The following is an 879,620-nucleotide window of genomic DNA, read 5'->3' as shown; positions in this document are numbered from 1 at the left end:
ATATTCAAGCTTCCAGGGGGGCTACTAAAGGAACACTTTGATGATCAGAAGGTGTAGACATTGACATCACAGAAATCCCCATCCAGGACCATACAATGACTACTTAGGTCCCCATTACTACTGATTTGGCTTAAAACTTTGGGCCAGATTTACTGAAAACAACTTGCTGCGCTGCGTCAAATGGAGAGGGCCGGAATGCGCCGTGGAGAGGGCCGGAATGCGCCGTGGAGAGGGCCGGAATGCGCCGTGGAGAGGGCCGCAATGCGCCGTGGATAGGGCCGGAATGCGCTGTGGAGAGGGACGGAATGCGCCGTGGAGAGGGACGGAATGCGCCGTGGAGAGGGACGGAATGCGCCGTGGAGAGGGACGAATGCGCCGTGGAGAGGGCCGGAATGCGCTGTGGAGAGGGCCGGAATGCGCCGTGGAGAGGGCCGGAATGCGCCGTGGAGAGGGCCGCAATGCGCCATGGATAGGGCCGGAATGCGCTGTGGAGAGGGACGGAATGCGCCATGGAGAGGGCCGGAATGCGCCATGGATAGGGCCTGAATGCTCCGTGGAGAGGGACGGAATGTGCCGTGGAGAGGGCCGGAATGCGCCATGGAGAGGGCTGGAATGCGCCGTGGAGAGTGCCGGAATGCGCCATGGAGAGGGCCGGAATGCGCCATGGAGAGGGCCGGAATGCGCTGTGGAGAGGGACGGAATGCGCCATGGAGAGGGCCGGAATGCGCTGTGGAGAGGGACGGAATGCGCCATGGAGAGGGCCGGAATGCGCCATGGATAGGGCTGGAATGCTCCGTGGAGAGGGACGGAATGTGCCGTGGAGAGGGCCGGAATGCGCCATGGAGAGGGCCGGAATGCGCCGTGGAGAGTGCCGGAATGCGCCATGGAGAGGGCCGGAATGCGCCATGGAAAGGGCCGGAATGCGCCGTGGAGAGGGACGGAATGCGCCTTGGAGAGGGACGGAATGCGCCGTGGAGAGGGCCGGAATGTGCCGCGGACAGGGCCGGAATATGCCGCGGACAGGGCCGGAATGTGCCGTAGCTACTAAGATACAGCACATTCCTGCTCTCCCTCAGTGCTGAAACACAATGTGCTGCCTAGCTCCAACGCAGGCACCCTTGTGCCATGGGGCACCTTCCTGCACAAAAACAATCCTTAGAGGCTTGAAAACAACGAGGAGAAATAAAGACATTCTCCTCGTTGCTCCTCTATTGGGAAAGGGGACACTTTTTATGCATTACCAGGTTTGCTATTCTTAGTAAATCTGGAAATGCGGCAAAAAAATGGGTAGACGTGTGAGAACACCCACTCTCCACTCAGCGGCGGCTACCATAAACAAAGGGTGGTGGAGCAGGTTGGGGCTCGCGGCAGGCATCACGCACGGGAGGAGTAACGTGCAAAGGGTATACAATATAAAAAAATATATAAAACTGATAGAGCGCGCAGTTCACCCGTGTCACCGAGGTTACCAATTTCTTACACGCACTGGGCCCTGGCGTGCATTCACTTTCTACAATGATTTACGTGAACCGGGTGAAATCCTACACGCTCCTATGAGCAATTAAGGTTTGGGTTTATCTCTGCTTACCATGTACCCGACTTACCACAGGCGCAAACTTATGACAGATCTGGAGCTATCAGGGAAAATAGTAGACAGGAACCTAGAAAAATGTTCTCTATAAATCAGTACATACTTATCCACAATTTCTGTAAAATGACCACAGACACCTGATGATGTTAAAAGTTTTATGTAGAAGTTCAAAGAAAATATTCCAAGGCAATAAGTGATATGCAGAGTAATACGTCAAACATTAGGATTATAACCATTAGGTAGCTATGAATTAAAGTAAGGACCATTCGAGTATATGGGAAGACTAAAGGTAGGAATTTAGAACAGAACTAGTCACTGCAATTTTATACTAGGACATAGGATATGGATGGGACCTAAAACATGTACTTATCCTAAGTGTTCTAGACTATTCTTGCTAAGTTCACTGCAATCAAACTAAAGGAAAGGGAAAAATTGGAACATACTAGTAAATTTGACAGTTCAGCAAGTTCTAAAGGAAGGGAGAGATGTGGAACAATCTAATAAGTAAAACACATATAACTTGGCACTTCAGAAACAAATATCAAAGTCGAGAATATTCCCTTAAGAAAAAGCAAAGATATGAGACAAAGTGAGAGAAGACTATGAGCAAAACGCAAACCCACAATTTATAATTACCTAAAATAGGAGGGAGAACTAACCCTGGCCACGGGTCAGTTTGGAAAAGACGGGGATGAGGACCCTCAAAGGTTTGGAATCCCAGAATGCGAGCAGGTACAGCTCAAGGACAGTTCAGGACAGGATACCCCTCAGGTTTGGGTCAAAGGACTGGGCCTCCCAGGGTACGACCAACACCTACAGCTTCGGACAGCAACGCCTGCGTTACCCCTCTCCTGCAAGTAATCCGCCAGCAACCCCGATTGGGTTTTCGAATTTCCCAGCAAAGTGCTTCGCCAGCACTTAGGATTATTTCCACCCCTTAGGAGTTTGTGGAAAGTATGGACAGAGTGCTCCGCAGCACTTTCAGATTGAGCACCTATAGAGTTCGTAGGGTCAGTGACAGGTCTGCTACTCGGACAAGTCGGACGATTTTCCTAAGCTAAACTAGGGTAGTTATACTGTTTTGGGGTCCCTCAGACCACACACTAATGTTGCAAGTGACAGTTTCCCACATTCTGATTGGTCAGGAGAGGTGGTGCGGTCATTACCACCTCCTAGAATTCGACTTTCCCATCCTAAATATTAAAATTTTCCTACCCGCCCCTTGGGTTCACGTTCCCATGCATAGGCATATAGCAGTACAGTAAAAGTTCACGATAGGTAGCAACAGAGTTGCATCGTCCAAGGTAAGATTTTGTCTTCCCAGAGAAGTTCTCAGGCGCATTGTGCTTCAGGAGCCAGCTGGCTTGTTTCAGCTTCTGCGCAGTAGAGTTTTTCCCTGGTCACATGATGGTGCCCAGCAGAGCCTCAAGTATGGCTCCGCTCCCGATTTTCCCAGCCCCAGAGACGCGGTACATGAAAAGTAAGCGAGAACAAATTAAAATCACATATAAAATGATCACACTGTATACCATGATGAAATTCTAAACATCCCTTATTTTATAATAACTATAGCATTACTGTTTAGTGCGAAAAGACAGATAGGCTGAAGCAGCTGTAGCAAGCACAGAGCGTGGTGAAAGTCAAGCGGCCATGTTTGCAACAGTGCGCATGTGCAATAAACTCCCTCCAGAATGCGAGTGCGTCACATCACATGGGTATGACCGACGCATGCGCAGACTGAATTCTAGCGAAGCAGCCATTTTTTTCTAGTGCAAGCTTTGTTAGTATGAAAAGACATATAAGCAAGCATCCTGGGGACACCCGCGTGTTTGGGGAAAATGCAAAATAAATGACGAACAACTGGGTTAATATGATTATACATTTGACGAGGTTCTTGAATGTGAGCAAGGCGCTTTACGTGCGAATCCTTGCTCCATCAATCCCCTCTTTGATGATATTTACTATCATCACCACATAAAGGAAACAGATGCCAACCTTTTCATTCATTCATCCACATCACTCATTTGGATTTCAACAAACTTATTGTTGAGTTTTCTTTCAGCTTCTCTATGAGAGTGGTGATTTTTCACCTTTTTGTAGACTTCATTCCTTAATTCTTCTAATTCTAGTTCATCAATATTTCTCTTCACCCCCCTCTTATTTACTCTATATTTCTTTTTGCATTTCTGGTATTTGCAGCAGATGAAAATGATCAACACAACTACGCCTATTACAATTATTGGCATCAGTATTTTCCACAAAATATTTCTACCTAGGTTAGTAAACCAACTACCTATAGAGGAGAGACCTCCAGTCAGTCTTGTCCAGGCACTGTCAACCTCCAATGGTTTGAGTTCTTTTTCCAAATTAGTTATGTTCTTCACATATTGTTTTAATTCGATACTTTTATCAGGAATGTAAGTGCAACAATGTTGCGCCTTCAGCATTCTACAGACTCCGCCCTCTTTTGCTAATAGGGTGTCAAGAGCAAGGCGGTTTTGCAAAACCATTGATCTGATCGCAACCATTTCAGTATTGACCATCAGGAATCCAGCAGCAGTGTCCGTTGATAGCCGGTCCACTACTGTAGACAATTTGCAGATTCTATGAGTGTTCAGAACTACCCCCATTCCAGGTATCAGTGCACTAAAAATATCACCTATAATTTCTCCTACACTCTCACGTTTACTACGCACTAAGCCATTAGTTTCTTCATCGCTTCCAGCTGCATTATTCACATGGTATATTTTCGGGAAAACAATGCCAAAGTAGCAGCTTCCATACCAGTGATCCGGCAGTTTGAAATAAGCCTTGTTCCCACATATATAATATATTCCGGGAAACACAGGTTCTGACCCATTTTTGAAACCCCAACCTCCAATTACCTTGTAATTATGTTCACACTCGCTGGAACCGATGAATACATTGTTATAGTACTCTGTCTTTTCCCTATGGATACAAAGTTTCCCCTTTCGTTCAAAATCCAACAACAAGGCAGGATTAGCTTCGCCCTGCGAGGTGTTATCCATGTGCTCAGCCCACCTAGGGACTCTATCCTTTTCGTCATTTGCCTTCTTCTGAAACTTTTCTCTCCTTCTGTCTGCCATCTTTATGAACATTTTTTCCTGCTCTTGCAGAGAACAGGTCAGATTAGCTTGTCTTGCTTCGTCTAAATCTATGTTGCCTATAGTCAGAAAATATTCTCCCATATAACGGGTCACGTCACTTTTAATATGTACAAGGTTCAGGTGTCCTCTAATGGGAAGTTCAGAAAATACCACGTCAGCATTTGAATAATAGTACTGCAAAGTGCTCCTATAAAACAAGCTAGCTAATATACTACAGGAAATTCCATAGGTCAAAGGTAGGTGGTGATATGTCACGCCTTCAGCCACTGAGGTTGGTAGCTTCATGCAGACATAACAGTCTTCTATTTCCATAGCTTCTACGTAATGCACTAACAAGTTAGCAAAAACATTTAAATGTGTCCTGTTTCTCATTTTGTGAAAGTGTAGTCCATCCTCATCTGATGCTTCTAAATTAGGTCGTGTGTGTGTCAGTCTTACTTGTTTGTCGCGTCTTTCTAGGCTTCGTGGTGTTTCTGCAGTCTGTACAGCCCCTACGTCTACTGCTTCTGGTTCAGTAAGGGACAAGTTAGGATTTTTACTTATCATAAAAGGTAGAAAAACTGTTAGTCCTATCCACATTACTATTAGCATTGCTATACTACACAAGCATATTTTACAACAGGTTTTAAGACACCCACATCTGGATCTTCCAGAGACATTCGGATCAGACATTTTTAGCTTACAGGTGGCTTTTGCTACCCCTCTTCGTTTCTTTGTACCAGAGGCTCACTTCGAGGTTCTCTCAAGGAGGGTCTTCGTCAGAACTCCGATCCGCGATGGACTCTTCGTCACTGTTGCCACTGTGGTGTGGCTCGTCAATTTCCTCCAACACAAAGTAAGTCCACTCAGGGCTCCGATACAGTCGGTTCTGTTTCTTTATTCTGTCGCTCTTTCTTAGCGATTTGCCTTGGGCTGCCTTTCTTTCACTTTCAGCCCTTTTTCGGTCTTTCAGTTTTTCTTCGACTGTTTTTAGTCTGAGCCTCAGTCTCTTGACGTATCGGGGTGCACTTCTGCCTCCGTGCCTCCCAGTTGTTGAGGAAACTTGGCCTTCTTCGTGCACTCTCTTTACTTTTTGTTGTGGCACTCCTGTTTCCCTACCTGTCTGACTAGTTCCAGGTCTTTCATCTATTTCTTCTGCCTGGTCCCTAATCTCCCTGCTCAGATTCAAATCGTACTTGCTTTTTATTTTTTGTTACTTTTATTTCGGTTGTCTGAGCACATTGATCTATTTCTATCTGTTCCTGTTCATGCTCTTCGATCTCTTCGTTTTCTTCTGCATGAACTTCAGCTCTAATTACTATCTGTCCCTCTCCAGACTCCGGAGTTTCAGGAGGAGTCTCGATGTCTTGATCTGACCCTACTTGGCCTACTTCCTGATCAGGTGTGATGTGGTTTTCGTTGACCTGACCTTCTTCCTCTATTTCTAGCTCACCTGGACTATCCCACTCACTGTCTAAGTAGGAATATTTCCTGGTTCGTATTGGATCATGAACCTGGTCGTCGGCGGGGAACCATTCAACGTCTCGACTTGTGCTCGGCAGTTCGATGTCAGCTAGCTCCGGACTTTCTTCCTCGGAAGCCTCTTCAGCTGCGCTGCCTTCAGCTCCAGTCGCGTTTTCTCCAGTTACCCGCTTCGTGTGGCTGGCGTGGATCCACTTCGGTACACCAGCACACTTTACAGCAGTTGTAGTGACGAGGATCACTTGTCGTGGCTTTCCCCACCTTGGTTTCAGGCAACTGCTCCGGGTGTGTTTCTTTAACGCCACCCAATCTCCTGGTTGCAGTTTATGTGCTGGAGTCTTTGGCCACTCGTCGGCTGTCTCTCCAATCTGCTGAGAGAGAGAACGCACTTGGTCACCCAGCTGCTTGCAGTATTCTAATACCACATCATCAGAAATGCTTAGCAGTTTGTGTCCGGGTACCCATGCCTGCCGCATCACTCTCCCCATTAACACTTCATGGGGGCTCAGGCCAGTTTTTCGATTCGGGATACTTCTCAAACTCATCAGCACAAGGGGTAAAGCCTCTATCCAGTTCATCTTTGTGGAATCACACATTTTGGCCAATCTGGATTTCAGGGTGCCATTTATTTGCTCCACTACCCCAGAAGCCTCTGGATGGTAGGCACAATGCAGTCTTTGCTTCATTTTGAATGCTTTACAGAGTTAGGACATCGTTGGCAAAATGCCCACCTTGGTCTGTTTCGATTGTCTCGGGAATTCCGTACCTGGGTATCAACTCCCTGAGCAATAATTTGGCAGTAGTTAGGGCATCATTTTTCTTTGCGGGATAGGCCTCCACCCACCGGGAGAATAGGCAAACTATGACCAGGATGTATCTATACCCTTTGCACCTAGGCATTGTTACAAAGTCTGCCTGCATTCTGACAAAGGGACCTACTGCCTTTCCAATGGTACTCTGTTCTACTACAGTCCTCTTTCCTGCATTAAATTGCTGACACACTAGGCACCTCTGGCAAAGCCTCTCCGCCTGGTTCCTGAATTTTGAGTTACAGAACACCTTGTCAAACACCCGACACATTGCGTCCCTTCCCATATGTGTAGGTTCATGTATCATTCTGATCATGGGGTCTATCAAGCTATCCGGCAGTACAGGCACCCCAGTCGAGTTTACCACCACACCATCATCTCTCAACTTGCATCCATCTGCGGCCCACCTGCCTTTTTCTTGCCTGTCTGTTGCCTGTTGCAAATCCTTTAATTCTTCCCACGTTGACACATTCTCAAACAACATAAGTTGGCAGCTGGTTCCACCCCACAACGCAATTTGGAGGGACATTTGGTATCGGGCGCAAAACTGGGCAATTTGGTCAGCGTACCTATTACCGGCGGTCACATCATCGTTTCCAGATTTGTGAGCCGCGCACTTGACCACAGCCAATTCTTTGGGCAATTGGATAGCTTCCAGTAAGTTATGCACCACCTTTCCATTTCTGATAGGGGTGCCTGAGGAAGTCATGAATTCTCTTTGCAACCACAATTGGCCGAAGTCATGAACAACCCCGTAACAGTACTGGCTGTCGGTGTAAACAGTTATTCTTTTGTTCTTACCCCTCTTACATGCTCTAGTTAACGCGATGAGCTCTGCCACTTGTGCAGATTTCACCTCGCTTAAGTAAGATGCCTCTATGGTTTCCGTCAATGTGACCACAGCATAGGCAGCACACAAACCCCCACTCTCATGTCTCAAACATGAGCCGTCCACAAACATTGTCTTATCCCCATCAAGTAATGCTATTTCACGGATGTCCGGACGGGGCTTAGTACTGAACTCAGTCAAATCAATGCAATTATGTTCCCCTTCCTCTTCCGGTTCTACATCCAGAGGAACAGGTAACAGTGTCGCAGGGTTTAGGACATTGCACCGGGAAATGGTCACATTTTCAGCACCAATCAAGATTCTCTCATACTTAGTCAGCCGACTAGGTGTGAGGTACTGAGTCTTAGTTCTAGTCAGTAGGATTACAACAGAATGAGGAACATATACAGTGACGTGATGTCCCATGACAATGTTCTCACTCTGTTCCAGACTGACGCAGGTAGCAGCCACTGCTTTCAGGCATCCAGGCAATCCAGCAGCCACCGGATCTAGGGTGGCCGAAAAATAGGCCACCGGACGTCTAACTAATCCGTGCTCCTGGGTCAGGACTGAAAGAGCACAATTCTCTCTTGTGTCACAGAATAGCTCAAAAGACTTAGAGTAATCAGGCATACCCAATGCAGGAGCGGTACACAGGCAGTTTCTCAATGTTACCCAAGCGTTCATGCTTTCACTGTCCCAACTGACGGGGTCTTCTACTCCTTTCTTGGTCATTTTTATCAGGGGTCTTGCTAGCGCTGCAAATCCTACAATCCACTGTCTGCAGTAACCCACAACTCCTAGGAACATTCTCACCTCTTTCTGAGTTCTGGGCAGTTCCATTGCTTTAATTATTTTGATTCTCTCTGTAGTAACTTTCCTGATTCCTTTTTCTATCTGGTGCCCCAGATACTTCACTGAGTTCTTACAAAATTGCAACTTGTCAGGCGACACTTTATGTCCTCCTTTTCCTAGGTGATTTAGCAAGGCAATTGTGTCGGTGACACAGTCAGTCTGGGTTTTAGATGCCACCAACAGGTCATCTATGTACTGCACCAAAACAGACTCTCTTGGCAACACTAGGGTTTCAAGGCACTTTTTTAGTATCTGGTTGAAAATCGATGGACTTTCGGTGTACCCCTGGGGGACACGATTCCAGACATAGATATGGCTGTCGAATTCAAAACTAAAAAGGAACTTGCTTTCTGGATGCAGTGGGATGGAAAAGAATGCATGGCACAGATCGATGACAGTGAACCACTCTGCATTCCATGGAATCTGATATAGAATCACTGCAGGGTTGGGCACAACCGGACAGCAAGGCACAACAATTTGGTTTACCTTGCGCAAATCTTGCACCACCCGGTACTTTCCACTAGGCTTTTTGATCCCAATGATAGGTGAATTACAGGGACTGCTCATCACTTCCTCTATTATTTCTGCTTCGAGCAGTCTGGTAATCTCAGTCGCGACTCCTGCTTTCACTTCTGCACTCATTTTGTACTGTCTCGTTTTGGGGTATACAGCATTCGTTTTTATTGTTATTTTAACTGGGTCCACATTTGCCATTAAGCCTACATCCTTTCCTGTAAAATCCCACACTTCTGGTACTACTCTTAACTGGAGCTCTTCAGGTAAATCCTCAACTGTTAAAGGTTTGATATCAGCATCTTGTCTGACCAACATCAGTTTGTACAGGCCATCTTCATCGGGGGTCTGAATTTCGACGCCTTTTGGTGTGCAATAGATGGTACAATGCATCTTGCACAACAAATCACGTCCTAGCAGGTTCACAGGACTAGAATCACAGACCACAAATCTGTGCATTTCCTTGAAATTTCCTATAGAAATTTCCATTGGTTCAGTTACTGGGGTACTTATTATTTGATTGGAGACACCCACTACTTGGATCGCTTCTCCCGAGAGGGGTAGGTTAGGAACATCCACTGTTCTCACAGTAGATCTGGTAGCACCAGTGTCCAACAGAAAGGTGACGTCTTTTCCTTCAACCTTTCCTTCAATGTATGGTCCAGTCTGGTCTACCGGTAAGGAGGCGCCAAGCACGCACTCCTCGTCCTCCCCTCTCAGGCCCCGTCAATCTTGATCTTCACAGAGGAAGGTATCATTTAACAAATACTGTGGAATGACTGCATTTCTTTCATTCTCGATTTCCCATACTTCCGCCCTCTCATTCTGCTGACCCTGATTCTTAAAGTTTTGTCTAGGAGCGCGAGGTACTGGAGGTAATTTTACCTGTTGCTGGTTCTTCCTTGTCCCCTCTTTCTGCACCTGTGGATTCAAACCATTTACAGGGGCATTACCGGCCTGCAGGTGTGGACACTCGTCTCTCCAATGCCCTATCTGGCCGCACCCATGGCACGGAAACTTCTTCATGGCCTCTTCCCGACTCATTTTAGCTCGGGGCTTTCCTCCTCCCCCAGCAGTGGCATTCTGTGTATTCTTATTAGAATTCAAGTTACTTAACTGCTTTTCTTGTTGTTCAGCCAATTTCACCTGTGCCCACATTACCTTCTCCTTGAGAGCTTTCCTTTTGTTTTCGATTTCATCTTCGCAGTATTTAGCGTATTTCAGGACATCATCTATTGGTTTTCCCTGCCAACTGATTTTATTGTCTCTAATCCATTGGGATATTTCAGGCCTTAATCCTAGCACAAATCTGTAACTGAAATGGGTCATGTCTTTCATGTCCACATTATCGATACCGCTGTACGTTTTAAACACTTGCAGTAACCTTTCATAATAGGAATGAACAGTTTCATCACGTTCTTGGGTGGTTCTATCTATTCGGGTCCAATCCGTCTCCTTTGCTGGCACCTTTTTCTTAAGGTACTGTATGACTTGCTCATACTTCCTCATTACTTCAGGTGCAGGAGCTCCTGTTTTCTCATCTCTGGGAAATTCTTCACTGGGCCAATCAATTTCAATTTTACAGTCGGTCCACAAATCTACAGGGACCACAATGTCGAAAAACCCATCCAGGTCTTTCAGAAGACATTTCTGAACTTTTATGAAGCGTTCTACCTGCCTGTACCAATCAACAGGCTTCTCCCGTAATTTCGGGAAATCATTTGTAAATGACACAATATCCTGTCGGGACATGGACATATTTTCCTCCCGGGACCTCTCTCATGGGACACAATTTTTCTGCGGGAGTTACTTCTTTCAGCATATATTCTGATGCTTGTGATTTCGCTCTACTGTCTTCCTTTTTCTTTGCCCACCGGGTTCTCCATTTTCCCACATCCCCCCATTTCTGCAAAAGCTTTAATAATTCTTTTATCTGGATCTGTTTTCCCATCACATTCAAGCTTTCTAAGTCTTTGTCTGAAAAATCTACTCTGTAGGGTTTCTGAAGAATTTTGGGGCGACTGACATCTATTCCCATTTCTGTGGCAGTGTCCATTAACCTTTCGTGGAGCAATCTAGCGTTTCGGGTAAGATTTTTACTGATGAACAGCAACTCTTCTTCACTGAAGGAGCTCAGGCGTTCCACTCCCACATTTCCAGCCATCATCTCTTCTATTTCTATTCTCAATTTATATATTTCTAACGCTTTGGGTTGGGGAGTGGTCTCTTTCTCCAGCTCTTTGGTCCACCTGTCTAATTCTTCTGGGGATACTACTGTGGCACTCCTAACCCCAGATGCACCTTCAATCAACACCTCTTTTGGCCTACTCTGACTTCTTGCCCCCGACATGCTAGTCCTAGGTTCCCTAATGGGCAAATCCATCAGAACCACTGATTCACATTCACTCTCTTGATCGTCATCTATGAATACTTCCTTTCTCGAGGGTGGGATGCTAGGAGTAGGTATTATTGGGGAGATAACAGGAGGACGAGGACTAGCCAGGTTATCTCTATACAGAGGAATAGCTGGACCAATAGTTACTGGAATAGTCAGGGAATCAGGATGGGGATGTATCTGGGCAATGGTTCGAACTAAATCCTCTCGCTGTCTAGCCAGGGCTTCTTTCTCCTTGTCTCGTAAAGCCTTTTCTGCAGAATTGTCATGCAATACCTGAGGTATCAAGGGAGGATAAATACTTGGAGCAGTCGGAGTGACCAATCGGGGTGGTCCTTCTCCGAACGGCTGATAATTTGGGACCGTAGATTTAGGTCTGCAAAACCCATCCCCGTCACTGACTTTACTGTCTGTACCCGTTCCATCTGTATCACTATCCCTCCGACATCTGGGATATTTCGAAAATGGGTTTGGAGAATGCACAGGTTCTGACTCTGCAACATAGGGAGGTGGATTTTTCATCAACAGATCTTCTAGGTGCTCATCCTCTGAGTCCCCCACGGGCATTAAATGATGGGTCTTTTCTTTACATTTTCCTTTCCTCTCTTCTAATACCCCCATCATAGGAAACAATCCTTCTGTCATCATGTTTTGTCTCCACTGTTTCATTTTCTGCTCTTTGGTTTGTGCTTGAACCCTCGGATACCATTTACTTATTCCCTTATCCATCCGGGGTCTATCTCTTTCTAGAGCCTCAATCTCCCATTCTTCCAGGGCTTCGTACTGGGTCAATCTAGGTCTGGGGTGTAATTCATTCATGCGGGTCCTCAAGTTAAACAGGATCCGACCATTAAATGTACCTTCAACAGGGAATGCCAGAACTCCGTCATCTGCAGTATACTTTGCCCAATTTTCCAACCATACACAGGTATGATACCCTTTGTCAAACATCATGAAGGAGGCAGGGGTATTTGGCGGGGGAATGAGCACACCTTCCCTCGTTCGAATGGGCTTGTCGGTTTTGAAAAAATTCTTTATTTTGTCAGTAAATGACAGTTTCCTTTTTATTCCATACATCATGTGCAGTCTACCTCGCAATATCTGATCCTTATGAAATCCTAGGTACTTTGGATTTGGTATAAAATCTGGATACCACATACAACTTTCTAGACTCGCTTCTAACTCGGCCTGATTAATTTTGTTTACCTTTGTGCTTCCAATGCTAGCGCGACTTTTATTTCGCAATACCCAATCAAGTCAGAGAATACAAAAATCCTTAACCAATGGGTGCGCGGCCTTTTCGCAAGACAGAGTCTCACGCTTCAGCACTCACCCCTCCTTCACAAATTCAGCTTCACTACACACCCGCTGTTTTGACCAATACCAGCGCGGCACGGAGTGACATCAGGGCAGTCTTCCGACCGACTCCTTCCTTCACAAGGTAACGGAAACTTTTTACTCTCCCTAAAGTGCGAATGCAAATTTTAGTCAACAACACGCAACGTTTGCCACTATGTCTGAGTGTTCTAAAGAGATAAAAGAACTTTCTCTTACTACAAGTAAACCACTTCTGTCTACTTTTCATTCAGTCTGGATAGACTTCTTTGCCTAACCTCACACACGAGTAATATAGAACCCGTTATTCTTCCGACTCATCCACTTTTGTCAGGGATATGTACTGAGCCGGGATTTCACCAGCGAACTATTTTACTTACCAGTCAAGCCTCGGAGACCATACTACTCCTTCCGTATGCGACCCTTACTAGGTGATATCGCAATGAAAGTTTTATAAAGGACTCGTAGCTATCATTTACTTCAGATGCAAACAAAGGTCCTAATTAGTGCTTCCAGTTATTCTTAACCCTGCACTAATGACTCAAACCAGTGACTTCAACAGCTAACCGGATTCTGCTCACCGTTAGCTAAATACTTCCCCGGGGATTCGGACTACACTGAACACTTACAAACAGTTCTGGGTTAACACGACATGTAACATTTATAGCAGCAATGCAAAAATCATGTACATTTATATATAAATCCTTAAAACATTTCAAAATCTTTAAATCAATGTAATAATAAAATTCAGCAGCATAGAAATTTCAGCAGCACATTTTAATTTCACGGTTTATTTATCAATTTCCCTGTCTACCTAATCTAACTAGTCCAAACCATCCTCTGGTTACCAGAAAATTACTGATAGAGCGCGCAGTTCACCCGTGTCACCGAGGTTACCAATTTCTTACACGCACTGGGCCCTGGCGTGCATTCACTTTCTACAATGATTTACGTGAACCGGGTGAAATCCTACACGCTCCTATGAGCAATTAAGGTTTGGGTTTATCTCTGCTTACCATGTACCCGACTTACCACAGGCGCAAACTTATGACAGATCTGGAGCTATCAGGGAAAATAGTAGACAGGAACCTAGAAAAATGTTCTCTATAAATCAGTACATACTTATCCACAATTTCTGTAAAATGACCACAGACACCTGATGATGTTAAAAGTTTTATGTAGAAGTTCAAAGAAAATATTCCAAGGCAATAAGTGATATGCAGAGTAATACGTCAAACATTAGGATTATAACCATTAGGTAGCTATGAATTAAAGTAAGGACCATTCGAGTATATGGGAAGACTAAAGGTAGGAATTTAGAACAGAACTAGTCACTGCAATTTTATACTAGGACATAGGATATGGATGGGACCTAAAACATGTACTTATCCTACGTGTTCTAGACTATTCTTGCTAAGTTCACTGCAATCAAACTAAAGGAAAGGGAAAAATTGGAACATACTAGTAAATTTGAAAGTTCTAAAGGAAGGGAGAGATGTGGAACAATCTAATAAGTAAAACACATATAACTTGGCACTTCAGAAACAAATATCAAAGTCGAGAATATTCCCTTAAGAAAAAGCAAAGATATGAGACAAAGTGAGAGAAGACTATGAGCAAAACGCAAACCCACAATTTATAATTACCTAAAATAGGAGGGAGAACTAACCCTGGCCACGGGTCAGTTTGGAAAAGACGGGGATGAGGACCCTCAAAGGTTTGGAATCCCAGAATGCGAGCAGGTACAGCTCAAGGACAGTTCAGGACAGGATACCCCTCAGGTTTGGGTCAAAGGACTGGGCCTCCCAGGGTACGACCAACACCTACAGCTTCGGACAGCAACGCCTGCGTTACCCCTCTCCTGCAAGTAATCCGCCAGCAACCCCGATTGGGTTTTCGAATTTCCCAGCAAAGTGCTTCGCCAGCACTTAGGATTATTTCCACCCCTTAGGAGTTTGTGGAAAGTATGGACAGAGTGCTCCGCAGCACTTTCAGATTGAGCACCTATAGAGTTCGTAGGGTCAGTGACAGGTCTGCTACTCGGACAAGTCAGACGATTTTCCTAAGCTAAACTAGGGTATTTATACTGTTTTGGGGTCCCTCAGACCACCCACTAATGTTGCAAGTGACAGTTTCCCACATTCTGATTGGTCAGGAGAGGTGGTGCGGTCATTACCACCTCCTAGAATTCGACTTTCCCATCCTAAATATTAAAATTTTCCTACCCGCCCCTTGGGTTCACGTTCCCATGCATAGGCATATAGCAGTACAGTAAAAGTTCACGATAGGTAGCAACAGAGTTGCATCGTCCAAGGTAAGATTTTGTCTTCCCAGAGAAGTTCTCAGGCGCATTGTGCTTCAGGAGCCAGCTGGCTTGTTTCAGCTTCTGCGCAGTAGAGTTTTTCCCTGGTCACATGATGGTGCCCAGCAGAGCCTCAAGTATGGCTCCGCTCCCGATTTTCCCAGCCCCAGAGACGCGGTACATGAAAAGTAAGCGAGAACAAATTAAAATCACATATAAAATGATCACACTGTATACCATGATGAAATTCTAAACATCCCTTATTTTATAATAACTATAGCATTACTGTTTAGTGCGAAAAGACAGATAGGCTGAAGCAGCTGTAGCAAGCACAGAGCGTGGTGAAAGTCAAGCGGCCACGTTTGCAACAGTGCGCATGTGCAATAAACTCCCTCCAGAATGCGAGTGCGTCACATCACATGGGTATGACCGACGCATGCGCAGACTGAATTCTAGCGAAGCAGCCATTTTTTTCTAGTGCAAGCTTTGTTAGTATGAAAAGACATATAAGCAAGCATCCTGGGGACACCCGCGTGTTTGGGGAAAATGCAAAATAAATGACGAACAACTGGGTTAATATGATTATACATTTGACGAGGTTCTTGAATGTGAGCAAGGCGCTTCACGTGCGAATCCTTGCTCCATCAAAACTACCCTTTGCCACCACGCCCGACTGCCTCCAGCATCGCGTTGGCTGCCTCTCCTCTTCCTGGGTCTCAGCAGCCCCTGAGATCCAGACTCCCATCCAATCCCCGTGATGCAGAGCAGCACCCGGATTGGTCTGAGCAGGCAGGGAGAATGCCCTCCTCAGTCCAGGGAGTCTGTGGGGTTTCTCCAGCCCGGCTGCCCAATGCAGCTAAGCTGGAGAAAACCTAAGTGTGCATGTGTGTTTTGATCGGCCTCAGACTTTGGCCAGCACACATATGCACACTTAGGCAGTGGAGTGCACATAGCACTCATCCTCCCCCTCCCATGCCTAAGCCCTGCACCTCCCAACACAGCTGGCAGAGTCGTCAAATGTAAAATCAAATGACGCAAGAGCATCGTTTTCTTTTACATTTGCAGGCTCTGAGCCAGGTCGTGGGGCGACGCTCTTCCGCCATTATGGAGGAGCCGCCCCTGTCTCCACTCATCTATGCCTTCCCGATGCAGAGTAATGCAAAGCAGCGACCTGAACTGCCTTGTGCTAATCTGGACTTACCAAGCCATGCAGGGCCATGCAAAGAGGCTCAGCTTGGCATGCTAAATCTGATTTAAGGATTGTGTTGCCAGTGCGTCACCATGCGTAACCCAAGTGCAAGGCCTCCCTTTTGTAAATATGGCCCTCTGTTTCACTTCAGTAATTGAAGGAATGCAGGAAGATCGCATCCTGGTAATACCCCCTACCTCGAATATATTGCACCAGAATTTCCAGTTGGGAGTGGGATGAAAAATGGGACATTTCCATGGAAATGTTGTGCAGTATTAACAATTGCCATGGTAATTCCCCAGTTCTCAGTGGACCCTTAGCAGCAAATTCAGAATCCTGTGTTACTGCCATGTCCCAAAATGACTACTGGTGCTTTTGGGAGGGGAAGACAGGTGGAGTAGGCCAGATATTCCTACCTTTTGACAGAGCACTAAATGACTGAGCAGAGAGGAAACTGCCACAACACTCACCTGTCATCCCTTCTGGACTGTAGCCCTTTCTTTGAGAACCCGGATCTCACCCAAAACTCCTTCCCTGGTCCCATTCCTCATCCAATGGGATGTTAATCTCTCCCCGGAAGTTTACTGAGAGCATTCTCCCTCCATACCACTTCTATCAGGCCATCAGTCATTTCTCAGCTCTATCAATCAGTACATTTGTAAAGCGCTTCTTGTCACCCTTGAGGGTATCCAGGAGCTACTTCATGATACCATGCTTGAGCTCATCCACCCATCTGCCACAACATATAATTCCACGTGTTAATGACCACCTCCCTGTGGCCCATCCTGATGCACATGACCACTGATGTTCCCCCAGCACCTACTACCCACTTCAGACGGAAGCGTTGAATCTATTCCCACATTCTGTGACGGACACACAGGGATCCTGATCATTAACTATACCTTCATGGGTAAGTTAAAAGGCACCCGCAGTCAGTTTTACACCTCCACTATCACAATACAGTTAACTCTGCAATCCCCTTGATTTTCACTTCTATTCTGTCCAACATGACACTGAAACACACCAACCCCAGGGCAAACACTTATTACATCCCTAATCTCTTCTCTCTCACAATTGAAACATATTTCTGCCTCACTTCCTCCAACTTCTCCCACAAAAATGTCCATAAACAGTTAAATCCCAAGGGCAGCAGTTGTGCTCCATTCTGTAACCACATCCTTAGCACCATCTCATCCTCTCACCCAGCCTCTAGCTCTTTCCTCAAAACTCAGATATATCCTGCTTAACCTCATTTTTAAACCATTCTCTCCATCCTGCTACTTCCTCACAGGGCTTTAAATCCACTGTGTTTTACTGTTGGTGTAAAAAAGCATCCGCTGACCCCGTCACCCCATCAAGGTATCGCTCCGCCTCCCAGACTTGTTCTCCAGGACACTTGACAGGCTTGTCTTTAATTGTCTCACTCTTTGGATCTCAAAATTGGAACCTTCTGAATCCTCTCCTATCCATTCTGAGCAAATCCCTCTACGCAGTCTGTTCCACTCCTGTCTCTTCGCATCAGAATCACCTATTGATTTTCCTTCTAATCCCTCCTTGACCCAACACTCAGTACCCTCAGAGACAATGGATCCCCTCTTGACTGGTTCTCATCCTATCTTTCTCGGTCAATCTTCTTCTGTCCCGTCCCCCCTTGCTACCCCTACATACCACTGTACCATAGGTATTACTCAAGCCTCTGTCCTGGCCATCTACTCTTCTCTTTATACACTCCCTCTGTTTGTGATATCATTTCCCCTTCCAGCTTTCCTTGCTACCTACATCTTGAAGACACTCAGACCTTCTATTTCCATCTTGCCCTTCCCACCTAATATCTTGTGTCTTGGGCTGTTTAATAGCCATCTAGCATGAGATGGTGGTACAGTCACAGACAATCTATTTCCCAGTATGACAGCCAGTGTTGACCAGATCCGTCTGCCATAAACCCCAGCATGTCTTTACTACAGCATATGGCGAGAGTACTGTATGTAAGACATGGAACCTACAACCCCTGTATAAAAGTCTGTCTCTACTTTCCTTATTAGAGGAGACTTGTTACATCTCTAGTAATGTGCAACTGTAATAACTTATTATAATTGAGTTGTGATGCCATAAAACCTGCTGCCAGAGCCAGCAGCCACGGTGAAAGGCAGATCACAGCACATAATTACAGCTGCAGTTTAAACAATGAAAATGAAAACTGGTGATCAGTCAATAGAGATATTCATGGCAACATGTTTATTTTTTCCATGCTATAGGCCATTACCGAATGATAGAATCTTATTGCATGTTTTTCTACACATTCTCACCTACAGCATTTTTAAATCTGAGTTACATTAATTGGATTCTAATATATTTTTTGCAACAAATTAATAGCTGGTTTTTGGTGTGTTTACATATGCACTACAGATTCTAATTTTATTCTTCACGTCCTATCTATTGCATATGAAAGAGAAATACACACCAAGGATTTAAGTGGGCTGCAGAAAGGGTGATGGTCTGCCCTTGTATTATAAGGTATAAAGTACCCACTGCCACTCACTAAAACAATACTGCAGGTCATTTCAGATTTATCAAGGGACTTGGTCTTCGGTCTCTTTCCTCTATAAGGTCACAGGATTCCTCAGCGACTTGCAATATCCTTATGACATACAGCACAGGGTACTTTACCAAGCACAACCACGGCTGTAAGGTTTCAATTACTGAATACTTGATGAACAACATAAGCTACATTCCTTCAGTATACCGGCCCCAATATTCTCTCTTCCTTTTGCTAGTGCCACCGCCTAAAGCCGTTTCACCCTCCAGAGACACTCTCCTCCCACAGAGTACAGACACTAAGGACCCAATTCACAGAAGTAACTCAAGACAAAATCCTAATCTTACTACTTTTGGTATTCACAGAAGACATTTAGTAGTAGTAAAGGTAGGATTTTGTCTTAAGTTTGTCTTAAGTCTGTCTTAAGTTTTTCGTAGACAAACTTAAGACAGACTTAAGACAGACTTAAAACAGACTTAAGGCAGGCTTAAGACAGACTTAAGACAAACTTAAGACAAACTTAAGACAAAATCCTAACTTTACTACTACTAAATAGCTTCTGTGAATTGCAAAGATAGTAAGTTTAGGATTTTGTCTCAAGTTCGTTCTGTGAATCGGGCCCTATGAAGACAGACTGCTCATGAACCACCTAGTCATACACAAGTGTCTAACTCTATCTGGAGTGGGCTGCAGGGCCTTACTCAAATCTATCGCCTTTGCAGGTTTGAAAGGCAGTCGAAGTGCGACCATGGTATGAGCTGATCTGCAAGCTTGGTCCTCCTGACCTCAAAGGCAGTCTGAAGATGGTGGCCATGAGCTGTCTCCTGCATGATTGCTCCCATCATCTCTCACCCCTGTAATCCACTGGGTCTATACTATCACCACCTGGCCCCACAGCCTCTCACCTCCATACTGGCCCCACTTGATTGGACAAGATTAGATGTTGCTGCATGCCACCGCTATAGTAGTTAAATGTATAAAAAACGAGGCCTTACTCCCCAAAGTCAATCAATCAGCATTTGTAGAGTGCGGCACTGTCACCGCTGGGGGTATCTAGGCACTGCACTGGGTGTGAGGCCTCAGTCGTGCGGCTATCCCGCGGGCTTGTGTCTATGCCCATGTGCAAACACTGTATTCCAGAGAGTCATGTTTGTCTTCTGTACCTCCCACTGCTTGTAACATCTGTAGCCCCTAGCAACCAATGTGACCAGTAGCTTCACCATTCTGGCAAAGATTAAGAGCTCAGGGGTACAATCTGAAGGATGTAGGGGCATTGCAATGGGACACAGCTATCAGTGGTGCAGCCAGAGCAGTGGCAGTGTGTCCCTGGGGGGGGGGGGGGGGGGGGGGGGGAGTGCTCACCCCCACACACTACCCTGCAAAGCACCAGGTTACCTAACAGGCCAACTGCACACATTGCTCTTTGCTCCAGGCCTGGAGATACTACTAAACACTTCTACCACCAATGACCTTCTGCTACACTGTTTGGAAGGGTAACTTGAACTTAGCACGATGCAAGGGAGAATGGAGAAATACACGTAAAACCAATGAAAGGAAGGAGAGAGTCCGGTAGTTACAAAAAAAGAAAAGAGGGTTTAGAGATACAAGTGAGAATGGAAACATTCAGGGGAAAGCTAGAGAGGGGGAGAAACTGACAAGTAATTGGGGTGATAACGACGAAAAAGGAAAGAAAAGAGGAGAGAGACGTGTCAGAGCAGAAAGACAGAGAAGAGAATTGTAAGGGGGTAAGAGTATAGGGATACAGAAGAGGGGTAGGAGGTGAAGGGTAGAAAGTAGTGTGATACACAGGTTGAGAGAGGAGGAGAAAGATATAATCAAGAAAGGAGTCGAGTAGTGTTTGAGAGCCTGGGTGTACAGGTTAGAGTGGCAGAGAGTGAAAGGTGTGAAGCAGTTCATACCTATGGATAGTGGGATACAAGCATGAGCAAAAAGCGTAAAGCAGCTACGCTACAGACAGATGGATACCGAAAAGAAGGAGAGAGTGGGGTTGAGGGAAAAGGGGCAGGTAGGGCGATGCAGATGAATATCAGGATGCAGGAGAGAATGGGAGAAAGTAGAAACATGAAGAGAGGGAAGGGAAGTAAAAGGGCACTAGAGATGTGCATTAGAAAAGAGAGAAAGATGAAGGGCTAGATGGAGTGCAGAATGGAAACCAGTAGAGAATGGAGGTATGGGAAAGTGGATAGATACAGGCGGCAACGAGGGCGAGGGAAAGGCGGATAGAAGCGAGAAGCAGGGGCAACGAGAGGAGGGTAGGGTGGAGATATGAAAGGAAGGATGCGGAAATACTGGCGGTAAAGGGAAGAGTTGGGGACACTGGATATACGGGGCACCCATGGGGTCAAGAGAGGTGCAGGAGAAGGGGAAGGAGACAGTGGAGAATTAAACAATTAACGGCGAATAAAAGAGGGATTGAAAGTTGAGAGCTAGAAGGGGGTGGGCGAGATTGACAGGTGGAAATTAGTGTGATGTGTAGGACAAAATAGGAGGGGCAGGAGATATTCAGGATCTGGTGCAGGGGCATGGGCGAGTGAAGAGTTTGGGACAGGAGCATAGGACAGAGCTATCATCAGTACATCAGGTGCAGTGGCACCGGTGACCAGGGCCGTGCAGGGCCCACCGCAGCTCAGTGTCCATTGGGATGAGGGTCCGTTTTCTAAGGTCCCCTGGGAGCCCCTGGCAGCCTTGCTAGGTCACTGGTCTGAAGTGACGGGGCAGGAAGGCTTTGTGATTAAATCTGCACATTAGAAGCCCTTTGATCCCAGGTTTGCACAAGCAGAGCCGCACTGAGTGATGTAATGTAAGGTGGATTTGTAGAGCGCTGCCTGTCACCCTTGAGGTGATTGTGCATCAGGCTGGAGAAAGTGAATGTCATTGCTAAAAGAATAAACAAAAAGCAGCTGCAGGGGGTCTATAGGGTCAGAAACAAAGGGTATAGATGGCGGAATGGGCAATATCTTCGCCCGGGAGAAATGTAGTTTACACTGCATAATCTTGCCTACTTTCCGGCATTTTGTATTACGGTTGTTGCAGTAAATGACTGAGATTATGCCTTTATGCCAAGTCGGGTAGCTAAGAGGCATACGGGTAAACACATTCTGCTGAAGGGCTATGGGAACAATTTAAATGTTTGTTGTTTGAGTCCTGTGTGAATTTGCTCTATTTGTTTGATCCAAAATGGACGTGAAGACACATTTTGGGGATTATTTACAAGCCTCCTGCGCCACTTTTGAGTCATTTTTAACATGGGAAAAGTGACGTACGGGTGGCGCAAGGGCCTTGGAAATAAACCCCATTAAGTTTAAAAAAAATAGCGTACAATGCTGAACTGTCACTTTGCATACGTTTTTTGGGCATTGCGCATACGTTCTGCAGAGGACATCAATTTCGCCTATGCCCTGGGGTTGCAAGGCTGCTGAGTGCCTTTTTCAGGCGGCACTGTGTATGTTCAAAATGTATTTACCCAGAGAATCACATCTGTCAAACTACAGTTTATTCTTTATGCAAACCGTGTTGACATGTGTCTGGCTGTAAAGGTGGCCATTTTGAAACCTGAAATGTAATTGGAGGATGTATTGTATTGGTTGCGGTACCATCCTCGTTTGGATTGTTGTGGTCTCCTCGGCGGTCTGGATGCCCTCGGATCCTGAGCTAAAAAACCACGGTTAGAGGTCGAGGCTTGTTGGTCGTACCGATGATAGTTGGTGTCAAAGGACTTCTCACTACCTGATTCTGAACCTGTGTCAAAAAAAGTGGTTCTTTTGGGTGGTTGTTGATTGGCCCCTTGAGTAGTGCAGAAGTCTTTTCTTAAATAGGGATACGTTCGTTCTTTATTGCATCGCCTAATATCGTTTTGTAATTTTTCTGGTTTTTTGTGTGAATTAAATTCCTCAAATTCTTTAACTGTTTGCTTCACTTTGTCTAACAGTGTTTTTTTAGCTCAGGATCCGAGGGCATCCAGACCGCCGAGGAGACCACAACAATCCAAACGAGGATGGTACCGCAAGCAATACACCCCTGGGTTCCGACAGACACGGAATCAAAATTACGAGTGGTAGATGTGGATCAAACTATACCAATTTTCAATCTGTCCACTCACATTCTTTCTGAGCAAGAGATATCTGTCATGTCTCATGGTTTAAGTTTTGTCCCAGCTTATGAAAATGATCTCTTCAAAACCAAATTGGAACTTTATCGGTTCTTTCGAACAATCCGTCTCAAACGTTTTTTTGCCTCAAACGCGTGTGATCCTAAGAATGGCACAACAGGGCTAAGGAATCCTTCCACCTTTTACCCTACAAATGCCATGGTAAGAAAAGAAGTTTTAACCTTTGAGAATGCGGCACTGATCAAAATTGAAAATCTTTTTAAAAAATCACTAAAATACAAATCAAATCTCTCAAAGCCTCAACAAAACCTCCAAAATTTACCAAATGCTTTGTTAAAACCAGCAGATAAAGGGGGTGGAATAGTACTTTGGGAGAGATCCAAATATGAAGAGGAAATGTCTAAACAAATGACAGTTCCCACTCATTATAAGAAATTGTCAGGTAATCCCTCTGCACGCCTAATAAGAGAAATTGAAACACTGAGTAAACAAGGCCTGGAAGGAGGTTGGCTTAATGAAAAAGAAGCCTAATTTTTGGTAAACAAAACTGCCACCATCCCGGTAATATACCAACTACCCAAGGTACATAAGGACCCAATTAATCCACCGGGTTGCACGATTGTTTCTGGATGTAACTCAATTTTGAAGCCCCTTGCGCAATGCGCAGACTTTTTCATCAGACCTTTTGCAGTTGAAAATCTGAGGTACATAAGAGATACTATGTCAGTCATCAATGCTGTTGAGAATCTGGCCTTTGACCCTATTAGTGATATTTTGGTTTCTATGGACATAGAAAGCCTTTACACTAACATTCCACAATCTGAAGTGTTAAATATTCTCAACAATCTATTAGATTCAAGACCACGACCTCATTCAGTGCCCACCTCATTCATATTGGAATGCATAAGAATATCCCTCTGTGAAAAAAAAATTATATTCCAAAACACTTATTTCCAACAATTAAAGGGGGTAGCAATGAGTGCAATTTACGCACCGGATATTGCTAATATTTATGTTTCCTCCTTTGAAAACGAACACATCTGGCATGTATCGAATTCAATTGCTAAACACATACACAAATGGATTTGTTACATTGACGATGTTTTTATGATTTGGCACGGTACAACAGAAGAACGTAACATCTTCCATCATTGGCTCAATGCCAGAAACACCAATTTGAAATTTACTCTAGAACAAAGTTCTCAAGAAATGCCCTTTCTAGATATAACAATTAAAATTGATGGGAACAACTATCTTTATACCACCCTTTTCACTAAAAATATCTCCAGAAATACACTTTTAAGTTACAAAAGTCACCATCCCCAAGCCTTGAAAGATGGCCTTCCGTTTGGTCAATTTCTTCGCTCACGCAGGAATTGTACTTTCAAAGATGATTATTTCTGCGAGGCAAACAAACTCAAGTCTAAATTACAATCACGTGGTTACCCATCACGACTACTCCGTAAGTCAATGAAAAGGGCATGGTACTACAACCGTGAAGTCCTATTGACTACAAAAGAAAGTCAAAACAAGACCAATATAGTGTGTGTGTCTACCTTTGGCACACACTCAAATGCTATAAAGAAAATAGTATCAAAAAACTGGAACCTACTCAACTCTATTCCAGAATTCACACATAAATCAATGTTTGCCTTTAAAAAGGGTACAAACATCCAGGACAAACTCATCCATGCCTATGAAGATCCATCTGTCAAAAATACAGTTGATAATATGATACAAATAGTACCTATTGTAGGTCACTATAAATGCAATGGTTGTACAGCTTGCTCAACAACCATGGCAGTGAAGACCTGTGAGATTAATGGTATAAAATGTATGGCTAAAACTTTTTCAAATTGCAACACCACGAATGTTATTTATTGCATCCAGTGCCCCTGCCGATTACATTATATTGGCAAAACCATTCAACCAGTCAAAAAGCGGATTTTACAACACCAGTCCCGCATCGGCTGTAAAAAAGAAAACGCACCCTTGGTAGAACACTATCCACGCCTGGGCCACAAAGAAACAGAAATGACTTGGTGGGTCCTGGAAGTCATCAAGCCTAACAAAAGACAAAACAACATGAACAAAATCCTCTCTTTCAGGGAGGGCAAACTAATCTGCTTAACAGATACAGTCAACCAGGGCTTAAATTCATCTACTGAATGGCATGCATTAGCATGCCTAACATGACATCTGTACCATTAGATTTAAATGATGACTGCTTACTGTATGTTAATATAGCATTATGATGGTGACTAGACAATATGATACAATATCCGGATTTCAATATACTGATATTATTTGTATAAATCAATTGTTTAAAGTTCTTCACTGTTTTGAATTATTGAATCACAGATATCTATTCGAAGATAGTTGTGTGCTTAATCATGAAATGTATTCGATTTGTCTAAACAATCAATGTTCTTGTACCTAAATTGTGTATAAACTGCTGTGATTAGATTATTTGCTATATATATATGCCAATGTTTACATTCTGATTTTGGTAGATCACAACATGGCAGTACAACTTTTAATACCACTTGTTAATATTCTATCAAATTTTGAAAAAACTGTTTAGCACAGGATGTGAGTATCTTATGCGTCTTTAACTGTAATTTTTGCTCACTTGTAAGTCACTGAAAGTTGATGACACTTACAGTTAAACCCCAAGATAGTTTCTATGAATATTCACCAATTATGTCGTTTTCCTTAGCTTTGAAAATAGATGGAGATGTTTGCAAAATTACGCTTGGCAGCTACTAATTTCTACCATTAAGAGTACTTATTTTTCTAGATGCCAATACAATGTTAGAGCTAGACCTGACAAACGTTACTATGTTATTCTTTCAAGATGGCGCTCGCTACTTTCAATTAGCCCCCCCCCTTTGGATCTCCAAACAAAAGAACTCATTTTTGTAAATGGATGGAGATTTCCGCAAAAGTCTTACTTGGTAGCCACTAATTTCTACCAATAGGAGGATTTATTAGTTCAGATGCCAATACCACGTTATAGCTAGATCTGACAAACGTTACAATGTTACTCTTTCAAGATGGCGCTCAATACTTTTAATTAGTCCCCTTTCGATCTCCAAACAAATTAACTTAAACGCGCTCGAACACGCAGTTGGACTTTTCCTCCACTCTGCGTGTGTTTGTTTCGCGGTACGACTAAGGCATCATACCAGGCAACTGCCATGCATCGACCCTAGCGCCCTTTATTTATTTAATTTGTTCCACACTAAATTCTTTAAGCAACTTTGTCATGACTCCCCCCCCTCTTTCAGATCGATACAAGACAATCATCTCATTTACTGTGATTGCTGTGCATCGCATTACCCCAAGGTAATTGAATTGCTCTTGACCTTACTAGCTTTACGGAACGCCTGAAAGCAATAGATATGGCTATTTCCAGATTATGATACTCTCTTTCATAATCTTTTAGATTATATGATTGAAAGTCTACCAGTGTCGAGCATCTTGCTTACCCTGGCGATTCGAGGCACTGTGGATGTTTACATCACACGAGAATTCGGATTCATATGAGGTAACCAGCCACAATAGTTTACCTCAGTGGGCTGTATTTTTTAACTCATGCTTTCAAAATATCTGATACGCTATACATATGCAATTACAGATTCATTGACGATGCCTGTCCTTATTTTTCAAGTTCCTCATTTTCGTGACAGAGGACGGTCAGAAAGGTACGATAAGGAAATTATATCCCCTTTTATCGAATTATGACCTATCGAACACCGTTTGTTAATCCAGGCTCTATTTCAATTCTTCCATTTAGCATCTTGTGCTTGAATTTAACTTCTTTGTACCAGTAATCCTTCTGCCATTCCGGGGGCCAACATATTAAGGTACTTATATATGAAAGTGTTTGACCTTTTTAATGGACCCTCTATTCCTACTTTGAGCAAATCTTTTTTATGACAACAACGAAAAGGAATAAAATGTATATAGCGACTATAAACTGTCCACTTCACATGCCGGATGTATTCCTCATAGGACCCTTAGCTTAATACACTATGAGACTTTTAGGTTCTAATCTTATAGCACATATCCATCTGTGGTGCCATATAAATTTGAAAATGCATCAGATAACTGTTACGGGCGCGGGATGAATAGGCAACACGTTAATTTTAGTCTTCTTGGGTTTTATTTTTATATACAAAGAGTCCGAGCTCTTCTTCCTGGTGGATACAGTTCCTCTCGGTGATCGACTTCTCGCAGCCTTTCTGATACCGGATTCTGCGGATTCCGTTCTACGACCTCTGTCGGGTTTCCGTCTGGGTATTGGCTCTTCGGGTTCCGTCTTGCCGCTAGATGTAAACAGAGGGAGACAACAGGGTATCAGTTGTTTGTTCGCGTTGTCTAGCGCGTTAAGGGAAAGGGAGTGGGGATCAAACAACCTGTGACACACATATATAACTAAATGCCGAAGTGAGGGTTCAGTGCTCAGGGTGGGGAAAGAATACCAGGGATAGTGGATACCCCGGGTTACTCGGTAAATGCTCCTTTACGGTTGACCCAGCCCTTGAGCTTGTCCTGTACCTGTGTGAGCCATACACCTCCCGCGGGTATACGGCTGGGCGGCTCGTGGTGTCGGTGGCCTCCTGGCTTCTCCTTCGTCACGTCCCTTTCTCCGGCTGACGACGTTTTCTCCTCGCACTCCGCCAAACTCTTCTCTACTTCTCTTCCTCCTTCCTCTCCGCTCCGCTCTCCCGCTCGCTCCCTCCAGGTGAATAAACACACCTCTGATTCGTCGTTCCTGGTATAAGACGTCTCTGCGTCTTGTGGTGACTCCTCCCAGTCGTAGTTCCAGTCTGAATTAAAGGGCCATTGTCCTGATTGTATTTCCAACTCCGTGTCGATGTTCTGTGGAGAGTACAATGAATGAGAGGTAGTAGTCGACATCTGGTTACGTGAATCTTGTCTACCTCCCTGTAATTGTGAAGGCCCCACGTTGTTACAATAACATTAATGTGTTTCTTAGTTCAATAATTCTATGTATTGTTTAGTTTAATGTCTTGTATGTTGTGTTAATTCTAGGTGTATAATGTTCAATGAAATTATAAGATTCGATCTAATTGTAATTGTAAATATTTCTGTTTCATTTTACAATAGGGCCTTACAAATATTAATTCATCAGTCCTGAAGATGGTCTCAAAGAAACATTCATAGGAGACCGAAACGTCGACCCTCACCCTTATCCTATGAGAATTAATAATATTTACATATTGGATAGGTGTGCTCAGGTTCTACAGAGGAGTAAACTGAGATTCTATTGTTCTTCCTGTATTCCTGTTTATATATTTGTATTTTAAATCCCTTGTGACTTATTTTTTGATAAAACTCAATATTTTGCATATACACCTTCTTGTTATTGTTTTTCTTGTTTAATGTTTTATGTTTAATGTATTTATGTGTGAACAGTCATTTATGAATTGAATACATATGATTGACTGAACTAAACTCCACTAGGACCATTAAATTGTCCTTCTTAGAAATATTCTTGAAAAACATTGAAATACTTTTGGATCAAACTCCCTTGGAGGCACTCCTTACCCATTTCATATTTTTACCCAAGCCCCCAAGGGTATACTGGGTTGCTCACTGTGTGTACGTTGTACAAATTAAGCACTGCCCTCTGCCCCCCACCACTTGATTGTAAAGTCTGACTCCTCCTTGACTGGCTGTTACTCTAGCTGGCGCATCTTGGGTCAAGACCCCACGGGGAAGATGTGCATTTTGGGTACCACATTTTTCAACCCACTGCTTTTCCTCTGCACCCTGAGACATCTGCGCTCCCTGGAGATAAGACTGCCACCAGGCAGTCATGGATCTCTAAAGGGGGAGGTGGTTTAGGCTGGAAAAATGGGTGCAGACTGCAGAGGTGGGGCTTCTGATGACCTACAAGGCAACGCACCAATCCATAAACTGGGCATATGTTTACAAAACTCAACAAGCGTTGACCAAGATTGTTGCTTACGCCGCTCTCTTATTGTCCTATTGTTCTATACTGGTTTTAATTTTTGACCCACATGAATCTCTGCATGTAGTTCAATTGTACTTATTCACATGTCCTGTAAAGCGCTCTGATACCTTCGGGACTAGCCAGCGCTATATAAAACTCAATAATAAATACATGAAACAACAAGATTTACAGCTCATTAGTACCATAGTACCAATAAATGAAAGTGTGACACTCATAGCCAAACTTGGAGGTGAGTAATTGAGCCACTGGGCTTTTCTCCATGTCTTGCTTTTCTCTTGTTGAAACAATGATGCAATTTTGCCTTTAATACCCTATTTTACATATACCTCTGGACTGGTCAGCTTTGAGATAAGACATTCCTGATATTTCGGCTAACTTTGGGCTCAGTTTACTGACATTCTTCTGTGAGGGGCTGAGGGTTTTCTCAGGTAAGGAAGGAAGTCAGGGTAATTACCAGAGAGATAAGCAGATGGCTGACTGCTGCAATGCTCCTGCCAAGTTCAATATTTGTGTTTTAACTGTATTAATAGACAGGTTTCTGGCACCTGTCAGCCTATTCATAAACCCAGGAGGTGGAGCAGACATAATTGTGAAACATTAACTTTGCAGGCTTGCATGCAATGTACAACTTCCTCCATCCTGGAGAGAATGTACCGCCTCTAGGTAGAAGCTTTGCCGTTGATGGAGCACACAACTGGTTGGTGCTGCTATGAGCCTCTTCCGGTGGTCCCTTTTTATTTCTGACGTGGCCGATAACTGCTGTTGCATCATCTGCAGGAACGCCCTGGATCTGTTGACTTTCATCTCGAGATTTCAGCAGCTGGGTGAAAGTCTGTGGCAAAACGAAGAATTGACGTAGAAATTGGATCCGGATTTACTGATTACCTCAAGGTTTCGCAATTTTCCAGGTGATTATTATTAATAACAATAATAATAATAATAATCATGCGATTTATAAAGCGCATGGCTACTCCTTGCGAAGTGTGCAAGCGCTAGGGTGCTGACACAGTATAAGAGCGATTCTTAGGTTCAACCCAGTATTTCCCATTTCTCAGGATTCACTATAATCATAGTTAATTCTGCACCCGCAGAAGTAACACCACCTCCAGTGTTGCTGACTCTAGGGCTACAGAAGAAACACCGAAATATCTGGGACACTTTTAAGGGGGAAACGTCCATTACAACGCAGTCATTACAACGACCTACCTTTACAACGCGACTATTACAATGCAACTGCCTTTACATCACATGCCATTACATTGCATGTCATTACAACGCATTTCACTACAACGCATGCCATTACAACGCATGCTATTACAACGCATGCCATTACAACCCATCATAAGGTAAGTAATGGAGTGTTTTTTAATGTTAGGGTGGGTATGGGTATTGGGGTAGATGGGAATAGTAATTTTTACCCCTACATTATCTAACACTTTCCCTACTGTTGCACTCACTGGAGTCGGAATAGTAATGTTTAGCCCTACACTATCCAACACTTAATACATTTTATCCTTACACTATCCAACAATTACCCTACTGTTGCACTCACTGGAGTGGGAATAGTAATTTGTACCCCTACGCTATCCAATGCTTACCCTACTGTTGCCCTAAAAGTATTATGCGTTGTAATGGTATGCATTATAATGGAATGCGTCGTAATGGTAGTTTTAAAAAATGCATTGTAATGGCATGCGTTGTAAAATCCTGCAATGTAATGGTAGTTGCAACGTAAAGACTACGTTGTAAAAGCATGTGTTGTAATTGCATGCGTTGTAACATCATAAATTTCCTTCAAAGATGCACCACACGTCTTAAACAGGGACTTGCATGTGCATCAAGATGAGCGACAGAACGTTTCTATTATTGTTGTGAAAGTCTTTCCAGAGGTCCACGATGCAGCCATAAGTTGTCCCATTACTCTGCCCTGGATACTTACTCCAAGTGATAAGAACCAGGAAGGAAAGCACCCCTTGGAAGGGGTTTGTGGCAGGCTTGCAGTACAGGGTGGAGATGACAGAAGCTTTGTAGCCTCCTATAAGGGGCACATATGGATTGTGCTCCAAGAATGACTATTCAGGGCCTCTAGCGTAATTAAGTACAAATAACTTATTAACCAGAGATGGTGCAATAATGCCACATTTGAAATATTTACAGGCTTGTTATACTTTGGGGAGGACACCACAATACATGATCAATCCACTTTTGTTAGGGATGAAATATGTATCCACTTTTCTTGCTGTTTGGACCTAACTCTTGCCCCCAAATGCAACGGGGGATCGTTATCAGAAGGCCAATGTTTTAGGAGTCACAATCAATTCAGAGACATCTCTCCCGACACACAATAATGCACATGTTTTCTGGTACTGAGATCACTCAGAAAAAGCTTACCCTTCACACCAGCGAACAAACATATCACAGCAATATCTGCCTTGATTTTATCACTATTGGACAATGTTCAATGGCTTTCAAGGTTATCTCCTCACCAAACTTGAGGTCTTTCAAAACCAAACCATCCGCGTGGTTCGTAAACTCTGCAAATTTGATCACTCCCTACATTGGCTCCTGAATGAACAACCAATATAGTTTAAGACTTTCTGTTCCACCAACAGGATCCTTCAAAGCATGAAAAGTCTGAAATCAAACCGCTCTTTAACCCCCATACACCATCTTGCTCCCGTCACTCTTCCTATCTCATGTTAGTCTTTGTTCCACCAGTAAAGAAGACATGATTTGGTATCTGCTCTTTTTGTTAATTGGGTTCCAATTTTTGGGACTCAATCCCGTTAAATATCAGGTCGTTAAAAACCACCCAGCCTTTAGACGCGCTTTGAAAATGATCTAGTGTCTGAACATCCAAGACCTTGAATCCGCTCTCCCTTTTTTAGTCTCCTAGTACCAGGAAACCTTTGGGTGTCAGTTGTACTTCTCTAAATAAACAATAAAACAAAATCCCAGTCTATAGTCCCTCCTTGAGTCCTCTAAAGCACATTCTCTTATGATTATTCTTCATACAGTTTCCATTGGGTCTTCAATGTTCTAATAACATAACATTTTGTCCCATTGTAAGATTTTCCTAAAACAGAAGCAGCAGGTCAATAGCCCTTTCTTATTCACTTATAAAAGCTGACCTAATATGGACCATAAAAGACTGGTTTGTTGTCCAAACTAGACAACAGTGCAGTATTTTTGGTGGGATATTGAGGCCATAGGATGCCTTGGATAATGAAGAGACTGATAGTGGTATTTTGTTTGGAAAATAAAGGTGTTTGACAAAAGAAAGCAGCATCATCAGACCGGTCCTAGGTCTACTGGTATGCCCTGAGAGGATGTAGATCTTAGTGGCCAGAATGTGTCTGAATCAGTGGTAGTGCAGTGTGTAAAAAAACAAGGACCCCCTGGGTAGTGATAGCTAAAGACTCCTAGGGCAGGGTAAACAAGGTATGTTTACAAAACTTCCTAGGCAATCAGAGTGGCAGACTACAGATGATTGGACCAAGTAAGACCAGGAGTAGGCAAACAATCAAAGGAAAACATTAATAAAAATTAATCATGATTTTAATTAACATATTAAAAATCATATAAAGAACAGAATGTTCAAGTTATATGACAAACAATTACATAAAATGACACAATATACACTCTTATAGATAAAAAGACACCAACATAAATCTAACAGTGTCTACAATAAAAAATGCTGAAAATTACTCGATGCGCGTTTCGGCGAAAACGCCTTCTTCAGGAGCCGCAAGTTACAATTAGACAAAAAGCAATCGAAGGATGTTGTCTTCAAATGGATGACACAGTAACAGTATACCTGTGTAGTTAGGAAATGATTCCTGTGCTTGAGGTAGCATAAAAAAGGAGGGGCGTATAGACGAATAGTAATCCTTTACTATATCAGCAGGGTATCTTATAAAATGGTTTCAGGTCCCGACATTCAATCATATGGACTTGAAGATAAAATGATGGTCAGCGATGTTTATGGATGCAAACACAGTCGATAATTCTGAACTGACCGATAGATATCTGTAATGACTGCTGGATAGATTCCACGTGAATGCCCCGAGGTTGCGATGGTTTCTGCGGCGGTATCGGGATGTGGCGTGCCGTCGATCGAGTGAGAAATTTCTCACTCGATCGACGGCACGCCACATCCCGATACCGCCGCAGAAACCATCGCAACCTCGGGGCATTCTCCTTATCAGTCGTTCCTTCGTGTCCTTGGCACAACCTTACCCATACTAATTATCAGCTGGTTCACCTAGAATCTATCCAGCAGTCATTACAGATATCTATCGCTGACCATCATTTTATCTTCATGTCCATATGATTGAATGTCGGGACCTGAAACCATTTTATAAGATACCCTGCTGATATAGTAAAGGATTACTATTCGTCTATACGCCCTTCCTTTTTTATGCTACCTCAAGCACAGGAATCATTTCCTAACTACACAGGTATACTGTTACTGTGTCATCCATTTGAAGACAACATCCTTCGATTGCTTTTTGTCTAATTGTAACTTGCGGCTCCTGAAGTGTCAGAAGGCTCCAATCTTCGCAGAGGCAGTGATGCTGTACCCGATCACCCTTCCACCAGTGGCTCCGCCACATGGGCGAACGCACTAGTGACAGGGAAAGGGGAAGTGGACAGAGAAGAGACACCTTGAGAGCTTCTGGCACCTTCACCGATTGGGTAGATCACTCTTGACCTGGACTTCGGTTACTGTAGATGCCTAATGCACAGAACAAGGGGGGAAGGAATAAACAACAACTTCCACCTACCAAAATTCTCACTCTATGTAAATATTGAATCTTATCCTACCAGTTGTTCCCAAAGGTATTGCTACTCTTCATTAAGATGTGTAGGTACATTCAGGGAGCTTCATGCCTGCAGGACAAAGACTAACATTACTGGATGATCCTTACTGAAAATCTACGACCCAGGAACTAATACTCTCTCACTCCTTCTTTACCTGTAAGCTCTCTGTATTCGCCCCAACTGGGGTTCTGTTTATATCTGTTAATGTCTTGCAGTGAACATGCGGCTCCAAGGATTCCAATGCAGAATGAAACGAAGCGCGCAAAAAGGAACAAGGGAGGCAAAGGGGGGAAGGAAAGAACAGGTTTAACGCAAGAAGGGAATAGCTGTTCAACACATAGTTCGCCGACAATGGGGGAAGAAAGGGGAAGCAGTCGCTGGCTTACTGTTCCTCTCGCTGGCTCCGCAAGAGGTCAATGGAGTCTGTTGAACCTTCCGTGAAGGAAACCCCTGCCGAGCTTCAGCAGGGTGAACTGGATCCCACAACGATGACGGAAGGAGAAGAACGAAGTCTCAGTCACTGCAGCAGACGGAAGAACGTTACTTCACGAACTTCCAGGAATCCACTCAAAAGTAACATTTGGCATATGTTACTCTCTCTAGGCAAGTTACTAGGTTAGCGGACTCGAGAATATAACTAAACTACTCTATGAACTCCTGTCACGAATACTTGACACGGAGTGTCTGACTCTAGCTGTTTCCTCAGGAACCCGAACAGTTGAAGTGCGCAGTTTGAACGCTGCGCGAGGCGCACATCAACTAGCCCTCACGTACTAAACTCTGAATGGCTTCAGTGGCTATCGTGGCGGCCATCTTAGGAAGGAACTAAACCCACTATGACCTGAACCTATTTACATGATAACGAAAGGAATCTATTTGGAAATACACGGGTACCAAATATTTACCCGACAAGGCTTTACAATTGTCTTTCCACCATTCCCCACTTTTGGAACATAGGTAGATGCAATTTGTAAATTCCTGACATGAAGAAGGCGTTTTCGCCGAAACGCGCGTCGAGTAATTTTCAGCATTTTTTATTGTAGACACTGTTAGATTTATGTTGGTGTCTTTTTATCTATAAGAGTGTATATTGTGTCATTTTATGTAATTGTTTGTCATATAACTTGAACATTCTGTTCTTTATATGATTTTTAATATGTTAATTAAAATCATGATTAATTTTTATTAATGTTTTCCTTTGATTGTTTGCCTACTCCTGGTCTTACTTGGTCCAATCATCTGTAGTCTGCCACTCTGATTGCCTAGGAAGTTTTGTACACATACCTTCAGTGGTAGTGTAACCATATAAAACCTGTCTTGAAAGAGCTCCACTGGTTTCATTAAATGCAAGAATAAAGTAAAAAATGTATTGGATGTGTCACCGAAAAAGTGGGACAAGCTACACAAAGATATTCACCTCTCGTCTGTCTCATCCCTGGGGAGAGAGATACACTATCAGATAAGGTATCGTTGGCACTACACGCCCCATAGACTGCACCAGTGGCCTTGGTGCTGGAGTGGATATGGTGGAGTAGGCAATGCTCTACACATTTGATGGGGATGCCCAGTAATCAAGCCATTCTGGCAAAAGGTGTCCAGGTTGCTCCAGGAGGTTCTTCCATTCCCAGGTTCAGCGACACCTGAGTGGCTACTCCTGGGCCTTAAACCCCATAACCTACAGCGGATGCCCAGAAATTAATGGCATATGTAGTATCAGTGCCTTGGTGTGGCACGGCTCACCATAGCCCATAATTGGTAGAAACCAGATTGACCGTCATGGATGCAGTGGGACCAGAGATTGTGGAACATCCTTGCCTTGGAATGCTTGACCTGCAATATCCAGGCGTTTCACCTGGCCTTCGAAAGCAAGTGGCAGCCCCTGGTGCAATCCCTTAGTGGAGGGTTCTCTAGCTCTAGCCCATGCTGGATGGCCCTGGACCACTTATATTGATATACCCATAGTGGGCTTTGCAGGGCAGCCGACCTAGAGAGGTGTGCCCCACAGAGTGTTTGGCATTTGGGACAGCCCAGGCTGTCTTTGGCCTTGTTTTGGGTTTGTTGGATTGGGCTGGCTGGAGGTTATTTAGCCAGCCATTTTACTTGCACCAGACACAATTTTGGGCAGAGTGACACTGTAGCCAGTGCGCAGTAGTGGAGACATTTTTAGATAGTTAGTAACGACACTAGGTTATTTGTAAAATGATGGCTGACGCGAGGGTGTAGGAAGCCATGCACATGCTTGCTGAGGCAGAATGCATGGCCTTAGTAATACAGATGCACGTGTGGCAGTGCTTACAGCGAGACATGCAGCTGAGGGATGGGAGGCCACAGTGCTCCAACAAGCCGCAAATGAAGGTGAGCAGTCAGCGCTGTTCGCAAGGGAGCATAGTGGCCCCAGGTGCTGCGCATGGCACGCGCCGTGCATAGAGCACCACGCATAAGCCAGAGCTGGAATTTGTAGTTTCCAGCGGGCAGCACCAATGAGCAGATGGAGGCGGTGGCAATGGAGCCACCCTCCTCCCTTGAACATGAGAAGCAGGAGGGATCGCTGGGTGAGTGCGGAGCAGACAAGAAAGTGGCTCAAAGCAATGTGGTGGCCAGAGTCAGATAAGACTTTGCAGGAATGCAGGCCATTGAGCACCCGGTCCAAGGCTACAGCTTTAGACATGGGAGGGTTTTGGGGGGGCAGAGGTAGTTGGGGGGTTTCCACATAAGGATGTAGCCAGATTTAGGAGGCTTTCAGAAATTGAATTGGGTGGGGAAAGGCAACTTTTATTGGGGGAAGTCAGGGGCATGGCGGCAGACGTAGGGTTGCAGGAGGTGTAGGGTGAGAGTGGTGAGGAGAAAGCTGGAGCCATGGGTAGGTCAACAGATCATGGGCCATCTGGGTTATTGGCTGCAGGGAGTGGGTAGATGGGGCCCCATGGGAGATGCAAGCAAGCTGGTTAGAGGAGGGAGGGTGGTGGCATCGGGGGAAACCGAGCACAGCCGGGACGGAGGGGGAGGTTGGGGAGCGGTGCAGAGCAGGGTCAAAGAAAGTGGCCATTGGTTTGGTGGCGGCCATTCTGGAATGGAGTGGGGAGGAGGGAAGCCCGGAGGTAGAGGAAAATCCGTGGTAGGTTAGAGAAGCAAAAATCTGGGGGATGTAGGAAATGGCCTGTGATGGAAGGTCTGGGCACCGATCAACTTGTACTCCGGGGGGGGGGGGGGGGCGAGAGGTAGTAGCGCCAAGTGCTCAGGGGAGTAGAGGGCATTGGCTCTGGGTCCTAGGTCAGGGCAAGGAAGAGGCAGGTTGAGATATTAACCCCGGCCCCCCAGTCCTACCCTTTGCTTTGTAGGCTCATTGCGGCAGTGGGAGTGCAGACTCAGGAGAGCTTTATGCAGCTCAGTGGCACTGAGAGGAAGAGATGCCAGGGCCTAGTGTGGCCAGCCAGATGCTGTCGCAGGACAGTGATGACACTGCTATTATAAGGTTTAGGGTGGCCTCGTCAGTGCAGCAACCCAGTGAGGGCAGCCATACGGGCCCAGAATGGGCTGTGGAATGGCTAGGAGGGCATATTATGGCCACCACGGCTTCCCACAGTGGCGAAAAAGCTTATTGCACTTTGGGAAAAAGGGGACCCCTATATACTAATAGTAATACACTTGCTATACATAGGGAAACTAATCAATTTGGGAACGGTCTATAGTCAAGTAAAGGTACAGAAACTATGAAACACTGTGTGAAACAACCAACATTAAGTGTTATGGTAGTAGCATCCAATAGTAAGTAAACTCACCATCCAAAAGAGCAATTGAAATAAATTATTTACTTTATTTCTTCAAAAATTGGTATAGGTATTTTATCTTTTTATGACAATTTTGTTATTTATGTATATATGTTTTTTCATTTTATATATTCATTTATCATATGACTGGTTTACAGTTCATAGACATATAAATTTAAAAACATTTACAAACAGACATTAGGCATAAGACAAGACAGATGATGTAGGCAATACGGCAAGGTAGTTCACAACGCGCGTTTCGGCCAGTTAGCCTTCCTCAGGTGGCCGTGTATTGCACTAAAATGTAAAAACAATGCGGGTGAGAGTTAAACAATTATGGACACTGGACACACACAATAAATTTGATTATATACAATAAATCAACACAAACAACAATTTGCGTGCAATATATAAAAAAACAGTTATAAACAGTCAACAGATATAATACATTTAGTAATATATAATAAACACATACAAGACAGTTTGTTATGTACAGCATAATAAGACACTTCATCCAATTTCATAATGATGAGTATTTCTGGAAATTCAGCAACCGTTGTTACTATACAATGTATCTAATAATGTAACCATATACTAAAGTAGGTCTATTTCACATGTTATGCATTTTACAATTTAATGGGCATGCAGGTAAAGGAATTACATGCGACATACCTAGATTTTCTATGCGGTTATGCTTTGTCCTTTTTCATGAGTTTATGGACTTTGCATTTTAATATGCACATCCCGGTGGGTCTTAGGCCTAAGTACCCCCTCACACATATATATAACATATAACAATAGTAGAGACTAGACAGTAGGTAGTTATGTCAATAAGTAATTTTCACTCACATTTTAACAGAGTTGGGTCTATCGTGATGAGATAGCACATTGCATTAAAAACAGAGATCTGTAGAGATGTTGAAGCTGCTCCACAGGGAGCTGCGGGTGAAGAAGGGTTCCAAAAAAGAGTAATATGAGCTGTCCAAGTGGCCGGAGGTGCCTGTAACCATAGAAAAGTGGACAGCAGCATTCTTAATTTTTGTGATCATCCATTGTTAAAAATATACAGAATGGTGTGTCTCTATATTTAGATGGATGTGATAAGGAGTGCTCAGATCACGTATGGGTCCAGTCATGGGCTCAATATGATGAGGAGTTTCATGCGTGTTTATCGTGGGACTCGGAGGCCAAGTGGGGGGAGATTGACAATGATCTGTGGCACCAGACAATGGTCTTGGAAAAATTTGGTTAAACTATCTTTACTAAAAGTTGCCAACCTCTGGTATCTCGGCTCTTTCAGAAGTGCTCCACCTGAGCAGGGGCAAAGCTAAAACGGGGTGCGCTTGAGACATGCTGGGACTTCAACAAGGGTGTTTGTACCAGAGAGTACTGTACAGTCTGGCATGAATGCTCCAAGTGTGGAGGAAGACATACACTGGTGCAGTGCTATGGAGCAGGAGGTGGTGGTCAGGGGCAACAGACAGGGCAGTGAAATAAATACCAAGGGCACGCCAGCGGGTAATCAGGCAACTGGGAACCAAGAGGGACATGGGGCACAGGTGAACATGGACAAAGGCTCATACTCTAATTAAGGTGGACCGCTTGGACTACTGGTTGGCCCTCCATCACAAACGAGAAGATGCATGTCATGGCTGGTAGGGGGCTCAGTCAATGATTACATAGCGGAAGAGGTGGCGTCAGTATCATACTCCTCCATGGATGTGGCTGTGGCAGTAATGGAACGTGTCAGTCCTGGGGCCATGATGGCTAAATGTGACATGTAGTCGGCTTTACGGCTTTGCCAGTACACTTACACTTGCTAGGGATAAAGTTTGAAGGGTCTAGGTATTTAGACAAGGCACTTCCCGTGGCGTGCTCCATCACATGTGCGCTTTGTGAGCAAATCAGTACTTTCTTGCAGTGGGTGTTCACGTGGCAGACAGGGTGCACCTCTGTGACACACTACCTGGATGATTTCTTTTTTTGTGGGTAAAACCAGCCCTGTGTACTGTCAACAACCGTTGGTAAGTTTTAAAGAGCTCATGGGTGACATAAGGTTTCCTTTAGCATCTGGAAATGCGGTGGGGCCCAGCACAGTGCTTTCGTTCCTGGGCAATGAGCTAGATTTGGTAGCCATGAGGGGCTTTTCCCAGTGGAAAAGAAAGTTGATATGCAGCTGCTGTTAGACGCTATGCTATAAAAGCAAAAGTTGACTGTCAAGGAGATCCAAGTTCGGCTCGGCCATCTAAACTTCACATAAAGAGTAGTGAGGACTGGAAGGACATTTTGCAGGCGTCTAGGCTTATGGCTAGCAGGGCTGTCACTGCCACATCACATTGACGGCAGGTGCGAAATCGGACCCAGGCATGTGGCACCGGTTTTTGGAGGAATTCAATGGCATCTGATGGTAACACCACAGGATTGGTATTGGGATGTACAGATATACCTTGATACAGCAGGTGGGCTAGGTTTCAGTTTGTACTGGCGGGGCAGGTGGTGTGCGGAGAAATGGATATGGGAATTGAATCAGGGAGGCAGGAGCATAGCTATTCTGGAGGTTTTTCCCCTGGTAGTGGCGGTGGCCATCGGGGGTTGGAAACTGGCTGACAATATGACGGTGGTTCATGTGGTCAATAGACAGTCTGCGCGGGAGGAATAGGTGCGCAAATTGTTGAGACTTTTTGTCATGGGTTGCATGAGACAGGATGTCTTTTTCCGGGCCAGACATATATCTGGGAGGGACAATAACATTGTGGATGCTCTGTCTCGTTGTGCACCTGTTTTCAATAAAGCAGCATTTTACATACAGTAAAACAGCAAGTATGTGGTCTGTGCTGCTTACCTTTATGCCAATGAGTTCACTAGAGTGCAGCAGTGTAATTACTGGACTTAGCAGGCATGATGTCTCTGGACCAAACTCAGGATTCTACGAGCACACACGTGTGGCGGACATACCGGGTACACTTACTCCTCAGCAGTTGGAGAGAGCATAGTTGGGGGGAGGAGGGAATGGGGCGGGACTGTATGAACTTATGTGTAGGGGGATGAGGAAATGGTTTTTCTTGGAGGGGAGCAGACTGCCCTACCCCACCAGGATTTTCTGGCAGGTGGTAGCGTCTGAGGGCAAAGGATGGAGTGATTGGCCGGTGGACACGTGGGCCGGGTATTTCCGCCATCTTGTGACATTACATTACATGTTGCCCTGGGTGTTTAAAATATGTAATACTTTCTGTACGTTTCTTTAGGAAACCACGCCTGCTGTCTGCTTTAGTTCCTCTTTACAACTGTTCTGTTTGTATTGGATTGTGTACTTTTGAAAAATGTAATAAAAACCAATAAAATGTTGAAAACAATCAAAAAATGTTTTGCACCATCCATAAGGTTTACTGGAACAGAGGCCTAGAACATGAGTGGCTGTTCAGCACATGCCCAGCAGAAACCTGCGATTATAAGTCATAAACTTTACCTCACAATGAGAAAACCATGGTGCAGATTTCAGAAGTCCAGGGAGAGAGACTAATAACCCCTTGCATGCTGATGATGGCCCCCATCCGTCATGCACTACGGCGCTCGTGTGCTGATGACGGCTGGGGGCCGTCATAAATCCGCCCACTCACGATTTTGCCGCACAGGCGCGGAATCGCAGCAGCATGCAAGGGGTTAAATCAAATGAACCCACAAATTATGGCAAAACTAAATTACAAAGTTTTCAGAAATGGCTTGTGAGCCTTCAACTAAACCTCAGATCTCTGGGCTGGGGGCCAGTGATTGAAGAATATCAGACCATGACCTTATCTTCAATGATTGAGTCTAACAAGTCCTATACCTCACCCAGCACTCTGAAATAAGTGCTGGGTGAGGTACAGGGTTTGAGAGATGTAGAGCTTACAAATTGTACATTATTAAATATAATTGTGTCTTAGAAAGAGTGAGAGAGCATAGTAGATAGGTGACCTCAAAGGGCCAAGGTAATCCTTATAGAGAGCTGACAAAAGGCAACCCCTGTCACGCCTGGGTTTCTGCTGTCTGTTTTACTGGCAAACACAGCACAGTCCTCTCTTTAATTTCAATAAGAAAATCAGCTGTTGGTCCTTTGTTGCTGTGATGCCCTGGGCACCTTTTGGTAATTCATAAAACAGCCAATGTGGTGCCACTCCTTGCAGATCAATCATATGGATGTAATAAAAGGTGCACACACTTCATGCAGGGTGAAGCACATTGGAGAAGCACCACCTTTTATGGGGGGAACACCTAATCATGTCACCCTAATAAGATGAAAAATGAGTAAGCTGTGAAGGCAGATGGATGCACTGCTGGCAAGAACTGGCCTTTAAATTTCATATAAGGAATAGTGAAAGAAAGCAGAACACACTTCAACCTCCTGTGATGTTGTGTACAGATGTTATCTTTGTTCACCCTGAAGCACTGTTTCCAGGTTTTGCATCACCACTGTCATTGGCTAAAACAAAAATAAAGAAGGTTCAGTGAGCACCAATTGTGGAGGGGTGAGTGTGAGTTCGATGAAGGTTTATTGGGGTTTCCCCTAATACCAAGACTCTTATAAAGTTTGTACAAAAGCCTGGAAAAGAAAGTGTTTTCAGAACTTGAGAAAAACCAGGAAAGCATTGTCAACATGTCACAGAACAGGAGACCACTCCACACTGTATTCCAGACAGGGCTTAATTTGTAAAAACATAAGTGCCAGGGCCATCGTCAGGAGGCCACTCCTCTCTCACCGCCCATTGCCCATGCCAGTACAGCCAACTAAGTGCTGGTGCTAAGCACCGGAAACCACCACCTCAAATTAAGCACTGATTTCAGATCCGTTATCTCCTGGGGATCCACGAGATTTATAAGTTAGATTGCACTGAACTAGATTCAGAAAGATGTGCATACTTAAGCACGCTGTCTGTTCCCTCTCAGCTGGGATAGTCATTCTAGGTGATCATATAGGGGATGTGAGAGAGTGTAGGGATCATTGTATTGAGTTCAGAGATACAGAGGCCGCTGCATGAAAAACAAAGATGAGATGCAGAGCCGAACAGAGTCAGTGTGGACCATTGTTCATAGATATGCCAGGATGTAGTCCCTACAATATGCACCACCCAAATCAAACACAGAGGAGCTCTGTCTGTCCAGGAATCCAGCTGCCAGCCCATTGGGAACCCTTTGAGAAAGTCATCAGCATGCCTGTGTGACAAGGCCTGCTTTGTTCTCCACAGTGAAGGGCAACGAGGCACCCATTAAAGAGAAATGGAGCACTGCAGCGACTCAGGGTTTTCATTCATCTTCTGACTGATTGCGTTCATGGGCCACCTGGACCATACAAAGAAGTAGGGCTGAAAGTACTTTAACGCACACTTCTCAATTGCATGCCACATCTGCTCTCTGAGTAACACTCTGAGGTTGAATGCCCCCTTCCCTTGTCAGAGAGTTCTACCAAAGTCCCTGGTGAAAGCCTTAGTCTGTACAATGGAGGACTGACTATGGTCAGAGACTTGATTGCATAACACAATGCCTGCATCAGAACATCAAAGGCTTTGTATACAGCAGTCACGGTAATGGTCTTGTGCTGCTTTCCTTAGGCCATGGTAGCTAGGGCCACATTTGTTCCATCAATGGATCTGAAGTTCCTGTAGTACCCGATGAGACCTAAAAAAGCACTAGCCTAGGAGCAGGATGCAGGGATATCCCAGCATAGCCCTTACTTTGACATGGAGAGGTTTGACCTTATCACCCCCTACCTAGTGCCCAAGGAACAAAACAAAAGGTTGAGGTGGTGTGGCTCACTGTTTAGAGACGGCAGACCCGGAAGCAGAGGACAGCCCGGGACCAGGGTTCAATTCCTGACGCGGCAGGGTCGTGGACCAGGGTCAGCGGACTCAATAATTCTCGCCTTGGGGCCTACTCTAACCAGGGATCATACTTGGCAACTCTGGGCATTAGCTTGCCTCATCTCCACAATGGCCCCCCACATACGCCGGGGATGCCTGGTTTCACCATTGAGATACCCAGTAGGGTCCATCTCACAGGGAAAGCCAGGACGGGTTCCCCAGCGGTCTACAGTGCAGAGATACCCCATGTGGGGTGATTCATGCGCTTAACAAGACATCATTACATTACATTACATAAATCTTGCCATTAGTTGCGATGATGGTCAGATTGGCCTTCTGGAAGAATGGTAATACCCTTTGGAGGAATCCACCCATCACTGAGGATGCTGCCTTACCTAGGTACGTAGAAGAGAATTCCATCAGGCCCTCTAGTACCAGGGTCAAATGCCTTGGAGAGCGGTAGTGGCATTCTTTAAACTTGTGCCTTGAAGCTGTAGTAGGCTTTGGGGCAAGAATGGTATATTTTCTTTTGCAGCTCCAGTGGTCAAAGTAATGCTCAAGCTTGCAATAATCTAATCATGAGACAGATGTTCCAGTAGGAGCGAAGTACTCTCACCTAAGCCCTCAACAGCAACAGCCTTTAAGATAGAGTGCCAATCTGAGGGCGTAAATGGACTGGTACGAGAGAGACCGAAACGTAGTTTGATGTACCATCTGCTACTATAAGGAAATCTTCAGAGATTTGCATCATGATGCACAAACCTTAGAGGTCTTTGACGATCTGCAGTTTAACATGTGCTGCCACTAGCTAGCTCCCACATTTGCTGGTACTGCATCAACCCATGTCCCCGAGGATAGGGTGTGGATGCAAAATATAGTGTGTATGTGATCAACGGGGGCATGACTGCATGTGTGATGCTGGCATCAATTACTCAGGCCAAGTCTGGGTATACCGACAATAGTACGGATGCAATCAATTCGCAACCTTGTTTGCCCAAGGAATGGTACACTGGCCTGTGCATGCTTGCTTGGGTACCAACGGCCTGGGTCTGCCTAGAGGGCGTGTGAGTACTCAAGCATACCAAGGACTGGCACTTTGGCCATTACTGCCTCCATGCAGACATGAACCTCCTCTGTTATCTCTACAGATAGGCTGTCCCCTGTATCAGTATCATAGGTGGAGGTTTGGTCAAATATAAGATCAAGGGAAACATGGGCAAAGTGGCCTTAAATAGTCTTACATTCTGATTTGTGCAGAGGACAAGGGAAGATAATTACACATGTAGCCCATTTCTCTTCCTCAAACTCATCATTGGTTATGAGGCGTGTTGCTATTTTCTGCTTCAGATCTATGGCTAAAGCCAACTGATACAGATTACCCAGCATGGAACCAAAGTAGGCTTCTTGCCAAACAAAGTAACTGAAAGGGTTGTCATCTAGTCATGCCTTTTCATCAGCAGTCACTGACTGACCTGAAAGTGTTTTCATCAGTTGGGACACTTTCCTTTTTTCTTTAACATATAGACCACCATGCCCGGAGTGTGCACCCGGTTCTCCGAGCAACCTTCCTTATTTTAAGACTCCTCAACCCATAGGTGGAGGAAACAGTAAATAAACCACGTACTCATCCCATATGACCTTCATGTAGGAGGACATGAAATATCTCAGTCAGAGATCACTCAACTAGGAAAACCAAGACAAGAAAAGATCTGAGTCAGTGCGCCAGCTTCTAGATGAGCTGCAGTGTTTCTCAGTGTGAAGGCCTTGTGGTACCCTGTGGTATGGTTTATAACACATTTATATTTGTTTGCTGAGGCAAATGTAGGTGAAGTGAAGCTCACACACACAATTGTGTTGAGCAAGATGTATTTTAATGACCATCAGTCACAACAGCTCCCAGGAAACTGCCAACACAGAGCAGCAGGTCAATATTCAAACATCAACATTCTATCACTATGGGAATAGCAATGACATAGTGGGAGCTTGTAATACAATAGACATAGAAGGTAGATTACTTCAACATCTCCCTTCTTTTCTAAAACGTTACAATATAAAAGTGAATGACAAATGTCCAAATACACATAAATGAAATTACATAATAACAAGCAAAATTAATAAAGATGAAAAATTGAAAATAAAAATTAACAAAAATATAAAAAATTTATAAACAGTAGAAATGCTACTTCACCAATAAATATCATATAAAACTTACTTAGTACACTTTTAACAAAATCCCTAAATCAAAGATCCATACGTTTATGTACAACACGGATCCTACTACTCCTCTTTGGAGGAACGTATTTCAATTTTGGATCAGAGTTCACACTTACTTTTGAATCAGATGTTAAATCAGTTTCACTTTCACCATTAAATTGATTAAGACCCATTTGAAGTGCAACTTTCTCAGGAAGTTTGTATATCCATGATAGATTCCACCAGTTTTTCCCATTGACTCTTACAGCACACCGAGCAAGAGCATCAACTCTCACCGGAGAACCAAATTTAGATAATCCTTTGGGTACATTGTGAGGTGATTTGATTTTGACCCAATCACCTATTTTGCTTTTACAATTAAAAACTTTGAAATTATCCAACTTTGGCTTATCTATGAGATCACCTCTTCCAAGTGAACCTCCTTTCTTAACAACAAACTCAGGCTGACTATTTGAATCACTTTCCTGTGCTCCCATCTGCTGAACAAACGAACCCCATTTTTTCATCCATGCCGGACACAAATGAAATGAGGCTTCCCTGCCTCTTAATAACTTAAATGGGCTTGAACCTGTGATAACACTTGGGGCCAGATGTAGGAGGCCATTTACCGGCCGGTAACGGCCGATTTCGGCCGTTACCGACCGGTAAATGGGTTTTGGGATGTAGGGGGCCAATTTTACTGAATCGGTAAATTTACCGAATCGGTAAATTTACCGATTCGGTAAAATACCGAATCAGTATTTTTGCCGATTCGGTAACTTCTAGATGTAGGTGGGACTCTTCTGAGTCCCAAAGGCCTTTCAGATTCGGTATTTTACCACCCAATCCAATTGGGTGGTAAAATACTGAAGCCAGGTGTGCATGCACATGTGTGCATGCACACCTATGCCATGTGACAGACAGACATGCCCTTAGGGCATGTCTGTGTGCCACATGGCACACATGCCTGTATTTGGGGTGCTAGAGGGTGTCGTAGTGACACCCCCTGCACCCTTGCTGGAATCGGTATTTACCGAATCGGAAAAATACCGATTCAGTAATGCCCATTGATTCCTATGGGCTTCAATGCCCATAGGAATCAATGGGCATTACCGAATCGGTATTTACAGAATCGGTAAATACCGAATCTTAACGATTCGGTATTTACCGATTCTGTAATACCTACATCCCCCCACCTCTATTTTACCACTTCTTAAATACCGAATCGGTAAAATTCGGTATTTAAGAAGTGGTAAAATAAAACTACCTACATCTAGGCCTTGGTGTGGTACGATGGGCCCACAACATACTTTGAACCGCCTCTTCGATGTCAATCTTAGAGGAGACCGCCCACTGAATACATTCCACTAGAATACGATCCTCTCAATAAAACCATTAGCCTGTGGGTGATATAGGGCCACTCGCTTGTGAATGATACCTGATTGAGACAAAAAATCTGACATTTCTCTCGAAGTGAACTGCCCCCTTGTTATCCGAAAGAATCTCTTTCGGAAATCCTTCTCTTGCAAATAAACTTTGAAAAAATGTAATAACTTCTATAGAGTTAGGATCAGACATGAAATGAACCTCCCATCATTCACTAAAATATTCAGCAACAACCAAGGCAAATTTATATTTCCCTGGCAAAATATTAAAAGGACCTACAAAATCCACTGCTAATTTTAACCAAGGACCCTCAGGCAATGCAATATTTACTGTGGGAGGTGAACATTTTTTACAACCTTATCACTTGCATTACAAATGACACGATATTCAACTACAGAATTAATCTGGCGATCCATTGAAGGCCACCAATAAAAATTGCGAATTCTCTTTTATTTATTTTATTTTATTTATAAAGTTTTATATAGCACAAACAAGAGCCAGAGGGATATCAGAGCGCTTTACAATAGGATGGAAGGAAGGACATAAATACAATATCGACATCAGGTAAGAATAGGAAACAAGAATGATTGCATAATTACAGGGCAATTGAGACAAGGAGAGTAGTACATAAGCCAGGTATATAGTAGGGCTACGAAGAGGGGCATGAGGTAGAGGAGAGCAGTATCAAATGATGGTACAATGGTTGTCTGATGGTTAACTCCTGCGGTGTGGAATCACCACCCATTCATTCGTGCCCACCTAATGTGGCCACAAGAGGTCAACATCAATGAGAACATAAATCAAGTGACTTTTGTCACCATTAGTGATGACCACTAAATCAATTGATGCAAATAGTTGCTCTGTTCTTGGACCATTGGTCTGGCGGCATCTGCACGATTTAATTTAATATAACCAAATCCATACTTAGCAAGGCAGGAACGTCCTCAAAGCTTTTCTGAGGCAAATGTAACTCGATCTAACGTAAGCAAAGCTGTATGTTATTCCAGATGTTGAGACTCAGAAACCTGGAGGGACTGTCATCCCGGTCTAGTGGTTGTATGACACAACCACGCTTTCCTTTCCTATGCATTCCTTAACAATGCGGGAGGAACAAGGAGTGCATCTGAACCCCACATTCCATCTACAAAGCAAGTGGTTACAACGACCTGTGTTAGGAGGGTGCTGGACTTTGGACCGTTTACCCTGTGCAAAGGCTGGTGAAATTGATAAATTTGGTAACATATTTCCAAATGAGGGTCCAGCATCGAGCAGGAGTGTCAATATAAATATGCCAAAATGTAAATCTTAACTATAGAGATGCGACTGCAGTTATTTGTAGTTCACATCTATTTCAACTATGCATGTTCTTATTGGTGTTCGGTTTTGCCTCTTCAGAATTTTGGAATTTGCAACCCTCTAGGTCTGATCCCTTTACAGACAGAACACGATAGGTGCAATATCTTGTGTCAGGGCCCCTCACATGCAACAGGTATGCAAGACTCCCCCTGTTCCAAAACTATGCATCTTGAGCATGCCCGGAGTAAGCAAAGAAATATATAACTATAATGTTATAAATTGACCAACTTCTGAAGCACGACGACTAATCACAATTCCAGATATATTGGTCTTTGCTGCTTCTATCGCACCAGGAAGAACAACCCTTCTCAAACGTGAGCCTGTTACGTGAAGGCATTTTTGTAACACACAATCTGGCTCTTGCTTGGCCTTGTGCTCTTCTTGGTATTAGTTTGTCCCAGATGTCCCTCATGTCCAAAACTAATGATACAATTTCTCAATGTCTCAGGTGGAACAATCTTATCACCTCTTATGATCATACCACCCTCTTCCAAAGTAAGTTCATCAGCAATTTTAGCAAAAGGATGAAAATGATTTTCAAGGGGTATCTCTTTAGGCCAGCCTTAAACAATATACTTCTTGACTTCTTTAAGAATAGAATCAGCATCCATGGCTGAAAACCATTCATGTTCAGTAAAACACCCTACTGAACAAACATCAACCGCAGCAATCAAACAATCTTCGTCAATGTTTTCTTTCAAATCATGAGTAGAAAACGGAATAGGAAATCTAGATAAAAAATCAGCACGTGTATTTTGACCTCCTGATATATGTGCAACATGAAAACTATATTGTAATAGCTTCGAGCTAAGCCTGGCAATCCGTTGACTATGATCCTTCACCACTTTCCCTTGGAGAATTGGATCCAAAGGTTTATGATCTGTAAGTAAGTTACAACTTCAACCCCACAAAAACCATTTAAACCTTTCAATAGCCCAGCAACATGCAAGTAGTTCCCGCTCTATTACCGAGTAATTTTTCTCACTTGGACGTAAAGCCTGTGATGCAAATCCCACAGTAAATTCCTTTCCTTGTTTAAACTGGGAAATCATACCCCACAAACCATATAAGCTAGCATCAACTGACAAGGTACATTTTAAATTTGGATCAAATGCTGTAAGCATTTCGCAAGACCCCAATTCCTTTTTTAAACTAGTGAACTCATCTTGACAGATTTCCTCCCATTTGAAAATAGCTCTCTTCTTGAGTAAGTCTCTCATGTGTACAGTTTTCGCTGAAAAATTTGAAATAAACTTTGAATAAAATTCACACATTCCTAAAAATGAAGTTACCATTTCCTTTGATGCTGGACTAGGGGCCTCAACAATTGCCTGAATAAGACCTTCCCTAGGTACTATTCCTTCACCTGAAATCTGATGTCCCAGATAGTCAATGAATTGCACACCAAAAATACATTTAAGTTTATTTGCCACAATCCCATTTGTTTCTAACCTTTTCAAAACCTTGGACAAATTACGATCATGTAACGCTTTTCTGTCACCTGCCTAAAGAATATCATCCTGATATACAACTGTGTTAGCAACACCCTCCAAAACCTTTTCCATTATCCGCTGAAATACAGATGCCGCAGAGGCTAACCCAAATGGCATCCTCTTAAATTGAAATGTCCCTATGGGTGAAACAAATGCTGTAACATGTTTACATGAAGGGTCTAATTGCACTTGATGATAGGCAGATGCCAAGTCGATTTTTGAAAAATACTTGGCACCAGCAAACTTAGATAGAATATCATCAATGCGAGGAAGTGGATGAGAATCTACCCAAATCTCGCTATTGACACTGCGAAGGTCAATGCAGACCCTAAGACTTCCATTTTGTTTGCTCCTAACTACCAAGGGAGACAACCAAAGCGAAGATTCAATAGGTTCAATCACCCCTGATTCACACATTTTCTTGAGTTCTGCTGACATATCATCCCTAACACTAAAAGGTACACTACTTAACTTGTGTTTAACAGGAACAGCACTTTCCTTTACTTTAATCAAATGTGTGAAACTAGAAATGCATCCTAACTCATTTCCCAAAACTTTAGGAAATTTAGAAAACCATGATACAGATGTTCCCTCAATACTACAGTCCTCCACCATGGAAACTTGTTCCTTTGTGCCTGGCCTAAGTGTCATGCCAAATAATCCCTGATGATACCAACCTAAAATATTGAGTCCTTTTTTCGCTACATATACTTTGCCCTCAATTTGTTTGTTCTTAAATACTAGTGAAGTTTCAAAAAACTCAGATAATTCAATTTTCTTTCCCTCTTAAGAAACAGGTCTCCTATCCGGTGGGTTAAGTGGTTGTTCCTTCCAAGTTCTCTCAAAGAATTCATCAGTAATCATTGTCATCCGTGCCCCGAATCAGCTAACAAATTAAGGGGTTTATTATCCACTAAAATCTCAACCACTGGATCTATACAATCTTCAAATAAATCTTTTACAACCACCACCAGATCAGATAATAAACTTACCACCTCAAAATCACTTTCACATGCCTTTTCCTGTTCATCATAAACCACATTCACACTCCCTTTGTAATTACACACTTTTGCAAAATGACCTTGTTTTCCACATTTGTGACATGTTGCAGACTTCGCCGGACATACTTTCGAATTAGGAAAATGAGCTGCAAATCCACATTTTATACACACATTTTTAGGATTAACATTTCTTTTTCTCAAATTTGTTAGGCACATACTTAGAACTTTTCAAATTCAGTGCATGACGGAGCTTGAACTTTCACGTTTTTCTCATCACTCACTTTAACAACACTAACCATGTTCTTTTCAGGTTTAACTCCTTAGATTTTTGGGAAAGTTCAATACTTTTCACAATAGATATCGTTTCATCTGATGAAGGATTTTTTAGAGTGAGCAACTTCTCTTGTACTTTCCCATCATTAGTATGAACAACAATCTGATCTCGAATGAGTTGTGATGTAAAATTTTCAAACTCACATTCAGATGCAAGAATGCGTAAAGCTGCAACATAAGTAATTATACTTTCATCCTCCTCTTGTTTCCTAGTAAAAAACGTATGTCTAGCTAATATTAAACTACTTTCAACATCAAATTGTTTTTGTAGACTCTTAATAACTTGTTGGAACTCATCTAATTATTCCTTCCCCTATCCCACTTTAACTGGAGGAAGATGTTCCAAAACTGCTTGTCCCTCAAAACCTAAATTGTGCTCAAGTATAAATCATTTCCTTTGAGCACTACATCTACTACCACCAATTGCACCTAAATATTTCTCAAATGCTCTGTACCACACTTTCCACTTAACTGGTGGTTCACCTGGGAGCTTGTACATTCTGCATTTTTATCTATATATAAACTAAAGTTTAACTGAATAACTTCGTGATTATCAATATGTCTAATAATACAAGATATATATTGATGTGTATATAACTCTTATATATCCAATAGGCCACCACCATGAAAATATTTCTGATAATGTTAGAATACAATTGAATTTTCACTGCTGTCTAGTAATAAACTGTCAATGTTCTTAAAAGAGTACCGATATCAAGCTACAAAATATTGTATATCCAAGTCATTCAAATAAAATGAAAAACGACTGTTGTTATCGTTAGAATAAACATACAGTGTTATTTTAATGTTCGGAAATCCCAACCAACAGTATCGCAGATATCTACTCCGCCGTGATGATGAAAAACACAGTAAACGTGAAGTTTGACAGTATATCACCGGCGTTACCGTGATGAAGGTAAAACTTGAAGCTTGAAACTTGATGACGATAAACCATCCGCAGAGATAGTAAATAACCTCCAAATTGACGTGATGACAGAAAACGCTAACGTGATGATCAAAGACGCTGAGGACGTGAAGTCAAAGCCGGAACAACATTCTTCCTGAATGCATGGACAGATTCCACAGTGACGACACGTACTATCACCAAGACTGTGGAACATTTGACTGCGTCATCATTCACGCGCTACAGCTTTTGAAGAGTAAACTTCATCCAGAGACTAGCAAACCGTACCGACAATCTGGTGAGTTACACTAGCAATTGTAAAAGATGAAAACACATTCATCCCACAAATAACTCACAAGTGTAACTGTGTAGGGACTCAGCATAACACTCCACCAGATACAATTCCGCTGTTTAAACGCTCTTCAAAAAATATTTCTTCCACTTCAAAACGCTGTTTACAGGCTCTTCCAGATATGTTTCTTCCGACTTAATTTCCTTTCCAACTAGGAATTAGTCCATAACATATCTCCCAACTGAGTTTCCGATAACACCAGATGTTGTCAAGTCCCAGACTGCTTCAGATAAACGCTGAGATCCGCGATCCCATCAGCTTATTTTCCAACTCTATTTCAGCTTTTCTCTTCACCAAAATATATACACTGGCACCAAAGAAGCATAAGCACACGTGGGATAATAGACTGATGGTCAGTCCTCGTCGCCAAATTGAAGTGAAGCTCACACACACAATTGTGTTGAGATAGATGTATTTTAATGACAATCAGTCACAACAGCTCCTAGGAAACTGCCAACACAGAGCAGCAGGTCAATATTCAAACATCAATATTCTATCACTATGGGAATAGCAATGACATAGTGGGAGCTTGTAATACAATAGACATAGAAGGTAGATTACTATAGTAGCCTACAGGAAGATAAGCAATTTCACATTATTTTGAATGTTGGTCTTGAAGGTATTGGCTGTAAAGGGTATACACCCGTTACAACGCAACTTTTACTCCGCACTACCATTACAACGCAGGCATTACAACGCATGACATTACAACGCATTGCGCTGGGGGGGCGCTCTAGGATAAGAGGTAAGTTTAATTTACTATCCAACACCTTCCCTAGGGTCCACGGGGACTGGAGTTAGAATAGTAAATTATACTTACCACTATCCAGCACCTCAAAGCGCTATGCGTTGTAATGGTATGCGTTGTAAAAACCGCGTTGTAATGGTATGCGGAGTAAAAGTATGCGTTGTAACGACATACATCCGGCTGTAAATCATAGTTGATGTGCTAATTAAATTATGGCTGGGGCTTCAACAACAGCAATTTATCCGAGATTGTTACACTGACTCAAGAACTCGGTTTAGGAACATTTCTGAAATTTTGTTTCAAGAGTAGGACTCTTCCATCAACAAATAAGCTCACAGTGTATCTTTAGCCATGGACTCAATGGCAACAAGAGGGAAACTCCTAACTGCTTAGCGGCTGAGGCTACTCCTCCCTCAGTGCTGAGCCATTGTTTTCATGTGTGGGGCTCTTTGAACTCTAAAGATATCCAGGGTATGAGAATACCTATAGAGGGAACCTAGAAAATAGAAAAAATAGAGACAAATGTTTAGTTTTCTTGGAATAAATTGGAAAATGTGCTGTCCAAGAAAGTGTGCTCGTTTTTCTAAAAATTGCATTAACAAAACATTTGCTGTACTAAGATCACCATCCATCTTCCTCTTGTCAGGAAAAATCTTGCGTTGTAAAAGAAAATCAATTTTCGTACTAAAATGTTTTGTATTTTTCTAACTGATAGTCTATTTTTCCTATTCTTTGTGGTTTCAACCTAGTTATTATTATTATTATTATTATTAGGGTTTTGTAGAGCGCATAGTAACCCGTAAGCATCCCAGCGCTGAACCGAGACAGTCAAGAGAGTGATGAGCCAGGTAGAAAGGGGGAGGATGGGGTTCAAGGGAAAAGGTGCGTTTTCAGTAATTTTCTGAAACGGAGGTGATCTAGTTCCATCCTAAGTTTGCGGGGGAGGGAGTTCCATAGGCTGGCCGTGTTCACTGAGAATCGCCGCCCGCCTGTGCGGGCCTTTTTCACTCTGTGAACTGTGATGAGGCGTTCGTGATCCGAACGGAGGGATCTTATGGCCTTGAAGGGCGTGATAAAGTTTTTGAGGATGGGGGGCCTTTATCCTGTAAGAGTTTATGAGCCAGGCAGAGAGCCTTGAATTTAACTCTTTCTCTTACTGGGAGCCAGTGAAGGAGCCGCAAAGCTGGTTTGGCCGAGGATCTGGCCGAGGTGTTGGTGAGAAGCCGGGCCGCGGCGTTTTGAATTCTTTGTAATTTGTTGAAGGTGGCTTCTGGGGCTCCCAGGTAAACGGCATTGCTGTAATCCAGCCTAGATAGGATAAGGCCTTGGATCAGCAGTTTCCGGGAGATGGGAGGGAGCAAAGGCAAGATTTTCCTTATTGATCTAAGAAGCCCAAAGCAAATCCCAGCAGTTTTTTTCGCTTGGGTTTTGAAGGACAGGTCTTTCTCTAGCCAGATTCCTAGGCTCTTAATCTCGGTTTTGGGGGCCGGGGGTTCACCCAGGCAGGAGGGCCAGATGTTAGGGGAAGGGAAAGCCCTTTTTGACCAAGAAGCAGGATTTCAGTCTTGGACCCATTGAGTTTCAACGCTGAGTTATTCATCCACCCCTGGATTTTGGAAAGGCAGCTGTGGAGATTGGATGGTTCTTGGTTGGGATAGGATAGGAACACCACTAGCTGGGTGTCGTCAGCGTAGCTGATGATTTTCACTCCGAACGGGGTGACTACCTCCTCCAGTGGGGACATGTAAACATTAAATAATGTCGGGCTTAACGAGGAGCTCTGCGGCACACCGCACTGGAGGGGGACTGCTGGGGAGTGGGTGTCGTTTTCCCAGACCTGGAAGGAGCAGTGGTTTATGAATGACGAAAACCAAGCTAGGGCAGTACCCTCCACCCCGATGTCTCTGAGTCGCTGGATTAAAAGCCGGTGGTTGACAGTGTTGAAGGCCACACTGAGGTCCAGGAGGATCACTGCCACTGATCCTCCTTTGTCCAAAATGCACCTGGTCTCTTCCACTGCAGCCAGGAGGGCGGTGTCCGTGCCCTGACCAGGGCAGAATCCAGTCTGCGATCTCCTAAGTAAGTTATTCGACTCAAGAAACTGGGAGAGCTTTTTATTCACTATTTTCTCAGTGATTTTACTAATTCTGGGGAGGAGGGAAATTGGCCTGTAGTTGGCCAGGTCCATTGGGTCTAGTAGAGGTTTTTTAAGCAGGGCCTTAACAACAGCCGCTTTGCAGCTGGGGGGGACCTTTCCCTGAAGTAATGAAGAATTGATGAGGTCTGTTAAAGGGGGGGCAATAGTGGGAGCCACTTTTTTATGGATGCGCATGGGCACCGGGTCACTAGGAGAACCACTTTTGATTGTGGCGAGCGTGATCAAGACCTCTTCCATGGTTACCGGACCTAGGGTGTCTAGGTGGATGGTGGGGAGGTCCGGGTGAGGGCTGGAGGTTGGGTTAGGTTTAAGGCGATCCTCATCGTTGGTGCTGTGGTCGACTGGGTGTAGGGTGGCGAGAATTTTCTGAATTTTCTCGTCAAAGAATTTAGCCAATTTATGGCATTTATCCTCAGAGGTGTTTGGTGCAGGGAGTGTCGCTGCCTAGGATCCGGGACTTTGAGTAGTTCTTTCAAGATGATAAAGGTTTCTCTGGCAGAGCAGGAGGAGTTTTTTATTCTTTCATCAAAGAAGTGGCTTTTGGTCTTACGTAGCGCGATTTTATAGGTTCTTATGACGGCACGGAAGGTGTCTTTTTTGACTGTGGATTTGTCCTTCCTCCAGGTGCGCTCTGTCCTTTTGCACTCCTTATGTAATAGGTTAAGCTCAGGGGTGTACCAGGGGGCTGAGTTCACTCTTTTGGCTTGTTTCACAGTACTTGTTTTAGGAAGTAGGCCGTCCAGTGATTGAGTGAGCCAGGAGTTAAACTGCATATCGGCGGTGGCTGGGTCTAGAGCTGGGGGGGGGAGAGCTTCCGTGAGCCTGGAGGCCCATTCTTCAGGCGAGAGTTTGTGCCAGCGTCTCTCGATGACCCGGGTTTTGAGCAGTTGGGGTGACGGGACATGGAGATGCCAGTCGATAGGAATCAGGAAGTGGTCTGTCCATGGTAGTGGGAGGGGAGTACAGGTTACGAGGTCGAGGATGTTAGTAAAAACGAGGTCTAGAAGGTGCCCTTTGTTATGAGTCGCCTCTGAGTTCACTAGACGTAGGTCATAAGAAGTGAGATCAAGAAGAAGTTCAGAGGCAGTTGGGTCCTTGGGGTCTAGTAGATGGAGGTTGAGGTCACCCAGGATTAAAAAGTTGGGAGATGTCGTTGCCATAAGGGTGACAGTTTCAACGAGGGCACTAGAGAGCTTGGCGGGGGGTCCTGGAGGACGATATATCAGAAGACCTGAGAGGGAGATTGCAGGTGAGATGTGTAAGGCGAAATGGCAGCTTTCGCAGTCCTCGATATTGCCGTTATTTGTTCTGAAGGCGAAATGCTCTCTGTATATTATTGCCAGGCCACCTCCTCTGCCGAGGGGTCTGTTCTGAGCGTGGATTTGGTAGCCAGGTGGCAGAGCATTCACGATATCGGAGTCGGTGTTGGGGGTGAGCCAAGTTTCCGTAAGGAACAGAATGTCTTATGGTTTATCTCAAGGGAGTGTTTAGGGAGGGACCTACAATTAAGGAGGCCGAGCTGTAGGCCCTGGCCTTCTGCGTTGGAAAGGGCCGGCTTGCAAAGGTCGCAATTAGCAAAGGGTTTTCCTCCTGTATAGGTGTAAGTGCAATTTTTGTTTTTTCCAGAGTTAAGTGCGAGAAGCTCACCTTGGGTGTAAGTAAGCCGGCTCTTGGAAGAATTGGGCATAGTGACTGGGCCTGAGGCCGGCAGGGCCCGGACGGGCCCAGACGGGCTTGCCTTAGGCGCGCCCGATGCGTGTCTGTGGAAAACACATATTTTATAGGGAGTGCTCGGGGCGTGGCCTCATATGTGTGGGTGTGGCCTGGGAAAGATTTCCCTCGCCCGCGGCAGCGTTCACCTCGGCTGCGCGGGGGGCTGAGTCAAAGTAAGTGCCCTGGAGTGCAGGGAGCAAGGTAGGGTAACGTTTTTAAACAGTTAAAAGTTTAAATCAATAATTTTTAAAAAACGACAATCAAGTGCTCCCGGCTGTGCCTCAGGAGTGTCTCAGATCTATGCTTGGGCTCGTAAGCAGCCCGTCTTAAAAGGGCGGGGCGTGGCCTCCGGAGAGTGGGCGTGGCTAGCGATCAGGCCCGGTAATGGCGCCTGGGATAGATTTCCCTCGCCCGCGGCAGAGTTCACCTCGGCTACGCGGGGGGGCTGAGTCGAAGTAAGTGCCCTGGAGTGCAGGGAGCAAGGTAGGGTAAAGTTTTTAAACAGTTAAATGGAGAAGTGTGGCTCAGTGGTTAGAGGCAGCAGACCCGGAAGCTGAGAGCGGCCGTGGACCAGGGTTCGATTCCCGACGCGGCAGGGTCTCGGGCTCAAAATTCCACGGACTCGATAATTCTCGCGCCGGTGCCTACTCAACTCACGGGGTCACACTCTGCGACTCTGGGCAATAGCTTGCTTAATCTCCACTACGGCCCCTCTCGGCGGGATGCCTGGCTTTCACCTTGTGGATACCCTGCCGGGGTATCTCACAGGGGAATACCAGGACAGGTTCCCTGAGCAAGCGCCCTGAGACCTTCGGGTGATTTGTGCGCTATATAAAATCAATTACATTACATTACATTACATTTAAAAGTTTCAATCAATAATTTTTAAAAAACGACAATCAAGTGCTCCCGGTTGTGCCTCAGGAGTGTCTCAGATCTATTTGCAGTATATTTTGGAAACAGGTGTGAAACTCATGGGCGAACCCGGAAAAGTATGAATTTTTTTAATTTAGAGCGTCTCTTCTATGGCAACTATTGCGCCTGAGCCCCCTATTACGTCTTTTTCACCCATATCAACTATATGCATCATCTCTCCCCTAAGCTTCTGGGATACCACGGTGACTAGCATCTCAGAAGAAAAAGAGGGCATTAGCACAATGTGTGCAGTGGATCACCAGGGGAGATGCCCCACCCTAAGTCCACTTCAGCCATAATCGGGTCCCTTTCCTATAATGCCCATCCCCAACCACTTCCACTGCTCCAATCAGCAACCATACACCAACACACAAAGAGAGGGCCTCAGTGCAGTTTGTAATCTTCTTCAATGTTTACTAAACTCATCTAATGATCAGCCTAATTATACACCCATTGTAATTGGTACCCATGCACCTGCACCTTGTTAGAAGTGATCCATAGAGTGTGCGTTACGAATAAAGCACTCTCAGAGTTCTCCTTCAGAAGCCCTCCCATACTCCCCACCCCCCATCAGACCACACCCACCAGTAATATCCCTATCCATGGTACGTAGGTCAGCGCAGTAGTAGTAAGAGCTGTGGTTAAGAAGTGAAATTGTCCATCTACGTAACCTTTCCTCCTAATGAAGAGCGAGAAGGTGTTACTTCACTGTGCATCACCCTTTACCATGCTCCATATCCTAAAATCATACACAGAGACTACACGTGCCACCTCCTACAGACCCCCTCTACACTGAACTAACAACCATCCATACACCTAGCCCCAATATAAAGGTCTCAGTGCGTTGTATGCTGCAAATAAATGAGTGGGGAATAGTTTAGTGTCAGGCAGTCTCAGATATTTGTGGGAGTTATGCAGTTTGTGTCCTTGGATACAAGATACAGGTACTACTGAAAGATCTCTAAATTGTCAAGTACCTATACTTTAAGGTTTAGGGGCAAAGAAGTTAAACAATTTAAGCTTAGGTGCCGTGGGCTAGAATGCCTAGGTCAGGCAGCATCTGTAATGTCTAAGCACCATTGGAATCAACTCACATTCTACCCAGTAATGTTTGCATCTAAAATCTATTTGTTTAATCTACCACAATAAAACTGGGGTTAATTCATGGTATAGTTTACTTTAGAGCAGAAGAATAATCTCAGTAACCACTGGATTAACCACTAACCTTGGGTTCCGTAGTCATGTGCTGCCTGGCATAAAGTGCTTCAACCCTGAGTCAGTGGTAGTTAGCACTCTATTACTATAATAATGCAACTAAAATAAATACAATACAATACAATATTTCTCCTGATAAAAATGGTATACCCCCATGGGTGGCTGGGCCTAGCCCCCACAGCAGTAAACTGTGACTTTACAAAACCAAAGTGGTCTTGGGATGTCCCTGGTTTGGTAAGTTTCTGTCACAGGGGGCTGAGGGTAGAAAGACTGTTGTGCCCCATATGTGCACAGACCCATGCCCAAAGGGCCATCCCAACCCAACAAAATGTTCCCTGTTGTCTAGTGGGTGGATCCCTGCTTGGGGATGGAGGTCCCTGTGTGATCCCCAAACTGAGTTCCAGCAGGGAGGGGGGAGGGTCCTATTTCCAGCTCTGCCTCAGTGGCGTAACGAAATTTGAGGGGCCCCCCTGCACACTGCAGGGAGGGGCCTCCGCTCTGGATTTTATCAGGAGCTAACAGACCAGAGTACTCTGCTGAACGGGCCCCCTGAAGCTCGGGGGCACCCCGCACTACGGTTCTGCCTCTCCCATATTGATTAGTGCACTGTGGGCAGAGATGCCCGCCAGTCACTGATCAAAGTGAAAGCAGGCTGCTTCTAGTTGTGTGGTCTGGTTTCATTTTCTTTCTTGTGATGTTGGCACACATTTTGCATCACAGCAAACAAAAAACGAATCAAACTCAGGACATGAGGGAAGCTTTTCCCTAACACACTGACATCGAAATTAAAAACACAAAATGGCTCTGGTGCCTGCCCCAGAAATATTACCTTTCTCAATGGCTTGGAAGACCTATTGCCTTCGTCCACACTGCAGAAGTAAAGTGTTGAACGTCAAACAATAGTTTTTTAAAAGTTTAAAACACATGTACTGAAAACAAAAAACATCTTAAATGCTAACAGCACTCCCATGTGGTGGTTCATAGTGGACGGCACACACTATCACAACCAGTCTCACACAGTGGAGAAGTGTGGCTCACTGGTTAGAGCAGGCAGACCCTGAAGCAGAGGTCAGACCCGGGACCAGGGTTCAATTCCCGACGCGGCAGGGTCTTGAGCTCAAATGTCCACGGACTCGATAATTCTCGCTTCGGTGCCTGACCTAATCATGGGTTCACACTCTGCAACTCTGGGCATTAAGCTTGCTTAATCTCCACAACGGCCCCCCGCGGCGGGATGCCTGGCTTTCACCTTGGGGATGCCCGTTAGGGGCTATCTCACAGGGAAAAGCTAGGACGGGTTCCCAATGCAAGCGCCGAGATGCCTCCGGGTAGTCGAGCGCTATATAAGAACATACAAAAAAACAAAAAAAAAAAAACACCCCTCATAAACTAGTAGGCACACACTGCAGTTAGGAATCACCCACCCTCCCCCGCAGAATAACAATGTGACTCAAGTAACAGCTCTCTACACCCTCGACAAAGTAGCAGCCTCCTCCCACAAATGGCACTCTCACGCCCCTCACAGGTTCTCAGTAACAATGACCGAAAGCACTCCTTCATACACTACCAAACACTCTTTCAGATCCTTCACTGAATAGCAGTCTCACGTCATTGAGAGCATTCACACATATATATTAGGAGTCACCAGAGCTCTCAAGTTCACAGGTCCTTGTGGGAGTTTCTCAGCCAGTCTAGGTTTTTGTTTGTATTCTGGGACATACAGTGGGCTAAAAGAGTACAAGATCTGAAATGCAAACACACCACCTGGATTGGCTGAGCTACTCATGCATGAGTCTGGGAAACTTGAGTCTTGAAAGAAGCGCCCTCCATCAGGGATAGAGTGAACTCAATTAGCACTCCTGGCGACAAAATGTCGCTTTGCAAATTCCTTCAAAAAATCGATACAATAAATGTTGCTCCAAGATTGATGTCTTCATTAATGATTTATTTCATCTTTTTCTTTCATGTACATAACTCATATGATTCTTCTCATATGCATCTTATTATGGTATGTGTAATCACATAATGCGGTGCCTCTTTTTTTTTTTTTTTTTTTTTTTATTGGAAAATAAGGTGTAATTCCATTAAAATCCAATACATATTCAATTGAAAAATTATACATGTATAAAATGCAGAATGTAACACAAAAAAAAACAGTTAGTCAGCACAGTACAAAACATAGTATAAAAATGTACATTCATAATTCATAGTTCCTGGGGGGTTCATATTCCTATTATAAATACATTGATCAACTTAAAACACTCATAAGTAATGTAATTTATCTTTTTGTTAGTTCCTCCATTTCTTCAAGGGCTCCCAGATATTTCTACCAAATTCTCGAGCTGTCCTCCCCTTAAATTCATATAAACATGCTTCTAGGTTATGCATACCTAACAATCTGGATAACCACATTTGAAATGTAGGAGCAACAGTATCCTTCCACCCAGCCGAGATAAGAATTCGTAATACCGCTACTGCAATGAACAATAACGCTTGGGTATCTCTCTCAACATGAAGTTTATTGTCTATCCCTGTAATAACCCGGGTAGGGGATAGGTTGATATTAATACCTAGCAGCCCCTCCAAAAATAAAGTTATTTCACTGCGTATTAAGACCAAACTAGGACAGTCATAAAACATATGCAATAGGTCTGCCGGGCCTGAATTGCATTTGGGGCATTTATCATTTTCTCTAATTCCCCACCCATACAATTTCGCAGGGGTATAGTATAGGTTAAACAACTGCGCGGACGAACTCGCCCCACTGAGGACCCCGCCCAGCAGACCCGGCAGCAAGAAAGCCCCATGGTTCACCGACGAACTCAAGAGCTCCAAGAAGAACTGCCGAGCCCTCGAGAAAGTCTGGAGAAGGGAACCGACACCAGACAACAGGACCTCCTTCAAACTTGCCACCCGGAAACACCACCAGCTGATCCGCGCCGCCAAGAAAACAGCATTCAAGGACCGGTTGGACAACAACGCACACAACTGCAAGGAACTCTTCAACATCGTCAAAGAGCTTTCCAACCCCAGCGCAGGAAACAACGACATCACCCCATCGCAAGACCTCTGCAACTCCCTGGCTTCATACTTCCACAACAAGATCGCGGACATACACAACAGCTTCAACAACCAACCAACGCACACCATGACCGAACAACCACCCCCCACCACCACCCTCCACGCCTGGACCCCGATCAGCACCGAAGACACCATCCGCACGATGAACTCCATCCACTCCGGATCACCGACCGACCCCTGCCCTCACCACGTCTTCAACAAAGCCGACGCTGTCATCGCACCCCACCTGCGAGACATCATCAACACATCCCTCGACACCACCATCTTCCCCGAGAGCTGGAAACACGCCGAACTCAGCGCCCTACTCAAGAAACCAACAGCGGACCCCACCGACCTCAAGAATTACCGCCCCATCTCGCTCCTCCCGTTTCCAGCCAAAGTCATCGAGAAGACCGTCAACAAGCAGATGGCCGCTTTCCTCGAGACAAACGGATCCCTCAACCCCTCACAGTCCGGCTTCCGAGCCAACCACAGCACCGAGACCGCCCTCATCGCCGCCACCGACGACATCCGAGCCCTGATGGACAATGGAGAAACAGCGGCCCTCATCCTCCTAGACCTCTCCGCGGCATTCGACACGGTCTGCCACCGCACCCTAGTACGGCGCCTCAGCAACGTCGGAATCCAGGACAAGGCGCTGGAGTGGATCACCTCCTTCCTCGACGGGAGAACACAGAGAGTCCGCCTACCACCGTACAAGTCAGAGGCCACCGAAGTCATCTGCGGCGTCCCCCAAGGATCATCTCTGAGCCCCACCCTCTTCAACGTCTACATGAGCCCCCTCGCGGCCATCGTACGCAAACACAACCTCAGCATAATCTCCTACGCCGACGACACCCAGCTGATCCTCTCCCTGACCAACGACCCCGCCGCCGCCAGAGCCAACCTGCACGAAGGGATGAAAGAGGTAGCCGAGTGGATGACGACCAGCCGCCTGAAACTGAACTCGGACAAGACGGAGGTCCTCATCCTGGGCTCCTCTCCCTCCGCCTGGGACGACTCCTGGTGGCCTCCCGCCCTGGGCACCGCACCCAAACCGACAGACCATGCACGCAACCTGGGCTTCATCCTGGACTCCTCCCTCTCCATGACCAGGCAAGTCAACAACGTCTCCTCGGCATGCTTCAACATCCTACGCATGCTACGGAAGATCTTCTGGTGGATCCCCACCGAGACCAGGAAGACCGTCACCCAGGCCCTCGTCACCAGCCGACTGGACTACGGCAACGCCCTCTACGCCGGGACCACCGCCAAGCTCCAGAAGAGACTCCAGCGGATCCAGAACGCCTCAGCCAGACTCATCCTCGACATCCCACAAACCAGCCACATCTCCGGACATCTGCGAGACCTTCACTGGCTCCCCGTCAACAAAAGAATCACCTTCCGCCTCCTCACCCACGCACACAAAGCCCTACACGACCAAGGCCCGAGCTACCTCAACAGCCGAGTCAACTTCTACGCTCCCAACCGCCACCTCCGATCAGCCAACCACGCCCTCGCCGCCGTCCCCCGCATCCGAAGAGCGACTACAGGAGGAAGGTCCTTCTCCCACCTGGCCGCCAAGACCTGGAACTCCCTCCCGACCGACCTGCGCCTGACCCAAGACCACCTCTCCTTCAGGAAGAAGCTGAAGACCTGGCTGTTCGAGCAGTAGCGGCTCCCCCCCCCCCAGCGCCTTGAGACCCCACGGGTATGTAGCGCGCTTTATAAGTGTCACTGATTGATTGATTGATTATAATGTTGAGACCTAAAGTTTACTGCACGAAAAACTTTCTTACTTAATATTAGGGCTAGGTCTATATCGACATCCGGATCCCCCAATTTTTGTGCCCATGTGGCCTCAGTTTTCTCCAGATCATCTGTGAGGGCGAGCAACGCAAAGTTGTAGGCAGTACCTATCTTCTTTCCCCCTTTTTTTAGGTACTCAACCAGTTGACTATCTGGGGGTATCAAAATCTTTGGTCTTTGTGCTAATAATGTTTGAGAAATTTGTTCATATAAAATCCAGTGGGTACCGGGGATCCCATACATCTTCTGTAGGTCGACAAAACTATAGAGAGCACCACCTTTCATGATGTCGCCCAGAGATCTTATCCCATGCTCTCTCCATACAGTACAGTACACACTTTGGCCCAGATATGGAAATAGATTTGATTTCCAAAGATTTACATTGCTATTTATTTTGGGAATCTTCATGATTTTACTGATAGCTTTCCAAGTCCCCCAGACCCCTTCAATGATCTTATACCTAGCCTTCCTATAGTATCTTCGATCTAACTCGCAGTGCAATAACCCATAAGCCTTCCTCCCCAATAACAGCTCGAAAATAGAGGGAGGGACCTGACTCTCAGTTTGATCTTCAGATGTTAGATGGTCCGGTTGAATTAGTATGTTCATCTGTGTAAGAAGGCAAACCAAATGATATAGTCTGAGGTTCGGCATAGCCAGACCTCCCCTGTCCCATGGTAGTGACATATAATTAATTGAACGTCTAACTTTGCCGTACTGCCAGACAAACTTAACAAATGTGGATTCGATTTTCCTCAGTACACTTTCCTCTAACAGCAGTGGGATAGCCCTAAACAAGTATAACAATTTAGGGAACATCGTCATTTTTAAGACATTTACCCTACCAATTAATGATAGGTGTAAGACGTCAATTCTTTTCAAATCCTTTTCGATTTCATTAATAAGGGGGATATAATTCTCTCCAACCATCTTCTTGACTGCTGAATTAATTCTAACTCCAAGGTATGTGGCTGAATTTACAAATCTATGATCGGTCTTCACTATATTTTTAGTACAAATTATCTGCGTTTTCCCCTCATTTAGCCGATAGCCTGAATGAAGCCCAAATTCGTTGGCCAATTGAGCCAACGCTGGCATTGCTTGGTGAGGGTCAGATGTAGTTATCGCCAAGTCGTCAGCGTATGCGAGCAATTTTGTAGTGAAGCCATTAAACACTACAGGGCTGATTTGTCGAGAGCCTAAAATTTTTTGAATAAAAGGATCTATATATAGGGAGAATAGGATCAGGGAGCAAGGACACCCCTGGCGTGTCCCCCTCTTTATCACTATTTTATCAGACCTTTCCCCCATGACCATAACCCGAGCCACGGGATCAAGATACATAGCCTTATTTGCCCTCAGAAAATTATTACCAAAGCCTCTACCGACCAAGATCCCCCAGAGAAAGTCCCAAACCACTCGGTCGAAGGCTTTCTCAGCGTCGAGGAGGATCATGGCCATCTCCCCCCCGTGGCATCATGGGCATCAAATAGCGCAATTGCTCTTCTAGTGTGTTCTGTAGTACCTCTCCCAGGTATAAACCCATGCTGCCACGGGGAAACAAGACGCCCAATGATCCCCCCCAACCTGCCAGCCCAGATCTTAGAATATAGCTTGGTATCAGCATTAATTAATGATATTGGTCGGTAGGACCCCGGCAGTTCTTTAGGTTTCCCCTTCTTGTGGAAGATAACGATGTTAGTTTCCTTCCAGGACTCGGGAATTAAACCTGACCACAAGATACCATTGAATAAATCTAGTAAAATTGGGGCGATCTCTTTTTCTAAACATTTATACACCTCTAGAGGGATTCCATCAGGTCCTGCTGCTTTACCTGAGGCTAGTTCCTGTAAGGCTTTAGTTAATTCTGACATATCTAGATCTCTATCGAGATCTTCTCTAGTTTGAATGTCTAGACAAGGCCCATCATCCACATAGCCTGAATCTGATCCGTGTTCACCCAAAACGCCCTCTTTATTATAAAGGTTCTGATAAAAATTCTGAAAGACTCCTAAAATATCTTTGGGCTCTGTATACTCCTTATCTTCATCCTGTATACGGGAGATTACATTCTTAGTCCTCTTTTGCCTTATCTGCAAGGCAAGTGCCTTACCCGCCTGTTCTCCTGTTTCATAGCGACTTGCCTTGGAAGCCTGAAACTCGCTAGTTTCTTTCTGAGTGACTGTTTTCTGCAGGTCCGCTTTAATAACTGTTATCCTTTTTAGACTCTCCCGTCCCTCCCGTCCCTGACCTAAATCCCTAACATGCTGTTCTTCCGCTACCACTAGCATATCTAACAACTTCTCGATCTCCCTTTTGTCATCTTTCCTAATCCTGGCGGAACAGCTTATCGTCTCTCCTCGAAGAGCAGCCTTAAAGGCATCCCAGACACTATTACGAGACGCACTATACCTATTGGTATCATAAAACTCCACGGCCCATTTTTTAAGATGTTGAACAAATCTGGTGTCTAATAACAATTTTCTCTCGAAAGACCAACTGGTTTGTTTCCTTTCTATTTTAGGCATATCATAGTACAGCACTAGAGGATTGTGATCGGATATTGATTTTGGGAGTTTCTTAATTCGCACCTTATTCAGCTCCGTGGAGGAAATCAAAAAGTAATCTAATTTAGTATATTTCAGATTAGGACAGGAGAAATAAGTGAAACAAGGATCCGAGGGTTCCCTGACCGCCCACACATCTTTGAGACCATGTGACTTCATAAGGGAGTCGAGAGCTCGGAACACTTTGGGTTTCCGCCCAGAGTAATCATCTGCTTTGCTCCAGTCTACTGAAATATTTAAATCTCCACAGACCATTATGGGTGTTGGCCAATTAGCTAACTCCACCTCCAAACAATCAAAGATTTCAGGATCATCCTGATTTGAGCCATATATCACACATATTGTACAGCCTAAATTAAGTTCAACTATCGCCCATCTCCCTGCACTGTCAGCCTTACACCGCTTTGCTCCTCCAACCATAGGTTTAGCTAAAATGGCCACTCCTCTAATAGTTGACGTTTGAGATGAACAGGCTAAAATTTCAAGCCCCCTAAATTTCATCAGATTTCTCTTTGCCCAAGGAAGGTGGGTCTCCTGTATGCAAAAAATATCGACATTGTTAAACTTAGCAAAATGCTCCACCCTTTGGCGTTTTCTTGCGTCATAATGCGGTGCCTCAATGCATTTCGGGCTTTGCCCTTCATCAGGGGTTATTCCTGTGGAAAGTTGCATCTACATTAAAATGTGAAAATTCAAGAATTTCAGAATGCAATGCTGCAGTATTCATGGTGCTCAATAGGTGCAAGTGGCACGTAACTAAATGGCGGTGTACCCAATCAAAACCCATGGTACAACCTATTTAACACTCTAAGGGTAAGGCTAAGTAACAATTTGCAATGACAACTTGTTAGACCTGTCAGCCCTAGGGTGGTCTTTCCTTATTTTTTTCACATTGGCCTTATTTTTCCTATCTATTTTTTTTGTTGGCCTTAGGTCTCTGGACACCTTCCCATTGTTTCCCAATGTTAAGGTGCAGGTGCTCTCTTCCCCTAACATGGCTGCCACTGACACCTGCTACTGCAGCGCGGTCTTTGTAGACGCACTCTAGTAGCCAGGAGCTGGCTGGAACCCTTAAACAATGTTGCGATACCAGCCTGCCAGCCTGCCCATAGCTAGAATGAGGGAAGCTCCTGGAACCTTCTAGAACAGGGGAGGTGACACCAACTTCCACTGCCAACTGCCAACTGTCGCTATATAAGGAAAGGGAGGGAAACTTTCCAGTCAGAGCAGTTGGGGCATCACTGACCTGGGAGACCCACGCAGGAGATTTAGGCGGTAGGGCCTAGTCAGGGACCTATGCCTCTGGGAGTGACAGGGCTTAGGTGCTGCCTTCCAAGTAGAGTGAGGAACGGTGAGCTAGCCCACTGATCTGTCCCGGCAGGAGGGGAACCCTGGGACCCTCTTCAGTGACCTTCTGAAGGAACTTGACCAGCCTTCAACTCAACCCCCCCCTCTTCCAGCAACCAAGAACCACCTCCTAAGAGCGCCAGAACAACCAAGTGCAGAGAAAACTACTTTCTTGTGTTACCAGGACTACTGGGGATCAGCCAGGTACTGTGCGGTGCCGCTTCTGCGCCCCTCTGCCTCATCGGCCTGCACTGTCCTGCCTTGCCCCCTGACCTAACTGCCTGGACTGCCTGCTAAGCGCTTCCCCTACTTAGCGCTAGACCACTGACCTGCCTGAAGCGCTGTGAACCTGCTAATTGCCCCCCTTTGAGCAGCGCTGTATCTGCCTCAATTACCACAGGCGAGTGAACTGCCCCCGAGGTGCCACATTCTCTGAGCGCCATCCTGCTCTGAAGCGCCAGCTGTGCACTCACCGCCGCGGCCCAGAGCTGTACGCGCCCTGCTGAGGCGCCGGAGGAACGTTCTCCCTGTAACTGCAGCTCCAGCGCCGCCCGTAGAAAACCCCGGGACGCGCTGTGCCTGTCAGCGCTGCTGTCCGCCACCGCGCTGTGCCCGGGGCCCCATCAGAGCCAGCGCCAACATCGTGCCCCCCTCGCCGGCCCTCGGAGCCAGGAGAGGGCCGCTGCACCGAGTACACTAGGCCGCGCTAGGCCTGAAGTCCTCGTCTCCCTCCTCATGTGACGGGGGTGCCCGGCCTCATCATTGGCCGCGCCCCCACCCCTGCTGATGTCGTTGGAAGATAGGCGGGAACGCCCCCGCGAGCCGCGCTATCATTGGCGGCCGATGGCGCGACCCCCCAAGGAAGCTTGCCGATTGGTTCGGGGCTTCGGAAGCCTCGGGAGGCCCGGGACTGAGTTTGGAGCTTGCGCCAGGCACCATCAGTGCGCGAGTGCCCCCCCCCCCCCCCCACATGCCAGAGCAAACCCGGAGGGGCACCATAGCCATACAAGGCCCAAAGTCCACCGGAGGGCTCAGGAAGAGCACCAGCCCCCGGTGACCATACCAGCCGCCATAGCCGACGCAAGGGGCCCTGGTCGGCCCGAAGAAACAGGTAACCCCCCGGGAAGGAGGGCGGGCCGCTTGAGTGAACGCGGGGCCTTTGGAGGACCAGAGGGAGGCCCGAGACCGCCCCTCCCCGAGGGGGACTGCTATTGGCCCGGTTGTGCCCGCAGGGCTTCTGAGACTGGGCGAGAGCCCCCCGGAAGAACTAGGTGACTGCCCAGTCAAACGAGTAACCCCCTTTCTAGAGGGAATGATATTGGCTCACGTGCCCTGTTTATGACTGGCCCCTACAGTGAATAGTCTGGCCTAAGGCACTGTTTGTCTCCCTGAGGAAATGTTACTGCTGAGTAAGGCGTTACAGATAAGGTGGTCCTAGACGTTTAACTCTAAACACAGTTATTGATACTTTGTTATATAACTCTAAACAATTTTTATTCCACATGCGATTGAATCCTGCAATGAAGAATTTTGGAGACAAAAGAGAAAACAATAGCCCAAAAGTAAACAAATGTCCAACTCACACAATACGTTTTGAATGCCTTAAAAGTAGAGGAAAGGACTCTACTATTTATTTATTTTTTTAAATTCCTCATCATGATACAATATACAAATATACAAATTTTGAAAAAACAAAGAAGGGGTTACCAACAGGTAAAGTGCATAGAGTGAAAAATGTTGTGCTCGTGCGAGATAGAAAAGGACCAAGATGGTCAAAAGAAGGTAAATTCCAAATAATTCTTGAGTCCAAGGTTGAATAATCCTTCGAGAAGTTCTTGGAGGAGCCTGCCCTCAACGTTTATCTTGCAAAAAATGTCATTCTTTCTTGCTATGTTACAGAGAACAATTCATCTGTTGCTCTTATTTTCCCAGGGAGTGGGGGACAGGGGCACAAAAGATGCAGGCTCCAGGTAGGGGGAAGGGTTGTCGACGTTTCGACCCAAGGATAAGAAGGGCAGTTGATATCCTCATGAACGGGTCTTCATCAGGACGGGTGGTGTGGTGAAGGGAGGGGACTAAGTTACATTAAATTCATGTAACCCCAGTAGTGTGGGCGGACACCTGTAAAAACAAATATTCGGGCTAAGTATCTCAAACTAACAACATGAAGGTCAAAATGGATATCAGTACTCCATAAGCACTCACCCTTTAATGGTGTGCCATGTACGAAAAATGAATTGGTTATAGAAAGCCGTCCAAGCGTGCTTTTGAGTACTGGAGAAAGAGGAGAACACATAGCCATCAATGCTGTATTCCCGAAGTTACAAATAAACATGAAACATTAAATAAACAAAGACGGAACTGAACAAGTCCTTGGTCCTTTTCTATCTGGCACGAGCACAACATTTTTCACTCTATGCACTTTACCTGTTGGTAACCCCTTCTTTGTTTTTTCAAAATTTGTATATTTGTATATTGTATCATGATGAGGAATTTTAAAAATAAATAAATAGTAGAGTCCTTTCCTCTACTTTTAAGACATTCAAAACGTATTGTGTGAGTTGGACATTTGTTTACTTTTGGGCTATTGCTTTCTCTTTTGTCTCCAAAATTCTTCATTGCAGGATTCAATCGCATGTGGAATAAAAATTGTTTTGAGTTATATAACAAAGTATCAATAACTGTGTTTAGAGTTAAACGTCTAGGACCACTTATCTGTAACACTTAATACCCAGGTCCTAGGACTTTCTTTGGGTCACCCCATATATAATAACGACTGCTGAGTAAGGCAGCGTTTATCCTTCTAATGAAATGCATAAAGAGTTAATGCTGTAGTGATTCTGGGATTGCCCTAATGATTTGACAGCCGTGGTTTTCATTCTAGATGTGCTGCATTGATGATGAAATGCCCCTTTACTCCCTTAATGAAATGTACTGTTGAAATGTATGTTATGGCTAACTGAACTGTTCCCTTCTGGCTAATAGCCTGGTTATTCCTGCTAAAGGGGTCTAAGGGAATATTCACCCTTGCTTGGTGAGAAGTTGGGTGAAACGCCTACAGGTATTTAATATTTATTAATTTTAGTATTTATTGCTGGGTGAGGATTCATATGGATTAATAATAATAAGATCTTTCAGTATTAGGCCTAATGCCTTCTTTCCCTCTCTCTAAGGAGAGTCAGTCTGTAAGTTAGACACTTTTTTTAATTGCACGTGCACTTTTTAACACTACCTTTTCAGGTACAACATTAGTCACATGCTCAATAGGTGGTTATCACTAAATGAACAATGCGGACATCAGGTAGGAGACAGGTTCTCTGCTGATAGGTCCATATAGACCAATGCGAGTGATAAATGCACTATGATGAGGGTACAGTTAAGTTTGTGCCTTTTTCTAGTATGTTTCACATTGTGATATTTGACAGATTTTTTGTTTATCGATTATTCATGAAATTCCAGCTGCTTAGCGCCTTTGCTTCCCAAAATGCTTTGACGATTTCAACTTGGGGGGGCACAGTTTAGAGTCTCTTCTGCATTTGAGCGCTTATTAGATAAAGAGAATGACTGGAACATGGAGAAAAAACAATGTGCAATGATGACCATAAGGCTTATAAGTAGTCACCAAAGGGCGCATATTGGCTTTGTTGACAAAAATCGGTTGATAATTTGAACCAGTGTGAAACTTGTTTTTACATTTTACGTATGTACTTGTATTTGTACTTTGGATTAATTTGCGCTAACGCATTTGTGGTTTTATCATATTCTGTACGTTCGCAACGCCATTACATCTGATGGGCAGACAATAATTGTTTGGCGATGTAAAAGAGGCAAGATCACTGCGCAAAGTTAAAAAAAAAAAGTATATGTAACCACATCCAAGGAAGCATGGAATATTTCTTTTTGTGACCGCTGACTTGCGTTCTATATAATTATGTGTAGTTTGTACAAGGTAGTGTTTTTTCACTTGTATTTAAATTTGTAGCCTCTGTTAAACACGTGATCACTACACAGGTGTATATAATTCAGTTAGTCCAGCTACGCAATTATGTGAGCAAGGCCACACTGTTGGCCGAAACGCGTCATCTCCCCCTTCGTTTTCTGCGCTTATGGAAGAACAATAACAATAAAGAATTAAGAACTATTTCTGCCTGCAGTGAATTGAATTTTAAGTGTCCGTTTCTCGATGTATGGTGAGTCTATACACCAGGAGTGGTAATTGGATATATATATATATATCCATCACAACATTGCCCAGCAATGAAAACGCCATGCCCGTGAACAAGGACACACGCTGTCTGAAACGCGTAGGGCATATTTGGATTTAATTTGGCTGTGGTGACGAAACCTGCAACTTTGTGGTTGGTGATTAAAGAAGTTAACACTCACCTGTGTGTGGCGTTTTCATTGCTGGGCATTGATTGTTGTGATGGATTTTAGCGGTTAGCCTATACCGTGAAAACGCCCCGCTGTGACTCTGCAGATCCAGCGATTTGTACCACAATTCGCATTGGGAACGGTGAGGTTCGTGTCGCCTGACAAAATATGGACAATGAGGCAGTTTCTTCTGATCCCCATCATCCCACTGGGATAACTATGTGAACTTTATTTGGGACAAGCGCAGCAACCACTGGGCAAAACACGAAGGAACTTCAAGTCCCAAGATGCAAGTAAACAAACGCCCACTGGGGTGTGACTGTGAAGTACAATTATCAGGTGTTCTTTCGCATGACTGCTCGTGCTTCAGTTCTTCCAAGCCCGTGAATAAGGACACACGCTGTCTGAAACGCGTAGGGCGTATTTGGATTTAATTTGGCTGTGGTGACGAAGCCTGCAACTTTGTGGTCGCTGATTAAAGACTCTCATCTGTCTGTGGCGTTTTCATTGCTGGGCAACGTTGTGATGGATATATATATTATATATATTATATATATATATATATATATACATATATATATATGCAAGCAAATTCGTCACCACAAGCTGAAGCAGCCGCCTCAGTCCCAGAGTCAAGAAATTACGAAAGAACAGACCCAATGATGAGTGCTTAATCGAGGTGATTTATTCTTGCCAGCAAGCCTGCCGCCGCCATTACGCGTTTCGCCTTTACAAAGCTTGATCACATGGCGAGTTGCTGAGAGCCAATGCCGATCTTTTAAAGTGCTAATGCGCGTGCAACTTTCCAAATGGGTTATAACAACATGGAAAAAATACTACTTTCTCATGTGCTAACATTTGCATATATTTTCATAATACAATGTTAGATGTACAAGTGGCTAAATTTATAAAATATATAAATACGTATTTAAACATTTAAAAAAAAAAAACACTGCTATTTATCTCTGTATAAATACAGGTAAATCAATGAGTAGGAGTGATCAAATATCACATCCTATTAGATCATATAAATATTACTGATCTCATTGCTCATTTCACATCCCAAATGTACAATGCACATTGTACATATATATATATATAGTCGAGTTTATACAAAACTGCAAAAACATGCTATATTTTTGAGGCGGACACTTGTCTGTATCAATATGGGTGAAGAATAAACTACATGATGGAATCTTAAAACCTGCTCACGTACCTTTTGAAGTATATTCAGCTGAGGTCTGCGCCTGCCAGTAATCCCTCCTCTGATTTGGAGGGTCAGGACTTTTGTTCATATATATATACATATAGAGCCGAGTTTAACCCCTCCCATTCGGCCGCGATTCTGCACCTGTGCGGCAGAATCGCGAGTGGGCGGGTTTATGACGCCCCCGTCATCAGCACACGAGCACCGTAGTGCATGACGGCTGGGGGCCGTCATCAGCATGCAAGGGGTTAAATAAAACTGCAACAACAAAAACATGCTATATATTTGTTGAAGGTTTTTTATATAAACTTGACTCAAAGGTATTGGAGCACCAATTACATTACACAGAGTAACAGGATGCTGATAGGCTTGCTCAGTAAGGCATAGACTAATCTTGTCCAATATCCCGTTTAATTTGATAAAATTAAGGATATACCAACATTACAGAATATTAATCCCTAGTTCCATTGATGGCTTCAAATCTTAGAAACTTCTGTCTCAATTGATATATTAAGTGGGGTAAAGCAGCTGTCCCCTGCACACATTTCTTCAGTTACCGCCAGCATATCTTTGGTCAATTAAGTTTAGCGCGAACTGAAAAATATACAGAATTCAAGTATGGCCGCCACGTGGGCGTGCTGTACGCTCCCTCTAGCGGAGTACGTGCAGGGTATGGGAGACAGGCAGTCGGCTCGGTGGTGTGTTTCCGCCCAATTTATCAATCTGCGCGGCCATCTTCTAAGTGCAAAGATTTCATGCAAATTCACCAATTTATTGATTAAATACAAGAAAGCTATTAATTTTCATTGTTTTAAAACTAAACATCACAGCCCAGAGTTGTTTTATGAGCCAATGCCATTTACATCATTGTATTAAAATATCACATAAAAAGCAATTATGAAGGGGTGTAATACAGAAAAAGTATTGCTTGCATGTACTCTGAATTTCCTTTGTGAAAATTACAACTACTTTTTGCAATTCCTTACGAAGCAGAGCGGCCCCGTAATCAATGACGTACATGGTTTCGAGTGAAAACTACAGGACCCAGCAAGCCACCCGCCAGTTTCCATGGCTACAGATAGGACGCCTGTATCTCCCTTGGCACCACTGTAAACAAAGATGGAGGAGCCGGCGGCGGCAGAGGCGGAGGCAGCAGAGGGAACTGAGGGAGCTGAAGCACCAGCAGGTAGGCAGCTCACAGAACTCTCTAACTGATAGAGCGGTGATAGGGTGCTCAGTTTCAATGTCATCCTTTACTTTATTCACGTGTTAGCTTCCTCTTTGCACTCTCTCCAGAGGGCCCGGGACAATGAGATACAGGTGGAGGCGTTAAGAGGCACAAATCTCACACTGTATACAATTCAGAGTGCGAAGAAGCTCATTGTGCCCCTTCAAAATTTCTGGCATTGGTTGTTTTTAATATTGTAAATACCTGTTAAAACGTATTAATTTGTTTTGGCTAAAAAGCAATAACTGGCTGAAGGTGTCTGTCAGTCTTCTCTCTCTCTCTCTCTCTCTCTCTATATATATATATATATATATATATATATATATATATATATTTGTGTGCATTTTTATATAGCGCGAACTCTACCCGAAGGTATTGGAGCGCTTAACATGAGCACCGTATTTACATTACACATTCAAGAACGGAGAGATTAAGGGGCCCATTATGATGTCGGGCGGATTGCCCCCGCCAGGCTGGCGGTAGTCACCGCCAGCCTGGCGGGGGAAATCCGCCCGACAACCACTTCTGATTCCCCCCCCCCGCCATATTAGGATGGCGGGGGGACCTCGGCGGACGGAAGGACCGTCCGCTGCTTTTCCGCCCCGGTCGCCTTGCGGCCGGGGCGGAAAAGGAATAATATTGTGGCGGTGTCTAACAGACACCGCCAGCCATATTATGATAGGCATTTTTCAATGCCTTTCTGTGGCGGCAATGCCGCCACGGAAAGGCATGCAGACTTCACTCTGGGGGGCCCCCTGCGGGCCCCCAGAGTGAAAGAGAGTAGGGGGGTGCACACGGCGGGGTACCTTCCACTTTGATTATGCAAATGCAAAAGTGCTTTTTAAGCATTGTGGCTGGCGGTGCTGCGAGCACCGCCCGCCACAATGCTTAACATGCAGGATGTGCCCGCCACTGTGGCGGGCACATCCTAATACCCCCCACGGGACCCCCGCCCTTATGGCGGGCGGTCCCTATTACCACGAGGATGGCGGGCGGGCAAAGTCCGCCCGCCGTCCTAATGACCCCCTTAGTGATTTGCCCAGAATCACAGGATGTGGAGGCGACCCCCAGGCTCGAACCCTGGTTTCCTGCACCAAAGTCGGCAGTCTAGCCGACTTTGTGCGTATGCTATGTGTACCAAAGGGTAACAGCATACACATAGTGGTAGCATCACATACACTTTGGCAATTAATTTACATGCAAAGAAACAGAGGATGGTGGAGGGCCTTAGGGGAGAGTATATTTATAGACCTTCTAGTACCTTGTCCCCCAACTAGTCAGTTAAACACACGGAAGATACCAAAGGTCTTAGTTGACTTGAAATACTGATTGGAACCTATATAGTATCCCACATAGATGATAATACCAAGAGGTTATTGAAGGAAAACACACAGGAGAAAGGAAGTTGAGAGATAGAGTTCAGAGTAAAGAACTAGAAAATGTACCCATCAGCCCACTCAATAGTGGAACTTCGTCATCTGGGTTTTCACGTTGGAAACTGGTGTCCAATATGCTCCTCCTCAAGGCAAACCTGAGGCTAGCTGTTCTTGGACCCAATGGTTGAACCCTCAACCAGAGAAGATGACAGTGTATAGGCTGAAGGGGCAAGTTGCAGTGCTCAGAAATTGTGAAAAAACGAAAAAGAAAGGAAGATAATCCAAGTGATTAAAAATACTTATCTTGATGTCATAAGAAAACTTTATTGGGTTTGTCCATCAAGGTGGTATGATTAAAAGCAGAGTGATAATAGCATGCAAGGAATTGCTTTTCACCATAAATGTTATCTGGTCAACATGTTTCAGCCTTTATAGGCTTTCGTCAGGACCTATGATGCACTACTGCAACACTTACCACGTGCTGTGATTAACAATCTACAGACATTGTCCAATTCTCTGTGTGAATTGGTGTACCTTCTCCTGTGAATATAGTGAAGAAACAAAAAGGAACAACACACAGAAATGGTTGAAGTGTCCTCGACAACTGTCATATGTTTAAACACTAGTTAACATGCATTGAATTACACATTGTATTTATATTTTCAACTCACCCAAATATTAGGGAGGAAGAGCCTCACCTGGCACCCGCTCAGGATAAAGGAGGCCACGCACTACAAATTAGAATATTTGGTTATAGTTCATCTTAAAATTTGGACTAGAAAATCCAAAAAACAATCCTATGTAACACAACAAAACAGTACGGATGGCCATGGGATAGATGACACCTTGAAATGGGTGACTAAACGCTATGTTGTTGGTGTGGTTTTAGAGTTCCAACAAAAAGATTAAACTCTGACTTGTCTTGGTTTAACCGTTATTATGAAAGTAGCATTGATCAACTCTATTCCTGCAAAGGGTGGTTAAAGCAAAAATTAGAGATGTACTTAAAACTGTAAGTAGTTTTATCTAAAGGAAAGTAACTCTGTGACTGGCAGAATATTGATGTCAACACCACTTATTTAGCCAAAAGTTCCTTTTACAAAAATTGCCAAAGAGATGTGAATATTCTCTATTCTGTAAGCTGGGGAAAAGAGGAAGACTGACTGAAAAACGATTCTTAAGCGCATCACAGAGCACACTTACCTCTCCGTTGTTGCCTCGGTATTGAAGCTGAGCCGAGGGGGAGGTAGTGAGTCTGTGTGATGCGAAAGAATTTGTATATTGCCAGCGGACCAGAGAGAGAGCTGTCTAGAAGCGGCTCCGCGATAGGCTCTGCCCGCTGTCTGAATGAGGCCCAATAGTGGCTTGTTTAAAGTAGAAAATCGTCTCGCTATTGGTTAAGCGTGATGTCTCTTGGCGCCTTTGTTTCTATAAATCCAATTTAAAATGGAGCCTGAGGAGAATATGTGCCTGCGTCGGCTTACGGACCGCTGTGGAAGCGTAAGTCCGAAACGGTATATGTTAATGATTGGTCCGTTTAAAACGGAAACGGAAGTGTAAACGCAGACAGTGTCTCCTATCAGTTGGAGTAACAGAGAATTTGTACATATGTCTTTCAGACAGGAGGTGGCGGACCGCTATGTAGGCAGAGGGAAATTACAGCCTGCGTTAGCGATTGGTTTGTCAGATAGAGTGGGGAGGAGGAGCCGGAAAAATATATAACCGGCGTATATTTGATTCACGAAAATGTTTGTTAGAAACACAACAGCAGCCATGCTGCATGGCTCCAACAATACATAGAGAGCACCATGTCACCACCTCTATACAATGTGAGACCAGGAGTGCACCCTACTATCACGTAGAGAAACCTAGCAAACAATCCGCCGTGTATGTAACCGGATGGTCCCGCCCATAGACCGAGGCCGAAAAAACGTGTAGGAAACACAGGTAAAATTGGACACTGGCTACCAGGCGCCAGAGATCAATCATAGATGGTATGTAGCCTTCTGCGGTAGTGTTTGCTAGCGGACCTATGCCTATCTGTGGTTTGGGCAGTGTCCATACAAACAGTCTTCCATACAGCGTGGATGGAAAGTGTCACATAACACCTCGAGCTGATATTGTCTCCTGAGTAATCCATGTATTGTTTGAATAACAGGACAGTAATGATCCGTTAAGGAATATAATTATATCTGTGTGAGATGAAGCTTCATCATGGCCCCTCGAAAGGGTACTGATGACAACAAATCATAGAAGTATATCAACAAAGAGTAGGGAGAGACTCCTATTGCGTTCGAGTTTATGTAGGCGGCAAAATACAGTGAAATGCAGGGCTTATAACTGCATCCACAGGATGTCATCATTCAACCCTTCTGTGTCACTTTTTAATTTATACACCCATTTCTGTTCTTTCCTCAGTAGGAACTGTGAGACATCCGTGACGTGTTGGGGTATGTAGGGTTGTCCCAACACCAACCACTCTAAATCATCTGAATGGTGTTTTTTGGTGAGAAAATGAGAAGTGAGCCGGGTCGCTTGCTTGTTGCGCCTTATTGTGCTCTTGTATGCGTAGTTTAATCTTTCTTGTTGTCATCCCTATATACCTTAAGCTGCATGGACAGGTGATCAGGTAAATGACTTTCTCGCTGTTGCAGTTGGTGTGGCGTTTAAGCAACCAAGGTCGGGTCGTGCCAATGTCGACTGATAGGGTCTTTTTAGTCTGTGGGCACACCAAGCAGTTCCCGCACTGGTGGTGTCCTTGAACCGGAGGGACATTCCACAAAGTAGATGTGGGTTCTTCCATGGTGTGTCGAGGTCTGGTATGAACCAGTTCATCTTTTAGATTAGTGCCTCTCTTGAATGAGAACAGTGGCAAAGGAATGCTGTCGCCAGAGCTGTTCAGAATTCGCCATTTCTGTCTTATGATTTTCTGAATCTTAGAAGATGAGGTATTGAAAGTAGTGACACATGCCAGTCTATTTAAAGGTGGTTTCTCAACTGGGGGTTCTAAAAGTGCCTCACGATGGTTGTTTGCAGCTCGTTTGAGAGACTTGGTGACCAGAGAGCCAGGATACCGGCGTGTTTTCAATTTTTGTGAAAGATCCTTTGCTTGGGAATGGAAATCTATTCTACCAGAGCAATTTCTGAGAACCCTGAGGAACTGACCAAATGGGAGGTTCTCTCGAAGGGAACGAGGATGGTGACTATCAAATCTCAGTAAAGATTTGCGTGCCATGGGTTTGCGATATAAGGAACTGGCTAAATGCCCTTCTTGTGGGAAGATCAATAGGTCCAGAAATGGAAGTTTGATTTTGCTATAGTCTAAAGTGAACCTTAGATAGGGGTTTTGAAAAGACAGTAAAGATTGTTCATCTCCACGCCAGACCACCAGAATATCATCAATGTACCTTTTCCACATCACCAATTGGTGATGATGTGGATTGTTTTGAATCAGGACATGCTGAGTTTCAATGTGGTGGACATAAAGGTTCGCCAAGCTTGGCGCAAATTTACTGCCCATAGACGTCCCTGATATCTGTAGGTACAGGGAGTCCTCAAAGGCAAAAAAAATTTCTGTCATCGCAATTCTTGCTAATTCCATTATAAAGTGGACTGGTGTAATGCTGTCGAGAGAAGAGTTCTCTAGAAGTTCTCGTACTGTTTGTAGGGTATCTGTTTGGGGTATGCATGTATATAGCGATTCTACATCCAGACTTGCCAGTATGTCAGAATCAGTGTTGAACTGCACCTCTGGTAGTACACGTAAGACATCTTTTGTGTCCTGAAGGTATGATGGCATAGTTTTTACAAGAGGACTGAGAAAGACGTCCACAAATGATGTTAAGGGTTCTAAAAGAGACCCTATGCCCGAGATTATGGGACGACCTGGCGGTGGTCTGGTTGGTTTATGAATCTTGGGCAATGTGTAGAAGTACGGGGTGATTGGATGTGTGGTGACCAAGAAGGTGGCCTCTTGTGACGTGATCCAACCCTCCGTACTTGCTTCTTCTACTAGATGTTTGATTTCATTTGTAAGTCTCGCAGTTGGATCTTCATCTAGGGGTGTGTAAAACTGGGTGTTCCCTAGTTGTCTAAGGCATTCAGTCCGATAAGAGGTGGTATCTTGGATGACTATAGCTCCCCCCTTATCGGCTGGTTTTATCACAATGTTCGTGTCTTTTGACAGGGTTTCGAGTGCATTCCTCTCAGTTCTAGAAAGATTCTGATAGTCACCTTGTTTGGAGAAATCAACGGATTTTAGCTCATGTAGCACAGCTGCTTCAAAGGCACTCACTTTGGATGGCACTTGTTGAAGCAGAGGCATAAAAGTAGACTTAACCTTCAGACCTGTGTTGGTATCTGTGGTTGGTATCTCTTGTTCTTTGTCTTTGAAAAAGTAGTGTAACCTTACTGTTCTGAAGAATCTTTCGATTTCTCCTCGAATTTGAAAAGGGTCTCCACTGTTAGTGGGGACGAAGCCGAGCCCTTTGTTCAGTACCTCCTGTTCACTGGAGGTCAATGATCGAGTACTGAGATTTACTACAAGGTCTTCATTCGGCTGAGGTATGGAACTCATTGGCCTCGTTTGTTGCGGGTCATTGGAGGTTCTTGATTGTCTGCCCATTGAACTTGACCCTGACCTTGGCCTCTCCGTCTTCCTCGATTCCAGCCACGGCCCTGTCCTAAAAAAGCCTGACTGTCAAAGTATTGAGGCTGCATTGGATAATGGGACATAGGTGGAGGAAATTGGGGATATCCCCATGGGGCAGGAGGCCACCATGGTCCAGGTTGGTACAAGTTTCCACGCCCATTGTATCTCCGATTCGGTCGACTGTTGCGACCTTTACCTTTCCACTGATTGGTACCACTATTTTCTGAGTCAGAGGATTCGGAATCTGAAGATGTGGCATAGGTGGAACCATGTGTATATTTTTGTTTGTTGGAATCAGCAGGAGTGTAATTGTCACTTATGTAAGGATACACTTTTTCATGCGAGAATTTCGCTAAATCCTTCTTGAATTTCTCTATTTTAGCAACTTGTATTTCTACTAGAATGGCATCTGCAATTCTTTTCGCAGTTGTGATGATTAGGATGAGCCAGTCTCGAGTGCAGCGCCAGGCTATTAGGGACCAGTCTTTAATACAAGTTTTAGAAGGGCAAATTAAAACTACACTAACAACCAAAAAGTTTGAGAAACAGCAAGAAGACTCCAACAAGGCCAACAAAGAGTATAGAGATCCGATCTTCTTTGCTAAAATAGAGAAATTCAAGAAGGATTTAGCGAAATTCTCGCATGAAAAAGTGTATCCTTACATAAGTGACAATTACACTCCTGCTGATTCCAACAAACAAAAATATACACATGGTTCCACCTATGCCACATCTTCAGATTCCGAATCCTCTGACTCAGAAAATAGTGGTACCAATCAGTGGTGAGGTAAAGGTCGCAACAGTCGACCGAATCGGAGATACAATGGGCGTGGAAACTTGTACCAACCTGGACCATGGTGGCCTCCTGCCCCATGGGGATATCCCCAATTTCCTCCACCTATGTCCCATTATCCAATGCAGCCTCAATACTTTGACAGTCAGGCTTTTTTAGGACATGGCCGTGGCTGGAATCGAGGAAGACGGAGAGGCCAGGGTCAGGGTCAAGTTCAATGGGCAGACAATCAAGAACCTCCAATGACCCGCAACAAACGAGGCCAATGAGTTCCATACCTCAGCCGAATGAAGACCTTGTAGTAAATCTCAGTACTCGATCATTGACCTCCAGTGAACAGGAGGTACAGAACAAAGGACTCGGCTTCGTCCCCACTAACAGTGGAGACCCTTTTCAAATTCTAGGAGAAATCGAAAGATTCTTCAGAACAGTAAGGTTACATTACTTTTGCAAAGACAAAGAACAAGAGATACCAACGACAGATAGCAACACAGGTCTGAAGGTTAAGTCTACTTTTATGCCTCTGCTTCAACAAGTGCCATCCAAAGTGAGTGCCTTTGAAGCAGCTGTGCTACATGAGCTAAAATCAGTTGATTTCTCCAAACAAGGTGACTATCAGAATCTTTCTAGAACGGAGAGGAATGCACTCGAAACCCTGTCAAAAGACACGAACATTATGATAAAACCAGCCGATAAGGGGGGAGCTATAGTCATCCAAGATACCACCTCTTATCGGACTGAATGCCTTAGACAACTAGGGAACACCCAGTTTTACACACCCCTAGATGAAGATCCAACTGCGAGACTTACAAATGACATCAAACATCTAGTAGAAGAAGCAAGTACGGAGGGTTGGATCACGTCACAAGAGGCCACCTTCTTGGTCACCACACATCCAATCACCCCGTACTTCTACACATTGCCCAAGATTCATAAACCAACCAGACCACCGCCAGGTCGTCCCATAATCTCGGGCATAGGGTCTCTTTTAGAACCCTTATCATCATTTGTGGACGTCTTTCTCAGTCCTCTTGCAAAAACTATGCCATCATACCTTCAGGACACAAAAGATGTCTTACGTGTACTACCAGAGGTGCAGTTCAACACTGATTCTGACATACTGGCAAGTCTGGTTGTAGAATCGCTATATACATGCATACCCCAAACAGACACCCTACAAACAGTACGAGAACTTCTAGAGAACTCTTCTCTCGACAGCATTACACCAGTCCACTTTATAATGGAATTAGCAAGAATTGAGATGACAGAATGTTTTTTTGCCTTTGAGGACTCCCTGTACCTACAGATATCAGGGACGTCTATGGGCAGTAAATTTGCGCCAAGCTTGGCGAACGTTTATGTCCACCACTTTGAAACTCAGCATGTCCTGATTCAAAACAATCCACATCATCACCAATTGGTGATGTGGAAAAGGTACATTGATGATATTCTGGTGGTCTGGCGTGGAGATGAACAATCTTTACTGTCTTTTCAAAACCCCTATCTAAGGTTCACTTTAGACTATAGCAAAATCAAACTTCCATTTCTGGACCTATTGATCTTCCCACAAGAAGGGCATTTAGCCAGTTCCTTATATCGCTAACCCATGGCACGCAACTCTTTACTGAGATTTGATAGTCACCATCCTCGTTCCCTTCGAGAGAACCTCCCATTTGGTCAATTCCTCAGGGTTCGCAGAAATTGCTCTGATAGAATAGATTTCCATTCCCAAGCAAAGGATCTTTCACAAAAATTGAAAACACGCCGGTATCCTGGCTCTCTGGTCACCAAGTCTCTCAAACGAGCTGCAAACAACCATCGTGAGGCACTTTTAGAACCCCCAGTTGAGAAACCACCTTTAAATAGACTGGCATGTGTCACTACTTTCAATACCTCATCTTCTAAGATTCCGAAAATCATAAGACAGAAATGGCGAATTCTGAACAGCTCTGGCGACAGCATTCCTTTGCCACTGTTCTCATTCAAGAGAGGCACTAATCTAAAAGATGAACTGGTTCATACCAGACCTCGACACACTATGGAAGAACCCACATCTACTTTGTGGAATGTCCCTCCGGTTCAAGGACACCACCCGTGCGGGAACTGCTCGGTGTGCCCACAGACTAAAAAGACCCTATCAGTCGACATTGGCACGACCCGACCTTGGTTGCTTAAACGCCACACCAACTGCAACAGCGAGAAAGTCATTTACCTGATCACCTGTCCATGCAGCTTAAGGTATATAGGGATGACAACAAGAAAGATTAAACTACGCATACAAGAGCACAAGAGCACAATCAGGCGCAACAAGCAAGCGACCCGGCTCACTTCTCATTTTCTCACCAAAAAACACCATTCAGATGATTTAGATTGGTTGGTGTTGGGACAACCCTACATACCCCAACATGTCACGGATGTCTCACAGTTTCTACTGAGGAAAGAACAGAAATGGGTGTATAAATAAAAAGTGACACAGAAGGGTTGGGGCCCCTAGCCCCGTGACAGGACGGGGCTAGGGGCTTAGTCTCAGGTTGGTTACCCCTGTACTTATAAGTGTTATTCGTATGCATAATATTACATATTCGGCTGCCGCACTTCACCATGTACATACATCTTTGCTCGGTGATTCTGTGTGCTACAAGGGTCAGTTCCTGGAAGGGCCCTTTTCCTGTAAAAACTGTCATTTTCAGAGCATGGATGCTCCGCCTCGGATGGAGTTATCTGCTGTGCCTGTCCCCCCGGTTCTTACTAATATAGGTTCCCGCAATAAATGTCTGCTGTGTAATGTCAGATCACTGCCTAAACATCACATGCAGATCTGGGATCTCATCTCAGAGGCAGAACCTGACTTATGTTTCTTCACCGAAACTTGGCTAAAGCCCCACAATGCACCTACTATTACTTTGGGAATACCGGAGGGATATAAAATTATCTGCCAGGATAGACCCATAAAAAAGGGAGGTGGCCTAGTCATTGTGCACAAGGATAGCATTATGGTCTCCATTCTCGAGCAATATTGCTCTGCAAAGATTGAGATGTTGGTTTTTAAAATCTGTACCTCGCCAAAATGTTTTGTGAATGGTGCTCTGATCTATCGGCCTCCCGGACCCATGAACAATTTTTCCAATATGTTATTGGAATTATTGGCCCCCCATGTTAATGGAGATAAATACTTCTTACTATTGGGTGATTTTAATATACATGCAGAGTTAAAGGAGGAAAAAGATACCCAGGATTTTTTAAATGATCTTTTTTCATTGGGATTCCTGCTCCGCAATACAGGACCTACCCATAGGGCCGGACATACTCTGGACCTCATCTTGTCCAGGTTTCCTGGAATTGAGTGCTCTGCCCCTATCGTAAATGTATGGACTGACCATTTTACGATAGAATTCTCTATTCCTGAGATAGGACCTATTCCTAAAAGATCCACTCAGATTCCTATGAAACGGAGACAATGGCACAAGATAAATAACGAATCTTTGAGGGATGCCTTCTCTATTCAAGATCATGTCACAACGAACGATATCGATGTGGCGCTAGAAAATTATGAAAAGGCAGTAACCATTGCCATCGAGCATATAGCTCCAATGAAAACCTTTAAGACCCGCCCGACGAAAAATCAGGAGGTGTGGTTCTCAGAGGACTTAAGGTCCATGAAACGGAGGACTAGGAAACTAGAGAAAATCTGGCGTACATCCCATTTGGAGTCAGATAAAGGGGAGTATCAGACGGCGCTAAAATCATATCATAAAGCTATTCGAACAGCCCGTAAACAACATATCACCTCACAATTAGAGGCGGTAGGAAATGCGCCGAGGACACTCTACCAGATACTGAACTCCTTCCTGAAGCCGGCAGCATGTGAGAGTGTTGACACTTCATCTCAACAACTTTGTGACGATACTGCCTGCTTCCTCACGAACAAGATTGAAACCATCTATGAAAAGATTCATGTCTCCATAGCATCCATTGGACATGTTATCTTTCCCACTGTGGTCCCAGCGAGTAAAAAGGTCCTCGCCCCCACCTTCACTAATTTTCCTAACATCACTGTGGCTGAAGTGGAGGGACTCATTACAACTATAAAAAGTGGGAGTCCCATGGATCAGCTTCCACCGAGAGTGATGATCTCAGTGAGGAGCATATTGGCACCAGAAATCCAAAGTTTGGTCAACCTCTCTTTGGATACAGACTGTGTCCCTTTAGAGTGGAAGAGAGCCCAAGTGCGACCCATCCGCAAGAATACCGCCACTGCGTGGGCTGACATGACCAATTTGAGACCCATTTCCCTCTTACCATTCTTGGGAAAGCTCATAGAAAAGCATGTCAACAAGCACTTGTCTAATCACCTGGAACACACTGGTGCACTAGATCCATCTCAGTCGGGCTTTAGACCAAAATACAGCACGGAAACAGCATTGCTGTCAATTACCGATGATCTACGCATGCTCCAGGACAAAGGAACATCAGCTGTCCTGGTGCTGCTGGATCTATCGGCAGCTTTTGATACCATCTCACATGAAATTTTGGTCGAGCGCCTGACTGAGACTGGACTAGGGGGCATGGCACTGGCTTGGCTAAAGAGCTTTCTTCTGGATCGAACCCAATGTGTCACCATGGGAGACTTTCGATCCAAGGAGACCAGGATTACTAAGGGGGTGCCACAGGGCTCTTGTTTGAGCCCTACATTATTCAACATCTATGTGGCCCCCCTGGCGAATATCCTGAGAGCCTTTGGTTTTTGCCCAGTGTCATATGCTGACGATACTCAGCTGCTCTTTCCCTTTCACCATCTAACTCCAGAGGTATTACATTCTTTCTCTGAGGGGATGAGAGCAGTTTCCCAATGGATGTCTTTGAACAAGTTGCAGTGCAACGTTTCAAAGACAGAGGTTATGCTCTTTGGTGAGGCTAAAATCTGCTGGGCTCCTGACTGGTGGCCTCTAGACCTAGGCCCAGTCCCTGAGCCTAAGCAGATAGTCAAGAACCTAGGGGTCCATCTGGAACAAGAACTCAGCCTGAAGCAGCATGTTACCAACATTGTGGGGTCCTGTTTTCGAACTATAGGACTATTGCGCAGAGTTTTTCCACTGCTTCCAGACACTATTAGAAAGACCCTGGTCCAGGCGCTGGTTATCAGTCGTCTCGACTATTGTAATGGCCTCTTGTTGTCAGCTAATGAGGAGGATCTGGACAGGTTGCAGGTTGTGCAGAACACTGCAGCTAGGCTGGTGGTAAATGCTCCTCCCAGAACACCATCAAAACCACTTCTTGCCAGGCTTCATTGGCTCTCCATCCGTCAGAGAGTCACCTTTAAGATCTGTTGTACGGTACATAAAGGTCTTCATGGTTTGGGTCCCTCTTATCTCGCAGACAAGTTTGTGCCATATGTCCCTTCCCGTGCTCTACGGTCCAGTGATCAATTGCTTCTTATGATTCCTAGGATCAAGCGGGCAAGGCAAGGGGGTAAGGCTCTGTCGGTAAGGGGACCGAAGATTTGGAATGGCCTCCCCCTCCAGCTTAGGCAGCTTGAAAATCATCTGGCCTTCAGGAAAAAGCTGAAGACGTTTCTGTTCCAGGTCTAACTTTACAGTCTCAGAATTGGATTGCAGTTATGTAACTTGTTCTCCTGTAGGTTCGGCAGTCATAAAGCGCGGAGATACTCCCCTGGGAGTCTATTCTAGCGCTCTACAAACACGCAAAATAAAAATAAAAATAAAATAAATGATGACATCCTGTGGATGCAGTTATAAGCCCTGCATTTCACTGTATTTTGCCGCCTACATAAACTCGAACGCAATAGGAGTCTCTCCATACTCTTTGTTGATATACTTCTATGATTTGTTGTCATCAGTACCCTTTCGAGGGGCCATGATGAAGCTTCATCTCACACAGATATAATTATATTCCTTAACGGATCATTACTGTCCTGTTATTCAAACAATATATGGATTACTCAGGAGACAATATCAGCTCGAGGTGTTATGTGACACTTTCCATCCACGCTGTATGGAAGACTGTTTGTATGGACACTGCCCAAACCACAGATAGGCATAAGTCCGCTAGCAAACACTACCGCAGAAGGCTACATACCATCTATAATTGATTTCTGGCGCCTGGTAGCCAGTGTCCAATTTTACCTGTGTTTCCTACACGTTTTTTCGGCCTCGGTCTGTGGGCGGGACCATCCGGTTACATACACGGCGGATTGTTTGCTAGGTTTCTCTACGTGATAGCAGGGTGCACTCCTGGTCTCACATTGAATAGAGGTGGTGACATGGTGCTCTCTATGTATTGTTGGAGCCATGCAGCATGGCTGCTGTTGTGTTTCTAACAAACATTTTCGTGAATCAAATATACGCCGGTTATATATTTTTCCGGCTCCTCCTCCCCACTCTATCTGACAAACCAATCGCTAACACAGGCTGTAATTTCCCTCTGCCTACATAGCGGTCCGCCACCTCCTGTCTGAAAGACATATGTACAAATTCTCTGTTACTCCAACTGATAGGAGACACTGTCTGTGTTTACACTTCCATTTCCGTTTTAAACGGACCAATCATTAACATATACCGTTTCGGACTTACGCTTCCACAGCGGTCCGTAAGCCGACGCACGCACATATTCTCCTCAGGCTCCATTTTAAATTGGATTTATAGAAACAAAGGCGCCAAGAGACATCACGCTTAACCAATAGCGAGACGATTTTCTACTTTAAACGAGCCACTATTGGACCTCATTCAGACAGCGGGCAGAGCCTATCACGGAGCCGCTTCTAGACAGCTCTCTCTGGTCCGCTGGCAATATACAAATTCTTTCGCCTCACACAGCCTCACTACCTCCCCCTCGGCTCAGCTTCAATACCGAGGCAACGACGGAGAGGTAAGTGTGCTCTGTGATGCGCTTAAGAATCGTTTTTCAGTCAGTCTTCCTCTTTTCCCCAGCTTACAGAATAGAGAATATTCACATCTCTTTGGCAATTTTTGTAAAAGGAACTTTTGGCTAAATAAGTGGTGTTGACATCAATATTCTGCCAGTCACAGAGTTACTTTCCTTTAGATAAAACTACTTACAGTTTTAAGTACATCTCTAATTTTTGCTCTAACCACCCTTTGCAGGAATAGAGTTGATCAATGCCACTTTCATAATAACGGTTAAACCAAAACAAGTCAGAGTTTAATCTTTTTGTTGGAACTCTAAAACCACACCAACAACATAGCGTTTAGTCACCCATTTCAAGGTGTCATCTATCCCATGGCCATCCGTACTGTTTTGTTGTGTTACATAGGATTGTTTTTTGGATTTTCTAGTCCAAATTTTAAGATGAACTATAACCAAATATTCTAATTTGTAGTGCGTAGCCTCCTTTATCCTGAGTGGGTGCCAGGTGAGGTGAGGCTCTTCCTCCCTAATATTTGGGTGAGTTGAAAATATAAATACAATGTGTAATTCAATGCATGTTAACTAGTGTTTAAACATATGACAGTTGTCGAGGACACTTCAACCATTTCTGTGTGTTGTTCCTTTTTGTTTCTTCACTATATTCACAGGAGAAGGTACACCAATTGACACAGAGAATTGGGCAATGTCTGTAGATTGTTAATCACAGCACGTGGTAAGTGTTGCAGTAGTGCATCATAGGTCCTGACGAAAGCCTCTAAAGGCTGAAACATGTTGACCAGATAACATTTATGGTGAATAGCAATTCCTTGCATGCTATTATCACTCTGCTTTTAATCATACCACCTTGATGGACAAACCCAATAAAGTTTTCTTATGACATCAAGATAGGTATTTTTAATCACATGGATTATCTTCCTTTCTTTTTCGTTTTTTCACAATTTCTGAGCACTGCAACTTGCCCCTTCAGCCTATACACTGTCATCTTCTCTGGTTGAGGGTTCAACCATTGGGTCCAAGAACAGCTAGCCTCAGGTTTGCCTTGAGGAGGAGCATATTGGACACCAGTTTCCAACGTGAAAACCCAGATGACGAAGTTCCACTATTGAGTGGGCTGATGGGTAAATTTTCTAGTTCTTTACTCTGAACTCTATCTCTCAACTTCCTTTCTCCTGTGTGTTTTCCTTCAATAACCTCTTGGTATTATCATCTATGTGGGATACTATATAGGTTCCAATCAGTATTTCAAGTCAACTAAGACCTTTGGTATCTTCCGTGTGTTTAAAATGAATTTACATGAGCAATACCAAGAAAGCAGGTTCAGTACAGAAATACACATGTACCAAAATGGTATGCTGGAAATAGGAGAAAACCAAACACCCAGGCATTTAATTTTGGAAGTGCACCATGTAAAATTAGTATTATCAAACATATATTGATAAGACGAGGATTTCAATGGTAAAAGTTTGATTTTAGAGAAATTTAGTTTATTACCTGAGATGTTAGAATATACATTGGTCTCTTTGTAAAAAAAAAAGGGATTTAAAAAGGACAAGGGATTAGACATATATATCAAAATATTATCAGCTTAAGACAATAGCTTGGTTTTGAGGGAGTTGTTTTTAAACTCAGATATGAGTGTATTACATTTAATGCACTCAAGGAAGGGTTCTAAACAAAGAATAACAAGCGTTGGCATAGCCAATTGGTCTCGCCTTTAGGACCTTATAAGTGTTTATCAATGCAACAGTTGATGTTGTTGCACCAAGGATATTGTGCTGGATAACTAAACACTTATAAGGTCCCAAAGGAGAGACTGTAATGGCTGGATTTTCCGCTTAGATGGGATCAGCCCCCAGGGGCCCCTATGACCCAGCCAAAACGTACTCACCTTCCCTCCTTAGAATGTATTCACAATGGATAGATATACAGATATATATATACAGGTCGCACCTAAGGATGGGGGATAACAATACACATGCATAGATTTTCTACAATATCTTATTCACATCAGTTGGTCTCGCGGCCACCCCGACCCAGACCGGTCTACCCTGGGGCAGATCTGACACACAATCCGGTGCGTCTACACATGGGCCTGCAGAACCCAATGCTCCCTTTTCCAAACGGTTCGCAATCCGGCAAACCTCCACGCCAGTCTCCCCCTGACGCTCTCACTTATTCAAGCCACAGTCTTGTGGGTATACACGCTGGTCTCCTACCCAACGTTCTCACTAACGCCGCATATCAACGACGACCACATTCCTATGAACAGTCATCAGGACAATGTCTCAGTTATCTACTCGGGATAAAACTATAATAATGACTTTTAATACGGTTCCCAAATTATATGATGTACCTCCTATTCTTGGCATCAAAGGTCCACTCACTCCCTCTTTGTTCGATCACCATTTACCTGATCGGGATTTCACATCCGTTCACATAAACAACTCTCAACTAGGAGATGCATTTACCGAGATTGAACAGGAACACGAGGCACACTGTAATTCTATAAGAATTAGGATATTTATTGACAATAAACGCAAATCACATTACTATGCAACATAATTTCTGCAAAGAAAAGGTAAAGATTAGAACGCGTGCTAATTCGGAAAAGGACGGAGGTCACCTGGTTAATATGAAGTCTGGACTCGGCAGTCATCTAGGTTCCCTTCTCGTCTCTGTGTCCTGGCTCGCCTTGCAGTCACACCCCAGCCGTCACAAGTACACGTCTGCACCGCTAGGCTCAACCTCGTCTGCTTCCCTCCAGGGCACCGGAACCTTGCTGGTTATAAGCTACCGTCTCTCTCTCTCTCTGTATCAGTGCGCTCCGCGCTAATTTTCCTTCAGTCTTTCTCAGAGAGTTTCGGTCTTAAATCTTTCTCGGACTTCAAAGATGGCGACTGTCCGCCATGAGATAATTAATGGCAGAGATGCTAACGGCTAGATGCCGCCTACGGACTAACTGACAAAACTGACTAACACCTTCGCTAATATCAAAGCCCGTTCCTTCATGGAAAGCTACGGCCAGTAACCTGCCGCCCACCAAATTCTTGTACCTCCCCGTACCAAGGACACGTTCCCAGCCGGCCGGCCTGAAGTTGTGTCTTCGGTGTAGAGAAAAATACATTCCTTCGATAAGGGCCAGCCTGAGCCGGTTCTCTCCAAGCGAACAACAGCTTGAAACTAAAACACTACACTTGACCTAGAAAGCCTTCTCGAGCTACCGGGCAGAAAGCAAAATGGAGTCTGTCTCGTTTAAGGCCTACGGGGCCCACAATATGTGTAACTCCATGGAAAATATCCTAACATGTTAGCAAATGGGCAAATCATGACTAATACTTATATATCTATCCCCTAACTTAAATTCATAAGCCCTATATTAAGGAAAGTGACACGAAAATACTCTAATATATGGAAGGCAGGGGCCCTGTCTATAGTCCTAATCCCTATGCTATGGGGATGATATGCTGGAGTCACTCTCCATCATTCTTCCCCTTAAAGGAGCCAGAAAAGGGCAGCCATTACATTACACCCCTTGACTCCAGTCTATTAACCACAAACTAAATAGAACTAACATCAGTAGAAGAATAATAGGAAACAAAACTAACTGATCTATGTCTCTTACCAAGTCTAAAAAATTGAAGCAGGGAAGGGATGCACTGAATAAAGCAACAAATAGCTATCAGGACACAAATAGCAACAATAACTCCCCCTAAAATCTTTCGTAAAGAATGTAAGTCAGGCAGCCAATTAAAGAGCCAGTCAAAGAAACCCTGATCTATGTGTTGTCTAATTTCTGCAGTCAAGTCGTGGAGTTTGTCAATATGGGATTGGATAGATTTAGAATGGTCAGACAAATTAAAACAGCATAGGCCTTCAAAATCAGAACATTCATGTCCATGTTTTAACAAAAGATAGTCAATAGCAGCGCGATTCTGTAAAATAGCTCTACGTTCGCCTTGGGCGTCCAATAAAAGGTCAGATAAAACAGTAGATGTCTGATTGATGGACTTAACCATCCAACAGGCCATTTTGCCGATCGTCTTGGCATTATAAACGGCCAATGCAGGCACTCCAATAATAGAAAAAGCTAAACCAAGGTATTCTGATTTAGAATAAAGGTGAACAGAGGAATCGCAATCCTCATGCAATGACATTGAATCACGTACAATACGGGAATGTGAATTAGGATGTGAGGAAAACATTAATAGGCTCAATCTAGTGATGGCACATGGGCCACCAGAAATATTCGCAGGAATATAGGGCCAAGATGAATTCCCGCAGGAGAACAGCCATCCAGCTGGCAATAACATTGAACGATAATAACTAGGGGCTACTAATAAACGTTGACATGTCATATTGTTTTTTACAGAAAGACACGAATTCGGAAGTCTCTTTAAACACAGCAATCGTTGATGAGCTGAAAAAGAAGTAGCAGCCTGTATCTTTAGTTTTAAGCATTCGGTGATAGCCTTAGGGTCACATGTCATTATAAAACATAGGTCTCCAGGGGTAATATTAAAAGTAGTAATTCGGGAATTAATAGCGATATCAAGGTCTGGAAGAACAGTACATGAGGGACAAAACTCGTGGGCCGCAAAGTCGCCCAGAATAACATTGGGTCGGGCATTCGAGATATTAAAAATATGTCGCAAAGTCTCGGTAGATGCAGGGACGGCAACCAAACAGGTCGCTAAAATGTCAGTGACAGATTTCATTGGGGTAAGACAGAAATGCGGAGAGTTCGTCACCCGCTTTGCGAGTGTAATCCAGAAGTTGGACGAGGAGGTCCATGCGGACCGCGGAGCTCGGATTATCCCATCAACCGGCGTCGGTGGATCCTCTCCTCTCCCGGCGTAGCAGGCCAAAAGGAATCCAGCGCCGACACATCCTGCAGCAGCAGTCCAGAGAATGATCTGCTAGTGGCTTTGTCTCCAAAATGTCCTGCTTTCTGGTGGGCCCACTTCGCCAATCCCGCCAAATCAGAATCTTGCATGTCCACCACTGCCTCAGCAATTTTAGATTTTTCATCTGCAATGTTATGGAAAAATTTATCAAGGGAGTCAATTGGAGTGTGAGCATCCACGTGAAAGATTGTTACAGTACTCTGCGGGAGCAGCTCCCAAATTTCTTGCCACAATTCCTTTCCCCACAATTCTTTTGAATGCAATTCCCAATTATGAGAATGCCATGTTGGTAACCATACCGCCAGTCCATTCGCTGTGGACCAGGAATCAGTGAAAATATGACATGTGCCAGGTAGTTCCTGCTTCAAAACTTGGTAAACTGTATAGAGTTCAGCATACTGACTACTCTTACCATCTCCAGTTGTACTCAATAATTTCGGCGTGATCGGGTTATACGAAACAGCTTTCCAATGCCTTTTGTCACCAATGAACTTCGCTGAACCATCCGTAAACCACACATGTTTTCTATCCTCCACGGACAGATCATCAAATGATTTACCCCACTGAACGGGAGACTCTTGCACCACGGGAACCGAACACTCACTGTCAGTCTCATTGGAGGGCGCCTGCGCCACTCGCTCATGTAAAACCGCCACACCTTTCGGACCCACACGTGCCCTGTCCTGAATGTACCATTTCCATTTAATCACACTAGCCTCCTGAGCATGTCCAATTCGATGGGACTTCGGTGAACTCAAAACCCACTGCATAATGGGAATTTCGGGCCTCAAAATCACAGCATGGCCTAGGGTCAGTTGCTCGGTATCCACCAGAGCCCAATAACAAGCAAGTAACTGTTTCTCAAAGGGTGAGTAACGCTCACCAGCCTCAGGTAACTTTTTAGTCCAAAAACCTAATGGCACTTTTTGTCTGCCCTGCTTTTGCCACAGGCTCCAATTGGCATACAGGCCTTCCACGGACACATTCAGATCCACATCACCTTCACTCACGGGCCACAAATCCAAGGCATACTGAATAGCTTCTTTAGCCAAATTAAAAGCAGTCTGTTGAGACTCACCCCATTCAAACGCATTCTTTTTACGAGTGACTCGATACAATGGAGCCAAAATCTGACTTAGATTGGGAATATGCTGACGCCAAAATCCAAACAAACCAATGAAACATTGAGCCTCTTTCCTGTTCCTGGGAACTGCAAAATCAAATATTTTACGCTTTACCTGTGGGATCACTTCTCTGTGACCTTCATGCCAATGAAATTCCTAAAAATTTCACATTCTGGGATGGAGTTTGTAATTTGTCAGGATTAATTTCCCAACCTTTCGCTCGCAAACAATCAAGGATCTGATCTAAATGGGACTGTACCTGGTCTTGCGTTTCACCTTGAATCAAAATGTCGTCAATGTAATGACAGACCTGAACTCGTGGATTCGTGGGCACTTCAGACAAATGCTCTGCCACCAGCTTGAGGAAGACTTCGGAACGTCATTTGACGTCCATTCCATGTAAAACTGAACTGTTCCTGACATTCGGGGGCAATCGGTATTGAAAAGAAAGCATTAGCAATATCAATAGAAGCATACCACGTACCTGGATGCTTTTGAATTCTCTGAATTAGCGTGACAATGTCAGGCACTGCAACAGTCAATTTAGGTGTGTTTTTATTCAATTCTCGATAATCAACAGTCATGCGCCAAGAATTGTCACTTTTGCGCACGGGCCAAACGGGATTATTCCAAGCAGACGTGACCGGAGTTATGACTCCCGCGTCAACCAAATCCTGAATCGTAGCAGTAATCTCTTCATGACCACCTGGGATACGATATTGCTTCTGAGAAATCACCTTCGTGGCCAAAGGGATTTTAATAGGTGGCATTCGTAAACGGCCAACCCGTACGGGTCTGGTCGAAATGTACTGTCTAGTTCCAAATTGATAACAACCATCATCCAAATGCAAAGTCATTCCTTTCAAATTGTCAATTCCAATTATAAATTCTAAAAGTGGTACAACCAACACAGAGTATTCTCTACGAGGAATCCTACCAATTTTAATTTCGAGTGCAGTTTGAACTGCGGGTGTTTCTTTACCACCCAAACCAGTAATCGTGAAAGACTGTCCATGAAATTTCTTCGACTTACCATGAATTAAAGTGGCCTCCGCCCCAGTATCAACTAATGCTCGGGCCCTTTGGATATTACGATGTTTCCAAAAAATCTCAATATCTACATAGGGTCTGTTGTCTCTGTGAGCCCACTTGTGTACCGGAGCTTGACCTATTTCCTAGTCATTTTTCCTGCGTTCCGTCAACCAAGACAAATCAGGGTAAATGCTCTCAGTTTTCTTTGGTATCAAAATATCTTGTTCATATCCATCTCCAGTACGAAACAGATTAGTGTCATGTTCAAAAAGTTGTGAATTACGGTCAGAAAGTCTGTTACGATCCTCTCTTTTTCTCATATCAGGGGAATAACTTCTTTCATCTTTTCGTCTGTTGGAAACACGATCATCTCTCCCCCTCTCACGGTCATCCTCTCTCCCCCTCCCGTCATTACGATGAGGGGATCCATCACGTTCATAACGCCGATCATCACGGCGATCAGAATTCACACGTCGCCTCTCATCACCACTGTCATCCGAACCACGGTCATACTCATTCTTTCGCACACGACGGGCACTCTCCTTTCGATCCAAACCACGCTTACGAAACATGTCCCATAAGCGATTATTAGGCTCACCGTCAATGTCCTCCCTTTTAACACCATCAGCAATAAGAGCAAGAAACATGTCACGTCTAGAGAACTTATAGTCCCCACCAGTACGACCCTCAGGTCGAGATTGTCTTTCAGGTTTAAACCACTCACCCAGCTCACCAAGCTGACGAACAGACTCAAGCACAGCAGACAAAGGATTGCCAGTTTGGTTAATCAATAATGTCATCATGACCTGCTTGTAAGCAACAGGAGAAGAACGGATAATGCGATTGCGCACAGAAGATGTTAAAAGACCATCCAATAACCTATCAGCAGTACTAAGAAAGATAGCCGTTTTCATGACTTCCTCCTTTAAACGTTGCGACGCATCGCGCAAAGTGTACCATGGTTTCTCATCAGTGGGCCAATCAGATTCAGTTGGATATTTATGATTACAGCCGTCAGACGCAAGCTGGAGCAAAGTAATTTGACCAGCACCATTATAGTTTCGAAAATGATCCTGAATCGTAGAATCAGAACTTAAAGAGCAAAATCGTAAGCAATCAACTGCATCGAGCATAATACCGGCAGCGCCAAGTTCATAAAGACGCACCATCCAGGTAAGCAAGGCCTCACCAGGCCGTTGTCGAAATCGTTGTAAAATGTCACTAACCTCCTGCTGAGTAAAATCTTCAATACAGTCTAAAGCTATACCAGCCGGGTTACCAGGGGCTTGTTGTAGTTTACGTCGAAAAACAGGGTGAGCAGAAACTTCAGGAAGAGCTTCCGAGGAAGCCCGCATCTTAGATTTAGTAGAACAATCAGGGCAAGCTACGTCATCTGAACGGGAAGAACGAGCACGGTCGCTGTGAGGACCTATATCAGTACATGAAACAGATTTACAATCACGTCCGGAGCGAGAAGACTCGCGCTTGTCACCCTCCTCCGCCGAGGAGTCAGAAGTATGAGAATCCCAGATATTACCGTCCCACTCATCGGGGTTCCAATCCATTCCGGCTTTTGCTACAACCATACGCACTTTGCGTGTAGATACACGACCACGACAATGTTTATACTTATATCGTGCAATACGGACCGCAGCTCTTTCGGCAATGGTCTGATATGTTTCAAGTTTGTCGGCAAGCAATTTATTTTGACAACACAAAAGAGTATGCGCATTTTGCAACTCAACACACTGTCCTTCCATGTCCTTAAACTGCTTTTGTAGCTGAACAAACCTCTCATGCAGTATTCTGTATGCATTAAGAACAATCCAACCTCTGCGTCCTAAAATAGGAAGCTCATCACCCTTCACTACTGGCGCTTTCTGTAAGCACGATACCACATCGGCAGGCTCCGCCTGCTCCAAGCATGAAGACCAATTTTCACTCAAACCAGTAGAATCAGCCCACTCGCGGGCCAAGGCCTCGTAAGGGGTACATTCCCAGCCGGGAATCTGAATCGGTAACTTGAAAACCGACGATGATTTTTTCGCAAACATATTGACACAAAAAATTATATACACAACTATAAACAAAATTTTATACGTACAAGCCGAGCGCAAACCAACAAGATTAAAACAACACAATGCACACAGGCTTCGTAAACAGTTCGTGACGCCAGATGTAATGGCTGGATTTTCCGCTTAGATGGGATCAGCCCCCAGGGGCCCCTATGACCCAGCCAAAACGTACTCACCTTCCCTCCTTAGAATGTATTCACAATGGATAGATATACAGATATATATACAGGTCGCACCTAAGGATGGGGAATAACAATACACATGCATAGATTTTCTACAATATCTTATTCACATCAGTTGGTCTCGCGGCCACCCCGACCCAGACCGGTCTACCCTGGGGCAGATCTGACACACAATCCGGTGCGTCTACACATGGGCCTGCAGAACCCAATGCTCCCTTTTCCAAACGGTTCGCAATCCGGCAAACCTCCACGCCAGTCTCCCCCCTGACGCTCTCACTTATTCAAGCCACAATCTTGTGGGTATACACGCTGGTCTCCTACCCAACGTTCTCACTAACGCCGCATATCAACGACGACCACATTCCTATGAACAGTCATCAGGACAATGTCTCAGTTATCTACTCGGGATAAAACTATAATAATGACTTTTAATACGGTTCCCAAATTATATGATGTACCTCCTATTCTTGGCATCAAAGGTCCACTCACTCCTGTTCGATCACCATTTACCTGATCGGGATTTCACATCCGTTCACATAAACAACTCTCAACTAGGAGATGCATTTACCGAGATTGAACAGGAACACGAGGCACACTGTAATTCTATAAGAATTAGGATATTTATTGACAATAAACGCAAATCACATTACTATGCAACATAATTTCTGCAAAGAAAAGGTAAAGATTAGAACACGTGCTAATTGGGAAAAGGACGGAGGTCACCTGGTTAATATGAAGTCTGGACTCGGCAGTCATCTAGGTTCCCTTCTCGTCTCTGTGTCCTGGCTCGCCTTGCAGTCACACCCCAGCCGTCACAAGTACACGTCTGCACCGCTAGGCTCAACCTCGTCTGCTTCCCTCCAGGGCACCGGAACCTTGCTGGTTATAAGCTACCGTCTCTCTCTCTCTCTGTATCAGTGCGCTCCGCGCTAATTCTCCTTCAGTCTTTCTCAGAGAGTTTCGGTCTTAAATCTTTCTCGGACTTCAAAGATGGCGACTGTCCGCCATGAGATAATTAATGGCAGAGATGCTAACGGCTAGATGCCGCCTACGGACTAACTGACAAAACTGACTAACACCTTCGCTAATATCAAAGCCCGTTCCTTCATGGAAAGCTACGGCCAGTAACCTGCCGCCCACCAAATTCTTGTACCTCCCCGTACCAAGGACACGTTCCCAGCCGGCCGGCCTGAAGTTGTGTCTTCGGTGTAGAGAAAAATACATTCCTTCGATAAGGGCCAGCCTGAGCCGGTTCTCTCCAAGCGAACAACAGCTTGAAACTAAAACACTACACTTGACCTAGAAAGCCTTCTCGAGCTACCCGGCAGAAAGCAAAATGGAGTCTGTCTCGTTTAAGGCCTACGGGGCCCACAATATGCGTAACTCCATGGAAAATATCCTAACATGTTAGCAAATGGGCAAATCATGACTAATACTTATATATCTATCCCCTAACTTAAATTCATAAGCCCTATATTAAGGAAAGTGACACGAAAACACTCTAATATATGGAAGGCAGGGGCCCTGTCTATAGTCCTAATCCCTATGCTATGGGGATGATAGGCTGGAGTCACTCTCCATCATTCTTCCCCTTAAAGGAGCCAGAAAAGGGCAGCCATTACAGAGACCTATTGGCTATGCCAATGCTTGTTAAATGATAGCCTGTAAGTAGCAAAACAGTGTTCTCTGCAGACAATGTCCAGCCCTGGGTACTCTGGAATAATGATATATATATGTAGCGTTTGAATGTAGCACCTTCATCTTTCTAATAATAGCATACAACATACTTAGGTTTTCCACATCATTAAATTTATGTGGAACACAATGCCTCAGGTAGAAACTGGTGCGAGAAGTAAAAAGGATGCACATTAAATGATCACACCTTTCAGCCATTGTACAGATTTAGAAATGAGAGAAAATAGTGTTTACTCATACTTTACACTCACTCTTACTGCCAACTACTTTGGTTGGTGAGGACAAAACAGCAAGCATTCAGTAATAACACGCTCAAAATATCTGCAAAATGATTTGCCTACGATTTACCCCATTTTTTTAGATACTGTGTAAATCAGATGCACTAATATCATGTCAACGCAGCACAAATAACAACTGCACCGCAGAGATTTGGCGTACGATTTTAGCAGCAGTGTGTAATAACCCCATATACAGCTATTCCTGATCTTTCACGTTACAAACCATTAGTGTTAGGATATTACAATTCCCAGAATGCATTGATGTAAAAAGTGAAAGCTCAGGGTCAAAACTATGATACCAGCATACAGATAGAAATCTAGCAAACCAATTACTATGCAGTATCCCAAAATTACGTTTGCTGGGTTTCCTTCACTACTAAACAATACAAGCACTTGGTGTTTCACTTACGTTTTTTTGTCTGCCGCCAAAGCTATTAAACTGTTTTGTAACTAAACAACTATAGTAGATAGAGTAAAAAGCAAACACTACCACATTATTTGTAATTATGTTACTCTGCTGGTTTATCAAACCTTTTCATAAACAAATGTTTACATTTCTTTGCAGGCTTGAGTCATAAGCAATACATCCTTCTAATGCGACAAGGAATGTAAAAAATAATCTTCTTGAAACTGATGGCTTGTTAGTATTAATAAAAGTGAAGTGATATGCATATATGCAGATAGGCTTCTATCAAAGTAAAAGCCCACTTTACAAGTAGTTTCGTATAGACAGATCGCCATTTCTAACCATGCAATTCGCACCAATTAAACAGCATATGCCACATTCGCATGAAGATTAGCTTGTGAAAATAGTGAGTACAAAAACGAAAAATGTCTGTAGTAAAAGACACATAACATCAATAAAATAATAAGAGCTAAACTGGTTTCCTAAAGCTTGATTCTTGCACACCTTTAAGTTAATAGAAAAATGGTAATTCCACTTGCAGCACCTCAACATCTATTATTTGTAACTCCGCAACCTTTGTCATGGATGAATGGCACACACAACACTCTTTAAGCCAAACCTAAACATTTTCCAGTCTAATATAGACAACAAGCCTGCAGGAGTGTGCTATTTTAGTTTCAAATAATACAACGGCACCGCCTGCTGCACACAACTGATCTGACAAATGGAGAGTTTACCCAGCATAAGCAACAAGCGTGGCCACACTAATTACTAAGAGATGGCACCTGCGTGCCGCTGCTCGCTCCCGCAAAGGTGGATGCCAGCACAAGAATTGAGTGCTTGAAAAGGGCGGACCAATTCCAAAAGGTCATCTCCTAGGCAGCACATGCCTAGGCGAGACCTTTAAAGCAAAGGGGAGAGGAGACAACCCTGACTGGTACCACAATGTAGGTTAAAATAAGGGATAGAGAGTCCACTAACAAAAACATTGGCACAGGGTTCAGAGTATAATCATTGTATGAAATAAATACATTGAGGGCCAAAGCCAAACCATTGAAGAGTATTAAACATAAAATGTCAATTAATGCAGTCAAATGCCTTTTTGGCATCTAGAGATAAGGCTACAAGGGGGGAATGATATTTCTTACAAAATGCAAGATTATTAGAAAACATTCTGGCATTATGCGCGGGTATTCTACCATTAATCCAGGTTAATCAGATTTGACGAGAAGGGGCACAACATTTTAAAGGCGAGATGCAGATCTATTTACAAATATTTTTCAATCTTAGTTAATTAATAAAATAGGATGACAGTTTTTACCAAGGGTGTGATCCTAGTAATATTTAGGGATAATAACAATCAGTGCTTCCAGGAAAGATCCACTAGCCTTTGAATCCCAGAAAATGAAGAAAAAGAGGAATGTAGTTCAATAGAAAATCCATCATGCCCCAGGGCATGAGCTTGTTTGAGGGAGTTAATAACGTCCATAATCTCTTGAAGAGTTATGTCTGCTTCTAATGATTTCAATTTATCAGGAATAAAAGGAGGATTGGGAAGACCTTTAAAAAAAGTATGCATATCGTGCCCTGAGGGATTGGTATCCTTTGTGTATAATGATTTGTAATAATCTTGGAAAGCACTAGAAATATCAGGGTTTGGGGACGCAAAGTTGTTGGTGAGTTCATTATGAATAGGCCCAATAGTTTTATGTTCAGAATTAATTTTAAAATAATTAGCCAACATTTTGCCCACTTTATTTTGTCCTCCATGGTATTTCTACTTAAGTTTAAATAAGATATTGCAAGCATCAGTGGTGGTAAGTTTATTGAGGGTAGGCTTGACCTTCACCAATTAATGTAAAACAGAGGGATTTTTAGAGGTTAGGTAAGTATGTTCAAGTGTTTTAGTGTTCTTTATTAATGTACTATATTGGGAATTTTCTATCTTTTTCCTTTTAGCTGAATAAGCTATAGTAGCTGCCTAACAGGAAGCTTTGAAAGCATCTCAATTATTAGAAACGGAAGTTTCAATAGGTGGTTAATTTTAAAAAATGCATTAATAAACGCAGTAGCTTCTGTAATAAAATCGGTTTTAAAGTAAAAAAAAATCTCGAACTTTTTTTACTGTTCAGATCTCCCAAATAAGCCTTCTTATCCGACTCTTCTCCCTCTCCCCTCTACACATCCCAAACTTCCTATTGTTGCTGTGATCTCCAAAGAAACACTGTAGACCCTCCCTCCTCTATCCTTCTCAGTCCAATTAACAGACTCGCATGTCCACTGCTCAAATTAATTTCATATTTCCCAATACCAATTTGCCACTAGCCCTGTTTGGGTTCAAGTGGGGAGTTAATGTGGCCTAATGGCTAGGGCGGTCAACCTCGGAGCAGGAGAACTGGGTTCAGTCTCAGCAGGGACGCTCAACATACTTTGATTTTAGGCAAATCACTTAATCTCTCAGTGCCTTACAATAATGAATGTTTCCGTCTGAAATGTAACTGGTGCTCATGTAAAGCAATTTGATACTTTCGGGTCTTGTTGGCGCTATATAAAACACCACAAAAAAAAAAGAGTACCGTACTATTTCACCGAAAAGCACTTCGGCACCTCTTCATGGGTTGTAAGCGCTATATAAATCAATTACAATTAGTGCGTGAGAAATCAAAAGATAATACAGGGACATCATCTGAAATAAAAATGAAGCCAATTTTCGAGGATTGAATAGAAGAAAGTAAGGACTAAGTAACAAAAATGTTATCAATTCTGGACATGGTATGATGTACATTAGAGAAAAATGTAAATTCACAAGTATCATGGTTCGAGTTTTCCAGACATCAAATAATGGACGAGTGGTAAAGGCTGATTGAAATGCTTTATGGGATTTATCAGGATTACAATTGCATTTAGATTTCCTTTCAGAAAAAAGGTTCTAATCACTGATTAAAATCTCCTGTTACAATAAAGTTGAGATTGTCAATGGAAGTCAATTTAATTGAATGTTACGTCAAAAATCAGGATCAGGCTTGCCATGACCACAGATATTAAATAAACAAATCTATTTCTTATGAATTAAACCAGGAACCAGTACCCATCATACATCAGGATCACATTAAGTTGACTTACGAATAGTTGCTGATAAATCCTGGAGCTCTGTTTCGGTTCGGATCTGGCTGGGAGGGTTGAGAACTCGGCTAGGTGGTACTCTGGCACGCCTGGGGGGGTGGGGGGACTGGGCGGGGGCGGGGGGGGCGGTTATGGGTGATTCTGGGCGAGGGTGGAGGGGTAGGCGGGGATGGGAGTGTTGAGGGGGGAGGGGGGGTATGTTCAGTAAGGGTAAAAAATGACTCTTGGTTCAACTGGACTTGGGGCTCGGAAGAGGGAGCGTTGGGGCCGAAAAGCAGCTTTGCCAGCTCCCACCCACCTGGCAATTGTGGACCAATACAGAATGCTCCATCGCAGTTTTTTCCCCCATGATATTGCCGCTCAACCTCCGGGGTGTGAGCTAAACGGCTGTGTGATACGGGGGTGGGGGAATGGAGCTTCGATTGAGCGCCAAGGGGAATGGCTCTAATATACTGTATGCATTCCTGATGTTGCTGTAATAAAAAGATATTTACAAAAAAAAAAATCAGGATCACATTAAGTTGATATAATCTGTGCATGTAACGATTTATGAAAAAGAATGGCAACACCACCTTCATGATTAATGGCTGGAGAATAAACAACCTGGCCAACCCATTGCCGTTTTAGCTTAAGCGATTCAACATCATTACAATCAGTGAAAAGGTAACATGCAAAATACATTTTGCCAAATGAGAAAGAACCTTTTGACGTTTGACTGGATGCCCCAAACCACTTACATGACATGAAACGACATTAAACATATTGGGGATTTGGAGTAGGGTGGCAGGAACATGGATGATAAGATGTAAAAACGTGAAAGGAAACAAAAAGACAACATTTATTAACAGCAACATAACATTTCTTCAAGAGGGCAAGAAGATCAGGACCATCAAGATTCTCTGGTAATCCATATAAACAAAGATTATTCTGTCTGTTTCTGTTTGCTACATGTTGGACTTGGCCCTTCCGGCAGGTTCACCCCTAAACTTTTTGCTGTTTAGGGTGACCTCGTGTTAGTGATTTTTTGGCTTCTGCGCACTTTACCCCGGTGTCCCAGGGTAAAGTACATGCGTGTAGTGAGGTTGGCCTGCCCTCCCATAGGAATGCATGTGTAATGTATGTGTCCCAGGTAGTTCCTGATGCGTGGGGAGTGCAGGTGCGATCAAATGCTGTGCGATGATGTGTGCGGCATAATTGTGTCTAGTGTGGAAGTGCCACTTCTAGAAGTTGGCCTGTATGTGTAAATTATGTGAATTGGCTGTCTGGCTTGTGATTGGCTGGAGCTGGCTAGTGAGCCTGGCTCCAGGAGTCGGGATGGGTCTGCCCCGGTGGTGAGTGGAGAGATCTGCATGAGTGATGTGAGGGAAGAGTGCACCAGGGACCTGAATAGGGCTGGGCTTTCCCCACCCAATGCTGGCTCCGCCCCCTGTAGTGCAACTGATGACCCAAGCCGGGCCAGTGAATAGTGAGAGGGGCTGAACACATCAGAGTGCTCCAAAACCAGCTGCAACTGTTTTCCCCCCACCCTACAGACACAGACAAAGGAAATGTGCATATAAAAAGGGGCTGTGACCCCTTGCAAAATGTTCTCTTGCCGCCTGATCCTATCTTGGGGGGGCCTGCTGCTGCTGGGCACCAGGAGGACCGCCACTGGGACTGCCTACCTGCCTGGAGGGCCCTGTGAGCTGGCCCCTGGGCCCAGCCTTTGCCCCCCTCACCTCCTGAAGGACTTTTGCCCTGTGATGCCTTGGGGCACTTTGTTCCTCCTTACAGCGCCTGGGAAGCGCTGTGTTTTACTTTCCTGGGGAGCGCTGTGTCCCGAGTGCTGGAGCCCTGCTCCATTTAAGGCTACAGCCCAGAGCTGCGATCGCCTGTCCAAGGGATTCCCCGCCAGAGTGGTGCTGCTGCACGGGAGGGTACGCAGTAAAGGAGAGCCCCGCAGCCCAAGAGGAGCCTCGCCCTACCCTGCGCAGTCCGGAGGAGTGCTGCAGAAGACCTCCGGTGAGTGAAGCGGGACTCTGACGTTGGGGGCACATTATCTTAGCAGTCCCAGAGCGGGACACCAATGGGTCAATGGGGACAATTGCTGATTCAAGCCCTAAGAGGCTCCCGGGCACCAGTGCATTCAGAGCCCACAAGGGGCTCCGGTGGCCATTATCTTTTGAGTCCCCAGTGAGGGGCTCCAACGTCTTGGGGCATTACTGCTGGCTAGTGGAGCGGCCCTGGAAGGCAGCGGGCCGCTCCCCGTAACCTCAGTCCCACGGGGGCATTGTGTATTCCGAGTCCCCAGAGGCGGGACTCCAGCGTTTGGGGCCATTTTGTATTTAGAGCCCTAGAGGCTCCACCAGTTTGGGGGCATTCTAGAGGGTAGAGGGGCCCCGGTTGGCAGTGGGCCACTCCTCCAGTGGGCAGCATTTTCGTTGAGCCCACGAGGCTCCAGGGGCCATTTTGTTTAGAGCCCACGAGGCTCCCAAGCTCCCACGTGGTCTTGAGACCATTGTTTGTTCAAGAGCCCCAGAAGAAGAGCCAGGAGGCACGCTGGTGCCAGGCTCAGTTCCAGCTGCCCAGCACTAAGTGGGCAGCTGCTTCGTTTAGGCTTACCCCTCTTGCATCCTTCCTTGGCTGCCCGTGCAGCCTGCCCTGACATTGTGGACACAGGGCGTTTCAGCCCCTGAGAGGCCAGTTGGCCTGGGGGACAGTTCTGGTGTTGTGCCCTTGCGCGGGGTACATGTTTTCGGCCCTATGTGATCTTTGCGCAATTTGTGATTACCTGCCGAATGTGTAATGCCTTCTTACCTACACCTCTGAGTGTGTCTTCATGCATCATGTGTCTTACCTACACCTCTGAATGTGTCTTCATGAATCATGTGTAAAGCTTCTGGCCTATATACCTAAATGTATTTTTATGCTTAGGTGGTTGTTTTACCTAGTATAGTTATACTAGTGAGGTCATGGTTCCCTGCGTGATATTTTCCTAAGGTGGTTAGGGTTGCGTAGGTGTTACTTACCTTTTACCAGTGGTTACTGGTTGTGTGCTACATTTTGCTATTTGGGCGTACAGCTATTATATGTTCTAAGTGTTATTCCTACAAAGTGCTAATTCTACCAAGTGCTAGTTCTAAAAGTGCATAATTCCTGACAGTGGTCCATGTGGCCCTGTCCCATGTATATAATCCCCTGTAAATTCTGCCTGTGCCTCTGGCACATTGTAAAGTGTGTGTTTACTATCTAATGTGTTTGGTCATACAAAGGTTATTTTTATATATAACCTTGTGTGGAGTTCCTTTTGTGGGGGGCCTGAGATGTTGTTGTTGGTGGGGGCGTGCGCAAATACTTAACTTACATTGCCTCCGGGATCAGCCTTGCTGCTCGTGTCACGTTGCTAAGGGGGTGTGCAGGGGTTATCTTTGGAGTGTAACTTCCTTGCCCTAACTAGAGTGGTGGTTTCTGCCTGACTTTGGCGCAAGCCTCAGCCAACCAGAAATCCCATTGCTAACACTACAGCAAAGGAATCTTAGTGACAGCATATTGAAGATCGCTAATACGTTGTTCCTTTTCAAACATCCTCAATTTGCTGAAGCTTTTCATTAGTAAAAGTGTCTACGAGGGATTTTATTCCAATATGACAAAGCAATATTTAACAGAATCATTCATAAGTACCCAAATAATTGACCTCAAACATATGAATTTTATGAATCAAATTGTATGAACAAAAAGTGAATAAATTAAAAAAATAAATGAATAGTGGGTACATTCTTATTTTGTAAGCATTCATAATTATACGTAGATAAATTAAATTAAAGGGTACAAAACAGTACTTTATAATACTGTACGAAACAGTATTCACATATACAGAAGTGACAGAGATTAATAGTTTTCAAAGTGTAAACAATATATTTACTAGTCACTAATGTAAATAACCCATTTCTAAAACCTATTACTAATAGATATATTATTTACACTTTGAAGACTGTTAATCTCTGTCACTTCAGTTTATGTGAATACTGTTTTGTATCCTTTAATTTAATTTATCTAATTATAAATTCTTACAAAAAAAGAATACACTGCTGGTCATTTCTTTTTTGATTTAATCACTTTTTGATCATACAAATTGATTTATAAAATTCATATGTTTGAGGCCACTTATTTGGTCATGCATGAATGATTCTGTTAAATATTGTCTTATCATATTGAAATACAATCCCTTGTAGGCACCTTTACTAGACAAAATATTTTGTTACCCAAGCCCCCAAGTGTATATTCGGTAGTCTAATTATTATAACAGCTTTTCATTAGTGGCATTCATGAAGGGCTTAAGACCCCGCACTTCATCAAGGATCATATTCAAAACAGGATTATGAGAAGTCATAATGGGTGATGGGGGTGGGGTCATTTGCCGCCTTTTTAGGTTTCATGCCTGAAGAAGTGGATTTAGAAGTAGCAAGTAGATTGCTGCCCATTTTAACGTAATGTATAGAACAATGCGGAATCTTCTGGATTGGTCTATCTTGCTCATACATTATGATGATTGTAAGAAACTGCCCCTTCTGTTCAGTGTACTAAAATGAAGTACACTATGTAGAGACTACTAGCTCTCTTTTTGTGGTAGGGAACAGTTAGGCTTATCAGAGGACAGCATAAAGCATTTGTTGTACTCACAGAGGCAATAAATGAGACAAACACTCAAAAATAAATACGAGGCCAATTTGTATAAAAATAACACTTACCGTTTATATATATTTTGAGAAGCAAGACTTCGAAATCAGAAATATGCTTTAACCAGTTTGATATGTGCAGTTCAAGTATGCAGTATTTTCGGTATCTAAGCACATGGCGGTCGATACCGTCAGATATTTACCATTGTTGTTGTTGAGGAAAGCAAAGGAAGCGTATAACTTGAATGGAGTTCAGAGAACAGCCAACACAGTTACCGCTGTTGTTGCCGGCAGTAGGTTACTGTGGGTAAGTGGATTCTAAACACCTCCAACCCAGTGGTCGCGATTGCTGCAAGGAGGTGTAGATTTGGCTAGAGGAGCACCGCTGTCTCGGATGTCTTCACGGTCGATGGTAGGAGGACTCCCCCACAAGTTTCGAAGTTTAATGGCAGCGAGCCAGGCCGCAGGTGTGATGCAGAGAAGACCGTCGCAGCCAATGTTGCTGCAGTATGCCGTCAAATTCACTGGCAAGAGGGTAGGGCTCTCAGGAGGTGGGCTGTTTTCAGCATTGGTCGCTGTGGTGAGAGGATCCGTCATGGTGATGGAAGCGTGCACGGGTCTGTTCCACCGGACTGTTGAACCAACAGGCCTGGGAAGCTGCCACGTTTCTTTTTTTTTAGCAGTGAGTCACATCAACATGGAGTGTGCCAGTCCTCAACCACAGCATTTTTGTTTACTGGCGGACGCTGGGGATTATAGCCTCTAGCCCAAAGGGAGCTTCTTGGTACTTGGTGAAGTCCACAGGGGCTCTTGGGTTCCTTGGAGGCCTTGCAGGATTCAGGAAGGACAGCAGGTCACCGTTATCTAGTCCTTTTGCAGTTGTCAGGATTTGTGCTGGTTTCTTCAGCAGCAGGGCTCAGTTCCTGGTCCACCAGTGGTCTTCTTCCGTCGTATTCTTTTGGTCCGTCTAATCTGAAGTCAGGTTCTCGGGGAGCCACTTAAATACTGAATTTAGGGGCATTTTTGGGGGAGGCTAGGTAGGAGCCACTGTCCACACCCTCTTTATGCTCATCCCGTGGGGGTTGGGCAAACACTGACTTCTAATTGACTTCTAATTGCCTGCTTTCCCCATTGTCAAGATGGTGCATAGTGAAAAGTGGGGTCTACCTCATCTACCCTATCTGAGGGGTGGTGCAGTGTCGAAGACCCAGATCCTATTTTAAAGGATTCTTCCGCCATTCCTCCAGCCAAAAGTGGAGCAGGACTGGGGGGTTGCCATCTGCTGCTAACAGCAGAGGCTGGGGATGGGGCTCAAAGGCAGCATGTCCTTTGAAGTTCCAGCTTCTGCTGAGGCAGATCATATGGTGGGGAAGGTATGACCACCTCTGCCCAGACCAGACCCAGCATTGTTTTTGGATCAAGGAGATCTCTGGCTCTCTACCCAGGGTTCCGGAAACATGTCTGGTGATGGCAGGCTGGCTAAAAGTAGACGGGGACAACACCAGTGGTTGGTAGGTTTCTAGTAGGGTCTCTTGTGAATTAATTGATAAATCCAATACTGCCATCTGCACCGACTTATTAAGACAAGATGTTTGATACCAAACATCTTAGAAATCAGTGAAGCCACCCTGGAGCTAGGAAACCCGTGTTGGTGAGTATTCAGTCCATGTACTCTTTATAGATTCCCTGTTCACTTACAACAACCAGAATGGACTGGATATCGTAGGGGCCCATGTGCTTGTGCTGGTAGGCCTTCACATAGTATATAGTGCACCCTGCCTTGGGGCTAAAGGCCTGCAGTAGGGGTGGCATACCTTCATTTTCCGCAATGCGGGGTTGCTATGGCACACAGGGCTGTGTGCCATGTTGACTCTTCGATTTGTCCTGCACCTGGACAAGCAGCCTGCAATAGTAGCATTGCCGGATCAGGGTGAGGGTCCCTAGGGGACCTCCGTCTCTGCTCATGCCCTGGGTATTGGAGTCAAGCTATCCTGGCTGAAGACGGCTGATAGCCAGAAACCGGTTCTAGGATGCTTGATTCCGGTCCAGTAAAGACATAGCTTGGCAGTTCGGGCTGGACTGTTCCCATGAGGCACAGGGTCAAGGCTGATTTGCATATGGCCATGTCTGAACTGGGGTGGTGTGGAGTGCAAAAAAACGATGGATTTAGGCCCAGATCTCTGTGCTGGGGTGAATGTATGACATTGTTCTGTATTCTGTCCATCAATTGTTGTTTTTGCATTTGTCACCCCCAGTGGGATGGGTTTGCTCAGACGTGAGTCCCATGCTCTCCACACCACTGGAGTCAAGCTATGCTGGCTGAAGACGGCTGATATTCAGAAAACGGTCCTAGGATGCTTGATTCCGGTCCAGTAAAGACTTGGCTTGGCAGTTCGGGCTGGACTGTTCCCATGAGGCACAGGGTCAAGGCTGATTTGCATATGGCCATGTCTGAACTAGGGTGGTGTGGAGTGCAAAAAAACGATGGATTTAGGCCCAGATCTCTGTACAGGGGTGAATGTATGACATTGATCTGCATTCTGTCCATCAATTGTTGTTTTTTGCACTGGGTACTGGGGTTAACATTTACTGGGGCTTAAAGAGGCAACAGAGGGTGTGCCAATCGTGGTACAGTTTTAGGGAAGGAGATCTGGTACTGGGATCCTGGTTAGCTGAGACTCAGTGCACTTACAGTTCGAAATCACATTATACATCATACAAAAAGTGGAGGGCTAACCATAACAAAAGAGGCACTTTCCTACACAACCCCTTCCGCAAATGAAAGCGGAATGAGACTAACCTTCCCCTAGTGACTCTTTATCGTCTAAGTGGAAGAACCTGGAAGGTCCATCTGCATTGACATGGGCAGTGCCAGGTCGGTGTTCAACTTTAAAGTCCGTTCCCTGTAGGGATATGGACCACCTGAACGGTTTGGGTTCTTACCTTTCGTCTGCATTAACCTCGGAGAGGTCTGTGGTCAGTTTGAACAATAAAGTGAGAGCCAAACGGGTATGGCCTCAGCTTCTTCAGGGACTAAACCACGGCTTTCCTTTTGATGGCACTCCAATGCTGTTCCATGGGGAGTAGCCTTCTACTGATGAAAGCCACAGGCTGGTCTTGACCACCATCATTTATTTGCGATGGGACCACTCCTATTCCATGTTCAAAGGCATCACTCTGCACATAAATTGCTTGAAATATTCTGGAGCTTTTCAAAACAGCTGCTGAGCACATTGCTTCCTTCGGTGCGTCAAAAGCCTTTTAACAGATCACTGTCCATTTCACCTCCTTGGGCATTTTTTGAAGGTTAATTCTGTGAGAAAGGCCCCCATGGTGCAATAGTCCTTCAAGAACTTCCGGTAGTAGCCAGAAAAGCCAAGGAAGGCCCTGACCGGAGTCTGGGTTCATTCATTCATTAAACTTTATTCGATTTTATGGTAAAATATCAAAAGGGTACAGCACATATAACAACAGTAGATTGAAAAGTAGACTACTCCATGTATGACAGCAACAATACAAAATAAAACTTCAAATGAGTAGCATCGGATGTAAATTGATCTAAACAATTTAAACACAGTTAAAATAAGAGCTAAAAGAGTCCATGTTGAACCAGATCCCTGCATTGCACTCTTATTAGATGGTAGAAAGGACACCAAAAACAAAAGAAGAAACATACTTTTGGCGACATTAGCAGCTGTACATAAAGGTATGCCGGTCTGGTTGCCTAAAATGTGCCGAAACCAACAGAGACCTGATATGCTTGTGACGTAAGTGGGAAAACATTGGACACACAAGTACAATATGTATTCAGTCACAAATCGAAATATTATCACAACTACAAACATACAAGTGAGGCAATTGTACAAGGCCCCCTTTAGAAACAAAAGTTCGTGAAAGATATCTAACCTTAGAAATGTTAAAATACATTGTTGCCTGTTAGACATATACAGGAGGAGATAGGACTCTAATCTGCTTACAGATTTAACCAGGACGTACTTCAGAATGGTCTGTTTTGTTAAGGCAGAATTTTCCCTTTCAGTAGCCACTCTATCGAAAAAGGTCTATTTAACCCATGCAAACTCCTTTTTTGTTATTCCTCCCGGGTTGGAATATAAGCCTAGGCTTGTAATCAAGGGATATGAGCCACATTGTCTAAAAGCAAACAGTCCTGAAGTATAACCCTGTTAAAATGCAAATCCTCTTTATACCAAACCGAACACCACATTAAGAGAGGACGAACCCTATATGGCATACCTAACTCTTCGTGTGTAATTTCGATAGGGATTCTTTCACCAACAGCTTGAACATTTCTCAGGAACTTGTTCTCTATCACCTGAATACAATCAGTGTTGGCATACCCCCAAATTTCACTGCAGAAGGTGGCCATCGGTACACATTTGACCTTATAAACATCAAGTAATAGTTTCAGGGACTTATGCCCAATGCGCCTTGTAAAATCTTTGCGCCCGGAAATTGCACGTTGGAGGGCCCCTCCATTATTAAATAAGAGAGTTTCCAGCTGAGGCCCGAATTGAGGAGCAAACCCATGTACGAGATATTTTCCACCGTTGATAAAACCTGACCCTTAACTGAGTGGTTACTTCATTTGACATTCCTAGGACCCGACACTAAAGTATGCGATTTTTTGGAATTTGGGGATAGGTCCAAGCTACACATAAAATCAACAAATTCATCTAGTAAACGTTGCAGGCCCCTTGTTGTTGTAGCAATTAAAACCACTTTCTCAGCGTATAGTAAAACTGGTATAGCTCTGCCCCCTGCTTTCAGGATGTCAGCTTCAATTTCACTAAAAACCCTCTAGACCAGTGGTTCCCAAACTTTTGACTCCTGAGGACCCCCATTGAGTCATCACTGGAAGCCGGGAACCCCCAAGCAATTTGTAAGAGTTACATTTCAAATATTAAAACAGTAATTCGGAAAAAATACACATGTGTGCATTAGGCAAGGGCGGAAAATCCGTTCCGCTCGCGGATTTTGCGGATTTTCGGGAAATCCGCAATCCGCGAGATTTGCGAATTTCCTGCAAAATCCGCAAATCCGCGAGCAGCGGATTTTGCTCGCACTGCTCGCACTGTTCGCGTGAGTTCGCGCCCCGCGAATAAGTGCGAAATTGCAGAAATACGTTCTAAGCAAAACTGAAAGTAACTACTTACCAGGTTCAAAAGTTCAGGCACATCATTAGTAGCCATTTCCTGTAGTGCTTCCTGAGGGGCCCCTCCAGAGTTCAGTTGCCAGTTGAAACTATTATGTGACCCTGCTCTGAACCTCAGAATAGTTACACATATGCCACAAAGGTCATGAATTACAGCTAAGGGAGACAAGCAGGAGCCAGGCTGGAAGTTAAAATCCATTAATCAGCCCCTAATTCATTATTGTCAGTTGGGGCAGGGCAGGTGTTGTAACTAATTTTGCAACAATGAAAGCACTTAGCAAGTGCAAAAGATCACTAATCAGGGCGCACTAAGGAAGCAGGTGCCAGCTAAAAAAATATTCTGTGACACATTAATCAGCCCCAAATTAATTCAGGTCACTTGAGGCAGGGAAGGTGTGCTTTGCTTTGCCGAAAATAATGTACACTGGACAACCAGAGGGTGTGGTGATGAAACAGAGGGTGGCATGGGTGGGCCAGAGGGTGGCATGAGTAGTCAGAGAGTGGCAGTGGTGACAGAGAGTGGCAGTGATGAAGAAGAGTGTCCCAAACAGGTTGGACACGTAGAAACAACAAGTTCGCAAAACTTGCGACCCGACAGGTAAGTTCGCAAATTGCGAAATTGTAAAAACCCTCGCGAACTGGCAGAAACACGGGCGAACACAAAAAAAAAAAAAAATCCGCAAATTCGCGGGAATTCGCGGATTTTGCGGATTGCGAGTTCGCAAATCCGCAAATTCGCGGATTGCCAATCCGCAAAATCCGCTCATGCCTAGTGTGCATACAAAACAGATACTCAAAGTACTAAGGATTTTGGGGCCAGATGTACGACCATTTTATTTAGCGCCTCGCAATTGTCGACACATGGCAAGTGGCAAATTGTGAGTTGCTAAATGAAATGTACAACCGTGTGTTTAACACTGTTTGGGATTCCCAATGGGGTCGCAAATTGCGAGGTTCATTAATATTAATGAGCTCTCGCAATTTGCGAGCCCATTGGGTAGGCCAGCCCTCCCAAGTATGGTGGCCTGCTGGGCTCTGCAGGCCACCATGTCTGGGACTGCTTTTAAATAAAGCAGTTTTAAAAAGAAAATGCAGCCCATTTACCATGCATTTAAAGAAAAAGGAAATTAAACATTTTCATTTAATTTTCTAAGGGCAGGCAGAGGTCGCTGGGACCACTGCCTGCCCTTAAATAATAATTTTGCATGCATTTGGAAAGGGGAAGGGGTCCAATGAGGACCCCTTCCCATTTGCAAATGCATTACCATCTACTTGAAGTAGGTGGTAATTGCGAATGTTTTGCGACCGCAAAACATTTGTACATGGTTTTGAGACTCGCTATTTGGAAGGAAATACCCCTTCCAAATAGCAAGTTGCAAAACATATTTAGCGAGCCGCAAACAAATTGCGACTCGCAAAGTAGGCAATGTACATGGCCCAATAGGTTTTTGCATGAGCAAACGGGTTCGCGAACCCGTTCGCAAATATAAAAACGGATCATACATCTGGCCCTTAGTATTTTATATTGAAGTAAATGCTCCTCTGTCACCTGCATTTCATTTGTTTTATAGCATCTCTCATACCATTGTAGGATGCCAGAGCACTTTACATCACACACATATAGAGACATTGAATCATACATGTAAATCAGTGTGTATATAAAATGTTTAAAGAGTGCTTGGTCTGGAAAAGCACAAACTCAGGATTCAGAACATAGCACGGTGGCTAGCACTGACTTAAACATTAAAAATGTATTTCCACCCAAATAAACCTTTTTAGCAGCATCAGGATAATGAATAACTGGGGAAAAACATAAGTTACTAACTGGTACCATGCAGTTTGCAAGCAGCTCTTTGAGGACAGTTTATAGGTCCCTCTGCTACATTACATATGTCACTTGTGAAGTGCACAGTAACAAAAGAATCTCTGTGACAAAAGCAGTAACCACGAACCTATGCACATAAAATACTGTGCTTTAAAATGCATGTAACACGTTCTATGCAGTAGGAACATTAATCCTCTGTGCTACATTAGTTAAGTCAAAGCTGCCCCTGAACAAAACTCTCCTCACACTCCAGCAGGTACATTAATCACTGGCATGATCTTGACACTTTTATTGTTGCCATAAAGCTGCTAATTATGCAAGAAACTTTTCTGTGCTTTTAAAACTGTTGCCTAGGGACCCCCAGGGAATGTGTCACGGACCCCTGGGGGTCCGCGGACCCCAGTTTGGGAAACACTGCTCTAGACGATTCATATATATAATAAATAGGAGGGAGCGGGAATACATCCCCGACGAACACCTTTATTTATTTTAAAGGGCCTGATAAGAGTAGGAACCTTCCCAGAAACCCAAGCTCAACCCATTGGCCATCTCTGTTGACACAGTCAAAGGCTGAGCCGAGATCCAAAAAGGCTAGAGGGACCGATTTCCCCTCAACCCCCCCTCATTTAGCCCATGTGTACTTATGGGTCAGAAGGTACAGATTTAGATTTTGTTCAACTGTGCCACAGCCATTATAAAACCGTATAGGTCTAAGAGGATCCTTTTCTTGTTGGCCTGATTGGCGAGCCTCTCCAATATCACTTTCCCTATTACCTTCACCTCAATATCGATTAATGATATTGGTCTATAACATGCAGGGTCTTGCCTGTCCTTTTAACCCCTTCGACGCTGATGACGATTTGGGCTCGTCATGGCGTAGCCTCCTCGCACGCTGATGACGAGCCCAGCTCGTCACGTAAAGTGCGATTTACGAAAACTCAGCGCAGGAGCGGAATTCCGCTAGCGCGCATGGAGTTAAAAAAAAAAAATCTGAATTATAACAGATCGCTTCCAGGCATTGGGGTGCTGGCCTCTAATGGCCGCATTTCTGTGTAATGTTAAAACAGGGGCCCATAGATCCACCAAAGATTTCAGCAGGTCACCTGGCACACCATTGGTGCCGGGGGCCAGAATAAGTGTTTCCGAATCAGGGGTGCGGTTTGGGACAGCTACTGGAGCGTTACACTCCTAAAAATCTGAGAAGTGATTTATCTAAGCATGTGCTGGCATTGAAACCGTCTGGTCTGAAAGCTGACTTTCCTTTGAAGAAGGGATGGTTTATGATCCCCAAAAATTGGTGCTTCATTTGAGGCACTAGCCTGAGTCTGGGTTGTTGGAGCCACCCAGTCCAGAATAGTCTGGATTTTGGGTTGCATGGGTTGGACTTGGGTTCCTCCCATGAGATAGCCCAGGTATACAATCTTTCCTTGCTCTAGCTGGTACTTGCATGCCTTGATAGTTGCACTTGCTTTGTGCAGAGCCTCCAATACCTTTCCGAGGTGGATCAGATGATCTAGCTAGGCGTAGCTATAGTCAGCTATATACCAACAAGATAAGCCACACGATAGGATTCCAAGCCAGCCAAGACTTTATTAACTAACCTCTGAAAAGTGGAAGGTACGTTTTTCAGCCTAAAAGGCATTACAGTAAACTGAGGGTTGAAAATGCAGATTTTTCTTTGGCTTCTGGAGTCAGACCTATCTGCCAGTATTCAGATGTGAGATCAAAGGTGCTCTGATATTTGGCTGCTCCTAACCTGTCAATCAATGTGTCTGCCCTAGGAATTGGGTGTGCATCAGTCTTAGTCACAGCATTGAGGCCCCTATAGTCCTCACAGAACCTCATTTCTTTCCTACCACCCTGGGTTTGAGGTTTGGGGACTAAGACAATTGGCCAGTACTCTCAGAGCGCTCTGACTCCTAATTCCAGCATCCTGCATACCTCAGCTTCGATGCTCTCTTTCATGTGGTCAGACTGCCTCTAAATGTTATTTTTGACAGGTAGACTTTCACTTGTATCTTCATCATGGGTACACCAGCTAGTCTGACCAGGTATCAAAGAGAAGGACTCAGCAAACTGGTTTTGGACTTGCCTGAAATCAGTCTGCTGTTGGGCAGTGAGGGTGTCTGATAAGACCACCCCTTCTACTGACCCATCTTTTGGGTTGGTGGACAGGAGGTCAGGGAGACATTCACTGTCTGCTTCCTTATCCTCGTCTGTAACCATGAGCATGGCCACATCTGGCCTGTCGTAATAGGGTTTAAGGTGGTTCTCATGGATGATCCGCTTGGGGTTCCTGCAAGTGCCAAGGTCTGCCAAGTAGGTGACCTCCCCTTTCCTTTCTAGAATGGAATAGGGTGTGATCCACTAGGATGGAGAAGTGTGGCTCACTGGTTAGAGCAGGCAGACCCTGAAGCAGAGGTCAGACCCGGGACCAGGGTTCAATTCCCGACGCGGCAGGGTCTTGAGCTCAAATGTCCATGGACTCGATATTTCTCGCTTCGGTGCCTGACCTAATCATGGGTTCACATTCTGCAACTCTGGGCATTAAGCTTCCTTAATCTCCACAACGGCCCCCCCGCGGCGGGATGCCTGGCTTTCACCTTGGGGATGCCCTGTAGGGGCTATCTCACAGGGAAAAGCCAGGACGGGTTCCCAAGGCAAGCGCGGAGATACCCCTTCGGGGGGCGATTCAGGCGCTATATAAGAAACATAATAATAATAATAATAATAATAATCCTGGAGGGCCCAAGAGGCCACAGGCTCCAATACACATACTTTCTGCCCTGGTTGGAACTTCACCACAGCAGCCTTTTGGTCATACCATTGCTTTTGGAGGTCCTGGCTGGCCTTAAGGTTTTGGTTTGCTTTTTCCATGTACTCGGCTATCAGAGAGCGGAGGCCCAGCACATAGTCCACTATTTCCTGCTTTGGTTTGACAAGAGGTTTCTCCCATCCCTCCTTTTTAAGACACAGTGGTCTCCTGACAGAATGACTGTGAGAAGTTGGCCTGATAAGTGATGTCCACTATTCTAGTGGGCACCCTGTATCAGTCCAAACAACCCTCATGGTGATGGTTGTAAAGTCAACCTTATAGACCAGCTATCCTAGTGGTAGCGTGGACAAAGCAGTCTTAGGCTAAACTCAAGAGGGCATGTGAAGCCAGCTGTTTTACCATATGTAACCCCTTTAATACCAAGTGAAAGGACGCCACACAGGTTATATATAAAATATATATGTATTTATTTCTAACACAACCCCTCTGAACTCTTTATGAGGTCAGAGGCACAAGCACATAACAAGATACTTAATTATCATACAATAAGTTGCACAAAATGCAGTAGAGCCCTAGGGGCACGCTAAACCATATATTAAAATAGTGGTATAAGAACCACGTCACGAACAAAGGATAGGCCTAGGGCCTAGGGAATCGCTGGAGCTACACTGTACTACCAAAGGATAGGAAGTAAGAGGCCCACGGGAGGCGTGTGCATTGTCTTTACACACACGCAAGTTACCATAGAGTTAGAATGGGAATGAAAGAATTAGAAACTAGTTCTTTTAGGGCACTTCCGGATGGACTAGGAGAAAGCTACTTGAAACTTAGACACTAGGATAGTCAATACCCACAGGAGCACCGAAGTACTCGCGTTACCTCACCCACAGGAAGCGGGTGCATAGGTGTCAAAGTGTGTTGGGTTTCGTCGCTGAATCCTATGGAGCCTTGGAGAAAGATGCTGCAGGCGACCAGGAGAGAAGTGTCCGGTTGGATCCAAGGGCGGATCAAGGATGAAGAGTACCTGAAAGCAGAGGGGACAGAGTCTGGGTCACTAGCCAGGGACCAGGAAGGAACCAGGATGGAACCAGGCGATGTCGTGAAGCAATCAGGTGATGTTGTGAAGCTTGTCTCTGCAGCCACGTGGACCAGGAGGCGTCGACGACGACCAGGATTCCGGCACGGGCTGTCCCACAAAGGCTCTCACTGTCGGTGGTGTCGCCTTCCGGATTGGAGTCAACAAGCCTTGGCTAAGGCAACCCACGCAGGAATCGAAGATGGCTTCTTAATCAGACCAGCAAGGTCTGATGGGCTTCTCCTTCGCAGGGAAGCAAGGGTCAGTCTGGAGCAACCAGACCAGCGGTGTAGATTCAAGGTTTCGTCGTCACAGAGGCCACTAGCCAATGGGCAAGTGACCGGAGGGACGCGTCGAGCAGGAAAATGCAAAAGGGCCCCACGCAGCACTCGTGGAGTGTGGAGGGATGATCTGTTATGTTATGTTATGTTATGCTGGTTTTTTGTATAGCGCACGGCTACTCAGAGAGCAGATGATGCTCGGGGCTGGGGCTTCTCAATCCCCAATGCACAACTTCGAGGGTGCCTCAGAAGTTGCACGGAAAGCAATTCGCTGGCTTTCCAAGATGGCTGGTCCCACATCTCACGTCACCTCCACGGGTCTCAGCTTTGCTGTGGCTGTGGATCGGGCTGAAGGAAGTCTGGAAGTCTGGGTCTTGTCAAGCTCTGTGTTCGGGCTCCAGCAGGAGCGACGACAAAGCAAACCGTTGATCGCTTGATGGTGCCTGCTTGTGCAGGGTGGTCACTCCTTGACCACAAGGGAGATTCTTCAGTCTTCTATCTTCAAGTAGAACATCGAAGGTCCAGAGTTTCGTTTTAACTTTCAGTCAGGATAAATCTAAAGTCTTGGGACTCGGCTCCTACTTATATACCAAATCTAGGGGCTGGAGTACCTGCTAGGTCCCTCCTATGGGTGGGACCAGGGACACCCCTTTCCCTTTGTCCAGTTTCGCGCCAGAGCTGGGGCTGGAGTGCCCCAGCATCAGTTTGAACTGGACTATGCATAGGACACCTTGTGTAGCCCAGGCAGTGTCTCATTTCATTCAGCCCTCCCTGCCCCAATACACTTTAGCCTGTCTGGGGTGGTGCTAGCACCTCCCAAGACAGGAAACCTATTGTGCAAGCCTCCCTCGCTGGAAGGACTCCCATCAGCAGTAGGTCAGACTTGTGTCTGTTGCAGCAGCATCCATTTTGTGATGCTGAGGCTCTGGTTAACTTTAACCGGGATTAGTAGGAACAACATGTCTTCTCCCTCTAGAAGGGTGGAATGCTACCCCCGTTGCCAGAACTGGCGAGGGAGTAGTATTCCAAAGCGTATGACACCTTACACGACATGTTTTGATAAAGCCAAACCAGAGTTAGCATTTAACCGCGAGGTTTACAATGCACTTAAGAGTATATGGTATGGCTATATCCTAGAACAGCTATAAGGACATGGTTCCGAAAGCTTCAGACAGGCTCAGATCATGCTAGAGCCTCATCTCGCATAAAACCAAGCACTCTGCCTCCAGGATTGTTAAGGCCTGCCATAGGAGTGACTTATAGGTGTATATATGTCTAGATATAAGGTTATATATAGGAATACTATATCTAAGCAATGGGTGATTACACGACCTTGCCCCAGCTGAGTGATCAGCCAGTTGTGTCAGTTTGATGGCCAGCCAGGGGTGGCAAAAGATATGCTGCAGCCCCTGGTAGGCCTTTGATGCACCTATGCCCTGGGTACCTATAGTACACTGTACAGGGGCTCATAAGGTGACCCAATATCCAATTGGAGATGTACCTAAAGTACAAGGAGTCCATTTTACAGAGATAGTAGATATCCTGAGGCCCTGATTAGCAGGATCCCAGGCCAACTAAGTTGATTCGATTCAAATAACTTTATTTCGATTCCACAAAGAAATCATAAAAGTATACATCAATTTTAAAAACAAAACAATTAATCTGCCAATAAAATCACAATACATTTTTGCAGGATTCTAAAATAAAACCATAATACAGCTTAAAACTAAATACCATGAACATTCAATATCTATTTCTGATCATCAGAGCTGATCTAATAAAATTCAGTACAGCATTACAGGTGTTTGCAGTTGACAGAGATAACAAAAATTCATAAGCTTCTTTGTAATAACACGTTCCAAGAGATAATAATAATGGTCTGATAAAGGTGTTTCTTGGGACCTTATACAAAGTACAAAAGAGAAAAAGGTGGAGAGTATTTTGCGAAACCTTATTTTTACATGGGCAACAAGGTAACTTCTCCCACCAACCCCCCTGCTTTGGAAAAGCAAAGAGGAAGTGTAAAGTGCCAAGGCTAAATCTTGTAAGATAAAAGCGCCATTGCGTGTTCATAATATATGACAGATAAAAGGGTTGAACTAGCTTTCCCCGTACCCGTGATACATAATCATTTGTCTTTAAAGAACCCAGTTTAACACTATAGGCATTTTTAATAACTTCCTTAGCATCCTTACTAAGCATGTCAGGATTTGTAAACATATTTCCCAACCCTATCTTATAGAGGGTCTCCCTGACATATCGTAGCCATGGGATTTCCCTGTAATGCTCGAGTTTAAGGCAATCTAGAAGGATATCTTTGGTTAATTTCAGTTCATCAGATTGCCAAACTTTAGACCATAATATTAAAGGTGCAACATGAATAATATCGCTTACAAACTCAATTCCAACCTCTCCGTGGCAGAATATGTTAGATGTGCCCGACGGGACAGATAGGATGCGTTTTAGAAACTTATTCTCCATAATCTGTATTTTTTCATAATTTTGTGACCCCCAAACACCAGCGCCATAGGTCAGAGCAGAAACACATTTAGCTTTGTATAAAGATGTTATTTCAGCTATACGTCGTTGTCCTAATTTACTAGCAAAGCGAAAGAGAGCTTCAATTGACTGTGTAACCTTTTGAACCCTGGCTAACAGCAAAGGTTCCCAGTTTAATTTTTTATTAAAAAGGTTTCCCAGATAATTGAAGTTATCAACTTTCTCTATATTGGAGTTCCTCACCCTGTATTTGCGAATGTTTACATTTTTCGAGCCGCAAGTCATGGCAAAAGATTTAGTAAAGTTGACCCCTAGATCTAATTTTCCCATAAACATATCAAAAGCTAATCAAATTGTACAAAAATGCGTTCATGTTGTTGCTATATGGTTGTATTCAAACAAACCGAATAAAGCATTTTGAAACTGAAACTGATATCAAAAGCATTCAGACAAATCTGCATGCTATTGGGAGTAAGGGCCATTAGGACAGTGTCATCTGCATATGACAACATTGGAATTCTTTTACCGTTTATCTTCGGAAAATCAGCACCAGTTTCTAATAGAAAGCCCTCTAGACCATTCGTATAAACCAAAAATAGAAAAGGGGCTAAAATACATCCCTGTCGGACGCCTTCGGTGGATAATATAGGTCTTGTTTTCTCTCCTCCAGGGCCATATCTAATTCTGACCATTGTGGCAGTGTGCAACCTGTGGAGCAAAGTAACCAAAGGCTCCTCGAACCCCATAGAGTCCATCATACGCCACAATTTATCCCTGCATACCGTATCAAATGCACTGGACAAGTCCATAAATGCCAAGTGAATAGAACTATTCTTTGCACCCATGTACTTGCCCATGATCAGTGCTAGATTCAAGCACTGCTCAGTAGTTCCTTTCCCCCTCCTAAAACCATATTGGGATTCTACTATAACCCCGCCGACTCTGCCCACGATTCCAGACGTGCCAATATTACCCTGCCCATTAACTTGCATGATGCGTCAATTAATGATATTGGTCTATAGCAACGTTGGTCAGACTTATCACCCTTTTTGAAAATAGGCACCAAAACTGCCTCTTTCCAGGAGGTCGGAATGGGCCCCAGCACTAATGCCTTAAAAACATTCAGAAGTAATGGGGACCAGACCTCCAGATTATGTTTAAAAAGGTCTACGGGTACTGCATCAGGGCCAGGGGCCTTTAAAGCCGCCCCCTTAGTCAAAGCCAGCTCCACTTCCGAGAGCGTTAATGAGTCACGAAGTATCTTTGCTGATTCCATGTTAACATTACAATATTCATCCACACCCGTGGTAGCAGTCTGTAGTTTCTCCTTGGGATTGAAGATTTTACTATAATGAGCTACCCAGGAGTCTTCAAGTATATGCACTCGAATGGTATTTTCTTCCCCTGTTTTTAAAAAAGGCCTATTTATTATTTCCCAAAAAAGTCTATAATCCCTTAAATCAACCGCTTTATCCAGGTCTTCCCATGCTTTGGTCCTCAAATCATTTTTCCTCTTTCTAATTGACTCCCTGTATCTTTTCCTAGCCAATATAACCATGTCTCTATCTCGTGGGTCATGGCGTAATGCCTTAGTTAAGTTAGTTTGCGCTGAAGAACATTCAGCATCAAACCATTTAGGCCCCCGGTTTTGATTCCTCCCCCCTATTTTTACAAGAAGATGAGTAGCCACATTACCCATTAATATTTCGAAACTCTTAATTATGTGGTCTGGATCAGAATTAGGTGAAAGACAAGTTTCTATCTGAATCGCGTTTTCCTTAAAAATATCTATTTCCAATTGCCTAACAGGTACTTTGTTCCACTTTAAAGTGACGCCCTGATTCTGACTGTATACTATAGGTTGTTCCGGACCCAGCTTTCTTTCAAGAACCATATTAAAAATAAGAATTAGGGGATTATGGTCACTGGCTGGGTTTGCCTCAATTTTAAAGTCCTTCAAGAAATGGAAAAACCCCCTAGATACCATTGCAAAATCGATTGTACTCGTTCTGCCCCCTGTGCCTTGAAAGGTAGGTATATTCACAGTACCTGAAAAGCTAGGCATATCCAGGATACATAAATCATTGTTCATGACAATACTGTTTAGAGCCTCCCCTTGTTTGGTATGAGTAAAATGGGCCATAGGTTGGTCATTTAGATCCATCAGACCACACGCCCTGGACCCACTGAATTTACATAACTCACAATTAAAATCGCCTGACCATATGATGGAAAGAGGGAAGACCCTATTTGTCACCTTAGCAATCTCTTCCTATAGGTTATCAATAATTACGGTTTCATGGGGATCAAATATATTATAGTACCAATTAATAAGAAGAACAGTTTCAGGAAATAGATCCTTAATGATAAGTAATTGGTACCAAGGTGATTCCACCAATCTGTGAACATATCTTAGAATATGATTTACAGAGATTGCTGTCATAAGCCCACCCTTAGCTCGTCCTGATTGCGATGGTATTGCAGGAACATTAAACATTTGAAAACCATCCAGGCTCTAGTCCACAGTACTCCATGTCTCCTGTAAACAGACTATGTCAAAAGAATCTACATATTCTACCCACACCGGATCCTCCAATCTTTGCCCAAGGCCCGCAATATTCAAGGAAATTATACGGAAATAGCTAACCTCCTCCCGATTACCCTCCTTTACCAGTTGTGTTTTAGTTATAAAATGAGCTGGCTCACACCTATCTACAATATTTCTTGTGCCATTAGTTCCCACATCAACAACCTCATGGGTAATTATATCATTATTTCCCACAACAACATCATCCTGAGCATTTATAACTCTAAAAGTACATATGCTGTCCCCAGACCTTCGTTCTAAATTTGAGTTTACATTTGATTTGTACAAACGTCCCATACTCCCTTGAACAGTATCATTCCCATCATTACCATAATTTACAAGATCATTGTTTTCTTCAAAGTGGGTTTGAAAATTTTCACTAGCCCAAAAGTTCTCTACACAATTTATATTATCATTGGTTGTTATTTTCATTTCACTGCAGAGAGTAAAATGGAGATGGGGCAACACCAACCTAGGCATAGCATCCTCAACCGGAGAAGAAAAGGTAGACTTATTGTTCCAGGGTGATAAGTTTTGTTGAGAAATTGGATTCAGTCAGTCATTTAAATTCATTGGGGTCAGCGGATGGAACATATTTGATAATGGAATGTTCCAAAAGTCCTTCGGATTTGTAGGATGGTAATTATTTGACCTAGGGTACATATTAGGGTGATTTACCAAAGGAAAAAAGTTAACATTTCTATTAGGGTAGGTAGAGTTAGGTTTATTTCTAAATTGTTTCTGATGGTAAGTGAAGTCCAAACCATATCTATACCGGGGTTTATTTGAAGAAAACATCATGTTTTCCGGATAGAAATATGTCAGATTCCGTGTTGACACTCCTCCATCATTACTACCCACAAACCAATAACTTATATAGGATACCACCCTATGGTCCCTAAAATTGACTATGATCAAATCACCCTCTATATCCTTGGGACGAATGCCGACCCATTGACACCTTCTAACTGAGACAATGTCTCCATTCAAATGTACAGGTAGTGGCCTATTCAGACGCAACCAATGAATCACTTTGTTTTTTAGACTGATATTCGATTCCACAGTTCCCTCCGGGACAGCAGGAACGCCTGTTAAAATAATGACAAAATCAAAAGACTCCGGCGGCAGATCTACTGTATCTTTATAATGTATTTTACCTCTATTAGGATGAATTATTTGGGAAGAAGGTATTTTATTGGTTTTAGCAGGCTTCGAAACCACAGAAGGAATCTTTTCTTTGCTTGTGATTTTCGAGGCTGTAGTCACAGGTATGCCTGATGCAGTAGTGGGGTTTTTATTAGCAGGTACATTATTTGGTTTCTTAGGGGGATTATGTTGTCTAATTTGATTATTTGAGGTTTTGTTTTCAGTAACGGTAACTGGGGTGGTTAAAGTTGGTTTCTCTGGGGGCGTAGGCTGTGGAAGAAGGCAATCTAGTTTTTTATCCAGCCTTTTAAGCCTTTCGACAAGAGGAAGAATAAGAGCCTTTAAGCTTTTCAACAGCATCCAGAAGCCCATCATTAGGAATGCTTTTATGTCCCATATCTACATTCCTTTGTATTACTTCTGTCTCCTCTGTAAGCTTTTCCCACACGTCCTCTGACAGGGTTTCTTTAGGGGCTGTTACCTGTGGCGGCTTCCACGGGTTGGCAGACCCACTTTTATTTTTCCCTCCCTTCTTCCGTCTCTTCCTAGCTGGGGAAGATACACCACCTTTAGACTTTTGGTCAACATGTGCACTAGTTGTTGTAATAGTAGGCTGAGAAGCAAGCAACGTGATGACCTCAGTTTGTATCTTCAGGGGGGAGGTAAGGCATTACTATTAGAGTGGGGAACAGGCTCCAAGGGCAGAGGGGTATTAAGATCTATAAGGTTATTTGATATTACCGTGGACAAGTCACTTGGACCTTCCACTGCCATATCCAAAACCCCCAGCGATGGCGGTCTTTCCTGAAAAATTAAAGGTATACTATCTGTGTTAAATAACTCCGCATCCATCTCAGCCTGTTCTGAGGTGCATACAGGAGACTTCGCTTTGCTAGGGGGAGGAATCTGCCTCTTAAGATTCTCAATTGAGAGGCTTCGTTCGGCCCTCCTTTCCGCTAGAGCTAACTCTCGGTCAATTTCCTTAGTTGCTTTAGCAAAATATTTATCAAGGGGGCCGAGTATAGAGATACTCACGCGATCAGGGAGGGAATTAGGAGTTGAACTAGACATTTTTAGGATAAGTATATAATAAAGTTTATAATAAATGTCAGTGTTTAGGCAACATTAACCAATAAGGGAAACAAACAAACCACCTCGTATATTAATAACAAATAAACCTAAGAATATACGAGGATATCAACCCAATGTTAAATCATGGTTACAAGGCCACATCCAATGGTAAACGTATCAGAGAGGGGGCCCAGCCCGGCCTCCTCCGGCCACAGACGGTCCCGCCCTTGTCCCGGGCTTCTCCCGGGACGCTCCTGCGCGCTCCTGCGCCGCGGGGGGAGACCTTCTCTTAAATACGTGTACCAATAAAGTGCAAGATGGGCGTGGTGGACAGGGAGAGCGGCCAGGTGACGTGAGGCGCGGGTTGCCGAGGCTTCTGGTCCTTGAAGTCCGGCCCCACTCGCTCGCAGCCCTGGCCAACACACGCTTTGCAGAGATACACAGTCCAGGCTTTCCAGGTGGTGAGGAAACGCAGCGGGACCCACGAAGCGGGTACCGCAAGTTGTGGCGAAAAGATAAGGGTCTATGAGCGCCCTCGGTAGCAGCAGTTCGAATCAGCAGGATGTCCCAGGATGTTTCCTCCTCCCCAGCCTTTTAAATGTGCAGGCGGGCGTGGTGGACAGGGAGAGCAGCCAGGTGATGTGAGGCGCGGGTTGCCGAGGCTTCTGGTCCTTGAAGTCCGGCCCCACTCGCTCGCAGCCCTGGCCAACACACGCTTTGCAGAGATACACAGTCCAGGCTTTCCAGGTGGTGAGGAAACGCAGCGGGACCCGCAAAGCGGGTACCGCAAGTTGTGGCGAAAAGATAAGGGTCTATGAGCACCCTCGGTAGCAGCAGTTCGAATCAGCAGGATGTCCCAGGATGTTTCCTCCTCCCCAGCCTTTTAAATGTGCAGGCGGGGCGTGGTGGACAGGGAGAGCGGCCAGGTGACGTGAGGCGCGGGTTGCCGAGGCTTCTGGTGCTTGAATTCCGGCCCCACTCGCTGGCAGCCCTGGCCAACACACGCTTTGCAGAGATACACAGTCCAGGCTTTCCAGGTGGTGAGGAAACGCAGCGGGACCCGCAAAGCGGGTTCCGCAGTTGTGGCGAAAAGATAAGGGTCTGTGAGCGCCCTCGGTAGCAGCAGTTCGAATCAGCAGGATGTCCCAGGATGTTTCCTCCTCCCCAGCCTTTTAAATGTGCAGGCGGGGCGTGGTGGACAGGGAGAGCGGCCAGGTGACGTGAGGCGCGGGTTGCCGAGGCTTCTGGTCCTTGAAGTCCGGCCCCACTCGCTCGCAGCCCTGGCCAACACACGCTTTGCAGAGATACACAGTCCAGGCTTTCCAGGTGGTGCGGAAACGCAGTGGGACCCGCGAAGCGGGTACCGCAAGTTGTGGCAAAAAGATAAGGGTCTATGAGCGCCCTCGGTAGCAGCAGTTCGAATCAGCAGGATGTCCCAGGATGTTTCCTCCTCCCCAGCCTTTTAAATGTTTAGGCGGGGCGTGATGGACAGGGAGAGCGGCCAGGTGACGTGAGGCGCGGGTTGCCGAGGCTTCTGGTCCTTGAAGTCCGGCCCCACTCGCTCGCAGCCCTGGCCAACACACGCTTTGCAGAGATACACAGTCCAGGCTTTCCAGGAGGTGAGGAAACGCAGCGGGACCGCAAGTTGTGGCGAAAAGATAAGGGTCTATGAGCGCCCTCGGTAGCAGCAGTTCGAATCAGCAGGATGTCCCCAACTAAGTCAAAAACCAGCTAAACACTAGGGAAAATCTGGAGTAACCATAGTCAGGTATTCACCTTCCTACAATGACCAAACAGAAGTTCGAATACGGAGAACCCCACTCCTTTAAGTGATACTTCCCTGTATGCGAAAAGCAGGCATGGTAGTAGAACATCCCATCACCATCAGAGCTTTTCAAAGAGTCCACCTATTATACCTTTCATTTGTTGTTGAATCATTCAACAAGGCCATTACACCGTGGGTGGTATGGTGGTGAACTTATAAGTCACTCCACGCATGTTTTAAGTAGATAGACATGAAGTTGGTTCCTCTGTATGATACAAACTCCTTAGGGACGCATACCCTGGTGAAGACACCAAAGAGAGCCTTAGCCACTTCAGAGGTACTGGTAGTCCTAAGGGGAATAGCCTCAGGATACCTGGTGGTATGCTCCACTACCACCATAATATATTGGCTCCCTGATGCGAGGGTCAAGGGGACCAACAAGGTCTATCCTTACCATTTGAAAGGGAACCTCAACCTCTGGAAATGGAATTAAGAGGGCCTTTGGGTGCTTAGCTGTCTTGCCACTGGCTTGATAGGTGTGACAGGAGTTGCAGAACTCCTTTATCTTCTGGTTCATCCCTGGCCAGTAGAATCAGCTGACAAGCCTATTTCACATCTTGTTCTGACCAAGGTGACAAGGTAGTAGGATGTCGTGGGCCAATGTGAGGAGGAACTCCCTAAATGCCTGAGGCACTACCCCTCGCCAAGTGGCACTGGGTTTTGGGTCTCTGGCCTCAGCGTAAAGGATCCTTTCCTCCCACCAGGTTTTGTGGGAACAACTAACATCACCACTTTCCTGTGCAGCAGCTTGCTGTTGCAGGCTTACAAGAGTGTGTGACAGGTCCTTTGCCCCTGGCACAGATCTTCCCTAGAGGGTCTCCCTGGGCCCAAAAGCTCATCCTGATAAGGCTTCAACTCCTGTGGCTCAGTTCCCTCTGGGGCTGACTCTTCTTCTCCCCAAGCTGAGGAGAGAGGTTTGGAACTGTTCGGAAGCTGGTTTCCCCAGTCTTCCTGCCATTCCTCTTGGAGGGCTGGGCCATTGTTCTAGACCCTAGTGTCTCTTTTCACGCTGAGTCCTGCTTTGTGTCTGGGTTTTTCACACGCCCAGTGTCTCATTTCAAGGATTCTGGCATGGATTCTTCGTTCAGCCTCACCCCATGGGGAGTTCTCCAAATCGTTATCATGCAAACATTCATCTGGGAGTGTCAGAGAGACTGCTACCTCTTTCTTGCTAAAATAACAGTTGATGGACAGAATGCAGAACAATGTTATACATTCACCCCCCAGTCACAGATCTGGGTTTAATCCATCGTTTTTTTGCACTCCACACCACCCCAGTTCAGACATAGCCATATGCAAATTAGCCTTGACCCTGTGCCTCATGGGAACAGTCCAGTCCGAACTGCCAAGCAATGTCTTTCCTGGACTGGAATCAAGCATCCTAGGACCGGTTTCTGGCTATCAGCTTTCTTACTAGCAAAGCCTGCCACCCCCTCAGTCAATGGACACCATCACCATGGTATGGTTTATCATCACATTGTCAGAATTGGTGACAGGATAATACCTTCCAGGCATGTACTGATCCGGGGACACAAGTTTCTGAGTCGTCATGGTGACACTAGCACCAGTGCCTCCCAATTCTTCTACCCTAAACCCATTAACAACAGGATGCTGTCTGTATTTTTAGATGTTATTGGGCCACACATCTAAGGTGGCTGAGGGCCATATGTATCAAAAAGTCATTATGCAATTCTCAAAAAGCGATTTCTTGCGAATCGCTATTTGAGAATCTCAAAATGCTATGTATGTAGGATTTGCAATAAATTTTGCGATTTACAATTAAGGAATGCCTCCTCATTCATATTCATTCCTATGGGCCTAGAGGCCCATGGGAATGAATGGGAAGACATTCTCAATTTGCGATTTAGCAATTAGGGAATCGCAAATTGGGAAGGCAATTTCAAGGCTGCAAGGGTGTCAAAATGACACCAATTGCACCCCTGAAATAAGCATTGGTACACATGTGGCACACATACTTGCCCTAAGGGCATGTATGTGCGTCACATTTTACTCTGAAAAATGCTAAAAAGTGCATTTTTCAAAGAAATCGCAAATTACCACCAACTTGAAGTTGGTGGTAATTTGCGATTCCTTAAGGACAATTTGCACTTTTGGGGTTTTTCTTACATTGCATTTAAGGAATCGCAAAATTTGTGATTCCTTAAATGCAATTGCAAAATAAGGAATCACAAATTTTGCGATTCCTTATTTTGCCTTAATACAATTTCGGCATTTGCAAATGCAATTTTGCTTGATACATATGGCCCTAGGTCCACCCCCAATCCCCCCCCCCCCCCCAAGAGAGTCGCCTCAGTGACCTCTCTGACATGGTCAGGGCCATCCTGAGATCCCATCTGGAGATTGGCACGGCATTTACTGCAGGCAGACTAGAGGCATTTTTCTGGTTTTTACAGCCATGGTCCCAGTTTGGTGCCCCAAGGACTTACAGTCCTGACACCAAGCCTTCTTGGGAATCCCAGATTCTCCCCAGTACTCACCCTTGATTGTGAAGATTCAGGAGGCCCACCCTCCTGAACAGGGTTTGGGTACCTGACAAAGACTCTTTGTTATTATGAATATTCTCTTTCCCTTGGGGGACTTTCTGGCCTCTTTCTTTTGGTCTTCACCACCAGTGGTAGTTCTGATCACCCTAGTTTTGGCCCAGTGGTCTGCCTTGTTACCCAACTCTATAGGAAAAAGTGGACCTAGGTCTACCAGATGCTGATGTGACTTCTCATTGTAACAAATATTCAAAAGATGCTCCTTCATAACTAAATTGCGAGCCCTGTGCAGTCTTTCACATTGTTACCTGTTAACCAACCATCTAGTGTTTAAACTGAAAAGTCGACAAATCTGACCTTGGGCTGATGATGGGTTTTTCGAGTCTTCCGGAACCTTATTCTATACTCTTCAGTGGTAAGACCAAAGCTCTCAATTAGGGTACCCTTCATGAGTTCTTAGGTGTTAGCATCTGCCTAATTTAATGTCAGGAACCTATCCGACATTTTCCTAAGAACGGTTCCCATAAGAGAGAGCCCCAATGTTTCATCTCTACTTCCCTAGCTACACAAGCTATCTCGAAAGCAGTGAACCATTTAGTGATATCATCACCCTCTGGTATTGGTGGGAGGCTACTCCTTTTGGGAGTTTTAGATTAAAAGGTTTCTCTCTCTCCCTATTTATTTGTGTGCTTCCACCAGAGATCGGTCCTAAGCTCAACTCTTTTCTTTGTCATTCTAGTTCCAAGAGCTGGGTTTCAAAACTCAGTCTCTTGGCCAATCTTTCAAGCTGGAGGTCCTCATCTGAGGGATTATTCAGCTGTTCTGAGGGAACCTACTCGGGTTCACCCTCCACATCATCAGGGATGATGTCATCATGTCCAGACTGGGCTACCTCATCTGGGTGATCTTTTTCAAACTGAGCTACCAGTTGTCTACGATATTAGGTTTTGGGACTTTTGCCCATTCTGATTCCGCAGCCCTTATAGATGGTTCTGTAACGCACATTGTAAGGGGTCAGGTCGAGCTCTTGAGCCTGGCTACTGGTTTCAGGCATTATTTCACTAAAGTTGGGACCTTTTTATGAAGTTAGAAAAAACAACAAAAAACTTTGTCCTAACTAAAGTACTGACTTTTAAATTTCTAACTGTGCATTTCAGGGACTTATTCAAGGCCCTTGCAGTTTATTTAAAAAAAAAATGGCAAAAGTTGGCCACTGAAAAATTAAACTCTCTAAAGGCAATTTTTGGATTTACTCATGTGTACACTTATTGACAAAGTGGTCCAACAAATGCAAAGGTGTGCATTTATATCCCACCGCTGATCCACCAATGTAATGTACCCCCTTTCTGTACAGTGTACTAAAATGAAGTACAATGTGAGAGAGAGTGCGAGAAATCCCCACAGGAAGATAGAGGCATCAAATAGATAATACTAACTCTCTTTTTGTGGTATTGTGGGCAGTGTAAAGCATTTATTGTACTCGCGGAGCCAATAAATGAGACCCTCACTCAAGAATAAATCCAAGACCAATTTGTATAAAAATAACTCTTATCTCTATCAAAGTCTGAAATATGCTTTATACAGTTCGATATATGTGAATAAATACTTCCTAGGCTTTTAATCAAGAGAGAAAATGTAGTGCAGTTCAAGTACGCAGTACCTTCAGTATCTAAGCACACAGCGGTCGATACCATCAGATATTTACCATCACGGTCCTCAGAGAAACCAATGGAAGCCTATAGCTTGAATGGAGTTCAGAGAATCCCCGACACAGTTACTGTTGCAGTCGCTGGCAACTGGTCTCTGTAGGTAAATGGATGCCAAACACTGCCAACCCAGCGATTCCTGGAGAGGAGATGTAGATTTGGCTAGCGAAGGACCGCCGTCTCCGATGTCTTCGTGGTCACTCAAAGGAGGACTCCACCAAGGAGTTTTAAAGGTCACTGGCAGTGGGCAGGCCACATGTGTGATGCAGAGCAGACAGTCACAGAGTAAACGGTTGTGCCAATGTTTCTGCAGCATACCTTCGAAGTCAGTCGCAAGCGGGTACGGGTTCTCCGTCATTGGACTGTTTCCAGCATTGGTTGCTCTGTTGAGAGGATCCCTCAAGGTGATGGAGGCATGAAGGGGTTGGTTCCACCGGACAGATGAACCAGCAGGCCTGAGGAGGGGCAACTTTTCTTTTTCTAGCGGTGAGTCGCGTCGACACGGAGCGTGCCGGTCCTCAACCACAGCAGTTTCTTTACAGGTGGGTGCCAAAGACTAGAGCCTCTAGCCCAAAGGGAGGTTCTTGGCAATTGACGAAGTCTGTGGGGGTGCTGGGGTTCCCTGGAGGCCTTGCAGGGTTCAGGAAGGATGGCAGGTCACAGTTGTCAAGTCCTTTTGCAGTTGGAAGGGTTTGCACTGGTTTCTTCTGCAGCAGGGCTCAGTTCCTGGCCCGCCAGTGGGCTTCTTCATTCATCTTCTTTCGGTCCGTCGAATCTGAAGTCAGGTTCTCGGTGAGCCACCTAAATGCTGAATTTAGGGGCGTATTTGGGAGAGGCCAGGTAGGAGCCAATGGACTGTCTAACTGCATGGTGTCTACACCCTCTGTGTGGGCATCCCACGTGGGGGGTGGGCATACTGTGACTCCTAATTGACTACTATACCCATCCTCAATATGGCGGATAGTGAAAAGTGGGGTCTACCTTGGCTGCCCCACCTGAGGGGTGGTGCAGGGTGAAGTTAGACCCACCTCCTATTTAACCTAATTTTCCCACCAGTCCTCTCACTAAAAGTGGAGCAGGACTGTGGGGGGTCGCCATCTGCTTCTAAAAGCAGAGGCTGGGTGCAGGGTTCAAAGGGGGCATGCCCTTTAAAGTTCCTGCTTCTGCAGAGGCAGATCCTTATGGGGGGTAAGGTATGATCACCTCCGCTCAGAGCAGGCATTGTTTCTGAATCCGCAGAGCTATGGCTCTCTACCATGGGGTCCAGAAGCATGTCTGGTGATGGCAGGCTGGCTAAAACTAGACAGGGACATCACCAGTGGTTGGTAGGTTTCAGAGGACCCTCTAGTAGGGTCCCCTGTGTGAATTTATTAATAAATCTTATACTGGCATCAGCACAGAAACTCATGTTGGCTAGTATCCAGCCTATGTACTCTTTATGGCTTCCCTGTTCACTTAAAACAACCAGAATGGACTGAAATTCTTAGGGGCCTAACCTGCAGTAGGGGTGGCTTACCTTTATCTTACACAGTGCGCTGTTGGCATGGCACATAGGGCTGTGTACGATGTCGACTCTTCTGCCGGATCTGGATGAGGGGCCCCCAGAGGACCTCCTTCTGTCCTCATACCGTGGGTACTAGGGGTACCATTTACTGGGCCTTTCAGCTGCAACAGAGGGTGTGCCAATCATGGTACAGTATTAGGGAAGGAGACCTGGCACTGGGTTCCTTTTTAGTAGGGACCCCGTGCACTTACTGGTTGAAATCACATTAGACATCAGGCAAAAAGTGGAGAGGGGGGTAACCATTTCAAAAGAGGCAGAATCATACAATGATGGAGTGTAAACGTATATCGGTAAATAAGACGTAGTGTAACAACCACAAACATAAACACTAACAATAGCACAAAGTTCAGTTCACTAGTATAGCCCTAGGACGAAAGGAAGCACCTATCAATATTTAATCCATCGATGAGTTGAAGAACTAAGGCACCTAGTTGAAGCAACTGTAAAAAAGGAGGCAGAAAAAAATGCAGCAAAGGAGAGGCACTCAATTGTATTATGGATTATGAAGAATTCCATTAGAAATACTCAAATGTTGATAGCATGTTTAAAATGGAGTATTGTGTAGAGAAGAAAACAATGAAAAACGAGCAGCGTGTAGCTAGCAGACAAAATGGCAGCTGCTCAGTAAGAATGCTCATTCACATCTACAATCAACCAATCAATAAGCTACAAGTGTCAAATGGTAGAAAACAGCCTTCATAAAGCATAAATGTAAAGGCAAATGTAGTGCAGGTTCAGAGGTCCCAAAAAAGGCATGAATTTAAAGGGAGCAAGATGACGAGTCAGACCGCCGACAGCGTGAGTAGTGCGCTAGTGAGATGGCAGCTGCTCACGTCTGAGATGAACTCACCGCCGCGGCTCCGTGGTGCGCAAGAAGCTTCAATAGGATCATTAGCCAGCTTTAAATGTTGCGGGATAATGCGGAGTATGATGTGATGTCCCAGCCAACAAAGCGCAGGTGAACAATGGCTCATATAGCAGTAAAAAGCTCCGCAATACGATGGAACTCAGTAATCCGTTACCATCTTGTTCGACACAGAAACCACGCCCTCCGAGTATAAAGAACTAGAACTTAGTATTTGTATCAATATTTCCATAGTTAAGCTATGGAATTCCAGCCAGTCACAAGGTACAAAATTAGTTCTATCATTTACATCAGGAAAGAGATGAGGATTTTTTTTCCCAGTGGATGCCTACAGCTCCCTTATGCTTTGTGTTAGATCTGGCATCTTTGGCGTGATTTCCCCAATCCTTTTGCTTCTGACCTCCTGTTTTTTACTGTGTGCTGCATTTTGTTTTTGCTGGTTTTATGACTCTGGGCACTTTACTACTGGTGGCCAGTGCTAAAGTGCAAGCGCTCCCTGTGCAAGTTGTATTGGTGATTCATTTATCCATGATTGGCTAATTTGATGTACTACTAAGTCCCTAGTAAAGTGCATAAGGTAAACCCAGAGCCTGTAAATCAAATGCTACTAGTGGGCCTGCTGCACTGATTGTGCCGCTCACATGAGTAGCACTGAAAACATATGTCAGACCTGCTACTGCAGTGTCTGTGTGTGCAGTTTTCTTTTTAAACTCTTTTTTATTAACAAGATAACAGAAAAGGAATAAGACATCAGGTGAATTAACCGTTTCTCATCAGCGTGGTTCACACATCGCTCTTACAGAAGTACTAAAACAACTTACGATTCATAGGATCATGGGGATTCCTGTGCCTCAGCTTCCTTTTGTCGCACCGGGGGCGTACAAATCTCGCTGCGGTGTCCATTCCAAGCCCCCAGACCTTTCCCCATTCCTCCAGACAACCCCTGGCCACATATACAGACTTCTCCCTAAACATACACCAGTCCAAGTCCTCCGCCCATTTGGAGACCCGAGGTGACTGGCTGGCCCCCCACAGCTGAGCTATATTTTGTTTTGCAACCATACACGCCAGTGGCACCCATTGCTTACGATACACATTTAGATCTGTTGGTTTCCACACATTCAGTATGGGCCTCTGGTCGTATCTCGTCCCCCAAAGCCTCTCTTATCTCGTCATGGACCCTCGACCAATATTCCTGTATCTATTTACAGTGCCAAAGAATATGCATAAAGGTACCAAGCTCTCCACATCCCCTTCGGCACTCTCCACTCTCCGAGGACCAGTAACATACGACCCGTGCAAGATCTTTAATTGCACAAGTGTCAGTCTCATCTGGCTCGTGACCACCCTCAGGGAGGAAACCGCCTCTGTCCAGTCTTCATCATCTAGCTCTAAGCCATCTGCACACCACTGCGTTCTAATGCTCCCCAGCAGGTCTTCCATATTATTAATAAGCTTTTTGTATAGTAAAGAGAGAGTTTTCTCCGGGAGGTGCCCATCCAGAACTCTATCCTCGAAAGGAGAGGCCTCCGGAAGTGCGGCCCCCCTAGGTACGTGAGTGAGGAGAGCATGTCGAATCTGGAGGTACCGAAATACTCAGTGCCATGTAAGCTATATTGCTGTTTGAGAGAGTCAAATGTATGTAGTTTGTCCCCTCCCCACACATCCTTGATCTGGTGATGATCCCGATGAGATCCCACTTATCAAATCCCTTAGATTTACACATGCTCCCAAGTCTCTCTGAGTTCCACAGGGGGGTGGCAAGGGTCAACTTCCCTTCCCAGGTGAGATATCGCTTGGCAGCATGCCAGGCATGGACCACATGTGCCGTCGGACCCGACAACGAGAACCGCTTAGGTTTGGCATAAAGCGCCCTGGTAATATCTCCCCCCGGCGCTTGCCCCGATCCATGGCATATCCCGGGTCTCCTGGTGGCCCATACACTATATGGTTCACTGTTGCAAGCTGGGAGGCCCAGTAGTACTTTCGCAGATCTGGCAGTCCAATCCCACCACCGTACCATGGGAGGGTGCGCTTGGAAAATGCTATTCCGAGTCTACCGTCCGAGAGAAGTCTCCTCTGAAGGGCTTCTATTTCCTTGAAATAGGATAATGGTACTGGATCCATTGCATTCTGGAGTACATACAAAAATCGGGGAAGCACCAGCATCTTAAACAGCACTGCCCTACCCAACAAGGATAGCGGAAGAGCCTTCCAGCTCTCCACATCCTTTTTGAATCGGTTCAAAGGAGGACCCAGATTGTTAACATAGCACAACTTTGGGTCAAGTGCTACATGTATACCTAGGTATTTAAACCCGAGAGGCTCAATCTATATGGGGCACGACTGCGGGATCACAGGTGGATCCCCGGTGAGGACGAAGAGCACCGATTTTGACCAATTTATGGCGAATCCGGAATATCTACCAAATGTGGCTAGTATATCGAGAAAATTAGTCAAGGACGCCCTGGGATTGGTAAGCAGGATATCATCAGCGTATAGCGAAATTTTATCCTCCCATTCCGGCGTCCACCGTAAGCCACGTATTGACCGGTTCCATTGGACCCATGCCGCCAAAGGTTCTAATGCCAGAGCAAAGAGAAGCGGGGACAGAGGGCACCCCTGCCTCGTGCCCCTCCCTAAGGAGAAGTCAGCCGACTTGCAGTTATTAACAACTACCCTGGCCAGGGGAGCGGCATATAGCAAACGTACCCAACAAATGAACTCCGGCCCAATACCCAATTTTACAAACACAGCGAATAAATAAGACCACTCTACCCTATTGAACGCCATAGTGGCATCTAGGGACACCAGTACCGCCGGTTTATGTATTTTCGGGGAACCACCAAGGATCCCATGTACCCTCCGCAAATTGAGTGCCGTATTGCGGCGCGTCATGAAGCCAGACTGATCGGGGTGTATCAATGTTGTGATTACTTTGACCAATCTGATAGCGAGGAGCTTCGCAAAGATTTTGGGCTCGGCGTTGAGCAGCGAAATGGGTCTTTATGAGGAACAAAGTGTCTTGGGCTTGCCTGCCTTATGGATAACTACAATATTTGCCACCCGCTGGTCATACGGGAGATTTCCTTTCTCCCTACTTTCTATCAACATGGCACGGATATGTGGGGGGAGCTTATTAGCATTTACCTTGTACAATTCTATTGGTATACCATTGGGGCCAGTCGCCTTCCCTGATTTGATCCCTCTGATCGCCTGCGCCACCTCATTGTCTGTAAAGGAGGAGTCTAAATATCCCCGGTCATTATCAGACAGCTCAGGCATGCAAATATCTTTAATCATCTCACTGTTCTCCTCCTCTGATTATCCCCCGCTGTGGTATATATCCCTCTGTAATAGACAGAGAACTTATCCGCCACTGCCAGTGGGTCCGTGACCATACCAGAGCCTATTCCCTGCCACTCGGGGACCAGCCTCGATGCTCATCCCTCACGTTCAAGCCACGCAATCATTTTACCAGCCTTATCACCTTGCTCATATTAGTAATACTAAGTCAGGGGTACAGGGTAAGACACTTGACTGCACTCTATCCACTCTATCCTGGTCTAGTTGTATTTGTGGGTGCCAGAAACCTGAAGCCATATAACCCTAAGCTTCCAAAGTCAATGCCCTAAGGCACTGTATACAATTCAACACAATGGTTCAGCACACCATACAATATGTAGTAACAATATTAATCAAATTAATGATATCAGTAAGCCATGGAGTTTTCTTTCTTGTTTTTATTCCAAATCTTCACTTACAAGTAGCCAACGCGTTTCGTCCGAAGGACTTCTTCAGGGCGAAAATTATCAAAGTTGCGTCATGGATTATGTGTTCCAGGGCTTTATCAATGAGAACAAGTCTTCAGTTTTTTTAGTGGAAAAGATCCTTGTTTTAAAATGGACTAGTCAGTTCTCTTCAAATGCTGTATTGGGTGGAAACATGATTGTCAGATGCCAAAATTCACATCCTTTGCCAGTGATATCTATATTCACATTGAACGATCGTCACATCTCGGTTCTTCCCGGTCGCAGCCTCGAATGGGTGGCTATCACTGGCAAAGGATGTGAATTTTGGCATCTGACAATCACGTTTCCACCCAATACAGCATTTGAAGAGAACTGACTAGTCCATTTTAAAGCAAGGATCTTTTCCACTAAATAACCTGAAGACTTGATAATTTTCGCCCTGAAGAAGTCCTTCGGACGAAACGCGGTGGCTACTTGTGTGTGAAGATTTGGAATAAAAACAAGAAAGAAAACTCCATGGCTTACTGATATCATTAATTTGATTAATATTGTTACTACATACTGTATGGTGTGCTGAACCATCACCTTGCTCATATATTCAACTTTGGATGGTACAGTTCTGGGCAATCGCCCTGGCAAGGCTTTTATATTCATCCTGCCGTAGCTTTAAAAGGTGCAAGTCTTCCTGAGTGGCAGACATGGCCACCTTTCCCTCCAACCTTGTCACCTCTGCCTCCGCCCAGCTATCTCAGCCTGGTACTTCTTTTTCTTCACCGCCACCAAAGACAGGACTTCCCCCCGCATCACTGTCTTATATGCTTCCCACAAAGACTGCGCAGAGTCAATAGTACCCACATTTTCCTGGAAGTAGTGTTCCGACTTCATGACTACCTCTTTTTTGGTGGCGGGATACTTAAGGTGCCACGCACTAATGGGGGCCACTCTGCCGACCGGAGGTTGCCCAGGCTCCACGTACAACCACACCGGAGAATGATCTGAAATACAGTCAGTCATTATACTTTTATTCGACACATGTATCATAAAAAGTACAAACATATAGTACACACATAATTATAAAAACAGTTCATTATTTACAAAAATACATATAAGAGTTATGTGGAAAAATTGACTTGATGAGCATTTTTTAAAATCTTAGTCCTAATGATCCAGGCACATGATAAGAACTTTGCAACCCCACAAATAGTAACCATAGAAGAGGTGTCGGAGATAAGAATACGCAAAGCTGATTTGTAGTCTCTAACACCCAGATTCTTTAGTACTGGTTTTAACCATTTCTTCCTAGGTAAGATGTATGCCTTACAGGCAAAGAAAAAGTGGCCCAATGATTCTTCGGGATTTATACAACCTGGACACATTATATCCTCTTCCCTCCTATTGTTCCATCTAGATGTAAAAGTTTTGAGGGGCAATGTTCCATGTCTAAATTTAAGATATAAAGTCCTTTCCCGAGGAATCTGAATAAAATCCAAAAACAATTCCAATTTTAGGGTACATTTATGGGTCAAAAAAGTCTCGGTCAAATGTCCCCAGTTTGGGTTCTGTAGCGCCTTGGCCTCTATCCAATCCCAATATAATTTTTTCACCACTTGTTTTGGTGGAGGTGATTGGGATACCCAAGCGTCGCTTAAACCCACACTTACTACAAGCTTTTTTAAAGCATTTAGCCACTTGATTTTGCCTGAAGTGTTTAATTTTAGCATTTCATCTAACACAAGGGCATAGTTAGCTAATTCGGGGGTCCTCCTCAAACGAACCCAATATAAGAGGGGACGGAGCTGGAGGATATCCCGAATAGACTTTCTACCCAGGTCTAAGAATAAAGGTTTGAGTGGGGTAGAGGATGGAAGCGACACCAAGTCCCTCATAAACTTGTTCTCTGATCGGACGTGGTCGTTGGTATTCTCATTGCCCCACAGTTCCGAGCCATAAACAGCTGAGGCAATTGCTTTTCCCTCATAGACTGATAAGGCAGGGGCAACTGGCCTGCTTACAGAGAGACGTTGGTTTTTTAAAATAGTGCCGGAAACCCTTTTAAGATTTAAAATCATTTTACATATATGGGGTTCCCATTTCAAATGATTATTAATCCTAACACCAAGATAGTCAAACTCATCGACCACCTCTAAAGGAGATCCATTCAAGGTCAAGTGGATATTCCTATATTTCCTCTTGGCGGTCATAACCATTAGTTTAGTTTTGGTTGTGTTTATTGTAAGTCCCCGTTCCTGACAAAAAACACTAAACTGATCAAGAAGGGTTTGGAGACCTGTGGGGGTTTTTGATAAGAGGAGGGTGTCGTCAGCAAAGAGGAGGGATGGCGTTTTCTCCCCAGCCACAATGGGGGCATCGGCCGGTGTATCTTGCAGATGTTTCACCACCCCATTTATAAAAAGGGAGAATAAAGTAGGGGCCATCACACACCCCTGCCGCACCCCTCTGTTAACAGGTATACTCTTAGTGAGTTGCCCCTGCGCCCCCCAGCGTATCTTCGCATAAGTACCCTCATGGAGTTTAATGATAAGATTTAGCAGATAGGATGGGAAACCCATATCCAGTAGGACATTCCAAAGTTTAACACGGGGTATTACATCAAAAGCAGTTTTGAGGTCAATAAAAGCCAGGTAAAGGCTCCCTCTGGCTATTGACACTGTTTTCCAGAAAACTGCACAAAATCTGAAGACTTGGTCAATGGCCCCAACATTGTTTCTGAATCCAGCCTGAAAGTGGGACAAAATGTTTTCTTCCATAAGCCAGCCCTCAATCCTATTTACAATTACCCTGCCAACTACTTTTTGAATAACATCAATTAGACTAATTGGTCTGTAGTTGGCAGGGTCCTCTCTCTCACCCTTTTTAAAAACGGTAACAACTTCAGCACCCTTCCATGAATCCGGTACTTGATGGCCTAAATGAATAAGGTTCAAAACATTTACAATAAAATCAGCCCAAACCAGTGGGTTAGACATCAATAAATCACCCGGTATTCCGTCCGGGCCAGGTGCCTTGCCCGGTTTTATTTTAAGGATGGCCTCCTGTACCTCACGGGGCGAAAACAATACATCTGTAAAAGCCATCATTTCGATGGACCAAACGATCGATACCTATTATAGGGGATGCTGGCGCAACTTCTAAGGAGCCTACGCCATATAAATTCGAGAAGTGGGAATACCATTGGGACTCAGTTATATGGTTTGGAATGGGCTCAGCGCCTCGTCTATCAATGACGTTGATCAGTTTCCAAAATGCAGTGGCATTTTTCCCATGAGCCGCTTCCTTTAGAGCCTGCCAATGTTCCTCTTCCCAATCTTTTTTGGCTTTCGTAATACTAATGCGATACTCATTTCTAGTTAATCTAGCAGCTGGGGCATCCTTGTTTTTAATAGCTAGTGAAATTGCTTTTCTTTTCCCTCTACAGGAGGCAGTATACCAAGGGTTCCCCTTTTTTTGCGTGCATTTAGACAAATGACATCCCTTGTTTTTTTTAGAGAAAAACATACTGATCTCCCCTATTAGGTCTTTATACTTAGTTGCCAGCACCGACCCCTGAAGCTGGAGTGAAATTTGGTTCACTGGTACCAGGGCAGATGAGGCAGCCGAAACTAGAACCCTGATATTCTCAAGTGTCCCCTCATTGCACCTAACCACATTCCATTTAATCCTGCGATTACAGTTAGAAGGGACTAGTTCTTTAGTAATCAGCTCATTGTGAACCTCCTCACCAATATTGTCTCCCCAGAACATACCCATGCAGAGGGGATTATGGTCTCTATCAATCTTCTGGCTGACCTCCATATCAACCAGATTGGCCCATGACCATACATCCAAAAGGATGTAGTCAATCCGTGACGGGCAGCCTATTCGATTGAAGGTCATAGCGCCCATACGATCGGATGTGGTACGGCCATTTAAGGCACATAGGTCATATGCAGACACCAGGGCATTCAACTGAATAGCTCGAGCCGACCACTTCTTAATTGGGGCCAGAGATAAGGATGGAATTAAATGGTTTCCTGGCTTATTAAAACAGCCCAAAAATTCATCCTCATCAAGAGGCTCAAATGTACAATTAAAATCACCTCCCACTAATACTGAGGATTTAGAAGGGAGGGCCAAAAGCCTGTTGTCTAACAACTCCAGTATTGGAGACAATTGGCCCCCTGGGAGCCCCCTGGCATAAATACAGAAAAGTTCAAAAGCATTCCTGGCAGACTGCCTTTTAACAGTTATATGGAGAATATCATTACAGGGGACATAATTAACAGTAATCTTACAGTTCAAATCTATCCTGATCCAAATAAGTAAGCCACCCGATGGGCGCCCCCTCTCAAGCTGTATTGCAGGGACAAAGAATGTAGAATAGCCCTGTTTGTGTTCTGGCTCTACACACCAGGTTTCCTGGAACATACAGATATGGAAATCTTCTACAAAATTGTTCCATTCCGGATCGGGCAAGTTTTTCTTTAAGCCGGCTATGTTCCAGGACAAAATTTTAACAAGGGAAGGGGACAGCATAGGTGTGTCCAGGGCGGCCTGAGTATCAACATCCCCTGACAAGGGGTCTGGAATAGTGCTACCCTGGTCGGGTACTTCCTCCCTAGTAGCAACGATAGAACCACTATCTACGGGAGAAGGTACCCCACTCCCTAAGTGACGTGCCTCCCTAACTGTAGCTGCCATGACTGCCGGCACCAACACGTAATCCAATCTGGACATACTGTGGTGTGCGGAGGATACGTGTGTAAAGTGTATGTCGGGTTACGCACCCGCCAGCCATCAACAAGCCCCACCGTCTCAAGGAAATCCGTGAGCCACCTCTGTCCATCTCTCCGTCTAGCACTGCATTAAAGTCACCCCCCAATACCAAAAGGCCCAGGGGCAATGTGAGAAAAACAGCGCACAGGTCCCGGAAAGTATCAGACTGGAGGCCAGGCGGTACACATATTGACAAGAAAGTAACCATCTTTCCCCCCCACTGTCCTGAGACACCGATATAACGGCCCCTCTGGTCAGACCACGTGGCCTGGATTGCCAAGGGAAAGGAGTTTTTCATCAGAATACCGACTCCCCTGGACCCCGTGGTAAACTCCACCAATTTATATCCCCCTTTATGAAGGGCCATGCATCGATTACCAATGAGGTGTGTTTCTTGCACATCTGGTGAGTGCCTTCTCACCAGTTGACTTACCATTCCTTTCTTAATCCTATCTCCCAGGCCATTTACATTCCAGCTCAGTACCTTTATCCCCAAACCCTGGCTAACATGCAACATTTAACCAATACCGGTATTGTCTAACTGCAACATTACCATCTGATGCATAAAGAAAAAAACAGAGAAAGAAAAACTCAACAATGACAATATTCTCAACTCCTCCTCCCCCCTTCCTGCACCCCTGCTCACGGCTTCCGCCTAACCCCAACTTGCAGTGTACCTGTTGCCCTGTGCTCTAACTAACCAACTATCTAAAGGTACAACTGAGGAAGAAGTCAGGACCCCGTATCCCCATCCCCTTAAGATGGTTAAGGATAAGGTCCTCTACAAATAGGTCCGGGGCCGGGCCTTCGACTTTTTCCGGGACACCAATGATGCGGACATTATTTCTCCGAGCCCTCCCCTCGTAGTCGTCCAGCTTTCGGCTCGTGAGGTCACTGAATGCCCTGAGATCTCGCACCTCCTGTTGTAGCAGCGATACATCATCCGTCAGGCTAGCGGTTTTAATGTCTAGGGAGTTTACTTTTTCACTGGTTTTGGTGAGATCAGCTCGGATAAGGTTGACCTCAATGGTTACTGTATCGAGCTTATGGTTGAGCGACTCCATCTTTTGTCCTGGGGATCTTTTGACACCTTCTATGACTGCCATCATGTCCAGCAATGTGGGCTCTGGTGGGTGTGTGCAGTTTTAAACTGTCATTTCGACCTGTCAAGTGCACCCACTTGCCAGGCCCAAACCTTCCCTTTTATTGCATGTGAGGCACCCCTAAGTTAGGCCCAAGGCTGCCCCATGGGCAGGGTGCAGTGTATTTAAAAGGTAGGATATGTACTGTTGTGTTTTACATGTCCTAATAGGGAAATACTTCTAATTTCGTTTTTTTACTATTGGATGGACTATCTCTCCCATTGGGTAACATGAGTATTGCCTTAAAATATCTTTTAAGTGTAATTTTTCCCATTGGGAGTAGATAGAGATTTGGATTTTGGGGTCTCCGAACTCACAATTAAAAAATGCATCTTTTGGTTAAGTTGGTTTTTAAATTGCGTGTTTGAAAATGCCTCTTTTAGAAAGCGGCATCTTCTTGCTTAACCATTCTGTGCCTCTGCCTGTTTGTAGAATACATGTCTGAGTTGGCTGACAGTAGGGATCTTTGGCATTCACTTTAGACAGTCACACAAAGGGAACTGGGGTGTGCCTTGCATATCCTGATAGGCCATCACCAGGCTGCTGGGCCTTCCTGAGCTAGAGTGGTGGGAGGAGTTGTCACAGAAACCTCATTAGGGCTTTGTCTGTGCTCACACAAAGCTGTCTCCACCCCTTTGTAGTGTGTCTGGAGCCAGGTCCGGGAAAGGCAGGATCTTGCACACTACAAAGACTTTCCTTTGACGCTTGCATACTTCAAAGGCAGCTGTAGGGAGGAATGTCACCCTTTTATTAAATAACAAAAGAGAGAGTCAGGGAGTTTACACTTGATCAATGTGAGTTGGGAACTCCTGGTCCCCGGGATTAAGTTACAAAAACAAAGGAGGAGTTACCCCTCAAATAATTAGAAGGAGAGAATCTCTCACAGAGGGTGAAAGTGCTCAATTCAGCACAGTCTATCCCAACCTGTCAGTGGATAATGCATATCCTTGTAGAAGACCCCTCACTCACCAACCTGGTTGGTGACATGCTTCATCATCGGGGTCCCACCCCATAGGCCGAGTGCCTATAGGGTGTGCTGCGACTCCTGATTACAGAGGAGCGGGTTGTTTTCTTTTATGTGTTCAGGGCGAAAAATAAGTGAATTTAAAAAGGGCCAATACTACTCACTGCAAGTTTTATTCTTGAGTGCTCGAACCCTAATAAAAATGTGTAACACCTATGCCTAATTAGGTAGACTTCGGTGTGAAAAAAGAAGTGTCTTTAAAAATAGCTAAGTGTGCTATGTGAAGTGTAATTAGTGCTATAGGTTAAAAAGGTCTACATGTTTCAACCATTGTATCAAGTCAAAGGTTTTCGTCAGGACCGTGAAAATGAACTGGGTGGTCCGCACACGCTAAGGTGCGTCCTGCCCTAGTCCACGATAGAGTACACAAATTGTGAACTCGTGTGAAAAAGGGGGTGCAATTTCTTTGATTCAAAGAAAAAAACACTCCCTTTGCGGAATTACCGCATCATGGGCGCCAATGCTTCCAAGACGGCAAGAGTCCGTCTCTTGCAACTTCTGCTCTTCCGACCGTAAACCTACTTGGCAAGACCGGCGGCGCCCCGAGGAGTGATGTCACCCTGCCTGTTGCTTTTTTGCGCTGGCCTGCTGCTTCTGTCCTGGGAGTGAAAGGATTGGACTTTGCTTTCTACATTCTGCTTTCAAGGTTGTCCAATGGCTTGTGCGTGCTTGCCTCTTGTTAAGAAGTCTCATGGCCATCATCTAATGGTGCTTGGGTTCTTCTGCTGAGACCCCTGACTTGCCAGGTGGTGCCAAGTCCGGTTCTGGGCCCTTGGAAGTGTAACTAGGTGAAAAAAAGTCCATGCATCGACTCACAGCGCCCGTGCTCTTGACGCAGCACCTGCCGTGCGGCTAAAGAATCGACGCAGCACCTACTTTGCAGCTAAAAAATCACCACAGCCCGAGCCGCTGAAGATTCATAGCATCACCTGCACCACGGCTTCGAAATTGACGCATCGCCGATGTTGCAGCTACGCAGAGCATCTGGATTTTTGACGCTTCGTCCCTCGACGCTGTCTCATCATTGACATGGCCCACAGTAAGGAACCAAGGCTGCGTGTCTGGAGATCGACACATATCTCCCCTTCTATTAAGGAACCAACACATCACCTGCTCTGACAGTAAGGAACCAATGCATCACCTCCCCTAGCAATATGGAACTGCTGCATCTCCTCCCCTGTGAGTAGGGAACCAACACAGTGCTTTGCTTCTCCGGCGCCTCACCTCCCCAGTGCCTGTTTCGTCTTTTGAATGTTAACGCATCCAAGGTACTTTGTGCTAAAAGTGACGCATCCATAGATGTCTATGGACATAACTTATTTAATCTTTGAAAAGGTGTAACTTGACTTGTGTATGTTGGCTTTTTGTCATTTTGGTCTTATTTTATTCAGATACATATTATCTATTTGTCTAAACTGGTGTGGACTCCTTTTGTAGTGTTTTCAATGTGGTAATGTGTGCATATGTACAAATGCTTTAAACATTGCATCTGGGATAAACCTGACTGCTCGTGCCAAGCTACCAAGAGGGTGAGCAGGGGTTATCTTAGCTGTGTGGCTTCCTTACCCTGACTAGAGTGAGGGTCCCAGCTTGGACAGGGTGCAAACCACTGCCAACTAGAGACCCCATCTCTAGAACTGTGCCTAGAATGAATGTATCTATCTTTCTATCTGTCTATCTCTCATCTCAGTAAACTATAACTGGTGAATTTCAGTGGATTATTTTGGTTATTAATTTTAGTTTTTATATTATTACATCTTACGATAACATCACTTTAACCCTTGTTTTTCAGTGAATTTCTATCTATCTATCTATCTATCTATCTATTTATCATCTATCTATCTATCTATCTATCTATCTATCTATCTATCTATCTATCGCCCTCACTCTATCTATCTATCTATCTATCTATCTATCTATCTATCTATCTATCTATCTATCTATCTATCTATCTATCTATCTATCTATCTATCTATCTATCTATATTGCACAATCATTGAAAATAAATTTTTGACTTGCTTACAACACTTGACCTCATGAACGGACTTGCCATTCTATCAAGAGAGTCAGCTAAATTATGACATGCCAAGTTTCATGAAGATCTGTTCACAGGGAAAAAAAGGTAAAGGGAAGATGTACATGTTTCCCAATGTAGCTCTCACAGAAAATTGTACCAAAAGATAGAGCCAAAGCTGCCTAATGGATTTACACCTAACTTGGTGTACATATCCATTAAGGGTTGGGGCCAAGTTAAAAATCGGTGGATGCCAAGAAATATTTTCTTGATTTTTGATAATAGGGTTGGCACTGTGTGATAAATCTGCAAATTATTTGGCAGAAGATAGGAAGGATTAGTTTTCTATTGGTATGTTAGCTCTTGTGCCAATGTGCATAACAGGAGGGGATAGTTGAAGGGAAGTATCAATAAAATGCTCATTTGCTTACAACTTTATCGGTGTTTCATCAAACTATGTCAAGTGGTTAACAAGTGATTTCCATTTCAGGTTCATTAGGTTTTGGTAAAGATCCAATGAGGGTAATCTTATGGGGGTAGGGAGCTAAATTAAAGATATTTTGATTTACTAATAACGTTGGCACCGCTTGACCACCAGTAAAGAGCTTTACTAGGGCTTTAAGACACATTTCTGCTCCTCTGAATTCAAGCCCTTCAATTTGTCCTGATGCCAACTCAATGCAATACCTTTCCAGCCCTATGTAGTGTTAAGTGCTGCTCATATCATTATGTGCTCATTTGCATTTTCTGTCTATCCAGGTAAAATGGAAAGTGAAGCAGACAATGTTGCAGAAGTAAGACTTGAGGCAGAGTCGAACCCTCACACACCTGACACTGAGGAGCAGCCAGACAACCCAATGGGTGAGGACAAACCGTCAGCTGATCCCAATACACCAGGTAAGTAAGTATATCTAAGGTGCCTTGTTGTACTGTAACCGAGCCTCAGAATATCCCAAAAATAATTCAAAGGGTTGCTTTCTATAGCTTCAGTCTAGAAGATAAAAGACTATGCGAAAGTGGAACCTGCATTGAGGACCGCATAGAGCCAGAGTGCTACCGTTCTGCTAAGGTCTCTTGTTATGATCCCCAATGTACCCCAATATAGACCTAGATAGATGCATGACCTTTTACCTACATTTGTCCTACCTTGTTCTACATAATGGTTCTGGCGCTGACCTTTTACCTAGTAATGTGTCGAATAAATCATGTGTGATTTCTTCGAAAACTAGCCTCATTTATTATGCATGAAGATTCTTAGTATCATACAGCAGTATTACCATCTTCTGTATAATAATGCTGTACAAAAGTCACCACTATCGTCATCCTTGAACATCAGTCCCCAATAACATTTTAGGTAATTCCGCTAAGGGTACCGTCGTGGTATAAAAGCACCACATCTTTGCTGGGCAAAGAAGAGGGGAAGCTTGCATGCTGACACGAGACGCTGAGGTCCCTGCACGCAGACACTCCAGCACACAGTGGTCTGACATCCCTCGCAGTGTGACCAACTCGGGACCAAGACTGGTTCTTCATTCTCACCCATCAGGTAATGGGGTTGACTCTTTCCTATGAGGATTCTTAGCTATACACCTACATACATGCTTGATACATTTAGTTAGGGTTTGCATCTTAGGAGTACTCCTGATTACTGCCATTATCTATATGCCTGCATATATCCACAGTTTTAGCACTGTGGTAGAATTCTACCTTTTATTTTACTTGGTGCTCATAATCGTATATTTTTTTCTTAAACAGATTTTTATTGGTTTTTGCTCACATCCATACAGTACTTTCATTGAATACTCTTGCAGCCGCAGAATGTACAGTACTCAGCCTGTTATTCCTGATCTGCTTTCCTTATTGCAGTGAGATTTAGTGGTTGGACCTTTCACAAATACAGTAAGCAACAGGTCCAGTGATACTCCCCTTAACAATCAAATCACCTAGGCTTGGAAGATAAATTCCAGTCAACAGTTATTATGTTAATTACTATGAAGAACAACACCCCCTTCTGTTGTGCCCCCCCAAACCCCAGGCATGGCATGGTGGGCCAGTCTTTAAATAATAGACGAAGGTCTGGTTCCTTCCTCCTCATTCTCATGGTCTGATCTCAACAGATCATTTTATCCATTCAAATCATTAAATTAAATCAGATTTGCTAATGGTCCCGCCCTCAGCCTTAGGGAGATTAATTTCTTCTCGTCACGCTGTCTTAAACCTCACCAAGACCCTTCCCAGTGGTGCACTTAATCAACTATTGACCTCGGGACTTCTGTCAGGCGGCCTGTTCCATTTTTCAGTTCCTCGACTAGCGCCGTCCAGGCTCTAGCCGTCTCCAGTGTACCCTTCCTTCTCTTAGCATTCCGCGTCCTGACTGCTCCTTCATAGTCCGACCAGCGTAGCAGCTCCCTTTTCCAGCTTTCCGGACCAGCCCCAAGGAAATCACTTGTTCAGGGTCTAATAATTAGTCATCTAGACTATGGAAACACGTTGATGGCCTCCATTATTGAGGAATATATAGCAGACTCCAGGTGCTGCAGAATGCCACCATCAGACTGTCCCCTATCAGCTCACAATTTAAAATCCCTGCATTGGCTCCTTGTAAGGAAGAGCGTTTGTTTTTTAAATAATATTTTTATTAAACATAAAGAAGAAATACAAATAACAAGACCATCATGCCGTGGACGACTGCGAAAAAAATCGGTGAATGTGGGTTCCAGCAATACAGAATCATGAAGGAGTTAAATAAGTGGGCTCATGGTGCCTCAATGTCCTCATATATTGGATCTATTTCTGGCGGTGTACAGATATCTCCTCGGTAAGCATTCCAGACATGCCATATCTTCCCTCATTTACGGGGTCTCCCTCTGGCCGCATAAACAGCTCTCTCCCGAAACATACACCAATCAAGGTCTTCCATCCACTTCCCAATCAGGGGAGCTCGACAAGCACCCCATAGTTGTGCGATATTTCGCTTAGCAATCATACAGGCAAGAGTGACCCAAAGCTTGCCATGACTCGTGAGGTCAGAAGGCTCCCATACATTAAGTAAACAGCGGCGTGCTTCAAGTGCAATCTGTACACCCCACACCTCACTCATTTTCTCATGGATCTTGGTCCAATAGTTTTGAATCTCTGGGCACTCCCACAAAATATGTATAAAGGTACCAGTCATACCCCAACCCCTACGACAATCTGCAGTTGAGGCGAGCCCCAGAGTGTTTGTTTTAAGATCTCCTGTATGACACATAAGGGTTTGTATGGTAACAGGACAAAAAACTTAACAGTACCAAAAATATAATCTTAAATCGGAGACACAATTCTTACTTACCCCTCTTAGGATCTGTACCAACAAATGGCGGCAGATCTTTTCCTACTTAGCTCCTCTTTTCTGGAATGAGCTACCAATGCAACTTCGAACTATTACAGATCACAGACTGGTGAGAAAGAAGCTTAAAACCTGGCTTTTTTTATACATTGTTTCTTTTCTCTTATGCCGTGAATGATTCCCCTCCATCGAACCTGCTACAGCAACATGAGACCCCTGTGGGTGATATGTGTGCTCAACAAGTGTAAATACCATAACATCACATAGGTCCTCCTTGTCCCTTCCAGTTCCAGGCTGAAACCCACTAGTGATTTTAGTCTTGTAGGTATGTTGGAACCAATGGAGGAAGCAGTGTTGTGGTGTATAATGGACCTCCCTGTCTAACACCTCGGACAGGTATAGGCAACTCCAAAACATGTGGAGCAACTCTGCTCATGTCTCCGCACAGCGTGGACTGTAGCATCAGTCATCGCGAAGTATCGGTTTATCCTATCCGGGGTAAGATATGCTCCATGTAGTACATAAAAGTTAATAAGCTTGAATCTGGATATCTTAGGGAAGCAGCTCACTAGTCCTTCCCATACTTTCTTCTCTATGGGGATCCCCAGATCTTCCTCTCATCGTGCTCTTAATTTGTCTATGGGTGGCACACCCTAATTTCTGAGACGGCGGTACAAGCATGTGATTGTTTCTGAGGATAGTACTATGTACTGGCACCCGGCTGACAGCGGAGATTCCTCCATCCCCAAATTCCTGTTTTTCTGGATTTCCGCTGTTAGTGCTCTATGCAAGAGGAAATGACACCTCAGGAGTTCATATATTTCTCGAAAGTCTTCAAATGGTAACAGTGTCCCGTCCTCATATAAGGTCCCCACTGCGTTTACACCTGCCACTACCCAATCTCTGTGTGCCAGCCCCATCCATATGGGAGCTCCCTGGGCAATTCTAGCAGGATGCCCGGGGCCTAATGCCTCTTAGTTTTAAATTTCTGCAAGGAACGACCCCTGCACTTACACAGTACCTGGAACTTGGGGCTACTGTTTGTTCTTGAGACCGCTAGTCTGAGTATCGACCTGGGCACCTGTTGGATGTCCGGAACAATGCAGTCCAGTTGCTCTACCCCTGCCTTTTTGCCCACCACCCACTGTGTGAGCAATTGGATCTGGGTCCTTGGATAGTAATTTTCAAAGTCTAGACTTGCAAGTCACCCCTCCGCCGTAGGCCATTACATTGTAGAGAGCTCCTCTGCATCTATCAGCCCCCCCATACAAATCCTGTGATCAATGACCTGAGGTCTCGAAAGACACTCTCCGGGTTCTATATCGGGAGGGTACCAAAAAAATATAGCAGTCATGACAGCGCCACCATTTTCAGAAGGGCTATTCTGCCCATCACAGAGAGGGGTAGGGAGGCCCAGAATTCCATTTTCGTTCTTAGCTCCCTAATTGCCTTCCCTACATTGCCCTCTAGGGTATCCAAGAGTTTGAGTTTGAGTTTGAGTTTAAAACATTTATAAAGCGCACGTTCACCTGGCGGTTTCATGGCGCTAAGATAGATTTGTGATAGATTTTTGTCCATAGGTAAGATAAGCATCTAGACTCCCATATTACATACTGCTCTATATCTGGTCTGTCTCTACCCGCAGTGGTCGAAAACAGGCATAACCTCTTCCAGTTGACCCTGAGTCCTGAGACCTTTCCCAGATGTCTGAGAAGCTCCTTTGCACCCCATAGGCCCTCCCTAGTATTCTGGAGGTGAAGCAGAAGATAATTGGCATACAGTGTTATATAATGTTGTTGGCCAAATGTCTCAAGCCCCTTGTAAGGTTTCCCAGATCTGGCGTGGCAGACTAAAGGCTCCATGGCCAAGGCGAACAGGATTGGTGACAAGGGGCAACCCAGTCCGGTACCCATGGTCACCCATTAGCTGTTTGAGATCATTTTCCCAGTCCTCACTCTAGCCAGTGAACCTGCATATAGTAATTTTATCCATACTACGAAACCCTGTCCTAGACCAAACTTTTCCATTACTCAGTAAAGATAAGGCCATTCTATGCTGTCAAAAGCCTTTACAATATCTACAGCAAAGATAGCCTCTTCCTCTTTATCGTATGTGTGTGCTTCAAGTACTCTGAATAACCTCCAGATATTGGTAGCTGTATTACCCTCTGGCATAAACCCTGCCTGATCTCTATATAGATGCAGAAGACTGGAAGACGGGAAGAGGCGCATAGCTAGTATCTTGCTTAGATCTTTGCAGGTTAAGCATAGACAGTGGTCTGTAGGCTGTTTTATCGACAGTATATTTGCCTGGTTTTAAGAGCAGTACCACTAGAGCCTCTTGTGTCATTGCGGGGAGTCTACCCTCATCCCGTGCCCCTTTGTTGAGACTCACCAATTTGAGGCCAGTTCCTCAATGTATATCGAATAAAAATGTACCGGCAAGCCTTCTATGCCAGGGGTCTTATTTCTGGCCATTGCAGTGACTGCTGCCCTGATCTCTGGGAGATCAAAATCCCCTTTTAGTATCTTTGCCTCGTCGACTGTTACTATCGGAAGTACTATCAAGTGCAAAAATTTGTCTATGTCAGCCCCTGCGCAGGTTGTCTTACTCTGGTACAAATTTGCATAATAAGGCTTAAACACGCTATTTATACCCAGTTGGGTGCAAATAGCGGGTGACTCTTCTTCCCTAAGTTCAAGGATAGTTGAGCCTCGTGTTGCTGGGTTAGCTAACCACGCTAGAAGTGACCCGGTGTTATCCCTCTCTTCGTGTGCTCTTATCATATAGTTTCTATAGTCGAAACACCTCAATCTTTTAACATGCTCTGCTACCCTCTCTTTAGTTTCAGTCAGCTGGACTTGTATCTCACTGCATTCAGGTCTAAGTTGCTCTATGCCCCTCAGTCGTTGCTCCGCAGCCAGGGTCCCCCGTAAGAGGGTTCCTCTTATTCCCACCTCCTCAGATATACATCTACACCGGATATATCCCACACTATTTGGGGGTCTGTAGCTCTTCCATCGTTCTTTTGAAGTATTGGGTAATGATATTTTTAATCATTGCCTTGAAAACATGGTCCCCAAGGGCCTCCGGTTTTAACTTCCATGTAGGGATACTTGCCCGGGGTCTACCCCATTTCATTCACAGCAACAAAGGGTTATGATCAGAGATTGTGCTTGCTAGGTACTCACTGGTCACTACTAGATCACGTATGTCTGGTGTGCAGAGTATCGTGTCCAGTCATACATGTAAGTCATGCAGGTGGGAAAAGAAGGAATAGTGTTTCTCCCTTGGGTGGTGTACTCTCCAAAAGTCTATCATTCTTCACTGGGTTTGCCATTCCTTCAGGGCGTTTGCCGACCTGACTATTGACCCTTAGCGGTGGATGGGAGCGGTCAAGCTCAAATTCTGCCGTACAATTATAATCTTTCCCCATTATTACTGAGACTATCAAGTGTGGGGCCAATGTTCTGGAGAGGGTGGACAAGAATGAGACGTGGTCGGTATTGGGAAAATATATGCTCTCTATAGTGACATCTCAACCGTCTAAGGTACCGTATACCCCCACATATCTTCCCTCTAGGTCTATTAGTTGCCCCCTACACTTAAATGGGATCCCCGGTTTAATACACACCAATACCCCTCTGGCGAATGCCGAGTAATCTGTGTAATAGGCCTGTCCCCTCCATCTACTCTAAAGAATTTACCCCTCCTTAGCTCTAAGATGTGTCTCCTGTAATAGGACAATCTGCACTCTGCTTCTGGCCATGAAGGCGTATACCTTATGTTGATGGACCATGGAGTGCATCCTTCTCACATTCCATGTGCGTACTTTACATTCTACGGGGGTGCCATTCTTTGCTTCGAATTAGTCCCCGCTTCCCACCAGGGGTTGCTATTATTTTATCCATTCTTTTCCTTCTGGATATTGAAATGTTCAATTCAATCCACCATGCACACCCTCCCCTTTTTGTGAATCCCAATCCCAACAGAAATACAAACTCCCGTACCCCAGGACAGGCGTAAGAACAAACCCCATCCAAACTAAATACTAACGGGTGTCTGAACGCGGGTGCACCCACATATCACTAAGTAATGCGGGCTGGTATCACAGTCTCGGAGCAGATCCCCCCCAATGCCGGGTTCCCCCTTTCACAATGAGTTCAAACCCTGGGGAAAGTCCCCGTCAAGTAAGTGGAGGCTGCGACCTTTCACAGCCCTGGGGCTCTTGCCGCCGTGGATGTGCTTTTCTCAGCCTGTCGCAATAGCCATTAGATTATCTCGTCCGCCGTTCTTGACATGACCTTCAGCAATTCCGTGTCGGTGTCTTCTGTAGAGCTAGTATCTCTGGTCACCTCTGAATTCTGTTCCTCCTGCTCACTGGTCGAAGCTCCTGTCTGTGTTGCTGATTTCATTGAGCACCCGGATCACCTTTCCACGCTCACGTTGGATTTCTGAAAATGTGAAAAGATTTTTCTTTGTGGACTTCTGTCTCCTACGGCGAGATTCTGGTTGCCTGGTGCCACATTCCGGCCTGGCATCTGATTCTGATCCGATCCAGTTCTAGGCATCTTGTGGGGTCATGAAAAATTGTGTACCGGTGGGAGTGACCACCCGTAGAAATGCTGGGTATAACATTTAATAGGGAAGATTCATCTGCTGGAGACGGCTCTTCACCCCTAGAATTGTTGCACGTTGCTTCTGAACCTCCCTGGTGAAATCAGGAAAGATCATCACTTTCCTATTATTTATTTTTAGGTCTCTTGGTGCTCGAGTTTGAGCTAGGATATGGTCCCGGTCTCTATAGTGCAGGAGTTTGGCTATTATAGAGCGAGGGTGCCCGGGCCTGGGGGGGTTGGGTAGGCACCCTGTGGGCCCTCTCCAGGGCATAGAACTGGGAGAGGCCCTCTGGTGCTACTTCCTTTGTGAAGACACTCCGCCATGTAGGTCAACATGTCTGTTCCTTCTGCCTGTTTAGGAACCCCTAATATTTTTATGTTATTTCTGCAGTATCTATTTTCGCTGTCTTCTGCCCACATTTCCAACACATTAACTATGCTCTCAGTGAGGGATACTGTTTCTTATAATGTGGCCAATTCCGGTGGTATGTCTGTTAATGTTCATTCAGTAGTGGTGACTCATTCAGCCAACCTTCGGTGGTTGTCTTTCAGCAAATTGAGCTCAGTCCCTATTCTGTCTATTTTAGTCTCGAGAGCCTCATGTGAAGCTGTTATTGACTGCATTATGTCACCAAATGTTGGGTCCGTTCTAGTCTCTTCCTGTTGGGTCAGTTCCATGTCTCCGATGTCTTCTGCCTGTCTGGGAATGGGCCCAGTATTGTGGTTGTCTGGGCCGTGTTTCTTCCAATTTTTCCCATTTCTTCTAGGCTGTGTCCCCTCTCTGGGGGGGCGGCCACTGGAAGGCAGGGAGCCTTTCACACCCAGCTCGGTCTCGCCTATAACCTGTCCAACCTATCCCCGGGAATTGCGGTCTTCAATGGTGGTGCGCACTGTATTCTCGCAAATTCAAATGAAACACCCCTTTACTCTGTATGCCCTAGTGTCTCTGTCCTCCCAGCACGGGGAACACCCGTTACAACGGATGTATCGCATCGCGCTGCCAGTGCAACGCGACTATTACATCGCGGCCGGCTTCAGAAAGCATGCTATCCCAACGCATGCTACTACATCGCATTCACATATACATCGCTAGCGAATACATCGCGCTAGTGATTAAAGCGATGTAGTAGCATGCGTCGGGATAGCATGTGATGACATAATCATTCATAAATCATAGTCCATTAAGTGGATGACATACGTCATAATTCATAAATCGCTGTATGTAGTAGCATGCGTCGGGATAGCATGTGTTCAGAAGCCGCTATTAATAGTCCATTACAGCCTACATCACCTCGTCATAAATCGCTATGCCGGTTCAATGGCATGAAGAGCATGTGGTCTGACGGCTACCGGTGCCGTCTTTGGTGCTGTTATCGAAGGTTCGAGCCTCCTATACTATAAACACTTTTTTTTAAATAAAGTTTCTGTTTTAATATTATTATAAATAGTCCATTACAGCCTACATCCCCTCGCACTATAAATCATAAATCGCTATGCCGATGACATAATCATTAATAAATCATACTTCATTAAGTGGGTGACATTCAATTTCATAATTAATAAATCAGTATATGCAGAGCTTCGATGACATGGAGAGGATGTTATTATTATAAATTATAAATATTATTATAAATAGTCCATTGCAGCCTACATCACCTCGCACTACCGCTATAAATAGTACATTACTATGAGTGGATGACATCATATTTCAGCCTACATCATCTCGCAGTACCGCTATAAATAGTACATTACTCTGACTGGATGACATAATAATTCATAAATCATAAATCGGTAAGCAGGTGACATAATAATTCATAAAACATAAATCGCTATGCCGCTATAAAATATAAAATAGTACATTACGTGGGTGACATACAATTTCATAATTCAGAAATCGCTAGATGCTAAACATAAATAGTCCATTACAGCCAGTCCATTACAGCCTCGTACTATGAGTGGATGACATAATATTTAATAATTCATAAATCGCTATATGCACAGCTTCGATGACATGGAGAGGATGTGGTCTGGCTGCTACCGCTGCTGACTTTGGTGTTGTAAACGAAGGTTCGACCCTCCCGTACAAAATACACTTTTTTTTAATACAATTGCTGTTTTAATAATATTTCATAAACAGTCCATTACAGCCTCGCACTGTCATTCCAGCCTCTGGGTGACATAATATTGCCTAATTCATAAGCCTCGCAGATGTTAATATTTCATAAAGAGATATATTTCATGAAGAGTCCATTACAGCCTTGCACTGTAATTACAGCCTCTGGGTGACATAATATTGCATAAGTCATAATTCGCTATATGCTAATATTTTATAAAGAGTGCATTACAGCCTCGCTATATGCTAATACTTCATAAAATTGACAGGGATGCCAACCAGTTCAATGGATGTTTTGGGTTGATTACATATCTTAATATTTACTAATTCATAAATCGCTATATGCACAGCTTCGATGACATGGAGAGGATGTGCTCTGACTCCTACCGTCTTAGAGTCGGGTTCACGCAGGCGATAACAAACACCGCGTTGTTTTGGCATGCGACTTCGTGTACTGCGTGGTAATGTTCTGGCCAATTGAAAGCAATGACATCGCGTTGCAACAGATTGCGAGGTAAAAGGAGACGATGTCATGGTCTGTGCGATGTAATAGATGCGGGGTAAAAGCGCACGATCTTAATGTGCGCGATGTAACGTCATACATTCCCCAGCACTACCAGGGGACTTGGCTGAGGTTACATGCTTCACCCCTTTTTCCAGCCTCTGAAGTTTCCACGCCCCCAGTTATTGCTCACTACTCGGACACCTCATATTCACTGCACAGTTCCCCTTACTGGGTCACGACAAAGTGTTCTCACTGATCCTCATTATATCGCCAGCTGGGGGTAATTCAGGGGCCGGGCCCCCAGTTTTTCCACCATGCGGGACTTGAGAGGCCTCTTAGATGCCCAGGTCTGCGTGTGTCAGGTGCAAACAACTTCAGTTTAATTTCAGTTTTATTTATCCGTGTTCCACGCCCTTGCCGTTCTTGCTCTCCGCTATTCCTGGTTTACAGTCAGTAGGTTTAGGATTCCTATCTCACTGTCGGGTACCTGTTACTCTTCCTCCGGGGCTTCACCGCTACCTGCTTGTTTCCGCAGCCAAAGTTGTTCTGCTTATGGGCTGGAACTGAGCTGCTGCAGCGCCAATGTCCTTCTCCGCCTGTCTGTTTGGGGGTCCTGAGGCGTGATTATCCTTGCTGAGGCAAGGCGGGGTCTTTGCAGCCACCCTATGCTGCTCTTAATGCTCACGATGGGTCCTGTTTTCCCGCTAGCATAGCCGTCCCCTCAGGCGTCTTCCGTGGGATTCAGACCGCCATCTTCTTCTGGGCTCCTGCCCCCCAAGTCCACATCCCTTGGTTCACAGCAGCTTCCCCGCAGACCCGTCACCTCAGCGCCGCCTTCTTCTTCGCTGGTCTCTGCAGAGCCTATACGCTTGCAGAATTGGGGGAGGCCTACCTTTGAATGGGTTACTCAGTATCTCCGCCGCTTGCTGCGATCATGTGCATGTCGAGCTGCTCCTCTTGTTACTACACTCGACGCAGTTTCAGGGCAGACCCAAGCAGTTTGACGCATCTATCCCAAGCGTATTAATGTTCCCGGCCCCATGTGACTCCTTTACTGGGACCAAGACATTCAGGATAATAGGTAATGGGGGGTTTACCAGGCAGTAACTCCGCAACCCACATCCTATTCCATTAGCCTTAAGCCACACCCCGCTATAATCGTATATATCTGTTTCTGTCTAATGGTTGTTGCAGCACACAGTATTTTATACTAGAATGACACTGGCTCAATAAATGCTTATTGAAAAATGTTCCCATCGTATATTCTGCATATATCTCTGAGAACAAGTGAACACAAGTGACTGAGCGAAAAGCACTGTACTGTTTCCACGATCCCTGAAGGATCGAGGGTTGTGTGTTTCATAGATGCCAGGAACTATTCGATCCTTGGTAAGGTTAGGGGGCTTATAGTGGCACTGTGAACTGGCTGGTCTAAAGGCTAACATATCCTTTGGGGATGTCTGGAATCACTCTGGACATCAATCCCTTAGTTAATGTTGTCTAAACGCGCAGATGCTATATATTATTAGGAACTACACGACACACAAGTGGCAAAGATCAACAGGTGAAGTGGGACCTCAAGCACAGTAAAGAGAGGGCCACAGATGAGATGAGCTAAGAAGCTATGGAAGTCAAAGAAGGACAACACATTTGTTCTGACAAAGTTTCCTCACAAGCTGGAAAAGCCCTTTTGAGAATACTGCACAATAACCATAGATTTTGTTTCATATCTAATGCACAGAATAAGGATGTATATATTACGAGGACAAAGACAAGTTGTTAAGGTATGAGACAAGACAGGTCAGCACCAGAAGAGAACAGCACTGTGAGCTGGCTGGTCTAAAGGCTAACATATCCTTTGAGGGTGTCTGGAATCACACTGTACATCAATCTCTTAGTTTATGTTGTCTAAACACGCAGATACAATGTATTATTAGGAACTACACGACACACAAGTGGCAAAGATCAACAGGTGAAGTGGGACCTCAAGCACACTGAAGAGAGGGCTGCAGATGAGATGAGCGAAGAAACTATCCCATCAAGCATCCATTTTGCGATTTTCTCATTAGCGAAAAATAAGGATTCGCTAATAAGGAATAACAAAATTCTATGCATGAAGAACTCGCTTAAAAAATTGCGATTTCTTAAAGTTCCTTAATTGCGACTCGTAAATTGCGAGTCGCAATTAAGGAATACCTCCCCATTCATTCCTATGGACCTAGAGGCCCATAGGAATGAATGGGAAGACAATCTCCATTTGCGATTCTTAATTAAAGAATCGCAAATTGAGATTGCAATTTCAAGGGTGCCAGGGGGTCAAAACGACACCCTGTTGCACCCCTGAAATCTGCATATGGGTACATCTTGTACACACAAATGCCCTAAGGGCATGTTTGTGTGTAAAATGGAACTTTGAAAAATGTTTTTTAGTGCATTTTTCAAAGTTTTTGCAAATTACCATGAAGTTCAACTTCATGGTAATTTTCTCCCCCTATTAGCGAAATCACACATTTTTTAACTTTAATGCATTGCATTTAAGGAATCTCAATTTGAGATTCCTGAAATGCAATAGCAATTTAAGTAATCGCAATTTTGCGATTTCTTTAATTGCGATTTTTGCATTTGGGATGATGCATCCCAAATGCAAAAATACCGGTCGCAAAGGGGCAGATTCTGAGAATCTGCCCCTTTGCGAGCGGTGTTTAGGTTGATGCATCTATGCCTATGGAAGTCAAAGAAGGGCAACACATTGGTTCTGACAAAGTATCCTCAATGTCAATACAAGCTGGAAATGCCTTTTGAGAACACTACACAATAATCATAGGTTTTGTTTCATATCTCATGCACAGAATAAGGATGTATATATAACGAGGACAAAGACAAGTTGTTAAGGTATGGGACAAGACAAGTCAGCACCCGAAGAGAACAGCTACCACCCAAAATACACCCTCACACAAATTTCCTCCTGACATGCCCCTACAAGAACATGATGACCCACTACAAATGAACACTAATATTAGGTGCTCTGACTGTTTAAGTGGCGTTTCTCTAAAAGGTAGGGCAGTAGCCAGATGCTGCGCCCTTACCACCTGTGTTTCTGAATGCAAGCTGGAGCTGCTGACTCAAGGTGATGTCAACCAACGAGCTATAAATGTGCCTGGGGTTTCTTGTTACTCTTATGTGGAGGGGAGTGCTCTAGATCTTGTGGCTGCAGTGCTCCTTCTGGCCGGGGTGTGCTGATTTTCATATGGGTTGGTCTCTTTGCTCGAGTCAGATGAGCTCCAACCTGACGGAATGCTCTCTTAGGGCCCAGTAGTTCAGGTAAGAGCTCAAGGATGTCCATCGTATTGTCCACATTGAACACTTCCACCACTGCCTTGACAATGGTAAGTGCTGGCTGTGTGATCATGCTTTCATTTACATTTGTTATCTTCTAGTGGCCCTGGAAAGTGAAGGGGAAAATCCTGCTGAGATTCGACCCGAGGAGGAGCCTAACACACATGCACCTGACACCGGAGGGCAGCCCAACTACTCACATGCACCTGATGCGGAGCTGCAGCCAAACACTCTTCCGGGTCATGATAAACAACCTGATGATGTCATCATGCCAGGCACGTACATGTAGCATAAAGACCATTGTCACTTATCCAGAGGACAGCTAACCAGGGGGAAGAGTTTGCAAGTTTGTTTTCCATAGCTTCATGGACCAAGCCTTACTGAGCAAGCCGATGTATGTCGAATAGGATGTACCTAGTTTGTGAAGTGACAGAAAATTTACAATATGAAGAAGACAAAAAACATTACAAACTATTGAGAAAAGAGACCACAGGCACAGCAAAGGCTTGAGCTAGGCTGCTGAGTCACAGAAGCAAAGACCAGTAATTCACATGCAACTTCAACTATATACAGAGCAATGACCCAGAAAGCTGAACTAATAATTTGAGGAAGCCAAATGTGCAGCTGATCTTTCATTTTTTTCTAACCAGGCTTGCTCTCTCTGGAACGCTAAAACTCATTCTCTCGTAATGGAGACAAACAGGCACGTACAGAACAACACTTGTGTTTCAAGTGTTTATTACAGTGTTCCATTTGGGTATTTCATTGTATGCCATAAAACAATGTCACTACAAATGTTATAGGTCCAGGAGGGGTCTTCACTTGTGAATTCAAAAATACCACAATGGCAAGAGCTAAATCTAAAAAATATAACAAGGGCGAGAGCCAAATCAAATAAATATCACGAGGGCTAGTGCCAAATCAAATAAATATTACAATGGCAAGAGCCAAATCAAATAAATATCACGAGGGCAAGAGCCAAATCAAATAAATATCACAAAGGCGAGATCCAAATCATATAAATATCACAGAAGCAAGAGCCAAATCAAATAAATATCACAAAGGCGAGAGCAAAATCAAATAAATATCACAGAAGCAAGAGCCAAATCAAATAAATATCACAAGGGCGAGAGCCAGATCAAATAAATTATCACAAGGGCGAGAGCGAAATCAAATAAATATCACAAGGGCGAGAGCCAAATCAAATAAATTATCACAAGGGCGAGAGCGAAATCAAATAAATATCACAAGGACGAGAGCCAAATCAAATAAATATCACAAAGGTAAGAGGCAAATCAAATAAATATCACAAGGGCGAGAGCGAAATCAAATAAATATCACAAGGACGAGAGCCAAATCAAATAAATATCACAAAGGTAAGAGGCAAATCAAATAAATATCACAAAGGAGAGAGAAAATTCTAATAAATATTACAATGGCAAGAGCCAAATCAAATAAATATCACAAAGGCGAGATCCAAATCATATAAATATCACAGAAGCAAGAGCCAAATCAAATAAATATCACAAGGGCGAGAGCGAAATCAAATAAATATCACAAGGACGAGAGCCAAATCAAATAAATATCACAAAGGTAAGAGGCAAATCAAATAAATATCACAAAGGAGAGAGAAAATTCTAATAAATATCACAAAGGCGAGAGCCAAATCAAATAAATATCACAAAGGCGAGAGCAAAATCAAATAAATATCACAGAAGCAAGAGCCAAATCAAATAAATATCACAAAGCCGAGATCCAAATCAAATAAATATCACAAGGGCGAGATCCAAATCAAATAAATATCACACGGGCGAGAGCGAAATCAAATAAATATCACAAGGGCGAGAGCCAAATCAAATAAATATCACAGAAGCAAGAGCCAAATCAAATAAATATCACAAAGGCGAGAGCCAGATCAAATAAATTATCACAAGGGCGAGAGCCAAATCAAATAAATATCACAAGGCGAGAGCCAAATCAAATCAATATCACAAGGGCAAGAGGCAAATCAAATAAAGATCACAATGGAGAGAGAAAAATCAAATAAATATCACAAGGGCAAGAGCCAAATCAAATAAATATCACAAAGCCGAGATCCAAATCAAATAAATATCACAAGGGCGAGAGCCAAATCAAATAAATATCAAAAGGGCGAGAGCCAAATCAAATAAATATCAAAAGGGCGAGAGCCAAATCAAATAAATATCAAAAGGGCGAGAGCCAAATCAAATCAATATCACAAAGCCGAGATCCAAATCAAATAAATATCACAAGGGCGAGAGCCAAATCAAATAAATATCACAAAGGCGAGAGCCAGATCAAATAAATTATCACAAGGGCGAGAGCCAAATCAAATAAATATCACAAGGCGAGAGCCAAATCAAATAAATATCACAAGGGCAAGAGGCAAATCAAATAAAGATCACAATGGCAAGAGCCAAATCAAATAAATATCACAAAGCCGAGATCCAAATCAAATAAATATCACAAGGGCGAGATCCAAATCAAATAAATATCACAAGGGCGAGAGCCAGATCAAATAAATATCAAAAGGGCGAGAGCCAAATCAAATAAATATCACAAGGGCGAGAGCGAAATCAAATAAATATCAAAAGGGCGAGAGCCAAATCAAATAAATATCAAAAGGGCGAGAGCCAAATCAAATAAATATCAAAAGGGCGAGAGCCAAATCAAATCAATATCACAAAGCCGAGATCCAAATCAAATAAATATCAAAAGGGCGAGAGCCAAAACAAATAAATATCAAAAGGGCGAGAGCCAAATCAAATAAATATCACAAATGCAAGATTTAAATCAAATCAATATCACAAGAGCAAGAGGCAAATCAAATAAATATCACAAGGGCGAGAGCCAAATTAAATAAGTATCAAAAGTGCGAGAGCCAAATCAAATAAATATCACAAATGCAAGATTTAAATCAAATCAATATCACAAGAGCAAGAGGCAAATCAAATAAATATCACAAGGGCGAGAGCCAAATTAAATAAATATCTAAAGGGCGAGAGCCAAATCAAATCAATATCACAAGAGCAAGAGGCATATCAAATAAATATCAAAAGGGCGAGAGCCAAATCAAATAAATATCAAAAGGGCGAGAGCCAAATCTAATAAATAACACAAAGGCAAGATCCAAATCAAATCAATATCACAAGGGCAAGAGGCAAATAAAAAAAATCACAAAGGAGAGAGAAAAACCAAATAAATATCACAAGGGTAAGAGTGAAATCAAATAAATATCACAAGGGCAAGAGCCAAATCAAATAAATATTACAAGGGCAAGAGCCAAATCAAATAGCAAACACACTAGTAGGAGTTTCACTTCTAGAAAAATACATTTCTTATGAATGTTTTCATAATTTTTTTAATTACATACATTATGGACGCACAGCAATAGAATAAACCACACATATTAAAATAAAATAAACGTTGGTACATTGCATAAAACTAGCTTGCCAACACCATTGTGTTTTATCATTGCTAAGAAAGCATATAGTGGTGAACATTTATGTATTTAAAAGAAAACTTAAGAATTTTAGATGGCTCCAGCGATACTGTGAGACCTTTTTACAAACTGCTTTCTAGTACATTTAATCCTATTACAATAATACTACTAATGTGCCACAAAATGTGGAGATTGACACTTGGTTGCGGAGTTCTCTGCACACGTAGATAAACTTTTTAGTAGGAAATGTGGGAGGAAGCTGGGGGAGTGGCTGGAAAATGGGGAATACTTACTACTTCATGGAAGGCTCATAGGTAGGGGTGAGAACAGGCGTAGGGCGGAGTAAGTAAGGTTTAGAGAGGTACATACAAATTCAAATGCCCACACACAAAATAATAGGCCATTGCTATTCACAACTGCACTCCTAAGGTTACTAGAGCCAAAAAGGATCCAAAACAGTCATAACTGTACTCCAGCTCAGCCTTAGAGTAACTCCATCACCACAAAGGTAATGCAACACACTGCCATAGAAAATATTAGAGGCAGGAATTTAAAATAGCCCCCCATAGGAAATAACCTTTCAATAAAATAAAACGGTTCAATTATGTAATTACATATGCATATTTTAAGTGCTAACGTATATTCAGTTTAAGGTTATTTAATACCATTATATATTTTTTCAAACATAATTAAAGTGTTTAAACTTAATAAAAACATTAAAGTAATAAAACCAATAAGGACTTATATATTTCTCTACAAACAATTAAATATAAAATAATAGTGAGACTGGCATTTAAAAATTATTTTTTTAAATAATAAAATTATACATGTATTTAAAGTATTTTATTTATTAAACATTTCATTTGAGTTTTTGTGCTGTAACATTAGCTTCTTTTACTTCTAGGTTAATAATTATTAACGTTGATTTACAATTTTATTTTACATTAAAGTGTTTCTAATTTTTTTTGAAAATAATCCTTAAAGTATTTATTCTCTTTACCATAGTTAGTTTCCAAGCCGGTGGCAGAGATTTCCACTTACATATGAAAATGTACTAGCAGTAACTTAACACCTGTAAATCGTGTTTTGCCAGGCTCTGTAGCCCCTATTTTGAGTGAGAGGAGACATGCAGGTCTGCATCTAGTACAAAATGTGCACTCTGAATTGGTAAATAGTGAAAAAGTGTAAAGCTTCTACTAGGTGCAGCAATAATCTTACACAGTGCATCTACACATGCACATTTACCTCCTGTAAATAGACTCCAGTGAGATATAGTTCCTTGGGGAAATTGCGATCTTTTTACTCTAGTAGATGAAACTTTGAACCACAGCCAGTGCATCCACTTTCTCACCACTGCTTAGCCAATGGTTCAATAGGAAGTGCAGAGAAAGGGCTGTGGGCAATGTGTCTCCTTCAACTAATATCCGACCCAGGAGTGAGTGCCTCTGTTACACCCTTGAATACATTCCACATCACTGCAAACCTAGCTCACCCTGAAAGTATTGGTCCATAAATACTCAAGTTGATCTGCTGCACATGCGCTTACCCAGGATAGGCTACTTGACCTTTCTCCTATGATGGATGAGCTGTTAGCCAGTAATATAAGACCTGCCTCCTCGGCTGGACCACACCATCTAGGAGAAGCAGGAACGATGAATTGCAAAGTGTAAAGGGCTTCTGATTCAAATTTCCAGTGCTTGTGTCACCTTTTAATGAAATACTGCTTTATGTATATTTGGGAAAATGTTTCACTTTTGTCACTTTATCACAATTTTTTTTAGCATCCAGTGCACAACACTTGTTCTTTAGCTTCTAAGCTATATCGTTTCCCGGCTATAGGTCATTTGACATGTAGGCCACGCAACACAGACCAACATAGTATAGGGACCAGCATCCCTTGATTGCTTCGTTCAGTTTATATAGAGCAGCCCACCCATGTGCTGCTTGGCAACAGAGAAATGCTTCCTAGTGAGAAGATGCTAGCTAACTTATGTTTTCTATCAACTTCTAGTTCTAGGGTACATGCATCAAGTGAACAAGGCCATCCGATGCTGTCCTGTGTGTATATGTGACAAGAGAACACATGTGGACGCAGACAGTAAAGCAGTCTTAGAGTTTCAACAATCTAAGAGTTCATGTAGAGCACACCTCACACTGGCGTAAAAGTTCCAAACATAAAACTTGGGTTTCAACAGAACAATTCTATGCTCAGGCAAGGATGTATATAATGAGCAGGAAGATGGGTGGAGGAGATAAAGATCAAAAGCTAAGAACAACCCAAGAGATGGCACTGGGAAGGAGAGAGTCGTTCATGAACGTCACTGCCAGATATGTACTGCTTTTACCAGCTTTAGAAAGGGATGTTCATCAGAAGATACCCTGAACTTTCTTCTGATGAGCACAGAACACACCTTCAGTAAAGCCTTAAAAATTATGTTAATCTTCTCTGCTATTAAGGCTCAAAACAAAATGGAGATTGAATGTTGGAATTATTCCTTCATCTGTGTCTCTCTCTGTCCAGGGGAAATAATGGAGGGTGCAGCGGAAACCCATGCTGAGATGAGACTTGAGGAGGAGTCTAACCCTCACACTGCTGGTACTGAGGAAATGCCGGACTATCCGGGGGATCAGGACAAACAGGAGGCTGATCCTGGTGGGTCAGGTAAATAAATGCACCTCAGACATATCATTGTAACTTAGACAGGCTTCAGAATACCCGCAGCTAGAACTTGGAGGTTGGCTCTCCGTAGCGTCTTTCAACATGAGGATATATTTAGCGCTACTGAACAGGATGATGTTTGTGTTTATCTGCTGAACGTAGATTGTGAAGTAACAGGGAAGTTGAAATAAGAACATAATGTGATACTGGAAGCCATATTGATCAAGGGCACCACAGACAGATCCCTTCAGCTTGGCCATAGACAGCCAGTAGTAAAGACCCGGAAGTGATAATGCAAAAGATGAACTCCAAATCTATGAAGCCAAGGAAGCAAATACGAAGACTTTGACAATAAAACATCCTGTACGTCACCACGGGCTGGAACTGTGGTTAGGGTGCACCTACCGCTATCCTAGATGTTTCATACAAGAGTCTAAGCATTTAACATGCTCCTTTATGCACAGAACAAAGATCTACATAATGAGTTCAAAGACAAGTGGTGAGGTACAGAGCAAATTAGACGAGCAACACAAGAGGGCAGTAGTGAGAAGGATCTCTGCAAAACTGCAAACATCACATAAACACCAGCCACCACATGGGATTAGCGTGAGCAGGAAGGGATGTGTTCCTTCAACCAAGACCACCAAAATGCACATTCTGAGACCAAGGCAGGGGACAGGAAGACCAAAAACACTGGTGGATATTGTGACCCCAGTATCGCCCCCACTGAAACACCTCGTTCCAGTTGCCCTTATCGGTCTTTCAAAGACAGTGGCATCAATGTATGTACTGACTGTATATCTCCACCACCAAGACACCCTCCCGGGAGAGCTGTGAGCTATACAAATACACATAACATTCTCTTTAACATGTTCAAACGTTGCTTGCTGTGAAGCCAAGAGATGGACAGATATGTGCATACAGTTGCCAAACTTCCTGAAATTCAGTATTTACGAAATTGAAAGATTGTTTCTTCATGTTTTCTTCATGTTAACATAAAAGTAGATTTACAGGTATTACACCTACTGGACAAACCATACTCATGCTGATTTTTCACAAAGTGGAAATCTGCATTAACACTTTATGTGGAAATGTGAATGTGCACATGTAACATTTGTTTTTGTGTTTCCATAATGTTTTTCCTATGGATAAACTTCTTTCTCTACCTTTTGTAAAGTATAACGTCCCTTTTTAACCACAGAATGCCATTTCCCATGGTGTCACGTGTGCCTTTAACATGACTATTTGTGTGTGTTTCAGCGTGAAAACCACCTGTAAAATGTTTCTGAATAGTCACAGTGGTATGAATTAGTGTCTGTTCACTGCATTTGGTGGACCACTCCTTGTAACGTCACCTTTCTTGACTCTTGTCCTAATTTAGGACCTTGAAAAATGTGCCATAGTGGCAGCCATTTTGTCCCCTCAACCTATGACCATGATGTCCCATCCCAGCCCCTCCACCCGCTTTTTCCCACTACTACCAATGATGGGTAGGCTTCCTTTTATCTCCCCCACCATGTTTGTCTTTGTCAACTGACACAATTTGCTCTTTCCAAAAATAAATGGTCTCAAGTGTTCCACACAAAGGCATAATGTGGCAGAGAAAAATCTGTTATCAGCTCAGTTATCAACATAAAGAGTTTTTACTGACTGTCGGTTGACCATCCTTTTTTGCTTCTAGTGCTTCAGTTCTAGATTGATCCGTGTATGTCATGGTAAAAACCTGCGATCATGAGTTTTTTGTGCTCAAGTGCATATACCATCAGCTATGCTCTCTCTAATACCAAACGGAAAGTGGAGTTCTCTACATGAAATCAAAACATGGAAGGTCTCTCTTGGAAGGTAGAACAAGCACTGCCCGTGATAGATGTTCTACAAAATCTGCATTACCCTGGTTGGCCATCATTGACAACTTGGGTAAAGCCTTGAGGACTTTATCCCTTCAAGTGGTATCAAGGCATCCAACTGTTGTTGTTCTCGTTAAAATACACTCTGAATACTCAGTTCTATTAAATGTTGTGTGTATAATCATTTACTGAGGTGCATGGTCTGTTTATCAAGGGGAAGTTGGCATTGCAGAGGAAGACCGGGCTGTGGTAAAACCAGAGGAGTCTACCCTACGCACACCTGGCACAGTGGGGCAGCCTGATAACCTGCATACACTTGGCTCTGAGGGGCAGCCTGATAACCTGCATACACTTGGCACAGAGGGGCAGCCTGATAACCCACATACACCTGGCACTGGGGAGCAGACGGGCAACCAAATGGACGAGGACAAGCAGCCAGATGAGCCAATGACAACAGGTAAGTGAGTGTTCCTCAGTGTCTCATTGTGCCTTTGATGGTCGGATGTCAATTCACCAGAATACCAGTGGTAGCAGCAGACACACTTTCTGTAACCCTTCATGACAAAAGAAGGATTGACACACATACACACACACTTCACACTTCAACAGTTCGGCTATAGACACATGCAAAGAGTACTGAATCGATTGGCAATCCAACAACACAGAAGAACCTCCTCCAGAAAAAAACTACAAATCCAGGGAATCTGAGGAAGGAGAACATGCACACATGACCACATAACAGCCTTAAAGTGAAAATAAGCTAGGAAGAACAAGAAAATAACATGAGCAGCACAAGCGATCAGCACAAGCCAGAAACACAGACAGCGCATGCAGTTAGCACTGGCTGAAAGGACACCGGCACACATGCGCACTCTCGCTTCCCTTATTGTCCACAGTGTTTCCCCTGTACAGAAGATTCTTGCCTACTCCAAAATGTTGGGATGTTCCCTTCCTTTTCCCAACATGGGAGGTTACTTTCTCCTTCTTTTTAACAGAAGCAATTTTCCATACATTTCAAGTTGGAAAACAGCATGCAAAGGGTTTATGAATAGTCGCAAACACTCGAGTTATGAGTATTCACTACAAGTATTCACACCTGTAATGCCACCTTTTCTGATCCCACCTGTGAGTTTAAAGGAGTGAAAATGTGGTTACATTTACATATTGTGTGGCGCCCAAGGTTCTTTTTTCTCCAAACCAGACGTAATCAGCTGAATTAAACCCCCCCCCCACCTTATACATATCGCCATTGGAGGCAAAGATGCCAACTTGTTTGTCTTTAAAGCCCCTCTCCATGCTGTGTTGGGTTTACCCTACTACACAGAAGTGATGGAAGCCATTTGCACTGTTTGTCACATTTGTGGGCCAGCTGACATTTAGATTTTCCTGAAATTCCTTATTTTAAAAAGTTTTCAATTATTATTTGCTACAAAATGGTTTGTGTCCAGGGTGGCAATTCATGTATGGTGTTTCTTTCAGTTCCTTGTGTCTGTCTGGTTATCAGAATTCAGTTTTAGAGTACCCGTACATGTTGTAGTCAAAGCACGTTATTTTTGCGGAGCAACTTCTATAAAATCAGATATGAGTGTGAAGCAAGTGTGAAGTGTGAAGCAAGTGTGAAGCAGAGTACATGCTGAATATCATACCATGTGGGTGGACACATTCGATCCTCTACTGTGGTTTCTGTGGTAACTCATGGGCTGCTCCGTCGCTGCATCTGGGTGATCATCGGCTTAGGTGTCAGTGTACCTTCTTTCTTGGATGTTCCTCCTGTGCTTCTGGACCCCATGGCCTCTGTAGGATTGACAGTGCCTCCATTGCTTCTGTGTGGAACCTATAGAAAGCTTACTGAGATGTCTGTGGGCTGCACCTTCACTGCTTCTGCATGGTACATCATGATCCATCTACCGAGTTGTCTGTGTATCTCTCTGGGTAGTATCTTCACTGCTTCTAGATGGTAAATCATGGGCCACCTACTCTTTTACTGGATCTTGGGACGTTAGAGCCCATCCGCAATGTAATCATAGTAAGCATACCCATCGTTGATACACACCATACTTAAGTGCAGCTACAAGTTCGCTGCAGAATGATTGGAGCGCAGTCTCAAAATGTCACACACATCACTGAACATTATTCCCACAGTGACCATGGACAAAAAACACGGCAACCATGCGCAGCACATGGGGCATCCTCTCTCTCGATCATCCAAAAGCGGTGTGGGCCTTGGAAGAGGTAGGAAAGCATTAAATAAATTCCAACACAGTTCAGGTCAATGATATTATCGCCCTTTTGGCAGTATCATAAGGGAGGACACAAGCTAGCTATAAACCAATCTGCGTTACCTTTTGCTGACCACAAGTGACCACTTTGTCGAAGCCTTCTAGATTTATGGCCTGATTTAGATCTCAGTGGGCGTGTTACTCCGTCACAACGGTGACGGGTATCCCATCTGCCAAAATATAAACCCCAAAGGATATGATGGGATCAATATTTCGATGTTCGTCAACGTTGTGACGGAGCAACCCCTCTCCCAAGATTTAAATAAGGGCCCTTGGTTGTGCTCCTCTTCTTCAGGTATTCCACGTCTTGCTAGTCAGCTCATCAAAATACAGATTGGATAATTATTTAGGAACTTGAATACAATCATTTCACTAATTTACATTATCTCTCTTTCCAGGGGAAGTAGAAAGAGCAGAAGAAAATCTTGCTTTGGAAGGATCTGACCCCCGATGGCCAGCCATCGGGGGGCAATTTGACTACCCAGCGGATCAGGATGAACATTCAGTCAATCCTGATGCACCAGGTAAGTGTACTCCCTTACATCATTCAGCTCGATAGACATACCCAACAAGATGACGTTTGTGTATATTGGCTTTAGGTAGTCCATGAAGTGAGAGAGAAGAGAAGATACAGAGAAGACAGTGGCAGTGGAAGGTGCATCTTGTGAAAGTTCCTCAGATAGACAGAGTGCTGCAGTTCAGCTGTAGACCAGGATGTGATTATCAAGGTCAATGACAGAGAGAAAAGACAAACTATGAATCTGCGAAAGTCAATGAAGGAGAACATGTCAACTTAAAATCAAAACATTATTGAACTCCAGCTATTAATCACATCACGCTAACATAAAAGTGGCAAATGCTACTTAAGTACTTCTCAGACGCCCTTCTGCACAGACAAAACAATGTGAATAATCAGCATAATCACATGTGGGTGAGATGCAGGCAAACAAGGTGAGCAACACAAAAGAACAACACACCCATCAGTCAAAACACACATGCAAAACACACACACATGCAGATGCTTGACACATGGAGGAGAGCTTATGCATGTGTCTGCTCATTCAAGAATAGTAAAATGTCTTTGGTTCCCCACCAAGAATGTTTGTGACCCCTTATAAATGAGCAGTGACTTTAGTTGCACGTACTGGTTTTGTTGCACCTCCTTCACGAGCACCAAGTTCCCACAAAAGATTTAGTGAGTCTCTGAACATGAGATTGAAATGCTTACTCAATGAGTTCAGTGGTGACTTCAAATCAGTCCTGAGTTCACATGGGTTGCATGTTACCCCATGCAGAGGTGGCACAGCTAAGCTGGTCTGACCACAGTACTTCTTTTTGGTTGAGTTGGACTCACTTATTATGTATACTGTTTGGCATCTTGAAATAATTCAGATGAATTAAAACATGGTCAAATACTGCTTTGAGGGCACACATTGAACAACCCAAGTAGTTTATAAACCCTAGGTCATATATTTTTATCATATCGTTTGTTGACACCTTCCACTTCCACCACACCACAACAATAACCCACAACAGGGCTGAATATTCTCAGCCTGACACAATAGCCGCTGATTCTACAGTAGATTCCAATAACACATACCTGATATTATTTTTGGTCTTGAAAAGCCAGTGTAAGACATGTATTAAGACTACATGAGCCTGTCACATCTACTGATGGACAGATGCATGCACACAGCCATCAGCACATACTTGACCCAGACTTGATGTACAAGACTCAGCTTTTGAAACTCAAAGATCTTGGTTATGAATTCTCCCTCATTTAGGGCTGATTTCTGACTTGTTAGGGAATCAGAAAAAACCCAATGTGATTGCTTCATGAAATACAGAGCAGTTCCCCTTCTCATCCTGGAAAGGCACTTACTCTTGTCTTTAGCAGAAGTAGTTTTGCAAGGGTTCATGGTTGAGAAACTACCTACTGAATGTTTCTGAATACCCACATGTGTGAGTTTGTATGTCTTTATTGTGTTTTGTGGTGCAACTCTTGTCCACTGTAAAGCACTTTTCCACCTCTATCCCAAAAATGAAAAGTTGGAAATCCCTGCTAATCGATACATTTTCTACCATAATTAGTACACTTAAAATTGTGAGATTCGTGATGTGGAATTTCAGTGCAAAACGCTTTTTTGAGCACCTAAGTTAGGCTTAAATGTGCAAACACACTTATCAGTTAGACCCACAGCGTACTTGATGCTGAATGCCACTACATACAGCATGTGCTTGACAACCCATGAGAACATTCCTTTGTCTACAGCTGCAAGGAATACATGTTTGATTGAAAAGGGAGATGCTTTTCTTTTTGACTTTTTCAAGGATTACTCTTAGGAATTTTTAATGACTGCTGCAATTTTGTAACATGACAGAAGCTGACATCAAAGCAGAAACCACTGAGTACATTGACCAAGAAACATCAGACGAAGAACTCAAACTGCCAGAAGAAGACCAAGCTGACGAGTCTAGTCGACCTGGTACTTCTGGAAGTTCACAATCGGAACCGAAGGAAGAACGTGAGTGATTTCCTACTCAGCGCAATGATGAGGAACCATTCCTCTGTAGTGCCTATACTATACTATATGCATTCTGTCAAAAACCTTTTCTATGCTTGTGATCCTAACAGAAGGATACAAAGACAAGAATACACATCAGCACATGCCAAACATACAAGAAACAAACAACACAATCAATACATCTAAACCAAACCCAAAACTAGGATCATCCAAAATCTATCCTTGACTTGGTGCTTGATACTAGCAAACTAAGACATAATTGCTGATGAAACAAAAACAAACATTATCAGAATTTTCAAAAGAAATGTGTTCTGTTGCTTTGAAACCATAGCTAACCTCAATATTACCAACTAGCAGCCCGTCCTGACGTTGTCCGGGTATGAATTGCTGCCGGCCAGTAGTATATTGTTTTGTAGGATTTCGATGACAGGCCTGTGAAACGCTCCGATTCACAGCGCACTACTGATGCACTTAACAGTGCGCGCCCAGTAATGTGTGAACTCTAGTTTCCCTACTTTATATTTCCTTGCAATATTATATAGCGCGAACTCGACAACATGGCATGATCACAATTTACATTACAGAAGAACACATTCATTTGTGGCAGGCACAGGGAGACAAAGCGATTTGCCTGGAATCACAGGATGTTGAGCTGGTGCCGAGATTCTAACGTAGCTCCCCATTTCTAAAGTTCGCAATTCTAGAACTTGTGGCGGGAGGTGTGTCTAAAAGTGTATGTCGGTGCTGGCCATCAATGAGAGAGACCTGTGCATTTTTCAAATGGGTGGCGAAAAAATATAAGTATGTTGCTGGAGATGTGGGCCGTCGTGCCACCAATGTACTTTCTGGGGAGGGTAAACACCCACTATTCCGCAACTTTCTTTCCGCATACCATCACTCCGCATACTTTCATTACGAAAGTACCATGACTCCGCAATGCCATTATAACGCATGGCATTACATTTTATATGCTTTTAAAACGCATACATTACACAACGAAATTCGTTGTAAATGCATGAATGGTAAAAGCATGTTTTTTTTATGTTTGGATAAGGTAAGTATGGGTATAGGGGTATATGTTTTGGGGTACTGAGGTATATGTTTTGGGGTGTCTGGGTATTTTAAGGGTTCAGATATAGTTTTGGGGTACAGGCATAGTTTTAGGGTTTAGGGATAGGTATGGGGTTTAGGGTACAGGGGTATTTTTAGGGTTCAGTGCTAGGTTTGGGTTTTGGGGTATAGGGGTATTTTTAGGGTTCAGGGTTAGGTTTGGGTTTTGGGGTACAGGGGTATTTTTAGGGTTCAGGGCTAGGTTTGGGTTTTGGGGTACAGGGGTATTTTTAGGGTATAGGGATAGGTTTGGGTTTTGGGGTACAGGGTATATTTATAGGGTTAAGATGGGTTAGTGTTTAAGGGTGTTGGGTTATTTTAAAGAGTAAGGGTGGGTTATGATTATGTGGTGCAGGGGTATTTAAAGGGAGCAGGGTGGGATTAGCACACAATATGAGACAATGCATGAAGGGCGGAACAACCACACGCCCCCAGCGTTTGTCACGCCCCCAGCACACGCCCACAGCACAACGCAGACACGCCCACAAGGGACTACTTTGCTGGCACGGTTCTGTTACCTTTTAAATGTATATGGTGGGCGTCTGCATAGCCTATGTCCTTCTGCTGCAACTGCCCTTTCCAACACTGTTTTGGGTGTTGTGATTGGTGCTGTGGTTCCTGAGATTACCTGCCTCAAAGGTTTGGGCTCTCTCTTTATTACATTAGTATGGATATGGATATGGATGCACAAAAATAATAATAGAGTAGAGCTACATCTACTACCTGTTTATGTTTAGAGCTTCTTCAGTATTGTTAAAAGGCACACGATAGTATCTGGACAAGTAGAGTTTTTGTAGTTTTCCTGGTGTGAGCCTGTTTCACCACTCCTTCCGCTTATGGATGTTTAACAGACACACTGTCTGTCAGGTTTACCATTAGAAAAAAACAGATTGCACCCTACGTGGCTGCTTTTTGCCATTACTTGACGCAGGTAAAACCTGCCTCTAAGCAAACAAGCAGATAGCACACGTGCTTTTTACACACACAAGATTTGAGGATGAGAGGCACTATTAGAACATTATTCCCAATTCTGAGGTCTCAAAGTCTCAATTGAGTGCAAAGTGGGCACCACTATTTAGTGTGTCCTGTACTAACATCAAGATCACCATTACAAGTGATCTGTTAATTCCAGTGGACCCAGTAACAGTGGGTAACCAGCCCCTCAGACTATGGGGCTGATCGTGATGGTGGTCGCAGGAGTGTCCGACTGTCATCCTGTCGGGAACAGGACCGGTCATCATGGAGTCTGAGGTCCCATCCGGCAAATTACGATCCGACCACCGTGGAGGCGGTCAGAAACATGCCTGTTAGCATTGAGGCTTATGCTGCAGCCCAAAAAAGGGCTGCTGTGCAAGCCTCACTGCTAAGAGGCATGTTTTGAATCATCCCTGCACCTTGTGACAGGCACCATGCGATGCTTGCCACACAGTGCAGGGATGTTTAGGGGGGCACCAAAGGTGGTCCTCAGACTCCATACCAGAAAGCCAGGGGGCATAGCAGGCCCCCCACAGTCAATTTCTGCCTGCCTTTTCATGGCGGGTGGACCGCCATGAAAGTGCAGGCGGAAAGAGACATTGTAATACCTACAGCAGTGCTTGAGCAGGCACCTATTGTAGGGATTACTGTCCCTCTGAAGGTCCGACGCGCTGTTTCAGTGCTGCATCCTTTATTGAAGCCATGCTGGTATTCGTTTAGGTGGTTGTTTGTTGTCTTTGATGTGCTGGGTGAGTTGATACGCTATATATTTCAATGATTTTTGCAAGAAAAGGTATATTAGATAAAGGGTGAAAATTGTAGAGATCATTCCCATCTGCAGAGGGGTTTTGGAGGCGTCTCGAGGGAGTCGGGATATGTTCCTTGGCTAAGTGAGAGATTCACCAATTTAATGCAGATGGAGAGCATGAGTGTGTAAATGTCTTTGACAATGTTACCCGGTATAGGATCTATAAAGGGGTTTGAAAGTTTTTTTTCTTTATGATGGTTTTAAGCATGTCTTCCTCCCTAGTAGTGTCAAGTAGCTGCCAAGTGTTCTTGGATTTCCACACATTGGTCATTTGCATAGCCATCTCGACACACAAGCAATATTACTTCGAAGGGTTGTGGGAATTCATGGCTAGGTCATCAAATTTGATGGATTTAGACATGGGAGGACTATTAGCACTTTTGACCAGATCAAAAGTTTATTTAGGTTGGTTCTTGGCTCAGTTGAAGAGGGATCTAAGACGATTCGTTTTCTCAAGGAAGGTATGTATTTTCTGTTGTGATCTTACCTTTTGGAGGCATGTGAGGTTAGTGGTAGAGAGCAGTTGTCTACATTCTTCTACAGAATGCTCAGGGCTTGTCTTTTATCATATAGAGTCTAGTTGAACCTGTTAGGGGGGCACAATTTCTTTTTGCCATGGAGTACAATAACCTTATCAAGCAAGTCTGAGAAGCAGTCAAAACAGTGGGCTTTTGAGCCATTAATGTCCTTAGTGGGGCTAAAGTGCTTTAGTACCCTAGTTCTTGGTATCGTGAAACCATGTTATTGCTCTTTTCAATTGTCCCAGTTTGTTAGACCTGTTAGCCCTAGGGTGGTCTTTCCCTATTTTTTTCGCTTTTGCCTCATTTTTCCCACCTTCCTTTTGGTGGGCCTTAGGTCTCTGGGCACCTTCCCATTGCTAATCAATGCTACGGTGCAGGTGCCCTCTTCCCCCAACATGGCTGCCACTGACCCCTGCTACCGCAGCGTGGTCTTGTTAGACGCACTCCAGTCGCCAGGAGCTGGCTGGAACCCCTAAACATTGTAGCAATACCAGCCTGCCTGCCTGCCCATAGCTAGAGTGAGGAAGCTCCTGGAACCTTCCAGAATAGGGGAGTGGTCAGCAACTGCCCACTGCCCACTGCCAACTGCCAACTGCCACTATAAAAGAAAAGGGAGGGACACTTTCTGGCAGTTGGGGCACCACTGACCTGGGGGACCATACGCAGGAGACTGAGGCGGTAGAGCCTAGTCAGGAACCTATACCACTGGGGGTGACAGAGTTTAGGTGCTGCCCATCAAGCTGTGTGAGGAACACTGAACTAGCTCACTGATCTGGCCCGGCGGGAGGGGAGCCCAGGGACCACCTGAAGAGATCTGCTGAGGAAACATGATAAGCCTTCAATTCAAACCACCCCCTCTCTTCAAGTAACTTCAACCAAAGGGCGCCAGAACCAACAAGCGCCAAGAAGGAACTCCCCTGAGCTAATCAGGACTACTGGGGATCAGCCAGGTACTGTGCTGTGCCAATTCTGCCCCTCTGTCTGCCCTGTGGCCCCAGCGCTGTCCTGCCCATCGCCTCTGCTGTCTTGCCTGGACTGTCTGCTAAGCGCTCTCATTCCCTAGCGCTAGCACCCTGAACTGCCTAGCCAGCTGGACTGCTTGTCCTGCGCAACCGAATTGTGCCCCAGTCCAGCGCTCCCCTCTGTGCCTTGGAGAAGCGCTGGACCCCTGCAGCCTGCTGCCTGCTGAAGCGCTGCTGCCTGCTGAAGCGCTATTGCCTGCTGAAGCGCTATTGCCCATTGGAGCCCTGTGTCCCCCGAGGCGCTGTAATTTAGCCTCACGCGCTCACCTGCTGGGTCCTGTGGAGCGCGGGTAGAGACGAACCCGTGAGATAATTTCTAGCGCTCCTCTTTCCCGCGAGGAGCTGTAAAGATCGAGCGCTGTGGGCACTGTGGGCACTGTGAAACCACCCTCCCTAATGGCATCTGCTCCGGCGGCCCCCGACGCCTGGAGAGGGCTGCCGCAGTGCTGTTGTGGGCCGTGCCCGGCCCGAGCGTGAAGAGTCCACGCGGCGGCCCCCGGAGCCTTGGGGAAGGCCGATGCGAACTGCAAGCCAGCCGCCGTGAATTCCAGTCAGGCCGCCGCTACTCCAGACCGGGCCGCGCTAGGCCTGACGAAGCCGACAACCAGCCCCACGTGACGGGGGGCTAAGACCACGCCCCTATTAGGCGCTGTGCAGCGATAGGCTGAAGCTGCCGCGCCCTCCAGTACTGCCTGCTGATTGGCCGCTGTGGCCGAGCCTCCTTTCGTGCCTCGCACCAATTGGTTCCCAGGCCGCCCGCATCATCACGGACCCGGAAACAGGTCACCACCTCACCGGAGGGCTCGGGGAAGACCGAGGGCCCTCCCCACTACGAGACACCATCGCAAGAGGCCCGGAGAGGCTTGTAGACCATGGTAACCCCCCCCCCCCCCGGGAGGAGGGCGGAAGGCCGGAGGAGGCCCGAGTTCGCCCCTCCCCTGGGGAAGACAATTGCTGGGCCCCGTTGGCCCTAACTGGCCTGTTAATGTACTGGACCTGGGCCAGAACCCTGCATGACTCCCTTGAGGCCTGCTTTGGTTGGAAATAGCCCCTGTTGGGGAACAGATTGTTTACGCTTGCCTTGTGCTGGCCCAGAGGGTAATGATTATTTCTGGCCTGATGAAATGTTTATTCCTGATTAATTTTACCTAAGGCAATGGTTCCCTTCTACTTACTGGAAGGTTATTCATCCCTGATGCAATGTTCATATTTGCTTGGTGAAATGTTTCCTCTTGTCTAACAAGATGTGGCCTGGTATGTAGAGGTCCAATTATTCCTAATTCATGGAATGTTATTTAAATGTCTTTCTAAGGAATTTCTTGCAGGTGCTGACTAGGAGCAGGGCTGTTGCCAAGCCTACCGTTATTTAATATTTATTTATTTAAGATGCAAAGCATGTGCTTCTAAGGGAAGGAAATAAGTCAATACTACTGTGATTTTTGATTACCCTGATCATGATCTTAGATTAAACTTATTTATTTGAATCAACCATACTGGTGTGGTGTCAGTCTTTGCGTGCATTCATTGTTTCAGCAGATGAGTTTGCTGTGTAGTCACTTTGCACCTAAGCTTCAGGTGCCTACCTGCTCGAACCAAGCTACCCCCGGGGACCTGGTGACCCCAGTTCCTACACAGTGTCAAGGAGTGCAAAAGCCGTAAAGAGAAAGGAATAAGAAAGTGATCCGAAAAGTCTTTGGGAATGGTCCACCTACTGAGAGTAGGTCTTCTTTGGAGACTTATAGGTTAAGTGTGGATCCCCTTGTTTGTGTTGGTGTTATGTTATGTTGACCCAATGAAGATTAAAGCATCCCAGAAAGATCACTTTGCATTGAGTGGTTATTTGCAAAATCCATATACTCCTCGATAAAAGCTGTATTATCACCTGGAGAGTGATAAATGGCATTTATTCTGAAAGGGGTGCTGGGTTGTACATGTGGATCCAGGATTAGGCGTTGAAATATGGAATAAACAATTTGATTTGTAGAAAAGATGGACCCAGTTGTTTGAAAACATGAAGGCATCCAGAGAGACTGTAAGGCCTTTGGAGTTGTCAGATACTCTAAGACAATATGTACAGCATAGCAATACAGATCTAAATCTCTGAACTCTTCTAGCAGCCGAAGACGAACCAAACAGAGAACAGGCACCCAATATACAGTAACAGTTGCGGCAGCTCTTCAGAGCAAACTTCCTAGACAACCCTCTTGACATGAGATGATACATGTCAATGGAATTACATTTGAAATGGGAATGGCCTCAGACATATGGGACCAGAAGGGAGTGAAAAAAGGGAGTTCATTCTTCCATTCAAGAGTTTTCCAGTGGACTGTCCTCTAACAGCAACCCACGAACTGCTGCTTCTAATGCAGGTCATAGAAGAGGTGCTTCAAGGAGAACTGTATATTCAGTTTTGTTCAATATATTTTTGAATTTGAAAAAGTAAGCTTGAAATTTCAATCTACTGTAGATATCCGGGCTTTGGACAAGTACATCAAACAGAAAGAATCAGGTGATCTCACTGATAGACATATAGAGCTATTAAAATAAGGTATTTGGATAATTCCTCTGATATGCAAGATGCATGTTTCCACAGCCTGACCCTCTGGCACACATAAAATATCTGCATTTTTGTTGTAGAAAGCAGGCAAATTCAGTTCAATGGCCTACCTTTGATCTCACACCTGCACCGTGGGTGTTCATAAAGGTGTTACCCATGGTGGCCACTCGTCTGTGGTTCCAGGGAGTGTCGGTGGGCAAGTTGCTTCTGATGCACCCAAGGAAGGTGTGCTTTATGTCCGCAGATGACCCTGGCACTGATGCAGGAGGTAAGCCTCATTGAGAGGTTCAAAGTGAAATACTTGAATTACTGTCAGAGAATATACTTACAGTGGCTTGGAATGATTCAAAAATGCAATACATGATATTTTATTTCTTTCAGTGGGTTTCTAGTTCACTGTACAAAAAGGTTCAAATTACACCTCACTGATGAAGACTCTTTATTTCCCATACAGACAAGATGTAGCCTAATAATGAAGTCTTATCTGTCCCTTTTGTATTTGAAAACCAAAAAGGCGATGGTTGGAATGCTTGTAATAATCTTAGCCACATGTTGGTCTGTGATTCTGGTAGTATTTGACGAGCCCGATGGGGGTGACCTAGTGGCTAGTGGTCACAACACTAGGGGCTGCTTAGGGTTTCCTGTTTATGACTGAGAATGTTGCCAGGACCTGGTCCTGTGATCACCAGAAGATAAACTTCAGAAAGGCCAGGACATAGTCATTCCAGAGCAGGAATAGGTGTGTGTTGTACTAAGGGCAGAGTGGGGACCACTGCCTTCATGAGAGGGGTACCACTTTGGACAAACACACCAGCCACCTTCTCCTCCCTCCATCCTTTTGCAAAGCATTATTATCTTGAACGGGTGACAGGGCGGAAGCCTTGCTTGGAAAATCAGTGGACGAAGACCTCTTTCAGTGGCTGCTTTTGTCAGTGGCATTGCTGGGGGTGGAGGATGTTGCAGGTTGGGCGGGTAGGGCCGGTGCTCCAGCTGTAATTGTCCTGCCTCCACGAGGCTGGCCTAGAATTCTGGGAAGTGGCTTTCTTAGAATTCCCGTGTGTGACGGTGTCATAGACCCATGCGAGTCCTCACCTGCCTACCTGCTCAACAACAAGGCTCCCAGCATGCCAACAGGCTAGTACAAGCGAGTAGCACTGGCTGGTCCCATGCAGGCATTATCTGTGACCCGCCTTCGCGTGCTGCGCGTAGATGAGCAGTAGTGCCACACAGTCTGAGTGCTAGTGCCACGAGCATGGATGTCATGTAGGGGTCTCCAGGGGTCACGGCTGCGTCTCCTGGCATCCCCCTTGTGACCCCTGGCACCGCCTTTTCCGACCCCTGTTGTCAGCAGTGGCAAAATCAGTGCCAAGTTTAGAAGCAGCTTGTCCCTATGGACATTTGTGGGGCTTCACTCCCCTTGTTTTTTTGTCAATTTTTTATTATATTAATAGTGAATAATATTATGTTATTGTCTATTAGTTTAATAAAAAATGTAATACAAATAGCTGGAATATGACTTTCCCTGGCTGCTGAGGTAAGTAAAAAAAAAATGCTTTAAAATGTATGTTTGTTGTGTGCGTGCTTGCAGTTTGGAGTGTGTTTATGCAAGGAAGTGTTTGTGTGTCTGTATGTGTTAGCATGTGTATGCGTAAGCATGTACATGTGTAAGCATGTATATGTATGAGTGAAAGTGAAGGTCAAAGGGCACGTGAAGTCACTTCCGCTACCCCAGCATTTTGGTGAATTGGCGTCCATGGGATGTCCAGTGCCATCCTAGCTTGTACTGACCCTAAATGATTGATCACGTGGATTGCTCAGCCTGCATTAACACTTGTTGCTGGTGCAAAGACCAGGGCAGACCAGAGCAATGGAGGCCGGAGAGAACGGTCTCTGAGCTGCCTTCAGTCACAGCAGTGTCATGTAAAATGCAGCAGCAAAGAGCGCCCAACAGTCAACCGGAAGTATCCTGAAGCATGTGATTCAGTACATACATAGCTGCCAAAGTTTCAGAATGTTTATGTGTAACATTGATGTGTTTCTGGGTGGTGGGTTATGTACGGGTGACCTTTCAGTGCCACATGAGTGACGCCATGAGTGCACAACTGACAGGTTTTCAGTTTACTTACATCTGACGTTTCCATGTTTTTAGCATGCTTATCGGTGGCATGTCTTTTGTGTGACACTTGCGGCCTAATTACGATGTTGGGCAGACTTAAGTTCACCCGACACCGTCTCAGTTCTGGAAACAACCCACCCTGGTCGGCGGTCCCAACCACCTAATTAGGATGTTCCTGTGGGAGCATGCATTACGGCTGTAAACTGGGCGTAATACATGCTCCCATAGGGAAAGGGAGGTGCTGTTCATCCCTGCACCCCGTGGCAGGCACCTTTAGGTGCCACGGCATGCGGGGATTAACAGGAAGGCACCATAGGTGCCCCCTCGGCCCCCACCTAGAGGCCTCGCACACAAGGGGGGCCTGCTGGGGGCCCCCAAACAGGCTTTCCGATATGGTTTCCATGTCAGACATGCCGGCATGGAAACCATATCGGAAAACTTGCATTGTAATCCCTAGGGCGGTACGGCCGCCCTTTAGAATTACGAGCCGGGTCGACTGGACAATGTGGTCCTTGAGCCCGCCAGAATCCAGTCGGAATGACCGGCCAATTTAAATTCCAACCAACTGATAAATAATCAGCCGGTCGCAATTGAAACCGGCGATGGGGGTCGGAAGCCTTCTGCCAATGGTAGGAGGCTTTCCGACCTCCATCATAATCTGCTCCATAGTCTGACACTTTATGGCACGCAGAACAAAGCCATCAAGTTCATGAAACCATGTACATTTTTATCTATTTTGCATTAGTGTGGTCAAGGAGTGGCCTTACAACTGAGACATTGGCCATCGCTTTACTAACATGTGAGTAGAACACCAACCTATTTACCACCCTTGGAGGAAAACAAAATGTAGCAAACAACGCACAACATATCCAGACTGCCTCACTAAGAAATTCTATTTTGTTGTATATGGTAGGTAAGGAGTTGGACTGTTGTTGTGCTGAGATTAACACTTTCCTCCATGTTTAGTTTCTTATATCAATGCGTACCACCTCAGTAATAGAAAACAATGAAGGTTAAATATGAGTATATCTAGCAACTGTTAATTCTTTATTTATTAATGCTTAGGCTTTGCTATAGCATGCCTCAAGGCAATGTAAACACAGATCTATCACCCACCTCAGCAAACAAACCAAATAAAGTTTGTTTGTTTGTTTGTTTTGACTGACACCCACCTCAGCAGCATAAAAAGCAATGTATGTGTTCCTGCCACTCTAAACTTTGACCTTCACATCACACATTTGTACCTGCAGAAGGTGCTTAACCCTCTTAGCTATATAATCGTGACAAAGGTAGGAGATTGGAAAAGGAGGTGTGTGCATGGGGCTAGTGCAAGGAGGAGTGTTGAGAGGTACCTGTAAGCCAAAGAGAAGGAGATGCTGAGGAAGGCAGTGCTGATGGGGATCTATGCAAGTGATAATTAACAATAATATGAGAAAAACAAAGGACTGCTGGAAGAGACCTGCACAAAGGAATCAAATCAGAGGCCTAGCAGGAGAGGGGGACTGCTGATAATGGCCAGAAGGAAACAATGAGCCTGAAGAAAGGGGAAAGGGAAGGTGCTTTAATGACCTGGAGAAAGCATGTGCTGATAGCGGCCTGAAGCGCAGGGGAGTGTTTGAAATGGCCTGAGGAGTGACATTTTGGCAGAGGACTGGAAACTTTGGAGACCTATTGGCTGGTGATGCAAAGTTTTGTGGTGATTAGTTAAGGGGGTGCAAAGATAAAAGGGGGGTTCCAAAACAGGTTTTTTCACCAATACATTTTCCAAAGACGTTTTACTCAAAGGTAGTTGCAAAAGAGTAGGTTCTGCTTACTATGGTTACCCCTACTTTGTGCTGGTGTTTCACTATTTTTCGACTTTAGTCTGGCTGGGGCCCTGCTATCCGGGACCCCAGCCTGGCTGCTTCCTCTGTAAATTGATTGCATGTACATTAGGTACACTCCAGATTGGTTACTGGGTTACCCTTGTGAGTCCCTAGTATATGGTACCTTAGGTACTAAAGGCATAGGTACCCCAGAGGCCCACCAGGGGCTGAAGCATGTATTATGACACGCCTGGGGAGCCTTCCAAAATTGCACCACAGGACTGCTACTGCAGCCTGGGTAAGGTGGTGCATGCACCCCTTACTGAGTGTCAGTTACATTTTTCACTAAATTCTTGTCAAATGCTAATTTTAACTGTAGTTTTGTGTTTTTCTTTCTTAAAAAGAACCGTATTTTTGCATACTTGCACACTAAAACTTTATTTCACAGAGAACTTAGTTCTATATATACTTTTTATTGTATTTCATTTGGAATGTTCTTGTTTTAAAATCGTTTTAAATTTGTACCTGTGGTAGCTATTTGCCTGTCTCTGCATGATCCCATACCCTATGGTATGGCCGCCCCTGACTTTCAGCCTCTCTAGCCGCACAGACACTTCTCGCTGGTATCATTTTGAGTGACATTCTAGCTGCACTCTATGGTCCTTGGACATTCTAGCCGCACTCTATGGTCCTTGACTCTATTTTAGTGGACAGATGCAAGCACGCAGCCCCTGAGTGTCAGTTACATTTTTCACTAAATGCTTGCAAACGCTAATTTTAACTGTAGTTTTGTGTTTTTCTTTTTTTAAAAGAACCGAATTTTCGCATACTTGTACACTAAAACTTTATTTCACAGAGAACTTAGTTCCATATAAACTTTTTTATTGTATTTCATTTGGAATGCCCTTGTTTTAAAATCGTGTTAAATTTGTACCTGTGGCAGCCTCTCTAGCCGCACAGACACCTCTCTCTGGTATCATTTCGAGCGACATTCTAGCCGCAGTCTATGGTCCTTGACTCTATTTTAGTGGACAGATGCAAGCGCGCAGCGCGCGCATGCAGCAGGCGTGCCGATAGCCGATGGTGTGCCAGAGGCAAGCCCCTCTGCACCCGTCCGCGCCCTGACGCCGCCAGCGGCCAGAAATGATGGCCAAAATACGATCACTGTAAGTAAGAGAATTACATACTCAGCTGCGCAACTTCACAGACTTAGTAAATATATTTCTCCTAAATGCGCTGTATGTACTCCTCTTTATCGTAGCTTTACTTGCATTCAATGCAATTTTACATTGGGTCCTATGCGTCTTATATACACCATTTCCAGATCTGGCCTTCAGGTCTGTCACAGCACCACCTCTGCCAAAATGGCATGTCGCCAGAATTTGTACTTTCTAAGCCTTAACTGTCGTTCTCTGGCCAAATATAAGCAGCATATTTTTGACCTTCTTAGTACTGAACATCCAGATGCACTCTTTCTGACCAAAACATGGCTTCATGCCAGTTCGGGCCCCGACATTGCCTTGCTCTTCCTCCTGGATATGTCATAGCCAAGAAAGATCGAGACACAGGCAAAGGCGTGGGGATTGCTATAATTTATAAATCTATTCATTTTTGTAAATTTGAAGCTCTTTCCATCACAGAGTGTGAAGCCGCCTTGTTTAAACTCTCTGTATTCCCTCATCTGACCTTGTCTGGCATTTTAATTTATCACCCTCCGGGGAAACCCGGCCCCTGTGTCTTCACTTTCCCTGACCTTATCGCTCCCTTTATTTTAAAGACAGCGAATTTTACAATTCTAGGTGACCTGAACCTTCACCTAGAAGATAATCAGAATAACATCTGCCGCACTTTTTTATCTGATTTGAAGGCTCTAAGCTTACGGTTATGCAATCAGGGCCCTACTCATAAGGCGGGACACCTTCTGGATCCAATTTTGTCCAATCTTTGCTCTGACTGTAGTACTCCTGCGCTTCAGGTAGACTGGTCCGACCATTTTATTATTCTATTCAACCTGCAGCTTTCCACATCTAGGGTAGGGGCCCCTTCTACTAGCTCAGGTAGTCTCAGATCTTGGGGCAAGTTGAATATGGAGTCTTTTAATGCTAATCTGTCTACTAACATACCTGATGTCACTTTACCTTTGCTTTCAATAAATACTGCTGCCTCGGACTGGCTAACTATAACCATTACCAATTGTCTGCCCCTGTGCCCAAACGCAGCTTTACTCATCACCCCCCTGCCCCATGGTTTACAAACGATCTTAAAGTTATTAAGTCTAAATGTAAAGCACTAGAAAGAAGATGGAGGAGATCGTACTCATTAACTTGTAAAGATGCTTAGAAAGCTGCTCTTAAAAGTTATCATTCAGCGTGTAAAGAGGCACGCATTTTTTACGTTGCTAACACAATAACTAAGGCATCTAATCGTCCTCGGGCTCAATTTTCGGTAGTGAAGAAGTTATCTGGCTCTGATACCATCCCTCCTCCTCCTGTCCTTGATGAAAATCACTGTAACAACATTGCTGACTTTACTCAGAAGTTTGAACTTATTTACAAGTCACTCTCTGCTCGTTCCCCTTTCTTGTGTAGTATGGCTTCTGCATTTGACCCTACACATCACAGTAATTGTGACCAGATAGCCCAGATTTCTTCCTGGCACCCATTTGAAGAGGCTTCTTTCCAAAATTGTTTAAACAGTATTAAATCTGGGTCTTCTCTTGATCCTTTGCCTATTAACATCCTTTGTCAGCTCTCTGCCACATCTAAAGGCGTCCTTACCGATCTTCTTAACGCCTCTATGAGGGAGGCCTTGGTACCCCCCGAGTGGAAGCGAGCCATGATCATCCCTTTGTTGAAAAAGGACGGAGCAGATCCTTCTGTACTATCTAACTTTAGACCTATATCTCTGCTTCCGGCCTTCTCCAAAATTTTGGAGAAACATATCAATACTCAACAGACACAACATATAGACAAAGTTGGCTTTCTTCATTATTCACAATCCGCGTTCAGAGCCAACTGAAACAGCTCTGCTTGGGGTTACTGAGAAACTGTGCCAGCATCTAGATCAAGGGGAAACTGAGGCACTCATTCTATTAGATTTGAGTGCCGCATTTAACACTGTGTAGCATAACCTCTTGCTTAACGCCCTCAGGTCTCTTGGGCTGGATGGCACTGCCCTATCCTGGTTTGCTTCATTCCTTGATGGTCGCACTTTTCAAGTCTTTTCTGCTGAGGCCTCATCCAAGATCTGCGTATCAGCACATGGAGTCCCACAGGGATCCATTTTAAGCCCCCTGCTCTTCAACATTTATGTCAGACCTCTGGCAGAGCTATTGGAAGAGACAGGTCTTTCCCTATATTCGTATGCGGATGATACGCAGATTGTCTTTTCGCTTTCCACCACTAAAGACGCTACGACATATGCCCTTCAGTGCGGCCTACAGCAAGTGAAAGAGTGGATACGCCTTAACTTTTTTAAGTTAAATGGGGATAAGACTGAGGTCCTTATCCTGGGCAAGCACAAGGACCTATGGGGCCCTTACCATTTGTCTGAGGAAATGGGTTCCTTTCCACTACCTATCACCCACGTCCATAATCTGGACATCATTATTGATGATAGTCTCTCTGTGAGACAACAGGTGGCGAGTGTTGCTGCCATCTGTTTCACGATCTTGAGGTGGCTTCGTAAGATCATTTGGATGCTTCCTGCCTCAACCCAACGCACGGTAGTCCAGGCACTCATCACCTCTGGCCTCGATTACAGCAATGTTCTCTATCTCAGTAGCTGCCTAACGGTACTGAGAATGCTACAGGTAGTTTGGAACCCTGCAGTACGCCTTCTTTGTCAAGTTCCTAGACAAGCTGCCATCTCGCCGTATTTACGTGACCTTCACTGGCTTCGAATGGATCAAAGAATGAAATGTAAAACCCTGTATTACATCTTTAAAATCAAACAAGGTGTGGCACCAGCGTATCTGCAAGAGCTCATCCATCCTTACATTCCTTCTCGTCCCCTGCGCTCCACAGCCCACGGAGACTTTGTGATTCCCAGATTTAAACTTGCAAGAATGGGAGGCCGCTCCTTTTCTTGTCTTGGCCCCAAAATCTGGAATTCTTTTCCGGTGTCCTTGAAGAATGACCCGTCCTATTTCAGCTTTTGAAGAAATCTTAAAACTTGGCTCTTTTAGTAGCAAATGGTTCTTGACTGCTCCTTTTCTAGCAATTTGTGTGCTAGGCACCGGGAAACCCTTTTTGGGTAGCTGCACACGTTACAAAACTAATTTAATAATTTAATAATAATATTAATAGGTTACCTATATCTACCTTAAATCACTGACACACATAAGCCTATCAGTCACTCCAGGCCTTATCAATCCTGAAGGCAGAGTGCTTGGTTTTGTGTGAGAGGGTGCCCATGCATGAGCAGGGCCCCTAGCAGCTTTCGGAGCCTATTCTCTGAGGCTGTTCTGTGATGCAGCAGACCATATCCTCTTAAGTGCATTATAACCTCGCTGTTAATGCTAACTTTGTAATGGCTGCATGTTGTGTTTAGTGTCAAACACTTTGGAACCCTCCCCCCACTGCCAGTCCTGGTGGCGAGGGTAGAATTCCACCCTTCTAGAGGGAGGAGACATGTACACACTGGTCTGCCTGGTAATAGTTAAAACGAGCCTCAGCATCACAAAATGGATGCTGCAGCCACAAACACGAGTCTGGCCTCCTGCTGCAGACCGAAACTCCGGCAGGGGAGGCCTGGACAATAGGTTTCCTGACACAGGGAGGTGTAACTACCTCCCAGACAGGCTTTAGTGTATTGGGTGGGTGCACTCTCAGAGTGCTTTGATGTCTGCACTGGGGGCACATTTGGTGTCCTTATGCATAGCCCAGTTCAAAACGGTTGCAGGGGCTATCAACCCCTGCTCTGGTGTGAAACTGGATAAAGAAAATGGGTGTAGCCACGCTCTCTTTCCAAACCCTCCCATTGGTGGGTCCCCAGAGCATGTCCAGCCCCCTGAATTCTGGAACTTCAACGCTCTACTCAAGACTAGAGGACAGAAGAATCTCCCTTGGGGTCAAGGAGTGACTCCCCTCTTCAAACAGGCACCATCAAAGCATCTTGCTGGTCTGCATTTTCGAAGCTCCTGCCGGACTCCGAAGTATTTGCGACACAGGGCATGGACTTCCAGACTTTTCAGAGGCCGACACAAGATCCCAGCAAAGCTGAGACCCGCCCACAGCCCTCACGAGTGACGTGGGACGGGAACTCCTGGACACGTGCACATTTGCTAGTGCATCGACTTCCCGAGCTTTCCTGAAGTTGTGCATTGGGTTACCTGCAGCCCAAGCCCTGACCACCATCTGCACCGAAGATTGTGGGCCTACACTCCACGAGCGTTCCGTGGGTCTGCTTCTTGCATTTCAGCTCGAGGCTCCTTCGGAATCCCTGGTTCGTTCCTTGGTTGCTCCAGACGTGCCCTGACTCCCCACCAAAAGGTGAGTCCCCCAGATCTTGCTGGTCTGCACTGAAGCCAATCTCTGCTTTCTGTGTGGGTTGCTGTTGCCAAGGCTTGTTGGGTCCAATCCGGGCACCTACACCGGAGCACCCGACATCCTTTGTGGGACAGCTCGAATCCCGCGCCTGATCATCGCCGACGCCTCCTGGTCCTCGTGGCTGAAGAGTCAAGCTTCACCTTCTTCAACTGCAAGTACCCAACATCTGTGGACATTCGACTAGTGTGCCCCTGGTCACTGGCTAGTGACCCAGCCTCTGTCCCCTCTGCTTTCAGGTTCTTTTAATCTTTGATCCAGGCTTGGATCACTCTGGACACTTTCCACTTGGTTGCCAGCAGCACTTTTTCAGCAGATCGCCATTGAAATCAATGACGAAACCCGACATCAAAAGACACCTATGCACCCGGCTTCCCTGGGTGAGGTAACTCGAGTACTCTGGTGCTCAAGTGGGTGTTGACTCTAGAACCTCCTAGTTCTAAATGGGTGTGCTCCAAGTCCTCTTCTAAGTGTCCTTTATCCTTAAAATTCCAACTGCGACTTTTCCCAAAGAAGTTCATAGTGATTAGTGGCTGTGTTTAGACACTGCACGCATCCCCGTCGGTCCACTGTGTCACTACCTTGGGTGGTTCCTGGTGGCCCCAGCGGTTCTGAAGACTCTAGGCCTTGTATCTATGCAAGTAGTGGTTCTTATACCACTTTATTGATGTATGGTTTGGCACCCCCCTAGGGCTCAACGTATATTGTGCTAATTTACTGTGTGCTAAATAAGCTTATTGAATGTACATTTGCCTCTAGCCTCATAAAGAGACTAGAGAGAAGTGTTTAGAATAAGTACATATATTTTATATATATATACTTGGTGTGGTTCTCCTTTCATTTGAACATTCACAAGATTATAGACTGGTAAGCCAAGCTGCTTTACATTCCTCCAAGACTTAGCCTGAAGTCTGCTCTCCACAGCTACCCCTAGGATAGCCTTCTATTAAGGTTGTCTTTTAACCTATCATCAATAAGGGTCGTTTGGACTGGTGCTAGGTGCCCACTAGAATAGTGGACAGCATGCCAGGCCAACTTCTCACACTTTTGTAATTTGATCGAAATTGGTTCAGTAGTTTTTAAGTTATGAGGGCCAACAACTCTGCATGCCGATGACAAAACACAATACTTTTGATTAATGAAAACCCTTACAAAATAAAAAGGTAGCCATATTGCTTAGACCCCACCTCGTCTTTGATTTCAGTTTTTGTGTGAAATCTATATTATTGTTTAGGAAATGTATAGGAAGACATAAGGCAGTTTAACAAACTCTTTAGAGGTAGGGAAAATTATTCTTATTGATTTATATATTTTTTTAAAAAGTTTACAGAATACTGTGGTACTCTCTTGAAAGTATTGAGAAAGTACTGCTGTACTACTGAATTGACAAAATCAAATTAGTAGGGTTAATTATACAACACGTACACCACTCTACTCTATGCCACAGCACTCCACAGCACTCTACAATATGCCACTCCACTCTTCGCCCCTTCACTCTATGACAGACTACTCTACAACACATCACTCCACTCTACGCCACTGCACTTTACAAAACTCTACTTCACTCTATGCCGCTCTATTCCATTCTATGGCACAACCCTCCAGTCTAAGACTCTCCATTCCACACCTTGCCATTCTACTCTTCAACACTCAACTGTACCCCACTCCTTGCCGCTCCACTCTACCACACATTCCTCCACTCTATGACATGCACCTCAATTGTATGGCATGCCACTCCACTAAACACCACTCCAGCCTACGCATTTCCACTGTAAGACACTCTACAACACGCCACTCTGTGTTACTCCACTCTACTTTATGACACAACACTCCACTCTACGTGAGGGAGAGGTGTGGCGCCGCGGCCAGGGTGACTGATCTGGGGGTCACGGTTCGATCCCCAGGGCCAGGGGCAGGTTAGTCCAGCACCATGTGACTCTGGGCAATAGCTTGCTTAATCTTCCCAACGGCCCCCAGCGCATAGAGATCCTAACGGGTGATGGTTCGCGCTTTACAAATGTTGATTATTATTATTATTATGTATTATTATTACTATTATTATTATTATTATTATTATTATTACGTCATTTCACTCTATAACCCTCTACTGTAAGACAGTCTACAACACGCCAGTCTATGACATCCCACCCCTCTCTATGCCCCTCCACTCTAGCCCACTGTACCCCACTCTGACACACTTCTCCACTCCCCTCTACGACACGCCAATCCAGTCTATGACAATCCACTACACTGTACAACACTCCATGACACTCCACTGTACAACACACCACTATTTGATACGCCACTCTGATAGAGCGCGCAGGTCACCCGATCCTTATTTACCAAATATACACTACTGGGCCCATAACATGTTTATCACTAATTTCCATAAATCAGCTAACCTACACACCGCTATCAGTAATTCGGGAATTTTCCTTTCTATATATTTCCGTGTACCTGACTTACCAATCCTCGAGAACAGGTACCTATGATCACAATGGATCAGGAGCTAATATTGAGATTCAAGCAGATAACACCAATACCATATACATTTATATTTGTTTATACCATGTAATCACCACAAACGCAAGAAGTTTTAAAAGCTTTATCTAAATCATCAAAAAGTCTTCGTATGCCATGAGAGTGAAATTTACACAGATGAAAACATCTATGACCATAATTTGGAAAATAGTATAACTATGAATCAACGTGAGGATCATCTAACATTCAAAAAAATATAAAGGAGATGGGGACAAGGGAACACGCTAATTTGATCTAACAGATTTGTATTACATCACTAAAGGTTGGGTAAGGACAAGGGAACATTCTACTAAATGCTAATTGGAATATACTGAAAAATTTAGATAAACGATACTTTAGAGTGCATTCAATTTCTTTTGGGAGGGTAACAGTGGAATACACTAAATATGCAAAACAATTCAGAGTTTGAGTAAGGGTAAGGAGAAGATAAGGAACATGCTAGAATAATACTTTCATAAGAGTTCAAATGTCAGAGATAAATCACATAGGCAAGATTGCTTTATTAGGAAATGTAGGAGAGAAAGATATAGATAAACAAAAACACCCACATATATTTATATTTACCTAGGAAAGAATGAGGACCAACCCTGGCCACGGGTCAGTTGGGAAAGGCGGGAAAGGACCCTCAAGGATTTGGAATGCCAGTAGGCGAGCAGGTACAGCTCATGGACAGTCAGGACAGGATCACCCCAGGATATGGATCAGGACTGGGCTCATCTAAGGGTACGACCAACACCTGGAGAAGTGTGGCTCAATGGTGGAGAAGTGTGGCTCAATGGTTAGAGCGGCAGACCTTGATGCAGAGCGCTGGCCAGGGACCAGGGTTCGATTCCCGCCTCGGCGGGATCGGGCTTAAAATTCCTCTGACCGGATATTCTCGCCTCAGTGCCGAATGGGCCCCATGCTGCAACTCTGGGCAATAGCTTGCTTAGTCTCCACAACGGCCCCCGATACACAAGGGATGCCTGGTTTCACCATGGGATGCCCAGGAGTGGACACCTCACAAGGAAAAGCCAGGAGGGGTTCCCTTGTGGTAGGAGTACAAGCGCCGGGATGCTTACGGGTTACTGTTCGCGCTATACAAATACAACACATTTACATTTACATTTACCTGCAGCTTCGGATGCAACGCCTGCGCTACGCCCTCTCTGCAAGGAATCTGCCAATAACCCCGATTGGGTTCTCCAATCTCCCAGCAAAGTGCTTCGCCAGCACTTAAGGTTTCTCCACCCCAGACTAAGTTTGTGGAAATTACGGACAGAGTGCTCCGCAGCTCTCTGTATCAATCACCTGTAGAGTTCGTAGGGTCAGTGACAAGTCAGCTACTCGGACAAGTCGGACAATTTCTCTAGCTAAACCTAGGCCAGTTATACTGTTTTTGGGTCGATGTACCACCCACAAATGTTGCAAGTGAAAGGATCCCCAACTTCGGATTGGACAAGAGAGGCAGTTAGGTCATGACACCACCTATATTTTGAACTTTCCCAGAATTAATATTCAGTTTTCGAACCCACCCCTTACATTCCAGTTCCCATGGCATAGAAATTCAAAGTACAATAGCGTATACATAAGTTAATACAATTGTATCAAAATTAGGTACAAGTCAGCTTCGTCTTGCTGGGTAACAGGTCGATTCCCAGGAGCATCTTAGCTTCGGCAGCCAGCTGGCTAAGTTCCACTACTGCGTGATTTGTTTCTCCTTCATCACGTGGTTAGTACTATACGAGCTTCAAAGATGGAGTGGCTCCCTGCTCCCAGGCCCACATTGCGCGATACATGAAAAGTAAGCGAAAACAATTTAGAAAAATTGAAGTCACTATACACCATGATTGGCTTCACTGCACCCCTTACTTTATAATATCTATAGCATTAGGAGTTAAGCTGAATAAAACAGCTGAGCAAAAGCAGCTGTGGCAAGCGAAGAGCATGTTAGAACAAAGCGGCCATGTTTAGCAGTACTGCGCATGAGCGAAAAATTCCCTCCAGAACTACGAGTGCGTCACATCACATGGGTATGACCGACGCATGCGCAGACTGGTATCCCGCATAGCAGCGACCATATTAGCTGTAGGTGTAGTTAGGATTATTAAGCACATAGGCAAGCGTCTCTGGGACACCCGCGTGTAGTGTAAAAGTGCAATATTATTAAACGAAACAAGTTGATTATTATGCTAACATTATGCGAGGTTCTTGAACTCAAGCAAGTCGCGTAACGTGCAAATAATTGCTCCATCAACTCCACTGTACAACATGTCACCTCACTATATGACAGCAACTACACTCAATGCTATTAAACTCTACGGTCCTCCACTCTTAAGACTTTCTAATATGTGCCACTCCATTATACAACACACCCCTCCACTCTACGACACTCTATGACATTCTACTCTAACACTACACACCACGTCACTCCACACATGCCACTACACTCTACGACACACCACTCCACTCTGTACCAAGCTACGTTAAAACACTCTACGACATGCCACTGTATGACACTCCACTCTCCTTTATGACATACCATTCCAATTTATGCCACTTCAATTTACACTCTACTCCACTCTGAACGATACTCTACGACACTCCACTCCACTCGATGACATGCCACTTCACTCTATGACACCAGCCCACTCTACCACAAGCCACTCCACTCTGTGGCATTGTTGGACCTGGGGTTACCAGTCCACATAGGGTAGCCTGGCACAAAGTAGGAAGGCTAAACTCCAAGGCAAATTGTGTTGTGGTTACATCACTCACACTTCTGGGTCTGCTCGGGTGATCAGTGACTTCAGCGCAGCGCCGCCTTTCTCCTCAGGCAGTCGGCAGGCCCCCCTCCGGACCCGCACGCCAGCAGCTAACTCATCGACGTTACTCCGCTCCCTGTGAGTAGTGTATCCCCCTCTACGGGGCCTGCATAAATATGGGACTCTACCTCTTCACCTCACAGCTGACTCAGTTTCCACTTCAAAGCAGCTGCGGCCCCCGGAGCGCCCCCTTCACCGGCTCTTACTTCCACCCTTCAGTAGTGAGCCTGCTCGACCCCCTAAGACACCACCAGAATCACAGCAGCGGTCCAAGCAGCTCCCACTACAGTGATCACGCTAGCCACCAACTTGTCTCCAGGGAAGAAGACGACTTCCCGGCAGCGCTCCACAGCCCAGGTGAGGGGTGACAGGAGGGGTACAGGAGCAGGTTGGTTTTAGGATGCAGACGGATGAAAAGTTCCCTCAGTCCTATCCCTGCCTTTCGAAGCTCCTTATAGGTCTTTGCTCAGCTTTTCCTCCACCGCATAACGGGCAGAACTCTCACTCAGCTCAACCCCTTCCCAGCGATCTCACAGGTCCACCCCAGTGTCAGAGGTAAGTTCCTATTAACTCGTAAGGACCCTATGTCCAGGTACATCCGAGTATAAATAAGTAGGGTCAGGTCTATGGTTAGAGGGACGGTGACAGCAGTAAGGAAGCAGCCCTTAAAGTAAGAAGTCGACTCTCTGAGTGTCCTAACCCCCTAGCGCCACAGCCTGCACTCTGACTGGCTCTTAGGTGACAAAATGGTCGTCCAGGTACTGGCCTTATATACCCTAGATCCAGTTCACTGTAATGGGCCAGAAGGTTCTAGATTCCTCTCACTAGTCTATGGGCCAGTCTCTGAGGTAAAAGTCTTTGGCAGTTGGCAGCCACCATTTTGTTGCTGAATTCCTCACGATCACCTCCATTATTATAAAAGAACACCTGTGCCCCTTTTCTATGGTGTAAAAAAATAATAATGAGGCACCCAGAGCTCTAAGGACAACACCAATTAAAATATAGTGGACACAAAAATGACAGAAAATTAGGAGGCAAAAAGGAGAAAATTAATAAATAAATAAATGGGAGGGACCACCCAAATAACTGACAGGTCTAACACGCGTCCCCCCCTTGCTGAAAGTGGGGAGAGCTACCCAACCCCTTGGGAGTTCTCATCACTAAGGCGGAAATACCTAGAGAGACCGTCTGCATTGGTGTGGTCCACTCCAGGCCGATGTTCCACCCGGAAGTCCATTCCCTGTAGGGAGATGGACCATCTCAACAACTTGGGATTCTTTCCCTTCATTTGCATCAGCCAACGAAGGGGCCGGTGGTCGGTCTGCACAAGGAAGTGCGAGCCAAACAAGTATGGCCGCTGCTTCTTCAGAGCCCATACCACCGCAAAAGCTTCCCGCTCAATCGCACTCCGCCTCTGTTCCCGAGGAAGTAGTCTCCTGGACAAGAAGACAACAGGTTGATCCAGACCCTCTTCATTGAGTTGCGATAACACTGCCCCAATTCCATGCTCTGATGCGTCCGTCTGCACAATAAATTCCTTAGAAAAATCAGGGGTTCTTAGGACTGGAGCAGCACACATTGCTTGTTTCAAGGTGTCAAAGGCTCGTTGACAGGCCTCTGTCCAGACTACCCGTCGGGGTTGCTTCTTGGAAGTGAGTTCAGTTAGAGGTGCCACAATTGTGCCATACCCCTTCACAAAGCGACGGTAGTATCTTGTGAGGCCCAGGAAAGCTCGGACCTCGGTTTGGGTCTTGGGGGCTCCCAGGCCATGATAGCTTCAATCTTAGCCTGGAGGGGCGGCACCGTTCCCCTGCCCACCAAGTGGCCTAGGTACACCACTGACCCCTGCCCGATCTGACATTTGCTTGCCTTGATTGTCAAGCCAGCCTGTTTCAGGGCTTGGAGAACAGCGTGTAGGTGACACAAGTGGTCCTCCCAGCTGCTGCTGAAGACGGCAATGTCATCTAGATAAGCAGCAGAGAAGGCCTCCATCCCGGAAAGGACCTTGTTCACCAACCGCTGAAAAGTGGCGGGAGCGTTCTTGAGCCCAAAGGGCATCACACAGAACTGGTAGTGGCCCTCGGGCGTGGAGAAGGCTGACCTTTCCCTTGCTCCATCTGTAAGGGAGATCTGCCAGTACCCTGAGGTGAAATCAAAAGTACTCAGATATTGGGCAGCTCCCAGCCGGTCAATGAGCTCATCCGCCCTTGGGATGGGATGAGCATCAGTTTTTGTCACTGAATTCAGTCCCCGGTAATCCACACAGAACCTAAGTTCTGGAGTGGTGCCCGGTGGGGCAGCTTTTGGTACCAGAACTACCGGACTGGACCAGGGGCTACTTGAAGGTTCAATTACTCCTAGCTCCAGCATTTTAGTGACTTCACTGTGAATGCTGGCCTTCACCTTATCTGACAGCCAGTAGGTCTTAGACTTCACAGGTGGGCTGTCTCCTGTGTCCACATCATGGGTACACAGGTGGGTCCTTCCCGGGATAAGGGAGAACAGCGAGGAATACTGCTCCAGGACTTGGCGGCAGTCCCTCCGCTGTTCAGGAGTTAGGGATGGGGAGAGAATCACTCCCTCCACTGACCCATCCTTTTCTTGAGACGAAAATAGATCAGGGAGAGGCTCACTTTCCTCCTCCTCTGCTCCACCAGTCACCATCATCAAGATAACCTCGGGCCTCTCATGGTGGGGTTTGAGGCGATTGACATGGAGCCACCCGATGGGGCTGCCGGGGGTCTTAAGATCCACTAAGTAAAAGTGGCCTTGCCCTTCTTCTCAATCACCTCAAAGGGGCCTGTCCACCAGCAATCCTGGAGGGCACTCAGCTCTCCAAGTTCCATCACACACACTTTCTGGCCAGGCTCCAACTCCACAGGTTGAGCGTTGTGGTCATACCACTCTTTCATCGCTGCCTGGCTGGCTTCCAAGTTGTCAGAAGCTTGCTTCCACAACTTAGCTATTTGGCTCCGGAAGGCCAGCATGTAGCTCACCACATCCTGGGGAAGCTTCCTGGGAGGCTTTTCCCATCCGTCTTTCACCAGTGAGGTAATATGAATTTTTATGGTCAATTGTGTCCCCTAACGTAGACCCCAACGGCTCCATGTACATGCTTCAAGTACATGTATGTTCCCTCCACAACCAGCTATGAAGACGCAAATACATTTGCATCCAACGTTAACATGTCCTCTTTCAGATCCACCATGAATGGGTCGATAATTCTGTTCCTAAGTATGCCGTGCCACCGTCTTTACATGGTGCACTTTCACGTTTTCCTGGCTCTGGTGAGCTAGGCCCTGATTCCTGCCATCGAGCCCTTTCTGCCTTCTGTCTCTGAGAGCTGCAGCCTGGATCTGCATCCGTGACCCTTACCCTACTCCCTGCGCGGCGAGCGGTGCCCGGCTCGGCCTGCTTGCCTAACAAGACTGTATTTTACCTTCAAGTTATCTGCTCCGCTCCTCGAAAATACATTCCTGTCTAGTGATTTAGGAAAACATCTCCCCAGCTGCAGAGCAAAGGGCCCGGCCTTTCTGACTCCATGCAAGTAATTCATTGCTCCTGTTACCATGGTAGGCCCATGGCCCCCTCGCATTACACGTAGACACGTAGTGACATATGCATGCACTAGCAGTCAGTATAGAATAGCCTTTGCCCGAGAGACCTTTCCTTCTAGATAATACAGTTCCTCAAACACAAGATATTAGATATGATTTGGGTTTAGGTTGTTCTGACACGCCAGACTTCTGTCTCCACGTATGGTGCTAAGTGTCAAGTCCCCTTCACCCTCCAGTTCCACGTCAATCACACGTCATGCTGCTGCGCGCGCATCTCTGCCATATATTTCTGCTGACACTGCAGGATCCCTCTATGGATCCACCCACCTATGACACTTTCATGTGACGTTGTCTAGCACACACCTCTGTGTACGCCCTCGTGCACGCCTTCTGTTACGTACATGTGTTCTTATCTCTTTTCTCTCAGCTGTTACGCCTTCTGTATCCATCACCGTTATATGCATTTACTATATATATTGTACTCTGTTAATAAAGCATTGTCTATCCCTTCCTGAACCTTCGTGGTGATGGAACATGATACCTGGTTCGAACCAATTCCATTTTATGTAATAAAACCCTTATAAACTCATATGCCACGGACTCTGCCTCTCATTTTTGATTGAGTTATTCTTATTGAACTTTACCGCATAGAAATTCCGCATAGGTAAATTATATTTACCACATAATTGGCGCCCGAATAGGGACCCCTCCCCCACCTTACGCGCCGGCGGTGCGTTGCAGGCCTGGTCCCCTGCCACAGCCGTGACGGACAACTACGCGTACCCGCAGGATTTCCTGTATCTCCCTCAGGCCAACGGAGGTGACTGAGGCTGCGATCGACACCCAGATGAGGCGGTGAGGAGTGCGGAGGATCCCGACCAGAGCCCAGCCGAGAGAGCAAGGTCCGAGGTGTTCAGAGGCCCACCAGTTCCGAAGTTCCGAAGTACCTACGTCACGAGTCGAGTCGAGTCCAGTCCGGTCCAGTCCAGTGTCGAGTTTTCCGAGGCCTTCCGTTCCGTGCTTCCCGGTGAGTACCGTTGCTGGGGACGCATCTAGATGGGTGCATTAATTTGTGTCCGGTCAAGACGGGTTTGGGTACACAGACCCGGTCTGCACTGTTTAGCAGTGTATCTGTACTGTTTAGCAGTATATCAAGTATCTAGCTACCAAGTTATTGTCCGTTCCGAAATGTTTTAATGTGTTTTAATGTCGTGGTATGAGTGATTGTTTGATTTTCATTACTGTGTTTATTGTATTAGTTGTGTCCAAGTCCGAGTAAGTATCAAGTATTAAGTATCACGGCTCAAAATGCCGCTGTTTTCTAAACTGAAACAGATAGGAACTAGAAAAGGGATACTCGAGGAAGCTGTTCCCATCCCACCCAGGGACACTCCCGGATATTTTATGTACCACAAGCACGGCTTAGACGCTGTATTATATCTCGACTTGTGGGTGGATTACACCAAGGATTTAGCAGAGAATCAGAGATGGCCCGTTACAGGGACATGGGATGCCGATTGCATCATGAGAGTAGAAGAAGCATTATGGAAAAAGAAAGCCAGACAGTCACAGAAAGATGCCATTGAACTATGGCGTAATGAATCATACAGACGGACAGAGAAAGCACTCAGAAAAGCGGAGAAAAGTAGAGAGGATTCTGAAAAGGCCAAAGAAAAAGAACTACTAGAAGAAGGAGAACGAGTTAGAATGGAACAACACGATAGACGGAGTAATGCCATTATGACAGGATTGTATCCAGTCCTGGCCGAGGGCCTGCCCAAGGCGACCCCGGAAGTACCAAAAGATCTGCCCCCTCCATTGGTTCCGACTAAATTACGTCACAAGACCGCAGCAGATATTTTCCTTTCTTCCTATTTAGACGACGTAGCTCCCGAATATACTAATGTCCCACCTGCACCTGTACCACCCCCTGATCGTCGGCCCCCAGGTCCGCAACAGCTTACCCCTCCCGGTCGGCTTCCTCCACCTTTACCTGCACCCCCTATTAATCCGCTTAATCCTTTTGGGCCTGACACGGCCCTACAGACAGGTGATGCCCAAGCCTCCGCCTCAGGAGGCGCCTCAGGAGGTTACCATACCCCGCCACCAGTACAGCGATTAACTATTAGAGAACTAGCAATGCAACGTACCCCGAGAGCAGTCCCAATTGAAAAGCTTAAAGAGTATCTTACAGACTGTAGATATGATCCAGTACCAGGCAAGGATGGTTGCATGATATTAGCCTCAATACGTATAAGACGTGCTGCAAACTTTTTAGTTCTATTTCCAGGAATGAAAAATTATCTAGAAAGGATATATTATTTTGTTCAGACTGGGGAGGGCCAGGAATGTAATCACGAGGCCATGGCACACCAGAAAGTAGACATCCAAATTATGATTTTAAAATTCCTCATAAACTGTTTCATAAGAGAACGAGACCGGCCTGGTGTAGATAAGGATGAGATGGAGGTACTAACCACATGGGGTCAGAATATTGCAGACGGAAAACATGATAAAAAGACATGTATAGAGGCCATGTACAGAAAAATTCGTAAAGAAATAACAGTATTTCATGAAAAAGCGAAAGCTGAAAATGAAGCAGATAATGACAAGAATGAATCCTCAGCGGAGGATGAGCTAGAAGAAGAACATACAGAAACAATAGCATATGTAGGAAAGGGTAGACCTTTTAATAAAACGATACGTCCAGAAAGCAAGAGACTTTTTCACTCTGCTATGTCAAACCCGAAGACTCCTGAACATCTATTTCAGGCTACCGATAAAATACTTCAAGAACGAATGGGGTACCATGTACTCAATTCCATGGACGAACAAGAATTAGCCAGGTCAGCTGTAAAATGGGCTGACAATTCCGATAAATATAATGATGACGCATTAGCACAAACATTTTTGAATCTTTCCCCAGACGAACAGCGATTAGCTGGTATGTACATGATACAGCACCTCCTTATATTGTATAAGAGCCAACATTCTGATCCAGGTCCCTTACCTGATGTACTAATAGAGTTACTCATGAATAAATGGAGAGGCCTGGGTACCGATTTAATTAAAGTAATTTTAGAACATCGACACAGATATAGTGCCTTCCTGAATCCACAGTTTGTTTCAGCTCCACCCCCAGAAAGAAAAATGTTTTACATAGACAGACAGAATCCCTTGCGAGAAGTACATCCAGTCAGGAATAATGATAACAGCCTTACACGTGTATTCGTATACACGCCCATAACTAAGATGGAATTATTGGAAATGAAGAAATTAGTGCCCAGTCACGATAAAGACCCTGCAGGTTTCCACCGTGAAATAAAAGACATGTTACTCATGGGTGATTATTCCTATCCCGACATTATGAAAATATTGAAAGTTTTATTGCCTGCCGGTATTTACGAAAAACTCAAAGAAAAAGAATGGGAGGTGGGAGACAAAAAGATTGATTGGGCTGCATTAGAAACCGAAGAAAATGGCCGAACCCCAGGGTTGGGTCTTGGGGACAAAACTAAAGCATTACCAGGATTGTTAGTACAGGTCTTGCCACGATTGTTGGCAACTAAAAAGGAGGACTGGGATGCAATCTCAGCCTGCAAACAGAAACCCGATGAAGACACTAGTGATTTTTATTCCCGATTTGAGAAATGTTTCATTATTAATAGTGGCCTGAAAGCAAGTAGCGAGTCATACCCACACCTTTTTGTATCTAAATTAGTCGAGAATTCCCTGCCCCAAGTTAAGAATCGTGTACTGAAAGTCGAGAGCACATGGCAAGCAAACACGCCTTCACAAATGTTACAAATGTTACAGTACCACCAGAACAGAATTAGAGAAGAACATGATCACGAACAAAGACGTATGAAAGACATGAAAATGAAAATGCTAGTTGCTCAGTCAGTTCCAGCTGACGGTCAGAAAAGGGGCATGACACAGTCCAATAATTCAGCAGCTCCTGTTAAAGGGATATGCAACTATTGTAAACAGCCAGGTCACTATGTAAACGATTGTGCAGTTTTGAAACACAATATATCGACAGGTAAAACTAAAGAGAGACCACGTCAACCTAGACAAGACCAGGCCCAACAACACGTACCACAGAATGTACAGCCTATGCATGCTCAACAGACAGTACAGACCGTAGCGGTACCACAGCCACAACCGATTGCCGCAACACAACATGCAACACAGCAGATGTACCAGTATGCACAAACTGATTATCCCGATTACCAGCGATACACATGAAACAGCCTAGAGAGGGAGGTTGGCTTGCCTCTTATTGAGGTTCCTGTAGATCAAGAGGGTCCTTATGTACATAGTCAAGTATTAGGAAAAGATAGAAAGTTTTTGATTGACACAGGGGCAAGCAGAACAACAATCAGTCACGACGAGGTTCCAGGGGCACCCCTCTCAGGCTCACAGAATGTTTCCCTTGGATTTTCAGGCAAGCCTATTGTAAATGAAGTATCGAAACCAGTTCCCCTTTTAGTTGGTCCATTGTCTCGCACTACAGATTTATTGCTCACGAAATCATGTCCAGAAAACTTGTTAGGTATCAAAACACTGAAAGCTCTAGGAGCTGTAATTTGTTGTTCTCCGGAAGGAGTAAGATTGTTTTTGCGTGACTTTAAGGGTCACTATGTGTTGAGAGATATTGATTCCAGATTACAGAATGTTCCTGCACATTTATGGGCACAAGGCCCCACTGATGTAGGTTGTATGCACATCACTCCATATCGTGTCACACTCAAGCCAGGAGTAGTACTAACACGAATCCGACAATACAAGTTACCCTCAGATGCTGTAGTGGCTTTACTGAAAATCATTGACGAGCTCATTGCACAAGGAGTGGTTGTAGAAACCGACTCGAATCTATGTAACTCCCCTATCATTCCAATTCTTAAACGTACTGATCCAAATGCACCTCCAGTTTATCGATTAGTGATCGATTTACGAGAATTGAACAAATGCATTGTACCACAGTACCCTGTGGTTCCAGACATCTCTTCATTACTGACTGCTATTGATTCAGAGGCAACGTTCTTTACTGTAATTGATCTGAAGAACGCCTTCTTTAGTGTCCCAAACGACCCGGAAAGCCAATATCTTTTCGGATTCTGTTTAAATGGCCGAAGCTTCAAATTTGCACGCGCACCTCAAGGATTCACAGAAAGTCCCAGCATCTATAGCCAAGCACTGAAAAGACAACTTGACAGTATTCACATGCCTGACAACACTGCCCTACTGCAGTATGTCCAGAATGTGAACAAGCATCACTGACGGTTTTGCATTTCTTGGCTGACAAGGGACACAGGGTGTCTCCTTCGAAGCTGCAATTCTGTGTTCAGCAAGTGGTATACCTTGGGCACTTGCTGTCCAAAGGGGGGAGACAGCTAACACCTGACCGTATCCAGTTAATTGTAAACATGTCACAACCCAAGACACAAAAGGAGGTACGGGCCTTTATAGGCCTCACTTCTTACTGTAGACAATGGATCCCTCAGTATGCATTTCTAGCAAAACCACTCATACAGTTGACAACCCAGGAGGCAGCGTCTTCGACTGTCCTCCCTTGGACTCAGGAACATACACAAGCTTTTGACGACTTAAAGAAAGCCTTATGTCAAGCACCAGTTTTAGCGACACCATGTTACAGTAAGCCTTTTACACTTTTTGTCACAGAACGCGAAGGTACTGCATTGTCAGTACTCACCCAGGATCAAGCAGGTTCACACAAACCGTGTGCTTATTTTTCTAGTACATTAGACCCAGTAGCCCAGGCTCTGCCTGCGTGCTTGAAATCAGTTGCAGCAACAGCTCTAGCAATCAGACAAAGTGATTCCATAGTGTTAGGACACCAATTGACAGTACAAGTTCCACATGCCGTGGAAGTTCTTTTAAACCGAACACAGACTCAGCACTTGACTATAGCACAACTGACAGGTTATGAATTGACATTGTTTCAGCCACACATAGAAATCAGACGTTGCAATACATTGAACCCTGCTACACTTCTGCCATTAAGTGAGAAAGACCCTTTGGCACATGATTGTATTGAAGTCATTACCATTACGACGAAACCCAGACAAGACTTGACAGACACTGCATTACTAGATCCAGACCTGACGCTTTATGTGGATGGTTCATGTATGAGAACAAGTACAGGAGAGTTAGTGGCCGCATATGCAGTCACGACAGAAACTGAAGTCATAGAAACGAACTGTATTGACACCCTGTCAGCCCAAGCAGCAGAGCTCATCGCTCTGACTCAAGCCTGTATTCGAGCAAAGAACAAGAGAGTTAACATATACACAGATTCACGTTATGCTTTCGGAGTCGTACACGACTTCGGTGTACTCTGGCGAGAGAGAGGTTTCTTGACCTCTCACGGAGCCAAAATCCAGCACGGTCCCCTCATTCAAGCTCTGTTAGACGCAATTCATTTGCCTACAGCGATATCCATCATGAAGTGCAAAGCACATACGAAAGTCACAGATACCATTTCCCAGGGTAACGACCTGGCAGACCGAACAGCCAAGCATACAGCTCAGACTCAGACTCACGCAACTGACCTGACAAAGACAATAGTCCAGACACCGACACATTGCATGACAGTTAGGGATCCCGCCCTAGATGTAATTGACATACAGACACATGCTACACCAAACGAAATCAAGAAATGGATTGAACTAGGAGGGATCCAGACAGAATAGGGATGGATGACGAAGGGGAAAGCCACATGGTTTCTCCCCGACTCTATGGTTCAGGTTATCATTAACACAGTACATAGTCCTGCACATTTAGGAGAAAAAGCCATGTTAGACAGTATTCAAAACCTTTGGTTCAATAAACATTTACGAGCAGCAGCCAAACAGAAAGTACGTACTTGCATGATCTGTTGTCAGTTCAACCCAGGTAAAAGCATTCCCGTAGAGCAAGGTGGATTTCATCCTCCCGATCACCCTTTTGAAGTCCTCCAGATGGATTATATCCAGATGGAACGTTGTCGAGGATTCAAATATGTCCTCGTAGTTGTATGTGCACTCTCCCGTTGGACAGAAGCATATCCAGTCCCAGATTACACTGCTCCGACCACTGCCAAGCAGCTGGTACATGAATTTTTCCCCAGGTATGGCTTGCCCCGTATCGTGTACTCAGATAATGGTCAGCCATTCTCGTCCGAGCTTATGAAGCAGGTATCACTCCTGCTAGGCTATCAGTGGAAGTTCCACTGTGTCCGACATCCCTAGGCAGCAGGTCTCGTGGAACGTCACAATCAGACCCTGAAAATTCGCCTTGCCAAGATATGTAGAGAGAAAGGCGTTGACTGGATAGTAGCTTTACCAGTTGCACTCTTTTACATGAGAATGGTAGCACATTCAAGAACAGGGCTATCCCCGTATGAGGTGGTCTTTGGTAGGCCACCGAATATGTGGGGGACGCCTCTGCCTCGTAAAATCACAGATGTTGACTGTAATATGCTGACAGATTACCTTGCCTCCTTGATGTCTGCACTACAATCATGTCGTTCACAGGTAGCTGCAGCCTTTCCTGACAACACCGAGGTGAAGCCACACGAGATCGTCCCTGGTGAATACGTGTTTATCCGGAATTTCGACAGGAGGAGTCCGCTGGAGCCCCGTTGGCAGGCGCCGAAGCTCGTGTTATTAACAACAAGGACAGCAGTAAAAGTGGAGGGCCGCAAGGGCTGGCTCCACTCGAGTCACGTGAAAAGACACTATGGACTGCCTACGAAACTAGACTCCCAGCCCTGCCCCCTTCCAGAGACTGATACTAAACTCCCCCTGGTAGAAAAAACTCCTTCTCAAGAATTTCGCATGAAGTTGAGGTCTAGCAAGTCAGACAGTTTAATTGTTTAAGTCCTCCCCTAGGTGAATCGGTTAGACAAGTTCCTGACATGTACCCGCTAGACCCCAATAGAGAGAGAGATAGACAGAAACAGATCAAGAAACATGAATATTGTAAATCTCTCCGTAGTCACTGCATTGTGACATTATTGATCATGTTTTTTCTGAGTCTTATGATTATTGCTGCAAGCATATTGCTACACATGTACTTTCCTATTTTTAAACGTACACATTCTTCTTCAAATGTCACTGCCGAGCATACTTTCAGTGAATTGCCCCCGCACGAGTTATCTTACCGACTTGCGCTGCGCAACAATACATTCATCAGTATGTTACATCATTCCCATCAGACCAGCAATGCTACCAATTGTTGGATATGTGGCCGACTCCCTCCCTATCAGAAGTACAAGGGAGTTCTGCCCCTCTTTCCGTATCCGTTCACACACAATGGTTCCTGTGGTGCATGGTTTAGTTTAATGAACTCTTTAGATTCTGATTCCGTAGTTTACCAGGGCAATTGGGTATGGGGAAATCTGAACACAGTTCTGCATAAAGTATGTTTCCCTGACAAGGAGGGTCTTCCCCAAAGGACAGGTACTGATCTAGAAAATGAAGTATATGGATTAGGTAATTTTACACTTAACCTCATGATTCTGAATGTCCAGTCCGAAGCCGAACCAGTCTTGCCCGCAATGTCAGTATTACCAGTCAAAGGTGAATTATGTGTCAGAAAGAATGGTTCAGTACACCTGGGTCATAGTAGATGTACTACTGTGATCGAATTCAGTGATAATGCCAAGTCTACATTCAAAGCTTCCCGTCATTCCTACTTCATTTGTGGTCATACCGCATATATACGCTTACCTCTAGACTGGGATGGTACTTGTTACATTGCATTCCTTCTGCCACCTGTTTTCCTAGCCCCTCCTGATTATCATAGGGACTCCCATCTAGTACACAATAGACCCCAGAGAGATCTTCCGATTGTCGACTATACTGAAACGGCATGGGAGCAGTATACAGACTTCAATAAAGGTTTCTTTCCCTATTTAGGTGCTTTCTTTAAAAGTAAACTGATACGTAAATTGACCAGAACCCTCGAAGCAGTAGTGAATGAAACTACTTCCGCCCTAGGCAACTTAACAGAGGAGCAGTCTGCTATGCGGATTGTTGTTCTTTAAAATCGTCTTGTCCTTGACGTCATCCTGGCCGATAGGGGCGGAGCTTGTAGAGTCATCGGATCGAGTTGCTGTGTTTTCATTCCAGAAAACGCACCATCCGTATATAGAGCCATAACCCGTCTCCACAAGATTGCACGTCAGATACACCAGAATCCAGGCACCTGGACTTGGTCCGGTTGGTTCTGGAGTGTGTTATCAGCCTGGGGATGGAAAGTCCTATCCTTCCTCGGAATAGCCCTTCTCATAGTGTTCAGTTGTTGCCTATGTCTACAGTGTGGGCCAGCGATTTGCGGCTTGTGCGCCACATCATGTATTCCCCATTCAAGTTCACGTTCTAAATCCCGCCAGAAAAAGGAAGAGCAAATGATGTTATATGAACAAATTGATGGATTAATGAAGATCGATATATCATGAAGGGTCCGTAGGGGACAAGGAGGGAATGAGGTAATATGAATTTTTATGGTCAATTGTGTCCCCTAACGTAGACCCCAACGGCTCCATGTACATGCTTCAAGTACATGTATGTTCCCTCCACAACCAGCTATGAAGACGCAAATACATTTGCGTCCAACGTTAACATGTCCTCTTTCAGATCCACCATGAATGGGTCGATAATTCTGTTCCTAAGTATGCCGTGCCACCGTCTTTACATGGTGCACTTTCACGTTTTCCTGGCTCTGGTGAGCTAGGCCCTGATTCCTGCCATCGAGCCCTTTCTGCCTTCTGTCTCTGAGAGCTGCAGCCTGGATCTGCATCCGTGACCCTTACCCTACTCCCTGTGCGGCGAGCGGTGCCCGGCTCGGCCTGCTTGCCTGCCAAGACTGTATTTTACCTTCAAGTTATCTGCTCCGCTCCTCGAAAATACATTCCTGTCTAGTGATTTAGGAAAACATCTCCCCAGCTGCAGAGCAAAGCGCCCGGCCTTTCTGTCTCCATGCAAGTAATTAATTGCTCCTGTTACCATGGTAGGCCCATGGCCCCCTCGCATTACACGTAGACACGTAGTCACATATGCATGCACTAGCAGTCAGTATAGAATAGCCTTTGCCCGAGAGACCTTTCCTTCTAGATAATACAGTTCCTCAAACACAAGATATTAGATATGATTTGGGTTTGGGTTGTTCTGACACGCCAGACTTCTGTCTCCACGTATGGTGCTAAGTGTCAAGTCCCCTTCACCCTCCAGTTCCACGTCAATCACACGTCATGCTGCTGCGCGCGCATCTCTGCCATATATTTCTGCTGACACTGCAGGATCCCTCTATGGATCCACCCACCTATGACACTTTCATGTGACGTTGTCTAGCACACACCTCTGTGTACGCCCTCGTGCACGCCTTCTGTTACGTACATGTGTTCTTATCTCTTTTCTCTCAGCTGTTACACCTTCTGTATCCATCACCGTTATATGCATTTACTATATGTATTGTACTCTGTTAATAAAGCATTGTCTATCCCTTCCTGAACCTTCGTGGTGATGGAACATGATACCTGGTTCGAACCAATTCAATTTTATGGAATAAAACCCTTATAAACTCAGATGCCACGGACTCTGCCTCTCATTTTTGATTGAGTTATTCTTATTGAACTTTACCGCATAGAAATTCCGCATAGGTAAATTATATTTACCACACCAGGCTGAGAGGTCCACGAACAGGGTGCCCATACAGAAGCTCAAAGGGGCTGAAGCCCACTCCCTTCTGTGGCACTTCCCTGTATGAAAACAACAGACAGGGTAGGAGGACGTCCCATTTCCTACGCAGGCTCTCAGGCAGACTTCTGATCATGCCTTTCAAGGTTTTATTGAATCTTTCCACCAGACCATTGGTCTGTGGGTGGTAAGGGGTGGAGAACCGGTAGGTAACCCCACACTCCTTCCACATAGCCCGCATGTAGGCTGACATGAAGCTGGTCCCCCTGTCGGACACATCTTCCTTGGGGAAACCTACTCGGGTAAAAATCCCCATCAGGGCCCTAGCCACTGCAGGTGCAGTCACGGTCCTCAGAGGAATTGCCTCTGCGTGATCCACCAAAACCAGGATAAACCTGTGACCAGCTGAAGTGGGTGGATCCAATGGCCCAACAATGTCGATGCCCACCCTTTCAAAGGGGGTGCTAACGACAGGTAGTGGTTCCAGGGGAGCTTTCAGTTTCAACCCTGTTTTCCCACTGGCTTGGTAAGACACACATGTCCTACAGTAAGTGTCGGACGCCACCCTCATTTGAGGCCAGTAGAAATGGGGGACAAGCCGGGCAAAGGTCTTGTCCTGACCCAGGTGTCCTGCCAAGGGTATTTCGTGAGCTAATTCTAAAAGAAAGGCTCGGTAACATTGGGGGACAACCAAGGCCCGAGATGAACCATGCACTGGAGCCTTGGGTTCACTGTAGAGGAGTCCATCCTCCCAGTAAATGTGGTAGTTCCCTGCAATGTTGCCTGCTGCCTGGGTTTCGGCCTGTCGCCTCAGACCCTCAAGTGTAGGGCACTCCTTCTGGCCCTTACAAAACTCCTCCCTGGTAGGACCCCCCTCCACATGCCACTCAGCAGGGATAGGTAGGTTCTCCAGGAAGACAACATCCCCCTCCGTGGACTCCGGGTCCACCACCACAGGTGGCCTATCCATCTCAAGGGGCGTGGATGCTGAGGCAGGCTTCTCCTGTCCCCGGATCTTTCTCTTTCTGGCAGCTGGCTGTGCCTTTGTTCCAGGCTCCAGCCCTGGCGAACTCCCCCTCCGGGTAGTCGCTGGCCCTGTGCTGGCACAGGTCCAGTCAGGTGTACCCAGCATCTCAGAATGAGTCCGGTATTCCACCTCCTTCCAAGCATTGTGCTCCATATCATTCCTCAACAGACAATCGACTGGCACTGCAGGGCTTACGGCAACTCGAAGAGGACCTACAATCCCTTCCCACTCAAATGGAACCTCGGCCACCGGGTAATGACCTATTCTGCCGTCAGCCATCGAGGTGGGGTGGAGTATGTGTGGAATCACCTGCTCTGGGGACACCAGATGAGTCCTTACCATAGTCATACTGGCACCTGTGTCCCTCAGAGCTTCCCCTCTTTGGCCATTGATGGTGACCCACTGCCCGTACTTGGTAGTATTTGAGGGCACTTGGATCTTAGGAACCATCTCCCAATCTCCCAGGGACACTAGGGTGACTCCCGCCCACTCCCCTCCCTTATCTAAGGGCAGCTCCTCCCTGAGCACTACACTAGCTACTCCCGGGGCTTTTCCTCCAGTGGGAGGGGGTGGTCTCTTTGGGCACTTGACATCACCTTTATAGTGCCCAACCCTACCACATTCAGAGCAGCGGACAACCCTTGGCTGCTGATTATGGTCAGGATGAGGGTTTTTCGGCGGGTTGGTCCTAGGAATGAATCCTGATCCCTTTCCTTGGAAACAGTTTTGGGGGCCTTTAGAGAACTCCCTCTTCTTATCTCCCCCTCTTTCTTCTGGGGAGCGCCCTGACCAGTCCTTTGGGAATCCCCTCCAGTCCCCTTTGAGGACACCCGGGTGCTAGCCCAGATGTCCGCCTCCTCAGCAAGCTTCCTGGGACTGGTGAACTTGCTGTCCACCAGGTGTTGTCGTAGCTCGGGAAAACATTTCTCGAGTAGGTGCTCCTTTAGGATTAAATCATACAACCCCTCGTAGTCCCCCCACCTCGCTGCCTTGCACCCAACCCTCTAAGGCCTTTTTGGCGTAGTCTAGGAAATCCACCCAGTTCTGTGTAGCCAGTTTGTGCCTGTTCCTGAATTTCTGTCTGTACTTCTCAGGAGTCAGCCCAAACTTTCTTATCAGCGCCACTTTCATATTGGGGTAGTTAGTCTGCTCCTCCTGCTCTAGGGCGAGAAGTGTATCCTCCCTATCGGAGGCATGTATTTGTACACGCCACCCCCCCCCCCCCCCCTGTGTCTTTCCGATATCCCATGGGCTCTTAGCGAGACCTCATAGGCAGCCAACCACTTTGCAATATCGTCCCATGCACTGTTGCTGGCGACTACGTCTTTTGGTAAATAGGGTCTGGGTTCCCTGGTTATTTCTTTGGTTTCGCTGCCACCAACAGGAGCACTAGGAGTCCCTATTTGTAGGGCCTTGAGATCTAACTCCTTTAAACTCAATTCATGAGCCAGCCTCTGTTCCTCTCTCTCCTTCTCCAAATTAGCTAACTCCCACTTCAACTGCCTTTCCTCTCCCCGGTCAGCTTATTCAGCTTCAGTCAAGCTCCTCACAGAGACACTGCTGCCCTCCCTCGAAAGTGTCCTAGGACCTTGCAGTAGGTTCCCCCTTTCGATTTGGTACAGTTCATCCACTCCGATGACAGTGTCCCAATCCCCCTCTTTCTCCTCCTTCTTCCCATCCGAGTGAGCTTCTTCCCATGCCCTCAAGCTGGTTTGGAGTTCCCCCTTTTTCGCACCACGCTTGAAAAACACCCCCTTTCTCTGGCAAAATTCTCTGAGTTGGACCGCAGTATAGGTCTCCAACTCCTCCAATTCAAATTCCATTTTGCCAACAGGGTCTCAGACAGCCACTTGGAAGAAGTCAAGAAAGGGCGTTAAGTAAGGGCTACCTCCACCCACCACCAGGAATGAATTTGGAAAAACAAAACTGTTAATTAGGGGGTCCGCAAGGAGAAAACTCCAGGTGTAGGCATGTGGTGCACACTAAGCTACTACTAAGCGGATGCAAGCACAAGCTCTAATCCCACCACTGAACAGCAATTACGTTGGACCTGGGGTTACCAGTCCACATAGGGTAGCCTGGCACAGAGTAGAAAGGCTAAACTCCAAGGCAAATTGTGTTGTGCTTACATCACTCACTTACAGAAACCCAGCGCCCAGCCACTAAAATAAATGACACCACACCAGTGTAGAAAAATACGGATGCCTTTTATGAAAGCTCTTTAAGTAATCTTGTTTCGTTAATCATAAGATGGTACACACATTAGGCATTTTCCCCATTAATTCTCTGTATAAATATAGTCTCAGCAGTACATTGGCCCCCAGAATCAATAGATCAAACAATTACACTTGTTACTTTCAATTAGGCCATCTCCAGGTTGTTTGGATAAAGGTTAAATGAGTCAACATTCCACATTACATGTATTCTCCTCCCCCCCCCCCCCCCCCTCTGTCTGGATGAGAGCGGTAGGAAAATCAGCTGGAATCTTACAGGGACTCAGAGGACCTGAAACACACTGGCCCCCTTGCACCACTTTACTAATCAGCCAGCGATAATGCTAGATCGCGTAGATATCAAGTCACAATTCGTATAGTCCTGCTAGATGGGGCTCCTCTGGCCAGCACACAGTTTCATTAGGGTTTCTCTGGTCGGACCAACCACCCGGACCTGAGGCGTAGGTTTCTGTTGTCAAGTCCCTTACCAGCCCCCACATCCCTGCTTACTTGGGCTAGGACCGCTTATGTTCCAAGTGAACCGTCTCCGGCAGCTCAAATAGCTTAAATCTCACCACCAACACAGGTGTCCCGCGTCTACTCCCTCGCAGGCCAGGCCGCTCCACATCAGAGCCTGCAGGGAAGGGAGGACGCACTCGCTGACTGCACCGCTGACTCTGCCTCACCTCAGCTCCTCACCAAGGCGCCTCAGTCAATTCGCGGCAGCTCCACGCTTCTGGGCCTGCCCGGGTGATCAGTGACTTCATCGCGGCGCCGCCTTTATCCTCAGGCAGTCGGCAGGCCCTCCTCCAGACCCGCCCGCCAGCAGCTAACTCCTCGACGTTGCTCCGCCCCCTGTGAGTAGTGTATCCCCCTCTACGGGGCCTGCGCAAATATGGGACTCTACCTCTTCACCTCACCGCTGACTCAGTTTCCACCTCAAAGCAGCAGCGGCCCCCGGAGCGCCCCCTTCACCGGCTCTTACTTCCACCCTTCAGTAGTGAGCCTGCTCGACCCCCTGGGACACCACCAGAATCACAGCCGCGGTCCAAGCAGCTCCCACTACAGTGATCACGCTAGCCACCAACTTGTCTCCGGGGAAGAAGACGACTTCCCGGCAGTGCTCCACAGCCCAGGTGAGGGGTGACAGGAGGGGTACAGGTGCAGGTTGGTTTTAGGATGCAGACGGGTGAAAAGTTCCCTCAGTCCTATCCCTGCCTTTCGAAGCTCCTTATAGGTCTTTGCTCAGCTTTTCCGCCACCGGATAACGGGCAGAACTCTCACTCAACTCAACCCCTTCCCAGCGATTTCACAGGTCCACCCTAGTGTCAGGGGTAAGTTCCTATTAACACGTGAGGACCCTATGTCCAGGTACATCCGAGTATAAATAAGTAGGGCCAGGTCTATGGGTAGAGGGACGGTGACAGCAGTAAGGAAGCAACCCTTAAAGTAAGAAGTCAACCTAACCTAAAGTAAGAAGTGCACCTAAATACAACATGGATGCCTTTAACCTTTGTAAGGCATCCATGTTATATTTAGGTACACTCTGTCTGTGTTTCGCCCTTAGATCTAGGTAAGTGTTATGTCTGATATTTGTAAGGGCAGTCATTAGCCAATCACATAATGACTTGTCATCGCAATGTAATGCAGTGTGTCTCTGAAATACTGTCAAATTTCTAAAAAATATTGTAGCAACAGATATTCCTAAGTTAAAATGCCTTATAAGTAAAAAGTACTTACCTGTAGTCCCTAAAAGGATCATCTGTGCACTATAATGTCTAATCCTGCTAAATTTCATGCACATCTATCCACCCATTTTCACACAACACAAGATACAAAAGTCTATGAAAATGCAGTGGTGGAAAATGCATTTTGGGACCCCCCTTTTATCTTTACACCCCTTGACCAATCACCGCAAACATTTGCATCATCTGCCAATGTAGAAGGAAGAAAAGGTCTGCAAAGTTTCAAGGAGATTAATCAAATGGGTGCACAGTTATTAATGGTGTAAACTGATTGGAATTCCTATGTTTGGCAATCTTAAATATAACTCCAGAGGTCTACTGCCACTCTGTGATATATATCGTTCCATCTGAGTGCGTAGTGGTAAAATCAGATTATGCAGTCTTTCCTTGTTTAATAGCGAGGCCAGTGGCATACTCGGCTTATGTCTCTCCCTGTGGAGCCTCTGATGATATACCTTGAGTGTGTATTTGTATCATCCATCCCATGCTTCTTGCAGTTCCCGTTCTGCTGCTAGCAGTGACGGCTCACATGTGTGTTGTGTAGGCGAAGCATGCAGTATGTTAGCCAGTCTATTCTCTTGCTGTTTGACTTCCTTTTGGTACTGCTCTCCTACTACACATATCATTTCCATATGCGTCAGCCGTAGTACTGCCTTCATAGCATCTCATTCATTACAACAGGAAGGAGTGGTTCCCCAATTGCTTTCAAAATAGTCTGCTGTTGCTGTGCCCAATGTTTCCACTGCTATAGGGTCATTGTTGAGCAAGTCTCAAGCCCTATAGTGCATCTGTGCCAAGGCCCCTTTTACAAGCTGAGCCCTGAAATGCTTGCCATTAATCATGTGTGTTTTTTGCAATTTTCCCCCCTAGTGGGCTGGGTATGCTCAGACGTGAGTCCCAGGCTCTCCACACCACTGGAGTCAAGCTATCCAGGCTGATGAAGGCTGATAGCCAGAAACCGGTCCTTGGATGCTTGATTCCGGTCTAGGAAAGACATGGCTTGGCAGTTCAGGCTGGACTGTTCCCATGAGGCACAGGGTCAAGGCTGATTTGCTTATAGCCAGTGTCTGACCTAGGGTGGTGTGGAGTGAAAATAAACGATGGATTTAGGCCCAGATCTTTGTACTGGGGTGAATGCAAGACATTGTTCTGCATTCTGTCCATCAACTGTGTTTTTTGCATTAATCATGCAGCAAATATCACCTAAAATAAGATGAAGCCTCCTCAAAATGCAGAAATGCACCTTTAACACGCGGAAGCTTTGGCATTAATATGTCACTTTACATCAGTGGACAACACTGATTAAAAGTAGAGGTCAGATGCATGAAGAAACCCTTTTGCGATTTCCCAATTGCAAATCCTTGTAATTTGCGATTAGGAAATCACAAAACGGCATCCATTAAAGTGTGTTGAACACTTTTTGCGATTCCTAGGGGATTGCAAATCAATCAATCAATCAATCAGTGACACTTGTAAAGCGCGCTACATACCCATAGGGTCTCAAGGCGCTGGGGGGGGGGGGGTGCCGCTACTGCTCGAACAGCCAGGTCTTCAGCTTCTTCCTGAAGGAGAGGTGGTCTTGGGTCAGGCGCAGGTCGGACGGGAGGGAGTTCCAGGTCTTGGCGGCCAGGTAGGAGAAGGACCTTCCTCCTGTAGTTGCTCTTCGGATGCGGGGGACGGCGGCGAGGGCGTGGTTGGCTGATCGGAGGTGGCGTTTGGGAGCGTAGAAGTTGACTCGGCTGTTGAGGTAGCTCGGGCCTTGGTCGTGTAGGGCTTTGTGTGCGTGGGTGAGGAGGCGGAAGGTGATTCTCTTGTTGATGGGGAGCCAGTGAAGGTCTCTCAGATGTCCGGAGATGTGGCTGGATCGTGGGATGTCGAGGATGAGTCTGGCTGAGGCGTTTTGGATCCGCTGGAGTCTCTTCTGGAGCTTGGCGGTGGTCCCGGCGTAGAGGGCGTTGCCGTAGTCCAGTCGGCTGGTGACGAGGGCCTGGGTGACGGTCTTCCTGGTCTCTGTGGGGATCCACCAGAAGATCTTCCGTAGCATGCGTAGGATGTTGAAGCACGCCGAGGAGACGCTGTTGACTTGCCTGGTCATGGAGAGGGAGGAGTCCAGGATGAAGCCCAGGTTACGTGCATGGTCTGTCGGTTTGGGTGCGGTGCCCAGGGCGGGAGGCCACCAGGAGTCGTCCCAGGCGGAGGGAGAGGAGCCCAGGATGAGGACCTCCGTCTTGTCCGAGTTCAGTTTCAGGCGGCTGGTCGTCATCCACTCGGCTACCTCTTTCATCCCTTCGTGTAGGTTGGCTCTGGCGGCGGCGGGGTTGTTGGTCAGGGAGAGGATCAGCTGGGTGTCGTCGGCGTAGGAGATGATGCTGAGGTGGTGTTTGCGTACGATGGCCGCGAGGGGGCTCATGTAGACGTTGAAGAGGGTGGGGCTCAGGGATGATCCTTGGGGGACGCCGCAGATGACTTCGGAGGCCTCTGACTTGTACGGTGGTAGGCGGACTCGCTGTGTTCTTCCGTCGAGGAAGGAGATGATCCATTCCAGCGCCTTGTCCTGGATTCCGATGTTGCTGAGGCGCCGTATTAGGGTGCGGTGGCAGAACGTGTCGAATGCCGCGGAGAGGTCTAGGAGGATGAGGGCCTACCTCATGAATATTAATGAGGTAGGCTGCATTTTGCGACCCCCTAGGAATCGCAAAATTCACAGGGATGGTGGCCTGCTGGGGTCAGCAGACCACCATGTCTGTGATTGTTTTTAAATAAAGCAAATATTTAAATGCAGCCTGTTTTCTTTAAAGTATTAACTGGATGTGTTTCTAAAATAAACATTAAAAAAATCTTTTCATTTTTTAAGAGTAGGCAGTGGTACGAGCACCACTGCCTGCTCTTAAAAAACGATGTAACAAACATTCACAAAGGAAAAGTGGTCCCTTTTTCTGAAAAGCATTTTTTGCATTCACAAAGGGGCTGATGCTGTGAATTGGCATGTTTGCGAAGACAAAAATGCTTGATGCATGTGCCCCATAGTTTTTAAAAATAGAACCATTCTTTCCCTTCCCCCCGTAGCAATGCGGTTTGTGAACTGAGGAAAGTAAGTTGTCATGTGCTCCCTGTATGTGGCCCACATTCTTGTATAGAGAGGACATTATAGTCTAAAAAATCAAAACAATATGTTTGTATGCCTCTTATGCTGAACTCACCGATTTAAAGGTGCTTTCATATACGATAATGAAGAAAATGGCATAATGCTGAAATAAACTATTTGCCTAAGGTCACACAATTTGGTTATGTGATAAAGCCGGGATCAATCTCAGATTTTCTAGTTTTACTTTGTACAAATCAGCAACTAAATGCAAATACAGCAATAGTCGGCCTTCAGTGGCCCCTCTGGCCCTCGGCCGTGGTGTCGTTGCACCTGCTGCACCAATGGAAGCTACACATCTGCACAACACTAATTGTATCATTTTCTTTTAGAGGCACCAGCTCACTGTTCCTTGTCGTGGGCGTGTGCAGATGTTAGTACCAGGGAAGTAGCTACCATTAGTGCAGCAGGTGCAGTGGCACCAGGGACCATTCAAACCATGTGAATCTCTGTATTTTTCTATTCCAACAACAGTCAGAAGGGCCATTTTCCTTACCCTTTCATGGCATAATTTGTATGCTGCTGGCATGTACCTGGTCTTTCCAAAATATGCATAAACCTTAGCTATGTGCCACTGCTAGCAAAGATAGAGGACTGCATGTTTTGACAGAAAAAGTGGATTTACTCTGGACCTCGCATAGAGGACAAAAACATTATTATGAGTAACTGCAGCACCACTGTCTGAGTGGGTGTGAACCCTATGCCTGATTCTTCTTGGTTCATGTAGGCTTCCCTTCAACCTGAAATAAAGCTTTCCATGTGTTTCATTTACAAACACAGTTTGCTTTTTTAAATGTAGAAGTAATAATAACCACTGTACAGTACCTACTATAATAAATCCACATGTTTTGGAAATGTACATCACACACATTCTTACATAAACAGTCACTCCATTACCAGCCCAGTTTACACAAATTATGCTGAGATGCATGGATGCTTCATGTATTATTTCATTGTGCATTACCTAAGAGGATGAAGTTTATTGTGCACTATATGACACTGCATACTGTGGACTGAGTCACAGCCACGTGTCTTATTAAGTAAAACAGTGTGTGAGTGATTATGATGGGACATGATTGAGAGCTCTGTACTTAAGGCAGAATTCATTGCCAGTTTCTCACAGTGCCTGCAGTGAGCCCTAAACCTGCTCAGACTACATGCACCTCCAATGTTGTCCTGTGAACAAATCACATAGAGTGCGAAAAGATAGCACAGCATGTCTGCGACAAAGTAGGTTAAATATATAATATATTAGAACATTGGAATGTTGGAAGCTCCATTGAAAACAATGGAAGAGCTATGGGCTTATAAAGGCTGGTATAAGCCTGGAGCTTCAACATTCCAATGTTCCTTTGTTTACAGCTCTGGCTGTGAACAAAGGCTTCAGGGAACCTGAGTAGAATCCCGTCCCCTCACCCTCCCATAAGGCTTTGTTCTTTTTTGTTAGAACATTCTGCCCTCTAGTGGCAGAATGTTCTAATAGCCTTATAGCCCTTCGTAGCTGGGTTATACCGGCTATTAAAGTCCCTCTCCCTTGTTAAAGGCCCTCGCCTTCGGCTCGGGCCTTTATTGCTGGAGAGGGCCTTTAATAGCCGGTATAGCCCTCTACCGTGGGCTATAAGGCTACAATATGTTCACTTCATCAAGCACTGCTGATTCCAGTAACCACTCTCTGACAGCTCAGTACCTTAGCAATGACTTAGCACCTTCGAGTCTCATGACGAGCTCAGCTCGTCATGAGCCACGGTGCTCGTGTGCTCATGACAAGCTGAGCTCGTCATGACCATTAGAACGCTCGCATGCTGGGCAAATTCCCCTGCTGTGCGAGCGTTCTAAAGAAACGGGGTCATGAGCACACGACCACCGTGGCTCATGACGAGCAGAGCTCGTCATGAGCACGGGGCGCTGCGCACACCCCCCGCCCCCCAGCACAGCAGGGGAATATGCCCAGCTGTGAAGGGGTTAAATGCCTTGGCTAGCAGCACTCCAGTCAATCTTAATGCACTCACCCTCCGAATGTTTTCAAGATCTTCCAATCTACCATATCTGGATCTCCCTATCACCTGTGCCCCACCTCCATCCTCAAGCAAATCCTGCGCCTGTAGCTCAACCCTCACTATGAGTTTCAATCTTGCATAGCTCTACCTCTCATGCAGCATGAATGCCAGGGGAAAGCTGCATCACAAAAGGACTAACACACAATGCAGGTTTATAAACCGGTTCAGCGTAACAAATGCTAATAAAGAAACATGTGAGTGCATGCCTGTTTGTCAAAGTGGAAATCCAGGTAACTCTTGCATGCATGGTCAGTTTCTTGGCGCACATAGCATTGGCTGCAGAGACCTTACATTGCTGCACACAGAGGAAATAAATTAGAGGGACCATTGGTACCCAGTCTAATCTACTGGTGTTTTGTGGGTTGAAGAGCGTCATGAGTATTCCTTGGCGAGTGGGTGCTGTTCTCTCAATAAATCGACACACCCTATATTGAACATAGCCTCTTGTAGTGTGCGTTTTATTCTCAGTTAGAGCCTTAGAGGGGACCTGTCCAGTGTGCGATTCATTAATCATTTAAAGTCACCTGCCCATATGAGTGGAGTTTCTACACAGTTTTGAAGTTTGGGACAAAGCACAGAATCATATGTATTGGGTGCATAAATGTTCAGGATGCGAAGATCCCTCCCGTCTAACATGACACCGAATAAGAGGTATTGTTCCTCTCTATCTGCTTCAGAATAAAGGGCACACCCGGCGAGTTCTATGGAGAAGTGTGGCTCAGGGGTTAGAGGCGGCAGACCCGGAAGCTGAGATCGGTCCTGGACCAGGATTCAATTCCCCGCCTCAGCGGGTCTTGGGCTCAAAAATTCCACGGACTCGATAGTTCTCGTTCCGGTGCCTACTCGACTCACGGGTTCACACTCTGAGACTCTGGGCAACAGCTTGCTTAATCTCCACTACATAAGATGCTACAAGGGACTTGTTTGAAAGACGTTGACTCTTGGTTAACGAGTGGTTTAACAATTTCCACCCTTGTGTATCCACAGGATATCTGGTTTAATTCAAAGCAACATGAATGCAAGGAAGGTAGAAATACAACAGAGAGCTGGAGAAGGTGGGTTTGTATTGAAATAAATCTTTACTTGAAATAAATGATACGGGATGGAAACATAAGTAAATTCAAGCAGTGAGAGTCATGAACTAAGAAAGACAATCAATTTCTCAATAATTCATAACCCTAAGTATCAGCTCCAAATGATTCAAACAAACAACCCAGATTAAATAATAAAACGTGGTTGTAAGATGGCGTCGAAACGACAGCATTTAAAGGAGATGATAACTATCATTATTGAGAAATTGATTGTCTTTCTTAGTTCATGACTCTCACTGCTTGAATTTACTTATGTTTCCATCCCGTATCATTTATTTCAAGTAAAGATTTATTTCAATACAAACCCACCTTCTCCAGCTCTCTGTTGTATTTCTACCTTCCTTGCATTCATGTTGCTTTGAATTAAACCAGATATCCTGTGGATACACAAGGGTGGAAATTGTTAAACCACTCGTTAACCAAGAGTCAACGTCTTTCAAACAAGTCCCTTGTAGCATCTTATGTTTTGAACTAGAAACTGCCCAAGCCTACAAGGGCTTATTGGGTTTCCCCTGTGAGAGAACTTAATCTCCACTACGGCCCCTCGCGGCGGGATGCCTGGCTTTCACCTTGTGGATACCCTGCTGGGGTTATCTCACAGGGGAATACCAGGACGGGTTCCCAAGGCAAGTGCCTTGATGCCTTCGGGTGATACATGCGCTATATAAATCGCAATACATTTACATTTACATTTATGCAGACACTCCTCTAGCATAAGCCCAGTAAGTTGAGGAATAGAGATGTCCCCGACATTTTTTTAGCTAAGTTAGGTGTCTCTGTATCTGTAGGATGAGTTTCTTTGAGGCAAGCAATATATATTTCATGTCGTCAGGGGCGGCCTTAGGCATGTGCAAGCTGTGCACCTGCACAGGGCCGCCACGCCTATATATATCCTTAATATAATAATCCTCTGAGGATGGATACATACTAGCGTGGCGGCCCTTGGCAGGGATTTGTCGGCCTCCGGGTCTGTTCCACTTCCGAACACCCTGACTCCCCCTCTTCACTGGCCTCCGCTCTCCGCCCCATACCTACGCTCCCTGCCCAAGGTTGCCATGAGCCTAGAGCCGCCCCTGGTGTCGTCAGAGAAAAGGGAGTGCTTTACCTCTTTTTGTGTAGGCTCCCATACCTCTCACATTCTAGTTTACAGCGTTGTATGTTGTAGCTGGCTCTACAGTGTGTTAATCCTATTTCGGCCACCAGGTCAGGCCCCAGATGCCCCAAAGAGAATACTCTGGAATGCAGCATTGAATGACCCTCTCCTACATGTTAAAATATAGAGGTGGTGTTGTGAGTTTATGAGGTCTTCATATTGTTTCGATACTGAATATAACGAATTAATACATTAAACATGTCTCTCCTCCTCTCCCTCACGTCTGACACAGAACCCAAGAAGGAAGGGGCTACCACTGAAGAGAGCGATTCTGGCCAGGTGACTACCTCGAAAGATGAAAAAGCTGTGAAGTTCCCCAAGGAGTTTAGTGAGCAAGAGGAAAAAAGCAGGAGGCCCCGCAGAGATTCAACCCCACAAGAGGCAAAAGGAGCGACCTCCCGGAGAGCTTCACTCAAGCCCGTTGAAAAACGCACGCCGTCCCGCAGAGGATCCGCTCCGCAAGGGGAAAAAGGCTTGTCCGCCCGGAGGGCGTCTGAAAAAGGGGCCAGGTCTCGCAGAGGATCCAGATTTCGAGGTGAAAAAGATGAGACCTCTCCCGAGAGATCCACCGAGCAGGATGAAGAAGGTGTGTCTGCCGAGGTGCCAGCCCAGCCAGATGAAAAAGAAGTGGACTCTGCAACGGAGTCCAAAAAGGAAGAGGAGGCAGGTCGTACCACTCCTCGCATCGAGTCTACCACACCAGATTCTTCCGCGGCGACATCTCGCAAAGGATCTGCCATGCAAGATGAGAAGAATGTGACTTTCGCAAAGGAGTCTTTACAGCAAGATGACAAAGGGTTAACATTCCGCAGGAGATCTTCCCAGCAAGATAAGTCTCCAACATCCCGCAGGGGGTCTAGCCTCCAAGATAAAAAAGGGCACACGTCTCGCAAGGGGTCTAGCGGATATGAAGACAAAGGTTCGTCGTATGGAAAAGGGTCTCTCCCGAAGGAGTTAGCCGTCCTAGGTAAGTGCCACTTCATACAATCCAATTTGAATATTGTCTGTGTTAGGATGTAAACCTGTTGTCGTTGTTTTTGTAATATGGTGAACAAATCTTCCTCTTCCCGCCTGCCCAGTCCCAGGTGAGGATTGGCGGCTTTGTCCTGGAGTGATTGTGCAACACAGATGAACCAGTCTGAAATCATCCTTACCAGCACAATCTATCTTTAAAGCCATTTAGAAGCAAGCCTTTTACTGTTTTAAACTCTAAAAAAAGGAAAAAATGAGGCCTTCAAAGGGGAATAAAAGGACTGATTAGCAAAAAAAAGGAAAAGTGGAAGCTTGGTGGGGTTTCAGTCGGAGTGCCCTGGTATATTTGGCGGTAACGCCACACCCGGCAAAGGGTGTGGGATTTACCAGGTGCAGTACTCACTCCACATTTCAAGTTTACTTTGCGCTGCAAAATGCAGTATGTGCGGCATTTGCCTGTATACATTCTGCTTGGTTTTCTTTGGTGTAAGTGTACCGCCCACCCCCCCCCCCCCCCCTTTACAGGACACCCCCAGACCCCTCTTTCAGAAAGCGTTTGCGGCCCCGCTAACACCAGAACTCATTGTGGAATTTCTCAGCAGACCTCCTTTGCTCTCCTACCTTCTTCTCAATGTGTTTCTGTTTAATGTAAATGTGTACTCTTCAGTAATCCAGCAACATGTGGCATGCAGCACGGACTAACGTCTTTTAGGTACAATATAGAACAAGCATTGGCAAAGCCAATCTGTCTCGCCTAAGCAAGAGCTATTGGCTTTATCGTTGTGCTGTTTAGCGATGTAGCACTGCAGAGTGGCTGCTGTGTGCCATGGCTAACCAGAAAGAGAAAAAGCCGGTATGACACAGACAGCTCTACCTGCATAATAGCGCTTTTTTCTTTACTTTCAGCTGTGCTGCCCAACAGTTGCCGTGCTGTCCAACAGTTGCCGTGCTGTCAAACGTGGCAGGGGCGGCCTTAGGCATGTGCAAGCTGTGCACCTGCACAGGGCCACCACAGCAATATATGTCCTTAATATAATAATCTTCTGAGGATGGATACATATTTGCGTGGCGGCCCCTGGCAGGGATTTGGCGGCCTCCGGCTCTGTTCCACTTCCAAACACCCTAACCCCCCTCTTCACTGGCCTCCGTGCTCCGCACCGCCCGGACCCCCTCTTCCGGGGCCCCCTACCTACGCTCCCTGCCCAGGGCCACCATGAGCCTAGAGCCGCCCCTGAACGTGGCTAAAGACAGTGAAAATGCCAAGAGCACTCACATATACAAGACCTTTTGACTTTATTTTTATTTTTATTGATTTATAAAGTTTGATATAGCGCGAACTTGATCCCAAAGGATATCAGAGCGCTTTACAATTTGAGGCAAAGGCTAATGCTTGTTTCCTTTACTTTCAGCCAAGCTGAAGACATAGACAGCGCCAAGCGTTCTCGCATAGGCGAACTCTATGGGCCTTGCCAATGCTTCTTAATTAGAAGCTAATGGAAGGTGGCATGCATGGTTCAATCTGGAGTACTGTCTCAATAGAGGTCTCCCATCATGTCCCCCCACACATATCCGGCTCTTGCTTTGGCGCTTACTTTCCTCTCGTCATCATTCTGCATCTTTGTTTTAGCTGTTTGGCTGATTTCGACATGTTTACCTTTTGGCATTCGTTCTATGTGACTTTAAAGAGAGCTGCTTCTAAGGTTAGTTCTGCTCATTAAAGGTACCATGCAGGATGTGGAATCGAGCGTGGCCCCGAGTGGGCGTACTGAGCTCAGATGCAGGCATCAAGGGTGCTGATGCTGAACGCAAGATGCTGAGAGATGTACCGATTGGTGTGAGCCTCCTGCTAATATTTGAGGCCAAAAAGGGAGCAGTGACTATAGTTTGCAAGGCACGAATGTGGCCATAGTTTGGTCCTGGCTGTGTCTCTCACGTTGTCAATGGCACAATCGGAACCACTTTAACAGCACACATAGGCATCTCTTGTGTTACAGAGACGCATGAAAATATTGTGCATCTGTGACAATGAGGCAAAAGTTAACGGTGCACGCTGGCAGCTGTCAATCAGTCAATAAGGTGGCTTATAAGGTGAAACTACTTGCCCGTTAGGGTCACAATGCCCCTTACTTCTGGTCTGTGGAAGAGCCAAGTCTTGTGGTCTTTCCTGAATCGAGGCAGTGACAGGCTTGCCTGAGGTGGAGAGGTCTTTCAGCACTAAACTCCAAATCTTCCATGAAACCCACATCACATCAGAAACAAGTCTAAGACTACATACCCATGCAAGCAAACACGTTTTTTGCGGTACGGTTTTCTTAAGCTTTGTTCTAAATTAAAGATTGCCGTAGACCACACAGGATTACCGGCACAGGATTCGTTTTAACTCGCTTGCCTCCTCACAAAGTAGCATTGACATAATAGATGGTGTTGTCCACATGTGTCAATGGCATGCATACGTTATGCCTCTTACTCTGTTGAGCCTTCCCCGAGAGCATGGACCCGTTACTACTATCCACCCATTGCTCCCATTTTTAGAACGATTTTAGGAACTACTTTTTCTCCGTTTAAGAGCATTTCACACGAGCGCTTGTGTTTTCAGTCACTCCGAGATCCGTTTCTGTAAGCCGGCCTATACATCTTGTTCTTTTATCATTACAGTTGCTGTACGTTCAAAGACTGACGTTAAATGTCAGATGATGTTTTCTGAGGGCGCTTGTTTATTTTCTTTCCGGATTTCAAAGTGAGAGGATTTTTTAAAATGAATGTCTTGGTGTTGCTTGCTTGCCCCTCAACCCCCTCCCACTGCACTGCTTGACCAATCCCTCACCCCTTCCTTCATCGCTGATTGTTGACGCTGTCTGTGTCTTGTCGCCAATCTTATTCACACACAATTTCACAATCTACCATGGGCATGCTGTGTGCATCTGAAGCAGGGGTGCAGCGCTGAATACAAGCCCAGTCAGTCTGCAGTTTACCTAGGGCTAGGCAAGTGAACCTCTAGTCTGTGACTCAAGGTGCTGCAGTCCTGTTCCCAGCTTCTATACAGCCTGGCTTGGCCCCTCCAGTTGCTTCTTGCTTCACTTCTTCGTTGACAGCTCACTTCCCCTCTTGGCCGAACCCCAAGACTGCTGCTGCCTTCAGGTAAGTGACACAGCGTTTCCAGGTGTGTCCACGTATTGTCATCCGCATTTGTGTGAGTACATCTCCTACCCATGTAAAATCAGGAGGTAGTGCAGAAGTGACCATCTGCAGATGTTTCTTATCATTCAATTCAAAGGCATAAATATACCACTCAAGTCAGGTATCAGCCTGATCAGCTTTGCCTTTACCTTTAAAAAATAAAACTAAATGCTCACCAGAGTCTCACATTGGATCACCTGCCCTGAAAACTATCAGTATACAAATGTGTCTCCTTCTGTATGCAGAAGGCACATTTTTACCAATTGAGAAGCATTTCTGAGCAGGCACAGGGTAAAGACTTGCATGAAAATGCTCTGAAATCAGAAAACGTGAGTCTTCGGCACAGATGCAGACACAACTTGTGCATGTTTGGGTTAAATTTAGGAAGCTGCTATCTAAAAAAGGAAAACATGTATTAAAATGTCCATGACCTTTACTTCATAACACCAGTCAAAACTGCCTGTACAGTGAATATCCTGGACAAACTTGACTCCTTTTCCAGTATACATGCCTACTGGCCCAAATGGATCTTAGGCAATTCATCAGGACCAAATAGATGACGCCTACCCTACACCTGACTGGGACTGAAGGTGTGTTTGAGTAAATGCACCCAATCAATGTTTGTTGTCAACTGTACCTGGTACGGTACAGGATATCGGAAATCTGTCAAAATAGAGTAGTGATTGTACCCCTTAGGAATGGGCTCAGGCCTGCGCTAAGCTACGGAAACAAAGTGGTCTCATACATGCTAATTTACCTATCGCCTACCCTCCTCCGCCGCCCTGGAGGCATAATCACTAACCTAATAGGGTTGGATTTCCGATGTCTTGTAATCAGGAGTAGAGTAGGCGTCATCTATTTGGTCCTAACGAATTGCGTAAGACCCAGTTGGCCCACAAGACATGAAACATGTTGACCCTACTTCACATATTTTCAGTTAGCAAGGTCCATTGGTTCCTAGGACAGCGTTCACTTGTTTTTACTTTTGTCGAGGGGACCACCTTATTAAACCATCTTCAGTACCTCGTAGACATTTTTAAACCACTTACCACCCTACCCTACACTCACTATATCATCACTTGCACTCATCATTACGGTTATCAGGTTAGAAGATCCCCGATAAAGAGCCCCCTCGAGGGGCGCATTAGGCATTGCAGTGCTGGCCCGACGATGTGCAGCCCAATGATGAAGCACGACACCCATCCGAGTGTATGAGGGCATTCACTTCTGAATAACCGGATCCCACGACCCAGTTGATCAGCCTCTCTCCCGGTCCAGACCGGCAGCTTCTCTTTTTCCACTCTCCCTTTCTCTGGAGGGTAAGCATCCTTCTATTAACCCCTTCGACGCGGATGACAAAGCCAGCTCGTCATGGGCGTCACCTGCGCTACGCGGATGACGAGCTGGCTTTGTCACAAAAGCAGCGATTTTCAAAATCCTGCGCACAGCGGGAAAACGCGCTAGCGCGCATGCGGTTAAGGACACCCTGCAGCAAGTTTCAAGTATCCATTCAAGCTTATTCGGCCAGCTAATGGCTCACTTTCTTGGGCCTAATTTACACAATAGAAGGAAACAATCATAATATCTCCTAATTCAACAAAGGGTATAGGAAGACTAGAAGCCAGTTAATATGAGCTATCAAGATAAGAAAATGATGCTAAATAAGCACCCTTCGGAAGGTATATTGTAAAGAAACCCAATATAAAACTAAGAAGGACTGGGAGGAAGAAAGGTGATGGGACCTTCTAACTACTTATGAGGAGAGAGATATGACTACATTTTGGTCTCTCGTTGCATGGGGGAAAAATGAGGCAGCTACTCAACCAGTAAATCACATTTTTCCCCAAGCTTGGGGCAATCACTTCAAGGTCTTGCATAATAACGATTTGTCCAAGAGAGCCTCAGAGAGTCAGAATTTTATTGCTACTGACCAAACAGTTGTACATGGACGTTTGGCCTTTGTGATGTATAAACCGCAGTAGGTGCCCCGGATCAGACGGCATTCCGGGTGATATCTTTATTTCGGACACATCAAAATGGTCTAATTATATTCTACTTTTGAGTAATGCTATAGCCTATAATTTATAGACTAATAAGCTTGGGAGACTCTACACAGAAGTTTTTTTGTCGGGTCGTTGTGCAGAAAATCAATGTATGGATTGAAGAACGGAAAATACGACATACCAAGTAGGCTTCAGGAAAAAAACTAGCACTGTCGACCATGTTTTTTTTATTTTTGCTTCTTTACTGGAAAACCGAGGCCTTTGTCGATTTGAAGTTTGCTTTTGACTTGGTTCCCCGGCACAAGCATAGGCAAGTGCTAGGAGAGATGGGAATGCCCTCAAATATGCTTTCAATCATTGTTCGTCTTCATGAGGGCAGTTTTGCAAGAGTTAGCTGAGGTGAGCAGGGCCAGCTTACAAACCCAATCCCTGTCAGAAAGGGCGTCCGACAGGGATGTGTTCCTGACCCTACCCTGTTTTCTTTATACTTGAAATAGGTAATGCACTTTCTTTCAATTCTACCTGCTGACGCCCATCCCAGGCCAATGCGAAGGGATCTACTTTACTCTTCGCAGATGACACCATGTTAGTGTCACAAACACCTACAGGGCTACAAACCCTCCTGTCTCGCTTTGAGGAGTTTTGCTTGTTATGAGGATTAGAGATTAATGCAGCCAAGACACAATTAATTTATGTCAATTTATCAGCATACATCATTTACAGGGCAAATGATTATGAGTGGTGAGGAGCTAGAAAGAGGGGATGCATTGGAGTATTTGGGAATCAAATTACCAGCTAGAATGTCTTGGAAATATATGTAAACAAAGCATCCTTCAAACTCAAACAAATAGCAGGAGCCATTCTAAAAGAGAACCCTGCTTCACATGCAAAACAATTGCTCCTCTACAGACATATGACTGTATGGTACAGAACTCTGGGGGTTTCACAATGTATCTGACATGGCCAAAACGGACCATAGGTTCATTAGAACTTTGACCTCTCTCCCTATGAGTACACCTTCTTACCCGCTGACCCTCGACATGGACAGAAACCTAATTGTAGATGAAGCAATGCTTATACCAGTTTTATTTTGGAGGAGACTTAGAACCACCCCTGAACAAGTCAATTATACGGAAGCCTCTAAAGATGCAATTAGGCTAGATAGATTTGCAAAATCGACTGGTGTAAGAACATTACAAATATGTTGTCTTCTTTGACACTCAGGTGCGTCTCCAAAGCTCGTCAGCCTGCTGGGCCAAAGGAAACGGCCACTACAGCGGGGCCTTTTCCACGCATAACATTAACCACGCATGCATTACAACGCATGCATGGTTAACACGAGATATGTAGTAAAGGCATGTGTGGTAAATGCTAAAATAAAAAAGGGGTCTTAGGGGGTAACCCCCAATAAAAAAATGCTTAAGAAAAGAAAAGGGGGATTGGGGGCGTCTCCACCCCAAAAAAACGCACCTGATAGTAACGATCATGGAGGCAATCGACGTTGTTAGAGGAAACGGAAAGACACTTCTGTTTCCTCTTTACGACGTGCAGCGTCAACAAGGAAAATCATGAAGAAGAGACGACAGGCGAGACAACGTGATGAGGTAAGGGGAAATTTAGATTTAAAAAAAACGCAGGGGTCCGATTTTAGGGTTATGGGGAGGGGTATTTGTAAGAAAGGTTTAGGGGTGGGGGAATAACCTTTACCAAGAGTATGCTCTTACCATGCGTGAACTTGCAACGAAAATCGTTGAAAAAAAATGTGTGGTAAAGGAATATTTGTGGTAAAGGTTATGTGTGGGAGTGGCATTTGCGTTGTAAGGCAGGCGTGGTAAAGGCATGCGTTACGACGGAATGCGTTGTAACATCATACACCCCTGGGTCAAGGGAGCCTTTTAAACTGAAAGAGGGTTTGGAGCACACTGCCTCACATCCCAGCACGGTTCGCCCCTTTGCAGGACATTTCCCAGCTCTGCTTCTCACTATGGGCCTCCTCGAGCTGTGGAGACGCTCCTGGGTGCAGCAACCCCAGAGGAAGGTGTGCTGCCCTCTACTGATGAAATACATGCATGTGTCTAGAGAGTGCTTGAGATAGGAGTCTGACCGTGAAAAGTGAGTACCTGCCTCCAAAGAAGGAGGGCCTGTGACCCACCACACCCCGCCGCACATGAAGAACGTCATGGCTCTCTTTCATGCGTGTCAATAGCATGGCACATACAGCTGTTGTGAACACCCTTACACCGCTTCTTAAAGCAGTAAGATCATGACCAGTGATCTCCAGAGAGAGGCAAGGGGTAGCGCCACCCCAGCAAGTCTGACAAAACATGCATCAGCAGTGTCACTGAATGTAATGCATCTTTTTTGCACAAGGTACACAATCGGTTGCAAATAAAAGCACTTAAATGTACGGAATATGTATTGTACACATTAATAGAACAATCTATAAATATGAACAATAAAAGTAGAATAACAATAAATAAACATAAATGCAAATAACACATATTTGGAGGCAGCCCCTACTTACAGAAGTTCAGAATTGTTAGTCACAGTTCAATGTAAGTCATCAAAATCGAAAGACTTCAGAACTGTGAATTAAAAATGAAACCATTAAAAAGTTCTCAGTTTCAATAGGAGTTTACTTTGAATTCTTTTTATTTCATTCTTTTTTAAATTAATTTTCGATTAGCAATGTGCCCAACAATAGAGAATAATAGAAAACGCAAAGGAATACATTTCTACATGAATAACCATCACATAATTAACAAAAAAATCAATGACCAATACAATAACCTGTTGTAGTTCAGTCGTTTTGCTTCGCTTTCTCATCACCCATAATGTTGATAACGTTCAAGGAATACAGTCACGTTTGTAGCCCCCTGTTTCCGCTTCCTCGTTGTTTTTCCCCTGTTGCGCCAATGTAATATTAAGAGGCCCCCAGAGGTGTATGCCTGTGTGTCCCATCCAGCTTGCTAACTGGTGTGCTGGTTCCCTTTGCTCTGCCCTCCCCACTTCCCCGGGTCCCATCATTCACTGGGACCTTCAGAAAACTGCCCAAGACCTGGCTTTTCAAGCAGTAGCAGCATTCCCCACCCCAGCGCCTTGAGACCCTCACGGGTGAGTACTGCGCTTTACAAATGATATGATTGATTGATTGACCTCTGGGTATCCTCATATGTCATCTTTACCTTCCCGGTAACTTGAGTGTGACCTTGTTCGGTAGATGAGTCTGTGTCTTGGGTTTGTGCGTACCGTCCGACCAGTGTGCATGTTCTCCATCACTGTGGCCCAGGCCTCTAGGTCTGCCTGCAACTTGTCTGCCATGCGGTTGAGTTTCATGTGTGCTTCCTTGAAAATCACCCGTTCATCCACATCCCTTTACCACGGCGTAATGGAGGGGGGTCTGACATCCAACCGCCCTACGGCCACTCTCTATCTGGCCAACATAGAGCCATCTGTAGGAACCTCCAGTGCATTTACCCCCTCATTGCTGCTTAACAATACCAAACAACCACACTTGGGGTATATCCTCAATTGCAAGCGTGGTCAATTCTCTGTCTCGCAACCACTTTTATCCAGTAAGCATGCACTCTCGGGCTCTCCAAAGGCATATGTAGGAACAAGGCCCCTTCCCCTCTACACCTAGGACATTCACCCCCCTCATCCCCCGGTCACATACATTCTACAGAGTATGATCGGTGTAAGGTACATGTGATGCCCGTATTTCAAATGAGGCAGTTTGAATCAAGCATTACACAAGACAGGGCCGGCTTTAACGCAGGTGGCGCCCGGTGCGACAAATATTTTTGGCACCCTCATACCCCATGACCACCTCCTCGGATTTTCTCACTGCCATCGGGCATAAGTGCCCCTCATCTCTCCAATCATAGGTTATTGTTAAACAAAGGGCCTCCCCCCTCAGGTCGGCGACCCCTCCACAGGTCAACGCCCAGTGCGGCCGCACCGGTCACACTGCCCTAATGCCGGCCCTGACGCAAGACGTTCAGTCCCAATTCACAGGTCGCTTTCCATTCCAGGTCTGTCAGGGTGTCCAAACGTCCTCTCCCCAAGCCTGCCAGGCCACAGGCTCAATCTAAGCCCTGTCTGCTTTGAGTGCCTTGTATACATGTGTCACCATGTGCCTTACCAATCCTGCCGTCTGTAGCAGCTGCAATGTATCCGTCTGTTTGGGCATGCTCAGGAACGCAGTCCAGATCCCCCATCGACTAGCCAGCTTAGTGTGTTGCAGGAAACGCCCCCACTGCAAACACCTCTCTTGCTTCACCAAAGGTCAGGAAGGCTGCTCCCGGATACAAATCTCCAAACATCTCGCACACCCCTCCCTCCACCTCGCCACTGACAAGTCCTCCCCAATACGACTGAAGGGAGGCAGCATCCAGACCTCCAGCTCCCTGGATAGGGCTGCCTCTTGAATACTCTGGTAACCACCCGGTCCTACAACTCTGCCACCTGTCTGATCCGTTAAGGGGTGCCAGGCAGCGCCCGCTTGCTGAGCATGAGCAGGGCCATCAAATAATGTGCGCCATAAGTGCCCCGCAAAAACGTCGTCCTCTAGTTGTCTTCTCCGGTTGCCCACTTGGCAGCATGCAGCAACTTAGATGCATAATAGTATAGCTCCAAGTCCAGGAGGCCCATACCCCCTTCACCATGTCTCGTTTGAGTTGCATCGGTGCCACCCTGTTCCTTTTCCCATCCCACACTAATTAAATCAACAAACTATCAAAGGTCTTAAATAAACTACAATGCATGTATAACTCGTTTTGTATTATGTACAGATACCTGGAAAGGAATAACAGCTTCACCACCGTGACCCTTCCTGCCAGAGCAAACAGACCTGATCAGTCCGTCCACTAGCAGTTCCACCCGGTACCGCCTCTGGTCTCCATTATGTGCCCCACCAGAAACCAAGATATTGGAAGCAAGTGGTCTCCCAACTCAACCCTAGTGGGACCAGCTTCAACTCCGGTACCACTTGTAACGCCCCTAGTGGAAATAGCAGTGTTACTACATAGGCTCAACACCTCCCCGAAGGTCTCCAGTCCCGCTTAAGCAGCTGCACCGACTTTGACGTCTGCACATAGAGATATTAGGTGCGTGGTGGCCCTAAACTCTATACCAAAGTCCCCAATGCCATTCTGAAGTTTCGCCGACAATGGATTCATCGCCAGGGCGAAGAGAAGCGGTGAAAGCGGACAGCCCTGTCGTGTGCCCCACTGCACATCCAATCTGTGAGACACCCCCCACTTCGCACACTTTTGCTACACACCCTATAGAGTATACTCATCCATTTACAGAAGACAGTTCCAATTCCCATCTTCCTAAGTATGAACTGCAGATAATGTCATACCACATTAAAAGCCTTAGTTACGTCTACGGAGACCAAGACCAACGTTCTGTCACTTCCCCGGATGGAGTGGATCCCATGTGCGAGTCTCATCAAATTAAAAGCTGTGCTTCGTCCGGGCATAGAGCTGCATTGGTCTTCAAGCACCAGTGTTCCCATTGCACCCTTCAATTGCTCCCCCAAGACCTAAGATAATACTTTAGTTTCTACATTGAGCATAGTGAGAGGTCTGTAGGAAGACAGGTTTGTCATGTCTCTGCCAGGCTGTGGGAGCATACACACCATTCCATCCCGAGGGTCAGGGGCAGTGTTTCACTCTCCCGCGCTTCACAGTATACTTCAAGCATCGGTTCTGTCAGCTATGCTGCGTATGCCTGTTAGAATTCCACTGGGAGGCTGTGTCCCCCTGGTGTTCTCCCTCTGTTCTTTTTGCCCATCACTTCCCTGACCTCTTCCAGGGTAATGTCCGCTTCCAGTGCTTCTCGCAACATGGGCAGCAGCACCACCTGTGCATCATCAGCTGCCTTCCCCCTCCGTGAAGGGCAGACAAGTGTACCTAGGGTGTCATTGATACTCCGTTGGGTGAAAGCCAATGTCAGCCTAGTGCTACCTTTGGGGTTCTTTCCATCTCTCATTTAAGCAGCCAGGCCAGCAATTTGCTAGGGCTGTGATCCCTCCCAGTGCAGACATTTTCAGTGATTCCTGATGTGTGAACCTGTCCAGCCTGTCCCATATCTCCACTACTCATTTGAGCACAATAACCGAACTCCCCCCTCTTCCGGTCCCCGTGACCCCTCTCTGAGCAGCCGCCAATTCGCTACCCAGGTCTCCTAGCTCTCTCTGCAACGGTCTGTGCAGAGCACACCTTCCCAAGGCATTCCCCGCTGATGACAGCCTTTACCGGGTCCCATTCAGTACCCCTACTGGTCATCAAGTTCCAGTTGCCCTTCAGGTATTCAGTGATCTTCTCCCACAGGTCCTGCCTAAAAGTATCCATATGTATGTCTGTTTGCATGTACTAGTATCTCTGTCCCTGGTCCGCACACCACTCCAACATCTGAGGGTAGTGATCAGATAAAAACCTGCCCAGATAGGTGTCCGTCTGCACATCAGCCCTCATGTTCGCTGTACGCAGCGTTCGGTCCATCCGGCTGAAGGTTCCATGAGTGGCCAAGTAACAGGAGTACTCCCTCCTTGTAGGATGTAATTCCCACCACACATCCTCGCAGCCCAGGTTATGCATGACTTCAGTCAATGTGCCCAGCATTCGCTGTATGTCCAACGTGGGTGGGTCACCAGTCCATGCTTGCATCTAAGACCAAGTTCAAATCTCCCACCCACAACAGCTGTTATACCATGTTATCCGTCACCAGTGATTGCATTTGAGGGAAGAAATCCCCATCATCGATATTGGGGGCATAGGCGTTCAAGATAGTTACATCCACGCCATCCCACACCAAGACGTACCAATCCTGGTTGCCTGCCTCTATGTAGATAGTGTGAAAGGGGACCCTGGATGCCACCCATACCGCCACCCCATGGGCATAGGAGGAAAAATAGGGCTTGATCAGTTGCTAACTCCATATTTTCTTCAGTTTGTCAGTCTAAGTGTCTGTGCGGTGCGTCTCGTACAGGCATGCGATGCACACTCCAATGCTTCTGAGTTAGGAGTGCACCTATATAACTGCCTAGGCCCCGGGTGTTCCATGTAACAATCTTATAGGGTTCTACCTTGCAGGCAAATAGTACTGTGTCCCTACCGCATCTCATGCTTGCGCTTTCCAACGTGCGAACCTTCACTGTCTGCCCTGACTGCATCCTTGTATGTGTAATTTTCACTTTCCACAGCATGACATGTACCGCAGCGTTAACAAGATCCCCACTCCGGACAATAGTACGACAACAATAAACAAACCATTCCAGATCGCCCACCATTCTGAGCCAAATCACCCCTCATACACCCTATTCCCTTCCCACTGTGAATTAACTGGCTGGTATGCTGTCCCAGTTATCAGTCGCCAACCCTTGCAGTATACTAATATATGCCCCGTACAATGGAGGGGCGAGTCAAACCGGTGTTTTCCACACCCTTGATGGGGCGAGTGTCCACATCAGGTCTCGCTCCGGCTGCCCTAACAGTGCCCTAAGTGAATTCCAACATAGGAGTCAATGTTCGAAAGCAATATGACACACATAACAGTTTGTTAGTCTTCCCCCTCCCCTCAATGTGATTAGCACCCTGTGCGCTCAGTCTACCGGGAACATAGGGGATAGGCCGTCTGGTTTGAGTGTGGTAAGAACCCAGTTCTCCAGCAAGGATTCTGTTGAGGCACCCTCCACTTTTCCCGGGAACCCTTATCAGCCGCAGGTTGTTACGGCAGGACTTTTCCTCAATATCCTCCCCTATCTTCAAGCATCTTTGCAGCTGTAGTTAACTTTGCAACTTGTTTCTTAAGGGTAACAAGTCCTGGACCAGCCCTCCATTTGTTTGTTCTGTGACCGTTACTCTCTCTGAAACCTTCCAGAAGTGTGTGCGCAGGAGGCCCATCTCAATGGCTTCTGTATCAATCTTGCCCTCCAGTATGGTGCGGGACCCCTGAATTGCTTCCATCAATGCCACTCTTGAGGTTTCCCACTCCGATTCGAGTGTCGGGCGCCCATCTGGCACGTACTGTGCTGCAGGAGTCCTTGTGGGAGCACATACCTGGTTTATTGTGGTGTTCTTTGGCCCCTGGGTGCCTTGTCGTCCCAGTTGTCTACTTCGTTGCTCCGCACTACACCACTCCCCAGTGCGGCTTTACCACTTGCTGATACATGTGTTGTGTCCAAGTTCTCACTTGATATTGTTTGGGCTGTCCGGTGCCTCCATCGCCCTAGTCTGCACACTTTTCTCCACTTCAGGCCCCCTCCACTTGCAGCTACTTGCCAATTAGCACACCCAGATCCTGTGCTTTTAGTTTGTTCGCTTCCCTCAGCAGTGACCATGGTGCATCACATACCCAGGGCTTAAGTGGGTCCAGAATCCGTGATCCTGCCTGACTCTCTTTGCCTCACACAGTGGGGCTTCCCAGCCCACCGATATACAAGGCTTAACCCCATTAATGCAATTGCTCATGGTGCTGCTAGGCATCCCTGCATCTCTCGGCAGCTCCCCGCATCATCCCCGGTGTACCCTAACTCCCACCTGTTCTCTTGGTGGACCATTCAGTGGGGCCCTCGGTGCCTCCAGGTTGTTGCCCCAAGGGAGGCCAGGCCAGTTATTGAGGCGCCCTTCTTCTCAGTTGGCACCGGAGGTCGGACGGTGTCCAATCGCTTCCCTCATGCAGACCCCTTGTTGGCAGTGTGTCCCCTCCTGTCCGGCAAGTTCCTTAGGCTTCCACAGCCGTATTCCTCTCCCCTCCCTTGGTTGTAAGTCCTCCGCCGCAGCACCACCGTTGTACTCCTGACTTGTAGGATTTACATGGGAGCACTGGTACAGCCTCTCTTTGCAGCCCCCGCTTCCCCCAGAGGTCAATGCGAGGCATGTATGTAGGGCTGAGGAAATCGCCTGTCCACGCTGCATTCTCAGTTAGGCAGAGTGTTTAGCCGGCAACGCCGCCACTCACTCCAACAGCCACCAACTTCCCAGACGGTGCATCATTATAACGGCTTCCACCTCAGGAGTCCATGTGTTTGGCTTTTTTTTTTATTTCAGCACTTCTACGCTGCAGTATCGTTGACTGGGGTGACAGAGCCTGGGCTTAGAGCATCCGATAGGCGATCATGCCAGTATTTACGTTGAATACTTCACAGTTTTTAAAAGATGAAAACCTGCCTGAAAATGTTTACAGTATACCCAATCAGTTAATTCTAGAGGCCTTTAAAATAAACCACGGTAGCTTCCTGGGCCTTTGACATTGCACACGTAATGGCAAAAGTGCGTACACTGCATTTCCCTGCAACTACATGGCAGGCACCGCGCGGTGCCTGCCACTTGGTGCATGGAAATGAGGGGGGATACCATGGGTACCCCAGTGCAGTGACACCCCCCCCCCACCAGGGGGGACCCGCAAGGGACCCCCAAACCCAATCCCCGCCAGCCTTTCCATGGCGGCATCGCCGCCATGAAAAGGCCTTTTTGGACCCACATCCTAATGTGGTGGACGGTGCCTGCTAGGCATCGCCACCATCTCACCGTCTCACCATCCATCATCCGACCAGACACCATATTAGTAGCCCTGCTCTGTCCTCTAGGCAATCGGCGGACGGACTTTGCGTCCATCCTAATTTGGCGGTGGGTAAATCGCTATGTGATGGCGGAAGGACCACCGTTCCGGCCCGGCGGTAGCGGTCCTTCCGCCATCATAATGACCCCCTGGGTCTGAGAACGCTGGGATATGTGGTTTTGTTACTAATTTCACTAAAATGCCTCATGTTTTTAAATAATATTGGCTTTTCTAGATTTTACTAACCCAGGAAAAACTAGTCAGCATTGCTCTGGTAACCTCCTTGCTAGTTAGCAGGTACAAGATAAATGTAATTCTAACGGCAGTTAAACTTGGATATAATGGAGGAGCATCCTCCTGCCTTATGTGGTTAAATCAAAATGATTAGTTGTATGTTGTACGATTAAGATATTTCTTAACCCCTTCGATGCTCATGACGAGCTCAGCTCGTCATGAGGCACGGTTGAGTTGTGCTCACGACGAGCTGAGCTCGTCATGAACAATGGGAATGAAGGGAATGCAGCACAGGAGGAAAATATCTCAAGCACCCAAGGTGTTAAACCTGTTGATGATAAAGTGTCCAGTTCGGTCAATAGTTCCAAATTATCTCAGGTGTCATTCATACTAGGTAGAGACTCAACCCCAGGGATACACTGAAATTAATTTGAGGTTTTGCTGCCAAAAACTGAATCAATATCAGAGCTTCAATGAAGTCAGTAGTGGCATAAGGTTCACTAGAGCAGCATCACAATAATGTTACTGCTCCATATTCATCAGGCACTCTCAAGCCAGTAGTTTTCCTATAGTCTGTTATTAACACATAGAGGAGTTTTCTGTCCTGCAAGAGGTTTATCCTGCCCAACATTTGATTGAGATTGTGGACAAGCTTTGCCCATTGTGGTTGATTAAGTTGTTCAAACGATCACAGTTCTGCTGGCCACTGTTCTGGTTTTGGGACCTTGTCAACATGGTCTATGACACAGAGGCACATGTAAAATTGTTTTCAAGTCCGTGCCAGTAGACTACAGTTTCACTTGAAAGCCTAGCAGCTAGAGGCATTGCCATAAACTACTTGAAGAACGCCAAGCACGAGTACGGATGCACTGGAACGAACCTTACTGTAAAACTAGAATTGCACTTCACAAGGTAACTAGGTGACTAACACAATACTTAAGTGTAGTAGGGTATGGTCTGCTTTCCTATGGTCACCCCACTTTTTGCTTTCTGCTTCACTGGATTTCGACTTAATGTGGCTGTGGGCCTGCTAATCAGACCCACAGCCCAGCTGCTCTCTCTCTAAATTCACTACAATGTACTTTAGGTGCATTACCAATTGGATACTGGGTCACCTTATGAGCCCCTGTACAGTGTACTATAGGTACCCAGGGCATAGGTGCATCCAAGGCCTACCAGGGGTTGCAGCATGTATTATTCCACCCCTGGCTGGCCACTCACATTGACACAACTGGCTGATCACTCAGCTGGGGCAAGGTCGTGTAATCACCCCTTGCTTAGATATAGTATACCTATATCTAACTTTATATCTAGACACATGTGCACCTATAAGTCACTCCTACGGCAGGCCTTAACAATCTTGGAGGCAGAGTGCTTGGTTCTATGTGAGATGGTGCTCTAGCATGAGCTGAGCCTGTCTGCAGCTTTCGGAACCATGTCTTTATAGCTGTTCTAGGATATTGCCATACCATATACTCTTAAGTGCATTATGAACCTCGCGGTTAAATGCTAACTCTGGTTTGGCTTTATCAAAACATGTCGAGTAAGGTGTCATACGATTTGGAATACCACCTCCTCGCCAGTTCTGGCGACCGCGGTAGCATTCCACCCTTCCAGAGGGAGAAGACATGCTGTTCCTACTATTCCCGGTTAAAGTTAACCAGAGCCTCAGCATCACAAAATGGATGCTGCTGCCACAGACACAAGTCTGACCTCCTGCTGCTGGAGTCCTTCCGAGAAGGAGGCTTGGACAATAGGTTTCCTGTCTTGGGAGGTGCTAGCACCACCCCAGACATGCTCTTTTGTATTAGGGCAGGGAGGGCTGAAAGAAATGAGACACTGCTTGGGGCACACAAGGTGTCCCATGCATAGTCCAGTTCAAACCGGTGCTGGGGCACTCCAGCCCCAGCTCTGGCATGAAACTGGACAAAGGGGAAGGGGTGTAACCACCCCCTTCCCTGGTCCCACCCATAGGAGGGACCTAGCAGGTAATCCAGCCCCTAGATTTGGTATATAGGTAGGAGCTGAGTCCCAAGACTTTAGATTAATCCTGACTGAAACTCTGAAACGAAACTCTGAGCCTTCGACGATCTACTTTGGAAGAAGACGACTGAAGAATCTCCCTTGTGGTCAAGGAGTGACCACTCTGCACAAGCAGGCACCATCCAGCGATCAACGGCTTGCTTTGTTGACGCCTCCCGCCGGAGCCCGAGCACAGAGCCTGACAAGAACAAGACTTCCAGACATCTAACAGCCCAATCCACAGTCCCAGCAGAGCTGAGACCCGTGGAGGCGACGAGAGACATGGGACCGGCCATCTTGAAAAGTCTGCGACTTGCTAATTGTGCAGCACCCGAGGCACCCTCGAAGCTGTGCATTGGGGATTGAGAAGCCCCAGCCCCGAGCATCATCTGCACCGAAGATCAGCCCTGCACACTCCACGAGTTCTGCGTGGGGCCCTTCTGCATTTTCCTGCTTGACGCGTCTGCCCGGTCACTTGCCCGTTGGATAGTAGCCATCTTGGCGACTATCCTTTGAATTTACATCACTGGTCTGGTTGCTCTAGACTGGCCCTTGCTTCCCTCAAAAGAAGCAGCCCCTCAGACCTTGCTGGTCTGAGTAAGAAGCCAACTTTGTTTCCTGCGTGGGTTGCCTTTGCCGAGGCTTGTTGACTCCAATCCTGAAGCCGACACCGCCGACAGCAAGAGCCTTTGTGGGACAGTCCGTGCCTGACTACTGGTCATCGTCGACGCTTCCTGGTCCACGAGGCTGCAGAGAAAAGCTTCACAACAGCACCTGATTGCTTCAAGACATCGCCTGGTTCCTTCCTGGTCACTGGCTAGTGACCCAGACTCTGTCCCCTCTGCTTTCAGGTCCTCTTCATCTTCGATCCACCCTTGGATCCACCCGGACACTTCTCTCCTGGTCGCCTGCAGCATCTTTCTTCCAGGCTCCATAGGATTTCACGACGAAACCCGACACACTTTGACACCTACGCACTCGCTTCCTGTGGGTGAGGTAACGCGAGTACTTCGGTGCTCCTGTGGGTATCAACTATCCAACTGTCTAGGTTTCAAGTAACTTTCACCGAGTCCAGTCAGAAGTGCCCTAAAAGAACTAGTTTGTAACTTTTACGTTCCCATTCATTCTCTATGGTAACCTGCGTGTGTGATTAGACATTGCACACGCTTCCTGTGGGTCTCCTGCTTCCTAACTCTTGGTAGCTCAGCATAGCCCCAGCGATTCCCTAAGCCCTAGGCCTATTCACTTTCCGTGTAGTGGTTCTTATACCACTAATTTAGTATATGGTTTAGTGTGCCCCTAGGGCCCTACTGTATTTTGTGCAACTTATTGTATTTTAATTGAATATCTTGTATTGTGCTTGTGCCTCTGACCTCATAAAGAGTTGAGAGGGTTTGTCTAGTAATAAATAACATATATATTTTATATATATCCTGTGTGGTGTCCTTTCATTTGGTAATAAAGGGGTTATATATGGTAAAACAGCTGGCTTCACATGCCCTCTTGAGTTTAGCCTAAGACTGCTTTGTCCATGCTACCACTAGGATAGCTGGTTTTATAAGGTTGACTTTACAACCATCACCATAGGGGTTGTTTGGACTGGTGCAAGGTGCTCACTAGAATAGTGAACATCATATAACAGGCCAATTTCTCAAATTGGTGTGCCTCGGTTAGGATTTGAGCTTGCTGTTGTTTTGCCAATTGTAATCTTTGCAATATCATTTGAAAGATCATACAGGTACCTATAGGTACATATAAAACAAGATTAGAATACTTAAGCTCTACTGAACTTAGTGGTTGTAGAGCAAAGGGCCTAGCACACCCTGACTACAACTCCTAGAGAGGTTTAGTAGGAAAACACTTAGTGTAGGTAGGTGCATACACCCACACCTCACTAGAGGAAATGGCTGGCACAGGAGAGTCCAGTGGACTTCCACCTGTGGAGAGTGACCCTCCCAGGGCACCATCCAAGTTTGCTATCCTCAGTTTTAAGGCACTGAGACACTTGTGTAACACAAGAAAGCTGAAACAAGGGGCTAACCCTACCCTTCAGCAACTCTTAGAGCTCTTAGATGAGTCTGAAGCTCTAAAAACCTCAGGTACAGGCCCTAAAGGGAATGCAGATGAGGTCCTGCCCTCTTCTCAGATGATGCCACTGATCCCCCTATCATAGAAGATGAGGAAGATGAGGTTGGGGAAGATTCTGGGGATGAGGTAGGTAGCCAGGTCCAAGTTAGGAGACTTAGGCAGGCTAACTTAAGCCAATTTGGGGCTGAGGATGGGACAGCCCCATTCAGGCCTTCAAGTGGGTTTAATCAGAGGTCCAGGAGAGAGAGATCCCTCTCAGGAGATTCTCATCACTTCAATGCTTCTAGGGGATCTCAGAGGGGAATGACTTCTCAGAGGAGAGGACACCAGGCTAGGATGAGGGAAGTCAATCTCAGAATTGAGAGAGAGCAACTTGCCCTAGCAAAGGCAAAACTTGCTTTTGAGAGAGAAAGGAAGTTCTCCAGTATTAGGGGTGTCTTTCATAGATTCACATGCCTGAATCATTCCCCGTCGTCGGAGTGGGAGTCCCACGGTACATAAAAATAGCAATAATATGCCATAATTATACAGTAAATACCACTAGAATAAACCAGGAAGTAAAGTAGCCCAACTACAGTAGGAAAAAAACTTCCACATCTATGACTATCATAGTCATTTTGTATAGACCAAACTACAGCCAATCAGGCGCCAGCACCCACCAGAATGTTCTCCCCAGAGGCTCAGGCTCTCAGATTTTCTACCGCACGTCGTGTGAAGGGAGTCTCCCTGAGCTCTGTTCAGTTTCTTTTGAAATATCTCTACTTTCTAGTTGAAATGTCTTCAAGGAAGTCTCTGTTCAGAGCCTGCGAGTCCTGTGGTAAGCTCCGGCTTTTTAAAGAGGATCCTCATGAGAAATGCATATATTGTCTCTACCCAGATCATCTAGTCAAGGACTGTAAGATCTGCAGGAAATTTCCTCCAAAGACCCAGAGAGACAGAGAAGGTCGATTGCTTTTGTGGCTACAAAGGCTAAAGAATTCTGATAAAGCTGTGTCTGATGTTGACAGTATTGCCTCGGGTTCCACTTCAGTGTCTAGGAAGAGGCCTGCGTCTGAACATCAACCATCTTCTGAGGCTAAGGTTGCTAAGAAAAATCAACCAACAAAAGGTTCTGACAAACCTTCATGTTCAAAGGCTGCCTCTTCAGGCAAAGGCTTGGAGAGTTCGTCTCATAAAAAGCCCGCCAAGAACTTGCCTCAAAAAACTGTCAAGAGTTCTTCTCAGGACTCATCTTTTCAGACGCCTTCCACTGTCAGCTCGTCGACGAAGACCTCCGCCGATGCGTCATCCACGTCGACGATGACTTTCTCATCTCCTAAATCGTCAATGATTATGACGACGGCGGCGTCTTCCCCAACTATGGTTTACGTGACGGTAAGGCCTATCTCGTCGACGACGGCCGTCAGCGATTCCTCGTCGACATCGAGTCTGAAAGCCTTGCCGTCGTCGAGAAGATCGTCAGCGACAATATCGTCGACGGCGCTGCCGCCGACGAAGGTCATTCCGACGACGACTAGCGTTCCGTCGACGAGGGCCTCCACGTCGATGAAGATCATTCCGTCGACGACGGCCATCCAGTCGTCGACGATCATACCGTCGACGAAGAACATACCGTCGACGAAGAGCATACCGTCGACGGAGACGAAACCGTCGACGAAGAGCATACCGTCGACGAAGGGCGTTCCGTCGACGAAGAGCGCACCGTCGACGAAGGGTATAACGTCGACGAGGGACGTACCGTCGACGAAGGGTGTACCATCGGTAAAAGGGGTACCGTCCACGAATGGCGTACCGTCATCGAAGGATGTACCGTCGACGAAGTCCATCCTGTCGACGTCAATTTCAAAGGAACCTACAATATCGGCCACTGACGCATTGGGAAACGCGCCGTCGACGCCGCAGTTTTCATCCTGTACCGCGTTGCAAGTATGGTCTCCGTCTACGGTTTTCGTTACACCAAAACCGACGACGCAAGTTCCTGATCGTCTTCTAGACTCGGATAGTGAGGAAGAAACAGATCAGAGGTTTGGAGTGGCTACAAGTCCTTCTGAATTGAATATCCAGTTGAAGGAGGATGAGCAGGAGGAAGATCATCCAGAAGTGCAGATGCCATCCCAGGTGGATTCCTTGCCACTCACTCAAGTGCCTATGGCTTTACTGTCCAATCTCCAATACATGTTGGACGATTACTACAGGAGGTTTCCACCTTCAGAACCAGCGGCCTCAGAGCCGACTACTCCTAATACTGAGGTGCCGACACCAAATTTGCAGCCAGTACTTCCTACATCGCCTGCTTCACAGGTACAGGCGGAAGGAGCCGACCCTTTGTCTTCGGAGGAGGAGGAACAAAGGGAGGAAGGTGAGGTTCAAGATGAGTCGGAGTGGGATGAATATCAGGAGCACACACCTTCCCCTTCGCGCCATGCAGTTTCGATTTCTCCACCAGTGGATGTGGTTAGCTTCCATCTCTTGATGGAACGCGCCACTAAACGTTTTCATATTGATATGGAGCATAAAGAGCAAGATTGTTTTCTTTATGACTTTAAAGACCAACCAAGGCGACAGATTAAGTCGATTCCCATTATTGATTTCATCTGGCAGGAGGGAATTAAGGTCATGGCAACACCAGCATCCATTCCTCCAGTCCTACCACGTTTGGAGAAGAAGTACAGGGCTCCAGACAAATCTCCAGCATGCCTTATAGGACAGCCTAAACTGGACTCTGTAATAATTCAAGCGGCACAGAAGAGGGCTAGAAATCCTTCGTCCCAGCTGACGGCCCCTCCTGACAGGGATGGAAAACGCTTGGATTCTATAGGAAAACGTGTCTCTACAATGGCGGCTACGACAGTTCGAGCGGCAAATTCATTGGCCATATTAGGTAGATATGACCGGCAAATGTGGTCTGATATCGCACCATATCTTGATCTTATACCTGAAACTTCAAAGACTGAGGCGCTCAAGATACTTCATGAAGGCCAAAGAATCTCGGAGGAGATTATTGATTCAGCTGTGGATGTGGCCTCAACAGGTTTTCGGCAGCTGGCAGGAGCTGCAGTTCTTCGCCGGCAGGGGTGGCTGCGATCTACTTCTTTTAGGCAAGAAGTTCAACATAAGGTACTGGATCTACCATATGATGGTGAATATCTGTTTGGACCTCAGGTAGAAGAAGCTTTGCAAACTATAAAGAAGGATTCTGAAACTGCGAAATCCTTAGTGTCTCTTCAATTTCGAAAGCCGCCCTTTCGGGGAGCGAGAGGACGGGGAGCGTCCTCTACCAGAGGTGGATATGGCCAGCAATCCTCTTACAGGCAAAATAACCAAAGGTACAAGACTCAACGCTATCAGTCTTACAACCAAAGAAAGCCTTCTTATCCCCAAAACAAGGGTAGAACAAGTTACTGTGGAAAGGATAAAAGACAATGACATTTTTCACCTGCCGCCACCGCTGCCCTATTCGAAAGAAAAAATTGGAGGGCGAATATCCAAATTTTACTCAAGTTGGCAGTCAATAACATCAGACAAATGGGTCCTGGACATAGTGTCCAGGGGTCATGCCCTAGAATTCGAGAAATTTCCTCCAAACGTTGCTCCAAAAGGACCCCCCCCAGCTCACCTGAAGGAATTATTTGCTCAAATCAGAATAATGATGCAGAAGGGAGCGATCGAAAGCGTGCCTCAAAAGATGAAAGGAATGGGGTTTTACTCCAGATTCTTTCTGATAAAGAAGAAGAATGGAGAGTGGCGCCCGATTCTAGATCTTCGCGCTCTGAACAAATACTTGAGAAAATTGACATTCAGAATGTTATCGCTCCAGGAAATATTGCATCTTTTGGCAGCAGGGGATCACATGGTCACTTTAGATCTCCAAGATGCGTATTTCCATATTCCAATTCTACCTCGTCACAGAAAGTTCCTGCGCTTCAGGGTGGCTGGCAGGGATTACCAATTCAAGGTTCTTCCTTTTGGACTACGGTCGGCGCCAAGAGTTTTCACCAAGGTTCTGGCTCCAGTGGCGGCGCATCTCCGGCTACAGGGAATCCAAATATTCCCATACTTAGACGACTGCCTTATAAAGGCCAGTTCTCGAGCAGTCGTTCATTCGCATCTGCAACTATGTCTACACCTGTTCCAGTCCCTGGGCCTCTCCATCAACCACGAAAAGTCCAAACTGCAACCGTCACAAAGACAAACCTTTTTTGGAGCAACTTTGGACACTCAGGAACTTCGAGCCTTTGTCTCGGAAGAAAGGCAACTCAGGATAAAGGACATGGCACAGAAACTGTTGTCAAAAAAGTCAGTTTCTGTTCGGATATTCAAATCCTTTCTGGGGATGGCCTCTTCTTGCATCCCATTGCTACCGAACTGTCGCCTCAGAATGAGGCCTCTACAGGAAGAACTGACCCAGCAGTGGCTACAGGTCTCAGAAACGTTCGAGGATATGATCAGGATCACACCGACAATGCAAAACTCTTTCAGATGGTGGATGCAAAAACGACATCTTCAGAAGGGGTGTGCGTTTCTCCAAGAGCCACCAAGCCTCACCATCACGACAGATGCCTCTCTCGAGGGTTGGGGAGCGCACCTTCAGGGCCTCACTATCAGTGGCAAGTGGACTGCCCTGCAGCAGCGTTGGCACATAAACCGCTTGGAGCTGAGAGCCATTTTCCTGGCGCTCAAGGCGTTTCATGCAGTCATTCAAGGTTCCAATGTGTTGATAAAGACAGACAACACAACAAGCATGCACTACGTCAACAAGCAAGGGGGAACTCGATCTCTCCTCCTCTCCCAGGAAGCCCAGGAGTTGTGGACGTGGGCTTTGGAACACGATGTACATCTTCAAGCGGTGCACGTTCCAGGGATAGAGAATGTCTTGGCAGACACGCTCAGCAGAACGAAGGTCTCCACTCACGAGTGGGAGCTTCACCAACATACGGTGGAGCGCATCTTTCGACTATGGGGTCGCCCAGACATAGATCTATTCGCTACGAAGACCAACAGCAAATGCAAGCTCTTCGCAAGCTGGCATCCCCAAAAGGACTCTCAAGGGAATGCGTTTTCTCTGGACTGGTCCCTAAGTTATGCGTACGCATTTCCACCAATCCCTCTTGTACCCAGAGTTCTGCGGAAAGTGAAGAAGGAACCGTGCAGACTAATCCTAATTGCACCCAGATGGCCACGCCAATATTGGTTCACGGAACTCCTCCTACTATCAGAGTGCAAACCAATTCAATTAGATCCAGTCCCGAACCTACTCAGTATGCAGGGCGGACAGGTCTGCCACCCAGATCCAGCATCTCTGAAATTAGCAGCCTGGCGCCTGAATACCGGGAGTTCGCCCACTTGAACATCCCAGAAGAATGCAAAGAGGTACTGGCCAGGGCGAGGGCACCGTCCACAATAAGGACTTACAGTCTAAAATGGAGACGTTTCTGCATTTGGTGTCAAGCAAATGGGCTTCACCCGTTTTCAGCAACACCGGAAGAGATTCTACCGTTCTTCCTACATTTGGCAAAATTAGGTCTCTCTCACGCAACTTTAAAGGTGTTCCTAGCAGCGATATCCAGATATCGGCAAGACGGTGCTACTTCCCTGTACTCGACTAGGGTTGTACAACAATTCTTCAAGGGACTCTTTAGGATGTTTCCTCCAATACGCCGACCTCCACCGATGTGGCATCTCAATGTGGTCTTGGCACAACTTATGCGTCATCCTTTCGAGCCCATTCACAAGGCTGACCTCAAATATCTCTCGTGGAAAGTGGCATTGTTACTGGCGTTGACATCCGCCAGAAGAGTCAGTGACCTCCAGGCCTTTACAATCCAACAGCCTTTTCTGCAATTTACAAGCGACTCTGTAGTGCTCCGCACTAATCCAAAGTACATTCCCAAGGTACCCTTGGAATTCCACCTCAATGAGCCTATAATTCTGAAAACATATTTTCCTAATCCGCAATCACAAGCAGAAAAAGCATTGCATACCTTGGACGTCAAGAGATGTCTTAAATTCTACCTGCAGAGAACATCCGCCTTGCGCTCTTCCAATCAGCTGTTCATCACTTACGGGACTATTCGTAAGGGGCAGGCAGTCTCTAAACAGACAATTGCAAGATGGATTTCGTCTGCCATTGCCTTTTGCCATACGCAAGCGGGACGGCCGCTGAAAACAGCTCCTAGAGCTCATTCCACAAGAGCAATATCTTCATCAACGGCTTTGTTTGCTGGAGTTCCAATTCAGCAAATTTGCAGAGCGGCTACTTGGGCTAGTCGCCATACATTTACAAAGCATTACTGCCTGGAGACAGCCAGCGAAGCAGACACGTCTGTGGGTCGAGCAGTCCTGCGGAACCTTTTCAAATAAGGTGAGCCTCTGTTTCCCACCTCCTTTTTCACTGTCAGGGTCTCTTTATGCTGTGTTTGTTACATTTGCTTGCGGAACTGTATTCTACTATACGTAGACAATATGGGTATATTCTATGATACTGTTTTATGTACTATTCACTGGCAAGCTGGACAAACATGCTCTTCTGCCTGACAAGGATGTACTGCTAGCTACTCTGATTCAGGCATGTGAATCTATGAAAGACACCCCTAATACTGGAGAAGAACAATAGTTACTTACCTGTAATCTGTGGTTCTCCAGTATTGGTGTCTTTCATAGATTCACATGCAACCCGCCCACCTCCCCTCAGAGGCTCTTTTAGGCTATTTTGGGTTACCTTCACTCCTTGCGAGAAAATCTGAGAGCCTGAGCCTCTGGGGAGAACATTCTGGTGGGTGCTGGCGCCTGATTGGCTGTAGTTTGGTCTATACAAAATTACTATGATAGTCATAGATGTGGAAGTTTTTTTCCTACTGTAGTTGGGCTACTTTACTTCCTGGTTTATTCTAGTGGTATTTACTGTATAATTATGGCATATTATTGCTATTTTTATGTACCGTGGGACTCCCACTCCGACGACGGGGAATGATTCAGGCATGTGAATCTATGAAAGACACCAATACTGGAGAACCACAGATTACAGTTAGTAACTATTGTTCTTATGTGGGCTAGAGCCCACTGGTGGCAGCAGTATCCCTAAGGATAAAGACAGGACCTATGAAAATAGAAACCTGAGTAAGATTGTTCCCCCCTACATAATTGGGGATGACATCCACAAATGTATAACAGCTTTGGAGAGGGCCTGCAAAGTACAACAGGTACCCCAAAGTCAGTGGGCAGCAATCTTGTGGCTCTCCTTTTCAGAAAAAGGTAGAGATAAGCTCCTCACAGTTAGTGATGAGGATGCTAACAACTACACTGTCCTGAAGAGTGCTCTGATTGATGGGTTTGGCTTAATCACTGAACAGTACAGGTTAATGTTCAGAGATACCCAGAAGACACAGACTCAGGACTGGACTGATTATGTTGATTGTGCCACTAAGGCTCTGGAAGGCTGGTTGTTGGGAAGTAAAGTTAAGGACTATACAGGATTGTATAATTTGATCATGAGAGAGAGCAAATCCTTAATAATTGTCAGAACCAGTTGTTGCATCAACACCTGATTGACTCAGATCTGACCTCTCCCCAAGAATTGGGAAAGAGAGCAGATAAGTGGGTCAGAACCAGGGTTAAGCAGAAAAACCAGGTCCAAGGTGGTGATCAGAAAAAGGCAGGCCAGAAGGGTGGAGATCAGAAACAAAAAGACCAGAAGTCTTCTACAGGGCCCCAAAAGTCCAATGAGAGGGGTCCCAAACTTCCAAGAAGAAGAAAGATGGCCAAAGAAAACCTTGGTGTAATGTATGTAAATCCACTAGTCACTGGACCAGTGACTGCACCAAGAAAGATTCAGCCCCTACCACTGCTGCCCCTAAGGCAACTGCACCCCCTTGTTCAGCTGGCAGTGGTAGTTCTCAACCCAAAGCTATAGTAGGGTTAACCCTGGGAACTGAGATGGATTCTGGCCTAGTCAGAATACCAACTCAGGCTGTTCTAGTCTGTGATGTGGACATGGCTATGTCCTCTACTGTGAGGCCCAGTACTCTGGGCAAGTACAGACAGATACCTTTGATAAATAACAAAGTGGCTCAAGCATACAGGGACACATGTGCCAGTGTCACAATGGTGACACCTAACTTTGTGGACCCTGGTCAGATTGTACTGGGTGATAATTACCTGGTGACCAATGCTAGCAATGTTACCACTACACATAGTGTGGCAATTGTTAATTTCTTCTTGGGAGGGGTAACTGGCCTCAAAAGAGTTGTGGTAAGTGCAGATCTCCCCGTTGAATGTCTGTTGGGCAATGACCTTGAATCCTCACAATGGTCAGAAGTGGAATATAGGACTCATGCTGAGATGTTAGGTATATCATCACATGTCCTTGCTTTGACCAGGTCACAGGCCAAAAAGTGCCTCACTGAATAGGCCTTGGATCCTGAAACTATGGACCAAGTGCCTCCCAAGAGAAAGAGCAGTAGGGTCAAGGCAGTGCCTCCCCCCTGCCTACAAGTGAAGATCAGCCTTCACAGGAAGCTGATTTTGAGACCTCTGAGGGAACTGTCCCAGAAGAGCTTGAACCTGACCAGGTTGAGTTTCTTGGGACAGGGGGACCTTCAAGGGCAGACTTGAGGCAGGCACGGTTAGACTGTTCCTCTCTTGAACCCCTCAGGCAGCAAGCTGCTTCTGAGGCTGCTGGGAATGCTACAGGTACCCACAAAGTGTACTGGCATTAAGGACTGTTTTATTCTGAGGCTAGAGACCCCAAGCCTGGTGCTTCCAGGAGGTTGGTTATACCTCAGTCCTTTAGGGGATTCCTTCTTACCTTAGCCCATGATATTCCTCTAGCAGGACACTTGGGCCAGAACAAGACTTGGGACAGGCTTGTCCCTCACTTTCACTGGCCCCATATGTCAGAAGATACCAAGAAGTTTTGTCGCTCCTGTGTAACCTGCCAAGCCAGTGGCAAAGCAGGTGGCACCACAAAGGCCCTCATGATACCACTACCTGTGGTGGGGGTACCCTTTGAAAGAGTTGGGATAGACATTGTTGGACCTATGGATCCCCAAACAGCATCTGGGCACAGATTTATACTGGTGGTAGTGGATCATGCCACCAGGTATCCAGAGGCTATTCCCCTAAGGACCACAACAGCTCCTGTTGTGGCAAGAGCCCTCCTGGGAGTATTCTCAAGAGTGGGCTTTCCAAAGGAGGTAGTATCCGACAGAGGTGCAAACTTCATATCAGGATATTTGACTGCAATGTGGAAAGAGTGTGGTGTAAATTATAAATTCACCACTTCTTACCATCCACAGTGTAATGGGCTTGTTGACAGATTCAACAACGGTACAAAAGGGGGTGGTGATGGACGGAGCATCTGAATCAATCAAACACTCACACCAAGTCAAAAGATCTGGGTTTAATCCATCACCGTTCTTTAGCCCACTCTGCCACCCCAGTTCAGACATGGCTATATGCAAATCAGTCTGACCCTGTGCCTCATGGGAACAGTCCAGCCCGAACTGTGCCAAGCCATGTCTTCCCTGGACCGGAAACAAGCTTCAGAGGACCGGTTTCTGGCATTCCAGCCGTCTTCAGTCCGGCTTGCTTGAATCCAGTGGCAAAGTGAGCAAGGGACTCACGTCTGAGCATACCCTGCCACACTTATGGCGGCCAAAAGCGGTACAAAAGGGGGTGGTGATGGACGGAGCATCTGAATCAATCAAACACTCACACCCAGTCAAAAGATCTGGGTTTAATCCATCACCGTTCTTTAGCCCACTCTGCCACCCCAGTTCAGACATGGCATGGCGGGGTATGCTCAGACATGAGTCCCTTGCTCACTTTGCCACTGGATTCAAGCAAGCCGGGCAGAAGACTGCTGGAATCCCAGAAACCGGTCCTCGGAAGCTTGTTTCCGGTCCAGGGAAGATATGGCTTGGCCGTTTGGGCTGGACTGTTCCCATGAGGCACAGGGTCAGACTGATTTGCATATAGCCATGTCTGAACTGGGGTGGCAGAGTGGGCTAAAGAACGGTGATGGATTAAACCCAGATCTTTTGACTGGGTGTGAGTGTTTGATTGATTCAGATGCTCCGTCCATCACCACCCACTTTTGTACCGAAAGATTCAACAAGACCTTAAAGGGTATGATCAAGGGTTTACCTGAAAAGCTTAGGTGAAGATGGGACATCCTTCTACCCTGCCTTCTGTTTGCTTACAGAGTGGTCCCACAGAAGGGGGTTTGCTACAGCCCTTTTGAACTTTTGTTTGGACACCCTGTAAGGGGACCCCTCTGTCTAGTGAAGGAAGGATGGGAGTTACCTCTCAAAAAGCCTAAACAAGACATAGTGGACTATGTACTTGGTCTACGCTCCAGGATGGCTGAGTATATGAAGAAGGCTTCTAAAAACCTTGAGGCTAGCCAAGAACTTCAAAAAGCTTGGCATGACCAAAAGGCTATGCTGACTTGAGTACCAGCCAGGACAGAAGGTGTGGGTGTTGGAGCCAGTGGCCCTAGCAGCACTCCAGGACAAATGGTCTGGAACCCACACCATTGTTGAGAAAAAGGAAGAGGTAACCTACTTGGTGGACCTAGGCACCCCAAGGAGCCCCCACAGGGTGCCCCATGTCAACAGACTTAAAGCATATGTTGACAGGGCAGACATGGGCTTGCTCATGGCTACAGATGAGGGGCAGGAGGAAGAGAGTGACCTTCTCCCAGACCTGTTGTCTCATAACCCTGATGATGGTTCAGTTGATGGTGTGGCCTTAGCTGGCAGCCTCACTGACCAGCAGCAACAGGACTGTAGACAAGTTGCACAGTCTTTGAGACATATGTTTTCACTAACACCTAGTCAGACTAACTGGTGCACCCATGAGGTAGACACTTGTGACAGTCTGCCTTGAAGAATAAGATCTACAGGCAACCTGACCATGTCAGGGACTGTATAAAGACTGAGGTGCAAAAGATGCTGCAACTGGGAGTGATTGAGCCATCAGAGAGCCCATGGGCCAGCCCAGTAGTCCTTGTACCAAAACCTCACACCCAAGATGGTAAGAGAGAGATGGGGTTCTATGTGGACTACAGAGGTCTCAATGCTGTCAATAGGACAGATGCTCACCAATTCCTAGAGCAGATGAGCTCATTGACAGATTGGCTTCTGCCAGGTTTTTGAGCACATTTGATTTGACAGCTGGCTTTTGGCAAATCAGGTTAGCTGAGGATGCCAAGGCCAAAACTGCTTTCGCAACCCCAGGAGGTCATTATCAATTTGTGGGGATGCCCTTTGGCTTGAAGAATGCACCTGCCACTTTCCAAAGGTTGGTGAACCAAGTCCTTACTGGGTTGGATGACTTTTGTGCAGCTTATCTAGATGATATTGCTGTCTTCAGATCCACCTGGGAGGATCACCTGATCCACCTGAAGAAGGTTTTGGAGGCCCTGCAAAAGGCAGGCCTAACTATCAAGGCAACAAAGTGCCAGATAGGGCAGAGTAAGGTTGTGTACCTGGGCCACCTTGTAGGTGGGGGTCAGGTTCAACCACTGGAGAGTAAGATCCAGACCATCAAGGACAAGGTTCTTCCATCCACCCAGACACAGGTCAGAGCTTTCTTGGGCATGTCTGGGTACTACAGAAGGTTTGTTAAGAACTATGGGTCCATTGTGACAACTCTTAATGACTTGACTTCCAAGAAGGTGCCAAAGAAGGTTCAGTGGACAGTAGGCTGTCGAAAGGCATTTGATGACCTGAAGAAGGCCATGTGCTCTGCACCTATCTTAAAGAGTCCTGACTACTCCAAAGAGTTTATCGTCCAAACAGATGCTTCTGAGTTGGGGGTGGGAGCTGTGCTTTCAAAACTTAATGTAGATGGTCAAGACCAGCTCATTGCTTTTATTAGCAGAGGGCTGACCCCTAGAGAGAAACGTTGGTCAGCCATTGAGAGGGAGGCCTTTGCTGTGGTTTGGGCCCTGAAGAAGTTTAGACCATACTTATTTGGCACTCACTTCAAGATTCAGACCGACCATAAGCCCCTCTTGTGGCTAAATCAGATGAAGGGTGAAAACCCCAAACTGCTCAGGTGGTCCATTTCCCTACAGGGGATGGACTTTACAGTGGAGCACAGACCAGGGACTGACCATGACAGTGCAGATGGTCCCTACAGGTACTTCCACTTAGAACGTGAAGACACAACTGGTCAAGGTTAGTCTAATGTCCCTGCGTTTGGGGGGGGGGGGTGTGGGAGAGTAGGGTCTGCTTTCCTATGGTCACCCCACTTTTTGCTTTTTGCTTCACTGGTTTTCGACTTAATGTGGCTGTGGGCCTGCTAATCAGACCCAAAGCCCAGCTGCTCTCTCTCTAAATTCACTACAATGTACTTTAGGTGCATTACCAATTGCATACTGGGTCACCTTATGAGCCCCTGTACGGTGTACTATAGGTACCCAGGGCGTAGGTGCATCCAAGGCCTACCAGGGGCTGCAGCATGTATTATGCCACCCCTTGCTGGCCACTCACATTGACACAACTAGCTGATCACTCAGCTGGGGCAAGGTCATGTAATCACCCCTTGCTTAGATATAGTATACCTATATCTAACCTTATAGCTAGACACATGTACACCTATAAGTCACTCCTATGGCAGGCCTTAACAATCCTGGAGGCAGAGTGCTTGGTTTTATGTGAGATGGTGCTCTAGCATGAGCTGAGCCTGTCTGCCGCTTTCGGAACCATGTCCTTATAGCTTGCCATACCATATACTCTTAAGTGCATTATGAACCTCGCGGTTAAATGCTAACTCTGGTTTGGCTTTATCAAAACATGTCGAGTAAGGTGTCATACGATTCGGAATACTACCCCCTCGCCAGTTCTGGTGACGGGTGTAGCATTCCACCCTTCTAGAGGGAGAAGACATGTTGTTCCTACTATTCCCGGTTAAAGTTAACCAGAGCCTCAGCATCACAAAATGGATGCTGCTGCCACAGACACAAGTCTGACCTCCTGCTGCTGGGAGTCCTTCCAGTGAGGGAGGCTTGGACAATAGGTTTCCTGCCTTGGGAGGTGCTAGCACCACCCCAGACCGGCGCTTGTGTATTAGGGCAGGGAGGGCTGAAAGAAATGAGACACTGCCTGGGGCACACAAATTGTCCCATGCATAGTCCAGTTCAAACCGGTGCTGGGGCACTCCAGCCCCAGCTCTGGCGCGAAACTGGAGAAAGGGGAAGGGGTGTAACCACCCCCTTCCCTGGTCTCACCCATAGGAGGGACCTAGCAGGTAATCCAGCCCCTAGATTTGGTATATAGGTAGAAGCTGAGTCCCAAGACTTTAGATTAATCCTGACTTAAATCTCTGAAATGAAACTCTGGACCTTCGATGATCTACTTTGGAAGAAGACGACTGAAGAATCTCCCTTGTGGTCAAGGAGTGACCAACCTGCACAAGCAGGCACCATCCAGCGATCAATGTCTTGCTTTGTCGACGCCTCCCGCCGGAGCCCGAGCACAGAGCCGGACAAGAACCAGACTTCCAGACATCCAACAGCCCGATCCACAGTCCCAGCAGAGCTGAGACCCGTGGAGGTAACGAGAAACGTGGGACCGGCCATCTTGAAAAGTCTGCGACTTGCTAATTGTGCAGCACCCGAGGCACCCTCGATGCTGTGCATTGGGGAATGAGAAGCCCCAGTCCCGAGCATCATCTGCACCGAAGATCAGCCCTGCACACTCCACGAGTTCTGCGTGGGTCCCTTCTGCATTTTCCTGCTCAACGCTTCTGCCCGGTCACTTGCCCGTTGGCTAGTGGCCATCTTGGCGACGATCCTTTGAATTTACACCGCTGGTCTGGTTGCTCCAGACTGGCCCTTGCTTCCCTGAAAAGAAGCAGCCCCTTGCTGGTCTGAGTAAGAAGCCAACTTTGTTTCCTGCATGGGTTGCCTTTGCCAAGGCTTGTTGACTCCAATCCTGAAGCCGACACCGCTGACAGCGAGAGCCTTCGTGGGCAGTCCGTGCCTGACTCCTGGTCGCCGTCGACGCCTCCTGGTCCACGTGGCTGCAGAGACAAGCTTCACGACAGCACCTGATTGCTTCACAACATCGCCTGGTTCCTTCCTGGTCACTGGCTAGTGACCCAGACTCAGTCCCCTCTGCTTTCAGGTCCTCTTCATCTTCGATCCACTTTTGGATCCACCCGGACACTTCTCTCCTGGTTGCCTGCAGCATCTTTCTTCCAGGTTCCATAGGATTCGACGACAAAACCCGACACACTTTGACACCTACGCACCCGCTTCCTGTGGGTGAGGTAACGCGAGTACTTTGGTGCTCCTGTGGGTATCAACTATCCAACTGTCTAGGTTTCAAGTAACTTTAACCGAGTCCAGTCAGAAGTGCCCTAAAAGAACTAGTTTGTAACTTTTACGTTCCCATTCATTCTCTATGGTAACCTGCGTGTATGATTAGACACTGCACACTCCTTCTGTGGGTCTCCTGCTTCCTAACTCTTGGTGGCTCGGCATAGCCCCAGCGATTCCCTAGGCCCTAGGCCTATTCACTTTCCGTGTAGTGGTTGTTATACCACTATTTTAGTATATGGTTTAGCGTGCCCTTAGGGCCCTACTGTATTTTGTGCAACTTATTGTATTTTAATTGAATATCTTGTATTGTGCTTGTGCCTCTTACCTCATAAAGAGTTCAGAGGGTTTGTCTAGTAATAAATAACATATATATTTTATATATATCCTGTGTGGTGTCCTTTCATTTGGTATTAAAGGGGTTACATATGGTAAAACAGCTGGCTTCACATGCCCTCTTGAGTTTAGCCTAAGACTGCTTTGTCCATGCTACCTCTAGGATAGCTGGTCTATAAGGTTGACTTTACAACCATCACCATAAGGGTTGTTTGGACTGGTGCAAGGTTCTCACTAGAATAGTGAACATCATATACCAGGCGAACTTCTCACACAAAGGTCTATGCAAACTGTGCAATTCTCTGCCACAGTTGTGGACAGCAGACGTTTTCCTAAACATGCAGGACAGACTGACCACCGGCAATGCTTGCTTTCTCATATTACTTGGTGTTCCTTCATTTTGTTACCATAGTGATTGTGCACACAATCATGCAATACTCAGTCAGTCAAAAATTCGTTTATTAGACCATTAAAACCATAAACATTGTTAAAATATACAATGGGCATTACAGCCAATAAAAACCGATGTACAGACACACAATATTAACATAAAATACTTGGCTAGCTCCCTTTGCCCCAGAGTGCCTCCGTTGCTGTGAACCCAAAGTGCCTAGTGTATATATAAAGTGCTGAGCTGCCTTCCTTCGCAGGGCTACAGTACGGTTAGCCCAACGTGCAAAAAGGCACATAAAGTACCAGATGCATTAAATGTGATAAGTATCTTGGCTAACTTAGCCAATCAAGTAAACCCATAAAAATACTGAGATGGTTGACAAATACTTTAATATAACTAAAGCCTGCACAATGCAGTGGGGTTTATGGCATCTTGAGAGCGCACAAAGTGCCGGGTTCAAGCTGTCATCTTTGTCTTAAGTAGGCTAACTGATCAAGTAAACGAATAGTTATGTAAGAGCAGAGAGGCGCACTCAGTGAAGTCAATAGTATACGAGAGTCCAAAAAGAATTATGGGTCTTCAGTTCTTATTTGTAAAAGTTTTCTTTATTTTCGTGTACAGCGGCACAGCCAACGCGTTTCATTCCCATTCGTGCCTTGGGAATTTCATCAGGGCATATATACAGACAATCTAGTCTATGCGGTGTCTCTCGACGTCGTACTTCTTAGAAAACCGTTTAAAGGACAGTCATGGTAGGTCACTGTGTGTACCTGCAAAACACTCCGTGTTAGGTTCCAAGTGGAATGAAGATCCAGGTCCCCCCGAAATGTCAGATTGCTGTTGCTATGGCAAGTCAGTGAGGGTAGAGGTTCCGGACCCCTTGGGGGAACTCCGGAGGGTAACAGGAGTCCAAACGCTCAGAACAATATCCGATTTCAATATGAGACTGCAGAGGCGTAGTGACGCGACGGTGCCGTAGGTATGGCCCCCGTTCTCCGCTGCTCCTCCTCCCGGAATACTGGACGCGTCCAGTATTCCGGGAGGAGGAGCAGCGGAGAACGGGGGCCATACCTACGGCACCGTCGCGTCACTACGCCTCTGCAGTCTCATATTGAAATCGGATATTGTTCTGAGCGTTTGGACTCCTGTTACCCTCCGGAGTTCCCCCAAGGGGTCCGGAACCTCTACCCTCACTGACTTGCCATAGCAACAGCAATCTGACATTTCGGGGGGACCTGGATCTTCATTCCACTTGGAACCTAACACGGAGTGTTTTGCAGGTACACACAGTGACCTACCATGACTGTCCTTTAAACGGTTTTCTAAGAAGTACGACGTCGAGAGACACCGCATAGACTAGATTGTCTGTATATATGCCCTGATGAAATTCCCAAGGCACGAATGGGAATGAAACGCGTTGGCTGTGCCGCTGTACACGAAAATAAAGAAAACTTTTACAAATAAGAACTGAAGACCCATAATTCTTTTTGGACTCTCGTATACTATTGACTTCACTGAGTGCGCCTCTCTGCTCTTACATAACTATTGGTCTGATCTACATCCTTGGCAGCGGATCGTGAGAGTAGCCGCACCGCCTAATAATTTTGAAACAGACAAAGTGGATGTGCGAAACCTTGGTCAGCTGCTGGTTGCTTTTGTTTGCTGATCAAGTAAACGCATAAAGTGCTGCAATGCTTATATGGAAACTAAAATGCAATTGGTGCTCATGTAACGTACCTCCACCAATTGAACTGATCCCTGTTCATTGGAGTAGGCATCCCTTCACCCACAAATCCTAACTGGTCACAACCACCAGTAAATAAAACCATTGAAGGCCAAATGCCTATAAAACTTAACCTCTGACACGTGCCCTTGATACAGAAGGGCGGAATAGGAACTGGATGCAGCCTATGTCTCCTTAGCAGCCCGCCCTTTCTATAAACCCTTCGGGGAACCTATCTTAACTAACCGCCATGTCCCCAGGATAAGCAAACATGTTTTCTTTAACAAGGTCCTTGAAAATTTCCATGAATTGCACCAGTTTGATGTGTTCCGTGGATCTATCACCGCCGATCTGCATGGCCTAATCCCTAATGACAAACTTCTTCTTTAGCAGGGTCCTCTGCGGGTGGTTTAAGCAAAGGCAAATGCATGAGACGCGCAGCAGTGACTCATCTGACTGGTGGCACAAGTGGCTTTCCATATCCTTCCATTGGTCTCATCCCTTGCATTTTGCTATAAAGTCAAGTGTGGGAATCTCTCGGAACCTCACTGACATACATTTCTGTTTGATCTTCAGGGAGTAGGCGGCTTCCAAAAGACAGAGGTCCTTGTGGTCATTGTAAGAGTTCAACACCAGCCACACATGTGAACATTTGGGTACTTCTCCTTTGTCCTCTATCCAGCTTTGCAACTTAATACTTTTATTTACCATCCTTTTGAATACTTGGGCGGTTGTGTCGAAAAACCAAAGTTCACCCAGCTGGAGTTTTTTAAAACTAACCTAAGGGTATTTTTTATAATCCCCCTTTTCTCTTTGGAGGTTAATTTCAGACCAGACCAAGCTGGCTAGCGAGCCCTCTGTGGGACATCTAAATATGTGGCAGCATTAAAAAAATTCTCCAGACCAGGCCAAGGTTTGCCTAGTCAGTGAGAGCTCCAGCCTGGCTTGGGCATGTGATGCTGATCTCGGCAGCTGGAAAATGTTTTTTATAGGTTTTTATTATGATTTTATCCAGCAGACTGGCATCTGCGCCCACCATCATTTCTCCTCCATATGAGAGAGAGGTATTGGGTATCGGATATACCTTCATTACTGCAGCCAGTGGTTGTAGGTTGTGACCTCGGACAGTTTTTGCCAAAGTTAAGGATGCAAAATGTAAGGCTAAGGCTTTTTCTCTAATCGCTTCACTTTGTGGACCAAATAAGGCACTGGAACCGATATTAACAGTAAAATACTCAAAATGGAAACTTATGTCACAGCACCAGACGGCCCCTGATGTCAGTCCAGAATGAAAGGAATTGTTTCACATTATTTAGCAATTTGCGTATATGTCATAACAATGAACATAATCAATAAACAACCGGAGATTAATAATTTTATGGTCAGTGAATTTTATATAATGACATAAGATATATACAAAAATATATCCTATTTAATCAGCATAGGTAAATATCCATATGACAATTCATGAGCGGCAACTCAAAAAACAAACTAAACTGCTACTTCAATTCTTCGTATGAGCAGTAGTGATTGACACTTTTTTTTTTTGAAAACCTTTATTATATCATTCACAAAAATTACAGGAGTAGACCTACAACCACAGGGGCCGGACACTGCATTTAGTAGATACGCATAATAAGTTCAATAACACAGCTCTTCAGCCGGCAACCCTGAGGTCCGGCAGCGGTACAGGATATATGTTGCATTGAACACAGTGTAGATCGCATGCTATTCATAAGGTTTTTATTTTGCCTTTAACCCCCCCCCCCCCCCATCCCACTCCAGAGACAAGATAAAGAAGAAAATAGAGGATATCCGGAGCCACACAATCGAAGATAAAATAAAGGTGGGTAGGTGTAGGAAAGTAGTCGTGGACCAACTGAAAGGGACAGTAAAGACGCAAGCGCTAGCGAGCTCAAGGAGGGTAAAGAACCGAACAACCGATCTCTCATCACGGCCACCAACCCTCAGACCCCGCCCACTTATACACTCCATGATGAAACAGAAAGTACTGCTACCGGACACTGCAAGAAGAAGAAAGAGGCCATAGAACAAAACAAAGGCAAAATAACAAACCCCCCCCCCCCACCCTGCACCCCTGCAATGGCTAGGGCCTAACCCACTAGCAGCGTGCCTGTCGCTCAGAAACATCCCTAAAAGAGAGGAAAAGCGGAGGAGGAGAGATAAAAACACACTCCCGGACTCCTTTACCCCCCACCAGATGTAACCACCCCTGAACATGGTCAAAAAAGAATGTAGCGAAATATAAAAGCAATCCGGGGAAGTATGATACACACCACCCGACTCTCGTACATTACAGGTCACAATCCCAGCAGCGATAAAATATTATGCCAAACCCAAAAAAGACAGAAGTTAACCCTGGCCGGTACGATTATTAACCAGAGCACTTATAATCCAGATCACAACAACAGTGAAAGCAGCAGATCGTTCATCAAAGTTCAAGTCAGTACGAACAAGTCGAAAAAGGGATAAAAGTGCACGGCATCCACAAAGCAAGTGAGGAAAGGCGTGGAAGGATAATGAAGCTCTCCCATAACCACAGGTGGTCCTGTTGAGGCACTCAAGGTTGTCCATGTCGATGTTCAGTGGGTTATGGCTCAGGCAGGGGAAGCTAACAATTTTCACGGGCGCGCAAACCATCCTGTAGGGATCAGTAACGCACACGGAATCCGGCTTCGGCACAGGGTCCTCGAAGTTGAGCCCACAATGTTCCATGGGTAGTATCGCTGGTTGAAATAATGCCGAAAAGTCACCGTCCGGTCTCCGGCAGATATTGTCCACTGTTGCAGACAGTGACTGGTATTGGACGATGATCTGTGAGTGGAGCGCCCCAATGGCCGCCATTACGGCTTGCGGTGATGGTATGCCTTCTGTCCCCTCCATCTCCTCTCACGAAGCGACAGAGCAAGATATGAACCCCGAAGGTCGACTACTCCGGGGTAGCAGGCGCAACCGGAGCAGACAACAACAATGGGCGCCCTCACCTCACGATTTCTACACCTTCGCCGCTAGTCAGGGCTCCGGTCCGTCACCCCCGGGAAGCTTACAGTGTCTCCGGGCGTCGGATACAGGACAGCAGCAACCGAAGAGCCACGCTGCGGCGTCTGCGGTGTAGACAGGATATTAAATCGCCATTGGAAACAAGTAAAGTGTGTCTCCGTTCGAGAGACCGGACGAAGCCCAAAGTCCACAGCCGATGTTGTTCAACTCCAGCCTGGGTGGGTTGGAAATCGAGGCCCCGGCTTCCACGCTGAGTTAGGCCGAGAATGAAACACGGCGTATCTTCGTCACCCGATAAGTTAAAAAGTTCGGGATTGCACCTTCAGAGTCAGTAACTCCTCGCGTACACGTGAGTCAGGTGTAAAAGCAGGATAAATTGCAGGATATACGAGCTGCTGGCGGAGGTCGGCAGAGCCGGGAGCTTATGCGGCCATCTTGTTTTCCTGCGTAGCTCCTCCTCAGAACCAGCTTTTCCCTGATTGACACTTTTGCAGATTATATGGACAATATGTACAGTTTATGCCATATATTCACTATTTAACTACTATATACATTTTTACAATACATAGTTTGATGATGTTGTTAGCAAAACCGTGTCAATTCGTCGACTTTTTGGTCTCACACCTCGCAATTAACCGAGACCATCATCAGGACAAACGTTGCACCATGAATCTATAGTAAAATAACATTTCATAAAATCAGTAATCTCCTGATTGCATGCTGTGTACCGTCTGCCCACACCGGATATGGTGCCTAAAAAGTGGGGAACTATATACAGTGCCTATAAACATATATACAACTATACAACTCTACATTAAACCTTATACCACAAACCAAACACTAGAATTGTACTCTATGTGGTGATAAGGAGTGCAAGTACCACGTATCGTTACCGGGTGAACACATCTAGTTTGAAAAAACTTCACCTCGTCTATCAATACTCACAGATGTAATGTCAGAGTAGACCAGTTCTGCCCTACGACAAAATAAACCAGAGTGCCTATTTAAGTATAACCAATAACCTGTAGGCAACTCAAACTGACATGATCTAATTGAGCCTTGAGCTTACCTCCTGTTTCTTTTTGCACTAAAGAGAGGCAGGTCCAAAGTCTTATTCACTATCTTCGGGCATGCTTAATATGCCTGCGTGGAATCTATACAACATGAAAAAATTTGTGTATCCCTTAGTTCGCGTTCACCACATAGTCATAAGAAATAAAATCCAGGGTCTGAACCCATATTGCATCTACACAGAATCTCAATAAAGCCAGCTAAACTCACTGTTCGGGAGTAAAACACCAACACGGTCCACCGCTCGCTACAACAGTCGAGTGTAGGTTAGCGTCTTCCTTGGACTATATGGCTAATGCTCAGCAATCACGTGGTATTACGTGCGGCGTGGCGGCCATGTTTTGTGTCCTATAATTAATGCCTGACTATCTATCTCACATGCAATGTCGGTCAGGCACGCTTATTGTATATACCCACAACTCACTCTAATCAAGAACAGTGGAAATAAAACGAAAATAGATACTAATATAGTGCAGCCGCACAGACAAGACCAAACTATCAGAAAACAGATTGGATTTGTTAAAGTCATAGCAATCCCCTCTACTTTATTATCAGAGGCTCTGTCACTCATGCTCTCAACGAGGTAACAGCAGCATATATACAGCCATCCTATGTCACAGCATGGAGAGTGTTAATCCTACATATGAGGTCTATCTCAAAGTCGCTAATGTCTATTGTTGATTTTCAAAGAACTAATATTCTCAAAAAGACAGAAAAGCTCCAAAAAGATATCAAAAACTATCTCTGAGTCAATCATTCAATCAATCAATCAAACAGATTTCTAAAGCGCATAGCTAGCCAGCAAGGGTTTCCCTGTACTTGCGGATCTGAGACCAACACAAGGCGTGCTACATCAGGCTACACCTCGAAGAGCCATGTTTTCAGCACCTTTCGGAGCAATACGAAACAGTTGCATTGACTTAGGGCCTGATTTATATTTCGTTGAACGGGTTACTCCATCACAACAGTGACGGATATCCTGTCCGCTGAAATATAAATCCCATAGAACGTTATGGGATTTATATTTCAGCGTAAGGGATATCCGTGGTAGTTGCGACGAGTAACCTGTCCGCCAAAATCTAAGTTAGGCCCTTAGTTTGCAAGGCAAGGATTTCCATAGTTTAGCCCCAAAACAGAAAAGACCGGACACCTTAACTTGCCAATCTGATATTAGGAATGGTAGCCAAATTGGATTTACATGAGCGAAGTTTCTGCTTCGGAATATAATGGCAAATCAAAAACTGTATATAAACAGGGCCAGCCTGGTGCAAAGCTCTGTGAACATAGCACAGAGCCGGCAAACAGGGAGCCAATGCAGCTGGCGTAAATGCTGGGAGACTGCAACGTTGCTGGGATCATGACATAAAAGGCAGGCTGCTGCGTTCTGGACAATTTGATTCTGCTTCAGCCTGGTTTGCATGGTGCTCAAGTAGACTACATTGCTATAGTCTGCCCTTGAAATTATGAGAGCATGTACAACCTTTATTTGCCTATTACGAGGCAAATACCATCAGCTGTTCTTAGACATCTCAGCAAGCCAAAGCAATGAGCTGCTACCTTGGTGATGTGATGGTCCATGGACAATTTATTATCCAACCAGATGCCTAGATTACAGTAATTTGTTGTATCTGGGGGCCACAGGAAAGGTTCTCAATCGCCTCCAGGTACTGCAAAATGCTGCCGCTCGCCTTGTTTTGAGGCTTCCTAGAAGATCTTCCTCCAGGGCAGTGCTCAAGGCTCTGCACTGGCTTCCGGTCAGGAGCAGGGTTGAGTTCAAGGCTCTTGCCACATGCCATCGCATTCTGAGAGGCAAAGCCCCTGCCCCGTTACAGAATCTGCTTACCTGGTACAAGCCTACAAGGAGCTTGCGCTCCTCCTGCACAGGACTTCTGACGATTCCTAAAGTTAGAAAGGCACGCATGGGGGGCAGATCATTTAAATACCTGGCCGCGAAGAGGTGGAATGGCCTGCCGCCAGAACTGCGTCTGGAGCCTTCAGAATCCTTGTTTAGGCGGAAACTTAAGACCTATCTCTTCAGACGCTAGGCTACTGTGATGGCTGTTAGACTGTTATCCTACTTACCATAGCACGAGGACACGCCTTTGGGCCTAAACCAGGCGCTTTATAAAACTCCCTAATAATAATAATAGATCTTCAATCAACTGACTGGGGACAGGGTAGGTGGATAATTCGGTGGGCCAGCAGTAGGCCCCCCATAGCTGAGGTTCCTTACCTAATAAAAGCACCGCCGTTTTACTGCCATTTAGTTTAAGACCTTTAATCCGCATCCATTTTGACACTTCCTTGTGGCAAGGAATCATGCAGGGAGAAGTACTGTTATTCATTGCCATCAAAGAAACTAAAATGTGCATGTTCAACCGCATAAGAGTAGATGGAGAGGTAATACTTGTTCACAATTTTAGCCAGTGGTTGCACATAACTGTTAACTAGAGTACGACTTAGAGAAGATTCCTGTGGAACTTCACTCTACTAGTTATAGATATCTGATTTGAATATTTTAGCAACCACCTGAAATGATTTCCATCCAGAAATGCCTTGAACCAGGCAAAAGCTGAACTTTAGATACCAACCTCTGCCATTCTGTTAGGGTCTAGCAAAATCCGTGCTGCAGCACCTCCTCTATCGAGTTCCGGCCTCAGGTGTTCCCTAACAGAACCACTTCAATACTGTGCTCGTTGCTTAAGCCAGATTAAGAGGGGTGCAGTGTGTTATGCAATTCAAATAAATCTAAAAGCAGACCATTAATGCACTTTTCTAGAATCTTGGTACAGAAGGGGAGGAGAGAAATAGGGTGATAATTGGCCCTGTCTGAGGCATCCAAGTAAAGGCAAGACTATGGCATGCTTCCAAGCCCTAGGTACCTGGCCTTGAGCTGGGGAAGTATTAGGTAGCTTCATGCAACTCATGGCGAGTGTGTCACCCAGCATAGCAAACGTATTGGTCAATAAAGGGTCGGTGGGAGAACTTGGTGATTGTGATAGCCTTGGCTATGATGACAACAGTTGTAAGTTCTAACGGTTGAAAGGCTCACCGGGATGCTGCCAAAGCCCTAGTCGGAATGATGATGCTTTTGGAAGTCACTGGACTATCAAAAGTCAAGTAAATGTTGGTGACTGTGTAAAAAAATTCTGCAAGATTATCAAAGTCTTCCTGCGAGAGTGATGGGCGTGCAAGGTCATGGGTACTATCCGGAGGGATTTAACTAGCTGAACAACTTCCTTAGGAGAGTTGCTAGCAGTCTTAGTTCTGCTAGAATAATAGGAAACATGCACAGATTGGCACGTCCTGTGATAGATTCTTAGTGCTTCTTTTACCCTGTGCTTATCCATAGAAGAGTATTGCTTCCACCAAACTCGGTTCAAACGATTGCAGTCTTTTTTAAATGCTAAAACCGCCTCAGTAAACTAAGGGGTTCGAGGACGTGTTGCCCACGCTGTGGAATCATAGTGTCAAGATTAGAGTGCATCCAAGAATCTACAGTCTTGGTGCATTCATCCACTGATCCCTCGAATTTCAATACCATTTGCTGTAACCGAAAGATGAAGGCCGATAGGTCGGACTTTGCCCATCTCCTAGTAATGGTCATCTGCACAGGTTGCTTGCCTGTAGGAGCATAACCCTTAAATGGAGAAGGCGATCAAAAGATGGTTGACCGGGTCAGAGGAAGTGGGCGCTCAGCCATGGTGTTTAGTAAGATTAGAGAAGATTGGATCAAGGAGCTGACCTGCCTTATGGTAAGGGCCCTGGACTATCAGATCATTCCCAGTGCTTTTAAGTCGTCAATGATATTACAGACCACATGACAATGTGTGTTACCAAAATTATTATTCAAATCACCCACGGTGACAAAATTGATGAATTTTAAAATCTAGAGAGATAAAGAATCGACCAACATGGACCTCCAGGTGCTAGCAGGGCCAGGATGATGGTAAATGAAGGAACCAGAGAGAGTGAAATTCTGCGATAAACCTATTGAGAGCAGAATACCTTCACATTCAGGGATAGCAGGATTTATAATTTGACAAGAAAAATCTGACTTAAAAATAATCGTCAACCTACCCCCTTTTTAGGTCGAGGGACTGTAGGCTTGGCCGAAGGCCAAGACCGGAAGTCAGGAGAATTAATGCTACTTAGAGTGGCTCCTTTATCCCACCTCCCTTTTCGTCTCATCTCCCATTGGCTGGCTTCCTAAAAGGAGGCCAGCCATTGAAGGAGAGAGCCGTCCCTCCAAAGAAGCTCCGTCTTTTTCGGATTCGGGGCGTGATTTTTTGCATTCTTTAGCCCTGTGACGTTGTCTGTCACTCAGGGCGCAAAAACACGCCCCCGAATCCGAAAATGGCCGTGCGTTTCTCCGAGGCATTGTCTCCTTGCCTCCTAGAGACGTGGTCGTGTTTTCATAGCTGCTCGCCTCCCTTCCCTGCTGCTTTTAGGAGCTGCTTGGCTCCGCTCGCCTCCCTCTGCCCTCCTCCGTCGTGCTCTCGCCTCCCCCCCCCCCCCTCTGCTGCAGCTCTCCTCCGTCGTGCTCTGCCGCTCCCCGGCCATAACCCCTCCCTCCCGCATTCGTAATCGTGATTAGGCCACGGCAAGGCTGAAGTTTTAAAATAATGAGCTCCGCCAGGAGCTGCACGTAATTGCCGAGCTACAGGTGTTGTGCTCCTGGCCCCCACCGAGCAGCCTGGCTCCAGACAACTCACCCAGTGTAGCGGCAGCAGGGGCAGCTTGCGAGGACCCGGGCTTCATCATCTGTGCCTTCGGTCCCTCACCAGCCAGGCATTGTGGTGCGGAGGACAGGTCACCAGCGGAGCAGAGTCGGCCGAGCTCGGGCAGCACACAGGCAGGCACGCGGCGGGTAAAACAACACCATGGCAGTCGGCAGCCCCTTTCTTTAAGCGCACCCCAGCCCCCCCCCCCCCCCCGCCCCCTCCCCTCCCCCCCCCCCCCTCCCCTCCCCCCCCCCCCCCCCCCCTGCCCCCTCCTCTAGTTTCTTGTACTTCTCAGCGTCGACTCTGAACTGAAACGCATTCCCCTGGCAATCCAAATTGCTGAGGCAAATTATTGCATTTCTATCCTGGTGGAATGTTCATCCTGTAATGGTGAAATGGCGGGACGATGCCTCGCGCCCGCCTGTTGATTATAATGGCTCACAGTCGTGCATGTGTTTGACTCGGGGCTCCGCTGGTGCTGAACGGCGCCTCCGCTGGGGTCATTTATCCTGTTTAAACGAAACGCGCAACAAATAAATAACGCAGACTAACCCTTCAGCTTCCATTAAGTTGTTGCTCTCTGGCGTTTCTCGGCAGTGCAAACTATTTGTCGCGAGGCTTAAAGTTAACAGCTTCTGTCAAAACAGCGACGTGAGTTAGGGCTTCCTCCCGTAGCTTTCTCTCGCACTATACATTTACATTCATGCCACATTAGTTGGTAGTGATGGACGGCGGTGAATACCAAATGAACCAAGGGTGACTTTAAAATGACGGCTTTTTGCGTGAGTGCTTTGTGTTTGCCTTATGTCCGTGTGTGTCTGTTCCCGCTCCCCCCTGCTGTCAGTGTGTGGCCGTTCCCGCCCCCCTCCCGCTGAAGACCTTACCGTCCCCTACCGTCAGTGAAATAATTAACCACACCCAGGGCGAAGCTCAAATGTGCTTACTGTTCAGTGGCCCAGCATGAAAAAGTAAAATACGCAATCATGCATGCGTGTATAAAACATTCCCTTCTTGAACGGATAATTACCTCACCAGCGTGAAAAAACTAAACAATGACTTGTTTTGACAGCTGAGTGGAGTGGAGTGGCAGGGGTACACTACCAACACTTACACAACGTGTCTCTATAAGTTCAAAACTGCCCGATTTTCACGTGGGACGCTTTTTTTTGCTATTAGATTCGCTATTGTGGGCACTTTAATTTTGAAAGCCTGGCCTTTTTTCTGCTCCCGTCGGTCCCTGGTGAGAGATGTGCGTTATGTCCAGAGCTGCCAACTTTGCAACTAGGGAAAAGGGTTCGAGTTTTGGCGTGGGTTCGAGGTCCTGTGATTCTGGGCAAATCATTTTAATTTTCCCGTGATGCCTACAAAAAAATGTGTTCTTGTGTACTTATGTAACTGATGCTGATGGAAAGCGCTCCAATATCTTCGGGTCGAGTTTGTGCTGAATACAACTGGAAAAAAATGTGTTCCCACAGCTCACTTGCAAAACTGGGGCGATTGGTAAGGCAGGCACTCTGGAATGGGCTTGTGTCTGAGATGAAGCCATAAGCTGCCTTTTGGCCAGGGTGGTGGCCAATTTGGGCTGTCTCAGATGCCGCCAGTGGGGGGTTGAGCGGCCTTTCCCAGGCAGATGGGCATCTATTAGGGGGAGGGTCTTTCCGGCTCTCTCACTGAGCCCGCCATTAACGTATGCAGATTGAGCAGTGGGCCCCACTTCCAATCAGGTGTGGTTCGCCATTATGAACTAATCCGTGCATAAAGAGTACAGGTTCAGAGTGCAGATTCAGAGTGCAGATTCAGAGTGCAGATTTAGAGTGCAGAGTGCAGATTTAGAGTGCAGAGTGCAATTTAGAGTGCAGAGTGCAGATTTAGAGTGCAGAGTGCAGATTCAGAGTGCAGAGTGCAGATTCAGAGTGCAGAGTGCAGATTCAGAGTGCAGAGTGCAGATTCAGAGTGCAGATTCAGAGTGCAGAGTGCAGATTCAGAGTGCAGATTCAGAATGCAGATTCAGAATGCAGATTCAGAGTGCAGATTCAGATTCAGATTCAGAGTGCAGATTCAGAGTGCAGATTCAGATTCAGAGTGCAGAGTGCATATTCAGAGTGCATATTCAGAGTGCATATTCAGAGTGCATATTCAGAGTGCATATTCAGAGTGCAGAATGCAGATTCAGAGTGCAGAGTGCAGATTCAGAGTGCAGATTCAGAGTGCAGATTCAGAGTGCAGATTCAGAGTGCAGATTCAGAGTGCAGATTCAGAGTGCAGAGTGCAGATTCAGAGTGCAGAGTGCAAATTTAGAGTGCAGAGTGCAGATTCAGAGTGCAGAGTGCAAATTTAGAGTGCAGAGTGCAGATTTAGAGTGCAGAGTGCAGAGTGCAGATTCAGAGTGCAGAGTGCAGATTCAGAGTGCAGATTCAGAGTGCAGATTCAGAGTGCAGATTCAGAGTGCAGATTCAGAGTGCAGATTCAGAGTGCAGAGTGCAGATTCAGAGTGCAGAGTGCAGATTCAGAGTGCAGATTCAGAGTGCAGATTCAGAGTGCAGATTCAGAGTGCAGATTTAGAGTGCAGAGTGCAGATTTAGAGTGCAGAGTGCAGATTTAGAGTGCAGATTTAGAGTGCAGAGTGCAGATTTAGAGTGCAGATTTAGAGTGCAGAGTGCAGATTTAGAGTGCAGATTCAGATTGCAGATTCAGAGTGCAGATTCAGAGTGCAGATTCAGAGTGCAGATTCAGAGTGCAGATTCAGAGTGCAGAGTGCAGATTCAGAGTGCAGATTCAGAGTGCAGATTCAGAGTGCAGATTCAGAGTGCAGATTCAGAGTGCAGATTCAGAGTGCAGAGTGCAGATTCAGAGTTCAGAGTGCAGAGTTCAGAGTGCAGAGTTCAGAGTGCAGAGTTCAGAGTGCAGAGTTCAGAGTGCAGAGTTCAGAGTGCAGAGTTCAGAGTGCAGAGTTCAGATTCAGAGTTCAGAGTTCAGAGTGCAGAGTGCAGAGTGCAGAGTTCAGAGTGCAGAGTTCAGATTCAGAGTTCAGATTCAGAGTGCAGATTCAGAGTGCAGATTCAGAGTGCAGATTCAGATTGCAGATTCAGAGTGCAGATTCAGAGTGCAGATTCAGAGTGCAGAGTGCAGATTCAGAGTGCAGAGTGCAGATTCAGAGTGCAGAGTGCAGATTCAGAGTGCAGAGTGCAGATTCAGAGTTCAGAGTGCAGAGTTCAGAGTGCAGAGTTCAGAGTGCAGAGTTCAGAGTGCAGAGTTCAGAGTTCAGAGTGCAGAGTTCAGAGTGCAGAGTTCAGAGTGCAGAGTTCAGATTCAGAGTTCAGAGTGCAGAGTGCAGAGTGCAGAGTTCAGATTCAGAGTTCAGAGTGCAGAGTTCAGAGTGCAGAGTTCAGATTCAGAGTTCAGATTCAGAGTGCAGATTCAGAGTGCAGATTCAGAGTGCAGATTCAGAGTGCAGATTCAGAGTGCAGAGTGCAGATTCAGAGTGCAGAGTGCAGATTCAGAGTGCAGAGTGCAGATTCAGAGTGCAGAGTGCAGATTCAGAGTGCAGATTCAGAGTGCAGAGAGCAGATTCAGAGTGCAGAGTGCAGATTCAGAGTGCAGATTCAGAGTGCAGAGTGCAGATTCAGAGTGCAGATTGTGTGGGTGACTCTGTGTGTGGGTGGCTTTGCGTGTGTGGCTCTGTGTGGGTGTAAAATTCAATAGGTCATGCATTTGCGAGCGATTAAGCTATTGGCATTGTAAATGACAAGGCCATTTATTTAACAATTACGCTATTGGCAATGTAAATGACAATGCTATTTATTTATGATTTTTTTTAAAAAACACCCCAAAAAAAATGTCATGAGCAATGCCAATAGCTCTACCTTTAATATTGCCGAGACCATTGCATTGTAAATGCTTGTTTCCTAACTCGTGCTGGCGTATCATACTGTAACCGAAAGGCAGAGCCAAAGAAATGTCAGATGAGGAGTGCGCTTACTCACCGCAGGAGTACTGTTACTGCACTGTTTCTGTTTAATAAGTGGCATCCCGTAATCTCATAAGAGATTAAACAGTTCTAGCGTGTGCTGTGCCAAGGAGCGCATAGCTGCCAAGGTTTCAGATTGCTTATATGTGTGACATTTTCATAATTTCAGTGTAATTATGAGTGACGTTCAACCACACTGAGTGACACTTTCTCGCAAGCAAAATCAAGCAATGAAGACTAGGAAAATATATAAATATCAGAAATTACACCCATTTGAGCAACGAGAAACTAGAATATCTGAAAACTGCTGCAAAGCACCAGAAATGGAAGGGCACTAGGATGTGAGAGAGGCCCCAGTATGGAGCCTGAGACTGCCTCGGCGACGCTGAACTCCACTTTGTGCAGACTGGGACTGCTATGCAGAGCTCAGCTCCGGTGCTGTAACTTTACTTTACTCATCCATTCTCTCATCTGCTTGCTCATTCATTTGTCCATCAATACAATCTCATTATCTTATTCATCCCTTGATCTGTTCGTGCTCTGGGTAATCACTGCATGCACAGTTATTCCTTGTTTCATGTATTCATTCATAATCTATCCAAGTAGCACTCCTTCATACACTCACTCACTTATCCATTCACTCATCCTACATTTCATGCATCCATGCTCTCAGCCATGTACCTTATCTCCTCTGGCAATCGTTCATCCATCCATCCATGAACTTGCTCATCAATCTATCTATCCTCACCCATTAATACATTCTTGCAACCATTCACACGCCCCCCAAAGACACTCGCCAACCAAAGAATAAAACAGTAGAAAACGCTATCCCCCTTATTTTAGCTTGTTTTGAAGTATTTGTTGAGTCACACAGTGGAGAAGTGTGGCTCAATGGTTAGAGCGGCAGACCCTGATGCAGAGGTCTAGCCCGGGACCAGGGTTCAATTCCCCGCTTCGGCGGTTCTTGGGCTCAATTTCCGCTGACCTGATAATTCTCGGCTCGGTGCCTATTCCAATCATGGAGTCTCACTCTGCAACTCTGGGCAATAGCTTGCTTAATCTTGACAACGGCCCCGAAAGCGCTGGGATGCCTGGCTTCACCTTGGGGGTGCCCAGGAGTGGACATTTCACAGGGAAAAGCCAGGAAGGGTTCCACAGCGGTATGCGTACAAGCGCCTGAGATACCCCTTCGGGGGTCGATTCGGTGCGCTATACAAATACTACTACATTTATATAGCTGCCAAGTTTTCCGTTTTGTTGTGCTTAACTTTTCAATTCCTGCAGTTTGCTTATGTGTGACATTTCAATATATCATCTGCGACAATTTAAGTGACACTTTATAATGTGTTGAATGAAGCAGTGGCGTCCAAGCCATAAGGTTAATTTCCCCGAGGTTCAATGTAATTGCCTACAGGGCCTTGAAACAGGTACAACACTCACTCACCGACTTCATGCTTCTAACATTGAAGCCCTAAACACATATGATGTCATAAAAAGAGCACAAGTCATTTGTGACAAGCCCTCCAAGGACCCCAGCCGTACCGCTCCCACTTTAGAGCCCCCCGTGACAGCGCCTCTGCGCAGATCCACGGACACACCGTCTGTCCTTCTGCAGCAGAGACCTTGGCCCGTTCCAGGTCACTGCTGTACCAACACCTGACAGGCTTATCAGGCCGAAGTCCCATGTGTTGTGTACTGTAGACCACTCCATACGGAGATGTCGGTCACACCATCTACGTCTACCCTTTTCAAAGACGCTTGGCACACCTTTTTGGATGCAGACACCCTCTACCCATATGTAATGCTCTTCACACATAGCTTCTGTCCTCCCTCCTTCCCACACACATCGCATGTCCTCTCTCCTTCCAACACACATCGCATGTCCTCTCTCCTTCCAACACACATCGCATGTCCTCTCTCCGTCTGCAGAGATAAACGAATAAATCCGAACCCGAAACTACTGTCTGCTTAAAGGGGATCTGTCCTTTGCTTCTCCCTAACCTAGTAACGTCACTGTGCAGGTGAGCCTCTCTTGAGGGGGATTGATCAAAAGGGAGTCAAATGCAATTTTTCCCATTAAATGAAGCGATCATGCAGGGAAGGAAAAACTGGAGTTAAGTTTCTGGATGATACATTTAAAGTGATTTTCAATGGAGTCATTCGAAAATGAACAGACTCTAATCATAGCACTGAAGGCGCCTCACGGCAGATCATCTCTATAGCGCCTATTAAAGCATGCACGTTGTTTCTAACAGGCAACCCCAGAGATATTGAAAGGGTATTTCAAACAGCTGCGCTGCCCGTACCCCCCCCCCCCCCCTTCATTCACTGAGGTGCTGACAAAATTCCCCATTGTCTGTCCAATCCGGAGCAGCCCGTCTCCCACCTGTGATGTGCCTGTGAGGCAGCGTGACAGCCTCTCTTCTGTGATGCGGCCTCACGGGAGGCTGAGGCAGAGCCCCCGCCGGCCACCTGCAGAGGAGACGTGCCTGAGAGGGGGGAGGAGGCTTCATGGCGCTTTCCGCTGCATGTTCGAGGGATTGCGGCGTCCTGTGCCCTTGGAAGACCCGCTGCCCCCGGGGGCCCTCCGTGGTTTAACGAGGGCCCGACCCGCCTTTCTTGTCCTCACAGACAGACTATGCCTTCCGCGCCTCGGCTGCAGAGGGTTCACAGCGGCCGTGAGATGAAAGTGCGAGCGAGGGACTCGGAGCAAGGACAGTCCGCGAAGAACACTCCCGCGCCGGCCTGGAGGTCAAGAGTTTGAAAGGAAGCAGACGTCCTCCATACAGATGTCTGTTTGGTGACTCCTCGACCCACCCTCGCTTTCCTACGCACGGCAGAAGACTCGGTTTAAATAAAACATACACGGCCTGGTCTAGAAACTGAGATTGTCGGGAGACTCCGGGAGAAGCTCTGAAATGCGTGACATCACATCCATGTGCGGCAATGCGGGGACAAGCGTAGGAATGCGTTACTCCACCACTCAATGAGTGATACTTGGCAGGGACTTTAGCGGCGATTGACACTACAAAAGTAGTAAGTAACGGCCTGTCTCTGCTTCAAATTCTCTACATGAGAGGGGAAATCACCCTGCAGTGTGGGCATCTTCTCATCAGTGCTTGAAATGGAAAAATAAAAGTGCAGGTGCTCTGTAGCAGAGTACCTGCTTGTTTCTGAGAAGTGCCGGTACCCTCCAGTTAAAGGTGTTTGTTGGACAGGCCACATGACGGGCCGCTCTCCCCCGGCTCGACCAGGCCCGAGCCCAGTCACGCAAGCACCACACACCACCATTGCACGCCCTGCGTCCCCTCAGGGACCCCTGCCCTCGAACATGATAACCTCGTGGGTCCGATCCACTGCCGGCCCATGCACCCAGCCCGGGCCGCCATCTTGGACACCTCGCCACGAGGCCGCCTGGCCCCCGATCGACCTCAACCCTGGGCCTAGCCCAGCCTCAGACAATCCGGCACCACCCTCCACCCAGGAGGTGAGCGGGCTACTTGGCAAGTCAATGGGAGAAAGAGGTGCCGATGGCTCTCCCCCCGCCCAGTGCCGCTCGCCCCTCGCCTCCCCGGGCGCTGGCTCCACCCCCCTGCTGGGTGTCTGGACTCCCTCATCCCGGACCTCCCGACCTCCAAGTGCGAGGGTCCGGACATCAAAGCACGCCAGCCCTATAACTGGGGCAGCTCCAGAGCAGGAAGGCAGTTGTATCTTGGAGTCGAGAGACGTAAGAGGAACTCATCCTGGACGGACTACTGGCGCTGCCGTAGCTCTGTCCTGTGCACCATCGTCCTGCCTGTTGGCGCTGCCACAGCCGTCGTAACCTTCATTCTTCACCGTCGTCCGGATCTGCTGGCGAGGCCGCGGACCGTTGTAACCATCATCTTCATCGGGACCTGCTTGGCTTCTCCACGGCCCGTCGACCATCCTTCATCCATCTCGGGACCTGCTTGGCTCCTCCACGGCCCGATCAGCCACCACGCCGAGCTCGAGGATTGAGAGCTATTTAACTCATTGGTAACTAAGACTGTCCCGCTACCCTTTCTCCTCAACCAGAGATCAGAACCGAGGGGACCCCTGAGTCCAGACCTCCTTGTATCATAACGACGTAACCTAAGAATTGCATATAAAGTCTCGTTAACCTTCAATCTTGTGTGGTGTCCGTCTGTGGGGGGGAAGTTACTTACCTGTACAGTCGTTGGAGACGGCTCTCCCTGGAGACCTCTCCCCGTAATCTCGGCCGACCCTCCCGGTCCGTCTAACATTGGTGGCCAGCGGCGCGATCCGAATCACCGCATAACGTACAGAGAGTAGCTCACCCCACAACGAACAACAAATGTCGACTAAAGAGAGCGGATCAACTGAGAAGTTCCAAATGGAAAAACTAGAGGAATACAGCCATCGTGAACTAAAGCAGTTCTGCATCGAACTAGGTATCGCTACCACCGGACTAAGTACCAAGGACGATTTTAAGCATGCCCTAGAATCTTGGGCAGAGACCGGGGATGTCGAAGCCCCTGAGCAAAGCACCGCGAAAAATACCAACACGGCCCCTGAGGGGCAAAGAACCAGTCTCTCGCAAGACGAGATCCAAGAAAGAGAAAAAGCCCGACTACACGAACTCGAAATGGCCCGACTCAAGATGGACATAGAACTCAAATTGGCCGAGCAAAAAATAAACTTAGAGCACCTTCGCCTCCGAGAAGAAAGAGAGGAGAAACAGAGGCAAAGGGAGCTCGAGGAAAAAAGACTAACGTACGAGCACGAACGGAACCTAGCCGAGATCAACCTGCGCAAACAAAATAAAGAGTTAGGGGTGCCCGACAGACCGTCCACCCCAGGGACCGCGGAGAAAAAAGTGCACATCCCCAAGGATGTGGTCCGAGAATATTTTCGAGAAGACGACATCCAGCAATGGTTTAAGGCCTATGAAATCGCGATGACTGCGCACCGGATCGATAGAGCCGACTGGGGAGCCGGCCTATGGGGCAAATTCCTCAATGAGGGCCGCGATACTCTGTTACAGCTCCCAGACCACCAGATGACCTCCTACGACCATATGAAAGCGGCCCTCCTCACCCGCTATGGCCTCACGCCCGAGATGTACCGTCAGAGGTTCCGAGACTGCACACGCATTCCAGGTACAACTTGGGTGGACTATGTAACGTACTTTAGCCGAGCCTTCGAAGGCTGGATCAGAGGGAACAACGTCACGACCTACGAGCAGCTGTTCAATCTGATGGTATGGGAGCATCTGTCCAACAATTGCTTCATTGAACTACGCCAACACCTCCTCGACAGCAAGTTAACCGATCCCCGGCAGCTCGCAGCCGAAGCTGACCGGTGGGAGATCACCAGAGTGGGCCGGAATGGGTCCTACGAGCAGAACAGGAACAACAATGGTCACTACCGACCCAGAGGAGGAGGAGGGGGCCAAGGACGAGGAAGAGACAATACTCCGGCCGCCCCCGCTACCAGCACCACCCCCCCGGCCAACCGGGGCAGCACCCCGGCGCGACCGGGATACAGAGCCAATGTTACATGTCACCGATGCCAACGAGTCGGCCACTATGCAAACGACCCAAGCTGCCCGCAGTATCAGAGTCCAAGACCCCGCCAGGTGGCCGCCGCGGCACTAGGGGAAGAACAGATCTCCGAGGAACAAGAAACAGGCGAGCAAGAGTATCAAGAGTGGGAGCCAGCCGCCATGACTCTCGCGTGCTTAGGGGGAAGAGACATGGTCCCGCGGGTCCCCCTACCCGCTAACACCCAGAAGTACAGCCAATGGGTGAGCATCAATGGACAACGGGCCGAAGCCCTTCGAGACACCGGGGCCAGTGTGACAGCCGTCCGCTGTCATCTGGTGACCCCAGAACAATATCTACCGAACGTTCTCTGCCCTGTGCGATCAGCCGACAACTCGGAAAGTCTGTGTCGGATGGCCTGCGTCCCCTTTGAGTGGGGAGGGGTCTCCGGCATGTTGAAGGTAACGGTCCGAGACGACGCCCCCGTGGAATGCCTCCTCGGAAATGACCTGGAAAGCTCCCCGTGGGCAGCCGTGGAGCGAAAAGAACACTTGGGGATGTTGGGCGTCCCAGACTGGGCGTGCGTCACCACCCGGTCCATGGCCGCCCGTGCCAACCATCACCCGGAAGAACCCGAATGGCCGGCGCCACCGCCTCCGGTCGCCCCCGCCGAGACCCCCGACCATGGCATCCCCCTCGAACTTGCTCAACCTTCCGACCTCGCTAATCTTGATCAGTGGGCTCAAGAAGGGGGACCCACACAAGAACAATTTCGTCAGGAACAGAAGACCTGTCCCTCCCTTGAGGGACTCCGACAACAAGCGCTCGCCCAAAGCGCCGGGGATACCTCCGGAACTCATTGGGTCTACTGGGACAATGATCTATTGTACAGCGAGCAACGAATCGCCGAGCTGGGGGCCAACCGAGTACTAGTGGTGCCCCTCCGCTTTAGAGACTTCCTGCTAAACCTGGCCCACGATGCCCCCCTGGCAGGGCACCTGGGACAGGATAAAACCTACAGCCGCCTAGTGACCCACTTCTTCTGGCCCAAAATGAGAAACGATGTGCACCAGCATTGCCGATCTTGCCCCACGTGCCAAGCCAGTGGGAAGAGCGGCCGCAAATTAAAGGCTCCCCTGCAACCCTTTCCAGTAGTCACAACCCCATTTGAGAGGGTCGGGATAGACATTGTGGGACCCCTGGACCCGCGTACAAGACAAGGCCATCGCTTCATCCTGGTACTAGTGGACCACGCCACCCGCTACCCTGAGGCTATTCCTCTCCGGACCGTGACAGCCCCAGTGGTCGGCCGGGCCCTGATGGGGATCTTCTCCCGTGTGGGGTTCCCCCGGGAAGTCGTCAGTGACAGAGGCACGAACTTTATTTCTAAATATATGAAGTCCCTCTGGCAACAGTGTGGGGTCACCTACCGCTTCACGACCCCCTATCACCCCCAAGGAAACGGACTTGTTGAGCGGTTCAATCGCACGCTAAAAGGGATGATCGGGGGATTGGAAGAGCCCCTCCGTCGCCAGTGGGACGTGCTGCTGCCGTGCCTCCTCTTCGCCTACCGGGAGGTCCCACAGAAGTCCCTAGGCTTCAGCCCCTTCGAGCTGCTCTATGGGCACCCAGTACGGGGGCCACTCAGCCTGATCAAAGAAGGCTGGGAGATGCCTCCGGCCAAGAGTCCTCCAGATGTCTTCCGGTACCTCCTCACCCTCCGCAACCAGTCCCGGCGGTTCAGAGACCTAGCAAAAGCCAACCTAGAGGCCAGTCAAGAGGACATGAAGAAATGGTATGACCAGAACGCCTCATCCATTGAATTCGAGCCGGGGCAACAGGTCTGGGTAATGTCCCCCACAGAACCGTGCGCTCTCCAAGACAAATGGACGGGACCCTTCAAGGTAATCGAGCGCAAGGGTCCTGCCACCTATCTGATCGATATGGAGTCCGCCCGGAATCCGCTCCGAGTCCTCCACACCAACAGACTGAAACCCCACTTTGCACGAACAGAACTCAGCCTCTTGATGGCCACAGACAATGGGGTTGAAGACGACTCCGAGCCTCTCCCTGACCTCTTGCGGACCCAGGAGCAAGACGGCTCCGTGGATGGGGTCCGACTCTCGGAGACCCTCACCAGAGAACAACGGCAAGAGTGCCAAGCCCTCCTATCACGGTTCGCCAGTCTGTTCTCCCTCACCCCGGGTGTCACTTCCTGGTGTGTGCACGATGTGGACACCGGAGACAGCCCTCCTATCCGCCACCGGGCCTACCGCGTACCTGATCGGGTACGGGCCTGCATCCAGGCGGAAGTAGCTAAGATGCTCACGCTCGGGGTCATCGAGCCCTCAGACAGTCCATGGGCCAGCCCGGTCGTACTGGTCCCCAAAGCAGCCGCCCCCGGGACCACACCAGAACTCCGGTTCTGTGTCGACTACCGGGGCCTGAATGAAGTCACCAGAACGGACGCACACCCCATCCCCCGGGCAGATGAACTGGTCGACCGAATGGGCGCTGCCCGCTACCTCAGCATCTTCGACCTGACGGCAGGTTATTGGCAGATCGGCCTCACACCCCGAGCACAAGAACGCTCTGCCTTCTCCACCCCCGATGGCCACTATCACTTTACGGTCATGCCCTTCGGCATGAAGAATGCCCCAGCGACGTTCCAACGGCTCGTCAATCAGGTCCTGGCGGGGCTCGAAGAGTTCAGCGCCGCCTACCTGGACGACATCGCTGTGTACAGCCACCATTGGACCGAGCACCTCCACCACCTCCAAGCAGTGCTGCAAGCCCTTCAGCGAGCTGGCCTCACGATCAAGGCCAGCAAAGGCCAAATTGGACAAGGGTCGGTGACCTACCTCGGACACCAGGTGGGAAGCGGCCTAGTGGCCCCCCTACAGCTGAAAATTGCCGCCATCCAGAACTGGCAACCCCCTATCACTCAAACTGAGGTGCGAGCCTTCCTGGGCCTCACGGGCTACTACCGAAGGTTCGTGAAAGACTATGGTACCATCGTGGGGCCTCTCACCGAACTCACGTCAAAAAATCAGCCCAAGAAGGTGAACTGGACCCCAGAGTGTCAAGCGGCGTTCGAACAGTTAAAGGCCGCCATGTGTTCCGCTCCTGTGCTCCAGGCCCCAGACTACAGCCGGGAGTTCGTCGTCCAGACGGACGCCTCCGACCAGGGCATTGGGGCGGTCCTGTCCCAAGTGAACACCGAAGGCCTCGATCAACCGGTGGCCTTCATCAGCCGGAGACTCCTACCCCGGGAACAACGCTGGAGCACCATAGAGAGGGAAGCCTTCGCTGTGGTATGGGCCCTCAAGAAGCTCCGGCCCTACCTTTTTGGCACCCACTTTCGGGTGCAGACTGACCACCGACCCCTGCAGTGGTTGATGCATATGCGGGGGGAAAACCCAAAATTGCTACGCTGGTCCATCTCCTTACAAGGTATGGACTTCACAGTCGAACACCGGCCTGGGTCCGACCACGCCAACGCCGATGGCCTGTCCCGGTTTTTCCGCCTCGACGAAGAGAGTCCCCAAGAGGATGGGTAACTCTCCCCGCCTTCAGCTGGGGGGGACGCATGTTGGACAGGCCACATGACGGGCCGCTCTCCCCCGGCTCGACCAGGCCCGAGCCCAGTCACGCAAGCACCACACACCACCATTGCACGCCCTGCGTCCCCTCAGGGACCCCTGCCCTCGAACATGATAACCTCGTGGGTCCGATCCACTGCCGGCCCATGCACCCAGCCCGGGCCGCCATCTTGGACACCTCGCCACGAGGCCGCCTGGCCCCCGATCGACCTCAACCCTGGGCCTAGCCCAGCCTCAGACAATCCGGCACCACCCTCCACCCAGGAGGTGAGCGGGCTACTTGGCAAGTCAATGGGAGAAAGAGGTGCCGATGGCTCTCCCCCCGCCCAGTGCCGCTCGCCCCTCGCCTCCCCGGGCGCTGGCTCCACCCCCCTGCTGGGTGTCTGGACTCCCTCATCCCGGACCTCCCGACCTCCAAGTGCGAGGGTCCGGACATCAAAGCACGCCAGCCCTATAACTGGGGCAGCTCCAGAGCAGGAAGGCAGTTGTATCTTGGAGTCGAGAGACGTAAGAGGAACTCATCCTGGACGGACTACTGGCGCTGCCGTAGCTCTGTCCTGTGCACCATCGTCCTGCCTGTTGGCGCTGCCACAGCCGTCGTAACCTTCATTCTTCACCGTCGTCCGGATCTGCTGGCGAGGCCGCGGACCGTTGTAACCATCATCTTCATCGGGACCTGCTTGGCTTCTCCACGGCCCGTCGACCATCCTTCATCCATCTCGGGACCTGCTTGGCTCCTCCACGGCCCGATCAGCCACCACGCCGAGCTCGAGGATTGAGAGCTATTTAACTCATTGGTAACTAAGACTGTCCCGCTACCCTTTCTCCTCAACCAGAGATCAGAACCGAGGGGACCCCTGAGTCCAGACCTCCTTGTATCATAACGACGTAACCTAAGAATTGCATATAAAGTCTCGTTAACCTTCAATCTTGTGTGGTGTCCGTCTGTGGGGGGGAAGTTACTTACCTGTACAGTCGTTGGAGACGGCTCTCCCTGGAGACCTCTCCCCGTAATCTCGGCCGACCCTCCCGGTCCGTCTAACAGTGTTGTATTTCTCTTGAGAAGTGCCGGTACTCTCCTCCTCAAAATAAAAAACTGCTGGTACTCCGTACCGGACAGTGCCTGCCCATTTAAAGCCAGTTCAGTTCATAAGTCTTTATTGGGATTCTTCATCATAAAAAGACAGCGTTACATAGAAAACGCCATATTACATAATGCATCCATAAACACTACACCAGAATTATAAAAATATAAATTCAGAAATATTACACCATCCCAATAATAAATACATCCATATAATTTAACATTTACATAGTTAAGATCAGTGAAAATTGTATTAAACATTTAACCCTGCAAAAAGACTTAGGACATACAATAAATATCAATACTATTAATGCTATATAAAATCAAGCTATGAAGTGTAGCTATAGTAATAAATAACAGATGCCAGGACCATAAACTTTCACTTGACCCTCCTTTTTTGGCACGCAACACCCATGCCCAGCTAAAGAACTTAGCAACTCCTATTACTGCAGAGTCGGAAGTATCAGATTTCAACAATTTCTTTGCTACCATGGCTGATCTAGTGCCCAAGAGTTTTCAAGCAGGTTTCAACCAGGTGATTCTTGGTTTATGGTAAACTGGGCATACAAATAAAAAGGGGCCTATGTCTTCTACCTTGTCTTTACAGAACTGGCACTTGTTACAGTAGATATATCCCACTTACTTGTAAGCCACGTCAAGGGTAAGGTGCCAATCCTGAACTGTGGAGTAGCTTGCGATCTAGTTGTTTCGTCACTAGGCCCCAATAGGCCTCCAAATGAGGTTCATCCTTGATGTCAAGATAATCCCTTGATAATGAGGATATAACATGGGTGGAGAATCGATTAACTTTGATCAGCTCCCAGTACGCTGCTTTAAATACCTTTTTGGATGGGAATACAGAAGTATCGGGGTGATCCCAGAGATTCCTCATCCCCATGTCAGTCAGCAGTGATTTGACACCCGAGATCCATGGGATCCTGTGGGAACGACTTAGTCCCCTGACTTCCAACAAAGCCCTGGCGTAAAGATGGAGCTCTGGGGTGGTCCAAAGGCGTCTCCAGAATGCTAGTGGTCTGTAGCGGGCTACATCTTCCACTGCTTGACAGCCAAGATCGTACAATATTGGGATTCTAGGGGAGGATTGTGGCAAGCCCACTATAGCTCTCGGCTGTGGAGAGTGGGGATAGACCAGTGAAACCCCAAAGTTCGGCTCCGTATAGGATTGCTGGACAGATTTTCGATGTATAAATTTTGACTGTCGGAGCAATGGGTTTTGTGAGGGACAGACTATGTTCCTTAAGCAGGGCACCAGCTAACTGAGCATGTTTTAACGCCAAGGTGGCTATTTGAGGCTTCCAGCACGGCTTATCATTAAAAGTAACACCTAGGTAGGAGAAAACGTCCGTCTGCTCCAGGGGTACGCCATCCATAAGGACTCGTGCTTTTATGGGCTTGGCCCCATGGTGCCCCATAAACTTAGTTTTCCCTACATTAACCACCAGCTCATGCTCGCGGCAAAACTCCTCAAACCTTGACAGGGCCAATTGTAGTCCCTGTCTAGTTTTTTATATTATCGGAGTGTCGTCCGCGAACATGAGCAGGGGCACTTTCATGCCGGCCAACTTTGGCGCATCCGTGGGGTAGTTGATAAAGTACTGGACCACCCCATTATTAAAAATTGAGGATAGCGTGGGAGCCAGCACACACCCCTGTCGGACGCCTTTGTTCACCTCAAACTTTTCGGTGACCTCACCTGGTTTGCCCCAGCGTACCTGGGCATATGTATATTTGTTCAATTTTACTAAAATGGCAACCAGCTATTTAGGCATCCCAATCTTGAACCTCCCACAGCCTTACCCTAGGTACGAGATCGAAGGCAGATTTAAGATCCACGAATGCTGCGAAGAGCATTCCTCCACCTAAGTGACCTCTTTCCAGAAGATCAGAACAAATCTGAAGGCCTGATCTAGGGTGCCGATATGGGACCGAAAACCCGCCTGTAAGGGAGACAGAATATCCTCTTCCGTCAGCCAAACCTGTATCCTACCCAGGATCAAATGTGCAACGATCTTTTGCACGGCATCGATTAGGCTGATGGGCCTGCAGTTAGCCGGAGCAGAGCGGTTTCCCTTCTTATAAATCGGTATAATCTCAGCTCCGGACCAAGATGGGGGAATCGGGGCTCCACAGGCAATGGCATTGGCTAGTAACTTTAAGTATGGGACCCATAACTCATAATCCCGCTTAAATAGATCTGCAGGGCTGCAGTCAGGTCCTGAAACTTTGCCACTCAGGATAATTTTCAGGACAGATTCCACCTCACCATCAGTAAACTCCAGTGGACTTGCAACTAGAATTGGCAGGGCGAGTTCTGAAGGGCTGTGTGATGCCCTAAACTGTATTTCAAAAAAGGTTATCCATTGCTGGGGCTCAACATAGTTACCTGGGGTTTTGGCCTGCGGGTTGTTCCCCCACTTAAGTAATTGCCAGATATAAACCATATTCCTCCCGTGGCAGGCATTTAGCAAATCCTTCCAGCGGTCCTCATCCCATTCTCTCTTGGCTTGTCTTAGCACTGATTTGTAGTTAGCTCTACACTGCTTAACACTGCCTGGTGACCTTGATTTTATGGCTCTAACCAAATCTTTGTGGGCAGTTCTGCACAAATTATTATACCATGAACTTATCTCCGGCTTGGCGACCTTTTTGTGCAGATTGGATTTGATAAAAAACCCTTTCAGTCCACTGAATAGGTCGATATGAACTCCCAGTATAGTATCATTAAGCACTTCCTGGGACTCGCAGGACCCCAGTTTGTACCGGACAGTACCTGCCCATGCTTATCATACCATTAATGAAATCAGGATTACAAGTCAAGTCAAGTCAAAAAGGCTTTATTTCGATAAAAATTATCATAAAAGCAGTACATAAATCACAGATACATCAAAAATTTTTGAAGAAAAATAAACATGAATTCACAAAGGAAATTTAATCCAGTAAAGGAAATTAGTAAGAAAAGAAAATTTTCCTTTAAAAAAGTTAGTATGGCAATCACTTTTTAAAAGGGGAATTAAACAGTTAATTTTAGCCTTTTGGCTCTGATAGACCAAGCCCATGATAAAAATTTAGCTAAGGCACAAGCATAGATGGCACGACTGTCAGACCTTAATATCCGAATTGCATCCATATGACGCCTAGTACCCAGCTGACGACATGGGTTCTTAAGCCAAGCCCTCCTAGGAAGGGCATACTCTCTACACTCAAACATGAAGTGTGCCACTGTCTCTGGTTTCACTAGGCAAACTGGGCAAAGCTCTGTAGTCTGTGCGAGGGATTTCCATCGTGAGGTAAAGGAATACAAAGGAAGAGTTCCTGCTCTAAATTTAAAATACAAAGCCCTATCAAAGGGTTTTTCAATTACATCAAGATACACTTCTCGTTTAGGTTGGTCCTTAAACCTCAAGAAATCCTCCGTAAGTCTGCCCTTGGTAGTGCTATTATTCCTTTGCATCAGGATCCAGTCCCAATAGAGTTTCTTAAGGGTTGACTTCGGGGGTGAGGATCTGTTTACCCACGATTCATTTAAGCCCAAATTTAGTAGTAGTGTTTTCATGTCTCTCAACCATTTGATTTTATGCCACCCAGATGATGACATAATTTCTGTTAGGCCTTGCGCATATTTACCAAGTTCCTCCACTCGCCATAATCGAGCCCATAGCAAGAGTGGACGGAGTCTTGCAAGTTCGTCAATTGGGCGAGAGCCTAGGTCCAACATCAGCGGGACCATAGGAGTGCCCTGAGGGAGTGACATAATCGCTCTACAAAATTTCTTCTCTGATTTTGGTAGATCATTAGTGATGGATGAACCCCAAAGTTCTGCCACATAAAGAGCAGAGCTGACCCCTTTAGCCGAATAAATTTCGAGGACAACAGCTATTGGTCTTGTTATGCAGGAGCGTTGTTCTTTCAAAAGAGCTCCTGTTATCCTCTTGTGGGTTAGAAGCATTTTGTCCAAGTGTGGGGTCCATTCCATTTTGTGTGATAGACGGATTCCAAGATAGTCAAAGACTTCAACCCTCTCCAGGGGTTCAGCATTCAGAGTAGGTGGGCGGACTGGTTTTTTAGGGGAATTCAACACAAGGTATTTTGTCTTGCTTGTGTTGATTACCAGACCTCGTTTAGAGCAAAAGGATTGGAAGTTATTTAAAAGCCTTTGGAGACCAATTGGGGATTTTGATATTAAAAGCGTATCATCCGCGAAGAGGAGGGTAGGTATACGCTCGCCAGCCAGGGATGGTTCATCTGAAGGATGTTCCCGGAGATGCTCAACCACCCCATTGATGTAAAGGGAAAAAAGGGTGGGAGCTAACACACATCCCTGGCGGACCCCTCTCTCGACCGGGATACTGCTTGTTTTTTCCCCCCCTGGGCCCCACCTAATCTGGGCAAAGCTATTTTCGTGCAGCCTGACAAGAAGTGATAGTAGATAGTGGGGCAGCCCCATGCCAGCCAGTACATTCCATAGGGTCTCCCTAGGTACAAGGTCAAAGGCAGTCTTTAAATCGATAAACGCGAGATAAAGACTGCCCTTGCCTATGACCACAACTTTCCAATACACCATCATTAATCTAAAAGCCTGTTCAATTGTCCCGGTGCCCACTCTAAAGCCCGCCTGGTAGTCGGAAAGGATATTGTTTTCTTCTATCCAAGCTAGTATTCTAACCAGTAGGACCTTGCCAACTACCTTTTGGCTAATATCTAACAGGCTAATGGGCCTATAATTTGAGGTATCATCTCTGGTACCTTTTTTATAAATGGGGACCACCTCCGCCCCTTTCCACGATGAGGGGATAGGGGCGCCCCTACAGATGGCAACAAGGAGGGAATGGATCAATTTTCCCCACTTCGAGATATCAAATCTCAATAGGTCACCAGGAATGTTATCCGGGCCAGCAGCTTTTTGAGGAATGATAGTGCCAGTTGCATTTTCCACTTCTTGGAGTGTAAAATCAAAATCTTCAGGATGGGTAACCCAAGTTTGAGGGAAGGACAATGGAGCCACAACCCCCCCTTCAGGAACATTAGAAACAGTGGGAGTAAGATGATCATCTTGGCGGGAATAAAGCTTTGAAAAGTGTTTGACCCAAGCCTGACTTGGTATGTTGCAAGTTATCAAGTCACTATCTGGCCTATTTCTAGCTCTTATAGTGTCCCAAAAACATTTAGAATCTTTCTTGGAGCTAGCTTCTTTGAGGGTATGCCAATAGGCCTCTTCCCACTCCCTTTTTGCTTGTGTTAATGTTCTCTTATGCTCTTTCCTTGCTAACTGTATCAGGGGTTGTGATTTACCTTTAACGGCTTTAATTAAACAAGTTTTGGCTTTCCTACATGCTGCGTTGTACCAGTCATGCATTCCTTTGGGTTTGTACTGGGACATATTCCTCTCTTTAGAGCTTTCTGCCCAAAAGGCTTCGCCTATATTCTTTACAGCTGCTTCAAAAATAGGTGTTGCCCTGTCCGTTAGCATGGCTGAATCAATGTTATCAAGCTCTGTTTGAGAGGCCGTAAGAACCGCATCTATATTGGAAAGTTTAGCTGCATCACTAACAACTTTATTCCATTTTAGGCGTCTTCCACAAGCAGAGACAGTAACCTTATGCATAGACTTAGATGGTGCCGAGAGTGCACCATTAGACCAAGGGTTCGTGATGGATAGGGAAAGCGAATTATGGTCGCTCTCCATGGTCGGTATAACTACCATATCTTCAACCAGGCTCCAAAGTTTTAATCCCAGTAGAATATAGTCAATCCTCGAGGTATGACCAACTTTGTTAAAAGTAGGAGCTCCCAACTGGTCCGAAGATGTACGGCCGTTGGTGGCTCTTAGCCCAAACTCTAGAGTCAGTGCATTTAGCTGCACTGCGCTACGAGTCCAGCGTTTAATCGGAGGGATGGTGAGTATGGGAATTCCCCATCTACTATCTTCTTAACCCAGGTCTGGGATACCATCCAGGGGAAGCGGCTCATAAGTGCAATTAAAATCGCCTGCTACCAGGGTATAATCGACATCCTTTTGAGCTCTAAGCTGCACCTCCAGGTCGGATATTACAGGTGAGGTGCACCCATTTTTTGTACCTCTAGCATAAACGTTATATAGGGCTAGAGATAGACCTTTACAGGTGTTGGACAACAAAATACCTAGGATGTCTGGGTTATTTATCTGCTCAGAAGATATTCGGCAGTTAAGGGAAATGCTTATCCAGGTAATGAGGCCCCCCGAAGGACGCCCCTTCCCCTGCCTGGGTTTCTCGGCCGGGACAAAGTAGGTTACGAACCCTACCCTGTGGAGTGGTTCAGTGCTCCAGGTCTCCTGGAAAATGCAGATCTTATGTGCTTCAACCAAATCACTCCACTCAGGCAGGCCCAGTTTCCTGTGGATGCCCGCAAGGTTCCAGCTTAGGATTTTTATTTTCTCCTTGATGATTTCTCCACTGGTATCAGTAGTGTCCCTTTGGCTTTGGGGTTCTAAGCATTCCCTCTCTAGAGCAAAAGATGTTAACTGAATCTGACTGCTGGCCATCGTAGTTGGGGATTTAGGACATGACAAGTATGGTATAAGTTGGGAGTCCTCCTCCGCATTCCTATTAAGACCAATATGTGGACAGAGGGTTTCATCTAGAGTGTGTCAGTCTACCTCATCGAGTGCACAAAATCTATTCCAATGGGCAAACTGTGATATAAAGGGGTCAGGTGGAGGTGGTAGACCTTGCCAAGGTTGCTGCCACTGTTGGATAGTATATTGTGGAGCATGAGTGTATCCTCTGTTAGTTGGATAACTGAATCTAGGGGAGTATTGTCTGGGTTGCATAGGTAAGAAATAGGGCAGGGGGAGTGGTTGAATTTGGGTAGCTGGTCCACTACTAGGTGTATTGCATATATAATTCACTACCTCTGTATCCCTGAAGTTGACAGTTATAATATCTCCTGCTGTAGTCTTGGTGTTCCTGCCCACCCACTCTCCTCTTCTAACTGCAAGTATTTCACCACTCATATGTATGGGTAGTGGTTTGTGCAGCTGAAGCCACTGGGCACACTTATTTCTCAATTCAGCGAAAGTTTCTCTTCTACCCTCCTTCAGTGGTGGTACACCCATCAATACAACCACAAAGGGAGAAACTTCCGGCGGCAAGTTAATTGTCTTAAAGCGAGCCGGCCTTGTTTTTGGTTCTTGGGTCTTATTTGGAGAAGAAGTCGATGTCAAGTTAGTATCCAGACCTTTAGAACCTTTTGCTGGTTGATTGGTCGCTTTTTTCGGACCAGAAGTTTTTTGCATCTCCGGGGTGGGGCCGATAACACTAGGAGTTGGGGGAGGTACAGCAGATTTTCCCCCCATTTGAGTGTGATGTTGTGTTGCTGTTCCTAGGCTATCTGGTGAAATTTTGGCCTTGGTAGGAGGATCTCTCGGAGATTTACTGCTGGTTGTATTTTCCAGGGACACTTCTTTTGTCTTCACGAGCGCCTGTATAGGCACATTCCCACTTGCCTTATTAGCCCATTTTGAATTGATTAATGATGTCAGTCTATCAATTTTGGACATTAAAGGCTTAATTTGAGCCGTTATCGTAGCTTCAAGGTCCGATTTCAGATCTATTATCATGTTTTCGACCCAACATGGTATGCCTGATGCAGAGTTTGGGGTGGGTGAGACAAGGTTGTGGTTCCTGATTTTAGATTTAGGCTTTTTCCTGATCTTCAGGGCGATCTTAGTAGAGCCTGTATTACCTAATTCTGGCAATACCGGAATGGCTCCTCCCCTTCGTTCTTGGGGATGTTTATCTGTAGTTAATTCTGACCTTTCAGGTGATTGGCAGGCTTCTAGGTCTGGAGTGGCCTCTAGATCAGCTAATAATAGGTCAGAATCCGATTGAGTTACTGATAGATCAACCGCGCTTGGGACTGTATGCGTATGTACAACAGTCGAAGGTAAAGGAAGGGAGCAATTAATTAAAGATTGCTGGGCAGGTGAACTTACAGTGGCTAGAAGGCCCAAAGACGAGCGTTTAGCGTTCATAAGGTCCAAGGATACTCTTTTTTCCAGTAGAATAATACTTTGATCAATTGTCTCGTTAACCCGGGAAATAAATTGATATATAGGCCGGCGCCTCTCACCTCCGCTGCGGCCACACAGTTGATTCCTCCCTCACGCTGTTGGCAGGACAAATGCAGGGACGTCAAAGCTACTCCAGTAGCGAAGGGTGAAGCTGGAACTCTGGAAACTCTCTCAGCGAGCGGCACCCACGAAGCGGGGGCCGCAAGAGGTTTTGAACGCTCAGGTGGGGGCGTGGCACTGGGAGGGGGCGCGGCTCACGCGGGAAGAGGACCCAGCTGTAGTTGGTGTATGCTGGTCCTCGCAGTCCCGCAGCCGGCGCCTCTCACCTCCGCTGCGGCCACACAGTTGATTCCTCCCTCACGCTGTTGGCAGGACAAATGCAGGGACGTCAAAGCTACTCCAGTAGCGAAGGGTGAAGCTGGAACTCTGGAAACTCTCTCAGCGAGCGGGGGCCGCGAGAGATTTTGAATGCTCAGGTGGGGGCGTGGCACTGGGAGGGGGCGCGGCTCACGCGGGAAGAGGACCCAGCTGTAGTTGGTGTATGCTGGTCCTCGCAGTCCCGCGGCCGGCGCCTCTCACCTCCGCTGCGGCCACACAGTTGATTCCTCTCTCACGCTGTTGGCAGGAGAAATGCAGGGACGTCAAAGCTACTCCAGTTGCGAAGGGTGAAGCTGGAGCTCTGGAAACTCTCTCAGCGAGCGGCACCCCCAATCCAATCAGGATTACCATTACTTCTAGACGCGATGGTGGGAAGTGCGAGGAACAGTTGCTCCCTCAATTAACAGTGTCTGTCTGTAGATGGGGGTCCAGGGTCCCAGCCGGAGCAGACGGGTTTGCCATTGGTGTGCCAACTGTGCGCGTCCACAGTCTGCCCACTCTTAAATAGAGCGTGTCAGCACAGAAGAGCGCTCAGCGACTAGACCGCTCAGACATGCTTCCCCAGAGTGACACAAGCAAAATGGCCGCTTGGGTACCTCACCACGACCAAAAGACTAACAGGGAAAGAAGAAGGAAACAACTGTAAAAAAAGTTACATTCGGAGTTGCCCCTAATTTAAAAATACTCATATTCCTAAAACATTTATCAGAAAGTAGAACAGAAAAACGCCCCCCAAAAGACTACCTGGAAGAGAGTGCACAGCACTTACCTGGTACTCTGTCCGTACAGAGTCACAGCATAAATAAACTGCATAGACCTTCAGTTATCATGGTGGGCGAGTTCATCTTCCATACAAAGATCTTGAGGATTTGGAATGAGACTTTGATCATTGGAAATTGTCATGTTTTGTCCAAAAAATGATCATACTTCTTTACCTTTTAATTAATAATCATAAATCTTAAAGTGCTGGAAAGGATAATAAATCACAATAAATTACATAATAACACAGAACTGTTAAAAGACATGAACATAGAAAGAACAAGGACTGGAGACAAATGCAAAAAAATGAAATATGATTCCTAATATACCATGAGATTCTTAATTTGTTTGTCGGTGTTATATAATTTATGGCCTATTTCAAAGTATGATTGAGTCATCACACCTACATAAAATATTTGTGTAGTAAGTAATGTTTTTTGTGAAAGCAATACAACTCCCCATATGTCTCCAGTTTTGCAGTTTGACTGCTTGAAGCCAATTCTCCTGGATGTCTATGGGTTCGATCAAGACCTGAAGTTTTGAGGAGATGTACAGTGAAAGGCTTCCTTAAAGCCTACTGTTTTTATGCACTATGGAGGCACATTTGCGTAACTCTAGAAAACCAGTGATAGGATGATCTATGATGCACCTGGTTTCTTATAGGGCTACTATTTCAAATTCACTCCAGCAATCCGGGAGATCAGTAAACCGCTGTTTCTGGGCTAGGCGATGGATACTCCAGGAGCATAGAGCCAGGAGAAATGGATCATGGGCACTGGATTGGGCACTTTCCTTAATTCAGACTGAGCACCTACTGAATAAGAATGATGGCAGCCAGCTCCACTCAGCCCTTGAGGGGGTACATGCCCCCAACTGCTGGTCTCTGGGAACTGAAGAAGTGCGGCCTGTGCATTTTTTTAGGATGGGGTATGGCTCTTGCTTAGACGCAGCTGGCGCAGGCTGTTGTTTTGCGAGAACCACAGGGTAACCTGCTTTTTTTTTTACAGATGCTGTATGCCCCAGGAGTTAAACACTTCCTCTTTTAACAGGATTGTCTGAGTGTTGCCCAGGAAGTCAAATGTCACCAATGTGGGCTCAGAGATTGGCACACCCCTAGGTGTTAGGAATTCAATTGAAATTCTATCTTTACATTTCAAATGGCTGGGCTCTGGGATGGCCTTCATTAGACTAAGGATATTTCCTCCCTTGTCATGGGGACCCTGTGTGTTGCTTTATTATTTATTATTTTTGGAGTTTTCTATAGCGCTGGCCAGACCAGAGGGCATCGGAGCGCTTCACAACCAGATATGAGTAAGTCAAAATAGCAAATACAATACACAGAAGGCTAAGCGAACACCACATCCACATGTATAAGTCATATAACGAATCGAAAGTGCACAGAGCAAGAGTACCGCAGTACCACAGATAGAGTATGCATACAAATAACAGATTCAACTGGCCCATAGGCAGTGAGGACAAACTGACCCAGAGGCAGTGAAGACAAAGTCATATCCGTAGCGATGCCGACCCCAAGAAATGGGGAGGGAGGGGGAGGGCGGGGGAGGTTGCAGGTACGTGCGATCTGGAGGCAACGAAAGTTCGGTTTAGAAGGTTACGTATTTGGATTCGGGAAGGCACGTTTGAGGTAGAGGTCTTTTAGTTGACGTTTAAACTTTAGAAAGGAGGAAATAGTTCTGATGTCAACCGGGATGGCGTTCCAGATTTTTGGAGCATTCCCAGCAAAGGATCGGTTTGCCGTTTTCTGTTTCCGAGTTCTTAGGAGGATGTGCAGGAGGGAGTTTGAGCTTTTGAGTGTTCTTGCTTGACCAGCTTTTTTGAGTTTTGAGGCTAGGTATTCTGGTTTCCCTGTGTGCAAGGCTTTGTGAGTCAGGCAGGCTGTCCTGAAGCTGGCCCGCATTTCCACTGGGAGCCATTTTAGATTTCTGAGTGTGGGAGAAATGTGGTCAATTTATTTTACTCCTGAGACCATTCTGGCTGCTGCATTGAAGGTGGTTTTTAGAGGAGCTAGGTGGGAGAGGGGGGTACCGGAGAGGGTCGCGTTCCCGTAGTCCAGTCTGGATAACACAAGAGATTGGGTGGCTTGTTTGAGATCCGCGGGTGGAATGTAGGGTTTGACTTTGTTGAGTAGTTTCAGATTGAAGAAGGCACTCTTGGCAGAGTTTTTAATGTGGTTGGCTATAGATAATTTGTGGTCTAGGTTGATTCCTAGTGATTTTACAGAGTTAGTCAGAGTGGGCATCACGTTGAGAGTGTCAATAGCATTTAGCCACTCGGAGACTTGCGGGTTTTCTTCCTTGTTGGAGATCAGTAGGATTTCTGTTTTACCTTGATTGAGTTTCAGGTGGTTTGAGGATAGCCATTCTTGGACTTCTTTGAGAGTATTATTGAGCCTTAGGATGTCATTGATGGAGGAGGATTCCAGGTAAATCCGGGTATCATCTGCGTATAAGTGGAAGGGGATGTTGGCTTTATTCAGAACGGAAGCGAGGGGTAACCTGTAGATATTGAATAGTTGCGGGGAGAGAACAGAGCCTTGGGGGGCGCCTCTGTTCACGGGGAGAAGGTCGGAGGTGTATGACTTGATTTTGACTCTCTGGGAGCGATTCTGGAAGAAGGAGGAGAACCATTGTAGAACCTGTTTATCTGCCCCAACTCTCTCCTTGAGGGCCTGGATGAGACGATTATGATCCACTGTGTCGAATGCTGCTGACAGATCAAGGAGGATGAGTAGACAGCAGTGGTCTGAGTCAAGGGAGTGACTGATGTCGTCGACAATGTTAAGGATTGCAGTTTCGGTGCTATAGGCTTTTCTGACACCTGGTTGATTTCGATCTAGCAGGTTGATGGTGTGAATCTGTTTATTCAGTTGGTGGAGCACGCATTTTTCCAGAATTTTGGCCAAGAAGGGAAGATTGGAGACCGGTCTGAAGTTGTTCAAGTCTTTTGAGTCAAGTCCCGTTTTTTTCAGGAGAGGGGTAACTTGTCCGATCTTGAGGCATTCGGGTATGGTACCGTTTTTTAAGGAACTGTTTATGATTTCGCACCAGATAGGAGCGAGGGCGAATTTCAGATCTTTGACCAATTGGGAAGGTAGAGGGTCCAAATTGTGGGATGAGGGCTTCGATGAGGCGATTAGGTTAGGAATCTCAGTTTCCGAGACGGGATCGAAGGCAGACCAGGTACGTGCGGGGAGCCTACTGGAGGAGGATTCGATAGTTATAAGGTTGTTGCCTGGAGGAAGTGGGTTAATGTCAAGGGAAAGTTCGATCTTGTCGATTTTGTCATTGAAAAAGTTGATGAAGTTGTCGCATAAGGCTTTAGAGGGGTGGATGAGGGAATTCAACGGTTTGGAGGTTTGCTTTTTAATGATGTCAAATAGTTCTCTTGGTCTGTTTTTTGCCTTGTCGAGCGCATTGCAAAAGAAGTTGGTTTTTTCCTTAGTGATGTTGTTTTTGTACTCTCTTCTTGCTGATTTGAGCTTTTCACAGTGGGTGGAGGAGGGGTTCTTTCTCCAGAGCCGATCTGAGGCTCTGAGTTTTCTTCTTTCATCGTTAATGTCCTTGTTAAACCATGTTCTTGAAGGGATGTTCCTGTTTTTTTTAAAATTTCATAGGAGCGAGTTGATCTAAGATGGAGGACATTGTTGTGTTGTAATGTGCTGTGAGTTCAGCGGTAGAGAGGCCGTCCGGGGAGATGGGAAGGAGGGAGGAGACTTTTTCTTCTAGATCAGCGGTGCTGATCCGCGATAGATTCCTGGACCACTTGGGGAGGTCTCTAATGGGGGGCTGGTGAGCGAACGGGTGCGCTAGTTGGAAAAGAATTAGGTCTTGATCGGATCAGTTAACTGGAAGGATGTGGCCATTAGTGACTGCGTCCTGTTGGGCGATGATGGCGTCCAAGATTGCACCTTTGTTATGAGTTTCTTCTGAGCAGTGTTGGGTTAGCTTGTTGGAATGAAGTAGGTCATTTTGTATTTGTAATGGAGCACTGTTATCATCCTGCCAGTGTAGATTAAGGTCACCTAAGCTTAATTGTTGGTGCTACTGAGGGAGCAGTGAGCTATCAGGTCTGATAGGTGCTCTGTGAAGGAGGTAGTGTTGCCTGGTGGATGATACAGGAGGTTACAGTGAAGTACCGTGTTTTTGGCGGTACTAATGTTGGTGGATAGACATTCAAAGGAGTTGTATTTAAAGGACTCTATTTCCGAAATCAATAAGTTGTTTTTATGGATAATAGCCACGCCACTGCCAATTTGGTCCTTCCTATCCTTGTTTATGATAGAGTAACCTGGGGGTACAAGTAAGTCCAGAATGGGGGTCGAGCAGTCTTTTAGCCAGGTTTCAGTGATGAAGGCTAAGTCTATGTTATGGCTGAGGATCGTTTCAACCAGCTCTGTGGCATGTTTCAAGGCAGCTCTGAAATTAATGAGCATACAGTTCGTGTTGGGTCTTCCTATATTTAGTTTGATGGGGATGATGATGAGAGAGTATGGTGGTCTGGGGGGTTTCGGGAGGATTTGGTCGTTTCTGAAGCCAGTGATTACCTGTATTGTAGAGTGATCGTTGCTAGGGATGGGGTGTACGAGAGTTGGTCTGGGGGGAAAAGGGGGAATTGATTGATTCTGGATCGGGCGATTACTTGGGTAGTAGATTGTTCGGGACTAGAGGTGGTGTATGAGGAGGCCAGCTCGAGCGCTTCCTCTGGGGACATGGCTTTGCTTATTTTGCTAGGTCTCGAGGACTGGTGGGGGGGACAGGGTGAGAGGTCATTGGGTGGGCGAGTTGTGTGGGTGGGTCGAGAGGGATGAAGAACAGTGGGCGAGGGGAGGTGGTTAAGGGGAGGATTATGGAGTGTCGAGAGGTTGGAGAGGATGAGATTCAGTCCCTGTATTATGAAGGCGATTTGATTTTCGATACGGTCAAGCCGACAAACCGTCATATACTGCGAGGGAGGGGATTGCTTCTGGATGGGAACAGTGCGGCTAGTTGTCACGTGGGGGGGAGTGTTGACTTTTGTAGTTTATTATGTCGCTGGATGAGGGGCTAGAGTGGGTTGTATGGTGTGGAGGGTTAGGGTGAGGTGGTCTTTTGGGGTGTGAGACGGTTAGAGACTGGGTGAAGGCAGCCAAGGAGGACGTATTACAATCGACTGGGGTAGGCAGGGTCCTGTTAGGGAGTGTAGGGTGTGGGGGAGCCTGGAATGGTGAGCTTTTGGTCTTGAGGAAGAGTCGAGGCTGGGGGTTTGGGTCCTCGGGGGAAGTATTGTGAACGTCAGGAGGAGTCGATGGAGGATCAGAGTTGGGGAGCGTGGCTGAGTCCTTGGAGTTGCAGGGGGTGGATAGGGATTGAGGTGACGTGTCAGAGGCTGTGGAGGCGGGTGGAGAATTGGAACTGCAGGGAGAGGGGAGGGTTTGTGGTTGGGCATGGGTGACTGAGGATGCGGGGGGAATAGGGCAAGGGGGGTAGATTGTGTGCTGAGGATGCGGAGTGGAAATAAGGCATGGGGGGTTGGTTGTCCCGTTGAGGGAGGGAGGAGGGGAGGGGAAGGGGGATGAGGTGGGGATGGGGTTAGAATGGAGAGAGGGGAAGAGGGGATCAAAGGTTTCAAGATTGTCATTGTTGGCTTGGATCAAGATGGTGCTGTTGGAATAAATGGTTACCGAAGTGGTACCATGGCGTGGTAGGTGATTAGGGGGGTAGAATGAGAGTTTCGAGCTGTGAGGCGTGTTGGTGATTTTGATGATTTGGCGTTTTGCTCTCAAGGTGGAGATCCAAAAGCCAGGTCTGGCTGTGTGAAAGATGAGGTCCATTTTCACTTGACCATTCACAGGGGAGTGGTATATGTCGGCAAAGAGGGATTCAGGGAATTGCGTGATCAGTTTATGTTTAAGAGATTTTTTTGATTTAGGGGCGAGGTTAGAGGGGAGAGACGGGCCATGTCTCCTATTGTAGGGTGAGATGAGGGGATTGGGGGAGGATGACATTATTGGGGGCATTGTGGTTAGGTGTCCGTGTGGGTGATGATGATTTGGGGGGGGGGGGGGGGGGTAGTGGTCCTGACCTAGAGAATAAGGCGGAGGAGCTTCTCGATGGGATTGGGGGGAGACCGGCGTGTCGGTAAGTGTGGAGTGAGGGCGGGAGGAGATGAGTCTGCACGGGGAGGGGTTCTCCGTAGAGGAAAGGAAGGCACAGAGGTTGAAGAACTAGACGAGACTGATTCAGGCGGGGGGGACTAGACGCAGGGAGGGGGATTGACTTACTCTAATGGCAACTAGTAGGGAAGACTCTGCGAACAGCAAGTAGGGTGGGTCTGGGGCGGAACTCTCAGGAGCTAATGAACAGAGTTCCCCTCTTGGTCATTTGGGACCGAGTGAATTATCAGGTAGTCTTCAATGCGTTTCTGCCAATTTAAGGTCAGGCGGGACGGGGAGATCAGGGTAGGGTCTCCAGTTAAGAAAAGTTAGACCTTACCAGAAAGGAGACCAGATGGGGGAGAGAGAGTCCGGGATCGAGTCAGGGCGCTGCTCCTACCCGCATTCACTTCGGACTGGTCCAGGGACAACATTTTTGGGGGACACCCGCCATTATAAAAACCAGGCCGGGTGAGGTGAATTGGGCATGGGCTCCGGGTTGAGCAGTGCCTTCTTGAGCAGAGGGCATAGGAGCGAGGAAGCGTCCCGGTTGAAGCCCGGGGGGATGCCAGCCCGCCTACGATCATATTTGGCTGCCCCCGAAGCAGGATGACAGAAGAATTCCAATGTGGTGGTATGAGGTCCGTCATTATATTTCAGGCGGGGTAGGGGACTCCAAGCAGGTGCTCCGGTTGAAGGTGGAGAAGGAGTAAATGCCAGGGCGAATTCCACCGGTGACCTCCTAGCGCTTCGTCAGTTGGCTGGATGTGATGTTTGTGCTACCCCTGGTGTAGCCGCTGCTGGAGCACCAGGAGGCGTGGAGAGAGGGTGCAAAGGAGAAAGGAGATTCGGACCTGCAATGGGGAAGGTGAGGAAATCGGTCCCCTAGCTTGTTAACCGGGAGGTAGCCCACTGGAGAGTTTCGGGCTGGTCCCGGCAAAAACTCACCTTCGTGGGGACCCTCCCAGATGTTCTGACTGAGCCGCCATGTTGGGGCCAGGCGGTACTGGACTCAATCGCAGCGTCCACTTTCCACATTCCGCTGTCTCGCCGCAGTAGGGTAGGGTAGGTGAGGGACTCAGATCCCTGGGTTATGGGCCGGGAGGTAGCGTTCTGGACTCGGGCTGGACCAGGTGAATTTCACATGCGTGGGGTCCTTCCGAGATGTACTGACTGTGCTGCCATGTTAGGGGTAGGCGTTGTAGGACTCGGTCGCGTCGGACGATTTCCAGAAAGAGCAGGAATAGGGCAGGTGATGGGAATCTGTCCTCCCCCCCCAGGCTTGTGGGCGCGGGGGGGGGAGCCCTCTGCAGAGACTCGGACTGGTCGGAGCAAATTTATATTCCTGGGGACCGTCCGAGATGTCCTGTATGTGCCGCCATGTAAGGGCCAGGCGGAGCGGACTCGATCGTGTCAGGCGCCTTCTACAGTTGTCAGTCACGCCTCAACAATAGGGCAAGTTAGGGAAACGGTCCCTGTCTTGTGGGTCAGGAGGCAGCCCTCACAAGAGACTCGGGCTGGTCCAGGGAGGTTTACTTTCGTGGGGAACCTCAGAGATGTCCTGACTGAGCCGCCATGTTAGGGCCAGGCGGTGCGGGACATGCCTTTCTTATTCATCAGTCTCGCTGCAGATCCGTTGGAGGGGCATGCTGCGATGTTGTATTTGTCCATAGTCTGACATTAGGTGGATGTCAAGCGACTTCCCAGCAGCACCTTGACTGACAACTAGCCCTGTTCTCTAAACTGGGCCCATGCCAGAGTTTGATGCAAGGGTCGGGGCTAGAGGGTGAAGATCAGCATCAAAGGATGGGGGCTCCCCTGCCGGTGCTGTTTCTGCTGGGTGGGCAGTCTTAGCCTTTCTGCGGAAGAGGGCTGTTGAAAGTGCCCACTTCGTCCTGCTGGACCTAATCGCCCGCTGTTTGTAAACTGAGGTTATGGGATAACTTGCACAAGAGCAAGTTTGCATACACCACATGTCACCACGAACTGTCGTCAGTGCAAGGAGGGGGGACATGTCAGGCCAGGAGGAGTTGTGTCGTTCCTATAAAACCTATACAGGATCTGCGCGTTCGGACAGCTTACACTATAGGATTGGTGTCAGACAGATTCTGAAGACCCCCATCAGGTATGTTGGCCTCCTGTCTTTCCTGCTTGGGGAAGGTAGAAGTGAATTATGGCCACTGTTTGTACTGGCTGCTGTTGACCTTTGATGAGCCAAGCAAATTGGTATGGCCCCATTCGTCAGTATATCAGGCCAACTGATGCCAGAAAGTGTCAGAATACTGTATTACCCTCCACTCTGCCTGTGACTGTCAACCATTTTCTTGAATTACACTTAACTCCTATTTATTTAATTTACTGCATAGAAACTGGAGAAGATGCAAGGAATGGTTTATTTAACAGTACACAACTAATCACAATAACCAACTATAACTACTGGAAAAACCCTATCCATGGGTCCCGGAGCAGCGTGCTACCCAGTGTAAAGTGCTTCAACCATTCTTCCAGGTTAGTAAGCGTTACATAAATGCAATTACAGTACAATACAGCATATAATTCGGGGTTATTTGCGGAATTGGCTGAATTTTGGCCACTCCTCATTATTATTTAAAAAATCATGCATTCTGGCCAAACTCTGTCAATCGGCGAGCAGTGGAACTTTTCTCCTACGAGGCTTCAGAATATGCGAGCAAGATTTAGCGCCCTTTAGCGTGATTTTCTAATGCAGGCAGTAACTGGTGTTCCCAAACGGTCGCGGTTAGAGAGCTGCAGTTTGAAATGATTTGCTGCGGCAGCAAAATCCCCTTGAACAGCCTGCGTGGTCTTGCACAACGCATGGTGCTGTTGGCTCTAATTCTCATCACCGCTTGTGCTGCCAACGCTAAATTGCAGTGCGAACAGCGTGAGCTGCATATTTTTCACCCAATGGTAGAATTCCATGGAATCACGCAGAGTATTTCTGTAACTCCGCTGATTTCCGCAGAGTGAAACTCAGCAGGTTCTGCCCACCCCTATATATAACCCAGTGAGCCACAGTAATACCATAGTACACGGCGTTTGGGTATTCGAGTTGTAGTTCATACAAGCTGTATAATAATTCCCTTATATTGCTTGACACTGTCACACTCATGTAAGACAGATCTGCTGCTAGTTTTATCCGTCACCAGTGTTGTACCAGCCAACCATAAAGATCTGCCACATGTCGCTGGCCATTCATAGAACTCGAATCTAGTTCACCACTGCAGGTCCCAACGAAGTACATAGTATGGCTTCTTGACATCTCAGAGTGACATTCAGATATAGGATGGTATTAACAAAGTCCGTCCCAGGAAATCTCGCCACTATGTCGCCCTTGAACCTAGGCCTGCTCAGGATCACACACTGTAAACAAAGTATCTCAAAAAATGGACAACCCAGTGCATAAACCAGCTAAGTAGTCTTTGAATCATAAGAAATACTACAGAGGGACCTGCAGAGCTGTCTGAAGGTGCTAGCTTATGGGAATCGATAGACTGCGCTCTTCTCCCTCACTCTTCCAGCCACACTCTACACGGGGCAGCGTCCTACCCATGCAGGCAAGTGCTCCAACACCCCACATAGGGGTAGTAAGCATTATATAAATATTGCAATGCATTACAGATTGTTACAATCCACCCCTGTGACTGAGAGAATGCGACAAACAACACCCCCCAGGTAATTGTCAGGTGGCTACTATCAACTCCCCTGTGACTGTCATATAGCTACAATCACATCCATCCCCCTGTGATTCAGTAACGCTACTCGGACCATTCACAGGTGTACAACTGGAGGAAATGGGCATATGCATGGAATCTTGCAGATTATCCTCACGCTGCTCTGACCATTCACAGGTATAAGCTGGGTGAACTGGGCATATGCATGGAAACCTATAAATCCTACACATTATCCTTACACTGGTCTGACCATTCACAGGAGTATGTCTAGTTTGGAACATACATAGAAACCTATGAAAACAGCACATTTCTCTGGTGTATGGTGGGGACTTGAAGAACAAACTGTTGTAAATGTTTACCTTGTGTATACGTATGGTCCTAGATTGTCACTAATCTGAAGTGACATTAATGTTGATACCATAGAACATATAACCATGTTCTACAGATGTACCCGTGTGAGCTTTTGAAATCTCCAGCAAATTCATGTGTCGCAAGTGTTGAAGTGAGTGCTACACGAAGTCTGTGAGTAAGTAGTCACATGACCATGGAATGGGCAGACTAGACTGCTGATAGTTTCCTTCAGTAACTTTACATGAGTCAGTGGAATCCAGAGTGCATTCGAGTGCCTGCATCTGCACCGAACGTGTACGAGGCACTTCTGTTATCTGTGACTACAATTTTCTGCATTGTGTTGTTGTACCTATGTCTATTACATTGCCTCAGAGAGTCCTGACTGATCTATCAGGTGAAACTGGGGTACAGGCTGTCCTCCACTCCCAGCGAATGTTACGTCTGGCCTCTTCTCCGTATTCACGAGCAGCTAGCAACATTCGTTTTTGTCTGCCCTGCCCAGGATAGTGACTGCTAGGATCGCAGTGAGTACTCAAGACTCCCTTATTGTCCTTGACCCTCCATGGAAACCGGGTTCACGCTATCAAAGCTTACCTCTAACCAGCGGTGGCATAGGAGGGACAAAGCTGGCCCCAAATATAGTGCAGCGCCAAGTGTCTAGACAAATGTGTAAGTTTCCACAGGGAGGTATTTCTTTGAAAATGAGTGTCTTCAATTTTCACTTCCGCCCTATTACAGGTCGAACAGCGTGGTATATTATGTATATTTGTAAAACACACTATGACCCACAAGGGTATCCTGGCGCTGCACAGGTGTGCGTGTGTGCCTAGCCCTGCTTATAGTAGGTAGGTTAATTGAAAAGCCTGTCCTATAGCATCTTGTGGAAATCTAGGAGAGGAGGAGGCTGTGATGTTATTTGGGAGGCATGTCTATGCTTTAGGACCGAGGTCAGAGAATGCCTGTCCCCTTCATCTGGGTCAGTGTATGTGTGGAATATGTGCGAGTAGGAGACCTAGATTGGCACTAATTTGAAGTGAACTAAATGTGAACTGAACTAATTTGAGTTTCAACTGAGCGCATTTGTGTATCAGGAGCCAGTGTAGTTCCCTGAGGTGTGATCTGATATGGGTTCTGTGTGGGAAGTTGAGGGATGAGTTTGGCTGCCTCGTTCTGGATGGTTTGAGCCTTCTAGTAAGTTTCTAGATGATCCTGGCATATAGGGTGTTCCCATAGTCCAACTAGCTATTGACTAGAGCGTGAGGGACAGTTTTTCTAGTGTTGCTTGGGGGTCATTTATGGATCTTCCGCAGCATCTTCAGGGTCTGAAAGCAGGGTGCAGTGAGGCTGTTGAGTTGTGCGGTCATGTCCAGTTTGCTGTCAATGATTATTTCAGGTTTCTGCCTTGGGTTCTGGGTTTAGTTGTGGGTCTGAGTTCAGTCGGCCATCAGTCGGGATCTGATGGTGAGGTGTTCTTTCTGAAGAGAACCACTTCTGTCATATCGGTGTTGAGCTTGAGACTTCAGTCATGCAAGCTAAGCTATGAACCTGTTTCTTGTGTTGTGGGTCTTGTCCGAGAGGGAGAGTCTGATTTGTATGTTGTCTGCATAGGAAATTATATTGATATTATATTATATGCGGAGATGATATTGGCCAGAGGGATCATGTTTGCATTGGAAAGGTTGTGGCTGAGTGATATGCCTTGAGCCACTCGGCAGATGAGTTTGATGGCATCTGAACAGTAAGGTGACAGACTGACAGCTTGTGTTCTGTTTGTTAAGAATGAGCAGATCCAGTTCAGCGCGGGTCCTTGGTTGTCAATCTCATGCAGGTGTCTGATTAGAATGGGCAGTTGAGACCGTGTCAAATGCTGTAGAGAGGTCCAGGATAATGAGGGCTGCCTTGTCTCCTCCTCTGTCAAGGATCATGCGGATGTCACCTGTGGTGGCAATGAGTGTGGGTTCTGTACTGTGGTTGGACCAGAATCAAGACAGAATGGCGTGAGGAGCTGGTGGTTGGCAAGGTGGTTGGTGAGGTGTTTCTCCATGGCCTTTGCAACTATGTTGGGAGGGAGATGGGTCTGTAGTTGGAAAGCGTGGCTGGGCCAGCAGATGGTTTCTTCTGCAGGGGCATGACAGTGCATGTTTCCAGGTGTCTGGGAATGTGACTGAATTGATAGAGATATTGAGGATGGATGTTAGTGCTTCGATGATCAGTAGGAGTCTTTTTGTGAAGGCGTGGTTGGTCTTCACTGTAGCAGCGATTTCGACAGTGGTGCTGGCAGGCCATGATGTCAGAGTTCTTTCATCTATCATGATGGGTGGTTGAGCTGTGACGGTGACAAGATCTGGTTGAGGGTCAAAGATTCTGTAAATGGGGGTGATTGTCTTACAATCAATTCCGAGAGCTTGTTGCAAAGGTCTAGTAAAGGGGTGATGTTGCTGGAGGCGACAAGAGGCCCTGAGAAATCTTAGATGATGGTGAGGATTTCTTTGCTGCTTTTAGTGCTGGCATTGATACAATCTGCAAGAGCTGTGCACTTTGTATTCTGAATCTGCTTCTAGTAGCGTCAAGTACTGTTTTCTTCTGGGACTCGACTTGTTCTCCATTTGCGCTCAATTTACTTGCAGTGGCGTTTCCTCAGCCGGAGTTCCTCTGCATACCAGCTGGCGTGTGGTCGGGCTCTTGCTGTTGTGTTGCGATTGAGGGGAGCCAGAGTGTTGTTGTATGTCATCAATCATTGAGATGTCATCAATTATGTCATTTAACAAGTCATGAGTAATATAATATGTGAGGTGCAGCTGTGGAGGTTTTTGATGGCTTGCAGCAAGTCCCTGGTGTGCTCCGGTCGGTGCTCGGAAAGGGCGGAAGCCCACTCCTCCTCTGAGATGCTTTTCCACCTGTTAGGGCGGTTCTGGTGGTGTTAGGTCTAAGATGGTGCAGTATGCTTGAGGCCAAGGCTTCCATGGTTTTCTAGAAGGGTCATAGAGTTCGGGTCGGTATGGTCTTTTAGGTGAAAGTTAAGGTCTCCGAGTATTATCGAGGTGCTGGCATTGCTGATGAGGTGTGCGATGAAGCTTATGATGTGGCTGAAAAATTTAATGCGGGGTCCTGGTGCTCTGTATATGAGTGTTCCACTCCAGGACAAGTTGGCTGTGATGCGTATCTTGAAAGCGAGGTGTTCGTGTAGCTGGTGAGGGTGTCCGTGTAGGTAGTGCATCTGATGGTATCTTTGAATATGATGGAGACTCCGGGCTTATTCTGAGGGTCTTACCTAATGATCTTCTAGCCATCAGAGAGGGACGTAGCGATGTCCAGGGCCAAGGTTGGCTATAGCCATGTTTCTTAGAAAAAGAGCAGGTTCGGAGCATAGTCTTAGAGTAGGTCCCATATCTCCATGGTGTGTGTGGTGAGCAAGTGGGAGTTGAGGTGCATGCTTGGGAGAGGTGGCTGACTTGTGTGAGTGTTGAGTGGGATCCTATGTGCTGTTGGCGCGCCAGTGGTGGGTTTAGGATGTGAGTGAGAGTATGAGAACTTCCAGGCAGTGAATGTGAACGCTGCTTCCGTGTTGTATCGTGTGATGTGGCAGCAGTGCAGTAAGTGGTGGGCGGGGTTAAGAGCATGGAGGAATGCAGCAGGGTATCGTTGGGTAGGAGGAGAAATAGGGTTCCTGGCTCTGGTTGCAGTCAAGGTGTTGGTGGGCAGAGATGGGTTTCCTTTGGCTCAGCTGCACTACAGCCTCTATTAAGTTGGTACTGGAAGGAGGGAGGTGCGCTGGGTACTGTGGGCGGGAAACCAGTGATGCCAATTCTTGTACAGATGGATGATAGGAAATCCAGTGTTGTCACTTACTGTGCAGATGAGAAATTAAGTCCTCTTGCTTGGATTGTTAAAGATGTTTTAGTGGGGAACCACCTTCTCCGGCGGGAGATCTTTCCTTCTGATCAATAGAGGTCTTCCATGACCTGTCTGCCCATCTGCAGAGATGTTAATCAGTCCCAGAGTTCTCCATCTTAATTTTGTCTGTTGGGTGTCTAGGTGCGACCAATTCTCCGCTGCACATTGTCAATGGATGGCCTCAGTGGGGAAATTGGCTGAACATGATTAAAACAAAAAAACGGTGATTCACATTAACATTTTTACTTTGAAGTGATATTATTGTTAGGCATGATAATAGGATCTTGCATTAAAAAAACTGAAATTCATGGAAAAACAAAGGTTAAAATCATGTTTTAATTAGATGTTCAAATAAGATAAAAACGACCACTTAAAAACAAAAAAATACAGTGAAATACCCTAGTTATAGTTTACTGAGCTAACTATAACTTGCGCCATGTACTGCTTATGACCTCACATATTATATTACTCATGACTTGTTAAATGACATAATTGATGACATCTCAAATGATATAATTAATGACATCACTAATGGATGTGGCAGTGTGCCTTACATTTTTTGGACTCAAAAGGATTCTACAAGCTACACCTAGTCCCAATTTTCTATCACTACACAAGTGCAAAATGGTAACCTTTCGCTGCGTTCAGGACATGAAGTCTATCTGTCAAACCACCCACGTTTACTAGATGTCACCCTCATTTTTTACAGGTGTTCAGCTGCCTAAGAAACTAAATGACTGTGTAGATATTAATGCTATCAGCCACTCATTAAGCCTTCAATACCCTCCAAAAGTATTTGTTCTTTATTTACCTTAATGGAATGTGCTTGTTAAACACCTTATCTGACCCACAATTTTAAGTCAACAGCTTCTCATCTATGCTTTAGCCACTGATAACACATGAGCAGCCATTCCCGATAGATAACCCTCTGTAGTTTGTATCAGTACACTACACACAGTCTTGGAATGAGCAGACTGGCGTGCAACGCTTGCAATCATACTGTGACTTGAGCGGTCGAACAGTGTGTCACCATTTATTATACATTCCTAAACAATGTATAATGTCTCAACATATTCAGGGAACGTCTGGAGATAAATATCTGCACCTTATAAACCTCCAGTTTATATAGGAATTGTCTGTAGCTCTGTGTGACAACTATTTAACATGGACACATACCCAGACATCCATAGGTGATTAGCAGAAGTTTGAGCTTTTCCCTCACATTTTTGGTGACCGACCTGGGATTTAACCCACAATCTTTTTGAAACTTTTGCCTGCAACTGACACTAGTTGTGTTCGGTTCCTACCTTGTTTACATGAAGTCGTGCTTGCACTAAAAAAAAAAATCATTGGTGGCTAAAGTGGGCTTCCTGTACTTTGACCATACTGAACCCAACGTGTCTCCAGGACTATGCTGTTTCTGTTCCGTACAAGCACACATGTATATAAAGTCAATCTATGCCGGATACGATTGTAGACCCTCTACTACCAAATGTGTATTTTACAATGATGTAACAGTTTAGAGGTTTTATGGAGTAATTTGAGTAGCAGTAGCTTGGATGATGTCATCGGTAGTCATCAATGATATCATTTGGGCTATCATCAGTGGTGTCCTCAACATGTCATGAGTGATTTAATATGAGGTCATACTCAGTGCATGTTGGGGTCACGAGTTGTTAGTTCACTGAACTAAAGCTATCAATTTTCAGTGTTTTTTCCCCATTTGTTTAACTGTAGGCCTCGTGTGACTTCATCACCGAAGTATAACACCACTTAAACTTTTTTTGTGTGAATTCTGTGTAATGCCTTACCTGATTCTCAGGTCCAGCCTCATTCAGATCTGTGAAGTCTTGGATTAGCTGAACTTGCAGTGGCAGGTGTCTGGGACCTATCTTAAGTGTGGGACACACTTAACCTCGGTGCACTGTTGCTATATGTGGTTAAAAAATTGAACAACACTGATTTGTAAACAGTTTTAACAAAAATAAATATACTACATTCTTTAACTGTGAATAGTCATCAAATTTACTTCACAAATTATTAGCAGAAATTCTCATATAAACATTCCAGTATCAACTTGAGAATATTTTCATTTTTATGTGACAAGCATTCAGAAATGATTAATCTTCTCTTGTGCCCAATGCATTTCGAGCTCTAAAAGCTCTTCATCAGGGGCCTGAAACTAAAATAAACAAAATGTCAACTGACTCTGTCTGGGACACCAAGATGAGCACATGTTCGGTAGTCGGTTTTGGAAAGCACTGATGCTTAGTTGGGATTTCCTTTGTGTGTTGAGCATTGGGTACGAGGGGAAAGACCTTCTCCAGAAGGTGCAGTATATGAAAGCATGGAGAGGAGCACACATTCACTTTCAGCTTGAAGGACAGGTCTTCATCTGACCAGGAACTACATGAATTTTACACCAGGGGCTCAGAAGACCTTTCCGGCAGGAGTAGAGTAACACAGCTGTAGCCTTAAGTTCAATAAACTGGCACTGATCATTCAGTGCCCCCAAAGATAAGCAGATGAAGTTATTCTTTTGAGATTACTATGGATGGTACTTAGGTTCCCTTCAGCTAGCCAGAGCCCAGTGTCCTACTTGCAGATATGTGAAGATGTGTATAAAAGAACAGGGGGAGCTAAAACAATTGTAACTATACAGGGTTAGACAGCTGTGGCACACAGATGTAGGTTTGTGTCCTTCCAGTAAACAGCTATTTTAAAAAAAGTTTAAAATATTTTTGCTTCAATTTAGAGCGTGCTAAAAAGAGACGCCTTTCAACAATGGTACCAGAGGACATGATCGACCTCACAGAAAGTGAGGACATGACATCATCTGATGGTGAAGAAGAATCTGAGGGTGAAGAATCTGCCGAAGAGACCGGGAGTGAAGGTGAGTGATTTGTTGAGACAGTTGGTTTCTGTAGAAATTCTTTAAGTCCTACGGGAATCCTAAAAGAAAAGCCACCCCTCACACCCCGTCATCAGCAAGTTGGACTACAAAAACACCCTCTATGCCAGCATCACCAAGCAGGATTTAAGAAGACTCCAATCTGACCAGAGCATGGCAGGCAGACTCTTATGCAACCTCCCATGCAGACCTCACATCACATGATACTTTAACGTGCCCTGTTAAAAGTCCTTACACGCTTAAGGCACTACATAACTTGGGGCTCATGTACGTGAACAATTGCCTCGCTTTCCAACAACCACCCAGACTCCTCTGTTCCACAAGGCTTCTACCCGCTCGCACACATCCCATAAATTCTTAGACACGATCCAGGGGATGGGTCTTCCCTTATATTGCTTCTAAAATGTGGAATGACCTCCCACTTCACATCACAGCCTCCTACTCTATTCTTGAATCCCACAAGAAGCTCATGACCTGGCCATTCAAATAACCCCCATACAAGGCTAGGTACACACTACTCATTGCTCCTCATTGCCACATGCTCAGTGCTAGGATAACCTTGCGGGTCATAGTGCACTACCCAAATACATATAACATAATATCAGTGTTTCAGACACTATTTAATTCACCCAGAACTTCTGCCATTGAATCATAAAATGCCAAGTAGTCCTATCAGGCACTTTGTCCCTCCCTTGGCACTTTTACTGTGTACGTCTTCTGCTGGCACCTCACCAGAGCACCACTTTGTAGACCACCCCCCTCCCACCCTGCACTATCAGCTAAGAGTTCCAATCTGGTCTAAAAAAATGTAAAATCTGACCACAGATCTCTCCAATTATGGAGATCACCTCTGTGCTCCCCCCTCTGCTAATAGTCAAGCTTGGGCAGCCTGTACAGGGAACAGCTTTAGACAATTTAATTTCCAGACAAGCTGTCAGGCAAACTGAGTACAAGTAGTGGAGCAGAGAGACATGCAGTCTGCTTGCCTCTGGTCCACTACACAACAGGTAATCTCTGTGCTGTGCTGATACCAGTGTCGTTGGCCTCCTTATTGGGGAGAAACTAATTCACAAACTCAACATTTCATTGCAGAATACCAATGTTTTTTTGGTCCGAAGGCCCCTGCTATGAACGAGCTAGCACACGCACTCTAAAACTGGAACATTGCTTCTGGTGATAGAGAATTTCAGAGGCCCTCTTGTTTGGTGCCAATCTCTCTGGACAGGTGAGTACGTCAGTGATTTGTCGTAGACTATTCCCCTCTCTCGGTGCACCCCACAGGTGCAGGGGCGGCTCTAGGCTCATGGCGGCCCTGGGCAGGGAGCGTAGGTAGGGGGCCCCGGAAGAGGGGGTTGAGGCGGGGCGGAGCCCCTCGTAGCTCATGAAGGGGCTCAGGGTGTTTGGAAGTGGAACCGAGCCGGAGGCCGCCAAATCCCTGCCACTTGGGCCTCCACACAAATATGTATCCATCCTCAGAGGATTATTATATTAAGGATATATATTGGCGTGGCGCCCCCTGGGGTTTGGCTGCGCCTAAGGCCGGCCCTGACAGGTGTCCTGTGGCTGCCCTCGCCTCCCTCGCCCCCTCATTGTAAGCACTTCTCTTTCACAGGCTTTTAAAGCTAAATCTCAGCATGCTGGTCTTCTGACCTGTCAGGATGACCCAGCTTCCCAAATTGTTGGTGTTCCATTGTTAGGAATGACATAAGTTCCTACAGAATCTTAGTCTATCAGCTCTTTATAATAGCAGCAGCTATGCCTCACTCCTGCTTATCTCTTGATCTGTTTTTATAATTCCTTCTGACATAACATGGTTTGGGAATTATGGAAAAAGATGGATCTAGGGGTATTGACAGGATGAAAGGTGTGCTTAGAGACAGGGGCCGAGTTAAATTCCATATCACAAGGATCAGAATTCCGAATTGAGCACGTGGCGTACGTATGTTTCAAGTAATGTCATTGCAGTGGAGTGTTTGATAACGTGATGGATCGCAATCACCAGTTATTAGTATTCCATGTACAATCTACTGAAGCTAGTCACAGCTCGGATCTTCTCTATAGATTCTTAGAAATGTATTGTTGCTGTTGACAGGCATGAACAACTTTAAGATGGCTAGATCTTGCTAGTGACAGATATATTATCCCATCTTATGTGAGATTTTTCCCCAGGTAAATTCAGATCGATTCATCATTTTTGTCCTAGTTGATCGAAGGTGGTCATTGCCTTCTAGTCGCTGGAGAAGAGCAGGGAAGATTGTGAGGCTGCGGTGAGATGGGGAGACGTCCTCTGCGTGCATCACACATTATGTTTAAAAAACAAATAGGTTTATTACTTTTCTATATTGTTTACACAGCCCCTTTGGCAATGGGAGTCATATATATAATCTTGCGGCTCTATGCTGAAAAACAACCTCCGTTATGTTATGTTAGGAACACTTATACAGCGCAACGGTTACCCTGAGGTGTTCTGGTGCTTGCTGCAGTCCTCCCAACTTTCACAGACTGCTGCCAGATGTTTTCAACGCCTTCCTAAAGGCCAATACATCATTAGAATTTCTCAGATGGAAGGGGAGCTCATTCCAGGCCTTTGCTGCATCGGTGGCAAAACCTCTGCCTCCCCATCTAACTTTTTTATGGGTGGTACTACAACTCATTTCGCTCCTGACAAGCGTAGGGATCTTTTGGGCACATACCACTGGAATTGTTCTTTCAAGTGAGCTGGGCCTGTACCTTGAAGAGTTTTTAAGACTAAGCGGAGAGTTTTAAAGTGTACCTGTTTTCTAACGGGCAGCCAATGAAGTTTTTTGATTGCACTAGAAATCGATGCAAACTTCAAGGTTCCAGTAAGCAATCTGGCTGCCGCATTTTGCAGCATCTGTAGCTTTTGCATAAAGCTCTCCTTCATATGCAAGTATAGACTATTGCAATAGTCTGGTCTCTACATAATCAAGGCTGTGACCACTGTGCACTGGCTGACTTCCAGCAGAAGCTAAAAAATGTTCCTCGTTGTCCTGAGAATATATGTTGTCGCTGAGACTACTTTAAACAAACAAGGGAACCCGAAGAGTAACTAAGAACATCGGGTATCAATTATTATATAGAACAATGGTCCTTAGGAAAACAGGTTTAAAGAACAAACAAATGCAATGAAGACCATAATGGGTACTATAAAGTGTCGATGCCCTGCCGGGCAAAGATTTTAATATGTAGATAAGAGTACTTTTATAACAATCAAAGAAGGGAAAAAAAAGGGACGCAGTCCTGCACCCGATTGAAGCAACAAAGGAACAAGCAAACAATAAGCATACAACAAAAAAGGGGGGGACACAGGCAAAAACTAGAGCATTGAAAGCTTGAGATTAGCATACAATGAAAACAAGCTGACAAACATAGTAACCACGTTATTTCATACACAATGGAGGACGGTTCGATCCCAAGCTCATAAATTAAAGGGATCATCATCAGGACTAAAAGAATGATTTGCCTGGAATTATAAACACAATGCCTCATAGAATTTAGGGCAAGGTTTCTATGAACAGTGAAATCCTCGATGTGAAGAACACCATAAAATATGATGTGGGGAGGCAGGAAGCCGCCAAGGGGGCAAAATACGTCTAAAGGGTAGTGAGGGTTTAAAGTTTTTACGGAGCGTGCCCGGTTGGGCATATGGCTGCCGTCTGTAGTGCCTTGCACGATGGCAGGAACACATCGAGGATTTCACTGTTCATAGAAACATTGCTCTAAGTTCTATGAGGCATTGTGTTTATAATTCCAGGCAAATCATTCTTTTAGTCCTGATGATGATCCCTTTCATTTATGCTATCACTGGAAGGTGGGTTAATCCTGTGTGTGCCCCAATTTAGAAGATGTGGAGTTCAGTTTTGATTCTATAAATGTTAAGTATTCATGCCAGTCTGAGGGATTGGTAGCAGTAGGGGGATTTAGAGTGTTATCTTGGCTCAGCTCGTGTCCAGCCACTTGTGCCCTACTGCATCACACATGATGTAAAGACGACACCCGGAGTCCAAAATGGCATACCTTAGCCGTACACACACCACGGTTTCAACCTGTTCACCGTTTGTGTGTGGTTTTAAAAAAGTGGTAGAACATTCCTATCACATCCAAGTGCTTCAAATTTTCTTTAAGCAACACAGAAATGGCACAGAGCAATTTGTTAAGAAACTTAGTTACATAGGATTGAATGGTTTGGAACAGGACATATCTGCTTACACCCTAAATTTATAATGGGTAATATAGTTTGTGCAGCAAAGGTTTTATAATTACACTCCCAGTTTATTATGTATATCATCACAGTCTTAGATACTTGTAATATTTTTCCAGATCATTGAGGAGATGATTGACATGTCGCACACATTTTGTTTGTCTAATACTTATTTTTGCCTCGTATTTGATCGGATTGCGATTGGTGAGGTATAGCTCACGTGAGTCCATCAAAAATGTAAGTGGTCCTGAGCAAAACAAGTAAGAAACGATTATGTTTTAATAAAATATTTAGAAATCCTTTTCACAGAGATTGAAAAATGAAGGGGCTTGGGTATAACTTTGCATCAGGTCATTCATTGAGCTGCTTTCCTTCATTCTGCGACCATGATTTGTCAACCAAACTGTGTGTGTGTGAATTCACCATTTAATTTCCACTTTACCATCAGCTATCACATGTCCTACGATCATTCGCTATCTTTAAAGTCTCCGTAACCCAATTGACTGTGATGTTTATTTGCAGGGGACGATCAAGGAAAAGGACAAAGGAAACGAAGAAGGAGAGACCAGGAGTTACTCAAAAGAATCCCAGAGTCCTTCTTTTATAAATATGATGAAATCTGCCCTCAAGCATATGTCACACCCGATTCGGGAGTCCCAATGAATCTCCTGGAGTTTATGTATCCTTCCGCCTTTCACTTAAACCTGCTGGAAACAGCAGTGATGATTAAAGGTAAGTCAAATTGTACTGTGATTTCTCAGAAGTCCTCGTCGAAAGATTCCATTAATATCGCTATGGATTTCAGGTCAAATCAGAAGGTAATTTTTCTTAAGAAAATTAGAGGAAAATATTTTACTTTTTTTTAAAGTCACAGGTTTATCCGATTCTCAGCTTTGGCAGTCAGAGTGCAGGCATGATTCACAGGTAAGTCAACAGTCAATACATTAAGGAATACCATGGCCAAAGATTCCGCGACAACAGTTCCTCAGACAGTTCTTCTTGAAAGCCAGTTATTGACATCATCATTATATCGCATATGCTGGTCCTATCAATATGCATCATTGCTGGAGAAGGCAATTACAGTCAAGAAGGTTCTTTGCTGAGTCCCTGTGTGATCTTTCAATTCTAGCTTCCTCATTAATGCACACCACCTCCAATGGACCCTCTTGTCTGTCACAAGTCTTCGAGCTGGGGACGGCGTCTAAATCTGCAGAGATCTCCCAAAACGTGTTATGAAATGAAAAAAGGAATACATTGTTGAGTCCTATTTTTAATTTTTAGAGATCCACTCGGGTTACCAAACGCAATATATCTGTTTTTGGATGTTTCAAAAAAGTCAAAGGCATAACTACTTGAGGAGTCCCACAGGGTTTGTGGCCAGCTTTCCTTCTATTTATCATGGCCAAGGAGACAACATTCAGCTGCACGCCAAGCTCAAGGAAGGAGGCAAACTCATGTTACTACCATACTTGGTTGGGGTATATCTAATGGCCTCACCTCCCGGGGTTATTGATGATTGTTACAGCTTGGGGCTGTTTATGCTTGTTACAGCCTGTAGTCATTGATGTTTCTGATATCCTGGGATTATTGCTGCTTGATTTAGCCTGGGCTCATTGATGCTTCTGATATCCTGGGATTATTTCTGCTTGTTACAGCCTGGGGTCACTGATGCTTTTGATATTTTGGGATTATTTCTGCTTGTTACAGCGTGGCGTCATTGATGTTTCTGATATCCTGGGGTTTTTGATGCTTACTACAGCCTGAGGTCATTGATGCTTGTTACAGCCTGGTGTCATTGATGCTTCTGATATCCAGGGGGTATTGATGATTGTTACAGCTTGGGGCTCTTTATGCTTGTTACAGCCCGGAGTCATTGATGCTTCTGATATCCTGGGGTTATTGATGCTTGCTACAGCCTGAGGTCTTTGATGTTTGTTACAGCCTGGCGTCATTGATGCTTGTGATATCCAGGGGTTATTGATGATTGTTACAGCTTGGGGCTCTTTATGCTTGTTACAGCCTGGCGTCATTGATGCTTGTGATATCCAGGGGTTATTGATGATTGTTACAGCTTGGGGCTCTTTATGCTTGTTACAGCCTGTAGTCATTGATGCTTCTGATATCCTGGGATTATTGCTGCTTGATACAGCCTGGGGTCATTGATACTTGTTACAGCTTGAGGTCATTATTGCTTGTTACAGCCTGAAGTCATTGATATTTTTGATATCCTGGGGTTATTGATGCTTGCTACAGTCTGAGATCTAAGTTCTTACCTTAACAAGAAGAACGACTATCATCTCTAATTGCATCGGACATATTACAGTATTGGTTGTCAATCTATTGTATTTGCTGCCCTTTTGTAATTTTATTTCATTGACTAGCCCGTTCTTCGATTACCCCTGGTTCATATATGGTCCTTTATGTGTGTACTATTTGATTCAATGACTATGTATTTTCCCTATTTGACTCATGTACTGATCTGTTACCTTCATTTCCCTCAAACTGTAAAGCACTCTGATATCCTTCGGTATCAAGTTTGCGCTCTATAAAAGTTTATAAATAAATGGAGGTCAGCATAGGGTGCTCTAGAGGGGCCAAAGCCTTCTCGTTTGCTGCTCTACTGTCCTTGGTCTTGATCATGTCTCTTTTCCTCACTCAAATCCCTTCTGAAATTGGCCTAAACCTTTGCTCACGAAGTGAAATATGAAGTTCAGAGAAATTCGTGATTCAGCCCGTACAGAACTGTTGGAAAAGTCAGGAATTCTGAGTGATTCCGTCTGACCTCATGCAGTGACACCTCAGTGTTTTTCTTAGACCTCTTCATCAGGCCATACCTGCCTAAACTAGCCCTGAAAAATAGCCAGGAAATTATGATTTACTTGAAGACATTGTTGCAGAACACCGATTTCGGAGCTAAATTGTCATTTCTTAGTTGAATTCTCAGAATAGTGCAATATTTTTGCATGATGGAATTACGAATCCCATGAAATCAAAAATGTTTGTGCAGGTGCGGCCGGCACAGGTAAGTTTGGTGGGGTGGGAGCAGAGCAGGGCGGTGGAGGGGAGATCGACAGGCAACCGGATAGATAAAATGAAATAAATAAATAAAACCACGTACGTAGCGCTCACTGCATTGACATGAGTGCAAGGCAAGTGTTTTTACATTTTTTTAAATTCAGTTTTACCTATCCCATTGTCTGTCGACCTCCCCCCCACCATTCTTACCTGTGCCGTGCTGGTGTTTGATGTAAAAATCACTAGATTTGAATTTCTGATCATTTCGGAATGCGTGCCTTTTTGTAAAGTACTGAATGGATACAATGCTCCAAAGCATGTAATGTAGTTCTTTTTTTAGCCATCACTCAAAGGAAATACTGTCTCACGACTGCTTATCAGGGCTGCTTCAGAGTCAGTAGTTCAACTAATTAAGATGTTCATGTGACAGGATATACTGCCCCAGTTAGTGGTTCAAATATTGCACTAAAGGCCATCTTGTCTGGTCTTCAGAAAAGGCTCCTTAAAGGTTAGACTTTTAAGATCTGGAAAATGCTTTTGATGTGTAGGGTGTGGTAAGGGAGTTTAGATAGACTCGTCAAAGAAAGTATGGTTTGTCATTCAGTATTATCAAACCTGACTATTCAAAGGTATAGACAATACTGGTACAGATGTCTGAGATTTGTGCTGTATTCTGTCTGTGTGCAAAGAGAGTTTCTGGTTACAGACATTAAACGCTGCTTTCTTAGTAGTTACTACTCTCTTAAAGAGGGAGATACACAGGTTGTCTTCTCCAGTATTAGGGGTGTCTTTCATAGATTCACATGCTTGAATATTCCCCGTCGTCGAAGTGGGAGTCCCACGGTACATAAAATAGCAGTAATATATGCATGTATATATGAGAAATATTATAAATAAAATATACATACATATAATGCAATAAAAATGTAAACTTAAAAAAAGTACCATAGAACAGAATAGGCCCATTGAAAAGCCCAAGGGAGAATTCACTTTAGTAACTTATAGGAGTCATTATGTGTTGGTCCACATTCCAGCCAATCAGGCTGTAGCCTCCTCTAGAACCTTCTCCTCAGAAGCCCAAGTCCTCAGATTTTCTACCGCACGTCGTGTGAAGGGAGTCTCCCTGAGCTCTGCTCAGTTTCTTCAAGTTTCTTCATATTTTTTCTTCAAAATGTCTTCTTCAAAGAAAACTCTGTTCAAGGCTTGTCCATCCTTTGGGAAACTTCGCCTTTTTCATGAGGATCCACACAGTAAGTGTATTTACTGTCAATATCTGGACCATGTTGTCTCTACATGCAGACTCTGTCGCAAATTTCCTCCTAAAACCTTGAGGGACAGAGAGGCTCGTCTCCTTCTGTGGCTACAGAAGTTGAAATCATCTGACAACATCGTGTCCGATGCTGAGAGTATGTCATCTGGTTTTTCGAAAACCTCTCAGAAGCGTGGGTCTGAGACTGAAGTCCCCTCTCCTTTTCTTAAGAAGAGTAAAAAGTTGGGATCTTCCAAGGATGTCTCCTCACAAGACTTGCTTCAGGGCGCGCCTACGGGACCTGGTTCTCTGGCGTCTCGTCCCAAGACCATGCCCTCCGTTTCTAAAACGGGCATTGGCTCGTCGACGGGCTCGTCCACGCGTCCGTCGACGTCTTCAGCGTCTACGAAGTCTGTTTTGGCATTTTCCACGTCGACGACTACTTCTTCCATGTCGACTAGTTCTGCCACAACGATGATCATCTCGTCGACGAGCAGCCAGGAGGTGAGACCCATCTCATCCATTATTATGATCTCGTCAATCAAACCGTCGACGAAGAAACCACCGTCGACGCATCCACCGTCGACGGCTCTCCCGTCGACGAAGACCAAGGCTTCATCGTCGACGACCGGATCCTCGTCGACGACAGCCCCGTCGACGATACCATCGACGCAGATGATGAACCCCCCGTCGACGGCCTCGTCGACGGCCTCGTCGACGGCCTCGTCGACGACCAAAAAATCATCGTCTACCAAAATTAAATTTCCTACGCCGGATGCAGCGGCGCCAACGAAAAAACAACTAGAGGGTGTTAAAGCTATGCCACTCTCGTCGACGACACAGCAACCACTACAATCTGCTACCACCTTCAAAGTGGTTTCTACTTCGTCCCTCAAGTCTGTCCCACTAATACAGTTAAGTCCTATTAGGAGTGGATCGCAACCTCCGGAGAAATTATTTCAATCTGGAGCAGAGGAATCTGGAAATGATTCAGAAGTGGATCAACTTTATCAACCAGCAACCAGTCCATCGGATTTACACATAAAGTGTCAGGACTACAGCGATGAGGATGAGTATGCGGATAATACCGTCGAAGATGGGAACGTCCTCTTTCCATTGGATAGCACACATCAACCTAATTACGAACGCTTTACACAAATCCCTATGTCTATGGTGAAAAACCTACAACATATGCTGGATGACTACAATCATAGATTTCCACCATCGCTGCCGCCTTCCCCAGCACCCCAAGTGCAGCGGTCCCAGGCTCCAGCTCCACGCCCTCTGTCTCCAATGCTTCAACCACAGTCTCCAGCACCTAGGCCTCGAGCTCAAGCGACTGTTGCACCTACGTCTCCTTTAGGTGCTGCTCCTGATACCGATAATGAGGGTCAAACTCCTCAAAACACTGGAGATAATGACACTGATGATGAGGAAATGCAGGATTGGGACAATTATAGGGCACAGACACCCTCTACTCCACCAACATCACCAAGAACTTCGCCACCAGTGGATATCGCAAGTTTCCACAGCCTTATGGTTCGTGCAGCAAAGAGGTTCCACCTAACGTTAGAAACGCAGCAAGCAGAATGTTTTCTGTATGACTTTAAAGACTTGCCTCAACGCCAAACTCATACCATTCCTATTATTGACCACATATGGGAAGAGGGTCTGAAGTTGATGGAACGCCCTAACTCCATTCCAGCCGTTCTACCTAGACTGGACAAAAAATATAAAGCACCGCCTACTTCCCCGGCCTGCTTAGTTTCACAGCCTAAAGCAGACTCAGTGATCACTCAGGCGGCACAAAAAAGGTCTCGAAATCCTGCCATACCCCTAACTTCCCCCCCGGATCAGGATGGCCGCAAATTGGACTCAATTGGTAAGAAATTTACCACAATGGCAGCGACAACGGTAAGAGCTTCCAACGCCTTAGCCATTCTGGGTCGATATGACCGTCAAATGTGGTCCGAGATCGCTGGTCTACTTCCCCAAATGCCTGACTCCATCCGGGAGGAAGCACAGGCCATCATTCTCGAGGGAGAAAAGATTTCAACGGAAATTATCGACTGTGCCGTCGATATAGCCTCTACTGGATTCCGACAATTGGCGGGTGCTGCAGTTTTGCGTCGCCAAGGCTGGCTGAAGTCAACAACCTTCCGGCCGGAAGTTCAATCCAGAGTGCTTGATTTGCCCTACGATGGCGAGTCTCTGTTTGGTAAGCACGTTGATGATGCCTTGGAATTCATCAAAAAGGACACGGACACAGCAAAGTCCTTAACAACTCTTCAATACAGAAAGAGGCCATTTCGTGGGGCTCGTGGTAGAGGAGGAGGAACCTCTACTTTTCGAGGCACGGGCCAATATAGAGGATACACTTACGACAACAGGCAAAGAGGATCCTATCAGTCCCAAAATCGTTCATCCACCTCCAGGCCTTACCAGCGGAAGTCCAACTACAGAGGTGGTGCGAACACCAGCAAAAAACAGTGAGAGGATTGTGCATCTTGGAGGTCGAATCTCGAAATTCTTCTGCAATTGGTCGAACATCACCAACGACCGATGGGTCTTGGATGTAGTTTCAAAAGGACACACCCTGGAATTTACGAAATTTCCCCCCGCTCGCCCGCCTTCGGGCCCACCTTCTCCCCATTTCAGGGAACTGTTGGCCCAGGTGCAGCTTCTGATCAGGAAAGGAGCCATAGAATTGGTACCGCAATGTCAACGCGGCAAGGGATTCTACTCTCGTTTCTTTCTAGTGAAGAAAAAATCAGGAGAGTGGCGCCCCATCTTGGATCTGAGGGCTCTAAACAAATTCATCGCGTCCAAGACTTTTCAGATGCTAACCCTGCTTCAAATCTTGAATTTCCTCATTCCAGGAGAGTTCTTTTCGACAATAGACCTTCAAGATGCATATTTCCATGTGCCTATCCATACCAGGCACAGGAAATACCTTCGTTTTACAGTCGGCCAATTTCATTACCAATTCAAGGTCCTTCCATTCGGCCTTCGATCGGCACCGAGGGTGTTTACCAAAATCCTAGCCCCGGTGGCCGCTTACCTGCGCTTACAGAACATCCAGTTTTATCCATATCTGGACGATTGCCTCATAAAAGCCAGGACTTTCCAACTGACACAAGAACACACACAAGTCTGCATATCCCTGTTCGAAACTTTAGGTTTCTCCATCAATTGCCTGAAGTCACACTTTCACCCTTCTCAACAGCGAGATTTTCTAGGAGCCTCGCTCGATTCTCGGCTAGGGCAAGTGTTCGTTTCACAGGAACGTCAGAGCAGAATGTTGCAGAAAGTTCAGTACCTGCAGTCAAGACAGTACGTTTCTGTCCGAATGTACAAGTCATTCCTCGGCATGGCTTCCTCGTGCATTCAACTGATTCCCAACTGCAGACTGCACATGAGAGTCCTTCAGGAAGAACTCGACAGCCAGTGGAAGCAGGTATCAGGGTCATTCGAGGACAAGATCCATCTAACGTCCCGCATACAAAGAGCTTTGGAGTGGTGGGCTCATCCTCCAAATATAGCAACAGGTCGTTCATTCAAGGACAAACAACTGACACTGACGACAGACGCCTCCCTAGAAGGTTGGGGTGCTCATCTCGACGGAATGTCCGTGAGAGGCAAGTGGACGGCGTCTCAGCGCACTTGGCACATAAATCGCTTAGAACTACTGGCGATTTTCTTGGCCTTGAAGTCCTTTCAAAGAGTAGTGCAGGGACAGACATTGTTGGTGAAGACAGACAATACCACCAGCATGCACTACATCAACAAACAGGGCGGCACAAGATCTCTCGTGCTATCACAGCTGGCACAGGAAATTTGGGACTGGGCTCTACAACGTCAAATACATCTCCAAGCTATTCATGTACCAGGTGTGGCCAATGTGCTGGCGGACGCGCTCAGCAGAGCCCTCTCGGACAACCACGAATGGGAACTCCACCAACCAACGTTGGATTACATCTTCCGACAGTGGGGCCGACCGCAGTTGGATCTCTTTGCAACTGTTCTCAACAGGAAATGTCTAACGTTTGCGAGCTGGCATCCACACAAGGAGTCGAGTGGGAATGCCTTTTCAATAAATTGGTCGAACGCCTTCAGTTATGCATTCCCTCCTCTGCCGCTCATTCCACGTCTGTTACACAGAATGAGATTCCAACCATGTCGGATGATCCTGATCGCACCCAAATGGCCGAGACGCCCTTGGTTCTCAGATCTCCTCCTATTCTCTCTGACACAACCGATACGGTTGCATCCTCTGCCACATCTTCTCACAATGCATCAAGGTCAAATATGCCATCCGGATCCAGCATACCTTCAACTTCATGCTTGGAACCGGAGTACTATGAATTTGCACACATGAATATCGACAAGGATTGTAGGGCAGTGCTATCAAATGCTCGAGCACAATCTACTGTCAAAACTTACCAGCTGAAATGGAAGCGTTTCTGCGCTTGGTGTTCCACTAGATCACTAGATCCCATGCGTGCTCAGCCAGAACAAATTTTGCCATTCTTTTTGTCGCTAGCAAGATCAGGACTATCTCACTCCACCCTTAAGGTTTTTCTGGCTGCTATCTCTCGTTTCCGTCATAATGGCATAACATCTTTGTACTCTTCCAGGATCATAAGACAGTTCTTCAAAGGCCTTTTTAGGATGTTTCCTCCAATCCGTCGGCCTCCACCTTCATGGCGACTCAACCTAGTTCTGTCTCAGCTGCTTTTGCCTCCATTCGAGCCCATCCATTCTTCCAATCTGAAGTTCCTCACGTGGAAAGTGGCTCTGTTACTTGCTCTGACCTCTTCTAGACGCGTCAGCGACATTCAAGCCTTTACTATACAGCCACCGTTTTTAAAATTTTCCAACGAGGCTGTTACCTTGAGAACAAATCCCAGTTTTATTCCTAAGGTTCCCAGTGACTTTCATCTCAATGAACCTATTGTTCTTAAGACTTTCTTCCCTGCACCTCAATCTGCAGCGGAGCTCTCCTTACACACTCTGGATGTGAAGCGCTGTCTTAAGTTTTACATTCAACGCACAGCTGCCTTCAGAAAGTCTGATCAATTGTTTGTTGCATATGGCCCAGTATGCAAAGGACAACCCGTAACTAAACAGACTATCACCAGATGGATATCGTCTGCCATATCCTATTGTCATCAACGGGCTGGCAAGCCCCTTCCTGCTCCTGCTCGAGCTCATTCCACGAGAGCTGTGTCAACTTCTGCTGCCCTCTTTGCGGGGGTACCTCTAAGACAAATCTGCAGAGCTGCTACTTGGTCCAGCAGCCATACTTTCACGAAGCACTACTGCCTGCAATCAACAGATGCCGCGGATGCGGCAGTGGGTCAAGCGGTGCTGCGGAATCTTTTCCAATAAAGGTGAGCCTCTGTTGCTACCCGCCTCCAGTCATAAAGGTATTGTCATGTTTTGGTTTTTTATTGCTTATTAAGTGATAAGTTATGCCTAAACTTAATTTGTATCTTCCTTTATGACTAATGTATGTTTTACTGCTTTCTATTCTTATTCAAGCATGTGAATCTATGAAAGACACCCCTAATACTGGAGAAGAACATAAGTTACTTACCTGTAAACTGTGGTTCTCCAGTATTGGTGTCTTTCATAGATTCACATGCAACCCTCCCATCCTCCCCTCAGAGGCTCTCTTCTCCTCAAGCATTTATACTTACTTGTGCTACGAAAATCTGAGGACTTGGGCTTCTGAGGAGAAGGTTCTAGAGGAGGCTACAGCCTGATTGGCTGGAATGTGGACCAACACATAATGACTCCTATAAGTTACTAAAGTGAATTCTCCCTTGGGCTTTTCAATGGGCCTATTCTGTTCTATGGTACTTTTTTAAGTTTACATTTTTATTGCATTATATGTATGTATATTTTATTTATAATATTTCTCATATATACATGCATATATTACTGCTATTTTATGTACCGTGGGACTCCCACTTCGACGACGGGGAATATTCAAGCATGTGAATCTATGAAAGACACCAATACTGGAGAACCACAGTTTACAGGTAAGTAACTTATGTTCTTCTTACTCATCCCCACTGAACATTATTGACAGATAGTAAATTCTTGTCCTTGGCTATTTCTGATTTTCTAGAGAAATTGGCTCATATTTCTAAACAAGTGATGGATTCTTTTTTCACAAACATTTATCTTCCATTCTAGTGAGGATTCCACTGTAAACTCCCTAAGCCCTGCCTTTTTAAGGCTTCATGCCAAAGGTGGTTTAAGGCTGCAACTAGAAATACCAAATACACTGTGAGATAGAGAGTGCACTGCACTGCATTTGGGTGTTAGCATGCCTTTGGAAGCTCATTTGTGAAAGACCTACTGCACTTTCCTTCAGGTTTAAAGTTGCTCGTACGGGTTTTGTTGTAAATCTGCACGCCTGGCCATTGGCCATCGGTCCACGGGCTCACTTAACTGTATTGATATCTGGTATAATGTTGTGGGTGGATTTTGGAGTCAAATTATTTAGAAACCCTTGGAGTCAGTTCACCTCTGCCTCCAGCCCTAGGCTTTGAACACTTGGAGTAACTTTAAAATGTAGACATTTGCATACACCATATGGTGACTTCATTACTTGCCTTTTTTTAAAGATATCAAACAAGTATGGGTATGCAGCTTGTAACACAAGTACCACAACCTAGCCCTTTTGTTCCATATTGTAAATTCTGCTAGCTGGTGATGGCACCTTTTATTTGTCAGTTATTAAGGGAAACCAACCTGGTTTTAAAACGTATGTAAAATATAACAGGATAGTATGCGAACACAGGTGTCTGAGAGATTCAGCTGTGGTATATTGTGAACATAAAACAAAGGAACCTTTTCTTCTCCAAAGTCGTCCTTTGTGTAGAGCAATTACCTCATCATCGTCACTTAAAACCCCTTGGACATCTAAGTGCTGAACAGAAAGCGACAAGACAACACATATAGCTTTGAACAAATCTCCAGAGGCTTCCAGGCAGCATTTCCAGTAGGGCATTCAAGAGTTGACTTGTAGGACCCTTTTATATCTGTATATGTTTCTGAGACATGCGACTAGTGCTATGTATTTTCAATGGAACGTCTGATATCTATAAAGAAACTAAGAAATAAGAGCCCAGGAGCCTGGGAATCCTTTTATGATTCAATGTTATAACTCCCTGAGGTGGGTTGACATTCTTTCGCCAATTGTAATGTGTCTGCATTACACATTGAAACTTGAAAGACACTGATTGCTTTGGCATTATAACGACAGACCGATTACATATCCTGGAGTTTCAAATGTCAGCATCCCTCTTACTCTCTTACACTTTACACACCCCAAGGGTTTGGGCACCTTGAGTGTGGAGGACGGAGTTTGTTCAGCCGCCAGTTTACAATACAAAGGAATTCTGCATCTGTTGCCAGTTGGCTTCATACCAGTGTACAACCACATCTATAACGCCTGCCTAATGTTCCAGAGTCTGCGGCTACCTTCTTCTGTCTCCCTTAGAGCCCTACTAATATGAGAAAAGTGGGATGGGCGACTGTTGTTGCTCCCTGATCTTCCACTGGGTCTCAAGAGACACCATATACTTGTTATCCCTTCCTGTACTTGTGTATAATGACCATGAGAATCTGTGTGAGAGGTGTCTGAGGGGCAGAGAGGGTAAACTATGAGCAACATAAAATAATATGAGGGAAGGTATCGGGGAAGGGACATGTTTCACCTCTTGGTTCTCAGTCCTCACCCTTTGCTGTCTATGATGTCACTCTTACCCACTCAGTGGAAACCTTCTGTGTTTTTTATACTTTCTCAGATACAATTGTACATGTTCTTCATTAGCAGACCTAATTAATGTGAATGGTCAGAATCTGCTTAGAATGGGAAGGAATAGCCTTGATTATCATGATATGCAAACTTTACTTCAAAATGACTGTGCCCTTGAAATGTGGACATGCTACACCCAAGGCCATCTAAAGTCAATTTTCTTTGAAACTGTCATTGATTTGCTAAGGAGATCAAACTATTCGATATACCTGGACATTTGTTTCCTTAACCACTCACACCCTAGACACTCCTTTGGGTACGACTGCACAAAAAGAGCCAATCTGGAGTTGCTGAATGACCACACCATCCTTTACATTGCTGGCAGCTTAGTTGTTATCTTGAATATCAAAACCAAGGAGCACACCTACCTGAGATGCTGCAGTGGTGGAGGGATCGGAAATATTGCGGTAAGATTTCAATTGATAAAAACACTGTTCAGGAGGAATGACTCCGTTTTGCAAAGTATAACATTTACTCAAAATGTAAATTTTAATGAGGGGTATTACAAATAATGAACATACCTGCATGGGTTTAAAACCCAGTGTATAGTTTAATCTTCTTCTTGTTTTTGGGATGGTGAGAGCTATTGACACCAAGAACATACAGAATGATTCTTGAGCTAACACTAAACACTGTGTAGCATCATAAGTAGTAATGCCAGCATGGAGGGAGTATTTTATGGAAGATTTTGCACTCTGATCCAGTAAGCATGCACTTAGAGTGGGAAGGTTCCCTAGATAATATAATATTTTCAGAGGGCATAGGGAGACATCAACAAACCTATCCGTAAACCTGTGGACAGTCCCCAGGAGAGAAACTGATGTAAATAGGAGAATATACTGAGAAAAGTACAATTCTAGTGGATTTACAGATATACTCCTTAAGTTTTTTTAACTAAAGAATGCTTCAATCTCTGCGCATCTTAGGCCTCAGTCTTTGTTGCATTGAGGCTTAAGTGAATGAGCTAATGTAGTGTACACAACAGATCAAATGACTTTCAGGCAATTGAGGTTGAACCATGGTCCCAAGCATTTTAAAGAAGGACTGCCAAGGCATAACCCAGTTTCTAAAGGGGGAGTGGGCTTTTAACCACTGATATAGCCACCTGTAGAAGGCGTGTGATGCTATTATAACAGTCCAACTGCTATGGGTATAATGTTCTAAAATAAACTGGAAGAACCAGAAAGATAAACATTGGAATGTTGGTGCAGAGGTTCTAAAGCAGCTATTATTGTCCATGAGCCACTGCAATCACTTCAACGGAGCTCCAAACATTTGTATGTTTTAATATAACCTTATAGGCCCCATAGTGGTCTATACCGGCCACTAAAGGCCCCCTCCAGCATCTTTGGGTGAGGGTCTGGAACAAGGGTTTGCGGCTTTTTTGCCCGGTGTTTCCTCTACATCTGGGTTTAAGGCTATCAGAACATTCTGCCCCAATAATGCATAATATCCTAAAAAACACCACAGCCTCCAGTAGGCCCTGGGGTTTCAAACCCCCTGCTGTGCCGCACCTTCTAAGCTTCTGTTCAGTGTGTCTGGCAGTTGGTGCTATGCGCACAGACGTGCACACTGCCACAGTAGTAACTGCCAAACACTGAAAGCAGGAGCAGTGAAAGTGGGTAGCAGTCAGCCCCTGAATACTATTCAGCTCTGCCAAACTGCTTTTCTTCATTTTGGGGAGCTGAGGGAGATACAGAGGCTGACGAGCACTCCCCCTTCCGTGGCTCCATTGCTGTGACTCTGTGAAGCACAGAACGTAAGAGGGAAGACAGTGTGCTGAGTTCCCTCCTCACTGCCCCTGCCTTTATCATTCCTCTGCATGATCTAATATCCTGAGGAGATGCAAGAGAGATGGTAAGAGACAGTCAGTGGCTGTAAATGTGGGCATTGCAATGTTTATAGTCCACTGCTGGTCCATTACTGTCGATGGAGCTGTCACCATTATCATTCTATTTATTTTATCTGTTTTCGGTTTCTGTGTCTCAGAAAGAAGTGATGGGGTTTCCCTTGTGTAAATGAGAGAGTGACCCCATGAAAATGAGGGAATGCCTTCGTCCATGTGTCTGTGCCATATTACTAAGCCAGTTCCACAGGCGTCGTTAACGGAGCACCACCTCGGAAGTGTGGCGAAGTCAGTGTGCCTGCCGCACCAAGTGTACCCATAGGGAGGTGGCAAATAGGGTTCACGTGTAAGAGATCTAACCCTTACCATTACTCCAAATAGATCTTGGGAACAATATGATTTCCATAGGCCCATCGCTGTACACCTGGCCCTCCCTTATACAGCTGTATACACAAGGGGAACATGGTTGCACAGCGTGGGTAGGGTATTAGGAAAGGTCTACATAGGTAATGAATCTTTGATCTGCATCTTATGACAAGGTATTATTGCACAAACAGGATTACTATGCAGCAGCTTGAATACAATACCAGCTTCATATTGTAAGGCTCAATATATCTGCTCTGTACCTCACAAGATGAGTTTCTTGGTTCCTCAGAGAGTGCACTGTTTGCTTCTCATTGCAGATAGAACTGAACACCCAGTCTTCTGGTATACTCTTACATAGACTGTGAGTGGTTTAGTATCTTCAGTTCAGGTTTTATACAATATCACCTAGGTGAGGAATTCCCACAAGTGTTGGAACCCCAGTCCCCAAACTTAGACTTGGCACTCAGTATGCTTCCAAGGAAATCTGTCTAGCCTTGCCTAATCTAAGCTTACCAATGTTTATTGTCCCTAGAAAAAGCACCACGCTTCAGGTTCAGTGAATCACTGAATCACTGTTAGATCTGGGGGTCTCTAGTTGGCAGAGGTAGGTTCCAATGTCCAAATAGGGACCCTTGCTTCTAGTCAAGGTAAGGGTGATACACTCTTTGGATAATCCCTGCTCACAACCCTTGGTAGCTTGGCACGAGCAGACAGGCTTATCAAAGGCTATGTGTAAAGTATTTGTACCAACACTCACAGTAACACAGTGAAAACACCACAAATGGAGTCCACACCAGTTTAGAAAAATAAAGTATTTTATCTAGACTACACAAGAAAAAAATGACAAAAACCCAACATACACAGTTTAAAAATATGACTTTAAATAGAGTTCTAGAACTTGTAACAAAATAATCCACCAAGACGTCCCGTTTTGCCCAAAGTACCTGTTTCTGCAATAAGAGTTCCAAAAACAGCTGCAGCGTCAAAAAACAAGAAAGAGATGCAGCACTCCTGAGACCTTGGGGAGGCGAGGCGGCATCGAGTCCGGTCTGTATGGGGAAGGCGGCGTCGAGTCTTTGTGCTGGGGCCGATGCGCAGGTGATGCACAAGTATGATGTGTAGATCTTTGGGATGCGACAGCGACGAGCGGCGTCTGCTTCGAGGTCGATGCGACGTCGGTGAGCTTCTTGCGTCACCCTCGGGGGTTATTGGCACCGCGATACCCGGAGGCCGGCCATAAAGACTTGGAGTCGATGCGAAGCACTGGCATCGATCACGGCCGATCACTGCTGGCATCGGCGGACATCATAGGGTGTCGGAGCTGCGGAGCCAGGCAGACGCTAAGTCGTTGACTTCACGAGCGGCTCCCGGCCTAGGTGCAGGTCGCGAAGTCACAGCGGCGGCGTCAACAGCATCGGAAATAAAGATCTTTGGCTTCTTTTCTCTTGTTCAGCTCCCAAAACAACCTCCAGAGGCCCCACAACTGGATAAAGCGCTCTAGACAGGTCGGAACTTACACAGCAGAGTTCTGGCGGAAGCTGGGGGTGAAGTCCTTTTGTCCCTGGGACTTCAAAACAGGAGGCCAGCTCTTCTCAGGCCCTTGGAGATCTCTTCAAGCAGGGGACACAGCAACAGCAAAGAATAGCAACTGCAGGTCAGCCCACAAACACACAGCAGGTCAGTCCTTCCTCTTCAGTCTTCCAGCTTTTCTCCTTGGCAGATGTTCCTTCTTGATTCCAGGATGATATAAAGTTCAGGGGTTTGAGGTCCTGTAGTTACACCCCAAAAAGTTAGGAGGGCTCTGAGCCGGGTCAAAACCAGTTCTTGGTGTCTCCAGCCAGTGGACACCTTCTTTCTTTGAGAGAGAGAGGGGCAGGGTCGTCTGCTGCCCAGCAGAAGGTGGAGCCAGCATTGTGGAAGGCAGGCACATCCCTATACAGGCCCAGGTGGTATCCCCTCCCACCACTCAAGATGCAGATGGAGCTATTCAGCCTAGTGCTGACTCACCCAGCCTCCTGGAGCCACTCCAGCCCCTGTCACTCACAAACCAGACAGCCAATTCACAAACAGGCAGGGGCACACAGAAAGGTTAGGCGAGAAAACAGCCACTGTCTAAAAGTGCCGTTTTCAAACACAGGATTTAAAAAAGATCCTACCTAAAAGATGGGAATTTAAATTCTGAGTTCAGGGATACCAGACTTCAATTTTCTTTCTTGCTCCTATGGGAAGATATGCAGGTAAACATTATACACAGCATTCCCCTTTCTAGCCTATGAGCAAGATAGCCTTTCAGTAGTGAAGCACGAAATTGGAAGTATTTCACTATTCGAGCATGTCACCCACACTAGTACATGTTCTACCTTTCACATACTTTGCACTCTGCCCAGGGGCTACCTTGGGCCTTCCAGAGGGGTGTCCAAAGTCTACAGAAAGGGAAGGGTTATGCCTAGCCAGTGGGGACACTGGCCAGGTCAGCATGGCAGTTAGCAACTGCCCAGGGGCACTGCAGTGCCACGCCTGAGACCCCACTTTAGGACTACTCATGTGGGTGGAACAATCAGTGCTGCAAGCCCACTAGTAGCATTTGAATCACCAGCCCTGGCACACTAAGTGCCCTTTACTAGGGACCTTACAGGTAAAACATATATGCCAATCATGGATAACCATTCATGATGACAATTTATACAGAGAGCATATGCACTTTAGCACTGATCAGCACTGGTAAAGTGCCCAGAGTCCTATTGCCAACAACCACAGCTCAGGAAAAATAAAGGAAGAAGAAGCAGTAAGTGTGAGGATAACTCTGCAAAAAAGGCCAATTCCAACACACACCAACCCTCCACACTAGTGGCACATGGATCACTGAATCACCAACCCTCAACTAATGACATGTGGATCACTGAATCACTAACCCTCAGCTAATGACACGTGGATCACTGAATCACCGACCATCAGCTAATGACCCGTGGATCACTGAATCACCGACCCTCAGCTAATGACACATGGATCACTAAATCACCATCAATCAACTAATGACACATTGATCACTGAATCATCAACCCTCAACTAATGGCTCGTGGATCACTGAATCCCCAACCCTCAACTAATGACACGTGGATCACTGAATCACCAACCATCAACTAATCACACATGGATCACTGAATCACCACCCCTCAACTAATGACACATGGATCACTTTATCACAACCCTCAGCTAATGACACGTGGATCACTAAATCATCAACCCTCAACTAATGACACGTGGATCACTGAATCACCAACCCTCAACTAATGACACGTGGATCACGGAATCACCAACCCTCAACTAATGACACGTGGATCACTGAATCACCAACCCTCAACTAATGACACGTGGATCACTGAATCACCAACCCTCAACTAATGACAAGTGGATCACTGAATCACCAACCCTCAACTAATGACACGTGGATCACTGAATCACAACCCTCAGCTAATGACACGTGGATCACTAAATCATCAACCCTCAACTAATGATACGTGGATCACTGAATCACCGACCATCAACTAATGACACTGAATCACCAACCCTCAACTAATGACACGTGGATCACGGAATCACCAACCCTCAACTAATGACACGTGGATCACTGAATCACCAACCCTCAACTAATGACACATGGATCACTTTATCACAACCCTCAGCTAATGACACGTGGATCACTAAATCATCAACCCTCAACTAATGACACGTGGATCACTGAATCACCAACCCTCAACTAATGACACGTGGATCACGGAATCACCAACCCTCAACTAATGACACGTGGATCACTGAATCACCAACCCTCAACTAATGACACGTGGATCACTGAATCACCAACCCTCAACTAATGACACGTGGATCACGGAATCACCAACCCTCAACTAATGACACGTGGATCACTGAATCACCAACCCTCAACTAATGACACGTGGATCACTGAATCACCACTCCTTAGCTAATGACACGTGGATCACTGAATCACGAACGCTCAACTAATGACACATGGATCACTGAATTATCGACCCTCAGCTAATGGCACATGAATCACTGAATCACCAACCCTCAACTAATGACACGTGGATCACTGAATCACCGACCCTCAACTAATGACACATGGATCACTGAATCACTGACTCTCAACTAATGACAAGTGGATCACTGAATCACCGACCCTCAACTAATGACACGTGGATCACTGAATCACCAACCCTCAGCTAATGACAAGTGGATCACTGAATCACCGACCCTCAACTATTGACACGTGGATCACTGAATCACCGACTCTCAACTAATGACACGTGGATCACTAAATCACCGATGCTCAACTAATGACACGTGGATCACTGAATCACCAACCCTCAACTAATGACACGTGGATCACTGAATCACCGATAATCAACTTATGACCCGTTGATCACTGAATCACCAACCCTCAACTAATGACACATGGATCACTGAATCACCAATCCTTAGCTAATGACACGTGGATCACTGAATCACTGACCCTCAACTAATGACACGTGGATCACTAAATCACCGACGCTCAACTAATGACACGTGGATCACTGAATCACCAACCCTCAACTAATGACACGTGGATAACTGAATCACCGATCATCAACTTATGACCCGTTGATCACTGATCAGACTGTGAAGGTGCACTCAGCTTTGTAGGGCCAGTCCTTCACAATAAGAGGGGTTCAATGTACAATGTGATCTGCGAAACAGCTGTTTCTCAGTTCAATCCTGCTCTATTCAGATAGTTCTGTGGTATTCACAGGCACCTGAAAGCATAACTGCCGACAGTAAGAACAAACATGGTCTGAACATAAAAGAATCAAAGATTGTGCCATTTTTGTGGCAATTGAAAACTTCACTATTTGAGCATGTCACCCACACTAGTACATGTTCTACCTTTCACATACTTTGCACTCTGCCCAGGGGCTACCTTGGGCCTTCCAGAGGGGTGTCCAAAGTCTACAGAAAGCGAAGGGTTATGCCTAGCCAGTGGGGACACTGGCCAGGTCAGCATGGCAGTTAGCAACTGCCCATGGGCACTGCAGTGCCACGCCTGAGACCCCATTTTAGGACTACTCATGTGGGTGGAACAATCAGTGCTGCAAGCCCACTAGTAGCATTTGAATCACCAGCCCTGGCACACTAAGTGCCATTTACTAGGGACCTTACAGGTAAAACATATATGCCAATCATGGATACCCATTCATGATGACAATTTATACAGAGAGCATATGCACTTTAGCACTGATCAGCACTGGTAAAGTGCCCAGAGTTCTATTGCCAACAACCACAGCTCAGGAAAAATAAAGGAGGAAGAAGCAATAAGTGTGAGGATAACTCTGCAAAAAAGGCCAATTCCAACACACACCAACCCTCCACACTAGTGGCACATGGATCACTGAATCACCAACCCTCAACTAATGACATGTGGATCACTGAATCACTAACCCTCAGCTAATGACACGTGGATCACTGAATCACCGACCATCAGCTAATGACCCGTGGATCACTGAATCACCGACCCTCAGCTAATGACACATGGATCACTAAATCACCATCAATCAACTAATGACACATTGATCACTGAATCATCAACCCTCAACTAATGGCTCGTGGATCACTGAATCACCAACCCTCAACTAATGACACGTGGATCACTGAATCACCAACCATCAACTAATCACACATGGATCACTGAATCACCAACCCTCAACTAATGACACATGGATCACTTTATCACAACCCTCAGCTAATGACACGTGGATCACTGAATCACCAACCCTCAACTAATGACACGTGGATCACGGAATCACCAACGCTCAACTAATGACACATGGATCACTGAATCACCGACCCTCAACTAATGACACGTGGATCACTGAATCACCAACCCTCAACTAATGACACGTGGATCACTGAATCACCAACCCTCAACTAATGACAGGTGGATCACTGAATCACCAACCCTCAACTAATGACAAGTGGATCACTGAATCACCGACCCTCAACTAATGACACGTGGATCACTGAATCACCGACGCTCAACTAATGACACGTGGATCACTGAATCACCAACCCTCAACTAATGACACTGAATCACCGACCCTCAACTATTGACACGTGGATCACTGAATCACCGACCCTCAACTAATGACACGTGGATCACTAAATCACCGACGCTCAACTAATGACACGTGGATCACTGAATCACCAACCCTCAACTAATGACACGTGGATCACTGAATCACCGATAATCAACTTATGACCCGTTGATCACTGAATCACCAACCCTCAACTAATGACACGTGGATCACTGAATCACCAATCCTTAGCTAATGACACGTGGATCACTGAATCACGAACGCTCAACTAATGACACATGGATCACTGAATTATCGACCCTCAGCTAATGGCACATGAATCACTGAATCACCAACCCTCAGTTAATGACACGTGGATCACTAAATCACTGACCCTCAACTAATGACATGTGGATCACTAAATCACCGACGCTCAACTAATGACACGTGGATCACTGAATCACCAACCCTCCACTAATGACACGTGGATCACTGAATCACCGACCCTCAACTAATGACACGTGTATGTATGTATTTGTATGTATGTATTTGAGCTTGTATAGCGCACAGCTACCCGCAGTGGGTTTCCCGGCGCTTGCTTAGGGAACCCGTCCTGGTATTCCCCTGTGAGATAACCCCAGCAGGGTATCCACAAGGTGAAAGCCAGGCATCCCGCTGCGAGGGGCCGTTGTGGAGATTAAGCAAGCTATTGCCCAGAGTCGCAGAGTGTGAACCCGTGAGTCGAAAAGGCACCGGAGCGAGAATTATCGAGTCAGTGGAATATTTTGAGCCCAAGACCCGCCGAGGCGGGGAATTGAACCCTGGTCCAGGGCCGATCTCAGCTTCCGGGCCTGCGCCTCTAACCCCTGAGCCACACTTCTCCACGATCACTGGATCACTAAATCACCGACGCTCAACTAATGACACGTGGATCACTGAATCACCAACCCTCAACTAATGACACGTAGATCACTGAATCACCGATCATCAACTCATGACCCGTTGATCACTGATCAGACTGTGAAGGTGCACTCAGCTTTGTAGGGCCAGTCCTTCACAATAAGAGGGGTTCAATGTACGATGTGATCTGCGAAACAGCTGTTTCTCAGTTCAATCCTGCTCTATTCAGATAGTTCTGTGGTATTCACAGGCACCTGAAAGCATAACTGCCGACAGTAAGAACAAACATGGTCTGAACATAAAAGAATCAAAGATTGTGCCATTTTTGTGGCAATTGAAAACTTTCTGACAGGGGACAAACTGAAGGAAAGAAAGTGATTGCTTCAATTGGTGTCTGCTTTTTCTGGGAACCTGGCCTAAAATAAGTGATTTTCAATACTGAAACAGCATTTAGTGTGGGAAAGAATCACAGTTTATTAGTGCATAATTGGGAGCAGTTCACCATCAATTTCTTCAGGTAAAAGTCTATCAACCATAAAGAACCATTGCTTAGCTGTTCATCAGTGCTTCTTACCTATCATCCAGCTGCAGTTCTCTGTTCTCCCTGGTGATCATGCTTCAGACCATCATGCTATTTTCCATGAAGCTTCCAAGGCTTTACTTCTTCCTCTTTCCTCCCTGCTGATATCTGCACTGTTCTGGGTGGGACTGCACTTATCGTGTGATAGATGTAGAGCATGGACATGGTGTTCACCTTGCTTGATTGGGGGTGCACCTCAGGGATTTCTGGCAGGATGTGGCTTAATACCAGTGGGCTGCTGAAGAATATTTAAATAAAAAGAAGAGGGATGGCTGCGAACATGTATTTAAATCATAACAGCTGATCTCCCTATGATAGGGATAATAAGGCGATACGACAAAGAAAGATATTTTGTGCTCTTTATTAAGGTGCAAAGAAAGAAGGAGACTTTATGAAGAGATAGAATAGATTTCCTCAACAACGATTTCCTATCGTGGCTGTAGTTCTCATTGCATATGCAGCTTCAGTTTAGGTGAAAGATTTGTTTCAAGATTTTCCGTCTGCAACTGCTGATGTGCTTCTCGAAGGATGGACTGGAATTTGACTTGGCATACAAACGTCCCCAGAAGGCATGTGCTCCACTTAGAGAGACAATCAAAAGCAAAACAACTAAATGCTGTCACTTGGTGGACTGGGCTTGGAGAGACACAGTACTCTCTTCACAACCTCCCAAATTCAAGATCATAATACAGAAGGAACTGGGAAAGGGAGTCTGATGTTGAAATCAGTAGGTGATGGGATGCAAAGAACTATTACGCCAAAAAAAAGCGAGCATGATAGATGGTGAAGGACAAGGATAAAGAGAGACATTCTTTAAATATAGAAACGCTCAACTTATTACCCTTTGGAAACATTTGTGAATTACCTTTGCAACCCTATGCATACTTTTCAGAACTGGTCAATACCAAGTGACACTCCCAATAGGCCTTCATTGTTGGCTTTCCTGGTCATAGATAAAAAAAAGAAGCTTATTCCAGCTTGCCTGACATTCCAATTAAGACAGGAGGTAGTCAATACCTTTCCTTAACCACTATTCAGGTTTGTAGATCAGTTTGAGATGGGAATTATCACAAGTCGTTGTCAGTCAAACACTTGTGAAATCTCAGACAACAGGTGTAACTATATAATTGTGGCTGTACCACAACATTGTGCCCTTGTGAATCTCTAATGTGCCAATCACTACTAGCAAATAGCAGCATGAACCTTTATTGGATTCTTTTTCCAGGTATGATTTTCAAAAGACAGGATTTGGGGCAGAAGAAGAACAACCTTTATATTTACCTAAATGAAGTCTAAGTGTGGGTTAAATTATAGCTCTTCCACCTTTTACATACTTGAAAGCAATGGGCTAATTGAACATTTTAGTAATGTTGAAAACAATTGTAATCAATAACATTAAGGAGCCTGCACTCAGGATCCCTCATCCGTGACCCCTCACTTAGGAAAAAAACCAGGGATTCATGCAAAGATGTGTTGGATTATTCGGTGGACCTCATCAAAAGGATGACTCCACTTGTGCACTGGGCAAAATGCATCCCCTGAGCCAGGAATGATTGAAGGCATAATATGCTGGTTACCAGGAGGTTTGGAAAGTCCTGAACTTGAAGGGTGATCAAAGCAAGGCTAAAAGATTTTCGGAAAGTTCAGAATGGGTGCTTCAGAATCCAATTGACCCCAAATGCAGGTGGTTCCAATTTCAAACTGATACTAGCAGAGTGTAAAATCTCAAAAGAGCTGAAGCCTATGGTATGGCTATCCTATTTTTCACAAGCATTCCTAATGTATTGTTGCTTAAAAGAGAAGACAGACTAGACCAATGATATGGTATGCAATACATATAATGGACTGTTCTACCAAACTTCAATTGATTCTCAACTTTGAGTCAAGTATTTCTTATGGATATCTTAAGTATTCCTCCCCTGTTGCACACTTTCAGCTGCAATAGTGAGGTGACAATTGGTGTGAATAGTTTTAGTGATTACCCCTGCCCCCTTAGTTTAAGTAAAGGTTTGACATACACTTTGGGTGTATATATATATGTGCTACCCCTCCCCCACACTGCATTCTTAAAGCCCAGTGCTTTAAGAATGCTTTTTATGTATATGATTCTAATTAGGTTTGTCATAGTCTTTATTGGATATCCGTCCTCAATAGTCCTAAGAATTTTCTGTAGGATGCTAATTTTTCTGTGGAATTCTGTGAGATTCGATCGAACCCGACCAATAGACATTATGTGGCATCACTCCCATCTTTTGGCTTTCACTGTGGAAATAATGTATGCCTTGTACCAAGGTGAAGGTGTCAAATACCAGGGATTTAAAGTCATACCGCTACGTCTAACAAATTTCATTAGATGCATACCCAAACAAAACTGTTTCTATTTCAGTGGTAGACATTTGTTATGAAGATGAACTTAAATTGACACTCAACGTCAAAATCTTTTAACAAATGTCCTAGTTTTTTACTACAATATATTCAGAAAATGCTAATGTGCCTCTGGTACAATGATAACATTCCCTTGATTTTGACATAGAATGGACATGCAGTAGAACAATTCTATCACTCATTGAATGAATTCAGTCATTCCACTTCTATCACCAACATTCAGTGCTAGACACTCATTCACTGCCTGGACACCACCATCACTGTGACAAGTAATTCTCACTTACAATGATCAGTCAGCAAGAACGCCACAGACCAGCACAAACGCAAGGGCAATGCAATTCCTCCCAAGACAGACGTTCGGTTCTTTGATATTCCCTCAATCAATCAGGTATTAATGCATACGCTTAGATTAGCTGACAGATGATAAACCACTTTGTACTCCCTGTATGATTGCATGTCTGTACAGCTATGACTTTTACTTCCCCGTTTTTGCGATGACATACTTCTCATAAAATTGAAATTACTTTTACTTTGTCTTCCTTACTTTGTCCTGCCTTCACAGCATTCCTCACCCCTAAGCTTAAACTTCACCAGAATGCTAATACATTCCTGCATTGTATTTTTAATGTAATATAAAGTCATTATGATATTACCTTTACATAACCTTAAATTGAATTAAATTGTATAATTATTTAAAGTAATATGTTGTTTTAATATTAACTCTGACCCAACCCTAAACTTAATTTTAAAAGTATACATTCGTTGCTATGCTGAGGGCTAGCTTCAGCAAATGTTTTTCAAAAAATACATAGTCAATTTTTCCCAGCACTGGATTTACTTATTCACCTTATTGACTCCCAAGAATCCTAAAAGTGTGTAAAACTACAGTGGATGACTCCTGATTCATGGATAAACACATATATTTAAGCTGGGTTGTTCTGCGAATGCCAAAAACAGTATGGTGCTTTTAGCAAGCTCGATTAGAGCCTCACACTTTTTCACCCTCAGTGGGTGTGAAAATGTCTTTCTTCAACAGTTCATCCATGCAAAATGTCACATTGTATTGACTCTAAAAAATAATGTATCACTGAGTGATGTATGCCTTTCTTTGATGACCATGTCCAAACAGATCTATTTGCTCCAAGTGAAAAAATGTCATGTGAATCTGGCTATTTGAAGCTTTGAACTGATTGTTCAATGCCATTTGAAGTAGATGTTTGTTGAACTCAAATATTATAAAGTGTGCCATCTTAGCATGAAACGTTTAGTTAGTACAATTCAAGGTATGAAAATATGTATGTTTCTTTTACAATCATTTGGTTAATTGTAATATACATCATGATGACATCTTGAGTGTAAGCTATCTTCTTGCAAAAGTGAAATGTTGAAATGTATTTCTCAAGTGTAGTAAATATTCTACTTTGATAATGTATGCATATAAACATATCTGCAGCAAATCACATCCTTTGCAGTTGATTTAGAACATAAAAAGTCTAGATGTTGCTGTGTATGTGATGAGTTACTGAGTACATTCAAATAATTAAAACTGGCCTACATTTGATAATCATAATCATGTGCAATAATTATTTATTGGAACCATCCTGAGTGGAGGATGTCTTTATATTTATTAATGTTCTTCCATAGATACTTTGTTATTTTCCTTTTTTATTTTATGATTGTCCTTTAAATCAGTATTTTTCAATACAAAATGTAAAGTTTATGGGTGATGGAGGTTGCAGAGTACATGCTGACGACCAATAAATGTTTGTGGCACAGAAGAACCTGTTTTGTCCTGTGCTAGATTTTGGCATCTTGGTATCAGGTTAAAGAATGATTTCTTTTTGTGCAGGTGCACTACAGTAAATATTACTTTGCAGTAGCTGAAAAAGGAGAGAACCCCAAGATTATCATTTATGAATATCCATCTCTTAAATCTTACAGAATCCTCAGAGGTATGTTCCATGGCATTATCTCATAATTTGTGATTTCAGAAGTGATTTGAGTAATGGACCAATGGGTGTGCTGCTTAAAACATGTTCCATACTTAGCCACACTATACATCATACATATCACTTGAGCTCTGGCAAACAAGCTCCTATCCCCAAGGGCATCTTGTGGCATTTCAACACTGTTGTCTCCTATTTAGACTAGGTAACCATCTTCATCAGCCTTGTTTTCCATCTCCCATGCTATGAAGACATGCAGTTAAGTCGCCCCTCAACATCAAAATAGTTTAATGAATGTCCTAGCTTTTTCCTACAATACATTCAGAAAGTGCTATTATGCCTGTGGTCCCTTGATTTTGACATGGAATGGGCATGCAGTAGAACAATTCAGTCAGTCATTGAATGAATTCCATCATTAGTCTGACCATGACACATTCCCACACAATCATTCACTGCCTGGACACCAACTTCACTATGATGAGTAGTTCCCACTTACTATGATCAATCAGCATTAAAGCCACAGACCAGCACACACGCATGGGCAATAACAATTCCTCCAAAGAAACATGTAAGGTTCTTTGATTTTCTTTCAGTTATAGAGAATTTGATGGATGGGAAATTCTCTCAAAGCGTGGTGAATATTCTTTCGGCCAAGCCCCATAGACTCTAAAGCACTTGTAATATGGTTGGTGCGATATCTGCCATGTTACAAGGGCCATAGGCTCTGAAGCACTTGTAATATGGTTGATGCGATATCTGCCATGTTACAAGTCCCATAGACTCTAAAGCACTTGTAATATGGTTGATGCAATACCTGACATGTTACAAGTGCCATAGGCTCTGAAGCACTTGTAATATGGTTGGTGCGATATCTGCCATGTTACAAGGGCCATAGGCTCTGAAGCACTTGTAATATGGTTGATGCGATATCTGCCATGTTACAAGTGCCATAGGCTCTGAAGCACTTGTAATATGGTTGGTGCGATATCTGCCATGTTACAAGGGCCATAGGCTCTGAAGCACTTGTAATATGGTTGGTGCGATATCTGCCATGTTACAAGTGCCATAGGCTCTGAAGCACTTGTAATATGGTTGATGCGATATCTGCCATGTTACAAGGGCCATAGGCTCTGAAGCACTTGTAATATGGTTGATGCGATATCTGCCATGTACTTGTAATATGGTTGGTGCGATATCTGCCATGTTACAAGTGCCATAGGCTCTGAAGCACTTGTAATATGGTTGGTGCGATATCTGCCATGTTACAAGTGCCATAGGCTCTGAAGCACTTGTAATATGGTTGGTGCGATATCTGCCATGTTACAAGTGCTACAGGCTCTGAAGCACTTGTAATATGGTTGATGCGATATCTGCCATGTACTTGTAATATGGTTGGTGCGATATCTGCCATGTTACAAGTGCCATAGGCTCTGAAGCACTTGTTATATGGTTGATGCGATGTCTGCCATGTTACAAGGGCCATAGGCTCTGAAGCACTTGTTATATGGTTGATGCGATATCTGCCATGTTACAAGTGCCATAGGCTCTGAAGCACTTGTAATATGGTTGATGCGATATCTGCCATGTTACAAGGGCCATAGGCTCTGAAGCACTTGTAATATGGTTGATGCAATACCTGCCATGTTACAAGTGCCATAGGCTCTGAAGCACTTGTTATATGGTTGATGCAATATCTGCCATGCTACAAGTTACATAGGCTCTGAAGCACTTGTAATATGGTTGATGCGATATCTGCCATGTTACAAGGGCCATAGGCTCCGAAGCACTTGTAATATGGTTGATGCGATATCTGCCATGTTACAAGGGCCATAGGCTCTGAAGCACTTGTAATATGGTTGATGCGATATCTGCCATGTTACAAGTGCCATAGGCTCTGAAGCACTTGTTATATGGTTGATGCGATATCTGCCATGTTACGAGTGCTATAGGCTCTGAAGCACTTGTAATATGGTTGGTGCGATATCTGCCATGTTACAAGTGCCATAGGCTCTGAAGCACTTGTTATATGGTTGATGCGATATCTGCCATGTTACAAGTGCCATAGGCTCTGAAGCACTTGTTATATGGTTGATGCGATATCTGCCATGTTACAAGTGCCATAGGCTCTGAAGCACTTGTTATATGGTTGATGCGATATCTGCCATGTTACAAGTGCCATAGGCTCTGAAGCACTTGTAATATGGTTGATGCGATATCTGCCATGTTACAAGTGCCATAGGCTCTAAAGCACTTGTAATATGGTTGATGCAATACCTGACATGTTACAAGTGCCATAGGCTCTGAAGCACTTGTAATATGGTTGATGCGATATCTGCCATGTTACGAGTGCCATAGGCTCTGAAGCACTTGTAATATGGTTGGTGCGATATCTGCCATGTTACAAGTGCCATAGGCTCTGAAGCACTTGTAATATGGTTGGTGCGATATTTGCCATGTTACAAGTGCCATAGGCTCTGAAGCACTTGTTATATGGTTGATGCGATATCTGCCATGCTACAAGTTACATAGGCTCTGAAGCACTTGTAATATGGTTGATGCGATATCTGCCATGTTACAAGGGCCATAGGCTCTGAAGCACTTGTAATATGGTTGATGCGATATCTGCCATGTTACAAGTGCCATAGGCTCTGAAGCACTTGTTATATGGTTGATGCGATATCTGCCATGTTACAAGTGGCATAGGCTCTGAAGCACTTGTAATATGGTTGATGGAAGCACTTGTAATATGGTTGATGCGATATCTGCCATGTTACAAGTGCCATAGGCTCTGAAGCACTTTAATATGGTTGATGCGATATCTGCCATGTTACAAGTGCCATAGGCTCTGAAGCACTTGTAATATGGTTGATGCGATATCTGCCATGTTACAAGTGCCATAGGCTCTGAAGCACTTGTAATATGGTTGATGCGATATCTGCCATGTTACAAGTGCCATAGGCTCTGAAGCACTTGTTATATGGTTGATGCGATATCTGCCATGTTACAAGTGGCATAGGCTCTGAAGCACTTGTAATATGGTTGATGCGATATCTGCCATGTTACAAGTGCCATAGGCTCTGAAGCACTTGTAATATGGTTGATGCGATATCTGCCATGTACTTGTAATATGGTTGGTGCGATATCTGCCATGTTACAAGTGCCATAGGCTCTGAAGCACTTGTAATATGGTTGATGCGATATCTGCCATGTTACAAGTGCCATAGGCTCTGAAGCACTTGTAATATGGTTGATGCGATACCTGACATGTTACAAGTTACATAGGCTCTGAAGCACTTGTAATATGGTTGATGCAATGCCTGACATGTTACAAGTGCCATAGGCTCTGAAGCACTTGTAATATGGTTGATGCAATGCCTGACATGTTACAAGTGCCATAGGCTCTGAAGCACTTGTAATATGGTTGATGCAATATCTGCCATGTTACAAGTGCCATAGGCTCTGAAGCACTTGTAATATGGTTGATGCGATATCTGCCATGTTACAAGTGCTACAGGCTCTGAAGCACTTGTAATATGGTTGATGCGATATCTGCCATGTTACAAGTGCTACAGGCTCTGAAGCACTTGTAATATGGTTGATGCGATATCTGCCATGTTACAAGTGCTACAGGCTCTGAAGCACTTGTAATATGGTTGATGCAATATCTGCCATGTTACAAGTGCCATAGGCTCCGAAGCACTTGTAATATGGTTGATGCAATACCTGACATGTTACAAGTGCCATAGGCTCTGAAGCACTTGTAATATGGTTGATGCGATATCTGCCATGTTACAAGTGGCATAGGCTCTGAAGCGCTTGTAATATGGTTGATGCAATACCTGACATGTTACAAGTGCCATAGGCTCTGAAGCACTTGTAATATGGTTGATGCGATATCTGCCATGTTACAAGTGCCATAGGCTCTGAAGCACTTGTAATATGGTTGATGCGATATCTGCCATGTTACAAGTGCCATAGGCTCTGAAGCACTTGTAATATGGTTGATGCGATATCTGCCATGCTACAAGTTACATAGGCGCTGAAGCACTTGTAATATGGTTGATGCGATATCTGCCATGTTATAAGTGCCATAGGCTCTGAAGCACTTGTAATATGGTTGATGCGATATCTGCCATGTTACAAGTGCCATAGGCTCTGAAGCACTTGTAATATGGTTGATGCCATATCTGCCATGTTACAAGTGCCATAGGCTCTGAAGCACTTGTAATATGGTTGATGCCATATCTGCCATGTTACAAGTGCCATAGGCTCTGAAGCACTTGTAATATGGTTGATGCAATACCTGACATGTTACAAGTGCCATAGGCTCTGAAGCACTTGTAATATGGTTGGTGCGATATCTGCCATGTTACAAGGGCCATAGGCTCTGAAGCACTTGTAATATGGTTGGTGCGATATCTGCCATGTTACAAGTGCCATAGGCTCTGAAGCACTTGTAATATGGTTGATGCCATATCTGCCATGTTACAAGTGCCATAGGCTCTGAAGCACTTGTAATATGGTTGATGCGATATCTGCCATGTTACAAGGGCCATAGGCTCTGAAGCACTTGTAATATGGTTGATGCGATATCTGCCATGTTACAAGGGCCATAGGCTCTGAAGCACTTGTAATATGGTTGATGCGATATCTGCCATGTTACAAGTGCCATAGGCTCTGAAGCACTTGTAATATGGTTGATGCGATATCTGCCATGTTACAAGTGCCATAGGCTCTGAAGCACTTGTAATATGGTTGGTGCGATATCTGCCATGTTACAAGTGCCATAGGCTCTGAAGCACTTGTAATACGGTTGATGCGATATCTGCCATGTTACAAGTGCTATAGGCTCTGAAGCACTTGTAATACGGTTGATGCGATATCTGCCATGTTACAAGTGCCATAGGCTCTGAAGCACTTGTAATATGGTTGATGCCATATCTGCCATGTTACAAGTGCCATAGGCTCTGAAGCACTTGTAATATGGTTGATGCGATATCTGCCATGTTACAAGGGCCAATAGGCTCTGAAGCACTTGTAATATGGTTGATGCGATATCTGCCATGTTACAAGTGCCATAGGCTCTGAAGCACTTGTTATATGTTTGATGCGATATCTGCCATGTTACAAGTGCCATAGGCTCTGAAGCACTTTAATATGGTTGATGCGATATCTGCCATGTTACAAGTGCCATAGGCTCTGAAGCACTTTAATATGGTTGATGCGATATCTGCCATGTTACAAGTGCTATAGGCTCTGAAGCACTTGTTATATGGTTGATGCGATATCTGCCATGTTACAAGTGGCATAGGCTCTGAAGCACTTGTAATATGGTTGATGCGATATCTGCCATGTTACAAGTGCCATAGGCTCTGAAGCACTTTAATATGGTTGATGCGATATCTGCCATGTTACAAGTGCCATAGGCTCTGAAGCACTTGTAATATGGTTGATGCGATATCTGCCATGTTACAAGGGCCATAGGCTCTGAAGCACTTGTAATATGGTTGATGCGATATCTGCCATGTTACAAGTGCCATAGGCTCTGAAGCACTTGTAATATGGTTGATGCGATATCTGCCATGTTACAAGGGCCAATAGGCTCTGAAGCACTTGTAATATGGTTGATGCGATATCTGCCATGTTACAAGTGCTATAGGCTCTGAAGCACTTGTTATATGGTTGATGCGATATCTGCCATGTTACAAGTGGCATAGGCTCTGAAGCACTTGTAATATGGTTGATGCGATATCTGCCATGTTACAAGTGCCATAGGCTCTGAAGCACTTTAATATGGTTGATGCGATATCTGCCATGTTACAAGTGCCATAGGCTCTGAAGCACTTGTAATATGGTTGATGCGATATCTGCCATGTTACAAGGGCCATAGGCTCTGAAGCACTTGTAATACGGTTGATGCGATATCTGCCATGTTACAAGTGCCATAGGCTCTGAAGCACTTGTAATACGGTTGATGCGATATCTGCCATGTTACAAGGGCCATAGGCTCTGAAGCACTTGTAATACGGTTGATGCGATATCTGCCATGTTACAAGTGCCATAGGCTCTGAAGCACTTGTTATATGGTTGATGCGATATCTGCCATGTTACAAGTGGCATAGGCTCTGAAGCACTTGTTATATGGTTGATGCGATATCTGCCATGTTACAAGGGCCATAGGCTCTGAAGCACTTGTAATATGGTTGATGCGATATCTGCCATGTTACAAGTGCCATAGGCTCTGAAGCACTTGTAATATGGTTGATGCGATATCTGCCATGTTACAAGGGCCATAGGCTTTGAAGCACTTGTAATATGGTTGATGCGATATCTGCCATGTTACAAGTGCCATAGGCTCTGAAGCACTTGTAATATGGTTGATGCGATATCTGCCATGTTACACGTGGCATAGGCTCTGAAGCACTTGTAATATGGTTGATGCGATATCTGCCATGTTACAAGTGCTACAGGCTCTGAAGCACTTGTAATATGGTTGATGCGATATCTGCCATGTTACAAGTGCCATAGGCTCTGAAGCACTTGTAATATGGTTGATGCGATATCTGCCATGTTACAAGTGCCATAGGCTCTGAAGCACTTGTAATATGGTTGATGCCATATCTGCCATGTTACAAGTGCCATAGGCTCTGAAGCACCTGTAATACGGTTGATGCGATATCTGCCATGTTACAAGGGCCATAGGCTCTGAAGCACTTGTAATATGGTTGATGCGATATCTGCCATGTTACAAGTGCCATAGGCTCTGAAGCACTTGTTATATGGTTGATGCGATATCTGCCATGTTACAAGTCCCATAGGCTCTGAAGCACTTGTAATATGGTTGATGCAATACCTGACATGTTACAAGTGCCATAGGCTCTGAAGCACTTGTAATATGGTTGGTGCGATATCTGCCATGTTACAAGGGCCATAGGCTCTGAAGCACTTGTAATACGGTTGATGCGATATCTGCCATGTTACAAGTGCCATAGGCTCTGAAGCACTTGTTATATGGTTGATGCGATATCTGCCATGTTACAAGTGCCATAGGCTCTGAAGCACTTGTTATATGGTTGATGCGATATCTGCCATGTTACAAGTGCCATAGGCTCTGAAGCGCTTGTAATATGGTTGATGCAATACCTGACATGTTACAAGTGCCATAGGCTCTGAAGCACTTGTAATATGGTTGATGCGATATCTGCCATGTTACAAGTCCCATAGACTCTAAAGCACTTGTAATATGGTTGATGCAATACCTGACATGTTACAAGTGCCATAGGCTCTGAAGCACTTGTAATATGGTTGGTGCGATATCTGCCATGTTACAAGGGCCATAGGCTCTGAAGCACTTGTAATACGGTTGATGCGATATCTGCCATGTTACAAGTGCCATAGGCTCTGAAGCACTTGTTATATGGTTGATGCGATATCTGCCATGTTACAAGGGCCATAGGCTCTGAAGCACTTGTTATATGGTTGATGCGATATCTGCCATGTTACAAGTGCCATAGGCTCTGAAGCACTTGTAATATGGTTGATGCAATACCTGACATGTTACAAGTGCCATAGGCTCTGAAGCACTTGTAATATGGTTGATGCGATATCTGCCATGTTACAAGGGCCATAGGCTCTGAAGCACTTGTAATACGGTTGATGCAATATCTGCCATGTTACAAGTGCCATAGGCTCTGAAGCACTTGTAATATGGTTGATGCGATATCTGCCATGTTACAAGTGCCATAGGCTCTGAAGCACTTGTAATATGGTTGATGCGATATCTGCCATGCTACAAGTTACATAGGCGCTGAAGCACTTGTAATATGGTTGATGCGATATCTGCCATGTTACAAGTGCCATAGGCTCTGAAGCACTTGTAATATGGTTGATGCGATATCTGCCATGTTACAAGTGCCATAGGCTCTGAAGCACTTGTAATATGGTTGATGCGATATCTGCCATGTTACAAGGGCCATAGGCTCCGAAGCACTTGTAATATGGTTGATGCGATATCTGCCATGTTACAAGTGCTATAGGCTCTGAAGCACTTGTAATACGGTTGATGCGATATCTGCCATGTTACAAGGGCCATAGGCTCTGAAGCACTTGTAATATGGTTGATGCGATATCTGCCATGTTACAAGGGCCATAGGCTCTGAAGCACTTGTAATATGGTTGATGCGATATCTGCCATGTTACAAGTGCTATAGGCTCTGAAGCACTTGTAATACGGTTGATGCGATATCTGCCATGTTACAAGTGCCATAGGCTCTGAAGCACTTGTTATATGGTTGATGCGATATCTGCCATGTTACAAGTGCCATAGGCTCTGAAGCACTTGTAATATGGTTGATGCAATACCTGACATGTTACAAGTGCCATAGGCTCTGAAGCACTTGTTATATGTTTGATGCGATATCTGCCATGTTACAAGTGCCATAGGCTCTGAAGCACTTGTAATATGGTTGATGCGATATCTGCCATGTTACAAGGGCCATAGGCTCTGAAGCACTTGTAATATGGTTGATGCGATATCTGCCATGTTACAAGGGCCATAGGCTCTGAAGCACTTGTAATATGGTTGATGCGATATCTGCCATGTTACAAGTGCCATAGGCTCTGAAGCACTTGTAATATGGTTGGTGCGATATCTGCCATGTTACAAGTGCCATAGGCTCTGAAGCACTTGTAATACGGTTGATGCGATATCTGCCATGTTACAAGTGCCATAGGCTCTGAAGCACTTGTAATATGGTTGATGCGATATCTGCCATGTTACAAGTGCCATAGGCTCTGAAGTACTTGTAATATGGTTGATGCCATATCTGCCATGTTACAAGTGCCATAGGCTCTGAAGCACTTGTAATATGGTTGATGCGATATCTGCCATGTTACAAGGGCCATAGGCTCTGAAGCACTTGTAATATGGTTGATGCGATATCTGCCATGTTACAAGGGCCATAGGCTCTGAAGCACTTGTAATATGGTTGATGCAATACCTGACATGTTACAAGTGCCATAGGCTCTGAAGCACTTGTAATATGGTTGATGCGATATCTGCCATGTTACAAGGGCCATAGGCTCTGAAGCACTTGTAATACGGTTGATGCGATATCTGCCATGTTACGAGTGCTATAGGCTCTGAAGCACTTGTAATATGGTTGGTGCGATATCTGCCATGTTACAAGGGCCATAGGCTCTGAAGCACTTGTAATATGGTTGGTGCGATATCTGCCATGTTACAAGTGCCATAGGCTCTGAAGCACTTGTAATATGGTTGGTGCGATATCTGCCATGTTACAAGTGCCATAGGCTCTGAAGCACTTGTAATATGGTTGTTGCGATATCTGCCATGTTACAAGGGCCATAGGCTCTGAAGCACTTGTAATATGGTTGGTGCGATATCTGCCATGTTACAAGTGCCATAGGCTCTGAAGCACTTGTAATATGGTTGGTGCGATATCTGCCATGTTACAAGTGCCATAGGCTCTGAAGCACTTGTTATATGGTTGATGCAATACCTGACATGTTACAAGTGCCATAGGCTCTGAAGCACTTGTAATATGGTTGATGCGATATCTGCCATGCTACAAGTTACATAGGCGCTGAAGCACTTGTAATATGGTTGATGCGATATCTGCCATGTTACAAGTGCTATAGGCTCTGAAGCACTTGTAATATGGTTGACGCGTTTCTGATGGAATATCCCATCTGCCAAGCCCTTTATTTTTAGTCCCTGTCCATCCCGTGTATTGTCTTATAATCATGAAACCAGAGTGATTACAGCCTTTTCTCCAGCGCCTTCGTAAATTCCAAATACTGTATGTCAAAAATATCACCCAAAACGTTCTAATTTATTACAGTGAAAACAATATGACTCAGTATTGCCACCTTAAATCCAACTGTCCAACACAGTGCATGTTTTCAAGAATTCAACAGAGATTAAGCAAAACCCTCCCTTGCGTATAGTTCAAAGTAAGATCCAGTTTAATATGAAACTCACTATGACAAATTGGGGACCATCCTTTCATGCTGATTTCATCATGAATGACCCTATTTTCAAGTGCCTAAAGGCCTCATGAGGGTGTTATTAATTGTAACGTGTAATCTAGGACGCTCTTAGAAGCCATCCGGTATCAGTGACACCACTGTTCTGAGTAAAACCTATGATCGTGCTCTCTTTTCCATTTTGCAATTAACCCCTAAAAACTTAAAGGGAACTACATTATTGCCCCCCGTCAACTCCAATCTTCAAAATACCGGCTGTACTCCATCACTGCTAAAACAGCGTCCTATTTTCAGTTTTAATAACACGATTCCTTATTTACACTTCATCAGGAAATACAAAACAATTATTCTCTTTAATAAAAACAAAATCCATAAAGTTTGACCTACTCTTGAAGGAATTTTTCTCACTAACAATTGTGCCTCTATCCATGGCCGGAAGCTAAAAGGTGCATTCTCCAAGGCTCCTGTCAGGAGAATTGAGGAAGATTTCTATGAAAGACGGCTACCTTACTGGTGTAAGCAGAGCCGTTAGCACTGAAAATTGCATGTGGCTCCAGTCTTCAAAATTACATTTTCAGAAAGGGCCCTTCTACAAATTGGCGTATTCTTGAAGTTTGGAGCAACTTTTAAAAAATCACCAACAACTAGCCCATATAGTAAATCGCATTTTGCATTCCAGACTACATATTGAATTGCATGCACTGCTATAGATATGCACTTTTTTTAGTACAAGGGGACCTAAGCACTTGGGTTTGAAATGACAACATGTGATTTGGTTTGGACAAGCCTCTCTTGCTCTCAAGTTTTGTTCTATGGTTCCTCTATATCCTTTCTAGGAATCTGTAAATACCAAGAAAGGTTGGTGAACCCACCCTGTAGAAAACTATTGTAACATATCATAACAATGCATTTTCAGAATACTGCTTAGTCAAGAGAGAAAAGGATACAAGGCTTCAGCATGGTAGCAGTTTTAGTTACCCCAGATCTCATTCCACTGGTGGACACTGGTTAGGTATTGATAAACCAATGATGAAATTTGCAAACCGTGAAATACACTGAAGCTATCAAGTTCAAGTTCAAAAAGACCTTTATTCGAATTTCATAAAATTCATAAAAGTACCGAACACAGCAAAAACACACATATACATGTAATACAAAACAATTATAAAAATAGCATTCCATGATAACAAAGTAATTCATACAGTGATTGAGCAGTAAATTACATTTTCTTAAAATTTTTTTAAAGCTAGCCTTCTGAGATGCACATTTATTTATTTTATTTATTTATTTTGAAAGTTTTATATAGCGCGAACAAGATCTTCGCAGATATCAGAGCCCTTTACAGAGGAGGGGAGCATATATAAACAGATACATCAATAGTGTTAAAAGTACAGTTAAGTGATATCATAAACAGTCAAGTAAGTCAATTTCAAAGTCAAACAAAAATGCAAAGTGTTCGAACAAGTAGTACAGATCAGTATCGAGTCTTTGAAGTTAATCCCCAGTAGTAGTTCAAGTGCATTTAGCCATGAGGATCGCTTTTACTTCTTTCTTAAAAAGTATGGTAGAGGGGATGAGCCTGGTTTCAGGGGGGAGTGAGTTCCAAATCCTGGGAGCCATTCCTGAGAAAGAGCGTTTATAGGTTTTTTCCTTGCGGAATATTTTAGGCTTTAGCAAAAGATTGTTTGTGCCTCTAGTGTTTCTGGAGCCTCCAGAAATCGTCAGCTTCTGAGCGAGGTATCTAGGTGAGCTCAGGTGGACAGCCTTGTGCGTCAAGCAAGCGATTTTCAGGTGTATTCTGGCTTCAAAAGGCAGCCAGTTCAGGGATTTGAAGTCAGGGGAAATGTGTGAGTGTTTTTTTGATCCAGTGATGAGTCTCGCTGCGGCGTTTAAAGAGGCTCTTATGGGTGCCGTAGTAGCTAGGAGGAGACCGCAGAGGGCGTATTCTATTCGAGGTATGACTAGTGATTGTACCGCAGTTTGGAAGTCTTTGGCTGGAAGGAAGGGTTTAAGTTTCCTAAGGGTGTTGATTTGGTAGTTCGCTCCCTTAGTTGCTTTGTTGATGTGTTCCTGCATGCTGAGATTGGTGTCAAGTGTTATGCCCAAAGATTTTGCTGAGTCCACGATGGTGGGTTGAACATTGAGTGCCGTAAGGTGTTTAAGCCACATTTTTGCGGTAGTGATCTTCGCAGGAGGTGAGATCAGAAGGAACTCTGTTTTAAGGGCATTGAGTTTGAGATGATTAGCGGACAGCCAGGATTGGGTGCTTCTGATCGTTGAATTCAAGAGCGTGATGTCTTTGGGTGATTGTAGTTTGAGATAAAGTTGGGTGTCATCGGCATACATGTGGAAGTGTACATTGGATTCTTGTAGCAAGGTGGTGAGAGGTTCCATAACTAGGTTGAACAAAGTTGGGGATAGGGAGGATCCTTGTGGTACGCCTAGCAATACAGGTCTTGGCGAGGACATCAAGTTGTTGCTCTTGAATTTCTGCGACCTGTTATGCAGAAAAGACGTGAACCATTTGAGCACAGTTCCAGATAGACCCATTCTTGTGTTTAATAGTTCGAGTAAATTCTCATGTTTGACGGTGTCAAATGCAGAGGAGAGATCAAGGAGGATGAGGAGGCAGGTATCGTTATGATCTAGGACTTGAAGGGCGTCATCAATTATGTGAGTCATAGCAGTTTCAGTACTGTGATTTGCTCGGAAGCCTGATTGATGAGAGTTGAGGAGATCAAACTGAGTAATGTGTTTAGTCAATTGTATTTGTGCACATTTTTCCAACAGTTTGGCAAGAGTCAGAAAGATCTACTACACCACCCAAATTGATCAAGCTTCTTGCAGCATGAAGAAACTGTTTGAAGTTGTCAACCACCTTTCCGAACCGTCTAATCCCCCTACTGAAACATCTCAAAATTTCTGCAATGCACTGGCCGACTTCTTTTCTGAAAAGGTCACATCCATATTTAAGGATTTTAATTTAAAGATCAAAACTTCTCAGATACATGAGTCCCCGACAGCTTTTACTGAATTTACCAGGACGAATCCACACGACATTTCTAAACTAATTCAGTCAATTAAATCTGGATCCCCTCTCGATCCTTGCCATCCATCCATACTCATCAACATTCCGGACATTGTTTCCTTACCGCTGACAGATATTTGTAACAGCATGTTTTCCACAGGTTCTTACCCTACCATCTGGAAAAACACCATTATCAGGCCGCTTCTTAAGAAACCCTCCCTGGACCCTTTAATACCTTCCAGTTATCGTCCTATTGCCTCCCTGCCGTTTCCAGCCAAGATCTTTGAATCGGTCATGAACAAACAACTTTCTGACTATATTCAAACTAATGATCTGCTGGACGAAACTCAGTTTGGTTTCCGTCAAGGTCACGGAACTGAGACTGCCCTAATTAAGGCGGCAGATGAAATCAGGGCTACAATGGACAAGGGTGGTCAGGCTGTCCTGATTTTGTTGGACCTGTCGGCGGCTTTCGACACGGTCGATCATGTAACTTTGATCGGCCGTGTCGAGGCCATTGGTGTTAAACATAGAGCCAGGGACCTTATTACATCTTTCCTAACCGACCGCAGACAAGCAGTTAAGCTGGGCACTTTCACCTCACCCACTTTCAGCCTTCCCTGTGGAGTCCCTCAAGGTTCCTCGCTAAGTCCGACCCTTTTCAATATCTATGTTTCGGACTTAGCGAGGGTAATAAAAGAGTATAACATCAATCTGACAACGTACGCTGACGACACCCAGTTGGTGTTATCCATACATAAGGACGGACCCACTGTGGCAGCAAACTTCAAGAATGGTATGAGGGCTATTAGCAGTTGGATGGCCTCCAACTGCTTAAAACTCAATTCGTCCAAGACGGAAGTTATGCTTTTTGGAAAGATTCAACCTTTGTGGTCTCCCTCATGGTGGCCTGAGGAATTGGGAACTCCACCACAACCTGTTAGCAAAGTCAGAAATCTGGGAGTGATATTTGACAACAAGCTCCTCTTTCATCACCATGCGAATGCGGTAGTCTCATCTTCCTTTAACATCTTAAGGAAAATAAAGAAAATACTACCGTACCTTCCCATAGTCACGGGAAAAACACTAATATCCACACTGGTGTTTTCGCGCATTGACTATTGCAACGCACTCCTCCTCAATGCCCAAAAAAAGGTTATTTCTAAACTGCAATTAATACAAAATGCCTCTGCCAGAGTTCTTCTGGGGATTCCCAAATATAGCTCGGTTTCCAGTCATCTAGACCAACTGCACTGGCTTCCAGTTAGAAGCCGTACGAAGTTTAAGACTCTCTGTATTGTCTATAAGGCAATAAAAGACATAGGACCTAAATTCTTGAGAAGTTCTTTTAAACCTTTGGCAACCCCTAGAATGTTGCGCTCTAACACAGCTCATATGCTTCAAACTCCTAGAACAAGGACAGTTAACTGGGGAGATAGGTGTTTCACCATAGCAGCAGCTAAACTGTGGAACTCCCTTCCCCTCAACATAAAGACCAGTCCATCTTTAATAGTTTTTAGAAAGCAGCTAAAGACTTGGCTGTTTTCTTATCGACACGATACATAAATCCTTTACTATTGTCCCTTCGATTCATCACTGGTTTATTTTAGATTTAGCCTCAGCGCCGAGACACCTACGGGTAATTTGTAGCGCTTTAAAAATTGCAAAAAATAAATAAATAAATAAATAAATAAATTGGTAATGGGACGGTAGTTGTTTAGGTCAGAGGGGTCAGCTGTAGGTTTCATTAGCAAAGGTGTGACTTGTCCAACTTTGAGGGAGTCGGGAATGGTCCCTTGTTGAAGTGAGCTGTTAATGATTTTAGTCCAGAGTGGAAGGAGCGATGGGGTAAGGACTTTGACAGCGTTAGCAGGAAGGGGGTCCGTGAGGTGATTGGATGGTTTCAGAGTGCTGAGCAGTCTGCCAATTTCTTCTTCCGTGTAGGTGACAAAGGATGACCAAGTGGCATTGTTTTTTGGTTTAGTGGGTGCTATGCAGTGGGGTTTGGAATAGAGGTTTGCGTCAATGAGGAGATCATTCTTTATGTTGTCGATTTTTTGGATAAAGAAAGAGGCGAAGTCTTCGCAGGAGGGAGCTTCGCACATAGTGCTGAGAGGTTGGGGTTGTTCTTTGGATTGTGTTCTGATAAGCTCAAACAGCTTTCTCTGACGATTCTTGGCTTGGTCGAGCTGACGGCTGAAGAAGTCTGATTTTGAGCGTTTTATTTTCCTGAAGTAGGCATTTTTCTTTTTCTTCAGGGTTTTTAGGTTCAGTGCAGAGGGAGCTGATCTCCAGGTGCGCTCTGCCATTCGCATGGCGCGTCTATCGTCATTGAGACTCCCGTCGTACCAGGGATTGGAAATTTTTGCGGAGGCTTTTTTTAGCTGCAAGGGTGCGACTTCATTAATTATTGAGGTCATAGTGTTGAGATAGTGATCAGTCAAGGATTGGACTTCCTTAACGCCAGTAGGAGGAAGTAGTAAGTTGCAGCTGTTGGGGGGCAGAGAGTTTGAGTTTAGTTTTTTCATGTCTCTTTTCCAGACTCTGGGCCTGGAGGAGTGAACAGGGTTAAATTTAACTTTTTCATTGATACCCGCATAGGAAAAGACACAATGACGGCGCCGGAATTGGGCGCGTATACATATGCCAGTACGGAGGGCTTCGTGAGTCCAATGCCCGTAATCAAGGAACCAGTGAATAAATCGCCAATAATAAGGCGCGTGTACACGAGCCAGAAAGGATGGCTTCGTGTGAGGACCCTGGTGACACACTGGGTCCTCCACTGGGTACTGGAATTACAAAGCCGGTTTCACTGGATCACGTACGCCACACCTTGGCGCCTCAAACCCTGATCCATCATGTTACTTGTGTGACACCACGAACAGGCCGTCGTGGAACCTGCCCATACCCAGTACACATTGTGTACTTGATCCAACGGCTTTGCACGTCCATTGTATACCTTGGACAGTAAGCTACCGTTACTGCACGCCTCGTCTACGACCTTGGAACTCTACTTATTTTGCCCTCTGACATTGTTATAGTCCGTGTTACAGGCTATTGTGAAAAAAACTCTCTTTAGGCTTTAATGATTGTCCTGATGATGATCCCATGTATTGTTGTTAAGGGATCGAAACGCCGTTGACTTGTTTAGACACCATACATTTAAATGTATAACGATTGTGCTATACGTATAATGGTGTAATTGAATTTCTGCCATTTCTCAATTCTCAGAAATCTTTCACCCTTTGCCTAAAAAACTCTCTCCCTTCTGCCTTTTCTATTCTTTCACTTTGCCAATTTGTAAACCTGTGGGCACAGGCTTGTGTCTCACTCTTTTGAATGTAAGGCAATACATTGTTGAATCCTTTTTATAAGTAAAAATTAGTGATCCCTAACAAATTACAAATTTACAAATTACAATACTCAATATAGTTCCAGTGTGTCTATATTTATTTTTTCCTATACCTATTAATGCATGGGACCACTGTTGCTTAAAAAATATGTTCCCAGAGGTCCTATGCTGACTCGTTGGGTGCCCTTGTTGTTTTTTGACATGCTATTAGAGGTAGGGCAGGAGTATTGGAGAACATTTTAATGCTTAATTAAAATTATTTGCACAATTTAAAAAAACGTCATACTGCTTTTAAATCCTTACCTGTGTTTGTAAACTTAAAGAAATCTATTGTTTCTCCCGCACTGTTCCGCCGCGTCCATTGTGGGCGTTTGCTGCTGAGGGTTGAGGAGCCCACCACTTCCGGCTTGTCTGGAAGGAGGGGTAGCGCTCTAGTCATTTGACGTCCGGCCCCTATTTGATGCAGAGTGGTCAGCGACTGCACAGGCGGCGCGCTGAAGGCAAGCACGTCTGCGCCCGTCCGCGGCCGGCCGGGACCAGGGGCCCAAACCCCTGCCCAACTACCCTTAGAACGCTCTGTAAGGATGAAATATTCTAAGGAACAGCTTGAACTGCTCCGCCCACCCATTGAGGAAGCGTGCTTGCACAAGTTGCGGGCAGATAAACTGCCTCCGAGTTGTAAGATATGCTCCTTTAATCCTGGGGAGAAAGAAGGCTATGAGCATGAGGGGATTAAACTGAATCTGATGCAAATTAACTGCCGATCCCTAAGGAAACATAAGCTTGATATCTATGATCTCCTCATAGACCAACAGCCAGAAGTTCTCTTCCTTACTGAGACTTATCTTAGAAGCACTCCCTAGTGGTTACGGCATGATAAGGCTTGACCGTGCCAAACAGCGAGGAGGGGGGATAGCTGTGGTGCACAAATTAGAGTTAATTTGCACCCTGGAAATAGTCTGCATTAAGGACAGCGAAGCAGGTTCGTTTTCGTTTAAAGTTGGGCCGAATAGGACTATAAACGGCTATTTGATCTACTGCCCACCTGGGGGGTCCTCGAGATTTATTGAGAGCCTGTTGGAGGTGGTCGCGCAACCAGCATTGCGCTACAACAAGTTCCTTATTTTAGGAGACCTTAATCTTCATCTGGAGGATGAAAGCAATAGGGAAGCCCTAGGAGTGATTACCTCTTTGGAATTATTTAAACTCAAATTACAATCCCGGACACCCACCAATCAAGCAGGGCACCTCCTCGACCCGATTTTTGTTAATTGGGAAGGAGTAGAGGTCCAGCCCCCAACTCGGGTAACATGGTCTGACCACTTTCTGGTCCAGTTTACGATACCAGGCCCGATCAAAAAGCCGCCTCAAACAGGCCAGTGGCACTGAAGTGCAGGCAATGGTGGAAACTAAAGCAGGTTGATTTAGAAGGTGCTCTGCGAGTAGGCAGCCCCCCACTGAAGGAAAATCTGGATGAGGCGTGGGAGGACTATGAGAACTGGTTGAAGGGGGCTTTAGACATAACGGCACCATGGACTACCAAAGTCCGGTGAGGGGTTTAAGTCTGCGCCGTGGTTTGACGCTGACTTAAGAACAGCTAAATCTGTCTGCAAAGGCTTGGAGCGTAACTGGCGCAACAATTATGAAATAACAGCTAAGCTAGAATTTAAGAATAGTTTAACGGGAGGAGCTACGCGGGAATCCAAGATGGTCGCGTGAGCAGAGGGCTCCCGAGACCCGCGCCGCCCTCTTGCAAATATCCTTCCAATATCCTGAATATTTCTATGGGCTTTTGAAGTTCTACTCTCGCTGATCCTGATACACTTTCAAGAACTGAGATCGGACTTTGGGAACCATTTTTACATCGTCTTCAACTTTCTGGCCTGCCCCAGGACGGGACCGGGGTCTCTACTGCTCTGCTTGGCCGAGACGCAATTCAACAACAGCGGTCAAAGGACATCCTTTCCACCGGTGTCATTGTCACTTTCAGTTTCGGTTTCTCCTCGACCTCCTAATTGACTGTTCTGAAAGTACTCCTGACTTCGGACTGCGGTGGCCTGGCCCGCTGTGCTTTCCGGCCATATCCCTAGTCTCACAGGCTATGATTTTGGACGGAAACTCTGCTTTAGCGACCCAACGATATCTGCCATTTACACCAGGTCCAGAGGGGCCCTTCGGGGCGCGGCTTCCAATATGGCGACCAAACCTGAAACTGAGAAGCGCAAGACGAAGGTGCCGACCCGTGGGGGTCCCGTCCAAACTAATGTTATGGACCGATATACACAACCAAAGGGTTCCCCCAGTGGTGCTGGCCGTAGTCTTGAGGACCCGAGGACGGACCTTGTGGCAACATCGGAGGTCTCACTCCAAGATCTAATGCGTGCCATCGCTGGGATTAAGGCTGATATGGGGCTACAATATGAGGCCATTGTCTCCAAGATTGACACGGTGGCCGTTGATGTTACCCTCATTAGAGTGGACTTGGCTAAGACCAACGAGAGGGTCAAGGCCTTGGACCTTAAGGCCTCTAGTCTTGTTACTGATATGGCGGACGCGCAGTCGGAGATTGGCAACCTGCGATCATCTCATGATATGATGGCTAGACGTCTGGACGAGTATGAAAACAGAGCCCGACGTAACAACATTCGCTTAGTCGGGGTACCTGAGAACAGTGGCGACACTACCGTTGACCTAATAGTGGAGGATTTAATTGTTACTCATCTCGCTCCCGCCGGACTTAGTAAGTTCTTTGCGGTCGAGCGTGCGTACCGCTTCCCGGGTGGACAGACTAAACCGGGGGCTCCCCCGAGGCCTATTATTGCTAGGCTCTTCCACTTTCGGGATCGGGACGCTATCCTCCAGGCTTCTCGTAGGCACGGCCCATTGAAGTATGAGAACAGTTCGATTTCTATATATCCTGACTTCACTCCTCAAGTCCAGCGGCTGCGGATGGGATTCCAGGGAGTGAAACGGCGCTTGCGGGACTTGGGACTCAGGTATGCGATGCTGTTTCCGGCTCGACTTCGCATCGAGTATCAGGAGCGTACTTTCTTTTTTGATCGACCGGACAGTGTTGGCGACTGGCTGGACTCGCTGCCGAAGATGGGTGATGGGAGAGGAGGCTCTGGCGGCGCGGACGGAGGTGCATCGGCACAAGAATGACATTTTGGTTCTTGGTGTCTGGTTTTGGTTCACATTCACCGGCTGAGTTTTGCTCTTATTTACTTATTCTTGCTCTAGGCCCGAGGGTGGTGCGGGGTGAGGCGGTCTCTCTTTCCTCCTCTGGGGTTCTTTGTGTAGTGTATTATGAAGGGGCGACAGGCACACTGCAGTTTGGGGTGGCTTTTTAGTCGTACGCAGGGGTGCAGGGTGGGGGGGTGTTGTAACGGGTTGTTGGTTGGGGGTGGAGGGGGGGTTTGTTATTGTTTTTGTATTTGTTCTTATCACATGGCACAATGTATATTGCTGTTATCCTGTTGCTCTTGGGTTCCGAGGGGGGGGGGGGGGGGGGGTTATGGCGCTTTGCTGGGATTGGGGGGGGTGATTTGAAATTGTTGTCTTGGAACGTTAATGGTCTCGGTGACAAGATAAAACGTGGTGTTGTACTCCAATTTCTCAGACGTCACTCCCCTGATATAGTCCTGTTACAGGAGACCCATCTGATTGGAAATGCGTGTAGGGCCCTTGATAGACGAGGCTATAGGCTGGTAGCACACGCTGGATTTACATCTGGCTCCAGAGGGGTTGGCATAATGATCAAATCCTCCCTGCCCCTTGAAATAGACGAAGTTGCCCTTGATGATAGGGGTCGGTATGCGGCTGTCTCTGGGCGGTGGGAGGGGAAGGTGCTCACAGTTGTTAGTGTATATATTCCCCTGGGTCTTCAGGCTACCACCTACGCTGATCTCGGCGAACTCTCCTAGGGCTTCCAGATGGTATCCTTGTACTGGGTGGGGATTTCAACTCTGTGGTCTCGGGTGAGTGTGACCGATTACCCCCCAGGGTCCTGCCGGCGTCTCAGTTGTGGCTGTCTGAGTTGCTTGAGACTTTCGGATTGGTGGATGTCTGGCGGATGCTGCACCCTACGCAAATGCAATACACGTTCCACTCCGGAGCGTATGGCAGTCTCTCCAGGATCGACTATTTTCTGATGTTGTCCGCTCATACTCCCTTTGTGCGTGGGGTTCGCCATCTTCCCAGGGGCATTTCTGATCATTCACCCTTGTTGCTTGAGGTTTGTGTGGTGGGCGCAGGGTTCCCCCTATCCATCCTTGGCGCTTAAGGAATCCTAAGCTGCGCGCCGAGCTTCTCAAGGCTATTGATTGTTACTTCAATGAGAATGTGGGGTCCGTCTCTTCTCCTATTTCCTTGTGGGAGGCTTTTAAAACTGTAATAAGGGGATCTGCACTGTCATTGATCGCTGCCGATAAGAAGGCCAAACGGGAGAACTTAGTGCGCCTTGAGGCAGAAATCACTTCACTTGAGAGAGAACTGGGTGGTAATGATACTCCTGCAGTCCTACACTCCTTGGAGCTAAAGCAGGCTGATTATAGGGCCCTGGTGACCGACGCTGCTAAAATTATGAGCAGGAATCAGCTGGGCAGACTCTATGATGTGGGCGATAAGGCGAGTAAGCTTCTGGCATGGTTGGATAAATCTGAGAAAATGAGTCGTGTGGTGCCAGTGATTAAACGGTTGACTGGGGAGTGTGTGTCTGACCCAGGTGAGATTGTGGAGTGCTTTGTGGACCATTTTCGGACGGTCTATCGATCGGTGAGTGATAGAGATGAGTCTGATTCCCGCCTGCTCTTGCATGATATTGTGCTGCCCTGTATTTCGGACGAGGATAGGTCCACTTTGGATGCGCCTATAACGGTGGATGAGGTCGCTATTGCTATACGATCCCTTCGTTCGGGTAAAGCGATGGGGCCGAATGGTCTGCCCATCGAGCTTTTCAATCTGCGGCCTGATACGATGGCGGCGTATCTGCGAAATATGTTCATGGATGCCTTTGGGGCTGGTCTCCTCCCCCTCGATCAGCGTTTGGCCACTATTGTTGTCATCTACAAGGATGGTAAACCTTGTGACCAATGCACCTCCTACCGCCCCATTTCTCTGCTTAATGCTGAGCCCAAGATCCTGGCCAAATTACTTGCGAATCGCTTGCTAACGGTAATCTGCAAGCTGATCCATCCGGATCAGTCCGGTTTTATTCCCCATCGGAATACGGCACTCAATATTCGTAGACTCCACGGGGTTCTCGCGAGAGCTGAGACGCTGACCGAACCCGCCATTTTAGCTTCTCTCGACGCCACTATGGCTTTTGACACCATCGAGTGGTCTTACCTTTGGGCGGCCCTTTCAAAGTTTGGCTTTGGCCCTAATTTTATTGCCTGGGTAAAACTCCTCTATGAACAACCACTGGCCCAGGTGGTGGTCAATGGCAGAGTGTCTGGTTTGTTCCCTCTCGGGCATGGCACCCGACAGGGTTGTCCGCTCTCCCCCCTCCTCTTTGCCCTAGCACTGGAACAGTTGGCGGAGTGGCTCCGATGGGAGCCCTCGATCAGGGGCATCCGGTGGGCCCCTGACCTCGAAGATCGTGTCTCGTTATACACAGACGACATTCTCCTTTATTTCACTTCACCCCAGAAGTCACTCAACGTGCTTTTTGATGTCCTCACCTCCTTCGGGAAGAACTCTGGTCTCGTCATTAACTGGACTAAATCATGCTTATATGCTATAGCGGGGGAGCTTCCTCCACTACCCCATAGATTCCCGATCCAGGTGGTTGAGACTGGTTTCAAGTACATGGGAAATCACGTCTCCTTGGACCCCTCTGTCCGCTATGACTGCAACTTATATGCTCCTCTCCGGCTACTTAAATTGGATGTCCAGCGGTGGCGCAGCTTGCCCCTATCTCCACTGGGGCGTGCGGCTCTTTTCAAGATGATGTCCCTCCCTAGATTTTTGTACGCTCTGCAAATTTTTTTCGGGGCACGTATCTCCTTGCCTAAACTTACTTTGCCATGGTACGACGGTGGCATAGCCCTCCCGGACATCAGGCGCTACTACTGGGCCTCCCAGTTGAGCGCGGTTAACCATGTGACGTACTCCCCAGGTCCTGTCCCTGCCTTTGCGATGGACAAGTTCCTCTTGCCGGGCGGGAACTTCAACAGGGCATTGTACTCGAAGGAGCCATTCCGATCTCTGACTGGACCTACGAAGTGTGCTATGCGTGCGTGGAGAGACGCGAATGTTGCTACGGGCTAGGGCGAGAAGATGACATGACTGACTCCATTGTATGACTCTGATAGGTTGGGTAGCCTGTGGCGAACAAAAGGGTTTGATAAGTGGGATACGATTGGTATCAGCAAGGTGGAGGATCTTTGGTCCAAGGGCGCGGTTAAGTTCTTCGACGCCCTTAAGGTGGAGTATCATCTTGGCGATAATGAGTATTTCCGATACCTTCAGGTGCGCCACGCTTTGATCTCGGTTTTCCCTCCGGGGACGGAGATCCCCCAGTCGTCACCACTTGAGGACCGGATTCTGGATGGCCACGTGCCTGACAGCACGATTTCTTTGATTTATAAAAAGCTTATCAACACCAGGGCTGACCTCCTCGTACGGCTCAGGGCCTCGTGGACCGCAGACGGCCTGGAATTAGACGACGAGGATTGGCAGATGGCTATCGCCTCCCCTAAGGAGGTGGCCATTCCAGCTCGCCTTCGTTTTGTGCAACTGAAGATCCTCCACCGAGTTTACATGACCGGTACGCGACTGGTGCGAATGGGTTACTTGATCGATGGGTTGTGTAAGCGTGGTTGTGGCATGAGTGGTACCTTTCTTCACATCATCTGGGAATGTCCTGTGGTATCCGCTTTTTGGTCCAGAGTATATGCTATTATGGGACGGGTGACCGGGGTCTCTCTTTTGCCTGAGGCTCGTCGTTGCCTGCTCAACGTCTGGGAGCCTACGGACTGTACGGTTGCTCAGACTTTCTGGGTCACTCTTGGTAACATGGTTGCCAAGAGGGATATTGCTCAACTCTGGGGTTCCCATAGGCCGCCCGGGATAACAGCTTGGAAGGAGAACATGGACTGGTGCATGTTCCGGGAGAAGACGGTCTATGTGGCTCGGGCCGTCCTAAGAAATGGGGCAGGATTTGGTCCCAGTGGAACGCGTATCGTGGAGATATCTGCACTCCTCCACTTGAGTTTACTACTGATGTCCCATCGTCCCCGTAGTTAACGTTCCAGATGATTGTCGATAGTGCTATTCTGCGTAGTTCTCTTCACCATTCCCCCGTCCCTAGAATGTATGTCACAATATTCTTTAGAGACTGGTTCCCTCGCCCTCTCCCCTTGAGCCCTTGGAATCGCTCTTACCATGTGATTGTGTGGTGTGTTTGTTATATGTTTTTCAACAAAATCATAAAACGAAACCTATTTTATCCTTTTTGTTTTTTTCTGTGTTTTGGTGCCGGTACACCATTAAGCTGCTACTCTCTGTTCTAACTATACTGCCTCTATATCTGACATCCAGATGTGTATTGTCATAGCGGCCGGCCCGATTGGGTTGTAGGCAGACGCTGTGTACTGTGCATACCAAAAATAAAGGTTTTAAAAAAAAAATAAAAAAAATAGTTTAACGAAATATCACTGTATGGTTAGGAGAACCAAAAGAGAATTTTTGAATAAAAGAATTGAATCAGCGGAGAGCTCCACAAAGGAACCTTTCTCTATATATAAGGAATTTACCTCACTAGAGAGGACTTTATCCCCGGAGGTCCACTCTATAGAAACTTGTGAGGCGATTGCAGACTTCTTTGTCCAAAAAGTGGAAATTATATATAAATCCTTCCCTATTAGAGCAGAAATGGCGTCCACAGAACAAATTAGGGATGAGGAACGGAAAAGTAAAGCCTGCCTTAACCTGAAAACCCTGAGCTGATTAAGTTAGTTCACAATATTAAATCTCCCCCAAAGATGTGGCTCAGCCTAAAATTTTTATGAAGCAGGCTGAACTCCTTATCGATCATATAAGCAACATGGCTAAACTGTCTTTCCAGGCTAGCTATGTGCCACAAGACTGGAAAATAGCGCAGGTTATTCCCATTAAAAGAAAGCCAATCTCAGTCTTGCCCACTTGTATAATCTCCGACCCATCTCACTCCTACCCTTCTGTGCCAAAGTTGTGGAGAAGATCGTGAATGGTCAGATGGTGAAATATATGGAAGAGGGCCAACTCCTGCACCCCTCAAAGTCCGGCTTTAGGGCTAACCATTCCACTGAATCGGCTCTGCTCTTCTTGACGGAACTGTTGCACGGGAGAGTTGATGAAGGGCGGACGGCCGCACTGCTGGTATTAGATCTCAGCGCGGCTTTTGACACCGTTTCGCATCCCATACTACTCTCCCGCCTCATGGAAGCGGGGATCGAGGGGCCGGCCTATGAGTGGCTGTCCTCGTTCCTGGTAGATAGACGATTTCAAGTCTGCTGCCCCCATATACATCGGAAGTACGATCACTTAGGCAAGGTGTTCCACAGAGCTCTATTTTGAGCCCTACTTTATTCAACCTGTATATGGAACCCATTGCCAAGTTGGTGGAAGCCTATGGGGTGGAGATAGTGTCCTACGCGGATGACACCCAATTGGTGGTGACACTATCCAGGCCCTCAGAAGAGGCTGCAGCTAATTTTTCGGCCTGTCTTGGAATGCTTGCTAGCTGGATGAACAACAATTGCTTGCGTTTTAACGCTAGTAAAACCGAGCTTCTTGTGATAGGGAAAGCACCTTCCATCTGGTCCTCTGCGTGGTGGCCATCAGACTTAGGGGGCCACTCCTTACCCCTCGGAGCAAGTGAAAAACCTGGGGTTCAGATTAGATGTCAACCTGTCCTATGAACACCACACCAGAGGGGTTGCTGGAAAGTGCTATAGCATCCTAAAAAGCATGCGTAAAATCTTGGACTTACTCCCCGCAACTAGCAGGAGAACTTTGATTCATACTCTGGTTGCGCCGCACTTAAACTACGGCAACGCGCTGTAAACGGTCCTGAGCAAAAAAGAACTTCACCGATTACAATGTGTACAGAATGCGGCAGCTAGGCTGGCACTAAATCTCTCTAGGAAGTCTTCAGGTAGCCGTGCCCTGGCCACGCTTCATTGGCTTCCTATTCGTGAGCGCATTACGTTTAAAACAATGTGTCTGGGCCATCGCATCGCGCAGGGTAAGGGGCCTGCATGTCTCCAAAAATTACTGACCATGTATCGGCCAAAGTGACATCTGAGATCCCTTGGCAGTATGCTCTTTCAGGTTCCTCGCATCCGTCTAGCTAGGATGGGTGGCCGATCATTTAAGTATCTGGCCAGTAAACAATGGAATTCGCTACCAATTGAACTCCGCATGGAACCATCGGAGATGAGATTTAGAAATAAATTTGAAAACGGTTCTGTTTCCAAAATAAGGTGCAGTACCCCGGTGCTCTGGTCGTTACTGAATGTTCTGGTGCGGGTTGGATCCTTTTGTCTACATAACGCGGGGACACACAGTTTTTTGTGTAACCAGGCGCTTTATAAACTTGTTATTATTATTATTATTATTAATATGCCACACTAACAGCATAGGGGCACTGCACAGGCAACATGAAATCAATGTTAATGTTTACAACCATGAAAACATTTGCATCTGTGTTAGGGAAAAAGAGAAATTACAACATCAGCTTCATGATATGAATTTTTATTGTTTCGCTGGAGTTCAGGTTCTTGTATTCTTGGCTGAACTTTTGCTAGTTACTAACTAAGATTGTGACCATGATTTCCATGCAACACATTTCAAATAACACGGAAGTACATGTATTCTTTGCATAACAGTAGGATGTGTTTCACTGAACTTAGCATGAGCACTTTAAACGTTCTGCCTTCAAGTTTCTTGAATCCCAAACATCAAACTACATACGATTTGCCTGTCATGGCTATATGCTTGCAGCTCCAAAGAGCACCATTGGAGGTGTGGGTCAGATAAGCCAATATTGTCAATTTATAATGAATGCATTTATCTGGAAATTTTGAGCAATCAACAAACGCAATAAAGGCATTACCTTTCCAAAACGATTGCAATCCTGAGCACCACGTCTGATCACATTGCTCACAAATACCCGTTCTATGTGGTTCATTTTCAAGTATCACCAATCTCTCCATTAGACAATATTAACATTCTTGCATTTATAAGTCCAACTATCAATCTATGTTATGTAATTTCTCGCAACCAATTTAACAAGTGAAGTTATGCTGCTTACAAACAGGGGAATAAAGCGCCACAAAAACGTACTTACCTTGGCTTCTTTCTCTTTTTCTTGTTCCCAGTTTCTCCTCATACTACTGCCTCCAAGCAGCAACGGAGCAGCAGTGCTTGTCACTAGCACCCCCTTCCCCCCCAACTTTGGGGTAGTGCTTCTCAGTAGCACTGCCCCCACCCCTCCCCAGGGGCGGTCAAGCGGAATTGCCAGGGCTGATTTCGGTTCCCAGTCCGACCATGAAGGCGAGGCAGGGGTTTTGTGTACAGGCAATTCAATATAGAAAGCTAATGGAGAGCTTTCATGATCTCATATGTAGCTGAATTTGCGATAACTTGAAAGGAGATATGCTGCTGAGAGGAGGGTTAATGTGAGGGGAACCGTGAGCAGGATATTGATGAAAAATACGCGAGTGATACATTATTTAATTTTGCTGCTTTCCGACCACCCAGCAGCCCTTTTACCACTCTTGGTAATTGTTGCCCTTCACGGATAATGTGATTATTCAGCCAATCGTGATTGGGCTTGTGACGTCACGTTTCCCGATACATGTTTTGGCCTACAATTCCCAGAGTGCTGTTGGTTGAAAAAACAGGATTCACCAAAAGTCTCCCTGGCAAAATTGACAGCTAAAATGATTATTAATCTCTTTTCAAGCTTGACCTTTTTATTAACAGTAGCTTCCTAAAACCAGCCAGCACCCTGGGCTCTCACTAGGGAACAGCATGTACAGCGTGTGCTAGCTCTGCCAGAGCTGACCCAATGACAAGGGGTCAGCTCAAAGACAACAGACCGGGTTCGGCGTAACTCACAGAGTGCTCCGGCAGCCCTAAGAAGCGCAAAGACTGTTCTGCCGCACATCCAGAGATAAGAAGCCGGGATAATCCAGAGAAAAGCACAGGCTTGCCAATGCCAGGATGGAGAACTTTTTCCCTTGTAGTATGCCAGGATGGAGAACTTTTTTCCTTGTAGTATGATGGCGGCAATCCCCCTCCTCAAAGTGTCTCCCCTCCCTACCAGATTTTTGTAGCTCTCAAGCGGAATGGACTCTCCAGGCTCGTCAATCTGCGAAACACTCATGATGATGCTCCCAACTTACTCCTCGCCACTTTCACTGCTTCGTCACGTCCGGACCGCGGCCGTGCAACCCCAGGCACACTGCCGTGGAATGCAGCGGGGAAAACGCTCACCCGCCAAAACTTACAAAGTACACTGAGCGAGGCGAGGGCGAAGCACTCCGGAGGATATGGACTGCAGCTGATGAGGGGAGCTGAAAACCGGCAGAGCGTAGTCTTCAATCACAGCATTAGCGGGAGTTCATATTTAAGAGGTCAGTGGAGAGCGGCTCGCAACCAGCTTCCTAGCTGGCCGCCATGTCCCCCTGATTTTGGCCTCTGACTTGCGCTTTTACATGAAATGGGATTCAAGGGTGATGTATCGCTACAAGCTATACTGAATGGTCGATGTGTATTTTCTAGCTTATGTTTATTTAGGCACTTGGTGCCATTAAATATCCTAGTGAATCATCACAGCAAGTCTTTTACTCTGTGTTCTTGCTCTTGGAATGCAAAAGCTTTCAGATGGAGATGGAGGATCTCTGTTGTCTTGCAGCTAATCAACAGAGTTCCTCCAGACGCAGTTGCAGACAAGCAACAAACATGAGCGCGGCGGGGGGGAGAAGAGCGGGGTGGGCGAGATTCACTCACGGGAGCGATAATTGCGACCAGATGGGCCGCGCGCTCCCGCGAGTGAATATACTGACGTGCACGCGTTGCCATTGAAGGCAATGGAACGCGTGCACGTGCTTGGCTGAAAAGCCAAAGCGACGAGAAAAGGTCTTTTTGCCTTTGCAGCGCATGCCCGCTGCGAAGGCCGAGACCTAAAATGGGGAAATTGTGTGCAGGTTTACCATTTGTTAACACTGAAACCTCATGTTGTTCCCCATTTCGAAACTAGGAATATTGCAGTGAAACACCCTGGGGTAATAAGATGATAACCATGATGTCAATGGGTAGTTTTATCAGTTCAGTTCAGTTCAAGAAGTCTTTATTCGATTAATTCATCATAAAAGACATAAATACAAAAAACACAGTAACATAAGTAAAATCAGTATTAAATCATTGGCATCGAATAACTTCTTGCAGAAGAATACAAAAGTTTAAAAAAGATACAGATACTGGTTACCACAGTAATATAGAATAAAACAGTCTCAGCTAATTTTGATTAATAAACCTACTTCTAATAATCCAGGCCCAGCCTAGGAACTTGGCTACCCCCACCACAATGATCGGATCCAGATTAGTTTTTAACAGTCTCAGGGCCTCAGCTGACGAACGTGTGCCTAGTTGGCTACAGACAGGTTTGAGCCACTTAGATCTGGGGGCAGAGTATTGGGGGCACACAAACAAAAGGTGAGATAAACTTTCCCCGGACCCTTGACATTTTGCACAAAACCCCTGGCTAGCTTTTCCCCACTTAGTGGTGAAGTCCCCAATAGGGAGTGTGCCACATCTGAATTGAAAAAAAAGTTTTCGATCAAGGGGTTTGGTAATGATCTCCCAGTAATTTGCTAACCTGGGTAGATCTTTGTGCACCAAAAATAAACCTGTAAGACTACTTGGGCTTGTTTTTGAGAAGGTATTGAGCATCACCCAGGCCCAATAACACTTTTTGAGCTCATTTTTAGATGGAAATGTGGCTGTCTCAGGCGACAACCACAACTCAGGGAGGCCCAAAGATAGAAGAGTAGCCTTAAGATCTCTGAACCATCCTATTTTTAGGGCTCCCGGAGAGTTTTTTAACTCAAGACAGGCTTCAGCATAATGGTGTAGGTCTGGGGTTGTCCACAGACGCCGCCAGAATGAAATCGGTCGAAATCGAGCACAATCGACCACCGAGTGACACCCCAGATCGTATAGTAGGGGAATTAAAGGTGTCGATTGTGGCAGACCGATTACCATCCTTAGGAATTTGTTTTGGGCATGTTTCAAGGAGTCCAGGTTGCTACCTCCCCATAACTCTGCACCATATAACACTGCTGACAAAACCTTCCCACCATAAATCTTCATCAGCGGGGACATGGGTTTGGTAAAGGAGCTTTTATGTTCCTTGATCAAAGCTCCACCCAACTGTTGATGTTTCAGGGTCAGGAGCTCGATCTGATGAGACCAGTTAAGTGTGTCGCTAAATGAAACACCCAAATAGGTAAAGTGCTTGGTCTGCTCTAAGGGGGTATTCCCCATAATTACCCTCGCCTTGACCTGCTTGTGACCCCTCATGACCATGAATTTGGTCTTGGCAATGTTCACCTCCAGCTCATGCTCGCTACAGAAACTCTCAAACCTAGACAGTGCAAGCTGTAATCCCTGTCTGGTTCTCGAAATCAAAAGAGTGTTGTCAGCGAACATGAGCAGAGGGATTTTCATGCCAGCCAAACTTGGCGCATCTGTGGGGCATCCCTCAAAGTACTTAATAACTCTGTTTATATATAGGGAGAACAGAGTTGGAGCCAAAACACATCCCTGTCTGACACCTTTCAACACAGGAAACTTTTTGGTCACCTCGCCAGGTTTGCCCCATCGTACATAGGCGTAGGTCTCAGCATGAAGGTTAACAATAATACGTACTAGAGAGGGAGGCATACCCATTTCCAAAAGACTGTTCCAAAGCCCAACCCTTGGTACAAGATCAAACGCAGACCTAAGGTCTACGAAGGCCGCATAGAGGTTACCTTTGCCCAGAGTGACCGTCTTCCAGTGTAGTAACATAAACCGAAAGGCCTGATCCAGGGTACTAACATGGGGTCTAAACCCTGCTTGGAGAGGGGTAAGTATATTATATTCCTCAATCCAGGCCTGAACCCTGGATAGGACAAGCCGTGACACTATCTTTTGCACAGCGTCAATAAGGCTGATCGGCCGGTAATTAGAAGGAACCGACCGATCACCCTTCTTGAAGATGGGCAAAATCTCAGCTCCCGCCCAAGAGACAGGCACCTTTGCACCACTGGCCAGCGTGTTTGCCAGGAACAGTAGATAGGGTACCCATAGGTCTTGATCCTGTTGGAAAATATCCGCAGGAATACAATCCGGGCCGGGAGCTTTGCCCCTGGGGATGGAATTCAGAACGTTTTCAACCTCTTTGGCTGAAAACACAAGGGTGTCAAAGGACAGCGGCCAACCAATGGGAGTTTCCCTTTCACTGAGGCACCTGAACTGATCCTCAAAGTGGGACACCCATTTTTCTTGGTCGACAGAAGCAGGGCTAGGTCGATCATCCAGGGACTTACCCCATTTAAGGAGGTGCCAAAAGTGCGTAAGATTCCTAGAGCCGCATGCCTCAACTAGGAGAGCCCAGCGTTCTACATCCCAGGCGGCTTTGGCCCGCCTCTTGGCTATATTATAGGCCTTCCTGGAGGATTTAATAAGAGCTGTGTTTCTAGATTTTAGAGCTTTGAACAGGTTTGTATGAGATGTACCACACTCATCATTAAACCAGTTCGCTGGCTTCCTCGGTTTTCCAATGCCCTTATTAGCAACTATTTTAATGAATAGGGTCTTAAGGGAAGTGAACAAGCTGGCATGAATATCGGAGATTTTAAGAGATATTTGGTTCAGGTCATCACATTGCTCTATTAATCTTAGGGAGTCAGAGACCAGGGATCTTATTTTAGAGCAAGCATCCCTGTCTACAGCAACCTTTGGCCACCGGACCCTCCTCAAGTCATTAGTTAATACCATGGCCTCTTGTACAACATTGGGGAGGTGCACAGAGGGCTTGGAAAAACTAAGATCCTTGAGTTCAGCTAGGAGAGGTTCGTGGTCACTCTCAGGCCGAGGTCTAATTTCCATGTCCGAAACTAGGGGCCACATAGTTACATCGACTAAAATGTAGTCGATGCGACTACTAAATCTTCCATTAAAGAATGTTGGGTTGCCCAATCTGTCCGATCTAGTACGACCGTTTAGGGCACGCAGTCCCCAATTCAAGCATAGGCCTTTGATGAAAGTGGCACTTTGGGACCATTTAGTGATCGGAGATAGCTCTAGTTGTGGAATACCCCATGTTGAGTCCTCAGCCACCGTTAACATCCCATCATCCACACTTAGTTTTATCACCTGATACGTTGAACCAGGTCGGAATGAGGGGATAAGTGCTATGAATATGATATGAAAGGCAAAGGACTTTAAAGACAAATAGCTCATTTGGGTTAACTACCATGATTTTTTTCTACTGTTTAAGTCAGAAATTGAACTGTCCACTTGCCTTTCTAGGAGGAACAGTGGAGGCGTACGCTTATGTTGACTTTAATGTATCTGGAACCCTATTGGCCAGTGTAGGCAGCAGTCCAGACTACATGCTGACTATCTGGAACTGGAGGCAGGAAAGGATTGTGCTGAGGTCCAAAGCCTTCTCACAAGATGTTTACCGGGTCACCTTCTCCACTGAAAATGAGAAGCAACTTACCACGTCTGGTGCAGGACACATCAAGTGAGTCTCAAATGGTTCTGTTTTATTAATGCTAAGATAAACCTTAACCCTCATAACTTTCTTTCATTGTCTTGTAGAGATCTGGCATTCGGGATTGTAGGAGGGATTCTGCTCCTTCACACACAGAACAGTGCATAGAGACTTGGAACCTCAGTGAATTAGGGTGTGCCAAAACTCACCCTAGTATCCAATATCCCCTACCAGACTAGCATCAGTATCTCATTGGTTCTTTCATACCACCAATGATTAGACAACCCAGAACATGGAACTTAGATTATCTCAGGCAATGTGGAACACATGAACATTCTTTCATTATACTCTCATACCAGTCCAAAGCAGGGAGTAAAAGTATACATGGGCAAGTTTGAAATATTTATTTCTAATGCTGTGTTCTCATGTCCAGTATCTTAGTTAATACAAGCAGACATATTATCAGCAACAAGATTATCAGCATAGTTACTATTCCATAAAATACAAAGGGAGAAAGCATGTTATAATGCTAAATGGAAATAGGTTTAAAATGTACCTATATTTCACCCTCCTTTGCTAGTAGGTTGTTTTATATATACAGAAGGTCTCTTGATTACAGTGCATTCTGTGAATACCAAAATAGTAGTAAGTTTAGGATTGAGTCTTAAGTTCATTCTGTGAATCGGGCCCAAAACATTTATTATAGTGTGCCGTGTGCAAAAGGCAGCAGAAAGGAAAAATGGTGTTTAAACTTCTAATAAGCTCATGTCAACTTAACACAGTGTGAATGCAAGGCTCAGCCCCACGACAGGATACAATATCTCTTTTACTGCTAGACTTCCGGTTATCTATTATTGTCTTCTGCTCACAGCCATAGTGTTGCCCCTGGATGTTCCCTGTCCGCTATTTTTTAACAATTGAAATGTGCATCTTCAACACTGGATCTTCCAGAGATTCATACAAAATATTGTGCCTCTTAGCTATTGTGTTGAAGTACCCTCTCCGCCAAACTCTAAAACAGACCCATGGTTGGGTAGTAAAGGACAGCCTTGATTGAGCTGCAGTAGCCCTCTCAGATCCCTGGGCCCTGGTGCCAATGCATTAAATCAAATCAAATTGACAGCATTTGTAAAGCGCAACACTGCCACCCTTAGGGGTATCTGTGCACTGCATCTGCTGCATCATTGAAAGCTCCACCCCAGCTGACCCTGTCCTAATTCCTCCTGCTTCTGATCATAGTTTGCTGTGCCTGGGGTCTCAAGATGCACTACGCAGTGAGGTCCAGTAAGACTGAAGCACATCTTGGAGTTGCTTGGTTTTTCACTAAGAGGGGACATGACATAGCAATTCAGACTGAATTGAGCCCTTTGTGACTCAGCCAAGACAGATTTGCATAGAGTTGTTCCCATGGCTTTAAGTGGGCCAGGCCTGGCGGTGCTCAGCACCGACAGTTCTAAAAAGCAGGTGCTGAGACAGGTCCCTTTCGGGCTCTCAATTATTGCCCTCACCCTCCGAGTGAATAAAATAAATCTTAACTTGGCAGAACTACCACCCTTTGCTGTCTTTGCTGCATCTTTAAAGGGACTTGTAGAGTTCTTTCAGTCTCATCATTTCAGAAACGTTCTGCACCGTCTGGATCGGGGGTGTCCAGCATATGACCAGAATTTGAGTTTATCCATAAAAGATCAAATTAAATGTAATGAATGTGAATGGAACTCATTTTATTATACATAATAGCATATTGTGTGAGGATATGGCATCGTTTCGGCCCTCATCAATATTTTTATCTTCAGTATTTGAGTCAAAATTTTTGTACTTACCTTTTTAAGTATAAGGAGTCAATATTTTGGCATTCTATATATTTTTTATCGATATTTTTTACATTGATGTTTTTAGCATTGATATTCTCAGTGAGCCCAAAATATATCACACTCCAGAAACCCTTGGGTCTTAAAAACTAAAACTACTGTCAAAGGAGAGACCTACTGACACTAACTGCGGGTTTAAGTTTTTCCCGAGTGCTCTGTTTTTAATCCTGGCCCAGAGACACATAAATAAAGGGATATTGTGTACCTTCATTTGCTCTGCTGTCCTTTCTAGCTTGAGCTCATGACTATGGTATTTAGTATACCTTCCTCTATATAAAACATCCCTGAGCTCCACCCTCTCAGAGAGGGGGTTGTGGCCCGTGCCATGACTAGGCATCACAGCACAAGGAGAATCCCATTGATGAAGTATGCCACCCGTGGTGGGTGAGATATTTTACCCTTTTAAAGTGAAATTCCTTTGTGGCTATCTCTGTCTCTCCTTTGACAGTACCTTTTATTTTTCAGACCCAAGGCTTTCTTGAGTTTGATATATGTATACATTGGGGGGCTAACCCTTGCAGGTCTCTAAAGCTCCTTGGACCCCCCACCCCCACCCGACTTCTTTTTGATTCGTGTTGACACAATGTGCATTCTCTGAGTACATAAAATACACCAATAGAAATAACAAACAGGATGTAGAACTGTGAATAATGATGCGTTCTGTGAATTAAAAGGTTGTGTGGACCGAAGGTAGGGCTGTAAGGCTTGCAGGGAGTTCTGTGTCCTGTTTTACCCTTAAACTGGCTAAGAACATTGTGCTGGTGTCCGGGCTCCAAACTGTGCTTTCTTTTCACCAAGGTTTTGGAGAATGGCCCACACCTTCACGGGCCTGAAGCTGCAGGGGGCGCTGGGGAGATTCGGCAAGACTGGGCTGTCCGATATCGAAGGGTACGTGGAGCTGCCCGATGGGAAGGTAAGTCGCTGCCCGCAACCTGAACTAGTGCTGTGAGGACTAGTACTGTGAGGCTCAGTGCTGTGAGGCCCAGCGCTGTAAGGCCAGCGCTTCTCACTGGAGCGGTCCATACGCAATGTGGCTTCATTTGCTGCATGATCACCAGGACTTCCGGTGCTGCCCAACCCCATGATGCTGCAGAAGCTCAAGAGCTTCACTAATAGAATATCTAGAACTCCTGCTTTCTGCTTCCATTTTCCTTATGCATTTGGCGGTGAAGAGCAATCTGATGGCACAGTCTGCCTTTTGCACAGGCTTCCTTGGTTTTTAGAATAGAGAGGAGGATGTAAATAATGTGACTGGCAATAGAATGAACTTATGCTCTGCCAAAAAAGTCTGAATCTCAGCCATAGAATAGCAGCTGGATTATCCCTTCGAACATAAACCTCTATCCCTCCTGCCCCCAGCAGCCAATGTAGGAAGCTGACCGCAAACAAGTCCTCATGGTGCCATGCATGACCATCAGTGGCCTGTTTGCCGTATTCAGCACTGCTCGAGTTCACAGCAAGAATGTGCTATAGCCAGGGCCCCTGGAATTATTACTAGTATAAACTGTGCCATATAATGCCGCATATTTTGGCTTTTCTTGCTGCATAATTTACTTGGACCTGCCTCATAATTTTGACCTCTCCTGCCTCATAATTAAAGTGGCCCTGTCTATAGCATATGTTCCAGGCCTTCGTAACACCCTATTTAGGGTTTGGTAGATGCGTTCTCCATCATCAACATGGTGGATGTCTCGTCCACCAAGCTGATGATCACCTGGTCTATTTAGAGTCCTGGGAACCATCATGTTCCAGACAGCAGAGCCTACAATGGCTCTCCTGGGGGAAACCTTTGAGGGACAGCCCTTCGGTCACATAGCCTATGATGGGCAGACATTTCTACATACTTCTTTACTGGCAGGGAAAGCCTTTCTTCTCCAGTATTAGGGGTGTCTTTCATAGATTCACATGCCTGAATCATTCCCCGTTGTCGGAGTGGGAGTCCCACAGTATATATAAAAGCAATAAAATGCCATAATACATATAGCACATATCAGAAATACCCAACCAGGAAGTAAGGTAGCACCAGCTACAGTAGAAAAAACCTTCACAATCGTGTCTATCCTAGTCATTATGTATTAGTCCAAACTGCAGCCAATCAGGCGACAGCACCCACCAGAATGTTCTCCCCAGAGGCTCAGGCTCTCAGATTTTCTACCGCACGTCGTGTGAAGGGAGTCTCCCTGAAAATCAAAGAAATTACCCCCAAACGCTGGGAAAAGTCCCAGAGTGGGAGGATCAAATTTTAGTTTTTCAGTAAGAAAAGCCAGTGTGAAGTGTTTTTGAAGAAAAAAAAAACTTTACTGAGCCTTAACTTGGCACTTAATGATCAAAGTTTCAGTGCCTTCAATGGAGGCACAGCAATGGACGCTCTGTAGAAAGCAGAGAGACTACCCCCTGCCTGGTGGAGATCTCGAAGTATGGTGGACGGTCTGCTGTCAGGGCAGCTGAGAGCATTCCTACTCTGGCTTGCTGGACCAATGAATCGGGCACCATACTCCAAAGAAAGGCATTAGACTTTTGTGGCCAACTTAGACCAGTCACTACTGTTTTTGTATGTGGTGTCCATAAATTAAATTAACCCTCTTCTTAGAGTCAACCTCTGGCTGCCAGTTTTAGTAACCATCTAGCAGACTTTTTCAAAGTTTGCATTCTAATGACTGCACTTGAGTAGAGAAAGTTATCATTGTTACTGCTTCAAGATTGCCATGGACACTGATATCTGCACTCTGGTACCAACAGGCCCACAGACCGAATCCAGGAGGGAAGACTGACCTTGCAGGTTACCTGCCTCTAGCTATATCATTGTGGGAATTGGCCGTCTCATGCATAAAGAAATAAGAGTCCAACCTGCTGCCCCTGACGCTCAAGCATACTACTCCCCTAGTTCATATAATTGGTCACCTTGTATTTCATGGTCATATTAACAGGCAACTTTCATGAAGAATTTGTAAAATTGTGGAACTTAACTTCTTGTTAAAAATTGCAAATTTCATGAACTTCTTTCCTTACAAATAACTGCAAGTGAAAAATAACACACAATGTAGGTTTTTACGAACAAAATCTGCCAATTGACGCTTCACAAGTTAATTAAAAATAGTAAACTGTCCATATAAGTTTGTTCATATATTTTGTCGCACCAAAACAATGTAAAGCAACAACACAGTTTCTCGTCTACAACGGTTCTTGCTGTAAAATGTTACCAGAAGCGCATCTGCATGAACAAAAATCCTTTTACACATTCAGGAATAAAAAGAATATTTACCTACCTTTACTGCTGAGTGGAATAAAACAGCAGTTGTTGTCTAAAATAAGGCTCAATGTCTTTAGATACCAGTTTACCTGCAGTGCCATGTTCCATTTTCCCATTTTCTGTTTAGTTAGAATCTTTTTTTCTCTATTCCTATATCTGTGGAATGTGGCATTTCATATGTCCCACCCATGACACAATACTGTTTTTCCAAGATTTAGATGGATGCTGCGAAACTAATTGCATGCCAGGGAGGTCTTCAAACCTTTGGCATGCTTTCTTCATACAAAGGCATCCCGCATTACTTGCATGTGCTGTGTATGTTCAGGGCATGATTATTCACATTTGAGTTTCATGGAGCAAGAGAAGGAGGCAGTGAGACAGACGGAACGAGAGACAGCAATGACTATTCTCCTATGGAAAGTGAGGCAGCGTGGCTTTCAAAAAACCCTCATACTCGTCTCACTAACCCAGGAGCAACTTATTTTTACTCGACAGTGGGGCCCATAGCACTGCGAGGCACACATTCACATACAAGAACACAATGCCCCTGAATCAGTGAAAAGAAGGCGGGCTGCTGGATAAGCGGGGTACCTCAGTAACCTATACACTATTCCTATACATTGTATACATTTCAAATATTCAACAGTCATAAGGAATAAAAACATCAAGGTACTCCGCTATTTGGTCGATGGACCAACTAGTAGGAATCAGTTGATGGCGAATAAGTCCAGCTCAATCACAATATCCCCATAACTTCTTATCACTTGTTTATCATGACTTTTATTTTAATAAAAACAGGCTTGAGTTTTTAATTTTTTGAATTTTATCTAGATTCTTTAGAAAAGGAAATTTCTCATATTGCAAAACTTATTAGATAAGCACATTCTAAAATGTATTACATACATTTAAGAAATGGAAAATTTAGTAAAACGCATTACCAATCTGCCATAGAAAGATGACAGAAAACTGCATAAAATAGGTTCCCAAGCTGACTGTCTTTCTAGCCTCCTTGATGTCTCCCTCCTGACATAGAATCTTCGCAATGGATCTCGTTTCTTTTCCCCATCAAAAATGAAAGTCCAAAATATTTCAAAATCTCTCTCACCATAAAATTGTTCAAACCGACAGCATGTCGTGGTGCGCAATATTCTCCATGGAACCCAACCCTTTTGCCTCTTTCATGCAAACTCTTGTATACCCTATTCACTAACTAACTACACCCAAAATTGAAACTTTTAGGGTCCGCACTTATTTCTCATTGGTCCATTGGAGGGGTGGTGATGATTACCTCATGTTCTTCTCGTTCAAACCAGTTCACGATTTTGCATAGTCATTTCCCAAGATTTTCTCATGACAAAATGTTCACATTTGTACTTTTTCGTTCACTCTCTTGTAGCCATTTTAAATAATTAAGTTTCCACTTCTTCCTTTCCCAGGCTTTACAAGTAGGCATCCTTTGGCACAACTCCCGTTCATAGGCTGGGCTGGCCTTGACTTCTCTTACTCCGAGCAGAGGCCATGCACTCAAACTGGTTATTACTCCTCGTGGGGGTCATCTTTGGATGCTTTTCCGCCTTCTCGTTTAAACAGCCTCTAACAGACTAGGCCTCGCAGGCCACAATGGGAACTAGTATGAAAACAAACACAAAATAAATTAGATATAGACATCAAGCTGAAAACAGCAGTTAGTTAGTTTTCCCATGTGTGGTGTCTATTTCAGGTGCTTTCAGTTGATTAGTTTACATGCTCCACGCAGTTAATAATATTACACTTATGAGGGAATGACTTTACAAGGGGTAAACAAACATTTTTGTCTTTCCCCTGCTCCAACAAGAGTCCAGTTGTGGCTTACGCAGAATAATGCCAATGTTTCCTTGACATCTGACATCAGGCTGGTCATTTTCAAGCTGAAAGCATGCAAAGAGAACATCTAGCTCGTGAATGGATAAAAGGGAACGACAGCCCTGACACCACAATCGTTGATGCTTCAGATGACTGTCTTCCTTCAACCCTCTACCAAATCTATGGACTGTGTCATTGGACGGAGTGGAATGAGAGTTAGCCTGTCTAGTGCTCTCTCCTTCTGATGGAGTTTTGGGATCTTGTTTCCCAAACTCCTCAGAGTGCACAGATATTGGTCTATGATTTATGGAGTGATCAGCCGAAGATCTGACACTTCAAGACCAAACACTTCAATATGGGGATAGCCTCATCTAGACCAGCCCAGGTCTTTGTGCCTGAGAATCCCTCAGCCTCCTAGGGAGATGGCCGCCCAATGCCTTACTGCGACTGTGGTTGTGCAAGTGGAAAGTCTCTGTGCCAGTACTCCTCCCTGCCTCATGCAGGCATCAGTTGTCTCAGTTGGTCTTACAACGCTCAGATTGCGATGGCAGGAGACTTACTCATGGAGGATTGATTCTACTTCATTAGCTTTAGGTTAAAAAAAACATAGTGGTTCTAATTATTATGTCTGTGTGTGATTTTAGCAAACAACCAAAAAGAAGAGCTGTCGTGCATTCTTGAAGAGGCCATTTTGCAAATTGAATATGTAAGTCAGAACAACATTTGATGTCTTGTACAAGATATACACTATGCCCTTCCCATATGCTGCATTTTGATATTCTCCTATCCAATCGATAGGTACCCTGTGCATAGCTAGTAACTGAGGCAAACCTTATTATATTATCAGGCCCAATATTGTGAGTCTTTTTGCTTCTAAGAGCTGCATGCCAAGATCAGACAGTTTTGTTAAAGAACTGAAATGTTCACCTCGCTCAAAGAATGTGTCTCCACTGGGAGACATGCTGTTGGAGAAGTCACCTTTAGAATCATTCACTTACCTGCACAGAGGGCTGAATATGTACATGTACTTGGTTCTCATCTCTGCATTTTTACAAGTTTCCCAAATAAATGAGTCCCCCAAAGCATCCCTTTCCATATTACGAATGATCTATTTAATGTGGTCCTAGTCTGTGGAAACTGTGTAGTCCATGACAGTTTGTGCCGTTTAAGATAGTTGCCTACAATATGAATTATGAAAATTATTATGAATTATGAACAGCGCCTGGATAACCTCATGGGTGACTAGAAGCACTCTACAAATCTACTGATTGAGTTATTTTAAAATAGATTTTATTTAAACAGCAACTGATTTAGAGGGTCTCACTACTAATATGAGCTAAAAAGCTTTCTCCCGCCCCCCCAGCACTGTAAAGTCTACTCTTGTGTATTTAAATGGAAGGTTTCAAGAACTTCTACGTATACCACAATGGTTACTGGATTAAAATTTAGGAAATATTAAGCAACACAGAGGATGCGTAGTTTTAGAAAAACAGAAGTGGAAAGAGGATGCTGGATAGAGAGGGGATGCCCCTAAACAACATATTGCATGAATAGTGACTAAAAGGTCACTTCATTTTTTTCATATCTCCATTAACCCCTCAGTGCTCATTCAACTCAGTCTCCTCCATATAAACATGTTTTTTTCTACAACTCCTATACATGTAATTTCTCTCATATTGTCTTGAATATTGAATGTTATCTGTCTAGTTCTTCATTACAAGTCTGTGGATAAGCTGCAGCAGAACCATGGGGAATCAGCTGACAGCCAGCTGTTGCAAGGACACGTTTTACTCAAATGAACAAGTGACCATATTTATGGATTTATAGAAAATAAGACCGTATTTTTGATTCTAGAGCACTAGCCCTAATTTTCATGAGAATATAATGAGGAAACTATGTTTTCTATCAAAGATGCTTTATCAAATCCCAGCAGAGGATCAGCAATTTTCACAGAGTGAAACCTCCTTAGAACTCTCCACAATTCCTAAAAGTACTTTGGCACCAATGATTAGGGTTTATATTGTGACTAAAACCTTTTCTCTCTCAATGTATATTCTCCTTTTTGTGACCCTCAAAAGACTCAAGCATTTACCAAAAAGCATCTCAAAAGGACAAAATGCTAGGACCTTATCATCCAAAAATAAATCCTACAGGTATGCTTCTTGTAAGAGCCCTCTTAAATACTCCTATGAAAACCACTATCTACCAAACAGTTGTGTCAATTTCACTTCCAAATGTTAGGAGTCGGATTTACAATAGCATTATTATTCAAAGCAAAGTCTCTCCCATCTTGTAGGGAATGGGCTGGAGTAAGGCTCTTGACTCCACTTCAGGACCTTTAACTCCATCCTGGTCAATAACTTCCTGGGAGCGCCCTCCCACTTAGGCAATAAAGCTGCAATAGAATTACAGGTTTTTACGTTTCATAGGTGTTCTTATCTGAATTGTTATACTTTTGATGTAAGGGATATACTTATTGATTATCAACAGTGGATACAACAATAAAGTTTTTCAATTTAGAGACAAATGAGCAAGGCAATCTCTTCAAAAACAAGCATTTGCAATGCAATCGGTCTCGCCTTTGTGACCTTATATGTATTTAGCTATGGAGCACATTAGCCTGAGTTCTGAAACATCGACTGTTCTTTAACATGGAGGGTAAGTAAGCACCAAACGGTGTTACATGTCAGATATGGGAACACATGGAAAGCAATATTGCCTTTCAGCAGAAAATAGTATAGTCCAAAGCTCTGTTTTTAATATAAAATCAGGGTCTTTGTTGATCATATCACTGAAAATACAAGATTGGAAACAAATATTATTGTCTACTGGTGCTCGTGGAAGACAATTTCTATGGACTGGAATCTAGAGAATTTTAAAGTGATTCTATCAAGAAAGTTAAATAGAGGAAGTTGGCAGAAAAATTTAAAAAAGAAAGTCCCTCAGCAGTAAGCAATTCTGGTATTTTACTGACCTCTACTGGTCGTTTTCTATCAAGACAGTTAAATAGAGGCAGTTGAACAAGCAGAAAGCAATTCTAGTGTTTTACTGACCTCTACTGGTCGCTTTCTATCAAGACAGTTAAATAGAGGCAGTTGAACAGAAGAAAAAGTCCCCAAGCGGAAGCAGACAAGCCCTAGGGCTGATCTCGAGAGCCCACAATGTACATACACATATAAGTGTATACTAAAGTATATAAAAGAGGTCTCAAAAGCTCGACCTAATGAGTTCACACAAGACACTTAGCCAGTGACACCACTGTATAGTGGCTGATCATACCTAGAACCACACCACTGCAAACTCTCCTTGTGATGCTTTTCACTTTAAGACCTAGGACTCCGCTGATTTTAAGCCCACAATAATACTACACCCTTCCACTGGGCTTTGTCACCTAGCCTAAACAAGCCACATATGGGTGGGAGCTGTCACTTAGAATTGCAGTGTGAAACTGCTTGAGAGATGTACAACTTTTTGTCACTCCATCCTATATTCCATTGTCTGCACCCACCCCCTCTACCTCCACTGACCACCCCGCATTCTCTCCATTTTAATCTGCTACCCTGCAATATTTTTCCATTTACAGCTTTCTCTTGAGTGTGGGCACCCTGAACCCACTGTAGAACCTTTAGTGTAATGCCCTTTCTTATACAGTGCTTTGTACCTAGGTTGCTCTCTGCAAAGCACATACATTAATCCATCGATAGATTACCCATAGATACATACATAGAGGTATCGAAACCCTGCACCAACAAGGATATACAGGAGAGGTGATGAATAAAGCTTGATGCAGTTAGATAACTCCTTAACAAAACCTTCCCTGATTGAGGTCCTGTCTATCAGTTCAAGCAAAGCCAGATAGGATGTTGGCAGGGGGCTGGCACAGTCCCACCTTCTAACATAGTACCAACATGTACAGCTGTTATAGCACTCCGGTCACTCAGCACAGTTCATCCAGGGAAAAGTCCATGCACCATTCAATCCTTTACAGATGTGGGATCCACAACCTCTGAATTTTTTGTATTTGCCCACCCAGAGGGGTGGCCAGGGTAATGAGCAGCCCCCAACTCTGTAGTCACTCAAAACCAGTTCTTTGGGGTACTTATTCTCCAACTGGGTTTGGTGCCAGTCTGATTAGGTGGATTCTCCAGGTGTCATTGACATTTACTTGTAAGAGAGCAAGCTCCTTTCACATTATTAACACCGTCAGCGCGGCGCAGATTCCTGCGCTGTGCTGAACGTTCGAATGAGCTAACGGGCTCATGACGGACCAGTTCCGTCATGAGCACAGGCCAACCGACGCTCATGACGGAACCGTTCCGTCAATAGCATCGAAGGGGTTAAATTAAGTTCCCCTGCCCAGCTGGTTTTCCTGTCATGGTAAGAAAACATCTTCCCACTGGCAGGCTATTGTCCCTGTTATGGGAGCTTCCGGCAGGGAAAAGATAACCTTTTGAAAGTCATTTTTCAAAATCTGACTTCACCATTGAATTGGGCTTTTATTAAATATTAAAAATAGTGGGTTAATTATTTGTCTAAACACCATCACAATGGGGGTATTTTTTAACCCCCAAAGCCAGTGGCATTTTCCTTTTTACTATTTACTCGTTTTTACTCTTTCAATTCCATGTTTAATTCGCTCTTCCCCTTTGATTATTTCATCCTCATGCAAGTATCTGCAATTTCCCGAAGTTTCTCATGTTAAAGTGGGCCATCCGAACCTCTTCTTCAATAACACGTATAAAAGCAATTTTCATCACAAGCAGTTTTATTCGTAATCCAATGCATTTCAAACCTCGAGGGCCCTTCATCAGGGAAAACTGAAATTCACAACGAGATGTACATTAAAATCTTGAAAAAGTGTAATTTCATTATATTCTATAAGCGTGCTGAATGCACTCCACCTCGTAAATATAAACACCTTTGACCCAAATTCAATAACTACAATTTTATGAACAAATATTCACCAGACTGTAACAGTTTATTCATGGTTTATATGCATATCACCTCTACGTTTGATCAAAAACTCCCTAATCCAGTACCTCTTTCTCATATTTAACCTCAAATTTTGCCGCCTTACATGTTCCATAAACCTGCGGTATAATCCTCCCGGTCTCATCCATATACCTCAACTTGTGCACCAGCCCTTTCTTTTAGCTTCCTTGGTGTGCCCGCCCTTCGTGCATTATACTCCCCACTTCCTTGCCTCCCTGCTCCTCATTCATTACGTCTCCTTTCTGCACACTTGCTCCTGTCCCCTCTCCCTGCTCTCTAGGTCAGCCCTCTGTAAACCACACCAAAGCTGTAGTTCAATAATCCACTTCTATGTAACCCACTCGTACCTGCTATTAATAAACTCGTCCTCCTCACATCATACACCGGAAGTTTACCTGGGCTTTTCCCTACCTCGATTTAAACGGAAGCTCTACTCCTCCCCTTGCTATCATGTGATGTTATCTCACCTGTACCAACGGTAATCACCTTGGGCCAGATGTAGGTGGCCGTTTGAGGCCATTTACCGAGCGGTAATGGCCGATTTTGGCCGTTACCGATCGGTAAATAGGTGACAGGTATGTAGGGGGCATTATTTTACCGAATCGGTAAAATTCGGTAATTAAAAATCGGTAAATCTATTTCACCTACATCTGGCCCCTAATCTTTCTACAACACTCCGAATCCCATGATACACTTCACCTGCTTACTTTAACTGTTACCGTGTAATTAATGAGTGTTCATTAATTATTTAAAACGCAGCCAATGCATCTTTTCCATACTGTTTACAGAAATCTAAAAATAATAAATAATGAGCTTAATAAAACATGTTCGTTGGGTGTCCAAAAATAATTACTGTGGTTTCAGTGTTCATAGACTCTCGTGAACTGACCTAATCTTGCTTGATGAAAACAACGAGGATGAAATAATCAAAGGGGAAGAGCGAATTAAACATGGAATTGAAAGAGTAAAAACGAGTAAATAGTAAAAAGGAAAATGAACATTTGCAAATGCAATACCGGCTGTGCCACTGGTTTTGGGGGTTAAAAAATACCCCCATTGTGATGGTGTTTAGTAATAACGTGCAGTTGGGGCTAGGCACGTCACCAGTGTGCAAATATGTGAAACTTCAACATTTAAAAAAGGAGTGCAACCCGATTCATGGGTGATGTTAATTATTTGTCTAGCATACCTCAAACCGAAGATAACAGAAATAATGTTTTAATCGGTACTCTAGTTATTCCTATAGCACAGCCAAAACATCCCCAGTGACAATAGCTTTTGGGGCCTTGTCACCTTGTCACTGTAAGGACATGGTAACATCAAATTGCATCGTGTCCCAGTTTTCTACACTGCACCCTACCTTATGGGCTACAAGACCTACTTAGGGGTGACTTTTATCATTGAAACCAGTGTTTTCCCCATAAGAACAGTTATTTGACATGCCAGGCTGTAGCAGTCATGCTACATTGGTAGGCCTGAAGCCATGTTTCTCTGCCACACTATTGAATGGCACAATAGGTCCTATAGTGAACGGGTGGCATTTAACTTTCCATGCTTGGGTTTAGTTTCTACACAATATACTATGGCCTTAAAAGAAAGGTAAATATGCCAGTCATGGATTAACCACCCTTTACATGTTTTAGGGGGTCATAGCAGTGGACAGCAGGACCCGAGTGTTCAGAGTCTAAAAAACATGCAGTGACCATCATAAAGGGACATTTTCTCACACCAGGGGTGAGACATTGGGTTGTTGGTTGAGGAGGGCGAGAGCCATGCTCGAGCAGCAGCCACAATCCCTGTCCAGGTGTGTCTCAAGCCCCAGCACACCAACACTCAAATTAGAACAAGTTAATGACGTGAAGCTCAAGACAAATACAGTAACACAATGTATGATTTAATATTAAATTCTTGTTCTGACTCCAGGTGAACCACAAATAGTCACTAAATGAACCTGTGCTTAACCCTCTAGTAGTTTCGCACAACAACAGTCAGGCTTATCATAGAGGCAATGTGTGAAGCATTAATGCAGAACTCAAACAGTAATACATTGAAAAAAAACACAAGAAAAATCCAGGTAAAAGAGGGGTTTCATGGAAGTTCAGGCAGTGATTTAAGAGGGACATCACCCACCTATGCAAGAGTAAGCCAATTGCTTTATGCTGGGCGTGGAGACATGAACCTCAAACTTTTCTAGTTATTCAGAGTTTGTGAATACTGAAACTTGCAACACTGTAAATGTACTCAAAAGTGTAACTTACATTTGTAAATCAGGCCCTACATACATAGATCCCCATCATTTCCTGTGAATGACAATCAATAGATTCTGAGCTTTCAATGGTCACTCAGCAGGGGAAGCTTTCAGGAAGCAGGCCTTGTCTTGGTGGATTTGAATCAAACATTGCAGCTACATGCCACATAAAATCCCATACTTTACAGTTTCCAAATGTGTTCTGTGCAAGGAAAGAGTCCACATCTGCCCCTTCTCCTTGGTGTACAGGTTCAGTCTACTTGTCAAGTGATTGCATTGTCCTACTTGCATTACCTTTGCCTGTGCCTGGATGGGCAGGACAAAGCACAATCCCATATTTGTAGAGCTGCCCTAAAGATCATTCTGTGTTAAGTGATAACCTCAGTGCCATATCTGTGAAACTCAGATCGCTAGACAAATTAATTTCCCAGACTCCAACTGAGTGGACAGAGTCTATGTGAGGTAGATTTATGATTTCGAGTTGATGTAAGTGTCACAGGGAGTCGTCAAGTGCTGTGTGTAAGATAGACAATTCTTGTCAACCTTGGTGTGTCTCTGTGGGAGCTTGTGTCCTGGGCCAAGTGAGTCTAGGTTTTTCAGGGGCTTTTGGGCCGGATTTTTGGGAACAAAAACTCATTTGTTGAAGTCCCATACCAGTACGATACACTGCTTTATGTTTCGTTGAGAAGATCAAATTCATATTTGTTCAGAAAATAATGTGTCAAATGTTGATTCGATATCAAAAGTTCATAAATGTTTGATATTATCTTGTTATAGTTTCAGATTAGGCCCTGTTATGAGTTGAGTAGACCAGTAGTGTCCAACGTAGGTACAGATGGTTCTATGCCATGGATCAGATTTTCAGGATAACCACCGACTATTTCAATGAAATATTCTATTCATATTATGCTCACATTTAGATCCCAAACATTCAGAATGAATCAGTCCTCACAGGCCTTTGTTGGACCTCCAATTATTTCTAAATGCTAAGAATCTTTATCAACCAAGGTCCCTCCTGCTTTTGATAGTACATGCCAATGGTGGTGCCCTCCCTAAGATTGCAGTTTGGAACACTAACTTTCAGGGGGCATTGAATTGGTGGTGTCCCGCTTATGAGTGGGTTTGGGTAATACCAGTTGGGGAGAGAACTGAAATGTTTCTGATCTGCTTAAGAGATGGGCTCAGGTTATTAACCTTTGGGAGACAATTTTACCTACAGCTAAATACTTATTGTGACATTCCTGATATGTTTTTTAATAGTTGTATATTTACTGTTTTCATTAAAAGGTGGTTTCTGGTTCAGAATGGGGTAACATGCTGCTTTGGGAAGGTGGCCTTATCAAAGTGGAGTTCAGTCGAAAAGGGCGCAAACCCTGCCATGCTGGCTCCATTAACAAGTTTGTGCTGGACGAGGGGGAACTGCTTTCCATAGGATCAGACGGATATGTCAGGGTGAGTATCAACAGTAACAAAATATAAGTTGCACACTTTAATGCAATTTGAAAATGGAAGGACCATGTTAAGCTAAAAAACAGTTGAACTTGTACTTGTCAGCTGTGTCTTCTGTGTTGCACGCCTCTATAAAGTCTGTCTTGTGCTGTGTTGTGGGTCTCGGGAAGCTGTGGCTTGTGCTATATGTTATGTCAGTGCGTATGGCACTCATGTCACCCGGGACAGTATCCTGATGCCTTTTGTAGGGATTGCTACTGTACTTGTCTTCACAATGCTGCCTCCACCTCCTGCGGAGCGTCTGTGGGGCCTGCCCTGCTCACTGAAAGGAAAAACCAGACTTCGCAAAACAAAGTACTCAAGAGCTGAGATGGACTATGCAAAGGCCCCCCTGGCCGGGAAAGACAAAAGAAACGGTGTATAAAAAGAAGAGCTCCGCTCCTACCAAAGCAGATCCTGTTTTAACCACGACAAACCTCTGCCTGACTAGGAGGACCAAGAGAAGCTGAAGGAAGGAGCTTGCCCCTGAACTGAACCCCAGGACCAGTGGGTTCAATTCTGGGGGCAAGCTCGAGATCAAGCCCTTGGAGATCGTTTCAGGCACAAGTCTTCAAAGTCCTCTCTGGTCGTTTCCTCTCCGTTCTCAGCAAGGCACCACTGCAGGTTTCCTTCCTTCAGCTTCTCTTGGTCCTCCTAGTCAGGCAGAGGTTCGTCTTGGTCAAAACAGGATCTGCTTTGGTAGGAGCGGAGCTCCTCTTTTTATACACCGTTTCTTTTGTCTTTCCCGGCCAGGGGGCCTTTGCATAGTCCATCTAAGCTCTTGAGTACTTTTTTTGCGAAGTCTGTTTTTTCCTTTCAGTGAGCAGGGCAGGCCTCGCAGACGCTCCGCAGGAGGTGGAGCCAGCATTGTGAAGACAAGTAAAGTCCAGGAGTACTCTGTTGAGGGTCTTCCCCTCTCTCTTTGCAAGGTGTAAGACAGAGTCGTCAGCTGCTCCCCAGGGGGCGGAGCCGGCATTGAGGTGGCAGAGCACAGATCTATTCAGAGTCAAGGGGCACTCCCCCCACCCATCCTGGTGTAATCTTTCTACCCACCACCTGTCTTCCCCCAGCCCTGTCACTCACACAACCCAGACAGCAAATACACATAAGAGCAGAGGCGGGCCAGATGATTAGGCAAGCAAATGCTAACTTTCTAAAAGTAGCATTTGCAAACACAGGATATTAAAATAAACTTTACTAAAAGAAGTATTTTATTATTCTGAGTTTAGGCATACTAAACTTGACTTCCTACCATGTTCCCTGAGTCTACTGGGATTATAGAGTGTAATAATCCAGCAGCCCATTCTGGCCTATGAGAACGGGTAGCCTTGCAATAGTGAAAAACGAGAATGGCTGTAATTCACTATTAGGACATGCCACGCACTTCAGGGCTTGTCCTACCTTATGCTTACAATGCACCCTGCCCGTGGCCCTACCAAAGGGGTGACTTATATGAAGTAAAGGGAAGGGTTAGAGACTGGTAAGTGTGTACACTTACCCAGCCAGCATGACAGTACCAGACTGCACGCAGGTTCTGCAATGGCAGACCTTAGACACATTTTACAAGACAGCTTCTGTGGGTGGCGCAACCCGCACTGCAGGCCCACAAGCCGTATCGGCACTTACAAGCCCTGACACTCCTGGTGCACTTTACTGGGGACTGACAGTAAATCCAATAAGCCAATCATGGAAATCAATTACACGTATACACTTTACATTGGGAGCACTTGCACTGCGGCATGGATTGGCCATGGTGCAGTGCACTGAGCAGCGAACACCAGCAAAACATCTGAGGCACATCAACAAAAAGTGGAAGTGAGACTCACGCCAAGGTGCCAGGTCTAACAATGCCTTACTCTCCTTTTGTGAATATACTGTATGAATCTGTCAGCTAAGGCTTGTCGTGTGTTGCATGTTTCTGTCAGCTTTGTCTTGGCATGTTTCTTGCATTATCTGTCAGCTGAGTATTGAATGTCTCTGTCGGCGTCAGTGTGTCATGTCTCTGACTGCTATGCCTTGTGCTGTGTTTTGTCAGCTGCACCTTTATATGTGTTACATACCTCTGCAATCTGTCTTGTGCTGTTTGTTGCATGTCTCTTTCACCTTTAGTGTGTGTTGTGTCTTGTGATGTATATTACATCTGTCAGCTGCTGTGGCTTGTGAGGTGTATTGCGTGGCTTTTTCATATGTGGGATGTGATCTATGTGCATGTCTCTGTCAGCTGTGGCTTGTTATGTGTGTTGCATGTCTCTTTGAACTGTGGCTTGTACTGTGCCTTGTGCTGTGCACTACAGGTCTCTTTCAGCTGAGGCTTGTACTGTCTCTTGGATATCTCTCTCGGCTGCATCTCCCTGTTCCAGCGCTGGTGCAGTGCTCTGTGGCTGTTTGTGGGGATTGCTTGACTGACATTTAGGGAGTTATGAAATGAAATTGAATATTTATAAAGCGTGCGGATACTCACCAGGAGTGTCCCGGCCCTAATCTCAAAACTGAAGCTTCCTGAAGAATCGCCCCACCAGTAGTTATTGTTGGAACAGCCACGTTTTCAGTTGTTTTCTAAAAAACAGCAAGTCCTGAGCCTGTCTGAGATGTAGAGGTAATTCATTCCACAAACGAGGCGCTTGAACCTGGAATGACCTTCCTCCTATCCGAGATTTCGTGAACTTAGGAATCACCATGAGTGATTGCTTGGAGGATCTAAGGACCCGTTGAGGCTGGTAACACTAGATCCTATTCCTCAGGTATACTGCACCTGTATCATGGAAAGCACGATAAGCAAGCACTGAGGCCTTAAACTCAACCCGCTTTCTCACCGGGAGCCAATGTAGGGCCTTCAAGTGAGGTGACATACGTGTTTTAGTGTTCACCTAAAGTACAGCTCTGACCGCAGCATTCAGCACAACTTGCAGCCGGTTGAGCAAATACTCAGGCAGCCCCAGGTACAGGATGTTCACGTAGTCCAGCCTAGATGAAATTAGGGTTTGCACAACCATTTTACGGGATTCCATCGGGACGAGTGGAAAAAAATTCTTTACCATTTTTATCAAGCCAAAACAGGTGCCGGCGACCGCTTGAATTTGGGCCTTCGTTGCCAGGCTTGAGTCCAGCTTGACTCCTAGATTTTTCACCAAGCTAACTGGGGCTGAAGGAGGGGACATGTCACTGGGCCACCATGCATTCCATGCATTAACTATGTAAGCATCTTGATAATTTAAGCCAATCATGCCCTGGCTGAACCAATTTTTAAATGCTTATCTCTCAAAAACTACTCACGGGATTAGCACTAAACCAAACAAAAATAACTTAATTGCTTAAAATTCTACTTACATTTGAAGTCTGGTTCAATTCTGCTCTTCTTTTTCCAAGTTGAGCCCAGTTTTAGAATATCCGGTTTAAGGGAGATCTGACAATGGGGCAAAGTTAGAACAGGTCAGCAATCTTTGATTGACTAACCTCTTTGGTGTGGTATGATGGCCCTGTAAGAAACCGATCAGACCTTCGGCATATTTGCTTTACTTTTAGTGTATTGAGTTGCATGCAAATCCATGAAGAAGGGGCACAGATAAAGGGGAGGGATAGAGATTGGCACTGGTTAACGAGTGTGCATGGTATTTGAACTGGTGTAAGCAACTTGCTGTTTCAACAAGATCCGATAAGAGGCAGTAAGATACAAGAGTGGGCAAAGGGGCTGTTCGCAGCAGGGACTGACCGGGTGTGTCCGTGGGGAAGAAGGCCTTGTTCAGCATGTGTTGTTTAGACCCTGTGGTACGCCTGTACCGCCGAAGGATATGTACAGCGGGATTTGTCTCAATTACCTTCCCACAGGTTGTCAATCCCTTCAGCCCTGCGTAGTATTTGTTGGCTTTGGGGCCTGGTATGTGCTAATAACTCTGACGCTGGGTAACGAAAAAGCGTTCTCGCCAGCATTCATCACTCACCTACAGGAGGCATCAAGAGGATTGCACACCAACCAAGCTCCGCATAGTGACCAAGGGTAACAAACTATCGCTCTCCAAAGGAATTGAAGACATGAATGCCTGATTGGGATCCCTGGCTGTAGTTGCCCAGATGACGTGGAAGCTAATTTGTGTACTTTATTCAATGTCAGTAAGTGGCTGAATGTAGTTTTGTATTGTCGTTTTTATGCAAGTGCTTTTGTGCAACAGATTACACAGTGTTGTATGTTTTCCAATGAGTTGACTGATTTTGTCATAGAGCTAGCTAAATGCCAACAGAGGCATGTAGATAAGGCTGTGACTCTGTATTTTAGGTGTGGGACTTTGAGACGGTAGACACGGCGGAGACCACCGATGACATCGGGATTGTGGAGATGGAGCCCATCAACGAACTTCTCGTTGGCAAGCATGTTAATCTGCAGTCCATGGTGAAGGTCTTGGCTCCACAGTCTCATATTTGGTTTGCTCAGGTAAGACGTTATTGTTTGCTTTCAGGGACATGGTCCACTACAGTACACATAAGTAAGATGGTTTACAATGATCTTACAGTCAATGTTTTTTGGTTACAAATTCATCCACCGACTCGCAGTTCCCAACTACTGGTGTCAACCACCAGTAACATGTGTGAGCAAAGGAGAAATATCTAAACCACATAGTACAGCAGGGATGGAAGCAACTAGCATGAAGACTGCAAAGCCCACTCAAAACGTATACATTTTTCTGTGCATCTTAACATCTTTATCATTAGGAGACAATGGTATTTCCCACTAGCTTTGAGCATGCATAAAGTGTCAATGGGAGTACCAGTAGGTGGTGGGCATGTGGGGGTGTGGTGGTAGGAGGTTGGGGTGCAGGGTAAGCCTTTGCTTGTTTGAGAGGAACATTGTCTGCTCCACCTAGACTGCTGCAGGGGACAGGCAGGGACCTGGCAATGATGCTGCCTGCAGACCTCTGCCCAGTGTCAGGCCTGGTATGTCCGGGCCTGCAATGATCAGACTGGGGTTTTCAGAATCAATAACTCTCGGCCTGGACTCACCTGAAATTGCAACTTGAGTATTGCACCTACGATTGCCTAAGCCACTCATTCAGATTAGATCAGTGCCAGCAGTACCTTTGTCATCACCAGGAGATTTGGTCTCCCAAGAAGTCTTACACCCTATGACCTCTCGGATTTCTTTAGTTGTCATATTGTTGATTATTGCTATCTATGTACTTCTGCTTGGCAACTGTTTCAGCCCACAAGTTACTATTCCTTTATTGGTTTACTGTCAGTAATCATGGCTTACACTTTCACACTTCTAATAGTACTTTCTGCACCCCACAATGCTGAATGATACACATCAAGCATTCCTAGCCATGTAACCCCAACTTCCCGCCCCAGAACTCCTCACAATACACCCACCAACCACATGCTCACTTCCACCGCTCATCCTAAGTTTTTTCAAGATTCATACATTTGTGTAATCAACCCTCTGTTCATGAGAACGATCTGGTTAAAGAACTACAAGTAACTCGATTAAAAAAACAGCCCCTGCTAATGTCAGAACCTGCTCCAGTGTTGCCTCCATCCCTGGTGTTTTCATCAGCAGAAGCGATACGTCTAATAGGTCTAAGATCATCATTAACAGAACAGATGCTGGGGAGACATCCTGTCCACCTCATCACCATAGAGAGCCCGTGGGCAGAAATAGAGAAGCCGGAGGTACTTCTAGTCATGGGTAGAGAATAAATAAGATTGGAGTGATTGACCGATAGAATGCAGCACACACCTTGGTATAAAGGATTACAGTCGCTATGCCCCACAAGATTGTACATGACCCCGAATCGTTTTTAATACTGTGTATTACTGTGTAATTTATCACTCTGTGCGGCATATTTTAATTTTTTGGTGCTCTGTGGTAAGGCTGGTACCCTTGAGTTTTCTCCTCTCCCAGCGCAGCGCAGCAGACTACGTGCTGACGCTGCGGGAGAGACTCGCTAGACCCGCCATACTGGAGGGAGGAAAGGGTTGCGGTCCAGTTGCTGGCCCCATCCCGCCCTCCCTGAGTACTTAAGCCGCATTTCAGCGCAAGCGCGCTTACTAATTTTCTAGATCACACCCCTGAGGCGGAAAGCCGGGGGACAGCGTGTTACATTTTTAAATCGTTTTTAATACTGTGTATTACTGTGTATTGTATCACTCTGTGCAGCATATTTTAATTTTTTGGTGCTCTGTGGTAGACCAGCCTTACCCTTGTGTTTTCTCCTCTCCCAGCGCAGCGCAGCAGACTACGTGCTGACGCTGCGGGAGAGACTCGCTAGACCCGCCATACTGGAGGGAGGAAAGGGTTGCGCTCCAGTTGCTGGCCGCATCCCACCCTCCTCTAAACTGGATGAAAGGACACGGTCATTCCATCCGCGCAGCGGGTGGGCGCAGCGGGCGCGCCGGTGGTGCGCCAAAGGCAAGCCCGTCTGTGCCCGTCCGGGCCCGGACGGGGCTAGGGGCCCAAAACTCTGCTCAAATCTCCGCAGATGCCCTGAAACGGGTCAATTACTCCAAAGACCAGTTAATGCGCCTCCGCCCACCCATTCAGAGAGCCTGTAGTCATACTCTGAACGTAGAGAGCTTACCCCTGATTTGTAAGACCTGCCTGTACAATCCAGTTAATAACACCACTGCAGAGTGTAAGACAGAGTCTCTGAACATGCTGCTGATTAACTGTCGTTCTCTTAGGAAGCATAAGTTGGATATCTATGACCTCTTAATGGAAAAACAACCAGATGCACTCTTCCTGACCGAGACTTGGTTGGATGCAGAGTCCAATCCAGATATATTGGAAGCACTCCCGCAGGATTATGGGATATTAAGATTAGATCGGGCCAAACAGAGGGGAGGCGGTATCGCCATTATTCATAAACTGGTTCTGTCATGCACTCTAGAGACAGTGTTAATTAAAGAATGCGAAGCGGCTCTTTTTTACTATAAAATACCTGCCTAACAGGGCCATCAATGGCTACCTGATTTTTCGTCCGCCAGGTAAGACGTCGCTTTTTTTGGACAGCTTGTTGGAAGTAATTGCCCACCCTGCACTACGGTACAATAAGTTTTTGATTTTGGGTGACCTTAAATTTCATATCGAGGATGAAAATGACAGGGAAGCTTTAGAATTACTAGCATCTTTAAAAATGTTTAATCTTAATATTCAATCCCTGATTCCTACCCATAAAGCAGGCCATCTTTTGGATCCGATCTTTGCCGACTGGGAGGGAGTGGTGGTTCTACCCCCCAGTAAGGTATTATGGTCGGACCATTTTCTGGTGGAGTTTACCATCCGTGGGGAGTCTAAACTACCGTTTAGTACTAAACTGATGGCATGTAAACGTAGGCAATGGGGGAAAATTAAGCGGGACAAGTTAGAGCTGGCTTTAAAAAGAGGCAGCCCCCCACTTAAAGATAGTGTAGACGAAGCCTGGACAGACTATGAAAAATGGCTGTCAGGAGCCTTAGATGAAACTGCCCGTTGGACTACCAAGGCACCAGCGAGGTGCTCGGAAACAGCTCAGTGGTTCAATGCTGACTTAAAAGCAAGTAAAACGGAATGCAAAAAGTTGGAGCGCATCTGGTGCAGTAAATATGATGACTCGGCTAAACTCCATTATAAAAAGAGTATAAAGAGCTATCATAAACTGATTAGATCTACCAAACGTAACTTTTTAAAGAACAGAATTGAATTGGCGAAGAACTCTACTAAAGAACTTTTTGTCATTTACAAAGAGCTCACCTCATTGGAGAGAACTATAGCCCCTGATCTGCACTCGACAGCTATGTGTGAAGCTATTGCTGATTTTTTTGTGCAGAAAGTGGACAATATCTATAAAACCTTTCCAGAGGTACTGGAAGAACCTCTCAGGGTCACCTCCACCAGCAGTGAGATGACTAACAGCGGCTGCCTTAATCAGTTTGCTGTGCCTAACACCACTGAGTTGCTGAATATTATTTGCAGCATCAAATCAGGCTCCCCTAAGGATGTGGCTCGTCCCAACATCCTTAGGAATCAAGCCGAGCTACTGGCGACTCATATAGGCCACATGGCGAAATTGTCTTTTCTAACAAGCCACATACCTCAAGACTGGAAAATAGCGCAGGTCATCCCCTTAAAGAAAAAACCTCATCTTAGTACTGTTCAGTTAGATAACTATCGGCCTATATCGCTGCTGCACTTCTGCGCTAAGGTGGTGGAAAAAATAGTTAACAAGCAGCTCTCTGAATATTTGGATAGGGGATTACATCTGCATCTCTCGCAGTCAGGATTTAGAGCGCACCACTCGACTGAATCGGCCCTCCTTTTTTCCACCGAGCTATTACGGAGTAGAGTTGACGAGGGGAAGACAGCCGCGCTCCTCTTACTAGATCTGAGCGCGGCATTTGACACCATCTCCCATCCCCTGCTGCTTTCTCATCTTAGCGAGGCTGGCATTGAGGGTCTGGCTCACAAGTGGATGCGTGCATTCTTGGCGAATAGGCAATTCCAAGTATACTGTCCACCTTTTAAATCTGAGGTACGTTTGCTCAGACATGGGGTGCCTCAGGGCTCAATTCTGAGCCCGACTTTGTTTAACCTTTATATGGCGCCCCTGGCCAAGCTGGTTGCGGCGTACGGGGTTGAGATAGTGTCATATGCTGATGACACCCAGCTGGTAGTGACACTGTCTCAGCCTCCGGAAGAGGCCTCAGCCAACTTTACAGCCTGTCTGAGCGGACTAGCGGGATGGATGAACACAAATTGTTTACACCTCAACGCTAATAAAACTGAACTTTTGGTGTTGGGGAAATCTCCATCCATATGGTCGTCGGCATGGTGGCCTAAAGAACTTGGCACCGTCCCTAAACCGTTGGAGCAGGTTAAGAATTTAGGGGTTAAACTGGACGAGACTTTATCCTTTGAACATCACACCAGAGGGATAGCAGGTAAATGCTATGGGATCCTTAAGACCTTACGCAAGACCCTGGACTCGCTCCATGCTAATAGCAGGAAAACGTTAATTCATGCTGTGGCGACGCCCCATCTCGACTACAGTAACGTTCTATACTTATGCCTGAGTAGAAAAGGCCTTCATAGGCTTCAATGTGATCAAAACGCAGCGGCTAGATTGGCTCTTAACCTCTCTAGAAGATCTTCAGGGAAACAAGCCTTAGTGCGACTCCACTGGCTCCCCATACGGGAGCACATCATATTTAAAAGCATGTGCATGACCCATCGCATTGCTTATGAGAGAGGTCCCGTCCATCTTCAAAAATTACTTACTAAGTACTACCCTAATCGTTATCTACGATCTCAGGGCCGTATGCTCTTTCAGGTGCCCAGAATCCAGCGGGCACGGATGGGTGGCCAGTCATTCAAATACTTGGCCAGCAAACAGTGGAATGACCTCCCCATTGAGCTCTGGATGGAGCCATCTGAAGGAAACTTCAGACGTAAATTGAAAACCTACCTTTTTCCTAAACTCTGAGGTCTTTTTGCCCTCTCCTTCAGCAGCCTTTTCTCTTGGGTTCTGTTCTAGTAATTAGTTTTAAAGCGCGGGGACACACTGTTGCCTAGTGTAACCAGGCGCTACACAAAAGGTGTTATTTTTATTATTATTATTATTATTATTATTATTTAATCACATATCTAGTAAAAATGAGCCCTAGAAGTGGAGTCTAAAGCAACAGGAACAAGGTTGGGGAAATACAAGTGCTAAAAACAAGCCAGGGTGCAAACTATACAGGGGACAGTGAAAAAGGTACAGTAGTGTGAGAGATCACCACAAAACATTAACAACAAACCAGAGCCACTGAGCACACACTGTAGTCATTGTGCTAACATACTGCTCTCCAAACATTGCTGACAGTCCAGGGTTAGGCCATTTGTGCAAATCCTCACTACAGCAGCTGAGTCCGAACTATGCACAGATAAACACTGGAACACTCACTCACTAAAATTCAGAACAGGGCAGAAGACATGCTGTTGATTGTGATGTCTTGTACGATCTGAAAACATTTGCCAGCGCCACCATTGCTGACTTGGTTAGAAAGAGAGTGATAGGACCTGAATCGCCACTGTGATACATCCCGCAGAGAGAACCCAAATCCATATCATATCCACACTTTTTGGTCTGGCAGGTCTCAAGACCGACTACCTTCACTATGTGGTGCAACCATAGTCAAAACCTTAACATTCTGTGTCACATTAGACGCGCTCTGGCGAGGGCTGATCATCAGACCCTCTCAGCCCTCATGAAAACCTCCCTGGGAAGACGCTTCAACTACAGACTGACAAACTGCAACGAACACTAAGAGGCCAAGTATCTGGCAGACCTGTGAGAAGAAGGGCAAGTACTTTATTGAAACCAATACAAAGGCCTTCTGTTCCACCTGAATAACAAGCCTGATGTTCCTGTCACCAGAACAGCTCTGTATGTTGAACTCTAGCCACAGCCAACCAACCTGCCGTTGAAGTCCGCCCGCCTCACTGCAGCCTTCGGTTATGGTGGGAGCTGAAATTGTGCCTGTCCTGTCCATTTATTGCGGACTGTAAGGTCCTTTCTAACCCTTCAGCTCTCTTTGCGCAGTATTTATAAGATAATCAAGTAGTTTCTTGAAAATTGTCAGAGCAAACAACCAAAGGAGAGTGGAGACATGTACTGTTAGATGATGTTCTTTGTAGAAGAAAACGAAATTCAATTTATCTTTATTCGGATATATATATATATATATATATATATATATATATATATATATATATATATATATATATATATATATATATATATATATATATATATATATATATATATATATATACATATATATACACTATAAAGAAAAATGCAGTGTGTGAAGCAGCAACATCATAAAAGCAATATTCTTATAGCACGTACCAAATAGCAGCAATAAAAAGAAATACATACTTTATAAAAATACCAAGTATGCAAAACAGCAACATCAGAAAACAGTCTCCAAATGAAAACTTTTAGCACGTATCAAATAGCAGCATAGTGATCTAATAATATAAAAGTGCAGTCAAGTAAATAACAGTGCAATGATCTAAAGTAATTCAAAAAGAGGCGCATAAAGGGTAAACAGAGAATCTGTCAAGACAAATAAAAAAATTAAAAAAACACACAATGAACCTGAATAATTTTAGAAGAAAACGAAATGAAGTACGCAATTATCAACCTTCTACTATCCCATAACAACAATCCAAAAAGGAAATGGTCAGATACAGGGATTAGTTACCACAAATATGTTCATGTAAGCTTGATTATCATATGTACAGAACACAGAGGGATCATGGAAGGAATGGGCACTTGATATACTCATACGCATTCACTTTCTCTTTAATTTGGTGAGTACATGGTATTCACAGTAAGCACCATGGAAAAGTCCTGAGAAGGAAAGAAAAGTCAGGATATTTACGACATCAGCTCCAGAGATTCCTTTAAATCAGTTTAGCAAAATGTTAGGACCATCAGTGGGACAATCAGTTGACACTTATCCAAGTTCCTTCACCCTCAGTCTCAGCCTTGAAATGATGGGGTCCTGCTCTCAGCCTCTTGTTGGTATGCCCCTACCAGCTCACCTGTTTGCAGCTTGTGAGTACATATGGTGGTCACATGGTGGATAGCTCTTCATTAGCGCATTATGAGACCAATCATCTGCTCTCCACATAGACGTGTCAGAGATAAAGGAATTCTTGGCATCGAAGGCCTTTCTCGCAATGTTGAGATTCAGGGCGGCCATGAGGCTCACCGACAATGCCACAGACTTCTTCTACATCCTGAAGCAATTGGACGTCCGACTCCCCATATCTGTCACAGCTGACAATGGCTTTTTTTGCGGTGCGTCTTGTGACAATCTATACTCCTGCTCATGCCCCATATTGCAGAAATTGATAAAGCCGGATACATGGGATTCCCCTTGTCTCACAAGCAAGAGAATTTCCAGGAAGTCCTCCACCCAACCTTTTGACGCCTACCAATAAGAAATATTTGTCTACATCTGAACTCCAATTAAACCCAACTACTTCTGGATGGTGCACCAGTTCTTTGGTAGAACAGATCAATGGGACTTTTATGTCAGCTTTCCACCTTGATTCTTTTTGCCTTCCTGACCACCCCTAGTTTTCCGGCAGCCCTCTGCACCATCTGATTGGGTGTTATCTTTTGGAACAGGTACAAGACAAGAAGAAAACACGTCTTTTCCTTTCTGGAATATTAGTAAATACATGAATTATAATTATGCACAATTCTATACACTGCATTTGTTTCAGCCTAGGAATGGTACTACTCACTTAGGGCCAGATGTCCGAAAATACAATTGTGCATTTCCTAAATAGTGACTCCTTAGGAATCGCTATTTAGGAAATGCAACATATGTATGAAATTACTGATTTCCTAATAGCAAACCCTACAGAGTAGGAATTGCTATTAGGAAATCGCAATTAAGAAATCTCATGGCAAACATACCAATGGGCTGGTATTGCATTTTCAAAATAGTGTTTCCTGTTAGAAAATTGCTATTTTGGAAATGCTAAACCAAGGATGGCTATGGGCATACGGTCCCCGTAATGCACCCCGAAGATAGTGATGCACATGTAAAGCACACATATGCCCTAGGGGCATGTGTGCATTCTATTGCACTTTTAAACAGGCATTGGTATAGCCAATAGGTCTCGCTTTTGGGACCTTATAAGTATTTAGTTATGCAGCACAATATCCTTGGTGCAGCACCATCAACTGTTTCATGGCTAAACACTTATAGGATCCAAAGGCAAGACCGATTGGCTATGCCAATGCCTGTTGAATAGGCTGCCACATCAACTCAGGAGTCAGTAATTTGCCAATGTTTTGCAACTGGATTATGGACACAAACCATTAATAAATCTCATAACGATTTGCTATTTGGAAGGGGAGCCTACAATACACCTCTTTCAAATTGTGACTCTGTATTTATTCTCAAATCCAATTTTCTCATTCAGTAAAAGTTTTACTTACAAGGCCTAATGCCCACAGCTGCAGACTTTGGCATTTGGGAACTAGATTTAAGTGCCGGCCTCAGATCAACAAAACACACAAGATGATGGACGGAATGTTGGACAATGGCAAAACATTCACCCCCAGTCACAGTTCTGGGTTTAATCCATCGTATTCTGCTCACCAAGCCACCCCAGTTCAGACATGGCCATATGCAAATCAGTCTTGACCCTGTGCCTCATGGGAACAGTCCAGACTGAACTGCCAAGCCATGTCTTCCCTGGGCCGGAATCAAGCATCCTAGGTCCAGTTTCTGGCTATCAGCCGTCTTCAGCCAGGATAGCTTGACTCCAGTGGCGTAGTGAGCACGGGACCCACGTCTAGGCATACCCTTCCCACATAGGTTGAACAGCAAAACACACAAGATGATGATCGGAATATTACACAATGGCAAAACATTCACCCCAGTCACAGATCTGGGTTTAATCCATCGTTATTTTGCTCACCAAGCCACCCCAGTTCAGACATGGCCTCAGATCAACATCCTGTGGTCTTGGACAACGACTTAATCTCCCCATTAAAAAAAGGCTTGATATAATTTGTGCTCATGTTAAGCACTCTAATGCCCATTGGCCAAGTTTGAGCTACATAAAACTACAAATAAACAAATCGGTTAATTCCTGGTTATTACAGGCTCTCGTCAATGGTTGGTTAATAATAAGAGTACAGACGAGCTGTACAAATTAGCAGCACCTCAGTTTCTTCAATTCCTTACCTTACCATTAGGGGGAGAGGTGTAACGCAGAGGCCAGGGCGGCTGACTCTGGAGCGCAGGGCTCATGGTTCAATCGTCGGTGGCAGCTCAGCTCAGCACCTTGTGACTCTGGGCAGTAGCTCACTTAATCTCCCCACTGGCCCCCAGCGCCTTGAGACCCTTAGGGGTGAGTAGTTCACGGTTTACAAATATCGGATTTCGATTGTTCCCTTTATCATCGGTATAAACTAGAATGCAAGCTGACTTTTGTTTTTATAGAAACAGTATAACAAACGGTACCACAACCCACAACCAGGGCTATGTAACCTCATAGCTTCATTGACTGACACACACGCAGGGGTGTACACTGCATATGCCCCCGTCGTCCCTGCAATGCTGGTGGGATAAAAGGAGGGTTCATCGTTTGGAACCCGCCCCCTAGTCGTAAGGCTATCACTGTTAATCGCTGGCGTAAGTGGCCTATGATGAGGCCACCATATTGCCCGCAACAATAGGGGTGGAGTGGGGAGAATAAAAGAGAAGTTTTAAGGCTTAGGCAAAGTGGCCTCCAGCCAAACGCCCCAGCCTTCCAATGGGCCTCTGTGATAGATGATCTGATCTGAGTCACAGAGTCTTGCCCTGATGACCTTAAATCATAAACAGATCATTTTAAATACCGTTTTCCTGAAATTTATTCTTAATGTGGGTGAGTCTTTACTAACATTTTGCAAAGAAATGTTTTCTTTATGTTTGATGCAACATCCATTAAAGTTTCTTTAGATCAAAACAGGACCTCATATATGCGAAATAAGTGTCACAGAGATTATTATTATTATTTTTTTTAACTTTATTTGTCATTTTCCAAATAACAGTAAGCAAAACATTTAGTGATTCACATTCGCCATCTGAGTCACACAGCAAGACATTTCCAGTACAGCATGTAAATAACAAGGCACACAGTATAGAGCCATCAGAAAACATCTTAGTCATGGGGAGCGCAAGGTGACATGACAGAACAGGAACGCTGCATATCAAGGTAGCAGGCAGGTGTCAGGGAGCAGCAGAGACTAAATCGGATTACAAATGGAGCAGGAGACATGAGGGCGAGCAAGTGTGCATTCCAGCCATGCAATCACACAGTATCAAGGGGGATGCCCCTAGGTCCGACAGCAGAATGGCAGCATCCATACGTCAGGGGAGGCATGGGACATCACTCACCCCACTCCCGTTGGAACCACCTGACTCTCCAGCTGGGACTGGCGCTCAGCTGTGATCTTGTCAATGTAAGTGCGATAAGGCCCCCAGATGTCTAAAGGGCGTGAAGGGGCAGGGACTATAGTGGAATACTCCACACTATTGATGTTACAGCAGGCCATACTACGTAGCCAGGAGTTCAGGCTAGGGGGTCGCCTGGCACACGAAAGCAAAGCGATTTCTCTCGTAGCAAGCAGAAAACCCAATGCAGCAAGTTTGCGGATAGGACGCAGGAAATTCAAACCGTAACCCAATAGTGCTATTTCGGGTGTGGGAATCAGGCGGACCCCGAATATGTGACTGAATGTGAGATGAATTTGAGACCAGTATTTGCCAAGCGAGGGGCAGGTCTTGTGTCACAGAGATTATTTGCAGTAATATTAAATAGCTGCTGCTTTGGTACAATATTGAAAACACTGGTCACTATTATTTGTGAATATTAAATGTAAAAATATTTAGAAAGTGGACTTGTGTGCCTGTGCACTCCGTAACCTGGCCAAAGAGGGCATGAAAATAGCTGAAATTGGATCATATATTTAAATCCGTTCCAAACGGGCCCCCCGAAAATACGTTCGGCCCAGGGCCATCAAAATCTTTAAAATGTGCCTGGAGACAATTTATGGTTATGTCACTGAACACAACTGATCCTATTCCTGCCATCTCGAATTTCCTAGAGCGAGCTGCATGGTGACTGAAAAGGAGGCCCTCAGGCAGCTGTGTTTGAAGAATACATTATTGTATTAGTAATTTTAAGAGATTTTTAAACCCCTTTCCCCATTATGGAGAAAGCAGCACGCTTGTTCCCGCCCTCCCGCCACAGCCCCCTGCTGCTCCTGCACCCCCGGCACAGGATTTCCCATCTATCACGCGCTACTGCTCCAGTTTGAACGACACATGAAATTACTTTCTCTGACCGTTGTTTTTTTTTTATAACGGGGAGGTAATAGTGCACGTGATTAAGGGAGGGTGGAGGCTGTTGCATTCTCTGACCATCCGACAAGAGGGACGGGGCTAAACCAGCCCTAAGATTATGGATCACATCTTTCCGAAATTAAACAGGAAAAAGTACGACCTGCCTAGGTCCATGTTAACCTCATTAGCGCCCATGCGAGGGAAAAAAATAGGCCAACCTTTAAAAAAACGATCAAAACAGACCCCTTCTTTTTGTATAAATGTAATAACCTGCCATACAATCCCTGGCCTCGTGAAAAAAAACAGCCACTTGTTCACATATTGCTCTGTCCTCTAATTTCATAGAGTCCATAATGCATTACTGGACTATGACCCATCAAAACAATATTTGTTATGGCCCCTGCCTGATCACATACAGAATAAGCCCTTTGGGAGCTCGCATTGTAATCAGGAATAAAAAGTCCCATATTTTTTATCATAGTCAGAAATGCCAATGTAAGCGCTTAGAACACTGCAACTGTAAATAAGGTAACAACAAGCGCGTGTGCGGCAGCAGGGGGAGGGGAGAAAGGAGGGAGCATGCGCCAGATTCCCTTGCGGGAGGGAACAGCAAGGCACGATAAAAAATTGGTCTGCTGCTCACTCCCGCAAGGGAATCGCCAAACGTCGATGCGTTGCCATTAAAGGCAATGGAACGCGTGCACGTTTTTGGCCTCAAAACCAACTCGACGGCTAAAGGTCTTTTTCCTAGGCAGCGCATGCGCGCTGCTAGGCGAGCCCTAAAAAGCAATATTGGGTTTTTTCTTAAAATTGCACATGGTTACCATTGACTTTGAGTCGATGGTCATTGCATTTCCTGAATGCTCATTTTGCATTTAGGAAATGCTTTGTACATGTGCTAAGAAATCGATAATAGGAAATCCCTATTTGATTTCCTATTTAAGGAATCGCAAAATGCGATTTCACTTCCATAAAGGCTTTTGTATATAGGAAAAGGCTGTTTTGCATTTCTTAATGGGGTGAAATTGCGATTCTTCCCATTAAGAAATGTAAAAGGGCTTTGTACATCTGTCCCTAAGTTTTGTTAATGCTGTGTTTTAATCAGCAAACACACGTACCTCATAGGCAAAATGTATTTTATCCATGTTCGTCCGTCAGATATTAGCCATTTTTACATGCCTTTGACTATTTAGTTACAAACTTTGAATTGAAGGTTTGGGGAGAACCAGTTAATGACTCTTATTTGCTTCCTTAGGATGCCTATGGAGCCATCTGGAAGTTGGACCTGTCCTTTTCAAACATAGTAAGTTATGTCTGCCTAAATGATTAAAGGCTGGCACGAGTTATAAGTGTTATGTAGAACAGTCCTCTCTTCATGTCTATAGTCTCTCTTCAAAACATTCACCCATCCCTCACTACACTACGTCTTGCACCTCAGCCTTCTTACATTTCTTGCCCCCATTTTCCATCCATTAGTGTGCATTATTTTAGAATTCCTTACTGTCAGTCAAAATATTGTAAGTGCAGACTTGCCCCTTAGTAAAGATGTTTGAGTGTCCTGACCCCTTGGGCCTGTGCATATGAGAGTGATCAGTACACCAATTATAAGTTGACTGCTTGTAACACGTACCCCATACCTTGCCATAATGTATTCATTGTGTCTTTTCCTTCAGACCCAGGATCCAGAGTGCCTCTTTTCTTACCATTCTGGAAAGATTGAAGGCTTAGATGCATCTACGACTACTCACCTGGTGGCCACCACTGCTCTTGATCGTAAGCACAGAACGGATACTGTTGAAAACTGAGCGCACTGAAAAACTGTCAGTCTTTTGCATCGTGCATCTATGGAGAACAGGTGGATTTGTAGCCATGTGGCACCTGGTTTGAGAGTCGTTTACCTTCAAAATGTTGTACTAAATGCAGTTATCTTTAATCATGAATAATATTCGATCGAAGCGCTGTTGAAGGCTGTTTTAATCGAAAATATTGCGTTTTGGAAAAATAGCAAATGTAATGATAGTTTGGGCCAGATGTATGAAGCCGTTTGCGAATCTCAAACTGTGTTTTGGTATGTATGAGCAAAATCGCAAAATAAGGAATTGCAAAAATTCCATATTTTGCTCAAGCATTTAAGGAATCGCAATTTTGCGATTCCGTAAATGCTATGCATCAAGCATTTTTTTTTGCGAATCCACATTAAGATATCGCAAATTACCACCAACATGTAGTTGGTGGTAATTTGTAATTTCTTTTACAAATGCACCTTTTGGCATTGGTAAAGGTGCCATGTGACGCAAGGGCATGTATGTGCGCCATATGTGCACACATGTAAATTTCAGGGGTTCAGCAGGGTGTCCTTAAGACACCCTTGCACCCTTGAAATTATTCTCAATTTGCAATTAGCAAATTGCGAATCGCTAATTGAGAATAACTTCACATTCATTCCTATGGGCCTCCTGGCCCATAGAAATGAATGGGAAATTATTCCTTAATTGCGATTAGGAATTTGCTAATCTCAATTAAGGAATTTTAAGAAATTGCAAAAAAACTGTGAATTTCTAGATACATACCATTTTGCAATTCTCAAATAGCGATTCTCAAAAAATCGCTATTTGAGAATCGCAAAAGGGTATCTTGATACATCTGGCCCTTAATTCTTTAACCTGACCAGATACTAAGTTCAACTATTTTAATGCTGAAGTTTTGCATATTTAACACTGTATTACTATATGCTGGTTGTCAACCAAAGGCTCATGAGACCATTTCCAGACATCAAAAAATCTCTATAAAAAGAGAAGGATTTCATAACTAGATCAGTAAAGATATTCATTCGTGTTTGACAATCAATAAAGATTGTGTGTCAGGCTTGTTTGTTCTGTGGGATGCCCTGAAGGCCTTCGTTAGAGGGTTCATTACAGTAAACTGTTGACACCGAAATGAAAGTGTTGAGTTACAGAACGGGATCATGAAAAAGGGTTGACTATAACTGAGCTGATCCCTACCAATTATAAACCTCAAGAAATATTGTGGTTTTTAGTATCTCCAAATTTCAATTGTAACTCTGAGATTATGAAAATTGGTTGTCATATGAAAGGAGTTAGACACAAGTATCTGACCCATCCAAATCCTCTTCTTTTTTCTTTTCCTATTCCTGTTGTATTGACCTTCAGGCTCAGTACGGATCCATGACATCCTTGGGAAAAGCCCACTGGTGGATATGAAGTTCAAGCAAGGTGGAACGTCTCTCATCTGGGCCCCTCGCATGGTAAGCATGGTCTTTCACTTCAGTCTGTGAGAACATTTATTTAATGCCATTATGTGCACGTTACCTTGAAGCTTTTATTGTGTTAGAGGACATTTATATATCAATCAGCCCAAGCAGGACAAGCTTGGCTCACTTCCTAAAATTATTAGTTTTCCATAATGTAGGTGTTTGCACCGCGAAGTGACCACCTCTCACTCACAGTAAAATATTGACATTCATTGAATAACTGCATTAATGTTCTTCAGCATCTTTGTATGGTAAATAACACTTCAGAATGGATAGGTGCATTGGAGATTTCCCAACACTACTGTGTCATCCCTCCTCATTCCTGGCGTGTCTGCCATATATTTAGTGAACAAGTCGAGAAAGGTTTCATTTACTCATTGGTACCGATTTGTTGCACGGAAGCGCACCACACTAGTTCTTCTTTAATAAGTCTAGCCAGTGGTGTCCTTTAGCCATAAATGTTTATGCTATGATCAATTCTCATGTTGAGGAGACTTGTGATCATCATTCCTAACTTTAAATAGCTGAAATTGTAAATCACAATATATTGCTGCCCCTTGAACATTTTTTATTTAGTAGATATTCAAAAGAATGTCATTGTGAATCAGATGGCTTTTGCAGTAGAAGTGTGGTTGCAGATATTGTTTCGGAATTTACCAAACACGCTGATGATTAATTTGACTGGACAGAGATGCCAGCACAACAAAAAATGACGGATCGCCCACATGACTGCAGCAAGTCTGTCGGCGTTTTTGGTAGCGGCAGAGCTATACAAGTTTTTCATGCCCTACCTTTTCCCAAGGGCATGAACACTTGGCACCCGCCCACCACAGAAAGCACAATATTCCAGCCTTTCTTTATTCTGGTGTAGAAGCGTCAGCCGGCCTCCATTTGTAAATCTCCCACCCCTTTGTAGGTGGGGCAGTATGGGAGCAGATAACACAGCTATTTGTAGGAGGTATGCGGCCCACCAAGCATAATACAATTTTCCTCATGTCACACGTTTCATGGCGGTGCGTCCACCATGAAAAGTGTAGTGATGAGGAAACAAAGAGGATCTTTCTAGGGCCCCCTTGTGCCTTATGCCATGTGGATGCACACAGGGCGGGGGCAAACCAGTACCTGCATGAACTGCAGCAGTCCATACCATGTAGCTACTGCTTCTGACGTTCCTATTGTGGTGCCTATTTCATAGCACCGCCATGGGAATGCCAAAGAACCGCCGGCAGACAGAAGAAAACTGCTAATCTGTCGGGCAGTTTGGACATGGGTTTGTTGGTTGGGGCGTGGTGGTACCACTCCGGCACCGCCAAACTTATAATGAGGCCCAAAAACATAGAGATAACAGCCACAAGGAAAGATCACCATGTCAGCATCTCCACACCCAGAAATACTAGTCCAGTGGATACAACACTTTTTAGAACCTTGACCCACGATACACCTTTACGACCCACAACACACCTTAACGACACACCTACATTTAATTGATATGAGGAGGGGTGAGTTTTTTAATGTAACTTATGCTTCGTGTGGTTGCCCATTGTCATTTACAGACCACACATTTTCTTCACATTTCAGAATTACAAAAAAAGTACTTAATTACTTAATTTTACTTTACTAACTGATGAATGTATACGGTTCATTTACTGGTATTTACATTTTGTTGTGTGTTACAAAGTAGGACATCGTAAGATTGTCACATAATTTAGTTAAAAACACCTCTCACCTCGCAGTCAGAGAAAGAAAAGTAAGCGCTAATCCCATGTTAAAAAGCATAAACAGAAACTTGTCAGAATCCTGAAATTTGACCCCTGTCATATGCATGCAAATGTGACCAGATAAACACAGAATTTAAAGACATCTTAATTTATTGCTTGGACTTTTCCAAACGAAAATCAGCTCACGACCTACCAATGGGTCGCAACCCACAGTTTGGGAACCCCTGTACGAGTCTATCATCCAAAATCCTCTTTTCATTCCAAATCTCTGAATTCGGTGCCTAAATCTAGTGGCTACAATGACCTCTAGCCTTCATAAAAAAAGGTATAAAATTCAGCATAATTTCCCACGAACGTATATGTTATTTTATGTTATATTATGTGATTTATTTTCTTGTAATATACATGATTTCAAAAACACAACAAAATGATGGACGCAGTGCTGAAAGCTTTCAAGTACTCACCCTCCATCAAGAGATTTGGCTTTAATCCATCGTTTTGTTGCTCACTAGGCCACCCAGATTGGAGCCAGCCATATGCAAATCAATCTTTACCCTGCTCCTCATGGGAACAGTCCAGTTCGGGGTGGACTGTTCCCATGAGGAACATGGTCAAGACTGATTTACATATGGCTTGGTCCAAACAGGGGGTACAGATATAGATTTTAACTTGCTCGGTCTATGAGGGGTTAATCGTAGTACAGAATTAGTGATCCAACTCCAAATTATCCGCCATGTTATTATAGTGGCTTAAAAATGCAACCCAAGACTTAATCTTCAATTTTGTCAGTTTTATCGTCATGAGCTTCCTCTCAATGCATTTCAGGTTTTGTGCCTCATCCGTGTCATTGTCTACTATCCCTTCGTGCTGAAGCCATTGACGCCTACAGCTCTGATCCATTCAAATTTTGGTTCTTAGTAAAGGGATACTTCCCTTTAGAACATCGGCTTGCAAGGATCCGCTGTACCTCAAATCTGTAGCCAAGTGGTGTGATGTGTGTGAAGCCATGTAATTGCCCTCTGTTTGCCAGTATGCCCTTCCTAATGTGCCTACGGGGCTGCATAGTACTATCTCAGATGAATGATGTTCGCTTCTTGTGCATTGCTGTTTATCTTCTAATACCATCTTCTCCTCTAGGTCAACCCAAAAGGAGGAATATTTACTGTGGGCTTCGAGGATGGCGTTGTGCGTCTCTTGGAAGTGTACAACCCCACGGGGCTCACCATCATCTCAGGCCGCACCAGTACAGAGAAAGCAGATATTCGTCTGAAGCAGGCTTTCAAGCCCCATGTTGCCCCAGTTACTGCCCTGGCATATGATCGGAATGGAGAGCTGCTTGCAACAGGGGTACTGTATTCATCATTGTTTCTTTGAACTTTCTGAGCTAGTCTTGGACTCAATGAATACTCTAAATGTTAGTAAGCAATGATGAGGTCCATTTGGGAACCATTTGGTCTCCCCAAATACCTGTTCTTTCAAAATGGCATCTTAGTTGCATCAAAAACCAGGATAAAGTGTATAGCATTCTAGTGTCAATAGCTACTGTTCGGATAGAGAATTCTAGGACAGCATTGGGGCTTCCCAGCTATATGTATATAGAACTGTTGAAGGGTGGGCTGGGGGCTAATGCTAGGCTTAATTTAATTATATAAAAAAAAAGGAAGAAAAGTTTGGGGAAGTAAGGAAAGATGAAATATCAAAAGGCATTTTGAGTATATATTTAAAGGGGACCAGGAGCTCTGTAAGAAGTAGTAGAGAAGAGGGTGGTTTGTTTTTCATAATTCATAATTGACTTGATGGATGCAGGGATGGGCAGGATGCAGGAAGTCCGGTATTTCTTTTGTAGTTTTTGCCTCTTTGATTTCTTTTTGTCGACCGACCCCAAACGGTTTTCCTCTTAATGGAGAGGTTTCCATCTTAGGGCTCCTAGTTTTGTCACAGGTATTTTTTGAATGTTGCCCTTACTCTCTAAAATGTCCCTTGTGGAAAACATCCGTGATGTTGATGTCTGCCTAAGCATAATTATATACTTGGCTGTACCTACTAGCATAGCCAACATAAATACATTTAAAACAAAAGCTCTCTTTCTCTCTTTGATTAGCAGAAGGCACATAAGGACTTTGCATCAAAAAGTTGTTGACGTGTAAATGTTTTTGAAACAATTTGTATATGTTCACCCCACCGCTTCAGAGCCCTGAGCCTGGTATTCTGCTCCAACCCCATAATGAAATCACACTAATAAACAGAAAGTTCAAAGCCCCAAACCTACTCCAGATGAAACGCACAATGGGCTGAAAAAGGAAGACTGCAGTGGTCGGAGAATTCAACCATTTAGCAAACCAAAGAGTGTATTCCAACTTTGCTCCAGTAACAAAAGATTTCAGTTGCAGAGGATGGACCCCAAATTCTGCTGATTCCTTGGGGAGAGGATTTCTTGATCACTTTTCTGTAAATCCTTCAGCTGCGACTGAAACTGACATTAGAGGTGTAATGACAATCTTGAACATTTTAATCTATTATCCAGCATGTCTGTTCTATAACCTGTGATTGCAAGCAAACACTGGACCCGACATGGCCTACTTATAGTCAAGAGCTTAGGAACTCTACCCATAATTTAACATTTGCCTTTGGGATTAATGTTATGTAAAACCCTAATGCCTCGAATGAAAAGAATCATAAAACATTTGGCATCAGATCGTGGCGACTTCTGTTGTTTGGCTGTATGGAAGATTTAAGTGCTCTCTTTATGTAACTCTATGTAAACAAAGCACTATTTATTGAATATCTAGCATTAATTGGACATTGAATTTATTGTGTTATTTACTTTTTATGCTATCTAGTCCCTATCACTACCGAAATCCTAACTAACTGGCTCATCGTTAAGCCCCACATTTATTCAATGTCTATGTCTCTGAACTTGCACCTTTAATACAGCAGTTTGGCTTCAATTTGACATCTTATGCCAAACATACACAGATCGTTGTTGCGGCTTATAAAAACACTGTATCCCCGGCAGGGCAGTTTCAAAGCTGCATGAGGGAAATCAGCCTCTGGATGGGAAGACACTGTTTAAAGCTCAACTCGGGTAAAACCGAAGTGGTTACCTTAGGCAATCTACAGCCAAAATGAGATGGGCTATGGTGGCCGGCTGAACCAGTAAAGAAGGCAAAAAACCTCGGAGTCCTGATAGATAATGGTCTCACTTATGCGCATCAAATTAATGCTATAGTTTCAGCCTCCTATCTGCTGAAGAAACTCAAAAAGGTCTTACCATTTATTCCTCAGGATCTTAGAAAAACAATTGTGAACACCTTGGTACTGCCTAAGTTGGACTACTGTAACGGTTTATACCTTGGGTTACAGAAACAACATCTAAAGAAGCTCCAGATGGTACAGAACGCTGCAGCCGAGCTTCTACTGAAAATACCTAAGAACCAATCGATTAAAGAAGAGATCCGGAATCTCCACTGGTTGCCTGTGGTGCAACGTTCTAAGTTTAAGGCACTCTGCCTTGCCCATAAATCACTGAATGGGGCAGGACAGGTACCTTTGAACCATCTCTTCTCATGGTACCGCCCAGGCAGGCAGTTAAGAGCGACAAACGCCAGAATAATGCTGGTTCCTAAGATCCGAACTGCTAGCTGGGGAGGTCGGAGCACGGCCTATTGTGCAGCTAAACTATGCAATGCTCTCACTGTAACTTTGAGAGGACTGAACTCCCTCTCTTCTTTCAGAAAACAATGAAAAACGTGGCTATTTTCAAACTAGTCACTTGGTTTCCTTCCTCGTCTTCAGGTTCTACTTTAGTTCAGCGTCAAGGCACACCAGGGTATACGCGTGCTTTAAAAGTTTCATTAACATTAACTAGATTCAAGTACCCATAGATAGTAATATGGGCATCGAAAGGATAACCGCAGACTGACAGTAACTCCCCAAAAAAGTCTCATGATGCAAAAAACCTTCATACATGTGGCCCAGTGTCTTTCCTCCACTCCTAAAATGCTATGTATTGCCATGGAATTTTAGGAGTGGAGGAAAGACACTGGGCCACATCTATGGAAGTTGTTTGGATTCTCAAGTGGTGCCATTTGGAAAAATAATCAGTTTATGAATGCAAAATAGCCTTTCGTAATGTATGAAAGGTGTTTTAGTCTCAATTTTAGGTAATCGCAAACATTGCGCTTACATAAAATTGCGACTACAAATAGGGAATTGCAAATTGCGATTCCCTTAGCACATGTATGAAGCATTTTCCAAATGCAAACTGTGCATTTAGGAAAATGCAATTACCATTGACTTCAAATCAATGGTAATCATGTGCAAATATTGAAAAGTGCACATAACTGCATTTGTCAAAGTGCCATGTTACACACACAGGCTCGTAGAGCATGTGGCGCTTTACATGTGCACGTTTATTTTTTTTTGGGGGGTGATTCAGGGGAGCCTTAGGCCCCCGGATATCCTTGGCTTTGCATTACTTAATTTGCAATTCGTTAATCTCAGATAAGCAAATGCAAAACCATTCGCACCTTAAGGTCCTTTCGGCCCATGGAAACCAATGTAGTAGTATCACCTAATAGCAATTTGCTATGTACCGAATCGCTATTAGGTACTATTAAAAAATTGTGAAATCTTTGGTAATTCCTTACATAAAGACCATTTTGCAATTACCAAATAGCAATTCAGTAAAAATCACTGTTTGGTAATTGCAAAATGCTTATTTGATACATGTGGCCCACTATGTTTTCGTACATACTTAGTGACAGTGTAGCCACTCACTGAACAAAACGTAACTTTTCTGACAACATTCTTTGTTTAATTTTCAGAGCGAAGACAAAACAGTCTTCTTCTTTGCCACAGGGGAAAGATATGAGCCAATTGGCTTTATCCGCGTTCCAGGACCTGTAAGGCATATCCAGTGGTCACCAGCTTCTCATGTGAGTAGTAGAGGCTTCTCTCATTGTAGTAGTATTCTTCCAACACTTTGTACAAGACATTCTCCGGCACTGGTTGGTGAATGCATGGTTGCTGCAGATGAACGTCTTCAGTGCTTTCAGGTTTGGTTAACTAGTAGAACTGTACATCATGCCTGGGACCTCTGGCTATATTCAAGGAGCTAGACTCTTTTAGTTACATGGATAACAAAGAAAACAATGTGGGTTTCTCTTACTTTTCTTTATTTAACAATTAGTGCCCGCCCATTCCTTACCATTGGTTGCCATTATTGTCACTCTCATTTGCTTGAATCTTATATGATGGCTTGCTTTTCTGTTCTCTTTGTCTCTCCTCTGGAGCACAGCCTCTTTACTATTCTTTTGAGTGGATGGCTTGCATCCAGGGCCGGACTGGGAACCGCAACCAGCCCTGACAGGTTGTTTCTCCACCGGCCCTGGGAACGGGAAGGGAGACGGGTGTTAGCCGCTAAGCGCAGCTCCCGCTTTTCTTACAAAGGGCGGATTTTGCAGCAATGCTGCAAAACCGGCACCCTGTAAGAAAAGCGGCCCCCTGCGGCCATAAAACCTCCGCCACCCCACCGGCTCACTGGGGAAATGCCCGGTGCCCGCTACGGCCAGTCGAACCTGCTTGTATCCATCCACTGCTCACACGTAAGGACCTACTGTTTTCTTTTTCTTTAAGCATTCCATGAGAATGCATGTGTTGTCTAGCTCTCACCCTCGTGTTCCTTCCCTTCCACAAAAACCTGTATCCCCGCATATTCATGTTACTCTCTCCCTTATTTGCTGTGCTCTCTCATTAGCTAATCCCCACTTTCTCTATTACTCTGTATGCTACAGTCTTTCTCGTCTACATTCTCTACGCTCTTCCCCTGCTCACCCCACCCTGCTTTATTTTTATTTTATCCGCCGCCACCAATTGTTCCTCCACCCCCTTGCAGGATATATATATATAAAGCTGCTGGACATTAAAAAAAAACGTGCACCCCCCAAAAAATATTTTATACAAATCATATATATATATAAATAATACATATATATATATATATATATATATATATATATATATATATATATATATATATTATATATGTGTGTGTGTATATATATATATATATATATATATATTCACTCGAACCTCCCGCACAGCAACGTGAAGGAATCACAAGCCACTCCAGCCGGGTAGATTAACAGGTATTCTGTATTGGGCACAAAGAAGACGCGTTTCGAGCACACAGGCTCTTGGTCACATGACCACCACGGACATAGTTGCTCTTTAAATAACCTGACACAACATAGAATAATGAAAATGAAAAAAAGACTCATTGTTTACATCACATTGAGCCTTCTATTGTGCTTTAGAAAAGTTAATACATGTAAAGAAAATTATTTAGATAAAGCACAGTTTCAATATGTTTGTGTTTTGAAGCAAAACATTGTACAATTTCTAATACAATGAGTACAAAATTAAGGGTGTAGTACCCGATTAGTTTTATAACTGAAGTTTTTATAAGAGGGTAGGGGAGAAAGATATGTTAATTAATTCATCTAGATTGCAGAAAAACGACTGTTATTAAGAAAAAAAATGTTATGGGAATAAATGGGGCTATGATGAAATAGGTATCGATGTGATCGAGCATAGGGTGACTAGAGTTCAAAATCCCGGGTATAGTACCCATAGTTGTGAAGATAAATTCAGAGCTAGAGTTGCAGTTCATTGAAGTAAAAAATGTTTGTGTCATATTGGTAATATCTATCCTATTACGACAGTCTTGACCCATTAATTATAAATAAACTAATTAGCACAAGTGTACTGTGTCTATTCAATTTCTTCATGCAAATCTGTGCTCTTATCATATTATCGCTACCAGTCGGTGAACGTAGTCGTGCTCATATCAATATCTTATATCCGTGAGGTGGTTTAATCACAGTGTTGCGTCCATAGCCTGTATTCTGGAGATAAGATAAAGACAAAGGAATATTGGTCATTATATCGTTATCACATAAGCATTTGTACAGTCTTTTCATCATATCATAATTCATTGGATTCTGTTCTACTACCCTTCATAAAAAATGATTTACAACTACACACAATTATATACAAACAAAAATTATAAGTGGGTGTTTAAAAACCATATGGTCAAAGGATCAGAGTCCCTAAAGGTAGACGGAAGAAGTTCTCAGATCAGAAAGCAATTTACAAATGAACGTACATTTCTTCGTCGACGTTCATCCCCATTGGAACAATACTGCCTGCCTGGAGAATGAATCTCGATTCTGCTCTGTGTAGTGCTGTCACTCTATCACCACCTCTTACGTGTTTTGGTATAGAGTCAAGGACGAGAAATTTAGCCTTTGTCCAGTCCCCATCATGATGGTTATGGAAGTGTTTGGCTGTGCTGTATGTGAAATCTTTATTAGTGATGGCACGCCAATGCTCCAGAATTCTCTTTTTGGCTGGAAAAGTGGTAGACCCTATGTACCATTTACCACAGGGACATGTTACAACATAAATTACAAATTCTGTATTGCAAGTAATTTTCTTGTTTATCTTCCACTTTTTGTTGGCCCTGCTGAGTACCACCTCCTTCACATTTGTACTGTACCTACAGGCTTTACATTTACCACATGTCGAGAATCCACCCTTTGGTTCTAACCATGTCTTTTTCTTCTCCATGTGGCTTTGTACGATTAAATCCTTAATCGATTTGTCTCTTCTGTAAGTTATTGATGGGTGTTTGCCTAGTTTGTCTTTCAATGTTTTATCCTGTAAAAGGATATCCCATCTTTTCTTATTATTTTACTGAACTCTGGCGATTGGGTGTTATAGGTAGTTATTAGCCTAATGGGTTCAGTCGAGGGGGTCCCGTTTGCACTTTGGTGCTTGAAACAGGGTGTCTTTCCGGTCTATTAGAGAGACTCTAGCCTCACTTTTCTGGAGCATATTCTGATGGTAACCTCTTGTTACAAATCTCCCATACATGGCTTTCTTGTGTTTCTCAAATGAATTGGGAGAGCTACAATTTCTTTTGGCGCGTAAAAATTCGCCAAATGGTATTGCCCACCTGAAACTCGGGGGGTGACAGCTGGCGGAATGTAGCAATGAGTATATATATATATATATATATATATATACTAGCAGCCTGTCCCGACGTTGTCCGGGTTTGAATTGCTGCCGGCCAGTAGTATATTGTTTCGTAGGATATCATTTTGATAGCATTTCTTATCTGTGACAGGCCTGTGAAACGCTCCGATTCACAGTGCACTGCTGATGCACTTAAGAGTGCACGTTCAGTAGTGTGTGAACTCGAGTTTCCCTACTTTATTTTCCTTGCAATATTATATAGCGCGAACTCGACAACATGACATGAGCACAATTTACATTACAGAACACATTGATTTGTGGTAGGGACGGGGAGACAAAGCGATTTGCCTGTAATCACAGGATGTTGAGCTGATGCTGAGATTCTAATGTAGCTCCCCATCTCTAAAGTTCGCAATTCTAGAACTTGTGGTGGGAGGTGTGTCTAAAAGTGTATGTCGGTGCTGGGCATCAATGAGAGAGACCTGTGTATTTTTCCAATTGGTGGTGAAAAAATATGAGTATGTTGCTGGAGATGTGGGCCGCCGTGCCACCAATGTACTTACGGGGGAGGGTAAACACCCATTATTCCGCAAATTTCTTTCCGCATACCATCACTCTGCATACTTTCATTACGAAAGTACCATGACTCCGCAATGCCACTATAAAGCATGGCATTACATTTTATATGCTTTTACCACGCATACATTTACAACGAAATTCGTTGCAAATGCATGAATGGTAAAAGCATGTTTTTTAAAAATGTTTGGTTAAGGCAAGTATGGGTATAGGGGTATATGTTTTGGGGTACTGAGGTATATGTTTTGGGGTGTTTGGGTATTTTAATGGTTCAGATATAGTTTTGGGTTATGGGGTACAGGGGTATTTTTAGGGTTCAGGGCTAGGTTTGGGTTTTGGGGTATAGGGGTATTTTTAGGGTTCAGGGCTAGGTTTGGGTTTTGGGATACAGGGGTATTTTAGGGTTCTGGGCTAGGTTTGGGTTTTGGGGTACAGGGGTATTTTTAGGGTTCAGGGGTAGGTTTGGGTTTTGAGGTACAGGGGTATTTATAGGGTTCAGGGCTAGGTTTTGGTTTTGGGGTACAGGGGTATTTTTAGGGTTTAGGGATTGGTTTGGGTTTTGGGGTACAGGGTATATTTATAGGGTTAAGATGGGTTAGTGTTTAAGGGTGTTGGGGTATTTTATAGAGTAAGGGTGGGTTATGATTATGGGGTGCAGGGGTATTTAAAGTAGGGGTGGGCGGAATTGGCGTGAACTTGGTACAATAATTCCGCAATATTTCGTTCCGTCAGATTTCCAATTATTAAAACAGAAGCCTCATATATTCATGGTAAAATAACAAGTATTTCTACATGCTAAAATGCATATAGTCATTTCACAAAAGTGAAATTAGCTTCCAGCAAGCAGTGAGAGAGGTGATGATTTTGAGATGAAGCCCCTCCAAACCATTATGAAACGAGATTAGCAATGGGAAGTGATTATTATCGTATCCAAATTATTCTACAAAGAGCTGCAGTTCACCTCGTTCTCCCCAGTTGTCCCCAAGAGGCAAATGCAATAGCATTTAAAATATTATACATCAAGCTGCAGTTCACCTCATGGTCCCTAGATGTCCCTAATGAGGCAAATGCAATCGCATTTAAAATATTACACATCAAGCTGCAGTTCACCTCATGTCCCTAGATGTCCCTGATGATGCAAATGCTATAGCATTTAAAATATTATATATCAAGCTGCAGTTCACCTCGCCGTCCCTAGATGTCCCTGATGAGGCAAATGCAATAGCATTTAAAATATTATACATCAAGCTGCAGTTCACCTCGTCGTCCCAAGATGTCCCTGATGAGTAAAATTCCAAAAAATTGAAACCCTTTCATGAATGCTAAAAATTATGCTAAGCTTATCCCATAATGCTTTGCAGGGCCTTTTACTTGTATTTTTGCCCATAACTGTGCTTGGGGTGGTTCTAAGAGAATGGGACCTCCACTGAATTACTATTTAAAGGGAGCAGGAATGTAAAGAACCTGGAAAGAAAAAACAACACTCGTGACGGAATGCTCCCAGCGATTGTCACGCCCCCAGCACACACCCACAGCACAATGCAGACACGCCCACAAGGGACTACTTTGCTGGCACAGTTCTTTTACATTTTAAATGTATATGTTGGGCGTCTGCATAGCCTATGTCCTTCTGCTGCAACTGCCCTTTCCAACGCTGTATTGGGTGTTGTGATTGGTACTGTGGTTCTCGAGTTTACCTGGCCAAAAGGTGCAAGTTCTCTCTTTATAATAGTAGTATAGATATATAGATATATATATATATATATATATATATATATATATATATATATATATATATATATGTATATATATATATATATATGTATATATGTGGAAACAGTCCCTCTCGCAGAAAGAAGGACTCAGAGGCCGAAGGGGTTTTCAGAGAAGCCAGCTCGCTTTATTTCATCTTTAGGCAGTGGCAGCGGGCGAATGCATTTCGGCGTAGTCAGCCTTCTTCAGCACCCAGCACTGAGCACACCTAATAGTCCACCTGTTAAAAATGCTTCCCAGCACTCGCTGCTCCTCCCCCTAATGGTGTCGTCACGCCCACAGTAGTTCAGTGTCAATGAGTAAACTACAGCTCCCAGAAGGCACTGTACCGTCCAGCCTGGGCGGGTGGTGTGGAGGAGTGAGGCAGAACGGTAGGTCCGCGCTGGTGCAGGTAGGCTGTGTGTTATTCCATCCAGACGAACAGCCACGGCCGACTTCCTTGGTCCCCTTACACTGCAACAACCAGCCTCATGGAACAACAGAGAGGGCAGGGGCAGTCAATGCGGACTTTGCTCCAAGCAGGTAAAATACCTAAATCTCCCCATATTGTTCCGTGGTGACTGGCATATATATGCATGTGTGTCTGTATTATTTATATATAATATTTTTTGGGGCGGTGCATGATTTTTTTTTTAATATCCAGCAGCTGTTTTCAATTGCTGCGCCACTCTGCTGCATTAAAAACTCCTTCCTGCAGTTAGCAGTTCTTTTTTAAAAAAAAAAGTAAAATGACACCTGTGTTCTCTAGGCGCACACACGCCTATCGAGAGACCAGACTGACTACAGAACCCTTGTCATCACACTTTTTTGCTGGTGCTGTAGAACAGTGGCAAAAAAGCAGTTCACGTTTTGCCGAAGTTGCACAGCTTCGGCTAACAGCACTGGCAAAGCCAATATGTCTAAAAGTTGAGACATATTATCTTTTCCCTGCTTGTTTAACTTTCATGTGTCTATTTGTGAATTGTGACTTTTGATTGCTTTATATGCAGTGTACAGTCTTACAGTAGTTTTAAACTGCATTCTTTTATTGTTAAGTAAGTAGGAGTCTCATTTTATTCACACCGGAATCCCTTTTGCTTGATAAATGCCGCTGAAGGCTCCTTCGAGCAGATTCGATACCAGCGCCACCCGAGAGCAAGGCATTTGCCAGTGTTTGTTTAAAACATCTGTGAACACACTTAGGTAGTAATGAAGCAGTTTACACAGTGTTCAGGGGAGCACATAGTCACTTGTTCTTTGCCTTTAACATTTCCCTGGCAATAGCAAAAGCTGAATATTCAATGTTGTCTTCTGTTTACTTTGACTTAGTCCCTGCTGATGAGGTTACTCTCGCTGTTGTCTTCATCTAGTAGGATAACAACTACTTGTAATGTGTGTTTAACTCTCCCTTCCTTAGGAGGCCAACACGATGCTGGTGCTCTGTGACAATGGATATGTCATCCAGGTGGCAGCTCCCAGTGTTGAGGCAAAAGTTCCGGTATCGACCTATGAGATCCATAACCTACAGCTACAATACTTCAGATTCTGCAGCGTTAAATCCAAGATCCAGGTACGTATGGAGGCTCAACACTGCTGGGGTATCTAATGTGGATCACGGAGAGCAAGATCCATGCCAGACGTTCAGGATTGCCACGTCACCTACACATATGTACGGTCAATGTAAACTGAACCAACTCCGCATCTATCACTCCTCTGACACTTCTGATCAAGAGGGTGATGAGGTAAAGATGATTGGGTAATACTAGATAGTTGAAGGAGAAGTAGCACATTAACCCCTTCGATGCGGATGACGAGCTCAGCTTGTCATCAACCACGGGGGGCGTGTGCGGATGACGAGCTGAGCTCGTCATCTAACGCAGCTTTTTGAAAAAAGCAGCGTAGGGCAAAAATATGCGCCGCAGCGATGAGGTTAAACCGGACAATGATTATTTCCTCTGATAACCTTGATGGAAATGAAACACCGTTTTCTCAGTTGACCTCAGTAAAAAGTCAACTCTTCTATTTACATGTAAGATTGGCCCATTGGAAATGGATCAGTAGTTTACTGCTTAATCTGTACTTAAAAATCAAATGAACTAGGGTAAGGTCTACACCTACCACAACAGTATGGGCAGTGCTTATGGACTCATTTTTGGGGACAACTCCTATTTTTTCCCTCATCAGACTTTGATCCTGAGCAAGAGGTAGACCATTAAATAAGGGAAAAGGAATCAGAAACACTGAAAACAACTGGAAAAAGCTGGACCCTGCAAGAGTGAGTGAGATAAAGAGTTAGGAGTGTCTGATGGTGAGTAAAGCAGCATGAAGTGGAATAAAGATTAGGCAGCCTTCTTGTTTGGCACACCTGACTGCCGGTAGTGCTGGCTGTGGGCTTCTGAACAAATCTTTGTGCCACAGCATTTGCAACTTAAGCACTGGCATTGGGGCCTTACTGAAGACAGCCTTACCGAAAGCAAACACCTGTGAAAACGTGTGCACTACTTTATTAGAGTGGTAGCACAGTCTGGGTTTAGGTCTTAGAAGAGAAATGTAATTATGAGGACAGAATCTATTATTGCAAAAAGCTGGGTCTCAAGTCGGTAGAGAAGGATTACCGCTGCATGCGAGAGAGAAACAGCACCCAAACTTCAGACTTTTCCCAAATGGCCAGTCCAGCCTTCATTATGACAAAACTGAGAGACTCCACCCACCCTTGGTATGAAGTAATTTCTAAATGGAAAGAAAGGAGTGTTAATGGCATGCTTTATGTATGGTTTTAAAACTCATTAAAAAATTTGTGGTGCAATGCATACATACAGATTTTAAATGTAATTCTCTTTCAGACATAGTAAAAGTTCATCATATGCATGCATACGATGAAAGACACTTAATCCTTTGCCTGTGCCATATTTCAAGTAGACTATCATGGATCCTATCCAGTTTTCTTAAGAATGGTAGCCTGCATAGTGATGCAGAGACGTACCAGCTGGGTGCACTTTGATGCGCTCATGATGTTTAACATCTCTGAAGCCACTCATGCAACATACACTGTTGATGCTGGACTTGTATGGATACTGGACTTGAATATAAACTGTTGATGCTGGCCCTGGATTGATGATGGTCTTAAATATACACTGTTGACACTGGTCTTTGATGCTGCTCTTGACTATACAATGTTGACGCTGGTCTTTGATGCAGGTCTTGAATTTACACTGTTGACGCTAGTCTTGGATTGATGCTGGTCTTGAATAAACACTGTTGACACTGGTCTTTGATGCTGCTCTTCACTATATACTGTTGACGCTGGTCTTTGATGCTAGTCTTGAATATACACTGTTGATGCTGGTCTTGGATTGATGCTGGTCTTGAATATACATTGTTGACTCTGGTTTGATGCTGATCTTGGTTATGCACTGTTTATGCAGGTCTTTGATGCTACTCTTGAGTATACACTGTTGATGCTGGTCCTGGATTGATGCTAGTTATGAATATACACGGTTAATGATGGTCTTGGATTAATGCTAGTCATGAATATACGCTGTTGATGCTGGTCCTGGATTGATGCTAGTCTTGAATATACGCTATTGATGCTGGTCCTGGTTTGGATTTTTGCTCGTCTTGAATATATACACTGTTGATGTTGGTCTATTATGCTGCTCTTGACTATACACTGTTGACACTGGTCTTTGACGCTGGTCTTGAATATACACTGTTGATGCTTGATCTTGGAAATACACTGTTGAGGCTGGTCTTGGTTGGATGCTGGTCTTGAATATACCCTGTTTATGCTAGTCCGGGATTGAGGCTGGTCATGTATATAAACTGTTGATACTCTCCCTGGATTGATGCTGGTCTTGGATATGCATTTTTGATGCTGGTCTTTGATGCTGATCTTGAATATAGACTGTTGACGCTGGTCTAGGATGGTTGCTGGTCTTGAATATAAACTGTTGCTGCTGATCTTGAATATACACTGCTGATGCTGGTTTCTAAAGCTGGTCTTGACTATACACATATTGACGCTGATCTTTCATGCTGGTCTTGAATATATGATGCTGGTCTTTGATGCTGATATTGAATATACATTGTTGACACTGGTCTTTGATGCTGGTCTTCAATATACACATTTGACATTGAATATACATTTTTGACACTGGTCTTTGATGCTGGTCTTCAATATACACATTTGACGCTGGTCTTTGATGCTGATCTTGAATATATACTGTTGATGCTGTTCTTGTATTGATGCTAGTCGTTAATACACACTGTAGATACTTGCCCTGGATTGATGCTGGTCTTGGATATACATTTTTGATGCTGGTCGTTGATGTTGATCTTGAATATATACTGTTTACGCTGGTCTTAGATTGATGCTGGTCTTGAATATACACCGTTGATGCTGGTCTTTGATGCTGGTCCTGAATATAAAACGTTGATGCTGATCTTGAATATATACTGTTTACGCTGGTCTTAGATTGATGCTGGTCTTGAATATACACCGTTGATGCTGGTCTTTGATGCTGGTCCTGAATATAAAACGTTGATGCTGATCTTGAATATACACTGCTGACACTGGTTTCTGATGCTGGTCTTGACTATACACTATTGATGCTGGTCTTTCATGCTGGTCTTGAATATATACTGTTGACACGGATCGTTGATGCACTATTGATGCTGGTCTTTCATGCTGGTTTTGAATATATACTGTTGACACGGATCGGTGATGCACTATTGATGCTGGTCTTTCATGCTGGTCTTGAATATATACTGTTGACACGGATCGTTGATGTTGATATTGACTATAAACTGTTGACACTGGTCTTGGATTGATGCTGGTTTTGAATATAGACTGTTGATGTTGGTCTTTGATGCTGGTCTTGAATATAAACCGTTGATGCTGATCTTGAATTTACACTGCTGACACTGGTTTCTGATGCTGGTCTTGACTAAACACCGTTGATGCTGGTCTTTGATGCTGATCTTGCATATGCACTGTTGAGGCGGATCTTTGATGCTGATATTGAATGTAAACTGTTGACTCTGGTCTTGACTATACACCAATTACGCTGGTCTTTCATGCTTATCTTGAATTTATACTGTTTACACGGATCGTTGATGCTGATATTGAATATAAACTGTTGACTCTGGTCTTGAATATACACCGTTGATGCTGGTCTTTGATGCTGATCTTGAATATACTCTGCTGATCCTGGTCTTGGATGGATGCTGGACTTGAAGAGAAACAGACATAGAGGTGTTTTTTAAGTGCGATCCGCAGGAGATTCAATCTACTAGTACATATATTTTTTTAACTATTGGTTCGTAGTTTAGCTTGTAGAGCTCCTGACAGCTTTCAGAAATCCATGTATCCACTACCTTTTGGCATTTTTATTATAATTACTCTGTAGCAGGCTAGGTCGATCTTCTGTATAGGGCTAGAAGTAATACCTACGGAGTAAAGGCAGCCCAGATGGAAAGACCAATGATGCAAGTATCCCCTCTAGGTACTTTCCTGCAATGTAATGTTAATCTAAAACACAGAGAATCAACAACTGACATTGATTGGAAACTACTTGGTGCCATAAATGGCTAAAATCTTCCCTCTTATTTTTGAAGTTCAAGGGCTCAAACCTACGTGAATAGAAATATGTGTAATTAGATCAATTATAAACTCTCCTATTTTGCTAACCAGCTTCGTAGCAGATGGTGCAAATCCTGCAGTTCCTATACCAGCAGCATGGATGCCCGTGGTACCTCTGCTATTGTTATTACTACCGAATTTTAGCATTCTAGTTCTTTATTAGAATTCTTTGTTTTCTAAAACGAGCCTGTACAATTAAAGTGTACCCTTGCTTTAGTTTTATGGACTGCCTTTCATAAGTTATGATTAAGAATGGTGGTGATGCTTTGGCTGTATTGTTAATTTGCACCGCGTAATGCAAGGCGGCAAGCATTTGAGCGGACCGTCCTTAGTAAACATGAAGACCAACTTTGTTTAAAAACCAAGTAAACCAAGCTTGAAACAAAATTGTTTCCTCTAACACACTGTGCACCACTCACTGGGATCAACATTTTTAATTTTTACATGCTGCAATCTCTTTAAGCTTCACTACACTTTCTGCAATCAGTGTTGAGACACCATTAACACTTCAATAGTTTAAATATAAATGACAGCTATTAATACCTGCTTTACAGACCCACTCTAAGGACTTTCAAAAATAGCTATCATCACATGTGGATTTAATTAAACATTCATATTGCCCTATTAAAAAACAGTTTGTGTCAGTTGCATATCATATAGTCTCTCCCCTGGAAATTATCATGAGTAAAGTATTAAGGGTCTCTTTACAATACAAATGAAAATTTTCTTTCAATAAATGAGATTTTATGGCATTATTCAAGACGAAACAGAACTACCAATAATCTCGCAAGGCTGAATCATATGAACCAAGAAGCTTTGTTAAAGTGTTACTGGGTTGAGTACTTTCCAATTGTGTAATGTGGTAGCAAGTCGATCTAGTTCTTGGGTTGATAAAAGTTATAAGCAAGAGTAAATGCACAATTTGATAAAACATAATTGAATGTGAGTAGATAAATGGGTTGAGAGTGGTGTAAAAACATTATCTTCCTTACCTGCGCACCATTAATAGTAGTTTCTTGAATCAAATATGATTACATTGATTTGATGGAGAAAGGGAGATACGTGTGTGTGCGCGCAAGGAGCAAGTACTACTGGATTTATATGGGTAAGGATTGTCCCATTCGTGGGGAGATGGGGGACTAGAGTTCTGTGGAGGTTTTGGGAGTTAGGGGTTCAGGAGATTTTTGGTCTCAGATATTATTCAGTTAGCTGAAATAATTAAAGGATGGTGTATAAGAAAAATGGTGCGATTGGATCAGGTGTTCTCAAAGGTAGGATTGGATATCTCAACTTTGAATGGTAGTTTAATATTCACAATGACCAAGAGAGCTGTCACCATCTTGTGTACCAAAGGAAAGTCTGCACAAAGCAGCTGGACTATTTTCACAGTATGAAAGTAGAACAAGCCCAGCCTTGGACAGCAGAATATGATTTCCCTATCCACAGGCGGCAGCGCTATCCTCAGCCTGAGCCGGCCCTTTGTGTCTCAACCATTGTCAACTTACTGGAACCCGACCTCAAGGGTAGCTCTACCGTAGACTGCATCCAAAGTCTTCCTTTGAGTATTGAGCTGTTAAACTCTTGAGTTAACTCTGCCTTGAAATGCAGCGCTATGACCCTCTTGCTCAAACAACGCGCTCATACGGTATCTTTTCTATTGTTATTTCCTTACAGAGGGAACATGAGATAGCAGCTAGAGCAAAAAGAAAGGAGGAGAAGCAGCAGGAGAGGCTGGCCTGGATAGCCGAGCAGAAGGAACAGGGCATTGAGTTGACTGAAGAGGATCTGGTTGAAAAACCAGAGCAAGAGCCTGAACTTCCACCAATTTACATCCCGGAGGAGCCCAGCCCCATTCTCACCGGATTTTACTCCACGCCCAACAGGTTCTGGCTGTCTCTGGTAATATGTTTTGTCATCTTCATGTTTAATGCTTCTGAGCCATGCCTACAACCCACTAATGTTATGCAAATGTGATGGTCACCATAGATGTTGATCAATAGCGTCACTATATAAGAAACAAGAATCAGCGTTCATATTGTAATCTTGCCCTGCAGGTTGTTTTTAATGTAAAGCGAGTCTAAACAAACTTGCATGTGGCTGAAAAACATGCATAGTAGACGTATACGTTTTCCACTGCTGCCGTCTTTCAAAGGGTAGATTACAGGTACCCAGGCTGGTACTGGCCTGGCTTTTAGAGGAAGCCTCCTCTTCCTCATGCATTTTTAATTTTTGCTGCTCCAAGATGGCTTGCATTGCAGGCCACCAAGAGATCAAGGTCCTCATTATGAGTTTTGTGAATTTTGGTGCATTAATATCGGCGGGTCAGAATTCCAAATTATGGTGGGAATTTATACAGCAAAATCCATTGATTTTTAGCTTTCTTTCCTGAATGAGAAGTAACTACAGGAACTCAGAGTGGAGGTATTTGGTCATATTCCCTGTGGTTTTCCCTTACTGTAGAATAAAAAAATTTCAGACATTTTCCATTTGCTCTGTGCATGTGGAAACTATCTGGGAAAGGACCAGTAGGTACTTTGGGGGTGTGGGGAAAGGGTTGGTCAGGATAGGCTTGCATCTGTTCAGGGGGTAGTCTGCGGGGGCTGGGCTATGATGCTATTCACTATCCCTGCCGCTGCAGTAGTAAACACCAGCCCACTGTCTTTGTGACTGGAACGAATCCGTTCGAGCTTGCGGGATTTTGTCTGGGCGTTATCACTCCATATACATTTTCACCACTTGTAATGAGGACCTAAGGGGTCAATTCGACTGTGCCATCTGTGGATGCAACAAATGTACTTTAGGCACATTTGAGTGGCCGACTCAGCATTCTTTTTTGTTCTGCACTGTTGGACTTGGCCCTTTCCCCCGGAATGTTTCGCTTTTTGCCCCCCTAATTTGGGATGTCTCCCCCATGGGAATAAACCTGTGTTGGCCATGTGTGGTAAGAGCTGCCCTGTTCTAAAATGAAATGTCATGAAATGGTGTACAGGAAATATTCCCCCATGTTAGAAATGCACCTGACTGAAATGTTCTGCAATTAAAATGGATGCCATGTCCATGGGTTTTGCCATCGGACTGCCGTAGGTCAGCGGTCTAGATATTATTACCCAGCCACCCCTAGCTTTTGGAGGGAAGCCTGGCACCCAAGGTGCTCAACCCCTCCCCTTGAGCCAGTTTAGACCAGCTTGCCCCTAACATTCAAGAAGGTTCTGGCACTGACTGGGAAGAGGGTATAAGTAAGGGGATGCGCCACTAGAGACAGCTGGGACAGGAATGTGAGGGGACCTGCTGCAAGGTGTCACCGCCACTTGGGCCTGTGAGCTGGGCCCTGCACCCCTCAAACCCCCCCCCTCTACTGTCTTCCTCAGGGCCCCTGACAAAGGAGGGCTCCCCTAGGTCCCTGACGCTGTTAGGACCTTCAACCACGCCAGCGCTGTGCAAAAGAAGCGCCCAGGAGGTGAGCCCCTGAAGAACTGAAGTGGGACTGTCTGCCCCCTCTTGTGAAGCTGTGGCCCTTTGGAAGTGCTAGGCCGTGAGGAGCTGCCTGTGAAGCGCCACATGGGGGGGGATTGTGCCCCGGAGGGACTGTGGCGTGCTAAAGCACTGTGCCCTGTGACTGTTGTGGCCCCCGAAGTGCTGCTAGCTCTTTGAACCTCAGGGCCCTGGAGGATTGTGTGTCCCAAGAAGGAGCTGGGGAGTGAATAGCGCCGTGGGAGCCCACCCCGCAATTTTGACGCGCTTTTGTGGTAGTCAAAATAATTAAATAAAAGGGAGCCTACCCCTTATTGCTGCCAAACATCACCGGCAGGGCACGGGCGCCGTGGAGACTGTGGCGCTGCCTGAAGATTGCGCCTGGGGCCGAAAATCACCGCCGCGGCCCGGCGCTGTCGAGGAGACCCCCACCCGCAGTGGTAGGCATTGTTGCGGCGGCCCCCGGTACAAGGAGAGGGCCGCGGAAGTGAAGAGAGGGCCGCGTTAGGCCCTGAGGCCGCCGTCTGCCTCATCACGTGACGGGGGCGCCGCGTCAGTAGCCGTGCCCCCACCCCTACTGGTGCCTGATTGGATCGCGGCCACACCCCCTGAAGGCCGTGAATGGATTGGCTACCGGTCGGGCAGCCAGAGGGAGAGAAGCCGAGCCTAAGCCCCGGGTCCCCGTGAGGTAGGGGGAGCCCGGGTGAAGACGGAGGTAGGAGGCGTCGGGCGCCCCCGAGGGAGACCCGGTGAGAGCGACCGGAGTGGAAGCCCACCCCGCCGGTCAGGACCTGGAGGAGGCTGGGAGGAAGAGCTATTCTAGGCGGGGTTCTCTGAGTGTGAAGGAGAGCACCGCGTGTGTCCCGCGCCTCCTCCTCCACTGCCTGCGAGTGGCCTTGGGCCCAGAAGGTGCCCGCAAGCCCTTCTGGCGGTCACATCCTGTATATTTAACATTGCGGCGGGTGCTGCTTGAAGCAGCACCCGCCGCAAGGTTAAATATGCATGCTTCCCATTTGCATGCACAAAACGGCAGGCACTGCGCGGTGCCTGCCGCCTTGTACATGCAAATGCTGGGAGGTACCATAGGTACCCCCCATGTGCACCCCCCACCCCTGACACCCTGGGGGCCCTCAAGGGCCCCCCAGAAGCTATTTTCCACATGCTTTTCCACGGCGGTCAATCCGCCGCGGAAAAGCATGTGTATACACACATTGTAATTTGGATGGCGGTGTCTTGCAGACACTGCCACCAAATTGTGGCCAGCACCCCGCGGATCAGCGGCGGATGGATCTGCCGTCCACCGCTGATCCCACAGCCATCCTAATCTGGCAGTGGGTGTATTGAAGGGCCGCAGAGGTGATTCCGTATCCTCCGGGCCGGCGGTGGCTTCCGCCGGCCCGGAGGATTCGGAATCACCGCTATCCTAATTGGCCCTTATTTTGGAGTTCTGAGGTGGCATACCCGTTTGAGATATTTTACTCATGGGTGACGTTTCCTGCTGTGGATGCGGCTACTCAGCTGTTTCAAACTTATACTCTCACAGCTGTGCCCGTGGAATATGTTCCTTATAGGACACAGGAGGTTCCGATTTCTGCATGGCAGCACCGCGTTTGGTTTAATGGCGCCCTTCTCCACAGCTTAATGGCGATTAGATTAGGTCCTTTGTCCATTCCAGGCGCTTATTGGCCTGTGGTGGCTGGATTTACCCTGCATCCTTGTGCGGGGGCAGTCCCCTTTGCTGAATTAAGGCCCCTATATACCTCTGCAATTGGGGTTATTAGGGCCCTGGTTTAATATATTACCCGCAACTTCCAGGGCGGGGCCTCTGGTGTTGCGGCCCTTCCAGCTGGACCGAGCGGGATGAAGCTTAGTCCTGTTATGGTTAATGCGGTTACGGTCAAGCGTCCCCAAGATAAGGAGGATTTGCCTTTTTGGCTTGCCGAGAAATTTTACCAGCTGGAGGCAGTTTTTCCTAATTCAAGTCCTGGAGAAAAACACAGAATTCTTACAATTAGTGTGCCCAAGGACTTGGTACCGGAAGCTGGTGACTGCGAGTCATGGGGTAAAATCTTTGCGGCAGTGTACACGAGGTGCTTCAGCACTCCGTCAATGGCTGTCCTTCCCTCGGTCATTAAGCGTGTTCAAGATGAGCACGGAACTGAGTCTGCGGTTGAATTGGGAATGAGACTCGTAGGCCCTTTTGACTTAGTTTCCATCTCGTCCTTTGTAGTAAAAAGGGAGATGCAGTAAACATCCAAGTGTCCAATGCCTTGCGCGATGTCCCAGATGCCGACAAACCCTGTTACGGAGAATTATCGTGGCGGCTAATAAGACCATGGGCCGTAATAGTTTAGGTGTCAAGCCTTTTTCTATAAAAGAGAAAAAACTGATTCCTGGTGCAAAGTCTGCTAAAGACGAGCAACCCAAATCTCAAAAACAAAATTGGAGTAAGAACAAAAGACAGGGTAAACAGCAACAGAAACAGGAGTCTCGTCCTGCGTCACCAGTGCCTGCGTCTACTGAACGCACTTATGACTTGCACGACCACTCGACGATTAAATCGCCTAATCGTTTTCAGGTTCCTGATCAACGCTATCCTCGTTCTTTACAGGACACACCGGCCTCATCGTCCGATGGTGGGAGCAGCGGCAGAGGACGGGGTGGCCAGCAGAGTCGCGACCTGCCCCGCCCGAAAGACGGAAAAGGCAAGCAGGACGAATCTACTTAGGAAAAACCCCAGTTTCAGAAAAAGAAAGTTGCCGCTTTAACAGCGAGATATGCCACAGATAGTGAGAACTCCGCTTCGGAATCTGACGTGGGCGCTGACACTGTTGGACAGCGCGGCGGAGATTACCATAGTACAAGAGGGTCTTCGTCCACTACTGAAGGCGACAGCAACTGACAGATTTGTTGTTGTTGAGACAGCTGAGACCCCCTGATGTCCCCCTGATAGACTTTTTGAGATTGACCTTTTAATTGAGGGTGACATACAACATACCTTAAAAGGGCTAGTTTGGGAAAATCTGACTACCACGTATGACATTTTGTTAGCAGAGGCTGAATGGCCCCCGCCTTTTGTTGTCGCAGCTCCGAAAGGGGAGGAGGTAATCCTCCCTAGTTTCGCGCACACGGTGTCGAAAAAGCATGCGCTGAATTTTGCAGAAGGGTCGGCTAAAGTTTTTGCACTGACTTTGTACCGTACTCACTGTGGTTGGGATAAATTCTCCCCCCAACATGAGATTCCCTTACGGTCTAGGCCGCAGCCTCAACCCCGGTATCCCATGCGCCATGAAGCGAAAGCTTCCGTGGCAGAAATCCTTGAACAATAGGAATATCAAGGAGTTATTGAGACGTGTATGTCTCCGATGAATAACCCTCTTTTTACTGTGATAAAGCCTGATGGTTCTTACCGTTTGGTATTGGGTTACCGGCATTTAAACTTGCATTGCCGTACCTGTGCAGTACAGAATACCCACTGCTCTGCCCTAGTGGATGGTCTTGTGCGTAAAAGGTTTAAAACCACATTTGACATTTCCAATGGTTTTTTTGCCCACAACCTTTCGGATTTAAGTAGTCAATGGACTGCTTTTACCAGTGGTGGCACACAGAGAAAATTTAAACGTTTGGCTATGGGCTATAAGAATAGTCCAGGTGTGTTTCCTGCCCATATAGTCTCTCTTCTAGAGAGAGTCGACCCAGATGCGTGTTCGTATGTGGATGACATTTATCTCACAGACGACGAGATATGGGCGCATCTGTGCCGCGTTGACCGCATAATTTGTAATTTTGCAGACTTCGGTTACAAATTTAACTTTGCAAAGTCACACCTTGCAGAGTACACAGTGTTGTTCCTGGGCTCTGAGCTCAACAATGAGGGTCAAGGATTGGCTCCTCACTTCTTGGAGAAATGTGCACAACTGCGCGCTCCTACAACACAAAAAGTTGCAATCCTTGCTGGGATTTTTGAATTTCGGGCGTACATACATTCCCGAATATGCCCAGCGTATCAAGCCATTATATGCTTTGATACAACCAACTTTTACCAAATCGTGCTGGCTGCCTGAACATTCAGCCATCTTGCACTCCTTGCAGGCTGATCTTCTGGAATGTAAATTCTTACTGACTCGTGATAACCACGCCAACCTGGTGATAAGTATTAACCCTGGGGCAGTGGGTTTCACATACCTTACTTTTAACAAAGGTGACACTGTACCTATCGCTTACAAGTCACACTTGTACACAAGTGTTGACAGCAGTGCAAATGGGGATTCTGAAGGAACGCGCACTGTTGCAGGGAAAATTCATGTTGGTTGTTACACCGTCCTTGGAGGCAGTGACCAAAGCCAGTGTACCTAATTCTAAGGCTTTGCACCCACGGTGGATACAATGGGCATCATCATTGACATCTCCGGATGTCACGTTCATTTTTGACACTTCCTTGCAGTCGCAGGAGTTTTTGCAGTATGAATGTGTTCATCCTGCCCCGTTGACTATGCGCCTTTTGGAGGATTTCCATTGTATCATTTACACTGATGGTTCAGCGCAAGTGGCGCACGGGTCTATGTACGCATACGTCTCAGCATGCGCAATTGTGGTTGGTACCATGGTGAATGGAGAGTTCAAGTCCGATGTCGTGCATACACAGACGTTAGGGGACTGTACTGCCCAATTAGCAGAGCTCAGTGCTCTGATGCTTGCATTGGAGTACGTAGATCCTGGTGTGACTATTCTTATTGTGAGTGACTCTTACTAATGTGTCCAGTCCTACAATGAAAATCTGTTCTTTTGGACTCAGAATGACTATCGTGACTCCAAAGGTAGCACAATAAAACATAAAATGATCTGGGTTCGAGTGGCTGAACTTAAAGAGCAACTGCCACTTGTGTATGTGATTCATACTCTTGGTCATCAGCGTGTGGAGTTCACACTGTTGGCAATAATCTGGCCGATGAGGCCGCGAAGACAGCAGTAGCGACATATTTGATTGCAGCAGTTACACGTTCCAAAAGTAAGATTGATGATGACATCTTGGCAGCAATTGCCGCTACTGAGAAAAGAAGTAAATATCCTACTGGATTTCCTTCAAAGTACTCCTATCACTTAAGTCCTGATAATGTTCCTTATGTGAAAATACCGAACGTTGGTGACAGATTAATTCCCAACGCGGACCGCAGGCCAACACTGATTACAGCTGCCCACGAGGGTGTTACATCCGCTCATGCAGGCGTTTCGGCTACTGTATCTCAGCTACAACAAAGTTTCTGGTGGCGGAGACTGTACAAACAGTCGCGTGATTATGTCCTTCAATGTGACATTTGCCAGCAGATAAAGCCTTCGACTGCTGCGCGTCCGCCCCAGACACAGTTGTACATTTCTAATAAACCACTTGGTTGTGTTTATTTAGAGAACTGCGGTCCTTTTTCATCTGATACTACGTATAAGTACATCTTAGTTGCAGTTGATTCTTTCACGTGCTTTGTTTGAGTGTGGCCACACCGAAGTGCTGATTCACGAACTGACATAAGAGATTTGCGTGTCTTTGTGGGAATTTTTGTGTGTCGTACCTTCCATTCGGACCAGGGTCCAGCGTTCGCCTCTAAGGCGTACAAGGATGCCATGAGTTCATTGGAGTTCCAGGTCAAATTTTCATCTCCATACCTCCCTGAAGGCAAAAGTGTTGTGGAGCGAATGAACCGTGACTTAAAGCAATCATTGACAGCCAGGGTTATAGGTACAGGTTGGAACTGGCTAGCCCATCTCAATAGCGTACAGCGTGCACTTAATAATCTCCCTAGAAGGTCTCTGGGTGGGTGGACCCCATATGAAATGCTCTTTGGTATCAAAATGTTTGTCCCGGACCTTGAAGGTCTAGACCAGGCGGCGGCAGCTGCCCCCTTTGACGTAGATGAACATTGTAATGTTTTACAGTTTTACAGACTCTACAAGAGACGAGAGACAGTCTTGCTAAGGAACACTTGCCCTCCACAACTGATGCTGCGTTGCAGATCCCGGTAGTTGGCTGGCTACCCCGAGTCGGAGAACTAGTTCGAGAAAAGATCGAGAACAAGAAAGAGTTTGGACCCTCGTATAGAGCTCCAGTTCCTTTACTTGGTGTTCTGGGCACAAGAACAGTAATTTTACCTCCACTTCCAGGTTGTAAAGAAAAAAGGTACATCTCCATTGACAATGTCAAACTACAAAGAGTGGCCGATTCTTCTTAGCATGACACCTGTGGTCTCCTGTCCAGCAATGCTGAGAAATTCTATTTTGGTTCCGGCTCCTAACACCAGGCCTGACATTGCATTCAAGATGCCTGCTGTTTCAAGTCCTTTATTGAATACCCCGCTTGATGATCCTCTTCATGAAACTGAGTATATTTACCCCACAGACTTGTCGATGCCTGATTTGAAGACCTGTTTGGCAACTGAGTCCAAATTTTCATTTGACACTAACTCTACCACTTCGAAGTCCCCTTAAAAAGTTTTTGTTTTTGCAACATGGTTTAAAAAAACATTTTAAACCAAGGCGCATGTTCTGGGTTGTCTAATCATTGGTAACTTTGCTAGATCTTGTAGCCGTCCGGGATGGCTATGGCGATGTCGGGCGCCGAGGAGTCGTTCCACCAGGTCTCGGTCAGGACAGGAAGGCCACGTCTGGGGCGGAGGTGTCGAGCAGATCCCAAAACTCGACGGCGTGTTTGCGTGCGGAGCGAGTGTTGAGTAGTAAGCAGCGGAGGTGGTTGGGTCCAGTCCTTGGAGGTTTGGTGGCTCTGTTGCAGGTGAAGCTGCTCAAAAGATCCCCTGCCTCTGCTGTAGCAAAGTCACTGAAGACCAGCTAACCACCACCCTCGCCCGAAGCCCACCCGCAGACCTGACCGACCCTGCCACCGCTCGCAACCTCAGACAGTGGATCGACAACTGCGCCAACACTCTTGCCCCGATCAAGAAGCTATCCGACAGCCTGACCAGAAAGAAAGCGAGCTGGTTCTCTGAAGACCTCCAGGCCTCCAAGCAAACCTTCTGAAAGCTAGAGAAGAACTGGATCCATGAACGAACACCGGAAAGCCCCACAGCCCACAAGAACGCCACCCGCAGATACCACCACCTCATCAGATCTGCCAAACGGGCCTCCTTCAAATACCGCCTAGACAACAACGCACACAACAGCAACATCGTGAAGGAACTCTCCAACCCCTGCTCCAACACCAACGATATCCCACCTTCACAAAACCTGTGCGACTCGCTAACCACCTTCTTGCACCGCAAGATCACAGACATAGACGACAGCTTCAACACCGCGACCGCCCCGAAAACCACTGAGACCCCCATGACCACCACCGGCACCAACCGCCTGATCACCTGGACCAACATTAACGACGATGACGACACCATCAAGATCATGAACTCCGTCCAATCCGGATCCCAGTCAGACCCGTGCCCACACCACATCTTCAACAAAGCCAGCACCACCATCGCACCCCATCTCCGGAAAGCCATCAACATCTCCTTCGAGACAGCGACCTTCCCGGATAGCCGGGAGCACACCGAGATCAGCGCCTTACTCAAGAAATCCAAAGTGGACCCCAAGGACCTCAAGAACTTCTGACCCATCTCCCTGCTCCCATTCCCAGCGAATGTCATTGAGAAGGCCGTCAACAAACAACTGACCAGATTCCTCAAGGAAAACGGCATCCTGGATTCGTCCCAGTCGGGGTTCCCCAGCAACCACAGCACCAAAACTGCCCTAATAGCCGCCACCGACAACATCAGGACCATGCTAGACCATGGAGACACCGCGGCCCTCATCCTTCTGGACCTGTCAGTCGCCTTCGACACGGTCTGCCACTGCACACTACGAACACGCCTCCACGATGCCGGGATCCAAGAGAAGGCCCTGGACTCGACAACATCCATCCTCTCTGGCAGAACACAGAGCGCCTGCCTCCCCCTTCCGCTCCGAAGCCACCAAGATAATCTGCGGCGTACCCCAGAGCTCATCCCTCAGCCCAACGCTTTTCAACATCTACCTAGCATCTACCTAGCATCTCCTGCCCACGTCGCCCGACTGCACAACCTCAACATCGTCTCCTATGCCGATGACACACATCTGATCCTCACCAAAGACGCCCTCACCGCCAAAACCAACCTCCACGAAAGAATGAAGGCCGTCGCCGAATGGTTGAGGAACAGACGACTGAAGCTGAACTCAGACAAGATGGAGGTCCTCATCCTTGGATCCACCCCTTCTGCCTGGGACGACTCGTGGTGGCCGACCACACTGGGAACAGCTCCAACACCCACTGACCACGCACGCAACCTAAGGATCAATCTCGACTAAGCAGGTCAACGCCGTCTCTTCTTCCTGCTTCAACACCCTCCGCATGCTCCGCAGGATCTACAAGTGGATCCCCACAGAAACGAGAAAAACTGTCACCCAGGCCCTAGTCAGCAGCAGATTGGACTACGGAAACGCCCTCTACACAGGAGCCTCGGCCAAACTTCTGAGATGGCTGCAAAAAATCCAGAACACCTCTGCTCGCCTGATCCTCGACATCCCTTGCCGCAGCCACATCACACTCCAACTGAGAAACCTGCACTGGCTCCCCGTCAACAAGAGGATAACCTTCAAGCTCCTCACCCACGCACACAAAGCACCCCACAACACCGGACCAGCGTACCTAAACAGCCGACTCATCTTCTACACCCCCACCCGCCAGCTCCGCTCCACCAACCTTGCACTCGCCACAGTCCCCCACATCCGAAGAGCGACCGCCAACGGCAGATCGTACTCCCACATCGCTGCCAAGAACTAGAACATCCCCCCCCCCACACCCACCTAGGGCAGACCCAAGACCTGCTGACCTTCAGAAGACTCATCAAGACCTGGCTCTTCGAGCAGTAGCAGCATTCCTCACCCCCCCCCCCCCCCCCCTCCTCCCCCCCCCAGCGCCTTGAGACCCTCACGGGTAAGTAGTGCGCTTTATAAATGAAATGGTTGATTGATTGAAATCGGTGTCCTATTGATGCTATGATTGCTTGCGACTCTTCCTTCATCATATCAATCGGTATGTAAAACAGGTATGTCCACTTCATTAGACAATTGCCCCGTTGCTTATTTAAACAGCTATAGAAATAAGTTCCAAGGTTAGCTCCTCTGTGCCCCACCTCTGGGAGTGGCTACACAGGAACATGCCTACCACAGTCCCATCGGTGTAAATGCTCCTTCTCATTGGTTGATGCTGAATTCACCTCATAGAGAATGACGTCTTGTGAGAACTGGGGATGTGCAAGGGAGAATCAGAGTAAATTAAGCATTACTCTTTCCTTGTTTTATTCCCTACAAAAAATATAAAGTAACTGAACAAACCACAAAACAGATACATCAGTCTTATATGCTTGAGTCAGAACCGTCATACTGAACTTTGGTACTGAACTGCAAAGGCCCAGTAGATAAAGGGAGATGAACATAAACAGAGCAACTCTTGTGTTTTTTCTAAACATGCTCTGCAGTCACGCTCCTCTGGTCTCTTCCCAAAGAACAACCATCCCTCTGTTAGGAGCACCTAGTACAGATTTAATTAATCTCATCTTAGCTTTATGTTAGGTTAGGGAAATTAAAATGTTAGTACCCAGATGAATGTGGGGGCATTAGCGTATCCCGGACAGCATCAAACTTAATAAACATTGTCACAGTGATGGTACATCTCCACAACACAGCAGCCAAAGCTTGGATTGAGACTGTCTTCTGAGGGAAAACTCTCTGACAGGAGGGCTTGAATAACATGGCACCGTGGTGGATATCGCAGTCACCAAGAATACAACCTTCAGAAGGCTGAAACCTTTGAATGCTGGCTCCTGCAATGATGACATAACAACATGAAGATGCGTATGAAGATGCGTATGCCATCGATTTAAAGAATTGGCCTAAAAAGACAAAAATGACATATCCTAGAACCAGTGGGTGCTACCTATCTCCAGGGCTCTTGAAAGACTTTGATGACCTTCACAGTACCCACCAGCAGAGTATCTTAAATCCTTCCCGGAGCAATTCAAGGACCACAGGAGTGCTACAATACCATGGCCTGACTATCTGCCCCGAACTCCCAGTAATTATGAAAAGATTGTTGTTTATATTGTTACTGGTATAATTATTCTAGGGCCACAACCACTGGAATAATCACAAGAACACCTAATTGATGTGTAGAGTGGGGGCCTCCTCAATAGTCAGGTTCTTTGAGCTCTTGTAGATGACCTTCAAGGAGTCGGACTAATCCTTTATTTATCTCCACAGCAGCATGACTCATTTTAGATCTTGAGGCGTGGCTTGGGCTCCGATGGCGATGGTCGCCTGAGAGCTCGGCTCCGGGACTGAGCCCGTGATTATCCTGTAAATCAGAGGCTGCGGGGCACCCCAGCCCCCGCATTCGGCTGTTCGGCCCGACGGAGACCTGCCGAGGCCCTTGGCGCGGTCTGAACGAGCGGTGACCCGGCGAAAAATCGAAGTTTGTGGAACTGCGGAGTGCGACCCAACATGGCGCCCGGACTTCATTGTCCCCTTGGCCGGATCCATTAGACTGGAGGAACATCACCAGCGGCGGCGCACCCCCTGCTCTGCCGTCTCCCAGTGGTGGGTGGATCTGGACATTGGTCAGATCGGACTCTTTCAACGAGGATTGCACTCGGATGGGCAGATGCCCACGCTATAGTGGATCCCGCACGCGGACGTCTGGGGGTCCCGGCGGTGGCCCCACTCCCTACACCGCACTTGGCGACTTTTTCCTGGCCGACCCACTTCCATGGGAGGCGCAACCCTTTGGCGCCGCAAATCGTCCGGTGGAGTTGGTGACCCTCACTCCGGGACTCTATCGGCCGTGCGGGCCTGCCCGACCTGGCGACGATTGTCTCCGCCTCCACCCCGGTGCCCTCAGACGACGTGGTGGTGGCGCGAGCCGAAGCTGAGAAGGTCCAACAGGCCCTGGAGACGGGGATCTCCGGCACTTGACCTGAGGCCCAGCGACCGGGAGAGTTATAGCCGGCGCCTGCACTCGGAGACGCCTGCTCCTGGACCCGCACAGAGTGCTCCCGGCGACATGGGGAAACCTAGAGGAGCCAAGGGAGCTACCCCAGCCGCCTCAGACTCGGAGACCCAGGACAAAGAAGAACGTGGGGACCCAGAGAGTTCTGGCGGTGCATCAATGCAACAGCAATTTGACCGCGTCTTAGAGGCGATAGCGACCACGCGCTCGGCCCTCCAGCAGGACATTGCCCAAGTAGCGACGAGCCTAGGTCTCCTCAGAGCGGACCACGGCAAACTTTCGGACCGGGTCAAGGAAGTGGAGAGCTCGGTGAAAACCTTGGAGCCGGCGCAGCGAACCTTGGCCGCGGCTATGAAGGATGCTCTATCCCGGATTACGGCCCTGGAGCAGAGAGCGGAGGATGCGGAAGGCCGTAACAGGAGGAACAACATTCGTGTGGTGGGCCTGCCGGAAAAGATGGAGGATGGCGACATGGTGGCATATTTGGAGGCCTGGCTCCGAGACACGGTGGCCCCGGAGGGTCTTTCCTCCTTCTACACCTTGGAGCGTGCCCATAGAGTCCCAGCGAGGCCACCGCAGCAGGGACGTGCCCCGCGACCGGTGGTGGCACGGTTATTGCACTTTAGGGACAGAGACCTCATCCTCAATGCCGCCAGACATAATGGTCCATTCAAAGTGGCGAACAGCCAGGTGAACATCTTCCCGGATTACACCTATGAAACTCAACGCAGACGGTTTTCCTTCCTGGCGGTCAAGCGCGAGCTCAGGAGCGAGGGCATCCAGTACTCGCTCCTATATCCTGCAAGGCTCCGCATAATTGTTGATGACAAAACTCAATTCTTTGATACCCCGGAGGATGTCTGTAAATGGCTTGAACTCTATAGAGCGGGGAAAGATGGCTTCGGCTCCTCATCTCAGCAGGCGGCGGAGCCGGAGCAGAGACGGCGGTCCAAGAGGATTCGGAGTCGCCATGTCCGCTCAGGAGGACCCTCAACGGCAGAGACATCGACGGAGCGGAAGGGAGTGCTAGAGGTGTTATCTGCGCTGTCTGGCTCACAGGACGATGCCATTGAGGAGGAAGCGGACCCTGGTGACGAGGGAGTACCAACGGACTCCGAGGAATCGGTGACTGATAGCGTCCATACGCCGGTGATCACACCGAAATCGGTGGAAGACCTTCTGGATGGACAGGGGTAACGGGGTGAGCTACTTCATTTTGGGAGGGGGCCCGGCAGGGGGGTGGCGGGTGCTGACAATTGATGCTGACTCCCGGGGAAGGGAGGGTGGGGTGCCCTGTTTTAGCCCCGAGGGGTTTTTTGGCACTGTTTTGGGCTTGTTCTAGTCCTGGTGGCCTGAGCGTCGAGGGCCCACTGCCTCCGCCCGGCCCGCACCTGGCCCTTAAGGCCTTCCTACGGTGGCGACCGCAGGATTAGTGGGGGAACGTGGGTTGTTGGAGGGTATGGTTTGGATGGGAACTAGATGGTGCTATTTGGGTCCTGTTCTGGGGAGGGTGGATGGGGATTTGGTTCATACTTGGGTTGTTCAGTTTTGGTTGGGGAAAATGGCCGCCATCAGTGCTGGGATGATTGATGTCCTTTCTTTGTTGGGACCCAGATGGGGTGACTTTGCGAGAACGATATGGGACAATGGCTGATGTTGCTAATCTGAAATGTGTTACTTGGAACGTGCGGGGGCTTCATACTATGTCCAGGCGGCACAAAGTCCACGCTTATTTAGTGCGTAGGGGGGTACAAATGGCGCTGCTGCAGGAGACTCATCTGAACAAGGCGGAAGGGGCGGCGCTACAGCGTAGATGGAGGGGGCAGGTCTTTTGCACTTCGTACTCCGCGTATGCAAGAGGGGCGCTGATTTGGGTTAGAGCTGGGGTTCCCTTCCAGGTCACGAAAACGGTGATAGATCCAGAGGGGCGTTATGTGGCCATTTCGGGCACTTTGGGAGGGAGAGACCTAAACGTTTGCTGTGTGTACGCTCCTAATGTAGACCAGACTGCCTTCCTTTCCAGGTTATCGGGCCCGTTGGCCCATTTCTTCTCCGGGCCCCTCCTGCCCGGTGGAGATTTCAACTCGGTAGTGGATGTGGACACTGACCGCTCGCATCCACCCCTCCCCGATTCTCCGGTTCGTCGCATGGCTAAGGGTCGTAGGGACTGGCAGACTCACTGGGGTCTAACGGACATCTGGAGGGCGCAACACCCCACAACTAGGGACTATTCCTACTTCTCGAGCCTCCATGAGTTGCACGTTAGACTGGACGGATTTCTTGGCTCGCCCGAACTGGTTTCAGCAGCGGTCCGGTCTGAATATTTGACCAGGACCATATCGGACCATAACCCCCTCCTGCTGGACCTTCGTTGGTTTCCCGGGGTGCCGGCGGTGCCCACCTGGAAATTACGGCCCGAGATCCTTGAGGACAGTGTTTTCAGGGCGGACCTAGGTGATAAGATCTCAGAGTACTTTGCGTCCAACTGGGGCACCGCGAGCTCGAGAGCGTTAGAGTGGGACGCTTTTAAGGTGGTGGTGAGGGGATACTGTATTTCTAAAAAGGTCGGCATGAGGCGAATTATCCTCGCCGACCTGGATGCAGCGGATCGGAAACTCCGCGAGCTGGAACTACGCCGCCCTGGGCGCCCTGAATTACAGGCACGCACAGCGGAGGCGAAGGAGGCGGTGGCGGCGGAGGTCGAACGGCTTCGCTGTTTTGACTACAAGGCCTATACGGTTCGATCCATCGCAGAGGGGGATAGGTCGAGCGCGTTGCTGGCGTGGCTAGCCAACACTACGCGTCAGTCCTCACTGACGACGTCCATGCGCAAGGCAGACGGAACCGAGGTGTACACTCAGCCTGAGATTCTGAGCTGCTACCGGCAATATTACGAACGTTTGTACCGCAGTCGCTCTGCCCGAGACCCTGACCTGCTTGATAATTATCTACAGCCTCTGGAGCTCCGAACAGTGGAGCAGGACGTGGCGAAAGCCCTGGGGTCCGACATAGAACTGGGAGAGATCCGTAGCGCCATTAAAAGGATGGCGCGGAATAAGACCCCGGGCCTGGACGGCCTTCCTGTGGAGTTCTATGCAGCTTATGCTGATCTCCTAGCCCCTAGGTTATTGATAGTGTACAGAGAGGCGAGGAGGCTTGGGCGTCTCCCGGGCTCGATGTGCGAGGCATTGGTGGTTCCACTCCTCAAGCCCAGAAGGGACTCATCTGATCCGGGGTCTTACCGTCCCTTATCAATGCTGACGGTGGACTATAAAATACTGAGCAGCATCTTGGCCTCGAGGCTGCTGGGACACATGAGCTCCCTGGTACATGAGGACCAAGCTGGCTTTATCCCCAGGCGTAACACGACCATGAACATTCGCAGGTTGTTCCGCTTGCTAGGGGAACCGCTTGTGGACGCCCCGTGCCCGGTTGTCTTATCGGTAGACTTAGAGAAGGCTTTTGATAGCCTGGAGTGGGACTACCTTTGCACTGTGCTACGGAGGTTCGGCCTCGGTGAGGGCTTCATCAGATGGACCAAGGTTCTGTATGCCTCGGCATCGGCCAGGGTTCGGGCGGGACCGCTGATTTCCTCACAGTATCCGGTGGAGCGGGGCACGAGGCAGGGATGTTCGTTATCCCCACTTCTCTTTGCGCTGGCGGTGGAGCCACTTGCGCTGCATCTCCGGTCGGGAGCCCATTATGCGGGCCTGTGGACTCCCTCGGGCCCGCACTACATTTCGCTGTATGCAGACGACCTGCTGCTCTTTCTAGAGGACCCGCTCGCTGCCTTGCATGGAGCTGCGACGGCGCTCACGGAGTTTGGGGAGGTCTCGGGCCTTCGGGTGAATTGGACTAAGACCTGTCTTTTCCCGGTTCGCAGGGGCACCCCTACCCCTGCCCTAGGTAGGGAGATTAGATGGGAACCCGACTGCTTTAAGTACCTGGGGGTGTACGTCTATCATGAACCATCTGACCTCCTGGATGGGAACATTGCCCGCGGCACTCGAGCACTTCGAGGCAGTATGGACTTCTGGGCCACGCTACCGCTCTGGGTGGCAGGGCGGATCGCTTTGCTTAAAATGGTGGCGCTTCCCCGGTTGTTATATTATTTCCGGACACTACCGATCTGGGTCCCACCGGCCACGTTTCGACTATTACGATCAATGATAGTCGGATTCCTCTGGGGCTCGGGCCGCCGGCGGGTGGCCCTCAAGACCCTGATGAGACCGAAGGATGAGGGTGGGCTTGCGGTGCCGGACTTTGAAAAGTATTATTTAGCGGCGCAGCTCCAGACCTTCACCCAGGAGTTCGCCCGGGAATTCCGGGGCCCAGAAGACAGAAGGGGAACGGGTATGGCCAGACATGTTCTCTCCTTCATAGCGCTGCGACAACGTTTGGCCTTACAGGACTTGTCGCTGGAGGAGCGGACCGTTCGCCTGTGTTGGAACCGAGCTCACGCCCAGGGCCACCTGAGAACACCGTATGCGCCCGAAATACCTTTGGGGATGCTGACGGCTTTGCCCCATGGCGGCGATTGGTCACGGTTGGCGAACTGGGAGGACGCCGGCTTACAGCTAATAGGTGACCTATACGAGGACGGGGCGCTCTTGCCCTTTCAGGAGCTCATTGATCGCTTCGAGATTCCCCGCGGCGACTTTCTGCTGCACTCGGCCCTTATCCGAGCGATCCAGGCGCACTGGAAACGCGGGCAGGAGGAACCCCCTTTATCTCCGGTATGCCAATATGTGATGATGTCTGCGGGCACGGTGAAGGCGGTCACTTGCCTTTACGGCAGACTGATCAATGAGGGGCTGGCTCCACTCACTACTTTGAGAAACCGTTGGGAGGAGGACATTGGCAAGGAGATCCCGGAGACGACCTGGTCCCAGTTGGTGCGGCGAGCCTGGAAGGGCACACGCCACGCCCGCTTTCAATTGGTCCACTACTACGTGCTCCATAGAGCATATCTGACCCCGGTGAAAATCAGGCGATATTTTGCTACGAGCTCGGCGGAATGCCCCAGGTGTCCGGCCCAGGAGGCGGACCTTCTCCACATGCTGTGGGCCTGCCCGGGATTGTCATCCTATTGGGTAGAAGTGGGGAAGACCCTGGAGGAGGTGACGGGGAGATCCTTATCGTTTGACGCGGCGGTGGGACTCCTGCACTGGTTCCCTCATACCCCCAAGAACAAAATATCTAGCAAGTTCATCTATTTAGGGCTGCTCCTTGCTAAACGAGAGGTGACCAGGAACTGGAAGGCACGAGCTGGTCCGACAGGGAGCCGGTGGCACAGCGAACTTTTGAAGTGGGCGGCGGGGGAGAGCACGCTAAGATACCAGCTAGCTTGGAGGCAGCGTAATGAGAAGGCACAGGAGGCAGCGCTGGAGTGGGAGACGTTAGTGCAGGCCCTTAGGGATTATTGCGCCCCCAGCGACTCTGAAAGTGAGGAAGCAGCTCGCCCCAAGTCCCGATGAATGATTGCACTTTTCAGCTCTGTGGCTTTCCCCATGGGTCCTTTGGCAGATCCTGTTGAGGTTGTTACCGTGCGCTGATGGCGGGGTTGGGTAGGGTTTTCTTTGGTTCGTAGCGTTTTTGAGGGTGGGGTTTTTCTTTCTGGGTTTATAGGCTTGTTTGGAAAAGCAGATGACGGATAGTGGATCATCCGGACCAGCTTCGACATCCTTCTGAGCCCCCATTGAACTTCGCCGCCCGACCCCAGGGTTGTGGGCTGAATGGCTGTGTAAGAGACTTACGGCGGGGGGACGGAGGGTTGTGTCTCATTGACGTTGCTTGTTATATAATGCTGGTCGATTATGTAACGATTTACTGATTCCTGCAATAAAAATATATTTAACAAAAAAAAAAATGACTCATTATAGATCTTGGCCAGACAGCGCTTGACCTGCCTCTTCAAGACATGTTGTATATACTTTGTAGGCTTCAGCCTGGCCGTAGGTTTTCCATTTGCTGACTCCACCTTTGCTATTCTTTCTCTCCATTTGTCCATGGCATTCATGATTCCTGTGTTAAGCGCTCCCTGAGAGCATGCACCAATTACTACTATCCAATCCCTGCTCCCCTTTTAGCATCTGTTTTCAGAACTACTTGTTTCTTTAATTTGGAGCACTTGACACAAGCCCTTGGTCTTTCACTTGCTCCGAGGTCCATTGTAAACAGGGTTGTAAGTCTTGTACTTACCTTGTCACAAATTAGTTGATGTGTGGGATACAATGCTGAGTGTGGGGGCACAGAGTGTGATTCAATCCTTCCCATCTTCCATGCTTGGTATTTATCTCAACAGCCTCCCAATGATCTCCCTTTTCCCACCCCTATTCCAAGCCCCCTCTTCTACTTCTTTAAATTAAGACTACAAAAACTTTTCCTAGTTTCCAAGTATGATTTGAACTGCAACGGGGTAGAAAAAAAAAACTTCCCTGACAGGCAGGCCTGCGTTCTGTGCCTCAGTGATGTGGCGCCAAGGGAGCCCCGCTCCCAATGTTTGCTGGGAAGCTGGGAGTCAGAAGTTATCCGGAGGTGATACAGGAAGAGCTTGTAAGAGGCTGCAGGAGAGGCACCATGAGGGACTTATGTAAAGGGGAACTATACTCTGTAGTTTGAATTTTTTTAATGTAAGGTTTTCAGTTTTTGCTTTTTTGTTTAACATTGATTTGGTTGGTTTCTTGTGAAACATTTAATGTTGTGTCTTATCCCCTCTTCAGTCATCGGCCTGACTGAGGAGCAGGCCGTAGCAGCTCTGGCCCATAATGGGGTAATTTGTTCAATCCCTTTTTAGATGTTAATGGGATTCAGGCCATTTAAATGTCCCGTGTATAGTATATGTCTCTGCTATCTCCCTCCCGGGCTGGTTGGTTTGGTTTCCTTGAGGCGGTGCTGTTGGGGGTAATTCTTTTGCTTACTTTTATATTTTTAGAAAATTGGCGTATATATGTTTTTGCAGATGAAAGGCCTTCACTGTGTGCATTGTTTTCACATTCATGCTTGTGAAGCTCTGGTTTCCATGTGTAGCTGTGCACTGGACTGGTGCTCCAGGGCACAGAGTAAAGATGTCCACTTAAAGCTTACTGTCGTGCAGGAGACATACTCGCGCACTGGGATGCGCAGGAGCTTAGTGTGCCCATGCATCTCTGGCATCTGTCCAACAAAGAACACTACATCCCTTACTTTGAAACTGGACACTCTTACTGGCTGCAGAGATTTAAGGACTAAGCCCTGCTTTTTCCATGTCAAAGGCTCTTACACTTTTGTAGCTTTTCCCTCATCGTCGTTTTTGTTTACACTTTAGTTTGAATGCAAAATTAAATGTCCGCTTTGCAGCACCTCTATAGTCTCAGACAATAAGTATGTGGGATGAGCCAGTTTGGCATGGTGTATCGCTGACTGGCCATGCGTTGATATTTATATGGAGAAAATAACATTATGGCTGTTGCCAGTAGCTGGCAGGAAATGAGGGTGGAGGGGCAGAGGGGAAGGAGAGTGGCGGGGGAGGGACGAAATAAAAAAAAATACCTTTTTGCCGGCCGTCTCTCTCCTCTGCTTCTCCAGAAAGTCCATAAGAAGGTAGAACCCAGGCTCCTCTAAGCCAATCACCATGCTGCAATGCAGGGCTGTGATTTATCTGAGCGATGTGGATCGACTCTCAGATGGGGACTGGGGGCCTTGGTATGTTCCCCACCAGCATTTGTAATGCAGCCTGTTGGAGAACTTGCAAAGTGTGCAGGACTGCTTGACCTGCCCAAGACGGCTGGCCAAGCTATCATGCCCACTTGGAGTGTGCAAACCATTCCTCCCCCTGTGCCTCCATTCCCACCCCGCCCTAACCCAGCCCCGAAACTGTGAAAAATAAAATTAAAATAACTACATTATAATAATTTTATTATTCCTGCTCAAAGAGCAGTGGGGTGACGCTACTCTGGCTTAGCTGTGTGGGTCTCACTGTAGGTGACAGGAGGGCGAATTGGCCCCAAAGGACACTCAAATCAGTTCTGGTATCATCCATGCCTAGCAGAAGCTATGGCATGTAGCAATTCACACACATAGCAACACCAGCACCTTTAAAGTAGCAGCAACCTCTGCCTAATGCACTGCCAATTTAAACCTGCGGCCAACATAGTATATTTGCTCCATGGACATGACATCTTTACGTGTACGTGCAGGGCACTTGGTAATAGGCTTAGCATCTCTGATGATTAATGCCGCCCTCCGAGTCTGATTTGTATAATTCCTCTTTACTCACATTGATTTTGCAGGTCTTTTCAGCATCTGCCTGTGTTCTTGTTCCTTTTGCAAGTTAAACTTTGTAGCATCTGGCCCTACGCTCCAATATAACTACTCCACCCCAATCTACTCCACTCCAGTCTAGCCCAATCTACTCCACTCCACTCCACCCTACTCCACTCCACTCCAACCTACCCTTTCCACCCCTCTTCAAACTATCCCACTCTAATCTATCCCACTCTAATCTATCCCACTCTAATCTATCCCACTCTAATCTACCACATCTACCCCACTCCACTCCATTCCAACCTACTCCATTCCAATCTACCCTACTCTAATCCACCCAATCTACCCCACTCCACTCTGCCCAACTCCACCCTACCTCAGTTCACCTCACTCCACTCTACCCCAATGTACCCCCATCTAACTCATTCCTAACTACCCCAGTCCTCCCAAATCTACCCCACACCAACCTAATCCGACTCCATTCCACTCCAATCTACCTCACCCCACTCCAGTCTACCCCACCCCACTCCAATCTATCTCACTCCATTCTACCCCACTCTTCTCCAATCAATCTACCCCACTTCAGTCTATTCTAATCTACCCCACTCTGGTCTAACTCGCTCTACCGTAACGTATCCCACTCCACTCTAAAACACTCCACTAAATCACCCTACCCCTCCACGCTTCCCCAATCTACCCCACTCTAATCCAATCTACCCCATTTTACTCTACCCTAATCTACCCCACTAAAATTAATTGCTAAAGCCAATAGCTCTCGCATCGGTGAGGCCTATTGGCTCTGCCAATGCTTATTGTTCTAGTGGTAGACTTTGAGGGAAGAAGCTGCCTCACAGTCACTTTCGTCACAGAAACAATTACAGTGGAACCCTAGTCCTTTATTGCACAGCTCTCCACCCTTGGCTAGTTCAGTTACTCCCAACAAGCATGAAGAAAGCCTAATATCCAAGTGTCCATTGGTCCCTGGCCTGCTACTGTGCCTGACTACAATGCTCTGAGTTTCTGACCTGCCCCAGATTCCGAAGGGGAATGTAGCTTCTGGAGCCGATCAAAGGCAGATCTGAAAATCGAGAGGTCCTGTACGCTCCAAAATCTGTGAATACGTTTTGCATTTGACCACTGTGTGTGAGGGAATGCTGCCTCAGCGCTTTCTCTGTCTTAGAACACCACCTGGAAATGAAATATAGCTATTCCTAAACTTGTAAATAGGCGCAAAAGGCACAGTCATTACACTTTGGGACCACTAAGAAGCTTGGGAGTATCAATATTTAATTTGGGGTTCAGATCAGGCAAAGGCAGCTTTCAGGCTAACCAGTGTATAAAAATGTGATTCCCTTGAGCAAAACTAAATGAACAAAGCTCGAAGGTCAAAAACAATAACAAGATTCACTAATGTAAAAAGAATTCTTAACAATTTATTGAAAATACAAATTTTAAAAAAGTGGACAATAAAAGAACCACTATGACAATGATTAAAAAACAAAACAATAAAACTGTTTGACATTCAATATTGACCAGCAAGATTGATACATAGAGACAGAAAACAGTTAGACATAGGACTTGTACAGTATTGGATGTATATTCAAACTCTGTTTCTGACACCTATGTTATGCACACCACAAAATAGTATATCAACAAGGGTATTTGAGTCATGAATTATACTAAAATGGTGCATCGACGCGTTTCGGTGGTTTTCCACGATTTTATCCACCTTTATCAAGACAACATTTGATATCTGTCATAGTACATGGGTCAATATAATCTCTCTAAAGATTGGAGACACAATAGATTAGTTTGAATACATCATAGTTTAACTATTTTCAACAAGAAACACATTTAATGTTCTAGTCTCCTTTAGTTAAGAGGTAGCTGTACCCGAAAGGGTGACTCGGAAAGGGGCCTTCCTTATACATATCGTTTTTATCATACTTTTATGTGTTCAAAAGGATGGCAATCGGAAAGCAGGGATAGATTTTACACTTAAATACAAAATTCCTTGGACATGTCAATTTATCATCCAATTATGTGTTCAACAAGATAGCAATCAGAAAAGAGGCATTGATTATAAACTCAAACACATGGTTCTTATGCCACCGATACACATCTTTTTCCAATGTTCTACAGCATACTGATTCCTGTGTTTGTAGGAACTGGATAAGTCTTACATATCCCATAATGTCTACGGATACACTCAGATCTGGGTATTCAAATTGGTAATGAGGTAAAGATTAGTTTAACTGTATATGGCAGTTGGGGGGGGGGGGGAGTTGTATTTTGTTCCCGATCTCTCTTGTTCTAATTCGGGAATTGCAGAAGGGGGGGGGGGGGGATCTGAATAAAGTTGACTGTACCCTAATGTACCAGATTAAGGAGCCGAGCGTAATGCTACTTCTTCCTGTCTCTTTCTTTTCACATTTTAGTTTCATGATGGTAAACTGGGGAATACCCACTAATTCCAATAATTTTAGGTACCTCTTAGATTGACCTTATATCAGGCTTATAAATTGGTGTTTAATTACCTTAAAATCCTCTTTTAGATGCTGTTCAATTTCCGTAGTTAATCCACATTGAAGTGTGATTAAGTAAGAATTTAAGCTTTGTGTGTTCCCCTCTTTTGTGAAAAAAGTTGTATGCAATAGACTCCTATAGGTCAAAATGATAAAGGATGAAGTAAAGAAAGAATCGTCTTTTACATGCCACTGAAATCACGAGTTTTCTCCACTCTGCAAAAAAACATGTTAATTCAGCACAAGCATTTCAGACTGAAAGCATTTACCAAGGTTCATTTTATATCTTTCAGTTTAAATGCACCAAAAGTGCCACTTTTAAAAAGCATTTAACTAGGCCTCATTTCATGTTTCATGTGCCATGTGTTTTTTACTTGCACCAAAATTTGTGTGTCATTTTAAATGTAGTCTGTCTGAAACATAAAAATAAAGCAATGCCTCATTCCAGATGAAATCTGAGCTACATTACAGGGAGGGGAGAGTAGAGGCGCAGTATTCTCCAGCTAGTGATGCTCAGAATTATTTATAGGGTTTAGGGTGAACACAAACAGAACATCCAGATGGTTTAAGGCAGAGGGTTAAGAACATTTGTTGTGAGGAAGAAGTTTAAGTTTCTTCTTGAAGTGTGGGAATGATTTGTTGTTCAATAAGTCCTGAGGCAGTACATTCCAGATTCTGGTAGCATTCTCGGAGAAGGAGCGGTTGCAAGATTTCTCTTTCTTAAATTTTGGCGAAATCAAGAGTAGGCTGTGAGAGCTTCGTAGAGGTCTCTTTTGGTCAGCTTTTGCTAGCTTATTTGTGAGATAGACATTTTTTTCTATGTATATGGCTCTGTGGGTTTTGCAAGTCGTTTTGAGTATAGATCTAGCTCCGATTGGTTGTTGTTGAAGCTTTTATTCGATATACAAGATATCTTGAAAGCGAATTACAAACAATAAAAAGACATTTCAAGACATGCAGCTAGTCAATACATTCATCATAAAAAGGTTAAGAACCGGGTAAGCTCCAGAATAAATTAATTAAGAGTACAATTAAACAGAAATTGACAGCCTCTTGCAACGAATACGATTGGTAACCAGTTGAGTTTCTTCAGAGTGATGGGGTCAAAGCGACTCTTTCCTGTTTGTAATCTAGCCGTTGCGTGGAGTGCAGCTTTCAAGGGGGATGTGTGTGTTTTTGGGGCACCATAATTGTTGCTTTCCCATACATGCCGTAAATTTGGTTTTGACAACACTTTATTATCAAACGTTATGGGATGAAAGTTATAATCCACTTTTCATTGGGGATGCTTTGCAGTCTCTCATTCAGTTCTAAAAGCTGCTAAATTTTGAAGTTCATCTAGGAAAATGTGTCCTTATTCCTGACCCCATATCTAAAGCTTTGCATCTGGGAAGGTTCTCAGCTCACAACCCGTTCAACAGAGGGGCCTTTGATGAAATAGGGTTTGTATTTTTAAACCAATCACGTGTAGGTGGCTCTGTGTGAGAGCTTCAGCCACTGCAAACGGCAAAGCAACACAGGAGGTGGAAGGAGGTGAGCATTAACAGGGTCTCTTTACACAAAGTATGGTAGGAATTCCGCCAGCAGTAATCAGTGGCAGCTCCGAGCATCGCCCCAATGTTCTGTGAGCAGTGTAAAAAGGAAAACAATAATGACTAACATTATTATCATTTTCCTTCCAGCTCCAGTGGGGAGCGAGAGCCGGGCTGGCCAGTGCAGAGGGCAAGGGACGAGTGAAAAGCGCACTCTAAAGCCCGCATGCCGGTTTGATGAGCAAAACCGGCATGCACACTTCGCATTTTCCCCACCAGACTCCATTAAACAGCCTGGTGAGGAACATACAAAGTCTCCAAGCCTTTGAGCATCGAACCACGCTGCTCAGACCAATCACAGCGCTACTTAAGGCAGCATTGTGATTGGACTAGGGCTTCTGGGAGGTTGAGAAGCTTCCTGTTACGTCGCGGAGGAGATGGAGCAGAGTTGGCAGGACCCGGCGGCATTCAGGTAAGTAAGTTTATTTTTATTCACTCAGCTTCCACCCCCGTCCTACCACCCATGCTTAGTAGCGGCTGCTACTGTCAGTAATTGGTACCTGCCATGGGGAGTAAATAGTTTCCACTACAGAAAAAGGAACTTCTCCATAGGTTGTAATCAATACTGAGAGTCAGGGCATCACTGCCACTCTTAACAATCACTGCTGTAAAATCTTCATTACAAAAACAAGGCGCTTTCCAAAATTGATGACATTTACTGCGACAAGAAAGAGCATCTCAGACTTCGTTTTAAATGAGCAAAGCCCTTAACCAAATTCAGCTTTGTGAAGCTTTGATTATGTGCAACAAGTGACCACGTGTGCAGTTCATGGAGCTCCTATCTATGCTATTCACCTGGGATGTAAAGGCATCTTTTTCAAGGTGGTTAATTTTACCAAAAGTGTTATATGTTTAATTGTTTAACTGTTTCAATGGATGTAATTTTTTTGGCATCCTTTGCTAATTACACTGTAGTTTTGTGCTGACTGTAATGCATGTTTGTAACACACCGGGACGTAAAATCTGTGAAGCATTAATCTAGGCAAGGCTGTAATTAAACATCAGCATAGTAATTTTTATGTAATGTAGACCAAAATGTGTTATAAGATGAAGAAGCTAAGTCACATACATGTTTGGCTGTGTGGCCTTTCCGCTCATAAGTGATCTGCTGGGTCAAACTGTTTTGGTCAACCTTCATCTTTTAGAGAATCAAAAGATGGTGTTTTTGGAAGACATCAGGTTTACCGATTCCCTAGAAGTAATGAGTACTTTACCTCCAGTTAAGTGGTTGCTGTGTTGTCATCTCACAAAAGTCCAGAAGGTCTTTAAGGCTTTGGTGTTCTGTTTTAAATCAATCTGTAGTATCATATGGTCTGACAGGTCTGTTTTGTTTTGCAAACCATACAAGATAGAAGCAATCTGATATTAAAATGTAGGGTATGTTCTCTGTCTCAAATATGGCTCGATTCCTCAGGGAGGCTATGATGCGGGATATCTCTACCACTGCCAGTTTGAAGTGAATGAAGAACTGAATGAGGATGTCAACAAGGACCCTTCTTTGAGACAGGATGAACCCTTTGCTCTACTGCCGGTTGAGAATACAGAGATGAACCCCATCAGGAAGATGTATTTTAGGTAAGTCAGTACCTTGCACATCAATAAGCATGGGCAAAGACTCTGACAGCTGTCCACAACAGATCACAGAACAGGATCAATAACCTGAACATGATCCACAACAGATCACAGAACAGGGGTGCATATTCTGCCCATTGTCCACACTACACCACAAAATGGGTACATAACCTGACAGTGATCCACACTACACCACAAAATGGGTACATAACCTGACAATGATCCACACTACACCACAAAACAGGGGTAAATAAACTGGCCATGGTCCACAACAGCTCACATAACAGGAGTGCAGAACCTGACTTCCATCCACAACAAACAGCAGGCCTTTGGTCCACAACAGAGAGGGCAGAATAACCTGACCATTGCCCACAACAGAGGACAGAGGAGTGAATACCCTGACCATTGCCCACATTGGACATGAGAACGGAAGTGGAGAACCCGACTCAAGCCCATAGCAGACTGCAGGATAGGGGTAAAAAAAAATCCTGGTCATAGTCAAAAACAAAATGCATAATGGGCCATAGAACCTGGCCTTGGTAACAGCAGACAATAAACCAGTACACTACTAGTCACCATGATCTCAGTCGATCACAGAATGGTTACAGGTAAGCTGGCCATGGTCCATAACAGACAACAGTACATGGGACCAGAACCTTAAAAATATCCACATCAGGCCAGAGAAGAGACATAGGAAACCTGGCCGTGGTCCACAACAGACTTGAGAATAGGCATGGATAACCTGGCCATGGTCCACAACAGACTTGAGAATAGGCATGGATAACCTGGCCATGGTCCACAACAGACTTGAGAATAGGCATGGATAACCTGGCCATGGTCCACAATAGACTACAGAACAGATACAGAGAACTGGATTGTGGTACAGACCATATTTCCCCACTGCTTGCAAGATATTTGGCACAGTTCAAAGACCACAGACGGAAATCACATGCAAGGGCCTAGATGGCCATACAAAGGCACAGTGTAAAGCTATATAGAAACTATACCTGTCTTTGTGATAATCAAGAAATCGTGTGATTTTTGGTTGATCTTTTTTTTTTCTACCTGAGCATCAAATGATAAATATTTGCAATGTAAATATGAAAAGAGCTGTATGGTGTCCTGTCCAGTCCTGTCCCAGTGGAAAGTTCCTACCTCTCTTTTAGCACATCTTGTTTTCTGTAATCAGCATCAAGTGGATACGACACACACCATATTGTCCCATACATTCCGCCTTATCTTTGAGATACTCCAAATGTTTTATTAAATCCCAACACTGCTTCTATGTCCACCCTACAATCAGATACCTAATGAAAAAGTAAAACAATGACCCGATGTCTTCTTCATCAAGAAGGTGAAAAGCCTTGACGTATCATGCTGGTCTAAGGCTCCCTTGACTCGGACACAAATCCTTGCTGTAGTAAGTAGGTAAAAAAGTTTAAAAAAAAATCTTTATTGCATGATTAATTAAAATCTTTGGGGTAAAAGCAGATAAGAAAACTCCTGATTTAACTATTATAATTATTGTCCATGTCCGTAGTGCAACGCCCTGCATTGTGTTCCGTTGGTATCTGATTATGATTCCCAGTTAGAACCGCAGTTTGAGGGTTGCAGCTCTGCCTTTTAAAACCAGATCTCAGTGTTTGATCTGTTATGTTACAGTTACATTTGGCGTAGCTTTTGAAATATTAACAAATTTCGCCAATCTGCATGCTAATTGGATGTCTCTTCCATCAAAGCAGGCTTTTAATGCTTGCCTGCGGGTTCGGATCCCTCTCCTGTTCCAGGCTGTTTTTAATAGCAGTTTGCGCTCTTTGTCTAAGCCTCTGCAGCTGCACAACAAATGGAGGATATCCTCTTTGGATTCGCTGCAGATTTTACGGTTTGTCGTTATGTCTAACTTTTGCCAAGGGGGAAGGTGCTGGTTGAACGGTAAAACTCCCATCCTCAGTATCAGATATGATTCCTTCGCAATCTTGGAGATACCTGTTCCCAAGTAGGTTTGTGGCACGGCCCTTGTGTAACTCTGAATGACAAACCACCCGTGTGCTCTTTTGGAAAGGGTAGATTTGTCTTCCTCCAAAGACAATTACTTTACTGTCTTGTTTACTAATTGTTTAAAGTTTCCTGTGGGCCATTGATCTCCCAGAGCTCTTGTAGGGCTAGATAGTTTATTGCTGTTTGTGGCTAGACCACAACTGGATTGTCTTTGTTTTTGTTCAACTCTTTCCATAAGTATGAGTTCATTGAACTGTTCTCGGCTCCCTTTATTTTCTAACAGCACTTTGCGTAAGGCCCCTTCCGTGCTACTTGCTGTTTTTGGAGGCCAAATTCTAGTCTTAGCTGGGCTGGAGAAATGTATTGAGGAAGGTTAAAAAGTATTCAAATTTATTTCGACACTGCTTCATCCAGAACTGTTTTGTCTCTTCCTCTCATGCATTCACTTCCGTAGGTGATGGTAGGAAGCAGTTTTGCGCGAAAGACTTCTAGAAGAGGCGATAGATCTGGGCCTGTTATTGTTTGCTTAATTCTTTTTAGTGCTACTGCCAGTGCAGTCTCTCATGTTCTAATAGTTGCTTTGTGTTGTCCAAAGGAACCCTTTCTCTAAAAAATGACACCCAGATATTTGTACTCATCGACCACCTCCAACAATTTGCCCTGAAGTTCCCATTGAGGTTGCCCTAGTTTCCTTCGATTCAAGATCTTCACTTTTGACTTCTCCAAGTTTATTGTTAGCCCCTTTCTGTCTGAAAATGTACTTGTAGTACTTATAAGGTGTTGTAGGCCAACGGGTCGGGGCAAGGACACATCCCTGCTTCAGCCCCTTGGTGGTCTTTAGTTTCCTCGACAGTATGTTACCGGTTCCTAGTTTTATTTGTATCCATGTGTCGGAATGAAGTGCAATTTGTTGGTTCAAAAGTTGCGGGTTGATTTTCAAGCCTGATAGCTCGGCCCAGAGGTTGCCCCTGCCGCTGCTTGCTGTAGCATGCTGCAGTACCAGAGGCCATTATCAGAGGTCACTTGACTAAGACATAAGACCTTGCTGTAGTAGGCCGCAGTACCAGGGGTCATTAACAGAGGTCACGTGACTCAGACACAAGTCCTTTCTGAATCAGGATGCAGTTCCAGAGGCCATTGCCAGTTGGTCACACGAGGCAGACACAAGTCCTTGCTGTAGTAGGCTGCAGTACGAGAGGTCTTTACCAGAGGTCACTTGGCTCCAACAGAAGTCCTTGTCCTAGAAGGCTGCATTACCAGAGGTCAATATCAGAGGTCCCTTGACTCCAACAGAAGTCCTTGTTGTAGAAGGCTGTAGTACGAGAGGTCATTGCTAGAGGTCACGTGACTCAGACTCAAGTCCTTGCTGTAGCGAGCTGCAGTACCTTAGTTGACTCCTAAAGGACCCTCCATCCAGATTTCTGTAGCAAGCTGCAGTGCTTTAGGCTGTTACTAATGCCTCTCAAGTCCAAAACAAGCCCTTGCTGTAAGCAGGCTCCTCAGGCATTATCAAAGCTCCGACTCTCTCTAATATTGATAGGTGTGGTATGTTAGATGCTTTTTTTTATAATACCTAAAACAGTATTTTAGCTGCTTTCTAGAAAGTGCTTTGGTGCAACGTGCCCAAGCAAAGCATGCGCCAGAGTGTGGTGTAGGTATAGTAACTGAAAGCAGACTCGCAGATTGTGATTGACAGATTGGTGACATTAGGACAGCCATGCTTGATGCACAGGTCATCCAAGCATTGCAAACCAAAAACCTACAGCTGAAGAGGGCTGACCCAAACCCCGCTCTCTCGATACACATCTGCTTATTGTATACTTTTTAAAGTATTCATGCCACGAGGTTGCCCAGACACCTAGAGGTCCCCATAGCGAGACTTAACAAGAATCTCCTCCTCGGAGAATGCAGGATCGATCAGTTGGCTACCTTATCAACTGTACAGGCTGAATTAGGTGCTCTTCAACGGAAACAAATGGAGTAATCTTCAAAAAGAACCTCCAGTTTCAGTGTAAAAGGATGCACATCTTCTTTGCTAAAGAAATATCAACCCAGATCCTTGCACATGTAGCCTTTTAAACACTTCTTTGCCAGGCACACAAGGTTGTGGCCAGTCAATGGATGTGCATGGCCAAAAATGACTTCCTCCAGTCCCCAGTGGTTGTACAATGTTCACTTCAACATCATTAATTAAATCGGTTGTCCACAAGCTTGTTCATGAAAACAAGCTGGTTTTTGGAGCCTAGTCTGGTCCAGCAGTAGTTGTCTCAAAGTGGAATCCAAGGAGGGCTCTAAGATGTGACACACAAAACGTGGGAGCTACAAATCTGTGCAACAGCAAAAGGAGGAGATGAGGCTTGGATGGAGACAGACCTGATTCAAAGGTGCTCCTCTGCTGTCATTCAAGGAATTCTCATGTAAAGTGCAGTAGAATGGGGAATTTTTTGTACATTGGCAAATGTTCCATTCCACCAGACTCCTGGTTCTCTGCCTTATTTAGCATCAAGGGAACTGCTAGGTTCCGATGGCTGAGCCTCAACATGGTCCACCATGGGAAACACTTAGTCAGAGGCCAATCCCCCACAGGGCGGCTGACATTAGGATATTGGAAGGCCCACCCTCATGAGCTTCCAAGGCAGGAAGAGTTGGCAATGACCCATAGTTGCATGAGGAAAGCTCCCAGTATGTCAGGGCTATTGTTACAATCTCCTCCTATGGGAGATAATGCGAAACAAACACAGCGGCCTGCATGACAGGGTGGGCTGACTAACACTATCTTTAGGTGAAAAGTTCCACTGAGAGTGGTGACAACTTTAAACTTGGTGTATCTCTGGGTGTATGAGGGTTGTTGCGTCACACCTAACAAATGTATTCTGCAGGTGGTAGTTGGATTTAGAGAGTCTGATGTCATGTTGGTAAAAGTTAAGCATGTGTAATTTCGCTATGATCTTTTAGAGTAATGACTGTCTATGATTTGAAAACCCTGTGATATATGGCAGTGTTGCATTACTGTGTAATGTAATACATTGATATAAAAAAAATAAAAAAAGATCCCAGGTTCACCAAACATTTTTTATATTTTCAGTAACAACCAACAGTTGCTCGTCTGTGGAATGGAGAATGGAGCGGTGCGGGTGTATCCACTTGAGGCCAATGACCCCCACTTGAACTCGATGCATGGCTACTGGTCCCTGGGCGTGCATGACAACCAGTATGGGAACATCCAGGCCATCTGCTCTACGTATGATAACCAGTTTTTGGTGACCTGCGGAGCTGATGGCAACATCTTCAGCTTCAGCATCATGTCCCAGGAGGACATTGAGAAGGATATGAGAGGAAAGCGGGCAAAGATCCCTTCTCCACGGGTAAGGTTGAAACCTTGACATCTCATGTTTTGATTAAGAATTCTGTCAATAATAAATTACTTTGATCTTTGTGAGATTGACACACATTCTCTAGATTACAATCTATCAGTCTGGGTGATTGCGATAGCCTGTTAAAAGTTGTTCTTTATTAGGTTTTATTCCTGAAGCATTTTTAGCTTTAGATATTGGTAGATAGATAAAATTATGATCCAGGCAACGAACAGAAGAACAGCAATGAGGCAATATTGATGAAAAGGAAGGATGAGTTTGCTCATGGGAGGCTCATCCCTTCGCATCAAAGCCATTAACAAATAAGCAAACTCCACACGAGATGCTCTGGTTACAAAACCGTCCTACAATTCGAGCATCTTCTCATCCCTGCTCATGTTAAGCCAAGTGATTAGAGGGCCATATGGATTTAGAGATATCCGCTTGTAATCTAAAATGCCAGGTAGTACATAGAGTAAGTAGAGACTGGAAAAAAGAGAGGTATTGCTCATCAGGGCTGAGCTTCTTCCCACAGCACTACAATGGAGCGGGAGGCCTGGAGTGAGGATGGGTAAGCATTAACTAGGAAGTGCTTGATACTGGCTGAAGCTCCCTTCAGAATGTGCACACAGAGTAGAAACTAAGGACAAAGAGCAGAGGCGCAGGCATTGTCAGAGTACTTTACATGTACTAAGCAGCAATATGACCTTTTTAAGATGATTAATCTGTGGAGTAAAAAGAGACCTGCAGCTAGCATGATCTAATGGGATAGACGCTTGACCCAAACCAGGATTGTTAATTTTCAGTTGAACATGTGATGACCTGTGATTACACTATGCCTGATAGTCAAGCATCTTCACAGAAGACATCGCCCTCCCATTCATCGCAAAGACGTTGCTTGCAATTTCACTGGGACCGCTGATGAGCGAGTTGCAACGGTCTACACACATTCCTCTTCTCTTCGCAGCATATAGAGTGCCACCTTCGAAAACCCTGCCCTCAGATAATCAGTAATGGTCAAATACTTTTGTGTTCTGTGAATATTTGTAACGTTTGGTGAAAAAGTGATCTCAGTGGCAAATGAGTTTCTGAGCAACACTTGAATGTTCCCTTCTTCTGCAGGCATGCCTGGCATTGCCAAATGTCCACAAAAAATGGGCGTATACTACCATAATGGGTGTAATTCATGGTTGTAATTCACAAGTAGAATATAACAAATCAATTTGAGTCATAAATTACCTCTATTTAGAATATGCTCCTCTAGACTTAATTATTGGAACTTTGATGCACAAATTTGTGCTGTTGGGGTTTACAGGTCTGTTTACGATCTAAGCCCATTCAGACATCTTCAAAGACAAGGGCAATCCTATCCGCAAAGCAAGCATGAGACATGTAATCTCCTGCACTATGGGCTCTAAAACTTCCTTCCACTGAGTAGGTGAAACCTGACGGCACAATAACCTTAATTTCTTCTGCATTTCTCTTCCATGGCATCACTCTTAGCCACAATATCAGCCATGAGAGGGCACAGGGCTCTTACAAAGAGTTTTTGAATGTGCTCCCAAAGAGACCGTCAAACCAGATACCATTTCTTGAGTCCCTTCTCCATTTTAAAGTGCTCATTGCTTTAACTCAGTCATGCCTGTTCCATGGAAACGCCATCGCTCTGCAGCTCCTGTGAAGATCATTGAACAAATGCAGCTAATACAAATTGCGAGAGCCAGACTGTTGTAGGCATATCCAAAGAGATCACTTCACCTGTGGGCTGACTAAATTTTGCTAGGTGATTCACTCATTAGACTCCCGCCCCAGTCCGCCGAGTCCATTATGGGCGTTTGAAGCGGAGGGTGGAGGAGGAGCCCAGCACTTCCGGGTTCAGGGCTGCAAGGTCAGCGCTCTAGCTGCCCCTTCCTCTCCCATAAATGTGTGTGGGACCGCGACCGCGCAGCGGACGCGTACAGCGGGCGCGCCGGAAGCGCGCCGAAGTCGAGCCAAAGTCAAGCCCTTCTGCGCCCGTCCGCGGCCGGACGGGGCTCGGGGCCAGGAATCCTGTTCGTCCTAGGTCCCCCTATTTACGGTATGGTAGACAGGAACTGTTGGATCTTTGTCCCACTTTCACCTTACCCTGTAAACACACTATGGAGGTGGCATCTCTGCATAGCTGCTCAGTATGCCCTTTTACACATGATAAAGAACCGACCAATGAGCCCGCTAAAGGACAGGTAAAGGCGGGACTGATTAACTGTAGATCTCTTAGTAAACATAGCATTCAAATATATAACTTACTTGAGGATGAGGCACTTGACATCCTGTTTTTTACCGAGACCTGGCTAGGAGAATATTCAGACCCTGATATTATAGAGGCCATGCCACCTGGCTACTCCCTCTCCAGACTGGACAGGAAGGACGGCAGGGGCGGAGGGATTGCAATCGCGATTAAAGCTCCGATGGAATGCTCTCTATCACCCCTGACGATTGATCACTGCGAAGCGGGCTTTTTCACTATTATAATGGGGCCTCAACACTCCCTCTCGGGTATTCTTGTATACAGACCCCCAGGCAGGCTGTATGATTTTACGGCTAGCCTGACGGTAGCTACAGCACACCTAGCCATAAGAAAGAGTAGATTCATGGTGCTTGGAGACATGAATGCTCACTTTGATGATCTCCTCAACAAAGATGCTAAGGACATCAGGCTAGAACTACACTCCCTACAACTAGACCTGAAACATTATGCCCCCTCTCATAGACTAGGACATCTGTTGGACCCTATCTTCAGGAATTGGACCAGAGTGCAAGTTCAACCTCCTCTACCGGTACCCTGGTCAGATCACTCCTTAATTCCGTTCCACGTACGGTTATTAGAGTCCGACCCAAAAAAAGATTGTGAACACCGCTACCAATGTCGGAAATGGAGAAATTTCTCTCAAGACACTTTTATCAAAAGACTCGAAACAGGAGGACCTCCAAGAGGCATAGACTGTGAAACCGCATATAGTAGGCTACAGGACCGTATTTTAACTGCCTTAGAAAGCACTGCCCCTATTCGCAACATGAAAAAAATCTAAGAATATGAAGAAATCCTCCCCGTGGTTCACTCCTAAACTTCAGGTAGCTAAATCCGCCTGTAAAAAATTAGAACGGGAATGGCGCATTAACTTCTGCCCGACTGTTAAAACTCAATATAAAAAAGCTCAAAAGGATTACAACAAAAAAATACGCACCACTAAAGCCTTGCATTATAAAACACGCATTGGGGAAGCAGAGAACTCCTCTAAAGAGCTATTTAAAATCTTCAAGGAAATCTCTGTGCTAACCAATGATAATACGTCCCACACGGACTCTGTGGAAACGTGCAATAAAATTTTTTCTGGTAACTCGCCATCTGGTCATGATTTTATGGAAAGTGAAGGAGTTAGTTTCACAGAGTCATGCCTACACTGTTTTTCGGTTCCCTCTCCAGAAATACGTACGAACATATGTAAAAGTATTAAGTCGGGTTCCCCCCGTGACCCGGCTCTTCCTAAGGTACTAGGAGCTAGCTTAACAGTACTGGAACCATACTTTAGACATGTGCTCCAAGTCTCCTTTGCCTCGGCCAGTCTTCCTGAAGTGTGGAAGAAAGCTATTGTACTCCCTATTAAAAAGAAACCCAATGTGAGCCAAGACACCCTGGAAAACTTACGCCCCATCTCTCTGCTACCTTATCTAGCGAAGGTGGCGGAGAAAATAGCCAATAAACAGCTTATGGCCCATCTGGATACCAACAATCTCCTTCATAGCTCTCAATCTGGCTTTCGGCCAGGATACTCCACTGAGACAGCTCTCCTGAGAGCGACTGAAACCCTACGGGCAGGAGCAGATGCGGGTCACACCATGGCACTTATTATGCTGGACCTCAGTGCTGCGTTTGACACTGTAGCACACTCCATTTTGCTACAGTGTCTAAACAAAGCCGGGGTCACCAAGGCGGCACTGGGATGGCTGAAAGCGTTCCTTACAGACCGCTGCTTTCAGGTTCAGAGGGGTACCTACCTCTCAGACAGCATAGCCTTAGAACAGGGGGTGCCTCAGGGCTCTGCCCTGAGCCCCACCCTGTTCAACCTATACATGGCTCCTTTGGCAGACGTGGTTCAATCGTACGGTGTTGAATTAGTTTCCTACGCCGATGATACCCAACTGCTTATCTCCCTATCCCAAGCTCCCACCACAGCAGCTGCCAACTTTAAAACCTGCTTGAAGCTTAATGGCTCTAAAACGGAGGTATTAGTGATAGGAGGAAATGATGCTAGCTGGACAAGAGAATGGTGGCCACCTTGTCTTGGTACTTTACCCATTCCCTGTAAGGAAGCAAAGAATCTGGGTATATGGATTGATCCCAAACTCTCTTTTGATGGTCATATTCATAAAGTAGTAGGGAAATACTTCGGGGTTCTGAAGACCCTTAATCGTACACTGGACCTTCTTCCTTTAGAGGCCAGACGAACCATGACCCAAGCCCTAGTGACTTCCCGTATAGACTACGACAATGTGTTACTTCTAGGAAACACGGAAAAGAACATCAGGAGATTGCAGGTTCTCCAAAATACGGCAGCACGACTAGTCCTTTGACTACCCAAAAGAGCGGCCTCCAAACCTACCCTGGCTGCTCTACACTGGCTACCAATAAAAAAGAGGATCTTATTCAAAGCACTCTTAATGTGCTATAGGATCACCTCGCACAAAGCCCCATCTTATTTGTCGGATCTAGCCATCACCTACGAGCCTAATAGAACACTACGCTCTAGGGGAACTGGTCTACTTAAAATTCCCCGGATAAAAAAAGCCAGAACGGGAGGCCGCTCCTTTAGAGTGTTAGCGGCCAATAAATGGAACGCTCTTCCAGTGAACATCAGGCTAGCGGATACTGAAACTAAATTTAGGAAACTATTAAAGACCTACCTGTACACCCTCTAGTTTCAGGCCCCTCGACCACGTCTGCCTCTTTCTCCACAGCGCGGGGATACGCCGGGATGGCGTCACCATGCGCTTTACAAACCCCTTTATTATTATTATTATTATTATTATTATTATCCACCTTGTGACTCCTCCGTTGGCGAACAGTTGTAGTTTGTAGGGCCATCTATGAAAACTCTCTTAGTTTCCTTGCATCTTAATGTAAGTGGTATAATAGCAGACACCTAGGTGCGTTACGCTTGCTCTTTTGGTCATTCCCTTTTTTAGCGGCAATGCATTCCTGTCACTACTACCAAGCCTTGGAGCTTGCTTTCCCTCCATCTTTGGTTGGAGACTTGTTTGCTAAAATTGTGAAAGGACCTAAACACTAGACTTTTCACCTAATAATTCTGTAGGATTTTCAGCTGTCTGCTGTTAACTCATTATTTGTCAATTAGCACCTAGGAACTGTGGTAGCAGTTGCACACTATAAAAGTTTTAATAGGTTATTATAAAATAACATAACATTTGCCCACTCACTCAATGGGATTCTTCTGGGTTAACTCGATGTTCATTCTGCTTCTGTAAGGCAGTGTCTGTAAGCGATGCATGAACGATACTCTTCAATCATTTCATTCACTATTAGTTCTATCTTGACACTGTCTTGGCTTTGTGTTTGATCTGCTGTTTTCCTAACATCATCCTCAGATTTGAGTGCAATATATCATACTTCTTTAATGTGGCAAAGCAGTGGAGGCTGTTTGAAATTGAATGTATTCATTGCATAAAGTTTGTTGTAAGTATTGTTCTCTGCAATCCAGTTTGATCATGGGTGCATCTTGGTTCCAATGTATGGTAACCATGTTTTGCCAATGTTATCAGTTTTTAGACTAACTATGAATTTGCCCATAAGGTCCCTTAACACAACTTATTTTAAAGAATCTTTGAATTTCTGCATTATCCGATATTCTCTGATATTCATAAAAGGTAGAATATCTCTGTTTGTGTGAAATCCAACACAACTTTTGAAGAATTTTTAAATGTTTTCCAATTGACCAAATGAAATTGCAACATTCTTGCTTTTTTGTATTTTACCAATTTACTACGCCCCAATACATTTGACCAAAACACCTCTACAAAGTGTGAATTTATGGATAAAAGATTTTAGCAGAAATGGTACCACCTAGTAAGAACACTGCAGATTTTGAAAAGCTGTCTGCCTCATTAAGAACCTCGGAACCTACACTATAACATCATTACGATCAGGATGAGAGGCAGTCTGTGTTTTCCACTCAGTGAGGAAGATCCTGGACAGAACTCTGGTTTACATAAAGCTGTTTTAGGCTGGAAGCACAAATGTTTGTGGGGTTTTCAGGCTTCACTCGATTTCATAAAGTGTTGTGGCTCTTTTTAGACTTCTATTTGAAGAAAAAAGTGCTTTTCCCCATGTGTTCCTTGAGGGCTCTCATCTCTCTGTTATCTGAAGCCATCATACTAGCTCATTTTGTTAAATGTGGAGCTGGCAGCATGAAGATGTCAAGAAATGACAACCATTATGTTTGGGAGGTTGGTCTTCCTGACTTTCAGTCAAGCAAGGACTGTGGCATTACCTAGAAGGTGTCTAACAGAAGTCTGAAGGGCATGGAAGGTATCTGATTTAGGGTTAAAAGTGTGAGGTTGACAGAAGATTGCCACTTCAGCTTTCACATCGGTCTTTGCTGGTAGCCCAAGTCTTTTAGCAAATAGTCAGATGGCCTTCCGGTATCTGCATGTTCCACCTCCCATTACACTAATCTAACACTTGAGAAGATAAGTGGACAGCATCTCAAGGTCGCTGGCGCTTGTGCTCCTGGTTGACATGTAGGTGGTCAACATCATGAAGCCAATTGAAACATTATTCAATGTCAAAGCATTCTTCATCGAGTCATACCTTATTTGGCAATGTTTTATGTGCATTTATCAACTAGAAAACATTTTTTTAAATCTTGAAAAGTTGTGTACCAGGACCTTACACATACACAGAGATAGTCTACGTTTTATAGATTCAGAGTCAATATCTATGATGAAGAACTAGGATTACAAGCATTTAATGTTTCCTTCTGTGGATTTGCTGCAGAACATTTTTGACCATGATCACTGTAGAAGTGAACCTTTACTACAGACCTCATGCCATCTCTGTGAAGGCAGCGTTACATCTGCGATTAAAGTGTGACTGCAATCACCACATGGGTGTTGAAAACGCATAGTAAGGTAAATGTGTTATTTGAGATTTACTGCGAGGGGGGAGGAAGGCGGGGGGGGCGGAGCTTGCTCGAGCCCAAGATGGACGCTTAACTCCCAAGCTCCACCCAGCAGACAAATAATCCTTCAAGATCTTTAGTCCTGTGCCCACTGGAGGATATAATTACCCACCGTGCTTGTTGGTGAGGCGACCCAGCACCCGATGGCCCGCTGAGAAGGGTGATTTTGGCCGAATTAAGTTGTTCCACGAGTGGCAATCCGACGGGGGACTAGGCTGATAAGCACCGGCCTAAAGTAGCTGGGTCCCCTGATGACGCCATACTGCGTACCGCCGGCCCTGCGGTCCCCATGTATTAGGCCGCTTGCAAGCCCGGATTGACCAGCTGACCTGCATGGCTGGAGCGGTAGGAACGAGTGCCCCAGAAATTGCTGCCTGCCCGACACGGGGATGGGGCTGTGCTCGGCACCTCTGCCGCAAGGGCGGACTGGGTGGCGCCTGGAGGTCCAGCGCGGCGGCACACAAGAGTGCTTGACTGGACGTCTGGGGGGTGGAGGGCCCTCCCGGACTGGACGTCTGAACCTGAAGCCGGCACAGGACGGACTGCAACGGTGCCCAACATTGAGTGCGGCATGGCACTACAGGGGCAGTGCCATTTATGGGATTGGGGCACTGAGGGTTGCCGCCACGACCAACCCAGGTGCGATATTAAAGCGCGGCTGCACATTTGAGGACTGCAGACACACTTGACCCCCACCTGGCAGAGCGGGCCGCGATAGTTGGGACTGAAAAGGTATGCGCTGGTGTCTGGTCAGGGTCGCGAAGCCTAGCAAACTGTGCTGCGAGATACAATAAAGGGCCCCTTTCACCCAGCGTCATTATGCAAGGCTGTTCTGAGGTCCACAGTGAGGGACACAAGGATAGCGAAGCGCTCCCCTGTCTTAACTGTGTGAGGGAGGTGCAGGAGACTGCCCGCAGGCTGAAGTGGCGGTGAGGAGTACATACGGGGAGTTGCAGCGAGGAGAGTGGCCTTGCTCAGAATACCTGCCGAGTGGCTCTCTGATGGTGGCGGCTGGCCTAGGCTCCCCTACAGGATCCTAGGGGGGACGTTGCGCTCCGGCTGACGGCACTAGTATTGAGGTGCGAGCTCTGGCGTTCCCCGATTCCCTTGGCTGCGAGAGGGGCTATCTGTTATTCACTATTGTGCTACAGGCCTTCCTCGGACATCGGTATGGAGAAGACTGACTGCAACCAGTCCAAGCTCCCTTTCACCCAAACGCGTGCCAAATCTCAGGACAGAGGTGCAGGAGCCGAAGGTTGGCCCTATACGCCACCGGAACAAGAGCAAGACATAAGATGCATGCTGAAATCTATGGAAAAAGGGCTACAAGAGGGTATCTCCTTGCTTAAGGTGAAGATGGGTGCGCTAACGTACAGAATGGACAGAATGGGAGAGAGGCTGGATAAGCATGCGGAGAGACTCGACATGTCAGACAGGAGGATTACAGAGGTGGAAGAAGCGCAAACCACCATGGACACAGAACACAAGCAACTTGGTAGAGTTCTGCAACTACTGCAGGATAAGATGGAGGATTTGGAGGCCCGCTCTTGGCGCTGGAATGTGCGCATCCTTGGCCTTTCCGAGACGACTCATATGGGTAAGATGGAGCCCTTCATTGAACGTTTGTTTGTAACTCTGCTAGGGAAGGAGGTTTTGTCTACAACATTTTTTGTGAAACGTGCGCACCGCACTTTGGCCCCGCGTCTGAAGCCAGGGGCACCGCCACGGCCAATTATAGCTAAGCTCCTCAATTATAGGGACAGGGATGCCGCCTTACGCGTTGCCAGAGAAAAACAGACGTTGACATATGAGGGCTCTAACATTTTACTGTATCCCGATTTTACTGCCAAGGTTCAGGAGGCGAGGAAACACTTTGTTCCAATGAAAAGACAACTCCGTGAACAAGGGATAGACTATGCTATACTCTACCCGGCAAAGCTGAAAGTTAACAGAAATGGGCAGTCGCACATCTTCACAGAGCCGAAAGCCTTGCAGAAAGCGCTAAAAGACTGGGCTAAAGAACGGAGAAAAACCCAGGATTGGGACTTACTGGACGAGGCTGCGGGTGGCGGTCTAGAGGACCAAGACTGAGTGATGTTACACGTCAGGGACTCTAACGACGAATCTGGCGGGCGAAGAGTATCTAGCTGTCGGCTGGTCCGGCCGGGATGAGCATCAACTACTGTGATTCAATAGACTTTATAAATGGTTCGAAGCACCTCCGCCCACATGTGGTAACACCTTGCTTGGGGGGAGCAGGCTCAAGGGCAAAACTTTCGTGACCTAGTTGGGGGTGGTACGCTGTGGGTGTCGTGGGTGGGCAGGGGAGGTTGGGAAGTTCACTGTTTACTGTTATGGGGTGCCGGCCATTTCATTTCGACCATCAGTCCCTACACTGTAGCCTACTGTGTGCAGAACAATGAAGTACTCAGCTAGTTATGCACGATATGCCCGGTGAGACTGCTATAGAGGATGCAGCGGGTGGTCTGAGAGCTTTGACGTGGAATGTGCGCGATCTGAATGATTACCGCAAGCTGCGTAAGGTTTTGAATTATCTAACTAGACACCACGTTGACCTGGCCTTAATTCAGGAGACGCATCTACCAGCGGACAGTCTCAGGTTGCAAGCAAGGGGGTTGAGCGGACATATTACTGCTGCTGGCTTCACGTCCATGCGTGCGGTGTACTTACTTGGATAAACCAGAAATCGGACTATACATTGAGTATGCTGACAGCTGACCCGGACGGTAGATATGTTATATCAAGGTTGGCGGGCAGAGGTATGGAGCTTTTGGTTGTTAATGTTTATGGACCTAACTATGACAACCCCAAGTTTTATATTAAGCTTGCTGATATTGCGTGGGAATTTCCCAGCCATACCGCCCTGTGGGGAGGGGATTTTAACATGACTAGGTGTCCTGACGCGGACCGTTCGAGTGGTCCGGTCAGACGACAAGCTAAGGCGGCTCGGGTCCTAGACAGCATACTAGTCAGTGAAGACCTTGCTGATGTTTGGTGATGCCTGTACCCGGCGTTAGGTGGATGTACACATTACTCGGCCTTTCATAATATACATACACGGATTGACTATTGGCTAGCCTCGTCTACACTGCTCTCACAGGTTCGCAAGTGTCAGGTATTACCCCGTACACTGTCAGATAATTCACCAATTTTGCTAGAGTTTTCACTGCCGCGGAAGGTTCTCCCCACCATTCACATTGAGATTCCCTCCGAACTCATTACATGACCCTATTTTCCGTGAGGAACTACATAAAGCGATAGAAACATACTTTGAAACTAACATTGGGTGTGTGGATAGCTTCCAGACAGTGTGGGAGGTGTTTAAGGTCTATATTAGGGGTGTGGCCATGAGTAAACATTCAGGGATACTCCCCTCGATCTACCAAAGGCTGTCGCTCTTGGAGAGACGTCTGGCGGAAAGCGAAAAACACCTCGTAACGGGAGATACTGACGCTCCCCGTGAGGAACTGAAAGGGCTACTGGCGGAATATCAAGAGGCAGCTTATGCTGAGGTCAAGCACCTGGGAAAATACGCTATAGCTAGAGTATATGGGGAGAAGGACATACCGGGTAAGGTCTTGGCCAACATGGTTAAACAGCAACGGCGGAGAATAGCGCTTACAGCTGTCAAGTTGAGGGAGGGAGATATAATTACAGACGAAGAATAGATTGCACAAAGGTTTCTGGAATACTACTCAGAATTGTACGCTTCGCAAGTTTCGGGGAACGAAGAGGAGGTCCTAGACTATCTGGAACATATAAAACTCCCGTTCTTGACGAACGTGCAGCATGAATTTCTCATGCAACCAATAGAGTTTGATGAGATCTGGGAACCCCTTGGAGGGATGAAGGCAGGTAGTGCTCCAGGGGCGGATGGATTAACAGTCAGTTTTTATGAGGCGTTTCTGGATCTGCTGCTTCCGCACCTCTCTGCCCTGTTCGCAGATATGTGCGACACCGGGCAGATGCATGGGATGATGAGGGAGGCGTTAATAGTTGCTATACCAAAGCCAGATAAGCCCCCAGAGGAGTGTAGCTCCTATAGACCATTGTCGCTCCTGAATGTAGACACAAAAATATACGCCAAAATCCTTGCGACTAGGTTGGCATTACTGGCCCCGGAATTGGTCGCCCCGGAGTAGGCGGGGTTTATGGCTGGCAGGAATATAACCTACAACTTGCGATCGGTAGTTTGAGCCATTCAACACACATGTCCTGAGTCGAGTGCTGTTGCGGAGTTTTTGGACATGGAGAAGGCCTTCGACTCTGTGGAATGGTCTTTTCTGAGGGCGGTGCTCTCGCGACTCGGGCTTGGCCCAGTGTTCCTCCAGATGATTTTGGTGCTTTATAGAGACCCGGTTGCACGTATTAGGCTCGGGAGCCATGTCACTGAACCCATCCAGATTCGAAGGGGCACTTGTCAGGGCTGCCCCTTGTCGCCCACGCTCTATGCTTTGGTTGCTGAACCACTGGCGTGTGCGATGCGAGAGTACCACTCCCATCGTGGTCTCAAATTCCCCACCTATCAACTAGTCATCACAACTTACGCAGATGATACTCTATTATATATATCAGAGAACCTGAAGCGAACCTGGCACCGCTCCTGCGGGAAGTGGTTCGATTCGGTGCACTATCTGGACTCACAGTAAATTGGAATAAATCAATCGCGTTCCCCATCACCACTGCCACAGAGCAGTTTGAGATGGAATACCCACTGAAATGGACTACTGATCCTGTACGGTATTTTGGGATTCGACTACACACTGACTCTAAGACGGTATTCTGTGAGATCTATGGTACAGCCATGTCCCGTTTGGAAGACAGCGTTGACACATGGATAAGTTTACCCCTCTCCTTGCTAGGCCGGATATTGAAAATGAAGATGTTTGTCTTTACTAGACTGCTGTATTTATTCACGAACGTACCGATGGTCCTGCCAAAGTGTTTCTTTACTCGCCTAATGACACTGATGATAAAATTGGCTTGGGCTGGTAAACAAGCGAGAGTTCAGTGGAAAATCCTGGTCCTTCCATATCAGCTAGGCGGACTGGGGGCCCCCGATTTTGAATTATATTACCGGGTGGCGCAAGGGGTGCACCTACACAGCTGGATACATGACAGAGAGAATGCGCCGTTCATAAAGCTAGAGAACCCTTTTGCTGCCCCATTGCCGCTCCCAGTAGTTGTATTTGAACCAGTGGACCGGCGACCTGACCTGCTTGACTCATTAAACTTGCAGAGGCATGCCTGGCATACGCTACTACAGTACCACCCAGGGGCAATTTTGTATTCTCCGCTAATGCCCATGGAGTGGGCGACCTGGTTGGCCCAATGAAAGGACAAAGGTGTGATTATGGCTCTGAAAGCCTGGGTATACACATGATGGGAGGCATGTTTTTAGGTGGGACTCTTTAAACACTGTCGGATGTGACAACTCGGGGGATACAGCCCACAGGGCAGCAGCGTTTTCAATTTCACAGAGTCAGAGAGGCTTGGCGGGAACAGTTAGGGGATGACTTCCAGGAACCCCCAAAACTCTTAGAACTTTCACATGTAATTAAATCAGAGGCGCCGAGGAAAATGGTCTCTACCCTGTATAAGACAACTATAGCTGAACGGGTGACTGGGTACAACAAGGCACGCCTAGCCTGGCAACGTGACTTAAATACAGTTATTGAAGATGACATGTGGCGTTACTGCTGGTAGGCATAGACTAGTGCACTTCAAGTTTCTTAACAGAGTTTATCACACCCGGAAAGGCTGCGGTGCTTTGGGCTTCGAGAGTGTGCGACATGTGAGCGATGCGGAGCGCAGGGTTCATGCACTTGGCTTGGGAGTGCCCGGGGTACAATACTATTGGGGCGCAGTGTTTCAGGAACTCAGCAAGATCCTCGAGGTGGAGATCACCCCATCCTCGGTGCTTGCACTGCTAGGTTACTCCAAAGCACTACCGAAAGCGCTGCGTAGGATAGTGGACATGGGGACGTTATTGGAGAAAAGGAGGTTGGCTATGTGCTGGATGAGGGGCCCCCTTCCCAGGACTGCGCAGTGGATTAGAGACTTGACTTATTGCTGCACGCTATCGGAGACTTATAGTGAAATGCTGCCTCCCAAAAGCAGACCCAAGAATTTTTGGGGGTTATACCTGGAATACATGAGGCGACAGGCACGATGGCTCCTGGAAATGGGACGGACCGGCCAGAGAGTTCCCCACTGCGGTTGGATAGGGGTAAGACAGTTGGTTAGATGGTATTCCCCTTAGTGCAGTCATTGTTTGCGCGTGTTGCATGCCTCAGACTGCTAAATCAGCACTTGGCTCGCTGAGTGCTACAAGACCAAACAGTAGTTACGAAACACAGGTATGTAGTAGTAGTACTTGTATAGCGCACGAATTGACCCATGAGGGTATCTCGGCGCTTGTACGCATACCGCTGTGGAACCCTTCCTGGCTTTTCCCTGTGAAGTGCCCACTCCTGGGCACCCCCAAGGTGAAGCCAGGCATCCTAGCATTGTTGGGGCCGTTGTGGGGATTAAGCTAGCTATTGCCCAGAGTTGCAGAGTTGGACCCATGATTAGAATAGGCACCGAGGCGAGAATTATCAGGTCTGAGGAAATTGAGCCCAAGACCCGCCGAGGCGGGAATTGAACCCTAGTCCCGGGCTAGGCCTCTGTATCAGGGTATGCCGCTCTAACCATTGAGCCACACTTCTCTGCGGGGAGGGAGATGATGGGGATGGCACCTTTCGTTTGTTAAAAATTTTTATTCAGTTAAAAGTCGTGAATTCGACACTTGATGATGGATGAAGAGAGTCTTAACATTGCTAGATCCTACGGTGACCCTCAGCTCAACGCCGCCCGGCCTTCGGGATGTGGCCAGAAAGGCTGTGTAAGGTTCGAAGGAGCATACAACTTTTTTCATGGCTATGTAAGACAAGACACAATTTCTTCTGTCTGTAATGTGGATGTCACGATAGAAAAAGAAATAACATTTAAAAAAAGACAAAAAAACACAAAAACGTATGCAGCTATCCTAAAATTTCTCCTACCGCTTTCGAGAAGTAATGAGGACATATAACATTTTTTTATGCTCCTTACTCAGGAAGGGCCCTGTCTGTCTATTCTGCGTAGTGGTCTTTACAGCTAGGTTTAATAATGTTGATTTAAAAGTGTTCCCCTAGTCTCGTTATCCACCACATGAAAGCATGTTTATATTAACATTTCAACCACACAGAAGCATCCATGGTGTCTTGTTTTCTGCAACAAGAAAAACATATTATATTTACGAATTGTGTAAAGACAAAGCTGGCAATTAAAAAAAAAACTGGAAAAAAAAGATTTACTGCCCGAAAACTGCATTTTTTTCACAGAATGAGAGCATCTGTGGATACCTTATGATGTCAAAATGGCGTAGTTTATTTAAAATCTCAGAACCGTAGACTTATCTGTGGATACTTATGGTATGGGTATACAATAACCAACCATAACTTTGTTTTATACAAGACAAAGTTCACTTAGAGGGTAAGAATTAAAAGCATACACATTTTGAATTCGTTTTTATGGCCACCACCACACTTAAGCACTCTAAATATACATACCTTTGCTCTGGAGTTGGGCCATGATCACATTATTTTGCAGTGATAGTCTGGCCAATGATGAGACGTTGTGGTATGCTTGAAATGCAGAAGTGAGTTTTGAGTTTTCTGTCAGCATCTTATGTAATACGAAAAGGAACATTTAAGAGGCGTATTTAATGTTTAACTGGATTTCACTTAGTGAACTGGTCTAATAACCATTTGATCTTCTCAGTGGTGTTGCCCACACAAAACCTCATTAGCAGCTTGAGTTTTAATCGGGTAATCGCTTAGAGTAAGGGATGTTCTCCAGTGGTGTTTTTGCTGACAGTACTCGTGTCCATGTACAGACCTTGGGGTCTTTTGGTGGTGCGCTTGGTTAACATTCTGACTAGTTTGCCTTAAATCTGTCAAATGCATTGAAAGACTCAAACCCTGATGACCTCATGACCCTCCCTTTTTTCTTTTTAAACAGCTGTACCTTGAAAAGGAGAAGGTTCCTGAGGATATTGAAGACCCCAACGCCTACAGGTACTGTTCAGTGCTCAATGGCAGAATCCTAGAGAGGAACATGTTTTGTTTACGCAATGGCGTTGGCTGCAAGATTGTGAGGAACAATCCATGTACCTATGTGGTGTGGTGGAGGAGGAGCAGGTTGCATCATTCCCCTCTTTAGAGGGAAGGGGTAGAAATAAAACTGATATTATCAGTACTAGAGGTGGCACAAACAAGTGTCAACTGCTGCTATTATAACCGAAGAAATTGAACATCTTTTTCACGTAGATGTACATTTGTGTGTGTTCCCCTTTGTGTCTTTGGTAGTCAGATGAGAAAGTAAGAGAGTGTTGGAGACAGCAATTGAATTACTGCACAACTGAGTGAGAGAGAGAGAGAGAGAGAGAGAGAGAGAGAGAAAGAGGGAAAGAGGGAGGGAGAGAGAGAGAGAGAGAGAGAGAGAGAGAGAGAGAGAGAACAAAAACAGCTACGTCATGTATGTGTGATGATGACAAGAAGGCCAGCGCTTGCACAGTGCTTCTTGTCCCTTGTAAGTACGCCTAGGACCTTCCTCATAGGGATGCCCTTTTCCTTTTATAACAAGAGCTCATACCAGTGCTAAGTACAGGTAGCTAATGTATTAATCACAGCTTCCTCATATTAGAAAGATGGGGTGGGTGATTGCTGCTTCATTATTGGTGTCCACTGGCTTTTCCTCCATGAGAGAAAGAGATATCTGCTTAGTTACACCACTTGGTGCACACACTCCATATGCAACAAATCTGCCTAGAATGTGCAGTACAGGAGGTATGACCATTGTCACGCACAGCACAGAGTCTTAAGACGCAGACGTGTTCCAGACACCCCAAAAACCCTAGAGTGCATCGATGATGGCCAAGATAATGCTGAGGCAAATCAAGATTTGGCCAAGTCTATCCAAACCTCCAAAGAGTCAAACTCCTCTCATTGGTAGGAAGTGACGAGTTGCTGACCTGTACCACGGTGTATGCTGGTTGTATGTGTCTATAGAATGGATCCACCTAACTAGACAATAAAGGAGCAGTCGAACAATGAGGGTTTTGTCAAGAAAGCAATTCCCTCTGGCCTCAATAATCAAAATAGCATAACATCAAACATATAACACACAAAACAAGCAAACTTAAAAACAATGCAGTAGTGATCAAAATTCTGAAACAGCAAATAAATTACCAAGTGCACAAGTTTATTTAAAATATTAGTTAAAAACCGAAATAAAAATATACTAATCACAATCAAGGGAAAACAGTCAATATAAGGAACAGTTACTCTTTACAGTTCATCACACAAGTTCCTAAAGTAAATGGGAAGGAGGAACACAAAAAGGTTATATTCAGCATCAGTCAGAATAGTCCTTAGTTAGTGATTAGAATTCTCTCCCCCAATCCTCAACGCGTTTCGACGAGCCAGAAAGATATAGCCGTCTTCTTCAGGAAATTATTAGCTGTCTTCCCCAGAAATACTATAATTTTTGAAAGAGAAACATGTCTCATCACCAAATTCAAAATTATCAATAGGAAATATACACAAAGCTAAAATCCATCTGCTAGTCAAAATTTACGCCACTGCTCAATACAATACAACAACTGTCATCGACATTTACATAGAAAACATTACAAAAAACATTTAAGGAGTCATAACATTACAAAACATTTAAAAAGTCATAACATTTGCTATCCTACAGTTATTTCCAGTGCATTACATTTTGGATAATAACAACACGTAACCGCTACATGGCGTATTTTACAGTCTACAATTGTGTTCAATTGGTTACAACACAGGAATAATATCCATTTGTGCGTTTATATCAGTTATTGATTGAAAATACTTTATATTACCACATCAGACTAAGAAGTTTTCTTCAAAGTGGTGATTGTGATTCCAAGTTAGCCTAGGTTGTTTCTATCAAAAGGGTTTGATCTCCCTTAACAGTCCCTGGCTATACCACAAAAATATCCCAATATGAAATTAGTACTGACCTTCATAGGGAATTTAATAGTCTTAAAAGGTGCAAATATCGCCTGCTGAGTGGCGGCAAAGAATCGTCTTTTCTGTGCCGTAGGTATATACCGACTGAAAGAAATGTATAAAAATATATATCTTAGTGACCCTCGATTTATCAGAATTGAAATGGGAAGTTTTTAAACAAATAACGGACCAAAACACTCGCTACCTTAGTCAATATTAATCTACTACGGCCCAGTAATTACCAAGGTAGTTTAGCCAAAGGTTTTGATTTTATTACCTAAAAGAGTCTCAATAAATCAGGAAGTACATAAAGTGAATACTCACTTAAAATAAATGTAATATATTCCGCTCAATAGTGGGCGCATACATTCCTTACAGCTTGAATCAACGACCGGTTGTTCACAGTGTCCTAGAATTAAGCAGGTGTGTCACTCTACGTGTTGTTTTAAACACAACATTTAAGAGAAATGAAATAGATATTCAACTTACTAATGACGTCTGGAAATCATATATTCACGCGGTAATATGGTTAAATCGATAAAAACATCCCGATATGGAAGCACTAGGAGAAGAGTTAAATGGGATATATTCAGTTCCCATATTGCATACATCTGGTTAGATATATTTTTAAGCTAAACCAGGCTGATACTCACATTATGTAATCTTTATGCCAACTCCAAGATAAAATGGGGCTGTCTTAGTCTTCCCATTCAATGGTGGCCGATGCTCCTATAGAATATACAAAGCGTGGACACGTCTCAGTATCGGGCTAATATCGCCCAGAAAATTATTCTAAGAGTGGTGCCCCCTTTGCGAGCTATCACGTACCTTCAAAACGGAACAAGTAGACTTCCCGCGTGACTTCTCCGTGGAATGCTATCCAACTCGAGGGAAAACGCCGTTTAAATATTGTCTCCTGGCGTCTGAATGCGGAAGTAACAATGCGACCGCCCGAGTAGAGCATAGACATAGAAAGGAGCTTTTCGTAAGCAGAAAATCTTGCCGATAAATGACTGCCATCATTGCGCGAAAACAGATTTATTTGCAGATAGTTGTTCTCGCTGGTTATTATTTATTGCGCAAATACCATTTATAATTTCTTCCTCTAATAGTTAGCGCTTGGGATCTCTACAGAGGATTATGTTTTTCTAGTTAGACCGCGCATGCGCATACATGCGTCTATGAACCATTACGGTTCTAGTATATCAATTATTGTAGACCTCTCCTTGGAATATAAAGCCCTATTTTTGTTGATACATTACACTTTTTTAGTCAGCCCTCTTGTCTTGGGCTCACATTTGTACATAAGCGACCTGATTAATGTATCAACAAAAATAGGGCTTTATATTCCAAGGAGAGGTCTACAATAATTGATATTCTAGAACCGTAATGGTTCATAGACGCATGTATGCGCATGCGCGGTCTAACTAGAAAAACATAATCCTCTGTAGAGATCCCAAGCGCTAACTATTAGAGGAAGAAATTATAAATGTTATTTGCGCAATAAATAATAACCAGCGAGAACAACTATCTGCAAATAAATCTGTTTTCGCGCAATGATGGCAGTCATTTATCGGCAAGATTTTCTGCTTACGAAAAGCTCCTTTCTATGTCTATGCTCTACTCGGGCGGTCGCATTGTTACTTCCGCATTCAGACGCCAGGAGACAATATTTAAACGGCGTTTTCCCTCGAGTTGGATAGCATTCCACGGAGAAGTCACGCGGGAAGTCTACTTGTTCCGTTTTGAAGGTACGTGATAGCTCGCAAAGGGGGCACCACTCTTAGAATAATTTTCTGGGGGATATTAGCCCGATACTGAGACGTGTCCACGCTTTGTATATTCTATAGGAGCATCGGCCACCATTGAATGGGAAGACTAAGACAGCCCCATTTTATCTTGGAGTTGGCATAAAGATTACATAATGTGAGTATCAGCCTGGTTTAGCTTAAAAATATATCTAACCAGATGTATGCAATATGGGAACTGAATATATCCCATTTAACTCTTCTCCTAGTGCTTCCATATCGGGATGTTTTTATCGATTTAACCATATTACCGCGTGAATATATGATTTCCAGACGTCATTAGTAAGTTGAATATCTATTTCATTTCTCTTAAATGTTGTGTTTAAAACAACACGTAGAGTGACACACCTGCTTAATTCTAGGACACTGTGAACAACCGGTCGTTGATTCAAGCTGTAAGGAATGTATGCGCCCACTATTGAGCGGAATATATTACATTTATTTTAAGTGAGTATTCACTTTATGTACTTCCTGATTTATTGAGACTCTTTTAGGTAATAAAATCAAAACCTTTGGCTAAACTACCTTGGTAATTACTGGGCCGTAGTAGATTAATATTGACTAAGGTAGCGAGTGTTTTGGTCCGTTATTTGTTTAAAAACTTCCCATTTCAATTCTGATAAATCGAGGGTCACTAAGATATATATTTTTATACATTTCTTTCAGTCGGTATATACCTACGGCACAGGAAAGACGATTCTTTGCCGCCACTCAGCAGGCGATATTTGCACCTTTTAAGACTATTAAATTCCCTATGAAGGTCAGTACTAATTTCATATTGGGATATTTTTGTGGTATAGCCAGGGACTGTTAAGGGAGATCAAACCCTTTTGATAGAAACAACCTAGGCTAACTTGGAATCACAATCACCACTTTGAAGAAAACTTCTTAGTCTGATGTGGTAATATAAAGTATTTTCAATCAATAACTGATATAAACGCACAAATGGATATTATTCCTGTGTTGTAACCAATTGAACACAATTGTAGACTGTAAAATACGCCATATAGCGGTTACGTGTTGTTATTATCCAAAATGTAATGCACTGGAAATAACTGTAGGATAGCAAATGTTATGACTTTTTAAATGTTTTGTAATGTTATGACTCCTTAAATGTTTTTTGTAATGTTTTCTATGTAAATGTCGATGACAGTTGTTGTATTGTATTGAGCAGTGGCGTAAATTTTGACTAGCAGATGGATTTTAGCTTTGTGTATATTTCCTATTGATAATTTTAAATTTGGTGATGAGACATGTTTCTCTTTTAAAAATTATAGTATTTCTGGGGAAGACAGCTAATAATTTCCTGAAGAAGACGGCTATATCTTTCTGGCTCGTCGAAACGCGTTGAGGATTGGGGGAGAGAATTCTAATCACTAACTAAGGACTATTCTGACTGATGCTGAATATAACCTTTTTGTGTTCCTCCTTCCCATTTACTTTAGGAACTTGTGTGATGAACTGTAAAGAGTAACTGTTCCTTATATTGACTGTTTTCCCTTGATTGTGATTAGTATATTTTTATTTCGGTTTTTAACTAATATTTTAAATAAACTTGTGCACTTGGTAATTTATTTGCTGTTTCAGAATTTTGATCACTACTGCATTGTTTTTAAGTTTGCTTGTTTTGTGTGTTATATGTTTGATGTTATGCTATTTTGATTATTGAGGCCAGAGGGAATTGCTTTCTTGACAAAGTCAACAGTTGGTACCCCATCCCTTTGGTAGAGGGTCCCTCTCTCTTTTATTAGAGAACAATGAGGGTTTTGCAGAAAGCAGGGAGAGATGGCAGGGAGGAGAGAGATGAAATGACGATCAGTAATGGGCGTATACAATGGTGAGAGTGCGGTCTCCCAGGTGCTTCCAACAGTCCTGATAGTAGCACCATAATATCAGCCCTTCAAGAAGTGGCATTTATTTCCTCAAGGACTGATGATTTGATCGTGCATTTTTCTCATACACGACCCCTCTATGCTCTGTCCCCGGTCCTGAAGGAGTTTGACTCATTGGAGGTTTGGATAGACTTGGCCAAATCTTGATTGCCTCAGCATTATCTTGGCCATCATCGGTGCACTCTGTGGTTTTTGGGTTGTCTGGAGCACGTCTTTGTCTTAAGACTGTGTGAGGGTGACAATTGTCATGCCTCTGACCTGCCCAGTCTAGACAGATGTGTTGTCAGTGGGCTGTGTTGTATTGCTTTGTGTTATATTATGCTTATTTCTAAAAGAACACAATCGAACAGTTTCCTGGCCTTGAGTGTAGGAGGGTAGGGTCTGCTTCCTATGGTCACCCCCACTTTTTGCTGTGATTCTCTGGTTTTTCGACTTTAGACTGGCTGTGGCCCTGCCAATCAGTACCACAGCCTAGCTGTTCTCTCTCTAAATTGATACCATGTACTTTAGGTACATACCAGATTGGGTATTGGGTCACCTTTGTGAGCCCCTTTATAGTGTACCATAGGTACCCAGGGCATAGGTGCATCCAAGGCCTACCAGGGGCTGCAGCATGTATTATGCCACCCCTTGCTGGCCATCCAAACTGACACAACTGGCTGATCACTCAGCTAGGGCAAGGTCATGTAATCACCCCGTACTTAGATATAGTATATCTATATCTACCTTATATATAGACACATAGTAACCTATAAGTCACTCCTATGGCAGGCCTTAACAATCCTGGAGGCAGAGTGCTTGGTTTTATGTGAGAGGGTGCCCTAGCATGAGCTGAGCCCCTCTGCAGCTTTTGGAACCATCTCCTTATTGCTGTTCTATGATATAGCCATACCATATACTCTTAAGTGCATTATAACCTTCACGGTTAATGCTAACTTTGGTTTGGCTTTATCAAAACATGTTGTGTAAGGTGTCAAACATTTTGGAATACTACCTGCCTGCCAGTCGTGGCGGCGTAGGTAGCATTCCACCATTCTAGAGGGAGAAGACATGAAGTTACTAATAAACCCCGGTTAAAGATAAACAGAGCCTCAGCATCACAAAATGGATGCTGCTGCCACAGACAGGAGTCTGACCTCCTGCTGCTGGACGAAACTCCGGCAGGGGAGGCCTGGACAATAGGTTTCCTGTCAAGGGCAGTGGCGGTGCGTCCATTGGCGGCGTTGGGGCGTTGCCCCACTAGCATGGCCGACCGCCGACCGCACTGCCAACAGAATAAATTAGTCAAGTATTTTATTTAAAATTATAAAATGAATCAGGAGCCGGCGCACTAAGGCCCTGGGAGAAGCCCGACAGGATCGGGCATCCATATGAAGTGGGCCGTGGGGGGGCGGGACTGCAGCAGAGTGACAGGCAGGCAGCACACAGGCAGAGGGGTGACTGAGACACTAGTAACTGCACATGTAAAATGCCGGTGTAGTCCAGATTTAGACTGGCTCGCACATGCGCATAGTTTAGACACCCCCCCCCCTCTACAACAACTACTAGACATAGGTATGGACCTGGGGCCCCGGTCTCAAAATGGGCAGAAAGCCGTCTGCTCTTAGCCAATCCTGGCGCAGTGGCGCTGCTAACGCTGCGCCAGGATTGGCTGCTGCAGCAGGATGGTTAATGTCGTCGGTGATTGGCCATTAGCGGGAACCCCTCAGTCACCCACGGGCAACGGTGTCGCTGGCATCGAGATCAGGACCTCGGGAGGGAAGGAAGTCAGTGCTGCAGAACCTCAGCGACAACAAGGTAGGGTGATCTGATCTCGTGGCTTCTCCCCAATCTCCCTAAGCCTAAGGTGACATGACAGGTCCGTGTGGGCGCGACATTTCACCGAACCTCGAGTCGAAACTCTGTGCAGACATGACTCGGTGCAAACACTGCTGCAGGTAGACAGGTGTCTCTCCACCACACGCCTAACTCCCTGCACACAAAGAAAATGACGTAGGCTCGGAGGGGATGGGGGACCGAGAATGACAAGTCTGTCCAGGGAACATCTGAAGGCCTCACTCGCAGTGTCGGAGAGGCATTTAGCACTGTGTTCTGTTGCACGTGGCAGCTCTTCACTAATTGACTTCCATGGAAATGACTCACAGGCATGATTGATGGGACGGATTCATGATGAAAGGCAGATGCAAGCAAGGAGCATCAGCGTCTTCCAGGCTGTGTCCATCCCAATCCATCCATCGTTTTCCCTTCACTCTTTCTCCGGCGGGTGATCTGCTCGTCTCATAGGCAGATGGGGACATACTCCACTGTGTGCCGAAGAGGAGTGACTGGGGGAGGGATGGGGGAGAGGACACAGGGTCGGGCGTGTGAGCCTCTCCAGTCTCGGGGTTCTACTGGATTCGGACAGGAAAGGACGGGTCTTAGGATGCTGTGGAATCTACACAATGGGCGACTGAAAATGGACGAGGCTGAAAACATGCCCTGTTCATGGTTAGGCCTAACCACGAGGAGCTGTGACTGTTCCCCCATTGCTTGCACCTTTGCCCCCCAAGTAAAAAGGGGTATAAATCACAAAAATCATTGCGCACGCTGAAAAGTGCAAAAAGCTTAATTTATAGTTCTAAATCCAAATTCCTGATTCACAAAATCCGATTAAGCCATGTTTTTTCCCAATCACATGAAAATTCCCCATTTTCGTAGAGATTAGGGGTGGAAGAGCCTTTTCTCTGCTGGCACCCTTTGCAATGCTCTCCCTTTGGAAATGAGGAAGACCTCCAATCAGCTCTCCTTGACGAAAGGATAAAGACTTTCTAATGGCTTTGAGGAGTGAGGCACCTGTGAGTGATATGTTTGCACCTTCTAAAAGTTATGGTACATAACCTATATTTATAAACAAAACAAGGCTTAAGTAGGTTAGTACATTGATGAGAAAGAAAGCAACCGCCTAGAACAGTAGATTCCAGATGTAGAGCCTTGTTATGAAGTTATGCGTGTTAAGGCATCTCTTTGGAGTTCATACGTCTGCCGACTGTGTGCCCTGCAGACAACCTGCTGAGTAACGTTTACTGAAAAATATATGATTTGTGTACATTTTTATGCAAAGTGGGGTTTGGGCCATATCATATTTATCATTACTTTACAAAAGAATGCACAGCTGACAGCAAGAGTAAGGGCAGGGGAGACAGATAATCTGAACACACCTTGACCTGGGGCATCTTACTGTGCACATGCCTGAGGTGTGAGCATTCTGGAGTGTGGAGCAGACGTCAGACTTAAAAAGGTCTGTTTGACAGGTGCTCCATGACTGACTGGTGCCATTAAGCTGCTCTTGCTAACCCTACCACCCCCGCTTCATATCAGCATTGTGTAGGAGCAGGGGAAGAAGCTGTGCTAAGGCACCCCAGAACTATCAAGTCTTCCCGCAGCCCGTGTAAGACACGTGCTCCTGTGACCTGCCACTACGACACTCCACCAGCTGTGGATTCGGTAAACATTTGTGGTAGGATGCGCGGTTGCACTGTGATCCCGCACAATGACACCAGCACGGCGATTTGTACTGGACTTAGAGTGAGGCTGTATGTTTAGATGGGCCACGTTGCCTACGCAGGCTGCATCAGCAGTGGAACGCATGCAAAATGGACCAACCATAACAAGTCTCCCAAGCGCCAAGTCTGTAAGTGTGAATTGAGTGTTTTGATTAGGCTCTCCTATTAAACAAGGGAAATAGGGCAATCTACATTGCTACATAGGCAATAGAGATAAAGTTTTGCTACCCGATCTCAAGGGAGCCAAGATTTAAAACCTGGGATTTGTCAATGCAAACGTGAAAGCCATAAACCTTACCTTACATCTCCAGTTTTTTCTGTCATCGGGGCAGGTAAGGAAGGGTCAGGTCATATTGCTGTGACTGATCATAACGCCATCAGCATACACAGCTAGTTTCTAGATGCATTTGCCCATGCTAAAGCTTTTTAAAAAATATATATATTTAATGGTTTTTATGATCAAAAAGAAATTTACAATACATACATTTCCATCCAAAGGAAAAAAACAAACCAAAAAAGTCACAGCAATCATAAATGTGCAACACGTTTCATTAGTGGAAGAGCATTACCAAACCTATAGTTTGGCAAACCTCCCTGCACACTCAACGCCCTTCAGACACACCTCCCTGTAGAAAAAATTCATGCGCGCACAAGTAAATGGAGAACGTCATCCTGCAGACACACTCCCTTCAGACACAGCTCCCTTCAGACACAACTCTCTGCATGAATACATCCCCAAACCCCAAATTTAATGCAGACACATTTCGCTGCGGAAACTGCTGCTTGCAAGCACACATCTCAGCAGGATGCAAGACCCTGGGGGCATATATCCCTTAGAACACTACTCCCTGCAGGCACAACTCCACGTGCAAACATGTCACAAGGGCACAACGTCTCGCTGACATGTCTGACACACACCCCTGCTGGAATAACTCTTTGCAGACATAATTACTTTTAAAAATCCCTGCATGTATCGCCCAATTCAGGTACAACACCATACAGATACAACTGCTTAAATAACGGGAACTCCCTACAAATACCGCTAACTGTAGACCTAACTTCATACGTGAGGATACACATGCCCCCTGGCCTCGGACACAACGTGTTAAAATCATAATTCCTTGCCATTATGCCTTTGCAGTTTTCTAATAATGCAAACTTTGCATTATTAGAAAACTGGCGAAAAGAATACCGTTGGCAGTAGATGTTAACCTCGGCGGTATTTGTCCTGCAGTTCAATCCATTAACATCTGTAATCCTCTGAGTATATTCACATAGTTGGCGGTAATAAAACAGAAACGACGTCACTGCGCGTGCTGGAATGAGAGTCAGTGGGTGCGTGACTGAGTTGTTGTTGTCGGACTCGTGACCAGTACTGCGTGTGTGTATGAATGTGTGCCTAGGTCGGAGTCAGACCTCCTGCCTGGACCTGCTTAAGCAGCCTGCTTTGCTATCGAGTAGCACGACCGGACCGCTTCCCCCCCACCCATGTACGTTTTTGACCAATCCATCATTGAGTTTATTTATGTTATGTAACGTTATTATCAATGCACCTAACATAACCTATGGCCATGGTTTGGTGTAAGCAGGAGGCAGCAGTTCCTGCCTTTTTTTCACATTTCAGGGAGGGTGCATCTGGAGCTGATCTGCATTTAGGAGGAAACCGGGTGATGGTGTTCACCACAATACCTGCTGTCTTGGTGCAACTTTTGGACAGGGGTGGAGGCCTTCCCACCTCCCTCCCGTCATTCAATCACTGGAGTTAACTCAGTTACTGTTCCAGGCTTGGTTGGGGGCTACACCACTGGGAGGGGGCTGAGGAGGAATTAATTGACAGTTTGCTACGGCGCACCAGTCACCACAAACTGTATGTGCTCACTAGGATCTATGCAAAGGGAGAGGCAGCGGCTGCTCCCTAAGGTTTATGTCTGGTCGGAGGCGATAGAGGGATTCCATCATGACCTTCTGGTTTTACCTATTCCCTCTGTGTACCTCCCCTCAGGTGCCTCTTGCTCTTCAGCGATAATCTTCCATTCACGATCATATGACTGAGATGTAAGTAAAAATATAAAACACCCCGTATTTCACTAACTTTGAATGGCATTAGGTGTAAATGTAGGTCTAAGCTAGTGACATATGTAAATGGTAAAAGTCAGTTCTACGGGCCTAAATCTAAGTCACAACCATGTATCATTATGAAGGAGACTGAATGAATGCAAAGTTCTCTTACGTTTGAAAGCAGTAATGCTGCATGGTAATTTTAGACTCATTTTCTTCTTTCACTTCTCTCTACACCTCCTCACAGTCTACGGCTACGCCCGCATCCTCCTCCACTCACAACTAAGACAGCCTTTGCTCTTCTCTGCAGTTTCATTCTTACCGCCTTGACTTCTTGTCTCTTACTCTCTGTTCTCTCCCTCAAATCCTAAGCCTACTCACCCTGTCCCACTCAGACTGCCTTACTGTTACTACTCACCTGTAGCAACTACTCATGCCTTACTCCTACTACAATAGTCACTCTTCACTTATGCCTACTGCTTTTGGCCTACTCCTACGATACAGCTGTCACTCCCCAGTTAAGCCTACTACTTTTCCTACACCCCTCTTCTACTCCACTACCACACCAACTCTCTCAGGACAGTTTTCAGCAGGAGTATTTAGACATTTCTTCCTCCACTGCCGCTCTCCTCAACTCTCTCTACCCTCACCCACCATCTCTCCACTTCCCTATCCCCTTTTTTATTCTTTCACCTCCTTCTCTCATCTCCCAGCTCTCTAGCTCGAGTGGCAGGCTCTGGGGGCAAGCCCCCCTGTTGTTCAACAGTAAAAGGGCGCCCTTATATCCCATACACTGATGCATCCCCTGTCCTCTTTCCCTATGGGTGTTACTCCAACGTTCTACTAGCGGCTATTTAGTTGTTTGGACCTGCACCAGTCTTAGGCCCTCATTATGAGTGACTCAGTGTTTGGGCAAATATTTATCGCACCCGATAAAATGGAACCCAGCTGGGACAGGTCTGGTAATGGAGAATAACTTGTTCTGAATAGATCTCTTTGGTTGGTACTGAATTCAATGTTCTGTGAGTGCATCTTACTTTGGACTATGTTGTAAAATGTGAGGGGTTTTAAGGTATATAAAAAATATGCATTCATTTTGTTCGGTGTGGGGGAGTGGTTAGAGCCACCAGCGTAGGACGTGGACAGCCAGCTTCATGGCAGTTTTCAGTAAATCCACTTAACATTCTTTCACATAGAACGAATCTTAAAGGAACTCATTTACAAAGTCAGTGGTTGTCCTGGAAACAAGGCATTAATCTGCCTCTGTGGGCCTAGGCTGGACACCCACCCCTTATCCACCTCTTGGTGCATGCTTTTGGTAGGTGTGATTGCTGCATTTGGGGCCTATCAATGAATCTGACATTATTATTCAGGAAGTGTGTTGTGCTGGATGAGTTATTCTGTAGTTGGTAAGAAAGCTTTACCAGATAAGTGCCAGTGGAAGAAACTTTGTTTTACCTCCTGAATGTTGGACTGAAGCTCGTAGGTTCAGCACGGACGTTCATGTTTGTCCTTAAAAGGTGAAAACAATGACTATTATTGATTCTGGCTAATAAGTAATAATTTGATTTACATGGAATTACAGCTGTAAACTGTTGAGCTGTGACAATGAGTGTCACGTGAATAACCAGTGCCTATTATTTTATTTAACACAAATGGAGTTCTTTCTACCTAGATTATTCCTTTCACGGCCCTCTCTTCCCTGCAGCTTCCCCGTGAGACACTTTATGTAGTGACTAGCTCTTTGCAGCAACCACCCAGAGGAAGGACTACTGCGTGTGGCAGTTCGGTGAGAATACGAGTCTGCCACATGGTTTTAAAGTACGTCACAGCACTGATCAAGATAAACACAACATTAGAAAGCAGTACTATTAGAAAGTGCTACAGTTCTCGGCCCTGTCCAGTACGGCTCTGTTCCTCTAGCTGCTGGGCTTCCAGGACTGGTAGGGAAAGCCAAGCGAGCTTAGAATGTGCATAGAGAGCGCACACACACACACACACACACAAATAGTGAAATGCCCCTTCCAGAATCTAGTCTTGGCTCCTTTGGAAGCTGGTGCGCTGCGGTCGGAGCCTGCCGGTCAATAAATACCACACAAAAGAGTCTTACACACAAAAGAGCTCTTTAATAATGTAATACCTGCACTTTCACAATTGCTTTATTAACCTTCCTGATTACTCAAATTTGCTTAAAAATCCACCATTTTTCCACTATTTTAAAAAAAATATTCCCAGGGGGAAATCCCCCCGAACCCTCCTTATGGGGTTCGGGCTCGCTCACTACGCTCCCTCGCTACGGTGCAGTTTGATTAGCAGTTTACGCCTCACCACTTTCAAATGTCAGCAGCCTCGACTGGTGGCACCTCCCCAGACAGGCTGATGTGTATTGGGGCAGGGAGGGCAGCATCAGCAGATGCTGTTCCAGACATCCTGGGGCACACAAGGTGCTCTATGCATAGCCCGTTTCAAACCAGTTGCTGGGGCACTCCAGCCCCGCTCTGGCGTGAAACTGGACAAAGGGCAAGGGGTGTAACCACCCCCTTCTCAGGTCCACCCATAGGAAGGACCTTCCAGGTAATCCCACCCCTTAACTTGGTATAAGTATAGGAGCTGTGTCCCTAGGACTTTGGATTACCCTGGACGAAACTTTGAAACACAAATCCTGGACCTTCGACGTTCCATTTTGTTTGGAAGACGGAAGACATCTCCCTTGTGGTCAAGGAGTGACCACCCTGTGCAAACAGGTGTAGGAAGGTACATCCTGACTATGGTTGCCCCCAACTTTTTGCCCTGTGTTTTAGCTGGTTTTGGACATAGTCGACCTGGGACCCTGCCAATCAGGACCCCAGGCCCACTGCTCTCTCTTTAAAATGGATTCCATGTACCCTAGGTACATTTCCAATTGGTACTGGGCCACCTTATCAGACCCCGTAACGCAGGGCATAGGTGTACCCAGGGCCGCCAAGGGCTGCAGCATGCATTATGCCACCCCTGGCTGGCCTCCTAAATTTGACACAACTGGCTGCGTGACAGCTGGGGCGAAGTCGTGTACACACACTTTGCTTTAGGTATAGTAGTCCTATATCTAACCATACAATGGACACTCGAGTTCCTATCAGTCACTCCTATGGCAGGCCTTAACAATCCTGAAGGCAGAGTGCGTGGGCTCGTGTGAGCTAGGTTCAGGCCCGAGCCGAGCCCGGTTGCAGCTTGCGGAATCAAGACCCAATGGCTGTTCCATGATAACGCGTACCACATCGGTAACTTCGGTGTCGCGTTATCAAGACATGTCGAGTAAGGTGTCATACGAATCGGGATGCTGCCCTCTCACCAACTCTGGCGACGAGGTTAGCATTCCGCCCTTCTAGAGGGACACGACATGTACGTAACTGTGAACCCCGGTTAAAGTTAACTAAAGCCTCAGCTCCACAAAATGGATGCTGCCACCACAGACACGAGTCTGACCTCCTGCTGCTGGGAGTCCTTCCAGCGAGGAGCACTTGGACAAAGGGTTTCCTGTCGAGGGCGGTGTTCGCACCGTCCCAGACAGGGTTTGTGTATTCTGGGTAGGTAGGGCTTTTGCGAGAAGGTGACTGCGGAGTGGCACCCCGGTGCTCACTACGCATCTGCCGGTCAGAACCAGTTCCAGGGGCGCCAGCCCTGGCCTGGGGAAAGTCCGGCAGGGGAGAGGGGTGTAACTACCCCCCTTCCTGGTCCCACCCTTAGGGCAGGACCTAGTCATGTACCCACCCCTTTCTTTAGAATAAAGGCCGGAGCGGGGACCCTTCCAAATTAGATCATCTTTGAATCAAGAACTACTTTCTACGAAAGGACACTCAAGACTCTTCTCAAGATTTCTCCCTTGTGACTAAGGAGTAGTCACCCTGCATCAGCGGGCACCATCTAAGAACTCTGCGGTTTGCTGTAAGTCCTTCCTCAAGGAATCCGACGGCCCAGCTCGACGAGAACCGGCTTCCCTGGCACCTCTGACCTCTACCCACGTCATCAGCTCAGCTGTGATCTGTGGGTGCGACGAGACCTCGAGGGACCGGCCATCATCAAAACCTGCACGCTTTCTTAACCAGCACGACCATCGAGGTAACTCTCTGGTGAGTGCTCTGGGGTCTGAGAAGCCCCGACCCTGAGCCGCTCCAGCATCAAAGTGCAGTCTCCCAGCATCTCCACGATCTGCGTGGGGCCCTTCTGCTCGCTGCTCAGCACGTTGTCTGGTCACTAGCCGCTGGCTTGTGCCCTTCTGTGACGACATCCGGAAATCAACACTGCTGGTCTGGTTGCTCCGGACCGGCCCTTGCTTCCATCTTTTCGAGAAGCACCCCGGACCCTCCTGGTCCACTCAAGACGCCATCTTAGGCCCACCACGTGGCCCTGAGATTTGCCAAGGCTTGTTGCCCCATCCTGGGCCCAGCGACGCCGACAGCATCATCCTTCGTGGGACAGCTCGCACCTCCACCGTGGTCGCCGACAACGCCTCCTGGTCCGTGAGACTGCCGAGCCTAGCGTCGCCCACTCACCTGGTCGAGGTGACGGCCAACCGGTGCCTTCCTGGTACCCTCTGACTACTGGCTAGTAGTACGAACTTGGTCCCCTCTGCTTTCAGGTATCATCAATCTCCGATCCATGCTTGGATCTCTACGAACTATTCATCACTGGTCGCCGGCCAGCAACTCCTTTTCTTCCGGCTCCTGGCTCGTCAGCGAAGACCCCGACGCCTGTAAGACTTGTGCAGCCGCAGCCCTCGTGGCTAGGTAACTCGGCATTTCGGTGCCTGCATAGCCTCTTTACTCTAGGGTCCCGAGTCCCTCGCTTCCGACTTGCCTTATCGGGTCCACCCGAGACCTTAACCTTTCCGTGTCCTCGGACACTTGTTTTAATTGTGCACTTGAAGTATTTGCTAAAGAGATTTGGTTTGTGCTTAGTACCCTGTCCTCACAAAGAGAACAGGGCTGTTGTGATTCTTAATAAATATACTGGTTATTTTCATAACACTTGTGTGGTGTCCTTTCACTGGGTGTTCAAGGGGTACATGTGTGGTAAACAGCTGGCTTAACGCGCCCTCTCGAGTCTTTAGCCTTAGACTGCTCGTATCCACGCTACTAGGATAGCTGGTCTATAGGTTGACTTACAACCAAACACCATAAGGGTCGTTGGAACGATACATAGCGGTCGCTAGAATAGCGAACGTTGCATATCGGGCCAACTTCTCACATTGGTGAGCAGCGGGTGAGATTTGAGCTTGCTGTTGTTTTACCACACGTATCCTAAGAATATCTTGTTGAAAGATCACACAAGTACTGTTAGTACATATAACTAAAGCTTAGAATACTCTGAGTTCTACTGAACCAGCTGTTGTAGCTCCTCAAGGCTTAGCACACCTTGGCTGCAACTCTTAGCAAGGGAACAGTAGGTAAACACGTAGTGTAGGTAGGTGCATCACTTACACCACACTAGAAACAGTATGTCGGACAAAGGAGGAAACTCTGAGTCTCCCCTTGTGTCATTTGACCCTCCACAGGTCATCCCTTCAAGATATACTGCGCTTAACTTCCATGAGTTACGACAAGTATGTACCTCTAGGAAGATTAAGCAAGGGGCTAACCCCACCACCTCCTTTCTGATTGGTCTCCTAGAGACTTATGATGCCAGAAAGGCTGAGAAGCTTCTTAGCCATTCTAATCCAGAAGGAGACATGCCTCCCCTCGAGGGAACCAGAGACGATCCTGACCTCATCCATCTCGCAACTGAGAACGAAGATGTGGAGGACGATGAGGATGAGGATCCCTCTGGGGATGAGGCAGATAAGGGACAGGTAGAAGTCGTCAGACTAAGCAGGTCCAACTTAAGCAAACATGATAGCGGTACTGGGGGACCCCTGGGGCTACTATCAGGTCAGCTTAACATTGGGAATGGACGAGCCCGATCTCTGTCAAGAGACTCTGGCAGATCCCTTCAAACCAATGGCTCTCGCAACTCTTCTCAGAGAGGGATGACGTCCCCGCAGCGGAGAGTGTACGAAGCTAAGGAAAGGGCAGCTAATCTGAGGATCGAAAGGGAAGAACTTGCCCTGGCCAAAGAAAGGCTTGCCTTTGCGAGAGAGCAGCAGTTAAGTGGGGTAGTCCCCACTGGTGGCAGCAATGTACCTAGCAATAGGGAAAAGAGTTTCGATACGAAACACCTTGGTAAGATAGTGCCCCCCTTTAAACAAGGGGACGACATCCACAAATGGATAACTGCTTTGGAGAGGGCCTGCACTGTGCAGGGCGTTCCCCAGAGTCAGTGGGCAGCTATCTTGTGGCTCTCCTTTGAAGGAAAAGGAAGAGACAAGCTCCTCACCACAAGGGTGGAGGACGCTAACGATTACCAAGTCTTGAAAAGTACACTCGTTGAAGGGTTCGGCCTAACCACTGAGCAGTACAGGGTGCTGTTCAGGGATACCCAGAAAACGCAGTCTCAAGATTGGTCTGACTTTGTTGATTGTGCCACTAAGGCTTTTGAAGGCTGGCTACTGGGTAGTAAGGTTACTGATTTTAAAGGATTGTATAATCTAATTATAAGGGAGCACATCTTAAATAATTGTCAGAACCAGTTATTACACCAGCACCTGGTAGATTCTGATCTGACCTCTCCACAGGAATTGGGTAAGAGGGCAGACAAATGGGTCAGAACCAGGGTCAGGCCTAAAAACCAGGGTGGTGACCAGAAAAAGGAATCAACCAAGCCTCAAGAGAAGGGTGGGGATAAATCCACAGAGAAGACTTCCCAAGGGCCCCAAAACTCCAACAAGGGTGGTGGGTCCCAGAACACTCCTTCAGAACAGAAGAAACCTTATTGCCATACCTGTAAACAGGTGGGCCATTACAAAAGTGATGCCAAGTGCCCTAAAAATAGCAATAAGGAAAACATACCCCCAAGTAACACTCCCAGACCTCCTGTTACCACTAGTGGTAATCCCCCAGGTGGTGGGAGTGCCCCCAAGAATGTGGTGGGCATTACTTTGGGCAATCAGGAGGACTATGGCTTAGCCAGGTTCCCTGACCACACTCTTGTCTGTGAGACTGGCATGGGGTTTGCCAACTTCACTACTGGACCCCACATTTTGGGCAAGTATAGACAAGAAGTTTTAGTGAATGGTCAGAAAGTTGAGGCATTCAGAGACACAGGGGCCAGCCTCACCATGGTGAGTGACCATCTGGTCCCCTCTGCTCAACTGACCCCTGGTTTTACTTATCAGGTGACGGACATTCATGGAATGAAGAGAAGGCATCCCATGGCAGTAGTCAAGCTCAGCTGGGGTAATGTCACAGGGCCCATGAGAGTGGCAGTGACAGATAACCTACCTGTAGATTGCTTACTGGGGAATGACCTGGAACTCTCAGCATGGGCTGAGGTGGAGCAAGAAACTCATTCCAGAATGATAGGCCTATCCAGACAGGTTAGTGGGGCAGTAATAGCTACAGCCCCAGTCCAAGCACCATTCCTCCCTGAAAAGGTTGGAAGGGCAGTGGTAGCCACTGCCCAGGCTCAGACAGACTTTCCAGAGCAGGATAGGAGAGCTGTGACAGTCACAGCCCAAACACAGACTGAGTGCCCTCCTGAAGAGGTTGGCAAGGTTGAAATGGTCTCAGCCTCTACTCAGACAGATAGTGAGGTTGTGAAGCCTGAAACGATGGATCACTCCACTCAAACGGAGAGCGTTGAGGAGGAAGAAGAGTCTTCCCCCTCCCAGACACTAGGTGAGAGCCAGCCTCCTCAGGGAACTGACTCTACCCCTGTTGAAGGAACTGCCCCAGAGGTAGTCAGGCCTAGCCTGGCAGAACCCCTGATGGCAGTGGACCCTTCCCAGGTGGGACCCAGTCTGGAGCAGGTAACCTGCACCTCTCTACCCTGCCTCAGTCAGCCCAGAGCTGAAGAGGACAGGGAGGCCAGTGGTGGACCCCAAAGGGCCCCCTGTCCAAAAGAACCCCTTAATCAGAAGATTAGGATCACTGAAGCTGGTAAACCTAGCCAAGTGAAAATGAAACAGACTCCTGAGGGATCCCCCTTAAAAATAGTTAGGGAACTCCCACAGCTGGACACTGTTGGGCACAGCCAAACATGGGGCCTAAAAACCCCAGACCTGACCTGTCCCTCCAGTAAGCCAAACAGAGGGACTCAGCCTCCAGCTTTAGGTAGCCAGAGGCTGACCCTGAGAGCTCAGTGCATCTCAGCTAAAGAAAGAAAGGCACACATGATGAATGGTGATTGGAGGAAGTTGAGCCCAAAAGTAGAGGAGCCTCACTTCAGTACTCCATCCCAGCATCAGCCTCCTTCTTTCCCAAGACACACCAGAGACAGAGATTCCCTATGGTGGAGACCCTCAGATACCCTTAGGGTGAGGGGTTGCCTAGTGGACCATGACACAGGGGGAAACCAAGCCAGAGCTGGTCCTTCCTTATATGGCCACTCAGGTAATAGAGGCTTACCTGGACAAGGATAGCCTTATCTCCTTTCGTTTGGGGGGGGGTTGTGTAGGAAGGTACATCCTGACTATGGTTGCCCCCAACTTTTTGCCCTGTGTTTTAGCTGGTTTTGGACATAGTCGACCTGGGACCCTGCCAATCAGGACCCCAGGCCCACTGCTCTCTCTTTAAAATGGATTCCATGTACCCTAGGTACATTTCCAATTGGTACTGGGCCACCTTATCAGACCCCGTAACGCAGGGCATAGGTGTACCCAGGGCCGCCAAGGGCTGCAGCATGCATTATGCCACCCCTGGCTGGCCTCCTAAATTTGACACAACTGGCTGCGTGACAGCTGGGGCGAAGTCGTGTACACACACTTTGCTTTAGGTATAGTAGTCCTATATCTAACCATACAATGGACACTCGAGTTCCTATCAGTCACTCCTATGGCAGGCCTTAACAATCCTGAAGGCAGAGTGCGTGGGCTCGTGTGAGCTAGGTTCAGGCCCGAGCCGAGCCCGGTTGCAGCTTGCGGAATCAAGACCCAATGGCTGTTCCATGATAACGCGTACCACATCGGTAACTTCGGTGTCGCGTTATCAAGACATGTCGAGTAAGGTGTCATACGAATCGGGATGCTGCCCTCTCACCAACTCTGGCGACGAGGTTAGCATTCCGCCCTTCTAGAGGGACACGACATGTACGTAACTGTGAACCCCGGTTAAAGTTAACTAAAGCCTCAGCTCCACAAAATGGATGCTGCCACCATAGACACGAGTCTGACCTCCTGCTGCTGGGAGTCCTTCCAGCGAGGAGCACTTGGACAAAGGGTTTCCTGTCGAGGGCGGTGTTCGCACCGTCCCAGACAGGGTTTGTGTATTCTGGGTAGGTAGGGCTTTTGCGAGAAGGTGACTGCGGAGTGGCACCCCGGTGCTCACTACGCATCTGCCGGTCAGAACCAGTTCCAGGGGCGCCAGCCCTGGCCTGGGGAAAGTCCGGCAGGGGAGAGGGGTGTAACTACCCCCCTTCCTGGTCCCACCCTTAGGGCAGGACCTAGTCATGTACCCACCCCTTTCTTTAGAATAAAGGCCGGAGCGGGGACCCTTCCAAATTAGATCATCTTTGAATCAAGAACTACTTTCTACGAAAGGACACTCAAGACTCTTCTCAAGATTTCTCCCTTGTGACTAAGAAGTAGTCACCCTGCATCAGCGGGCACCATCTAAGAACTCTGCGGTTTGCTGTAAGTCCTTCCTCAAGGAATCCGACGGCCCAGCTCGACGAGAACCGGCTTCCCTGGCACCTCTGACCTCTACCCATGTCATCAGCTCAGCTGTGATCTGTGGGTGCGACGAGACCTCGAGGGACCGGCCATCATCAAAACCTGCACGCTTTCTTAACCAGCACGACCATCGAGGTAACTCTCTGGTGAGTGCTCTGGGGTCCGAGAAGCCCCGACCCTGAGCCGCTCCAGCATCAAAGTGCAGTCTCCCAGCATCTCCACGATCTGCGTGGGGCCCTTCTGCTCGCTGCTCAGCACGTTGTCTGGTCACTAGCCGCTGGCTTGTGCCCTTCTGTGACGACATCCGGAAATCAACACTGCTGGTCTGGTTGCTCCGGACCGGCCCTTGCTTCCATCTTTTCGAGAAGCACCCCGGACCCTCCTGGTCCACTCAAGACGCCATCTTAGGCCCACCACGTGGCCCTGAGATTTGCCAAGGCTTGTTGCCCCATCCTGGGCCCAGCGACGCCGACAGCATCATCGTTCGTGGGACAGCTCGCACCTCCACCGTGGTCGCCGACAACGCCTCCTGGTCCGTGAGACTGCCGAGCCTAGCGTCGCCCACTCACCTGGTCGAGGTGACGGCCAACCGGTGCCTTCCTGGTACCCTCTGACTACTGGCTAGTAGTACGAACTTGGTCCCCTCTGCTTTCAGGTATCATCAATCTCCGATCCATGCTTGGATCTCTACGAACTATTCATCACTGGTCGCCGGCCAGCAACTCCTTTTCTTCCGGCTCCTGGCTCGTCAGCGAAGACCCCGACGCCTGTAAGACTTGTGCAGCCGCAGCCCTCGTGGCTAGGTAACTCGGCATTTCGGTGCCTGCATAGCCTCTTTACTCTAGGGTCCCGAGTCCCTCGCTTCCGACTTGCCTTATCGGGTCCACCCGAAACCTTAACCTTTCCGTGTCCTCGGACACTTGTTTTAATTGTGCACTTGAAGTATTTGCTAAAGAGATTTGGTTTGTGCTTAGTACCCTGTCCTCATAAAGAGTACAGGGCTGTTGTGATTCTTAATAAATATACTGGTTATTTTCATAACACTTGTGTGGTGTCCTTTCACTGGGTGTTCAAGGGGTACATGTGTGGTAAACAGCTGGCTTAACGCGCCCTCTCGAGTCTTTAGCCTTAGACTGCTCGTATCCACGCTACTAGGATAGCTGGTCTATAGGTTGACTTACAACCAAACACCATAAGGGTCGTTGGAACGATACATAGCGGTCGCTAGAATAGCGAACGTTGCATATCGGGCCAACTTCTCACAACAGGCACCACCATTAACTTGCCGGTCTGCATTGTCGAGGCTCCCGCTGAAACTCAAAGACTCTGCGACACAGGACACAGACTTCCAGACATCTCTGACCCTGCTCGAGACCCGTGGCGGACACGAGAGACGTGGGACCGGAACTCCTGAACAACCTGCATTTTGCTAACTGCATCGACTCCTGAGGTAACTCGCAGTTGTGCATTGGTGTACGAGAAGCCCCAGACCCGAGAACCATTTGCACCGAAGCTCAGCCCTCCACACTCCACGAGTGCCGTGTGGGGCCTGCTCTTGCATTTTAGCTTGATGCGTCTTCCCGGTTCCTAGTCCTTTGGCTAGTGAGCCCCCTGAAGACTTTCCTTTGAACTTAAACTGCTTTCCTGATTGCTCCAGGCTTGCTCCAGCTTCCCTGCAAAGGAGAAGCACCACAGACCTTGCTGGTCTGCACCGAAGCCTATCTTCATCTCCAGCGTGGATTGCATGTGCCAAGGCTTGTTGGGTCCAACCCGGATACCGACACCCCAGTCAACTAGATCCTTTGTGGGACAGCTTGAATCCAGCTCCTGGTCGTCGTCGACACCTCCTGGACCTCGTGGCTGCAGAGACAAGCTTCACTTCTTCACCTGAGATCATCGGGACTTCGCCTGGTTCCTTCCTGGTCACTGGCTAGTGACCCAGACTCTGTCCTTTCTGCTTTCAGGTTCTTCAGATCTTTGATACAACCTTAGATCCACCCGGACACTTTTCCTCTGGTCGCCTGCTTCACTTCTTTGCAGATCTCCATTGAAAACATCGACGGAACCCAACACCAAAAGGCACCTATGCACCCGGCTTCCCTGGGTGAGGTAACACGAGTACTCCGGTGCTCTCGTGGGTCTTGACTCTCGAAGTGTCCTAGTCTAAAGGGTTTTTGTCGTAGTCCATCCGGAAGTGCCCTTAAACAGTAACTTTGTAACTTCTTCGTTTCCCGTAGAAAGTCAATGGTAACTCGCGGCTGTGTTTAGACACTGCACAGGTCTCCCGTGGGCCTCCTACTTCCTAACCTTTGGTTGTTTAAAGTAGCCCCAGTGACTCCCTAGGACCTAGGTCTACTTTCTAAAAACAGCTTGCTTCACATGCTCTCTGAAGTCTTAGCCTGATGACTTTCTGTCCATGCTACCACTAGGATAGCTTTCTATAAGGTTGACTTTACAACCACCATCAATAAGGGTCGATTAGACTGGTGCAAGGTGCCCACTAGAACTAGTGGACATCATATGCCAGGCTAACTTCTCATATTGAGTTACAGAACACAGCAAAATAAAAACAAGAAAAGATGTAGGGAAATCAGTTGGACAGAGAGAATTGTTAAAAACAGCAGACTAAAAACAACAGCAGTGAGAGAGCAAGTGGACAGAGAGATATGAATACAAGCAAAAGAGAGAGCCTATTAAAAAACACAGGCTTCCAGAGCCGGTACCACCTGCGGTTATAGCTGAACTAACCCCGGTCTTAGCAAACACACTTGCAGACATCTGTAGCATCTCATTAGCGACGGCCACTTTTCCACGCAAATGAAAAAACACACGCATTAAGCCACTGCTCAAAAAGGCTCCAGCAGATCCTACTGATCTACAGAATTACAGGCCAATCTTTCTTCTCTTTCGTTGCTCTAAAATCATGGAGACACTAATTAACCGACATCTTTCTAGCTACCTAGAACAGAACAAAATACTAGATCCATCCCAGTCCGGCTTCCGTGCATCCTACAGTAACGAGGCTGCCTTACTAGAGGTCACTGATTCGCTAAGGATGTCACTGGATAAGGACTCTCCAGTTATGTTAGTGCTGCTCGATCTGTCGGCAGCCTTTGACACCATTTCTCGTTTTATCCTGTTGAACAGGCTTCAAGAGATTGGTGTCAGAGGTCTGGCCGTTAAATTAATTCAGAATTATCTGTCCGACAGAAAACAATGCCTCCAGCTGGACTCTTTTGTGTCACACACAGTTGCAGTGGATAAGGGGGTTCCACAAGGTTCAATATTGAGCCCCACGTTATTCAATCTATCTGTCGCCCTCCTTGGCCTCAATAATCAGGAACTGTGGGTATGAAACCATATCCTAAGCTGATGATACGCAGTGATAGTGCACATAGAGAACGACCCTGCAGTAACAAAAGCTAAGTTCATAAACTGTATGACTAGCATAGCAAGTTGGATGAGGAAGAACTGTCAGCAACTTAACTCCTCCAAAACGGAGATACTGTTGTTTAGCAGGGCAGAAGAACTGTGGACCTCGGACTGGTGGCAATTAGAATATGAGAATCTCCTTCCCAAGAGGTTGGGCTAAGAACCTAAGGGTTAGAATAGACAATAAGCTATCAATGGAAAAACAGGTGAAGACTCTCGCAGGCACCTGCTTCGGGACCATGCGATGCTCAGAAAGATCTTCCCCTGGATCCCGCTATATGCCAGAAAGGCCCTCATTCAGTTGCTCCTAATCAGTCGCCTTGACTATGGCAATTCTTTGTTGGTAGGAATTAGGGAAGACCTGTTATCCAAACTGCAGGTTGTGCAAAATACGGCAGCTCATCTTGCCCTTAATAAACCAGCATGAACCCCTTCTCTGCCTCTCCTACGCCAACTACATTGGCTTCCTGTTAGGAAACGAGCTATCTTCAAGCTGCTATGCATGGTCTTTAAGTCCCTGCACAGAACGGGACCAGCTTACTTGACTGATAAAATTGAACGCTAGCAACCTTGACAACAACTCCGATCCAGCAATCGCAGCCTGCTCTGCAGCGGGAGAATAAGGAAAATAAAAATGGGTGGTCGTGCATTTTCCTATATGGCCCCCAAACACTGGAACGAGCTCCCTGAACAAATCCGTGCCTGCCCCAACCTTCCACAATTAAAAAAATTGTTTAAGACCTGGCTATTTTAAAGATTTTATTTTACATTTAGCCGTCCCTCTCTGGCGCTTAGAGATCCCCCTGGGGATGATTCTTGCGCCATACAAATGAGTCTATAGTAAAGTAAAGTGAGGTTAACGACCACAGTGGGCCAAGTTCCATCTTCATAGATCGCTGTAGTTTTCGGTAGCTCAAGCACTTGGTTTGACGAATCTAGGGACCTTCCAGGCTGATATAATGTAAACTTCAAGGTCAAAAATATAGAAGAATTCTGATGTATTGCTATCTTAACAATAGTTAGAATTTGGAAGGGGACCCTGCAGCTATTGGCCGTAATGAAGGGATGTAAGCATTGGTGAGAGACAGTCACGTCTGGTACATCTGACACCAACGGCCGCATTATAGATGCGGCGCATATCCCTTTATTTAACTGCCTGCACCTTTTTTTAGTTCCAATATCTCACTGTTTGCACCTTTTTAAAAGTGCACCCAGCGCAATGAAGGGAAATGCGCCATATTATAATGAATGCACTACCCCTAGGGTAGCTGCGAACTCGCGCTTCCCTGAGGGCAGCGCATTCATGTGAAAACCAGGGCGGCTGCAAGCAGCCGGTCTGTTTTCACAGTGCAGACAGCAACCCGCCTGCACTTTTAAAGGGGTTTAGAGATCCCCTTGCAGGTGGGTGCAGTCAGTGACTGCACCCGCCTGCAAGGGGATGTCTGGGGAGTTCATAGGAATCCTTATACCCTCTACAGAGGGCAGCTCCCAGGCGGGTACTGACAGTGCACCACCTTTTAAATGGCGCACTGTCCGTGCACCTTCTGAGGGTTTCTTTTCCTGTGCGCCTGCGTCTGTAATACAGCGCAGGAGCAAAGGGATTCCCTCATTGCATTGGGGCACTCCCCCATGCAAATGAGGGAACACCACCTGAAGATAGTGCTGGCGCTTGATGTGCGCCAGCACTATCGGTATTACAGAAGGGGCCACAGAAGTGCCTGCTGCCCTTTCTGTAGTACGAAAGAGCCCCGGGGGCGCGCAAAGCTGGCGCAAATGCCCGTTACGCCCCCGGGGCACGTTGTGTAATGTGGCACCAGATGAGCAACAGCAGTTTTAACAACAACTACACACTGAACCGGGGGTCTCAACAAAAAATGACACTAAATGTCAATAGGGAAAAACAAAGCAAGTGGAGAAAAGGAGTATTGTAAACAGAAAAAGAGAGGGGACCCTTAAGCAGAGTTTTGGATTCCCATCAACTATCTTGGTGATCAGTATCATCTGGTCATCCTCCCTTGATCCGATATGCCTCTTGATCATGAAGGCTATCTTCTTGGGAAAAATTCTCTTAGCTGGGTCAAGGTGGGATACCCAGAGATACACAAAGAATATATGGTATTTTCTTCCAAAAGGTGATCACAAAGGAAGTTCTCAAAAAGTTCTGAGAACCCGTGCAGTGCGTGAATGGTGAGTATGACATTTAAAATAGAGTTATTAGGAGAGAAACAGATTTTATTATAGATATCCCCTGACACTCTACATAAAAACAGTGCAAAAAGCAGTGTTCATAAATACCTGCTCACTATTAAGATTGAAATGTTGCAGCCATTGGGGTGAAAATGCCTGAGGCTTTCTTCAGGACCTGTATCAATCAATAGTTTGCTACTGCATCAGTTCAACAAAAAAGTGACCTATTGAGTGTCCAGATCATAATACATTTTTATAAAACCTATTGTAATCACCATAATTAGGTTAAACAATTACAACCTTACTTCACAAATCCTCTGCTTCAAGGGATGCAGATGGCACCCGTCTTGATCGGGGACTGGACCTCACCTCACCTGGTACCTCACTCCGGAATACCAGGCCCTGCTCTGTCCGTCGTTGCCTCATGCGACATCAAGACAGCACTTTAAAGAACTGCCTCTATATCTTTTTCAAAGCCACTACCCTGGCCAATCAGCAGCATGAAACTGCTTACCATGTAATAAATGCATTTTAGTTGCTGTCACCTTACTGAAATTGGTTAATGAGGTGCACTTTCAGCATTGGCCACATCATATATGAATCCAATATTAAGGACATATATCTCTTTTAACTGTCATTAGCCTTTATGATCAGTCAGAATTTGCAGGATCCTGGCTACTTGACCATTGGATCTATCATAGATTCGCATGCTTGAAATATTCCCAGTCATCAGACTAGGATCCCCATCCTCCAAAGGAAATCAATGTTTGCATAGCAGTGTACAGTTACACTCAATAATATTGAACTTTGTATAGACTATATCTTGCTCACATCATTATAATTGACCCAAACTCCAGCCAATCACAGACTAGCCCCTTCAGGCCTTCCTCTGTCAGAGGTTTCCAACTGGCTAATTGTCTACTGCTCGTTCAGTGTCAGGAAACCTGGGCAGAGCGCTCTCCCTTTGAAGAGTTTCTTAGCATTTCCCAGAAGAATACTGGATTCAAGATATAAGAATTCAGCAAGGCAGAGTTACTGGAGAGAAAATCTCCTTTCAAAGCTTGTAAAACCTGTGGTAAAAGGACCATGTATGCGGATGAGCCACATATGAAACCCCTCCACTGTCTGCATATCCTGCATATTCTAGATCATCCTCCATCTCTTCCTCCATGAAAATAGAAGCACAAACTCTTGAATGAACTGCCTATGGAGGTGGGCAAACTAATGAAGAAAGGAGTAGACAGCATCCGAGAGAAACCTAGGGTTTTACTCCAGATTCTCCCTCATATTGCAAAAATCAGGAAAATGGATCTAGGAAACGTCAACAAGTACATGAAGAAGCAAAGCTTTTGCATCCTCATGCGCCAAGAAGTCTTTTCTTTTCTCAGAAAAGGAGGATTTCTAACAGGTGTGGATCTGGAGGGTGCATATTTCCACATCCCATTTCATGCAGGGCACGGGAGATTTCAGGTCACCAATATTAGTCCAAGTCATTTCCCTTCTGGCTTAAAATCAGCCCCTCGTATATTTATGAAATCCATGGCTCCAGTGCTTGCCTCTCTAAGGACGGAAGCCTGTGTACTTTACCATCTCTTAGACGCCTGGCTTATAAGGGCAAAGATACGTCGAAACACCCGAGGTATGACCAAGAAGACAATGTCAATGCTCTCAAACCAAAGTTTGACAATGAACCTGAAAAACACCAGTGTTACCCCAAGCACAGATTAAGTATTGTTAGGTACTGGGATTTGCACAAAAGAAGGAAGGAATGGTGTAACCTTCACAGAAAAGAAGAAACACATTGATGCTCCAGGCATCGTTTCCAATATCAAACAGAAAGAAGACACTAAGGGTGTCATTAGGATGGCAGGCAGATCGCCACCGCTGGCCCGGCGGTGGTGATCCGCCCGCCATCGCAATCTGATTTATCATCCGCCATATTATAATGGCAGGGGTATCGTGGCAGACGCAAAGTGAATCCGCCGCTATTCCGCCGGTCGACAATCGTTCCGATTGCCGGCCGGGTGGACTTGGGCCTCAATATAGCAGGCACTGCCATCCATATTAGGATGCTGGGTTTTAAATGCATTTCCATGGTGGCTTCGCCTCCATGGAAAGGCTGGCGGGGATTTGAAATGGGTGCCCCCAGGAGGGGATGGAGGGTGCACTTGGGGGTAACCCCCTCCAGTCCCAGGCACAAGATGGCAGGCACCGCGCAGTGCCTACCATATTGTGCATGGGAATGCACAACATCTCAATTTGGCATTGCGGAGGGTGCTGTAAGCAGCGACCGCCGGAATGTCAAACTGCAGAATGCGGCCACCAGGGGGGCAGTTGCATCCTGATTCGTGGTGCAGGACCTCTGCATGTCTGGCGGCCGTTCCCAACACTGCGGGATGGTGGCGGACCTAAGTCCACCCACCATCCTAATCACCCCCTAAGAGTGATGAAGGCAATGCTGAGCTGTAGCCTGCTACTACCTCACTGTTGTTTATGGATTAGAGTAATTCTGAGTCTTATTTCATGCAAATGCTTCCAGTAACAGGAAGTGTGATGCATATCCTGTAATGTATGCTTCTACTTCCGGTCCTTCTCATGCCATCCCTGTGACATGTTTGTGCCGGTGCTATCCAGGTGTCACCCATAGGGCTTGCAAAGTGCCTTTGTATTTTTGTGGAAATGTCAGCTGTAAAATATTTTGCATTTTACTACTTTCCAACTAACATTTTATTGTTTTTACTTTTGTGCTGGGAAGCATTGAGAATGCCAAGCTGAAACTGGAATATGATCAGATGGTGAAAGAAGCAGAGGAGAAAAAGGCAAGCAAGAGACAAGAGCTGAGTTTACTGAGGAGCAAATTCTCTGAACTGCTGATGACAAACAAAAAAATGCCCGACCACATGCAGTTCGAAAGGGGGGTAAGAGACCAATTATTTCATAATATGCATCAGAATCGCATTTATGTGAAGCTTTGTACTGCCTGTGTTGGGGGAGAGGATGTAACCTTATTGCTAGAGCAGTCGACATCGAAACTGGGGAACCAGGTTCAAGTCTTGGCAACGACGCTTAACATTCTGTGATTCTGGACAAATCACTTAATCTCCCCGTGCCTAACAAAAGTGAATGTGTCATCATGTAACGAAACTGGAGCTATGTAAAGCGCTCTGATACCCGAGATCTTCAGGTCTAGTTTACGTAATATAAAACTCTAAAAATAAAAATTAAAAAATATATATAAATAGTGCGCAAACAGATCACCTTCAAAGCTGCTTCAAGGCACCATATTAAAAAAGCCACATTAGCCTTTGTAGCGTGGGACCAGTTGATGATTTTCTCAGAATTCACTCCAGGTTATACCAGGTGAGATTTGTATCCTTGAGGCTGAAGCTTCATCCCTGCTTACTATTCCTCCACAAGTGTTCCTAGAGCCTTCACATGCATGGCTACCACCTGTTACCCGCGTTTGTACCTGGTACTCACTGCATCTATGAACGCATCAAAATTAACATGAAATCGACTGTTAAAATAATTTGAAAACTCAGTTTATAAAAACTTTAAGAAGATCTCCTCGTTGCCACTACATCATGACCAATTCCACTGAAAACAACTTGGGACCTGATTTAGAGTTTATGTGAGGTTTACTCCCTCAGAAACGTGATGGATATCCTGTCCACCATATTACAAGCCCGTTATACCCTATGGTGCTCATAATAAGGTGGACGGGATGTCCATAAGGCAGAAGAATATCCATCTGCCAAACTTTAAATCGGGCCCGCAGTCACAATTCACTCAGAATCCATAGATCAAGAACACAAAAATAAAACATTTTCCCTCCCATAGTTACCTATCTAACCACTTTTAGCCCATAGTCAGGTCACTTTATTGACCAAGTGCCAGAGTTTCTCAGCCGTTGACCGCTCTTATTAGAAGCTCCATTACCTGTTTCTCCTCACTTCACCTTCTATCAATGCACGCGAAAGTTCTTAATGAGTACTTTATCCACAGAGCAAACTCTTCAGAGTCTCTTAGTACCAACAACACCATACGAAGCACTGAGTTGGCTTGGAAATGGAGGAAGAAAAGGGCCGAGGGGCAGAGTAGTTCTAGCACTCAATACTACAGCATCGGCTGCCCATGTGTAATAAAGGCTGAATTGGAACAGTCACTTGAACTCTAGTTTAACCAACAGAGAATTATACATTTGCTCTGTTAAGATTGAAGTTTCCATCCAGTCATCAGTTTGCTTCTGGACTACTCTGGGTCCCCCTGACATAGGTCTTTTCAATCTTCTGTTGTAATGTGATTGAATTCCCCACCAACTCAAACCTGATAACCTCCATGACATTGAATTTCCAGCCCAGCAGCTTTTCTCCACAAAGAAGTCACCACTCCGTCTCAGTGACCGTACAGATGGATAACCGTGCCATGCAGTCATAATGACCTTGGCATTACATGCTTTCTTAAAGCCTTACTGACCATATTTGATGTTTTAACCTCAGGTGGTTGTTCATAGTGTGCAGTACCCTAACTCTTAGTACTTCAGTTAACATTTACTAAATTATGTGATCATCCATCACAACTCCCAAATACCTATAGCAAGGAACTACCTCCAACTTAACAGACTTCAGCTGCCAGATTTTACCAGCTCCAATATGCCCCACAGACAGTTTTGCTAAATTATTTTTAAGTAATTGTCATGAGAATATGATTTAATGGCTTTCAGGCTCCACAGCAATCCTTTCTAAGGTGATTCAAGACCATAATGTCATTGTCATCAAAGAGGGGATACTCATGATGATGCCATGTTTATTCGAGAAGAAAATCCACTTTATTGAGGTGAGGTCACACCTCTGTCTTACACCCCATTTACTGCTCCCTTATCTAAATACCTTAGAGATATGAGTTAGCCCTACCTTGGTCTGTGTTTCTGTAGAGATTTCTGAGGATGAGAACAAGCCCCATCTCCTCCATAGCTGTGCCCTTTGCCTCTGAATTGAAGACAGTGTAGAAGTGAACTAATGGGCAGTAGTATGTTGAGTGAAGCTGAGAGTTTTCCAGGCAACTTGCTATTCAGGCAACAGAGCAGCACATTATACAGAAAGCGATCCCACCTTCTGCCCCTTGGAATTAGGACATAAATGAATTTTGTCCTGAAACGTATCATTATCAGCTTCATTGTAATCACACTACATTTGAATTTAAAAGACCTACTACTAGGAGAAAATATTTGGGGAGACCCTCCTCCCCTCTTATTTAGACCACTATTAGACTATACTGCTGAAACGAGGGAAGAATTTTCTAATTAAAATTCATTATAGTCAAAAGATGATGAGATAAAAGATGTTCCATTTGGGAAAGATGGTGGGGGGTACGCACTTCATCTCATGATTGGTAATGAACTAAACCTAACACCTGTGCCATTTGTACATAGCACATATTATGGTCATTTCACTGCAGACGTCCGTAGGTGGGTTGCTAAACCTGCTTGCAGCTGTAGGGTAACACATAAGCCACAAGCGCTGCTGGAACAGATTGATTTATCGGACTATATAGTTCCTATAGGCAGTTGAAGCATCAAGAAGCTCAGCTGACCCTAAAAGTATCACATCATTTCACATCCAACAAAGCCAGTCTTCTTTGTAGTTGTAATGGATGCCTAGCTGTGCTTCCGTGCGGTGTTGAAAACGAATCTCTTTGATTTACCCAGTAAACAAATGATATTGAGTGTAGTGAGGTTGTAGTAACTTATAAAGTATAAATCATGCCTCATATATACCTCTTTATCTGAAGGAATTTGAGATGGATCAGCGAATTCGCGAGGAAATGGAGAGGCTCACATCAGAGAGAATCCGAACAGTGCTGAAGGAGCTAGCTTGGGAGCAGGAGAAACACCGCATTGGGCTTCAGAAACTACAAACACGGTGAGAGCCTACTTTGCATCCATGTTCCTGCTTTTTCTGTTGTCTTCAGCTTCCTTTTCATAGACACAGGAGCAACCTATACTTACAAAGTCATGACAAAACCTAAGAGAAAATAATTTTAAGGTAAGAGGCCATGAACTTAGGTCTTAAGTCATACGACTTCTTTCTTTTTCCGAAAGATCCTCTACCAGTCCTCTTCTTACGTGACTTTGAAAACCCCTTTGGTCATATTAAAGGGGTTTTTGTGGTTATAGGTCTTGGAGTGGCAAAGGCTGACCTTGAACCAGAATGTCCTACATTCACAATGAAGAGGTACATCTTACCTTTCAAGACATTTGCATCAGACATGATAAAATTGCAGACCAGCCATAGAAAGCGTACATCAGGTAGACTGGAATATGGGGATTTACTTAAGATACTGTCCCATCCCCAGCAGCTGCAGTTTAAGTTTTGAGTCTTATTTTATGTAGTTACTAAATATATGAAACAATGTAAAAGTTCAGCATCTTGCCTCTGGTACCAAGTGTGTTACAGTATACAGATATGATGGTTTAAGCTGCTTTGATCAACATTCCCATTCTGCCTGCACAGAAGTGTCTGTTGACAGAAAGTAAGCATTGTTAATTCAGGGTGCTTTCTTAGTGGGCGTTGTCGGTATCTATAGATTATACAAAGGTGCTCTATTTTGTAGAAGCATATTAAGGATAGAGGGAATATGGTTGTTTTGTTACCTAAACCATTGGGTTTTAACTGTTCTTTCAGTGGAAGGGATGATTAGGACTCCTAAAAAGAAGAACAACCATCCAGCACAATCAGGAGTTCTTTTTGAAATTGAAACTTGTGCTGACAAATTAAATACAATAATAGACAACAATGGATCCTTCAGATTCACTAAATATGACATTTTTGAGTTATTATAGGAAGCCAAGTTGGGCCAACCTAAAAGGTTCAACAAAAGAGGATTTTGTCAATGCGTAAAACATATATTAAATATTGGTCATTGTGCATACATCTATTCAAGCAGATCGTGATCCACAGTAGCTGATCCATGGGATGGCGTATCACAAGTGATTCAAAGACCATATGCCTCGAAGGCTTGATATTGAGCAAGACTTATACCCTGCATACAAATATGTATCTATTTTATTCAGGCACCTGCATGACTAATACATTCTGATACTATTCAGTTATTACCCATGTATAAGTAAGAAGTCGGCATGTCTTAATCGTCTGAGACTTTTATAAGGAAAGAACAGACGCCTCTCACTGTAATTCATTTGGAGCCGGAACTTGAATGGTAGTCTGTGCTGACCAAGCATTTGTTGTTTACAACTGCAACTGTTTGTCTTTTACATTGCTTTGCCCTACACACATACCCTTTCTTTCACCGGTCACTCGCTATTACATGGATTACCTACTGACTGCTTGAATTGACTTATGCTCAATGAACAATATTTAATATATGGTTTATGTGTTGAAAGAATCCTCTTTTGTAGTACTTTCTGGTTCGGCGTGACTTTGCTCCCATTAGCACCTGAAAATGTAATATTTAGTAAATCTGAAGGAACCCTTGTTGTCTAGTATTGCCAACATACTCAGATTCTCAGGTATACTACGCTGCCCTTTTGTTTTTAATTTACAAACAGAATACAAGTATTGTTAACCATAATCAAGAGGTTTCCTTTGAAGGTGTTGATCCTCCTTCAGATTTGGTTCAGGTGATCAACTTGACAGATTTAACTTTCAGTAAGGCAGAGATTCAACTTTGCCATTAGGGTTATCGTACTGTCCTGAAAGTAATTTTAATTATGGGCAAACATCTTTAAATTTATATAAAAACTAAAACTTGACAAATTCTTCACAATCAAAGAGGGACTAGATCAAATTAACAACAAAGGACACAACAATAGTCCAAATTAACCAAATCTGCAAGTATCTGATGCCAACACTCTACTTACGATGCAGGAATTGGCCAGTGATGAAATAATTGAAAATGATGAAAACATATCTCCTCAAGAAAGATTACAAGATTTAGGGATTTGTATATCAACAAGAGTCCGGAGTCCATTCAAACCCAATTCCACATTCATACCAATGATGCCCAGGGACGCCATTGACATATTCAATGAAAGGGATGATTTAAAGATACTGCATCATAAAAACAAACAAAATATAAGGAAACTAACATTTCAACAAAAACAGTATGACAATCTCATGGAAAAACTCACGGGCCACAATGACGTTGTTAATAATAACTCAGACAAAGGTGGAAATATAGTACTGTGGCCTAAGCAGCAATCCATCACGGAGGCCTTCAGACAACTAGATAATGCAGATTGTTATCAACACTCCAAAACTAAACAATATAATACAACCAAAGAAAGAGTGAAAAAAGATCTACTTCAATGGGAAAGAGAAGGCCTTATTACAAATTATGAGTTTTATTTTAGGCATAAAGAACATCCGGTACTTCCTATCATATACTTTATTCCTAAAATGCATAAGGAGGTCCTACCAACTCCAGGAAGACCTATCATTTCTGCAAAGAAATTGTCTTTTTGAACGCATTTCACAATACGTCGATTTCTTTCTGCAGGAACATGTACAACAATTACTGTCCTACATCAAGCATACAGGTGATTTTTTAATGAAACTTCAAGAAATACAGTGACATAAGGAATACCTGCTTTTCACGCTTGATATAACATCACTCTATACAAGCATAAATCATCTAACAGGATTGAATACGGTGCAATACTTTTTAAACAAGAGAACGATAGAGATGTTAAATTATAACAACATTTTACTGGAACTGATTAAATGGTGCCTATATAACAACAAACTTCTTTTTAGCTTACATGTTATTAAGTAGATGAGGTTCATTGTCGATGTTTTTATAGTATGGCATGGTACCAACAAGGGTGCAGTTAGCTTTATTGAAGCTATTAATCATAACCAGTACAATCTAGAATTTACTCGCACATTGATGAACACACTACAAATTTCCTTGATGTCAAAGTATACACCACTAAAGATAAACTTGAAACGACACTGCATCGTAAGGGAACTGCTGACAATTCAACATTACACGCCAAAAGCCGCCACCCCAGGCACCTTATCAATAGTATTACCTATGGAGAATATGCAGTTCAGAGAAAGACTTAGAACAATGTCAGCAGGAGACAAGGGTGAGATTTTTGCTAAGGGACTACAATGTCAGAATATTGTACCAGGCAATTGTGATAGATAATTCCATCACTAGCGACAACGTATTGGCTAATAGCAAAAATAACCCTAACACTGAGGGTAGGGGGTTAGTTGGCCCTACTGTCAGGCTTATAATTACCTATAGCCAGTAAGAAAATAAACTTAGGCAGATAATAACTAAACATTGGCCTATTATCCTAAAAGACACTATCATGGCACAAAAAACCCCAACAAACCAATTCTCCCATTCAGGAGGGCCTCCTCTATGAGAACCACTTAGATCAGAAATAGTCCAGAAATAAATCCATAGACTATTTGGCTAGCCTCTAGGAAAGGCTTTTACAAGTGTAGTTCAAGCTGGGCCTGCAAGTTTGGAGTTAATACCACTTATTTGTTCAGTTCAGGACAGGTGCCTATCAAAGCGAATTACAACTGCCGAACTGGTCATGCAGTGTATGTACTTGAATGCACAAGCAAGGTATGATACATAGGCAGTACTAAACTCCAGGTCTATGTAAGAGTACTCCAATACTTAAGGGTCATAGTTAATTCAGACCCCTCGTTCCCTGTTGCTAGACACTAAGCATGGGCGAATTTTGCGAATCTCGTGTTCGCGAATTTTGCGGATTTGCGAACTCGCAATCCGCAAAATCCGCGAATTCTCGCGAATTTGCGGATTTTTTTTTTGTGTTTGCGCGGGTTTCTGCCAGTTCGCGAGGGTTTTGTACAATGTCGCAAATTGCGAACTTACCTGTCGGGTCGCAAGTTTTGCGAACTTGTTGTTTCTACGTGTCCAGCCTGTTTGGGACACTCTTCTTCATCACTGCCACTCTCTGTCACCACTGCCACTCTCTGACTACTCATGCCACCCTCTGGCCCACCCATGCCACCCTCTGTTTCATCACAGCACCCTCTGGTTGTCCAGTCAGTGTACATTATTATGGCAACGCAAGCACACCTTCCCTGCCTCAAGTGACCTGAATTAATTTGGGGATGATTAATGTGTCACAGAATATTTTTTTAGCTGGCACCTGCTTCCTTAGTGCTTCCTGATTAGTGATCTTTTGCACTTGCTAAGTGCTTTCATTGTTGCAAAATTAGTTACAACACCTGCCCTGCCCCAACTGACAATAATGAATTAGGGGCTGATTAATGGATTTGAACTTCCAGCCTGGCTCCTGCTTGTCTCCCTTAGCTGTAATTCAGGACCTTTGTGGCATATGTGTAACTATTCTGAGGTTCAGAGCAGGGTCACATAATAGTTGCAACTGGCAACTGAACTCTGGAGGGGCCCCTCAGGAAGCACTACAGGAAATGGCTACTAATGATGAGCCTGAACTTTTGAACCTGGTAAGTAGTTTCAGTTTTGCTAAGATCGTATTTCTGCAATTTTGCACTTATTCGCGGGACGCGAACTCACGCGAATAGTGCGAACAGTGCGAGCAAAATCCGCTGCTCGCGGATTTGCGGATTTTGCGGGAGATTCGCAAATCTCGCGGATTGCGAATTTACCGAAAATCCGCAAAATCCGCGAGCGAAACGGATTTTCCGCCCATGCTTACTAGACACTTCAAGAAAGAACACAACAATGATTTAAAATGTCTCACATTTTATGTAATCGGAGCCATACCACCGCTCCGACGAGGAGGAAACAGAGAGAAAATGCTTAGAAGATTAGAGTCACAAATGATTCTAGAATTAGACACTAAGTTCCCCTCAGGTCTTAATAACAGGGAAGATTTGCACAATTTCTTATGAAATCAAATTTAAGATGATGCGTCATGCATTTTGTGGATGTTTGTTTACATATTTATGTAAATTTTTATTCATTTTTCGAATGTATATGGATGTGTATATTTATATTTATTTGCTGCTACTACGTATTCATGGTGCATTAAGTGCAATTGATAGACTACTACATGAAAAATCTGATTGGGCGATTAGAATAGAGTCGCTCACATGCACTTATATCATGATAGGATTAGCTGGTTATTGGCTACGAGCATTGAAGGAGTTCATACATTTCATTTACCATGCCTATTCACCATATGGCTCTGACATCTACTTTTTTATTTTAAAACTTTAATTTAAAATCTTAAATACTATTAAAATATAAGACATACAGTTCCACACAAACCAGTTATCTGCCGAAACTTTTTAAATATATATATTTTTTGCCTTTGGTAAGAAACACATAGGTTTTATATAATAACACATGGCACTGTAACAATCAGGCTTTGAATACTTTGAGGTAGCACAAGCACTTTAGTTGGATCTTCCTGATATATGCACAGCACTTTAATATTCTGATTGTAAATAACTCAATAATCCATGCCTGTTAAATTTTAAGCATTCATGCAGTAATAAATTACAGAGCTTTTAATGGATTTATTAGCCAATGCGAACAAACACAAAGAAAATATCTTTCAATGTTCAACATGATAACATTTGATGAATAAAGGTATTGATACCAATGCATGTCATCCAATAGTTGATATTATGATAGCTAATGCAATTTGCACAAAAGAAAGTAAAACATTGGTTCACAAGATTCATCTGTAATGTTGACACTGATGGCAGAAGTGGTATATATAAAAAATGGTAATTGTTGTTCGCAATAACGCCAACACAATCAAAGTCTGCTTTCTATGCCTATCCGGCAGTACACCATGTGACACCAAGGGGTTAAAAACTATGATTTGCAGAGCGTTTACCGTGTGATCAAGGTCACTTGAGGTGAGAGAGACGCGTAATGGCAAGTTGCTGGAAATAAAGCAAATAGACAAAGAATTGGAGTCTGTACGAATTAGTTTTGCACAATTGGTTAAACGTTGGGATTTATCATTTAGCATTTAGTTAACGGCTTTTATATTTTCATCATCAGTATGATTGGTTACTCACCGATCACCTGAGAGACTTAGACATTAGTGCTCTCCAAATGACGAAAAAGAAATTCATTGTGTGAAAATGTGTTGGTTCTGTAGGCCATTAGCATGCTACAAGACATGTTCTCAGTGCACAAACTGGAAAACAAGTGTGGAAATAGAACATCAAGTTTATCGATATGGATATGTAAATTAAGCTCATCTAAAAACAGTCAATTAGTCCAAGGCATCTAAGGTGGTTTTATAACATTGACTGTCTAATTGAGTTTTGCTTGTTTTATAACTTGTCCTGAGTTGACCTTCATATATTCACTCAGTGGTACCTCTTTATTCCAATGTTTGGTGACTTACACTTTACAAGGAGTGAGTCAGTCTTTAGTCCAGCAGTCTTTAGTCTCCAAGCAGTCAATATCTAACCCAGTTACAGCCATGTCTGGATGATGAGTCCAGTCTAATTGCAATACTTGCACCTTTGCTAGTAAATGTATTAACATGCTGGCTGCATTTTTTGACCGAACACTAGCAGACTTGGCCAAATGACTTCTTTGTCTAACGAAGTTTCCAATACCACTTTTAGTGAGGTAATACTGCTGCCAATGGCTCCTAGATCAATTCGTACCAAGGACCACTGCAAGGTTAGACCAATCAAAATGTCTGCATCTGTCCTTGTTCACATTATATGAAAAACCAACTTATAGCCTGAATTTTCTTGCATATTTAGATCTAACCCCTTCAGGGGAATGATGGCCAATGTCTGAATCTGTGTGAAGATGATGTCTTCTTTTGCTCTCTTCTTGTACAGGTTCCGCTCCTCTGTTGAGTACGACACTGTGGTCGTTCATGCCATTGGCAGCAGCCACAATGTTTCGACATACAGGCTCCTGGTACTCTCGGAAAAGTACTATAAAGTCCGAGGAAATGTGGTCAAGAAACCAAGTACCCGATTTGATGCCCGATTTAAAGAAGCTGATGTAGCCAGAGAAGCCAGAGCAGCAGGTGGGATAGTGATGACACGTGATGAATAACCCATTGGATGCCCTCTTATAGTTGTTTATTCTTCCAGATCCTTTCTCTATTTTAGCTGTGTTTGAACTGGGGTCACCAGTCCCCTAGGGTAGCATGGCACGAGCGTGTAGGCATCCGAAAGCACATGTGTTAAGCGATCATGCAGCACACACTCATACTGAGACAGAAACATGGGCACGCAATAAATGACTCCACTCCAGTGCTTGTATAAAAATAGGTAATTTGTATTAAGATAAATAGTTAGATAGATAGAGCAGGATTAGGGAAATCACACGTTCATTTAAAATACATATGTCTCAAAACTTGCAATCAATATTGGATGAATAGATATTAAATAATCAATAGATATTAAATATTGGATCAATAGATATTAGTTAGATAAATAGTAAATATTCAATAAATATCAGATATTAGATAAATATATTTTCAGAAAACCACAGGCCTGTCCTTTGCCTTGCTTCTTGACAGCACCTGTAAAAATGCATTAAGAAGACAACCAAATAACATGGCATTTGTTCCTGCAGGTATTTCACCCATGTTTCACCAAACCCAAATAGGTAAATAAATAACTGTGGGGTTCAGTAAATATAGCACTGTATAGGAGAAAACATTTCATTAGAATAAACATCCCCTAGTGCAAGTATATCCATCTCCTTAATCAGGAATGACCAATTTATGCATCTCTCCCAGTAGAAATTCCCTAGATCAGGGCTACACAGTTCCAAAACAGTAACATCTCCTTGTGCAGGAATAAACAGGGCATTAAGTGTGAAGCAAACATTTCCTAAGTATAAACATCCCTTGTGCAGGTTTAACTAGTTCCTTAATTAGGAACAACCGTTTTAGGAATTACCCCTAGTAGGAGTAGGTATTACGCAGTTCAACAATAGACGTAACCTTTTCATTGTAAATATGCCCATTTCAGAAACCCTGGATAGGCATTGCGGTAGCCATTCCGTCAGCCGGATTAACACCTTTAGTGAAGTAGGGGTAAACATTTCAACATGAATATCTATCTCCTTAAAAGCTTCCCATCAGTACATTTCAGTAATCCTGTCTGGAAAGAGATAGCGTTTCTTCACACCGCAACAACCTTTCCTAGCTGGAAGGAATAAATAGTGCCTTATATAAGAGTAAAATATTTCTTCAACGTTAAACCTTTCCTTTCTCAGGAATAAACATTTCAGCTACATTTCATTACCTAGAGCATTACTCAAAGCATCTTTAAATGAACCTTTCATTAGGCATTCAATACAGCATTTCATTACGTCAGGGTCATCCACCCTCAAACTAAGTTGAGGATTTCTTTACTCTGGAATAACCCATGCCTAAGATGTTAAGGAGCATTTCCTTAAGGCCCTCAACAGAACATTTCACTAAAGCAGGTAACCAACATATCCTTTATGCCAGGATCAACATTACATTCCAACTGGTTACTTTAATAATTCCCTTCCCCTAGTCAGGGGTTAACTTTCTGTCATTGGAGATCCCAAGGTGTCTTTTGGGGCTCTGTCTAGTTCTAGGCCTTACATGGGGCCAATGGGGCCAGTCACCAGTTTCCAGCAATTAATGAGGGCCAACGGGGCCTAGTGACATCTTCCCCCGGGGAGGGGCGAACACGGGGCCTTACCCGGCATTCCGCCCTCCACCCCTGGGGGATTACCTTTTATCTTCGGCCCTTTCAGGGCCCTTGCAGAGATTTCTCGGGGTCTCGTTCGACCGGGCGTGGTGCAGGAAGGAGCTGTTAGCACCAGCGCCGGTCGCGAGGCAGCAGGAAACCCGTGGGGGCAAGTCGGAGGAGGCTCCTCTCCTCCGCGGTGATTCTAGGCTTTCCCCCCTCGTCCTCGGGGACGAGCAGGCCCTCTGACAGGCCTCTCAAGCGATTACCGGCCTTCCGGGGGCCGGGGCTGGCAGGTGGGGGCTTGCAGACTCCTCCAGGACGCCCGCTTCGGCTCTTCTCCTGGTCCCGGGCCTCCCAAGGGTTCCCCGGGCCCAGGACCAATCAGGCGGCAGAATAGAGGAGGTGCGCCCGTAGCCGCCCGTAGCAGCGCGGCTTGCGGGGCTCGCCTCCCACGGGCCAATGAGTGCGCGGCGGGGGCTGCAACCAAAGCAAGCCCCTGTCACGTGATAGGGGATGCAGGCTTCAAGACCTGACAGGCCCAGCGCGGCCTGACGTGAACTCTGGCGGCCCTCTCCTCACACCGGGGGCCGACGCAACAGATTTCCAAACAGGCAGGAGGCTCCACAGTCAATCGTGGCGGCCTCCCCAAGGCTCCGGGGGCCGCTACAGCCACTGCACGCGTTCGGGCCCGTTCCGGCCCACAGCTCTACGATGGCAGTGGGGTATTCAGTTAACACTCCTCCCCCTCACAGCAATCCAAATAGATGAAGCGCCCGTAAGCTTCGCGGCGCTTCTTAGATCACAGCGCTCAGTAGAGCTAGCACCTAGAGCACTTCCACAGTGCTTGGGACAGAATTCCAGCGCTAATCAGGTGGCACCCCAAGAAGGACTCTAGGGTAATGAAGCAAGTCTGAAGGCTATCGCTGCACAGTGGTAGCGCTTAGCAGTACATGAAGTGCCAGAACAGATAAAGCAGGACAACAGCTCAGGAAGATATAGTGCTTCAGAAATCCTACAGCTTCAAGGATCACAGCGCACTCTGGCAGCATCAGCAGGCTCAGTGCTTCTCACAGGGACACAGTAGATAAGCGCTTGGGGGCAATATGACGCTTAGCCAGCAGACAGTTTATTTAAGTTGGCAGCAGGTCAGCAGGACCAACAGGACAGGACACACATCCTTGTCAAACCAACTAAAGGGATCCCAGGTGGCGTCAGGGAGCGCGGGGAGGGACACAGCGCCAATGCCTGGTTGATTTCTTAATAGTTCTGTGGTGATTTTGTTTCTTCTTGGCGCGATGTTTCTTGCGCCCTTAGTTTAGTTGCTTGGTTTCTTGTTCCTTGAAGGGGGGGATAAATTGGTGGCTGGTGTTCCAAGTTCTTCTCAGCCAATCCCTTCAAGTGGTCCCTGGGGGTTCCCTTCCGCTGGGCTAGGTCAGGGGGGATTTACAGGAGTCCTCAATACTTGTAAGGCAGCACTCCAAGCCCTGTCACTTCCAGTATCATAGTCCCTGACTAGGCCCCTCTGCCTAAACTCCTGCATAGGTTCTTCCCCAGGTCTCCCCTCAGTCACTCTGACAGGAAAGTCTCCCTCCCTTTCCTTATATACTGCCAGTTGACAGTTGGTAGTGGCAGTTGGTGTCACCTCACCTCTTCCAGAAGGTTCCAGAGGCTTCCAGGAGGTTCCACCATTCTACCTGTGGGCAGGCTGGCAGGCTAAGTTGATACATTCTTTGGAGGGTTCCAGCCAGGCCCTGGCCACTAGAATGCGCCCACTAAACCACGCTGCAGCAGCAGTGGTCAGTGGCAGCCATGTTAGGGGTATAAGACACCTGCATCTTAACATCAGTTTCACAGTACACAGGGCTTTCCTCACTACACAGGCCTATACATTGTTGTGACCATGAGGGCATTCTGATTTAAAAGGGAAATAAAAGGCGAAAAATTTTGGGGAAAGGGCCAAGTCTCACAAGCTGTTTTATGTAATTATCCTGTGCTTTTATTTTGTAGACATTGGGCCTGATTTAGAGTATTGTGTAAAGGGTGCTCCACTGAGTACCCTATTTGCCAAACTACAGTCCACCCACACAATTTAGAAGTGGGTAGACCACCATGTTTGACCAGAGGGGCCCCCTCTGCTGTCAGAAATCCCTATACTGATAACCCGACAGAGTTTGTAACACCTGACGTCAATGTAAATGCATTAGGCCATCTACCTGTTTAGAGAGAATGGTCTCATGTACTTTTTTCAGGTCAGTCCTGCCGGTAAACCCTGGGGTAGCCATTAAGAAAATGGGGTGGCCCACAAGGTATAGACCTGGGTATACTACGATATAAATAAACAATGGTCCTAAACCTATTGATTGAAATAATTGACCCAATCAATCTTCATTCTTTAAATCAAATATTCTAGAGCATTTCAACTGAATCTGCTCCAATTTCACAAATGTAATTAATAGTAAAACACAGCAGCCACTACAACAAAACCAGAGTTACAATGTATTTAATTCATTGTCTCCTGTTTCTAAGTTCATTTTGTACAATATTGCATTTTTCAGAAGTAAAATCCAAACATAAGGAGAGGTTGCCCAAAAGTAGCGTGCAAGAAAGAGTGATCAGAGTGTATTAGGTGAAATAAAGAAGGGAAAAGGGATTCACAGTAATATTGATAACAAATTCACATTACTTCTCGGTCAATAACGGTATTCTGATTTTATCCGTATTGAGTGTACCTGGCCAGACAAGATTTTAATAACCATTACATTCAAAATATTCTAAAAAGACAACCGTGTCCTCAGTGTGCACTATGTAAAGTCAAAATACTGGTCCAAGGTAGGAGTGTTAGCGTTGACGTTTCGACTCGACTTAGGGCCAACCGGTCATTTAAACCTGGGGCATGCGAGTCTTCATCAGGACAAGATAGAGATGGGCAACCAAACGTTATCGATGACCCATATAAAAAACAGAGGGGACATTACCCAATTGTAGTGGCGATAACAATTCATTCAAAAAACAGTAAAGGGAGCCTCACGCTTACCCTAGGGTGGGGAACCAACAAGGTGTATATCCTCAATCAGCAATGTGTATTTATACACCTGTAAAACAGAATAATACAGTACGTCTGGACTTGATCAACTGTAATTGGGGATCACCTGTCCAAATCCATATGTCTGAGTTATTAAGGACAAAATTGTTTTTTACAGGTGTATAATCACTTTGAATGTAGCCAAGGGTAATCAGTTGCAAATTGTGTCGCGCCTAAATAATATCTATTATGCAGGTCGGTCTGCGACTAACTACGAACCATTTCTTTTTTTCTAACCTGACCTATTAGTGAAGACTATTAGTTAAGGTGACCTGCAAAAAATATTGTTTCACAACATGAAGAGTCCCAATTTGCAGCCAATATATTCGCACTTCCCAATTTTTCTGGAGTGATCCCCACTAAAGGGAATTTTATGAGGTCATGCACCTGCAGGAAACAGTATATTTGGGTCTCAAATACCTGGTAATTGCTCAATTTGGGCCAGAAATTCCGCTGGCGTTTTCAGTTGCTTTCAACAACCGAAAACCCTAGGTGAAAGTAAAAAAAAAAAAGCTTCATATTTTTGATGGGGAAGGTAACGGTATGTAACTGTTACCACAGATTTTTTACAACGCATACCATTACAACGCATACTATTACAACGCAGGCCATTTTACAACGGATACCTTTACATCGCATTACACTACAACGCACATACTATTACAACGCATACCATTACATCGTAAGTATAATTATAGGTAAGTTTATTTTTTTTTATAAACATTGGGTTTTGGGGTACAGGGGTATTTTTAGGTTTTAGGGTTGGGTTTGGGTTTTGGGGTACAGGGGTATTTTTAGGTTTTAGGGTTGGGTTTTGGGGTACAGGGGTATTTTTAGGTTTTAGGGCTGGATTTGGGTTTTGGGGTACAGGGGTATTTTTAGGTTTTAGGGCTGGGTTTGGGTTTTGGGGTACAGGGGTATTTTTAGGTTTTAGGGCTGGGTTTGGGTTTTGGGGTACAGGGGTATTTTTAGGTTTTAGGGCTGGGTTTGGGTGTTGGGGTACAGGGGTATTTTTAGGTTTTAGGGCTGGGTTTGGGTTTTGGGGTACAGGGGTATTTTTAGGTTTTAGGGCTGGTTTTGGGGTACAGGGGTATTTTTAGGTTTTAGGGCTGGGTTTGGGTTTTGGGGTACAGGGGTATTTTTAGGTTTTACAGTTGGGTTTGGGTTTTGGGGTACAGGGGTATTTTTAGGTTTTATGGCTGGGTTTGGGTTTTGGGGTACAGGGGTATTTTTAGGTTTTAGGGTTGGGTTTGGGTTTTGGGGTACAGGGGTATTTTTAGGTTTTAGGGTTGGGTTTGGGTTTTTGGGTACAGGGGTATTTTTAGGTTTTAGAGCTGGGTTTGGGTTATGGGGAACAGGGGTATTTTTAGGTTTTAGGGTGGGTTTGAGTTTTGGGGTACAGGGGTATTTTTAGGTTTTAGGGTTGGGTTTGGGTTTTGAGGTACAGGGGTATTTTTAGGCTTTAGGGCTGGGTTTGGGTTTTGGGGTAGAGGGGTATTTTTAACCTATTTTTACAAATATTAAAATTAATATTAAGTTAATTAATAATTTTACTAAAATAATATATAACAAATAATTAAATTAAATAATACATTAATAAATATTTACAACATATTTTAAAATTATATTTTATTATTATTTACTTACCTATAATTACGTTGTAATGGTATGCGTTGTAATAGTATCTGCGTTGTAGTGTTTTGCATTGTAATGGTATCCGTTGTAAAATGACCTGCGTTGTAAAAAATCCATTGTAATGGTATGCGTGCTAAAAGTACGCATTGTAACATCATACATCCATATTTGCTGTTAGAATAGCAAACTACACTTCCTAGTATATGCTTAACTTGACGATATGGTGGTAGACAATATATGAACAATTTCATATTACTATTGATCATGTGACATACAACTGACTATTATTATCAACTTCACTAATATCAATAACCAGAGGCAGACCCTGATGGGCTCACTGACCCAGTCTGTTGCATGTTCCTGCCTTGCACTCTCACTGAGTTTCGATTGCAGCAAAGAACAGAGGCTACTTTAAGCATTTCACGCATTGCAAGTAGCCGAGCCGATATCCGCATACTAATTCTAACTATGTCTGTAGTACTGCCCATTCATATCTGTAGCTACATTTCTTACCTCTTCATCCCTTCCTAGAGTCTGCTTACCACCCAAAGAAGAATCCTTGCTATTATGCTAAATCTGTGGCTCTTCCCAGCCGGTTCCCAAGTCAGAGACCTCTGATGTTGTTGTCCAAGATGCTCTTCCCAGCCGGTGCCTAAGTCTAAGACCTCTGATGTTGTTGTCCAAGATGCTCTTCCCAGCCGGTGCCTAAGTCTAAGACCTCTGATGTTGTGTCCAAAAGGCTCTTCCTAACCCAAGCTTAAGTATAACATCTCTGATGTTGTTTTCCAAGGTGCTGTTCCAAACCCGTGCCTAAGTATAAGACTTCTGGCTTTGTTGTCCAAGACGCTCTTCCCAACCTGTGCCCTCAGTCTAAGACCTCTGATGTTGTGTCCAAAAGGCTCTTCCTAACCCAAGCTTAAGTATAACATCTCTGATGTTGTTTTCCAAGATGCTGTTCCAAATCCGTGCCTAAGCATAAGACTTCTGGTGTTGTTGTCCAAGACGCTCTTCCCAAATCGTGCCCTTCGTCTAAGACCTCTGATGCTGTTCTCCTTGTATCTTGGAGGTCTAGATTCACTTCTGGCTTTGGCAACTGAGCAATAGAAGCGGGATTCTGGAAAAAATAATGTTACTTTGCTGTGCATAAAATTGTAACTATGTGAACTGCAAACTTTTTAAATCTGGTGTTTCCTAATGGACCACTAATACACTTTTGATTTCTCTAAGTTGAGTCTCAACTAGACTGCACACTCCATCTTGCTCTGTGTAGGACTTGTTGCAGGGATTTCCTGCTATATTGAAAATATTCAGTCATGTGCTCATGTGTAGCTATGTGCACTCTATACAAAATACCTTAATAACTTGCCACTGCCACCAAAACCTGCAGTTTCTATACCTTATGGTTGTTCTTTTTCATCTTCAACACTGTACTGTAGGTTGACTACCTTAACATTTTCATTTTTTATTCTTTACCCAGAGGTTATCACAGAATTGAACATGTTGTCCAAACTATGGCCTTCTCTCTGCTTGTGCATAATAAATAGAAATCTATTCTGACATTATGAAAATCCTTGAAAAACACTTTAATGACAAAATATTTGCTATAATACTATCTTTATTTTCAAAGCCACATCTGGCCATAAACAATCCTTTTTAAATAACTGAGGGTCTGTGGTGAGATATGCCACAAAACCTGCTCATTTATTTGTTTAGTACATTGAGTATAGAACCTGGGCACTTCTGGCCTACTCAGGTTTTCTCTTGGTTTTTGATGAGTCCTTTACTCAGACAATGGAAAGAACTCATCAAAAACCAAGAGAAATATTTTTCTCAATGTCTTCAATGCTATATGTTTTGACATGGATGGCCTCCAGTTATTCTGGATCTTCCTGCCAAGCCATGTAGCTCTTGTGGAACGATTGCCTAATGATAGTTTCAGTCCTCCATTTCACTGCTGACATCTGCTGCCCATCCCTGGGCCAACCAAAGATGTACAGCAGGTTGGAGGCGGAACAGAGTAAAAGGTACAGAAATGTAGGAGCAGGGCATAAAAGAGAAGCCATGGTAGATATTGGGATCCTGGGGAACCCCACGCAGGCAAAAAAGGGCCACTGATGTGAAATCTACAGCCAGGATAGCCACAGGCATTGTATTTATGGCTGTGAACTTCACATGGTGAACTGAGCTACAATCGCAGACATTCAGAGCATCTGTTTTGTTTGCCTGCTGAATATATGCTGGACTTTGGCGGCAAGCCTGCAGAAGGACGTTAGTGAAGGGGAGTCTGGCAAGCTCTGGGCTTCTTATCCCAGTCTGTCAGGTAACAAATGAAAACCTTTACCACAGCAACGTCATCAGGCCGCACTATGACAGGGGAGACTAATTGATTTCTAAAGAGCCTAAGGCTTGGTATTTCTTCCTTGCTTCCAGTAGCACAGCATGCTTGGGGTTGCTTTTCCCTTCCCTAAAATCTGTATGTCCTTGTGGCCCGCTTCAGTGCTGGTGCTACACATCCTTGTAATAGTTGTTAGTCATGTAGGAGAGATGTGAAATGTGACCTTGCTTTGGGCACCAATATCGCTTGTTGCATCCAGGACAGTCTTCTCTTCTGCTTTGGAACAGCATTTGCTTTCACAGGGATATCAGTGCCAAGATAATTCTTGATAGTAGGGTGCTTAGCAACAAGTTACTACTCCACTCTGTGGTCGTACTCAATCTGATAGAAACTTCTATCCCCAGATTCCTTATCTTAGAATTATCTCCAGGCGTCCGACTAGATGTGTTTGCCAGCAGGTGGCATCGTTTTGCTCTGTGTTAACATTATCCGTACCGGATGTGGCATACACGGTACCACCTCGGCAAGCTGACATCAGTTCTTTCCATGCCAGGTAGCGCAGATTCATGAAGAGCTGACCCCTAGTAAATTTTACAACTTTCTGACGACCACTTTTTGAGAAATTCTTTACTCCTGGTGTGACAGGATAACCCCAAAGAAACTGGCTAGTTCCAAACCGTGTCTGTGGCATACCACCATATGGTCTGTCTATGGTGCCTTGAGAAGTACCATGACTCTAGAGCCTGCTAGGATTGCCGTGCCAGAAGGCGCTGAGGGAGCATTCCCTTAAGCTTCTGGCTACCCAACGTCAAATGAGTCTGCAACAATCAAGATCCCGTGGACAATCCCAGAACCATTAACAGAGTTGCACTAGATGGTCGCTGTCCCGGTTCAAGTGACCGTCGGGTGAGTCACACAAAAAAATAAATCAAATAAGTAGAAGCGATCGTTGACTTCTCTGCATCTGTCCGAAATCCTTGGCCGAGATGAGGGATCATCGTATTCCAGGCCCCCGCCTTTATGGAGCCCCAACCAGTGTCCGCTTTTTACTTCCCAGATTTTCCTGCAGCGGGCCCCACCCAATTTAGGCAATTTTGTGAGGTCATGCACTTCATTCTTGGGCGGCACGACCCCTTTGAAGTGCCTTTGGGCTGCATGGGTTCGAGAGGGGCCCCTACTGCATTTAGGCCAGCGGGTACACCCTCGCCACCAGTCCGGCCCCTTAAATCTATCCAACTCCAAAGCGGTACGGCCAATGAGACCGAGACGTCCTCCGGCACTCACTTCTGTATTAATGCCCATCGACAGCACAATTTTCAACATCCTAGACTCCGATATGGAGCCTAATAGGTGTTGCAATGGGTGTTACCTGACACTGGTCCCACTGCTGTCTGGAGCCATGCCTTCTGGATCAAAGATAGAGCCTTTTGCCTTTGACAACCCGGGTACTGGGGATGAATGGGAGAGCTATGATATATGGGTGGTATGAATATTACACCCATATGATGATACCGAGCTCACCTGGGATGTGGATCGGGCAGATAAGTGGGTTAGACACCTCACCAGACACAGACCTGGTCTCCCCTCCTACTGTTGCTATGGGGTAGGGGGCCTCTTTTGCTATGGTGGTGAGTAGGGTGATAGAGGTCTTGGGCCTTATGCTGTCTTTTGTGGTAGTCAAGACAAACGTCTTAACAGAGGCCCTCTGGTTGGGGACTGCCACTTATGTAGAGCGCCTTAAGACCCTCACTGGTGAGTAGTCTTGATTTACAAACTCCAGGGGAAAGATGTACGGCTGTTTTTGCATGCGCAAAAAGGGTTTGCGAACCCGTTTGCACAATCAAAAACAGCATGGGCCATTTATAAAGCCTATTTAGCTAGTCGCAATTTATTTGCAACTTTCTAAATAGGTTTTGTGACTCGCTATTGGGAAGGGGCGTTCCCTGCCTAATAGCCTGTGCAAGCCCACGTATTAATGTTTTTCGATCGCAATTGCGGTCGCAAAACACTTGCAAATTACCACCCTCTTCAAGAGGGTGGTAATGAACTCGCAAAAGGGTCCCCATTGCAAATGCAGGGGAAATATTTTTGGGGAAAATGGGCTGCATTAAAAAGAAAACTGCTTTATTTGAAAGCAGTCCCAGATATGGTGGTCTGCTGAGCCCAGCAGGCCACCATACCTGGGAGGCCCTGCCATTCCCAATGGGGTCGCAAATTGCAAGAGGCTCATTAATATTCATGAGCCTCTCAATTTGCGACCCCATTGGGAATCGCAAACAGTGTGATACACACTATTGTACTTCCAAAACAGGGCCTCGCTAATTCGCAATTTGCGAGCCACTATTTTGTAAGTCGTATATCTGGCCCCAGATTGGTTGACCTATGTCCTCCTCAACGCCTGGTGCCCCGCCCAGGGGCTCCAGTGCACAGGACAATTGCCTATCACCACCGCCGACTCCAGGAGACCTCAGTTTCCTCACTCAGCACTCCACCTCAGAGAGCTTGGTGGTCTAGGCCTCCACTTCCAAGATTAACCCTGTATGTTCCCTTCCTCTCCACCTGATAGGAAATCGAAGCGCTGGACACCTTTGGAAAGAGAATGTTCTCTTCCACCAGCGTAGCACTCGGCCGGTGAACATCATGTGCTTCTTGGGCCGTTACTTCCGCATGATCTGGGATTCTGTTGCGCAAGTGCTGCCTATGGTTAATTCCGATAACGAACGAGACTCCTCCATGCTAACTAGTTACGCGACCCCCAGCACCATCACTCCTTGTTTTTGCCTGTATAAATGTATATAACGTTTGAAAAACTGTTGATTTCTATTGCTATTTCTCAATATTAATACATTCGCTCTGTGTTTATACAGCTTTCTTTCTTGGCCTCTTATTCTGAATCACCCGTATTGCAATTGTGCGCTTGGTTTATCAGTATTATTTGATATTTACTCATCAGGGGCCATTGTTTTTGTTTAATATGGTCTAGGAGGAGGCTTGAGCCATATCTCTCAACCTATTGCTGGTGGGAGGGAAGCGGCAAAGTTCGCCATTCATTATGAACTGGACACAACCAATACGCTGGGCAGAGTGATTTCTTCGTCAGTGGCCCCTCAATGCCACGCCTGGCTGAGGACTATTGTTTTTTTCTGGGGATCAATCAATCAATCAGGAAGGTCCCAGAGGCGTATTCGAACAGCTAGGTCTTGAGGGCCATTCGGGATTCCTGAAGTGAAGTGATGGTCCGGAGATGTATGGGGAGGCTGTTCTAGGTCTTTGCTTCAATGTGGGAGAAGGAGCTTCCTCGACTTCTGCTTTAGTAGATGTGTGGAGCATGGGCAAGTGAGAGTGAGGTGGAGCGTAATCTTCTCAATAGTTGGTGGAAGTTCAGGTGGTGGTTAATGTAGATGTCCAACCATTGCTTATAGACATGCCATTTTATGGACACGTCTCTTCTCAGAGAAGACGGACTCAGCGCTAGAACGTTTAGGGAATCCAGAGCTATGGCCAGGTCCATGGGTTTCTCTATGGCCTCTCGTCACCCCCAGTCTGCCTTTTGCTCCTTTTGTGGCCCAGAAGGGGTTTCCAACAGCGTCTATACCCTCCTAGCCACTATGGCCAGCAAGCTTGCACGTCCTTGCATGGCCGAGGTTGCGGTTCTCACAGACCACATGGTACAGGTAGCCAAAGGTCAAGCTAGTCCATTGCTCCCCCAGCAGCCGCAGTCTCCAAGCACTTTTAGTTTGCCCACCTACAATCCCGGTCACCCAGTGGGGGGCAGAATACACCACTGGAGGTCAATAACATCAGACCAGGTACTGCAGCTTGCGAAAAGGGGCTACTCCATACTCGTTGTGGCTACCCATGCCACCCACTTATGACCAGTTGATGGAGGACTAGCTTTCTTTACTTTGTCAGGAAGTGTCGGCCCTCTTGGCCAAGGGAGCCATAGAGAGGGTGCCTGCATCAGACGTTAGTAACAGGATGGAGGCCTTTGTCCTATACTCAACCTGAGGTCTTCACAATCTCTTCCTCAAACACGAGAAATTCAAAATGCTTGGCGGTAGTCTCATCTGAGAAGATCAGGGATTCAAATTTTTTCTCTATCTCGACCATTGACTGTTGAGGGCAGGCTCACCTCAGGGAGTCGTCTTTCATCTCCAGACTACGACGAACCTCCTACACTCACTGGGGTTCACTATCAACATGTTGAAGTAACACCTGCCTCCCTCTCAAGTGCTCCCTTACATCGGAGCTGTTTTGGGCACAGTACAGTTCGGGTTTATCCTTCCAAATGGCGAGTTCAGGATATTCAGGCTATGATATTGATGTTTCAGCCTCTAGCCTGGATTTCGGTGAGACAGACTCTGAGGCTGTTGGGTCTCATAGCCTCCTGCATTTGCTAGTGAAACCTGCCTGCTGGCATATGCAAACTCTGCAGTGAGACTTGAAGTTCCCATGGGCACAGCATGAGGGCAACCTATCTGACAGGTTACAGATCTCGGAGGAAACTGCAACAGATTTGCAGTGGTGGCTGATGAACCATGATTGAGTTCAACACCTGGCAGGCTCTCTGAATACCAAGGCAGATAAAGTCAGCCATCGATGCCTAGCAGATCATGATTGTCTTCTTCATGCTCAGGTGGTGCAAGGTCTTTTTCAAGTTTGGGGCGAGCCTTGGTTAGATCTGTTAGCCACTGCAGAGAACACACAGTCAGCAGTTCTGTGCGCTGGAGTTTCTAAGGTGTCTCTCCCTTGGGGACACCTCTGGTCTTGAGTAGAGCTCAGGCCTCCTGTACGCCTTTTCACCAATACCATTCTGAGCCAGAGTTTTAGAGTAGATTAGGAATGACTGAGCCCAAGTTGTTCTTGTGGGTCCAGATTGGACACAGTGAGTCTGGTATCCTGAGCTGCTGAGCATGAGCTTCGGTCTACCGTTCCAGCTTCCCCTTTGGGAGGATCTTCTGTCGCAGTAACAGGGGAGGGTCCTGTGCTCAAACATGCACACCCTCTGCTTCATGCGTGGAGATTGAGCGGTGACAGTTGACTACTTTCAACCTTCCTCCCGAAGTCTGTGATGTTATTCTGTCAGCCAGGCATCTCTCCACCAAGACGGAATATGCCTGCCGCTGGGACAAATTTGTGGCACGTGTGTATCCTGAAACATTGATCCACTCTGGCCCCCTTTCTTAAGTCTTAATATTTGTTCTTTCTTTGACCCAGCATGGCTCTGCTATGGGCACAGTTAAGGGCTATCTTTCAGCCATCTCTGCATTGTTGTGGTGACCAGACCAGCCTTCTTTATTGGGGTCTCCAGTAGTGACAAGATTTCTCAAGGGTTCTCCCCCAGGCCATTCATCATGCTTCAGTGGGATTTGTACCTAGTCCTCACTTTCCTGATGTGTGCTCATTTTTTGAGCCACCACACAACTGTCTTTTGTCTTATTGACCATCTAAACTGCTTTTCTTGTGCCCATTACATTTGCCAGGAGGGGCAATGAGTTGCTGGCATGCTCACTGCATCCTCCATATACTACCTTTTATCCTGACAAACTTTGTTATACAGACACAAGCCTCCTTCCTTCCGATGGTAGTCACCCCTTTTCATTGAGGCCAGACCATCATCATGCTTACGTTCTTTGCCCCGCCTCATCCTTCTAAGGAAGAGGAGAGACTCCACCGTCTGGACACAAAAACAGTATAGTCATTCTACCTTGACCGCACAAAAGAATTCCGGATGGATGACTAACTCTTTGTGTGTTCAGTCAGTGCAGAAACAAACCATCACCCATTGGATTGTACTCAGCATAAAGATCTTCTACACATTTGCCAAGAAGCAACCTTCTGAGGACTTGCGTGCTCACTCTACCAGATACCAGGCTGCGACCAGTGCATTAGCTTGGGGAATTCCTATCTTGGATTTCTGCCACGTGGCAACATGGGCTTCCTTGGACATGCTTTCAAAGCACTACTACCTAGACAAGTTCATCGGGGATGGGCATGTTTCCTGTTCAGTCTTGCTGGAATTTCTGGTCCAAATCGGGTTTGCAGTCCATCCTTTGGAAAGGATTCGCCTGGATATCTATCGTAAGATAAGGAATCTGCTGCTAGAAGTCTCGATCAGGTGAACAAGTTACTTACCTTCGCTTAAGGTTATTTGGTGGAGACTTTCTAGCTGCTGATCCCTTACCGACCCTCACATCCTCCCAGCTGTGCGACTTGATTAGAGGATGAGGGTTTCCTATTGAAAGGACCCTAGAACTTCACACCAGCTGTCAGCCTATATCCTAGCTCCACTGTCCTGCCTTGAGAAGTCATTAAAATGAACCAACATCAGCGCACTGTGGTGGCACTTGTATACATACTGTGTGCAATGCCGATGCGGAGCTGAACGATGCCACCTACCAGCATTCAGGGGTACTGCTAAATTATGTCCAGATCCAATCTGACGCATGGGGCTAATTCTAAGGTAAGGAATCTGAAGCTAGATAGTCTCTACTAGATAATGCTTTACTGAAGGTAAGTAACTTGTTCTTGCTGTCATTAACAGCAGCTAATTCATGGTTTTCAGCCTGTTAAGCCTGGAGCATGATTCACCTGCTTGTTAGAATCCTCAATTTTACTTAATTAACAGATGTTCCTACTAGTAGTAGTAAGGCTTTATTTCGATATAAAAAATATCTTAAAAGCACCGACATTAAAATTTTACAATTAAAACACATTAAAAACACAGCTTGGAACTCTTGAACTCCACTGAATTACAACAAGCTTTCGCAATTTACTCTAAGAGACAAATTTACACATTGCGGTACATTAATGGTTCCCAAGAACAGTTATACATAAAAAACTTTAAAATAAGGATTAAACATTTTCTTTCAGCCTTTTTGCTCTAATCGTTCAAGCCCATCTTAAGTATTTGGCCAGGCCAGTGACACACAAAGGACTAGAGAGATGTTCCTAATAGTTGCAGCAGATGTTTGTGATGGAGGCCCTAGGACAGCATCTTTCTCTTGCCCTGTTATCTTTCTGCAGTCAGCCTCTCATATCAGGCAGCTTAAATCAGTCATCGGTGCCACAGGTTTAAATTTGAGAAGTAAGATCCAGGACTGTATGGATGCCATGCTTCAAGAACAATTAAGGCACACCATCATAAGAGCGTCATTTTGTTATATGTGTTACTTAAGCGCTGCTGACGGCCAACGGTCGTCACGAGCGCTACCTCCCCAGTGCTGCGCACGACCATTGGACGTCCATTCAGCACTAGTTCCAATGGACAGCGCAGCACTGGGGAGGGATATTTGCGAAGCAGCTAAGGTGTTAAAATCAACATACATTCTCTGAGGTGTAAAGAGAGGGGAGGTGGGCATTTACTGTGACTGACATTTATTTCTCAATGCACTGTTGGGGGTGTTGTGCTGTGCTGATGTAGCTGCTGCAGTGGACTAGACCAGTAATAATATTTCATATACCTCTATTCCGAAGGGAAAGCGAAACATGACTCAGGATGTCCAAGGTGAAAAAGTGTCTTTTCATGATCCACGATGTGTTTCGGCCGGACATGCCGGCCTTATTCACAATCAGGGTGTTACCAAAAAGTGAAGTGAATGTCACATGAACAACATGAATGATGAACAAAATAAAGCACGCCCGCTTCCGCACCATCTTGAAAGCACAAACATTTCATTCGTTATAATGCAGTAATATAATACAGCATAGGAATAACAAGTTCAAACGTTAACTCATCCACTATGTGCATAATCCAATTTTGCCAGCACTTCAATCAATGCAAGTTCAAAAGGTACATTGTCTGAAACCTGTAATAACACCCAAGAGGGTAGTAATTTCGAATGGAGTACTGGAAAGAGCAATTTGTCCAATATTCAATCAGAAACCCCTGTATACATTGTCACAATGAGTAATTGTCTGGATATACCACTACGTATCTTACTGTATAGCCCAAATGGACAATATTCATCCTATCTTCCCATCTGAATAGCAACCACATGATTTATCCCTATAGTATTATGGGGTAGACCTTTCATGATTTATTATAGTGAAATACAGTTCATGCCACTGTTGCACCCGGTGATGTATTACAACACAACCACCATTGACCAATTCTTGTTGACGACCATCAGATTGGCAACAGTCACAAAACTCCCAAATTCCTTGTACGTTCAACATTGTTCATCATCTCAGGATATCATGGGGTACCAAGGGCTATGCCATCATTGTAATAACTTATAAATTCCATCTTCAACATAAATGTATCCAATACAATGTGAAAAACAGTCAAACTAAATAATGCACTTGAGAGCAGTTTACATACCTATTCCACAAATCCTGTACTGTGTGGAGAGCATGATGCTCTTGCAGATCGAGAACAAATGGGTAGGGGGCATGAGGCAACCTCTCGCCAGCTCTCGCTTCAGTGAAGAAGAGTCGCTTCCTCCTGTACGCCAAAAGAAAAGGTGCTAGAATAAGGTTTATAATAGTGTTTATTTTATTTCATTTTATTTTAGAGTTCAGTGATAATTAATTCAGTTTAATAAGAGCTCATTTAATTGCTCTTGAATCTTTTCCATGTAATAATTATTGGTTTTACCTTTAGAATTAGGATCAACCTAATGTTACTATTCATTTTTGTTTGATGAAATCTGAAGTAGTTAAAAAGTGGTAGATTTTCTATTAACTTACCATAGTATAAAAATTTATTAACTGAGTTTAGTTTAATTTATGGTTATGGTAATTGTTAGAATAAGACAATTTAATAATTTTAAATACTATATATTAATGTAATACTAGCTATATTTCATGGTTAGGATTTATTACATTTAATGAAATCAAGTTTTCCTAAAGATTAGGGAGCAATAAATGTTAAGATAAAGTTAAGGTTAGGGATGGGAGACGAAATAAAGTTGCACAAAGTAAAAGTAATTTCAGTATTGGTGATGGGCGGGAAGGAAATGTACAACAAAATAAATAGGGCAAAATAAGGCATTTTACTTCAAAAATCCTCCTGACTTGCAATGCAATATTAAAACTGTTGTGACCTCCGCCTGATTTTTATCTATGAAGTACTTCTGTTCGGCATTTCATGCTACAAAGAAGCCACCAGTAGTACATGATCCATCTCTGCAGATGGAACTTGATTCTGCAACTCCCCTATTTACGTCTACCGTTGACTCCTGACTGACCAGCACTTCCTCAACACCTATTGATTATCTTTCTTCAAATTCCACTGCTGTGTCACTACCATAAAACCTTAGAATTGATAGTTTTCGTTCGCATATTCATGAATATCTTTGAAAGGGCTCTTTCGACAGCCAGATTGAACGTTGGTAAGGGTGCTGTTCTTACCCTCTTTTGACTTCTTCCTCCTTTTTTCTTTCCCGCTTGTGGATGTGAGAGGGTGTGTCTTGGTGTATGGAGCCTGCTATCGTAGAGTTCATAGTGTTGTATTTTCTGGAAGTCTCTGGAATATCTGTTTTCATCTTGCATCCTTACTTTTGTCATCTTACGCTTATGAGGCCTGGCCTCTTTTCTGCTTTGTTTTCATCTGCCGTGGACTGTTTGCAAGTGGTGAGTTGTTGTCTCTCTCTTCTAGATTTGAGTATGGGTTGTTTGCTCTCCTTTCTCGATTTGAGTAAGGGTTGTTTTTCTCTCTTCTTAATTTGCGGAAAGGGTGATGTCTCTCCCTTATTGATTTCAGTTAGAGTTGTTGAGTCTACCTTCTAGAATTGAGTAAGGGTTGTTGTCTCACCCTCCTAGACTTGAGTAAAGCCTGGTGTCTCTCCCTCCTAGACTTAAGTAAGTAATTGTTGCCGTCTCTACCTCCTAGAATAGAGTAAGGACTGTGTGTCTCCCTCCTAGACTTGAGTAAGGACTTATGTCTCTCCCTCCTAGACTTGAGTAAGGACTGGTGTCTCTTTCTCTCTCCTAGTTAAGTCTAGGAGAAATAAAAACCAGCCCTGATGTCGTCTCTCCCTCCTATACTTGAGTAAGGGTTGTTATCTCTCCCTCCTAGATGTGAGTAAGTGTTGTCATCCCTCCCTCTTAGAATTGAGTACGGGCTGTTTTCTCTCCCTTGTAAATTTGATTACAGGTTCTTGTCTCTCCCATCCAGAATTGAGTATCGGGTATTGTATCTCCCTCTTCTGGATTTGAGTACCGGTTGTTGTCTCTCCCTCCTAGAATTGAGTATGGGTTGTTGTCTCTCCCTCCTAGAATTGAGTAAGGGTTGTTGTCTCTCCCTCCTATAATTGAGGTAAGCCTTGTCGTCACTCCCTCTTCTAGAATTGAGTAAGGCGTTGTGTCTCTCCCTCCAAGAAATTGAGCAACAGTTGTTGTCTTCCCCTTCTAGAATTGAGTAACGGGTGTTGTCTCTCCCTCCTAGAATTGAGTAAGGGTTGTTGTCTCTCCATCCTAGAATTGAGTAAAGGTTGTTGTCTCTCCCTCCTAGAATTGAGTAACAGTTGTTGTCTCCCCCTTCTAGAATTGAGTAAGGGTTGTTGTCTCTCCCCCCTATAATTGAGTAAGCGTTGTCGTCACTCCCTCTTCTAGAATTGAGTAAGGCGTTGTGTCTCTCCCTCCAAGAAATTGAGCAACAGTTGTTGTCTCCCCCTTCTAGAATTGAGTAACGGGTGTTGTCTCTCCCTCCTAGAATTGAGTAAGGGTTGTTGTCTCTCCATCCTAGAATTGAGTAAAGGTTGTTGTCTCTCCCTCCTAGAATTGAGTAAGGGTTGATGTCTCTCCCTCCTAGAATTGAGTACGGGTTGTTGTCTCTCCCTTCTAGAATTGAGTACGGGTTGTTGGTTCTCCCTCCTAGAATTGAGTAAGGGTTGTTGTCTCTCCCTCCTATAATTGAGTAAGCGTTGTCGTCACTCCCTCTTCTAGAATTGAGTAAGGCGTCGTGTCTCTCCCTCCTAGAATTGAGTAACAGTTGTTGTCTCCCCCTTCTAGAATTGAGTAATGGTTGTTGTCTCTCCCTCCTATAATTGAGTAAGCGCTGTCGTCACTCCCTCTTCTAGAATTGAGTAAGGCGTTGTGTCTCTCCCTCCAAGAAATTGAGTGACAGTTGTTGTCTCCCCCTTCTAGAATTGAGTAACGGGTGTTGTCTCTCCCTCCTAGAATTGAGTAAGGGTTGTTGTCTCTCACACCTAGAATTGAGTATGGGTTGTTGTCTCGCCCTTCTAGAATTGAGTAAGGGTTGTTGTGTCTCCCTCATAGAATTGAGTAATCGTTGTTGTCTCTCCCTCTTCTAGAATTGAGTAAGACCTGGTGTCTCTGCCTCATAGAATTGAGTACGGGTTGTTGTCTCTCCCTTTAAGGGCTGGTGTCTCTCCCTCCTAGAATTGAGTATGGGTTGTTGTCTCTCACTCCTAGAATTGAGAAAAGGTTGATATCCCTCCCGTCCATATGTGCGTAACGGTCGTCTCTCCCTCTTCTAGAATTGAGTAATGGTTGCTGTCTCTCCCTCCTAGAATTGACTAAGGGTTGTTGTCTCCTAGAATTGAGTATGGGTTGTTGTCTCTCAGTCCTAGAATAAAGTAACAGCTGTTGTCTCTCCCTCCTAGAATGGAGTAAGGGTTGTTGTCTCTCAGTCCTAGAATTTAGTAATGGCTTCTAGAATTGAATAATCATTATCCTCTCTCCCTCTTCTAGAATTGTGTAAGGATCTTGTGTCTCTTCCTCCTAGAATTGAGTATGGGTTGATGTTCCCTCCCTTCTAGAATTAAGTAAGGGTTGTCGTCTTTCCCTCCTAGAATTAAGTAAGGGTTGTCGTCTTTCCCTCCTAGAATTGAGTAAGTGTTGTTGTCTCTCCCCCTTCTAGAATTGAGTAAGGGTTGTTTTCTCTTCCTCTTCTAGAACTGAGTATGGGACGTTCTATCCCTCCTAGAATTGAGTAAAAGTTGATGTCTGTCTGTTGCAAAGTCATGCTGTGCCCTGGGCACCCCCAACTTTTGGCTGAATGGTACTGGTGGTAACTGATTTTGACTGACCCTGGGCTCTGCCTAACCAGGCCGAGGGCCAGTGCTATGCTGAAAGAGAAACGTTAGAATACAGTTAAAACACCTACATACACTAGGGTGCACAATAATATGGTGGGGTACCCCTATAGGCACCTAGTATATAATAGAGGAGTGGGATTTAAACTGCCTAGAAGTCCCCAGTACAGTGGGGCATGGCAGTTTAGAGGCCAGCAGCCTTTTTTTTGCACTTGCATGTGTGCACTGCTGAAGCCTGAGGTCAGCTTAAAAACATCCCTGGGTGCCAGGACTGCGTTTAAAAGGTAAATTGTGCCCAAACTCGACTTTGGTGTTTGGGGCACTTATAAATGGATAACCTACAATGTTTTGGCATATTTGGGACCCCCAAGGTATCCCAGGGGTGGGGGGTGTTGGGTATTTATAAGTAGGCATGGGCGGAAAATCCGTTCCGCTCGCGGATTTTGCGGATTTTCGGGAAATCCGCAATCCGCGAGATTTGCGAATCTCCCGCAAAATCCGCAAATCCGCGAGCAGCGGATTTTGCTCGCACTGCTCGCACTGTTCGCGTGAGTTCGCGTGAGTTCGCGCCCCGCGAATAAGTGCAAAATTGCAGAAATACGATCTTAGCAAAACTGAAAGTAACTACTTACCAGGTTCAAAAGTTCAGGCTCATCATTAGTAGCCATTTCCTGTAGTGCTTCCTGAGGGGCCCCTCCAGAGTTCAGTTGCCAGTTGAAACTATTATGTGACCCTGCTCTGAACCTCAGAATAGTTACACATATGCCACAAAGGTCCTGAATTACAGCTAAGGGAGACAAGCAGGAGCCAGGCTGGAAGTTAAAATCCATTAATCAGCCCCTAATTCATTATTGTCAGTTGGGGCAGGGCAGGTGTTGTAACTAATTTTGCAACAATGAAAGCACTTAGCAAGTGCAAAAGATCACTAATCAGGGCGCACTAAGGAAGCAGGTGCCAGCTAAAAAAATATTCTGTGACACATTAATCAGCCCCAAATTAATTCAGGTCACTTGAGGCAGGGAAGGTGTGCTTTGCTTTGCCGAAAATAATGTACACTGGACAACCAGAGGGTGTGGTGATGAAACAGAGGGTGGCATGGGTGGGCCAGAGGGTGGCATGAGTAGTCAGAGAGTGGCAGTGGTGACAGAGAGTGGCAGTGATGAAGAAGAGTGTCCCAAACAGGCTGGACACGTAGAAACAACAAGTTCGCGAAACTTGCGACCCGACAGGTAAGTTCGCAATTTGCGAAAGTGTACAAAACCCTCGCGAACTGGCAGAAGCACGGGCGAACACAAAAAAAAAAAAAATCCGCAAATTCGCGGGAATTGTGGAGGGAGGATCTGCAATATTTCTACAGATTCAGAACCCCTAAATTCTCTCCTAGTTGCACATGGGGCGGGGTTCCTGTAGGTATAAGACAAGTATTTATAAAATATGTTTTTGTAAGTCCTGGTGCTGGAAAAATGGCCCAAGTCATTTTTTAGATTGCAAATCCCCTGTTACATAGGTTGACATGGTAGGAAGTTATTGATTAATAATTCTTGATAGGAGAGGGCTAGAAATGCCATTCAAAGACTTCCCAGAATGGTATTAATAAATCCAACAGTATCATATTGTTGAATTTCTCCAAACGTGTACATACAGGAAGTTATAAGACTTTCTTGTTTGTAATTCCAAATTCAGCCTTCCAGTGGTCTGTCCTGATTGTTCAGAGTTAAGTGGATTAGCCAGGCTGCCTTGTAGAGGTGATAAAGAGCCCCTGGCGTTGACTAGCTCTGCTGGCAGGGCAGTGTGCAGTTCCATGGGAATGCCAGGCTACGAGGAGGAGTCATAAACTATGTACTTCAAAGAGGAGAGCAGAGAGCAGTGTCATTTACAACTCTGAACTTTCCACCTTCGGCAGATGGTAGGAATAAGGAAGGTATGAGCAGATGCAGGGAGGAGAGTCTAAGTAAATTAGCCATCCTAGGGGTATGTTTAGCCAGCTCTTACTTCCTGGAAAATCAGCCATTATGGATTTGGAAGATTTGGCACTCTGGGACAAAATAATGCCACACTATACAGGATGTGGTCATATCTTTGAGGAGTTACCCTGCTCCCATTGGTCAAGAGTGACCTCCTGCCTGACCCAGAGAACTTGGAATAAGTATCTGAGAGGGGCAGAGCCCTCCAGATCTGCTGCTTGAAACTTACTGAAGCAAGACATTGCCAAGCTGAGAAGTTTTGCTGTGCGAAGATTTCTAAGGCTTGACCTCTGAAAACTGCACCATCTGAAACTACAGCCCTGTGGATTATCTTACTGAAAAAGAACTAAAGAGTGGACTTCCGGAAAGCTACAGTTTAAAAGAGTTCATCTGGAACTTCACCTACTAAATCTACACCTTGCAGAACCATCAGTGGATTTGTAAGGGTTTTGTACCAGTCGATTGTGGGAACTGAAGTCCTCAACTTTCAAGGACCATCTTGGAGCTTCCATGCCCTTGGAGTGAGTTTGAGACACTTTGGGACCCCTTGAGGAACTTCAGGCAGAAGTTCAAGAAGCTCCATAGAGGGACTGACTCAACCTGGCCAGCCTTCAACCGCGAGCCCGCCAAGCCAACCAGGTTCGTCCTGCTAAAAGCTCCATCGGTCCAACTTCCAGAGATTGACTAGGACTAGAAGAAATCTGAAGGTGGTGAACCCTCACCGGATCCGGCTACATGAAGAGCATTGAGAGACCCTGCGAGAAAAAGCTCCAGAAAAGTTTCAAAGTCTGCCAAGGTGACCAGGAGCAACCGCGAACGCCAAGCCGCCTGCCTTTCATTGCGTGTTGGCCTGGATTCCTGGATTGTCCCGCTGAAGTGCTAAAGGAAACTTTTCTACGTCCTCTCCATGGAAGTTGACCGGGAGCTTGTTAAAAGGCAAGGCGGCGAACCCTCACCGAATCCAGATTGGTTGGGTGCTTTGAGGAGTCTTGAGGAGAAAAGCTCTAGAAAAGTTTCGAAGTGTGAAGGTAGAAACTGAGACCTGAACCTGCCGCGAGCTGCAGTCGCTCTGGGCTCTATTGCGCCCGCCCTGAAACTTTGACTTTGGCCTGGTCTATTGCGAGCAGGTATCACAATATGGTGCTATAATCTTCTAAGTGCTATACTTTATTAAATCTTTGAAAATTCATATCTACGGTTCCCTACATTGGATTTTTGTCGGTTTGGTGTCATTTTAAAGATAAAACTATTTCCTAATATTATACATTGCTATTGGATTTTTGTTAGGTGCTGTGTCTTAATTATTTACTGAATTGGTGTTTTTAAATGCTTTACATACCTGTCTTTGAAGTTAAGCCTGTCTGTTCGCAGCCACGTTACCAAGGGTTGAGCATAGGAATAATTTTCTAAGACCTGTGCTGAGTCCTACCATGTGTTAGTGACCTTATTGCCAGTGGCAGACCTACATTTGCCCCTACTGATAACCCACTTTCCATCAAACTAGAATTGAGTAAAAGTTGATGTCTCTCCCGTCTAGAATTGAATAAGGGTTGTTGTCTAGCCCTCCTAGAATTGAGTTAGCGTTGTCATCTCTCCCTCTTCTAGAATTGAGTAAGGGGGGTATCTCTCCCTGCTAGAATTATTACCGGTTGTTGTCTCCCCCTTGTAGAATTTATTAAGGGTTGTTGTCGCCGTCTCCTAGACTTGAGTAAGGGATGGTGTTTCTCCATCCTAGACTTGAGTAAGGGTTGTCGTCCCTCCCTCCTAGAGTTGAGTAAGGGCTGGTGTCGCTCCCACCTAGACTTGAGTATGGGTAGTTGTATCACCCTCTTAGAATTTAGTAAGGGTTCTTCTCGCTTCCTCCTAGACTTGAGTAAAGGCTGGTGTCTCTCCCTCCTAGACTTCAGTAAGGGCTGTTGTCTCTCCCTCTTAGACTTCAGTAAGGGTTGTCGTCCCTCCCTCCTATATTTGGGTAAGGGTTGTCGTCTCTCCCTTCTAGAATTGAGTAAGGATTGTCGTCTCTCCATCCTAGAATTGAGTAAGGGTTGATTTCTCTCTGTTGTGAATCTGAGTACAGGTTGTCGCGTCTCGCTTCTAGATAGGTGTTTAGATTGTGGGTTTTAAAATGTATGACATGTTTATGATATGCCTGCTGCGTGTTTTCTTGATGATGTTAGTGTTTTCTTGCTTCTGTCTGCCTTGGAATTTTCGTTCACTTGCTTCATTCTTTTGATATCATTACTTGCCATCTTCTCAATGTATATTGTACCATCACTTTAAATCTGTAAAGCTCTTTGCATAAAAGCATCATGGAAATATAATAAATAAATAAACCAAGAATATTCATGAATGGGGGGCGCTAGGTGGCGCGCTTGCAGATGGCCGCTAGTTAGTGGGCTCCTGCCACCCGGCGCCATTAATCCTTTATTTATCCTTTTATCGGCCTCACTGGCGAATCCTGGCACCTCTGATCGAAAGTACTACCCACCGTGTACTTGCAGGGCTAATCTTGGGCCCCGGGATCACCTGCAGCCCCGGTGAGCAGCGGAGGAAGCTGGCCCGCCCACCCAAAATCCTCCTGGAGCCTGAGCGCCGGCCCGCGGAGTGACTCCAGCCCGGTGCTGCGGTGCGGCTGCCTAGGCCGTGCAGGCCACATCCCCTCGCCTCGGAGGCTTGAGACTTTGTACACGCGACCTCCCCACTGCTGATGGACACCTAGCTGAGGCGGACTGGCGGAGGTCCGACCCTGGGGAGCTGAGGTGAGTGAACTGCTGCCATGCTGTTTTTGACCCCGGAGGCCGAGACGGCTGCTGCGACGCTGTTCTCCCGCGCTGGGAGACCCGACTGCCCCAAGCACCACTGGGCATCACACCTTTAGGAGGGGAGGCCCCCAACTGTGCCCGAGCCTGGATTACCCCACCGGGGCCTCCTAGGACCCATACTTACCGGGGCAGTGGAGCGAATGGAGGACGGCTCCCGCGGGTGGCGAGCTACCAGCGCTATTTTCCACACCAGGCACATTTTAGAGCTGTGCTGACTCTGGACCACGTTTTTGCCCCTGAGGTGCGCGCTGAAGATTGCCCGCTGCAGGCTTGCCGCATGCTGGACTTCGCTCCCTGGTGCATGTCTATTCGCCACTTACACTAGCTTGGCACCTTCTGCTTCATAGGTCCCTCCCTGGGGCAGCACACTACTGTTGATTTCATACGCCGTCTGTCTTCCTAGAGCTGTTGCGGGTGCGGAGGCGTGCTTTCCCCGCTACAGCTCCTCATTTCCTCCTCTCCTGGATGCCTTTGCACGCCGCTTGCCCTCACTAGCCTGCTGGCTGAACGAAGTGGTAGCTGCCGCTATAATACCCTTTTGGCGCCATGGGCAAGCCAGATACGCGCCAGCCCAAACTTAATTTTGATGCTGCCAAAAAGACTAACCATCCTAGGCAGGATGAACAGGATCAAGCTGGGAACAGTGGTGCTGGTGCTGCTGCCACTCCCCAAACCACTGACGCCCAGGACATTCTAAGAGAGGGCGCCAGGGGTTTGCCACCATTGCGGATAAAGTAGACAGAAAGTCGGCGCAGATGGATGCTATCGCCCACAAGCTTGATGGGCATGATGAGCGGATTTCAGAAGCGGAACGGGGCATCTCTGATTCGGAGGACGTCTCCTACCGTCACACATCTCAGCTGTCTCGCATGGACAACTTGCTGCGCATCATTGCGGCAAAGAACGAAGATTCAGAAGCACGCAGTCGACGCAACAACGTCCGCATTCTTGGAATACCAGAGCCATCCAACACTGGGTGTATGGAGGAGTATGTGGAGAAAATGCTTCTGTCCGTGGTAGGCCCCGAAGCCTTCTCTGCTCAATTCATCGTTGAATGCGCCCACAGGTTGCTTGGCCCTCGGCCTAAGCCTGGAGACACCCCGCGCCCTATCATAGCGCGACTCCTTAACTATCGAGACCGCGATGTGGCTTTGCGTGCAGCACGCAGCAAACAAGTGCTATCCTATGACGGTAATTAATTTTCCATTTATCCTGATTTTACCCCCATGGTTCAAGAGGAGCGGAAGAAATTTGTGGATGTCAAGAATAAATTGCGCAAAGCACACAGATTGACTATGCTCTTTTGTACCCAGCATGACTGCGAGTTACTCATCTGGGGAAACAACGGATTTATACGAAACCTCAGCAGGTAGAGGAATTCCTGAAACATTTAAAGAAGTCCGCTAGTAACGGCGCAGCTGAGGGAGGCCTCCGGGAATGCCCGCTGGAAGAAGTGGACACTGATCCGCAGTAGAAGTGATGGCAGGTGCTGGTTTGTGTTATGTGTTGGGGAAGGTTTTGTTAAGAGGTTGCCCTGTACATGTGACATATGTTACCATAACTGTGCTATGCCGTGATGTGCCATGTATTTTATTCGCCGGACACCCCTGCCAGCATGTGTGGCGGCCTCGGCTGCTGGACTGTATGGTTAGGGAGTGGTTGCGTCGCCACTTAGAATGGCCGCCATAGGGTTATACCCCATTCTGGTCCGCTACATGAGATTAGTGAGACCTATGAAGCTGTTCTTTTCTTTGTTGGGGTGCAGGGCGGGGTGGGATGGGTGGGAGCATGGTTCTGGCATGATTGGGATGCTTCAGTGGGTGGGACGTGAGGGGGGATTGGCAGGGGGGGGCGTTGTTTTGAATGGCTTGTTGTTTTACACTGCGTACTTATTGTGCACACCGTCACACTGTGGATGTTGATTATTATTTTTGGCACTACACATGGATTATTTCATATGGGTCATACACATGGTAATGCTATTAGGCTAGGCATTGTCTATTTATTCACTCACATACGAGATGACTCCTGAAACGACACCGCTAAATGTTATTACATGGAATGTCAGAGGGCTGGGGAATCCCCGGAAGATGAGACAGATTATAGCTTAGTTAGATAGGCATCAGATACATATAGCGATGCTGCAGGAAACCCACCTCAGCCCTCTGCGCCCCTCTACTTTCACATCACGATGGTCAATGCACAGGGTCTTTTCATCTTACTCCACCTATGCCAGGGGAACTGCTATATTGATTAAGAATAATGTGCCCTTTCATGCTGCTGGATCCTCCAGCGACGACCAGGGACGGTTTTGCCTTACTTGGGGGCGGCTGGGACTTGACTCGGTGACCTTGGTGTGCTGTTACAGCCCCAATACAGACTCCCCTGACTTCTTCTCCTCCTTATGGGCGGTGGTTAATGAGATTAGCTCGACTTATGTTGTATGGGGCGGGGATTTCAATGTCACCTATGCACCAGTCAGGCTTACGCTCACTTCAGCGTCTTTCGGCCCCTCACGCTGTGCATGGAGACTTAATACAAGCATGCTGCTAGATGAGGTTTTCCGGGCAGAACTGGAGGAGGAGATTCAGGAATTTTTTGAGCGGAACAGGGGATCTGTGCAGAGCGTAGAAACCATCTGGGAGGCATTAAAAGTTACGATCAGAGGAGTTTGCATATCCAAGGGTGCGGGAGTGTTGAAGAGCATTACAGCTTCACTTTATAAATTAGAACGAGACCTACAGGCACTTGAGGCTAAGCTAGCTCTCCATCCAGATGGGGACACGCAGAGCAAGTTTAGGGCGACATTGACGGAATATTTGACAGAGGCGCGCAGGGAGACACGATTCCGAGGGGAACACTGGGTGGCGCGTAGGTATGGAGAAGGGGAACGCCCAGGCAAGACGCTTGCAGATACAATCAGGCGACCACGACATTCCAACTACATTATAGAATTAGAAACCTCAGATGTTGTTGTTGGTATACCGCTAGCATCTTAGATGAATTCGCCAACCACTATGCCACACTATACACGAGCACTGGGCAACGCGAACTGGACTTGGACTCATACTTAGGTGATGTTGCTTTGGGCTGGCTGAGTGATGTGCACCGCGAATTTCTGTGCGCGCCATTTGAGCTAGACAAGGTCCGCGACGCCATCATGGGCATGCAATCGGGTAAAGCCACTGGATTAGATGGCATCCCGATTGAATTTTATAAAACATACATCGACCTAATGGCGCCCATCCTGCGTGAAGTCTTCGAAGAATCCTTGGACGTTGGTATCCTCCCGCCGTCCATGATAAAAGCGCTTATTGTCTCCCTTTTGTAGCCTGAGAAGCCACCTCACCTATGTGGGTCTTACTTGCTCCTTGCTCAATTGCGATGCCAAGATCCTGGCAAAGCTCATTGACAACAGGCTGAGTTTGTTGCTAGACCACTTAGTTTTACCTGCTCAGTCTAGGTTTGTCCCGGGGAGATCCACCTCCCGCAACTTGCACACTCTTTTTACTGTCTTAGATACGGTCTCTCCGGACCTGCCCTTGGCAGCGGTCCTTCTTGATGCCACCAAGGCCTTTGATTCCGTTGAATGGGATTATATATTTGGGGACATGCAACGGATGGGCTTCCCCCGCTTTTTATATCTTGGATTCTACTTTTGTATTGTCAACCGGGCGCCAGGGTGCTTATTAATGGACACATGTCCACGAAATGTTCAATTACTTGAGGCACCCGTCAGGGCTGCCCCTTGTCACCCCTTTTGTTTGCCTTAGTCACTGAGCCGCTGGCGGCACGGATGAGACAAGGGCATTACGACATGGCGTTGCGATGCAACTTGCGGCAAATATTAATATCAATGTATGCGGACGATATTACCCTGTACGTTCGGGACCCTAGTGCTAATATCAACGTGCTCCTCCGGGAGTTTGTCATCTTCAGAGACCTCTCTGGAATCCAGATCAACTAGGAAAAGTCCTGTCTCTTTTCCCTAACGGACTCTGTGCAGCGCTTTCCCCTTGGCTTCCCATTAGAATGGTGCAGTGACGAACTGCACTACTTGGGGATTGGCATCACGCGAGATACAGAGGAGCTTCTGCTGCTTAATTATCGGGTGGCTCTGACTCGTATTACTGACAACGTGACTCGCTGGATAAAACTCCCTCTTTCCCTGGCCGGGCGAGCCTCTCTGATTAAAATGGTTATACTCCCGCAACTTCTCTACCTTTTCCTAAGCATCCCATACTACCCAGGGCAACACTTTTTCAAACTACTAAAAACCGAACTGATTAGATTGGTTTGAGGCGGGAAGCAGGCTCGTCTCCGATGGGCTGTCCTTACCAGGTCTTACGCCACGGGCGGCTTTGGTATCCCAGGCCTCGAATTGTATTATATATGCGCTCAAGCCCATTATTTGTTTTTTTTTATATGACGACCCCCACACATGCCACAATAGCAGCCGAACACTGGCTGGCACATCCGATCCCTATAGAGGGGATGTTGTATGCTGGTTTGCAGGCCCGTGAATGCACGCAGAACACTGTACATGCCACGGTTACTGCGTGGCGACGCATTGAGAGACTCCTGGGGGCGGATACACTTTACTCTCCACTTTTACCACTGGCTTATCACCCCGCAATGCCGCTGCTACAAGAGACGGTTTTCCACAGGCTTCGTGACCGGGCAGGTTTGGCTACATGGGGAGACCTGTATGAGAATGGTCAATTTCGCACCACGGGAAGCATGTTCTAAGCCTTAGCCCAAACACCACTAGATATCTTTCTTTACATACGGCTTAAACAAGGGATACGAGTGTTACATACGGACTTCCCTGCAGAACCGCAAGCGCTAACACCGCTCCATCTGCTCCTACAACAGGATACTCCCAAGCGGCTGGTCTCTTTGCTGTACTGCACTATTCACACGCAGCGGGATATGGCATCCCTGCAATCCCGAGTTCGGTGGGGAGAGGAGCTGGGAATTGAACTCACAGATGACCAGTGGGAGTTTTGCTGCCTACAGACCGAGCGCATATCCGCCAGCAGTAGACTGCGCGTAATTCACTACAAATACCTTCATAGGCTGTATTACACGCCAGCCAAAATGCGCCGATATCAGCTACGTGACTCAGATGACTGTGATAGGTGCCATGCGTCCAGTGTGGACATGTTGCCTGTAGCTTGGGACTGCCCGGCGGTCAGGGGCTTCTGGGAACAGGTCTTCACTGCCTTGGTTCATATGACTGAAATACGGTTAGAGGCCACACCATTGATGGCTCTACTGGGCTATGTTAAAGATGTGCCACTAGCATCCCGTCGGTATATAGCTTTAGCGCTCCTACTGGCGAAGCGAAGAGTAGCCTGCCGATGGGGTAGGGGGAGGGCGCCCAAATTTAAAGAGTGGCTTGATAATATGATTTATTGTCAGGAGCAACTCGCTACCTATGCTAAACTACTCCTCTGCTCTTCTAGGCCTAGAGACATCAGGTCGCCGCTGACATCTTACCTCTTGGCGAGATCGAATGACGCTAATGGGGAAGATCCACTTAATCATGCATTGCAACACTCGCCTTAAGAGCTCCGTGACATGGCAGGCTGCACTCTTGGCTTGCCTCATACTGCGACACTTACGCTGCCCTCCACCTTCTAATATACACATAGACGTATGGTTCTATCAGGGATGGGCGTTAATTTCACTTGGAGCAGTGTGGAGACATGTTTGTGGTTTATTGGTTCACGCCTGATAGATCTGCTTACAGGTGTCCTTTCTGAGAGAGTCCTGTTTTATGTGCTGCATTGCATAAATGTGCCTATCGCGGTTTTTCATTATGACTGACTTTATATTTTCTTCTCTGTGCCTACAAGTGTGACCTTTTACGGTGCCTTCATTTCTTATTTGTATGTTGCATATTAAGTCAGTTTTATTCTATATAACTGTTTCACGCGGCCGGCCCAATGAGGTTGTAGGCGACTTGCTGTGTATAGATTTGCAATTTTTACTGTGTTTTATTTCTTGTCTTCATGCCGCAGCCGGCCACTTTGTGGTTGTAGGCTTCAGGCCCCGTGTTTTGTAAATTCAACCAATAAAACCTTTTAAAAAAAAAAGAATATTCATGAATGCAAACATAACTACAACAAAAATGAACAACTGACCTCAATCTTAGCAAAAATAAGTTGTTGTCCAGACTTCCCTACCTATGCTGTGTAGTGTCTTTTCCTCGTGTGGGTGTCTCTGTACTTGCATTCTCCCTGGTGGATTTATTGTCATGACACAATTCCATAGAATTACAAAGATGTGAAGACTAATCAGATGAGGAGTGGAAGATGTCAAGAACATTCCTGCATCTATGGTAGTTTTAAAGCCAAATTATTTCTTGTCGTAAAGCTTGTATGTGCAAACTCCCAGGGGTCAATTGCCTATGTGAAGGTCTGCGCATTCTTAGGGTGATGGAAGACACTCTTAGGGTCATCCGTTGACACACTTGCCTAGAGAGGACTAGAGGATCCCACGATTGTCCAGTGCCTCTGAAGGACTGGAATGGCTGTGGAAGTCCGTCAAAAGCCTTCAACACAGTTTCTCATTGCATACTCGCAGCCAGACTTCACAGCACGGGATACAGGGAGCCGCCCTCGACTGGATCCAATCCTTCCTCTCCGGCAGAACCCAGAGGAACAGACTCCCTCCCTTCCTCTCCGAACCCACCAACATCAACTGCGGAGTACCCCAAGGATCATCGTTCAGCCCCACGTTCAGCCCTCTTCACCGCCTTCGTCCGACAGCATGGGCTCAGCATAGTATCCTACGCCAACGACACCCAGCTCATCCTCTCACTCACCAAGAATCCAGAAGACACCAGACTCTGTATCCATGAAGGAATGAAGGAGGTCGCAGCTTGGATGAAAGACAGCTGCTTGAAGCTCAACTCAGAAAAAACCGAGGTCCTCATCCTCGGACCATGCACCTCCATCTGGGACAACACCTGTTATCCCTCCGCTCTCGGGAATCCACCCACCCCTACAGACCACGCACAAAACCTCGGCATCATCCTCAACTCCTCCTTCTCCATGAACCTCCAGATCAACACCGTCACTTCCACCAGTTTCAACTGCTACTCATCCGCCGCAAGACCTTCAAGTCGATCCCCCCGATTGCAGAAGGACCATCACCCACGCACTCATAACCAGCAGCCTGGACTACGGAAACACCCTCTACGCCAGAATCAACAGAACTCTTCTACACAAACTCCAAAACAATCAGAACGCCTCAGCCAGACTCGTCCTCGGGACACCACGTCACGATCACATGACCCAACACCTACGAGACCTTCACTGGCTCTCCGTCGAGAAGATCACATTTAGCCTCCTCACCCACACCTACAAATCCCTTTACAATATTGGACCCAAATACCTCAACGAGAGAGTACCCAAGAGGAACCTCTGCTCCGTCGACCTTACCCTGGCAGAGGTCCCCCGAATCCGCAGAATCAGAACAGGCGGGAGAGCCTTCTCCTACATCGCAGTCAAGACCTGAAACGAGTTCACGGTAAACATCAGACGCTCCCAAACCCTGCACACGTTCAGGGACCTCACGACCTGGCTCTTTGACTGATCCGGAGCTGCCCTCCCCCCCCCCCCCCCCCCCCACCTCCTAGCGCCTTGAGACTCTCAAGGGTGAGTAGCACGCTTTATAAACCCCTTATTGATTAAATCAGATACTACTGAGTTATAGACTGGCACTACCTAGAATCTTCTGTTCCTCGCCTTTCCAAGTCCAGAGGTGGACTCTTTTTTCTACGTTTTTTATTTACTCCATGGTTAATTTTCTGCCCTTAGACCCCTTTACGAGTAGGCTCCAGGAGCGTTTATTTTTCTTCAGTCTGTGGTAAGGGGTTGCACATCTTTGCACCCATCTGCCTTTTCAAAGGATTCCCTATCACTTGTCATAGATTGAAAAATTGTCACTCTCAGAAGTAATACAGCAACATTCATGGACAGCTGTGGGGTTACTGGTTTAAGTGCCAGTCTCCGGCAGTCTGTCCCACAGCTATTGTGATGGGCTACCAATTAGAATAGCCCTTCCAAATGATACTATTCAGTTGGTTTGAAAGGGTGGCCTATCTGATTGCTGAAACAATAGCATATGTCAATCAATCAATCAATGATAACTTTATTTCGGTCGAAAAGACCATAAATTTGCGGATAAAATACATACAAAGCACAATTCATTTTCAAACAATAAATAGAGAACCAATCAGTATGAAGATAAAAAATTGATTAAACTCATCAGTTATCAAAAGATCAAAAAATATAAAAGGTCGTAGTTGATCACAGGCATTATACAAAACTTTTCCTTCTGCGCCACATACCAAGTAAAAAACGAGATACAGCAAATACTATGGGAGAAGAAGTATCATACATTAGAACCCTGCAGGCCTGTATACAATGTCTAAACCCCAGGTTCCTACATAAAGGGATCAGCCAGCATTTCCTTATTGTTACATACGCTGGACAGAAAAACATGACATGAGGGACATCTTCTCGTTTATAATTGCATGCCGGGCAGACTCCATTCTCTGATTTAGCCCATTTAGAAGTAAATGCCCTGACTGGTAGGCTACCGTGCCTTAGTTGAGTGTATAACTTCCTCGCAAGAGGCGGTTAGATTGCATCTAGGAATTCCTCTAGTCGTGGTTCCGATTTTACTAAGAGGAACTCTACGGACAGCCTACCCAGGGTAGCTGATCTCTGTAGGGCTAAGTAATTTTGCCGCTTCAGCAGATTTCGGAGTTCCGATCTGGATATCCTTGGGCAACTCAACTCCGGGGTCTCCCAAATCTCAGGCAACACTATCTGGGTACTAAGAACCTTAATATGAAGTAACCACGGGATATTTTTGCTTTTTAAAAGACCCCAAACCTCCAAAATCCTGCTCTATAGGAGGCCAGCTCAGGGACCGACCAGAGCCTCCTACAATAGAGCAAGGGGCGTGCAGCTACCAACTCCTCTATCGACTCCAGGCCCAAATCAAATCGTAGAGGAATAAGTGGTGTACTTTGTGGTAAATCTACCAAATTCCTCATAAAACAATATTCCACCCTCAAGAGGGTAGATGTATGATTATGGCCCCAAAGTTCAGCACCGTACGTTGAGGCTGTTCTCACCTGGAGTCGATATATGTGATTGGTTGCCCTTTCAGTCAATAGGCCCCTGTTTTAAGACCATTCTGAACTAATGACAACAGTTGTTGGCACCTTATTGACCTTTGTTTTGGTGTCCAGATCTTCTAAATGTTCCCTTCTATAGTGATGCTCACTTCATGTTGTCTTGTTGTATGGTACATTGATAAAGAACTGTTTTGCCTCCATATTATGGGATGTAAGGTGACCCTCTACAGATATGTTTAAGCCTGCACAGCTGGTGACCTGATGTTTTATCTCAACCTCTTCTAACCATCTCTTTCTCCTCCAGAGGAGGCCAGTAGGGAGAGCCATGGGATCAGCGAGCCTTTGGGCAAGCGATTGAAGCGCCAGTGGTCTGGTCTGGCAGCCAAGCGGGCCGATAAACTGGCGAAGATGATTGAGAAGGCCGACAAGGCCAAAGAGAAGATCCTCCAGAGGAAGAAGGAGTGGGAGAAACTGTAAGTCACGCATGTGTGCCCTGTGCATTCACCTGAGTCTGCTTAGTAGCATGTGACCTGTGCATTCACCTGAGTCTGCTTAGTAGCATGTGCCCTGTGCATTCACCTGAGTCTGCTTAGTAGCATGTGACCTGTGCATTCACCTGAGTCTGCTTAGTAGCATGTGACCTGTGCATTCACCTGAGTGTGCTTAGTAGCATGTGACCTGTGCATTCACCTGAGTGTGCTTAGTAGCATGTGACCTGTGCATTCACCTGAGTGTGCTTAGTAGCATGTGACCTGTGCATTCACCTGAGTGTGCTTAGTAGCATGTGACCTGTGCATTCACCTGAGTGTGCTTAGTAGCATGTGACCTGTGCATTCACCTGAGTGTGCTTAGTAGCATGTGACCTGTGCATTCATCTGAGTGTGCTTAGTAGCATGTGCCCTGTGCATTCACCTGAGTTTGCTTAGTAGCATGTGACCTGTGCATTCGACTGAGTTTGCTTAGTAGCATGTGACATGTGCATTCACCTGAGTGTGCTTATTTGCATGTGACCTGTGCATTCACCTGAGTGTGCTTAGTAGCATGTGACCTGTGCATTCACCTGAGTGTGCTTAGTAGCATGTGACCTGTGCATTCACCTGAGTGTGCTTAGTAGCATGTGACCTGTGCATTCACTTGAGTGTGCTTAGTAGCATGTGACCTGTGCATTCGCCTGAGTTTGCTTAGTAGCATGTGACCTGTGCATTCACCTGAGTTTGCTTAGTAGCATGTGCCCTGTGCATTCACCTGAGTGTGCTTAGTAGCATGTGCCCTGTGCATTCACCTGAGTGTGCTTAGTAGCATGTGCCCTGTGCATTCACCTGAGTGTGCTTAGTAGCATGTGACCTGTGCATTCACCTGAGTGTGCTTAGTAGCATGTGCCCTGTGCATTCACCTGAGTGTGCTTAGTAGCATGTGACCTGTGCATTCACCTGAGTGTGCTTAGTAGCATGTGCCCTGTGCATTCACCTGAGTGTGTTTAGTAGCATGTGCCCTGTGCATTCACCTGAGTGTGCTTAGTAGCATGTGACCTGTGTGTTCTTCTGATCAGTGCAGCTGCTATCAAGGGCTCCTTCAGATCAATACCAGGCAGTAAAGTGGTTTTGGAGACTACCTTTTAAGGATCAGAGCCAGAGACCCTAAAAGACTGATCACAAAATGTGCTGCATCTCATTTTGCAATGCAACATGTCCTTGTAGGTTGCATTTCCAGTCGCAGGGGTTGCAGAACAGCCTTCCGAATGAACACTAATAAGGTAGGTCCCTGTTTGCGACCCCATGTGATTGACTGCGGACATGGGACGGTGGCTCACAAGGGACAGCAGACCACCGACCTTAGGTTTGCATTCCCCAACAGGAAACGTATTGTTAGGAAGACCATGTTCTTTAAAGGAACTTCAGGTGGGCATAACTCACGCAACATGCTGTAGCGTCATTATGAGGAATTGCAGCATTATTTTGCAGAATGGCGCAAGGGGCGTAGCGTTACATTTTGCATAATTTTCATAGTAGAAAATACACCCACGCTTCCCAAAAGAACCCGGGGATACACTTTGCGCCATGAAAATAGCGCTAAAGGCAACAGCACAGTAATAGCAACAGTACCTTGCAGTCTTTTGCCCCAAATTATTCCAAATTACACCAAAGAGCGTACTCTCGTTATTTTCGGTAATTTTGTGTCACAAAATTTTCTAAACTACTCCGATTTCTTTGCCGTAATTGAAAATTCACTCAGACGAAAAGGAACCGGTGCTGCTTTAAAAAAACATATGCTGCTTGGAAACCCAGCGGGGGGGAGCAGGCATTGCGCAATAACTGCACTCCACGCGGACTTGAAGCGTAAAAAAGGCCATTTTATTAGGACAAGGTTATCATAACCCCAATTATTTATTAAACATAATATGCAACTATATAACTGTATTCAACAATGATAACTCACACCCCTCATCCATTCTCCAACCGACTCACCTGTTTCACTCCTCCCCAAATCCTGCTGTAAACTTCCCCATACATCCCTTCTCACCTTCACACCCCCCTTCCTGACTTTCTTCTGCTGCGCCTTGCTTCCTGCGCTCCGACATCATTCACCTGTGCACCGAGGGGTGGCTCCGCCCGTCCAACAAAGTTTCGCAAACCTGGAGCCTTATAACCCGTTGTAGGAGAGTAGGGTCTGCTATCCTATGGTCACCCCAATTTTTGCTTTTTGCTTCACTGGTTTTCGACTTACTGAGGCTGTGGGCCTGCTAATCAGACCCCCAGCCTGCTGTTCTCTCTCTAAATTTATAATACATGTGCTATAGGTACATACCACAATTGGAAATGGACTCCTTGTCAGCCCCTGTACCATGCACTATAGGTGCTCAGGGCATAGGTGCCACCAAGGCCTACCAGGGGCTGAAGCATAGCTTTTGCCACCCCTGGCTGGTTCTTAAATTGACACAACTGGCTGATCACTCAGCTGGGGCAAGTGGGTGTAATCACCCCTTGCTTAGATATAGTATACCTATATCTAAACCTATATCTGGACACATATATAAGCCTGTAAGCCACTCCTATGGAAGGCCTCATCAATCCTGGGGGCAGAGTGCGTGGTTTTATGTGAGATGGAGCTCTGGCATGAGCTGAGCCTGTCTGCAGCTGTCGGGAACAACTCCCTAAGCTGATCCGGGATAATGCCATACCATATACTCTTAAGCGCCTTATAATCCTCGTGGTTATATAGCAACTTTGGTTTGGCTTTATCAAAACATGTCGTGTAAGGTGTCATACGAATTGGAATACTACCCCCTCGCCAGTTCTGGCGACAGGGGTAGCATTCCACCCTTCTAGAGGGATAAGACATGTTACTTTACTGAAACGCGGTTGATTTAAAATGAGCCTCAGATCCACAAAATGGATGCCCCTGCCACAGACACGGGTCTGGCCTCCTGCTGCTGACCGAAACTCAGCAAATGGTGGCCTGGACAAAGGGTTTCCTGTCGCAGGGCGGTGTCAAACCACCCCAGACAGGAGATAGTGATTGCAGCAGGGAGGTTTCAAAGAAACCAGACACTGCCTCGGGAGCACAAGGCTGCCCCTTGCATAATCCGGCCAAACCGGTTCTGGGGCCTTCCAGCCCCAGTCCCAGCGCGGCCAGGATCAAAGGAAAGGGGTGTAACCACCCCCTTCCTGGGTCCCACCCATAGGAGGGGACCTAGCAGGATGTCCAGCCCACCAGATTCGAATAAGAGTGGGAGCAGTGCCAATGCAACTCAGATCATCCTGAAGAAACATAAGAAACGAATTCTGGACCCTTCGACATTCTATTCAACATAGAAGCCTGAAGAATCTCCCTTGTGGTCAAGGAGTGACCACCCTGTGCAAACAGGCACCATCCAGCCCTCGACCCTTGCTTTGTTGCAGTTCCCGCCGGAACTCGAGCAACAGAGATCGACGAGATCAAGCTTGCCTGCCTTCTCCCAGCCCGATCCACAGTCCCTGCAGAGCTGAGACCAGTGGAGGCGACCGGAAGCGTGGGGCACGCCATCTTGAAAAGGCCACGAGACGCTGACCGTGCAGCCCACGAGTGACCCTCGAAGCTGTACACCGGGGTTTGAGAAGCCCCCACCCCGAGCTACACTTGCACCAAAGCTACCCCCTCCACACTCGACGAGTGCTGCGTGGGGCCCTTCTGCTTGTGTTGGCTTGACGCGTTGGCCCGGTCACTTGCCAGCTGGCTTGTGGCCCCTGTGCCGACGAAACCTTGAATACGACTTGCTTTTCTGGTTGCTCCAGATCTGCACCAGCTCCTGTGAAAAGGAGCCCCCACTCTGACCCTCCTGGTTCGAGTGAGAAGCAATCTCCCGATTCCGCGTGGATTGCTTTTGCCAAGTGCTGTTTGCTGCAATCTTGAAGCCGACGGTGCTGACGGCGAGAGCCTACGTGGGACAGATCGTGACCTGCTCCTGGACGTCGCAGATGCCCCAGAGCCCACGTGACAGCGGAGAGAAGCCTCTCGACAACCACCTGATTGCGCCCGACATTGCCTGGTTCCGTCCTGGTTCCACCCTGGTCACTGCTGAGTGACCCAGACTCTGTCCCCTCTGCTTTCAGGTACCTTTCGACTTCGATCCACCCTTGGATCACACCGGACACTTCCACTTTCCACCGCCTGCAGCTTCTTCAGCTCCAAGCACCAAGAGCCTGCGTGTCAAAACCCGACGCCACTTCGACCCTGTGCACCCACTTCCTGTGGGTGAGGTAACATTGCAACGCCGGTGTTCCTACACTGGTACACACCTCTAGGGTCTGTGTCTTAAGTTTTGTTCCTCTAGGTTCCGCGGAAGTATCTTTTAACTCACTTTGTGTAACTTTTACGCACCATTGACATTGCATTGGTGCAAGCCGCACTTTCCGTGCTGCACCCGAATTCCGTGGGCTACTCCCGCTTTCAGCATTGCTAGTCCTGACTGCTCCCAGCGATTCTCTAGGCCCTAGGCCTAACCACTGTTCGATTGGTATCTCTTATACCACTTTTTTAGTATATGGTTTGAGTGGCCACCGGCCCTCATCCAAAATTGTGCAACTTTGTATGTTATACTGTGCTTTTGATTTAACGCTTGTGCCCCTTTCCTCATAAAGAGTACTGGGGAGTAATTTAGAAATAAATACATATATTTTTATAATATATACTTGTGTGGTGTCCTTTCATTTGATTACGGGATTGTATGTGGTAAAACAGCTCGCTTAACACGACTCTTAAGTTAAGCCTTTAAGGCTGCTTAGTCCATGCTACCACTAGGATAGCTTGTCTAACAAGGTTGACTTACAAACAGACATCTTTGGGGTTTGTTTGGACTGATACCAAGTGGTTCCAGAATTGGAAACACTACATATCAGGCCAACTTCTCACGCCCGTCCTAAACTGGCACGCTTAAAACCTTCACCCTGTCTCCCTTTTTAACTGCAGGGTGGGTGGGAGGACTAACTTTCCTATAAAAACTCTCCCTAACCCGGTGCTGCGAGGTGTTGAAAAAGAGGGGGGAACCTCCCTCCCTAACACCTTTATAGGCACCACTGACCCGCCCCTAGACCCTCCCTTATCACCTCCCCCCACCTGGCCCTTCCAGCCAGCGCGAAGATCCCCGGGGGGGTGGGGGTGGGGGTGGGGGGGGAGACTGGTCTGCGACCCTGCTTGCCGCGGGGGCCGACAGTGGTCCCCAGGATCGCTTTAGGCTTCTCCTCAGATCACTCAATATGATTCCCAAATGGGATGCTGTCCAGCGGAGACATTTTGTCGTTGCAAATCCTATGATTTTGTCAATCAAAGCCAGTTTGTGATGGCAAAATGGGTTTGTATAAACTTCCGTCCCTCGATTCCTCTTCGTGGGCTGGCTCAAGGTTACTTACGAATCAAGGACTTTAGCACAACACAGATGTGGGAAACATCACACCCAATATCCATCTCTCAGAGCTGCCATGTCTTCCTCCTCTTCCCATGATGCAGCCTTCGAAGAACATAACCAAGATCACAACCGCCCGTCCTACGAATAACATACTGCGCAAAGTGGCAGCAGGGCACTGCCATCTAGAGGCCGTTGAGTGCGATTATAGAGTACTTCAACTCAGAAATACAGGTTCGGTCAAATTAGTTGATTTCTTCAGTTTTGCAGTTTGTATCCCGAAGGTATTGGAGCGCTTTACACGAGCACCAGGTGCTTTACACAAGGGCACAGTCATTAGTGGTTGGCACAGGGAGCTTAAGTTGTGATTCAGCTTCATCGTGGCTCCACATCCCCTCCCCACAAATTATTGGATCTGCAGTCACAACTTTCACCGGCAAAAATATGAAACATTATAAACCATGCTTTCCATGATTTAGGGCAGAAGATGGCAGAATTCAGAAAACCCGCCCAGGAGGATGTCATCTAGTTTCCAATTATAGTCACTCTCCTTAAAACTTCCTCTACACGCTTCAGTGGCATCACCACCATTGCCAGCCTGCATGCCCCTCCTTAAGTGGATTATCTTTCATTTACTTGAATGGAACCCACTCATAAATATTATCCCTCGTCCTTGTTCACAAGCCAACAGGTTTGCTCTGCAGTGGATGCAGATGCATTGCCCTTTAAAGGCCTCTTGGTGGTGTGATCCAACGTGGGACGAAGGTGTAAACAGAAGCACTCCTCCGGTGGATGCACTGACCTTTACAGGCCTCTCGGTGTGATCCGCCGTGGGATGAAGGTGTAAACAGAAGCACTCCTCCCGGTGGATGCACTGCCCTTTAGAGGCCTCTTGGTGTGATCCAACGTGGGATGATGGTGTAAACAGAAGCACTCCTCCGGTGGATGCACTGCCCTTTACAGGCCTCTCGGTGTGATCCGCCGTGGGATGAAGGTGTACACAGAAGCACTCCTCCGGTGGATGCATTGCTCTTTAAAGGCCTCTTGGTGTGATCCGCCGTGGGATGAAGGTGTAAACAGAAGCACTCCTCCCGGTGGATGCACTGCCCTTTAGAGGCCTCTTGGTGTGATCCAACGTGGGATGATGGTGTAAACAGAAGCACTCCTCCGGTGGATGCACTGCCCTTTACAGGCCTCTCGGTGTGATCCGCCGTGGGATGAAGGTGTAAACAGAAGCACTCCTCCGGTGGATGCATTGCTCTTTAAAGGCCTCTTGGTGTGATCTGCCGTGGGATGAAGGTGTAAACAGAAGCACTCCTCCAGTGGATGCACTGCTCTTTACAGGCCTCTTGGTGTGATCCGCTGTGGGATGAAGGTGTAAACAGAAGCACTCCTCCAGTGGCTGCACTGCCCTTTAAAGGCCTCTTGGTGTGATCCGCCGTGGGATGAAGGTGTAAACAGAAGCACTCCTCCGGTGGATGCACTGTCCTTTACAGGTCTCTCGGTGTGATCCGACGTGGGATGAAGGTGTAAACAAAAGCCCTCCTCCGGTGGATGCACTGTCCTTTACAGGTCTCTTGGTGTGATCCGCCGTGGGATGAAGGTGTAAACAGAAGCACTCCTCCGGTGGATGCACTGCCCTTAAAGGCCTCTTGGTGTGATCCGCCGTGGGATGAAGGTGTAAACAGAAGCACTCCTCCGGTGGATGCACTGTCCTTTACAGGTCTCTCGGTGTGATCCGACGTGGGATGAAGGTGTAAACAGAAGCCCTCCTCCGGTGGATGCACTGTGCTTCAAAGGCCTCTTGGTGTGATCCGCCGTGGGATGGTGTAAACAGAAGCACTCCTCCGGTGGATGCACTGCGCTTTAGAAGCCTCTCGGTGTGATCCGCCGTGGGATGATGGTGTAAACAGAAGCACTCCTCTGGTGGATGCACTGCCCTTTACAGGTCTCTAGGTGTGATCCGACGTGGGATGAAGGTGTAAACAGAAGCACTCCTCCGGTGGATGCACTGCCCTTTTCAGGTCTCTTGGTGTGATTCGACGTGGGATGAAGGTGTAAACAGAAGCACTCCTCCCGGTGGATGCACTGCCCTTTAAAGGCCTCTTGGTGTAATCCGACGTGGGATGAAGGTGTAAACAGAAGCACTCCTCCGGTGGATGCACTGCCCTTTAAAGGCCTCTTGGTGTGATCCGCCGTGGGATGAAGGTGTAAACAGAAGCACTCCTCCAGTGGCTGCACTGCCCTTTAAAGGCCTCTTGGTGTGATCCGCCGTGGGATGAAGGTGTAAACAGAAGCACTCCTCTGGTGGATGCACTGCTCTTTACAGGTCTCTTGGTGTGATCCGACGTGGGATGAAGGTGTAAACAGAAGCACTCCTCCAGTGGATGCATTGCCCTTTAAAGGCCTCTTGGTGTGATCCGACGTGGGATGAAGGTGTAAACAGAAGCACTCCTCCGGTGGATGCATTGCCCTTTAAAGGCCTCTTGGTGTGATCCGCCGTGGGATGAAGGTGTAAACAGAAGCACTCCTGTGGATGCACTGCTCTTTACAGGCCTCTTGGTGTGATCCACTGTGGGATGAAGGTGTAAACAGAAGCACTCCTCCGGTGGCTGCACTGCCCTTCAAAGGCCTCTTGGTGTGATCCGCCCTGGGATGAAGGTGTAAACAGAAGCACTCCTCCAGTGGATGCACTGACCTTTACAGGCCTCTCGGTGTGATCCGCCGTGGGATGAAGGTGTAAACAGAAGCACTCCTCCCGGTGGATGCACTGCCCTTTAGAGGCCTCTTGGTGTGATCCGACGTGGGATGAAGGTGTAAACAGAAGCACTCCTCCGGTGGATGCACTGACCTTTACAGGCCTCTCGGTGTGATCCGCCGTGAGATGAAGGTGTAAACAGAAGCACTCCTCCGGTGGATGCACTGACCTTTACAGGCCTCTCGGTGTGATCCGCCGTGGGATGAAGGTGTAAACAGAAGCACTCCTCCTGGTGGATGCACTGCCCTTTACAGGTCTCTTGGTGTGATCCGACGTGGGATGAAGGTGTAAACAGAAGCACTCCTCCGGTGGATTCACTGCCCTTTAAAGGCCTCTTGGTGTGATCCGCCGTGGGATGAAGGTGTAAACAGAAGCACTCCTCCCGGTGGATGCACTGCCCTTTAGAGGCCTCTTGGTGTGATCCAACGTGGGATGATGGTGTAAACAGAAGCACTCCTCCGGTGGATGCACTGCCCTTTACAGGCCTCTCGGTGTGATCCGCCGTGGGATGAAGGTGTAAACAGAAGCACTCCTCCGGTGGATGCATTGCCCTTTACAGGCCTCTCGGTGTGATCCGCCGTGGGATGAAGGTGTAAACAGAAGCACTCCTCCGGTGGATGCACTGCCCTTTAAAGGCCTCTTGGTGTGATCTGCCGTGGGATGAAGGTGTAAACAGAAGCACTCCTCCGGTGGATGCACTGCTCTTTACAGGCCTCTTGGTGTGATCCGCCGTGGGATGAAGGTGTAAACAGAAGCACTCCTCCGGTGGATGCACTGTCCTTTACAGGTCTCTCGGTGTGATCCGACGTGGGATGAAGGTGTAAACAGAAGCCCTCCTCCGGTGGATGCACTGTCCTTTACAGGTCTCTTGGTGTGATCCGCCGTGGGAGGAAGGTGTAAACAGAAGCACTCCTCCGGTGGATGCACTGCCCTTAAAGGCCTCTTGGTGTGATCCGCCGTGGGATGAAGGTGTAAACAGAAGCACTCCTCCGGTGGATGCACTGTCCTTTACAGGTCTCTCGGTGTGATCCGACGTGGGATGAAGGTGTAAACAGAAGCCCTCCTCCGGTGGATGCACTGTCCTTCAAAGGCCTCTTGGTGTGATCCGCCGTGGGATGGTGTAAACAGAAGCACTCCTCCTGTGGATGCACTGCTCTTTACAGGCCTCTTGGTGTGATCCACCGTGGGATGAAGGTGTAAACAGAAGCACTCCTCCGGTGGCTGCACTGCCCTTTAAAGGCCTCTTGGTGTGATCCGCCGTGGGATGAAGGTGTAAACAGAAGCACTCCTCCGGTGGATGCACTGCCCTTTACAGGTCTCTTGGTGTGATCCGCCGTGGGATGAAGGTGTAAACAGAAGCACTCCTCCTGTGGATGCACTGCTCTTTACAGGGCTCTTGGTGTGATCCGCCATGGGATGAAGGTGTAAACAGAAGCACTCCTTAGGTGGCTGCACTGCCCTTTAAAGGCCTCTTGGTGTGATCCGCCGTGGGATGAAGGTGTAAACAGAAGCACTCCTCCAGTGGCTGCACTGCCCTTTAAAGGCCTCTTGGTGTGATCCGACGTGGGATGAAGGTGTAAACAGAAGCACTCCTCCGGTGGATGCACTGCCCTTTAAAGGCCTCTTTGTGTGATCCGCCGTGGGATGAAGGTGTAAACAGAAGCACTCCTCCCTTTGGATGCACTGCCCTTTAAAGGCCTCTTGGTGTAATCCGACGTGGGATGAAGGTGTAAACAGAAGCACTCCTCCGGTGGATGCACTGCCCTTTACAGGTCTCTTGGTGTGATCCGACGTGGGATGAAGGTGTAAACAGAAGCACTCCTCCCGGTGGATGCACTGCCCTTTAAAGGCCTCTTGGTGTAATCCGACGTGGGATGATGGTGATGACAGCTGATAGCCAGAAACCGGTCCTAGGATGCTTGATTCAGGTCCAGGGAAGACATGGTTTGGCGGTTCGGGCTGGACTGTTCCCATGAGGCACAGGGTCAAGGCTGATTTACATATGGCCATGTCTGAACTGGGGTGGCGTGGAGTGCAATAAAACGATGGATTTAGGCCCAGATCTCTGTACTGGGGTGATGTATGACATTGTTCTGCATTCTGTCCATCAACTGTTGTTTTTACCCATAGAGACCCAACATTAAACTCATGCAGACCACCATTACAGGCTGCGTGAAATGGTGCAGACAAATGTGAAAACTAAAACACAACATGGCACACACCCTGTGTGCCATGCCCACAGACACTGCATGCAATATATGTAAGCCACCCCTACAGCAGGCCGTACAGTCCTTACGCCTGGCGCAATATATGACTTGCGAAGACATATCTGCATGTGCAGATATGCCCCTGTGCTGTCTGGTTCAATTGCTACAAAGTACTAGTGAACAGGGAAGCCATTTTAAGTATATGTGCTGGGAACTGGTCATTACGGGTTTCTCAGCTACATGATGGCTCCACTGAATCCTGTGGTGTTTGGTATTAAACACCTGGTCTTAATAAATCCATACTGATGCCAGTAGTGGATTTATTAAGATATGCACCCAAAGGGCATCTGAGAAATGCCCCCTGAAAACCTACCAGTTTGCTGGCTGACTGGTATCTTCCAGCCTGCCACCACATATGAGTTTCATCAGGAGGGCTAGTGAATCTGCTTACTAAGGCCGGAGGCTTCAAAGCCTCTGCCACCTTTGATATGCAACCCCATCTTTCCCCAGAACTGGGAGATGCCTCCCCCTACCATGAGGGCGAGGCCCATCTAGTAGCAAGACAGGTTGGAAATTAGATTTGCTAGTAGGTGTGTTGCACGACCAGGCTAGTCACACCCCTAAGATGGGCTGCCTGATGTGGTCCACTAAAGAAAAATTCTTGATTTTGAGGGAATTAGGAACTCTGGGTCTAGTTGTGGTATATCCCCTACCATAAATATATTATTACCCACATCCAACAATTCCTGATGTTTATACAATTCTGTGTAGAACTGATGAAAAATTGCCCAAATCCCTTGAGGATTTTGAGACAATACACATAGGTTGGGAGGAGCTACGACACCAACCAAGATGGCCGCATAGTCTCCCGGCTCCGCTGACCTCCGTCCTATGCTTCACTATCCTGTTGATAATCCTGTTCACCTGAACCGGATCCGTGTGGATGATCCGACCCACACTCCAGTGGTGTAATCCCGGAGTTTTTCCGCCGTCGTGGAGTGAAGATACGTCGAAGACCGTACTGAGGCCTCACCCACCTGGGAAGCCGGGATCTCTAGTGCTGGCCCTGCCGGGTCCGAGTTGAACAACAACGGGCTGCTGATTGCGGTTGGGTCCGGTCTCTGGTTCACTCGAACTTTTTTCGATTGTTTTGCTACCATCAGCTGCCTGGTGCCCTATAGCAGGTGAGGCGACGAGTGACGCACGGTGCTGTGTTGTGGGGGTCCCTGACCAGGGATCCGGCATTCCCATCGCCGATCCCCCCGGGTCGGTGCCTCGCCGCGTACCACTGCTCGCTGACCGCCGTTCCCTCCTAGCTTATTCCTGCTCCGCCTAATCTTGCCCCGGAGAAGGCGCCTCTCCGTGGGGACCACCATGCCTGAGGACAGAATAAGTTTAACGGAGCGGGTTCGACCTGGCCCGTCTTTGCTGACGGTTCTGGAGGCACTTATGGCGCTTCAGGGCACTATCAAAGCCCGGACTCGCGGCTTGTTGTCTGCGATGGATGAAATCACAGGCTTGAGACCGGACCCTGACTCGATGCTTGTGACCCGGCAACCGGCCCACTATGCAATGGATGCTTCGGAGGTGTATTTAGACCCGGCGGTGGAAACAGTGTTTGCCCCCAGTGTGATGGGTTTACCGGACTAGAATGTGCCTGGACACCCAATTGAACCGTTGAAACCTTCGATTTTGCACCCTTCGGAACATTTACATGCCGTCCCCATTACGGAATCATCTACTTTGTACTGTATGCTGTCTTGGACTGTGTCGATTCCCCTCCTCCACCGGTCTTTCAAGATGGCGGATGGGATGAAGCTCGGCCTCGGAGATGAGGAGGGGCGACAGTGGTACCAGCAACCTACATCTGTACGCTCCTGTTCTGCCGACTTTTGTGACATTGTGTGTAAAGGACTTCCCTTAATTACCGACCTCAGTACATTTGATCGAAGGAGCCAGGGTTGAGATTCTTGTCTGGGTGTCTCGTTGTGCGATTGTGGTTGACGGGATTGATTTATTGACCTATCGGAATCCGGGGCAGGGTTGGCTATGGTGGGGGAAGGAGACCGGGAGTCCGTAGTATTACTACGCGCTCTAGAAAAACCTAAATAAAAAATTATGCCCTCCTCCGATTTCCCCTCTCGAGTGGGGTTTCTTTTCCTTTCTTTTCTTTCCCTATCTTCTATATTTCGGGCTCTGGTTGCTACGCGACAGGCACGCTGCGTGGGGGGTGGCCGTAGTCATTTGCAGGGGTGCAGGGTGGGGGGGCGTGGGGGTGGGTATTTCGTTTTTTTTATCTTTGTTCTATGGCCTCTTTTTCTTCTTCTCTTCTCTAGCCTTTCTTTCCTTTTCCATTTCCGGGTTAGTGTAGTGGGTTCGGCTTTCCTCACATCCTTATCTCTACATCTGTGCCTTGACCTCTCCAGGGCGTTGGTGCTGTGGGGCGGACAATAACGATGGTGTAGATATTAATAACGTGCTGTTTTATCCTGATGTCTCATGTCTTAACGCCGTTGATTTCCATGGTAGCGAACTTGGTATGGACACATCGTTTTTCTGTTCGCCCCCCATTTTGTGATCCGAGACACTGTATGATACCTGATCCTTTCTATTTTATATTGAAAAATGAAAACCTCCTATCCTGTTTCCGCATCGAACTGCATTCACAACCGCTGTGCTTGATAATTTGAGTTACCATGCTCCCCAGGGACAATTACTCTGAAATTGATTGTGATACTGTACTGAACTGCTTAGCGGCCAGCCCTGGGGGTTGTAGGCCCGGGTTTGTATTTGAGTGCAAATGTTAAATAAAGGTTTTAAAAAATACACATAGGTTATCTTTTAAACCCAAATTCGATGGGAGGCTTCTTTCATACACAGCCGTAATGCTAAACACCGACCAACCGCTTCCCCTTACTCATGGCATTGTTTTTTATAGACCAAATATTTTCTTGCATTTTCCCTATTCCACAAACCGTTAATATTTGCCCGACATCTAGCAACATCATTCTCAAGGTCCACTATATTTCCTCGTTGTGCTATCCACTGAGTCAATTTTCCCTCAGCCAATCTCAAGTTGGAGTATAGTTCCTGTATCTCTAATTTTGTTTTTTTCCAATGATCTAAACCAAAACTCAATGCTTCACCCCTAAAACAAGCCTTAAAGGTGTCCCATATGATTTCCACATGAGCTGATTGACAATTACATTAAAAAAATTCCTTAATCCAACTAGACATATGCTCTTTAAAACCATCATCTAAACACAACTTCCGATCAAAAGAGAAAGCTCTAGATATAGACTTAAGACCAATTGCCACTATTTCTAAGACAATTGGAGCATGAGCTGATGAAATCCTAGAAAATGTTTGGACAGATGCCCCTACTAAATATGCTTTAGATAAAAAGAAATAATCAAGCCGTAGCAATTTCTTATGAGGAAAAGAATAAACCGTGTATCCCGGATCCATAGGATGTAAATTACCCCATACATCAACCAGACCATGATCATTCGTAAAATTGTATAAGGCGTTAAAGACTTGTGGTTTACGTCCCTTATATCCTTGTGGTCCCTCCTGTAACTCCCTATTTGCCAAATGAATATTAAAATCCCTACATACGATTAGAGGAGTTGGCCAGGATGCAAGCTCCAAGTTTAAATCATCCAGGACTGCCAACTCATCTAAATTGAATCCATAAATAGAACAAAGTGTACATTTATTACTGCCGAACACACATTCAACTATAGCCCGTCGGCCCAATTGGTCCGCCAGGTAATGATCCGTTGTCTGGACATTCGTTTTAGCTAATATTGCAACCCCCCGGGTCATTGAGGTTTGCTGAGAAGACACTAAAAGTGAAAGCCCTAGCTCCTTTAACATATTGCTTTTGCCCCAGGGTATGTGCATCTCCTGGACACATAACAAATCCGGTTGAATAATACAAAGTTCTGCAGCAACCCTTTTTCACTTGTTGACGTTGTTGAGGCCAGAAATATTTAAAGAACATATTTTAACCCCCCTGAAAACCATAATAAGACCAAAAAAATAAATGCCAATACCCATTCCAGATATTACTATACTTACACATACCAAACACAATCTTTGAAACTGTATTATTATTTTATTACCATTTTTGATACTGAGGATTTTTTCTATTTTACCCCACCAAAGTGGCCCCCGCTGAACCCCCAACACACCATCCCCCCGCGTCCCCAGAGCTTCCCTGACCCCCCCCCCCCCCCCCCCCTTTAACAAGGCTTTAGGACCTATGGTCCTGTAGATGACAAGCTTCCGTGCATCCCCTGCCTTCGCTCGCAAACCCCTCCAATCATAGGAGAGGAGAATCCTCCCTCCCCCATGGTTGGATGGGAAACAGATAACCATAACTATCAACTACAAAGGATAGAAGGAGTATAGCCACATAGCTAAAAAAAAAAGGGAAAACCTAACAAAAAGGGGAGGAGGGGCAGGCCAATACAATTCACAAAAAAAAGAAAAAACATCTTATACCTTATACCTTACCCTCTCTTCCCACCCATTATACCTCCATCCTATAGCAAAGGGATCCCTAAATAGAATTCAAATACTCCTTAGCAGACCCTTCATTGATAAAGAATTGAGTGCGCTCCTGAAAAATCACTTTTAATTTTGCCGGATTCATCAAATATGCTTGAGCCCCTTTGCCTTGAAACAATGCAATAGGCTGCCGTAGCTGCCAACTATTCCCTACTGTGCACCGACAAAAAAACGGTCTTACAAAAAACTCGAAATCTTTCCCAGCCCTTTTCTTATCGGGACGTGCTAAATGAAAGACTTCCTCTCGAGCCAGAAAACTATTACATGAGATTAAAAAAGCTCTATGTTTATCATCTGTCTGACTTGCTCGGAGACGAATATAAAATGGAAACCGATGAACTAGTTCAATCTCCCTATCCCATTCACATCTAGTGAGCTCAGGGAAGGCACTTGTGAACAAATCAACTATAAATTTGCGAGGGTCCTGCCCTTCCTTTCCCTCCGGAATCTGCCGTACTCTTAGATTGTTCCTACCTGCATGATTTTCAATATCAGCCATTTTCCACTGTGTATCTTCCTTGATAGAACGGAGTGATTCAGTCACTGCCTTCTGCACAACCAGACTGTAGAACAACAAAGGCTGTGGATCCTACGTCTACCCAGCCCGGATCTCAACAATGTAATCAACAGAACACAAATGGCTGGATAGGAAAAGTCATTATCATTAGTGACAGTGACGTAGTCGAAATGTACTACGTTACCAAGGCCTTCTGTACCAAAAACAAATTTATTTAATTTTTCTGGTTTTTAGATTCATCAAAACATGTGGGCAAACCAAAGACTTGTCATGACAGTGAGTACATGAATACAGTATTTACATTTATACACAACTACCGATGTACATTATTTACAAAGTGAGAAACACACAATTTGAATGAACACAGTTATAAAAGACACACCAAAAAAGCAATAACATAAATCAATATCCAAACATAAATTGTATTTATGTACAGTGAAAAGGTTCCTACAAACAAAAATACAACCAGTCCATGGGGGTGTGAAACCAAGGGACAGGCGGGGACAGATGGAGTAGTACGCCTGCCTGCCTGACACCACTGTGGTTGCGATTTATATTGGGTTACACCACTAGGGTTCCAAGTGGTATTTTACTTTCACTTCCTAGGTGCACCCTTTTTGAATGACCACAGGGTAGGTATGTCGACGCGTTTCGAACCGGATGGTTGACGGTTCTCTTCAGGACGGGGACTGGGGACAATACATCTGTAATGATATACAGAGTGGGTGTCAGGATTAATTGTGGTAGTTTAACAAAAAATGTATTGGAACTGACTCCACAGTTAAGAGAGACTTTTACCTGCACGTGGCAAAGAATGTGCCTTGGTGTCGGTAATTCGCCGGTGTAGGGATAGATTCTGTAAAAACATACAAGATTGATGCTTAGCACCCTGGGCCATGATCGAACGTTTAAAGTTGTATTGATACATATCACCTATTGTCCAAAGGGACCAGAGTTCGTACCTGTAGTTTGCCGGTTAGAGTTCTTTCAAGTGTAGTTGTCCGCCACGCGGTACACACACGGGAGTTGGACTGTTCACATAATGACAATGTTTCAATTCAAAGGGTGAAAACAACACAGAGAGACCAGTGCGCGAGATTAAACGAGTGTTGGAGTATGAAATGCATCGTATACCTCAAGAAGCCGAGTAGCATTTCCTACCTGGGCAAGTAGCTTGTGAAGCGTGTGACTATAGATATCAAGGATCACTTCAGAACTGATAGGGAATAAGCCGGTACCTGCATTGTAAGAAGGCAAGGATTAATTAAATCAGGCTAGCCCGTGGGGCGGGGAGTAATGGTGATCTAGCGCTTTGCGCATTTAGGCAGAGGACATGCACGCCGCTTACTTTGTCAGGAGGATTCAATCACTCGAAGTCTCTCAGACGGAAACACGCACGGTCTGTCAGTTTGTCTCAGCACTGGCTAGGGTGTTTTTTTGAAAACTCCCGGGCCGGTAGGCTAGTGGGAGTGGCTAAGGGGCGTAGTCAGTGAAGGATCATGGTCCATGTAGTTCGGGCCACTATTAGATAAATATTAACACATATTTATCGGGCATTGTGTCCGAAGGACCTGAATCGTACAGCGTGTGATCATACCGGGACAACAATATTAACGAGCAAATAAACTGCGTGGTGGACACTATTTCCAAAATACATAGTGAGATCAGAATATTCAAAGCATGTCACAAGTTGGACCGGGCGCCAAGGCAGTGTAGCATCAATCATAGTTAGTACCTCATGTACAGAGTATTATGCAGAACATAAACAGAAAATAAACAGCCGGGTTAAAAACAGCAGCAGCACAACCAAGCTCGGCCGAGGAACTAAGAAGTGGATTACAGACTGGAAATTTCGGACATTTCGTTCAGGCCAATGTTGGAAGTGTCGAACTTCAGAATGAGATACGCCTCTTTCTGGGCTAGGCGCAGATCAGGGTCACCGTTGCCACCCCTGATAACTGCCAGGACTGTCCATCTGATATCTTGACTGGAATGGTTTTTTTGCAGAAAGTGTGAAACAAGCGGGGCTGTCAAGGTTTTGTTATTGATTCTCGAACGGTGCTGGATGATGCGCTGGCGGACCTCCTGGGTGGTCTTACCGATGTATAGCATCTTACATGGGCATTGGATGGCGTACACAGTGTACTTGGTTTTACAGTTAGTATGTTCATTGTGGCGCCAGAATTTCTTCCCATCTGTAAATAATGACCCTTCCATGGTAAGTTCGCAGACGGAACAGGTTCCACACTTGCGGTGCCCCGTGACAGGATTTGCTCCAAAGATGGTATTCTGTTGATCCCTTTTGGGTTGCGGTCTGGTTGATGTTATCATTTGCCCAATGCTCCTGTTCTTTTTCAGCGCAAACAGGGGAGCACCTATGTCCGGAAGGATTTCCTTTACCAGGTGCCAACTGCGTCTGATGATTTTTTGCAGCTGGTTTGTGTGGGGGCCAAACGTGGAAACGCATACCATCCGGTCTGTTACGGGTTTGGTTCTTTTCTCCAGGAGGTGTTCCCTGGGTGTCCATCTAGCTCTCTTCATAGAGTGTTTCAGGAGTTTCTGAGGGTAGCCACGTTCCTGTAGTTTGGATGTCAGTGCTTGTCCATGTAGCTCGAATTGCTCAACGGTGGTGCAGTTACGTCGCACCCGGAGATATTGGCCATAAGGGAGATTATCCCTTAGGCTGCGCGGGTGGTAGCTCTTATAATGAAGAGCATTGTTCTTGTCCGTCTTCTTTTGATACAAAGAACATGACAGGGCATTTTCTTTTACTGAGACTTCAACATCCAGGAACGGGAGAGTTTTTTCATGGTAGCACAGACTGAATTTAATGTCCGGGCTCCTGTTATTCAGCCACACATGGAATTCTTCCAACTGTATAGATGTGCCATTCCAAACACACCAGACATCATCTATAAATCGGAGCCATTGTCCGATGTGATCTCTGTATGGGTTGTTATTCAGGGCATATTTTTCTTCAAATTGGCCCATGAACAGAATGGCCATTTCAGGGGCAAAAGGACAGCCCATAGCTGAGCCTTTGATTTGTAAAAACATTTTGTCTTCGAAGGTGAAGAAGTTTTTCTTGAGGGCCACTGTAGCCAAGGAAATTATCAGTTCTGTGGGTACCCTATGAGGGCGCGGTCGATCTTCCAAGTACAGTTCCATGACATCCAAACCGTCTTGCTGGGGTATTTGGGTATAAAGCGAGGACACATCCATTGTGGCCAATAGCTGACAGGACGGATCAAATGTTACACCTTCCACCTTGTTGATAAAGTCCATTGTATCCCTCAGGTAGGATGGCACTTGTACAACCAGCGGTTTCAGAAATACGTCCACAAATTTGGAGATGGGCTCAAGAACAGAGTCACACCCAGAAACTATAGGGCGCCCCGGTGGTACTTTTGGGTCTTTGTGCACCTTGGGTAAAAAGTACAGGTGTGGAGTCCGTGGATGTTGTTTAATCAGGTACTGTGATTCTTTAGGTCCCAGGATCCCTGCATCTCTGGCTGCATTGACAAGTCCTTTTATTTGGTCCTGGATTTGGGCCGTGGGGTCATGGCTGATCTTGCGGTACCACTCCTGATTATATACGTGATTCCGCCCCTCTGTCCGATATAGTTCTTTGGACCAAAGGACTACCGCTCCCCCCTTGTCTGCTTGTCTGATCACAGCTTCCTTCTGAGTCTTAAGTTCAACAATGGCCTCTCTGTGTTTTTTGGAAATGTTTCTGGGAACAAACGGGCGTTGATTCTCTAGTACATTGAGCGATGACATGACTGAGCGTTCGAACGCAAGGATGTTTTTGGACACATTATGATTGGCTGGGCAGAAAGAGGATTTATTCCTCAGGCCTGAAGCTTCTGTGCTGATTTGTTCTTGTGCATCCTTAAAAAACCATCGCAGACGGATCTTCCGGAAGAATTCCATCACTTCCAGTTTTATCTTGGTGAAATCCATGGCAACCCCAGGGACAAAGGAAAGGCCCATCTCCAGAACTTCCTGTTCGGCTTTTGACAGGGTCTTTTCAGAAATGTTAATGATGGCCGACGGTCTTATGAGTTGTAATGCTTCTTGCGGGTGGTCATTTCCCATTGGGGCTTGAATCTTGTTCTCTTCGGCTGTTGGCCTTGGCCTAAAAAAGGCCTCTTGGGGGTGTTCCTGTTCTGCTGGTTTCTATTCGATGGGCCCTCTCCTGCATCAGAGTCCTCTATCGATTCAGAAGAGGATGTTTCCGAGAAGGTAGTGAAAAATATGTCCTGAATAACAACCCGTACTGAGATCACATCGGACAATGGCTCCGATTTATAGATGATGTCTGGTGTGTTTGGAATGGCACATCTATACAGTTGGAAGAATTCCATGTGTGGCTGAATAACAGGAGCCCGGACATTAAATTCAGTCTGTGCTACCATGAAAAAACTCTCCCGTTCCTGGATGTTGAAGTCTCAGTAAAAGAAAATGCCCTGTCATGTTCTTTGTATCAAAAGAAGACGGACAAGAACAATGCTCTTCATTATAAGAGCTACCACCCGCGCAGCCTAAGGGATAATCTCCCTTATGGCCAATATCTCCGGGTGCGACGTAACTGCACCACCGTTGAGCAATTCGAACTACATGGACAAGCACTGACATCCAAACTACAGGAACGTGGCTACCCTCAGAAACTCCTGAAACACTCTATGAAGAGAGCTAGATGGACACCCAGGGAACACCTCCTGGAGAAAAGAACCAAACCCGTAACAGACCGGATGGTATGCGTTTCCACGTTTGGCCCCCACACAAACCAGCTGCAAAAAATCATCAGACGCAGTTGGCACCTGGTAAAGGAAATCCTTCCGGACATAGGTGCTCCCCTGTTTGCGCTGAAAAAGAACAGGAGCATTGGGCAAATGATAACATCAACCAGACCGCAACCCAAAAGGGATCAACAGAATACCATCTTTGGAGCAAATCCTGTCACGGGGCACCGCAAGTGTGGAACCTGTTCCGTCTGCGAACTTACCATGGAAGGGTCATTATTTACAGATGGGAAGAAATTCTGGCGCCACAATGAACATACTAACTGTAAAACCAAGTACACTGTGTACGCCATCCAATGCCCATGTAAGATGCTATACATCGGTAAGACCACCCAGGAGGTCCGCCAGCGCATCATCCAGCACCGTTCGAGAATCAATAACAAAACCTTGACAGCCCCGCTTGTTTCACACTTTCTGCAAAAAAACCATTCCAGTCAAGATATCAGATGGACAGTCCTGGCAGTTATCAGGGGTGGCAACGGTGACCCTGATCTGCGCCTAGCCCAGAAAGAGGCGTATCTCATTCTGAATGTTCGACACTTCCAACATTGGCCTGAACGAAATGTCCGAAATTTCCAGTCTGTAATCCACTTCTTAGTTCCTCGGCCGAGCTTGGTTGTGCTGCTGCTGTTTTTAACCCGGCTGTTTATTTTCTGTTTATGTTCTGCATAATACTCTGTACATGAGGTACTAACTATGATTGATGCTACACTGCCTTGGCGCCCGGTCCAACTTGTGACATGCTTTGAATATTCTGATCTCACTATGTATTTTGGAAATAGTGTCCACCACGCAGTTTATTTGCTCGTTAATATTGTTGTCCCGGTATGATCACACGCTGTACGATTCAGGTCCTTCGGACACAATGCCCGATAAATATGTGTTAATATTTATCTAATAGTGGCCCGAACTACATGGACCATGATCCTTCACTGACTACGCCCCTTAGCCACTCCCACTAGCCTACCGGCCCGGGAGTTTAAAAAAAAACACCCTAGCCAGTGCTGAGACAAACTGACAGACCGTGCGTGTTTCCGTCTGAGAGACTTCGAGTGATTGAATCCTCCTGACAAAGTAAGCGGCGTGCATGTCCTCTGCCTAAATGCGCGAAGCGCTAGATCACCATTGCTCCCCGCCCCACGGGCTAGCCTGATTTAATTAATCCTTGCCTTCTTACAATGCAGGTACCGGCTTATTCCCTATCAGTTCTGAAGTGATCCTTGATATCTATAGTCACACGCTTCACAAGCTACTTGCCCAGGTAGGAAATGCTACTCGGCTTCTTGAGGTATACGATGCATTTCATACTCCAACACTCGTTTAATCTCGCGCACTGGTCTCTCTGTGTTGTTTTCAGCCTGTGAATTGAAACATTGTCATTATGTGAACAGTCCAACTCCCGTGTGTGTACCGCGTGGCGGACAACTACACTTGAAAGAACTCTAACCGGCAAACTACAGGTACGAACTCTGGTCCCTTTGGACAATAGGTGATATGTATCAATACAACTTTAAACGTTCGATCATGGCCCAGGGTGCTAAGCATCAATCTTGTATGTTTTTACAGAATCTATCCCTACACCGGCGAATTACCGACACCAAGGCACATTCTTTGCCACGTGCAGGTAAAAGTCTCTCTTAACTGTGGAGTCAGTTCCAATACATTTTTTGTTAAACTACCACAATTAATCCTGACACCCACTCTGTATATCATTACAGATGTATTGTCCCCAGTCCCCGTCCTGAAGAGAACCGTCAACCATCCGGTTCGAAACGCGTCGACATACCTACCCTGTGGTCATTCAAAAAGGGTGCACCTAGGAAGGGAAAGTAAAATACCACTTGGAACCCTAGTGGTGTAACCCAATATAAATCGCAACCACAGTGGTGTCAGGCAGGCAGGCGTACTACTCCATCTGTCCCCGCCTGTCCCTTGGTTTCACACCCCCATGGACTGGTTGTATTTTTGTTTGTAGGAACCTTTTCACTGTACATAAATACAATTTATGTTTGGATATTGATTTATGTTATTGCTTTTTTGGTGTGTCTTTTATAACTGTGTTCATTCAAATTGTGTGTTTCTCACTTTGTAAATAATGTACATCGGTAGTTGTGTATAAATGTAAATACTGTATTCATGTACTCACTGTCATGACAAGTCTTTGGTTTGCCCACATGTTTTGATGAATCTAAAAACCAGAAAAATTAAATAAATTTGTTTTTGGTACAGAAGGCCTTGGTAACGTAGTACATTTCGACTACGTCACTGTCACTAATGATAATGACTTTTCCTATTCTGCACAACCAGTTCATCTTCTAAATTGGAAATCCGCATTTCTGCTTCATTAAATCTAGAGGTAAAGTCAGCATAAGATTTAGCAAGCCGCCACACTGAGTTTTGCAATTTACGGCACAGGTTTTGAACTCTCTGGCTTTCATCTCTGGTTTCATCTCGGTGAGACATAATCGATTGGTAGATTAATGACAAAGAAATATCTTCAACAGGCTGAGTGTTTTGCAGCTGATCAGCAGACTTTTGCCATTTCTCAACCTCCCTCCTGCACGCATTATGCTCAAGTCTCTTCCGAACAGTATGTACGCTACCCTCTATAAAATCACCAGAGTCCTCCAAACAGATGCTACTGTGGTCGCTGCCACCAGCCACATTTATCTGCTCGGGGTACTGTACCACCAGATCCTCACAAGATAAAATAGACTGCTCCAACAAAGAGAAAAAGTCTCCAGATTCCGTATCTTGCACCTGTATTTGTTTATCTCCTTCGATATTTGCAGCCTGCATACTGGCTGACTCTCTGCTGTCAGCAACACCAAGGTCTGTACCTCCCGTTGTCAGATCTGTTGCCACGGAACCAATAAAAATGTGTAATGCCACCTCATCATGACTGTTTGGCTGCTCCCTATCAATTTCTGCCAAGATTTTATCTCCCAACGCCGGGATTAATACTGATGTCAAAAGTTCCGTATTCAGCTCCCCTCCGTCCGTAGTTTCCGTGATTTCAGAGCCCTCTACCAGCTTATGCGCAAGCTTTTTGCCTTTTCATTTGTCTTTAACAGCTGAAAAAATTGCTGGGATAGTTTTATTACCTCCGGCATCCGTTTTAGCCCTCACACCATTCGAATCACGTTTGGAGCCTTTAGCGGGATTACCTGGCGTCTTATCGTTCACACCGGCATTGCCATTCAGCCTGTGTGTCTTCTTGAGCTCGAGTTCTCCCGCACGTTCCTTTCGGCGGCATTACCATCGGGCAGTCGAATCTCTCGCAGTACTCGCTGAACTGTCCCCAGGTGAACTCAATCAACGTGCAATGAAGTCCGTGTGAAGCAGATGCCCAGCGGCTCCGTCGGCATCTGCTCAACCCTGCCGCAAGTGCTACCAAAATTTTCAGCATTTACCCCCGCCGGAGGTAACAGCTTGTAAATCAGCGCAACCAGAACCGTAAGTTTTAAATGTCACTCTTAGAGGGTTGGCAGGCTGATATCCTTTTTCTGTTCAAGAAACCGATTAGCTCCTTCTCCCTTCTAACAACCACATTTGTGAGCTCTAACAGGAGTGGTCAGCTCACATGCCCACTGGCACGGACGCCATCTTGCCTCTGGTGGAGCTGTTAGATAGCCCAATTACTATGGAGGAACTAGAAGCTGCGGTTAATAGCCAATGGGAAAAGCCGCTGTACCGGACAAACTCCCGGGAGAGATTTATAAGGTATTTTTTAATCAGATTAAGAGCGAAATGTTGGCTACTATTAGGGCAGCACAGAATGGGCAAGCTCCCATATCATGGGAAGAGGCCACTATTGTGGTCTTTAGGAAGAAGGGGAAAGCATCTGACTTGCCTGGATCGTATCGTCCGATATCTTTGGTTAATTGTGATGGCAAAAGGTACTCAAATTCTGGCTAATCGTTTGGCAAAGATTATCTGTCTAGTAGTATCATTGAATCAGCATGGGTTTATACCTGGCCGTGGGACGGTTACTCATGTGAACAAGGTGGTGACGCTCTTTGATATAGCTCAGGCTGAAAGGCGGGAATTGAGGTTAATTCTATTAGATGCTGAAAAAGCATTCAACCGTTTGGAGTGAGACTGTTTGCGGAAATTGATGTATAGGTCAGGATTTGGGAAGGGGTTTATGACTGCTTTGCAGGTATTGTATACTACAACTGACGCTAAAAGAGCCAGGGAGAATAACTAGAGGAACTCGGCAAGGGCGCCCCTGTTCCCCATTGCGGTTTGCTTTATACATAAACCCGTTTGTAGATATGAGGGAAAAAGTCCTTTAATTAAACCCTTTATAGCGCAGGAGATCTCATATTCTGTCTTCTCTTATGCGGATGACATAGCTATTACTACGGCAGACCCAATAACTGCTCTTAAAGAGGTTGAGCGTCTAGCAAAAAAAATTGGTCTGGTATCAGAAATAAACTCAATGTAATTAAAACGCAAATGCTAGTTACGGATAGTATTGTATCAAACAACGTTAGATTGGTAAAAGAAGTTACGTATCTGGGCATTAAATTAGAACATTGATGCTAGAACTGGTTGAAGCTAATTGGTTGGATATATTACGTAGCATCAGGGAATCGCTAGACAGATGGGGGCGAATACATTTTACATTGGTTGGAAGAGGTAATAATATAAAAATTAATATTTTACCAAGGGCATTATATTTATTTAGATCTATTCCCCTGGTAGTGACGCATGACCAACTTCAACAACTACAATCGTTGTGTGCTGAATTTCTCTGGGCCCCAGGTAAACCTAGACGCGCTACAAAATTTATGACTCTACCAAGAGGGGAGGGAGGCAGGTCGATACCAGATTTTACATTCTATTATTATGTTTGTTTTTTGTTAAAGATGCGAGTATTATTGACCGGGGAGTAATGCAGCAGAGGCTCCCTCTATATTTCAGCTGATGTTGGGTTCTGAGGCAAGAAGAAATAGTTTGTTTAAGGAAATTGACGGCAGCTACTTTAAAAGGATACGGTTTAAAGTAATGGAAGCTGCTTTTAAGATGTGGAAAATATACGGAAACTACTTTTATTGCAAGGGCTAACATATTATACGCCACGAATGCCCTTCCGCCCATTTTTTGGGATAGGGTGGCATTAAGCTGGAGAAATAAAGGCATTCTACAGATTGGAGATTTCTATGAAGCTGGGGGGCTTGTTCCTACCTATGAAGATCTGGCCAGGCAATACAATTTGCCTAAAATGCAATATTTAAAATGTTTGCAAATTCTGGATTTTCTTGGTCGGAAAAATTTGGTATCAGCACCGAACCAATTTATTGAAAGTGTAAGACGGCAGGAGAAAATTGGAGTGCTATATAAGATGTTTTTGTTTTTTTTGTTTTTCGTTTTATTTTTGTTTGTCCTCATATTTCGCCCTTGGTAACCAAATAGTAGCATGTGGAGATGAACTTACTGTCACAGATAGACGGGTAGGGGCTCTGAGAGGAGCCGCCCGAATTGCCCCTCAGTAAGTAATGCCAAACTCCAACTAATCCACCTTGGAACCACCGTCAGAGACACTTGCTGCATTCATATACCCATTCTTATACCGAGGACAACTTTATTGGGAATAGTTAAACGTGTAAAAGGGTGCCAAGCAGCGTAATCATTGGACCTTGGGGAAAAAAAAAACCAAAAAAAAAAACCAAGATCGATTAGAAGACCATTACCAATTTAATAACGTCCAGTAGTTTCTCTTGTGTAGGTTTCCTGATCTTAAGAGGTCCAACTTCGATGATTGTATCACAGAGGTGCGCCAATCAAGCAAGGTAGGAGGTAGCGGATCCTTCCATCTACATATTTCCCTCCTGGCCAGCAAAATACCAAAGAAAAGTAGATTTTTTGCCGGCCCATGAAACTCTGGAGAAACACCAAAAATAACAAGAACAAGACATAATGTAACTTGGGATCCCAGGGAGGTGGAGAGTGATAGGCAAACTGAATTCCAGAATGGAGATAAAAGTGGGCAATATAGGAACATGTGTAGATCTGAAGCTTCTACCAAGCCGCATTTAGGGCATGAGACAGGTGAATTATCCGAAAACTTTGACAAACGTTGAGGCGAATAGTAGGCCCTATGTGAAGTGAACAAGTGGTTTCGGCGTAACCAAGATGGTTTCACAATGTTCCACATGATCTTAAAGGATTCAAACCAGAGGCTCTCCGCATTGGTATTTGTAATATGTGCGGACCACAGCAAATCAGGCAACTGGAACTCACCCTCAATTTCATCCACTAAGAGATTTTACCAGAATGAAACCTCTTTCTTAAATGGAGGCTTATCTGTTAAGAGGGACACTAATGTGCTATCACCCCCTAGCTGAAATCTACCTTTAACAGAAATCTGTGAGTGTGCCCAGCTTTGTATTTGTAAGTATTTGAACCTGGAAAACCGAGTCCCTATTTTTAAACTCAATATCTCCCACAGAAGTAGGCTACCATCAACAAAAAGATCCCCCCATACCACTAGACCTGCCTCTCGTAGTGGTACTGCAAGGCTATCTAAAAGCCAAATCGGGGATCCAGGTGAATTCCATAGTGGAGCCTTACAGGATTAATAGTCAATTTTAATAGTACGCCTAAGTTTAGCCCATGTTCTACATGAATCTCTCAGCACCTTCAGTTTAACTTTTTTTTAAAACTTGGGATCCCCAAACTTAAACGAAAAATCGTGGTCGGCAACCTTTTCCTCTCTGAGTAATGCAGCAAACATGTGCCCACATCCCGAGTTTATCGGAGATTTTAACAGCATCCTGGCATGGGACACCTGAAAGGCACACCCGTAGAGCTGTAGGTCGGGCGCCGCCAAACCTCCCTTCTCTCTTCGACGCATTATCTTCTTCCAGGCAATTCTAGGGTTGCGATTATTCCAAATAAAAGAACATATATCACTTTGGAGTTTGGCTATCATTGTGGGTTCAAAAAAAAGGGGGATGGTGTTAAATAAGAATGTAACCTTTGTTAAAATAGTCATTTTAACTAGGTTGGATCTGCCCAATAAAGATAGCGGAAGTGAAGACCATGATTTCATTAGCCTACGACAATCTTTGGCAATGAGCGAGAAATTTGCTGGAACTATCTCATTTCTATCCTTGTATATATTTAGGCCCAGATAGCGCAGGACTGGACTTAGCTGTGCCCCTGCCACAGGCACAGGGTCATTCCAGACCATTATATCCGTCTTGGCAGCATTAACTTCATAGCCAGATACGGATCCAAACTCCTCTGCCAACGCGATCACAGCCGGAAATGCTGACCGTAATTCAGATGTAAAAATGAGAACATCGTCCGCATATAGGGCTACCTTCCTCTCCCATCCTTCAAACACAAAAGACTAGAGGATTGTCTCTAATCCGTTGAGCAAAAGGCTCTATATACAGATCAAATAGAAGGGGGGAGAGGGGACAGCCCTGGCGGGTACCCCGAGTGATGTTAAATGGGTCTGGTAGTTCTCCATTGACAAGTATAGAGGCTGACAGATTCCTATACAGGAGTTTGACTACGCGCCTACATTTTTTGCCGATGTTAAATATTCCCAAGACCTCCTATAGGTAAGCCCAGTTTACTCTATTGAAGGCCCTGGTGGCATCCAAGGTCATCACTGCAAGAGGAAGTGACGCCAAAGTCGCCATATCGATGGCACCTATAAGATCATAGGTCAACTCGTACAGCTGACGCCCCCTTACAAAGCCCTTTTGATCTACATGCAAGATGTTTGTTCCCACTGCCCCAACCTATTTGCCAATACAGATGCAAAGATTTTATAATCTGTGTTTAAGATAGAAATTGGTCTATAAGACCCACAACTCGGTGCTGATTTTCCTGGTTTAAGAATCAGTGTTATCGAGGCACTATCCCATGATGTAGGAGGGGGCATCCCTTCAAGGAGGATCTTATTAAACAACTCTGTTAGGAAGGGGAGAATTGTTGGAATCAGAGCTTTATAGATTTCAGATGGCATACCATCTGGACCCAATGCCCTACCTTTTTTGCTACTAGCTACTGCTAGCCTGACCTCCTCCTGCGTAATAGTATCTTCTAGTATATTACTTTGTTCTGATGACAGTGCCGGAAGCGAGACGCCCACCAGCCAATCTTCAGCCTGCTTTGACTCAACGTTCTTATCTTCACAGTATATTTCACTGAAGAAATCCCGAAGCACTCTCCTAATGTCGGCATCGGTGGAGAATGTTATTCCACCAGCCGTAATTGAGTTGATGTTATTACGAACTTGCCCAGTCTTCGTCTTCCAAGCCAGCAATTTACTGGCACCTTCGCCATACTCAAAATGTGCCAGTTTACTGGCTTCCCATCTCTCTAAAACCCTAGCATTTAAAACTGAGCTTAGTTCTCCTTTTAAAATGGTCACTCTATTCTGCCACTCATGTACTGTGGATGAAAGGGCGTCCGGATGCCTAGCAATTTCTGTTTGAAGTTTAATCAACTCCAATTCTAAGGAGGCCACTGCTTCCATATAGATTTTGTTCTTATATGAAGCTTTGTTATTTATGTGACCCCTTAAGAATGTTTAAGTGCATCCCAAATAACACCAGGAGAGGCAGAACCTATATTTTCATCCAAAAAAACCTGGACCTCTACCATGAGAGCGTCGATGATATTAGGTGAGGACAGTAATGAACGATCAAAGGACCAATTACTTGATCGACTCTTACGAAACCCTTCCAAATCTAAGAGAATCGCCGCGTGATCTGATAAATGAAATGGTAGATGAGATACCGATTTAACCAGGTTAACTAAGGATTGGCTAATCAGAATAAAATTGATTCGAGACTGGTGGTGAAATCTGTAATTTCGAAATGTGACTCCTCTTTGTAGTCCATGCATTGATCTCCAGATGTCAATGTATCCTAACTGCTTCATGTTATCTTACAGGTAAGACCTGGTTTTAGATAGGATTTTAGCTCTATTAGAAGGTGATTTATCCACTGAGGGATCCAGGACTATGTTGAAGTCACCTGCTAAGATAACTGGATCGGGAAATAGGTACAGATGTGAGAAAAGAACCTTCAAAACCGAAGGGTCATCCTGATTAGGACCATAGTATCCCACTATAGTAATAGAAGACCCAGATATCATGATTGACACTATTACCCAACGACCACCAGCGTCTACCGATTTAGAGACCAGTCTCGCTTTAATGGATTTTTTAAATAAGATTGCCACTCCTTTAGTGTGTGTTGATTGTGACGTTGCTATACAAATATCGATCCATCTATTCCTTTTAACCAATGCAAGCATTTCAGACTCAGCCAAATGTATCTCCTGGAGTACTATAATCTGTGCACTTGAGTCTCGGAGATATTGCATAATGTTATTTTTTCTCGGACTAGTTCGCAAACCGTTAGAATTCCAGGAGAGAATAGCCAATTTACTCATTAAACTTAAACAGGTTTAAAGGCACTGATATGCGATATGCCCCTAAAAAAGAGACTTGAACAGACACATATCTTTTTGACAGCAAGAATGACAACACCCAGCATAAAACCAAAAAACGAAAATGAGGACTCTTTTTTAGTTTTTTCCCTTGCAAATCCCCCCCAGTGCCCCTGTCTAACCCACCACCCCCCATGGGAAACCCTTGTTCTATCTATCTGGAAGGAACCAGAAGATAGCACTCTGTCATGGACTCCCATCTTAGTTATAACCGGGAAATGAAAAAAAAAATCAAAAATGAGAGTGGAGAGAAATAAATCTATCCTATATAGCCTGTACTCCCTGCAAGATCCATGTTATATTAAGTGATATGTAAAGCGTATTACATGCTAATTATGATAAATGTTGTTTATCTCACTAGTTTTACTTCAAACATGATTTCACCCTTTTTTTTCCCCATTTTCTCTTCTTTTTTTTTCTTTTTTTGTTCTACACTCTCCCTCATCTTCATACACAAAGATTCCACTTTCTCTGTTGTTTTTTTTTCTCTTCTCTTTTTCCTTTTTGGATACTAAACATTATTAGATAACTACTCACGGAACCTTCACCTAGCTAGCCGTTCTTTTCTCTTTACCTATAGTCAGAAGTCGCTTGTCCGCTGCCTGCACTGATCTAATATTATGCATGCTATTGTTATACATAACTCTCAGTGCTGCCGGAAAAACTAATTGAGCCACTGCACCATAACTACTGAAAGCCTCAAGCCTTTTTCCGAACTCCCATTGTTTGTCCAGGGTAACCCTGTACAGGTCAGATCGAATTTGAAAGTTGAATCCCTTCGCACTGACAGATTTCTGTTTTAAGGCCAGATTTAGAATGGTTTTTTTGAGGGAGTATGTATGAAAATTAACCAGAACTTTTCTAGGCTTAGTTCTTTGGGGATTTTTTCTAAACGGCTCTCTGTGAATGCATTGGATATCTTGGGCTAATTCTTCCTCTGATTGAGCTAATCGCAACGCTTCTTTCAGCAGTGAAATAACAAACTGCTTAATGTCCGAGCCTTCTTTGTCCTCAGGAATATTCAAGATGCGGAGATTATTCCTTCGGGCATTGTTCTCAAGCGTCTCCATCCTTTCTGCTAAGAGTTGATCATCTTTCTTAAGCATGGTGATATTAGTTTTAGCTTCATGGAGATATAGGGACATACCGGTTACTCTGTCCTCAAGCGTCTCTGTTCTCAATGTGAGATCACTTAATTTTTTATCCAGGGATTCGCAAAAACACCTGATATCCACCTGATTAGCTGCTGAGGTCTCAAACCCCTTTTTAATATCAGCCGACAGAGATGCGAACATTCCCTGAAATGAAGCCTGCAGTGTGGCAACGAGATCTGCAATACTGTCGTTGGACGCCATAACACTGGACAAGGGAGCTGAAGTAAATAATGTGACTGAAGTGGCTGATAATGGTAGTGTCGCTCCTTGCTGAGTATCTTGTAAGCTTGAGCTGGCTGTTTTTTGTTTAAATTTGTTTATTGGGTCTGAATCAGAAGAACAGACAATAATCGCAATGCATTACCACAGTCTTACATCAGATAGGTAAAATTGCATTTCTCGTGAACACAGGTTTTCTCTTTCCATGCGTCAAAGCCTTGTGTGCTCAATATGTGACTCATCGTAGAGACATCATGATGTATCGGAGAGGTGTCAGTGTGTCACCCGCCAGTAAACGGCGATGCATGTATTTCTTACCGCATCGTCGGTCCTTTTCCGATAGTAACTCTCAGTCGGGTGTGAGGTATCATTACAGGCATGTTATGTGGGGCCAGTGATGCAGGTGTATCCCAGATTCTCTTTGGAACTATCAATGCTATGTGTGTGTTCAGTATATAACTGCGCCCGGGCTGTCTGCCGGTCTAATATTCAACGATTCTCAACTGTGGGGAATCAGCAACAGGGGAAGTGGGGTGTCGGGGCGGGTTCTGACTATGGTTCTGTCGGATTTCTGTTGTTCGGATAGGCGTAGGAGCTCGACGGGGCATAGGTGCTGCGCCGGAACGCATGAGGAGGGGAGTAGCTACACAAATACTGTTACGAATGAGCTTGAGCTGGCTGTTAAAGAAAAAGGTGGAGCCAATGAGGGCGCCAGGACTACGGCCAAAGGTGGAGGATGACCTGAAGTACAGACAATAGTATCGCCCCCTCCACTCTCTGTTGCTACAACTCGTTCTATTCCAACCTCCACGCTAGCACCCAAATGTACAGAGCTTTCTGCACCACATGTGGCCGTATTGATTAGGATGCTACTGTGATTAGACAAATCCTCAGTGCCCCTTCAAGAGCTATAACCTCAGTTAATGGCTTTTCCAAGTTACCAAGGAGAGGGTTACTATCTAATAGTAGTGCCATATCAATCAGAGTACTCTTATTATTAGGTGAAACCACAATACTGCCTCCCCCCTCGAGGACTGTAACGTCTATTGGTGGCTTTCTTGGGTTATCCAGAGGAGAGTTTTTGTCTGATAGTAATACTACTTGCGGGACCACTTTGAAGTATGACCTCCGAGACGGAGTGATTTTTGACACAGAGCTGGGATTTTTGCCGTTAGACCCCTTAGAAGACTTACATGTATAGGCGCGCTTCGCTTTAACCTGGCCAGTCAAATAGGAGGAAGGCTTCCTTTTGCTACTCGTACTACTCGTGCTGGGCTTATCAAAAATATTGTTACTGGACCCCACATATTCCACTTGTTCAATCCCAGACTCCGTTTCCCCCAAACAAGAAGCCGTGGGGAAACTTAAGCCAACATCATTAGAAAACTTGTCTTGAGTGCGCATATTCTTCGCCTTTCTTACCTCGCTTTTGCAGCTTTTGTACTTATTTCCTCTCAGGTTATAGAACCCCACTACCCCTTTACCACCATTCTTGCTGCTGATACCGGAGCCTCCCCCTTCTTGACTCTGCTCCTGGTCTGATGTCTGCTCGTCTTCTGGTGTACTCTCCGCGGCTGCTCCGGTCGCCTCCACCCCCAGAGTGGGGCACGCAGCTGCACCGCGACTTCCAGGGAGAAGGGCCCGAGTCCGACGCCCCCGCCGGAGCTCCAGGGAAGCCAGGCTCCACACCGAGAAACCAGCCATCAGCTGCAAAGACCCCCTGTGCACCTCCAAAATCTCTCGCCGGCCCACAGCGATCGGGAAATCACCGCAGCAGCAGCCTTCGCGGATAGGCACGCCCCTTCCAAACACATGGGGTCAATGGACGAACGGGAGAAAGAAAGTGAATCACCAGCCCTTCTCTTTTCCTTCTTTTTCCCTGAGAAAGCGAACCTGTGCCGAAAAAGAAGAACTATGCAGCACACCAGCGCACCGTGATTAAAACGACCACATTATCGGTTTAGCCCGGCAACATTTTAGCCAGTCCCAAACGGGAGTCCACGAGCAGAGCACTGCAGCAGCTCAAGCGGCTGCCGCCATGTTTCCCTGTCGTATATATATATAAGATGTTATTATCTTCTAGAACAGATGATCTGGAGAAACATAAAGTTCAATGGTCTAATGTATTGGGTGAATATAATATATCTATTGGGAAAGCTATTGCAATGCCCAGGGAAACTCTTCTATCTGCTAACTTGAAAGCTTAATTTTTTTAAACTGCTTGCAATTTATATTATACTCCAGCACGTATGTATAAATGGGGGGAGGTGGGAGGTATGATGGCAAATGTTTGCATTGTGGGGGGATAACTCGTGTCGTCTACATATTTTTTTTAGCTGTTGTAAATTGTATAGGTATGTGATGGATATTGAGAAATTTTTGTCAACGATTAATGGGATACCCATTGAAATGACTCCAGCTATAATGATACTAGGTATTGGGCAAGATTTACAAAAAGTGACCCCTATGTTTAAACATTGTCATCTGATTTTTATTGCAATGGTTGTAGCTCAATTGTGCATTGCTGCTGATTGGCTTCAGTCCGAGCCCCCCCTTTTGAACGAAGGCGTGCTAAAATGTATAATTAATTTAGTTTAGAATTGAGTTTGTATTCGGCAAAAGGTGCAAGGAAACGGAAGATTGGAATGTGTATTTGGGGGGCATTTTGTGATCATATGAATGTATGAAACAATTTTGTTGTATTATTTTTTTTATACTGTGGAGCAATAAATAAATAATAATTTAAAAAAAAGAACTCTGGGAAAGGGTTTTGCCCACTCTCCAGAGGAAGTGGTCATATTGGAGGTGTAGTGACCCCAAGGGTCAGTAGCCTATTGACCACTGCCCTTCACTCTCCTGAACACCCCTAAATTGAGTATTTAGGTGGCCCCCTGACACCAGGAACTCAGATTCACCTGACAAAAGAAAAAGACGGACAAAAAAAAGCCGAAGAAGAAGTGAGAACTGTGGACTCCCAGTGGGCTTTGGCACTAAACCCTGCCTGCTCCTTTCCTGAAAATTGTGAAAACTCGACTATTACTGCAGCTGTGCATCCTCCAAAAGTCTTGGAGGGCCACCAGTCCTTCGCCAAACCGTCAGTATCTGCCTTGAAGTGGAGGAGCCACTTCCCTGCAACCTGCAGGCACCCGTTGTTCAGACCACCGGGTCCACTGATGCAGCGGCCACCCAGGAAGAGGTCACTGTGCTCCCCGAGGTCAGATATATCTCCCTACCAAGTTTGGAGATGCCAGCGCTCCCTGAATCTGCAGTGCACTAATTCCTAGGGTACCAGACCCCTTGCAGCGACCAATGCCCGTTTGAAGTCCAATCTAGACTCTAACAGCGCAAAGACCGATTAGCTGATGAGGGACCCAGCAGAGCAGAGGCCAGCTCTGAGTGTGGCCCAGCTGCCCTATTTTGTCCCCCTTTGCTGGTCTAACCTTGAACCGGGAGTGCCTTTGACATACCGGCCAAGCGAACCGAAATGCTCCGCACCCGAGTTCTCCGGCCAGGGTCGAAAAACAGCGACTGTGCCCCCCTGCTTCCAATACTCTCACAAACTAAACCTCCCATTGGGAGCTCCCGAACTTGTCCCAAAGTCCTCCTTTGTAGCCTGTTTCCAGGTAGCCTCCCTCTTTGCCTACAGTGTAGCACGCAAGGCTGCCAATCTGTCCAGCACCTCTGCCCCTGGGCACTCCAGAGCAGGTAAACCCGAACTGCAGGTGGATTTTGTGACCTTGCACCCTAGCACCATAAGTCCTAAAGGGGACACCCAAAATACGATTGCAAGTACCTGTATACAGTGTATATTTCTTTCTCTATATGAAAGCATTATTGCGTAAAAACGTATTTGTGTGACATTTTAACTTACCTGTAAGAATTAATAACTCAAAAAGTGCTTACCCAATTACTAAGTTCTTGGTGTTAAAAATATATTAAAATATTTTTTATTTTTCTAAATTGATCTTGAGTTTCTTCTTGAGTGTTTGTCTCATTTATTGACTCTTTGTGAACAACAAATGTTTAAAACTACCCTCAAAGAAGCCTAACTTCTCGCCCACACTACTACAAAAGAGTACATTTGGGATTATTATTATTAACCCTTTAGGCCGATACGCGTCGACTGGACTTTCTTCATAGTTTACCTTGTTTTGGTACACTATATAAAAAGCCAACTTCCTACAATAGTATTACAGGGTTACCAAGTTAATTTAGCAGCAAGTTCCCCCAGGACCGACAGGCCCAAAACCAGTCTTACCTGTACCAGTAGGTATGAAGCGTTTGGGGTTCCTGAGTGCACCATGCCCATGGGTGCTCTCAGCAGCTGCAACTGGGTGCACGTGAGTTGGTGCACGTGGCCAGAGCGGCAACACTCAGTGTCTGCAGACTCTCTCGCTTTTGTTTGTGGTCCTGAAGCGAATGTTAGTTGGTCTCCTAATGGGAAATGACATTGACGATCCTGTCTGGGGTCCCTCACCTGAGTGATCGTGCACAGGCGTTCCTACAGCGTCCTCACTTTTCTTGCAAAGGCAGAACAAGTCACAGTCTTTGTTGCTTCTGGTTACCCCTTCTGACATACAAGCTCACAGCAACTCGGAGTCTACAGGATCCAGCCCGATCAGCACTTCCTCACAGCAGCTCTTCCTGACATACGGGGTTGCGCTTCACTATCGCACAAGACTACGGCCCATACCTACCATCCGGCTTTTGCACAGAGGCCACCATGTTACCCCAGAAGGCTACGCCCATTACTGCAGGGCAGTCATTTCTATGACGGCTCTTCCTGGCATACAAGGTTGCCGCCTCCTCACTATGCACGGGCTCTAGCCCGATCGATGCAGCACTACACACGGATAAATTTACGGCATCGCTTCCTGGCATATGAAGGTCACCGACTCTGTCCTTCACATGGGCAACAACCTGATAGGGGCTCAAGCCATTTCCACACACCTCGCACAGGGAGTCCACTCGACTGGGCTCCCCATTGGACCTCACTCCCTCCAATGTTCTCCTCTTTCTCACAGGACACACTGGCATTGACAAGCAGGCAGGCGCTGGTGCACTAGGCTCCAGGGGAGGCCGTCTTGGATTCCCTGGGTGATGTCCTCTCACCCAGCTGTGAAACTGACAGGCATTGGCCACCAGCCCTGGTCACGATTAGAAGGAGCTTCCTCTCCTCATACAGCCCGTCTAGCTGCTTGGCAGATGGCAATTTTTGGGCTCTCAAACTCCCCTCTTCCTGTTTTAGAGTTTTATATAGCGCAAACTAGACCTGAGACATCGGGTATCAGAGCACTTTATATGAGCACCAGTTTATTGTTACAGAAGGACACTTTCATAATTATTTTATTTTTTTGGTAGGCACGGGCAGATTGATTTGCCCAGAATCACAGGATGTTGAGCGTCGTTGCCGAGACTCGAACCAGGTTCCCCGGCTTCGAGGTCAACCACTCTGGCCGTAAGGCTACATCCTCTCCTCATCCCTTTCTTATAGTCTATTTCCAGCCACCAAATGTGATTAGGCTATGAGGCTTTGAGGTTGTATGTTGGGGGTTCTGCTTTGTCTGAGGTGCATACTCCTCTGTCCCCCATCACAGCAGGGATGTATCCGGAGCTGATATTCCTACAACACAGGCCATGGGAGTGACTAACGTTAACACCTGGATGTCACTCACAGTCAGAAGGTTATACCAGGGCTCCCAGCCCTACTCTTTATGATTCACTTATCAGCCCATTTCCATCCTGAGATGTCCCCCCTTCCCTAGTGACCACTCACTGAATAAAGAGCTCCCTTTGAAGTGTACAGTGGAAGCCTCGCTCTCCCCTCCCCAGTGTGTGTCCCTTCCTCCCAGCCTACAGGAATGTAGCAATCCACACATCTGCCTGGGAGGATCTCTCTACCTCCTCTCCATGTTCACCATGATGAACCCACGGCCCTCCATGTATTGTACCCTCCACAGGCGCCTATACACCCAGTGCATGTACACAGCATACACGCACTGCACAGTACTGTATATTCTATGTACTGTATCACTCACAGGCACACATACATCCACCACCTGCATTTAACATACACACACAGGCCAGCACTGCCCTTTCATAGACACACATACATCCAGCATATGAATTTGTCCTGCGTACACTGCACAGCACTGCATCTTTCATGTACTGTGCCTCTCATAGGCACATGCACATCTAGCTCATGCATTTACAATGCACACACTGCTCAGTACTGCATTATTTCTGTGTTGTACCCGTCCCAGGCACACATACACCCATTGCAGATACACCACCTCTGCGCTGTGCTGCGCAGCACTTCACACCAAACTGATGTAGGCCAAGGGTGAGTTAAGCACACAGCAGTGGAACTTTACAAATGAGTGAGCCTGTCGGCCTCACTCCAGTGACACATGTTAAAAAGGACCTCTAGACTCCTACTGATCACTACACGGTATGCTGCCACCACCGACCTCCGAGTGAAAGCAGTACCCTTCCACCACTATGAGGGTAGCACTTTGGGTGCCCCTTCTGGTGCAACAAGATGGCAATCCATGAGACGTACCTATGTCATGGTGTCATGGTACACACACATGATCCGTGTTTACATATGAAACAAAAACCTGCATTTGCAATCCAGACATCAGTACAGTAGGGCAGTCAGGGGAGGGCTGCACATCCATTACCATGCAGAGGACTTTTCTGTCAGTCCTGAACAGAAAATCAGTACATACGACACCACTTAATTGTCTGCCACAGAACCAAGTAGCATGATTTCTCTGCAGCAGTAAATCATGTATGTGTGGGGAGAGGATGTGGCTCAGTGGCCAGAGCGACCGACTCAGAAGCAGGGGATCTGGGTTTGAGTCTTGGCGTCGGCTCAACATCCTGTGATTCTAGGCAAAACACATAAGCTCGCCATGCCCATGGACAGTGCCTGGATACCCACATTGGTTACAAGCAGCGCTATATAAATGTACAAATACATATGTGTCAGACGATATGTCAGCTCAGGACCCACTGCCCTCCAGCTCATTGATGTCCTCAATGGCCAGTCCAGCACCCTGTCAATCCAGCTTGATCAAATGTACCCCATTGACTTGGGGGAATACATGCCGTTATATACGACTGTTACCACATTTAATAAATCCATACCATGCTCCTGGTAGGACCTACTTCCTTATGGCAGAAGTTGTTTTTTAATGCCGCCTCTGACAAGGTACCTACTTGCCCAGATTCCCCTAGGGACATGGGGGAGAGGATAGGGGGGGTGTTCCTTTGGGAGCATGTAAGGACCTGGGTAGTCGCGGACTCAACTGGAACAGTTAGTTTTCTCATTTTGGCTTTTGCTGAGGTTTTTTTTTGTTTTATACAAACGCTCGACTTGTAAAAGTTGTAACCCAATAGTGAGGTCCCTGTGACATGGGTGGGTGAGTGAAAGTGCATGAAAGGTGGACTACCCATCATTTCTCTAGATCTACACCTAAAGAGCATTGCGGATCTGGCACTATTGAAGCCCTTGATCTATTGGGCACATATCTGGACTATTCCTGAGCTCTCAGTGTACCAGGAATGCCCAGTTGATCTGCTGGGCACGAGAGATGAATCCACGGTTCAAGTTTGTATCAAGTTGGTTTAGGAAACTTGGGCTGATTACGTTTTGGGATAATCCCTGCGCCATCCATAAGTCAGAGTTGGCTAGACTGAAATCCACATATTGGAACCATATTCTGGAGAGGCATATACAAAGCGAGCTCTCTGGTAGCCTAACTACCCAGTTTTGATATTTTAAACTGCACCCACAGTTTGAACCCTTCTTAGACTCTACTACTCCGCTCTTGGCGAGGGGCTTTTAGGCCAGGTTCCGTCTAGCCTGTTTGCCAACAATGTCTTTTAACTCCAAGTGAAACAAAGATTTGTCCTCTGCCATCTGCCCAGTTTGTGCAGACTTCTGAAACTGTGGAACAGGTTTTCTTTTTTTGCCATGAGTATCAAAATGCGCGTCTCTAAAGTGGATACTGCAGATTTTGTCGAAGTATGGGTACCCCTTGTTTTAGGGAAGCTCTGAGAGTCTTAAAAACAGACACTTATGGCCCTATTGCTTTTGCTGTTAGCCGCTTTTTGCAGTGTCTGGAATAAGAGAGCCAAATATTTTTTTTTTTTTAAGATGGTACAGATTAAAAAGTCTTTTAGACCATCCTAAAAAACAATAGAGAGTTTTAAGTTGAGTAGGAAAATTACGTTTAACTTGCTATTGAACTTATTTCTACCTGGACCTGTGACAGTGTAAATCAAGTTTTGGTTTCTTTTATTTTGCAAATAGCAAGTGTATATCTGATCATCAACGGGCATGAAGTTTTATATTTCTGTCGCTTGAAATTTTTTTTTATTTTTTTTTTTTAATTCTTTATTGTCAGGAGTTCAGAAAAGATATTCATACTGTCATTCGGTAGTTGCATTTACATATCATCAGTACGTGTCCCCACGAGGGCAAAGACTTAACACATTTTACATCAGCAACTATCAGTTTCGGCAACGGCTTAGTAGTAGAACAGTGAGCAAAATAGGCATATGCACATTGCGGCCCAGTTTTGCCCCCCGTCCATGACAAATACCCCGATAATGCAATTTTGATACAGTTGTCCGGCATCAACTATATGAGGCCTCAGAGAGAACAAAAAAGAAAAAGAAAAGAAAACCAACATTAAACCCAACAATGGTCATCTTTGTGCAATTGGGTGTGTTCATCCATATACAGTGTCATACAGGCTCAGTCATTTAGTACGTCACCTATGTTAGCGGCGTGCACCCGCCGTTTCCCGGCCCCCCTCTTCAGCATGCTGGCACCTCCATTGCCACTAGTCCTCATCCTCTTCTGATTCCGAGTCCTCACCCTCTGGCAAAGCCTCACACGGTTCGCCCCTATATTTGTTCCATGGCGTCCATACCTGATTCCACTTGCGGGGGCAAGCTCTTAACACATACACTGCTCTTTCCTTCACCATGAGGAGGTCCATGTTTCTTATCCACCCTGCCACCGTCGGCAATTCCGGGGCGCCCCACCTCTGTGCAATGTCCCGTTTGGCCACTGTCACTGCTAGTGTGACCCACAGCTGTCCATACCTGTTTAGGTCTGTTGGGTCCCAGATGTTTAGCAGGCATTTACGAGGTTCCGGCAGGACAGACACATTGATGGCCTGTGAGTCTGTACGCATAATCTGCCTCCATATTTCCCTGATCTGTGGACATTCCCATAACGTGTGGATGAGAGTTCCCTCCTCCCCGCATCCCCTGAGGCAGTATGGGTGTGGTGCCCTCTGTATTTTGTGTAGTAGAGTGCGGGTGTAGTAGGTGCGATGTAACACCTTGAGCTGTACCAGGCGGAATCTAGCCGATATTCCTACTTCCCGTGGCGAGGCCAGGGCCTCGTTCCATTCCGTTTCATCCATGTCACCTAATTCTCCCACCCATTTCTCTTTAAGTTTTTGTGCGGGATCTGGCAGGTTATTAATCAGTTTTTTGTACGTGAGTGAGGTCTCTTTCTGCTCCATGAATTCGGTGAGTAGTCTGTCCTCTAGTGGCGATGATTCTGGGGGTGTGGTGTCTGGTGGGATTGCTCGCAGTAGTGCATGCCTGATTTGTACATATCGGTATGTTTCAGTGGGGCTCAGGCCGTATTGTTGTTGGAGCTGTGGGAAAGGAATAACCGTGCCTTTGTCCCAGAGGTCCCCCACCACCGAGATCCCTATATCATCCCACCTTGCAAACCCCTTACAAGCCCGCAGGTTACCCAGTGTTTTAGTGTCCCATAACGGGGTGAGCCTGGTGATTTTACCCTTCCATCCCAGGTGTGTTTGCGCCGCGTGCCAAAGTGTCGCCGTGTGGAGCGTTGGGCCAATCAGGGCTTTCACTTGCGGGTAATTGTACAGCACCGAGAGCATGCCCTCGGTCCCCAGCTGTGACCAATCCGCCTTGTATGCAGGGTCTTCCCGTGTGACGTGGATCCAACAATTAATAACCTTAAGCTGTGATGCCCAGTAATATAGTTGGAGATTGGGTAATGCTATCCCCCCCTCATACCAGCTCTTCACCAATTTAGTCTGCGCTATTCGTGCCGGACCATTACTCCATAGCAGACTGGAGACCAAAGCCGCTACCTGTCGAAAGTACTGTGGGTTAACCACATACGGGGAGTTTTCGAGTACATAGAGAAATCTGGGGAGAGCCATCATTTTATAGAGCGCCGCTCGCCCTAGGAGGGTCAGCGGCAGTGCAGCCCAATATTTGACATCAGCACGCAATCTTTGCAGAGGTGGCTGCAGGTTTTCGGTATAGAACTGTTTAGCATCGGTCGTCACAAAAATACCCAAGTACTTAAACGAGGAGGTGGTTATTTTGAGGGGACAGTCAGCCTGCAGCACCGGACCCGGGCCCTTGAGGACATAGAGTACAGACTTGGACCAGTTCAAGGTATAGCCCGAGGCCTTGCCATGTTCATCGCAGACTGCCAACAGGGCGGGGACCCCTTCATTCGGCCCGGTCATGTAGATCAGCATGTCGTCTGCGTATAGGGAGACCTTGTCCTCCCACCCGTCCCCCCAAGTGATGCCCCGGAATAGCGGCGTCTCCCTGAGCAGGATTGCCAGCGGTTCTAGCACTATCGCAAAAAGGAGGGGCGACAGCGGGCATCCTTGTCTCGTTCCCCTCCCCAGTGGAAAGGGCGATGATATGCGGCCATTCGCAACCACCTGCGCCATCGGGAGGGTATAGAGTAGTCGCACCCACGCTAGATAATGGGGGCCGAAACCCATCCGAGTTAGGACAGCAAACAGGTATTCCCACTCCACCAGATCAAACGCCATTTTAGCATCTAGGGAGAGTATCGCAGCCTGTTCCGTGAGAAGGTTTGCCCTCGCCAGCACTCCATTTACCCTTCGCAGGTTCAGCGCTGTACTCCTATGTGGCATGAAGCCCGATTGGTCAGGGTGTATCAGGGTACTCAGATGCTTGGTCAGACGACTGGCCAGTAGTTTCTCCAGGATCTTCGCTTCTGTGTTGAGTAGGGAAATGGGTCGGTACGAGGCGCATTCTGTCGGTGGCTTGGCTGGTTTGGGGATAGCTACGATAGTGGCCGTGCGTTGGTCGAGTGGAAGCAGTGTCTTTTGTGCGCTGTCTTTATACATGTCTAATAGGGGCTTGGCCAGCACCGAGTCCACCGCCTTATACCACTCCACAGGAATCCCGTTGGGGCCTAGGGCCTTGCCGGACTGCAGCGCCTGTATCGCCAACTGGACCTCCCCCTCAGTCAGGTCATCATCAAGTTCCTGCCGTGCTTCAGGCGTGAGCACAGGGATGGAAATGTGACTGAGTGACGCTACTGCCTCCTGCTCAGTGACCGGCCGTGTCGGTGTGTAGATCCCCTGGAAGTGGTGAGCTAGTGCATTGACTATCTGTTCTGGGTGAGTCTGTAGTTGGCCCGTCGCATCGTAAAGTCGTTGTATTCCCCTGTTACTGCCGCCCCGCTTGTCTAGCCATGCCAGCATTCTCCCTGCCTTATCACCCACATCGTAGATGCGGTGCGCGGTGTTTGCAAGGTGTCCTTTAACGATTGTAGTGAGGTGTGCCTGGTGTTGCTGCTGACGGAGCTGTAGATCATGTGCTGTGTCAGGGGTGGGGTCCGCCATGTGCGCGCTGTTCGCTGTGTGTAATGCCAATTCCAAATTAGCCAGTTCAGTTCTGGATTCCCTCTTATACCCAGTAATGGCCGATATGGATGCTCCTCGCAGGACCGTTTTGTATGCTTCCCACAGCACTGAGGGTGAGGTGACTGAACCCGTGTTCTCATTGAAATAGTGTGTCGTGGTCAACTTAAGTTTCTTCCTGATGCCAGGTATCTGCAGATAATTAGGATAGATCGGGTACAGCCTAGCTCGCTTACGTTCTTTAGTAGAAAGGTGAAGGGAGATCGGGGAGTGGTCAGAAATGCCTCTTGGCAGGATATCGAGTCCATCCACTGAGCTCAGCCCTACCCCTAAAAAGAAGAAGTAATCAATACGTGAGAGGCTATCGTGGGGCGCTGAGTAGTGTGTGTACTGCTTCGCCGTGGGGTTCAGGTGACGCCACACGTCCGTGAGGCCCATGGCCGTCAAGAATCCAGGAAGTGTGGCAGCCCCTCTCTGACGATCCCGTATAGGAAAGGTGTCTAGTAAGGGGTCTGTTATAGCATTGAAGTCCCCCCTAAGTATCATATCACCCTCCGGGAGATCGATAAGAAATTGGCCAAGTGCTGGTAGCGCTGTAGAATGAAGTGCTGGGGGGATGTATACAGACACCACATTTAGGGCCCTCCCCTCCCATTGGCCTGAGAGTGCCGCAAACCGCCCCTCATCATCTGTCTTGTGGCTAGTGACTAAAAAGGATGAGTTGTTTTTGAGGAGTATTCCAGTGCCTCTGGAGCCTGAAGTGAATTCGGAGTGTACTGCCATGGTGTAACCACGCCTATTCAGTGCTTTGCAAGTGGTCCCTGCTAGATGTGTTTCCTGCAGCAGCACTAGGTCAGATTTATATCGTTTAATAGTGTGCAGCACCAGACCACGCTTAATTTTGTCCCCCAACCCCCTGACATTCCATGTAAGGAGCTTCAGTGGGGGCACCAGTGTCGTTACAGGGGTACCCTCAGCGGGTGTTGCTCGGTTGTGGTGTGCCATTCGGGCTCATGATCCATGATATTAATGTGCAGCAATATGGTGAAGCCAGTGTGTGGATGAGACGCCTGACGCTGTTGGCTAGTAATGGAACTGTGCCTTGTACAATCGCAATGACGATGACCAATAAACTTAACTTTAACTTTACCCCCACAACTCCCATCTCCCCACCCCCTCCCTGCTCCCCTGCACCACGGACGAAAACCCGCCCGCATCCCCAACTTGGCAGAGTGCTTTTGTCCCCCCCCTGTCTAGCTTACTTGCTTGTGGGGTTGGTGAGTCCCCTACAGGCACCGGCCATAACCCGCCCTACTCAGTTCCATCGGCCCGAAGTCCCAAGGGCTGTGGTCAGATCGTGTTGCATCCAGTTCAGGCAATCAACCCCTGCTAGGCTGACCAGAATCAAACGGGTCCCTCTCAAGATCAGAGTCTATTCCCCCGGCTGCGCCCTGTTCTGTAGCCGGGCTGGTCGGACGGTGGTCCGTCGTCTTCTCACTGCGGCAGTCCTGGCGATCCTTGTGCGGGCGTTGGGGTTTGCCCACCGGTCTCCAGCCATCCAGCCATTCTCTTGCCACCTCGGGGGTGTCGAAAAACCATGTCTTTCCCTCTGCCACAATCCGCAGTTTGGCGGGGAAGAGCATTGAGTAGGGCAGGCCCCTGTCACGTAGTGTCTTCTTGACTTCAGTGAAGGATTTCCGACGTCTGGCCACCTCGGCCGTGTAGTCTGGGAAGAATGCCAGAGTAGAGTTTTGAATTTTCACCGGTGGTGCCAGCCTGGCTGCTTGCAGGATGGCGTCCCTGTCCCTATAGTTGAAGAGTCTAGCCAGCACCGGCCGCGGTGAGGCTCCTGGTTTGGCCGCACCCCCCGGGACGCGGTGCGCTCTCTCGATGGAGAAGAAATTGGACAGGCCTTTAGGCTGCAGTTTGGTCTTGATGAGGTCCTCAATGTATAGGTCCATGGCCCCCTTCCCCTCCGATTCCGGAAGGCCTAGGATACGGACGTTATTCCTTCTGGAGCGCCCTTCTTGGTCATCCAGTTTTTCTTGTAGTTGCTTGGTGGTCTTCTCCAGTCTCTCCATCGCCACCTGTAGATCTGAGGTGTCTTCAATGAGGGACTTCGTGACTACCTCCATTTGAGACACTCTCTCTGACATTTTTTTGAAATCAGCTCTCAGCAGGTTCACCTCGTTGGAAATGGTGCCCACTGTTGCCTGGACTTCGGTGAGGGTTCTCATAATGGCTTCTAGAGTAACTTTCCCAGTCCTATTTGCATCCGAGGAGGCACCGGTGGAATGACGTCCAGGCCCCTGCGAGTGGCCGGTTTGGGAATAGGCAAATTTATCAAGCTTCGCTTGCGTCGTCGTCATGCTCCTCGTGTTCTTGGCTGCCATTATGTTAAGCGTAGGACCGCACTGTCCGGTCTGTTCCGTTGTCCCTGGCCCGGTCTCCCACTGTGCTCACCATCCCCTGGGCGTGCGCCGTCAAAGCAGATGGGAAAGGTCCGGATCGTAGCGCACCGCAGCCCCTTGACGCCAGGTCCGAGTCGCACTCCGCTCGGAGGTCAGTCTTATGCTCCAGCCACGTGCGAGGTCCTCGCCTCTGTGGTCGCTGCAATCGGAGTCAATAGCAGGTCTCACTGTGTCGCCGGCGGCGTCCGCCCCAAGTGCACTTCGCAGGTTCTCTCGTTTAGGGCGGTGCCCCCTTTTTCGTGGATTACACTGCCGCCCCCCAGGCCCTCTATGGGTGGTTTGGTGGCTGGCGCCGCTAATCTGCCAGCGTCCCTTCTTCCCTACGTTATCTCGGACCAGAGGTCAGAGCTGCGGGGGGGGTGGGGGGGGCTGCGCCGACCATGCGCCTTCGGCCCACCTTGTCGTGTGTGTGGGGCGCCCGCCCGGCAGTGCCGTCTTCGGATGACTCCTCCGCTGCGCAGGGATTCCTCCGCCCTCGAGGACAGGTGTTGCGTTCCCCAGAGGGACCGGTGGCTGATCCCAGGCGCAGCGCTATTCAAGCGCTGTGTTGAAGCCTGGCGTCTGGCGGCGCGACGTGGGCGCCGGCTGGAGTCGACTTCTTCCGGCCGGGTAGGGTGAACTTCCGGTCGGGCACTCCCTGCACTGCAGGCCGGTGCTGCTGGGTTGTTGGAGGCCTCACCTCGCCGGCGCCGAACGGAGCACTTCCCGGCTTCGGATTTTCACCAGGGGCGGCTCGATGTGCGCCGCTTGGTTCCTGGAGCCGATTTCACCCCTTCAAGCGGGTCAGTGTACGGATGGGCATTCGGATTCTTTCGCGGGCCGGTCTGCCTTGCGGTGCTCCCGGGTTAAGCTGCCGCCATGTTCGGCAGTTGGCCACGCCCCGAAAATTTTATTTTTGAGGACTGTATCTTAAATTATTTTATCTGATTGTATTTGACATTGAATTCGTTTATGATACATAGGGTCTGTTTTTAACGTTTTTTAACATTATAATCACTTAGATTTCTAAGTTACTCTTGGTGAGCATAGGTCAGCAAAACCTCATGAGGTTTTGCTGACTAATATGAGTGTTATTTAATCTACGTGTTTGTTCCCAGATAACAGCTTGGATTTGATTTTGTGTGGATATTTATTCATTTAAATTCTTGTCTCATTTTATAATGTTATATGTGAACATTTATGGTTATTACTAACCGAAATAAAGTTAACTTGACTTGACCTACCCATCAATACTTCTTGAGAAGAAAGGGGCAAGAGGAAAAGGTACGCCTACCATCCTAAAAAGACACAGACCTGCTATGCATTAGCCATGACCCAGGGAGCTTTGGAACCCTGGAGCGGAACACTTCTAACGGGGGTGGGGCCACAAGACCACACCCATGCCCGTTAACCAAGAGGAGAGAGGAGGAACAAACACCTGCGGATCATTTGCCTATCGTAAAGAAGGTGGCGGGGACATTTGGCACAAATTCTACATTCACTATGTATGGACTGATTGAGGGGGAGGGGAGGCATCCAGAGAGATCAGGATTACCTTTGTCCAGAGAGGTTGGGTGCTAGGAATTACTGGAGAAAAGAGGAATGGCTAGGGATAATTGAAGAGAGATCAGGAGAACCTTTGTCCAGAGAGGCTGGGTGCTAGGAATTACTGTAGAAAAGGGGAATGGCTAGGGATAATTGAAGAGAGATCAGGAGAACCTTTTGCTGTGCGACTGCAATCTTCTCCCCAGGTTCTTGAACAATTCTAGGATGTAGAAAAGACCCAGATGGGAATCTTTCTCAAGCCCTCTTAACCTGTAGAGTCCTAGACAGTTCAAAAAGGGCTGCAGCCTTATCGACTAATTATAAGCAGCGGTGTGAAGTAATACCTCCTGTTTGTACCGGAGAACATTTGAATTATAAGTGCCTAATTTAAAGATCCCCGATGTGGAACGTGAAGTATTTTACGCCACCCGTTAAGGGCATTGCCAGCTATTGAGAGGTGCCAAAAATAACTCCTGGTCATTAATGCACAGAGGAACAAAAGGCAAAACTACAGGGAGGCTCCTGGTTGAGTAGAAGTGTAGAAAGAAGTGACCACACCTGGAGTATCTGCCACCTGCTTGACATGACGAAGGAGAGTACAGAACCAGCACAGAGGTGGATGCCAAATAAGCGGTCTGTGAGGTATATTGAACTTTCCTTCATAAGACCACGGAATCAGAAATACATCTTTTTTTATTCCTGGTAATAATCCCTTATATATCCGCTAAAGAATCATTCCCTATAAATATCATCACCTCCTCAAACTTCCACACAAGGAACGCACCAAGGTTCCTTAGCATTGCCAATACTTGTTTCTGATACCTCTTCAGCCCTTCTCATACACCACTTATCAAAAGAGAGACTTAAGACTTTTGAAAATAAGATATTGCAAATTAAACTGTTAGTATATGCTGGCCATGTCATATTGTAGCATTGATGAACGTCTTAGAGGGCATTGCCCTGAAATAGGTGGCTCCTAACCACATTATGTGTCCTCTAACAAAGGCTGATGAAACATTATTACATTACAACCTTTAGAGCTTTGGACTGCATGCCCCTAGGAATCTCACTGTGAACTTATTCCACAATATAAATAACATTGGTCCGTGTTATCCTGTGGGAGTGGAGGTGGGATTTAAATGTCCTTAGAAGCTTCCATGATTGCTCTGGTTTACTATGGGCACTAATAACAACATGTGGTACCATTACATAATAAATGTACTGACCTAAAATAGATGTCTTGCTGGGTTTCAACCTCTGGACCTGCCGGTCACATCGGATGTCAGTGAAAAACATTTTAACTCAGTGATCTGGCTTTAAAATATTGTGCCTGGTTAATGGGGTAACAGGTCCCAGTAATCCAGTGCTTGAATACCCTCAGGCAGCGCCTGGACACCCTCACGGGTGCCAAGTAGTGCTCTAAAGATCTACTGGTTGATTGATTGAGTAGTTGCATTTACAATGAAGGACAGCTCAGGCCTAAACATGTTCGGGTGTAAATCAGCCTCACAAGTTCAACTCAGGGGTCATTGCTGGAGTTGGGGGTAAAACCCAGAGTATGTCCCCTTGGTGACGAAACATCAAGGGTCTGAATCCTGAAGTTGTCTGCTCCAGTGGAGCTTGGGGGCATCCACTTGACTGTTGGGGTTGGGGAACTGAGATATTATGGATTGGTGTTTCATGAAGCGATACCTGAGACCAAAAGGACTAGTGAAATATTTCATTCCGAGACCAAGGACAAAGAAGAAAAACGTATTTATCCTGTGCATGCTGGACGAGCAGATACTGGCTTCCATAGTTGGAGGCTGGGCAGGCCAGAGACCATGCAGGCTTGCCACACTCCTGGCCTTGGAATGCTTCTTGCAGATTCTCAACCACCATTCTTGCAAATACTTCATTGGTCATTTTGGGTTGCCTGAACTGCGAGGTTCTACTATCTCCTTAGGATTCACTCAAGACAACTCCTGGCCAGGCTTCAGTCAACTAGACCTTGGTCTTCATCCTGTTCAGGGACCAGCCAGTGCTCCTTCTTCTTCTTCTTCTAGGGCATGTCACAGCAAAAGGGCTTCTCCAGAGCCTGCCATTGGGTGGGAAGGGAAAAACAAAGCAAGCAGGGCCCTGTCACTAGCAAATATCTCTCTTATCTGGTGCACACAGAGTCCTTTAGAAGGCTAGACGAGGGTCAGCTCCTAGCTCAATGGTGCCAGTATGTGTTCTTTCGGTGCGCTGATGTGAAGCTAGGTGCAAGATTGTTCAAACTCAGTCATGAAACAAGGTCTTGTGGGAAGTTGAGGAACATTGCTCTTCTGTGTGACTTACCAGGCTTAAGGGTTCACTTTGCCCACTCCTACTAGAGACCTGGAAATAAAATGCCATAGATTTGCACCTAGGGACACGGTCGCTGATAGAATTTGGGGCTTCCCTTTCAGCTATTGCCGTTCTCCCTTTCTATCCCTGGTACTCTTTTTATGAGCTCATGCACTATTGTGGCGGTCACATTGTTTTTCACTCTCGATTGACTGATCCATGTTACAAGCCTCTTGATATCTTTTGATATTGCACACACATTTTGCAAGCTGTGGTATCTTCTTTAGAATCATCGTTTACTCTAGTGGATATTGTTTAGCATCTGTTGAAATCTTGTCCTCTTCCAGAAAGAGGTGTAGTCTGTGCTAGTAAGAGTAATGCATCAAGTCAATGATTCGCTTTCATGCATTTTATGTTGTAGGTTTAATCAGAAGCCAAGTGACAATTATGAAGATCCCAATGATGTGACGGCTATCCAGGTGGCGTCAGACAACATGGGTGACTTCAAACTGAAAACTGCTCCGAACTACACTGTGCCAGAGCACATGCGCATGACGGCTGACAGAAAGAGACACCAACTCGCCAAGCTAGAAGAGCTGGTATGTAGTAATGTTGAACCAACCCCCCTCCTTACGACTAGCTTCTAGATATGGTTTTACCAATGAATGATGCTTGTGGTAGTCTTATGCCAAATCAATTTCAATTTAATCTTTAATCGATTCACACAAGGTGTATCTTAAAGAGTATAACAAAACTACAGTTCATTAATAAACAGATATGATACAATAAAAATAAAGATATTCCAAATCCTTTTGGAGATTCTGATAAAAATAAAAGGGCTCTAGGATTGTACAGCTTGTGTTTGGCTGAATAGGAGAGGAAAAAAGCTGTCATGGTCCAGCATTGGAGTTTAGCCTGTGTATAATTTAAATATGCACTCATATAAGAAATCCCATTTCTATAGTGAATCTTTGAGGCAGGTAACAAATCCTATTTGCTGTTCAGGATTGGTACACATGATGGTATTGGCAAACGTTGCCTGTTCATGGTGATCCCACCTCCATGGAGTCTGGTTGCTGAGGGCTCGTCTAAAGCATCAGCTCATATATTAAAGTCGCCAAATACAATAAAATGTGAGTGTCTCACTAGAAGTGACATTAAATAATTGGACAATATTTTGACAAAATTATGATTGTGAAAAAGTGGTCTATAGCATAGAATTCCCATAATGACCTAGGAGTTTGTCACTTTAAGAGAGAAACCAAACCCTTCTGCATGAGGAAAGGGATCCAGAGAGAGATTAGAGATGAAGATTGAATTGTTGGCAATATTCACCAGGCCACCACCATGATGACTATGCAAGGGGAATGAAAAGCTTCAAAGGCCTGAGGACAGGCATAAAAAAGTCAAAGCTGATCATTTCTAGCACCAATCAATCAATCAATCATCACATTTATATAGCGCACTACTTACCCAGAGGGTCTCAAAGCGCACCAACAAATTAATGATAAAAAGAATGAATCTAGATTAGGATTAGAAATTAGTTTGATAACGTCAAACACATATTTCCCTCAATAATCATGTAAACTGGATTGAGATCACTATCATGTTAGATAGAGTAGCATAATCCATTGAAGCAGTATATTCAAATCAAGGTATCATTGACTCTTCAGGCCTTGAACGTTTAGGAATAAGACCCAGCACTTGATATACAACTCCCTAGTCAGAAGGGCTAAATATTAAGTTAACATCGAACCAGAATCCCTCCAGCAGCATGTATGCCTCAGTGTTCATCTGTCTGACTGTGTCCTGTGTGTCAGCTGTCTGTGTATGTATGCTTGCATGTGTTTTCTCTAACTGTATGTGTGTCGTGTAGGCCTCTATGTGGGAATCTCTGGGTATGCACATGTGTGTGAGAGACAAAGAATGGTTGCTCATATGTTTTTGTCTGTGTATCCTGGTGCCTGTATGGTCTGTGTGTGGAGGTGCAGGAGTTCCGTTAGGTCAATGTGCAGGTGTTCTGTACATATACTGACCTAATTGATATGGTGTACGTCTGTTTGTTTGTTTGCATGCATCACAGGAGGTCCAGTGGTATGTTTGGTTGCTGTGCAGGAGTTTTTGTGCATCATCATCATCTGCTCAGCGCAATCATGAATGCCCTCAAGTAGCTTGTCTTGCAAGCCTCGCACCAAACAACAGGCCATAATCATGCTACCTCAGCGGCCTTTCTATGCCTGATCCTAACATGGCAACCTCCTAAGAATCCAGTGTTTGCTGTTTTCTTGCCTTCAACTGAACCCTCAGTCAGTAGCAGTGAATCCAGTAATCGCACAACTTTGGAGTACTTTGCTCATTCAGTACTGGTCTTCTGCCTGGCAGTTGAAGGTTTTCGACCTTGAGTCCCATGGTATGAAATAACCTTTCTATATCTTTAAGATCTTTGCTGAAAATTAATCTCCAAACTAAGCATAACAGCAGGGCAGCTTCTTCCATGCGTAGTATCAAAATCAGCACAGCAACCTTCCTTCACATAACATATAATGAACAGTGTGGCAGGGTTTCCCCACACATCTTAAGCCTCCTTCACTTTCTGCAAGATAGACAGTAGATAGCTTTTTAAATGTGTGATAACAGCATGAAAAGCAGCCAGAAACACCCTCCACACACATAAGGATGGAGAGTACCAAGCTTTTTCTGTGACTGATGCAGTATGAAGAACAGCGCATCCTTTGCAGATTGCAGGCGTACTCCACAACCTCAGGATGGATAGTAGCCAGCTTTTCCCATGTGTGATACAGCATGAAGCAGTAGAGGAAGCGTTGTCCACACATCTCAGATGTCCTCAACAAACCTCAAGATAGATAGTAGCAAGGTCTTCCGATGTGTGATACAGCATGAAAGCAGTAGAGGAAGTGTCTCCCACACACCTTAAGATGGACAGCAGCAAGACCTTTCTATGTGTGATACATCATTAACGTGCAGTAGAGGAAGCGTCCTCCATGCATCTCAAGATGGACAGTAGGAAGACCTTTCCATGTGTGATACATCATTAACGTGCAGTAGAGGAAGCGTCCTCCATGCATCTCAAGATGGATAGTCGCAAGACCTTCCCATGTGTGATACATCATTAACGTGCAGTAGAGGAAGCGTCCTCCATGCATCTCAAGATGGACAGTAGGAAGACCTTCCCATGTGTGACGCAAGTCAGAAAGAAATTCCCTTTGGGTGAATTTGCAAAGGTACATAAATACTCACAGAACATACATTAAACTATTGACATGGAAGCAATGTAAACATTACAATATATGTGAAAACACTCTGGCAAAGAAATAAAGTAAAAAACAATTTATTATGCAAACATTACATCAGTTAAAAACTAAAAATAGGGAAACATATATCGGACGGTACAATTAATAATAAAAACACCAATTCAATTAAAAAGGAGTGCACAGGGAAAAGGATTAAACCCAAACACAAATATTGATTTTGAATTTCTCCTTGACTTATAGTCCCTGATTAGCTCCTAGGGCGTCGACGCGTTTCGGCGGTACAATCAATCAGATCCGCCTTCATCAGGACATTATACATATACTGTTTCCCAGACAATTTCTGAAATTTAAACAAGATCAGCTTTAGACATAGAAAATGGGCAAAGTGGATCCAATCGAAATAACAGAAATGTGGTCAAAGAATATATGAACAAATATTTAAAAAATGTAATGTTACAAGCTTTTCAGAAAAACACATCTTAACATTGCTTCCAATACAAAGGAGAGACATACATGATTATCACCCACAAATTTCACTTTATCAAAAAATGTATTCATATATGATCACATTAGTACTTGGCACCCAGACATGGTGCATAATCCCATAATTTTCCATTGCATCAAATAAATACCTACACGCTCTTTCTGAAGGGACCATCTGTTAATAACAAGATGAGAAACCAGGAATAGATTGTTTGCCATTTGATAGCAGTGACACCAGATTTGGTTTGGTTACAGGAGAGGTGGCGACAAAACCAACAAGCAGTGATACTTCACCTACCTCGAAATAGATGATAGATAGAGCAATGTGTCAAAAAAAGGGGTATTCCGCCTCCTTATTTCTATGCTGAGGTTTTTCGTCCAGCGAATATTCCTCTGTTTGAATTCAAAGTATCTGTTCATAATAGGGACAGACAATGTATTAAACTAATGTCTATTCATAGTGGGGACAGATAATGGATTAAATTAGTTTAAAGGACAATAGTTCATAATATCCAATCATAACTCGTAATTTTCGAATAATGCTACGCAACAGATATGCAAGCTGGCATGTACCGGCTATTTTTAATATACCCCTCCTGGGTGTGTAGAACATAGCCAAGATTATCTTCTACCCGGCTTGTTGTATTTATTATACGTTTTGTTTAGAGGGGAGTCATTTTATATTGCTTTTCAGACTCTAGTATATTTGAACAGCAAGAGACAATCTCTTGTTTATATATATAAGGACAGAATACAACCTAGTTTGTTTCCTAATTCGATAAGTCAAAACACAATACACGCAAACGTCATACAGCTCAAGGAATAGCGCTACCCGGGGCTCAGATTCTATTGCCCTATACTTACTCATAAAATTATCAATGAATCAGCGTATTTAATTTGCATGGGGATATCGAGCACGCATCCAGCTAGATTTCTGGAAGCTGAAAGGATAAAAAACAGGCCATTACTGGTCAGTTTCCATACCGTTGGCGAGAGTTGATGTATATGTCTTAATTCCATATACTCACACAGCAAATAATATAGCTGCCTCATGAACACGCGGTAGTTCTGGATACGGTTCAAAATACCGCTTAATACACCACCTTATGCCAGCAGTTAATGGCAACTCACAGAGGGGTTAACATTCCAGTCTCTGTTTACTCGTATATTATCCGAGGAGATTCCCTCTCCCTTCCCATGTGTGATACATCATTAACGTGCAGTAGATGAAGCGTCCTCCATGCATCTCAAGATGGACAGTAGGAAGACCTTTCTATGTGTGATACATCATTAACATGCAGTAGTGGAAGCGTCCTCCATGCATCTCAAGATGGACAGTAGGAAGACCTTTCCATGTGTGATACATCATTAACGTGCAGTAGAGGAAGCGTCCTCCATGCATCTCAAGATGGACAGTAGGAAGACCTTCCCATGTGTGATACATCATTAACGTGCAGTAGAGGAAGCGTCCTCCATGCATCTCAAAATGGATAGTCGCAAGACCTTCCCATGTGTGATACATCATTAACATGCAGTAGAGGAAGCGCCCTCCATACTTTTCAAGATGAACAGTAGCAAGATCTTCCCATGTGTGATACAGCATGAAGAGCAGCAGAGGATTCATCCTCCTCCACACATCTCAGGCGTCCTCAACACACCTCAAGATAGATAGTAGCAAGGTCTTCCGATGCATGAAAGCAGTAGAGGAAGTGTCCCCCACACACCTTAAGATGGACAGCAGCAAGACCTTCCCATGTGTGATGCAGCATGAAGAGCATCAGAGGATTCATCCTGCACACAGCTCAAGATAGACCGTATCAATCTTTTTCCATGTATGATACCGTATGAAGAGCAGTAAGGGAAGCATCCTCCACGCATCTCAAGATAGACAGTAGGAAGATATCCCCATGTGTGATAAAGTATGAAGATCAGTAAAGGAACCGTCCTCCACACATCTCAAGCATCCTTTTCAGATATCAGGCATCCTCCACACATCTCAAGAGTCATCCACACATCTCAAGATGGACAGTAGCAGGACCTTCCCATGTGTGATACAGCATTAACATGCAGTAGAGGAAGTGTCCCCCACCCATCTCAAGATGGACAGTAGCAAGAGTTTTCCATGCGCGATACAGCTTGAAGAGCAGTGGGGGAAGCGTCCTCTACATTAGAAGCCCTCGGGAAAACATCTGTCTCACATTCTGAGTTGTGGTCAAGTAATCCTCCACATTGCAACATCATTGGCATAAGGGTAAAACCCTTTCCTCGTCATGAGAAGCAGTATGTCTTGCTTTCCCCATGCATATCGAAATTAGCAGTAGGGCCAACGCCCTACATATATGGCATGGGCAGCAGCAGGGCAAGCTTCCTCAAACCACACCACTGACCATAGTAGTGCAAGCCTTTTCTGTGAACTCCTCAAGCAGCAATAGGGCAAGTTTAATCATCAGCGTGTACTGGGTTGCACAGTATTAGACACTTCCTTCGAGCAGAGTATCTTCCACACCCATCAGGTTTGCCAGCACCAGTGTCTACACACCCATTCACACTCTGAACAGATATATCACAGATGCCATCACAGCATAGCCCAAGTAAACAGGGTGCTGGTGGAGGGCATCGGCCGCCGTGCTCTGCATAGTCTGGGCAAAAGCTCTTGTACAGCTAACCACCTATTGGTTTAAAATGTGCACTACCAACCCCTTTTAAATAAAAAAATGCACACATTTGATCAGATGCTCTTAAACCATTGAACAGCCTCCCACTCCACATCAAAGCATCCTCCACTTTTCTTGAATTCCTCAAGAAGCTGAAGACCTGGCTTTTCCATTAACCAACTGAACACTGGCAGGGCTACGTACACACACCTGCTCAATGCCTAGATGCCCTCACTTGTGATAGTGCCCTTTGCACATACACACACAAAACATACTATATCAGTGTGCATGCTCATCCCAGACTTTCAACTACAGCTGCTCAAATTCCTCAGAGATAGTGATTGAACTTCGAGGTGAGATCTGATCTTGCATTTGTGGTTGCACACCCATGACTGTTAAGTGTATATAACATAGAAATGTCCTCCTTTTTTATTAGCAATGTTTAATGATAATGAAAGCATCTAAACTTACATAATGTTCCTGCTTGACACGAGCACCTTTTTATAATTTAGTTCTGTAGCTTTTGGTTGTTTAGCAGTATGGAGGAGACATGCTGGGGTACAACTTCTAAGTATCTTGTGCTTCTTCTTGTAGATGCATGAAAAGAAGGCAACCATGAATCGATGGATACTAGCACTGCGAGACCTAAAGGTGGCCACGATTGAAGAAATTGAGGAACTGGTGAAAGACTTGCAAGAGATCCAGACCAAACTGGATCCCTCGAAACACCTCCAAATACCCGCAGTCCCTCAGATGCAGCCTGACGAGACACCAGAAAAGAGATTTGAATACAATGATGAAACCTTGAACATATTCCGGTTAGAACAGGAGAAACAACTCCTGACGCCCAATGCATCAGAACAGCAAGGAGGCTTTGGGGGTTTTGGTGGTTCAAAGGGGCAGATTGGAACTAGGAAAGACTCGGGCAGACACTCACGACTGTCTTTTAGTTCAAAACCTCCTGTCAAACAACCAATCACCATGACACCAGATCTTGCACAGGCTACTGACAAAGAAGAATCTGGATTCACTGAGCTGGAATTGGAAATCATGAAAGTAGAGGAGATCAAAAACATTTACCACCAGGAGAGAATTATCAAAAGGGTGAGTTAAGTCAGCCATGAAAGTCTTGAGAAAAATTAACGAGGGGCCATATGATTTGAATGTTTTCTGATTTAAGAGAAGCAAAATTAGAATTCTTCAAGCAAAGTTATGTCAATGTAACAAATTTCCCAACTTTACAAAGTTGCAAAATGAGTCACTTTTGAAAAACTTCACCTGTGCAAAACACTTTCTCTGCAACTTTTCTTTACATATCTTTTTACTGACATTTTGAATAGAACATCAGCTTCAAAATATAGCACTGCAGCACATCTCACAATTGTATTAATCACCGTTTGTCACCTCCCCCCTGTCCCTCTACTCTCAATCCCCATTATTTGGTACTCTTGGAGCAGTCTCAGGATGGGACTCCTCATCACCAGGATAGTCGAATTCGCCATGTAGTTGACCTCGGTAGGTATCCAGTCTTTCCAAATGTAGTTCCACTTCTAGGGACAGCCCCTACTTGCATAAACAACCCTCTCTGCCATCACACATCAGTCATTGTCCATTTTCCAGGCCTCCAGTCCTGGGACCTTTCGACACCCCATGTCTTTGCTATATTTCTCTTTGTCTCTGCCAGACCCAATATCTTCCAGGTCCATTGCGAGCGGCCGGCGTCAGTCTCTTGCCAGACATTTCCCGCACACCACTTGGCGGAGACACTCATGCCCCTACCCCTCACTTACCCCAGGCAATTCACCACTGCAGACCAAAATTCATATATTGCCGGGCATTCCCCTAGGATGTGGAAAAATGTACTGGTCTCTCCACACCCATGCAGACAGTACGCGTCTCCAGCCCTCCCCATCTTCATGCGGGCATTATAGGAGCGATGTAGGATGAACGTAAGGCCACTTCTCTGGAGGATGCCAGGGCCTCCTCCCATTCACCATCTTCCAAGCCCTCTCAGCACTTTCTCCCATTGCTCGCTGACCCGCTTTAAGGCATCTAGCGTGTGGTTTAGCAATTTTTCATAGGTCAGTGACATAGCCTTCTGGAGCAGGAATTCATCAAGTAGTCTATTCTGCGGCAGGGAGGATTTGGGAAGGTCAGTCCCCCTCGGCAGCACCGAAGAATGTGTGGCAGTGTTACATGCATCTGAAGGTCTCGGTAGGAGCTACCTGATATGCTCCCTGCAGGTCAGACCAAGCGATTACATCACTCTGACACCAAACATGCCCCACCCTGTAGATTCCTATGAAGTCCCCTTTGTCAAAACCTAGCAATTTTCACAGGGTGCTAAGAATTTCGTCTTCCTTTAGTGGAGTTGCCCACGTAGATGTTTTTTTCCACCCCAGGGCTGGCAGGATGGTCTTCCAAAGGTGTACCACTGTCTGTGTGGAGTCCAGACAGTCACCCCTTTTACTTCCTATAATAGGGCATGAGGATGTAATGCAAGTCTATCCATGTGGCATGCTGGCTCCGTCTGAGGCGTAAAACCCAGTTGTTAATAGGGCTCAGCTGCGGCACCTCGTAGTATTTCTGGACATCTGGCAACGCGATGCCTCCATCATACCATCCCCATCTGAGCTTGTATAGTGCACTGAGCGCCGGGCCCCCTTCCCATAGCAATGTTCGAACCTACCCCTCAATTGCCTTAAAGTACAATTATGGGATCTCATCTTCAGCAACTTTTGTGAACAAATTTGCTGCTTGAGAATCTTCTCAAAAGTAGGGTTTGTGGGGTTGCATCTTTTGCAACAAAATACTTTGTGCAGAATTTTTCACCAGCTATTTCCCTTTGTTGACCTGTGCTAAAATGTTTCCAGTGTGGGCAAAATGCAATTATCATAGGGTTTTCATACTATTGCCTCCACTGGGGAAGAGAGCATGGTGTTTGTGGCTTCAGGGAAGATAAACATAATGGAAAAATAGGAGTTCAAGTACTTTTTCTTGTATGGCATTGGAGTACAGTACATGGTTATGTTATGGATGGATCTCAAGGTGCTGTTCTGTCGGCTCTAGTGTAAACCTATTTATAAGGGAAGCTAAGCTATTTTCAGCATTCTACGGATACATATCACTGCAGAGACAAACAATAACAACAAGTGCCTGATGAGGTGCTTTGAAATAACGGCAGGGACCAACCTTAAACAAACAGGTCTTAGTCCTGCTGCATAGAGGACAATCCATCCGAACTGCCAGGCCAAATCCCTGCTGAACAGGAACAAAAGCAAAGCCAGTCTAATTTCTAACCTCTTCCTCTAGTGCGCCTCCTTTTTCGGCAATATCCTATTATAATTTCTTTATATAATTGGCCAGATAGCGTATTGACAGTTTCAAAATGATACAGAAAGAGGTTTATGTAAAATGAGGGTGCATTCGACTGCATGGATGTCTCAGTGATCTGTAAGAAAACAAACTCCGTTATAAAAGGTTGCAGTTCAAAATAAAATACATAATTTCCATGACAACTATTTTATGTGCTTCAACTAGGGGTCTCTCAGAATGCTCCATTCCAAAGAGTCAAGGGCCATATGTATGAAAAAGTCCATTTGTGATTCTCAAATAGTGATTTTTTGCAAATCGCTATTTGAGAATCGCAAAACGCTATGTATGTAGGATTTGCAAATAATTTTGCGAATCCTACATATTACTTAATTGGGAATCGCAAATTGCGATTCGCAATTAAGGAATACCTCCTCATTCATTCCTTTGGGCCTAGAGGCCCACAGGAATGAATGGGAAGACATTCTCAATTTCTGATTCACAATTTGCGAATCGCAAATTGAGAATGCAATTTCAAGGGTGCCAGGGTGTCAAAAGGACACCCTGTTGCACCCCTGAAATGTGCATGTGTGCACAAGTGGCACACATACATGCCCTAAGGGCATGTTTGTGAGTCACATGTGCACACATGCACATTTCCACCAACTTGAAGTTCATGGTAATTTGTGATTCCTTACAGCCAACACTTTTATTGTGCTTCTTACACATTGCATTTAAGAATCGCAATTTGCTATTCCTTCAATGCAATCGCAAAATAGGTAATCACAAAATTTGTGAATCCTTATTTTGCGAGGGGTGTTTTGTGTCATACATTGGACACTGCTGAGCAGGAACACTAAAAAAGACAGGCGTTTTAGTACATGCAACAAAGTTGCATGCTCAGTAGAGGCAAAAGAAACTTAACAGATACTGAAGAAGGACCACTGAGTACATGCAAATGGGAACTCCGATTTAAACTGTCTGCCACCTCCTACCCCCTCATAAAGCTCAAGCACACTGTCAGCGGCATGGCTTTTAAGTGTGTTCAGTACATCCACTGCATGTCTTACTTCTTGCACTCCCTGTTTCAATGTTTACACCTTGGTTGAAGCCTCAGGTGAATCCCAGTTAATTTCAACTGCCTGGTTGAGGAGCTTTCCACCTTACTCTGGGTTACCTGGGCTGACCTGTCTGATAGATCGTGCATAGAATGTGGAGCCGGTTGAAGCAATCTCTCTCCTTCACGTCGATAGTTTCTTCAAGTGAGTTAAATGCTGGATCCTTTTGTCCCTGTTTATGGTCTGAGGACCAACTCTTGACCAACTCTTGAAAACTTCTTCTCTTTGGGATCTTACTAGTACTCTCTTATGTAGGGGTCTATGTTAGTAAATGTCAACGTGACTACCAGTGTTGATGTTGAAGCAAACTTTGTCGGGCGGATCACGGCCAGAGGCTCTACGACCTTTGTCCCTTTGGAGCTCAGCTGCATACCTTGGAACTGACATATTCTATCAATGGTTCCAATTGGTTGTGCTACAACTATCAACATCCAAGAGACAATTCTTCCAGCTCAAACTCAGTTTCAAGGCTAAAATGGGAAATGGTGCAGGCGCTCCAGAACTTACCCCACCTCCGATTTTTTTATGTATTTCAGTTGTAATGTCATGTGGACTTGAAGGCAAACGTTTGCTGAACCGATGTGAAAATAAATTCAAAAGAGCGTGAGACAGAGAAAATATGGAATTTATATAAAATTATAGTAGCAAAAGTAAACACAAGGTGCAAAATTACTCAAGTTGGTTCAAGATGAAATTCACATAATATCAAAGGTTTGCCAGGAGACAGATTTCCAAGAATTAGTGAAAGGTGCTATCCAGTATGAAACTGTACAACGAAATGCCCCTCATGCAGTGGAAGTGGAACCAATGGGAGGGGCGGGTCCTGAAGGTACAATGGTATTGAAATCATAGACCGGTCATGACTGGGACGGATGCTGGAAGAGCAAGGGCCTGATTTAGAGATTGGCTGACGGATTTCCCGCCAGCTTATTACAATTGAATTTAATTCTATGGACCTTTTAATAAAGCTGTTGGGATATCCGTCACTTTGTGAGGGAGTAAGCAGTCCTCCAAACTGTAAATCAGACCCTCAGTCTTTACATTGTGTTCAAAAGGGATGTAGGTGGTGTTGGTCCTGATGGAGGAAGGGCTAGAGTTCTCGATTTCTGGAGCGTTCCCCAAGTTTTAATTTTTTTGAAGAGAAGAGCTTCGGGTTTTAGGGCGTTAGGTCTCTGAAGCCTACGGAAGCCTCCTGAGATAATTTGTGTGATAAATAATTGGTCTTTTTTACTGTGTAGGGTTTTATGGACAATACAATAACATCATTTCATGCCCTATTGCCATTTGGTTTGATCCAATCAAAAGCTTCAATAGTAGATAACTAGCTGTGGGCTCAGTGGCAAAAGCAAGCCCTAGAACCTCACACATCTCGTGGTTAGGATCATACCTAGAACTGGACCAAGATAGGGATAGGGAATGGACACATGGACCAACATTCAAGGAGATGCTGCTATTCCTTTCTGTGATGATGTATGCTCTCTGCACCCAGAAAGTGTCCGTCTTACCCTGTTGTAATCATGCTGGGTTGCAGCACTGGGTCATGCCAAGCACAATTTTTGTGACAGATTAAAGGCAGTTGAATTTCTCCGGATATCATCAGAGAGGTTTTACAAGATATTTGTTTCTGTTTTTGTGGTTCCACCAGGCCTGATGCATGCAATAGACCCTATTTTACTGGAGACATAAGCTATGTCATCCCATTAGCTCCCTAACTGCAGGAAGGGAGAGTACTTATCTCTCTCTCAGCCTCCTGATATTTATGCTTTAGAACCCCCAGCTTGCACTGTGGTCCCAATTGTGAGTGGCCCAGTAAATGGGCTGAATTTTCCCGACCTCTGGAGCTACCGATACCAGTGGCACTGGTAACTCCAGATGTGGAGAAAAACCAGATCATTGTAAATTGGACCTTCATGGTCCAATAAGAAATGAGAAATTAGTAGAGGAATGAGTAATTCTGTTCTAGTTCCCCTGATAATCACTCATTTTCCTCTGTACTTTCACACAAAGATTTTGTTCCTGATTTAGATATCTTATCTGACAAAAAAGAAATCCCATAGGATATGATGGGATTTCTATTTCGGCGGATGGCATTTCCGTCACTGTTGGATGGAGTAACCCGTCCACCGAAATCTAAATCTGGCCCTTTGTCTGTTTTCATTAGCCCAAAGCTCCATGTTTTTGTGATCCACATTATTCCAATGGAGCGGGGATTGGTGTTAATGGCCTTCTCATAATTGAGAGGTGACTCATATTGAGGGCCTAAATGTAGGTCAACAGTGGCATCAGATGTGTGTTAACCTTGTTGCTTTTCAGTTGGAACCCCATTCTCACAATCTCGTTTCTTTGTTCTTTGCTCGTGGCCACAGATCCAGAAGCTCAAGACCCTCTTCGATGCCGAGTTGCGTCTCCTGAGACACCACAAAATGAAGTTGGATGTGCAGATGAAGATGGGAGACTTGAGGCATATCACCCTGTTTGAAGAGATGCTTTTCCTCAAGGACTTTGAGAAGCTAGAGGACAAACTCCAGGAGAACGTCAACAGCCGCCTCCACGAGAAGGAAGAAATGAAGGTAGACACATCTTAAAAAATTGCTTTGTGTGCCAATCACAGCTGGTTTTGGTTATGAAACATGCCTACAAATTTGGTTATGGAACATGCCATGCAAATTTCCAAGTTCTACAGGTCATATCAGACATTGCATCTGAAATACGTAATTGAGATTGAGTGAACAAATCAGTTTATATCAGTATATTCACTTTAGAAACTAGGTCTGACACATTTATTTTCACATTTGCTCTGTTGCTACGCCTACCTTTTTTTGGTGCAGTTTTATATCAATCAATCAATCAGAGGAATTTATAGAGCGTGCTACTCACCCGTGCGGGTCTCAAGGTGCTGGGGGGTGGGGGTGTTGGGGGGGGGGGAGTCGCTACTGTTCGAACATCCAGGTCTTGAGTTGTTCTTGGGTCAGCCGATTTCCAAAAACGTGGGACGGCAGCGAGGGCGAGGCTGGCGGATCGGAGCTGTCGGGTGGGAGTGTAGAATGTGAGGCGGTTGTTGAGGTACTTCGGGCCCATGTCGTGGAGAGCCTTGTGTGCGTGGGTGAGGAGTCTGAACGTGATCCTCTTGTTGACGGGGAGCCAGTGAAGTTCTTTCAGGTGGACGGTGATGTGGCTGCTGCGGGGGATGTCCAGGATGAGTCGTGCTGAGGTGTTCTGGATGCGCTGGAGTCTTTTCTGGAGTTTGGCTGTGGTTCCAGCGTAGAAGGTGTTCCCGTATCCAGGCGGCTGGTGACGAGGGCCTGGGTGACCGTCTTCCTGGTTTCGGTGGGGATCCATCGAAAGATCTTTCGGAGCATGCGCAGGGTGTTAAAACAGGATGATGAGACGGCATTGACTTGCTTGGTCATCGTGAGGGAGGAGTCAAGGATGAAGCCCAGGTTGCGTGCGTGGTCTGTAGGTTTGGGTGCACTGCCCAGGGCAGAGGGCCACAGGAGTCGTCCCAGGCCGAGGGGGATGGTCCGAGGATGAGGACTTCCGTCTTGTCTGAGTTCAGTTTCAGACGGCTGATCTTCATCCACTCCGCGACGTCTCTCATTCCTTCCTAGAGGTTGGCTCTGGCGGTGGCGGGGTCGTTGGTGAGGGAGAGGATCAGCTGGGTGTCGTCGGCGTAGGAGATGATGTTGAGGTTGTGTTGGCGGGCGATGGCTGCTAGGGGGCTCATGTAGATGTTGAACAGGGTGGGGCTGAGTGAGTATCCTTGCGGGACGCCGCAGATGACTTCAGTGGCCGCAGAACGGAACGGAACGGGGGGAGGCGGACTCTCTGGGTTCTTCCGGCGAGGAACGAGATGATCCACTCCAGGGCCGCTCCTTGGATTCCCGTGTTGCTGTGGCGCTGTATCAGGGTGCGGTGGCATACGGTGTCGAAGGCTGCTGAGAGGTCAAGGAGGATGAGGGCAGCATTTCCCCGTTGTCGTCGGTGGCTGCGATGAGGGCGGTCTCAGTGCTGTGGTTTGCTCTGAAGCCGGACTGTGAAGTGTCGAGGAATCTGTTGGTCTCGAGGAAGGCGGAGAGTTGTCTGTTGACGGTCTTCTCTATGACTTTGGCTGGAAAGGGGAGGAGTGAGATGGGGCGGAAGTTCTTCAGGTCCGTGGGGTCCGCTGTGGGTTTCTTGAGGAGGGAGCTCAGCTCGGCATGTTTCCAGCTCTCCGGGAAGATGGCGGATGTGAAGGAGCTGTTGATAATGTTCCTGAGCTGGGGTGCGATGATGGAGTTGGCTTTGTTGAAGATGTGGTGCGGGCAGGGGTCGGTTGGGGATCCGGAGTGGATGGTGTTCATCATGTGGGTGGTGTCTTCGGTGCTGACAGGTGTCCAGGTGCAGAGGGTGGTGGTGGCTGGTTCGGTGGTTGGGTGGGTGGTCGGTGTGCCAAAGCTGTTGTGTATGCCGGCGATCTTGCTGTGAAAAAAAGATGCGAGTGAGTCGCAGAGGTCTTGCGAGGGTTTGATGTCGTTGTTGCAGGCGCTGGGGTTGGAGAGCTCTTTGACGATGCTGAAGAGTTCCTTGCTGTTGTGGGAGTTGTTGTCCAGTCGTTCTCTGAATGTTGTCTTCTTGGTGGTGCGGATCAATTGGTGGTGTTTGCGGGTGGCATCCTTGAGGGCTGTCATGTTCTCTGCTGTCTGGTCATGGCGCCAGGCTTTCACGAGGGTGCGGCAGGTTTTCTTGGAAATTTTGAGGTAGTTGGTAAACCACGAGGCTTTCCTGCTGCCGGGTCTGCTGGGAGGGTTCTTCAGTGGTGCAAGTTCCTCGCCGCAGTTGGCGAGCCACTGTTTGAGGTTGCGGGCTGCCTCGTCGGGGTCCGTCTTGTTGGTGGGCGGGTTCTGGCTGAGGGAGGTGGTGAGCTGGTCAGCGGTGATTTTGCTACAGCTTCTGCGGGGAACCTGTTGCGGGTGGTGGTGGGTCGTGGTTCTCCTGAAGGTGAAGTGGACGCAGCTGTGATCTGTCCAGTGAAGTCCGGTGGAGTGGCTGAAGGAGATGTGCTTGCTGGAGGAGAAGATGGGGTCAAGCCTGTGTCCGGCGTAGTGGGTGGGGGTGTTCACCAGTTGCTTGAGTCCGAGGTTGGCGAGGTTGTCCAGCAGGGCGGAGGTGTTGCAGTCAATGTAGTTCTCCAGGTGGAAGTTGAGGTCCCCTAGGAGGATGTAGTTCGTGAAGGTGAGGGCGTGTGGGCTGACGAAGTCTGCGATGGCTTCGCTGAATTGTTTGCGTGGTCCAGGGTGTCTGTAGATGAGGGTGCCTTTGAGGGTGGGCTTGGGGTCTGTGTGGATCTGGAAGTGAAGGTGTTCAGCGGCGATGGGGGTGTCTTCGGAGTTGGTCGTGACGCGGATGGTGTTTCTGTGGATGATGGTGATGCCTCCTCCGGTTTGGTTGACGCGGTCCCTTCGGGTGATCTTGTAGCCATCCAGTATGGCTATGGCGATGTCGGGGGCTGAGGAGGCGTTCATCCAGGTTTCCGTGAGGAAGGCGACGTCTGGTGAGGTAGTGTTCGAGGAGGTTCCAAAGTTCGACGGCTTGTCTGTGGACGGAGCGGGTGTTGAGCAGGATGCACTTGAGGTGGTTCTTGTTGCTGGTGCTCGGTTTGGCCGGTGCGGTGCAGGTTCAGAGGCAGGTGAATTGGCAGGCTTGGCAGGTGAAGGGTCCGTAGGTGCGTCTTGGAGTGGCTCGGTAGCAGGCGGGGTTCCGGCCGGCATTGAGTGCGTGGAGGGCGGCGGCGTTGTAGGTCTGTCGGGTGCGCTGGCATCGGCAAGGACCAGGGGTTCTGGCGCTGGGCGCGGGTCAAACGCGGACTCTGATCACAATCTGCGCGCCCACTGCGCTCGTCCGCTGCGCGTTCGCCGTGCGGCCTCCATATGAGGGGCTGAGGGAGGGAGGAGCAGCTGGGAGGCGGGAGCGGGGTGGTGAATGGGAATGGCGGGGGGCGGGGCCGCAGGGGGCAACGGCGGGAAGCAGAGGGTGAGGCGGGAAGCGGGGGGGCACAGAAGGCAAAAGGGGGAGCGAGGGGGACACAATCACGGGTACAGAAGGCAAAAGGGGAAACAATCACAGGGTACAGAGGCGAAAGGGAAACAATTAAAGTTATACAGAAGGCAAAAGGGGAAAAGCGAAAAACGAAAAAAATACGGCACAGGTTACCACGGAGAAAACTAAGGAAACAGCGGTCAGAGCATAGCACAGCACGGGGAGGACCACGCGGTGGCTAGGAGGGCGACCTACCTGGTGACAGTGTATAGTATATAGCACGTACTCAACCCAAAGGTATCAGCGCACTTTACATAACCACCAGTTGCGTTACAGATGTACACATAGATTTTTCAGGCATGGGGAGATTAAATGATTTGCACAGAATGCTGAGCCTCCCGCCAAGACTCGAGCCTGGTTCCCCAGCTTCAAGGTTGGCTGTTCTGGCCGTTATGCCTCACCCTCTCCTTAATCTAAGTTCAAAGAAGTTTTTATGGTGGTTATGTAATATTACGTTCTTGTCCATCAACAGTTATTTATCTGCAGAAACAAATATAGAGCAACTCTATATCCTAACGGAAACCCTTATAATTCAAATACCACTTTAATGCATCTCCTGGTACCTTAATTAAATATTACTTCTGTATTAGTGAGGAAACTGCTCAGGACCCGCATAGTGGTGATGATGTAGGAGAGGAGGCTTAAGGATATGAAAGAAAAAGGGGGAAGAGACCTCAATAAGAATATAGTGTTTTAGCTTAGTACTGAAATGAAGAATTGGTAGGGTGCCGCTCGCAGTCAGTTTCTGGACTCTGGATTCTTGCCTCGCCGTTTCTTAAGGAGCTGAGCTGCCCTTGCTGGGAAATTAATTGCGTGCGTATTTGAACCTTGCCTACCAGCAGGAGACCGGGACTGCGAGGCCCACCAGGCAGTGCGTTCTTTACATCCCGCACACCTGCCGCCTCTTCCCGTGACTCCTCCCCTTCAGCCTGTATCCTGTATTTTAGGCGGTCCCACTGCACATTAGCTGGACGCGTGTGCGGGACGCAGCTCGGGACGAAGCCCGGACAAAGGGCGGGCCCTCTGAGGCCCTCCGAGGACCGTAGAGACTGGACTGGCCTTGGCCCCTTGCAGGTCTTATTATTTTAAGTCCGTTATTCAGCAAGTAAATTGCCATTATTTAGTATAGGACCGTTTATGACCCCTCCTTATATTTAGCTGGGCTAGTTGTCTCCCACACTGCTCTTAGCAACATTGAGGCTCTTGCTTCTTATGTGGTTTAAACCTGATTGTGTTTCCTGTTGGCAGTCGCTATTGTTTCTTTTTAAAAAGTCATGTCCACCCGTGAAACCCGCAGTCAGGCTGCGGCAGGAGCAAAAAACAAAACCAAAAAACTTAGTAGGACCTTAGATAATTTTATTTTAAGTACAAACACCTTAATTGACGAGGGTATTGTCCTCATGGAAAGGAGGGTTTCACAAGACCGTGTACATGCCAAAAGGTCGTCAATAGGGAGTATAGCCTCGGCACGCACTCCAACCAAAGCCTTGAGTAATTCTGATCCACTCCTGACGCAAGCTGACCCTGTGTCTCTCAATACTATTGGGCCCCATTTACCCCGTATAGACCCATCTCCCGCGCCCTCATTATTAACATCTTTAACATCGCCCCCCCTTGTTAACAACTTATTAGTTACATCTGCTATTGTTCACAGAGTGAACACGCAAACCGAAGGGGGCACAGTGAAAGGTGTAACTCTCACTCCTAACCAAACATCCCCTCAGGTGATCAGCGTAATTACAACTAACCAAGACATGTTGGGTTGTTCGGGAAATGTGACTTGCGCTAGTAGAAGCACTGATGAGGGGAGGGTTTCCATGGGAGCCCCAGCAGGGAGAGAAAAGGCACAACACAAATCTCACCCCCTGCCAATGGGTATTCCAGATGATACAGTTTCAAACATTAGTCTGGTCAGTATCCTTGACAATAGTAGCCCTGATGAATCTTTAGAAGACTTAGAGGACCAGAATGCTCCACTATTAGATTCCCTAACGGTCCTTATTAGGTCTTTACTTTTGCCCCTCGAGACTAGACTCCAAGGTATAGAACATCAACTTCAGGCCCTCCGTCAGGAACTAAATCACAAGGGGGAAAATATCGTACAAGGGGCCTCCGATAGTCCAGTCCCAACTGGTAAACCTTCATCCCTGGCTAAGATTCAATCTGTAGGGCCTCACCCCACCTCAAAGAAACGCCCTCCTAAAACCCCCATCCAAAAGGGTAATAAAGATCGTTCTATCCAACCAGCTCCCATTGTCTCTACAAAACCCCAGATAGCAACTGGCTCTACCATTCCAGCCTCTAATCCTCCACCATCTCATTTGGAGAAACCCAGGGTACGGCGGAATATTAGTTTACCACCTGACGCCTGCCCTTATGTAATAGTTTTAACAGGCGTCCCGGAGCTTGCACCTGCCACTTCTGAACCCTTTTGGGCACTTAAAAATAAAGTTTGCCATTGGCTAGATAGAAATTTTCCTCCTCCTCCTAATATTAACAATAAAATGCTTATGGTGGAGAGAGCCCCATGGGTAGGAGAGAATAAGAAAAGTTTACAGGGAGACTGTGTTGTGATTTCATTTGAAGACCCACGATTAGTGGAGTATATTTGCTCTGGGTCCCGATGTAAAAACGATTCAACGATCAAGGTTAAACCCCTGTCATATTTCTATATGTCCCCGGAACATTATAATAATAGGTGGAGTTCGTTGAGGGCCCCTAACCATGATAGAGGTAGGATGAGACCCGAACACCTGGGGAGGCAGTTCCCTTGTAATTGGGGTGGGGATGATAATGGAGGTTGGAATGTAATACGAAAAGGGGCAGGGAGGCCCTTCACTGGTGGTAATCGGTTTAATGAGGAATGGCTGGGCCCCCAGCTTAATTATCCTATCCCTTGTTACAATTGTTTCAGTGATTTGAAGGGAGTTGATTGACTCCCACCCCAGTCTTCTGGACGATTTGGAAAGAGAGAAGTGTCAGTCACCCCTGGGGAACAATCTAATTTAGCCATGGTTGGTACAGTTAACTCAGGATTCATTAGTGAAGGTACAGGAGAACTGGAACCTAGCACTTTAGTTGTAACCAGGGAACCTACCGCAGCCTCAACCTCCATTAACATTTTGTCATGGAACATAGCAGGATTAAAGAAAAATCTTGCCAACCCAGATTGGAATGACTTTATTAATACTTTCCATATATGTATGTTCCAAGAAACTTGGTGTCTCTCCCCGCAATATAAAAATGGTTATTCAACCTTTTTTATTCCTGCAGTTTCGGTGGGGAAAGGTCGCCCGTCTGGTGGCCTGCTTATATGGGTGAACGTGACTTTGAATTGTGCAGTTATCTCCCACAAAATTGATTCTAATGACATTCTGCACATCACTCTTAAGAGTCAGTCTGGGGGTTTTACTTTTGAACTTTTATCACACCTTACTCCCAGATCCAAAATACTAGTAGGGGGTGATTTTAATTGTACTTATGTACCCCTAGCTCTGACTTAGTCCAAATTCGCCCCTTGTTATATTGGGTGCGGCTCAGAAGGACCCCCGAACTATCCAACTATGCTTTAGTGTTGGATGAGCTAATTAGTTTGAATGTAGCCAATATAATAAAATGGCTCAACAATTTAAAGAAATTGGTGGTATGTATAGGTCTGGGTGATTGTTGGACCTCCCAACCCCCCCCCCGTCAAAACAAATTGTTAAAAAACTTGATTGGGATTGGGTTGAGGCAAAGGAATTAAAGAACCCAAATTGGGGCCCCCTGATGAATAACTTCCTTGACCACAAGCCCCTCAGGAAGCTAGAGTCATTTTTGGTCTTTATTCAGACCCTCCGTGATAGAACTTTGTTTCTGAAATTAAGATATGGTATCCTCCCCCTCAATTCATTTAAGGAAGGGTGGAAGGGAAGGAGGGAATCTGACCTAAAATGTCCAGATTGTTCTTGCCCAAAAGAATCTCTTGGCCATTTTTTGTTTGCATGTGTTGCATATAAACAGACGAGAGCAAAATGGCTGAAACCTGTTTGTAGGGAGCTAGGAGTTAGGGACCACAGATCAGCAATGTGTATCATTTTAACCAACACTTCTTCCATGTATATTGTTTGTGGGGTAGCCAAATATTTGGCGAGTGCTTGGTTTACCAGGTCGAAATTGCTACCCAATGTTTGATCAGTTCCTCTAGGAAAAGAACCTTTTATCATGTCCTTTTTTAACTTTTTTGGGGGAATTGTAATACTTGTAATATTGTCTTATGTATTTTGTATGCTTGAATGTTCGTACTTTTATGAAATATTTTTCGAATAAAGTATTACAACAACAACAGAATTGGTATCGACAAAGTTATAAAAAAAAAACAGCTTAACAGCGTCCAAATCTATGATACTTGGGCCCAATGTACAAAGCGGTTTTGAGGTCTCCAAGCCTTTGCTTAACAAAATCACGGGTCGTCCGCCTCTGAACAACGAGGGAGGTTCATGCTCGGTGGTTTCATTTTTCCTGCATGCTGTGTCTTCCTTTCTTTTAGTTTTACTGAATTCTACCTTTGGGAAGATGGTGGCAGCTATGAGCATTCCAGACGAAAGAGTATAAGACATTATTGTAAATGTAAAAAGTTGAACGTTTTGTAGTTGTTGGAATCAGGGGCCTGTAGTTCCACTTGCAGCGTATTGTTTTTTCAGGGCTGGCATCTTCTGTACAACTCCCAAGGCACGGTGGTCAACTTTGAGGGGTCATCCCCATCTATCCCAAGGACCCTTCAATTTGTCAGGTCCCAGTGTTGTCTCAGTTTTTCAATCATATGCTGAACAGTTTCATCATGTGTCTAACATCACATCTCAGTGGGACCTAAGGTTGAACTTCATTCAGCTGATGGCTTCTCCATTCAGTTAATGGCCCCCTTGCATAGCGGTGATGCAAAGTGTCTTATTCTTGAGATGGTCATCCTGCTTACAATATTGTCCACTAGGGATGTTAATGATGTGAACAAATATATGCTGGTTAGACTTTTTGAAAGACAAAGTAACTTCAATAACCTCATGCTGGTGCCAAGTACCCCCCAGATCACTCCCTCTTCACATATCCACAGCAAGGGAGTTTCATGCTTGGTGGCTGTATTATTCCTGCTTTTTTTAATCTTCCTTTTCTTTTGGTTTTACTGTTTTTTGCCCTTTGGAAGATGGTGGTGACTGGAGTGTGAAACCAAAGTCCCTCATCCTCTTCCTTGGTCCTAGTTTCACTCTTAAATTATTAAAGAGGTCAAGATCGTCCCGGAATGGGAAGCAAGTGAGTGCTCTGTGGCCCAAATAATCCATGTTGTATTCATTTCTCACGGAAAGATCTTTCTGAATATAGTCCATTAAAACCTTCAGAAGTTGTAAGATTACGACTCAAGGAAAAACAAAGAAGGCTCCTCTTTGATCAACCCACATTAAGGAGTCTGTTCTTAGTAAAGTAGTCTTTTCCCAGGGGTTCGTCCAATCGGGCTTTCCCTGAGGTGCCCAGACAGTCTTACACCAGAGCTCACCCAAGGTGCAGCGTATTCAAACTAGCACTGGAGTTATCTGCACGGTGTCATGTGAAATTGCCTAAACTAGGTTTTCTCTAAGGTGCAGCGCAAATAGCCTTGCAAGGAGTTTGCATGTGCTCTCGCTGAGCCCTCCCACATAGTGTACTTGCAGGGCATACTCTCTTTCTCAGCAGAAACTGTGCAGTGGTATGATGATGAGGATGTGGTTGTAGATAGAGAGGGATTGGAGTACAGGTACACTGAGAGCTTTCACACCTCTTCACTAAAGTGAGAATAGTGCACGCCCCACATTCCATCCTTTGCCCATGCAGCGACGTACTCCATTCCTCAGTGACACTGAAGTTCCGTCCTCATGCTGAACATTTTACACAGCGGTCCACACCGTCTCCCAGAGCAGCCATATAGTAAGAAGTGCCCTGGCTCCTGTGAAGCAACTCAGTGGTATGATCCAAGGTGCAAGAATGTTTAAGGATGTCAGAGACCCTCACACCACCCCCAGCAGAGGAGTCTAAACTAGCCATAAAGCATGTGATACATTCTTTCGCTTCCTCAGTGAGTGAGATTTTATGTGTATCTTTTTCCCTCACTGGGTTACAGGCTTTGGAGGGTGGTCCTACCCAAATCCTACAGACCATGTGGCATGAGACAGATCTGATGAGGATAGGGCCTTAAATCCCTAAGATAAATTCACGTGAAGCCTCACATCTCACCAATCAGAGGCACCTTCCCTGAGACACTGCTGATAAGAATTCTCTGTTTAAATATACACTGGGTGGAGCCGGTAACCTTCAGAATATGGGTCTGTGTGATAAGGATGCTTGGTCTGCACAGTTCCTTCCAGCCTTGACCTTCATGTCTGGAAACAGACCACTGAGAGTTTGTCCACAGAAAGTTAAAAACAGTGTTCCTGATATGCTCTGAGTTGTCTTCTAGCTCATTGGGGCATTCTTGTATTTTCCTGTTTGAGACCACCAGACCCACCATACCCAGAGAGGTATGGTGTGCGGAGGCCCCCTATCTATGGTGAACTTTCGGAGGCAATGCCTATTGGTGACAGATCAGGTCATCTAAAGAGTCCATCAACCTTTGGGTGAGGTCTGCTTCTGCTGCTCACATTCCTGCTTCGTCACCCCACACCCACATGCACACTGCTCATGGGAAGTAATGTATTTCCCAGGGGGATGCAGGAGGTGTTAAACAAACATAGGAAAGCATATTTTCAACAATTCATTAACCAGTGGCAGCGGTGTCACCAGTTAAGCGTACGCAAGGGGGGCTCCATTTTACTGTGCTTGCTTGGTGCTGTCCCACTCATCATGGGTTATGTATACGTGCATGTATGTAAGGGTGTGAACGAACTGATCCACAACAGTGCTAGGGGTTGGGGCGGAGTCTCTTCAGAACTTGGCCCACCTTAGGGTAACGTTGATGATTTAAGGTCTAGATGTTGTTTGAAAGGAGCATTTTCAGTTCCTTCTGGAAGTGTAATTAAACTTAGTTTAATTCTTTAATAGGGTGCAACTGCTACACAAAAGGGTTGTCTGGAACCATCCTGAGAGGGACCTCACCAGCCAGGTTTTTAATTTTGACCTATAGGCCATGACATCAGGTGCCATTTAGACATGGAGGCAGTTTTGCTGCCAGGGTTTCATGGGTTCTAGTGCAAGTAAGGAAATCGCCCCCTGGATACTGTTATAATCAGCGTTCGAGGGGCTCCTCAGGCCTCTGGACCTCGGTGTCACTGCGCTTGCTGCACCATTGCAAGATATGCCCCTGCATGGATATTATTGCTGAGCCTGTGGGCAAAGAAGACCTATCACCTTTGGACATGCTCTGATTGTAGTGATCTGCAAAAGCAGGTCATTTGCTGAGTTCTAAGAGGGGTGGCCTGCAGCACAGAGGGACCGCGGTCATGTGTACCATGAAAAGCCAAGTGGTCCTGCTACAGAGGCAGTGAAGCTTGGAAGACTGACAGAGGCTTGACCAGGACCCTTAACATTCCAGTGATTTACCGTGGCACAGCCTAGGAGAGATCACAGAATGGACTAGAGTTATCTGGGTAGCTAGATCTGGACAGTGAAGGCCGTAAAGCTTCGCAAGGCAGAAACACAGGTGTCCCATTCTTACTCAGATTCAGGCACAAAGTCAAATTCATAGTCAACTTTAGACCACTGGTCAGTAACTAGGGGCAAGACGCCCAGGCTGTTTTAATATCGTGCCTTTATTTATTTGTGTGCGTGGCACGCTTTACGTTTATATATGCCATTGCCGCTATAAGTCTTTAGTGAGCTTTTGTGTGCTTTTCTTGGAGGGACATTTCAGTCTTCATATAAATCTACCTCACTTGCCCTTTGTCCCCGTTCCACCGCAGCTTGTGCCGTTTGTAGCGGAGGGACTGTTTGGGCTCCCAGCTTTCTCCACTTCCGGTTGCTCCGACTGGCTGGCGAGGGTCGGTCGACGGTCTAATCATGGCGAGAATCTGCTATTCCAGGGGTGAGCTCGCTGCTTTAAATACATTTCCCAGTATGGTCGAACACACGGGTATTCTATTAGAAAACGAGCTAACTCCCACGCAAGAGCAGATCTCCTTTGAGGCATCCCCTCCGTGCCCTATAAGGGCCGGTGCTATAGGAGAGGTCCCTATGCATCTAAAGGCTATGTACTAAGCGTGAGCGCAAAATCCGTTCCGCTCGCGGATTTAGCGGATTTTCGGTAAATCCGCAATCCGCGAACTCCAGCGAATTTACCGAAAATCCGCGAGCGGCGGATTCGGGGGGCAAAAGTTCAAGCCTTCAAGCTTGAAGTTGTTGTTGTAACTATTTTAGGATGGCGCCGGCAAGCTGCCAGCGCCATCCTAAAATAGTTACTAAGTTAGCTTCAACAGGAAGCACAGGAAGCACTAATAGATAAAATAAAGCAGGTGCTCGAGCACCTGCTTTATTTTATCTATTAGTGAAGCTAATTTAGTAACTATTTTAGGATGGCGCTGGCAGCTTGGATGATAATCACACATACACACTGTACCAACTGGCACTGGGTAGTATTTACAGGGGATTATATACACATGACAGGGCCACGTGGGCCACTGTCAGAATCAGCACTTAGTAGAAATAGCACTTAGTAGAAATAGTACTTCTAGAACATAGCATAATTGTAGCACAAAATAACAATTGTAGGACACAACCAGTAACCACTGGTAAAAGGTAGGAACACACTACGCAATACTAATCACCATAGGCATAGATCACGCAGGGAAACATAAACTCACTAGCATAAACCCTTCTAGGCAACATAACCTCCTAATCATAAAACACAGAGATATCACAGGCATAAAGGCATTGCACATTACGCATAACTCACATTAGGCAATTGTCATCATAAACACAAATCACCACTCACCTTGCGCAAGAATCACATTTAGGCATAGACACAGTGCGCCCCAGGCGGGGGCACAACACAGGCAAATTGTCCCCAGGCCAACTGGCCTCTCAAAGGGCACCAACGCCCTATGTCCAAAAGTCAGGGCTGGCTGCGCACGCAGCCAAGAGCAACAACGCAAAAGACCAAGCCTAAACTGGACAACTGCCCACTATAAAGGCACTAATTTGGGCGAAGGAGTGCGTCTCACTCCTGTCTTCAAAACAGGTCCCCTAAAAGAAAGAGCACCGTAAACGGTTCAGATGCCCACTACTTGCTGGGCAACTGTGAGGTAGAAATGCGGCATGGGCTCTCAGAGGCCCTTTAAACAAATGTGCCCCCCTTTACTGGAGCCACACGGGGCTCTGAAAGTAATTTATGCAAGACGTTGGAGCCACACGGGGCTCTGTAATCAAATAATGCCCCCAAGCACTGTGGAGCGCACTGGCGCTGTTAAAGTATCTAAAGCCAACGTTGGAGCCACACGGGGCTCTAGGTATAATGATGCCCAAAACGTTGGAGCTTCTGGGGATCTGAAAATGATTATGCCAGTAAGGGAGTGACTTGGGGCTTAAAAATGAAATGGGCACTAACTACGGCCTCCCCAATCCCCCCCATGGGGACTTCCCAAACCCACTGGTGGCCGGAAGGAGACAGAACTTGGCCCCACTGAACTGTGGGGCCCACGGGGGCTCCCAGGGGGTGGATTAACACTTTGGAGCGGCCCACTGCAAGACGGGGATGCTCTGAGGGGCAAATTGACTTGTGCCTCGATCAGGAACAACACTTGATCTCGCGGCGCCCCAAGCCCTGCCTCACTCACAGCGGGGCGGAGTCTCCGCTAAGCTCTCTCCAGTTTCAGCGGGGCACAGAGACACCAGTACTCTGCTCCTCTACCTCCCAGGCGGATTCTTGCTGCACGCGGGGCTCTCCTCTCCGCATGGGAGCCCCGCCAGCCACTGCAGCACGCATCCTGTCTTCTGGTAGTACTCGGGAGCTTCTCCTCTCCCGGGTAGGCTCCCGCCATGCACGTCTTCCTGCTTCCCAGTCAGGCCTCGCCTCCATCTCGACGAGGGCTGCCTGACTTCCGGTCTCGGACTCCACACCGGGTTGCGGTGGTGAGGCTATTTTCCGATCTCGGGGCAATGCGGGGTAGGCTCCCGCATCAAGTACACGGTCCCTGGCGGGGTGGGCACCCGCTAGGGATATATATCAAAATAAACATGCGGCAAAGTCGCGGGGTGGGCATCCGCACATCAAAGCAGTTAAACAAGCGGGGTGGCACCCGTAATCAAGTGGGAAAAATAAATGGCGAGAATGCAGGGTGAGCACCTGCTCGTAACACATGGAGAGGGGGATCCCCAGACAGGGGGAATCCCCCTCAAAAAGGTTGCAGCATCAGCGGTGTGCAGCCCACACGCTTTCCTGGGAAAAACAGAAGAAAGGCAGCCCAGCGCTTCCAGGCGCTGGAAGTCCAAAATCCATGGAAAGTCTCTTTAAGAATGCAGTGGGGGCCAAGGCTGGGACCAGGGGCCTGCTCACGGGGCCCTCCAGCAGAGAGGCAGTCCTCAGTGGTGGTTCCTCCTGGCGCCCAGCAGCAGCAGCAGCAGACCCCCCTCAAGTTAGGTCAGAGAGAACATTTTTTTCATGGGGTCACAGCCCCTTTTTATACACATTTTCCTTTGTCTCCTAGCACAGGGTTAAGGGAGAACCAGATGCAACTGGTTTTGGAGCACTTTGTTGTGCTCAGCCCATCTCCCTATTCACAGGACAGGCTAGGGACATCAGATGCACCACAGGGGGTGGAGCCAGCATTGTGGAGGGAAGGCACAGCCCTATTCAGGTCCCAGGTGCACTCCTCCCTCCCATCTACATGCAGATCTCCCCATTTACCACCGGGCAGACCCATCCTGACTCCTGGAGCCAGGCACACCAGCCAGCTCCAGCCAATCACAAGCCAGACAGGCAATACACATTCACTGCACACAGACATGCCAACTTCTTGAAGTGGCACTTCTACACTAGACACATTTAATCTACGCACACCATCGCGCAGCATTTAATCTCACGAGTTCGCACATACCAAACTCGCCCCTGCACTCCCTACACATCAGGAACTACCATGGACACACACATTCCCCATGTATTCCTATGGGAGGGCAGGGCAATCTCACCACACGCACTCAGATTCCGCGCGCACTTTACACTGGGACACAGGGTTAAAGTGCGCAGAAGCCAAAAACAACTAACATTAGGTCACATTTAAAAGCAAAAAGTTCAGGGGTGAACCTGCCAAAACGGGCAAGTCCAACACAGACCCTCCAAAACACTGTTGCCAGACTTATTCTGGACTTACCCTTAAGATCATCATCGTGTGCCAACCTAAAAGCCCTTCACTGGCTTCCAATTAGACTGAGAGGCCAATATAAATTCATTCTCTGCCTTACACAAAAAAGTATCTATCATACAGGCCCAGGGTACTTAGGTAAAAAATTGCGAAAACCCCAACCAATCAGAATTTTGAGATCCAGTTCTAAACTTCTTTTAACCCCTTTACGAACACGCACTGTGAGAAACGGTGGCTGTTCTTTTTCTTATCTTGCCCCCATTTCTGGAATAAGCTTCCCACTCAAATCTCATCCATCCCAGACCATCTGGGTTTTCGCAAAGAATTAAAAACCTGGCTGTTCCCTAATTCATGTGACATTAGAATCTAGGTGTGTCGATTTGTCTGCAAGCGCCCTGAGACCTTACAGTGATTTGCTGTACTATCCAAGACTTTTTGACTTTGACATAATAACTGCAAAGTTAATATAACAGCCCAACACAAATGTCTGTTTTCCATGCTGCCTATCATAGGATATTGCGATACTAATGGGGATGATGGACGGAGCGTTTGAGCAAATCAAACACTCACCCCCAGTCAAATGATCTGGGTTTAATCCATCACCATTCTTTAGCTCACTCAGCAACCCCAGTTCAGACATGGCCATATGCAAATCAGTCTGACCCTGTGCCTCATGGAAACAGTCCAGCCCGAACTGCCAAGCCATGTCTTCCCTGGACCGGAAACAAGCGTCCTGGGACAGGTTTCGGATTCATAATCCTCATCAGCTAGGCTATCTTGAATCCAGTGGCCAAGTGAGCAAGGGACTCACGTCTGAGCATACCCTGCCAACTTAGGGCGAACAAAGCGATACAAAAGGGGATGATGGACGGAGCGTTTGAGCAAATCAAACACTCACCCCCAGTCAACTGATCTGGGTTTAATCCATCACCATTCTTTAGCTCAATCAGCCACCCCAGTTCAGACATGGCCATATGCAAATCAGTCTGACCTTGTGCCTCATGGGAACAGTCCAGCCCGAACTGCCAAGCCATGTCTTCCCTGGACCGGAAACAAGCATCCTGGGACCGGTTTTGGATTCATAATCCTCATCAGCCAGGCTATCTTGAATCCAGTGGCCAAGTGAGCAAGGGTCTCACGTCTGAGCATACCCTGCCAACTTAGGGCGAACAAAGCAATACAAAAGGGGATGATGGACGAAGCGTTTGAGCAAATCAAACACTCACCCCCAGTCAACTGATCTGAGTTTAATCCATCACCATTCTTTAGCTCATTCAGCCACCCCAGTTCAGACATGGAAATGCAAATCAGTCTGACCCTGTGCCTCATGGGAACAGTCCAGCCGGAAATGCCAAGCCATGTCTTCCCTGGACCGGAAACAAGCATCCTGGGACAGGTTTCAGATTCATAATCCTCATCAGCCAGGCTATCTTGAATCCAGTGGCCAAGTGACCAAGGGACTCACGTCTGAGCCTACCCTGCCAACTTAGGGTGAACAAAGCGATACAAAAGGGGATGATGGATGGAGCGTTTGAGCAAATCAAACACTCACCCTCAGTCAACTGATCTGGGTTTAATCCATTACCATTCTTTGGCTCCCTCAGCCACCCCAGTTCAGACATGGCCATATGCAAATCAGTCTGACCCTGTGCCTCATGGGAACAGTCCAGCCCGAACTGCCAAGCCATGGCTTCCCTGGACCGGAAACAAGCATCCTGGGACCGGTTTCGGATTCATAATCCTCATCAGCTAGGCTATCTTGAATCCAGTGGCCAAGTGAGCAAGGGACTCACGTCTGAGCATACCCTGCCAACTTAGGGCGAACAAAGCGATACAAAAGGGGATGATGGACGGAGCCTTTGAGCAAATCAAACACTCACCCCCAGTCAACTGATCTTGGTTTAATCCATCACCATTCTTTAGCTCACTCAGCCACCCCAGTTCAGACATGGCCATATGCAAATCAGTCTGACCCTGTGCCTCATGGGAACAGCCCAGCCCGAACTGCCAAGCCATGTCTTACCTGGACCGGAAACAAGCATCCTGGGACCGGTTTCGGATTCATAATCCTCATCAGCCAGGCTATCTTGAATCCAGTGGCCAAGTGAGCAAGGGACTCATGTCTGAGCATACCCTGCCAACTTAGGGCGAACAAATCGATACAAAAGGGGATGATGGACGGAGCGTTTGAGCAAATCAAACACTCACCCCCAGTCAACTGATCTTGGTTTAATCCATCACCATTCTTTAACTCACTCAGCCACCCCAGTTCAGACAAGGCCATATGCAAATCAGTCTGACCCTGTGGCCTGTGAATTGGGGTGGCAGAGTGGGGTAAAGAACGGTGATGGATTAAACCCAGATCTGTTGACCTGGTGTGAGTGTTTGATTGGTTCAGATGCTCCGTCCATCACCACCCCCTTTTGTACCGCTTTGTTCACCATAAGTTGACAGGGTATGCTCAGACGTAAGTCCCTTGCTCACTTTGCCACTGGATTCAAGCAAGCCTGCTGATGACGGCTAAAATGCCAGAAATCGGTCCTCGGAAGCTTGTTTCCGGTCCAGGGAAGGCATGGCTTGGCAGTTCGGGCTGGACTGTTCCCATGAGGCCCAGGGTCAGACTGATTTGCATATGGCCATGTCTAAGCTGGGGTGGCAGAGTGGGCTAAAGAACAGCGATGGATTAAACCCAGATCTGTTGACTGGGTGTGAGTGTTTGATTGGTTTAGATGCTCCGTCCATCACCACCCCCTTTTGTACCGCTATATTAGGATATTGTCACGATGAAAGTGCTGGGATGTAAGACTTGTCCTAAGTTGGCGGAGGAGGGTTCTACCCCGAGAAAACTTTGAAAAAAATGGGATCAAATAGTAAATTTTAAAGCATAAGTTTCACATAGCTTTACCCAAAATCTCTGGGTTCTGATAGGGCACTCACAGTTTTAAGTTTGTTCATGGTGTTCCAAGCAAATGTAGTGTGACGTTCCTCAGAAGTTGACTCTTTTTTTGTTCAAGATGTGCTATGGGGTGGCCATTTGTGTCAGAAGTTACCTCCATTGTGCCTGGACAAGCCTTTTGTCATGAGTGTCCCCTGTATGCCATCCGTGCCACCTTATGTTAGAAGTTGCATACAATATGCTAGTGTCTGAATTATGCCGTTAATACCATCCAGCTAGCATGGGTGACCGCTATGTTAAAATGTGCCTTCAGTTTGTCAGAACCAGCTTTTGTCACTTTTATCCCACAGCAAAAGCAGACTCCCAAGCACAAACCACTTTCTCATTCACAGTCACTAAAGTCACTCCCTCAAACTTTTTTAGGTCTCAGCCTGGCAAAAAGCAGCGCATGCGCTGCTCTGCCATGCAGAGGACCTTTTGGAATCAATATGATTCCAGCGTGCACGCGGGGAGACAAACAAGACAAAAGATGTGCACGTGGGGATTGGATGCTTTATTGGCGGCGTGATACACTGGGGACTTCTTTTTGCGCCGCCAGTAAAGGCAGTTCCCGCGTGCACATTTTCTGACTCTCCCATGACGGGCCGCGCTGTTTTTGTTGTAAATACAAGTCCACTATCAATAAATAATGTTTTTTTTTAATGTTCCCTCTATTGAGTTTAACACTATGAAATATAACTGATCGATAGGCGAGGTTCTCCTTGTTGCAGCAGCACACTGCTCTCTCCAGCATTCAGTAGATAAGCGGAAGCATTCCTTAGACCGAGAAAGATTGTCGCTAGCTCATCGGAGAGCACTGATTTTGAGACACCGTGCTGGGACTGAAACATAGTGAAACGCCTGGATTTCCTAGGTTCAAGGGAGAGGTGCAGATTCAGATTTTAGGATGCATTGAGGGTGTTAGAGGACATGTAATAAGAGGAATATAGGAATTCATACGGCATTACCTGTTGCCTTTTTTAACCCATTCTATGATCCCTTTTGGTGGCACAAATATAGTTCCATTATGCTGCTTGATATAGACTACTAGTTTACTCCTCTATTAGTCTGACATGTTATGATGATGTGCGGTGGCAAGTTTTTGCCTAATTTATTTTAACTTCATTTGAGAAAACTGAGATAGGGCCTTCCATGGGTTTTTCTGACATTGCTAATGGAGCATCAACTGTAAGACGCCAATCTCTGTGGAGTCCCAGGCTGGACATGTTTAGATCCTATCAAGGGTCAGCAGTCACCACTTGCAATTTTTGTCTAGTTCTGAGATGGTAACCAGAGATGCAGAGCCAGCTACCAATGGGATTGTTTGCAGGGTGCTGCAAGCTATGCAACTGGATCCTTGCTTAGTTAAGGAGTACAGGTCCCTTCAGAACAAATGCAAGAAACAACAGCATTAAAAATGCAATAGGTCTCGCCTTTAATTAATTAAAGCCATTTGCTTTGCTATGCAATACCTTTAGCAAACGAAATGGCTTTAACTTAATAAAGGGGCGGCCTTAGGCATGTGCACAGGGCACCTGCACAGGGCTGCCAAACCCCAGGGGCCACCACGCCAATATATATCCTTAATATAATAATCCTCTGAGTATGGATACATATTTGCCTGGCGGCCCCTGGCAGGGATTTGGCGGCCCTCTACACCACTCACAGAGCATCCAAGATAGTCTTCTACTGACTCTGTAAGTAGAAAACACTTTTAAAAACATGTGCTACATCGTCGACGCCATCGTCGACGGCAACTGTCACAGTGATGGCTATTTCTTCTCCTATCTCGTCTCGTCGACGAGGTTCACTATTACGACAAGACCGCCGTCAAAGTCCGTCGACAAAGAAGCCATCGAAGAAGATACCATTGACGACGACCCAAGAAGATACCGTTGATGACGACACCGTCAACGACGATACCGTTGATGACGAGCCCGCAGACGACGTCATCGATGAGTGCGCCTGTTATCATACCACCGTCGACGACAGGACTGTCGACGAGGGATAATCCTACCATACTTATTTCTTCACCGTCTACACCCAAGTCGACAAGAGTTTCTCAATGAAAAACATTTCAGAGGCCTATTCAACAGCCTTTTCTAATGGATACATCTGCCAGTGGATTCTTCACCTTGTGAATATCCCCTGCGTCAGCAACATTCAGAAATTCTTTTGTAGCTTCGTGCCGACGTGGACGACGTCATAGAAGCACGGCATCGCGCGCGGCTCCGCTGATGTCACCGACTCCATAATAGGCCCACGTCAGCGTGATGACATCAGTTCCCTTTTTTCCGCGTCATCGAGGCTAACGGTTTTAGAGGGATCCTGTGTAGCGTTGATACTATTATGGTTTTCTGTGTCTTTTCCAGTGTTACTGTCTCCTATCGTGATGTCAACTAAGAAAACTGGTTTCAAGCCGTGCCGTGAATGCGGGAAGATGATGTCAATCATGGACCCGCATGATGACTGCATATGGTGCCAGAGTTCGGATCACGATGTCCAGGGTTGTCATTCCTGTAGGAAGATGATTCCAAAAGCCCTTCGTGAACGTGAGGCGAAGCTCCTGGTTGCCAAATTAAAAGGAAAAGAGGCCAGGAAGAGTTTGAGGTTGCGATCGAGGCGGTTGTGGTCGAGGTCGGCTTCGAAGTCGTCATCGGGGCATGCTTCCAGATCAACGAAAAAGAAGCATAAGAAGAGGAAGCATGGATCAAGGCACCATTCAGGAAAGGAGTCTGATTCGAGAACAAAGTCGCCTGATAGAAGGCATCGAAAGGAAATGGTATCTCCTTCTCCAGTACTGGATCAGGAAGGTGTGGCCTCGCCTGTGGAGTCGCCGGAGCATTCACCGGCTCTGATGTCGAATCCCTTTCCGGCTCCATCTCATTCTCCAGTTCAGGAGGAGGAAGAGGTTACCGTTCCTCAGGGCTCGACGACTCCGGCTCACCAACCCGAGGAACAAGAGGAGTCGATTCCGGCGCAGCCTCCTCGAGAGCAGTCGGTGGGTTTGTGTCCTCCTTTTCCGGGTCCAGGACAAGACCCTTCTCAGTTTTTAAATGCCATGTATGGTGTTTATGCGAGAGCCATGTACCCCTCTGGAGCACCGGCTGGTCCCATGGGTCCGTTGGCATACAATTTAGGTGTTCCCCAAGCTTATGCTCCGGCGCCGGCACCGCCTCGGCATCTCTTGGCACCACCGAGGTCTTCGACGCCGTTACCTTCGTCACCGGCTCTGGACCGACCTCGAACGTCGGCATGGTCTTCCAGCTCCGTGTTCGACGCCAGCTCCGGGTCCGTGTTCGACGCCAGCCCTGGCTCCGTGTTCGACGCCGGCTCTGGCTCCGTGTTCGATGCCGGCTCCGGCTCCTTCGGAGTCGATTCCATATCTGACGACGTCGCTCCGGAAGGAGAGGTCGAGGCGTGAAGCTCAGCGCCTTTTGGAGGAGCAGAGGTATAGAGAAGCTGAGCTTGAAGAGGATGAGCTTCAAGAATCTGAGGATTATTTTGATGATTTAAGGGAGGCAAGTGGACTGGAAGCCCTGATTGGGATTTAGCCTCGGTGTCAGATGCCCCTTCTAAAGATGTGGCTCCCAACCATGTGGTTATCAAGAAGGCAGCGGATCTGCTGAATTTGACTCTTCCCACTGCGGAGTATAAATCATATATTTTGCCTGAAGTCCTCCATTATCCCTCATCTGTGGTGGAGCCTATGCGTCCTTTTACTGATGCTTTAACAGATCCTATCCTGGAGGTGTGGAGTAGACCTCTTACGACTCCTGCGGTTTCTAAGGCTGTTGCAAGACGATATAGAGTGGCTCAGACTTTTTGTCCTCTCATCCTTTGCCAGAGAGCTTAGTGGTACAAGCAGCCTGCTCTACCTGGTACCGGGTGATAAGGATTCAAAAAAACAGGACCAATCTGCGAAAATAGTTTTTTCATCAGCTAGTATGGCTCTTAAATCTACGAATGCCACTTGTTTCCTGGGTCGTTATATCCATGCCTTGATGGATACTGTGAAGCAATTGACCCCTAAACTTCCTGAAGAGAACAGAAAACATTTTAATGAGCTGCTTATTGACACTCAGGCTGCTGCTCGGCAGGTCATACAGAGCGGAATGGACACAGCGGATTCAGTGGCTAGGGTCATTGGGTCTTCGATTGCCACCAGAAGAGCTGCCTGGTTGAAGACTTCCGAGTTCTCTGCAGATGTTCAGGCTGCTTTGATGGATTTGCCCTTTGATGACTCAGGCCGTTTTGGTAAAAAGGCTGATGCTGCATTGGAGAGGTTCAAAGACAGCAGGGCAACAGCCAGGTCTTTGGGATTGAAAACTAGAGGATCTGTGAGCAATAGGTCTTCTTTTTCTCGCTACAAGCAGTCACAACAGCAGCAGCAACAGCAAAATCCGTTGAATGAATACTACAGGGGCAGGCAAAGAGCTCGTCCTCGGGGACGTCAGGCATCCTCCTCCTCCTCTTCCTCTTCCTCTACCCATCCCCCTCCTACAACAGCAAAACAGCCCTAGATCCGCCATTCCGGATCATGCGGGTCCTGTGGGGGGCCGGCTTACCTATTTTCTGCGGGATTGGGAATCGGTCACATCGGACCTTTGGGTTCTCAATCTCGTAGACAATGAGTATGCTCTTCCCTTTCGGGAATTTCCCCCAAATTACCCTCCTTGCCAAGGGTTTTGCATGGAAGACCACCTGCTGCTCCTGCAGGAGGAAGTCCTTGCACTGTTAAGAAAAGGTGCAATAGAGGTCGTTCCGGAGCAGGAAAGGGGTCAGGGATGCTACTCCCGGCATTTCCTGATCCCCAAGAAGGATGGCAGACTTCGTCCAATCCTGGATCTCAGTATCTTGAACCTTTACCTGAAGCAGGAGAAGTTCAAGATGCTCACCCTTGCACAGGTTCTTCAAGCGCTGCTGCAAGAAGACTGGATGGTGTCGATTGACTTGCAGGATGCATATTTCCACATCCCCACATCCCCACATCCCCATTCTGAAGTCACACAGGAAGTATCTCTGTTTCACGGTGGGTTTGCAACATTACCAGTTTGCGGTCCTTCCGTTTGGTCTCACTACTGCGCCTCGAGTCTTCACCAAGTTGATTGCTATGGTGGCTGTACATCTTAGAAATTAAGGGATATCGGTATTCCCTTATATGGACGATTGGCTGATCAAAGCGGAATCTCCAGAGAAGGTGCTCCATCATCTGCAGGTTACAACTTAGTTGTTGTACAGGTTGGGTTTTTTGATAAATGTACCCAAATCTCACCTGGTTCCCTCCCAGGGTAACCTGTTCATAGGTGCAGTACTGGATACAACTGTATGTCGGACATTTCCTCCTCCACAAAGAATTCGCGACATACAGGTTATGATTTCTTTCGGCGTTCGGTGCTCCGTGTTCGGAGCACGGAGGTGGAGCGCTTTGAGCTGCACCCGCACCTGCACGGAGACCCGCTCGGAGACGAGAGCGGGCGAAGGTCGACGGTACCACAGCATTCATCCCAATTGCGGACCTGCACTTGTGGCACATGCGGATTAGCGTAACCCAGCTCACCCGGACCCAGACCCAGACCCGGATTCAGATTGATGCTGCCCCCGTAGACTCCCTTGAGACTCCAAGCGGTTTCAGGTGAGAAAAACGCACTGCCTCGCCTACATTGCCTCGCCCCCTACCACTGCTTGACTCAACTCGCCCCATCATACAAGCAGTAACCCCCTCGTCCAGGGCAGCCCCTCCCCCCTCTGAACGCAGAGAAAGGTGATTGAAGAAAGAGGTGGAGGCGGAGGGGTTAAACTGGCGGTTGATGAGCAGCGAGAAAGGGGTCAAAGATCTCTACCAATAGCTTTGCTCCTGCTCCAGCAAATCACCTTAACCATTTTTAAAAACCATTTCGAATACTTGGCATTAACCACTCCACCATTGCCAGGTCGGATCTTTTCAGTTGGAAATAAATGGGGATTATTGCGGCATTTCCTGAATGAGTCCCCCCCAGCTGCCATCATTGGACAACCATTCCGAACGAATAGCAGCCGTCTGCTCTCCTCCGCCTGCCATTTCATGCCCCTCTACACTGGACAGGATACTGGGCAAGATTGACATATTTTGCACGCCTTTTGTAACTAGTTCTTACACCTAGTTCTCACACACCGCTGGGCGACTGAGAGGCGACCTGAAGTTTTGTTGCTTTGCCGTGTTCCAGGGCCAGTATCAGTGACGCCTGGCTTTTCTATCCAGCCAACCTTGCCCCTTCTCTTGCCTGACGTCAAGATGCTGAGTGAAAAGTGAAGTGAAGGGCAGGGACAAAGTACGAGTGCGGTTGCCGTTAGAGTCAGCCGCTAAGTAAGAGCCCGGGGGGGCTGCCCAGTCCAAGCTGACTAGGTCCGTTTTGGCTCAAGGTACCCCCTGAGTGCACCGCTCGTCTGTATCAACTGTCCCCCCAGCGTTCCACCTTGGCATATCCTCGCCCAAATCAGTAGCCTATTCAGCTCCCACGCCAGCCTCAAAGCTCAAAGCTACTTAACATCTTGCGGCCCCCGCTTCACGGGTGCCGCGCGCTGCTGCAGCTACCATTTCTGTTTCCCTGAGGGCGTTAGGACTTTCTGGACCTTGATGTTTTAGTGTGGGTCCCTGGTGTTGGAGCTGAACTGGGACTGGGGGGCACACTCACCGGAGCTGGGGTACGAGGGGAATCCTCTTCTGTTGCCGCCACCGCCAGGAGTCACTACATTGCAGGCATAGCGCCGCCGCCCCGGGACTGCAATTCCCGGCTGCCTCAGCGGCGGCGCAGCTTCCACACGCACTGCAAGCGCCAGGAGGCGCCCATATACAGCGCTCTGATCAGCTTCGCGGGACACGGGCGGGAAGCCTAGCGAAGCCCGGGCAAAGGGCGGGTCCTCTGTGACCCTCGGAGGCCAGGACGGGGCCACCCTCATTGACTCCATCACACTGCCAAGGTATTAACTGTACGTTCTTTCTGACATTCCGGCAAGAGATTACCCACTGGACTTAAGTTTCAAATTTTTTAATACCCTCAGATTTTCTTGCGCCCTTGTTATAGCCTAACTTTGCACACCTTACAATGACTCATAAGGGAATGACTAATAAATCCATCAGCCAGAGACATTTGCACTCAGGGTCACAAGTTCTTTGCGGGCCATCTCCGCCCACCGCTCTAACGAATGAACCTGCAAGGACTAGTATGTCTACCAATCAACTGCCCCATCCAACTAATGGTATAGCGCAACGACTCTCACTGCTGGACGAGTTAAATTCCCTCTGCAAAACAAGGTATGCCACTGTGGAACCCAGAAATGAAACTAAAAGTCCCTCCCCTTGCCCTGATAAAAGAACCTGTATGTCAACCCCAACCGCTAGTCCTCTGGTACATCTTCCCCAACCCAAAAATGTTAATACACCAACCACAGTCTTTCCCCAGTCCTCAACTAGCAAAAGGAAGTGGGATGGGGTTAAGCCCACAGGGAACAAACCCAAACAACAACAAAAAACTGTGTTTCAGCTCCCCACTGACTGCAACTAACCCCTTTCTAAAATTGGAAGAAAAAATGGACCAATTGGTAACATCTTTCAATTCGAACTTTCTGGCCCAGATTGAACAAATGGTTGGCTCACTCATTTCGCCACTGATTGTCAAAATTTCCACCCTAGAGGATAGGCTGCTGGGAATAGTGAAATGTATTAAGAACAGCCAAATATGTACTGAAAAACCTGTAACACCAATCTGTCCCAAACACCTGGTACAAGCAGTAACACTCAAATTCACCTCTTAGCCCCTATCCCTTCACCCCCTAATGCCCCTAAAATTAACCCCAAATCCGGACCTACACAATATACTGTTACAAGAGTAGAGCCTAATAAACCAACACACATACAGCTACCCCCGGAGGCTGTACCCTTTGTGTGCGTTCTTGCGGGAGTTCCAGCACTCAAAAGTGGGAAAATTGAGCGGGAACAAGACTTACTTAACAAAGTCACGCACTGGTTAACTAAAAACAGGCCCCTGCCACTAGGATCGGACGGTACCATCATGGCCGTTAGAAAGGTGGGCTGGCTAGGTCCCCTAAAAAAAGACATCGACGGTGACCTTGTTTTAATACAATTTAGAAGCAGTTCAGTCGTTCCCTACCTGCGAACTTTATACCCCCATCAAGGTGTTGGCCCTATATCCGTCTGGGACTTACGTGACTTTTATCCAAGCATGGCATATACCCCGCGCCTAAAACCAAGGGCAGAGTCAGCTCACTCGAGGAGCAAAAATACCCGTGCACCCTGTGGCCATGGCTTTTCCGCCTTCAATTACCCTGTAACATTGTACAATGGCGATGGGTATGGAAAATCATGAATTCTACTATGAAACAAAGGAATTTATTCATGTAGCATAGACAAATGTTTTATCTTCTTGCCATTTTGTGCTTTTGTATGTAATTTTTGTTATGAGTGTTTTTAAATGTATGCTTTTATGATTTTAAACAAAAAATCGAATAAAGCTAGTATTATTATGATTCCTTTATTTCATAATGGAGCGGTCGTTCCAGTCCTGAAGGACCTTCGTCTGCTCGGTCTGATGGCTTCTTGCATTCTGTTGGTCAACCATGCACGCTGGCACATGATGGCGCTCCAGTGGTGCCTCCACAGGCAGTGGTATCAGCACAACGGAGATCTCAGAGAGTAAGTCAGGATCTCCAGAGAAGCTGCGGCGGATCTATCTTGGAGTGCGTGGAAGACAATCTGTCTCAAGGAAAGCCTTTTCAGCTACCTCCATCGGTGGCCACAGTGATAACGTATGCATCCACTCTAGGGTGGGTGCGCATCTGGGGGATCTGGAGGTCAAGGGTCTTTGGTCTCCAGAGGAAAGGTTGCTTCACATCAACCTTCTAGAGTTACAGGCGATACGTTTGGCACTCAAGGCCTTCCTTCCTTCCCTTCACGGTCAGTCGGTGCAAGTCCTGACGGACAACATGACCGCAATGTGGTATGTCAACAAGCAGGGAGGAGTAGGGTCGCATTGCCTATGCAGAGAGACTCTGCGTCTATGGTCCTGTGTTCAGGGCCATCAGATTTGTCTGATGGCAAATCATCTGGCCGGAGTTCTGAACGACAGTCTCAGTCAGCAGTTCTCAGCCAACCACGAGTGGAGGCTTCACCCGGAGGTGGTTCATCACATCTTTCGGATGTGGGGAACTCCTCGGGTGGACCTGTTTGCCACTCACGAGAATGCTCAATGCCCGTCGTTCTGCAGTCTCCAGTTACCGATGCAAGGAGCACTGGGGGACGCGTTTCAGTTGAGTTGGGACTCCCAACTCCTTTACGCGTTTCCTCCCATACCCTTGATTCCTCGGATTCTGAGGAAGATTTGCCAAGACCGGGCCCAAGTTATATCGATCGCCCCGGATTGGCCAAGAAGGGTGTGGTACACAGATCTTCTCCACCTCTCCTCATGCCCGCCGCTCCGTCTCCCTCTCAGGGCAGACCTCCTCTCTCAGATGGAGGGGCAGGTTCTACACACCCACCTCCAGACCTTACACCTTCATGCCTGGAGATTGAATGGGGCAGCCTGAATTCCTTTTCTCTCCCACATGATGTGGTGGATGTAATTTTATCGGCCTGGCGTGATTCCACCAAATCTATTTATTCTTATAGATCTAAGTTTGTTTCTTGGTGTGGAGAGAAGTCCATTGTCCCTTTGAAGACTAAATTGTCTGATATTCTTCAATTTGCACTCTCTTTGGCGCAGCAGGGTTGTGCTGTGACTACGGTCAAGGGTTATCTTTCGGCTTTGTCGGCTTTTCTCTGTCTGCCGGATCAGCCATCCTTATTTCAATTTCCTGTGGTCTTGAGATTTTTAAAGGGTCTCATGAATACATTTCTGTTTGCTTTTCCCACCTCCTGAGGCGGAAGCCGGGAGGTTGCTCTCTCACCTATTCTGATTTTCTGTTTACTCTCACCTGTTGTGCCTCGAATTTGTGAAACTGAATCAGTTTCGTCTCGAATTTTAATTTTTCACAAAAACTCACTTCGCTTTTTTGCGCCGTGCACTTGTACTTTTGAGCCCTTACATGATTAGAGCTTGCACTCCTGCATCCCCCGCATTTCGGACCAGCCCTCAGACGATTTAGGTACTGAGGCGGCTGGTCGAGGGGATCGATTTCGAGCGGCCATCTTGGGCTGGGAGGAAGACAGTCGGGCAGGCGAGCTAGGAGCATAAAATAGGACCGACATGCCTCTGCGCAGCGGACGCGATCAGCGGACGCGATCAGCGGACGCGCCGGACCTGTGCCGGAGTCGTGCCAGAGTCCTGCCCGTCTGCACCCGTCCACGCTAAGGAGGTGCCAGGGGCCATGGATCCTGTACCTAATACGCCTGTTGGTGGCCTGTACACAAGGGAAGAGCTTCTCAGTATTCAGCAGTTGGTCTCTCACTGTGAGCATTCCCCTCTTGACCCGCTTTGCGGTCCCTTTCTGTGCTCTTGCAATAACTTTGTGCTTACATCCTCCACCCCTATTAGTGCGCTTACTGAGCCTCTTCATTCTGCACCGGTGCTCCCCAAGTATTCGGCTCATCGAGATTTAAAAATCTGGCATCTTAACGTTAGGTCAGTGGTTAAACATCATGCCGAAATCCATGACCTTATTCTGGAGGAGGCCCCTGATGTTTTCTTTATGACCGAAACCTGGCTGCACGAAGAAGCCACGGCTGAGCTGAACTTAGCGCTCCCTCCGGACTATTCTATTTATACCCATAATCGCAATTCAAGGGGTGGGGGCATCGCAGCGATAGTTAAATCATGCTACCCTTGTGTCTGGAAGAAACTAGCCATAGCTGGTTGTGAGAGCGCACAGTTCGCAATCTCAATCAACAATCATTTCACTTTTTCAGGTCTCCTGATCTATAGACCCCCTGGCAGTGATGTCACTTTCAGAAAGGCTCTCCCAGAAATAGTGAGCTCTTTGGCTGTTGGGTCTGCCAACTTTAGTGTCTTTGGCGACCTCAATCTCCACTTCGAACTCTGCCACTCTTCTGCTATTGGTAGCACTCTTGCAGACCTAGAGGCACTGCAGTTAAGACAGGTGGTTACTCACCCCACGCATGAGGGCGGACATACCCTGGACCCTATGTTTACTAATCTGACCGGGGTTACGACCTTGCCGCCAACTCCAATGGCATGGTCCGACCATCATCTAGTAGAGCCCCCCCTTTCAAAAGCATAGACAGGGTCATTCTCAAACGCCCATGGAAGAAGCTAAAACTTGAGGACTTCCATCGGCTGCTCGGCGAACATTTGCCTGGCCCTTTCACTGACGTTGAATCTGGCTATGATATTTTTTGTGACTGGGTCTCCCGGGCCCTCAACCTCTTGGTCCCTGCAACATGGAGTAAATGTTGCATACTCGAACCTAGTCCTTGGTTTGACAGTGCCTTATCCCTCTTAAAAAAATCATGTAAACAAGCAGAAAGAGTGTGGCGCAAAACCCATGAGACTGTGAAAAAAACTCTATACCTTGCCAAAGTTAAAACGTACCACAGAGCCATCTGTAGGGCTCGTGCGGCCTACTACTCCCAAGAGTTCAAACGTAGCTCTAATTCCACCAAGCACATCTTTAAAGTCCTGAAAGACTTGATTGCCAAAAGAGCCCCAGCAGCTGAGATCTGCTCAGAGTCTCACTGCAAAGAACTTGCGACCTTTTTCCTGGAAAAGGTGCAGACCATCTATCGCTCCTTCCCCAGAACTGCCCTGCAAAGTGAGAACCAGAGGCCCAACTCTATCACTAATGTGGTGCTATCTGTACTTCCTGGCATTTCTGAGGTTGGAGCTGGATAGGCTGGCGGCGAAAGTGAAATCCGGTTCTCCGGCGGATCCGCTTAGACCTGTGCAGTTGAGAGAGTCGGCTGCTTTGTGCCTTCCCCCTGTCCGTGACCTTATCGATCTCTCGTTCTCTTCTGGCATAGTACCCACCAAATGGAAGCAAGCCTATGTCACGCCTATTTTGAAGAAACCTGCGCTGGACCCGCTTAAATTGGAGAATTACTGCCCTATTTCTCTTCTCCCATGGGCCGCTAAGGTCGCTGAGGCTCATGTGAACGAGACCTTGTCTAAACACCTCCAAACCACTAATATCCTGGACCCCTGTCAGTACGGGTTTCGGGCAGGTGTTAGTACCGAGACAGCTCTCCTTGCTATGACGGAACATCTGCGTTCTGTGTTGGATTCCGGTCAGACTGCGGCACTGGTGTTACTTGACCTCAGTGCCGCGTTTGACACGGTTTCACACGCGATACTGCTGCGTCGTCTGGGAGAAGCAGGTGTCTCGGGGCGGGCATTGGATTGGTTCCGGTTATTCCTAGCAGATCGCACATTCCGGGTCGCTATACCTCCATTTGAGTCCAAGCCCTATTCCATTGACCAAGGAGTACCTCAGGGGTCGGCACTTAGCCCCACGCTGTTCAACCTTTATGTGCAGCCGCTGGCTGCGATCGCCAAGCAGTGGGGCCTGAATATGGTATCCTATGCTGATGACACGCAGCTGGCGGGGGCCCTCAGTGGGGATGCCGTCTCTGGGGCCTCCAGGTTCAGGGATGGCCTGACAGAAGTGGCTGGCTGGATGACGGCGAACTGTTTACAGCTTAACGCAAAGAAAACAGAGGTTCTCATTGTGGGCAAAGACATCAACCTCTGGGGCGATCAGTGGTGGCCCTCAGAGCTAGGTCCAACTCCCATCCTGGTGTCTGAGGTGCAAAATGTGGGTGTCTGGTTAGATCCCGCCCTCAGTTTTTGCGGACACACCAAAAAAGTAGCTGCTACCTGTTTCGGTATTTTGCGCTAGCTTAGGCCAGTCCTGAAATTTTTTGACGCCCGACCAGACAATTGATTATCCAGGCCACTTTACTCTCGCGATTAGATTATGCGAGTTCACTCCTGCTGGGGGCCAATCAAGCGGAAGTCATGCGGATGCAACGTGTTCAGAACGCTGCAGCCAGAGCCCTGGTGGGCCTACCTAGGTTCTGCTCGGCGAAAGCAACCATTCATAAGCTCCATTGGCTACCCATGGCTCAAAGAATCGAGTTTAAGACTCTTTATCTTTCTTTTAAAATTCTTAAGCTGTCTTCCCCCCCAGATCTTGGCGCATCTTCTTACCACATATGTTCCCTCCCGCTCTTTGAGGTCATTGGGTCAGAATCTGGCCTCAGTTCCACTGTTCAAACGTTCTCGGGCCGGAGGTCGGTCGTTCCGTTACCTCGCGGCCAAACTCTGGAACTCACTATCAGCTCATATCCGTGCCCTAGAGGATTTGTCCGCTTTCAGGAGGGGCATCAAAACATTCCTCTTCCCTCCTGGCCCATAAGAGCTCCCCGGGCTATTCCTTTTTTTTCTTTCTGTTCTGTTATGTACTGGTATCTTCCTTCTGCCAGTCAAAGCGCTGGGACGCCCCTTTGCTGGGACAGCTGTGCGCTATAAAAATCACAATAACATAACATAGAATTTCCTCCTACTCCATTTATTGTGCCTCAATGGGATTTGAACCTTGTGCTTACTTTTTTAATGGGTTCGCCTTTTGAACCTTTGCACAGGTGTCCCTTGAGACTGTTGTCTTTTAAAACGGTCTTCCTGATTGCGATTACCTCGGCAAGGAGGGTAAGTGAGCTTCAAGCTCTTAGTTTGAAGCTCCCATTCTTGACCATTCATGCTGAACGAATGGTACTCAGAACCAGGGCTGCTTTTCTGCCTAAGGTGGTAACTCCTTTCCACCTGAGGCAGTCCATTACCCTTCACACCTTCTATCCTCCCTCCTCACCCTTCCAAGGAGGAGAGACTTCATCACCTGGACCCTTAGAGGGTAGTGAGCTTCTACCTGGACAGAACTAGAGATTCAGAGTGGATGACCAGCTCTTCGTTGGTTTTGTTGGTGCCAGAAGAGGCAAGGCGGTGCACAAGCGCACACTGTTGAGATGGATTGTCTTGTGTATCAAGATATACTACTCTCTGGCGGGTAAGGAACCTCCTGAAGGTTTAAGGGCTCATTCCACTAGAGCAAGGTCTGCTACATCTGCTTTGTCTAGGGGTGTACCTGTAGAGGACATTTGTAGAGCAGCGACTTGGGCTTCCCTCCACACTTTCGCGAAGCATTACTGCTTGGATTCCAAAGTAAGGAGAGACGGCCACTTTGCGCGCTCCGTCCTCCAGGATTTTCTGGTATAGGAGTGTGGACACCCTCCTCCGGGAGTGGGGACTGCTGTGGGACTCTATTTACAAGGTGAGGCAGTTGTATCCATCCGAAGAACAAGTTACTTACCTTCGGTAACGCTTTTTCTGGTGGATACAGTATCTGCCTGTGGATTCCTCACTGACCCGCCCTCCTCCCCGTTGTCCACTCTTGTATACCTGATTTACTGTAATGTTAACGTTTTATTGTCAAAGGAAATGTGTTATTATAATTGCTTTCCTGCATTGGCTATACACTGTGTGTGTTATTTTGATTATTTGGTACTTTGCACATTGTGTGTATATCTACTGTTGTTGATCCGTCCGTGTCCCTCGAAGGCACGGAAAAAAGGGCGGAACTGATTTCATCATGCCGACGTGGACCTATTATGGAGTCGGTGACGTCAGCGGAGCCACGCGCGATGCTGTGCTTCTATCACGTCGTCGCGAAGCTACAAAAGAATTTCCGAATGTTGCTGACGCAGGGGATATTCACAAGGTGAGGAATCCACAGGCAGATACTGTATCCACCAGAAAAAGCGTTACCGAATGTAAGTAACTTGTTCTTCAGAACTATAGTAAAGTCTCTCCTCTACTGCCATCCCATCTTTTTGATGGTTTCATAGAAGATGAGGAGTATGAAGATGAGGGTCAATACGGAGTAACTCATAGTCCATCTGAGCTCAACGTCAAATGTCAAGACATTGATTTTGATGTTAATTACTAGGAGGAACATTATTATCATGAGCAATTAATGGCTCCATGTCATGCCTACCAGTTCCATCACAGACAAGAATCTCGCCAGAGGGAGATGGCTCATCTTTCCCTAGCACTTATTCAAGATCTGCAGGCTACGTTGGCGGATTATCATCAAAGATTTCCTCCTCCACAAATTCTGACCCACTTTCTCAAGTAGAGGTTCGCGCTCCCGTAGCAGAACTTACTTTACCTAGTACACCAGCTCCTGCATAGGGTCCACCTGACACTGGACACCAGGACACTTCTTCCTTGGATGAACAAATTGAGGAAGGCTAATTACCTAATCAGACAAATGCTCTGGATCCATGGGATGATTACATAATCCAGATACCATCTCCGCATTTACCTTCTGATTCTCCTCCTGAAGACATCGGAGGATTTCATAATTTGATGCAGAGTGCAGCAACTAGGTTCCAACCACCAATTACTGTCAAGCAAACAGACTGTTTTCAATGTTGCCAGAATTACAATCAGTCGCCATAGCATCAAACATCAACGGCTGGTTTCTCTCGCCAGGGCGGCGGTAAGCGAACACAGCAACAAGAAAAGCAATGAGCTTTGCAGGGTACCAGTCCTTATTCCTTCCCTATCCATGGGTGCGAAAATTTCTACTTATGCACAGCGGTGGCACGAGATCACTTCAGAACGCTGGGTGCTGGAACTAATCACCAAAGGTCACACACTGGAATTTGTCCAAAAACTACCTACCACTCCACCCAGGGGCCCCTCTCCCCCTCGTCTTCACTTATTGCGCAAAGAAGTCTTGATCATGCTCCTCAAGGAAGCGATAGAAGAAGTACAGTCTACGCAGAAAGGAACAGGTTTCTATTCTCGTTTTTTCCTAATCATAAAGTATTCAGGATAATGGCGACCAATTCTGGACCTCTGCAAACTCAACAAGTTACTCAAGAAATAAACATTCTGGATTGTCACGCCTTCCGATATTCTGGGATGCTTAAACAAAGAGGATTTCATGACTTCTCTGGACATGGAAGACGCATACTTTGTAGTGTAGTTCCTATATTCCCAATAGGCTCTGTGCATTGGAATAACATAAACGGCAGTTTAGACGTAGGACTGAGGTCAACTAGGTCTCTACTGAATATGTTAGACTTAATTTGGTATGCCAGCTGGCTCAGAGGTCACTAGAAACTTTCTCGAATGAACAGGGAGGAGTTAACTTCCCTGATTAGACAAGAAGAGATTAGTTTCTGACAACCGCATAAACATGACAACTTTGCTCCACCAGAATAAGGAGTATATCTCCAGAGTCGTGTGGAAACAATAGATAGCTATTTCACTCAGTCAATCGTCCATACTTAGTTTCACCAGAGTGCAGAGAAATAGAGAGACGGGCGTTTTCAATAAAAGGTGTTATTTATTGAGCAGTCTTCTTTCTCATGCAAGAGAAATGAATTGGCACAATTGCAATACTTATTATAAAGTAAAGTGCGTACAGTAAAAGGAGTATTATAAGATAATACTGTAAAAGCATTGATATGGTTTCTGAGCCATATGATACTTTCTTCATATATATATATTTTTTTACTTTATTTTAGCATGTAACAGCAAAACAATTCCCCCCCATACTTGGCATCACTAGTAAAACATGTGCATGCAGTTAGTTGACCTCATTGTGGCCCACTCAGGTACAGACATCACAGTCATAAGCAAATCTTTGGGAAGCGAAGCAAATCACATATATAGCAATGAGCATACGTGCGGTATCAACAGGGCACTACCCCAAGACAAGTCCCCCCTCCCCACTCCCCGCAGCGTCCTCCTCAGATCCCGCCTCCTAAGGGGTAAACAGTTCAGCACTGGTGGCATCTGAGTCCCCGCTGGACGACCCCCACAGCACACATCACCCTCCATGCTAGCATGACCTCCTGGAGCTTCTCATCCCTACGTGTGTGCTGCATGTGTGTTTCGTCAGCCAAGGACCACTACCTGACATCCCTAAGCCACAGGGACATCTCAGGGGCCCTCTGCCCCATCCAGGTGATAACCACCCGTTGCCGCGCCAACACCAGCAACAACTGCAACAACTTATAAGTTCCTCTTTTTGGGTTTGGGGACCAGGGCCAATAAACAATGAAGTGGGGTCAAGGCAATCCGGAGGCCCGTGACACGCCTACTATGCTCCACCACCTCCTTCCAGAAGTCCCCGACCAGCGGGCACTCCCAGGCCAGATGCAGAAATCCGGCTCCCTCCGTCCCACATCTAGGGCAGTTGTCCCGCCTGTCTTCAGAGATACGCCGCAGGGAGACCGGGGTCATGTACGTGCGATGTACAAAATTGAAATGAATCAGTTTAAACCGCGCATTGCACGACACCTTCCAAGTTAGGGTTCCTATGCGTTTGCGCTGCCCTGGCTCCAGAGCAACCCCCAGGTCGGATGTATGACGTTACAACGCATACTATTACAACTACCTACCGTTACAACGCGACCATTACAACGCATACCATTACAATGCATAGCGCTTTGAGGTGCTGGATAGTGGTAAGTATAATTTACTATTCTAACTCCAGTCCCCGTGGACCCTAGGGAAGGTGTTGGATAGTAAATTATACTTATTCCCTATCCTAGAGCGCCCCCCAGCGCAATGCGTTGTAATGGTATGCGTTGTAAAAGTCGCGTTGTAATGGTAGTGCGGAGTAAAAGATGCGTTGTAACGGGTGTATACCCCCAGGTCCGCCTCCCAGGCCGCCCAGGACGGTGAGGCCGGCGGGCGGAATCCCGACACATGGCCAAGTACAACAATGTGATCAGCCGTCTTCCCCAGTCACAGGAAAGAATGATGTTGAGGGTGTGGGACAACGGGGGCGCCTCTGGGAACTGTGGCCAGGTCACCTTTGCCATCTCCTGTATTGCAGGTATTGTGCCCTATGCAGTCCGAAGGCCTCCGTAGCTCGTTCAATGGACACAAAGGAGTCGTCCGGGTAAAGGTCCACCAAAGTCTCGCAGCCACCGTCCCGCCAGTCTCGGAAGGACATATGTTCCTTCATTTGAGTCACGGGGGCCAAAATCCACACCGGCAGCTCCCGGTGTGGATTTTGACCCCCCCCCGAGCGATATGATAATTAAAACGGATAAAATATGTACAATTACATACAATGATAAAAGTTGACTAAACGTACTCAACTGGTGCTTCTAAATACGCCTATCCCAGTGTACCTAACCTAAGCCTAGTACGTGGGAAGGAGTAAGGGAGTTGCAGTTCAAGTTAAGTTAGTTTTGCCAAGAATCTGACTCAAGAATTCTCTAAGGGTCTAATCGGCTCCGTACCTTGGTTTTAGAATGAAGGAGGTCTCGTATCTCGTTCTCAGGACTCGATCTCCCAGTCACCCGCAAGGGTGACTGGAAACACTGGAGCTGGATTTTCTCGGCAGGAGAAAAAGACAGCGTCTTTCTCAGTGCGTCAAAATGGGAGGGACGGCTTCCTTCGGCACTCGCATCAGCTGGGCTTCGGATAAGTAGATAGCCGCTCTGCTCCAAACCACCGTGTGTTGCTTAAGGCAAAAGCTGGTACATTTATACCTGGAAGGTGCAGTGTTTGACGTAAGGTTGGACATAAGACGTCAATAAAAGATGTCACTAAGAACTGCCCATTCTTTCAGGACTCGCAGGAGTTCTAGGATAAATCAAAACAAAAGCATGGGGAATTCCCAGGTTGCTGGAGGTTTGCTTAAAGAACTCGTACTTTCTAGGAGTCTAAGGAAGTAGCCTTGACATATTTGGACTGCATTGGCTATTACTAAATATGGATATGATTCTTATGCCTTTATAAGGTTATGATTTGTTATAAACCCATAAGGGCATAAATCGGGAATATTTAATATTAGGGTCCTAGATACGTTCACAACAACTTTCATATCCCTACCCATCCAAAACATCTAAAATATCTACGATTTACAGTGGCTGGCACCCACTATCAATTCAAGGTGCTCCCATTTGAAAATATTGCCACTAGCACCGGCAGTGCCTTGGACAACTAAACTCTTTGTGTGCCGGTTGAACTCAGGATGCAGTCATAGCAGAGCCCTTCGCGGCGACTTTTGGTAAGCGATTGACCCGCTCTTCACCTGTCATTGAGTGTTAGCCTACAGTTTATAACTGCGTGATTCAGCACACCGTAGCTAGCCTCCTTCTCCCTTTTATTCCATAGAACGGACAGCGTTCCACAGCAACACCGGTCCGATCCCTGCGCCCGTGTTGAACTATTCAAAAAGTAAGTGTTCCCATTGGAGCGGTGATGCTTCTGTGCCCGTCTTTTCACCGCGCTGGCACAACTACTCAAATTATCGCCATTTTTTCATTTCTGTCCCCACAGCGATTTTAATCTGAAAAATAACTCTGCCACCGGCCATTCTGACTAAAGGTTCTAAAGACCCAAGGTAAAATTAGCTTTTCCGCTACATTACCTGTAGCGTGCGTTGTGTCATTTCCAAATTGGTGATACCAGCTTTGCTCTTGTTTCAGCCCAGACCCGCCTGCCATAAACCGCTATTTCCAAAATAGAAGCCACACAGGCTACCATTCTCAAGGTATGCCGCAACACTTTGCGGTTTTATTTTGCATTATAGTAATATGGCGTTAGTATGAAGTTTGCTAAAACAAACTCTTCATTTATTTTCTTTGTAAAACAGTTTCCATGGACTAGACTCCCGCCCTGATGAAAATCCTGTAAATAATTGGCAGGATTTGAAACGCGTCGGCATTTGACTTCAGGCATTTGTCTCCACACCAATGGCTTTTGTTAGTCATATACACAAAATGGGCTTTATTTGATCATTCACACTAACGAATCCAGTTTATGAGCTAGGAGGTGTTCTGTTTGAAATATTCACCCCTGCTCCTATATTTTTCTTGCATTTATGTTTCTCAAACTGTTAAGTGTTTATCTGTTTGTTGAAAAGTTTTTTTGATTCATTAATGTCCATGAACGTACGATTTAGTGCAATGTTTTTGCTTTGAATTTTCTCACTGTAAATATATACACATTGTCTGACTGATTTCCATACGGCTAGAAATGAAGTTGATGGTTTTCTCTTTGTCTGCTCTTTAAAAAGCAAATTGTGCAACTTATGTATTGATTCAATGACAAAAAGTTTTGTCGGGATAAACTAATAAACTTATGGTTTATCTTCATACATTCAGTGTTTGAATCACTGTGAATTGGAGGCATAGGCACATTTTTTGGATTTCTCTAGTTTGGCCCTGCCTACCCTCCCTCCCATTGGGCCCAGCCACCTTTGTGGGTCCCATTTGAAAATCAGCGCCACAAATTTTCACCAAGTGCTTAGCACCAGTAGCAGCAACCTTACGATCCTGAGGGATCCAAGTTTTTCCATACATCGACGATTGGCTGCTCAAGGCTACGTTGGAACAGGAAGCCAATCTTGCTACAACAACTTGTCTCCATCTGTTCAAAATGCTGGGACTCACTTTGAACAAGGGCAAATGGAATTTGCTTCCAACTCAGATCATTTCATTCGTAGAGGCATCCATGGACACCGTCCAGTGCAAAGCATTCTTGCACAAGACCGTCAAGTGCGCCTTCACAAATTAGCAACAACCATTGCAAAAAGAAAGTCAGTTTCTGTACGAACATTCAAATCACTCCTGGGGATGTGCTCTTCAGCAATCAACCTAGTCCCCTTGGCTCGGCTCAGGATGAGACCTCTTCAAGAGGAATTACAGAAAGAATGACAACAAGCATTGGGTTCTTTCAAGGATGTTATCCGAATAACTCCACGAATGGTGGACGCACTCCGTTGGTGGTCCCAAACAGCAAATCGTGCCCAAGGTCTCACCTTTCTGCAAAACATCCCAGACTTCGCCTTGACAACAGACGCATCCATGGAAGGATGGGGTGGTCATCTGCAAGATTTGCAGCTACAGGGAAAGTGGTCTCAGATAGAAAAACAACACCACATCAACAGTTTGAACTCCGAGCTATATTTTTGTCTCTTCAGGTTTTCCTTCCAAGGATAGCAGGTTCGTCAATGCTGGTCTGTACTGACAAATATGACCAGCATGTAGTACATAAACAAACAAAGGAGAACAAAGGCTGTGACGCTTTCACAAGACGCGCAGGAGTTGTGGGAATGGACAACGTTCCACGTCATACCTTGAAGGCGGAGCATGTCAGGGGTCTGCACATTACCCTGGCAGATACACTAAGCAGGTCTCAATCCGGCTGCCACGAGCGGGAGTTAGAACAAACTCAGGTGAACAAAATCTTCCGGACATGGGCCAAAACTGCTCTGGTTCTGTTCGCATTGCAGGAGAACATGAAATGCCAATATTATGCCAGCAGGTTCCCTCAACTGGGGTCAAGGGGGAAATGCCCTTTCAATTAGATGGTCCGGGATCTATGCCTATGCTTTTCCCCCCATTCCATTAATCCCCAGGGTGCTCAGCAAGATGAAACTGGAGCGCTGCCCCTAATTCTGATTGCACCCCATTGGCCCAGACAATATTGGTTCCAGGAGCTTCTTCTGTTGTCACAAGACAGACCCATTCGCCTTCTTCCAACAATGAAGATATTATCGCGGAACAAGGGTCAGGTAGTCCATCTGGATCTACAATCCCTGCACTTGCATGCATGGCTCCTGAATCCTTCGAGTTCAAAGACCACAATATTTCACAGGACTGTCGAGATATACTGTCTAAATCCAGTCCCGAAAGCACTATCAAAACATATTGTTTAAAATGGAAAAGGTTCTATTGTTGGTGTGAAACCAATAAAGTTCATCCAAGTCAAGCCCCTGCTAAACAGATTCTACCTTACTTGCTCTCACTGGCCAAGTCTGGCATCACTTTTTCGTCAGTCAAGGTTCACCTGGCTGCTCTTTCCAGATACAGGAAATCCCTGCAGCTTCCTTCTTTATGTTCATCTTCTCTTATGAAACAATTCATGAGTGGACTTTTTCGCACGTTTCCTCCGGTACCTGCACCTCCTCCAGAGTGGGAACTCAATGTGGTTTTAGTACAACTAATGAGACGACCATTTGAACCGGTACATAAAGCGGAACTAAAATTCCTCACATGGAAAGTAGCCCTCTTGCTGGTTCTTACTTCCGCAAGAAGGGTCAGTGAGATTCAGGCTTTTATGATCAAGGAACCTTTCTTACGCTTTACACAAAACTACGTAATCCTTCCGACAAATCCTAAATTCATTCCAAAGGTTCATACGCAGTTTCACTTGAATGAACCTATAATGCTACAAACTTTATTTCCGAATCCATCCAGTCCGGCTGAAAGGGCTTTACATTCATTGGATGTAAAAAGGTGTTTAAAATGTTATCTTCAAAAGACTAAAGATATCAGAAAGACGGATCAACTGTTAGTGGCCTACGGTCAAGAAAAGCAGGGAACCGCAGTAACAAAAGCCACAATAGCCAGATGGTTCGCTTCCCCCATTCAATTCTGCCATGAAAAAGCCAATAAACCTCTCACAGGGAAGGCTAAAGCACACTCCACCATAACTATTGCTGCATCTACAGGTTTGTTTGCTAGGGTTAAACTGGACAAAATATGCTATGCTGCGACATGGAAGAATGTCCACACGTTCCCAAGACACTACTGCCACCAATCTGCACAAAGAGGGGATGCAGCGGTTGGACAAGCTGTGTTACGACCTCTTTTTTACTAAGGTCAGATTCTTTACATTTCTTTAAGGCTTGTCTATTATTAAATTTTCTTTACTGTTATATTGCTTACAGGGTTTATCCTCCTATGTTTCTCAATGTATTCGTTTATCATGCAGATATCTGCTATCTCTTTTATATGATTACTGCTTTTATGCTTTGTCATTACAATATTTCAAGGTTATGGATATCCATTGGGAGTTTGAGAATACATGTCTCCCACCTTCCGCAAACCACAGTACAATTGTAGTACTGCTTGCTATTCTGATTCAGGCATGTGAATCTATGGAAGATACCCCAATACTGGATAAGAAAACAAGTTACTTACCCGAAACTACAGTTATCCAGTATTGGTATCTTTCATAAATTTACACGCACCCACCATCCTCCCCGTGGAATCAGTTCTCAGTGATTTTGGGGATATTTACTACCCACTTGTGCTGGAAAATCTGAGGAGAACTGCTTCTGTTGGGAGTGTTCTAGTGGGTGCTGGTAGCTGATTGGTTGGAGCTGACTTTTGGTCCTTTTCCTATAAGGACATAGATAGGCTACCAAGATATAGCCTTTGGCCTCTTTTGGCCTATTTATTACCTATGGCACTACTTTGGTATTTTACCGTGGACCCCCATCTCGGCGACGGGGAATGACTCGGGCTTGTGAATCTATGAAAGATACCAATACTGGATAACTGTAGTTACAGGTAAGTAACTTGTTTTCTTTTTGAAGTTTTAAGTAGAAATATCACCAAGAAGTATAAAGTGGCAATGATAGTCCATTGTCCTGGTCGATGAGGATACCTAAGCACAATTTTAGACTGAATGTGATGGAGCTCAAGTTGGATACACCAACCAGGTTCCCCTCTGTCTAAGATTTTACCTTATGACTTTATTTCTTCAAGTCCTAATCCACCACAAAAGTACACTTCTAAAAAGCCCCAGTACCTCAGTGAAGGCACTTAGAGACACCTACAGTGTCAGGCAGAGAACATACAGTAGGGTCCAGTTGAGGTCCAATTGCTACTGGTCAGTTGGAGTATAATGCCTCTTCTGGCATGTTGTGTCCTTGTCGCATAGGTCAGCCTTATGAACCGTGGAGTCCACTTCTTTGTCCTGGGTACAAGAGAGATTAAGTCCAGTCCTTTGGGGCTTTTCTCAGGTTGCAGTCAGCAGTGTCAATCATCTTCTGATCTTTCTCAGTTCCTGGAGTGTTCTCAAGTGGGTACTTGAAGGTGCTTTATTTATACCTGGCATAAGATAGTGGGTGGTAATGATTTCTGAGCACGTCCTAACCAATGAGTTAAAAGTTCCCTGTGCCAACCTTACCCACAGTGGGCTTTCTTCAAGATGGCAAAAGTCTTTAGCTGTACTAAATTTGGGCTCTAAGGGATGGGGAGGTGTGTGGGGAGTGTACTATTGTAATCCTAGTGTCCTCCTGAATCCAACACCAAAATCAAGAGACAGTAGTTTTGGAGAACAAAGCAGGGTTTTCTAGCAAGCAGACAGTGGACACACAAGAATCATTTTGGCATCTTGTTTGCCTTCCTTTCATGTCTGCCCCCAGTGCTATGTGTAAAAAACCCAGAGCCAGAAGGATAAAGCTGGTCCTTTAGCAACCAGTCAGTGGATACACAAGAATTGCTTTAAAATTCTGTTTCTCTTCTTTTCAAGTGCACCCAGTCTTATATGTGAGCCCAGCAGACCTATAAAGCAGGATTTGATATTAAAGCAGGATTTGACAGTGTAAGGTCAAAAAGGATGCTCTCAGATCCACTCTCCATATTCTGTCGGGTTCAGAGGAGTCTTTTCTGCCCCTTCAGGTCAGTCTATTTGCTCCCTCTTCACACATTTTCAAAGGCTAATTACAGGCTGGCAGAAGTAGGAGAGCAAATGAAGATTTAGCCTTCAGGAACGCCAGACAGGGAAAAGGTAAGTTTCAAATAATTACTGTTCGAGGTATATGAGCTGCAGAATTCATACTTTGGCATAGATCGCCATCTGATGTTGGGCTCGGATGATTGTAGTTTGTTGTTGTCTTGGAAGAAGTCTTTGTAGTCACGAGATAAGTAACCCCTCCATTGGACGATAGTGCATGGGCATCAACTCCATCCTTAGATTGTTTTTTTCCGCCATCAGGTTCGGATGGAACTTCGGCGCTCCGGTTCGCGTCCGTGTTTCCAAACCTTTTTCGACACACAAAACATCACTAATCGACGGTATTGTTTTCGTTCGCGTGCTTCGATGCGCTAACTCTAGAATCCTCGGTTCTCTGTCGTCGACGCTGGCCTCTGAGCCTATTGACTCTAAAAAATGCCCCCAGTGTGGAGCAAAATTTTCACACAGCGCCCATCACAAGGTCTGCAACCTTTGTCTCTCGCCAGAACATGAGGAAAAAGATTGCCAGGCTTGCGCCTTCTTTCGATCCAAGAAGATTATACGTGATCGCCGGGCTCGACAACACATCATGGCGCAACGATCTGCACCAGTGCCAGAAGACATCTTCGATGAAGACCCCGACGTCCCTGAGGCAGATGATTCAGAGGAGCTCGACATCATATCCGAAGCTGATGACGACTTTGATGACCACATCACTCCAGGTCAACAAGTGAGTACAACTGCCCAGGGGCACCCAACCGGAAAAAAAGAAGGTTCCAGTCAAAACTTCTCCCGAACTTAGTCGAGACCAAAATAAAACTTCAAAAGCCCCGCATCTAGAACCAGCTCCGAAGACAAAGGAGAAGACTTCCAGCAGCTTGGGGCCGAGCAAGCAACACAGTCCCCCCCCCCCCACAAAAGGCCTTGGCATCCAGCTCTTCATCACCGAAAGATCACAAGGCCTTGGATCCGAACAAACCCCGAAAACCTTTGGATCTGAAAAATATTATCGACTCAACATCGTAGCCGAAGGAGCAAAAAACCCCTTCTAAGGTTCCAGACCACAAATCAAAACGGTATTCGGAACCGAAAAAAACGGCACTGAAAGGAGACGCCAACCTGGAACAACTTTTTCAACCAGATCCTATCGATCCAAAACAAAAGACATTGCATGTGGACCCTGAAACAGGCCATATTGTCAGTCTCCCCACAAACAAGAGGAAATTCGACACCTCACACTCTCCTGAGGTGCCTGTGAAGAAAAGACACTGCAACTTCACCCCTACCACCCTCTTCTCCTGTTATTCCTACTAAACCTTAATCTCCTCAAGGGTCTTCCATACACTCTCCCATACTCTCTTCAGACTCATCACCACTACAGGATGATGATGATGACCTAGGGGCAGATGACCCTCATGATGACACTACTATAACACACGACACATGGGCAAATTACAATGACCCTGCAGATCTTCCAGACCTTCCTGATCAGGGGCAAACGCGTTCATCTCCCCCAGATGACAACATAGGGTTTAGTCAGCTTATTAATAGGGCTGCCCAATATCATAATGTACAAATGCAATCAGACCCCATTGAGGAAGACTTCCTGGTAGATACTTTTGCCCAGTCACAAAGGACAATACAAACTTGCCCATGCTCAAAGGTGTCATTAAACACGCAACAGACTTCTTCAAAGACCCTGTCAGGGCAAGAATTCTCAATCCCCGCATTGATAAAAAATATAAACCCGCCCTAAAAAAAAACACCTACATTAAAGGACAACTCCCTCTAGATTCATTAGTAGTGTCCAATGCAAGGAAACGTGCCAATTCTCAAACCTCCGGTGATGCTCCACCTCGAGACAAAGAGTCTAATCTGCTAGACACTTCAGGGAAACAAGTTCAAGTTCAAGTTCAAGAATTTGTATAGCGCACTACTAACCCAGAGGGTCTCAAGGCGCTTGGGGAAGGGGGAGTAATTATTTATCAAATAGCCAGGTTTTAAGTTCCTTTCTGAAGGAAATGTGGTTCTGTGTAAGGCGGAGGTGAGTGGGGAGAGAATTCCAGGTCTTGGCAGCCAAGTAGGAGAAGGATCTTCCTCCCATGGTGGATCTGTGGATGCGCGGAACTGCGGCGAGGGCTTGATTGGAGGATCTTAGTTGGCGGGTGGGTGTGTAGAAGGACAATCGTGTGTTGAGGCATTCGGGTCCTAGTTTGTAAAGGGCCTTGTGTACGTGGGTGAGGAGGCGAAATGTTATTCTCTTGTTGACGGGAAGACAGTGGAGGTCTTTCAGGTGACCGGTAATGTGAGCTTGGCGAGGGATGTCCAATATGAGTCTGGCTGATGCGTTTTGGATGCGTTGGAGTTTTTTCTGTAGTTTGGCTGTGGTTCCGGCGTAGAGGGTGTTTCCATAGTCCAGTCGGCTGGTGATCAGTGCGTGGGTGACAGTCTTTCTTGTTTCGGTGGGGATCCAACAGAAGATTTTCTTGAGCATACGAAGTACGTTGAAGCAAGAGGAAGAGACTTGTCAGGTCAACGAGAGGGAAGAGTCTAGGATGAAGCCTAGGTTACGTGCGTGGTCTTTGGGTATGGGTGCCGTGCCCAGGGCCGATGGCCACCAGGAGTCGTCCCAGGCAGAGGGGGATGATCCTAGGATGAGGACTTCCGTTTTGTCTGAGTTAAGTTTTAGGCAGCTGTTTTTCATCCATTCGGCTACTTCTTTTATGCCTTCGTAAAGATTGGTTTTGACGGTGTTGGGGTCTTTGGTAAGGGAGAGGATCAGTTGGGTGTCGTCAGCGTAAGAGATGATGTTGAGGTTGTGTTGTCGTGCGATGGATGCGAGGGGACTCATGTAAACGTTGAAGAGAATGGGACTGAGTGAAGAGCCTTGTGGTACTCCGCAGATGACTTCGGTGGCCTCTGAATTGAATGGGGGGAGTCGGACTCTCTGGGTTCTCCCGGCGAGGAACGAGATGATCCAGTCCAGGGCTTTTCCTTGTATGCCGATGTTGCTAAGGCGTTGTATGAGGGTGCTATGGCAGACTGTGTCGAAGGCGGCGGAGAGGTCAAGTAGAATGAGGACAACTGTTTCTCCGTTGTCCAGAAGCGCTCGGATGTCGTCAGTCGCTGCAATGAGGACGGTTTTGGTGCTGTGTTTGGCTCGAAAGCCGGACTGTGAAGTGTCAAGGGAGTTGTTGGATTCAAGGAAGGCGGCGAGCTGATTATTGATGGCTTTCTCAATGACTTTGGCCGGGAATGGGAGGAGGGAGATGGGGCGGTAGTTCTTAAGTTCAGAGGGGTCTGTTGGGGTTTCTTCAGGAAGGCGCTGAGTTTGGCGTGTTTCCAGCTTTCTGGGAAGGTAGCGGAGTTGAAGGAGCTGTTGATGACATCACGGAGATGGGGTGCGATGATCGAGTCTGCTTTGTTGTAGATGTGGTGGGGGCAGGGGTCGGTTGGCGAACCTGAATGGATGGAGTTAATTAGGCGGATGGTGTCTTCAATGTTGATTGGATTCCAGGCGTTAAGGTTATTAGAGGGCGGTTTGGGTTCAGAGGTGGGTGGAGTGGACTGTTCATTGGAAATTTTCTCAAAGCTGTTATGTATGTCGGCTATTTTGTTGTAGAAGAAAGAGGATAGCGAATCGCAGAGGTCTTGGGAGGGAGTAATGTCGTTTGAGGCTGCGGTGGGGTTGGTAAATTCTTTGACGATGTTGAATAGTTCCTTGCTGTTATGGGCGTTGTTGTTGAGTCGATCCTTGAATGCTGATTTCTTGGTGGATCGGATCAATTGATGGTCTTTGCGGGTGGCTGTCTTGAAGATGGTCAGGTTGTCAGTGGTTGGGTTTTTTCTCCATGTTTTCTCCAGAGTACGGCATAGTTTCTTGGATTTCTTAAGGTCAACGTTGAACCAGGGGGCCTTTCTGCTACCCTGTTTGGTTCGGTGGTTTTTCAAGGGTGCTAATTCGTCAGGGCTGTGAGTGATCCATTGTTTGAGTTTGGTGGCAGCTTGATTTGGGTCCGATGAGAGGGCAGGGGGGTTTTGTTTGAGCGATGTGAGGAGTTGCTCGGTGGTGATTTTGTTCCAGTTTCTTCGCAGAAGAGGTTGTGGGGGGTTGTGAGTCGAGGTAGTTTTGTAGCTGAAGTGAACACAGCTGTGGTCCGTCCAATGGAGAGCTGTGGTGTGATCGAAGGAGATGTGCTTGCTGGAGGTGAAGATTGGGTCGAGCATATGTCCGACTACATGGGTGGGGGTGTCAACAAGTTGTTTGAGTCCGAGATTGGCCAGGTTGTCCAGAAGGGTGGTGGTGTTGCTGTTGTTTTTCTTCTCCAGGTGGAAGTTGAGGTCTCCCAGTAGAATGTAGTTCTCGGAGGTGAGGGCATGTGGGCTAATGAAGTCAGTGATGTCTTCGCTGAATTGTTGACGGGTTCCTGGTGGTCTGTAGATGAGGGTGCCTCTAAGTGTGGTCCTGGGGTCGGTGTGGATCTGGAAGTGGAGGTGTTCGGCAGTTGTAAGGTTATCGTCAAAACTGGACGTGATTCTGATGGTGTTCTTATGGACGATGGCGATGCCTCCTCCTGTTTGGTTGATGCGGTCTTTTCGGTTGATCTTGTAAGCGTCCGGGATGGCTATGGCGATGTCGGGCGCTGATGAGGTGTTCATCCAGGTTTCTGTAAGGAAGGCGATGTTCGCTTAGGCAGTGTCGAGTAGGTCCCAGAGTTCGGTGGTGTGTTTGTGGACCGAGCGGGTGTTCAGCAGGATACACTTCAGGTGGTTAGGGTCGGAGCTGTGTTTGGAGTTAGTGGATATGGTGTGGGTCTTGATGCAGGCAACACCAGTGTCCTACTACGCAGGTATGCATGGTTGCACATTTCTGGTTTTAAACAAGAAGTGCAAACTACCATCTTAAATCAGCGGTTCGACCAAGAACACCTGTTTGGCTGAGATGTAGACACAGCTTTAGAAAAAATGGAAAAAGACAGCAACACTGCTAAATCTGTGGGAGCATTGCCGTCTTCTTCAATATGAGGTTCCTTTCGTTGCTCCTTTTATAGGGGCACAGCCAAAAACATCAGCGCAGACACTGCTTCCTCCTCCTACTAAAACCCCACACAAACATCTCCCAACAGAGGATATTTCAGAGGTGGGTATAGGGGGAATAATAACAATGTAGAGGCCGAGGTAACAACAATCGTTCCTCCCCCACTACCAAACAATGACTTCCCTCTGCTCCCTTCAGACCATTCCACTCCCAGGAAGACTTTCACAGTTCCTACCTGTCTGGAACTCCATCACTGCAGACAAGTGGGTGAGACAAATTATCCAGTGTGGTTACTGCCTGGAACTTACCGCAACTCCCCCCAACATACCGCCCAAACAGCAGAAGTTCTTTCTATGCTTCAAAAGCCAGTTCCCCTACAACATCAAGGGACAGGGGTTTACTCCCTGTACTTTCTAATCCCCAAAAAGGACGGTACTCTCAGACCAATACTGGACCTCAGACCTCTCAATTTCTACATACAGTCGGATCACTTTCACATGATCACTCTTCAATAAATCCTTCCACTACTTCAACAGGGCGACTTCCTTGCCACTCCAGACCTCAAGGATGCCTACTTCCATATCCCTATACACCCTGCTCACAGGAAATATCTAAGGTTCACAGTGGACGGCCAACACTATCAATTCAAGGTTCTCCCATTCAGAGTAAACACAGCACCCAGGGTCTTCACAAAGTGTCTGGCGGTAGTAGCCACACACTTTTGCAGACAACAAATTCATGTTTTTCCATATCTGGACGACTGGCTCATAAAGGCCAAGTTGTACAGCCAGTGAGTTCACTACGCTTACAAAACAATTCAGCTGCTCCACAACCTGGGATTCACAATAAACCACACCAAGTCCCATCTACAGCCCTCCTACTTACATCAATATCTAGGGGCCACAATAGACACTTCCAACGCTCATGCATATCCCAATCCAGCCAGGATAGCCAGTATGCAAACCCTCATGACAAAATTCCAACCCCAACAAGTGTTTATGCAGCTCATAGGAATGATGTCCTCTTGCATTTTCTTAGTCCCTCATGCAAGACTTCAGATGCGTCCTTTACAGGAATGCTTAGCACGTCAGTGGGACCACGCGCAAGGTCAGCTTTCAGACCTGGTGTTGGTGAGCATCCGCACACATCGCTCTCTGCAGTGGTGGAACACACAAAACCTTTCCAAAGGGCGGCCGTTCCTAGACCCAGTTCCACAAATAGTACTAACAGCGGACGCATCACTCACCAGCTGTGGAGCCCATCTCCTAAACCAAACAATTCAAGGCATCTGGACTACTCAACAAAAAGTGCTCAATCACCTAGAATTACTAGCAATTTTTCTAGCATTAAAAGCATTCCAACTACATCTCATCAACAAAACTGTCTTTGGCCGCACAGACAATATGACAGCAATGTATTATATACAAAAACAAGGAGGAACACATTCTTTGCAACTCTCTCTACTAGCACAGAGCATATGGAGATGGGCCATTCCACAAAACATATTTCTTTTGGCAGAATTTCTTCCAGGAGTACACAATCAGATTGCAGTTCTGCTAAGTCGTCAGACACAGCAGCTACACAAATGGGAACTTCATCCTAAAGTTCTTCAACCATTTTTTAAAAGGTGGGGCCACCCAGACATATCTCTGTTCACCACATACGCAAACGCAAAATGCCCAAACTTCGCCGCCAGGTTTCCACACTCATTGTCCAAGGGCAATGCGATATGGATAAACTGGTCTGGCAGATTTGCGTACCCTTTTCCGCCACTCCCACAACAGACTCTCAAAATGATCCTAGTTGCTCCAACATGGGCCCCGCAACCAAGGTTCACAACCCTTCTGGAACTCTCAATAGTTCCACACCAAAAACTGCTCTCCCCAAACCTGCTTCTGCAGAACCATGGAGAGATACAGCATCCAGATCCAAACCAACTGAATCTAGCAATCTGGCTCCTGAAGTCCTAGAGTTAGGTTACCTCAAACTCCCACCAGACTGTATGAGTTAAAGAAGACAGACGCCCTACTACTAGAGCTTGTTATGCAGCCAAATGTTAAAGAGTTGTCATTTACTGCAATAACAACAAAATTGACCCACTAGATGCTTCAATTCAGAACATTATTTGTTACTTGCTGCATCTACAAAGATGTAATCTAGCATACACATCTTTAAGATTACATCTTGCTGCCCTTGCCGCTTACCTGCAAAACAGACAACATTCGTCATTGTTTAGGGTACCCGCTATCAAATCGTTCATTGAAGGCCTTAAAAGAATAATTCCTCCCACAAGACCACCCTCTCCGGTGTAGAATTTAAACATCGTCCTTACAAGGCTCATGGGTCCTCCATTTGAACCTCTACACAAATGCGAACTACAATTCCTTACATGGAAAGTAGCTTTCCTTGTCGCAATCACCTCTCTCAAGAGAGTAAGTGAGATCCAGGCTTTAACCGTAGAAGAACCATTCTTACAAATACATTGTAACAAGGTTGATCTCAGAACAAATCCAAAATTCCTTCCCAAAGTAATCTCTGCTTTTCATCTTAATCAATCTGTAGAGTTACCCTTTTTTTCCCAAGCCCAGATTCCGTAGCAGAGAGAGCTCTTCACAGACTTGATGTTAAAAGAGCTATACTTTATTACATCGACAGAGCTAAACCTTTTAGAAAGACAAACCAACTGTTTGTAGCTTTCTCTCCACCTCTTAAATGAAACCCCATCTCCAAAGTTGGAATAGCCAGGTGTATAGTCAAATATGCTACCAAGAGGCAGAACGCTCATCATCAAGTCCCCTTAGAGCGCACTCAACATGCAAACTAGGGGCTTCTATGGCATTCTTAGGGAACATCCCCTTAGATGACATTTGTAAGGCAGCAACATGGGCTATGCCTCACACCTTCACCAAACACTATTGTGCAGGCAAAACAACAGGCTTCTGTAGGCCAGGCTGTTCTTAAAACACTTTGTCAAACCACTGCAACAGATACAGGTGACCACCCCTACGGGTGAGCACTGCTGTAGTGTAAAAGTATAAATTCCGCAGCTCCTATGCCTCGAACGGAAAATGCTACTCACCAGTATGCATCTGTTCTTGGCATGTAGAGCTGCAGAATATCATACGCCCACCCGCCTCCCCGGAACCTATATCTGTTCCAGTGTTATCTTACTTAAAGACACTCACATGGACATCTTTTCTGTTTCTACCAAACTCCATCATGGCAAAATACAATCTAAGGATGGAGTCGATGCCCATGCGCACTATCGTCCAAGGGAGGAGTCACCTATCTCGTGACTACAAAGCATTCTTCCAAGACAACAACAAACTGCAATCAGCCGATCCCAACACCACAAGGCAATCTATGCAAAACTATGATATTCTGCAGCTCTACATGCCAGGAACAGATGCATACTGCTAAGTAGCATTTTCCTTTCCATTAATATTGATTAAAAATTCAATTTCTTTATTGTATTGGATTTTTAATAACCATTAGAAATAATTATTTGTTTATTTTTCTAGCTATTTCCATCCCAGTGATACAGTATTTGCATTTTGCATCTGTACTCTGGTTTTCTACATAGGACAGCTAAGGCTGCCAAGAGTGAAAAATAGCTTTTTGCTGCTAGTTATAGTACGGGCATGTTAACATTACATTTCTACATGTCCTAATTTTAAATACCATCCACCCTGCTTGTAGGTGACCAGACCTACATAGGGGTAACTTCATTATTTTTAAAAAGAAGGTTTTTACACTACTACAAACAGGATATACTTGTAGGTCCGAAGCCATGTTTTGTCACTGTTGTGGATGGAATAATAGGTGCTACAGCCCACTAGTGACATTTAATGTACAGGGCCTGGTTACTCTTGTACCATATACTAGGGACCTATATCTTTCATGAATATGACAATTCCCGCATGGTTAAAGGCATGTAGGCACTTTAATAGTGGTCAATAGGGTAAGTGTGCAGAGTTTTAAAGCCAGCAAAAAACATAGGTTCCAGTAAAAGCTGAAAAATCTGGAGTGACCACACAGAGAAGGCCGACTTCCTGCACAGGGTAAATAAAGTATTAATAATAACTTGCGTGGTGCAACATCTTCAATTTAACCATAAAAACTGTCATGAATCCTTGACTCTGTGATTCTGTAAAATAGGGCATGTGCTGCAGACAGCACAGCTTAGAACCTTGAAGGAGCAGCCTAAAGATGGGCAAGCCATTAGCAAAGAGAGAGCTGAGCCGTAGTTAAGCCAGGGGTCTGGGTTAGCACCGAGAGCCAAGCCAGAATATTGTGCAGAATACTTTAATGGTCAAAATATTGTACATTTAAATCATACATCAATTTTCATTAAAAAGGCAGGATAAACGCTCATTGAAATGAAATAAAATGCTTTTCAGCCTTTCGTTTAAATTTCCAATAAGTATATGTGATAATTTCACAACACTGAGTGACATTCTTTAAAAACAATATATTGTAAATAATGACAAATTCAGGAGTACCCTCATTTTCTGACAACATTGCCCCAAGTTACCCATAGAGTGTCCATTTGTTATGTTCTCTGTATATATACCCTACATTGTTAATAAATGTAAAGCAAGATTATTGTACATTTACTATTCACAATTGATGTTTTTGTATAGCTCAGATTCTGAATGGAATTTCTTCAATGTCCTCTCAGCATGGTTGGTAAAAGAAAATGATACATGTGAAGTAAAACGATGTGCCTCGTATTACACAATTTTATGAAGTTGTCTCATTCGTTTAACACCAAAGGACAATGATTTGTGTTCAATTATTTCATGAATTAGTATTAGCACATATGGGCCGTATGTAGGTAATTGCCAAATACTGAATTCCTAATACTGAATTTTACAGATTCGGTATTAAGAATTCGGTATTTGTGATGTAGGTAAATATTCGGTAAAAAATACTGAATCGTTAATATTCCTTATTACCAAATTGGTAATAACAATTTGGTAATAAGGAATACCTACCCATTCATTCCTATGGGCTTGGAGGCCCATAGGAATGAATGTGAAGACATTCGGTATTACCGATTTGGTATTACCCAATCGGTATTACCGAATCGGTAATACCGGTAGGTATTTCAAGGGTGCCAGGGTGTCCAAAGGACACCCTGTTGCACCCCTGGAAGGTGCATGTGTGCACAGGTGGCACACATACATGCCCTAAGGACATGGATGAAAAAAGCAAAAATTAGCTTTTTTAAAGGAATTCAGTAATTACCACCAACTTGAAGTTGGTGGTAATTAACAAATTCAGAATTCCTAAGACTCGTAAAAGCGCTTCCTACATTGCATTTAAGGAATCGTTATTACCGATTCCTTAAATGCAAGGCCAATTAGGAATCGGTATTAAGGAACGGTGTTTACCAATTCCTTAATACCGAATCCTTCCCTACATCACGAATGCCTAAATACCGGTCGGTAATGGTGAAATTTACCAAATTTCACCCTTACGATCGGTATTTGGGCCACCTACATCGGGCCATATAGTTTTATATATATTTATATATATTATGTGAATGTATATACAACTCTATATGCATTCATACATAGTTATATTTATATATTACATATATTGTTTGTAGATTATATATAGTGTGATATAATATATAACCAAATATAAAATTCTATATGTGCTAATTCTAATACATGGAACATTTGAACACAAAGAATTGTTCTTTTGTGTTAAACAGATGAGACCACTTTACAAGATTGTGTAATCCAAGCGAAATCACATTAATTCACATGTATTATATATATCTCACACATATGGATATATATATATAGCGAAAACACGTGAGAAAGTGTGTCAAAAGATTTTGTGTGATTGTCTGTTGGGAATGTTCCCACACGAATTGGAGATCAAACAGTGACATAACATTTCTGTATGAAGTCATACTTACTTATGAATTCTATAACTATGCTTGGATCTCCCTTTTCTTTTTTTTTTTTACAACAATTGCATTAGTAAACATGAGGGGGCATGCCTGTGATGCTTGTAATAAAGCACAATTTATTTCCCTCTATATAATAGTGAAGCAACTATGTCAAAAATTAAAAAAAGATTGTGAAACCATATGCATCAGTGTGTATTGCTTGTATGTAAAGTAATTGTGAGTAAGAGAATGTTTAAATCTAATCTATTATTAAACATTAAAAAAAAATGCAGTGCATCACGGTTTGATATTTTAGTTAAAAATGGGGAAATGATTTTGCCTCAATACAGATTCATACTTGACGTTTATTAAACAGACGAACAGTAAACACTGTGTAACATTAGTTTACTCTGTTGTTTACCCTGGTGCTAATGCCTTTTTCCTCATCCCCATCACAGAAGCAGCAAAACTGTGCAAATTAATTTGGCCCTTTTTCCAGAAAGAGCAAAGTTTCTGTGATATAGACGATGCATTGACCCCCCATGACTACATACCCGTTTTTGCACAAAGAGGAGATTGGTCGAAATGCTTTTCCAACTGCCCCTTTAAGGATGCAGATGTGCAGTTATGTACTCCTTATTTATAGGGAGTTTGTACAAGCACAGACGTGGTGCACAGTTGCGTAGAGTTTCACTGCCGCAGAAATTGCTCAGATGGGTTTGTAAGTAGAAGACTCATATCCTTGTGAAAATAATGTATTCATACAGTGTTTCTATGATCTTCTTATAGTGGAAGACTCAGGAGCTGCAGCTGCAACTGGAGGGGAAGAAGTTGGCCATCGCCAAGCTCCATGACAGAGAGAAGGCTCTTCAAGCGACCTTTCAGGCATCCCTCGGAGAAAACAACAAATTTGCTGACTTCCTCACCAAGGTCTTCAAGAAGAAGATCAAACGCACCAAGAAGAAGGTAGTGGAAGGAGAAGAAGGTAGGTCTGGTCGACTGCTCGCTCACTCAGAGCTGGTAAATGCTTAAAGCTCCATCTTTTTCAGCTGAGTCTCTATGATAAAGTGTTTGCCAGCAGACCATCAGCAGTCGATCCCTCATGGACTCTTAGATCTGTATAGTAGAGGGGTGTCTATCGTAGGTCCAGCAGGAGTAGGCCAATAAAGACTATCAGGATACATTTACCGACAATTAATTTAATGGACATCATTTTCAGTCATTGGTTATCGTTTTGATTCTCCTTGATCTATGTTGGACCTTGGCACCCTAGGGAGACTTGGGACATCCATGGGTACCGAAGCAAGGTCGCGTGTTTGTTACAGCTTTTCTCACTGTATATGTATCAAGGGTTACTTTACTTCAGGTTATCTTGGACAAACATACCTAACCATAGCAAAACAGCAAAGCACAAAACAACCTTATTAGACTTTCCTCCCGTTTCTGTTTATTTTAAAGAGCCCTACAGACATACATTTGCCCCAGGGTTGAGAGTCAGGGCATTGCAGCTTTTCACAGCATCTACATTATCAAAAACCATCATTCTATACTTGGATTCATGGAGGTCAATAAATGCCCCAATTTAATTGACTGATGGTGGCTACTTTTTGCGATGTGCACCACTGACGTCCTCAGACACTTTTGGGCACAGCTGTGCTGGTCAATGTCTGCGTCTCATTTGGTAAGGATAAGTTCTCCCCCACTGGATATTTTAATTATTCACATGCTTGAATTATTCCTTGTCGCCAGACTGGGAACCCTTGGTTACCATGTTAATAGAGCAGTGTAGGCATTACACTCAATAGCATTGAATTTTACAATGGACTTTATTAGCCCATTCACATAGTTATGTATAACCCAAACAACAGCCAATCTGAGATCAGCATCCTCCGGTCATTCCTCGCCAGAGACTTCCACCGGTCAGATTTTCCTCCTACACATCAGTGACGAACCCTCAGAAGAAGCTCTCTATTCAAAGACTTCTTGAGGACATTCAACTTCAAAATTGTTTTCTCATCGCCATGGCAGAGCAGGCAGGGAACAATTCTCTCTTCAGGGCTTGTATGGCATGTGGAAAGACAAAATATCTACATGGATCCCTGACTTTAAAACCTTACGTTGGTCATTCAAAGAACCATAACTATTCAGAAAGGCCTAAGACAAAGTTCATCATCTGCTACAAAATCCTCATCAACAATAATGGGGAAACAGTCTACGAGGGACTTAACTTCATTATTGTCGATGGCAAAGCACTCATCAATGGCAGGTCAGTCATCACCGCCAGTACAACTTCCTCTTTGACGACACAGTTTGCAGCTGTTGAATCATAGACGAAACACCTATCGATTACGGCACTATCGTTGAGGGATTTAGTACCAATAAAGTTGATAACTACAATATCATCGACGAAGCAATAGTCGGCGATGATTTGATTGTCTTCGACGATGCAGGTATATCGCCGTCCGATGACAGCAAATTTTCTACAATGACAAGATCCCTTTCCAAGACCAGATCAATTGCTCACAGGGTAAAGAATGCTTAGGAAACACATATCCTCCGACATCTCATTACTCCCTACATTACTGCCAGAGATTTGAGATCAAATAATCTTCTCTGTTAAGCGTGCCCCGTTTCAAAACTCTGGCATACTCTCCACACCCACTTACCGTCAGACCAAAATGAACTCACTTTTAGGAAACAACTGAAAACTCATCTTTTCACTCTAGCAGAGTAAATCCTTCACGATCTCTCACTTGTTTGCCGCTAGCGATGGGAAGCCCCTATATTATTAGCTGTGCGCTCTATAAATATTCTATAATAATAATAATTCCCACATTGGAACACCTTTGGGAGAAAGGATCAGTCACTGTACAAAATCCTGCTACAGATGCTGTCAGTTTATCACAAATTTAAAAGACTTTCAAAGGCTCCTGTACAGCACCACCTCACATTTTAAACCAGGGTAAGACAGATTAAGTGGTTTTAGCTACAGTCCAAAGAAGATCACAAAACCCTTCCACCCTGTCTGCGGCACCTATGGACAATGAAAGATGTAAATGGGAGTCCATGAGAAAGAGTTAATGTACTGGCTGTAGAAGCATGAAGATTGTTAATACTTTTGCTATTGTGGCATGTTATGACAGGCAAATATGGAGCAATATAGCTCCATTATTGAAAAAAACTCCTCACAAAGACTGAGCCCAGGCCAAAAGTATAGTGAAGGATGGGAGAGCAGGCTTCGTCTTCCTTAATTAATGCCTCCATGGATGCTTCAACTTGTGCCTTTTGTCCAGTAGAAACTCAACCGTTATGAGATGGTATGGTTGGCTAAAGAGCACTTCATTTATGCCAGAAGTGCAATCCAGAGTAATGGACCTGCCTTTCGGCGGTTCCAATATTTCAGGGAAAAAGGTGAATGACACCCTGCAATTCATTAAAGCAGACTCAAAAACTGCTAGCTCTTTATATGGTTCACAAAATAGACATCAATACAAAAATTATAGATGTAAAGCTCAAAGGTCTTTCAATCAAAGGTTATATTTTCATTCCTGAAGACAGTATGGTACAGATTGGCTGTCACAATGTCAACAAAGGCAACAAAGGTAAGAACAATACTAACAAAAAAACACGGAGGACACAAGAGAAAAGGTCATCAATCTTCAGATACAATGTTAAGGAAGGAAGAACATGGCTTCACCATCAAAGTATGTTCCCTAGCGAAGTGGCCGGTCGGAGGCAGAATGTCAACATTCAAAGACAACTGACGACATATATCGGATAGAGGGGTATTGGGCAAAGTAGATCAAGGTCATACCATGGAGTTTGTGGACAAACACCAGATATCCCAACCAAAAGATAAAATCAAAAGAATCCTCCTCAATTATTTGTGGAGATTGCCAAACGTTTAAAAAAACAAGCTAAAAAGGAAGTACCAATAAGAGAACGATCTCAATGAATTATTCTGGATTCTTTCAAATTTTGAAATAATCTGTAGATTGGCAACATACTCTAGATCTGAGGAATGTCAACAAATATATGAGGACGTAGGATTTTTGAATGATTACTCTGCAGAAAATCTTACCCTTTCCGAAGGAGGGAAATTACTCACCATCCATAGATCTCGAGGCTGCTGATTTTAGCATCCCGATTCATGTGAAGCACAGGAGACTCCCTTGTTTTATGGTGGCTTGTCACCACATCCCATTTAAAGCTTTACTCTTCAGCCTAAAATCAGCACCAACAGTTTTCGCCATGTGCCTAGTGCTGGTAGCCAACTTCATAAGGTGAAAAGGAAGTATGGTATATCGATACATAGATGAATGGCTCATTTGAGCAAATACTTATGACTAGGTAGTGCATAAAACCAATCTAACAAGCCGTACACTGTTAAATCAGGTATTAGTGATCAACGACTAGAAATCTCAAATAATTCCAAGCAGGAACCCTAATTTTCTTGGAGCCAACATCGTCACAGATATGGGTTTGTTATTCCCTTCACAAGTAAGAGGAGAAAGGTTAATTCAACATTGTATGTCTGTACAAAGAATACCACCTCAGTCAGAACACTGATGGTGATCTACGGCACAATGTCTTCATGCATTCTTCTAATATGCGCTTGAGGATTATCCTGTAACAGTTAAGTGTCCAATAGTAACAGATTTCAAGAGAGTGGGACGATCTAGTTCAGGTGACATCTATGAAAGATGTGCTCAGGTGGAGGTTAGTAGTGGACAACTTCTTCAAAGTACAACTGTTACATCCAGTAAAACCTCAACTGTTCTTGACAACTGATGCATCTCTCTGGGTATCGGTGCTCATCTCCAGGGATTAGAAATTATAAGAGTGCAGCATATATATAAAGATCCTTGAACTAAGAGCAATAAGATTAGTATTGAAAGCCTTCATGCCACTGGTGTAGAACATGAATGTCAAGAATCGAAGGCCCAACAACACAACTATGTTTTACATCCTGAAACAAGGAGAAACCAGATCTCTCATACTGTCAGAGGCGGCCCAGAGGGGAGATAGGCCATTCTGTACAATATGGAATTTCTGCTAACCTGTTCCAGGAGTGCACACAAATAGCGTCTTGCTTGAGCCATCATTATTCGGATGTTCAAGAGTTGACGTTGGACAACAATCAGTTACAGCTCAAATTTCACAGATTGGGCACTCCACAGTAGGACATCTTTGTGACACACAAAAACCACAGATGCACCAGGTTTGCCAGCAGATGGCAGTGTCCAGGGTCGAACAGAGATTCCTTTGCAATAGACTGAACAGGTATTTCAATACATACCTTCACCCAATAACTATGATACAGATGGGAAATTCTAAAAGAAAACGGAACAGTGTGTGCCTATTTTGATAGCCATCATTGGTACGCAGAACTATGGAACATGTCTGCACAAACACCAATTCAGTTCAAATGTGACCCATGCCTGTGTCAAGGAACAATGGAAAAATTCTACATCACAGTCCTCAGTCCTTTAGATTAACAGCATGGCTCATCAGGACATAGAATTTGGTTACTTGCTGATTCAGAAGGATTGTAGACAGATTCTTGACACTGCAAGAGCACCTTCCATGCTAAAAATTAAAATAGTAAGATGCACAATTGAAGCATTTTGACTTGTGAACTAAAAGTAAAAGGTTAGACCCACTACAAATGTTGCTTTACAAATTCTTGCCATATCTTTTAAGTGTAGCCAACGATGGACTATTAGTTGTTTCGATTAAGGTATATCTGATTGCAATTTCCAAATTCCTAAGGAAATCAAACCATTTGTCACTATTTTCCCAACAAATAATTAAAGCCTTTGTGACGGGACAGACTAATCCCTCCATCTCCAAAATTGGCACCAGAATGGCAAGTGACTCTGGTTTTGGCTGGTTTGATGCATTTTCCCTTCAAACTTATCCATAAAGCGAATCTACAACATATTGCTTAGAAGACTGCCTTCTTGCTGACCATCACTTCAGACAGGAGAGTGAGTTGCAAGCACCATCGTGCAAAGAATCTTTCTTACATTTTGCACAAAAAAAGGAACTTTTGACTGGTCCAAAGTTCATTCCAAAGGTACCTTCTTCTGTCAATTTAAGACAAAGAATTGAAATATCTGTTTTTTTCTTATGGGTAAAGATGACATCCTTTAGATGTAATACAATGCCTTGCATTCTATTTATTGGCCACAAAGACTTTCCACAAATCTGATCAACTGTTTTTTGCCTTTGGTGCAATTAAGAGAGAAAAATATTTTACTAAACAAACTTTAGTAAGATGGATAGTTTCTTGTATTACACCATCTTATGGGGTCATAAATAAGACTTTAACGAATTCTGTCGCAGCGCATTCTACAAGACCAATAGCAGCCACTAGAGCCCTTCTCTCAAGGAGATTTGTAATGCTGCCACATGCAAGACTACTTTTGCCTTCACAAAGCATTACTGCATTAAAGTTGATGTCAACAAGGATTTCGCAGTTCGAGGGCTGTGCTGCAGAACCTTTCTAAGTAAGGTAAGCCTCAGACCTGCCATTCACTGTTTATTGTGTTCTGCTATGATAATCTTAATTCGATCATGTGACTCTATGACAACTCCAATGCTGCAGAAGGAAAAAAAGTTACTTACTTGTAAGTTAATTTCTCCAGCATTGGCTTCTTTCATAGATTCACAGGTGACCCACCATACTCCCCTTGTCATGAGGCTTCATTTATAGCTATTCGAAGTACATGATACGAACTGGAAATATCTGATAGTTGGAAGCCTCTGGCAAGAGAACACTTGAGAGTGCTGATCTCTCTGATTGGCTGTAGTTTAGGTCATATATTATGATGTGAGTGGGGTACTAAAGTGTATCAATATATTTTTATTGATTTTATAAGGTCTACCCTGCTTTGTTAACATTGTTATCAAGGGTTTCAGTCTGGCAACAGAGAATAATTCGAGCATGTGATTTTATAAAAGATGCCAACGCTTGAGAACTGAAGTTAGAAGTAAGTAACTTTTTCCCATTTATCTCACATAGCGAGAAATATTAACAATTTCTTTTATTTAGTACTCTTTGACAATGGATGAGACTTTGTACTTTTTATTACCTAGTTATATGGTATGGAGTATATGAATCTGAGAAGGGTCTGAGACTGAGTGAAATTGCAGGCTCAAACCTGTGACCTTCAGGTGACATATTGATATCTTCAATGGATGTATTATTCCACTGAACTAATAATAATGTGTGCTATATGTCAACTGGACCTCTCTGGGAGCTGGAATACATTTGAGTGAGACAAAAGCAGATCAAGTGGGTAACCGAGGTGCAGAGACATGGAATGTGCATGGAGTGGACTACAGCAGGATCATTGCCCAAGGGAATGTTGAGATTTTAAATGAGTAGGTTTTCTCTGCCTTATTGCTCATGCTGCCTCCAGTCAAGTATCCCAACAGTTGTCTAGACTCTGTCTCTGTTCAAGCCTTTGGAGTCTCTATGTGTATAGGATCTCACTACTCCTTGAGTGACAGGAGTTAGGTCTGCTTCACCATGTGGCATTTACAGTGCTCTTTTCTTTGAGTCTACTCAACACCTATGGTGGTACTTCATGGGAGTGCCAGTAGAGGTAGGTGAAACTTTTTTACTCCTATCATGGACTAGGCAGACCTGATATAATTGTGTGTTGGACCAGAGGTGGTGACAGTGGAACATGGAGTGGAGTCTGGAAGTGTTTATGAGAAGCCACCAATTAAGATACACACATCCCATGGGCTCTTTTAAACGTGCTCTCGAATATCAAGTGGAGATCCCTTCTACTGAAGCATGTCTCAGTGCTCTCACTCTCTCCATTTCCTGTCTAGTATCACCAATTTTTTATCCAGGAGTCTGAGAGTCTGAAGTGACACAAACCAAAGATGGACTCCAAGCCCTTGTCACAAAGTGCAAAAATAAATAATTTATGGGAAGGGACAGACAGTCTTGAGGAAACAGGCAGACATGAGGTTCCATCCTATACACAAGTATGCTTGAAAGCAAAATTTGGGAACCTGTTTGATTTTGGAGGGGCCAGATTTGCTGTTCCCTCTACAACGTAAGCAATATTAGGGAAAGTGTTGAAATTTTGGGGGAGGGGAGGAGGTCTGATTTGCTGGGATTGGGGCGGCTGGGTCCGCAGATTTGTATAGCCAAAGAGCCAGCTCTTGAGGGTCTTCCTGGAGGAGTTCAGGGAGGGGGCGCTTCTGATGTCTGCATGTAGCTCGTTCCAGGTCTTGGCTGCAATGTGAGAGAAGGAACTTCTGCCTGCTCTGGCTCTGTGGATGCGCGGGGTTTCAACCTGTGCGAGGTTGGAAGATCGGCGGTGTCTTTGAAGGACGTGGAAGTTGATTCCATCATTGAGGTATTTGGGTCCGATGTTGTGTAGGCATTTGTAGGCATGAGTGAGGATTTTGAAAGTGACTCATTTCTCCACCAGGTGCCAGTGGAGACTTCGTAGGTGTTGGCTGATGTGTTCGTGTCTGGGGATGCAGAGGCCGAGTCTGGCATCGGTGTTCTGTATTGTCTGGAGTTTGCAGAGTAGAGACTTGTTGATGCCGGCATAGACTGCGTTTCCATAGTCCATTCTTCTGGTGATGAGTACGTGGGTGACTGACTTCCTTGACTCAGGGGGGTCCACTTGAAGGTCTTGCGGAGGATGCGGCGGGTGTTGAAGCAGCTGGAGGTGTCGCGTTGACCTGTCGAGCAGTGAAAGTTGTCGTCAAAATGGAGAGACAATGGCTATCTTTCAAGATAAGGAGGGGGCGCTAGAGGTGGATAAACCAGGATTTCAGAGCTCGAAATGTGGAACCGCTATGGTGTCCTTGATAGCTCTCAGATAGGTTACCAGATAGGGGTTGATTGGGGAACCCGGAGAAACAGATTGAAAACTGAATGAAAAAGAACATAATATGTCAAGTACGAGATCCAGGGACCTTGTCACTAACCCAGAGCAGTGGTGTCAAAAGAGCTGATGCTGACATAAGTGACTTGCTAAAGATGCAGGAGATATTAAAATAAGGGTGGATGATTTCTAATTTGGAATACAAAACAGTGTTAAAATTCTTCACACAAGGCTTTACAAGAATACTAGGCCAGCTGCATTTCAGATAGAAAACACCTCCAATAATTTTGAAAGGCCTTGTTGGGAGTGACTTGTGTAGGAACCAGATCGACCTCTTTGAGTAGTTGCGTTGTACTGATTTCAGGCATCAACATAACTAAGTCTGGAAGTGGGACATAAGACCTGCTCCAAAGATGTTCAGACTGTTTACAAATGAGTTTAAAACTTTTTAAATCAGCATTGTGCACCAGGAAGAGTGTAGATACAATAAAGAAGATTTTAATTTGCATCATTGGAGCGATGACATGTAAAGTAGAGTTCATCCAACTTCGGAACCCTTTTGTAGTGACAAAAGAGTCATCTGGAAATAAAGGGTGCAAAGCAAACACAGGAGATTAATCTTCCAGTGAACTTTACTCCATTGCTGTTAGTCAAGCAGATTTTGGGAGGTAATTCATAACAATAGTTAAACTTGATAACAACTGTAGCCTTGTCAGACCAGAGGATCTGAGAGACTGCGGGGACACCTTGAGCTTCTTGGGCAGTGTAGCTATGATCAAGTATGGGGCTGACTTGGTATGTACACTCCAGCACTCTTCAAAGTAGCACATGCTTCTGTTAAATTGGAGGTACTCAAAAGATCTGTGGCCTTGTGTAAAATGTTAAAATATCCCTAAAAATTCAAAGATAGAAAACATAGCAAGAAAGTAAATTAATAAATCCAGGAGGACCCCAAGTGCCCGGTGACGTCCGACTAGGCAAAGATTAATTGTGTGAGACCACAGAGTTTTGGCCTGTGTCAGAGGAATTGCAGTAAAGTCTCACACTAAAGCTGGAACAAGCGAAGTGATCTTGGGATAACTAGGTAACGGCCCCAAGCCAATCACTGCAGCAAGAGCGGTTATCCATGTATTTCGGAATAGCTTTTCAAATAGATCAGGGGAATAGAACGTAATTATCAAGTAAGTAGTACCTGGTAAGATTGTGAACCTCCATTTTTTGCTTGCTCAGTGACTACGTGTTACCAACTGAGAAGGGTGTTCAAAGGGCAAGACCCCAGAGAGCTCTAGGGAGATATATCTGATACATATTTATTTTTAACATCTCTGTGGACTGTAATTGCCCTGTACTGAAGCACAAACGTCCACTGGTAATGTAGGTAGACCAACATAACTGCAGGTAGGCTTAGCTGTTCCTTTGAATCACTCAGAGCGCCAGGTAAAGGAGTTTAAAACTGGCCTTGGGCTTTAATGCCAAATCAGTGCAGGGTACCTACTATTTTAGAATGTACTTAATGTTCGAGCCAGTGAGTTGTCTAATTTTGGAACATTTGAAGCTTTCAAATAGATATTGCATTTAGAAGCTTTGAAAAGGCTGTTTATGTGAGTACAGCTGTAATACCCACCTGACAAGATTGGGCTTTGAAAGATAACCATTGCAGGATTCTACACCAAGAGGTGGGCATACAGGATGAAGCTGGCTTGATGTTGTCTGTGTGCTGTTGGATCTCTAGTATTTTTTCACTAAAAAAGAGGCTAATTGCATTTAACCCATCTCTGGAGGGAGGAATGGGGGGTCCAGCAGGGAGCTGAGGCAGTGCTTGATTGTCTTGAAATGTTCTCTCCTTACGTTGGGGTCTTCATTCATTTTGTTGGCATAGTACTTTACTGTGACTGATGTAATGTGCATGAACGTCAGTATCATGAAGTCATCTGGAGGTCTCTTTTTATTCTATTTTCTTTCCTGTCTAATGATGAGTCGTTTATTGTGAGCATGTTCTTAAGAGTGTAAGGATGCTGTAGCCTTTAGCTAGCACTTCCATGTTTTAAGTGGGGTGTGAATGTTTGTTGGACCTGGGATTGCCAGTCCACATGGGGAAGCCTGGCACAGCGTGAAAGGACCAAACTCAAAGGCAAAATGTGTTATGCTTGATGGAGCGGTCATTTCTTCTGGTAATTTCTCAATGCAAAACCCTCATGCTACCTCTAATTTACCACTCAAAAGGTGTTGGGCCCTTCACACCATGTATTACCTTCAGGAGACTTTTAATAATCATGAACAATCAAAAAATGCAATTATTAATTTAAGCCAATAAAAGGAGTTGTTGAGTATTTAAAGGGTTTTATTTTCTAGTCAAAAGTTAATTTTTCTCTGACCCTTTATTCATTAGTAAAATATCAATCAGGTTACAGAATTTGGAAAACAGAAAAAATAGCATTAATACAGAACATATTACAGTCTGCATATAAGCATTACATATAGGAATGTGGCGCAAAATGTCATTCAAAACTATTAAAGAGTTTCTAAGAAAAATATAGTCTTGCAAGGCTAATCAAAAATCAAATAGTTTGCAAAAATCTCCCATAAAGAGAAAAAAATGCATAAGACAAATAAATCTTTTCAGACCTAATTAATTAGTCAAAGCATAAACTGATAGTTTAGCATCTAAATCTAAAAAACCTTTCTATCTGTTGCTGTTCTTCTGCATCTGTCTGTGTCTAAAGAGCAAGCAGAGAGTGAGGCAGCCCGCCCTTCACCAGACCTCAAAAGAATGTGGCCTGCAGTGCCAAGATATGACTTGGAAGCAAGAAACCTCCACCTGACACTCCTCGGACGCCACTCCTCCCTTCAGCAATCTCCCGGGACGTTTCTCGTACCTAACCCATAGAATGTCTGGCCTAATCTGTTCCTTCTCTCAAGAGCTCACCCCCCCCTCCCTAATGAGCCTAGAAGCCAGCTGAGCTGAGAAAGCCAGCCCCTCCTCCGGAGAGGTCAGAATTTATACACCAAATTTTGGCAGACTACACAAAATGTTTCAACTTCAGGAAAACCTGTACGTGATTGGTCAGTCATGATGGCATGAGTTCTCACAACCCTGACTCATTCTAAAAAACCTGACTTTACCAGTTTTAACAAAAGAAGCATGCATGAATAATACATTTATAAACATTTGCAACATTTACTAGGAAAAATGTTTCTATAGTTTTCCATCCTTCCTGTCACAGTGCAGTCAGATGGATACTTTTAACTAACTGGTACATTGGCACAGTCACAAGAATGTACAGTTCAAGATGTCCTTGACTCCTTCCGCAGTTTGAGTCAAGCTGCCACAGTCTGCGCATGCTCTCTTCTCTCTCAAAGTAAGCCATAGCCTTGCTGGTTTCACAGGCAGCCATTTAATGGTAGGCCCCAAAATAAAACAAACACAAAGATAATATTAATTTCATGTAATCTTCAAAGCTAAAAAGGCCACTTTTCTCTACATTGCAAAAACACTGTTAATTCAGCAAATGATTTCAGACTAAATAGGCCTCACTTTCATGTTTTACATGTGCCATGTTTTTAACTTGCACCAAAAGGTGCATGGCAATTTAAATGCAGTCTGTCTGAAGCACAAAAAATAAAACAATGCCTGACTGCAGATGAAATCTGCTCCATCAATGCTTGCATCACACTTTCCACAGTAACCCCGTGCCCATCCACTAAAAATGACGCCACACCTTGTTATAAAAATATGGAATGCTTTATATTTTCTCAAAGTTTGGTTCCAGTTGCATTTACTTCAACATCTCTTCATTTTCTGTGCAATGTACTTATCTCTATGAATATACATCATGACACAATTTTCACAGTACTAGAGATTCACTTTTGACTTTAGTATACATATAGAACAATTACTTCAAATTGCATTACTTTCAAATTGGCCTCGTTTCTGTGATCTCGGCTAGGGAAGAAAATGGTTACACCCCATCAGCATGTCATCATAGCCCCAAATCAGTAGGTGTTAATCTTTGACTTTTATCATGAGACCGCCCAATTAGTTTTATTTGACCAACTTAAATGCAGTTTCACGTTTAGATCACCTCTCTCTTATCTGCACAACAACACTAGAGAGAAATTACAGCTTAACCATCTCCCTAGTCGTGTTACCCTTCACAATGGATGAGCAATCGTGCCTTCGATTGGTACGCTTTCTCTTTATTCAGCACAGTCTCCCATTTCTCCTCAATTCATTGACTCAATGTGCAGGAAGGAAAAATCCCTTGAGAGGCTTTCGTGTCGTTCACTTCCCCACCCCCAGCCCTGTTTGCTTCTCCAGGGATGATCCAGTCGGTGATGGGGGGGTTACGGGGCCAAGTCTGTCACTCGTGGGAAATTTGTGGATAAGTACGGGGAAGGCAGGCTCAACACCCGCCCGGCAAGACACCCTGTAACTCGAGCGTTAAATTCTCTTTAAAAGCGGTCCCGTCAGTGACAGAGGACTGTGGGGCTAAGCGATTTACTCGGGGAAATACTTAAATTGGGTCGGGCCAGGTATACGGAAGGCAACACCACTCCTCAGGCAAGACTCTCTGTTGTTCGAGCGCCTCCACTCCTGCGTGGATCTCCCTCCTCACGCCTTACGCAGCCCGAACTCCTCCCCTCCTGACCTCCGCTGCCCCCGCCTTCCCTCTTCTGGGGCTCTGCTTTCCTGCACCGGGTTAGACTCTCTTCCTGCACCAGACCTCCAAGTGCAGGCTCTGCGATGGCCCCTGCTGAGACCAGGCACTTCAGAATAAGGGACCCAGCCTTCTGTGGGTCCGTCACACTCCGCCTCCTGTCATTCACCCCCAGCTCACTCAGGAAGGCGCTGCCGTCCTCGTTACCGCAGTGCAGCGCCTTCTCAGCTACCGAGCCTCCTTAACCCTGCAGCTTCAGACCACACACGGGGCAATTTCGTTAAGGCAGTGGAGCCACGGTAAGTGGACAGCCATGAAAAGGGGGGGGAGGGTGGCCTCAGATGGTTTTATCTCTACAGCAAAATATTTCTTCATGCAGCCTCCCGTTTCCACCAACAGAGAGCTAACTTGGGAAAAGGCTCTTAGTTCCTCAAGTGGAGGTTAATCTAGCCGCCCTCATCTGACGATCCCACTATAGTTCTCGACTAGTGGTCCCTTCAGTGGCTAGTCATACTCCTCTAGGACTCTGGATCTGTTGTGAATGACAAACTCCGCCGGGTCAGGTCCACGGTTGAGGGAGGATATCAGTCAGTGGAAAGAGCAGCCCCAGGAGGCTGTCACGCCCTATACAACGCGCCCACCTCCTCACGCCACAGCCTGGGCTCCAGCTCACTCAAACTCTCTGGTCACTCCAAAATGGCCACCCTGGTTCTGTCTTTTTCTAGACTGGGCTCTGGTTGCTAGATCTAGCTGGAAGGTTCTACAGGTTTCCCATTGTATTCCTATGGCTAAGGATCCTGAGGTAATAATTTTGGCAGTTACAGGCCTCCATTTTGTGTTTCTCTTCTCGCCATCTTAAAGGAGCACCTGTACCTCAGGATTATGTAGGGATAATGAGGCACCCTAAGCCCTAAGAACAACACCAATAATTATAGTGGACACATAAAAAAACTAACGAGAAGGCAAACAAAAGGGGAGGAAAATTAGGAGGGACCACCCAAAGGGCCGACAGGTCTAACACGCGTCCCCCCAGCTGAAAGTGGGGAGAATTACCCAACCCCTTGGGAGTTCTCATCACTAAGGCGGAAATACCTAGAGAGACCATCTGCATTGGCGTGGTCCACTCCAGGCCGATGTTCCACCCGGAAGTACATTCCCTGTAGGGAGATGGACCATCTCAACAACTTAGGATTCTCTCCCTTCATTTGCATCAACCAACGAAGGGGCCAGTGGTCAGTCTGTACAAGGAAGTGCGAGACAAACAGTTATGGCCGCAGCTTCTTCAGAGCCCATACCACTGCAAAGGCTTCCCGCTCAATTACACTCCACCTCTGTTCCCGGGGAAACAGCCTCCTGGACAAGAAGACAACAGGTTGGTCCAGACCCTCTTCATTGAGTTGCGATAACACTGCCCCAATGCCATGCTCTGAGGCATCCGTTTGGACAATGAATTCCTTCCAAAAATCAGGGACCCTTAAGACAGTAGCTGCACACATTGCTTGTTTCAGAGTGTCAAAGGCTCGCTGACACGCCTCTGTCCAGACCACTCTTCGAGGTTGTTTCCTAAAAGTGAGTTCAGTTAGGGGTGCCACGATGGTGCTCACCCCTTCATAAAGAGACGGTAATATCCTGTGAGGCCCAGGAAAGCTCGGACCTCAGTTTGGGTCTTGTGGGGCTCCCAGGCCATGATAGCCTCAATCTTAGCCTGGAGGGGTTGCACCGTTCCCCTGCCCACCAAGTGGCCTAGGTACACTACCGACCCATGCCCAATCTGGCATTTGCTGGCCTTGATTGTCAAGCCAGCTGAAAAGTGGCAGGAGCGTTCTTGAGCCCAAAGGGCATCACACAGAACTGGTAGTGGCCCTCAGGCGTGGAGAAGGCTGACCTTTCCCTTGCTCCATCTGTAAGGGAGATCTGCCAGTACCCTGATGTGAGGTCAAAAGTACTCAGATATTGGGCAGCTCCCAGCCGGTCAATGAGCTCATCCGCCCTCGGGATCGGATGAGCATCAGTTTTTGTCACTGAATTCAGTCCCCGGTAATCCACACAGAACCTGAGTTCTGGAGTGGTGCCCGGTGGGGCAGCTTCTGGTTCCAGAACCACCGGACTGGACCAGAGGCTACTTGAAGGTTCAATCACTCCTAGCTCCAGCATCTTAGTCACGTCACTGTGAATGCTGGTCTTCACCTTATCTGACAGCCGGTAGGTCTTAGACTTGACAGGTGGGCTGTCTCCTGTATCCACATCATGGGTACACAGGTGGGTCCTTCCCGGGATAAGGGAGAACAGCGAGGAATACTGCTCCAGGACTTGTCGGCAGTCCCTCCGCTGTTCAGGAGTTAGGGATGGGGAGAGAATCACCCCCTCCACCGACCCATCCTTTTCCTGGGACGAAAATAGATCAGGGAGAGGCTCACTTTCCTCTTCCTCTGCTCCATCAGTCACCATCATCAAGATGACCTCGGGCCTCTCATGGTGGGGTTTGAGGCGGTTGGCATGGAGCACCCGATGGGGTTGCCGGGGGTCTTAAGGTCAACTAAGTAAGTGGCCTTGCACTTCTTTTCAATCACCTCAAAGGGGCCTGTCGATCCTGGAGGGCACTAAGCTCCCCAGGTTCCATCACCCACACTTTCTGGCCAGGCTCCAACTCCACAGGGTGAGCATTGTGGTCATACCACTCTTTCATAACTGCCTGGCTGGCTTCCAAGTTGACAGAAGCTTGCTTCCACAACTTAGCAATTTGGCTTCGGAAGGCCAGCATGTAGCTCACCACATCCTGAGTAAGCTTCTTGGGAGTCTTTTCCCATCCGTCTTTCACCAGGCTGAGAGGTCCTCTGACAGGATGCCCATACAGAAGTTCGAAGGGGCTGAAGCCCACTCCTTTCTGTGGCACCTCCCTGTATGAGAACAACAGACGGGGTAGGAGGATGCCCCATTTCCTCCGCAGGCTCTCAGGAAGACTTCTGACCATGCCTTTCAAGGTTTTATTGAACCTTTCCACCAGACCATTGGTCTGGGGGTGGTAAGGGGTGGAGAACCGGTAGGTAACCCCACACTCCTTCCACATAGCCCGCATGTATGCTGACAGGAAGTTGGTCCCCCTATCAGACCCCACTTCCTTGGGGAAACCCACTTGGGTAAAAATCCCCATCAGGGCCCGAGCCACTGCAGGTGCAGTAACAGTGCTCAAAGGAATTACCTCTGGGTACCGAGTGGCGTGATCCACCAGAACCAGGATAAACCTGTGACCAGCTGAAGTGAGTGGATCCAATGGCCCAACAATGTCGATGCCCACCCTTTCAAAGGGGGTGCCAACGACAGGTAGTGGTTCCAGGGGAGATTTCAGCTTAACCCCTGTATTCCCACTGGCTTGGTAAGACACACACGTCCTACAGTAAGTGTCAGACGCCACCCTCATTTGAGGCCAGTAGAAATGGGGGACAAGCCGGGCAAAGGTCTTGTCCTGACCCAGGTGTCCTGCCAAGGGTATTTCGTGAGCCATTTCTAGGAGAAAGGCTCGGTAACGTTGGGCGACTACCAAGGCCTGTGACGAACCGTGCACTGGAGCATTGGGTTCGCTGTAGAGGAGGCCATCCTCCCAGTAAATGTGGAAGTTCCCCGCAATGTTACCTGCTGCCTGGGCTTCGGCCTGACGCCTCAGACCCTCAAGGGTAGGGCACTCCTTTTGGCCCTGTCAAAACTCTTCCCTGGTAAGCCCCCCCTCCACATGCCATTCGGCAGGGATAGGTAGGTTCTCCAGGGAGACAACATCCCCCTCCGAGGACTCCGGGTCCACCACCACAGGTGGCCCATCCATCTCACGGGGTGTGGATGCCGAGGCAGGTGTCTCCTGTCCCCTGTTCTTCCCCTTTTTGGCAGCTGGCTGTGCCTTTGTTCCAGGCTCCAGCCCTGGCGAACTCCCCCTCCGGGCAGTTGCGGTCCGTGTGCTGGCACAGGTCCAGTCAGGTGTTCCCAACATCTCTGAATGAGTCCGGTATTCCACCTCCTTCCAAGCATTGTACTCCATATCATTCCCCAACAGACAATCGACCGGCACGGCAGGGCTTACGGCAACTCTGAGAGGACCTGCGACCCCTTCCCACTCAAAGGGAACTTCAGCCACAGGGTAGTGGCCTATTCTGCCGTCAGCCATTGCGGCGGGGTGGAGTACGTTTGGGATCACCTGCTCTGGGGACACCAGTTGACTCCTTACCATAGTCATACTGGCACCTGTGTCCCTCAGAGCTTCCCCTCTTTGGCCATTGATGGTGACCCACTTCCCATACTTGGTGGTATTTGGGGGCACCTGGATCTTAGGAACCATCTCACTGTCTCCCAGGGACACTAAGGTAATACCCGCCCACACCCCTCCCTTATCCAAGGGCAACTCCTCCCCGAGCACTACACTAGCCACTCCCAGGGTTTTTCCTCCAGTGGGAGGGGGTGGTCTCTTTCGGCATTTGGCATCTCCTTTATAGTGCCCAACACCACCACATTCATAACAGTGGACAACCCGTGGCTGCTGACTGTGGTCAGGATGAGGGTTTTTCTGTGGGAGGGCTCTAGGAGTGAAACCTGATCCCCTTCCTTGGAAACTGTTTGGGGGCCTTTTGAGAACTCCCTCTTCTTCTTGTCTCCCCCCTCTTTCTTCTGGGGAGCGCCCTGTCCAGTCCTTTGGAAATCCCCTCCAGTCCCCTTTGAGGACACCCGGGTACTAGCCCAGATGTCCGCCTCCTCCGCAAGCTTCCTGGGGCTGGTCAGCTTGCTGTCCACCAGGTGTTGACGCAGCTCTGGAAAACATTTCTCGAGTAGGTGCTCCTTCAATACCAAGTCATACAACTCCTCTTAGTCAACACAACCACCTCGCTGCCTTGCACCCAAACCTCTAGGGCCTTCTTGGCATAGTCTAGGAAATCCACCCAGTTCTGTGTAGTCAGTTTGTGGCTGCTCCTGAATTTCTGTCTGTATTTCTCAGGGGTCAGCCCAAACTTCCTGATCAGTGCCACTTTCATGGTGGGGTAATTAGTCTGTTCCTCCTGCTCTAGGGCTAGAAGGGTATCCCTCCCTACAGGAGGCATATATTTGTACAGGCCCCCCTCCCCCCCCCCCCCCCCCCCCCCAGTGACTTTCTGATATCCCATGGACTCTTTAGCGAGACTTCATAGGCCGCCAACCATTTGGCGATGTCCTCCCCTACACTGTAACTGGCGACTACGTCTTTGGGCAAGTAGGGTCTGGGTTCCCTGGTGATCTCTTTAGGTACGCTGCCACCAACAGGAGTACTAGGGGTCCCTATCTGTAGGGTCTTAAGGTCTAACTCCCTTAAACTTAGTTCGTGAGCCAGCCTCTTCTCCTCCCTCTCCTGTTCCAGCCTAGCTAACTCCCATCTCAATTGTCTTTCCTCCCTCAGGTCAGTTAATTCGGCTTCGGTCAAACTCCTTACAGAAATACTACTGCCCTCCCTCGAAGGTGTCCTAGGACCTTGTGACAGGTTCCTCCCCTCGGTTTGGTCCAGCACGTCTACCTCAATGACAGTGTCACGATCCTCCTCCTCCTCCTTTTTCCCATCTGGGTGAGCTGCCACCCATGCTCTTAAGCCGGTTTGAAGTTCCAACTTCTTGGCCCCACTCTTAAAAAACACCCCCTTTTCTTGGCAAAATTCCTTGAGCTGGGCCACTGTGTAGGTCTCCAACTCATCTAATTCAAACTCCATTTTGCTAAGCGGGGCTTCAGACAGTTGTTTTGGAGAATTCAAGAACAGGCGTTACTAAGGGTTACCTCCACCCACCACCAGAGAAGAATTTGAAAAAAACAAAACTTCTAATTAGGGAGTCCGCCAGGAGAAAACTCCAGGTGTAGGCACGTGGTGCACACTAAGCCACTGCTAAGTGGACGCAAGCACAAGCTCTCATCCCACCGCTGAACACCTATATGTTGGACCTGGGATTACCAGTTCACATGGGGTAGCCTGGCACAGCGTGAAAGGACCAAACTCAAAGGCAAAATGTGTTATGCTTGCATCACACTTTCCACAGTAACCCCATGCCCATCCACTAAAAATGACGCCACACCTTGTTATAAAAATATAGAATGCTTTATATTTTCTCAAAGTTTGGTTCCAGTTGCATTTACTTCAACATCTCTTCATTTTCTGTGCAATGTACTTATCTCTATGAATATACATCATGCCACAATTTTCACAGTACTAGAGATTCACTTTTGACTTTAGTATACATATAAAACAATTACTTCAAATAGCATTACTTTCAAATTGGCTTAGTTTCTGTGATCTCGGCTAGGGAAGAAAATGGTTACACCCCATCAGCATGTCATCATAGCCCAAAATCAGTAGGTGTTGATCGTTGACTTTTATCTTGAGAAAGCCCAATTAGTTTTAATTGACCAACTTAAATGCAGTTTCACGTTTAGATCACCTCTCTCTTATCTGCACAACAACACTAGAGAGAAATTACAGCTTAACCATCTCCCTAGTCGTGTTACCCTTCACAATGGATGAGCAATCGTGCCTTCGATTGGTACGCTTTCTCTTTATTCAGCACAGTCTCCCATTTCTCCTCAATTCATTGACTCAATGTGCAGGAAGGAAAAATCCCTTGAGAGGCTTTCGTGTCGTTCACTTCCCCACCCCCAGCCCTGCTTACTTCTCCAGAGATGATCCAGCCGGTGATGGGGGGGTTACGGGCCAAGTCTGTCACTCGAGGGAAATTTGTGGATAAGTACGGGGAAGGCAGGCTCAACACCCACCCGGCAAGACGCCCTGTAACCCGACCATTAAATTCTCTTCAGAAGTGGTCCCGTCAGTGACAGAGGACTGTGGGGCTAAGCGATTTACTCTTGGAAATACGTAAATTGGGTCGGGCCAGGTATACGGAAGGCAACACCTCTCCTCAGGCAAGACTCTCTGTTGTTCGAGCGCCTCCGCTCCTGCGTGGTTCTCTCTCCTCACGCCTTCCGTAGCCCGAACTCCTCCCCTCCTGACCTCACCTGCCCCCGCCTTCCCTCTTCCGAGGCTCCGCTCTCCAGCACCGGGTCAGACTCTCTTCCTGCACCAGACCTCCAAGTGCAGGCTCTACGATGGCCCCCGCTGAGACCAGGCACTTCAGAATAAGGGACCCAGCCTTCCGTGGGTCCGTCACACTCCGCCTCCTGTCATTCACCCCTGGCTCACTCAGGAAGGCGCTGCCGTCCTCGTTACCACAGTGCAGCTCCTTCTCAGCTACCGAGCCGCCTTAACCCTGCCGCTTCAGACCACACAGTTACGGGGCAATTTTGTTAAGGCAGCGGAGCCACGGTAAGTGGACAGTCATGAAAAGAGGGGGGGAAAGGGTGGCCTCTGATGGTTTTATCTCTACAGCGAAATATTTCTTCATGCAGCCTCCCGTTTCCACCAACAGAGAGCTAACTTGGGAAAAGGCTCTTAGTTCCTCAATTGGAGGTTAATCTAGCCACCCTCACCCGACGATCCCACTACAGTTCTTGACTAGTGGTCCCTTCAGTGGCTAGTCAAACTCCTCTAGTACTCTGGATCTGTTGTGAATGACAAGCTCCGCCAGGTCATGTCCACGGTTGAGGGAGGGTATCAGTCAGTGTAAAGAGCAGCCCCAGGAGGCTGTCACACCCTTCTCAACGCCCCACCTCCTCACGCCACAGCCTGGGCTCCAGCTCACTCAAACTCTCTGGTCACTCCAAAATGGCCGCCCTGGTTATGTCCTTTTATAGACTGGGCTCTGGTTGCTAGATCTAGCTGGAAGGTTCTAGAGGTTTCCCATTGTATTCCTATGGCTAAGGATCCTGAGGTAATAATTGTGGCAGTTACAGGCCTCCATTTTGTGTTTCTCTTCTCTCCATCTTAAAGGAGCACCTGTACCTCAGGATTATGTAGGGATAATGAGGCACCCAAAGCCCTAAGAACAACACCAAAAATTATAGTGGACACATAAAAAAACTAATGAGAAGGCAAACAAAAGGGGAGAAACATTAGGAGGGACCACCCAAAGGGCCGACAGGTCTAACAATGTTCCTATAGTTTTTTTTATTGTTTAAGTTTGTAGGAGAGCTGGCTTCGGATGTGGAGTTGTTAGGGTGAGAATTGAGTTCAAGCATTAGGCTGTCTACGAAAAAGTCTTTGAAGGATCTGAGGATTTGGTCTTGCCTATTGGGTTGACCTTCATTTGTGGGTAAGTTGCTGAGCAGGGACAAAGGGACAGCGAAGTGTCAGTCCAGTGGTTTGTAATGGATTGTTGGCGATGTTGATAAGACAAGGTTGATGATGTGGCCTTTAGAGTGGGTTGTTGTGTGACTTGCTGTACTACGTTGAGCGTGTCAATGAGGTTGATTGAGAAGGGTGTCTCTTTTTTAGCTCGTGTTCACTGGGTGTTGTAAGTCACACAAGAAGGTGATTTGGGCACATCAGATGAATAAGGTGTTGTGGAGATTTGAAAATTAATCAGGCCTCTCCATCGGGTAGAAGGTGGAGGTCTAAGTTGCAGAGACTGGGAGTTGGTATGTCAGCAGTGCCATGGAGTTGAGTGTTACTTGCCAAGAATGCAGGACCGCGAGGACTAATGGTTGACAAACAGTCCTCCTCCCTTTTGATGAGTGCAGTCTACATGATGAATGTTGTAGCTTGTTGGAGTTGGTAGTGTAGGATGTGCAAAGATGAGAGGTGAACTACTGTTTTTCTGGGATAAAAGAGGCGTCAAACTTGTGATAGGTAATAAGGTCTGCGATGTCTGGTGTGTGAAGTATTGCAGAGTGAGCTCTAGTGAGCATGATTTGGAAAGTGTGCCAAGTGTTTCAGCAGTCTTGATCTGGGTGTTCGTGCGGAGGCTGGCAGTATAGGGCACTGGGTGAGGAACATGATTATATCTTACCTTGTGGGTTTTAACTGATACATTTCCACTCATACCTTAATGTCTGCAGGGCCTTAGTGCACAAAGTAGTTATTTATAATAAACCGAAACTCTCCTGAAAACATATGCATTGTAGTAATAGCACACATGCATGTCATTTTCTTGTAGACTACCTATTTGATTCATTGTGTAAAAATTCTATATGTTGGTTTCAGATGAAGACGAGGATAGCGAGGAGGAATCGGATGAGGAGTCCGGATGGGAGAGCGATGAGGAAGACCTCGGGTCGGAGGAGGAACCCTTTGATGATTCTGTATGCCCAGAAAGTAAGTTGAACATCTTTGTCTGAAGATTCCATGTGTGCAAAGACAGTATCTAAAATATTCTTACCAGGAATTGTTTACAAATGCCTTGGGCATAATGTATAAAGCATCGCAGAAGTATTTCAAGATATGTACCATAGCAGTATTCAAATGAAGTTTAAAGTATACACAGGAATATTTTCCATCACTTGGCATATCTGCATGTACAAACAAAGCTTAAACCAGCAATAGCACAGGGCATTTTTTTCCGTGTGGGGAAAAATGTTTTTCCAGTGGAAAAGCTCCTCTCTCTACACCTCCATTAAATATGGAGGTATTCCATTCCCCTTGCGCCATGGAAGGCACTTTGTCGTGTCTTACATAGTGGCAAATGTGCATGTGTTTCCCAGGCAAAATCTACCTGCAAGTACCAAATGGGTGATTGTAATCTTAGGAGATTGCGAGTGTATACCAACTCTTTCATGGTGCCCAAACCCTCAGTTCGACACTCAGCATTAATCTGAGAATGAAGTAACAAAACCATATTGGTAGGTTTTCTACATTTTGATAGTGCACCATTAATTTTAATTCACTAAAATAATAGTGGCTTTGGTAGTTGCAGTACCTACACCTTTACACTCCCAAAGACATGAAGTTAACTCTATGTTCCCCTGTTAGTCCCGGAAGAGCCTGTGCTTCACTGCTGACCAATTATGAGCTAAGGATTGGAAAATCGAAAGAGCAAACCGGTTTTCAGAGCCGGGTTCAATTTCTGTTCCTCCCACTGCTATCCTTTCTATCCCCTGGGACCAGGTATAGCAGTGGCTATATTGCAATATGGCAGGCAACGGGTAGCAGCTGCTCTGCTTAATTATAGTCCCTGAACTCCACCTTAATAATGGACTGCTCCACCAGGGCAGATTCTGCAAATCAAGACTGGGAATTTATGCCAACAAGGTGCTTTTGTGCTCACCAAAATCATACAAAGGTGAGCAGAAACATCTGTTAACTGGGCACTGAATCATTGTGTCTCCAGCTTTTTTCACACACACAAGTCCGAAGGATTAAACAGCCGCCCCTTTTGCACATTTGAAAGATATTTGGATCACAGTAACCTCATTTTGGAATGCATCCCACAGCCCATCAGTGCCAACCCCATGAAATGATTAATCTGCAATTGTTCTATAAGGGTACTCGTTGCAGTCTCAAGGCTACTCCACAACAGCAAGTTATTGAAGATTTAAAGAGACTGTGGCAATAGTGCTAAATCTTGGCCAGTAATCCTCGAGTCAAAGCTAAGTAAAATGTATGCCTCCAACAAGAGGTTCTTATCCATCAAGAGGAAGTACAGAATGCTGTTAACTAAAGCGCTACGGCGAGGCAAATATAGTCACTGCTGGGATAAACGGCTTCGTGCATAACCATACCTCCAAACGTAGGGCTGCACATGAAGACTGCAGGACTCTCTGGAGGATCAAGAAAGTCAGCCCCACTGGGACTGTGAAGACAAGTTGATACTATTGGAAGTATCAGTGGAATTATTGCATATCTAATCATTGGTCCAAAGCATCATTCGCTGTCGTTCCACCAATTCATATCCGTTCAAGAGTGCTCATAACACCAAAAACCTGCAAGAAGACAGAGCCAGGATAGTTACCCTACCCCTCAATAGCCACAAGTGTGGTGGTTCACAGATCTACTTCACCTGTTGGAGAAACCATGCACAAGAGTGCGATGCAGACTGGATTGGTTCGGCAGAGCCATGAAGAGATCTTACATCATAATTTGATATCGGTGAGCTCGCCCACTCGGCTTCTTAATTCACCCAGTATGGCCCTTTGAACCCCATCATAGCCTTTATGAACTTTTGGGATGGGGCACAGAAGCCTGCGAGATCATCCTATGCTTTTAGATTTGAAGATGTTCACCCAGTGATGTACCAAGAAGTTGGTCTAGTTCTCAAAAATATTTTATGTGTAACCCCCACACTCCCCACGAGCTCAACAAAAACCATCTTAAAAGCATTATAAAATATGGATTATAATTCCAAAACATTCATTTGTTTAGCATGCAATAACAATTATACTTTTAAACATGCCATAACAATTATACTTTTAATTCACAGTTGATATAAATTAAGAAATCTTTAATAAATTTGCAAACCCCATAAGCATCCGTTATCATAAGTAGTGCTCAAATAAACTATGGGAAATGCTGTGGCAAACATTGGGGCAATTATTATGGCAAATGCTATGGATAATAATGTACCCTGCGGAGCTGTACTGGTCCACAGATTGAGGTTTCCAAGTTCAGAGCCTCATCCACCCATCATGGCTCCTTCTCCAGGGCTGTGATGTGTGCCTGGAACTCTTTGCCAGTAAGTATTAGAAGTCCTCTTTCTTCATTGCCTTCAGAAAGTATCAAAAGACACATCCTTTCACCCTATTCCTGCACTAATCAGACACATCCATGACCTCATCTCAATAATCCTTCTTCTTCCATCCCTGTCTCTTTTGCCTTATCTTTGCGATGCTTGCTCTTACTCCATCTATTTCTATAGTTTAGGCCTACCTCTCATTCTTCTTTTTGAAATCAAACATTTTCTCATATGTGATGATACTCTGTTAGGTTTAAAGCACCTAAAGGCCATAGGTGCTAGCACATTGCATAAAATGTTAAAGTAATACAATTATTGGTTTGCATGTTGCATAACTATTGCATAACCGTTGAAGAGACTGAATAGATAGTTCAACATGATAGGAAAGTTGTAGGTGGATGTAAATGTAATGCTTAGTGGCATTAACTTGCCACAGTGTTGCGGCCTCTGTTCAATGAGCTGTCAATATTATAAACTTTCTAATAAGTGTGTGTGTACATCACCTTAATCCTAATGAAATGTAACGCGTATTAGCATCCCAAGAAATATGGTCAGGTAATGAAGAGGCATTAAATCGGGGTTCCCACACCTTGCTAAAAAAAAGTGGTCAAACACAATAATATCTGCTTTGTACTAACATAAGTGTATTTCAGACTTTTTAAATGTGTTGTTATGCTGTGTGATTTATCACTCACCTAAATATGGCCTGTTTCAGACTGTGATCCTGATCTGTTTGAGAACACTCTACGGCTGCGAGAGAGCCGTCTAGACCTGGAGGAAGCCCAGGCCGAAGAAAAGAAGCTAGTTGATAATCTCAAGAAAGACTTCGACCTCATGGCCAAAAAGGTACTGCATGTGTGGACTGAAAGAAAGGGAGCACAGTGTAGAAAGGGAAGAGGTTGATAACCTTTGTGCCCAGTCACCAGGAGAGCAATGGTAGCATTTGTGTGCACAACTAAGGAAAAGCATGGCTACTTGTTGACGCCCAGACTACTTCCCATTTTGTAGCTGCAGCTGCCCTTCACTCAGTGGTGATCAGGCATTCTTTGTCTTATAGGTCAACTAGTTTCATGATGCCTATATCATGGGGCTGTGTTAGAATGTAGCCTTATAGCCCTCTGCTGAGGGCTATACCGGCTGTTAAAGGCCCTGAATCCGAGCTATAGGCCCGTGGTGCAGAGGAGGATCTGTAATGAGGGTGAGGGCCTAGCCCAAGGCAGAAGGACTATAAAGGCCTGTGTTCTACGCACAAGACTTTGTATGGCATGGTACAAAGCCTATATTGAGGAGCGGCTTAGGCACTATGTAATGTAAAATGTAATGTCATTTTTACTTGTAAAGCGCGCTAATACCCATGGGTGTCCTGGCGCTGTAATGCATACCGCTGTGGAACCCTTCCTGGCTTTCCCTGTGAAATGTCCACTCCTGGGCACCCCAAGGTGAAGCCAGGCATCCCAGCGCTGTTGGGGTCGTTGTGGAGATTAAGCAAGCTATTGCCCAGATTTGCAGAGTGGGACCCATGATTAGAATAGGCACCGAGGCGAGAATTATCAGGTCCGAGGAAATTGAGCCCAAGACCCGCCGAGGCGGGAATTGAACCCTGGTTTCGGGCCAGACCTCTGCATCAGGGTCTGCCGCTCTAACCATTGAGCCACACTTCTCCTTCTATGTGAAGGCACTATGTGCCTGGACGGCGTCTCTGCTCCTCTGAGGTGATTTTGTTCACTTGGCTATGCTTTAATAAAGCATCCTTGGGCAGTCAGGCCTTTTCAGTTCTGCTGCCACAGATCTGGAATTGATTATCGGAAAGTTTGAGGAGAGAAACCGCTCTCCTCCCCTTTCGAAAGAGACTGAAAACCTTCTTATTTGAACATACTTTTGGAAAAGAATTGCTTTCTCAATATATTCATATCTGCTGCAACATGGTATCTTAACCCTTTCAATAAGCGCCAAGAGACCTGTGGAATTTGTGTTATGTAAGTGTTATTAACATAACTCATAACATAAGACTAATAGAATATTTCACCCACTAAGGGTAGAATGTTCTAAATTAAGAAGGGAGAAACATGAAGACAAACATTGGAATGTTGTTGTTCCGGGCTCACACCAACCTTTATTAACCCGTAGCCACTCCATGGTCTTCAATGGAGCGTTCAACATTCTAATGTTCTAATTCCACTTACTGCGTTGGTGTTCTCCTGTGCTATTGACTGTTCTACTCTTGCTGTTGCAGTGCATCCGCCTCCCTGTTGCATCGTGCGTGCCGTACACTTCCAAAGAAAATGGAGCCCAGACTCTAACTGTTTGTTTGCTTTAGAGTATCCTCTGGAGGACCCGGTCTGAAGGGAAGGCTGCTGGGGAGGATCCAGCAGCAGAGTTGTATCCAGCTGCTCATTCTCCCCCAGACAGTCTTTCATCTGCAGAGGAGGTTTCGAGCAATTAGTGAACTAATTGTCATGGGTGGAATATTGATTGTCATTCACCTTGAACAGCACCCTCAGCCTTTGATGGACAAATATATGGTTCACTCGGGCCGTAGTCGGTGCTGAAAGTGTTTGGCTCACTGTCCCTTAGGAACCAAGCTATGCTTCATCAACGCCTCAAGAAACAGAAACTGGTCTGAAGTTGCTTGAGTTCTCATCTGGAGGGGACCTGGTCTGGCAATTTGTGTTGGACTGGTCCAATTGGAGCAGGAGCAAGGCTGGTTTGCATATGATAGGTCTCCGGCGTAGGTGGCATAGTGGGCAATAATCTATGGACTGGAACCACCGCACCCAAGTAATTACCTGAGATTAATTCAAGCATTCCACCAAACACTTTTTCCTTTTCCTCAAATCCATGTGTAACAGGGTCCTAGATTAGCCACTTTCTGGATTGTGTCCACTTGACAACCCCTATCCACTGCAGCAAAAGTAGCTGCCACATCCAGATAGCAAATATATCAGCCTAGGGAACCCACCTGCACCCCATTGGCTACGAGTGGTAGGAGAATACAAATATCGAAACACTGCTCTCTCTACAAAACAAATGTGTGAACTTTCTGAACAGGCCGACATGCCTATTTACCACATGTACCTGTGTATAAATTGTATCTATTCCCATAGGTTCATTGTTTACCATAAATACAATAATGTGATCCATATGACTACAGGGTGGGGTGCATTAATGCAGAATACAATTACTTCATTATTTCAATGTACTCAATTCACCATTAAAACCATTTGAAAATAATACATCAAGTTTAGATTAAAATTCCAACCCAGTCCTTGAGTTTATGATTTAGGTATCTACCTTGTTTGGTGCGGAGGCACACTTGTTTGAATGCAGTCTGTATCTTTCATCTGCCAGTGTTTCTTTGCACATATATACTCTTTATTAATTCCATCATTCTTTGCTATCCATATGCATCCAAAGATGTGCTGACCTGTTTCAGCTTATCCAGTTCTTTCTAATGACTTTTTTGTAAATGTCTTATGTTCATCCTTTGGAGTGCCCTGTAATGGAGGGGTCCTAGAAACATTGCTTCTTGTACCTCTTTTACCATGAGTTCTTTTCCTTCGTCAGAAAGATCATATAGTCTAAACAGACCACCATTCGTAGACCACTGGGCCTGACAAAATGCTGCTATCGGTTTTAACAGTGTGGTGAAACAGTCGGAAGCGGAGACGAGACCGACCGGAAGGGACCTGAGCCTGTACATTTGGCCCTGCCACAGGAGTTGGAGATACTTCCTGTGACCTTGAAAAATGGGTACTGATTAGCATCCATTTTAAAAATCCAATCTACCCTATCCACTCCCCTGGAAGATGAATATCCCGCAGACCGATTACTGTTTCCATTTTGAAATGAAAATAGAGTGCAAACTGATGGAGATCCCTTAAGTTTATTACTTGACTGAATATCTTATTTTTCTTTAGCACCAAACATGTATTGCTGATGAACCCCTTTGGATTCCTGTAACGAATCTCTGTTGCTTCTTTAAAAATGAGCTCCTGTACTTCTGTAGAGATTAACTCTATTCCCTCCTAGGAAAACTGTGCTGGAGCAGGAAGTCTGGTCTGAAAAAGAAAGGCATTAAAGTCTAGTTGAAACCCCTTTACTGTTTGTAACAGTCAAGAGTCACCGAAAATGAGTTCCCACTCCTGCACAAAAAAAGGCCAACCTGGCCCCAACCTCTGCGAGGGGAAAAAGACTCTCTCCTTGACTTCCCCTTATTTATCTGCCATATAAGCCACAGCATCCTCCCCTTCTTCTTTGCGGGAAGAACACTGGCCTGGAGTATCTGAACTTGCAGCCAGAGTAGGGTCTGAAGAAGCTTGACTGGCCAGCTAAGCGACCCCTGCTTCGGCCAGCCGTGGGGAAAATCTGACCAAAAACCCTCATCAACGAGGAATGTGTCTTGTCCAAGGAAGAAAATCCTTGCATATAGAGAGCAATTTCTTCAAACAGAGAGCCTTGCACGGATAAACAAACCTCTGATCAACAGAGGCACCACAATTAGGGTAGATCCTTAGTAGTAATGCCTTTCTCCTCTCAAAGTTCAAGCCGGCGTTTACATTACCCAGGAAGCAAACGGCCCTCTGGGCCCACCTAGAGATATCTGGGGGTCCGACACCTCCTTTGGATTCTTTGTTGTTCAGAAGAACATGGTCTCCAAGTAAGAGGACCCAGAGTGTCCAACTCCTTGTCTTGGCAGGAAGACCTGCACTGCCCACCCCTTTCCTGAGGTCCTTCCCTCCTCTGCTATGAAAATACACAATATTCATATCTAATACTTCTAAAAAATGGTTGGCCAGAGGTATTCTGCCCTCATTTTGGCCCTAGTGGCCCTATCTATAGGGGCCCTTATTCTCGCTCTAATATAATGGTCTACAAAAGTTGTTGGAAACCTTTCTGCAGAGTTAGGGTCATGTATCAACCTCTGATTTAACACTGGGTTACCCTAAGCATCCAGAATTACCGTTTGCTGCTTATCCACGTTTGCCTTCTTTGTTACATTTACATGATGAACATCATAAGAAGTATCATCATAAGAAGTATCATCATAAAAATCATCCATGCATTAATCGCTTGCTTTTAAAAGCTCTTTTAGTTTGACCTCCACTTAAATTCCTATTAGAATCACACAATACATAACTTCAATCCATTTCACCTTGCAGAATTGAACCACCAACGTAGGAAGCTGGCTCGGTTTATACTATAGAAAAACCAAAGGGGAGGATGGACGGAGCGTTGACAATACAAACACTCACCCCCAGTCAACCGATCTGGGTTTAATCCATCACCGTTCTTTAGCGCACTCAGCCACCCCAGTTCAGACATGGCCATATGCAAATCAGTCTGACCCTGTGCCTCATGGGAACAGTCCAGCCCGAACTGCCAAGCCATGTCTTCCCTGGACCGGAAACAAGTTTCCGAGGACCGGTTTCTGGCATTCCAGCCGTCTTCAGCCCGGCTTGCTTGAATCCAGTAGCAAAGTGAGCAAGGGACTCACGTCTGAGCATACCCTGCCACACTTATGGTGGCCAAAAGCGGTACAAAAGGGGGTGGTGATGGATGGAGCATCTGAATCAATCAAACACTCACACCCAGTCAAAAGATCTGGGTTTAATCCATCACCGTTCTTTAGCCCACTCTGCCACCCCAGTTCAGACATGGCTATATGCAAATCAGTCTGACCCTGTGCCTCATGGGAACAGTCCAGCCCGAACTGCCAAGCCATGTCTTCCCTGGACCGGAAACAAGCTTCCGAGGACCGGTTTCTGGCATTCCAGCCGTCTTCATCCCGGCTTGCTTGAATCCAGTGGCAAAGTGAGCAAGGGACTCACGTCTGAGCATACCCTGCCACACTTATGGCGGCCAAAAGCGGTACAAAAGAGGGTGGTGATGGACAGAGCATCTAAATCAATCAAACACTCACACCCAGTCAAAAGATCTGGGTTTAATCCATCACCGTTCTTTAGCCCACTCTGCCACCCCAGTTCAGACATGGCCATGTGCAAATACGTCTGACCCTGTGCCTCATTGGAACAGTCCAGCCCGAACTGCCAAGCCATGTCTTCCCTGGACCGGAATCAAGCTTCCCAGGACCGGTTTCTGGAATTACAGCCGTCTTCAGCTGGGCTTGCTTGAATCCAGTGGCAAAGTGAGCAAGGGACTCACGTCTGAGCACACCCTGCCAATTTAGGGTGAACAAGGAAAAACCAAAGGGGATGATGGATGGTGCGTTGACAATACAAACACTCACCCCCATTCAACTGATCTGGGTTTAATCCATCATCGTTCTTTAGCTCACTCGGCCACCCCAGTTCAGACATGGCTATATACAAATCAGTCTGACCATGTGCCTCATGGGAACAGTCCAGCCTGAACTGCCAAGCCATATCTTCCCTGGACCAGAATCAAGCTTCCCAGGACTGGTTTCTGGCATTACAGCCGTCTTCAGCCGGGCTTGCTTGAATCCAGTGGCAAAGTGAGCAAGGGACTCATGTCTGAGCATCTCCCTCCCGTTTTTTTAATAAGGCAGGCTCTGGGGGATGGTGTCCCAGGGCCAATAGTGGCTTGGGGAGGGAGGGCCATATGCCCCCACCCCTCTATTAAAAAAGAAAGTGCCAGGAGATGGGGTTCCTCGTACCCATTTAGGCCCTGGGAGGCGGGCTGCTCAAACCCCTCCCCTTAAAAATTAGTTCGAACCCGGGGAATGGTGTTTCCTAAGGCCTATTAAGGCTTGGTGAGGGGGGCTAAGTGGCCCACCTCCCCTTTAATATAGCACTGCGTCCTAGACGGCCCAGAGACTTATTAAGGCAGGCTGCCTCCTCCCCATATAAATTGATAGGGCCCCCAAGTCTTAATAAGGCTCGGGAGGGGCTGCATGCCCCCTCCCCTTTTTTGCATTCGGCCCCAGAGGCTAGCATCTCTGAGGCCTTATAAGTATTGGGGAGGGGGCCTACATACCCACTTCCCCTGTAAATATAGTTTCTTTCCGGGGGCCGTGGTCCCCGTGGCCCATATAAGCTGTGGGAGGGGGCTGTCCCCCTCCCCTAATATTAGTGTATGTGACCCCGGGGATCAATCATCGGAGCCTCTTAAGGCTTAGGAATGGGGGCACATGCCCACCTCAACTTTAATTAAACTTTGGCCCCAGGGGATGGGGCCAACATCCCAAAGGCCGGGCAAGCAGGGGGTTAGCTTTACGTATGGTGATAAAATATTACATTATGTTAAAAGAACTCTGGAAATTCACTGATACAAATTAAAGGTTAAAGGGATATATTTAGGGATTGTAGTTATATCTGAGGTGGGCAGAACTTGCGGGGTTTCACTCTGCAGAATTCCACAGAGTAACATAAAAACTCAGTGAGATTCCACAGAGTTCTGTGAGCGTGCGCAATCGGCATTCTGTGCAGATTTTTAGTGTCGGGAGATTGTTCCATGATACAAAATCAGGGCGAACAGCACCACGGGACGTGCCATAGGGCACTACTTGTGGGTTGCTGCTCGATTAGATTTTTTAGTTGAGCAGTAGATTTCTCACGGTGAGTGGCAGCTTTGCCACAGTGAACGGTTGTGATTGCTTGTGACTGTCCACGCTGATAAAATATTGCTGGGTGCTGTCCTAATGCCCAAAAAGCTCACTATGGGATGCCAATTCTCACTTGCCAACTTAACTTTGGCGAGCTGCGTGCAAGAAAAAACTCTGCCATGCAGCGGGTGGGGGAGTTTTACCTCAACTCTGTGTTACAAGTGTAACGTGGAGTGGGCTAAACTCTGCGTACTCTACCGGCAAGGTGGAATTCATCACCCATCCCTAATTATATCTTACTTTACATTTTTTTAAACCTTGGGAATTCACAGAAAAAAACTAATGTTAAGGTGACGTTATAGTTAGGTGAAAATGTCAGTGATAACGTAACTTTTAAACTTTAAACAAACACAGAAATTCACCAGTTATAGTTATCAGATCTAACTATGTCTTGCGCCCCTGCCATACACGCTTATGACCTCACATATTACACAATTCATAACATGTACTATGACATCATTGACGACATCTTAATTGACATAAATGACAACATCACTGAAGGCATCACCGATGACATCATCCAATGAGTGTCTTAGTTTGTTTTACAGTTTACATAGTATGAAAATAAGTATGAAATAGCTCAGAATAGCATAAAGCATAATTAAAATGCCACTGCACATACAGCCCCCTTAGGGGAAGCAAGATTGTGTTATGTGCAACATTGACCCTATACTGTACCCTTCATGGGACGCGGAGTTCATATTAACAATCAACCACACGTAAATGAGTAACTACTACTGCACACTGTATACTACTACTGTTCAGAGAAAACCAAGTACCTGCAGATACTCAAATTCTGTTACATAACTAATGCCCTACTACAATAGCCTTTAACTGTATCAAACCCCTCGCAGTCACCGACCCTACAGTGAGGAATGTATTGGTTATGAGTAGAAAAGTGGATATTGTAAACAGTCTTTACTCTATGGAGAGGGTTTACTCTATACCACACTGTTTGCAGGCAGTGAAACTCTCAAGAGAAATACACCACAGAGTATTTCAAAGTGTCTACTAAGAACAGTGTTCTCTGTATGCAAAACTTGCCCAGACTGAGGCTATTCACTTAAAATGCCCAAGACCCAAAGGTGCTAAAGGGCAAACTGCCTGCTGCCTTCATACTCTGATGACAACTTTAGAGCTGGTCGTTCCTCTGAAGCTAACCAAGCACGTGCACATAGATTGGTACCTGGTGCACACAGTCTTCTGTAGAGATTGTCAGACGTAGACAATTATGCTATGTATTAATCTGAGCTATTTCATACTTATTTTAATTCTTCTAATACCATGCTCCTTTATAGAGTTATAGCTATGGATGAAAATATAGGGTAGATGATGTCATCAGTGATGTCATAGAACTTATCATCAATGATTTATGTGAGGTCATAAGCAGTGCATGGAGTGGGTGAAAGTCATAATTAGCTCTTCTAACTATAACTGGCAAATGTCAGTGTTTTTTAAATTCAAAGTGTCACATTGTCACTGACATTTTTACCTAACTATGAAGTTACTTTAACCTGTGTTTTTAGTCCGAGCCTGGGCAGCGCATGTGCTGCTCTGCGAGCCATGCTGTATTTAGGTATGGACTTGAAGCTCCGCCCACTCTCTGCCCATATTTTTCATTGGCTTGTGTCATTGTCTTTAAAAACTGTGGTTTTTCATTGGTCAATAGGCTTAGTAGTCCCTCCTTAGTACCGCCTCGTCTCATTTTATAACCTCATTAAATTCATAACACTATTGTTGTGCCAATCTCTAAATTGCACAAACAGCACCACCATGTGGCAAACTGTCATAAGTGCTGGTGTTGACAATTAAGTGCCGGTGCTGTGCACCGGAAGCCACCAGCTCAAATTGACCACTGGTGATGGCTAGGATCTAGCTGTTTCTATTGGTGTTTATTAATGTGAGACTAGATGGACATCCAGTATCTGAACCATGTCTTATGTGTCTGCTCCTTGCAGGTTAAAGGAGTGGAGATAGGCTTGAAAGCAGCTGAGGCCGAGCTGGACGCATTTCAGCGCGAGAAGCAGCAGAAAGTGAATGAGCTGCTGGTGGTTGTCCTGCTTCGGCTGCACCAGGTAAGGACCACTCATTCCAGAGGTCTGATCAGAACCCCATCCCTACTACTGCACTCAATGAATCACCCACCAAAGTCAAAGAGCACACAATTTTAATGCAGCATCCCTTAAAGCTTGTGCAGCACACTAGATTATTCCTTTAATGCTTCACTCATGGTAAACACAATTGCTTTCTTGATTATTTTGCTTTTAACATCTGCTAAACAGACCTTAGCCACATGTGTTCTGGTGAAAGACAAAAACTTTTTATGGTAAGATTGACATAAGTCTCACAGCGCACTCTGGTAATTAGCTGTATGTGTGGAGAGCTCCTGCGAAGCTGTAAGGAGTGTCAATGTGGGGTGTCAGAGTGAAGGACATTTTCCCAACTTCACCTAAAACATAATATGCAATATGTATGTCTTTCAAGTACTGGAGCCAGATGGATGGAATAAAATGCTTTGATTGTTCCTCTGCTGAAAAGGAACAATGCAGACCCTGCCATTTTAAGCAACTTTCTCCCCATATCTCTTGTGCCATTTCCTATACAAATTTTCGAGACATTTATTAATAGGCAGTTGACTAACTTTGTGAAGAAGAACAATGTATTAAATCCAGCACAATCAGGTTTGCTATCAGCCCATGGGACGGAAACCGCTGTGGCTTCCATCTTGGACGCCCTACGATTGTCAGCAGGCAAGGGTCGCCCAGCAGCATCAGTGCTGTAGGATTTGTCATCTGCTTTCTAGTTAGGGTCCCATGATAAGCTGCTTTTAAGACTGGCAGAGTTGGGTATCTCTGGCGCAGCCCTACAGTGGATAAGGTCCTATTTGGAAAATAGATTGCAGGCAGCATGCTTTTCCCCATATCAAACAGGGGTTAAGTCCGCACAGCATTCCACAAGGCTCCTCGCTGAGCCCTATCTTTTTCAATCTATATATACTCCCTATGGTCAGCTGATGTGTTCTCATGGAGTTAACTTCACGAACTGGGCAGACTGTACCCTGCTGTTGATCTCGATTGACAAGACTGTCCCTATGCAACCTTCCAGGATTGTACGTAGGCTGTTGCTTCTTGGCTAACATTTATTTTGTTGAAATTTCATGCCGACAAGACAGAGCTCTTGCTCTATTCCAGTGGCTCACCCTCTGCAGTCACGCCAAAGGAATTTTGACCAGCGTCACTGGGCGTTCCAACCTCTCTAGCCAAATCTGCAACTTTGGGGTATGTATTCAGACAACCAGATGTCCATGACTAATCAGGTCCACCATCTGTTAATAACTTGTTTTATCTGTTTGCCTGTTTTGCACAAAATCTTACTTTCCTTCCATGGTATGCCCTTTGGTGGTGCTGGTCACTATTTTAAGCCGCTTGGTCTGCTGCATGCTTTATTTCTTGGTTCACCCGAAGAGCTCCTAAAACGACTACAACGGATTCAGAATGTGGCTTTGCAATGTTCCTGCATGAATTCTGCTTCAACGCCTTTGAATACTCTACACTAATTCCTTGTAGCCAAGAGGATCAGTTTTAAGTCTTTCTGCAGAGTCCACGGGGCCATTAGCGGAAATGAACCTCGATACCTTCAAGGAAATTGTATGTGCTACACGCCGGGGCACCATTATTTTTGAATTGGAAACCATGCTAGCGGCAATACCTAATTTTCAGAGGTTAGACTAGGGGGTAGATCATTCTTAGTTAGAGAAGCCTTTCTTTGGAATTTAGTCCCCCTCTCTTTTTGTAAGATGCAACATCGGCTCTCATTTAGGAAAGTTCTGAAAAACTCGGCTCTATTAGCTTACTGATATCTTGATGTTGTAATTAGGCACTTACCTCAGATACTTTTAGGTCAGAGTTGCACTTTAGAAATGTCATCAGCATAACATATTATGTGTTTCCTATAGCGTGGGCTGAAAGACATGTTCCCATTCAGTAAAATGCAATAAAACCATAATTCAGTATCTTATGATGTCAGAGTAACATAAACAAATACAATTTAGAGCTAATCTGGCTGGAAAATATCAACAATCGGGTCAGATTGTGCTATCCTGTCAGCCGTCTACTAGTTTGGTTGCATAAGCTATATTCTAGTTGAGGTTCATGTTTATACCTCTGGATCTCCATAAACAGTTGTCTCCACTCTTATCCTTTCTAGGTTAGACTATTGTAATGCTCTCTTGGTCAACATACAGAAAGGTCTTCTTAGCAAGTTATAGGTTCTTCAGAATGTGCAGCCCGATTGCTGACAGGAACTCCCAGGTATCAGTCTGTTAAGCAAGCACTTATTAGTCTGCATTGGCTACTCTTGAAGAAACAAATTCATTTCAAAACCCCTTGTATTGCCTTTAGGGCTTTACACAATTCTGGACCAGTCTATCTAAGGCATATGTTATGCTGGCACACCCCACAAAGAAATCGCTGCTCTGTCAAAGCCAATCTGGTTGAGATCTGGAGATTCCGGCTATATAGGTGGGGAGGTAGCAGTTTTGCTTTTCAACGTTGAAATTGTGGAACAACCTACCCACCCACCTGAAGAACTATTCGGAACTGATTCCATTCAGGAAAGCCTTTAGTCTTGGCTTTTCACCCAGTAGTCATTATCTATAACAGTTTCAGGAATCAACTGTTGTTCCTCATTCTCTTTTCTTTCAGTGTATTAGGTTGTAGCGCGTAGATCCGCCGGGCATGAGTCCGCACTATATAAATATAAAATCAAATCAAGCTACGTACTTCTCAAAAGTTGCCATCTGGCATTCCCATCTCATTCACAGTACTGGGAGTGGGGCCTGCTAACTGATACTTTAAAGGAGGAGAAAAACAGTCACTATGAGGGTTTAGAGGGTGTCTGGGCGCATCAGAGTGATAGCGGCATGCAGGCTGTCACATCCCAAGAACAATAAAGACAGCGAAGAGCTAAAGCTCTATTTTGTCCATGTTTCACCATGGACCTCAATTTACCAAAATACCAGGGATAGAGAGAGCAACCTTCTGTATCTTTTGGCCCCTAATGGTATCCCAGCGTTGCCCTACACCTTTAACTCTTTGGTCTTGATAGAGCGCGCAGGTCACCGGACTCAATTTACCATACTCACCTGGGCCCATAAAACAAAACAATTTATCGTGAGTTTTTTAATCAGGTAACCTGTGCTCTTACTCTAATCAGTGATTTATAAATTTCATTTAGGACCTATATCATTGACTTACCAATCCTTGTCATCGGTACCTAAAGTCCTAAGGTATCAAAGGTGTTAGAATAATAGGTAGAATAATAACATTTGCACTCACTCGGGAAAGGTTTAAACTCTTTATCCAAATTTCTTAAATGTCATAATCCAAACATTAAACATCAAATATTTTTTCAATTAGAGAGATAACGATTAAAATGAGGATATGCGAAGATTTTATAAGGCAGTCATTAAGCATTTGATATCAGGGAGGGTAAAGAAAAGGAAACAATACAATGACATTACCAACACGGTATAATTACCTAGAATGGTGTGGAGACCAACCCTGGCCACGGATCAGCCAAAGGATAGAGCCCAAAGTGCAAGTGCCTGCAAAGACAACAGGTGCCACCAGATTTGGATCAGGACGGGACCACCACAGGCTAAGACCGGCACCAACAGTTAAAGTTGCTACGCCAGCGCTACAACCCTCTCTGCAGCTAACAGCCAAACCCTGATTGGGTTATCGAATTCTCCGACAAAGTGCCCGCCAGCACCCTTGCTCCCGAACCCCGATTAGGTCATCGAATCTTCTGACAGGGTGCTCCGCCAGCACCTCTGCTCTCGGTCACCTATTGAGTGCGTTGGGTCAGTGACAGGTCAGCTATTCGGACAAGTCGGACAAATTCTCTAGTTAAGCCTACTCTAGTTATACTATTTTCCAGGGCAGTGTACCAACCCCCAATTTTGCAAGTGTACGGATCCCCAATTTTGATTGGACAAAGGAAGAGTAGAGGTCATCAGACCATACCAAAATGAAACTTTTTTCCTTAGGATATTTAAATTAGCGATCCCGCCCATCAATTTATTTTCCCATGCATTTTTATTCCACCCGGCAGTGAATGTATCAATAACGGATACACTGTAGTCCATGTTTTAGTTCAGCTTCTTTCACAAGGGTCAAAAGGTAAAGTTCTCATGAACATCTTCTAGCAAGTCGAGACTTGGCCAGGTTTCAATGCCAATGCTTCAGGGTTTTGAGTTTCTTCTGCGCAGCCGCAGTTTCTTTCAATATGGAGTTCAGCAAGATTACATCAGGCCCGAATATGAGCTAATAGCAAAGTAGAGAAGAAACAGTTTTAGAACAAAAAAAATGAATATTCTGTATACCACTTATCTCTACTCTATTCCCATTACTTTATTTTAACTATTGCATTAGAGGTTTAAGCAGAACGAACAGCTTAGCAAAATCAGCGGTGCAAGCTTCTTGCGTGTTAGGACACAGTGCAGCCATCTTAGTTTTAGTGCGAAGAAGCAAATGTTTTTCCTCCAAGCGAAAGATACGTCACGTGAGTGTGACAGACGCATGTGAAGTAAGAAATCCCGTGTAGCAGCAGCCATTTTAGCGCAAGCGGGTTAATGTTAGTAGAGCACATATGCAAGCTTCCCCTGGATACCTATTGTGTCGTGTAATGCAATTATTAGTAAGATAAAACATGTTATTTAGTACGTTATGAGTTATTAGAGAGGGTTGAATACAAGCAAGTCACTTTACGAGTGCAACCTTGCTCCATCAGTCTCATGTTTGATGATGTGGGACTAGGGCAATGGAAAGCAGTGAATTCTACAGAAAGGAAACCTGTCTTATTCCTGCTGCTGGCTTCATGATCCTTGAGACCAGGATTAGCAGGGTCTTAGCAGCAACAGATGAAGACATATGGTGGAAGTCCACGGTTTTCATGTGTCCACATGGGATACCATTCACCACTCTCTCAGCCACATACAGAACATGCTACGGACAACCGCAAGACACAGTAAAAACACTGGAAGAGGAGAAGCTGAAACTCATGTCAAGTAGAAGAGGATGGATTTACTGCAGAAGGCTCAAAGACCACCTACCTCCTCGTCAAGGGCATAGGGCTGAGCTCAAATCCCAAAGTCAGTTAATGTACTAGTGATGTGCAAAGTCATGTCATGTTGAATAAACAAAATAATCTGTAACATTTTAGGTAAATCATTTTAAATTATGTGTGATATACACTTTGGGGTGTGAGTAAAAAACTAACGTGAGGACATATCGCACTTTGAAGTGTAACTCCAGATACAGGCAAAGGACTTTTTAACAGGAAAATGCCTCCCAATACAATATTTTTGCTGAAACAATTTTTACCCAAGATAGGCTTTGCCCATACCAGTCCCCAGGGGGAAAAATATGTGTGAAATTATGCTCTTGTATAATTTCTGAAATTGCGTGTGATTCACTTAATGTGATATTAGGTAAATAACAAAAATTGCACAGGTGGAACAGAAATGTTGTGTGGGCCTGTTAATGCCACAGGCAGTGTAAGCTCATCAAAATAATGTATGCTTGTTTGGTCTATCCAGGAAGAGACAGTTTCCCTTACAAGACATATCAAATTAATCCAAAGACTCCCTTAACTCCTGTGCTTTATTGGTGGGTTTATGACAAGCTTTCTCTTGTTTTCTGTATGGCTGCCTTTCCTGCTGTGCATGTGAAGTATGACTATGGTAGGCAGGGAATGATTTCACAACAAGTGCATAGTTTTGCAAAACTCAGGTCAATACAGTGTTGGAAGGCCTCTGGCAGAAGCGCAATATTGTGTGCCTTATTCACAAAGGTAAACTCACATGTGTGGATTTACTCACAGTTAAATTTACTCTTTCACCTGGGTTTAAATCTTCACTTATTTGCTTTCACCATTTCCAAGTACTGATTTACACTTAAGTGTAGACTTAGATGTCTCTATTCCTTGATTCCATATTTATTAGTCTGCTTCTAATCCTCCGCTGTGGAAGGCATGAGTGAGCACTCCAGGGTATAATTCCAATGCTGTAATTTATTTTCAAAACAATACCTGGCCTAATTCTTGTTTTATTATTATTATTATTATTTGTTAAGCTTATAAGGCGCGCAGCTACCCAAAAAGGGTTTCCCGCGCCAAGACGGAACATACAACAGAGCAGAACCCTTCGAAGATGTTACTGATCAAACAGCCAGGTTTTGACATTTTTTCGGAAACGCAAATGTTGAGAATGACTTCAGCATGTGACCCCGGGGGCAAGCGCTGTCATGAGTGATGTAATATGTGGGGTATAACTGTGCATGGCGTGGGCGCACGTTATAGTTAAAAGATATAACTATAGCTGGTGAATTTCAGTGTGTTTAGTCTGTCATTGACATTTTCACCAAACAATAACGTCACTTTAACCTTTGTTTTTTCACAGAATTTCTAGGTGTTTTTTCAACGTAAAGTAATATTTTATTATCATACTGAAAGCCAACCTCCTCCCGCCACGCCATGTGTGGCCAACACCTCATCCCTCCCCTCCCCCAACGGGTCTATTTATCAAAAGAATGGGAGGGGCATGCAGCCTGCCTTCCTGAGCTTTTTAGGGCCTTGGGAACCCCATCCTCCAGGTTTTTTTTAAATACGGGGAGAGGGGCGTGCTTCCCCCCTCCCCCACCCACTATTGGTTGTGGGGATAGCAACCCAAGGTGACAGGGGAACACTTCTCCGAAGCTTTACAACCCCTGGCATCTCTTATCATAGGGTAGTTTCTTTTCTTACGGGAGGGGTCACAAGGCCCCCTACCTGGGCAATAACGACCCTGGGGACCTCATCCCCATTAAAACATATATTTAGTGGTAGGGGTGCGCAGCCCCTCTCTCAGAGCCATTGCAGGCTCGAGGGCCCCGTCGTCATGGCTTATATTTTAAATTAAAAGGAGGGGGCACAGGCCCCCCTCCATGGGCCACTATGGGCCTCTGGGACCCCATCCCATGGGTCCTTAGTTGGGTGCCCCGGTGCTCATTCCACAGACTGTTGGGTGGTGCTTGGGAGTCCCTCAGACCAATGTCTTCCTACGTTCCCCCATTATGGGAGCATCAGCAGCTGGCTCTGCTCCTGCCTCTGGATGGGATGAATCGGAATTTCCCTGCCTGCAAGAGTGCGAGCAGGGAAACTAAACTGTGCTCCCACCCAACGGGAGCATTTTCAAAACTCCTAAAAAGGAAATTCCTTTCTGTGTATTCAACTTTTAGATAAACAATACCATTTGTTGTAGTCAATTATACCAACAGCCCACCACACATAACATTTAAGTCAAAGCATAACATTTGATGTATCTAGTTATTTTTATTATTTCTTTCTTATTAAAAACCAGTTTCTTTCATATACACAGTATACACAATTTATTAAAACATATAGGTTTTTTTCAAAAAATCATTTTACATAAGTCCACATAATTCGCCCAGTAATTCTGAGCCGCCATGTGAAGGGCGTGGTGTTATGTACTTTCCTTCTATCTCTCTTTGCCAAACCGCCGGGACACTCCATGGAGTAGCCGTGCGCTATAGAAGAGCCCTTTATAACATAACATAACATAACATAACATAACATAACATAACATAACATAGTTTATCTTGACAAAACATATAAAAACACAAAATAGTACAATTAAAACATTTTTTGTCAAAAGCTTGTCAACGCGTTTCGGTGCTTCGTTGTTTGGAACACCTTCCTCAGGACTATTTAAAACATCTTCTTTCTAAAAGTAAATACAACATTTGTTAGTTTTGCACTGTAGGGTGGTGGTTTTAACTGTTAGGCTCTTGGGGCAAGGAATTTTGACTATATCTTACGTGTAAAGCAATTTTTATTTTGCAGTACCAGATTCAATCCAGGAGTGGTTGTGACATTAATGACTCCTCCTCCCTGCTATATCATCAGAGACTCTGTGTATAAAGTAACATTAGTTTTAGAGTTCAATCAATCAAAATAAGTTTAACTTCTTAATAAGTAGGACAATTTTAACGTATGACGCTTATTTTTCGTTTGCGCTGAAGCAATCCGAGACAATTGCTGCACTTATGTAAACTTGTTGTTCTGTTTCTTCCGTGTGTTAGTCTGGCCAAATGTGGTCCTAGATGCTTCACGGATTCAAGAATAAGTCCCTCCTCTTATTCAATTGAGGCAGGTCTGCAGTATCTAAATAGATATATTTCATTTCCTTATTAGATATGTGTACGTCAATTCGTTGTAAAATGCATCGATATTGCATATCACGCTATTGTTTATAGTTTTCAAAAGAGAAAAAGGGGCATTACATTCCCTATTTTTAACCGGTGTAGTGGCTAGTTTTTGGTTGCATGTTGGAATTTGGGCGAAAAAACCCTGTTTGTTTTCATTTAAAACTTGCCATATATTTATAAAGTTTGTAAATACACAGTAACTATTCGCAATCCCTGAGTTTAAAGCGGAATAAACATTATTTTCTAGTTTTTCAGGAGCCTGTGTTCATGGCTATTTGTTCGGGATGGCAAGTTGCCTAGCATCCCTCAATCTAAAACCAGCAACTGGCCCCCACCAGTCCAGACCCCTACTTTGGACGGGAGAATCTGCGGGAAAACCAAGATAGGAGGAGAAATGTGCCCACCTTTGCCAACTCCACCTCTTAGGTGGGGGAGGTGAAGTGAAGCTCAACTCTCAGTCCCAGCCATCTTTAAGATGGGGGGACCCAGCCACCCAGAGTGAGGCTTATGCACCCTCTCATTGGAAGCGGGCATAATAGGGGGTGTACCTACCCCAAGGAAGAGACCTATTGGTCCCAACCTTTACCTGAGAGCCGAGCTGAAGGAAGAAGAGGAGGACACCAACTGACTTGGCCCCATCGCTATCGGACCTCGACCTGCTCCAGCAAAATCCTGTTGTGTCCTGCAGCCAGCAGCCCCCCAGAATCCGGAGGACCAGCCCTGCCTTCCCCAACCAGACTTTGTCTACCGTGAGCAGCGGATTTGCTCACCAACAGACCATGGCTACAAATCAGCAAGTCTCACCACTCTGCACCGACGCTCACAGCCTGAGTTCAAGTGACCCAACCACAGCGATCCTGACCTGGGATCTGGGGATCCCTGACCTACCTCAAGTCTCCCGATGACACCTGCAGCCCCTTTCTGGAGGATCCCCCCAACCGTGACTGTAGGTAAGAAAAACCGGACGCCAAAAGACACACCTGTTCCCTACGAGCCTTGGCCTTGGGTAGCCCAACTGACGGTGTCCAGTCATCCCACGACATACAACCGGTGGTCACCTCCAGAAGATCTTCGTCCCGAGCCTGCAGTGTTTGTTGCAACCAGAGAACCCTCATTGAAAACAACAGGGCATCCGTTGCCAAAATAGCACCCTGCACCCAGCTACCCCTGTGCCGCTGTGGGTGCCCTGTGTGTGCTAACTAGAAACCCCCTTTGCCCTGAGCTTAAGTTCTGGAGCTTTTCTCCCACAACCTTGGAGCGTGCCCCGTGAGCAGCCACCAAACGGAGGCCCCCTATTCGCCAAACAATAAAATTGGGCTTTAGCATTCTGCATCCTGCCACCCTGGTTCCGCTGATGGTGCTCTTGGAGGGCATTCTTGTCCCTAAGGGAACCTGGTTCTAAACCCTGGAACCCAACTCTCAAAACCAAGAACTTACCTGTAACATCATTTCCTCCCATAGGATTGCATTGACTGCTTTTCTGTGAAAAACGTTCTGTGTGGAGTTGGGAATTCTATGAAAGTCATACAAGTGTGTTTTGATAACAAATTGCATTGCTTTACTTTATCCAGAAAATATCCCAGTGTGGTATCTAGGTATACAACACTGAGTAGGAAACGTAATCTGAAAAGTAATTTAAAAAGGAATTTCAATAGTAGCTCAAATGTAATTTCATCTGTTTATGAACAAGTGACTTACCTGTAACCAAATCAATTGCATTCAACTTGCATTCACTTGTATTCAATGGCATGATTCTTGCAAAGTACTATTACACTTACCTGTACCAGGCCTGGCTTGATTCTAGAAATAAAATACAACTAAATAATAAGTTGATACAAAACAAATTGGTCTGAGTTCAGTCTTCGAGTGTGTGAAAACATTTCTTGCCTGAGTGTGTACAATAAATGCTTAACACTACTGTCTGATAAAACCTAACTGCTCGCCCACACTACCACAAATAGAGAGTGAAGTGTTATCTACTTTTACCTCTGCCTACTTTTGGGATCCACTTGACTCGTATATACACAGCCAGCTTCCTACAACTGCTGCTTGGGGAAGAAGTCCACTTTAGTCCTGAGGTCCTGAGCCAGCTAGGGGACCTCCTCCCCACCCCTCCCCCCCATCAGAAGTGTGCAGAGAGGCGCATTTGCAGAGTGGTGGAGAAAGGGGCGTGGCCTCTGACCACCTCTCAGCAATCCCAGTGCAGGGGCTTACTGGAGGAAACAGCTGTATGCGAGACTCCTACCGAAAATGTTTACAAAAATGTTTTCTTTGGCTAACATCACTTCCTGGTTTGAAGTGTTGGCAGCCAATCAGATCTCAGCAGGAGATCAGGAAGAGTCGCAGATCCACTGCATTCCTACACACACAACTGGGAATTTCTTTAAACTTCTGAGCAACTACTGAATGGATTACACCAGATCACAAAAAGGCACTTCCTTGAACCAACATCTACCTTCCAGTCAAATTTGGTATAATTCTGTTCAGCAGATTGGGATGTAGTTGTGCCTAAAGGTCCTATGGGAATTCACATGAAGAAAACGTGCTTTTAAGCACCCCCTAGTTCTCGGCCCCTGCTTAACGGGTTACCCTGAAACTTTCATTATAGCAGCCAAACTGAGTGTCGTATTAATTTTTTTTATTTCATGAAGATACGTCAAATGGCGCCTACGTTGTTGGCAAAACAAATAATGTTTTTCCTATAGAAGCTATTTCCTAACTACTGGCAACCGGATATATATATATATATATATATTATGACAAAGACCGCCTGGTCGAAGCGCGTCGCCAATAAATATACTTTGCCAAACACGGACCCTGGAGTGCGAGTCATCTTTTGCCCCTGGGAAACATCCAGCTGGGAAAACCTTCGTGAAAAAAAATGTATATATCTATATATATCTATATACATATATATATATATATCTCAAATCCTGTCTTGTGACGCCTCGTACACTCCACGTGGATTCAAAGCAGGACACGGACCCAATTTCTTTTAGTGCCTCAAATGTTTATTTCGGCCAGATGTCAGAGACGCATATATATATATATATATATATATATATATATATATATATATATATATATATATATATATATATATATATATATATATATATATATATATATATATATATATATATATATATATATATATATATATATATATATATATATATATATATATATATATATATATATATATATATATATATATATATATATATATATATATATATATATATATATATATATATATATATATATATATATATATATATATATATATATATATATATATATATATATATATATATATATATATATATATATATATATATATATATATATATATATATATATATATATATATATATATATATATATATATATATATATATATATATACTCCAAGACGCAGGTAATCCGCGTAGCTCCAGAACGAGAGGGCGTGTCACTACGCCAGCACCTGCAGCTGGCAACACATACCAACCAGGCTCTCTCCTCTCCTACGAAAAGAGTGTGACACTGCTCTGGGGGTGAAACAGGAGCGGCTTTCTTTTAAAAACAGCGCTGGCATTAGAGAGTCTCTGGAAACGCAGGGCAGACGCGTTTCCGCCTCAATGGCTTCATCAGTGCCCATCCAGATTGTTTGTTGCTCTTCGGGGGGTTCCTTTCTTGTAGTTGTTATGATCGTGATGCTCCAGAAGTATTCAGGGAAAATAAGCACTCACAGGTGGCATTTTCAAAGGATCTTTATTCCGTGAAAACAGATAAAGATATATATATATGACATTGCTGTAACTAAATAAAAGAAGCCTAAGAAACGATATTCGTGAGTGCCTGGATGATTTCAATGGAAGCGTAACTGAAATCGAAATCCTATTTTTATATATATATATATATATATATATATATATATATATATATATATATATATATATATATATATATATATATATATATCCGGTTACCAGTAGTATGTGTATATATTTATATATATATATGCGTTATGGCGGTAGTGCTGGGTGTAGTAATTGAATAAAATACTTTGCACGAAGATTCCTGGGTCCGTTTTCTTCTTTCCACGACTTTTGGAGTATATGGGCGAATTGCCTTCTTCACGGGCAACAGAATGTGTTAAGGTGAAGACTAATAAAGTGTTTGATCACGTGCTCATGAACATTTGAAATGACGTGCTACTGGGTAGTTTGAATCATTGTTCACAATTGCACGCAAATGCTGTAAGATGCATTGGTGCACCTGCAGTTTCGTGCTTCCTATGTAGTTGAGTCCACAGGTACATGTCAGTACGTAAACCGCATACTCTGTGGGGCACGTGAAATGCCCATTGATAAGCCTTTCTTTGGGACTGAATGGTATTTTTTTAGTGGGACTTCTTTTCTCCAAATTTGCAAGCCCGGCATGTAGTACATTAAAAAAAAAAAACATGTTTAGGTGTGAGCCAGGTGGCGCTAGGGACAATTTCAGGATTGTTTTTCACCAAATCCATCCTTATGGATTTGGCTCGTCTGAACGTAAGTGTGGGTGTGGTAGGTAGTTTGGGTGACAGAACTCCGTCCGTGAGAAGGATAGGCCAATTTCTATTGATTATTCCCCTGATCTGCCTTTGTTGTTTACTGTAAGTGGTAATCAGTCTTTGTGTTGCATCGTCTTTGAATATGTTTGTACTACTGCACTGGGGATCTATATTGGGAATAAGTTCAGGTTTAGAGAATAGAGATTCCCTGTCCCTGGATTTAGTTTTTTCGTATGCTCCCTGGAGGACCTGATCACTGTATCCTCTTAGTTTGAATCTCTCCATAGAGATTTTAGAGCATTTAACAAACTCCTCTTCTGTACTACAGATCCGTTTTATTCTAAGCAATTCCCCATATGGAATTCTTTTTATTAGATGTTCAGGATGTGCACTTGTGGCATGTAGTGTAGAATTTCCTGAAGTGGATTTCCATTGCAAAGTAGTTTCTAATTTTCATTGTTTGACATATACTGTTGTATCTAAGAAATCAACACTGTTACCACTTATGTATGAGGGGGAATTTTAAGTTGGTGCTGTTTTCATTGATGACCCCCACAAATGTTTCTGCACCGCTTTGATCTCCATCCCAAACCACAAAGACGTCATCAATGTAACGAAGCCAATAGATAACATGAGCATTGTACATTTCAGCATAGGTTCCCCTTAGGTCCTGCTCCTCCCACCAGCCAACGTGTAAACACGCATAGCTGGGCGAAAAACAGGCTCCCATGGCAACTCCTCTCTTCTGGACATATAAATCCTTACTGAACATAAAGAAATTCTTATACAGACACCACTGTATTAGTTTTAGTAACATGATGTTATGATTGTAGAAGCATATAGGTCGGGTGTCTTAAGTAATGTTTTACAGCTGATATTCCAGTTTGATGGTCAATACTGGTGTACAATGATTCAATATCTAAGGTGATTAGCCAATATATTCTTCCCACTTGATAGTGCATATTTTGTTTAAAAAGTCACTAGTATCCTTTACATATGTAGGCAAATTACGCACATGATTCTGGAGAAAAAAGTCCACATATCTACTGGTATTTTCACTTACTCCTCCAATGACAGAAATGATTGGCCTCACTGGTGGTGGTAGTATATTTTTATGTACTTTAGGGATCAGGTACATAGTAGGAATTACTGGAAATTGGTTATGCAAGAATTCGTATTCAAGTCCTTGCCTTTTATACCTCGGTAGTTCTTTTTTCAAGTTTTCTTTAGCTTTTTTGAAATCTGTCATCTGTGCTTTTTAATAACACTCGGTATCAGCAAGCTGTCTCTGTGCCTCTTGGATGTTTTCTTTCCGGGGCCAAATTACCACATATATATTTATATATATATATTTATATATATATTTTTTTAATACTGTGATCCCTCAGGAGTCCCACGGGGCCCCAGCAGGATCTGAGCATGAAATAAATATTAAATGGCTAGGTGCCACAGTGAATTACAAAAGTTGCCCCCCTTACCAAGCCTCATTAATGCCCCGGGGACCCCATCTTCCGGGGCCCAAAAATAAACAAAAGTGAGGGAGGCATAGCCCCCCTCAATAGGGCCATTACTGCCTCCATCCCCGGTGCAAAAAAAACTTATTAGGGCAGGGTTGCACTCAGCTCCCTCTACAAGCCACGAAAGGGCTCTGGGGACCCCTCTCCCGGGGTCATCACTTAAGTGGGTGAGGGGGGATGCGGCTGAGCCTTAATAGGCCCGAGGACCCCATCCCCCAGTACTGATCTAAAATTAAAGAGGAGGGGGGCCTGTGTCCCCCTGAGCCATCTCCTGGGATCTGCTCAATTACTATGTCCCAGGAAGCCCTTCCTGCAATAGCACACGCGGGGACACATAGTTCTGCTCGCTGGAAAGCAGGTAGGGAAGGCATGTGGCCACTATAGGCCCGGGGAGGGGGATCCCTGCCCCCTCCCCTTAATTTAAAAAAAAGAAGGGCAAGAAGAGGAGACCCCCAGGGGAATAGGGACCCTGGAGTCACTCTTGGCTCAAACCCCTCCTCTTACAGACTCTGGGGAAGGAGGTTCCTGAGTTCCCTTGTGGTTCGGAGAGGGTGGGCTGCATGTCCCCTCCCCTTGGCAAATATCTTTTGGTCCCGGGCCACTATTGACTTGGGTCTGTGTGGCTTGCCTACCCTTAACATAAAAAACAAATACACTGGATATTGCGGTAAAAGTGACTGAGGGAGGGTGCCATGTGCGTCCCTCCCTTTAAATGGAAAATAGGCCACAGGGATGGGGTTGCCAGGGCCTAAAATGGCTTTGGGAGGGGGGCTGCACCAACCCTACAGTGTGCACGGCCAGAGGCTGTGTGCTCCTTGGGTTTGGCTGCCATCAGGGGTTGGACGCAAGGCCTAACCGCAGTGTTTTACAAAGGTTAAAGTGATGTTATAGTTAGGTTAAAGTTTCAGCGACAACGTCACATTTTAAACTAGAAACAAAACACAGAAATTCACCACTTATAGTAACATCTAGTAACTATAACTCATGCCGTAAGGTAACTGTAATTTGCATCCTCACCATGCACAGCTAATTACCCCACATATTACACCACTCATGACATTATGACATCATTGATGACATCAACGCTACATTTAAAATAACAGTATTGATGAAAAGACTGCGGGTGGTGGGGATGCTAGTTATACTTACCTCAGGGCACGAGTTATAGTTGCTAGAAATAATTATAAGTGGTGAATTTCAGTGATTTTTTTCAGTATGTATGTATGTATGTATGTATGTGTATATCTATATGTATATATTACCTACTGGCGGTCGCCAGTAGGTAGTTATAGTTAGAACCACCTTTCCATAGGAAAAGCATTTTTTGATGTGCTTATAACTTTGGTGTCGTTTGACGAATCTTTATGACATTTTCCAAAAGTGTCTCTTTTTTAGATCAGCTCCTATCTTGAAAGATTGGGGGTAATTCTTCAAGGGGGGCTGAGAAAAAAGGGGGGTCCCAAAACGTGTTTTCTCCATGCAATTTCCATCGGAAACTTTAGACAAGGCTACAGGTCAAACTGCTGAATGGAGTTATGCCAAATATGGCAGGGAGAAAGGTCATTGTCCAGAAAGCATGCTTTTGCTTAAATGGGGTAAATCCGTTCAGTAGTTTTTGAGAAATATCAAATTTTACAGATATCAATATTTGAGAATTCTGACATCTGATTGGCGAGGCGTTACGAGCACGAGCTTGCGACTCAGTGGCTGCGAACTGTTGAAACTAGGAAGTGTTGGCAGCCATTTTGTGATTCAGTCCGTCAGCTCGCATCTCTTCCTCTGCAAGCCATCGGGTCCGAAAGTTCTACCTCTGCGTGGCAGCACTAAAAATATTAAACAGCTCTGTCTGTGCGAGATACCCATTTCACGGTCCCTCTCCCCACATCACCAGCTCGCGGTTCTGCTTTTAGAAGATAGTGCGTTGGCTGTCAGATATTTTGTGACTCAGTCCGTCAGCTCGCATCTCTCCCTCTTCAAGCCATCGGGTCCGTAGTTCTACCTCTGCAAGGCAGCACTGAAAATATACCGCAGCTCTGTGCGAGATACCCCTTTCACTCTGCCTATCAAGTACGCCTGCGAGGCAGCACTGAAAATATACCAGAGCTCTGTCTGTGCGAGATACCCCTTTCACTCTTCCTCTCCCCACATCACCAGGTTGTGGCTATGCCTTTAGAAGTCAGTCCTTCTGCTCGCAGCTCTGTGAGTGGCATGACCCCCTATACTACCCAAACACCACTGCACTACCCTAAACCCAAAAACACTACTCCCAGCACAACCCCCTACACTGCACAAACACCACTGCACTACCCTAAACACCAGTGCATTACCTTAACCCTAAAACACTACCCGCAGCACAACCCCATACACTACACAAACACCACTGCACTACCCTAAACCAAAAAACACTACCGCAGCACGACCCCCTACACCACCCGAACACCACTGCACTACCCCAAATCCTAAAAACAGTACTAATGACAAATAGCAGAACAGTAGTTTAATATTTAAAAAACCTTTGAAATTCACTGAAAAAAACATAGGTTTTAGGGACGTTATAATTAGAAATTAGCATTTAGAAAACCTTTGAAATTCACTGGAAAAAAACATAGGTTTCAGGGACGTTATAGTTAGTTGGACATTTTACTCATACAAAACCACAGAAATTCTGCTGTTCTAGTTAGTTCAGCTAACTATAACTTGCGCCCCCGCAATGCACTGCTGATGTCGTCACATATTACATCATTCATGACATAGTCAGTGTCATCACTGATGACATCATCCACGTGAAAATCTGATGCACCTCCTCACACTCTAATGTAAACTTTCCTACACCCACTATAAAATACAGACTACCATTTTCAAAACGATCAACACACCAATACGAGTTATTGCATATTCACCAATGCGAGTTATTACATATGCACTCACTGATTCCTAGGTCTAAATACACATCCACTCATTCACCCATACAATCACTCATACATGCAGTCACTCTTCAATGCAACACTATCATATACACCTATACAGACAGTCATACACCACCACTCATCCATGGAGTTACTCACACACCTAGTTAGTCATGCAGTTATACACACAGTTATACACACACCACCTCACGTATTCATACAGATACTAACGCATACTTACTCTCTTATATAATCAGTGATACGAGTACACACTCATCTATACAGCTACTTTCACAATCACTGACTCTCATGTATAGTCATTTTAGTCATTTATATAATCCAACTCTCACATACACTGCCTTCTACAAATGTACTTACTTACACATGTACCGGTGAGACATGTATTCACTCAACCACACACCCATACACACACTCATCCAACCATACAGCTGTTTCCACATGCACTGTTGGACTCAAACACCCAGTAAATCAACCACTCACACATGTATGCACAGAGTCACACACCTCCCACTCACCCACACACACACTCGGTCTCCCATACAAATACTCAGGCAACCAATCAATAACCCATATAGACACTCATGTACCTACTGACTAACCCATGCAGCAGACTGAACAGACATTGACATAGTTAATCACGAACCCATGCATTCAGTAAGACACATGTAATCACTCACTTAAACAGTCAGTCATGTACCTACTAAATCCTCAATCTTGACACTTATACACGCACTCATTCTTCAATACACCGTGGAATATATATAGTACATATTTAAACTTCATAGAAACGCAAAGTCACTGGATGATGTAATCAGTGATGTCATTTGAGATGTCATCAGTGTTCTCAGTGACTGTTGTGTTTATATCTAGGACCCTAATTCAATATTCCCGATTTATGCCCTTGTGAGGTTATAATCAATAAAATCCTGATAAAGGCATAAGAATCAGATCCATATTCAGTAATAGCCCATGCAGTCCAAAGCACAGCACGGCTACTCCCATCGACTCCTAGAAAGCACAACGCGTTCTTTAAACAAACTATGCCTCCAGCAGCCTGGGAAAATCCCCCCTGCTTTTGTTTTGATTTGAACAAGAACTCCTGAAGTCCAGAAAGAACTGTTAGTTCTTAGTGACGTCTTATGTCCAACCTTACGTCAAACCCGGCACCTTCCAGGTATAAAATACCAACAGTTGCCTTAAGCAAACACACAGTGGTTTGGAGCAGAGCGGCCATCTACTTGCCCGAGAGCCCAGCTGATGCGAGAGCCCACGGAAGCCGCCCCTCCTGTTTGACGCACTGAGAGAGACGCTGTCTTTTTCTCCAGCCGAGAAAATCCAGCTCCGGTGTTTCCAGCCTACCCTTGCGGGTTGCTGGGCGATCGAGTCCTGAGGAAAGAGATACCAGACCTCCCACATTCTATTACCAAGGTACGGAGCTGACTAAATCCTTAAGAGAATTCTTGATGCAGATTCTTGGCAAAACAATCTTAAACAACTTAACTTAAAACTGCTACTTACTAATCCCATCCCATGTATTAGGCTTAGGTCAGGTACACTGGGGTAGGCTTAGTTAGAAGCACCAGTTGAGTACGTTAGTTAATGTATTTATGTATGTATATATTTTATCCATTTTAAAGTATCATATGGCTAAGAAACCATATCAATGCTTTTACAGTATTATTTCATAATACTACTTTTACTGTACACACTTTACTTTACTTTAAGTATTGCAATTGTGGCAATTCATTTCTCTTGCATGAGGAAGAAGGCTGCTATATAAATAACACCTTTTATTGAAAACGCCCGTCTCTCTATTTCTCTGCATTCTGGTGAAACTAAGTATGCACTGCTACTGAGTGAAATAGCTGTCTATTGTTTTCACACGACTCTAGAGATACACTCTTATTCTGAGGGAGCAAAGTTGTCATGTTTATGCGGTTGTCGGAAACTGAATCCCTTCTTGTCTGAGCCAGGGAAGCTTATCCCTCCCTATTCATTTAAGAAAGTTTCCAGTGACCTCTGAGCTAGCTGACGCAAACCTAAATTAAGTTTAACATAGTCAGTAGAGACCTAGATGACCTCAGTCCTACATCTACACTGCTGTTTATGTTATTCCAATGCGCAGAGCCTATTGGGAAAATAGGAACTACACTACATGGCGCCCAATGTTTGGTAAGGCGATGATCTAACGCAAGACACTAGAGTAACTCAGTCGTGCTTTTTCACACAGAACCCCTTTTTCCCGTAAAAACTCCAATAGACGTCTGGAGTGGGTGAAAGGTTAATATCTGCCGGAACTTAGTAGGATGAGAATCCTATGTATTAGTTTTTGGTTTAGTCAACGTTGAAGGATACATTGTTCCAAAATATTGTGCACCTAATCTTTGTTTCCTTGAAACTCGATCTGCAACCAAAAAACTTTCAGTCAGTAAAATGTCAGAAAGTGACAAAGAGAGAGAAAGAGAAGCCTTAGCAGCTCGACTCTTAGAGGAAGACACAACCCTACAAGAAAATGACCCGAGTGTTATAATCATTCCTGTCAATATAAGAAAAACAATAACTCTTAAACTTATAGAAAACGGACTGACACCATGAGGTGGTACAGTCATATTTGTGGTAGGGGCAGATGACTATCGGCAGACAGAGGTATTCTAATCATGGATACATTTTCCAGCAGCACACGCTGTGACAAAAGACTTCCACTATAACAAAATAGAGGAACCTCCGGATGTATAAACTCCTTTCGAGGACGTTGAAATCCCACTAAATTACCAAGAGCACCTGCTCTGGTTTAATGGCGCCCTAAAACATAATAATCACATCACCAGGCTTGGTCCACTAGGTAGACCAGAAGCAACGGGGCCGGTCCTATGCAATTATGCAACACACCCAGACTACGAAATAATGTCAAGCGAATAACTCCTAGTTAAACTAAAAGAATTAACAAAGGCATACAGAGAATTAGTTCAATTGGCAAGGGATGATATAAAGAACCTGCAGAAATTGAAGGAAACAGATATAGCATACCAAACATTTGAACTCGCCAGAATCATAGAAAAATCCTATGTAGAACTAGGAAGAGATAGTTTGGGTGGGAAACCGGTAAAACCCCAACTGACTGAAAATCCTGAAAAAATATTTATTAAAAATAATTTAAGAACTCCAAAAAAGAGCTGGGATGGTAATAAACAATCCACTCCCAGGGAAAAACATTTCCAGTCCAGAGGAAGGTCTCCTCAGCGGAGAGAGAGATCTCCAGGCCGAGAAGACAAGTCTCCCCAAAGGGAGCCCTCTGAAAAAAATATATAACCTTAGCCCAGCGCAGCATCCGACACCATCTCCCACAACATTCTGCTAAAATCTCTTTCTGCCATGGGCATTAGGGGCAAAGAATTGGATTGGATATAATCATTTTTGACACTAAGGACATTTCAGATCACCTCCAACACCTCGTCCTCAAATGTCCATCTATCCCCCTATGGAGTCCCTCAGGGCTCGGTGTTGAGTCCTTTGCTTTTCAATCTATATGTAACCCCTCTTGTCCAGATCGCCGAAGCGGCAGGTCTAAACATGTTCACCTATGGGGATGACTCGCAGATTGTCTTTTCACTCTCTAATGGAGATCAGGACTCCGCCTCTCTTTTGCAGTCAGGCCTTAGTAAAATTGCAACATGGATGAGGGACAATCTGCTCAAACTGAACGGTGGTAAAACTGAGGTTTTAATACTTGGTCCAAATCAGAGTCTCTGGAGCCCAAGACATTGGCCCACAGAAATGCGTTCTTTACCCGCTCTGTCGCACCAAGTACGCAATCTTGGCATTATCATCGATAATGGCCTAACTATGGAGCCCCAAGTTATTAGTTTAACATCAACCTGTTTCACCATCCTGAGGTGGCTCAGGAAAATCATTTGGCTGTTGCACACAGAAGTCTGTGGTCAACGCCCTAATCACCTCCCGTTTAGACTACGGAAATGTCCTCTACTTGGGGTCATCACAGGCTGTCATGAGACGCCTTCAACTTGTGCAAAATGCCGCTGCAAGATTGCTTTGTAAGTGTCACAGAATGGAACGCAGGTCTGGTCATCTTATGGCACTCCATTGGCTAAGAATTGAAAACCGAGTCAAATTTAAGACAGTGAGTCTTATGCACAGAATCAAATGGGGCAATCCCCCTAGATACTTACAAGCCCTCGTTCACACCTACACGCCTGCTCGTTGCCTGAGATCTTCATCTCAAGGCCTTTTTAGTGTGCCCAAAGTGCGTCGAGCTAGGATCGGGGGAAGATCTTTCTCCCTGTTGGGCCCCAAGCTTTGGAATACCCTCCCTCTGAATTTACGCTTGGAAACTCGTTATGTCCACTTTCGCAGAGCCATAAAAACATGGCTTTTTAATCAGTAACTTGCTCCTCCCTCTCTTCAGAGTTTTATGATCTGCTCAATGGCTTAGTGTCTCTTTAGCGCCGGGAAACCCTTTTTGGGTAGCTGTCGCGCTTTAAAAGCCCAATACATAAATAAATAAATAAATAGGGGAAAAATAAGAAAACCTGACAGATATCAAGATTTTGATACATGTCCCTCTCGATCCTTCTCACTCAATCTTTCTCGATCTTCCTCACAGAAATCGGAAAGAAGAGGACGGTCCGAACACAGAGAAGAGCATGTCAAGTCCAAAGACAAGGAACCTGCTCATCAAAGTAAAAAATTACAATTTCCCAGAAAGAAGGTAGCAAGTATTAAAATTAAACATGCCGAGAATTCTGAGGACACAACTGAAAAACGGAGAGTGGGCACAGACAATGCTAGACAGCGCAGCAGAAGTGACCATAGCTCGCAAGATCCTGATGAATCTTCTGGAGACAGTGGACACGAATTAATACATTCAGGTGGAAGCTGCAGACACACAAATTAGTCTGCCCCATAAACTATATGAAATAACATTACGTATAGAGGGAGATAAAACTAGGAAAATAAAAGTTCTCTTTTGGGAAGAACTTTCAAAAGGCTATGACATTCTGTTAGCTGAGAAAGACTGCCCACCAGAGTTTGTCAGGGGGTGCCCTCATGGCGAAGAAATGATTATGCCTGCCTTCTCGAATCATATCCCGATTCATAAAAAATACACATTGGCAAGAAAATGGGCAGTGGCCCAAGCTCCTGCTTTATACAAAAATCATGTAGGATGGGATGAGAACTCACCTCACCACAAAATCCAGTTAAAAAATCAGCCCACTGCACAAAGACAGTACCTAGTTAAACAAGAAGCTAAAAAGCAAGTCAAGGAGATCTTAGATCAACTTGAATGTCAAGGGGTGATCGAAACATGCACCTCTCAAATGAACAATCCTTTGTTTCCTGTCTCCAAGCCAGACGATTCATATCGTCTAGTTTTGCACTACAGACACCTTAACTCCTGTAGTAAAACATTTGCAGTACAAAACTCACATAGTGCAGCACTAATGAATACCATTGTGCGCAAAAAATATAAAACGACATTAGATATCTCTAATGGCTTCTTCTGTCAGAACATTGCACCTGAAAGCAGGTATTTGAGCGCTTTCTCAATAATAGGATTGCAAAAACAATTTTGCCGACTCCCACAGGGATTCAAGAATAGCCCAGGATTATTCTCAGCAAGAGTAACAGAGTTACTACAAATATATGATGATGAGGCATTATCCTATGTCGATGACATCTATCTCACAGATGATGACCTGGAGATTCACTTAAAAAGAGTAAACACCATAATACTTGGGTTTGCGTCAGAGGGTTACAAATTCAACTTTAAAAAAGTCACAAATTGCCCATCTAACTGTCCTATTTTTAGGATATGAATTATCAAGTGAAGGCAAAAGCCTGGCACACAATTTCTTAGAGAAATGTGCTATACTCCAAGCACCAAAAACGCTGAAGAATTTACAATCAATACTAGGTTTCCTGAATTTCGGAAGAACATACATTCTAAATTATGCAGAAAGAGTTAAACCTCTCTATGGATTGATAAGACCAGATTTCAAACAAACCAATTGGACTCAGAAACACACAGAGATTTTGAGATCATTGCAAACAGACATGTTAGCTAAAACAAAATTACAAACTCGCGAAAACATACGCAATCTTGTAATACGAGTCATCCCAGGAAGATACGGATTCACATACCTGACCTCTAATGAGGGAGAAACGGTACCTATAGCTTACAAATCACATTTGTACACTGAAGCTGAAATGAAATTCAGCTCTACAGAAAAAATTCTGACTGCAGTTCAAACTGCTGTAGCAAAAGAAAGAGCCCCAGCCCAAGGCAGAAGAATAGCTGTTTTCTCATCAGAACCAGCCCTTGAGGCGTTAACAAGTCCACATAATCTGATTAAAATGGTCTTAGATCCAAAATGGATAGAATGGGAAAATTCCTTTGCTACAGAAGACGCGAAATACTATTTTGACCCAAAACTGAAAAAACTAGATGATCTAGTATATGAACGAGAATATCCTCTGCTAGCTGAAATTCTGCCTCTAGAACAATATACCTGCGTAATCGATATGGACAGATTTGCACAACACTACGATGTAGAAAAGAAATCCTATGATGTAGCGTGCGCGATTGTTAAAGGTCGCTGGCACTCTGGTAAATTCGAACCAATGATTACCAAAACTGAATCACTCAGGAAATGTTCAGCTCAGCGAGCTGAAATAAGAACTTTAAAGATGGCGCTTGAAAATGCCGATCGCGAATTCCCACACTAATAGTGTGCGATTCGTATTTCTGCGTCAAATCATACAACAGTGACATGCAGACATGGATCAAAAACGGTTACAAAGATGACACAGGTGCCACAATAAAGCATAAAACGCTTTGGGAACAAGTAGTTCTCGTAAAGAAAGAACTACAAAAGACTCACGTGAGTCATCGACGTGATGGCGTTCACGTTGCAGGGAATTCATTGGCTAACACAGCCACAGCGGAAGCGGTTCAACCGGCTTCCGTAGCCACTGAAAAGCATTCAGAAAAATACAGAGATGGGGAAACCATGCTGGCGGTAAAAGCCTCATCAAAAGGCGATTATGCAGCATTACCTCTCAACTATCCACTCAGTAATACATACATAATTGATGCAAACTCTGTTCCATTTGCTCGAATCCCTGGAGTGGGGCATAGAGTAATTCCAAACACGAACCGGAGAGTTTTCTTGATTGAAGACGCACACATGGGATTGGGTCTGAGGCACCAAGAGATCCTGAAATCACTGATGGAACTACAATCAGAGTACTGGTGGCCGGGAATGAGCGTAGATATCTACAAATTTGCAAAAAATTGTGAGGACTGCAAATGAGATCGCAGTTGTGAAACGGACCAGCCTCTAGCCCAGATACCACTATTGGATAGCATCAGGCTGTCTATAGCGCAGAAATCCAGTAGGAGAAATGCGTCCCATAATTAATAAAGACTTAATTCACTTAAAAATGTGGCCCCAGCACTCGGCTGACACCAGAACTGTTATAAAAGATTTGCGAGTCTTTATCGGCACAGACGCAATTGGCATGCTACATTCTGATCAAGCTCCTTCGTTTAACTCTCGAGCTTACAAAGAGGCCATGAACAGCATGGGCGTCGCATTGCGGTACTCTTCTCACTTCCATCCTGAGGGAAATGCGGTTGTGGAAAGAAAAAACCGGGACGTAAAGCAATCTATAACGGCGAGGGTATTAGGTTCGGGTGATGGGTGGGACAAACACTTAACAAGTGTCCAACGTAGTCTTAATAATCTGCCAAGAAATTCTCTAAAAGGTCTCACTCCATACGAACTATTGTTCGGAACTAGAATGCTTATTCAGGATCTTGATAGTCGTACTTCAGTGGTAGAAGAAAAATCTTTGATATCAAAGATCGTTTGGCTGTTTTACAGGATTTAAATGAAACAAGAAAAAACCTGAGTAACATAAAGTTGAAACAACAGCCGACAGCCACTGAAGAAAAACCACCTGTCCCAGCAAGACCTGTCTGAATTACAAAGATTGGGGATCTGGTCAGAGAAAAGATCGCGGTAAAGAAGGAATTTGGGCCTTCTTACAGAAAAGCAGTACCTGTCTTAGCTATCAGCGGAACAAGATCAGTTGTACTACCGCCCCTTGCTGGTAAAAGGGAGAACAGAGTTGTATCCATCGACCTGGTAAAACCACAATCATGTGGCCAATAATAAGTAGTAGGCCAAGTGGACTCCCAAGAAATAGCAGAATACCGAAATTTGCTACAATCCAAGAGGATTTACTGAGAGACTAATCACATTTGATAAACCTGCAGTGAATAACAAAGAACTATGCAATAATGCCATGGAACTAGTGCCTCTTGAAACCCAAATTAAAACAGTTCATTAAGAAACAACAGTCTACAATGATGTAGCCTCTGACTATGCTAATGAAAGAATGAAAAATGCAAAAGCAAATGAAAATCCGGAAAAAATTCCAACAATTGACAGAACTGCATCTGGCTACTTCATCAATTTTGACGACTTCTCTGAAGACCCAAGCGAGCATGAAGAAGCGGCTCTAACAAAAACTTTCAAAGACAAAGTAATTGAACTTTTTCACCAACTAAAAGAAACATATCTGATTTCACCATGGATTGAATTTTGGATTGTGTTAGGTGTACTTACTCTCCTGCTTTGACTCATCATGGTTCTATGTTTGGGAAAATTCATTGATGGAAAATATAGTACAATGGACACAGCAAGTCAGAACATCAACTTGGTCCTAAAGCCTCACACATCCTCCCACATCGAGAAAAGAGAACTGACATCTGTAAACATGTCAGCCAATCCAATATCCGGTGGGGTAGCATGGGACAGAACTGATTATGACATTTTTGGCCTGGTTGAGCTTTTGAAATTCCACATCAGTTCAAGGTTTCATTAAGTGACTTTGTGACACCAAGTACATTCTCAGATGATTGGGACTTTGAAAACATTAATAATATGATGTCAGATTTAGTAATGTCAGCAAAATTCACGGAACATGATTACTTACAGGGTTCATCGAATTATGAAGGGTTATACTGTTATAACCATTATGGTGATCACTATTTGCATAAAACTGCTCAGCCTAGAAATGTTTTATCTTATAACCAGTGGGAACACTGTCCAACTCCACCAAAAGGCAGTTCGAAAACATTTTATGAGAAATTCCAGTACTTCTCAGGGTTTAATAACAGTGATCCAGAAACGTTTTATTTTAAAATGTTAAGTAGGACAGTAATGAAAACAATGTTGACAAATACTAAACTGATTTATTCTGAAAAGTTTTATGACAAAATGTCTACATTTGGTTTCGAATTATGGAAAAACACCATTGAAACAAAAACGATGTGGGGTTCCAAAGTGAGGTAATATAAATTTTATGGTCATGTTGTGTTCCCTAGCGAGTACCCCACCGACTCCATGTACGAGTTAAAAGTGCATGTAACTTCCCTCCTGTACCAGCTATGAAGACGCAAATACATTTGCGTCCAACGTTAACTTGTCCTCTTTCAGACCCACCATGAATGGGTTTGATGGTCCGTTCCTGAGTATGCTATGCCAACGTCTTTTTGAAGTGTACTCCTACGTTTTTCAGCCTGGCTGAAAGTAGGCCCTGAATCTCTGCCACCGAGCCTCTTCTCTGGCTTCTGACTGCGAGGGCCCCTGCCCAAGCAGCCCCCGTACCCGTGAACTCTGACTTACTTCTAGCGCGGCCCTCCGTGCTCAGCTCAGCCTGCTGCCTGCCAAGATTGACTATAACCTTCGAGTTATCTGTTTTCCTCCCCGAAGATACATTCCAGCCTACTAGCTTCAGTAAACATCCTTCCTCAGCTACAGGGCTAAAGGGCCGACCTGTCTTTATGCAAGTAATTCATAGCCTCTGTTGCCATGTTTCCATGGAAGGCCCCGTGCCCCCACGCTTCTCATACAGACACTCAGGCGCTTATACACGCACTCACAGCAAGTATAGAATAGCTTCTGCTCTAGAGACCTTTCTGCCCAGATAGCTTAGTTCCTAAACATCAGATATCAGATATGATAGAAGTACAAGTTGATCTGACATGCCAGACTTCTGTCTCTTCCCGTCAGTGTAAATGTCAAGTCCCCTGCACCCCGTCTATCACACGTCATGCAGCTGCGCACGCATCCAAGCTTCCGATTTCTGCTGACATTGCAACATTCTGTTAGCACCACCCCTTGGTGCCACCCACTTGCGTCACCTATCAGTGACGTTTCTAGCACACACGCCTAGTTACGCCTAGTTTACGCCTCTTGATGATGTACTAGCACCACGTGTATACTGTTATCTTGTCTTCTCTCAGCTGTTACGCCTCTTACATTGAACATTATGATGTAAATCAAGTATATAAGCTATGTATTGTCAATAAACGTTGGCGCGCTCATCTATCCCTTCTGACACCCTGTGTGGTGGTCAGAACATGATATCCTGATTCCTTTATGAGGAATAAAACCCTTAGGAACTCTTACACCACGGACTCTGTTTTCCTTCATTTCGATTGAGTTATTATTGATTAAGTACTTACCTGCATAGAAATTAAGAGAGTAAATTAATTATTTACATCATTTTGGCGCCCGAATAGGGACCCCTCCCCCACCTCACGCGCCGGAAGGTGCGTTGCAATCCGTGTCCCCTGCCATCAGTTAGACGGACAACACGTGTACTGGCAGGATTTCCTGCATTCCCCTCTGACACACGGAGGTGACGAAGACTGCGATCAGTGCCCAGACGAGGCGGTGAGGAGTGCGGAGGATCCCGACCAGAGCCCAGCCGAAGGAAGCAAGGTCCGAGGTGTGAAGAGGCCCACCAGTTTTCCGAAGTTTTCCGAAGTTTTCCGAAGTTTTCCGAAGTTTTCCGAAGTTCCGAGTCGAGTCCAGTCGAGTTTTCCGAGGCCTTCTGTTTTCCGTGCTTCCCGGTGAGTACCATTGCTGGGTCGTATCTAGACGGGTTTGGGTACGCAAGTCCGGTCTGCACTGTTTTTAGGCAGTGTATCTGTACTGTTTAGCAGTATATAAAGTATTCCGAATTTCTGCACTGTTACAGCAGTGTATCTGTATCGTTGAGCGGTACATTCAGAGTAGGGGGAAGTTAACTATGTCTTTAAATGTTTCATGTGATTAATGTCGTGGTATGAATGTGATTGTTTTTGTGCATTATTGTGTTTTTGTATAAATAGTTACAGTTGACATTAAGTATCAAGGATCAAGCATTCCAGTATCAAGTAGGCACAATGCCGTTTTTCAACAAATTAAAGCAGATAGGAACTAGGAAAGGGATGTTAGAGGAAGAGATTCCAATCCCCCCTAGGGACACTCCAGGTAATTTTATGTATAATAAACATGGCATAGACGCCATCTTGTATCTAGAGTTATGGACAGATTATACCAAGCACCTAGAGGAAAGATACCGATGGCCAGTTAACGGAACATGGGATGCCGAGTGCATCATAAAGGTAGAAGAAATATTACGGAAAAAGAAAGCTAGACAATCTCAGAAAGACGCCATAGAATTTTGGCGTAAGGAATCACGTAAGCGTGCTGATAGAGCACTCCGTAGAGAAGACAGGCTTAAAGAATCAGAAAAGGCCCAAGAAAACGAATTAGTTACTGAGGGAATTCGAGTAAAAGTAGAACAAATAGATCGTATCCTAAATGGCAAAGTGAACAACATGTATCTTTTGGCCGATGGTACCCCTGACGCCATTTCAGAAATACCGAAAAATTTGCCGTCACCATTAGTTCCAACTAAAGTAATGCATAAGACTACTAAAGACATATTCCTAAATTCATATCTCGAAGATGTAGCGCCAGCTTACACCAATCTGCCTGTTCGTGCCCTGCCTACTGACAGGGCCGGGGGTGGTACTGCCCCCCAAGATCACTCTCAGCCGACACCGAAAAAGACTAGTCCCGTTCCGCCAGCTCCGCCACTTCCCTCACCTAAAACTGATCTGCCGAAACCACTTCAATCAGATCCTACTAAAAGACAAATTCAGATACTGACTACACACAGAGATAATGCCCAAGCTTCCGCTTCAGGAGGTGCGACCGCGGGTCTCCAGACCCCGCCACCGACTCACAGATTAAATCTCAGAGGTATGCAGAGTCCTTTTACGCACAGATCCCCCCGTTCTTCTAATTCATCCCGTCTTGATGCACTAAAAGAAAATATGTCAGTTTGTAGATATGATCCAGAACCTGGACAGGACGACTTAATGATATTAGCGTCTTTACGGTTAAGATCTGCTACTGATAGTTTGTTATGTTATGCAGGAATGAAGGAGCACCTAGATAGAATATATGAGTTCGTTCAAACGGGAAAGGACCCCGACAGTATTAAGGATGCCCTGGAGAAACAGAAAGTTACCATGCAAGCACTGATACTACGATTTTTCATAAATTGTCTAATAAGAGAACGAGACAGGCCCGGAACAGAGCAGAGTGAATTGGATGCATTGAACAAGTGGGGTCAAAATATAGCTGAAGGAAAACATGACAGACAAAATTGCATAGAGGCCATGTATAAAAAGATTAAGAAAGCAGTGATAGCAGTACACGAGAAAGAGAAAGAAAAGGCTCCCTCCGAGGAGGAAGAAGAATCTGAAGAACCAGAACCAACTACAAGTACTATAGCATATGTAGGTAGGGGAAACTACCTTAGGAAAGGTGTCCGTCCGGAAAGCAAGAGAGTTTTCTTCTCTGCCTTAACGAATCCGAATTCTGCTGAGCATCAGTTCCAGGAAACTGATAAACGGCTTCGAGATCGAGTTGGGTACCATGTACTCAATTCTATGGATGAACAAGAACTAGCCCGATCAGCGGTATCATGGGCCGAAAATGCAAACATATATAATGATGACACCGTAGCACAGACATTTCTGAACCTCTCCCCCGACGAACAGAAATTAGCAGGGGTATATATGATTCAGCACCTTCTCATTAAGTACAGAAAACATTATTCCGATCCAGGTCCCTTACATGAGACACTAGAAGCACTACTGATGGATAGATGGAGAGGCCTAAGCACTAAATTAGTTCAAATAATTCTAGAACAACGACGCAGATATGACACCTTTGTAAGCTCTGAATATGTCCCCGCCCCACCTCCAGAAAGGAAAATGTACCATATGCAGTGCGGGAGTGGTATAGAAAGTCAGAACCCCTTGCGAGAAGTGCACCCTGTTATGGGTGAGGATAAAATTTTGAAACGCGTGTATGTACACACGCCTCTGACTAAGTTAGAACTGTTAGAAATGAAGAAATTAGTACCGTGCCATGATAAAGACCCTGCAGGTTTTCATAGAGAGCTCAAAGACATGTTACTGATGGGGGACTACACATATGATGATATCATGAAAATGTTGAAAGTATTATTGCCTACGGGTATATTCGAGAAATTAAAGGAAAAGGACTGGGAGGTGGGAGACGCAAAGATTGCCTGGGCAGAAATAGAGGATGAAGAAAAGAAACGGGTTCCAGGGTTAGGCCTTGGGGACAAAACTAAAGCATTACCAGGTTTAATAGTACAGGTCCTGCCCAGATTATTGACAACTAGAAAGGAGGATTGGGATGCAATCTCGTCCTGTAAACAGAAACATGATGAAGATACTAGCGACTTTTATTCAAGATTCGAGAAATGTTTTATTATCAATAGTGGCCTCCAGCCAAGTAGCGAGTCGTACCCACATCTTTTCGTATCAAAGTTAGTCGAGAATTCCCTACCGTTAGTTAAAAATAGAGTGTATAAAGTCGAGAGTACATGGCAAGCAAATACGCCATCCCAGATGTTACAAATGTTACAATATCACCAGAATAGAATTAGGGAAGAACAAGACCAGGAACAGAAGCGCATGAAAGACACGAAAATGAAAATGTTAGTAGCCCAGACGGTTCCATCCGACAGTCACAGAAAAGGTACGGCCCAGACAAGTCACACTGCAGCTCCTGTGAAAGGGACATGCAATTATTGCAAGCAGCCAGGTCACTACGTACACGAATGCGCAGTTCTGAAACATAACATAGCGACAGGAAAAACTAAAGAGAGACCGCATCCTCCTAGACAAGACCATAACCAGCATCAGTCTACACAGAATACACAGCCCATGCATGCATCTGCACAGACAGCACAGACCGTAGCAGTACCACAGCCACAGCCCATTGCTGCAACTCAGCAAGTCTCACAACAGATGTACCAGTATGCTCAGTCTGCTTACCCCGAATATTCCCGATATACATGAAACAGCCTAGAGAGGGAAGGTGGCTTGCCTCTTATCGAGATTCCTGTAGATCAAGAAGGTCCTTATGTACACAGTCAAGTATTGGGGAAAGATAGAAAGTTTTTAATTGACACAGGGGCAAGTCGCACTACAATAAGTCATGACGAAGTTCCAGGGGCACCCCTCTCAGGCTCACAAAATGTTTCCCTTGGGTTTTCAGGACAGCCTATTGTAAATGAAGTATCAGAACCAGTTCCCCTGGCTGTGGGTCCATTATCACGCGTTACAGACCTGTTACTAACAAAATCATGTCCGGAGAATCTATTAGGAATTAAAACATTGAAGGCTCTAGGAGCTATAATATGCTGCTCCCCGGAGGGGGTTAGACTCTTTCTGCGGGATTTCAAGGGTCATTACGTTCTTCGTGAGTTTGACGTCAGATTGAAAAATGTACCTGATTACTTGTGGGCAAAAGGCCCAACTGATGTAGGATGTATGCACATTACACCATACCGCGTTACCCTCAAGGCAGGTGTTGTATTACCCAGAATCAGACAATACAAGTTACCACCCGATGCTGTAGCGGCTTTACTGAAAATCATTGAAGAGCTCATTGCCCAAGGAGTGGTCGTCGAAACCGACTCCAATATCTGTAATTCACCCATAATTCCGATTCTTAAACGTACTGATCCCAATGCACCGCCAGTATATCGGCTGGTGATTGATCTTCGAGAATTGAATAAATGCATTATCCCACAGTATCCTGTGGTCCCCGATATATCATCTCTATTGACTGCTATTGATTCAGAAGCAACGTTCTTTACTGTAATTGATCTCAAGAACGCCTTCTTCAGCGTGCCTATTGATCCCGAGAGCCAATATCTCTTCGGATTCTGTTTAAATGGACGCAGTTTCAAATTTTCGCGCGCACCTCAAGGATTTACAGAAAGCCCCAGCATCTATAGTCAAGCACTGAAAAGACAACTAGATTGTATTCAAATGCCAGTTAACACCGCTTTACTACAATACGTCGATGATCTGCTGATCACCGCACGAAGTGAGCCCGAATGTGAAAAAGCATCACTGACAGTTTTACATTTCCTGGCTGACAAGGGACACAAAGTGTCTCCTTCGAAGCTACAATTCTGTTCTCAGCAAGTTGTGTACTTGGGTCACTTACTGTCCAAAGTGGGGAGACAGCTCACTCCCGATCGCATTCAGTTAATTGTGAACATGCCGCAACCCAAGACACAAAAGGAAGTGCGGGCCTTCATAGGCCTCACCTCGTACTGCAGACAATGGATTCCCCAGTATGCATTTCTAGCTAAACCACTCATCCAGTTAACAACACAGGAGGCAGCGACTTCGACTGTCCTCCCTTGGACTCAGGAACACACACAAGCTTTTGAAGAATTAAAGAAAGTTTTATGCCAAGCACCAGTTTTAGCGACACCATGTTACAGTAAACCGTTTACACTTTTTGTTACAGAACGTGATGGTACAGCGTTGTCTGTCCTCACTCAAGACCAAGCAGGTTCACACAAGCCTTGTGCTTATTTTTCTAGTACATTGGATTCAGTAGCTCAAGCACTCCCTGCGTGCTTAAAGTCAGTAGCAGCAACAGCGTTAGCAATAAGACAAAGTGATTCAATTGTTTTAGGTCATCAGTTAACAGTTCAAGTACCACATTCTGTAGAGGTTTTGTTAAACAGAACCCAGACTCAACACTTAACTATAGCACGACTGACAGGTTATGAATTAACACTATTCCAGCCACACATAGAAATCAGACGTTGCAGCATCCTGAACCCAGCAACACTGTTACCTACAGTTACGACAGATCCAGCTCCGCATGATTGTATAGAAATAATTAATGCAGTAACTAAGCCTAGACGAGACTTAACAGATGTCCCATTGACAAATCCAGACCTGACACTTTATGTGGATGGTTCATGCATGAGAACAAGTACAGGAGAATTAGTGGCCGCGTACGCCGTGACCACTGAAACTGAAATTAAAGAAACACATCGTATTGACACCCTGTCTGCTCAAGCAGCAGAGCTCATCGCTCTGACTCGAGCCTGTATCCTAGCCAAGAACAGAAATGTTAACATATACACAGATTCCCGCTATGCCTTCGGAGTTGTACACGACTTCGGAGTCCTCTGGCAAGAACGAGGTTTTCTGACTTCTCATGGGGCCAAGATACAACATGGCCCCCTCATTCAAGCACTGTTAGAAGCAATACATTTGCCCTCGGGCATATCAGTCATGAAGTGTAAGGCACATACTAAAGTCACAGATTCTGTTTCCCAGGGTAACGACCTGGCAGACCAGACAGCAAAACATACAGCATTGACTTACACCCAGACTACTGATGTGACAAAGACAATAGTACAAACACAGTGTATGACAGTTAGAGACCCCGCCCTAGACGTAATTGACATCCAGACACATGCTACTCCAGAGGAGATAAAGAAATGGACTGAACTAGGAGGGATTCAGACAGATCAAGGTTGGGTGACGAAGGGAAAATCTATATGGTTTCTCCCCGACTCAATGGTTCAAGTCATGATAAATACAGCACATAGTCCTGCCCATCTTGGAGAGAAAGCCATGTTAGACAGTTTACAGAATCTCTGGTACAACAAACACTTACGAGCAGCAGCAAAACAGAAAGTGCGTACTTGCATGATCTGTTGTCAGTTCAATCCAGGTAAAAGCGTCCCTGTTGAGCAAGGGGGATTCCATCCTCCCGATCACCCTTTTGAAGTCCTCCAGATGGATTATATCCAGATGAATAGCTGTAGAGGATTTAAGTATGTCCTTGTAATTGTTTGTGCTCTGTCCCGCTGGACCGAAGCATACCCAGTCCCAGACTACACTGCTCCGACCACTGCCAGACAGTTGGTTCGTGAATTCTTCCCACGGTACGGTTTGCCCCGTGTCGTGTACTCAGATAACGGACAGCCGTTCTCGTCCGAGTTGATGAAACAAGTTTCCCTCTTGCTAGGATATCAGTGGAGGTTCCACTGTGTCCGACATCCCGAAGCAGCTGGCCTTGTAGAAAGGCATAATCAGACACTAAAAATCCGTCTTGCCAAGATCTGTCAGGAAAAAGGGGTCGACTGGATAGTCGCCCTGCCCGTGGCACTATTCTACATGAGAATGGTCGCCCACTCAAGATCAGGGCTATCCCCGTACGAAGTGGTCTTTGGCAGACCGCCGAATATGTGGGGGACGCCCGTTCCGAAAAAGATCACTGATGTTGATTGTAACATGTTGACAGATTACCTTGCCTCCTTGATGTCTGCACTCCAATCATGTCGTTCACAGGTTGCCGCAGCCTTCCCTGACAACACCGATGTAAAGGCGCATGAGGTCCGTCCGGGGGACCTGGTACTCGTCAGGAACTTCGACCGGAAAAGTCCGCTGGAGCCCCGCTGGAAGTCTCCGAAGACCGTTCTGCTTACCACGAGGACCGCCGTGAAAATCGAGGGGAGAAAGGGGTGGGTCCACACGAGTCACATCAAGCTATGCAATGAACTAAAAAACGGACTGAAACAGGACTCTGACTCGTTCACCCCCACCAAAGACTGTGTTGAAGCACAAGACGTTACTGTGCCTAAAAGAGAAAAGACTCCTCAAGAACTTTACCGAATGAAGCTTCGATCTAGCAAGTCAGACAGTTTAATTGTTTAAGTCCTCCCTTAGGTGAATCGGTTAAATAGTTTCTGACATGTATCCCCTAGATCGAGTTAGAGAGAGAGAGGAAAAGAGAAGAACATATTGCAAATCACTTCGTAGTCACTGCATAGTGACACTAATAATCATGTTTATTCTGAGTATTCTAATTATTATTGCCAGCATTCTGCTTCCTATGTACTGGCCTATTTTCAGGCGTGAACAATCTGCTTACAATGTCTCTGCTGAACACACTTTTAGTGAACTTCCTGCACATGAACTCTCTTACAGACTTGCGCTGCGCAACAATACATTCATTAGTATGTTACACCATTCCCATCAGACAAGTAATGCTACAGACTGCTGGATATGTGGTCGACTCCCTCCCTACCAGAATTACAAGGGAGCTCTGCCTCTCTTTCCGTACCCATTCACTCACAATGGCTCCTGTGGAGCATGGTTTAAAATAATTAACTCTTTAGATCCTGATATTGCTGTTTTCGATGGGGGCTGGGATTGGGGAAACTTGAACTTAGTCCTGCTCAACGTCTGTTATCCTGATAAAGAGGGACTTCCCACTCGAATAGGAACTGATCTAGAAAATGAAGTATATGGATTAGGTAATTACACAATTAGCCTTATGATCCTCACTGTTGAATCTGAAACTGCTCCAGTTCTGCCCCATATGTTAGTACTACCAGTCACAGGTGAATTATGTGTTAGCAAGAAAGGTTCAGTACACGTAGGTCATAGTAAATGCACTACTGTGGTCGAGTTCAGTGACCATGGTAAATCGTCTTTTAAGGCTACCAGTCATTCCTATTTTGTTTGTGGTCATACCGCATACATACGTTTGCCTCCAGATTGGGACGGTACCTGTTACATTGCATTCCTTCTGCCACCTGTTTTCCTAGCTCCTCCTGATTACCATAGAAACACGAATCTAGCACCGAATAGACCCAAAAGAGATATTCCCCTTGTCGACTACACAGAAACGGCATGGGAACAGTACACTGATTTCAATAAAGGATTCTTTTTCTTCCTAGGACCTGTCCAAAACAGTAAATTAATACGCAGATTAACGAGAACACTTGAAGCAGTAGTGAACGAAACTGCCTCCGCTCTAGGTAACCTAACAGAGGAGCAGTCCGCTATACGGACTGTTGTCCTTCAAAATCGTCTTGTGATTGACGTCATCTTGGCAGATAGAGGTGGAGCCTGTAAGGTCATCGGGTCAAGTTGCTGTGTTTTCATTCCACAAAATGCACCATCTGTCTATCAAGCTATCACCCGTTTACATAAAATTGCAAATCAGATACATCAGAATCCAGGCACCTGGACTTGGTCCGGTTGGTTCTGGACTACGTTAACAGCTTGGGGATGGAAGATCTTATCCTTCCTAGGCATTGGTCTTGTTATAGTATTCAGTTGTTGCCTATGCCTGCAGTGTGGGCCAGCGATATGTGGACTGTGTGCCACATCCTGCATTGAGCATTCCAGTTGTCTTTCAAACAGTCAAAGAAAGAAAGACGAACATATAATGTTACAAGAACAAACCGATCGATTTATGAGGATCGACATATCATGAAGGGTCCGTAGGGAACAAGGAGGGAATGAGGTAATATAAATTTTATGGTCATGTTGTGTTCCCTAGCGAGTACCCCACCGACTCCATGTACGAGTTAAAAGTGCATGTAACTTCCCTCCTGTACCAGCTATGAAGACGCAAATACATTTGCGTCCAACGTTAACTTGTCCTCTTTCAGACCCACCATGAATGGGTTTGATGGTCCGTTCCTGAGTATGCTATGCCAACGTCTTTTTGAAGTGTACTCCTACGTTTTTCAGCCTGGCTGAAAGTAGGCCCTGAATCTCTGCCACCGAGCCTCTTCTCTGGCTTCTGACTGCGAGGGCCCCTGCCCAAGCAGCCCCCGTACCCGTGAACTCTGACTTACTTCTAGCGCGGCCCTCCGTGCTCAGCTCAGCCTGCTGCCTGCCAAGATTGACTATAACCTTCGAGTTATCTGTTTTCCTCCCCGAAGATACATTCCAGCCTACTAGCTTCAGTAAACATCCTTCCTCAGCTACAGGGCTAAAGGGCCGACCTGTCTTTATGCAAGTAATTCATAGCCTCTGTTGCCATGTTTCCATGGAAGGCCCCGTGCCCCCACGCTTCTCATACAGACACTCAGGCGCTTATACACGCACTCACAGCAAGTATAGAATAGCTTCTGCTCTAGAGACCTTTCTGCCCAGATAGCTTAGTTCCTAAACATCAGATATCAGATATGATAGAAGTACAAGTTGATCTGACATGCCAGACTTCTGTCTCTTCCCGTCAGTGTAAATGTCAAGTCCCCTGCACCCCGTCTATCACACGTCATGCAGCTGCGCACGCATCCAAGCTTCCGATTTCTGCTGACATTGCAACATTCTGTTAGCACCACCCCTTGGTGCCACCCACTTGCGTCACCTATCAGTGACGTTTCTAGCACACACGCCTAGTTACGCCTAGTTTACGCCTCTTGATGATGTACTAGCACCACGTGTATACTGTTATCTTGTCTTCTCTCAGCTGTTACGCCTCTTACATTGAACATTATGATGTAAATCAAGTATATAAGCTATGTATTGTCAATAAACGTTGGCGCGCTCATCTATCCCTTCTGACACCCTGTGTGGTGGTCAGAACATGATATCCTGATTCCTTTATGAGGAATAAAACCCTTAGGAACTCTTACACCACGGACTCTGTTTTCCTTCATTTCGATTGAGTTATTATTGATTAAGTACTTACCTGCATAGAAATTAAGAGAGTAAATTAATTATTTACATCAAAAGATTGGCAAGTACAAGGCCTAGAAGCATTATTTAGGGCCTGCATGATCCCAGAACAAATGATATTCTTGAAAGACACAATTCAACAAACTACTTGTCTTGGCCTAGCTAAGATAAAAGATTTAAATACACCGTCTATTCCGAAACCCATAACTGATAGTGCCAGCACTACAGATGTGGAGATAGATGTATCCCATATTTTACACCAAAACAGAACACATCCTGATTGGAAAAAGTGGCAGATCTGGCCAACAGACACGAATAACTGTCAAGATAGATTCCTGAACAAAACACAGGGGTTCAAAATTGCCAAACCAGACCCTAGATACTCCCAGAGGCAACATCCAGGGATAGTTACAACATACCAGAGAATTTTTTGCCACCGTTTTCGAATTAGCCTCTTCGGACAGGACCACACCCAAGCCGGTACCTTCCCAGCCCCTGTGCGACTCGCTGAACAACTTCTTTATTAACAATATTGCAGATATCAAGGCCAATATTCCTCCTCCCTCCCCAGTCTTTTCAAACCCTGACCCCCCACCCAACACCTTTCACCTCAAACTTATAGCCCCCCTGTCTAAAGACATCTTCCTTTCCTTGCTCCCCTGCGTCAAATCTGGATCCCCTTCCGACATCTGCCCGGCTTACATCTTGCGCGATATCTTCCTTACTTGCCCTTCCCCCCCCTCACCTTTCTCAACGAGACCCTTCAGTCAGGTATTGTTCCTCCATGCCCAAATCAGCCACCATCATCCCAATCCTAAAAAAACCAGGCGCAGATCCAACAGCCCTAGTAAATTATCGGCGCATTTCTCTTCTCCCTTACCTGGCCAAAGTTCTCGAACGCTACGTCACCAAAATCCTTAGCTCCTTCATCGAGGACAGCGGCTACCTCTCACCATGCCAAGCAGGGTTCCGCCCCCTCCACTCCATCGAAAAAGTGGTGGTCTCTGTTTTAGACGCACTCAGAGAGGGACAATATGCTAATCTTCCACAGACAGTGGTTCTTCTTGACTTGTCAGCCGCCTTCGACACGGTGGACCACACCATCCTCTTTTCCCGTGTCGAGGCGGCTGGCATTGGAGGTCCTGCCCTTGCCTGGCTCAGCTCATTTTTGAGAGACCGGTCACAGGCAGTCCATCTGGCGAATTTCTCCTCCGAGGCCCACAAAGTGCGATGCGGCGTCCCTCAGGGATCTTCTCTCTCCCCCCTTCTTTTTATTTGTACATCTTTCTGCTTATCTCTGCTCTACAGAGGATGGAGGTCACGGTGTTTAACTACGCCGATGACCTCCAGCTCATTTTTAACCTCTCTGACTCCCCTGATTCTATCTATAATTTCCAGTCGGTGATGGTCTTTAACCATCTTATGATGAGCTTTAACCACCTTAAGCTCAACCCTGATAAGACCGAGCTTCTTCTCACTGGCGGTAAACTAAACCCTTGGTCTCCCATCTTCTGGCCCCCCTCTTTTGGTCCCCCCCTCTCCCTCTCCCTCTGTCAAGACACTGAGGATCACCCTCAATCAACAACTCACCCTACACTCTCAGATCCGCACAGTGGTTTCCTCTTGTTTTTTTACTTTGCGCACCATTCGAAAGATTTCACGATTTTTTTTCTTTCTCAGCCCTTAAACTGATCCTGATGGCCATGGTCCTCTCCCGGTTAGATTACGGGAATGTCCTTTACAGTGGTGCCCCCGCATACGCCATCCGGCGGCTCCAACTGGTGCAGAACCAAGCTGCCCGCCTGGTCTATGGCTTACCCAAATCTCACCACACCTCTCCCCTTCTAAGATCCCTCCACTGGCTCCCTATTAGAGAAAAAGCCCTCTTTAAGATGGGATGCATTACGTTCCAGGTCCTCGCGGGAACAGCCCCATCTTTTATCATGTCCAAAATCGTACTCTATATCCCCAGCAGACAACTGCGATCTTCCTCTCAGTCCCTCCTGGTGGTGCCCAGGTTCAAGAAGGGCAGAACGGGAGGCTCGAAGTTCTCCGTCCTTGCTCTTCAATTTTGGAATTCTCTACCTTTCCAAATGAGATCAACACCATCCTACCTGGAGTTCCGCAGCACCCTGAAAATCATCTGCTTTTGATATAATAGAGCAGGACTTACTAATGTTACAACATGGTCAGTCTCAATTACGTTCTATTGTACAGCTTGGTTGGACGTTGCAATGTCTGCGTTCAGGCTACGTACCATGGCGTTTAATCAACACAGCGTCATTATTCGGTATCTTTATCCTTACTGATAAACAAATCAGTTTGGCACAAAAAGGAGCAGACTATACGATTCTGAGCATTGAAAAACTCGAGAGATTACTATTGACAATGTCAAAGAGACCTGTCATTGAATGGATAATACACGGAACGATTACAATTCCGAAAACAACTTCCCAGTTTAAATACTGCCAAGAGTATATACCTGCAGGCCAGTATGAAAGGTTGGTTGAAGAATACATCAAATCAACCTGGGATTTACCTTATACACACAGATGTTATAGTGAAGGGAACAAGGAGGTATTTCTTAGTGGTAAGAATTGTAAAAAATCACTAAGCGGTACACTTCTGTGTCAAGGTATTAATTTGCATGGAGCCTGCGAAGGGTCTTCAAATAACCTTTCATGTCACCTGCATGTCACGCATGCAAAACGGATAGAGCCATTTTTAGTCCTCTTTCTAATGGCAGTTACTTTTTAATAAGTGAACACAGCTGTTGTGGCATGCTGCCAGGAAAAGCCTATCTGACAACTGTAACTTCCAGGGCCGTTTGCTGTATGCAAGTATTGTATCCACACAGCAATCCAGATATGGGGGCTGCGTTATGGCCTCGGTTGAATATCTCTTCTATTCCAATTGATACTTTAAGCAGAATGAAGTCTATTCTTTTACAGACAACTGTGCCTTTAACGTCATCAAAAGAAATGTATGATCTGCAAGTGGCAAGAACATCAGCAGAGATACATTCCCTTTTATCGACAAATTGCCCTGTGCATTTCGTAGAAATATTAAGCCAAATCTTAAACATGTCTGATACCAGTGGCATTGCACATGTATTAAAGACAATTTTTTCGGGACTGTTAGCACCCTTTGAAACAGTTCTGGGCATCTTCCCGAATTTTGTCCATTCTGTCTTTGGCGGCCTACCCTTAATCTTGGGACTCGTGGCAGGAATTTTATTTTTGCTCCTTCTGCACCGATATGGCAAGCCAATCCACAGACAAGACTCTAGCAACCATGGAAGAAACGATCCTAGCAATACGATACCAAGACTGTATCACTAAGGTCCTCGGATTGGCCCGGCTAAGAGATCTGAGTACAACCTGGTTTCTTTCATTCAGACCCATCTGGCAAGATTGCATCATACCTGTGCTTCGATGTCTGCTATGCTGAGAAGAATGCGTGTTGGACGTCTGTCTTACACTACAATCCGCAGTACCAATGGATATCGATACTTTGCTAGGTCCTGTAAAGACTCATGCATCGTGTTGTCCCCAGCGGCTACCGATTCTGATGACGGCATTCGTTGAGACTTCACCACTACGAATAGGTGGAGGTGAGGTACGAGATGAAAGCAGTAACAAACAGGTACAGCCTTCTGTGAGCATTGCTGATCCAAACATCGATGATAGTAATCACGCAGAGAACTGCACAGTTGCAGTATTTTCAAACTTGGTCGAACTTTCGCCTGACGTTGTAGGCCAATTTTTTGCGGGTCTGTCTGAAATAATGTTCTCTCCAGTCAACGAGAATAACTCTTAATAAAAACAATGAGCACACAGCGCTCCCTGAACTCTGAATTCGGCCTTCAGTTTTGAAAAACAAAACTACAGAAAATATTTGGAACTATTTTTTCCCCTGAAAGCGAAATTATTTTTGTTCATTCTCCAAAATATTTACCTTTTTTTTGGCACATGGTGCTCTGCTTAAAGTAGAACTATTCTTAGAGAACAGAGCTTCTATTTTACGATACTAGAGACAATATTTTACCTCAGCCTCTAGCACATATACAGAAATTTGTATAAATATGTGTTGAAATGGTCTCGACCTTCTTTTCTGTATTTAGAGCCATTTCATGTGTAATTTTCGCAATTCATTCAGCTGATATATATATGCATTTATCTGAATGATGACAATGCTTGAAAAGCGTATAGTACCAACACTAACTTTTGTGTATTTACCTTATACCATTTCAAATGCGAAATATGTATTTTGGGGTGGGTCAGAAAACACACATGCATCGTTGAATGTTTACTATTGCTTAGTTTTTTAGTAATGATGGACAATCCGTGGAGTGGGTGTCGTGTTTATATCTAGGACCCTAATTCAATATTCCCGATTTATGCCCTTGTGAGGTTATAATCAATAATATCCTGATAAAGGCATAAGAATCAGATCCATATTCAGTAATAGCCCATGCAGTCCAAAGCACAGCACGGCTAATCCCATCGACTCCTAGAAAGCACAACACATTCTTTAAACAAACCAAGCCTCCAGCAGCCCGGGAAAATCCCTCCTGCTTTTGTTTTGATTTGAACAAGAACTCCTGAAGTCCAGAAAGAACTGTTAGTTCTTAGTGACGTCTTATGTCCAACCTTACGTCAAACCCGGTACCTTCCAGGTATAAAATACCAACAGTTGCCTTAAGCAAGCACACAGTGGTTTGGAGCAGAGCGGCCATCTACTTGGCCTAGAGCCCAGCTGAGGCGAAAGCCCACGGAAACCGCCCTCCTGTTTGACGCACTGAGAGAGACGCTTTCTTTTTCTCCAGCCGATAAAATCCAGCCTCTGTGTTTCCAGCCTACCCTTGCGGGTTGCTGGGAGATCGAGTCCTGAGGAAAGAGATACCAGACCTCCCACATTCTATTACCAAGGTACGGAGCTGACTAAACCCTTAAGAGAATTCTTGATGCAGATTCTTGGCAAAACAATCTTAAACAACTTAACTTAAAACTGCTACTTACTAATCCCTTCCCATGTATTAGGCTTAGGTCAGGTACACTGGGGTAGGCTTAGTTAGAAGCACCAGTTGAGTACGTTAGTTAATGTATTTATGTATGTATATATTTTATCCATTTTAAAGTATCATATGGCTAAGAAACCATATCAATGCTTTTACAGTATTATTTCATAATACTACTTTTACTGTATGCACTTTACTTTACTTTAAGTATTGCAATTGTGGCAATTCATTTCTCTTGCATGAGGAAGAAGACTGCTCAATAAATAACACCTTTTATTGAAAACGCCCGTCTCTCTATTTCTCTGCACTCTGGTGAAACTAAGTATGCACGGTTGACTGAGTGAAATAGCTGTCTATTGTTTTCACACAACTCTAGAGATACACTCTTATTCTGAGGGAGCAAAGTTGTCATGTTTATGCGGTTGTCGGACACTGAATCCCTTCTTGTCTGAGCCAGGGAAGTTTATCCCTCCCATTTTCAGTCTACCCTTTAGCTCCTGAGGCGGAAGCCGGGAGAATCGCTTAGCATTTGCTTTTTTTAAAAATTGTAAATTGTGATACAATTGTTTTTACCTGATCGCTGCACTTCACTCTGGGCACTCCCCCTCCCTTGAAGCGCCAGTAACCACCCCGCGCAGCCGACGTTAACGCTGCCGCCGGTACTTCCGCATTCCTGCCGCCATTAGCCTGCTAACAAGGCCACGCCCACTAGCCTGAGGCCACGCCCAACGGTAGCATATAAGTCGCACTTTTCAGTACAAGCTCGCATTTCAGTCTACCCTTTAGCTCCTGAGGCGGAAGCCGGGAGAATCGTTTAGCGTTTGCTTTTAAAAAAATTGTAAATTGTGATACAATTGTTTTTACCTGATCGCTGCACTTCACTCTGGGCACTCCCCCCCCCCCTTGAAGCGCCAGTAACCACCCAGAGCAGCCGACGTTAACGCTGCCGCGGGTGCTTCCGCATTCCTGCCGCCATTAGCCTGCTAACGAGGCCACGCCCACTAGCCTGAGGCCACGCCCACCCTTACCGCCACTTAAGGATGTGCCTCGGTCGGACGCGCAGCGGACGAGCGCTGCGGGCGCGCCGCCAGCGCGTTGAAGGCGCGCCAAAGATAAGCCCGTCTGCGCCTATCCGCGCCAGACCGAGCCCTGAGCCCGGGACCCCTGGGACTCTAACACCTTTCCCACTGAGGTACACCCAAGAAACCTCCTCAAACTCAGGGACTCTTCTCCCACTCCCTGCGGCAGCATTATCTCCTTAGAGGAAGGACAATCCTGCTGTCCGAGCTGCCCATACAGGTTAACGCCACGATTTCCTCCGAAAACACGTTGGATCAAGATGGCTCTACTCAACTGCAGATCCCTCCCGAAACACAAAGCAGAAATCAATATGCTTCTGCTAGAATCCAATCTTGAGATTCTCTTTCTTACAGAAACGTGGATCAACTCCAATTCAGACCCTGACATAGTCCAATCACTCCCCCCCGGCTACCTAATCAAGCACCAGGACAGACTCTCCGGGACAGGGGGCGGAATCGCGATTATCTACAGAAATAACGTGTCCTGCCACTTCAAGGACAGCCCAATTTAGGACTGTGAAAATTTCCAGTTCTCCATCCACTTATCCCCATCAAAAACCCTTTCGGGGATTCTCGTATATCGCCCTCCAGGACAGCAAAGTCTTTTTTGCAAATCCCTAGTAGAAACCATCTCCTCTCTTGCTTGTCTGTCACCCAACTTTACGGTCCTAGGAGATTTAAATCTCCACTTCGACGACTCAACAAACAAAATAGCTGAGGACCTTAAGGAAGATCTAGCCTCCCTTAATATTCATTTAAAATGCAATCAGCCTACCCATTCTAAGGGCCACTTGCTGGACCCCATATTCACTAACCTCCCGAGCCTAGTAGTGAATAAACCCCTCCCTATCCCTTGGTCAGACCACCACTTAATCCCTTTCAAGCTTCAACTCTCAAACAAAGCGCCGGAGAGATCTCCTACCCAAGCACCATCCCGCCCTTGGCATAAATTGGACACGGCTGCATGGACTCAAGCACTAGCCTCCACTACACCTGAGCTGGACTCAGAACCCTCCAGAGCAGATGTCCAACTCCGCTCCTGGATTAAACAATCCCTCGACACTATCCTCCCCATTAAACCCCTCCCCAGTAAAAAGGGAACTTTCAAATCTCCCTGGTTCACTCCGGAACTAGGCGAACTTAGGAAAAGGTGTAAAATGCTCGAGCGCCTCTGGAAGAAGGACTGGGCAAACGAAAGTAAAAACGAATATAGGTCAGCCATGAAGGAGTACAAAACTTGTATAAAAAACACCCAGGCAACCTTCTTCGAGGGAAAAAAACTAGCTGCTGCTAACTCAGCCAAAGAAACCTATCGTATCGTGCGTCTCCTAACGAAAAACCCCGGAACCACTGCCCATACCAGACCCATCGGGCACTAGATGCAACCAGCTAGCTGAGTTCTTCTCAACAAAAATCAATAACATCCTTAAAACCCTCCCCACCCACAGCACTTCCCAACTCCCTCGACTCCTCCCACTGGCCCGGAGGCCCCATGTCTCGACACGTTCTCCCAGGTGTCCACAGAAACGTTTCTGACCACCCTACAGACAGTGAAGAGTGGGTCCCCCTCAGACCCAGCTCCTATGAGCAAACTAAAACTGGTCACCTCCACAGTCTCCCCCCCCCTTCACCAACCTCATTAATGCGTCTCTTGCTCTAGGCACCGTCCCAACTAACTGGAAAAAAGCCACAGTCCGCGCGCTTCTCAAAAAGCCCCACCTCGATCCCACCGACCTGTCTAACTTTAGACCTATCTCTCTCCTCCCGGCCATCAGCAAAGTGGCCGAGAAAATCGTCAACCACCAACTCTCCCTCTTCCTGGAATCCAACAACCTCATGCGCCAATCCCAGACAGGGTTTAGACCGGGACAGGGAACGGATACCGCACTCCTAGCCGTGGTCGAAGAGGCAAGAACCATCATAGACGCAGGAGGATCAGTGGCAGTGATCCTCCTAGATCTGAGTGCCGCCTTCGACGCGGTGGATCATGCCATCCTTATCCACCGTCTTAGCATGGCAGGAATCTCCGGCACCGCCCTGTCCTGGATCAAATCCTTCCTAGAAGGCAGAACCTTCCAGGTGACCGACGGCACAGTTAACTCCAGTGCTCTCCCCCTCCAGGGTGGAGTCCCTCAGGGCTCCTCCCTGAGCCCCACACTTTTTAACGTCTACATGTCTCCCCTCGAAGACATCGTAACTCCATTCGGCATAAAAACAGTTATGTACGCCGACAATACCCAGCTGGTAGTCTCCATAAACCAGTCGACCAAATGTCTGGACAACTTATCATCCTGCCTCCGGGACCAAATCTAGATGCTCTGCCAAACCGGCCCTCAGATCTCTACACTGGCTCCCGATCAAGGAAAGGATCACCTTGAAGACCCTCTGCATCTCACATAAAATACTTCAAGGCAGAGGCCCGCCCATTCTGAGATCTCTCGTCAAACCACATAATTCAAACAGACAACTCAGATCAGACTCCCTCTCCTTGGCCAGTGTCCCCAGAATAAGAAAGGCCCGCTCAGGGGGACGACTGTTCTCATACAATGCGCCAAAGCTGTGGAACTCCCTCCCACTCTCCATTCGAAGAGAACACAACCTACTAGCCTTCCGTAGGCAACTAAAAACGTGGCTCTTCCCATAACCCATCCCTACAACTTCCCCCCTCTGAAAGCTACAGGTTGATTGTCAGCGCTGGGACGCCCCAGGGTAGCTATGCGCTTTACAAATCTGAAATCAAATCAAATCTATTCATTCAAGAAAGTTTCCAGTGACCTCTGAGCTAGCTGGCGCAAACCTAAATTAAGTTTAACATAGTCAGTAGAGACCTAGATGACCTCAGTCCTACGTCTACACTGCTGTTTATGTTATTCCAATGCGCAGAGCCTATTGGGAAAATAGGAACTAGACTACATGACCATATCATGAATGATGTAATATGTGCCGTCATCAGCAGTGCATTGCGGGGGCATGAGTTATAGTTGGCTGAACTAACTATATCGGCGGAATTTCTGTGGTTTTGTACGAGTAAAATATCCAACTAACTATAACGTTCCAGAAACTATCGTTTTTTCAATGATTATAAATATATATATATATATATATATATATATATATATATATTTCGAACAAATCCCTTTCCTCAAGGGAATGAGTCAGCACTCACAGATTCAAATTTCCCAAGTTCTTTTATTCCGCTGTCAAATCTCAAACATAAACACAAACCAACGCATTTCGCCGTTTCGCAACAGTAGTCGCTTGTTCACGGTCAATTGCCAATGTGTAAACTCCTCCTATACTTCAAGGAACCCGCCTTGGATTTTGATCTCACTTCCTGTTACTAGACAGGAAACGAGCTGGGAAATGTAGTTTCTTAAACTAAAATTTCGTCATTATACAAATGGTGAGATTATACGATATAAGTTAACCAAACATGAAGGTGATAGATGTTTTTAGCACAGTACATATATACACATATCATTTCCTTTTCATTTTGGGTATTCCTCTGTATGTTAATTGATACGCTTACTCAAAGACAAAGGAAAACGTGGGTTAGAGTATAGCCCTCTAGTGGGCATAATACCTGCATTTTCAGTATATTACCAATACGGTATCTGTAATAGAGCCCTCCAGTGGGCATTGTATTTTCCTCGTTTTCCATGATACTTGATTCATGTTTTTGGAAAATTGAGGGTGCCCTCTAAGTCTGTTAAATTCACTTATAACTGATTACTTTTATGCCTATCAACCGCAAAAATAATTCATTTTAAACTGAAATTATAATCTATCTCATACCATTGTGAATCACATTATTGCATTTCAAAGTCCCACTACAAATTTGAATAGTTTTTCTGTTTGCTGATAATTGCTTTCTCTATTTCGGACAAAGGAACAACTTTATGTTTAGACAACAACACTCCATCTTTCCCTTATAAATGTACATACAGTTCTTCACTCTGATTTAAACCCCAAGGGGTCATTGTTCGGAAGTTCAGGATTTGTCTTGATTCCTTGCATCGTAATTGTTTTTCCTGATCTCCTCCTCTTTCATGTGGCAAGATGCACTCAAGTGTAGGTGTACCATTTAGTAGTAAATGTGGGAGGGACCCGGGATATATATATATATATATATATCCTGAGGGACCCGGGATATATGTATATATCCCGGGTCCCTCCCACATTTACTACTAAATGGTACACCTACACTTGCAAAGATCTCTTCACGGAAAAAGACAGGAGATGCTAAGGAGGATGTCTCTGGCCGGAGGTTTGTGAATTGCATTTTGTAGTGCGTCAGTAGTACAAGTTTATGGACTACAAGAGGCCGCTTATGAATTGGACCTGCTGTATCCTAAACACTGTTTCACAAAAATATTGTCCGATTGGATGCAGATTGTCTGTTATGAAGTCCAATGGTGTGCAAATAAGTTATTTGCAGTGGCTTGCAGAGAAAGAAAAGCATTTATCACAATCTAACCAATGTCATGATACACTACCTGGCAGAATTGCAAAAATGGCCTTCATTGGTGCAATCTATGTACTGTGGGTCCCTTCATAGTTGGTGGAGATGACAAGCTGGAGGCTGAGTTCCTTGACATGGTGAGGCGGAGACTCATTCGCTTTTTGGCCTTTTCAGGTTGAACACGTGATTAACGGTGAGATCCCAAGAGATCTCTCGGCATCTCTGGTCTTCACCAACAAAGCCCTGGAAGGCCTTCAGCAGAGGATCCGAGAGCTGCAGGTGGAGAAGTCTCAGCAGCGAGATCTGTACAAGGAAGCCCGCCAGCGGCACAAACAGCTCTTCCGTGACCGGAAGGAGATGGAGACCAAGATACGGGGTGAGTACTGCTAGACATGGCTGCAGTTGATCATTCTTCATACAATGGATGGATTCACTGGATCCTTCATGCCAAGGCTGGAGTGTTTCTGAGGAGGCGAATCCTTAGTATACGAATGCGGCCAAGATCCAGAATGCTTTCTCAAACTGCAAATCACTCCTAGGCCAGGAAGTAATCTTAGCTTACACATCCATACTTTACTTCTAAGTCAGAAAAAGTGAGGCAAACTTGAATGCATGCGCTCCATGGGTGCAGGGTTTATGCACTGGACCAGTCGCCTGTACTCGGACCAGCAGTCATTGACAGGGAAGGATTGGAGCATTGCGGTTAGGAAATCCAGTGCTTGCACGGTCTTCAATTAGGGGGAATTCATGAACATTTGACTGTGCAAAAAGCACACTTCCCTTTTCATCAAACTGGCACTTGAAAGGCTCAGGTGCAAGTGCTGGAATGAAAGTGGCAGAGTGCACAGCAGCTGTTCAAATCACAGGGAGAGTGTAGGATGAGGAGGTATTGTATTCAGTGCCCTGAGACATCAAGCATAGGTAAGCACAGCAGGAGTCTATATTCATTGTAAATTCCATGCACTAACAAGGGTTTTTACCGTATGTGTGCAAGTCTAAGATGTTTGTGAATGAGCCAAACACTTGAAATGATGACTAAGCATAGGCATAAGCTTGTAGCTGTGTAATAAGGGCCTATATTACCATTGAGGGGTTCCAGTGATACAAATGAAGGGCTGTTTAACACATTGCTGGTCATGTTTTTTAAAATAACATGATTTAATAATTAATTGTAGTACTATTTTGAAATATTTGGGGCATTTGCATGTCATCTGATTCGAATTATTTGTTTGCCAGAGAACGCAGATATGCCTGCCAATGTTTTGTGAAATGTGTGTTTTTGTTGGGGATAATTTGCTAATATTTAAAATGTGTTTTATGCAGTAACACTGCCAAACTACAGATACCAAGCTATTCAAACTTATCATCATTACTCATACCTTTGGGCAATACAGTAAACGTAACTCATCTAATGTCATACATGCCATTCAATGCTCCTGGCATCTTATCTACGTTGGCCAGACCACACAGAAAGCCAATCCACGTGTCATACAACTCAATCGCATAATTCAATGCCGCATGGACGGCGCCCCATTGGAATCGCACCACACTGCCTTGAACTACCAACAGACAGCTTTTAGTTAGCAGGCTATGGATCAAATCACATTACCCCCTAGGGGTGCAAACTTAGAGCTAATACTGAATAAATGGTCATGCCAATGGATCATGCAATGTAATAAATTCTTAAAAGACTATGGAAGAATGGCATTCTATAATCTGCATGTAAATTCTTCCAGATCACAATTTTAGAATGGGAACCTATTCTGGACAGTGTGATTTTGTTTCCTGACTGAATCATGTAATATTCAGTTTGTTTTCCGTCTCCCTCGTTTTCTTTCATCTGTCCACTTTTTACCTCCCTGACTTCCATCTGCCATTTCCTTTTATATCTTTCCTCATATCTTCCCTACCTTCTTCCCCTTCTCCTTTTCCAGTTCCATTTACCTGTTCGCCTTCCCCCACAAGCACTCCCCCACGGGTTCCCGTTACTCTATCTCCTAGCATTTGTTGCAATTTTCCATCATTTTACGGTCATGAGCCGGTCCCTCCACTGTGACATTTTCCATGCTCTGCCACAAGCTCCTTCCTTGAGGCTTCAGTTCTTCGCCACTCAGATAGACACCAGATGCACTGATCTGTACTGCCACCTTCTTGGAAATCTTCCCAATTGGTGTCCCAGTTGGATTCTTTCTCTCTGGCGTCGCTCCTCCAGCGACCCGGGCGACCGCTTGAACGACACACTATGGGGCACATGCATCAAGGTAGGCTTTTGCGAGCCCGTAATTGCGATTATTAAGGAAGCGCAATTAAGGACTCGCAATAGCCTATACATGTAGGAAGCGCTATTAAAATAGCGATTCCTAAACATTCCTTAATTGCGACTCGCAAATTGCGACTCGCATTTAAGGAATGGCTTGCTGTTCCTTCCTATGGGCCTACAGGCCTTTAGGAATGAATGGGAAGTTGCATGCGCAATGTGTGAGTATCAATAGGTACTCGCAAATTGCGCATGCAATTTGAAGGGTGTAAGGGGGCCAAAAGCCCACCCTGAAGCACCCCCGAAAAAAAGGTAGGTATGGTGCACACCCATGCCCCAAGGGCCTGTGTGTGTATAACAACGCACTTTGAAAAATTCATTTATTTGCATTTTTTAAAGGAATTGCAAATTACCATCAACTTGAAGTTGATGGTAATTTGCTATTCTAAATTGCAAAAACGCAATTTGGGATTGCATAATGCATCGCATTTAGGGGATCGCAATTTGCGATTCCCTACCTGCATTCGCAATTAAGGGAATAGCAAAAAATTGAGATTTCCTTAATTGCGAATTGGTAAAAAGGTACATACATCTCAGAAGGCCATTTTGCGATCACATACGGCCGAATTTAGTGAGTCGCACTATTTGCAATCAGAAAATGGTTTGATGCATGTGCCCCACAGTCTTTTCCATAAGTGACCTTCTGTCTGCCCTGTAGCTACTGTTTAAAAGGCTGCTTTTATGCTCATCTCTGAGCCATACTGATGATTGTTCCTTGTGCAATTATTTTCTTGACCTTTTTTCAGACCCCCCACCCACCCATTCCCAGAGATACATTTCTGCTCCAGACTCAAGTCCCTGCGTACGGTCTTTTGGATTCTGCAGGCTCTCCCAGTCTCTTCATGTACCTTTGTGTGACTTTTCCAATTGTGGCCCATTTGAGGCTTTCTGATTGCCTCTTTTTTGTTTCCCAGCTTAATTTATTCCAGTACTCCTATAGGTTTGCCTCTGAACCCTTGGTCCACTCTCCCCGACTTAGACGTTACATTACCTTATCTTCGTGTTCCGCAAGTTCCTCTGCCTACGTGTGTTCACTCAGATAGGGGTTCTCCCTCTTTGACATTCATTCTTACTTCCCTGATTTTATCTCATTCCTTTCTCTTTCAGATGTTCTTCACCTCTAGGGGAGTTCTAGTTGTTTTCTCCCTCTTGACCATATTTCACAATTCTTAGAGAACAATCATGATATGCACAAAATTGTACCCATGTCTTTGATTCAACACATGTACATAGGATTCCCATATGTGCTTATTTATATTGCCTTAGGTGCGATAACCCATTAATTTCTCTAGGGGTCGAAACATTGGCAACAACATCATGGTAACAAAGTCTATCCTTATAAATTCTCTTTCATGCAGAGCACAATCTAGAGAACCAAGGCTCTTCTGATAAGTTGTCCTTCCTTCCCTTTCCCCTTGTTAAAGAAACTCTGCTCACAGGCCAAATAAAGTCTGAAAGTGAACAGTCCCTGGATCAGAATCGGTCGGCCAGACAGTTCCCCATGAACCTATGTTGGAACAAGTGCGAGGCACACATTTATAGGATCATATACATAGGTCTGCAACGGGGAACACAGAATACATTTAAACAAAGGGAACATTCAGATGTGAAAAAGGGGCTTAAAATATGAACGAAAGGCAGTTTATTTAGCCAATAATTAGAATTGAGTTACAAAAAATTACTGAAGCAAGTTGCAGTTACTCTAACAAATATTATTATTCCACAATTGCTAACTCTTGTGCTGTTGATTACGCAGTGTTAACACATTTCAGTGGACATTAGGACATTCTCTGCCTTTGTATGTCTAGTTCATACCATCACAAAGATCCATAATCAGTCTCTGCATCATTATAGTCCTCTTTATCATCGATCGTTCTTAATGGATGTGATGGGGACGTAACCATGGGCGTACGCTTGCCTCTATTAAGTCTTGAAATGGAGACAGTAGAGAGTCAGACCAGAGCGGAAAGCAGCTAAAAGACAATCAAAATGGGCAGTACATATTCAATGATCTTCATTCCCCAACCTACAAAAATGCTTTACCAGCTTGACCCAACTCTTTCGAAAGGTGTTGCTGAGGGTGTAAAAGACTTTAAACTTTCACTTATATGCACAATCTGCCAATGTTGCCACTTCACGAATACTCAAGGATGCTAGCCGTCTAGTAGAAGAAACACAAGCAGGATAGAAAATAACATTTTATGTCCATACGATCACCCCTTCTGGAGTCTGGCAGTCGAACTGGTGTGACACATGAAAAGATCACTCAAACTCATTTGAGCCAACCAGTTCTCCAGAACAAATTTAGGTTTAATCAATGAAGTTCAAAATCAATGCAGAACCTGCTCGTGCATTGAAATGCCTAATTCACAAATCACTTACTTACATAAAGGCAAAAGCCATCATCTTGCTCTGCTTTCTTTCAGGCTCAACTTACATTTCCAGAACCCAAAAGAATATCTCCTGCAGCAACCTTAAACAATACTTTTAGGCCCAACTTGTGCAATCAGACAACATAACACAGAAGAAACATCACTTTCATATATATACCTTTTTTGATCACTTCAGTTCTCTGCCACATTGAGCCACTCTGAAATGCTTTACAACAGCTTCTAATACAGTGACTTGAACATGTATCATCAACTTTAATTAAACCTCCTGTCTACATGTACTTTCTTAGGCTCTAGTTTAAAAACAACAATGTTCTTGAGTCTTTAGCAGTCTAAAGATCTAAGTTGTCTCGATACCCTTTTCGACATACTTACATTCTTGTGATTTAAAGTGCATGCTCTCATTTGTAACCATATCTCTCACACAGTCGACTGCTGCTGTCCCACTGTGTGATATACCCCCGTTGCTTAGCTTTTCTTATGTGTTTGTTGCAGTGTGTGTGACGATACTGCATCTGAATTAATTAAAAAAGATAGAACTACACCACACAACCCCATATACTGTATGATATGCCCAGGTCTGGTTCTCAAAAAATGAGATCTAGAGCCATCAACTCCATACTTATGTGTCAAGTTTATGTGTTTCTCTATGCGCTTAAATTTAAATGTACTTTTCGAGAATAGACTTTATGGACCACTCAAGGCTTCTTTTCTATGATTGTCTGTTCGCAATAATCTGAAAACGCCACGTCCCCGAAAACAATACAGTATGTTTTTATAAATAGAAAAATCAACATGGCATTTTTCCCCTACTTTGTAAATTTGTGTTGTAGTTACGTAAGTGATGTTGTAGTGCTTTTCACTGATGCTCAACAGGTCCAGGCAGCTCATCAGCCCAGGTTAATCCAAGGGCTTAGGTAAATGCCCCTCTATTACATTCCCCAACTCCTCTCGAGACCTCTGTTCTCCAGCTCTGTACACTCACTCCAGCTGCCCTTGCTCCCTCAGGTTTCTTTCTCACTGTTCTATGGAAACATGGGTCATCTTCAGCAGCTGTGACAGCTTCGGGTCAGAAATCATTCCACACAGTACCCCTTATTCACATTGAACACAGTTGCAAGGAAAGTCAGCAGAGAGGCCAGCTTGGGTGGAGGCCAGAATACCAATTCCATGAAATGAGGTGCAGAACACTCTGTCTATGGACCTTGCGTGTGAGAAGTACTGAAGTCCACTCCCATGAGACTGAAGGTCAAAGCACATTGGGAGACCTTCATTATTGTGGCAGGTTAGTTTCCATGTGAATGAGGGGTACTGTGTGGAGTGATTTCTGACCCAACACTCTCCCATCTGGCGGAGATGATTCCTGTTGGCCTTCCGCAGTGAGAGAGCAGTCTGAGGAGACCAACACATTTTTCGAGAGATGGTCAATTCAGATAAATAATAGTTCAGTAGAAATACTTGTGTCAATGTCATCATTTCTGCGAGTGAGCAGAACATTTTGATTTCTTTTTACATAGAAAGAGTGTAACGCATAATGTAGTTGTTGCTAACAGCTGGGTACACAGAAAATGCCTCACTGTGCAGCTGGGTATTGGGAAAGTAGCATAATGGTTTAACACGATTCTTTGCAAATAGTTTAACAGTAATGTGTGATCTGTGCTGGGGAAACATACTTACTAGAGCAATGCAGCACTATAGCACTAAATGTGTTCCAAGGATGGATTTCAAGAGGTACCTTGTGGCAAGTGAGAACACCCTGTGATCTTCAGCTGTCCGCTTCAGTATTCCCAAATAGGCGTAAGCGCCTGATCCATTCACGAAGAGTACAATACAGTAGTTTACAGGTGTGGTCCTATATCTGAGACATGAAAGATCCTAGTGCTGAGACATGCAATATCCTTGTTCTTAGACATGAAAGATCCTAGTTCTAAGACATGAAAGATCCTATATCTGAGACATGAAAGATCCTAGTTCTGAGACATGAAAGATCCTAGTTCTGAGACATGAAAGATCCTAGTTCTGAGACATGAAAGATTCTAGTTCTGAGACATGAAAGATCCTACATCCGAGTCATGAAGGATCCTAGTTCTGAGTCATGAAAGATCCTAGTTCTGAGTCATGAAAGATCCTAGTTCGGAGTCATGAAAGATCCTAGTTCTGAGACATGAAAGATCCTAGTTCTGAGACATGAAAGATTCTAGTTCTGAGACATGAAAGATCCTACATCCGAGTCATGAAAGATCCTAGTTCTGAATCATGAAAGATCCTAGTTCTGAGTCATGAAAGATCCTAGTTTGGAGTCATGAAAGATCCTAGTTCTGAATCATGAAAGATCCTAGTTCTGAGTCATGAAGGATCCTAGTTCTGAGTCATGAAGGATCCTAGTTCTGAGTCATGAAAGATCCTAGTTCTGAGTCATGAAAGATCCTAGTTCTGAGACATGCAATATCCTTGTTCTTAGACATGAAAGATCCTAGTTCTGAGACATGAAAGATCCTATATCTGAGACATGAAAGATCCTAGTGCTGAGACATGCAATATCCTTGTTCTTAGACATGAAAGATCCTAGCTCTAAGACATGAAAGATCCTAGTTCTGAGACATGAAAGATCCTAGTTCTGAGACATGAAAGATCCTAGTTCTGAGACATGAAAGATCCTAGTTCTGAGACATGAAAGATTCTAGTTCTGAGACATGAAAGATCCTACATCCGAGTCATGAAGGATCCTAGTTCTGAGTCATGAAATATCCTAGTTCTGAGTCATGAAAGATCCTAGTTCGGAGTCATGAAAGATCCTAGTTCTGAGACATGAAAGATCCTAGTTCTGAGACATGAAAGATTCTAGTTCTGAGACATGAAAGATCCTACATCCGAGTCATGAAAGATCCTAGTTCTGAATCATGAAAGATCCTAGTTCTGAGTCATGAAAGATCCTAGTTTGGAGTCATGAAAGATCCTAGTTCTGAATCATGAAAGATCCTAGTTCTGAGTCATGAAGGATCCTAGTTCTGAGTCATGAAAGATCCTAGTTCTGAGTCATGAAAGATCCTAGTTCTGAGTCATGAAAGATCCTAGTTCTGAGACATGCAATATCCTTGTTCTTAGACATGAAAGATCCTAGTTCTGAGACATGAAAGATCCTATATCTGAGACATGAAAGATCCTAGTGCTGATACATGCAATATCCTTGTTCTTAGACATGAAAGATCCTAGTTCTGAGACATGAAAGATCCTATATCTGAGACATGAAAGATCCTAGTTCTGAAACATGAAAGATCCTAGTTCTGAGACATGAAAGATCCTAGTTCTGAGACATGAAAGATTCTAGTTCTGAGACATGAAAGATCCTACATCCGAGTCATGAAAGATCCTAATTCTGAGTCATGAAAGATCCTAGTTCGGAGTCATGAACGATCCTAGTTCTGAGACATGAAAGATCCTAGTTCTGAGACATGAAAGATTCTAGTTCTGAGACATGAAAGATCCTACATCCGAGTCATGAAAGATCCTAGTTCTGAATCATGAAAGATCCTAGTTCTGAATCATGAAAGATCCTAGTTCTGAGTCATGAAAGATCCTAGTTCTGAGTCATGATAGATCCTAGTTCTGAGTCATGATAAATCCTAGTTCTGAGTCATGAAAGATCCTAGTTCTGAGTCATGATATTTCCTAGATCTGAGACATTGAAAGATCCTACATCAGTGTCATGAAAGATCCTAGTTCTGAGTCATGAAAGATCCTAGTTCTGAGTCATGATAGATCCTTGTTCTGAGACATGAAAAAGCCTAGTTCCGAGTCATGAAAGATCCTAGTTCCGAGTCATGAAAGATCCTAGTTCCGAGTCATGAAAGATCCTACTTCAGAGTCATGAAAGATCCTAGTTCTGAGTCATGAAAAAGCCTAGTTCTGAGTCATGAAAGATCCTAGTTCCGAGTCATGAAAGATCCTAGTCTTAGTAATGAAAGATCCTAGTTCTGAGTCATGAAAGATCATAGCTCTGAGGCTTCTCTGAGTTGTCTAATCTTGTCTTGCCCTAGTTCTGGAGGACAAGTGCCGTCATGAGATGATCATGAAGTTTGGTCGCATCGTTAACCTGGAAAGCCTGCAGACGCTCTCCGTGAACATTAACCTGGAAGAGCTGAAGATAAGCTCCTTCGAGAAGGAGGTTGAGATGGACAGAGAGCTCAAGGAGTGGCAGGTGAGGGTCTGTGATAGGCCGGCTTTAGCTGTGTATCTGAAATGGGAGTGGATCACATGGTAACTGTCACCTCCCCTGCTGCTTTAAGCGTTTGCACAGCTCTCTCTCACTATCCCCCTATGCCTTTTCTTCAGTAACATGAACTGTTCTTTTTCGTAAAATTTCATTAAATTCTATAAGTATGTCTCATAGTAAGTGATGTAAATTTGCTTTATTTCGTATATGTTTCCCTACATCAAATCCTTATTCCCATCTTGACGTGTTTTTGTTTTGTCTTCTTGTAATCACTGTTGCAGCATTCATCAAAGTGTCCTTGCTTTGTGTGACCTTTCTTCTGTGTTGCTACAGTTTGCTTTCTGCAATGCAAAGCACTCCTATGCCCAATGAGCCTTGCCTATGTTATGTAAAAGAATCAAAATAGAGTAATTATTTGATTCTCTAATGAGATGCTTGCTGTGTATTGTTGTAGCACCAAAACCAAAGCAATCTAGCTTATTCTGATAGGTATAGTTGTTGATATGTTAATGTTTGTCGAATCTGCAGGATCATATGCTAGATGTAGACATGTCTTTACCCAGACCATGACCTTCGCTAAGCTACTGTAGAAAGTAATCCCGATCTACCCAGGTAAAAGGTGAGGGAATCAGTGATATTCTTCAGCATCTGCTATGGTGTTGGATCAGCTGGGTCCATGCATGTCTTTCGTGACCTGCGTCCTCGCGCAGTGACTGGTCTAGCATTGTGAGTAGCCAGGGTACTGTTTAAGGTAGACTTCTTCAGGCCCTCGGGCATGTCCCCTCCTTGGTATAGTGCACAAAGAATGGCAACTAGATGTTAACTACCCAATGATTGTGGTGCAGACTATAAGAGTTTGGTCTTTATAGAGTTTAGTGGATGTGTGACATCAGCCAGCAATCAGCAAATGTCCTGTACATCCTATTTAGAGTGCATAGATCCCTATACCTTGGTGCGCCGAGTTCTCTCCCTACTAAACTCAAAACAGTGCAGAATTATGCCGTAAGGATTCTCGTGGGGATTCCGAACCGGCAGTCCGCAAAACCTGCCTTGAAATCCCTGCACTGGCTCGCTGTTCGGGAGAGAGTTAACTTCAAGGCTCTGTGCATCACCCACAAGATGTTAGGAGGAATTGGACCAGTGATCAACTCGTCCATGGTTCTGCCCTATCGAGCGAATAGGTAGCTGCGCTCAGATGAGTTGCACCTGGCCGTCGTTGCCAGAGTTAAGAAGGCCAGTAGCATTGGTCGGTTATTCTCTTATAATGCCGCTAAAGTATGGAACTCCCTCCCTCTGCATCAACAAAGGGAATCCAATCATATGGCCTTTCGTAAATTGCTAAAAACGTGGCTCTTCCCCAAGTGATTTTTTGATGCTTCAGTGTAACCGATTCAGTGCTAGGATGCCTCCGGGTAGCTACGCGCTCTATAAGTGCTGTTAAATTAATTCATTCATAGAGGCCCCACAGACTCTGAATAGGGTGTATGGGGCATCTACAGCTCTTCAGCAGATGTCTGGCATATGTCAAACTCTAAATAAGACCCTTAAAATATAAGTGAAATCTGTTATCGTCCAGTGTTGTGACCCTCACACACAGCTATTCACTTCATGCACTTCAATAGAAAGCTCATGTTCCTCAAAGAGCCTAGTCACCGAAAAAAGAATGACAGAAATGAGTCATATAACATTCCACAGTAGGGTGCCATGAAAAACCGCATTATCCACTTTAGTTTCTTGACTTGTATCCTAAATTTCAAGGGTCTAATTCACAATAGCTGTATTATCCAAGTAGAAGAACATTACTCAGGTAGTTGTTGACCAGGTAGAAAATGTCCATAGGCTTTGCTTGAGGTCTTCTGATTCTATGCCGCTCAGTAGCTACCTGAGAGTGTTCCCCACACCCTCCCCTAGATAATAATAATAATAGGCACTCTTGAAATCTGAACTGCCTCTAACCACTTATAAAGATATTCATAACTTCTAACACGGTAGTACTTCTCTGAAGGATGAAAGGCTCAGTCTGATAGAGACATCTAGCAGCAGATTCCTTAACTTAGAATATCCCCAAGCATCAGACTAGATCCGGAATTTTTTTTGCAGCTGCACCTCTGTGCGCCGGAGGACGGCGCCACACGACCCCGCTCTGACGTCATCCACGTACGTGACGTCAGCGAGGTCATATAAGTCCCTCCCGGCGCGCTGATGTCAGTTTGCTTCTTTTCCACGTGCAACATGGATCCGGAGTGAGTGGCTCCTCTGGCCTGTTTTCAGGCCTCTTTTTCAACGCTTCGCATTGAGAATAGTGTTGTAGCTGGGTTGCGGGGACCGCTACTGAAAGAGACTGGTGGTCAACTGACAAACCTGATACCCCCTCTCTTTCACCGGTTCAGGACCCCTGGAAAACTTAGTCCGAAGCGTGGTGGAATCAACTACCATCCGTAAAGGAGGAATGTACCTTTAAAGGGGCCGTGGTTTCAGGAGAGGACACTCCCACCTATGACGCGCTGCTGTGCCGAGCAAGCCTACTGGAGGAAAAATATATGCCCACCCATGACGAGCCGACTGGAGGAGTGGACAAAAAGCAGGAAGTGGAAAAGTATGTGTGTCTCTGCACCTGGAGAAGGAGAGGAGAGCGACGGGAGACTGTGAGGACGGAGTAGGATCGAGTGAAGACCTTGCGGAGGAGCGAAGAACGGGAGTAGCAGTGCCTGGAGGCCAACGTTCCCAAGCACCGTCCAGCCACACCCTCTGAGGAGTGTGGCTCACTCAGGTGCGTGAATGAGTATCGGGGTGGCTGGGGCGGCGTGGCAATGTTGTGTAAATAGTGTACATATCGCACTTACTTTCCGCCCCATCTCTCCCTGAAACCCCCCTACCTTCTATCCTCACCACACTTTCCGTCACCTGTCCTACACTTAGCCGCTGTATATAGCACAACACACCGGTGTCCGCACTTCCCTGGGGTCCCTAGGGGAACCATAAGGGCATAGTTCAGAGCTCTAAAACCCTCTCTTTCTTCTCCCGCATGTGGCGCTGGGATCCGGCCAGAGAGAGAGGACGGGAATCACCAGAGGAGGTGAGAAGGCGAACCAGCCCCGAAGATTCCGTGCCCTCGAAGACACTTGGACCCTGCAACCTTAGATCGCGAAAGACACTCGCAGAGGAAGAAAAAAACATTCATAAAAATAAAACCACATTTACCGAGCTCTGTTGTCCGAGTCCCTCCTTCTGAACCGCCACAAGTGTGCCATGCCTTTGGGCTTTAAAATTTGCAATTCCTGTTCGCGGCAGGTGTCCTCGACAGACCCGCATCGCATTTGTATGGGTGTCTGGGCGAGCACCATGAATCCACGGACTGCGACGCCTGCCAACGTATGAAACAGAAGTCTCGGCGGGAGCGCCATATAAAGCTTATATTGGCACAGCTGTCCCAGTCAGAGTCGTTTTGTCCCCCAGCCTCATCGTCCACGGCAGGTCCCTCTACTGTCCAGTTCGGCTTTAGATCGCCTTCTGGGGTCCAGCGCCTTCGTTCACCTCTTGGTACGTCGAGGTGCTTGTCGCCGAGGTCTTCGACCTCCCCTTCTTATGTTGTCAGGGGTGCTGGCTCCTGGAATGTTCCAGATGTGCACTCCCGACAGTCGCCCTCCCCTTATCCGCCCTTTCCGGGTGCAGGGTCACCGCGGGCCAGATGGAGGCATATGCTACAGCTTTACAGGCCTTCCTGGGGTCCTCTGACATTCCTGGGCCGTCCTCGGGGCCTCAGTGTCTTGTGGGGTCCATGACAGACTCGCCGGTGGATTCGCCCCACCGCCTATTGAACCTTTGCTCCCTGGGAACGCCGGAGATGTGGTATCATTAGGGCGCAGCCCGGCCGGGTCCCCCTCTTCGGTCCATGCAGAGTCGCCAGGGCACGGCCCAGCTGGGTCCCCCTCTATGACCCACGGCGCCTCTGCCGCGCCGCTTAGCCACGCTGGGTTCCCTGTGGCACTGCAGGTGGTTGCCGGTGCTCATAGCCCTAGCTTGCGGTACAAAAGGGGGTGGTGATGGACGGAGCATCTGAATCAATCAAACACTCACACCCAGTCAAAAGATCTGGGTTTAATCCATCACTGTTCTTTAGCCCACTCTGCCACCCCAGTTCAGACATGGCTATATGCAAATCAGTCTGACCCTGTGCCTCATGGGAACAGTCCAGCCCGAACTGCCAAGTCATGTCTTCCCTGGACCGGAAACAAGCTTCCGAGGACCGGTTTCTGGCATTCCAGCCGTCTTCAGCCCGGCTTGCTTGAATCCAGTGGCAAAGTGAGCAAGGGACTCACGTCTGAGCATACCCTGCCACACTTATGGCAGCCAAAAGCGGTTCAAAAGGGGGTGGTGATGGATGGAGCATCTGAATCAATCAAACACTCACACCCAGTCAAAAGATCTGGGTTTAATCCATCACCGTTCTTTAGTCCACTCTGCCGCCCCAGATCAGACATGGCTATTTGAAAATCAGTCTGACCCTGTGCCTCATAGCTTGGGCACGCCTTTTCAGAGCTGGAGTCTGCGCTGTTCCGGCACCGGAAGCTCGCCTCCTTGGCTCCGTCTCCACTCCTTTCTCCTGAATCGGAGCCTGACTTGGATGAGTCGGCGCCTGGCTGGTGCTGTGAGGTTGCCTCGACGGCACCTGCGCCTTCTTCTACCGAAGGGGAGCTTGTTATAGTTTCGGCGCCAGACTGCAACGATTCGACGCCGGATGCAGCCAGTTCAGGTCTGACGAGGTACAATCGGCGCTGACACGCGTCGTTTGGGTGCTGTGTAGACGCTGAGTTCTAGACTCTTCTCTGGAGGCTTCTGGAGAGAGTTCGGCGCCGCCCTCTCGCCCGGCGTCGCCGGAGGTTCTGTTACCGGTGCCCCCCTTGGAATTTGTGGAGCTTCCTCAGGAACTCCCAGAGCCGGCAGGAACCTCGGCAGGATCCTCATTCTTCAATTACGCAGGGAATTGGTCGCACCTTCAGTGTTTGGAGAGGGTCAGCTTACAACCCTCCCCCACAGATGAGCTGTTGTCCCCTCTGAAGAGGGCTACCGAGGCTGGTGCAGCCTTTTTGAGAGTGGTCTCTTTGGCCTCGCACATTCTAAATATGCAACCCCCTTCTGTCCCTTTGTCTGTGGACCCCTTGCTTGAGGCTCTTCACCGTGGGTCTGGCGATGTGGAGCCACTTCTGCCCTTTGAGACTTCCCTTTATGATTCCCTTTGGGTGCTTGGGTCCAGTCTGCTTCAGGTGACCCGGTGTCTCGTTCACTTTTGCATCACCACCGTCCAGCTCCACGTGACCCGGTGTGCCTCTTTGTCCATCCTGATGTGCAGGGGTTTGTGTTGCAGACTGCTTTCCCCTCCCTGCCACCTCTAACGCTTCCTTGCTCTCGGGAGTCACAGTGGCTTGAGTCGTGGAGTAGGAACATCTTTGCATCCACTAGTGCTGCCCTGCTGTCTTTAAATACAGTGTGTGTTTTGGCTCGGGCTACCTCTGCCATGTGGGACTCCGCGGAGTCTTTGCTTCCTACCACCTCTGAAGGTGCTCGTGTTGATCTCCTTCACCTCTTCTGGGATGGCCGTGATCTATTCGAATTCACAATACATTCAGCCCTAGACACGGCGGATTCTTTAGGCCGAGCTATGGCGGGTTCTGTTGCCATAAGGCAACACAATTGGTTGAGAGATAGCGTCTTCCCCGAAAATATCTGGTAACGGCTGGTTGACTTACCCTTTAATAGTGTTTTGTTATTTGAGGATCATGCCGAGTCGGCGGTTCAATGGCTCCTTGCGAGCTTTCATCCTCCCACTTAGGTCCTCCTGGGCCTGTTTTCCCTGGCAGTACTTTTTCATTTTGCATTCCTTAGATGCACTCTATGTTTAGCATGGGCTGTGATCCTTGCATCTTCTTTTCTTCAAGGGGAATTACCCTTTTATTGGCATCCCTTGGATGCGTTTTGCTTTCTGCTAACTGTTGACCTGCTGTAGCAGTGTTCCACAGGTTGCTGTGTCTGGTCCTCTGACTGTGGTATTGAGCCGGTGGCTCAGCTCGGTAATGGTATAGGGTTCGGATCTCATTTTCACGGGTTCAGCTCGTTACTGCGCTCTTTGGCTTGGCTTAATTGCCCTAAGAGGTCTTCTCCGATAGTTGGGGTGTGCATACTCCATGTGGGGTACTTGTATGCTATTATATAGCTTTGCTGCCTCGAAAGGGCCTGTGGAACCTGTATGGTCCATGCGCCCTTGGTGGTCTCATATACGGTGTTCTCTGTGTTCTTTCAAGTTACCCTTTTCTAATTGGCTCGTGCCTGCCCTCACTGTGCTGGGTATGATCCAGTATGGACAAGTTCCATGCTCCTGTCTAGTTCTGTCTCTACAGATTTTGATGTTCTGCATGTATGTACACATGCCAGTTGCCAAGGCTTTCCCTTTCTTGGGTTGCCACCTCCTTTCGAGGTTGCAAGGCCTGGACCTGTGTCCCCAGGTGTGGGGGAGCCTTTCAGAGTCATTGCAACTTACCTATAAAGATCCTCCTTGCTTCTACTTACCCGGGTGGATTCCCAGTTTTGCGACAGCTCTTTTTTCTTAGTGTTCGGACACTGTACTTATCTTACCTTCCTCTACATGGAGGGTTTGGTGTTGGATTTAGAGACTCTGCCCACGTGTGTACTTGGTGCTTTTTGTACTTATATTGCCCTGTCCTTTGGATGAGCCTCTTTACTGGGTGTCATCCTACTGTTATATTAGCTATGCCTGTGGGGCAGCCCGTCTGAGGGCAGTTGTCCTTGGCCTACTCCCTACAGGTCTGTATTCGTGGGTTCATTCTTCTTTCGGCCTTCATGCTGCACGGTCAGAGTATTATGCTTTCTGTAGCCATGCCACCTTAAGGTCTCTGCAACCGGTTGCCTGCTGCTGTGTTGGTAGTAGCCTGCTTCAGCAGGGTTTACATTGCTGTTGTTCACCCCTGTTCTCCCCTTTGGGACTAGGAGTGCACTTCGCGTGTTTCTTGTATCTGCCTGTTGTACTCAAAGCATTTCTCAGAGTCTACCTCTTGCCCTTTGGTTCTTTGCAGAAGCTCCTCCAGCATTCCTTCCATAGGCTGGTCTGGTAGGCTCTGGTTGCATCTCTTCATTTGGTTGCATCTCTCATGTTCTCTCGTCCTTTGGTCAGGGTCCATATAGTACACCGTTAAGCTGAGAGTGGTTCCCCTTTCTTCTCTCTCTCTTCCCTGTTTCTGGTATATGGCTGGCGCTATTTCTACCTGTCATTTTTATGCGGGTATGGTTCAGTGCCATTCTGGCATTTTTGGGATGTCTTGCATCCTGTTATCACTGCTCTCCCGAGCTGCTTGGAGTGCTGTCTGGCTGTTCCGCCACAGCTTACCCATTGTCCGTCACCAGGTTGCCGGCTCAGATGAGTGACGATTTCCGTTGTCCTGTCGCAAACCCACCTCCCTCCTGGGGTATGGCTGTGGTATCTATTCTAAGTTAAGGAATCTGCGGATAGATGTCTTTATCAGATGTACGAGTTACTTACCTTCGGTAACAATGTATCTGGTAGAGACGTTGTCTAGCCGACGTTGGAAGCCACCGGCATCGGCCGGCTGCCAGGCCAAAGAAGGGGCCCCCAAACGTTTCAGTGCCAGAGGCCTGTGCAGCAACAGTCTCTGTGCAACCAGCACCCCTCAGTGGTTCACGAAAGTGATGGCCGTGCTCACAGCTCATCTGTGCAGATCAGGTGTTTCAGTCTTTCCCTAGCTCGACGACTACTGTTGAAGGGGGGCTCGCCACAGGCAGTTGTCTCCCACCTCCAGACTACGGCCGACCTCCTGCACTTGCTGGGGTTCTCCAGCAACGTGCCGAAGTGTCACGTGATTCCCTCTCAGAAGCTCCTCTTCATCAGAGCAGTTCTGGGCACGGCCCAGTTTCGAGTTTATCCTCCCGAACAGCGAGTCCAGGACATTTGGGCTATAATTCTGATCTTTCAGCCCTTGTCCTGGGTTTTGGTCAGGATGACCTTGAGGCTGCTGGGCCTCATGGTCGTCTGCATCCTGCTGACCAATCATGCCAGATGGTATATGCAGGCTCTGCAGTGGGACCTGAAGTTTCAGTGGGCGCAGCATCAAGGGGACCTGTCCGAGTACATCCAGATCTCGGAGGGCACTGTGCAACAGTTGCAGTGGTGATTCACGAACCAGCGTTGGGTCAGCGGCAGATCACACTCCCTTCCCCAGCCGGAGCACACAGTGGTGACGGATGCGTCCCTCCTGGGATGGGGCGGCCACATGGGAGAGGAGGAGATCAGAGGCCTCTGGTCTCCGGCGGAGTCCAGGCTCCACATCAATATTTTGGAGCCACGGGAACATCCTACTTGCACTGAAAGCATTCCTTCCCTCTGTCAAAGGGAGAGTAGTGCAGGTGTTCACAGACAACACCACGGCCATGTGGTATTGCAACAAGCAAGGCTGGTGGGGTTGTGGACCCTTTGTCAGAAGGCTCTGCGTCTCTGGACATGGCTGGAACGTCAAGGCATTTCCTTGATGGTTCAACACTTGGCAGGTTCTTTGAACAGCAGGTCGGAAGAACTCAGCCGCAGGTGCATGATGCATCACGAAGGGCGTCTTCACTCGGAGGTGGTGCAAGGACTCTTTCAACAGTGGGTAGAGCCTGAGTTAGATCTATTTGCCACCGAAGAGAACGCACAATGTCATCAGTTCTGCTCGTTGGAATTTCCAAGGCGGCACTTGCTCAACTACACTTTTCGTCATCAGTGGAGCTGCGGTCTATTGTACAACTTTCTGCCTATACCACTTCTACCCAGAATGCTGAAGAAGACCTGGCACAACCGGGCCCAAGTCATTCTTGTGGCCCTGGACGGGGCTCGAAGAGTTTGGTCAAAGGCATTCTCACCTTTTCCCTCCTATTCTGTTTGTGATGCCGCAGTGGGACTTGAATCTGGTTCTTACTTATCTGTTGTGCGCTCCTTTTGAGCCGCTTCACAACTGTCCTCTTCGTTTATTGACTTAGAAGACTGCTTTCCTGGTTGCCATCACCTTCATTAGGCGTGTGAGTGAGCTCCAGGCTCTTTCCTTTAAGCCTCCTTTTCTGTCTGTTCATCCAGACAAGGTTGTGCTTCGCACTCGTCCTTCCTTCTTGCCGAAGATTGTTAATGCCTTCCACATTGGGAAAAACTATCACCTTGCCCACTTTCTTTCCGCCTCCGCACCCATCCAGAGAGGAAGAGCGGCTCCACCATCTGGACCCAAAACGTGGACTCTCATTTTACCTGAATCACACACAATAGTTCCAGGTGGATAACCATCTTTTTGTTGGCTATGTAGGTGCCAAGAAAGGTCGGGCTGTACACAAGAGGACTATCACCCGCTGGGGCATCTTGTGTATCAAAGCCTGTTTTTCTCTGGCTAAAAAGGAACCTTCGATCGGGTTACGCGCCCATTCGACCAGGGCGACGGCGGCTGCTACTGCATTGGGACATGGTGTCCCCCTGCAAGACATCTGTCAGGCAGCCATGTGGGCCTCGCTGCACACTTTTACTAAGCATTATTGCGTTGACAGTCAAGTCCATAGAGACTGCTTCTTTGGCCGTTCCGTTCTCTGTGACTTTCTGGTGTTATCTTGTTTCGCAGACCCACCACCGGGGTTGGTATTGCTGGGTATACAAGAGTCTGTATAGCAACAATGAAACTCGGCCTGCTAGAATCATGGTCATCTTCCATCATGGTCCCAATCTTCAAGAAGGGGGACCGACAAGACACTAAGTGTTATCGACCAATCTCGCTCCTTGACTCTTTGGGCAAAGTAGTTGGCAGAGTCCTCCTTGAAAAGCTGCAACAATGGGTCGAAGTCAAAAACATCCTCTCGGACCTATAGTTCGGCTTCAGGGAGGGCTTTGGTACGGTCGAACAGGCTCTAAACCTAAGCCTGATAACATCTAAATATACCCACGCTAAACCTGGAGCCATTTATATGACATATGTGGATCTCTCCTCCGCATTCGATTGTGTTTCGCATGCTAAGCTTTGGTCACTGCTGAGCGAAATGGGGGTAGATCCCCCTCTCTTGGACTTCTTAAGGGAGCTTTACAGTGAAGCCACGGCGAGAGTGAGGTATGGGACAAGAGGAGAACTGACGGCACCATTCAGAGTAGAGCGGGGAGTGAGGCAAGGCTGCGTCCTGGCCCCCTTTCTCTTCTCTCTCTATACCAACGGCCTAGAAGAGACCATGTTGAGAGGGGGGAGGGACCTCCCAAGAGCAAAAAATCGCTTGATCCCCGCACTACTTTATGCGGACGACGCAGTCATTTTAGCTCGAACTCCCATCGAACTGCAGAAATCTTTAACTAAATATGCAGATTTTATGGGTGCCTTGGACTTGCACATTAACGTTAAAAAAACTTTTGTCATGGTAGTTGGCGGACCAAGAAAAGCAACGAAGCCCATCTTCCTGAAAGACCAAAAAATTGAAAAGACCTCACAATACCCCTACTTAGGTATTATGATAGATGACGCCCTAAACTGGAAAGCGGCGGTAGAGGCCAGGAGACATCTATTCAAACGAGCGATCATGGCGCTGATGAAATTCTCAAATAAGCTCGGAAAAAGACCTCCAGTAGAACTGCTGCAGATTTATGCTGCGAAATGCCAAGCCATCGCACTATACGGCGCAGGGATCTGGGGACATACACCTATTGGCTCTATACAAAAAGAGGAAAATATCTTCATGAGATTCCTCCTATCAACTCCACGAGGCACCTCCACCTACGCCTCACACATAGAATTGGGAATCTCATATATCGAAGACCTAATTAAAATACAACCCCTTATGCTCTGGAGGCGAGTCTGGCTGTCGGAAAAAAACAGCCTGACTAAAACCATGCTACAGGATACTATGGAGTTGGACCACGCCAATAAAATAGCTTGGCTCTCCTATGTAAGACATTTTTTCTCCGACCTGGGCTTACAAGAATATTACTACAAACCAGAAAGCCTAAAAGAGATATCCAAAAAGGAATTGAAGCAAACCGCATTGAGCCACCTGGAATCCCTGAGACTATCTTCGTTGATTGCAACAAAATCTGTTCTGCATGCAATCATGATACAGCAGTTTCCAAAAATTCAGCTATATTTGACCTTAGAGATCACCGCATATGAAAAGATGCTCCTAACAAGGTTCAGACTGAATCTCTTTTTCAGACTAGTGACAATTCCGGAAAAAAACAACTGGAACACTCAGATGGACTCGTGCCCATGTGACGATCTTTCCCAACAGTCTACCATGCATACAATACTGTTTTGCAAGTTCTTCCACACCCACCGAAAAATATGGCTTATCCCTCTATTAAAAAAATGGGGTTACAGACAATGTCGTCCAGCCATGTTGGCACTTCAATCTTTGGACTCTGAAGCCACCGTGTATCATGTATTAACTTTTCTAAAGTGCATTATGAGGCACAGAAATAATCTGTAGAAACAAAGGACCAACTTATATTCCACGTAAACTGATGGCATCTTCACTTTTATAAATTGCATTTTTAATTGTACCTTTCTACTGTGAATGTTTGTATACAATGACATCTTTTATGGTTTTGCGAATGCTAAAAAAACGAATAAAGATTATTATTATTATTGCTGGGGTATCTATTCTAAGGTAAGGAATCTATCTCTAATGTGTTTCTTTCAGAAGAACAAGTTAATTACCTTCGGTAATGATAAATTGGTAAGAAATATTAGTTAGTGATTAATTCCTTACCGCTCCACCCATCCTCCCTGTTCTGCGAACTGATTTCTAGGGTTACCGTCATCCCTTTTAGGTCCCTAGTTTTAATACACCAGTGGTCAGTATCTTGCATGGCTATCTGTTCCTGGCGCGGAAAGCTGTGTACAGAACAGACGTGGGCGCGCGTGGGTGCATCTAAGCAGCTCCAGCGACGTCATCTCGACGACTAAGACGCCAGCGACGTACGCGGAGCCGCACAAACGACGCCTACTGACGCGGAGGGGTACTGCTGACAAAAACTTTTCGTTTCCAGTCTGACACCTGGGGGTAATTCTAAGGTAATGAATATATCACTAACTAATGTATCTTACAGATATATTGTTACCGATTCTAGATCCCCGAAGCTGTAACAATTGCTTGAGCGGCAGTTATTACCATTTTTAGTGTTTATTGAATTAATCTACAACTGTTGCTTTGCTCCTCTATAAAGTAGACAGACAGGGCCACCATGTGGCAGACTGTCATAAACGCCGGTGTTGACAATTAAGTGACTGTGCCAAGCACCGGAAACCACCAGTTCAAATTAAACACTGATTGGAACATTAAAATTCTGGGAATTATATGAAGAAAATGGAATAGCAGCAGGGTTGTTATATAGCCTTATCTATAGTGGGCTATACTGGCCATTAAAGGGCTGCTCCAGCGTTAACAAGGACGCAGGCCTTTAATGTCTGGTAGAGCCTAGATACGGCAGGCTATAAGGCTATTAGAACAGTCTGCCACTAGAGGGCAGAATGTTTTAATAAATAAAACAAAGGCCTCAGAAGCCCAAGGGGCTCCGTAAGGAATTTGTTCACAGCTGTTGCTGTGTGACAAACAATGGAATGTTGATGCTCGGCTTCTACCAGCCATTAGAGGCCTGGAGCTACTCCATTGTCTTCAATTAAGCGCTCAACTTTCCTATGTTCGAATGGCTGGTATAGCCTTCTGCACTAATATTCCAATTTTCGATTTTTTTCACTTGTTTAATTTAGAGTATTGGACCACCAGTGAGCAGAATGTCAAGTAGCTTTGAAGTACTTCTTCCTCGAGCTATACCAGCTGCTAAAGGCTCTCTGCCTCATTACAAGGCCCTTGGCCAGGCCTGTAACTCTGACCTGTTTTTGATTGGTATATTACTTGGCAGTGGGCTATAATGGAAAATGTTGGTTTGAACCCTGTAATATATGCGCAGTGGTATGAAACAGACCACTTTTTCAGCCTGTTTACATAACTCTATGAGTTAGATTGCATTAATCGTTGTAACTAACAGTGTCAACACAATCTTTAAAAAAAATCCTTGGGAGCCAGTGTGCTCCCTCCTCAAGAAGTGAGATTGGATGATGAGTGAAATGATGTATTGTGCACATTCTTCTTTGTAGATTGGTGTATAGATCACAGCAGGCAAAGAACAAGCTTTTCTCATTGTGCTACTATTTCATCTACGATTGTCTTTGTTCACAAATAGATTGTGGTTCTGTCACTGAAGTGTTGGCATAGTTTGGATTTACTCAATAATGTGAACATACCATTCTTTGTATTTCACTAATAACCCCAATTAAAAGTGTTTACAAAAAACAAAAAACCTTTAGTTCACTCTGGATGTTTTTTCCCAGGTTAAAATAGCAGATGCAAAGCAACGTCTCAGAGAGGTCATCAGAGAACACACCATGAAACTGGAGGCGGTGAATAGACTTCTTGCTGACAAGATCACACTGGACGCCAAGCTGGATGCCAGGCAGACTAATGTGGTAAGTTCCCCAAAGTGCAACAGAGCTGGTGCCACAAGGTTGGGCCCGCCCTGTAGTGTTGGTACCATGGGAACCACTGTTGTGATTGTGTGCATGGTACAAGTGCAGCTAGCCAATCCCTGAGTGTGGTGTTAGTGGACCTTGTTCGCAGCTTATGAATGAAGCCGACAAGTATGGGTGTCATTTTGACTAGCGAGAGAGAAGGAACACCCAATTGTCACACCAATTACTTGCGACTCACAAACAAATCGGATATGTTCATTGAGAACATCTGGTAGAGACTTTTCGATGCAGATTCCTTACCTTTGAATTTCCCAGACATCAGGCTGGATCCGGAAACATTTGCTGAGTAATACCCTTTGCGCGAGCCATCATGTGGCTCCATTTGGCTCCGCGTGATGTCTCTGCATCTGTAACGTTGGTTATGACATTCCAATACCTATAAAGATGACACACAGGTGCGCGGATGTCCGTTCTTTTCTCTCTGCGCCAGTTAAGCGCTGAACCTGAAAGAGCTACCCCTCTGTTGCTATTTGACATCCCTTTTCTCAACTTTGTGTTGTAGTCGAAAAAAAATTATGTGCGAGGATATCTTTGAGGAAGACAGGGTTCAAGCCAAGCGGGGCCTGTCCCCGCATGATGTCTGTTACTGATCTCCACCTCGTCTGTCTCTGGTATCTCGAGCGTGACCATGATCCGAAGTCATGGCTCTGAAGACCTTGCTGGAGTGAGTGTTGTTGCCCCTTGCGGCCCGGCAGTCGACACCCTCCAAGACTCCTTGGACGACCCGGCCCCGATCGAAAGAAGAGGAGATTGCGGGACCCCTTCCAGAGCCCTAACTCCTTTTCGTTCCACTCAAGGTCGTCTGGACACTCTGGGAAGAGGCACAAGAAGAAGAAGAAGTCCAAACCGACTTTATCTTCACCTCAAATGTCTTCCATCAACAAAGGAGGTAAGGAGCACTGATGTTGTAGATACGGTTCTGCGGAGCAGGAGTCAGGGTCGACTTAGCTCCTCCCTCCCTTTCCGGGAGCCAGAGCGACCCCCGCTCTAATCAAAGACTTCTACGAAGCCATGCACCACATCTTTTTGCAGTCCTATCCCTCAGGTGAGCCCTTGGGCCATGTGGGTTCAGAAGGGAGCCCATTGGATTTGGTGCTGTCAGCTCCAGCCACGGCACCGGTGGGGCCTTAAAGATGCGATTACAGGTCTGGGTCGACGCTGGTCTTGTCACCACTACCTCCCCCGGCGTCACAAACTCAGCAGTCGATCCCTAGCGGATCAACAGTGGCGTCTCCAGTCGGAGGTGGCACAAGGTCTCTTTGAGCTATGGGATAACCTTGGTTAGATTTCTTCGCCTCTGAAGAGAACGCTCAGTGTCAGCAGTACTGCGCGCTGGAGTTTCCAAGGTGGCTTTCGTCTCGAGTGAAGCTTAGGCATGTTGTATGCCTTTTAGCTCATACCACTCCTGCCCATGGTTCAGAAAAAGATCAGGAACAACCGGGCCCAAGTCATTTTTGTGGCTCTGGACTGGGCAAGGAGAGTCTGGTATCCAGAGCTTCTGAGTAAGAGTATCGATCCTCTGATGAGGCTACCGCTTTGGGAGGTCTTCTGTCGCAGTAACAATGGAGGGTTCTCCACCCGAACCTGTCAACTATGCTCCTCCACGCATGGAGATTTAGCGGCAGCAGTTGATAGCTTTTGACCTTCCTCCCAAAGTCTGTAATATTATTCTGGTGGCCAGGCGGTGCTCGCCTAAAACTATATATGCCTGCCGTTGGCAGAAATTTGTATTATGCTGTAAAGTAAGGTCCATTGGCCCTCTTTCTGCTTCTCTTTCTACTCTTCTTTTATTTATTCAAACCCTTGCCCACACGGCTCTGCTTTGGGAACTCTTTAGGGTAACCTTTCTACTCTGCCTTCTTTTTTTGTGGGTGCCAGACCAGCCCAGTCTTCTATTGTAATTAGATTTTTAATTGTGCTGGCTCAATTATTTCCACCCAAACCCTTTGTTATGCTACAGTGGGACCTTAATTTGGTCCTTACCTATCTGATGTGTGCTCCCTTTGAGCCTTTGCGCAATTATCCCCTCTGGCTGTTGTCCATCAAAACAGCCTTCTTAGTGGCAATTACATCTGCCTTGAGGGTGAGTGAGTTGCAGACATTATCTTCCTCGCCTACTTATCTTATGTCCTTTCCGGACAAGGTGGTGCTTCGCATTACAGCATCCGTAGTGCCAAAGGTTGTGTCCCCATTCCATCTGGGTCATGCAATCACACTGCCCACCTTCTTTACTCCTCCCGCTTCCCTCTAAGGAAGAGGCGCTACTTCACTGACTGGACCCAAAAAGAGCGTTGTCGTTCTACCTTGACCACACAAAAGTGCCCCGGTGGATGACCAACTCTTAGTGGGGTACTTGTGAACAAAGAAGGGAAGGGCAGTGCAGAAATGGACCATTTCTTGAGGAGTCATTCTCTGCATTAAAATATGGTATGCCTTGGCAGCACCTTGAGGGATTAAAGGTCCAAACAACCAGAGGAAAGGTTGCGACTACTGCCTTGGCTTGGCTTGGGGTGCCCCAGTCTAAGGCATGCCAGGCAGCGACGTGGGCTTCTTTACACACGTTTGCAAAGCATTACTGCCTTGATGGTCAGGTACGCAGGAACTGACATTTTTCCCGTTCAGTCCTGCAAGACTTCTTAAAATAGGATGGTATGGTTCTAATATTTAATTCAAAGATAAGGAATCTGCAGCTAGAAGTCTCTATCAGATGGACAAGTTACTTACCTTCGATAACGTATTATCTGGTAGAGACTCTATCTAGCTGCAGATTCCTTACCGCCCCACCCATGCCTCCCCAATTTGCGGACTAACGTTGTAGGGCTAGAGTTTACTCCCTTTTTCAGAGCCCTAGTTTTGCACACGACTATGTCAGTTACTTCGTGCTCTGTACTTCTGGCTTGGAAAAAAAGAAAAGTACTGACGTCCGCGTGCCTGAGTGGGGTCTATATAGGCATAACCGACGCTAACAACGCTGACAACGTCACGTGGAGCCGAATGGACCCACCCGAAGTTGTGCGCAATGGGTATTGCTCAACAAAAGTTTCTGGATCCAGCATGATGCTTGGGAAATACAAAGGTAAGGATGATGCATTAACGAAGGTAAGTATCTTGTTCATCTCCTGCTAGTTCCAGTTCCAGCACAGAAACCAAGGCCACTTATATCGCAGTTATTAAAAATTACCAGAGGTGCACAAGCGCTCTACATATCTTTTACTACTTAAAGTGCAGAAACCAAGGCCATATATAAAGAAGTTATTAAAATCTACCAAGAGCTCATTTGTGCGCTGCGTGTCCCCTAGTACTGACAGCGCAAAAACCAAGACCATGGCTACATATAAAGCAGTTACAAAAAAACTACCAAAGGCTCATACCTTCCCCATGTAGTATCTCCAACGCCTCCAAAATTGCTGCTGCTGAAAACTCATCCTGCAAAATGTTTAATATGGTAGTAAGTTCTTTGCAACGAGCTGCTAACAATAACTCCATAGACCCTTCTCTGGAGCGCTGCTTGAATCTCTCTTCCTTTTTTGCAAAGATTCAATCAGGCTTCTCTGCTTAATCATATCTAGCGTGTCTTCCTTGTCTGAATCCCTCGTCAGTATCGCTCCTCACCCTCATGCTTCCGGTTCCTTTCATCTTAAGGAATTACACTAGTTGTCAGTCCGTAGACTGCTAGTATTCAAATCGCTTGGTCTGGTTCACAAAGCCATAAACAACGTTGTTCCCACATAAATATCTAATAACGGTGCTTTTTACACATTTCTTTATCCCCACACTTAAGCTGTTGCTAAGTTGTGTAAAATAACAGGTGTTACTATTACCACATAATTCACAAACTTCAGAAGGATAGAAGGCTGAGTTGACCTTGTTGGGATTAAAATTTGGGACCTGTAGATATTAGAGGCAAATTGCAGACTTAGGGCCTGATTATAACTTTGGCGGTGTGGGAGAGGGTTGCCCCACAAGTACCCGTTCCTAGTCCGTCAAACTTGAATGATGACTGCCCGACAGATTAAGAGTTTTCTCCTAGTCTGGCGGGCTGTGCTTTGGCGGTCCGAGACTTTGAGCCTTAGAAAGACACCACAATAGGAACACCAAAGCCCATTCCTGCACAACATGGACTGGTGCAGTCCATGCCGTGCAGGAAGGGGGATGCATCCATACAGGGAGGGAAAGCATCCGCTCTACTGTATGCACCACCATGCTTGGGCACCAGGGGGCCCTATAAGGCCACCTTACTTTCTTGACCAGCACCACCATGCTTGGGCACCAGGGGGCCCTATAAGGCCACCTTACTTTCTTGACCGGCACCACCATGCTTGGGCACCAGGGGGCCCTATAAGGCCACCTTACTTTCTTGACCGCCAAACTTCTCATGGCAGGATAACCAATATGAAAAGTGTGGAGGTCAGGAAAGTCGTAATATACTTGACGGTACCACAACGGCACCACCAGCATATAGCTTCCCCAGACCGTGCGCGACCATCGAGGGATCGCGGATCCCAGGCAGTTGCGGCAGAAAAGGCACAAATACCTCCCTTCAGCTCGGGCCTTACGTACCCTGGGCACCATCACTTTGGCTGTGCCCAATGATCTCAGGTTACGAGCGGGTTGATATACCGTCATAAGCGGGAACAAAAATGTACGCCCCTTTTGATGGAAAATCCGGTATCCAGAGCATAAGTCCTTAAAAGTCACTCTAGCTTGTATGGGGAGCCAATGGAGTTTCTTCATGGCTTCCCCCACTGAAGCTCACCTAGGAATGTTCAGAATCAGCTTTGCGGCTGCATTCTGAACTTTCTGCATCATATTCAGGTTCTTGGAGGTCACCCCTAAATAAAGAATATTAAAATAATCAAGGCATGAGGTAACAAGAGCCTGTACAATGGTTCGTCTTGCATCAATAGGAAGAAGGTCAAGGATTTTGCGCAGCATTTTGAGAATGCCAAAATATGCACCAGCTACCGTAGATATCTGCTCAGAAAAAGATAAATTGTCATCGAACCAGACTCCTAAATTTTTAACCTTAGCTTTTGGGACCGGGATAGGTCTCAATTCCTCTGCCCACCACCTCTGAGGCCAAAGTGAGGGCTGTTTAGCGATGACCAACACCTTAGTCTTCCCCACATTCAATTTTCAGACAACTGTGTTTCATCCAAACAGATAGTGCACCCAGGACGCACTTAAAATCAGAAGCCATTCCTAAATCCTCTTGCTCCAGAGTGACAATCAATTGGGTGTCATCAGCATAGGTTACCAATTTCACCCCATGCCTCAGTACAATATCTGCCGGGGGCGCAAATAGATATTAAATAAGATCGGGTTAAGAGCCGAACCCTGCGGGACCCCCTGAGACAGAAGGCAAGTACTGGATGTAAAGGGATGTTGAATAACCTGAAATGTTCTGTTCTGCAAAAAGTGTTTTAACCACTCCCATTTATTGCCACCGACCCCGGCCTCCCTCAGCCTCTCTAATAACAGGCTTTGGGAGACCGTGTCAAACGCCACACTCAGGTTAAGAAGGATCATTGCAGCTGTTCTTCCTTCATTGGCTGCGGTTCTCGAGGCTTCCACAGCCAGAAGCAGGGCTGATTTCGTACTATAGTGGCCTAAGGCCGGACTGGGTGTCGTGAAGGACCTGGCTATCTTCCAAAAACCTGGACAGTTGACGGTTAAGGTGTTTCTCCGCCATTTTGGCAACATAGGGGAGCAGGGAGATAGGTCTCAGATTTTCTGGAAGAGCAGGATCTAGGGAAGGTTCCTTCAACAGGGGAATCACCATAGCGTGTTTCCAGTTACGGGGTACCAAACTCAGGCTGAAGGACAAGGCGTAATACGGCGGTCAGACCACCGGTGTGGCAGAAGCCGCTATGCCACCGCAGGTTTTGTAGTCCTGTGGACCGCCAAACACATAATTAGGCCCATAGTATTTATTGATTTATTTATGCATTTTTGTATAGCACTGACATTACCCAAAGGTGCGTGAGCGCTTTACAATAAACATTACAAAATATCAGATCACTGCATTATGTACAGAATTACAACTGAGGGCAGGCTGACAGCTGGTGCAATGTGCTTAAGTGTTGTTTGAGTGCTACATGAGTTTGCAAAGCCCGACGGTTTCTCCAGATTTTTGTCCCAGGAATGCCCACTGCTACGTATTACATACACGCTCTGCTTCACCATGTCATAGGGAGGTATTATGGTGATAACATGATGTATATTATCTGTACTGGAAAGATCTTTGTTTTATTGTGTTCCTTGTCTCTAAGAGCTGGGTGCCATTTTGGTTCACCACCATGGTGATGAAGCTGGATTTAAGTATGCCATCTCTTATGGTGTTACCTTCAACATACATCAATGTTATAAATACTTCTGTTTTTATTGCTGACTTATACATTGCCTCAGTGTTTGCTTCCTTACTTTTTACCTGCTACTTTACTTTGTTGCCTTGGTTTCTCTTTTCATTCTGTCTTCCCGTCTCCTCTTTGCTCTTTACCACTACTGACTGACAAATGCCTCTCTCCTTTTACTTTCACAAATACTTTCCTTTCTCTGTGTAGTTCATTCTCTACCTTTCTTTCTCCTTTGAACAGCCTCCCACTATCCTTTTCTCTTTTACCTTTCTTACCCACTTTCTCCATTTCTCAAACTCTTCCTCCCCCTCTAGCTCTCATATCCCCCTATTCCTCTCCTACTCTCTCTCATATATGCTGTCTTTCTTTTCCTTTAACTCACTCACTTACTTACTATCTCTCCTCTTTATTGCTCTTTCTCTCTCCCCTCTCTTTTAATATCTCTCTCTGCCACTTCTCCTCGTTCTCACCTCTTTCTCTCTCATTCCTCTCATACTCTCTTGCTTTAATTTCTCTCTACTCTTTCAATTCTCTATATTTCTGTTCTTTCACTAGGTCCCATCTCTGTCTCTCTCTCACTGCTGTCCCTCTATCCTCTCTTTTCTTTCTTGCTCTCTATATTTCTCAGTTTACCTTTTTTTTTCTCTCATCCTCTTCTCTCTAGCCTCTTGCTCTCTTCTATAAGTAATCTCTCTCTGTTGTCTCTCCCTGTGCCCTTGCTCCACTGCTTGTTCAGTCTCTCTCACACTCTCCATCTTCTCTCTTGGTCATTCTCGTTTTCTTTCTTATTCTCTCCATTTTACATTTCCCCTCTATTTCTCTCATTCTCTTCTCTCTAGCCTCTTGCTCCCTTCTCTATGTAATCTCTCTCTGTTGTCTCTCCCTGTGTCCTCTCTCCATTGCTTGCCCAGTCTCTCTCACACTCTCCATCCTCTCATTCTGTCATTTTCTTTTTCTTCCTCAGTCTCTCTAATTCTCTTGCTCCTTCTAAATCTCTCATTTTCTTCTCTCTAGCCTCTCGCTCTCTTCTCGCGCTCTCTTCTCTGTTGTCTCTCTGTGCCCTCTTTCCATTGCTTGCTCAGTCTCTCTCACACTCTCCACCCTACCCTTCATTCTCTTTTTCTTTCTTGTTCCTTCCATTTCTCATTTTCCCTCTATTTCTCTCATTCTCTTCTCTATAGCCTTGTGCTCTCCTCTCTATGTAATTTCTCTCTGTCTCTCTCCCTGTGTCCTCTCCCCATTGCTTGCTCAGTCTTTCACACCCACCATCCTCTTTGTCATTCTCTTTTTCTTCCTTGTTCTTTCTCTTTCTCATTTTCCCTCCATTTCTTTCATTCTCTTTTCTCTAGCCTCTGTCTCTCTTCTTGTACTGTCTTCTCTCTGTTGTCTCTCCCTGTGTCTTTTCTCCATTGCTTTCCCAGTCTCTCTCACACTCTCCCTCCTATGCTTTACAAGTCCTTTCCTTACAACTCTTTCTTACTGCCTCCACAGGGAGAAGAGTTCCGAGGTCCACGTAGAGCTGACCTAGAAGACAAAGAGAGACTGATCGAACTCGTTGAAATCCAACTCCTGGAGATTGACGCACTGAAGGAAGAAATCTGCCTCCTGTCCCGAAAGGGCGGACACATCCTCCCCCCTGCCCAGCCGCCACTTCCTCAGAGCAGCGAGACTTGTGTTTAGAGCACCTGAGCTCTCTCCTCTTCTCTAGTCTCATCTCGTCTCCTTTTCTTTCCTCTCCTCTCGTCTCTCCTCATCTCGTCTCTTCTTATCTCTTTGTCTCTCGTCTCGTCTCTCCTCTAGTCTCATCTCTTCTGCTTTCGTCTCCTTTTGTCTCCTTTTGTCTCATTTTGTCTCCTCTCTCCTCTCCTCTCTTCTCATCTTGTCTCATCTCCTCTCCTCTGTTCTCCAATCCTCCCAACTATTTCTTCTCTGGCATGTTTCAACCTTTGCTGTTTTCTATACATATTGTCTGTCTTCCATTGGCTGCGCACTCTACATTTCATTCAGCTATCCCTCTTCCTACATGGGCGATCTCACCTCTGCAGCTGCCTTTCCATCTTGACCCACTTATATTAAAATACTGTGCATCAGTCCTGGACATCTTTAGAACATTTGTAGGGGAATGACTCCTCATGTCCCATTCAGACACCAGGGTATAGAAGGGTCAGCTGTGCACGGAGGCGTTGGATCGACCCTCAGGTCTTTAGTTCACGAAGAGCAGGATCAACGCAACACTATGATGAGGGTGACGTTCAGATATGTACCCTGGTCACTCCTGTAGTGTACTTAATGGCTCTCCTACCAAACACGCGAACACCTGTTATGAACAGTGTTGCTGTATATATCATACTGAAGTTTTGACCAAAGCACAGACATATTATGGAAATTGACTGAGCAGAAGATAGGGCAAAGACCGCAAACTACCTAAGACTATAAGATAAGACCAGGCCACACTCTTCCTAAGACTACAAGCGAAGACAAGGACACTCTCTTGCTAAGACTGCCTTTGCTGTACTATTAGGTGACCAGGCTGAATTTGCATATTTTTATCTTTCTTGCCCACTGGAAGCTTAGTGGGGCACTTCTAAAACTTTTTAAAATAAAATGAGATTTGTTTATTTATACTAATCCAGTTGCCCTTACTTATTTGGACCCAATTTATTTGAATTTGCTGGAAAGCAGCCTAATATAATTTGTGCATATCATATTTTGCTTTAAAATTTCTACTTTGGAGAGCATAGTTGATTAAGATTATGCTTCGCTGTAGGGGTTCAGGATAAGGTTTTCAAGGTTTAAATTCTCTTGCAGGGGTATAGGATTTTTCCTGGGTGGTTTACTCAGCATGGTGTAGTTAAGAAGCTACGGTTAGACTGAGCGATTTAGGTTTAGGAGTGTAGATTTAAGTGTAGATTTAGAGATTTAACAGGTTGGAGCTTGGATTTCTCATAGAATTAGGGACACATTATGAGTCACATGGACCAATATTTCTTGCAGATACACCTCACTCAACACATTTTTTGGGGTGTCGGGAACCTGTAAATTCTAATATTTCCACATACTTTTTACTGCTACCCAAAGCCAAAGGAAAATGTGCACAGAATTAACATGAATCAGGGAAAATATATGAATATGGCTTGTTAAATCCCCAGTCTTCCATGCCTTCCCCATTTGCCAGCCTGTAAGCTCATAATGCCCAGGAACTGGAGTTGCGCTACCAGCCAAGATCGAAGTCTTGCCCCAGTATCTCCACATCAAATTATAGGCTGTTTGAAGGATCATTTTACACAAACACTACTCTAACTGGGGCTGTTTGACCTGACTCATAATGTTAGGCACCAAACCAAACCAGAGCATTTTGTATTTGTATCCAGTGCTCCCTGTATTTTTACATCCGATTTGCAGATTAGTGCTAAAATGGGCTAAGCTTTAATACTCCTAGGGCCAGATGTAGGTAAATCATATTTACCGACTCTGAAATACCGAATTTTACCGATTCGGTATTTCAGAGTCGGTAAATATGAAGGGGGAGATGTAGGTATTTCCAGATGTGGAAATACCGAATCGTTAGAATTCGGTATTTACCGATTCAGTAATTACCGAATCGGTATTCCCTATTGACTCCTATGGGCTGTGAAGCCCATAGGAATGAATGGGAAATACCGATTCGGTAATTACCGAATCGGTAAATACCGACTTTTGCAAGGGTGCAGCGGGTGTCACTTTGACACCCTCTGGCACCCCAAAAATAGGCATGTGTGCCATGTGGCACACAGACATGCCCTAAGGGCATGTCTGTCTGTCACATGGCTAGGTATGCATGCACACAAGTGCATGCACACCTGAATTCGGTATTTTAACACCCAATTGGATTGGGTGTTAAAATACCGAATTTGTAGAACCTTTGGGACTCAGAAGAGTCCCACCTACATCTGAGATTTACCGAATCAGTAAAAATACCGATTCGGTATTTTACAGAATCGGTAAATTTACCGATTCTGTAAAATAATGCCCCTACATACCATTTCTGAAATACCGGTCGGTAACAGCCGAAAATACAGATTTTCGGCCGTTACCAACCGACCTACATCTGGCCCTAAGTTCCCTGGTTTGCATAGACACATACCATCAAGATGGTACTTGTCTGTGCCATCCCAGAAGTTAGAGCAAGATAGTGCAATTTACTCTCAACGCCTGATGGGCGCAAATGTCAGTGTGGAAGCGAATGGGCTAAGCATTGGCAAAGCTAATAGGTCTAGTGTTGGCCACCAGCCTTTTGCCAATTCTTGTTTTGTATTGTCATGGTTTTTGCAAAACCTTATTGTTTGGGAAGCTGCTGGGCCCTCATCAATCAAAAAAAACAAACAGTGGCTAAAGGCAAAAATGTTGTTTTGGTCTTAAAAAGCGCATAATGCAATAGTGCTCTTTGGCACTCTCTGGATGTGTTCCATGTGAAAGGACAGCAAGCTGTAACTCATAGCGAAGTCAGCCATTGGCTGAAGAGGGATGGCACTGCCCCTTGATGCATGCTGAAGTGTGGGTTGTAAGAAAAATGTGAATGACACAACCACAGACAAATAGATGATGTCTGGGGGAAAACCCCTATAAGTAACTGTGTTATACACATCATTTTAGTGAAATCAAAAGGTCTTGGCTAACGCAGTCTTAAAAAAAGCCAATTGGTCTGGCATTGGCTGCCAGTCTAATGCCTCTGTGAAAGAAAGAAAGAAAGAAAGAAGGAAAGAAAGAAAGCAAGAAAGAAAGACGAAGGCAAGAAAGTAAGGAGGAGAAAACAAGCATTTGCAATGCAATAGGTCTCGCATTTGCGAGAGTTTGAGCTATTGGCATTACAAATGACAATGCTTTTTATTTGTGTTGGTTTTTACAACAGACAAATAAAAGGCATTGTCATTTACAATGTCAATAGCTTAAACTCTCACAAATGCGAGACCTATTGCATTGCAAATGCTTGTTGTAGCTTATTATTGGTCTAACTTTTCAACATTACATCCTGTGTATAGGACGGACTTCATTGAATGCAGGTGGTCTTCTCTGTTTCAAAGTCCTGACTGTGCCCTGTCATCCCAGCCATTCAGGGCTGATGTTAACCCCAAACAAAAGGCTTTCCTCAAGGCTGGCCCTCAAGATTATAGAGTCCAAGTCAGTTCCAACGGTAGTACCCAAACACCACTTCAATACTTCTATGGAGTTGTGAAAGGTTATGCTTCCATTATTGCATTTATGCTGCACATCCAACCTTACCTATCCCTTTGTACCTTACCAGAAGACCTGCAGCCTCCCCGACAAAGAGCCAAGGCGTGGGAGATGGTTGCACATACATTGGGATGGGTGGGGGTGGCTCTTGATTTGCTGTAGTAACAAGCTGAGAATGATGTGGTTCATTGGTGATCTCAAAACGTAACTCTTTTATATTGTTACTCCTGCCTTTCCTCTTCTTTTGCGCTTTTATAGTGGTTTTTTTGGGCTTTCTTCCCAAAGGACAAACCTCTGAGGAAAACTTTAATATGAGTGTGCTTATTTTAAACTGGCAAAGGTATCTTCTTACTGAAAACTGGAATTTAAACTTGTCTTTTTTGGGGAGCTAGTGATAATGTTTTTACAGGGGGGAGATTGTGTGCTCAAAAGAGGGTGATCAGACACATGGGGCATGGAAACCAGACCCAAAGAGGAGGAATAAAATTCGGGAAAAGACCATGAGGGAGAGCAAAGGTACCAAAAAGAGGGAGAGTAAAAAGTCAAAGATACTGCCAAAGGGAAGGTCCCCCAATCTCTACTGGCACTGGCCACTGAATACACAATCATGGGCCCCCTGAACCCTTTGAAAACCTATGAACCTCTGGGATCTCCACTCTTAGAAGACCATGTAGAATGAATTTGCTGGTTGACACTTGACACTATTATGACTCGCCAAGGAGAGCCGAAGGGAAAAATCATGTTTTAGGAAAATTTGTGAAAATTCACAAAACTGGCATTTTTGTGCGTGGTCACAAGGGAGTCAGTTATGCTATGTGATGTCTGCTACTCACCAGTTAATTCCTTAGAAGGCTCAGATTCGAAAATGTAGGAAAATATAGAGCAATAATAAAGTCCAGGAGTTAATTTCGCACTAAAGGACTGGAGATCCCAACCCAGAATTCCAGTTTGACTTCATTCAGAAATCGGCGCCTGCAGTGATCCCAGTTTAATACTGGTGGGCACCTCGAACCACTGAAGTCCATACATATTCAAGCACTCAAAACAATCAATGGAATCAACAAATGAATCCATTTTCTTCACTCATATGGTACTGCACGAGATAGCGGGAAAGAATTCATAACTTTTTGATAGTTTCATAAACCAACCAGATAAGAGTCCTCTTTCCTGTAAGGTCTTATGGCTAGCCAATAAGCATGAGAAAGATGGAGTTGATGATGGATCGAGTTTTAATCTTGTGCTATGAAAAAAGGACTATCCATCGTGAGGTGAACGAAATGCCTCGAAATAAATGTAGTCTGGCACTACATCACATTTGAGGTTATATGTATATATATATTTTTTTTTTTAAGCAGACCGATTGGTCTAAATAAATGTAATACCGACCCGCCACAGGTATGTTACTTGGCATATTGAGGTGGCGCGGCGGGGAGTGGCAGCACATCAGAGGTTCTTCGTGTCAAGGTGGCCAGCATCCATTGTCCTGATTCAGCGGATTTTATGTGCATCTTAATGACCTGCAGAGGGCGCCTCGGTATCACAAATTGGTGGTTTTGCATTAACACATCTTTGTTGGTATGTCTTTGGGAGGGTAGAAAGATTTTGTGAACACAAGCATTTTTGAACAAGCGCGCGCCTCGGCAGCAGGGGAGAGGGCATGCACGCTGTCCTTGCGGGAGCGCCGCGCACGCGCACTCCCGCAACGAAATCTCCTGATGTGCACGCGTTGCCATTGCAAGCAATGCAACGCATGCACGCTGTGCTGAAAAAGCTGTGCCGATGGCATTAGGTCTCTCCTATGCAGCGCGCATGCGTGCTGTGTAGGCGAGACCTAAAAAGGAGAAAGAACAAAAGACTTAAAGAAGGAATGGTAGACAGGCAGTTAGGGTTACAAAGATAGAAGACCCTCATGAGCTTATATTCAGAGTTATATTATGAGTTCATATGTTCTGCTGGTAATGTGTGAAAAGCATCAGTCAGATAAAAAAGGCCACCTCAAACGAAATTTACAAGAGCATTAGCAGGAGACAGGAACTGGTAGAGCTGGAATGTGCCCTATGCTCACATATGTAGAAAGTGTCCTACATCACATCCGGCTCTACAAAGAGAGGCAACACTAAAGTGATAATACATTAGAAACAAAAACACTGGCACCTTCTGTGTGGATGTAAAAGGGCTAAATGCAGTTACTCAAAGTTAAGTCAGCCAGTGGCTAAAGTGGGCCATTGCCCCATGCTGTATGCTGTAGTGGGTGGCACCAAAATGTGAATGACACAACAACAGACCAATGGTTGAAAGGGATAGCTGAATGCCCCTTTAAATAGGTATATTATATATATAATTTTAGTAAAATCAAAATATCTTGGCTGAAACCAGACCTCATAATTGCTCCCATTGTAGCACTAGCGTATGGGTCTAAATGATACTGTTAGTGTTAGGCTTAGGTTGCTGGTTAGTAGGTAGGGCAGAAGTTAGGATTTGGATTCAACCTAGCCACATGTTTTACCCAAATGAAATTAGTTCCAGTTTTATAGTCCATTTCCGATAGAGACTTCTAACCACAGATTCCTCACCTTAGAATATTCCCCAGTCATCAGACTAAATCCGGAAAATCTTGGACAGTACCTGTGCGTGCCAGTAGATGGCGTCATTTGGCTCTACGTTTTCCGCATCAGATGTGATGTTACCAAGCCTATTAAGGTGTTACCCTGGTGCACTGACTGCTCCTTTGGTTCTTCTCCAACAACGCTGGTCCAGGGCGCTACCTCAGTTATTTTTAGACCAATTTTGATGTTTTGTCCCCGTTTTTGAACTTTGCTTCCAGTATGCTAGGGCATTAAGTCCCCTGTGAATCCTACAGAGTTTAATCCTTCTGGGGATTACCACAGGCAGATTTCTCTGTTCAGTCCCCACCTGATTTGTCTCTGATGCTTTGGGTTGCGCCACTGCCTCTAGGCCTGCGTTGAGTGCAAGTCAATACACCTGAAGACAATTCAGCTTCGGCTTCACCCAAAGCTGTGCCTCTAGGTTCCGCTCATGCACTCCACCTGCGGACCAAGCATCAAGGCCCACTCCTCACTCTCCTGTGTTTAGCCAGAGCACTGTCCACCCAATTTAAGGAGTTCTTAGATGGCATTGTTGGGCCACCGCCTGTAGGAAGCTGGCTCTGTATATACTATACCAAAGTAAAGTCCAGTGTATCCCCAGAGACTTTGCAAAGACTAACGTAGAGGATACCTTACTCTCTTTTGTGGTAGTGTAGTTGAGCAGTTAGGCTTATCATAGGGCTGTGCTGAGCATTTGTTGTACACACAAAGGTAAGAAATGATTACACACACTCAAAGACTGAATCCAAGACCAGTTGTTTCACATAAAAAGTTATTATATTATAATTTGTTATTTTAGAACCAAGAGGAACTCAGTTGCAGGTAAGTAACAATTTCAAGAGTAGCAATACTTTTCAAATACAATAGGTATTGTTTTGTAAAGGCATAGAAGTACTTTACAGGAGTATTAAAAATACTTTGGCAATGTCCTAAAAACTGCTGCAACCAGCAAATGTAATAGATAGACATTTAGAATAGGCAGCAATGCAAGGCAATCGGGAGGAAAACAGTTACATGCATTTACAGTTAAGTACTCAACTTACACATACAGTCTTTGGGGGTTTAGACCAACACTTGGAAAGAGTCAGATAAGGGTAGGTACTGCATTGCCAGAGCCACTGGGGTGGCCGGGTGCAGAGATCAGTTGGCCCAAGGTTGGTCAGCGGAGGATGGGGGCACTCACACGAGGTGCCGTTTGCAGGTCAGTAACCATGGTTTCAGGACACAGGCCCAAGGGTTAAAGCAAGCACAGGGAGGTCCACAAGCCAGCACCAAAGCTATACCACCAGCAGCACATGGGCTGCAGGGGGCAAACAGAGCGTTGGGCACCCAATGCCTTTCAATGGGTAGTCTCGTTCGTACAAAGAGGCTGCAGGGTAGGCCTAGTACTTTGGACAAAGGTGACCACCGGCTGGGCAGGTAAGTTGGGATGTTGAAGGAGGGCTGGGCACCGTCTGCTGGGCTCCCCAAAGCCAGAGGGCTGAGGATGCCGGGGTGCCATTAGGTGTCAGATTTTCTTTACCGGAGACAGTCACAGTCAGGGGGACCCTTTGAGATGAGGCTGCAGGCTTCTTTGTGGAGTCCAGGAGAGGTCAGCCAATGCTGGTTTTGAGGTCAGGATCGCTGGAGAGGCTTCACTGGACTGGTGAGCCACTCGGACTCGGGCTGTGGGCCGGGTGCAGAGTGGGCAGGTATTGCGATTCCAGCAGGATCCAGAGTCCTTATAGTTGGATTCTTCTGGACAGGGCTGCTGTCCTCTGGAGATTTGGAATTTGTTGAAGAGTGGGCAGTCTTCCTTGGGTTCTGGAAGTCACTCGCCACAGGACAGGCATTGTCTTCTTTACCGAGTCTTTAAAGCTGGAGACAGGCCGGTAGAGCTGTGGCCAAGTCAGTAGTCATCTTCAGGCTTTGCTGCATGGCATCTTCTTTTTCCTTCTTCTTAGGTTGCAAGAATCTGAGGATCAAGTTTCAGGGGTGCCCCTAAATACTGAATTTAGGGACGATACAGGCACTGCCAGGTAGTAGCCAATGGGCTACTTACCTGTAGTTTGACTACTCTCTTTGTATGTCACTTCCCTTTAGAGAGGGGACATACCCTGACCTGATTGGTTAAAATCCTTCCATCCAATATGAAGAATTTTCTGTGGAGGGGGTCACCTCGGTCCAGGAGGGGTGGTCCTGGCAGAGAGTGGACACACCTCTCTTGCATACAATTTTCCCACCTACATTGCCACCAAAAGCGGGGCTTGGCCAAGGGGGCGGGCGTCTCCACTAGCTGGAGAGGCCTTGGCTAGCATAACAAAGGGCGGGAAGCCTTTGAGGCTCACCACCCTGAATGCTGTTTCTGCTTGGGGCTATGTGAGTAGCACCTCCACCCCAAGAAGGCTTTGGTCCGATCTGACGAGCATTGAAAGTATTCCTTCCCTCTGTCGAGGAGTAGTTAGTGCTAGTGTTCACGATAATATAACCACCAGGTAGTACTGCTAGAGTAGAGCTGGAATGTGCCCTATGCTCACATATGTAGAAAGTGTCCTACATCACATCCGGCTCTACAAAGAGAGGCAACACTAAAGTGATAATACATTAGAAACAAAAACACTGGCACCTTCTGTGTGGATGTAAAAGGGCTAAATGCAGTTACTCAAAGTTAAGTCAGCCAGTGGCTAAAGTGGGCCATTGCCCCATGCTGTATGCTGTAGTGGGTGGCACCAAAATGTGAATGACACAACAACAGACCAATGGTTGAAAGGGATAGCTGAATGCCCCTTTAAATAGGTATATTATATATATAATTTTAGTAAAATCAAAATATCTTGGCTGAAACCAGACCTCATAATTGCTCCCATTGTAGCACTAGCGTATGGGTCTAAATGATACTGTTAGTGTTAGGCTTAGGTTGCTGGTTAGTAGGTAGGGCAGAAGTTAGGATTTGGATTCAACCTAGCCACATGTTTTACCCAAATGAAATTAGTTCCAGTTTTATAGTCCATTTCCGATAGAGACTTCTAACCACAGATTCCTCACCTTAGAATATTCCCCAGTCATCAGACTAAATCCGGAAAATCTTGGACAGTACCTGTGCGTGCCAGTAGATGGCGTCATTTGGCTCTACGTTTTCCGCATCAGATGTGATGTTACCAAGCCTATTAAGGTGTTACCCTGGTGCACTGACTGCTCCTTTGGTTCTTCTCCAACAACGCTGGTCCAGGGCGCTACCTCAGTTATTTTTAGACCAATTTTGATGTTTTGTCCCCGTTTTTGAACTTTGCTTCCAGTATGCTAGGGCATTAAGTCCCCTGTGAATCCTACAGAGTTTAATCCTTCTGGGGATTACCACAGGCAGATTTCTCTGTTCAGTCCCCACCTGATTTGTCTCTGATGCTTTGGGTTGCGCCACTGCCTCTAGGCCTGCGTTGAGTGCAAGTCAATACACCTGAAGACAATTCAGCTTCGGCTTCACCCAAAGCTGTGCCTCTAGGTTCCGCTCATGCACTCCACCTGCGGACCAAGCATCAAGGCCCACTCCTCACTCTCCTGTGTTTAGCCAGAGCACTGTCCACCCAATTTAAGGAGTTCTTAGATGGCATTGTTGGGCCACCGCCTGTAGGAAGCTGGCTCTGTATATACTATACCAAAGTAAAGTCCAGTGTATCCCCAGAGACTTTGCAAAGACTAACGTAGAGGATACCTTACTCTCTTTTGTGGTAGTGTAGTTGAGCAGTTAGGCTTATCATAGGGCTGTGCTGAGCATTTGTTGTACACACAAAGGTAAGAAATGATTACACACACTCAAAGACTGAATCCAAGACCAGTTGTTTCACATAAAAAGTTATTATATTATAATTTGTTATTTTAGAACCAAGAGGAACTCAGTTGCAGGTAAGTAACAATTTCAAGAGTAGCAATACTTTTCAAATACAATAGGTATTGTTTTGTAAAGGCATAGAAGTACTTTACAGGAGTATTAAAAATACTTTGGCAATGTCCTAAAAACTGCTGCAACCAGCAAATGTAATAGATAGACATTTAGAATAGGCAGCAATGCAAGGCAATCGGGAGGAAAACAGTTACATGCATTTACAGTTAAGTACTCAACTTACACATACAGTCTTTGGGGGTTTAGACCAACACTTGGAAAGAGTCAGATAAGGGTAGGTACTGCATTGCCAGAGCCACTGGGGTGGCCGGGTGCAGAGATCAGTTGGCCCAAGGTTGGTCAGCGGAGGATGGGGGCACTCACACGAGGTGCCGTTTGCAGGTCAGTAACCATGGTTTCAGGACACAGGCCCAAGGGTTAAAGCAAGCACAGGGAGGTCCACAAGCCAGCACCAAAGCTATACCACCAGCAGCACATGGGCTGCAGGGGGCAAACAGAGCGTTGGGCACCCAATGCCTTTCAATGGGTAGTCTCGTTCGTACAAAGAGGCTGCAGGGTAGGCCTAGTACTTTGGACAAAGGTGACCACCGGCTGGGCAGGTAAGTTGGGATGTTGAAGGAGGGCTGGGCACCGTCTGCTGGGCTCCCCAAAGCCAGAGGGCTGAGGATGCCGGGGTGCCATTAGGTGTCAGATTTTCTTTACCGGAGACAGTCACAGTCAGGGGGACCCTTTGAGATGAGGCTGCAGGCTTCTTTGTGGAGTCCAGGAGAGGTCAGCCAATGCTGGTTTTGAGGTCAGGATCGCTGGAGAGGCTTCACTGGACTGGTGAGCCACTCGGACTCGGGCTGTGGGCCGGGTGCAGAGTGGGCAGGTATTGCGATTCCAGCAGGATCCAGAGTCCTTATAGTTGGATTCTTCTGGACAGGGCTGCTGTCCTCTGGAGATTTGGAATTTGTTGAAGAGTGGGCAGTCTTCCTTGGGTTCTGGAAGTCACTCGCCACAGGACAGGCATTGTCTTCTTTACCGAGTCTTTAAAGCTGGAGACAGGCCGGTAGAGCTGTGGCCAAGTCAGTAGTCATCTTCAGGCTTTGCTGCATGGCATCTTCTTTTTCCTTCTTCTTAGGTTGCAAGAATCTGAGGATCAAGTTTCAGGGGTGCCCCTAAATACTGAATTTAGGGACGATACAGGCACTGCCAGGTAGTAGCCAATGGGCTACTTACCTGTAGTTTGACTACTCTCTTTGTATGTCACTTCCCTTTAGAGAGGGGACATACCCTGACCTGATTGGTTAAAATCCTTCCATCCAATATGAAGAATTTTCTGTGGAGGGGGTCACCTCGGTCCAGGAGGGGTGGTCCTGGCAGAGAGTGGACACACCTCTCTTGCATACAATTTTCCCACCTACATTGCCACCAAAAGCGGGGCTTGGCCAAGGGGGCGGGCGTCTCCACTAGCTGGAGAGGCCTTGGCTAGCATAACAAAGGGCGGGAAGCCTTTGAGGCTCACCACCCTGAATGCTGTTTCTGCTTGGGGCTATGTGAGTAGCACCTCCACCCCAAGAAGGCTTTGGTCCGATCTGACGAGCATTGAAAGTATTCCTTCCCTCTGTCGAGGAGTAGTTAGTGCTAGTGTTCACGATAATATAACCACCAGGTAGTACTGCAGCAAGCAGGGCAGGGTGTGGTCATAAACCCTTTGTCAAGAGGTCCTGCGTCCTGGAACAGCTAGGCATAACCTTGGTGGTTTTAACACCTCGCAGGGTCTCTGAACGCCTGGGCGGACAAACTCAGCCGTCGATGCCTAGTGCCTCATGAGTGGTGTCTCCATTTAAAGGTGGCACAAGGACTCTTTCAGCAGTGGAGAGAGCCTCAGTTAGATCTGTTCGCCTCTGAAGAGTATAGAACAGTATTGCCTGTTGGAGTTTCCAAGGTTTCTATCACTCTGAGATGCTTTTCGTTGTGAGCGGAGCTCACACCTCCTGTATGCTTTTCTGCCCATACCACTCCTGCCCAGAGTTCTCCAGAAGGTCACGAACGACTAGGCCCAAGTCATCCTTGTTGCTCCAGTCTGGGCATGAGAGTTTGGTATCCTGAGCCTCGGAAAATGAGCATCGATCCTATGATCAGGCTGCCCTTTCCGAAAGATCTTCTGTCGCAGCAGCAGGGGAGGGTCCTCCCCCCGAACCTGTCAACACTCCACCCCCTTGCATGGAGAATGAATGATGACAGTTGATAGCTTTTGACCGTCCTCCGGAAGTCTGTTAAGTTATCTTGGCGACCAGGCGTCTCTCCACCAAAACGGTATACGTCTGCCGTTGACAACTATTTATAAAATATTGAACAGAAAAGTCTAGAGACCCTCTTTCTGTCCCTCCTTCTTACATTCTTCTCTTCTCTTTTCTGCTCTGGGTCCTCTCAATGATTATCTCTCTGCTCTGTCCGCTTTCATGCATCTTCTTGGCCAACCCTCTTTATTTAAGTCCCCTATTGTACATAGGTTTCTGAAAGGGCTTGTTAATGTGTTTGCCTCTTCACCCTTCATCATCCCTCAGTGGGATCTGAATCTGGTTCTCAATTACCTCATGCGTGCTCACTCTAAGCTGCTACACAATTGTCCCCTCCGGCTGCTTACCATCAAGACAGCTTTTCTTGTGGCAAAATAACATCTGCGTAGACGGTGACTGAGCTGCTGGCTTTATCTTCCAAGCCTCCATATCTGATGGCATTCCCAGAAAAGGTGGTGCTTCGCACCCGGGCCTCTTTCCAACTTAAAGGTGTTACCTCATTCCATTTTGGACAATCTGTTACCTTGCTCACCTTTAATGCTCCTCCGCATTCCTCTAAAGGGGAGGAGCTACTCCACTGTCTGGACTCAAAAGGAGCATTGTCATTCTACCTTGACCACACAAAAGAGTTCCGGGTAGACAACTATCTCTTCGTGGGCTTTATAGGAGCTAGAAAAGGTCAGGCAGTTCAGAAAATCAAAAAAGGACCATTTCGCGCTGGATAACTTTCTGTATCAAGATCTGCAATGCTCTGGCTAAAATGAAACAGCAATATTGGTCACCTGTGGGGATAGATAGCTGTCTAACTAAGCCAGTAAGCTTATTAGCTAAATAAAACAATGACGCAACAAATATCTATTCCCAGTACAAAGTGAGACATATTTTTAAATATAGATAACTCTTCGAAAACAACAAACAAAAACAAATAGAGTGTAACAAAGCACACATATATTCAATGTCCCTATAACAACAGGAACGTCTCTCTTCCAAAATGTTATACAAATATATAGCTGCGACTTCTAAATATCATAGGCAGTCCATATTAGAGATAGTCCTTTTTGGTGGCACCCATGAGGGAACATCTTATCCTTGAACAGGATGTCCCTTTTTAAATGTATCAGGTTTGTTTTTAAATTGTACTCTTCCATTCAAAAAAATAGGTCTACGCGTATCGGCCCTGTTATTTGGGCCTCTTCAGGACATAGGAAGTAGAGGAACCTGTAATTTATTATATATGCATGTTTTACTTACAGATGCAGTGCTGCTCTAATCCTCATAAGTCAGCACAGGGGACCCTAACTAAAAAATACCAGAATAAACGGGAGAACCAAGTGGAGTGGTGTAAGGGCAATTCTCTATGTTATGGTGCAACTGTCTTTCGAACTTAAATTAGGATTCATGCATGTAGTTAGTACAAACTTTTTGTGGCTCATGAAGCTGTGTAGAGCCGGTGGCTGACTCCAATAATTCTACGTTGTAAACACCATCAATGTCTGCTTGAAGAGTTCAAATCTGTGCATTTGTATTTCACAATGTAACTGAAAGTAGTGATACTTCAGTGTTGGCTGTCCCCAGTCATGGAGAAAAAGCTTCATCATTGGTAAAAGATTGTAATGGGACTTCCTGTAAGGTAGTGAGAGGAGGCAGGTAACTACCTAGGAGCCCCCTGGGCCTACTATGTAGAACCGGCCACATTATGTGTTTTGATTTGATAAACCGACACAAACTGCTTGCTACCAGCAAGTGGCGGTAAAAGTACAGTTCTGGCACCTTCAACAGCCAGGACAGGTATAGGAGCTCTAAAAGATGGCCCAAATTGCTTCCTGTCAATTATTTTCTCCTGTTCTAGGTCCCCCATCTTTGGAATCCAGCCAGCGCTGGTCTGAGATGAAAGAGGTGATTGTTGTGGACGAGCTGTGGTGGACACTTTGAGTTGCCGGCATATGTCACATTTAAGCATATGGGGCCTCATTTAGATCTTGGCTAACGGGTTACTCTGTTACAACAGTGACGGATATCCCGACCGCCGAAACATAATCATGGGATTTATATTTCGGCGGACGGGATATCCATCACCATTCTGACAGAATAACCCGTCCGCCGTGATCTAAATCAGATCCCATAGTCTTTGGTCAGTTTGTAAAGACCTGGCCACCTATAGCATTGCTGCCATAATGAAATTGTAGCTGCTACCTCTGCTTGAGCAGATGCTAGACCCTCATGTGCTGCTAGGATCAGTCCTAACCTGCGATCTGAAGTAGGTATTATTCTATCCCTCACTCCAGGAATCTGAGCAAAGTGGGTTCCTTTGCACTCAGCATTGACAGCTGTCATAATGTCTCCATCTGTCTTCATACAAGTTACTGCACCAACTGCAGCAGTTTGCACTGTTGCGACTTCATCAGCCATTGCATTCCCTGCAACATGCATTCCTACAGGTTGGTGTCTCAGTGTACGTGTATAACATATTGCCGTGGCAAGCTAGCTTTAAACTCACCAACTTGTCCCGAAGCATCTTATGCTTGATCGTACACCCTTCGGAGTCTCTGAATCCATTCTGGCTCCAGTAGTGTAAACACTCATTGTAAGACTGGACACAACAATACGAATCGCACACTATGAATGCAAGAAATTCAGGACTCTTATTCTCAAGTGCTAGTATTACCATTCACCGCTGCACAAGCTGAAGAGTACTTGTGTTTGTCCCTACTGCAGTCTGGGCAGAACAATCAGTCCAGATTATGAAATCACACTGATCTAGAGGCATTATCTTATTGGGCAGAGGATATTTGTGTTCATATGCTTGTGTTTGTAGTCTAGAATCAAATATGTGTTATCTACATCTGTTGCTGTGAGTGAGTTGGCCCATTGGATCTATCTTGGATGTAAAGCTTTCGCTTTGGGAACGCTGGCCTTTGTGAAAGCCTCTAAGGCGGGAATGAGAGTAACAACAATTATTAATTTTTCCTGAGCCAATTATCTTTCCTTCACTACAGCTGTCTGTATCAGTGTCAGGATTTTTTCTGTCGTTGCAAAATGCCATTCTGCATGGGTATATAAATATGATTTATATGCAGTTGGTACAGTGTCTCCTTCATTGAATGTGACTTAGGTGTATCCTGAGGTACCCACAATTATACAGTGTTTTGGTACCTATAGAAGATCATCGACATATTGCACTAAAGCAGAACCAGGAGGAAGTACAAAGGAATCTAACTGACTTTTTAATGCATGGCTGTAGATGGATGGGCTTTCACAATAGCCTTGTGGAGCACGTTTAAACCTGAAGCTTCGGCCTCCTAGAGAGAAGCCGAAAATATCTCTGCTTTCTTCGGCTATCGGAATGCTGAAAAAGGCATTCTTCAAGTCGATAACTGAGAACCATGTGGCTGTAGCAGGAATCAACGTTAACAATGCAGTAATGTCTGGAACCACAGGAAACTGTGGAATCACAATTTTGTTAACTTCTCTAAGATCAATTACAAATCTATAGACTGGAGGTTTTGAAGGATCAGTGCGTTTCAGAATTGGTAGTACAGGACTGTTACAGACATTTCCTCTAGTTTCCTCTATTACATCTTTCTTGATCAAATCTTGCACTATCAATAAAAGCGCACGTTCACCTTCACTAGAGATCTTGTATTGTGGGATTCGTGGAAATTTGACATTTGCTTTCAAAGTGACTAAATATGGGGGAATTTCTAAAAGACCTACGTCGTTAGGACCAGTCGCCCAAAGAGTATCAGGGAGAGAACGCAGCTCCAGTGGGAGCGCATCCATTGACAAGTACATTGGAGAGATTATTCTTTTACCCAATGTAAGCTGTACTCCTGCCGGAGAACAGTACAGAGTCGCGTACAGGCGTTTTAACAAGTCTAAACCAAGCAGATTTTCATTACAACCAGTCGTCAAAATTAGGGGTACTTTCAATTGACGGGGTCCAACAGAAATAGACAAAGGACCAGATACGGGATTGTGAACAGGGGCGCCTGAAAAACCTACTGAAACATTTGTTAAGCCAGACAAAGGTGCGCCAGGGAGTTTCGCATGTATGATAGAACTTTTTGCTGCACCAGTATCCAACAGAAACGGTTCGACTACACCTGATGTGGCTACTGCAACATAAGGCCCACTCTGATCTACTGGAACTGATACTACTCCCTCTCTTTGTCCATGGCTGTCCTAGTACTCATTTTGCTGAAATTCCTCACTAACTTCACAGTAGTCTTCAACGTGATACTGTTGAGATCTAGTTGGTTGTGCAGACTGTCCGTTTCGCTGATCAAAATAATTAGAAGGGCGATCATTCGTTTGTGGAGGCATAGCACCTCGTCCTCGACCTCTAGAATTTTGTGTAGAACCACCACGACCTCTCTGAGCTGCTGCAGCATTATTTTGTGCTAATACTGGACACTCATTTTTATAATGACCTTCCTTCTTGCAGTAAGCACACTGATTCCATTGGTATTGTGGTCTCTGAGAACCATAATCTGTCCTCTGATATGGCCCTTGCTGTGTATTTGTCTGATTCGTGCGGGGCGGATATGCCTGCTGCAAAAGAACTTTAGTTTTTAAATCTTTTGTTTTCTTATCTGACTTTTCCTTCTCTTCTTTATCCCTATTTTCATAATACTGAGCAGTTGCAAGTATTTGCGCAGTCGTAGAGACAGTCCACGCACTCTCAGAATCTTTTAATTTATTACTGAGCTCTGGTAACAAATTGTGCACAAATTTATCGACAAATAATCTCTGTCCTCCTTCCGTGCTCATATCCTGACCACTGTGATCTACGAAAGTTTCTTCAAACCTTGTGAAAAAGTCGGAGACGCTTTCGTCCTTCTTCTGTTTGCATGCGGACAACTTGTCCCAGTTAACGCGCAATGCTGGCATCAGAGTTTTCATTAAATCGATTATTCTACCAGGCAAATCAGCAATTAGAGGTTCAGGTTTAGAACCACCTATTTGTTGACCATCTGCCGCTATTATAGCTGCCCAATCACCACCTAGGGCAACTGGATGATTTTCTTTACGAATTTTAGCCCAAATTGGTTGGGGTACTACATTGCCGAATAACATGTCAATGTCCGCTAAATTCATTACGCAAGCTTCAACTGTTTGCTCCAACTCTTTGTAATATCCGGCTGGATTTTTACGCGGATCTGGCAAGGCCTGTTTTACTGCTAACACTTCGGCTCGTTTCCACGGAATGCGTATCCACACTCTCTGGAATTGGGCCGGAGCGGCTGCAATACCATGGGCCGCATCAGCTTGTATAGCTTCGCGCCATATTGGAGGAACTTCTCTCATAGGATATTGACGACCTTGTTTCGTACTACGTTTCTCTAACTCTCTTGGTGAACGAAAGGAAGGATCGAATCTAAAATCTAAAATTAATTCCATTGCTTCTTTTATCTCCTGTCCAACTATCATACCTGCAGCAAATTTTTGTTGAACTTGGATTAATTCATCCGGTACCTGTTCAGATTCGCTCTCTTCCCATTCTTCACGTAAAAGGGAACACATGACATCGAACACATAGCGCTGTGTCGGTTCCTTCCATTGCATGAATGTATCTAATACATCTCGTACACTATACCTTCCAACTTTCGAAATCCACCTAAGGGCAGTGGAGTCTAATATTCCACGTTCTTCACTACTAGGAAGCTGACTACGTCTCTGAACGGAGTCAGAGACAGGACTTCTAATCAAAGTTTTGTAAAAGGGAGATAGAATATTAGTGACAGAATCAGTGATTCTCTGACGAACAGAAAGCGGAGTCATATAGCTTGCAGAAGTTTGAAGGAGAGTAATAGTAGTAGTAGGGACAGAAGAAACAGCAACAGCAGGGGTAGCAGGCAAAGTAGCTTGTGAAACAACAGGTATCAGTGGCACAGGCATAGGCAGAGGAGCTGGCAACCCTGGAAGAGGGGGTGCCGGAGGAACATTAATATTGAACACAGGAAGTACAGGAGCTTGATTCGGGGGGCAGGAGCAGGTATACCAGGCTGTCCAGCAACCGGTAATTGAACATTCGGTAAAGGTGGAGCTGTAGCACCCTGTGCATACGGTGGGGGTGACCTCAACAGGTAAGACAACAGGGGATCCTTTTCGGGGTCCTCTACTATCTTGGCTGTACTTGATGGCAAGGCAGGATAGCACTTGTCTATCGCTAAATTACGCTCTCTATTGGCCACCTCCATCGCTTTCTCAGATTCATTGAGTTGCAGCTGCTTGGCAGACTGTTCTAAAGTCAACTCTTGCTCTTTCTGTTCTTTCTTTAGCTTTTTAGTTTCTCTCTGTTTGGATTCTTATCGCCAATAACGGAAAGAATCAAACATTGCCGGCTGGGCTTTCTTCTTAAATAATTTTATTTCTAAATTATCAAGAATCTTGGGTTCAAAACTACCATGCAGTGGCCAACTAAGGACACCATCTTTCTCCGTATATCGGATCCACACCTCATTATAAGATATAGGACCCACACCATGTTTACAGTACAAATCATAAAGAGGAGTTCCGATCGGAGGAACCAGACACGAGTCCTCCAACCGGGAATCCCTGTTGCAACCAAAACACGACAACATACATTTTTTCCGACTTACCATTTTATAAACCGGAACACAGAACAGACACAAACAAAAGTGCGCACTCGAACCAAGAACTTAGGCCTACCAAAGCGAACAAATGTATCGATACCCAAACTAAACCAAATGATTATCGTAACTAGAACAACCAGTGATAATCTTACGAAACCAAACCAAACCAAGAACTAAAAGGATTATCCAAACAGGAGCAAACCCTTACAAAGTAACCAAACAGCTAGCAACCACTTAATACTTAACTGAGGTACTGAAGACGTCACCAAGGAGAAACCCGTCTCGTCTCGCCGTACTAAGGTCTGCACCTCGGGTCCAAGACAGGGCGACAGTCAAGGCAGCGGACCACTGCAGCCGTCCGAACGGGAACCCTCGTGGAAGAGAACGTCGGGCCACTTTTGCGATATGCCGGGATCGATGAAGTGGGGCGCCTCCCTCTGGAATCTTCACACGAAGCTTCTCGAACTCTTCAGGCTTTTGGACCGGTACCGAATGACGTCGCCCCACGTTGGGCGCCAATTGGAGTTCTGGACTTTTTTGTACTGTCCAGAGGTGTCAGGGACAACACCCGAAGACCCCGGAGTTCTACCTGTCTCGGTGCACAAATAAACAGAAACACGGGCTTCTCAATGGTGGCGTCAAAGACCAAAGGTTTATTACTGCAGGGACACAGAAGTCACAGAAACTACACACGGGCAGAATCTAGGAGCCTGTTCGATTTGCACAAAGTGGGTTGCTCCTTAAATACAGTTTTTCTAGCTGGGCGCAACATTCTCCACATACTCGTGTGTTTCTAAACCTTTATGTTCTACACAATAAATATTTGGCGTTACACAGGAATCGTCAACAATATCTGATGTCAAAACATTACGAACGAGGGGTTCCCACTGTTGCATCATAATCCCATGTCAACTTTTCATTCAAGAGCCGGACCGCCTCATCGTAAATTTCGTTACCTCCCCCTAATAAAGGCCCAGAAGGAAAGGAGCAGAGCCTGGTGCAGAAGATAGAAAAGCAGGATAAGAGATGTTTGTGGGTCGTAAATGGGCAAGGCTACCAGCTTCGGCTGCCTAATCATGATCAGGCCAACGAACACGAGAACCAGTATAGCAGGACTGGCCTCAGGCTGGGGAGGCAGCTTTTGTCGAGTCATGCGGCCACAGCGTTTCTCTCCTAAGGTGCACGTGTCACTAGCAAGGTGAATCGCCAGCTAAAGCCTACGTGTCCTTAAGTGTAATGAATTGATCAGAGGTCACTGTGTGTCCATTGACTATGTGAGGGCAAGAATACAAGATGGATGACAGAATCTAAAATGGATGCCATGGGTAAATCGAAAATGTGGTTATAACAGGAGTGCTCTTGCTCGTAGCGTAACGAAAACACCAGGATATGCTAAATGGATCATTTGCGGTTCACTGATACCAAAATTATGAGTTTACGACAATGTTGAAAACACAGGTTCAAATCGTCACGGAACCTCACTCCCAAAATATCTCTACCTATTGTTTTCTTCAATAATTTTACGTAGTTTGCGCTCCTGGAGCAACCTGTGTGAGCCGCTGGCGTTTAGTCAAGCTGCTGCTTCCCCTTATATATAACTTAAAATGATTCAGGACAGCACAGCAAAATTCTCCATCAGTTTCTTGTATGTGATAGGGCAGTTTCAATAACATTTTGGTGATCTTGGAATGTTGAATGTATTTCTAATGTTTCATAAGCTGTGTAGTTGTTAGGAACTGCAGCTATAGTGTAACTGTGAAAGTTTCTCGATTATACATTATTTATTGCTGGGAATGGGACTCATGAATAGAATACCTCTGTACTATACGCTTCATGGGCCCTTACCATGAAGGTAACATCTCCCCCCATAAGGTGGAGCTCATGTTGTTGCAGCATCTGTTTAACTACATGTCTGCAGTTTACTAGTATGTTAACTGGTGCTGCATTAAAATTTTGAATATGTGGAATTCAGAGCGGTTAAGTCAGTTTGGTGATCCTTTTAAATGTTCAAGCTTGAGCACCCTGCAGCCAGAAAATAGGGGTTTAGCTGAGGAGGATTATTCTCCAACACCTCAGACGTCTCTGTTTAGTAGGTGAGTAGGGGTGTTTGGGCACACAAAAGATAAACTACTCGAGAGTCCCATTAAATAAGTAAGAAACCCAGCTAGAACGTTGGGAGCACCATGTCGTATAGTTCATACTTTCTTAGTAAAACTGTGTGTTTGTTTGGACAACTTAATTGTTAAATCTGTGCAAGACTGATTCTAAGCACAAAATCAGGATATGTTGGCCTTAGTCTTGGATAGCAAATGGTGCACCATCTGTACCCCTAATCTAGAAAGGTAATAGAACATGACAACCCTGAATCTCCAAGGAAACGGTGGAAACAGATCTGGAACCCTTTAGTTTGGTAACTCATGCATGCCCAAAGAGAGACACAAGAAATACTCAAAGGGATGTGTCATTATTTATTGAAGCAACATGATTCTTGTGTAAAATACATGGGTTGCGATTATTAATAGAAGGAAACAAAACAGAGTAATCAGTGTCAAGAGAATGGTAAAGAAGATAAACAATTCAACCATTGTGCTGTTATATAGGATATATGCTTGCATATAAGTACAGTTATATTTTTTCTCCTACCTAGTGCTCCCATCATAGTGTGCCTAGGTTGGGTGAATCTGCCAAAATAGCTGTAGGGTGATCTAATTCCCCAATTACCTGTGGGTATGTTTCATATGGGAGCCCGGCTTGGCGTAGAGCAAGGCACCATCCTTCTCAGGAGGTAAACCGGATTCCGCTGGGCTGGAAAGCTGGCATGGGCTGACCTCGATAGTGTCAGCGAAATGCTCCTCTAACTAGGCAAAGGAATGATGTTGTTTATAAAATAAACTTCACCCATGTTGCCATGCCGAAGTCCCAGTCAGGCTGTCAATATTGATTCTATCCTGACAAAGCTGTTGCCGAGTGAACCATAATAAATAACATCATTTTGCGCAAAGAACTTTAGATTTTGTACAGAATGTTCAAGGCTATGATAATATGCCTACAAAGATATGTGTAAAGTTATTACATGGAACATTACCCATATAAGCATGCAAGCAAATGTCAACAATCAAGAAAAGATATCAACTTTAAACGTAAACATGTAAAATGGTGGTGTTCCTGCCCGGGACTAATGTGACCACATGACACTGGGGCCCCAGTGCTATTGGACCCCAAACTGGATAACCTGGATGCCAAGAACTCTTCTTGACTCTCTTAGGGTAGCACATGAGAGCAATCCAAGACCTACTCAAGGAGGTGAGGTGGGTTAAACATTCAGGCTAGATTTTATACAATAATGCCAGCTACGGTAACGTGCTCTATATGGGCTCAAACAAATCTGTAGTCCATAGACTACAAATGGTACAAAATGCAGCTGTCAGACTTCTGTGTAGAGTCCCTAAGACCACTTCCATTTCGACCTATTGACGCAAACTGCATTGGCTTAATTTTGAAAATCGAATAAAGTTCAAGGCACTTAGGGGCAGATGTATCAAGCCTTTTGCGACTCGCTGCGAATTTCGGCCTTTGGGAATTGCAAAAGGTCTTTTTGCATGTTTTGGCATGCATCAAAAATTCGCAAAATAAGAAATAGCAAAAATTTGCGATTCCTTGTTTTGCCATAGCATTTAAGGAATCGCAATTTTGCGATTCCTTAAATGCTATGTATGTAGCATTTTTGAATTGCGATTTTTGTTTAAGAATTCGCAAATTACCACCAAGTTGTAGTTGATGGTAATTTGCGGAGACTTTAAAAAATGCACAATTTAGCATTTTTGATGGTGGCATGTGACGCACACACATGCCCATAGGGCATGTATGTGCGCCATATGCACACACATGTACATTTCAGGGGTGCAGCAGGGTGTCTTTGAGACACCCCTGTACCCTTGAAATAATTCACAAATTGCGATTAGCAAATTGCGAATTCGCAATTTGAGAATTACTTCACAATCATTCCTATGGGCCTGGCCCATAGGAATGCATTGGAAATTATTCCTTATTTGCGAATTCGCAAAATGCGAATTCGCAAATAAGGAAGATTAAGGAATCTCAAAAAATTCGCGATTTTTTTCATACATTCCATTTTGCGAATTCTAAATACCGATTCCTTAAAAATCGCTATTTAGGAATCGCAAAATGGAATCTTGATACATCTGCCCCTTAGTTATAAGCACAAAATCAAATCATGCAGTGTCCCCCGCTATCTTCAAGTCTTGGCCAGTCCTTACATTCCTTCCCAAAATCTCCGCTCTGCCACCCAAGGAAGGTTCGTTGTCCCGAAATTTAAATTAGCCCGGATGGGCGGCCGGTCCTTCTCTTATCTGGGTCCCTCACTTTGGAACTCTCTACCCACTGCACTCCGTAACGAGATGAACTAAACTCAGTTTCGCAAGTCTTTAAAAACCTGGCTATTTGACACATAAATTGCTTTCTCTGTCCCCTGCACCCTGACTTGCCTCTTGCGCTGGGAAACCCTTTTTGGGTAGCTGCTGCGCACTATAAATTTAAAACTAAACTAAACTAATAAGATCAATGTCAGTCAGTGCTTAACTTTATAAAAGGAAATTACTTTAAAACACAAAAGAAAAATATACCACACTGACAATGAAGATACATAGTGAAAACGAGAGGGCACTACAAGCCAGAGTTTTGACATCAAAAAGTATGATTGCGCCTAGATGCTAAGCATTATAAAATACACCGTTTACATCATACTACGCAGAACACATGGCACAGGGTTACTCTTCCAATTTAGAGAAATGGTTTAAATACTGGTCTTGTCCTATTGTCGCTTCAGCAGTTGATAGGAAGGCTAATGTTTCTGGTCCGCCCACTGTCCTACCATCTGATAGAGGTACCTGGTGTCTTGGCACAGTCACTGGAGTCCCACTAGTCTAGTAGCCGCTCCTCTAGCTGTAGGAGGGTAGTGGCTGACCATGATTCCAGTCCTCCCTGATACCCTCAGGTGGCAAAAGGGGAGTATGGGGGTGTACCACAGAGCCACTGGTCACAGTCTAGATTTTCTAATACCAAGGTGCTGGTGCTGCTCGCTACTGGTGCCGTACAAGGAAGGGCAATGCTGGAGACTGAAGAGGTCGTGGGGTGGGGACCAAGGGTTCAAATGGGAAGTTCTTCAACAGGCATTCTTTCCCAGCTACAGATAGTAATTGGAAGCACCCACAGGCTCCCACAGCACAGGGGATGGGTCAGAAGGGAAGCAGACTCGCAGTAAGGAGTTTCTCAGTCTCCCTCGATGTTGATGTGCAGCACGTTTCTTTATCTGTAACAGCTGTCTGCGGTCTCTTTGTGATTCAAACGCCAATCACCTCAAATGCCTCTAAGTTAGCTCGCTCTCTGCTGGGGTGCCACCTGATTGGCTGAAGCCCAGCTCCTTCCGTCACACTGGCAAATTCCTTTCACAGGTAATGTGTCGCAGAGACCCCACCTTAAGACCAAACCCTGTTCCCGAGTCTTGGAAAATGGCAATCCGTCTCGCCTGGATTCCACTCCTAGATCACAGTGGGGCCAGACTTTTATCATTCACTGATTTATAGGCTGCTCCAATCAGGGGGTCTGCTACTTTTGAATCCTGGGTGCCCCTCCAATCCTGGGACATATATACTGCATGCTCACTGCGTGATCAGTTCATGAGGAAGGCCTGCTGCCCTCCTTCCCAGTCTCTTGGGGGCATATTTACTAGGACAGCGATAAATAAACGCGTTACTCCAGGGCGATAATATTCCAGAGAAATGGGCCAACCTCACTGGAAAACCAGCGATGTTGCACCCAAAACGGAGATAGCCTTGGTGATACGACCCTGTGGTCGTATCATCATAATCCACCTCCCATGTTAGCTATGCCTTAGTCAGGAATTTAACAAGCGTTAACGTCCTGCGTTAAGGCATAGTTAACAGGATTTAAAATATCGCTACCCTTCGTTGATGATATTTTCCCATGGTGTTTTGTCAGGCACGCCTCCTTTGCATCTCATTAGAGATGCAAAGCGAGGCGTGAACCAAACAGGAGCTGAAGCTAGTGCTAGCGTGTCCTTGCAAATTATGCAATATGATTATCGCCGCTAAAGTGGCGATAATTATATCTTCAGGCCCTTGATGATATGCACCTAGGTTCTTGTCAGGTCTATCCCCCATAGAGGAATGTTAATTAACTCCAGTCCAGACCAGGGACCCGAACTATCACCCAGCAGGAAAGGAGGTGATCATCCTAACAGAGGGAACCTGAGCTAAACACAAATAAGAACTGGTGCTGTCCTCAATACATCAAGCTTCTACCAGGCATAGGGAGAGCACAGGGGAGCTGGACTGTCGAAGAGAACAGATACCAGCTCGGTCCACATTAAACACCATGGCTTATCGTCCTTGTTCAGTGAACCCACTGTGTCTCAAAATATACAACCCAGATATGACAAGGGCAAAAATAACCCAGATAAGGGGGACTCCACGGACTGTACTAGGAGAGAGCTGGGAGGCAGCTCTCTAAAATGGCAGAAGGGTACAGGTACACTGGAGTATAGATTAATGCTGCCAGCACTGTCAGTCTCTGAATTGTGACAAGCACTGAGACTCATTGTTCTGCGCACTGTTCACTTGGTGATAATCACCGTTATTTGAAACAATTAATATTCAAAATCATGTTTTTATTTATCTTTTTTATATTTTTCTAGAAAAAATATATCATTGAAGCTCAAACATAAACACAATTGTGTTCTTCAATCTATTAGTGCAATTAATACATCAATGCACACATAATACTATTTACAAACAAATTCTTATACACAACATATTATTCAATGTTCTGTATGATGCCCGATGCATTTCGGGACATGAGAAGTCCCTTCCTCAGGGGCAAGTCTATATCTGCGTTTGTTAGTGCCTCTGGACATCAAGCATTCCTGTAGAACAACTTCTCTAGGCCAGTACCTCCTATGAGTCTTTCAACAACCAAATTCTCCTGCCCGTCCTTGTAAGACGTAAAATCTTATAGCCTGTGTTTCACTCCGATAAACAAACACTCGTTTGCGGCCATCAGTCCACCATAGCCTGGTAACAGAGGGGAGTAGGCACTATGAGTAAAAGAGAGATGCACTTTGCATTGCCACTCCGCCACAGAGGCAAACTCTAGGGTCTCGATCCATGTAACAGGGAGACCCTCAGTGGACACACGTGATTGTCATGTTCATTGAGGTAGAGATGAAGAAAACCTTCAGCAACTTTCCAGTGACTTGCTAGGAGATCAGCACAGGGTAGGGAAGCGCACACCACAGCCACGCAGAAGACTTTCTTTCCCAATTTAGACAAAAGCAGATTATGCTACTTTCGCTCGCCCCTGGTTGGTAATCCCATTATTTCACCATTCCGAAGAAGGATGGGTCCTCAGGCCTACTCTGGACCTCCAGCCTCTGAATCCCTTCCTCTGAAAAGACACATTCAAAATGCTCGTGCTGGGCCAGATTCGGTCTGATCTGGATCCGGGAAACTGGGTGGTGTCCTTGGACCTGCAGGGTTCATGTTTTCATATACCGGTCCTGCAGCGCCATCCTTGGAGTCGGAGATACCATCAATCTCGTACCTCGATGAATGGCTGTTGAAAGTGGGCTAAGCACCGTCAGTCATGGACCACCTCCGGATGACGACAAACCTCCTGACATCGTTGAGGTTCACTGTTAATGAGCCGAAGTCCCACCTAACTCCTTCACAGAGGCTTCCATTCATTGAAGTAATCCTGAATACGCTGGAGTGTAGGATATTCTCTCTGCCGCAATGAGTTCATTGCATTCATATTATGATCCTGATGTTTCAGGCTCGATCCTCGGTCACAGTGAGGGCAGCGCTGAAGTTTCATGGCCTCTTTGCACCCTAATTCCGCCTCGTCAACTTTGCCAGATGGCACACGCTGGTTCTGAAATGGAATTTGAAGTTCCAATGGGTACAACATCAACGCAATCTGACCAATGTCACCCAGGGCTTGTAGGAGACAACTCAAGACATGCAGTGGTGGCTTCTCAAATGCGATTGCCTCAGCGGCGGGACCCTCTCCCTTTCCTTCCCACAGCTGACGGTGGTGATGCCATCAACTCTGCTGGGCTGGGGAGGTGATCTGGAGAGGTGGAGATCAGGGAACACTGCCTCTCAGTCTGCTGGAGTTGGAGGTCATTCATGTGACTCTGAAGGCCTTGCTACCATCCATCAAGGGGGATAACCCCATCGCCATGTGGTACTGCAATACGCAGGGAGGAGTGGGGTCCTGAGTTCTGTCAAGCAGTTTTGCCCCCATGAAGATGACTGTAGCTGCAGGGCATTTTCCTGATCGCGAACCACCTCGCAGGGTACTTTTATGCCAGGTTGAACGTACTGAGCAGGCGGCATCTGGCAGATCACGGGTGGTGTCTGCATTCTGAGGTAGTGCAGAAGATCTTCCAACAGTGGGGAGGACCCTTGGTAGATGTTTTCACCACCACTGAAAATGGGCAGTGTTTTGCACACTGAGTTTCTGCAAGAACACTCATAAGAAGATGCATTCCGGCTGAAATGGAACAAAGTGCTCCTGTATGCCTTCCTCTTGCTCCCTGAGTTCTGACAAAGATCAGGGGCGGCCTGCTTATGTAATTTTAGCTGCTCCGGATTGGGTCAGGAGAGTGTGGTACCCAGGCCTTCTGGGCATGAGCATCTCTCCTCTGAGTAGGCTAGCACTTCACGAGTAACACCTCTGTCAGCAGCAGGGCAGTGTCCTCCATCTGAATCTGCACAATCGACACCTCCATTCATGGAGATTGAGTGACAGAAACTCACTACATTTGATCTGCCACCTAATGTGGTGGATAGCATCTTTGCAATCTGGTGTCCTTCCACAATATCCATTTATGTTGGGCACTCCCAGCATAAATGCCAACACTTCTTGGCAAGAAACTCCCTTATATTTGGAAGCATATTTAGCTCTCAGGACACGAGACTAATTGGTCCACCTCTCCAGGAGCAGTACTTACAGGAACCCCTTCCGGGTTGGAATTATCACCGGAATTAATAGACTACTTGAAACTGACCTCAGCCCTGAAGAAGTTGTGGGGTAATCCCCTGAAACAGCGACGAAACACGCGTTGGCTAAGAAGGCTTAAAGATCTTGAATTAAAGACATATGAAATTATAAAGACAAGCATCATTGTGTTATTTAATGTAACTTCATGTATTTACTTTGAACATGTGCAGAGGATTTGTATATATAGCATAAGTGGTCTGCTGGCCACAAACATGGGTATCTGGTGGTTTTTCCCTACCTTGTGCACCGTGCCAGATTACCTGCCTTAACTGATTTGTACTTGTGATAGACCTTAGAGCGCCATCTTTGCCTATTGCTGACTACCGACTGTATAACTAACCTTTTGTAATGAGATTTATTAAACTCTTGAACACATGTTCCCCCCAAACCATTTTTGATGTTGCAGGGGGACCTTAAGTTTGTCTTCACATTTCTCAGATGCAACAGGCAGCATTTTTGCCAAATGTTGTGACCCCCCTCCACGTTAAACAATCCATCACTCTATGAGAATTCTTTCATCTCCCTTCTCCCATGAAATTGATGAAGAGGCTCTATTGGCTGGACCCCAAAAAGGCTTTAAGCTTTTACATTGATCCTAACAAGGACCCTCAATTTTTTATGTGGTTCTCAGGAGCAATGAAAGGGAAGGCTATGTGGAAGACAATCCTTTCAAGGTGGGAAGTCGTCTGCCTTAAAACCTGCTATGCGCTGGACACAAAGCAGCCCCTAGAAGGTCTGAGAGCCCATTCCACCAGGGCTGAGGCTGCTACCACTGCCTTGGCACATGGGGTGCTAGTCCTTAACATCTACCAGGCTGCTGGTGGGCATGAATGAATACTTGAGATCCAGGTCTGGAGAGAAGAACATTTCACCCACTTAGTCCTGCAGGACTTTCTAGTCTGAGTCCACACCACAGGCCCTCCACCTGAGGAGGACCTGCTTTGGTATCTATTCTAAGGTGAGGAATCTATGAATAGAAGCATCAATGAGAACAAATTACTCACCTTGAGTAACGCTATTTCTGGTGGATACTCTATCTAACTTCAGATTCACCACTGCCCTCCCACTTCCCTATCCGGTGAAGTAGCCTCTGTTTAGCAAATGAAAAGGTCCCCCGTTAGTATGCATCATATTGGTACTCACAATTGTTCATGCTCCGTGTGAGAGGACATGGAAAGAGAAACACCAAGAAAAAGACACTCACGCTTGGGTGGCATTTATTTGCGTTTTCTCTCAGTTATGCATGTTACTTGTTATGACTTTTTAGGTTTTGTGACTTAATAATTGATTTTTGTGCTATTTATAAAGATATAGATAGTTTAAGCAAAATCTGTTTAGTATTCATTGTTTGCCTTTGACTGGGGGTCCAAGCCTGGCACTCTTCCATTGCATCGACCAGTGCAGGGCAAGACTGCGTCTCTGGCTTTAAAACAAACTTCTTCTAGGCGCGAGGTCTGCAGCTCTGGACGCCCCTCAGGGGGGGTTAACTTGCAGGCCCAGCCCCTGCCAGCAGCACTCAGTCTGCATTGTAAACGTGAAATCTATCAACTCTCACTCATTTTATTGGACATCAGTGTCTCCAACCTGGAGGTCGGGGAGGTGAGGTTACATTTTTTAAACCTCCTCAGGGTTTACTGGATACTTTGCTTTCTCTGGGGAGGGTGGAGAGCACATCTTGTGTCTACTCTTTAAAGTGGTTGCCCTGTGGAATCTGAGTAACATGTAAGAGAGATGTGCTCCCTCCACTTAAATTTAAGCCAGCAGCCCTTCATTCATCAGTCAAGGTGGAGCAATAGGCAGGATCGTCTCCCGGGCGGCAGCGGAAGCCTTCCTCAGTGTAAATCTGCCTCCGACAGAGAGGGGCCGTCAGAGGAAGCACTACACTAATTGCCCTTTTTAGATAGTACAGCATTATGTGTTTTTAGGTCGCGCAATCGAGACCGCTTCTATATACTTTAGTATATACTTATATGTGTATGTACTTTGTGGGAACTGGAGATCAGCCCTAGGACTTGTCTGCTTCCGCTTAGGGACTTTATTGTCTCTTCAACTGCCTCTATTTAATTATCTGGACAGAAAACGACCAGTAGAGGTCAGTAAAATACCAGAATTGCTTTCTGCTGAGGGACTTTCTTTTTTTTAATTTTTCCGGCAACTGCCTCTATTTAACTTTCTTGATAGAAAACGACCAGCAGAGGTCAGTAAAATACCAGAATAACTTTAGCATTCTCTAGATTCCAGTCCATGTAAGTTATCTTCCATGACAATATTATTGTAGACAATAATATTTTGTTCAAATCTTGTATTTTCAGTGATATGGCCCTCGAAGGTCCTGATTTTATATTAAAAACAGAGCTTTGGACTATACAATTTCCCACTGAAAGGCAATATTTCTCTCCATGTGTTCCCATACCTGGTGTGCCACAAAGTTTGGTGCTTACTCTCCCTCCATGTTAAAGAACATTAGATGTTTAGCACTCAGGCTAACGTGCTGCATAGCTAAATACATGTAAGGTCCCAAAGGCGAAACCGATTGCATTGCTAATGCTTGTTTTTCCTGTCACTCCCTGCTAGAGGGACAGAAAAAAATTATGAACCCCCACACACTATGGGAAAAAACTCTCATGGTGTGGTAGGTCATTGTTTTTTTACTTTTTCAAAATCAAACATCTGAATTAGGAGTTGGTTTTTGAAAAGCGAAAAGCCTTTGGACAAGTTTGACAGTTGGCTGTCATGTTTGACGGTGTAGGCCGTCAAAGTTTTCCAAAATTAACAAGAACCGCCATGACGTCAGTTCCTGCCAATGTATAGAGATGTCTGTAGAGCCAGCGGACATCTCTCAGTTTAGTGGGAGACAGGATAGTGGACGTAAAGCTGTGAGGGCGTTGACTTGGGCGGTCATGTTGAGGTGGCTTTCAATGATAATCTTGAAGATCTTTCTATGGATAGTGGGGGTGGGTGCTTGTCCGAGTTCAGCCGACCACCAAGTGGAGTCCCACAGCGATTCGTTCTTCCTGAAAATCAAGACTTCTGTCTTTTCGGTTTTCAGTTTGGGACAGTTGATCTTCATCTAGTTGGGGAATTCAGTCATGCAGGTGAGCTTAAGTATTGTAATGTCTTTCGAAGCTCCTAAAGGGTGAAACGACCTGCCACTACCATAAGAACTTCCTCCTCACTTAAGTTTCACAAGAAGTGGAAGACATGGATTTTCGAGTAATCTCACTGGGCCCTATGTTTGGCACTTCCAAAGTTAATTCATGCCCTCTATTATCTGAAGGGAGACCTTTTTAGTTTAGAAAATCTCTATTCTCCGTGACTATGGAAGTGCCTTCCCAGTGTGTTCTTGTGGTTTGAGTGTCTGCCATTTATTGCAGTATTACCCTTTTCCTGTGTTTGGTTCTCTTTTGTAACATGCACACGTCACTTTTCTCTCGTAACACACTGTTTGCTACCTCTTGCTTTTTGTTCGCTTTCGATACTTGCACAAGTGCCACCATTGCCTATGTAACGTTTATTCTTGTGTTTGAGTGTCCTCCATTTATTGCAGTATTTTACCTCAACTTGGACTTTGTACGCTCTTGTAACCTGCACACATGTCACTTTTTTCCTCATGTAATGCTCCGTTTGCTACCTTTTGTACTTTGTTCACTCATGATTGTCACTTTTGCCTCATGTAATGTAACTTTTGCTTTTGTAATTTGTTCACTTGTAATGTCCTCATGTATCAGTTCTGTTCCTATTGTGAAGCGCTCTGACACCTTTGGGTAAAGTCCGCGCTATATAAAAACGCATAAATAAATAGACGCACACCTCCTCAGCACTACGATACCATCCCGGGTGATAGTGAGCTCTTCAAATCTGCATAGTATAACATAACATATCATAACGTATTTGCATTTATACAGTGCTTCTTACTCTGCCCTGTCTCGCCCCCCCCTTGATTACCTCCTCCCTAGATCCTTCTTGTCCTCACCCCCCTTTAGCCCCAGGTGGCAGTATTTCTATTTTTATGGTTCCAGCTGTTGTTTTCCAATTTCAGCACTGTGTGCATTTATTTTTAGGATTAAGGTTTGCTTGCGACTTCTTGTGGACATTCTGAAAGCTTCCCTGGGAATACATGTCACCCATTGCTTACCATTGGCTTTGTGGTTTATAACTAACAGTTGCTTGCTTTATATTTGCTGTCTTTATATTTGCTTTAGGCTGTCCAGCTTGAGTTTGTCCCTCCCGTGGAGCATCCCTCACTCACTGTATCCTTTGGGGTGTTCCCTCTCTGTAAACATGCCTTTAAATCACTTTCTTATCCTGTCACATATGCTGTGCATCCAAAGTGAGAGGTCAAATATCAGGCTCTATCTTCCTAATAAGCTTGGTGTTCACGTTTCTTTCTTTGACTTCAAAAGTGAGAGAATTTGTGTGACAATCCTGCTCGGTACCCATGTGATATGAGAGTCTGTGGGTGTTATTTCTTCGAGCACACAACAAAAATGAACTGTGCTGATGTTTCCAAATATATCAGACTTAGTAAAGTACAAATGAAGCAACATTTTGTTTGTAATGCTGAAGTGTGGTGGAAACAAATATTTGAATAAGATCAAAACACATCAATACACTAGGTGATGAGATTTCACACATTATCTTTTGTGCACATTATGAATTGTGTGCCTGTGCAAATGTAATAGTTCCTTCAATTCATATTTTTTTTGTCTGTAATGGCAGTGTGCTACCACACCTTTCAAACTCCATATTACGTCACTCCACTTTACACCGCTCCGCTCTATAACACTCTACTTAATGGTATGCCCTTCCACTCCATGCCAGGCAACTCCATTCTATGACATGCCACTCCACTCTATACCCCTCCACCCAAGGACACTCTGTGACATGCCATGAAGCATAACTCGATCACACGCTACTGCACTCTACGCCACTCCACTCTACACCCCTCCATTCCACATCACTTACCCCACTCCAATCTACTTCACTCCACTCCAATCTACCCCACTCCTCTCTACCCCAATCTACCACACTCCACTCAAATGTACCCCAATCCACTGCAATCTACCCCAGTCTATCCCACTCCAATACACTTCAATCTCCCCCAATATATCCCCAATCCAGTCTACCCTGCTCCACTCCAATCTACACCACTTCAATCTACTCCAATCACCTCCACACCACACTACCCCAATCCACCACACTCCACTCCAATCTACTCCAATCAATTTGAATCTACCTGACTTCACTCCAATTACCCCACTCCACTCCAATCTACCCCACTCTATCCCACTCCACTCCAATCCACTTCAATCTCCCCCAATATATCCCCAATCCAGTCTACCTTGTAATGTTCTCATGTATCAGTTCTGTTCCTATTGTGAAGCGCTCTGACACCTTTGGGTAAAGTCCGCGTTATATAAAAACGCATAAATAAATAGACGCACACCTCCTCAGCACTACGATACCATCCCGGGTGATAGTGAGCTCTTCAAATCTGCATAGCATAACATAACATAGCATAACGTATTTGCATTTATACAGTGCTTCTTACTCTGCCCTGTCTCACCCCCCCCCCCACCTTGATTACCTCCTCACTAGATCCCTCTTGTCCTCACCCCCTTTAGCCCCAGGTGGCAGTATTTCTATTTTTATGGTTCCAGCAGTTGATTTCCAATGTCAGCACTGCTTGCATTTATTTTTAGGATTAAGGTTTGCTTGCGACTACTTGTGGACATTCTGAAAGCTTCCCTGGGAATACATTTTACCCATTGCTTACCATTGGCTTTGTGGTTTATAACTAACAGTTGATTGCTTTCTATTTGCTGGCTTTATTTGCTTTAGGCTGTCCAGCTTGAGTGTGTCCCTCCCGTGGAGCATCCCTCACTTACTGTATCCTTTGGGGTGCTCCCTCTCTGTAAACATGCCTTTAAATCACTTTCTTATCCTGTCACATATGCTGTGCATCTAAAGAGAGAGGTCAAATATCAGGCTCTATCTTCCTAATAAGCTTGGTGTTCACGTTTCTTTCTTTGACTTCAAAAGTGAGAGAATTTGTGTGACAATCCTGCTCGGTACCCATGTGATATGAGTCTGTAGGGTGTTATTTCTTCTAGCACACAACAAAAATGAACTGTGCTGATGTTTCCGAATATATCAGACTTAGTAAAGTACAAATGAAGCAAAGAAAATTTGTAATGATGAAGTGTGGTGGAAACAAATATTTGAATACGATCAAAACACATCAATACACTAGGTGATGAGATTTCACACATTATCTTTTGTGCACATTATGAATTGTGTGCCTGTGCAAATGTAATAGTTCCTTCAATTCAATTTTTTTGTCTGTAATGGCAGTGTGCTACCACACCTTTCATACTCCATATTACGTCACTCCACTTTACACCACTTCGCTCTATAACAGTCTACTTAATGGTATGCCCTTCCACTCTATGCCAGGCCACTCCACTCCTTACCCCTCCACCCAAGGACACTCTGTGACATGCCATGAAGCATAACTCGATCACACGCTACTGCACTCTACGCCACTCCACTCTACACCCCTCCATTCCACATCACTTACCCCACTCCAATCTACTTCACTCCACTCCAATCTACCCCACTCCTCTCTACCCCAATCTACCACACTCCACTCAAATGTACCCCAATCCACTGCAATCTATCCCAGTCTATCCCACTCCAATACACTTCAATCTCCCCCAATATATCCCCAATCCAGTCTACCCTGCTCCACTCCAATCTACACCACTTCAATCTACTCCAATCCACCCCACACCACACTACCCCAATCCATCACACTCCACTCCAATCTACTCCAATCAAGTTGAATCTACCTGACTTCACTCCAATTACCCCACTCCACTCCAATCTACCCCACTCTATCCCACTCCACTCCAATCCACTTCAATCTCCCCCAATATATCCCCAATTCAGTCTACCCTGCTCCACTCCAATCTACACCACTTCAATCTACTCCAATCCACCCCCACACCACTCTACCTCAATCCAACCCAGTCTACCCAAATCCATCACACTCCACTCCAATCTACCCTAATCCAGTCCAATCTACCTGACTTCACTCCAATTACCCTACTCCACCCCAACCTACCCCACTCCATTCCAATTTACCCCACTCCAATCTTCACTCCACTGCAAACTATCCTGCTCCACTCCACTCTACCCAACTCCACTCCCCTCTGATCTACCCCACTCAAATCAATGTAACCCAATCAACCCCACCCTACTACACTCCAATCAATCTCACTTCACTATACCCCAAGCTACCGCACTCCAGTTGTATCTACCCCACTCTGCTCCAATCTACTTCAATCTACCCCACTCCTCTCTACACTCTTCTACAAGCTATCCTGCTCTGCTTCACTCCACTCTACCTCACTTTACTGCAAACTACCTCACTCTGCTCTACTCCACTCCAAACCACCACAGTGTAGCCCACTCCAAGCTACCCCACTCCAATCTACCGCAGTCCACGTCAGTCTCTACTCCAAAATATCCCACTCTGCTTCACTCCAATCTACCTCACTCCATTCCAATCTACCCAACCCTACCCAACTACTGCAATTTACCACACTCTCATCTACCACAATCTACCCCACTCTAACCTACCACAATCTATCCTACTCCACTCCTCTCTACCGCACTCTAATCGACCCACTCTACTCCAATCTATTCCACTCCAATCTACCAACTCCATTCCAATCAACCCTGCTCCAGTCCAATCTACCCTACTTTAGTCCACCTTATTTATCCAACTTCAATCTACCCGACTCCACTCCACTCCAATGTTTTCCACTCCACCCCACCCTAATCTACTCCACTCTCCCGATTTCATTCTAACCCACTCCACTCCAGTCTACCCCAAACCATCCCATCCACTCTTCCCTAGTCTACCCCACTCCATCCCAGTCTACCCTACTCCACTCTAGCCCAATATACCACACTCCACTCTAACCCACTCCAATGTACCACACTCAACTCCAATCTACCCCACCCCACTCCGAACTACCTCAATCTTAACTATTCCACTCGTCTTTCCCTCTCTACCCCAATATATCTCAATCCACTCCAATCAACCATGCCAATCTACCCCAACCCACCCCCCACTTCAATCTACCCTACTCCAATCTTCCTGACTCTAATATATCCAATCTACTCAACTCCAATCTAATCTACCCCACCCACCCCACTCCAATCTACCCCACTCATTTACAATCTACCACACTCCACTCCATTCCAATCTACCCCACACCAAACAACCCCAATTTACCCCACTACAATGTACCCCAACTTCCTAATTCTACCCCATTTTACCCAAACTATACTGGACTAAAATCTACCCCAATCCACTCTACCCCAATATACCTCATTCTAATTTATCCCACTACAATCTACTCCACTAGCCTCCAATCTACACTCCTCTACAATCTATCCTGCCCCACTTCGCTCCACCCTACCCCACTTTACTCCAATATACCCCACTCTAATCTACCACAGTCTAGACCACTCCAAACTACCGAAATCTAGCCGGCTCCACTCAAGTCTACCCCAGTTTACTCCAGTCTCCACTCTAATCTATCCCACTCTACTCCACTCCAATCTACCCCACTCCATGCCACTCTACCCCCCACTCCACTCTACTCTACCCCACTGTAATCTACCACAATCGACCCCACTCCAGTCTGCCACTCTCTACCTCAATACTGTTATTTATAGTTCTTATATAGCGCATACCTGCCCGCAGGGTAATCCACCGCTTTGAGAACAGGTAGCACAATTAGGAAAGCTAAAAGAGCCAGGTCTTTAGGTCCTTGTGGGAGACAGAGATGCAGAGCCTCTCAGGGACTTGGAGAGGGAGTTCCATAGCCGGGGGCCAAGGAAGGAGAAGGAACGTCCACCAATGTGGGTGTGTTAAACTCTTGGGACTGAAAAGAGAAGCTGGCTATTTCAGCATAAGGAATGAGAAGGAAGACATCGAATTATCAGGTTTTGCAAATACTGAGGTCCCGTCCCCGAGTACATTTTGTAAGTAAAGCAACTTGCTTTAAAGTGTATTCACTTCTTCACTTGGAGGCAGTGAAGTTGTCGAAGAAGGCCAGATGAAGAGGAATGTTTAGGGATGCGGAACAGGAGCCAGGTGGCAGAGTTCTGAACCACCTGAAGAAGTCTTATCATGGTCTTGTCTGCACCCAAGTCCAATCCTCTCTATCCCACTGCAATCGACCCACTTCACTCCAATCTACTCCACTCCAATCTACCCCACTTCAATCCAATGTACCCCACTCCATTCCTATCTACCCTACTCCAGTCCACCCAATCTACCCAACTTCAATCTACCCCACTCCATTTCACTCCAATGTTTCCCACTCCACTCCACCCTAATCTACTCCACTCCACTCTAATATACCCCATTCCAACCTACCCCACTACAATACACCCCACTCCACTCCAGTCTACCCCATTCCACCCCACTCCATTCTTCCCTAATCTACCCCACTCCACCCTTCCCCACTCTACCCCACTCCAATCTATCCCAAACTACCCCACTACACTCTACCCCACCCCTCTCCAAACTACCTCAATCTAAACTACTTCACTCCAGTGTACCCCCCTCCACCCCATAATATCTCAGTCCACCCCAATTTACCCAAATCCAGTCAACCCCATTCCAATCAATCACGCCAATCTACCCTACTCCCCCACTCCAATCTACCTCACTCCAATATTCCTGACACCAATCTAATCAACTCCAATCTACCCCACCTAACTCTAAACTACCCCACTCTACTTCACTACAATCTACCCCAATTACCTCATTCTACCCCACTTTACCCCAGTATACCAGAATACAATCTACCCCAAACTATCCCACTCTACTCTAACCCAAATTACCCCATTCCACTCTACCCCAATCTATTGCACTCCAATCTACCCCACTCCAATCGACCCAATCTACCCCACCATACAAGCTTTTAGCCATGCTGAACAGCTGTCACACTGGTGTACAACATGGCTAAACACAACGTTCTTGCATGGACGAGACCTATTGGCTTTGCCCATGTGTTTTTACATAGTTGTGTTTATTACTTTATATGCAGTTACCAGAAGGTGAAAATTGTTAGTTGGATATTTTATTCTTTTTAGCCACATGTTTGATCCCACCCCTGAATTCACTGACCTTGCCCCAATTGCATTCAGGATCACAGTTCTGTACTTTTTAAGCACTTCAACCGCTGTCAAGAGATACATTTTGAAGTGTTTTTAAATCACATTAAGGGCTCACAGTGTTATGGTATTTATTTTATTTAACATTTCCATCTGTATTTATCCATTGTGTTTTTTGGTTCTCTTACTGTTTTTTTATACATTTTTATTTTGTGTAAAATGGTATATTTTCACGCGTATTTTACAGATAACCCACAGATAAACATGTGCTCATGCCTGCTGCGTTTTAGCAAATTAGGAAGCCAAATATTGCAAAACGCTACACCCACAGATATATTAGCATTAAACTACAAATATATGTTAACACATGCCTGTATTTAGGGAAATCTCAGCTGGTGTCATGGAAATCACCAGAGACAGCAAGGAGAGTCACTCACAAGAAGCACTATTCTCAGTATTTTTCAGCTTCTAATTATAAATACAGGCAGGAAACATATTGTTTTCTCTCTGTATTCATTTGTAAAAATCAGTAAAAACGGAAGACTATCATCCTTAATCATCATGTTTCACTTCATCGATTGCCCTTGCAGGTTTTCATATAACCAGCACATTCCGTGAGATGGCCACTTGGTGGCGCCAGCGCCACATAACGCAGCTTAGCCCGGGAAGGCTGCAACTGGCGCCCCAGAGACGCTCCCGCCTGTTGCTTCAGCTTGACTGATGAAGTGCTTCTGGCTTAAATTTAAGGGAGGAGAGCTTCCATCTCTCTTACATGTTTCCCAGGTTCCACAGTCTACAACCTCTTTAAAGAGCAGACACACGATGCGCTCTTCTCCCCCTCAGAGAAAGCGGAGCGTCTTGTAAACCCTGAAGAGGTTTAAAGAATGCAACCTCCCTCGCCTGGCCTCCAGGTTGGAGACACCCTTGGCCAATAAAAGGAGTGGGAGGCGATGGATTTCACGTTTACAATGCAGGCTGCGTGCTGCTGGCAGGGGCCCTGTCTGCAAGTTACACCCCCACCCCCCTGAGAGGCGTCCAGAGCTGTGCCTGCACACCTCTCGCCTAGAAGAAGTTACTCAGCCTTGCCCAGCACTAAGGATAATAAAGGATAATTACGCACTTGTATAGCGCACGACTACCCGTAGGCATCTCGGCACTTGTACGAATACCGCTGAGGAACCCTTCCTGGCCTTTCCCTGTGAAGTGCCCACTCCTGGGCCCCCCAAGGTGAAGCCAGGCATCCCAGCGCTGTTGGGGCCGTTGTGGAGATTAAGCAAGCTGTTGCCCAGAGGTGCAGAGTGGGACCCATGATTAGAATAGGCACCGAGGCGAGAATTATCAGGTCCGAGGAAATTGAGCCCAAGAGCCACCGAGGCGGGAATTGAGCTCTGGTCTCGGCCAGACTACTGCATCAGGGTCTGCCGCTCTAACCATTGAGCCACACTTCTCTAGCACTGATCGGTGTGATGGGAGGGCGCCAGGCTTGGATGGGCCCACCTGGCTATAATATTTATGTATTTATTTTAAAAGTTTCATATAGCGCTAGCTTGACCCTTATCAGAGCACTTTACATACACACAGTAAACAGCAGAAGGATATTACATTACATAGTAGGCAGTAAAAAAAAATACAGCATGGTAAATAAATATGCAGTGGAGCCGAGGGGGAGAGAGCAATAAGAGAAAAAAAGGCAAGAGTGACATAGTCCGGTCACCCACTATCCATGAATGTCCAGAGGGAGAGGAGACAACTCGGATAAAGAGGACTAGGCTAGTTGACGTTGGTCATGAAAGTATTTGTTTAGGAGATGGAGTTTCAGGTCCATTTTGAAACAGGAGAAGGAGGGGTTGCATCTGAGGACTCCAGGGAGAGCGTTCCATGTCCTGGACGCGTTGCCAGAGAACGATCGGTATTGGGTGGTTTTCTTTTTCCATTTCGGAGGAATAGGAAGGAGTGAGTTGGAGCTTCTTACTGTTCTGGATTGACCTGCTCTACTCAGTTTGTTATTTAAGTAGTTGGGGTCAGGAGAGTGAAGGGTTTTGTGTGTGATGCAGGTCAGTTCATAAATACATCTTCCTTCCATGGGAAGCCAATTGAGGCAGTTGAGAGCTGGAGTGATGTGTTCAAATCTTTTAACTCCAGATACGAGTCGAGCGGACATGTTCAGCACTGCTCTTGCTCACTAGGTGCGCTTTCGGAGTCCCTGTAAGGATGGCGTTCCCTGAGTCGATTTTAGAGAGAACTAGGGATTGGACTACTGTTGTGAGGTCATCATGAGGTAGAAAAGGTTTCAGTTTCTTGAGGTGTTTTAGAGAGAAGAGAGCACTTTTTGCAGAGTTTTTGATGTATACTTTATGCTATATATCACTGCTTTATGCAGAGCTTTTAGTGGGATGAAAAAGGTGAGGGGTGTCAAAAATGAGTGTGGCCAAAGAAATGTAACTTGTAATCCTTTCAAAGAGGCGTGGCCTATGTCGTTACGGGAGTGGCTCAGCATGTAAACTAAAAGCCTCTATTTCACACAGGGTGCCATGTGACCAGCATTTGGGGGCCTCTCTGTGAGTTTTCTGTTATTGAGTCCAGACATGTCACACAGCAAGCAAGAGTTGCTCTTTCAATGTCTTCCTTCTTTTCTGGCTACCTCTATTACTCGCCCTCTTTGTCTCTTATCGTCAGCTTTGCTGTCTCTGTCATGCAAATCAATCTATCAATCAAACAGCATTTGTATATGTATTTTATTTATTTGTTATTTATTGCGATTTTCTATAGCGCGAACATTACCTGAAGGTGTCAGAGCGCTTTACAAAAGAACCAGTTGCAAAACATAAGGATTTAGGATTACATGAGTTACATATAAGATACAAACAGAAAAAAATAGCAAATGTACAAGTTGTAAAGTCACTCAAAGCAGAGATACAAATGGATAAACTCTAAGAATCACATAGGAATGGCAGAGAGTACAAAGGTCTACTACATATACTAGTGATTAGAGTTATCTCTATATACATATATATTTATATACAAATAGTAGATTTTCTCAGGATTACATTTTACCAGCGATTAGGCTTGGACAAGTATATATCACATATTTACAGAGTGAACAGAGAAATAAAAAATTAAATCGAAAGCGCACCACCGTCGCCCCTAGTGGCATCTGGGCACTGTCTCTGTGTTGAAGAGCCAGATCTCGAGTCTATTTCTGAAGTCTGCTAGCGAGGGGAGTGTACGAAGCTGCAGGGGAAGGTCGTTCAAGATCTTGGCTGCGAACTAGGAGCAGTGGCCCCTGCTGCATGGGGTGTGTACGAGGGAAGAGGAGCATAGGTGTCCGGAGGGTTGGTGCAAGTTCAATTGATGGTTAATATTGGCAGCTTCTAGGTCGTGGAGGGCTCTGTAGCCTGCGTGAGGATCTTGAACTGACATCTCTTCTGGATGGGGAGCCAGTGGAGGTCTCTCAGGTTGGTGCGATCTGAGTACATTTGGGGAGGTCCAGGATGAGTCTGGCTGCAGCGTTCTGTATGGTCCGGAGTCTTCTTAGGTGCTGGGTGGAGATTACGGCATATAGGGTATTCCCGTAGTCGAGGCAGCTGATGACAAGGGCCTGAGTGACGATCTTTCTGCTGTTGGCTGGAATCCATCTGAAGATTCTGCAGAGCACACGAAGTGTGTGGAAGCAGGAGGCGGTGACTGCGTTGACTTGTCATTTCATGGTCAGTTAGCTGTCGAGGTTGATGCCGGGGTTGCGTGCATGGTCGTTTGGTTTGTGTGTAGGTCCGAGTTCTGCAGGCCACCATCTGTGGTCCCATGCAGAGGTAGTCTTCCCAAAGATAATTGCTTTAGTTTTGTCAGTGTTAAGTTGTAGGCAGTTGTCTCTCATCCATTTGGCTACGTTGGTCATGGCGTTGCAGAAGTTGGTTTTGAAGTTGGAAGGGTCCTCGGTGAGCAAGAGCACCAGTTGAGTGTCGTCTGCATAGGAGATTACGTTGAGTCTGTCGGATCTAATGACTTCTTTGAGGGGAGTCATGTAGATGTTGAACAGAATGGGGCAGAGGGATGATCCTTGAGTTATGCCACATTTGATGTCTTTGGGTGCGGAGGTGATGGGAGGCAGTTGGATGCTCTGTGTCTGTACTGTAAGGAAGGAGGTGATCCACTTAAGGGCGTCTTGCTGCATGCCTATGTTGGTGAGTCTGTTGATGAGGGTGTTGAGAGAGATGATGTTGAATGCCTTGGAGAGATCGAGGAGGATAAGGGCCACAGTTTTTCCATGCTCGATAAATTCTGATATCACCTGTGGCAGCAATCAGCGCAGTCTCTGTGCTGTGGTTGGCACGAAATCCTAATTGGGAGGCATCCAGTAGGTGGTTTTGTTCCAGGAATTCAGTGCGCTGATTTCAGTGATCTGATATCGGACCAGCACACCTGAACCGCCGACTCAAACTCCACACACCCAAAAGGACCCTACAATCAGCTCAGCTCTCCTATGCCATGGTCCCCCGCGCCAGAAAGACCAGATCGGGAGGTCGCTCCTTCTCCTTCCTTTTTTGCGAGGTTCTAGATGTGGCGGGGGCAGAGGTCAGTGGACGCTTCAGAGTGAACGGAAGACAAGATGGCTGAGGTTGTCCAGTTGGTGAGTGGGGACCAGGTGGTAATAGTTTGACAGATGTTTGCTGGTTGATTGAGGTCATTGGTGTTGAGGTTGGTGGGTTAGTGGCTGAAATTGTTGTAGAAATTGAACTTTCTGTGGAAGGGGTCTTAGAGGGAGTCGCAGAGTTCTTGGGTGTTCTTTATGACTGTCGGGTTGGAAAATTCTTTGACTATTTTGAAGAGTTCCTTCGTGTGGTTAGATGCGGAGTGATGCGGGTGGTGATGGCTGCTTTCTTGGCTTCTTGATGTGCTGGTGGTAGCTGCTAAGGGCTGCTTTGTGAGTTGCTCTGTCGGCGTGGTTCTTGATAGCGCACCATCATATCTCAAGTTAGTGGCAGTTGAGCTTGGTGTTCCTGAGTTCTGGGGTTTACCAGCTGGTATGTTTGGAGGTCTTGTTGGATTTCACACCAGTGATGTTGAAGTGTATGATGGTGTGGTTAGTCCAGGTGAGTTCTGTGGTGTGGCTGAATTTAATTATGTCACTGGAAGTGAAAATGGGGTTGAGTGTGTGTCCAGCTTTGTGCATAGGTTCAGTGGCAGTTGGGCGCGGGCGATGTTGAGGTTCTCCAGGAGAGCGATGGATTTGGCTTTGTTGGGGTCATCGATGTGGATGTTAAGGTTGAAGAGTAGGACGTAGTGGTGAGAGTCGATTGCTAGGGTGTCAATGAGGTTGGGGATGACTGTGCAGAATGCTGCATAGGGTCCCGGGGGTCTGTAGGCGAGGGACCCTCTTATTGTGGTCTTTGCATCAGTTTGTAGTAGGTTTGTAGTAGTAAGTTGAATTGTTCCATGAAAGGTGTGGGGGCGTTGTTGGTGAGGGTGAATCTGATGGTCTCCTTGCTGATGAAGGTGATGCTTCTGCCTAGTTTGTTGGCAGGGTCACAGTGTATCATCTTGTAGCCTTCAGGAGTGGCAGTGGTGATGTTGGGGTTGGAGGAGGGGTTGAGCCACGCTTCAGTGATGAAGGTAACATCCGTGGAGATGGTGCGGATGGTGTCCCAGATTTCTGTAGCATGTTTGCAGAGTGAGAGGGTGTTGAGCAGGATACAATGGAGCGGTTACAGGGTATTCTTGGTTTTGTGGGCAGATGTGGTGTTGGATCTTCCGTGGGCTGTGTCACAGGAGAAGTGTCAGTGTCAGCAGGTGAAGGGTCCTTTGCGGGGAGGAAGAGAAGCAATTGTTGTTTTTGCATCCAAGGTCCAGGTCCAGGAGTTCCTTGGCAGTGTAGCGTCTAGTGGCAGGAGGGCTAGGGATCCTGGTGCTAGGCATTAAACATATCTCTCTCTGCACTTTCTTCATTTCAACTCCCTCCTCCACCTCAACTACCTTTCTCTACCTCTTTCTTTATAGATCTCTCTAACTCTTCCTCATTCTTAAGGTGATGTCTACCTCTAAATCAATCTCTCTTCTCTTTCTCTGCTTCACATTTCTCTCATCTTCCTTTTTTTGCTTCACACCACATTTCTTTTTCTATCCTTCACTCGTTTCTCTATTTGGCCTTTCCCCACCACTCTCTTTACCTGACACGTGTTTCTATGTCTCTTCTCACTGTGCAATCTCTCTACCTTGCATCTGTATTTTTTCTCAAATCCATCTCTCTGTATTTCTCTACCCATTGGTGACATTGCTCTCAAATCATTTTCTACACTACCTGTCCACTGCATCTCCATGGAGTACTGTACTCTACATTTCCTTTTCCATATCTCTGTCTCTCTCTCTGCCTCACTCTAAAACCTCATCTATTTCACGACTTCTCTTTCTCTACCTACATCTTCCTCATTCTGTCTCTCTTCCCTTTTCCTTCTGGTTAGCTCATCTTTATAATCGTCTCTACCCTTTCTTTTGCTGTTTTATGTGGCGCGACCTCGACCCTTATGTATTGGAGCGCTTCACTGGAGCATCAGTTACATTACACGACACCCTGACTCACATATGTTTCTATACCATCTCTGTCTCAACAACCTTCTTCCTCTACTGTGCGTCTGTTGCCATACTCTTCCCTTTATATCTCTGACCTCCGGTATTCTGCCCTTTCCATTTCTCTTACACACTGTGCTTAATTTGAGCCAGTGGTTTCCGATGCTAGGCACTAGCACATAATTGTCAACACCGGCACTTAAGACAACGGCCACATGGTGGTGCTGTTTGTATAATTTAGAGAAAAGCAGAACAGCAATTGTTTATTAATTCAGTATACATTTAAAACCACTAACACATACTTGCCATGCCATTTACATAGCTTTAGGGGCCTAGAATAGTCTGCATTGTCTTTTAGCAGTGTGATGGTTAGTAGTTGTTTATGCACTGTAATTTGAAATGCTGGCAGTGCAACTGGCCGTGCATGCTACAGAGGCTGGCACTTATTTTTTTTACATATTAGGCACTGCTTACATAGCAGGGGCACGTGCACCTGTCTAGCTAAAGAAAGAAGTGCACGCAAATGAGGAAGAGAAGAGAGAAAAGGCAGGGGAAGAGAAAATGGGAGAAAACCTTCAGAATGTAGCCAGTGGAATGGGAAAACTCCTCAGAGCAGCTCCTGATTTTCACTGTTTGCAGCAGGAATGGCAGCAATGAAAGAAGGATATTTGGGACTACAAATACCTGCCATCCAAAGCCACAATTTCAAGTGCTATGTGCATGCGTCTTATTTTTAAAATCATGCTCAAGTAGACTAAACATCTAACAGGTTTCCCGTAGCATGCTTTGACTACAATGGGAATGACAAACTGGATGAACCCTAAACTCCACATAAAATGCAGTTGTAAAGATGAAAATCCATGCTCAAAAAGAAATGGCTTTATCAATGTTTGTTCAAGTTTCCTTTTGTTTTGTACTATGTGGCTGGCGGACACCAGGCAGCTTGAACTCTCACCTGTTTCACATATTATTCAATATTGTTTATATAAAAAGGGGTTGAATGCATCGAAAAGGGGTAATTAATTTTAAATTGTTCCTAAAAGGGTGGCCCAAAATATATCTTCCCCAGGGCCCCACAACTCTTTAGGATGTCACATCAAGGGAGGATCACATAATATAGGGAGGATCCAGATTAAACAACAAGCACTTGACTTCAAAGATGTATGCTGTGGATGCATAGAACACAATTTTTTTATACTCTCAAAATGGCTGCCACAATGCTTGAAACAATGCGACGGCCATCTTGAAAGTATAGAAAATAAGGATTTCTGGTTTCTATAGTTACTACAAACAGCAAAGCTTTTTTACTCCACTCAACAAAGGGTATATTTATAATGGCAAGAATACCAGGTCCAAACAGGCTGCTGACACTTCTGTGCACAGGCACTTTTGCACATTATGATTATAGTTCCCAGCAGGAGCAAGCCTGCCAGCCAAGAACTCCAAGCCCCTTTCATGGCCCCGCGCCAGTTTTTGAAACAAAGTCCAAGTTTCTCATTTATTAGGTCTCGCCTACGACAAACGCGCTGAAAGCACGTTCTTGCAGCGAGAACTATAGTCGGCGTCTCAGCAGTCTGAGAACGACGAAGGGAGACAAGACCTGGCCGCGCGCAGCATTTCCCCATAGGATAACATTGTGTGCGCGGCCAGGTCTTGTCTCCACAGCATGGCATGGCAGAGCGGATCGCGTCGCGTGCCTCTCTGGAATGCAGGGGGAGTCTGCATACCAGCGCGCGGCGCTGATAAACAGGCAAGAGGCGCGTGTCGGAATCCGAATCTGCCAGGCTGCACGCGCTTTGCGACACGGCATTTACTTTCGCTTTTCTTGTTTAGTACGTCAACCATGCGAAACATTTGGCAAACTATTGATCTGTGCTCCACCTATTAGGCTCGCGGACAGCTCGCCTCTTCTTGGTATTTGAACTGGGCCATGAAAACTGGTTTGCTAAACCAAGTTGTTGCCACTTCTGCCGACGGTGGATTTCAGCACTGTTTACAGAGACACACCCACTATCCCCAGTGCAAGATCCTGTAGACGGAATCTACCCGTATCCAAAGCCCACATGAACATTTGCAGTTCCAGGCATGTTTAAGAAGAGCTGTAAGCGGCAGGATCCCAACACCGCCCATAGGGCATTATTTGTTTACATGCAGCGCTTAGAAAAGGCACATATGTGATATGTAGCGCTATGTGAAAAGCGAATACTTGAATAAGCAAGCCAGTGTAGTCCATGTGTAAACAAACTTAAGGATGTATTGTATTGTATTTATTGCTTATTAAGCGCAACTGTCACCCCCAAGGGTATCCTGGCGCTGAGACCTAACCGTGCATCTATTAAAACAGCTACATTACTCTGGGAAACAGGTAAGTTTTAAGGCTCTTTTTAAAAGTGAGCAGATCAGGGCAGCTCCTTAATGCCAGGGGGAGAGTGTTCCACAGCGTGGCAGCCGCAAAACTAAAAGCGCGACCACCCATTCTCGTTCTATTAATTTTAGGGACTTTTACCAAGAACGCCGAAGATGATCTTAAAGGTCTGGCTGCCTGATACCAGAGGAAGAGAGTCTGAAGAGGTATTGGTCCCAGTCCATGCAGGGCCCTAAAAACAAGGCAGAGAGCCTTAAACGCAATTCTCTGCTGGACTGGAAGCCAATGCAAATCGGCCAAAGATGTAGTAAACGCATTCATATTTTCGTCGAAAGACGACCTGCCTGCCGAAGAGGCGAATGTGTCCATGAGCCCGGTCATTTTTGGGGTCTCCGGCACAGGACAGCCTGTAGGTGGGGCTGACAGTCACCGTCCGTACTTCTGCTGCAGGATCTTGCGCCAAACACCCCAGAGTGTGATATTTTTACTGGAGTCACTGAAACTGAAGCAACAACTATTCATTTGCAACTCTGTAGGAAATGTTTTTGGGACATTTTAAGGGGAGCGATTTTCAAGAGGGAACAAGAGCACGTCCCATATTTTGCTTAAAATCGCTTCAACAGTTGTACGATTCAATAGCTGAGAAAAAGAAATTGATTTTGATTCAGGAGTTGTGACTAAAAAACGTCAGAATAGTGACTGCCACTCCGATAGGTCTCCATCCACCCCTATTTCTTTTAATGTCTACCGTCTAATCTCAGCGCTCTGAAGTAACTGAATGGCTCCACGTAGCGCTTTACAAAAACTTTAAATAACTTAGCTTCCACCCAAATAATGGTGTGAGCTTCGGCTTCCGAATATCCACAAAGCCCGAGAGCTGTTCTTCAATAGGACGTTTATTATGAATATTTTTGTGTCTGTACCACTGTTAACTTTTACATTATTGGAAGTTTCTAATCTATATTTTTCGTTCTTAAAAATATAAAGATGTCCGAAGCAAGATTTATTAACAATGTTTAATCTGTTAAACTTTTAGCTGCTCGTTTGCTTCACTTGTTTTTTTCTATTAAATCCCATAATTGATCCAGCTTCATCCATAATCCCTAGTCATGAAAATACTGAAAATCCTGCATTATTACCTCCCATCGGTGCAGTATGTGGGCGCATTTCCAAGAGATTGGTGTTTATAGTTGTGTGGAGATCGGTCGCTCTTTTAATGCCACCACTTTCCTCCCAGGTTTTTAAATTACTTATTTATATAGCGCTTCACACCGGGCATGTGCCGCATCAAAGCCATATGTTCCTATTTTCCTATTAGCGCTGCGAGGCCACACCACTGGCAGAATGTTCGCTATATAAGGACGTGTATTCGAAAACTACCAACTATATTAATACTTAGAATTTACCCCTCTTGTTGTTCCCTAGCATCAGTAGTCTATCTGATCTCAAGGGGGGAGAAGGGATAGGCAGGAGAGGGGGTGAGCACAAAACTTTTTTTAATGGGGTGTGGCACTTACCCATGCCTGGAGGCGCACTAAACAAGCATTTGCAATGCAATAGGTCTCACATTTACGCAAGTTTAAGCTATTGGCATTGTACATGACAATGCCTTTGATTTTTGTTTTAAAAATTAAAACAAAAATAAAAGGCTTTGTTATTTGCAATGTCAATAGCTCAAACTGAGGTAAATGCGAGGCCTATTGCATTGCAAATGCTTGTGTATTCTTCTTGCTGCTTTTTGCACTTGCATGCTGCATACTGTAATGATTGTAACTAATCGAACAATAAAGTATCACTATCACTTTTTCACTCTGGTTTTAATATGTCCGATCTCCATCAGCGGCAGTTTCTTTATTTGGGTGTGGGGCATTCCTCCCTGTTTGTTTTGAGTCTATTATTTTTTTCCTGGCTGTCGCAGTATAATGCATTTTTGCACCGGCGAGTATGCCCAGGGCACAAGTCCTAAAAAAAAGTGGGGGACTAACTTAGATATGCAGTATGCAAGTGACATCGCGGCGCGTGACATCATGGCACACGACATCAAGGCGCATGACATCACACATGGCATCACAGGAATTGACATCATAGAAAGTGGCATCCCAAGCCACGACTTTACTGGAAGTGGCATCACAAGAAGAGACATCAGATCTAAAGCCCCCACATCTGTTTAGCAGGTCTATCATGTGTACGTTTGAGCACATTGCGAAGATAATATCACAGTGAGCTATGGAAGATGATATGTGACTTCTACACCTTGTATGTAACACATCCTGTACATTCATTTACAAACTTATATAATTTATTGTACATGTAATATGCATGTGTTGATGTAAAGCACTCTGACACCCTGCATTGGGATGAGTAGGGCTATACAAGAAAAAATAGTGGTGCTTACATTATTTAAACGCCTCCTCCGGTGTAGTAACCTCTATATAAATGCAATTTGCTTTGTGTAAATACTGGGAAATACCAACACATCTGACTTTCTTACAGTGCATGCATATCTCTCAAACAGGGAGTGAACAAAGTGAAAAGATTTCTTTCTTAATTATGTGTGAAGTGCTAACAAGGTGTAAGCCTTTGTTTCCCCTCTGCTTCATTTGCATCATGTGTGAGGCTACTGAATGCTCTCAGCCAGGAGACTCCAACAAAAGGAGGCCTGATGACCCCTCAAAATCTGCCTTTGTTATAGGCCCAGCAGGAGTCTTAAATATGAAAGCCCGTCCCCCTTTTGTTGCTTGTTGCAGATGGAAAGCAGACCACGTGCAGGCGCTGCTGAAAGTGTCCCGGTGTTTGGAAATTACACCGGGAAGAGTTCAGCACATTATTCAGTGGGGCCCAAATCCTTGGCAGGGTGGACGGCGTTCACCCTGTGAAAATAGTGGGTGGACGCCGTTCACCCGCATGCACCCTCAACTAGAGCCCTGAGTGTGCCTTTCTGCAGGAGTAAGGGTTGACCTGGGAGGGAGGGGCTTAATTGACAGGTTCAGACTACAGCTGGGTCTTCAAATTAGAGTCAAGTGCGCATGTCTGGCTGGACGTGTTTCTTGCTGCACTTGAACCCACTCCTACCTGTAGTGTTAGGAGCCTGGGGGATTACAGGCACAGCCACCAAGTCTCCGAAGGAGCGCTGTGTTTGCCTGACCGAGCCAATCCTCGCACTGCTCTCATGCTGTTCACAGCAAGGGAGCAGCGTCTAGATTGGTTCAGGAGACACGTACAAAGGAGCATGGTCACCAGGTTCCCATTATGCATGGCCCGAGGTAGCTCACGAGTTCTGAGCAAATGTTCATGTACGCATCGTGCCATCTCCTAAGGAAACAGGTTTAACTAAATTGCATTACTTCTGAAAATAATCAGCATAAACTGTTATCAGTGTTAGAATAATGACGCTCAGTGTCCGCCTGTTTCCAAGCCTGAATGAGTCATGTCTCAGCGCCACGAATCTGCTGCTTGTTTGTGTGCTTTTTAACGTTACCTATCGATTTGAAATGGGCATCTCTCTTGCCCTTCAACCTACTGTGAACGTCTGTTTGTAAAATACAATCAATAGATTCAGAGACTGTGGCACTGGGGTCCTTTTCTGCATTAAAATATTGTCTTTCTACTTGACCCCAGCTGCGCAGACACAGGCCCCTGCTCTAGTTGTTGTAGTACTCGGGAGACAGGCAGAACCCGCTATGCCCGTTGTTGGGGTATTTGAAGCATTCTGTGGTAATGTAGGCACAATTTAATTAATCACCGCAGTCATAATATTCACATCTATTCCAACATTTGGGGTTAGTTTCCGGGGCCGGATGGAGCATTTACACAGGCACGATGGTGGCGCTCATCCATGCACGTTGGTGAGTTGCCCGGAAAATACTCCGAAATACAGCACCTTGCCCACACCCCTCAAACTCTGAGCACTGATGCCCCACCACAGTGACAACACAGACATGGGGAAAGACCGGCCGCAGAGAAATAAATGTGGATTAATATACGGAGAAAGGAGGAGCGGCATAGATGGATACACTACATGAGACATACACGGACGGCAGCAATGGACTAGCCTCCCCCCACTGTAGCACAAATTCTCGCAGCCATTGAAACCTCCAGCGCCGCTGTGCAGGCCAAGATCGATGCAATGTCACAAGACATAGGCCTGCTCCGAATCGACCTTCGCACAGTGGTGGAAAGATCTATAGCGACTGAGAAAAATGTTGCAGAACTACAGGGTGAGGTGTCCGGCTTGAAAGCCGCCCTATCGGACCGGACAGCAAAACGACAGACCTGGAATGACGTGCCGAAGACATGGAGGGAGGCTCCCGTAGATTCAATCTCCGATTTGTTGGGTTTCCGGAAGGAGCGGAAGGAAAAAACACCAGAACATTTTCTTGAGGACTAAATAAAAAAACGCTCACAGGGGCGAACCTCTCGGTGCTCTTCGTAATAGAAGGTGCTCCGCTGCCCCCCTCCCCCCACCCCCCATAGGTGCAGCTCCACAAACTATCAATGAGAAAGTTCTAAATTACAGAGACTGTGACAACATCTTAAAGGCGACCCTCCGTTATGGGTCCCGGTCTTTCAGAATCACGTGATACACATCTTTCCAAACTACATGCGCCTAGTGCAAAGAGAGCGTTCTTTGAAGGGGTGAAACAGAAACTTAGGGTAATTAAACTTAAATAAATGATCCTCTATCCAGCCAAGCTGAAAGTCCTGCAAGGTGACCGTGCCCATTTTTTTTCATCCTGGAAGAAGAATGGGACGGGCTCAAGATGCATGGTGAGGGGAGACCCTGCACCGGGGAGTAACAGCAGCGAAACACTCTGGCACGGGCAAACTGAGAAAGAACACTAGGTGGAGCAGACGGCCTGGACTCGCAGCTCGCTCAGCACAGAGAATAGTAGTTTGGCAAGAGACGGATCCTTAGACATGGAACACTCAGACTCCGGGGCTGACAACATAGGGTCACCTAGAGAGGACCCACAAATGCAACTAGTCAAGTGTGAAGCTGCAAGGGTACTCATGGAGGAAGTCACAGCCTCAAACTCATATGTCAGCATGGGAGATGTGGTGGATAACCCTCCCCAGCCACAGAAATCCTGATATATCAGTGGACTGGGGGTCTACCATGGAGATGGTTGAGTGTGCTCTGCTGGAGGGAAGGCACCTCCTGATTGAGCAAGGGGAGGACATGCCCTGTGCATATGCACCCTGCAACGGAGGCCTGCGGACATAGGCAGAGCAATAGCGAGACTGGGTGGGGATCAATTGCACAGCAGGCGGGTGCACGCTCCTTTCTCTTCACTTTTTTTTTTTCTCTTTTCCTGATTAGCCTTTTGCGTGGCTGATGGACGAAAGTCTGGGTGACTGATGGTGAACTGGAGTGTGTGTGATGATTGGGATTGAGGAGGGTGTACTGGCAGGCAGATCCAGGGCCAGGCCATGCGCTGTTCCTACCTTGCAAAAAATGTACCTTGGACGACTAAGTGCAGTGTGATTGATGACCCGATGGCAGGCAAAGTCAGCCAGACTTGAATGATTGGATGATAACTAGTGAGAATTTTCTTATTCACAGTTATGAATCAGTGCTTTCATGCTGTTGCTACTGGTCTCTCAGATTTACTCGTGACTTACTTACTCCGAAAAGTGGCAGGCCTCGGGATAATGGGAGTTGGATACACGTGGTGATACACAAATTCTTTTTGCAGTGTTTACCCAGGGGGTGGGGGGGCGTTTCTAATGTTGAATTTGCATGTATCACAGGCAGCAATAGTGCAAAGGAAACAGATAACTGAAGGGGGAAACGCAATGGTAGAAAAGCGATGGGGCGTTTCAAAATTTTATTGTGCAGGGCTTAAATTAATTTTTAAAGGGCTGCAGAGTATAAACCTATCTGCGACGCCAGGGAGCCTGAGTAGTTTTTCTGCAGGAGACGCACCTGTCAGAGACTCAGTCACAGAAGCTACACAAGAAATGGAGGTGACAGCTGTTGTCCTTCACCTACTCCACAATTGCGAGAGGGGTGGTAATCTGGGTGAACCCACAAGTCCACGGCTACAAAGCAGACATAGAGGGACGATACACGATACACTGTAGTGTGTTATATAGCATAGACATGTGCCCGGTGAATGTCTACGCCCCAAAAAAGACAGTTGTTGGAGGGTTTCTTGAGCGGGGCGAGGGTGTTGGTGTAGTCATCGATTCACTGTCTGAGGTTGCAGGCTGCGGCGTCTGGGTTGGTGGGGTCGGCAGGTGGGTTCTGGGCGAGGGTGGATATCAGCTGGTCTTCGGTGACTTTGCTCCAGCAGCGGCGAGGCAGCTGTTGGGTGCGGTGGTGCGTGGTTGGTTTCTTGAAGGTGAAATGGATGCAGCGGTGGTCGGTCCAGTGGAGTTCGGTGGTGTGGTCAAAGGCAACGTGGGTGCCTGTGGAGAAGACGGGGTCCAGCGTGTGGCCGGCGGCATGGGTGGGTACGGTGATGAGTTGTCTGAGGCCAAGGTTGGCAAGGTTGTCGATCAGGGTGGCGGAGTTGGCGTCGTTGTTGTTCTCGAGGTGGAAATTCAGGTACCCGAGGAGGATGTAGTCCGTGGAGGCGAGTGCATGGGTGCTGGCGAGGTCGGCAATGGAGTTGGCCAACTGAGCCTGGGGTCCGTGGGGTCTGTAGGTGAGTGTTCCTCTGAGGGTGGTGTTGGGGTCGGTGTGGATCCGGAAGTGGAGGTGTTAGGCAGTGTTCAGGGTGTCATCTGCGTGGGCGGCGACCTTGAGAGTGGACTTGTGGGCTATGTCAGGCGCCGAGGAGTCGTTCCACCAGGTCTCAGTCAGGAAGGCCACGTCTGGGGCGGAGATGTTGAGCAGATCCCAGAGCGCGAAGGTGTGTTTGCGTGGGGAGCGGGTGTTGAGGAGTATGCAGCGGAGGTGGTTGGGTCCAGTCCTTGGAGGTTTGGTGGCTCTGTCGCAGGTGAAGCTGCAGGTGCGGCAGGAGAAGGGTCCGTGGGTCCGTTTCGGTGCGGCCTCGAAGCAGGGGTGGTTTCGTCCGGCGTTGAGTGCGTGGAGGGTGCTGGCATGGTAGTGGAGTCTGGTGTCGTGGCGTTCGCGGGGTCCAGGAGTTCTGGCGCTGGGCGCGGTTCAGGCGCGGACGGGCGCAGACGGGCTTGCCTTAGGCACGCCTTCGGCGTGCCAGCGGCACGCCCACTGCGCGGCTGTGCAGTGTCCTGCATATATGAGGAGGTGGGAGGGAGGAGCAGCTGGGAGGCTGGAGCAGCGAGTGGGCAGGGGGCGGGGCCGCAGGGGGCACAGCAGCGGGGAAACAGTGGTACAGAAAGCAAAATGGGGCACACGTGGGGAAAACGAGTGGCACAGAGCAGAAAACGAGGCACGAAGAGGGGGAAACAGTGGTACAGAAGGCAACATGAGGCAAGGGGGGGGACGAGTGGCACAGAGCAGAAAACGAGGCACAAAGAGGGGGAAACAGTGGTACAGAAAGCAAAATGGGGCACAAGGGGGGGAAATGAGTGGCACAGAGTAGAAAACGAGGCACAAGAGGGGGAGACAGTGGCACAGAAGCAAAAAGGACGGAGGACACTTACCAGCGGCAGTGGCAGCGGCAGCAGGAGCACACAGTCGGAGCTGCGTGGAGGGGGAGCGACCTACCAGGAGGGTCAGGGGACCGCCCCAACACTAACAGGCACGGAGCACACCAGAGACTAGCACAGCCCATTCACCACAGGCCCAAGGCACAACCCCCATTACGGAGTGATGAAAATCCTATGCCAGACTATTCTACACTGCCCCTAGCGAGCGGAGTTACGGCCACTTTGCTGCCACGGTTCTATTGGTTCAAAAAATTTATGATTTTTAAGTTAATTAAAGTAAATAATTGCTGCATAGGTATGTCAAGGAGGAGCAAGTCTCACGTACCATGTGTAAGTGGCTCCGAACTTGTGTATTTAACCAGCAGTGTCATAAGTCATTAGACGGGCCTGTACCATAATAACTGCATTGAAGAAATAAAAACAAGGTTAAAAACAAAAGAATAAAAAAATTCTTGAGAGAATATATTTTTCGCCATTAGCTTGCATTGATGTGGTAACAATTTGAGGCTGCAGGAGAAAGCTAAATGAAGTCCTCTTTGGATGTTGCTGTCATGTATGCACCCCACAGCCGTGTTCTTCTCTCCCCCCCGAGAGCGCCATGTTTCACTTGTAGGCGCTAGTGTGCTTCTTTTTTATTTGCAGAATTGCAGTTTTAATATGTAGAGCAAACCTGACTGGAAGGCATTGGAGCGCTGTACAATAGCAAGGACACATTCGTCTTTTTTTAGGCACAAAGAGATTAAGATTTGCCCATAATGAATACCAGGCTGTTGTTGAACCGATGCCGAGACTCGAAGCTTGTTCCTTAGTTCCCACGGCGGCAGCCCTCTGTCCATTACCCCACATTCGCCCTACGCTCATCCCTGCATCGCTCCAGCTGTCTGGAGGTGGGTGAGGGGTCAGAAGCCTGGACAGTACACTTCCCCCTCTACCTTTACCTTCTAAAGTTCTATTTTTTTTTTTTTTTTTTATAAAGAAGACAAGCACAACCACTGTTACAGGGCTAGCCAAGAATGGATAATAGTCATTTATACATTGGTGTATATATAGCTAGCCCCTATTGTTTGTTTTTTGAGAGCGAAAGAGATGTAAGAGGGAAAGGATAGAAACATTTTTGGTGAAACAGAAGAGGAATAGGAAAGACACGGAGATAGATACAGTCGCTGTACATTACATTGGCATCAGTTACACATACTACATTAACCCTGAGACACTTTCAGGATGCTTTCTTTCCCTTGTTTAGTGTTCATCCACTGGCCTAAACTTCCACTTTCACAAGAGAAACGTGTCTAAAACCACGTGACAGTCAGCTAAAACTATCTTTAACAAATGTCATCAATGCAGACTGGCACCTACGCATGGCACTGAGTGTAGGAACGCGTTGCCAGCTTGGGCCTTGAGGTAAGGGTGACAACGTTTTTAAAAATCTATGGTAATTGTCAGCGGCGGCTCCTCCGCAATGGTGGAGGAGTGTCGCCCTACTGCTTGGCTCAGAGCCAGCAAATGAAAAATAAAACAATGTTGTAGCATTTTATTGCCGGCTTTGAGCCAGCGCTGTAGGGAGGGGAGGGGCGGGCCGAGGCATAGAAGGGGCAAGAGGAGTGCTATGTGCACTCAACTCCCTAAGTGCGCATATGTGTTTTGGCCGGCCGTCTCAGGCTGACCAAAACACTCATGCGCACTTAGGTTTTTCCAGGCTGGCTGCATTGACCAGCTGGGCTCGAGAAACCACAAAGACTCCATGACCTGAGTGGGGCGATTTCAGCCGCTCGGGCCAAACCCTGTGCTGCTCTGGAGCACAGTGATTGGATGGGTGTCTGTCCCTGAGTCTGCTGGGAGCTGGAAGAGGAGAGGAGACGCAATGCGGAAGGTGGCCAGAGGTTCAGGTAAATTCATTTTTTTGTTAATATTTTATTTCTTTCCCTCGCTCCCCGCTTCACAGGACTCCTACCGCGTTCCCTCCAATCGCCCTACCACCCTTTGTTTGTGGCAGCTGCAACTGGTAATGGCCCCAGCCCTGCGGTGCCAAAACGCAAGCAAGGAAAATAGGCTTTCATCAGCGGTCTTCTTAGTTCAAAAACACCTTTGGAGTGCAGAGATCCTGGTGCCACAGTACCTGCTGCACTAATTACATTTGCGTTCCTGCTAACATGTGGAGTAGTCAGTCACAATTACAATTTCCAATTGCTTTATTAACCTTCTTGTTTTCTCACATTTGCTTGAAAATGCACCACTTGGCCACTCTTATTTAAAAATGTTGGGGGGCAGACCCCCCCCCCCCCCGAAACCTTTCTATGACGATCTGGCTCGCTCGCCAGACTCTCTTCAGTCGCTCAACTTTACATCAGTAGTCAATACTCCCACACACAGGTTGGGTCATATCCTGGACCAAATCTGGCAACGCGATTGCCCGGTCAGTTCTCTTTCCATCTCCCCTTGTCCATGGTCGGATCACTCATTGATCACCCTATCCCTAGCCCCCGTTCCACCACCCAAGCCCACTCCTATGAGGAACGTCTGGGCGCGCTCATGGAATCGTGTCGACATCGAAGCACTATCGACCCTCCTCTCTTCTTCCAGTCCCGACCTGACTGCGCTACCCTCTTCTGGCCAGGTAGACGCCATCACCAACTGGCTACGAGCCGGGTGCGACATTGTCGCCCCTCTAAAACGCATCGCAACCAAACGCTCTAAAGATGCAAACCGCTGGTTTTCAGACGATCTAAAGAACCTAAAACTCGTTCTCCGCCAAGCCGAACGAAAATGGAGACGAAACTACTGCCCCATTGCTAAAACCAGGTATACTGAACTTCTCACTCAGTACAAGAAAGCCATATTAGACACAAAGAAAGACTATTTCTCCTCTAAAATCCAACTAGCGGAGAACCGGCCAAGAGAAATCTTTTCTATCATCCAAGACCTCGCCTTTTCCGACAGAGCTTCACTCAAACCATCACCCTCTCAATCACTATGCGACTCCCTTAATCACTTCTTCCTAGATAAAATCAGCAAAATTAAAATTAAAATTCCCCCCCCATCCCCGACCTTCACTGACCACCGACGTCCTCCAGCCACCGCAAATCTGGACTCAATTCCCCCCCTATCGACCGACTCATTTCTCTCCATTCTTCCGTTGGTCAAGTCCGGCTCCCCGCTGGACCCCTGCCCGGCTTACATCTTAAAGCAGATTTTCACCTTCTGCCCCTCACCACCCTTAGTGCTCCTCAATAGCTCACTGGCTCAGGGCATCGTTACCCCAGCATTTAAATCGGCAGTGATCGTACCGATCCTCAAAAAACCTGGAGCGGACCCTTCCGACCCTGCTAACTTCCGTCCAATCTCCCTCTTGCCTTTCCTGGCAAAGGTATTGGAACGACACGTGGTCAAAACACTGAGTGACTTCGTGGAAAGACATGGTGTCTTGGCCCCAAGACAGGCTGGCTTCCACCCAGCCCACTCAACTGAGTCCGTCATAACATCGGTTCTGGATAACCTCCGACAAGGAATGGACACCAATCAACATCAGGCCCTGATCCTCTTAGACCTTTCCGCCGCATTCGACACCGTGGACCATACCATCTTACTTTCACGGGTCGAGGCGGCGGGAATCCGAGGAACAGCCCTACTATGGCTGTCCTCCTTCTTGAGCGGTCGGACTCAGGCGGTTCGTCTGGGAGAGTTCTCTGCGGAATCTCTACCCATCCAGTGCGGTGTCCCCCAGGGTTCCTCACTATCCCCCCTTTTATTTAATCTCTACATCGCCCCCCTTATTTTTGCTTTACAGCAGCTGGAGGTCTCTGTGTACAACTATGCAGATGATCTCCAGCTCATCTTCCACCTTTCCTCTGCCCCAGAGTCCATGTCTAAGGTTCAGTCCATCATGACCTTTATCCAGGACTGGATGAACTTCAACCACCTGAAACTCAACCCCGATAAAACGGAGTTGGTGTTGACAGGTGGTTGCTCCAGTCCCTGGTCCCCCTCCTTCTGGCCCCCATCATTAGGTCCCCCACCCACTCCTGTATCCTCTGTCAAAACCCTTGGTTTCAAAATCAATAACCAACTTTCCTTACACTCCCAAGTCTCTGCTGTGGTTTCCTCAGCCTTTTTTTCACTCAGGACTATCCGCAGAGTCTCACGATTTTTCGCCCCAGACGCACTCAAACTAATTCTTCTGGCCATGGTGACATCTCGCCTTGATTATGGCAATGTCCTCTACCATGGCATGCCTGACTACCTCATGAGGCGCCTCCAGCTGGTCCAAAACCAGGCCGTTCAACTGGTTTTTAACCTTTCTAAATCACACCATGTTTCTCCTCTTCTCCTTTCCCTCCATTGGCTCCCTGTCCGGCAGCGCGTCCTATTCAAGCTCAGCTGCACTATCTTTAAAGCCAGGACAGGCTCCGCCCCTTCCTTCATTAACTCAGCTATTCAATCCTATACTCCTTCACGAGACCTCCGATCCTCTTCCCACCACCTTCTCGTGGTTCCCCGTTTCAAACGGAAGAAATGGGGTGGTTCCAAATTTGCTACCACGGGCCCAGCTTTTTGGAACTCTCTCCCACTGTCCCTCAGAACCTGCACTCAATACCCCCTCTTCCGCAGAGGTCTCAAGACCTTCCTCTTTACCCAAGCCTTCCCATCCTGAATCTCTTCACCTTTCCCCTTTTTCCGACCGACTGAGTAGCTGTTACCAGTGAGCGCCAAGAAACCGCCAGGTGTACGAGCGCTATACAAATCCCTTCAAATTCAAATTCAAATTCGCCACGGATCATTCATCCCGAACTTTTATGCCTCAATACTTTCAAATGTCCCCATCTACCAATGTCTCCACTAATGTTTTTGCCTATGAATTTAAAAAGCCTCAATCACTGGCGAAGCCAATTTTCTTGCCTGTCCGGTTTTGCCAATGCTTATTTTATTTGTAACCTTGAAAGTAAAATGTAGCCAGAAACATCAAGCCAGCCCAACACTCGAGTTATTGAAGCCATGTGTGCGGCCTTGTGTGAGAAGACTACAACACAAAGGCTCTTGCTCAACCACCCTCTCTTCCTCCACCGCCTTTAAAAAGAGGCCCAAGTGTTTCAACGCTCATGCACACATGCACATGCTGAAATATTTACACAGATTGGAAAGTTTATTGGCCAATTGGGTCCCTCCAGGTGTTTCGGCTCTTTTATAGGGATTTTTTTCAGTGTGAGAAGCAGGATATGGAGGAAGCGAAGGGGGTTTACGGGAAATTGATGCAATGTTTTGACTGTGAAATCTACGCATTCTGATCACCATGAAAGGGGGGGGGGGATTGCTCAGATGATCGCAGATTCGTTCTTGGCTTCTAATAAGGTGCATTCGAAAGCTTGAGGTAACTCCAGGCTGATTTTTGCCTATTTTTTAATTGCATGTAAGTTTTGAGTGACAGTAGGAAGCGGTGCACTGTGGTGGGAGCTGCAGTCTTCCAGAAAGCCATACTGTTGAGCCTGTTCTTCTGCGTGACGTTTGTGTTAGTAGTTATCAAAGGGCCTACTGTGGAGGTTGCTGAAAGCTCCAAGCGGCTGGAGCCTAACACCCCAGGCTAAAATGGCAGAGTACCGGAAGAGGCATCATTTCGCACCTGGTGACGTCACAAGGTTGAGCTCTAGTGCCAATTTCGGAAGGGCAAAGAGGGGAGATCACAGAGGGGAAGCAGGGTTGTTGTAGCCCTGCTTACCTTCTCCTCCAGCCACAGCCTTGAAGGCTCTTGACAGTTGACACTTGTGGTAGCCAGGTGAGGGCCAGGGGTAGAAAAGGGCACGCCAGGGCAACAGCTGATACTCCTGGCTACCATGTATATTGATGTCCACGACCCCAGGCCCCGAGAAGGCCAAGAAACCTAAACTAAGTGGTAGCGCAGCCCTTCCTTTCGATGTTCATCTTTGGGGAAAGTCAGTCTTTGGCCTGCATGAGTAGATGAGGTGCAGAAACAAATTATAGGAGGGTTACTTGCATTAATGTGAACCACTGGAAACTACTGGGCCAACATTCCATTCCATCAAGCTGCAGCAGTCTGCGCTATTACAGGCGAGGACCAACCGTATGCAAACCAGATCCGAAAAGGTGCAGCGCACCCCAAACTGTTAGACCATGTCCCGGCATTGCTTGGACACGCCCCTGCTTCAACTGAGCACAATCATCACTCAGATGTCCTTGTTGGCCTAAATGGGGAGGTGCTGCTTGGATCTCTTCAGCACAGCAAACTTGGGGTCTATTGCATTTGTGTATCCCCAAGAGTTTTGTTTTTCCCCGTGATGCACCCTTTGTGCATGTCCACGTTTGGGTTCTCTAGCTCTTTGGGCCTATGGACTTCGGTGGCATCTCACCAGTGGGACCCAATTAGGGACTTATATGTCTAGAGTTGCTAGCATTCCCTTTCAGTAGATATTTGACTAAAAAGTTATTTTCCGACTGTGTCTCATTGGCAAATTGACTTATTTAATTTAAGGCTTTTTGCAAATGCTGCATGTCGCTTTTAGTTGCTTCAAGTTCAAGTTCAAAGATTTGTATAGCGCACTACTCACCCAGAGGGTCTCAAGGCGCTTGTGGGAGGAGGGGGGGGGGGGGGGGGTACTTTACTTATCGAATATCCAAGTTTTAAGTTGTTTTCTGAAGGAGAGGTGGTTCTGTGTAAGACGGAGGTGGGTGTGGAGAGAATTCCAGGTTTTGGCCGCTAAGTAGGAGAAGGATCTTCCCCCCATGGTGGATCTGTGGATGCGCGGAATAGTGGCGAGGGCCTGATTGGACGAGCGAAGTTGGCGGGTGGGGGTGTAAAAGGACAGGCGCGTGTTGAGGCATTCGGGTCCTAGGTCGTAGAGGGCTTTGTGTGCGTGGGTGAGGAGTCGGAACGTTATCCTCTTGTTGACGGGGAGCCAGTGGAGGTCTTTCAGGTGACGGGAAATGTGAGCTTGGCGGGAGATGTCTAGTATGAGTCTGGCTGAGGCGTTTTGGATGCGTTGGAGTATTTTCTGTAGTTTGGCTGTTGTTCCGGCATAAAGGGTGTTTCCGTAATCCAGTCGGCTTGTGACCAGTGGGCGGGTGACCGTTTTTCTTGTTTCGGTGGGGATCCAACTGAATATTTTTTTGAGCATGCGAAGGATGTTGAAGCATGATGAAGAAACGGCGTTGACTTGTCTGGTCATCGAGAGGGAGGAGTCCAGGATGAAGCCCAGGTTGCGTGCGTAGTCCGTTGGTATGGGTGCTGTTCCCAGGGCTGGTGGCCACCATGAGTCGTCCCAAGCAGAGGGGGATGTGCCCAAGATCAGGACTTCCGTTTTGTCCGAGTTCAGTTTTAAACAGCTGTTCTTCATCCACTCTGCTACATCTTTCATTCCTTCGTGTAAGTTGGTTTTGGCGATGTTTGGGTCTTTGGTGAGGGAGAGGATCAGCTGGGTGTCGTCTGCGTAGGAGATGATGTTGAGGTTGTGTTGGTGTGCGATGGATGCGAGGGGCCTCATGTATACGTTGAAGAGGGTGGGACTGAGTGAAGATCCTTGTGGTACGCCGCAGATGACTTCGGTGGGCTCCGATCTGAAAGGGGGAAGGCGGACTCTCTGGGTTCTTCCGGCGAGGAACGAGATGATCCACTCCAATGCTTTTCCTTGAATTCTGACGTTGTTGAGGCGTTGTATGAGGGTGCTATGGCAGACTGTGTCGAAGGCTGCGGAGAGGTCAAGTAGGATGAGGGCAGCTGTTTCTCCGTTGTCCAGTAGTGTTCGAATGTCGTCTGTTGCTGCGATGAGGGCGGTTTCTGTGCTGTGTTTGGCTCGGAAGCCGGACTGTGAAGGGTCGAGGGATTTGTTGGATTCGAGGAAGGCGGCGAGCTGACTGTTGACGGCTTTCTCAATAACTTTGGCAGGGAATGGGAGGAGCGAGATGGGGCGGTAGTTCTTTAGTTCCGTGGGGTCTGCTGTGGGTTTCTTCAGAAGGGCGCTGAGTTCGGCATGTTTCCAGCTTTCCGGGAAGGTAGCGGAGTTGAGGGAGCAGTTGATGACGTCTCGGAGATGGGGTGCGATGATGGAGTCAGCTTTGTTGAAAATGTGGTGGGGACATGGGTCGGTAGGCGATCCTGAGTGGATGGAGTTCATCAGGTGGATGGTGTCTTCAGTGGTGATTGGGTCCCAGGCGCAAAGGTTGGTAGAGGGGGGATTTGGTTCGGGGGTGGGTGGAGTGGACTGGTCTTCGGACTGGTTTTCAAAGCTGTTATGTATGTCGGCGATTTTGTTGTGGAAGAAAGAGGCTAGGAAGTCGCAGAGGTCTTGGGATGGGGTGATGTCGTTGGTGCCGGGGGTGGGGTTGGTAAATTCTTTGACGATGTTGAATAGTTCCTTGCTGTTGTGGGCGTTGTTGTCAAGTCGATCCTTGAATGCGGATTTCTTGGTGGATCGGATCCGTTGGTGGTGTTTGCGGGTGGCGTTCTTTAAGGCGGTCAGGTTGTCAGTGGTTGGGTTTTTTCTCCAGGCCTTCTCGAGGGTACGACAGAACTTCTTGGATGTCTTAAGGTCATCGTTGAACCAGGGGGCTTTTTTGCTACTTTTCTTGATTTGATGGTTTTTCAAGGGTGCTAGTTCGTCGGCGCTGAGGGTAATCCATTGTGTGAGGTTGATGGCAGCTTGGTTTGGGTCCGATGATTTGGCAGGAGGGTTTTTGTGAAGCGAAGTGAAGAGCTGGTCGGTGGTAATTTTGTTCCAGTTTCTTCGGGGGATTGGTTGACGGAGGTTGTGGGTCGTGGTCTTTTTGTAGTTGAAGTGAACTCAGCTGTGGTCCGTCCAGTGGAGAGCTGTGGTGTGGTTGAAGGAGATGTGCTTGCTGGAGGTGAAGATTGGGTCGAGCGTGTGCCCGGCATAGTGGGTGGGGGTATCAACAAGTTGTTTTAGTCCGAGATTGGCCAGGCTGTCTAGAAGGGTGGTGGTGTTGCTGTCGTTTTTCTTTTCCAGGTGGAAGTTGAGGTCTCCCAGTAGAATGTAGTCTTCAGAGGGGAGGGCGTGTGGGCTGATGAAGTCAGTGATGTCTTTGCTGAATTGTGTGCGGGGTCCTGGTGGTCTGTAGATGAGGGTGCCTCTGAGAGTGGTTTTGGGGTCGGTGTGGATCTGGAAGTGAAGGTGTTCGGCGGCTGCGAGGTAATCGTCTGAGCTGGTCGTGATGCGGATGGAGTTCTTATGTACGATGGCGATGCTTCCTCCTGTTTGGATGGTGCGGTCTTTTCGGATGATCTTGTAGCCGTCCGGGATGGCTATGGCGATGTCGGGCGCTGATGAGGCGTTCATCCAGGTTTCTGTAAGGAAGGCGCCGTCCGGCGAAGTGGTGTCGAGTAGGTTCCAGAGTTCAATGGCATGTTTGTGGACCGAGCGAGTGTTGAGTAGGATGCACTTCAGGTGGTTAGTGTTAGAGCTCTGTTTGGAGTCTGTGGATTTAGAGTGGGTCCTGATGCAGTCGAGTTTGCAGGAGTGGCAGGTGAAGGGTCCGTGGGTGCGTCCAGGGGCGGCTTGGTAGCAGTCTTGGAGTCGGCCGGGGTTGAGTGCTGAGAGGGATGCGGCATCATACGTTATGCGGGTGGATTGGGATTTGCGAAGACCAGGGGGTCGGGCGCTGGGCGCGGTCCAGGCGCGGACAGGCGTAGACGGGCTTACCTTTGGCGCACCTTTGGCACGCATGGGCCGCGTCCGCTGCGCGTGAATGCTGCGCGCAAAGGCATCTGTCATGAGTGGAAAGTGGAGGGGGGAGTGGGGAGTGGCGAGGGAGGAGCAGCTGGGAGGCGGGAGCGGGGTGGAGAGGACGGGCTCCGAGGCACAACAACAACAAAATGGCAGCAAAAGTGAAACCGGAACAGGATGGGGCACAAAGTGGGGATACGCAGTAGGAAACGAGCAATACAGATAATAATGAAAGGTCTCAGCTAAACAAGCGAGCGATGTAGACTAGGACAGCAAAAAATAATCGAGCAATCTTAAGGGGAGGCACAGCGCTATATCATAAGGCAGGCAGCAGTGATTCAAGGCGCAGAGCAAAGTGCGCAGCTCAACAATACCACAGGCAGCAGGCAGCAATTATTCCAGGCGTTAAGCAAGGAGCACAGCTCAGCGATGCCACAGGACAGCAGGGAGCGTGGGGAGCGACCGCTACTGAGAGCGTCAGTAGGGTCACAGCGCTTCTGGGGATGGGGCAAGCCTAAGCAGTCTGTGGGAGGGAGGAGCAGCTGGGAGGCGGGAGTGGGGTGGAGAGGACGGGCTCCGAGGCACAACAACAACAAAATGGCAGCAAAAGTGAAACAGGAACAGGATGGGGCACAAAGTGGGGATACGCAGTGGGAAATGAGCAATACAGATAATAATGAAAGGTCTCAGCTAAACAAGCGAGCGATGTAGACTAGGACAGCAAAAAATAATCGAGCAATCTTAAGGAGAGGCACAGCGCTATATCATAAGGCAGGCAGCAGTGATTCAAGGCGCAGAGCAAAGAGCGCAGCTCAACGATACCACAGGCAGCAGGCAGCAATTATTCCAAGCGTTAAGCAAGGAGCACAGCTCAGCGCAGAGAGCACTGTGTTTTGAAAGATGAGTAGTGTGCTGTTCCTGCTAGATATACCACACAGGGACATGCATGTAGGGCCCAGTGATCTTTATTTCCTTTCCTGGCGATACAGTCTCCGTGAGCCCCTTTGTGGGCATGTGCTACTTAGCCCTCCTTCACTGCTGATGTGTGTGTGTGTGTGTTCTCTACCCCATCACGTCCTGTCCCTTCCCCAGCTACACAGGAAGTGGTGTCCATTGTCCAGCAGCTGGGCATGGTGGCCACTGTTCCCTTGTATCCTCTCCTCTGCACGAAGTCTCCCACCTTCTCACGAAACGACACTGCGTTTTGTGATGATGAAGCAGGTGTATTACTTGGAGGTATGGTGGAACCAGAATACAAATGCAAGAGCAAGAAGGGCAGAAAAAGAGAGAAATACATCCAGAATTGTGAACAGCCCTGGTTGTCACACTTCTTCTTTTAGTAGCTAGGACTCTCTGATGTTGCACGTTGGGCACTGCTCAGCCCCAGGCTTTTGTTGGGACTCCATGCTTAGAGATCATGGCCCTGTCGTGGACTTTTGTCCTGCGCCCTTGGTCGGACAGAACAATTTCTGTCTCTTCTCCTCCTTTGCGTTGAAACTCTCCTCTTCTCCCAGTGTGTGATATTTCTTGAACTGTGAGATGTACCTGGTCATTGTGTGGAATTGTTGCCCTTTGACTTTTGTGATTGTCGATCGTATTGTTAGGAAAGTGGTGCCCACTGTCCAGTATTCACAATGTCGCACCAGCACCAAGTCGCCAGGTTGGGTGTCAATGGCGTGGATCGGCATAGCTCCGCGTCTTGGCATTGGCAATTTGACCTCATGCTGCTATGTTGTTGTGATCTCCCAGACGGTCTTCCTCCATCTGGTGCAGTCGCCTTTTTCTTCCAAACACCAGTTCAGAGGGACACTTCCCTGTGGAGCTGTGTGGTGTGTTGCAATAGTCACGTAAGACTAGACAGAAGGCTTGGCTTCTCAATATTTGGGTTAATTTGACTCATTGAACTGCCTTCTTTATTGTGGCCAAGAACAGCTGTGCCCTGCCGTTTGCTTGAGGCCTCGCAGGCATAACCTTTCTGTGTTGAATCTCCATGAACGCCATGAATCTACGACAACCATCCGCTGATAGTGAGGGTCAATTGTCTGTTTTGAGTATGGATGGGTTGCCCCATGCCACAAAGATTTCATCTAACATGGGCAGTATGGCAGCAGACAATGTAAACGAGACCTGACACCAAGGGAAAAACAACTTGTACCCAGTGTCTTGCGAGCCATAGAAGTCCACTCCCAACGTCAACCGCAGTGTGTCCAAGAGGACAGAAACCTGTAGCTGTGTTGTCTTTGAGAGTTGCCCTGTACTTTGGCACAGGTGGCATATTTAAATGGTTGCCTCTGTGAGGTTCTTCAGTCTCTGGACATAGAGTTGGTCTTGGGGTAGCTTTTTGGTCACTACTGCCCCTATGGCTTTCATGAGCGTTGGTAACAGTTCAGCATCGTAGTGACTTTGGTATTACCATTCATGTGTCGTGTAATAGAATTCCTTGCTCTGTTTCTGACAGCTCTTCCTGAACGTTCTTGAATGCTAGAACTTCGTCCTTATCAATCCTGTCAGTGTATTGGTTGTTGTGATTGACATACCTTCACCTTTCGCATATCATATGGCCTTGACTTCAATTAGTGTGAAGTCCTTAGGTGTCCTTATGTGATTCCAGAACCAGTTCTTCCACTAAAATTTGCCCTGGGGTGGATTGACTCATTGCGAAGCGGATGTATTGCATCTCCAAAGATCTCGTGGAGCCTCAAGGGGAGAGGGGTATCGTGAGACGTAGGTGGCAGATTACGTTGCTTTCCAGGTTTATCGATGTTGTCGTCCATCAGTCACATTCCCAGCATTTCAATTCTCAGGGGAATCTTTGCCTTTGGGTTTCCGTGTATTGTTATTAACACCAGATAGTCAGTTACAATTGTAAAGGGTTTGTCATCCAGAAATATGTGATGAAAGTCACAGGCCCATAATATGGCGAACCCTGCAGGTTTTGAATAAGACTTCCCCACTTCTGTGAGCCTCCATCCTGCATATGTGATGATCTATCGTGGGAATTCTGGCCTGGCTTCTGCTCAGCCAGAATTGGCCTAAGCCCTCCCGGACTCACGTTAGCTATCAGTTTGGTGCACAATGTGTGAATGGCGTAAGCTAGGTGGTCTACAGAGAGCACACCCTCTTAAATATTTTGGAAGAAGAAGGTGAAACGTCCTTCAGCCTCTAGTAGCTTGGCACGAAGCCATCAGGCTTCCCTTAGAGGCAATGTGTAAAGTATCTACTTTAAATATTCATTGCCCAAGCCTACAAGGGTTTATTGGGTTTCCCCTGCCTCTAACACAAATAAAGTATCTATGCAGCACTGCAAACAGTGATAAAGTGAAAACATAACAGAAGAACAATGGCCAAACCTACTTAGAAATAAAGAGTACATTTTAATAAATAAAATGACACCACAACCACAAAAATCCAATCAGTAGAACCGGAGGTATAAATTTCCAAATGATAAGGTTAAAAATAGCACCAACTGCGGTATCTGGTTGTGCCTGACCGGGACAAACTCACACTTTTAGGCTGACTGTGATGGAGTGCAGACCCTATACAACCAAGTCTTTAACTTCTTTCAAAATGGCAAATGTTGGTTTCCTTGCGGAGAACTGGAGACAACTCATTCCATTTTTTAGGAACAAGGTGAGAGAAGGCCCAACCACCTATTCTACTCTGATGTAGATGAGAAACGAAAAGAAGGCAGGAAGAGGAGGTTCACAGAGGCCTAGCCAAGAGATGTAATTGAATTTTGTCTGAAAAATACTTGGGGTAATTCCCATAAAGAAATTTATGTACCAGGCAAATGTTTTTGAAAGTGCTTTTTACCTACTGAGAGCCAGTACAGAATCTGCAGGAAAGGGGAGATGCAAACCGACTTGGGAAGATTCAAAATCACCTTGATGGCGGCATTCTGTATTATTTGGAGTTGAGCAAGATCTAAGTAGGAGGCCATGTTGCAGAGAATTGCCATAGTCCAGTTTATGTATGACAAGTGCATGGGTAGTTACTTTCCTTGCCTCCAGAGGCTGAACTTTAAAAACTTTCCTGACCATTTTTAACGTTTGGAAACATGAGGTAGCAGAAAAAAGCGAGATAAATAATACATAAATGCCATTAAGATACACAAATGAAACTTATGGAATCATTAGGGAAGTCAAGGTGGTTTGAGAACTTCCTGCTGAGATGGAGTTAGTAGAGCACACCGTTTAGCACTAGCATCAATATATTTTGTGACAGGCGACCACAAATCAGCACGTTTTGTAGCCATATGAGTAGGATACACAAAGGCAGTATCTAGCCTGTGGTTGTGACATACTCACATACTTGGAGAAGTGTGGCTCAATGATTAGAGCGGCAGACCCTGATGCAGAGGTCTAGCCCGGGACCAGGGTTCAATTCCCCGCCTCGGCGGGTCTTGGACTCAGAAATTCCACGGACCTGATAATTCTCGCCTCGTGCCTATTCCAATCATGGAGTCCCACTCTGTAACTCTGGGCAATAGCTTGCTTAATCTCCACAACGGCCCCCACAACGCTAAGGATGCCTGGCCTCCACCTTGGAGGTGCCCAGGAGTGGACGCCTCACAGGGAAAAGCCAGGATGAGTTCCACAGCGGTATTCGTACAAGCGCCTTGAGACCCTTGCAGGTGAGTAGTGCGCTATACAAGTATCAATTTAGTATACCACCAAGCCTTATAGGAGATTTTCGTAAAGTCTTTCCAATTAATGATAATTTGTTGAAAGGCAATCGCTAATAATAAATCAATAAGATGCAGCATTTCAGATGACTCTTTTGTCTAGCATTTGGGCACGTTCCTTTTGTCTGTTTGGTGTCATGGCCTCTGCCATGAGGTGCACAAGGTCTCCACCTCCCTGTTCTGGTACTGATTCAGTAGAACAGGCGCAACTGTGAGCATCCATCTGTCAAACTGAGTTGGGCGTTGTTGGCCTTCTGCCGTGTCACTAGTCCCCTTTCCGTTCCTGAATGGCCGCTTTGTACACACTTGAGAAATGGGTGTATCTGTTACACTTTTGTCCCATTGCTGGGCAAGCTCATGCAAGGCTCTACACTCCTCACCCTTACCTGATTCCAATAGAATAGTATTTGTGTCTTGTATCCCTTCCACCCACACCAGGCAGTGTGCTGTGCTCCTCACGGAGTGGCAGGACGACAGCATGTGTGCTTTTACCTGACCCATCAAAACATGATCCTGCTGCCTCTATCCTCATCATCCGCTGTGCAATGAAATGAAAAAAGTACTAGATAATGGACTTGCCAGTGAACAAAAATGGTGGTGCAATAAAAATAAAAAAGAGACTCCAAACAACGCATTGTGGTTGATGTAAAAATCAGCTATTTATTTTGTCATTTAAAAATTGTCAAAAAATATATTTTTTGTTCTGTAATTAATCTTTTAAAGTATACAAAAAAATTGTGTCTAAAAAGGCATGTTGAGCATTGTTGTGTTACACTTTTTTATTATACAATATGTTTTAGAAATGCATTGCAATTATCTTAAATCTAAACCTGTTAATTTTATTGTATACTGGTAACATATGTAATTTTGTATCCCTAAGCTTATATTTTAATAGATTTTGAGATTACTTGAATGTATACATAATACATTTATAAATACAAATGATTAACACTTTTGTTTTATACATATCATTTATATATACTATTTATAAAATTGGATTTATAACTCAAAAGAGTATGTGATTATATATTATGTTTAACAACGTTGACCCTTTGCAGCCACCGTCTTTCTCTCCCTTTCCTATTCTCAGATATATCCTTGTTGACAAACACACGTGGCTTTATGTGGCATGCAGACACCAATGCATATACATGAAGTACTAATGAATGTGTCTCTTTTCCAATGGAAATGTATAGGAGGGAGAAGGTTGGTGGCCGCCAGGTGATAACGTTCAACTGGTAAAGTTAGAAAAAAAGTGGCATTAGATGCAGCAACATCGGAGTATAGCCAGGTGTATACCTTCCCTCGTGTGAAGAGATACCCTATTCACTAGAACTATCCAAGTGTATCCCCTCCCTGTGTTTAGAGATTTAGCTTTAACGACTAGTTGCCCGTGTGACTGTCGGAGTAAAGCCAGGTGTATACCTTCCCTCGTGTGAAGAGATACCCTATTCACTAGAACTATCCAAGTGTATCCCCTCCCTGTGTTTAGAGATTTAGCTTTAACGACTAGTTGCCTGTGTGACTGTCGGAGTAAAGCCAGGTGTATACCTTCCCTCGTGTGAAGAGATACCCTATTCATTAGAACAAAAAGTAATGTTGTTCTTTATGTATTTGTAACTGATTCTATGTAAAATACTTTGATAACATGTAACGGAACTGGTGCTATGTAAAGCGCTCTGATAACCTAATCGGTTCAAGTTCGCGCTATATAAAACTCTAAAAATAAATAAATAAATAAATCTATGATATTCATTTAAATAAAATACAAATTAAATTAAAACATGGAACCTCCAAAAATGGAAAAAAAGGGCATTATTAAGATGAGGTTAGATTTACTCTTTAAACTCCAGTCCAGCAAACATTGTAGAAAGTGCATAACTTGGCAAATGTGGCAATCTCCTAGGGCCATATGTATCAAGGCCAAATGGGTTCGCAAACGCCGAAATTCGCAGTGTTTCGACGTTTGCAAACTCATATTCGCAAAATGGTATGTATGAAAGAATTTGGGTGCAAAATAAGGAATCGCAAAATTTGCGATTCCTTAAATGCAATGTATTAAGCAAAAAAAAATCAAAAATGCCCTTGAGGAATCGCAAATTACCGCCAACTTCTAGTTGGTGGTAAGTTGCGATTTCCTTGAAAAATGCCATTTCAGCCTTTTTCAAAGTGCCATGTGACGCACATACATGCCCTTTGGGCATGTATGTGCACCACATGTGCACCCATACTTTGGACACCCTTGCACCCTTGAAATTATTCTGAATTTGCGATTAGCAAATTGCGAATCGCAAATTGAGAATACATTCCCATTCCTTCCTATGGGCCAGGAGGCCCATTGAAATGAATGGGAAAGTATTCCTTAATTGTGAATTCGCTAAAAAATTGCGATTTTCTTGATACATACCAATTAGCAATTCTGAAATAGCGATTTCTCAAAAATCGCTATTACAGAATCGTTAATTGGTATCTTGATACATATGGCCCCTATTCTAACTCTTGTACCAAAAACGGCATTAGTGTTTAATTCGTTAATTAGTCTAACTCCAGTCCAACAAATATTGGGGCGATTTTATAATTTTTGGGACAGTGAAAAATATCCTAAGTTAAAACCCACAAACATTGAAAAAGTGCTTAATTTGGTGAGGGTAAAACTACTATTGCAACTCCAGTGGAACAAACATTGGGGAAAGTGTATAATGGGGAGATGGCAATATACTATTCTAACTCCAGTACTACAGTGTTTAAAGCGCATACCTTGGAGGAGGTACATTTAGGGGTTGATTCTGATTTGGGAAAAAACGCTCCGAATAGCCTTTCAGAGCATTTTTCCCATACGAATCGTACCCTGCAAAGTCCCCCGTACATACGACGAAGTACGATTCGTACCAGGAGCTGTACTCAGTACGAATTGTACAGAGATCGTACGAAAGAAATCCCCGTACGATTCTCCCTTGGAACCCGCTGTACGCTACATCCGTATGGTTCGCTGCTGGTTTTTCTGACCCAGCACGTGTCGGGTACGCCCGGTACAACTGTTTTTCTACGAGAGCCGAAAAGAGCCGTAAAAGCAGAGTAAGCCTCGAAACAGGTACGGAACGCCCCCCCCCTCCCCGGGTAAGGTGCGTACACCCCATGATCGCAGGGGTACGGTGCGTACCCGTGTGATCATAGGGTGTAGGCACTGTACCCCGCGATCATGGGTTGTATGGACCATACCCCATGTTCGCAGGGTGTACAGTGCGTACACCCTGCGATCGCAGGGGTACGATGCCTACACCCCGTACGGTGTGTATGTGATTGTGTGCTTTTTCCGTACGAATCGCCCTTACCTGTCGTGGGACGTACGAATCGCGTCCTCCTACCCCGTTCCGGATCGTACTCGTCGGGTCGTACGGCATGTGTACGAGTCGTACGGGTCACGGTTTCAGCCTTGCAATACGTACAGATCGCGACGAGTCAGACGGATTCAGACGGATTCACGAAATATGGATAGTACTACGCGACTCGGACGGATGGGTACGATTCGTACGGAGAGGGCTTTGGATACGAATTGTACGGACGTTTTTTTACCAGGATCGGAATCGACCCCTAAACGTTCTACTTCAAGTACAACAAACGTTCGGAAAAGTGTAGATTGATTCTATTCTAACTTCAATTCCACAGTGAAGAAAGTGAACTGTTTTGGAGGAGTTGTATTATATGTTCTAACTCCAGTACAGATAACATTGTGGACAGTGTAAAATTGGAGGCGCAAATATATCATTCTAGACCCAAACCTTGAAGGAAGTGTATAATTTGGAGGGGTTAGATTTACTCTTCTAAATTCAGTACAACCAACTTTGGGAAAGTGTATACTTGGGAGGGAGGCTAATATACTATTATAACTCCACACTCCCAAACCTTTAAGAAATGCATATTCCGGAGCGGTTTGATTTACTATTCTAACTTTAGTGATAGCTGAAAAAGTGTGATGTAGGGTTTGATTGAATCTTGCAAACAATATATTCTATGTTAAGAGTGTTAGGGCATTATAGATTTGGTTGTACTTAATACTAGCAATGGAAGGGGAAATTAGGAGGGGGTGACTGATATTTAAGGACATGTTGATCAGAGGAATAGGGATGAGTAATGGTTAACAGTTTGATATTGTGTTAGAAATCAATATTAGGTCTAATGGTTGGACCTGCTTATGTGTGGATGTTGTTATATGTAAGTATTAAATGGTGAGTGGTCAAAGAGATGTGCAAGAAGAAAGTGTGCTGAAGGAAAGGACCAGGTTAAAGGCTCCCGTGATGATGAGGAGCGTCTTGAGTATCACAGAAAAAATTGTCCATTTCTTCAAAGAAGGAACCTGTGGTGCTTTGAGACCTTGACAGCAGTGATTAATGTTAAATGGTACCTGATAGAGAATGGTGGAGCGATTGGTGTCTTGTAGGGGATGCTGAGAAGAATGCCACCTCCTCTGCCATTGTGTTAGTGATGTGAAGCGTGTGAGAAGGTATCACGTTGAGTGTGGACAGCAGCGGAAGTGATGGAGATTTTAAGATCATAACAGGTTTCAGTGACGTTGGTGGAATGTTTGGCGCAGTGGAGACCAAAAAGTGTGTTTTAACACAACTACTAAGTATGCCATCAACATGCCACATAACGCACAGATTACAAAATTACTAACCATGTTCACTTTTAACAAGAAGAACTCTAACCCAACTGAATGGGATGAATAATAGGACCCTTTAGAAGTCATGCAGGGTGCAGTTATTGTCCATGACATCTGATATCCATTGAGGCCTTGCAGGTAAGCCCTTTTTAGTTTTCGCCTAGACAGCGTGCATAGCTTACCATTTGTTAGCTTCAGCATCGCTCTCATTTTCTTCACCCTCGTTTGTCACAGCATGTAGCATCATGTTCCCTTCTTGTGTTTGGCCCTCGCCTGGAACTTGGACCAAGTACTTGTAGCGATCCACTGCTCCCGGTTTTTATCTACTTCTTTCTTTATGTTCAAGCACTCCTTATTAGTGCTCGGGTTTTCAGTCTGTCTCTCACGAATATATGCCATTATAATGCATGCGTTACATCGCATTACATTACAATGCGCTTGTTACAATGACCGCGTTGTTACATCGCATACGATTACATCGCAAGTCGTTACAACGACTTGCAATAGGGGGCGCGCTGGACTGAGGAATAGTATAATTTACCATTCCTCCTCCAGTTTGTGCAACCGCAGGGAAGATGTTGGATTATAAATCCAACACCTTCTGCCCCCTACAGCAAGTCATTGTAACGACTTGCAATGTAATCGTATGCAATGTAACATCGCAGTCTTTGTTACAACCGCGTTGTAATGGCATGCGATGTAACGCAAGCGAAGTAAACAATGTCTCCCCTCTCTCAAATCCCCGACCATGTAGGTTCTATTCCCTTCCACCCGTCTCACTGAAATGTTGCTTCTTTTCCCTCCCACCACCTCCCCTGTACTCTACGCCACTGCATTCTACTTTACACCACTATAGTCTATGCCAATGCATTCTACACCACTCTACTCTACACCACTCTCCTCTACCCAACTGCACTCTATACCACTGCATTCTACCTACTCAACTGTACTCTGCACCACTATACTCTATGCCACTGCACTCTGCCACAACTGCACTCTACTCTGAACCATTGTGTGCCATTGCACTCTACACCACTACATTTTATGCCACTTCACTCTACGGTGTTCTATTCTGCACCACTCTATTCTATGCCACTGCACTTCATGCCACTCTACCTCACACCACTCTATGCCACTGCACTTTACACCTCTATGCCACTGCACTTTGGGAGACTCTACTCTATGCCACTGCACTCTACTCTACATTACTGCACTCTACTCTGCATCACTGCATTCTACACAACTGCACTCTATGCCACTCTACACCACTGCACTTTATGCCACTGCACTCTATGCCACTGTACACCACTGCACTTTATGCCACTGTGCTCTATGCCACTCTACACCACTACACTCTAGACCACTGCACTCTACACCACTCCAATCTAAATCTATCCTGCACCACTTTACACCACTGCACTTTACACCACTGGTCTTTATGCCAATGCACTTTGCAGACTTCACTCTACTCTGCACCACTCTACTCTATGTCCCTGCACTCTATGCCACTCTACTCTGCACCCCTCTACTCTATGCCTCTGCACTCTACACCACTGCACTCTACTCTATGCCAACTAGGGTGAAAACTGTCCTAGGTTGATTGTGTTCTTGTTCAGGGAGGACCTGGCTCGGAGGTTTGGGCTGGCCTATTCCCATGATTTGCATACGAGTCCAAATTGAGGGGGCCTGGTAGGCAAAAAACACAATAGATTTGGATGCGGCCAGAGTGACGGCCAATGGCTGAGACTAATTCAAGCATTCCATGCATCACCTTGTTGTTTTTACTCTACTTTACTCTATACCACTGCACTCTATGCCACTCTACTCTACACCCCTCTACTCTATGCTATTGCACCCCATGCTACCCTACTTTATAACACTCTGCACCACTGCACTCTATGCCAATGCATTCTACACAACTGTACTCTATGCCAAAGCACTCTACTTTATGCCACTGCCCTCTACGCCACTCTACACCACTGCACTCTAACTCAGTTCACTATACGTCACTCTACTTTACTCCAGTATATGCCACTGCATGCTACAACACTGCACCCAATGCCATTCTATTCTACTCTACATCACCCTACTCTACACCACTGCACCACTCTATCCCAGTGGACTATACACCACTCTACTGCACTCTACACCACTCAACTCTACTCTCTATCCCTCTACTCTACACCACTTCACTCAACGCCACTCTACTCTCCACCTCTCTACACTACACCAGTGCAATCTATGACACTGCCCTCACTCTGCATCTCTCTACTTAAAGCCACAGCACTCTATGCCAGGCCAGTCCTCTCTACTCTACACCACTGTACTCTATGCCACGCCACACCATCTATGCTACTCCACTCGACGGCACTCTACACCACTACATTCTACTCCACTCTACACTACTCCATGCCACTCCACTCCAGACAGGAACACTTTACGGCCCTCTACCCCAGTCACAATGCTACTCTTCTCCACGCCACTCTACTCTATGGCACTCCTCTCTACCCGAGTTCACACTATGCCACTCTACGCCACTCCACTCAGCTCTGTGCCACTCTCCTCCACTCCACTCCACTCCACTCTCCTCTACGGCACTCCACACCATGCCACTTCCCTCTATGCCACTGTAGTCTACCTTACCACACTCTACACCACTGTACTCTGTACCAATCCACTCTACACCAATCCACTCTATAGCATGCTACTCTGCGCCAGGCCACTTCACTCTACTTTATGCCGCTTCACTCTACGCCACTTCCTTCCACTGTACGTCACTCTACATCACTTCACTCTTCGCCTCTTCACTGTACACTACGCCTCTCTAAGCCATTCCAGTCCACTGTATGCCACTCCACCACTCTATGCCACTCTACTCTACTCCATGCTGTTGAACAACATGGCTAAAAGACATTGGCAAACCCATTACCTACCACATATGCTTTGCCAGTGCTTGTTTTATTTTTTATTCATTTATCCCAAAACAGAAATTCAAGTTTTCATTTTTGCTTTCCTACTCTGAGGATAATAAAGATCAGATGTTTGGTTTCATGAGGCAACTGTTGGGAAACCCCTTCGACTCTGAAAAATAGGGTCTGGCATGGGATGAAACCAGCTTCACAAGAACTTTGAACCTCTTCCTTCCTTCTCACTCCCACCCAACAGAAAAGCACAAAAAATAGAAATACAACAATATGTGGCTTTACGGCCCCAGAGCTATGCTGGAGAGGAAGAGGTGTGAAAGGCTGTGAAAAGGAAGAGGCTAGACACTGGCAGCAGGGCGGCCAGAGGCATGATTGTTGCAGACCCCATGGAGCCAGGATGCAACCGTAGGGCGAGATGCCGGAAGAGAGGGCCTGACAGCGCCATGACAGATCGGGGGACCAAAAGAGAGGGCCTGACAGGCCATGACAGCGCAGGGTGCCGGAAGAGAGGGCCTGACAGTATGGGGCCGGGGCCGGGTCCGGAAGAGGGGGCCATGACAGCGCGGGAGACTGGAACAGAGTGCCTGACCGTGCGGGGCCGGAAGTGGGGCCAATGACAGCGCGGGAGACCGAAAGAGGGGGCCTGACAGCGCGGGAGACCGGAAGAGAGGGCCTGGCAGACAATGACCGCGCGGGAGACAGTAAGAGAGGGCCTGATAACGCCATAACAGCGCCAGTGTTGCCAGATTGGGCTATTTCCTGCACGATTGGGCGACATTTTTTCCAATTTTGTGGAAAAAACCCATGTCTGGTCGGGGGCTATTTTTTGGGATGGTATTAAGCGTGTGTGTGCTTTTTTCTGGCTTGGGCGGGCGCCGACCACGATGAGGCCGTGGCGTGCGCCTATCACAGTGGCGCAGAAGGTCCGGTGGCAAATGAGCGCGCTGCGCACACTGACATCAGACCAGCACAATGCTTATCATTGGAAGAGGACCCAAGACCACACCCACACTTGTGTGAATTGTGAAGTGCAGCCAAGACACACCTTGCTTGGTAGTAGTGTGTGCGGGCCAATGTGAGTACCCAGGCCAGTCAATCTTGTAGCGCGTGAAAGCGCTACCAATGATTGACAGCCCCGCGCACTGCGCTGCCTGTTGCTGAAAATGCTGGCTGGGGGTGACACAAGCGCTCTCTCTTTCGGAGTTTTGTCGCGTGTCGGGGCAGCAACCCTGGACGACTGCAAATGTGGAGCGTGTACCAGAGGATCAAGGCTTCAGTCTGGAAGAGCGCAGGTAAGAGCTCACCATCACAACGCCGGGCGGTGCTGTGCGCGGTACGTCCTTGCTTCACATCTAGTTGTCCGGGGCCGACTTCCCAACTGGTTCTCGGGACTCCAACACAGACTTCTCGGTTGCTGCCTCACTGTTTTGAAACTCGCTAACAGCAGACCTGAGAACAAAACCCACTCCAGCATCCTTCCAAAAACACAAAAAATCCCATCTATTCGAGCTGTGTTTGTCTAAGGATATTTGCCGTTCGCTGCCAAATTCTAATACTTGGGTCTCTTCTCTTCTCCTCCAATGAATACCTGCCTGTTAATTATTACTTTCAGATTCAGAAGTTGTCCTTTTGATTGTGCTTAATAATACAAACTGGTCACCATGTTAATCTATCCTAGGATGATGATATTGTTCACTGTATACTTAATTGTTCCATGTATAACTTTTGGTGCTTTGCGCTATATAAAAATTGAGAAATACATTACTAATTCTATTAAGCATTAGCATATCTATGCAAGATGACAGTAAAAAGTACAGTTATGGTTCTGGCTCCAATGCGTTAAACCCATCAGGGGTAACAAGTGCTATATAAATACAAACCTTTTTCCCTCCTCTATCCTTCTGCTATCATTCCAAATCAAAATAACTGACTAACCCATCCACCACATAAAAGTTACTTGCATGTTTCACTATACTAATTCAACCCTAATCCTCTGTGGGTCCCGGAGTAACGTGCTACTCGCCGATAAAGCGCTGTGGCGCTCCGTCAGGGGTAGTAAGCGCTATATGAATGCAATTACAATGACAATCCCTTACCATAGATACCCTGTCGGATGCCTCTCATATCCCTGCCAAAGAGACCCTTACTTAAGCGTCTCTTTTCCTCGCACTCTCTCATTGCTAGATCCCTTCTCCAAGAGTCATCCTCCTCTTCCAACGTCCCCTACTGTTTGTTGGTTCTGGTGTTGATCTGTGCTTGAAATGGTCCACAAAGTGATGAATGAAATGCTTGAATTAATACAGTCACTCGTTTTTTTGCTCACTGTGCCACCTCAGTTTTGACCCGGCCATATGTAAATGTAAATGTGGGTGTACTTGTAAAGCGCACTGTGACTCCAAGGAGTATCCTGGCGCTGAAGACCGCTGGGGAACCCGTCTTGGTTTTCCCTGTGAGATGGTCCCTTTCTGGGTATCTCCAAGGTGAAACCAGGCATCCCTTGCTTCTGTGGGGGGCCGTTGTAGAGATGAGGCAAGCTTAATGCCCAGAGTTGCCGAGTGTGTTCCCTGGTTAGAGTAGGCACCGGGGCGAGAATTATCGAGTCCGCTGACCCTGGTCCACGACCCTGCCGCGTCGGGAATTGAACCCTGGTCCCGGGCCATTCTCTGCTTACGGGTCTGCCGCCTCTAACCAGTGAGCCACACCACTCCACAAATGCAAATGCAAATCATGTTTCACACTGATCCTCATGGGAACAGCCCAGCCCAAACTGTCTGGCCAGGTCCTCCCTGAACCGGAACCCAAGGAACCTAGGAGGCGTCTCGGCCTAGTTAGGGCTCTTCAGCCAGGTATTGCGTGGTTCGAGTGAGACTGGGATGAGCATCACACCTTTTTAGTTAGCAAATATTGGAAGTCTTGTGATGTACTGTTCATTTATTGTTCAATACACATAAGTGGCAGGTTTATGTATGCCTATGTCTGGCACTACTCTCCTTACAGTATGCCAAGGTGTGGTATTTTCATTTTTTCTTATTTTTACGGTTTCTGTGCACTTGCAAGGGGCAATATGATGGTGGACAATCTATTTGTTGTTTGCTCTTAGTTTTTGTAATGTAATTACAAGATCAAACTGGCAACTTAAAAATGCAGTACTAATCGAATCTGCTGTCTGAATCACTCACACCAGCAGTTGGACAAACCGAACACACTAAGCTCTTTGATATTGTTCAATGTCAGTTTGCCCCAGATGTTGGTAGAGATGCATATTTTTCTGGAACATTGTCAAAATATGTTTAAAACGATTAGCAGTTACTTTTTACATATCCAGAGTATGTATATTTATATGTTTGGGTAAACATACACTACTGTCTCTAGGGGCAAAGAAACTTCATAAATAATATTGTAAAGTGTAAGAAATTGGGTTATTAGTTGAGAGCCGTGAAAGCTCCACTAAAAAAATAAACACAACCCTTGTCAGTGTGAGCCACAAAAGGCAAATAAATCCATTTGTGATTATCCCACTGGTAGATTGGCATAAAAGCCATCAGGCTTAACTTGAAAGCAATCTGTAAAATAATTATGCGGCCCTCCAGCAGTAATAAAGAGAAACACAATTCCAAATCAATTTACAAAATGGAGCAGATTCGAATTAATAAAATGACAAAATCCAATTAGTAGAACCTAAGATGGGTCTACGGTTCACATGACAAAGTCACAGTGAGGTCTGTTCTTAAAGATGAGTAGCGTTAAGGCAGGTGCCCAGTTAACTCTCTCCCACAATCTGTATATTGAATAGAATGTATATGTGTCCTTAAAAAAAATTCTGGTGACTATTTCTGCATGATTTTGGATCTGCTACTTTGGGCTGGAACTGGTCTGCGTTGGGCTGGATTTGGGCTTATATTTGAGCTGTTTTGGGCTTGGGATGGGTCTCAAAATCTGGCAACACTGGACAGCGCAGGGGGCCGGAAGAGAGGGCCTGACAGCGCCATGACAGCGCAGCGGGCTGGAAGAGGGGCCCATAACAGCGTGGGGGACCGGAAGAGAGGGCCTGACAGTGCGGGAGACTGGAAGAGAGGGCGGGTGCCGAAAGAGGGGCCCATGACAGCGCAGGGGCCCGCTCTCAGGCCCCAGGAGTTCGGTCTTTCTTTCCAGAGTGAAAGGCAGCTCTTGGTATGGAGCTCAGGACAGGAGGAGGCTGGAGCCCACACTGGGGTTCACTCAGTGGAGCTCACGCGAGTGCGGGCTCCACCCGGGCCTGTTGTTTCTCTCGCTCGGTGTCTGGACAGCATCCCTGTTCCTGCTGGCTGCTCCGCTCCACTCTCCTCGAGTTTGAGTCATGGCTTCCTTCTCCTCCCGCCCTCTATCCTTTTCCTATTTATCATTTCTTCGTGTCCCAGCTGGGGCAGATGTATTAATGGCCGCCCGTCCCCGAAGCACAGAGTGCCTGCATGATGTGAGGTGACCCTTAAAGGGACATTAAGAGACGCTTTAGTAAGAATGAACGGATGCTCCGAATCCCCACAGTATAGGGGCCGATTAACAAAGGCATTCATGAGCACCGGAAGTAGACAAGAGGAGTACTCGGGGAGTACTCTTTTACATACTCTCGCGTGCCTGTGAGGATCGTCTCACTATGCATACTGCTGGTAGGCCTTGCCTCGGGCTGTGAGCCCAGGTCTCTGTGGCCTCCGCCAGGCTGCCTGCTCTTTACCACTGCACTGCAGAAGGCCGCATGCTCAACTCCTGGCTCCATGGAGGGGCAGGCTGGCACGCCCACAATTGTCACAGGAGATGGGCCTGTCCTGCTGTGTCTCAACACCTGGTGCCATGGGAGGGCAGGCTGCCATGCTAACGTGTCACTGGAGATGGGGATGTCCTGCTGTGTCCAACCTCTGGGGTCTTTTTCAACACCTGGCTCCATGGAAGGGCAGGCTGGGACACCCACACGTGTCACGGGAGATGGGCATGTCCAGCTGTGTCCAGCCTGTGGAGTCTTGCATGGGGCCAGACCATGGTACAAGGGCACATTTTTGAGAATTTTTAAGATTGTGACATTATATCTCTCGGCGCTGGAGATTAGGACCTTGTCTTGTTTATCCAAGATACGATTGATGATCCTGAAATTGATGGTGCTCTCGAGACATCTTTCTCCATGGGACCTGCACAGCTTGCTGCTAAGTTACAGGCATTAAATTCAACAGTCAGCACAATGTTTGGTACATCAATCAGTCAATCAAGTCGTACTTGTAGAGCGCTGCTTATCACCCTAGAGGGTGTCCAGGCGCTGTGCTGCGGTTATCAGTAAAAAAGCCAAGCCATGAGTCCATTCCCGAAATGGGTCAGCGAGGGTGCGGTGCAGAGATGAAGCGGGAGGATGTCCTAGGCTTTAGCGACGAGGTGGGTGAAGGAGCGTCCTCCGGAGTGGCAGTGGCGTGTGCGTGGATTCTGTGCAATGGTTAGGTGAGCGGAGAGTCCTGGGCGGTCAATGGAAATGCAGGCAGTGGTTCAAGTAGGTGGGTCCTTGGTCATGGAGGGCTTTATAGGTGTGGGTCAGAAGCTTGAGTTGGCATCTCTTCTAGATGGGGAGCCAGTGGAGGGCCTTCAGTTGCTGCTTGATGTGGGTCCTCTTAAGCAGGTTGAGGATCAGTCTGGCAGCTGCGCTCTAGATCGTCTTAAGTCTTTGCATGAGTTCGGTGGGGGTGCCTGCATAGAGTGCGTTGTCATAGTCCAGTTGGCTGGTGATGAGGGCCTGGTGCTGATGCGGAGCCAGTTGAAAACCTTATGGATCATGCAGACCATGTGGAAGCAGCTGAGGAGACAGCGTTGACCTGATGATTCGTTGAGAGTTTGCTGTTCAGGGGGATGCTGAAGTTTTGGACGAGGTCTTTCGGCATGGAGGCCTGGGCACCAATCACCAGGAGTCATTCCAGAGAGCTGTCTGTCTACAGATGATCAGAACTTCAGTTTCCTCCATGGTGAGATTCAGGCAGTTGTCCTTCATCCAGGCTGAGACGTTTTTCATACAGTTGTGGAAGTTGGTCTTCTTCGAGGTGGGGTCCACTGTGAGAGAGAGGACGAGCTGGGTATCATCGGCATAGGAGATGATGTTGATGTAGTGAGAAAGGATGCCATCCAGCTGAGCGCATCGTCTGTGATTCCAACCTGGCATAGTCGGTCAATGAGTGTGTGTTGGGAGACGGTGTTGGATGTTTCGGATAGCTCAAGCAGGATTAAGGGAGCTGATTCTTCTCTGTTGAGTAGGGTGCAGATGTCATCTGTTGTGGTGATCAGGGCGTTCTCGGTGCTGTGGGTGGCCCTGAAACCTGATTAAAAAGGTTCCAGAAGGTTGTTTCTCTCCAGGTAGTCGGTGAGTTGGAGGTTGATGGCCTTCTCCAGGACTTTGGTGCGGTTTTGGAGCAGAGAATTGGGATAGACGTTCTGGAGCTCGCTGGGGTCTGCCAAAGGTTCCTTGAGGCGGGGGTCTCACCTCCGTATGTTTCCAGGCATCGGTAAAGGTGGCTGTGGTTACGGAGGCATTGAGGATGGTGGTGAGCTGGTGGTTGATCTCGTCTCTTCTGAGACTGAAAAGCCGGTGGGGCCATGGGTCGGTGGGTGCTCCCAAGTGGATGGAGTTCATAAGGATGGTTGTGTTTGGTGTGCTGAGCGGTAACCATGTGGTTAGAGAGTGGTCAGAGGTGGTGATTGATGGGATGCTGAGGAGGTCAGATGGCTGAGGATTGAAGTTTCTATAGATGGCTGCTATCTTGCTGTGGAAATAGTGGACAAAGGGTGTCACACAGTTTCTGTAAGGAGGGGATCGAGTTTCATTTTGGTAGCTAACGGGCAAGTGGACTCTCTGGGCCCGATTCACAGAACTAACTTAAGACAAAATCCTAAACTTACTACTTTTGGTATTCACAGAAGGCATTTAGTAGTAGTAAAGTTAGGATTTTGTCTTAAGTCTGTCTTAAGTTTGTCTTATGTCTGTCTTATGTCTGTCCTAAGTCTGTCCTAAGTCTGTCCTAAGTCTGTCTTAAGTCTGTCCTACTACTTTTGGTAGTCACAGAAGGCATTTAATAGTAATAAAGTTAGGATTTTGTCTTAAGTTTGACTTAAGACAGACTTAAGAAAGGCTTTAGACAGGCTTAAGAGAGGCTTAAGACAAACTTAAGACACACTTAAGACAAACTTAAGACAGATTTAAGACAGACTTAAGACAAATTTAGGACAAACCTAGGACAGACTTAAGACAGATTTAAGACAGACTTAAGACAAAATCCTAACTTTACTACTACTAAATGCCTTCTGTGAATACCAAAAGTAGTAAGTTTAGGATTTTGTCTTAAGTTAGTTCTGTGAATCGGGCCCACAGACAATGGTCCTTGATTTGGTTGGTGTTGGTCTCGATCCAGAGGGTCCAGGCCTCATTTTTTGTGCCTTTGAGCTGGCGGTGAGAGTTGTTGAGGGCTGATTTCAAGGTGGCTTGGTCATAGTGGTTCCTGCTGGTGAACCATCTTCTCTTGTAGTTTGTACCTGTGCTTCGATGTGCTGAGTTTTGGTGTGTACTAGCTGGCTCATTTGGTGGGTCTGTGCATTCTGGCTCGTTTGGTTGGAGGGACTTGGTCCGCGGCCCTGGTGAGCCAGACGTTGAAGTTCTCTACTGCCTGGTCCAACTTGGTGCTGTTGTTGGGCTGTGTGATGCTGAAGGCGTTGGTTGATTGTTGCTGAGTGACCTTGGTCCAGCTGTGGTAGGGGTTGATGCGGTGGTTGGGGGTGGTGCACGAAGGTCCAGCATGGGTGAAGTGCATGATGGAGTGGTTCGACCAGGTGGGTTTCGAGGTGTGGCTGTATCTGATTCTGTTGCTAGACGTGAAAATGGGGTCCAGCATGTGTCCTGCTTTGTGCATGGGGTCAGTGACCAGCTGCTTGAGGCTGATGTTTTCCAGTCTTTCCAGGAAGTTGGTGAAGTTGGTTACAGTGGAGTCATCCAGGTGGAAGTTGAAGTCTCCTAAGGAACATGTAGTGTTTGGATTCGATGGCGAGCTGGGTGATGAATTCAATGTTGATGTTGCTGAAGCCGGCTCATGGTCCTGGCGATCTGTATGCGGGTGTGCCTTTGATGGTGGTTTTGTCGTCTTTGCTGAGCTGGAAGTTCAAATACATGAATATGTGCTGCTATATTTTTATTCCTTTACAAATTCCAAAACGTGTAAAATGTATTCCATATTAATACAGCAGGGGTGAACATAAATGTTAGATAAGATCAGATCCAGTGTCCGGTCTGACATATTCCGTAGTCATGAACCATGCTTTTAAGGGGGGCAATTGTATATGCCCTAAACACCAAGAGAATTTATACCTATGGTGCTCTCTTCAGAGAAAGGGAGAACGGGTAGGTGCCTCTCACTCACTACAAGTTATGCTTCAGATAAGGAATACTGATTATCTCTCTTTCATCTGCAGGGCACGTTTTGTGTGGCTATCTATCTATCTATACATATATATATATATAGCACTTAGCTATCACCCACCAGTATGTACATTTCTGGTACATAAGGCAGCAAGAGAGGTAATCACTCAGCTTGCACTGGAGTGATTCATTACTCCAAGCCATCAGGCACTTAGCCGCCAACAACACAACCTTAACAATGTCATAAAAATAACAAAGGACTTGTTAACTTGGAAAAGGGACCTGACATGGTTGCTTCAACCAAAAAACTACCCCTCCCATAATGCACCCTAATTGCCAAATGGGTAGGAGGGTATATATAGTAAAGAGTAAAAACGGACTTGTAACTACCGTGAGCAAGAACAGTAATCTGTTTGAAACGCGTAGGTGAGGAAGTTTTTTCCGTGATGGATTAAAAAGCTTAACCAAATCCGAGAAGAGTGCGGTGATTTATTTCAATTGCTTTGCAAAAGTTTAAACGAGTCTTGTCCTTGACTCGGCACCGGCACCAGCTGATTGGCCGCTCCTTCTCCAGTAAGGGACATTTGCTTTGACAATATATATATATATATATATATATATATATATATATATATATATATATATATATATATATATATACAGTTTCAAGTGATGTTATATTTTGGAATTGTAATATTTTCTTAGATTATAATTTTTTTTAATTTAGTAATTCAGTGAAAATACAAAGGTTAAATGGATGTTATTGTTAGATGAAACTGTAATTTAAAACATACTGTTTTAAACTAACAATACCAATTTAATTCACAAGTTATAGTTATCTCAAGTAACTTTAACGTGTGCAGCTAAAGTAACTAATTATAAAGTAAGATGTTATTACAATTCCTAACTGTAACATAATTTTAACCTTTGTTTTTTTCTGTGAATTTCTATGTTTTTTAACATAAAATTAGATGTCGATACTGTGTGCGGCATTGGGTTGGGTGCAGGTCCTGGCCTGTAGCCAGGCCCTGCAACTAACCCCCCCTCCCCCCACGGGTGCCATATCCACCGCAATTATGGGCTGCTGATTATGTGATGTAACAATATAAAGGGTGTAAGTGTATTTAAGGCAGACCTACTGGCTTTGTCAAAAGGTCAGAACACCGAAATATAAAAAGTGGGCCTTTTGGCTTTATCAAGGTGTCAGCACATCGACATATATAGAGCAGACCTATTGTCTTTGCCAAACAGTCACCAATAATTATTATCAAATTTACATTTTATAAATTTACAGATTGCAGTGTTTAATAAAAGTGATTGTCATAAAATATTTTCAGCAAAGCCTTACTAAATAAAAACATTAACATGCCTTTCAGTCTTTTTTTATAACATTTTCAGGCCTCAAAATGCAGCCCTAGAACCCACCACAAGGGATCCCTGCACTCCAGTTGAAGAGCGTACAACTCAAGCTCAGAGGGCTTTAACAAATATTGTAAGCTTTCACGCGATCATGGATTCAAAGACCCAAAGGAGCTACTGTGTTTTTTTTATGTTTCTGGGAGGCTGCTGCACTTCCTGCAGCCACCCCACAACATTAATAAAATGGATGGTGGTGTCCCTGCCCCTTCTAGGGGAACCACCAGGATGAAAAAAAATATTTTGAATAAGCCCTAGCCTATTATGTGGCGCCTGATGATTATTTATTCTTTTTTTTGCCTTTTATTGGGTGCAGTGGTACTCATCCTGGGCACCCACATTTTATTATATTTTGTTGTGGGGAGTTGCAAGGGTACGGCGAGAGCCTGACTTTCTTTTAATTAAAAAGACTGCCCTCGGAGCCACCTGGGTCACCTAGAACAGGCCAAATGCTTGGGCACCACAAGGGGTCCTCATAGTCCCAGATGCCCCGGCTGACTCCCTATCAACACCCATACTGAGTGCTGGCAGGAGATGATCTTTATCTTTATAAGTGGGTACCCCGGTACCCACCCAGAGTAACCACGATTTCCTGATTCATTGATGGTCGCAACCATCACCAATTGTGGAACTCCATTTCTTTGCTCCTGCACAGGCGTGAGATGTTCACTTCTGTGCTGCCATCCAGGAGGGAACAACGTTGTGTTCCTTGCCCAGGAGAGTGCGGGTATGGTGTTTCCTCACTCTCCTGAGCAGGAAAATACAGTGTTCCAGGGGATTTGGTCCCCGGATACTGCAGCTCTATCAGGCCCTGGGGGATGACGTCCCCTGGGGGCAATCATAAACTCTGTAATAGGGCTTGACCCTGATCCCAAAATATAAATACCGGCCCCAGAGTATGGGGTCCTTGGGGGCTTTATGAGGCACAGGGAGGGAGCTGCATGCCCCCCTCCATAAATGATCAATTAGACCCCAGGAAATGGGCTCCCTGGGGCTTCTGCAAGACTCGGGAGGAGGATCACAAGCACCCCTTCCCAATAAATATCAGTCACTTCCCGGGACATGGCTCACTCCAGGGGGGTTCATTTTTAAAGAGGGCGCAATCCCGCCATTTATTTTATCAGCACAGCTGATTCATTTTTGGCCCCATGAGGGTTTTTCTGGGACACACCCCGAATCAGGCATACCATGCCCCTCTATATGTTTTTTATGCCCTTTTGTAAAACAGGGGTGTTAGATTTGGGGGTCTCTAGTTGCCAATGGTTTGCACCTTTGTCCAAATCGGGACCCTTGCGTCTAGTCTGGGTAAGGGGCTACACTACTAAAATAACCCCTGCTCACCCCCTTGGTAGCTTGGCACGAGCAGTCAGGCTTATCTCAGAGGCAGTGTGTAAAGCATTTGTGAAGTACCGCGCCGACCACAAGGTGCGCTGCGTTGGGCCCGCAGTCAAACAGACTCCCAAAGAACAGTACCTTGGAAAAGCGATGAAAAACAAAGACAGCTCACAGCGTCGGGAGGTGCAGCTTCATTGGCGTTGCGCGGCGCTGGCTCCTTATGACCCTCGGGGAGGTGTAGACTTGTTTCCTTATTGCATCGCAGGGGAGGTGAGAACACGGTTCCTTACTGCGTCTGGGAGGTAACGTCACAATGGCTCAGAGACCACGGTTCCATACGATGTTGCGTTGTCGATGGATTCTTGGTTATGAACGTCGAGGATCGGCTCCGCGTGTCAGATTTCCTCCACAGGATCCAGCTGTTGAATCAATGGTCCCACCTCCAAATGTCACCAACACCCTGATAACATATATACAAGGTGTTCGAGCCATTAGGTGAGGGAAAATAAGAAAGAAAAGAACCAGAAGGGAAAGGAAGGGGTCAGCAGGGAAGGGAAATCTGAAATGACAAAAGACCACCTTCATAAACACCACTGAATTATCTACAAGCTACACTCATATATTCTCGCTAATAGGAGCCACGTATACCTGCTTAAAGAAAGAGAACCAGACCCTTCAATGATGTAACAATCTTCACTCTCCAACAATGCCTTAGTACTTACTAAGGGAATATAAACGAGAAACATAAGTATCTACAGAGCCACGGGCATTCATATGGAACATCTAAGCAGTGCACTAGTGTTAGCCTTTCATAGTTATTAACCTACCACTAGTGGCATGAAGGGTTGAGAAGTATAAGGGATTCTGTAGATAAATGATAAAACTCAAAGTAGAACAAAGCCAAATAATCCGATTTGCAAATTCAGGACACGGTAGTGTGTAGGAGGCAAGAACCACAACACTCCGCTACTCAATGTCCAGATAATGAGACTTCTTATCAGACACTGAATGGAACTCCAAACATAAGGGAAGCTTCAGTAACGCGTAGTTGCGACCACTACTGTGCTCTGCTCCCTTATCCAAATAATCAAATAGTCACGCAACCACACGGCAGCGCATAGTTCCTTACACCGCGGCGCTCCGCTACAGATAAGGATAATCCGAAGGTGATTGATGTCGCAAAACACAGCAACGCGTAGTATCCCTTACCACAGCGCTCCGCTTTTGCCCAACATCAATGACGTTACACAAATGACTCACAACATGAAGAATGCTCAAAATTGGCAAAGAACTCCAAATGAAACGAAACGCTCTTTAGTTAGTCAAGCCGACTCTTCCCTTAGAATCGGCAATGTAAAAGAGGATTACTGCATACCGCTGCAGCTTGCAACTGTATACCGTGGAAGCCAAGCGCCTGTTATTGTCGGAGAATATCCCGGAACTGCAGAACGGGGAACAAACATGGGCCGGCGAGAGTCCGGGGAATATCCTACCTTAGTAGAGACAAAGGCGGTAGACTCTGCCACTCGGGGAAATCAGGAATCGACGTGTAGAGCAGCCGCTCTCACGCCCGGGAAGGAAACATGATCCAGAATAACACGCACCAGGAAGCAGGTTCAATACCCTAAAGTAACTTCCTGGTACGCCGCTAAGGATCATGGGCAATGTAGTTCAAACATCGTTAATTGCGCGATGCAGGCGCAGACGAGACGGAACCTGACACCGCGATGTCGTCTGGGGAGTCGATGCGGCACAGCAGCAGGTGTCGGGCCCACGGCACAAGTCAGAGCAGCGCTCACGGCTTTGTGCAGGTTTACGGCATCCCTCGCTGGTGTCGATGTGGCACAGAGGCCGGCGTTGTGTCTACTTTGCAAGTCAGAGCAGCGCTCACGACTTTGGTGCAGATTACGGCATCGCTCGCTGGCGTCAGTGTTGCAATTTCCTTCTGTAGCAGCTAAAACCGCAGTTCTAGATGCAGGCAAACAGAAGGGGTGAAGTCTTGTATCCCTGAGACTTCAGGCAGGAGGCAAGCTCAATTTCAAGCCCTTGGAGATCTTCCTCAAGATAATGAAAGCACACTCAGTCTTTTTCTCCTCTCTTTTGGCAATAAAGTAACCACTGTAGGTCAACCCCAACAACATGCAACATAGGGGTAGTCTCCCCCTTCAGCTTCTTGGTTCTTCTCCTCAGCAAAGGTTTGTCTTGGTTCCCAGAAGTGAACTAAAGTTCTGGGCCGCTGGGCCCCAATATTTATACAAGCAAATCCTATGTCTATGAAGGCAGAGAGTGTCTGTATCTAGTCCAATCCAGTTCTGTGTGCAATCTGCCAGTGCACAACTTATTCCTTTGTCAGTGTGGGCCAGGGCCATCAGACGCACCACAGGAGGAGGAGCCAGCATTGTGGAAGGCAGGCACAGCCCTATTCAGGCCCAGGCGCTACTCCTCCCACCACTCCTCATGCAGCTAGGTCAATTCAGCCTTGTGCTGACTCACCCTGTCTCCTGGGGCCACCCCAGCACCTGTCACTCACAAACCAGATATGGAATACACAACCTAGCAAAGGCAGGCTTGGATGGTTAGGTAAGAAAATACCTATGTTCTAAAAGCGGTATTTTGAAACACAGAATATTAAAACCAACCTCACTAAAAGTTGTATTTGATCATTCTGAGTTCAGGCATACTAAACTCAAATTTCTACCTTCTTCCCTGGGTCAGTTAGGATTATAAGATGTTATAATAAAACTGTCCATTCTGGCCTAAGGGAGCAGGTAGCCTTGCAATATTGAAAAACGAAAATGGCTGTAATTCACTATCAGGACATGCCACACACATCAGGGCATGTCCTACCTTTCACATGCAATGCACCATGCTCTTTCGCCTACCTTAGGGGTGGCTAACATGTAGAAAAGAAATGATTTGGGGACTGGCATGTATGTGCACTTGACAGGTCGACATGGCAGTCCCAGACTTACTTTACAACCTGCTCTGGTGGTTGGCACAATCAGTACTGCAAGCCCACCAGCAGCATTTGATGTATAGGCCATGGGCACACACGGTGCGCTGTACTCGGGTATGACGAGTAAACTAAAATAAGCCAATTCTGGAGTACAATTTAGTATATCACTTTAACATAGGGAGCACTTGCACTGTGGCAATGAATAGCAGTGGCACAGTGTCCAGAGCATCTAGACCAGCAAAACATATAGCAAAAACACAGGAGACAACAGCAAAAAAATGGAAGGGAGACCCACGTCAATGGTGCCAGGTCTAACAAGGGGGCTGAGCCCCGAATCCTAAAATGGCTGCGGCCACAATTTGTTGATGTGATAGCAGCTAATCAGATCTTACCTTAAGATCTATTGGCTCTGCCAATCCTCCATGGTGTGAAATATAGATTGTTGAACCTTAAGTTCTCAAAAACTACCAAATAGATTTACATCAAATCACAAAAAACAAACTTTTCGGAACAAGATCTAGCTTTGTGCCAAATTTTTGTTATCTGGCTGTTCAATTTTCCTATGGAAAACTGCATGTGGAAAACGCGTTTCGCCCACCCCTCCTTTTTCTTGATTGCTACTTGATGAATCACCCCGAAACTTTCAAGGAAGTAGCTGTGTCGGATGAACTTTTTGGGGGAAAGTATCCTGAAGATTTATCAAACGATTCCAAAGTTATACCCAAACCAAAAATGGATTTCCTATGGAAACAGTGTCCTAACTACAACTACCCAGTGGCGACAAAAACAATGACATATAAAATCAACAACAGTTGAAGTTATACTTAGACCATTTATATTTAACTGGTGAATACCAGTGTTTTTTGGTTTTAAAAGTGTGTTGTGGTGAGAGTATGGTTGCTGACACCAGCGGGATCCATTTTGGACTGCCCTAGTTTGATATGGCTCAAGATGGAGGGTGCCGTATAGGAAGTCTAATGCCTGCTTTCCCAGAGCAGAGGGGGGAGCCCCAGACTCTGATGTGTGGGAGGATGGAGAGAGGGCTGCCTTAGAAATTCTCTGAGGACCTACTAATTACTGCTACTTAGTCCTCCCTGAGCACTGACATTTGGTTGATGGTAGGGGAATGAGGATGGATCAGAGGATTCCTTTTTCTTCCAAACTTTGTTTTAAAGGTTCCAAAGGAAACAGGACATTACAGCCATCAAGAATACAAGCAATGGGCCATAATCATAAAAGCAAATTCCAGGTAGTGTACAGTCCTTATTTCAGGTGCATGTCCATGAGGAGGCAGCAGGAACAGACGCATACATTTTTTATTAGTACTGTGCGTTGCTGAGAAAATAGTAATTCAGCATCTGACAATATACCAGGTTCATTAACAGTGCAGAGTTTAACAGATTTTAATCAGGAACTTAATTTTGGTCAGCCAGAGGATCATCTTTTCCACTGGACGAGGGTGATGGAGTCGGCCTGCACATTCATGATCTGTGAAGAACTACGAGCATCTGCCCCGGGCCAGTTCTGTATCTTTCCACATTTTTAACAGATGTTTTAAAAGGGGTCCAGATCTTTTTAAATGTGGCCACCTTATCAGCTGCAAAGCGCATTAACTTTTACAAGTTATAAGTATGCCATCAATTGCATCATCATATATTGAGGGAGAGGAGAATTTGGTTGTTTCCGCGCATGTGCTATTGTTAAGCGAGCTAAAAGTTAGCGGTTATTCCATCTCCTCCTATGCATCTCCCAGCAACAATAATAAGGGGTTCCTAGGTAACTCAAAGGCAGTTATCGTTTTAACTTGGTGAAGTATTTCTGGCTGGAAGAGCTGGACCAGATGTCATTGCCACCACATGTGAGCCATAGTACTGATTTCATCACACCCTCCTGAACATGACTCTTGAGGGCCAAGCATTGTGTGAAGTCTAGTTGGGATAAGATACCATTAAATAATAATGTTTTATCCATTTTCTGTATGACGTGTGCAGATGGATAATTCTGTGGCACGTTACCATATATGTGCACAGGATTCATCAGGAATTCGTTTGTCCAGTTGAGTCTCCCAAAACACAGGATAGCTTCACGGCTGTTGTCGGAAGTTTATTAGTCTATGTGAAATAGAAATCCTGTTTTGGATTAACCAGTCCTCAGAAAGTTTCTATCACGGCAGATAGTGCAGACCTGCCTCTCTCTGCTTCTCTTGTTGTGCCCAGTGTGTAATTTTAATGTATTTAAATGGGCTGGTAGTGGGGGGAGAAAGGCTTGATGAGATGCCATTGATGTTGTGACTTGACCCACCTCATATAAATCAACCGAAGTTGTATTTGGTGCCCTGAACCGGTCCCCGTATTTATAAATCCGTATTTGTAAAGCGCAAACTACTCACCCTTACGGGTCTCAAGGCGCTGGGAGCCATCGTGGAAATTAAGTGAGCTATTGCCCAGAGTCACATGGTGCTGAGCTGCCGCCAAAGCCGGGGATCGAACAGTGAACCCTGTGCTCCGAAGTCAGCTGCTCTGGCCGCTGCACCACACCTCTCCACTGATCCTGGTGGGAAGTCAGGCTTACGGAGGATAGGTGTGAAAGGAGAGAGAGATGTCATCACTCCACCCACTCTTATTGTCGCTGACCAATGGTTCAATCTCGATGTAGCTGGGAGCTGTAGGTCTTTCCTATTAATTGTTCTCTGGGGTAACTCTAAGAGAATGTGTAGAGGTATGGTTGTACCATTTCTGTCCACCTGAACCCATAGTTTCCCAGATTCCACACAAACTATAGCCAGCAAGGGATGTAATTGTGTCACCCCAACATAGGATTCCATATGGGGGAAAGAAATGCCCCTTCACAGATGGATGTAAGTAGGGTTTTCCTAGAGAAGTTAGGCATTTGTTTTCCTCAAACAAGCTAGCAACCTGTCTTGAATGTGTTTTAGGATTACGGGGGTATCATAGAGGAAGAGTCTGACATATTTAGCAGAAGTGGGAGGAAGTTAATTTTTATTGCGTTATGTATCCAAACCATGGAACCTCCAGTTTTCCCCAGTGATAGAGATCTTTGAAACGTGTGTTTAGCAATGAGGGTAGGTTTGTATTGTATATCAGTGACAGGCAGTCTGTAATTTTAATACTTAAGTATTGCAGTGGGGCAGTCAGTGCTGAATTTGAAAAAAAAATACATGCCAGGGCACTCGTCAGGAGGCCACTTCATCATGCACAGCCCATTGCTGCTGTCAATGCTACCAATTACAGTAACAACACAACTACTAACTATCACACTCCTACAAGTGAACAATTCTGACTATTCCAGGCTCCCAAAGCTATAAGAATGGCTTTAGTGGCAGATAGTAGTAAATGTATATGTATTTTGAATTAATATATAACTTTTGTGGTGCTTGTCTCTAAATTAGAGAAACAGTGCCACCATGTGGCAGACTGTCATAAGTGCTGGTGTTGACATTTAAGTGCAGGTGGCAAGCACCGGAAACTACTGGCTCAAATTAAGCACTGGGAGCAGTTGACATTCTAATTCCATGCAGGCTGCTACGGATATGGTATCTCAAGTCTTCGGTACAGCCAACCCCAGAAGAAATCTAGAGGCTTCCCCAAACTTTTTAAGTTTTGCTACCAGATTGAGGGAGAGACTATTCTGGTTATGTAATAAAAAAAAGAATATCATCCAAAAAGAGCGTGCAACTGTGCCCTTAATAAGTGGGTTAATGTTGATTTCTAAGGTTAGATAGTAAGGATGAATAAAGATGGGAATAAGGGACAACCCTAACATGCGTCCCTGTACAAAAGAATGGGAGGGGATTTTGGCCCACTAATTTTAACTTTAGTATTAGGATTATTGACATTTTCCTGGATATAGGTGGTGATGGCTGGACCCAAATTTATTTTGTGTAAGAGTAGGGAGAGGGAATTCCAATCTACCTTGTCCAACACCTTCCATGTGTCCAGCGAGAGAAGAAGCATTTGAGACTGTGAACTCATGTCTAAAGCCAGGAAGATGTTGTAGAGTTTGTCTATTTTTTAAAAAAAGCTTGTTTGAGCCGGATGAATCAGAAGGGGTCAGAAATCCTCCAGATGCTGCAAATGCATTTTAATATACATATTTACATCAATATTTAGGCAAGCTATGGGGTGGTATGAACCTTGCTGTTGGGAACCTGGCCAGGTTTCCATATAAGAAGTGTTCCTGATTTTTTGAGAAATCATAAAGTGATTGAAAAACTTGGCCAAAGGATCACTTAACAGGTCTTTGAATGCTTTCTTAAATGTGGCTGTGTAGCCATCTGGGCTAGGCGCTTTATTACAGCTATGGCCTAATACATCTCTCCGGACCTACTCAGGGTTTAGGTATTTGTTAAGAGCCTCAATAGTTCTAAAGAGGGGAGACCTTCTAGCTCTTAAAAAGTCAATGTGTTTTCGTTTCAAGGTTTCCTCCCTCCTGATCAGGTTTGAGCAAAAGGTGTGACAGTTTTGTTCATTTTCTTCTGGGGATGTCACCAATTTCCCAGAGGCATCCAGTATTTGTTTCATAGTGTTTCTTGTAATATGTGCTTTTAATTTATAAGTTAAAAGACGGTCAGTCTGGTCACCCCTGGCATAAGGTAATTGGCTTCTGCGTAGCATTTGGCAGGCCGTTTCAACCATAAAGATTTTTTCCAGTCTGGCCTATTCTCTGTATGTTTGTGTTGTGAGTTAGGATCCCTAATCTTCTGTCCCAATTTCGCCTTCTTCGCCCTTTTGGGATGAAAAAAGGTGCTTGTGTGGGAAATAAGGGCACCTTACATGCCCGCCTTAGCTGCATCCCACAACGCATCCCATGCTACTTTGTCATCTATGTTTTGGGCAAATAGTAATGTATTGTCTCTCTGATTGAATGATTAACCACTGGGTCTCAATTGCCATTTCCTCATGCACCAGTGTCTAATGAAAGGGTGCGTATGAAACGCAGCATCATCGAGAAATAAGGGCCTGGCCCGAGAAGATATGCACCCCAATGTCGCAATCACAAATCAGGTGGGTATATTCTTGTTCAATTAATAGGGAGACTATTCTAAAAAATGTCCCATGGGCATTAGAGTAGATTCTGTCCCAGGTGTGAATGTTGCCACATAGGTCTATCAGGCCCTGTTTCAGGGAATGCGGAAGTTCAACATGTCCGCCAAGTGTTCCTGACCGGTCCTCCTCCAAGCACAAAGTAATATTAACATTTCCAACTATTGTGAGAAAAATCCAGTTGGATAGCCATGTATGGGGAAACAAGTCAGCACAGAAAGCCTCTAATCCTCATTCAGCGCATAAACCTTTAGCAATGCCATCACTAATCTGTCGTCTGTCATCATCTATGCCCATATAATCAGAAGAGTATGCAGTTCCTAAAGAACGTTGATGGTTGACGTGTGGTGAATGTGTATAATTCTTCCTTTCGGAAAAGAGACCCTCACACCCCCCCAGCAGTGGGGTGTCTTGCTTCATCATCGGGTCTGCTCCTAATCGGGTTGGCGCTGCAATACCCGATCGGCGCCCTTACGTTGCCTTTTAACGCAGATCTTTTTTTCCTTTTTTGCCGTAAGGTGCCATGCCTGTGAGGGCCCTAGTGAGTGTAGATGTAGAGAGTGTAAAAAGTGAAGTTAAAACAGGAAGTAATGGTCCACCCAAAACTATTTTAATGATTGTGGCCACTATCCTTATTAAAATCGTGAAAGTTAGCGCACCCCTGTTACAAGGTCACAGAATAGTGCGCATTGATGGTCAACATGTTTCTTGCCATATGTCAATTTGGAGGCAATTCTTCAGGACCTAAAAAGAGATCTATCCACACTTTTTGGTGGTGGTACGCAATTAACAAGCATAGTTACCAAACTTACAGCACCCTGAAAAGTGGTACCTGTGGATCAATTGTAGTCAACCCAGTCAGGGTCATGAGGATGTTACATCGGTGGCCGGAGGGCTCAACCGCTGAATAGTTCAGTGTCTGTGGAATCCTAAGTTCCCCTGTAGAGCTGGCCTCCATCATAAAGCTTCTCGTACAGCGGCCCCGCCCAAGAGGCATATGGTTTAAGTACAAGGAACGGAGTCCATATCAAACATAGACCTGTATCATGAGTAGTATGTGAAAGGAAGGAAGGCAATACAGCAAAGTCAAGTCAAGTCAAAGAGATTTATTAAGCGCACATATCACCCGGAGGTCTCATGGCGCTAGCATAAAAACTCCACTGGGACAAACAAAAGAGATTGCTAGAGGGATAGGGAATATTATTAACATGTCCTTAAAGTCTATTCACAACCAACACAAGGTCATAACATAATATGGGGGGGATGCCCAACAGCTCTTGGGAACAGTCATCTTCAGAGGATGCCCCTCATTATTTCTTTTTATCTTGTATCCGGAGTAGTCGTCTATCGTCAGATTTGGCCTTGTTTATCCATGGTCTTTGAAGCTGATCCGGGTCAGGCCTGGAGGGACTCTGATGCTCTCCATCGTTGCCTAATAAACCCAATATTTATTGAGCGCCAGCGTTTATTACTTATAGCCTATTTTTTGCCTTGGTGTCTAAACAAAAGGGAAGCCCCATCGATTGGGAAGATTTGCCAATCATAGGTATGTGGTGATGTCCTTGAGTTTTGCAATTTGCTTAATGTGTAGGGAGTGAAGATAATAACAGTATCCCATTCAAATGTAATATTATTCAGACATCTCTCCACCGCAGCTATGCCCTCTTTTAGCTTGTAGAAGTGGATTTGACTCAGGACATCTGGGGGGAATTGTGTTTGGCCCTGAAGCACCAAATAGACTCTGTGGGCTAGGTCCTGTGTTATTTCAGTGTTTTCAGGTACTGTGAGAATGGAGCGTGTATGTTTCTGAATATGGTCTGACGGATTTGCATCAGAGATCGAATCCCCTGGTCCTTTGATTGCTGCATCTTCAACAATTTTCTCCATTGTCGTTTTTTCTCCTGTATTTCCCTGTGAGTATCCTGTGAGAAGAAACCCTTTCCTACATCTCATCCTACTTGTGAAAAGGTTCCCTCAAGGCCCAAGAGGTCCACTCTTGTTTCAATGCTCTCTAGATGGTGGTCCAGGTCTGAGAGGGCTTTTTTGACATCTAGGCGGAATAACGTGATGTCTTTAAATAGTTATTGAACAAGTAGCTGGGTCTCACCCTTGGTAGCAGGAGAATGCAAATCACCCGGGATCATTGCCTGAATGGGCACAGGTTCCGAAGAGGCACCTCCCTGTTGTCCAAGACCACTGAGACAAAAGCTTCCATTATCAATGGTGCTCTGGGGGGTTTTATTTTTCACAACACCACAAAAATTACTCCAACTGACCGAACAATGGTCAGTCAAAAATGCACTTAGATGGGAGGGCATGAAGGATGAAATGTAAGGGAAAATGTGTGTCTTAACCAATAGGTGAGCAAGGAAACAATTCCTTTTTGTTTAGTTACCCTCACACACCCTAGTGGTGTCATGCTTCATCATCGTGTCCCTCCGACGCCTATAAGTCGGGTGGGCTCGACCACAGTGTTGGGAGCTCTTAGAAGTTTGGAGAAGACCAGGGGGACTATAAACATAAAAAACCTCCAACAGAACCCCGATTTTCCTTTATTATTGGGTCTGTAAGGGTTGTTAAAACTATTAAACAAGCATTTACAATGCAATGGTCTCGGCATTGTTAAAGTTAGAGCTATTGGCATTGCTTCTGACATTATTTTTCTATGTTTTTGTTTTTAAAAAGAATGCGCTTGCATGTCTGATGTCTGTGCTGCTGTCTAAACATAGGAATGTGTACTGGAGGATGTACAGCGAGTATACGCTAGGCACGGCTGGCTCACTTTTGTGCCATAGTGCGAAGCTGAACACAATGCAGAACATGATTTATTAAGAGGACCAAGAGGCCTTTATGTGGGATCACACCACTTCCACAAATGTATACTAGAATCATGAAATGGGTTTCCGAAGAGTGACATGGATGGTCACCTCCTCTGCTGTAAAATATAGGCATGTGCAGTGCTAAACCCCTGTCCCACTGGCTGTGTGCGCAATCAGACACACACACATTATGTGTAGAGACAGGGTAGTGCAAAATCAGAGACCAACTTGTAATGCAGGCATGGTGTAATACAGCACCTAGAGCTTGTAAGTATATCAGCAGTGTGCACCCATGTGAACAACCAACTGTATGAAACTCAGTGCTGCTCTTAGCCCGGGCAGACCCGCCTGCACACGGCAGCGCAGCCTCTGCGTGGACCGCCGAGCACTCTCGCTCGGGAGCCCTGGGGCGGAGGAAGGCGTGCTGAGGATGGCCTCGGACGAGCTCCCACGAGCGGGCACGCCCTCCTCGCGGGGCGTGGCCGGCCGGGCGTGTCCACTTATATGCATGCAGAACAACGACATCTCAAGCTTTTGGTAACCCAGGTGTTGGTCACTACTGGAAAGATGTTTTCTGTGACTCTGCTAACACCAAAACTCTCCATTCATGTGCTGGGTTGGAGAAATTTCTACAACATATCTACATCTTATATGCATGCAGAACAACGACATCTCAAGCTTTTGGTAACCCAGGTGTTGGTCACTACTGGAAAGATGTTTTCTGTGAATCTGCTAACACCAAAACTCTCCATTCATGTGCTGGGTTGGAGAAATTTCTACAACAGCGTTGTAGAATATTATCCTGCATTCAATCAGTCACAGGAGTGGACCTACCGCCGCCAGACTCTGCCAACACAGTCTACAGGGCCCCGGGTAATTTATTTATATAGCGCTTACCACCCCTGACGAGGCGTCAAAGCACTTTTTGGTGAGTAGCATGCTACTCCGGAACCCAAAAAGTATTAGTGGTGGTTTAGTATAGTTACACCTGTTTTGGAAGGCAATTTAGTATTAACCCCTTCCACGCTGATGACGAGCTGGGCTCGTCATGGCGCAGCCTCCTCGCACGCTGATGACGAGCCCAGCTCGTCACGTAACATGCGTTTTAGAAAATCTCAGCGTAGGAGCGGAATTCCGCTAGCGCGCATGAGGTTAAAGAAGCAGCTGCAAATATGTATGTTCCTGTTTTTTTTTTTAATTCCTAGAGCCTGAGTGCACAGATTGGGTCTGAGCAATGCATGGTGGGTTTTCCCTCATTTGCATTGGGGCTATGACAATGCAAAAGAAGTATTGCCTTTGCTCATGAAACACATTCTGGGGCACCCACCAAAGGCTCCTGCACTGAGTACTCCCAGGAAGTGATCCAGTAAGTCCATCCTCCAGTTATCCCTTGAGAAGGTGAAAAGAGGCTCGCACAGACAGCAGTCACCCAGGAGGGTGCATTGCCTTACCTCCTCTGGAGGTAGTCATGGATTGCCATTGTAGACACACAAAATAGTGCAACAACTGTTGCACTACCTAGATCTGTTCAGCGCCCTGAAGGCTGCCCATGAGAAGGGTCCAGAATGCTCCCACCTGGGTAGATGCTTTGTAAGCTGTGGCCCAATAGTTGTGGAGGGCCAGTGGGACAGAAAGAAGTGAGTGAGCTGCTGCTAAATGTTGGCGTGGTGTGTGCAGCACATACAATTAATTACTGAGATAGTGCATTCACAGTTGAAATGTGTGGGCTTGATTGGTGCCTGCAAGCTCTGTGGGTACACACTGTTGTAAATTGTTCAGTGCCCTGTGTTTCTATCTTAATCCATCCTGTGATGTTCTAGAATGCACTGAGTAATAATGTACTCTCTTGCAACCTCTGAAATGTTTAACCAGTTCCGTGCTCGTGTCGGCCGTTGGCCGATACGAGCACTACCTCCCTGGTGCAGTGCACGACCGTTGGCTGATGCAGCCACCCCACCGAATAGAACGCACGGACAGCGGCGGATTTTGCACTGCGGTAAACGTGTTAATATGTTCCCTCATCCTTGTTTAATAAAGGTGGGCGAGCCACTGAAGCCTCGAGCCTGAGACTTAGATCTGGCTGACGTCAAGGTCCTCTTGCACCCATGAAGTGAGGACTCATGTGCCTCCTGCCTGCCACTCACGTTCTAACTTTATGAACCAAGAATTAAAGACAAAGCATTGACCTTTCATGTAAAACAGAAGAGGCAAATAGACACCCACCTAGTGGACAAATTTCTCAATGTGAACCAGAAAACCTAGGATCAGTCCTGGTTTCCCAGGGTGAACAAAGTGTTTGGTCCTAGACAAATATTTTATTTCATCATGCCTGAGTTCAGGATCTGCGCTGTACAAAAACCTCTTGTATTTGATTTATTAACCTATAAACTTGCTCCATGTATTATAAGATTGTAGGTCATATATAGGTGCATGTCTCGTCAGGGGTCATAGGTGCTATAGAAATGTAATTACAATACAATGCCTGACCGCATGCTTGTCTATCATTTCACCAAATGGCATTTCCCTATGAGTTGGGAGGCCTAAAGTTTTCTAAGTTTATGTTTAAAAATAGTGATACAATCTGATGTTCTAAGGTGAAGGGCTTCCGAATGTTAAAGAAAGACACTTTTTGGGATTTTAGAAAGACTTTATCATATTTCAACGTGAAATGTGTTGCACAATTTACAAGTCAACGGCAGCAAGCATCGGGATGGGCTTTCATGGTGCTGACCCAAGCAACTGTTTTATGCGCCTGCTGTCCGTAAAGGGAAATCATATTTCCTGATATTTTTCTAGGTTACTGCTTTATAGACAACACATGGCAGAAACAGGAAGAGACAATTCTTACTCAGTGTTTCAGAGGTGTACTATCTGGAGAAAAAAGCAATAACTCTGAGAAATATTGGGAGAAATAAATTCGCTTTACACCCCGAAGGCACATAAAAGAATTGCTTAGCTCTACCCTGCGCCAGAAAAGCCCATAATGCAAAGTCCCAGGCATGTTCATGGCTCGGATCTCAGGGGCATTTAGAGTCAAGCCAGACCCCTGGCTCAACTTTTTAGAGCCAATCCGGCCCTTACCTCGCTCTGCTAATTTGCTGGCTCTCCCGCTTAGTACTTAATTTGAATCGGTGGTGCCGTTATTTTTCCTGATCATGAGTGCCCGAGAGAGCGAGAAGGGAAAACAAACAAATCGGAAAGAAGGAAAAAGAGACGGAACCCAGTCACAAGGGGAGGATAAGAAGGAAACTGCAAAGATAAGATAAAAGGACAGGGTGCGCTTGGTAGTGGATTAAAAATGTGTGAGGTGGTTTCCAGACAACGCAGTCTTGGTATTCGGCGCGCTGACGTGTAATGGCACCGGCCGCGGGATTGTAAACGGAGCTTCGGGCAGCAGCACTCACTATTTTACACATTAAGCACTTTTCCACCTGTTTTATTCATTAGTAAATCTAGCGTGTGCATTCCTCAGACAGCACCCACCTGTGGGTGACTGGAGTTTGTTTTGACTCTTGTTCTATTCACAATTGTAAAGTCATTCAGAATCACTAATGTTCTGCTGC

At 45.7% G+C, this 879,620-nt stretch overlaps 1 protein-coding gene across 3 annotated transcripts; it reads left to right on the top strand.

The window, feature by feature from the left end:
- The first annotated feature begins 29,665 nt into the window (after window positions 1-29,665).
- On the top strand, window positions 29,666-778,354 carry CFAP44 (cilia and flagella associated protein 44). 3 transcript variants are annotated; one of them, XM_086935641.1, is made up of 42 exons: window positions 29,666-29,987; window positions 74,629-74,821; window positions 148,422-148,559; window positions 161,665-161,838; window positions 167,548-167,688; window positions 169,747-169,989; window positions 172,210-172,335; window positions 174,193-174,336; window positions 223,062-223,796; window positions 308,717-308,854; window positions 313,617-313,773; window positions 325,437-325,599; window positions 339,241-339,343; window positions 371,293-371,509; window positions 374,146-374,260; window positions 386,967-387,131; window positions 391,438-391,593; window positions 404,293-404,340; window positions 404,711-404,810; window positions 406,208-406,302; window positions 409,164-409,373; window positions 412,853-412,963; window positions 419,812-419,964; window positions 425,710-425,934; window positions 452,317-452,477; window positions 457,558-457,837; window positions 473,128-473,183; window positions 502,568-502,730; window positions 505,603-505,733; window positions 512,628-512,821; window positions 547,777-547,945; window positions 597,491-597,668; window positions 604,073-604,582; window positions 610,275-610,478; window positions 664,454-664,649; window positions 686,275-686,385; window positions 689,454-689,584; window positions 698,279-698,395; window positions 747,021-747,222; window positions 755,591-755,751; window positions 769,173-769,307; window positions 777,218-778,354. In XM_086935641.1, exons 2-42 carry the CDS (start codon window positions 74,755-74,757, stop codon window positions 777,404-777,406), a joined length of 7,212 nt encoding a protein of 2,403 aa, XP_086791767.1. In that variant the 5' UTR covers window positions 29,666-29,987; window positions 74,629-74,754; the 3' UTR covers window positions 777,407-778,354. The 3 variants fall into 3 exon arrangements, with proteins under 3 accessions (XP_086791767.1, XP_086791766.1, XP_086791768.1); XM_086935640.1 differs by having other exon boundaries at window positions 29,737-29,987; window positions 74,626-74,821; XM_086935642.1 differs by lacking the exons at window positions 29,666-29,987; window positions 161,665-161,838; window positions 167,548-167,688; ... (1 more) ...; window positions 172,210-172,335; window positions 174,193-174,336 and having other exon boundaries at window positions 74,692-74,821.
- Window positions 778,355-879,620: the final 101,266 nt, after the last annotated feature.

This window comes from Lissotriton vulgaris, chromosome 8 (genome assembly GCF_964263255.1).
Source record: "Lissotriton vulgaris chromosome 8, aLisVul1.2, whole genome shotgun sequence".
NCBI lineage: Eukaryota > Metazoa > Chordata > Amphibia > Caudata > Salamandridae > Lissotriton > Lissotriton vulgaris.
The sequence above is the reverse complement of the archived record's forward strand: the minus strand, read 5'-3'. Positions and strand labels throughout refer to the sequence as shown.

What these genes read in the sequence shown, in the direction of transcription:
- CFAP44 (XM_086935641.1), top strand. Translation starts at nt 74,755, where the DNA reads ATGGAGGAGCCGGCGGCGGCAGAGGCGGAGGCAGCAGAGGGAACTGAG. An exon ending in GGGAGCTGAAGCACCAGCAG is followed by an intron (nt 74,822 to 148,421) that starts GTAGGCAGCTCA and finishes CTGTCTATCCAG; the next exon opens with GTAAAATGGAAAGTGAAGCA. An exon ending in ACATGCAGTTCGAAAGGGGG is followed by an intron (nt 502,731 to 505,602) that starts GTAAGAGACCAA and finishes CTTTATCTGAAG; the next exon opens with GAATTTGAGATGGATCAGCG.